General features: G+C 30.8%; 8 protein-coding genes and 1 long non-coding RNA gene across 16 annotated transcripts in view; 4 read left to right on the top strand and 5 right to left on the bottom strand.

Annotated features, from left to right (window-relative positions):
* Positions 1-104340: 104340 nt before the first annotated feature.
* On the bottom strand, positions 104341-347353 carry LOC142327491 (band 7 protein AGAP004871-like). Of its 7 annotated transcripts, none has more exons than XM_075370608.1 (8): positions 347169-347353; positions 313596-313702; positions 166131-166231; positions 151681-151836; positions 140506-140603; positions 136896-137057; positions 131720-131885; positions 104341-127846 (listed from the first exon to the last, which is right to left on the bottom strand). In XM_075370608.1, the coding sequence occupies exons 2-8, from the start codon at positions 313690-313692 to the stop codon at positions 127730-127732; spliced, it is 897 nt and encodes a 298-aa protein (XP_075226723.1). In that variant the 5' UTR covers positions 313693-313702; positions 347169-347353; the 3' UTR covers positions 104341-127729. The 7 variants fall into 7 exon arrangements, with proteins under 7 accessions (XP_075226723.1, XP_075226722.1, XP_075226719.1 ...); XM_075370607.1 differs by having other exon boundaries at positions 347179-347351; XM_075370604.1 differs by lacking the exon at positions 347169-347353 and adding an exon at positions 250987-251303 and having other exon boundaries at positions 313596-313700.
* Positions 347354-360522: 13169 nt separating this feature from the next.
* Positions 360523-375291, bottom strand: Polr3G (RNA polymerase III subunit G). The gene is made up of 4 exons (XM_075370246.1): positions 375248-375291; positions 370203-370277; positions 367087-367628; positions 360523-362188 (listed from the first exon to the last, which is right to left on the bottom strand). Exons 3-4 carry the CDS (start codon positions 367536-367538, stop codon positions 361948-361950), a joined length of 693 nt encoding a protein of 230 aa, XP_075226361.1. The 5' UTR covers positions 367539-367628; positions 370203-370277; positions 375248-375291; the 3' UTR covers positions 360523-361947.
* Positions 375292-376448: 1157 nt separating this feature from the next.
* On the top strand, positions 376449-397515 carry LOC142328030 (uncharacterized). The gene is made up of 5 exons (XM_075371473.1): positions 376449-378296; positions 385981-386362; positions 390916-391077; positions 394187-394370; positions 397083-397515. Exons 1-5 carry the CDS (start codon positions 378201-378203, stop codon positions 397441-397443), a joined length of 1185 nt encoding a protein of 394 aa, XP_075227588.1. The 5' UTR covers positions 376449-378200; the 3' UTR covers positions 397444-397515.
* A 3226-nt stretch (positions 397516-400741) lies between these two features.
* Positions 400742-953537, bottom strand: LOC142327681 (uncharacterized). The gene is made up of 2 exons (XM_075370918.1): positions 953151-953537; positions 400742-403166 (listed from the first exon to the last, which is right to left on the bottom strand). Exons 1-2 carry the CDS (start codon positions 953531-953533, stop codon positions 402863-402865), a joined length of 687 nt encoding a protein of 228 aa, XP_075227033.1. The 5' UTR covers positions 953534-953537; the 3' UTR covers positions 400742-402862.
* A 103401-nt stretch (positions 953538-1056938) lies between these two features.
* LOC142327555 (prostatic acid phosphatase-like) lies at positions 1056939-1093132 on the top strand. 2 transcript variants are annotated; one of them, XM_075370713.1, is made up of 8 exons: positions 1056939-1057142; positions 1075432-1075611; positions 1076973-1077074; positions 1080394-1080630; positions 1083379-1083558; positions 1085384-1085507; positions 1091085-1091290; positions 1092045-1093132. In XM_075370713.1, the coding sequence occupies exons 2-8, from the start codon at positions 1075501-1075503 to the stop codon at positions 1092183-1092185; spliced, it is 1101 nt and encodes a 366-aa protein (XP_075226828.1). In that variant the 5' UTR covers positions 1056939-1057142; positions 1075432-1075500; the 3' UTR covers positions 1092186-1093132. The 2 variants fall into 2 exon arrangements, with proteins under 2 accessions (XP_075226828.1, XP_075226827.1); XM_075370712.1 differs by lacking the exon at positions 1056939-1057142 and adding an exon at positions 1060778-1060915.
* On the top strand, positions 1066392-1073520 carry LOC142328371 (uncharacterized). The gene is made up of 2 exons (XM_075372078.1): positions 1066392-1066847; positions 1073452-1073520. Exons 1-2 carry the CDS (start codon positions 1066392-1066394, stop codon positions 1073518-1073520), a joined length of 525 nt encoding a protein of 174 aa, XP_075228193.1.
* Positions 1079861-1094970, bottom strand: LOC142327556 (uncharacterized). The gene is made up of 3 exons (XR_012757011.1): positions 1094712-1094970; positions 1084784-1084996; positions 1079861-1080074 (listed from the first exon to the last, which is right to left on the bottom strand). It is a non-coding gene; the product is annotated as an uncharacterized LOC142327556 (long non-coding RNA).
* A 15158-nt stretch (positions 1094971-1110128) lies between these two features.
* Positions 1110129-1145089, top strand: LOC142327944 (prostatic acid phosphatase-like). Its single transcript, XM_075371352.1, has 8 exons — positions 1110129-1110284; positions 1113527-1113709; positions 1116282-1116383; positions 1128458-1128694; positions 1132218-1132397; positions 1137083-1137206; positions 1140869-1141071; positions 1144853-1145089. Exons 2-8 carry the CDS (start codon positions 1113596-1113598, stop codon positions 1144991-1144993), a joined length of 1101 nt encoding a protein of 366 aa, XP_075227467.1. The 5' UTR covers positions 1110129-1110284; positions 1113527-1113595; the 3' UTR covers positions 1144994-1145089.
* A 970-nt stretch (positions 1145090-1146059) lies between these two features.
* LOC142328372 (uncharacterized) overlaps positions 1146060-1153433 on the bottom strand; it is a 77638-nt gene continuing 70264 nt past the window's right edge. The window contains exons 20-22 of the mRNA XM_075372079.1: positions 1150874-1151007; positions 1149895-1149984; positions 1146060-1146450 (exon numbers count right to left, since the gene is read on the bottom strand). Coding sequence (XP_075228194.1) covers positions 1146307-1146450; positions 1149895-1149984; positions 1150874-1151007 — 368 coding nt within the window. The 3' untranslated portion in view covers positions 1146060-1146306. The remainder of the gene's footprint in view (positions 1146451-1149894; positions 1149985-1150873; positions 1151008-1153433) is intronic.

Raw genomic sequence — 1153433 nt, forward strand, 5'->3', positions numbered from 1 at the left:
AGTTACATACGTGTACCAAATTTCATTGAATTTCATACGATAGATCAAAATATATACCAGTTGCAAGATTTGATTATTCCTAAAGCCAGTTAAATAAAAGCTTTTAAAAAGATCGTTAAAGAACATCATTTCGTGTTTTCATCATACATCTTCAACGGTCAAGCCATCCACGAGATGTAAAGTAAACAATAACTTTTTTTATTTGCATAACCTTAAAAATAAATTTTACAAGAATTTAAATAAAGTATATTTAAAAGAGTCCTAATTTTACTTCAATCAGATATTCTAATGAAAATCACTTGTCTGGAAGATGCTAATCGATTCGCAGGGATAAAAAAGCATTAACAATATTTCTTTTTTCCTATTTGATTATAAAGCAGAATTCCTAACAATTAGACACTAATTATTCGTACATAACATATACACGCCAACAAATTTTCAGAATAAATGGTTTTCTGTTTTTTTTAATTAATAATATTTTTTAATAAAAATATCATAATTAAGTTATAACTTCAGTTCAAAAACCTATTCCTAAATTTATTTGTATTATATTAAAGAATACATATCTCTAAACGAGTATATTTTGAGGAGAAATAAATTAATTACCACAGTCACAAAGAGGCAATTTCTTTTTTACAGATTATATAAAATCATACATAATTAGTATGTACTATCACATTTAAGAATTGTTAAATACAATTAGCAATAAAGGATAAATAAAAATTCATTCTTTTCTTTTGTGTCATTTGTCAAGTAATACAGTAATCATTATGTTCTACTAATTTACAATTCAGTTGATTCTATTTCTAAAACAGTGAGTTCACACTGTCATGCAGTCGAAAACGGTCTTATTCTGAATGCCAGAACATTTTTATGATGTACTGTTTCGATAATGATGTACCAAATAAATCAACTATTTTTTTAGTTTAGGTGTGAATTGCGCGAAAGAGGAAATATAGCCGATCGCAAACGTAATAGTCGACCAGAGTAACGTAACAACCGAGTTACATGATGACAGTTTTCACAAGAGTCATCGACTGCTTTTATTTTCTCCAGAAAAGTAACTCTAGAAATTTTATCAACAGACTGGAGTTTGTGTGTAGGTTTTTCGCAAATGTACAGAAAAAAAACAATTGCTGTATCGTATCAAAGTACGAATTCGAATATTTCAAGAATTTTAAAAATCTGACTGTGACAGATGAGTTCAGTATCGTCAGTGGTTCAAAATATATTAGGCAAATTTTGGACGATATTCAGTTGAAACTTGATTTCATCTTTCTGGATATATTAATAGTCAAAAGAATAGCGTAAGAAGTGCTGAGAATTCTCACATTTAACTAGAAAAGCATTCGCTTCGTCGATGTTTGATGTTTAACTGCAGAACGCTATTCAGAAATTATAACAGATTTCATCGCCTTGCTTGAAACTGAAGAGCGAAACTGCTGGCTACAACAAGTTAGTTTACATGCCACACTGCCGATTCAATACCAGGGTTTAATACCGAATTTTTCGAGGATCGTGTAATTTCACGCGCGGACTGTGGCTTATACGATCTCCGGATTTTTCACCAGCAGATTGTTATTATGGGGTCACGTGAAAGAATCTGCTTTCAAGAGATACCCGCACACTTTGAATGAATCGAAAGAAAATATCAAAACTAATAGCTCTAACATTAGTACAATTACTCTAAGGAACATTCCACTGAATATAAAGGAATGAATTGACGCCTGTATCAATGCTCAAGGTGGACATTTTGAACAATCACTGTGACACGTTAGTGTGAAAAAAGAATTAAAAGTATAGTCTGCTTCTTTCCTGTTTTATTAAATTATTCTTGTCATTAAAAAAAAATATAAGTTTTATACATCGGTTGCGTGAACATTCTGTATATTATATCTAGAATTTTTATGAGAAATTTTACATTAAAAAATATATATATATATAAATATATATAAATATATAAATATATATATATATATCGCAGGGAGATGATAAAAACGGAGATTTGATCCAATCCCTAAGGTAGATGATCAATTCACGGAATATGTTAAAATTACAACCCTGTGGGGTGATTTCCCTAAAGAAAGTAAATGATTTGATCAAATACCTTAACTGTTTTAGTGAAAAGATGAAATTAACAAGTCGATTTTTTACCTTAAACTTTTAAACAGCTAAAACCGCTTGTTTTACCGTGGAAACAGTTCCACGGACTAACCTAAGTCTGCGGGAGATTGCAGGAAAATTATCCTTATTTGGAGGTCAAGGATTTAAGAAGTGTTCCTGTGAACAATCCAAAATTCAATGTAAAACAAAAAGACGTGACTGTAAAAAAAAAGTAACGTACTTTGTAACTCGAGATGCCACAAATCAACAACGTGTTTTAATAAAAACGAATGAATATTATTATTTATTAATTATATTCACTAAAAATGTTTAAAATTTCACTAAAAATATCCTTTTTGTTTTTAAAAATATCAGCTTAATCGTGAATTAATCATCTACCTTAGGGATTGGATCAAATCTCCATTTTCATCATTTCCCTGCGATGTATACATATTTATATTTATTTATTTCTCTTTTAATTAATTACAACCTCAATTAATTAATATTCCTTAAAACATTTTTATCAGAATAATATTAATTTTTTTGCACAAGTCTGGAAAAAAGTGGAAAAAAGTGAATTTACTTTTCTGTAAACTTAAAGAATAATCGTTCCGAATTACCTGTGAAAATCCATTAAAAAAAATAACAATAAAGGTTTTTCTTTACTTAATCGAGTATGACAGTAAGCGTGACGTATGTGTCAGATTCTCGCCCACTGCATTATAAATTGTTATCCAATAATAAAAAATGATTCAATTTATATATATATATATATACAGTTACCAGGAATAAAAAAGCTAAGAGATATTACTTTATCTTTTATATATATAGACAAACAAGAAAGTATGAGATACAAAGGCCTATAGAGTACATACATACATGCATATATATATATATATATATATGTAAAACCACAAGTAAAATTTTAAAATCCTATATATACAAACAATAATAAATTACTAATCAGAGTAAAGCTGAAAGTTGGTCAAATTTCACATTTTAAACACAAAGACAAAACAAGAAATGGAATGTGCAGCACGAGAACGTGGTTACAAAGTGAAAACAAGTGAAATTTTCAGCTGTTAATATTTTATAAAATATGTACACGTAGATTTAACATGTTTGCTTTTGTACGGAAATACGTCTTGTAAATGAAAAGTTATATTTCGCAAATTAAGTTTCATCTATATCTTGTTTTTGAATAAAACAATCTATATTAAATTATAAAACTTTCACACATATTAGCCCCCATTCAATTATTTCTTATGTAAATATTTATATATATATATATATATATGTGTGTGTGTGTGTGTGTGTGTGTGTGTGTGTACTCTCTCTCTCATAACTATTGAATAACATAACAGTTTTCCCTTCACTTTAATTGTTAATGTACTATTTTAAAACTGCATATTTTACAAGTAGATTTTGATCTAAGTAACGTAATTTGCTCCATGTACAAAGTGTTCCGGTAGGAAATGTATGTACCTACGTTAGTCAAATATAAACCGGACTTTTGTTTTTAACATTTATTAGTACGAAATAAAAAATTCAAAACATATTTACTGCTTTTCTAAACAATCTTCCTGAAATTCTACACGTTTTTCCTAACGTGCGAGATGCTTCTGGATCCACTCTTCATAAGGTTGAAGACGTGTCACGAGTCAATCGGGCATGAACTACTTAATTATCATTCTGGAATCGATGACCTCCCTGTGCCTCCTTCAATGGCTAAAACAAAAATAAATCTAGATTGGGTAATTATTTAGTTGAGGTGCCTCACCCCGAAATCACAAAACCATATCAAATCGTTGAAAAATCTTTTGAAATGTATTTTATGATGAAAATGAAGTGTCGGAAAAGCAGATATTTGAATATTGATACACTCGATAATGCAGATTCTCACCTTCGGATAATGTAGAATTCTTTCCTATTCACTACACTACTTTTATTATTTACAACTTATTCATTACATTACATAATTGTCTGTTATTCTCACACGGCGTCTAAGTTTTCTTTATAGAATTTACAGTGTTCAGTAAGTAAATAGAATGAACAAAAATGGATGAATATTTGTGTACTAATTCGAAAAAGGTTGGAGGAGTAGGCAAAGTTGTAGAAATCGATGAATCCAAAATCGGTAAACGAAAATATAATCGCGGCAGAATTATAAATGGAAATTGGATATTTGGTGGAATACAACGAGACACAAAAGACGTTTTCACGGATCCAGTACCAACACGTGAAAGGAAACTTTGCTTCGCATTATAAAGGACTATGTACACCCAGGTACTATAATTATTAGCGACCGTTGGAAATCTTAAAATTGTTTACAAACAGGAGGCTTCCAACACATAACTGTGAATCATACATATAATTTAATAGATCCGGACACTGGGGCACACACGCAGACAATCGAACGTCAATGGAGGGAAGTAAGAAGCAATGTGCCGCGTTATGGAAATTCGAAACACCAATTCCACGGACATATACCGAATTTTTATTTAAAAGGAAGTATTGTGATTATAAAACACGATTTCACTATTTATGGGGAATTACACATTGATTCGGCAAATCGTTTGTGTGATGATTCTGCAGAAGTATCATCGATATCTGATTCAGTTTCAGTATGATATAAGTATTTTTTTCATATCACTATGTAATTTGTATTTGTGTATTGTATTTTTGTATCATATGTAAATTTTTACTAATGTTCTATTTTCCGAACCCAAAATACATCATTAAATGAATATTTAATGATGTATTTAATGATTTCCCAACCAATTGGGAAATCGGTTGGAAAATTTCTTTTAGTTTTAATTTTGTTGGATTTTCTTATTGTCTTTTTTTCTTTTGTTCTGGTTTGGGGGTTTATTTTATTATAATTGCTGGGTGGTCTTCAAATTGGTTTCCCAGTAAATATTATCCAATTTATCCCGAATGCTAAAGTTGTCTGAAGCCTGGCGTTGTCGTGAAACAGAATTGCATTTTAGATCAGCCGACGGCACCTTTTTGTTCCTGTAGGCGGCTTTCAATTTTCCACGAGCTGACGGTAAGCAATATTTATAGTGCGACGTTCGTAGAGAAAATCGACGAACACTACTCCCCAGTCCGTTTTGAGAACTACTGAGATATTAATGATTTAAAAATTAAAATACCCCTCCCTACTTTTACTTATAAAATATAAAAGAATAACCGTAAATTTTGTATTTGCTAAAGGATGTTGGTATATATAAATACATAAATAAAAAAATAAATAAAAATAAACAAATATGTTATTTGATTTTCACAAAATTATTAAAATAATTATAGTTATTTATTTAGCTTAACTAGCCAATACAATTATAGAATTAGCTTAACTAGCCATGCATCAAAAATCTTAACTAGAATTCTGTACAGAAGAATTGACAGGAAAGTGGAAGAAGTGTTAGGAGAAGACCAATTTGGTTTCAGAAAAAGTATAGGGACAAGGGAAGTAATTTTAGGCCTCAGATTATTAGTAGAAGGACGATTAAAGAAAAACAAACAAACATACTTGGCGTTTATAGACTTAGAAAAGGCATTCGATAACGTAGAGTAGAATAAAATGTTCAGCATTTTAAAAAAATTAGGGTTAAAATTCAGAGATAGAAGAACGATTGCTAACATTTACAGGAACCAAACAGCAACAGTAATAATTGAAGAACATAAGAAAGAAGCCGTAATAAGAAAGGGAGTCCGACAAGGATGTTCCCTATCGCCGTTACTTTTTAATCTTTACATAGAATTAGCAGTTACTGATGTTAAAGAACAATTTAGATCCGGAGAAACAGTACAAGGTGAAAAGATAAAGATGTTACGATTTGCTGATGATATAGTAATTCTAGCCGAGAGTAAAAAGGATTTAGAAGAAACAAATAAACCGCATGAATGAAGTCCTACGCAAGAAATACCGCATGAAAATAAACAAGAACGAAAGTAATGAAATGTAGTAGAAATAATGAAGATGGACCACTGAATGTGAAAATAGGAAGATAAAAGATTACGGAGGTAGAACAATTTTGTTATTTGGGAAGTAGAATTACTAAAGATGGACGAAGCAGGAGCGATATAAAATGCAGAATAGCACAGGCGAGCTTTCAGTCAGAAATAAAATTTGTTTACATCAAAAATTAATTTAAACGTTAGGAAATGATTTTTGAAAGTATATGTTTGGAGCGTCGCTTTATATGGAGTGAAACTTGGTCGATCGGAGTACCTGACAAGAAAAGATTTGAAACGTGGTGTTATAGAAGAATGTTAAAAATCATTTGGGTGGATAAAGTGACAAATGAAGAGGTGTTGCGGCAAATAGATCAAGAAAGAAGCATTTGGAAAACTATAGTTAAAAGAAGAGTCAGACTTATAGGCATATGTACATATATACTAAGTATATATGCATCATATGCATATGATGCATATATACTAAGGCATCCTGGCATAGTCGCTTTAATATAAGAAGGACAGGTAGAAGGAACAAATTGTGTAAGCAGGCCACGTTTGGAATATGTAAAACAAATTGTTAGGGATGTAGGATGTAGGAGGTATACTGAAATGAAAAGACTAGCACTAGATAGGGAATTTTGGAGAGCTGCATCAAACCAGTCAAATGACTGAAGACAAAAAAAAGTTATTTATTTATTATATTTAAATAATTTTGGAAAATCAAATAAAATATTTGTTTATTTTTCTTTTGTTACGATGGATTTTCAATAATGGCTTCATCCATCTGTTACACATAAGTTAAACATTATTAAAGTATGACAATCCTTTTTTGAATAATATATTTCCGTTTAAAGTAAATTTTTACGTTAACAAACAAAACAAAGCAAAACAGCATATTGGTAAACTTTTTTAATTTACTTTTGTCTTGAATCAATTTACTGAAGTTTGAGCACTTCTCAAGAGCTCTGAATAAATTTAAGATAAAAATTACCCATCTTCTGTAGGAGTAACCTCTTATTTTGAAACAGATTTACTTTAGCTATTTAATCGAATATTTAAGCGTTAAGCGTTTATATATTTCTATAGAGTTAAAAGTTTCTAATGAAGATAACAAAGACAGATTTAAAAACAATGAGAAGACCCGTGTATATATGTGTGTGTGTATATATATATATGTACGGCAATGCCCATCTCTAAATTATTAACGAAAAATTTTTATTTTATGGTTATTATATTAATTTATACAAAAGAGTAAAAATAATTTACAATTACAACTAAAAACAAATTTATTCTCGTCTGGATAGTTCTATTACTATTATATTACTATTACAAAAAAATATACATTGAAATAAACTGGTTTAAAAATTATATAAAAAAAAGTATATTGGGTACGTATACGTTTTGGAATTTATTCTATAATCATGAAATTAATTCACTTTTTTTTTTACTTTCCCGGTTATAGTGATATATGCTGCTATAGCCATAAGGGGAAAGTATACAGATCGAGCAAAAAAAAAAATTTAAATCGGCCTTTTTTAAGTTATTTTGCCTTAAGGGCACTTTCTTTTTTTTAACATATAACATCACAGGAACTTTACAACCTGTTCAGTTAGATAATTGAACAATAAGTAAATAAGATCTGCTTGAACCAACATTAAGTAGACACAAACCCAGTGGTTTGCGACTTAATAACGAAACAAAAGATCCAAATCTATTTTCTCATCACACAACCCGTTAGTCTGAAAGTTGTTCATTTTTTTTCAAGATGACTCAGGAAAAGTCCGAACATCCTGTCCATCATAATTCCCATCATTCGCTCAAATTTTAGAAACATGTGGTCTACGATATGCATGAACCCATGAAAATTCTGGTTATTAATAGTTTGCTGACCACAGGAACCACAAATCTTAACTCGTTCAGCGTAGGTAGGACCGGAAGCATCCAGCCTATTTTTATATTCATTATCATTGTTATCAGAGGGTCCACACACTGTAACTTTCTCAGCGTAGATAGGACCAGAAATATCCATCCAGCCTATTAACAAAGTCAGCATTATTGTTATCATTAATATTATTACTATTACAAACATTAGAATCATTGTCACTCGAACCAGTTACCCAACAACAGCTCCTCCTTTCGCACACGGAGTGTTGTTATCGATAGTAGCATTAGTATTATTACCATTAGAATTGCTAGTACATTTAACTCTAGAAGATAGGGCGGGTTTAGATGGATAGACCTTAGTCTTGTATCGTTGATAAATTTTATACCCTTTGTAACTCGCTGGGTGTTGGTCGCCGCAGTTATCGCAGGAAGTTGAGACGGACCTGTGGTGCTTTAGAACAGTTTATAGTGGCATGATCTGCACCACATTTTACACAACGGTGTGGGTGATTGCATTGATTTTTGGTATGTCCAAAGCGTTGGCAACGTTTGCATTGGACCACTTCCCTTTTGACATACGGAGCCTCAAAGCGTACAATTCAGAGATTTCACGTTAAAAATTTTCTTATTATTAAACTTCGAGGCACATTAAAAAAAAAAAAATTAACCCCAAAAAATATATTTAAATAAATTGTAAATAATCTGCGAAATCTTCTTTTTTTCTGAAGTTCGCAAATTAAAAAAATTTACTTGTCAGACGGACGTTTGTGCGTGTATATACTGTTTGTGTATATATGTTGTTGACCTGTATTTGCTCGTATAATTTTAGATCCCGACGACCGATTTTCTTCAAATTTGGTATACAGGTATTATCTTCAGGGGAAAACAATGTAATAATTTTTTTTTTAAACTGGAAAAAGGGATGGAGCAGTTCTGGCCGAAATAACATTTGAAATCTTTATTGGGACACTTTAGCAAAAATGTTTTCTTACAAAAATTGAAGTTTTTATCAAGATCACAAATTACAAAGAAATTTATTTAATATCCCCTCCCCAAAAAATAACAATTAAAAAATTATTTATAATTTTATTTTTTTAGCTCTTATCTTGCTTCATAAAAGAAGTTAATGGGAGCTATTTGAATCTATATTTTCTACATCAATAGGCCTTCAAACTACTATAAAACCATTTTGCGTATCCCACTACAGTGGTCTGTGATAACAAAAAGTACATTTTTAATTTTTAAAAAAAACTTTTAATTTATTTTAAATTTAAATCCATCTTGAAAGTTATCCGTTGCATTTAAAATGTAAAAATCTGAGGCAAAAACTTTTACCCCTTCCTATAAAAAAACAATTTTATTTATTTAGAATTATGGCTATTAAACAAATTTTAAAAGTACTTTTTTCAAATTTATTATCATCGCTTGATTATTTTATTAAAAATTAATTTTACCCAAATGCTTTCCCTTGAGCATGGGAGCCACAAAATGAAAAAAAAACTTTCCGTAATTTCAAATATTTAATACTCAAAATGTATTTTTTTAAAAACAATGAAGACATTAAAATAACTTAATCCCCCCTCTGATGAGGAAGCTGCCAAATTAAAGAGAAAAATTTTTTTTTACTTCGATTTTAATTTATTTTTTTTTAAAATCAATGTTGGAGAATAATTAAAAAGATACATGTACCCCCAAATTTTCAAACAGTCGAAAGATTTTGGAAACTGCGATGCAAATATACTAATATTAACCCACCGGCTTGGTCTAGTGGTGAACGCGTCTTCCCAAATCAGCTGATTTGGAAGTCGAGAGTTACACGTTCAAGTCCTAGTAAAGTCAGTTATTTTTACACGGGTTTGAATAGATCGTGGATACCGGTGTTCTTTGGTAGTTGGGTTTTCAATTAACCACACATCTCAGGAATGGTCGAACTGAGACTGTACAAAACTACATTTCATTTACACTCATACATATTCATCCTCTGAAGTATTATCTGAAAGGTAATTACCGGAGGCTAAAAAGGAAAAAAATAAACTAATATTACAAATTTTGGTTATTGCTTTATTTTGTTCAGCAACTTGGTTTCAAAAATTAAAATTAAAAGATTTAACTATAGTCAAAATGAACCAAAAAGTGTATATTCAATTAATTTAAATGAAAAATGTTTCTGGGATATCCAGAAAGTTTAGCCAGAATTTTTTTCAAAAACAAATTGTTTAACTTGACCGGCGTAGAAAGGAAAATTATGTAATTCACTGCCGGCTTTTTTTGGGACCATTTCAGAAAAATTTCGTTTTTTTATAAATGGGGAAGATATTCGGAAAAGATTACATTTGATTATGACCACTCGAGAACGCATACAAATAAAATAATTTTTAATAGACGGTAAAAACTTTACAAAATTTAGTGAAATTCAAAGATTAAGTGTTGTAGTGGAATACGTATAGTTAAAAGAAACAAAAAAATCAAAAAAAAAAAACAAAAAACAAAAACAAACCCTAATATCCGTTACAGAATCATTCAGCGCTATAATTGTGCAAATATAATTAGAAAGGTTCAATAGATATAATTTAATTTTCGGGACGTAATAGATTTACTATTTTATTTCTATTATTGCAAGAATCGATTGAAAATCCCGTTGATAATTTTTGAACACATTCATGATCAGTGGAATTTCAAGTGTTTATCTGGTTACGGAACTAGATAAAGCCTATATGGGTTAATGTTAAAAGAAAAACAGATTTTCTCAGGAAAAAACGGATTGACATTACGGCCAGAAAACTAGATTTGATAAGCGTAAATGGGGGGTACGGCTAGTTGGGCATGATGAGGAAGTCTTTCCCCCCTCTAAATTTCTGAAAATAACATTTTTTTTAAAAACATCGAGGGAAGATTTGGGGGTATTGTAGGGTCCCTATAAGTGAAGAACGTTGTATATAAAAAACATTTTACGTACAAATAAAATGAAAATTTTATTTGTATAAGAAAAAACATATTTTCATTAATTAATACCATTAAAAATAATAACGTTTTTTTTAAATTCGTAAATGTTTCGTTATCAATAAATTGATTACTTTTTAGATACATATTTAAACTGTTAATTTAAAATTGGTTTTATGATTTTTTTTCTCGTTTTTTATAATGTTCTCTTTTAATTAATCAGAGGCCCCTAACAGTTAAAAGTTGCATTTATTTTCTTATAAATTATTGTTATAATTTAACTGAAATTTTTGTATTATTTTTCTTTAAAAAACATGTTACCTCGGAGTTCTAAAAATTTATCAGAGTGTATGAAAATAATGAAACCTCCACCAAAAAAAAAAAAAAAAAACTATAAATTTTATTAACTTTTCACTTGAAGTTTTATTAAAAAGATAGGAAGAAAAATAAAAATTATTTGGCGCAAATATTAAAAAATATTTTCATATGAGATATTTTACATTAAATTTTATATCTTAAGACAATGTACTTTATTAGAGAATTGAATTTATGCAAGGTTTATTCTTTTTTTTTATACTGGTTTAACAAAACGTTATAGAATACAAAGAAAGACCTGTATAAAAAAAAAAACAAAAAAATTTATAAAAACATTTTGTGCGGATTTCGATTGTTATACAATCATTATGAATACAGGAAAATTTGTAAAAAAAAAGGGCTATTATTTAACCACTTTTATTATAACCCAATAAAATAACCATTTTCTTGGATTAACCATTTATAACCATTAATAAATGGTTATAAAAATAACCATTTTATTATAACTCCTATTATTATAACCCCAAAAAAAAATAATAATAAAAGAAAATAAATTTTAACTACAAACTTTTGTAACGACAAACGGAACCAAATTTAATAACTTCAAAATATTGCGCAGTATTTCAGTTGAATTTAACTTTTCGATTAGAAATGTGGTATTTAAAAAATTTGGTTCGGTTCATTGGTTCAAAAGTTTTAAATAATTTGCATCGCTGGTTTTTTGTCTAGGGAAAAAATTTATAAATAAATATATATAAATACTGTGTTGTTAAATATAATAAAAATTGCTTATATTTTATAAACGCAAGTATAATACTCTTTATTTATCGTTTGACAAGTATTCCTTATTTATGAATTATTTGCTTATTTATTTATTAAGAATTAATTTTTTTACAAATTTTTCTTCTTTATACTTTTATTTAGCTTATAATTTAACTTGTTTTTTTTTTGTTTGTTTGTTATTTATTACTAAAGCTTTGCATCTACTGTAACGATAATTATTTAAGAATTGAAATATTCCTCAAAAACTTAGTATTTTCAAACGTTCTACTTATGTTTTAAATCATTATAGAAATTGTTTCATTATTTTTCTTAATTTAAAAAAAATATACTTCTAAATAAAAAGATATAACAGTAATAACAGATTTTCAATTTCATTACTGGAGAAAGAATACATTTTACTCGACAAACAAATCTAGAGAAAATTCAACAAAATCACTGACAATTTTTAAAAACAACATTCATTGAGTAATAAAAAATATTTACTGCAGCTATAAAAAAAAGAATGCATAATGGCAAGTATAAATATTTTTTTAAAAATGTAAAAAGCTTTGATAATTTTCAATTAGCATAGTTAAATTCAATTTTATATATACATACATATAATTAATGATCGTGATAATTTATTCATTAAAACATACTGGTAAACATTACACAATACCGTAGGTCTATAACTCGGATAACAATTTTAACAAAATATGCATTGTTACGTTGAAAGTTGTCACCGAACAGATTAAATGTAATAAAATCACTATTTAAAAAAAATGTAATACTTAATTCTACGCTCATTCCATTTTCTAATAATTCACGTTAATTTATCACACTTAAATTAAAAAAATATCCAGATGGGGTAAATCAAGTATAAAATAATAATACGTAATATGTTAAAATTATTCTTGGTGTTCAATATTCTTGATTTTAAGTTCAAAGCATAATATAATGTCTCATGAAAACGGTAAAAAAAAAATCAAGTGGATCTTATGTTACTTCCTACTTATTTATCTAATAATAAATTACATAGTATTTATGTAATTTCATGTCATTTATCAAAATGTTCTTCAAGAAAATTTTTAAAAAAACGAAGAAAAATACAATGTTTTATTACACTTTAATCTACCTTGATTTTATGATGTGAAAGGAACAAAAACGTTTATAAGAATATCTTCTACTTACTGCTTAATAATTAATCTTTATTTCATGTCCTGAAAAAATTTAAACGTGTATATATCAATTGTCAAACTGGTCCTGAACGAAAGATAAAATGATCCATTTTATGTTCGTATCATGGTCCAGACTGGTCCGCATAAAAGCAACTAACTTTATGAGGTTTAAATCATACTTTTATAGAGCAGTTACTTTTACGCTGATCTGAATACTAGATCATGAGTTACAGCGTTCAAGTCCTAGTAAAGCCAGTTATTTTTACATGGATTTGAATACTAGATCGTGGATACCGGTGTTCTTTGGTGGTTGGGTTTCAATTCACCACACATCTCAGGAATGGTCGAACTGAATGTACAAGACAACACTTCATTTACACTCATACATATCATCCTCGTTCATCCTCTGAAGAATTACCTAAACGGTAGTTACCGGAGGCTAAACAGGGAAAAAGAGAGATAAAGAGAGAATACTAGATCATGGATACCGGTGTTTTTTGGTGGTTGGGTTTCAATTAATCACGCATCTCAGGAACGGTCGACCTGAAACCGTACAAGACTACACTTCATTTTTCAATCATACATATCACCCTCATTCATCCTCAGAAGTAATATTTTACGGTGATTCCGGATGCTAAACAGACAAAGAAAGACTGATCCAGAAACAGCTGACGCAAACAACTATTTCAATCAGGAATGGTTACGCGCGCGTGCGCGCAAATACAGAGGTTGTTCACAAAGTATGGCAACCCTTAAATAACAATAACATACCTCTTCAATAATAATTGATATTTTTAATCGTTAAATGCAAAAGTGAAACTTAAAAATGCTTAGACTTTAAACAATCTAGTTTTCGGTAAGAGACGACCACATTCCAAGCCCGTATGGCACCTACCATGACAGGACACTCAAACGTTTTTAATTAAAACTTTTGAATGACTAGCACTTTAATCAGAACGGTAATTTTATTTTACTTTAGTTATAGTGAGAAAAAAATATATATATATATTCTAGCGTACCCCGTCGCGACTTCGACCACAATATAGATGTAGCTTCACCCGCAATGCTTTTTTAATATAAACAATTTAAGATAAACAAAAATTTATTACAATCCCAAATCTAGCATTCCCATCGCGGCTTCGCCCATGTTCTACGGTTGCTTGCGCTTCCCTTCATGAACAGAGGATCATGGCTCGCTTCGCTCTCCCTTCCCGTTTTCTCCCGTTTCCCTTTCCTTCTCCTGTTTCTCTTTCCCTTACTTCACTTTCCCCTTCCTATCCCCCCTTTACCTTTCCCCTTCCCCTTCCTCTTTCCTCTTTTCCTTTTCCATTTCTTTATCCGTTTTTTCCTTTTCCCCATTTTTCCTTTCTTCTTTTTTGCATTTTACCGTCTTTTCTTTTACCTTTTTCGATTTTTCCTTTCTCCCTTTTTGATGAATTTCGGTCGGTCCATTTTGCCGCTAAGCAGAAATCACGGTAAAATTCTTTCTTATTCCTAATTTAAAAACAAAGCCTTTTCCGGACACATGTTTATTATGAACTTTTTTCATTATTTTAAACAGAGAAATAGGGCTGTAAAATTTAACGGCATTCTTCTGGAGCACTCACACACTCATTCAGTCGCTCTGCGCGCGCACACGATGTATTAATTAATATTACTTATTTGACAGATGTAATGAATTACTTCATTTCTATGCTTAACCTACGCTTTTAATCTCAACCAATTTTTTTGCACCTGACATTTTCAATTATTTGTTTCATATTCTAATTTTTTAATTCCATTTTAATTCAATTATTTATTTATTTAAATTTCATTTAATATTATTTTATTTTAATTAAATTTATTTAATCCCCTTCCTCTTCCCCCATTTCCCTTTCACCTTTCCCTTTCCATTTCCTTTTTTCGTTTTTTATTTTTTCCATTTCCCCATCTTCCCGTTTTATCTTCTTTCCTTTTACCTTTTTCGATTTTCCCCTATTTCCCTTTCTCCCTTCTTCCCCGCGCGTAAATCGGTCCAGTAGTTTTTTATTCTATAGCGGACACACATATCGGAAATACTGCAATGGAATCGTAAAATATTTAGTATAGCGTATGTTGCTTTACGTCAAAAGATAGCTCTGTTAACACGAATTTAGTTTTTTATCGACTTGAGCTCCTTAAAATCAAAATTTCGCAAAATCATTTCTTACTGCACGCCTACTTAAAGATACGAAGGTACCCTGACAATTTCAAGCCTCTACCTATAATAATTTTGGTTGTACGTTGATTATGAGTCAATAAATCAGTCAGGACATTCTCTTTTATATAAGAGATATATACTAGCGACTACCCGCGGTTTCGCACATGTACTTGAAGATCAAAGGGCTTTATCCCTTTGACAATAATTTGTTTTATCTTCAGTAGCGGCAGCTGTGAATGTTGCTTGAATTTCAGCTTGCGGGGTGTTTTGTAGCCTATATTGGTTCTCAACCTGTGTCGCGAAATTTTGGGATTTAGAAATAAATTTTAAGCCGTTCATGAAGTTTCTGTACAACGTAATTTATACTTATCATGAAACCTGTAATACGGTAAAATTTATTATGAGACAAGCTGCACCAGTCAATACAAGCAACAATGCTGGTTTAATTTTTCTTCTTCCAGATTATTTTGAGTGAACAACTGCAAAAATGTTTAGTTTACTCTTAACACCTGATAATAAACGAGTGTTCACTATTGCCACGTTTATCCCTCTGCGTAGGTATTTTTTAAGACTGAGGAAAATTTCGAAAATCAGCTTACACAAAATAAGAAAGAATGCCTGAAGAAGTTAATAAAAGAACACCTAAATGCGTTACAAACTTCAGTAACGAAATATTTCCCAACCTTGTCCGTTTAAAAGTTAGAATAGTAATTTCTCCTTTTGGTACAAATGGTGAGATCAACATATAAAATGCCACTAACCTAACCGTAACTGAAAAAATGAATTGTTACACTTGTCGTGAAATTCGATCATGAAAACAAAATTTCTAGCTACTTCAGTTCAAAAAAAAAAGTATAGACTAGGTACATCTTGAAAACGATTTGTGCGTCAGCCTGTCAACCATAAGGCTACGTGTTGACACACCGAGCGCAGACTTCACATTAATTTTAGCAGTGAATTTAAAAAAAAAAAATTTTTTCATAAGACTTCTGGTATAGATCGTCGATATTCCAGGCACTTACCTTTGTCTTTCTCTCATGCGACTCGACATGCTGCTTGTACTTAGAGCCCGTGTCAGTCAACGTTAGTCAATATACACTGGATATCTGATATTTAGAATTAGAGCTTACATATTGATATAATCATTATTTTAATTTTTTTTTAAATAGGTGTGTCGTCGGTAAAAAAAATTGGAAACCACTGGCCTATGTTTTTCTATTAAAAAAAAAAGATTCATCAAAATCGGTGCAATACTAATCGGAGAATGAAGAATTTATACGTTTCACAAACTGATTTTTTTTTTCAAAATTACACAATTTCTTCATTTTTGGAAAAAATAACGCATGATATCGGTTTTTTTTAGCCTATAAGTTTCTCTAAACAAAGATTTAAAAAATATTCAATAAAATCGGTGCAGTTTTTTTGCGTGACTAAATAACAAACAAACGAACTTTCATATTTACATATTAGTATGATAAATATACAGAGGTTAATAAAATATCGGAACTGTTAATAATTTTTCAACCGGTAAACAGCCGCCAAAATGAAATGTAGCCAGGGTCCTATCTCAAAACGATCTATTTTTTATAAGAACATTGTTTGGGGTCTAATGTAAGGAGTTTTTGAGATTAGTGTGAAAAATATTAAATGACCACCATCACACCGGTTAGGGCGTTGTCGTAGTTCGACGTTCTCTGCGTCTATTTTTTTTTTTTCAGTGTCTTTATTTCATACTTGTTGTCATATGTTTTTTCACGTTTGACAAATGAAGAAAATTTATTAATAGTTGGACTAGTTATTTAAAAGTTAGCTTTCTTTATTAACCTCCGGCATAAATATGCAAAATAAAAATGCAAAATTGCATTTTTATTTACAAATTATTGTTAAATTGCGATAATGTGTTTTTTTTTTAATCATAACATAATCTTTGTCAGCTTATATATATATATATATATATATACCTCAGTGTTTTTAAATACCATTCCTGACCAAAATAATTCTCTCATCAAAATGAACGAAAATAGTATTAAGTTAAAAGTAGTTAAAAAGCATACGTTTCTTTATTTGTTCAACTGAAAGAAAAAAATAAAGAAAAGTATTGAAATAAAACTGCACAGACAGAAAAACTGATGTGAAATAAAAAAAGACCACCCTCTATTTTTTACCGATAGAATGAAACGAGTCATTAGATTTCAAGTTCAACACCAAATATTTGTAAAAAAAAGCGGCAAGAAATAAATGTTAATTTAAAGTAATGATGATGCATGAAACATTACTAATAAATTTGCTTATTAAACCGTATTTCAGTTCTTATCTCAAAAATAGCACTACAATATGTAACCTTTGATTTTTGACATTAATAAATATAACGTCTTTATAAATAATTTAGTATAAATTTATTAGAATAATACTACATGGCTTTATTTTCTGGTTATTTCTTTTCTAATCGGAAAAAACAACGGCTTGCCTGGTCCATAGCACAACCCAGTTATAATTTAACATAAAAAAATATAAATGATTATATATTTTCTGTGTAACTCCTATTTCTTGATAGTTGATTATATTAGAGAATAAATTTATACGTTTCGATTTATCCACGACACATTAAGTGTGATTATTACTTAAATATTATCATATTATATTATTGATACATTTAAATTATTATTTTAAAATTTACACGAGAAAAAATAAATCGAATAAAAGTATTTTTAAATTCCTTTGATCAATTTTCTAATAAAATTATTATACAAATTATTTAATTAAATTAAAAAAAAAACTCGTTTTATATAAAGATAACTTGTATCGATTACATATTTAAACAGCTAATATATATAATACTTGCATAAATAATGTTCTTGAATTAAGGTTAAATAAAGCGAAAGTTTTATTCCGTCGGGCTATACGACCTTTAATATCTGGTGAAACATGACTTGATTCGGTTTTATTCTATTTTTTTTCTTTAATCATATAACTTTTTCATTTACGTGTAAAGCTAAGCATTTATATACATGAGAACTTAAAAAAAAATTATCCGGAATGTATTTTTTAATTAGTTTAATTATAAGTTTTGCTATGTAAAAAGAACTCGAATAGAAAAAGAGAGATAGAACTCTCAAAGAGAAGGACTTAGACCAACGCAAATGAAAACAAATTGAATCAAAGCTGACTAAACTTATTAATGTTGCGTGATATCTCACAGCCACTTGCGTTATTTGTTAATGAATGTTTTGATCGACCAGTAACTGGTACAAAAAAATATTACCGTATAACAACACAATACCCATATTTGAACAATTGAATAAAATAAAATAAAAGTATTGTTACTTTTTTACATTTTCTTTAAAAAAATTCACCGCAGAAGATTGAACGTATAACAATATTTTCTATTAAATAACGCATTTGTTATTTGCAAAACCTTAGTAAATCAGTGTATACTGTAAATGTATAGCATTAAAAGCATAGCATATAGTAAATTAAAATGCAACTACCTTCGCTGTCACTTAACCACAAATAATCGATCTCACTTCCATTGAACGCGTTCGAAGTACATTTCTTAACGATCTTTTAATCAAATCATCCGGTATTTCTAACAAAGCCGTAATAATCGATTCGCAAATCCGTACCGAAGATGGTTTCTTAATTTTAGCTGATGATATAGTCTCCTGTGTTTTATTGGCCATCAGATTTGTGATGTGTTTACAGAGTTTGGTTTTAAATGGATATGTTGAGATTGAAAAATAGATATCATTCCATTAGGAATAATAACTTGATCACATTTTCCAGCAATCTGTTTTTATCTCTTTAAATCATCGGTCGTACGACTAATAAAACTGACAATTACAACTATGATAGATAAGACGCCGCCTGATCGATGCTCCCAGACGCATTTAATCCAATTTAGTACTAATTCGATATTCATGCATCCCTTTTCTTGTACTCGCACGATAATATCTGGTGGAAAATCTTTTAAAAATTACATACGGGAGTAATTTTTTGCTGTTCGAAAGTATTCTCAGCATTGTAACCGATAGTGAATATCTGAACACTCTGCACCTTCACTTTCGATTTTGTCGCTGGCATTTTGAAAGTCACAAGTGTCACAAGGCATTCCTAATCTAATCTACGAAAAGAGAATTTAGCGATTATCTTGGCCGATTCGGAAGATGACCGTTCCGGAACTACATTTATTGTGGTCTCCCGGACACCCCCTGCCATACGTTTTTTGAGTGCAACAGGTGGGAAGAATTCAAACGGCTTTACGGTCTCGCCTGGCTAACGCCTGAAAACTCAGTAGATTACATGTTGCAAGGGGCAAGGGAGTGGTCGACGGTGGAGAACATCGTGACACGGGTCCTCAAAAAGAAAGAGGAGGGGTACAGAGAATGGGGAGAAAACTGACTGGGCTGGCCTGGAGATGTATGAAGCGGGACAACTCCCTGCAAACCTGCCGTTCGTCCTCGAGTGCGCAGATGGACCCCAGTGAGGAGGCACGGGGACTCATAACCTATGCATCGCGTTTAAAAGGAATGCAACCCGAACAAGGACGAAGGAGGTGATCTGAAAAGACCCGTACCGAAGGGGAACCAAAAATGGCAACCTCTGCTAGAGTGGGCAAGAAAAAGACCCAAACCGGCGAGGGGGGCCAGCGGCGGCACCCCTCGTTTGAATGGGTACAAAAACCAAAAGATCCAACCGGCAGGGGCCCTACTGTCATGCCGGACGTACAGCCGGTAGACGGGGAGGGCCGTTTGAGTTAACGGACACGCCCCTGCGCTGAAAAAAATCTTATCAAGAGAAAAACTGTTCCTTTTACGTACATCTCTGACATATTTTTGAAAAATTATCAGTTGACTTTGTAACTTGTAGTAGCCGTTGTGCTTATCCCACCGGCTGGGTGTAATGGTGAACGCGTCTTTCCAAATCAGCTGATTTGGAAGTCGAGAGTTCCAGCGTTCAAGTACTTGTAAAGTCAGTTATTTTACACGGATTTGAATACTAGATCGTGGATACCGGTGGACTTTGGTTGTTGGGTTTCAATTAACCGCACATCTCAGTAATGGTCCAACTGAGACTGTACAAGACTACACTTCATTTACACTCACACGTATCATCCTCATTCATCCTCTGAAGGATTATCTGAAAGGTAATCACCGGAGGGTAAACAGGAAAAAGAAAGAAAGTAGCCGTTGTGCTATTGTCGTCCTTTTTCGATTAGAAAAGTTATTTCGGTAATGAAATCAACGTAACCGGTTTAGACTATCTTTAAACTCATCTCATCGATATTTAATTCACCGGTATTTTCCAGGAGGTTCGTCTAACACATTTCTGTAGAAAACCGTATCTAAACCGACGTACATTTCGTATCAGCGATGAAAACGTTTCTTATATTTCCGGATAATTCATGTTTTTCCACCGAAATGCTCTCTTGTTTTTTATCTACTACGAAATTTGTTTCTTTGTTTCGCTACTCACGAATGTAGAACTAAATCAAATTTTCCTGCTTGTAGCACACGATTTTCACGCTCCTTTACGTAAACAATAATATGTAACTTTACTGTGCTAGTGAATGCTAATGAATGCAGCCTCTTTTTTCACACATTCTGTAATTCTACTTTACACGATATTTTAGGTACTTAACGGTCGTTATTACAATGAAAACTGATAACAGAATGACTACAAAATTATTGATATTAATGTTTTCTTATGAAATAAGAATAGCAACAAGTGAAAAAAATGCAAAGGACAGCATCCGATAAGTCTGGCGCCACGTTGTAGATACGAGTTTAATTTCCTAATTTAATTACTCTACTTTATTACTTTACTTGAACTACTTTCCTATAATTACTCATAGCATAGTTTTTTCTTTATCTAAATAATTTTTATTTCACTGGATGTAGATTCGAAGTCAAAACAAAGCAGTTTGTTATAATTCTGTATGGATATATATATATATACGTTTAATGATTATATCATCAATGTCAAACCTTAAAATCAACGAATAGAGCTATTTATGCAACCGTTATTCCGGAAAAAGATTGTGCGTGTGGTACATGGGTGTATACGAAAGTACTCTTTGAGAACGCGTTATGAAGAGCAGAGATTCATATCCTCCAGAAAAAAATAATACTTCGACAGGTTTGTTTGATACACTGTACGTTATCCGGAAATTAACTGTACGGGAGAAAATAATGATAATCGCATTAAAATATATTAATATTCTGTCTAATGTAAACCATTTCCTCTTCCTCCGATGGAAATTTATTCTGATATGAAAGAAAGACGGTGGTGATCGTTTATGGTCATTATAGATAATGTTATCAAACTGTTAATGATATCACTTTTTAAACTCTCGACCAGATGTGTTCAAATAAACGAAAAAAATCCGTTTATTTGAATCGGTACATCGGCACTTAGATTACTATAATAATTTTGTTTCTAGTACAAACAAAGCAGATGGAATTGTAGCAGAATATTTGGAAGAAAATGAAAAGAGAAGAGTACGAAGACTGGTTGGCGATAGAACATGTAATTACAGCGATAAACTCACATGAAAAGACGTTTTTTAAGCATCGCTTCTATATTTAAAATAAGAACAAATGGGTGAAGATGACTGAGATGTTTGTAAAGGAGCTCTACCGATGAAAATGAACAATAAAGTACGGCAAACTTTACAAACTATTCGGCAGACATCCGATAGAATGATGAAGATTTTTCATAAATATTATGAATAGAAGAGATTTATTAACGATCTTCTAATAGCAATCGGCAGGAAATAAACTACACATGAATTTTTTTTAAATTATTTTACCTGTATTAGAATAATTACGTAAAACGCCCTTAAAAAAGCATTAAAATTAGAAAATATAATTTTTTTCAATTATTCCTTAACTCAAATTATTTAACATTAAATTATATCGAACCATTTTTAAATTTCGTTGACCTTTAACAAAATAGCATAAACAAAAATTCGGTCAAATCCATGCGGACGAACGAAGTTTGGAACAAAATATTTAATTCATTTGGTCCAAAATGTATGCGGCAGCAGAAATATTTAAGGGTTTATTCACAAATATAGGGGCTTTCAAACTTCTGAAATATATTATTGCATATATGCACAGAATAAAGTAAAAATAAAAGTAATGCGATTAAAAGATACTTTTTTCCACAACTAAATCATTTAATAATAAGCCCATGATACGAGGTTCTAAGAAAGAAGCCGTAATAAGAAAGGGAGTCCGACAAGGATGTTCCCTTTCCCCGTTACGTTTTAATCTTTACATAGAACTAGCAGTTAATGAAAGAACAATTTAGATTTGGGGTAACAATACATGGTGAAAAGATAAAGATGCTACGATTTGCTGATGATATAGTAATTCTAGCCGAGAGTAAAAAGGATTTAGAAGAAACAATAAACGGCATGGATGAAGTCCTACGCAAGAAATACCGCATGAAAATAAACAAGAACAAAACGAAAGTAGTCAAATGTAGTAGAAATAATGAAGATGGACCACCGAATGTGAAAATAGGAAAAGAAAAGATTACGGAGGTAGAAGAATTTTGTAATTTGGGAAGTAGAATTACTAAAAATGAACGAAGCAGGAGCGATATAAAATGCAGAATAGCACAGGCGAGCTTTCAGTCAGAAATAAAATTTGTTTACATCAAAAATTAATTTAAATGTCAGGAAAAGATTTTTGAAAGTATATGTTTGGAGTGTCGCTTTATATGGAAGTGAAACCTGGACGATCGGAGTATCTGAGAAGAAAAGATTAGAAGCTTCTGAAATGCGATGCTACAGGAGAATGTTAAAAATCAGACTGGTGGATAAAGTGACAAATGAAGAGGTGTTACGGCAAATCGATGAAGAAAGAAGGATTTGGAAAAATATAGTTAAAAGAAGAGACAGACCACATAAAGCGACTATTCCAGGATGCCTTAGCATCCTGGAATAATCGCTTTAATATTAAAGGTTCAGGTAGAAGGAAAAAATTGGGCAAGCAGGCAACATTTGGAATATGTAAAACAAATTGTCAGGGATGTAGGATATAAGGGGTATACTGAAATGAAAACGACTGGCACTAGATAGCGAATCTTGGAGAGCTGCATCAAATCAGTCAAATGACTGAGGACAAATAAAACTGGGTTCTTAAGGAACTCCCATAATAAGTCAATCCATAACAAAAGTCATCAGGCAGCGATGTTCTTAAATTCATTAGCAAAATATATCTACCTTCACTTCAGAGTCCATAAAAACAAACAAATGAATAATCAATAAAAAACATACAAATAATTAAGCGATAGCTACACGAACAAAGAGCAAAACAACTTGTAGAAATTGACCACAAGAATACTATTTTTAGCTATAAACAAAAAAGTAAAGAAGTTATAAAACATAATATCACTAAATTTCGCGATAGTTACTGCAAACTGTCATTCAGTAGCCCCTAAATCAAGAAGAACATAGAGACGTTTCAACCTTTGGGCGTCCCCGTTATTATCCAGCAGATCGATCGCTAGTGGTTGACAGGATTTTCTAAACGTTGTTGGTGTTTAACACTGTACTGTCTCACAACCTCACGAACCGTCGAAAGCTCCAGATATTCGTGAATCTCATAGTTTCGTGTGAACCAAGGCGCCTCCGCAATCGTTTCGTTAACTTGTTTTGAAATTTTGGAGTTTTTTTTATGATATCTGTGTTACTATTACTTGTCCTTCACAAATCCACACCAGATTGATCGTAGAATAGCTTTTTACATCAGAACTTTATTGAAAAATTATAAAAATAATCTATATAATTTTAAAAATATATAAAGAAATGTAATTAATAAACAGGGTACTTATGAATTTTATTGATTGTCGATGTAGCGGGGGAATAACATAAAAGAATCTTGTTTTCTCATATATAGAAAACTTAGTCGTTTATAGAAACAACTGTAATTATTTATTTTTTATAAATACAAAAAGGTTTAAATATAAGAAGATTTATTTACACGATCGTTAAAGATACAAAAACTTAATGCTTCTTAAGTAGGTAAAGTAGGTGGATAAACATAACCGAAAGAAAATAATCTGATAAAAATACAAGAAAAGAAGGAGGAAACCACTAATGCGACGTGTATGCATACGTATGTGGTGTACGTCGTAAAACCAAAGCGTTCATTTAACTGAAGGATAGTACTTCACTATAATAGAATAGTAAATAAATATAAAATATATACTCGTACATCTTACGATGTAGGAGTTATATCTCATTGTATGTAAATTAAATTGACGTTCGCTTCTGCCTCTTTTTAATATTGTTAGCAAGGATATAAGATCACAGAGCATGTTACAACTTAAATGAATGGTATATACAGGAGATACGCAGTATTAATATACAACTGGAGAGTTAATTACTAATTTTATTATAATTATTATTCTTAAAACAATACGATGAGTAACAGTAAAATAAGAAAAAATCTAATTACAAAATTACCTCAAACAGGTATGATTCATTTTTCATAATTATACCTTATTCAATTTAGTATAATTATGCCGATTTCGAATATTATTATTATTGTAATTTATTTTTATTATTCACAAAAAAAATTTAATACACGAAAAAATTAAATTAAAAGAAATGTTACATATAATAAAATGATCCTTAAGTGGAAATTTATGTTTTGTAAAATCTCATTCATTTATTTTTAGAACTTATATAAACAAACGCTCTGCTGTTCTTCTAGGCAGTGCCCTTGAGCCCATTAAAAATTATTAGTTCGGTACATCCGGATATTATCAAATTATAGTCTAAAATTAACGAAACAAATAATACTAAATTTTTACTTCTTGTACGAAGTAAAGGAAGTAATGTGATCGCGAAAAATTTCTGTTTTCAAATTTCAACAGAAATATGACCATTTTGACCACCCCCTGAATCTATTTTGACTAGTTTCGGCGTGACGTCTGTACGTAACTCGCCTAAGTCAAAAAAACTATTAGCCGTAGGATATTAAAATTTTGGGTTTAGGACTATTGTAACATTTAGTTGAGCACCTCCCTTTTTGATAGCAATCGACTGGACCAAAGGTGTCCAAAAAAAAACCAAAAACCAAAACAAATAGAATTTTGGACTTTTTTTTAACTACAGTAATAAGCTCTTATTGAGAGCTTTTTAACGATATATCATAAGTGATATTTATTTTCATTGGTTCCAGAGTTATAGCCAAATGAAATTTTAATTAATGAAATATTTGCATCTTACAAAGGGAAGACAAATCGGTTCGAATCAGACTTCATCTTCTTTTCTTTTTTTTTTAATTTAAATATATTGATTTATAAGTAATAATTATTAATTAACCTCTGATTATAAAAAAAATATTTACAATAAATAATAATTCAATAATAACAATAATAAAAATCAGAAGTTATTAATGAAATAAAATTGTACGTACATTTCATTTCAAAAAAATGTGTATATGTAATTTAATAGGCGTACAAGGAAATCATGTGATGTCCACATCAGATTTTTTTTATTCTTATTTACGTCATTATTAATATGAAAAGAAGAGTAAATAAATGTTTCTAAAATATTAAGGTACTGGTTGTAACAGAAGACAAATAAGAACAAAAGGTCTGTCGTCCACGGTAGATAGAAATAGTTCACAAACCCATCCGTCCATTAGAAAAGTATTTTACCTAAGATATAAACGTAATACGTTACCAAAATTAGGAGAAATTAATTAGGCATAGAAATTACAATTAATGTAACAAATACATTAAAATGTGATTAAGCCAAACAAGCAGAACTTTCGAGGAAAAAATTAAAGTAATAAAATCAAAATACAGAATATAATTATTAAAAAGAATATTCCTACTGTACAAAACTACAAATATTTTACTTATATCATCAGGGATTCCTCCTCTTATGTCTGAGAGCTGGCGACCTGATTCATATCCCGCTGACAATTTCCCGCCATATCTTACGAAGCTCTGCCATTGGAATCAATGTGCCTAACGTTTCTCCTGTCGCCTAATATTAGTTTATTTAAGCCATATTTTCGGTTGTCTTACGCGTGACCTGCTGCTCTCGTTTTTTTTCCTGAACAATTTTTCCGTAGGCCTGGTGAAAATCTCTCAAGATTTTCGCCAGGCCTACGGATTATATGACCGAAAAAGTGGAGAATGCGGTGGAAGCAAATTGTGGACAACCTCCTTCGTATACCCAGCTAGTTCATAATCCCAAATTATCTTCTTTTAACCCAGATCTATTTACCAATGATAATTGTTGCGAAATTTTAAGCGTCTTTGTCTTTAATTCGACGGGGAATTTGGCCACAAAATTCCGACCGAACCCTAGAAAACTGGTTAAAAACAGTTGCATGGATAAAAATAATTTATTATATTAAATATCAGCGATGCAATAATGAAAAGATAAACAAGTTTTTTATAAAAAAGAAAGAATAATTATTTTTAAGACGTTTACGCATATTTGAATATACATTTATCGTATTAACATTTTAAATGCGTACAAAATAATAATTTATTAATTTAATTATTATTATTTAAAAAACCATTCAGAAAAGTAATGATATTTTTTGTTACGAAAGAGCGGCCATCAACAGCTATGATTAGCCCGGTGGAAATTTTTAGCGTATGAAAAGATGCCATGCCTATTCGGGATTGGAACTCGGAACCGCCACACGAAATGCCAAGACGCTACGTGTTGGTTTTAAAATTATTCAATTTACATACAATTTGATAGGATTACTTTCTATGTGTAATAAGCAGTACTAAACTTCGAAACTGTTGCGATCTTAGCAGAAGAGATAATAGTAATTATCTTAACAATTTTATAATAAACAATTTACAATAATTGTCTGTTGGTTTTGTTAAACGTCGATAAGATTCGTATTAAGGATATGGGGAATCCTTCCAGTTACTCCATCCTTGGGTTTTTAAGTGATTTAGTGGATTTGTTTGATTCTACCTATAGACCTGTTTCCTATCTAATTAATATGTAAGAAGCTCAGTTCTAGGGATGAAACACGAGTAAACCGAGGCTTCTCCTTCCTAATCAAATATAATACTGCGCCGGGCTGGAATTATACGTGTGCAATATTATGATCCGGTTGTCTCTCGTCTTGATACAAGCATATCTTTGTATGCATAACTACCTGAAACCTATCGATAAATTGTAGAAGTCCAACGTACAAAAAACGATCGGAATATATACGTAATTATTTTTATAGGTAAAAAATGTTAAATTTTTTGTAACACACTCACGATTTATTAGAACGATTCCAAAATTATTTAATTTATATACAATTTGATAGGATTACGTAATAATTTATTATACGGCAAACAAAATAAAATGAAAGAAATTAAATGAAATTACTCACGTACGATACAAAAAATGAAATATGAGAATAGAAAAAAAATTATAATGTATAAGCGTTGTTTGTTAAATTACAAGATTAGAATGTACGACGAAAGAAAACATTAGTACAGACACCTAATACAATAACAATAACAATTACTCAGGCGATACATTATTTGAATAATTTATATAATGTATAAAATAATTAAATATGTAAAAAAACAATAATACACAAGTATAATATTATTAAATAGTTTTATATGGAAGTAACAAAGAGTTTAAAACGAAACAAAACTTTTTAAGCGAGACAGACAACTACGACGGCAATTTTGGCATGAGTCAGGACCCAAGTTAAACTAAATTAATATTCAGAACGAGAGGCGACATTTTTTTTAACCCACAAATGGAATAATAAATAGGCAAACCGTCGTAGTATAAAGAACTGAAACGAAGTATAAAGTGACAAATGAAAATAAAATTATGCAACAAAAGACACAATAAAATCTAACGTTAAAATAAAATATTTAATTAAATATAAATTAAATTAATTAAACTTTTTTGCTAGTTTCTACAATAAAATTAAAAATTTGAATAATTAAAATTTTTCTTTAAAAAAAATCCTACTTAACATTTAATTCGCAACACAATTATAGTTGTTAAATATAAAAGTTATCGTAGTTAATTAAGATTTATTTTTCTTAGGCATATTTGTTAGCGATTAAAAAATAACAATATTTGCAAAAAAAGGTTTTTACAAAATCGCACCCCACACCCAAAAAAAAACTCTAAACTACTGCTATGCTGTGATGTCATAGGTGAAAGGTACAATTAATATTAAATAAATTAATATTTAAAGTGTAAGAACGTAACTCGGTCTGGCCGGGTCTCGAATTCGACCGCCCGGTTGACTCGGAAACTCGTGCGTTAAACCTCGCTGCTAGACCAGCTGCCGACCGTACGCGCGAAATTTGTTCAATGTAAATCGTGAAATTACATTAGTTAGTGTCGACCGTCGCCGCTATTACCGCCACACCCACGCGAATTAAATACGGTATGGGCGCTCGTTGTAGTTAGAATCATTGAATTAAATAAACGAAAAAATATTATATTTAAATAAAGTGATAAACATTTTAAATTAAGTTTTATGTGTGTGTAAACCGTGCATCAGAAACAACCCGCAGTTGTAGGACTTTCCCTTTTTTTGTTTTTCTCTTTTTGTATAATATTTTTCTCCCAAGGCCGGACCCGCTTTCCTGCATAACTCCACCTTCGTGGGCGGGAGGGTGGCATCGCCTCTAACCGCACGAGTGGCCATACTAAGCCCTGCTATGCCGTTCCCAGCAGCACCAGCCAGACAGCCGGGACTCAGTCTTTAAAATGCCTGGCCTCTAGTTGAAGGACCCTCAAAAGGACTAGTCCCCGGTAGGGACCATGGTCTTTCATTTACCACCCTACTTCCCCAGAAGTCCCCGTTCACTCATCGGCGGTGAAACGCCTAACCATTACACCCCTCCTGGAGCCCGACTCTATCCACCATCCTTCCTTAAGAACAAGTTTAGCTATCCTCGACTTCCTCCTCATCATACCGTCAATCGTCCTACCGATGAGATTCCAATTTCGTTGGTCATAAAGCACGGCCTTAATTATATTATCGGGAGTAACCTGTCCGATCACCACATGTACCTACCGTCTATGTGTATCCGATGTTGAACAGAGGAAGATGGTACGCACCACTGTATCCCTATCCCTGTAGTATAAACATGCAAGGGACCTCTTTCTTTTTCTTTTGTTCAGAAATTCATTGTAGCACCTATAACCTGACAGGAATTGCCTAAATTCATACGACAATTCCCCATGTCTCCTAGTAAGCCATGGCGTAAACCGCGGGATGAGCCGTCTCGTCCATCCACAGTTTGTGATGTAGTCCCCCTCTGTTGCCAACACTCCACCAAGTTCTTCCTCGTCTGGAACTTCGTGACTTTACCTTTCCACCATCTCTTATACCAGTAATTCTAGCGGCAGCATTCGCGCAATTAAGAAAATTGCCTCAGCCGAGATGTAGGATTTTCCTGGAACGCGGCTTTAGCCGCGTGACGGGAAAGTCTTACAACTGCGTCATCAGTTTTTATATATATGTATTCAATAATAACTTCCTCTACAAAATAAATACGTTGAAAGTTCTACCTATGAAAATTTCAAAATGTTGGCCATTTTTAAATTATTAATAGCACCTTAAATATTAATTTTATCAATTAATGTTTCAGTATATAAATTGTTAAGCCTTTTATTTTGGACGAAATGATGTATTTATTTAAATCCATTGATATACGGGCTGAAATTGTTAAAGGGAAACGCAAAAATTATTTGTGAAACAGACATAAGTAGTCAGAAAGCGCATTTCCAGCGTGCACACTTGCCGATAAGCGGGTAGATGATATCCTATTTCACGTATATTAGCTTTCTTCTAATATCATAAACAGACTACATATTAATGCCCGAGAATTAATAAATTTTTCTTATAAAGGAAATATACAACGGGTTATTGATTTATTATAATCGATAACAGCTAGTGAAATATCACCAGAACCTCTAAGAACATTCTGTAGAAACAGATTTCTAAAATTGTTTATTAAATTTTGTTATTTAAAATCGATTAACAAAATCGTTTTTTATTTGTATTTCATAATTTATTTGATCGATTTTAAATATAAATAATAAAGTTATTAATATTTAAAAGCCAATGATACAGTGATATATTTGAAATAAAGGAATGTCAAGCGCGAAACCGGGTAAGTTATAAGACCCTTTGCCGGCATTTTTTAAATAAAAAGAAAAATTTATATTTTGATGTATTATAATAACGTTAAAATACGGAAAGCAGTAATACCTAAAGGTACAGTACCAACAAGAGTGTTATTGTTGTTTGGTATAATCTGACAAAGTATATAATAATATATTGCAACGAAAATCAGGAAAATCAGGTTTGCCTGTGCTAAGATATTTGTCACATGATATTAAGAAAAGAAAAAAAGACACAAGGAAAGACTAGTTAATAATCCCTATAAAAGCTTTTATAAATAAAAAAGAAAATATAATTTGTTCTTACAAGTAAGGCCTTTAAAATAAATTATTATTATGCGGATAGAGTATAAAGATAAATTCAACAAGAAATTAAAGATTTTTTATGATGATTTTTCATAAATATATAGCCGAAAGTTTGTCTGTAGTTTTTTCTCGCGAGAACCAACAGACCGATTGCGTTCAAATTTTCAGGGTACATTTGTGTTATCCAATGAAAGGCTTTAACCCATAGACCAAGGCCCTACCCCCTTTGGGGGTGAATTCCGAATTAATTACATTCATAAAAAAAAAAAATCCTTATACTTCATTATTACATTTCTGTCACCATGGCAACAGAGATAAGTTATGAATTTTTAGTTACGATAGTTACTACTGTTCTAACCCACCGGGTTGGTCTAGTGGTGAACGTGCCTTCGCAAATCAGCTGATTTCGAAGTCGAGAGTTCCAACATTCAAATCCTAGTAAAGGCCAGTTACTTTTATACGGATTTGAATACTTCATCGTGGATACCGGTGTTCTTTGGTGGTCGGGTTTCAATTAACCACACATCTCAAAAATGGTCGACCTGAGACTGTACAAGATTACACTTCACTTATACATACATATCATTCATCCTCTGAAGTTAATATCTGATGGTGATTCCCGGAGGCTAAATAGAAAAAAAAGAAAAAAGTTACTACTATTCTGCCTTTTGTAATTAAGTTTCTTTTTATGGTTTCTATAAACATGAATACTTTAACTGTTATTCATCAGTATTATTCTTACAACCAGGGTTAACGAACACTGCGGGGGGCCCGGGGACAGAGCCCTCTGGCTAGAAGGGAACAGCAACCGAAGTGAACTCTGCGGCCCTGAAATAGTTCCCGTGGAGCCTCTAGATCGGCTCCAGGGTTCGCCTGGGCCGACCTGAGCCCCGTGGGTCGATTGGGCGGACCCCCGACCTGGTAATTTTTTTATAAATTAATAACAGTATGTAAAATCAAATACAAATAACCAGTACTAATTATGCGTTAATAAAGCACAAGAAATAATGTTCAGGATGAATGATTTACAAAATTACAAAAATGTTGATACTACCCATTACTTTTTCCTTTTTTCCACAAATATTGTATTTGCAAATAATACAAATTTTTCTCATCAAATTTAGTATAAGAAATTTATGGTTAAACGGTAGGCGATAAAAATTTATTCGAACTTATTTTTTAATTCGGATTAAATTTTCCATTAACGACATTATTTGATTTTTTAATGTTTTCTATGTTTTTGTTTCCGACGGACAGCGATAATACAATTTAAAGATGTAACGTTTTGAAACGACAATGATCGCGACTATAAATCTTTTGAAGGAAGTTTTATTATAAAACAAGGTTGGTTAGTTTATCTTTATCAAGGATAAATATTTTTTAATTATTTTATTTTTTTTTGCAGTTAAGCCAGTTATGCACCACGCAAATATCAATTATTATGGTTTCTTTTTCTTTTCTCCCAATATTCTTTTATTCGTTTCGCGTGTTTAGTCTTTCTCTCTTCTGAGCATTTCATTATGTTGTGATTTTTTTTCCTCGCCGTTTCAAACATAATTTCGCGTATTTTTGTCTGAAAGCTTTCTATCTTCTCTGATTTCCTATTTTGCATCCCTAGATTCCATAATCCTTTCTTTATTTGTTGAATGTACCCACGGTTGCTCTTTTGTTCCCAGAATTTAATGAATGTTGTTTTTTTTTTTTTTTTAGTTTCTGTTCGTTCATTATGTATATATGGCCCGAAAATCTCCTTCGTTTTTATCCATTTTTTGATAAATTCTATTTCTTCATAGAATTCTTGGTTAGGTTTCAGTCTATTTCCTTCTGTTGTTTTCTTGGAGCCTAGGATAATTCTCGGTGTTCTTCTCTCAATTTTGTTTAACGGTTCCAGGTCGATAAGGTGTAACGTTTCACTTTTGTATAATACCATTACAAACAGTAAATGGTATTTTTTTAAATTTTAAATCCTTAGAAAGGTACTGTTAGTCTTTTTTTTTTAATCTCCGGGACCACCGTTAGGTATTGCTTTACAGGATGAGATGAATGATTTTTAGCGTGTGTGAAAATGTCATGCCTGATCGGATTCGAACCCGGGGAACTCCGGATGAAAGGCCGAGACGCTACCACTCGCGCCACGGAAGCCGGCCTCCTCTTTATTTCTAATAAATATATATAGTAACTGTTTCGTCTACTTCTTTGCATAAAGGTATATATTCAGTTGTCTTAATTTACAGCTGAGATTAATTATACTTCATTATTTTTCATTATTGTTCGCTCATACAGTCATGTTCATCTCATTCAAAAATAATAAATAAACTACAATGTAAATAATATAAACATAATAATAAATAAAATATGCAAACATTAATAAGAAATATTAAACTAATATTCAATAAGTGTAAATAATGTATTTATTTAATAGAAACCTGAACCAGTGCCTTACAGTAATGAATAGTGAAAAGTTAAGATGGCACCATTCGATGAATAGGCACTGAAATTCAAAATTCCACTTTCCAATGACAACAGAAACTAGGAAAAATAAAGCTAAATGACAAAAAACAATTATATACGCAAAATAAATAAAAGTGGTAATTTACATTAACAGATAAGAAAGAAAAATTAACATTAAAACTTAATAAAACGTTTAAAAATTCATGCAAGATTTGCATAAAAGAAAAATATTTTTTTATGCTTTCATATGCACCGGGATAAAGCAAGATTTACATAAAAGAAAAATATTTTTTTATCTTTCACAAACACCGGGATAAAAGTTGGTTTTACACAATCAGGTTCAGATGGGAAACTTTAAGGAGGTAGGTAGTTTCATCATCTAATATTCCTGTCGTTGGGATAATCCCCCACAAAGGGTGCTAAATGACTCGGAGACGAAAATTAAATTAAATCTCTACACGTAGCAGATTGAATGGTGAAAGACAAAGAAAAAAAAAGGTTATTTAATTTTTTTCATTTTCTTATAATTTAATTTCGTGTAACTTTTTCCAAAAATTTCATGTAGTCGTTGTTCCAAAAAAGTGAGCGAAGGAGTGTGTATGTTCGCGCGCATTAAAATATATATGTAGAGTGGTCCAAAAGTCGCAGTACTGCCTATTATTTCAGAAGCCGTAAAGAAAATTAAACATTTGGATACATTAACGTAAATTAAATACGAGGGCCCCCTTTGGGGCATAACACAACAACGGCCGCCATTTTGAATCGCCGTCCATTTATTAAAATGGGAAGGGGGTCATGTAACGTAACAAAACAGATTGAAATTTTACCAGGAATTCATTTCTGCAATTATATTTCACATAACTGTTACGGTGTAGGAGTTATTGGCATCCACAAGTTTCGACGATGGTTTTGGCTGCCTTTGCGAGGAGCCCACAATGCAGCACTCGACGTCTTGCAAGTGAAACTGGTGTCAGACGTTCCTCCATTCTTCATAGCAAAAAATGGCACCCGTTTAAGATCCAAATGCTGAAAAAACTTTCTGAGGATGATCCAGACAGACATGTCGAGTTCTGTACGGGAACATTTCGTCAACATCAGAACAATCCTACATTCCCACAGGGTATCCTATACAGTGAGGAGGCAATGTTTTATGTCAGTGACGAGGTGAACCGGCAGAATCACCGATGTTGGTGTAATGAAAATCCCCACTGGATTGACCCGTCCAATGTTGTAGGAGATGTTAAAATTACGGTGTGGTGTGGAATATGGGGTATCCGCGTGGCTGGACCAATGTTCATCGATGGAATGCTTAATTCCGAGTGGTATGGACATGCTGAAAGAGACTATCTTTCCTTCCCCTTTAAATGAAGATGGAACATTCCGTTCGTTTTCTCAACAAGATAGTGCTCCGCCGCACTTTGGGCTAAATGTTCGTCAGTAGCTCGATGTCCTGGGCAATGGATTGATCGGCGTGGCCCACAGGAAGAGCCTCAAAGATCACCCGACCTCACATCAATGGATTTTTATCTGTGGGGCCATTTGAAGCAACTTGTTTACGCAGACAAGATTCGTGACGTTCACCATCTTCAACGAAGAATTACGCTGTGCTGCACGGAAATCGCAACAGAAGTGCTCCTGCGAGTGTCTGCTGACTGGATTAAGCGACTTGAGTTATGCATTCAACAAAACGGTCGACATATTTAACACATCATGTAGCCCTCCAGTGTCAATTTTTGATGCCAATAGCTCTTACACCGAAACAATTATATGAAATATGATTGCAGAGATAGATTCCTGGTAAAATTTCAATTAGTTTATACGTCACATGACCCCTTCCCATTTAAATAAATGGGCGGCGATTCAAAATGGCGGTCATTGTTGTGTTATGCCCCAAAGGTGGGCCCTCATACCTAATTTACGTTGATGTATCCAAATGTTTCATTTTCTTTACAACTTCTGAAATAACAGGGTATACTGCGACTTTTAGATTTTTTTATAACAAAATCTTGTTAGTGTGTTATAATATATTACTTATTCTGATATTCATAAAACTTTTACGAGAAAATTCAAGGAAATTAGTCGTGTAAGTAAATAATACATATATACCCACTGCAGATAAACTTAGCTCACGCTCGGTAGTAGCAATCTGTTTAAATCTTACATCGCATTCCTTTTCTCACTTCTATCGACGCAGGTTTCTTAATTTACAAAACATTATTAAAAAATTTAAATTAAGTACTTTATAAAAATAATAAAATCTACCTTAAAAAATAACGCTCGAACAATATAAGTATTAAGGGTTAAAAATTGTTTGTAGTTTTTTTGGCACTTTCAAAAATCAAAATCAAAAAGAATGGAAAAATCAAATAGGTTTAAGTACTGTATACGAATTTAATTTTTCGGCTACTAATTATAGATTTTACATAAATTCCTATCTAAAAATATATTATCTCTTGGGCTCGTTCAAAATGTCACAACGACTTTCTAAGATACAAAATGGACTGATGGATCGTTGTTTGGCGATCATAAGTAAATTTTGAGAATAAAAATATCCACCTCTGCTTTCATGTAATTCAGGACAATACTTCAGTTTACGACAATTAAACACTTATGTTACCATTTTTAATAAATTACACGGAACCATTTAAAAAAGTCTTCCCACCGATTTATTTAAAATACAATTAAAAGAATTTATTTTACCTAAACAATATTATTCTATCCATGAATATTTAAATACAGATTAAAATTTTTTAAAAATCCTGAATTCCTGGATTCCATTAAACGTATACGTAAATATGCGCTCAAATCATTTACACTGTCGCCTTCTGAACTTTGAATTATTTTTTATAACTAGTATTTTCATCTATAACCTTAAGATTATTTCATTTGTTTATTGTAGTTTTATCAACTGATACCAAAACCTACTTCGTTGTGAGATAGGATATATATATATATATATATATATATATATATATATATAGAGCCATTAATCTCCTAATCGTAAATGCATATTCACTACCATGACTGATATAATCTGCAATAACAAAACTTTGAAAGAGATTTTTTCATAAAGGAAGCATAACATTATCAGGAAAACGAATCATAAATTTGAACTGCTAAAATTTAGAGTATATAGTATTCGTAAATTTTAACCTAACTATCTCTTATTTACATAATCAGATGGCCGATTAAAATTTTGTAAATTTTAATCAGCTATCAAGCTATAAAATGGTATTTCATTATATACCCTAGCATAGGTATATCTCAACACGACTAAATCAGAACCACTAAAATCTTATTTTGTAAAGGGTTGTGTTGAAGAAAAACGTTTTTAGTTTTTAATACTTTCGTAAATTATTTTATTTATTCACTTAGGTATGTTAGCGTCAGTTAAAATGAAAATTTGCAAACACAAAAAATATCATAAAAATGACGTAATCAAATATGCTGCTTCTAATGTAAATTAAGAAAAAAAGTCAATTCTAAGAAAACCATGAGATAGTCCGTGATAATACGTATTTAATTCTTGGAAACTTCTCGACTTAAAATATTCCAGAAGCACTGAGAACTTATATTTTGTTACCTGTTTTTTCTTGTTATCTCATTAGACTGACAATAGGATCCAGGCTGCACAAAAACCATAGTAGGTAAATTGAGAAATTGCCGATAAAATTAATTTAAACAAAAAAACAAACTGATGATACTTTTATTACTGAGCTTACAGTTCATAAAACTTAGTTGACAATTTTTTTTCTAAATTTATATTTATTCAATTTTTTCACCTTTAAAAATATTTAATCTTAATTTTTAAAACGATAAATTGTTTAACATTAAATGGCCAATTCGATTATTAAGCAATTACGTCAGTAACAGCAGATACTGGGAAAATAAAATCACACCGACTGAACAACTTGAAACCAAACTACATAGTAAACACAGTTGTGACATCTAACATTACATGAATGAAATGAAAAAATGTACGTTAGTTAAATATTTTAAACTCTATCCTTCAAATAGCCAGCCGCTAAGGAAAAAATCGCAACTAGATCACATCTACGGAATGCGGAGGATATCGCCCTTTGCTAACAGTCGCACGGGCGAGCGCTAGTGTGAATCGTTTGATGTGTGACACGTTGCTCCGTCTTGGAAGAAACCGTACTCTTTATCTGTTAACTGAGAGTAGAAAATGTACGATACACTTCTGTAATGACAGTCCCGTCAAAAAATAGTGGTGTTTGATATCAACTCCGTTGAACACCATTTTTTAATCAAATCGTGTACTACCGTATTCTTTTGTAGGATACCGGCATCCGGAAATTTTCCGCAACTATTTTTCATACGTTTTTTATACCATCAAAATGTTAAGCCGGCTGAAATTTATCGGCAGTCGGTTGCTGTGTACAGTGATAGTGTAACGAATGAAAGAAACGTCCGAAAATGGTGTGAAAGGTTTAGAAATAAGAGAATTAATGTACACGATGAAAAACTTTCGAGGAGGCTGTCGATAATCACCTAGGACTTGTTGAAACGCGTCGATGATGAAATCAGAAAACATCGTCGCTAAACGATTTCCGACCAGGTCCTTCATTTTTCTGATATTTCAAGAGGTGTTATCGGTCGCATAATTCATGACCGTTTAGGCTTCAGAAAGGTTTGTGCACGTCGGGTGCCGCACATCTTAACGGAACGTCACAAAAAAAAAAGAATGGAATCTGCTTTAGAATTTTATATGCGCTACACAGAAAAAGGTGATGACTTCCTTATTCGCTCGTTACCGGCAATGAAACATGGATTTCGTATTACACGCCAGAGAGAAAACGGCAGTCAAGTGAATGGCGTCATCCTAAATCACCAACCACTCCGAGAAAGGTCAAGCCATTTGGACGCAAATTGATGGCCATAATCTTTTGGGATCGGTTTGGCATACAGTTGATTGATTTCATGCCGTAAGGAACGACTATAATATAAAGTATAAATATAAAAATGCAGAAGCCTACTGCAAAACTTTGAGTAAGTTACGGCGCGCTATTCAAAATCGGCGAAGTGGGCGGCTGACCAACGGCGTCGTCCTGCTGCACGATACTGCAAGTCCACATGTTGCGGGTCCGACACGTGATTTATTAAGAACTTTTGGATGGGAAATTTACGATCACCCACCATATAGTTCGGACTTAGCTCCTTGTGATTACTATTTGTTTGGGAAATTGAAAGAATTTTTGAGCGGTAAGCGATTCGCGAGTGACGATGAACATAAAAATACTGTTAATCAGTGGCTAAATGGACTGGCGGCGGAAGAATATAACGAGGGTATATTGTAGCTAGTGTATCGCTACGATAAATGTCTTAATTCATGTGGCGATTATATAGAGAAGTAGTATAAGGTATGCATGTAGTTTAAGAGAAATAAAAACTAATAAAATTTTCAGCATTTTTTTTTACAAGGAAACTGTCTTTACTTTAGAAATCTCTCGTATACGGTTAATATTCCTCAATGAGAGAAGATTAACACATATAATCGTCCAGAACATTGTGGACTCTATTAGCACGGAGCTTTGATTTATTCGACAATGTAAGCTAGCAGACCGGATTAGGATGCTAAAAGTTGAAAGTGACAATAAAATTCTCATTTCGCAGGTTCATAAATAATATCATTTTACAGAATGCTTCCACAAACGTATGATTAAAACCCGAACAGCGTTCGATATTGGCTAAACATCATTAAAATCCTGTCAACTCATATTTTTTTCTTGTTTACCCGCTAAATTCATAACGCGGTAAATAACAGATTGTGTGTTAGGCTAAAATAATCAATATTTTGATACTTTATATTAAAAGTGAAAACTTACGTTGCGTATTATAATACGTCGTAAATTATATAGAATATTGAAAAACTTTAATTAATGTGAAGCGTAATAATTATAATTAGTATTTTGTCTTAAGGTGCGTTATAAATAATTTTTTTATAAATTAATATTAAAAGTAGAAATAACTAAAATAATAACAGTTATTTTTATTCATTATTTTCTTATAATGTGAACAAAGGCCATTTTACCGGTGATTTTACACGTGTGTAATAAATTATAAAGCTTTCATATATATATATATATATTATATACTGAAAATAAACCTACGTACATTACTAATATGAAAGTGGATATATATATCCACTTATATAAGACGATATAAGAAGACTTGCAGGCAAGTGTGTCACTTTATTGTTTTTAAGTACATATATATATGGCGCAATTTTAAGTTTGGTACTAAACTTAATTTTAAAGAATTTACAAGAGATTGAGTAATTAGCACCTGATTGTTTCGGTTCATATTAAAGCCAACTGTTTATAAAAGCCCTGTCTTTAGACTTTAAGAATCATTATGTTTCATTTAGTCGAAGTATAGACAAAATATTTTTTTAACGCATATGTCGAGTTTTGTGCCACCGAAACACAGTTTGCAGGAAGTGTTACTTTTTTGTTTCCATTGGCAAAAATCGCCAGGAAAAGTATTCGGTTGCTGTCCGAAGCATTTTTCCGTTATGTTCCATAGATTTGAACTTTTAAGTATTCTAATGGTTTAGACGATTCAAAAGGAGAGATTTTGATTTGTAAAAAGAGGAGGGCCCTTGTCAACCGAAAATTTTGAAGACGACGAATTTGAGGCACTGCTGGACGATCAATATCAAACGCTTAAAGAATTGACAGAAGCTTTAAACGTGACTGAAACGGCAATCACTAAAAGTTTGATGTCGATAGGAATGGTTCAAAAGCAAGGAAATTGGGTACCAAAGAACATCAAGTGGCATTTTCTCACTCGTGAATTGCTACTTTAACGGTAACGAAATAACGATTTTTTACATCGTATCGACACTGGCGATGAAAAAAGGTTACATTACGATAATCCCAAGCGCAAAAAATCACGTTGCAACTGGCCAATCAACATCAAAAGCAACAGCAAAGCCAAATATCCACAGTTCGAAGGTATTGCTCCATATTCGGTCAGATCACAAGGGTTTGGTCCATTATGATGACCTGCTAAAATCTGGTGAAACCATCATCGGGACCGTTACTAACAACTAGTACAGTTAACCGACAATTAAAAAAGAAACGTTTAACGTTTTCAGAGAAAGGAAAACGTCAAACAGTTAAATATGAAAATTTAATTTATCAAATGCTCCTACCTCGAAACGATTTTCGGTATGACATCACCACACACCAAATCCTCACGGGGAAAATTAAAAGATTATAAATGAAAAGGATAGGGTAAAATCATTTAAAAGAAGTTGGAAAACAAAAATTTGATGTAAACTTCGGCCTTTGACAACAAAATGGTGGATAAAGTATGATGTGAAAAGTATGTAATACTTTTCACATCTAGTTTCAAAGTGGCTTACAACACGTCCCAAGTAATAGTCTCATACAAAGAGTAGGTCATTTTGGGAGAGGAGCATTTACTAAATTTTAATTTTTTTCCTTGTACTAAGTAAAGGAAGATTTGTGATAACGAAAAATTTCGGTTTTCAGATTTCAAAGGAAATATCCATTTTCACTAGTTTCGGCGTGACGTCTGTATGTACGTACGTATGTATCTCGCATAACTCAAAAACGATTAGTAGAATAATGTTAAAATTTTGGATTTAGGACTACTGTAACATCTAGTTGCGCACTTCCCCTTTTGATTGCAATCGACTGGACAAAAAGTGTCCAAAAAAGCCCAAATCCCCCAAAAAAATGGATTTTAGACTTTTTCTTAACTGCAATAATAAACCCTCATTGAGAGCTTTTCAACGGTGGTACTTATGATATTCATAAGGTTCCATTCATTAGTTCATTGGTTCCAGAGTTATAGCCAAATAAACTTTTAATTAATGAAATATTTGGATCTTACAAGAGGAAAGGGCACATCGGTTCAAATCCGACTTCACGTCCTTTTTTTAACTTTTTCTTTTTTTAATTTAAATATATTATTTATTAATAATTATTAACCTCTGATTACACAAAAAGTTTTACGATAAATAATTCAATAATAACAATAAAAAAATATCTGAAGTTATTAATGAAGTAAAACTTTATGTACTTTTCATTTTTTTTAAATGTGTATATGTAATTTAATAGACGTACAAAAAAGTCATGGGGTGTCCACATCATATTTTTTTTTTATTGTAGAGCAGTTGTTTAAGACTAACTAGCCGATCTCGGTAGCGATCGGCCTTTCATCCGTAGGTCTCCGGTTCGAATCCAGGTCTGGCATTGCAACTTTCACACGCTACAAAATTTAATTTCCATAGCCCGCGCACAAGCTTCAACCTTATTTGGTGATATCAAGCCAAATAAAACTGTAGATCACATTTAAAAATAGCTCTGAAAAAATATTAAAGGCCGGTTTATTTAGAGGACTTTTTTCTGTTGTTCGATGACGGGCATCGACGGCTTTGGTTATTTTGCCCCATTAGGAAGGATATTTAGGGTTTTTTCTTTTACATCAAAATTTTTGATTTCCAATGACCTTTAAAATGATTTGTACAAATCATACCTTTTCCATCAAGCATTTTTGATATGCCCCTCATACGGGGCTCTCAGGAGATGGTAGTGTGGTGATATAGTGAAAAATAGTTAGTTCCGGAGTAGGATCATCAAATAAATTATTTTTCAACGGTTTCCCTAATTTATACTTAAAATACAAAATTACACATTTAAGTGTTATTTCTTTACATTAAACATATTGGGGAGGCTTGAAAGGCCACTACATTAATCTATTTTTATTTTTTTGTCTTCAGTCATTTGACTGTTTTCATGCAGCTCTCCAAGATTCCCTATCTAGTGCTAGTCGTTTCATTTCAGTATACCCTCTACATCCTACATCCCTAACAATTTGTTTTACATATTCCAAACGTGGCCTGGCTACACAATTTTTTCCTTCTACCTGTCCTTCCAATATTAAAGTGACTATTCCATGATGCCTTAGTATGTGGCCTATAAGTCTGTCTCTTCTTTTAACTATATTGTTCCAAACGCTTCTATCTTCATCTATTTGCCGCAATACCTCTTCATTTGTCACTTTATCCACCCATCTGATTTTTAACATTCTCCTATAGCACCGCATTTCAAAAGCTTCTAATCTTTTCTTCACAGATACTCCGATCGTCCAAGTTTCACTTCCATATAAAGCGACGCTCCAAACGTATACTTTCAAAAATCTTTTCCTGACATTTAAATTAATTTTTGATGTAAACAAATTATATTTCTTACTGAAGGCTCGTTTCGCTTGTGCTATTCGGCATTTTATATCGCTCCTGCTTCGTCCATCTTTAGTAATTCTACTTCCCAAATAACAAAATTCTTCTACCTCCATAATCTTTTCTCCTCCTATTTTCACATTCAGTGGTCCATGTTTGTTATTCCTACTACATTTCATTACTTTTGTTTTGTTCTTGTTTATTTTCATGTGATAGTTCTTGCGTAGGACTTCATCTATGCCGTTCATTGTTTCTTCTAAATCCTTTTTACTCTCGGCTAGAATTACTATATCATCAGCAAATCGTAGCATCTTTATCTTTTCACCTTGTACTGTTACTCCGAATCTAAATTGTTCTTTAACATCATTAACTGCTAGTTCCATGTAAAGATTAAAAAGTAACGGAGATAGGGAACATCCTTGTCGGACTCCCTTTCTTATTAGGGCTTCTTTCTTATGTTCTTCAATTGTTATTGTTGCTGTTTGGTTCCTGTACATGTTAGCAATTGTTCTTCTATCTCTGTATTTGAACCCTAATTTTTTTAAAATGCTGAACATTTTATTCCGGTCTACGTTATCGAATGCCTTTTCTAGGTCTATAAACGCGAAGTATGTCGGTTTGTTTTTCTTTAGTATTCCTTCTACTATTAATCTGAGGCCTAAAATTGCTTCCCTTGTCCCTATACTTTTCCTGAAACCAAATTGATCTTCTCCTAACACTTCTTCCACTCTCCTCTCAATTCTTCTGTATAGAATTCTAGTTAAGATTTTTGATGCACGACTAGTTAAACTACACATTTATCTGCCCCTGCTTTCTTTGGTATCATGACTATAACACTTTTTTTGAAGTCTGACGGAAATTCCCCTTTTTCATAAATATTACACACCAGTTTGTATAATCTATCAATCGCTTCCTCACCAGCACTGCGCAGTAATTCTACAGGTAATCTGTCTATTCCATACATTAATCTATATGCGTTTGAAAAAGTATGTCAAATGGGTTTTGCAATTAATGCACTCGCAACGGATCTTACAGCTAACATATTAAATTATAGCATTAAAAAAAAATTAAAAGCAAACGTGACATATATCTTTAATACCTAAGTATAACAGTTTTGTATCACTTCTGTGATACTGAATTAAAAAAAGATAATGATATTTACGATTTTCAATGATTGTTTGTCTGGAAGACATTCCATAAAAGTAGGTGAATCATATACCTTACATTTATATTCAATATCATTTTGTGAATGATACGAGTTGAAAATCGTAATTTGCTAAATAGATTTAAATTTACGATCATATAAGAGAGAAGACGCCCCTTTCAGGATAAGTTATTATGTTTCTGTTTAGTTGTACTTGAATTAGACTAAGAAAATTATATATCAGTCTATCACTTATGTATTTTATAGGACAAATGATACTTTGCCAGATGGATTATTTTATTAGGTGTTATTTTCTGAAAAACACTGCTAACGGATTTTGAGATCGATACAAATCGACGGAAAAATTGATTACAATACGAGTACCATCTACCTGTCTGCCTTGTGCTTAAAAAGAATGAGTATTTGTACAAAAGAAAAACTGCAATGCGTACATACTATGAGGATGTTTGTGTCTGTATGCTTCTATGCGCGCGCACATACCCTCGAGAGTAGTAAATTATTTAGAACCTTTTATTTAGAAGATGAATTTATGACTGAATTAATCCATTTTCCTGCGGGAAAGGAGTAAGAGGGTACACGTAAATAATATAAAAGGTACTCGTGCGCATGAAGTTTGTTCCTATCTAATCCTATTTTTATTTAAATTTATTGTTATTTCAAATTTATTTAATAAAGATGGATACAAAATTATATAATATACTTTATTTATTACTTATTTATTTTTTTATGATGTATTGTGCCAAAAAATACGATGATACAAAAAATAGGAATAAATTGTTAACCGATATCGTTCTTTAGTAGTTCTTTTGTTTGTTGTTATTTTATCTGTTTAATTAGTCAGTTAAATTATAATTTTTCCATTTTTTAAAATTTCTGGGAAAACAGGGCTAAAACTTTCGTATGAAAAGACCGTGGAACCATTGTACATAAATAAGATAAAAATTAATGACAAAGAAATTAAATTAATAAAAAAATTTAAATATTTAGATGAAATTATAGATAAGAGATTAAAAGAAAATTTAACCTGAAACAACAGAGCGACAAAAATTAGAAACGCTCCAATGTTAACCAAATCGACATCAATAAAAAATGTTGGTTAACAATCGCAAAAATGCGACACTATAGAACAGTAATTTTATGACAGAAGAATTTTACGCTTGCGAAACATTATTCCAAATTAAAAACGAATAGAAAAGCGATCAAACGATCAAAACAGAACGAAGAATAAATCAGAACATATATAAATGAAAATTATAAAAAATATGGAACGTGGCGAATCGTAACTAACGAAATCATTTACAAAAATATTACAGAACCAATTACTGGTCTAATGAAAAACCGAAAATTATCCCACTTTTCCACACGACAACAATGCCAGAAAACAGGTCACTCGAGAAACCTAAGCTTGAAAAAGGGGTGGCAAATACTGAACAGAAATAAAGTAAGACCTAGAAGAGATCGGACTAAAAATTAAGACGCAAATGATAAACCAAAAAGTCAACGAAATTCTAAAAATAAGATATTTTTTTACAGACAAAATAACCCGAAATATAAGGGTTTCGAACGAACTAAGAAACATCAGATCCGGTAGCCTAAACCTAAAAAAAAAAAAAAAAAAAAAAAAAAAAAATGGTAATGACCAAGCCAACGAAGAATATCGAAGGAAAACCAACATAAATTGACTATGTGATTCAATGAGATCATAAAATTAAAAAACAAAAATAATCGGAGAAATCGTTATAAACTATCAATAAACCATCCACCACATCCTTGGTACAAGGATCTATTTATTTATTATTTTGCTAAAGCAAAATAATAAGTTATTTTCATATCCCTTTATTTCATTCAATCGATTTTATTTTCTGGATGATTTTTTAGTTGACGTTTTCTCGATATGAAATTTAAACTACGCATTCACGTTAACGTTGCTACCGCCACGTTTATCACCGCCACTAGTGACCTAAACTGTATATTTTATTACTCTCATCTGTTATTAGTTATACTGTTCATTCTTCAATGAAGTATAATTTTGATCTTTGCAGCTGTGTTTATATAAAATGTTTTATTCGATCGTGAATAAGGTTCCTACATGGAAGCATATGTGCGTTCTTGGTCCTTTCAATAAACTTGTCTAACAGTCGTGGAAAAACTTGCGAATATCAGTACCCATGTTAGAGTAGTACACACGATTCGGTTAAAAGATGACGTACAACTAGATGGGTTTAAAACGCATAAAGAAAAAAGGGACCTTCCTTTAGGACTAAAGAAACCGTCCGAAAAATACATATGTAAGTTATTACGACAAAGTGTGTAAAATACACATCTTGCCCGTAATATCTTTCAAGATTTAAAATTTAAATCGTTCTTGTGACAACTGTGCAATAAATTAAGAGAACAAAACTTTTAATTATTACGACTGGGTTCTCAAAAACAGCCCACCGAGCTGGTCTAGTGGTTAACTCGTCATCGCAAATCAGCTGACGAGAGTAGCTAATTTGCATCGCAAATTTCGAGAGACTGGTTCAAATCCTAGTAAAGACAAATACTTTTATACAGATTTCAATACTAGATCGTGGACACCGGTGTTCTTTGGTGGTCGGGTTTCAATTAACCACACAACTCGGGAATGGTCGAACTGAGATTGTACAAGACTACACTTTATTTACACTGATACATATTATCCTCTGAAGTAATACCTAATTCCCGGAGGCTAAACAGGAAAAAGAAAAGGATTTATGTAGTTGCCATTTTTTTCTTTGGGACTATTTGAAGGATAAGAATTTATGAATCAAACTTTTACAGTAACGATGAACTGAATGTGAACTTTCAATAAGATATCGACGGCATCGACAAATACGTTTTACGTCAGGTGACTCTCAACGATCACTCAAAACATTTTTTGTTTGTTTATTTCAAACATTTTTTAATAAAAATATGATAAATATGCAAACTTTTTCTAATATAATTACAAATATTTGTTTCCATTTCATTTATAAAATTTTACATGTCGTAACTATGTTCAGTCAGTAGCAATTCGTTTGTGCCACATGTTTGTGACATGTGCATTCCCGTTACAAATATAACGTAAATTCATTGTACTGTAGTAGGCAGAAAGCTTAGTGTTCAGTCGAGGCGTTCGCTTTTACAAAATACGTAAAAAACAAACCAATTTTTTTTAGTTGTGTTACAACTGACTTGTATAACTCTCATACATTAACGTATATTAAATAAACCAATTTCTTGTTCACAGAAATCTTTAAATACGGAATGTTTTGTTATAGTCCCATATTCGAATTATTATCTGTTCTCATTATTTTAAATAATTAAATATATATATATATATTACACATAATTTAATATAATGTATACAAGGGTAAGTCAATTATTATCAGCAATTTAGTTATATTTTGTTTATGTTGGTAGTACTGTCGTGTTGCGTAGATGACGCATGCGTGGTTTAATTGTTGTTATGTCTGTGCAGGTTTGATGCTGCTAGGTTAGTTCCATTGCCGGCCTCCGTGGCGCAAGTGGTAGCGTCTCGGCCTTTCATCCGGAGGTCCCGGGTTCGAATCCCGGCCAGGCATTGCATTTTTACACACGCTACAAATCATTCATCTCATCCTCTGAAGAATGCCTAACGGTGGATCCGGAGGTTAAAAAAAAAAAAATAAAAGAAAGGTTAGTTCCAATAACCCATCGGGTTGGTCTAGTAGTTAACGCGTCTTCCCAAATCAGTTGATTTGGAAAGTCGAGAGTTCCAGCGTTCAAGTCCTAGTAAAGCCAGTTATTTTTACACGGATTTGAATACTAGATCGTGGATACAGGTGTTCTTTGGTGGTTGGGTTTCAATTAACCACACATCTCAGGAACGGTCGAACTGAGAATGTACAAGACTACACTTCATTTACACTCATACATATCATCCTCATTCATCCTCTGAAGAATTATCTAAACTGTAGTTACCGGAGGCTAAACAGGAAAAAAAGAAGGTTAGTTCCATTATAGCTGCCCTGCCGTTAACCATGGCTGCTCCGCTTTCTATTTGCACAAAAGAAGAGCAACGTTTAGCGATCCGTTTTTTGTGGTCAAAATTCAAAAACGGTCGCACAAGTATCACGCACGACGAAGGAGCCGGACGACCGGTTACCGCCACAAAGAGGGTAACATTGAGCGTTCACGTGATACGGTTTTCTTAGACAGACAACCAACTATCGATGAAGTGGCACATCGTCTGCAAATTAGTCACGGTTCTGCCTACGAAATCATCCACAACAGACTTGGGTTTCATAAAGTCTGTGCAAGATGGGTCCCAAAACAATTCACACAGTCGCAGAAACAAACGCGCAAGGACATCTGCCAAAAACATTTGGATCGCTACGGTAACGAACGGGACATCTTCTTAGACAAAATCATCACCGATGACGAATCATGGATCCGTCATTATGAGCCGGAAAATAAACGGCAGAGTATGGAATGGAAACATCCAAATTCGCCCTGAAAAAAAAGTTCAAGACCCAACCGTCCGCAGGAAAACTGATGCTTACGGTTTTTTGGGGCTCAAAAGGCCTACTACTGGAGCATTATGAGGAAAGGGGCACGACAATAAACAGTGCGCGTTACAGTAAGATGCTTACGGCCAAGCTGAAGCCTGCAATTCGAAGCAAACGCCGAGAACTGCTGTCGAAAGGTGTTGTGTTGTTGCACGACAGTGCCCGTCCACATACTGCTGCCTACACTGCTGAAACGCTCCAGAAACTCAACTTTGAAATACTGGCTCGTCCTCCGTGTAGTCCTGATCTTGCCTCTTTTCATTACCACTTGTTTGATCTACTCAAAGAGGCATTAAGGGGCCGTCGATTTACCTCGGACTAAACAGTGAAAAAAGAGGTGCATTCCTGGCTCGCAGCTCAACCGAAAACCTTCTTTTATGAGGACATCAGGAAGCTTGTGCAACGATGGACCAAGTGCGCTGAAATGCAGGGGGACTATGTTGAAAAATGATGTACATGTAAGTTTTTCTATTTGTATTGCAATAAAATTTATACCTACATTGCGGATAATAAATTGACTTACCCTCGTATATATATATATATAATTTTTCAAAATACTCATTCTACTGCAGTTTTGTATGCATTTATTTTAAGTGAAACTAATAAATCTGTAACGATATTCAAAACTGTACCCCTCATTTTTCATTGCAACAGATGTATGGACAACTTCCATTTGTGGATATCAGGTGTGAGACTACCTTTTTAAAACATATGAAGGTATAATTTTAACGATTACAACAAATTTTTCTTTGACTTTCTAGTTGACAGTGTTAGGTTTTCAATTCGTGGTAATGTATTTTTACGCAAAACTCTGATTTATATTCAGTTTGCTTCATCTCTCTCTCTCTCTTTCTCTCTCTCTTTCTCTCTCTCTCTCTCTCTCTCTCTCTCTCTCTCTCTCTCTCTCTCTCTCTCTCTCTCTCTCTCTCTTTCGTTCTCTATTAATTAGCAGAATTTCTTAATTTATGTTAATTTGCCTTATCAAACATTTATTATTTACATTATTATCATATGTTATTTATTTTGATTTTTCCCTTACTTATAATCAGATAGTGACAGTAGATATGTTTTGATCATTTTCAGGGTATGCCTGAGTTAAAATATAATGGTGTTACAACATGTCCTCGATATTCATCATAAAATTCTTTTGTGCTGTGATTTATAGAATATATTTCAGGGACTACTGACACATTCACTACAAATCTAATAATTTTGAACACATTCGTCCATCTCTTATCTATATTCTCAGTAATCACAATACACGTGTTAAGTTTCTACTAGATTCCTAGTCACGTAGAAATTTAAAACAAGAAACAACAATACGTTTTGGCCGTCAAGGAAACGCATTATACTCATCCGACCTTCTCGGAACGTGTAAATAATTAAAAATGTATTTGATATGTAAATTGAGGGAGTATGGAAAAATGACTGATAGGACTATCATTTCATATATTATAGATATTATATTGCGATAAAAATCGTAACTGCGAAATTATCGAAACGAAAATGCTTGGATTTCTGATCTCATCTGTTGATGCTGTTATGATCTGCCGTATACATTTTCGTCCTGTTTTCATTTATTGTGTACATTTTCAGGATTAGATAGAAATTCAAATTGACACGTAAAATTAGCAGTATTCTAATTGATTTCGTGGAGATTGGTAAACTTGAGATTTTTGAAAGCAGTTAGACATTTAATTTATTAAATTTATTAGCTGTTAGACAACTTTAATTTATTTTAATATTAAAATCCTCAATTCATACCCCTCATTTGGTTGGAGGCCTTTTATATTCCTGCCTGGATTACTTTAGATTATGTGAAAGGTGTTTTCACGCACTTACAAGATAATAAATTCCAAAGAATTCCCGTACTTCTCAAGAGTTTACTCGTGCAAATAGTTTGTTTTTTGTTGCGAACTAGTTTCATCCTTTCTTATTGAACATCTTCCTTTGCCCTCAGAGAAAGTTTGCCCAACTCTCTCTACTAGACTTTGAAGAAAACATAAATCTATTAAATATAATTGGAACTTAAACAATATGGACTATACTAAGCGCCATATAACTTGACGGGTAACTGTCGTGTTGCTTTATAGTAAAAAAAAATCATAGAAAAAATGTAATTACACCGTTAAGATTTTTCTTGTGTAAAATATATAAAACAACGATTGCGTATCGTTTTCCGTTTTCTATTTTTTTGGCGTGATATTAGGGAAAAAATTTAAAAACATACTTTTCTTATAAAACCAAAAAAAATTATTAAATAAAACAATTCATACGAAACGTAAAAATTCTGTTTCCAAGAAAATTACTTTTAAAAGTTTTCTATTTATGAATGACTAAAAAGAAAAGTAAGGGCCGCTCTAATTATGAAGTCGTTGTATATGAGAGCGAGCGCGCCCCACGCTTTTCTTTTTAGTTTTAAATAAAAAATTTTTTTAATAGTAATTTTCTTGAAAAACATAATTTTTTTAGTACGGATTGGTTTTTTTTTTAAGAAAAGCACGTTTAAAAAAACTTTATTTTTTATTTTGTTTTAATTCGTTTGGCAAATATGATTGATGGTTTTGTTGCTTCAAATCGAAATGTTGAAACTTGGTTAAGATAACTTCCTTTTATACAAATATCAAAGATGCTGTTACAAAACGTGCCGATTGCATTTTCGAATGCAGCAAGATCCAATTCATGACGACGTTGACACCTATGCTCTACCTAATTTCATGTTCTTGCGGCATCTCTAGGGCCGCACATTTTAAATAGCGCTGGCGTTCACTTTCTAAGAGATCTTCACGGTCGTGGGCTTGTTCCTCTTACACGATATTGCGATTCGCGTACGCGTCGAAGAACCAATCGAACTTCACGCTGTTCTGCTGTTTCGTTGGCTGTCAGGTTATAAATATCCAATCTAACCAGCTTGGCTTTTTTATCTTAATTTCGCTTTCTTTCCTTGATATTTTTGAAGCGCTTTCTCTAACCATCTCTTTCTTCATCGTTGTAGAATTTAGTTTGTTTCCTTTCCTACATGCTTGCCGATTAATAATTTGAGGAATTATATTATTCCATTTTTCATTTCCTTCACAGAACTGAGTTGCTTGAAATCACATTTGAGCAAATTAAATTTTATTAAGTTATGAAATCTCTCCCTAAAATGATAATTTTATCATTATTATTATTTTTTTTAAATTGTATAAGTATTTTAACTGACAAATAAGTTTTTATTCTTAATTGTTTTAATTCTTAAGCAAACTAAAATATATTTATGGGTAGTTTTATTCTACACAAAAACGCTGGCGCTGAAGTTGTAAAAAACGTTGTAAACGACAAGACCGGTTTCGAACACGTGCCCAATTCACAACATTTTCACACTTTCACAAGCTACAGCTCCAAAACGGTAAGTAGTACAAGAAAATTGTATAAATAAAAGTTGTCTGTTTTTTTGGAGATTAACAACTTTTCCAAATGCAATAAATACGAAAAACCATTTTTTCCGGTGAAAACCCCGAAAAAACACGTTTTTTACAACTTCAGCGCCACCTAGTATTTCAATTTCAAATTATACGGCATAACTTCAAACACATTAATTGTAGAGGAGAATGTCCTCTACATTTTTTGTTTGAAAAACTTTTCTCTAAAATGCATTCATTCAGACAAATACTCATTTCAAAAACGTTTTGAGTATTTCGAGTTTTTAAAAAATCTATGGGAGGGGGATGTTAAAAATCTGGAGTTAAGCTTCCCTCATCACCTCTAACGCATGGAGAAAAGATCAATCGGTAAGTAAGGATTTTCAAATACAGCCTATTTTGATGAACCCACCGGGTTTGTCTAGTGGTGAACGCGTCTTCCCAAATCAGATGATTTGGAAGTCGAGAGTTCCAGCGTTCAAGTCCTAGTAAAGCCAACTATTTTTACACGGACTTGAATACTAGATCGTGGATACCGGTGTTCTTTGGTGGTTGGGTTTCAATTACCCACACATCTGAGGTATTGTCGAACTGAGAATGTACAAGACTACACTTCATTCACACTCATACATATCATCCTCATTCATCCTCTGAAGTATTATCTAAACGGTAGTTACCGGAGGCTAAACAGGAAAAAGAAAGAAGCCTATTTTAATGACATATTGCCTGTACTATTCGGTCTATTTTGTCTATTATATTCATACATTATATTTTGTTAGTTTATATTAATTATCCTTGTTGACAGAAAGATGCTTTAGAATAAACCAGGCGGCGACAAACAAAACAACTGCCCGATTAAAATGTGTATTTAATTTATTATCTGTTTAAATTTAATTATATATATATATATGCGTGCATATTATTACATATGTATTTTAACCGTTATTATTTTATCTGTTGTCTAAATTAATTAAATATGTATATATATTTTACTTCAATTTTATATTTATATTTTTCGGTTTGCTGGGCTCCCTTTACACTCAATAATTTTGTTTCCTATTGACTACTTATGATTCTGAATGGAATATTATGTTTTATATATATATGTGTGTGTATTTTTTTTTTTTGTGTTTTCAAACATTAAATTGCATTATGCCGCATATTGTAAAAAAAAACCCCCACCAGAGGTTAAATAACCACACTAAAACCCCACCATAGGGATAAGAAATAATAACAGTAATAATTGCACATTAAATTATAACGCAATAAGCTAATTAAAATCTTCATGAAGGAAGGATAAATGAAACAAGTATTTTGTTTTATTTATATTTATCTGTAGAAAATGGCAAAAATGAAAATTAGCATAACTAATTTATTAATAGATTAGAATAACCAAATTAGGAAGGTTAAGAAGCATTAAATAGAAAAAAAGTTGTTTTAATGATATAGATGTAGACTTAAAGAAACTTAATGAAATTTCTTGTAAAGAGTTATGTTTGGAATACGTATCTGTAAGGATGTGAAACGTATACGCTAAGAAACACTGAAAAAGAAAGGCTGGAGGAATTTGAAGTATGAGCTTCTAAGAGGAGATTGAAGAATATGAAAAGAACAGTGAAAAATTAAATAATGACGAGAGCGGTCGAGAATAGAATCAGAAGCATTCAAAATAACCAAATTAGATTCGAAAGTTAATCGGCTAGGATAGAAACAGGAGTATTTAAAACAATATAAAAAGGATTAATTGCAGGTAAAAAAAAGAGGCCGGAAAAGAATAATTATTACAGACAATCTGAAAGGTTATGGGAGCTATTTAAATAGAAGAGAACGTGACCGTCATGGTGCAAGGGACTCACCTAAGGGCAGATAACTATAAGATAATGTTAACGCATTGTTTGTGATGTAAAACAGAAATAAACTTCCTGGTTTTTTCTTCAAAAAAAAAAAAAAAAATTAATGTATTCCTTAAAAATCAATGTTTTTTCTTGATTAATTAATTTGTAAGCTAATATTAATAACAGGAATAAATATTTAGTCGTATATAATCATTTCTTGTATTAATATATTTATAGTCTTAATTAGGTAATCCAGATCCACTTTACAGATCATATTAACGTTATAGTAAGCACATTGACCTTTTTTCAATTTATATCTTGATGATCTCACATATTTATGTTTATGTTTGTGCACGAGGAGGGAGTTTATTAAGGATACGGGTGCATATGTGCGTGTTATTTGTCCGCGTGTGTCCGTTTTAATGCGGTAACGCAACAGCTATGATACTCAGTATAACCGTTTTGCATCCATATATGTTGTTCTAAAGTTATACAGGATTTATATATATATATATATATATATATATATATATATATATACATATGCATCACGAATTGTTAGTTGTCCTTAGAATCAATGTTCATTAATATAAACTTAAGTCACGCTCACGTTTCTATAACTTCCGGTTTATAAATTGTTAACCATTTAGTTAACAATACTACGGTCTATCGTAGAGTTACATAAATACCAAAACAAAGAATATGAAATAAATAACACCTTTTCTATTTATTTAATGCATTTTATAAAAGTCTTCTTTAAAGACGGAATAATATTACATAAAACAATTATTATATAATAACAAATTGTGAATCGTTTATAGGGGGTTGTAAGATCATTCGTTATTTCATGTTATATAAATCTGTTTGGGTTTTTATTGACAGCGGGACTTTGCCGTAAAGATGTGAATTTTAGCCGGCAATCGATGACGGGCGATCTAGTTATTAGCATTCAGCGATGCTAATAACTTAGCCGCTGGTAAAAATAAATAACGTGTAATCCGTAAATAGCTGCAATCGTCCTTACCTTCGGATAACATTAATTAATTTTTACTCATATTTATATATTACTGTTTCTCCAAATAAGTAAATTATGACTGTTGCTTTGTTTGTGTTAAACTGTTCTCCGAGAGGATTTCTCATTTTTATAATAAATTTAAATGAAAATCTCGTTAATTTATTATTTTCCAGTTTATATAATTGACAGCCTCCGTGAGGCGAGTGATAGCAACTCGGCCTTTAATACGAAGGTGCTCGGTTCGAATACCGGTCAAGCATGGTATTTTTTATACACTCTACAAATCACTCATTTCATCTTTTGAAGCAAAATACCTAACTCGGTGGTCTTCGGAGGTTAAACAGGAAAAAAGTTTATACAATTAACCGGTTTTTTTTTCTTCTGTAACTGAAATGTTTGTACTAAAAATATTCCCTTGAAGTTCACGTTTGAAAAAGAAATTTATTATCCGCTTACTAATTAAATCATTCTTTTTCTAAGTTTTAAATAGTATTTCTTTTATTTAGTTACATTGCTTTAAACTTATAATTATTCTGTAATTTTTAATTAAGTATCTCATTTATAAAAGTTATAAGTTTCGGAAAAAATCAAGTTTTATTTAAGACATTCCATGTCAGACTTACTAAAGAAAGGAAACATTGATAAAAATTTTAGATTTTTTCTATCGTTAAACAAAATATAATTTTTTGTTTATCAATCATTTTCTGTGCGCATCAATATGCTAATTTACTATATAAATTCAGTTATAAAAATGAGACACCTTCAGTCTGTTTACCGTAAGGATTGGTTATGCATCAGATATCATTACTCTATAACTAAATAAATATTTTATGCCGCTAGTATTTAGTTGGATTAACACCATTAGAAAGACAAAAACAAATACAATTATTTAAAGCTACACTTCCATTTACCAATTTTGTTGTTTTTTTTTTTGTGAAAAGAATACGTTACGTATACTATTTTTATTTAATAAATATAGAATACATATATAAAATAGTAGAAACTTCGTTTGCTAATGGATTGATGCTTTAATGTCATTTCCTAACCAATGGATGGTCCAATAAAATTATTTTGGATAGGTGAAAATCTTCACACGTAAAAACTCTTCAAAAAGGTTTTTAAAGGAAAAAATGTTAAGACATATTTATAATAAAAAGGCACACGTACACATTTTACTTTCTCGTCCGGAGAGCGCTGTAGCAGACCTATAGCTTTAGAAGGGAAAGTATTGTAATCGGTCTAATTTGAGCACATGTGGTTTTCACCGGATCTTGACGTTTTGACACCAAAGGAACCCAAAAAACCGAATGGGAATTTTCCGGATATTAATGTTCATATGTACATGTGTTTTCGGTGTCGGCCTCTAAATCAATTTATATATCCAGAACTACTGGACCAATTTTTAACAAACTTGATCACATTACTTCTATATATGTGGCGTTGATGTTATTAAATTTTCAACTTAAAAGATCAAGGGGGTGAGGCTGTAGAGCAAGGTCATCACCAGTATCTCAAGATTTCGTCTAATTAATGTCATATTTTTCTTAGGCACATGTTAACAACATCTGAAAAAAATATTTTTGGAAAATTGAACCCCACACCAAAAAATACTAAACTACTAATATGTTGTGACGTCACAAGTAAACGGTAGAATTAAATAAATGAATAATATGTAAAGCCTAAAAAAAGGTAACTCGGTCTGGCTGTGTCTAAAACTCGATCGCCCGGTTGACTTGGTACCTGGTGCGTTAAGCCTCGCAGTTACACCGGTCTGCCGACCGTACAAGCGAAATTTATTCTATATAAGTTATGAAATTAGTTTAGTTGGTACCGACCGTCACCGCTAGTACCGCCTCACATACCGGCAAATGCTAACGCGTTTGCGGGTATGCGAACGCGCTTTAATCATTGAATTAAATAAATGAACAAAAAAATTATATTTAAATAAAAAGATAAATATTTGAAACTACGTTTTACGTGTAAGCCGTGCATCAGAAACAACTCGCAATTGTACGACTAAATACAATTAGTGTTAAGTCCTACAACTGTGTTGTCCGTTTTTTTATTTTTACCATACATAAAAGAAGTGTTGGTATTTTTAGTTTCAATTTTGATGTCCACTACATATATATTATTGGGAATGTACGATTACTTATTACACGTTTCTCTTTGTACAGTAATATACGTAGATATACGGCATATTTACGTAATAGTTGAATGTATACACTGTTTATATGCAAAATAAGGGAAGTAGAATTACTAAAGATGGACGAAGCAAGAGCGATATAAAATGCCGAATAGCACAAGGGAAATGAGCTTTCAGTAAGAAATATAATTTGTTTACATCAAAAATTAATTTAAATGTCAGGAAAAATTTTTTGAAAGTATATGTTTGGAGTGTCGCTTTATATGGAAGTGAAACTTGGACAATCGTAGTATCTGAGAAGAAAAGATTAGAAGCTTCTGAAATGCGGTGCTATAGGAGAATGTTAAAAATCAGACGGGTGGATAAAGTGACAAACGAAGAGGGATTGCGGCAAATAGATGAAGAAAAAAGCATTTAGAAAAATATAGTTAAAAGAAGAGACAGACTTATAGGCCACATACTAAGGCATCCTGGAATAGTCGCTTTAATATTGGAAGGACAGGTAGAAGGAAAAAATTGTGTAGGCAGGCCACGTTTGGAATGTGTAAAACAAATTGTTAGGGATGTAGGATGTAGAGGGTACACTGAAATGAAACGACTAGCACTTGATAGGGAATCTTGGAGAGCTGCATCAAACCAGTCAAATGACTGAAGACAAAAAAAAGAAGCAAAATAATGGCGATAATTTTTAAAAAGCGTATTAAATATATGAAATACAAATAAAATGCTATGATAAACGGTTATTGAAATAAATAAACTGCAAAAGAAGATTACGCTTAAATAAACTTTTTTCTTAAAATCTAAAAAGTCATCATCAGTAAATGTTAACAGTAGTCATAAACAAATGAAATAAATGCATAAAAGAAGAAATAATCAATCTTTGTTAAAAAATAAATAAACCGTACTTACAAAATAATATAAAATTAATATTTCCAACAAAATTTATAGACCAAAAGTAAAAAATACAAGCAACTGTAGTTATTTTAAAACACAATCAAAATTGAAACCCTAAACTAAATTTCAAAATATCTACATCAAAAAATTCTCCAACTTAAACTGTGCAATTATCCATAGTGCGGAAAGAAAAATAAACGTTTTGAAATACATCCGTACGTTAAAGTTAGAGTCCTCAAGGGAATACTTAAAATTCAGTAAATCGACTCGCGTAATGTTGATGAAGAAAACGTTTTCGATTATTTTCGGGTGAGTAAAGATCGTTCGATGAACTTGGCGCTATAAATGGAGACATGATACGTACTCTTGACACAAAAAGATTAAAATAACAAACGGTCAAGGAGGAAAAATTTGTTCAGAAACATTGACGTAAATATAATTTCGACAAAACATTCGATGTCCGTGTGTAAATAGACAGCGGTGTCGAAATACTAACTCGCTGCTGTCACTGAAACGTCAACACTATGTTGTAGCAGTCCCCTACGGTGGAAATATTTAACGCCACTTAACGCTAATCAACGTCGACGCCGGCCGTTTGTAAAGGATTATCACACAATTTACAATCAAAACTCCCGCCGCGCCGGGTAATAACGACGCGTAGATGCGACGTTTGTCTGTATAGTTGTGTTGCTGACACTTGCCACTAATGAATGTTTATAAAAAAAAGGCAAAGTTTGTCAGTTGATAAAGAAGGAAAGAGAGAGAGAGTGTGAGTGAGAGAGAGGGAGGAACTAGTTATCAATTTCACATCTGTACACTATTAGTAAAAGAGATTCATTTCTCTTAATAAGCAATAATTTTTATCACTGAAAGTGTAAGCGCGCCTCTTAGTTGGAATTCTTAGAATGATGCGTCAGACAAAGTTTAAAAGTGCAATCGGCAGCTAGAGCTACAATTTAATTTATCTTCCATTTAATTTCATTTTCTCTTTTTTTAATTTGTTTAATCGATAGATTTTTAACAATTTAAATTTTATTAAAAAAAAAATGTATTTATTTAGAAAAAGATATTTCATGTATAATAATAACCGTGTACATTTTGTATATTAATCTATACAATAAGGTGACATTGCGTGATACTGTATATTATTTTCTTAAAATATATCGACATTATTAAATGGTTATCGCCATTTTCTCCGTTAGATTATATTACATATTACAATTTAAAATAATTCTGAGTATTTACAACTAGCTAATTAATTTCTAGTAAGAGATGAATAAAAATTCTATCGGCTGATAAAAGTTCAGTTAATTAAAAAGCATGTCATAAAATTGAATTGAACAATAACATAGAGATTAGATGTCTAGACACGATAAGTAAGAAAGATAATTTATAAGAAGAATAAAAGTCTTTTTCGTTGAAAACAACTGGAAATATTTCATTTCCTATAACATAAATTGCAAAAACGATCATTTTTACTATATTAAAATGAAACAATTTATTCTGTTCATTAATAGGATGACTTAACATTAAAATAACAACATATTTATAGAGTGGTAATAAAAAATAATTATTCTACAAGTGAAAATAAAGAAAAAAGTTTATATACACATGTTTCCGGAAGCGCTTCGTCTTCGAGTTCCACCTGGGGAAAAATTTCACCCCTTTTTCTACTCCAAGGGTAAAATGAAACCCTACTGAAATTCTTGAACCTAAATTAATAGGTAATTTGATAGTTTCGTATAGTTTATGACGTAAAAATTCTGTTTTCAAGTAATTTTTGAGAAAATTAAAGTAAAACACAAAAGATAGGTGACACGAAAACCCGATGTTTTCGGTACCACGTTTATAAAAATTGTTTTCTTTATTTTTCGTTATTATTTAACTTTAAAACATTTTAAACATTAGTTTAGCAGTAGTAAATTCAAAAAAAAACCATTAATCTGTGATAAATTCAGAATATATCTTCTATGTCTCACATTAACCAAATTCTGTTGGCTAATTTACAACTTCCGTCTAATCTGTAAGCCCTACCGTAAGTTTTATCGTTATGAAAATATTTATATAATTAATTAAAAAGAAATTCAAATGTAACAACACGTTCAGGGACTGAACATAAGGAGTCATTACAAAACTTTTTTAATAAACTTAAAACTATTATAAACTTCGTTAATAAAGATCAATCTATTTTCAGACCACGTAAAATCAGCAATTCCTTAACAATTATTTAGTAATTATTTTTAAATTTAGATTTACATATAGATAATTATTATCCACTTATGTATATTTAGATAAAGATTGTTGAGATATTCAGAATTTTCTTTATTTTCACTGATATAAAAAAAAAAACATAGACAGTGATCTAATAAATTTAATTATAAAACATTAAGTTTATTCGGCTTTCCAACCCCCAATATTCCCGTTTTTTTTTTTTTTTGGTGGGGGGGGGCTTGGCCGTTTGTACTGCTACTATGTCAAGGAAGAAAAACAAATGAATTCGGTCAAAAGTTAAGTAATAAATAAAAAGATAGCTTTTTTCGGTTTTGGGGGAAGGGGAAAAATTTGAGGGAATTTTTTTTTTAAATGGTAAGATAAACATGTACGCGTGTACTGAACTTAATATAAAGTGAGGGTTATGTCTGAGAAAACTAAAGAAACTATCTACTCCATCCACTCGAAATATTAACCCCAAACTTTTAACAAAAAATCGCCCAATATATAGGAATCTGTGTGCCAAATTTTAACAAAATTGGTTTAGCTATTTAAGAGTTGTAAACTTCAAACACACCAACTAACGCGCATATGTGCATACGTTCATAAGTACTACGAACATTAACCTCCCCCACTTTTGGGTCCCTTGGTCATGAAACATCGAGAAATGCAAAAAAAAACCATACTCCATTTTTAATTGATTATTATAATTTCCTTCTTGTAGCATAGTTCACTCTAAAACTATGAAGCCAAGAAAGTAAAAATAAAAGCTACAATACAGTTCTAACTACGCCATTTTCATATTCAACAAGAATTGTTCGTAAAGAAAAAAATTGAAAATACGGTAAGAATGAAACTTTCTTTTCTTTTTCCTGTTTAGCCTCCGGTAATTACCTTACAGATAATACTTAAGGGAATGATAAGTATGAGTGTAAATGAAGTGTAGTCTTGTACATTCTCAGTTCGACCGTTCCTGAGATGTGTGGTTAATTGAAAACCCAACCGCCACAGAACACCGGTATCCACGATCTAGTATTCAAATCTATATAAAAATAACTGACTTTACTAGAACTTGAACGCTGGAACTCTCGGCTTTCAAATCAGCTGATTTGGGAAGACGCGTTCACCACTAGACTAAGCCGGTGGGTTGGTAAGAATGAACCTACATTCATTCAATGTGGGATTGTGTAAGAGCATGATAACACGTACTAGACTGTAATCTTTGTTCTTATAAATCTTACATCAGTCAGGTTTAATTGGCTACTGAGAGGAAAGATATATATCTACTAGTAGTTAGGTTCATCGGTTTTTTTTGTTTTTTTATACAAGAATTTTTGTTCTCCCCACGAAATTTCGTATACACAAGACTAAATGATACGATGTGGTATACGTATTCCCTGACGATGGCGATACTCTCACCAGTCAACTAAATAAGGATACAGTAGATAATAAAATGTACGAAGGAACAGGATTTTCAACAAGAAGGACAACAATATTTGTTTTGATAAATAAGTAAATGAAAAAAATTCATAATAATAAGTTCTAAGTGATCTACAACAAAAAATTCCTTTCCATAAAAGTAAGGAATTTTTTTAACAAAGTAATTAAAACCAAAATTCTATATTTTGTAATGTTTAAATCTAATTAGTAAAGAAAAATAGAAAAATCAGAAAAGGGAAAGAAGAATTTTAAGAAAACTAAAAGACCCACAAAAGAGAATGAAACCTAAAGAATAAAAAATAATTCCGAAATAATCTCCCCTAAAAAAACCCAAAAAACTTTCTGGAAGTTTGATACCAAAGAAACGATCGATATTTTACGGACATCTTTTAAAAATAAATAAAAATAGATCGAAAAAAAATTTTAGAATTCTTTAAAAAGAGATTATCTTAGATTTCAAAAATCAAAAGACTTGAGAGAAAAACTGATCTCTGAACAGGAAATCCATTATGAGAAATTTTTAGAAAAAAAAAAATCTGATGCGGACATTACATGACTTCCTTGTACGGCTATTATATTACTTTTTTTTTGTCTTCAGTCATTTGACTGGTTTGATGCAGCTCTCCAAGATTCCCTATCTAGTGCTAGTCGTTTCATTTCAGTATACCCCCTACATCCTACATCCCTGACAATTTGTTTTACATATTCCAAACGTGGCCTGCCTACACAATTTTTTCCTTCTACCTGTCCTTCCAATATTACAGCGACTATTCCAGGATGCCTTAGTGTGTGGCCTATAAGTTTGTCTCCTTTTCAGCATATTTTTCCAAATGCTTCTTTCTTCATCTATTTGCCGCAATACCTCTTCATTTGTCACTTTATCCATCCATCTGATTTTTAAAATTCTCCTATAGCACCACATTTCAAAAACGTCTAATCTTTTCTTCTCAGATACTCCGATTGTCCAAGTTTCCATATAAAATAGTTCCATATAAAGTATGTATTGTATATTACATACACACATTTTTTTAAAACGAAAAGTAAATAAAATCCAAATATTTCATTAGGCTATAACTCTCGAGCCAATGGAAATAAGTGCCACTTATGATATACCGTTGAAAAAAGCTCTCATTACTACAGTTAAAAAAAAGTCCAAAATCCAATTTTTTTCGATTTTGGGCTTTTTTTGGACACTTTGATCCAGTCGATTGCAATAAAAAGGAGAGGTGCACAACTAGATGTTAGAACATCCTAAACCCAAAATTTCAACATCGTACGGTTAATCGTTTTTGAGTTATGCGAGATACATATGTATACGTACAGAATCATGCAGAAACTAGTCAAAATAGATTCGGGGATGGTCAAAATGGATATTCTGTTGAAATCTGAAAACCGAAATTTTTCGCGATCACAATTCTTCCTTTAAATTCGTACGAGAAAGTAAAAATCAAAACATTGGACGATTTTCTAGACAAAATAAAGAAAAAAATCAGGAACTAAGATACAGTGGTGGGAAAAAAGAAAGAAATACCGTAGTAAATTGAAGGAATATTGGCAAAAGAGAAAACAAAGAATAAAACGAAATAGAAGTTGTAGTGCAGTCCACAGTGATCCGATCAAAAAAATAAAAAAGGTTTGAGAATACGTTTTCATTTATGTTTTTCTAATAAAGACAAACGAATAATCGATAGACTAGGAAGAAAAAAAGCGTATACAAAATTACTATGTACAGCAAATTATAAAATTTACTGGAAATAAATAATTATAAAATTAAGAAAAAAGATTAGTTAATAATACGTTGTTTTCACGATCAGCATTCACCATATAAAATTTGATACGGTCAGTACATGTAACATGACTTTCTCCGAAAATTAAGGAACAGTAAACAAATCAAGCATTTTTTCCTCTTTATTTTTCTATCATTAAATTTAATTAAATAATTATGTAACTAATTCTATTTATATCTTTTATAAATAACTGTGTGCATGGAACTGTGAAGAGAATATAGGCGCGAATACTCATATCAATTTCCTAGACCTAGATTTGACAGAAGTTCCGTAAAACTGTCAGTAAACAAAGAAAAAAAACGTACGAATTTTTAAATACGTCGTACACTAACTCTTCCACCTTTAATCAGAAAATAAATAACACGGAGGGTTATTCATTATGATTTTGAATGTTTTAAGTAAACACGATTAGAATAATCCTAGACTGAAACTAAGTCCGGATATAATCCGCCTAAATTTAATTCAAGAAAAAAATCACACAAGGTCACAATATAAAAAATGTTCTAAATATATCTACATTAAATCTACAGTAAAACAGAGAAAAAATAATAATTAAGAGCATAGCAAGTTTCTTTTCAATCTGAATAAATAAACAAACAAAAAATTATTTCAAAATGAATAATTCATATCGTTCCAAGCCCAAAAAAATTGTGTATAATTTTTTTTAAATGTACCCAATTCCTTAACGTCTGCAAAAAAATGAATTCAGAAAAACACATTTAAAACTATTTTAGAATAGATCTAAGATTCCTAGACCATTAACCCAAATGTAAATTACTATAAAAAGATTTCAAAATTCTCAATCAGAATACAATTCCAAAATATGTACGTTCTTAATTCATAGCATTTTTAATTAAATTCATTAAAAACCTAAACAAATTTAGAAAACGGCATGGATGTATAAACATGATTTTAAACATTCCAAAACAAATAAAGAAATCGCTAAAATACAGTTAAACATTAGAATTAATAAGGATATATGTTTCAAGATTGTATCCCCCTATGACCGGACTACGAATAACGTAATAATTTTTTTTTCAAATATTCGACTTTGGATGAAAAAATTTGAAATAATCAGTCTAGATTTGGTTCATTAAAAAAAAAATTTAATTAGAAAATCTCTAGAATATTTATATTTTGCTTTAAAAAATAAATAAGTAAAAAACCCAGCATTCACAGATATTTTTATTTTATACAAAGATACCGTTTTAAATCTATCAATTTGGAATGACGTTCCAAAAAAACCAGATCTGTAGTATAACCCACCGGGTTGGTCTAGTGGTGAATGCGTCTCCCCAAATCAGCTGATTTGGAAGTCGAGAGTTCCAACGTTCAACTCCTATTAAAGGCAGTTACTTTTATACGGATTTGAATACTAGATCGTGGATACCGGTGTTCTTTGGTGGTTGGGTTTCAATTAACCACATACCTCAGGAATGATCGAACTGAGATTATACAAAACTACGCTTCATTTACACTCACAAATATCATCCTCATTCATCCTCTGAAGTAATACCTTACAGTGATTCCAGTGACTCTCTTTTTTTAAGAAACACATGTTTTGAAATGTGTTTATTATTTTCAACTTTTTATACATAAATGAAATATCAAATTTTACGTGTTTTATATATATATATATATATATATATATATATATATATATATATATATATATATAAAACACGTTTATATAAAACACGTATATAAAACACATTTATATATACACAACAATTTATTCTATTTCGTAGATTTATTATTTAAATTTTGTTTCTCAAACGGTCCAAAACTCTCCTCAATTATAATTGAGTTCAACTCATACCGCCATCAAAATATCTACGAATTTTTTATCTCCAAGTTGCCCCTCATATTCTCTATTAACTCAACCAGTGTGAACAATAGCTAAAGATGCGTAGCTAGAAACATATTTAAATGGAATTATTCAATTTTTTATTTCCTCCATAGAACCGAGTTGTTTTGTTTGTTTAGCCAACTCATACTGAATCGACAGTCAGTCAATCAGATCGATAGCTACATCTTATCGATTCGGCTCCCTATCTCGAGATGTTCCCCTTGTATTATATTCATATACGTACAAAAGTATACGAGATTAACAATAGAATACTGTATAGTCATTCTACTTACGTCGCTGTGTAAAATTTCCCCGTTGTACTACATCGGGAAATGAATTTAATTAAGTTTGCAAGTTTTGAGGAGACGGTTGAACCATTCTAGCCCACCGGGCTAGAATGGTTCAACCGTCTTGCTTGGTCGAACTGAGAATGTACAAGACTACACTTCATTTACACTCATACATATCATCCTCATTCATCCTCTGTAGAATTATCTAAACGGTAGTTACCGGAGGCTAAACAGTAAAGAAAGCCCACCGGGCTGGTCTAGTGGTTCTCATCATCGCAAATCAGCTGATTTCGAAATCAGGAGTTCTAAGGTTCAATTCCTAGTAAATACTAAGTAAGGTTCTAGTAAAGGCTAGTAAGGTTAATTTTATGAGGATTTGAATACTAGATAGTGGATACCGGTGTTCTTTGGTGGTCGGGTTTCAATTAACCACAAATCTCAGGAACGGTCGAACTGAGACTGTACAAGACTACCCTTCATTTATATTCATACATATCACCCTGTGAAGTAATATCTTACGGTGGTTCCGGAGGCTAAACAGGAAAAGAGAGAAAGGTTGAACCATTCTAAGTTAAAAGAAAAGCATGTATTATTTCAATCATCTGAAATAATAAATCCCAAGGGTAAAGATTTATGTAGTTCACAAAAATGTAAAAAACTTTATAACCGATTTTTAAAAATCATTTAATTTTTATTTTATCTATCACTTTATAATAACATAGTTCAAAAGTAATTCTGACTTGGAAAATAAAATATTTTTAATAAAAGTAACACTTTTAAAAAATTTAGAAGAATTTCATGTACACTATTTACAAGTTTTTTTTTTTATCTATAACTATTTAAATCTTATTGTGATTTAGAAAAATCAGTCCAACCTATACGCATAGCACATTCCCGACTCTGAGTCTTAATTTGTTTGCCTACCCAAACAACAAAATTATTCTACAAATTAAATTTATATTGTTAAACAAATATTTGTATTTATTTTTTAAAAAAACCGTTATACTTTCAAAATCAATTATTTTTGAAAAATTAATAAATTATATTTATATTAAAATTAAAAATTATTTCAATTCAAATTAAATACGTAACAAATGAATTAGAATCACTGGTTCCGCCCTTTTTCGGTTAGACACTCCTAGTTTTATTGTATCTATTTTAGCGTTTACATTGAAACTAAACTCCTCCACATACTGTTATCAATCAGTAAATAACTTTAACTTTCTTTATATAATACGATGTAAAGTATTGTATAATAAAAACCACAATAGTTAAATTATTATAATTTAATTAAACTTTTATTATAATATACTCATATTATTCTTCGCGAAACAAGTTCAGAAGATTTGTCGCGGAAAATGGAGAAGTGGTTGCTTTGCGCGGAAAAGCGAACATAGAACGCGCTCGAACATCCGATGGAGCGAACCGTTTATCGGTTTGTAGACCGGCAGCAAAGGGAGTTCAGTTCAAACAATCGGGGATCAATCGACGAAGGGCAAATAGACCCACAAGCTGAATTCGGACCTTCAGAGTCGGCTGGACCGCAAGAATAGGGAATTGGGGCAAGAATTCCTTACCCCGGGGCAAAACCAGATTCCTTATCGTCACGGATGCTTCAAAGTGTACTTTTAGGCGCAGACGTTGAGACACTCTGCGGAATGTGACTATAGCAGAGGACACCGCGAAAGACACGATATCCATGTGCTATCGGTTCCTGGAGTATAAGGAACATTGGAGGAAATTTGGCTTTCTTTCCCAAGATAACATCACAGAGACTGCGCTTCGGGTCGAACGGATTGCGGCTCACAGTGTCCACAATGTTGATGAAGTTTATCCGTAAGAAGATGGCAGAAGAAGTACAGAGACGAATAATTTCCCTGATTCTCCCTTGGGACTGTGTTCATATTAAAGCAGATTTAGCTCCAAGGTGGAGCAAAATAAAAAATAAAGTTCAAAAAGTTGTAACAGTGTGGACGGTTGTAATACGTTTCTTGAAAGAGTTGTTATAAAACTGAAAATTATCTAAGTGTCACGGTAGATCGCTCTGCGAACGTCTAGGAATGTAAACTTCATTCAAAGCTTACGTAGCTGTCTCTCCAACGGTCAAGAATCTTAATATTAATGTCACAGCCAATCTTTCCTGTACAAAAATGACTGCTCGAACCTTTGTGTCCGTCCGTTTTCTTTACGTTGGTTTCAATTAAATAATCAAAGTCGTCTTTCATCATTTGGCTATCATTTAATGATGCCCTTTGTAACGGTACAAATGTCATGTCTTTCAGTTACTATATTGAAATCGATTCGAACACAAATGCTTGAGCCAGAAACATTTCTTTCGTATATTTTTTTTCTTAGTTACATATGAATTAAAATAAATGCAGCCGCGCGTGGCACGTGCACAGTCCACTGTGCCTAATCAAATTGAACTGGAACTCTTGCCGCGCTCTCACAATTGCGTGTGTACAGCGCTAGGTATTTTGATTTATCTGTCGTACTCTCTCGGCAGTGGCGGGAAACACATACTCCACCTTTAACAATACAGCCGATCTATACTATCAATAAACATCAAGTGTGTAAAGCAAAAGTAGTTAATATTTTCAAAGTAATGGTACTTAAAATATACCTTAAGTAATACCTAAAGAATTTGAAATCTCTATAAAACGGTTATCATATTATAAAACATTGGAGAACGCTTTTCTATAATAAATTTTCAAATTGACCAATGTAATAATTTTATAGAGAAAAAAATTACTATAAATAAAAAGTGGATAAAACAATCTAAAAATAAAATCGTTCAGTTAAAAATAACAGTTAACGAGAAAGTTTTTTTTTTCAAGGACAGAAAAAGGAAAATGAATTCTTAACATTCCTGTACAAGTACAGAGTGGTCCGTCCGACCTATCTATCTCTTGTATTTACAACACAATAAAATTATGACAGAAGAATGTTATGTGTGAGTAGACGAAGGTAAAAGAATGCAGGAGGCGGGAAAAATAGAAATAAAAGGATTGATAGCAGGAAGAATATTCGTTTGATGAGAAAATAACGAAGCTGAAAGGAGCAGAATTAAAAAAGGAAAGTGTAAATTGATGTTACTACAACCGCAACAAAAATAAATTAATTATATATAAATGCGTATATAAAAATAATAAATAAATATTATTAATTATTTGACTGAAATTATTTAAATATTATTTAATTTAAATATAATGTTTAACGGTCTGGAAAACATCGAATAAGCCTTTTATGAACCAGACGGCACTCTAAGAGAGACAAGCGGCGTAATATGAAAATAAATTATTAAATATACCGTGGTCTTTTAATAGGTTAAATATTTATGTATAAATCACTACCGCATCGTTAAAGTTATTTTTTTACTAAATACATTTCCAAGATTTATTTAATGAATTACGACTACACCAACTTGTGCTATATCTTTGCCGATGAATTTGAATACTAACTCTTTTCATAATTACGATAAAAACCCGCGGGTTGGTCCTACTTTATATCCCAATCAGTTTTATATTAACATATAACATTTTATTTCAAGCATCTTTTAACCGAACAGGACTTTACGCCGGTGTGAAAATACACAGTTATAGAAATTCTTAAAATATGTCCTACCTACTAATTTTTTTTTTTATAACTTTTTCAAAGTGCATTCGTAATTCTGAAATGCGGTAATTTGAATATTTATTTATTATTTATATAATTATATAGTCTTTAGTTATCTTTTATTAATTTGTTTCATTGACAAACCAATATAAGGTTTACGTATAGCGGCCGGTGTCGGACTCCGGTAGCAGATTCGTACACTCCATTAAAAACCAGCGTCTCCGACTTCTACAACCTTCTATTTATCTTTAAACACTCAGTTCTTATACTTCTCGTACTGAATTTTTCAGTCTACTGTTTTTTTCTGTGATTATTGAATGTTTTTTTTAATGATTTTTGTATTTTTGGTATGTCTACTACAAATTTTTATCATAGTTAAATGTTTTGGGAAATTTAAAGTAAGTTGGAATCTGAAAAAGTTATTTCTTTAGACGTTATCATAAATGAACGTACAAAGCGAAAAGGACATTATGGGTAAATTCAATTATTAAGTTTAGGTTTCAGAAAGAGCGTTTTATATATACACTAGCAGACCCGGCAATGCTTCGCTATTGCTAGATTTGAATATACATAGATTAAAGAATACTATTGAAAGTTTGATAAAACATTCAGAACTGAACTTCACAAAATTTAACCTTCACTTTATAAAAGTCAGGACGTAAATAAATACAATTGACGAAACAGCACTATCTATCGGATTTAATTTAAACCACTTTCTAAACACAGTAATCGGTGGAAAATAACTTTTTAACGAAAAGAAATATGGCTGAAAAATCATCACAATTAATACTGAACATTAAGAAATTTACAAAACGTAACGGAACTTCACAAAATTTAACCTTTCACTTTATAAAAGTCAGAATGTAAATAAATCCAATTGTCAAAACAGCTACCTATCGGATTTAAAACAGACTAATCTCTAAACGCAGTAGTCTTTTCAAAATATCCCTAACTTTCTTTCTTCTGGTCAGATCGAGAATTTCAATAGCTTTAAACCTTCTTCGGACAACGCGGACAATTTTGCAAAATCCCGAGTGTAAATATGTCCAGTAGTTTTTTAGTCTATAACGGACACATATACGAACATTGGCTTTTATATATATTGAAGAAGAAAGTCTGTTTGTTTCGTAAATATCTCAACACCAGAACTACCTAGCGGGTATAGTTTTTATATATTTTTTTTTCTTTTCCCGTGACTAATATATATATTCTGAATATGAGCCAAATCAGACCATAAATACAATTTTTCGAAATATCTCGACCCCCAGCGCTACCTAGCGGGTCCAAGCTAATTCAAAAACCTTCTCGGGCGTGCGCACAACTCACCAAAGTTTCATCGCAATCGGATGAACGGTGTAGGAATGCATACGGGACAAACAAACAATTTATATATACACCTATATAGGTGCGCACACGTACGCACACATATTTTTTTTTTAGATATATATATATATATATATATATATATATAAAACAAAAAATACTAAAATAAGCTGATAATATGTAAATTTTAAATAAATATTATATACAGTAATATGTAAAATACATATATAAATGAAAAAATGTAATAAAAGGATGAGATTGAGGACTACAAATGCCCGAGCGGAATTTCGCACGCCATTCCTTGTACCAAATTCTGACAAAGATACCGTACAGCCACAGGATTGGGCAGCGCGCTACTCGGAATCCCAGTCTGTTGACAAATTTACTTCTTAGTACAGTCAGTGTCCGTACAACAGCGGCCTGTCTACTTTTAACCTTAATTTAACTTATTACGTAATTTAAAATTTCCTATTTCTTTTCATTTTATTTTTAATTTAATTCATATTGTCTTTAAATGCAATGTATTTTATAGATAGAGCTATCTACATATATAATGGTCGATTATATTATGCAATAAAACTGATCTCTTATCTATTATGCAAAGTAACATTGTTCCACTCTGTTCTTTATTAATTAAAGAATCCTTGAATTTTTTTTAACATTATGAAGAAAATATTATAATAAAAACAGGATTAGAAAAATTAGTTTTATTAATCTTAATAATACGCCACTTCAATTGTGGAGTGGTAGTATCTCATTCTTTAATCCTGAAAGTTCTGGATTTGAATCCGGGTCAAGGCTTGGTATTTTCATACGTTTCAAAGTTCATCTATCATTATGAAACTACAACTAAGTGTTGGCCTATTATTGTTTAAAAAAAAAAAAATTAATTAATCGACAAAATATAACCCAATAAATATAGTAAGCACAGGATTTTTACCGTCAATAATTTCAAATACAATCTAGGTTAACGTCGGATACACGGTTGAATGGTTATAAGTTTGAATCCTAGTGAAATAGTAAAAATAAAATTAAAATAAATAACAAAATAAAAAATTATAATACGAGGGTAAGTCAATTATTATCCGCAATTTAGTTATATTTTTGTTTATGTTGGTAGTACTGTCGTGTTGCGTAAATGATGCATGCGTGGTTTAATTACTGTTATGTCTGTGCAGGTTTGATGCTGCTAGGTTAGTTCCATTATCGCTGCCCTGCCGTTAACCACGGCTGCTCCGCTTTCTGTTTGCACCAAAAAAGAGCAACGTTCAGTGATCCGTTTTTTGTGGTCGGAAGATGTATCAGGGGCCAAAATTGATATAAGGCTTTCGGTACAGTACGGGAACAGCGTGTTGTTGCAACGGAGTGTCTACGAACGGATTGAAAAATTCAAAAATGGTCGCACAAGTGTTACGCACAACGAAGGAGCCAGACGACCGTTTACCGCCACAAATGAGCGTGCACGTGACATGGCTTTCTTAGACAGACGAGCAACTATCGATGAAGTGGCACATCGTCTGCAAATTAGTCACGGTTCCGCCAACGAAATCATCCGCAACAGACATGGGTTTCATAAAGTCTATGCAAGATGAGTTCCAAAACAACTCACACAATCGCATAAACAAACGCGTTTGGACATCTGCCAAAAAACATTTGGATCGCTACGGTAACGAACGGAACATCTTTAGACAGAATCATTACCGATGACGAAACATGGATCCATCATTACGAAACGGAAAGTAAACGCCAGAGTATGGAATGGAAACATCCAAATTCGCCTAGAACAAAAAGTTCAAGACCCAATCGTCCGCAGGAAAACTGACGCTTACGGTTTTTTGGGACTCACAAGGCCCAATACTGGAACATTATGAGGAAAGGATCACGGCAATAAACAGTGCGCGTTACAATGAGATGCTTACTGTCAAGCTGAAGCTTGCAATTCGAAGCAAACGCCGAGGACTGCTGTCGAAAAGTGTTGCGTTGCTACACGACAATGCCCGTCCGTCCACATACTGCTGCCCACACTGCTGAAACGCTTCAGAAATTCAACTTTGAAGTACCGGCTCGTCCTCCGTATAGTCCTGATCTTGCTTCTTCTCACTATCACTCGTTTTGTCTACACAAAGAGGCATTAAGGGGCCGTCGATTTACCTCGGGTGAAACAGTGAAAGAAGCGGTGCATTCCTGGCTCGCAGCTCAACCGAAAACCTTCTTTTATGAGGACATCAGGAAGCTTGCAACGATGGACCAAGCGCGTTGAAATGCAACCTGAGACTATGTTGAAAAATATGTACATGTAGGTTTCCTATTTGTATTCCAATAAAATTTATAAGTACATTGCGGACAATAATTGACTTACCCTCGTAAAATACCGTAAAAATCATGAAAATACGGGTTACGTGGAAATTCAAAAAATGGCCAATTTCAAAGTATTATTTCAGTTTAAGCGATTTCAGTAGAAAAGTTGCATTTGTAAAAATTATTTTAAAAAATAAAAAATGATAATTAAAAGTAACCATATAACAACGGTAGTAATAAAGTTACATAAAATAAATAATATAAATAAAAAATATCTATCTATATATATATATATATATATATAATAATTATTTACCTAATTTTAATTACGCATACAATACAACACTATAGTAGTAAAACGTCCATTACAATTATATATTATTTTGATTAAATTATTCGATTGTACCCAAATTAATTAATTGTTCTTACGTTAGAACTGTTGTTAGGAACAAACCATCTAACCTAATCAACTCTAGTATTCCCCCCACCATTTCTCCCTACTGTTGTATAATATTGCCCTGTAGAACCGTCCGGCCAACTTCACACAGCGTTGAAACGTCAGTTCCGATATAACTTAATTCTTTACTTCCATACTTACATTTTTAATGATCAACTAAACTTTACTCGTAAGTATTTACGAGGAAAATTCTTAATTTTTATTTTTTCACCTTTCTGACTAAAAATTTCACTAATGAAATAAAATTACATAGATTTTAAAAAAAGAAGCGATTGGGAAATAAAAAAAAATCCTCGATAAAGCAAGTTATTGAACTTCATATCTAGTGGCAAAGGTATAACGAGACTAACAACTTTCTCCAACTGTAATAAGTAAAATGTGTAATACTCATAAAGATCGTACAGTAAACAAAGAAATACTGAATAAAATATAACAGATGTTTATTAAGCAACTATAAATTAATAATATTTATTTTACTAAATAATGTATCGACATTTGACATTTCATCCGAATTAACGACTTTTTTTTATCATAACGTACTAGTTACCAGAGGTCAAAAACCAAAGATAACATCATGCAAGTATGCGTATTATTGTAATAAAGAAACATCACATATTTTTTTTATAAATACACAACAAACATAAGTTACGAATAATCACCTTGAAAGAAAACCAATTTTAGAATTTAATGTTTAATTATTCTACACTAAACCAATGTTTCATCATTTTTTGTCATATGTAATATCAAGTGTAAGGCTCTTTGTCGTATAATAACAATTTTATATTAAGTAAGCATAATACATCATTACAATAACGTAAATATTTTTGATTCGATATATTTTATAATGTTTAATCTCTATTAAAAGCATCAACCTAAGTTGAAAAAACAAATTAAATATAAATTTGTTTAATATTGTTTTAAAATTGTTTAGTCTACTTCACCTGCCTAACTTATAAAATAGATTTTAAAATATATAAATATATGTAATTATAATTCAACAATTAATATACAAAAAAAAATAAATAAACAACAATTATTTTTTTCAGTTTCGATTAACAGAGAATAATTGAAAATTTATAATTTGAAAAAGTATATATTTTGAGTAGAAAATTTTAGTTTTAATTTTATAAATTAATTTTATTTTATTTATTTTTTTAACTAAATTTTTATTTTTAAATTCGGATAGGTTTACAAAAATCCGCTGCCTGAAAAAAACACCCGTCTGCAAGAAATAAAACTGTGAGACACCTACGCCTAAAAATAAATAATAAAAGAAATTCAGAGAATCGACGAAGATAGATTACTACGGAGTGGGAGCTAAGGTTTTAGTGTAATGTACGAATAGTATATATAATTAAGCTTTCCAATTAAAATAATAGCTGTTTTTTTTTTTTAATTTTAGAACGAAAATACTTTAAATATAGAAACACTACTGATCTATAAAAATCCAACCAGTGTTAAGATATAATGACAAAAAATATACGTACTTCCAATTTTAATTTTAAAAAATGTAATATTTCATTAAAAAAATTGTTCTACTTAAATCATACAGCAAAAACTTACAACGCGATCACAAAAGATGGTCCTTTAAATCCATGATCTAATGTCTATTTTCTTTAAGAGCTTAAAAAAATATACAGAATGTATCACGAAGTTCTCCTGGGACTTTTATAACCTATTCTACCCGTTAAAAATATTAGTAAACGTTCATTTAAATCCTAAAACGCTTCGTTTGCGAGTTACGGCTAGTGAAAGATTTCGCTCGGATTTAGCTACCTCGGTGAAATGGGATCGTATTGAGATTTTTAGGACGTTAATTAAGGGGTAGCATTACTGATTTTTTTTATGGTTATTGATTTGAAAAATCGAATAAAATAGGTCCCAGAATCGTATCTGCAGTAGCTTTTGAGAAATTTGGGGTGAAATCAATAAATTGAGGTATAAAACCCTGTTTTTATGTTTAAAGTACAATAACTTTGATTAATGGGTAATAAACATATAAAATTTAAAAAAAACTCGTAGAGAATTAAATTCTGAACAAAATGGGTAAGATAAGTCGAATAAAACAAAGAGACCTTGGAAAAATTTGAATTTTATTTAGAAACAGTATACATTTACTACTGGTAAGTATTACACGTGCCGGCCTCCATGGAGCGAGTGGTAGCGTCTCGGCCTTTCATCCGGAGGTCCCGGGATCGAATTCCGGTCATCCGTGACATTTTCACACACGCTACAAATCATTCATCTCATCCTCTGAAGCAATACCTAACAGTGGTCCCGGAGGTTAAACAAAAAAAATAAATATTATAGGTACCAATTTACAATAAATGTTCAAAAATGAGCCCGCCATTTTCAACACATTTCTTGTTAGCTTTTGTAGTGCTTTTGTTGCTCCTTTTAAGAAGCTGAGCCACATCCATAATGCGAACAGTTAATTTCTCACGAGAATGCACTTTTGTTTTGTATATTCTTCATTCATCTCCAGACGCAAAAATCTAAAGGTGTTAGATCCGGCGATCTTGGCGGCCAGGAATGTGGATCTCCACGACCGATCGATTTCTCAGGGAAATGATGAAGTGAATGGAAACGGCACAAGAGAAGCGGGAAGGCGCGTCATCGTGCTGGAAGTATTCTTTGCGTCTCAGGGCTAAAGGAACATCTTCAAGCAGTTGCGGCAATTCTCCTTAAGAAAATGCAAGTAGACCTCAGCATTAAAGCGGCCAGGCAATATGAACGGTTTTTGCTTACTTAATAAGTACTTTTCTGACAAATGTAGCAATGTACAGTTTCTAAATAAAATTCGTATTTTTCTACGTTTTCTTTGTTTTATTAAACTTATCTTACACCAATCAGTTCAGAATTAAATTCCCTACAAGTGTTTTTAATAATTTTTACGTGTTTATTGCCCATTTACCAAAGTTATCATATGTCAAACATAAAAAACAGGGTTTTATACCAATTTATAGATTTTCATTCCAGATTTCTCAAAAACTACTATAGATATGGTTCTAGGATCTCATTTTTCAGGTGAAAAACCATAAAAAATCACTAATTCTGCCTCTTAAATAAACGTCCTAAAAAGTTTAGTTCGATCCCATTTCAACGGGATAGCTGAAATCCGAGAGAAATCTTTCACTAGCCGAAACTCGCAAATGAAGCGTTTCATGATATGTTTCTACGAACTTTTTCCATTATTTTGACGAGTACAATAGGTTATGAAAGTCCCCAGAGGATTTTGTGATACACTGTATAAAGATACATAATCGTCATATTAAGGACTTCTTTCTTCTCTTCTTGTTTTTGAATTCAATTTAATAAAAAAGTCTCAAAAGACTTTCAAAAGAAAAATCGAATTTTCCGAGGTCCGTGGCCGAGTAGGTAGCGTCTCGGCATTTCGTGTCGAGGTCACGGATTCGAATCCCCGGTCAGGCATGGCATCTTTTCAAACGCTACCAATTTCCACCCGGCTAATGATCGTAGCTGTTGATGCCCGCTATTACATAAAAAAAAATCAAATTCAGTATTTATTTCCTTTTTTTATGAGTAAACAAAAATAATGGTCAATTTTTCCATCTGCATCTTAATAATAAAAGTGAAATTTTTCTATAATTGCTATTTTTTTTCTAATTGTAAGGTTAATAAATAAATAAAAAAATATTATGAAGATAATAAACCTTATTTAAATTTAATAATTGTTCCGAATCGTGTAAAGAGTAACTTAAAATGAAAAACAAAAACTAACAATTAATTATTAATGCTATAGCGATTTCTTGATATAATATCGGAAACGCTATCAAGTATTTCCGTTATAAGAAGATTTACTCGATGTTTTTTATATTTAACATTAAAGCAATAAACAAGCATTACTAAACCAATAATTAATCGTTATTAAACTTAAGAAGTCAGAAATATCAACATCAAACGAGTTCTTTATCTACCATTTAGAAATGAAATAAAAATTATTTAAATTTAATTATAATAAATTTATAAATAAAAGAATATTTATTTGCATACCTGTTTTTAAAATAAACAAATATTCTCTTGCCACATAAATACGGTAAATTAGTGCAACATTACTGGGATTACTGAATAAAGTTCCTTTTTTTTTTTGTTAAAAAAAAGTAAGGAACCTTTGATTACATCGATTGAAAATCTCATTAATAAAAATCACTTTTTGATAAACCAATAATAATTAATAATGCAGTAGAGAGTATGGAGAAATAGAAGTTTTTTTAACGTTAAAACATACTGACAATTTTAAAATAAAACTAATGATTAATTTCTGAGGATATTTTATAAAAAGTAGGAATACTGCCAACTGTCTAATAATTATAATAAAATATTAATGAAAAAAAAGAAGTTTTATACAAGAAAAAATAACAAGCAAATCTTTAAGGAAGTATCGTTTAAATATTAAACGGTATGAAGGGTGTAAACTGATTACCAGCAAACGATATCCCTAAACTTTTAACTAATATTAATTAAAAAATATAAACGGAAGTTAAAACATATATTTATTGCTTTATTCAAACTTAACAAGAAATACAGTCCAATTTAATTTATGTATGTATATATATATATATATATATATATATATATTTTTACTTAATATTCTGTTTGTATATATATACACACACATACAGGATACTAATAAAGTAAATAAGCTGATTTCGAAGTCGAGAGTTCTCAGGTTCGAATCCTACATAAAGTAGTTGCTTTTATACCCGTGTTCTTTGATGGTTGGGATTCAATTAACCACACGTCTCAGGTCTCAGGTATGATCAACCTGATCTGTACAAGACTACACTCCCTCGTCACGTACAAGGGACGCGGCTGCTTACGGGTCTCGAATCCAGAAAGCTGCATGGAATATGTGGAGACTTCCGGAATATTAATAAGAGAATAAATAATTAATGAAGTACGAGATCGAATAAATAAATTTTCAACAATTAAATATAGAAAACTTAAATTTAATAAATGCTTCTACCTCGAAACAAGCTACAATTCGTACGAAAACACCGACCATCACACTCCAAACACTCTCCGGGGCTATTCAAAAATTTTAAATGGAAAAGACCTTAAAACAGAATTTTATATTAAAAAAAACTTTGGGCTACTTTGACTCGAGCTAAAAAAAGAAAGATAATGGCAGTCATTTAATATTTTTCATAGATAGTTTGAAAAGTTGCCTATGGCCTACGTAACATTTATAAATAGCGGTCTCATGCCGAAAAATAGAACGTTTTAAGATCTTAGATTATTACATATTTATTTTCGACTCCTAACATGTACATTGCAATACTCTCAACAAATAAAACAATAAGCAACCCCACGGACCTCTGAGATGGGGGTGATATGTACGACTTGTAAATGGGATGTAATCTTATACAGATTCAGGCTGACCATTCCTGAAACGTTTGGTTAATTGAACCTTAACCACCAAAGTACGCCGGTATTCACTATCTAGTATTCAAATCGGTATAATTTGAACCTCAAAACCCTCGACTACGAAAATCAGCTGTTAAATAATTGATTTGCGACGACGACTTAATCACTAGAGCAGCCCGGGGTGGGTTACTTAGATTACTAAATCTCATTTTTCTTTGTTTAACGATTGAAAAGTTATTTAAAAGGCACTGTAGATCATTTTTTAAACCAGCTGTAAAAAAAAATTATAAATTAAAATAGCCGCTATTTTTGTTGAAGTTTCGTAAGCCGTAGCTTCTTCGTCAAAAATTGTTGTTTTTCAATATTCTTTAGAATAATGAGTCACAATTCTACCCTTTCCATTTAATCTTTTTTTGACTTTTTTTTGAGCTCCTATAGGCCTCCTGGGGGGTTGGGGATATGATGGTCTCATACCGAAAAAATATCGTTTTGAGGTAGGAGCATTTGCTAAACTTCATTTTTTTATGTTTAACTGTTAAAACGTTATGAAAAATTAAATTTAGAATTTTCAAAAAGAAAGTTATAATTCTTAACGGGATTATTTGCCAAACTTTTAAATTTTTTGATTGTGTAAAAAGGGCAAATTAACCAGAAAAAATGCCAACAGATAGTTACTATTTAATTTTAAATTTTGTACACAAGGAAAGTAAATTAAAAGTCGAATTTTTATTCACATAATATGATTAATAACAAAACGTATGCTTGAATATCAAAACACACCTGGTAACATGATACAGCTCAGTGTTGAACGAAATGAAAACTTGGGCCCTTAATAAATATATATTTACTAAATTAGAATTAACGCATGGACCTAACAAGAAGAATGATAAAAAAATGTATATATGTATAATACATATATATATATATATATATACACGTCGTCAAAGTAAAAATATACCAAAGTATTTATAACGTACTGTACAGAGACAAAAATATCAATTGCTATAGTTAGCTAGTTAATAATATAAGTCGACACCCAATAAACAAGAACTGTGAGACGGAGACGTAAGTATTGTTGCAGAACTTTGAGAGAATGGTTCAATGTAGTTCGAGCCAACTATTCAGAGCAGCTGTGTCAAAATACTTAACATCTTTTTTGATTGCCAACCTTCTTCATAACGGAGATCTCACGCGAACAAGTGACAACATTAGTAATCTATTATCTGGTATGTAAATGAAAATTATATACCTAACGTATATATAATTCTTTATAACAAAGCTCGTGAAAAAATTTTTACTTATAATTTGGTTGTCTAGACCAAAGTACGTAAGCCTTCTAAGAAATAAAGTAGAATAGGAAAAAAATTTATTCTACGCTTAGTAAAATTTTGATATGGAAACTATGGTGACCGTACCTTCCCTCCCACTGGAATAATAGTAATTAAAATTATAACTAACGAAAAAACAGGTTTATTATCCCCACCACTGAATGAAATCATCCAAATAAATAACGCGAGTGGTAGCGTCTCGGCCTTTCACCCCGGAGGTCCTGGGTTCGAATCCCGGTCAGGCATAGTTTTTCATACGCTACATTTCCATATCCCACGCACAGGCTTCAAGCTTACTGTGGTGATGTCATCAAACAACCAAAAAAAAAAAAAACTGAAGCGACATATAATATTATAGAATCATCTAATATGACAAAAATTTGACTTTGAAATCTAGAAAAGCGATAAAAAGATTTTTTGCCCCCTCCTTTAAGGGTGATCGAATAAAACAACACCACCAAAGTTAACTACCTAAAAGGAATTAGATTATGTAAAAAAAAATCTATCAACCGTTAAATAAAATATGAAGATACAGAATCCATAAGGTCCGCACATCCCGACCCTCTAGACCAGATGTGACAAACTCATGGCCCGCAAGCTGCCCAACAAAAAAAAAATCGTAAGCTTACTTTATGAAATTGAAACAAAAAATATCACTAACTGCAACAAAAATATCATTAAATATCAACAAAAAATGTCATTTTTGATATCATAGAAATATCATTAAATGCTATTAATATTCATGTAGATCACATCACATAAAACTATTTTTTTCAACAAAGTTTAAAAAAAAAACTCGAACGGATTCTATTTTAAAAGATAGTTACGTGGTTGCTAATCTGATAGAAAAAAATAAAAATTGTATGCCCATGGTGATTTTATTAAGCAATGTATGGAAAGCGTGGTAGATATAATTTTCCCTAATAAAAAGGGGATTTTTTAAAATCAGTTTGTTTAAAAAAATAGGGAATTCTATTGAAAAATGTTTGCAGGGTAAGTTGTTAATTTAAAATTTTATGCTTTGGCGATACACGAAAGCACCTCAACTGGCAATTTTTATTAAAAATATTGATGACGAATTTAATATCACGGAATAAACGGTTTTTTTTAGCGCCGTTAAAAGAGACAACTAAATCAAGATATTCATACGAATCATTAAAATATACGGGAGCGGATTTCTTTGTCATTGTGAACATATCTGGTATAGCTATTGATGGTGCCACGGCGATGATAGGTTAAAGAGATACGACTCGTAAAATGAATAGAAGACGATGCAATCGTGTATAAAAATTTACATATGATGAAATATCACTGGATAATACACCAAGAAACTTTATTTCCAAAAGTTTTAAAGATAACGTCATGCAGATTATCATCAAGGCTGTAAATTTCATAAGGGTCAAGGGATCATCGCCAATTCCAGGAATTCCTAAATTTATGAATGTTGACTATGGGGATATCATTTACTTTTCGGAAGCAAAATAGATAAGTCAAATAAATTACCAGAGAATTATCAATTGAAATGCATAGAATAAATTGCATAGAAATGCAATACAATCTGACATTTAACTTAAAGAAAAAGTCGATCACGTCTCTTTAGTGGATTTCTACAAGATAAATTGTCTCAGAGAAAAATATTCATCGCTTCCCCATCGTGACCTCAATCTTGTCATAGCTATTTGGAAGCACCTACATTTGCGAGCAGCCATTTTCAAGGAAGAGGAACACGAAGAATAAAACTAGAAGCCAACTATCTAATGAGCAAGTTAGGAACTCGCTGAGAATTGCAATTACTTACATCGAACCATATATTGAAGCATTAATGTCTCAAAAACATCTCACTAATTTCTTATCGCTATCTTATCTTTTACCTTTAAAATAAAAAAATTCATGAATTAATGAAATTTAAATTACTTAAATATGTTAACTATATAATCTACGTTTTCTTTTTCATCAGCTATCGTTAATGTACTTTATGTGTGGCCCAAAACAAGTCATCTTGTTTTAATATGGCCTAGGGAAGCTAAAAGGTTGGATATCCTAGCTCTAGACTTATTGTGACCGTAATTAAATGGTAAAAATGTCCCGTAAACAGAAATGAACATGTCAAATTTCATCCAAATTGATTCATCCAGTCTGCAAATATCAAGCAAAAAAACAGGCAATACACATATGTACGTATAAACATCCTTCTGAAATTTTTCGATGATAAAATTTCGTTTTTTTTATTACAGGAGTCTTGAAACGTCAAGATCTGTAAAAAAAACCAGCATAAAAATTTTTACCCGTTTAGCTTACTTTCTCTTATGTAGTAGACGGTATAAAAAAAAAGCCAGGGAACTTAAAAAACATAAAAAATCAATATTTCGTTGGATTTTTTAACGATTATTTTCAGAGATATGGCGGAGTTATAACCATCTTTCATCTGGAAGGTTCTCATTACATATCTCAGTTCATTGCGAAGGTACCTGTAAAATATATTCTTGGACCTAGTGTTCCTTGAATGTACCGCGAACATAAATCTAAAAGAATCCTTACAGAAGAAGGATTCATAATACTTTTGGTGACAAGTACCTAATACAAATTTACAACTAAAAGATATTTTTTCTTTAATTTTAACAACTTTTGACGTCCTTCGAAAGGATTTACATAAAAAGGTTATTTTTTTACACAATTTTCATAATCTTGGTTACATCTGATTAAAAATATCTACTCGTAACAAATTTTGAATTAATTATTCTAAAGTATAACTCATAACCACGGTATTGCTTCAGAGGATGAGAGATGAATGATATGCAGCGTGTGTAAAAATTCCATGCCTGACCGAGAATCGAACCCGGGATTTCTGGATGAAAGGCCGAAACGCTACTACTCGCGCCACAGTATAACTGTCGATTCTTCGACAGTTAAAAAAAAATCTGAATATTTTGTAATTATTTTCCAAATTCAATATTATTTTTCAGAGAATCTTATTATAGGTGGCTTTATGGAATTTTATTTTATCAATGTTTTAGAATTAGAAATCAACTGAACCCAATCTTACACCACACTTAAAAAAAAAAACATTTATTTACGTCATTATATTATTCTGAAATATAAATGTAATATTAAATTATTATTAAGTTATAAATCGTATAGTTTATAAGGAAATATTTTTAATGTTTTATAAAACAAGTTTTTATATGCGATTAACAAATGAAATATATATTATCGTGTAATTACGAAAGTTAATTAATTATAATAACATTACAGTAAGTTATCAACATATAATGTTAATAAAATATCATTAGCATTAAAGCAGTTTCAGTTTATAAACTAGTAATAATTAATTACAACTATCGTAAAATTATTTTTTCTTAAATGTGGTTAAACCGAAAGAAATTAACAGACAAATGGGTGCAATTATCTACCGTAATTAAGGTAACCGATAAAAAATAAATAACTACGTTATTTTAATACGTTATAAAAACGTTACGGGAATAGAATTTCTGTTATTCAATTACTCCTACATTTCCGGGACGATGATTTTTTTAACCTCCAGGACCACCGTTAGGTATTGCTTCAGAGGATGAGATGAATGACAAGTAACCTGAGAAAAGTCAAGACTATACTACCGCTCGCGCCACTGAGGGCAAAGCTAGGCTTACGACAATATCACGGTACTGTACTTTAAATCCGTATAGAAACTGATAAATCCGCAGAAGAAATGTATTTTCCAACTCGGTGTCGGGGGAAAAAATAGTTTCATCTGCTGTTATAAATACGGTGAGACCTTTCGTATTAATTACTCTCCGTTTTCTAATTTCGTAATAATTTCCAACAGGATTATTTATGTATCGCATTACATAGAACGGTTCAAAACAGTCGGTTATTTCTCTGTATGTCTAATATAACGCTTTTGACTTAGTACTTATACTATTCAACAGATCGCGCTAGTAATAAGAGTTCCCGCTCTTTAATAGAAGTTAGTTTCGTATATTATGTGAAAAGAATCCTTGTAATAAAAATGAATTTATCATGATGTAATAAAATCAAGACGGATACTGACGTTGCATTTTTCCAATCGTTGAAATACTATCAAATTGTTAATAAAATGATTTTTTAACTTGTAGAACAAAATAGATATAATGTAATCGTAATTCTTATACCGAAAAGTCGCAAAGGATCGAGACTAATTTAAAGGTATTAAACTTCCTTTCACACAACGGTTACCATAGGTCTTTTTATTTATTCATGATCAAATGAATTGGCAACAATAAAATTCTCTGAAAAAGTTAAACTTAACCATCAAACACCGCTGTTAACCGATTAAAATACATGCATGAAAATATGACCTGTTTAGTGATTTATTAAAAAAATATTATTATTCGCTTAGCAATAATATCAAGGACGAAACAAATGTTTTTTTTTTTCAACGTACGTGACATCTGCTAATACATTACAATATACTTCAACGAATTACTTATAGAATACATAACAATTATTTCAGATACATAAATACATTACAGTAGTTTAAAACTTACTCCGAAATGTATTCAAATTACATCTAACCGTTCAATACAATTTTTCAATAGGGGAAAATACAGATCTTACTCGGAGAATTAAGAATTTGAGGAAAAAAATAAAATCCAAGAACAAAAAACCGTGCATCACCCGCCGGATAATACTTGAGTTATCTTTGCGAATTCATGAACAGACAAAACATAAAAAACGAAAATCGCGACTTTTTATCTAAATTTTTAGTGCTACTAATTCAATATTTGGTAAAATAAGGAATAACTTAATAGAAATTTCATTAATGGTGTCAACTTAAAATCTAGATAAATGAAATCTAAAGCCAGATATTTTTACACGGACTTGAATACTAGATCGTGGATACCGGTGTTCTTTGGTGGTTGGGTTTCAATTAACCACACATCTCAGGTATGGTCGAACTGAGAATGTACAAGACTACACTTCATTCACACTCATACATATCATCCTCATTCATCCTCTGAAGTATTATCTAAACGGTAGTTACCGGAGGCTAAACAGGAAAAAGAAAAGATAAATGAAATCAAAAAATGGAAGTGAAATGGGACTAAAATTAAGTAAAATTTAATTTCGTAGATGAATAAAGCAAATTTCCTGTGAACCTTTCCTGAAGGAAAAAACTATGTTTGGCGCAACATACATTAAATAATACTTAAATTAATGAAATGTATTTAACTGAAAAACAATTTCAAATTTAAAAAAATATATATATATATATTATTTATTATTGCGTAATAAATTGCTGTACGAAAACTTGGAATCCTTAATTGATACTATGAAAAAGAAGCTAATTTTTTTCTGTGCACACTTGTTACCGCATGATAGGATTACTAAGAGAATTATCGATCGATTTTGGTCTTTAAAAAATCCGCCATTATGGATCAAAGAAATTAAAGAAGACGTGCAAGAATTAAATTTGACTTACGAAGATTTACTTAATAAATCCGAAAAATTAAAATTTGTGATTAAAGTTCCGAATACCAACTTTAAATTAAGAACTTTTAATTATACAAAGAGGGTTTATTCCGAACAGAATCGTAAAGCAAGATCATTAAGAATGAATAAATAATGGTAGAAAGTAAAAGCTAAGAACTTAAAGGCCAAAAGATCGGCAAAAAAGACTTGAATTATTCTGACTAAAGTGGTCCTTTGCGGCCTTAAAAGTAAATAATATATATATATATATATATATATATATATATATAGAGAGAGAGAGAGAGAGAGAGAGAGAGCTTATCCCCTTAATATTTGTCAATTCTTTTTACTTATTTATAGTTTATTACCTATTTAGTACAGTAATTCAAAATTCAAGGGAATATTTTGGGAACTGATTTGGGACATTAATATAAACAAACGAATTCATATAAAACTTATTTCTGGGAACTCTTTGTTTTCGAATTACAGCTAGTGAAATATTTAAGCTCGTTTGTTATTCCAAGATTAAAATGAAGCCATAATAAAATTCTTGAGACCCAAATTAAGGAGCCAATATTGTTTTTTTGAAATGAAAAAAAAAAATAAAATATGTCTCAGAACTGTACCGCTGATTATGTAAAAAATTATTGAGAAAACCAAAAAAATTGAATAAAAAACGCTTTTTTAGCTTTTACAAATTCATTAAATTTATTTATATAATAGTTTTCACGGTACTTACGTATTAACGCCACCGCAGCTACAGTTTTATTTAAAAACAAAGTAGGCAATCGGATTTCAGTGGAAAATGGGCCGAAACTCCTGTATCAGGATAAATAAAATTGTATTGATTAACTTTAGCATGTAGGAATCCTTCTATTTCTATTTATTTGGTAACCTTTCCAACTGTCAGAATAAATTGTGCTACCATCTGCACGGTTTTAATTTCGGGGTAATATTTAAAACATCTACCATTTAAAACTACTAAAAACATCACTAAACAACTAAAAAGAAACAGAACTATTAACGAAACTGCAATAATAACCACGAATACTCGGAACAAGAAAAACACAACCGCAATCATCAAGAGCTGAACCTAACCTAATTAATTATTTATTACTTAAATAATTAAAACATTACTGTTGATTAGTCAAGGATAGCGAGCGTAGGTTAAGTTTGGTTAAATTATATTTTCATGTTTATATCTTTAAATATGTTTCACTATGATGTAAGAAGAATTTGGTACCGAAATCCGAATGACCACTTGTTTTTAAATAAAACTGTAGCTGCGGTGGCGTTAATACGTAAGTACCGTTTTCACTTACCAACAATCTTTAATAGTACGTTCAAGCGCTTTCGGATTAGTAATCCATCTTCAGGAACATTGATGTGTTATAATTATAATTATTTACTTTACATCTCATTAATTATATATACTAACTTGAATTTTAAAAACAAAAATTATAAATATAACAATCGATCGTCAAAAGGTAAACGCTATCCGTCATGTCAGTAGGAAGGTCTCAACTGTTATCTATTACCGTAGTGTTATTATTAAATTACCAAAAAAGGAATAACAAATTTCTCCACAAATAAAAATTTATAGAAAATTTAATCCTGAAAAAGATTATGAAAATAAATCTATACAAAACAAATACCAGTTTCACAGATTATTAATTCAACCCATCTTAATACATAATTGTTTGTTTCAGTTAAACGCTTCCTTAGTCAATGCTATTCTTGTTTTTATTTTGTTTTCATTTTGCAATTCTCTGTTAACGTGATACCCAATATCTCTCCTATTTTTCTTGTTTAATTTATCAACGGTAAAAATCTAGGAATTTTATGGACTTTTTTCACCGATTATATATAAACAAATAAATACATTTATGTAGTGCATAAAAAAAACCGCTCCATAATTTACCTATTAGGATCAGCGGAAACTGCTGGACTACCTTGATAAGAGTAATATTACAAAGAACAAAATTACAATTACAAAAAAACAAAAGCGAGTATTCACCATATTAATACATAAAAAAAAAAGATAATAATAACTTAAAATATTTATTTGCTAAATATTTGAGTATTTATTGCAGTAATAATATTTTTGGAAAATTAATTCATCACATAAGCTCCAAGCTTATAGATAGATATATGAAATATGCAGGCCTCCAAATAAAAGTAATAACCACAAAAAAGCCTTTCAACCGCAGGTCCCGGGTTCGAATCGCGGTCAAGCATATTTTCACACGCTAAAAAAAAGTATATGAAATTAAAAAAAACCTGTAACGTGTGAAAAATTCCAAGCCTAACCGGAATTCGAATCTGAGACCTCCGGATATGAAAGGCTGAAACACTACTGCTCGATTACGGAAGTCAGCGGGTGGTGGTAGAAGTAGTAAAAGTAACACAGTATATTAAATGAAGTATGACAAAAATTCAAGTTTATGTAATAACTAATATTAATATCTAGTAACGATAATTAAAAAAATTATTATGAGTTGGAAAAATTACTGAATGCAAAAATTTATTGTTTGTAGAAAAATTCAGTATGAAAATAAATGAAGAGTAAAATGAAGGTAATGAAATATGACAGCAAAAAGAAAATGAGGAATTCAATAATAAAATATTAGAAAGGACCAACGAAGTATAATGGAGATCATAAGCGGAGAGGTTAATGACAGCTTTCATGGAGAAACGAGATCTGCTAATATCAAATATAGATCTAAAAATTAGAAATAAATTTTTGAAAATATTTTTGGCATGTGGCCTTTCACGGTAGCGAAAGTCAGGTATACCTAACAAAAACATAAAAGAAAAAAATGTAGCCCTTCGAAATGTAATATTACAAGAGGATGTCGAACTTAGGCAGGTAAATAAAACTCATAATGTTATCTTAAGAAAAATAATTACGAAGAAAGATTAACGGCAGATTGTTGAAAAGAGATCATTTCGACTGGTAGCCTATTGTATTAGTGATCCGGGTTTAATCAATTTCGTGATAAAAGAAACGTGTAAAAAGCAGAAATTTATATAAGAATATAACGATTTTTAAATATAAAACAAAAAGAACATGTTTATCTGAGATTAAACGATTAACACAAAAACAGAAAGGAATGGAAAATAGCATCAAACCAGTCAAGCTGCCTGAGGGCTCTAAAAGAAATAAATTATTTAATTTTAATTAAACTGGTTGGAAGATCTTTTAAAATCGCTTAGTAATTTATTCAAAGTGATGACTTACGTATAAATAAGTCTTTCTGGTAGGCCTAAATATTTATTCTGTATAACATAAAAATAGTTGTGTTGTTTGATTTGATGCTAATGATTGTTATTCGTTTTTTTGGAAAATATAAGTAACATTGTAAATTAGTCAAATTTTTGGTCCCCCTCAAGCAATCCCCGTATAATATTTAAGGAAAACGCTGTATTATATAGACTGAAGCAGAAACTGTATTATATACAATATCCTTCAAAGTTTCGTGAAAATGAAATTAATAGTTTTTAAATAATTCTGATTGTAGTAAATTAAAAAAAAAATTGTTTAAAAAATTATATTTTTACGTTATTTGACATAAATTTAAAAGTAAGCCATAATAGTTTCTCAAGAAAGAAAATCTCTAATTCCATTCAATTGAAGATAATCCACAACATAGTAAAACTTCGATAAAATAATAAAAAGTACGATCTAATTATCTTTTATCTCTGTTTTTTTTTTTTTTTTTATATATATAAATAAATTAATTACATTTTTAAAATAAAATAACGGAAAAATTAACGTGCTTTTTAAATTAAGAGTAGTCTGGCGTTATTTATCTCTCCTTCGAGAATGTGATTTACAAAATTGATGTAAACAGGATTTTCGGTAACAAAAAAGAACAATTTCTTTATGTTTATTCATTAACGCTACTGAATAAGTATACTGGCGATCACGCCAATGAAAGTTTTTAAAAATAAAAAAAAAAGTTTTTACAAAGCTAAAAGAAATAATTGATAAAAAAATATAACATTCTATCAAAATTAAGAAAACATTATACATTACTGAGCCAAAAAAAATTGTTATAACAGAGAGCCGGAATATTTGTTGATGTTGGAACCAAATGTTACTACCTACAATGTTCGTTACGTATCTATCTACATTGTGCTATTAGTTAAAAATTAATTCGCGGCAGGGTACTGCTATCGTGAAATGAATATAAGGATAACGATGAACGTTATGAAATTCTACGAAAACAATTAAATAATACAAATGTCATAAAAATTCATAATTCGAGTAATACATGTACCGATAGGCTCAAAGATCAATGTACTATATAATTACAGATGAACTGTATTCAACGCTTTATCGGTTTCGAAAATAAACGAAATTTACATTAACCTAAATAAATTTCTTAGAATATTTACTTAATTATTACTACGCTAAAAATAAAGATTTTACAAAAAAAAATTGCATTTCAACGTTATCATATAAAATAAAAATAAATGTTATCAAAATGATACGCACCATAATAATTAAGCCAACCTTCAACACGGCACGGGTAGACGATCTTATTTCTTCTCCCCATATTCAGGTAGTTGTCTCGTAAATAATAACACAAATTAAATAATTTATAATTAAAATTTCACTTCACAACACAATCACAATTGTACACGCCATCGACTGACACAACACACTCGCGCGACCAACGTGCACAACCCAGACAAACTGCCGAACGTAACTGTCAGACGAGACTGGTTCAGTTGGCTTTCAAATGTACAATATTCGTATACAGGCTGCGCGCGCAATATACTAAAAACACCTCGAGCAACACGACTGCATTGCATTGTAGATATTCCACTTTCACACACTTGATAATTTCACACAGTCATTCTCATGTAAGATAATCCACTTATTGACTCTTTTATTCCGGTCTTAAATTATAAGGTGCTCGAAATCTTATTAAAAATCAATTCAGTTAACTTTTTAAAGTTTAATATTAGACAACTTTATCTAGTTACTTATAAATAAAAAAATATTTTTTTTTTTAATTTTGAAACCAAATAAAAAATACTATTAATTACTCAATTAAAACTTAAAACATAAATTAAAAATCAATCGATATTAATTTAATTATATACATCTTCAAAGCACACTTCATTTAGATTATTTTCTCACATTAACCAAATTAATATTATTAATTTAAAAAAAATATATACATTTTATTTTTAACATACAATTATTCTTTTTTCTATAAATGTATTAATAAGCGATAGAGATGAAATGGTAAAATTTTAAATGATATTAAAATGTGAATAAATTATTAAACAATTATTTTAATAGATATATATGAATATTTTATAAAATTGAATAAATATTATAAGACTTAACACGCAATTAAAAATAAAATAAATTATATGGAACAGTAGTTGGTGCCAGGAACTTTCCTATGAGCTATATATTAATGCAAAAAAAAATCCCTTTCGGCACGCCGGAAGGCGGGGGTAGATTTCACAGGTGCTAAATATGGTATAAAAAAATTTCACCTTAAAGTTAAGAAAAACTTCAAATTTACTCAATACGACGACAATGGTTGCACATGAAAAAAAGTTTCACATGTTTAGTGTACAAGCCCCTTATTTTTACAATTCCAGCATCCCTTGCCGTAAGGGTTGGTCTTATCAGCAATCATTTCAGACAAAACTTTTATGTAATTTTTAGAGGACTAGCAAACACTTTAAACCGATTCGATAATATTCATATTAAGGGAGAAGGTATGATTTTTTTGTTTTCGAACCCCCATTTTTTCCACCCCCTGGGCCATGGTTAGTGATATCAAAAAAAGTTACTTAGATAAGTTTTTAGGTCCTTATCGAAAGATGAATAGATGAAGTCCTACGCAAGAACTATCGCATGAAAATAAACAAGAGCAAAACAAAAGTAATGAAATGCAGTAGAAATAACAAAGATGGACCACTGAATGTGAAAATAGGAGGAGAAAAGATTATGGAGGTAGAAGAATTTTGTTGTTTGGGAAGTAGAATTACTAAAGATGGACGAAGCAGGGGCGATATGAAATGCCGAATAGCACAAGCGAAACGAGCCTTCAGGCAGAAATATAATTTGTTTACATCAAAAATTAATTTAAATGACAGGAAAAAATTTTTGAAAGTTTATGTCTGGAGTGTCGCTTTATATGGAAGTGAAGCTTGGACGATCGGAGTATCTGAGAAAAAAAGATTAGAAGCTTTTGAAATGTGGTGCTATAGGAGAATGTTAAAAATCAGATGGGTGGATAAAGTGACAAATAAAGAGGTATTGCGGCAAACAGATGAAGAAAGAAGCATTTGGAAAAATATAGTTAAAAGAAGAGACAGACTTATAGGCCACATACTAAGGCATCCTGGAATAGTCGCTTTAATATTGGAAGGACAGGTAGAAGGAAAAAATTGTGTAGGCAGGCCACGTTTGGAATATGTAAAACAAATTGTTAGGGATGTAGGATGTAGAGGGTATACTGAAATGAAACGACTAGCACTACATAGGGAATCTTGGAGAGCTCCATCAAACCAGTCAAATGACTGAAGACAAAAAAAAAATATCGAAAGAATAGTAGGAACTTTAAACGAATTCGATATTTTACTTAATAAGAAAGTTATAGCGATATTTTTTTCGAAAAAGCTCCCTCCGTTTCCACTCCCATGACCCAATTTTGCCCATTAACGAACTTGACCGAGATTTTGGGCCGTTATATTTTATGTATCTATTTGAAAGTGATTGGGGCAAAATTAAGGCAGTTAACGTGTCTACGAGAAAGTGAAATATATCTATATATATAAACTTTTGAACTGACGGTGGTTTTGGAGTGTGGAGCATGTGAATAGCGAATATATGTCGAAATTTTCCGGAAGTCGAATCATGGTACCCATTACAATAGGTAGTTTTTTTTATGAAATCTACGTAATAATTATAGACATCCCAACCCCGAACGGAAAGACACCCGCCTTGTGACACTTCCGGTAGCCACCCCCCCTCCTCTACTAGCCCTGATGGACTTTTTAGTCGTCTTTCGCCCTCTACTTTTTGCATCTCACCGTAATAAGCCAGGCCTCATTGGGATACCACCGATATAAATGCCTCGGTAGACATTTACATCGATGATTTTTAAAATCGGCTTTTACCTTCGGTGTAGCCCCCGTCCGGACATCTTGAATGTCCTATATCTTTGCCCTCTGAACTAGATAACGGAGTTCACGGAAGCACGAACCCGGCGCATAGTTCTACTTTTACTGAGCCACTTTCATGTAAATGTCTGATTTCGAGGCAAATTAACAAACAACAACTTATCACCAAAAAAGTTGTTCGCAACAACGAAAATTAGGTCCTAATTCCCTTAGTGAACTTAACCTCAGTTCATACACCTGACTTGGTAAATTTACGGGCTCCGGTCTGATATTTACAAGGGAGAGGAGGACAGACCTCCTACTCCCACTCAGCACCGTCGCAGAGTATAATAATTATAGAGTGACCTTTTTTGTTTCATCATCTGGTGTTCTGCTTGGCAGCAGATCCCTAACAACGCTTCCATCTCCAGCCATTTCTGTCCCAAGCCTTCTCCTTCATCCCGTTACAGTTTCCAATCATCATCCCATCTGTAACTTCGCCCTTTTTCGCCCCATTGACCCTTCCATTGCAGATGTTAAGATTCCATTTCTTCTTATGACATTCCCTAACCAGCTTCCCTTTCTTTTGTGTACTTCCACATAAGTTCTCTTTTTTCTTTAATTTTGTACTTACTTTCTCATTCTTCACTTTGTTTGTTCATCTTACTTTCTCCACATCCACATCTCAAAAGCCTTAATCTAATCTCTCTCTCTTTCTCTCTCTCTCTCTCTCCCTTTTAATCCACACTTTACTTCCATTCAAGACACTCCTTACATACAATTTGGCTCACCTCTTCCACAATTCTAAATCCAGACTTTTACTACATAGTAATTTCCTCTTTTTACTGGAGGCTTCCTTTGCCATTGCCACAGTCCCTTTTATTTTCCTGTTAAAGCTCATCAGGGCTATGAACAGGTGGAGTAGTGTGGCAAACACAAATTCATTCCTCTTCCTCTTTCTAAATACTTCTCCCCAACCATTTCTAGTAGCCCGATGGCATCTCTGGTTCTTTTCCCCTTTCTGAAGCCAAATTTTTCCTCTTCTATACTCTCTTCCATTATTGTTACAACCTGAGTTTAAGATTAACAATATTTTTGCAGCACGGGCTATTTATTATTACTCTTATTGTTCTGTGTTCTGTACATTCTCTGGTTTTTCAGAATTGATATTATTATTGTTTTCAAAAAATATCTTCAGGTTATTGTGCTGTATTATATGGTATATCCTATCAAGCATTTCAATTATTTCTTCCACCCTCATTAAGTATTTATAAAATTCTATGGGAAGTTCATCTACTCTAGTGAATTTTTTATTCTTCATTACTTTCTGTAGTTGTCATATTAATATCGAGGCTCCGGAACCACCATGGTTCCTCTTCAGCTTTTACTATTCCTTTTCTATGTTTAGTGCCTCAGGTTTCACTCTTGTCATATACAGGTCCTCCAAGTATTTCTTTTAATTTTTTCTCATCTTGTAGCTTTTAACCATCCTTGCCTCAATTTCTTTCAATTTACCATTCCTTTTCCATTTATCACATGTAATGCTTCTTTTTTTTTTTAATTTGTCTTTTTATGAGATTAAGCCATTAATTTCTTTTTTTCCTATTTTTCTTTATTTCAAATTTTATTTAACCAACTAATTTTCAAAATTGTCATTAACACAACTGTCCTCTTGTCTTTTTTTTCCTTTCTGTTGCCCCATGTTTCATAACTATAAAGTGTTACACTACAGAAAAACATTTCCAAGAACATTTTTACTTTTTCTTTGACCTACATTTGATACTAGCAGACTTCTTTTTGGCATGAAACTTTTCCTTAGTTATGCCAGTCTGGTTTAGATGTCTGTAATACTTCATAAAAAACTGTTAAACAGACTTTAAGTAATCATAACATAATTACATAACAGATTTGTTAATTTTTAAAAAGGAACAAGAAAAAAACGAACATTCAAGCTAACTAATTCTAAGCGATCTAATAAAATTAAGTAGAATAAATTTTTTTTAATAATAAAATATATTTTAATTGTAGAATACCATTACTGAAATTATAGAAGAAAAAACTGGGATTTATATTGTCGCAAAAAGAAATGAAATGATGACCTTATTCTATTTACACAAATAATTCAGATAAAAAAATTATGTATTTTTTATCTGAAGATTAGAGCAATAAACTAGTCACTAAGCTTTTTATTATGACAATATTACAATACTGAACAAAAAATATACATTAACAGCAAAATCTTTTTAATCTAGAAATAATTAAATAAGATTTTGCTTAACATACACTCCAGACCAGTTTATAAACTATTTTTTTTTCTAAATATTTATGTATTATATCAAGGGATTGTATATAAATAAATATTTCATTCAGATTGGTGGATAATTATGCATTACACATAACATGTATTAACATAGACATGTTATATGATATATAACTAAAAAGGAGCTGTCTCAACATCTGATTGGATGGATCAAGGGAAACAATAATAAGAAAAAAAATTATTAACAGGGTTATAAAATACACAATTAATTAGTAGTCAATCCATATTGATATATAAAATAATATTTGCCTAAGAAAAAATAAAGGTAAGGTAAACATTTAGTGAAGTAAATTCAGAAATAAAGAAGGCTTAAAAAACCATTTAAAAGAAAAAAAAGAAAAATTTAAAACTCTACTGATTTCCATACCAGAATGGTAAGACTGCAATCTTTCATCCAGAAGGAAGTCCAAATCCCAGCCAGATTTGATATTTTTCAAATGATATAAAATTTTCATTTTACCCTTATACAAACATACTGTAAATTTATGTGGTGAATTATTACCTTGAAAACTAAATGATTGGTAGTACCAGAAGGAATCCACCAGGTTGATCTAGTGGTAAACTCATCATTGCAAATCAATTGATCTCAAAGTCAAGAGTTCTAAGGTTCTAATCCTAGTAAAACTTTTATATGGAGATCGTGGATGCCGGTATTCTTTGGTGGTTGGGTTTCAATTAACCACACATTTCATGAATTGTCGATGTGAGACTGTACAAGACTACACTTCAATTACATTCATACATCTCATCCTCTGAAGTAATACCTTATGGTGTTTTCTGTGAACAGAAAAAGAAAGTACTAGAAGGAAAAAAGGAAAACAGTGTAAAAAAAGGAAAATTGATATCGATAAAACAATTATATTATTATCTAAATATGCAATACTACTTTTTAATAAGGTTTTAAATTTTAATGATTTTTTGGTTCAATGGTTTTTGGGAATTCTATATAAAATAACATAATATGCAAAAAATAAATATGGAGCGAGTCAAAAGTATAAAAACTCCTCAACAACTTTAAAACTGTTCCAAATAGAATACAATAATTTTAAGATAAAGTTATTGTTCAATTACTTTATCTTTTGACTAGAAATATAATTTCATCCCCTTCTTTCAGGGTGGCCCAGGGGTTGTAACTCAAATATTTTAAATGATAAAATCCTTTGTGCGATATTTCATTTTAAAGGTATCTTTAAGACAAGAAAAATTATATAAATAAAAAGTCGGTACAATGTCTGTACCCAAAATGGCAATGGGATAAAATTTGGAATGATTTTAAAGTTGTTGAGGGATTTCCATACTTTTGACTGTATATAAAGTATATATAAATTTATATTAAATATACTAAATAAATAATAAAATATGTACAAAAAGTAACAACAATTATGAAAATTAAAGAGATTAATATACAAATATCCAGAAAATAAACTTTTTTTTTACTTTCCCATTTAGCCCTACGGCTTTAGAAGGAATACTATTGTAATTGGTTCAGTTTTGGCATATGCGGTTTTCACTGGATCTTGTCATTTTGACAGCTAAGGAACCTAAAAAACTGGATGGAAATTTTCCAGATGTTTGTATCTATGTGTGTGCATTCAGTCTTACACTCCTTATATCTCCAGAACTACAGGACTGATTTTGACCAAACTTGATCAGATTACTTCTATATATGGGGCATTGATACTATTAAACTTTCAACTTAAAAGGTCTAGAGGGTTAGCAAGGTCACCCTCAATATCTCAAGATTTTGCCTAATTAATATAAAAATCCATACAAACTATAAAAGTAAAGTAAGATAGATTAAGAAATTGCCAACGGATGTATAAAACAATAATGCACTATTGTATTAAAATTTAAATTATGCAATAATTAAATTAGCCTTAACAACAAATCTTGTGATTATAAGAAAAGAATTAAGTTGCAAGTATAATGAAATAAAATTTTATTAAAAAAGTAAATATGGTTTGTATTAACTTACTTACATAAAAGTTGTAATTATAAAGAGATGTAATCATCTATATTATGTGCAGCTCAATTTTTATTATGCTTGAAAAATTCTTATGTATGTAAGAAGATCAAAATAAAACTTGTAAAAAGTTATTTAGATGACTAGCATTATTAAAAAAAGAGAATGTATTTTTAATTGAATTGAAAGGCTGTAATAATCGGGTAAGTTATTGGAATGAATAGTTTTTAGAGGTAATACCAATATTCATTAACATCATGTAGAATCTACGGTTATTTTTCTAATAAAACATCACATTTTAAAGCTTTTTGATCTTTTATAAACTATTATTGCCTTTAAGGATATTTTCTACAGAAAACAATGTCATAAAACTTTACAAACATTATTAATTATATTATTAAATTAATATATTTCATTCACTCTATTCTCCAAGGTGACACTACTCAACACAGAATCTCCAACACGAACAAAGAATGTATGATCATTAAGAAACTCCTAATAAAGGAAAGCATATTGCCCACGACCCCATTAAGGCTGTTTAGAATAATTCATAGTCAGGCTGTGTCATATGCCCTCCCATTGTCAAAGAAAATAGCAACGAGTTGCTGGCAGAACAGAAAAGCATTTTTGATAGCTTTCTCCAGTGATATGAGATGATCAACAAAAGATTGTCCTTGGTAGAAACCAAATTGTTCTGGAGATATCAGTGTATTTCTCTAAATACCAAGCAAGCCTTCAAATCATCATTCTCTCCATCACTTTACACAAAACGCTTGTCATAGAGATAGGTCGGTAGTCTGAGAAGCATGCTTTGTCTCTACCACATTTAAGTACGGGTATGACAATGGGTTTCGACCAGATGGGTAGAAAGACTTGGGTGGAGAACAAACCATTATATATTTGCAAAAGATGATGAAGTGCCGAATTGGGAAGGTTTGAGAGCAAACCGAGACAAATGTTATCAGGTCCAGGGGAGTTGTCACACAAGTTCTTTAATGTATGTGACAACTCGTTGAATGTAAATGGAGCATTTTATTCGCTGACTGAGTCACCAATTTTTAACAGTAATATTTCCATTCATATCTTATATCTCTGAAATTCGTTAGCATATGATAAAGGTAGGGACGTTGAACAAAAACAATCAGCCAGGTTAGTTTCGACTGCAGAAGATTTTGTAAGGAAATCTCTTTCATGAATAAGGCCGAGGACAGACTGTTCGTGGGATTCGTAAATTGCACAAAGTTTTCTCCATACAGTAGACGTGGGAGTAGTGCATGAGATGGTGTCTATGTAATTCATCCATGACTTTCTCCTAGCTGTTAGGCTAATGCAGGGTATTATAAAAAAAATAGCTCCTACATCATTACATCATCATAAATTTAAAATTAATCATTGTGTTTACAGTTAAAACATATGTTTTACTATGAATTTTTCAGTAAATCAACTATTTCAACATGTAAATTTAAAGTGAATACACATTCATCATTGAAAGTAACAATTCTTTAATGTATTCAAATAAATCTCTGGAAAAAGACCCTGAGCTTCATTTTGATGGTTGGTTATTTCTTGTAATTTTGAGGCATCTCAAATCCGTGTTTTACTACATATTTTGCAGTAAATCCACTCTTTCAGCGTGAAAATTTAACTACAAATACGGGTAATCTTGGAGAACATACACTGAAGTTCTGCCTCAACTTAGACTCAAGGGGTCAAAGGTCAACATGACGCTTAAACCTCAGGTTTTTATACTACTATTGCATGTTAAGAAACAAAAATTATGTTTATTAGTGTTATTATTAACTTTTACTTATACGACACACCAGAAATCTGAAACTTTTGTTAATCAGCAACTCATGAAGATACGAATAATACTGATCTAGTAATACGAGTAATAAAGGGAATTTTACTCTATCCTAATATTTCATTTAACTTTCTTGAATTAATAACTGTACAAATATTTGATGTTAATAAAAACTAATATTTCAGCAGTTGTGTAACTGTCCAACTTTGTTAAAGAATTGGAGGATCGTATCTCACTTTCAAATGAAATAATTTACATGAAGAGCAGCAAAAAATGTGTATATGTAATTTAATAGGCATACAAGAAAGTCATGTGATATCCACATCAGATTTTTTTCTTCAATATCATCATTCTGTGGAAAAATGTAAATTTCGAGTATATCACAGAAAATATCCTCATTAATTGTTCTTACTACAAAAATGAACGGGTCCACAAAACGGTCATTCATCAGTCCGCACCAAACCTTGCAATTGCGTCGATTTACTAACCCTCTAATGTGGAATGTCTCCTCATCTGAAAAGTGACATTTTTCAGGTCGTTCTCATTTTCATCAATGTTGTTAAGCATTATAGCTGCAAACTCCAATCTTTTCACTTTGTCATCGGGTTTGATTTCATTTAAAAGTCTTATACACACAAAGTCTAACCCTCTTACGTACTACTTTTTACACTGGACATTTAGATATTCCTAACTTAAAAACTGCGCCTTGCTAATGAATTTTTAGTGCTACGCGTAAAAGATGCTCGGATTCGTTCCACATTCTGTTCAGATACGGACGCCTGCCTGGTGACTTCCTCTTAAAGATGGCGCCTCTTTCCTTAAACTAATTAAACCACTGGAGTATTGTTTTATTCGTGGGCGCGGCACCGCCATATTCACATCAATAATTACGCTGAACTTTTTTGATAACCGAGCTTGTTTCGATAAACCAAACCATTCGCCGAGCTTTCTGTTGCCGTGTCGTTGAAAGCGAGACTACCGACCGGATACGCAGTGAAGGTCACACAGTGGTGCCGACCGCGACGAATATTTGCGATAAAAAATTATTAATATAACGAACGTACATAAATATGAAAACCGGATGCTTTTAACCGATTCCATTATTTCATTACGATATTTTGGAACCAAGTTCTTTTATAGATACCGTTATATTATTAACAAAAAAAAATTATACTAACAGACACAGTTCATAAAGAGTAAGATAACTTAAATATTTGTCTGTAGCGCTTTCAGAGTTTACAGCTCAATCATCAGCAGACTATACTTTTTAAAAATTACACAACTTACAATACTAAAATATCATGATAAACTATTGCCCATTATTATTTAAAAGAGTAATATATAAAATAAAATTATTAAAACATCTGTTAAAACCAAATTAAAAATTTGATGTGGACATTACTTCTTTGAACGCCTATTAAATTACATAAACACATTTTTTTTTGCTACACTTCATTTAAATTAATTTTATTTGAAAGTGAGATAAGATCCTCCAATTTTAAATACTGTTTTGATACAATTTTAATACTGTTTCAGTTGTCTATTACCGTCATTATACATATAACTGGAAAAATTTTAAATAAAGAATCTAATACAGCAAATTAATGTGTGGTTTCCTGCCCGCGTTTTACGTATACTTTCTAAAAACGTTTCGAAGAAAATACAGTTTCCTGAAAATTGTTTGTACAGTTTCCTGGGGTGAAAATGAATTTTTTTTTACGTTTTTCATTGCATATATATATATATATATATATATATATATATCCAAAAGAATTACAATGAGATTGTATACCGTATCGTAAGAGTCTCGCAGATATCATTTCTTCCGCTCAAACAACAAACATTTCTGTAATAAAAATAAAACTGTTTTTAACAAAACGATACTGATATCAAAAAAGGTAAGACACTACGTTTCTATTATCAAAATCTGTTATTAATTAAAAATTTTGTTTAAAAATAATATACGTTAAATGTATATAAATAAATGTATAAGCAATGTTTACGCGTTCCATATAATAAGCAAAAAAAGAAAAAAATTGTGATACAACTCTTACCGCCCCGATTTCATTTATTAAACAACGAATAATCATAAGAATTGTACTATTTCTGTAAATGTGATATGTATTATTCGTTGTTTAATAAATTTAATCAGGCCGGAAAGAGTTTTGTAACAATTTTTTTCTTTTTTTTGTATATATATATATATATATATATATATATATGTGGAAAACTTAAAGACTGTTTATTATATATTATTGTTTATCTGTTTTCTAATATATATATTTACTGTATTTTTAAAAAATAAATTCTAAATTACCTTTTTTGATATCAGTATAGTTTTGTTAAAAACAGTTTTATTTTTATTACAGAAATTTTTGTTTTTGAGCGGAAGAAATGATATCTGCGAGACTCTTACCGTACGGTTTACAATTTCATTGTGATTATTTTGATCACTGCGTTTTGTTAGATAATTTTTTTATTCTTTTTTATGAATTATTAATTGTTATCTTATGGATTTATTATTAAAATTTATTGCTTTTCTGGAACAAAGAAATTGAATTTAACGGACAATTTTTTTTGTTGATAGTCATATCATTCATTTCATACCATATTTTTCCTTTTTTAATAAAACTAGTATAATGACCTTTACAAATCGAAAAAAATATGATGTAATATTGCACTTATTACTTTGTAAATGAAAGCCTCGATTTTTATCGTTAAATTCGATTTTACCAATCGAATTTATTTGTGTTTTAATTATTGCTTCTTTAATAAAATTAGTATAGAAAATAAAAATATTAAAATAGATTTGGTGAAAAAGTGTAACTTTTCCCAATTTCTAACTTTGTTTATTTTTACTTTTCCGGCTACAGCGATATATGCTGCTACATCAGCTACAGCTATAACGGGAAATTACGAGTAGATCGGTAAAAAAAATTTCTAAAAAATTAATCTTTTTTGAAGTTTCGTGCCTTAAGGTGACTAAAAATGTAACCCCCCAAAAAACGATTAAATAAATCTATATATATATAAAAATGAGTGTTTGTTTGCGTTCCTATACCATTCGTCCGATTGCGATGAAATTTTAGCGAGTTGTGCGCACAGTCGCGAAGGTTTCTGAATTAGTTTGGACACGCTAGGTGGCGCTGGGGTCAAAATATTTAAAAAAATTGTATTTATGGTTCGATTTGGCACGTATTATATTGGTCGACACACAATTAATCATACGTAATAATATAGTGCAGGCGAAGCCACGACGGGAATGCTAGTTATAAATAATAATCTGCAAAACTTTTTTTTATTCCGATGCTCCCAAGTCTAAAAATCTATTTTTGTCAGTCGGATATGTTTGTCCGTATGTATATTATGTATGTTGGCTTGTGTTTGGTCTCATAACTCTGGAACCGTGGACCGATTTTCTTTAAACATGGTAGAAAACAGTCACTACCTTCAAGGAAGGGGGGAAGTATTAAACGTTTGCAAAAACTGGAAAAAGGGATCAGGGTGTTTTGGCCGAAATAAAATTTAAAATTTTTACTGGGCACTTTAGCAATAAAAATTTTCTTACAAAAGTTGAAATCGTCTTTAATGAATATGAGAAATTACCAAAAATGTTTATTTAATATTCACCCCCCTCTCAAGAATAGCTTTATTTTACTTAGGGGTACGACTGTACCCTTCTGCCGGACCGGGAATAAAATTTAATAGAATTACAACTTATGTAGACAAATATTTTTCCCGCTTCATGAATTTTTAGTTATCCGTTTCAGAAATATATTATGAAACTCTGTAGCAATTAACCTAATTATATTGCTACCCCTAAGCACGATCGACTAACAGATTTCAGTACTGTAAACAACTTTTGTAGCACTGTTCCAAATTTGTACATCCTATGATGCCTCTATAAAAATTATTTTTTTTTTAAACGGCTTTACATACCCCGATCCTTTAATAAGTTCAAAATTTTATGTTATCGATGGATGTAGATTTACCGCTATAATATTTGAGCTAATTTCAATTTATAATGGTTAACGGGTCTTATTAAGTCAGCATTAAGCAGGTAATGAAAAAGATTATAACAAATAAATTTATAAATAAACATTTATTTTTATTATTTTAAATGTGAATAAATATATCAAAGATTAAATTCCACGGAAAACTAAATCAACTGTTCCGGCATTTGCCCTATTTTATCAAGGGAAACCGTGGCAAAACCTTGATAAGAACAGCTTAACAATATTTATGTCTATGATACATTATCAGATTACATTTGGGCCTTAATTTGTTCAATTTGTCTTTGCAATTTCCTGGCATTAAGTGATTATCATTTAACAAAAAAAAAAGCTGCAAAAGTCACTAACATAAACGCTCAACTCAATACTAACAAAATGCTACCTTAGACTATACTTACTAATTGAGGTTATGTTCATTTGTCAGCATGGCCAAAAAAACCAACTTATGTCCTGACGAGACTGTTAAGTCCAGCCACAACTTCAGTAAATATTATAAAACTAATAACTTTTCTGATATTTTTAAAATTTTTTACATCAAATATATTAATTAAATAAAATCCAATAAAATAATAAACCAAATCCTAAAAATTAGATTGTAACAAAATTATAAAAGTAGTAAAGTATTACTGTTCATATAATTTCTGACTACAAGCAATAGTGGTGACATCTGTTGATAAAACGGTCAACCAAGAATTCTTATAGATGTAACATAGAGAAAAATGTACTGAGAAGTCCCAACAGGAGTTTCAGACCCTTGTAACCTTCTATTAAAAAGTTATTGCACAGAAAACAGATGGGACTCTCAAGTCCCGTCAGAGGAGAAAGGGTTAACCAATTTTTCCCCAATTTTCTTTTGTATAAAAATTACTTAGCGTTTGAATTTAACACCATCTGATAAAGTTTTTATTTTAATCAAAAACATACTTATTCTCTTATAAATAACAAATTGATTCTTTTAAAATAAAATAAAAAAAAAAGAATAAAATATCGTCAATCCATTTGATTTTCAGAAATATTAATTACCAAACTAACACATAGTTTTTCTTGACCCTTCATTATGTATCTTACCTCCCTTAGTAAAAAATTTAATTATTACTATTTTTTAAATTTATTTGTAAAGTTATTAATTCATTTTGATCTGTAAGACAAGACAATTGTGTATATTTGTGTAGGTTAGGTTAATATTAAAACTACTGTATTTATACATTTCATTAATATGTAACCTCTAATGTCATTTTTTATTTATGTAGTAGTAGTATATGTTTACATTTAAGCACCATGTTGACGTTTGACCCTTAGAACCAATTTGGCGGTTGAATGTGTGATCATGTTTTCCAGGATGAATATGTGTTTCCAGTTTAATTTGAAAGACTGGATTTACTGCAAAATACAGTTCAAAACACGGGTTTGAGATTTCAATCAATAACATTTTTAATTTATTAATGGAAAAAATACAAAAACAAACTGGTATAAACAGAGACCTAAGAAACTAAAGATAAACAAAAATGTTATACAAGTAAGAGATACATTTATGAAATTGGTTGATAAATCTAAATTAAACAATAAAACCTTACAGAAATCTCAAATGGAGTAAAGAAAGAAGATGAGCAAGAAAGCTGAGTAAATTTTTGGAAAAGAAAAACCTAAATTATGTATACATGGTCCAAAGTTGAGGTCAAAAATTTTATTTTTTATATTAAAAAAATACATTATATTTTCAGACTTTTATTTATTTATTTTTTATTTTTAAATAAAAGTTAATTCTTTGATTTCAAGATTTTCAGCAACTTTACATCTCTCTACTCCCATGTAGGAATGAATCCACTGAAAATCATTTGTGTACAAAATTTTTGAAAAAATACAAGAGCAGTATAAATTATAAAATAATTGTACCTTGTAAAAAAAAAAATTATTATTTGGTATTCTGGAAAGATCCAAAAATCTAATCCACCCTTTTTTTATTTGAGATCCGTAAGCAATGTTTCTTGTTGGTATAATGAATGCACCTGTAACTTGTTACATTCATGAAATGCTAGTTGAGAATGTGATTAAAATCCAACAACAGAGTTGTAGATGAAGATATTAGCTGAACAACATTAAAATATAGCTTGTTCGGCTTTGCCTAGCACTATTAACTGACTGGTGGTAACTATCTTGCCACTGTGACATACTGATGTAAAAATTAATAACAATTAAAACCACACAAAAGTAAATAATATATTTAAATATTTCATTACATACAAATTGTATAATAATATTTATATAATAAAATATTTTACAACAATAAACTGTAATTATTTAATAACTTAATTACTTAATAATATTAGTAAATTACAATTAATTACTTATATTAACATAAGTTATTTTAATTTAGTTTATTCGTGCTTTTTCACTTAAATGTCTTGTTTGTATGAAAGCCATATAAAGGACAGAAAAGGCAATACATGTAAGTTATTTGAAAATGGTATATAACTTTGATATAATTTTCTTTTAAATTTTTGCTAATATCAATGAAAATAATTTTTAGCTTTATCTCAAATAACATAATTATAAAAATATATTTAAATTAAAAAAACAAAAAAACTTGAATTAAAATTTAAAAAAACATTTTTTTTACTTAAAAACCTGCCGAGTTTCTACGATATGATCTTCCACAAAAAATCCAAGTGCTCACAATAATAAATAGTATCAGATTTTAAAAAAGGCATTTGAAATTCCCACAAATCAAACGGAAAGAGAATATTAAAAGGATATTCCTTTAAAAGAATTATTTACAATTCTGACAAAGATGCCAAGCCACTTGGGCTCTAAGAAAATCATTCTAAATAACTTGGATCAAAAACTCATGTTTTAATCTTTATACTAAAGTTATTCAGTGTGGCAAATAAAAAATGTGTGTGCTTAATATATCCATGTTCATTCCATATCTTTTATTTTAAAGATAACCTCAATCTTATTAATTGAAAGATTTTTTTTAAAAAAGAGCAGTAGAGGTAATAGTTTGTTGCATTTTCAGAGGATGTCTTCTAAACTTGATAACATCAAGATTTACAACAGCGAAGAAGCAAAAAAACAAGGCAACAGATAATAAGATTGGTGATGGATTTACATGCAAATATATTTTGTTTTAGGATTTATTAGAAAAAGATTAATTATAATTCTAATCTAATTACTATTTTATATTGTTTTAAAAATCCAAAATCTACCTTATGACTTATCCTGGTAATGATTGTTATTCAGTATAAAATGATGATTGTTATTCAGTATTTGGGTAATGATTGTTTAATTTGTTCATTAGTATATATTTATTTACATTTATGATAAGATGTAATATCTTATTAAACTCTAAAAATAGGTAGCTCATTTTTTTAAATGAAAAAATATGGGTTTTTGTTTAACAATTTTTCAAAAAAAGTGTCTACTGCAAACTATTCGTAGCAGCATAAGAGACTGTAAACTTATTTTGCTTTCTACCGCACGTCAAACCAGTCTCACAACCGATTGCTCCTGTTATTACACGACAGCAAAATACAAATATGAAAGAATCCATTTGAGATGATTTTTGCCAGATTACCAGTAAACTTTAATAGCTAAATGACTGAGAAGCATAGCCGCTTAGAACTGGTTCATGACAGTTACTAATGGGTAACTCAGTGTATGGGATTCCGCTAAATTATATTGCAAATGAGTCATTCAATTGGTAATGTAACTGGCATAGTATTTTCAGAATAAATTTTAAAACTGCATTTGGAGGTTATGTCAACAGGCCAACAAGACTGCTCGACATCTTTTGCCAGAATATGAGATTTCAACAGTAAATAAATTTGATTTTTATTGTTTCCCTTCTTCTGCAGGTATACGTTCTGAACTAGACAGTTAGAATGCCTCTATTTAAATAGTACAGTACGTAGAATAACAGATCTTATCTGTTATTGGAATAATAGAACCGTATGACTGTTGACTTCGAAAATCAGAGACCAGTTAATTAATCGGTTTAATAAATCAAATCAAAAAACTTTAGTTATACAAATTAAACATCACTTAAGACTTTTTACTGAATGAAATTGGATTTAAAATTTTAACTCAAATAACTGTAAATAAAAAACATGTTTTATGGTATTTATTTTTTTCATATATTTTTCATAATAAAGATAAAAATTCAAAGTTCAATACCATTTACAAAATATTACATAATATATTTTATATAATCATTTATAAAATTATACATAAATGTTCTTATAGATATACACATATATCATCGATGACTGAACTAATTACAAGTGTAATAAGTATAAAACATAATTAATAAATTTAAAAATAATTAAATTATTTTTTTAAAGAAAATAAATCTCCTTTATTTTTAATTTTAATAACAGAATTATTTGTAGTTTATTTTTAATAAAGAAATATTTCAGTCTTTTCAATCAATATTATAGTTTCTATTTATAAGTATAAAAAACATTATAGTAAAATTATAAAACAACCAAAAAAATAAAATAAAAAATGTAAAGTAATTAAAAATGGTATAGAAAATAATATATATATATATTGATTAAAAATATTATTTAACATTAATATTTCTCAATTTTATTTTACCACTCCAATGAGCTCCTTATCAAAGTTGTCACTTTTCATACAAAAAGTTCCAGATATGAATTCGGCATAAGCGCAGGATTTTTCAGACCTAATTTTCTCGAATATATTACTATACAAAAAGTATTTGTCTATAAAAACCATTAAATCCCACTTATTTAATTCAAGAAAAACTGTGAAAGATGAACATAAAGAAAACTAAATAAAACCAAAATTTTGGTTTTATTTAGTTTTTAAGATCTGAAAACTTGCTGAACTAATAAATACTTATTTAAATGAGGAGGCTGGACAGAGCAGAATGAACTGTATAAATGCTAAGATTTTATCTAGAAAAAAGAAGAAAACCAGTAATGATTTGATTCCCAATCAACTGATAATCCTTCACCAGTATCAGTACAGATTGGTATAGGTATCAAATACAGATTTAGCTACAAGATAAATATTTTTAAAAATAGTTAAGTGAAGTATAGCACTTTATAATAATTGAAAGATGAATCATGTGAAAGAATCATAAAAAGCATTTTTAAACATATCACACAGAATACAAAAATAGTTAGTATAGAGTACAAAATAAATAAGTTTTAAAATGAATTGGGAGAAGACAGAAATTTGTGACAGAATCTTATAGAGCACAAAGTAATGGCCCTTTTAAGGTATCCAGGCTAACTGAATCAATTTTAGAGAAAGAAATAAAAACAGGCAAAGATTATGATATATATAATCTATTATCTACATTATCTATTATGTATATGAAACAAATAGAGGATATAGGATAGAGATATGTTGAGCAAGGCAATTAGTATGAAACAGAAAGATTAAAGATTGCATTAAACTAGTCAACCAATCAATTGTCAACAAAAATATCATAAATTAAGTCAGTGAACATAAATATAGTAAATCACAACTTCCATTGAACATAAATATAGTAAATTATAACTTCTGAACACATCTTCAAGCAAATTTTTGTACGAAAAAGATGGAAAATAAATTTACAAACAAGAGCATGTTTCGAGCATGTATGTTTCTACAAACAAGAGCATGTAAGTTTTGAAAAAATAATTCAGCAGATTTTTAAATATGTATATCTACTTCTTTCAGTCTACTCATGAATCGAGCATCTATAAAATCAAATTTTTAAATTTGTCATTTTCATACTGAAGCTGTAAATAGCAGTTTTCAAAAATTGTTAGGTGTCCATTAGAATTAACAATTCCAACAATGTTAAAAATGGAAAACTTGAAGATTAACTGTTTTTTAATATTTAAAAAGTAGACAAATTGATTAAGTAAATATTTTTTTCAACATTTTTAATCATTTATTATTTTTTGTATGTGTATTTATACTTTATTGTTTATAAACATATTACCATGATTATTCTTAGTCTTGAATTTTAGTAACTATAAGTTATTAATAACAGAAGTAAATATGTCAGAAAGAATGTAGAGGCAGTAAATTATTAAAAAAAGATTAATATTTAACCGGTAAGTTTTTTCATTAATTTATTTTATTTCAAAGGATATACTGTATGTAGAAGTGAATAACATTATTAATCTAAGTATTGTTGTTCAATAAACAATTAAATAACTTTAAGGCACATCTGCCATGTAAAAAATTGACAAAAGAATCTTTTAAATGTACAATCCAATGTATGTAGAGAATAAATTTTACTAAATGGTTTAAGCGATAAATAACATATTTGAAGGATTAAAAATTAAAAAACTTGTTAATCATCGGTAAAGTTCTTCATCTTTTTGACATTGTTGACAAATGTTAACCGTTATAATGGACAGTTAACAATTTTTGAAAATTGTTTACATTTTCAATATGAAAATGACAAATTTTTCATCTTTCATCTTACAGTGAATCTAATATTAGGTGATCACTTTACGCCCATCACTTTAGAATCTATGTAAGAGTTATAAAATATGAGTTAAACTCAAATGTAATTACACAGAACATTCAGGAAATCTTGTATTTAAAACAATTGCCTAAATGAAGGTAGCATCAGGTGTTCGACTCCTAAATAACACAGATAAAATGCATAGTATTCATAAGTAAATTATCTCAATAAATTGGTAAGTGATACACTTAATATTTCTAATTCAACTCCGAACTTGGATTTAATCTTCTTTTTTCATATATCCATCACTACCTGGACAAGAAGAATGCTAAAATATGAATGATCCATTTAAAAAAAAGTTGGAACCATAATTTATTTTGAGAAATTAGCTTATAATTAATTAATTTTAATGAATTTATTTTAAAATTGTGATTTATCATTTTATGTTAACGCTGATTTAAATTCACGTAAATGGAGTGCAAATAAAATAAAAGAACATAGATATAGTTAAAAATGTAACTATTTATATAATTACTAAACAGTAGCTTCTGTTAATACTTTTTTCCCATCATTTACATATAGAAAAATTATATATGTGTGTGTATATATATATATATATATACACACACACACACATATACAAGGGTGGATTCAGTAAGTACCCATGTTTGAAGACAGGTGGCATTACTGAAGAAAGTTGGGGTTACTACTGTATACTACCATCTATCAAACATCACCATACAAAATTTCAGACTTATTTATAAGTTAGTTTCTACTTACAGCCATTTGTATGTTTCGATACAATGAAAAAGAACAATATCGATATGTAATTTGCTTTTTATTTTTGGATGGAAAAACGTGCAAAGAAATAAAAACATAGTTGGATTCTGTATACAGGGATTCTTCATCATATGTCTATGACAACTGTGAGATATTGGTTTAATGAATTTAAAAGTGGCCATACATCTGTTTTTGATGAGTCGTGCCCAGGTCACCCAGCAGATGTGGTTACTGAGAAAATGTTAAAGGTCCATGACATGATTCTTGTTGATTGCTGAACAAAAGGTGCACACAGTAGCAGAGGCTGTAGGTGTGTCATATGGAATGGCAATAAACATTTTAAATGATAGATTACGAATGAGAACTGTCGGCTCGATGGGTGCTGCGATTGCTCACTTTGGACAAGCGGATTCAGCTGTCAACTTCGAAGCAGTGTTTGGACCTCTAACTGATATCCACAGGAATTTTTATGTTGAGTTGTCACCATTGATGAAACCTGGATCCATTACTACTGAAAAAATTAACATACTATATAACTTTGGAGAAAAATGCTTAATGTTTATTCCCACCAAAGAAGAAAACGATTTGAAAACAATGAATTTTTTTCTTAAAAAAAAACTAGAACTTTTTGTAAATTTTTCATAATGATTTGTCCCAGGAAACTAGACATTTGGAGATCCCAAATTTGAATATGGATGAACAGTACTTATTAAATTAAATTACATGTGGGAAGTAACCATAGTATTGACATATTAAGAAATTTCCAAAAACAATATTTTATTCATAAATTTTAAGTGCCACAACCATAATGATTGTAGGTTTACATCATATGTAATTCACAAGTCACTACTGAAAATGACACAACAATTCTCAAAAATTATAAGTTATGTAAAGAAACAAAGGTTTCATAGAATGGTTCAACTTGGCAGCATTCTTTCAATTAATTTTTGCAAAAAAAAATTATTGACAATGATAAAGAATTCTTTACTTAAATAAAATAAAAGAGGATGAAGTACCAGATATACCAATTTAAAAAATATCAGCGTTGAAAAATACATGCTAAATACTGTGATATTAAAGACATAAAAACGGTATTTAAAGAAAAAAGCAGTAATTATACAAAAATGATGGTTTCTACTACTGAGTATTATTATAACCTTATTGATATAACCTATGGATCAAAACCTTATTTATATTAAAATAAAAACTGTAAAATAATCAATCAATTTAATTATATTTTTTGACAGTGTTTTTATACCATAGACAAACACAACTGTTTTGATTCGTATATCTGTTTGTTTCTGAACTCTCCTTAAACAGATATTTAAGTATTAAAACCTCTTCTGTTTATTGAGTCATTCTTAATGGCAGTGACACAATCATTGTTTGTAATTGCATTTAATGCATCAGGTTCCCGTGTCAGTCTGTTTATGGAAGAAAAAGAGGTATGCTGAAGTTTGAGAAGAAATATAAAAATTGGAACGATACAAAAATGAAAATATTATTATTGTATTATAATCATTGTATTATCTATGAAAAAATTAATAATGTGGGTACAGTAGTACCCAGTAATATTACAGAAGTAATAACTGAACGATGAATAGACTTGATTATCGGTTTGATAAATGCTTTGGTCAAAACAACTGTGTGTGTCAATCACATTAGTGAATACAAATTAATCGTAGTCCATAAAAATTAATATAAAAAATACCAATATAACACATGAATACTCATTTCTACATTATTCATAAATTTAAACACATTCACCTCCTATATACAACAAATAAGATTTTTTTCTACTGACAGCAAAAATAATTAACAAATACAAATCAATACGTACATAAATAAAAAAAATGCCAATGTCTATTTTCAAACAATTATTTTAGTTAAATGTTTTATTACCATTATATTTTATATATCTGCCACCATTCTATTCATTTAATTTGAATTAAAAAAGAATTCATGTAGTATTAAAAAAAATGTTTTACACAATAAATAGAATAATTTTATTTTAACAATTACTGTAAGCAGTTTTTAGATTACTGTAAGAAGTTACTTGTCTCATGGTAGATTTAATCTATCTACTATAAAGTGCTCTACCTAACTTACCTAATTACTTTTATAACCACCAGCAGGATTACTTTTATAGGCCAACAGGGTTTAACGGTACAAACAATCCTTTCTCATAAATATAAATCAAGCATTTCTATAATATTTCATCAAAGTAAGAATAAATAATAGAAAAGGATCCATTTCACATTGTAAAGAACCACAACTACATAAAATATCTATAACAAACAATATAAAAATAATTATGCATTAAAAGATTGATATAGACACTGTAAATTATTTAAATGCATTTCATACTGCAAAAGTCATAAAAGTTTATATTATATTAAGAAATGCAATTTTATATATAGATTGATTAATGGTTTCTTTTTGTTATGAACAGCGATTATTTTCTACAATGAAATAATTATGATTGATGAAAAATATAAAGACAAAGAAATTCAACAAAGCATATTTAGTCTATCAGTCTGCTGCTCTACCGATTAAGATCTCAGTAGTTCTATAGTAAAGTAATAAATCTACATATATTCTTCAGATCTTAGGATCGAGTTCCACATGGTACTCAATTGATATTGCAATTGACTGATACATCAAATCTTAATAACTTTTAAAAACTTCAAAATTGTTCATTATCACTTAATTAAAATGCAAGCTGAAGTAATATTACATAATATAGTGCAATAATTTAACATGTTTTTTTTATGAATTAAGAGGGGTTACTAAACAGTTACGCAAGTAAAAAGTAGAAAACATTAACAATCACCTACACCTAGAAGCACAATTGTTATACAATCATCATAACATGGAATCTAACATTAAAAACAACATGTTAAAATATAATATACAAAGGAAGTAACATGTATTTCCCAAGAAAAGTTATATATTTTTATTGACTTAAACAGCTTGCGTGTGCATGTGTGCATGTGTGTGTGTGTGTGTATATATATACACACGCTTTGAATTTAAGAGGCACCTTTTTACAAATTAAAGGATCAAAATCTTAGGTGTGACTTAAATCCAAGATACGTCCTCAATTAGAGGTCTAATGCCAAATTTGTCTAATGGCCTATTTCAAGGAACTCTGCACAAAAGGTCTTCTGGTGACAAGAGATGGACTGATGTTAAGGGCCAGGGAAATTGCCAGGAATAATGGTCTTCAATTTAAAGCTAGCCATGGATGATGTGAGAAATTCATGAAAAGGCGATGTTTGTCATTGCACCGGCACCTCCATTTGCCAGAAGTTACCATCAGATTATGAGCATAAATTAGTGCGATATCAACGTTACATAACCGATCTACAATTACAGAAACAATACTGTCTCAGTCAAATTGGTAGTGCTGATGAAGTTGCTGTGTTCTTTGATATACCACAAATTACACCGTAAGTGAGAAGGGTCCGAAACAAGTAACAGTGAGCACAACTGGATATGAGAAAATTACGTTACATCATTATGTTATGTCAAGTGCTACTGCTGATGGAAATAAATTATCGCCGTATGTAATTCTTAACAGGAAAACTGTGCCAAAAGAAAGAGTCTGTGATGGTGTAATTGTTTGAGTTCAACAAAATGCCTAGGTGATGAGCGATTTAATGCAAGATTGGTTAGGATGTGCACGGGAATGTAGACGGGTGAACTTCTGAAATGAAACAGTATGTTAGCGTCGGATGTTTTCCGTGGTCATTCGTTTGACAACATTAAAACAAAACTGACAAATGGAAAATGTGATTTAATTGTAATTTCTGGAGGTATTACAAATCAATTAAAACCACTGGATGTGGGGGTTATAAATCTTTTAAAGATCGTATTTATGCACAATACAATCAGCGGTTGACTGAAAACAATCATCCCTTAAACCGAGCGACAAAATTAAACAAGCGTCAGCAGCTAATTGTAGAATGGATTTTGAAAGCTTGGAAAGATTTTCAATTAGAAATAGTTAAAAAGTCATTCTTGAAGTGCTGTGAATTTTGTCGAATAGTTCTGAAAACATTTTGCAACCACAGTCACACAAATGAATCAGACTCAGATGAGACTGATGATGATGCTTTGACAACAACATAGAAAAGTAATGAGAAACACTGTTCAGATGCAAAAAATTACTGTGATTAGCAATAAGATACCATATTTGTAAAGCTAAATACATATATAGCTAACTACATTACATTTGAGGTACTATAATACAAAATATAGTGTAAAGCGCTTTTGATTTAGATGTTTTACTGCATATTTGGATTATTCAATAAATTGTGTAAGTAGCTACTATTTAACGTTTTATATTCTTTTTTCAAAATAGGAAAGATGGGAACTTAATGAAAAATACTGATATACACAAAATACTTATATGACTTACTATAATTAATAATAAATAAATTATACAGTATTTTAATATTTCTATTGGATACTTTTATTTTTTACAGAAATTATTAACTAAATTTAGGATGCATCTTAAATTTGAAGAACTACAGTATACATTTATTTCACATTACAGAAAGTTTGTCTTCTGTTAGTATTAAATATTATAGTTAATTTTTCAGATTATTTATTTACAAATAAGGACATATGCTAAATGGTTACTGAAATAAAACTGGAAAACAAGATTAAACTCAAAAACTTTTCAAAAAAATGTTTATTTTAAATTTAAACCCAGATGAGTATTTCAACTTATAAACAACCATTATAAATAATATTACACATGTAAAATAACTATTGTAAAATACTGCGATGCAAACTATTGTTTACATCTGTTGTTTCAAACAGGTCAATCCAAATAGAAAGAATAAATTTAATTTAAAATTATCTGATTCATTTAAACATCCTATTCAAACTGTTTACCACTATTTAATGCAGTTCTCTTTAGAGTAGATAGATAAAACTTATCTTAAGAAAAATAATTTAACCCCTTAATTTTTGTTCAAGGGGGAATCCGATCGGTTTAAAGTTCATAATAATCTTTTATCTTGCTTGAAATAAATCCTACCTATCCAACCTACATAACAGGCGTGCATTAGGTCCATAAACAACCAATTTAATGTTTTTGAGCTAAATCTCATTTCTCATTTTTTATTTATTTACTAACATTTTTATTTATACCTTTTTTCATTAAGTAAAATTACACAGTCACTGGAAAATTTTACATATATATTTCATTTCTTTCATCTAAGAATAATTTATAATCTCGATTTTCATGTTAATAAATTCATCTTTCTCATTATTAACTAATTTAACAAACAAATGTATTTACATCATAAAAAAGGAAAGAAGTTACCTGCCAAAAGATATGTAAAGTAATAGGAGGAATACAGAAATATATCCAAACATTATTTCTTAAGAATTAAAAAAAAATTATTTATTTTATTGAAATAAATAAAATACAGTGACTAATAAATAAAACCATAAGAGAAACATTATTTTTAAATTTAAAAAAATTGAATCTCCATTTTTAGAATACGTTAAAGATTAGATAAGATGAGTATAACAATTTGCAAAACCATAAGTGAATGCCAGTACAAACAAAGAAAAAAAAACATTAAATGAATCAGGAGTTAACTTGATAATAAAATAACTACAGGTGATTTCCCATCCAATTAATAGTTTGTTTGACGCAATAACGTGCTTTATCACACACTCAAAATATTTTAAGTCAATGTTACCCCATTTACATCGGTCATTGGGGTTAAATCTGTTTCTGGAAATTATCAGTCTTATTTTGAAGAGCATTTTATTTTATAAATTGGGCTTACAGAATGTTATGGAGACATTATATATTTTATTATAAAAAACTTAATTAAAATAAATTCAGCTTAATTTTTAAAAATAATAGTAAAAAATGGTATGGAATTGTATGAAATAATGACATTACTTTCCCACTTAGACTGCAGACGTTAGGTCTATATAAATAAACAACTGTTGAAAACATGGATACTGGAATAGATTTTTGAGCCAGCACTTAGTAATATAGGTAATATAACTTAGTAATGTTAAAACAAAGCAATGTAAAAGAGCACAATGAGTACTGTTTTTTATGATTAATATATGCATATGAATAGTTAGTTAGTTTTATAGGTTAACAAATTTCCATGCGCTAACTAAACTACAGATTGTTTTTGTTTTTTTAGTAGATCCAGAATAGTTATTTAAAAGTAATTTATTTATTTATATATTTTTAAATTTTGAAGTTTTAAAGCAGATATTTTGTATGAAAAGAAAAGATTTATACAAATAAATAAAATAAAGTTAAAGAACTTATTTAATTTCACTATAAACAAAGAAACATAACCTCCTTCATCGCTAGATAAATCATTGTGCATTTTCGGCTCAAAAACAAATAGTGTAAAGAGAATAAAGCTGGAATTAAAAGTCAATGGAGAAAAAAATATCAGCTAATATAATATTTAACATTGAAATCTACAATGAATTTTTAAACACAGAACTGATGTATCAGTCTATATTTTTTGTAAAAAAAAATTGTCAAGGTAAATCAATTTGTTAAAAACTGGAGAAAAACTGGTTAAACAAAAACATTAATTTAATAAATTAAATGATTAACCTACGAAATTAATTTAGAAACTGTAATTAAAAAAAGATAAAAACTACTTGGACACATGACCCAAATGAATTCAAAAGACTAAGTAAAGAAATTAAAAAAAAAAAAAACTTTGGATACTGAAATGCCAAAATGGATATATAAAATAGATGAATGTTGAAATCTAAGGATAAAAAAGGAGGACTATTTGGAGAAAATGAAATATGGAGAGATAATTTATAATGCAAAGGTTGTTGAGGATTAAGAAAGAAAAACACCTGATGAAAATGGACAGAAGAAGAAAACGGCTACACTCAGACAAAATGAAAGGAAATATGGAAAAGAAGTAAATAAAGAATGATATTAGCATGGTCCTTTGGTATGTTATTAAAAAAAATAATAAATTAATTAATTAAAAGGAGCAATACTGTTTCAGAATAAAAATATAAATATTAACAAAATTTCTTTGACAACAATGTCATATTAAAAAAATATATTGTTTTTATTGTATTTCTTTATATTTTACATGATTTATTACCATAACTGAAATTCAATTCATTATAGTTTAAAGAATAATTATAATCACAAATTATACTTTTTAACTGCTTAATAAAAATATAAATAAAAAGTTTTTTCTGCTTTCAGAAAAAAATTGTAGAATGGATAACCAAAACAATATAAAAATACAAATTAAAGAAAAACTAAAGAAAATTATACACACTTAAAACTAAAATAAATTTACAAAAATGTGTACACATAAAATAATATACTTAGAGTTTAGTTCAATCCTGAGAATATATAAAAAAAATTCATAAACAGTAGGAAAGACATTAACTAACATAATACTTTCAAAACAAATGTAATGAAATACGTTCAACTGGAAGACCTACATGAAAGTAGAATGGTAACGTAAAGGAAAACAAAGTAAATGACAGGAAGAATGAAAATTTATCAACTGTACAGAGAAATCTAAATAATTTTTACATGTTCATAGTTTTCACCAGTAACAATGTTTAATAAATCACATAATTAGCAAGATATGTATGCCATGTTTCTTCAATCATCACATTGAAGATATTATTGCGTTTAGTATAGTTGTACATAAAAAAATAAACAAATGCATTCATTTTATGTTAAAACATCTACTTTACAAACATAATTACAAAAATAGATATAGCTTCATAATGAATTACAATATATAATAACATGTAGTTAGGATTATAAAAATATGTACTTAAAAATATAATTATTAACAAATTAATTTTGGTTCATATGATGATGAACCAAAAAAAAATGTTAAAAAATGTTTGTACCAAAATTTATTAATCAGTGCTTTTACCTGCATAAATTTGTAATTACTATATAAGAAACATGAAACCAGTGGTTAATTTTGCTCTTATAGCAAACTTTTCATCAAATTTTGAGAACACAAAAATACATAATTGAGAATAAGAATTATTTTTTGCTTATTTTTCTGAAAAATAAAATAAATAAATGTCTTTTTTTTACCTTTTGCTTATTTTTAAATTTATTTATAGTTTTTATCTTAAGTTTAAAAACATTTAAACATCTTCAGATAAATTATTTAAAAAAATAAATCAATTACAGAGGTAGTCTAAAAAACATTGAGCCTTTTGTTCACAAGATAACATTAGCCTTTTCTGTCAAAAATTGAAGAAGGCTGGCATAAGCAGTTATGACATCGACAATGACCTAAACATCTGTCACCAAACAGTAGTAAACCATTTGGAGAAAGCTAAAAAGAAGCTTGACGTTTGGGTGACACATGATCTGAATCAGAGAAGTTTACTTGATCAAATTCATATCTGCAAGTCTGATATGACTTGCGTTTCATTACTGAAACGGCTTGATTTCATTACTGAAACAGCTTGATTTCATTACGTTTCAGTAATGAAACGTAAGCCATTTCTGAAACAGTCACATGAGTGATGAAAATCATATAACCTACAACAACTATGTCAAAAAGATCGTGGTTAAAGCAAGGATAAGCTCCATAGTCTGTGGCAAAGCCCACACTGACTCCAAGGAAGGTTATGCTGTGTGTTTGGTGGGAATAGAAGAGCATCATGCATCATGAGCAGCTGCTGCCAGGCAGAACAATATACTCAGACCTGTAGTGTCATCAATTATCATGATTGCACCTAGCGATTCAAAAGAAATTGTCTGAACTGGTCAACAAAAATTGTGGCATATACCACACTGACAACACCAGACACCATACATCTTACCGACTCATCAGAAATTGAGAAAACTGGAAATTTAGTTCACCCACCATATAGCCTGAACCTGGCACCATCTATATTTGTTTCAGTCTCCGCATAACTCCCTGAATGGTGTTAAGTTAGTTTCAAGAGGCCAGTGAAAACCATGAGTCATAATTTTTTAAAACCAGAAACCATAAGTTCTATAACAACGGGATTACAATGTTACAAGAGAATTGGCAGGTCATTGAAAAAAATTGTGCACATGTAGTCCCATAATGCTATTTTCAAAAAAGCAATAAATGTATTCTCAATTTTGGCCTACAAAGACTCATGATGTTTTAGGCAACCTGATATATTTTTTCAAAATTTTTTTTACAGTTTCATAAAATAATATGTATTCGAGTAACTGGTAACCACATAAACAAGATAACTTTTTTTTTAATTATAAATTTATTTATTTATTTGAGAGAAAATGTCACAATATCATTTTTATTTAAAACTTAGTTGTTTTCCTAATTTAAATTTAAGTGATAAAAAAAAATGATCTAACAAACTAGAATGGATTACAAAATAATAAAATTGATATTAAATACAAAATAACTGAAATAAAGAAACTACTGCTGATTATGACAAACTATAAAATATTTTTACAAAAAAAAAGAAAGGAGTTCACTGTTAAAATAATAAAGTACATACAGAATTATTTATATAACTAAAATGGCAATAATTTACAAACTGATATTTAAAAAAATATTCACAGTAATAATATCATAATTAAAAAAATGATTAACAAAGATCATATATTATTGGTGTTATGAGAATATTACAAAATTTTTTAAATAAATCAAGTTTTAACACGTTTTAAAACCAATGTTTTGTTTTCCAACTTAAAGAGTTTTTATCTTAACAATACACCAAGGAATATTGTTGTTAATATTAACAAATTAAAAGAAATATATTTTTATAATCATGTTCTTTTGGTTTTTCATATTATTAATTCACACAGTAAAATACTGAAAGAAGAGGGGAGAAAGTTTTTTTCAAATAAAATGACTGCATATTAAAGATGCCCCATAAAATAAGGTGATTTTCTTTACATAAGAAGCAAATTAATAAATAATAGTTTATTTACTATTTATGCAAAAATTTGAAAACTAGAAGAATTAGAAAAATCTTACATATATGGAAAAAATACAGGTTTCAATAATGCAAGTTATAAAGGAATTCTGTCATTTCATTAAATAAAATATAAATAGTTTCTACAGTATAGTTAGATACTTACATAATAATTCTGTATCAGTTATTTGTCCATATCATTAGAAGTCTGTGGTTGCTAATTTATTTGAAGGCAACTGTAAGGGAACATGAATCAGTTATTTGTTTGTTCATCCTTCACTGTTATGAACTAAATCATGTTTTAACATTTATATAAATATGCTAGGTACTACAATTAATCAATGATGGTGGCATACTGCAAAACAGTTACAAAATTTTCAGCAGCCTGATTAGTTCTTTACCAAAGAATAAAATATAAGCAAAGATTGCTTTATTAAACAGATTAGCTTTTAAGGATTAACTACCATATTTAAAAGGAAAATCAAAGTATTTATAAAATGAATCTACATATTCTTGGAGAAAGAAAGAACATGAGATAATTCATTTAAAATTATTTTTTAGATTGTAAATATTATCTTACTTTTAGCAGTTATGTTAGATTTTATAGCAAAAACTTAAACATCTATGCTTACGAATAAATGTTTAAAGCAAAATTTTCTTTAATCCATGCATTTACTTTGGTATAAGATAAAAATTGAAAACTTTTTCTCGGCTAAATATAACAATGTAATATGATCTACTGTAGTGCACAATTTTGGTACTAGATACAAGAAACAATCTATCAGAAGAGTTATAAACTATCAAAATTGACAGATTTAAATAAAATTAAAACAGAATTCCATCCCATTACAAGATTTGTATTAAAAAAAAAAAAAAACTGATTCCTATATTGTTGGTGAAAATTTATAATTTATATGACAACATTTACATTACATATTGTAGTAATTTTTATAAAATAAGACTGATTAAACCAGATTTATCACAACAGCAATATTGGATTCTTACGACGACCGTTTTAACACCATAATGCTATATACAATGTCTAGATACAGGAACACTTGAGGACTAAAACAGCTATGTACATTTGGTTTTCATCTGTCATTATTTATTTAAGATTAAATCTACAGATTTAGTGCTACTTTTGTCAAATTACTAATTATTTTAAATATTAAAAAAAAATTTAAATGTTACAAAAGATTAGAACAATTATGAAAATAAAGTTAAAAATTGAGACAACTACTTAAAAAGCAAGACAAAAGACTTTTAAATACAGCAAAAACATTATGTTAAAAATGGAAAAGAAATGCAATTATTTAATCTACGTGATATTAAATGTAATAAAAACAGATATTGCTATAGCAGTATATTACTATATTCAGTAGTTTAAACTAGGAATACTATTTTACAGATAAAATTAAACCAGAAGGATTTACCAGTTTATATATGAGCTTATTATCCATCAGTTGTTAGTGTTAGATTATAAAACATACATTACTTATACTACTAATCCAACTAAGGTAATACAAAAGAGAATTTCTGATAAAAAAAAAGGTTAGGCCAACACTGTTTTAAAGTACATTCCATATTGTTGCATTCTTTTTAACAGTTATTCCTCACCATTTTTATTAAGATGTTGAACTGTTGAACAAACTTTAAATAAAAATATTTGTATTTCAGAAAAAAAATTGCATAACCTGGCTTCTCACACAGTAGGTATTTCAGGCTCTAGATTTATTATGTAGTCACTGGATAGGAAAATGTATTTCACATTTTGATTTATAGGCCTCCTAGTGAACATGCCAAGGATTTATTTGTCTTACAGGTCATGGAATTCTTAACAAGGTCAGATATATACTTGCAAAGTGAAAATGGGGAAGAATACAATTGATAAAAAATGTTTTTCCTTCAGAAATTAAAAAGCCACTCAAATAAAATACACAAAATCCTACAAATACTAACATCTCATACTGGTAATGAATAACACTTGGAAATATCTATGTGAATTGTAAACCATTAAGTTAACATCCCATTATCAATGAAAAATAATTATGCAATGATGTTAAATATTATGATAACGAAATTGTGATCTGTAAAACCAATCAGGAATTGCATTACTAAAGATAATTTTGAATAAATGAAGGGTTGTTCATTACTGTAAATATCAGACGGTCATTACTTATAGTAATAAACTTTATAGGAGGAAAATAATGAAAAGCCTAAATTAAAAAAAAAGTACTTGTGAAAAAAACTAACTGTGAGAACAGTGAAATAATTTCTATGTCATAATTCATATGCTGAACTTCAAAAACAGATAAAGTTTCTTCAGCTTTAAAGGCAGTAACTGTAGTTTCAAATATAATTAAATGAAATGATGCCTTTTTGAGGACTAACAAGTAATTATTTAAGTGTGGAAGATGAATGAAGTAATATTTATTAAAAAAAAAAGCCAAGAATATTTTAGGAATCAAACAACCCTAAACTAACTGAACAATTTATATGATAATATAGTTACACCAAAATAGATTCCCATATAATAAAAGGTTTCATATTCTTAAAGGTAAATTTTTCATTTGGTTAAAAAAATTATAATAAAGTAATTAAATCAACAATCTGCATTAGGATTTGATTTTATATAAACAAAAATTCCACTAAGACTTAGTTATATTAATAATTAACTGTTAAATACATCCTTTGTTCAGACAGAGCAGCAAAAAATCAGTTAACACAATATTAATGTTAATTGGAAAAATATTGGCACGTTCTTTATCATGAAAATTTCTGTTCAAAGTTTAAAGAGAATATTAAAAATTGTAGGTCTTTAATATCAGGTTTTAGACCTGGTACTAAGTCTGATAATTTTAATGTAAAGAAGAAAATCAAGAACAAGATGAGAAATTATATGCCACTTTTAAATGTTATACATTAAGCAACTTTGAACAGAAATAGCAACCAATAGTACTGATTTTCTAGAAATCCTTATACTTTTATGAATGTATATGGAAGAGAATTATGGAGTAGAATCCTGTTCCTTGTAATTTCACAAAAGTAATGAGAAAAAGTTTTTAAATGTTTAAAAACAATGAGAAGGAAAATTAAAACAAAATGTCAGAAATTTACTTAGATACTGAAATCAAATTAAAAACTACTCCATACATTCTAAAAATGTCTGCCAGTCTGTGTAAGAAATCATACATTTCTTAAATAATGCAGTTCTTGGATGCTATTAATTATTTTTGTTTATTTTTATTTTTATAAAAAATAATTTTTTATTATGATAAAAAATTAAAATAAGAGTTAAAACTCTTCTCTTTGGTATAGTTACAGGATTTAATTACATCACACACAACTGAAGAGTACAAGGGTAAAAAGTGCAATGTCCAGTTTTTGTAATTTTACAGTACGATGACTTAAATGTTAAAAAACCAAAAAAATATATATTCACTTTTATGTTTTAAGCCACATTTTTTCAGTTATAAGTCCTAAAAATAAAATAATAATAATATGCAAGTTTTATATTTACTTAATACTATTAGATACATTATAATATTCTTTATTTTAGCTAAGTAAGATTAATTTTTCTATAAATTCAAAAAGTCATCAAAAAATAATTAAATAATTTAATAATAATAAATCAAAATATTTATTATCTTCATCTCATTATTTATCTTTAAAAATTAAGTAAAATAAAATATTGAAATAATAATAAAGTAATTCATGAAAAACTCGAAAGCAGTGTTTTACTCTTTAGTTAACAGAGAGAAAAATAAAAATATTGTTAAAATATTATCTATGATGTAAATTTTGGTATCTTCTGAACAAACTGTCACCAATATTTGCAGATCATTATATATTTCCTTTGAAATGGAAAAATTTTTCTTAACCTCAAAAGCAGACATCTTTTAATAAAATAAGAATAATAAAACAGCTTGTTAGAAACAGGCCATACAATGATAAAAGATTCTTGAACCTGCCTCCTTTTTTCCAAAAAGAATACTGATTTTATTTCAGTTTTATTTCAAATGAATATATTTGTGTAACTAACCTCTTTATTCCTTCTTTAATCCAAATTTGGATTAATTATCCTAATACATACAGTACACACCATTAACCAACAGAAGGCAGTGTTTACTAACATAATTTTTGAAATTTTGGACATGCCTCCATTTTCCTTTGCACTCTTGAAATTGTATATAAAAATCAGACTTTAACCAACAGTTTAAGTAAGTTCAAACTATACTTGAAATAACTAAAATATTAACTATTATTTGAAGTAGTTAAAATATTAACTACTTCAAAAATTAACAAAAGAAAACAAATAATTATCATAATTGTATTAATATGAAAATGAACAAAATAAAAACTTAAAACTAATTCACTACATACACATATAACAACTGAATAAAATCAACCAAAAATATGATTCTAATACTAATTCCAACAGTAATTCTATGTAAAGCAGTACAAATAATATGACATCGGAAGATAACTTGTTTTACATATAAAAATAATAATGGAATATTAATTATATGAGGGTTGATCAAATACAAAATAGACTTTTCATTCTGAGCGTGTAAGTTTGAAGGGAGTGGACGACCACTTCTACAGGGCATTGGTGGTGATGTCAGTAATGGGGAGACCAGGTGGCATCTGGTTCAGACCAGTTTGGCAGTAGCGCTTGTGATGTTAAAGCAACAGGTGGATCCTTCCACTGCACAATGCATTAACATTAAATTTTTTCCTCATAAAAATATATAACCAGTAGAAATTCTGCAAAGATTGACTGCACAGTTCGGGGATCAAACACTGTCAAGGGCTTGCGTGTTTGCCTGGCAAAAGGAGTTCAAGAAAAGACGTCAATGGGTTGAAAATGAGGAACATGATCGTCGTCCTCGGACCAGCATTGCAGAGAACATTCACACGATTCATGACCTTATTGAAGGCGATCGATGTCTGACAATTTCCAAAATTGCATCACAGATTGGAATAAGTCATGGAAGCTGTCAGGAGCTTTCAGTACAGTTTGCAGAAGAAGGGAATACATTTTTGAATCAAATCACCTGCGACGAAACTTGGGTCTATCATTACACGCCTGAATCCAAACAAGCCAGGATGGAGTAGTGGAGGAAGCCCCTTTGAAAGCCAAGGCTTGGCTGTCAGCTGGCAAGGTGCTAACAACTGTTGTTGTTTCGACCGGCGAGGCATTTTGTGCATTGATTTCTTGCATGAGCATCACACAATAAATGCTGCTTATTACTGTGAGATTTTAAATGAGGTAAAGGTTGCTTATCATTTCAAAAGAGATTATTTGTCTTTGGCAGGTATGACAGGTATCATTTCAAAAGACGTAACCAACCGATTTGAGTCGTCATTCTCCTCCATGACAACACTCGGCCCCATACTACAGCCCTAACTTGCAAAAAATTAGAGATGAGATGGACTCCACTTGACCCATCCTCGGGTCAAGTGGGTCAAGAATGAAAATCACACGGTAGCCGTGCGATTTTCATCTCTTTGGACCACTTAAAAAACCAATAGGAAGATAAAGATTACAAAACGATGCAGCGATGGAGGCCTTTGTGCACAATTGGCTCCTGACACAACCCTCTTCATTTTATGATGCTGAGTTCAAAAACCTCCAATCCGCTGAGAAAAATGCATTTTCAAAGCAAGAGATTACATTAAAAAATGATGTATGCATTGCTATTTGATTGCAGCAAATAAAACTTTAAAAAAAATAAAGTCTTGTTTGTATTTGACAAGCCCTCGTATTTATATTTTATAATGATTTTAAAAAAAATAATACTATTTTATTATAGTTATTACTAATGCATAAAATAACATTGCAAAAAAATTCAATATAATTCTTACAATTACAGAAATATTTTGGAAATTTTATCAAACAAATAAAATCTACAAATATAAAAAATAAGAAATATTATTCACTAAAAGATACAAAATGTTTCCAACTTTTTTATAGATAAAATTATGTAGTATTAATATGTACTTAAATTACAGAAAAATTTCTACATCTTTTAACGAATGCACACGTTCAAGAACTTAGCAAAAATTTCACCTACACATCAAAAAGTTTAATAATGCACCATTTTTTTAATAAAATTCTCTCGCCCAAAAACCACTTCTGCATTAATCCTATTTTTCCTTTCTATTCATTATCAATCAAAAAGCAGATCATTTCTATTTCTGCTAATGACAAAACTGGAATATACTTTCTAATTCTCCATTAAAGCAAGCATTTTATATCTGATTCTTTTGAAATTTAGACATTTAAAAAATATTCAACATATATCATATGCGCGCGCACGCATGTGTGTATTTTTTTCTTTAAATCAGAAATTTCTAAATCTTAGTCAATCAGCAACCTAATAGTTAAAACTGTCTTTCATATTGATTGCCACAGATAAACACCAAACATCTCTTATTATCTCAGAACATATATTGTTATTTTTTTGATTATAAAAAACTACTATGTTAGCATTTTTTCTAGGAAAATAAGTGAAAATATAATAAAACTTGTAGAAAAAGAAAACTGGATTCAGTGATCCATGAAATTAACTAAAAATTTAATCTTAATTTTCTTTGTTGTAACAGAACTTTGCTAATGTGAAAATGGAAAGGTTATATCTTGTATTAACGTAAAATATTTTATTAGTTGTAAATATTTAAAAAAGAATTATCAGTGTTAGTATGCTTCAAGCAAACACTAAAATGTTTGATGTTCTATTTACTCAGATAATAATTTATACAATATTAAAAAAAATTGTATTCTCAAAATTATAACTGATTATTTATTTATTCTCATTGAAAAAGTGTTAAATAAAATTCTAGGCTACTCAATCAATTCAACTTTGAAACAGTTGTGCCATTGAAAAAGTTATCTATTGTTAGTAACTGTAACAATTATTAAAACACTTGAAAAAAAATTAAACTGTTCTGTTATTAGAGATCTTGCATTTCTAAAATGGAAAACTAGAATAATTAATTCAAACACAAATTATAATATTGTTCACTTAAAAAATAAAATACAACTTATCAAAACACTCTATATCCTTATACCAAAATTATATATTAATAATAACAATAGCGAAAACTTTACAGATATAAGTGACAACAATTAATTATTTAAAAAAATCAAATAACAGTATTTAAAATAATATACCTGTATATTAAACAGAAAAAAGAAAATTTTATAGCAAAAATATTGTCCAAAACATTTCACTTACTGCAGATAAGTTACTTATGAAATTACAGAACTTTACTTGAAAGTATGGTTTTTTTTTAATAATAAACTTCAAATAACAAACCACTGCATTAAAACTAAAAACTTACATAAATATAAAAACTGGTATTAGAAAAAAAGACAAGATTCATTCAATAGTTGCTTATTGCCCTTATAAACAATTCAAATTTTACATAAAGGTAAATGTTTTCTTAAATATTCAAATAAAAACAATAATTAAAAAGAAGCTTTAAAAATGGAGATGTTCTAAAAAAACAACTTAAAAACTTTTCATAACATTTTTACATTTCCAAATAATACAAATTTTACTACTTCAACACATAAATTAATTAAACTAAATATAAAAATAAGAAAAAATAAAAGATATGATAATGACTGGCATTAACTAATAAATCTAATAACATTCAGTCAGACTGACCAACAAATTCTTTATAGAAGAAAATATATACATATATAATTGATTGTTTTTGTATTAAAAAGAAAATCTAGAAAATTAAATAAAACCCAAAATAATTCTTCAGGATATAGATAGAAAGTCAAAGAGAAGCTAAACAAACTTATACTGTCCTGGAAAACCAAGATTTAAGGGATTTCTACTAACGTAAATACATTATTTATATCATTTAATAAATAACATTTAACTTAATAATTATAAATCATAATCATTCATTTAAATTGATAATTTAAACATATTTTAGTGCTTCAGTACACCTTAGTGACTATAAAATAATGTATAACATAATTAAATGATAAAAAAAAATATATACATACCGTATAAAAAAAAGGCCGTTCAAATAAAACTGTATTGCATAAATATATGAAAAGCAGCAATTAACAAAACTGTATTAAAATTAACATAGGGAAATAATACTTCAAAATCACATACATACACACATACATATTTCAACTTTTTTTATTAAAACTATCGTACAATTATTCATAAACGACATTATTCCATGAACGAGGCAATCACTGGTATTAGCTGTACAATGATCGTTGTAAAGGAATATTAATAATATATTACATAAGTAATAATTTTAATAGTAATAATAATATAGTGATATAATTATATGCTAATATAAATGTCTTAAATGATTATCCTGATTGTAATAATGAATTAAATGTAATTGAACAATACAATTTAGCAGCGTAGATTAGCATAGTTCATGCTGTAATTCATGTTACATTTTGCGTTGCAAACCAGTTAAAAATGGTGTTATAATATCGAGTGGCAACGGAAATATTATTGTAGAATTCTTCTCTGCTGAAATTGTGTTCAGTGTTTGCAAATACCGAAGCTAAAATGGAAAACAAACCAAAAATTAGTACCTATAAAAAATTAAATAATTCTAAGTAAAGAAAATTAAAATGTATAAAATACAAAATATTTATTATTTTTTAAACAATTGTTTCAACATATTTGTTAAAAAAATAATTAAACTTTTTATATTCACAATTTTTAAATGTCCAGCATGATTTCCGACATAAAAAAAGGATAATCCGAATAATCGATTGCAAAAGGAATTGAGTTTTTTTTTTAAATTATGCTACTGACTCACATTACTATCATTAAACAGTGAATAAAATAGAAAACAATTATTTTTTAACAAAAAAAATATTCTGTAGAGGGTTAAATACCCTGCTGCATTATTTCAGGTAAACAATAGCAAGGGCAAAAGAACGATGAAACAATGAATGTAACAACCGAAAGCATTGTATAAATATTACACTTTATTGGTTGTAATACTAAAATAAAATTAAAAAAATGAAGAACAAAGTGTGCTAAAAGCCAGTTTCCCAAATTACTAACAAGAAGATTAAAAAAGTTGGAAAAAATGTTTTTTTCAACTTAGCTTTTCCATAGCTTTAAACTCTGAATTACACATTTTTTCCAGTAAAATTTATCCTTCAATTTCAACCAACAGCTCAGGCCATTCTGTTCATTTGGATTTGATAAAAATTCATGTTTTTGACCAAATCACAGGCAAAAAGGCCATTCAATTATTTTTCAGCATACTATTCCTTCAGGAAAAGTTTGATTGATAAAGTCTCTAACTTAAGAGTCTCTAACCAAGAACGAAGGTTCTTGTTTTCTATCTTGTTTTCAAATATAGATACAGCCTATATCAAACAGGATTATCTAACAGTCTTGGATAACATCTCAAGATATGAATTGCCTACAACATTTTTTTTTTAAAGAAAAGTGGTCCAAACAATCTTTTTTTTATGATCCTACACCAAACGTATCGTGAACTCCAGTTACATTAATTTTCTTTATAACTGTGCGAGGATCTTCTTTCATCAGACTAATAAATACAATTATTATGGTTTACAATGCAATTTAATTTGAACCAAGCTCATCAGATCATATTTGTTGAGAAAGAAATACGGATTTGCTTCATAATGAATAATAATTGTCACCCTTCTGCCAAAATTATCTTCATGAATCGTACTATTTATGGCTGAAATTCTTACAGTTCAGTTCCCTTAGAACCATTAGTAAATTTGTTCTTAGTATTTCCAGCCTAAAGAAAGTCTTTCTGGTTGATTTTTTCATATCTTAAATAATTTTTCTGCAAGAAGTTGTTTGGCTTTCTAAAATGCTATTTCTAGGTCTACCTGACTGTTAAACATCTTTAATATTTCCAATATTTTCAAATTTTATTTCAGCTTATGAAAGTGATGAGAGGTTGGTACAGAAGAATTAGGAAATTTTGCAGGGAATTTTTCATGGATGGCAGCAGTATCCTAATTATTTTTCCACCAAAAACTGAAGCATATAACTTCTTGTTCTTTGTAGTTAAACTAAAATGCCATTAATTTCAAAAATTATCTGAACAACTGAATATAATTTTATCAGCTGATTACTACCAACTGCAAAACTAAAATTTCCCACCTGTCTTAGACTGTTATAAATTTTAAATCTGGATGCAGGAGAAACTGGCTTCTAGCCAACTATGTATATAACTAATTGAAATTGAATAAAAACCATAAAATTAATAAAAATTAAGTGATCCTCATGTTCTACCATTAATCCTTTTTCAATATTGGAAGTATACCTGCAGATTTAAAAAAAATCTTGTTTAAATTGTTTTTAAAAATATAAACAATACATTTTAAATTATTAAATGGAAAACATTCTGCAACAAAATTACAATCTATCTTAGATAGAAATTTGTAATTATAACCACAATATATAATACATTTTTATATACTGATCAGGATAAAGATTTATTTAATGATACATTGTTATAACCTCAATATAACAATTAACATTTGCATTAGTCATTTTCACTTTCAAAGATTCAAAAACTTGGTTTTCTACATTAGATTCATTATTTGTAATATATTCCCATATTTCATCATCAGACAGAATCTAATATGACACCATAATATAAAAAAAAATTCCTTTCGGCATGCCAGAAGACAGAGGTAGATTTCACCATTGCTAAGTAGGGGAAACAAGATTTCCACCTTAAAGAAAAACTTCAGATTTACTAAATACAACAATGGTTGGATGTGAAAAAAGTTTCACATGTTTAGCATATGACAAGCCCAATCTTACAATTCCAGCAACACTTTGGTCATCCCTTGCCACAAGGGTTGGTCATATCAAAAATTGTTATAGACAAAAGTTTTAGGTAATGTTTAGAGGACTAATGATCACCTTAAACCGATTCGATACTGTGCCCATTAAGGGAGGTATGATTTTTTTTTGTCTTCAAAACCCCATTTTTTCCTCCTCTTGGGCCAATGGTTGGTGATATCAAAAAAATTTACTTGCACAGGTTTTAGACCCTTATCCAAAGAATAGTAGGAACTTTAAATGAATTTCATATTTTACTTAATAAGAAAGTTATAGCGATATTTTCTTGTTTTTTTTAAAAAGCTGCTGCATTTCCACCTCAATGGTTCGATTTTAGTTGTTAATGAACTCGACCGAGATTTTGGAACAATTTGAATGTGACTGGCACAAAATTACTGCAGTTATCGTGTTTACAAGAAAGAGTATACATATGTATATATAAATGTAAACTTTTGAGCTGAGTGTGATTTTTGGGTCTGGGGGATGTGAAATGGGAAGATATGTCAAAATTTTCCAGAAGTCGAATCATGTTACCCATTACAATAGGTAGCTTTCTTATGGAATTTACCTAAAAAAGGGAAAACTAACGTAATTTTGTACACAAAATTAGGTATGTCATAAGTAAAAGTTTTACAATTTTGAACAGATATTTTTTAAAATCTTTTATCTAAATGTTTAGTTGTTTTTTAAATATTGAAATTGAAACTGTTTTATGAGAAACAAACATTCTTAAAACTTAATTTTCAAAAGTCAAATAGTGTTCTTGATAATTTTATTTCCTAGGATTAAGTTAGAAAGAAAAGAGTTTGCAGAAAATTGTATATTCAAGGATGTTGTCCAACGCAGAATTTATCACTGTTTTCCAGAGAGTGTAAAACATATCATTCATATATTTAAGGTCTGTGAATGAAAGCATATCGATTTGAGGGCTCTCTTTTAAGAAATTTCTTCATCTGCATAGTAACATCATACATCATCAATGTGTGTGGAACTTGGGTCTTATGGGTCTATACTACTTTTAACTAAGATGTCTACTTTTCACCCCCACATCAGTTACACATAGGCTCATCCGTCCTTCTCATTACCTTCTTGTTCTTTCAATCCTATCTATTTTTATTATGTAAAAAATATTCATTCTTGTCACCATAATAATAATAATATTATAATAAAAGATATCGCATTCAGAAATTTTTGCATAAACAACATATCAAAATACCATTTTATACCATTTTTTACACATGATTAATTAATTATATAAATATTAATCTTTGTGGGAAAATGGAACTGAAATTTTTAGCATATGAAAAGCACCTATCTCAACCATTACTTATTTCAGGTTAATAGCGACTACGATGAGTTTTGGACTGCAGGGTTAACCTGTTATAAATTTTCCAGATCCTAGATGAACATCAAATTTGTAAGCTTTCATGACAAAAGCAAGCAAGATTTACTACTAATCTTATATAATAAAACTTTTAAAGTTTACTTTTACCATTATTGAAATTAAATTTCCTTTTGAAAATACAACTAATATTATAAACATATAATATTATATATTATTGACTTATAAAAGTAAAATAACAACCTGAAGTGCAGCAGGACTTTCTGCAATAACATCAGAAGCTTCTTTGAGAGAGCGTGACGCTTTCATTTCACCCTCAGCAGCGATAACCTTAGCTCTTGCTTCACGTGCAGCTTCAGCTTCTGCAGCCATTGCACGCTGCATTTGTACTGGTAGCCTCACATCCTTACTGTAAAAAATAAAATCAACTCAGAAATAAATAAGATCAAAATCGATAGAAATTCAAAATAAGAAATCTTCAATAAATGGAAGAAAGCTTTCTTATTACCGTCTTAATTAGATGTAAGAAAAAACTAATTAGAACAATTTGAATTTCAGAAACAGGTTGATGATCATTAATTCATAAAAGACAAATAACATAAACAAAACAAAGAATACACTTCTACAACAGAACTTTACTAAAACATTAAAATCTTCGATCATGATAAAAATAAAGAATGGGTTATGAATAAGGCAAAACAGAGAATAGTACAGTCAACTAAAACAACCTAGACTTTAAAAACTGTCAATTTTAAAGATTTAAAATTTTTTTTTAAATTTAATGACAAATATCTATCACACTTAATAATTTTAAGAGTTAATTGTAAATTTTAACAGATATTTATTTTCTATGACAAATTGCCTCTTGTGTCTGATGTTCTTTGTTCAGCTGAATTTTTTTTATATATGTTAGTGCTGACTGCTGCCACTGGGAGGTAAAGCATTTTTAACTATTACAACAAATAGATTGGAAAATTTTTAATTTCTCTACAAACAAGTGTTAAATACGCAATAATTATTAAATCCAAAAAAACTTTTGCAAAAGTATAATCACAATATTCATTGGAAGTAAATAGGCTATTCAATAATCATGAATTGTTAAATAATGTTCAATCCAGATTAATTTTTCATAAATGCGCAATATAAAATAACCATATAAGAAAAAAATTACAATGATTTATCACTAAATCGTATAATAAAAAATTCAGACTATATATAATTTTGATTTTACATCGATAAATAAAAAAATTCTACTATGGAAAAGAGTCTATCAAGTTAATTGAGAAATTTGACTGTATAAAAAAAAATACCTATTTCATCTTGTAAAATATCTGGGATTATTACGAAAATTTTGTGTACTGAAGTGCAGGAATCACCCGATTAGCAAAGTCAGACCACAGCGTGCAGTACAGGATATGAACAGACTGGAAAACAATGTCACTATGAGAGTTGTCAGGAGGTGACGAATATAGAGCAGGGACATAATTTGAAGTAACTGGGAACTGTGTAGCAAAGCATGGTGAGCTCAGTATGATTGAATTTGTAAACAAATATTACAATTCTCTCACCTTAAATTTATGAAACACATGTAAAACATGTAAAAAAAAAAGCTGAAAAAACAGTTGTAGGACTTTCCTGTCATGCGACTTACACACGCATAACTTAATTCAGCAAGTCTACAGCCTCACCCCCTTGACTTTATAAGTTGAAAATTTAGTGGTACAATGCCCCGTATATAGAAATAATATGACCAATTTTGGTCAAAATCAGTCCAATAGTTTTGAAGATGTAAGGAATGCAAGACTGAACACACACACATACATATGACCATCCGGAAAATTTCCATCTGGTTTTTTGAGTTCCTTAGGTGTCAAAATATCAAGATCCGGTGAAAATCACATATACCCAAACTAGATCGATTACAGTACTTTTTCTCTTTTACAGCTACAACAGCTAGAATGCTTTCTAGATGTAAATTAAAAGAATGAAGATACCAGTGAGATTGTATAATGAAATTGAAAATAACAGTAAATTTAATAAAATTTAAAACAAAAAACAAAGTTACCTAATATAAAAATAACTTATTTCGGTGATTTTTCTTTTATATAATGAAATATTTTTTATTTTGTTTGATAATGTCATGGAATATTATTTTAAGTAACATATAGCTAAAATAAAGTATTTATTGTATTATATATTAAGGTAAAAAGTTATAAAACAGTCAAATCTATTTAGGCCATGAATTGTTTTGTTTTATATTCATTCCACTATAACAATCTATCTCTGAATTTTATCTTTTCTGTGGCTTTTTTTTGGTAAATTTTTATATAGGTATGATATTGCCCTGATGTCACGTGTAGGCTTTTCTGTTTGATTTTGAAAATGTAGAGTAAAATAAAGTTATTTATTATTTTTGTCATTTTTTATTTTTCTATTATTTTAATCGTTTTATGTTTATATTTTGTATTTCTGTTACTTTATCTTTCAATTCTAAAGATATGGAAATATTTTAATAAGGTAAACAAATTTAGTGGACTATTATTTTCAACTGAAAGAAATGTTTAGCTTCACCTTGACTTACATGTGGATCGATTCACGAATTAAATATTAATTTATCATTGAACTTTTAGTATTTAAGCACCTATTATTTTAGATATTTATTTAGATAGCTGCCGAATGGGCTGAGTACAAATATTGTCCGACAATCAGCTGCATGAATCTGATTTAGAGCGTTAAATGAGTGGGGTGAGAACTGCAATTACTAAACACTACACTTACTATACTAGTTAAAAGCATCTGTTATGTACTTCAAAACACTTAAAATAAATACAATAAAATACAACTATACACAAATGCACAATTACTCAATGACATCACGCTTACTACATGTATTACGCACTACCCAAATTCACGGATATATGTCGCACAATACTTAGTTAAAAATGGAATGTGCATGAATGCGTGCAAGGATATGTTTGTGTCGTGCATTAGTCTCTATTCCACCTCTGAGTAATTAAAGGAATCCATAATATTACCTGTTATAATAATTTTAACCACATTTACTGAATTTAGTATTGTTTGTATGCCGTTAATCAAAACTTGAGTAATTTTTCTAAGCATAAATGTATTAGTACTAGCAGTTCATTACCTGCTTTTTTTTCACTGTGCAACTATATGTCTAGTCTACTGAATTGGTTCTCCATTTGTTCATTGGTTCGTCATTATCGAATGGTGTTCTCCATTCGATAACCAAATTGTACACACAACTAGTGTGTATTTGAGTACACGATAATTGGTATGCTATTACAGCTAAAAATACTCCATTATGTTTTTTAATGTTCTCCTTTATTTAGGTCAGGAAGCTTAAGTTGATGCTGTGAATGAAAATGATAGATTTTTTGATAAGTTGTAATAATTTTCAAGATCAGTCGCAGTCAATGGTTGCACGCATTAAGGAAAAGCCTCATTTAGCATTGTTACGTTGTAGGTTGTGTCATGTGTTTCAATTTATATAAATTTCAGTCTAAGTTTTGTTGTAAGATGACCCAGATTTCAGGGGCCTTTTTTCATGATTCAACTATCGTCTTATCTGCATAAATATACGATAATTATACCTGATGATAAATAAATTGCATATGCCCAAACTGGACTTATTACAATACTTTCCCTTCTAAAGTTATAGCTCTGCTATAGTGCTAAAAAGTTTACAGCTAGTTCAAAATTTTAGAACTAGCTAACACTATGACACACTGTAAGTTTCTTTTGAAGATTTACCATCCCTCAACATCTGCTGTTCTAATTAATTATCCTAATTTCATATCCAAGAATATGGCCTTGACTATAACCAAATAGTCAACTTACTTTCAATTTCAATAAAAATAAATGAATAAATAATTAAAAATTAACAATTTACTGAATATTTAAAATAAAATAAAATTCTATTAAAATAAAATTCCACAGAATGTGAAAAAGTGAAAACAACTAACAAATCAGAGCAATATGATTTACTTAATACTACTAAAATGATTGATCAAATTATAAGTCAGCAACAAGCATTATAAATTGCATATTGTAGACATTAATGTCAATACTGTAGTGGAGTTCAGTTACTTAATCTCTCATTCTGTTACTCTGTCGGCAAGTATGAAAAAGAAATCTGAAGATTTTGAAAGAGTATGAAAACAATGAATAACACAAGATAAATATTTTAATGTAATTCAGAAATTATTACTTTATTCCAATTTGGTATAAAAGAAGAAGAAAAATTTACAAGAAATTCTAATAATTAAGTTACATCAAGTATACAAGGTTTGTTCAAAAAAAGACTGAACGTTTTTAATTATGCGCCAATGGATATATTTCGTGCCAAGCGAATGGCAGCATTGTGTTTCGCAAAACCTCCTCTGTAACCTCATGTTCTTAGATTATTGATATCGTGTTTACTTTTCATGTTATTGTTATTTGAGTGCAACATGTTTAAGTGTTAGTACCGATTTTTATAATGTGTGTTTTTCGGGAGCAACGACATAATGTAAAATTTTGAGTAAAACTGGGGAAAACTTTCACATAAACTTTCCTAGTTTTGAAACAAGCTTATGGAGATGATGCTCTGGGTAATACGCAATGCTGCGAATAATTTTTACGATATAAAAGTGGTTGTCAGTCAATTGAAGATGGCCCTCGACCAAGAAGGCCTTCGACTTCAACTGATGACACATACGATCAGAAAATCAACAATCTGGTGCATACAAATCACCGACTGACTGTCAGAGAACTTGCAAAAAGGGTTAGCATCTCGATTGGATCATGCCATGACATTTTGATTGAAAAATTGAATATGCATCGAGTTACAGCAAAGTTTGTTCCTCATTTGATGACTGAACAGTAGAAAGAACATAGAGTGGACAATTGGCAGCAATTCCTTCAACAAACTGATGACAATGAAACATTCTTGCAAAGGATCGTAACAGGAGGCGAAAGCCGAGTTTTTCTCAATGTCGCTACAACATTGGGACAAAAGTTCAATCGTCAAAAAATCGCACATTACAAACACTTAAACATATTACACAAATAACAATAACACAAAAACTAAATGAGATATCAACAATCCAAGAACATGTGGTTACAGAGGAGGTTATGCAGAACATAATGCTGCCAACTGCACGTCACTAAATATCTCTGTTGGCGCATAATTAAAAAAGTTTGATCTTTTTTTTAACAAACCTCATAATAATATAATTTTAATACTTTGTATGAAAGGCATTTGTTGTTAACTGTATGTAAAAATAAATAAGCAAAACTCATATAATGAATAGCTTTAAAAGAAAACAATACTTTCATATTGCTATTAAAAAATCAAATTACCAATCAGGCTGCATGGCATTAAAAATATAAAAAGGAAAGGATGAAGTAAACTTACATTTCAACACGTTCAACCTTTACACCCCAAGGATCAGTAGCTTCATCTAAAGTTGTCTGCATTGTATGAGAGATTGTTTCTCGTTCTGACAAAATTTCTGCTAAATTTCTAGTGCCAAGAACATTACGAAGTGTTGTAGCGGCTAATAAGCGAGTAGAATGACTGGAAAATAAAATATAGGTAATTATGTATTACATAATTAGATTAATTTTCTCTACTACAATTAAAATAAAAAAATATTAAATTAATATTTATTAATATCATTTAAATAAATAAATATATGAGAAGGTAACAGGGGCTAATCCAAAATTAATTTAGGTTAACTGTTGAAAAATAAACCACCAATATGATGTAGGTGCAGTAGCTATTGACAGTCAATAATCTTCCTATAAACTTATTGAATTTAGTGTTAATAAAGTTTGTGAAACTTTGTTACCTGTTATTGTTGCTCTCTGTGAGATTCATGGCACGATTAGTTAATTTGGAGTGGAAGGACAAAGTGCTATGGAAATGTATCAGTGACTGTGTTGTGTTTACAGTAATTAAATTTTTATGTAACAATATATATAGAAAGTTATATCAAGATTTTGAAAAGGAGTGTACAGTTGTGCATGATAAGGAAGAAAACGTATGAAACTCAATTGTGATCGATGAATTTGTTTAAAAAAGGAAATAAATCTTCTATCATTTCATGATTTTGAAAATTCCAAGGCCTCATAAATTTTTAGATCGAATTTTTAAAGACTATGTTTGTTTTTGTAGAACAATACATAGCTCCTCTCTGCAGATCACACAAAGGCTTTACTTGAGCATTTTAAATTCTCTATAGCTCAACTTATTGCTAAGTGAACACAATCTCTTTACAAAATTTTGGGTCGTAGATGGTTACCCAGGATTTTAAGAATTTTAAAGAGTACATGAATTTAGTTAATATTTTTGCTAAGAAATTAATCTATAAGGTTCTGCAAAATTTGATGTTACAACACAATAAATGTCTGAATGTATGTGGTAAATATATGAAATGTAAGTAATAAATATTTTTTCCTAGTCTTGGTGTTTTCTTTTTTTCCAATAAACTGGAAGTCAATTTGGGAATACCCATTTTACACATAGCACTTAACATTATGTAACAAAAGATATCCTTTTATAAAAAAAAAGTACTGTAAAACTATACGAGGTAAAATATGCAGTAAAAATAAAATAAAGATGTGAGCAGTGTGCAATATGAAATGAAACACTCAAATTTAATTTTTTATTTTTCTATATGAAAAATATTTTTTTTTCTGTGACATATATGGAAAGTGGCACTATTTGAATTTATTTAATCAACAGCCCTAAGGAATGTCATCAACCATGTTTTTTTCACATGAGCTTCAATACCATCAATCACATTGCTGTCTACTGCTCACTGCTGTTTAAAAAATTATGACCTAAGTAGTATAATGGGCAATTTTGGGATATACTAACAGAATACAGGAAAAAATATCTACAAATAATAGGAAACTTGTATTTACTACTTGGAAGCTCATTTTAGACTAGCACATTTTATATCACAATGAAAGGAAAAGTTGAATGTGATGAAGAATGTAAATAAATTAGTATTGAACAATGATATGGAGTTTGGATGAGCTGGAAAAGAGGATAACCTCTAGTTACTTTCTCTGAACTCTTTTACTGCTTCTTGTCAAAATTTCATCACGGTCATAGAATAAGATTTTTTTTTTAAACAAAGAATATTAGTTCATTTAAGTTCCTACAATCCTCAAAAGATTGCATAACTTTTCCAACTTTGCCCAACAGACTTTTATTTGAACGAGTTAAAGATCCAAATGTTCATTAAAAAAAAATTCGTTTTGGCTCCCTTGATCAAATGGTGATTATAATTAAAAATGATACTATATTAAAAGAATAGTTGAGAAAAGAATCAAAATTCTTAAAAAAAGTGTTAAGTCCTAGTTGATCTTCTTGACCAAATGACACTTTAATCAAAATTATTTTATAGTATAACTGCTAAGAAAATCAAAATTCTTAGTAAAAAATGTTGGGTTCTAGTTGACCTCCTTGATCAACTGTTGTTTTTTTAACATCAAAATTATACTGTATTCAGAGTATAACTGCTAAGAAAATAAAAATGTTTAATGAAAAAATTTGGGTTCTATTTGACTCTCCTTGCTTGCACCTACCTCATAACAGCCACAATTTTAAAAACAGATAAAGTATCAGAAATAATAAAGAATTTAAAAATAATTTTAATTTTTAACTCTGGTCCCATGGGACTCATTTTGTTTAAAAGTTCCTATGTTGTCTACATTAAAACTAGATACAGTTGGATTTTCAATCTTGAAATTTAAATTAGATGTTTTAAGAATGGAGAAGCCCTCTTGTTCTATTGGACTTAAAACTTATTTACTGGAGTAATTATTTAATTCAATAAGTTTGCCCAATTTTGATGTAATGTTACTCAACAAAGCTAAAAAACATCATTTACAAAAATAAAGAGAAAAGGAGAGTACCATGATACACCTTGTTCAACAGGATCAGTAATCAGGCCAAAGCTGGGATATATATATATATATATATATATATACAATACTGTTTGTGGCTAGCCACATAATAAAAATTTTTAATATTTATGATTGCATATTCTTATATGTTTATAATTTTACTGGTTTGAATTTAATGAGTGATTTTTGGAAGAAAAGGTTTAACTGATGATGAGGGAAAACCTCAAATGCACTATTAGAAAAAAATAATAAGCATAAGGTAAGAAGCATTATTGAATTCTGTATTCTTGGTGGTAAATGGTTTTTATACTTTTGTCTTTGAGATATGAATACAGAGGGAAATATGGACAAATACAATAACAAAAGAATTATTTTTGCTAATATATTCTATTTGTATACAAATAATTCATATATATATATATATATATATATATATATATATATATAATAATAATAAATATAATAATAATAACATATAATAATTCATATATATATATATATATATATATATATGTATAAATTTCACACAAATAGACTTAAAAATTTGAGGATTTAAAAAAATTTAATAAATACTTCTATCATAAGAAAGTTCAACTTTCTAAGACCACTATATATAAAGTAAAAAATTAAAAATGATGAAAATGCTTCTATCCCTTTTCCAATTGTTTCAAAAATTTAATGCCATCAGTATCCTATGTATAAAATTTGTTGGGCCATTTTTGAAAAATTTATATTGAGCCAGTCCAGAGATATTAACCAAAATACAGGACAAGACATGAACAAACATATATACATCTTCTAGAAATTTCCACAACTTATTTGTGTTTTTTTTATTAAGGAGGTTTTGAAATATTGACGTTGACAAAAACCTGTCACCCAAAATTTTGGCAGATCACTACACTTTTCCTTTAAATCTATGCTGCTAACAGTGATAGAGCTATAGCTGGAAAAGTAAAAATAAGAGGTTTGTTAAGTACAAAAATTTAGAAAAGTTGAGTTTATAAAAAACTTCTACCTAATAATATGTAAATATATTAATACATAAAATTTTTAATAATATATCCTTGAAACAAGGGAATTTACAAAATATCAAAATATTTTCGTACCCATAATTTGTAACATTGTTGACAGCATCCATTGGAGCCTTGATTTTATAGTAAACAACAGCATCAACAGTTACAGTAACTGAATCCTTAGTCAGCACCTAATTTTAATCACACAACATAAAAACATGCAATAGACAGCAATGTAGCACAGCAGATGTAAAATAAAAACAATAATTACAATACACACAGATAAAATAATAAATTAAAATGCAGTGAACTGCAGTGCATTAAGTGCAATTTTTTTAAAACAAAATAAATATGTAAATAAAAAATAAAAAAGAGCACATCACTTAGCAAAAGTTGACAAAGAATGTGAAAATATTTTAGTTAAAAATTTTTTGTTTTAAAAACTTAAATAACTGAAATTTTTAATATACATAATTTCAATCAAAAAATTCAGGGAATAGTACATATTATAACAGATATTTCATATGAAGGCACGGTATTGATATGAAAGCAGACAATGATATACAGAATTAGAAGGGATATGAAGAAAGAAATAAGAAAAGTAGAATGAAGAAAATAAGATAATGTGAAACAGGAAAAATAGAACATACTGGAAACCAATATAATCTCAAAATAGGTAATAACTAATTTATTTAAAAAAATTATCATTATGTATTTCAAATTTTAAGAATCTCTCTCTTTGGCAGCGATTCATATGGTTTTCTTGACAAAAAAAAATTAATAAAATAACAATTCAAAAATTGTTCATAGAATAAAACAAAAATCATGATTGTGCTGACAATGGGGGGAAAAAAAGAAAAACAAAACAATGCTTAAAAACATTATTATATACAAATATTAGCGATGGAACAGTACGGTAATAGAATAAATAAATGTCAAAACTCCAAAATGCTGCAGTCTCAAATTCACATCCAGGAGTAGTTAATCTTAAATGGATTTGATGAACATGTTACTTGTAAGTTTTCTGTTAAGATTTACACAACTGCTCTGCTCTAGAAGTAATTAACATTATTAATGGCTAAGAACACCTTAAATGTAATTGAGCTTAAGACTGTCATTAAAAAATTATATTTAAATAAAAATTAAAAGCTCCTCACTTTTTCAACAAAATCATTTGGCATTAGTTAATTAAAATAATAAATCTATTATCAAGAAGCAGACACGGGCCAGGTAACTGTGGGTAATTCAATCTCATTGAGGCACCAGAATAGTACACATAAAGAGGCAGAGAAATGCTGTATTTTTATGATTAAGTTAAACCATTTTTTTTTTGTTAAACCTTTTGTACTTTATTTCTTAATTATTTCAAAAGAGTTTTAGAAATGTTCACTTATCTAATGTAGAAAAAATTACTTTTTGTTCACATTAACATTATAAATATAGCTAAAACAGATCAATATTTATAATTTTAAAAAATTCTCCTTTTTAAAAGAGTTAGCAATGGTTTTTTTATTATAGAAAGCTTATATGCAACAGTATATTTGGCTCAGTGAAGAATGCTACAGGAAACCACTTCCTCATTACATTTCTTAGTAATCTTAGCATGGGATGCTTATTATTCTTAAGAAGACTAAGTTAATTTAATTTGTGTCAGGTTGTCTAATCAATACAATTAAGACAATTAACATAACATACATCCATATTTTAACAAAAGTAAAAGAATTAAAATAAACTTTATAAAAATATTGATTTAAGGGGGAAAAACCAACTATATTATAAATTAATGCTTTAATTATTTTTATTTTTTTAATTTTGGCATTTTTTTATTCAAAAGCCAAATAAGAAATAAAAAAAATATTACTTTGTACTTATCAGCATTGTTTTTTTGGATGCTTTCATTTTTATTAAAAAAGTTTATTTTATTAAATTTATTGAACTCTTAAGTAAAATAAAATACAAAAAATGCCATAATTTTTGAAATATTGGTTCAACATTAAACAACACTTTATCACTGGATTTGAATGTCAACTAGATTTCAATTGGTTTGTGATGTTTGTACACAACAAATAGTACATTCAACTAAGTGAAGTCAGCAATCAGAGACACCTTCAATCTTCATTTAACCTAGCATAAGACGTGGATCTCATCTCAAGTGAAGATATCACTTTTGGGTGTACCTTATTAGGTTAACTATATATAACCTCAGATGATTACCAATAAATAGATATACAGTATAAGATTACAGAGAATAAGAAGTCTGTTGAAAATAATACAAAAATCAATAAGTTTTGGATAATTTTTTTAAGAAGCTGGCAATTTATCTATTCCAAAAAATAATTAAGTCAGTACGATGCTATGTTATAAAACATATTTAAATGGTAAATAAGATATACATTAAATATTAAAAACAATTTTTCTAAGTAATTAATGTAGTAATTGTAAAAATATGTTTAACTTTTTAAAATAATTTCATACTATTAACAAAAAAACTATGGTATATAAAATTATTAGATTAATAATTTTAATTTAAATGACTTCACTTCATAATTAAAAAAGCAGATAAAAAATTAGAAATAAAAAAATACAATTAAATTATTTACACAAAAAGCATGAGAATTAGCAGCCATTTTAAAACCCCATTAAAAAGTTTAAGAAAAATAATATTTATAAATTAAAAAAAGGTGTATGTGAAAATAAGAAAAATTTATAAATAAAAATAGAAGGAGAGACTGTCAGGTAACATCAATAGTACCTATAGTCCTCAACATTGTTGGTCGCCATTGTTGGACTGTTCACTCTGTAGAACACAACAGCGTCAACATGAACAGTAACAGAATCTCTTGAAAGAACCTGCACAAGACAATATTTAATGCTTAAGAAATGATTTATAAATTATGTCGTTACTAAATCCAACTATATATATAATACAAATAAGCGGTTAAAAATTCAGATTAAAAAAATCTAATAGACTACAAAAAAAATGCTACATACAATTTATTTACATAAATGAATTCTATCAGAAATCTATATTTAAAATAGTATCATAATAATAATGTAAAAAATAAAACTTTAACCGTATTAATAATACATTTATTAACATAACTGTATTATTAACATTATATGAATAACGTTGTATTTTTAGAAATCTAGGGCTTATATTTTTAAGTATCTAAAATTAATATTTTTGGAAATAGGATTAATAATAGAGTAAAAATTATAATAAAGATAAAGATTTGAAGATATAGAAGAAATGAAAAAGCAGGATGTACTGTGCAAATGTAAAATACTAACAGCAGTAAAGAGAGAAAAATTATGATATCAAACCAGTTAAGAAAAGAGTAATTAATAGTTAACAATGATGATTCTTTACTCATATTAGTCATGCAATTACTTAAATTTTTAAATAATATTTTTATATAAAATAAAAAAAAATCATTTTAATCCTTTTGCTTTGATATTCAGTTATGCTAAATCCAATTTTATTAAGTGATCACAAAAGAAAGATTTTACTTTTTTTTCTACAAGATTACATTGTAATTAATTACAATTATTTATAGATTTAATCTTATTAAACATTCTTTTTTTAAATATTTAATACTGATAATAATAAAACCATCAAAACAGAAAATAGCTTTACCACCCTCAGTTAAGCTTTGCTTCTTTTTTGTATGACAGCCGGTTTTTTAAAGTTAGATTGTCAACCCATATGCCAAAACTTCATTATGGAAGACCATGGAGCTTCTGTCATACCCAAAGACGGTCAACCCATATGCCAAAACTTCATTATGGAAGACCATGGAGCTTCTGTCATACCCAAAGACGACATGGTGTTCCCATACCCTGGCAAAATTTCCCCTGCTTTAAGATATTGAGAACTCGCTTCTTCACATTCTTCTTGTGACTATGTAACAGCAACCCATAAACTGCTACAGATTTCCCTAGTGTTGCGTCAGCGATTTATGAAAGTAAGATTTACTAACAAATGACCTACTTCAACTTAGTTTGATTGATTAAGTCTTCCTTAGATTGATTAACAGGTCCCAGGGCTCCTGGATTTGTAACTTTAATAGAATAGTGAGATGAGCTTAAAATTTACTACTGATTATTCTAAGAGTGAAGTATTTTTACTTCAATGTTTACTACATTTTACTTACAGTAAAGTATTTTTATTTAAGTTGATAACACATTGTTAGAATCACTAGTTCAGTAAATTTTATCTTCATCTCACTGGTCTACTTACTAACTAGTAATTAGCTAGTTGTTCATAGTCATGAATAGAACAGTTTTTAATTTTGAGAACTGTTATATAATTACATTTTTTAAAAATTTTAACATATTAATTTTTTAATAAAGATTCTCTTATGATAACAATATCAAATAACATATTTGCTAAGTATATTTTGTTGTTTTGATGGTTTCATTATTTGCAATTTATAAACAAGTAAATGAGAAAGTTCTTCTCCTTTACTTATCACTAATTTTTCCATTTTCCAAATGCCTAGAAAAGATGAGATTTATGTTATTTATCTGTTAGAGAAATTAAGTAAAAATTACTTTGTTTAACAATATCTAAGTTGTTAAAAAGAGGTTGAATCCCTCTGCCAAATTTCAAAACATTTCTATTTTTTTTTTATTCTAAAGTTGAAATTACATAGAGTTATTCTAAAAATGTATTTAAAATAAACACATACCCGTAATTTTGATTTACAGTGTCTAAGGGATTAAAAAGTGATTAAAACTTTAAGAATGAAAACATCAGAATTTATTATTACTACCGAGTTACAATTCTAAAGTTATTTCTAAATTTAAACATCAGGTAACAATTTATACCATTCACTGAGTGAATTCAAATTGACCAAAAAATCACATACTGATTGATAGGTAGAAACTGTTTTTACAAATGAACAAAAATATACAAAACAGTAAACTTAAAAGGGCAGTATTTGACTATGCATAGAATGGGTGTTTTAGCTAGTAAATGTACAATGTTTTCATAGGTACATATAACAGATGATCCAGAAGTCAACCGATCCAGAATGTTTAAATCTATTGCTCGGCAGCAGGGATACATTGGGAGGTTATTGTTACACCACTAGTAATAGAAATTCTTTCCTTAATATTAAAATATCAGCTTTTGTAAAGTTATCTAGAGATCTGAAATGAAAATTTCAATAAAGCAACAGACTTTTGTTTTAGAATATTATTTGTGAACAAATTTTTATGTATAGACACAGGAATTATTTTGAAATATGTTTTCTGATATTAATGTGCTGATTAAATCATGTATAAACATTCATTTCATCTCTTCTGTAAAAATGATGATGTCAGAGACAATGTGCTTTAATATTCTTCAGTACTAATGTTGAAGAAAAGTTTCAAGAAAAGTCTTTATACAATGAAAAAAAAAAAGACTCAGTTTAGTGTACCATTTCTTCACAACAAGAAATTATTGGATTGATTTTTTTTTTAACAGTTCTGTAAATAAACAGATTTATCAGAGCATTATAATTAGATTTATTGATGTTCTAGAATCTACAGATAGGTAAAAGGTAATGGCAAGCATATACAAAAGGTTTTAATGGCTATCTAATTTTAAAAAAATTTTCGTTTGTTTTTATGTCTCCTGACCTTATATCACCAGATTACTTTCTATCGGGCTTTTGAAAAAGATATGTATAAAAATAATTTCAAGATTTTCTATAACCAACAAAAAAAATTAAATTTATAAAATTAGAGCAGCTACCTTAAGAAGGTATTTACAAATATGATTACAAGAATGAAAGCTTATTTGGAGATAGATGGTGGATATAAATTCTGATATTAAAGCTTTTCAGCTTTTTTCAAGATAACAGATTTTTAATTACATAATTTTAGCCAACTTTTCAGTATTATGTTTCTATTTTTAAAAATAGCAGAAGCCTAGCTTTATTCAACAGACATTTCCCTAACTAGATAGGAGACAATTCCCAGATTTACTCACTAGAAAGTTACTAAAGCTCACACCACAGACACAATATTTTCTTATGTCCTCGATGGATCTAATGCAGTGTAACCCATATTTATATTTTTTGAAATAGGGAGTAAAGGTTCAGTGATACAACATAAAAAATGAAACAGAAAATCTATAGATTGAGTAACTGTAATAAAAGATAAAAAAAAATATCCAGCAGATATCTCAAGCGTTTCTTCACGCAATAATCATTCACTACACAGACACAATTGCTTGGGAGATCGGGAAATGTTTATCCGAGATAAATGTAACACATTACAGATTAAAAATTTTGAACTGACCGGCTTAAATACATGCTGCAACAAAAACAGAACAGTTTTTCATCAAAAATTATGTTCCTGAGAATAGTTCATTCAGGCATTACTAGCAATCTCATCCATCCTTGGAATTTTTTAAAACTAGGATATTTGTGAAAATATCCAACTGAATTGTACAGTCAGATCTCCATTAAATGATTAAATTTTTAATAATAAATTTGTTAAAAACATATTTTAATTCTTCATATTTTCTGTTTTTTTAACAGACAAAAATTATTTTAAAAATAAATATAGAAAAAACTGTACAAAATTATAATATTCAGAACATAATAATATAATAAATGAATAGTGAAAGGATTACAAAAGAGTCAAATAATATTAATGCTTCCGGAGTAAAAAAAAAAAAAAATCAAATGTGAAAGCAATTTAATTTGATTAATTCACCAATTAATCACATTATGAATACAAATATGCTTTTACATAAGTTCAGTCACCTAGAGTTCATATCAATAACCTGTCGCTTAATGCATTAATAATTGGCGATCAGTCAACATTTATTGACTAACTGATGTGCTCGATATTTTTTTTCTTTATACTAACATTAATACAAAAATCAATAAACAGAAATTTATTTTCTGCTAAAAAAGTCAATATTTAAAACAATACAACAAAAAAAATTTTAAAGAGCTTAATTGTTATTTTTTTTCTTAATTCTCAACAAAAATGTTAATAAACAAAACTGTATCATATTATATTTAATTAACTCACCATGATTTAAATGTTACTAGGTACAAGGTAGTACGAATAACAAAATAAACAAATTAGTAACACTGAAGAAATATGCTAACAAGTAACTTTCTCAAATTAATTGACTGGAATTCTTTTGGCAATTTATGTTAATTTTAAACATAAGGGACAGCCAAGAGATAAGTTTCTCATTTTGTTTGTTTTTCTCTAAAAGAAAAAAACTAGTTAATAAAACCAGACATTTAGGCAGTTTTGTAAAAACTATGTTAGTTATATCTGATTTTTTTTACGCAGCAGTGACACACACCTAATCAATAAATTCTAAACTAACCATTACATTAGCGTCACTTTAACATATACAACCATGAACTATAAACCATTTTACATTCTGCTGATAGATTTGTTAGTCGTGAGAATTAACCCCCTACTTACAGATAAGGCCGTATGAATATCCAAAGGGTTCCATGCTTATATACACATGGTTCAGAGAATGCTACAAAACATGCAAGATAAACAGCACAACAGCAGGTTAGCAATGTTCAATTGTAAACAATGTTTTTAAGTTTATAATATCATATATCATGGAATTAGGATTGATGAAATTTGTTTTCATTGCTCCCTCGGAATTAAAACTGATGTTCTAGCAAAAAAAAAAAGAAATTTTCATCTGTATAAGATGGGTTTCAATTTTAATCAGGATATTTACAAGCAAATGTGCATGAACCTAGCCCAAACTTCTAGACACGTATAAAGAAAAGAATAAAGGTCTAAAGTTAGATGCTGCTGTGTTTGGTAATGAAATCTAGATATATTATTTAATCTGAAATAAAAATTAAAAATAGGTTTAAAAATAAGTTTATGAGAGTTTTCCAGAACAAGCCTTGCATTATGTAAAACAGGTTATGTATGAGAAACATATTTTGGGACTCAAGGAGTTTTACTGACAAAATAACCAATCTGCGAAAATGAAATCAAAATTAATGTAGAGAAACTATGAGCTTCAAATAAACTTTAAGCTGGCTCAAATTGAACTATCGTGGAATTTTAACTCTCAATCTTTTTTCCAATAATTTTAAAATGAAAATGAATTGAAATTCTAAATAAATGAAATGAAATCCATTGCTGCAATTTTTATAGAAACAGGACTCAGAATGATACTAACAAGCATCCAAAATTTGTGTTAGTGTTGAAAATGTTTAGATAAAAAAAGAATGATTGGAGAAACATAATGTGAGAATAACAAAACATAATTACAAAAATTTTCAATTTAAAAAATTATTTAACTTTTATCCACAAAAAATAAACTTAATCTTTTGATGATGTACAAATTTAAGAGTAAAAATTTAATTTTAGGAAATAAAAGTACAATCTTAGATCAGTAGTGCTTATTATTATTTCTTTTTTTTTTAAATAATTTAAAAATCATCACTCAAATAATTCATTACAATAATTTATATACTAATAAATTACAAAAATAATTCCAATCAATGAAAAACAAAAAAATGCATTTACAGTAGAACTGAGAGGCTCTTTGGAATCAATTCTGGAATCACATTCTCGATAATCAGATTTTTTCAAAAACTTTAGCATAAACAACTGAAAAATGGATTTTTCTGTTTACAATGATTAAATAAACAAAAATTCCTGAGAATGTTTTTTATTTACATGATTAATTGGAAAAAAAAGTCTAAAAACTTAAAAAAAAAGAACATGTATACACTCAGTAAAAGTAATAAAATAAAAAAAATTAAAGAAACTGCAAAAAACTATTCTTTTTAAGACTTAAAAGAAAATTAAGTAATCAATTCAACCAATACCCTGACTTATTGTTTGTTTGAAAATTGCTATCCTGATTAACATACAAAATTTGAGTTGTATAGGATTATATAAAAACTGATTCTAGTTACTGGACAACAATCTATACTAATAAAAGTGCATACAGCATATACATCATCTGTCAGATGTTTAGGTTAGCTCTCAAGAGTGTTGCCATCCCTGGTACAACAGATGATAGAAATCAGATTGATTAGAATTTGTATATCTGCTCCATGGCAGTAATTGCTAAGTTAAATGACAGAATTACTAATATACATACTGCACGACAATGAATTATTCATCTCTCTATAATGATATTTGCTTTCTTTCCAACAATTTATCAAGCTAATTAAAAATGAAGAACAGTGATATAGTGAAGGGGAGTCTCTTGATTTAATCCTTCCACGACATTCACTAACAACCCAATAAAAAAAAATGAAAAAATAAAATAAATGCAGACATTACTAGTTGTTAGAAATTTACAGTTGAAATTCAAAACTATAGTAAAGTAAACAATTCAGTTAAAATCAGGTTGTGAAATATCGTTTCATTTGTAATGAATTTGTCTAAACATAATTTTTAAGATTAATTACCACCTTGTACACCACCACATTCTTTTAGCTTGGTTTCACAACCCCTAGAACATCTAATACATTTAGAGAATAAATCCTCGTAAACTAATAACAAAAAAATACTAACAACTGAAACTGAGTAATTAATTAGTTCCTCTACAGATAATCAGATTTAATCAATGCTAGAGCACTGTCCTTCAAAAAGTAATTGATACTTTTGGTATTTAGCAGCTTATAACAAATTGTTATAAGTATAATTATTAAAAGTAGTTAATTCTATCAAAACCTAAGAAAACAATAAGCCGGATGTACTCTGAACAAGAAAGGGCAAGAAGATCTGAAACTCTTAGAAATTACTGGCAAAAAAGAAAAGCTGAAAAAAAAACAAATCAGCAAGAAAAGAAAGAACTTGTCAAACAAATGAACTAAAGTGGTCCATTATGGTCTTAAAAATTGCTAAAGTAGTAATGTTGATTAATAGTTTGACCTTCAAGAACCGAGTGAAGGTATACAATCCCATGAATATAAAAAAAACAATCATCATCGCTTTGAATTTTGATTTGCTCTTGCTTTCCAATGCATGGACTGATACTTAGTTTCAAGATCATAAGTGAAAAATCAAGATTCATCACATGTTATCACTCTTTTCAAGAAGTTTGAGTCATTTTCAGTGGCATTCAATGTGTCAGAACAAACATTTTCACAAGCTTCTTTTTGTTTGATTGTGAGAATTTTGGGCATCATTTTCGTCCAAATATTTTGCATGTTAAAATTGTTATGTAAAATTTGCCTTATGCATTCTTTGTCAATTCCTACAGTTTTAGCAATCACACAAATTGTTAATCGATGGTCAGATCAGATTTTATTATCAATTTTTTCAATATTCAGTTTTTGACGTGGAAGGGTGACCTGGGGAACATCATCTTCAACGTCTTCTTGACCATCTTGGAAACAATTAAACCACTCAAAAACCTGCACACATAATAAAAATTCATTGCCATATACTTTTTTTTTTAATAAAAGATAAGTTTCAGTAGCAGTTTTTCTAGTTTCATATGAGATTTCAAGGCAATTCTTTGCTCTAATAAAACACTTAACATTTTTTTGGCAAAACAAAACAAAAAAAGAAGTGTCCTTCTTTTTTTGATCCAAACAAAGGACACGACCAGACTAATATACTAATATGTCTACAGAAACTGGAGTAGCAACAATCGAAAAAGAAGGCTTCAAGCTACACAGCTGTCGGTCGTATGAATTTGGCACATGCACAGTTCTTCTGTAGCAGCATTAGTCTTGTTATTTAACAACCACACCTTGTACAATCATAAATGGCAAACATTTGTGCCAATCAGCTGTATTGTTAACTTCACTGACTACAAATTCATCAGTTTTTACAAAATACCAACAGAATTCAATAAACAATCCAAATGGCAAATGCACCCAACATTATTAGAGTTTGGGATCTATAGAAACTAGTTTAATAGTCTTGGGTTAGTCAGTTTGAATTACATCCTTTTTCTGTGTCCTTTTTTTCAGGCTTTAAAACATTCTTTAAAATATTCTCAGTGTGTAATTAAACTGTAAAAAGGTGCAGTTTAATACATTTTCCAGGACAACTATCACTTATTGTTAATCTGTTCTGCTATACTACAAATTCCAGATTCAGGTCTGCTTGACAATATATTTTCTTTTAATTATGTTTAAAACATTATGTTATCAATATGTTTTGATCATTGGGATTTAATTAGATAAATTATTTCAGGACTGATTGACCAACCACTCTCTTTGACAACTGTAGGTCTTGAAATAATATTTTTTTTATAAATCATATATTACATGATAAATTAATTAATTTGATTTTGCTTACTTCCTGAGGTGGTACATCAAAAGATACAGTACGAAGATCAACTTTACAATATGTATCAATACATGGTAAAATAAAAAATATACCAGGTCCTCTTGCACCTCCAGCTCTGACACGACCCAGTCTAAATATTACAGCTCGTTCATACTCCTGCACCACCTGTGCAAAAAATAAAAAGTTTAATGTTGAAGAACTGCATGACTGATCAAAAAAACTAATTAAATTACAAATTAATATAATTAAATATCAATCAGTTTATTCAACATATTTATTCTGTTTCCATCAATACATTTATTAAATATTAATTATTTAACCACCACACAATGGTGGTTAATGTTCACTTATGTTACACACAAGTATCCTTACAACATTTTTAAGAAACTGTTTACATAAAATTATCAATACTCATATATATATGGCATCAGTATGTGAATTGATGGTTTAATTCTGTTCAACAGAAAAAATAAACACAAGATGATATTAAAGAAATTAAAAGTTTTTATAATATAACAATTTACATGTAATATGTAACAAAAAAAAAAAATACAACCAATTTTCTTGATATAAAAATAGCAAAAATAAATTTTTTAAAATAGGATGGAAGCTGTACAGAAAATAATTAACATTATAATTAACATTATTAAAATTCATAGGAACTGCTACATAGATAGTAATAAAAATGATACTTATGAATAGACAGATTAAAATAAATGAGGTAAATAAAATAACTAAAAAATACAGCTATGATCATAAATATAAAAATAAATTTAGAAAAAAGCTTAATTTACAACAAAATTCTAGATAAAGAAAAGAAATTAATCAGGTTAAAAAAATAAAGGGCAGATACTAGATACTATCTTACGGTTAAAAAAAATGAATGGATGTTTATATTAAAGATATAAACATTGTGTAGGCAGCAATGTTTGGAATATGTGAAACAAATTGTTAGGGATGTAGGATGTGTGGGGTAAACCGAAATGAAATGACTGGCACTAGATAGAGAATATTGGAGAGCTGCATCAAACCAGTCACTGAAGACAAAAAAAAATTAAAGATAAATATAGTTGCTTTTAAAATAATATAACTTTTAAGCTGTTAAATATTAACACGTAACAAGAAAAGAACACATCTACAATTTATGTAGCACATATAAAGTAAATGTGACAAATGCAATGTAATTACATAGAAAAAAATCATTATAAAAAAAACATTATAGAGCATATAACAATATAGAATGAAAAACTATTCAAACATGACTTAATGAATTAATTAAAAATTCAAAATAATCCGGTTTATAGAATAACATGGAATCATAAAAATAAACAAAAACAACAGAAAGACTGATTGCCTAGAGAAAAGTAATAAATCAAATTATTCTATATTTTTATTTATGGAATGAAGTTTTTAAACCTAAATTTATCACAAACAAGAAAAAAACCCTAATAAAGGAAAATTACATTTTTACCAAAAAGCTTAATCTACATAATCTTATATTAATAAGTACAGAGAAAAATTACAAAGTGGGCCAATACAGACTAAATAAAATTCAAATGTTTCTATTAGAAAAAAAAAAAAAAAATTTTTAAACTGTATTTATAATTCATAAAAATTTACATAATTTATAATAGGGTGAATATATCACCAATAACTTCATCGACTGCCACACCCAAAACAGTTATACTTGATTACACTGCTACAAAAGATTTTTTTATTTTCAATCAATGTATTTTCTATAGAAAATTGCATTCTATCTTAAATTCTTCATAATTATAATAAAAAAAGTGAGTCATAAATCTGAACCTCACAGCACACAGAATTTAACAACAGATAATAGAACAAATGAGACATAAATTGGAATCTTACAATTACACTGTTTTGTATACACAGATGAAATAAAGAAAAAAATTATTTCAATTGTCTGAAATAATGGATCTCAAGAATGTAGGTGTTTGTGTGGTTCACAACACACGTGGAAAAAACTTTACATCCAACTTTTTTTTATGTCATTCAACCTTTTATTTATCTATCACTCTACAATAACATAATTCAAAAGGAAGGGTTTAATATGAAAAAATAAAATATTTCTAATAAAAGTAAAAGTTAAAAAACTATTTAAAAGAATTCATGTACAATATTTACAAGTTTTTTGTTTTATTTATAATTATTTCAATCTAATTGTGATTTAGAAAAACAGTCCATGCATATATGAATAGCACATTCGTAACACAATTTGTTTGCGTAACTAAATAACAAAATTATTCTACAAATTAAATTTATTTTGTAAAAATAAGCTGTTATTTTATTACAATAATGTAAAATTTATAATTTTTGGGAAATAGCTTTGCTTTTGAATAGGGCAGACTGCAAAGAAATTAAGTATGTTGTTGGAATTATGGAAATTTGCTCTACGACATTTAAATATCACAGTATGATGTTTTTATAGTGAAAAATAAGTTACAATAAAGATCATTAGCAGTTGGGAACTAAAACATTACACAATTTGATATCACAATTGAGATATCAAAACGGATCTCATAGCTCTCAGCTCTACATATAACTTAAGACTAGAATTGGGTTTCATAGCAGTGAACTTATTAAGTAACGATAATACATTCATAAGCGCAATGAATATTACAAAAAAAAAGAAAAAAGTGTATCTTTTCTTTCTGTATGCCAGGAAGTGTACAATACATATACAGACTTAAAAGTTGTAAATTTTTAAGTCCAATGGAAGGGCTTTCTAGAAAGCTGGGTATGATTAACAGATATCATGCTTAATTGAAATTTTTATACTTTAATTATTATATGAAAGTAGGTTACATTTGGTCATGCAGATTGATTTTAACCAATTTATAAATTGTTAGTTCAAAATTTCTGCTAGAATCTACACGATGACATATGATTATTGTCCAAAAGAATATCTAAATATATGGCATCATAACAGTAATTTTTTTTATAATGTCATTTTCATAGTTTTAACTCAAAATTATATTATCCTTTTATTCACCCAAAGATAAAAGATATGTATATATATATATATATATAGTCTTTGTCTAGAGAAAAAAATATATAAAATATTATATATACAATATAAAATTTTTTCAGCCTCTGCAAAGTACAGAATTAGAGAACACTCTTAATGAATAGTTATACACTGAATAGTTATTGCAAAACTTTTTCCATTATCTTGACTGAACAAATTATTGTTCTAAATTTAAAAAATTTTTTACATTTTTTTTATTTAAAAAGTTTTACAAAGTAAAAGTAAAAAAGCTATAATTTAATGGTAAATGTAAAAAAATAAGAATTATTAGAAAAAACATCACTGAAGATGGGCTTAGGCCCGAAAACATTTTAAATATAAAAAGTAAAGGTAAGATATATTATATATATTTATTTAATGTACAGAGGGAAAAGAAAGAAAAAATGGACTATAAAAAAATCTAATCTTAATAAATTATATACATATGCAGCCATCAAAAGCTTGATCAAATTAAATTTGAAAAAAAACCTAAGTTAGAGATTAAAAGAAACAATAAAATATAAAGTTAAGGATTAAAAGTGTTAAAATAAAACTAATATTTATTTACTAACACAATATATTAATTATTATACCTAGACATAAAATACATAACCTCTAGGTGACATTTATAAAGTTACATCTTTTGTAGTTTATAGTAATCTATGATAAAGAGTTAATAAAACAAATTTATAAAAAGAGTACACCCAAAAACTGTTATTAAACAGATAAAAAAATCTAACACTATATGCATGTTTCAACTGTTATACGACCATCAACAGATACAGAATTACTATTGGTAAATATAAACAAAAATTAAGAAATAAAAAGAATCAATTTAAAAAAAAATATTGATAAATGAAAGAAAAATAAATAAATAATAATTATTACTAATATTGATAAACAGTAATGAACAAAACACTTATTTCTACCAGTATTCATAAAAGAAACTATAACTTGATTAATATGTACATAAACAGAGCAAGTCAAAAGTATGAAAACCCCTCAACAACTTAAACATTTTTCCAGATAGAATACTGTAACTTTCAGGATAAGGTATCGGTCAACTACTTTACCTTTTGACGAGAAATAGAGTTTCAAAAAAATAAATAGAAAATGTTAAAATATAAAACAGGAAAGTAAAAAATATTAAATCCCCAAGAGAAATTGAATATTTTAAATGGTAACACCCTTTGTGTGATAAATCATTTTAAAGATCTTTTTTAAGACAAGAAAAATGGTAAAAATAAAAAGTTGATACAATGCGTAGTTGATATTTTACGGCGTTTAAATTTCTATCAATAAATATAGGACCTATCAATTGTCCACCAATAATACCTGCCCAAATATTTACTTTGACTGGTTACTGCGTATGTGGCTCATGATATCGGTTAGATTAATGTCAGTCCAGTATTCACAATTACGGCGATTTCCATGGCAATTTTAATAAAATGTGGCCTCATCACTAAAAATTATGTTGTTTAATAAATTAGGATCTGCACAAAATTATCATAATTTCACAGAACTCAAGTCTTCAATCATAGTCACCTCATTAACTTCTTGCAGCAAAAGAATTTAAAAAGTCTTAAATTGTAACTTTTTGATGTTCGAATCACTGAACTTTGGCTAATGTTATGTTCTTATGCTGCTGTCTCGAGTCGAGGAATGAGGATTCTCAACAAATTTTTGCATAATCTCTAACAATTTGTTGTTATTTTTTACAGATTTAGGCCTCCCTGGATTTTCCCTATTTTTAATACTCCCTGTTTCTTCAAATCATTTGATGTTTTTTGAGACTGTACCTTTTGAAATAGGGTTACCATTATTATTAAATAATACATTCAACAATTCACAAATTTCATTATACGACCTAATTGCATCACCAAAGACTCTCATCATTAAAACTGTGATCCTCTCCTGTTTACTAAGTGACATGTTGATAGTAATGTTAGCAGGTAGCACAGAAAAAATTAATTCAGTAAAAAACATTACAAAAATGTAAAAAAGATGTAAATAACAAAGGTGACTTATAAATGCAGTAAAGATAGGCAAAATTAATTAGCCAATCTATCACAATAAATTCTCATATGAAACAGTGTATTAATGAAATAATATACAACAATGGTAAAAGACCATCAATGATCGGCTGATAAGTATGATTAGGTGGCAATATTTTTATCTATTTACTCATTAAATCGCAACAAAAACAATTTTTTGCGTTAAAAAATTTAATTTTTAAAAATTTAAATTAACTTTTAAAATAAATTTCAATTAAATTAGATTAATTTTTTTATTTAATTCAGTTTAATTTCTTTTTTTATTTAACTTTATTATCTGAACATATTAAATTTAGTAGTTTCCAAAATTCAAATTTTATCCCACTGCCATTTTGGGCGCAGAAATGGTACCATCTTTATATATATACCATTTTTCTCATCTTAAAGAAATTTTTTAAATAATATATCACATTATTTAAAATTGTAACATTCCAAAGGATGTTACAATTTAAAATATTTAAGTTACAACTCCCGCCACCCTTGAACAAGGGTTTGAAATTCTATTTCTTGTCAAAAGGTGAAGTAATCGATTGATACCTTATCCTGAAATTTACAGTATTCTATCTGGAACACTTTTAAAGTTGTTGGGGGTTTTCCATATTTTTTCTCATTCTGTATAGTGTTGAGTAGTTGGTCAAAGTCAGAAGCGGGAAATCAATTTACAAACTTCCTAAACCACTTAATTTCCCTAATCAGACAGAGCCTCTGCTCTGTTACTACAATTACTCATATATACAGTTTTTTCTCTTTTTTACCTCTTTTGATGTATCTATTAATAATGACTGTTTAAAAAACAGATTTTTCTAGATACTTATTTATTATTTGTAAATATTTTTATTCATAAATTTATTTTCTATACATTCATTCATTGATATCTGATATACTAAACATCAGCAGTAAACAATATAACACACAGCAAAATTTTATAGAACCGAATCTTTTGTATACTGTCAGGTTAAGATATAGTCATGAAGTGTTTATAGTTCTGTTGGAATTTCCCAGTCATAAGCAATTTTGGGAATGAATGAAAATTTTTATTAAGAAGCCTGAACCATTCATCAGATGGCTTTGTGATATTTCAGGGAAAATCAGTTTCTTGCTGCATATATTCTAGGCAATAATTGTAAAATTGTTTAATCACTAATGTTCTACATGGAGTAAAAATATTACTATTTCCCATGAGATGCAAGCAAGAAAAAAGTGAACACAACAACCGATTATAGACATTAAATACATAACATTTAAGGGATATTTATAAAGTTACTTCTTTTGCACTGTTTATACTAATCTATGTTTGTTATTCTATTTTTGGAAGAACACTAAGTGAAAGCTGTGTTAAAGAGTTAATAGTATATTTTCTATCCCATTTGTTAATAGAGTAAACTGTTTATAAACAGACAAAAAATCTAAATGCCCATTTGAACTGTTACAATCATCAGCAGATACAGGAAAATTAATATTGGTCAATATAAAAAAAACATAATGTAAATAAATCATTTAAAAAACTGATAAATGAAAGAAAAGATAATAAATAATAATTATTATTATCATTGATAAACAATAACTAACCATTAATGAACTTATTTCTACCTGTGCTCAAAAAAAAAACAAAACTAAAACAACAATTAATTAATAATTATATATATATATATATATATATATAGTATTCAGTAAGGTATTCAAAGTCAGAAGAGGGAAATCAGCTTAAAAACTTTCTAAACAACTTAATCCTCAGAAACCTTTTTAGGCAACCATACTGCCCTAATACTACTGGGCCTACTGCCTGGAAGAGGGCCTTAAGTATTTCTTTGGATAAGCATATTATTGATTGAGTCTATAAAATTCTAATTAATGATAATAGTATTTCTGTTGTCCATAAAGCAAATTTTCTGGGTGTTTTACTACATGACAAGTTCAATTAGAACTAACAAATTAATTTCATTTTGAATAAAATCAAATTATACTCTTAATACTTTAACAAAAAGCTAACTTATCTTCATTATTAAATGTTTATTATGCTTACATACATTCCCATAACATTTTTTTGTTATTATTTAAATGGGAGTAAGATCAAACTTGATCTAAATAATTTCATATAACTATCAGTTTCTGTACAAAGCCTATGGAGCTACAATATTAACAATAAAAACAGATAATAGGAAAATGAAGAATAACTCATTCTTTTTAAAATAGTAAAATGGATTTTTGTTGTGTAATAGCAATTTCAGAATTAAAAAGAAATAACGGGCAATACTACTATCACTTAATGTTCTGATAACATAGTTGTGCAAGGGCTATGATAAGAAATTCATTTAAAAGTAGCTTACCTTTGATTCATTTCAAAGGCCTCTGATAAAACAGAAAAAATAATAAATACGGTATATTGAAAACTTTAAATTTATACAAATTGGAAGTTTGTTGGCTTGTTATAACAGATGTTTAAAGTAAGTTCCCTAAGTTTAGACTTTTTTTATTCAAGCAATCATATTGAGGCACATTTTATTGTATCTTTGAACACTACTTTCCACAACTTTTAATTTAATTCTTTTAATGATTTAAACTTTTCTTCTTCTTTATTTACATTTTCAATTATCTTATTTATATTTATTCTACACAGTTTACTTTTTACTTTATATAGATGTTCATCACCAAATTAAACTAACCTTGGATGTCTTAATATATGGCCTACCAACCTAGTTCGTCTCTTTACAAAACTCCATCATACATTTCTCTCCTTCAACTCATTTTAGACCTTCTTATTTTCATTTCAATCTTCTTTGCATAAGTTGATAAGCAATGTGGACAAATTACATCCCAGTCTCGCTCATTTCTGAATTAGAACTTGTCTTATTTCATATTTTACTTTTAAAATTGCTGCCTGATTCTTGTACAGATTACAATAATTTATTTTCCTACATTTATGTCTGAATTTTCATTAAGCAATATTTATTATTACTTTCAGTAAGATTACATATTATTTGTATTAAAATTTGAGTTGTTTTTTTTTTTAATATTGATACTTTACTAGTGTATTGTTTTACTCATGTAATCATTCTAATATACATAATTTATTATTAATTAATTAATATAAAAAATTAAAAATAACATTTTTTTTTTTTTTTTTACCTATCCTTCCTAAGGAGCATATGATCCTGGACTTTTTTTTTATAAAATTATTATTATTCTTTCCCTGAACTTTTCTCTCCTTTCTTTGGTACATTTACTGTATTTCGTTTTCTGTTTCTTTAGACATTTATCCATTAGTTTTCTGAAAGTCTGTAAAAATTACTTCTCTGAAAATATTTAATCATTTTAATTCTTTTTCAATTTCAAACAATTTATTCTGGTTTTCCTTTTTCTGAATAAATATTTTCTTTATTAATCTACTTTCATCCATTATATATAAGTGAACATAGAATTTCTTCTTTTTCTCACTGTACGGTCTATTTTTTCAAAATTTTGATAGATTTATTCTGATTTTCTTAACCTATAAATGTTATCTTCAACTTATGGGTTTTTCTTAAAATCCTTTTTTCAACTTTCACACCATTTTTCCCCAAGAAATTCTGTATGCTTTCCACACTATATAATGTTTCCAGTAAAACTATGGTTTTATATCTTAATTTCACTTTTTTAAATAACAACTCTTTTGATTGATTCTTCTGAAATTTTCGTTGTTTGGATTCTACTTTTATTATTGGAAAACAATTTTGCTTTATCATATGAAATTGTTAGACCAATTTTGTTTGGCACACATTTCTAAATCTTGAATTTTAATTTTCACCTCTCTCTAATGCCTTTTGCCAAAATCACCACATCATCAGTAAATGCTCATTTAAATATTTAATTTTCATTTAAACATTTTAACATATCATTACCGGATAAAAATAGATTTTTCTTGAAAACAAACTTTAATGTATTAATTTTGGTAATCTGTGGGATATAATAACAATTGTGCCTAATCTAATACACATATGGTAAAAGCATCGATACCACTTAAAGATTATCTCTAGTACACTACAGAGAGAATTACAGTAACACTCTTTGTCTACTACGTAAACATTTGTTACACTGTACATTGCTTCCAATTAAAGAAATAATAACATTTCAACTTATAAATAATACTGATAACAAATTAAGGTCATGTGACACGCTGTTTATTAATCAATACATTACTGAAGGGTTTAAGACACATAGCTCTGTATATTTCAGTTTGATAAATGTGGGCCACAAGTACTTTATTTCTTACTTTTCGTCTATGTGATTTAATAAAATTATTATCTTGTAATATTTTTATTAAGGAAGCACACTGATATCCAAAAACAATTTTTTATTTATTTTGAAATTATATTGAAGCATGTAAAATACTCTGGTGGAAAATAATTTGATTGTTTCAGGTATAGAAAAATTGAAATTAACAAAATTAGATACTGTGATAAATAAAATAAAAAGTTTCTGATTTTCAATTATCCAATTTTATAAAATAAAATAAAAATGATTAAATTTGTATAATACGTTAAACTTAAATTATGTTATAAAAAAACAAGTATTTCATTACACCTAGAAATTTAAACAAGAAAAAAGTACAAAAGAGAAAGCAATAATCCTTTAAAAAAAAAGTTAAAACATCAAAAATAAAGGGTGAAAATATGTTGTTCAGATGGATTCCACGACAACAAAAAGCACTTAGCTCATGTGTGTATGTACTGTCACTCAAACATGACTAAATGAAAAAAAAAACAACTGAAATTCAGATGGGAAGAATTTTTTATTGCTTACAGCAATACCTTTAGTCATGCTCACATACTGATTCAGTTTAAAATGGACTCTACAATTTTAAAATAAAGTTTAAAAAGACCAAACTAAATGACATGATATACTAATGAAGAACATCTTATTTCATATAAAATCAGAAGTAAAACTAAAAGTAGAAAATTTATCAACATTTTCTGAAAATTAATTAGTTTATTTCTCTAATTAAAAGTGAAAGTAAAGTTAAAGTCTATGTTAAATAAGCATGTAAAGATTCTAATATCTTCTCTTGAATTTTATTCAAAATTGATATGAGAATATTTTACTGATATCCAAACTCCATTTTGAATAATGAATCAAAATTTAATACAATTTCTTAACAATTGACTAAGAAAGGCTGTCTGTAAAAAAATGGAAATACGCATATATTCTTATCACAACTGTTTAGTCTTATCTAGTCCCCCCTCTACCAATATCCAATATGAAGGCAGCGCACTGCTGGAGTGGTGGTGGTAGGGATGACTAGTCGTGCACGTCTTTTCTTCTTATTATATTGCATATTGTTGTGTTAGTATGTAGGTGCATGAGATACAGTCCATTTTCTTACTCTTCGTGTACTTTATAATTACATTCGTTAAACTTTCTTTGTTTAAGACAAAATGTGCAATTTTTTGAGTTACTGGAGAGGTTGTTGATAATCCACATACCAACAACAACAACAACAACTAAGAAAAATAATTTAATTTAATTCTAAGAAAATTCATCTAAGATAAGATAAAAATTTACAATGAGTCAGATTGAGCTAGGTAATGAGTAGCATTATAGAACTCATATAATTCTGTCCCTTTAATTTTCGCCCATTGTTATCATCATTAAAATTACATCACTATAAGTATTAATGACAAAATTCTGTTGTCTTGCGGTTGAGCGCTCCTGGGACAACTGAAAGTATTATTTACTGATAAGATGTGCATCTGTGTAGGTTTCCTGCACAAATGTCAGTTTGGCAAACTATGAAAAATAAGTCTTCACCTTGGTTTGTGCAGCCTGCTCTGTTCTGAGAACAAGTCACCTGCCTACTGTAGTCTGCAATCAACCTTGCTGGTAGGATCAAACCTGAAGACTGCAGTACAGCCTTGATAAGTCACACGTTATCCTCCTGTTATCCGCATGAAATCGTGAACCATATAATATCATCTAGCAACTGTTCATCTACAGGCAAACTCAGCTGCTACCCAGAATAGATGGGGAATCAGCGTGTTCAACTGAGGAATGCGCAAATCAATATTCTGCATTCAATGAGGCTCAATGCCTAGAACATATAACTTTTTTTGAGAAGAGGTTTTGTTAGAGCGTACCATAGGCTTCAGATAAAGCCAAGGCATAATTTGATATATTTGTCCCGCTACAACTGAAATTTATAGACGTTAAAGCACAGACCACTGTCTGCAAAGTCATCATCAGCAGATAGTAGTCTCTATCTAAACATTAAATGACAGGGGCAAAGATTTCTATCTATTCTACATGATAATGTCTGAATTTCAGTCACCTAGTGAATGTTTTGATATATCCATGTCATGAAGCTTCCATGAAATGTCACATAGCCCGGTATCAGGCTACAGTTAGATTTTACACGTGGACCTACAGCAGATTTTTCTCTCTGAATTTTTACTGTGCTCCAGACGGACCTGTTCTAAATAATTATAACAATCATTAAACATTAAAAAAACTGATATACAATCTGGCTGCTGCTGAGTGAATATCATTCATTAAGGAAATAAATTTAAAAAAATCTACTCATGAGAGTAGACTTCCTCTTAAATCAACTTATTATGACTGATGCTGTATTAGTTAATACAAAAAGTCACTGTACAAACTAGTCAGATTAATGTAGCGCATAGTGAAATATGCAACACTCAATAAAATACAAGAATTAAAACAAAAAAATATTTTTTAATCATGTATTAAATATATTTATTAAATTCTTGGGTGGATTTCAGTTATTGAAGGTAACATTTAAACAAGGTCAAAGATTGAAGCGCACAATATTAATTATATAAATAACAAAACAGCAAATAGATTGAGATTAAAACACTGTCGCATAAGATAAATGAAGTTAGAAATTAGTCAAAACATCCAAATAATAGAAAAAAGGAAGAAATTGTGCATTAATTGCGTTACACTATCTAGAACAGCTTTTTTTTAAATTTTATTTTCATAAACAAAAATTCCAGAACATACATTATAATCGTTTTTTTTAATCATTAAAATAATTACATCATAATTATTAATAGAAATTATACCTAACAAAACTGAAAGAAAAAAGTCAAATAAATGGTAATTCGTTTTTCATCTATAATTTAAAATCTCATTATTAATATGAATGATTATAAATCTAAGAACTGGTTGATTTCATTTATAACATAAATATACCTGGCAAGAAGATAATATATTCAAGTGGTATGTTTGTTAACTTGTGATTTAATAAACTCCAGAAAAGCTTCACCAAATTCATGAACCAATTTGACTCAGATAAGTGACTATGTTGAATAACCAAATTTGATAATGTTCATCATTTTTTTTTAAATAATAAAATATAAATTATTTACATCACAATGAGGTATCAAATTAAAATTTTTTAATCTACATTTTACATTTTTTTGAGTCACTTTTATTTAAAAAATGAATAAACTTACAAAAAAATGCTGCCAATATGATAAGAGCCAGACACAAAAAATGCAAAGGTAAAAAAAAAAACATATTTTACATCTTCATAAATGAGAAACAGAATATGAAAATTAATCTTTTCATACTATGTTTAAAAACTTATTATTTTCTTGAATTTTTGCATGAAAATATATTAAAATGAAAATATTATTACAATAACAATATATGTATTAAAATGACTTCAACGTTCCAACAGAAAACGACACCATTTTGGGAGGTAATTCTAAAGCTTAAAATAAGAGAAAAAAGTCACATAAACATAGATCTGGAAATGCTTTTTTTTCAAGTTCCAAAACATTTCATCCTCATTTTTGCTCTATAGAGATAGTATAATACAATAGTAAATTTTTTAGACAAGTAATTATTATGAAAAATTACAGTATTATGTTATTTGACCTAAAAATAATTAAAAAGTATCTAATATTTTTTTTAGAAAAGTCACATAAAACTGAAAAAATTAAGTCTAAACCTGATTTTTTAGATTAGGTGTAAAACTTTGTTAAATTCTCAATTAATAAAAAAAAATTTTTTTTAATAAATTTTATAGAGTATTTAATTCTGGTAAATTAATGAACATAAATTCAATAAAAAAAATAAATACTAAATAGTAAAAAAAAAATATTTAAAGTATAATACAAAACTAAAATAAAAAAAATGTTACAACTAAACTAGTATCAAAAAATCAAAATTACCAATTTTAAAATCAGTTTTAATTGATTTACCTTGAAGAATCTGTTGAAATAAAATACATAGGTTATAGAGCTGCTCCATAAACTATGGAACAAAAATCAGGATGAAACTTTTCAGCAGCCACAACTTGAAAATAAAGCATTTCCAGACCTATATTATCATGGCATTTTAATCTTATTTTTAGTTTTAGACTCACCTGCTGAAATAGTGTCCTTTTCTGATAGAGCACTGTTTATAATCATACCATATATATTAATTCATTAGTAAAAAAAAAAGAAAAGATTATGATGATGAAAAAATGAATAATATTTTCATGTTATCTATACAGAAAATATTTATTTCTTTTAAAATACACTCCATTTGAACTACTGCACATGTCAAATTAAGAACCTCTTCTTTTTTGATGTCTGTTAAAAAACAGTTTCTAATTAGGGTTGACTGAGAAAGTGTGTTTGTTCTTTTTTTGATTTTAATTCTATAACAATAAGCGTTTTAAAAAATATGTATTGTTGCTGATAAAATAGTGAACATAACAAAGTGCTATAAAAATTTATAGAAAAGAATAAGATACCATATAATATTAAAAAAAAACAAAATAAACTTAACTAATTCTGCAGCTATCTAGGATGTATTTGATAAAATGCAAGTATTTACCATATGTATGTAAATGCCATACCCTGACTTGCCACAAATAATTTCTCAAAATGACACCTATTATCAAGAATTATAAGCATCACATATCAGGCTTAATAGTGAGTGAGTGAAAGAAATTAAATTTTTGTTCACTGACTTCTTCAAAAAGCGAAACATACGATCAAATATCCAAGCCCACCAAAATGAAACTGATTCTTAGCCCTACAAGTTACACTTTAATTCTATTCACCAGAGACCGGCTATATAGTAAATATCATCATTCTCGAAGAAACATCATTATTTTTGGAGAAAAGCTCCAAACTCTGATTGGTGTCTCTTGTACCTCAGGTGCTTCACATGCCTTGAAGCCACAAGAAATACCAGAACCGATAATAATTGAATGGCAACTAATTAATCTGCTCCTGTTTCTGTTGTAAACAATGCATTAAAAATTGTTTCAATGCAACAGAAGAAAACTTATATAAAATATTTATACTGGTTTACATTATTAAAAAAAAATTGTGTAGAGTTAAACAGAAAATTTACAAAACAAACGTAAAGAAATACTACATTACCTTGAATGACATGAAAATTGATATTGGAAAAGTAACAACTAGTAAGATAATACTGCCCACAGTTGCTACAATCTCAATAAAACTCATTCTTTCTGGTTCCGCTGAAACAATAAAAACAAATTATAATTAAAACATAAATATAGAGAAAAAAAATTAAGCTTATTAATTTGATTAAAAATTCAAAGCCTGTTCATTTTATCACACAAATCATTTGTCTTGAGCACACTGACATTGAGTAACCATGTTTTAACAATTTTTAAAAGTTAGTTGATGTTTGTTTAGGTGTTGGCTACATTGTTATTATGCAATTTGAAGCTCCTCTCCAGCCTGATGAATGCTATTGTTACCTGCAACAAGACAGGCATCATCCCCAAAACACCATGGAATTTTTGGAAGTAATGTTTGGTGATTGTATGATCTCAAAAGGTCTGTGGCCCCCTCTTTCCCCTGACTTATCGTCACCAGACTTCTTTCTCTGGGGTTTTATGAAAGAACATGTATATGAAGTAAATCCACATACTCTAAAAGATATGGAGTGAGCCATTACTGCGAAGATGAATTCCATTAGCTCTGATGTTCTGTGAAGGGTGTCAGAAAACATGAAGCGAAGGGTTCAGACTTCCCTACAGGAAAGTGGTGCACATTTCTTACGCTTGCTGTAAGACATTACCATTTGTGCATAACTACATTCCATGAATCAAATCAAATGCGAGTATCTCTGTATTATAGCTCATAGTGGAATTGTAATGTATAGTATCATGATGTGCACGATAACAAGATCGCACTAACAAAAATGGTTACACATCTTTGTTTATCAATATTACCAGTTCTAATCATTAAATATGAAAGTAAGATGTCTATGCAAGTTTTTAAAGACTGCCATGATGTTATGTTACAGTACGAAAAGAGAACATGAAGTTGATTGGTATTCAGATGATCATGTAATAATTACAAAAAGTAAAAAAGAATTACAAATAATGATGAAGAGAATGTCCAAAAATGAGATGAGTTTGAAATGAGTGTAAACTATAAAAACACAAAAAATCTTGAAAATTTTAACACTCAGACTCTATATCATTGTAGAAACAGACTTTAAACATTGTTTAAATAACTATAAGTTAAGTGGTGTTATAAGAATTTACGTTAATACATCATAAAGAGAGAAAATAAAGAACAGAATAATGCAAGGAAAATTGGGGTTCTGGAAAATAATGAATCTAGTAACAAATAAAAATCGACATGTAATCAAAAAAATTATTTAAAAGTTTTATATGTAAAATGTAGGTTTTAAGATGTTGGAAGAAAGATGAAAAATACTTTTAACGTTTCAAGATATGGGTGTGGAGGAAGATAGAAATAATAAAACGGATAGTCAAAATAACTAATGTAGAGGGACATAATATTAAGTTAAAGAAGGTATAATCGCACATTATATGCAAAAAATAAAAATAAGGGCTACTTGTGAAACATATGAGGTGTGTTTAAAAAGTAACTACAATTTTGAAATTTCACGGGTTGTATTAGTCTGATTCTTGGGATTTGTTGTTGTATTGGTAAACATTTATATACTCTGGACTAAATAAATAAATACTGCAGTTGGAAACCTATTTTCTTACTTCCTGTAATATATTATTCATTAGATTTTAAAACCAATGAAACTGTTCATTCAATGTGTAGAAACTTAGTTATTCACAGCTCATATATAACTTGGGTCATTTGCAGCTCAATGGAGTCTAAATCAATCATTATTTATTAACAGTGCCAGCTCTAACATATAAGTAAAATAGGTGATTGTATAGGGTACTACAAACTTGTCTCTGCTGAATTACCTCACACCAAAATAAATCTTATTCTTATTTGTATTTACATTTTCTTTATATGAATTTTAACTCTTTATGTTTAACTTATTAAATAATAAATTATTAGTTTACAGTTCTCAATTGTTTCTCAGATAATGTATGATTGTGAATGAGAGGATAAAATCCCCTCATAATAAGGAAAGTAATTTCTGCTGCCCGAAAAGCAAAATTTCTGGGAGTTTATTAGTTGACAAGTTCTAATGGGATGATCAAATTGATTTCATTTCTAACAAAATCAAACTGAATTGTATTTACATGATTGCCCAAAAAGGAGTGTAATGTATTTAGGGATGTATGTACGATGCAAGTTGTCTGGTGACTTATTGGTAAACAGCAGTAAAAAGTGACAGTATTGTATTCATTCATAAAGTGTTGGGTAGTTCTTTATAAACAGTAAAAGTAATAATAGTTGCAAAAATTGAATTTTATGAACTTTAGATTTTTCTAGTGTTATCTTGTTAATTCATTATTAGTTTCCAGTGGTCATTATAACATTTTTAGTAAACAGGACTGTACTCTGGTTTTTATAATTTAACTGTCATTAAATAAATCTTGTATTTTTCTTTGAATTACTATTTTGTATGTTATATGTATGTATATATTATTATCCCACACTTTCACAGCTTTTACTTTTGCCGGTGATATTCCTTAAACTCGGAGTAATTTACACCAACGAGATTAGGCTTCCTATTGTTGACTAAGTGCCTTCCGGGCAACATGGCAGGTGTCAATTATCACACTCCTTTGCATTAGCTCGTGGGTCTTCCACTGGATCTTCAGTTTTTCAAGACTGTTGTGCAAAGTAGATGATATTATTCCCTCCACAGATATAATTATCGGGATTATATAAACTTCTTTTTGATTCCACATCTCTTTAATTTCAAAAGCAAGATCTGTATATTTCTGCAGCTTCTCATTGCGTTAAGTGTTGATGTTGTTACTTGATGGGATGACTACGTCTATTAGGTAAGTTACTTTTTCCATTTTATCAACTACTACTATATCTGGCTTATTACAATTTATGGGTATTGCTGTTACAATTCCCTGGTTCCAGAAAATTTTTGTGTTACTGTTCTCCAAAAAGGAGGCTGGTTCATAAGTATAGTAGGGCCCTTTTTGAAACTCTAAATTGTTTATTATTATTATTATAATTATTTATTTTGTTTATGTGTCTCTAGTTTAGAGTAATAAATAGTAATTATAAGAAATTTTTATGTTTGTTAGTATCTCAGTATCCTTGTCGAACCGTGAACACGTGGCAGTATGCTAACTAAAAGTTTTTTTTGAAAAAAATAAAAAAAATTACAATAAAAAAAAGAAACATAATTCAAACTTTTATTAATATATATATATATATATATACAAATAGTTTAAAAATAATATTCAAATCAATTTAAGCTAATGTAATAAAAGTGTTAATAATACACATCTGATTATGACTCATCACAATTCTTGAAATTCATATATACTAATACATACACATCTTGAATACAGAGTTTGCAAATATTACATATAATAATGCAATGATAAGAAAACCAGCTGTAGTTCGTTTCATAATAAGTAAATAACTTTTAACAACTAATAATTTTTATTATAAAAATTTATGAACATAGTTTTAATTCCAACTATACTAAATTTTTAATTCACAATAACATTTGCTTTTAATGGTAGACTGTACTCTAATAGTACACAAAAACTGCTGGTAAAAATATTTTATATAAATAAAAGTACAGACAGTTACTAAATAAATAATGCATGTTTATGATAAGAAAATAAATTAAAGATGTATACACAATTCAAAATGATGGTAAAAATGGAATCAACCAAGATTCTTGTAAGACAGTAGAATATAATTAGAATTTGCTGATATAGTTGTAAAAAACAGTAAATCACTTTAATCAGATTTTTAAAAAAAGCTAAAGATCAAAGTCATAAAACAAACTGTAACCAAACGTGCATGATTTTATTAACTAATTTGAGCAAATACTTAGCACAATATATATTTTATACTTTCAATCGATTTATCACAGTAAAAATTAATATTTCATATTTTATCATCTCTTTTCAGTTTAACAAAAAAAAAGTAAGCAGTTAAACCCTACAAAATTAATAAGTTAAAATACTGCAGGAGAAAATAACAATTTTTGCACCAGCTTCATATATACGGCTGAAAATTAAAAATTATGCCCTACTAATTCTAATTGCTGTAATGTGTAGATCAATTTTTTTAACATGACTTATTTCAACGATACATCATAATCATAACTAGTTGTAAGTAACCTGATGTATGAAACATCAATAATCCCCTTCTAAAAACACCATAACTGTTCTTAGGATAAGTGTCCTTTGTCAGACATGCTAAGAAAAGTGAAGAATGATGTGATTTTCCAGTGTCTTCTTCCCTGAGCCAATTATATAGGATGTCAAAGGAGATGTTGACCAAACTTAAGGGACTAATTAAGGACATCAAAATAAAAAAAATTAAGTGAAGAAATGCCCTTTAATTAATCTCATTTGATTTTCCCTGTATCTTCCACTTTTTTTCCAATAAAAATTTGAATCTAAGGAACAAATTGAGATATTTTAAAGAAATTTGGCACACATTTACCTAACAATTGCTTCTATCATTACTAATAGGAATTATTAGTAATTAATTATTATTAATTCAATTAGTAAAGGAAGTGAAAACAGGCACAAAATTGTCAAATTGCAAAATTTTTGCAATCCACTTTTAAAATTTTAGTCATATTATCTCAGCTGTTTATCAATCAATTTGAACAAATGACGTGTCATTTTATTTATAATGTTTGGCCAACATCTCCTGGGATATGTTGGTATAGCCACATTAGCAAATCTATTGAAATACAGATGATATTCAACCTTACTAGTGACATCTTTACTCTGATCACAGCAGCCAATGTGTAATGAACATCATTATTACCCTCAGAGAAAGAAAATTCACATACCTAAGAAATTTGGAATCCACCTCTACCACCAGATAAACTGGGTCAGATGAGAGTAAAGCACAAATCAATGGATTTTTTTTTTTTTTTGGGGGGGGGGGCAAATAATGCATTATATACATACAACATTTCTATTCAAATGACGAGGAATCTTTAGCTATTCAAAAAGTTAATGAAAACGAATTGTTGATTGTATCAAGATGTACAACAAGCCATATTTCAAATATAATAATTATTAACTGTGAGTTTTTTAATATTCATTAATATTGATCAATTTTTATACATCCACTTAATCAATTTTTTAAGTGATGAGTTATAAAAATTCTAGAACAAAACAGAAGACTATCTCTAAAACGATGTGACAAATTTCAGTTAACATAGTGCAATAAGTATCTATGAACATTTATTGGCTCATGGATTATTGTCTTTTACAAAAGGAAGAGTAATTCCATAATCATTTAATATTAAGATTTTAAATATATTTAAACAATTTTTAAACGTTCAGAATCATTAATATCATTACATACAGAAGGTTTATTCATTTCAGTAGGATATAAATTCTCTGCTGATAGAGGTAGTGTGGTGCATGATCTATTGTTTGTTGGTAGAACGGTTATACCAGGCTCGGCTGATAAAGTTTGCACACTAGCATGTTCACGGAGACAGAAGGTACTGTCAAGTTGGGCATGGTAGCACATGATAGTTAAAATCCCCCTCTACAAACCTGCGATAATGCATTGACATCCGTTAACCGGTTTGTTTTCAGTAGCAGTTAAAATGGAGTCGAGTATGGTCAATATGTCAACACGGTTAAAACAGCATGCAGTGATCAAATTTTTAACAGCAGAAAATGTGTATCCTATGAATATTTTTCACCATTTAAAAGTGGTTTACAGTAGTGAAATTGTTGACAGGAGCACTGTGAATAGGTAGGCATTGAAATTTTGTGAATGTAAAGCTGGTAAAGCGACAATTCAGGACGCACCTCACAGTGAACAACCAGTTTCTGTGACCGACGAGAAACATCGAAAGGAGGTGGATGATTTGCTTCAAAGTGACTGGAGAATCACCCAGCAACGCTTCGCTACTCAGTTAGGCATACCTAAAGAACGAGTAGGCCATATTATCAAGCAATTGGGTTACTGTAAAATCTGTGCACGATGGGTACCGTGCAAACTTTCTGATGGCTCTCCACAAGCTGAAGTTTGAGCTTATTTTGCATCCGCCATACTCACCGGATTTGGTTCCATGTGACTTCCACTTCCCTCATCTCAAGAGGGATCTCAAAGGTAATCATTACACCACTGACGGTAAGGTGAAGGAAGCTGTGGCCATTTGGAGCTGAGAAAGGCTGCCAGAATTTTTCAGTGACGGAATATAAAAACTTGTCACACATTGGGAAAAGTGTCTCAGTGTAAATGGGGATTTTATTGAAAAATAAATACCACATTTTGTAGCTAAGGTATTGTACTTTTATACATTTTTTATTTCATTCCAATATCTCTTTTCATTCCCATGCTACGCATATATGTGCAAAATTTATCAGCTGAGCCTCATATTAATTCGTTTGCTTTAAATTATCTGTCCCGGTCTTATGACTGTGACACAAGTATACTTAATGTGTAAAAAGTCAATAGCCTGAGTTGCTTTCTTTGAAAGTAATAATCTTCCCTGTGGTGAACAGATGAGTGTTACTTGTATGCTGAATTTCTCTGGCATTTTGCCAAGCTTGGCAGATCAACATGGAACAGTTTTTTTTTTACTCCTCACTTTTCTTAGTAAGCCTGGCATGGAATGCTTGCTGTGTTAAGAATGATTGTACCAGTTTTAGGAATAATTTTTATCTTGTGTCGGGTTACCCACAACATTTCTAATTATAGCACATAACATACACACACAGGATATGAATTTTATTAAGATTTATGTACATATTTTTTTTATTTTTATATGTAGATAATTAAATTCACTGTATAAGCTCAAAACTTTGTTGTGGTAATGCAGAATTTAAATTTCGTATTTTACAACAAATACCAAGCCTGTTTAGGATTTGAACCTGGGATCTTTCAAATAAAAAGGTGAGATGTTCTATAATTTTATATAATATTTTGCACATTCAATGCTGATAAAAAAAAAATGTAATTTTGTATTGTCTGTGTAATGATTGTAGTAAGCTATATAACTGAATGCATACTATTTATTATACTGATTACTACGAGTATTACAGATGATTATTGTCATTTCTAAGAAAACTGATTACAAATAAAATCGATTACTACTGTATATTATTCATTTTTATTTCAGATAGTGTAAAATTATCTCCTTTAAAAAGATAACACCATTATATTTATACTGTACAACTTCCCAACAAAATATCTTACTAAATATTTATTTAAATTAATGATTAAATATGTATGATTCACTCATACTAAAATAGAAAAAAAAGCAATTATCTCTATCCCTCTCTCTCTCTGTACTTTTGTAAATAAAAAGACACATTAAGTTTTATAATATTAAAATATAGAGAATAAGTAAAGTATTCGTATGATATGAAATTCATTCGTAACTATATAACACAACAAAATTGTTTTATATCACTTTAATTTCTTTCAGTTGTCCGAAAGTAAAATACATGTATTTTTTTTATCATAATATATAAATAGCAACTATATAAATGTGCTGGGACTAAAGGAAAATTTACCTTTATGGTAAATTGAAAACTAATGTTAACTTTTATGACCTGCTTACTTTATTAATCATTTATTTTCTGATTTTCTTATCTAAAGAAAATATTCATCAGTTAACAAAAAAAAAATGCAAATCTACAAGACAGACAAAAAACAGATAGATACCTTGCAGTGATGCAACTACAGTACCAGTTTAAATTGAAACTAAATTTTTGTTTGCATTTTAACATAGGTATTACATTATTCAGCTTTTAAACCGACAACCAAATTTATACAAACACATCCGAATGGATAGCAATAAAAAACTTCATTAACTTTTTCAATGCTATTTATAAAATTAGTTTGTTTCTACATTCCTTCAGATCTATAAATATTTTTTTATATATGCATCTACATATGTAGAGCATCTACATATGTTCTTTTTTTTTATTAATTCAATATTTAAGCTCAGATTTGTGTATGGGGATACGGTATGAAATATTTTCAGCATATGAAAAACGGCAAGCAGAACCTTCCAGATGAAAGACAAAAATGCTACAACTCCACCCTTGAGATCGGCATTTCATTCATCATTCTCTAATTTGCTAATATTTTTGAGTATTGTGGTAAGTCCATGAATAACCTCTAGGTCTTTGTTTATTATTATTATATGTTGTAACCACACTGGTTGTAGGTTACCTGATACAGGTCATAAGTAATTTCCTAAAATGAGATACCTGTAAAGCAATAAATTAATTAATAATGTAATGAAATAACATATTACATATGCTACTTTAATTCAGCAAGCATGTGTATTAAAATATAACAATAAAGGACTACATATCAAAAACTATGGTTTATAAATATAGAACCATTAAGAAACACTTAACTAATGTAAAGTAAAAACCTCTATTATTATTGAATATACTGTTGTTATTTCTGTTTAGAAATTTTCTCAAATGAATAATATTGTTATTATTAAAATTGTTACAAAGTATATTACGTTTTTTATTGTTATTATATGCAGTAGCAATGTGTGTGTGGACTAATGGATTGCCTTATATTTTTATAGTAACATAAAATATAGTTAAAAATACCTCCAATAAGAGTAACAATTTTTGTATGAATATTTCTATATATTTTACACGTTAAAAAATGTATACCCTGTATTAAACATTGAATAAATAGTTAAGAACTATTTTCTATTTTGCTTGTGCTTTATTTTTTAAAGGGTTAGGAAAATTTATAGAGCCCCTATTTATATTGATGGAGTTTTATAACCCCAAGGGCAATAAGTAAGTCTAGTTTTAAGGATGGATATGCAGTTAATCCCTAATCCTCAGATGAAGATGAATAAATTCTTCCACTATAACAATTCAATTTGAGAAAACATAACAAAAAAAATCAAAGTTGACAGGTTGGAACAGAAAAAGAAAAACATTAGTGAAGTTCATAAAAATCATATATTTTTGGGGGTTTTTATATTTTTTAGGTGGTTTGCTTGACAACACTTTAAAAAAGATTTAGTGGTATTATTTTCAATGATGATTCGGTAATTAGTTTTCAATGTGGAAAAGAAAAACACTCAAGTAAAAATTTTCATAAAATTCAACTCTTCTCTAAATAGAGCATCTCAAAATACTGACTGATCCTATTACCTAATTAAAAAAAAAAAAAAAATCACTAACATTAATAACCTCTCTCTCTCTCTCTCTCTGCGAATATATATATATATATATATATATATGTATATATATATATATACACATACACACACACACACACACACATATAGTGTGTGTGTATGTGTGTGTGAGTGAAAGAGAGAGAGAGAGAGCCACCATAGTAAATTACATGATTCTATACCCATTCAACAGATAAGTAAAACACAAGCTAAGAACACACACACACACACACACAGAGAGAGGGAGGGGGAGGAGAGGGAGAGAGAGAGATTTGGTAAGGGGAGGTTGTTGGTGAGAGGGAAGGGGCGGTCAAGGGAGAGGGAGAGAAACCGCGAAGGTGGAGACTATAATGCTCTTAATTTTTTGCATCTTTGACTCAGAATACCCCATAATGTTGAAAAAAAATACTGTACCCAAAATTTTGATCTTTAGCATTCTACCCAACGTCAGCTAGGAAAATAAAAAACGTTAGCATAATTATTTTTATACTAATTAGTAATTAAATCTATTCTGTACATGTTGTTTCTCAATTTTATTGAGAAAAATCCTTTGGTAATTATCTAGCATTTATTTCTTTGCTAATACATTCATTATCATATGTAATATAGCAGTAGTTACAGCTGTTTTTCAGATGTTTATAAACACATTAATTATGCAATCAAACAGTGTTTTTGTAATTTTTATTATAACCAATAATCCTGACTGACATAACAGAGAAACATATGAGCACATAAAATCGATTACTATGATACAAATAACATATATTCCTTACACTACCATAAAACTAGTCCCAACTATAGAAATATTTTGTGATAAATACATAATTATGATAAAAATAAACAAAAAATTATAATAGAGTTTTTCAATAAATTGTTAAATTAAATAAATAAGCCACAAAATTTAACTCTTTTTCACATTTTCTACCAATTTTTTACAACACAATAATAAATTAAACTACATAATTTTTCTTCATCCAGCAGTTAAAAAATGGAAGGCAAGTGCTCGGTCACTTTGTTTGTCTGCATCTAAGTGCAACGGTAACTTTAAAACAATTTGACGGAGTCATTAAAACTAACCAACAGAGTTGGTCTAAACTCTTTAATATATTAAGGGGATGAAAACACAAAGTTGAATTTAATTTCAGGGGGGGGATGAGGTAGTAAACTCCATTTAAGTGAAACAGGTTTCCTCTTAATATATTTGTTGTTCGAGCTAAAACTTTGAAATGCCTCACCCTATTATATGAAACTGAAGGTTTATTTGAAAGTTAAATCAATAGACTTTAAAATTCATATAACTTACTTCTTGAGCATTACATTAATTGTTTAACATGATACAAAACCATGATACATTTTTTACCTCAGCATAAAAAAAGATTATTAATAATAATAATAACAATTCTTTGAAATTAAATTATCTAAACATAAATTTCATTAAGTATAGATTTTATCAGATATGTTAATAACAATTTTTAATAAACTTCAAAAAATAGAAGATTCTGAATTGTAGAATAGAAGAATTCAACTGTATGTATTTTATTTTGTATTTGTTTAAACCTTATTATAATCCAAAACACTGATTTTTTATGCTTTTTTTAAACTTTAAACAGAAAAACTCTTCTGATAATCCCATAACAAACTTCTTCCAGATGACATCAGCAAACCAGATAACTAACAAAAAACAATTAAGTAAAGATTAAATGATTTTTTTTGTTTTGCTTTTCTGTTGTTACTTAGTCAAAGTATTCATTACAGACTAATGATATATGAGAAGCTATATCTGAAATATTTTTACACAATACTTGTAGAAAAATTAGTAGAAAGAGTTTAACGTAAAAAGAAATGTATCATTACGAAATTTAATACAGCCTAGCTTACAATCAGTAATGAGATCTCTCTGCATTTCCTATCATTAAGATGTGGAAGTTTCACATCTTTTGCATTACTTGAGAATGGCTTTTATTATTTAGGTGATTTTTGGGCGTATCTAAATTTAAGTAATAAAACTAAAAGCCGGCAAAATTATTACCTAGAAGTAAAATTAAGTGGAACATTAAAGTATTTAAGTGTAAATAAAGAATTATGAAAAAAAATGTTCTATCTTTGAGTAAAATTTTGATTACAGTACCCGTAGTAACCGAATTTCCCCATCCCCTTGACCAATTGTAACCAAAATTAAATGGCATCAACAATCTACATTCAAAAGTCATCATATACACTTTCATAAACTTGTTAATCATCCGATGGCATTATAAAAATTATAACTTATGGAAAAAGGTGAAAAAAAATTAGGCTAATTATTCCTTACTGCTGAATAAAATTATTCAAATACATATTGAAAATAACACACTAATATAAAGGAATTGTGTAATTGGTAAATAATGTCATTTGATGTCCAGAAATGACAAAAAAATAAAAAGAGGATTTTTTCTCCCACCCCTTTAAGTGGAGAAAGTTTGAACCCGACCAAACCATCACTGACTATTTTATCAGCATAAAGGGCATTAAATTAAGTGAAAAAATTTACTTACATTTTTCATAAAATTTTGAGTTACGGGACCCATATATTTCTTGTATTTCTCTGCCTTTTAGATAAATTGTGACCAAATTAAATGGGATCAATGTTCCATAAATAGAAATCATAACATCAAATTTATCTGAACTAGTTCATCCAGACTGTTTTTATCAAGTAAAAAACCAAGAAAACATATAATACATCCTTTTGGAATTATTAAATGGTAAAATTGTTTTTTCTTAGATCGTGAAATATAAAGATCTGCGAAAAATTCTTACATGCAAAATTTGACCTGATTAGCATACTAGCACTTAAATATATAATACACAGTAGAACTTACAGCCGGAAAAGTAAACATTTTAAACAAAATGTAAAAAATTCTAGCTATAAACAAATGCTACTTAAATATTTAAATTTTGAAGTTTCCATTAATTTAAAGGTAAGTATTCGTCTGTTTTAAACTTTGTACAGACTTCAAAAAATAAACTTATAGAAGAATTGATTAGTGTTATTTTCTAAAGTTTATATAATATATTATTTTTTTTAATTTATTTTATTCTTGAGTCTTTTTGTACTTAAGTAGGAGGAATTTCAGAGATTTTTTATCAAATCCTGACATGTTATATTAGTTGCAAATGATAAAAAACATAGCGATTTTCAATGAATAAATCAATTTTATATATTTTTTATTAAACATATGAATTATGTTATATTTGAATCAATATAAAAGTAAGAAAAATATTGTTTGTTACCTATGAGTTAGATGAGTAATTAATTATGGATTATTTTATGGGAAATTTAATTATCATTGTCGTTCTCACTACTCAGTTACAAAGCATTAAACAATTTCATATCCACTTAAGTACAATGAATAAATAAAACTAAGTAATAAGTTTGAAATCCAAGCAAGAACTAATGATGGCCAACCGGACTCGATTACACTACTCGATAAATACCCTTCATAACTATAACAACTTCTATTATCAGACATCTCAACAAAATTACAAATTACAGGAGAGAATGAGACTTTCTCAGCACTCAACCTACAAGTTTCACAACATTAGACATAACAATAAAAATCCGTGAACTGACATATAAGCTTACTGACAAAACCTAACCTTACTAACTGAACTGACAAATAACTATATAAATAAATAAATAAAATATTTGATTTCAAATGAAATTTGATTTTATTTACAATAAAAATTAAATCGTATCATTTTGATTTGAAACACCTCAATAAATTGCTAAGCTTGTCATCATTATTAAATATTTATTACACCTATGTATTTCCATGTCTAAAATATAACATCATCTCTTGGGACTCCATTAGAAAGTCAGAATGAGTTTCAAGAAATAAAAGTGGGGTATCAGATGATTGTTTGATGCCCATAAATATGAATCATCGAGACCAAATAAGATTAAAATAAACTTATTTTTTGTTTATATTTATGATTATACAATCTGCTACACAGAATTATTGCATATTCTTAAAAAAATTTACATGTGCCTCTACCAAACCCCAGTCAACAAAACTATTTTCACGAAATTCAACACAATACTTTGGCTTATACGAAAGAGCCTTATTATAATTTTTTTTGTTGCCATTTTTAATAAATTACCACCAATTTTTCCAACTAATTTATTTGAAATACATTTTAATTATTTTATGTGTGTATATTTTAAATCAGCTTAATCACATATATTTTTTAATTTATAATTAGCGTGTATTTTCTGATGCTGGTCTGATCAAGGTTTTACTATGGTTTCCTCTGATCTATCCAGGAAAATACAGAGACATTTTCTCTTTTTACCCATGGAGTACCATATCTATCCATCCTGATGTGATCTACATATTGTAATGTACAAAACCCGAATAAAAAATTGGTTTATTTAATATAATTTAATCAATAGATCCATATTATCTAATAAAAACAATTAATGTAACAAATTGGATTAATCAGCTTATCTTTCCTCCTTTTTTTTTTCTCCCTTCTCTCCCCAACCGGATATCCAATAAGTATACTCAGTTGGGAAGAGTGTCCATATACTCTAAGGAGGCGTCCCCCACCCACCGGTTGTACGCCCGGCACGGCAGGTTAGCCTCCCTGGTCTCGGATCTTTTTTTCTTTTTCAGTGCCTGCCTCTAATTCCCCGTTTGAGGTTCGGCGATGCCGTCCCCCACCCCTTCCACGGGAAACCGGGACTCGGTCATGATACCTGCCTCTAACCGACGATGCCGGCCCCAGAAACTCCGAAGAGCTCCAGTACCAACACCGCCGGCCGGGACTCGGTCTTTTCTTTTCCCCACTCACAGTATCCCCAGGAGTTCCATCCCCATCACAGGAACCCGCACACCTCAGCATACGGGCCCTCCGAGGATGGACTGTCCTCCCTTCCCTACACCGTACCTAAAGTCCTTGGCGCCTCGCGTCTTCTTCTTTCATTCTGAGAACCACTGCAGCGAAGTTTGCGAACCAATCCCAATTATTATTGTTACTAGTTAGTCAACTCACTAGATTTTCTAGAGTTAAATTGTTTATTATTATTTCATATCTTAAGTTCTCCCTTCTCAGGCACATGAAAACCGTGTGTTCCACGGTATCTACCTCTTGACAATAGATACATTGAGGGCTTGTACGCTTACCAAATCTGTATAGATACTGGCCGAAGGACCCGTGACCGGTCATCATCTGCGTCATGTTAAAGTTCATGTTACCTTTTTCCTTGTTTAGCCAGTTATCTAAATTAGGTATCAATTGTCTAGTCCATGTCCCCGTTTGCAATCCAGTCCATTCATTCTGTCATTCACTAACAATGGTGTTTTCCACCTCACTATTTAGCATTCCTGCTGTTCTCAATCTTCGCTTTTTTATTAATAATTCTATGGGTGGCACCTCCCCCAGAACACACAACGCCCCATATGAAATTGTTCGATACCCTGCTACTGTTGTTATTAGTGCTAGACGGTGTATACTCCTCAGTTTTCGCATGTTCCTCTGTACGTTTATTGCCTCTCCCCATATTGGGGCAGCGTACAGCATCGATGACATTACCGCAGAGGTTATCAACCTTCTGACCGACGTTTTGGGTGCGTTATTGTTATTGAACAATCCCCTCAGTGCTCTGGTGGTGGGAGCAATCCTTTTGCATATCATTTCTACATGTGCACTAAACCTGAGGTTCTTGTCCAACACAACCCCCAAGTATTTCGTGTTATTAACTTCTTGTATTCGCTCCCCTCTTATTTCCACATTTATATTCCTAATTCTTCTCCGGCCCGAGAACACAATGTATTGGGAATTTGCGGTAGATATCTGCAGCTGATTGTCCCTTAACCATTCATCAATCTGGATCAAGGCTCTATAGGCTTTATTCTCTAGATTGTTTATATCCCCGTCTTCTACCAGGATTGCCACGTCGTCTGCATACCCGACAATAGTCACACTCTCTGGATAGTGTAACCTAAAGACTTGGTCGTAAAAAATGTTCCAAAGCAGGGGGCCGAGCACGGACCCCTGTGGAACACCCCTGAACATCCGATAGGAAACCAAGCCTTCAACTGTATTGACTTCGATATACCTCTCGTGCAGGTATTATCTGATATGATTAATTATATAGCTAGAAATATCCATCCTCATCAATGCTTCAACTATAGCAGACCATGGCACCGACCCAAAAGCATTTTTGATGTCTAACTGTATCATTAGGGGTAGTCGTCTTGTTCTCCACGTGCCTCTTCTGACTGATTTTGCCCAGTTTGTTACTCAATTGTGCATCAATTGTGGAAATATCTTTCCTCCTGAGTAGTCTTCTGATTACATCAAACCTATAAGTCTGTAGTTTTCAACCCAGATTTGTGAAAGTTCATCTAAAAGGCCCAGCGGAGAATATATCTCAAATTAAGCAATAGTTTGACAAAGAAATCTTGTATTAAAAAAATTTGTATTTTTAAATTTTTTTTATATATATAAATGGCACATACAACAATTATTAGCTTTAAATTTTACATCAGATAATTACTTTTCCAAAGAGAAACTGATCCCATTAATCTAACATCTAATTTCAATAATCTCTATCAGATTACTTTTTAAATAAAGCTTCACTAATTTCTATTATATTTCATATTTTTTTTATTTTTCTACTTACTGCTAATGATACACCAGGTATTATATAGGTAACAGTCTGTAAAGAGATGCAGTATATTGCCCTGACTATGATCTATTTATTATTTAGTATTAAATGAAAACAAAAAATATTTAAAAACATAATTGGATGATTTCCATCACCTAATTATGTTTTTTAAATTTACATAATTAGGAAAAAATACCCTAGCCAAATTTATTTGGGAAATTTAGAAAGGAAGCAGCAGTTTCTTGCTGCTTTGTATATTGAACTGAATTCACAGTTTCATATGAGCATGCTTAGTTCAACAAAATCCGATGTTCAGCCAGACAACAAATATCTTCACTCTATTCGGAACGGAATGGAATGCAAGAATGGCGGGAGTTTTATTATTTCTCTCTAAAGATCGCAGAATCTGGACAATGTCCCTTGCTGCTGTATCTTTCTATTATTGGGCAGGTTTCATGGGTTATTTAGTGGCGGTTATAAATTTTTAAGTTTTATATTTATGGACGTTTTTGGTGATTTGTGTTCCTATCCGTATGGACCAACGTGAAAATTATTTACTGGGTCTGACTGTGGGAGACTATGCTTTTGAGCCTCATACTCCCAGCATGATTCCTCTTCAGTCCATTCGCTGAAGTCCTTTCGGTACTAGTAGGAATACGCGTATTGGGGCCCTAGATATTTGGAGGGAGCAATGTGCCCTCTTCTCTGGAGTGAGTCGCATGTGCTGACTGAATTAAACTGTAGAGGATGGTGGGTAAGAGGATTGTAGATCTTCATCTTCTTTTGTGACTGCCCTTCGTGCTGTTTCTCTGCTGAGCTCTTCTTCCGGACTCCAGTTCGTGGTGGTGAGTCGCGTTGTGGGTCTTCTTTCCTCTTTTTCTTCTTTTGTTGACTTCTTCTTTCTTCTTTGGCCAGCACTTTCCATGAGTTGGCAGTCACTCTATTCACTACACAGATTAAATGTATAATGAAAATTACTTTTCTCAAGAGACAACAACAGTAATTTGTGCTATTGTGACCCTCAGATTTACTTTGCGTTTATTGAAACCATAAGAAAGAAACAGTACATTATACAGATTGTTTCTTTTCAATACAGTATAATTTTTCTTAGGTGAAAATTTTTTTCAAGTTTTAATCCAAACGTCATCCATTTAACAGTTTTCTGTGTCCCAAATATCTTTCTTGTTTTCTTTATAGGTTTTCCCTTCCTAATACTCATATTTTTAACCATTATACCGATCATTCTTCTTCTCCATCCTTTCACTTTTCTTTTTATAATTCTTTCTAAAGATCACTTCTGCAGAGGATATATTCCAATCAAGATACTGCCTTCTTATCGTCTTCATAAAATTCTATACCATTACTATGCTCTGAAAACTTTTTTCATTTTTCTCTTGTCTATCGATTTCACTTTCATAATTCTTATTCACAACCAGCACATTGCAAAACTATAAACATGCTTCTCTTCCTTATTTTTTATTATCCATGATTCGAATCCAAATGATGACACAAACAGTTTTGCAAACTTTAGTTGTATTCTTCTTGGAGTCAATAAACCTTTTGTTCTAAATCATGATATTTTCAAAATAATTGAATGACTAACTAACAGCTTTAGTAACATCTCCTAGCATATTGAGTCTTTTTTTTTTTTTGGCAATTCTCCTCACTTTCATTCTTTTTGTTTATCCTCATCCTGAATAGTTTTCCTTCCATAAATTCTAAATAAAAATTGTTAATGTTATTATCAACAATAAATTTATTAGTTAAAGAGAAAATGGATGTCACTTTTATTCTAAATTACTCTTGTTTCTTGTTTGTAGGAAATAAATAACATAATTTGATACTTAAACAAGTAAATAAAATTAAAAATTTTAAAAACCCACAATGAAATTAAATTGGATAATTAAACATTAAAATATTAATTAGAAACATTCAAAAGCCATTTTGAAGAAAAATATCGACTGCAGCACCCCCTGGTGGCTTATAACCGTAAAACTAGTCTAAGTACCCGCTCTGAGGTGATACCTATGTAATGCAAAATACTGCATCAAAATCAGCCCAACTGTTTTAGAGAAACACATTTACTACTGCAGCGCCCCCTTGTGACCTATAAACATAAAACTAATCTAATAACCTTCTCTGAAAAATGGTAACACACACACACAAAATCTCTTACCCCAAAATGCATATTGTCTCCATTCTGTCATGGATAATGACATAAACTGGCAAAGGACAAAAACTACCCAAAGGATTGAGTGTGAGGAGTGTCATGATCTCTAACACAGACACCCTACAATTTAAAATCAATCAATATAAAATTCTACAAATAAAATAACATTTTTAAATCCTAAGTAAAAGTGATGGATTATATAATTTATTAGACAAATAATTTTTTTGAACTGGTTCATGGAAAAGAACAGAAGAAATGTCATATTTGATTTTACTAATCAAATGTGTAAAATTAAAAGCACTATACTCTGATGTATAATATATTATTAAAACTAGAATGGTACCGACGCATTTAATAAAACACAAATTAGCCAACAACGCAGCGTGATCTGTTAGTATTTAAAAACCAAACCTGTTTAATTTCAAAACATTACACACATATATGCAAATTTATAATATACTGGTAGTATTAAAGATTTAACAAAAAGCTGTTAAGAAATATCTTTAGGCAATTAATTCACTATGTAGTAAAATCTAAGCCCACCATACAAATAGCATAATTTCCAATGACAATATTCCATTGAGATTTGACATTATCATTCACAACATGATTTCTGAAATGACCACTGTTATTTACAGTCATAGTTATCCTTTCCCAAGTACTTCGTTTTGCATCTCTATCACTGTAAGATTTTTTTATGATATTCCAGAACCAATTCTCCTGCAAACTGCAATAATAAATCGTTCTGTATTGAATACACTGATCGCAGAGCAGACGTCCACTACTGAAGGCAAGTCAACTTCAACAATAGATATCTCAGATGTCTCTCCTGTCAGACAGAGGTACCACCGCATTTAGGCACTTCTTAATTCAATGTAGTATATTTAAATACTGGTTCATGAACCACAGAGCAACTGCCACTGACCATCAAACTAGTTAATTCCACTACTGAAATAAGGATCTTCTATCATTCATATGTGATACAACATAAAGATTAAAATGAAAAGTAAAGGTTTCAGAAATCAGCAGCAATGAAACGAAACCTCATGTATGAAACATTGGCCTAAGACTTACTTCTTTTAACAATTTAATCAAACATCTTTGCAATAGTGAACATAACAACAGGGACTGTTCAAGCTAAAAATTAATGGTTTTCAGCATAGAGTGAAAGTAAAAAGATTTGTTATCTTCCAAATATCAATAAAATTTTATGGTTTTATCATGGGCTGTCATATTATTGGTTATTTGTAATAAAATAAAATTAACCAAGCTAATTAAAATTATAAATATTTTTATATAAATTATCTTTTTATATATAATCTGGAATGATGTAATTTATTTATAAAAATATTTATAACAGAATAAAGTAATAAAATAAAATTAATGAACCTAATTAAAATGATAAATATTGTTATATAAATTATCTTTTTATATATAATCTGGAATGTTGTAATTTATTTATAATAAGATAAAAATTATGCTATGGTAAATTATGGTATGGATATTAAATAAACTGTTACACACACACACACACACACACACACACATATATATATATATATATATATATATATATATATATATATAGAGAGAGAGAGAGAGAGAGAGAGAGAGAGAGGGGGGGAGCATTAAAACTGATTACTTCATTTCTAAATAAGATTTCATTAACATTTGCTTAATCTGATACAAAAGTTTTTTTCTTTCTACTACAAATAACTTATTTAATTAAATTTCTGAAATAAATAAATAATACTGATAATTTAGTTGTGTTACAACATAACAAATGTATTTAGAATTTATTGGTTAAGTGTAACAACATAAAGTTTGGGTTTACTGATTCTTTTCGAAAATACACTATCTTGGTATTACGTTCAGTAAAAATATGGAATTCAATATAGATTATTAATGTAATAAACAGTGAATGAAACTTTTCTATAAATTAAAACAAATTTTAATTAATTTTACTAAATCTGAAACAACAAATTATACGCTTAGTTGAATCGTTATTATCAAATGTAATCATTATTTGGAATAAACCGAATTAACTGTGTGATAAATCCTCTAATTTAACAGTAAATTCTTTGTTATAAATAACCATACATTTGTCCGACTGAACCACTTTATTCATTCTTTCAAGTTAATAACTTAAAATCTAAAAATGTCTTAAAACTAAAATCTGATTTAATTTCTACGTATTGTACTCATTCATAAAGGTAAACATCAATCTATGTTATAAAAACAGAATTGTTTAAAAAATGACTAGGTTTTATACCACCAGTAAACTGTTATTACTTGTTATTAACATCCAGGCTTTTTCATGTGTTAGCAATTAAAAATAAAAAATCTTAAATCATTAATGAAAATATAGAGTTGACATAATGTATATTAAAATTGTTATTATTATTATTATAATAATATAGTAACCTAGAGTACTGTCTCTCTAACTACAGGTGTAAATAGCTTTAATTTAATTAATGAAAGTGAAGTAGATATGTTCAGTGAGAATCTATATTCTATATAAAAATAGGGTTAGAGATATTTACAGATGATACTTCGAATTGTATAAGAAATGTTATCATTTTCTAGTCCTGATTTTTACATTGTATTTTATATGAATATTAGTTATCACAAATGAAGAGGTGTTGTGGCAAATTGTTGGAGAAAGAAGCATTTGGAAAAATATAGTTAAAAAAAAGAGACAGACTTATAAGCCACATACTAAGGTATCCTGGAATAGTCGCTTTAATATTGGAAAGACAGGTAGAAGAAAAAAATTGTGCAGGCAGGCAAAGTTTGGAATATGTAAAACAAATTGTTAGAGATGTAGGAGGTATACTGAAATGAAACGACTAGCACTAGATAGGGAATCTTGGAGAGCTGCATCAAACCAGTAAAATTACTGAAAACAAAAAAAAAGTTATCGCACTTGACTTTAGATTTCAAATAGACATAGAAATCTACCATTTTAGATTTTAATTTATCTAACTATTTACTTTGTTTATGTACTGCCTACATATATTCATTTTTATAGTGCGGTTTTAACTTTTGAACCTATAGTAGAGTTGTTAATGATGCTAAGATCCGTTGTTTTACATGTGGGCTAATAGGCTCACTTCTTCTCATTGATTAGACAAAGGGCTTCCTCACTTCCCTGTTTAGATTATTTACCTTCAGTGAAGTTCAGATGGCTATAAGGGGCAAGAGGAGGCCCACCATAGAAAAAAAAAATTGTTGTTATTAAATCAGTTATTGTACATTGACTGGTTGTTGAATGACCATTAGATGTATCACAAATACTGTTATTGGTTATTTGATAAGTTTTTCATTTTTTTTTAAATTGACTGTTCGGTGAACTGATCTAATCACTTATTGATTTTGTGGGATGACCGGTTGTTGGATGATCATTGTGTGGCATAGCAGTCTGTTGTAAAACTATGTTATAATTTTTTTTGATTTTTAAAGTATTTATTTTTTGGTACTTGTTTTCTGCTATGAATCATTTTTTACTGCATCTAATTTAAAATGTTGAACTCATTTCCTACAGTTTTCGATCTGGTAGCGCATTTTATTTTTTTATTTTATACTGAAAAATTTTAATTTCTCAACTACACCTTGCTGCTTTACTCTACTCTAGGCATAAATTTATCTTCTGAGGGCAGTTTTGATTGTAATTTATGTATCCTTAAAAAAAAACCGTTAATCACAAAAATCACAATGTTTTTGGTGCTTAGGAGTATATGATTATATTAAAAGTAAAATCTATATATTTTAGTTACAGGTATATATAATATAACAGCAAAATTAACAAAATAAAATTTATTTAAACTAGCATTCATACCCAATAAATGAATACATAGTTGTGACATTTAGGTATTAAAATAATAGTTAGATATAAATTAACTAACCAACCCGTCCAACAAGAATCTAAACCCTCGGGGCCCAGGTAAACCCCGGAGCCAACTCAGGGGTCTACCCCAGGGCCGCAGAACTCACTTCACTCGCCATTCCCAATTTGCCAGGGGGACCGGCGCCCTGGACACCCACAGAGCTCGCTTCGTTCGCCATTTCCGTATACCAAGAGGGCTCCGCCCCCTGGATCCCTGCACTGTTCGTTATCCTTATGGTTGTGAGAATAATACTGATAAATAACGATTAAAATATTTAAGATTTATAGAAACCTGAAAAAGAAACTGAATTACAAAGGACAGAATAATAGAAACTTTGGTAACTAAACTACACACACGTACATTCATCTTTGACGAAGAAAATTCATAACTTATTTCTGTTGCCATGGTGACAAAAATATAATAATGAAGTAAAAGGATTAATCTTTGTTTATACCTTTAATTCACAATTTCACCCTCCTTGGGGGTGAATACATAATGAATATTTTTAATATGTTAACCTTCAAGGGAGCTAGGGTCTCGGTCTATGGCTTAAAAACCTTCCCTGGTATAACACGAATGCATCCTGCAAATTTGAAAACAATCGATCGGTTGGTTCTCACGTGATGCGAGAACAGATAAACTTTATATATATCTTGGGAACGGCTCGCTATAAGAAAGGAATATCAGAATTTCGCGGCTCGAATGAGAAGTGCAGCACCGTAACGGATTATTTATTTACACGTTTTAATAAATAATCTTTCATCTTAATATAGCCTACGACACTCCGAATTACATAATGAAGCTGTTGTTAAAATTTGGTAGCGATTAGTGTAGCGGTTGTTGTGGCTAACATACAAACAAACGTTTCCTCTTTATACCATCGATTGATTTTAATTTTATAACAAACATTCCCCCTTCCCAGATTTTTATATTTATAATTATTAAACATAAGAGATCGTAATTAAAAATACGTAAACCTTACTTTCGTCGTCAACGGGAGTAGTCAATCAGAGCCGAAAGGATAAGAAATCAACAGGTATAACTATAGAAAATGGCGGTCACCATTTTAAATGTATTGGATTTATTGATTTCATTAATTATTTAAATTACTAAATGATATTTATAAAAACGTTTTAATTTTCGTTTATCCAGTACGGATTCCATTTAAAGTAAAGGAGTAAAATCGTTGTGAATTTAATATATTTTGTTAAGTTACAAACCAGAACACGACAGTTTTTTAAATTTAAAAAATAATTAAAACCTTTAGCAATTTAATTAATTTTAATAAATTATTAACTGTTCGTATTAAAAACGAAAAAACAAACGAGTAAGTAAGCTAATTACTATTTCCATTTTTCCTCCCCTAAACAATGGGGATGTATTTTACATTCGAAAAAAAACACTGTACGTTTTATCTACAGTAAAATAAAAATTTGCTCTTTTGTCGTTTCATTTTTAATGAAAATCCAATTGATAAATGGGCTTTTAAATCAGAATTTTTTTTATCGGAAACAGAAGTATCTATCCCGTTAAGAGCTCAAAAATAAAACGTTGCCATTTTCAATTTTTTTTCATACGATTATAAGACGTGCATTTTTTCTCACTATAATCTCTAACTTGGAAAATTATGAGAAGACATTTAAATTTTATGAAAATCGCTTAGTTATAGCAAAAAATTATGAAAAATTCTTTCTTTTTATATTAGAATATTCGTGGATATAACAATCAAATAAATATTTTTACACTAATAATAACAACAATACAGGAGTACTGAAACAATACAGGAGGAGCTGAAATGAAACGACTAGCACTAGATAGGGAATCTTGGAGAGCTGCATCAAACCAGTCAAAATGACTAAAGACAAAAAAAAAACAGCAGTACTACTTGAGTACTGTAAAAAAAGGTCGTAAATAACAATAAAATATTTTATCAATTTTTTTTCTTTTATAACATCTCCAACATCTAAAACTGTTAAAAGTTGCGGCTTCGATATCGACGCTTTAGGATATTCGGCACATCGGTATAAAGTGTTCTTAGTATGTTATAATTTAGAAGTTACATGGAAATTCAACTTCTACTAAAACATATCGTAAATGTACAAGTACATATGAGCGATAGCTGAAATATACATGCACTGTCTACTCGCAAATAACTCGCAAATAAGAAAAAATATCTAAATAAAACAAATACGGTAAAAAAGTACATTTTATTTTCTATAAAATCTTACATTTATTTTTCAACGTAATCATCAAACTACATATTTCTTCAAACGGCGAATCACTTTTCTCAATCCGTCAATGAAGAATGCTGGCGGCTTTCCTTGTTCCACGACCTTACCGCGTCCTTCAGTTTATCATACACGGTGAAATGAACACCCTTAATACACCTTTAATTGGTAAAATAAGTAATACTCGCAGGGCGCCAAATCTAGTGAGTATGGAGGGTGTTCGGAATAGGTTCAAATTTAAATTTCACAATAGACTCGGCGATTGTAAGCTGACTCTAGCCGAGCATTATCGAGTTGTAAAACTATCGCTCCGTGGATTGACGAACACACACGTGTCCTTATGCGTTTTAACGTCTCTATGCATCGCAAAGAATTTACAGAACCGATGAAAATAAGTACCACTTATGATATATCGTTGGCAGGTTCTCAATGAGGGCTTATTATTGCAGTTAATAAAAAGTCCAAAATCCAATTTTTTTTTTGGATTCTGGGCCTTTTTGGATGCTTTTGATCCAGTAGATTGCAATCAAAAGGGGAGGTGCAGAACTAGATATTACAACAGTGCTAAATATAAAATTTCAACAACCTACGGCTAATCGTTTTTGAGTTACATGAGATACATACATATAGACAGACAGACGTCACGTCGAAAGTAGTCAAAATGGATATTCCCGTTGAAATCTGAAAACCGAAATTTTTCGCGATCACAATAGTTTCTTTACTTCGTACAAGGAAATCACTTCCCTTGTCACGATAATGTTTCAGAAGTTGTTCAAAGCCCTTTTCTGTAAAACTGCGTGGCATGCACCGCCAACAGATTTTATGATTGCCCAGTCGTATAAAAATGTGTCTTATTCATTTTTTTGCTATGCCAAACTGAGTGTCCATGGATTCGTTGTTATGTGATCGATGCGTTGGTCATACATTTGAATCTATCTATCCATCTCCTATTGGCTTTTGGTGCTTCTCGTCAGTCAGAAAATCGGTCAATAACTGCTAGGTTCACCCTCATTATTCGCTTTACGCAGCTCGTGTTGCACTAAAGTTTATTGCCCACGTACTCATAGTACTTCGATCTACAATTTTATGAAGACGATGAATGTTACTAGCTTTCACTTTTTACGCTGTTAAAAATTCAATAAACTGTTTTAGATAGACGTGTACTCGACTTCATAACAATGGCGACTAACAGAAAATGAGAGAGCGTGATTCAAAAGATTGCAGCACCAGTAGATTTGCGCGACTTGTTCTCCCGTTACGTTCCAATATTAAATACATTTCAGTCGCCCGTAGTGTATATATCTGCTACGTGTACAAAATAAATATTAATTGATCGATAAATTATGTTATAGGCCGCACTTGCTTAAAAATCAATAAGAAACCATTTTAAAAAATATTAATTTTGTTTATTAATAATAGCTAATTAATCTGACGAGCAGACTATTATGAAAATAATTATAATCCTAATCAATAAAAATCTATAAATTTTAACCGATCACAATATACATTAAGTGTAACGTTAACACATAACGGAAGCATTCGACTGATCGATTAAACCTCTAGCGGTCGCTACACGGAAGCCATTAAAGAATCGCAACACTGAATAGTTCTAAGAAATCAGAGTACATCGTATTTTATAATCCGATCACAAGAATGAATATGTCGGATTTGAAAACAACATTTTTGTGCAAATAATATACAGTGAAATCTCCTTATTCACGCTTCCAGTATTCGCGGTGCAATATCCGTATTCGCGTACATTACATTATGTAGTGACATTAAAGTAAAGAAATATTAAAAGATTTAATGGTGCAGGTGGAGTATAAACGTGAAGAGGTAACTATACAAACCCTGTAAAACAGTTAAATGCCAAAACGCTTACCGAAGGCATTATCCAGTTTTTTATAGTTGCTAATCCATCTTTGAATAGAAGCTTAATCTTTAAGCGCAAAATGTTATAGAATGCACAGAATTTCACGTTTAAAAACAAGAGCGAACCAAGGAAAAATTACAAATTTTTGATAATGGAGACAAAATATTGTAGGTTAGTTTTGTAAATTTCCTTTACAGTAATTTTAGTTTAGTCTACGTAGTAGTGTAGTGCTGTTTTCTTGACTTTAAAAGAGAATTACAGAGTACGATTTGAACATGTAATACAGTTTTCTAATACAGTACATTATGTACGTACTGCAGTGAGTTTTTAAATCAAACAGTTCGGTAAGTGCTTACGAGTAAATTAGGAAATATACTGCGTTTTTTACACATTTTTTGCGTAGTGTACCTATGTACTGTACTAAACTAGTGCGTATAATTAATGCTGCCGTCTGTATTTCATCAATAACCTATCCCTAAATAAGTACGCATGATTTTTTTTTCATTTTACATAGAACGTAACCATTCTTCCTTAAATGAGTGTCAATTCCGTTCTATATTCGCGGTTTTCTGTATTCGGGGCATTTTTACGGTCTCTAAAACCCACGCGAATAAGTTGATTTTACTGTACATAATTATTTTGACCGATCAAAGTATGAAATGGACTGTCATTATATCCAAAAGGCATTATTTTAACCGATCATAAAAGATTATTATTTTCAAATAAAAATTTATAAAATAACTAGTTTTGATTAACTCACATTACAGAATTACTTTTATAATCGATAAAATACTTATTTTTTTTTTTAGGACTAATAAAATTTTCAAAGAAATATTATTGATTTAATACTTAATGTTAGTTATAAACTATAATAGACGATGATAGGGCACATTATCGTCGTATTTAAGTAAACTTAACTATCGATTACTATTTGTACGTTCTTTCTCAAGCCTATTGGGTATATACTTAAATTAATTTTTAGAAAGATCAGAGAATTTTTCACAAGTACATAACTTAGAAGATGAAATTTTTTTTTCTTCTAGTCTCAAAAACCTATTGAAGTATGAACTTTTAGAATTCCGTACAAAAAGGTTGTTCTCCCCTTGGGAGATCAACGATAAAAAAATATCGCTACTCTAATTTTACTCGTCTGCATGTACCGGGCTATTTATATTATTATGATAACTTAATTTTTACCTTAACCGACATTTTTTAACTCTGGTAAATTTAAAGATTATTTTAACGTAATAAAAATATCTTTTAAAAATTCTGTGTTTTCAAAACGGAATTTCGGTTAGCATTTAAAAGAAGGTATATATATATATATATATATATATATATATATATATATATATATATATATATATATATATATATATATATATATTAATTGTAAATCATATAATACTATGTAAGTAATAATGATTTTGTAATGATGTACATATAGTAAAAAGATAGATTAATACATGTTAAATGTAAATGATGATTATTAAAAATTGACTTCTTTTTTCATTTCTTTTGTTATATTTTATATAATAAGGCTATTTTATAAGTTTGTATTTATAAAGGTCAGGCATTTTAACACAGCCACAACTATAAACGGAAGCATTCAAATAAGACTATAAAGGCGGCGATTAACTAGTAACAAAATACTACAAAGAAGTAATGCAACACCAACATTCAGTAGTCAATGTTTGAAAAGGAGCGGCGAGCGTAATGCACCAGTCGAGGAATCGTGCACTATCGTACACCACAACTGTCGGTTATTTTTTTTACAAATCCCTTTAACTGTTAGATAGCCTAATTAAATATGGTACGTGACGAATGTGTTATTATTTGTACAGACTGATTCAGGGAAACGGGTAATTTTGAAAATGAAATGTTCTTATGAAAAAATTATATTAAATAAATTTATTTATCCCATTTATGAAAATACAAACAAAATTTATTTTTTGAGGATCAAATCTTACAGGTGAGCTCCATCTATGCGTAGACATTCCTGCATACAGCATTCATTACTCTTCTAGTAGGAATTTAAAAAAAAACAACATTCCTGTGGTTCACCATGGTATAAAATAGTAATTTGCAGTTTTTTATGTTTTTAAAGAAATATTACGAAAAAAAATCACTATACAACATTTCAAATGGTCGACGAGTTAGTGAAGCGGTTAGTACGAGTATATTGGAATTTAGAGTAGTTAGTCTTGGCTTTATTCCCAGAAAGTGAATGGAATTTTTTTTTCAATTAATAATATAATATATATTATATATTATTATATAGATATATTAGCGGCTATCTGCGGCTTCGCACGCGAACTTCAGGTATAGTTGAGCCTTCAACACTCATTTGTTTGATCTTCAGTCCTTCAGTTTCGCCAGCTCTGGATGCTGTTTGAAGTGCAGCTTGCGCGGTTTTTTTGAAGCCCATATATTTGCCTAAAAAAAATCGTATCGGTGCAGTAATAATACTAACTGAATGAAGAAATTTCACAAACTGATAGATTTTTTTCATAATTGCATAATTTCTTCATTTTTCGAAAAAAATTTCGTACGATATTCGGTTTCTTTGTAACCTAATTGTTTGTCTATATAAAAAATATAACAAAAAATATATATAGAAATCGGCGCAGTAGTTTTTGCGTGATTGAGTTACAATGTTTTGTCAATAAATAAAAGTTTATTGGCAAACACTTACATAATAATTTACAGATGTTGAAAATTATGTTAATCCACTTCTATGCACTTGTCAACACGTTTGACCATGTTCCTAGCTATTCTTGTTTGCTGTACCCTGTCTATTTCCTGGATGGCATTGGTAATATTTGCCTTCAATTCCTGCAGGATGTGTGGATTGCTACTATAAACAATTTCTTTTAAGTAACCCACAGAAAGAAGTATAAACTAGTTACATCTAGCGATCTTGGTGGCCACAATCAATTAAAAATAATTCTTCAACCGAAAAAATCTCTAGCATTTTCATAGAAGAGCGAGGTGTATGACAAGTGGTCCTGTCCTGTTGCAACCAGCAGTCACCCTCATCCCCTTTTAGTAAGGCTATGAACTATAGGATAATTTCTTGATAGACGGCAGCATTCACAGTTTTTTTTAAACGGTCTATTATTCGTCGTCTTGAAGCCATACACCATACGCCTATTTTTTGTGGGTGAGGAGGAGAAAAAGTGCGAATTTTAAGTACCCCAGGTCTGGTAGTTCTGACTAACATATCCACCAAGTTGAGACTACCCTTCATACGTGAAAAACACTTGATTTAAAATGCCTACATTGCCTCTAATGAAGATCTTGAACCACTGACCATTACAATAGTGAACCCTTTTACCACAAACATTTGATGGAAAACCTGCATTCTATATGGATAACATTTCGGCATTCTCCTCATTGCAGTTTCGGCTGAACCTAATGAAATGTTCTTTTCCCATCTTAGTCGCAAAAATTTATGAGGAAATCTTGTAACTGCCGCTTTATTGTCCTGTTTGACCTTCGATAAAACTGACCAATGCCGGGAACGTTTCTGGTCTAACACCGAAACCTATTTCGGGTAATTTTTTAACTAACTTCTGAATAAAACTTTTCACTGGTATTTTCTTTTCAAATTTCTCCCTGAACTTTTGCCGACACACAAGAGATTTCGTCTTCATCACGAATACACGTTCTTCAACAGTTAACCTAATTTTAACCAACAACAACACACTATGCCAACCTTGTTCAAAATCTAATGCTCGACACAGACATTCAATATTCAAATAAGCAGGCAATAAAACAGTTCTCCCGAGTCCATCACCAGTCTTACCAACATCATCCCCATTATTTTACCCATCTCACACCAATATATGCATTTTAATAGAAATATTCAATTGGTATAAACTATTGAGTGATGGGGTTTCTTTTAAGTAGAACGCGTAAATATATATATATATATATATATATAAATTAAATTTAGGAAAACTTTACATACATTTTACTAATTATTTTGTTTCCCATTAATTAGTTTTATCTCCTAGGATTTTCGTTCCGGTAGTCCACACACAGGAAGACATCCTAGGATGAACTAATCGACAACAAATAACACAACTCGCAAGAGTAAAGTATATTTAAATAGACGAAAACTAAGTGAAGTAAAATCAATAAATACACACACACTAAACTGATATGATCAATCGGATTGCTGTGCTTAGAACGGAATACAAGCTTTGCTGTTCGTGACATATGTTTAAACAGGGGTAAAATAATCCTTAATTTGTTTTGAACAACTTAATATGTTATATAAAAGGAGCTTACGCAGTCAGCTATTGTTGAATTACATGAGATGAAGTTAGAATGAGGTAGCGTGCATCAATGGGTCATTGCCAACAAAATGAATTTTGTTAGTCATTTATAACATTGTGAAGAAACTTTTTATAATCATTATTATAACTGTATTTCTAATAGTTTAAGGCCAGATTATTAACAAATACAAGGCTCACTGTAACCACCAAAAAATAATAAGATAAAATCCTAGAAGTTACCAACTTTCTCACGTAGATTATTGCAGAATATTAAATCAAAACGAAAAAACAATTTCTACTTCAGTGTACTGTTTACGAGATGAAAATCACACAGTAAATAATTTCATAAGATCATAAGTAAAACAATTTCTCATTACTTTGGTCTTCTCTAAATAATTCTGCTATTTCTCTTACTGCTCTTCACCTAGTGTTCTGCCTGGCGGCAGGTCCCTCACGCCATCCCACCGGGTTGGTCTAGGGGTGAACGCGTCTTCCCAAATCAGCTAATTTGGAAGTCGATAGTTCCAGCGTTCAAGTCCTAGTAAAGGCAGTTAGTTATTTTTACACGAATTTGAATACTAGATCGTAGATACCGATGTTCTTTGGTGGTTGGGTTTCAATTAACCACACATTTCTCAGGAATGGTCGAACGAGACTGTACAAGACTACACTTCATTTACACTCATACATATCATCCTCATCCATCCTTTGAAGTTATTATCTGAACGGTAATTACCGGAGGCTAAACAGGAAAAAGGAGAGAGGTCCCTCAAGTCATTGCTGTCTCTTTCAAATTCTGTTCCAAGTCTTCTTCTTCGTTCCCCCTAGTTTCCAATCTTCTCCTCACCTATAAATTCATCCTCTTATTCATTTTTCCTTCTATTGACCATTCCAATGAGGTCAACATTTCACTTCTATTACCGGTTTCCTTTTCTTTTGTGTACTTCCAGCATTCTTCTTAAATCGCGTTTATTGCTTCTTCATTCCTCACTTTATCCGTCCGTCTTATTTTCACCGTCCTTCTCCACATTCACATCTCAAAAGTGTCGAACTAGTAGCTCTTTCTCTTTTCCTCATCGTCCATCATGCTTCACTTCCATACAGCAAGACACTCCATACGTACATTTTGCTAATCTCTTCAGAAACTCCAAGAAACATGTCGTAACTCCAGACTTTTATCGCGTACTAATTTCCTTTTCTTACAAAAGGCTCCCTTTCTATTACTATCCGTCATTTTAATCCCATCGTGTTTTTCCAGTCCTCTGTCACCATAGTCCGTCCCATATAACTATTATCTTTTACTTTTTCTATTCTTATATAGATTATATATAAGTCGTGTTTTCCTATAATTTTATCCCATTTAAAAAAAAAAAAATTAAAGAGTTTAACCCATTAAAGATATTTTCCTGATCTATAACTGTAATACGGATAGCTATTATTTTTAAATTATAATTAATCTGGGTGCAATAATGGTTACTCTTGCAACCCATTCTCTTCCTGTAATGAATCCGGTCTTTATCTACTATACCGTCTACCGTAAATATTATTCGCTTTTACATTATTCTAGTGAGTATAAAGTAACTCACTCATACGCCAAGATTAATTTAAGTAGGAATGATAAATTTGTTACCTATTCAAAAATTGGAACTCTATAGACATTTTTATTCATTTGTGGCTATGAAGTAGAAGAATTTGTTGCCTAATAATATAAAGGAATTAAGAAACTTTAGAGAATTCAATGCTCTATATTTGTATGTTTATTAGAAATCTATGAAATTGAAAAGTTATTACCCTAATGTAATTACTGAAGAAATTGTTAAAATAAATTCTACTTTAGGATAACAATATTTATAGATTGTTATTTTAGGACGCTGGCGCTGTATCTCAGAATTTCTATTTCACTTTACAAAATGTTATTGTCATGGTACTCTCGACACGGATTTGTGTACAGAGGGTATCTACGATAAATTTTCATACTTTTTTAAATTACTGAACTTTCTTTTTATTATTATTATTAAAAATAAAATATGTAATAGTGTTATTATTTGTAACTGTGTGCGAAAGTAATAGATAAGTACAAAAAAAAATATGTAGGAAATGTTAAACTAATTTATAGTAATAATGGTACTTTTTATAAATAACAATTAAAATCTTTGACTACTTTCCGTTTCATAAATGTTACGTACTTATCTGTACATGTACTCAGATCCAGCATTTGGTAAACAAGAAAATAATTCTTTAACGGTGTATCATGAAACCTTTACTTCTATTCCTGGTAAAATAAATACATTTTTTATTTTTTTTATTTCTGAGACATGATGACGAAATAATAATATTTTAATTATTCCTTAACAATTAATAAATTATATTCTCGTGAAATTTTCCACATAGTTAAAAGATTTTATATATATTTAATGAAATATAATAAAATGAAAATAAAATGAAATATTCAATTATTAATAGGGATGAATTGGTATTGGGAAAAAAAAGACTTAAAATAACTGCCAGATTATCGGATAAATAACGTGGAAAAAAGGTATTTACCGTAACTATTATGTATTAAATAAACAACACAGCAGCTACCAGAGAAAAACAACTCGCTGGCAAATCATTTTCATTCAGTTTATTGCGTATCGTGTGCTGGCACGAAACACTTAATTATTTCTTGTTTACTTCATTCAAATTATATAAATAACTCCTTTGTATTACTATAAACATTTTATTTTTGTTATGCAAATTATCAAACATATTAGTTGATTTAATTTATAAAAACTAACTGTTCCTGACTTCAAGTAACTATTTCTTGAGATATGTAAAAAAAAAAAGAACGGCTAATATTTATAAAACTATAAATTCAAATTCGATCTAATTGGACGAGAACAACGAGAAAAGATTAACAGATTACAACGTACATATTAGGAAATAAAAATATTTACTTATTTATTATTATTAACCCATCAGGGCTAGTCTAGTAGTAAACTCGTCGTTGCAAATCATTTTTTAACAGCTGATTTTCGAAGCCGAAGTTTCTCAGGTTCGAATCGCTAATAAAAGTCGGGTTGCTTTTTAAACGAATTTTAATACTAGATGGTGATAGGGGTTCAATTAATCACACATCTCAGGAATCTCGGCCTGAGTCTGTACAAACCTACACTTCATTTACGTCATACATATACTCACTTCATTGAGCATCTTCTCGTTCAAAAATTTGAATTAATGAATTAAAAAGGTTCAAAATTTACAGTATTTTATTATATTATAAACCTATCTATATATGTTGAAAATGAGTATACATATTTCTGGGAAGATTTCCAGACATCGTTTTAGCAACTCACAATTCATGCTTTTAATTTCACAAGGAATACTACGAGCAGTAAAGTTATATATACAAAAAACAAATAGCTGTTAACGCACGCGCACGTCGACATTTTTAAAAGCGAAGTCTTCCGTTTTGTTTATACAAAAGTAAAAATACCTCCAACAAAACGATCGTAACACGTGTCGTTCATTTCAGAACAGAAAAAATAAATCACATGTCGGTCAACGTAACAGGTTTTGATGGAATCGCCCCTTCTACGTATTATTTAAGTTTAGGTCCACAGCGATAAAAAAAATTTCCATAAAGCTAAAAAAAAGTCTTTTGTTTTTATTTCCTTGTACGAATTAAAGGAGGTATTGTGATTGCAAAAAATTTCGTTTTTCAGATTTCAACGGAAATATCCATTTTGACCATCCCTGAATCCATTCTGACTAGTTTCCGCGTGACGTCTGTCTGTATGTATGTATCTCGCATAACTAAAAAACGATTAGCCGTAGAATGTTGAAATTCTGGATTGAGGACTGTTGTAACATATAGTTGTGAACCTTCCCTTTTTATTGCGATCGACTGAACTAAAAGTGCCCAAGAAAAGCCCAAATTCCAAAAATTTGGATTTTTGGACTTTTCCGTAACTGCAGTAATAAGCCCTCATTGAGAGCTTTTCAACAATATTATATCATAAATGGTACTTATTTTCATTGGTTCTAGAGTAATAGCTAAATGAAATTCCAATTAATGAAATATTTTGATCTTACAAGGGGAAGGTACATCGGTCTGAATCCAACTTCATATACATATATATTTTTTTAACCTTTTTTTTATTTAAACATATTGATTTATGCATAATTATTAACTTCTTATTGTAAAAAATATACAATTAATAATTCAATAATAACAATAAAAAGAAAATATGAAAAAAAAATCAGAAGTTATTAGTGAAAAAAAATGTTATGTACATTTTTGTTTTAATTTAAAAAATATTTACAGAGGTTAATAATTACTAATAAATTAATATATTTAAATTTTTTAAAAAATGTTTAAAAAAATATACGTATATAAAGTCGGATTCGAACCGATATATCCATGGTTACGGATCCGACACGTTCTCACTTACACCACATGATTACTTGGGCAACGTGAAACAAAATTAATATATAAACTAATATAAAATGCTTATACGGACACCACAAAAAAAAAATGTGATGCAATGTGGTATCTACTACAATGCAATTGTATAAATACATTTTATTAAAGAATTGGAGAGGATCGTATCTCATTTTCAAACGAAATAAATTTAAATGAACTGCAGCAAAAAATGTATATACGTAATTTAATAGGCGGCATTCAAGGAAGTCATGTGACATCCACATCAGATTTTTGTCCTAGCAATCTTATCATCACCTAACATAGTTCTATAGTTTACATTCTATAGGATTTTTTAAATAGCACAATTTTCAACTCGTTGAAATAGTAATGAAAGTAATTTAATTTTATTAAAAAAATATACTATCTGATAATACTTTATTAACCTCAATTACAATTCGATAGTTGGTTTTAATCGATCGTAGACCAACAACTATTCTTGTAACAGCTCTGTAAATTTAACCTCTGCGACCAAAGTAAACAGATTATATGGAGATTCAGATTCAATTACAAATTACAGTATGTCTGTTTATCCGTATATAATCGATAAAAAAATTATTATAACGATTAATTTCCATCATTAATTTAGAAATTAAACAAGAAAAGACGTTTTGTCTTGAGAAGGATAATAGACTACAGAAATAATGAAGACTGTATATTACGCGTTAAATGAGTCTCATTAAACTTCGGCATTATACTTTACGGATCGATATTAAACAGAGTTTTCGTACAACAAAGAAATAATTTACTTCTAAAAAATAACAATATTTGCTTGAATAAAATAAAACAAGACAATTATTTCACGTTAAGTAAAATAATAAAATTAATAAATGAGTTTATTAATTTAACTCCTAAGAAATATGAAACTGAATACAATCAAAACTAAAATTAACATCATCTTTAATAATTATTTTAATTTTAAATCAACAAAAAAAAAAAACTTAAAAAAATAATATATAAGGAAAAAACAAACATAAGAAAAGAAAATGGTTTCCAGTCAAAATACGAGGTCTGTTCACGAAATAACCGAACATTTTTAATTACGCATTAAATTTAGTGACGTGCGGTTGGCAGCAAAGTTTCGTATAACCTCTTCTGTAATCATGTTCTTTGTGTTATTGTTATGTAACGAGTTTAAGTGCTAGTAGCGATTTTTGTAAAGTGCGATTTTCGGGAGCAAGATAACAACGTAATTGATTTTCATGGTATTTCTCCCGCCACCACCTTATTCGGTCACCCTAAAGCATAAGACCGAATGTCTGTGCCACAATCGGCTACTGAGCCTCGAATCAGTTTAGCGACCAGTGTCCTAACTAGCTCCTAGAGCTAACCTAATTGTGTGAGCGAGCTAAGCATTCTGCCACACACCACTTACTTCGTGTCCCACCGCTCGCTTGTCATATATTTACTAAAATGGGTAGGTGCACCCCGTCAACTACCAAAATATAAATGACATTCAATAAATTAAATTTATCTTGTCAAGACAGCAAATCGCTGCCACGCCTAGATCGCTGAATGCCAGCAACTACCTGTCCACCAATATTAAAGTGCTTGGAGCTTTAATTGACTGATGGCCAGCCATAACTCTCAGGTAGCTTCCCACAGCAGTGAGGTAGAAATCTTTCTCTTAAATAAACTACTGATGCCGGTTGAACAAAGCAACGGCATCAAGGAACACCCACACGGTCCGACAATGCGGCTCACGCCACATTGACTCGGCGCTTATGGCGGCGAGTCGATGACTTGGGAGGCATACCATCCCCCCAAATCCTGTATAAATCTATACCCTTGTATAGACTAAGGGAAGGTCCTTACCTTCCCTTAGTCGTGGTGTGCCATTCTTCCTGCCATGTATTCATCGCGAGGCTGTAAAGCCTCCTCCTCAGGTGGGACATAGGCAACTGAACGAAATTTAGAACCGGTGCATTGTGATCACCGTTCCGCTCCGGTACAGGCCCGGCTCGAAATCGCATCCCAAATACCTCGGTCTCCCAGCCTCTTCGCAACTTCCACGTGGCCATCTGAACTTTCCCCACTAAATCGATTAGTAGAACCTTTCCCAATACGGTGGTAGCCTCGTAGAAGGTTGTCTAAAAAACAACAGTGCATACTATTAATGCTCTGCGCTGGGCACTCCATAAATTATGAATAAGTGCTCTATTTCTGTTCAACCTATGCGCCCAAATGAACACAGCATAAGAGGCCAAACCTTTGAAGACACCTCGGTACACCATGTACAAATGATGGCCCGACAGCCCGTAATCCTTCCGAGCAATCCTCCTAAGCTTGTGCATCACGGAGACGGCGTCCGCCGCTACTTGCCTAGTGTGGTTGCTAAACAGCAACTTCTCATCAAACAAAACACCTAGGTACTTATGAACCCTAACTTGGCAGATCTCACAGCCTTTATACTTAATACTGGGGTTACGACTGTATGATAATTTGTCTGCACCCTTGAGAAGCATAAACTTCGTCTTGGGCACAGAAATCTTTAAATTTTGAATGATTAGCCCTCTGCGGTTGACAAAGCCGCTTGCGCCTTGTCTTCTAGCTGTGGTCGTGAGTTACCACGAACTAAAAGGAGACAGGCATCGGTGAAAGCCTGGGCCGTAACCCCTTCCGGGAATGTCAGTCCCAAAAATCCGTCGAATACCAGGTTCCACAGCAAGACCGAGAACGGAACCATGCGGGCTTCCCCTGGTGACGGACGTTTCCACAACTAGGTGCGCATCCTTAAACTTTTACGTGAAACTGAGGAAAAATTTCACCGAAAACGTTTCAACTTTTGAAACAAGCGAACGGAGATGATGCTATGGGTCGTACGCAAAATTGGTTTTCACGATTTAAAAGTTGTCATCGGTCAATTTAAAATGACCCTCGACCAGGAACGTCTTCGAATTCCTGATGAAACCCACATTCAGAAAATCAACGATCTGGTGCTTGTAAATCGCCGATTGACTGTCAGAGAACTTGCAGAAGAGGTAAGTATTTCGATTGGATCATGCCGTAACATTTTGACTGAAAAACTGAACAGGCAACGAGTCGCAGCAAATATTTGATCCTCGTTTGATGATCGAACAGCAGAAAGAACACCGAGTAGACGTGTGTCGGCAACTTTCTGAACAAGCCGATGACGATGAAACATTCACGCAAAGGATCATAACGGAAGACGAAAGCTGGGTTTATGAGTACGACATCGAGACAAAAGTTCAGTCATCACAATGGCTCGGCAAAGGATCTCCACGAAAGCCCAAAAAAGCACGTCAGTTTCAACCCGATGTCAAGGTGATGGTCTCTTGTTTTTTTTTTCGATTTTAATGGAATTGTGCGTCTTAAATTTTTGCCTCAAGATAAAACAGTAAAACAAGCGTACTATCAAGGCGTTTTACAACGGTTACGTGAAAAAGAGAACAGACTTGCGGTGAGACAACTCCTTCAACACGACGATGCCCGTACACTCAGCTTTGTCAATTCTTCAGTTTTGTACCAAAAATCAGATGACTATCCTCTCAGGCTCCCAACTAGCCATACCTGGCTCCTTGCGATTTTTTCTTATTTCCAAAATTAAAATCACTGATGAAAGGAAACGTTTTGAGACTATTGATGACTTTAAACCAAATTCGTCACGGACTTTAAAGGCCATTTCAAATGAAGCTATCCAGGACTGGTTCGCGAACCGGAAACACCCCTGGGAAAAGTGTGAATAGGGGAGGGGACTACTTTGAAGGAGACAAGGACCAATAATCTGTAAAATTAATAATAAAGATTAAATAAATAAAGTTCGGTTATTTTTTAAACAGACTCCGTACATCATGATTCTCAAGCAGTCTGCCAAGGGTGGTTCAAATAAATCACACTGTAGTTCCTTAAATCATCAAAATAATTAAAATTAAATCTAATAGTTAACTTATTACCTATTTTTATTGCTACCGCCATGAAGGTCTTTCAACGTTTTCCCTTGAGCCTTCCCGGAAAATGCTGAAGCAGTTATTATTTTAATCGTCGAATAACATAACAAATCTAAAATTCCCGGAATTTTTTTATATATGTATGTTCTGACACGAATATAAAGTATTTTCTATTTATTTGTAATTAAACTGTTACATCGAGTCCTTTAGGTCTTACCATAAGGAATACTTATGATTATATTTTTAAAAAAACAAAAAACTACATTATGGAGGAGCAAAAGAAGTATCATGTTTTATTTATCAAATTAAGATTTTTTTTCTTAGACCAGTGGTTCCCAAACTTTTTCGAGTCGCATCGCCCTTTTTCAATTAAAACATTTTCATGGAGCCATACCCTAAGTAAAAATACGAATACTAGTAAATATGACATAAAAATAAATAAAACTCGTGTATCTTCATTATTTTTTTATTTTATTAACATTAAATTAATAATTATAAATTTCTTGGTTCAATTAATTATGAACTTTTACAATATTTCGCGGCGCCCCTGTGAGAAGGCCGCGGCGCAAATTTGGAAATCACTGATTTAGACGATTTTTTTTTTTAACTGTCACACTGTAAAAATGTTTTCAGTAATCAAGACATCCGAGCCGTAACCATTTTCGAAGACAATACCGTTCTGTATTACATTGTTATCTATTGAAACGTTCGACTTCTGAAATTATTTTTGTTGGTTTTGTTGAAAAAATTATTTAAAAACATTGTAGAATATATGCTTCCTCAGTAATTACTAATAAATATTAGAAATACCTGTATTGTAATACAATTACAACACAATAAATACCTAAAATAATTAAAACGTATAATTAAATCAATTAACACTAAGATCGAGTGAAATATGTAATAATGACAATATTTTGGTTAAAATGTGAATATAAAATCAATAATAAATAACTAAAAATAAATAAATAAATAAATAACGCTTTCTGCTAATAGAAAAAAAAACATTCTGTTATAAAAGAAATTACATAAAGAACGAATCTGATTCTGAAAACTACTTTTTTGAGTCACTAGGACGATAAGGAATGCTGAAGGTCATTCTACACTTCGTATTCCAATCAGCCAATACAGGAAACACGGTATTAGAAACGGTTGCGGTTAAGTAGTTAAAAACCAGACGCACAAGTAGGCTAGCTATCTTTTTTGGAGGATCAGTAATGTACGTTGATATTAAATTATTATATTATATTATATTACTTTAACAAATCTATAATATTAATGAATAGACGTAAGATCCCAAAATACTTTAATTATATTAAAAGGTTTTACTAAATTTACGACACATCTGTAGCGAAAAATAATATAAAATGAAATAATCAATAACATCTTTTAAACGCACACACACAAGCGCGCGCGCAACATACACACACACAATTTCTGAATATTCTCTATTATATTAAGCGCCATAAATTTGAGGGTGACTGCCGTGAGAGTGTATTGTAAAAAAATCACACAGTAACATAATTACACCATCTGAAAGGATTAATTTTTTTCTTCGTAAAACATATAAAATAACACTTGCGTGTTGTTTTCGTTTTCCTGTTGCTGACGTGAAAATAAAAAGAAAGAAAATGTTTTTCAGGTTTCTGGAAAAGTAAAATTTAAATATTTATACAAAAAAATAACCGACATTTATAAAAATCTATATATTCTAGCATGTTATTCATGTAATCCTTATTTATAACTTTGCTAAGTACTTAGTTAAAACGATTTTAATTAAAAATACCCGAGACATTTGTAAAAAGATTCGTGCATTCGGGGAATGTAGGGTGGTTCGAAATTTTTTTTTCGGAATGCTATAGAACGTGAAAGTTGCCGTTGGTACAGACAAGAAAAAAAAATATATATATCTTTCCGGTCGCGCATTGCCGTTGAAATTTGAAAAAAAAAAACGGTGAAAACCATAATTTCCAATATTTTTTTGTAAGTATGTAAGGATGTAAGGCATCCAGGAATAGTCGCTTTAATATTGGAAGGACAGGTAGAAGGGAAAAATTGTGTAGGCAGGCCACGTTTGGAGTATGTAAAACAAATTGTTGGGGATGTAGGATGTAGAGGGTATACTGAAATGAAACGACTAGCACTAGATAGGGAATCTTGGAGGCTGCATCAAACCAGTCAAATGACTGAAGACAAAAAAAAAAAAAAAGTAAGGATGGTATAACTACAGACCTGTATCGCGTAAATGTTTCTCCAGGTATGTTAAAAAAACTTAAATATAAATTATATTTATATGATATCTTTCGGTCGCGCATCGCCGTCTAAAATGTGTTAACTTGGCGATTTTAGCGAAATTACATTCTTAAAACTAATAAAGTTGAGATGCTATAGAGATATTCAAGTACCTAAAAGCGCTTAGAAAATAAGCGTTCTAGAATAATTATAATATTTTATGCTAACTGGTAGCGCAGTTGAATCACACAGCGACTAACGTCGCAGTGACCTTGGTCCTGGTATGACGAACGCACGTGCGCGCGCATCTGCTCGCTGTCCGCCATTTTCGGTTTTATTGTTAACTGTCACTCTGCTGTACGCTTCAGTGAGTACTGAGGTGGTTTTGTTCATGTGTTAGTGCGTGATTGTTTTCTTGTCAGTTTAGTCGTCAACGTTTGCTTTTTTTTATTAAGTGTTTGCGATTACATCTGCAAGCGCATTACTGCTGTGATGGATGTGCCGAAGAAGTTAGACGCAGGTGTAATAACTAGAAAGGATTTCGAATGTCCTATATCTGGCCACCCGCGAGACTTGTTAAATAACAAGCTACCAACATATGAGGATATTCTCCGCTGCTGCTTTCGGAAGAGAGATTTAACTTGGCTGTTGAAACAAACAAGTGTCCTTTTCAAAAGTAGCCGCAACAGTTGCACGCAAAATTAAGTGTTTGTATGATAAAGCTTCCATCCCAACTGTCACGGAATACAGAGCGGTCCAGTTTATTAACGCTTACTATGAATCGTATTGTACGCTCAGAAAATCATACCTTCGTGACAAAAATAAACCGACATTCAAACTGATACTTGACAAATTTAAAAAGAAGGGTTCCTTTCTTTTTGACATCGCTGCAAGTAAATATCTAATTATTGCTAACGACTGTAATCGCAAAAGAACTCGAGATGCATGTGTGTGTCCAATAAGTATTAACTGCATATGTAAAAAAGAAAAAAAAATTCCTGCCCTGGAGTTACAATTTATCTACTTTGAGAGAAAATACGGAATTAGGAAAATCGGGTCTTTGGATGTGAAAGAAACAAAAAGAATTACTGATAGAAACAAGCGGAAATATTATGAAAAAAAACGATCTGAACTCTCAAACTTATGCAAAAACGATGAAGAAGTACACACGGACGTTTGTGATTCAAAAATTTCTGACCACAGTAACCAAGAGCTGCATTATTATGTCAAGATCAGCCACGCCTACCTTTTCGCACAAATCAGAAAATAAAGCCTTAGTGATAGAAAAAAACTAGTAACGTTTCAAACTAAGGAGTAAAAGTGAAAAACTGTAGGGAACAAACTATGAAAATTTGCAAACGTTTTAAAACTGTAAATAACACACCCTAATCATTGGATGGATGGTCGGGTAGGGTGTGGGTGGAACTCAAAGGGCGGTCACCTCCCCGTAGTGGGTTCTGGGTTGTTTTGCACAGCAAAATGAGAGAAGAGAAGTACCGCAAAATTAATTATTGGAACTCTATTTTTACTCAGCTGCGCAGCCAAAAAGAATTAAAATAATTGTGTTACTGAAGCAGATTTATGTTCTTAGCGCTTTTACAACTGTAATACAAATATACCACTTTTATATTATGTATTCCCACTTATATTTATTACCTATTATCACTTTTATATTACCTTTATTATTTATATTACCGTTTGCGCAACTAGGACTAAGGCTGATGCAGCATTAGTCACTTTTTTAATGCGGCTTTACGACCACTTGGAATTAAAATGAGGATTATTTTACTATACTTGTTTTCTAAGCAGTAGTACTTCTAGGTACAGGAATATAACTGTAGCGACTCTAGAGGGCAAGGAATGGAGGGGGTGGCGACCGGAGCGTCATTAGGGAGGGGGGGGGGTCTTCCTCTACGAGGTTGGGATGTATCGTCTCTACTAGATTTGTTATAAAACCGTAATAAAATGCAAAACTTTGAAATTTCGCCAAATATCGCCAAACACATTTTAGACGGCAATGCGCGACCAAAAGATATCATATAAATATAACTTATATATATTTAAGTTATTTTAATAAACTTGGAAAAACGTTTACGCTATGTAGAACTGTAGTCATACCATCCTTACATACTAACAAAAATATTGAAAATTTATGGTTTTTACCGGTTTTTTCGAACTTTAACGGCAATGCTCGACCGGAAAATATATAAAAAATTGAATTTTTTTTTCTTGTCTATACCAGCGGCAAATTTTGTGCTCTACAGCGTTCCGAAATAAAGAAAAAACATTTTTTCGAACCATCTTAACACACAGTCTCAATTGAACGATATTATAATGTCGTGACAAATTTATAAGCAAGTAAAACAGATTGCTGTTACATAATACATCGGAACCAATACTTGAATGAGAGAAATGACGTCGTTCTACGGACGTCTTTTAAGTCATAAATAACATCTATATCCATAATACAGACTGATTACAAATGAAATATAGACTTTCAATAGCTTATAAAAAATTAAACTTATGTACGTGAATACAGTAAACGATATGGTTTTAGAGAGAATTAAAAAAAAAATTAAGTTGGTATATCTACTACGCTGCTAATCTCTGATTGATGTATCATGTGACCGGTCTGGCAAGATGGCAGCTACTGCAGTAGGGAAAGTAAAGAAAACTCAGTTACATTGTACAGCGACGTTTCAGAACAAAATATGGTAAATCACCACCGACAAGAAAATCAATTTATGACTGTAATAAACGGTTTCAGAACGCAGGATGTCTGTGTAAAAAGGAAAAGTACTGGAAGACCTCCAGTATAAGAAGAACAAATCGATCGTGTTCGTGATGTGTATCAACGTAGCCTCGGCAAATCGACTAGATCAGCAAGTTTAGAATTTCAAATTCCTCAAACGACTGTGTGGAAAATTCTGCGGAAACGTTTGAAAATGACGCCTTATAGATTTCAGTAAGAACCAAGTTTAAATGTCGACGAATAAAGTTACGTAAACATTTTTGTGTGGAGTTGCAGGAATTTGTTGAAACTGATGATGACTTTTTTCATCGTCTAATTTTCAGTGATGAATGTACGTTTCACATTAGTGGAAAAGTTAATAGACATAATGTAAGAATACGGGGTACACAAAATCCAAGAGAAAGTTTACAAAAACTTATACGCGACTCCCCTAAAGTGAACGTGATTTGCGCTGTATCTGGTGAAAGAGTGTACGAGCCGTTCTTTTTTCACGACGTGACAATAACCGGAGTAATTTAATCTGAACATGTTAAGTGAATGGCTAATGCCTCAATTCGAGGAAGATGGTTACAACTTCAGTTTTCGTACAAAATGGAACCCGCCTCACTGGCACTTTCAGGTCACAAATCATCTGGATAAAAGTGTTCCCAGATGATGGATTGGCCGTGCAAGTGAGGAAAACATGGTGTTTAAGCGTTGGTCACCACGTAGTCTAGACTTAACGCTTTGCAACTACTTTTTATGGGGTTATGTAAAGACAAAGTTTTTTTACCTGTTGACAACGAAGACTTAAAAAACGGATCACAAATACCGTTGACCGGCATATGCTTGCACGTGTTTGGGATGAATTCGACTACAGTGTTGATATCTGTCGTGTTAGAAACGGTGCACACATTGAACATTTATTAAAAAAAAACTTAAAAAGTTCTTCTAAATAATCATATAAGAAATTATCTCAACTCTTAAAAAATAAATTGTCAATAAGTTATCGAAAGTGTATATTACTGTATACACTGTACATTACTAGTGTATAACCTGTACTTCTCAGTCATTTTAGTTCGATTTCATATTTTTATAGTTGAATTTGCGTTGCACTGACCTTCCAAAGATATAAATTTATCGCCCTATATATCCTGGAATACGCTTCTTTTGTAGAAAAAAAAATCATTTAATCGAACTGGTACTTTCCAAAGTGACAAAATAAGGATTAGTACAACATGTTAGGATATCAAATTTTTAAAAACACCATTGATATAACTACCAAAATCTTAATTTTCCAGAAACCTCCAGAAACATTTTTTTTTCATTCCAATATAAAGAAAATGGATAAAGATACACAAGTAGGCCAAATGTTTTATAGATTATACCAAGAAAAATGTATAGTTCTAATATGCAATTAAAATTTTTATGCATGATTTTTTGGCGACAGTAAAATCAACCGCCAAATTATATGGCGTTAGTACAATACGTAAGACAAAGTTTATCCCCATGCCGTGTCTAGTGCATTAGTCATTGTGTTGTAGCAGTTTGTTGGGTTTGCACTTTATATACAAATGTGTCATATTATTAGTAATCGGTTGATGCTATCAGATTAGATAATACAACAAACCCCGCTCGACCGTCCCGCCTAAGCCAGCCGGCAGTTTGGTTGAGAAAGACAGAGACTTCTGCTCACTTAGTGTGTAAGGTATGTAATAATACTATTAAAAAATACTATATTTTTTCTACGGCTGTATTATAACGTTCGAATTACGCAGCTGGAACCTGTATCATTATGATACAGATGTTCAACCGATCCAAAGCCTATTCTTTTCAATCGCTGACCAATCAGAAGCAGGAATTGTTTAATGTATTGTCAGCAATTTTTTTACTTTGATTTTAATCCGATATAGTAGATAGCAAGCAGATATATTTGAAAGTACACCGATAGCTAACTTAAGATTCTATATTATACCGTTTATCGTTTTGTTAATTATATCGGATTCTCAGAAAGAAATTTAACGCCTATAAATATTAAAGAAAAGACACAACTTACGATTAAAAACCTTTTCTTATTTTATTTCTTTTTCCTGTTTAACCTCTGGGAATTACCGTTCAGTTATTACTTCAGAGGATGAAGGAGGATGTGTATGAGTGTAGTCTTGTACAGTCTCAGTTCGACCGTTCCTGAGATGTGAGATTAATTGAAACCCAACCACCAAAAAATACAATCTAGTATTCAAATCCGTATAAAAGCAACTGCGTTTACTAAGACTTAACTATCGGATTTACTAGGACTATAATTAACTATAACTAAGACTAATAACCTATCGCCATAGAAATGTATTGTTTATGTGTATTTTGAAAATATATATATATTACCTAAACGGCTATCATTATAAGCTCGTTGCATACTATAATATATTTACTGTGTAGACATTATAATAATAATTCGTTTGAATGAATTCCTAAACAGAACTAATAATAATGATGTTTATTTTAAATCAGGAAATTGCATCTAGATAATTTATTTATTTATCCTATTTTTAGCTGTGCTGTTGTTTGTTTGTATAGATAATTGATCGACTGTCAAAAAATAATTTGATTGTTCATTAAAGTTTATAAATTATATATTAATGAATCATTTGTATTAAATCAGTTTAAAATCATGATAATTATTAGTTTAAAAATCTTATAAAAAAAGAATATACACATGGATAAAGCCAGGCGATACTGCAAGGTATCAGATAGATTAGATCATGGTTAAGCAAAACTTGTTTACTGCAAAGCTAACCCTGTAGCAGACATTGATAGCGACCATAATTTAGTGATAATGAAATGTAGATTGGCGTTTAAAAACCTGAAGAAAAGATGTCAGGTAAAAGGAAAAAATTGTGCAGGCAAGCAACGTTTGGAATATGTAAAACAAATTGTTAAGGATGTAGGATGTAGTGGGTATACCGAAACGAAACGACTAGCACTAGGTAGAGAATCTTGGAGAGCTGCATCAAATCAGTCAAATGACTGAAAACAAAAAAAAGAAGTGCATTTATTACACATACAATTTATATATTGGATTAATTTATAGTAGATCTAAACCACTAGTATATTAACAATACATTTTTAAATTCAATACATAAAGATAACACCTAGTTTTTACTTGATCTCCTTATATACGTTCGGTTGTTAACATAAACATCCTCTTATTCATTTTTCCTTCCGTTGACCATTCCAATGCGGTCAACATTTCACTTCTATTACCGGTTTCCTTTTCTTTTGTGTACTTCCAGCATTCTTCTTAAATCGCGTTTATTGCTTCTTCATTCCTCACTTTATCCGTCCGTCTTATTTTCACCGTCCTTCTCCACATTCACATCTCAAAAGCCTCGAACTAGTACCTCTTTCTCTTTTCCTCATCGTCCATCATGCTTCACTTCCATACAGCAAGACACTCCATACGTAAAGTTTGCTAATTTCTTCAGAAACTCTAAGAAACATGTTGTAACTCCAGACTTTTATCTAATTATCTATTTTACTAATTTCCTTTTCTTACAAAAGGCTCCCTTTCCATTGCTATCCTTCGTTTTAATCCCGTCGTGCTTTTCCAGTCCTCTATCATCATAGTCCGTCCCATATAACTAAAATCTTTTACTTTTTCTATTCTTATAGAGATTATATATAAGTCGTGTTTTCCTATAATTTTTCCCACTTAAAAAAAAAAAATATTAGAGTTTAACCTATTAATGGGATTTTCCTATTCTATAACTGTAATACGGATAGCTATTATCTTTAAACTATAATTAATCAGGGTGCAATAATGGTCACCTTACAACCCATTCTCTTCTCTAAAATACTAAAAATAAAAATTATTTTTAACAGGTGAACTGATGTGAGAGCCGATTCTGGGCCTTAACGTATATTTGAAGCTGGGCTATGAAACCGTTTTTGATGACTCAGTGTAATACTGATTGATTTCCAGTTCATAAAGGCTTTTTACTGCGTCTCATTTTTCAGGATAAAAAAGTCATGGTGTAATACAGCAAATCACGAATATTTCAGTGATACACTGTTTGCATTGCTCATTTAAAAATTACAAAATTTTCCCCAAAAATTACAAAATAACAACCGACTTTTACAAAATAAATTTAAATCATTACCCGTATGATAGTAACAAAGCACACAGACTAGAAAGCCTATAATAATTTACTATACTCGGAATAAAAATAAATCTTACTTTCATCCACGAAATCAAATGGGACCATACTGCACTTCGTAGATCACAACCAGAACTGTCAACGCACTCGGTATTTATCGCCACACTCACAAAAGGGACAAAAACAATGACACAATTTAAAGAACAAGTAGTGGTATTATTTGAACCAACACACACACTCCAGACCTCATTAATCAACAGCATGTACTGATAAAAATCAGAAAAATTATTCTACAAATAAACCGTGTTGTTTAAATAAAAAATATTTTAACTCGTAACAGAGCTCCTGTTCAAAGAAATATAACTGACCTCACTTTCAGAAATCTACTATGCATATATGTCTGGCCTATTTCTTTTTATAAATTACTGTCAGATGAGAATAATTATAGATAAAAAAAAAGAAAAAACCTTAAAAAGAGTATGTGCATACATTTCTATTAAATAATCTTTTTATATGCTACATCTGTTAAAATTTATTTTAATCTTTTCACGTCAAGTTCTTATGGATTATGTTAAAATGATAGATAAAATTAAAAAAAAAAAAACTGAATTATTAAAAATACTGTGTGTAAAGTTTTCCATTTGCGTTTTAAACCAGGCGAATCTACATTTTTGGATTTAATTTTTTTCTGATGACTTACTTATTTTCTCCAGTTTATTTCTATGAAATTATATTTCTATTAATATGCAAGTAGTATAATTTTTTTTTTATCTACTGATTTACAGCGAAAAATACACCGGAACTAAAAATTTGTAGATGGAATTACGAAAATTACTGAATCACAAATTAACGTAAATATTAAATCATCAGAATGTTAGGAACGATGTCTCCCGATTTCACCTGACAATTTACTTTTTTCTTGGCTTTTTTAAAATACTTTAAAAAAATATATATTACCCACAAAATACTGAACCAGTTTATAAACGCAATAAAATCTCGTTTTTAGAATCTCTAAGGAGTTAAGAAGAATTTTAGAAGTAGAAGAATTTTGTTATTTGGGAAGTAGAATTACTAAAGATGGACGAAGCAGGAGCGATATAAAATGCCGAATAGCACAAGCGAAACGAGCCTTCAGTAAGAAATATAATTTGTTTACATCAATAATTAATTTAAATGTCAGGAAACGATTTTTGAAAGTGTATGTTTGGAGCGTCGCTTTATATGGAAGTGAAACTTGGACGATCGGAGTATCTGAAAAGAAAAGATTAGAAGCTTTTGAAATGCTTTTGAGAATGTTAAAAATCAGACGGGTGGATAAAGTGACAAATGAAGAGGTACTGCGGCAAATAGATGAAGAAAGAAGCATTTGGAAAAAATATAGTTAAAAGAAGAGACAGACTTATAGGCCACATACCAAGGCATCCTGGAATAGTCGCTTTAATATTAGAAGGACAGGTAGAAGGGAAAAATTGTGTAGGCAGGCCACGTTTGGAATATGTAAAACAAATTGTTAGGGATGTAGGATGTAGAAGGATGAAATGAAACGACTAGCACTAGATAGGGAATCTTGGAGAGCTGCATCAAACCAGTCAAATGACTGAAGACAAAAAAAAAGGAGTTAAACATCTTTAGGGAATAATGAAGTTTTGATTTTATCACTAATATAAATAACACACTACAGAAAGTTAGGAGTGAAGTGGTTTTCCATTACCCTCTTCAATTAGCCAAATATGCTGTTCCATATCGGTGTACTAAATCTACCAAAATTCAGGTGATATTCAACGGTACAAGTAAGAAACACCTGTCATTCCATTTATCGGAAGGGATTGGCTGTACTGTGGAACATCAATAATGTCAAAAAATTAACAGAAGATAGTCCCTTGATGTTTAAACGATTAACATGTCTTACATCGATAAGAAAAACTGTAAATCAGAATGTTAAAAAATAGTAAGGAAAATTAAATTAAATATAAAAAATAAAAAAAAATAGCATTTCGGCCTTTCATACGGCGGTCCCGGGTTCGAAACCCGGTCAGGAAGTGCATTTTTCATACGCTATAAATTTCCAATGGGTAATGTCATAACAATTGCACCCGTAATCTCAAAAAAAAGAAAATAGTTTATTATTCCATATAATCACTGGAATAAAGATATTACAAAACTAATTAACTTCTTACTGAATCTCTAACAAATCAATAACCATTATCGTTAAGCTAAAATTAGATAAACTTGGCAACCGGAATAAAAACGAGTAATTAGAATACAATAAGAGAAAATTCTCTGAATTTAGTATGTAACAAGAGTATTTTATTTTTAACACGACCGATTCAACAGAATTTAGTGTAAAGCGGTGGAACGCACTTGCTCGTGCGCGCGATCACACACACACACACACACACACACACACACACACACACACACACACACACACACACACACCAATGAGTCAATAAAAGATTCATATTACAATATCAAACCAATAATATAAGATCTATTTAAAAACCATTGTATAAATTTGATATTTGTAATAAAACAATAACGAAGAAAAGTGGTAATCACAAACAAGCGTTATCAATTTTATTAAATAATTCATTCGATGAATAAGTTTAATTCTAAAATACTCTAACAATACGACGTAAATAGACAAATATATAAAGTTTCTAATTATTGCAACACTTATTGTAATGCGAACTTCCACTCCAATATTACCAGGCATTTATAATACACCACAATTTCCATCGACCTGAAAGTATTAATGCTACACAACGTAAAATTTTAATTGATGAAGGAACAACAGTTTAGTAAATACTATGTTAACAGATATAACTCTTGCGAAATATGCAAAAAAAATTTAAAAAATTCCATAATTGACAGCTTATTAAATGATATTTTTATAATTGTTCTCAAACGATTTAAATATTTCTATACAAATCTTAATTTGTTCATCGGCCATATTGGAAGCAATAGATATTTCAATCAGAAACGGTTATTTAGAAAAAGTTACGAATTTTGTTATTATTCATTATGATAAGTTAAATAAGAAAATTGTAAATAATTATAAATTACCTTATAACGACGGAGATGAATGGCGTTTAAATATTTAAAAAATCCTACATTAATTGCTGGTAAAATTAAACTACTCTGACGATGACGAAATAACACACAAACTGCAATAAAAGTAGATTTCTACTCGTAACATAAGATTCCGGTTAATTATTTTCTTGGGAAAGCGTCAACGCATAAAATCCGTACTGGCGCCAATAAACAATCAAATTTTTATTTACAACTAACACTTCAATCTGTGACTTTTGAATTGCTGTCTACATCATTATACAAATTAAATTTAGCTTATCGTAAAAAACGAGTATTTTCACTTTCCCGGCTACAGCTCTATTTTTAATGCAGAAGCACAGCTGTAAAGGGAAAGTATATCGATCGGCCAATATTTTGAGTATCGGTGTTTTTCAAATAACGAAGTTTAAAGCCCTCTTACATAAAAAAAAAAAAACAAAACACAAAACGACACAAAAAAGGTGTACAAATTTCTGGAAGTTGCATGCATGAGCGTTGCCCTGTATTTTGATTAATATCTCCGGGCTGGTTCAACATAAATTCTTCGAAACAGCTCAAAATATTACTTTCTAAGTAGTATCTAGGAGGTGCGACAATAAAGTAATGAAACTGATTTTTCTTTGCAAGATGTGGCAACCCTGCAGCTTGCGTAGGCACACCATCTTTGACCTTGGTCTATAAGCTACTTCTAGTCCAAGCGGCACATTGATGCAACTGCTCAGTCGTGAGTTGTGCTGTAATAAGTGAACACGTGTTTGTGTCTCTCGGTACAGAAATGAAACCGCATCTTGTGTTGTTTGAAAATTGTATCCCTTGACCGCCATTTTGACTCTTGGAAATAGAAAAAAGATATCTGGTGAATAAGGTGGCTGTGATAGTACTGAAATTTGTTTTGAGGTTAAAAATTGGTGTACTGACAGAGCAATATGGGATGGCGCATTATCGTGATGCAGAATCCAATTATCAGCAATTTTGGCACGGACACGAACTCGTTTACGAAGTCTTTCTAAAATTTCTTTGTAGAAATATCGGTTAACTGTTTGTCCAGGCACCCACTCTTTATGAACAATTCCCTTGGAATCGAAGAAGCACACAAGCATGCATTTCACTTTTGACTTTGACATGCGAGCTTTTTTTGGTCTAGGTGATCCCTTAGAGCACCATTGCGAACTTTGGCGTTTTGTCTCTGGATCGTATTGAAAAAACCAACCTTCATCACCAGAAATAACACGGCTTAACAAATCTGGATTGATTTCCGTTTGCTCTAACAGTTCGGCTGCCACATTTTTCCGTGTTTCTCGCTGTTGTTGTGTAAGATTTTTGAGGACCATTTTTGCACAAATCTTTCTCGTACCAAGATCTTCAGTTAATATTAGACGAACCGTTTCTCGATCGATGTTGAATTCTTCTGCAATCATTTTCACGGATAATCTTCGATCAGATCGTAAGATTTCACGCACCCTGATCAAGTTGACATCTGTCCATGAGGTTGATGGTCGTCCATTGCGGTCTTCATCTTCAACATTCGTTCTGCCTTCGCTAAAAATTTTATGCCGCCGAAAAACTTGAGTTCTTGACATAACCTCCTCTCCAAAAGCCTTCTGAAGCTTACCGTAAGTTGTCATAGCGTTTTCACCCGATTTAACGGTAAAAGAAATGGCATACCGTTGCGCAATATTTTTCGGTTTCATTTCTGTGACGAGAGACAAAAACACGTGTTCACTTATTACAGCACAACTCACGACTGAGCAGTTGCATCAATGTGCCGCTTGGACTAGAAGTAGCTTATATACCAAGGCCAAAGATGGTGTGCCTACGCAAGCTGCAGGGTTGCCACATCTTGCAAAGAAAAATCAGTCTCATTATTTTATTGTCGCACCTCGTATAGCTCTAGAGGGGAAATTATTGTAAACGGTCCAATTAGGGCGTATGCAGGTTTCACCGGATCTAGACGTTTTGACACCTAACGAACCCAAAAAAAACCGGATGGAAATTTTCCGGATGCTAATGTTCGTATGTACGCGGTAGTGTTCGGTTTTTGTCTCTAAAAATCACCTTATATCTCCAGAACTAGCAGACCGAATTTTGATCAAACTATTTTGATCAGATTATTTCTACATATGGGGCATTGATGCCGTTAAATTTTCAACATAAAAGGTCAAGAGGGTGAGGCTGTAGAGCAACCTCAATATCTCGAGATTTCGCTTAATTAAAACCATATTTTTCTTAGGCACATTTGTTAACGATTAAAAAATAATAATATTTGCAAAAACCTTTTTTTTTTTTTAAATCGCATCCCCATCCCCAAAAATGATCTTAACTCGTGGCTAAGTGGACATACTGCATTAATATTTTTCATAATTTCATCACTTTTTCGGCAATTGGACGGCCGTAACGTGGCGTATTATTGACATAAAAATTTCTAGATTAAAAACGCTTGTAGTTGTTTTGTGTCCACGTAGGCTTATTGATCTGCATCATCTCTATAAACATCACACATTTTGTTTATTTTTTATTTTTTAGTCACATTCTTTCATTTTTTGTAATAAAATTTCAAAATATCGATTTTCTTCTTCATTTTCATTCATTTTCAACGCAATAACTTTAAAATAAATAAACTAATTTAATAATAACTTTTCTAAAAATACTCAGTGATGTAATTTTTCAAAAGTTATCTCCCCGACCTAAATATAGTTGCTAATGAATTTCAAACTTAATATTTTATTTTAAAAAAAGTAAATAAATAATAATTGGATGGCCTCCTTTCACCTTTTATAGCTACTCCTAGTTCCCTTGAAGATATCTGATCTAAACAGGGAAACGGGGATCACCTAACTAATGGAAGAGAAGTACAGCAGAACACAATATGAAATACCTGAATGAGCTGCACTAAGCTAACAGGAAACATATAAAAATAAAGAGATCTAGTAACACAAAAAATAAACTACTAATATATCTTTTAAAAAAAAACGTAGAACAAACAAAGGAATGTATATAGTCAACCGTAAACCGTTTCATACATAAATACGTAAAATCTAAAATAACTAGAATCTACAATAAGTCTGTCAAATGCGATATAATTATTCTTACAAAACAAATTACAACGATCAAGAAGATAATCGTGCATAATATTCATAATTCAGTAAAAGCATTATCTGAAAATCCTATAATATTGTCGCGTGTTCACAGCTCGACAAAGATATTGAGAGATAGAACGCGTAAAAATTTCTTACAAATACAATTTATTACTTTTAAATAACGTGTATAAAATGGACCGACATAAATAAAAAAAATAAATTATTATTTACGATACCACCTTAAAATATCAAATAAAAAAAGATACAGAATTGCAATGGAATTGTCAATGAATTGCACAACTTTTCGGGCTACACCGATTAAGTTACGCAATCAATTTCTAAAAATTTGAGAGCTCTTGCATCGGGGGCCTTTTTGAAGAACTAAAATATTCACTAGAATTGATTTTAAATAAATAAAAATAAAAATTTAAAAACCCTATTTCGATTTTTTTTTAATTTGGAAGCTCTTCCCATCAGGGAAGAGACATTAAGTAAGTTATTTCAGTGATTTAACAAAATACGTTGAGGGAATTAAAAATCTGAAATTGCGAATCTTTTTTTTATTTTTGGGGCTCCCATACTGAAGGAGAAGAATTCGGGAAAAATTAATTTTTAATAAAATAATCCCCAAGCGGTGATAATAAATTAAAAAATAATCTTTTTAAACTTGTTTAAAAAAATACAAGGATACAGCCACAATTCTAAATAAACAAAGTTGTAATTTTCTATGAATGAAAATATTTTTTTTCAAGAAATACTTACAAGAATAAGAGCTATCAAAAAATTAAGTTTTTTATATATTAAATTCAGTAGACTTGTGAGATGAATTAAATTTAAAATGAATTTTTTTTTAATTAAAAAAAAAATATTTTTGGTACGACAGAATATTGGAGTGAGATGGGAAAAAACTTTTTATATTGATTTGAAGGCGTATTGATGTAGAAAATATAGGTACAAAAACCTCACATTAACTCCTTACCGAACTTCTTTACTGAAGCCAAATATAGCTAATAAATAAATATATATATATATTTATAAAGTTATTTTTGGGGTGGGAGTTGAATATTAAATAAAAAATTTTGGTAATTTGTGATCTCTATAAAAAAATTCAGCTTTTGTAAGAAATTTTTTCTGCTAAAGTGCCCCAGTAAACATTTTAAATTTTACTTAGACCAAAACATTCTCCCTTTTTCCAGTTTTTGCAAAAATTTAAACTATTCTCCCCCCCCCCGCTACAAGAAGTCTATCGAGTTTGAAGAAAATCAGTCAACTGGGTCCAGAGTTAAAAGACAAAATACAGGCCAACATACGAGGGACGATCAGAAAGTAAGTTACACCCCCTCTATGAAACAAACACAAATTTATAAGACAATTTTTTTTTTATTGAACAAAAACTAAATAATTTTATCTATTTTTCGATATAATCACCAAGTTTTTCTAAACAGTTTTCATACCTTGTGACAAGTTTTTCATTTCAACTCTCATAAAAATTTCGTCCAATTTCCTTCAACCATTTAAGGACTGCTTCCTTAAGTTCATCATCATTATCAAAACGCTCCTCTCTCAGGTCTCTTTTGAGAGGACCAAACCGGCGGTAGTCGTAGGGTGCTACGTCAGACTTGTAAGGCGGACGGGACCACACTTACCACTTGAATTTCTGCAGTAACTCCTTTGGTCACATGAGGCTTAATGAGGAGTAGCGTTGACGTGAAGAAAAACGACCCCATCGCTCATTCTTCTGGGTCTTCGATTTTTAATGGCTTCACGTAATTTTTTTAGTCTCACAGTAAGATTCACCATTGATTGTTATTCCTCGGGGCATAAATTCATTGTAAAAAACTCCCTCAGAATCGAAAAAGGCTGTCAGCATAACCTTTCGAACATGTGAGGATGTTTACACTTTTTTTTGGCTGCGGCGAATTTTTATATCTCCTTTCATGTGATGCTCGTTTAGTCTGAGGAGTGTAAAGAAGCACCCAACTCTCATCCCCTGTGATGATTTATTTGAAAAACTGTGGACCAGTCCTGGAATAACGCTGAAGAAAAGAAAGAGCAGACGCAAAAGTTTGATGTTTGTGGTTGTCGGTCAACAGATGTGGCATCCATCGTAAACACATCTTACGGTAACCAAGCTGATCGTGAATAATGGAAAACACACTACCATAACTTATGTTAAGGTAACTTGCAATCTCTCTAATTTTAATGAGCCGGTTACTCAAGATCATTTCATTCACGCGTTCCGCGTTACCCGTCATGTTTGCAGTTCAAGGACCCCCAGCACGCAATTATTCACTCGCATTTGTTCTTCCGTTTCTGAACATTTAGCACCATTTTATGATCATCAAGGGTGACATTGCATTCTCACCGTCTTCCTCAACAATTTGGCGATGAATTTCACAACAATTGTAATTTTTTGCCCACAAAAATCGAACTACTAATGAACGATTTGTAGTACGATTGTCGACACTGTCCGTTCCATTACCCATGCTAAGCTTAATTACGAGTTGGATTCCGAGACGGTCGACTAAAAATCACCAAGACATTCAAATTCACATTTGTAAGGAACGTCATCGAGGTTTTTTGTGGAAGGTAAAGATTTTTTTAAATCAAATAATAACTTGTAATGAAATTTGGATTTATAATTTCAGGCAGAATCCAAACGTCGGTATGGAATGTAAATATCAGAGTTCGTCCACCATGAAAAAACTGAAAATCTACGCGTCAACCGGTAAACAGACGCTAATGGTGTTTTGAGACTCTTTCTTTTCTGTTTAGCCTACGGAACCACCTTAATATATTAATTACTTCAAAATTAATAAGGATGATATGTATAAATGTAAATGAAGTATAGTCTTGTAGTCTCAGGCCGACCATTCCTGAGAAGTGTGGTTAACTGAAACCCAACGACCAAGCAGCACCGGTATCCACGATGCAGTATTCAAATCCGTGTAAAAGTAACTCCTTTTACTAAGATTTGAACTTTACAACTTTCGACTTCGAAATCAGTTGATTTGCGATGACGAGTTCACCACTAAACCAAACCGGTGGGTTTGGTGTTTTGAGACTATAAACGCCCAGTTTATCACGATTATTTGGAAAAACAATCTTCAGTAAGTACTACTGTGACATGCTAAAGAATAAACTGAAACAAGCAATACGTGGAAAACGTCCTGGGTCTCTCCCAGAAGGCGTTATTCTTCTGCATGTAATGCCCCCCCCATACAGCTCAAAAGACACGGGAAGCTATTGAAAAGTAGGATCAGCACCGTGTTGCTACATCCACCTTACAGTTCCGATCTCACACTATTAGAGATTTGTTTGGCTCTTTAAAAAAGAGTTTTACAGATTTAAAAGTTTACGCCGACCCGAAACTGCGGAGCTCTGGGGGCCAGCACTGCCATGCTGTAGTGGGGACCCAACTGCCGCTGTGGGAAAGCCCGGTAGACTTCAGTGGACGAGCCGCAACTCCGCGACCTCGCCGGAAACCAGCTTCCGGACCATACAGTTCTTCTCAGAGCTAACGCAAAAAAAACGGCCCTTTTCAGGGCCACCATGAGGTTAATAAATGCCACGTGGCGTCGAAGCCAATCGGCGACGAATGGCTTTTATTTTTATATATATGTTTTTTATATATATTATGTAGTAGAAATAACAAAGATGGACCACTGAATGTGAAAATAGGAGGAGAAAAGATTGTGGTGGTAGAAGAATTTTGTTATTTGGGAAGTAGAATTACTAAAGATGGACGAAGCAGGAGCGATATAAAATGCCGAATAGCACAAGCTAAACGAGCCTTCAGTAAGAAATATAATTTGTTTACATCAAAAATTAATTTAAATGTCAGGAAAAGATTTTTGAAAGTGTATGTTTGGAGCGTCGCTTTATATGTAAGTGAAACTTGGACGATCGGAGTATCTGAGAAGAAAAGATTAGACGCTTTTGAAATGCGGTGCTATAGGAGAATGTTAAAAATCAGATGGGTGGATAAAGTGACAAATGAAGAGATATTGCAGCAAATAGATGAAGAAAGCAATTTGGAAAGCATTTGGAAAAATATAGTTAAAAGAAGAGACAGACTTATAGGCCACATACTAAGGCATCCTGGAATAGTCGCTTTAATATTGGAAGGACAGGTAGAAGGGAAAAACTGTGTAGGCAGGCCACGTTTGGAATATGTAAAACAAATTGTTAGGGATGTAGGATGTAGAGGGTATACTGAAATGAAACGACTAGTACTAGATAGGGAATCTTGGAGAGCTGCATTAAACCAGTCAAATGACTGAAGACAAAAAAAAAATATGTTATTTATTTATATATGTTAAATGAGACGCAAAAAACCATTTTTTTCTTAATTAGGGTTATTTAAAATTTCATCGACCCAGTAATACTAAACCTACACAAAACTGCCATAATTAAAAAAAAAATATCATATAAATAAACCGGAAGATTTTTAAAATCGTTAAAAAATGTATGAAATATAAATTTAATTAGGTCCTTTCTTGTAAATCGAAATATTGTTATCAGTATTAAGAAAACAGATCTACAGTCTGTTTGATAAAGATGATGTTTATTTTTATTAGTCTTCATTTTTTAAACAATATGAACAAAGAAATGTAATGCGCGTTAATTTTTTCAAACATTAATCTAGGTAAACTATAAATGTTACGTTTAATTGAGAATGTTGTTTAAATGGAGATGGAGATGACTTGAAGTATTATTCTTTTTAAAAAATTGCAATTCACGATTAACCACAAGAAAAGGAAATGAAATGTTTACAACTGATATCGCATATTGTTTAACATTCCCACCTGTATTTATTTTTATCATTACGTAATTCTTTTTAATACGTATGTATTTCTAAATCAGTTGACAGGAACTGATAATAATATAACATTAAAATAGTCAGTTGACTATTATAATGTTCTGATTCATACAGAAATATTTTCCTTTCCACTTAAATTTCCCTTTTTTTCTTTTCCTGTTTAGCCTACGGGAATTAGTTCAGTTACTACTTCAGAGGATGATATGTATGAGTGAAGTGTAGCCTTGTACAATCTCAGTTCGACCATTCCTGAGATGTGTGCTTAATTGAAACCCAACAACCAAAGCACACCGGTATCCACGATCTAGTATTCAAATCTGTATAAAAGAAAGTGCCTTTACTAGGACTTGAACGCTGGAACTCTCAACTTCCGAATCAGCTGATTTGCGAAGACGCGTTCACCACTAGATCAACCCAGTGGATTTAAACATTACTAATCGATATTTTTGTACTTTTTTATTATATTCTAACCATCATAGAACTTATGAGGTGGTGTGATGAACTGCCGTAAACTGAATAGAATGTTTTTATTGTGAATAGTAATTATAAAATCCCTTAAGAAAGTCACAGTGTATGCTACGCCGTAGTCTCAAATAAATGTGTCACTAGGTTATTACAGTTACTGATGATCTTGAATGAACACGCCGGCGCAATGTAGTTTTTAGAAAAAGTAATCTTGTCTGACGGTGTTCCATGATTCCGATCAAATTAACCGTCACAGTTGTCGGATTTGGGGTAACGAGAACCCTCACGTCGTCCGACAAACACAAAATGGTAGGTAGCCCTATAACGTATGGTGTGCGTCGACTGTTTATGAAATGATCGATCCGTTCTTCTTCGCTGAGCCAACGGTTACTAGCGCTAGTTATCTAGACATGTTAAGTAATGCTAAGTATCACAAATTGAACATCGGCAATCCGACGTTTACTTCCAAAAAGATGGCCCACCACCACACTGGGGTTTACATGTTAGGGACTAACTACATGAACACTTTCTTCATCGTTGATTCAGCCGTGATGGGGACAAATTCCCTGGCCACCCGATCCCCTGATGCTTCGCCATTCGATTTCTTTCTTTGGGGCTTTGACAAAGACAGGGATACACAATCAACGTCGATGAACTAAAACGAAGAATCGAAGGTGTAATTAATAGAACAACTCCAGATATTCTTAGTAATGTGTGGTGTGAAATTGAATATCGTCTAGACATTTTACTTGCCACAAAATATGCTCATGTAGAACTTTTCTTTTTGTTAATAAATGCGGTAACAAAACCGATTGAAATGCCCGGTTCAACAATAAAACATACATATAAGTACATGGCTTTGTTAATTTTTATCTACACCTAAAATGCGCTGATTAATTTATGATCACTCGATATGTACTTTAAATAAAAACATATTTTTTTAATTAGCATAAACGCTGAGATATTAATGTACTAATACTCTCTTTTTATTTATTTAAAGAGATTTCATTTATTTTTTTATTGTTTATGAAAGATTCAATTTGGAAATAAACATGAGTTAAAAAAAGCCGGCAAAGAGTTGCATAACTTATTTGGCTTCATCCTCGACAGACTATAACTTAATTGGAACGTTAAACTATGTTAAGTATTCAAATTTATTTTTTCTTGTCTTCAGTCATTTGACTGGTTTGATGCAGCTCTCCAAGATTCCCTATCTAGTGCTAGTCGTTTCATTTCAGTATACCCTCTACATCCTACATCCCCAACAATTTGTTTTACATACTCCAAACGTGGCCTGCCTACACAATTTTTCCCTTCTACCTGTCCTTCCAATATTAAAGCGACTATTCCAGGATGCCTTAGTATGTGGCCTATAAGTCTGTCTCTTCTTTTAACTATATTTTTCCAAATGCTTCTTTCTTCATCTATTTGCCGCAATACCTCTTCGTTTGTCACTTTATCCACCCGTCTGATTTTTAACATTCTCCTATAGCACCGCATTTCAAAAGCTTCTAATCTTTTCTTCTCAGATACTCCGATCGTCCAAGTTTCACTTCCATATAAAGCGACACTCCAAACATACACTTTCAAAAATCTTTTCCTGACATTTAAATTAATTTTTGATTTAAACAAATTATATTTCTTACTGAAGGCTCGTTTCGCTTGTGCTATTCGGAAGAACTTTCTTGCTACGCAAGAACTTTCATGCGATAGTTCTTGCGTAGCACTTCATTTATGCCGTTCATTGTTTCTTCTAAATCCTTTTTATTCTCGGCTAGTATTCAAATAAACTATTAAAAAAACTATTTTTAAATTAAGTTTTGAAATAGAAGACCCATGGTGATACCCTTTTGACCCTTGATTGAAACCAAAATGAAATTAATGATCAATATTCACAAGTCATCGTATTACATTTCATAAAAATCTGTTGAAGATTTTGAACTATTATTCTGGCGTTGAATATTATTTAATTAATAATTTTATTATTACTACATTTCGTGCATTTCCGTTCATAAATAATTTTCATTAAGCCTTTTGAATTTTGATTTACTTATATTTATTCTTATACTTACGACCTTCATCTATTTTTACCTAGACATTATCCACATTTGTTTATATTTTAAATAATTAAAACGGAATTTAATGATATTTATATTATGTTCTATAATTAATGATATACTTCGTAATGCCACTCTAAGATTTTTACCACGGTTTCCCTTGAACCATCCACGCAAATGCAGGGAACTTATTCTCTATTGTCGGCTACTTTATCTACTCATTCCTGTTGCGATCTACGTAATATATTATTAATATAACGATGAGAATAACAAATTTATTAATTTATTCATTGGCTAGCTTTAAAATGCCCATTATTACTCTCAGGGAAAGATACTTTGAACGGTGCAACTTATAATTCAGTTTGTTTACACCCTTCACAGTCGAAATAAAGATTTCGCCAAATTAGTGTAGAGCAACAGATTAATTTCGCCTCTCTAACTGTGGGAATATAGAATTACATCTACAGTCTGAACTCAGTAGGTATAGGGAAAAAACGATATTTAAATATTTGTAGTAATTTAGTACAGTTTTAATATTGTATTCATTTTTAGCTATGAAGAGTATACAGTGTTTGATACAAATATATGTCAACAAATATGTTCTTATTTATTTTCTATATTATTTTCCTCCTCGAAAGTAAAAAAACAATATCAAGCTAATTCTTTTAAAAAGTCAACAGGAATATTATCTTATTAGAATAAGTAAATAGTGGAAGTTTTATTGCGCAACATTTTTTGCATAAAAAACTTAAATTATATTCTAAAGTAATTTTACTTTAGAACAAAAATACAGTAAAGCACAAATTATCATAAGACGGAATATAACACGTGTGATAAAAGAGCGCACAAATAGACGCAGAGCATACTCGTATGCGGGAGAGAGAGAGAGAGTGAGAGAAAACGAGAGTAAACAATACAGACAAGCGGAAATGTTGGAAAACCTTGAGAAAAACTAAGTTTTTACACGAAGGAAGGTAAATGTTAAAAGTTTAACTTAAATGTTTCAAATACTAAAGTTAAAATATTTCAGCATTTCCGAGAAAACAAGACTAAGAAATAAACATAGTGAAAGAGAGAGAGAGTGGGATAGTAAAAGGAGAGGTTAATTGTGATTGATGCCCTCACTCTCCCATCAGGTTAGGAAGTCCTAAATAAATAAAACACACCAGCCAGTATAATCTACTAATTCCGAAGATATGATAAATAAACAAACGAATTAATTTTAATACAACAGTATTATGCGTGGAATGAATTTTATGTTAGTAAAATACAAAATTCGTAAAACATTATATTTATATTAAAACATAATTTTTAAAATTATTAAAATGTTCGTATACGCTGATTTATACGATTTTCGCTTAAAACCTGAGAACCACTGGACCAATATAAACTATTCTTATGCCATTTATTAGATTTTGAGAATAGTTTTAGGCGTAAATTTACTCGACTAACTTCATCATAAATAAGAAATAAAGCTAAGAGAGCCGTGTCGTATTTTTACACCATCATATCTCGTGAATTAATAATTTTGAATAGTTGAATACATAAAATCAGGTTCGGTAAAAACAGAACTTTACGGAACGAAAATTTCGTGGACAAATGTCCACAAATTTTTTTTTTTTTTAATTTAATATAATAAATTCGAGTGGAATAAATTACAAAGATGTCAACCATTTATTAAAAACTTTATTTTCGTGATTCTCAAAAGCGGTGAATGACGTCATTTTTACTTTCGCTGCGAATATAGATATAAAAACTATATTAAAGGGAAAAATAAAAATGGCGTTTCAGGTTCTTTTTCAAATCTTTAAGCATCCAACTAGTTCATCTAGACCGTTGATTCTCAAACTTTTTCGCCCACCGCCCGTATTGAGAATCACAAATTTTCTAGCGCCCCCAAAATTTTTAAACTTACCATCTGTTAAAAATAATAATTTCAATCGCTGTTTTTAAGATGCGCTCTTAAAAACATTTGCAATTTTTTTTTTAACGTGGCATATCCTATAACCGAGTAGAAACTTACAGTTTAAATGACAGCAATTAAAACGCATATTTAGAAGTATGTTTATTTAAATTGCTTTCAAAAAAATTACAACAGTATCTATATAGTTATATAACAACAATAGCGATAGCATATTCAATATAACAATAAAATAATTAAAACAAAGCTTTCTATTGAAAAATTCCACTTACATTAATGTGAAGGACGAATCTGATGTGTTTTAACGAGTTTGTTAATATCAGGCTCGAATTTACTTAAAAACAGCCATAAGTCGCCGCGTTCGGTAAAATGCAGCCGATTTTCTCTTTTTGGTTAGCAACGTTGCTATAAAACTAAGTTACGTTCAGACTAATACGATGATGGGAATGCTAGCAGAAATCGTTGAATGATCTTGGGTTAAGCTGAGAGCATACCTATAGCAGTCTCAACCTTTAAAGATTCAACACCTCGGCATAAAATGAACAAAACCCAAAAACTGCAACGCTACATTAAAGACTTCAAAATTTTTCATTAAAGCTAGATCAAACCCTTTGTTTTCCAAATTTATTTGTATTAGATTGTTGCTTAGATCGGGAGATATGCAGCATTAAAGAGAAAAGCAGCCTTTTCTCTTAAAAGTGGAATATTTCGGTTCAGAAAAATCGCAGTCATATAAAAAAATAAATTAAAGCTTAAGTTTTTAAACGATTTTAATGCAGTTTAATGAAAAAAAATTCATTTCTTCCATTCGCTCGATCAAACACGAAGTAAAATTTTAAATTTTTTAAAATTTTCTCATTAATTATTATTTTTTTTAATTTGATGATTTTTTTTAAATCTGAAGTTTACTAACAAAGAGTAGAATATTCAAGCATTAATTTATTTTTTTGTTCGTTTCTCTAGGCCACTTGGTTGCAAGTTAAAGTAGTTTGAATACAATAACTTTTTATCATAAAATATAGGTGTCCCTTTAATTTTTTGTACAGTGTAGTAGGTATTTAATTTTATTTTGAAATATCAGGAAAACATAATTAATTTAAGCTTTTTTTTAAATTAGCCATCGCCTGAACGCCCCCAATTTTCTGTGGGCCTTCTACCGCCACCTCTGAAAGCCTCTAGCGCCCACAAGGGAGGCGTTATCGTTCACTTTGAGAAAACACGATTAGACCAAAAAAAATACGAGTATGTATGCGAGTCGCACTGCTTTTGGCCTTATATCTCAGAATTAACCGAACCGATTTTCTTCAAATTCGGCTTAAATATTTATATACCGTTGATCGGATATTGATAGAATTAATTTGTTTTTTAAATTCATTAAGAAGGTGGGAGATATCACGAAACAAACTAATTTCGATTTTCTTTAAAGGCTTTTTTTTTGTTTAACCTCTGAGACCACCATTAGGTATTGTTTTAGGAAATGAAATGAATGATTTGTAGCGTGTGTGAAAATGCCATGCCTGACCGGTATTCGAACCCGGGACCTCCGGACGAAAAGCCGAGACGCTACCACTAACACCACGGAGGCCGGCTTCAAAGGCATTTTAGAAACAAATTTCTTACGTACAATGCACATATAAATAATTCAAACACCTTACTGTTTTTCAAAAAAATCAACCCTTACCTCTTAAAATTGAAATATACTCTCTTTTTGTTCTTTTGCTACATCTCTCCCTTCGATTTAAATATTTTTCAAATTATATTTGGAAGTTTATACTTCATATTTAGAGCCAACAAGAACCGTCTAAATTTTTTTAAAGATTATAGACCGCGGAACTAAAATGCAGAAAAGTTTTTTGAAAAAACTCTTTTCTTACTTTAGCCTTTACTGAAGGGAGTGTTACGATTTAGAGAAAACTTTACTTAAGCAAATTTTTTAAGTTTAACTTACATATGAATATTTTTAGAAAAGGTTTTCTTAAAATTTATATCTCCAACTGTAAAACATTTATATTCTGTTTTTGGTTTTACTAAATGTTTCAAAAAATGTCTTGTTTTTTAAATTTTTATTATTTATTTATAAATCTTATTTTTTTTTTATCGGTCGCAAATCGAGCCGCGTCGTTAGAGCCCCTATGGCAAGTATGACAGAAGCGGGGACGTTACCTCTTCATCTTTAAAATAGGATATTTCGACACGATCCGTACCTTCAAATTAATTTTATTAAACAAATAAGAATGATTTATAATATATGAATTGTGTTTAAGAATCCTGAATAAATGTCATCTTATGCGAAAAAAAGTTTGTCGATTAGCATTCTTTTTTTTTATTGGAGCGTATTAAAGTCCCAGAGTAAGTAATCTAATATATTCAAACTTCAGAAGTGGTCCGACCGAGATCAGCTGATCCTGATCGGTCAAGAACGATTCAACCAATTTACATCAAATTTTATCATATATAATTAATTTCAATGAACTTGATGTAGTAGTTTGAAGATTTTTGAGCTTAAAAATTTTATACATTGACACACACACACACACATATATATATATATATATATATATATATATATATATATATAAAATATCGTCAAATATTTTCATGATTTATTTAATATTTATGTATTGAATGAACACTGTTCAGGTATACAACCACGCTTTTTCAAAACAAAAATTTGACTCCGAAATTATTTTCAAAATTAGTGATTTTATTATTTTTTTTAACAAAAAAGATTACTTAAAAGCAAGTATGACTTTATCTACATGGAACTCTATGGACAATTCCATTTTCAACTCTATGCAAAAAATTAAATCAAAACACATCCCGTCAAGTATTTTTCATAATTTATTGTTTATTTAATACAAGAAACTCCGAAAGAAATTGAAGCATCTAAAAAATATAAGTTTATCCAACTATGCTAGGTTTTTTAATCAATTACTATTTTTCATTTTTATCCATGTAAATAAATTCACTTGCTCCTAAATAATGTTTTTTGTAAAAAAAAAAATTATCACTAATTTTCAAAATAAATTCGGAGACAAATTTCTGTTTTTGAAAAATCGTGAACAGTGTTTCAATAAAAATAATAAATAAATCATCAAAAATACTTGGGGGATGTGTTTTGATTTTTACTTCTATATAAGACGTAAAGGAAATATTGTGATCGCGAAAAATTCCCGTTTTCAGATTTCAACGGAAATATCAATTTTGATCATCCCTGAATCCATTTTAACTAGTTCGGCGTGAAGTCTGTACTTACGTATGTATGTATCTCGCATAACTCAAAAATGATTAGCCGTAGCATGTTGAAATTTTGTATTTAGGACTGTTGTAATATCTAGTTGTGCACCTCTCCTTTTGATTGAAATCGACTGAACCAAGAATGCAAAAACTCCAAAAAAATTGAATTTTGGACTTTTCCTTAACTACAGTAATAAGCCGTCATTGAGAGCTTACAACGATATATAATAAGTGGTACTTATTTTCATTGGTTCTAGAGTTACAGCCAAATAAAATTTTAACTAATGAAATATTTGGATCTTACAAGGGGAAGGCACAGCGGTTCGAATCCGGCTTAATCTCCTTTTTTTATTTAAATAAATTGATTTATTAATAATTATTAACCTGTGATTGTAAAAAAAAAAATTACAATAAATAATAATTCAATAACAATAAAAAAAAATATCTGATGTTATTAATGAAATAAAATTTGATGTATTTTTCATTTTAAAAATATGCGTATATGTAATTTAATAGGCGTACAAGGAAGTCATGCAGTGATCACATCAGATTTTTAAATAAGCAACAAAGTTTTTATCTAGAATTTAAGATATTTATACATTTTTACAAGTTAGTAAAAATCGCATAAAGTATTCAAGTGATTTTATTTTAAGATTTTAATTTCATATTACAACAGACAAACCATTTTTTTTTTTTTTTTTTAAGTAAAATTTGAAAATAATAAAAGATTATGTACGTGATTGTGTATTTATGTTTATTAGTGTTTTTATTTTTTATTTTAAAAGTGTAAATTTGTTATTATGATGATGTCTTATTGAGAAAATAAAAAAAATCTGGTTACCAAAAAGGTTTTCTAATCATACTAGTAATTTTTGTTATTGTTTTATAAAAAGGTGAAATTTTTTTTATAAAAGTTAGACCCTCAATAGTGTAGAGCAATGAAAAAGTCGTGCAAGTTATACTATGATTTGACCGGCGTCGCCGGGAAAGTCACGCGATACTTCGCCAGATTTTTTATAGCATTCGCCACTACTGCTACTAATTGTTAGAAATCCGGTCTGAAATCGCTTCATTTTTATTTTATGTTATCCTTGCATTCCTAAAAAAAAATTAAAAGTACTCAGAAAATGTTTCATCTTCTGAGTACACAATAATTAAACGACGCATTAATTCTCTACAGAAAATGTATAATAAATAATTTGACGTCAAACAGAATTTGTTTAGTCAAGCACTGCAAAATAAACAGTTTAAACTGACCGATAATAAAATACATAGTTTATTTAAATTAAAAACTTTCCTTAAATTCACGAGGAAATCCAAGGAAAAATCTATAAAAAATATATAATACAGAAATACGTTATACGGACAATCTGATGCTAACTTTAAAAAAAATCTGATGTGGACACCATATGACTTCCTTGTACGACTATTAAATTACAACTACACATTTTTAAAAACGAAAAGTACATAAAATTTTATTTCATTAATTTCTTCTAATTTTTTAAATAATTAAATAAAATAAAACAGAAATCAAACTAGAAAATCTAAAAATAATACGATTAAAAATTATAATTTTCAATTAAAATTAAATAATCAGATATTTCACCAACTCTATTATTATGTATGTGTATATGATGATATATGGGATGAATGATTTTAATCATCTGTGAAAATGCCATGCCTGAGCGTGATTCGAACCCGGCACCTTCGGATGAAAGACCGACGCTACCATTCGTACCACGGAGGCCGGTATGTAATAACGCCTTTCTTTTTCCTGTTTATCCTCCGGTAATTACCGTCCAGATAATACTTCAGAGGATGATATGTATGAGTGTAAATGAAGTGTAGTCTTGTACAGTCTCAGTTCGACCGTTCCTGAGGTGTGTGGTTAATTGAAACCCAACCATCAAAGAACACCGGTATCCACGATTTAGTATTCAAATCCGTCGTATAAATGTTACTGCCTTTATTAGGATTTCAACGTTGGAACTCTCATGTTCGAAATCAGCTGAATGGGTTATTTAAAAATGCCTATTAAATTACAAGTACACATTTTTAAAAGTACATAAAATTTTATTTTACTAATAACGTCTGATTTTTTTTTCATTTTTTTTTTTTTTTTGTTATTGAATTATTAGTTATTGTAATTTTTTTTACACTCACGGATTAATAAATCGATTTATTTAAATTAAAAAAAAAAAATAAAGGAGATGAAGTCTGATTTGAACCGATGTGGTCCTTCCCCTTATAGATCCAAATATTTCACTAATTAAAATTTCATTTGTCTATAACTTTGGAACCGATGAAAATAAGAACCACTTATGATATATCGTTGAAAAGCTGTATATGAGGGCTTATTACTACAGTTAAGAAAAAGTCAAAAATCCAAATTTATTTGAATTTTGGGCTTTTCTTTTGGTTCAGTGGATTGCAATAAAAATAGAAGGTGTACAACTAGATGTTACAACAGTCTTAAATCCAAAATTTCAACATCCTACGGCTAATCGTTATTTAGTTATGTGACATACGTAAATACTGACGTCATGCCGAAACTAGACAAAATGGATTCAGGGATGGTCAAAATATGGATAGTTCCGTTGAAATTTGAAAACCAAAATTTTTCGCGTTCACAATATTTCCTTTACTTCGTAAAAGGAAGTAAAAAACATAATGTAATCAATTGCATCATATAATTAGGTTCACGTGATCGTTTGTACCAAGGTTACAGGGAAACTAAAGGAGAAAATATATATATAGATATATATATATAAAAAGCCAACCAAATAATAATAGAGTAAACGCGCTTTAGTGTAACAAACAAAATACATAACACCTGCATTGAATCTATACGTTATTCCCATGTTCCGTACCGATGTATATTTTGATATTACAACACAATAATTAACATATTAATGCATTCGGTTTCTAATGTTTCACTACTGTATATGAATATGTAACAAGAATTTATCTAGTGTAATTAAACATGAACAACTAAACTGAATTACCCTACGGTCAGAGGTTATGTTAAATCATATTATATTACGACAGAGATTCTCAAATTGTTATCGGGCGAGGATAGGTTGTTATGAGATCAAACGATAATGTAGCGACTAATAATCTGAATAATCGGTACGTTAACCTAAATAACGATTACTCGTAGTACTGAATGAAATTTTGGAACAATTAATTTTGAAGAGAATGAACATAAAGGAAGTAATTTATTTCGTATTTAATATCATTTACATGACATCCGGAAGATTCCGGGTTCGAATCCCAGTCAGCCGTACCGATTTATCCTGTACAAGAAATTTCTATACTTCATTTCTACTTCCTTGTACGAAGTAAAGGAAGTAAAAATCGCGAAAAATTTCAGTTTTCAGATTTTAACGGAAATATCCATTTTGATCATCCCTGAAATCATTTTCACTAGTTTCGGCGTGACGTCTGTACGTACGTACGTACGTATCTCGCATAACTCAAAAACGATTAGCAGCCGTAGACTGTTGAAATTTTGGATTTAGGACTGTTGTAACATCAAAATCAGGGCAAAACCCCAAAATCCAAAAAAATTTGGATTTTGGACATTTTCTTAACTGAAATAATAAGCCCTCGTTGAGAGCTTTTCAGCAATATATGTTAATTGGTACTTATTTTCATTGGTTCCAGAGTTACAGCCAAATGAAATTTGAGAATGAAATATTTGGATGTTACAAGAGGAAAGCACCATCCGTTCAAATCCGACTACATATACACATATTTTTTTTTTTTTTTTTTATTTAAATGTATTGATGATTTATTAATAATTATTAATCTCTGACTGAAAAAAAAACTTTTACAATAAATATTAATTCATTAACAACAATATAAAAAAAAAAAATATGAAAAATATCGGAAGTTATTAGTGAAATAAAATTTTATGAACTTTTAATTTTAATTCAAAAATGTATATATAGGTCAATAATTGTTAATAAATCAATAAATTTAAATTTAAAAAACTAGTTAAAAAAATATATGTATATGAAGTTGAATTCGAACCGATGTGTCCATGATTACGGATCCGACACGTTCTCATTTACACCACATAATTACTTGGGGAATGTGAAACAAAATTAATATATAAACTAATATAAAATGCTGATACGGACACCACAAAACAATGTGATCTGATGTGGTGTCCACCAAAATGCAATTATGTAACTGTCCACTTTATTAAAGAATTGGAGGATCGTATTTCACTTTCAAATGAAATAAATTTAAATGAAGTACAGCAAAATATGTGGTATTTAATAGGCGTACAAGAAAGTCCATATCCGATTTTTATTTTTTCGGTTAAGCGATATAAGCTGCTAGCAACGGAAAAGTATAGGCCTATTTATCGGTTAAAAAAAATCTAAAAAGATTGGTATTTTTCTTAGTTTTGTACCTTAAGGAGACATTACAAAAATTAACCAAAAAAATATATATTTAAATAAATTGTAAATCTTCTGAAAAAACCTTTTTTTAACCCAATGCTCCCAATCAAGAAATCTATTTTTTTTGGAGACGGATGTTTGTGCTTATGTACGTAAGTATATTAGGCAGTATTTTGGTCTTATGACTCTGGGACCCCGATGACCGATTTTCTTCAAACCTGGTAGAAATCTACTACATTCTAGGGGGAAAGAATTTCTTTTTTTTTTGCAAAAATTGGAGAAAGGGGTGGATTGTGTTGCCCAAAATAAAATTTCAAATCTTTACTGGGGCATTGTAGTAAAATGTTTTTAACGAAAGTTGAAATTATTTTTATCGACATCACAAATTACCAACTATTTGTATTTAATATTCATTACCTCCCCAAAAAAAGCTTTATATATTTTTTAGCTATATCTGGCCAGTAAAGGAATTAATGGGAGTTTTTTGCACCTATATTTTCTATATCAATAGGCCTGCAAACTAATAAATATTTTTTGCCCACTCCATTCAAGTACTATGCGGTAAAAAAAAAAAAAAAAAAAAAAAAAAAATTTAAATCCATCTCGCAAGTTACCATTTGCAATTAAAATGTAAAAAAATAAATCTTTTGATAGTCCTTACTTTTTAATATTTCTTGAAAAAGAATTAGTAAAAAATTACAAGTTTATTTATTTAGATTTATGGCTGTATATTTGTATTTTTTAAACAATTTTAGAAATTTTTTTAAAATTTATTATTATTACTTACGGGCTATTTAAAAAAAAAAAAAAATATTTTACCCTAACGCTTTCCCTTGAGTATGGAAGCCCCCCAAAAATGAATTGTTTTCATTATTCAAGAACAGAAAACAATAGTTCCACCGTTCAACTGTCGTTACGTCCTCCATAAGTGCAGAAATAATCGGGCTCGACTTTTCTGAAAATTGCCCGGAGTGCGAGGTAGAAGAAACCCCTCCCCGACATGTATTCTTTCTGTGCCCGCGATTCGCCATAGATCGTGGAGAGATGCTGGGCAACTTGAGATGTGAGCACATGTTTCGCCTTGAAGATACCGATCCCATAACAAGGTGAAGCACAGTGGAAGACCGGAAAGATTCGTCAGGACGATCACAAGGAAGCTGCATTTATATGAGGAGTCCCGCAGAGGAGAATGGCGCCGGGTGGCGCGGGGGCGGACAGGTTCTCGGATGAGTGCATAGGGGGGTCCCCCGTACGCGTGGGGGTCGCCTGGATACGATGAGGCCGGGAACACTCTGCTCGTGCGTCTGAGGTGGCCACTGGTAAGCGGTATGACTGTTTGAGATTTCGGTCTTGACTGCTGTACGGGTGTGTATCCCGTGGATGTTGTGGATGTTAGAAGCTTTGTCCTGTTTTCTGCATGGTTCTTGGGCAATGTTGTTGTCGGTATGTGTATTTAACGCGCTGTATATGTTGATTCCAGTGGTGTGTGACATCCTGTTGGTTTGTTATGACTGTGTGTGCGGGCGATTCCCCCTTACTAATGAAATGCTTTATAAGTAGTACCAGGAAGGGGTGGAGATTTAATCGGTAGTGCGCAGGTATACATACGCCCTTGCTTAAAAATGGCGGAACCTGAGTCCGACACTGCTTAGGCGCCCGTAAATGGGGTTCGTCCCCCTCTTTAAAAAAAAGTACAGAAATAATGAGTTTTCAGTATTTATTTATTTAACTATGTATCAAAAATTTAAACAATTTTATATAAAAGAATAATGAAAAAAGAATTCAAAATTTTAGTAATTCTTTTTTAATTAAAAAGAATTATTTTATCATATAAATAGAAACAGTTTAAAATGAACGAATTGGAAAATGTACTGCCGGCTGTTTTCTAATACGTCGGTGTCAGGACAGGTATCCATCCACTAAACAAATATCGTTTGTTCCCAGGCAAAAATTGGAAGAAAAAGACATAAAAAGTAGAAAAAATTATTAAAAATAAAAGAAAGTCTGTCTAATTTTGATTACTCTTTTATGATAATCACTCTATTGTTAGGTTCCAATTAACACAATATCCTGGTGTGGCAATCAAAAACTTCAAAAGTACAGTAACACCGACAATGCAAACAAGAGACGCTTTTACTATTATAAGCTAGTCACATTCGATATAACTTGCGATACAATTTCACAACTGTTGATCAATATCTAAGTGAACGTTCACAATTTCTAGCAAAAAGGGTGTAAGTTTTAATTAGAAAGTTGCAAAATAATGTAACAATACATTAATTTATCACATTCATTTCCGAAGTCATTAAAAACTTAAAAATCTAACAATTTCTTAACTTAGGAGAGGTTATCTAAAGTAAAACCCGTTTCATTGTAAAAACTTTAAATATTTTTTACTTCTCTTGAACGACATACCTTTTACTACTTCTCTACATAATTGCCATATGAATTAAGACATTTACCGTAGCGATACACCAGCTTCAATATACCCTCGTCGTATCTTCTGCCGCCAGTCCATTTAGAGACTGATTAACAGCATTTTTAAGTTCATCGTCACCTGCGAATTGCTTACCGCTCAAAATCTTTTTAATTTCTCAAACGGATAGTAATCAGAAGGAGCTAAGTCTGGACTAAATGGTGGGTGATCGTAAATTTCCCATCTAAATGTTCTCAGTAAATCACGTGTCGGACCTGCAACAATTGGACTTGCATTATCGTTCAGAGGACGACGCCGTCGATCAGCCGCCCACGACGGCGATCTTGAATGGCACACCGTAACTTACAAAGAGTTTCGCAGTAGGCTTCTGCATTTATAGTCGTTTCAACCGACATGAAATCTATCAGGAGTATGCCAAACCGATCCCAAAAGACTGTGGCCATCAGTTTGCGTCCAAGCGGCAGTGGCTTGACCTTTTCTGGTTTGGTTGGTGATTGAGGATGACGCCGTTCACTTGACTGCCGTTTTCTCTCTGTCGTGTAATACGAAATCCACGTTTCATCGCCGGTAACAATTGAATTAAGGAATTTATCATCTTTTTCTGTGCAGCGTCTCAAAATTCCAAAGCAATTCCCATTCGGATTTTTTTGTGACGTCCGTTAAGACGTGCGACACCCGATATGCACAAACCTTTGTGAAGCCTAAACGGTCATGAACAATGCGACCAATAACAGCTCTTCAATCAATAAAAAGAAAAGCCAGGTCGGAAATCGTTGAGCGACGATCTTTTCTGATTTCATCATCGACGCGTTTCAACAAGTCCTCGGTGATTATCGAGGGCCTCCCCGAGCGATGTTCATCGTGCACATTAGTTCTGTTATTTCTAAACCTTTCACATCATTTTCGGACGTTTCTTTCATTATTACATTATCACCGTACACAGCAACCAACTGCCTATGAATTTCAGCCGGTTTAACGTTTTGATAGTTTAAAAAACGTATGACTCCACGTATTTCACAATCGGCGACAACATCGATTTTCCTATTCATTGTATAACGTAATAACCCACACGTAATTAAAGATACTAAAACGCGAAAACTTACAGACAACAATGCACTGTGTACATTACTAGCGTGATCATGAACAACACAGGTTCGCCAACCTTAAGGAAAGAAATTTCCCAGCGGTCTTTACTTTAGAGATATCCTTCGTACAAATTAAAATCGAAACCTTTAAATTAAAAATTTTAAAAACAAGTTCACGAATTTTGTGGACTCTGTGTAGAGTCAGCCGGTTAGTTGAACAACGCTCTATTATAACTCAACAACATGAATAAAAGATAGGGGAATTCCTAAATCGCGAGGTTACTACCTATCACACTGAAATGGGGACAAACTAATTCGGTTGTATAAAAAGACCTATCCACAATAAAATTTAATTGGAATGATTAGTTGGTTGGCCGACCGAGTTGAATAATTTATAGAGATCTTAAAAGGATATCAAAACCTTAGTCATTCGGGAATCCTGAGATAAATATATGTACACAACTTAAATTCGAGATTCTTCCTAAAATTCTCAAAATTTATTATTTATTAAAAATCATTCATTTAATACGCGTAATATTGACTTTTATATCTTTCAAAGGACTATCTACTGCAGCCATGTCCAACCCGCGGCCAGTGGGCGCATGCAGCCCAGTTGTTCCTTTTGTGTGGCCCTTAATAAATTTTACATAATTATTTTCTATGTGTTAAAAAATCTAACAAAAGTTATATTTTATTCAAGTAATTGAACATCTATGTATATTGGTTATGACTGCTTAACAGCGTAATACAGTTTTCATGACTATTTTTTATACAAACTATTTACAACAATCATAAATGGCTCTACAGGGCCATAATTTTCTTATGACACTAAAAATACACACGGTAAATAATTCTTATTTTTAAAATAATGATTTAAAAATAAAATACATAGTTTTAAATAAAAATTTAAAAAAAGAATTATGTTAGAAACAAAGTATAAATAATTTTAATTAGATAAGGTGAATTTGATAAAAAAAACCAAAAAAACACCGTTATACAAAATATTATATAAAAGAATAAAAATGTTTTTGAAAAATATTGTTTTATTACACTGAAAACTGTAAAATAAAATTATGATAACAAGTGTCAGGCCGTTTATACTTCTTGTCTATCCGGCGTGCGGCTCACTTCATATTTCTAGTATTTTACCGGCCCGGTAACGGTTTTGGGTTGGATATAGCCGGTCTATTGAATTGCCCGCAGGATTTTAATATACAGAAGCACTGCTGGAAGTCGTTCCCTAACAAGTCTCTTCAGCAAGTTTTACTACACCTCTTTTGAATCTCCTTTACCAGGTCAAATCTTTTCGTTCGAGCCTCCAGCACATTTAATTCCGATGCTATTTTTAAAACTGGATTTTCTCTAACCCGTCAAATTTCACGTTCTACCGGAAAAAAAGCGGACTAACAATTTGTAATTTTTTTTATAATAATATTTTTAATGATTATATAATATTTATATATAATTACATTATATTTAATTATATAATTTTTAATATTTTTTCAATATTTTTATTTTTTATTTTTAGTAACGTCTGCGTTAGTTTATGCTAACTGAAGGGCAATAATCGCCCTTCAGTTAGCATAAACTTCAGTTTTTTCACTTACAATGAGTATTTTTTCGTTTTGAAACGTATAAACTACCTTTTTGAAGACTCTGTTTTATCATTCCAGTATATCTCCACCGCTGTTTTCTTTAGTTAAAAATGAAATTAACCAATAACTTTAAGCTCCTTCAAATTAATTACTTCGGCTAGTGGCGACTGGCGTATAGACATTGTGGAACTGTAGCAACCCCTATTTCCACAATATTATCGATAACATTTAATATAAGTCCTTTTTTTTTAATTCTTTCTTTGTACTTGTACAATATGTAATCCTTAATGTCGGTAGCCATCACCCATTTTATGAAAAATATACAGAAATCTTTGTATAGAACTGTGCGCTTCACAGTTCCAGCGGCGTGGTGTTTGGTTGTTGTGCGCATGCGCACATAGGAAGGTACACGCGAGGCTGCGAGGGAGAGACAGCACTGTTGTTGCTGGAGTGCAGGTGGAAGGTAGTTTTTTTTTTTACTCCGCGTGTGTTGTGCTTAAAAACCATGTACCATATTATTGAATATGAAAGTGCAAAATTATATTATTATCCTGCTTCCAGCTATTCTAATAGATTCATTTTTTTTTTCAAAACAAGAAAAATGTATTTTATTTTTAAATGAATAGATCAAGCATCAACTGTAACAATTTAAGTTAAAGTACGTAAAAAATGTTTGATTTTGTTCTTTTAGGATTTTATCAAGTTTCTGAATAAATTTTATTTTTATACACGTTTGTTTCCTTTTATACAATTTTAGAACAAGGCTAAAAATTTTCTGGAGCAGCACCCCCACTAATTTTTGCTGCGAGCCGCCACTGAATTCGGGAATCATGAAACAGTAATGACATTAAAAGAAATAAATAAATTAATCCGGCTTTCCACAGCAAGGTGAGGGCTAGATCGGTTCCTTAGTAATGATAGAAGAAATATTTAGCAGTACAGATCTGTAATCACATTCCTTTCCAGCGAGATATTTTACGTTATTAGAAAGCATCTCGTCGAAATCGTTCACCCAGTCGCCTCCCTGGAGGTGTTTCTCATTTATAGTGTAATTTACAGTAGTATGAATTTCAGAAAGTTAAAATTAATAAAGTCAACAAAAAATCACGAAGAGCCGTATTAAATGACTGAACGATTCGAATTTCAAATGGATAGTGTTTCTTTTGAAGTTAGATCTTCGATGAATTTAGCTTTAGCCACAGTGCTTAATTCAGTTAACCGTATGTTTACCAAAAATGAACATCGGCTAGGATCGATAAACCCAGGTAGAATACGATAGTAAGGAGTGTTCAGTTAACATAAAAAGTCACCGGTTTCACTATGCCGAAAAATTAAAGAAAAAAGGTTTACGGTAAATAAATTACAATTTAAGCTTTAAAGAAGAGTTTTTAAGATTTACACAATATTTCATTGTTATAAAATACAAAAGAATGTAAATCTTACTTTTTTTTAATGCAATCTACCCGCAACCGATCTAACAAAAGAAAAACACATTTTTCACCTGCTCTTAAAAAATACAAGATTTGATCTACCCGTAAGACCCCGAGAGCAATTCTTACGACCACAATAACAAACGGGAAACACTCCCTTGTGCATACCGAAATATTCTTTGTCTTCTGAGAATTCCTGTATCAGAATACATTAAAACAATTTAAAACTACAAAAGTGGTGGCAGTGAAGCAATATTTCTTTAGAAGAATCCACACAATAACGTATTGTACAGTGTCTACTACTACGTGTTTAATGTGCATAAAAAAAGAAAAAATCGTGCAGTGATCAATAAAAAGCGATAAAAATTTAATCAATTATTAGACAAACAACTCTAAATCTCAATCGTTGTACATTTTTAGTAGTTTACTTTCAAAGTTCTTAGTTTGTAATTTTATTGTTTTATTTTATGAATATTTATTGAAATTCAAAAAAACTACGTATAGCAAATGAGATAATAAAGAACCTACTTTCCGTGACCATTTTTTTATATGTACTACATATTTAAAAAAATCTACTAACTTATCTTTAACTGAAAAAAATTTATTTTTTCACACCATCATTAAGTAAAACCTTTTTTTGATATAAGAACAAAACCGCTATGTATTTTTTAATCGAAAGCGACAGATACTGTGAAATTTCAAAATTGTGAAAAATTAGCGTACCTAACTAACCCAAACTAAATAAATCAATTGTATTTCGATGGTTATTTGTTTTTTCTTTCTGACAAATTGTAAATAATTTACTATAAATTTCAATTAAATGTTCAATAGATGAAAGTTTTAGTTAACGAACATCTAAGGCAGTAAACCCATAATATTGAAAGAATTTTTAACTTTCTTTGCAGGAATGAGTAATACAAATGTTGGGAGTTTTATAAAATTATTTCTCATAAAATTTGAATTTTTATACCTGCGATATATAAAATTAATTTATGTATTCAATCGACTGATGATATATATAAAATATTAATGGATGTATTAGACAGTAAAAAAAAAAAAATAATTTTTTTTTTCTCTTCAGTCATTTGACTGGTTTGATGCAACTCTCCAAGATTCCCTATCTAGTGCTAGGCGTTTCATTTCGGTATATACCTACATCCTACATCCCTAACAATTTGTTTTACACATACCAAACTTTGCCTGCCTGCACAATTTTTCCCTTCTACCTGTCCTTCCAATATTAAAGCGACTATTCCAGGATGCCTTAATATGTGGCCTATAAGCCTGTCTTTTCTTTTAACTATATTATTCCAAATGCTTCTTCCTTCATCTATTTGTCGCAATACCTCTTCATTTGTCACTTTATCCACCCATCTGATTTTTAACATTCTCCTATAGCACCGCATTTCAAAAGCTTCTAATCTTTTCTTCTTGAGTACTCCGATCGTCCAAGTTTCACTCCCATATAAAGCTACGCTCCAAACATATACTTTCAAAGATCTTTTCTTGACGTTTAAATTAATTTTTGATGTAATCAAATTATATTCTGACTAAAGGCTCGTTTCGCTTGTGCTATTCGGCCATTTATATCGCTTCTCCTTCGTCCATCTTTAGTAATTCTACTTCCCAATAACAAAATTCTTTACCTCCATAATCTTTTCTCTTCCTGTTTTTATAATCAGTGACTGATCTACATTATTTCTACTACATTTCATTACTTTCGTTTTGTTTCTGTTTATTTTCATGCGGTAGTTCTTGCGTAGGATTTCATCCATGTCGTTCATTGTTTCTTCTAAATCTTTTTTACTCTCAGCTAGAATTACTATAACGCCAGCAAATCGTAGCATCTTTATCTTTTCACCTTGTACTGTTACTCGGATATAAATTGTCCTTAAAATAATAATTAACTATTAATGATTAATTATCGGAATCATAACAAGGCCCTTTCTCGGAAGCCGAAATATTGTGTTGTGTTACATAAAAAGGGTTTTGTTGGCTTGTTTAATAGAGGTGTATTTTATTATATGCTTTTAAGAATAAGAGACTGTTATTTTTACCAAATACTGGCACTTTCAAAAATATAAATACTTGATTAAAAATTAAAACTTTTAATTTTATAAAAAATAATTGATTTAGATCAACGAATTTATTAATATTCCTACTTTTCAAGCGAGCTATTTCCAAACTGCAATTTCAATAAGGTTCGGTTATAAAAATTAAAAAAAATAAAACCAATAAATTCAAATTGATAAGATGAACAGAAGAATTGAGAGGAGAGTGGAAGAAGTGTTAGGAGAAGACCAATTTGGTTTCAGGAAAAGTATAGGGACAAGGGAAGCAATTTTAGGCCCCAGATTAATAGTAGAAGGAAGATTAAAGAAAAACAAACCAACATACTTGGCGTTTATAGACCTAGAAAAGGCATTCGATAACGTAGACTGGAATAAAATGTTCAGCATTTTAAAAAAATTAGGGTTCAAATATAGAGATAGAAGAACAATTGCTAACATGTACAGGAACCAAACAGCAACAGTAACAATCGAAGAACATAAGAAAGAAGCCGTAATAAGAAAGGGAGTCCGATAAGGATGTTCCCTATCACCGTTACTTTTTAATCTTTACATGGAACTAGCAGTTAATGATGTTAAAGAACAATTTAGATTCGGAGTAACAGTATAAGGTGAAAAGATAAAGATGCTACGATTTGCTGATGATATAGTAATTCTAGCCGAGAATAAAAAGGAATTAGAAGAAACAATGAACGGCATAGATGAAGTCCTACGCAAGAACTATCGCGTGAAAATAAACAAGAACAAAACAAAAGTAACGAAATGTAGTAGAAATAACAAAGATGGACCACTGAATGTGAAAATAGGAGGAAAAAAGATTATGGAGGTAGAAGAATTTTGTTATTTGGGAAGTAGAATTACTAAAGATGGACGAAGCAGGAGCGATATAAAATGCCGAATAGCACAAGCGAAACGAGCCTTCAGTAAGAAATATAATTTGTTTACATCAAAAATTAATTTAAATGTCAGGAAAAGATTTTTGAAAGTATATGTTTGGAGTGTCGCTTTATATGGAAGTGAAACTTGGAAGATCGGAGTATCTGAGAAGAAAAGATTAGAAGCTTTTGAAATGCGGTGCTATAGGAGAATGTTAAAAATCAGATGGGTGGATAAAGTGACAAATGAAAAGGTATTGCGACAAATAGATGAAGGAAGAAGCATTTGGAAAAATATAGTTAAAAGAAGAAACAGACTTATAGGCCACATACTAAGGCATCCTGGAATAGTCGCTTTAATATTGGAAGGACAGGTAGAAGGAAAAAATTGTGTAGGCAGGCCACGTTGGGAATATGTAAAACAAATTGTTAGGGATGTAGGATGTAGAGGGTATACTAAAATGAAACGACTAGTACTAGATAGGGAATCTTGGAGAGCTGCATCAAACCAGTCAAATGACTGAAGACAAAAAAAAAGATGAATAGTGAAATACTTATATAATAGAGGAAAAATATTATTACGTCCCGTAATAAGGAAAATTTGTTAAAAAACTAAAATTACACCCAATTATATATTTCGAGTTAGAAAAGGATATATCAACGTTTGCAAGAATTTACATTAGAATTTGCAAGAATGGTTCGACTAACATATTAGTAAAAAAAAAAAAAAAAATTATATCATAATCAATTTTTCCCGCGTAAAACGTATACAAAACATTAAATGTCGTTTTCCGCATTGGCGTAAATCAGAAAAAAACGTTTTTCAAAAAAATTTTTGAAAAAGAAAAATTTTAATATGTTCAAGAAATAATCAACGGCTATAAAAATGAGATATTACAACATTTTATTCAACAGTCTTTCTTTCTTTTTCCTGTTTAGCCTCCGGGAATTACCGTTCTGGTATTACTTCAGAGGATGAATGAGGATGATATGTATGAGTGTAAATGAAGTGTAGTCTTGTACAGTCTCAGTTCGACCATTCCAACGATGTGTGGTTAATTGAAACTCAACCACCAAAGAACACCGGTATCCACGATCTAGTATTCAAATCCGTATAAAAAGTAACTGCTTACACTAGGATTTGAACGCTGGAAATCTCGACTTCGAAATTAGCTGATTTGGTAAGAGCCACCACTAGATCAACCCGGTGCGTTATTATTCAACAGTCTGTCAATTATCAGTTCGACTAAACGACTATTAAAATGCCCATGACATTTTTTTTCAAAAGAAACGCATTCCGGGTTCTGACGGGTATTTTGCGATAAATTTTATATCGTTGTCAGTGAATTACGAATTCGACTACATAATCTGAATTGAAATAAAATGATGTGAACGCGTGATGGACATAGATTTGAAAGTAATTTATGGATAAAAAAGGTGCGTGTGAAACGGGAGTTAACTAATTAATGCAAATAGATTTTGGTTGAAACGCTTTATGTAACTACAATTTATTATTAACTTGTATTCTAATTGTAGTAGACGTTTTATAACAATAGAATTACTTGATCGATTTAATACAGATTCTTCTCGGCAAATCTATGTAGAATTTATACCGGTTGAGCAGTTAAAACCGAACCAAGGCCGGCTCACGGTGCAGTTATTTGAGGGCATCTTTAACGCTGCTAATACTAGCGTCAATATTAGTTCTGCGTAATACTACTGTAGTCATCTGTAAATTTTACATGCTATAAAACAGTACAGTTTCGTTTTTTCACTTCTGTTTTCAAAAATGCCTTATTCGATCGAGGAAAAAGAGCGCTATAGTAAAACTTATTGCGTTCTGGGTTCCTTCAAATATTCGAGGAAAAATTACCGAATCACAGCAAAGATTAGCATACACGAATCTGTTAAAAATGACGTAAAACGGGTTCGGTTTTTCAACGCAAAAAAAAAATTGGCAATGTTTCGTTAGGACTCCAGAGGCCATAGCCGATATTCATAGAAAAATTCCTGCCAGTCAGTTTCAACCGAAGCCGCTATAGTTATTATCCGAATGATACCGTTAAAAACTTGTTGAACACCGTAAAAGAATTTATGATGGAGAAGATAAAAAGCAATCTTTTGAGATCATGATGAATGATTGGCAGACGGGATGGGATGCCACTGACAAAGATAGATGGACCCACAGACTAATCCCGCACATTGCACCGTGGTTCGGGAGGGAGTTTAGGGAGCTGAGTTATTGGCTCATCCAATTTCTGACCGGCCACGGGGCTCTCAAGACGCATTTATACTGTAGGAGAAGAGCAGATTACGAGGAGTGTCCTTACTGTTCAGAAATTGATACCCCTGAGCGTGTAGGGTCCTATGTAGAAGATGGCGCGATAAGAGACAGGAATGCGAAGCGTCCGTGGGCCCACTTCAAGTTAATAACACAATCTCCAAAATATTGGACAACGAAGAATGGTTCGTCACAATAGTGAATTTCGTGGCTAACATCATGCGACAGAAAGACTGGACCAGTCTTTCTGAACAGTAATTTCTGTCCGTAATTGAACAGTAAAATTGAACAGTAAATGAACAGTAATTTCTGTCTGTAATTTCTGATGAACAGCATTTCTGTCCGTAAGGAGATGAACAGTCATGAACCGACGTAAAAAAAAGTTCTGATATCAGGCGAAGAGCCGGACCGGAGAGCGAAGGGGTTATAGACAGCCCTATGCGGAGCAATCGTTTGTCTGCACCTGTGCAGATGGGCGATGGTGATGAAGCACGGGGACTCTTGACCTCCTGAGCTCAAATGCCCTCCCAAGGTTGTGTAGTGCTTAATTGCTGATCCGGTGAAACGGTGAAGTAGGAGTTTTAGTCGGTACGGTGCGGGTACACGTTGGCTCTTAATAACATTTAGCCGAACCCGTGCAAGTCCGACACTGTTTCTGATAATCGGTACAATGGAACCGATACGGTTTGATCGATTGAAAAGATACATATAATTATCTAAAAATAAGATGAGTCATGTATGGAGTAAAGTCAAGAGTAGGGGGATCTATTACAACAAGAGTGAGGATAAAATATTGTTACCTACGATGGGTAGACCGGTTAAGTTCTTAGTATGTAAGAGAATTTTGTATGAATGTGTATTGTCACCTGAGGAAGCTTAGAGAAGTCTAAGTGAAAAATTGTGTATTTAATATATATAAATTTGTGTAGTGGATTGGTTAATCCAACAGATTAATAAAGATAATATTTTTAAGTAAAATATGTCTTGTTATTATATTTAATTATATCCAATCAAATAAACTTAAATAAATTACATTTAAGTTAACATTCATATATATATATATATTACATATATTACAAATAATATTTCCTTCCTGTCTTAATAATGGTCATTTTTAATAGTCAATAAAAAACTGTTCTCTTTCCAGCAGTTAATATATAGCATTATTTTTTTTTTCAGATATACTTCCTCAACATCTCAATAAACATTATCTTTTATTACTATACACATCTTATTCATCTTATCAAAATGAATATAAATGATTTTTTTTAATGATTAAAAATAACAATCCTGTTGAAAAACTGCTTGTTGATGAAACATTCGGAAAGCTTTCCGGCCAAAAACACTCAAAATGAGGAAGGGGAGAAGAAAATGAAAAGTTATTAGGCAATTAATAAACAGTATTTTTATACTTTCTTTCTATGTATCTATACAAAACCTAAAATCGACTAACATAAAAAGATATTGTTAACGGGTTTTAAAATATATTTTAAATAATAAAATAAAGCTGCTTATATAAAACAAATAAAACTAACATGGGAATAAATCACTTAAGCTTCAAACTTATCGGCAAAGATAAAATAAACCGCGACTAGTATACAATAATACCGTTTGATGTTTTAAAATTACATTTTTTTTTCTTTTGAAGCCGCATCAATTAATTACTGAAGCGATCATATTAGGATTCACAGGTAATAAATTTTCTAAATTTTGGCTGGGGATCGAACCTAGGACCTTCAATTTGACAGATAAACCCCGTCTGTATCACCGAGGCGACAAAATTGAGTTATTATTCTATTTATTATGAGGTAAAAAGTAGAAGTAGGTAATTGTCACACAAAGCTCCTTCATTTAAGATCATCATTCTACTAATGACCGTTCACCCTTAAATGCAGGAAGTAATTTACGAACGGTCCCTAAAGAGAGAAAAATACTTTCAAGAGGGTATTTTATAAAGCTAAGCGTTTATTTCGTATTAAGAAAGAATAAAACATTAAATGTTGCAAAACCTCACAATTATATCTCTCGCTATATTAAATACATTATGTTTTTCTAGTTGTAATCCATCGAGAATTACTTTAAGGAGGTAAGTTTTCACAGTGCTGTTACTTAAACAAAAGATTTTATACTAAAAAAAAAATTATTCAATTAATTTAGAAATGAAATAAAAATTATGAATAGAAGTGTAAAAAAAAATACACAAAAGCACCACAATACATATTCACTATATATATATGTGTGTGAATAATAATAATAGTAAATAAATAACAAATACCATCATTTTCAGAAGTATCATTGTTCAGCCCTTCATCGTGATTAATTAATCCAGCTATGCTGCTTCTTTTTCGTCGTCCGCCGCTATTACTCTCATCGGTAATACCGTCCTCAATTGTCAGTGTCGTCATAGATTCAGCCATATTTTCCCGGATGGGAAAAACACGACGACTTTCCACTAAACACGGCACTGTTAATAATAGTTTAAAATTTTAAAACAATATTATATCGATTGAAAGTTTATATACACACTTTATAATGAACTTTAAAAATTCAGAAAGTTTAATATAAAAAATTAGTATTTCCGAATTTTATGATCTGTAATAAAAAGAGAAAAAAAATAATATAATAATTTCAAGGTAATAAAAAACTGATTTTAACTAATATTAAAATTTAAAAAAAATAAATATAGAAAAATTACATGATTCGTATTAAAATATGTTGTAATAAAAGAATACCTATTTTTAAAAATACAAATAAAATTTAATAAATAATAACAGATGTTTAATTATAAAAAGCCAAGCCAAGAAAGTAAACGGAAAACGTTGATCGAACTACTAAAACTAATTTTCAACGAATGAAAATATGTAAACAAAGTTTGCGTGAATAAATTTCTTATTTTGCTTCGTAATTCGAAGTGTGCCTTTTGGTAATTTTTACATTCCCGTCTAGTGCTATAGTTTAGAATGGAAAGAATTGCAATCTGCTCAGGTTGGGCATATACGGTTTCTACCGGATCTTGACGTTTTGACACCTAAGAAACCCCCCCCCCCAAAAAAAACCCAAAAAACGCGATAGAAATTATCCGGATGTTCTTATGTACGTGAGTGTGTTTGGTCTTGCACTCCTTATATATCTTTTACTACTGGATCGATTTTGACCAAACTTGGTCAGATTGTCAATGTACTGAACACTGATACACTCCCCGTAAGAAAAACACAAAAAGTGGAAAAACGTGGTGATGCGATAATAAAGTTGTGTAACTAATAATTTGGTGTAATATTTAAGTTAATTAAACGTGGTTAGAAAGCGAAAGATATGTTTGGTTAGGTTCTTTTTCCTGTTTAGACTCCGGGAATTACCGTTAAGGTATTACTTCAGAGGATGATATGTATGAGTGTAAATGAAGTGTAATCTTGTACAGTCACAGTTCGACCATTCCTGAAATGTGTGGTTAATTGAAACCCAACTACCAAAGAACACAGGCATCCACGATCTAGTATTCAAATCCGTATAAAAGTAACTTCCTTTGCTAGGACTTAAACGCTGGAACTCTCGACTTCCAAATCAGCTGATTTGGGAAGACGCGTTCACCACTAGACCAACCCGGTGGGTTGAGTCAACATAATCTAACCAAACATAACCTACGCTCGCTAACAGACATATATTTTTTTTAATACATTGTAATAATAATACGTTTAATACGTTATTTTTTGTCGAAGAAGTTACATTAAAAAAGTAGCGTGCGATAACAAACAAGTATACCTACAAAATTTATGACTTAATAAAAAGATTTAAGAATATTCTCTAAAAAATTAATAAATTTTTTAACTCAGTAAATAATTTGTTTGTCTATTTGAATTCTTTTCTTTTTCAGATTGTAAAAAAAAAAAACAGTTTTATTTCTTAATAAATACAGGAAACTGTAAATTACATGACTAAGTTACAATCCTAGAAATAAGTAGCATGCATATGCGTCACAAAAGATAAAAGCTTATCTTTGAAAAGTTACATTTTACGAACGTCAATGCAAAAAAAAAAAAATTGTTCTTATCACATTAATCTTGGTTTTTCCTGCTTTATTATTGTTTCAATTTATTTTTCAAAAATGTAACGCTTTGTGGAGAACTACACACTCTACAGAACTACAGTACCCTGTACTGTTTGCCTGTATTCCTAAGAGTGTAGTTTCTTAGTTTTATAACTTCGATACGAATTTTTTTTAAAAAAGACAATTTTTTTAAAAGCAGATTTCTGTTGTTTTATTTTTATTCACAAATTTTTGGTCTCGAGTTGTTATTTCTGCTCTCGCAAAAGCTAAGAGATTATTTTACCTTGTACTGATGTGTTTATACAACACAGTTACAATGATACTTCGAGAGTTTGTACTTTGAATTAACAACAGGATGGAAGGAGTATAATAAAGAAAGTAATTCCTATTAAAATGGGCATATGTTACCAAAAAGTAGAGTACTGTCATTTAACTGCGAGACGTATTGTTTTTCAGCAATGAAAGTGAAATATTTTGTAATAGATAGTCAAGATTACGTTCTATTTTAATAAATAAAAATTATTCTAGTTTCTTTCATAATTGTTTTTTCCATCCCCCTGTAAATAGAAAATTATGGTAAAATATGTACCAGTATATCATAGGAAATTCCTTTTTTTATCTAGAGCCAAAAAATAAATTTTTCTTTTAAAAGTCCTGCCATATTGAAATCAAAACAAAATACTTCCACGACCGATAAAACTCCGTGTATTTGAACAAGAATTTTTTTAAACAAATTAAGTTTTAATTAATTAATATTATTTAATTAATTTTTTACACAAATACTGAAATTACGGATATTAAAATTGCAGTAGCCAAAATAAACAAAAAACGAGTATTTTTTATGGGTAATTCCTACAAGTACACTTTTAATTAACTGAAAGTCTTAAGAATAATAGAAAGGAACAATGTTTCATACAGGGACGGATCCAGGGGGGCTATGGCCCCCTCCAAAGATCCGAAGGTCTTGCACCTTGAAAACCCAGTTGAAAAAAAAATTGAAACATTTTACCAATACTGTAATGTCATAATAACCAGTTGCAATTTGCAACTTTGTAATTAACGTGAATAAATATTTTTTCTTAATAGGTAATTAAGAGAGCCGACGTCAGTTGCGCTAACGCATATTCATAACATGCAAATTGATACAGATAGCGTTATCGATCTAGATCTACGAGTAAGATGCATAATCATCGAGATGAATTAATTTTATAAATAAAATTTTATTATTATTGTACGAAATAAAATGGGTAAAATTTTAGGATTTTAGTGGATTAATTACAAATATTGAAATGAATGAACAAATAAAAATCAATTTAAATCTTCATCTTATTTTTTATTCCATTTTATATTATTACATAATTTTGATTGTTTTCATGGCAGTTGTCAGGACCATATAGTCCGAGCTTAAAGTTAATTTAGCTTCTGGAGTCCCTGTAAGGCTCATTTCGAATAACTTACAACTTAATTTTTATAAATCGAAATATAATTGAAGAAACGAAAACACGATTTTGGTTTTGCCAAATCGTCTCTTTTTGCTTTTTTTTACAGCAAACTAACGATCGGTTAAACGATTTTTCGTGTTTAAAAACAATTCAGAATATATTACGTATCCCGTAAAAAAAGTGTATGAAATAATATATACCCAACGCAATTAGAAGAGAGTAGGAAAATGTGACCCTTTGCCGCCAATGACGCCCCCCCCCCCCATAATTCAGTTGCTGGATTCTCCCCTGTTTAATATGATATAAAACTGATCCCCACCCGACCATTAATTACTTCGTAAGATTAAAAAACAAGTTTTCTTTTTCGTGATGGAAATTTTTTTTCTGAACATTAATAACTTACGTTTATTTAATTTACTTAGAATAGAAATAAAATCATTTACAAGATTGTATAACGTAATTACATACTCTGATAAAGACAAACTTATTGAGGATGCAAGAATTATGAATTGTTTAATCGAAGCATTATTGTAACGTTACCGCTAAATACAATCTCAACCAGATAGAAACCGATCGGCGTGAACCGCATTGAATCACCACTATTTATGATTTTATTTAAAAAAGAAAAATTTTAACTGAAGAGAGGATGTAAAATTATTAAACAGAAAAAGCTAGAATAAAAAAATAGGAAGTTAAGTACATCGCGTGATTAATCTGGAGTGTTTAGACTTTTTATAGTAATATCGCCTGTTAACTTAAAAGATCTGTTTTAAATCATCCAGCAAAAAAAAATAATAAAAATATGTAATTTTATCATAACTAACATTACCGCTACAAACAAACACACTAATTTATTTTTATAACGTTGGATTATAGTCTAGATCAGTGGTTCCCAAACTTTTCCGAGTCGCGGCGCCCTATTTCAATTAAAATTTATCCATGGTGCCCTATCCTAAGTAAAAGTATATGACTACTCCTAAGTAAGAGATAAAAATAAACTCTGCGCCGCGGCGCATAGTTTGGGAATCATTGGTCAAGATTATTCACGGTTTTCACTACTCTTCTTTTTTTAATTACAATAAAAAATGGAGGAAAAACTTACATTTGAAAATGATATAAATATTTTATCACTTACTGTCTGGTTATGTCCATGAGTTTGGGGAAACAGAAAATTCTTAAATCACGACACATCCCAAAAATTTTTTTTTCTTGTTACGAAAGGGCGGTTATTAACAGCTAAGGTCATTAGAACGGTTTAAACTGGTACCGTATGAAAAAATGTCATGTCTGACCGAGATTCAAACCTGGGACCTACCGGTATTAAAGTTAATTGTAATATTAACACTAAATGATTTATCTTTCTATTACTTATGACTGCTTGTTTCAAGAGATAGCCGTCAGATATATTAAGTATAAGAGTCGTTCAATAGCCCCATTGGCCTGGTCTAGTGGTGAAGGTGTCTTCGCAAATCAGCTGATTTTGAAGTCGAGAGTAACAGCGTTCAAATCCTAGTAAAGGCAGTTACTTTTATACGGATTTGAATACTATACCGTGTACATCGGTGTTCTTTGGTGGTTCGGTTTCAATTAATCACACATCTCAGCAATGGTCGACATGAGACTATACAAGACTACACTTCACTTACACTCATACATATCATCCTCTGAAGTAATGCCCGACGGTGATTCCCGGAGGCAAACAGGGGAAAAAAAGAGCCGTTCAATAATTAAAGAGACAAATGACAACGGCAGAAAATAGTAATAATAATCTTTATTTCACAAAATAAACAGATATCAAATAAAAATAAAATTTACAGTTATAAATTCTTAATAAATTAACTTAGTAAACATACAACCAATATAGACAATGTAGAAAAACAATATAAAATAATAAAAGTAAACAATTATTACGTAATCTTGTGGAACTAGGTTGCCCCTATAGTAATAACTGTATTGGAGGTTACCGTCCAATTATTTTTCAACGAGTAAAATAATAAACTAACCGTTTATTGAATAATGGTCAAGTGTGGATTTCCAAATGGATTTAAAAAATAATTACAAGACACAAGAAGCCTTGCAGTACTAAAATTTCAACTAGTGACAAGATTATATACACACACATACAGATTAAATAAATCAGAACCGTAAATACAATACAAGAATACAGTGATAAAATTGAAAATGAAATTAATCCTAGATAAAATTGAAAGAAAAATAATAACAAAAATAAAGATAATAAAAATATGAAACTTTTAGAGTTATCGACTCCACCCGTAATCAGAGACCAATCAATTAAAAAAAAAACTTTACATCTTCAATCGACAACAACCAACCATAAATTGATAGTGAAAACCTTTTAGTCTTCTATGGATTTAAATCTAAATTTAAATTCTATTTCATCTTCAGAAAAACTATTTAATAGAATAAACTGAACTACCTGATGTTCATACCCGCACTCCTGGCATAAAAAATATCTGCTGTTCACAATAAATTCCCATTTTTAAAACTTTTTTTGTTTATTTCAAAATTTTAGTTCCGCTTGAAACGTACACCGTGGAACAAAAATGAGCTACGATAATATTTTTAATTTTCTGAAGATAAAAAACCGCCCGAAATTCACTTGCTGATTTTAGAACGGTACGGTAAAGTGTATTAATCATGGAAAATCTTTTAAGTAGATCGAACAGTTTAAATCGAGCTGAACAAGTGTCACCGATTTTATCGAAATGGATAATCGGTGGACATTTTTGAAATTCGCATTAATGATTTTATTCTCAAAGAAAGACGCATAAAAATTTGGGAAAGTGCTAAAATTTGTGTTGGGAGTATCGGCACACTCCGTTACATTATCAACGATCAGCTGAATTACAGAAAAACGTGTTCTAGCTGGGTTCCGAAACGGTCGACTCAGAATTACTAAGACATTCGAATTCGCTTTGTACGAAATCTAAACCGTGGATTTTAGTAAAAGGTAATGCTTTTTTAGATCGCATAATAACATGTGATGAATTCATCATTTTAATCCGGAATCCAAACGTCAGAATGGTATGAAAACATCAGTCTTCACTCATTTGCCCATACAGAAAAAATCAAAACCTACGCATTATCCGGTAACGTTATTTTGGGATTACAACGCCCCAATTTATTGCGATTATTTGAAAGACCAACGTAAAATCAATATAATGTATTATAGTGAAATTCTAGAAAATACAGCGACACCCGCAGCAAAGAGGAAACGCCCTGGAGGATGACGTAATTCTTCTGCCTGATAACACCCGCCCCCACACCTCTCAATCAACACGGAAGGCTATTCAAAAGTCGGATCAGGAGTTATTAAAACCTCTACATTCATCTTACACACTCGATCTTGCATCATCCGAATTTTATTTGATCGGACCTCTTTTTTACATGCACGTAATCGGCATCAATGAACGGGTCAAGAATGGCAAATACACCAAAGTGAAGAATTCTTCACTTCTAGAATAAGTAAACACATAGAAAGACGGGACTAGTGCCTACACGTAGCCGGGGATTATGTTGAAAAAATAGTGTTAGCTTTACTTTCAATGAATAAACGATCATTATTCTTCAATCATTTGTCTCTTTAATTCTTTAATTATTGAATAACCCTCGCTTGTCGGCAACAGAAGGAATAGTACTACTGACCTGACTACATTGGAAGAGCCTGTTTACATAATCTTCAAATATAATATAAACAAAACAGGTTATATTTGTATCTTGTCATAAAACACCCGGTTTGATACGAAGTGTATACTAATAGTAAACCGTTATTTCATTAATTTTCGATTCATAAATACGATTTCTACGGTGTGTTTGTAAATTATTCTTAAAATGATGACGTGTGCGAAATTAATTCTAATAAAATACATTAAAAAAATGTTATTGGGTAGTTTATATTATTTTCACAGCGGTTTAAAAAAATGTTTGAAAATCCAACTATTTTATTAATTTTTTTATCTCTTTTCAAATCAATTTACATTTACTTTTCATCTACTTATCGACAATATACAGAATGATTTTTTATTCCTGTTACCCAATTGTTAATATCTGGTAATTTTTTTCTAAGAAAGGGAAATTTTGTTTTGTAACACGAAGTTGCTAGCGCTACTCAACCGGTATAGATATGGCAGTGTGAGTTGATTCTCCTTGAGCTGTGTAAACTTTTGTGCCGTTTCCGGTCGTGTTACGAACAGAATGTCTTTTACCATAGAACAACGCGTTTTCATTCTTGAACAATATTTTGCTAAGAAATCGTACGCGAGTGTAAAAGAATCATTTCAAATTAAATTTGTTGGTGTTCCTCCGCCAGAAAAAATGTCAATTTCTAGGCTGGCCAACCGATTTCGAGAAACAGGTAGTGTTTGCGACAGAAAACGTAGCGGTCGACCGACTCGCTTGACAGATGACGTTTTAGAGAATGTGAAAACAAGATTGCTCAATTCTCCACGGAAAAGTTTACGAAAACTTTCCACGCAAGTCGGTTTGTCGTATTCGAGTGTTCAGAAAGCCGCTAAAAAATTGTACCCGTATCGCATAAGATTAGTCCAACAGCTTCAGCCTCCAGATTTAAACAAGCGATTGCAATATTGTCGTCGGTTTAGGTCTCTCGTAAACGATAACGGAATCAAATTTTTAAACACAATGTTCTTTAGCGATGAAGCTTGGATCCATCTCGATGGTTAGGTGAACAGTCAAAACTGTCGAATTTGGGCGGTTGAAAATCCTAACGCTTTACAAGACAAATCTCAAAAAAAAAAAAAAAAAAAAAAACTTCCCCGACTTTACCCTTGACAAATTTTTATTTCATAAATAACATACGGGTTTTTAAATATTAAATTTTCGTAAACGTGGTTTCCACAGACATATTTAAAAAATTAAAAATTGTTATAACCACCTTACCAGCAAAAAAGGTAAATGATGTCAAGACCTTTCGGCTTTTTCAAACCATTATCAGGAGATTAAAAATATTATATGTCAAAAATGAAAATGAGTACACAGTAATGACTGTTTGAATGTCATCAGTACACTGAAAACAATATAATGAATTCTGGTGGAATAAAATAGAATTAAAGGAAACCATGTTATCAAATATATTTTAGTTGTTTATGACTATTATAACTGTTGTAAAGATTGTGATATGATATATATCGGTACGACCAACCGTAAATTTTCCATACGCGCAAAAGAACACATTAATAATAGTATATCACATCTGGTAACATGGTTTCTTTTAATTCAATTTTATTCCACCAGAATTCACTATATTGTCCAGTATACTGATGACATTCAAACAATCATTTCGTATAATATTTTTAATCTCCTGATGGTGGTTTAAAAAACCGAAAGATCTTGAGAACATATATCGTTTTTTTTGCTGATAAGGTTAAGAGCCGGTCTCTGTGGCGCAAGTGATAGCGTCTCGGTTTTTCTTCCGGAGGTCACGGGTTCGAATCCCGTTCAGGTATGGCATTTTCGCATGCTACAAATCATTCATCTAATTCTCTGAAACATTACCTAATGGCGGTTCCGGAGGTTAAAAAAAGAAAAAAGTGGATATAAGAATTTCTAAATTATTTTTAATTTTTAAATATTGACTTAATTATGGAATGTGTTTGAGTAAAACCACGAAAAATTCAGTTAAAAAAAAATGGGTCCGATTTGATTCCCTTAACCTAATCTTGTTTTTATCATCAGATTTATACTCTATATAGAGTATAAATGCTAAAACAAAATTTATTAAAATTTTGGGTGAAAAAAGTTTTACTGAAAAAATAAACTCAAAAAAAAATTGCACCTGATGACCCGTTGCTCGACAGTTACTTCATAAAAAACATTTTTAATAACAGCCGTAATTTAGAAAACAAATTAATTATCAGAAATTACACAAAAAAATAATTATAAAAAAATTAATTTAAAACTCCGGTCGCACGAGCCCTGTTTTTAAAAAGTTCAAATGTGGTCTACATTAATATGAGATGTAAGTTGATATTCGATTTTGAAAATTAACATTTAATAAAATAATTTAAAAAATAAAAACGGACTTCAGAAAATGGTATTAAAAAGTTACGAGTAATTATATTTTTAATTAAACCAAAAGTATTTACAAACAAATAAGTATTTTTTGAAGTCGGTACCAGCCAGCACAAGTTCAACGATAAAAACCTACGATCTATAAGATACAAATCCTGTTTCAAACAATGCAAAACTGATAACAGAAATTTTACTACATAAAATGAGATTTTCAAAAATAGAAGAATAAAATACGACATACAAAAATATGATATAACAATACTTTATAAACGCTTAGGTAGATCTATTATTACTAAGTATATATGTCTTAGCTAACTCAAGGTGACCTATGACCGTGAGATTCTCTCCCTTATATACTCTTGAGATCCCATTTTAGATGTGTGAATCCTGCTTAGCCACCTAGCGGTAGGTTGCGATACTATCTTTACGTAACTGTTTAATTTTTTTTTTTTCTGTTTAACCTCCGGGGCCGCAGTTAAGCATTACTGTACAGAGGATGAGATGAACGATTTGTAGCGTGTGTGAAAAATGCCATGCCTGACCGGGATTCGAACCCGGGACCTCCGGGTGAAAGGCCGAGACGCTACCACTCGCGCCACGGAGGCCGGCAACTGTTTAATTACTGTTGGCTGGCCACCGACTTCAAAAACAGTTCTTGTAAATACTTTTACTTTAGTTAATAAATAAACCCACCGGGATGGTCTAGTGGTGAACGCGTCTTCTCAAATCAGCTGATTTGGAAGTCGAGAGTTCCAGCGTTCAAGTCCTAGTAAAGCCACTTATTTTTACACGGATTTGAATACTAGATCGTGGATACCGGTGTTCTTTGGTGGTTGGGTTTCAATTAATCACACATCTCAGGAACGGTCGAACTGAGAATGTACAAGACTACACTTCATTTACACTCATACATATCATCCTCATTCATCCTCTGAAGTATTATCTAAACGGTAGTTACCGGAGGCTAAACAGGAAAAAGAAAGTTAATAAATAAAAATATAATTATTCGTAACTTTTAGTATTATTATTTGTTGAAGTCGGCTTTTACTTTTATTTTTTATAAAACCTCCTCCTTTTGTACAGTGCGGGCGGTCAGCGGCTAAGGGTGACCAGTCCTTCGGTTTTTTTGGCATTTTTCCTAAGATTATCATCGGATTTGGAACCAATTTATATGGCACCATTCCGAAAGTATACTCTTTCGATTAAAAAAATTATCTAAATCGAATTATTAACCTCGGATATATTGCGCAACATATATTTTTTTTTTAAATTGTCGAATTGATAACCTCCTTTTTTGAAGTCGATTAAAAAAAAATAGATATTTTAATAAATACGGGTACACAAGTCAGCCCCCTGGTTTAAAAAAAGGTTTAAAAATGTATTTATTGGAGTAATCATTCACTTCAATAATACAATTTCGAATGTTATTTCCAATAAATTATAGTTTACTAATAAATACACACAAACACACACACACACACACACACATATATACAAATATATTATATTAGTAAACTATAATTTTTATAATATGTATGTAAGAAAAAAAGAGTGAGAATGTTTTGTATACAGTAGTTTCCTACTGCAAAGAGGTAGAAAATCACCCTGAAGCTGGGAAATATATAGCCAAATATTTCTGTCAAATTCAATTTTTTTGGCCAACAGCTTTTCGAAGACTGAGGTAAAAATTGTTTAGAAATAACGTTGAATATTTCTCACCCCATATCCGGCTGACTTAAAACTTAGGAATTATAAATAAATTAATAAGTACCACATCATACTAAAGTTCTAATTATCTAAGACTAATTGAAAGAATAAAAAATTCAAGATGACGAGAATTATTCATATCCTTTTTTTAATTCTGTTTTAAATGTAGAAATTATTTGAGTAGTTTTTGAAGAATTTATGTTGAGCCAGTCTGAAAATATTAATGAAAACAAAAATACAAGCCGACATAATACATACATCACACGTACCTACGTATATCTTTCGGGAATTTCTAAAACGTTTTTTTATTTTCTGGACTAGGTCCTGAAACGTCGACATGTGTAAAAATCCCGAAACCCAAAATTTTGCTTTTCTCTATAGTTAACCTTCATAGCCACTGCTGCAACAGCAATAGATCTATGGCCGGTAAAGTGAAAAGGAATGCGGAAAATAACATAAAAAATAATAACATAACGGTACCGAAGATGAGTTAAGGTCCACTTGTAATGCAAATTGTTTTAGCCTAACTTTCACGACAAAATTTCTTACAATAATAATAATAATTGTTCTTACAATAATTGTTAACATAATAATAATAATTTGAATATTAGGTCTACTTAATAAATTATATATATATATATATATATCTTTACGGCATAAGAGTTCAATACTAAATAAGGAATGACGACAAACTAGTTGAAGAAAATCTTTGCAAAATAAAATCAAATATTAATCATCGAAATTGTTTCCTTTAGTTAAGAGTAATGCTTAAATTTAAGCCTACATTAAAACATATATAATAAATGAATAAAAACATACTTACGGGTAGACGCGATTGAAAAAAGAATAAAATTTACGAATACACTTTACTTCACGATTAACAGGTAAATGAGATGTGCTTGAAGTATTACCTACAGTACATAAATCATATCTTATGCGCTGACTGGGAGATTAGGTGGGGCATATCTACCAATAATAATCAATCGAGTATAATTTCCTTATACTTAAACAGTAATACTTCAAAGTTATAATTAATTTTAATTACCTTTTTTACCAGTACAATAAGGTCGTTTAATAGTATTACGATGCTAGATACTAAATAATTATAAAAAGACATCTTTAACAATATAAGGCCTCTTACTAGGTCTCTGTAAACAGACCTTGTTGTCTGTGTAACAGACAACAATTAGAATAACAAATGACACAATTATATACAACCGCTTTTCACACCCATTCAAGAAATAGTTTTATAATTTGTTTAGATATTAATAAATTCAGAACGGAAATTTTAATATTTCATAAATATATGGCGTATGAAAAATGATAATCACGAATGTAATTATTTCAATATCGAACAAAATAATAATTAAGCTTAATTTAAAAAAAATAACATACAAATCACAGAAAAAATCTAAAAGAAATTATTAATATGTTTGTATCACGTTAAAAAGTATTATTATCATTATAATACGTACATATACGATATGCTGCAATATTAATGCACTGTAATACAGGTATGAAATTTTATTTCTCAATATATGACGTCAAACACCAAATAATATCACGCAACCTTTATTGATGAAACAAAATGAGTTATAATTTACGAAACAATACATTATTATAAAATTGCCTTTTAAAAACAAATTTGAGATGTGAACGATTAGATGTGTCTATACGATTTCCGATTAACATAACTAGATCGATAAAAAAACTTATTTTAATGATCCAACTTATATTTAATTTAAGAAATTTCTATTTTATAAAGGTGTACTGAATTTCTTTCTCAAAAATGCATAAAAAATTAAATAAATTGTAAAGCATGGATAAGAAAAAAATGTTGCTTGAAATAATACAGCGACAATAAAAAAAAGCCGGCAAAATATTTGATAAATTTTCCGGTAACAGATTTTTATTATTTCAAATGCACCATAAAAATGTTTAAATATTAATGCCTTTTAATATTTAAAGTTCAACTGCGAAAAAACAAAAATTTTCAAAACAAACATTTGGTCATGATTTCACCGCTGATCAAATTATGTTTTTTATCATAAAAAATCAGCTTATTAAAAGTATTTGAACCAATATCAGTTTTGGTTCCGCTTGGCAGCTGATGAACTGTACTTCTCCGGGGAGGTCCAGTCAAATGAACACCTGATGTTTGAGTGCCCTGCTAACGGTGGGGGGGGCAGAGACCGGGCGCCCTGGAAATTAGTGGTCAAGGGGGAAAATTAGCCACTCACAAGCGGCGAGTCAATGTGGCGGGAGCCGCATTGTCGGACCGTGTGGGAATTCCTCGATGCAGTTGCTTTATTCAACCGACATCAGTAGTTTATTTAAGGGAAAGACTCCTACCGCACTGCTGTGGGAAGCTAACCTAGAGATATTTGACTGACCACCAACTAATTAAGGCTCCAAGCGCTTTAATATGGTGGACAGGAAATTGCTTCAGAGACCTAAGCGTGGCAGCGAATTGCTCTCTAGACGAAGTAAATTTTAATTTATAGATTTCATATATATTTTTAGTAGTTGATGGGGTGCGCCTACCCCTTTTAGTAAATATATGGCAACAGAGCGATTGGGTCACGTAAGCCAGTGGTGTACGACACCGCGCTTAGTCCGGTCACGCTGTTAGGTATGCTCTAGCAGCTATTTAGGTTACTGGTCGCTAAACTGTTTCGAGGCTCAGTAGCCGTTTGTGGCACAGACAATCGGTCTTATGCTTTAGGGCGACCGAATAGGTTGGTGGCAGGAGAAATGCCAAACAAACCAATTATTAAAAGTATAAATTTTCTAAAAAACCAAAATTATACTTCATTTAGAGTATAACTGCTAAAAAATAGATAAACAAAATGTTTAATAAAAACTTTTCGATCTCACTTGACCCTATTGCTCGTTAGCTATCTCATAAGAAACTTTTAATTCCTAAGTCGGATATCACTGGACATCCTTTAAAGAAATGAAAAATATCCCATGTCGCCTACATTAATAACTAAATGATACAGTTGATCTTCAATCTTGAAAAATAAAGCTTAAAAAAAATTGATATTTTACGTACGAATCCATTCAGCTCTCTTGGTTTTTGGCTTTTAAAGTTTATTTGTTGTCAGATTAATTATTTACGTCCGATTTGATGTATTGTTATTCTAAAAGACGTAGAAAATAATATTAAAAAAAAATGTGGATACCTGATGCCCCTTTGACCGATGGGATCGGAAATCGCTCTAAATTTTGGATACATATAGCAAAATATTTGTGCCAAATTTCAATCTTTTAAAATAAAGACTGAAAGATAACGGGTAATGGTAATGAGTACCATGATTCGACTTCCGGAAAATTCCGACATATCTTCGCGTTTCACATCCCCAAATCCCAAAACCACCGTCAGTTCAAAAGTTTATATATACATTTATATAAGTGTGATACTCAACGAGTTACGTTAAAAAAAAAAACGAACTTTATTCATTACAATTAATATACATTAACTGCAAATAATTAATTTCTAACATCATTATGCGTACATGCTAATGAGTTATCAAATAGGACAATGTAATATCGAACGAGTCCAAAACTAAGACTTTATCCCATGAATGCTAGATTGAAACTAAATAATTGGTATTACATTGAGAATAAAGAAACACAGGTTGCAGCTGCATTACATTCTTTCTCACGGTAGCTTTTCCCGGAAAATAGGGATAGGCAACAAACGTAGCTTATGGAATGATAAGTAACATCTCTCAGTAATGTAACACACACACTCACACACACATATATATATATATATATATATATATATATATATATATATATATATACGGGATGATTCAGGAGGATAGGGCAATACTTTGACAACTCATTCTAGAGGCTAAAAATAAGAAAAAAGTTCATATAAACATAGGTCCAAAAACGCTTCGTTAGCGAGTTATACAGGAAAAAAGATTTCGCCTGAGTTTCAGTTCCTCCGGGTAAATTAAGGCTTTCTGAAATTCTGGGAAGGTCAATTAAGGAGCGAATTCTATTGTTTTTTATGGTTTTTGAGCTAGGAAATTGAAAAAAATAGGTCCCAGAACTGTATCTCTCTTAGTTTCTAAAACATCCCATGTATAACGCCAAAAATAGGGTCAAAAAAACACATTTTGTTACGTTTGACGTACAGTAACGTTGTTAAATTGGCAATAAATCATACAATTTTTAAACGTAAATTGTAGAGAATTTAATTATAAGAAAATTGATGTAAATAATATCAACACAAAACAAATCAAATTTTAAATATGTCGACTTTTAATAAAACCATTACAGATTAATTTTTAACAGATTGAAAAAAACTTTTTCGTTATTTACAGTAGAAAATAACTGGAGGAAGAAAGAATACTTACGGTTTTTTTATGATAATGATAAAATGCTGCTTACAAGTAGTATTTCATGTGGTTTAATAACTTTCAAAAATGCCACCGTTGTGGCATTTGAGAACTTCATTGAGAACTCGAATGAAGATGATTCTCATCAACGGAATCAATTTTTCGAAGAAATGGAGAATATTATGTTAGGTAACCCATTATTTTAAGTGAAGTTATTTTAAAAATGGCACAGTTGGTATATTATATTTATTTATATATAAATAAATGAAATACAACCTTACCAACAATTCTTCCGCGTCTCCTTTCTAGTACTTACTGTCATTTGACTATCCTCCGGAAAATCCTCAGTGATTAACCATCCTGAGTTGTTATCTAACAACTGCGACCTTCTTACATAACGGACATGAAGTAACTTTATCCTATGAAGACCAGTTGTTGTAATTTTAACATTCTATAAATCTACTTTTTATATAATTTAATTTTAATGATATAAATTGAAGATTAACTTCTCATGAGTATGGTCGAATGACCGAAAGTAATAGAAAGGAGACTGCAGACGAATTGTTGGTAAGCTTATATTTCATTTATTTATACATAAATATCCCATTATTTATTCATAATACTTTCTCGCTAACTAAGCAACAGAAAAAAATTAATTTAACAAACAAAAATTGAAAAAGAAAGGTTATTAAAAAAAAAACAAAACAAAAACTTGTCTATATCAAGGATGGAAAAACACAACTCTTTAAGAATATTCGATTTTTTACTTATACGATTTATGAAAAAAATTCTTCTTAGAGATATCTTAGCTATTTTTATTAGGAACAATATATTCTACAAAGTATTTTATATTGTAACATAAAGAAAATACTATCGTCAAATATCATTATAAAAGAGATTTGCTGTCTCTTCAAATATTCAAGTGTTCAGCAGATTTTAGTATTTTCGAGAATAAAGAGCTCAGTAGATCAGGTTACATATAACGAAAGAAATGTAAAATTGAACTTATGACCTCGATCTTTGTAAAAGATAAATCACGACTAACAAATAAACGAATTAAGAAAAAAAAACTACCCGTAATCATTTAAATCGATGTAATAACATTTTATAACTCATCATCAAAGTTTAAAAGAGTAGAAATGAACTGCCGAACCGATGACTTGACTTGAGTTCTTGCTATCTATGACGACATACTGCGTAACATTATCCCCTCCCAGTACTATTAGCTGTGCCGATACTACTACTTCAGACGCCCCAGAAAGCCTATCGGACTGGTATAATGGTTATACCGGGGTGGTGTAGTTGTCACCGCAAATCGGTTGATTTCGTATTCGAGAGGTCTAAGGTTCAAATTTTAGTAAAAACGGTTACTTTTATACGGATTTGAATACCAGATCGTGAATACCGGTGTTCTTTGGTGGTTGGGTTTCAATTAACCACACGTCACAGAAACGGTCAATCTGAGACTGTGCAAGACTTACATTTCATTTACATTCGTACATATCATCATCTGAAGTTATACCTTACGGTAGTTCCCGATGCTAAACATAAAATGAGAGACACCCTAAAAAGAACTACTGAACATCTATGCGTTTACCTTTTCAAATCTTTGAGAAGTAATACTCATCAACAGTAACGTTGGTCAAAAGTTAATCTTATTTAGATAATAGGTTTGTGTTACTCTATTTTAAAATAATGTAATTCAAAAAACATGACTAACACACGGTGGAAATCAGACAAGGAATTAAAACTATTACACTTCTACTGTTATTACGACATTCACCAAAAGTAAAAGAAATATGCTTAATTCTGAGCAATATAATCACACGCGAATACACACACATACACAATAGAAGTCCAATAAACTCCTCGAGTGTAATTACTACAGTCAAGAGCACGAGGAAACAATCTAATAGCAGTAATAATAGAGTATTATTATTATTAATTCCGACCTCCTTAGCGAAGTGGTAGCGACTTCTCTTAACATTCGGAAAGTTCTGGGTTCGAATCTTTATCAGGATTGGCATTTTTTTCAGACGCTACAAAAGTTAATTTTTCTTCTACCATACAAAAAAAGAGACGGTAAAAGGTTGTATAACTTTTCCCGATTTTCCCTTGACATATTTTTATTTCAAATACGCTATAAGGGTGTATTTCAAAAACTTAATTATGCGAAAAATAGAGTACAATTAGGAAAAAAGATTAAAAGATTCAGTAAAAATAGTCTGGCTCAGGTTTCACTCTCTTGATTAAATGACATTTTTACCTTAAAATTATTAATTAATAACGTATAACTAGGGAAAAAAAATTCTTAATAAAACTCTTTTAGATCCTAGTCGACCCCCTTTACTGAATCACGTTTTGATCATTATGATACTTTTTTAGAATGATTAAAAAAAAATTACAGTCCTATCTGGGTCCGTTACACAACAGCATAAATAAGATTACATAAATAAGATACATAAACAAGATTTTTAATAACCACAAATTGAAAAAACAAGATAAAATATAAGAAATTATTAAAAAATCCAAATAGATTTCCCATGGGATAGTTTTTTTTTAAGTTTCCCATGTCGACAACATTAATACTAACTAATTAAAATTACATTTTCAACCGTAAAAATTTAAGTTTTAAAAATTGATATTTTAAATATAAGTCCCATTCAGTCCTGTTGTTTTTTAGGGCTTGAAAGGTCATTACTGCCAAAATTTGATGCAATGTTATCGAAGAAGGCTAAAAAAATTAGTTTACTAAAATAAAATAATAATAATAATAATAATGGCTACCGTGATGATATATAATCAGCTTCAGCCCGTCATTGATATTTCGTCATATATATATATATATATATATGAGGAAATTTCAATTTTTTTGTTCAACGGGTTTTCGAGATACGAGACAAATTTGTTTAGATATAATGATGAATATCAAACAGTCCCCGACATTAAATTGATTTAAAACTTTGAAAATGTAAATAACTCATACTAAACTCAATTTTTTAAGACCATTATACAAGAGGTAAAAATTAAAAATGGCAAAGACTACCCTTCACCCATTTTTAATTTTTTCAAAAATAAAATGGCATCAAAGCTCCAGTAGTAGAAATATTTCGAACCGTTTTCAAAAAATTTACATCGAGTCAGCCCGGAGAAATTTTTTGAAATACAGGCCAACAAACGTATATTCTTCGTCTTCGAAAATTTCGTTTATCAATTTTGTGTTTTATGGACTAAGGGAGTTTTAATAGGTCGACATTTGCAATAAAAAAAACCGATATCCTAAGTTTTGGCTGATCGCTAACAGATCTTAGTGACTGTTGTGCGTATTCAAATACAATAACAATCAGCAAACATGAAATTCATGCGGTTTTTTTACCCCAGATTCTTATACATATTTTTATTATAATACTATATAATAAAAAAATAGTCTGCGACGGTGTATATGTAACAAAAAAGTAAAAATTAACGCATTACTAATACGCAAATTAGCGAATTGTAACAAGACCGGTACCAGCGGACGTGAGTAACGGATTTCCACAAATTAAGAAGAAAATATAGTAATGGACGAGATGTGAGTTCAGCGAGTTAGTCTGGGAGGAGGTCAGTGAAGAAGCGAATTTCTAGTGAATTACGTTCGACGCGATTAAGGTGACGTCACAAGTAATTCCAGTGTGAACAATAGACGAAAACAAGAAACGGTTCGGTGAGTTACTGTAAGACTATAATTGAAAGAGGTAATGTACTAAATTTCATTCATAAATTGTTAGAGCAGTTTCATTTGTGAACAGCAAAGGTATTTGCAGTAAAAGTAGTACTTTATACTTGCCTTATCTATTATATTATTATTATTATTAATACAACACTAGTCGTTACAAGTGTTAAGCATCATGCTAATGTCTTTTGTCAACGGGACTGAATTCTGGTTTTCATTATTTTCTACCTTTGACACCTGCTTTAAATTCTGTTTTGTACGTAATTACTGTTTATTATTATTATTATTGTTTGCTTTTGTAATTTTTATTCTGATTATTATTGTGAATTATTTATTACTGTCGCTTAATATTATTATAGTCATCACTATTAATATTGATTTTTCTTGTTTTACTTATGTTTTAAAATAATAAATCGTAATTATATAAACATTTTCAATTGCCAATCTCTCAATACGCTGATCGAGCCGCGAACATGCAACAGTATTAACGCGTGTCTAACCTGCTTTTTTCTTTTTCTGTTTAACCTCGAATCACCGTAAGCTATTACATCAAGAGGTGAATGAGGATGATATGTATGAAATGTAAACGAAATGTTGTGTTGTACAGTCTACGGTCGACCGTTGCTGAGATGTGTGTTAATTGAAAACCCAACCACCAAAGAACACCGGTAACCACGATCTAGTATTGAAATCCGTATAAGGTAACCCGACTATACTAGGATTTCAACCTTAGAACTCTCGACTTCGAAATCAGCTGATTTGTAATGAGTTAACCACTAGACCAGCCGGTGGGCGAGTCTAGCCTCCCAGGACGTGATAATGAAACATTACTTTTAATGTGACTAGATTGTACCTTTATCTATTAATTTGTTTTCGTAAAGATATACAGTAAATTCGTTTTTATTTCTCCTTGCTCAATCATATCAATTACTGTTCCTCTATAAAGAAAGCTTTTAGTATACAGAGCGTTTCATAATGTTCTCCGGAATTTCGAAAATTCATTAACAAAAACTATTTCAGTCATAAGAATAAAACAAGTACTATACGAAAGAGTACTTCAAATAATTTTTTTCCATGTATACTAGGCAGTTAGTAAATCATTTGATCGCTAGGCATCGACAGTGGAGAAAACGGCTGCCACGGGAAGCCATTTTCTCATTTTGTGTGTAAGAATTTCACTTGTCAGTCAGTAATTCCTGTGCAACGTGCGTTTCGGTTGAAATTTCATAAGGAGCCACCAAGTGACAATTCAATTCGCGCACGGTACAAAAAATTCAGTGAAACTGGTTGCTTGTGCAAGCGAAAATCAACCGGTCGTCCATCAACCTCAGAAGTCAATGTCGAACGTGTGCGTGCAAGTTGCATTCGCAGCCCGTCAAAATCGACTCCGGCTGCAGGCAGAAAACAACAGTGTGGAGAGTTCTCCGTAAACATTTATTATGCAAACCGTACCATCTTCAATTAATCCAGCGTCTTTCTGATGGAGATAAAATACGTAGGCTCGATTTTAGTTTACAGTTACAGGAAAATTATGTTAGATGAAGGTTATGTAAACAAGATAATTTTCAGCGATGAAGCTACTTTCCACATTAGCGGCAAAGTAAACCGTTATAACGTGCGAGTTAACTGAAAACCCACACGCTTATGTGGAACACATCCGGGATTCTCCAAAAGTAAACGTTTTTTGTGCGATCTCTCGTGAGGCAGTGTATGGGCCCTTCTTTTTTATGGAAACGACAGTAACCGGCATGATATACCTGGATATGTTACAATTATGGCTTATGACAGCTACTCAACGACTTCATTTTCCAGCAAGGAAAATGAAGTCCTGGAAATGCAAGCAAGGAAATGGGTTGTCCTGCCCATTTTCATAACGAGGTTCGACAGTACCTTAACACAACATTATATCGGCGCAGGATAGGACGTGCGTCTGAAGAAAAGACATTATGCTGTGGCCACCAAGATCACCAGACCTCACGCCATGTAATTTCTTTCTTTGGGGTTACGTTACAATGCAATCAACTCTATCGAAAATGACATGTTAGAAGGAATTTGGCAAGAGCTAGACTTTCGTGTTGATGTGTGCCGTGTCACCAGAGGAGAACATATTGAATATTTATAAATTTTAACAAAAACTGTTTTGAGTCCCTGGCATCACCTTGTACAACTTTCATTTAGGTAAGTGAAATACTTTTTTAGTACTGAATTTTTGTAACTCCTAAGAACATTATGAAACCCCCTGTATTATGAAATTAGGTCACAATGTATCCGTTGTACGTTGCACTTAACTTTAATGGATTGTTTTTATTAAAGAGCTAACATGGCAATCATTTATTTACGCGACCGGAAAATGATGTACAATTATTTCTGTTTACGTACATGGTACTGTAACGACAAAAAAGTAATTTTAAAAATTACTTATAATTAATTAATAAAAAAAGAATACAAAACAAATAACATAATAAAAAATGAAAATACAAACAATTGAACAACCTTGTTTTCTTAAAATAGACATAATCGAAGTGAAAAAAACAATAACACTCAACGGTAGGTTAATATTTCAATGCCTGAAAATATGTTTTGATTATTTTTTCTCAATATTATCAGTTGACATTTATAAATGTCATCAGATAAAATAAGCTAATATTATATTTTGTTTGTATATTCGTTTTAAATAAAATATCTATTCATCTGTAAATTAATATTGTTTTATTTAAAAATAAATACGTTTATAGCATAAATAGAATCGTAAATGTTTTTGAAAATTTTTAAAAACTTGCTTTATACTAATATACTAATAGTCGTACTTTGATCAAATTATTATCATACATTGCACAAGTTTAATTAGTAGTTTAATTTTGATTTCAAAAGATAACATCATTAATTGAAATTTCTAATATATTTATAAATATATTAGAATGTGGTACGGAGCTGAGTGTATCGTCAGGAGCTGTGTCTCAACATACTGCCCGCCAAAAATCATATATATATATATATATATATATATATATATATATATATAGATGAGTGATGACGAAATTTTGTCAAATTCAAAACCAGAAAAACTTCCGTACCAAGTTTTGTCATTTATTTATGTCAAACGGCTATCGGATTTATCATCTGCGACACCAAAAATCCTGCATAGCCGTTTTGCAGATTTTGGAATTTTTTACATCCGCATCCTTAATTTCCACCCTTAACTTACCCCCGTACGGGAGGATTTTTGCAAAAGTAATGGTGGAATATTGTATTGTCACCCGATCTTAGTAACTGTACAAAATTTCATCAATCGGCAGTGTCAGGAAGTAAGTTAAATTAAGGATGCAAGATTTGAGGATGAGTGAAGGATGGATGATTTGAGGATGCAATATTCCAGATAACAACATTATACAGTAACTCAATAATTCAGAAATAATTAGTCTTCTTACGTATTAGACACCAAACACTTTCTGCGAGTGCAAACAGCAAATACTCCTCCCCGAATGCAGTTAGCTGAACTCTTAAGATTATTAAAAGAAGTATATCTAACACTAAAAAGAAGACTACGTCTTTAATATTTTTACTAAATAACCACGATCGTTATAGAAGAAACGACTGTGATATTATATATTTTATGAAAGGGAAAATTACGTTATTTCTACATTCCATTCTTCGGTCATCATTCATATTTTAATTTCAACATATTTATTAAAATCCATTATATTCAATTGCTTGCTTTCTGCGTTAGGTCGGTTGCCCAAAGGATTCGTTGAGCGTTGCTTAGTAATAAATAAAGACATCAGTTGCTGAGTTCTAATTGAACGTGATTAGTTTGTTTATCGGAATTAATAGTTCAGAGAAACGTAATGGTTCTTTCGGTAGAAGAACACATTTTTCTGGTTGAACACGTCTTTCGTGAATGTTCCACCATATTATCCGGACTTAGCTCCTTCTGATTACCATTTTTTTTTTTGGAAAATTGAAAGAATTTTTGAGCGGTGAGCAATTCGTGGGTAACGGTAAATTTAAAAATGCTATTAATCAGTCTCTAAATGGACTGGGGGTAGAAGAATACGATGAGGGTATATTGAAGCTGGTGTATCGCTACGATAAATGTCTTAATTCATGTGGCGATTATATAGAGAAGTAGTATAAGGTATACAGAAATAAAGAATATTTATAAAGTTTTCAGAATAAATGTTTTTACAATGAAACGGTTCTACTTCAGAGATAGCCTCTCGTATGTTATAATAAATATTTTAAATGTCCTTCATTTGCAGTACATAAGCAACAACACGTTTTTTCATGTTAATAGCCACTTTTTTTAGTGGTTGCGGCGCCCATAACGGACAATTTGACCAATTTTCTGTTTGAATCGATCGATTACGCGATTTTCTGAATAACTTTTCTATGAAATAAGTCCAAAGAAAAAACTCCGTGGATGATAATCCAGAAATTTAGGTGAAAAAACCCACCGGGTTGGTCTAGTGGTGAACGCGTCTTCCCAAATCAGCTGATTTGGAAGTCGAGAGTTCCAGCATTCAAGTCCTAGTAAAGCCAGATATTTTTACACGGATTTGAATACTAGATCGTGGATACCGGTGTTCTTTGATGGTTGGGTTTTAATTAACCAAACATCTTAGGAATGGCCGAACTGAGACTGTACATGACTATACTTCATTTACACTCACATATATCCTCATTCATCCTTTTTTTTTTTTCACTCTACTCCCCTGGGCCGGTCCAGGGTTGGTATTGAGCCACCCAGGGGAGTGTCTGGTAAACTCTAACGAGCCTCCCCGCCTACCGGCTGTACGTCCGGCATGGCAGGTCGGCTCGCTGGTGTCAGCTCTTTTGAGTGATTTTCTGTTTGCCCATATGGTAACCACGACATACCTCGATTAGCCGTAACGTGGCACCGGGTCTTTTCGTACACTTCTTCCTCATCAGAACCTATCTAAACCCTTGGAGTCCTCAGTGGATCATTGAGAACGACACACCTCAGCATGCCGCCTCTCACCACTGAGGCTGTCCACCCTACCCTATTCTACCCTAGTAACAAAGTCGCCTTTCATCTATATCCTTCTCTGTTAATACTGCTACAATAAATTCCGTAACCTTCTTCCAGTTTAATTCGTTTCTCAACATGTGCACTAGGACCTCTGCTGGGCTCATACCTATTATGCCACAGTTTCTCCTTTTAATCGCCCATCTATCACAACAGAAAAATGTGTGTTCTGCATTGTCAATTCTCTCACAGTATATACATTCTGGACCTGGCCTTCTTCCAACACGATGGAGATACTCATTAAAATTGCCATGCCCTGTAAAAAACTGCGCGACATGATAATTTAACTCACCATGTTTCCTATCTAACCACAGTGCCAGATCTGGAATCAGCTCCCTCGTGCGTCTGGCTGGTCCATCCTCCTGCCATCTATGTCTAAGTCTATCTTTTGCCTCATTTGCTTCGATTCATCCTATGAATCGAAGCCTCATTCATCCTATGAAGTAATATCTGAACGGTAATTCCCGAAGGCTAATCAGGGAAAAAAGGAAAAGACTTTCTGCAATCAGTAATCGCATTTATTTTCTTGTAGCAGAGTACTGAAGTTAGTTATAATCTTTTAGTAGCGTTCAAATGTTACTGTTTTTTTCCGTGAAAAATACTGAACTCAATATTTTTTCCGATGTAATGTAGTCTCGTACAGAAGGTTGTTCTACCTGTTTACATAACCAATTAGATGAAACCATCATCACTAAAAAAAATCTTAACCGATATGCGAATATTGCGCGAACAAAACGTATAAACCATTAACAATATTTGAGTTTTTTACCTAATGGGTTCTCGCAATTCTTGCACGACATAAACACAGTAAGCATGTAGTTTGGATTTCTTTATGGCTTTGTTGACATTCTAATCTGCGAGGTAAAGATACATAGTCATATTAAGTGAAATGACACTACGTAAATAAAAAATACTCCTATCATCCTGCGTGGTGAAAAATGCTTTGTACAGATATCTTATAAACTTTATTTATCACCAGATTTATAAGTAATAATTTTTAAACTAACCGAAATGTTTTAATAACATTATATTTGTAGAAGGCATTCACAGCATCACCTTAAGCTTCCTGAGCTAAATAAAGTGAGAACATTAAAAAAAAATAATGGAGTATATTTAGCTGTAACAGTATTGTGTATTTACCGATTATCGTGTATTCAAATACACACTTCCAAAGTATATTTATTAAGCAGGTAGACCAAGTTGCGTGTACAATTCGGTTCTCGAATGGACAACGCCGGTAACAATTCAGTAGATCTGTAGTTGCACGATGAAAAAACGGGCGAAGTATACAAGCGGTTGACGAAATGCCAACTAATGTAACTTTTGATTAACGGCATACAAGCAATACTATATTTCAGTAAATATTGTTAAAATTATTATAACAGCTAATATTATGGATTCCCCTGAACTACTCAACGCGGAATAGAAACTAATGCATGGCACAAACACAACAACGCACGCACTCATGCACACTCCGGTTTTAACTAAGTATTGTGCCACGTATAGCTCCGTGAATTTGGGTAGTAATACGCGTAGTATGCACGATGTCATCAGTAGCGCATTTTTGAAAACATGTTGATTACTGTATAGTTGTAGTTTATAGTATTTATTTTAAATGTTGTACGCAATAGATGCTTTTATCTACTTTATTTGCTAGATACAGTGTTAGATAGATTTCATAAGAAAACTACCACGGGTACCATGATTCGACTTATCTTTTTTCGTCATATCTTCGCGTTTCACATCCCCCAGACCCCAAAACCACCGTCAATTCAAAAGTTTATATATGCGAATAAATATATTTCACTTTCTTGTAGACACGATAACTGCCGTAATTTTGGGCCAATCACTTTCAAATTGATACATAAAATATAACCACCCACAAACTCGGTCGAGTTCGTTAATGGCCCAAATCGGACCATGGGAGTATTAATGAAACCATGGGGGCTTTTTCGAAAAAAACATAATATCGTTATAACTTTAAGTAAAATATCGAATTCGTCTAAAATTCCTACTATTCTTTGGATAAGGGTCTAAAACTTATCTAAGTAAAGTTTTTTGATATCAGTAACCATTGGCCCAGGGTTAATGGAAAAAATTGGGTTTCGAAGACAAAAAAAAAATCATCCCTTCCTTAACAGGCACAGAATCGAATCTGTTTAAAGTGGTCGTTAGTTCTCTAAACATTACCTACAACTTTAGTTAGAAACAATTTTTGATATGATCAACCCTTACGACAAGGGATAATCAAAATGTTGCTGAAATTGTACGATGGGGCTTGTCGTATGGTAAACATGTAAAACTTTATTTTACACGCCACCATAGTCGTATTCAATAAATTTGAAGTGTTTCTTAACATTACGATGGACATTTTTTTTAATCCCCCTACTTAGCATCGGTGAAAGTTACCTCCGCCTACCGGAGTTCCAAAACGGACTTATAATAATTACAGTCCTCACGCCCCCAGCCTACACAACGTTGACCAGATTTATGTTGTCAGACAATACTCGTACTTCACTTGTCGGGAGCTATCTAAATAAATAGATTTCTACCAGCAGGTAGAAATCTAAAATAATACGTGCTTAAATACTAAAAGTTCAATGACAATCGATCCACGTGTACGTCAAGGTGAAAGTAAACATTTCTTTCGATTAAAATTAGCGGTCCACAAAAATTGTTTACCTTATTCAAATATTTTTATCAACTTTAGAATTGAAAAATATAGTAATAGGAATATAAAATATAAACATAGAAACATAAAAATAATGAAGAAAAAATGAGAAAAAGAATAATAAATAACGATAGATTTACTTTATTCTACATTTACGAAATCAAACAAAGGAAAGCATACGCGTGACGTCAGGGCAATATCATACCTATACAAAACTTTACCGAAAAAAAGCTACAGAAAAGATAAAATTCAGAGATAGGTTGTTACAGTGGAATATAAAACAAAACAATTCATGGCCTGAATAAATTTGACCGTTTTATAAAGGCGCATTTTACCTTAAAATATAACAAAATAAATATTTTATCCATATGATACTTAAAATAATATTCCATGACCTTATAAAAGAAAATAAAAAAGATTTCATTATATAAAAGAAAAATCAACAAAATACATAAATAATCCATACTTTTTTTTTTAGAGCAGTTAACTTTCTTTCGTTTTTTTTCAATTTCATTAAAAAAATTTCTCCGGTATTTTCATTCTTTTTATTTCACAGTAAAATAATTCATAGGAAATGAACGATAATGCGTAAATAAAAAGTATTACTGATTAGCAAATAAAGTTCAACAGTTTAGAAGTTAGCTGAAAAACAACTCTAAAAGTAAAACTATACTAAAATTAGAATTAAAATATTTTATCCGCTATTTCACCCGATTGATGGATTTAAAAAATTATTACGAAGTTAAAAAAAATTATTTTTTAAGACATTTAGAGTAAATAAAAATAAAATCAAGAATTACAAGCGGGAAATAAAATTGAAAAAAAAATTAATCGGACTCTAATCTTACATAATACAGAACATCTACGCTAAATTTATTACATTTTCGTAAAAATTTACAAATTTATAAAAACCTAAAATTGACGCCCGGCTTTACCCGATAAGTAATTCAACCCTTCTTTAACCTTTTTGTATAGCCACAGTTTAGTAAAAGACCCGATACATCACAGGTTGAATCGGTTATCACCGAATCATATCAACTCAAAGTCCCAGCACTTCTAAAGATTCCAATTTCCTTAGAACGGAAACAATCAGATTAATTATTTAAACAAAAACACATTAAATAACATTAAACTAAACACATAAATATATTAGAGGTAAAAAAAATTTCAAAATAAATTACAATTTACAAAATATTAACGAAAATTATTATATTTTTCTGTATTCGTAATGTGTATGTTGCACCGTTCAACTTTGTGAACAGTGCAATATACAATTGCCTCAATGAGATGAACATGATATGTATGACGTGTAAATGAAACCTTAGTCTTGTACAAATCAGTACGACCATTCCTGAGACGCGTGATTAACTGAAATCCCAACCGCCAAACTGCACCGGTATTCGGTGTCTAGTTTTCAAATCCGAAAAAGTAATTTACTTTTACTAGTATTTGAACCCAAAACTTTCGGCTTCAAAAATTAGCAGTTAAAACAGCTGATTTGTGACGGAAAGTTTACCACTAGACCAACTCGAAGGATTGAGAGTTATTTGAGCACATATTTATGTATACGTTATACGGAATAAGTTAAAAAAATTTTATTTATCTAAAGAGTAGATAAAATTAAAATGTATCTACAAAGTAATACCATTTCTGTAAAAGAAAATTATTAATTATGTTTTAAGTAATCCACCGGGTTAGTCTAGTGGTGAACGCATCTTCGCAAATCAGCTGATTTCGAAGTCGACAGTTCTAAGGTTCAAATCCTAGTAAAGCCGGTTCATTTGTTTACTAGATCGTGGATACCGGTGTTCTTTGGTGGTGGAATTTCAATTAACCACACATCTCAGAAACGGTCGACCTGAAACTGTACAAGACTATACTTTACTTATACTCATACATATCATCCTCTGAAGTAATACCTGACGGTGATTCCCGGAGGCTAAACAGGAAAAAAGTTATATTTTAAGTAAATAAGTTCGGTAAATTTATTAAAAATAACAAACAGAATTATAATAAGTCCCTTTCTTTTAAGCCAAAGTAATGGGTTAAGTTTTGATATACGTGAACATTGTTATTTGATAAGATTTTAAAGAGTAATACTTTTTTAGCGAAGTCTGCGTATATATATAAACACACAGATGAAATAATATCATATTTAATTTTCTAAATATCGATCTACTCGTTTCATACATTTGGAAAGCCAAACAATGATCTGAAAGCCCATTTTATATATATTGAAAACTCGTACTGACTTTTTGAGGAAGTATCAAGAGATGATATACTTCAGACGGGAATATAAGTTAGCGTAATTAATAATTATAACAAGTTAAGCATTTTTATTAAAATGCTAACAAGCAAAATACTACGGTTTGATTTTGTTCCAAACGAAATCAATTTATTACACTAGAATTTTCATCTAAAACTCGTAAAACATCCAGAAAATTTACTTTATGAAAAATATAACGTTTACAAAAAAGTTTTAACAGTTTTGAATACATGATACAAACATAACGTGAAATACAAAAAGGAAAAATCAACACTGAAAGAAATATTACTTTCAAAAATCATTACAGCAGTGCGTCGTTTCTTTCTTAACTAAAACCGGAAATCCGCTCTTATCTCACGGAAATCCGTCACAAGTACCCACCTAACTCCGGCAAATGAACCGCGATATACCGGCACCTGTGATGTCTTATGATCTTGTACATATGTGATATCGACACATTTATACAATGTATCCTCTCAATGAAACAATAAATAATATATATAATAATGTAATAAATAATGTATCGATGTAACAATAAAATAACCGAACAGGAGCTATAAAGTAATCTTATCCTACACCGTCAATTGCGATTCGATTGTGCGCTGTTATATTTATGATCGCACTAGAAACCCTGTATCGACACGAATAACACTAGTCATAGTCTCTCTAATCAATCATAATAGCACCAGGTCTGTAAATAAAGTAATCAGACTAGTTTTTTTTTTGACAGCCAAAGTGGCAACACTGTAAAGTTCCTAGTAAACATATAGTTATATGAACAGCTGATTTATATTAGGTAATAATATTTTTAGTTTATTTTTGCCACGTGAGACGTAAACAAACTTTTCGTGAAACGAGTTTTTGTTGTGCGTTACAAAAATGAGTGATACTAATTACGAAAACGTCAAGTTTTGTGTTAAACTCGGTGAGAATACTACTGAAACTTTTTCAAAATTGAAAAGGGCGTATGGAGATGACGCTCTGTCACGAGCCCAAGTTTTTAGGTGGTTTAAAGCATTTTCAGATGGCCGGGAATCAGTTGCGGACGATCCACGGTTTGGAAGACCGTTAACGTCAAAAAGTGACAATGTTGAGCGAATCAGACATGATACGGTACGATTAAGTGTTAGAATGATTGCAGAACAACTGAATTTGAACCGTACCAAAGTCCATCAAATTTTGACAAACGAATTGGACATGAAAAACGTTTGTGCAAAATTGGCCCAAAAAACCTCACTGTTAAACAGAAAAGCAACAGGGTGGAAGTGTGCCGCGATCTTCTACGGCGAATTGAAACCGATCCTGATTTTCTAAAAAATGTTATTACTGTTGATAAATCTTGGATATTTGAGTACGACCCAGAAACAAAACGCTACAGCAAGGAGTGGCACACTTCAAACTCACCATGTCCCAAAAAAGCAAAAATGAGCAAATGTAAAATCAAAACCATGCTAATATGTTTTTTCGATAGTAATGACCTTGTCCTAAGGAATTTTGGCCTACAGGAAAGACTGTAGAGCAATAAGTTTACCGAGAAATTCTTGAAAGATTACGGAAAAGAGTTGCTCGCTTGAGACCAGCCATCAAAGAAGACAACGGGATGCTGCATCATGAAGATGCATCTTGTCACACTGCACTCTCAATTAATGAGTTTTTGGCAAAGGAAAACAATCATGTAGTTCCTCAACCACCTTATTCTCCTGACTTGAGTCCCTGCAACCTTTTCCTGTTCCCGACTTTTAAAAAAAAACCTCAAAGAACACCATTTTAGAACAGTGGAAAACATTAAAAAAATGTAACCCACCATCTGAAGGATATTCTGGTTTCTGAGTTCCAACGTAGTTATGAAGTGTGGGAAAACCGTTTGAAGCGTAACGTGGCTTCACAAGGGAAGTATTTCGAAGGTGATAAAATGTATGCTGAAATTGGTTATCCTATTACAATATTTTTGTTCTAGAAGCGGTAGTTGTTTTCTATTACTGGAAAAATTTATTTATTTTTAAAGTACCATCACAATAATTAAGAAAACTCCGTAGCAATAACTATCTCAAAAAGGCGGATTTCCGGTTTTAGTTAAGAAAGAAAGGATGTTGTACTGCTGTAATGATGTTTGGAAATATTACTTTCAAAATTTAAGCTAGCTTTCGGTTTTTTTTCTTTTTTTTGTATTTCATGTTATGTTAGTATCATGTCTTCAAAACCATTAAAACTTCCAAACTGATTTTTTGGATACAAACACCTTTTCTTCATACTAGATAAATTTTGGATTACAGCGATAAAGTACTATAACAGAACTAATTTTTTTTTTATGTGGCTGCGTTTTTTTACCGACTTTTCGAAGAAAAGTACAGCTTTTTGGTATTACTTTCGATTTCATGGTAGGAGTGGAAGGTGAAAATGCATTTCTTTAAGTTTTGAGGTACGAGGAGTATTAAAATACCATTCACTTAAATTGAGGTTGTATCTTCTCCGTTATCTGTCACCATTGGATTAAATTGTGGACTTAAACTTATGGTTTCATTAAATTTACAGTTCCATTTAAGTATAAATCAAATACGCTAAATCACAGCACATACAGTTTTACTGAAAGTACATTTCACCAAAGTTTTTTCGAAAATATTTTTTACCATTTTTTACTTCCTTGTACGAAGTAAAGTAAGAATTATGATCGCGAAAAATTTCGGTTTTTCAAATTTCAACGGAAATATCCATTCTGACCATCCCTGAATGCATTTTGACTAGTTTTGGCGTCACATATGTGCGTATGTAAGTCACATAACTCAAAAATGATTAGCCGTAGGATGTTGAAATTTTGGATTTAGGACTGTTGTAATAGCTAGTTGTGCACTTTCCCTTTTTATTGCAATCGACTTGACCAAAAGCGTTCAAAAAAGTCCAAAAACCAAAACACTTTGATTTTAGTTTTGTTTTAACTGCAGTAATAAGCCCTCATTGAGACCTTTTCAACGGTATATATTAAGCGGTACTTATTTTCATTAGTTCCAGTTATAGCCAAATAAAATTTTGATTAATGAAATATTTGGATCTTACAAGGGGAAGGCACATCGGTTCGAATCCGACTTCATCTCCTTTTTTTTATTTCAAGATATTGATTTATTAATAATTACTAACCTGTGATTGTAAAAAGTTTAATAATAAATAATAATTCAATAATAAAAATACAAAAAAAATATGAATAAATATCAGAAGTTATTAATGAAATAAAATTTTATGTACTTTTAAAAATGTGTATACGTAATTTAATAGGCATACAAGGAAGTCATGTGGTGTCCACATAATTTTTTTTTTTTTAAATATTAGGCTATTATTTTGGGTTTTCTGTTTCTATTATTGTTGTTATAATTTGTATTATACATTTTAAAATAATTAGCTTAATACTTGGAGCTGTAGTTTCCATGAAAGCATTAGTTTATGTGCATGATTTAATTCGGTGTTGCCAGATAACGGAAAGGATTCATCCAGTTATAATAAATAAAATAATGGAAAAGTCTGTTTTTTTTTCTCTACTCCGGTTCCAGCGAACCGATTTACCTGAAAATCAATAAGGCTCTATTCCCAATAGGTTTACACCACCCTACCGAGTTTCGTTAAAATCGGTTAAGATTTGCGTCCGGTATAGTGGATGAAAAAATGTTATATATGTATATGTATATAAACATGACCAGGTGCAGTAGCGATTTTCAATTTCTTTGGAAATCCGCTAATATAAACGTATATTAGAAAACAAAATGTTCAGACCAAAAATATTATATACATCATAAGAGTAATAAAATTAAGATAAGAGTTAAGGGTATAAAATTAGATCAAGCGGTATCAGATTCGATTCCTGACAAAGGTCTTGAATTTTTTGTACCTATATTTTTATATTAAATCTTCAGGATTAAAATACTAAAGCGTTCCAGGTCTCAGATCGTAAATATTAGAGTATAAAATAAAGAATTTTTGTTTCGAGGGAGAAAAACAATGACGGTACAAATCATAGCTTCAATGAAAGTTACAAAAGTTAATCTTTTAAAAAAAAACAAAAAAAAAAAACAGAAAATTTCTTTTTGAAAGGCAAAATAGGATTGGACATGTAAAGAAATATATGAGGTTTTAAATATGTAGTATTCACATCCGACTCCATCCAAAATCATAATAAAACAGTCTAGATTAAAAACAAAAACAAAACAACATTCAGTTCAGAGACAAAAAATCAATCACAAAAAAAGACAGACAAGACAAAGTAAATAAATAATTGATGATGCACTAGAATATGCTTGTAGTAAAGAAAAGTAGTGATATTTTAAAGTTGTAATAAAATATTAAAAAGCAGAATAGTAAGGTAAAACTATAGTACAATATTGAAATATTCTATAAATAAACCAAAAAACTTTATTTTTAAAATACGCTGCTAAAAATAAAAATAACTGTCTTAAGTGTAAAAGGCAAACGTAAAGCTAAAAAAAAAAAATAATTTTTTTTATACACTTCTATTAAATAAAATTCTCTAAAGTAAAAAATAAAACGTGTTTTATGATAAAGTTCTTTAATAAATGATAAATTTAATTTCGAGAAGAAGCTAACAGATTATTAATGGTGCTGTATTTTTTTTCAATAAAAACTATTTCAGCGTATAACTTATGGCTGTAATAAAAAATTATTATTATTTTTTTATAAACTCCTTTATGGTAATAATAATAATTATTATATTGATAAAAAAATAATAATTTTAAAGCCTTTCTAAATAAGAGGAAAACATCATAAATAAAAAATTGTAATTTTTTTTACTTTTATTTAGAAAGGATTTAAAATTATTATTTTTTTTATCAATATCTACACTACTGAGATCGCGTTGTGAATACCGTTACATGAGCTTATAAGCGATGAGTAGGGGTAAGGGAAATTTGAATATAGCATGTACGCATACGTCGTAGAGCATAATCTGTCTGAAATTTCTATCTACGTATTTAATGTACTGCCAAACACGTCAATGTCTTTTAAAAAAAAATAAATATATTTTTTTAATATATTTTTACCGTACAAAATGTAATCTCATGGCTCAATTGTTGTGTTTTTACTTTCCCGTCTACATAGCGCTATAGTTCTACAACGGAAAGTATTGTAATCGGTCTAATTTGGGCATACGCGATTTTCATCAGATCTTGACGTTTTGACACATAAAGAACTCGAAAAACGGATGGAAGTATTCCAGATGTTAATGTTTGTATGTACGTATGTTCGGTGTTGGGCACTAAATCACCTCATATCTCCAAAACTAAGGGACCGATTTTGACCAAAGTTGATCGTATTACTTTATGGAACATTGCGCCATTAAATTTTCAACTTAAAAGGTCAAAGGAATGAGATTGTAGAGCAAGGTAACCCTCAATATCTCGTGATTTCGCCTAATTAAGGTCACTATTTTTCTTAGGTTCATTTGTTAACAATTAAAAAATTACATATCTGAAAAAAATGTTCTTGCAAAATCGCACCTACATCCAAAAAAAAATGCTGTTATAGTCGTCTGCTATGTTCTGACGTCACAAGTGAACGGTAGAATTAAATAAATGAATAATATTTAAAGCGTAAAAAAAGTAATTCGGTCTGGCGGGTCTACAACTCGATCGCCCGGTCGAATCGGTATCTGGTGCGTTAAGACTCGTGGCTACACCAATCTTCCGACGGTACAAGCGAAATTTGTTTTACGTAAGTTGTGAAATTACATTAATTTGGTCGGTGCCGACCTTGCCGCTAGTACCACCACACCCGCGCGAATTAAATACGGTATGCGCGCGCGGTTTAGTTACAATATTTTTTGTTTATTTAACAGCGATTACATTAAGTTGTGTGTGTACGCCGCGAATCAGCAACAACTGTTGTCAGCTTTTTTTTAAATATTCTAAACATTTTTTATGTTTTTTCTTGTTAGTTTTGTAGACCAATGTAATTTTTATATAGAAAATGGAGTAAATTTTACAATTAGTGACGTGTAAGTATAGTACGAAAAACGGCTGAAAAAATTAAATGGATACTTTGAAGGATACTTTTATACCTGAAATATTAGAACTATAACTTAAAAAAAAACCCAGAAGTTCCGATGCTCTGGACAAAAATGTTCTTGTTCTTGCTAAAAGTAAAATCGAAAGTAGTTAGCGAAATCAGTATTATCAAAGGAATAAGCTCCTCGATAATGTATTCCGACTACTGCATTCTCTCCTTACATTCTAATTAACAAGGTAATTCAGAGATGTAACAAGCTACAAATAATTAATTTACAATTATTACACATCAAGGGATGGAGTTGCCTGCAATTCAATAAAGCTACAAGATATCTGAAATCTCCGAAATTCCACACGTTTCAATCAACATACGTACTTACAAAAAAATACCCGAAGACGCTTAACCTCGATTAAATCTGCAATAACTAGGATTATTTTAATATGGAATATCCAAAAATCTGGACAGAACAGTACAACAGCAGTTTATTTTTTTTAAACCGACCATCGAAAAAAAATCTTAAATATGACAAATTTAAATACTTATGTACTAAATGAAAAATTACCAAAATTATGCAACGTTGATAATTCGAGGAAAACGAGAGAAAAATGACTTAATTTATGTATTATAATTTGCCATCATTTCAACAACTTTTCTTAACATAAATTTAAATTCTCAAGAATAAAATAGAAATAAATATTGATGTAACAAAACTGTAATTTTTCTACTGAATGGGCCTACTTAAATAATAATTCATCAAAGAAAACGTTTGTCATTGCGACAACTACAATAGTATAAAAGAAAATAAAGTTAGTAAAGCAGGAAATAAATTACATCAAAACAAGACATTGAAAAAAAAATGGATCTGCCGCAAGCGATATCGATCCAAATGAAACCTTTTGGAACTTTATACGGAGTAGTTAACAAACTAAGATGAATTAGAAGGGAAAATTTATATATATATATATATATATATTTTCAATTCACAATGACCACCACTGGGATCTCAGAAATTATAAGTTTTACGAGAAACTTTAAGTTAAACGGGGTATCTTCCCTAGATTTTCCCTAGTTTTAAAAACACAGTATAACAATTTTTGAAATCTTCATCCTTTTTCCAATATGGCGGCCAATTTCATTATTTCAAAAGGAACCCTCATGATTTTATTGGATATGAAGTTAATTTTGTGATTTTCAATTCGCTGTGAGAAATTTCAAAATTGTATGACAAACCGTTATCCAGGTATTTAATTAGTACTAAATATAGATTATCCTACCCCCTTAAAAAACGTAACTTCAAAATAATACCACATCAATTTTTTTAACTGTGTAACCTACTTTAAATGATAAGAAAATTGTAGAATACATGAAAAAAGATTGTTTTTATCCTCGCTCACCCTTTTAATTTAGTACCCGTCGGAACACAACAACAAACAAAAGGGCAAAAGCCTCCTGAAATACTGAATTATGTAAAAAAAAATGGTCGAGTATAATTTGGGATATGGGGCATTCAAAGTCATCATATGCAGTTTTACAAAATTGTTAATTATCTGATTGTATCATGACCAATGTTCAGAAACATAGTACAAATCTTCATCTAAAAGTCGGTTAATCCAACCTACAAATATAAAAGAAAAATTATAACTGATGAAAAAAGCAAAAAAAAATCTTCTTCTTTTCCTTCACCCCTTAATGAATACATAACCAAAGTTACATACTAATGTAATGTAATCAGCAAATTATTTCAACAATGTGACTTCGAGCTCAGAAACGATAAGAAAAAAAGACTTTTTACTTCCCTTCATTCTGTTACGGAAGTCTGAATAAGACCAAACACTATAATAAAGTATTTTAGCTACTTAAGGGACACTAAATAAGGTGAAAAAATATTCGTAACCTTTAGCTACAAAATTTTGAGAAAAGGGACCCGTAAGATCCATATCTCCGTGCTCCGTTGATCGATTGATTGTGACCAAATTACAATAATTTTACAAAAATCTCGGGCCGTATTTCATCAAAATCGATCCATCCAGTCCAGAGATATCAAACAAAAAACAGGTCGACATACATAAATCCTCCAGAATCTTTCAAACCTAAAATTGTATCTATTTTCTGTCAGAGAAGATCAGAAAAGATTTATAAAAACCCGACATGAAAAATTTGACTGATTAGAATAGTTTCCGTAACATACAAAAGCGGTTCCCAATCTTTTTTGACCGACGATACACTTCACTGAACGCCCACGATAACTCAACATGCTTATTTATTTTTGATTAATAATAAGGATGATACCGGTAATAATAATAATAACATGTAGTGTCTAATTTTAAGCATCTGTCAATCACCGATGTTAACACGCAGGCAGGCGGATTCTTCTATATATAAGCAGCATATCGAACGAGCGGCGTTAGAAAAAGACAAACGTAAGGTTCTGAAATACCGACCAATCTATAACGGCGGTCCGATTAAAAAAATATTTACTATTTTTTTTTTTTTTTTAAACTCACCATTGAAATAAATGTGAAGTCTCCGCTCGGTGAGTTCCACAGAGTTTGTCAATACGTGGCCTTATGTGAAACGCAAATCTCTATTAGATGTACCGGTCTTTTCCTCTGTTTAGATTTCACTATTTTCATAGTAGAACGTGCCGATTCAAACAAGTATGACGTTGAAAACGGTTTTATAGTCCTCTGCGATAGTGGGATATTGACATTACGCGTAAATCCAAAAGGACTGCACACAAAAATTTATTTTTCTGTTAGAATCTCATGACAAGTTTAACAATTCATTTTTTCACTGACAGTTAGGTCAGTGGCATTTAGTATGTTGATCTCAAATCCACCGGGTTGGTCTAGTGGTGAACGCGTCTTCCCAAAACAGCCGATTTGGAATTCGAGAGTTCCAGCGTTCAAGTCCTAGTAAAATCAGTTATTCTTACACGGATTTGAATACTAGATCGTGATACCGGTGTTCTTTGGTGGTCGGGTTTCAATTAACCACACATCTCAGGAACGGTCGAAATGAGACTGTACAAGACTACACTTCATTTACATTCATACATATCATCCTCATTCATCCTCTGAAGTATTTTCTAAAAGATAACCACCGGAGGCTAAACAGGAAAAAGAAACGAAAAGAAGGTATGTTGATCTCAACCTAACGGGTTGGTTTAGTGGTGAACGCGTCTTCGCATATAGGCTGATTTCTAAGTCGAGAGTTCCAGCGTTCAATTGCAGAGTTACTTTTACACAGATTTGAATACTAGATCGTGGATACCGGTGTTCTTTGGTGGTTGGATTTCAATTAATCAAACATCTCAGAAATGGTCGACCTAAGACTGTACAAGACTACACTTCACACACTCATACATATCATCCTCATTCATCCTCTGAAGTAATACCTGATCGTGATTCCCGGAGGCTAAACATGAGAAAAAAAGAAAGAAAACATGTTGATCTCACCGGATATACCGAAAGAAATTACCTATTTTAACTTTGAAACGGAAAAGATAGGGAAGTATTTTGTTACTGAAGTTTGTAACGTAATTAGGTGTCCTTTTATTAACTTCTTCAGGAATTCTTTCTTATTTTGTGTAAACTGATTCTCAAAAACTTCCGTCTTAAAAAAACCATACGCTTCGAGATAAATACTTCAACGCGGCTACAATGAACACTCGCTTTATTACCAAGTGGAAAGAGTAAACTAAGTATTGTTGCAGGTACCATCGCTTACAATAATCGGCAAAAAAAAAACCAAAGTCATTGTTGATTGGTACAGTCTGTTTCAAGATAAATTTTACCGTATCAAAGGTTTCATGGTAACTATAATTTACTTTCTGAATGGCATAAAATTTATTTTTTAATTTCGCGACTCACCCGACAGGACTAAGTGACTCACCGGTTGGGAAACACCGATACAGAACACTGTAAAGCTATATAGTATAGCTATTTAACCGGGAAAATAAAAATTAATGGTGTTTAATTTTTTTTTTTGTAAGAATAATTGGTATATGTTTTTTGTTCAAATATTTTATTAAAAGAAATTTATAGAAAATGTAATTTGTTACAAAAAAAAAAACAAGTATTATATTGTTAAAATAAATTATAAATTGGTAAGAATATTTATTTTTTTACTTTTTTTATGTATACCTTGCGTACTAGTACTTAAAAGTTTAATAAAAAGATTAAAAAAAAAAATCTATTTCGTTACTTTACTGCAGTTAGAAAAACAGTACAACGATAAAAGACGAAACTTAAATTCAGCAACTCCAACATTGAATATCTTAATTTACATTTATGACCTCAGAAACATCCCACGCGTAAAGTGAGCAATGTAATCGTACTGTTTTAACCGCCTAACAAGTTAACAATAAACTACAAAATGGAAAATAAAATAAAACTAGAATAGCGGTTTACAAACCGTCACCGTCTAAAATATAATAATAAATATACAAAGAGTAGTAAATTTAAATACAATTTTCTCTGTTAAAAGCAAAAACCGATTATCATAATGTAAAAGTGAATTAAAATCAACTTATAATTAATCTTTTATTTATTTTAAAAATTTATAATTTTTAATAAAATAAGAAATTTAGAAATAACCAACAAACACCACCCAGACATGCATATCTGTACGTATGTAAAACAACTTAAGTATATATAAAATAACACCGTTTTAATTCAACAGGTTGTTCCTAAATTTTTTCTTTATTTTTAACAAACCTATTTATAAATAAACACAATTAGGACTACGCCCACTTGAGTATTAAATTTGAAATTTCATAATACCAAAATAATTGTGGCCTTGCATGTTAATTATCATACACGTAAATAATTTTCAACACACTTAAATTTACATTTCAACGAAATTAAATACATATTAACCTGTTAAATAACTCTAGGTCATAAAAATAAAATTACTTCCTGTATATAGAAAATTTGATATAAGAAACGTGCAATACCTAGCTTAATTATTTCACAAAATTTCTTCCCCAATTTAAAGAATTTTATTTAATTAAAAATAAAATACCCTACCTTTATTCCTCAAAACAAAAAAATAAATAAAATTTAAGATATCACAAAAATTATACGAATACTGAATGAATGTAATGTACTAATTTTACAGTGAAACTTTAACAACATTTCCGAAGAACACGGTTACTTAAGGATCCCGACTGATTAAAGATGCACAGGGTATCCTGTAGACTTCCAAATTATAGTCCTTCCCGATTATGCAGCTTAATTAAGTTATATTTCTTTATCGAGAAAACAATTTTACTTAGCACGAAACTTAAATCTGACAAATTGCGTGAGAAAAGATATAAAAAAAAGAAGACATAATTCAAAAACGTCAGATAATGTTTAGAAATTTTGCCCGCTAGAAAAGATCGGAAGTTTGCTATTTTAAAGAGTAACAGGAACCGACAATAGTGTTATTAAAAGTGAGGAATAAGTATTTCCTGTAATTTTTTTCATAGAATATTCTGTTGCGTATCATCACGTAAAGCCCGCTGAAATACAGACGATATTCAGCTTTACAAATGAAATCTTTACTCTGTTGACCACGGGTACTAGCCAGCCTAATAAACATCGATACTCTAAAAGAAAGAGCTACTTTGGTTAACGCTCTTGAAATTTATCACAACGATTAATTATAAATAAGGATATGAGAGACAGTGTAAAATAGTAAACGAATGCATCCCCATTTTTTTGTGGAAAATAATGCATTCATTATACAAATCCACTCTCAGCTGACGAATCTGTATGTTAATAATTATTACAAAAATTTTTAAAAAAATGCAATCAGAAGATTAGATGTAACAGAAACTTGGGGCTTAATGAATGAATATCGACAATAATGCAATATTATGTCAAATCATTTTTGAAAAACGGTTTTTCATTTTGGGAGTTCCCATACTCAAAGAGAAGCATTCGGGTAAAATTAGCTTTTAAGCAAATAATCCCTTAGAGGTGATTATAAATTTAAAAAAAAAAGCTTTTTAAAACTGTTTAAAAAATACAAGAATACAGTCATAATTGTAAATAAACAAAGCTGTAATTTTCTAGGAAGGAATGAAAGTTTTGGCTAATTGCTTTTCTTCAAAAAATACTAACGAGTAAGGGCTATCAAATAATTAAGATTCTGGAATTTAAAATGCAATGGGTAATTTGGGAGATGGATTTAAATTTAAAATGAATTTAAAAAAACCATCGTACTTAAAAAGATATTTTATGTTATCATTGGAGTGGGGGATGGAAAAAACATTTTTACAGTGGTTTGAAGGTCTACTTACGTAGAAAATATAGATGCAAAAAAACCTACCACCTCCTTTTCTACTCCTTTTCTGAAGCAAGATGTAGTTATAAAAAAAAAAAATATGTAAAGTAATTTTTTGTAGAAGGGGTGAATATTAAATAAAAAATGTATGGTAATTTGTGATCGTGATAAAAAAAACATTAAATTTTGAAACAAAAAACTTTTGCTAAAGAGTGCCCCAGTAAAATTTGAAATTCTATTTCGGCTAAAACATCCCCAACCCTTTACCAATTTTTGTAAAAATTTAATATATTCTTTCCCCGAAGATACTTACTACCTGTCTATCAAGTTTGAAGAATATCGGTCAACGGGGTTCAGAGTTATAAGATCAAATACAGGCTAATATATATACGTACATGCACGCAAACGGCCAGGTGACAAAAATATTTTTTGGACTAAGAGCATACGAATAAAAAAATGTTTTGTTGAATATTATTTAAAATGGTATTAAATCTATTTTTTATTTTTGTTTAAATGTCTTCTTAAAGCACAATACCAATTTTCTTTTTGTCCGATTTGTATAGTTTCCCACTGTAGTTTCTAAAGCAGCATATAACGCTGGAGCCGGGAAAGTAAAATGATTTATGGAAAAAAAACAACTATTCGAAGCAAAACTGATGTGAAAAACCTCAAATTAGTAGAAGATTAACAATAATTAAACCAAAAGTCATTTTTATTTCCTTATACGAAGTCAAGAAATTATTGTGACCGCGAAAACTTTCGGTTTTCAGATTTCAATCGAAATATCCATTTTAACTAGTTTCGGCGTGACGTATGTACGTACCTCGCATAACTCAAAACGATTTGCCGTAGGATGTTGAAATTATGGATTTAGGACTGTTGTAATATCTAGATGTGCACTTCCTTTTTTGATTGCAATCGACTGAACCAAAAACGCCCAAAATCCAAAAACATTTGGATTTTGGACTTTTTCTTAACTGCAGTAATAAGACCTCACTGAGAACTTTTCAACGATATATCATAAGTGGTAATTATTTTCATCGGTTCCAGAGTTATAGCCAAATAAAATTTAATTAATGAAATATTTGGATCTTACAAGGGGAAGGCACATCGATTCAAATCATACATCATCTTTTCTATTTTTTTTCTTTTAAATATACTGATTTATTAAGAATTATTAACCACTGATTGTAAACAAATTTTTACGATAAATAATAATTCAATAATAACAATACAACAAAAATATATCAGAAGTTATTAATGAAATAAAAGTTTATGTACTTTTCATTTTAAAAAAAATGTGTCCTTTTCCTCATTTTCCCCTTCTACCCCTTTTACAATTTTCGATTTTTCCCTTTCTCCCCTTTTCCCAGCGCGTAAATCGGCCCAGTAGTTTTTTAGTCTATATCGGACATACATATCGGAAACACTGAAATGAAATTGTAAAATATTTAGTAAAGCGAGTGTTGCTTTACGTGCAATAGATAGCGCTGTTTAAAAAAAAAAAACGATGTTTTTACCTGTCATAGGTGTGACATCTTAGGTATATGAAAACATGTGCGTATTCGAATGCAACGTTGGGCCAAAATTTCAAAGCAATCTCTGAAGTTTCTGAGATTTAAGATTTTGAACAAACGAACATTTACATTTTTATTTATATATATTAAAACATTTTAATTACGTCTTTAATTTTCGTTAATGAGACTCCTATAGATGAAGCTTATCTTTGGTAAATACACCAAGGGCATCGGTTCCGACTTACAACAATGTTATGTATTTACTTTTTTGGAAATTTAGTTTATTGAAAAAATTTACTCTCGTAAGGAAATTATATTGTTTACAAAATATTCAAATTTTTACAATAATATTATATGTGAAAATATATATATATTTTTTTCTTTTGAATTTTATTTATCGTATGTAATATTATGTATATTTGTTTTAAAAATAGCATTACTGCTCAATTTATTCAAATTTATAATATGTAGTGTTGAAATAACAGATGAGTATTATTATATTTTGTTAATACGATGCGTACAATTTATATGGAGCCTTGAAAAAAAATAGTAGAGAATCTTTGAATTAGACGCTGATTCTTCACAACTGAAAATTATAGGGAATTATTCGTTCGGCAGTTATATTCTATTTTTTCCTTTTATGTCATTTTCATCTTTGATTCTTAAATAACAAACTTTTTGGAGTTACGTTTAAAACTTGATCAACACTTAAGTTTTTTGTCATATTTATTATATATATATATAAACGTATTTAATAAATTAGACAATAAATTTGATTTGTTTTCAAATTTTGTAAAAGTATTGAAACTTTGAAAAAAACAAATAGAATTATTTTGGCTTTTAAAAAGACTGGCCTACTGGATTTTGAAAATTTTGTCTACAGATACAGAACACTTACTTACATGAAAAGTTTTATATCTAGTATTTTAAGTTTACTTAGTTTTGGATTTTAATTTCATCTTCGTGCTAAAAATTTAATATAAAACATTTTCATTTCTTTTGAAACACGGATCAAAAAATATTTTTACGTATATAGGAAGTTGAAAATTAATCATTTGGTAAGTACAGTTAAAAAATGTTGGTCTTCACTTCCAAGATATAAAACATGTAGAGTCATAAGGAAGTCTCCACGGTCCGTTGCTTTTCTTCTCTTTTATTGATGATGTGTCTCAATATCAACATATATCCATTTTTATCCTTTTCGTAGATCACGCGCGCACACACACACACACAAAGTAATTACTTAAAAGAACTAAAAAATTCAAGCGTTAGCAGTTCAAAGAAATATTCACCGAATGGATTACTATTCTTTCATTTTAATGGGCAAAACCGTTGCATTGTGTCTCTAAAGGTAACATTGCTAATCTTGTGGGTAGAATTATAATTAATGATAAGTACTCTTTACTCCATTCTCGCTAAACATATAGCCCCTACAGACTATTTTCTATTTTCTTAAGTCAAAATGCCCGTGAAGGGGGAGCAGTACCGTTCGATAGATTGAAAGCGTTACAAACATCCTAAAGGCGATTCTAAAAGAAGACTATTTCTTATGGCTTTTGACGATTTTTATAACCGATCTAAACGTTGCATCGCGTTGAAGGGAAATTATGTAGTAGCTTAATTACAAATACATTTTTTCTTTCTTCAGATTGTTCTTATAGCCTTAGTCCTGGAACCTTTTTTACAGACTATACTATTAATAATGTCAACAATACTTCAGACATCTTAAATAGAACTACTCAGTATCTATGTGTTAACATATTTCTAAATTTTGCGAGTGGTATCTAATTTACTTAAAACATCTCTAGTTACAATATAGTAAGTACAAGATAACATTTAATTTGCAAATAATGATCGTTCTCTTGTAGTAGATTATTGTTTTTAAATCCCAATAACGCTAAGTAAATTTTTTAGTTGTCTATTATTTGATAGTATAAGTATATATAAACTTTGTAAAGAATCTGATGTGGGCACTACTTGACTTCCTTGTACACCTATTCCTTGTACGCTTCCTTGTACGCGAAAAGGAAATGGAGAGGGAAAAGGAGAAAAAATATAACAAAGGAGAGTAGAGGAAGGGGGAAAGGGAAAGAGAAATGGGGGAAGGAAAGGAAAAGTGGGAGGAAAGGGAGAAATGGGAAAAGGGTAAAAGGTTAAATTTTGTGAAGATCCGTAATATTCATTTGTTAATGTTTTATGAAACTTTCTATTGTGTCCATTTAATATATATATATATATTCAAATCTAGCAATAGCGAAACATTGTCAGGTCTGCTAGTGTGAATATAAAAGAGATCTAAATTTTAAATAATAAGTTTAATTTACAAGCATAAACTATAAACTAATTAATAATAATTTACTCGGACTATTGTAGCACTAAGCGATAACATTTTATCTAACCGATGTTTTTCAATGAAATTAAAAATCATAGATTTTTTAAAAATTACTTACAGATGCTGTTAAAAATGTTATGTCGATCAGGCCGTTAAATTTAATAAAATATAAATACGATATTTCATAAAAACGAAATTTGATACATTTTTGAAAATCTGCAAAATCATTAAAAAAAAAAATAGGTATAATTTCATTCCATTTTGTCAGCATTTTATTGACTTTACTGGCTAATAATTAAAAACACGTCACCTAATACTTATAAAAAATAAATAATTTGTTTATTATATATATATATATATATGTATTTTTTTAAAATAATTTACAAATACGTAAATAAAGATTTCATTTTCTTTCATTCGCATTATGATAAAATGAATAAATAACAGTTAAAATAGAAGATTTGGTACTTACGTATTAACGCCACCGCAGCTACAGCTTTATTTAAAAACAAAGTAGTCAATCGGATTTCGGTGGAAAAAGAACAGTCTCTTTATTAATTTTAATAAATGGTTATTTTATATTTATTTATTTTATAAATATAATTTTAACCAAACTTAACCTACGCTCGCTAACCTTGACTAATTAACACCGTAATTTTTTGAGTATTTATTTAATAAATTCAGTAATTATTGCAATTATTAATTATTTAAATAATTAAAACAAAAACACTCCTGATAATTAGTCAAGGTTAGCGAGCGAAGCGAGCGTAGGTTAAGTTTGGTGGCGTTAATACGTAAGTATCGAAGATTTTTCAAAAACTAAATTAGTTTTAATTTCATAACATTTTTTCAAAGATATAATTACATTAAATTTTTAAAATCAATTTTAAATATTAAGACGTTAACTGGTAATAGAACTCGCATACATTTTTATTGGTTTTATTTTTATAACATAAATATGCGAATTTTAGTCGGTTCAAAAAAAAAATTAAATTTATTAAATATTTTGTGTATAAAGTTAAAATAAAATGAAAAAAAAACGCTCCCAAAAACTGTTGACCGTTTATAATTCCAAGAATTTAATTTAAAAAAATTACAAGTAAGAGAAATATATCTGTAAATAATATATAAGCCGCATTCTAGAAAAAATTTTCAAATACCGTTGAGAAAGCATAATTAATTAATAATTATATACTTTTTTAACAAAAAATAGAAACGCATTTTATAATTACCAGACAATACCTGTAATTTTAATAGGAAAAACCGCGTTATTATTTTTTAAAATTAAAATTATATTATTTACGTTACCTTATATTTATTAATTAATAAAATTATTAATCTACTAATTACCTCAAAATTAAATATAATCAAATAAAAATATGTTAAGACGTTAAGTTATATTAAGCCCCAATCCTTTAAATTCATACTACATCAAAATATAATATCAATCAACAGACAAAAAATACTCATTAAACGAGCCGTAAAATTTAACACCAAATGAACTGAACAAACGACAGAATAATACTGATAAACTTTCGTTGTTATGACGAACAGCAAAGGTATACAAAACGTGAAAAATCGATAAAACCTATAGAGTGGCCCTATTTAGCTATATAACTAAACTTCCGCCATATTTGATCCAAAATTTAATGCTGTAAACAGTATTCATAGGTTTTAAAATGTTCTTGTTTAAGCCTACACTTATTAATAAATTATATGAAATGTGAATTTACATAATGATCTTGACAGGCGTTTTACATGTTTTCATCATTTACGTTACGTACATCAAGCCTATGAGTTTGACATCCGTGCTTTTACACAATATTAAGTTTACCGCTCATAAAAGTAAAGTGCGTATCATAAAATTTATAAATGGAAGTCTATGAAATATGCATTATCAAATAATTTTTAAAATCCCAGCGACGATTTTATTATTTTTTAAGCGTTAAATGATTTGACAGGGGTACTATCCGATACATAGGAAAACGATGAGAAATTCCCTCTTTCTACGCTAATTTTTAATTTCAACATTCGATATCTACAATTATATATTTTCATTGTTTTTTCTACTGTTTTTACAGTCTACATATCTCTATATTACCAAATATAATTATAAATATTACGTAAACTTGATTTTACTTTGCCGGCTTGTTACCTCTAGAGCTATGCTGCAAGAAGGAAAGTTTGGGTAATCAGTCAAAAATAAGTTTTTTTTTTTTTTTTCATTTCTCGACGTTTCATTACTCAAGGACCTCAAAAAACAAAAAAAGAGTGGAGGGTAATGTTCGTACGTATGTATTTGTGTTGTGTTAGAAGCTTACTGATTAAATCATTGGATAAACCGATTTTGATGAAATTTGGTACAGAGACTCATGTACATAGACCAACTTGTTGGTAAACGTTTCGGGGTCAATAACTCTAGGAGGTTGGGGAGATAACTTTTTGAAGTCAATTTTCTCAAAATTTTGCAAACATAATCCGAATTTGAATTAAGCTCATTCAGTACATGTGCGCATGCTTAATTTACAATTTAAAAAAAAATTGCCCTACTTTTCTCCCTTCCTCAAAAATCGAAAAAACCTATCTTTTTATTTATTACGTATTTTTTAAAAGAATTTTTTTTATGTATTAGTAGTTTAAATTATCTAAAAAAAAATACTTTGGGAAATATTTGGGAAGGGAGCCAATCAAAGTTTAATCGATTTGTCAATTTTCTTTAAACTTCTGCCCCCTGAACCTCCAATATCTTACAGATATTCATTAGTAATATTACTTTATTATTCTTGTTGCCATGTTGTCAGAAATATAACGTAAAAAGGATTAATCTTTCTTTAATGGATAACTTTAATATACTAATCCCAAAGAGGGCTGGACCTCGATCTACGACTTAAAACCTTCCTTGGGATAGCACAAATGTACTCTGAAAATACGAAAGGTATTGATGTTGGATCTCGCGTGATGCTGTTGGAAACAGACAGATCTCCAAACTTTCACATTTATATATATATATATATGTATATATTTTTTATATTCATCTTAGTAGAAAATCCTGAAAAGCCTGCTTACCAGCAGTATATCATAACCCCTTTCTAGATAAATGAAAAACAAATGAGTCTGCAATCCATAAATAAGTTGTAGAGTCTTCATTATAAATCTTGCTAACATTTAACGTGTTATACCAACTCTTGGTATAAAATTACTGCATTTTTTATAACGAACTGTTATAGGAGAACTGAAATATAGAACACTGAAATGAAATTAATGTGTAGTATTTTTAGAAATTAGGAAAAATAAATTTAATAACTTAAAAAAAAATTATCGGTACTGAATGTCAAGCCTGGGACCAAGTACAGTAACCGGAGATTCTGATAATTAGTCGATCTCAAACTAATCTCTTCCAGTCTTCTAATAGTTGTGACGTGTGTAAACCATCTGATGTATAAATCGATACGATTTATTTTCTCGGAAAATAATGTAATTTACTATCTATCTGGAAGTAATTATAACTCTTGCCTATGACGAGAGATCTAAGATGTAGCTAGTTGGCCTGAATATCATCTGAATTAAGAAGGGCTTGAAATACAGATATACAAAACTGAATTCGACTTAATGAAGAAGACAATGGGGAAAATACTTCAATCGTTACTTTTTCATAGCAAGTCGGTTATGGAATTCTCGTTATTATTGCGCCATCTAAGTTATTGACTTGAACAAGTCACCCACAATGGGATGCCGATTATCCGAACAACGACTTTCCACAAGTTAAACTATCCAGACTTCTTCCATCCGCATTCTAGGCAATATAAAAATTAATACCCTATTTAAAAATGTTTAAATATTATACAAATAAAGCTTTGCTTCAATAGGAAATATATTTTTATCGATTTTCGTTTTATAGTACAACAAATTCGTAAATTTAAGACCGCGTTAAACTAATTATAAAATTAAATTCTGAAAAAATCTATGGAAATATATTAATTGGTCAAGGATTAAATATGAAATAATGATGACTTGCATCCAGGCCTGTTATACGAAAACGTTCATGAATGTTTGTTTGTCTAACGCTTTGGACTGAGTGGAGAGAAAAATCTAATGCGATTCTACATAAATTCTTTCTTTAAAAAATCACGTGATCTTGCAGCTCATTAAAGCAAGTAGAGATTATAGACTTTTTTAAAAAAAAAAAAAAAAAAATATGTTTCGATTATTGACTGTCACTTAGTTTTATTTTATTAAACGTACTGTAATTTTTTGTAACTTTTAAGAAATTATATTTATTATAAGTTACAGTAACTTAATTTCTATTCAATACGTTTTTTGAAAGTTCTTTAAAGGACATTTTTACTTCCTTGTACGAAGTAAAGGAAGTATTCAGATTTTAAAGGAAATATCCATTTTGACTAGTTTCGGCGTGACGTCGAAAACAATTAGGCGTAGGATGTTGAAATTTTGGATTCAGGACTGTTATAACATCTAGTTGTGTACCTCCCTTTTTGATTGCAATCGATTGAACCAAAAGTGTCCAAAAAAAGCCCAATATAATTTGGATTTTGGACTTTTTTTAACCGAGAGCTCAGTTTTTTTTAACTCAGTAATAAGATTATCAAAGATATATCATAAGGGTTCTTACTCTCATAGCGGATACTTATTCTCATTGGTTCCAGAGTTATAGCCAAATGAAATTTTAATTAATGATATATTTGGATCTTGCAAGGGCACATCGGTTCGAATCAGACTTCATCTCCTTTCTTTCATACTTTTTTTTTTTTTTTAATTTAAATATATTGATTTATTAATAATTATTAACCTCAGATTATAAAAAGGGTTTTACGATAAATGATAATTCAATAATAACAATAAAAAGAAAAAAAATATGAAAAAAGAAGTTAATTAAATAAAATTTTATGTATTTTTCATTTTAAAAAAAATGAGTAAATTTAATTTAATAGGCGTACAAGGAAATCATGTGGTATCCACATCATATTTTTTCATAAATCAGTAGGGTAGTAAATTTTAATTTCAATAATTTTTGTAAATTCTGATTCTTTTATTAGCAAATTTCTACTCACAAGATTTTTTATAACGTATTACTGTATCTATTATTTATTACATAAAACGTAAGTTCTAAGTATCTTTTTAATTTTACTGTAATACTGTGTACTTATATTTTTATATTTTTAACTTTTTTTTTTTAAGTGCGATACTCATTAAATATAAGAATGTGTCCTCAGTATATATGAAACAATTTGAAACTAACTTTTAATTTTCTAATTTTTTGGAATTCTGATAAACCGGTTTCGGGCTTGCAAAGGTCAATCCGGATAATCGGCGTTTTAAATTTTTTAAAAATGAAAAAACTTTTTTATTTTTAACAAAACTACATACGTAAAATTTTCAAAACAACAACTTTATTATTACGATGATGATGTAATAAGATGCACAGAACAGTTTTTGAGAATAAAAATTGCGTACAACTTTTTTCTGATGCTTAAACTAATAAAAATAAATATTCTTCCATAGTTCATTTATACATATAAAAAAAATATAGACGAAAATTTATAATGTCACCAACTCCTTGACAATCGCTTTCGAGTACAAACCTAGTGAATGCTGCATATCGATCCAGCATTCTACATTATTCAACAAGTACCATCCACCTGCGCATCATATTTATATATAAGTCGGTATAAATTAACAACTTTCATAATTACCAGATCATAATCGCAAAACTTTAACTAACACCGTGTATTCCCATATCATCAATAATACTTAAGTAATAAATGTAAATACAAGCATGTAATTTTCAACTACATTAACATAAACGAATCCGTTTAGTTAACACAATAAATTTTTATTTTTTAAACTAAAAATTCATAGGCGCTGACAAAAGTAATTACTTCTTGAAAATAAATAAAGTTAACAAACGTAATTTAAGATACAAGCAAAACTTTTCAGGTTGACACCGATGTAGACTAACAGCGACTCGAATAACATTTATTTATTCCCTTCACTTATCGGACCAACTCGTTTTACAACTGATTACATGTTGACGTTAATTTATTATTTCTTTAAATTATAAAAACAAACAAACGATGTTAGAAACATTTATGTTAACAACTAGTTATAAAACCTCTCTTTTTAATATAACTAAAGGGTTAATCGTAGGAGGGAACTTAATTTACATTAATTACCGTAAAACTAAAATTAGCATTTTATTACTTATAACGAACAACTGCATTTTCGCACGTACCAACAGTTTAAGGATATATAGTATTAAGGATAATTATCTAACCCCTCATTCACCAAGAGTAATATTTCCTACCGAGAAAGTTTACATTAAACGGCATCTCATTTCCTACAATTAGGCAAACTTATTTACAAGAAAATATCATCTATTCAAACACGATCAAAAACTTATAATTTCTTTTTTTTATTCCTCTTCGGCTTGATATTTTGGTAAGCCTCTCGGGTTTTTACACGTCGGCCTGTAAGTACCGGAATGAATTACTTTTTAGATCTGTGAAAAGTAGACCTTTTATCTTAAATTTGATTTAACAAGCTGAGCTTTAAAACAAAATGAATCGTTTTAATTGTTTAATTGTTGAATTAATTCAAATCAATTTTAAGAGAAAGATAAAAATGAACTACAAAACAGAACTGTTCATCGTAATTGACTGTGAAGGTTTAGCCGGTGTAAAAATTATTTAAAAATTAGCAATGTCTACTATTTCGGAAAAAGATACGCTAAAAATAATTTATGCGAAAAGCCATGTAAAACTAAAAAAATTATTATTAGTTTGATTTTTTTTTTGCTTTTAATTAACGTCGAATTTATCAAACTAATACTTGATTTTTACGCCATTATTTACTTAAATGTTTTCAGAATTAAACTCTTTATAATACTTATTAAAAAGTTTTATTCGTTAATTACCAATTTAATAGTTATTTTACGTCAAACCTAGAAAAAACTTGACTTTTTCGAGATTTGCTTGATTTTTCTCAACAAAAAAATGTTCTGCCAACGGGTAGGTCTTGCCACGGCAGCTCTCCGCTTGTTTCTGTTCTGTGCAAATGTTTTTGTTTCTGGATATTTTCTTCTTTCCACAACCAAATAGATCAACTGAAATCTTCTTTATCCCCTTCCTCTCTTTCCGTTTACCGATCTTTCAACTGCATCTATTAGTAAGCATTTAGTTCATTGTTTCTTCTAAATCCTTTTTACTCTCTGCTAGAATTACTATATCATCAGCAAATCGTAGCATCTTTATCTTTTCACCTTGTACTGTTACTCCGAATCTAAATTGTTCTTTAACATCATTAACTGCTAGTTCCATGTAAAGATTAAAAAGTTACGAAGATAGGGAACATCCTTGTCGGACTCCCTTTCTTATTACGGCGTCTTTCTTATGTTCTTCAATTGTTACTGTTGCTGTTTGGTTCCTGTACATGTTAGCAATTGCTCTTCTATCTCTGTATTTGAACCCTAATTTTTTTAAAATGCTGAACATTTTATTCCAGTCTACGTTATCGAAAGCCTTTTCTAGATCTATAAACGCCAAGTATGTTGGTTTGCTTTTCTTTAATCTTCCTTCTACTATTAATCTGAGGCCTAAAATTAGGTCTCAGATTATAAACTAAGAATATACTATGTTTAACCTAAATGCAGACTAATCTGTATAGAGTCGCAATTTATTTTTTAATGATGAAAAATATAAATTTTGTGGCGTATACAAAATAATAAATCTGATGGGGGATTCAAACAAAAAATCTTCCGAATGAAAGACAGAAAGCTATCACTCCATCGCGAAGGTCAGCGAAACGTTAGCGCATAGACTTTAATTTTTAGAACTGCAAATGAATATTTAAAAATATATCACATTTTTATTCTTTTAATGAGGGTAACAGGAGATAAATTTATTACATTGAAAAGCATTTTTCATTTTCGTAAAAAACTTATTATTCTTTAATCTTTTTATTTTTTTAACAAACAATATCAGAATTTCATTTATAAGTAGCGGTTGATAAATTTAGTGTTTTATCGGGGCAATATGTACGTACATCAATTAATTTATTCACAAAAGTTAAGTTAAACTTGACAAAGAGAAACAGCTGGAATTAGTTGACTTTTACAAATATACGAACCGAATTTTCCATCTCTTCTCACCTAGTAATAAATTTTGGGTATTTAAATACTTTTTTCCTGTTTAGCTTCCGGGAATCCCAATCAAGTATTACTTTAGAGGATGAATAAGGATGATATGTACGAGTGTAAATGTATGTAAGTCTTGTATAGTCTCAGGTCCACCGTTTCTGAGATGTGTGATTAATTTGAAACCCAACCACCAAACAACACCGGTAACCACGATCTACCATTCAAATCGTGTAAAAGTAACTGCCTTTACTAGGATTTGAACACTGGATTCTCGACATCGAAATCAGCGGATTTGGGAAGACGCGCTCATCACGACCGTGGTTGGGTATTTAAATACTAAATTATGACAACTTTATTCTATTTGTTTATTACAATATACATTTGTTTAATTAGGATGGAATAATTTTAAAAATCTATTTGTTTCCACCCTATCGTCGATTATGAGTTTTTTAGTAGATGAATGCGCTAATCTAATTACGATTTATATTGGTAACAATGAAATAATGTAATTAAAGAGGTTCCCGATGCAAATATGAATTCTTTTTAAATTTGTTTCCATATATCACAATTTATATTTTATAATGTAATGCAATTCTGATGTTATAACGTAATTTCATGATTTTATACGCGGTTAAATTAACCTTTGTATTTATTCCTCACAAAGGAAATAAAAATATATATTACATAAACAGACAAAACTAACTTAATATATATTTTGCTTTACTCGAGTAACTCGTAAAGCAAAATATTTAAATAGTACGAAGAAACAGTAATTTAATTTAAGTTATGAAAAATTAGACGACTCGATTATTATTTATTGTCATATTAAGGGCGTAAGAATAAAGAACAGGACAAAGAAAATAAATAACCTACGAGTACAAAAGACGTTAATAAAAAAAGGATGCTTAAAGGCAAACTCAACATATTTCAAATGACATAATAGTGTTTTAAAATGTATTAAAAAACATCACGCAACAAAAAAAGAACCGCATGAAGTGTAAAGAGTTTCTTTTAATAACATCATTTTCAATTTTATTTTTATTTTAACATCAACTTTCTTATGCGTGCACACCCCCCCCCCACCCTTACATTACCTTCTCCAGCCCCAATAATATTTTGAGCGTACTATTTATATCTCAGTAATTTTTTTTGTTTACTTTTTTTAATTTAAATTTAAAATTTACATCACAAAATCTCATAGTGATTTTTTTTTACTTTTTTGCGATTTAAATTTTAAATCGTTAAAAAAGATCTTTAACTTTTTTTTGTGAATAAATGTTACGTGATCTTTATGTAGTTAAATCGGAATAACAGTTAGTAATCGTGTTGAAGTAGAACTTAAAAATCGCTGGACCGATTTGAATGATTCTTTTATCAATGATTTCAATTAATTATGGTTTTACATCTAAATGTCCATTATCGAGTGAAATAATGCTTATATGGAAAAGCATATTGTAACATAGTATATTATTTTTCTTGTAGTAATATTCTAAGTCGCTGACTAAATAATGAGGTTTTCTAGGATAGAGTTGCTTGGGTGACGCGAATGAAATTTAGAAAAAAGACTGAATTTTATTTAGATAATATATTTATAAAAATTGGGTAAATTATTTTCGTGAAATTATTAATTAAAAATTTTAATTATATTACAATTTTCGAAGGTAAGCGAAAAACATAATTTTTCATAGCGAGAGCCATCTATGGGCCGGTAAATATAATGAAAGTCATGACTCTATATAATTGCTATCACACGTATTATTTTCATATTATCGTTGTAACATAAAACAAATAAAACAAACATCTTTCCGCATTTCATAAAAACCTTCAATAGCTTTATATAAAGCTATTTTAGTTTTACAAAGCTATTTTAGCTTTAGCCAAGTACTTACTTGAAACTAATGGGTCACAATCTATTAAGAAAAAATAATATACTATAGACATACAGTTTTGATATTTTGCCGTGTAGGATGTAATTTTTAAAAAAACTGATAACACAGTTGTAGGACTTGTTGTGGGTTGATTCTGATGTGTAAGCACGGCTTACACACACATAATTTAACTTTAAAAAAAATTTATTATTTTATTTTTACAGAACAATTAGTTTAACTAGTCATGCATCAAAAATCTTAACTAGAATTCTATACACAAGAATTGAGAGGAGAGAGGAAGAAGTGTTAGGAGAAGACCAATTTGGATTCAAGATAAGTATAGGGACAAGGGAAGCAATTTTAGGCCTCAGATTAATAGTAGAAGGAAGATTAAAGAAAAACAAACCAACAAACTTGGCGTTTATAGACCTAGAAAAGGCATCGATAACGTAGACTGGAATAAAATATTCAGCATTTTAAAAAAATTAGGGTTCAAATACAGAGATAAAAGAACAATTGCTAACATCTACAGGAACTAAACAACAACAGTAACAATCGAAGAACATAAGAAAGAAGCCGTAATAGTAATAAGAAATGGAGTACGACAAGGATGTTCCCTATCACCGTTACTTTTTAATCTTTACATGGAACGAGCAGTTAATGATGTTAAAGAACAATTTAGATTCGGAGTAACAGTACAAGGTGAAAAGATAAAGATGCTACGATTTGCTGATGATATAGTAATTCTAGCCGAGAGTAAAAAGGATTTAGAAGAAACAATGAATGGCATAGATGAAGTCCTACGCAAGAACTATCGCATGAAAATAAACAAGAATAAAACGAAAGTAATGAAATAAATGTATTAGAAATAACAAAGATGGACCACTGAATGTGAAAATAGGAGGAGAAATGATTATGGAGGTAGAAGAATTTTGTTATTTGGGAAGTAGAATTACTAAAGATGGACGAAGCAGGAGCGATATGAAACGCTTTTGAAATGTGGTGCTATAGGAGAATGTTAAAAATCAGATGGGTGGATAAAGTGACAAATGAAGAGGTATTGCGGCAAATAGATGAAGAAAGAAGCATTTGGAAAAATATATTTAAAAGAAGAGATAGACTTATAGGCCACATACTAAGGCATCCTGGAATAGTAGCTTTAATATTGGAAGGATGGGTAGAAGGAAAAAATTGTGTAGGCAGGCCACGTTTGGAATATGTAAAACAAATTGTTAGGGATGTAGGATGTAGGGGTTATACTGAAATGAAACGACTAGCACTAGATAGGGAATGTTGGAGAGCTGCATCAAACCACTCAAATGACTGAAGACAAAAAAAAAAATTTTATTTAAATATAATATTTTTTCGTTTATTTCATTCAATGATTCGAACTAAATACGAATTAAATACGGTATGCGTGCGCATACCGTATTTAATTCGTGCGGGTGTGGTGGTACTAGCGATGACGGTCGGTACTAATTAAAGTAATATAATTTCACAACTTAATAGAACAAATTTGGCTTGTACGGTCGGCAGACCGGTGTAGCCTTGAGACTTAACGCACCAGGTACGGAGTCAACCGGGCGATCGAGTCCAAGGCCCAGCCATACCGAGTTACTTTTTCACACCTTAAATATTATACATTTATCTAATTCTACTTCTCACCAGTGACGACACAACATAACAGATGGCTACAAAAACTGTAAGTCGGTGCTACCAACCTTTGAAATATTAACTAAAAAAAAATATAATGTTTAAAGCGTAAAAAATTATTTGATCGGCAGGCAATCTGTAGAATATAAAATTTTCTGGCCTAAGAGAACAAGGGAAATGGGAAATTCTTACAGAGAAAAAAGGAAATTTCAAAATGGCGGACTGCGAAACTAGCGCTTTTTGTGGTGACAAGGGATATAGTGGAAGGCGTATAGCTGTGCACATTGCGTGCGAGAGAGATAGACAGATAGGACGAGTGGAACAGTTGATAGTCATTCCTTTACGATAACATATCATGTAGCGCCGTATACTTAGATAGTATGCAGTACATTGTCAGAGTTGACAGGATGCTTAACGCGCTAACCTAGCCGTTAGCCTATATGCACAGCAATTCGCCGCTCGCTATTGACGCTGTATGTCCACTTAGCCTCTTTCTTTTTTTCCTGTTTAGCCTCCGGTAACTACCGTTCAGATAATACTTCAGAGGATGAATGAGGATGATATGTATGAGTGTAAATGAAGTGTAGTCTTGTACATTCTCAGTTCGACCAATCCTGAGATGTGTGGTTAATTGAAACTTAACCACCAAAGAACACCGGTATCCACGATCTAGCATTCAAATCCATGTAAAAATAACTGGCTTTACTAGGACTTGAACGCTGGAACTCTCGCCTTCCAAATCAGCTGATTTGTGAAGACGCGTTCACCACTAGACCAGCCCAGTGGGTTCCACTTAGCCTCTAGTTTAAAGCATTTTTGTGGATGAGGTGCGATTTTGCAAAACTTTTTTTGCAAATATTGTTATTTATTAATCGTTAACAATCGTGCCTATGAAAAATAATGACCTTAATTAGATGAAATTTCGAGATACTGAGGGTGACCTTGCTGTACAATCTCATCCACTTGACCTTTTACGTTCGAAATTTAATGGCATCAATGCCCCATACGTAGAAATAATCTGAGCTAGTTTGATCAAAATCGGTTCACTAGTTTTGGAGATATAAGATGATTTAGAGGCCAACACCGAACACGCACGCGTACATTAACATCCGGAAAATTTCCATCCGGTTTTTTGGGTTCTTTAGGTGTCAAAACGTGAAGATCCGGTGAAAACCGCAAATGCCCAAACTGGGCCGATTACAATAATTTCCTTTCTAGAGCTATAGCGCTATGAGGTCAGGAAAGTAAAAGCCAAATTGAGTTAGGTTATATTTGGGTTAGGATAGCCGTAACCCGAAGTTTTTTACGTCAAAACCTTTGTTTTTTAACGCCCTTTAAAATGGATTGTCACAATCGTGGATATTCTTTTTTAAATGTTCAAGTTGTCCCTCTCTGGGTGCTTGGGGGCGTGGTTATGTCATATAAAAAGGTAAATTATTTCGAGGCAAAAGAATCTACTAATTCCATTTTTCTACGATTAATTGTTGAAAAGTTGCAGAATATGCGAAGTTACAAGTTTCCATACTTTGTTAACATTCTTAAAATGTATATGTAAATATACACTACATATGTTTCACCAGGAGATGACACTATTTCGGGAAGTAATTCTGGAGGTAAAAAAAAACCGCATGTAAGCATAAATCAGGAAACGCTTGATATTCGAGTAACAACTGCCGAAAGATGTAACCTAATTTTTGCTCCGTAGGTAATATTAAATTATATGAAGAAGAATTTATTAAATCTAGAGCGATTTTTAGTTTTTGTGCGGATGTTATATTTTCATCCCTAATTTACGCCTAATTACTGTGAATTCCCCACTCTGCAGATTAATATAATATATTATTAAAATATTCTGGACACTAATTTTATATAGTTGGTTGATATACGCCACTGATATTGTCGGTTACCACAGAAAGACAATAATAAATAACGTAATAAGAAAATAATTTTAAATAAGTATGTTTATTATAAGTTATTCTTTTTATAACTCACATATATATTTCGAAATAATTTTCTTCATTGCTGATGCTCATAAACAGAAGAAACATAGACGAATTGTTTTTTAATTTCTTATTTTTTAAATTTTATGATGAATAAAATTTAAAAAATAATAATTTGATTTCTTAAATCAAATTTCCCACAGTTTACACAAAATTAAATTTTTGATATTTTTTTAAACTCACAAACGAAGAAAATCACGCGATTAAATTCAAATAAATCGGTTAAGACCTGGGAAATACGGAAGAGTAAGAAATATTAGGGAGAAAAAAAATCACACAAAATACTATTTTTTAAATAAGATTTTGTATTCAGAGGAAGGAACATTCAAGGTTCAGGTAGATACTATAATAAAGGGGAAATACAGAAGACCTTTATACGCAGTTGAATAATTTATTTAATCATATCGGTAATTACAGGTTGACATTCAATTACAATTATTATCTTCCTCTCCGTTTATACACATAAATATTTATATTTCAGTATTAATAAATAACTTCGTAATAATAAATAACTACATTCTTCGTGAATCACTCTGTATATAAAATTTATTTACAAGAATTAATTTTCGATTGTTTAAAAAATGCCAAATCTGATCGGCATTTGAATCTACTTTAGAATCGTCCAGATAATATAGAAAATTCGGGATCAAAAGATTGAACGATTCTCTTCTAGAATTTCCAGTTTAATAATCAAAATTACATGTACGATACAAAAAATTCCCTTTCGGAACGCCGGAAGTAGATTTCACCGGTTCTAAGTAGGGGGTAAAAAAGATTTCTACCTTAAAGTTAATAAAAACTTCAAATTTATTCACTACGACAATGGTTGCATGTGAAAAAAAATTTCTATGTTTAGCATACGACAAGCCCACCTTCTTACAATTCCAGCAACATATTGGTCATCCCTTGCCGTAAGGGTTTGTCATATAAAAACTTGTTTCAGACAAAAGTTTTAGGTAGGACTAATGACCACTTTAAACCGATTCGATAATGTGCCTATTAAGGGAGGTATGATTTTTTGTCTTCGAAACTCCATTTTTTCCACCCCCTGGGCCAATGGTTGGCGACATCAAAAAACTTTACTTATTAAGTTTTAGGCACTTATCCAAACAATAATATGAACTTTAAACGAATTCTATATTTTACTTAATAAGAAAATTATAGCAATATTTTGTTTTTTGAAAAAGCCCCCCCCCCCCCACCAATTTCCACCCCACGCTCCTATTTGGCCCATTAACGAACTCGACCGAGATTGTGGGTCGTTATATTTTATGTATAAATTTGAAAGATTGGCGCAAAATTACGACAGTTATCGTGCCCATAAGAAAGTGATAATACGTGATATATATATATGTTTGAACTAACGGTGGTTTTGGGGTCTGGGGGATGTTAAACGCAAAGATATGTCGAAATTTTCCGGAAGTCGGATCATGTTATCTGATTTTGCATTACTATATACACTTATATGTAGTTTCCGTTTTTTTCTTTTTTTTTTTTATTGGTATGAAAAAATAAAAAACAGATTTTTTTCAGGAGATATTTTCTCGTTTATGCACAGTTTGGTAGCGTAATGCATTACGCACCTGCAATTGACTTGTTTACAAACTTGTCACTGTGCTATACAGAATGTTCAAAAAGTGACGCTACATTATGGAATGTTTCGTTCTTTTATTGCAAGTTTAATTGAGGAAAAATGGATCACACAATGCAGCAGAGAATATGCATTGTAACGCAATACATTATGTGCCATTTATACCCAGACCCAGAATTACTCCACAGAAAAGTATGGTGTGGATGTACCGAACACGTCCTCCATCAAGCGGTTGTACAAGTTCCAAAAAACAGGGAATGTGGCAGATGCAGCCTAAAGTGTTCGACCGAAAGTGCTAACACCAGGAAAGCTGATCGATACGCAAGCTACAAATTCTGTTAATCCCAACAAGTCTGTGCGACGCCTATCTAACCAGTCTGTTCTCTCCGTTGATAGTACCCACACGGCACTGCGCAAGTGTTTAAAGATGCATCCGCACAGAATTCGTGTTTTTAAAGAGTTGTTACCTGCAGACACTGGAAAACGTGTAAATTCCATGTCTGTGAGCGGTTCATGTCATCTGTAACGCAAGACGGGAAAGAACTCGATTACTGGTTTCGGTCTGACGAGGCACGAATCCGCCTTGATGGATAGGTGAGTGAATGCACCGAATGAATTCACGCATTTGATGCGCACGGGAAATCCACATCAGCTGCACGAGTCTCCTCTGCACAGACAAAAAGGAGTTTGGTACACAATGTCACGTACGCGAATCTTCATGACGTTCTTTCACGGCACAGTGAAGAGTGAACTACATATAAATGGTGCAACAATTTGTAAGCACTATACCTGCAGACCGGCTAGAACGTGGTTTCAGCAGGACGATGCTACGGTTCAAACAGTCAACAACACTATGACTTATTTGGATCAGTGTTTTCATTGAAAAGTGACTTCGACGGGTTTTTGGCACCCTCGGTCTCCTGATTTATCCTCTCCTAACTTTTTCTTGTGGGGGATACCTTAAGGATGCTGCTTACAAAACTCATCCTCACACCGTTCCCGAACTGCAGAGCGAAATTGAACGATGTTCGCTGTAATTCTTCATCAAACGTTACAACATTTGTTTAAGAGCATACAATGCCATATTCAATTATGTGAACCACATACTGGAGGCCGCTTTCAATTACGTCTCATAAATTTGCGTCGATTTTGAACACCCTTTTATTATTATTCATTTAAAACTGTACAGACCTGAACAAGAGAATAGTCTTTTAAATGGATTAAAGTAATTTAAATAGTTTGTAATTTTTTCATTATATAAATCAAATAACAATAGAATAAAAAATTGGTATTTGATAAAGAAAAGTTAAATCTACAGAACTGATATCATTAAAAATGTCAAAAAGAAAATGCTTAAAAAAATGATACCCATCTTACCCTACCAAAGGGCATTTTTATGTATGTGTGCGCGCGCGGTCGCGAGTGTGAGTCCCCCCTTACCTGAGAACATGCTTACGTGATCGAACATACTACCCGTAAAAAAATCATGATTTTTCTTTTTCTTAAATGTTTATAAACAATAAATAAGAAGAAGCAACATTAACAAATAGGGAGCAAAAATAAAGAACATGCTTACATGACTGAACATACTGCCCGTCAAAAAATCATACATTTTTTTTAAAAGTGTTTAGAAACAAAAAATAACAACGGTAAGAATAATTATAAAATAAATTAATAAATTTCACTACCGTAATTCATTCACTTAATATCGTAGCAGATCTTAAAACATAACTATTTTCGATAAAAATAAATCGATACTAGAAATACTATCGATTATATATTTACAATCCATTGATATTTTGTCGCAAGGTTAGTTTCGTATTAAGATAATTTTTTTCATAAATTGAATATAATACATAAATAATAAATAGGCAATCGATTTTGGATACCTAATAATAGCATTCCGAGAGCTGCCTAATAGCATACCTAATAATAGCTGCCCGCCAGGGCAACCCGCCCGGAGGGCCTAGCTGCGGAAGCGTGCCGCAGGAACGCCCTGCAGCTAGTACTAACAGAAATTATGTTTAATGTTATACTAATAAAAACACAATATGGGTTTACGTATATTTCCCGACGCTATAGATTCAAGTTTCTCGGTAATTAAGAGACGATATAAATCATGTTATCAACGGGCTTTATAGTAATTATACTTAAATTAAGTGTCAGAAAGATATCTATTTATTAATAATCTGTACTTACTATCGGAATCATACGGCGCTGATGAATCACCATATCCCTGTTCGGGATCTCTAGAATGAACTCCTCCGGACGATTTAGGGCGATCTTCGTGCACCATTTTTGTAAATCTAAACAAAAAAAGAATAGATTAAGTAAACTAAATAATAATCTACTATTTCTTCTGAATCAGAGCCGGATGACTGGTTTAAAACATTTCTACATTCGTTTATTGTCTGTGTTAATGCTTTTTATATTCTACATAATATCTCTTACCGCTAATAATAATGAAAATTTATCCAAATATTCTAATAAATAAATTTATCCAATTAACCAAATAATGAAAATTTCTAGAAATATAATTTCTAGAAAAATCCGTTAATATATATAATTTCCAAGTAAATCCGTTACATAGAATCTAAGTTGTGAGAAAATATATAAATCTTTTAATTTGATCGATATATAATACATTATATATATTCTATCAGCAAAAGGTAAATCCACGAATAAAAAAAAGAACTGGCAATTGCCTAAAATAATACATAAAATCACTAAATCAAAATTAAACAGATTTAAATAATAGTATGAAATTTTTTAACATGAAATTAAATGAAAAAACAAAACAATTCTTTATTATTTCACGCTTAAAAGGTTTTTTTTTACCTGTTTGAAAGCGTCACCAATAATTCTTTCTAGGACACCGCCAGTGTTGGGATTTGGAGTGACAAAGTATAATCCCGTAATTTTTTAACATTGCAATAAATTTTAATAATGGTATATAAAAAAAAGGCTCGACACAATATAAAAAAAAAGTTTATTTACACTGTGTATCGATTCATTTACAAATTCATGAGTAACAGGAGAAAATTTATTTTTAAATCTCAATAGCAGATGAATTGCTTTACATCTACGTTCCGGATTAACTGCCTTGATAAAATAAAATCGTGTTTCATTTAATTCTAAGGTTTCTATAACTGGTATTGAATACTTTCCATCCAATAACATTGATAAAAACAAATTTGTTTTCTTAACGTGAGTTTCATGCAACCAATCTGTTTTTTTAATGTTGAAAAATAATCTAAAATCAGAATTTTTCTATCACCCTACGTTTTTGAAATATGCCAAAATTTAAATTTTGAAAATTGTTTAGATGATTATATACATACGATTTTAATTTTGCATAATTACTTAGTATTTTTTTTTTGTCTTCGGTCATTTGACTGGTTTGATGCAGCTCTCCAAGATTCCCTATCTAACGCTAGTCGTTTCATTTCAGTATACCCCCTACATCCTACATCCCTAACAATTTGTTTTACATATTCCAAACGTTGCCTGCCTACACAATTTATTCCTTCTACCTGTCCCTCCAATAATAAAGCGACTACTATTCAAGGATGCCTTAATATGTGGCCTATAAGTCTGTCTATTCTTTTAGCTATATTTTTACAAATGCTTCTTTCTTCATCTATTTGCCGCAATACCTATTCATTTGTCACTTTATCCACCGATTTGATTTATAACATTCTCCTACAGCACCGCATTTCAAAAGATTTTAATCTTTTCTCCTCAGATACTCCGAGCGTCCGAGTTTCACCTCCATATAAAGTGACACTCCAAACGTATACTTTCAAAAATCTTTTCCTGACATTTAAATTAATATTTGATGTAAACAAATTATATTTCTGACTGAAGGCTCGTTTCGCCTGTGCTATTCGGCATTTTATGTCGCTCCTGCTTCGTCGATCTTTAGTAATTCTACTTCCTCCATAATCTTTTCTCTATTTTCACATTCAGTGGTCCATCTTCGTTATTTTTACTACATTTCATTACTTTCGTTTTGTTCTTGTTTATTTTCCTGCGGTAGTTCTTGCGTAGGACTTCATCCATGCCGTTCATTGTTTCTTCTAAATCCTTTTTACTCTCCGCTAGAATTACTATATCATCAGCAAATCGTAGCACCTTTATCTTTTCACCTTGTACTGTTACTCAGGATCTCAATTGTTCTTTAACATTATTAACTGCTAGTTCTGTGAAAAGATTAAAAAGTAACAGGGATAGGGAACATCCTTATCGGACTCCCTTTCTTATTACGGCTTCTTTCTTATGTTCTTCAATTATTACTGTTGTTGTTTGGTTCCTGTAAATGTTAGCAATTGTTCTTCTATGTCTGTATTTGACCAGTGATTTTTTTAAAATGCTGAACATTTTATTCCAGTCTACGTTATCGAATGCCTTTTGTAGGTCTATAAACGCCAAGTATGTCGGTTTGTTTTTCTTTAATCTTCCTTCTACTATTAATCTGAGGTCTAAAATTGCTTCCCTTGTCCCTACACTTTTCCTGAAACCAAATCGGTCTTCTCCTAACACTTCTTCCACTCTCCTCTCAATTCTTCTGTACAGAATTCTAGTTAAGATGTTTGATGCATGACTAGTTAAACTAATTGTTCTGTATTCTTCACATTTATCTGCTCCTGCTTTATATTTATGTGCTCAGTATATATTGTAACAAGACCGCTATGACGGACCTGATTAACGGATTTCTGCCAATTAAGAAGAAAGTAGTAGAAAATATAATAACGAATCTAGAAAGGGACTAAAAAAACCTTTTGAAAATCCAGTGAGCTATATCTTATATCTCAAGGTGAGGTGACTGACTGTAAGAGATTTAAACTTATAAAAAAATCACACTGAACATCTAGGCTCAAAACTGGAAATTACTATAAAAAAATTACAATAATCTCATGCCATCGAAACCGACAAAAAGTTTCCTCAATACTGTTATTAAAAAAAAAAATTAATTAATTAATTAGAAAATTACTTAATGTACTGTACAAGTACTGATGAGATTATGTTAAAATTACTGCAAGTTCATGAAGATAAAGAGTGGTGCCTTTTCATCGATTCCTTCGAGAATATCTTAAAATCAGTTGTACTTCACAATAGTAATAAATATACTTCTGTATCGACCTGTCATGGAATTAATATTAAAGAACGTACAATGTTATTGAAAAAATAAATTATAAAAAGCATATTTGAAACGCGTGTGAAAATTTAAAAGTAATAGCTCTTTTAATAGGGAAGCAGCTACGGTATACAAAATATTATGTGTTTTATTTGTGAACGGGACAGTGGAACTACGGATCAGCATTAGGCTATATAGTAAAATATCCCAACCCCCGTAGGGGAAGACAAGCGCCTTGTGACGATTCCAGTCGCCACACCACCGACTCCGTTCCTAGCCCTGATGGACTTTAACTGGAGTATGTAATAAAACAGCGAAAAAATTCGAAAAATCCTGAAGAAAAAAAGCATTATTGATGAACCTCTAGTTAAACCAGAAAAAAATATTTTTACCGCTCCTTTATAATAAAATGGGATGAAAATAGATTTTTTAAATAAAATCTTTAAAGAATAAGCTAAGAATAGTCAAGGATTATTATACGTAAGAAAAAATTCCCAAAAGTAAGCGAAGCAAAAATTAAAGGGATTTTTTTTTGGCCCGCAAACAATGGAACTGGTCAGAGATAAAATCTCTGGAACAATTCAAGGGAACCGGTCGACCGATGAAGAACTCTCTGCTTGGACAGCGTTAAAAGATACTAGCGAAAATTTTCTGAGTATCCATAAATCATAAAATTACCAGGATATGGTATATAAACTGATAAATCCAAACGGAGTTACGGGATGAAAGATGTCACTAAAGTCCATTTCCTGCATTCGCATCTGGATTTTTTCCCGCCAGACCTTCGGGAAGAAAGTGGTGAATCCAATGAATGGAGTGATAATAAGTTAGGTAATTACTGTCGGCTTGTAATTAGAGATATGTACGTGTAGCTAACTACAAAAGGAAAACATCTGCTAAGATGTTTTATATAAGTATATGGCATCCTAAAACATTACTTACATTAACTTTTATAAACCTTTAATTTTCCATTTCTACAACTGAGCTTGATAGAAAGATTTTATTCACAGATCTGTATTCTATGCAAAAAATGCAGATAAGGGTAAAAAATACATATTAAAAAAAATGATTTTTTTAGTGTAATTAATTGTATAAAATTATATGGTGCAGCAATAAGAAAAAAATAAGTTTGTAATTAAATTTCATTTTTCTTAACAGAAAAGTCTTATTGAATCCTCACGGTTGATTTTTGTGTTGTATTATAAAAAATCGTTTAATAGTTGCAATTTATGTAATTTATTTAAATTTACATGCTGTTTGTTATGAAATAATCTGAGAATAATTTAACGAACAATTACCATTTTACATTCTGCATGTAAACTCGACGATATATTCTGTATAATAGATACGAAATTTATGTAATGAAAACTGTGAAGTTACATAATAGTTTAATTTTTTATACGTACATTATTTTACTGTACCAGTACAAATAAACAAATCTTTTACTTCGATCTGTAAGTTAAATATATCATATCAGAAATAGATAAATTTGCTAAGGTATGAATAAAAAAAATTGCCTCTAGTGTTTCCCTGGGTGGATCAAACAAAATCGTAGTAAAATTTTTATTACAGCACTGTCACAAAATATGCAATTAGTTTTCTCTCCAATAAAATACATGGTGCGTTGGTTTGTTTGCTGTATGCGCTCACAGTTTTATTTTGATTGAAGCGCTACACCATCAAGCGTAAAACATTTAACTAAAAAAAAAATTTTTAATAAATATTTAATATTTATAATATGTATAATAAATATTTATAATTTATCATTTAAATCAAAGTTTAAACATTCTTATTAAAATTAATTATTTATATAAATAGTATTCAAACTTATAAATAAAATAAAGGGATTATTAGTTAATATTTAGAAGTAAAAAAGGATTCTTTATTTCACGAATTATTTAAAAGTACGTTGCAAAGAACTGTTGGAGAGCACATCCCAACCCCGCAGGGGAAGACATCCCCCCATGACCTCTTGACATTACCGGTCGCCACACCACCCCCTCGTTCAAAGCCCTGAGGGGCTTTACCGGAAGTCTTATTTAAATCCTCTAACTGATTATATCTCACAGTCATCATCAGCCAGGCCTCTGTCGGGATACTACAGATATAAATGCCTCGGCAGACATTTGCATCAGTATAATACAAATCAAATTGATGGCTGAGACGTGTTTGTTGATTAAATACCTTTTCTTTTGAAACCTCACCGCTAAAAGATCCCAACCAATTTTATAATTTTCGGATGACCGTTCTAGAGATTGTAAAAGACTGGCGGCACTGTCCTTTAAAAATAATTTGATATAGTGAAATTTCTGACAATTAGACAGATTTGGATCGTCACGAATTAATGATTTAAAACAGACATGGAATGATGACCGTTCGTCATATTCTCCCTAAAATGTGGGCAGCTTGATAGCTGGTAACGAAAAGCGGGGATGAGCCCAACTTGACTCATTATTTTCATCGGTTGTTTTATGTTTTGCACCGATGGTGTCAGCTTACTGAGCTGCTGAATTTTAGTTTGGGCTTAAGTAGTTAATCGATAGAGCCCTAGGATGATAGGGTTCTTCAAATTGAGCCCTATCATCCTAGCTTACAGAATCGTCTAAAATGTCGATTTCGGTTTGAATTTTATCGAATTCCGATAACAGTTGTTGAAATTTAACTAACCTAACTTTAAGCTGACTAACATCATCTGATTTATCTAAGTAACTACTGAATCTCGTCATTTCTCCTTTAACTACACCTCGTTTTTTAATTAAAAGCTTTAACCGTTCTAAATCCTCCATTTTTAAATTAATAATAATAAAGGTATGATGGATCACAAATAATCGTATTACACTACAATAACAATATTTAAAACGTACAAGTTTAATGATTGAATAGAAGCATGCACACATGGAAATATCAATAATTAAAAATAGACTATTTTTTTAAAACGGAAAAATATTTGAAATAATAAAGGGAATAATATCGTGGTGTAAACAGTTGAAGTAAATAAAGGGAGATTGATAATTAAAAGGAAAGAGAATAAATAATTTGAAAGAACTGTTTGATAAATAACTAGACCATAGTCTAGTTAAGAATAACTAGACTAGTTAAAAAAGATAAGGTAGAAAATGTAGAAGAAGAATGGGAGAATGTTAAAAAGGAAATTCTTAAATCAGCAGAAGCAAACTTAGGCGGAATAAAGAGAACTGGTAGAAAACCATGGGTTTCAGACGATATATTGCAGCTGATGGATGAACGTAGAAAATATAAGAATGCTAGTGATGAAGAAAGTAAAAGGAACAATCGGCAATTAAGAAATGCTATAAACAGGAAGTGCAAACTGGCGAAAGAAGAGTGGATTAAAGAAAAGTGTTCAGAAGTGGAAAGAGAAATGAACATTGGTAAAATAGACGGAGCATACAGGAAAGTTAAGGAAAATTTTGGGGTACATAAATTAAAATCTAATAATTTGTTAAACAAAGATGGTACACCGATATATAATACGAAAGGTAAAGTCGATAGATGAGTGGAATATATTGAAGAGTTATACGGAAGAAATGAATTAGAAAATGGTGTTATAGAGGAAGAAGAGGAAGTTGAGGAGGATGAAATGGGAGAAACAATACTGAGATCTGAATTTAAGAGAGCATTAAACGATTTAAATGGCAGAAAGGCTCCTGGAATAGACGGAATACCTGTAGAATTACTGCGCAGTGCAGGTGAGGAAGCGATTGATAGATTATACAAACTGGTGTGTAATATTTATGAAAAAGGGGAATTTCCGTCAGACTTCAAAAAAAGTGTTATAATCATGATACCAAAGAAAGCAGCGGCAGATAAATGTGAAGAATACAGAACAATTAGTTTAACTAGTCACGCATCAAAAATCTTAACTAGAATTCTATACAGAACAATTGAGAGGAGAGTGGAGGAAGTGTTAGAAGACCGATTTGGTTTCAGGAAAAGTATAGGGACAAGGGAAGCAATTTTAGGCCTCAGATTAATAGTAGAAGGAAGATTAAAGAAAAACAAACCGACATACTTGGCGTTTATAGACCTAGAAAAGGCATTCGATAACGTAGACTGGAATAAAATGTTCAGCATTTTAAAAAAATTAGGGTTCAAATACAGAGATAGAAGAACAATTGCTAACATGTACAGAAACCAAACAGCAACAGTAACAATTGAAGAACATAAGAAAGAAGCCGTAATAAGAAAGGGAGTCCGATAAGGATGTTCCCTATCCCTGTTACTTTTTAATCTTTTCACAGAACTAGCAGTTAATAATGTTAAAGAACAATTGAGATCCTGAGTAACAGTACAAGGTGAAAAGATAAATGTGCTACGATTTGCTGATGATATAGTAATTCTAGCGGAGAGTAAAAAGGATTTAGAAGAAACAATGAACGGCATAGATGAAGTCCTACGCAAGAACTATCGCGTGAAAATAAACAAGAACAAAACAAAAGTAACGAAATGTAGTAGAAATAACAAAGATGGACCACTGAATGTGAAAATAGGAGGAAAAAAGATTATGGAGGTAGAAGAATTTTGTTATTTGGGAAGTAGAATTACTAAAGATGGACGAAGCAGGAGCGATATAAAATGCCGAATAGCACAAGCGAAACGAGCCTTCAGTAAGAAATATAATTTGTTTACATCAAAAATTAATTAAAATGTCAGGAAAAGATTTTTGAAAGTATATGTTTGGAGTGTCGCTTTATATGGAAGTGAAACTTGGACGATCGGAGTACCTGAGAAGAAAAGATTAGAAGTTTTTGAAATGCGGTGGTATAGGAGAATGTTAAAAATCAGACGGGTGGATAAAGTGACAAATGAAGAGGTATTGCGACAAATAGATGCATTTGGAAAAATATAGTTAAAAGAAGAAACAGACTTATAGGCCACATACTAAGGCATCCTGGAATAGTCGCTTTAATATTGGAAGGACAGGTAGAAGGGAAAAATTGTGTAGGCAGGCTACGTTTGGAATATGTAAAACAAATTGTTAGGGATGTAAGATGTAGAGGGTATACTGAAATGAAACGACTAGCACTAAATAGAAAATCTTGGAGAGCTGCATCAAACCAGTCAAATGACTGAAGACAAAAAAAAAAGACTAGTTATTCTTGGTCTTACTTAGACTATCGTCTAGTTATCTTAATAACCATATGAGTCATAACTCATCTGAATTATTCTGGTCACGGGACGTTACCTCAATGATTGCTGGATGATGATGTCAGCGTAGGCTGTAAGAAGTAGCCGACGTCACTGGAGATAAGATAAGAGTTGCATGTTTGCAAGTAACTAGTAGACAAGTTAAGGTCAAAGCTATGCTGAACTGACCTCTGCACACAACACAACGCAGTACGTAAATGATGTAAATATGAATTACGTAATTAAGTATACACAATGCATATTAACGAATGCACTAACTGATATATGATTTAACACACACACAGTACGGTAAGACTGTTACGGTACATATAAAAGTTAACACAAACACGAAAAATTACACTTGCGTTGAACTTTTATTAAACTGATAAATAATAACGGCTGGTTAATGATAAACGACAATCCGGCCCGAAGAACCAAAAATAGTTGTGAAACGAAGCGACACGTTTTTTACAGTGGATTATAATTAATTTGCTTCTTGTTGAGAACAGGAAATTCATTGTTGCAAAGCATTTTACAATCTCATCCAAATTACGCACACCTAACAATCAAGTAATCTCTCCCTAATTTGATAACATTTGGAACGTAGGTAATACACGTCAGACTGGTGTAGCCGCGAGGCTTAACGCACCAGGTACCAAGTCAACCAGGCGATCGAGTTCGAGACCACGCCAGACGAGTTACTTTTTAACACTTACACAGTGCTACCAACCTTTGAAATATTAACTAAATTATAATTAAATTAAATAAATAATCAATGTTTAAAGTGTAAAAAATAATTTGGTTAACAACCCCCTGTAGAATTAATTTCAAATTTCCCGGTCCAAGAGGATGAGGGAAAAGGGAATTTCCCAAAGGGAAATTCCAAGATGGCGCACTGCGATACTATCGCTCTTTTTGGTGATACCTAGGTTACAGTTTGTATCGCCACTAGTTTACGGTATTTTTTGGGGAGAGGATGCGATTTTACAAATAATTTTTTTTTTCAAATATTGTTATTTTTAATTGTTAACAAATGTGCCTAAGAAAAATATGACCTAAATTAGGTGAAATCTCGAGAAACTGAGGGTGTCCTTTGCTGTACAGCCTAACCCCCCTGAGCACTTAAGTTGAAAATTTAATGACATCAATGTCTCCCACATATATAGAAGTAATTTCTTAAGCAAGTTTGGTCAAAATCGGTCCTCTAGTTCTAGGCATATAAGGTGATTTAGAGGCCGACACCGAACACACACACGCGTACATTAACATCCGGAAAATTTCCATCTAGTTTTTTGAGTTTTAGGTTCAAAACGTCAAGATCCGGTGAAAATTACATATGTTCAAATTGTACTGATTCTAATACTTTCTCTTCTAGAGCTATAGCGCTACCTAGACGGGAAAGTAAATGTTCTGTCTCATTTGAAAGTATTAGTAGATATTAAGTGGTATTTCGTGGTGAACGTATTTTGACAACAAATCCTTTTCATTAACGTCTCAGCCTCCCAGAATTATTTCGTGTTATCTATCCCTTTTAACGGAAAAATATCTTCGTCCGAAAATTAATGGCCTTTCATGAAAAAGAGCCATTTGAATCAAAGATTCCTATCGAGGGTTTCCTACGAAATAAGCATCATATTTCAAATACTTCGGTAGTGATATTATCTATGCTGATAATAAGGGAAAAAATAACAAACTCCATATATTCAAAAAACTCCGTTCACTGTTAATAATATTTGACAATGATAATAAATGATGACCGATATAAATAAATCGATTTTTGTAAGTGAAATTGTATCGGAAAGTTGACACATTGCACACTACGTAACCACCAACAGCAGGCGTGATAAATGACCGCACCTTTTCTTTCTTTTTCCTGTTTAGCCTCCGGTAACTACCGTTTAGATAATTCTTCAGAGGATGAATGAGGATGATATGTATGAGTGTAAATGAAGTGTAGTCTTGTACATTCTCAGTTCGACCGTTCCTGAGATGTGTGGTTAATTGAAACCCAACCACCAAAGAATACCGGTATCCACGATCTAGTATTCAAATCCGTGTAAAAATAACTGGCTTTACTAGGACTTGAACGCTGAACTCTCGACTTCCAAATCAGCTGATTTGGGAAGACGCGTTAACCACTAGACCAACCCGGTGGGTTAAATGACCGCACCTACGGCGCGTGATTCGCACGTTCCGCAGATAGAAGGAATCTTGTAATAAAATATTCTGATACTTTAGAATAAACGCACGAATCTCCAAATGTAATATAATTCAACAGATATTCAATAATTACATCTAATTAAATAACGGTAAGTAAATTTTAATTCGATGAATAAGTGAAACAAAATCGGTCAGTTGATATACGAGTAGTAACCGATTTTCTGTGTACCTATTACAAAAATTTTTTATTACTCTGAATAAATGCAAAAACATTCCATCCAGTATTATACTAAAAATTATTATTTGTTCAATAATTAAGTAATAATGCAATAGCACTGAAAACAATCATTATAGACAACTAGAAGGAAATGTTAGAGGATATTTAAGATGCAGAATAGGATATAAATGATGCAATGTAACCTTGGATATATTCTTCACTTGACCATTCTGAATAAATATTTTTATAAAATTATCACTTACTTTCGTACACAATAAAACTCTTCACGATTCCAACGTAGTGTATGTTATTTCTCTATTATTACTTTTTAAAAAGTACAATTAATTTTATTTTAAAGCGATTTGTAATATAATTAAAATATTACAAGCCACAAAGTGTTAAAACATGCTAAACAAGTGCTAAAACAAGCCATAAAGTGTTTCAATTTCAGAACGGTTTAAAAAAAAGTTACGTTCTTTAGTAGAGAACCATAAAATTGCGCGGTATAATTTAATATTACTATTCTTGATCTCCGTATAAACAAATCGATTAACCGGTCTTATGAGACTGTTTTATTTTTACATACATATCCTATACAATTACAGCTTTTTTAACTTAATGAAGAACGCTCAATACTTAAATAATATACCAGGCGACCCGTAAGAGTCTGGGGCTTTCCTATTTCTGTACAAAACACAACCGTGTTTTGTTTTCAGTTTTCTTTTTATTTACGTGCAAATACGAAAAAGACAGTTTTACAAGACGCTTTCGGAAAAGTAAAATTTAGACGGTTATAAAAAAAAAATAACTGAAAAATGGGACAATTCGTATTTTATTTTAGGCGGGAAGTACGTTCAGTTGAAACAACATGTACTTGAACGACCGAACTGCCGTTCCATAATAGTTCGTAAAACAATTTCAAATCTACACCACCACGCGTTTACATTATCATCTTATTTCGATTTTAAATTGTTATAATAGAATTCGAGTTGTACTGACGTTACCAAATTTATCGTAAAACACCTATCGGTCAGATCCGACAGGAAACTGTTATAAAATTGTAAATCCTAGTACTTTCGGAGCTGTAACTCCATCATTAGGGATTTTCTAAAAGATATTAATTTAAATTCAAATCGATAATCCGTTTTTAAATTAAAACTGTTATGTTCATAATAGTTGATCGTTAAGAATAAAATTAATTCGTACGTCAATAAGACAGTAACGTCATGTTTGTAAGATGTTTGCGACTATTTTATTATCAACGAATTAATTTTATTCTTAACGATCAACTATTATGAACATAACAGTTTTAATTTAAAAACGGATTATCGATTTGAATTTAAATTAACATCTTTTAGAAAATCCCTGAAGATGGAGTAACAGCTCCGAAAGTACTAGGATTTACACTTTTTAAATTATCGGTAGGTGGAAACTTAATTTATACAATTGTACTAATACCAACGGTGCCAAATGTTTAGTAAATTAAATGTTATAAAATTATCCGCATGAAGGGTTTTGACGAGAGATTTATTCACTGTGCTTACCTATTGTACAGCCATTAGCCCATATTTAAAAAAAAAACTGGCACAGCTTTGTCATAAAAAAAGGCAGATTAAGGACTAGAAAAATAGGAAAAGAAATAATTTTATGGCGATTTTAATTTCCTTCAATAAAACAAAACTTTTTTCTTAGTGTAGTTATTAGATCTCCCAAAATGACCGCTATAAATACGTTGATTACGGCTGGTCTAGCGAGAGGTTTACTCGTCGTCACAAATCGATTGCTTAACGGCTGATTTTGGAAGTCGAAGATTCTAAGGCTCAAATCCTAGTAAACGTTAGTTGCTTTTATAGGGATCTGATTACTAGACAATGGACCCTGGTCTACTTTATTGGTTGGGGCTTAATCAATCAAACATCTTAGGAACGATCGGTCTGTGTCTGTACAAGACTACACCTTATTTAAATTTCATATATATCATCCTCATCTCACTGAGCCGCGGGGAGGGGGTTGCTTATTATTTACTGGACAGATTACACAATAAGAAAATAATAATAAATACGTCGTTTGAAATTCGATTTAATAGAAACGTTTAAGAGCTTTCCGAAAGAAAGATAATTTGGTAAAATCAATTTTAATGATTGAAAAATTTGATGTTTTGAATACTGCACACAAGCCCACTCTATTTTTTATATTTTTTATTTTATTTATTTTTTTTTAATTTCTTTATTTCTTTCACTTTTACATAATTAATAATTATTGGAGTAATCCTAATACTAATTATAATATTACTTAACTTAATCATACTTAATTTAACATTGTTTTATAATACAATTTAATATTTATTACTTAACTTAATTATACTTAATTTATATTATTTGTAAAAGATGAAAGATTAGGTGTCTAGTAGGGTCTTGCCCGTTTTGTGGCATCATCCCTTTTCTATTAATCTTTTTAGTTTAAGTAAGGGGAAAAGTAAACTGTTTATATCTTATATTTAGTTACTTATTTCGTAAACAACCACAATTTAAACTCGTATATGAAATTCATTAAAAGAGAATTTTCAAATGTTTATTTATTATTACTCATTTCTTTATTTTTGCACGAATAATCATTTCTTAGAGTTTAGCGGTAAAGTTTCAACAAATCTAATTTGTATGCGTGCGTGTTATTTTATTAAAAATCTTTTAAATAATCATTACTTGTATCTAACTGATATATGTAATCATATTTTATTTTAAACTAGGCTTAATAGATTAATATCTTTAGAACAAACTTTAATTACTACAATCAAGTTATGGCAGTCGATAATATTTTAATTGAGATTTTATTGAAAAGTCTAAATTTTTACTTTATTCCTTTATTTGATAGTTTTTTAAAAATAGAAAATTCTGTAGGAGTTTTTTTTTAATAAATGGGTTAAGAGATCGATGGAGGTCTAGGGAGACAATGTGAAAAAATCAATCAAGCTTTATTTACCTAAACTGAAATTGATACGTATAATCTTTTCCTCGGTTAGTAAAAAATTGAGAGATTTACGTCATACTTCATAACTATTTTTATTTTTTTTTTATAATCGTGACATTGAAATATATGTCTCGACCTACTATGTTTAATTTTTCGATAAAGAAATGAATTTTTATGTTTACATTTATTTTTAAACATACAAGGTTTTTAGATTTATTAAAGTTTATACAAAGTGGGTGGTTAGTCGCCGCCGCGTCGTTTAGGGTCAATCGAGGCAACGTTCTAGGCGGACCGACTGCCCCTGATTGGTTAAAAAAGGATAGAAATAAAAAAATATAAAAGAATAATTAAAGTTTGAGATTTCACTCTTTACTTCCTTGGACTGTACAAGGAAGTATTATAATCGCGAAAAATTTCGGTTTTCAGATTTCAACGGAAATATACATTTTGACTAGTTTCGGCGTGACGCCTGTACGTACGTATGTATGTATATATCTCGCATAACACAAAAACGATTAACCGTAGAATGTTGAAATTTTGGATTTAGGACTGTTTTGACATCCAGTTGTGCACTTCTCATTTTGATTGTAATCGACTGGAACAAAAGTGTCCAAAAAACTAATAATCCAATTTTTTTTTATTTTGGAACTTTCTTAACTGCAGTAATAAGCCCTCATCGAGTACTTTTTAACGATACATCATTAGTGGTACTTATTTTCATTGGTTACAAAGTTATAGCCCAATAAAACTTTAATTAATGAAATATTTGGATCTTACAAGGAGAAGGTACATCAGCTCTAATCCGACTTCATAATCTTTTTTTTTTTAATTGACTTTATTCATAATTATTAACCTCTGATTGTAAAAAAACTTTTGCAATAATAATTCAAAAAAAAAATATGAAAAAGAAAATGTAATAAAAGATATATGTAATTTAATAGGCGTACAAGGAAGTCATGTAGTGTCCTTATTTTTTTAACAATCATTGCAGGTTTATATAAGGTTAAAAAATATTAAAATTAAGATTCCGGGAGAATTGTTTTTTCTTTTAACATACATGGTGTGCGAGAAAAGTAATGAGACTAACATTTAACTTACCAAAGTTTTTATTTTTTTCAAACAACAATATTATCCCCTTCAAAGTAGTTCCCTTGGGCAGCTATACACCGGCGGAGTCGTTGTTCCCACTCCTGGTAGCAGCGCTGGAAGGCTTCAACTGGTAGGGCTTTCAACTGGTCGGTCACAGTCTTTTGAATGTTCTCCAGAGTTCCAAAATGATGTTCTTTTAAGGCATGTTTCAATTTCGGAATAAGGAAAAGTCACAAGGACTCAAATCAGGTGAATAGGGGGTTGAGGAACCGTAGGAATGCGTTTTGAGGTCAAAAATTCCGTGATGGAAATTGCCGTGTGACACGGGGCATTGTCATGATGAAGAATCTACTTGTCTGCAATTTCTGGTCTCAAGCGAATCACTCTTTTCCTGAGCCTTTCAAGGACACCTTTGTAAAACACTTGGTTGACAGTTTGTCCTGGAGGAACAAATTCTTTATGCACGATACCCCTACTGTCAAAAAAGCATCTCGGCAGGGTTTTGATCTTTGATTTGCTCATTCGACATTTTTTCGGTCGAGGAGATGGCGGTGTGTACCACTCTTCGCTTTGCCGCTTTGTTTCAGGATCGTACTCAAATATCCAGGATTCATCACCGGTGATCACACGATTGAAGAATTCTTGGTCATGGTCAGTCCTCTCAAGAAGATGACTGACTGAAACACACGTTTCTTCGATCGTCCTTCTGTTCCGTTGTGAGGTTTTTCGGCACCGATTTCACACAAACCTTTCGCATGTCCAAATCGTCTGTCAAAATTTTATGTACGGTGAAAGCGTTTAAATTTAACCGTTCACTCATCATCCTTATTGTTAAACGACGTTGTGATCTCACAAGAACCCTCACACGCTCAACCTTTTCGTCAGATTTTGAAGTTAAAGGTCTTCCTGAGCGAGGTTGATCTTCAACGTGTTCTCGGCCTTCCAAAAATGATTTGTGCCAGCGGAAAATTTGTGATCTTGATAAGCAATGTTTCCCATAGGTCTGTTTCAACTTTTCAAAGGTCACACTCGCGGATTCCCCAAGTTTAACACAAAAATTGATCGCACAACGTCGCTCTAAATTCCGATGCTCCATTTTCGTAACACACAACAAAAACACAACTTCACTGATGGCGCTGTCAAAAATAATGTGTTAGTTGAACGGAATTGAAACTCATACTGAGCATGTGGAAGGAATGAACAAACCGGTCTGCCACAGACCAATAGACACAGCGTTGCCAGATCGCTCGCAGTGTTACGAATCTCATTACTTTTCTCACACACCTCGTAGGTTCAAACAACTTTAACGAGGTAGATATATATGATGATAAAATAAGGTTGGATGATAAAATAAGGTAATGATGACAATATCCGCCTCAGCTCGAGCATTAAAGTAAAACTGTATAATCAGATTAATAGGTACACTTCATATGCTACGGTAATTTTGGATAAAAGATTGACGTTTAAATTTCATTTTTATTTTGTTTGCAAAAGGATGCTGAAATCCTTTAGAACAACAGCGTTTCCCAACATGGTGGTCGGGGCGATATGAAAGGGAATCGCGAAATTAGCCTACAACTTTATATATAAAAAGTAATAAAATCATTTTATGAGGAAAAAAAAATATTATAAGCATTTTACTTATAATTTTAAGCATACGCGTACAGAAAATAAATTAATGAAATGTTTGTTTTTTATTTAAAAGTTTCTTCATATATGGATCTGTGTTTGAAACGCAAAAGCAAATTGTTTTCAAGAGATAAAAGACGATTTCTATATTTAATTTTTTAGCGCAACCGTAGACGAAAACCCTTTTAACACAGGTAAGACGTGGCACTAATATTTTCAATGCTTCTGCAACTAAATTTCCAGATTTATTTCGACGAGAAGGCATAAACTTAATCTAAATATTCCGATCAGAATTGGAGTTGGTAACGTTTTATCGGTAGACACTCCGATGAGCCGGTCGTGAATCACAACTGGTAACTTAGCAGCTGCAACAACGTTTTTACTAAATGGATTCAGTACCCATCTCTTGGAGAAATAATTTTTATTATCCTGGAAACACTTCACCGACTGAATTTTTAGCTCACGCAAATCCATCTTTATGCTTTCCAAACTGTAATCGTAAGCGAGCGGAAACATATCAAAACGTTTGCTTTAAAGGCGAATAACCCAGATGAAAAACTCCTTAATTAAAGCATGAACTCGTGTCTGTCATTAATTGTTTTTATCACGTCCTTGTAAATTCACGTTCAAGTCGTTTAAATGCGAAAATATATCAGCTAAGTAAGCCAACAGCAACATGGCTGCTGGCTTAATGATGCTCATTATTCTGTAAAAACATTGAGAATGGCGTTTGTTTATTCTGGAAAAATATTATTAATTCATCCTGCAACTCCAATAACCGGGTTGACAGTTTCCCCGCGACAACCATCTGACTTCTCCAAGGAAAAGAAGAGAAGTCCATCTTTTCGTCCATCTCATCGGGTAGTTTAGCAAACGGCCTATTCTGTAATGGTCGACTTTAAATAAAATTAACCATTTTTAAAGCTTTACAAAGAATTTGTTTCAAATTTTCCGGCATAATTTTTTTTGTAAGAGCGCGTCTGTGAAGGAAGCAGTGCATCCATTCCGCACTGGTGTAAGACGATCTTTTCAGAAATCCACTGTTCTTTCCTGTTACAGTCTTTCCACCATTACTACAAACTGCAATACATTTTGTCCAAACTAAATTATAGTTTTTAGTAACTGCATAAAAACATCAAAAAGACACTATCCAGTCGCATGACCAGGTATTGATTTACAAAATAACATATTTTATTTCATTGACCTTTCCCTATCGCAAAACATAAGAACCGAGAAACGTTGATTCATCAAATTGAATACCAAACATTTCACTTGAACTCGCTTGCTGAATTATGTGAACATCGGCAGCCGTATCATCGATTCATCTTACTACTGTGACGTAAAGGATAAGATGATTCAAGCGTACTTTTATAAATATATGGCTTGATATACAAGTAGAAGCTTGTTGATTTCTCAAAGTATGTAATTTTCTTTCGAAAACTTCCAAGGGTTTGTTCGTATGATCTGGATGTTTGGTTTCCAAGTATCGAATTAATTTTGATGGCTTCATGCTTTCATCGGAGAGGACTTGAAAGCAAACAACGCACTGTGGCTTTCCATCCGATAAAACCATAATTTAAATGTCATTGTTCAATCTTGTCGTTTTATCAAACGATTCACTGAATGTAGATGACGGTTCCCTTCGTTTTTTCCCACATTTATTAATTTTTCATAAGAATCTAATTGAAAAAAAACACAGTTACACCGTTTAACCGCACACTAAAAAACCGAAACCTCAATTATTATTTTCAATGAAATTACGTTTTTAAAAACTTAAACGCACCACACGCACGCTTTGCATTCGAAACTAAACTTAAATCACTTACGCCTCTTTTATTCTGATGAAAGCACGACGAGTTCAAATGAATCATATAGATAACATGACGCTCCCACAGCGAATATTATGCAATTTGGTCTAATTACAAGGAGCATTTACACATCAAGTTGGAACCAGTAAATTGCTGTTTGTATACCTCATACATGCTTGTTCATAACGTCGCTGAATAGCTAAATAATTTAAATGCATAACAGTACGAGTATATAACGCAACTAAATAGTTTTAACTAGGGGTTGTGGTTGGGGGATCGTGAAATATTTATTATACATATGTTTTTAATTTATGGAGATCATGGAGCTAAACAAAAGGTTAAGAATCGTTGCTTTAGAAAAACTATTAAGAAAACTACTAAGATAAGGTAGGGTATAGAGAGACTGATGTACTATACATGGGCCAAACAATGAGATTTACGAACGGAAGATATCCTATGACAGATTCATTGGAACCGATAGGATAGATTTCAACGGATATAGTAGGATTTTACTTCGTGTACAAAGCTAATTCAAATTTCGTTTCTACGTACTACCATTAAGTATCTGGGGATTCGTTTTGTAAGGTTACGTGCAATGAAAAAACAGCTGGTAGAGTTGATGGGGCTGTAGAAGATGAAGGATATAACACAGCAGGAAAGGTACAGTACAGACATATTAGGTTAAAGTTACGCATAGTTTCATTCACCTATTTGAGATTATCTAAAAGGTAGATACAGGCATGGACCGTTAGTCGACGTAAACGCTGAAAGGATATGATACTGGTTAGGAAGACCCACCACCGGGTTAGTCTAACAATGAACGCGTCTTCGCAAATCAGCTGATTTGGAAGTCGAAAGTTCCAGCGTTTAATTCCTAGTAAAGGCAGTTAATTTTATACAGAGATTTGAATACTAGATCGTGGATACGGTGTTCTTTGGTGGTTGGGTTTCAATTAACCAAACATCTCAGAAATAGTCGACCTGAGACTTTACAAGACTGCACTTCACTTACACTCATACATATCCTCATTCATCCTCTGAAGTAATACCTGACGGTAATTCCCGGAGGCTAAAAAGGAAAAAAGATAAGATACTTGTTAGGAAGGATGAAAATTTAGGAAAACTATTTGGATATCGATAAGATAATACCTGCCATTATATCTTTATCTGTCCAGAAGTGAAGGATTTTTTTCGGAAAATATTTCGTTTGATTATTCAGACCGAAAAACACATAATATTCAGAATATTGGCTAGAGATAATATTCAAAATTTTGTATAATTGCATGGATAAACAGTTGGTTTGTTAACTACAAGGTTAATTCTTCACGTTCATTATTAGTATCATATCAAACAGAATCATTGTACATAAAATTGTTGAGAACGAACTGGATTTGCTATACGGTTCCGACTGGAAAAACCGTTGACATCCTTCTCGGTTCCGTTCCGTTAATATAATAGATTTTTTTTTTTTATGTTTATATAATCCAAAAACATCTTAGTTTAATTATAAACCTATGTAAAATAGTTTCCTTGTGTAAATCACGCATCTATTTTTAAATAAAAAATGTTGGACAAAAAAATGCGTAAATTACGGGAGTAAAAATGGTAAACCTTAAACATAAAAGCTACAGAATTTTTTAATAAATTTTATTACCTGTTTTAATGAAGAAAATTCTGATGCGTTTTAAATAATGAAGTGTTTTGTAATAGTTGAAAATGATAATGATCTTTTAACAGGGTTCAGTTAATAATACACTGTTACAAAATCTTTTAATCTATAATCGAGGCATATCGAGCATAACAAAAATCAGAAAGTAATATTATCCAAACATCATAACATACGGTTTAAATGCCAATTTAAAAGAAAACATTACCAAAATGAATTAAACGATAACTAAATTCTACAATAACATCAATATAAGAGTCGATACAACACACATCCAACAAAGAACAAATATGGTATTTAATACATCAGTCGATAGTAGAAAGTCAAATGGCCGTCTCATCCTCTTTCATTTAATAACATGTCCGAGCACCGCTGGTACTAGACCGAAGTAAATATTTTGGCAAAACGGAGATAGAAGCAAAAAGGAAAATATAAATTTAGATGAAGAGAGAAAAGGAGAGGCAAAACAAGGATGACGTTTATGAAACACATCGGTCGTATCGGTAAATATATTCTGTAGCATGATATTGGCTTACAGTCTCCTTTTAGCGTGTTTGTTTAACAATATATATATATATAACTGCACGTACTCGCACAGAGAATAAAGCGGTAGTAGAAACTACTCCCTCTGCTCTTTTCAGCAGAATTCACTTATAAACCTTAAGCTTAAAGTACACAAATAAAACAGTTAACAAGCCGACCGTGTTCTTGTGTGTATGTATATACATCCGATATTAACCACTCTACGCAGGAAAAGGCCAACAGTTTTTGTTTTTTGTTTTATTTAAATAAATATTGCTCAAGTTTTAGTTTTAATCCAATATTTTGTTTTTAAAAACTCACTTTCTTTTTCTGTTAAAATGAATACCTTATATATTACATATAGATATAAATATTTTACAGAATTATTATAATAGTTTTAAAGTTTAATAAATTTATTTAAACATGTAAAAAAAAAAGGTAATTATACATCTAAAATAAAGCTGACAACACAGTCGCAGGTTGTTCCTGATGCACGCTTACACACACAACTTAATTTAAAATATTTATAATTTTATTTAAATATAATATTTTTTCGTTTATTTAATTCAATGATTCTAATTAAAGCGCGCGCGCATACCGAATTTCATTCGCGCGGTGTGGCGACACTAACCCACCGGGTTGGTCTAGTGGTGAACGAGTCTTCCCAAATCAGCTGATTTTGAAGTCGAGAGTTCCAGTGTTCAAGTCATAGTAAAGTCAGTTATTTTTACACGGATTTGAATACTAGATCGTGGATGCAGATGTTCTTTGGTGGTTGGGTTTCAATTAATCACACATGTCAAGGAATGGTCGAACTGAGACTGTAGAAGACTACACTTCATTTATACTAAACATATCCTCATTCATCCTCTGAAGTATTATCTGAAAAATAATTACCGGAAGCTAAACAGGAAAAAGAAAGAAAGGGTGTGGTGACGGTCGGCAATAATTTCACAACTTACATAGAACAAATTTCGATTATACGGTCGGCAGACTGGTGTAGCCGTTGAGTTTAACGCACCCACCAAGAACCGACTCGACCGGGCGATCGAATTCCAGACCTAGCCAGATCAATTTACTTTTTTGGGTTGGGGTTGCGATTTTGCCAATTTTTTTTACAAATACTGTTATTTTATAACCGTTAAAAAATGAGCATAAGAAAAGTTATGACCTAAATTAGATGAAATCTCGATATACTAAAGAGTGATCTTGCTCTACAGCCTCACCCCCTTGACTTTTTAAGTTGAAAATTTAATGACATCAATGCCCATATATAGAAGTGATCTGACCATATTCGGTCAAAATTGGTTCAATAATTCTGGAAATATAAGGTGATTAAAGGTCAAGACCGAACACACACACGTACATACGAACATTAACATCCGGAAAATTTCCATCCGGTTTTTTGGTATTTTGGGTTCCTAGGTGTCAAAACGTCAAGATCCAAGGAAAACCGCATATGCCCAAATTGGACCCATTACAATACTTTTCCTAGAGTTACAGCTCTGTTACAGCGCTATCTAGACGAAAAATAAAAATTAACTAACATTTTATTTCTCGATAAATAAACTGTAATAAACACAGCTTTATTAATTTTGCTATTTTTTACTATTATCCCAAATCCTAGACGTTTAAAAAAAAACAGCAGTAAAAATGTTAACTAAACATTCACATATCAAAGTAAAAAACACCCTTATCAGAAGTATGCAAGAATTTATCAGCAGATAAAATGTGATGTTCTTAAAAAAATCTTTGTAAATCATTGTAAATGATTTACAAAGATTTGCTTAGAAACAAAAATTATGTTTCAATCTTCTTAATTATCTTAAACTATGTAATACAAATTGTATTATTGCATTTCCCTTACTGGTAATAAATGATAATTTATTTAGGATACATAATTTTTTATATATTTTTAAGATAATTTATATACTAAAATATCCAACTAAACTGAGGTGTTTTGACCCATAACTTCACTCCGGAAAATGGTAAATTAATTTGCAACTTTATATTATCTATCCCGATTTTTCTTACTGCATGATGCACGTAAAATTATCTGAGGTAAAACAGCCATCAGCCAGAGAAATAGCACTCAGAAAGTAGTGATGTTAGATACCCAAATCCTAAGGCGAATGGAGTAAAGATGTCCCTTGTGGAGCTGAATATCATTGCACTAGGTTAGCTTCTCTTGATAATTTGCAATAAAATATTAAAGCAATTAAAATATTATAAAATATTGCCTGCTAAGGTAAACCTTAGCAGGCCTAGATCATGGATACCGTTGTTCTTTGGTGGTTGGTTTCAATTAACCACACATCTCAGGAATGGTCGAACTGAGACTATACAAGACTACAACACTTCATTTACACTCGCACATATCCTCATTCATCCTCTGAAGTAATACCTGAACGGTAATTCCTGTTGGCTAAACAGGAAAAAGAAAGAAAAAGGCCTAGACACATAACCCACCGGGTCGGTCTAGTAGTGAATGGATCTTCCCAAATCCGCTGATTTGGAAGTCGAGAGTTCCACCATTCAAGTCCTAGTAAAGGCAGTTACTTTTATACAGATTTGAATACAAGATTGTGGATACTGGTGTTCTTTGGTGGTTGGGTTTCAATTAACCACACATCTCAGGGATGGTTTACCTGAGACTGTACAAGAATACACTTCAGTTACACTCACACATATCATCCTCATTCATTCTCTGAAGTAATACCTGACTGTGATTCCCGGTGGCTAAACAAGAAAATGAGAGGAGAATTGAATATAAAATATTTAATTAGCCCTAGAGTTATTGGGTCCCAGTCAGCTTGTAGTTTTGTATGTAGCCCAAGAAGTGAACGTATCCTAGGGCTACTTACGTGAAGTAAATATTGACTAACTGTGACATATAATTAAAAAAAAGCTGACAGAAAAAATTAATACAACAACCTCTTTTCCATTTCTCACTTAATTATTTTTTCATTAAAGCGTAGCTACTAATAAACAAACCATATTTCATAAATGGATTTAATTATAAGTGTAGAAGTTTTTTATATTATGAATAGATAAATTTTATACAAAGGGGATCTTTTAAATTTTTTTTATTAAAATATTATTATATTATTTATATAAAATAAAAACTGGATGCAGCATGGTTAAATTAAACAAGGTTGACCATTTCTCATGTTATATTAGGTAAATGCAGCAAAACTCAAAATGGATTAAAATTAATGCTTTGGCTATCAGCACTTAGTTAATCCTGTGCGGTAGCATTACCAGGCTCTCACAACATATAAACACAGAATTGTTAGAAAGCTAAACCTCAGGATACAGAAACCCGTTTACGTTATCATACAGAACCTTTATATCTATCATAAATACAATTAAGGGATTTGCAGATGACCTCGCTCTTTTAGCAAATAATATTCAAGAAGCCAAAACACAAATCATGTGCCTTCAAAACCTAGCACAAAAGATAGGGCTTCATATCTCTTTCGAAAAAACTGAACTAATGCCCATAGATCCTCTGGTAATAGAGCATATTACGGTAAACAATCAGAAAATTAAAATAGTAAAACAATTTAAATATCTAGGGGAAATAATAACTTATAATTTAAATGAAAAAGTGACATGGCAAAACAGGACAAATAAAATGATTAAATCCCAAAAATTAACTTGGTCAACACATAACAAAAAATGCCTTTCTGCTAAAACAAAACTTAAACATTATAAAACTGTAGTACAGCCAGAAGTCACCTATGGAAGCGAGACCCTTTTCAAAATCACTCAGAAAAACCGAATTGAAAAAATTCTGAAAATAGAGAGGAGAATTGTCAGAACGTGTATAGATAAAAAACACCAAAAAGAAGGCCAATGGTGGATTGTGCCAAATAAGGTGGTGTATCGAGAAATAGAGCCTGTTACTGATACTATGCGGAAAAAAAGAATCTCTTTCTTTGGTCATCTCATAAGGACACTGGAAACAAGACTGTCAAGAAATATCATTGAAAAGCTTTGGTTCCAAAAGCTAGAAGTAGGATAGATCAAAGAAATTAGAGAAGATATGAAAGAATTGGGAATTTCCCTGACTGACCTACAAAATAAAACTGGAAAAATTACACAGCTAAAAGACAAAAGCATTAGATTTAAACAAAAGACAGAAAAACGACAAAATACAACGAAGAGGGTGTTTATGGATGAAGAAAAGAAAGCAAGATCTGAACGGATCTTCTGGGCAGCTCGGAAGAGTAAAATAACACGCTTTTCTCAAAAAAGATCCAACTAAAATTGACTTAAGTGGTCCCATGTTGGCCGTAAAAGCATAATAATAATAATAAAATACAATTAAGAAACACATTTTTTAAAAATAACCAATGGATGAAGCCATTACTTGGTCAAAATCCATCATTTTTTTTAACTCAATATTTCTCTGTAAAAGTACCTATATAAAAATTTTATTACTCAATGACATAATTTTCCTTCATTTTATACGTAAAGATAAAGAAACCTTTTATTATAACTATCTCTCAATATTGAATAACAGCTCATTTGGATTATTAGCTCTAGAAACTTATATTTTGAAGAAGTGTTCTTCATACCCTTTTTCTTTAAAGGTTTACTGAACCTTTTTATACTATGTAAAATGAACGTTAAATTTTACACATAAAACAATAAGATGAACAAAATAATTTAATAACAAAATTAATTTTCATATTCTTCAATGATTTTTTGATTTTATTACTTTTAAATGTATTAAAATTTTTATTGTTAAAAGATGGTCTGTTTCTGAAGAAATGTAACATGCAAGTGTCCCATGCTTTCTTTATATGTATAATTAAGCAGAAATTAAGTTTTTACACTCTAAAATATGGTGTACTGAGAATCTTAATTCTGTTATCTCTTAATATATAATGTATTTTTAATACTGATCATCATTTGGAGAAGTTTTAAAATTTTTCAGAATAATCCATTGAAAACTGACCAAGAAAATTAGGAAAACTTTGGTAAAGTTTAATATTTTTAATTAATATTACTGCTGACCATAATTTTTATCAGGGAATAGGGTAAATTTCAATGTTTTAAGTATTACATTTCAATGCTCTGGTTTGTTTATGAGAAAATGGCAACGCCACAGGAAAAGTCATTTTGTGTACTGCGTTATACAAAGAGCGAATCCATTGTTTCAATGCAGCGAGCATTTCATCGTAAGTTCAACAAAAAACAGCCTTGTCATATACATATTTACAATTGGTACAGGAAATTTGTACAAGATAGTACCATATGCAAATGGAAAAGCACTGGTTGTCCTCTCACATCACATGAAAATTGTGAGCATATCAAACTGCTTTCAAACAAAGCCCTAGGAAATCTACAAGCAGTGGAAGCAGAAAACTTGGAATTCCACAAACAGTATGGCGTGTGCATAAAAGACATCTGTATCAGAAGCCATATAAGTTGCAGTTCAGGCATTGCAGGACGATGGATTGGAAGAGGTGGGCAACATCATCTTGTTAACCTTAAATGGCCTCCAAAGTCACAAGATCTTTTATTGCGATTTTTATTTGTGAGGGTACATAAAAAACAGCGTGTGTGTACCACTTATTTTTTGCTACTCTTCAAGATCTGCAAAATCGAATTGTTACAACATTGAATACAATAACTAGGGACCATTTAATTCGTGTGGGGCAAGAAATGGACTACCAATTGGATGCTTGTCGCAAACAAAAGGTGCTCATGTTGAATGTATAAAATAAAATTTTGAACTTTCCTCTATTCAGTGATGTATCATATAACCCAGTATAGTAACTGATCATTAGATCATATAGAGCTGATCTAGTGGTTAATTCGTCATTGCAAATCAGCTGATTTTGAAGTCGAGAGTTCTAAGGTTCAAATCCAAGTAAAGGCAGTTACTTTTATACGGATTTGAATAGATCATGGATACTGGTGTTCTTTGGTGCTTGGGTTTCAATTAACCACACATCTCAGGAATGATCAACCTGAGACTAAAAGACTACACTTCATTTACATTCACACATATCATCCTCATTCACCCTCTTAAGTAATACCATACAGTGGTTCTAGAGGCTAAACAGAGAAAGAGTGAGAATGCTTATCATATGTGTCATATCACATCTATTGTTGTTCATTAGAAATAAATACTTAAAATCATTTCCTTTTTGAATAACCCTAAATGTACAACATTTATTTAAACAAAAATTATAATGATGGATATCAAATAATTTGGTGATTGAATGAATCCACGGTTTAATATTTTATGCATATATTGTTTTATTGTACTATATTAATGAATAAATATTTTATTTTGATCTCATCATGAATAGTTAAGTATGCTAATCTATGAATAAAAAAAGCAACTGCCTCCACATTTGTGTTGTTGGATCAAAGGAAAGTACAGTGAAACTTTGATCAGAATAGTCATAAAATTCATGTTTACAGAATTAAAATTAGTAAATCTAAATTAGTAAACAAAATGAAAACCAATCCAGAAGATATTAATGAAAATTATTTAAGCACATATTAATGTACATATGAGATGTAGAAATTTCAGGTTTATTTATTTTTTCCTAATTGGTATATTTAAAAATTCAAGAGAATGTTTCTGTAAAAAAAACACTCGTTTTAATTGTTTTTAAGTAAATTAGCAAGAAGGTTTTCTTAAATGGTTTGGTAATTTACCAATGGAATCACAGTAAAGCCATTTCTCATACGTCGAAGTATTGTGCTGAGTTAAATTAATATATCCTTAATGTTGAGTAAAGAAATATTCTTACGGTAGTTAGAGAATGTTATATGAAAATTGTATTGATACAAAAAAATAAAAATGTTATTCAACATAGTTAATTTGAAAAATACATATATGCAATTTTTTTACAAAAGACCATTTGTAGTTACTGTCATTTCTATTAACAAAGAAAATAAAATGTGTAACTATGCAGAAACATAAATATGTATTCAATTATGTCAAATTACATCATAAATAGATAAGATCTTAAGTTTTATAATTTTACTTTAAACTATCTTTTTTATATAAGTATGTAATAACTTGCATTACTTTTTTATTGCTATTATTTAAGAGAAATTAATTAACAAAAATCTCTCTATAATCAATAACAATCTTCCTGTCTTACGGAGATTAACAATTACTCAGTCTGTTGATAGAAATTTTAAAGAGCAACATAACCAATAAAAAAATAAAAATCATTAGAGAAAAATATATAAATAAATCAGCATGTTTAAACTAGCATGCTATTTTCTCATTCCCAAGTAACTCTCATTCCTACAAGTAATGCAGTTAATAGATTACAGTATCTAGGATCTGTAAAATCCACACACCTTTCTAGCTCATCTTTATTAATAAATGTTTTCATTCTTCACAAGGTAATAGACAGCCACAAATGATTAGTTTCAGAGAAAATATTAATAAAATCTACAGGTGGTCCACTAGAACTGAATGACAAAGCAGAGTTGAGTTTTTATATATTCCTACATATCTGGTTCATTTTTTATTTCAAATTATTTTTTTCTTTTCTTTAAATATTTTATTACTAAAATTATTTATGTTAACAGTTATAATGTCAGAAATAAATGAAAAAATTTTTTTTTTTTTTTTTAACCAAGTTATCTCCAATGCATACAATGCACTACAGAAGACTATTAATTATTGTATATTAACAAGAAAATTAAATTTTATATTAATAAAAATCGATTTATTTTTTTTAAGAGGTGCATTAATAAGAATTAAAATAAATTAGAAACACTGAGGGATATTCTTAATTTTAGTTTGTCAAAGGTAATTTGGTAATGCTCTTTTGAAAACATTAATTAACCTAAGTAAAACATTTTTTTTTGTCTTCAGTCATTTGACTGGTTTGATGCAGCTAACCAAGATTTCGTATCTAGTACCATTCGTTTCATTTCGGTGTACCCCCTACACCCTACATCCTCTATCCCTAAAAATTTGTTTTACATATTCCAAATGTTGCCTGCTTGCACAATTTTTCCTATCTACCTGTCACTCTAATATCAAAGCGACTATTCCAGAAAATGCTACTTTCTTCATCAATTTGCAGCAACATCTCTTCATTTGTCACTTTATCCACTCATATGATTTCTAACATTCTCCTATAGCACCGCGTTTCAAAAGCTTCTAATCTTTTCTTTTCAGGTTTTCTGATCGTCCAAGTTTCACTTCCATATAAAGCTACACCCCAAACATATACTTTCATAAATGCTTTCCTAATGTTTGAATTAATTTTTGATGTAAGTAATTTATAATTCTCACTGAAAGCTTGTTTTACCTGTGCTTTTTGGCATTTTATATCATTCCTACTTCGTCCATCTTAAGTAATTCTGCTTCCCAAATAACAAAATTATTCTACCTATCTTTTATTATTCTAGTACTATTCTATATCTTTATTATTCTACTATTATTCTAGTAATCCTTTCTCATCTTATTTTCATATTCAGTGATCTATCTACTTTATTTCTTCTACATTTCATTACTTTCGTTTTAATCTTGTTTATTTTCATGTGGTAGTTCTTGCATAGGAATTCATCCATGCCATTCATTGTTTCGTTTAAATTTTTTTACATTTAGCTATAATTACTATATCATCAGTAAATCGCAGAATCTTTATCTTTTCACCTTGCATTGTTACTTCAGATCTAAACTGTTCTTTAACATCAATAACTACTAGTTCTATGTAAAGATTAAAAAGTAACAGGGGTAGGGAACATCCTTGTCTTACTCCCTTTTTTATTACTGCTTTTTTCTTATTCTCTTTGATTATTAGCATTGCAGTTTGGTTCCTATAAATGTTAGCAACTGACGTTCTATCTCTATACTTGAATCCTACATTTTTAAAAATGCTGAACATTTTATTCCAGTCTACGTCATTAAATGCCTTTTCTAAGTCTATAAATACCATGTATATTGGTTTGTTTTCCTTCTACTATTAATATGAGAATTAAAATTGCTTCTCTTGTCCCTATACTTTTCTAGAAACCAAACTGGTCCACTCCTAACACTTCTTCCATTCTCCTCTCAATTCTTCTGTACAGAATGCTAGTTAAAATTTTTGATGTATCAGTAGCAAAGCTAATTGTTCTGTATTATTCACATTTATTTGCTCCTGCTTTCTTTGATATGATGACAATAACACTCTTTTTGAAGTCTGATGGAACTTCCCCTTTTTCATAAATATTACACAACAGTTTGTATAATCTGTCTATCGCTTCTCCACCAGCACTCCGCAGTAATTCTGCAGGTATTCTATCAATCCCAGGAGCCTTTCTCCCACTCAAACCCTTTAATGCTCTATTAAATTAAGATCTCAGTATGCAACTCCCTTTTCATCCTGTTCGACTTCCTTTTCTTCATCTATAACACCATTTCTAATTCATTTCCTCTGTACAACTCTTTAATATATCCCATCCACCTATCAACCCTTTCTTTTGTATTATAAATTGGTGTACCATCTTTATTTAACACATTATTAGATTTCAATTTATGTACCACAAAATTCTCCTTAACTTTCCTGTATGCTCAGTCTATTTTACCAATGTTAATTATCTCTTTCCACTTCTCAACGCTTTTCTTTAATTCACTCTTCTTTCGCCAGTTTGCACTTCCTGTTTATAGCATTTCTTAATTGCCGATAGTTCCTTTTACTTTCTTCATCACTAGCATTCTTATATTTTCTACGTTCATCCATCAGCTGCAATATATAGTCTGAAACCCAAGGTTTTCTACCAGTTCTCTTTATTCCGCCTAAGTTTGCTTCTGCTGATTTAAGAATTTCCTTTTTAACTCTTCCACATTTTCTATCTCATCTTTTTTACTCAGACCTCTTGCGATGTCCTCCTCAAAAGTCTTCTTTACCTCCTCTTCCTCAAGCTTCTCTAAATTCCACCGATTCATCTGATACCTTTTCTTCAGGTTTTTAAACCCCAATCTACATTTCATTATCACCAAATTATGGTCGCTATCAATGTCTGCTTCAGGGTAGGTTTTTTTTAAATATAAATAAATTTTTTAATTTTTTTAAATATAAATAATAATTAGTATTATTTATCAAATTTACTATATTATTTCTTATGTTATCTCTTATGTCATTATTATGCATCTTATACATATTATCTTCTGTGTTGATTATAGTTTCTTTCGTTATTTATTATGCTATCATTTTAAGTTCCTTTTTATTAAAATTGATTTGTATCACATTGATAATATTATCTCCAAATTTATGGTTATAGTTTAAATTATTTATTTTATCTTGTTTTATAATATTATAAATATTTTTAATAATTTATTAACATATTAGCGGTAACCATGTTTGAAAGAAAGGTAACTTAATTTTATTATAGGCTTGAACGTACGTACATTAAAAAAATATATACATTGGTGGAAAATTTAAGAAAAGCATCAACAATTCTTTTTATTAGTTTTTGTGCGTTTTTAAAAAGGAAAAATCTTTTTTTTTAATTATGGATAGATCTACATTAAAAAAAGCGATCTGAAAGAAACTCAAAGGCAAGAAATCTGCAATTTGATAATATTATAAAAGATATAGAGAAACAATATTAACAGACTGCTACGGAGTGAACTACGACACAGTCTGGAATATAGGGAATATGGATTTTTTCTTAAAAATTAACTTGTTTACCTAAGTTTTCCTGCTAAGTTTCTTGAATATTCACGGAAAATACTTCAGAATAAAAATAGACTTCTCTACTTATATCATTTCACTCTTTAAAACACAACACTATTGATGACAAAAAAAATTAAAATAACTTCACACCATTTATATAACGATTTAATTTTACTTTTTAAAAATTCACTTAAATTAGCTATTAAAAGTTTCAATGGGACCACCATCAGAAGAAATTAACTCCTCTAAAAAATAAAAGACACAAATCAAATCAATCAATCTGGGTCAAAGTAACCCCTAATGATATGTGCACATACGCACACACACATAAATATGTATTTATAAATACATATTTGATAGGTCAAACTGATAAACCTCTTTCTTAGAGAAGTCATGTAAGAATAAAATAAAATTTTGCTGGCTTCTTTAAGTTGGCAATTATTTCTTTATGTAGTAATATAATTATCATATTTATATCAATAAATGTTTGTGTAACTAGTTGCAAACTTCCAAAAAGATATAATATATTAATAAAATGAAGTAGAATCCACAGGTAATATAAAGGAGATAGAACAAACGTAAAATCATACAATACTAAGAGATCTGCAAGAAGAGATAAAACAAACTACTAATACTGTGACGTGGTTTAGACAACAAACTAAACTAAGCTGTTATTATCATTATAACATAAGCTACACAACTTCAATCTCAATACAGAGAACAGTATAAATTGTTAAAATAATACACCAAACATTCAGGAAAATAGATAACATTATGATATTTTCATAAATGAAAACTATTTATAGACAAAAAAATTATTTAATTAAACCATTAATGAATAAAACATGACAACAATCATACATATAAGAAAAGGACTATTCTTGACAAATATAAAATTGGAACCAATTACGGCTAACTGTTTACCTTTAATCTCAACAACAGACTATCCTTCCACAGTTGGATGCAGTTCTACATTAAAGAATAGTAATTTTAAAATGAATGACACAGTAAAACCTCTACTTAGATAAGAACCAACAACAATTTTCTTGTTTATTTATTTAATTAAATAACATTTCTTCATATTAATAAAAGAAAGTGAATTTAATAAGTTTAGTTATTTTTTTTAGTTTTTCAAACCTGAAAATTTTGCCGTGCACAAGACATTATGGGAATTTTAACTGTGTAGGTAATTTAATTTCATTAAACAAATAAATAAAAAATGTTCTTTTAATATAGTATTATGAAAAGTCAATTCAGCATAATTTATACAACCCTTAATTACTGTCTTTATTAGTGCATGCTGTTAAGTAATTTTACGATTGTGGTTTTGAAAGTAGTACAAATAAAAGCTATGTCATCACATGATAATACAATAAAATACTACGACAATACAAAAGCAAATCTGCTTTTATAATTCTCTTGGATGCTACACAGAAAGGTTTAAATTCACTTAATTTACTCTAAATACTCATGATATACTTGTTAAAAAACATTCATTTTGTACAAACGGCTGGAAAGAGAAGAGGTCAACCTAATTACAGACAAGCGATCATACTGAATTAAGTACAGAACCTGACATGGGGCAGATTTTTTGAGGAAAGTTTTATCTGGATAGTAAGCTATCATTTTATACAATATATTGTTTACTTAAATAGTAGCTTGACAGATACTCAAGCATGTTTTTCTTGGGTCAATCAAGTCCTCTAAAAATTCAGATGACATTTATCTTTTTAACAGCAAATATTCCTCAACAGTCTACACTTAGCTATAATTGGTTGTAATTTTACATCTATCAAGGATAGCCATTTTTTTAATTATTTAGGATTACCGTTGTCATTTTCTATTCATTGGTGGTTTAATTTTTTTTATGTATAAATAATTTTCATTTATGAATGACTAGGATGAGTTTGGCTAATCTACAGATCAATTAAAATCACTCAATGTGTAGGTTTGCATTTTATTAAAGTAAATTTCAAAAAATAATCCCAAATTTATGAAAAATTTTATTTAAGTGTAAAAAATAAAAACCAAGGTTTATTATTTTATAACTGCAATACTTATACTATTATATAGTTTAAAATTACACTTTTTATCTTGTATGCAATCTTTCAGAGCCATACACAATAACCAAACAATTAAAAAAAAGAAACAAAAACAGATAAAAGCTTTTATTACTGGAACTGTTATTACAAATCACTGAATTTATTTTAAATTTTCAACCAAAACACAGAGTTGAAATTGTATAGGCAAATTAATAAACGTAAGACCTTATTTTATGTCAGGCGTTTTTTTTATATTAGTAAACATGAAATTAATAAAAAGATACACCTACTTCCACTAAATTACCAAAAAAAATATTAGTTTCTACAAAAGTCAACAACCAAATTTCATTCAGAACTAAAAATTGTTAAGAAAATACACATTTCCAAGGGTCATGAATATTTACAAAATTCCTAGCTTCTTAACAACATAAACAATTATAGTCGGCGTCATGTATTTAAATTATCGTTAATAACAGGTAAATATACAGAATATCAAACATGAACAATTTCATTATAGATAACGACATAAGTAAAATACAATCATTTAACCATCAACGGTTAATAATGAGTAAACTGTAAAATAAGGTATGGATATAAACTGTGCCAGATATTCGGTAAACAATTTGTCAAAACACTGATTACAGGTTTAAATCCACAGGTTATGTTTTTAAACGTTCACAAGAATTTATAATACATCATATGAAGTTAGTTAAATAAAAATGTTTAGCGTACATCTACTCACGTTATGATGTTAGATGTAAAAGAACAAAAATCACAAATATAATGAAATCTCTAATCGCATAAGAAAAAATCCAAAACAAACCGACAAAACGTCATTCACGGGGCGTGTGTACGAAGCTGACTGGTTGCAGAAGTAAACAAGCGATTGAACCTGAATGTTGGTAAACCTGCACCGACAGAAAATACAGTAGTTATGAACATGTCACTACACAATTATTTATCACTTTATGTATTCAGAATGATAATAATCATAAAAAATACAATGTTTAAAACAAAATTACTAAAATATATTTCCCCTTATGCACTGTCTGGCTGTAATTACATGAACATCAGCGCACCATGCGGACTAAAATTTCTAAAGCGGAAATAATAAAATTCAAGATTTTCGTTAAAACAAATACGTACAGAAAACAGCAAATTAGTTATGTAAACTCTTAACAATCTGCAATCTAATATCGAATTTTCCACATAAGTAATTAACCTTTAGCATAGTAGGGGCTAAAATAATGTATCTATTTAATCTACATCACATTTAAAAGGGTAGGATACCTAATAATGAAAAGCTCGGACGTCATTAGTCATAGTCTTTATAAAATGTTATATACATATATATATATATATATTTTTTTTTAATATTTCTGTCGTCTATAGTATCAGTATCTTTATAAATTTTGTAGATATAATAACCTTTTTTTAAAAAGGCTAAATTTAACGTTAAATTGTCCTTTCTTTTAAAAAGTTAATACTCCTAATGTAAAATAGTTCATATTGTATTTCTAGAAACTTATTTATTTCATTTTCATTATAATGAGTCTTAATATCTTTCAAAAATTGTCTACAATTGATTATTTATGAATAAACAAATAAACAGTATTGCAGATCTTTAAAAATATCACAATTCCTTGTAAAAATAATTAATCAGTTCACTGAGGAATTCACTAGTGATATTATTTCCTAAAATTACATTATTTTTTTATTATGATTTTAACAAAAGCATATAAAATAGGTTTTATTATTATTGAATTATCATGAATAAGAAGTTGATGGCTGAAAGTATTAACTGTACATTTATATTATTTCACTGCATTCTATCATCAACATTCAAGCCAATAATTATTTGACACCTTGTTCACCAATGGTAGTACTCAGATTTTGATTAAAAATAAAGTGAGATCTAATATACTGACTGAATCTATAGACTCCAGCTAACATTTTACTATTTTTGTTATTTATAATTTTAAACTATTCCTGTTTCTTACCTTATTTCAACAAATTGTTTTCATTTATTGGATACACCTAGCATAATTATTATCAAAAATTTTTGTAGGAGCTTGAAATTCAGTTAAAACAGGCTTTATTTAGATCTAAAAATTGTGAAATAGTCCATTCTACTGAATCCACATTTACAAATTTTTTTTGGAAGTTCAAATGGATATATTTATATATTTCCGTTTTCTACATTCATCTTATGTTGTATTTCTATGAATAAATTATTTTCATTTAAATGACATTCTAACAAATTACAACATTTCTAAAACACATAAATTTTTCAGGTCTTTAATTTTCTTATCTCATTTATCATTATGTTTATATTAAGGTTTATTTTGATTATTTTTAGATGTTCAGTGACTATTGCAACATCAAGTAAGACAATAAATAAATCAACTCTGTTCTAGGTCATACATGATTTCATCAATACTTATTATCTTTTGAGACCTGACTATTTTTATCTACCTCTTCCTTTTGGACTAGTTATGAAAACATCAGATTATTTGGTTAACTGCCCCTTGAAAAAATGTGTATCTTTGTTCCCATATTTTGAATTCTTTAATTGCTGGTATTACAAAATATATATTAAAGCTAATTTTCCTAATATTGATAAATTTTCATTACTACTCAACTTTTGGCATTTGACACTTCTCAAACTAATAGCAGTACCTTAATCTTCCCTCATTTATTACTTTCTACATTGCAGAGTTAAGTTTTATGATATTTTTTAACCTATTAGCTTGATGTATTTCATTTATATATATAGCAAATAACAACAAAATAACCACCAAATACAGAACAGAACCTAAAAGGCTAATACAAAAAGTGACTTTTGGTATTAGTATTTTGTTGTTATTTGAGGTTAACTGGCATAGTGGTCAGTATGTTGATGAATTATTTGAATTTTTGCAAAGTTATTATTAGTTATACATGGATATCCTAAATGGTTTTTTTTTTCAGTTGTCTTTGTGGTTATAAAGAGAACTGAAAACATTTTAAAGTAAGTTTATTAGAAACGTCTTATTGTACAATTTGGTTTAGTGTGACATTACAAAAAAATTAATTTAAGAAGGCTGCTCAAAATGCGTCTATAATATTTTTCAATTCCTTGAAGCTTTTCAAGGTTGTCAAAGATCAGCAAATTTATTTTCTATTAAGGTTCACATAACATTATGAATTTCTTACATGAGCACAATTCAATTTAAATTCCTTTTCTTTGCGATTCCTTCAAATTTGTACTACACTGAAATTTAAAACGGGCTAGTTAATAATTTGTATTCTCTTCCAGACCCTTACTTCACATCATTTATTTCTTAGAACTTACCTTTGTGAACAATCACAATCTTTTTGTACACCTCTCCAGTCTTCATTTTTCACGGTTATCCATATATATATATTGTGTGCGAGTGTATTTAATAACCCAAGGAAAGAATAAATACACATACACTATGTATACACACAACCATGAAAAATTAAGACTGAAGAAGAGGTATACAAAAAGATTTTGATTGTTCACAAAATTAAGTGCTTAGAAGAAATAAATGGTGTAAAGTAAGGGTCTGGAAGAGAATAGAAAGTATTAACTAGCCCGTTTTAAATACCATTAAGAAATAACAATTTTATGCATCTTATTGCAATAAACGTTTACATTTGAATACATACATTTTCAAGAAATGTTACATTTTCAAGTAACAATGATGTATTTTCAAACACATTTCATAATTAGACAAATAATTATTGCATTAAGAAGGTGCTTGCATATTGAATTCTCTATCTGTATTACAAAATGTTTTTGGGAGGCATCTTACAGGGTCATTAGATAAAGATGTTTATTTTTGTCCATGTTATCTTAGTAAATTTCAAATTACATTCATTAAGAGGTTTTTATTATAAACAAGCAGAGCAATTATATAACTAGTTTTGAGTATATTTCTTTAAAATATAATTGCATATTATTGGTAGAATTTAATTTACAAAATTTCAACATAGCCAATAATTGAAAAAAGTGTAATATAAAATATTTAAGACTACATTAAATAATATGTATTCATTGATTTAGTGTTATATGTAAGGATTTCCATGATGCAATAATTTTTTTGATAACTGTCTCATGCTAATACATATATCTAAAATGTAGGCTGCTTTTTTAAAATCACAAGGAGGATAAGAAAAAATATTTACAAACCACTTGGGCAATATACAGCAGCATGCAAATTAATCTGAAAAAGGGAATTTTTTTTTTGTGGCTACATTGCTTGATTTTGTGTTGAATTTATAATGGACATAAATCCAAGAAAGCATTCAAAAATTGTTTTATGTTTTCCGATGAGTCACAGTTTTATGCTCAGGGGCAAAAAGGTTCCATACATTAGATGAAAATACATCACTGGCTCATTTACAACAATTGGTTAAGCATCCTCAGAAAAAAAATGTTTTGTGGTTGTTTCACAGTTAAGGCCCTTGATAATCACTTCTGGTAGATTGTATGCTAAAAAGTGATGGATATATCAAGATTTTGAAGGAAAGGGTTGTGACAATTTCAAAACAGATTCCCATGAGGCAATGGAGTGTTCCAACAAGATTTGGCACCATGCCATACTACCAAAAAAGTGGAAAAACTTTTCGAAGAATAAAACATTAAAGTGCTCCCATAAAAATGCAATTACAAAACATTGTACAAAAATTTAATTAGATAAACATCCACTTCTTTAGTAATGAACTATGTTATCACCAGTAAGAAACTAGGGTTCCTGTAACAATCAGGCTTCTTATAAAATATTTCTATACTGGGATCACAGCTTTCCTGCAGTTTATTTCTCTGTGAAGTAAGACATTTATTATGATTTTATTCATCAACATCTACTCTTATGAACATCTGTTAAGAGTACTCTTCAAAGTCAACAGCTGTATTCCAGTCATATGTATGAAAAAAAAAAATTATTTCAATCAGGAAAATGACAGTAATAGGCCTGTTAAAAAAATGACTGAGAATAGCTTGCTCTCTGCAGATGAACACAAAACAAGTTTTCTGAAGAGAATTCATTAAACATATGAAAAATAAGTCTGAGAAAATCTATTTCCAATTGCTATATTTTCAGAAGATCAAACAGAAAGAAAAAGTTAATTTCTAATGGAGATATCAAAAAAATGTGTGTGTGTAATACAGATGTCAGAAACAACATGTTCACTAGTAGCAGGGGCAACAACAGTGCATAACCCTGCCTGTATATTTTCTATTATCTCTTGTACGAACGTAAATGTGGGAGAAAGACCATAAATATTTAATCCTACAAACCAGGTTCTAGAAAAAAAAACAAATCAGAAAACATAAGTAAATATATATCATAACTGCATAATATTAAAGACAGTGACTGATATGATAAAGTATAGATTGTCGAAAAACATCTGCAATAAAATTGTCATTCAAGTATGGCTTTTAAAACAATATCTGTAAATACTGTGTGAAAATTCTATTAATCTGATCAGTATGCTGGATTTCATTGAAATCAAATAACAGTGATATAAATTTCTAGCATGCCAAAAAAATAAAACTTTTCCTGGAGTAGCTTCTGTTTCACGCTTTATTTTATGAGACTATATTTAAATATAATATTTATTTCAAAAAGCAAAAATGGACATCCATTTTTGAAGAAAAACATACATTTTAAAATAGAATAAAAAGTAATTTAATAATTTATGTGAAAATAAATATAAAACATCTTAGCATAAAAAATAAGGCATTGCTGATCTTAAATTGTGTTTAGAGGTTTAATATGCTATGTGTTAACAGAAGCATAATTTATTAATTTGTGTATAATGTTAATCTATTTTTAATTTAATTAAAGTATTATAAATTATATTAATGGTTTCATTAGTCTTTTTATGTCTAATGTTGTTAGTTTGTTTGTGTTATTTATATTATTAATTATGTCTAACAGAAGGCTTTGGTTAAAAGAAGTAAAAATGTTCTGTATTAAACACACTGACAAACATTTTAAGATAAAACCATAAATTCTGGGTGACTTATATCTCATCCTTTAACTTGAGGAAGATACCGTATTTCAATGATTTATATTATAGTTTCCTTTACAAACAATCTTTAATAGTAATGATCAAGCGCTTTAGGATTATTAATCCATCCTCAGGAACAATGATGTGTTATACATTATTTACTTACTTCACATATCATTAATTATACAAAACTGAATTTTATAAAAATATAAATATAGCAAGTGATCGTCAAAACGTAAAATAAAGTTAACGTTATCCGTCATGTTAGTATGGTTTTAATTGTTATGTTTATTAGTATGAAGCAGTATTTACCAACCTAAGAATCAAAATTATTGTTTAATATTTGTCTGAATAATATATCATTTTCAAAGTTCATTTATCAAACTTTTATTATTTAAGTATATATATATTTGTTTTATTAAAGTTACTGCAACAAACAAGAATATTAATAAAATTATCTGGGTTGTAATTATGATTGTTTTCTAAGATATGTCTAGCAAAGTTGGATTGTTCTTTATTTTGCTTACCTATATAATTAACGTGTTCATTAATTCTGATCGAAAAAGATCAGTTAAGTCATCCAGATCGCAATTTGTGCATTTTAAACTATATACTCACTGTTATCTAAATTAAATTTATTGTTAGTCGTGTATGCAGTTTTTAGTTCAAAAGATTTAAATATTTTATAATTTATATTGTATTCATTATTATTATTATAAAATATAAATAGTTTTATATAAATTTTATTTTAGTATATAATTTATTAGGTTTTCATTGTATCCATTAGTTACATTTATATATTTAATTCAATGTTTAATTTTCTATTGTTATGTTTTAAATATTTTATAGCCCTGCATATTAATTGAATTAAACCTCGACATTTTTTGATTCCAAGGATGAAACTAATTATAATGGATTATGGTGTCCTGTTTAGTGGGTTTCCTATATATGTTGATATCAAGTTTATTATCATTATAATTTTTGTATTTGAAAAATTTATGCCATTATTATTTTCTCGACCTTTAATGTCGTTATTTAAGTTCATTTCTTCAATTATTTTATCTTCTTAATCTTTAAATTGTTGATCATATATGATCAAGATATCATCCACATGTTTTATATATTAAAATTTTATGTTTACTAAATATATGATGTAGATTATTGCTTTCCAATTCATCCATGAAAATATTAGCTAAAATAGCTGAAAGAGGTGATCCCATAATGAGATCTTCCTCTTGGTGGTAATACTTATTAAATTCAATAATTCACATAATTTTAATAATTTATTAATTTGTGTATAATGTTATCTATTTTAATTTAATTAAAGTATTATAAATTATATTAATGGTTTCATTAATCTTTTTATGTCTAATATTATTAGTTTCGTTGTGTTATTTATATTATTAATTATATCTAACAATTCGTATTCATTTTTTAGATTATATTTATTATCAATTCATTTCAGGTCAAGAAAATAATAATGGCATAAATTTTTCAGACATGAAAATTATAATAAACTTAATATCGACATATATAGAAACCCCACTAAACAGGGCACCATAATCCATTATGAGTCCTGTGAGGTCCATTATGAGGGGGGTGGGCTGAGATGTTGACCTTCACACAGTGGCAGCTTCAATCCTACTACCTGCTTTCTTTTAACTAGTAAAACAAGACCTTTGGTCAGAACAGTAGCAACTTTACTGAAAGTGAGTTTTTCTTGTATTTTGTCTGTTACTGGTAAAATGAATTTACAGAAAAGTTTCATTGTAGGATTTAAGTTAGATGCTTTGGACTTTGCTGAAAAAAAAATGGTGTATGAGCAGCAGGTTGAGAGTATTTGGTACAACCAAACATGTTTTGTTACCGGAGAAATCAGAGAGATAAACATATAGCAGTGAAAAAAAGGCTGTTTTGGAGTTTCATCTTTATACAAGATGGATGCGAAACTAATGTGTGACCAACTAGAAGTCGTTTGGAATCGCTGCCCTGGAGCAATGATAAAGAAATTAGGTTTCTTGTTTTAGATAGCTTCTATGGTCATCATGAAGATTCTGTGAAGAGTCAAATCAATGAAATGCACACAAATGCTGCAGTTATTCTGGGAGGACTCGCTTCTGTGCTGCAGGATGTGCATCAATAACCTGTTCAAGGACCACGTTAATAAGTTTTACACTAAATGCATGGCAGACGGAGATCACACATTCACGAAGAGTGGAAAAATGCAGAAACCTTCAATAGAGCTTCTTTACAAGTGGGTCGTCAAAGTCTGGGAGAAAATTACTTTGAAAATGATAATCAAGAGTTCTAAGAAGACTGGCATCTGCTGCACAATGATCACCTCATATATGAAGGATTCTGATGACAACTAAGGGAGAGCCTGACATCTATGATGGTGAAGATGAGGATGATGATGAAGTAACAGTGACTCCAAGTAAACAACTGTTTCAGGTAATTAAAACACAATACCACACTTTTTATATTGTTGTTAATATAACGGGAATTGGTTCTAACTATAAATTTGTAAGTTCTTCATTTTTGTTTTCAGTCATACTGATACCTGTGAACCTGAACTAAGCCATGCCCCTAATGTCAAATAGCACTTACCCTCAAATAACAAGACTTTTTTTACTAAATTCATAGTTCGGTAATACAGTGATTTTTATTTTTTGAAATACCTGTTTGTGAGACCATCCCAAACCGTAGGGGAAGACACCCACCTAGTGACGTTCCAGTCACCACACCAACCCCCATACATTGCCCTGTTGGGCTTTAATGGGATGTTTGTAAGACCACCACAAATATAAGACCCCCCCCCCAAATTTTGGGGTATAATTGCATTAAAAAAGGGGCTTATTTTTGAGGGGGTCTTTTTCTGTTTACCCTCTGGAACCACTGTAAGGTATTACCTCAGAGGATAATAATTAAATGAAGTGTAGTATTGTACAGCCTAAGGCTTATCATTCCTGCGATATATGGTTAATTGAACCCAACCACTGAAGATCACGGTATTGCAATCTAGTATTAAAGCAACTGCCTTTATTAGGATTTGAACTTTTAGAACTCTCGACTTTGAAATCAGCTGATTTGTGATGACAAGGTAAGCACTAGACCAGCCTGGTGGACTATTGACAGGTAATATATTGCTCGTCGCCTAAGAGTAAATAAAAGAAAATGTTAGTAAAGGTTGTAGAAGGCTTTGTTTTGTTTTGCACTTTATTAACATCTTACATAGGCTGAATTAAATTATTCCCTACACTGTACTACAGAAATTTATTAAAAAAAAGGGTTCTTTTAAAAATGATTTCATAAATTGATTGTTTTCTACTATAACTTTAAAGTTAATGAACTGGAATAAAAATATACATACCTTCCAATTATTAGTACAAACCTTATTCTTTTAAATTAATATATTAATTAAAATACAGTCTTCTCATAAGGATCCTGGGTAAAATGGTAAATTACTTTCAACTGCGTTAATAAGAACCAGTCCCTTGCTGGAACTGATCATCTCTTCCTCAGATAAGTTCCTTAGGAAATAGGTCAAGTCACATCCATCTGTGGTTTCAGACTGACAACTTTTATTAGTCAATAGGACAGAAGATGCATTTTGATTTAGGCTCAGTAGGTCATAATTCTACGCAAACTGTCCACAACACTTGTTTCCTAAAACTAATGACTAAGGTGTCTACTGGATAACGGCAGTCTCTTGTTCTTCATAAAATTTAATATAATTTAATTTACATGCAATAAACACAACAGTTGTAGGTTACCCTACACAAGAAAACAAAACTACACTTCAGAGAAATGTAGTCATTCTCAAGAATAACTTGTGCTTACTACGCAAAGGAGTGCACTGGTTTCCCTCCATTGTCTACTTTACTGAAGGGTCAGGTCAATTCATTTGAAGTGATCCATGGGTGGTTGCTTGGCCAATTAAAAAAAAACTGAAACTTACCCACTTGTTTCCTATGTCTCAGGACCTTTTTTATTTAAGCAGTTCACCTCTGGGAGTTATTTTTGTTACGGTGTGGTGTGCACACCTGTTTTTGTGATTGTAAGAGGTTTATAGAAAAAAATCATAACTAAAAAATTACTGGTCCTGGAAGGATGAAACGAAAAGAAATTTAATCATATTTTCTTAAGGTAAAAGATTGGTCCAATGGTTTATTATTTACCTATCTCTCTTCTTTCTATGAGAAAATTACCAATAAAGTTGAACATGAAAAACAGTAAAATTTCACTTTTGGTAATTTTTTCAAGAGGCAGGGATGGCATATACAGTTTGAATTATTTTTTTATATGTACGTATATGTTAGTAATTTTACCATAAATAATATTAATGGTGATATACTTACCCCTAAACTTTTATGAATTTTTAAAAATAATTTTTTGTTTAAATTCAAATAACTCTGATGGGGATGATATGTGAACGAAGTGTCATAAAACAATGTATGGCACAGTGCCAAAAGAACTCATTAAAATTTGTGAATTTAGTGATGAAAACAAAATTATTTTTTTTTTTTATGTTAATTCAGATATCACTAGTGTTTTGCAAATATCATGAAAACATTTTTGTCAAAATGGAGTCACCTGTATGGACAGTTCTGTTGTGACCCTTTAACTCATAAAAAAAAAAATTAATTAAGAAACGCTTAAGAGAAATAACATTAGAGCAAGCTCTTAAAGAGCACATTTTTCCAAATTTAAATTTAGTTCCAGGAAAGTCTCTTTGTGTTAACTGTTTCAAAAGTATTTTTTCTCAGCAGAACAAAGAACTATATGAATGCAAAAACAAAGAGCAATAGATTGCCCCAAATCACAATTGGATGCTGTTTGTAGGATTTTGGGAGTATCACATTCATCAAAATTGAAAAAAATTAAGCATGGCTCAAAGGTCATCAGCATTAAAATTTTAAATAAATAAGGTATCTGAAAAATCAAAAAAGAATACTGAATTGTGTTTTGACTCAAAAGTTTCTGAAAATGAAAATCCAGCTCAATCTTCTGCACATGAAAATGATGATCTTATTTTAAAACTAAAATAAAAACGTATTCTTGCTTCTGAAGAAGATAAGGTTACAATTATCAGTTTACTTCCCCAATCTTGGACCAGATCTAAAATAATATCAAAGTTCAATGTGTCTGAGCGTTTGGTTAGACTTACTAGAGAATTAGTTAATGAGCAAGGTATTCTATTGAAGTTAGATAAGATATAAAACAGGAATTAGTAACGACACAATTAAAAAAGTTGTGTTATTTTATGAAGATGACAATAATAGCAGGCTGTGTCCTGGTAAAAAGGATTGTGTTAGCATGCGTGTTGATGGTGTCAAAGTGCATAAGCAAAAAAAGCACCTTGTTCTGAAATGAATTATATATTTCCTTTAAAAGTGAAAAACCCTCAGTAAAAAATTGGAAGATAAAAGTTCTGTGAACTCCATACAAAATGGTGTATTTTGTCTGGTGCAACTGGGACTCTGTCTGTCCCCACCGCCAGAACATTAAACTCATTATTGGTCTCAAACTTATGTTGATTATAAGGACTTAGTAGACATCTTTGTGACAAGGATAACTAAAATTATATGATGAATGTGTGCACCAAATGTCCAGGTAAGCAGGCAGTGTTTGACATGCTCAACTTTTCTGAAGAGTATGATGTGTTGCCAGATGCAATAATGTACAAACAGTGGGTAACAGCTGATAGGGTAGATTACTGTTCTTTAGACCAAAGATGAGTTTTTCGAATCATTAGCAGAAAAATTGGTAAAGCTGAATACTCACAATTTCATGTCAAAATCTCAAGCTCAGTTTTTCAAGAAAAAAATAGAATTAGGTGAAGAACGTTTGGTGTTGGCAGACTTTGCAGAAAACATATCATTTCTTGTTCAAGGTGAGATACAAAGCTTCCACTTGGTCAACAGCCAAGCCACAGTTAACCCTTTTGTGTTCTATTTCAAGGAAAATGATGAATTACAACACAAAAGTGTGTAATTTAAGCGATCATTTGAAGCATGGCACATTTTATAGCTTTCAAAAACTTATTAACAGACCATATCAAGGAAGTACACCAGAACAGTAAAAAACTCATATTTTACTGATGGTGCTTCAAGACAGTATAAAAATAAAAAGAATTTTGCTAATTTATGCAGTTATAAAAAAGACTTTAACCTTGAAGCTGAATGGCACTTCTTTGGATCATCCCATGGAAAAATACCTGTGATGGTGTGGAACACAAAACGAGAGATGGCAAAGGCAAGCCTGCAATGTTCATTAAACAGTCAGATACTAAATGTTGATGAAATGTATTCATTTTGTAATCGCAAGCTGAAAAACATCAAGTATTTTTTTATTAAATCAGATGAAATAGCTAATATTTCAGAAACTCTAAAAAACTGTTTTGACTGCTGTGAAAAAGTTGATGGTATTAAAAGCTAATTAAAAGTATGTTCCTGTGTCAGAAGGCTTTATAAGATTTTACTTTACCTTAAACTCCAAAGACTATGAAAACCACCCTGTGTCAGGTATTGTACCACTTCCACTTAAGGAAAAAGACTATTGCTTGTATGTATGATGATCAGTGTGGATAGAAGTGGTAGATATTAGCCTCAAAAATGACAATGTGCAGGTTCATTTTCTCCACTAGCTGGACCATAAACATCATTTCAAAAGTCTCAACAAGACAACATGTGGATACCAATCTGCAAAATTCTGAGAAAGTTGACATTGCTTGAACTACAGTGATGGGTCATTCTCACACAATTTCAAGAGAATTATCAGGGCTGTTGGTTAACCACACTAAATAATAAACTTTCATTGCCACAAAAAACAGGCTACTTCATTGAAGAATAATTAAAATTTTGCTACAATTTATTTTTTTTTTGATAGTGTTTTCAATAATACATCAATATAAAAATAAAAATGCATTCTTGAAAAAAGATGTAAGCTACTCATTGAAAACTCACTTTGGGTAAGTTTTACAAGCATCTTTGAATCAAAATTGTATTAGGTTACTGGTATTGATTAAGTTATCATTAATAATTTAAAAAACCTATTTTAAAAATATTGAAAACGTCAACTTCAACAACATAGGGGGCTAAATATATAAAAACATGTAAAGTGCAAAGAAGACAAGAAACCCTCTTGTAGTACTTATTTTTTAGCGAGTTAAAATGTTTTTAACAGGTTTTTCGTGATTGTTGAGATGTTTTAACTTTTTTATTAGTAAAATACATAAGAAACTTTTTCATTTGCCATATACATCTTCAAAAACACTGCAAGTTGTGCAAATTTGAGATTTTTATCACCAGCCCCATCAGAGTTATTTGAAGCTAAAATTTGAATTTAAAAAAAAAATTAAGTTTTCAAAAATTCAGGGTTAAGTATATCACCATTACTATTATTTATGGCACAATTACTAACATATACCTACATATAAAAAATAATTCAAACTATGTATGCCATCCCTGCCTCTTGAAAAAAATTACTGAAAGTGAAATTTCATAATTTTTCATGTTCAACTTTATTGGTAATTTTTTCAAAGAAAGATGAGAGATAGATAAATAAACCATTGGACCAATCTTTTACCTTGAGAAAATATTATTAAATTGCATTTTATTTCATCCTTCCAGGACCAGCAGTCTTTTAGTTACGATTTTTTTCTGTAAACCCTTAAAATCACAAAAATAGGTGTGCGAACCATAACAAAAACGGCTGCCAGAGGTAAAATGCTTAAATAAAATTAAAAACAAAAAATAGTTTTAAGGTTCTGAAACATGTAGGAAACAAATGGGCAAGTTTCAATTTTTTTTGAAACCAATCTGAAATGGTTTGACCCTGAACTGAATATACTGTTGGCATTTCAACATACTAAACCTACCAAAATGATGTGGCATTCAGTTATTCTATATTTGTACCTTAGATAATTTATGCATGTTACTACCACACACAAAATTGGGATATATGTTACTAATTAATAAATTAGCATGCCTTGTTTCAGTAGGAAGCAAGACTAAATATTGTTTGTCATAACAAAATAACAGGTTCAACCAGTAACCAGTAATAATTCGTACATAAATATTCATTTATTAATCCTACTTTACTTTTAAAATACAAATCTTTTCTTTACAAAATAACATGTACAGGGTAGTTTTTTGTACACAATAAACTATACAGTTAGCACAGTTGTGCTACACATTAGTGTTATATTATACTAGTGCTGCTAACATAATGTTGTACAATACTATATTAATGTTTTGTATACAATAAACTATACAGTTTATTATGTACAAACATACCTTGTATACACAAAGTATGTTTGGAAAGTAAGGTTGCATGTCTATAGCTCAAAGGGAAATTTTTTGTTTCATAACTGGCACTCTGCTAAAAGGGAGATCCAAGTGAAGAGAACCTAAGTAGGAGTCAGTAGCTTACTTTGTTACATCAGCGTTGTGTTTTAATATGAACCTGGCAATTCCTGATCCCACCAGGTGTGAATTGTGAGCCTTCATCCAATATCTTGCTATAGCTAGCTAAATTCAACTGAGTTATCAGCATAATTTTTATCCATCTCTTATAAAATTAATTTTGCAATTTATGTAGGAAAAGTAAAAAGGAATTTACTCTTAACTGCTTAAAAAATTTCCCTACTAAACAGATAATGAAGAATTATAAACTTCATATTGGTTATAGGCTTGGTATATTGATTACTGGCTAATAATTCTAATCAAATAAAGATTGGCTTGGAGAATTAGATTTAACACAAACTCTTATCATTAACAATACACCAATGTAACAATTAGCAACTGCCAAAGAAGAATATAGTCAGTAATTCAATAATCAGACTAACATGATAATGAAGAAAGTAGTAGTGTATGTTCCTTTAGTCTAAAAAGTATTAAGATAAAAATGGCAATAGTGGTACAAAGCTTAGAAAATTTTTAATTTAGGCAAAATATTACAGAAATTCAATCAAACCTCATGTTTTCACAAAGTAAATTATAAAAACAATACTTAGGAAAAACATATAAATCATTCATAGATACTATTATGTATTCCCCTAATTAATTATGGTTATTACTGAACTGTGTTCCCATCATTATTTTTTAAAGAGTAAGAGGTTTGGGATATGAGATTAATGAAGTCTGCTATTTTGATCAAATTTAAAGTTATTTCAGGTCATACATTTACATTTATTAAATGTACACAGCATTTTTTTGTATAACGAATAGGCTATATATTTATAACAAATAAATATTTATGTGATGAGTATTCCCTATTATGCTGCAAGTATTCATAAATGCAAGTTCTTAACATGTCTCCCTTTATGTGCGATATAAAGCAGGGCGTGCTACAATAGAAAAATACGAAATGGATAAAAAATAAAATAATTTACAACTTGAAATATACAGTTCAATATTAACATTAACAAGAAACAAACGAACTGCATAAGTATCACTTTTCATATCACAAGTAAACATTATAGGAATAATTAATAAATTGGTCCATCATCCAAATTGTCATCTTCGTCTTCATAAGATTCGCCATTATCAAAATAATTCAAATTATAATCTGTGCCATCATCCATTTCTTCATCTAAATCTTCTTCTTCATATTCTTCTTTATCACCACCTTCTTCTTCACCTTCCTCATCTTCTTTCTTCTTTTCCTTTTCTTCTGTTTCACTTTCCCTATCCTTATCTGTCACTTCTTTTTTCTCCAGTTCATCCAATCTGAAATTTAAATAAATAATAAAAAAAGAGGATTAGTCAAAAAAAAAAACCTTTACGTTAGTAATTTTAATTACTTCAGATTCATTTCAATGAGACTAAATATTTTTACTACTTCACATTAAACATACAAAACCTGATGAAAAAATATCACACCTTAGGACATTACAACAAATAGTATGAGTCCTATTTCTTAAGCAAGTCATTTCAATTTTGTTATGGATTTATATTTAGGAAATAGCGCTTGAGTAGCATATTTGTTTTAGTCCTTACAAGTTGACTACAACAGACCAAACATGTTTTCTATAGTTGGTGTGCATAATCTAATTAAAATAAGTATCAATATAAATACTTCCGTAGAAACGTGAGTAAAAAACAATGGAAAAAAAACAAATTAATGCTGAAATCTACAAACAAATTTATGATGTGTATGGACCAAATTTTATGTTACTTGTTTATTTTGAGAAGGGAGCACAAATGTTCGCGATGGCATAATAGCAGCCATCTGTGACCATAATTTAATGAAAAAAGTCAATGAAAACACACGATTTAATTTTACAACTATCAAATGAATTTTCAGTGAATAACAACATTTTAATGAAAAGACCGGATTACAGAAAATTTGTACCATGTTGGGAATTAAAAATGTTACAAATGGAAACTATGAAAAACATCTTGCTGCAGTACAATCATTTGTGCAGCGCTACCTGAATGAAGGAAATGAACTGCTTAAACAAAATGTGATTGGAGATGGATATTGTACTATAATTGAAACAAAGCAGGAATCATCAATCAATACAATGACACCAAAGAAATTTAAGCAACATTCATACAAGAAGCTTATGGCCAATGTTTTTATTTTTTGTTGAGATAACAAAGGGATATAGTTCAAGTTTCTTGATTATGAAATTATTGTAAATGTAGATAAATATAAAGAAAGTATTAAAAAATTTCAACCTGCTATTTCTAACAAAAAATGTGGAAGCTACCGAAAGGGATTTTGTTCCTTCACAACAATGCTCAACTATACACTTCAACAGAAATGATTTATTTAAGAAATAATGCACCTTCACTGGGAAATCTTCAAATATCTAATGTACAGTCCTGATTTTGCAGCTAGCAATTACTACCTTTTTCTCAATTTAAAACAATGGCTGTATCAAAGAGGTTTGAAAATGGGAGGAAGTAAAAGATAAAGTATTGGTTTAAATCACTGGTAGGAAAATTTTTAAGTGGAATAATTATGCTAGTAGAATGATATGTTTTGCAGTGAATGGCAACTGTATGAAAAAATAATACACATACGTAAGTGTGTTTTAATACAATAGAGTCTTTTTCTGTCACTCATTTTGCACCCTACTTGTAAAACATGCATTGTATCTAATATCTGTTCTAATTCTTACATATTTCAATGTATGGTCCTTGTGATTAACACAATTAGTCCAGTGCTTTTTCCTGTTGTTCAAATAATTTCTGTAAGTATTGTTTTAGAAGTGTTAAAAATGTGTTTTCTCATATCTTCGCAGTCAAAAGAAATCACAATATATAAAAAAAGTTATTTGACAATAATGAATCATTTAGATTAAAAAACAAAAAAAATTGACACTAGTTACATAAAATGTAATCAAAGCTAAATGATGAATGTAAGACTTTACTCGAAGGTTAACTTTAAGGAAGATAAAAAAATATCAGAACAACTAAATCTATAAAGAACACTACACTGGAATATAACACTGGCAATTATAGATTTTGTAACATTTCTTGCTGCAACTAGCATGATGCTAATCAAGTTTACTACACTGAAGTGTAATAATATTATCATTTTGGTAATATATTTGTGAAGATAATAAAAAAGTGCCATCAAACATAAAACAATAACTTAAAAACGCATACAATACACTCAATAACTTAAAAACGCATACAATACACTTTTTGAACAGCTTTATAGACTATTAGGAATAGTTTTATGTATAAACTGAGTTTTTGTTCTTCTGCAACATTTATGAAAGGATTTTTGGTACAACCATTAAATTATCCTTAGTTTATTGAGATTTCTTATATTGAACAAAATACAAGATTTTTTTTTAAGATGATCTTAAGGACATAAAAGGCACACATTAAAAATCCTTCCCTAAAATACAAAGAAGTTTTAAAGTATTTCTCAATATGTATCAATAATTAAAATTATATAGAAACATACATACATATAAGCTACATAATTAACATGTTCAGCATGGTACGGGATTAATAAATTAGGCAAAAAAAAAAAGGATTAATACTAGTTTGCATAAAAAACATTGACCTTTGGGCTATTATGAATGTGTTGCAAACTTTCATGAGGGTTTTCGCTACCTCATATTTGGCAGTTATGTGTTCACCTTGCCATTGATGTGAAACATTGATAATCACAAAACGTTACTTTGCCTAAAAATGTATTGTTATCTGCAATTCTTATCAATCATTTCCACACAAAACTACAGTTGAGCAACTTTGTCTGCAATCTGTAATGTGGTGAACCACGGTTAGTTCGTGTGGTGTCAAGTGCAATCATTTATGTAATATGCACCAAACAGTCATTTGTAGAATGCAAGTCTCATGTGATGTGATGTACATTGAGTTGATTTCTTCGGACAAAGCTTTTCCCGAGTTGTTTTATAGCAGCTTCGGGGATGCATGGGCATTCTGGTAATTTTGTATGTTTAACAGAAAAACAACCTGCTTCCATGAAGGTTTGGTGCCAACAGTAAATTGTATGCCTACTAGGAGGGTCCCTACCATACTCTCTACAAAAAGTATGTTGAACTGCAATTGCTGATTGCGAATCATGAAACTAAAACACACAGCGAGTACATTCTGTAAATGTATTCATTTTTAACAACCCTGGCGACCAAATTTGATACTTATAAACTATGCGAGTCAAGATTTGATCTGTGAAATGAGACCTCAACCAAAATCTATAAGCTATCTAACTAAATTTTTATATGGTTTTAAACCTGTGAAGTCATTTTTGAATCTACATGCAGATCACAATAGTTAAAAAATTAGCAACATCAAGTGCGCTCTTTGTTGTCTCAAACAGTTCCTTTTGAGTGCACTTGGCTGGCAAGGATGACACTGAAGCAAATGACCTGTAGTCTGTATAATGCCCAGTCAGTCCACATTGAAAGATCCATTCAGTAAATTTGTCCTACATCTTGTGACACCTGAGCGCAGCCTATTTGGAAAACTCTAATTTGTCCTGTCCTCTTTGTGTCTAGGGGGAAGTATTTTGCTGGGTGGTTTCCATCCTTTCAGATATGCACCCCTTGCAAGCCATAAGGTAAAACTAGCTTGCTTGGGTGTTCTTACAAGTTCCTGACTGGTCATCAAACATTTTCTTGAGCTAAGCCATGGCCATGTTGGCTCATAGCCATATGATGAGGATGAGCTTGGGATGTTAAAGCCTAGGAACTTCTCATGAACTGTAAATTCACATTGAATATCATATGATATAGTACCAGACAAATGACACAGCTTCTCTAAAGGTGTAAGTTGAAAAGGCAGCCTGCGATGATGCGGAACATTTAGTTTACTTCTCCGGTATGTCAAGATCTGTACCATCCTGTACAGGTATAGTCTGCTGCTGAGAAGTGTAATTTGAGGGCTGACTGTGCTTTGTAGGTTGTTTCAGTCAGCTTCCACATCACATTTTTTTTTGATATTCAAACAATTTTCTTATATGTGAGGGCAAAGTCCAAGATGAACCCCCAATACACTGCAGTCCCACAGTGCACCAGCTGGGTTCATTCCCACATGATGTTCAGATTTCTGGCTGCCCTTCTGTTCTTAAAATGGAAGACAAAGGTTTGGGTTTTGGCAGTATTTGGCTTGAGCTGGTTTTCCTAGTAGGAGGTAACATCTTTCAGTCCATTGTTTAATGTTATTTCTATCTCATCAAAACTGTCAGCTTGAGCAGTGAAGGCAAAGTTGTCAGTGAAGATGAAACTTTGAGTTCACTCAGTTAGTGACTGGTCATCATCGGTATAAGTGTTGAAAAGAGCCGATACAAGCACATTGCCTTGGGATAGACCACTATTCTGTGTTCTCCACCTCCTTTTCCCCCCTGGAATTCTACAAAGAACCTCCTGTTTTGGAGAAGGTTCCTGATCACCCTCATCCATTGTTCTTTCTGCTTCAGATATAGAAGAGATAATGTTCTGGGCTGTGTTGGCAGTTTCTTCATTGAAAGAATTTTCCTCATGGAGTCTGTATTATTCATCTAACATGACAAATGCCTGGAGTATAGTTAACTCTGCAGCCTCTAGGAATTGATGCCCATGAGCAGGTTTTCACTATACTAGTAAAAAGAGTCATAATTCCCAAGGACAGGAGTAGAAATGTGAACCTTCTCTTTTAGCATACTAGAACATTTTGTCCAGTCTAAAGATATAGAGTTGGGAAACTTTTTTTCTATTGATGAATACCTTCCTAAACAAGGTATTTATTCTGGTGGGATAGTAAGCCATCATCTGATCAGTACATCTGAAACAGTATTTATATTACATTATTTTAATATTTTTTTATAAAAAACAAAAAGATAAATTTAAATAATCAGAAGAAATATAGAAATCATGAGGATGAAATGAGCACTTTGAAAAAATGACAAAAAATTCTGAGTAACAGGACACCATAAACTAACCCAAGTTAGCTGATTAAGATGAATAAAAGCAATATAAAATATCATAAACATTTGATGTACCATCAGTTACTTGGCAGAGATAAGTATGCCATGTCAACATGTTAATCATGTTCTGGGCTAGATAAATTATGTTAACAAACAAAAAAAATTACTAATGAAATAATAAATGTAACATTTAAGAAACTAATAAGAATATTTGATTACATTAGAGCACTATACTCACAATGACGTGACATTTGTAGGCTGTTTTCTGGCAATTTTATTTGGCACTGCTTTCAACTGGCTCTTACTCAATTTTCTTTTCTTTTTAACTGTAGGCATAAGTTCTGGTGGAAAACGAGTCCAATCATACTCTAAAGGTTTATCAGTTACAGTCAAATTTTCTTTATCAGCATCTATAAAATTACCTAAACCTTTTTGAATTTCATCAGCCAGTATGAAAGCACTTGAATTATTTAAATAATTAAGAAATTGTGTCTTAAACAGTACTTGATCATTATATATCGGTCCGGTTTCAAGAGAAGCAGGATAAAATTCCATCGTTGGATATAAAGGAGGTGGTTGTAGTACAGGTTCTGGGATCATTTCACCAGGAGAAAAACCCAACTGCTCAACATTAAATGACAATGAGGCTCTCCCACGCCCACCACCTCCTCCACGACCACGTCCAGCCATTTTGATTATAAAAACTTTTTAATTTACTACTTCAACTTTTTTCTTGGTTATGTTAATCGTCTTCTTGCTTTCCTCATCAAGAAATGTTTCCTAAAACATAAATGAGTAAATTAAGCATACTGAAAAAACCACTCATAATTTGACACTAATAATTTTAATCATTAAAGTGCATCAAGTCATACAGTTAAATGATGATAACAATGTGCTGCATTTTTTCAAGTGTAACAGCAATGCAAAGCATATGCTACTGACACAGTAGTGCTATTGCAGAATATTAAATAAAATATTATTGCTTACGTTAAGATTAAATCTACTATTATAAATCACACCAAAACAGGTAGAAGGTTTACACAATTATATAAATGTATTTTTTTTCTGAAAAACATCACATACGTACACACCATGCTTCTTTTCTTAAAAAAAAAAAAATAAAAAATAAGTGATAAAACTTAGTAAAGGATAACACTAGTATCTAGTGTAGTGTAACTGCACGTTTTATTTTTTTATTCTTATAGAGCACATCAGTTGTTCAGGTGGTTTAGTTTATTAACAGATGCAATTGAAAGGGTCTTTCTTAGTTTGACAACTGGAAGGACATAATGATGAATTTGATACCACAGCTGGTAGTATTTCAAAACAATACTATGAAAAATCTCATTTTTATTTAGTGCATAATGAAATAATGCATTAAACAACATTACTGCATCAAGTTTTACCAAAATCTTGATGATTCTTAAAGCTAAACAATTTGTAAGATTAAGCAAAGTTTCAAAAACAAAGCTATGGGGATTACAGAACTAAAAGAGTAATATATAACTGTTCACAAAAAGTCCAAACTAACTTTAGAGTGAAAAGTATCATGGCAGGTTTTTAAGCATAAATCCAAATGTATTTAACAGTATCAAAATGTGTGCAGTTTGGTAATACAAAATCTTTGGCTGATCATCCAAGAAATTATTTTTTTTTTTTGCCTGATATTACCATATAAGCTTGAAGCTTGTGCGTCAGATATGGAAATGGTATCTTGTAGTATATGAAAAATACTCTGCATGACTGGGATTCAAACCCAGCCCCTCTGGATATGGGCATGTCTGAGTCCTAATGTTTTTTAATACCATGATAACAGTTTGATAAATCATGGCCGTACGGTTACGAGCCAGAAACTAGATCTCCGTTGTCTCTTGAAATCACCATCATACCAAAGGTTGAAGTAAGCAAGACAAGTGAAGAACAAGGTGAAAATTATATGTTTTTTTTTTAACTACTGTATAATTGTGCACCCGGAAATAACACCATCAACAATAGTTTTATCTGGAGTTCTATATTGTCTTCATGATGTAACTGGCAACATGAGACCAAACCTAAGGGAATCACACAAATGGCAATTGCATCATAATAATGCAAATTCATCATATCTAACCCACAATTTCTCGAACAAGGATGTTTGCGATGCCTCAAGTCTGCCAGATTACTTGTGATTTCTGGTTGTTTCCCAATCTGAAGATGCCACTGAAAAGGTCTTTCTTGGTTTGGCAACTGGAAGGACATAATGATGAATTTAATACAACAGGTGGTAGCACTTCAAAATGGTACTATGAAAAACATTTCCTGCAATAGAATGGGCAATGGGTTAAATGTATGGAGCACAAGGGATCTACTTGCAAAGAAAGTGAATATACAGGCAGTCTCTATTTGTTAAATAAAACTGAACTAATTTAAAAAATATAGGACTTAAATATATAACTTATAGGTATGTATATTGTGCAGTTTACAAAGTGGAATAAGAAAATCCAATTTAAGGTAAGAATAAATATTTGCTCACCACTGCCTCAACCATATGTAATTAACTTTTTTCTGCATTCTTTTTTGCAACTTAATTGAATGTGAACATATCAATAGCTTTAAACAATTGTTTTAAACAAAATAAACATTCTTTTGACTAATTAATTCTAAGCACATATAAAAGAATCACGATTAAACTATTTTTATATACTTTTTGATGTTATGCCATGATAGGATTTTTAAAAATGAAAACTGGAATATTACGCAAATTACCAAATAATAACATGTTATTAATAACATCTTCATTGTTAAAAAATGCATACAAATTTTACTAATTTTTAAGATAAAAATGGAAACATGTTAATGAAAATGGTAATAAGCTTGATTTTTTTCTTACCATGAAGTTCCCTTTTTCCTTCAGACAATAAAATAAAAATAAACGAAGTTTGTTCATTATAACTTTCATAAACTTTACTGTTAAATATTTGCTTGTGAATAATAATTATGAAATGAAATAAGATAAAATCAGAGTATAATTCATAAATTTCAATAGAGAATTAAAAATTTATACAATAAATTACCATGTGCAATATGTTGTTATTCCATGATAGTTAATCAAATGACTGGATGATAAAACAGAGTATATTTTAACATTACCAGGCATTAGAGAGAGACTGAATTAATATGTTAGTACAATTTCACAAATATGTCTGTATAAATATTCTGTTCTTTGTGTGATTATCAAAAAAAGTGACACTAATATACTAATATTAGTGTTCAATAATATTAGTATATTATTATTAGTATATTACACTATAATATTTATTAATGTTCAATAAATAATAAATCTAGTGAAATAATTTAAATTTTTTTAAAACTTACAGGGTCATAGATAACTTTTACAACAAGAGAGCAACTGGGGCATGTTGCCTCCTCTTCTCCTGACTTTAACTGTTCCTAAAGAAGAAAAAGTAACATAATTTTAACGAATGAAAATCACTAAACATATAAAAATATTCTAACAAATCAACTCAACTCAATAAAAAAACATTTAGACACAACAAGTGTGAAAGAAAATTACCCTATAACAATAATGAAGGATTTATAAATTAAAGAAACATGGATGTCAGTATTTTCTTAATTTACTGAAAATTTAAATTTAAAACTGATGCATGCAGGATTCAAGAATTCCTTGATTCAGGATATACTTCAATAATGTGACTTTCTATGTGATCATTTTTCTCCTAATGTCAACCCAAATACGAAGAATATTTGAACAAATTTACATGATATTAGGAATCCCTAATAGGTAAATAAAAATCTTACAAGATTACAAATGTTATACAACTTGAAAGGGAAAGGATTTTACAGCTGAGAATAATTAAAAGAAAAATGCCATTCTTTTCAAGAAATCCTTTGAGCTTAAGGATGTTGTAAAGATATACTAAATTTATTAGGTGGATAATTTTTGATAATTGCTTTCTCAATATGTTTGTCCTTGGGCAAGAGATTAAGCTGTATTAACAATCTTATCATTCAAATTATAAAGGTTTTAGTTCAAAAAAAGTTTTATGTATTTATAAAACAAAGTAAGATCATTTTGTAATGACTAACTAAATCAAGTTTTAATAAAGTGTTTATAATAACAAATTCAACATGTTTTTCAGTGATGCTGATTGTCATGAAAACATGATAAATTATTAATTCTGTTTCAATAAACATTAGTAAAAAAATATATTTAATTTTTAAGTTAAATTTTATATTAATTATGTACAGGAGACCAAATAATTTATATAAAACAAATGGTTGAAGATGTAACTAACTATGGCAGAACGAAAAAATTAGCAAGAACAGAAAGGAATGGAGAATAGAATTAAACCAGAAACTAACAGAATATACCATATTTAAATAATTATTGCAATCAATGCCAATATATGTTTATTTATCAATGTAAATACTTTTTCCTAGGAGCCTCCATAAAAAAAAAAATTAAGTTAGTTTTATCAATTTAAAACCTCAGGTAGTTCTGTGATGTACAAAAGTAGAGCTGTTTTCAATCGCCCAGTTTTTATGTAATATCCATGCAAGACATTTTCATTATCATGATTGTATTTAATAAATATACATTTCAAAATATTTTAATAAATGGAGGAAAAATAGGTGGAAATTGGGCATAAATATCTGATCATACAGCTCTGCAGAAGTTATACAATAGATACTAGCAAACAAGTCCACAAGATGAAGCAACATAAATGGCTCAGAAACGATCCTCTGGCAGTATAATTTCCTTCTATTTCTAATGTATCATAAATTTTATAAAAAGGGTTGTCACTCTAACATGCTGATCAATTTATATTAATGTTAGGCATATAATGAATAACGTAAATCAACTTGATGCACCCAAGTACAAAATTATGAAATATCTTACCTTATTTTGTTGTTTTTCTGCAAGAGTACTTTCACAGGATCCTGCAACATCAGTTGTATGTAAAAAAAATCTTTTTGTATGATTACATAAAAAAATATTTAGACTAAAATCAAAAAGTTTCAACTTTTTAATGTTTTAATCTTCAATCTTTAATATGTAATTATACAAAAAGTGTTTTACACAACTGATGATGCGGGATTCCGCGAAAGTAATTTAGTAGTAGAACAACAAAATAAGGTAAGATTTCTTAATTATGTACTTGGATGGATCAAGTTGGTTTATATTATATATTTATTAAAACAGGGATGATATGGGTCTTGAAAGGATGATATTAGAAAAATATTAGGCAATATATGAATTATCTATTACTAGAATCATTGTAATAAGGATAAAATCAAAACCTAAACCGACAACGATTGTTAAAGTCTATATGCCTACAAGCGCCCATGATGATGATGAGGTAGAGTGTGTATACGAAGAGATTGATGAAGCAATTAAACACGTAAAAGGAGATGAAAATTTAATAATAGTTGGAGATTGGAATGCAAGCATTGGAAAAGGCAAGGAAGGAAATATAGTGGGTGAATACGGGCTGGGCAAAAGGAATGAAAGAGGGGACCGACTTATAGAGTTTTGCACGAAGTATAATTTAGTAATTGCCAACACTCAATTTAAAAATCATAATAGAAGAATATATACTTGGAAAAAGCCAGGCGATACTGCAAGGTATCAGATAGATTATATCATAGTTAAGCAAAGATTTAGAAATCAACTCGTTGACTGCAAAACTTACCCTGGAGCAGACATTGATAGCGACCATAATTTGGTGATAATGAAATGTAGATTGGGGTTTAAAAACCTGAAGAAAAGGTGTCAGATGAATCGGTGACATAAGAGAAGCTTGAGGAAGAGGAGGTAAAGAAGACTTTTGAGGAGGACATCGCAAGAGGTCTGAGTAAAAAAGATAAGATAGAAAATGTGGAAGAGTTAAAAAGGAAATTCTTAAATCAGCAGAAGCAAACTTAGGCGGAATAAAGAGAACTGGTAGAAAACCTTGGGTTTCAGACGATATATTGCAGCTGATGGATGAACGTAGAAAATATAAGAATACTAGTGATGAAGAAAGTAAAAGGAACTATCGGCAATTAAGAAATGCTATAAACAGGAAGTGCAAACTGGCGAAAGAAGAGTGGATTAAAGAAAAGTGTTCGGAAGTGGAAAGAGAAATGAACACTGGTAAAATAGACGGAGCATACAGGAAAGTTAAGAAAAATGAACATTGGTAAAATAGACGGAGCATACAGGAATGTTAAGAAAAATTTTGGGGTACATAAATTAAAATCTAATAATGTGTTAAACAAAGATGGTACACCAATATATAATACGAAAGGTAAAGTCGATAGATGGGTGGAATATATTGAAGAGTTATACGGAAGAAATGAATTAGAAAATGGTGTTATAGAGGAAGAAGAGGAAGTTGAGGAGGTTGAAATGGGAGAAACAATACTGAGATCTGAATTTAAGAGAGCATTAAACGATTTAAATGGCAGAAAGGCTCCTGGAATAGACGGAATACCTGTAGAATTACTGCGCACTGCAGGTGAGGAAGCGATTGATAGATTATACAAACTGGTGTGTAATATTTATGAAAAAGGGGAATTTCCGTCAGACTTCATAAAAAGTGTTATAGTCATGATACCAAAGAAAACAGGGGCAGATAAATGTGAAGAATACAGAACAATTAGTTTAACTAGTCATGCATCAAAAATCTTAACTAGAATTCTATACAGAAGAATGGAGAGGAGAGTGGAAGAACTGTTAGGAGAAGATTGATTTGGTTTCAGGAAAAGTATAGGGACAAGAGAAGCAATTTTAGGCCTCAGATTAATAGTAGAAGGAAGATTAAAGGAAAACAAGCCAACATACTTGGCCTAGAAAAGGCATTCGATAACGTAGATTGGAATAATATGTTCAGCATTTTAAAATAATCACTGGTCAAATACAGAGATAGAGGAACAATTGCTAACATTTACAGGAACCAAACAGCAACAGTAATAATTGAAGAACATAAGAAAGAAGCCGTAATAAGAAAGGGAATCCGACAAGGATGTTCCCTATCTCCGTTACTTTTTAATCTTTACATGGAACTAGCAGTTAATGATGTTAAAGAACAATTTATATTCAGAGTAACAGTACAAGGTGAAAAGATAAAGATGCTACGATTTGCTGATGATATAGTAATTCTAGCCGAGAGTAAAAAGGATTTAGAAGAAACAATGAACGGCATAGATGAAGTCCTACGCAAGAACTATCGCATGAAAATAAAGAACAAAACAAAAGTAATGAAATGTAGTAGAAATAACAAAGATGGACCACTGAATGTGAAAATAGGAGGAGAAAAGATTATAGAGGTAGAAGAATTTTGTTATTTGGGAAGTACAATTACTAAAGATGCAATTACGAAGCAGGAGCGATATAAAATGCCGAATAGCACAAGCGAAACGAGCCTTCAGTAAGAAATATAATTTGTTTACTTCAAAAATTAATTTAAATGTCAGGAAAAGATTTTTGAAAGTATATGTTTGGAGTGTCGCTCTATAAGGAAGTGAAACTTGGATACTCGGAGTACCTGAGAAGAAAAGATTAGAAGCTTTTAAAATGTGGTGCTATAGGAGAATGCTAAAAATCAGATGGGTGGATAACGTGACAAATGAAGAGGTATTACGGCAAATAGATGAAGAAAGCATTTGGAAAATATAGAAAAGATTGTTGGAAAAGATTAGCATTTGGAAAAATATAGTTAAAAGAAGAGACAGACTTATAGGCCACATACTAAGGCATCCTGGAATAGTCGCTTTAATATTGGAAGGGCAGGTAGAAGGAAAAAATTGTGTAGGCAGGCCACGTTTGGAATATGTAAAACAAATTGTTAGGGATGTAGGATGTAGAGGGTATACTGAAATGAAACGACTAGCACTAGATAGGGAATCTTGGAGAGCTGCATCAAACCAGTCAAATGACTGAAGACAAAAAAAAAATGAATTATCGAATTGGATGTAATATTATATCAAATCACTTAGAATACCTTTAAGTGACCAATAAGAAATTAATAAATTCACCCCACTTTGCCCTTAAATATTTTTTAACATATTTGTATTTTCGTCTGATCATTTAGAGGTTAGAAATTTATAATTTATTAAAGGTCAACAAAATAATGTCACTTTCAGACTTCATAGCTTAAATATTTTATGAACACATTCCCGTCTTAAGACAACTACGAAAACCAAACATTATTAACTTACTTTTGTTATTTGGAACTGGTCACCGCATGGGCAAGGGTAATAATATGTTTCATCATCTTCGTCATATTCAAAGTCCTCGATCTCAATTTCGTCATGGAAGACTGGCATCACATTTGTTGGCATTTATTCTAATAAGTGACGTAAAATTATCAAACACTAAAAAGCGAAAAAAATTACAGCACTAACGGACAACTTACTTGCAACACACTGGTATACCGACCAAACACGTAAAGCAGACAAATGTACCCATGGATGCCAAAGTTTGAATATAAAAGAAATCACATTTCCTAGCAACACTTTTATTCTACTAGGTACGAATGGATAACGAACCAAGAAATACAATTGAGAAAATAAACTGATAAAAATCCGTATGAAATTGTTTTTGTTCAGGATTGTTACAACTAGGGCTATTCACAAACAAACTTCTTTAAAATACAGCTATTACACAAATCGAAGTTATTAAACAATTATTAGGTTATTTTTTGTATACTTTGTCGGTAATTAATATCATCGTATATTTATCTGATTTATTTGAAATAAAAAATATATTAATAAATTATTAATATGTAAACATACCTTTGCATGATGCTCTACTACAGTCACTTTATCTACGTTGAATCTCATCGCGAAATTAAATCACTTTTTGGCGTTATTAAATAACGCTTGTAGTAAAATTTTATACCCATTATATTTATTATTAAAAACACTATGAAGTAAACTAAATAATATTAGAACATATTTAGTAACACCAATACTTCATTGGTTTAGCAAATAGCGCTATCCAGTTCGTTAGAAGTGAACTAGAATTAGAGTTTGTTTCCTATAGTGGCGGATATTTTGAATTTATCATTATTTTATATAACAATTAAATACTTGATTAACAACCACGCAACATTTGAAGGGTCTAATCCTTTGGGAGTATGACACTTCTTCATAAATATTCATTAAAATAAACTGATAGAAAAAATGATTGGAATTTCGGTAAAGTGGACTAAACATGCGGTACATAAAATTTTGGTTTTTTGGACTAACATGAAGCATTTTCGTGGCAAAGTTGATGGTATAACGGATTAGGCCTTATCGTGTTCTGTCCATCTTTTATAAATAGTATAGATATGACCAACCTTAAAAAACAAGTATTGTATTTAGTAAAGTGGGCTAACTATCATTTATTCTATATTAGACTATTCTGTGTTATAATGGGCCTATCAAGTAATGTAATGTAGTCCAATGTTGAGAAAATAAGAAAGATTAAAATGGACTAACTATCTGAGCTGCTTAGCCACATAATCTCTATTAAAAAGATATATTTTAATGAACTAACCAAACTAAGGTTGGCAGTACTTTCGCTCAATTTACTCTTCGCTTTTGTACTTCTTAGTGCTTATGAGGTTATGTTTATGTAAGTTGTGATATGTTTGTTTAGTTAGGTTTGTTCTTAGTGTTGTGCTTTGCTTTTTTAAAAAATTGATGAAGATATTATTAGGGAAATTCTTGATTTTTCTGAAACTTACATAATGTTCGCTTTTTTTAAAAAATGGATGAAGATATTATTAGGGAAATTCTTGATTTTTCTGAAACTTACATGTTCTGACTATGTTTCTGAAATATATGATGAATCAAAACTAAAATAAAGAGATAAATCAACATTTTATTATTTAAAGGAAAAGGCTGGTATTGTAAACCAAGAACTCCAAGAGAATAATCATTCTAATTTAGAGTTCTGAGAAAGATGACTATCTATTTAGTTTAATGATGAAAAAATCAGAAAAAAGGTAGAAATAGGAAAAATAAATAGGGTCAAGAATGGAAGAAACAAGCTAAGCATGAAGAAAAGAATATGAAACAAAAAAAATTGTTAAAAAGAAGTCTTGCTGTCAACAAAACTGCAACTGTACTACCAAATGCAATGAAAAAATTTATAATACAACACAAAATCTATTTTATGCTATTAAACTTAAATTCATTGAATGAACAATCAGTGTTTCTAGCAGTTAATATTAAAGCGATGAAGAAGAAAAAAATGGTATTCTGATAATGAATATCAAAGAAGTTCTACTGGTTATTATTATTTAAAAATCATGAGGGAGAAGACATGTGGGTGTGCAAAAAAACTTTTTAAATGACTAGAAGTTTCAGCTGGGAGGATTGATAGGGCTTTGAAATGAGCTTGCCTGGATGGAATTTCATGTTCTGATAAGTCATCACCCACCACCTAATAAAAAATGAAATGAATTTGCTATAAATTTCATTAGTTCATTTCCTACATACAAATCACTGTGTACTAGAACACAAAATCCCAACAAAACCTTTTTGCTTGTGGATTGTGTCTGGCTAAGGTTTACTGGCTATACGATAAACTCGAACTGAAAAAAATGCAACCATTATTAGATCAAATTTTTAATAAAGTATCAAAAATAAAATAAAATATTTATTCCATCAATCTCAGAAAAATACCTGCCAAACATGCGATTCTCTAAAAAATAAAATAGTCCATGCTACAGGCAATGAATAAAAAAAAACTTAACTGTGAATTTAAAAGCCATCTCACATAAAAGTGGAATTGGGCTTGAATAAATATAAAAATTCAAAGCCTTTTGCTACCAACAATGATAGAATTACTGTTTTTACTTTTGGTAACACTGTCAACACCTCATCTAAACATAGGAATGGTGTGTTAAAAAAGGCAAATGTGGACTTATTTAGACATTCATTATCTATCAAAATATTTAAGATCAATAGAAGCATGAAAAAGTTCTTTGTTGGAGTGATGCTTGTGGAGGGCAGAATCAAAATATTTTTGTTGCACTATTGTGGCTATATGTCGTTACAAATCCAGTTTTTAATTTTAAAGAGATCACACATAATTTTTTTGTTTCTGGTCATTACTATAATGATTATTGGTGTCATTGAATAAGTTAAATCAAATTGAGGGGTTTACCTGCTAAGTCACTGGCCGAAAATGGTTTAAGAAGCTAAATCAGGTCAACCTTTTCACGACTGAAATTAAATTGAATGACTTTAAGGACATGAAGATCTATTTTGTACACCGACAAGAAAATATAGAAGGTAATAAAATAAGCTGATTCAAAGTTTTAAGCTTTCATTTTCAATGAGATAAACCATTTTGCATATTTTTCAAAAACAGTCATGATGAACTTGAAAAGTACAAAGAAAAATATTAAAGGGAAACAAAAAAATCTTGGGACTGTGTATTCAGAGTACAACACTTTATCCGTGGCAAAGGTAAGAGAATTGAATTAGGTATTTTTCAACTAAAACAGATTTATAATGAATATTTTTTGTTTTTGAGAAATTATATTCTCACAAAAAATTATAAAAAAAAATCAGTTTTTATAAATTAAGTTTTCAAAAGTATTTTTTCCTCAAAATATGTTAGTAAAAAACTATTTGAAAGAAAACCTACATGTTATTTTTATGCCTATATTTGCTTCTACAAATTTTCAACCTTAGAATACTTTTCCTGTTACTACAATCCTTTATGTACTCGTTTGTACCTTATCTGTTCTAACAGTTTTGGGTTTTCCTTAATGTTGCTGGTCAGTGACTTGCAAAGTCTGCTATAATTTATTCCACCAACATAACAGTAATTTTACAAGAATCTTATGTTTAACCACATTTAAATAATGATATTGAATAGTAAAAGTTTTATAAAAGAAAACAATATTGGACACTATTTTTACTATATTACAATATTTTTGCTATTAAATTAATTTTTATTTTGTACAAAACTAAGAATTTAATATTATTAATATTGTTATTATAAGGGAAGACCATGGAGATTGTCACCATAAAAACATCTTTATTATTATTATTATTATTATTGTTATATCTAAAAAATTATTATATAAATTATAACACTAGCGAAAAACCATTGGCACCTGCTGATCCCAAACAAAAATTGTAATTTTTTTTTTAATTTAATCAAATTATGACAGTGTACATTTGTTTTTATTGTATTGCCATTGTTTTTGTATATTATTGTTTTATATCAATTTTTTGTAAACAATGGATTCAAAAATAAATAGGTTTAAAATAAAAATTACTTCAAGACTACAATCAAATATTGAAACAGAATTATGGCTAAGAATTCTTTTTGAATTTATGATAAAAGAGTATTTTTATTTCAAAGAATTTCACATATTTTAGCTACAATATATGGCACTTACTTTTTTGACTGACATCAGACAGAATTTTGTATTATCCTCTTTTCGAAGTCATGATCTATGACCTCTTTTTCAAACTTTTTTTTTTTTAAAAAGGGGTAATTGTATAAAGTCTTTTTTTAAAGCCAGAATAAACTTATCTTTTTTTCCCCTCAAAAACATAGTACAAAAGGGCTAATTACTTTACCAAATCCATTCAAATAATGTAACAATGTACAAATTAAAGAAAATAAATTTTAATGATAAAAAGTTATTCAGTTTTCCACTCATAATAAAAAAAAAATTATCTGTTCCATAAATAATAAATAATTATTACACTTTAAAGACCTTAAAATGTAAATATTAGTTACTTTCAACTGAATAATTTTTTTTAGAAAAACTAAGTTTCTCTTCAGTGGAGTTTCCAATTGTTAGTGGCTTTAATTTAAAAAAAAAGGTTAGTAGATTCCTAAGTATGTAATTGAAATATTGTATTTATATTGTTCTGAATCCTATTTGTTTTTTAAATAATTTTTTTTTTATCAAATTTAATGTGTTTGTAAATTTCATATTTTTGATGTGCTATCTTGGTTTTTATGTTTTACACAAAAGTTAATTATTGTTTATAACCAAGTTTACTTACTAGTCATAAATTTAAAAGTTTACTGTCATATGACTATATTAAAGAAAAAAAAAAGTATTCTGATTTCCTTAATTAATTTATAAAGTCTCCTTATTATTTATGTTAAAATACAGAATTTTATCAAGAAAGCAGTGTTTGCCAACAATGAAGATATTTTTGATATTCTTTTTTAATTTGATTACAAAATATATTGCAGTTTATGATAAAGGTATAAAATACATATGCTTAACTTGTTAGCATGTATAATTAATTTATTTACTTTCTAACAAATCATATTTTTTGTTTTCATTGGTACAAGTTATACCAATATCACTGCTTACAAAGATTTAATAGAATCCAGTCTATAGAAAAAGGTACTAAATCTATTCAGTGTTATTATTTACTTAATAATATATAAATCTTAAGTATACTGATGTTGGATTTATGTTAATTGAGTTAAATTTGTTGCAGAGCATGATTGTAATGATCAAACTTAAAACAAATGTTAACTGATTACAATATTATTTATTAAAATAATAAAGACTTGCCTTTAATGTAATGTAACTTTTTCTTTGAAAAGTCTTTTGGAGCAAATGTAGAAAATTTTCTTCAGATGAGGAGTCTGATATTTCACTAAATATAGTTTGTCATATAATGAATATTTCATTGAAGAGGAATTAACACAAAAAGATCTTTGTGCGGTAACTTAAGTTACTGCTTTTTAATATTAATTATTACACAAAGTTAACAAATTATTTTATAAATTCTATTAAATTTTGTTAAAATTTAGATCTCCTCTAAATAAAGTAGTCTGTGTTATCCGTACCCCGATTAACCTACTCTCTGGGTTAACCTAAAATTACCATTTAACTGACTTGAGTTAAATGACCCTAACTTTTCTACTTAGTTTCTATAATTTCATTGATTTAATGTAATTAGGCCCTCTACAGTACAGTATCGGTTGTGCAATAATAATTAGGCCTGTATGAAATGTAAACTACGGAACACAGTAGATTTTGTAACACTACTGTATGACACCATGTCTGACTTGTGCATTTCTTCGGCTAGCATAAACATACAAAACAATTTATGCTGTTCTCAAGCATTGATTTTGCAAATTCCATACATAAGTGGTCTTACTTAAAATATTAATATTGCATCACAACTGCATGAAGACTAATATCACTTGAATGGTGTAATAAAGTGGAGTCTATAGAGTGAAAAATTATTTTAAACAATATGTGTGTACATGTAGCATTATAAAAAATAACTGCCTTTTAAGTAATGGACATACAGTGCGTAAGAGTATTTTGTTCGCGTACATTAACTTTATAAGCTTACTTTTTATTTTTGTCATTCAGTATAGTGTAATGAGTTTCTTAGGTACAGATAGCTACAAATTTGCTATTGAAGCATATTGTACACACAGCCAGGTGGCTCTTCAGTTGGTGTACCTTAAAAAAGGTAGGTGCTGTGGATGTGTTGAACGCCTATCGTCTGTGTTAGAAGAAAAAGCCATTAATCTGAATGGAAAAATCTCTTAATCAAATGGTTCTGACAGCAGCACTATTCGCTAATAGTGCTGCTGCCAGAACCATTAAGGCAAAGGAGTTGCTACTCCTTTACAGCAAGTGAGGGATGGTTACATTTTGTAAAAGCAACACTTGTGTATATCTGGCAAAAGATTATCTGCAGACCATGCTGAAGAAAAATTTATTCATAAAAAAAGTCATGAAGAAAAACTTAGTTTTGAACTGTATAATGTTGATCAGATAAGGGCTCTTAAACAAGTCGCTGCCAAATAAAACTATGGCCATTTTCTAGAAGGAAAGTCTAAAAATCAGTGTGCTGAAAAACATTAATACCTGTATTATACGGCACAAAAAAATGCACGGATGAGTGCTTCGTTACTTAAGAAAGGTTTCATGATGAATACACAAGTATATTTGGACATACAGCCTTTGTTGGGGAAAGTTAAAAAATAAAATGACACACAGCTCGTATTTGCCAAAAGAAATTGGACTTTTAAGAGAAAAAACAATTTAACCTTAAAAAATTAAATGAAATTGTGAAATAAGCATATCAATTGTAATAATACATGACAAATACATAAATAAACTTTTTTCAAATAATTGCCTGTAGCAAAAAACAAGACCCAATCCTAACTTTGAATTCATTGGAATAAACACAACTTTACGCAATGGCGTAAACAGCCTTAATTTTTTTCTTGGAAAAAAAGGATATGGAAATGGAATTTTTGTAGTGTCCAAAAAATGTCATGCTGTTGTTATTGCATTAGTAGCAAAACTTAAATATTGGTTAGTACTGTACAGGAAATACCATTTACAGTATCTATTAATAAAAAATTCTTTAGTGTGACATTTTTGCTTAACCAAGTAGCCATCGGTCCTGGCTGAGTCTGTTAACAGGGGGGCTACTGTATTGACAAAGTCCTAACACAGGGTGTACTGTATTAGGACCTGTAATGACAGTAACTGGATCACAAGCAATTAATCAGACGTATATTTAGTTTGATTTAGTTGCAGTAGATTTTCTTTAGTGGTATTAAATTATATATTACATTACATTTTTAATGATATTGATTACATTACAGTGTGTGAAATTAAACTGAGAGTTATACATCTGTAACAATTTGACCGCTGATTTTTTGAGCCCTTTTTAACTGGTCATGAGAGTGTCATCTCTTTTGTTTTTTCTATGTACAAATGTTCACTGCTTTCTTAGAAATCCATGTACTTAGCTAACAAGAGTTGTGGACTGCATTTTACAAATGTTCTCCAAACCTTTGAAGAAAGAATGCTCTCAGTGTTGTAAAATAAACAATTTAATGTTAGTTTATAGTAATATATTTTATATTTTTCACATATTATAATTATTATTGTATTAATTATTAACTTCATAAATACGTGCTCATTACAGCATACTGCTGTTATGCAAGTATTCTATTTTTTTTTTTTGTAAAAAATGAGTAGTTATACATTTCATTTAGCAAGAATTGCAGTAAACTTAAACAAAAATCAGTCCTGTAGCAACCAACCAGCAAGAATCTCATAGGAATGGGCAAATTGTAACAAATTTTAAGTAGGAAAACCATATGATTTAAGTTAACATCTGTAATTTTTAATCCTATTTTACACAATATGACTTGCATGCACATCCTTGTTATGGGATCTCACATCCTAGGACAATAAAAATCAATTTAAGATAGTAAAAACAACTCCATAGGGTTATTATACATTATATATATTTTTCATGTCTTAAAAATGCTATTTAGTTCATACAGTAATTTTTAGGCATCTTTTAAGTATATATTGAAATAATACAGTATGAAGTAATAATTGTAAGAACATTGTATTGTTTACTTTAGACAGCACAAGCTGACATTTTTATTAATTTCTCATATTATCAAAATTAAATAAGAAACAACAAATTAAATGGTAAACAATTTCTAGTAAATAATTACATTTAAATTAAATGCCCTCATCAAAAATAATTTCTGTAGTTTTTAAATGTTTTTATCTATAAGAAAACTTTATCTGTATTTGTCTTGTTAGTCAAACAGTAGCTAGGCAATCAGTTCATTTAATGTTCTAAATGACTTTCACTTCTGGGGATTGCATTAATTTTTCTATTCACTGTAAAAGGCTAAATTTGAAGTGACTTGAGAGCTAGGCTATGTTCCCTTTTTCCCCTCTCAAATTCATTGTTACTTTTTTTTGCTCTAGTAAAGTCTAGTTCAAAAAGAACCGAGAATGAGTTTGTTCATTGGGTGGTATGACATTCCATACAGCACTTACATTAATGGTTCTGTATTGAAAACATGTACATTCATTAAAAACTAGCAGAGGGGGGGTAAGTCTTCTTCAGTTGGTATTGTCAATTAAAATTTACCTGATTTATATGCATATGGAACAAATGTCTTAGGTTCTAATTTATTAAAAGAATTTTGAATTGATACTCTTATGGTCAAGCATGTCAAATTATAACTTAACTGATAATGTAAACATTAAGGTAGAAAAGCTTGTAATGTTTACTGACCTTTAAAATAACTTATAACTCTTGATAATTTGGCTTTGGGTAAAGAAATTTAGCTTTATTAATTTTTCCTTCATTTTAATGGTTTTCACTTTAGATTTTATTTTGAATGACAGTTTTATATAACTCAAGCTCATTCTTTTAAGTCACCTACTAGAATAACAAACCTAAAGAATAAAATGATGTAGATTACATTTATTAAGCTAATGAAGAAATACACAATTATTCTGAAATCATTATGCAATGTATGTTACAAGAAAATTAACTTTAATTTTGTCATGTATGCCAATCAAAATTTTATACTAGTCATAATGATTCTATGATGAATCATTATATTACATTTTTCAAAGACTTTTCTTCCAGTAAATTTTTTAAGGTCAATATCAATTTCTACTTGCTGACATAGCTTGATGATTTAATTTGTTTCATCTGGTACTTTCTTCTATGTTTTTATCTATATGCATGACTGTAGCAGATGTCTTAAAAAACTTATGGTTGTGGTAGAGTGAAAAGATTGAGAAGAGTTAATTGTTTATTTTATTCTCTGTAATACTGATATAGGATATTTCCATGGCAAACATGAAATTCTGTTTCACGGAGACATTCCGTACTCCAATACTCATCATAATTTTATATTGCATGCTTTATATTTATTAATTTTGCATCTAAATTTTACCTAGTATTATTGTAATTTCATTTGTCTGAACAGTTTACCTCAATCTGAAAAACACTTTTCAATCCTAACCCATGTCTTTAGTAGTACACAGAACCTTATAAGCCAAATACATGTTGGACAGAGGAGGTAGAATTCCTACAATTTTGTATTATGTGCAGCTATTATGCTCTTGAAAGATTGGTGACATACTGTATACTTATTCACATTCCTAATCAAGTTATTTAAATTTTTTTCATGAAAATACCTATGCTTTGAAATACCAAATTACATCACATCTAGTTGATAAGCTAATCAGTTTCTCAAGTCTATTTGTGAGTCTGAGAAGAAATTTAACAAGATTTTCAATGAAAAGTATGTAAAATTTTGGGTACTTGTCTGTTAGCAGAGTAAACTTATTTTAAATGCTGATTAACCTTATATTAAATGCTACAATCCTAACATGAAGCAAAACAAAATAACACCAAAAGCAAGAAATAAGTTTTTTGAATATGCAATAATTAAAAATCACATTATTGCAGTAATACAGAAAATGTAAAATAAAATTTAAATCTAATGAAATACCTAAGATAATATCAATAAAAATAAGGTTAATGAGTGAAGTGAGCTTTAGGTTATGTAATTGTATTAGGTAGGACAATAACTGAAAGTACCAAAAATAGATTTATCATTTTATGCATACATGCACATTAGTGCAACTGTTGGTTTACAATGAGTTAAGAGAGTACAGTGTGAGGATGGAAGTGTCATTGCTTTGATATATTCGTGGATACTTATCAAACTGACTGAAAAAATACATTTTGTTTTGCCTTATTTCAATACATCATTTCCTAGTGCAGCAGCCAAGTAGGTAGATTTTTACCAAATAGCAGAAATAGAAGTTTGCCTTTTCAACAGATTAAGATAGATTGTCATTGTTCTTTGTTTTAGTTTAGGAATTCTAGTTCCTCTTGCTTGTATAATGTGTTAAGTGTGATGCGAAATGTGTGAATGAATCATGATCTATGTTTTTAAATTACTTTTCTGAATTTGATTTTGTGTTGTGATCAAAAAGGAAAAAAGAATATATAGAATTGTATTTAATGATAATTACTTTTTGGATATAGAAAAATAATTAATACAATACTCTTACTGAATTAAGTATAAATAGAAAGTATTCTATTTAAGCACAGGAATTGGTAATGCTCAATAATCAAATATTTTCTTAATATAATTATGTTTATATTTGGTTGCTCTGATTTGTGGAGCTTAATTCTGCTTAGAATGCTTTTCACAAATTAAAAAAAAATGCTTTAATTTTTGATTCAGTAAAAAAAAAAACTCATCAATAGTATTTGCTCTCAGAATTAAATTTAGTGTGTTCTCTTCTACTTCTGACAGACTAATTCTAATCAGACTTTCTTTTGTATGCAGTTAAAAATGTTCAAGCGCAATTTTGTTCTTTACTCAGTAACATTATGGATGCTGTTGTTAATTATAGTGTGCTTATTAATGCAACACAGTATGCTACCACAAATTAAGCTTACTGTAGTTTATGGTAAAAGTATGGCAGAGATCACAAGAAGAAAGAAATTAGAATATTATTTAAATGAAACTAAACCAGTAAATTTTGAAAAGTTTGATAATCATTTTGGAAATCCAGATGGCTGCTATATAATTCCAAATATAGTTCATTTTATTCGATTTACTTCTGAACCAATATCGTACACAGACATGATTTGTTATTTAGCTGCATTGAAAAATCAAAAACCAGACCTCTTACTCATACATCATGATGGAACTGCCAATTTCTCAGGTAATATAATTGTCATTTAAATATATTAATTGTAATTATGTGCAATTCTTAAGTTGCACATATTTATAAATTCCTAAGAACTGCTTCATTCTTAAGTGACTGCATGTGTAAAGAAATAAGTTGAAATATGCGCACCCTCTAAAAATGTGATTTTTTTTTTTACTAAAAGTCAGTATTAGTCATCTAGTCAGTATTAATTGAATTTTCATTGTTTTATGGCGATAGTTGGAACATGTTATTAAATGTTACTAATCTATGATTTTAACTTTTTGTCAGAAAACAAGCTTTATTCCTTTGTTGCTATACCCTTAACCTTTGTCAAAATGTTGATATTTAGACTTGAATAGTTTTAGCTGTTGACCTTGCATCATCAATGGATATGCTGTGTTTTATATGCTGTTCAGTGGATTTATTTCAGTTTTAATTATCTATTATTAGGGATTCTCCACCCAATTTATGTAACTTATCTTCCCATTGTACTTCTAAATTTCCATGGGTCATGATGTTCAAGGAGCACCTTCAGTTTGTTGAAAGGAGGACTATTGATGCTTTCATAAAGTTATTCATCCCAATTTAGGGTTGAATTTCAAATTCTTTACAAAAGGTGTCTTGAGCTCATCATCTACAATTCGTGTTGTAGGTATATCTTATGAGCCCATACTTCTTTGTTGGCTGTTATCGGGGTCTACAGAACTGTCTTGTGAGAGGCAGTCTCTGTGATCGTCAGCATGAAACCAATTGACATCCTAGCTATGGAACATAGCAAGCATTATATTTCTAAGGAGGGCCTTCTTACTCCTGGCTGTATGTGAGAGATTGAAGACAAAGGGTTTGTGAGCGATTAGGTGGGTTTCCTCCAATCTGTACAACAATTTCTCTCAGGACATGGTGTCTTTAGGAAAAGTTTGGCTAGGTTTGGTTTGGTTGATTTGGGCTTCTATCTCGACTGTAGATAGATGATACTGTGGATCATGTCATTTATTAGGTATAAGTAGAGTAGTACGCTGGGTGGCTAGGGACCGCCTGGACAGTTTATTGGTTGGAGGTAGATGTGTTGGCAATGAGCCACGGTTAGTTTAAATTTATGGTAATTAGTAGCATAATTGTCTGAGAGAGATGACCAACTGCACTACTGAGGGTCTCCCATTAAAGCCAAACAGGGTGATGAACTGAAGGGGGGGGGGGTGGCGACCAGCACATCACTAGGTGGATGTCTTCCCCTATGGGGTTGGGATGCACTACTGAGGGTATGGTTATCCATGCAGTCATGAGGTGTAGTGCCCTTTTGATGAGGGCAGTTAATTAATGAATGAGTAAAGTACTGCTGTCGGTGGGATGGTGACTGCACTGTTGAGGGCATGGTTTCCCATGCAGCCATGAGGTATAAAGTATTTCATGCAACCATATCTGTTGAGTAATAACAGATCCTCCTGAAAGAGGGCAGCAGCACTCAGTAGTTAAGGGTGTAGGTCAGGAGGATTTATAAAGGGCCATATCAACATCACTCAAATCTTCCGAGTACTATGTAGTAGAAAGCAATGGAAAACTACAGCATTTCCCTGCATTTTCATGTAACAAAGGTGGAGGAACCTTCCTGGGTAAAGTATTCTGGGTGTAAACTAGTCTAAAGAAAGTTGGTAGATTAGAAAATTTAAAGAGTGAGAGGATAGGTTAAATGCAGATGTAGTAGGAATTAGCAAAGTTCAGTGGGAAGAGGAAATCAACTTTTGATCAGGTGTTATTTTAAAATAATTAACACAGTATCAAATAAAGGGCAGGCAGGAGTAGGTTTCTTAATGAAAAGAAGATATGGAAGAGAGTAGAGTATTTTAAAAAGCTTAAATCAAAACCTAAACAGACAATTGTTAACCTCTATATGGCCTACAAGTGCCCATGATATGATTAAGAGGTAGTGTATATAAAGAAATTGATGAAGCAACTGAACATATAAAAGGGGATGAAAATTTAATAATAGTTGGTGTTGGAATGCAAGCATCTGAAACATCAAGGAAGGAAATTGTGGGTGAATATGGGCTGGGCAGAAGAAAGAGGGGACCGACTGATGCGCGTATTGCACGAAATATAATTTAGTAATTGTCAACACAAAGTTTAAAAATCATAATAGAATATGCACATGGAAAAAGCCAGGTGATACTGCAAGGTATCAGATCTGATTAATAAAGATTTAGAAATCAATTCAACTACAAAGCATACCCAGGAACAGACACTGATACTGACCATAATTTAGTGATAATGAAATGTAGATTGGAGTTTAAAAATCTGAAGAAAAGGTGTCAGATGAATCTGTGGAATTTGGAGAAGCTTGAGGAAGAGGTAAAGGTTTTTGAGATCATCATAAAAGGTCTTGAGTAAAAAGATAAGGTAAAAAATATAGAAGAATGGGAGAACTTAGGCAAAACAGAGAACGGGTAGAAAACCTTTGATATCCGAGGATATATTGCAGTTGATGGATGAACATAGAAAGTATAAGAATGGTAGTGATGAAGATAAAAGGACCTATTGACAATTAAGAAATACTATAAACAGTAAGTGCAAATTAGTGAAAGGAGAGTGCATTAAAGAAGTGTTCAGAGGTGGAAAGAGAAAGGAACATTGGTAAAATAGACTTGAGCATACAGTTAAGTTAGAATTTTTTAGTACATAAATTAATATCTAATTTGTTGAATAAAGATTGTACAGATTTATAATAACAAAAGAAAAGGTTGATAGGGGGGGTGGAATATATTAAAGTTATATATGGAGGAAATGAATTAGAAACTGGTGTTCGAGACAAAGATGAAGTCTGAAGATTAAAAGGGAGATACAATACTGAGATCTGAATTTAATACAGTGTAAAAAGAATGGATGACAGAAAGACGCTCCTGACAACTGTTATTGTCCTGATACCAAAGAATGCAGGAGCAGATAAATGTGAAGAATAAAGAAAAATTAGCTTAACTCATGCATCAAAAATCTAACTAGAATGCATTCTAGTTAGATTTTTGACAGAAGAATTGAGAGGAGAGTGGAAGAAGTGTTATTATGAGAAGACCAATTTAGTTTCAGGAAAAGTATAGGGACAAGGAAAGCAATTTTAGCACTCAGATTAATAGTAGAAGGAAGATTAAAGAAAAACAAACATACATGGCATTTATAGACTTAGACATTTGAATAATGTAGACTGGAATAAAATGTTCAGTAAAAATTTAGGATTAAAGTACAGAAATACTGAACATAAGAAAGAAGCCATAATAAAAAAGGGAGTCAGACAAGGATGTTCCCTATCCCTGTTACTTTTTAATCTTTACACAGAATTGGCAGTTATTGATGTTGAAGAAAAATTTACATTTGGAGTAACAGTGCATGGTGAAAAGATAAAGATGATATGATTTGCCGATATAGTAATTCTAGCTGAGTAAAAAAGATTTGGAAGAGACAGTGAGTGGCATGGATGAAGTCCTATGCAAGAAAAGTAATGAAATGTAGTAGAAATAATGTAGCTGGACCACTGAATATAAGAATAGGAAGATTATGGAGGTAGAATTTTGTTTGGTAAGTAGAATTACTAAAGATTTATGAAGCAGGAGCAATGATCTGAGTACTTGAGAAGAAAAGACTTAAAAATCAAGTGGGTGGATAAAGTAACAAATGAAGAGGTGTTGCGGCAAATTGATGAAGAAAGAAGCATTTGGGAAAGTATAGTTAAAAGAAGACAGATTTATAGGCCATATATTAAGGCATCCTGGAACAGTCGCTTTGATATTAGAGCGACAGATAGATGGGAAAAATTGTGCAGGCAGGCAATGTCTGGAATATCTATTCAAACTGTTAGGAATGTAGGATGTAGGGGTGTACAGAAATGAAATTACTGGCACTAGATGGGGGATCTTGGAGGGCTGCATCAAACCAGTCAAATGATTGAAGACAAAAAAATGGTTATTCTTTGCCATTTGTGCTCTGTGTACATTAGGTTAATGCGTGGATAACAAACACATTATCTGATAAGTGTTCTAAATACTATCCTAATGATTAAAAGAAAATACTATATAATATTGTTTATTATAATACATCTTGCAGCAGAGTGTGAAAACAACTAGCACAGAGTACGTAGTATTTTAGGCGCATAAAAGTTTAATATGTAAAGATAGCTTGTTATTTTGGTGTTTATAGGTGGTATTTATTAATTACAAAGTTGTTTGTTGAACATTTTTTAAGTGTACCTCTATTTTCTCAGATGTTCTGATTAACTTGCTTAAATTAATTTTTTAATGCTTAAATAATAGATTTAATTTTTCTCTATTAAAAATACACTATTTAGTCTTTAAACTATTTAAATGTATAATGAAAATTCTCTTGTGACACATGAGCAAACAAAAAAGTGTGTTTTTGTTTACTCTTATTTTAATTCAATATTTTCAGTTAATTTTAAAATTCCTATGTTTCTATGTATGTTATTATGTGCGAAGAGAAATGTTTGCTTTTAAAAAATGACTGGTAAAAGAGTAAACATTATAGTAAGAGTAATCTAATTATTATAACAAGGTTTTTTACAGGAAAATATTGGGAAACTATTGAGAATAATCCAGAATTTGATGATGTCATAGAGTTAAGATATATGGAAAAACCACATGAAATTTTTGGCAGAACCATTGATAAAAGTTGGGGTGAAGAATATGTAAATGATATTGCAAGACTTCTCATTTTAATGGAATATGGTAAAGATTGAGATTTTGTTTATAATACATAATTTTCAAATCTACAGTATGCTTTAATTTAGGGACTTCAACCTTAAGTCCCTAAATGTTACTTAGTCTGAACTAGCTTTTGTAAATCAACCTTCATCACACTAGGAAGAGCTGAGAATATGATACTGTAAGTTATCATATTCAAGTTTTAAACTAATCACACTTGTGAAAAAATACAGTTGCAAACAACAAAAAAATCCCCCCTTGCTTTACAACAACAAAATGTAACCCCAAGATTTTGAAGGTGGTTGATTGTTGTATGTGTGAAGTTCAATATCTTTTCAGGATTTTGTCAAAAAATGCAGAAAAAAAATTTTGTTTGTATTCATGCATATTATTTGATTATGTACAGTTTTTTAAAAACATACTAAACAATCATGTTCATGTATAACTGACATGTTCATGTATTAACACTACCACTGAATCAGAGATTCTCAACCTGGGGGTTGTGGTGATTTGAAAGGGGGTTGCAAAATTAGTCTGACTTTATGTGTAAACAATAATGAAATCATTTTATGAGAAAAAAATCATTATTACTTCAACATTATTAAAGTAATGAATGTAAAGAATTTAAATTAAGATGGTGTTGCATTTGCATGTTTAAACATTTTTCCATACATGACAAATGCAAATTGTTCTCAAGTGATAAGACCAATTCCTATACAGTTGAAAATCCCTTTTCACAGAGGTAAGACATTTATCCAAAATATCCATACTTGACGAGCAAACCAAAACTTATCTGAATCTTCACATGTGAATTGTAGTTATAAAGATGTTTTATAAACATTTTAGAAAATTACAAACAGATGTTTTATAAGCTGGTTGTGAATCTCAGCTGGTAACTTAGCAGCTGCAACATTTTCACTAAATAGATTGGGAAATAGTGAAACTGAATTTTTAGCTTGTGCAAATGCATCTTAATGCTATCTTAATCTCAGCTGGTAACTTAGCAGCTGCAACATTTTCACTAAATTCATCTGGGAAATAGTGAAACTGAATTTTTAGCTTGTGCAAATGCATCTTAATGCTATCCAAACTGGTGAAAAAGTTTCTTCAACCAAATTTTTCTTAATAAAATCAGTGAGTGGAAACATATGAAATGAAAATCTTTGCATTGAAGGTGAGTAATTCAGATACCAAGCTTCTTAATGAAAGCATGAACTTTGTCATTAATAAAATGTTTATGCAAATTACAATAATTACTTGCAAATTCTAATTCAAGAGCAACATAATCATTATTCTGTAAAAACATAAGAATGGTGTTTATTGTGGAAAAATTCATCTCTCAATTCAATAATCTGGTTAAGTTTCCTCCACAATAATAACCATTTGACTTCTGCATGGAAAAGATTTCTTCTTTTCACCAATTTCATCACATAGATTAGCAAAACAGCCTATTCTGTAATGATTGACTTTACTATTTTTACACCTGAGCATGAGAGGTCTGTGAAAGAAGCAGCATGTCCATTTCTGCCAGTGATGTAAGAATCTTTGAATTTTTTCAGAAATCCACTGTTCTTTCATATCTTATCCTACAATATACTGCAATACATCAAAAGACATTGTCCTGTTGCATGAACATTTTCTTTGATTGAACTGACCATATCGCAATCATAATGCACAAAATTTAAGAATTCAGAAATCATTTAAAGGTTGAAGTCCCTAAATGTTATCAAAGTCTGAGATAGCTTTCATAAATCAACCTTCATCACAAGATTGGCATAGGTAGATCTGTTGATACATCAAATTGAATATTAAAAAATTCACTTTTAATTCACTAGCTGAATTTTGTGATTGCAAACATAAACACCATGTCATTGATTCGTCTTTTTGCTTCTTCCTTGTCATCTTACACAAGATAACATGGTTAGTGTAGTTTTGCATGATTTACAAATAGAAGCTTGTTGATTTGTTCAAAGTATGTAATTTTCTTTCAAAAAATTTGCTTTTTTTATAATCAAAATTTTGGGTTTCAAGAATTAATTTCTTGTTGCATGGATATTTATATCGGGTTCTTTACATTGTCTGGTGAGATTTCAGTTTGGACTTTGGATAATTGCTGCATGATTTTTAATCACATTCACTTTGAATGTGTATGTTGTATATAAATTGTATTGTGTATGTTGTGTGTGTATTCAACTTAAAAAAGGAGGCCCATCACTCAATAGTTTAGTATAAATTCACTGTTAAAATGCATATATTTGTGTGAGGGTAAAATAATGTGGGGGAAGGTGTTTGAATGAGTAGAGTAGTAGTTAAAAATTTTGTGAAACTGGTTCGGCGTATGTGCCAGACACTGGACAGTTTTTACCATTGCTGGTCACAGAAGATTAAAAGATCTTTGTAGACAAAGGTCTTTTTTCTGATGTTTTTTCTTTGATGAAATGAGTGAAAAAACATTTCACTAGGTTCAGCGCATATTGCAGTGAGAAGCTGAAATGTTAAATACAGGTTTTCCATCAGCTAAACAGGCAACATTGGCATTTTAGATATTTTTTTCACAGGTGAAGTGCAGAACCTTGATGTTAATAATCAAAACTACCAGACCTGGGGTGCTGAAAACCCACACATTTCTTTGAATCTCGTGTACACCCACAAAAAAATAGGTGTAAGAATATGGCGACCAGTAATGAGTCCTATTTTTTTGAAAACACTGTGAGTGCTGTTAACTACAGAGAAACAGGACAATACCACTTGCCATACTGCTTGCTCTTCTATGTTGATTCTACAGGATTTTCTTGGTGGAAGAATTTCTAATGAAATTTTGGTCACAAACATCCCCCTGATCTGCCTTGTCCATATTTCTTAAAAGAAATTGTTTATAGGAGCAATCTGCACACCCTGTAGGAATTGGAAGACAAACATTACCAATGCCAACCAGGAATTAGACTGGGTACAGCTAACAAGAGTAGCAAGGAACACTGTCAAACTTGGAAGTGTACAAAAGATTTTCAACACTTCTGTAATTATATGCATTTGCTAATAAACTAGTGATATTTTAATTTTCTCAGTTTTAGTATAATTGTTTTAAATGTAAACACAATAAATCATTAACATAAATATGTTAATATGTTAACAGGAGGATTTTTTTTGGATAAAGATGTGTATTTAGTGAGAGCCCTGGATAATTTTCGCAGATATGAATTTGTTGTTGGCATGAACGGAAGGCACATTGATAATAGAGTATTAATTGCTCATAAAACTGCCAGATTATTGCCTCTTTGGCTTGGTGTATATAATGCAGATATAAATCAGCATGAACGGTAATGTGTAAATTTTTTCCTTATTTTCTACTCTCATACTTTTAACTTACCTTTGCATAGCATTTAACAGCTTGTAAGAATATGACTGGCTGAAACCCAGCAGAGAGTTGATAAAATTAGTAATAATTGAAAAGAATGTTGTTAATCTGTAACATTATTACCAGTACTTTTGTTATTGGAGAGAGCAGATGTCATACTTCGTCAAGCTACAGAGAGTATAACAGAATTTCACAAACTGTTTATGGTAGTATTAACTTAAATAGTTCCTATATACAGTGTTTTTGAAGTTCTTAAGTTACCTGATATCTGCACTGTTTATCTGTGTGACTTCCTTCATGGCAATCTTTGCTGCTAAATCATTTTCCTGGAGTTATAAACTTAGAGAAAAATGTTATTTATTTTGACTATATGTCAGGATGAATGATTGACCATTGTCAAGAATAAGATGCATGAGATTAATCTTATATTACCTTGGTTAAGTCATTTATACAAGGCTGTCACTGTAAAAGAGATGTCCTTTATCTTCTGCTATTAATTTTAATGACTGTATCCTATGAAATTTATTTTCTGAGAGATGGAGTTGCATGTCAGTTTTAGCATAGAGAATTTTAATATTAATTTGTGAGTTTGTCAAGCCAACCTTACTTGTCTTCATGGTTTCCATACAAATAAGGGTGGGCGGATGGGTGAGGAAGGGAGTATTTTAATGGTAAAGGGGATGGATGCTATAGCTGCCATGGCATTTATTTCTCTTTAGTCTGTAGCCATTATGTCTGTAATCATTATGAAATGTTTCTACAATCATTTTTGCATATCATAACATAGTATCTCATGAATTTGAAATTTTTTAACTTTGTGCTCAGTTTGGGGATATGCCATCCATGTACCAAAGTTTATATCTGTACTAGCAACATTTAAGGAAGCACAGAACCTGAAGAAAATTAATTGATCAATAAGTGTTAAAGGACATGTGCATATGATGGGTTAACATAAGATTGATTCATGTCCTCATTGAAGACCAATTTTGGCTTCTTATGGTTGATACTTTGTGTCTGTCATGGAAGTGTTATTTCATTATCAGCTTTGATTCTGAAGTCGCAAGAAAGGTTCCAAGATTATGATCCAAACAGGGGTGTCAGGAAATTTACCAAAGTCCTGAAACACATGTGATAGATATGGATGGCGTAGGAGTGCTTTGCCCTTGCGGTTTTCTCCATGAATGTCATTCTGTGAATGCTGCTTATTATCGCCAGCTCATGCATGTAGTGAAAGCCACCTACAAGAATAGGAAGTCAGCCAATGGAAAAGTGATTTCCTTCATAATGCCAGGCCTCACAGAGCTTGTTATAGCACTGTATAAACTGGATGAAATTTGCAGGTAAACTTTAAAACATTGTTAGCACAGTAGATTTATTCCCTGGGATTTTGTTTGTTTGGACATTGAAGGAGCTACTGATGGACATCAGTGCCTAAAGAAGCTTACATGCAATTCACTCGTGTCATTCTCCTCCACGAGTTGGAAAAATGTATAGAACTTCAGTGAGACTATGTATTAAAGTAGTAAATTTTTTGTATTTTTATTGTACTAAGTAAATATTTACTAGAAAAATATTTAAAATATTTTTGTGGGATTTGATTGGTTGTTCAACCACTAGGATTGCTATGCAAATACTCACTGAACTGGAAACAGTCTACGGGCAATCCCATCTTAAAAGATGCACAATCATCCTCAACATGGAAAATCTAGATTAATTGTTTTTTAATTGTTTAATCTTGCCTCACCAACCCAGCATACTCACTGCCAAGTGTACTTGATATATTTAAAAAATTTATATGTTGCACCTACATTTTTATAGTATCCAAGCCCCATTTATAAATTTTTATACATGCCTACTTATCTTGTGACTAGGAATTACAGTGGTGCGATTCAGAATCTCTATCATAGATATTTAAGATAATTATCTATCATTTTAAGTTAATTATGAATGCATAATAGGATTATTAGTAGAATAATTAATGATATATTAATTAATAAGATATATTCAATGAAAGACCACTAATACGTTTATACTAATTCAGCATTGTTACATATTATGTTAGTACATATTAATTCATGAATATTTTGCTTTTGCTTTACACCAATAGAGTAAAGCAAAAGCAAAACAAGTTATAAAAAAACTGTTAATATGTTGAATTTAAATCATGAATTCTATGCAACAAACAAGACAAAGCTGCTGAAGTAGCTAAAACTCAGCTGAACTTTGGAGTATGTAACTGATTTAGCATTTTGAAATGTTGGTTAAAGATAGAGGACAAAGTTTGAGTGGCTGACTGAGGTGTACTGTACTGTCAAGGAAATTATCAGTGAGAGGTATTAACTGTGAAGAAATTCTTTTGTCAAACACCCTTGCAATACGCAGAGTTAGTGTAAGGAAATCATTGTTTTATCGTGCACCATTATGGTTTCTGCATATATTATGTTGCTTTTCTTATTGCTTTTTGTTCCCTTGCTTATTAGTTCATCATTCTTGATTATATAACGTGCAGAATTTACTCTAGCTGATAACCAAAATAACCAGGTCTTGTTCAAAGGATCCTTCATTTTATAAACCAATGGAGCAGAGCATATTTGTGTAGTAGAATTGCCAATTATTCCTTTGAATGCATGTTATAAAACTGATGAAATTAGCAATGTAATTAAATTTGTTTCAGATTTCTTAACAGCATAGTACGACCAACAGAATTAATAAATTCTCATTTGGAAATGGTACATATCGTTAAACATGATTTGAAAATGGAAAAGGGTCATGATATTTTTACTATAAACGTTTGTTGGAAAGAATGGTGTGATTGGCCGTATGTTTTATATGTGAATTATAGTAATCAGTTGGAGAGGTGGAACTTCATTAAAAATAAAATGAATAAAAGTGATATGATATGGAATTTTCCAGAATATAATAATATTGATGAATCTAATGTTGTATTATACAATAATGCTTTCAGAGATATGGCTTTACATATTCACAATCCAACTCGGTTTACTTTGCTGTCATATTGTTATAAATACTACTAAGTGTAGTTTTTACATTTTCATTATTTGTTTAAGATTATTTTATCTGATACCATTAAAGTTGTTTTTATTTATGGAAAATTGTTTTTGTTTTATTTTCCCTTTTTAACATGCTTCATTGAAAAGTCAACAAAAATCAACAGTACTAGTATTTGTAAGAGGTTTAACCACTAAAGAACTCACTACAGAATTTACTCTTTAAAAGAGTAAATTCTGGTATTCTAAAAGAGTATTTTGGGTACCTTTCATGACTATCCAGGGTTTGTTTTGTTCTCTGTAATGCCATATGGATAAAATTTTTTGAGTTTGCTGGTTTAATAGTTAGTTCATCTGGAGGTGCTGGGTTTGAAACCAGTCAGGCATTTTCCATAAGCTACAAATTTTCATTTTTCTGCAAAGCTTTTTTTGTAATAGCGTTTTTAGTTACTTTATATCAATCTTAATGCAGTAATAGTTCCACAGAAAACCTTGTACTTTTCCTATGTACTTCCCCATAAAATAATACTGTTAATGTAATCTGTGACTACATGTCATACTTAAAACCACTTCCTGTAACTTTGTTATACAACTAAAAAATTGTTATTTTCACAAAATAATTTTTTTTTTTTTTGTTTAGAGATGTCTGCATATTTTAAAAGAAAATGATATAGTACCCTAATAAGTTTTATTATTATACTAAAACTACCAAAATATATAAAAATACTCATCTTTGTGGAAAGTGCCTCTACACACAGTGTAATATAATAAAATTGTAAAACTGAGGAAGCATGCAGTTAAAAAGTCATGTGAATGAATTGTTCTTTAAATACAAAAGTTTATAAATAAATGTATGGAGAGTGATTCAGGAGGAAAGAAATAATACAACTTCTTGATTCTACATCAAGTAAACTGTAGTTTTCATGATATCAAAGTAAAAAAGAGTGACAAAAAAGCAAATTTGTTTTTTAGTAATTTACAGTAACATAAAGAAAAGTTTTCAACTCATTTCCTTACATTTTCTGTTGCCAACCTGATATCTTTGTGTTCTTTGATGAGGGTAGCAGCATTGGTAATATAAGTGATCAGTTCATTGTGTGTCCTTTTTTGCTTGAATACTAAGCATTTAATCCATCCTCGTAAACAATATTCTGGGATTAAGATCTAATGACAAAATGGTCAATTTACTAGTCCTCTACGTCCCAACCATTTACTAGTAAATTTTTCTCATTTGTGGTATAAGTTCACACCAAATGTTCACTGGAAATCCAATTCATTACAACATGTAGGTTTTCTTCAGACTACTGATGTGAATTCTGTGTGTTTATGCAATTCCAGGTAAAAGTAGCTTCACTGAAAATAGTATGAATGGACTTGTCAATGGGTTAACAATAATTATGACAAACTTCATCTGGCATGGTCACTACGCTGAAGGTTGAACTTTCTTAACATGATAATAACAACAGTTCATGAGCATGTAATGTCCTCCATACTGTTCATTCTGGAATGTTGTCATGTAAAAATTCTTCACTTGCTGCTGAAGGACTAAGTTGTACCACCTGAATTATGTTTCCCTATCATCACTATGTACCAGTTGATACTCCCAGTGCTGGGAAGTGTGTGTACCATCCTCACAGAGTATTAAAAAATTTTACAAAATACTAAGTGAAGACATTTTTAAAAACAAAAAAATAAACTGAATTTCACTTTTTAAAGTTAATCAGTACACAAAAACACTACATAACTTGATTCCCAAAAATAAACATCATTAAAATTAAACCACATCATGTTTATTCATAATCAAAAACAACTAAACCACATAATGTTTATTCGTAACTGTAACCACAATTTTGACATTAAACTTTGGGACAAACAAGTCCCAGGAGATACATTTCTGGGACCTGTTTTATTTGAATTTTCAGGTCAAAAACTATAGGAAACCATAAACTAAAGTTCTAGAATCTGTTTCCTAATTAATTATTTCTCTTATTTCCTGATTCGCTTGATATAAGTCAACTGACCATTTGCCTAGCTTTGTATTAGAGGCATTAAATGTATAAAAAATGAGTTAATTGTGGAAAAATATTGTTAGCAATCATAACTGATTTTTACCTTTGAAAATCTGGTTTCTGATAGAAGTTAGGAAAAAGTGGCCGAGACTAAAAAAACCTAAAATCATGTTTCTCTTGAAAACTGGGGGAAAAATGGGGTTTACTATTTGAAAAAATAATGCTGATCACCATATTTGAAAACCAGAAGTGAATTGAAAAATGCCAATACCATATGTGGCTCTTTAGTTCAAAGATCCTAATGACACACTTTATATGTTGTTAGCTATATAAAGTGTTTATATAGTGTAGCTTTTCAAGATGCTATGTGTCTGTACACATGAAGTGACAGGTATTGTGGCAAATTGATGAAGAAAGGTATTAGGAGAAATAGTTAAAGTTCTTCAGTAATACATACAAAAACTGAATTAGGAACTTAATACAGTAAATTAAGAGTGTCCTGCTAGAGGACATTCTAGAGCATTGATTCTCATACTTTTTTCCCCACTACTCGATTAAGAATCAAAAATTTTCTATTGCTTCCAAAATTGTTAAACTTACTATCTGTTAAAAATAATAATTGCAGTTGATGTTTTTAAGATGCGCTAAACAAAAATTGCAATTATTGTTTTTGAATGTGGCATATTCTATTTTAGAAGCTGAAACTTTAATTCCTATTTGGAAGTATTTTTTTGATTAAAATTGCTTTCTTGTTAAAAAAAATTGGTTTTTTCTGTATGATTTTTCTGAACCAAAATATTCAACTTTAGAGACATATAAAAAAAGAAATTAAAGCTAAAGTCTGAAGCTTTTGTATGATTTAAATGCCATTTACTGAAAATTTTTTTCCAGTATGTGCTCGATCAAACTTTTCTTTAGTATTTAGAGTATTCAAACTTTAATTTTTTTTTTATTTGTTTCTCTAAGCCTCTTGGTTGCAAAGTTAAAGTAGTTTTAATACAATCATTTTTTATCATAAAATATAGGTGTCCCTTTAATTTTTTGTACTAGTGTAGTAAGTATTTAATTTTAGTTTAAAATATCAGTAAAACACAATCTTTGCCTTTTTAATCAGCCATTGCCTTCCTAGTCTGCCTGAATGCCCCCAATTTTCTGTGGGCCTTCTACCACCTCCCCTGAAGACCTCACTCTTATCGCCCACTTTGAGAACGAATGCTGTAGAGGCTGACAGATTTTTCTATTTGCAGCCTAAGGATGTAGCAACTAAGGACTTTGGAAATATCAAGTAGTATGAAATTAAAACTAAATTTAATATTTTGATCCAAGTATAATAAATTAAATATGTTTATTTACTTAATTTAAGTATTAAACCATAGAATTATACATAATCTAGCAATAAAAAATGTTGTAAAGGATCTTTGGTGATTTGGTATTATGAACTCTAATATCTTTCCCTTTTTTATTCATTAATTTTCTTTACTTGTTGCTTTGATCACAATAGTACATTCCTTTTTTATTTATATACAACCATTTTAGAAATGATTTATATAATATACAACTACATTCTGTTCTGAAAAAGTGTTTATTAGTTACTGAGAAAAGGATTACCTTAGCCTAATAAATTTAAAACCAAAGTTACAATGAAATAATTTTAATTATTATTCTTCTGTCTGAATTAATTTTAGGCTAAAGGATTAATTAAAAAAAAAAAAAAAATCAAAAACACATTGTAATGATTAAAAATGCTATTATAAAATGATGTGAATAAAATTTGATTACTTTTATATCAATTTTAATAAAAAAAAGTGATATACTTTTCACTGAAACTATGTGGTATATTTCTTCATTTCCTCAGTCTTTATGACAGTAAAAGTCACAAATACAGATAAATAAAGAAGTATAACTGAATATATATCTAATTAGGAATAAGCATATACTGAATTCAGAAACGAATTATTATAAATAAGCTGGAAATGATCAGTGATTAAAGGTAAACAATATACATTACCCTCCATGTCAGATGATTTGCATATGCTAAGTTGAATTCTTTGATCTTTTGAGGAGCTCCATACCATTGGGTATAACCCAATGCAATTCAGGTGTAGTCTTGGACCATGGTTGAAGAATCATGATATCTTCAACCATGAACCATACAGTTCATTGCATAGAACATAAAGCTCTCATGATTTGTTCTTAAAATTATATATATATATATTTTTTTTGTAATTAAGAGTATCGAACAACAAAATTCTGGATGTTACAGGAAAAACAATTGAGGCAAGATTACCCTCTGTCTTGATTACTTTTCAACTTGTGTACAGAAGAAGCATTGAAGGAACTGAAGGAAAATTTTTAAAATGGAGTAACTTTCCAAGGAGAAATGATAATATTGATATTTGCTAATGACATCGTCTTCTAGAATGAATTAGCTACTAGAAGAGAATCTCAGTTTATCAGAATAAATAAAACTGAAAGCAAAGGTAATAAGATGAAACAGAAAGGAAGAATAAAATTATAAATCAAATATTTCATTGAAGTAAATTAAAATTAGTAGATGAAGTGATATCTTCATAAAGATATTAAAGATATCAAAATCTTTAATATCCTTGATATCTTTAATATCAAGGATATCTTTAATAAAAAAAGAAATCTGCTAGTATCAAATAAAGATAAAAGAATTAGAGAGAAATTCTGGGAAATATTTGTGTAAAGTGGTAATGATTTATGGCTGTGAAACACAGACAATAGGGAGAACATGAAAATAGCAGCACTCTCATGCTCCTGTCCATATTTAGAGTGAACAGGAAAATGTTGAAAATTAGTTGAGTCAAAGTTCAAAATGAAAATGATTAATTGGAGTAAAGGTATGACAATGTTGTAAAGTGATAAACAAGATTTGTTGTTCATGTATTAAATCTAGCTTCAGATGAAATGTAAAATAGGTAACAGAGTTTTAATTATTTAAGAAAAAAATAAGATTACTCAATCTTACATAAACAAAAGTTATAAATCTATTACTATTTTGGACTTTTAAATCTGTATGCTAATATAATTTTTTCTATCTTGTTTATTTAGTTTAATTGATAAAATATAAAGTTATTTCTAACACAATTTGAAAGTTATTAATTTTTCAAAATATGAGATAGAAAGTGTTTGTCTCTTCTATGTAACATTTTTGAGCAAATTCTTCTATTCATTATCTAATCACTGTTTCCCTAAATATGTAATTAAAAAGCAACAGTTTTTGTTTTTTTTTTTTTTTTGGAAGGAAGTAAGACAACTTACTTAATTACTTAATACATAACTATATTTATAGTTATAATCTAAGTTAAATTAATAATCAGGAAAAATATTGTTCATCATAACTTTCTTTTTATTTTATTTATTAATTTTTTTGGTAGATCTGAAAAATTATTTTAATAAAACTTATTATCTTGCTACCGTGTATCAGATTGTTGTATTGTGTTATTATTAGTTTCATCACATTTAATTGATCCTTGTGATTGTGCAGAATGTATAGACTGAATAGATTTTACAGATGGTATTGTAGATGTTGATGATGAAGAGGATGATGATGAAGATGATGTAGAAGACGAAGATAAATCAGATGAAGATGAAGAAGTTGATGATGATGATGATGATGAGGATGATGTTGAAAGTAGCGTGTCATCATCACTGGCACTTGAATCATCAAAACTACTTGATCTTGATGAAAATTCCTCTCTTTTACTTGATTCAATCCTGAAAAAAAATACGAAAAAAAGATTAAATCAATTCAGTTTACGAGAGGTAAAGTTTTAATATTTGTAATACATAAGGGCAGCGAGTACATGTGCGGGTTTATCTATTTTACTTAATTTATCTATTTACAACAGAATATTATACAATATTAATATTTACGATAACATAACAATAAAACAAGTGTCAAATTAAATTGTGTTAGACGAAAACAATTACATCATTATTTTCTTTGGATCAAAGAAAAACTTGAGTAATAGAGGGACCAGTAACAATTTTATAGAACATTACTTTATCAACAATCTATTTGTTTTCATAGTTGTTACAAACATATGTGAATAAATACAGAGTGTTTGAAATGTAACTAATTAATTATTTACCTATATAAACATGATTATATGTAGAGGTATTGCATTCCACGTAATGTTTTCTGCAAAGGTTAGTACTCCTGTGTTGTATGTAGTTTACTTCCATTAGCCAGACAGGCCGGTGACCTTGAGATGAGAAGGTGATTTTAATTATTTGTTGTTCATTGTGCGTTCATTGCCTTTGAATGACTGAGACCATGACTTTTTGTGTTGGCTGCAGAATGATGTTAACTTTAGAATAGTGAATATTTCTCAATTAATATGTTTTCTGTGAGATGGTGAGTACATATAGATAGTGAAAGATCAATTTTCCAGGTCCTAATTGACATACTATAAGAAACTGAGAAATTTAGGGAGATAGGATCTGTAAAAACTGAAACATGTGGTAAGCTATCAATACTGGTTGAAGAAAAACTGTAAGTCATGTCAGCTGTTATGCAACATAGTTCCAACAAGTTCATGTGAAAGTTGGCTCTACAGAAAAACGTCACTGTTGCAATGGCACACAAGATAATTTGTAAGAAGCAGTCTTATTCCACATAAAGTAAATGCAGTTCAATAGTTATTTGCCAAAGACTGTGGAAAGTGAATTCAATACTGAATAATTTCAACAGTTTCTAGCAGACAATTCTGACGATGATTTGGACTGTTTTCTGTACTAATGAGGCATATGATTCTATTTAACAGGGTATGTGCATGGACAGAACTCACGTTATGATTTGCCAACAATCCACATGCCATACATGAAATTCCTTCTTATCTATGTGGATATGTGATCGAAGAGTATTCATGGGAGAACTAGCCGAGAACAAAATCAATCATGGATTCAACAAGACAGCTTGACCATGCATACAGTCAGGCAGCCATGAAGTTACTTTAAGAGGTTTCCAAACATTGAATCATTTCTAAGGTTTCATTCTTTGGACTTAGGACCACGGGATTTTTGCTTCGGGGATTATGCAAAAAATATATTTATCGAGGAAACCATCACAGTCTCTAGTAACTTCAAACTGGTATTTGTGATTAGCAAGAACATTCCATGAGAACAACTTGTGAGAGTCTTCAAGAAAAGAAGAAACACGTGCAGATATATCTGGATATATCACGGAGGCCATTTCCAATAAGTACTGTAAGGTAAGTCAAAATTGTGTTTTGTTGTACTGGTGCATGTTAAAAGGTATATAATTATATTTTGTATGCACAAATGATATAACTAAAAGATAAAAATAAAAATGTAATGATGCATTGTCTTTTTGAAAGTTAATCATAAAAATACAACCCCTAATCAGATATGTTAAGCAAATTTCACTGCACAATTGATATAATATAGCTTGATTAATTCTTATTTTTAAATACCTAATTAGTTGCTTTAGTATAAAAAAAATGCTGTAATATTTCTTATTTCATCTGAAAAATTATTTAGTGTATTGATTCTCATTAATTCCAAGACTTCCAAAAGTAAAAAAAAAAAAAAAAATTGAATATTTTGGATCCTCCAACCTCAACCAAATGAAACCAAATTAAAGCTATTTAGCTGGGTTGATAGTGATGGATATGAACATGCGTATATGAAGTGTACAAACATGAGTACACATCAAATGTTGATGTTTATGTGCTCCTTGTAATTTGATCTGCTGTGAAAGCATATATCATGTTCGAACACGCATAAGATAAGTTTGAACACATCATGCCCTCAGCAGTATAAAAGGGGTGTAAGGAGTTGCAAAAGGCAATTTAGTTTTGAATGAAAAGCATCTGGCACCTTTATATAAGTTTTTTAAAAGCGTAGTTTCATTGAAAATAATAATAAACGAGGTTTTAATTTTTTACTTTGCGGTCGGACAGTATAACAGTTTTTTTTTTCAATTAGATTTTTATGTAAAGTGAATAAATTTGTGAAAAATGAAGTGAGCTATCTGTATCCAGTGAATCGATTGGTAATACGTCAAGATTGTACAGTAACAGTTATTTAAATTGTGGTTTTACCTCATTGGATGGAAAGCCGCAGAGGGTTGTTTGCTTTAAAGTCCTCTTCGATGAAATCATGCAGCCATCAAAATTAATTTAACAGTATGAAACTAAACATTTGGATCATAAAAGCAAACACTTGGAATTTTTCGAAAGAAAATTACAAACTTTGAGAAATCAACAAGTTTCTATTTGTAAATCAAGCCACACTGATAAAAGTACATTTTCAGCATCTTATCTCATATCATTAAGTGTAGCTAAGTTGTCCAGATTACATATCATTGCACGAAAACCTCACATTGCCTGCTGCAATTATTATGGTCAGTGTTTTAATAGGCATGGAAGAAGCAAAAAAATTTAAAAAATCCCGCTTTCTAACAACACAATATCAAGAACAATCTATGAAATGGCTGCCGATGTTTGCGATCACATAATTAAGCAAGTGAGTTCAAGTGAATTTTTTAGTATTCAAATTGGTGGATCAACAGATGTAGCAAACATTTCTCAGTTCTTAAAGTTTGTAAGATATGAATGCGGTAGGGACAGATCAATCAAAGAAAATATGTTTGAAATCAATAACTCCTTCATGCAACTGGACAATGACTTTTGATGTTTTTATGAAACTGTTAAAAACTATTAGATTGGACAAAATGTATTGCATAAGAAGTGATGGTGCAAAGACGATAACAGGAAAAACAGTTGATACCTGAAAAAAATTAAAAGATAGTCTTACACGAAGGGCGGAATGGACACACTGCTTCCTTTGCATATATGCTCTTCCAAAAAAAAAAATGACAGAAAATCTCAAACAAATTCTTTGTAAAGCTGTAAAAATGGTTAATTTTATTAAAGTTGAACATTACAAAGTAGGTATTTGCTAGACAGATGTGATGAAATGAAAAAATCTTTTTCCATATAGAAGTCTGATGAAGTGTTAGAAGTATGAAGTGTTAACCCGGTTATTGGAATTGCGAAATAACTTTACAATATTTTTCCAGGATAAATGAACGTCATTCTCAATATTTTTCCAGGATAAATGAACGTCATTCTCAATATTTTTACAGAATAATGAGTATATGTTGCTGTTGGCTTATTTAACTGTTGTATTTTCAAATTTAAACAACTTGAATGTGAATTTACAAGGACATGAAAAAACATTTTATTAATGCAGACAAAGTTCATGCTTTAATTGAGAAGCTTGATATCTGGATTATTTTCCTTCAAAGTAAAAATTGTATTTGTTTCTACTCACTTTCGATTATATTGAGAAAAATCTGGATGAAGAAAATACTATTATTATTGACCACAGATTGGATAGCATGAGATTCCTAAAAATTCAATCGGCGTAGAATTTCCCAGAAGATAAAAATAATTTCTCTTCCAAGAGATCAGCACTAAATCCATTTAGTGAAAATGTTGTTGCAGTTTCTAAGATTCACAACTGGCTCATTGAAGTGTCTGCTGATAAAACGTTATAACTAAAATTAACAAAATATAACTGCAATCTTCACATGTGAAGATTTAGATAAGTTTTGACTTGCTCGTCAAAGTGAATATGGAAATTTAGTCACAGAATCATTGGAAATATAAATCCCTTTTGCCACATCTTACCTCTGTGAAAAGGGGTTTTAGTCTATGGTTGCGGTAAAACTAAATATAGGAATCATTATTTATCACTTGAAAATAATTTGCTTTTATGTGTTTCTAACATAGATCCATGAATAGAGAAACTTTGAGAAACATTTGAGAAACTGTTTTAATGAAAAACAAATGCAACCATCTCATTAATTTATTTTCTTTGCACGTGTACTTATAAATGTAAGTAAAGTGTTTGTAATAAATGATTTTTTTTTTCATAAACTGATTTCATTATTGTTTACGTATAAAGTTGTTGGCTAATTTCACGACCCACCTTTCATATCACCATGACCCCCAGGTTGAAAAACATTGATTAGTCTATAAGCAATGTTTAATTCAGCAGTAGTACTTTTAAACAGCATGACTGCAGGAAATGAATGATTTGTGTATTGGTTTAAATTGTTTAATACTTTCTCAAAGTGATATATTGAATTTATTTTGTGAAATAATTAAATTTTAAAACTTTGAAGGTATTGGAAACTAATATTTAATTTAAATAATATAGATTACAATTAATTCCTTTGAATACATCTGGTCTCATGTAAATCTACAATTATTTACAGAAAAATGAAGGAAAAAACACTATCAGGATGATTGGTTCAATTTATTAAAAAGCGATATATATAGAGTTAAATTCCTTTAAAACAATTTGTGTTACTTATAAAGGATTTTATAAAACAATGTCAGGTTGGACTTTTTCAGATAGCTGACCTAAAGGGACATTATATAACAATGGAATAACAATCTGACAGTTTTTCCATCTCTTTTTAATTTAATCAGCATCCTCGCTTTGTTATCTTTTTTCTATTTCTATAGACAGCTATCCTTATTCTTTCTATTTATTTTTAAAATGCAATTGATTACATCTATTGAAGTTAATTAAAATTTGATTTGGAAAACAAGGAAATATATATATATATATATATATATATATAGTTAAAAAATAAGTAACAAATGGAATAGCTTTCCCTTTCTACTTAATTAAAAGTATATTTATTAAAATTAATAATAGCAGCAAGAAATTTATTAAAACTTTTGGTATAAAATCAAATAACCAACATTTTTGTACAATAATGGTTTTTATTTTGTAAATGATAAAGTAATTCATTAATTCACCACAGAAGTTTTTGAAACTTGTACATGGGAATATCAAAATGAATTTTTAACATATGAAAAATGCAATGCCTGACTGGGATTTGAACTAAGGAACCCTGGATGAAAGGCCAGTATGCTATCACTCTGCCAAGGAGATCGGCTAATATCTATTTATTTATTTATTTTTTAAATAAGTTATTTATAACAACAGTATTAACCTCTTCTGTTTTAGATTTAGAGCAGACTTTTTTATGTGTTTTAATATTAGACTTTATAAAAGAACAAATTAGAAAGAAGTAGTAAAAGAACAATTAACAAAAAAGATGTAATGAGAAATTTATTACATTCATAATTCCTCATTACTATTACTCATTCATTATTATTCCTCATTATAGCCACAAGATTTGCAATCCATGGTTGAACTTTTCATACAATGAAAAGTTCATTGTATGGCGGGATACATATGGCGGGAGGGGGAGAGCAACTGAATTGTTTCATACCTGGAACTACTCCTATAAAATCATATAAAGTTCCATGGAAACAATGAATTATACATTTTATCATAATATTAATATCAACACAATGTTTAGCAAAATGGGTGTTTAGCAAAGCCTATTTACTACTAACAGAAAAGAAGTGATAAAGGTTGAGGGAAAGAGATGGGAAATGAGAAAGGGATGATATATTAATAGAGGGATTATAAAACTTATAAAACTAGGTAAACAACTTCAGAAGTATCTTAAGGTCCCTTTCGAGACAGTTTACACCCATTCTACTCACAATTCATTGGAAGATCAGGGTAATTTTCTCCAGAATAAGAACAGTATACTACCACCATTGATCAATAATCACACGTCACCCACGAAAATTTTTAAAACAAATTAATCTTCCTTCAGATGCTAAAAATAAGATAAGGGCAACTTCTAGTTTCCTAATTAAAAAACCTCACACATTCCCAGAATTGTATTAAATGTGAAAATATCCAACTTACTTGTACACACTTCAGCCAGACCCCTAACATATAGCAGTTTAATGTTGCAAAGCTTTTTTTTAACTTTTGAATTAATTGACCTCAGAAGCTTACAATGTAGTTTGTATGTGGAAATATGAAAATTAAAATTTGTAGCTTATGTAAACATCATGTCTAACTGTAATTTTAACCCAGGACGTCCGGATGAAAAGCCAAGATGGTATCACTCCACCACAGAGATTGGCAAATTTTGATGTTTAATTTTAAATATAATACAATTCGATTTGAAGTTATGCAACAAATAAACTAAAAATGGAATAAGACTGTTTTTGTGATTTTTTTTTAATAAAGTATTGTCATAACAGATGTCATAGTGTATTATATATACATACATACATATATATATATATATATATATATTTCTGTTAAATAATAGTGGGGTTTTAAACGGCTATAGCTTCAGAACAAAGCATTGTAGAGAGTTGGAACTATTCGTTAATTGAAAGAGAAACACTCCAAGTTTCTAACCTGTTCAGCAGATTTCGATGCCCCCTTAGATGCCCTGCAGACGTCAAGATAATATTCAGTTTCTTGCCATAAATGGCAGAGAATATCTGGCGTTATAGAAGAAACAGCTTCAGCGATCCTATCTTTTAAATGGTCTGGATTTCAAACTTGAAAGGAATACACTTATAATTTTACATAAACCAAAAGTAGAAATTCATGGGAATAAGATCTTAGTAAGGCCGACAATCCACCTTTCTCTCGCTGAGGAAATTTTTTATTAAGAAAATCCTGCACAATGCAGCAAAATGTGGAGGAGCTCTGACTTACTGGAAAATGGAATTTTCCAATATTTGGAACACTGCATACCCTTCTAACATATCCAGGAAATTTTCCCCATTATTGTTTTTTTTCAGCAAAAAAGAAGGGGTCAATAACTCTGTCTCATCCAGTGTTTCATTGTCACAATCATGTTCAATAGTGGCATGTGGAGGTACCCATGTATGATCATTATGTCGATGTACTCGTTCAGAAACATGTTGGTTCATCACTGAAAATGAACTTGTTTAAGAAATCATCATCCTGCCCTAATCTATCTGGAATGTCTACAGCTTATTGTTTCACTTTGACCTGTGGACAAAGTTGTTAAAACACCTGAATTTTGTATGTGGTTAAAAGTAACCATTTTTTTAACACATTTTTAACACATGTGAACAGTTGTAAAACAACTGTTTACAATATGTTAAAGAAGGAATACCCTTCTTTCTTTTACCTGTTTAGTCTCTGATAATTACCGTTCAGATACTACTTCAGAGGATGAATGAGGATGATATGTATGAGTGTAGTCTTGTATAGTCTCAGTTTGACCATTCCTAAGATGTGTGGTTAATTGAAACCCAACGACCAAAGAACACTGGTATCCACGATCTAGTATTCAAATCCATGTAAAAATAACTGACTTTACTAGGACTTGTACGCTGGAATTCTCAATTTCCAAATCAGCTGATTTGGGAAGATGTGTTCACCATTAGACCAACCTGGTGGGTTTAGGAATGCCCAACTGTCTAGAACACTTATGCGTAGATTTCTTCAGGCTATACAAGAAACGTGTTCAATTGCTTCATCAGACACTGATGGTCATCCTGGATGTATTTGTTTCAGTAGGCTGCCTGTTTCTTTGAGTTGTTTGTCCCATCACTGAATGTTATTTTTTTCATGCGAGGGAAGGTCTTCATTGTACGCATGATAGTATTCATGCCTGATATATGTAATTGACTCAAACAAAGCAAGACACAAAACACATTTAACCTAACTCTGCACTGCAAACATGATGATTAATGTACACGTGCTGCTTGTGTGTACTGGAAACATGATGCGCATGGCTAGTTTTTACACACATAAACTTGGAGTGTTTCCCTTTCATTTAATGTACATTTCATTTCATTTTTACAATTCTTTGTTCCGAAACTGTAAGCCCCACTATTATTTTACAAAAATGCTTTCTAAATTACTGAAATTAATATTTTGAAGATTCATATTATTCCTCTGTTTTGCTAGATTGTATTTTAAACTGTATTAAAATAAACCACTTACTACAGAACATTGAGAGAGACATATCTTACTTTAATTTTACCATGAAAGTACTTTCGTGGGATCCTGCATCCAAAGTCATTATTGAAATGTTTAATTAAACTTCATATTAAAAATTAAAAATACTAAAATAATGAAAATTGCTTATTAATTTATTGTATGTGTGCTGCTATCTGTTACAGTTTTTATAAGACTGTCTCCCTCAGATACTGTCTGATGGTTTATGATATTTAAATTTTGTTTTTTATTTTATGGGGATTTCTCTACAGTAAAGACCGCTGGGAAATTTCTTTCCTTAAGACTGGCAAACCTGAGTCATTCATAACCACGCTAGTAATGTACACACTGCATTTTTGTCTGTAAGTTGTCACGTTGTAATATCTTTGATTACATGTGAGTTATTACGTTATAAAATGAATAGGAAAATCGATGTTGCCGCCGACTGTTAAATACGTGGAGTCATATGTTTACTAAACCATCAAAACGTTAAGCCGACTGCAATTCATAGGCAGCTGGTTGCTGTGTGCGGTGATAAAGTAATAAAGGAAAGAAACGTTCGATAGTGGTGTGAAAGGTTTAGAAATAACAGAATTAATGTGTACGATGAAGAACGTTCGGGGAGTCCTCGATAATCACCGAGGACTTGTTGAAACGCGTCGACCATGAAATCACAAAAGATCGTCGCTCAACGATTTCCGACCTGGCCCTTCTTTTTCCTGATGTTTTAAAAGCTGTTATCGGTCGCATTTTTCACGATCACATAGGCTTAAGAATTTTTTGTACATGTCGGTTGCCGCACGTCTTTACGGAACATCACAAAAAAATCTGAACGAGATCGGTTCTGGAATTTTTGATGCACCACACAGAAAAAGGTGATGAGTTCCTTAATTCGATTATTACCGTCGATGAAACACGGATTTCGTATTACACGCCAGAGAAAAACGGCAGTCAAGTGAATGACGTCATCGTCGATCACCAACCAGACGGACAAAGGTCAAGCCACAGCCATTTGGACGCAAATTGACGGACACATATTTTGGGATCGGTTTGGCATACTGCTGATCGATTTCATGCCGCGTGGAACGACTATAAATGCAGAAGCCTACTGCGTAACTCTACGAAAGTTACGGCACGCCATTCAAAATCGACGACGTGGGCGGCTGACCGACGGCGTCGTCCTGCTGCACGATAATGCACGTCCACATGTTGCGGGTCCGACACGTGATTTACTGAAAATATTTGGATGGGAAATTTACGATCATCCAACATATAGTTCGGACTTAGCTCCTTCTGATTGCAGTTTGTTTGGGAAATTGAAAGAATTTTTGAGCGGTAAGCAATTCGCGGGTAACAATGAAATTAAAAATTCTTTTAATCAGTGGGTAAATGGACTGACGGCAGAAGAATACGACGAGGGTATATTGAAGCTGGTGTATCGCTACGATAATTGTCTTAATTCATGTGGCGATTATATAGAGAAGTAGTGTAAGGCATACAGAAATAAAGAATATTTATGAAGTTTTCAGAATAAATGTTTTTACAATGAAACTGTGTTTATTTTAGAGATAACCTCTCGTATAATGCAACACTTTTATATGTGTAATATTTATAATCGTATATAATACTTTTCATGAATTATTTTTTTAATATGTTTAATTTTATGTTATCTTTATTATTTTCTAATATTTCTAAATTTGTGTTAATATTAGATATAGAATGATTATTGTTTTTTAGATGGTCCGCCATATTAGATTAACCTAATTTATTATTATTTTTATAATATCTATAATGTTAAAGAAATCTACTTTTAAATGATCTTTTTGTTTTGTTTTTTTTAATATAAATACCATTACAATCATTCTATTAAAGTTTAAAAATTCCACACAAATTGTTAATTTTATTATTATTATTATTATTGTTTTTTAAAATATTTTATTATGAGGTTATTAGGTTTGTGTGCCGGTTTAAATATTTCTTTATTTTAATATTTTTTATCTAAAATTTTGAGGTAATACAAACACATCATGATGTTTGATAAAAAACCTTTTATGAAGAAAGTATATTCACCTAAAAATGTCGTACAAGTGTTGTCTAAAATAAAAACAATACTGTATGAATAATTTCACAAAATATTGTGAAAATTTTGTTCATTCAATTGTTACTGAATAAACAAATGAATGTACAGCAACTGATGAACAATTCAAAAAATGTAAATATGAAATTATACCATAATATTTTTCCCTTTTAATTCAACTTTCAACATTCTGATTTTTTTATTGTTAAATGTAAATAATTAATAAAAAAAATTCTAATTATAACTAACAATTAAATTTTTAAATATTTAAAAATTCACTTTCAAAACAATAGTACTTTTTCTTATTTCTAAGTTGGTCGGTCCTATTTATTGGAAATTTACGAAGGTTGCATGTAGTTTACAAAAGTTACTGTTGTTGCATGTAAGTCCTTTTATATCATTTGTATCTGGGGATAAATATACGCTCAATCTGAAAAACAGTACTTCACTTACAATGAGAAAAAATACAAGGATAGTAAAAGGAACATAGACGATTGTCAAAAATGAAATTATGATGTGAATTTTAACAGCTTGGTTAGTGAAGGACAGTAAATTTATTGTCGTGATTTCTGAATTACATTGGTATGTATTATACCATTAATATATACTAGCTACGTTTTGGTTATAGTTCATTATTTTATGAAAAAAAAAAAACAATCACATAAAAAAAAAAAATTAATATATATTACGCATATATATTGATATATTTGTGATATATCAATATATAATAATAAAAAAGTATACACCTGACTACCATGAGTCATGTACTAACCAATCAGGATTTTCCACTATTGATCGGTACATTCCAGTGTTAAGCTAAGGGAGACGAACACACACACACACACACACACACACACACACACACACACACACACACACACACACACACACACACACACACACACACACACACACACACACACACACACACACACACACACACACACACACACACACACACACACACACACACACAGAGAGAGAGAGAGAGAGAGAGAGAGAGAGAGAGAGAGAGAGAGAGAGAGAGAGAGAGAGAGAGAGAGAGAGAGAGAGAGAGAGAGAGAGAGAGAGAGAGAGAGAGAGAGAGAGAGAGAGAGAGAGAGAGAGAGAGAGAGAGAGAGAGAGATAGAGAGAGAGAGAGAGAGAGAGAGAGAGAGAGAGAGAGAGAGAGAGAGAGAGAGAGGAGAGAGAGAGAGAGAGAGAGAGAGAGAGAGAGAGAGAGAGAGAGAGAGAGAGAGAGAGAGAGAGAGAGAGAGAGAGAGAGAGAGAGAGAGAGAGAGAGAGAGAGAGAGAGAGAGAGAGAGAGAGAGAGAGAGAGAGAGAGAGAGAGAGAGAGAGAGAGAGAGAGAGAGAGAGAGAGAGAGAGAGAGAGAGAGAGAGAGAGAGAGAGAGAGAGAGAGAGAGAGAGAGAGAGAGAGAGAGAGAGAGAGAGAGAGAGAGAGAGAGAGAGAGAGAGAGAGAGAGAGAGAGAGAGAGAGAGAGAGAGAGAGAGAGAGAGAGAGAGAGAGAGAGAGAGAGAGAGAGAGAGAGAGAGAGAGAGAGAGAGAGAGAGAGAGAGAGAGAGAGAGAGAGAGAGAGAGAGAGAGAGAGAGAGAGAGAGAGAGAGAGGAGAGAGAGAGAGAGAGAGAGAGAGAGAGAGAGAGAGAGAGAGAGAGAGAGAGAGAGAGAGAGAGAGAGAGAGAGAGAGAGAGAGAGAGAGAGAGAGAGAGAGAGAGAGAGAGAGAGAGAGAGAGAGAGAGAGAGAGAGAGAGAGAGAGAGAGAGTGTGAGAGTGAGAGAGCCATTTAGTAGGGTAGGATATTGCTAAATACCTTATGGAGAATGGAGAAATAATTTTCTTAAAAAAAAAATAAAGTTGTTAAAAATACCTGTTGCAATAGTTTTGAACGAACAGTTTGTAAGAAAATCTTTAAAAACAACTTAAAACATATAAGATCATGGCAATCATGTGAAAAATGATTCAGCATACATTCTCTATGTATGCTATGGTAATTCTAGCTGATTGTGCAAACATGCTTCAGAGATCATTAACAACCCTAGAAAGAATGGAAGAGAATGAAATGGAAATAAATAGAGGAAAAACTAAAGTAATGGAAGTAAACAATAAAGAGGATTTAGAGGTAAGGATGAGTGAGGAAGAATAGAAAAAGTAAAAAAAATTACAGATATTTGGAGAATATGGCAATAGAAGACGGAAGAACATAATGGAATTAAAGGAACCCTTCAGTAAGAAGAGGAAATTATTATGTAGTAAAAATCTTGACTAGTACACAAAATCAAAGGAAACTGGTTAGGACACATGATTAGAGGAAATAGAATTTGACAACTGCATTAGAAGAGTAAGTAGAAGGAGAAAGGAAATGAGGAAGAAGAAGGATGTAGTTAATGGATGAGGTGAAGAAAGAAAACTACAAGGGGACAAAGGAGAAAGCATAGACTAAAATGGATGTAAAAGTGGTAGTGTAAGGGATCTGCTGCTAGGCAGAATATGAGACAATAATGCATATGAAAATAATACAGAAGAATCATTTTATTGTGCACATCGTGATACTCATACTTACACTATAATTCCATTTTGGAATATAAGATAGAGATACTCACTTTTGGTTTGATTCGTGGAGTGTAGTTATGCACAACTGGTAATGTCTTACAAAGCCAACGGGTTGGTCTAGTGGTGAACGCGTCTTCCCAAATCAGCTGATTTGGAAGTCGAGAGTTCCAGCATTCAAGTCCTAGTAAACCAGCTATTTTTACACGGATTTGAATACTAGATCGTGGATACCGGTGTTCTTTGGTGGTTGGGTTTCAATTAACCACACATCTCAGGTATGGTCAAACTGAGAATGTACAAGACTACACTTCATTCACACTCATACACATCATCCTCATTCATCCTCTGAAGTATTATCTAAACGGTAGTTACTGGAGGCTAAACAGGAAAAAGAAAGGTAATGTCTTACAGTAAGTGTTGGAAATGTCCACCATTTTCCTGAACGCAGGTCTGAACCCTTCGTACTACATTTTTTGACATCCTTTGATCTGTCTTCAGGAAAATGGTGGACATTTCCAACACTTGCTGTAAGACGTAGCAGTTATGCATAACTGCATTCCATGAATTTAATAAAATGTGATTATCTCTGTATTATAATTCATAGTGGAATTACAGTGTATAGTATCATGATGTCCATGATAAAATAATCTTACTTAATGTAGGAGGTTTTTAATACTCATTTAAAAAACTGATTAATTTTCTTAAGTTACTTAAGAAATTCATTCATACACAGAAAGCATTTTATAATTATTATTAGAAAGTTAATTTTGTTGTAATCTATGTTTGATGTATTTGATTGTTTTCATATTATTACTCATATAATTTCATAGAGTTAATACGAGTAAAATACTGATGAATTATAATCACTAAATTGAACAGTATATTACAAAACAAAATTTTTTTAGAACATTCATCATTTTGAACATATTAAAAACAATTTAATTATTTAACATTTCATTATTTATCATTTATAATAATAGTACTTTGAAGTAAGATTTATTTCATTTATATTTACGAGGATGATTAAAGTATAAGAATTTTGTTTTCTTGCTGTGAGAACTGTGATACTATACTTAATATGGAAACTCATTCTGAGATCTTTAAATATGCAAATTATACTATTTAGAATTCTTCACAATTGATCAGTAAGTCATTGATATATCTAAGACAGAATGATGGACAACAGATAAGTGGAATTTTTTTCCAGTTGAAGGGATCAACATTCTGAAAGTTTTACTAAGCTAGGTTACTTTATATTACAGCCTTGTGGATCTAAAATTTAAAATAACTTTTCCTTTCTGATATTTTTATCTTAGAATCCAATCGCAATTATTCTTTAAATGTATTGTGTAGATCATATCAGGCCTATAAAGTAATCTACGTTAATTTTACTAGAATTTGTATTCAAGGAAAATATATAAATAAATTAGCTTAAATACATTTATTTAATTAACTTAATCTGAATTTAAAATTATTAAAATTAGACTGAGTTACACTATGTATTATTTTTTGAAACAAAGTATGTAAAATATACTAAAAAGTTATGTAAAATAAGGAAAATAGTTGAAAAATTAAGTCAAACAAAACAAGATTAAATATTAATGAAATTGGAAAATGAAAAGAAAATTTATTCATAAAATTAAAAAAAAATCTTTTATTCTGACTTTTGAAACTTTACTGAATTTAAAACCTTTCAACTATGTAAAAAAAGTTATACATATTTGTTATCTCTAACTGTAAGAAAAGCTTTTCTGTACAAAGAAAACAGAATAAAATTATGTGAAATAAGATCACAAGATATTGTGACTTATCATATTGAATCCGAGAGAAAATCTGTTTTTATTTTGAAATTCTGCTTTAATATCCTGTCTGAGTGTTCAATACTGAAGGTAGATGCGAAATGTTGTTCAAGTAAAACCCATTTCTAGTATTATGTTGAATGAATAGCAAGGAAGCCTGTGATAACATCAAAGAGCAAATGAACCTCAATTCAAAACATAAAGACTTGTACAGAGAACACACACACCCACACGCACAGTCTTTTTCTTTGTATTTATTTGTGTAGAAAAAAATATAAGCAATTTATATTACATATAATACTAATATGATTTAACACCCTAATAAATTTTAAAAAAATCACCAATTTTCAGATTAAGTTAAAACTTAATTTTAGAAATTAGAATACACTGCATGAATCAATATAAGAAACACTGCATTTGAAGAAGAATTATGTTAATAAAACATTATTATGTTTTATTTATTTTATACCCTGAGGGTCCCAAATGAAACTGTGCATCAATATTTACAAACTCTTTTTTATTACAGTCAAATAAGAATGATAGAAACAGGAATAATACTTATCATAATGAATTTTTATTTACAGGAGATGCTCAAAATGGCCTCCTCCCTCGTTTGCCTCCAGATATGGATGAACATGTTTCAACATGTTTGAAAATTCATGCTGATGGAGTCATTGCATTTACAAATTCAGTTGAGTTATTTTTCAGTAAATTCAATGTATGATGTTGGTTCTTATAAACATACTCTTTCATTTCTACCCATAAATAAAAATATGTAAGCATAAGATCTAGAGATGTCAGTGGCCAAATGTATTTTGAAATGAGCCTATCCCTGAATACTTAATGCAGTAAATGTAGTAAAACATTGGCTGTGTGAATTGTTGCTCCATTTTGTTGGAAGTATGCTCCAGTAATGTCTTCCTCATTTAATTGACAGATAAATAGATCAATAATTTCATTGCAATAATTTTCTGTGTTTACTATATTCTGAAAAATTGAATAATTAGCACGTGCTTATATTATATCATGATGCAGTACACTAAACTCCAATATTTTCATTATTTAATGGCTGATCCAAGATTTCATGAGGGTTATTAACATGAATTATTCTACGAATAATCCCCAGAGATTATTTACACCTGAGTTATGAAAGCTGTGAACCAAGTCAGTTTTGTTAGTTTCATTGTTGACAATATCAAAAAACAAGTTACATTATATTTTATTGATTGAGATTTAGATACTTTAGTTTAAGTGAAGTTATATTTGGGATACCCATTATAATAAAAGATTAAATAAACAGATTGAAAATGTGATCCATATAAAAGAAGAATTACTAACATAAATCCAACAAAGCTAATATAATGATTTATTTACATATGGAAGTTCAGTACACTGATAAATCAATACATAGATCACTTTTCCTGCTGAATGTACTTCTGGTTAAAAGTTTTATACAAATGAACTTTTACATCTACACAAAATAATTGAAAAAAAAACCAAAGGATCAAAATTGTGTTTATTTTGATAGTTTTATAAACCAATTTAAAAGATGTTTTGCCGGGAGTCTAGTAGTTAAACTTATTGCAAAATTAGCTGATTTTCAAAGTCGAGAGTTATAAGGTTTAAGTCCTTGTAAAGGCAGTTGCTTTTATATGGATTAGAATACTAGACTGTGGATACTGGTGTTCTTGGTGTTTGTGTTTTAATTAACCACACATCTCAGGAGTGGTCAGCCTGAGTCTGTTCAAGACTACACATTTACTGGTACATTTATACTTGTACACCAGACTGCGAATAGATGCCTTGATGCTTTGGCATCTCTGCAGAGTAATGTTGACATCATGTTACTGTGCTGTTACTATGTAACCTGGAATTACATAAATAAATTACTCTATCAAAGAGTTTTTAGATAATGCAGATTAAAAAAGTCATAAGAAAACCTCTGAATTTTCTACATCTTCATTTATTGCACAAATAAAATGTGCTCAAATAATTTTCATTAACACTTCTTTTTAAAAAATTGTTATTTATATTGCACTTATTTTATTTACTTAGCTTACGGATTTTTGCATATTTAATTTATTTAAGTTTAATGCATTTATTATTTATTAGTGTTAATGCAGATACCATCTTGTTTAATATTATAATTAGCACGCTAAATTTGAGCGATGCAAATTTTAGTATGATTTTTACTGATCCATCCTGACAAATGTTCAGGAACAGTTTCTTTTTATTTTCCCAACTATAGCTCTTTTACTGCTACAGCAGCATAGCTATATAAGTATGGCGTATGCATCACTGCAGTATAAAGGGAAAGTATAGTTATCAACCAAGTTTTGTTATCAGGATTTATGTAATTGTCAAATTTCAAGACTCCCTTAGTCCATGACACACAAAAAAGTTATAGATATTTCCAAAACATCTATGAATATATGTACATATCTGTTGGCCTGTATTTTGATTAAAATCTCTGGCTCTACATAAATTCTATAAAAATGGCAAAAACAATTTTAAAATTGAAATTAAATTTTGAGAAAATTAATAAAGGGTGGGAATGAGGAGGAGTAATTTTAAGTACTTCTCATCTTTGTAATTTTGTTTAGTGGTCATAGAAAATTAAGGTATGATTAAATTACTTATTAAGTTATTTAAAATTTCAAAGTTTTAAGTCATCCTGATTTATCGATGCAGATTGTTCAAATGTTCAATCCCTCCTTGGTTAGTATTACTGTTACCACAAAAAATTGTTTGCCTTATCTTTTGAAAACCATTGACAAAAAAAATGGAAATTTGGCAAAAATATTTGGTTATGTATATTCCACCTTTGACCTGATTTTTGAAACAAATTAATTTTTTTTTCTCTCAATTATGCTCCTAATACGGAACAATTTTGATTTCAAAAATATCATTTAATCAAGGAAGTAACTCAGACCCATAAAGTTTTACTAAGAATTTATAATCTTTTCTTAATTATACTGCATAGTTTTTGGGTAAAAACATCATTTTACTAAGGGGAACAAAGGACAGCCAAATCTTTTTAACTGAACATTCTTATCAATGAATATACTTTAAATACTACGTAATAAGTGATTAATGTTTAAAAACCTGTATGGCACATTTGAATAAAAATCTGTCAAGGGAAATTGATGCAATTCTTTTCTAGTTTATTTTTTTGTAAAGTAGCAGGTCTGATGTGATATCTGCAATGTACTATAAATAAGTACCGATTGATATTTATTTATTATTATAATTTTTAAGTGTTTGAATCAGCTGTCTTAATCTGTTAAGTTTTGGTAGTTATTTTTTTGAAAAGCACTGAACCTATTTTCATTAGAGAAAAAGATAGCTCCAATTAACACAATTTTCTCTCCACAATTGTCCTAAATAATTTACTTTTCTTTAATCTGACCTAAGTAAATATATACTATGAAATCTGCCAATATCATGAAGTTCCTGCGATAACAAGCGGTCAAAATAGTCAATCAGCAGATTCATTATTTTGACCCATGGTGTTAGGTTGAATAAACCATGGCAACTAGTCAGAAAGATTGTTATGATAAAGAAAGACTATGGTAGAAAATAAATTCAACATAGAGGAGTTTGGCTACTTCAGCATAAACAACCGATTAGGCTTTCAACTCCGGTCAAAGGATGATGAATTATAACTGTTCTATTAAGAACCACTTTAAGACTTAGCCAAGGGGTTGGCTTAGCCATCATTAGGTAACCTCTGGGAGCCCACCGGGTTGGTCTAGTGGTTAGCACGTATTCCCAAATCAGCTGATTTGGAAAGTCCAGAGTTACAGCGTTCAAGTCCTAGTAAAGCCAGTTATCTTTACACGGACTTGAATACTAGATCGTGGATATCAGTGTTCTTTGGTGGTTGGGTTTCAATTAACCACACATCTTAGGAATGGTCGAACTGAGAATGTACAAGACCACACCTCATTTACACTCATACATATCATCCTAATTCATCCTCTGACGAATTATCTAAACGGTAGTTACTGGAGGCTAAACAGGAAAAAGAAAAAGAAAAGGTAACCTCTGGGAGCTAACAGACTAATCATCTCACTTATTTATTTCATTTCAGAGCTAACTTATTAAAAATGATTATTCATTATTTTTATTGACAATTTCATCAATTTCACAGTGGGAAAAAATGGGGCTTATCGGGGTTGAATAATTTTATGAGTGGTACATTTAAAAATACATTAAAAATTAATTCTTTGTTTATATATTCCACGGTATTTTCATTTTTAGTGTTTTTTTAATGTTTTAAAATGGAATACATTATGTATTACATACAAATGGAAGTGAATTTTTTTTATTAATTGCTTTTCTACCTACAAAATTTTCAATTAACCATATAAGAGAAAATATACTAATCTGATTATATTTTTCAAATCAGGATTTTTGCAAGTATTAGTGTTTTATGACGTTAATTTAAATAAAAAATCAATTTTAGTAAAGAAAAGTTCTGAAAAGATGTATAATTTGAAAGTATAAGTATGTTTATTTTTTGATTTATAATTCACTTATGATATTTTTCTTAAGCAGAACGATTAGGATGAAATTTGTTACGATGAGTTTTATATATGATGAGTTGATGGCATTTAATTTTGGTCACAATCTGTCAAGGGAATAGGAAGTTATGATCTTTTTTGTTTCCTTATTCCAAATTTTACTAAAGAGTATAGGTAAATTTTTTCACATAATGTAATATCAACAGTAACAATAATAATTGAAGAACATAAGAAAGAAGCCATAATAAAAAAAAGAGTCTGACAATGATGTTCCCTATCCCCATTACTTTTTAATCTTTACATAGAACTAGCAGTTAATGATGTTAAAGAACAATTTAGATTCAGAGCAAGGTGAAAAGATAAAGATGCTACGATTCGCTGATGATATAGTAATTCTAGCTGAGAGTAAAAAAGATTTATAAGAAACAATGAACAGCATGGATGAAGTCCTATGCAAGAACTATTGCATTAAAATAAACAAGAACATAACAAAGATAATGAAATGTAGTAGAAATAATGAAGATGGAACACTGAATGTCAAAATAGGTAGAGTAAAAATTATGGAGGTAGAAGAATTTTGTTATTTGGGAACTAGAATTACTAAAGATGGACGAAGCAAGAGTGACATAAAATGCCGAATAGCACAGGCAAAAACGAGCCTTCAGTCAGAAATATAATCTATTTACATCAAAAATTAAATTAAATGTCAGGAAAAGATTTTTGAAAGTGTATGTTTGGAGTGTCGCTTTATATGGAAGTGAAGCTTGGACAATCGGAGTATCTGAGAAGAAAAGATTAGAAGCTTTTGAAATGCGGTGCTATAGGAGAATGTTAAAAATCAGATGGGTGGATAAAGTGACAAATGAAGAGGTATTGCGGCAAATAGATGAAGAAAGAAGCATTTGGATAAATATAGTTAAAAGAAGAGACAGACTTATAGGCCACATACTAAGGCATCCTGGAATAGTCGCTTTAATATTGGAAGGGCAGGTAGAAGGGAAAAATTGTGTAGGCAGGCCACGTTTGGAATATGTAAAACAAATTGTTAGGGATGTAGGATGTAGGGGTATACCGAAATGAAACAATTGGCACTAGATAGGGAATGTTGGAGAGCTGCATCAAACCAGTCAAATGACTGAAGACAAAAAAAATCTAATATCACTTTGGTATCCAAGATACCTCAACCAGCGATACAACTAAATGGATATCTAGGAGGCATGAACTACGCCCTGAGCCAGTTTTTATCTAAGAATGGGGGGTCCAGGGCATACTTATTCAGATTTGGACTGGACCATTCAATTTTTACCTGAGTCGCGATGGCATCGAAGAAACGACGTATCATGTGTTTTTCGAATGCTCGGGATTTATCTCAGAGAGGAACACACTGGTGGCCAAGTTAAAAATAATCAGATTGTTCCCGCCTGTGGATCTCGAAGAGATAATGGTCACTTTGGTCGAGAGCTGGAAAGCAGCGTTGGACCGGGCCAGTACATCGAAATTTCGAACCCAAAAAGATGCCAGGAAAGGTAGAGCGACGGTGATGCCTTGGCGCTGAAGTCTGGGGACAAGTTGCTTGCGATGCTCTTGGAGGGTTCCGGCCTACTGGGATCGTCCCGGAATGATGAACTAGGCAGTAATCCCGGTAATTACATCTCCAATGATGGCAGCCGTAGGTAGTCACATCTCACGAAGAGAAAGCCGCTCCTCTTCAGAAGTAATGCCTTGCGGCGGTTCCGGGAAGGTGGATGGCGGGCGGTGATTTAGTCGGTATCCACAGACACACCTACGCACTAAGTAACATCAAGAGGAACCTGTTGCGTTTCTGACACGCTCTATCGGGGTGTCCGTAATAAGATTCCCCACCACAATAAAAAAAATGGCATCCAGGATACTTTCTAATAATGTTTGTTTTTACTCAAAACATCATAGACTGGACGGGGGGGAAAGTCTTTTTGACGGACATAATCTCATTCTTGTTCTAATTAGATGATTCCATTACATTAGTATATTACTTTAAGTATTTTGGCAATTTCATACACAGATAAGGGATTCTAAACCTATTTTTTTTTTTTTTTGCTTTTATTTGACATCCTGACTCCCGTAGGGGAAGACACTCGCCTTGTGACGATCCCGGTGGCCATTTCACCCCCTCAGTTCCTAGCCCAGATGGCCTTTAACGGATCGTCTTCTAGAACCTCTAAACTTGATATCACAACACAGTCATCAGTTAGGCCTCTGTCAGGATGCCACTGATACAAATGTCTCGGCAGACCTTTCCATCAGGGTAGTTACACAACCTACATCGTCTTCGTATGGCCTCTTCCAACCACAACCACCTACCTCAAATATAAAATTCAACAGTTATCTTTGGCTTGGTATGTTCAAAGTTAATTAACCGATTTTTATAAATTTTTATAAGATGACGTGTAGATATAAATTCATAAATGCCATTTAAATCTACTTACAATCGGTGAAGGTGATGAGGAGATAGATCGCCTTGGATCTTGTATCTCAAACATTTATTCGAAGTGTGGAGTAGGTTTCATCCTTAATTTTTTATTTCCGTACTTACATACTTTAATATTCCATTTAATTTTCTTCTTAAATAGTCATCTCACGAGGGCAAAGGGAAGGGCCTAAAAGAATTTCACAAATTTAAGTGCAAATTCAAGAAAGTTCTGCAGTACCGTAACGATTTTTTAATTTTACTATTGTATGTCTATAAATATATGCCTTATCGTAATGTGACTTATATTTATCTGATAAATTGTTAATTTAATGAGCAGGAAACGTCTACTAAATATTTTCTGTTCTCTAGAACATTCTTTCGTATCACTGTTAGAATAAACTATTTTACTGGTTTTTATGAAACAAAATCCCTGTTTTGAGTTGGAATTGCGATTTAGCTTTATCTCCTTCAATTTTTACTTAAGAACGAAATAATGGAGTTATTGTTTTACACCCATATATCCGTAAATATTAGAATAGCTCTTAAAAGAACGTGTTTTCTTTTTTCGTAAATTTTCTAGTTTTCTAACGGTCAGTGATTTAACGTACACTACGTTACGTAAAAAAATTATTATGTTGAGATGAGAGAAATTATCTATCATTTTGTAAATAATTACTAAGGAAAGTGTTATAAAATACGGGTGATATTTTCAGGAGTAAATCTACTTGACGGATCCACGAGCAGATTTGTATTTTAATCGATTTATAGTTGAGAAATATTTTAAAATAATTCTTAGTTTTTAGAAAGATCACAAACTTGAAGGATATATCTAATAAGCGTTTAAAGTACATATGTTGGTTGAAAACTTTTTTTTTCTCAGAAACAAAACAATAAAAATCGTTCAACGAATATAAAAAAAAATTTCTCGATAAAAAATGTTAAAATAATTCAATAGCTTAAAAAAGAATATACGAGAGAATGCCTGTTATTGAGAATTATTACTTTCGATTCGGAGAGATATGTATCCCGAGAGGATTTAACCAAATGCTGAGAAATATGTATGTATTTCTCAAACTACATAACTCACAATACTCTTTATCCTTTCTGTTCACGTATTACAAAATTTAGTATCACCTTACTACCTGGTTAGATATATTTCAAACATTAAAATCTATTTCGCGGAAACCTTATGAGTATTTAAAAGAATACTAATAAAAATATAAAATAACAGTTGAGTATTTTATGTTATTAATTTAAATAATATATTAATGTCGTATATATTCTTAGGATTTTAAATAAAAATCTTTTATATTTATCATCAATTCATGAAGAGGCACTAATGAAAGTAAACATAAAAACAAAAGTGAAACTTAATTAATATAAAGCCGATATCTACGGGGAAATGTTATAATATTCGCCTTTCGTCTGGAAATTTTAGGATCGAGTCCTGGTCAGGTGTGGTATTTTTCACACTCTGTAAAAAATTCCTTTCATTATCATCATCGACAAGTGTTACAGTGTGCCAACCAGAATAAGATGGATGTAGAGCAGTTATATGCTGGTTTGATTTTCTCTCTTACAAGTCAGTTACAGACATTAAAAATATCCATTATTATTGTTCCTAGGAAACTGGTTGTAGATATTTATTTGTGTAAAAAAAGAAAAATAATAATGTAAAAGAAATATTAACAATAAAAAAATTGTAAATAAATAAGCAGAACTAAAAATAACATATTATTAAAAAGCAAAAAGCTGATAACTGTGGGTTGTTTCTGATGCACGGTTTACACACACATACATACACAACTTAATTTAAAATATTTAATTCAATGTCTAACTAAAGCGGGCGCGCATACAGTATTTAATTCGCTCGGGTGTGGCGGTACTAACTAAACTAATATAATTTCAGAACTTACATAGAACAAATTTCGCTTGTACCATCGGCAGACTGGTGTAGCCACGAGGCTTAACGGTCAGGTACCGAGTCGAACGGAAGATCGAGTTGGAGACCCGGCCAGACCTAGTTACATTTTTACTCTTTAAATATTATTCATTTATTTAATTCTATCGCTCAGCTGTGACATTACAACACAGCAGACGACTACAGCAGTATTTTTTGGGGTGGGAGTGTGATTTTCGAAAAATATTTTTGCAAGTGTTGTTATTTTTTAATTGTTAATAAATGTGTCTAAAAAAAATAGGACCTTAATTAGACGAAATCTCGAGACACTGAGAGTGACCTTGCTCTACATTCTCATCCCTTTGACCTTTTATTTTGAAAATTTAACGGCGTAAATGCTTCATATATAGAATTAATGTGATCAAGTTTGGTCAAAATTGGTCGAATAGTTCTGGAGATATAAGCCGTACAAGGTCGAACATATACACGTACATACATCCGGAAAATTTACATCCGGTTTTTTGGTTTCCTTAGATGTCAAAACGTCCAGCCTCCTCGGCGCGAGTGTTAGCGTCTCGGCCTTTCATCCGGAGGTCCCGGGTTCAAATCCCGGTCAGGCATGGCATTTTCACACACGCTACAAATCATTCTTTTCATCCTTTGAAGCGAATACGTAACGGTGGTCCAGGAGGTTAAACGAAAAAATAAAAAAAGTTGTCAAAACTCGAGATCCGGTGAAAACTGCATATGCCCAAATTAGATTCATTACAATATTTTCCCTTCTAAAGACGGGAAAGTAAAAATCAAACTATTATTAGTTTTTTTAAATTCCATTTTTTTTTACATCGGTGTTAAATTAAAAACAAATAGTTACCGGTAATTTAATAAACCTTAAAATTTTGAGAAAGAATTTAATATTACTTTTTGTTCATTTTATCGCTTTTTTGATGTGTGGGTTTTTTAAGTTTATTAAATTTTTTATTTAAAAATATGAATTATCACTTTTCTAAAAATGAAACTGATATATTGAAACTAATGTTGGTTTTTCTTCTTTTTGAATTTCACTACTTTTCTCCAAGGTAAGACAAAAATAATTTTTTCGAATGTTAGTGTCACATATTTTATACGTTGATTTAATAATTTTTTCGATTCTTTAATTTTTAATTTATTAACTCTTTTTTAACTCATTATTTTACATTTATTTGTGTCAGACTTGTATGCATTAATAATTTACTTTAGTGTAACTTCATTCTTTTAGTTTTTAAACTCAGTTATTTTTTATGAAAATAATAACGTTAAGAAAACTTGAATTTAGTATCAACATAAGTTTTCACATAAGGAAATATATAAATAATCTACATATTTATTCTCAAAGAAAAATTAGCGTTATATTTAATTACAGTTACTTAATAATCGGTGTATTTTGTAGATTATGAAGACCGGAATCGAACCCACAATCTTCTGGATGTAAAGGAAAGTCGCTATTACTCTACCACGGAGATCGCCATAAATAAATAAATATGTAGTTTTTTGTATTCTGGATTTTTGATCATATTAAAGTTGAATAGTTATTTTATAAATATATTGTTATCAGTCACAAAAACAGGTCGGACAATTGATGTAAGAACATTTATTTCTAGATCAGCTGGTGTCGAATTTGATTCCGCTATTTTTTTTTCAGCATCATTTTACCTATCTAATCTTCATTTTATAAAATAAGTATATATCCATATGACATATATTAAAATATTAAAGAAAAAAAAATAAGTAAATCAAACTTATTAGAACACTTTTCTTACTTCATGAATGGAAAATACGATTTTGTCAACGTAAATGAAGTATTTTGATCATAAACAGAGTGGTTTCAGTGTAATAATAATGATAATAATAAGGGTAATATTAAAATACCGTACGCGTTTTATATAATAGAATTTAATTAATTAAATTTCTTTATATTTAATCTCTCTGTTTATTTTCTTTTAAGAGAATACGTCAAAAATTCCATTTAAACTTCTACAAGCTTGTTTTTAATGTATTCACAGCAATTAGCAAGAAACGTTTTCACGAAAGCTAAAACTTAAGAGTTTTAGATAAAGTTTGTTAAACTTTGCTCTCATCACAAGATTCGGTAGGGTTAAGTGAATAAAGGAAAGACAGTCGTCCGTTCTTCATGTGCAATCGGATTAAAAGTGGAACATTAAACTTACTAGACGCATCGATAGTTTCCTTATTTATTCCCTCTGAACTTTAACTTGTTGATAATACCGCTAATGAATAAAGCGTTTACGCTTATAAAATATTCCACAATTTTTTTTTGTGTGTTTCTGTTGATATTTCTAATTTAGCCTACCAGGGTGGTCTAGTGGTTAACTCGATCAAGCAAATCAGTTGATTTTCAGCTGATTTTCGATGTAGATGGTTTTGAGGTTCGAATCCTAGTAAAATTTAGTTGCTTTTATTCTGATTTGAATAATAAACAGTGGATATCGGTGTACTTCGGTGATCGGGGTTTAATTAACCTACACACGTCTCAGGAATGGTCGGCCTGAATCTGTATAAGATTACACCTCATTTACATGACATACATATCATCCTCATCTCATTGAGCCATGAAGGGGGGGGGGAGGTTGCTTATTGTTCGTTAGTTGAACAGATTGCAGCGTACACATTAGAAAAAAAATCTACGAGGGATATCTCTAAAGTAAAGACCGCTGGTAAATTTCTCACTTTAAGGTTGGCAAACCTACGTCATTCATGGCCAAGCTAGTAATGTACACACTGCATTGTCTGTAAGTTGTCGCGTTGTAGTATCCTTGATTACGTGTGAGTTATTACGTTAAAAAATGAATAGGAAAATCGCTGTTGCCACCCACTGTGAAATACGTGGAGTCATACGTTTTTCAAACCATCAAAACGTTAAGCCTGCTGAAATTATAGGCAGTCTGTTTCTGTGTACGGTAATAATGTAATGAATGAAAGAAACGTCCAAAAATGGTGCGAAAAGTTTAGAAATAACAGAATTAATGCGCATGAACGTTCGGGGAGGCCCTCTATAATCACCGAAGTCTTGTTGAAACGCGTCGATGATGAAATCAGAAAAGATCGTCGCTCAACGATTTCCGACTTCTTTTTCCTTATATTTCAAGACATATTGTCGGTTGCACGTTCATGACCGCTTAGGCTTCAGAAAGGTTTGTGCACGATGGGTGCCGCACGTCTTAACCGAACGTCACAAAAAAATCCGAATAGGGTCTGCTTTAGAATATTTGATGCGCTACACAGAAAAAGGTGATTTCAATTGTTACCAGCGATGAAACGTGGATTTCGAATTACACGCCAGAGAGAAAACGGCAGTCAAGTGAATGGCGTCATCGTCGATTACCAACCAGATCGACAAAGGTCAAGCCACAGCCATATGGACACAAAATGATGGCCACAGTCTTTTGGGATCGGTTTGACATACTGCTGATTGATTTCAAAAATGATGATTGAATGTCTGAAAAATTAAAAAAAAATTATTTGTTTGTCATCTTGTATAGTTCTACTACCTTATCGGCATTAATATGTTGATATCAAACGTACAATTAAGATTACTTAAATATTTACTGCCACACAGTAATGAAAGGGGGAAAAACATTATATATTTTTAATTTTTTTAAGCGTTAAATAATTTTGAGAAAAGAGTCTGCAGATCTGAATCAGTACTGGGTTTAATTTACTTTTTTTATTCTCCTAAGATACTATTAAATTTGTAAAAAAAATTTTTTAAATTTAAAATGATAAAATTTTTTAACTGATTCATAATGTGTTTTTTTTTTAAATAGGAGATACTTTCTCTTAGAATCCCGCCACTGAAATTAATTGATAACATAATACTGTATTTATTGATAGATAATGTTATATTTACTATGCGATGATTCTTTTCATTCTTACTTTATCAGTATTGTAAACCCTCATAGTTTACAAACGTAAGTTGTTCAATTTTTTCATTTCTATATTCCGCTGCAAGCTTCTGCATTCAAGAATACAGGACAGGAATTGGGATGCGGAAAAACAAACAGACAGTCGTTTGACAATGAAATTTTCGTTATTTAAAGAAATATCCACCTAAGAAATGATGCACCAAAATACTAAAAATTAGCCTCACGTTACTGGAATCATATTTATATGACTTTTGGCGTAGTCATAACCGAAATATTGAACATATTTAAACAAATAATGGCGGATATCGTCAACTTCTGGCCATCAAAGGAACTAAAGTTTTGCTACCTTAAAATTCGACTCGTAATCCTTATTTTCAATCTATAATGTAATAGTGTTCCGACTATTACACAGTATTATTATACTAATAATACTAACATTAATAAATTTCTATGGTGGAGCTCTAAGAGAGAAAATACTTCGATTCGTGCTGAGAATTCTTAAGGTGTAACTAAATGTAAATAACATTAAAATCTTAATAGGTCAACAGATTAATGCTATAGAATCTCGTATTGAGATTCTAGTTAATATAATAAAATTATTATTTTTGTAATATATTATTGTTACATTATATTATTATTATTATTTACTAATAATTATATTAATGTATTATATTATTTTACTACGCGCACTACAATAAATTTTATTAATTGAATTTTAAATAGTATAAAAATCAATAAATTAGCTATGAACGCACAATATTAATTATAATTTCGTATTTAGTCTACGTTAAATTTCTGGAAACAATCCAGAAAAGTTAAATCTGATAATGCGGGGTATAAAATAAGGCTAACTTTACGACAAATAAAGCCCTCCATATAAACAGAATAATATATATACGTAACTACTGAGAATTTACTTAAGGAAATTTATGTCTTAATGCCAAATAAATTCAATTGAATTTAAATAAATTTGAAAATTAACGTAACAATGCCCTATTGATATTACCTCATTGAAATATTAGAAAATCTCAACGCCTTTAAAATTAATTAGTTCTTATTTTGATAAATCTAAAATTACTTATGTAATAAGTATTAAAGTACGCATTAATTACTATTAAAGTGTGCATTTTCATTTATTAAAATTTATTTTTAAATATTTTAAAATACGAGGGTAAGTCAATCATCATCCGCAATTTAGTTATACTTTTGTTTATGTTGGTAGTATTGTCGTGTTCCGTAGATGACGCATGCGTGGTTTAATTGTTGTTATGTCTGTGCAGGTTTGATGCTGCTAGGTTAGTTCCATTATCGCTGCTCTGCCGTTAACCATGACTGCTCCGCCTTCTGTTTGCACCAAAGAAGAGCAACGTTCAGTGATCCGTTTTTTGTGGTCGGAAGGTGTATCAGGGGCCGAAATTCATCGAAGACTTTCGGTACAGTACGGGAACAGTGTGTTACGGACGACCGTTTACTGCCACAAATGAGGAAAACATTGAGCGTGCACGTGACACGGTTTTCTTAGACAAACGAGTAACTATTGACGAAGTGGCACATTGTCTGCAAATTAGTCACGGTTCTGCCTACGAAATCATCCACAACAAACTTGGGTTTCATAAAGTCTGTGCAAGATGGGTCCCAAAACAACTCAGATGGGTCGCATAAACAAACGCGCTTGGACATCTGCCAAAAATATTTGGATCGCTATGGTAACGAACAGGACATCTTCTTAGACAGATCCATCACTGGTGACGAAACACGGATCCATCATTACGAGCCGGAGAGTAAACAGCAGAGTATGGAATGGAAACATCCAAATTCGCCCTGTAAAAAAATGATCAAGACCCAACCGTCCGCAGGAAAACTGACGCTTACGGTTTTTTGGGACTCACAAGGCCCAGTACTGAAACATTATGAGGAAAAGGGCACGACAATAAACAGTGCGCGTTACAGTGAAATGCTTACTGCCAAGCTGAAGCCTGCAATTCGAAGAAAACGCCGAGGAATGCTGTCGAAAGTTGTTGTGTTGTTGTACGACAATGCCCGTCCACATACTGCTGCCCACACTACTGAAACGCTCCAGAAACTCAACTTTGAAGTACTGGCTCGTACTTCATATAGTCCTGATCTTGCCCCCTTCTGACTACCACTTGTTTGGCCCACTCAAAGAGGCAATAAGGGGCCGTCGATTTACCTCGGACGAATCAGTGAAAGAAGCGATGCATTCCTGGCTCGCAGCTCAACCGAAAACCTTCTTTTATGAGGGCATCAGGAAGCTTGTGCAACGACGGACCAAGTGCGTTGAAATGTAAGGGGACTATGTTCAAAAACGATGTACATGTAAGTTTCCTATTCGTATTGCAATAAAATTTATAACTACATTGCGGATAACAATTGACTTACCCTCGTACATCAAAAGTTAAAAAAAAAAAAAAAAATCAACCATATGAAAACCAAATCTAAGAGACTAAAAAAACTAAAGTGAATGAATTTGACTTTTTTATTAATTTTTATATACTTTTTTAATCCCACTTATTTTTGCTAACTACTGCCCATTAAAATATTTGTAATCACCATCCTGATTTTCTCAGGGGAAGTGACGTCACCTTGTGACGATACCGATCGCCACACTACCTACCCCCTCCGTTCCTAACCCTGATAATCCTTACCGGAGGTCATCTTCTTGACTCTCAATATCTGATTATATATTTCAGTCATCAGTACGGCCTCTATCAGGATGCACCGATGCAAATAACTCGAAAGACATTTCCATCGGAGTTAGAAAACATCAACTAACAAAAGGTATTTTTCAAACTCGCCTAAACCGAATCAAAAAGAGAATGATAACCAATAAAAATTTACAGATTGAGCTATAACAAAACTATTAATCTTATACTCTCAAAAATTTTGCTTTTTTTTTTGCTTTTTTCGCAAAAAACAACCAAAATTACCAATCAACCCAAGAACATACCAAACAACAACCGGGCACAATTGTCAAATGCGCCTACTCTGGCGGAAAAGCACCCAAATCGGGTGCCTAGCCACTCAGGCTACTGTTTCACACTAAATACTCTCTGCAGTCCTTTCGAGCGCCAAAAATCTTAATAATCTTTCAACAATGCGCCACTCATCTCTAACTTTCCAGTTGGCCTGCTGATGCAGACTTGAATCGATACCCTCAAGCTCCCTGACCACCTCTGTATTCCTAAACTCATATTTTGAGCAGACGTGCAGCACATGATATGCATCATTCGATACCAAGCATTGAGGACACTAATCCGAGTCAATCAAGCTAAATTCAACCAGCCTGTTCCGAAATGCGCGATATCCCGAAAGGAACCGAGTCAGATAACGGTTCGGGGAGATCTACGGGGTGACTCTCAACGCCCTTACACCTGGATAGAGTACGTGCATTTTTGCACGTACGTGCAAAAATGCACGTACTCTATCTGCCATTTCATCCCACCACCTTACCTGAAAATTAACAAAACCTTCCTCCTCTATTTTTTGAATATGCCGCGAAGTCTGTTCATTCGACTTCTTTGCAGCGTAACATAACCGACGTTCCGATGCAAGGACGTCAAATCACTTTACGTTGCCGAGAAATTTATACAATAATTTGCCAGCTTTTTACGTTTTAAATTTTTTTGTTTTTGTATTTTTTACTGTTTTAACATTAATTTTACGTTAATAATATGAATTTAAATCAATAAAATTTGTAATTATTTATTCACTTTTCTTATAAAAAAAAAAACAAAAAAAAAACTAGTAGGCTAACTTCAAACTATAACCGGTGATACATTTTTGTAGCTTATGAAAAACGTCGAACCTAATAGGATTCGAATTTACAACCTAATGGATGAAAGGCAAGTGACGCTACCACTGCACTACGGAGGTCGACAATTATGAAAGCAATTTTATGAATATTAATTTTTTTAAATATAATTCTAGAGATTAATTTGTATTCTTATTTTATGTTTTTATAATTGGCGATTTTTATAATGTTAAATTTGTTTGTAAATTTAAATTAGCAAATTATAAAAAAAATAAAAGTAAAATGAACATTTAAGATTACATGAACAGCTCTTTTATAATCGGCTGAAAAACACTGGTCAGTTTTATTTTCAACGGATGACTGCATACTGGGTTATTTGAACAAAGAAAACGCTGTTGTCTATAAATAATACATACACACATTTAAATATTAAAAAAAAAAATACAAATAATACGAGTATATAGTTCAAAATTTAAGGTAACTGTCCTGAACTATGCCATAAATTAGAAAAAAGCAGGTAGAATACGCCATCTATTGAAAAAAGAAAGAATTGAGCATAATTAACTTCTAAAGTTAATGAATTTTTTTTTGTGTTTGTTTGCGCTCCCCTGGGCCGGCTCAACAATCAAGTATTACTCATCCTAGGGGAGTGTCCTTGCGACTCTAATGAGCCTCCCCACCTACGGGCAGTACGTCCAGCATGGCAGATCGGCTCTCCGGTTCCGGATATTTTCCTTATTCTCATCTTGCCTCCGCCTCTAACCGCTAAGGCCAGGGACACTGGGCCCGGCTAAGCCGTTGCTCCAGCAGCCGGGTCTCGGTCTTAAAGTAACTCCTCCCACTTCTAGTAATCCACTTCCTTTGCTCGTATAACCTCATCTATAAGTCTCTCTATTGTCAGTCATTCCTCTTTACCTTTCAACATATACTTTTTGTAGTTTCCGGGGTAATTAATTTCTTTTATGTTATTTCTGGCTTTTACATCCTCCCAACGTACATATTCAAAAAAAGGTGTGGCAGGGAGTGTTCTCTTGACCGAAATACACACTATTTGGGAGCTTCTTTCTTTTAAATCTGTATAAGTATACACCAAACCCTCCGTGACCGGAGAGGAATTGTGACAGGTAGTATCCCAAAACTGAAGTTAATTAAATATTATCATAATGTAAACATAATTGATTACGTATATAAACAGACCTTAGCAATCCTTAGCAACGCTAGGTTACTACCAAAATCTACTTCTTAAATTGTAATTCAAAACAAAAAAACAACTAAAAACTACAAAAGAACACAACAAAATTAATAAACCAACAACACAAACAAAAAAACGGAATAAGAAACTCAAAAAAACTTTAAGAAAAGAACGCAAAGACTGTGTATGCAAACTGCATACACAGTCATGTGTTACTCGATCTCGATCTTCAACTAAACAATTTGTACCTAAAAAAGGCTTAATCGAAACAGCCACGTCACTCTCTCAATCGCTGCCATCTTCAAGCCGCTGTACGACTCGAAGTCCAACATGTCCTTTTTCTTGTTCTTGAATAATACGACTTTGGGACTTCCCCACTATTCCCTTCCCTTGGTTTCTTCCCCACTATTTTTCCTTTAGATATATCTATTATTTATATATTATTATATATTAATTGCTAACATGTACAGGAACCAAACAGCAACAGTAATAATTGAAGAACATAAGAAAGAAGCCGTAATAAGAAAGGGAGTCCGACAAGGATGTTCCCTATCTCCGTTACTTTTTAATCTTTACATGGAACTAGCAGTTAATGATGTTAAAGAACAATTTAGATTCGGAGTAACAGTACAAGGTGAAAAGATAAAGATGCTACGATTTGCTGATGATATAGTAATTCTAGCCGAGAGTAAAAAGGATTTAGAAGAAACAATGAACGGCATGGATGAAGTCCTACGCAAGAACTATCGCATGAAAATAAACAAGAACAAAAAAAAAGTAATGAAATGTAGTAGAAATAACAAAGATCGTTCGACGATACAGGCGGCGACAAAGGTGATCGACTGGGCTAAGGATACTAGGAGCGGCACATGGAGAACGAGGCGTATTCATAGCTTTAGATGTAAAAAATGCATTCGGTTCCATTAAGTGGGAATCAATAAATAGGGCATTAGTGGAAAAAGGTATCAGTCCTTATTTAAGAAGGCAGATAGGGGAATACCTCTCAAATAGAGAATGCTTGGTGGAGACGCAGAGTGAGTGCCTACGTTTCAATATTTATGGCGGTGTGCCACAGGGGTCTGTACTGGGACCCTTACTCTGGATACTGGCCTTCGACGGGATATTAAGACTAGACTATCAGGATGGGGTACAAGTAATTGCCTATGCCGATGACCTGGCGATACTCATCAAGGGTAAAACAACTGTCGATGTACAAGAGAGTGCTAACAACACGTTACGGACGATAGATAATTCGTTGAAAGAGAGGGGACTCCAGCTGGCAATAGAAAAATGTAAATATATTATGTTCACAGGGAAGAGGATTTTAGACCGTCCGGCTATCCAAATTGGAAACCAACAAATAACAGAGGTCGAAAAGATTAAATACCTGGGTGTGACTTATGAGAGGAATTGCCGGTTCACCCAGCATATAATAGACATATGTGCCAAAGGTGAACAGATGACTAAGAATTTGAATATAATAATGTCTTCGCAGAGAGACCCACTAAGCGAAGGGGGTTAGCGTCCACAGTGACATCTATGATGTTATATGCAGTACCAGTGTGGTGGCACTCAGTCAGGGTTAAAAGAAATTTGAACAGACTGGTTAGTACTCATAGGAGGCTGTTGCTGGGGGTTGTTTCAGCTTACAGGACGGTCTCCTATGAGGCGTTGTGCGTGTTGTCTGGGGTGCCACCAATAGACTTAATGGCCCTAAATAGAGTCGAGAGGGCGCAAGGCCTCGAAGCAAATGAAGCAAAAGATAGACTTAGACATAGATGGCAAAATAGATGGCAGGAGGATGGACCAGCCAGACGCACAAAGGAGCTGATTCCAGATCTTGCACTATGGTTAGACAGGGAACATGGTGAGTTAAATTATCATATCACGCAGTTTTTTACAGGTCATGGCAATTTCAATGAGTACCTCCATCGTGTTGGAAGAAGGCCAGGTCCAGAATGTATGTACTGTGAGAGAATTGACAATGCAGAACACACATTTTTCTGCTGCGAGAGGTGGGCAATTAAAAGGAGGAACTGTGGCATAATAGGTATGAGCCCAGCAGAGGTCCTAGAGCACATGTTGAGGAGCGAAATAAACTGGAAGAAGGTTACGGAATTTATAGTAGCAGTATTAACAGAGAAGGATATAGATGAAAGGCGACTAGGTTACTAGTGTAGAATAGGGTAGGGTGAACAGCCTCAGTGATGAGAGACGGCACGCTGAGGTGTGTCGTTCTCAATGATCCACTGAGGACTCCAAGGGTTTAGATAGGTTCCGATGAAGAAGAAGAGTAAGAAAAGACCCGGTGCCACGTTACGACTATTTGAGGTATGTTGTGGTTTCCAAATGGGCAAACAGAAAATCACTCAAAAGAGCTGACACCGGCGAGCCGACCTGCCATGCCGGATGTTCAGCCGGTAGGCAGAGAGGCTCGTTAGAGTTTACCAGACACTCCCCTGGGTGGCGCAATACCAACCAGTCGGACCGGCCCAGGGGAGTAGAGTGAAAAAAAAAAAATAAATAAAAATAAAAAAATAACAAAGATGGACCTCTGAATGTGAAAATAGGAGGAGAAAAGATTACGGAGGCAGAAGAATTTTGTTATTTGGGAAGTAGAATTACTAAAGATGGACGAAGCAGGAACGATATAAAATACCGAATAGCACAAGCGAAACGAGCCTTCAGTAAGAAATATAATTTGTTTACATCAAAAATTAATTTAAATGTCAGGAAAAGATTTTTGAAAGTATATGTTTGGAGTGTCGCTTTATATGGAAGTGAAACTTGGACGATCGGAGTATCTGAGAAGAAAAGATCAGAAGCTTTTGAAATGCGGTGCTATAGGAGAATGTTAAAAATCAGATGGGTGGATAAAGTGACAAATGAGGAGGTATTGCGGCAAATAGATGAAGAAAGAAGCATTTGGAAAAATATAGTTAAAAGAAGAGACAGACTTATAGGCCACATACTAAGGCATCCTGGAATAGTCGCTTTAATATTGGAAGGGTAGGAAAAAATTGTGTAGGCAGGCCACGTTTGGAATATATAAAACAAATTGTTAGGGATGTAGGATGTAGAGGGTATACTGAAATGAAACGACTAGCACTAGATAGGGAATGTTGGAGAGCTGCATCAAACCAGTCAAATGACTGAAGACAAAAAAAATATATATTAAGAACTGATTATTTCGTAACGCCTGGCTGGTGAATATCATTATATCATTCATTATTTGGTATGAAAAACAAAAAAATTGAAAACACGTATCGCTAAGTTTTCAAGCTTACAAAAAAGGTAACTGCTACGAAATTATTACTCTACGTGTAACCTGCTTCCTTAGTATTGTTAAATACATCTTTGGTAAGGTGTTCCACTTCTTTTTTTCCTGAGTAAAAAAAAATTATATATGATAGGAAAGGAAAATAATAATACAATTATTTGTTTCATATTTCATAAATTTTGTCCAAATCTTTTGTACTTCTCTTTTGATATCTCATCTCATTTGGTATCGAGATATTTCAAAATTTTTCTAAACTACTTATATAGGTTATCCCCAGTACATTTTGGAAAGAAATTCCAGTATTTTTCAAATTCCTGTTTTTACAAGTTTCTATATCGATTGTTTTATTTTATATTTTTATGTAATTAAAATAATTTTTTAGAGATTAAATTTTAAACGGTTTTATAAAAACGTGTATAACCATTAAAAAACATCTCTTTTTCGCTATTTTGATCTTTGTAAATTTTAACAGTACTTTAATGTAGGTTTTTAACTTATTCTAAAGTTATACTCTAATAACAGTCGTTTTATTTGAGATGATTGTGATAAATTTTTCAATTAGGCCAACTAAGTTATATTTAAAAAAGAATATAATGTAGAAAAAGTTTTAGTTTCCTCTGTATTTGCTTTTTTGAAGCGATATTATTAAAATGATTACAGACATTTTTATTTAGTGACCATTTTCTATCGAGCATTTACTACTACTATATGCAGTATGTACACCTGATAAAATCCATTAAGCTTGGAAGGTCTTTTGTGAGCAGAAACTCTTTTCTATTTTTTACGTTAAAAGTTTTCATTGAAACTGAAAATTTAATTCAGGATCCCGATGTACATCCAGCTATTCTAAGCAGTACTCGTAGATAAGTGGGACGATGCAGACTAACTTGAACAGCAAATTCTCCTTAATGTCCATCAGTTTTTTTTATGTAACGATAAACTAGAGTTAAAAAATAACGCTTCTTTAAAACATCGTTATACTCCTTTTTTTTTTAATGAAAATTCTTAAAATTTAATCTCACATTAGTAATTTTAATTAAGTAAAAAAATAAAATAAAACAGTCTATATATATATATAAAAAAAACAACACGAAGAAATTAATTGAAAATGTGAAAAAAGTTGGGATGGATAAAATTGAATATTTTCTTTTTTATATATTTCCTTTGTGAGACGGAATAAAATGAAATTGGTTTTAGTAATCATTATTTCAGTTATATTATCGACATTTGAGTAACATGTTCAAGTGACATGTTATATCATGTTAGTTAAAACAGTTTCAACATCATATCCGGCTTGTGTACTTGAATTCATTTTGTTGTCAATCAGTTTGAAGTAAATATTAAATCCTGAACGGTAATAAACTGTCATATTCTAGACGTACGCATATAAACGAGAGGAGGGGAAAATACAAATTTATCACTCGTTCTTTTTATAATGCAAAATATAAATGTGTAATTCTCATTTTTAAACCGTAAAAATATAAAAACAATTATTTTAATATTATTTAAAAGAAAAGTTAATTAAATCATACGAATTATTTGAATTTTTTGGACAGTATTTTTCTTCAGAGGTGACTATAACTCGATGAACAGCACAACAAAAAATTATAACATTTTAAAATTATTAAAAATTACGAACAAATCATTTTAAAATAAATGGAGATATTCTTTCATAGAGATCTTTCAAAGCTAATTAATAAATTAATTATATTAGCTAAAAATAAATAATAATACAGTAAAAAATTTACCAGCCAGGGTAAACTATTTATATAAGCAGTAATACAAAAAATTAAATAAATTTGCTACGCCATCAGTAGAAGAAATATTTTACGCTGATTGAAGTAATGAGATTTATTGAATGATTTTTTCTTTTTCCTTCCGAATTGAATTTAGTTAGAAAAAAACTGATGTTTTATACAGAAAAGAAGCTAATATTTTTATAAAAACTTTATTTATATATCTTTCGAGTAATAAAATCAGTGTTAGCAGAGTCACAAAGTCTTCAATGTTTTGTTAGTTTATTGTTTACGCAGAGGTATTTGACTGTTTTCGTTATTTACATGATTAAAAAAGTCAACAAGATAAAAAAAATAATAAGATTTAAAAATTAAATCTTATTAAAATAAAATACAGAACAAAAAAATTAAACTTTAAAAATCTAACTATAATACAAAAATTAAAAATAATTATTAGCCAAAGAAATACGATAGTAAACTCACATGTACTTTTTCGAAAATAAACCACAAGGCCTTAAAAATACGTTCCTACGATCTAATGATCAAGGCGTTCGGTAGAATGACGCCGGCGAGAGTTTGTCCGATGGCGGAAACAGCGAAGACTTATTTATTCTGACCAAATTGCAAATTGACATCTTAAAATTTTTAAAACTGTTTAAAATATTAAAAAAAAAAGTAATTTTGATGAATAAAGCTACATATCATCGCAGAAATAAATGTTCTTAATGAATGTAGGTTTTTTTTTTATAAACATATGATAATCTTTGTAATTTCACGTTTTTTAATTTGAAAATGTGAAATGTTTGTTCTTCTAACCCTGAGTTTTTTTCTAACCCGTTTACGAATCGCGTCGCTAGATAGCAGTACTTGATAGTACTAAGTAGCGTATACTTAGTAATAACTAAGTACACAAATAACCCACCGGGTTGGTCTAGTGGTTAACGCGTCTTCCCAAATCAGCTGATTTGGAAGTCGAAAGTTCCAGCGTTCAAGTCCTAGTAAAGCCAGGTATTTTTACACGGATTTGAATACTAGATCGAAGATACCGGTGTTTTTGGTGGTTGGGTTTCAATTAACCAGACATCTCAGGAATGGTCAAACGGAGACTGTACAAGACTATACTTCATTTACACTCATACATATCATCCTCACTCATCCTCTGAAGAATTATCTAAACGGTAGTTACCGGAGGCTAAACGGGTAAAAAAAAAAAAAGTACACAAATAAAAAAAATAATAATAAAATTTAAAAGAGATTATACTACTTGTATATTTTTGCAAAAAAATGAAAAAAAAATTTCATTCGTGTCGAGAGTTTTTGCACTTTGAATCAATATATTTGAAAAACATTTGACGAATTTTTTATTGTATGATTTGTGTTATTAAGAATACAAGTATATTAAAAAATCGTTTTCCAATTATTTCTCTATGATTTTATATTTGTTTTGTATTAAAAACAGTTCTATCATTTAGTTACAATATTAGTAGAGGAATAAAATATTTATCGGTGTATATTGTTGTGTTTGAGAAAATTAAGTAGGAAAAATATATAAGAATTATTATCTCGCCTTTCATTTATATCTGTACTTTTTTTGATTCGGACAATGTCTTTTTGAAGAACTATAAATAAATAAATTGTTGAATTTTGATTTTCGATTTTTGATGTTTTCAATTGACGGCAAACTCTCGCCAAAACCTTAATAATTTTATTATTTTGGGAGTTTGGATAAGTATTTACATGAAAAAAAAAAAATTCCTTTCGAACGCCGGAAGGCGGAGGTAGAGTTTACCAGTGCTAAATAGGGGATAAAAAAGATTTCTATCTTAAAGTTAAGAAAAACCTGAAATTTATTTAATACGAATTTTACTTAATGGTTGCATGTAAAAAAGTTTTACATGTTTAGCATACGACAAGCCCCATCTTCTTACAATTCCAGCAACATTTTGGTCATCTCTTGCCGTAAGGGTTGTTCATATAAAAAATTGTTTTTGGAAAAATTTTAAATAATGTTTAGAAGACTAACGACCACTTTAAACCGATTCGATACTGTGCCTATTAAGGGAGGTACATTTTTTTGTCTTCAATACCCCGATTTTCCATCCCCTGGGCCAATGGTTGGTGACATCAAAAAACTTTACTTATATAAGTTTTAGGCCCTTAATCGAAGAGTAGAAGGAACTTTAAACGAATTCGACATTTTACTTAATAAGAAAATTTCAGCGATATTTCGTTTTTTGAAAAAGCTCCTCCATGGTCCGATTTTGCCCGTTAACGAACTCGACCGAGATTTTTGGACGAGTTATTTTTAAGGAACAATTTGAAAGTGATTTGCGCAAAATTACAGTAGTTATCGTCTCCACAAGAAAGTGAAATGTATATATATAAATGTACGTATAAACTTTTGAGCTGATGGTGGTTTTGGGATCTGGGGGATGTAAAACACGAAGATACGTCGAAATTTTCCGGAAGTCGAATCATGATACCCATTACAATAGGTAGCTTCTTATGAAATCTACCTAAAAATACAACATATAAATTTACTAGAACTAAGTGATACAATATTAATGAAATTACAAAAAGAAGTTTAATACACTTTAACTTATTAAATTTTCAGGGGTGGAAATTGAGGTTGTACTAAAATTTTCTATATTTTTATGCCGTTTCTCTTAAGCATTGTACTTAAAATGATCTTAGGAATAATATATTTTTTCCTGGGCGCACAATGAAATGTAATCAGCCCCCATTCACATTACTGTCGTAAGCGATTAAAAATTAACTTATAAATTTGACTGAAGTAAAACGCCTATTCCGTATTCTAAAAGCAAGATAAATAGTATAAATAGCTTAAATATACTACAGCAAAAATCAGATATTTGAATATAAACGGACAGCCCTAATAAACATTCGTAAAACATTCTATAACGTCGTCTTTTTGTTTCCTAACATATTTCGGAAATCAACCCCTAGTTTACACTTCTGATGCAATGCCGCTTAACAGACACAATGCACAAGGATGTGGTGTACAGTTAGTTGGCAATCGCAGCGAATACAGAGGGATGCATCGGTCTGAGCCATGAGACAGCCTTTCTTTCTTTTTCCTGTTTAGCCTCCGGGAATTACCGTTCAGATATTATTTCAGAGGAAGACGTACGAGTGAAAATGAAGTGTAGTCTTGTACATTGTAATTTAAATATCTTTTCCTTTGTAACCCTTTAGTAGAAGAAGGTTGTGTAATAAGTAAATAAATAATAACAGAATATTAAAAATCCAGATACTAACTTTTTAAGCATTAATTAAAGATTAAAATTAATTTCTTACCGAAATGTGACTACCGTAGTATAACATCTTTATTCCCAAGTATTTCAATAAAGTCTAACCTGATCATCAAATATAGTCTTGTACAGTCTCAGTTCGACCATTCCTGAGATGTGTGGTTAATTTAAAATCCAACCACCGAAGAACACCGGTATCCACGATCTAGTATTCAGATCCGTATAAAAATAACTGACTTTACTAGGACTTGAACGCTGGAACTCTCGACTTCAAAATCAGCTAATTTAGCAGTCTGTTCGAAATTTAGAACCGGTGCACTGAGATCACCGTTCCGCTCCGGTACAGGGCCTGCTCGAAACCGCATCCCAAATACCTCGGCCTTCGCAATTTCCACATGGCCGCCCGAACTTTCACCACTAAATCAATTGGGAGAGCCTTTCCTAATACAGTGGTAGACTCGTAGGAGGTTGTATTAAAAACACCAGTGCATACAAATAAGGCTCTGCGCTGGGCACTCCTTAAATTTTGAATAAGTGCCAGATTTCTTTCCACCCTACTCGCCCAAATGGACGCCGCGTAAGAGGTTATATTTTCGAAGACACCTCGGTACACCATGTACAAATAACGGCCCGAGAGTCCGTAATCCTTTCGAGCAATCCTCCTAAGTTTGTGACTCACATTGACGGCGTCCGCCGCTACTTGCCTGATGTGGTTGCTAAACAGCAACTTCTCATCAAATAAAACACCTAGGTACTTATGAACTCGAACTCGGCTGATTACACAGCCTTTATACTTAATACGGGGGTTACGACTGTATGATAATTTGTCTGCACTCTTGAGAAGCATAAACTTCGTCTTGGCCACAGAAATCTTTAAATTTTGAATGTCCATCCAGCCCTCTGCGGTTGACAAAGCCGCCTGCGCTCGGTCTTCTAGCTGCGGTCGTGAATTACCACGAACTAACAGGAGACAGTCATCGGCGAAAGCCTGGACCGTGACCCTTTCCAGGATTGTCAGTCCCAAAAATCCATCGAATATCAGGTTCCACAGCAAGGGACCGAGAACGGAACCCTGCGAGCTTCCCCTGGTGACGGAATTTTCCAAAACTAGGTGTGCATCCTTAAACAGAGCCGTGCGATCCGACAAGTAGTCACGTACTACGGCCTGCAGGGCTACGAGAACATTGCGGCGTTCCAACTCAGAGAGGACAGAACTCCAATACAAGGAAGGAAATGCTTCCTCTATGTCAATAAAAATTGTGAAAACATATTTACAGTTGGCGCTTTCCACTTCGGCAAGAGCATTTAAGAGATGAATGATTTTTAACGTGTGCGAAAATGCCACGCCTGACCGGGATTCGAACCCGGGACCTCCGGATGAAGGTTCCGGGTTCAAATCCCGGTCAGGCATTGAAATTTCACACACGATACAAATCATTCATCTCATCCTCTGAAGCAATACCTAACGGTGGTTAAAAAAGAAAAAAAAAGTTCCGGTGGTGGTGAAGCGGTCACCATAGTTGCCTTATAAAATTTGAATTAATTACATAAAACCTAACCCGCCCATTCCACCTTAAATAACTGCACAGATATTTTATGGAGTCCATTCTTATCTCCAGACTCTGTCATGAATTCGATCATATACTACTATTTATATAAATAAATGTTTCTCACGTTTATTAATGGTGTTCATTTTTTTTAAAAATTAATAAAAGACCTAAGTATGTAATCAGTTAATAAATTCCATCTATGATATCATATCCTTGTCAAATTTTGTGAGTTTAAAATTTTCATATTCTTAAAAGTTCTGCGTTTTTGTATGCTACGTTTAAAATGAATCTCTTTGTGTAAGCATTCTGCACTAAATAGAGTGCTTTTATAAAAATTAATTTTGTCGTTTTAGTAACCCTTATATATTTATTGTAATTGTGTGTGAATTTGGGTCCGGTCTTTAAGTGAGAGCACTACAGTTTAATTTGTATACTCTTGGGTCACTGTGTTTATCAGCGAGCGGTTGTTTTGTTAGGTTGCTATATGACCGTGTGTACTTTAAAAGCGACACAATAACCTTTATTATGACACAGTTTTACTTTATTTGATTATAATTTATCAAATGAAAAGAAATCACGTTAATTAATTGTAGTAAATATTTACACACGAGTATACATGTAATAAAATTATGGGAGAAGTTTTTATATAATAAAAAATACAAAAAAAAGGTTTTTGTAAATGCCTCTGTCCGCATGTAAATTGATATTTTTCCTGTAGAAATTTACACTTGAAAAACGGTTGAGATATCGGTTAATTCTACCAAATATAATAGAGTTAAGTTTTCATATTGTGAAATATCAAGTAAATTTTTAAATCATCGATATAACGGATGTTTCAAAAAGGACGCAACCCCTTTGTTTGACGTTGTGAATGTATTACAAAATATTGATGTTAATAAAATATATATAACAATATTTAAATTAACTTTAATAATTTTTCAGTTAATAATCCCGATGCAGGTTCGTACACGTTTTTTTTTAACATTTGCAGCCACTTTTCGTAATGTTTGAAATTTCACTTTCAGTGTTATCTTTCAATTCCTGTTTTTAAAAACGACGCTTTTTAAATACCCTCGAAGAAAAACGTCTTCTGGTGTAATATCTGAGGATATTGGAGGCTACAACCCTTTTGATATTAAACGATGGCCAAAAAACTCCCGTAACATATCCAGTGTTTCATTAACGGTATGATACGTTGCGTTATTCTGCTGGAACCGTCATTCTCGTTCAAGTAAATCTAACATGGCGATAAAGCGTTCGATTAAGTTGCGACAAACCACACCGTCTACAGATTTGTCAAAAAATATTACACGACGCCGGGAGATCGCACACCAAACACCAATTTTACATGCGTGTAATGGTCGTTCGTGAAACACACAAGGATTTTCAGCGCTCCATATTTGGCAGTTTTGGCTGTTAATGTTGCCATTCGAGTGAAACTGTGCCTCGTCGCTGAAATAAATACGATCCAAATTTCAACGACAAAACTGTAAACGTTTTCAGCGGTCTACTTTTTTCAGTTCTTCAACGACACCGATGCGATAAGAATGCGATTGTAATCTTTTAAGTAGCCCTGAAAGCTGTAGATAATGAAGGCCAGGTTATGAAGATAACGTTCTGAGCGATTTTCTGGGCGAGCGAGTCAAACGTTCTTTCACATCCTCCAGAACTTTTACTATTAACAGTGACGGTCGATCTGTGCTTTTCCGATCATATGTACTTCCAGACTCACGAAATTTATTAATCAAACACGATATTGTCGACTTATTAGGAACTGAAGAATTGGGAAATTTTATCCGAAACTCGTCTTTCACTCGTTCGTTATACGCACAATAAGTCTAAATAATAAACATATATTTGTTCTTGGAAAACGACATAGTTAACATATTAGAGATGAATTTATACTGATATAGCTGTTACGGTAAAACCCCCGAATACTGGTAAATCTTAAGTTTTACCGGTAAATTCTAACATTTACTAAGTCGTTTAGTAAAAGTCCGAAAATATCTTGAAAACATATTTATTTTGGACTTTTACCAAATAGTTTTGGTCATTATTGATATTTACCGTAGACTGTTGCTAAAAGTTGACAATTCTGTAATGAAATCGCTCAAAAGTATGAGTTTAAAAATGCTCTTCCCAATTTCGGAATTTCAGTGCACTGCGGGTGAAAAATGAAACAGGTTTTTCTCAAAAGATTACAAAAAACTTTATTTTACTATATAATACTAAGACATTTAAACTTTACAAGTAATTAATTCATATAAAATAATATTCAAGAATGAATAATTTTCAGCAAACTTCTACAACGGTAAATAACAATATATTTCGTTCGTTGTTATAATTAAATGAATCCTTTCGAGACTACAAATTACAAAAAACTCTATAACTAAAAACAATACCCATCTCAAATACAAGATAATAACTCGTATGCAAGAAACATTTGCTCTTCATATTAATTACTTTTTGAATGAAAAATTTTGTTAAACTTAGTGTTCCGATTGTACGAAATTTTGAAATTCACACGTTATTATTTATTGCAGCAAGGTTGACTATTATGGCATTTAGAATTACAAAGTAATTTTTCATATTTGCACAAACGTCAGTTCGTCGTACACTTTTTCACGTAGTTGCATATTCTGAATCCCTGCCCACCAACTAGACAGTTTTTTCACAACTTCTCGTACGCTCACTGTCTTAGTTCCAACTTCCTCAACACTCAAAAAATTTTCTTTGCACAACGTAATCTGGTTTCTCGTATATATCGCTTGTAGTTTACCCACCTTTGTACCAAGTTCATAAAAATCGTCGTTTTTAATACCAATAATGACAGCTATAATTGATTTTAGATCCAACTTTGCTCTATCTATATCTGGTACTTTCACTCTGACGTTTTGCCCGACAGAAAGTTTTTGGAACTTTTTACACGATGTCAATTGAACATATATTTTTCGGGATTTCAGTTAAAAAATTTTCAATTTTTGAACTGAAATTCCGAAATTGAGAAGAGCATTTTTAAATTCATGCTCTTTCCTATTTAGAAGTGATTTCGTTGCAGAATTGTCAACTTTTACCAACAGAATATGGTAATTGTCAACAATGACCAAAACGATTTGGTAAAACTCCGAATTAAATGTGTTTTCAAGATTTTTTCGGACTTTTACCAAGTAACTTGGTAAATGTTAGAATTTACCGGTAAAACTTAAGATTTACCGGTATTCGGGGTTTTACCGTAACATAGCATAGTGCATAAAAAGGAAATTTCAACTGTTACAAACTGCTAACCTTAAGTACAATGTTGCCAACTGACATGTAGGGAGAAATAAAATTTACCTACGCGTGACAATCATAGGGTTTCGTTGCCAATCACAGGGTTTCGTCCTTTTTGAAATGCTCGTTATATTTAAATATTAATTTTATAAAATTGGGTATTAGTAAGTAAAATTATAAGAATTTTATTGGAAACAAAATGATAACAGATTTCTTTAAGTACGACTTTAATTAACCAAGTTGTGAAGTTGTGGTAAAAATCTCAAATATTTTTACAGTTTTTATTTTTTTCAATAAAATTAAATAATAATTATTTTTATTAAAATAAATATTAAAAAGAACATCTCTTTTTAATATAAGACTAAAACTCAGTCGATGTAAATACGTGATTTCATGTTTGTGTATGAATAAATTTCAATATAAAATAACTAAGGTTCATAGAAATAATATCTTATTCCCTTTCTTTCATAATAGATAAATATGTGTTTATTCACTCTTTAGATAAAAGTAACTTTACTAAAGACCGAATGATATTTCAGATTTTTCCTAAACTATTTTTAAAAAAAAATTAATGTTATACAATATATAAATATTTAAATTACGTTTTTATTGTTATAATAAGTTTCAATATTTCAAAACATGTTTCTTCAGAAAAAAAGGACACTGTATGTAAAATCCCTAACATTAGTATTCAAGGATTGTAATATTAAATTTAACAGAAACGAATTAAATCGTTAGATTTCCAGTTCATCCAGGCGAACGAGAAACGTGACTTTTGATCACAATTATTTCTTGTATAAGAACAAAACTTATGCAATACTTGATTTATTTTTTAAAATATATTGTAGAAAATAAATTTAATTTTTAAAGTTATCTGCATAATTTCAAAGAATAATCAAGAACGATGAGTTATTAGAGGTTGCATCAGATATAGGAACCTTGCTCTTGACAAACGATACAACATTAAGAGATAATCTTGGATCAAAGGCGTTCCACTGCCTTAACTTTCTATACCAGCTAATGTATAGTTAGTTACATTACTTAAATTAATGGGCTAAGAAGCATCAATTACGTTTATTAGCTTTTATCGATATGATCTAGATATAACGTTTTAATTAGAAAGTGTTAGAAAATTCATTACAATATTTATATAGGAGTAGAATGTTAGAAAAAGTCTACAGAGAATATTAATTACAAGCGACAAAACAGAAATAAAAAAAAAAATTCTGATGCCAAAAGTTTGTGGGAAATATCTGTCGATATTATATGAAATAAACAGTATCTTTTTTAACCGATCAGAAAAAAGTTCTCAGTTCGAGTCACATGTTTTTTCTTCATGAGTATTCAACCCTTACGCTTCATGAAAAGGATTTCGATGGTTTTTCTGAAGAAATTTACTGTTATGATCTCATAATGGGGTTTTCCCAGATAACTTTAGAAAAAAATAAATCGACTATATAACGATTTTTAATTTTTGTTTCATCATTTATTAGCAATGAGTAACTAATATATATAGTCTAATAACATTATTATTGGCGTTGAGACCTGGACCTGGACCTTGGAAGACCGGAAAAGAATTGACGCATACGAAATGTGGGCCTACAGAAAAATGTCGTATGGACAGAAAAAAGGACGAACAACTCAATTATAAACGAACCTGGGTGTACGGAAAAGGTTGTCCACAATATGCTTCCAGCGCATTCTTCGCTTTTTTAACCATACAGTTCGTAAGCCCGGTGAAAAACTTGAGAAGCTAGTTATCAAGGAAAAATCGAGGGCAGCAGGTCGTGCGAAGACCGCCGAAAAGATGTTGAACCAAATTGAAGAGGCGACTGGAGAAACGATAGGCAAATTGATTCGAATGGTAGAGGACCGTGAGCTATGACGGGAAATTGTCAGCGGAATGTGAATCGGGTCATCGGCTTTCAGACATAAGAGTAAAGATCATTGATGATGATGAATGCTATTATAATATTAAACGTATTAATAACGCGGAAACTAAAAAAAATAATTGAAAACGTAGGGAAAAAGTGATAGTAGACTACCGGGTAAAATGTGATGCGGGAATGTTCTCTAGAATGCAGGAATGCTATCCATTCCTGCATTCTAGAGAACCTTAGGCAAGTCATTCATTATTAATCTTTTTACGCCAATTCTCTGTATTCTTTTTCTTATATTCTTTAAGACGCAGTTTCTCACATTTGCGTTTTTACAGGCAGATTTTTATTTTAGAGCTATCCAAATTTTAAATAATAAATATGATATTTTTTTAAATTTTATTACTGGGATTGTTGTAGCATAATTTATTTATTCTCTAAAGAACAAGAAATTTACGTCCGGTTAAATTCATTTTATTGTAAGAAAATTTCCAAGCTGGACCGGTATTTAAATGCAGAATTAATATTAATTCTTTTATTCATTATACTCGTACGTAGTAATTCATGAAGAATGACAAACTTTCAGGACATGTTCTTCTGGTGAAAATAAAAAATAAAATTCATATAAATATAGATTCGGAAACGCCACGTTAGCAAGGTCCGGTGGCGAAATATTCTAATTAATGCGCCTTCGTAAAATTAAGCCAGAATTAATTCTTGGGTCCCAAATTAAGAAGTAACTTTAGTGATTTTATATGAAATTTGACATGAAAATTTGATAAAAATAAATCCAAAAACTGAAATAATTTTTTGTTAAACGGGTAGTAAGGACATAATAGTTTTAAAAAAAAAATTTTACAGAATTTTATTCTGAGTAAACTGTTTTGAATAAAGTCCACAGAAACAAGATACAAAAGTAAGAATTCTGAAGTTCATTAAAAACAAAATGTTAGAGATTTTAACTAAGATGCAAGACATGAAATTATATACAGATTTCTTCTTTATTTAAAAAAAAAACGCTCTGTAACCCTACAACTTATTATTCAATAAAAAATTATTAACGGAAATATTTTTCTTTCTTTTTAGTCTTTTATGATTCGTCAAAGTGATAACATCTCTCATTTTACATATAAAGATCCTAAGTTTAATCAATCTAAGTCAAATGTATCAAATTATTACAAAAGATAGAGTTATACTATGGGAACCCTAAATTTATTTAAATAAACGTATCAGATTGAATAAATTACAGTTTAACCTACAACAACCGAAAATTCTTTAAACAGCCGAAAATTCTGTACGATTCATTAGCTGAACAGTTAAAATGCATGGCGATAATTTTACATGAATATTTAACGAAACAAAAGTTTCAATATTAGAAATATAAAAAAAAAAAGTTATATTTTATAAAAATAACAAACACAAACATAAAATTAACTTTTTTTTTGTAAAAAACCCTGCCTCCGAAACCAGACCCCCAATAAGCATGAACACGGTGCCGGAAGGAGCCTTCGCCTACAGCCGCAAAATGAGGGAAACGCCAGGCCCACGTATGCCATTCCCGGCCTCCATCACCCAGCAAACTGGGACTCGGTTCTTTGTGCTTAGTCTCTAACGGGAACAACCCTTTCCTTTCTTTTTCCTGTTTAGCCTCCGGTAACTACTGTTTAGCTAATTCTTCAGAGGATGATATGTATGAGTGTAAATGAAGTGTAGTTTTGTACATTCTCAGTTCGACCGTTCCTGAGATGTGTGGTTAATTGAAACCCGACCGCCAAAGAGCACCGGTATCCACGATCTAGTATTCAAATCCGTGTAAAAATAACTGGCTTTACTAGGACTTGAACGCTGGAACTCTCGACTTCCAAATCAGCTGATTTGGGAAGACGCTTTAACCACTAGACCAACTCGGTGGGTTAACGGGAACAATCCGGAAGGGACGGTCCTGCCGGGACTCAGTCTTTTAGCTCATGAGCTCGAGAGTCCCCGCACTTCATCACCACCGCCCACCAGTGCAAGCACGGGCGAACGGCAGCTCTGCACAGAGCTGTCCCTCACTCCATCGCTTCCCGATATTTCAGTTGCAGTATTCCCGATTCAAATCCTGTAACAGTATCAAAGTCTACCGAACTGCGTAAAGTTATTCCAAGGATGGTCCCAACCTCGAGATGACTAGTTACGGCAGCACAGCTGTGGCGTTCCTCCTCCCACTGCGGGCACTAGGATATCACGTGTTCCTGCGCGTTTAACTTCCGACGGTAGGGGCAGAAGGGGTCTTTGGTTCTTCTTCGTCCACAAAGGTATGAGGTAAAGACCTCATGGCCGGTCAGGAAATTGTGTCAACCATAATCCCAGTTCGCCAAACTTCCTTCCGGTCCACGGCTCAGTGTGTGCGATAAAACGATGCGTCCACCTCCCTTTCGTGGAAGCATTCCACCTGGCTTGCTAATCCCTGTAGACAGTTGCGGTGGCATCATCTATCGTCCTTAGACACAACCTGATACACCTGCGCAAGAGCCGCCACCAGCAGTTGAAGTGTCGGCATCCCAGTCACCACCAACACCGCATCAGTCGAAACCGAGGCGTATGCCGACGCCAATTTAATGTGATTGTAACATCGCTCGTTCCATCCAAATCGGGAAGGAATAAAACTATCTTAAAAACAATTAAATAAACTACTAAAAATGTCATCTGACACAGTGGATACAGCAATCTGCACGACGAACAAAGTTTTTGCTGACTTTTCAACAGGGTTGTTTGTATTAATTGTACCACATTGAGAGTTTTAATAATTAGCTCTTCTCTTGTATTACAATTTTGTTAATACACTATTAATTTAAGTGGATTTACATTTAGTTGCCAGAAGTGTTAAGTCAGGCGATCTTGGAGGCCAGTTAATATGTCCGCAACGTCCAACCACTTGTTTAAAAAAGTCGCACTTAAATGTTGTCTAACTGTTAGAGAAAAGTGTTAAGTTCTCCCATCGTACTGTAAACTCATCTGTCTTCTTATCAAAGGAACAACTTCCCATAGATCTGACAAATTATTCTGAAAATGTATGGTTCCAATATCTTTTTGCCTATAACACCGCACCAAATGTTTACGTGGATCATGTGTTGGTATTAAATTTCGATGGTGCCGTGTGGATTTTTATGACTACATGCGTCACTGTTTTTTGGATTAAAAATTCCATTTCGAGTAAATGTGTGCTCTAAACAAAATAGAATCTACATTATTATATTGTCTAGAATACAGCAACAATAATTTAAATTTTAAAATTAAAAGTTTTTTTACCCAAAATATTACAATGAAATTGTAAACTGTACGGTAAGAGTCTCACAGATTTCATTTCTTCCGTTCAAAAAACAAAAATTTCTCTAATGTAAATTAAACTGTTTTTAACAAAATCATACTGATAGCAAAAAAGGTAAAAGTTCATTTCTATTATCAAAATTTGTTATTAATTTAGAAATCTGTTTAAAAAATACACGTTAATTATGTGTAACACATGTACAATAATAGATTATAAACAATGTTTAAGCGTTCCATATATAAAAAAAAAAATTGTTACAAAACTCTTATCCGGCCCGATTTCATTTATGTGTGATACATATCACATTTACAGAAATATACAATTCTTATGATTATTCGTCCGGTAAATTTTTGTAAAAAAATTTCTGTTTTTTGCTTATCATATGGAACGTTAAAATATTATTTATTATTATATATTATTGTGTATGTCATGTATTTAACATGTATCTTTTTTAAACAAAATTCTAAATTAATAACAGAAATGGAATTTCTTACCTTTTCTGATAACCGTATCATTTTTTTTTAAAACAGTTTTATTTATATTACAGAATATTTTTTTTTGAGCGGAAGAAATGATATCTGCGAGACTCTTATGGTTTACAATTGCATGGTCATTTGTTTTGTTGGATATCAGTGCGTTTTGTTAGATTAATTTTTTATTGTTTTTTTACGAATTACTGATTGCTATCTTATGGATTTATTATTAAAATTTATTGCCTTTCTAGAACAAACAAATACATTTTTTGAATTTCTCGGCCAATTTTTTTTTTTGTTGATAATCATATCATTCACCTCATTCCGTATTTTTTACTTTTTTAATAAAAAAAGTATAATGACTTTCACAAATCGAAGATCCGTGATATAATATTGCACTTATTACTTTGTAAGTGTAACCCTCAATTTTTATCTTATCCATGGATACACTTTTGATATTATCATTAAATGGATTTTCTTTTATTTCTCCATCAATTAGTTTAAATAGTTCTAATTGTAGAATAAAGATTTTACCAAGAGAATTTATTTCTGTTTTATGTAACAAATCTTTGTTGCCACATTTGCAACACTTTCCTACTGTGCGCGTTATTTTTTTGCGTTTTATTAGCAGCTTTAACCTCTTGTAAATAAAGGAAGTATTGTAATCACGAAAAATTTTGGTTTTCATATTTTAATGGAAATATCCATTTTGACCATCCCTGAATCCATTTTGACTAGTTTCGGCGTGACGTCTGTACGAACATATATGTATGTATCTCGTATAAACAAAAACGATTACTTGTAGAATGTTGAAATTTTGAATTTAGGACTGTTGTAACTTCTAGTTGTGCACCTTCCCTTTTCATTGCAATCGACTGGACCAAAAGTATCTAAAAAAGCCAAAAATCCAAAAAATTTGGATTTTGGACTTTTTTTTACTGCAGCCCTCATTAAGAGCTTATCAACTGTATATCATATAAGTGGTACTTACTTATTTTGGTTCAGAGTTACTCAACGGTTCCAGAATTATAGCCAAAAAAGTTTAATTAATGAAATATTCGGATATTACAAGGGGAAGACACATCGGTTCGAAACTTCATCTCCTTTTTTTTTTAATTTAAATTTATTGATTTATTAACCTTCGATTGAAAAAAAAAAGAAAAAAATCAGATGTTATTAATGAAATAGAATTATACGTATTAATTGTATGAATTTTAATTCAAAACGTTTTACAATCAGAGGTTAATAATTATTAATAAATCAATCAATATATTTAAATTAAAAAAAAAAGTTAAAAAAAATATATGTGTATGAAATCTGATTCGAACCGATGTGCGCATGGTTACGGATCCGACACGTTCTCACTTACACCACGATAACTACTTGAGCGACGTGAATAAAAATTAATTATAAACAACTATAAAATGCTGATACGGACACCAGAAAAAAAAATTGTCCAATGTGGGTCCACCACAATGCAATTGTGTAACTGTCCACTTTATTAAAGAATTGAAATGAAATAAGTTTAAATTAAGTGCGGCAAAAAATGTGTACATGTAACTTATTAGGCATACAAAGAAGTTACAATCAGATTTTTTTAAATTGACATGCGACAATGCCATTTGGAGGTTGAGATAACGGGAATAATTTTCAGTTCACATGAAAGAAAATCTGCAGATGCGTTCTGTAGGTTTTGACATATAAATACGAGTATATAATTTTTTTTTCGTAATCCTGTTAAAAGAAACTATATGAACTTAAAAAACTGAACCGTTATAATTATTTTAAGATATAAAAAAATAATCATTTTGATGTAATTGAAAATATGTCAAGCTTATAAAAAATATTGTTGAATATTTTATCTACCAAAATTTATTTTATAAAAAAGATTTTTTTTTAATATAATGCCAGTTGATATGATTCCCTGAAGTATCATTAAACTTTTAGAAAAAGTTTATTTTGCTGATGCTATATTTACTGACTTGGATAAACTTGAATGAGCTAAGTATAATGGAATAGCATGCGTAAGGATACCCGTTTTTCTTCTGAATAAAAAACTCGTTCGTTCAACTTAACCTCCAAGTAAGTAGTTTATGTATAGAGAAACTCTACTATACGGTCAAAGCATAACAATCCAATCCTTTGAATGAGAATATAATATCCTGTTGAGGAATAATATTTTTATTGCTTAAATCGTATAAATGATTTATCTGAAGAAAATTAAACAGTTAATAAAATTATCAGTTTATAAAAAATTTTTTAAGCTAAATTGAAGCTTATAATTTTAGACAATACTGTAATATTAAACATTTTAAGTAACCTCATTTTCTCACAAATAATTTAATTAAACAAATTTTTTCACTATTTAAAAAATTAAATACCAATGTATCTTAATAACGAACAATTAAAATAACTTTAAAAGGCTTTTTTAGAAGACCCAGCTTAATTTCTGCAGCGCGATTAAAGTTCAATTAATTTAAATAAAAATCTGCATATTTTAAATCGACCTATTTTATGATACGTATATTCAAACGTCGTATAATCAACGTGCAGGAATAAGTGATAGATCCGGCGAGTCTACGTCGATAATTAGGTGATACGGGTTATGATTTAAATATCCGTACATACGGGTTAAGCGCACATCAATTACTCCTATTAATAATTCTTCTATAAAGTTCATTTGGTAGAGGACAAAGTAAAAAAAATTAAATCAGAGAATTTTAGGTAAAACGTTCATGATCATCCGTTCAGAAAGATTCTTGACTTCATGAAATCTTCAATTAATTTGATTAATTTTTCCTTTTTACTTCTGAAAATGTATTTTTTAATTTAAACATCTCACTGTATTAAAAATCCACTAATATAGCAGCACATTTATATGCTATAATATATTTATCGCAAATTTATTTATAAATTTGCGATTGATGGGCCATTATCATTTGAGTTATTAAAGAGGCTTATAATAATTTTTCTATCTCCTTTAAACTTCAGAAATTAAGTAAAAATTAACAGGTATAGAAAATATTGCGCTTATATCTAAATAACAGTTTTTAATGAATTAATTTAAGTCTTACTTTACATTACTTTACTTTTCAAGCCTGATTGTAAAGTAACGTTTGTTACATAGTAATTTATCTTTATAAATTTAATTGAAAAGATAGATATGAAAGGTGATTTTGAAATACAATAAATTCGGCTAGTGTAATACCCCAATTGGTTTTAGGAAGGATTCATTTACTTGAGGTCCAGGAATTCAGGTTACGTCTTGCTTCTAACGTTTTACTTACTGAAGTAATATGTTGATTTCGTAATATAGAAATATTCTAAATATAATATTTTATAATATAGAACCTGAGATATTTTATCAGCTCGATTTAGGGGTGTCCTGTGTATCGTACGTTTTCTCGAGAGGCAGTCGAAGTGTTGGCGGGAATATTACCTGTCGATCTGGAGATCACCCGCAGAAAGAAGATTAAAGAGCCCCTGCATGACAAGAAGGTTTTTTAGCGGGTGAGAGCCCGCACTGCCAGCAGTGCGGGTCTGACGGCGGCTGACAGAACATTTTTCCCCCCCTACGGAAATTAAAAAAAAAACCCTAAAAATTACGCTCAGAACAGTGGAATTATTATTCTGGAGAAAAATATAATTTTTTTGCTGCTTCTAATAATCTGTATAGATTATTTGTGTTTCTAAGAGGCTATTCTGAATGAATACTCAAGTCTTTTTTTTATCGTTGAAAAAAAAAATAAAAGTTCTCCCACGAATACCAAATGAAAAGGTTTTGAATATTTATTACATTTGAATGTATTCGGGTTCCTAATCGATATTTTACTTCAAATTTTCAATAATGAATTAAGTTTGAAAAAAAAACGAACTGCATGATGTAAAGGGGAATTAATAAAATTCAATTTTCTAAAAAACCGTTTGTGCTAATATTTATTTTTTCATTTTTGAATTTATTTTTATCTCTTTTATTCAAATAAAGGAACATATTTGAATAATTGGGAATTTAGAAAAGGATACTGTAACTTTTTTTGCGTGGATGAATAGTACGTCGTTATTAATAGTATAGGGCTTAAAAGAAAATACCGGTTAAAATATTTACTACACAGGTCAGCAAAAAAGTTGATGAATTATGATGGTACGGTGAGAAAAAATTTATTGAAACATAAAAGGGAGTTAAGAGAAAAAGAGGATGAGACAGAGAGAGAAATATAGAGAGAGATAATTTGAAAGAACGGAGAATATCTGTTATGACTAGGGTTGATTGAAAAAGTTTGTGCCCGACGCATAATGAGCTCGCTAGAAATGCTGAAAAGATGATTTATATTCACCATTTTAATGAATTGGCTGTTCTGGAATTTCACCTTAGCTTTACGTCCCGCAAGCACTTTGCAAATAATATATTTCTCCTTTTTTACTGTGATAAAAAATAAAAAGTTTCTATAATTAATTTCGCTTACCCTCATTTTTTCACCTCATTATCTTATATTAATACAACGCATGTTATTATTTTACAACCCCTGGCAATTTTTTAAAGCATTCTTTTATAAAATATTTCTTAAGAAAATTATTTAAAATAAATTTTACGATTATTATTTAAAAATAAGCATCTTTTATTCGAAAATCTACTTCTGGGAAAAAAAATCTTCTATTTAAATTAGGATCGTTTAAATTTCTATCTCTAATTTAAATTTAAATTTTTGGTTGATCCAAACGACTTTGGTAAATCAAACCGATGTAATAGTAGGTTGTTTATATCCTTCTTTATCAAACTTTTTCCTAACGTATAAATCAAACCGCATTTCTTGGAATATATTAAGTATAATTTAATTTTTTACTATAAAATATTATGCGTGTACGTTAGATAAAGTATATATAGCGACTTAATAAAAACCACAATCCATTCCCTACAATAACACAGCTGTTGGAGCACAAGAAATGAAAATAGCCGCTGGTAGCACCACAAAACTATTTTATTGAGATTATTAGTCGGTCACTACCGAATGAAGTACACTGCGACAATGTTCACGTTTGACCTACACAATACAACGTCGTCTTGACACCAACAACGATGACCATAACCTACACACATGCACGCACGCACACACACTCCAAGGATAAAACAATAGCCATCCTAAAGAATAACAAGCATATCATTCTACGCTTACTAGGGTAATTTTGGAGCAAAGCGGTTTTACATTGTCTTCTTCAAATATACTGTTGTATATCAATACGCCAAGCCCGTCAAAATTCACCTGATTATAAAGTATAAAAGTGCATTAAAATATACGTTAAAAAATAATCCCATGTTTATTTTTTTTTCGGAAAAATGATGTTAAGCGCTTAATTTTTAGGAAATTATCAGTCTAACTCTGAAATAAGGGCGGTGTTAGTAATCGATCCAAAATATATTTTTTTCTTTCAAAAAAGGCAAAAATATTAATTTAAAAAATAAAACATAAGCTTTTCCAGCTTGTAAAATCGCCTTTTATTTTGCTTTTTTCGTTGCTGTACCATAAAAATTGGAAAAGATAGAATTTTTTTAAGGTTCAGTAAATTTTTACATTCTTGAAGCGGTTTATTTTTACGCTGGTTTTTTTACGATTTGGTAGAAAACTTGTGACCTATATAAAAAAAACATGCTCTACATTCAGTCGAAAGCTTATTAAATTGTTTTATTTTTTTATTTTTTTTTTATTTTTGTAGGTTGAGTATTACCCGAATACAACCTCCCATAAATTAAAAAAAATGGTGCTTATAAAATCATGTTGCTATCTGTCGTTAAGAAGCATACTTTTTATATAGAGAAACAACATAGTAAAATATATTTTAGAAATAACGTTTTTAGCTAAAGAAAAGATATTTTGTGTGAAAAAAGAGTAGTTTTTTATTTAATTTTGTTTCGAATTTTTCAAAATTATAATACTATAAATTATTTACTATATTTAAAAAAAAAATGTTAATAAATTTTTCCCCTTTAATTTTCAAAATTTTTTTAAAAATTCATCTTATGAAGGTGAAATTAATGAAAAGGTAACTTATGAAACTTTTCAACTTAGTCCGAACAATTTTTGATGGAGAACATTTTTTTTCAATAAATTGGTAAAATCTCAAGTAAAAATAAGCATTGAGAAAGTGTGAAATTCTTTAATACTAATTTAATGAAATACTTTTTTTTTTTTTTTTGTCTTCAGTCACTTGAGTGGTTTGATGCAGCTCTCCAAGATTCCCTATCTAGTGCTAGTCGTTTCATTTCAGTATACCCTCTACATCCTACATCCCTAACAATTTGTTTTACATATTCCAAACGTGGCCTGCCTACACAATTTTTCCCTTCTACCTGTCCTTCCAAAATTAAAGCGACTATTCCAGGATGCCTTAGTATGTGGCCTATAAGTCTGTCTCTTCTTTTAACTATATTTTTCCAAATGCTTCTTTCTTCATCTATTTGCCGCAATACCTCCTCACTTGTCACTTTATCCACCCATCTGATTTTTAACATTCTCCTACAGCACCACATTTCAAAAGCTTCTAACCTTTTCTTCTCAGATACTCCGATTGTCCAAGTTTCACTTCCATATAAAGCGACACTCCAAACATACACTTTCAAAAATCTTTTCCTGACATTTAAATTAATTTTTGATGTAAACAACTTATATTTCTTACTGAAGGCTCGTTTAGCTTGTGCTATTCGGCATTTTATATCGCTCCTGCTTCGTCCATCTTTAGTAATTCTACTTCCCAAATAACAAAATTCTTCTACCTCCATAATCTTTTCTCCTCCTATTTTCACATTCAGCGGTCCATCTTCGTTATTTTTACTACATTTCATTACTTTCGTTTTGTTCTTGTCTATTTTCCTGCGGTAGTTCTTGCGTAGGACTTCATCTATGCCGTTCATTGTTTCTTCTAAATCCTTTTTATTCTCGGCTAGAATTACTATATCATCAGCAAATCGTAGCATCTTTATCTTTTCACCTTGTACTGTTACTCCGAATCTAAATTGTTCTTTAACATCATTAACTGCTAGTTCCATGTAAAAATTAAAAAGTAACGGAGATAGGGAACATCCTTGTCGGACTCCCTTTCTTATTATGGCTTCTTTCTTATGTTCTTCAATTGCTACTGTTGCTGTTTGGTTCCTGTACATGTTAGCAATTGTTCTTCTATCTCTGTATTTGAACCCTAATTTTTTTAAAATGCTGAACATTTTATTCTAGTCTACGTTATCGAATGCCTTTTCTAGGTCTATAAACGCCATGTATGTCGGTTTGTTTTTCTTTAATCTTCCTTCTACTATTAATCTGAGGCCTAAAATTGCTTCCCGTGTCCCTATACTTTTCCTGAAACCAAATTGGTCTTCTCCTAACACTTCCTCCACTCTCCTCTCAATTCTTCTGTATAGAATTCTAGTTAAGATTTTTGATGCATGACTAGTTAAACTAATTGTTCTGTATTCTTCACATTTATCTGCCCCTGATTAATGAAATACTAATGTGTGAAAATCACTAATTTGGACAATTCCACTCAAGTCAATTTTTGTCAAACAGGAACAAAAAAGAAATTAATTTTAGTACAAGCATTGTTGTTTTGTCGATAAAACTAGGTTTTCCGAATTATTTTTCATAAAATTCTAATTTGAACCAACCCCGTTCCTTGTACATCTCTCATTTTATAAAACGTAGATCAGGACACTACAAAATAAGTATTATTCACTAAAGTTTAAAAAGCGTTAACACAGTAGTACTACCCGTAGTATCTGAAGACATGCTAGCATTATTAATATTAAAGTGCAGAGTGTAGTGCACTGCGACAGGAGATCGGGTATCAAGATAACAGTCACCGGTTCAGCAATCCATCCCAAGAGTAAACTGATTTTATAAACTTTGACGAGCAATACTTAACATCTATTTTTGTGAAAAAAAAATATACATAATATTTCTTCCTTTTTACGCTGATATTTTTAATGTGTATTTCTAATTATAAATAATTAGTATTATTTTAAAATTCTTTAAGATTTTTTTTGTCTCATAAATCGTGTATTTACGATCGGTTTCGATTAAGGAATCGCAAGTAAATTCCATTAAAAAAAGCACATGAAGAGGGATTTCCAGCGAACACCCTCAATAAAATAAAATACGTATATATAAAAAAACACAATTGGGATCACAAAATTTCAAGAGAATTCACAATAGTCTAGTGAAAAAAATAAATCAAACGATAGATAGAGATAAACGAAATAGTAGCATAAAAGGTTCACGGAAAGAAACAGAAGGGCCCTAGGCTCACGAAGGCAGAGTAAAGGCCTTTATCATATGTCTGATCCAAACCGGTTCAAGTGTCACGTACTGGCCCAAGTCCAGTACGTGTTGGCGTTACAGTTGCCGGAAAACTTCACTGTTGCCTAGTAGATAAACAGCTAGAAAGTTTATATGATTGTCTAAAAGCTTTCTGTAACTTAAACCGAACCGTTTGATCTCATCACGAACATAAGCCGATACAAGATAGTCGTGAAGTTCCTCATTCCAAGCGAACCACAGTAGCTTTTGCAATGGTTCTCGCCAATTTTTACTGAAAACGTTCTATAATCTTAACATTACGTTTGGACGTCTTGCTCCATAACTGTAAGCCATATATCCAAACCGGTTTTACAATAATCTTGTATATCAAAAGTTTATTGGAAAACAACAGATGCGAGTTCCTACATTTTTTTTTTTTTCGGTGGAGGGGAAACCTTTTATAGGCACCATACGGTCCCATATCCCATAGTGGTATGGAACTTTCCTTTGCTGGCCTACCTATTAAAACCCTCCCTCTCGATTACATATAAGTCCCTATTTAACAAACAATAAAGTCTCATACTTATAAAAAAATAAAGCCTGTTAAAAAAATGAACAAAAAGGAAAAAGTGAAGGAAATATAAAGTAGTACTTTAAGATTTTTTAACTCACCGGGTTGGTCTAGTGGTGAACTCGTCTTCCCAAATCAGCTGATTTGGAAGTCGAGAGTTCCAGCGTTCAAGTCCTATTAAAAAGCCAGCTATTTTTACACGGACTTGAATACTAGATCGTGGATACCGGTGTTCTTTGGTGGTTGGGTTTCAATTAACCACACATCTCAGGTATGGTCGAACTGAGAATGTACAAGACTACACTTCATTCACACTCATACATATCATCCTCTGAAGTATTATCTAAACGATAGTTACCGGAGGCTAAACAGGAAAAAAAAAGAAAAAAAGTACTTTAAGATATGAATAAAATAAAATTGATAGTATTTTTTCTGTTCTGTAGTGAGCGGAAATACTTTCTAAATTTCTGTGTGTAAGAATAATAATATATTTTAATATTAAAAAAAAAAAATATATATATAGATAAATAGTTGGCATCTATGTCGTTAAAAAAATTCCTAGTATTTTTATAAAAGATCTTCTCATATATAAAGAACTAAATTTATACATAGGATGAATAAATTGAATGGGGGCTGAAAATGCTCATTTGTAATCGAAATAAATTACCCTAAAAAAAAAACAAAAAAAAAAAAAACGTAAATTGCTAATGCTATCAGAGATATTTGTAAATTATGATTTTATGATATTTATATTAGGTATCACTTAGTTGAGTTTTATCTCTTATACCGCCCCTAACCTCCCGACCAATCGGTCCACGATATTTCTCACTTCACCCTTTCAACCTAATCATTTATCCGCTCATCTGCTTAATGTGTTTTTAATGCCGCAATTGCTCATTCAGCTAAATCCAACATTTGCATTATATATTACGTTATATATAATACCTCTTAAATTCTAATTGCTATTTAATTCAATAACTTGTTTTATTTATATTTAACCATAATTAAAAATTATGATTAATAAGCAACAGTACATTACAATAAATTAAAATTCTTTAAAAAATAATTGCATAATTTTTTTTTTGTCTTCAGTCATTTGACTGGTTTGATGCAGCTCTCCAAGATTCCCTATCTAGTGCTAGTCGTTTCATTTCAGTATACCCTCTACATCCTACATCCCTAACAATTTGTTTTACATACTCCAAACGTAGCCTGCCTACACAATCTTTTCCTTCTACCTGTCCTTCCAATATTAAAGCGACTATTCCAGGATGCCTTAGTATGTGGCCTTCAAGTCTGTCTCTTCTTTTAACTATATTTTTCCAAATGCTTCTTTCTTCATCTATTTGCCGCAACACCTCTTCATTTGTCAGTTTATCCACCCGTATGATTTTTAACATTCTCCTATAGCACCGCATTTCAAAAGCTTCTAATCTTTTCTTCTCAGATACTCCGATCGTCCAAGTTTCACTTCCATATAAAGCGACGCTCCAAACATATACTTTCAAAAATCTTTTTTTAAATTTTTTAAATTTAAATTAATTTTTGATGTAAACAAATTATATTTCTTACTGAAGGCTCGTTTCGTTTGTGCTATTCGGCATTTTATATCGCTCCTGCTTCGTCCATCTTTAGTAATTCAACTTCCCAAATAACAAAATTCTTCTACCTCCGTAATATTTTCTCCTCCTATTTTCACATTCAGTGGTCCATCATTGTTATTTCTACTACATTTCATTACTTTTGTTTTGTTCTTGTTTATTTTCATGCGATAGTTCTTGCGCAGGACTTCATCTATGCCGTTCATTGTTTCTTCTAAATCCTTTTTACTCTCGGCTAGAATTACTATATCATCAGAAAATCGTAGCATCTTTATCTTTTCACCTTGTACTGTTACTCCGAATCTAAATTGTTCTTTAACATCATTAACTGCTAGTTGCATGTAAAGATTAAAAAGTAACGGAGATAGGGAACATCTTTGTCGGACTTCCTTTCTTATTACGGCTTTTTTCTATGTTCTTCGATTATTACTGTTGTGGTTTGGTTCCTGTACATGTTGGCAATTGTTCTTCTATCTCTGTATTTGAACCCTAATTTTTTTAAAATGCTGAACATTTTATTCCAGTCTACGTTATCGAATGCCTTTTCTAGGTCTATAAACGCCAAGTATGTCGGTTTGTTTTTCTTTAATCTTCCTTCTACTATTAATCTGAACTTCTACTTTTCCTGAAACCAAATTGGTCTTCTCCTAACTCTTCCTCCACTCTCCTCTCAATTCTTCTGTATAGAATTCTAGTTAAGATTTTTGATACATGACTAGTTAAACTATTGTTCTGTATTCTGTATTACATAATTTGGCAGAATACAATTGTCATTCTGTTTTATGTAAAAGCAGGAGTAATACCTTTTATTACTAGTTCTTATCATTAAATCGAAGGTTTAAATAATATAATTTTCATATAAAAATTTTATTTAATAATATTTTTTTTTAAATTTCAGCGTTAAAGTTATATAAAATATTATTTTCTTTACTTTTAATTACTCCAAATTTTTCCTTAAAATACATTTTTAGATAGTAAAACAAAAAATATGGTTTGCTAAAAAGCGAATAAAACCTGTCCTTCAACTTTATTAATTCCTTATTTTTTAATTCAATCTCAGCATATATATTAGATATTTTTTTTTAAAGAAGAGGTGTTGAAAAATGTCAAACTTTTACCGGGAATCGAACCCAGGTAAATTTATTAAGAAATCAGCATAGAAACCACTATACCCTCTTGATGACCAATCGTGTTTTGAAAACAGTACTGATCAAAACAACATATAATGTCTTTACGATAATTATATCTCATTAGTTTCAGTTAATACAGGGTCTTCAAACTTTATTCATTCTTGGGCCAATATTAAGTAAAAATAATATTTTTATTAAAATATTAATATTTTTGCAGGGCTACTTTTTTTTGTGGGCGAAAAACGCTTTCGCGTTATCATCGCCCGGTTCATATATAATTTAAAAGGTAACGAATTTAAAAAAATAAACCAAGAACATAAACTAAAACTAGATTAAAATTAAAATATATATATAAAAAAAACAACAGGGTTAAAAACTAAAATCTTAAAGACTAATACCACTAAAAACTTCTAACTAATAACACAAGCTAAAAAAAGTAAACGTAAAACTAATATCACAGAAAAGATATCACTAGAACTTAAAATTATATCATGTAAATCTAACAACTAATATCGCAGTCAACAGTAAAATAAAATTATTTAAAAACGAAAAAATAAAATATAAATAATTTAACAAAATCCGAAAGGGTTGTAAAGGGCCCCTTTACGGATAATAGAGATTAACTTTCTGAAAAACTATAACTAATCTACAAACACTAAATGTAGGTATACCTTATATTTTAGTAAACCTTTTATTTCCGTAGGAATAAGAATACCTGATCTACCACTTTCTTGTCATTGCCTAGAATACGGCGAATTTTTCGAGTTATTTTAAATTTGTGATGTAAGGCCGCATAACATACGCAGTCTAAAAGGATGTGGCGCACAGTTAAACGGCAGTCACATATTACGCATATTGGTGCGTGTCCTGCTGACATGAAGTACCTGTGCGTGACTCTGGTATGTCCTATCCGCAATCGACAGAGGACCGCTTCTTCTCGACGAGTTTTTCTGCATGAGGAGTTCCATGGCAACACAGAATCTTTAATGTGCCGGAGTTTATTATCAACGGTAGTCGTCCAGTCATCTTGCCATTTTGCTCGAAGAGATTCTTTTTTATAATTAATAAAGTCATAAGCAGCAGCACAAGTGGTGAAAGGAGATTGATTACATGCATCTTGGGCGGCGGAATCTGTATGTTCATTATCCGGAATTCCTACGTGGCTAGGGCCCAGAAGAAACTTACTTGTGTGTTGCGATAATTCAACTCAGCTATTCGTTGTAGATTTCAATGACGAAAGGATGTCTGAATTAAAAGTTTTCTAAGGCTTGGAGAGCGCTACACGAGTCACTGCAAATAAGGATATTTCTTTACTTAGGGTTAATGATATTTACATCCTTATTTATAGCGTATAGTTCAGCAGTAAACACACTCGTAATACTAGGTAGACCAAACATATAAGTTCTATCATTGACAACAAAACGCGCAACCAACGGTATCATTCTGTTTCGATCCATCAGTGTATACCATCGCGTCTGGGTCCATCATGGCGTGAACTCACTGAAAAATTTACTGGATTGTCTATTGTATATCGTAAGGTCAAACATAAAATTTATAAGGTTTACTCCCCGCGGATAATATGAGCACGGATACATTGGAAAGAATGAAAGTGTGTCAACATTTATATGGTGCAATAGACGTCGGGTACGAACACCTACAGGTGCAGTTTGCAAGGCTACTGATGCGCTAAGAAAAAAATAGCGTCCACTGTTTTTGATTTATGGAAAATTTTATGAACTTTTTTACTGAATTTTTCTGTAAATGGCCGGTCTAGTGGTTAACTCGTCTTCACCGATCAGTTGTTTTAAGAGCTGGTTTTCGGGCTCCAAGGTTTTGAGGGTCAAATCCTAGCTGCTTATTATTCACGAGTTGAACGGATTGCTACGTACATCAGGAAAATAAAAAACAAAATTCTAATTTCATCGTATTTCAATCCTTTCTTGTGTAATAATTTATTAATTAACACTTATACTACTTATTTCAGAAGTTAGGTTGTTAAATGCATTATTTGAGAAAAAAAGAGAAATACCCTCATTTAGCGTAGGAAATTCTTCAACTGGTATTCAAAAAATTCAGTTGTGCAGAGTTTACTATTATAGTTTTTTTAATTATCAACTCGACAAATAATGAATGAAAATTAAATAAATATTGGTATCCAATATTTTATATTTTAATTCTTTCGCATTTATTTCATAAATTCTCTAGTATTTAATAAAATAAGATAAATTTGTATAACTCTTAATTTTTTTTTAGTTCTCGGACCATTAAAATTTTAAGGCAGGCAGCATGTTGAAGATTCACGAATATGATTATAAGGAGCAAGTTATACAAAAAAATATACAAGGAAGTCTTTGCAAGCGCTAAATGCAGTACAATGTTTTACAACTTTCTATTTACAACGAACAGTCAAAAGTAAAAATTGTATAATTGAAATTAATTCTTTTTTAATCATATTTCTTTAAAAATTCGCTATTATTATTAAGGGGATAGGTAAGGTGTATCAATACAGTTAAAATTTGCAGTCATTTTTTATTATTTTTAAGTCCCAACAGCAATTTCTACGGTAATTTTATAGCAATATCAACTTGTATAGTAAATAAATTATCGTTATAACCAATTTATTAATACTAATTATTATTTACTAATAGAAACATTATTATTACTAATTATTTACTAATGGAAACACAAAATTAAAAGCTAAAAATTAAAAAAAAATTCCTTTACATCGTAAAAAAGTGTTTATTGTAAACATTTTTTTAATTGGGTTTAAAAAACCAATAATTACGTACTTGAGGTAAATGTACCGCGAAAACCTCATTAAAATATATTCACCAGGTTCTAAACTTATTGGGAATACTAATGGGATGTATTAAAAATAAATGTTTACGTGAAATATGATTCAAAAATCACATTTAATACATTCCAGAACTACAACTGAGATTGCTTCCTCTTTATTTACGTATTTTTATTTTTACATTTCCTTCTATATAATTATATTGTATACCTCTATATAGTGTACTGTGTAAGGGAAAAATAATAAGACCGGACCTGAGTAACGGATTCCTACCAATTAAGAAAGAAGTAGAAAATATAATAATGGGAGAATCCAGAAAGGGGCTAAAAGAAACTCTTTTAGTAAAGGTAACAGGTCCGTTTAACAGTAGTTCTTTGAAATACTACCTCCTTTCAAACCTAAACAGATGTTGTTCAGAATGCATGGGAATGAAAGGGGGCTAAGTCGATAGTTCTCACGCTCAAATGGGGTCTTGTCCTGCAGGTAAAGAAGATAGGAGTATAAATACTCTGGGGAAGACCAGTTGACGATCAGTCTAAGCGAGACCTAATAATGTCAGTCTGCGAAATGTGAGTCTACGAGGAGAGTCTGCGAGACAGTGCTGCGATAGAGTTCTAAGCGAGAAGTTATTATGCGGGTTTGAAGCGAGAGTATTCTCGAGGAGGTGAGTGAAGGAGCGATTTTCTAGTGAATTAAATTCGACGCGATTAAGGTGACGTCACAAGTAATTCCAGTAAGGAAAACAAGTCATGGTTTGGTGGGTTGCTGTTGGACTGTAAGTGAAAGAGGTAGTACTAAATTTCATTGATAAATTGTCAGATAATTTTATTTGTGAAGCAAAGGTATTTGTAGTGAAAGAACTTTATACTTGTCTTATCAATTGCATTAATATTTTTAATACAAGACTAGTGGTTAAAAGTGTAAAAGATTAGCGATCATGCTAATGTCTTTTGTCAATGGGACTGAATTATATTTACCTACCTGTAAATAAATCTTGACGATTACTTTAAATTCTGTTTTGCATGTAATCACTGTTTATTATTGACATTTATTATTATTAGTGTTTGCTATTGTCATTATTGTTATTATCCTGATTATTATTGTGAGTTGTTTTTTGATTGTCATTTATTATTCTTATTGTCATTGATATTATTGATTTGTCTTATTTTATTTATGTTCTTAAACTAATAAATTGTAAGTATATAAACATTTTCAGTTTTCAATCTCTCAATATCCTGATCGATCTGCGAACACGCGACAGTATACTAATCGGGTCATACTTTGCGTGTCGAGGTTTTTGTATATTTTAATGGTTCATGATCTCTTCTAATATATTTTTAAAAAATCAGCTTCACATTGAAAAAATTTAGAAAAATTTATATACGCACTACATACGGTTATGTGTTGGCTTATTTTTGGACTGGTATATGCAAATTGAATGGACTGATTCGGGTGAAATTTGGTATGATGATTTCAGTATACGGGACATTGAAGCCATTTAATTTTGGTCAAAATTGGGTAGAGGACAAGGAGATAAAGATCTCATGGTTCCTATTTCTCAAAACTTTTCTCAAAGGTAAAATACAGAGTGAGCCAAAAGATACCCAATCCTAAAATAGAAAACACAGGAAATATAGTTTTTTCCCCGAGGAGAGAAATTTAGTTTTTTGCCTGCGAAAGTGTGTATTGGCAACGAGTGACTTGTGGTAGAAGAGCAGCATACGATAAACAAGCAATTTCCCACCTCTTTGATTACAGTAGTGAGTAAGCTGTGAACGGACAAACATGCGTTTGTTGCATGCTCAACGTCAGTTCATTGTTGAAACTTACTTTAAATCTCGATCATTCTTAAAATGTCAGGAAGACTTTTGGACAGCTTTTCCTGAATCACGGGTGCCTAATAAATCAACGATTTTACCAGTAGTCGCTCGTTTTAGAGAAATCTGTAATGTAGATTAATGTAAACGGTCCGGTCAACCTACGGTTTTAAGCGATGCGTCCTTGGAAAGTATCCGCGTATTCTTGCTACGTTCACCAAGAAAGACGATACGAAAACTGTGTCAACGAACCGGAATGTCTTACGGGAACATTCGCAGAGCCAAAAGAAGCTGAAACTCCATCCGTTTCGCATTCACGTTGTAAGTGAGCTTTGAGAACCTGATAGGGGAAAGATACTACATTACTCGATGGTTTTTGCGTTTTATTCACAGCAGTGTTCGGATGTTGGATTATGCTTTCCACTCTGATGAACCACGGTTTCACCTAAGCGGCTACGTAAATAGCCAGAATGGCAGGTACTGGAGTTCAGAAAACCCTCACATTTTCCAAAAGACCAGTTCAAGAAGGTTGAAGTTTGGTGTGTGATTTCGCCAAAAAGAGTTGTAGGTTCGATCTTTTTCACAGAAACGATAATAGATGAACGTTACCAGGACATCAACATGCAATTCATGGCACTGTTAAAGGCTAATGAACGAGAGTGCTGGCTGCAGCAAGACGGTGAAACGGCGCACATAGCGAATAGCACAATGATAATGTGGCTTTGGGGAACACATCATTTGTCGTGGACTGCGGCCACCTGTGGGGCTTTAACTCTCCCTGCCTATTTTTATTGATCGACCAACTCAAGCACAACATCGAAGATGAAATATCCCGCATAAGTGCAGCGATCGCCTGAAAAGTAGGAACTAACATCAAGAAACGTGTTAAGACATTTGTAGCAGCAGACGGAGGAAATTTCCAGCATCTATTGTGACAAAAATAACTAAATATAAATATAATTTTTGTTCACCTACAAATATAATACATTTTATTATATTAATAAAAATCTTTTAAGAATATTAATTATTGGGCTGCGTATCTTTTGGCTCACCCTTGAGATAAAAAACGTTCTTTTGATACAATTTAGTGTTCTTAAGATAGCTGTTTTCATTTTCCTGATAGTGTTAGATCTTATTCAAACTAGCATATGATGGGGGGAGACAAAAAGTCTGGATTCAAAAAATCACATTCATGTAATTAGATGATTCCGTTACATCAGTATGACACGTTGATTATGTATTAGGAGAATTTCACTCGGGGATGAAAGATAGCAAAAATAATTTTTTTTTTATTCATCAATTATTGTTCTGCTTGATGTCTTCAGACTGGGTTAAAACATTTTGATGACTTCTGAATAAGAGGTATTAATGCCAATTAATTTTGGTACATTAACTTAAGAAGATGTTAAGAGAGATCACCGTGGTTTCCGTAATTCAGAACTTTACTCAATAGTGGAACAATTATTTTATATTATTTATATATAATTAATAATTATATTATTTTACAATATTGTATGTTATTGTCTCCTAAAGATACATTGAAAAATAGGGTGATGGCAAAAAAACAATTTTTTTTTTTTAAATTTTTTCGTTTTAATAAAAATCCTTATTTATTGACTAAAATAGATGATATTTAATAAAAAAAAAAAAAAAAAAAAAAACTGGGGAATTTTATATTTAAGTCAATCGGAAAAGGGTAGTGGATAGGGATAGTCTATACTTGGTTAAATATCTCGATAACGGATTATTATACAAAGTTGAAATTTTAGCTTAAGTGCAGCCATCAACAACAATTAACATTATTTGTAAGAAAATCAGCGTAATCGTATTCCATGATTAAGCATATGTAGTAAAATTAGTCGAAGTGAATCCACGCTGTAATTAAGTCTTACTTCTAAGTAGTAGTTTACCGTACTGATTAGTGAGGGCTTGCCCTCAGCAACCAGAATCGCATATTTAAGGGTTATGGAAAGTTAATATTAATTAAATATTATTTTAATGTTTTAAATGAAACTTATTCTAATACTCTCCTTATACTACATAATATTAAAATAAATCACATTGTATTGTATGTTAACTTCATATCTTTCATTAAATTTTCTTTATACGTACTAAATATTTGATTTTCGTTAATTTTTTGTCAAATATCACACTGATGTGTTTGTCGTACAAGCACTATTTTTAAAAGGTTTGGATACTTAAATCTGTGAAGAAGTATTTTATTTCTAGTGAAAGATATTGGGAGGTTATGTTTCTAGCAGTAAGGTTGACGAGGAACTAACTTTAGGTTAGTCATTAACTTTCTTTTTTCCTGTTTAGCCTCCGATAACTACCGTTCAGATAATACTTCAGAGGATGAATGAGGATGATATGTATGAGTGTAAATGAAGTCTTGTACATTCTCAGTTCGACCATTTCTGAGATGTGTGGTTAATTGAAACCCAACCACCAAAGAACACCGGTATCCACGATCTAGTATTCAAGTCCGTGTAAAAATAGCTGGCTTTTTAATAGGACTTGAACGCTGGAACTCTCGACTTCCAAATCAGCTGATTTGAGAAGACGCGTTCACCACTAGACCAACGCGATGGGTTTATGTTAGTCATTAACTAGCATTGATTATGTTGCAGATTTTTGTCCATTAATTTTTTACGAAAATAAATTCCAGAATATTAAAAATAGAAACTTAAAGCTATTAAATGGTGTTCAGCATCATTTTATAATTACTAATTTTTTGTGATTGGCGTAAAAAGTTTTATTATACTAATGTGTAATTTTTGAGAAGTTGCGCTGAGAACTCCTTATCACGTATTTTGAGATGTGATCCAATTTACTAAAGCTATGTAAATGTAATCGATTGTAAATTTTAGGCGGCGAGTTAACGATCCGGCTCGCGATGACCATTAACACGTTGCGGTAGATTTTAGAGCGTGGTTGGACTGTGTGTTCATAGGCGATGAATTAAAGCAACGCCTTGTTACTTGATTATTTAATTTGTTGCCGTGTTGACATTTCGATAACGTGTAATTGAACATTTAATACGTAACTTTACAAATATAATTAAACTTAATAACATATAACTTATACTAATAAACTAAGCGTTCATCCGAACATGTCCATCCGGACTGAAAGTGCTCTGGGTCAGATTAGAGCGCCGAATGAGTAGAAGTCGCTACGTCATAATGACCACTCCTTGCGGTATTATGACGTAGGACATCGTGTGATCAGATCGCCTGACCAAGCTTGCCGTTGGGCTTCTAGCCTCTGCTAGTTAGCAGCACCCGACGGCAGAAGTGGGACGGAACAGTAAATAAGGTTTAAAAAAATAAAAGTAAATAAATAAATACCTTAAACACTTATTTAAAATAATGTGGATTTTAAAAAAAAAGCAAAAAGAAGTTAAACAAAATAAACTTTGGTAATTTTACTTATTTTTTAATTTGTGAGCTAAATGATTGAAATATACTTTAATAACGGAATTAGATAAATGAAGATAAAAATAATTTTAGAATTAATTTAAAAAAAAAGTGGTTAGATCTAAAAATTTTAACTAAAGATGGTTACATATTCAAATTTTACCCCAAATGTTCTCCATTCTGCAAGGTTTTGAAGTATAGTTTGAAATTCCCAAATTTTTAATTTACATTTATTGTAAAAAAACCCAGCAGTAAAAAAAGATATTGTTTTTTAATTCGTTAAACTTTTAGCCAGCACAAAGTAAAAACGACTATCAACAATCCTTAGATTGAAAACCAAATGTTTGGGTAATTAGATAAATTTTTTCAAATATGTATACCAAAACTGTTTGAATCTTATCGAGAGGACATCAAGTTAAAGATTTAAAAGATTATTTGAAATGTACTGTAAGGCTCTTTTACAAAATAAATAATATTCATGAAAAAAAAATTCTTTCTTACTTGTCATGAAAACATTAATAGAAAAAGAACTTTTGAAGAGAATTTTAATAGAAGCTGTAAAAAACAAACCATATAATAATTAAAAAACACATATATTAAAAAAAGTTAACATTATTAACTTCATTTATAATGAAGTAATATTTGTCTTTCAAACGGAATGTTTAAAGTTTTGAATTCCGTTAAGGCTTGATGTTTTTCATACGCATAAAAAAATACTTAACGTGTTTTTACAAACAATTTTATGGGATTAATTAATTATGTTAAAAAAAATTATTCTAAACTTTTCTGCTTAAGTTTTCTAATTTATTTATTCAAAACTTTTCCGGCACCTATACTAAGGTTAACAATACATATGTAAAACCCTACACACCAAGATAATAAATTTTGGATTACGAGATTTCAAAATGTAAAAAAATACTTCAAAATAGAATAATCAATTTTAACTATTTAACCTCTTTGAAACCAAAATTAAAAAAAAATTAATGAAAAAATACTTTATACATAATATACGATTTTTACTAAAATTCTTATTCATTTCACAATCCCCTTTCAAACTTCAACCGTATCACAGCTTCATATATATAGAAGCATGCCAGATTTAAAGATTTTAAATTCAGCTGCTCATCCCGAGTTATTACCCAAATAAAATTCAGCGAAAACCTTTCCACAGGGGGGAAGGTGCGCCACTCCGCATTATACATTTATTTAAATATCGTCTGTATTTGAAATAAAAACAACTTTAATCGATATGGTAGGGGGGGTGAAACCAATAGAGATTATTCGTAGAATGCAGCAGCAATACAAAAAGATTTGTTTACGTTATAAATGACCAGACTTTTCTGTAATAAACTACGGAACAGTAAGTCTTCCACTTCAGAGAGTAATGACGACATCGAAGCTTCGTATTAAACAAATGATTCATAATAAAAAAAAAATTAAAATTGACGAAGTTATAAATGAGTTGATACAAGCCATGGCCGTGTATTTTAAACAACCATGATTCTATAAGCCTTTGAAAGGTCTGTGCTCACTGATACACATCAATTAACAGACACCCATAAAAAAAAAATTGTTTGAACATTTTCTGTATGATTTTGAAACGTTATGAAGATGGAGACATTACTGAAACGTACAATAGCCATTGGTGAGACATGGATCATCATTTTAAATCCGAAGTAGGCGAACAGGTTTCACCTGGAAACCTGTAACGGTAGTTACCGGAGGCTAAACAGGAAAAAGAAAGAAAGAAAAGAAAGGTTTCACCTGGAAACATATTTTATTTCTCACGGCAAAAAAGATTCAAAACTCACACGTCTACAAGAAAGGCGATGATAACGATATTCCGAGAAATGAAAAGTCCAACTTTAATTCTTTTCACACCTAAAAATGAAAGGATGATTAGTGCAAACTACTGAAAGCTATCGCCAAAGACAAAAATAAACTTAAAAGACGTGCCAAACTTTCAAAAGGTATGATTTTGCATCAAACGACCAAAAATCTCTGCCTTTCGATCTCAAACAGCAAAAAACCTCTGCTTTTAAGATTTTGATCTGCTAGAAAACTCACTATAAAGATATGATCTGGGGACTAGCAATTTTCATATTTTAGAGCACTGAAAGAACTGCAAAAGGATTATTTTTATTCAGATGAAGTCTGGGAAGCTGTACATAATTGGCTCACACCAGACCAAAACGTTTCACCGTGAAGTGCATGGTGCTCATATATCTGCCAAAAATGCGGGTTTTGATGTGTTCAGTGCCCTATATATGATGGAAAATCGAGAATTTTAAGATAATTTTTTTTTTTAATTTGATTTTACTTTTTCACTTATAAACAAACAGATCTCCCCTTCTCAACGTTTCATTCATGGTGCCCGTGTTCAAAAATGCATAAAAATGGGATGTTGATTTTTGGCATTTACTTTTCTCGCGATATTTATATAACTGCCGGGAAAGCAAATTGAATATGGAAATCCTTTTCACGGTATCAATGAAACACAAAAATACATTATGGAATATAGATTGGGGGATGAAGATCAAAAAATATTATGGGTGATATCGATTTTTTAATAGTGTGTGTGTGTGTGTGTGTGTGTGTGTGTGTGTGTGTGTGCATGCGCGGGCGCACGAGTGAGAGAGAGAGTGAGAGAGAGAGAGAGAGTGAGATAGAGAGAGAGAGAGAGAGAGAGAGAGAGAGAGAGAGAGAGAGAGAGAGAGAGAGAGAGAGAGAGAGAGAGAGAGAGAGAGTGAGAGAGAATGTATGTCCTGCCAGTCATCTTGTTTTTTTTTGTCATGTATATACATGTATAAAATATTTTCACTACTATGAATAGTACATTTATTTATTCCATAGACTATCTAGCAAATTGGAAATGAGTGTCTTCTACAGATTCTCTTTCTCTCTCTCTCTCTCTCTCTCTCTCTCTATTTATATTATATTTCGTGTATATTGTATCATTGTGCCTTTTAATTTTATCATGTTCTTTAAATATAAGGATAACCTATGGGTTGCAACATTAATAAATGAAAAACTTATCTTCATTATTGTGTTTAATTAAAATATTGTATGTTTAATTAAAAGACAAAACATAAAAATAATTAAAAATTCACTAAATTAAATAAGCTAATTTTTTGATATTTTTAGACAATTCTAATATAAAATAAACAGTTTTAGCTATTAATGTAAAATCCATAATCAAAATATCAAAACTAAAATTAACCAGTAAAGTATCTGAAACTGTAATAAATACTTGCTCTAATATTACTTTGATCTAGAATATTGAAAATAGCGATTATAGAATACGTAATTAAAACAGCTACATATAAACCTATATATACTCCATTTAAGTGTATATTATTACATAATGGAAAATAGATTACTTGTAAAATTTATTACACATAATTTATAAAATAACTAATTAATCTTTTTCGTGTACGTTGTAATCTGTTCAACCGGTGAACAATAAGCATCTCCTTACGGCTCAGTGAGACGAGGGTAATATGTATGAAAAGTAAATGAGAGGTGCAGTCTTATATAGACTCAGGCCGACCTTTCCTGAGATGTGTGGTTAATTGAACCCCAACCATCAAAGTACACCGGTGTCCATTGTCTAATATTCAAATCCGTACAAAAGTAACTAATTTTTACTAGTATTTGAACTTCATAACATTCGAGATCGAGTGCACGACGAGTTTACCACGAGTTTGCTACAAGTTTACCGCTAAGATCGTACCAGTAAGGAAATAAAACAATGATAGTTTATTTTTAAATTGGTTCTGCAAGTAGAGGTAAGTAAAAAATAAAATAAATATAAAAACCAGCTTCAATAGTGAAAAAATGAGATGTTTTATTTTTATATTATATTAAACCCTAATAATCAAACTTTTTGTCATAAAGTGACGTTAATTAAATTAAATGTTGTTAAAATTATATAAGATACATAAATACAATAGAAAAAAAAAATAAGTGAAGAAACAAATATTGGTATTGCTTCGAGGATAAAATATTGCAGAGATGTAGGCGCTATTGATTGACTACGTCCTACAAAATTCACTAAGATGTTAGATATGTAACACTAGTTCTATGTTTACTCTTCTTCCTACTATTACCGAAAAGAAGGGTAATGTTAACCGTAAGAGTCGGCTACTAAGCATGTTCCAAGCACCACCTTTGAATTATTAGACGATTATTTTGTAAAAATAAAATCATTTTTACTTCCTTGTACGAAATAAAGGAAGTATTGTGATCGCGAAAAATTTCGGTTTTCAGATTTCAACGGAAATATCATTTTGACTAGTTTCAGCGTGACGTCTACGTACGTACGAATGCGAGTATGTATCTCAAATAGCTCAAAAACGATTAGCCGTAGTATGTTGAAATTTTGGATTTAGGACTGCTGTAACATCTAGTTGTGCACCTCCCCTTTTGATTACAATCGACTGAACCAAAAGTGTCCAAAAAAGCCCAAAATCTAAAAAAAAATTGGATTTTGAAATTTTTTTAATTGCAGTAATAAGCCCTCATTGAGAGCTTTTCTACGATATATCACATAAGTTTTTTTTTCTCTCTTTTTTGGGGGCGAAAAACGCCGGCGCGTTATCATCGCCCGGAATTTTTTTAAATAAAAAATAAAAGTAAATAAAGCTAATCTAAAAGGTGAATAAAACTTACGACTAATATCACAGATAAAATCTAAAATAAAACCAAAAGTGAATAGAATTAAACGAAGTCCGAGGTGGGTGTAAAGGGCCCATTCTCGGATAACAAAATGACTAAAAAGTAAACTAAAAACCATAAAAGATCTAACATAAAAAATATACACGACAATATTAATTTTCTTTGTATTAACCCAGTACTACGTAGAAATAGAAACATCCGGTTTAAAATTTCATTATGATTGTACAAGACACCACGGATGTTTCTGGGTAGATTAAATTTACGACGCAACGCCGTATATCACATAAGTGGTACTTATTTTCATCGGTTCCAGAGTTATAGCTAAATGAAATTTTAATTAATGAAATATATTTTTTTTTATTTTACTCTGAAAAAAATATGAAAAAGAAAAATCAGAAATTATTAGTGAAATAAAATTTTATGTACTTTTCATTTTAATTCAAACATTTTTTCAGAGGTTAATAATTATTAATAAATCAGTATATTTAAATTAAAAAAAAAAGTATATATGTATCTAAAAAATATATGTAACTGAAGTCGGATTCGAACCGATGTGTTCAAGGTTACGGAATTGACATGTTCTCACTTACACCACAACTACTTATCGACGTGAAAAAATTTATATAAACTAAAATAAAATGCAGACACGGACACCAAAAAATAAAAATAAAAATGTGATGCATGTGGTGTCCAACACAATGCAATTGTGTAACTGTCCACTTTATTAAAAGAACTAGAGGATCGTATCTTACTTTTAAATGAAATAAGTTTAATGCAGTGCAGAAAAAAATGTATAGTGAAAAACATTTCATGCAAAAAAAATTGTATACGTATTGCTCATCTAAAAGGTCAGCTGACCAGCAGACGGGATTACTAAAATGGTGACACACTTCTTACTGCGTATGACATCCTGTCGTAGTTCACTATTCCTCTCCACCGTAATATTAGGAGGACTAGCATTATTTCATATACCCGAGGTACGTTTCCGTATCTACAATATTTTTTTATGTTTTATAAATTTTTACGGGTTCTTCAAACAGCTAGTTGGTTGTTTTTCTTTTATATTTTTGTCATTGTATCACTAGGAATTCATATTTTTGTATTATCTAAGACTTTAAAAGAAACATTCTGATTCATATGTGGACTACAGATAAATTAAAAAATAAACAGCACAAACTTCATAACTTTTCCGGTTTTACCGTGAAAAAAAATTTCTCTTTTAGAAAAAAAATTATTTAAAAAAATAAATTAAAAGAATGTAAAAAAAAAAATATTCTCTTCTTAGAATACAAGAGATACATATTAAAGATTAAAAAAACAAGACTGCCCAAAAAAAAACCATTGCTCTTTTAAAGAGGGTTGGGGGGCAATTTATATATATGAATAAATTCTATATTATTATACAATTATGTATAATAATTATTCATTTTTATATGTATTTTATATTATTATATTTTTTATACAATTATATATTTTTTATATATATAAATTATACATTTTTACATAAATAATTTTATATAAATCAGTCTCTGGAGTATGGAGATATCAAGCAAATATTAACTCAACATTCATACATCAAAAGTTTATCTCAAAATTTTGTTTATGCTAAAATTGTGTTATTTTTTTTGTTAGAGGAGGTCATAAAACATCAGTATCTACAAATTCCACCACTTACAAAATTTTATCCAATTATAACTATATAAACGGGAAAATAATTTAATCATAAATGTTAAATATGAAAATTAATTAACTTTAAAGGTATTCTGAATATTTTCAATTTCAGTATTTACTAATATTTACTTTCCGTCTGTATTTAGATCGGTTAGAAATATATGTATATACATCACAATATCTATTAAATACTGTTTATTTTATTTATATTAACGAAATAATATTAATAAATTAAATTACCTGTTTGTAATTTAGGTTGGGTTTTATTTTGTTTAAACATTTAATTAATTACTATTTTATACAATTTTTTCTTTTCGTTCCGATCATTACAGATTACGTTTACATAGTTTTGACTTCTTTTTTTCGCAAAAGGTTTTCATTCTTTTGCTCTGTTGTTGTCGACTTTCTTCCGTCCATCTGTTCAGGTTTATCTCCTTTTTCTTTCTCTTTGAAAACTTAGATTCTCGAATCGCATTTCTAAATTTTTCTCTTTCTTTACATAGATCCTTAAAAATGTATAATGTTTTTAGATCTGTTTCTATTTTTTTAAATCGGTTAGTCTTTGCGGTTCTGTTTATGTAGAAACTAAATATTTGTCAATTTTTGGTCGCTCATTCTGCATAAGGGTCCATAAAAATGTAATCTTTTTTCCAGATTAAGTCCCTTATTTTTTCTGTGTAAAATCTTCATATTTTGGTCTTTAAATTTTTCTTAAAATTCTTTTTTTACTTTTGCTATTTCTTGTTCTGAAAAAATTTGCAAACAATCTGCCCCGTATAGTGCTTCTCGTAGGACTAAAGTTTTATAGCGCCTCAATTTGGAGTTATATGACAGGGTTTTTTTACTTGAGATGATAGGCAGTTTTTATTTTTGGTATTCTATTCTTCATCCCATTTCTTCAATTCTATTCGGTGTTATGATTTCTCCCAAATATTTACATTTTTAAACTCTACTTATTTCTTTGTCGTCGGGGATTTTTGGGGTTCGGGCTTTGTTCTCTTAGTCATTGGAAAACCAGTTAGTTTTTCATAAGAAATTTGAACACCAATTTTGCTTGCGCATTACCTTAGTTTTTGAATTTTGATTTTAGCCTCGTCTTTATCTCTTGCGAAAATTACAATATCGTATGCGAAGGCCAGAATGTTTGAATTTAGTTTTTGTGCCCATTTTTACGTTTTCGTGTAGATTTAACTTTTGAAGTTCTTTCTCCCACTCAACTTTTTCAAGGGCACAATTAAAGAGGATCGGAGACAGTCCATCTTCTTTACACAACATTTAATTTCAAATGGTTCTGAAAGTCCCCCTTAGCGTTTCACTTTTGTGTACGTTAATGTTTCTTTTACATTGGTTTCTTCAAGGATTTTAAGTAGAGATTCCCTGTGGATGGAGTCGTAGGCTTTCTTAAAATCTATTGTAACTAATTTTGGGTTTATATTTTATTTATTTTTAAATAAAAAATTCTATAAAACGTGTTACAAACGATGCAGGCTATACAAGGATCTATTGTTAAAAGACAGACTAACTTACTGTTATTATTTTGTGTAAAACTTGTGTAATTATGGAGCAAAACTCAACACTATCCATCTTTGTACCCATGATACGTTCAGAATAGAATTTGTATTCATCGGCTAATAAATCTAATCCCTATAGTTATTTTCGTTATAGGAATAACTAAACAACGCACGACACTAGCGATTAAAAATATCTGTTATATAAAATATTAATATAAAAAAAATTAAAATAAATATAAATATAAAAATAATAAAAAAGGTTAAATAAATTCTACGACTAAACTAGATGATAACAACGGGAAAACAAAAGAACAGAAAATAAATGTGAAGATTGTGTACGAGCGAGTAAAAGTATTAACCAATAATAGAGCTCGTAAATATAATACTAAAGGAATTGAGAAAATCATCCGTGTGAAAAAAAGTTCTAGAAAAATAGAGGTCTGAAACAGACCTCTGTTATTGGTCTATATTGTATGTAGTCATATATTCATTGAATTTATGTGAGGCAATGTTTTATCTTTTATTTTTCTATTTATGAAAAATTATTTCCACAAAAGAGCAAAAGAGAAATGAATTTAACATTTTTTTTTTTTTATTAAAAAAAATTATATTTTGATTCGAAATTAAAAGATTTATTGATAAATACAATATAGACAAATTATCTTGGGAAAATAATTAGGGTAACAAACAGTTGTTTTAATTTAATACGAGTAATGTCTCTACTGTTCAGGGAAAAAATACCCTGGCAATATAAAACTTTATTTTGAAACGATACAGACTTATTTATTAACAGTTATTTATTATTTGTTACTCGTATTACTGAGATTGAGTTGAAATCTCAGAAAAATTTAAGAGAATATTCAATGGATTTTTTTTTATTCTGCTTGGACAATTTTTCACTAAGAGAAAACATTTAAAAACTTAGTAAAACAATTCGATATTTACTTTTTTTTTTAATTAAGTTTTTAAATGGTTTCTCTTAACTCCTAAATCTATTTTTTGCAAATTAGTTTTTTATCGTAAGATCAAAATTACAATTTGAAAAGCTGACAAAGAGTTGTATAAATTTTTCGGTTCTGGGTACCGAGGGTTTTGCCTTCGATAGACTCACTGCTTACCTGGAAAATTAAGTGAAAATGAAATAATCGCACGAAAGCGATAAAATATATAAAAAAATTTCTATTTTTAAATAACCGGTGACCTTCTGTATGGACGGTGAGAAACACAGAAAACGAATTGTGACTTCTGAGATGCGGGTGTGGTGCAGAATGATAAATATCAGACGGCAAGACCATGTAACAAATGAACTATAAAGGAGAAACGGAGAGAACAAGAAAATGCTAAACGCGGTTAAATATAGGAAAAGGAACTGGCTAGGACATTGTATGAGAAGAAGGTGGTTTATTAGTGGATACGATGGAAGGAAAGGAAGAGGAACAAATAGATTTTAAATAATGGATGAGATCATAGAAAAGGGAAAATATGCGGAAATAAGTTAGCAGCAGCCGTGACAGGACCTGCCCTAAAATGGCAGAACATTATGAATGAAAATGAATGAATGACCGTATATTCTCATCCTCTGATCAAGGTAACCAAAATAAAATGGAATCAAATATCCATACTCAGAATAATTCTTAAATTTCATAAAATTTGTTAATCCAGTCAGAAGATAACGATAACTGACGAAAAAGAATTAGGTTTATTATACTCGACACTTGAAGAAAATTTGTGCTTCAGTTTGGATTTATTCAAGGTAAAGAATCTGTTTTTACGCCAAAGCCAGTGTGTGTTTTAATTTATTCAATTTCAAAGCGATTTACTAAGGACAACGGTATGATTCAATTAGTACATGGTTGTGGATTTGAATCTAGTTACGGTTAAAAGGAAAAAAGAATTTTTGTTCCCACCCCTTTATGGGGGTTTGTATAATATCAAACGCTATTATAAACAGCCAGAATAGCCGTGTCATCGGCAAAAGAAGCGACAGCGACTATATTCTTAACCGGACGGTCGGTGGTAAAGATACAATATAAGATAGGTCCCAAAACTGATACTTGCGAAACCTCGACTTAGTGTCGAAAAAAGTAAATAATGCTTGATTATATCTTATCTGGGAGAAACTTCCATCAAGGTAGATACGAAGATTAAGGTAATACGTTTTAGGAAGGTTCTTTTTCAACTTGTATAAAATCCCAGGCAGCCAGACCTTGTCAAATGCCTGTTCTACTTCTAAGAAGGCTGCCGAACAGTATCTCTTCTCCTCTAAGCTCCTGCTGATTCCGTTAATAAGTCTGTGCGTTTGCTCAATAGCGGAATGTCCACTAAGGAAACCGAACCAGGTGATCTGGAATAACGTGACGTGACGTGACTCTGCTCCAAAATAAGCCTCATCCTTTGAAGAAATAATCTCTTAAATACCTTCGATAAAGTAGGCAACAGGCTTATTGTCCTGTACGAGAATACATCATTAACATTAATTTCGGAACCATAACCATTTGTGAAACTTTTCACTGATAGGGAAATACGTCTTTCGTACTGGATAGCTTTGGAATGAAATATAAGTAATATTTTTTATCTAGTATTTGTATTAAATTTTAGTTTTATTTACATAAATAAAGTAGAACAATTTTTTTTTTTTTTAATTTTGCTGAGATAATTTTAATTTTACTCAGACAATCTGAGTAAATATTTTGATTTATAATTCTTTTTACTGAAAGATGATTCTAAAAATTTAGAAATATGAATAATGATATTTCTTTTAAGTCTTCTTATAATTTTACTTCAAATTTTGCGTGTTCTTAAATATAATTAAAGATTAGGGCTAATAATGAACAGATTGGTTCGAAAACATACTGATGTTTTATAAAACCGAATAACAAGTTTTTTTAAGTACCTTTATTTAAATACATCTTATAACCTCTTTATTTAAATCAGAAATGTTTCATAAATAAGTTTTCTTTATTAGATATGATTATATTAGTCCATTACTTTGCATTTTGGCGATGAAGTTCAAACAAAAAAAAAAAAAAAAAAAAAATGAATCTTGTTGTCATGCTAGGATTTGAAGTTAATTTTTGATTAATCTAATGTTTTTTTTTTCTGTTTAGCCTCCGGAACCACCGTAAGGTATGACTTTAGAGGATGAATGATGGTGATATGTATGAACGTAAATGAAATGTTGTCTTATACAGTCTCAGGTCGACCATTCCTGAGATGTATGATTAATTGAAACCCAAACACCAAAGAACACTGGTATCCACGATCTAGTTTTCCGTATAGAAGTAATTTCCTTTACTAGAATTTTAATTTTAGAACTGTTGACTTTGAAATCAGCTGATTTACGATGTCGAGTCCACCACCAGATCAACCCGGTGGGTGATTAATCTAATCTAATTAATTAAATTATTATTTTCTAATAATAGTTGGTGAAGATCAACGAAAGAGTTAATGACCAACCGGTGGTTAATCATAACGGGTTAAATATAATTCAGTAATAAAATATTTTTTACATTAAGAAAACAAGCGTACGAAGTTTAATAAAGATAACTGGAAAATAAATATTATGTAATAAATATAAAAGATTAATTCTGTTTAGAATGAATTAAAGTAAATTAAATCCATTAAAAAAATTACTTTAATTACTGTAGAAGCTTCAAGATTGTTATTATTATTATTATAATTACGAGTAATTAAATAGCTTTCTAAAAATCATTAAATTATTATTTTAAAAAAAATTAAAATTAATTAAAAAAATTAAAATTAAAAAAGTATTAAATTATTAAAAAGAAAGCTAAAATTATTGTAACAGTAAGGTCCATATTAGTTGAAAATTACCATTAAATGTGTTGATGTTTAAATTAAAGTAAATAGAGAAGTTTTCCACGAAAGGTAAAATGTGTTGATGTAACGGTAAAACGAGATAAATCCTTTTTTCAACTTTAAAAGCAAAAGCTTATTTGTTATTCAAAATGTCACAAGTAAGTTTCAGTTTAAGAGTTTAGAAATTTAGAAGTTATATAAGCGTGATATAATTTTGTAGTTACTTTTTTCTGTTGTAAAACAGATTATATTTTAGCAGGTTAAATAAATGAATTCAAATCCTTAACTTTGTTATATATCTACGTCATCTATACCGTAGGTAACATCATGCTATTTTTTTACAATAATTTAATAAACACACAATACTCTTATACCATCGTATTCACATATTAAATATTCAATACAGAAAATTTAAACTTAAAAAACCCTTTCCGTAAAAGAAAGACACAAATTCACTATTAAAAAAAAGAAGCATTAAGAAAATTCAAGATAAAAGGATGAAAATTTTCTAGCAGACATATAAGTAAGTTATATCTTTTATAAAGGGGGAAAATATTTCCTTTTTAAAGAAAGGGATACCTCCATTCAAACAGGAGATAAAGAGGTATTTCCTTTCTTTTTCTAAAAGCTATTTTTATAAGTTCAATGATTATAGAGAATATTTCACTGTATATATTTTCTACTAAATCAGTTCTGTAGATATATTAATACTTTGAGATTTAAAAAAAAAATATTTATTCGATTATTGCCTATCAAAATATCATGAAGAATCGCTAGTACTCTTTAATGGATGAATGTAAGACTGTTGGAAAGTGGAGACCAGTCAAGGTAAACTGAAACTTACAGTAGTTGGCGGATTGTACAGTAACAATGCACTTTTATTTTTATATCATTTTTTCTCTTTATTCGTTCCTTTCTGTGGAAAATTAAATTTTTAATAATAAACTAATTATTTTTCTATCGTATAAATAGTGAAAACGACACTGATATAAAATGAAAAATTAAAGATTCTTAGAAAGATATATTTATAATTAGAAGAGACTTGTTGGTGCTTCTTGAAGCGACTATAGCAAATATGGCAACCGAAGTAAGCTAGGCCATCTCCAAAGAAAATCTAATGTTCAGGTCTGTGGTATTATACGCAATAATTAAAAAAAACAAAAAAAAAACCGGTACCACAAATTTTCAATCCTTTTAAAGCTTGCTTATTGTGCTTCACAAATATATATATATATATATATAAATTAGGGGTGCTGTCACGGTGTTTTGACAATCTAATAGTTAGATTATGTTAAGTGCCTATTATTTTTTACAAAATACTTTTATTTATTTTTTTGACAATCTATTTTTAACACCGGTCGCCAAAAGAATTACGACCATATGCAAAATTTTTGGCTAAGAGTAACGTGTCAGAGATCATTCAAAGATAGCCCACCTCAGATAAATTATTAATAATATGCATCATCTCTCATAACACAAACGAAACAATAATAAAAACAAGGATATCAGATAACAAATAATAAAGTCAAATAAATTATATATTTATTTAAGATAAATAAATTAGTTATCTTTTAATTTGGTTGGTACATAATAATACATTTTATAGATAGATAGATATAGACAGGTAGATGTATTAATCGACGGGAAAAAAGAAACTTTTTTAGTACAGATCTGGATGAACAAAGGGAAACCGTGGTAAAACCTTGATCAGAGCAGCATCATAAAATACACAATTCATTATAAGATAAAATGGTTGAAGTCAACATTAAATTAATAATCTGTAGAAAATCTGTTTTTAAAATAAAAAGTTTTTTTCATATTTTCTGCCCCTAATGTGTACGTTGCAATCTATTCTATTTGTTAACGATAAGCGATCTCATGGCCCAATGAAATAAGGATGATATGTATGAAATAAATGAGGTATAGTCTTGTACCAGGCCGACCGTTGCTAGATGTGTCGTTAATTGAACCCAAACGACAAATATGCATCGGTATCCTTTGTCTTGAATTCAAATCGTATAAAAAAAGTATAAATAGATGAAATAATGTTAAACACATAAAAATACTAAATAAAAAAATAATTACAAAATAATCGCTCTTCAGAAGGAGTTAATGAAAATTTTTTCAGTAAATATTTATGTAGATGTTGAACGGGATCTAGAAAAGTCAGGTTTTTAAAATTTAAAGGTATTATTAAAAGATTCAAGAGTAATATTGTTTTTGTAAAACAAAATAGTTTAATTTTACTTCAAATAAATTAGTGGGAAAGTATTTTTTTTGTTGCCTAGTTTTTTTAAAGGTGGATATCATTTTTTTTTAAATACAATCTTCAATGAATTTTATTTTTTGCAAAGATTTCAAATAACTTTATGATTCATATTCATGGGTACCAAGCAGTGCCTTAATAGCTCACTTTTGTATCTTAAATACTCATTTTATTTTTTGAAGGAGTTCAAGAGATAATATTATATTACAGAAGGGAATATACATAAGCATAATAAATGTTTAATAATGTTGACAAGGTTAGTGTTTAAGCAAAACTGTACGGCTTGATTTTGTTACAAACGAAATCAATTTGATCATCCTTAACAGACTTTTTCATGTAATATAACAACCAGCAGTTTTCCGTATATGTAACTTTAAAAGAAAATGGAATAATTTAAAGAAATAAAAAATTAAAACCGACTTCAAAAAATAATAGTACAAAAATGTTACAAATAATTATATTTTTATTTATTAACTAAATTAAAGGTATGTACAACAAGTAACTATTTTTGAAGTTGGTTCCAGCCAACACAAGTTAAACAAAAAAAAAAAAAAAAGCCTATGATATGTATAATAATTCAATCCTACTTCAAAAGAAAAATGCAAAATTACTTGTAGTAATACGTTTTAGTACAATAAAATGAGATCATAAACCATCAATGCTGAAAATACTAAGAAACCTAGGATTACACCCGAAACTAGTAAAAATGATAGAACTCACGTTAACTGACACATAACTCTAAAATAAACTTTAGAGGAGAAACATCAGAACCATTCCTAATAAAACAGGGTTAAGACAAGGAGATGGACTATCCCCACTGCTCTACAACTGCGCCCCAGAATATGTAATGAGAGAGTCGTTCAAAAAAGACTCACCACACGTAACAATTGAAGCAAGGATACATGTAAACTGTCAAAGATTTACAGATGACTTAGCGTTTCTAGCCAATAACATCGCAGAAGCTAGAATCCAAGTAACTTCATTGGAAGAACTAGCAGGCAAAATAGGCCTAAGAGTATCATATGAAAATACTATAATAATGGCCATAAATCCCTTGGCATTGAATCACGTAATCATAAACGGACACAACGTCGAGCTAGTTGAACGGTTTAAATATTTAGGAGAAAATATCACACATGACCTCAAAGAAAAACTAAACTGGAAAGAAAGAATACAAAAGCTCAGTCATGCACAAAATACCACCCAAACCAACATATAACAAAAGATGCATCTCAATAGATACCAAACTCAAACATTACAAAACTGTAATCAGACCTATACTGTCATACGGAAACACACTTCAAACTAAAATCCAACATTTCCTACTCAGCAGAGATGCAAAGAATAGAAAGAAGAATTCTAAGAACATGCATAAATAAAAGACGACTTACTGACGGGGGAGATTGGAGACTCATTCATAAAGACGTAGAACCAGCTGTAGACTACTTTAGAAAGTAAAGAATCTCCTTCTTTGAACACATAATAAGAACAGAATCGAAAAGATTCGTCAGGAAACTGGTCGAGAAATACTGAAAAATGTCCAAAACACCGTCCTAGATCACCGAAATTGCAAGAAATAGAAATTACAATAGAAGATTTACGAAACAAAACTGATAAAATGAAAATATTAAAAGAAGCAAACTCCAAATTTAAAATTGAAGAAATGAAAACAACAACGAGGGTTTGTTCAGAACTCAAAAAAGTAAGATCTGATAGAATGAAGAAGTATGGGAAGTAATTAAGAAGAAAAATGAAAAGAAAAGACGAACCAGAGTTGACTAAAGTGGTTCACTGTGACCTCAAAATTCTTAAAAAAGAGAAGAGATCTACAAAAATATAATACAACAATAAAATGCGTCATACAAAAATATGATATAAAAATAGTTTATAGATATTTTATATCGTATAATTTATATATCGTATAATTATACGATATATCGTATTTTATATCGTATATTATAGATAATTTATATACGTATATTTTATACGTATATTATCATCAAGTATATATATATATATATATATATATATATATATATATATGTCTCAGCGAACTCAAGGCGAGGTATGACATGAGATGCTCCTCTTATATGCTCTTCATATCCCATTGTCTTCAGTCACTTGACTGGTTTGATGCAGCTCTCCAAGATTCCCTATCTAGTGCTAGTCGTTTCATTTCAGTATACCCTCTACATCCTACATCCCTAACAATTTGTTTTACATATTCCAAACGTGGCCTGCCTACACAATTTTTCCCTTCTACCTGTCCTTCCAAAATTAAAGCGACTATTCCAGGATGCCTTAGTATATGGCCTATAAGTCTGTCTCTTCTTTTAGCTATATTTTTCCAAATGCTTCTTTCTTCATCTATTTGCCGCAATACCTCCTCATTTGTCACTTTATCCACCCATCTGATTTTTAACATTCTCCTATAGCACCACATTTCAAAAGCTTCTAACCTTTTCTTCTCAGATACTCCGATTGTCCAAGTTTCACTTCCATATAAAGCGACACTCCAAACATACACTTTCAAAAATCTTTTCCTGACATTTAAATTAATTTTTGATGTAAACAACTTATATTTCTTACTGAAGGCTCGTTTAGCTTGTGCTATTCGGCATTTTATATCGCTCCTGCTTCGTCCATCTTTAGTAATTCTACTTCCCAAATAACAAAATTCTTCTACCTCCATAATCTTTTCTCCTCCTATTTTCATATTCAGTGGTCCATCTTTGTTATTTCTACTACATTTCATTACTTTTGTTTTGTTCTTGTTTATTTTCATGCGATAGTTCTTGCGTAGGACTTCATCTATGCCGTTCATTGTTTCTTCTAAATCCTTTTTATTCTCGGCTAGAATTACTATATCATCAGCAAATCGTAGCATCTTTATCTTTTCACCTTGTACTGTTACTCCGAATCTAAATTGTTCTTTAACATCATTAACTGCTAGTTCCATGTAAAGATTAAAAAGTAACGGAGATAGAGAACATCCTTGTCGGACTCCCTTTCTTATTATGGCTTCTTTCTTATGTTCTTCAATTGCTACTGTTGCTGTTTGGTTCCTGTACATGTTAGCAATTGTTCTTCTATCTCTGTATTTGAACCCTAATTTTTTTAAAATGCTGAACATTTTATTCCAGTCTACGTTATCGAATGCCTTTTCTAGGTCTATAAACGCCAAGTATGTTGGTTTGTTTTTCTTTAATCTTCCTTCTACTATTAATCTGAGGCCTAAAATTGCTTCCCGTGTCCCTATACTTTTCCTGAAACCAAATTGGTCTTCTCCTAACACTTCCTCCACTCTCCTCTCAATTCTTCTGTATAGAATTCTAGTTAAGATTTTTGATGCATGACTAGTTAAACTAATTGTTCTGTATTCTTCACATTTATCTGCCCCTGATTTCTTTGGTATCATTACTATAACACTTTTTTTGAAGTCTGACGGAAATTCCCCTTTTTCATAAATATTACACACCAGTTTGTATAATCTATCAATCGCCTCCTCCCCTGCACTGCGCAGTAATTCTACAGGTATTCCGTCTATTCCAGGAGCCTTCCTGCCATTTAAATCTTTTAATGCTCTCTTAAATTCAGATCTCAGTATTGTTTCTCCCATTTCATCCTCCTCAACTTCCTCTTCTTCCTCTATAAAACCATTTTCTAATTCATTTCCTCCGTATAACTCTTCAATATATTCCACCCATCTATCGACTTTACCTTTCGTATTATATATAGGTGTACCATCTTTGTTTAACACATTATTAGATTTTAATTTATGTACCCCAAAATTTTCCTTAACTTTCCTGTATGCTCCGTCTATTTTACCAATGTTCATTTCTCTTTCCACTTCTGAACACTTTTCTTTAATCCACTCTTCTTTCGCCAGTTTGCACTTCCTGTTTATAGCATTTCTTAATTGCCGATAGTTCCTTTTACTTTCTTCATCACTAGCATTCTTATATTTTCTACGTTCATCCATCAGCTGCAATATATCGTCTGAAACCCAAGGTTTTCTACCAGTTCTCTTTATTCCGCCTAAGTTCGCTTCTGCTGATTTAAGAATTTCCTTTTTAATATTCTCCCATTCTTCTTCTACATTTTCTATCTTATCTTTTTTACTCAGACCTCTAGCGATGTCCTCCTCAAAAATCTTCTTTACCTCCTCTTCCTCAAGCTTCTCTAAATTCCACCGATTCATCTGACACCTTTTCTTCAGGTTTTTAAACCCCAATCTACATTTCATTATCACCAAATTATGGTCGCTATCAATGTCTGCTCCAGGGTAAGTTTTGCAGTCAACGAGTTGATTTCTAAATCTTTGCTTAACCATGATATAATCTATCTGATACCTTCCAGTATCGCCTGGCTTTTTCCAAGTGTATATTCTTCTATTATGATTTTTAAATTGGGTGTTGGCAATTACTAAATTATACTTCGTGCAAAACTCTATAAGTCGGTCCCCTCTTTCATTCCTTTTGCCCAGCCCGTATTCACCCACTATATTTCCTTCCTTGCCTTTTCCAATGCTTGCATTCCAATCTCCAACTATTATTAAATTACTAATTCAATAGTTGCAATTTATAGGAAAAAGGATTTTTTTTCTATGAAAAATAAAATCTTCATCTGGCTACAGAACAAAATTAATGCGTTTGAGAATATTGAATCAATATATATTTAGTATATTTATAATTCATTCATTTTACTAAGTAAATTACAGAGTCTTCTAAAAAACATTTGAGGAATTATAAAAAATTAAAACTTCTTATAATACTAAGAAAACAAAATATAAAATTATATTTTTACTACTTTACGATGAATATTACTCATCAATTTAATAAAAAGTATTAATTAAAAGTTTTCAAAGGTCTTTTGAATTATTTTCCATTCCTACAACCTTCAATGCTACTTGTTAGTATTTTTATATTAATTTACCTTCTATTTATGATTGGTAGGGAGTCTCTTAAAATAATTACGTTGTTCAATGGGAATATTGGCTTTATACCTTGCATTATGATAATAGATAAACTAATTTTTATTTCATCATAACTTATATAATTTTATTTTTACATTTTTAATTTTTTACTTAGATTTTTTAATAGAAGAAAACTTAATGAAACCCTTTGTTTCATATTTAACAGAGATATGATGATATTTTCATTAATATTAAAAATTATTTATAAATTATAACTAGATTAGACACTCCAAAAAATAAAAAAGTAGTCCCATATCTAATATGCAGAATAACTACTGTATTAAATTTATTATCGTTCAACCAAACATGTTTTCTGAAAGTATTAATCCCATTTGGTACTTTATTATAAGTCCTTAACATATGTATCTCCTAATTAATATTTGTAGCCGGTAACCCATAAAACTTTATTGCTAAATTTTCCGTTATTTATTTATTTGTTTTTTGGTTCTATGTGAATGTATAGTTTTGTTCATTAATGTCCATCTGCGTTATTTAATTTTTTTCTATTGTTTTTCTGGCAGATATATTTAGGAAAGAATTAATCTTTTTACAATTTTTTGTAACTCTAGTTCTTACTAGAATAACAACTCTAGGCGCAAGGTTCGCGCTTCCGCGATTTCGGTCAGTTATTTTGAGGGAATCATGTTAGGTTTGATGTGAAGATGTCCGTTTGAGGCCTACGTGAAGGCGAAATTTGATATGTATTTCACTGATGCAAATGTCTGCCGAGGCATTTACATCGGTGTCATTCCGACCGAGTCCAGATGACTGTGAGATGTAATCAGTTGGAGGGTTTAAAGACGAACTCCAGTAAAGCCCCTCATGGCTTGGAACGGAGGGGGTGGTGTGGCGACCGGTAATGTCACAAGGTGGGTGTCTTCCTACTACGGGGTTGGGGTGTTCTTTTAATATTCTACTAATTAGGTTCTATTTGTTAACCACATCTCTCTCTCTCTCTCTCTGTGTTTATTTGCGTAAGGATGGAATGAATAAATTAGCAATTGTGATGTGTTAATGTACGAAACCCTACATTTTTTTGTAGAAAAACTTTTAATTTATTAAATAAGTATGTTCGTACAGCACAAATTCAAACCCCTTTTTTCTTTTTTGGAACTCAAATAAATATCTCCAAATTGTATGCATTCATATAAATAGTGCACATTAAAGAAAAGATGAAAAACATTTTGTTTATAAGTTAAATAACAATAGAAAAATTTGTAATAATAAATAAATATTCATACAAATAAATTAACATCATTAAATCGATCAAAGTTTCCAATTTTAGTTTTCTAGAGAATAGAGAAGTTTTAATCTTTTTGTTTGCAGAAAATCAAGAGAACTCATTCTGGTATAGGGAAACTCATATTAACCGTGATAGAAACGGTCATTTCTGAAATCCACTCGACCTTCTTAAGAGTCTGTCCGTATGTTTTATTGATGGTAATCATAAAATAAATATCGACTGGGAATTGATATTATAAGTAAAAGAGATATTTTTAGCATATGAGAGAACGTAAAGATATGATTAAAAAGGAAAAAGAAATAAATGGAGAAGTAAGACCTCTTTGTCTTGTCCGTAGCTGTATAGTCTGCTGCTTTTAAAATCTTTATCTTGTAAACTGACCTGTAGCCTAATACCGCTACATGATAGCTACAAGCCGCTCCGATGAAATCTCCAATGATAGCAGCCGTAGGGAGTCATACCTAATAAAGAGAAAGCCGCTCCTCTTACGAAGTAATATCTTGCGGCTATTCCGGGAAAGTGGATTATTCGGGGTGGAGGTTTAGTAGGCATGCACAGGAAAACATACGATCTAAATCACATCAAGCGGAACCTGTTACGAGTCGGACACGCTCTATCCGAGTGTCCGTAATACAATTTCTCACTTTAAGTTAAGGTGAATTAAGTTTAGAATTTTATTTATTTATTTATTGTCAATTGAAAATTACATATACACTTTTATTCAACACATTTATCTTTGACGCTAAAAGAAACCTTGAGCGCTAGCCGCGTGTTCATATAACAGGATGATTAATAAACGAACTAATTAAAAATACAATATTTAACTAAATAAAAATACATGATTTTTGTAACATGATATATAAAAGTTTTAATTGAAAAAATTAAGTTAAATAAAATAGACTAAATAAAAATACACAGAACCAGAATGTAAAATTATTTATTTAAATTTACATTGAAATCAAATAAAATAAAATACAATAACTTCATAATATAAAAAATGAGCAAAAAAATAATAATTTCGTAATGGACAAATTAAAAAAAACGTTATAAGATAAGACAACAAGAAATATTCATAAGATAAGACAACTGAATACTATTATGAATTTATACTACCTTAGCATACACTTAAACATTCACAGTTTTATAAGTAGATTTTTTAATTTTAAGTAGTATGTTAATTTATTTTGTTGTATGCTATTCATTATAATAATATGTTAAATTTATTGTTTATTAGTGTGGATTATTTTTGTCTTTCAATTTGGTAATTTAAAATATATTTTGTGTTTCACCCATTCATCTATCTCTTTGATTAGATTACTATTTATTACTTGGACGTTAAAATGATTGGGGACTTTGTTAGAAAATGTACTGGCGTAATACTAAATTGTAAATTTTGAAAAGAATGTGGTATACGTATTTGTTCCTGCTTAACGAGTATTTTTAAATTAAAAATCATTTATATATATATATCAAAGTAGTATTTTAAATTCTTCAAATAAACGTGTACCGGGATATAATCTTAGTCTACCGAGAGCTGCTCTAATTAAATATTTTTGGAGCATAACTATTTTATTCAGGCATATGTTCCTTCACATATCTCGATTCCATATTGAAAAAGTGAATGAGATATGAAAATATATAATTCTTGTTATTTCAAGATTTTTAATTTTGTAAAAAAGTACGAATAGGGTATTTTAATCTTGATGTTAATGTTGTAGATGGACATTCCACTTCATATGTTCGGGCAATATTATTCCGAGATATCTTATCGACTTGATTTCGTCTATTGACTGACAACGGCAGATACTGTTTATAGATTCGCTATTATTTACTGAACATACATGTAGTTTTAGCTGAAGTTAACGAGGGGGTTTGCAGGTTTCAGTAGACGAGAATGACATATATTTCGTCTTATTTACGTTGAGCGTATGAATATACTTTCAAACCAAGATTTTACCGTAAGTAATCCACGGGTAGCGGTCTTAAGTACCTCATCGCACGTCTCACTCGAAAAAAACCAAAGCTGTGTCATCAACGAATGGTACCGTTAAGAAGGTTCAGCTCATAATTAAAATAATACCTCTAGCCGAAGGCTTTGAGAAGGGATTCCGGGAGGGTTGAGCAAGTACCGGAACTCAACAGGATAATCCACCCGGTTCTTATTATCCTACTATCGAGCAACCGTCAAAATACCATCACGTCATTTTGATATAATAATGTAGTACGTTGTACGTTGAGTTGTTGAAATAACCAATTATTATTAACACCTTTCTCCAGTTTGTGAATCTACTCTTACCTTTTTTAATTATTCATAGCTTTATTAATAAAAATAGATTGTTTTAAATTTTTTAAGGACACATATTTTTTTGGATTTTGAAGTTTGCTTTTCAGTATTCTGATAAAAATAAATAATGTATGATTTAAAAACTAATTTAGATAAATCATCTTTTATGAAAATCTGTCCAATAATCTGAGCTATACGTTCTTTAGTATGAAGTGAAATCTATCATCATCTCTTATATCTTTAAAAAAATTAAAATAAAATAAAAAATAATAAATCTATTATTTTTGTATATTTTTATTTTTGCATTCCCATAACTAACTTTTTCCACTTTATTTCAATTTTAACAGTTAATTTATATAAAACCTTTCATAGGTATTTATTGTTACTGAAAATTAGTATAAATATTTTCTTCTTTTAACATAAAAAATGATATTAAAACTTTATAACATTTTTTTGCTTATTCTGTTCTTAAGAAATATGTTTTTTATTTTTTTTAAAAAACAATTCTTATAATATTTATAAAAAAAAGAAAGAAAATATTTCCATAAATAAAACATCAAGATAGGATCAAAATAATATTGAAATTCTTTCCTTTGAAATATATGATTCCAGTTTATTTGGATCATCTACAAATAATACGAATAACGAAAAAATACACTGTATTATCCGACAAAAAATTTTCCGTTTCTTTCATACAGATCCTCCATTTTTATTATAAAAATACGGATAATATCGATTTCTATTTGAATAAGAATACAAAAAACCTACCTCTCATCTGAAAAAAAGTCTTAACAAAATCATGAAGTATTTTTATTTTTAGCTTTACTCCTCTGCACCTTAATCTAATCTATTTCTAACATACATCACCAATCTCGCTTATACAACAGCTCAATATACGCTACGTATAAAAAAAAAAACACAAGAAAGATATTTATCGATTTTTAAATCCACTTACCTTAACATAATTCATATCATTACCTCTTTTTCCTATATTTATTCAAATATTATTTCCAATAACATAATTATCTGAATAACATAATTAGTTATAAAACTCAGTTAAGCAATGACAGAAAGGAGAAAATTCTATAAGATGAAATTTTATCGTATTTTGTTTTATTAGAAAATAATTAGTTATTTAAAATGTTACCGCATTTGCAACATTATAAAACTTGTTATTGATATAACAAATTATATTAAAATAATTAAATAGGTAATAATAATTATTAAAAATGCAATAATCATAAAAAAAAATAAATATATAAGAAAATTAATTTGATGAGTGTAATACTTAATGCTCTCTCTAAGTAGTCAGTAAGATTGTTGACAAATTTAAATTGTGGGTTTTAATTCCATCCAAGAATTTTTTCTAACCGATATCATTTTTATCTTTAAAACAAAATTATATCCATATTTCTAACAATAATATAAAGGAATAGTCTGCAAACCTTCTAGGATATTCAGAATTGACTTTTTTATTGGCATATAGATAAGAGCTCTAACAACAGAAGGAATAGGGTTTATAAAATAATGAATACAAAATTGTAAAGAAAATAATCCTCAATAATTACTTACAAATAATTTAAAATAAATTGATACGCATTTCGATTATTAAACAATCATCAGTATATATAGTGTTCCGTTCCATGTCGAGCCGTCCGGTGCTGCGACCTAGTGGGTGTTAACGCTCACTGGTGAGTTAAGCTCGTACGACTATTCTACGTCAGAATCCCGCGCAGTGCGGTCGTGTTTTCATTTCAGTCCAAGGGGACTCATAGTTTCTTGATAACGTTCAAGTTCAATTATGACTAAAGTGTCATACATTCTTAAGTTAATGTAACTATTGTAATTCAATCAAAATGTCAAGGGTGACAAGAAATTAAATATAACGCCTCAAGAAGAACATAGCGTTGCTTCATTTCATCATCTACCATCTCATCAAAAGAATACAGTCCACACTAGCTCTAAATTCTATCATAAAGAGATAAAAATAAATATAGAATCATTAATCAGATTTACCATCAATAAACTGATGTAAACGAAATACTTCCAATAATAAAAATTAATAACAACTACAAATAAATAAATAAATCTAAAAAAACCTTACGATACATTTAAGAGTACTACTAGTACTTATTTAATGCATAATAATACATTTAAAAAAACAGCGTTAACGTTTTTAGTTTTATTTATTTAATAATTGTATTTATAATTCATATTTCTTTTATATCTACATATTTAGTTGCCTTAACGGAAAGTAAATATTTTTAAAGCGAAGCTTCTTAACGCAGGCTTCAGGATAGGGAGTCAACTGAGAAAAAACGAGTGTCACGAAAAAGCATCACGCGCAAACTAATTCCTCCACTTTGCCTAGTAATATAAAAAATACGTGTTCCATCTTATAACAATGGCTAAACTTCAATGGTTATGTTTAAATTTTTCTATGTTTTATGTAAATAAATAATTTTATATGTGTATTTCATTGTTAGTTTAAATTTCTTATTAATAAAAATCTTTATCATTTGTATATATTGCGTATACGTTATTCTGCACCATTAATAATTAATATAATATTGCGTAAGAAGCTTCGCTTCCGTCGTTTGTCCATGCACCGATGCACTCGGTTTAATTCTTTTTCTTTTATTTTTTTTTATAACTACTAATAATGATTGTTACATATTGAAATATCAATAAGTAACTCGTTATTTGCAGACGAAAAAGTTAAATGCCGGAAGTCTGAAAGATATGTAGAGTGTTCAGTTAATGGGTGGAGTGAAGAAATTCATAAATGTGGAATGCAGTTTAGTGTAGAGAAGAGTAAAGTGATTGTGCAGACAGAAAAAAAGGGAAATCCAATGGAAGTAATCATGAGAAATAGAAAAATAGAAAGGGTAAAAAGGTTAATCTGGGAACAGTTTTATTTAAGGATGGGAGAATGTTTAAAAAACCAAGTACAAGAGTACAGAGGCAAGTGGATTTTATCAACTCAACGGGATACTCTAGTGATGAACTCGTCAACGCAAATCACCTGATTTCGAAGTCAAGAGTTCTAAGGTTCAAATCCTAGTAAAGGAAGTTACTTTTATACTGCTTTAAATAATAGATCGTGGATACCGTTGCTGTTTGGTGGTTGGGTTTCAATTAACCACACGTCTCAGGAACGGTCGACCTGAGTTGTACATTCTCAGGTACTTCATTAACATTCATACATATTAACCTCATTTATCCTCTGATGTAATAACTGACGATGGTTCTGGAGGCTAAACAGAAAAAAAAATGGATTTTATCAGAGTATAAGAAATCTGGTCTGGAACAAGGAGGCTCTTGCAATGGAGAGTTATGTATAAACCATACTTTGTACCGATTCTTACCTACGCAGCAGAAACCTCGACAGGTGTTAAAAAGATGGAGGGTCGAGTACAGGCAGCAGAAATGAAATTCAAGATAAGCACGCTAGGGAAGACAAGAAGGGATGTGGTAAGAAGCAATATGATTAGAGAGCAACTGAAATTGGGAGTCAAATTGTCAACTTGTGGAGTCAAATGTAAGATCAAAGTTTAGGTGGTTTCGTTGTATTCAAAGGCAGATGAGGAAAGATTACCAAAAAGAATGTTGCATGCAAAAGAAACAGGTAGAAGAGCAAGTAGTAGACCGAGAATGAAATCGATGAATACGCTGATAAAGGAAGTGCGAAAGAGAGGGGTAATCCTGCCCTAGTAGTGTGGCGTGGTCGGCGGAGGATGTGCCGAATATGACCAACATGACTATACGGAGGGTTCAGGGCTGGATGAGGGAAAAGATTTGCGCCTATCTCATGAAAAGACGAAGTTCATCACCGTGGCCGTCACCGCCGAGTCTGATTAAAATGGGGGCTGCTGGTCCCCGTTTTAATTAACCTCGGCGGCTGGACCCGTTTGTCCAGGAGTGTGGCTGGACAAACGGAAGAACATTCTCAGTCCACGCCAAGGAAACCGCAGCAAAAGCCGAACGACTGGTAGAGACATTACACAGGCTGCTTAGTTACTTGTCTAGTTCAAGGTCATCTCGCAGGAGGATATATACTCATGTCAAAAAGTTAGTTCTCCTCTATGGAATCACGGTCTGGGATACTGTGCTGGAGGACTCGAACAAGCGCATCCTGGAAGTGATCCAACGGAGAGTAGCACTCAGGATCGCGTCTGCCTACTTCTCAGCCTACAACTCAATTTCTGACTACCTCAGTTCTTAACGGGAACGGAGTTTTCAAGTCATCTTTACGGGAGGAGGAGGGCTATCACTTCCGAGAGTCTTCCAGATCTGAAACCGAACTGGTCTTCTCCCAATTTGCCTCAATTTTTCATATAGCTACTCCGAAAGATTAATTTTCAATTTTTTTTTGTAAACAGTTTTTGAGAGGTTTTTATTTCTATATTCGTTTAGAGTAGCTTAAATCGTTTAAGTAAATGTACGCACATTAATCTAAGAACTATTTTTATTATAATATTACGACAAACACTCCAAATTTGGCTATCGAGGGTGAAACCCACGATAGACTAATATTTTGAAATAAAAGTAAATGGAACATTAAAGTATTTAAGTACGCTACTAAAAAAAATTATGTAAAAAGAAAATTCTATTTGAGTAAAAGTTTGAGATAAGGGACACATGATGATCGATATCTCATGGGATTAATGATCCGTATTCAGATTCATAGAAAAAGATTTAATAAAAATCGGTTAACCAGTTTGAAGGCATTAAGCAAAACAATAACTGATCAAAAAAATGAGGGGCTTATTATCTTCTATTCTTGAATGAAATTGCCCAAATACATACATCAAAATGACAAACTTATATAATGGAATCGTCTAATTAGCACAAGAATGTGACTTCAGTTAAGAAACGACAAAAAAAGCGTTTCCCTTCTCTTTTTTGAATAAGACCAAACACCATAAAAAAATTTATCCATCCTTTGCGTAAAATTTTGAGATACGGAAACCATAAAGTATTTTTCCTTTCCCATAACGCAATTGAAGCCAAAATTAAATGATATCAATGCCCTTTATACAGAAATCATCTTGCCAAATTTCATTCAAATCGGTTCTTCCAGTCTGGATATATCAAGTTAAAATCAAATCAACAACATACATATGTACTGTAAGTACGTACATACTTACATCTTTTCGGAATTTTTCAAAGTTATGTTTTTTGATTAGATTAGATCATGAAACGTTAAGATCTGCAAAAAATTCAACATGGAAAATTTGATCTGATCGGAATACTTTTCCTTCTATACAATACAGTATAGCTACAAAAAATAACTATATCCGGAAAGAAAAAAGAAATTATATAGCTGAATTAATTTTTTTCTGTAAGCCCCATAAGTTATTAAAATTTTTAAAATTTAAATTCCTTATTTGGATGCTGTGTTACTTATTAGAGTTATAAATAAATATCAGAAGATATGTTAATGAATAACATTATGTCGTCGTCTAAATTCAAAGTATAAGAAACTTCTTATATTATGCAAAATTTTATATAACTCATTTTATCTTTATACCCTTATTAATGTTATTTCATTTTAAGTAACATTAATGAGAAAGGATTTTAAACTAGCACCGCGTTGCAACCAAAACACAATTCTTAATACTAAGTAGATTAATAGGAGTGATCTATTAAGCTTTAGTTTAGTAAGTAGCAAAACTTTACTAAACTGCCAATACCAGCTATAATAAAATCTTCTAGTATGTTTTAGTTAAATTATTTAATTTTACTTGAACTTTCAAAGTATAATTACTTTATAAATACTTCCTTATAATTACATTTAAAACATTTCTAATTATAAACTAATTTAAGTCTTACAGATGTAACTTAATTTTTATTTTTATTATTAAACGAGTAGTAAAGAAAATTTGTGTAACCTAATTAAATAAATTAAATTTACATTTATCTGAAAAAAAAAATTACTAATATTTATTTAAACACTGTAATTTTTCGCAGTTAAAAAATCAATTTAATTGGACATATTTTATTATTTTATGAATAAGGTCAATAGAAAAAATTGTGTGAGGTTAAGGCCGCACGGCTAAAGTAAAACTTTTACGGCGATTTTAAACGTTTCGAAAAAATATACGGGTTATTAAAAAAGAATGAACCGATTTCATAACTTAATGTTTAACTAAGGAATAATAATACAAAATTCTTACCAAATTACATGTATTCTACTCATAATAAATCATTTCTTGGTCTTAAAATTGTTCAATCTTTTTTTTCTTTTCTTTTTCCTGTTTAGCCTCCGGTAATTACTTTTCAGATAATACTTCAGAGGATGAATGAGGATGATATGTATGAGTGTAAATGAAGTGTAGTCTTGTACAATCTCAGTTCGAGCATTCCTGAGATGTGTGGTTAATTGAAAACCAACCACCAAAGAACACCGGTATCCACGATCTAGTATTAAAATCCGAGTAAAAATAACTGACTTTACTACAACTTGAACGCTGGAACTCTCGACTTCCAAATCAGTTGATTTGGGAAGACGCGTTCACCACTAGACCAACCCATTGGGTACAATTGTTCAATCTGACCAACAGAAACAACACGGACAGCAAGACAAAAAATTTGTTCCAGATGCATAGCAACATGACAGGAATAACTGAATTGATCGCGGTTGACATCGATGTTTGTGGGTAGCGGTGGACGAAAATCAAGTTCTTTAACATATCCCCCACAAGAAAAAACACATAGCTTAAATCTGAAGATCTCGCAAGCCAATCACAAAGTAATCGGGCACCGTTTCGACCGATCCACCATTGGGACACGTCTTTATTCAAAAAAGCTCGTACCATCAGGTGCCAATGAGGCGGTGCTCCATCTAGTTGTAAAATGAAGTCATCTGAATCTGCTTGCAGTAACGGAAAGAGCCAATTTTGGAGCATGACGAGTAAGGTTTATCCTGTAACTGTGTTTCTCTCGAAGAGAAGGGACCGGAAACCTTCTTCTTACACACTGCGCAGAACTCATTCACCTCAGCAGAATCTTTCTCGTGCACGACTGTTACATGGGGGGGGGGGGGGTTGCGCTCCCCAAATGCAAACGTTATGACGATTGACTGTACCATTTAAGTTAATGGTAGCTTCATCAGTGAAAATTAAACGTGAAGGTTTCGTTTTCCATTTTCTCCAGCATCGATTCGCAAAATTGCATGCGCTACCTTTTTTCGTTATAGGAAAGCGCTTGAACGAGCCGCATTTTGTGTGATTTAATATGTAGACATCTTCTTAGCACGAGGCAGATAGTCGGTTGCGCACCGGGTTGGTCTAGTGGTGAACACGTCTTCGTAAATCAGCTGATTTCGAAGTCGACAGTTCCAGCGTTCAAATCCTAGTAAAGGCAAATACTTTTATACGGATTTGAATACTACATTATGGATACCGGTGTTCTTTGGTGGTTGGGTTTCAGTTAATCACACATCTCAGAATGGTCGACCTGAGACTGTACAAGACTACAGTTCACTTACACTCATACATATCATCCTCTGAAGTAATAATACCTGACGGTGATTTCCGGAGGCTAAACAGGGGAAAAAGATAGTCGGTTGAGGAATTGCAATTTAACGGCTAGTTTTTAACTTTAGCTTGACTTTTTCCTCCGAAACCGTGGTCGTCCTGGACTTTTTCCTTTACAAACACCCAGTGTCCTCAAACTGTCAAAACCGCCGTCGAATGCTCTTCGGAGAGGATGAAATAATGTCGAATCTCCTTTGAAAAGCACGCCGCAATGTGACTACCGAATTTGTGTTCGCTAACTCGAGAACACAGAACGCCTTTTGTTGTCGACTCGCCATTTTGAGGTTACTACAACTAACGCGCCCATGCGGTAGCTATTCAAAACTTAGAAATATACTCTTCTATAACGGTTATAGAAAAAATTCTACAACGGTTCTACTGAGCTGAAAAATTGCGACGTGGAATAGGTTCATTCTTTTTGAATAAATCATTATATTAATGATCTTAATATTATGAGCGACATTATTTAGACGAATTAGGAACAAGTCATAGATTAATATTTTATGAATGTATTGATAAAATTATTTATTTTTATTCGTTTATTTTTATTTTTATTAGATCTAAAATGTGTATACTTATATCTACGTGTCAATTATTCTGTCGAATCTTACTGTGGTTAATTTTAAAAATCAACATTTTCTTCAATCTAAGGATGAACTTGGCACAACCAAGTTCATCGTTTCTAAATGAAACATTGCCTCGACGCTTGATTGGGAGTACGGAAGCCAAAGACTTGATACTATGCTCTTAACCCCCCAAGATTCGCAGACCTTTTCTTTTGGGATATGTAAAAGAAAGTGTGTTTATGTTCTACCAGTAACTGCTACCTTTACGAGTTGAAAACCAGGGTCACAGCTGAAGTAATTTTTGTAACAGAAGAGTGATTACCTGCAACTGCGTTGCGGAAGAATTCAGCTATCGACTTGATTGTTATCCGTGCAACAGATGGAGGGATATTTTAAACTTTTTTGAATAGTATATAATTTGTCTTTGAATTGTAACACATTTTTGTTATCAAATATATCTATTTGATATCGGGTCATTCCTTTTGTTTCACAGTGTATAACAGATAATTCAGTTTGCAGCATAAATGCAGTTTTACATAAATTAACATAAGTCAGAAACAAATGCAAAAGTGCATTAATAACTAGTTAATTAAATAATTGAAGAGATATTTGAGAATGTAAGATATAGAAACATTTTTAAAATTATAAGACTATCACAGAGTAGAAAGAAATTAATAATTGCTCGACCTAATCAAACAAATGACGATGAAGATTCTTAGCGACGGTTGAGTAATTTAACTAGAAAGAAAGTGTAATAGGTTGTATAATCATAAGATAATAATCCAAGACATCAAATATGATTGTAACAATAATTTTGATAAGAAATAGAAGAAAAAGAAGAAGGTACAATTTGTCTGACAAGTTACAACAGAGTAAAAGCAATCAGCCTCTTACTCGCATTTCATTCTGCTATAATAGCAAGGAGCACAAAGAAGCTCTTATCACTGTTATAAACATCCATCCCTTCTATCCTTTTAAGCACACTGTACAAAACCTAACTGACACAAAGCGGAAGTTTGTGACTGTATATAAAACAATATGTAGAACCACATCAAATAATATACTCGTATATTACAGAAGCGGAGTATGAATATTTTAACAATGAAGTCATTGTTTATTTTCTAAGTTAAAAACAAAGCTATCAAACTTGTGACTGCTTTTGAAAGTTTAATGTAGTCCGGATAAAACTACGTAATAATGATACCTATGTTATGTAGTTACTTAATTCAATGTATGAGTGTATATAAAACATTTTGTTCTTCTCTATACAAATGTTTTGTTTTACATGATCTATCTCATTTCTTTTTATAAAAGAGTATGATGCACGAGTAGCACCAGACGTAATAATACATACATACATACATACATACATACGTTGGTCTAATGGTGAACAAGTCTTCCCAAATCAGCTGATTTGGAACTCGAGAGTTCCAGCGTTCAAATCCTAGTAAAGTCAGTTATTTTTATACGGATTTGAATACTAGATCATAGATACCGGTGTTCTTTGGTGGTCTGAAACTCGACCACCAAAGAACACCAAGTTCTTCAAACTTGTTAGACGGGTACTAACTATTGGAGGGAAGAATGTATTACATTTTTACAAAAAATGGAAAAAGGGTAGGGGTGTTTTGGCCGAAATAAAATTTCAAACCTGGAACATTTGGCAAAAAACTTCATTGAGTCCTCTTCAGTTAATCATCATCGATAACGAAATGAGTACTCTTAATATAACTCTTTAAGAAAAGAAGTGAATACATTCAAATTTAATTTTCATAAGTATCGGTGATTACAAGTAAGTTGTGTGGTCGTACATCTATTGAAGAATTATAGACTGCGTGGATTGTCAAACACGACATACACGCTCCTAAGGTGTTTTAATAATTCTATGTATCGCATATAATTAACATTCGACCCTACTTCCAAATAATCATTCACGCATACGTATTTGAAATCCGAGAACACTGAAAGAAAGTTTTTTTTGGAGAGGTTATTTTTTTAATTGTAGTGAATCACAGAGTCGGTATTTCATACTCTTCCGTTTTTTCTTCTGAATCGTAATGATGCACCCAAGTTTCGTCAAATACTGAAAAGAATCTTCCTCGTCACAAAACGCTTCAGAGACGCAACATTCCTTTTGTTGCTGATATTCTTTTCTGAGAGCTTGAGCGCCACTCACCGCGGACAGATTTTTCAATATCCCAGTTCTGCAATAATATTCTTTCGATATACATATCATTACATCCATCTTCTTCTGGTGCTTCACATCAGTCACACAGACTGGTCAAAAATTAATCCTCAGTATTTCATTTATCGGCTTATAATACACAAAGTTTTTTTGTTCACCTACTCTCAATACATTCCAATTTCATCATTATAAACGGCTTTAAGACGACGATGATTGTCACTAGCGTTCAGTTTTTCTCCCCTGTTAAAAGTCAACCATGACACGTAGTTTTAAACTAGTTGATGTAACAGGCGTACTCGACTCCATAACAATGACAAGTAACAGAAAATTCATAAGTGGGTCAACGAGTTTTGGAGTGTTAGCAGCAGGGATATGAAACTAGAACATGGCAACACCTATAGCTTTGTGCGAAATTTTGTTCTCCCACTATGTTCCAGTGCGCATTAAACACAGCATTCGGAAAGTCACTCTGCAGTATGCTTTATAATTACTTGCGGCATTCTGTTATTCCGGCGTTAGGTTGGTTGGCTTATGGGTTTGTTTGGCGTTGCTCAGTAATAAACCAAGAATCCACCGGGATGGTCTAGTGGTGAACGCGTCTTCCCAAGTCAGCTGATTTGGAAGTCGAGAGTTCCAGTATTCAAGTCCTAGTAAGTCAATTATTTTTACACGGATTTGAATACTAGATCGTGGATACCGGTGTTTTTTGGTGGTTGGGTTTCAATTAACCATACATCTCAGGAATGTTCGAACCGAGACTGTACAAGACTACACTTCATTTACACTCATACATGTCGTCCTTATTCATCCTCTGAAGTAATATCTGAACGGTAATTCCCGAAGGCTAAACAGGAAAAAGAAAGAAATACGCGATAATCAAAGAGGCATCACTTCTCAAAAAGTTTTAATGTACACTATCTAGCTATAATTGGGATGCCAAGAATTAATCTCTTTTTAATCTTAGTTATCACACTGTTACATATAAGCGTACTATGTGTGAAAATTACATTATTACATATTGTTAACTGACAGCAGCACGTTGTTTAACGATTCATTTTCATTAGTAAGCTTGGCAGGAAATTTGGTAGCTATGTTTCATACCATTAAGATCGGTAGACTTTCGATTATGGCGCCTTTTTGTTGAAGTGGTCAATCATTTCAGTTGATGTTATTGTACATTCATTTCAATTATAACTAAACTCTTAACTTCAATAAATTTACTGGATGCTAAATGCTCGGCTATATTATTGCAGGTTTTTCATAAAGTATGCCAAACCTTAAATAATATTTTAAACCGTTAAACATTGAAAATTTCAATTTAGTAAATATCTAACCGCGTAACGATCTATATTTTGACATCAACCAACTACAGTCCAAAGCTGATAACATGGGGAAGAAACTTAAAATTTTAATGTAAAGTGTAGGATTGTAACACATCATTTTAAAAGGCACTGAAAAAATTTCATTTTTGAAAATAGTTGTGAAAACCATTAAAGGTCACAATTCGGTTACGGTTATTGTAGCTCTATGATTTTTGCGTCTAATTCTATTTAAAATTTCTGAGTTAACTCCTTGGGGAGGATCTCTGGATTCTTGGATTGTGGTTTTTTCCCTCTTCAATTAGATTAAATAATTCCTTATTATATGGTTGAACGAATTTCTTATTTTTTATAAGATTATCCAACAAATTTCTCTCTTCTCTAGTTCGCCTTAAATTTTGTGTTAATTTAATTTAAAAAAATTCCCTTTATTTACCAGTTTATTATATACTAGTATGTTAAATCTGATCAAAAATCTAACCTAAAATGAATATAAGGGTAATAAAGGCAACCGAAACGGAGTTCAAAATGCCACTCTTTTGACTGGAAAAAGAAATACCGACATGAGTAAGATAATTTTATTCCTTGGGAAGCCTGATTTCGTCTGATGGAACCTGAAAGAAAGTTTTACGTTTTTTCGTACAAAAAAATAATTTGTTTCCAGGTTAGTGCATTTGCGAAATTTCATGTTTCTATATTCAACGATTGAATTATTCAAGGATTTTCATATTTACTAACTTCCGGTATATATTCCTATTTTAGTTTTGTCTTTCTCCACAGGTTTTATCTTGTACATATTCATATATTACCAGATTAACAAAATTTGAATGACTCGATATGCCAACAACCTTCGTCTGTTTATCGACATGTCAAAGGCTTTTATTATTCTTTCTGCTTTTATTATTGTTCATGTTTCATTTCTATAAGTGTTTCAATCCATAAAAATACTTTTAAAAAATACTTCCCAACTCTTTGTTCAATATTTGATTTTAGAAGAATTCTCATATCATGAAAGCCCTCCATATCAGTGTCATTCTTCTTTCTTTTTCCTGTTTAGCCTCTGGGAATTATCGTTCAGGCATTACTTCAGAGGATGAATGAGTATGAATATAAATGAAGTGTAGTCTTGTAGAGTCTCAGGTTGACCATTCCTGAGATGTGTAGTTAATTGAAACCCAATCACCAAAGAACTCGGAACCCACGATCTAGGATTCAAATCCGTACAAAAGTAACTGTCATTTAACGCTGGAACTCTCGACTTCCAAATCAGCTGATTTGGGAAGACGCGTTCACCACTAGACCAACTCGGTGGGATTTTCAGTGTCATATATATATATATATATATATATATATATATATATATATATATATATATATATATATTATTAATTTTACAAACTAACTAGCAAAAGTTTTCCACGACTTGTTTGTTGTGTTCTTCTTTTAAAAATGAATTTTTCTTTCTACGAAATTTAATTGCCTTTGTTTTACGCTTATTTATTTTTAAATGTGAAAGTCTCTTTTAGGAATAAATCCATACCATTCAATATTTCATCTACATTTTTTTTGTTTCTACTATAACTCAAACTTTTATTTTCTTTCCTTATACGGTTAATCAGCTCTCAAATTTATCCCTAAATTTCCTCATTGCTTCTCTACTTGTATATACAATTTAAATATCAAGGAATCAGACTACATCCTTACTTGACTCCTTTCTCCAGTTTGCATTCTGTCACCTGATTCTTGTACAAATAAATAACTAAATAAAATATCTTTCTTTATAATATAAGGTAAAAATTTTACAATTTTTAAATCTTGCACACAAAAATAAGGGACTCGTAAGTATACACTGTATGATGCATATTTAAATAAATGAAACTTACTTTAAAATAACAAAATTTAACTTAATTTTTTGTAACCGAGTTTCGAGAAAATAATTTAAATAGTAAAAAAGTAATTATTCTTGTCTGAAAAAGTAACATAAAAGAAAAATTTTTCCAAAATATAGGTCAGATTTTTCAATATTGTTAATAATAAGAAGAGATTTTGTGATAATTGGGTGAATGGTTGGATATGTTCCATCTGACAGCAAGGGCCCAGTTGTATTGCAACTGTAAAAATTTACTGAGACGTTCTGGTTTGGAGTAAAGTACTGGCGTACTGCGACGAAAAGATTAGTTTTTGTCGCAGTGCAATTTCGTAAAAAATACTAAGACCGGGTCCTCCTTTTTTACTTTTGAAATGTTTTTGAGGAGTTGTAAGTTACTGGAAGTAATTTTACGTTTATTATACTTATGTAATGAACTATTTTAATTACTGTATTATTTATAAATAAAACCTTTTTAGTAATCCTTAATTTTATGAGTTCATATACTATTTCGTGTGTTGGCGTCCGTCAAGTTACGAATGCATTTTACGGTGGGTAAAACAGTTTAATAATTTATGTTATATTAAACTCAATGGCATTTTTAAAAATAATTCTATCGGAAAAGGAAGAATAACAGATAACAATAAATTTCAACATTTTTAAACTTAAAAAAACAATTATATTTTTTTATAACTGTGAGTAAATAAATCAGATAATTTATATTTAATTCAAGTCTTGGATTTTTTCACGTTTGTTGTGTTCAAGAGGGAAAAAAGATCAAAGAAATATTTTGTTTGAGGTCAAAAATGTATACGAGTATTTAATAACAGGATTCTATGTTCATAAAATAAATTACTAGGTCCGATATCAAACTTCAAAGTCTTGTGAAATGTGCGGAGTTATCCAGAACAGCTTTTTGTTTGAAAATAATTGTCTAGTAACTATACACACACATAAGCCTTCGAACATACAAGCACAAACTTTTTATTATTTATACTTCTAATAAAAAAAAATTCTGAGTAAAATTAAATTACGGTAACATTAATCAAATTCTAAAGACTATAAAAAAGTTATCATGTTTCAAATTTATATGACTAGCAAGATAAAAGAAGAAAGAATGAAGGAGAGAGACTGATGGTGAGAGGGAGAGAGAGAGAATGATGTTTTTATAGCTTGTGATTCAATTTTAATATTAATATTTTAACTGTAGTAAACCATGCTTAAAGACGTATATTTTAAAATCCTTTTAAACGTACAGATAAAGATAATTATTGTTAAATAGGAAAACATTATATAAGTTTACTAATAAATGACATCATCATCATCAAACAAGTTAACAACGACTAGGTCGTATGACTTGTCCGATGAAACGCTGTCGAGGTCTACCAATATCTCGCTTTTCTTTTGGTTAAAGCAGTGGTCTGGAAATAAATTCATTCATATTCGCTCTGTATCTCAACATTTGTTCCTTTCTCTCTTTTTCCTGTTTAGCTTCCGGTAACTACCGTTTAGATAATTCTTCAGAGGATGATATGTATGAGTGTAAATGAAGTGTAGTCTTGTACATTCTCAGTTCGACCATTCCTGAGATGTGTGGTTAACTGAAACCCAACCACCAAAGAATTCCGGTATCCACCATCTAGTATTCAAATCCGTGTAAAAATAACTGGCTTTACTAGGACTTGAACGCTGTAACTCTCGACTTCCAAATCAGCTGATTTGGGAAGACGCGTTAACCACTAGACCAACCCGGTGGGTTTGGTTTTTATAATCTAACAGCTACTCAGTTAACGCTGTAAATTTATAATGATGTTCTGCATCAATCAGTCATCATTAGTTTCAGCGAAAGCGGGTGTTGTGGATTTTTAATTTTTTATAGTTGTGATAGCTAATTATTGACAGCTGATGTTATTTTATTTATATTTTACATAAGAAACGGGATTTCTCAGAGATATCTTTCATTAAATAAAAAAATGCGTATCTCGAAAACGGTTCGTTCTAGGCCAATTCTGAAGCGATTTTGAAAGTTGAACAGAAAGGGTAACTTTTAGATCACCGGGAGTGATAGTCCAAGTTCCATGCGTCTAGCGGACACCGTTCTCGAGATACTAGCGCAAGCGAAATTCGCATATGTCAATTCACCTCAAATCCACTTTTCATTATGAATTTTTCAATAAATCTACTCCTTCATCTCGTAAATTTAAGAAAAATTATGATGAAGTTCTGGATCAATCGGTCATCATTACTTTCAGCGAAAACGGGGTGCAAACATCTGATTCTTTATTGTATATGTTCCTTCAGATTTGCAAGACTAAAATAATTTCATATAAAGCTGCAAAATACAATAAAATTTATCGATCAAACAGATTCTATATCACAAATCATTATTATTAAATGTATTTTATTATAACATGCTATAGACTGCTTATGACTTCAGGTGATTCTCTGTAGCAACTGTCAATCATTCATTAAATGAAATAATAATTAGTTGTTTTTTTTTACATATATTGGTTTAGATAGACATTACAATAGCATTAAGCTTTGATCTCTACTTAATGTAAATTACAGTTTTTCTACGCAAGCGCAGTAGCATATTAATCGATGTATGTTAAACAAATAAAAGATAACTTTTCGTATGGTATTTTCACCGATTTTAAGCTAACTATCAACACAAATACAGTTTTTTTAACATTCTGAAATTATGTCAAAATGGTGGGACACAATTTAAAGCATGGTATCGTAATAAAGAAAAGAATCAAAAGAATTAATTGAATTTTACAATAATAATTATGAGATTAGTAACCTCAAACGACGAAACTACGATAAAGATGTAACGTAAAGAGGTAAGGATAAAGATGAAACAACTAAAATTATTATCGGTACGTATGTTTATAAGAAATTATTACTTATCTAATTTTGGTATATATTAAAGAATGAAAAAAAAAAACTGGTTGGTGGGTTTCGAAAAACTTCATTTTTGCACGGGGCTAACTGTAGCATTACACCATTCGGCTACACCATCTAGTATAGCGTTTGAATATTGCTTTACGTAAGTTGCATGTTGTCTTTACGTGTACTGAATGTTAACAGAAATATCATATGATTATTACAATTTTTCACCTTATAATATTAGATGTGTTTTCATGTCGGTTCAAGTAATAAAAAAAAAAGAATACTAAAATACTACTAAAAACTGTTTAGAAGTAATATTGAATATCCATCCTAAATCCGAGAGACTTGAAATTTTGGAACTGTAAAAAATTTAAAAACTGAAGTGGCGAAAATTACCACTTCCCTTTTTTAATTTCATTTAAAATTAAATTGATATCATGCCCCATTATAAAGAAAAATTTTCAACCATTTTCGAAAATTTATGTTGAGTCTGAAGATGTTAATCAAAACACAGGCCACGTACGTATATATATTTCAGAAATTTCTGTGGGTTTTTTTTTGGCACTGAGGAAGTCGTGAAATGTCAACATTCGCAGAAAAACTCAAAATAGTTTTTTGGAGCACAATAGAGCTGCTAAGTTATTGAATTAAAATTATTAATTTTCAAATTATTGAAAATACGTACATTATTAAAAAATATACAAAAAAGGGGGTTAACAAATCATTTATAAATATTAAAAAAAACGAAATAAAAGTAATAAACATTTATAGCAGCAATTCATGCAAAAAAATCTCGTTTAAATTATGGTGAAGTCTTACGGAAATATTACATAGATAAATTTTCAAGTTATTTATGTTTCAAATATATACAATATTTTTGTACTGGAATCTGTTTGCGAGTGTCTGTGTGTGTGTGTAGGTTTTTTAATAATGAAAAGTCCCATACCACAAGAGAAAAATCTACATATAGTATATGCTATTACAACCAGTTATTTTAACAATGTAATATATGTATTCAAAGATTTATTCCATAAATTGAGAAACAAAAGCTTTACTTTTTTTTCATTTTTTCATTACAATTTCAATATGTAGAGAAGCCGATATCAGAAGCCTTTATTTCCATTGTAAAAATATCGATCTTCTAGGACTTCCTATTCTATTTGAAATATTTACCATTCAAAGGATGAGTTTCTTTTTTTTAATTTATTATATTACAACAGGGTAAAAGCCTACATATATATGTATAAACGACCAGCATTTTTTTTATCATAAAGGATTTTACTTCCCTCGTACGATATTAAGGATAAGTGAGTCGTATGGTTTTATAGTTATTGTGATATAAAATGAAAGTAAACCACATTTATGTATATTATTTTTATTAATAACCATTGTTTTTACTATCCTAGCTATAGTGAATATATGCTGCTATAGCTATAACGGGAAATTATTCGTATGTAGATCGGGAAAATAAAATCTAAAAAAGTTGTTTCTTTTTTATTTTGTGTCTTACGGAGCATTTAAAAAAAAATACAAAAAAACCGATTTAATAAATTGTAAATAATTTACGAAAAAATTCTTTATTCAAACCCTCCCAAGTCCAAAAAAACTTTTTATCAGACAAACATTTGTGCTTATGTACATATGTATGTCGGTCTTATAACTCTGGACCCTGTCGACCGATTTTCTTCAAACTTGTTAGACGGGTACTAACTATTGGAGAGAAGAATGTATTACATTTTTACAAAAAATGGAAAAAGAGTAGGGGTGTTTTGGCCGAAATAAAATTTCAAACCTGGAACATTTGGCAAAAAACTTCATTGAGTCCTCTTCAGTTAATCATCATTGATAACGAAATGAGTACTCTTAATATAACTCTTTAAGAAAAGAAGTGAATACATTCAAATTTAATTTTCATAAGTATCGGTGATTACAAGTAAGTTGTGTGGTCGTACATCTTTTGAAGAATTATAGACTGCGTGGATTGTCAAACACGACATACACGCTCCTAAGGTGTTTTAATAATTCTATGTATCGCATATAATTAACATTCGACCCTACTTCCAAATAATCATTCACGCATACGTATTTGAAATCCGAGAACACTGAAAGAAAATTTTTTTTGGAGAGGTTATTTTTTTAATTGTAGTGAATCACAGAGTCGGTATTTCATACTCTTCCGTTTTTTCTTCTGAATCGTAATGATGCACCCAAGTTTCGTCAAATACTGAAAAGAATCTTCCTCGTCACAAAACGCTTCAGAGACGCAACATTCCTTTTGTTGCTGATATTCTTTTCTGAGAGCTTGAGCGCCACTCACCGCGGACAGATTTTTCAATATCCCAGTTCTGCAATAATATTCTTTCGATATACATATCATTACATCCATCTTCTTCTGGTGCTTCACATCAGTCACACAGACTGGTCAAAAATTAATCCTCAGTATTTCATTTATCGGCTTATAATACACAAAGTGTTTTTGTTCACCTACTCTCAATACATTCCAATTTCATCATTATAAACGGCTTTTAGACGACGATGATTGTCACTAGCGTTCAGTTTTTCTCCCCTGTTAAAAGTCAACCACGACACGTAGTTTTAAACTAGTTGATGTAACAGGCGTACTCGACTCCATAACAATGACAAGTAACAGAAAATTCATAAGTGGGTCAACGAGTTTTGGAGTGTTAGTAGCAGGGAAATGAAACTAGAACATGGCAACACCTATAGCTTTGTGCGAAATTTTGTTCTCCCACTATGTTCCAGTGCGCATTAAACACAGCATTCGGAAAGTCACTCTGCAGTATGCTTTATAATTACTTGCGGCATTCTGTTCTTCCGGCGTTAGGTTGGTTGGCTTATGGGTTAGTTTGGCGTTGCTCAGTAATAAACCAAGAATCCACCGGGTTGGTCTAGTGGTGAACGCGTCTTCCCAAATCAGCTGATTTGGAAGTCGAGAGTTTCAGTGTTCAAGTCCTACTAAAGCCAGTTATTTTTACACGGATTTGAATACTAGATCGTGGATAGCGGTGTTCTTTGGTGGGTAGGTTTCAATTAATCACACATCTCAGGAATAGTCGAATTGAGACTGTACAAGACTACACTTCATTTACACTCGTACATATCATCCTCTGAAGTATTATCTGAACGGTAATTACCGGATGCTAAAACAGGAAAAAAGAAAGTAATAAACCATGACGTCAGTTGTTGAATTGTGTTTGAACGTGCATAGTTTCGTTTATGGTAATCAATATTTGGAAACTTTTCAGAAAACCTGTGCTTCACTAAATAAATATACTTGTTACCTTCACGAAAAACGTTTTCAAGAAGAAATACGCGTTCCTATACCGAAAGAACAATTACGTTTACTCCTGTTCCTCACCCCAAAACAGTTCAAACTATTATCGAAAAATTTCAGGCAACAGGCTCTGTTGAAGACGCTGATCGAAGTGGAAGACCACCTAAACTAAAGTAACAGAAGCTAAACTAAAGTTTTCCTCTATAAAGAAATGTGTGTTCAAGAAATGAAACCTACAAAGATCATGCGTAAAGACTAAATTATTGCCAATGGTTTAAACGTTTTATCAAAGCAAAATTCTGTAATTATCTTCAACATTATATTTTTTTATAGATGAAACGTGATTTCATCTGGGAGAATTTATTAATTCACGAAATAAACGACTGTGGACGACAACTTACCCCCAATGAATTATACGAACAATCTATACACGAAGCGAAAATTGGAGTCTGAATCGGTGTGAGTAGAACGCACATTGTAGGTCCAATATATTTTGAAAATACGTAGTGATCGTTATTATGCTGTTTTAACAAACTCCATTATTCACTTAACGGAAGTGGAAATCAATCATGGTTTTGTGTGTTTTTAGTTCGTCAAGCGTGCGTGGTCACAGAACACGTACAAGATATTCCACTACATCAGCTGGTTTAAAGTGTTTGAAAACAGATTGAAACTTGTGCGTGTTGTATTAATGTTGGAGGAGCTCATTTTCAACACCTTTTATAAATAATTAAAGTTATTGTAATATATGTTTCTATAAAAATATTTAAATTGATTTCAGGATATCAAGACTGCATTATATTTGGTAAAGTTTTTAGCAAGCAATAATCGCACCACTGATAACTACACTAGTAACGAGTTCATAATGTAAAATGTGTGTTAAAAGAATGTAGAGTCGATTTTTACTTTAAATGAAAATATGTGTTCATATTATATTATTATTATTTATGTATGAAAAGAACTTATAAAATAAAACTTTTAAAATCTACATTCTCATATATTTTTAGATTATATGTTCATAATATATATATGTTCCTCTCTCAGAGTAAAATAGTGATTGGGAATGCTCATATATGACAATAAATAAAATTCGCGTTTGTTGAACTAAAGTTCACAGTTTTTTTCTGACGTCAAGTGTTTGATAAATAGCCGTGTACAAGAGTTATAATTTAAAAACAAAAAAATTGTCATGTCATCACGTACAGTCTGTGCTAGTAGGGTGTTGTTTTAATTGCATGACTTTTTTTTATTCTTTCATTATTTGACGTCCAGTAATAAATTGTGTAGAGAGCACATTATCTAGAATCCAGATGTTACATTTTAAACGCAGTTTGTATAAAGTTTGTATAAATTATTATTTATTGTAATCATGATAAATAATCCCTATGTAGAAGTCTATATTTCATCATCATTCACGTATGCAGTGTATACCCGTACAAATATATAGACTAATACATATATATTATTTATAATGTATACTTACAAATACACAAATACGAGAGTATTTATAAATATATTTAGTTGGGAATTACAAAGGCAAATTTAATTTTTTTGCCCAAAATATTAAAAAATTAAACTTGTTAAAGAATACATACATATTATCTGTTCCGGTACACGGTTATCTCGCAGCATTAAACTTCAGTATAACCTTATTCTTTTTTTTGGTAATGCTATTTAGTTCAAAGCAGGAATTTTCGCATTCTCCCATAACTTAAAAGATTTTCTTTGGTATTACGTGATTATTGATTTATAGACTAATTTACATCTACAAAAAAAAAAATAATACCGCTTGCTCTGGTAAATGAAACTAAAGAATTTCTCAACGAATATATAGTTCATACGTATAACGATAAAAACTAGCGTTAATATATGAATTCTTTGATCATTATTTTTAAGTAAAAAAGAAGAAAAATTACGATATACCATCCAAACAATGAATACATATTTATTATGTACAAAATGTAACAAAAAAAAGGTATCTAGCTTTCATTTTTTATTATACCTATTAAATTGAAAAATAAATTCTTTGAAAAAAATGGAAAGTTCTCTTCGTTTTGCTTCTGTACGCCATTTTGAATTTTTAAAGATAAAAGTATATCTAAAGATCGCATTGAGAAATAATTGTAATATTTGGCACACACGTTTACACAACTTTCTTGAATAAATAAAAAATTATGATGTAAACACGTTCACAAATCTGAAAATCTGTCTTCAATTTTCTGAAAATAACTCTGTTAATTGTCGATAAATTTTCAAAAATAAATGTAATTCTTTTTTAAAAGAAGAGCTTAAAATTTGGTAAAACTAACGATTACTGGGCCATAAAAGATTGAACAATTGACTCTGTTACCGTTTTAACATTTTTCTCTGCCTGTGTTTTAGTCTCACATTTTAAAAGGTACATATGAATGTTATGTATGGAATTCTAGATTGCAATCGAGCTGAAGGACGCGCTGCCTTATGCATTACGTTTTCCTAATCGTCGTGTACAAAGCGAAAAACGTTTTGTAATTCTGTATGTTAAGAGACCAGAATCATTTCTCCAAGAGCTCATGGTCAAGGAAGACGTAAAGTACAAAACGCTAGAATTAAAGCACAAGATCGGGAATTGGAACGTAATGAGAAAACTCCACAAAAACAGTACAAGAACCTTTGCGTTACGTGAACAGTTTAACTATAAAACTGTTTGGAAAATATGACGAGCCAGTAGGTGTATACCCATCATGTAAAAATATTAACGATAATGAAAATGTCCAAGTTTATTTATTTAGCGTATGGCACCAAAACATAAAACCAATTACAAACAAAGATTTAACAAACTAATATATGCTACTGATTCTAGAGTCGCCATCAGGAAATCTTCAGGATTCCCTTCATAAGCTGTCCTAGGGCAAACTTCTGTGAAGTGTCTGACAGTTTGATTTTCACTACACTTACAAAGGGGCGTCAGCGTTTTACCCCATTTATTTAGGAAATAGGCGCACCTAGCATGCTGAGTCCGTATTCTATTTAGCGTTGATCATGTCTTACGTAACAAGTCAAAACCCGGCGGCCTTTGAGTAATACATGGGATTTGGTTATTCTGCTTTGCGGTCCATTCTCGACGCCAAGCGTCAGTTAGGTTAAATCCGTCCTCTGTGGCAGCAATTGATGTTTTGATAGGTGGTTTTTTAGATCGAAGGCGACCACGATTGGCATCCTCAATGTCCTCATGTATCGGCAGGTTTCGATTGTCCATAATCTTCTTGTACTCTCTTACAAGTGCGTTCATAGGGCGCAGGTTTAGGGGTGGTATGCGGCTCAATACCGGGAGCCATTCCACGGGAGTAGATCTGATAACCCCGGCAATCATTCTCATAGCTTTATTAAGTTGAGTATCAATTCTACGAACATAAGGGCTGTTAAGCCACAGTGGCGTACAATATTCAGCAGCCGAGAAGACTAGGTTCAGAGCCGATGTGCGCAAAGTGGAAGCCGATGCTCCCCACGTTGTTCCACAGAGCTTATGTATGATGTTGTTTATCGCTCTCAATTTTCCTGCAGTTTTTATTAGGCACTCCTTAAATGAAAGCGTTCAAGTTTACGTGCGGTGACTTTGATAACTAATCCGAAATTACTTTCTGCAATATTACGAAGAAGCTGGATTCAATCGAAATGGATAAAATTTTCACAATAATAGGGGAAAAACTTTTCATGCCATTATGCAGTTACGCTTTCAGTAATGGTTTTCAAAAAACGTTTGAGCTTTCATCGAAAATAAGAAAAAGAAATCAAAATTATTAATAGTGGGGAAGATGAAATCCGACAAAAAATAACATCAATATTCTGCAATAATTCTGTTGTTTATCGATTTAACATAGTAAGGTGTCATTTTGTTTAAAATGAAAGGCTTAATATTTTAACTAATTAAATATGATAAACTAAAGATACCGACATAAAACAAAAAAAATTGGCATGGCAGCCATTTCGAAATTTATGAACTTTACATCGTAAATTTTTTTGTAACTACGTGGTCGAAAGAAGGAAAACGAAGGAAAAATTATCATATTTTTTTATACATGTAATGAAAAATTAATAGCCAAATACACTTTTTTGTAACTCAGCGAGGAAAGAGGTATTGCGTAACCCCTTATTCCATCCATTTTTCATTGGTTACCTAAAATTTATATGCGCCGTTATTTGACAAAGATGATATCAGGCTAAACGAAACTACAATACTTCGTTAGAAATAGTACATAATTTTAATAATACTTATGTACTTTTACTTTAGGTTATGTAGGGATTTTAAGAATAATGCGTGCCACGCAATATTGATTTTTCAATGGAAAAATCAATATTCAATATAAATCAATATTCCTTCAAAGAAATATATTACTCTACAGCAGAATCAATGGAATTTGGAATAATGTTAAATAATAAAGAAAAATTTACAATTTTACGTGATTTAATAAATAAAGTGTAGAAATGTCGGGAATTTAAAAAAAAAATTATTTACAAAACAATCGGCGTACATAGAAATGTACGCCGACTGTTTTTTTAATAAATTCGTCAGGTTTTTGAATATACGTATAATTAGAAAGGAGTGCTGTACGTAATTGTAATGTTTAGGAAATAATGGATTTGTTCTAATTTTAATGTTGTTTGTACCAAATCCTATTGATGACTTTATCGGATGCATTTCGGTTCCTTCTGCCTTAGAAGACCTGAAATTCAGATGTTTATTAGATTATTGGCTAGGTTTCATTCTATTCTATCTATAGCTAATCTGGATCGCTTAACATCATAATTAACAGTACGTAAATAAACACTGCTAAATATTTGAAGGAATAAAGACGAAGCGGCAAGTCGGTCATATAAGGTACAGTGGTTAGAGTACTACTGAAAAAATTCCCTAAGGTTGGTGTTTACACCTACGGTTAATATATAACTCAATAACAAAAAAATAAAAAAATAAAATAAACACTAAATATTTTTCTCATTTTAGCAGAATTTATCTATTTATTTGTTGTTTATAATTGGCTACTAATGTAGGGGATTCAATTATGATAGCAGTAGACACAAATCTGTCTCTAATTGTATATAAAAATTGATAGCAGCCAATTTCACGAAAAAAGAATGATTTTGACTTTGACTATGTGCATTCTTCTATATTTTCATGAAAATATTTCAGATATCATTATGAAATTTGTATCTGTTTTTTTTACTTCTTTGTACGAAGTAAAGGAAGTATTTTGATCGCGAAAAATTTCAGATTTCAATGGAAATATCCGTTTTGATCATTCCTGAATCCATTTTGACTAGTTTCGGTGTGACGTCAGTACGTACGTACGAATGTGAGTATGTATCTCGCATAGTTCAAAAACGATTAGCCGTAGTATGTTGAATTTTGGATTTAGGACTGCTGTAATATCTAGTTGTGCACCTCTCCTTTTGATTGCAATCGACTGGACCAAAAGTGTCCAAAAAACCCAGAATCCAAAAAAAAATTGGATTTTGAACTTTTTCTTAATTGCAGTATTAAGCCCTCATTGACAAAATTTCAACGATATATCAAGTGGTACATATTTTCATCGGTTCCAGAATTATAGCCAAATGAAATTTTAACTAATGAAATATCTGGATCTTACAAGGGGAAGGCACATCGGTTCAAATCAGTATTCATCTCCTTTTTTTATCAATTTTTTTTTTTAATTTAAAGATATTGATTTATTAGTAATTATTAACCTCTGATTGTAAAAACTGTTTTACGATAAATAATAATAAAAAAATATCAAAAGTTATTAATGAAATAAAATTTTATCTATTTTCATTTAAAAAGAAAAGTGTATATCTAATTTAATAGGCGGACAAGGAAGTAATGTGGTGTCCACATCATATTAAAAAAAAAAAAAAAATCTGTATAACTTTTTATTATATATAATATCATTTACTCTATTAGGTAATCATCTGCTAAATTAACTATACATTGCTTAATAAAGATTTCTAATTAGCCTTTTGCGTATTTTATGGTCCGTGAATAAACATAAATATAGTCTTTGGACATAGCTTCATTAAAATGATCTGATGAATTTGATAAACTGATATTTACAATATAATGACGTATTGGACAATAGAACTCTTAACAACCAATAGGGAATGGACTCTTGTTGTGAAACTGTTGTTATGGATCGGGTAAAAAACCATTTGCATGTAGCTCTCAGCAGGTGAACACTTTTTATAGTCACATTGTTGTTATTTTTTTATCTGGCATACATGACTCGAATACTAATGAGACATCATTAATAAAAATAATGCATTTTTTACAATAAAAATAAAAAGTATAAAAAATATTTTTTATTTAATATTTTATGGAAAGAAAAATTAACAATTTCCTTTAAGTTGCTAAAATATTTTAACTTCTAGACTATAGATTTTATTAATTATTTCGTGTAAAAAGTAAAGTGGCATAATATATCTATATAGGATAAAAACATCCCAACATAAAAAGTATTGAACCTTTTGGTTTTTTGTTACTCTTTCTGTAAATACAGATTCAAAATGTTTATCATTTCTATTATTTTTTTTTAAATTTATTTATTTTTTGACTATGTAGAACACTAAATATATTACCCTTGAAAATAATGGAACAAGTTCATCATATAAACTAAAATGATTCGTTTGCGAGTTCCGGATATAGTGAAATATTTCGCTCGTATTTCAGCTACCCCGGTGAAATGAGGTCGTACTGAAATTTTTAAGACGTTAATTAAAGAACAGAATTAATGATATCATAAGATTTTTACCTTAAAAAATTGAATAAAATAGGTCTCAGATCTGTATCTGTAGTAGTTTTTGAGAAACCTGGGTTGAAAACCAATAAACTGGGGTAAAAAAACCCCGTTTTTTTATGTTTGACGTTCAATAATGTTGTTAAATGGGTAAAAAGCACATAAACTTTTACATGTATACATTTATATATCTATAAACGTTTTTACTTCCTTCTACGAAGCAAAGGAAGGAAATTAATCGTGAAAAATGTCAGTTTTCAGATTTCAACGGAAATATCCATTTTGACCATCGCTTAATCCATTTTGACTAGTTTCGGCGTGACATCTGTACGTATGTAACTCGCATAACTCATAAACGTTTAGCCGTAGGATGTTGAAATTTTGTACTTGGACTGTTGTAACATCTAGTTGTGAACTTCCCCTTTTTATTACAATCGACTGGACCAAAAGTGTCCAGAAAAGCCCGAAATCCAAAAGATTTGAATTTTGGACTTTTTCTTAACTGCAGTAATAAGCACTCATTGAGAGCTTTTCAACAATATATCATAAGTGGTAATTATTTTCATCGGTTCCAGAGTTATAGCTAAATAAAATTTTAAATAATGAAATATTTGCATCTTACAAGGGGAAGGCACATCAGTTCGAATCCGACTTATTTTTTTTCTAATTTAAATATATTGATATATTAATAATTATTAACCTGATTGAAGAAAAAATCAGAAGTTATTAGTGAAATAAAATTTTATGTACTTTCTATTTTAATTCAAAACTTTTTACATAGGTTAATAATTATTAAATCAATATATTTAAATTAAAAAAAAGTTAAAAAAAATTTTTGTATTTGAAGTCGGACTCGAACCAACGCGACGACGTATACCACGTAACTAGTTTATATACTAGTTACTAGTATACTAGTTATTCATATAACTAGTTTATATGTAGTAGTTTATATACTAATTAATTAATTTTGTTTACGCCGCTGACGGCGTAAAATTAATATATAAACTAATATAAAATGCTGTTACGGATACCACAAAAAAATGTGATGCAATGTGGTGTCCACTGAAATTCAATTGTTACTTGAATTGTTGTTACTTTATTAAAGAATTGGAGGATAGTATTCACGTTCAAATGATATAAGTTTAAATGAAGTACAGTAAAAAATATGTATATGTAATTTACCAGGCGTACAAGGAAATCATGTGGTGACCACATCGATTTCTTAAAATATATATTTTTATTGTTCTACATAGTCAATTTAGAAAAGAATTTTAATAAAAATGATTAACCTTTATCTGAATTTACAGAAAGAGCAAATAAAACGGTTAAGTATATACAGATTTATTTTCCAAAGATAAACAATAATAAAGTAGAAAATTTACAAACATTATCACACATAGTAATTATGGCACTATCAGAATAAAAAATCTTGTACGCTGATGACAGTAATAAAGGCTTGCCCCATCAAATTTTTTTTTTAATTTTTATTCTTGCGCACTAAAATATTTCAATTCATTTTAGTTCAAAAACAAAAAAAACTTAAATTTTATAAAGAAAAGCGTAGATTTAAAAAAAAAATGTTTATTTCTTTCTAACAGTAAAATCAAGAGTTACAAATTTTATAATTTTTTGTTAGTTTAGAAATTACCAGAAATGACCCCGTTTTTGTTATTTACATAATTCAATAAAGTTAAAGAAAGCTGAGAAATGAATTGTAATATTTTCCTGGTATTGGTTATTTATTTATTATATTATATAGAGCAGAAATAATAATACATGAAAATAAACCAAAGAAATGTTTTTAAACGTTAATCGTTTCCCCTTCACCAATATTGCTTCCCGAAATATTTGTTTTGGGTCACTTGCACAATTACTATGCCTGGAAAGATATAAAACAAATTCGGTTGAAAAATATGCAAAAAAAAAATATATATAACCTTTTTCGATTTTTGGGGAAGGGGAAAAATATTTTGGGGTAAATTCTTTTTAAAAATGGTAAGATAAGCGTGCACGCATGTTTTGAGCTTAATATAAAGTGGGGTTACGTTTGCAAAGTTTTGAGAAAATTGACTCGAAAAAACTATCTACCCGATTGGAAATATTATCCCCAAACGTTTACCAAAAAATTGTCCAATGTATACGAAGCTATTTACAGAATTTAATCAAAATCAGTTTATCCAGTCAAACGTTATTAAGCTTTATACATACAACACAAGTACATACGTACGAACATTATCCCACATTTTTTTTTTTGTTTGGGGTCCTAGGTCGTGAAACATCGATAAATTAAAAAACCCATACCCCATTTTTTGACTGATTTCCATAATTTCCTTCTTGCAGTATAGCTCTAGAACTACGCTATGCTGTAAGAAGGATAGGAAAATATGCTGTCAGAAGGATTATTTTTAATTTTTGTAATTTAAAATAATTATATAAGGTATAGAAATACAATAAAAAAACTCATATGTACTAGCGAAAAGAAAATACAAGATCCTAAATGTTCTTTACTACAATCTAATCAAATGTAATAAAATATTACATAAAAAAATACTATGTATAATCCCGGTAAATCTACTTATTTTTTAAAACCGCGTTGAAACGGCTGAAGAAGATAAAGATTTGTAACAAATTGTTATTCTTAAACCTTAAATTAATTATTACTGAGAAAATAAATATATTAATTTCTCGGAAGAAGCAAGGGGTTTCATCTAATACGAAATATATTTAATCCTAAGTTCTTTTCATTATTCATAAAAGTAAAATGCATGCAAAAACACTTTATGCGGAACAAAAATGTAATAAAGAAGAAATAAATTTATAAAGGAAACAAAAATTAATATATATTTAAATTATGTAAAATAAAAAAAGAGAATACTCGTTTAGCATCTCTTAAAAATGCAGTTTTTTATCTTTTTTCTACAAAGCTATTAAATTACTTTTTGTGTCGCAAAATGTATTCAAATAATTTTCTTATGTAAATGATCTTTAAATAATAAAAGGAAAATAAAGCTTAAGGCACTTAGCAGTAGATTCGTATTTCAAACTTCATTCGTTATTTTATGTAAAAATACAAAAATGCAATTAATATATAATTATATACACGCGAAAAAACATTTTCACCCTTCAACTAATTACATTCTTTATGGTAAAAACGATAAAAGTAAATAGATAAGTTACGATTAGCTTACAATTAAAACTGCGTAGTAAAACTAACATTTAAATAATAATAGATGTATAACAATAAAAAAGAATTAACTGTATTACAAAAGTCACAACAACTGACATTTATGAGTAAATCTGTAATGAGAAATACACTTTACGTTAGAAATAAAAATAACGACGAGAGAAAAAATAAACACGAACTTAGTTTCTACAAGTGGTTATTCAATTTTACACAGGTACTGACAGCTAAATATTTCTTTTCATTTATTTCTATTTATTAAAATTTTGGCATTTTATTCTACTGAATCATTTTTTCTTCTCTCGCTTTTTCTTTCTCTGTTATGGTTATATTGAAGAAAAACCGGGTAAAAATAATATTTGTAACCTTGATTTAAAATAAAAGGCAGTAAATCAGTTTGCCGTAACCCCACACAAACATACGCTCTCTCTCTCATTCACACGCATACCGTAAAAGCATTCGACTAACGTGTGTGTAAGTGAATATGTGTGTGTGTATGCGCACGCGCGCGCTACATATTTACTCACATATTCTCTCTATCATCTCTTCTCCATAATTCATGTTTGTTAGTTACCCATAAACAAATATTTTCGGTAACTTTATTAATATAAGTACAAACGAACAAGGACGCAGCACGTGTTCAGCACAGCTTAGCAATAAACTTAATATGTATTTAAGAGCAAAAACAGTTTCCTGCAATAACGTAATGAAATATGTGTGAACAAATAAACACATTTTGAAGCAAGCTATGTACATGAATGCTCTTTTAAATTACCCGGTCCTATAATTAATTTCAAAGGTGTATTGCTGCCAAATTTTATTTACTTGTCAGATACGTTCAATCTTTCTGTGTATTTCGAAAGAACTTACCCGGCTAAATTAGAAAATAGAGATCAATTTTTAATTAAAAAAACGTCCGCAAAGGATTGCACAATTTTTCCGGCTTTTCTCTTGACAAATTTTTATTTTAATATGCTATAAGGTTTTTAAATATTAATGAATTAATTATGGAATATTTAAAATGAATGTTTTTACCTTAAAAATTATGCAGTATTAAAAGTATATTATTGAGAAAAAAAATTAATTTCTTAGTAAACAATTTTAAATACCAGTTAACCCTTTGATCAAATGACGTTTTAGTCATCAAAATTATCACTCATTTAAAGTGTAACTGCTCAAAAAGAAGAAAAAAATTTAGTAAAAATATTTCAGTCCTCGCATCTGTCGACTACCTTGCTCGACAGCTGCTACTTCATGTAAAATTTTTAACAGCCACCGATTGAAAAATAGATCAGAAGTACAAGATGTATCAGAATATCAATAAATTCAAACACAAATTTTAAATTCTTAAGTTAGCTTTCATGACACTCCCTTTATTTAAAAAGAAACTAGATATTGTTGAATTTTTAATATTGAAAAGTAAAGTTTAACAAAATTAATATTTTAAGTACGGATCCTAATTAGCCCCCCTTTATTTTGGGCTTAAAAGTTGTTTGGGGATAATTATTTACTTCAATATGTCGGTCCGATTTATTGTAATATTATTTAACAAGGCTAAAAATATTACAGTTTACTAAGAAAAAATTGGTAGCGTGATGCCTCCTTTTCTGATGGAATATAAAATCAAGCCAAAAATGGCATATATATTCTCTCCAAATAACTGTGTCAAATTTCAACTCTTTTGGCCAAAGGGTTTTGGAGATATGAAAAAAACTGTTTAGTAATAATGTTGATTATACTCAAACCCAAAATACGATCGACTTAAAACTTTGGGATTGTAAATAAATTAATTAATATTGCCATCTTATTAAAACTAATCTTTCTACAGCCACTCTACAAAAAGTCAAAAATTCAAAATGCCGTAAAATAACTAAGGGAGTCATGAAACATCAACATTTGCAAAAACCTCGATACCAAAAATTTTACTATATTTTCTCTTTAGAAGTAAAATTCCTATCATTATAATTTCTCTTTATAGGTATGTTACACAAATAATAGCGCTTGAGCTGGGAAAGTAAAAATGAAAGTGATAGACTCTACGATACAGTTTACCCGTATATTTCATATTTACTATAAATCTGAAGATCACAGTAAGTAATTTAGCATTTGTTTAACTAAAAACGATAGCTCACTTTTAGTGTTGGCGAATAAGAAACATATTTAGCAGAAACAAAACGTTATGACACATTTATATCATAACAAGTTGGCCGGTTATGACATAAATGTCGACTCTGTGGTTAATTGAACAATAATTATCCCGCATGGCCTATACAATGTACGTTATTTTTAATAATATTTTTGGCGTCGTTTGTGAAATTTTTATATTTTGATACAAAACTAAAGATCTTCATAACTATGCTGTTTAATTTTCTGGTCTTGCGTCATTCACCGGCCAACCTAAATTATTCCTATTGTAGTTATAAGAATAGAGCAATGATTATGTTTTATATTTGAAAACGGTTAGACGAAATTGCGTTAAATAAACCTCAACGGTTTTATTAAATGGTGAGACAGACTAAATATGCACAAAAATAAATAAAAAATGGAAGTTAAATGACAAATGTGAGACCAATGTTTTATAAGAATATCATTGGAAAAACATATTACTGATATTTAGTATTTATTTTGTTTGTATGTATGAATGTTTGTTCCAACGTATCAGCTCAAGGGCTGACCCGATTTAGATGTATGACTCTACAGTTTGCGTCGGAATTCTTACGTTACCGGGAGCTCATATGTTTTTCTTTTTCCAGTTTAGCCTCCGGTAATTACCGTTCAGATATTACTTCAGAGAATGAATGAGGATGATATGTATTAGTGTAAATGAAGCGTAGTCTTGTACAAGACTCAGTTCGACCATTCCTGAGTTATATGGTTAATTGAAATCCAACCACCAAAGAACACCGGTATCCACGATCTAATATTCAAATCCGGGGAGTTCATAGGCTACTTCCCTATATGTGTGTATATATATATATATATATATATATATAATATTAAAAATAATATAATAATAAATATTAAATATAATATATATTTAATATTAAATATAATAATATTAAAAAAGCACGACTGCCACAAAAAACATTGCTACAGATATGCTTACATGATCGAACACACTGTCTGTTATATATTATATATTTGAATATATATATATATATATATACTTATTACATTCAAATCATATTTCATCTCTTGATAGTGGAAATATCTGTATTAATTAAGATTTTATCGATCAAAGAAAATAATTTTTTTTTCTTCATTACAATCAATCAAAGTTTCCACTTGTGGATTGTTAAAAAATCACCTACAGAATGAAAAATTACCATGTTATTTAAATTTAAGTCGGATAGTAAAATTAAAAAATTAACTCATTTATTTTTAGAAACTGTAAATAAAAATTAAATGAAAGAAACAAATACATGCTCATCATTAATTCCCACATTCATATATATATATATATATATATATATATATTTTTTTTTTTTAATTATCCTGAAGACTAAGGAAGAAATGTCATAACGAAATTATAAAAGCCTAAAAAGGTTCTTGACTTGGTTTTTTTTATCTATCTGGTTTCTTTTTTATTTATCAGCCGCTCAGTACAAAAATTATACTTTTCTGAAGATTTTATACCGGTTAAACAGAAAAAAATGTCAGGTCCTTGACAGGTTCTTGCAAGTATTTTTTCAGCTATTATCTTATGTATCTCCTTTTGTGAAAAATACTTCCAGAAGCATGTTAGAAATTAAAATAAATGATCAACCACCCGACGAGAACGGGAGATTTTTGTAAATAGAAAAAACTATTTTTCTCTGAAACTCGTCAAAACATATATCACAGGGGTGGGTAATTGTTTAAAATCGTAATTCTGAATCAGCACTCATCACACCTTATTTCTCTCCTAAAAGAAATTGTTATGCTTCATAATTTTAACAAATAGTTTCCTTAAAGTAAACAGATTATTAAATTAAATGGAATAAATAATGAAAAAAAAATATTGCTTTTTTTTAACTTACGTCAAAAATCTAGTAATGTATAACCGTCCATACGTACCTGTAAAAAAGTAGAATAGAAATTAATAAGAGATTTGCTCTATAATTTTGATCATATAGTCTGAATAAATGTTTTACTTTTTGGGAATTATGAAAAATACACGGGGAGAGTTACGCGAAAAAGGGCCACATGAAAACGTGAGTAAGAAGAAGTTCAAATGATGTTAATAGTAGACAATCTGGGAAGTCGCAAGACGAAAAAATTGAAATATTAAAAACAGATTTTTAAAAAATTCTATAACTAAATGATAATTTTGGCTGTTAAATAAAAATTATAAATTATTAAATATAAGATTATAAGAATAATCATATATTATAATTATATAATTTATAATTATAATAATAATAAGAATAAGATTATAATTATTATAAGAATAAAGCACTTCGGTAACAAAAAAATATAAATAAATTTTTTTAAATGCACAAAGGTCAAAAAAGGAAAAGAAAAAATAACACTACTACTACCACCTGGGATGAGTACTCCAAGAAAGAAAACTTGCAACTTATAACATATTCTATGCTAACTAATCTCTTGTTCGTCACAAAGTTAGTCCCTGCAGAGAAAATAATAAAGGGGTATCATTTACAGGGCTGAATACTACCTGTGGTCTGCATCTCCGTAGGCTTGTAATGCTGTTATGCAACCATATATTTGGCTCAGTAAAGAATACAACGGGAAACCACTTTATTCCTCATTATTTTTAGTAAGACTAAAAAGAGATACTTGTTGTTCTTGGGAATGGCTGTGCCGTTTATTGGAAGCTACTTTTTGTTTTTTACAAGTCATCTGCAACCGTTACGATTAAGGCCGTGATTCTCAATCGTTTTAGCTCTACAACCCAACCCATCGGGTTGGTCTAGTGGTTAACGCGTCTTCCCAAATCAGCTGTTTTGGAAAGTCGAGAGTTACTGCGTTCAAGTCCTAGTAAAGCCAGTTATTTTTACACGGATTTGAATACTAGATCGTGGATACCGGTGTTCTTTGGTGGTTGGGTTTTCAATTAACCACACATCTCAGGAACGGTCGAACTGAGAGTGTACTTCATTTACACTCATACATATCATCCTCATTCATCCTCTGAAGTATTATCTGAAACGTAATTACCAGAGACTAAAAAGGAAAACGAAAAGAAAGCTTTACAAGCCACAAAAAGTGAAATAAAATTTTTAATGAATATTTCGTGACCTTCCAACTCATCCAATTAAACCTAGTTAAAACTGTTTAGCAGCATTGTTAGCGACGGATATGAAGATGCATGTATGGGGTGTACAAACAGGAGTAATTTGCAGGTTACAGGTTCCATATTGATGTGTACATGCTCCTTGTAATTTGGTCTGCTTCCATAATCTTCACTGTGAGAGCGTCATGTTCGAACATGCATATGATACGTTTGAATGTCGTACTTTAAGTAGTATAAAAGAGGCGTAAGGGATTGGAGAATGTCAGTTTAGTTTTGTGTGCGAAGCGTGCGTCTGATGTCTATGTTATTAAAACCGTAATTTAATTGAAAATAATAATAATTAAATTTTCGGTAGTTTAGTGTGTAGTCAAACGGTATTACTTTTTTTCTCGATATTCTTATGCAAAATGGATAAATTTGTGAAAAAAATCCAAGCGAATCATCTACATCCAGTGAATCGATCGGTTAAAAGATAAGATTGTACAATGACAGTTATTTGACTTATTGTTTTACCTCATGGAATGGAAAGCCACAGTGCGTTGTTTGCTTTCAAATCCTATCCGATGAAAGCATGAAACCATTAAAATTATATCGAGACTTTGAAAGAAGACAACCGGATCATAAATAATTTTCTTTAAAAACTTCTAAGAGTAAAGAAGTTTTTAAAGAAAATTATTGAGAAATCAACAAATTTCTTTTTGTAAATCAAGCCAAACTGATAAAAGTACACTTGAAGCATCTTATCTTGTAGCATTAAAATGCCCAAACCTCTAGAAAATCGCAGAAAACCTCATACTGCCTGCTGTAATTAGTACGGTCAGTGTTTTAATAGGTGTGGTAAAAGCAAAATAATTGAAACAAATTCCCCTTTCTAACGTCACAATATTAAGGTGAATCGATGGCATGGGTGCCGATGTTCGCGATCAGTTAATTCAGCAAGTGAATTTAAGTAAATTTTTTAGTATTCAATTTGATGAATCAATAGGTGCGGCAAACATTTCTCAGTTCTTACGTTTTGTGAGATATGAATGCCATAGGAACACTACAATAAAAAAAATATATTATTTTGCAAATCAAGACCTGGTCATGCAACGGGTCGATGTCTATTTGATGGTTTTTATGAAGCTTCTAAAAACTATAAAATTGATTGGACAAATGTACTACAGTATGTAGTGACGGTGCAAATGCGATAACATAATTGAACCATGAATTTCTGAAAAAAATGAAAAAATCGCCTTATTTTAAGGCCGGCATGGACGCACTTCTTCCTTCAAAGGCAACAAAAAATGTTCCAAAAAATCTCCAAAAAATTCTTTGTAAAGCTGTAAAAATAATTAATTTTATTAAACGTCGACCGTTACAGAATAGGATGTTTGCTGAACAATACTATGAAATAGGCAAAGGAAAAAATCTCTTCTTTTCCATACAGAGGTCACATGGTTTTCGCGGGAGAAAGTGTTATTAGAAATCCTGTTATTAGAATTGCGAAATGATTTAATAATATTTTCCCAGGATAAATACATTACCCATTATCAATACTTTTACAAAATAATAGGTATATGTTACTGTTGGCTTACTTAGCTTATGCATTTTCGTATTTAAATGAGTTGAAACTGAATTTACAAGAAGTCATGAAAACATTTATTTAATGACAAAGTTCTGACAAAGAAACTTGATATCTTGGTTATTTGCCTTCAAAGCAAAACTTTTTATATTTTCCACTCGCTTCCGATTATATTGAAAAAAGATTTGGATGAAGAAAATACTATTATTCATCACAGTTTGGATAGCGCATTTGCGTGAGCTAAAAATTCTGTTGGCGGAGTATTTCCCGGAAGAGAAAAATGATTTCTCCAAGAGATGGGTACTGAATCTATTAGTAGTGAAAACACTGTTGCAGCTACTAAGTTACCGGTTGAGATTCACGACTAGCACGTAAAACTTTAAAATTACAATTCAAATGCGTTTTAGTTTGCTCATCGAAGTGAAATTGTAAATTAATTCACAAAAATATCGAAATATAATCCCTTTTCGCAGAGGGATTAATAGAAAAAAAATATTTTATAGCAACAATGCCTTTCCCCACGGCGAAGAGGTAGACTTTCATTCTCTTTGACATTCTGAGACTTCACTCGGAAGATCACGGTTTGATTTTCTTTTAATGTTGTTTAATAACAAAATTAAAATAAAATAACAATATTATAAAATAAAAAAAATATTTTAAAAATATAAAAAAATATTTTATATTAATTCCTCTGCGAAAAGGGTTTTTCATCTGTGGTTTCGCTAAAAACTACTTGCAAATATAAAAATCGTATTTCATCGCTTCAAAACAATCTGGTTTTGTGCGTTTCTAACATAGATCCTCGAACGGAGAAACTTTTAAATCAAAAACAAATGTAACCATCTCTTTAATTTATTTTCTTATGTGTGTATTTATAAATTTAAATAAAATGTTTATAATAAATGATTTTTTTTCTGGTAGAATGATATCATTATTGTTTACGTGTAAAGTTTGTAGGCTTATTTCGCGACCCTCCTTTCTTATCACCGCGACCCCTAGGTTAAGAAACGCTGGATTAAGGTATCAGAGAAACATACATTTGTACATCTAATCTTTCTACCTGGACTAGCCACCACGTTTTGTTTGACTTCGGTCGTATGAAGAATGGTTGCTTTCTTATTCAGTAACGACATTACTTTCGGACGTTAACATAAGTGAAAATATTTTTTTATTTTATAATATTTGATATTTTATTCTAATTTTGTTATGAAACAACATTAAAATAAAATCAAGCTTTGATCTTCCGAGTGAAATCTCAGAATGGCGAAGAGAATGAAGGGCTATTTCTTCGCTGTAGGGAAAGGCATTGTTCCTGTAAAATGTTTTTTTTTTCTGTTAAACCGATTTTAAACTTAATTTTCGATGCAGTTTTTATGTATAACAATAAAATGAAACGGTTAGATAGCGTAAAATATGAAAAGTTTCCCGTTAATAAATTGTTAGAATTCTGATGTAGCATAGAAATTATAAAATTATAATGGTTTGTGCTACAATAAATATTACTTTATTCACGCTACAAATACATTCGCGTCTTATAATACTTCCTTATATTAATGTTATACCCTTTGAAATGAATAATTTGTCGTCACATTATGAATTTTAATTATAGAAAAAGTACATTCAAATTTGATTATGTTGTAATAATAATAATAATGAACTATTCAAGAAAATAAATAGAATTGCTACAAATTGATATTAATATGCATAACGTTATATAGTATACACATTAAATGTAATATAGCATTTGGAAAATCGTGACAGATTCATATTTAATTGTTAAATTAATTACAAAGGGTAATAGCGTGTCTTACGTGAAAGTTTACCGCAAACATTTATCCGAACAATTAAAACATTTTAGCTGAACCATTAAATGAAAATCATTGTCAAACTCTGAACATAGTTTTAGAGGAACTATAAATTATCTACGATTTCAATATACGGTGACATATGAAACATGAAACTTCTGAAGTAAGAATCCTTTCTTATAGCTTTCTGTTTGTCTACTAGTTATATTTGTCTATCTCTTTTCAAGTTCTCTCTCTCTCCTTTTCCTTCATTTTTCCAAGGTAATTATTTAATTTTTATGAAAGGGAAATAGATTTCCTTTTATTTAAGAATAAAATATTTTTTTATCCAGTAAAATAATAAAAGAAAAACATTTACTTCAAATTAAACAAATATAAAGTACAAACTGTTTGAATTTATGTGAATTATGATTAAAACATTTGGTTTTTAAATTAAAAAAAAAGAAAAAGTTAAAAATTTGGTTTGCGTTCAGTGTTTATAATTATTTTTTTCATGTAATTAAGGTATTGGTCCTACCGCACAATATGTATTTTGTCTTAAGGGAGATGAAAAACAATTTTACAATGAATTATTACCACCCAAAAAAGCAATACTTTACTATTTTGCTGCAAAAGATTTTTTTCTTCAATTCTTTTCAATCTACTCGTATATATATATTTTCAATACAAAGTTCATTATCTTTTAAATTATATATAATTACATAATTAATTATGTATTCATAATTAACACTCACTTTTTTTAATTATAATTAAAAAAAGTGAGATATAAATTTGGGCCTCATAGCATTTCAGTGAGTAAGATCCAAACTGATGACTCAGAAAAGATAAATACAGTAAACCCAGTAAATAATATAAACGAGTGAATACAGTGAATGAGACATAAATAGAGTTCAGTGTGGTAGTTGAACCTCATTCAATGGCACATAAACAGAGAAGACCGATTAACTAAAGCGGTTTGAATTTTACTTAAGTAAACAGGATGCACTGTAATGAAATTAAATGTATACGAATTAAAAATAAAATTCGGAAATATATTTCAGTGTTAAGGTCTATGCGTTTTGCATATCTCTGCAAGTCCTAAAAAAGTATTACAAAAAAAAAAAAAATTTAATTTAAATAAAATTAAAAAAAAAATACAAGTTATTTAAGATCTTTCTTTTAAATTTTAAATAACCGTGAATAACTATTTTAAATTTATGTTATAAAAAAAAAAAAACATTTTTGCGTGAGGATTACGTTGGGTTATTTTTAAATTTAATAAAAAGTGAACGTAAGAAATAAGTTTAATAAAAAAAAAAAAAAAAAAACGAAGAATTTTACGACTATCTATGAAATTCAAGTAAAAATAAAATTTCATATCACTTTACATTAAAGAATTGAAAATAAAACTGAGGATTAGGTTATATCGTTTAGTTATAACATACTTCTCTACGGTTATAAAGTATTGTTAACCTACTCTTTTTATTACGTTTTTTTTTTCAGAGAGTTTCAGAAAAAATAAACCTTTTTTTGTTACTTCAGCTGACATCAGCATTTGGTAGATATTCTATTAAATTTTATAAAACTGGATTTAAAATCCAAAATAAATAAATTTATAATTATATTTTTTTAAATTAAGAAATATCGCTAGATAAATATAATTGAAAACATTAACAATCTTCATAATACAGGAAAGACAACATTAGGAATAAATTTTACGCTACATATAAAATAAATTAATATGGAAGCGAAGCCATCACATCTACAAGCTATTTTCATGACGGTTTTATGTCAACATAAATAATAAACTTAAATAAAATTACTTACCTACAAGACATGAAGTAATAAAAATACTTCATATAATTTATTGCTTTTAAAGCTAATGACATAAATGAAAAATAACCTAGAGATGTAATAAAATGTCATGTAAAAAATTATGAATAACTGAATGATTTAAATCTTAAATCAAAAATTAATTTTTGATTTAAGATTTTCTACCCCCTGAAATAAAAGATATTTAAAAATATGTTTTATTAAAAATAAGGTAATTTAATAATTAAAGATACAAACTGCTCTCTATCTCAAACGGTTTATTTAATTAATGTGACTTTTTTTCTAATTTTCAACGTAATCTCCATCTCTGAATCACCTTTCTGCAAAGTGATCTTTGACTGATATCGGAACCAATTCAGCATATTTTCTTTGACTTCGTCATTGCCATTAAAATTCTTACCACTTAGCGCCTTGAAAGGATCAAAATAAGTGAAAATCTTATGGGCCCAAGCTAGAATCTTATGGGGAGTGAGGTAGTAGTACTTCCTGATGCAGTTTGTACCTGAGCTGAATGATGCCGGGCGTTATTGTAAAGCAAAATAATACCTTTGCGTTGATATCCGGAGTGTTTTTTAAATACTGTTGGTTTCATTTTTTTGATATACATGTCACAATAGTATTTAAGTTTTTGCTAGAAAATCGACAAAACCCGGCCCGTTTACGTCCCAAAATATTATCATAATGATTTTCCTTGCTGATGGTCATATTCGGAATTTTTTGTTGACAGGTAAACTCGTGTGCTTCCACTACTTGCTCTGTATTTTTGATTCTGGTTCGTAATAGTGATCCATATTTCTGAAATATGTTACTTTTGATCATAGTAAACTATGATCAAAAGTAACATATTTCTGCTGATATCAATGTTTAATTCTGTAAACATTTGTAGTCTTGTTTCCTTATGGTGATCTGTCAAATATGTTGGAACCCATCTCATTTTTCAGCATGTTTTTAAGCTTTTCGGTGGTAATATTAGGAATTATACTTCTAATTTTTCAGCTGTAATCTCATCTGTAATCCTCAGTTTTCTTGAATGAGAAGTATAAGCGAATTTTAAGCGTTAGAGTTAAAATTTCAATTGGACGTCCAGAATGATGCTCGTCAAATCACTAAATGTGAACGGCTTTAAATTGTCCTACCTACTTGTAAAACTTTATGCGGTTCATACAACTTTGTTTCGTTTTTTCTATGTTTAGTACTGCTTATCTTTCTTAGCTTCATTTTTTTATCAGTTTTTGACGCGTTTCGGAACTACTCCACTGTCAAAACTTATTATACTGCTACTTTTTTATCTTAATTTTATTTATCTAGATGAGTAAAACTTTAACATAAATATAACCATTAATTACGAATAAACAAGAAGAAGGCCAGATAAGGCATGACGTCAAATATAGGGAGGGGCGTTGACTAAACGCTATATAAAGATTAACAGAAATTTAAAAGTACCAGTACAATAAGTTTTAACAATGGAGTGGTTTCGAAACGAGTCAACAAGTGATTAGAAAATGAAGCTAAGAAAGGTAGGCAGTACTTAACATAGACACTAACTACAGTGATCTTAGCAGATAATATAATAGTAATTATTATCTTAACAACAATTTTGTTCCGTATTATTTGTTCATACAAGAGTGAACCGGTTTTTTAGTTTCAAAAAACAAAAAAAGATCACTCCATGCGTTCAATTATTTCGCAAACCGCAAGAGGCTTCGTTATCGTAAATGAGATTTTTAAGTTATAAAAAAACCAAAAAAAAAAAAACACGATTTTACTAAGTTGATCAGAAGTCATCACAATGTTACCAACGTACTGTTCTAAAAGTATCATAACCTTCTTACTGTCTTTATTGAATACCCTCGTATGTTATTCAATGATTTTTAAATCTGTACTAGGTGCGACTATATCTTTCTTAACTTATTACTTCGTAGTAACAGTAAATAATCATCGATGGTAATTTTTATTTTACTCCCCAAAACAAAAAAAAATTATTTTATTTCGTGACTGAAATTTAGTACCCATTCAAATTACAATAAGTGTTGTTAATATCAACTAAACAGGTTTCTAACCGGAGTTCTCTCCGTCCAGCAGGACCAAGGGAAGGACCTCCACCTTCGAGTTCGGGCGGACAGTGGCAAGGCGGATCAACTCAGCAAGGATATTGCTGAAAAGGTGGAGGGTGGTACTACGGCCCTGGCTGGTAAGGGTAGCAGAAGAACCCACGTCCTGGTGAAGGACGTGGATGTCCTCACGTCACAGGACGAGTTTCTTCCGGAGTTTCGCAAGACGATAGGTGAATCGGTCACTATTGACGTCCTGTCAATGCGGCCGGCTTACGGCTCGCCTCAGGTGGTTACACTGGCAGTTCCGCCAATCCTGGCGGACAAACTATTGTCTGATGGGCGAGTTCGGATTGGGTGGGTAGCCTATCGAGTGGTGCGGCGTACATCCGACGATCTTTGCTTCAGATGTTGGAATTCAAGCCATAGGGCCAAGTTCTGTTTTGACGCAGACGGAACGGCCAACGTTTCACATGTGGTAAGGCTGGCCATTACGCAAGAACTGCCAATAGGACCATAGGTGCTTATCCTGTGTGTCACATGGTCATGCGTCTGGAGGTCGAGGATGTAAGATGGCTCCATCGGCATCTGGAACTGCTTTTCGTAGGAACATCATAGTGTCTCTGAGGGAGGGGGTGGGAGGCCTCATTAGGACGCTTACGATGATCGGGTGGGGACTCTCTTGTAGTACCGTCATCATTATTTCAATGATCTTCAAGATGAAGATCTTCATAATCATCATCATCACGGTATCATCAGCATCCCTTATCCAGCAAATTGATCGGGTCAACTGTAAATTAAAGGACGTTTATTACATAATAATACAACCTCATTTCACGGTAACTTATCTATTATTTAATTTCCTGATACTCCAGCAGTTAACTACTATTTGACTGCTGGATGTATCTCTCCTAATATTTTATATAAATGTATTAATAATTTCACCAATTTCTTTTCGTAACTATTATACATTTTTTTTTTTGTCTGGTAACCCTTATTTCTTTTTCATAATTATTTATATTTTATTTATTTGCAATTCATTTGTTTTTATTTCATCTATTTAACTATTTTTTTTTGTGTAATGAGAGTCGAATAGATTTAAAAATTCGAAAAAAAACCGTGCGAATAATTTTATAAAATAAACTTTCAAAATACTGCGTTCATATTAATGTGCTTTCAAAATTAAACCTTTTCCAACCTTTCTTTAAAATTTATTTTTTATAAATAGCAGCCAAATTTAAAACAAATTAGAAACAATCTGCTAACTGTTTAATTTGATGCTGACTTCAAAAAATCTAAATTTAACTAAAACGTTATTCTTTAATTTTTAGTACACATTAATTTGAAGCCTACCTATTATTATTTATTATTATTAAGCAATATATTATTTAAAACAGCTTATTTGATATACTCGTATTTTTATTTTTAAATATATTTTAAATCGTATTTAAAACGTTGCCTATATGAAAAAACCATTCTCAAGATATAGAACTGGGGAAACCTGCGTCTTGAAAAATAACAGTAAAAAAAATAGTGAGAAAAAGTAATAATAATACTGAATCTTCCTCTCTAGAATGCTATTGTATGAATTATTTAAATCCTAAATTTTCCAATAAATCTTCTTTAAATTATCATTTACGAGCAAATACTTCGAATATCAGTATTGCAAAAGGCTACTTATGATGACAAAATAATCCAATACCAAGCAATGATGAAAAAGAAGGAAGAAAAACCACTTCTCATTGTCTTGTAAAAAATAAATTTTTTCTTAAAAAATATTGATCTTTTCTAGAAGTCGTCCGCCACTTATTTTTCATTTAATTATTGTTGCAAAACGTATTAGAAAATAATTTATTTATAAAATTTGAACGATGTTTTTCATTATTATGAAAATTCCGGATTTTTTTATTGTGTAATTTAGTCAATCGAATTTATACGTGCGTAATAAATAGAGACCGGATTATATCCAACATAAAAAGCTTGAAATATGCATGAAAAATTCTTAAAATATGCATGGAAAGTGTCAAAATATGCAACTTAAAATAATAAAAATAGTAATGTTTAGTTTTTTTTATTTTAAAAACCAGTATACGGTTAGTAAGTAGTTGAATAATATATCGATAAATTCGAAAATTAACATTTTGTTACTTTTGTAAAGGTTAATAATCAGAGGTACTGTTTCGCGGCTGCTAAGTGCGCTCTACGAGCCGTGCAGCTAATAGGTTTGGCCGGCTACAACCGTAAGATTAAATTTATTAACAATAACAAGGTAACCTACCGAAAAATATTGTAAATTCAGCGAAAATATGCATCATCACTAGATTTTAAGGAAAATATGCAATAACCGGTTTGAATGGGCTTAATATGCAAATGCATATGCAAATATGCAAACGCATGTAATCCGGTCTCCAGTAATAAACTAATTTGTTGTTCTAGAGGTAAATATAACGTTAATGTCAGCCCATTTTTTTTATAAGGATTCTTACCTCTTTTTTTCGTCCCAAAATCAATTTGCAGACAGGATGAAATCCAGTAATTTACTGCTAGAACCACATTTTTTCAATTTTCAAAATTTCATTGAAATCTATAATGATTTCATAGATGGGGTGTTCATCGAATTGGGGCTCTAAAAAATTTTTGGAACGATTCAATTCAGGTGAGTTAGGAATACTGTTACACGATACGTCTGATACTACTTTTTTTTCTCGAAAAATAGGATCCCTTATAACATGCGACATATTTCAGCAGTTGACATTATTCTTTTTTGCGACATATGTTAACAAATACCGACTGTTTTGAATAGGCATACCTGACATTGTATTTTCTTTTCGAAAACAACTCATTTATTTCTACGGTTTAACCAGGATCTCGATGACAAGTGGAAAGTTTAGTATAGGAGAATTCTTCACGAAAAACGTTAACAGAAAGAATTAGGGTATCTAATAATATTTTAGATTTATTCACCCACTCGTCTTTCTTAAGTATAATTTCGGATCTACAAATAAGTAGATTACATACGTGTAGAATTGTGTCCCCTACGTAAGTGTCACTATCAAGGCGTTTGTTGAAAGAATCTTTACTTTAAAAAAATCATTTCACACCATCAGGAAATATTAAACGCCTATTTTAACAATGTGAGATAGTATTTTCACTGAATGAAATTGAATTTTAATTAATAAATTGAACTTTTTTTTTTGGAAGAAAGAGTAATAGAAAATAAAATTTTAACTCTGTTATAAGCATCGGATATCTGCTTTAGTCGTAATAATTACATTTTTGTATGACTAAATATTCATACATAACGCATGTTATGTATAATTTATATACAGAATGTTAATAAATAACTTTGGGAACTTTTAAATAAATTTTCATCAGTTAAACATAGAAAAAATGAAATTTAAGAAATGCCCTTATCTCAACCAAATCTATTTTATTTTGTACGACAGAACCACACGTTATTGAATAAATTATAAATTAATTAACAGATAATTTATTGTAATATTAAGATGGGACCGGGTGGAGGTGCGGGGTTTGTCCCCGGCTCCTGCGTGTACCGGAATGAGGTTGCCCCCGCGATCCCCTTGTTAGGTGACCTAAATTGGTCGACTTATTTGGGTGTAGGTCTTAATTTGTATGTGACGTAAGACATAATTTTGATCGGTATGAGTGCAGTACTGATTTAACTTTAAACTCGTTCGTTTTATGAGGCATTCACATTCACGAACGGTGCTGTCAAATCTGAACTAGGCGCGGGGTTCGCGCTTCCGGGGTTTCGGTCAGTTAGTTTGAGAGGATCATGTTAGGTTGGATGTGAAGATGTCCGTTTGAGGCCTACGTGAAGGCGAAATTTGATATGTATTTTACTGATGGAAATGTCTGCCGACGCATCTACATCGGTGGTATCCCGACCGAGGCCTGGCTGATGACTGTGAGATGTAATCAAGTAGAGGTCTAAAGACGACCTCCGGTAAAGCCTCTCACAGCATTGGAATGTAGGGGGTAGTGTGGCGACCGGTAACGTCATAAGGTGGGTGTCTTCCCCCTATGGGGTTGGGATGTAATATTAAGAGTTCTTAATTGTGAAAACCAATTAAAATAGCATCTTTCTTGAATTTAAATATCTAGAGCACTGATTTACTTAACGGTACTGATTCAAATTGTGTTATTTCGACCGGAGTTTAAGGTCAAGGCTATTTACCTACCAGTAGTTGAGCAGAAGAGAAGTGATAAAAATGGAAAAAATGTACATTACTGAAGAAAATTATCCATGTAATATCTGTAAAGCTTATATTAAGAAATTATTATTAAGTTGATATTAATGACTTATTAAATATCACGTGTTTCCCACAATCGTGAAATCTCTTAACGTAGATTATAAAAAATGGTTAATTAAAAGGAAGGTACACGTAATATTATACTTGAATGCTCTTAAAAGGTATTTGTATTTATTTTCTTGAAATATATGTCCTTTCTTAAGATGAATAAATTCTATTACATTGATTGCTTCTTCCAAGAGAAGATACTTTACGGAAAGTCCGTGTATTTGTTTTATGTGCGCGCGCGTGTGTATATATCCAGTTATATTGCAATTATGATTATTTTCTTTTTCTTAATGGTTGTGATCGTAAAAACTAGACATTTCATCAGTATAAAATACCTCCATCAAATATTTATAAAACGGGATGTAATTATGTGAAGTGCTTAAAAGAAAAAAAGTGATTTTTTGTTATGTTTTTCTTTGTTATTAAAATTAATTATTTGTGCAATATTTTAGCAATGTTTGTTAATTATTGATCGAAATCCATTAAATAAATTGAAAAAAGAACATTAATAGCTAATTATAATGCACATAATAAAGCTCCGTGTATTTTTTTTTTATTGCTGAAATAATAATTTCTTTTTGTACGGATGAATTATTCTGTATGTCAAGCAACTGACTCAACGAAATACTCAAAATCCTGTTGCTGGGAATTACACGTTTTATGTTCTTTATTTATAACAAAACACAGTCGTAATTGTGAAAGTTATAAAATACAGAGAATATGCTTTTATAAGTGCTGTTACGAGATTAAAAAGAAAAAATGCACATTACAGCAAGTCGACAAACGCGAGTGTGTAGTTTTTATTGTAATTAATTAATAAAGTAAAGGTCAGACTGCTCGCCCAACCATCCGCGGACGGAACATCTATAACAGACATCCTTGTAGAGTCCATAACAGTCATATTTATACCGAAAACTCTATCCGCGGCTACGTTTACAGGATCACGCCCACTTTTGCTAATATATCCTCATTTGACAGATCAAATATCAGTAAGCAGAATGTCCTCCGGCCAGATGTCTTTGTTTCAGAGTGATTTTGTGAAAAGTGTACCGTGGATTAATGAAAGTTCCAGTAGCGACTATGATAATTTAATCTCATTCTATTGTTTACTTTAGTTCTACTCTAGAAATTTAATTTCCTAAGAGGAACAGCAATATCGTTCCAGAGGTTCTTGTTGAAAGTGGTATCCTGACACGTAGGTAAACTGTATCCCGTAACATAGGACGTCTTCTCACTACTTCTATAACTTGCTTCGTACATTAACTGCTGCAACACAGAATAATATAAGAACAACAGAACTACTACAAGAAGTTGCTTGAAAGTTACCGCGCATGAGCAGATCAAAACATCCATTCGCACATTTATAAAGAAATCGTTCGAAGAGCGTCCTCTAAATATTTTCCCGCAGATGTCCGATGAACAAATAGGTGCTTATGCCAAGAGTCAAATGTGATACTCTGGGTCTTTATAAAAACAATCCCGTTTGTCGAACTTCATGAGAACATGCTGTTTTCAAGAAGGAAGAGTGTATTCTGCTGTAATTTTACAGCAGCAAAACAAGCTGACATAAATAAGAACAGCAATACGGTCTCAAGTCGATCATTCCTAAGATGCGTGGTTAATTGAAACCCAACCACCAAAGAACACCTATATTCACGATCTAGTATTCAAATGCGTATAAAACTAACTGCTTTTGCTAGGATTTTAACCTTAGAACTCTCGACTTTGAAATCAGCTGATTTTGGAAGACTCGTTCACCACTAGACGAACCCGGTGGGTTGACTAATGACGACCTGATATTAAGCAACATCAGGAGTATCTAATTAGCCGAGTATTGGATGAATCAAATCTAATGCACTCCTCACACGTAAACTAACTAGCATGATAAAATCCGTTAGTTATTTTTTCATCTAAACAATAAATTATTAGCGCAGATTTAAATTAAAATATTTTCTTGAATTTACCAATTTCAAAATTTTATCATCTCTTGTGGGCTTAAAAACATAATTAAATCGTTATCTTCAAATTACATATAAATATAATTATTCATAGTCAAATTTTAGAAATAATATTTTAATTAAAACGAGTGTCCATTTATATTTTAATTCATATATAGCAACGAAGATTCATTTTCGAAATAAATAATAATACATTTATATATTGGTGTTTTTTGTGTATGTTTTTAGTATACTTTAATTTACTTTATTATTACTTTACTCATTCATTCTGTGAAAAAAGTATTAAAAAATACTCATTTTCAGCATGAAAAAGTAGCCGGAGCTCACCATTTAATGTATACACTTATTAACTTTATGTGTCTACCTAAAACAATAAAAAATGTCTTAATTTTTTTTCATCTAGTACTAATTGTTCCGTGAAATATGCAAAAGTTAATAAATAATTTTTAATTATTTTTCCAGTAATAAGAATTTTTGCTAAATACTAGTCGGTCAGCGCTCGCATAGCACACCTGACCATCTAATCAGAACCCCCGACGGATTTGTTATCCTCATGGTTAGAATATTACAGATTTATTAAAGAAAAAAAATCCTTTTATTTCATTGTATTTCTGTAGCTGTGGTGATATAAATATAATAATAATGAAATAAAAGTTTCTTTAATGATTATCTTTAATATCTTAACCCCCAAGGGGGGATAAGGCCACGATCTGACTTAAAACCTTCCCAGCGATAACGTAAATGTATCCTGAAAATTTGAATGCAATCGGACGGTTGGTTCTAGCGCGATGCTGTTGTTAACAAACAACTAGAAAGACAGATCCACGAACTTTCTAATTTATGTATAAAATGTAGTCCTACATTTTTTAATTTGTATTTATTTCGTCTAGCATACTGAGAACTGCTTTGTTAAATATTTAGAAAAAATAGAATACCCTTTTAATAGAATATATTTATTTAGAAATATAATAAAATATATTAAAAAAAGAAACGATATATCACTGCCTGGAAAAAGAAATATTGCCTTTTTATCATTTCCTTCTAAGGAAAATCCAATTACTAAATTGACATGTAATCCAAGACTGAATGTTTTATACAGTTTTTCTTTAGAAGTTATAAGACAGATATACACTTAAAAGATTCTTTGCAAAAGATTATCGTAATATATAAATCATGATTAAGTTCTCTAGCTTCAATAAAATATTGAGATAAATCTTCCGTAAGTCTTAAAGTAATATTCATTTTATGAAAATCTTATGAACTAAATTTAATTCATAATTTATTAATTTAATTCATTTTATAACAAAAAAATGTGAAAGCAGCTGTTTCGTAGTTGTTCGTCTTCGTAACATAAAGTAAATATTTTATACTCGTACATTAAAACAGAACTGTAATCAAAGTAAATGGACTACAGATAACGTTCAATTATTAAATACATTTGTTACTTGTTATTTTCTTTTTCAATACCAAGAAATTCGTGATATAAAAAAATACCATAGTTAATGTGTACGTTGTAATCTGTTAAACTAGAGAACAATAAGCAACACCCCCCCCTCCAACAATTGTGATGAGGGTGATATATATGACATAAATGAGATGTAGTCTTGTACAGACCGAACATTCCTGAAACGTGTACAACCACCTAAATACACCGGTTTCGAATGTCTAGTTTTTAAATCCTTATAAAAGCAAAAAAATTTTACTAGGATTTGAACCTCAGAACCTTCGACTTCGAAAATCAGTTGTTAAACAAGTGCTTTGCGACGACGAATTAACCACACGATGACAGGAGAGAACGTCGCATCTCGACTAGGTAGTTTGAGGCGATGGCACTCCCTGGAGCTGTGTTTATGCGTAGTTCTGCTCTTGGAGGGGGTGGGGGAAACTGATGACTCAAAAAAAAGCTCGATCATAAGACCAGCTAGGTGGGCTTGAAATTTGAAAAAAAAATTATGTTTTTGATACAGATTCTTCGTAAATAAAATATAATGAATTTTTGAGAAATGAATTTCCATCTAGAAAACAAACAGTGTTGGGACATGATAATAAGTGTAGTTATATTATTATTACGCTAATAATTGTGTGAATCCCATAACCACTTTTCTTATTCAGAAGACAATTATTAAATAATGCATTTCTTTTTCTCCGTCGATTTCCTCGTTCCTTGGAGCCGGATTCGCGACTAAGCATAACCTCAGCTTCAAGGGGTGCTATCGCCTCAAACTACCTCGGAAGGGCACAAGGCTCCGCTCAGGCAGCCGGGACTCGGTCTTCCTTGTTTGCCATGCCTCAAATCAGTAATATTAAAGAATATTAAACATGTTTAAACGACCTATGTAAACATGAAAAAAAACCTAATCTATTTTTTTTTAAATGTAAATAATTATAAGGTGTTCGATGTAAATATATTATAAATGTCGACAAAATTATCAATTAACGGTAAAGATTAATATGATTTAATCAAATAAATAATATCTAACCTACAAACAATGTATCTTTATTAATTATCGGGCACCTTAATGTTCGATGCATTAGCTGATCTGTATTCCGTGAACCAAGATTCGTACATAGAAAGTTGATCCTTCGGAACGGATAATAATTAAAGGGGTAGTACTCATGAAGATATTTTAGGTAACTAAGATGATCATTGATGGCTTTTGGTCTTACACAAATCACCATAAAGGGGTTAGCGAAAAAAATATTTTTTTGTCGTTTCTAGACTCAAACTTATATTCTTGTCTTAATAGATGATGTCATTTCAGTTTATTTATTTATTTAGACAATATCATATAGAGTGTTAGAGATAAAAAAGCCTAATTTATTTGCTTTTTTCTTCAGTTATTGCTTTGCGTGATATTTTCAGGATTGGATTAATCGATTTCTATGACATTTTGTACTACGACGTGAATATTGGTCAATGATGGCAATTAATTTTGGTTACAATTGATCAAGCGGGTGGGGAGATATGATCATTATGAACTATTTCAAAACTTTACTCAAAGTGCAGAATAATTCATATTTTTTACAAAATTCAATAACTTCTAGAAAGATTATACAGTTTTGGTGTAGTTTTCCTTCTAAATATTAGTATGCGGAAGGTAAAAGTTAGAGTTGCCAGCCTTTTTATAAATATAAAACCAGGTAATTTTCTATTTTCACATTACTCTAAGGTAAGGAGGCATATATATATATTTTTTGTCTACTGTCCCATCTATGCATTTTTAGTGTTGTGTTATTGCACTGATCGTGTAATATTAATGAATGCCTCTTTTCAGGCGTTTCTTTTTCTTTATGTCTTGCTGTTTTTTTAATGTTTTTTCTATGTTTATATTGTTGTGAGACTTGTATATATTGTGTGATTCTTTTCTTTGTATGTAGTTTCATAATCTGTTTTCTGTATCTTGATGTATTGTGATGTATCATGTTTAGCTGTTACTGATGTGTTTCTGTTAATTTTCCTATTATGATGCCATTGCAGTATGACGTATGAGTGTGTGAGTGGGCGTGTAACCCCCCTTCCAGAAGGAATGCTTCGTTAGCGGTTCCAGGAAGGGTGGTAGCCAGGGGTGCCGGTTTAGTCGGTAGTGCGCAGGTTTATAAACGCATATTAATAACATCTTGCGGTACCTGTTAGCGAGCCCGACACTGCTTAGGCGTGCGTAAATGGGATTCCCCACCTCTTTAACAAAAAAAAAAAACAAAAAAAAAGTAAGGAGGTATCATTAAATTATTATATTCTTTAACAGAATAAGATACTTTGGTAGATTTTTAACGTGAAAATAAATGGATACTTTGTTTTTTCGTTTGGTTATCTTTGAGAAAATATCAAAATGTACACATTTAAATCTTTGTCGTTCAATCGAGTCGCTAAATAAGGCCAATGATAAAAAAAAAAATTTCACTAGGATGTTTTTGTAATTGAACATTTTAAATCATAGAAGAAAAGATTCTGTATGTTTGAGACTTATTTTAATTTTGTAATACAAACAATCTTATAATAACTTTCACGTTATATTAAAGTCTAAAAGCGATGAGTTTATCATAATTTCCTTATTCATTTACACACACACACACACACACACACACACACACACACACACACACACACACACACACACACACACACACACACACACACACACACACACACACACACACACACACACACACACACACACACACACACACACACACACACACACACACACACACACACACACACACACACACATATATATATATATATATATATATATATATATATATATATATATATATATATATATACACACACACACACACACACACACACACAATAATGTTCAATACTACATGACATGTTAGTTGTGAACGTTCTATCTACATAGGCTTATGCAATGTAGTATTTGATATACTCCTACATATTGTTACATAGTGCGGTTTTGTTAACTTCTATGCATGAATGTTTTCATATATATATATATATATATATTGCAAGAGGAGAATATATACCACACTAGAAATTGGCTTGGTTTGAGGGTTTTGGATAGTCGATTTCTCAGATAGCATTCAACTTCAGTCTATGTTACATTCAAGTATGTGTATGTAGTTTAAGCAGTACAGTACGGCAGATTTAATCACAATAGTGGTAAACAGCCAGTGTATACAATACATACATACATATATATATATATATATAAAATGATACATTGTATACGACCCAGTTAAATATCTATATATGACATGCACTAATTAATATATATAGATGATATGCATTGGTATTATTAGATGGTGATGATTAGAATTAGATTGTTTAATAGTTCTGAAAGAATAAATACATCAGTTTATAATAATAAATATAAATTAATTAAATTTACCAGAAAATACACATTGATCAATATTCAATGACATTAAAAATTTAATAATTATTTACAAAAGAGACACTACAAGTTGATTTTTTTCTTTTAAGAAAAAAAAATAGATTTCATCGTTAGGTGAACCGCTTTTCTACAACAATGCTCTTTTCTTGATTAAAAAAAAAGAGAAGTGTGATGAAAATAATGGAAGAAACACAAAAAAATAAATAAAGAAAGACTGCCTGAGAAAGAAGTTGAAGAATAAAACAAATAAAAAGACTATCGCTGTAACGCTTCCACGGCTTTCTTTTTCCACAAAGGAATCGTTTTCTACCCTCCACAATTTTATTAGATATAAACCGCTTCAACTCTTCAGCTCTTTTGTTTAACAAGAAATTAAATATAAAAAAAAAACTATATTTACCTCATTTAAGTACAATAGTAATTTTCTAAACTAAAATTATACGTACGTAAATAGAAATTTTGCTAATTAAAATTTTTAAGCGTTTAAGATTTCTTAATAGTTTAATTTAATTTATTTGACCATGTAAATAATTAATAACTTATTTTTATTGCTGATTACTATTATCTCGGTAATAAGTCTATTAAAATTATTCCAAAAATATAATATCTATATAGTTTTATGATACTTTAATAACAAACAATACGTAAAATGTCGGTCGATGAGGAAAAACACAAAGAAATACATCCAGACATTAGTACCAGTTTAGTTTTTACTTGTTTATTCTTAATTTTTTGCAAAAGCACGTAAAGAACTTACACTACTGTAGTTTATACTTTGAGCGTAATTCTTTTTCAAAGTAATGGAGAAACTGTAATATTAAGTAGTAAGACAACCTTAAAGATTTAATTATTACTGAATTTAAAGTATTTGTCGAGTGTATTTGATATTACAAGAATTCAGCAGTTTAAATCAAAGTGCGGAAAAAGAAATTCTTTTAACTAATAATCATAATGAATTTTACAACACTGCAAGAGTGATTTTAAATAAAAGTATAAAATTAGTTTATAAATCCATGTAGTTTATACAAAACCTGATCTTTTTTCTGTTAAAAGATAAATTTAATTAACTAAAAAATAAAAATAATAAAATGTTTCAAAGAAATTATATAATAATAATAAATAATAATAATAAATTATAAATTTAATAATAAATAATAAATTTATGAATAAAAATAAAAGAGTTTCCTCTTTTTTAAATATAATCCCGGTAAATTTTATTTTTACCACTAAAAACTTGAACAGAGATTTAATGTATTTTAATTTTTTTTGGGTCGGTGTCAGTTTATCTTTAATCATGTCTGGTGTGGAGATGTTGATCAAATTTGATGACCATCTTTTATACACGTATATAAAATACCTCTGCAGATTAGGTACTTCTGGTAATAGGATTCTTGGCTCCAGTGTTAAACGATATTTAACAGCGGGTATCCTTTCATGATAAATTATGATTTGGTTTTACTGAATTGAACTCATTTAGTAGAATCCTTTAAATGAGGTAAATTTTTAGGCTTATTTACTTACAGTTTTCGTATTTACATGATGCTAATTTAACGGTAGTATGTAAACATGCTTCTTAGATTTACATGGTCCAGGGGCTGTCCAGCAGCCCATTGCTACCCACAATGGACTGCTGGACAGCCCTTTGTGGAGTCGGGGTCCGTCTACGCTTGGGTGGGTGAACGTTGATGATTAAACACGGTGTCTCTGGTGCCCTGGAGCTGATAAGACCGAGTCCCGGCAGGTGCGACATGTGGGTCGCGCTCGTTAGTCGCAAGCGCTTCAAAGAGAGAGTTCTGGCGAAGGTGACCTTCGGGTCGCTTTTGTTTGAGGCAGACAAACGCAAGACCGAGTCCTAGCTCCTAGTGTGGGGTCACTGGGTACGACTTTGTTAGACCTGGTGGCTTTGGTGTGGAGGTTGAGATGCAGGGCAAGGAAATCAAGATCCTACCGGCGGGCCTGTCTGTCATGCCGGACTTACAGCCGGTAGGCGGGTAGGCTCGTTAGAGTAATGGATACTTCCCCGGGCTGTGTTTATGGCTCACGTTGATCCATCCGGGGGAGGAGATGAAAAAAAAAAAAATATATAATTAGCATACTTTTGAAATTGTTAATGACAATTAAAGATTAACAATTCTGACTGATTTTATGATGTTGTAGAGAGTTTAATCTAGAAGTATTTTGAGGAACGGCAACGATAATCTCTAAAATAAATTAATATAAATGAAGGTGTGAAGAAGTGATTTATTTTTACAGATATGTTTAATATCATCGTACAATTTTGTGAAATTTATATAATAAAAAAAATTTGTACTGAAAAATGTGATAGTAATTTGCAGGATTCTTATATAATAGTAGACGCTGGTAAATTTAACATTAAAATTAAATCTAAATGTAATCTACACATCAAATGATCGCATTATCTGTTATCTGTAACTTTTAATGGTCATTTAATATGGATATTATTCTACGTACAATTTCAACCGATCTCCACAGCGAGTGGAATGGTGTTTTCTTTTCTCCAAAACGTTTTGGGTTCGCATTCCGTTCAGACTTGGGATTTTTTGCAGGTCAAATATTCATCTATTATCAAAAATAGAGTAACTTTAATTGGAGGGTCAATCCTTCCCCAATAAACTAATACCCTGTTAGAAAAAGGATTACTAAAATTATTTGATATTTTTTTGGTATAGTTTTTTGAAAAATTTTGAACAATCTTAGGAACAACAATAAAACTACCAGATAAACATTACCGTAATCTTCATTATGCGTGATCGTTGAAAACGATATGCTAGAAGGAATTTTTTCCTAGTTTTATATTTTAGATTATTCATTAGTTATTCTAATAGCACACACGTATTTATGCACGCACCCATGCATCAAAGCAGTTGACAGATTTTGTAAATAGGAGCATACCTCTTTACTGCCTGAAGTACCGACGATCAAGAAATATTGATATTGTGAAAGTGAAAAAGAGAGTGATTTATCTTGGCAACAGCAGCAAAATGGTCATACGTAATGTGGTGCTTTTATTAAGCTTTGTTCTTAACGTAACTTGTGGAACATTTTTAGGATATCTTACGTATCATTTTTAAAAAAAATCTATAAATAGTGATTTCATTAAGAAAACACGAATTATTTTCAAGAAATCTCAATTTTAACATTCTGTTTAGGAGTAGTAGATGTATGTAGGACTTATTTGAAGGACAAAGGATGAAAAATATTACATAAAAAAAAAAAAATTCTTAAAATCTTCTTTCCACATTTAGAGTTCGACGACTTAATGAACTTTAAAAAAGAATACTCATGGATGTAATTTCTTAATATACCATTGATTCTTATAACATATATACACTAAATATATATTGCAACATATATACTAAGTAATATTGCAGTAAAATTTCTGTGTTATAAGAAAGGTTATAAAAAGGCAAATGACATGATGGATAAGCTAGATGTAACAGTACTACATAAAGCAGAAAAGTACGAAAAATTATATATACAAGAATATTCCATCATTATAAATTATGCAAAAAGCCTTATGTATATAACTCTCCTATCTCTTACGATATTAAGAATGAATAAGCTAATATGCTATGTATCAAAGCATTCGCGTAAAGATACGGAAAACAAAAAGAAAAAAGAGAAACGGTCAGGAATATGAATCTTACTGTATATTCCACTTCAAAAAGAAAAGGAAGAAAAAAATGTTTATATTATAAGGGAAAGATAAAGATAGATAAATAGAGGGAGAGAAAAAAGATAACAAAGCTAGAATCATATAAAAATGAATAAGTTATTCAATGAATATAGTATTTTACATCAAAAGTTTTCTTTTTTCAGGTAAAACGTGTTTGGAACGTATATTTTTTCGGTAATAGCCGGTACAAACCTATATTTTATCCCTCAGGAAATGTGAAATATTGCTTTTAAGAAAACTTGTAACATTATTTTATAAATATACATGCATATTGTTCTCCTTATACGGGAATTCGAAATAAGGCATCAAATAAACTTATGATTCAGTATACGGTTGATTTTACCAGAGAAAAACAAAGAAAACATTACTTCAACTTTGAATTATTATAATACATTATTTTTTATATATTTTAATATTTCCAAACATATATAATTACAATTAAAATGGATTAATTAAAAAAAAAAAAATTAAATCCTTAGCAGAGAGATTCCTAATAAGATTAATAAAGAATCTTATGAAGAATTAAAAAATAATGTAATTATATAAACGTAAGAAATTATACGTCAAGGACAAACGAAGAAAATATTTTTTTGTTCCTCGGCTCTCCTGCTTTATTATCCGATGTAAATAATAAAAGATATTACTACCGATAAAAAGGTGCTGGGATCGGTGATAGCATCTTTCTTCATTAAGTAAAATCAATTTTGGGTATGATAAATGAATGAGTAAAAATTAGATTAACGTTAATTTTTAAGCCTTTATTTCATTCTATTAGGTTCTATAAAAAAATAATAAATTGATTTGATTTAAAGTATCCACAGAAAAAACAAAATGCAGAAATGGAGAATAAAATGGTTAACCTTGACGTTTGTTTAAGTGGATTTCTATATTCCGTATTTCTATAAAAAAATTAATAAATTTACCGTAAATTCTTACAGTTACTGGAATTTTATTACTCGATATGATTCTACGTTCCATTTTTACGCGTTTTAAAGGATTTTTAAGCATAGTGAACGTAAAATGCTTAGACAATTACAATCTCGTACTAAAAAGAATAATAAATTTCGAATAACAAATAATTGATGGAGAATATTAGAAAATTATAATTTATCATCGAATTTCATCGATATAAACACACACACACACACCACACATCCACACACACGCGCGCGCGTTTTATAAAGTATGGTACCACTTTCATAAAAACTTTTCAACTATTAACACAGAAAAATTAAATTTCGCATACGTTCCTAACACGAAAAAAAAATTGATTGAGAACATCACACCCATAGTAGCTCATTGATGGCAAATGAGAAACTTTAAAATGGAAGATTGAAAAAAAATCATTTTAAAGGGCACTGAAAAACAATTTTTTTTTGAAGGAAAATAATTCTGTTTAGATCAATCCTAATGAAAAAGACCACCAAGTAAGTATTTTTTATATAAACTGTAACTGGACCAGTATAACAACGGAGTAGTGTAACGGATTTCTTCCAATTAAGAAGAAAGAATGAGAAAATAATAACGAAAAGAAAAATCCGTAAGAAACTAAAAGGGATTTTTTTATCCGCGTAACAGGTCTGTTTAACAATTTGTTCTTTGTAATACAAACAATGGCCCCTCCAAAAGCTGTTATTCTACCAGATGGGTTACCATACCGGAATAAGAATTTAGGGGAAAACGTAAGTGCGCGGACGATGAACATTATTACGTTTCAACAGTTAAGGCATGAGGTGGGTACTGGTTCTTCAGGCCAGGGGATATAAATACTGCCAGCAACCAGCAGAGAGAGGTAGTGCTTCTGCGTGGCCGTGTTCGGCGTAGTCGTAATAAGAAGCGATGACAGAGTAGCTTTCGGAAGCCGGAGTTCGACGCAGTTGCGGTTACGGCGATATCAGTAAGCGTGTGGTAACAACGAGTGAAGAGTATGTCATGAGTATTCCAGCCTGGACAGTGGGTGAATGTAGCAAGTTGTATGAAAATACAACGGTTGTGAAAATATTATTGATATATAACAGTTAAAAATTCAAACTTTATAGAATCCTGAAAAAGAAACTAAATTATAAAAGACAGAATATTATTAAGTACGGTAACTACAGAACACAGATCTTTGACGACAAAAGATTGACAACATATTTCTGTTGCTATGGCAACAGAAATTAATTTTTAATTATTAATATTTTCTTCTTTAATTTAATTCTTGAATTGACAATTTTATTCCCAAGGGAGGTAGGGTCTCGGTTTATGGTTTAAAATCTTTCCTGGGACAGACGAATATATCCTGAAAATCTGAAAGCAATAGGTCGGTTTGTTCTGCGTGCTTCGAGAAAAGGTAGACGGACAAGCAAACAAACTTTTGGTTTTATATATGATTTAATATATTAATAATATAAATTATATAATGTATAGAAGATATATATATGTAAAGAACAAAACGCAAAGGGCTAAGGTAGAAATGGAAAGATAAGCGGTTAACCTCGACACCTGATTGGTTACATTTCTTTATCTTTTATATCTGTAGAAAGATTAACAAATTTACCGTAAATTTTTATTGGTTAATTCTTTATCGTTCAAAGAATATTTTTATGTATTTTTTACCTCAGTTTTACTGCGTCAACAAAAAATAAACTGATATGCAAATTACAGTAAAGGGTAGTAGATACACAAAGGTTTTCAAATATTTGATATAAATCGTCAGTTTTTATGGAAAATTAATGCTATCTTAGGAATTTTACGATAGCTGAAGAAAAATTTTAAATGGAAATATATCAAGACAACCAACTCAGATTCATGAGTGGCTGGACTTTCGAAAAAAAACTGATAAATGTACTTTGAATTTTTATCGGTCGACTGCATTTTATCACTCGACGATATTTTTATGCAGTTTTGGTATTGTCGTATAAGATTTTAACGATTCATATAAAAAGATCGTAAAAGAGAGAGATCCGATGCTAACTCAATTTTTTTATCGTGTAATAACTTATTTTAAAAAACACATAAATAATTATTATTTTAACACATAACAATAATTAACAAATATATAATATTTATAAATACATTTAATAGTATTTTAATATTTAATATAATATTAATATATTATATTATACCGGGTGATATTTATGAATGGATGCAATATTATACAGCATATCTGAGAGGTACTTGGAGGCAGAAAGAAATGGGGTTCTACATAGTTAAATCAAATTTGCATTATGGTGGGTTTTTAATTTCTGGCCGCCATCTTGGTTCCGCCATATTGAATCAAACTTAATTTTTTTAAACAGGAAGGTATATGACATGATTTCGATTTAAAATTTTACAAGAAAAACAATGTTGAAATCCGTTTTTCTGTTAATGCTTTCGTTATCGAGCTATAAGCATTCAAATTTTCGATGACGGAAAAATCGCGTTAACAATAAAACGAGGTAAAATGTGCTGCGTAAAAAAATTTAATACATTCTTAATTCATAATACATTGAATAACGAAGTTTAAACAGTGCTATAATATTGATAATAGTAAAAACCAGTAACTAATAATTAACATCGCAACAAATCACACGGTTATATCAACTGATATTTACTTTAAATATTACAATATTTATTTAAAAATTTTAAATAAATGTTTTCGATAGTAAATTACTAAAGAAATAAACTTTTAAACATACCGTTCTACGATAAATGTTCAAAATGCTTTCCCTCTACAGTTTATCAGTGTGCTAAATTCAAGTAATATCCTTTTATAACTTGTATCCTGTCTGGTGGTAAACGAGCAGATTCGTCAAGTATTCTTCTTTTCAATTAGTCAATGCCTGCAGGATTTGTTTTGTAAACATTATGTTTCAGGTACTCTCAAAAAAATTATTTCAGAGGAGACAGTTCTGGGGACCTGGCAGGTCATTCGACGGCTCCTCTACGACCTATCCAGCGATTTGAAAATTGTTCATTTAAAATTTGCCGTGCCCTTAGATAATAATGAGGTGGTACCCCTTTTGATATTACACGCTTTCTTTTTCCTTTTTAGCCTCCGGTAATTACCGTTCAGATAATACTTCCGAGGATGATATGTATGAGTGTAAATGAAGTGTAGTCTTGTACAGTCTCAGTTCGACCATTCCTGATATGTGTGGTTAATTGAAACCCGACCGCCAAAGAACACCGGTATCCACGATCTAGTATTCAAATCGGTGTAAAAATAACTGATTTTACTAGGACTTGAACGCTGGAACTCTCGACTTCCAAATCAGCTGATTTGGGAAGACGCGTTCACCACTAGATCAACCCGGTGGTTTTGAGGTGGTACCCCATCTTGCTGAAACCATACAGTAGTATTTAATTGTTGTCCAAAATTTCCCGGATATTTGGTAAAATCCTATCGACTAATAAGTTGCAGTAACCATCTCTTGTAAGACTGACATCTTAAATAAAAGACACTACAATACAATGACTGACGATTCCCGCCCAAACGTTCACTTCTGAAAATGCTGTGTAGATCTCATAACATATTTCTGAATTTATTATCGCTTCAACATCAACAATATTGCTTATTTATATATACATTTAACATAAAAATTGCTTCATCGGTGAATTAGAAAAATTTGCGTTTACGTCTAATTTTTGTTTTATATCACAATACTAAACTAGACGGTCAAAATCAAGTTCCAAATGTTCTTGCACCAGGTGTAGCTTATAAGGATGAAATTTTTTATTTTAAGAATTTTTTGAACTGAAAAGTAATATCATGTTAGACAAAAGCTTTCCAAATCGATGAATGAGGTTCTTCATCAAAGGTCTGCAATACATCTAATGACTTTGCATCAGTTGTAACAGTTCTCGATCTACTCGTGCGAGGACGATTCTTTACATTAACGGTTTCTTAAAATCGCTGTACTGTCTTGATCACAGTCAATATCGGTTCTCTGTTTGGAATTCTATTATTATTGAATAAATCATACCTCTTGTAAAGGCCGAACTCTGTCACCTTACCACCATCAATAGAGTCATTCTTTCGGTTTCATTTAAAGAAAGTATTGTTATTTGAAAATTCAGTATTTAATAAAACTAAATAAATAAACGAGGAAACTAATAATAAAACTTTCACCGAAAAACAGATTTGGATCATTAGGCTTACAACTTAAGTTTTGCTCGCACTATCAAGTTTACCATTACAAGTATGTATGTAATTTATGTCCATAAAAGTAAAAAGGTGAAATGAGAAGTTAACAAGTCGCATTTTTTTAACGTAATACAAACTTCATTTTTGTAAATTAACAGCTGATAAGTAAAAAATATCAGTTGATATTAACACTAGAAGTTAATTTTTATCTAGAAAATAATATCAGTTGATAAATTTGTTGTTGTGTTGTTAATTATTAGATACTGTTTATTATTATCAAAATTATAGCGCTGTTTAAAGTTCGTTATTGTATACATTGTGAATTTAAAATACGCAGTAAAATTGTTCATGGAGCGCGTTTTACTTCGTATTATTGTTAAAACAATTTTTCCGTCATTACATCTTTGAATGCTTATAACTCGATAACAAAAGCATTAACAGATAAACGGGATCACCACTATTTTTCTTGTAAAATTTTAAATCATGTGCCATATGTCCGTCCAACTTCCTATTTAAAAAAATGAAGTAAGATTCAATATGGCGGATAAAAATAAAAAACCCAACATAATGCATCATATTTTGTTTAACTATGTAGAACCCCATTTCTTTCTGCTTCCACGGACCTCTCAGATATCCAGTATGAAGCTGATTCTATATTAAATATCACCTTGTATGTTATTATTTTAATACTTTAATATATAATGCGAAATTCTTAATTAATTGTGTAATTTTACTGCAATAGAATTCTTTGAACAGTAGTAATATCTTTATAATACATATTTTATCTTGAAAAAAAAAAAAAAACAAGAAAAAACAAATTATTAAATAATTAAAACTTTAGAGATGTATTACTGTAAAACATAGCTTTCGGAAATTATAAAATTTTAAAAATTATATTCTACTCATAACGATTTCATACCTAAATATACATAAATCGATTTGCTTGTCAATCTCAGTCCATATAAAAATCCGTTTGAGAATACATCAAACGCTGAAATCTTCTTTCAACATAAACGGTTTTGTTAGAGGTTATGCTCAAATGAACAATAATAATATTATTTTTCCAGAGATGGCTGGATACAAACTTAAAAGATGATAGTCTCTCAACAACATTTCATTATGCATCGATATATTTAAAAAAAAAAATAAGGAAACATATATGTTGTGTGTATATACGGACAATACTTTGAGCTTGTATTAGTTTACAAGAAAAGCGTGCACAGCGTTGTTCTTTTAGAAGGAACCAGTGAGTGAGGTAAAATTTTGGTTCATACAACTCAATAGACAGCAAAGGATTTCAGTCTTTATCTTTTCTATTTTGTTAAAAGGAATTCTTATTTCTTTATATTATTGTTCCTTCGTAGACTTCATTATTATGTTTTGTCCTTTACTAGAATTTATTTCCTCAAAGAAGATTATAAATAAAAGCTGCTGTATAAATTTGAAAAAAAAAAACTTAAATTTTTAAATCAATTTTTTTTTTTAATTTTAACAAAAACAATTCAAAAGTTGTTAAAAAAACAAGTAAATTTCAGATTCCTGTACGTTACGTATCTCCTATTTGAAGACTGTTAAATATATAAAAATATATAAATTCTACGTTTACACCATGTTATTTTAATTTGGGTTCCACATGGCTTTATTAAACGGCAAGTCGTATTGAGCGATATTAACGAAAAATGAGGAGGTATACACAAATACGGTATAGTACACACTAATTATTAAACTAGATTTAACATCTTATTATTCAGAATTTTATTTATAATACAGTACTAAAGTTATATAAATAACATTATTAAATTAAAAAAAAAAATCATTAATAAAAAACAAAACTTAGAAAAAACAGAGGTACAAGTCCGAATAACGAGTGCCTTGTATGACCAGTAAAATAATAGTACTCGTATGTATTTTAATATCTGTTGTTTAATTAAACTTAAAAATTTCTTCTCTTTGCTCTGTTGCCTCCATTTCATTACCTGGCGTTCTAAAAATTTGGGACATTTCTGCTAGCGGACTTCAATCATTGCCTTTTTGCGTAAAATACTACCAAAATCCGTCAATGACTATTTCATCTTGTAAAGATACGCGTTTGACTAGGGTTTCTCTTCATCATCCTTAACTTTATACAAGTTTTGAGTATTTTTTTATATTATTTCGTCATCCCTTGATTTCCTTTTCATCGTAGCATTCTACGTTTTCATCGATTTTTTAGAACTCTTAAAAATGTTGAACCTTCTCCTGCAAAAACGTGTTACTATCCTAACGATATCGATTATTTCTGCATCATCGTTGGCATTGACTTTTAAAACACGTTTAGCAAAGCAATTTATGATTGTATTATCTTTTACATCTTTCCAACTGTCGGCTATGAACTGAATTGCCTACAAAAAATTGATACGATAACAGATCTCTGTGATCAAAATCACTTTACTTCCACCCAGATTGAATGAATCACATGCTATGCAGATGAGTGAAGTACAACATCTTTTTTTGCAATGGTAATTTCCATCTATACTGCGTTTAAACAACGGTTAAACGACATACATCACTAATAAAATTGTGTTATTTTAGAATCATACGACGGGGCCTTGTATACGGCATTTTGGCTGGTAACCGACGAAATTTAATTGAACGGTTGCCCCGAATAACCGGTGGTCCTATTAACCGGAATTCGCTCTATATATACATTTTCTTCCAATTTCATCTTATGTGGAAAACACACACTTAATGAATGTAAAACGAAACTAAAAAGAAATCGTACTCTCATGTGCTGATCTTAAAGGAAATTGTAAGGAACGAACAAATAAGTTATAATTCGACGTTTAAGCCATGAATTCATGAAAGTTGAATCGATATTTTTACAGTAAAAAGTATATACGGAGGACACTTTTATAAGTTTTCCTTTAGAGCTAGTATATATTTAATCACATACGTGTTATAAGAAAACATCTTCCTCTTTCAATCCGGCTAAATTTTGGTTTGATTGCTTAAACGGTCAAGGAAATAAAACTATAATACGTGAAAGGAAAAACAAACGTATTTATCTGAAAAAAAAATTAAACGCATTAAGACTTCACAGTTATATCCAAAAGTCATGAAAATTGCATTTCTGTGCGCTCAGTGTGTATAGTATTTCCAATTATAATGGTTGAGTTTGGCATGTTATTTTATGGCAGAAAAAAAATTAAAAAAATGGAACAATGCAATTGAAATTAAAAATTAATACAATGTTAAGCGTATGGAAAAAAACAAAACACCAAGTCGTTCTTCTGTTTCACGTTTTTAATAAAAGGTAAAAACTAACTGCTTTGAAGTGCAAATCTGGAAACGTCAAATGTAATAACTAAATAATTTATAAAAAAAAAAAAAATATATATATATAAAACAACTGAAACGAAAAAAAAGGAAAAAAGTAAACCGCTTTTTAATTTTAATTGCATCAAGTTACAAAACAGAAAAGTACATTATCTATCATAACAATATTATTGTCCCCGAATTCAAAAATTCGAAATTTTAAAAACTAGAATATTGTTATTAAAGTTAAATAAACATTTTGAAACAGTATTTTTGTTAAATTTTTTTTTTTTTTAATTAAAATATCGGTCCTCTATTTATAAAAAAACCAGTTATTAAAAAATCCAAAACATAAGAAACTTTTATTTTGATAAAATTAAAAAACAAAGGAATAAAGAGAAAATAAGTGAAGTAACAACTACCCAACGTCAGTTATGGCTCCTTGGGGTACGGGAATATGTAAATTCCTGTTTATTTAGAGAGAAGACGTAGAAAAAGAACATCAGCTCGATTTTATACACGAGTGTTTGTCAAATGAGATTACCAAGCAATGTTCTGATCGCCTTATTTTAATACAAAATATATTATCAAGAGAGTCTTTGGAGCAACTTTCACGTCGCCGATTGAATTTTATTCAGCACTGTAACGCCTAGTGATTTAAAAGAAAAAACTGCGAACTCTGCCTCAACTTGGTCTATTCAGCATTTTTTTCAATGAGAAAACTTTTAAATTATTAATGTGTTTGCTGATGTACTGTATATAATATGCAACAAACTCTTTATATCTCATCATGACAAGCAGATAAAAAAATCATCAAACAGTCCGTAATTTTTTATTACAAACTATTCATTATTTATACAGAGCACATAATATTTATTTCAAAAACCACTCGTAGTTTTTACGTCTGTTCCACGTAAGAGAATTACGAAAGAAAATTACGAAAGAATTAAGAAAGCAAAGTACTTTGAATATAGTTCTGGATTGTCAGCGACAGTGAGTGGATGGGCTGTTACACTCCTCGTTCGGTTTACTTCTTTAGTTTATTTAGTTTGCTTTTGTTCTTTGTTTTCATTTCCATTAATTTGATTTCTTATTTCATTTGGACTATTTACTGTTTGACTGTCTTGCCCGGCGGTTGCTTATCGACGCTAGGTGAAATGAACTTTTGGGATGTTTTGATAATTTAATTATATTTTGGCTACCCACCGGGTTGGTCTTAAATTCCGGGTTGGCGTTCAAGTCCTAGTAAAGCCAGATATTTTTACACGGATTTGAATACTAGATCGTGGATACCGGTGTTCTTTGGTGGTTGGGTTTCAATTAACCACACATTTCAGGAACGGTCGAACTGAGAATGTACAAGACTACACTTCATTTACACTCATACATATCATCCTCATTCATCCTCTGAAGAATTATCTAAACGGTAGTTACCGGAGGCTAAACAGGAAAAAGGAAAAAAAAAGAAAAGAAAAATTATATTTTGGCTACATATGCAAGTTTTGTAGTGAACTCTAGTTACGATAATATTGTTCTAGTGACCCCGCAACACATTTAAATTTTTTATTGTGTCTTACGGAATTTTTTGTTGTGTCGGCTGTTTGTTTACACCGGCACAGCTGTTTCGATTCATTGACTTTGTTTTTTTACTGGTGATAGAATTTTTTTTGGCTATTCCGGCATGCCATGTTCTGGAGGGTCGAGGTGTGACCTTGCATCTATATGGTGATTCTTCGGTCCCGATTAGGATATCGGGGAGGAAGGCTTCCAGAGAGACTGTACGATGTATCCGGCGTGGGGTAGAGTCTTAGCCGAATGTAAGTCTGACAGTTCTTCGGGTGAACTGTCAGACGTATCTTGGGAAGTCTTATAAGTCTTGGGAAGACGTATAAGGGGGACTTCCCATTCTTTTGTGGACCCTGCGGGAGGTCCCTGCAGAGTGTGAGGAGTTGGAACAGCTGGTTGACGAGCCTTCGGCTAAACGAAGGTTAAGCGTGTCTCCTACTATAAACGAAGACTTGAAAAGGTTACGTGCGGCGGGCCAAGACTCTGACGACGTAGACCAAATGTGGAGAAAGGAGAGGAGAGGAACGAGGAGGAGTGTGAGGTGCCCATACCGGGGAAGAATTTCTCGACCAACTGAGATGTTTACTGGTTACAGTTGGAAGATTGAACCAAATAATCTCTGAGTGTCGTAACATCATGAATGGTATAAAGGAGAATCTTATTCGGTTGGAAGAAATTTTACGGCGATTGACAAATTTTAAGGTTTCTGGGAAGAATCTGGGAACATTCGGATGCAGCCTGGGAAGATGACGCAGGCTACACAGACGAAAGGCCCTGCCACTGAGCCCAAGATTGGTCTGGAACTACTGCAACGACTATTACAATCGGGCTCACTAGAGGAGCTTGCCGTAGCGTTAGACAGGAGATGACTCGCTTCGTTGTTTGAAAATGTGTTCGGAGGAATCCGGCTATCCGCTGGTGAAAGAAGAGAGGGACAAGATCTTTAGCCTGAACTCCCAGGATGATAAGAGGAGTAGTTTGCCGGACGTGTATGTGTTGTGGCACCTGGTGCCAGGAGGAAATTAAATAGTGGCAAGCTTTCCCCAGGCGCAGTTATAAGGGAGGTCTCCGTAGTGGCGACCCTCGGGGGAAAGAACAAACTTCTTAGTAAAGAAGACAATTATAAGATTGTTGTAGCAGCGAAGGTAGTGAGGTGGTTCCTCATACGCCGACCCATGACCAAGAAAGAAACCAAGAAAACCAAGGTGTGTTCAATGTGGCAAAGCCAGACACGGGATGGGTAGCCGGTTGTGTGAGCGCAGCAAATGAGATACATTCACATGAATGCATACAGGTGCTCGGCTGCTCATATTTTGATTTTGGCGGCGACAGTGGAGTCTGGAATAGACTTTCTCCTGGTGTCAGGACCGAATAATAAAATGGTTGCTCACAATAGTTGGTAGATAAATGCTTGGAATAAGACCTACAAGGCTGAGGAGAAGAAATCAACCGGAGAGCGAAGGGGTGACGGACAGACTTCTGCGGAGCCATCGCCCGTCCGCGCTTGCGTGAATGGACGACGGTGATGATGCACGGGAACTCTCGATCCCCTGCGCTTGAACGCACCTCCCGGGGCCGAGGTATGGTTAATTGCGGATCCGGGCCCGGGAGGGAGTTGGTGAGGTAGGAGGCTTAGTCGGTAGGGCGCAGGCACACATACACACTTTAACAACATCTGGCCGAACCTGTTAGCGAGCCCGACACTTTACCCGTAACTGAGGCCTTCGACTCACCAAAAAAAAATTGAAAAAATCGGTAAAAGGTTGCATAACTAACTCAGTTTTACCCTTACATATTTGTTTTCCAAATAGGTCTTGAAATTTTTAAATATTAATAATTTTATTATGCAACGTATAGAATACAATAGCGAAAAGATCAAATTACTCGGTAAAAAGATTTGGTTCCGATTTGATCTCCTTGATCAAATGACGCTTTTATCATCAAACCTATGCTGTAATTAGAGTATATTAGCAAAAAAAAAAAAAAAACCGTAAAGAGATTTAGTAAAAAGAATTTGGATCTCTTTTGAACCCCTGCCCGATAGCTCCTCTTAAAACATTTTTAATATTAGCCACAAATTGACAAACAAAGTAGCAAAAGTTATAAAAAACTCAAGATTTATTTAAAATTCTCAAAATAATTTTAAAAAAGTCCCCATTTCATCCACATTAATGGGGTTACCACCAAAAATAAAAGTAAAAAAAAGGAAATTTATGTACGGGTTCCATTCGTTCCTTTATGAAAAATTAATTTATTTATCGGCTTAATTATTTACTTTCTTCAATGCATAGCGTCGGCCAGATTCGCATGTAATGTTAATTTATAAGGCTAAAAAAATATAGTCTACTAGTAATCGATGGATGAAGCCGTTACTTGATGAAAATCAATGATAAGAAAAGAATAAACAAATATGTTATTTGATTTTCACAAAATTAATTATATTAATCAGTATAATTATATAGTTATAAATATTTATATACATATAATAAAATAGTCTCCTACAAAAGACTAGACGTCAGTTGGTTTTCCAACTGATTTAGAAATAAAATGAATTGCAACATTTTTTAATGTCTCCTATTTAAATTTTTTTTATAAGTCTATAATTATAGCACAAATTCCTTCATCAGAATATTTTTTTAACAGTAAAATAAATATGGAAAAATTTTCACTAAAAACACATATTTTCCAAGTTCTTATAAACTTGGAATAATTAAAATATTTTTTATAAAACTATTTCAATAAAAATATATGATTTTTTTAATGAATTGAAAAACTTACAGAAATTTAGCTTTAATTATAGGGATGAACAAAATTGAGAAAATAAAATTAGAAAAAGTATGAAGGAATGAATAAAACCAGGAAGTACAGCATATTTAAAAAAAATAAAAACAGAATTGTATCTAGCGTAGAAAAAATAGAAATATATGAAACCAATGATAAAATCATTTGTAACACATAATTCAGAAACACGGACTCTGACTACGGCAGATAATAAAAAACAAGGTAATTCTGAGAGAAAAATAAGGAGAAGAATTTTAGACAAGGACGATGAAGAGTGAAAAATAAGGAACAATTCCGAATTCAGACTTTGATTAATGGAAAGTATATACAATGAAATGTATAAAAGCTCAGAGAATTAAATGAATAGGACACGTATATTGAAAAAAGAGGCAGACAGTGGAGGAGATGGGAGGATGAGGTAGATGAAAATATAATATCGATAGGTTACAGAGGATGGAGAAGATTTATTGGTGATAGAAGGATGTTCTGGAAAAGGATAAAACTAATAGGCTGTAATGCTAACAAAAAGAAAGGAAAGCCTACAGAAAGGATGTTTAAGATTATTTATATATAATAAGTGAAACGTACATATTTTAACTATGTTTTATTTTTAACCGATAAACTAACTGGAATTTTAATACGAGAAAAAATAATATAATAAATAATTTACAATAAATTACAACTACATGGTTTGGTTAGGCAAAATCTAAATTAAAATTGGGTAAAGAGATGAAAAAGTAGACTACAGAATCATGATTCTGAATGTTAAATTATAAGTGAAAAAAAGGCGAACGGTAAACAAAGGAAATACAGTGTTGTATGTAAATTCAGCATTATACATGTAGATACGTTGTCAAATAGTTCCGCATAAGTATATTCCTGCATGTTTTGTCTGATATCAGCTACAACGTAAGCATTTGTAATACGTGCAGAATATAATATTATATAGAACATTTGGAGGGAGTTTTGTAATGCAAGGGATAGATAGGGTAGAGTGAATTTGTATGTAATGTTTAGAATGAAGGTTGTAGTAAAGCTGTAATGCACCAGACCTTATTGTTTATTCTGTTTGGAATTTACTAGGCATGTCAAAATACGTACTCGTACAGGGCTAACAGGCTTAGCGCATCTGTTATATCAGGATTATGTGATTATGAATAAACCTTTTTCAATTTTAAAACTTATTTAAAAAAATAAACACACACACACACACACACTCAAACATATACATATATATATGAGAAAACACTAGTATGAGAAAGACTGTGTAAAAAGCAACATAAAAACAAAAACATTATAAAATTATTATTGTAATTTAATAAAATTTAAAAACAAAACTGCCAAATGCCTTTAAATTAAATTAAATTAAATTTATTGTTTATTATAATGTACAAAAGATTAGAAATAAAATATAATTAAAAATCTTTTTTTAACAAAATTGGACAAAGAAGAATAAAAATATATTGAATTTTTCATAATTAATATTCTGTTAATTAATATTGTACTAATTAAAAAATTTCCATTGTTACATATTCATATTCCTGTTCAATTTTTCATTTTAATACAAGGTTGATTTCATGTTATATATTTCCATTGACCTATTCTATTTCTGATGTACGTACAACTTAAAATTTATATAAATTATTAACAATTTCTTACAAAAATGTTATTATATTAATCAGTTTAGGCTATATAAAAACCAGTTAGTTCTCAAATGTTGATATTTCAAGGATATTTTCAATACTTCTCGATAACATAGTTTTCTGTAATTTATTGATAAGAGAAATTTAGACGACCTATTAGGTAGCGCTAATTCTACATGGAAAGTATCTGAAAGTTAAAATATGTATTTTAATAATTAAGGAGGCAAGTGATTGTAAAAAAATTATATATTCAATGACAACGAAACTAATACTACTTTTCAACATGATCACCGGCTACATTTAGACGCTTGTCCTATCTTTCTGTGTGCTTCCTTATTCCGATAGTAAAGAATTGTTTGCCTAGGTGTTTGAGCCGTCCTTGTTTGCCACGTAATGCTCTTTGATAAGAAACAAAAAAAAAACTGATGGTCCGAGATCGGGATTGTAAGTGTATGTGGCATCTCCCGACCACATTTTTGACTAGCTTCCCTTGTTTCTCGAGCGTTATGAGGAGGAGCGTTTTCATGCAAAAGAAGTAACTCTTTTGAGAGAGAAAATATGGAAGAAATATCCTTATGTTTCACTGTTGATTGGACGTCATTCTCGATTTTATCCTCAATTCTTTGTGAGAAGTAATAAAATCACAGTTTATTTCTTAAAGAAGAAACATCTTTTAAGTTTAACGTGTTATTCAATTTTTAATAAAAACGGGAAAATAGATAAAACAAAAATTCATATAAATTTTTCAGATATATAATTCTCAGCATATTCTAATTAAAAAAAAAGAAACTCTTGCTCAGAAATGCGCCAGAAGACCGACTTTTCGTTTCCAACGCCCTCACTATTTTGCAGTCAGAAACGTAATGCTTTTCAGAGTACAACGCACTACATACGTTCGATTAACGAGTAGAACTTAAACACAAGCACCAATTTAGTCACTCATCACTGTGATTCACTGCATAAGCGCGTATGAAAAATACTGGTACTCTAATACAAGGTCAACGTAACTTTAAATTGAGGTTTTTTCTGTAGTCGACATTAAATTAAGAGTAACTTAAGAACGACTAAATCAATATTCATCGAATTTTCGCATCCACAACTCCAGATGGACTACTACAGCATACCGAAATTCATTGAAATTGAAAAAGTAGATTTGGAAATGTTTGAGAAAGAATTTTTCAAATTGTTTGGAACAATTGAGGGTAACTCAAGAACGACTTAACCAGTCTTCAATAAATACTCAATGCATAACTTCAGATACATTAAAATAGTATATCTAAATTTTAAAATTTTATTTTTAACTGATCATATGCATTAAAAAAAAAATAGCCTATGTGCATACCTAATTTGTATAAATGAATAAAATTTTTTACAAGTTACCTTTAAATACAACCAGTGTATTACCTTTAAGAAATACCAGTAATACAAAAAATATCCACTGATATTTGTTTCCAGTGATACAATCCTTCGGGTTTATCTCCACCCCGCGCGCGCGCGCACACACACACACACACACACACACACGGAGAGACAGAGACAGACTGATAGATCGGTCCGTTATAAAGGTGTCTAAATATGAATCTTCAGTTTTTTGCGAATGTCGACATTTCTCCATCCCCTGATGTTTCTCGTGAGGAGGTTGATGAAGGGGAGAGAGAGTGAGAGAGAGTGAGAGAGCTGACAAGTGTGTGGTTGGAGGGAAAGTTCAAGATCGCAGAACGTGGGCGGCTGTTGTAATCTCAACACCGTAACTGGTACAATAAGGGACAACTAAGAAAGTAAATAAAATAATTTTTTTAAATGGATTACAAAAATATAACATTTTTAAAAGAAACCTGCAGAAAACTTGATTTCGAATAAAATGTTATGAATAAAGTTCAGAAAAACTAAACACAAAAGTAAAAATTTTGAAGTTTATTAAAAAGGAAATATATCAAAATGTGGCAGATTTTAACTACTTGTAGATATTAAACGAAACAAAGTCTTTAATGTTACAAAACAAACGAATTAAACATTTTAGAAGAACAACAAATGCAAACAGAAACAATAAAACCGCCTTAGAATCCAGAAAATGTCCTCCGCCACAGTGGAAACATTTTGCGAACAATGGTTCTAGTGGTTTTCCGTATTTCAACAGGATTGTTTTGTGTAAGATAAAGTAAGGGAGGTTCTGTGGCCCTCCTATCCGGAAATCATCGGTGTTATTAACAAAAACAAATATTTTCATTAGAAAATTTATAAGGCATTGTTAGATAATGAGATACACGCACTATCTAATTCACTTATTTAAACGTTTACTGCTGTTCAAATTTAATACAAAGAAGTTATTTGTTGGCTGATATTATTGTCGTCAAGTTTGAAATAAATTATTTCAAACAATTTAGATAAAATTAACTGTTAATTAGCTTTAAAGATGTCTAGTAAATCGTTTTATTTATATGTTGTTTTTTAAACCTTTTTTTTATTTTATTACCCATTTAATAACGTTATTTTAAGTGAAAAATTAAAATAGTGGGTTTTTCGATTTCAATTGTTCTTCTTTTGCCCCAGATTTATCGAAAACTACTAAATATACAGTTAAGGGGCTTATTTTTTATATATTTTTCAGGTCAGATTTCATATTAATCCGCTAAATTTATTCCTTATATGGAATTTCAAAAAATTACAGCATGGCTTAATTTTACTGAAATCGCAGAATATAGGGCGAAACCTTTCGTTAGCCGAAGAAGCGAACCTATGTTTATATGAACTTCTTTATTTTCACCAGTAGAACATTCCTAAAGGTTACACATTCTTTGTGAATTACTCTGTAAATTTCAGAAATTTATGAGAGCAGTTTGCTACGGTATTCTAGGAAAGAGATTAAACAACATTACCCAAAAATGTGTCTATTATAAATTTCTTGAGTTATTCCAGTTATTTATCGAACTTGAGATAAAGGAAAAAAAAATTTTGTATACATAATTCTAAGTTAAATATACTTGGAAAATTACAAAATTATACAAAAAAAGTTATAAAAGTAAGTTTATATTTTATAGGTAGGTCAATAGTTTAAATACATAAGATAAAAAAATGTAAACGTAAAGGATGTAATAAAAATATTTATACAAGTAAAATCGGATTTTATAACTGTTGTTATAGTATTAAATTCCTTTCACTTTTCTCAGTTAAGATATCAGGAGCTTTATTTACTTTCCTCAACACGTACTACGACAAAAATATAGGGCGCATACTTCTGTCACAGTCTTTATAAAAGAAGTAAATAGGATAAAACGTGTGGAAATACGGTTCAAAAAACTTGTGCTTCTGTTTGTACCTTCCTTTTCAATATTTCTTCAAAGGAAAAGAAATAAACAAAATAAAACCACAACTTAACATGTGTAATATTCCTATAAAAAGAATACAAGTGCTATTTTTTCTTTTTAACATAGAACATACAGTAAATCAATTACATTTCATTACGTAAATTAAATCCTTATTTAAAAAACACAAAAAGAATTACAGGTTTATGAAAATTTTATAAGCGCGTCTGTAATAATCTGTACAAATAACAAAATGATTTCTAAATTAATTTTACTTTGTGTTATTTTAGTAGTTGTATCCAAATTATTATTAGTAGATACTTGTCATATATTTATTAATTTAAAGGCTTTTTTAGTTTAATTTAATTTTGTTAACAGTATACAAGTACAACCCGAAACGTGTTTTCTTAACTCATCGAATTAAAAATGAGTTTTAATAAAGACAAAAACAGATTTAATAATAAAATATAACAACCGAAAAGAAAATTTGTTAGTAATAAAGATCGCTGATAATTAAACGGAAAATACAAAAAATAATTTTTTAAAAGCCGGCAAAGGGTTCGTAAATTCCCTGGGTTTACCGTTAACAGTTTTTTTTTAAATTATAATTATACCGTACAGTTTTATAAATACTGATTACTTAATAATATGCATTATTAAAAATTCAATTGTAAAAAAAGGTAAAAAATGCTTAGTAACAAAATTTGGATCAAATCATTTTTTTTTAACTTCAAAATTGTGAAAAAAAAAATCAAAACACTTAGTATAACGTTTGGGTCCTAGTCATTTTTTTTGACCGGATGATGTTTTTTTGAAATAAAAATTATAAAAGCTATAAAAAAGAAAAAAGTAGTAAAAAGTTTGAGTCCCATTTACCCTTCTTCCTCGACAGTTACCTCATATAATATTAAGTAAATTTCATAGTAAAAGCTACCTATTGTAATGGGTACCATGATTTGACTTCCGGAAAATTTCGACATATCTTCATGTTTCACATCTCCCAGACCCCAAAATCACCGTCAGTTCAAAAGTTTATTATATATACATTTATATCTATCTATCTAAGTATCTATATATACACGGGTGTTTCACGAAGAAACGGAAAGAATTTCAGGACGAGTTCTACCAGTGAAAATAATGAAAAAAGTTTATATAAACATGGGTCCGGAAACGCTTCGTCAGTGAATTACGGCTGGCAACAGATTTCGCCATAATTCCTGGGCAAACAGTGAAATAAAGTCAAACTGACATTCTAGGAACCCAAATTAAGGAGTAAACTAAATTAGGAGGGTTTCTTATGGTTTTTGACCTGAAAAATTGAATAAACAGGTCTAAGAACGGTATCTGTAGTGGTTTTAGAGAAAACTGAGCTAGAACGCAACACATTGTACTGAAAACCCCGTTTATTTATGTTTTACGTACAATAACTTTGTTACATGAGTAATAAGTAAAGTCTTTGGAAAACTTACAGAGAATTTAATTATGAACAAAATGATGTAAATTGACTCAACTATAAAACAAAAACAAGTTACAAAAAAAATTACAAAAAAACCAAAAAAAAATTACAAAAATATATTTGATTACGTATAAAAAAATTATTTTTTAAAAAAGCTTTTATTTAACTAATAATAATATTAACATTAATAAAAAAAAGGAAACAAATTAGAAAAACCCTCTAAAAAGTAGAAAATAAGAATTAAATCAAATTGAGAATTTTAAACAAACAAATGTAATATATTAACAATGATAAAAAAATGCACTGAAAAGTAAAAAATAAATATCTAATAAATAATCAATAAATAAATGTAATAATTATTATTAAATTTTAAAATGAAAAGTAATGAAAATATTTAGTTAAATAAAAGCGTGGCGCAATTTTTATTTAGCTCACCACATCTCTGTCGGTGTCATCTGATGTTGGCAGCAACACATCCTCCGTAATTTACTGCGGAGGATCGGAAGGTTCAATCTCCGAGGCCTCAGACAAACTGGAATTCAAGGTCGAGACCGTGGCCGTAGCCGATCGGAAGACGGAAAAAATAATAAAAAAAGGATGGCCTAAAGGTAAACCTAAACTATAGGTTTATATTTAAATAGTTTTATGTGCATTTGACGAATTTAATGAAAGGATGAGTTTTTTAATAATTATATGAATTTGCATTTTTTATAGACTTTAGAACTTTCTTAGAAAAGGATTGCGTTTTCAAATGGCTAGGGCGTTGTACACCTTTGTCATCTTGGGTTCTTTTGGGGTTTTTAATCTTCTACGACAAGTTTATACTTGGATTATTCGTCTCACAAGTCTAATCTTCTGACTAGTTCGCTAGTGATTTTATCAGGGAGGGATTCAAAAAAAATAATAAAAAATAAAAATAAAATAATATAATTGCTTGGTAATTAATACAATACGTACGAATTATACCATGTATATAAATCCGAATGAATTCATTAAAGCTTTTAATGGAATACAAATTATGTAATATAAAATGGTCTCATTAAAAAAAAAGAAGAAATTACTTCACTGTCATTTGACCTAGTAAATAGTATAACAAAAAAGGAATTCACATTAATAGTGAAATGTTAGAAATAGTAAAATAGAGCAGTAAAATTTGTGGCATCAGAAACACTACTCCGATCATTATACTACGAAAATGTTTTTTTTTTTCACAACGCTGCATGAAATCTAAACGTTGAAATGAAGCCAACAGCGCGTCATTTTGTGCTTTGTTAACGTAGTATTCTGTGTCCTTTGCCAAACAAATGTGAACCGACCAAATATTTAATCTATTTTTACTTTCTAGTAACATAAGTTATAATAATAGAAAAACAAAGTATGCAATTCTGTGATTTCAAAGGTTTATAAATATAATCGTCTATTTATAATAATATTATTTATTATAAATTTTCATTTATAGTTTTACTGTTTATACCACTCAACATACTGTCACTAGTCATTCAATAATATATTATATTAATAAATAACACTAGTATCTATAATAACCGAATCAAAAGTTAAAAAATAATTTTTTTATTTATTTTCTTAATGCGTACATTGCAATCTGTTCGAACTAGAGAACAATAAGCAACCCCGCCCCCCATGGCCTAGTCAAATGATGCTGATATGGATGACATGTAAATGAGATAAAGACGTGCACATACTCGGAATGACCATTCCTGAGACCTGTAGTTAATTGAATCCCAAATACCAAAGTATACCGGTATCTACTCTGCAGTATTCAAATCCGTATAAAAGAAAATATCTTTTATTAGGGTTTGAACCTCAGAACGTTCGAATTCGAAAATCAGCTGTTAAATAACTGATTTGCGATAAGTTAACCACTAATCAGTGGGCTAAATGAAAAATAAGATATTTTAATTAGAAAGAAAAAATTTCCAACTTATTATTATTTATGTGCCATCTCCGTTATACAAGGTTAACAACCCATCTGGGTAATTTTATCTTATCTTACAAGTGACCAGAATAAAAAGCTAATTGACCCAGGAAATTTTTCAACCACAACATTCTCCGTCGATTTTATTTTCCCTTGGAAAATCACGGGAATCCGATACTTCCAATATCTTACCACATATGAAGTGTGTTTAAATTTTTATCCCTTATCAGTCTTAAATACCCTTTTCTAATATCCTGCTTTGCAAAAAATATCCTGCGAGTAATTCCTCGTTGCAATCCTCATATTTCCGACGAATCTTAAGCAATCGTTTATAAACTACAATTTTAAACGCCTCAGTTCTTTAAACGATGCTTTTGATAATGTCTAAAAAAATACCATACAAATGTAATATCTGTGTAATTACATACTCATACTGTTCCCCGCTTAAACCTAAATTGTGGCCACACTGGGCATTCCTTCCTCATATAAAAGCTGATCTGTTTATATTCCATTAATTATGTCTCGGGAGTGATTTCAATAATCATTCATACAATATCCTCGGTATATAAAACTTGATACTCTTCGAAAGGGAAATTTACCGATGAAAAGACCATTATCATAACATCTCAACATTGAATCTCATTGAATCTCAACATTGAAAAGAGTTTGTAAAAAAGAAATATGATCAAAGAAACTGTAAAGGATGAGACACTTAGAAGAATTTGTGAAAACGTTAGAGGTGCGATTTTGTGTAGAAGAATAGTCCTTTTTTTAGTTTAATTAAGGGTCGGTAGTAAATTTAACACGATTTTATCATCTGGGTACTTTAACGTACAGTTTAAGATTGTGGAACATAATTCTAAGCATTGAATGGAACCGCTATAACCTTGATATGCAATGAGTTAACCGTCATTCTATTTCCACAAAATAGCCTTTAATGTTTGACTACTTTTCATACGAATATATTAATGTAACTATATTAGAAATAAAAAACTAAAAAAGTAATTATTTTTTTATACTAGTATTATATTCGGAAAACTGAAGACATAGGAATTTCTTTAAAAAACACTACCTCTAGAGAAATATAATACGGTGGTAAACTTTAATAAAATGAGTAAAATCTTTATTTTCTTCATATTAACATTTATAATATGATATATTTATATAAAAAATTGTTATATAATGAATACAAATACGTATTTAAAAATTATCTAAATAAAAATTTAACTTGTTTACAAAATAAACGAATCAAGATCTATTAAGATTATTTTATTTATAATTAATCTATTAATGTTAAAGGTCTGGAAAGAATTATCAAAATAAACAATTCATTTTTTTTTTTGCGTAATAATATTCTTGAAATTGTAATAAGTTAAATCTTTTATTAAATGTAAAATTTAAAAAAATCAGTTACAAATAATCTGGAGAAAAAAAATTGTTTTTGTCTACTCAGCCGACTTCCGTGGCTGAGTAGGTAGCACCCAAGCAAAATAATTGCTTGGTAGTTAATTCAATACGTACGAATTATACCTCGTATATAGCTGCGAATTAGTTCATTAAAGCTTTTAATGGAATACAAATTATGTAATATAAAATGGTCTCATTAAAAAAAAAAGTGAAAAAGAAATTACTTCACTGTCATTTGATCTAGTAAATAGTGGCATTTCAGGCGGGGATCCCGGTTCGAATCCTGGTCAGGGTCCATGGTATTTTTTCATATTCTACCAATTTCCACTGGGCTAATGATCGTAATTGTTGATGCCCACTCTTATGTACATATATATATATATATATATATATATACTGTTTGCCCCATATCTCGTGACAAATTTGACTTGACGTGACAATTTTTGGCACTGTGAAAGGGTTATAGTATGTGTTCGAAATGATCACCAGCAACTTCTATTCAACACTCATGGCGTTGAACTGCATACCGAACTAAACGGCTGCTAGTGTATATGGTGTAATGGCAGCACATGACTACGATTTTTTAACTTAGCTCGTCGATTGTTACTAGTTTTTGTCGATACAAGTCATTCTGGACAGTCCCCCAGAGGTATCATATCAGGAGATCGAGGTGATTACTCAACAGCATCTCTTCGATCCACGCATCCTACGGGTAGTGTTATCGAGGTACAACCTCACATATCGATGGTAGTGAGGCGGGGTTCCGTCTTGTTGCAAGTAAAAAAGTTCAACACTATACAGGTTTTGGATGGCAAGCAAAATCCTTGTTTAAATTACATCTAGATACGCCTCACCAGTTACGGTACCCTCGAAGAAGAAGAGACCAATCAAACCATGCACTGATACACTAGACCACGGTGTGGTCTAGTGTGTCAGTGCATGAATATAACCGGTACTATATCTGTATCTGTTTCTATCAAAGCAACCCCCGGTAGATTCACTGCCCTTTCCACATGAGCGTGAGAATTTTCTGGAGCACAGTAGACACAATTGTGGCGGTTCACAGCACCGTTAAGTTTGAATTGCGCCTCGTCAGTCCACACAAACGTCTCTGCATATTCCTCATCCTCTCCAACCATGTGCTGAAAACATTCACAGTACTCCATCCTTCGATACGGGTCGTCCACATTTATCGCGTTTAGCAGTCTTGGTATGTACACTTTCCACTCTTAAAAATGAGTTTTACACTTGACCGGCTCACCCCGCTTTCGTGCTCTCCCTAGTTAACTGATTTTTACTGTGATCTGGTGAAATGTTGCAACACCGCAGCACTGGACGCCGGACTAGTAGCTGTTTGTGGTCGGCTGGATGTTCCTAGTTCCAAACCCTCTCTGCCACTGCAGAGAGGGTTTGGAACTAGGAACTAAAAGATAAAAAAATCAAAATTTATAAAAAACTAAAATTATTTTATAAACAACGATAGAGAAAACAGTATTCATTTGTTAATAATTAACGGAGGAATTTAATTTTTTTTTATATTTAGTATTTAACTTAATAAATAAAAAATATATTTCCATTCAATTTGTTGCTTAAAGTTCTTTCTGACTCTCATTAACTAAGCAACTATTCTATTGTTAAAAGCAGTATGAATCATTCTTGCAAAACAAGAACAGGTTTTTAAAAATACAATGCAGGATTCTATTACTGTAATGAAAATATTTTTAAAGGGATTTTATTGTCTATTTTTTTCCTAATATGGTAATTTTGGGTGAATCACTATTGAACAAAGTTCAGAATTATAAATAAAACAATAAAACTAAAACTGATAATCTAAAATTTAAATTTTTTGAGGATTGCGATAACTATGTCCAGTTCACAGTTCACACAGGCCACTTGGTCTGCTACCAATCGGACCAAAAGAGTTTCATAATATACTGTTGCGTATTTTTAAAAAATATTTTCTGTCAAAAAATAACACTAATTCGGATTCAAAGAACGTCATATTATAGAACAAGTGTGTAAGCTTGAAAACTCTATCCTAAACGAGTTAAGAAAACAGAAAGTTTACGTATGCTCTTGAACATTAATCAGGCTTTCAACAAAAGTTTGTTGTAAACATTTTTTTATGTGCAATATAGAAATTTACTCATAACTTATTAAATTTTACTTTCCAAATAAGATAAGTTTTGTTTCAAATTATGTTTTATAATAAAATTTTAATTTTATTTTGGAAAGATATGTATTCCTTAAAACAGTGTGTTAAATAATGTTTTGTAAAATGATTTTGTTTAATAAAACTCGTTCCTGGTTAAAGAAAAGTATTATAAAAATGACGTAACATGAAAAATACCTTTTACATAGTGTAAAATAAAAGTAAAGTCCTTGTAAAGGGAGTTGTTTTTACTAAGATTATTTTTTTTCAAGGTTGGATCGGTCACGAAATTAAAACCACAGCGAAAATAAAAAAAAATTTTACTTGTAACAAGTCCTTACACAGTTACGCTATTTCTCTACGTAGTTGCCACTCAGATTTAGACATTTTTTCGAAGCGTGGTACCAACTTTCCAATACCCTCGTCATAGAACGGAGCCGCCTGTGTTTTCAGCCGTGTTTTTACGATGATCTGGAGCTCGATGTCTGTGCCAAAATGTCTAAATCTCCTAGCCGACGTTTCATGTGAGCAAAGTGGTGAAAATCGGATGGAGCCGGGTTTTATGGTGGCTGCAGGCTTCTTTGTTACAGCTGCAGTGTGCAGCCGAGCATTTTCATGGAGAAAGACAATGCCTGATGACAACATTCCTCTCCACTTATTCTGAATTGCCCTTCGTAGACGTTGAAGAGTCACGCAGTATGAGGCTGCGGTGATGATCGTGTCACATTACATGAATTCCACCAAGAGAACTCCATTCCGGTCCCTGAACACAGTAGCCGTACACTTTCTGTTGGAGAAGGTTCGCTTGAACTTCTTTGGTTTACTGGGAGTATGATAATGCATCCGCTGTTTGGATTGTTCTTTTGTTTCTTCAGTTTCGAAATGGACCCGTGTTTCGTTCCCTGTGACAATTTTGTTAAAAAAATCTTCTCCTTCATTGTGGTAGCGCTGGAGAAACATTAGGGAAGCGTCCATTCTCATTGTTTTGTGATGGTCGGACAACATCTTGGGAACCCATCTTGCAGACAGTTCGCGCGGTACTGAAGTCTCTCACTCACAATGGTGTAGATAGCTGACCTTGAAATTTCAGGAAACGAATCGCTCAATACAGAAATTGTGAACCTGGCTCAACGAGATCATCGGTTGACACTCGCTTCCTTCCCTGACCGCCTGCATCATGAACATCTGCACGTCCTGCTTTAAAGTTCCTGCACCATTGTCGCACTTTGCTGACACTCATTGAAGTTTCACCGTACACATTACTTATTCGTCGATGAATTTCAGCTGCATTACACCCCTCAGCCTGAAGAAATCGAATTACCTACCGCATACACTTAACACTTGACGGGAGATGCTGTTGTCGTAGACATGTTTACGTGGTAGCTGCGTGTTCAGAACTAAACGAAGTGACACGGCGTGATTGAAGGCCATACTAGAGACGCTGCGCATCACATATGCGCAAAAAGTTCATCCGATTTTTATTTCGCGACCGATCCGACCTTGAAAAAAATAACCCTCGTATATGGATTTGAATTCTAGACTGTGGATACCGGTGTTCTTTGATGGTTTTTTCCTCACCTCCTCGGATCTGCAGTCAAGTTTAGTTCAACCCAGGAGAGTGTTCTATAACTCAAACGAGCCTTCTCGCCCACCGGCAATATCCGGCACGGCAGGTCGGTTCTTCGATTTGCCTGCTTTAAATCACCAAACCAGGGGTGAACCGGGCCGGACTATGTCGTTCCCGGCTCCCTCCCCACCGGACGGTACTCGGTCTGTACACTTTATGTTATTTACCTCTATGCCTGCCTCAAACTGCCAGATGGGGGAAACCGGGCCCGACTATGTCGTTCCCGGGCACCACCCAGCGGCCGGATCTCGGTCTTTTTATCTCTTTTTTTATTTTATCTCGAGATGTCTCAGTAGTGGTCGACCTGAGTCTGAGTCTGTTCAAGGCTATATGCTCACCATAATTTACTTTTACATTGCACTATGTTTGTCATGTTACGTCAGACCTGGAAAGCCGGTGGCGGTGATTGTAGTTGCTAACGTGTACACACACACACACACACACACACACACACACACACACACACACACACACACACACACACAACCGGCAGTAGCTGGAAAACTGGTTGAAGAAAACAAATATAGTCTGAAATAACCTATAGGTCTGTATAATTGTTGAATTTTTAACATTTACAGTAAAAACATCGCCTGTGTACTTGATTAATTATGGAAAGAACATTATGAATTTTTTTCATTTTTACACGAATGCTAATTCAGATACATCTAATATATGAAAAACTAAATTCTAATTAAGTTATTGTAACATGCGTTTTATAGAAGAAATTTAAGCCTTAATAAAAGTAGTAAAAAAGAGGAAAACGAGGTGAAGAGACAACTGATGAACGTGAGATATGTCCTTTTGATGTATACATATTATTTTTTTCCAAATAATTTTCTTAAATTTTTATTGGAGATACTTTTTATATCAATGATTATCTTCTAATCAATAAAAAGCAACGATGAAAAAAAAAAGAAAAATATTACTAAACTGTCAAAGTAAAAAGTTACAAAATAAAGAATAAGTTTTATTAGTTTAAGGAAATTAGTGGTTGCTGAGCAAGAGATCACAAATGTGATGATCTAACAAGCAGTTGTATACGACTTTTCTGAAACCGATTTGGACCAATTAAATTCAATTTTGGGGTACTAGAAGCAGCAGCAACGTCAAGATGAAGTAGCAATTCCAAAACAAATTAATTAGGAGCATAAGAGAAGCGTCTTGGTTCGTAAGAGACAATGAGATCAACGACTATCTGGAATTACCATATGTTCTAGAGGAAATACAGCGATTCGGTACAAAGTATAAACTGCTGCTAAACAACCACGTGACTTGTTCAGCTATTAACCTTTCAGACAATGGTAAAGACGTTAGAAGGCTAAAACGACTCCACGTGTTGGATCTTGGTGACTTCATATGATTTGTGTTTGAACTCCATCAAGTGAGTATTACTCATCAATTCATTATTTGACTTCATGCAATTTTAGTTATTATTCTTTCGTACTTAAATTTAGTTTTATTTTCATTTTCCTCGTCAGTGTTTCATAGTTTCTGTTGTTTATTAATCCTTTGAACGCTTTTCTTTTGCGTTGTGTAATTTACAAACATGTAAATTAATATTTACGAAATTGTATAAAATGCTGCAGGTTCAGTATTCGGGATATGTAACAATCAGTTGTTTTCAACAGTTGATTGTGTAGTCTAGACTTGTTTTATTTATATTAACAGGAAAGATATGAAAATTAATGTTTTCGTACAGTAAATTTACATTTGAAAATAGGTAGCTTCTGATCAATAAATTATAATAGTAATAGAAGCTTTCATACAATGCTGAATTTCATACCATGCATTTATAATTTTCAATTTATTGTTACGTTTTTTTTCATTTCAGAAACGATTGTACCATTAATCTTGCAAAGATAAAAAAGTTATTTCATATGTTGTATGTTTTAAACCCTGAAGTGTAATTTCATATTTTATTACTTGCATTGATTCCAGGAAATTAAGATACAAAAAAATTATGAACCTCGAAAACTGATTCTTTCAAATCTGTCAATTTGATGAATATGTATGAGTAGTTAATTTTCCAACGTTACACATTTGATGCACGTGTTCATTTTAAACATTACTTCGCCTAATTTTGGTATTATGTTGATCAGTTAATATAATATTTAAATTGAAAACATTTTAAAAGATTATCTAGTGTTTCATTGGCTGGATTACTATTTATTTATTTTTTTTATTAGCAAGTACAACCTTTATTCATGTCCACATTTTAATTTATATATATATTTTTTTATTTATTCTATTTTCTTAAACAGCAATCAATGTAACACACGCTTGTACCAAATATCTGAAAAAGAACTCCACGGCTTTAAATTAAATTTACTTTATAACATTTAGAATTACATATATATATATATGTTTTATTATATGGAAATACAAACAAAGTTTAATTTACCTCAATATGGACACCGCTTTTATCTCTCCAGAAATCAGAAATATCTACCTCATTCCACACTCATGTGGAATTCCACCTCATGTCCCACACATGTTTGCATTTGTCGCTTCCACAACGGTTGTTATTCTTTGGCCTAAGTGGTCAAGTAAATGAATTTTTTCTTGTTATTCTATTTTTTTTTTTTTTTTGTAGCACCAAAAGAATAAATCCATCCGTGTCATATCGAGACTATGCGGTGGTCAAGCGATGGGAGTTTCTCTGCCTATCCAGCCTACTGGAAATCTATCGTCAAGCGCAGTCCGCACAAGTTCTGGATGGGCTTCATCCTTATAGAAGGCGAACGAATCATCCAGATAGACGAAGCCATAAAAAGACGATAGTAAGTTGTGTAAAAACAATGATGGAAATATCTGCTGAGGCATTTACATCGTTTGCATCCTTAAGACTGAAGACTGTGTTGTGTTATAAAGTTTAGAGGGTCTAAAAGACGTCCTCCGGTGAAGCCCATCAGAGGTAGGAATGGAAAGGGTGATGTGGCAACGGGGATTGTCACAAGGCACTGTCTTCCCCGGCGGGGGTCAGGATGGGCTTCATCTAGTACGAAAATTTTCTAATTTTCCTACTAGATGAAATTTTCTACCCTTTAAATTTTCAATCTGCCCGAAACACAAAGTTCTCTAAAACGTCCAAGTACACTATGCTCGTAATGTCTGCTCATGGGAAAAAATGGACCAAATATTCCGTTTAGCATAATACCAAACCAAACATTCACTCTCGCGACGATTGCGAACGAATTTCAATGATTCGTGCGATATACTCAAAAATTATGGCGATTCATGATTCCATGAATAAGATATGTTGCTTCATTAGAAAATAAAATGGGTTGCAAGTAGTTTTTATCAGCACATATGAAGTCTAACATGGTCGTTACAAATTGAACTCTTTTCGGCTTAACGTTAAGTTTAATTTAAAGGAGTAGTTGCAGTTTATAAATACGGAGTTTCAATCGTTTGCGAACATCATCACGGACAGTGCTTTTAGGAGTGTTTACTTGACGACTACCATTACCAACTGAACGTTTTGGACATCGTTAGCAAAACAGTCGAATTATTTCTATGTTTTTGGTATTTGATTTAGGTCTGACTAATCAATGTTTTTCAAAATTATTTCAAAAACTGTTGACACCACTTAATACGCTGTTCTCACTTTGAGAATTTCTGCGATAGACTCTTGTATAATTTCTTTGAACAATAGTCAATAATTTTGTTTCTGCGAACCAACACGCATTGCGCTTTCTCTTGTTGTCAGCCCATAATACTGAAGCCCGGGGTCATAACATCATGGCCTGTGCAACAGTCTAATGCAACTGCTGGTCAATATGCAAATAAGACTTAAATGTTGTCGTTTCAAGATCACGCATAAAACACTAGTGACTGCTGCAAAATGAAAACTACATTCTTTCCTGTAATCCTAAAGTTATTTCGAATACTCGATATTTTGACAGTTTCCTAATGTTAATATTAATTACTTTCCGGGTTAGATTATTGCTGCTGTAATAGAATAAAGGGAAAGTACAGTGATCCGTCAAAACTTTCTTTATAGGAGTTCTTGTAAATGTTGTTTCTAGACCTCCTTAGCCCCAAAAACACAAAAAAGTGGTAATTTCCCGAAGACCTATAAAATTTTGAATTTTTGTGTAATGTTTGTGGAAAACTGAAATTCAGTACGATGAAAGAATTTTTAGTAAGTCATTTTTATTTCCAAACTTTCCAGTAGACCGGATTTAAGGATGGGTATATTCAATACACTAAACAGTTTTTATTTCATATCTCAAAAAATCTTAGACCAAATAAATAGTTGTTATTTGGCTATAAATATTCCGGCTTTGTCTTAATTTTTGAAAAAATCGGACAAGGAACATCACGGTACATATTTTTTTGGTAAACTGTAATTTTTTATTAAAGTAAAAATTTAATTAAAACGTTTCTCTTTAATAGGACCATACGAGATATTAACTTTAAGGATTATGTAGCGTCATCAGGCAAAAAGGTAAAAAGGATCCAGATTTTTGTTTTTTTAGAAATTTTAAAAACTCGATTTTTTTGTGTTAAAGTTCATATTTTTTTATACTTGATTACCACTATTATATTTAACAATAAAAAATTGTTAAAAATGAGGTACACATTTGAAATTTATCAAAAATACAAAAAATTAAATTCGAAATACTTCAAAATATAAACTAAAAAAAATTAAATTAAAAATTTAACACAAATTTAAATTAAATAAAAAAACACATGCAGTAAATACTGCTAAAATCGGAAATATTTGCTCTCTATCACCCAGTGAAATAGATATTTTAATTATCTTTAGAACCAATCAGAACCTTTAGAAACAATCTGTAGATACCAAGTCATAAATCTTTTAATAAATTATTTAAAGTCAATCTCCAAAATTGTTTTCCATTTTGTATTTTATAACTAATTAAATCTATTTTAAGTATTATAATAATAATAATAATAAAGTGATTAATATTTCCTGCTGGGATATTGTAACAGAAAAAATTTAGACTAAAATAAAAAAAAAGATTCTGACTTAAATGGCTTAAATATTTAATTAAGTTTTCATTTACTTCCAGTAATCGACACAGGAGATTAAAACGAAAATAAGATTGAACCTGTTAAAAAAGAATTTTAAGGTCGTTAAAAAATCTATCAAATAATCTCTATAAGTACGGTGTAGGTATTTTGCGATTAAAAATTATTTTTTAATTACTTTCACATTTCCAGATGTTTCAATTTTGTAGCGTATGAAAAATGCTGTGCCTAACCGGGATTCGAACCAGGGATCTCCGGATGAAAGGCCGAGACGCTACCATTTCACCACTGAAATCGGCTTTGTATCAATTTCAATACAAAGCACTCATTTGATGAGTTTGATGCACTCATTTACCTTTTCACCGGAAAAAATTAAAATTAAAATTAAAAAGCCGTTTTCCGATATAGCGTTTATTTCGGAGTACTATTTAATTAAAATTAGATCAAAAATAAAGAAATTAATAGAAATTATTGTTTCGAAATATTTCCATAATGTATGCGAATAGATTCATTATTCAAATTTAAAGTAGAAAGTTTCATCCACGGTTAACTTTAGCTAATAACAGTGCTATTAGTAAGAAATAATTTGGGTTTAATATTATACGTTTAACTTGTTATTAGAAATAAAATTTTGTTTTCTGAGCTTGTTTGTTATATGTTTTAGTTAAAATTTATTTATTCACTCGTTACAAACGAAAGTTATAACAGTTGGAACTCAGTTTGTGAATAAACATGGATTTTGTTCATGTTTATTCAACAATTGTACAATTGTAGGAGTGAATATTTCTAGAAACATTAAAAGGGGAGAATGGAGCGAGGTAAAAGTCTTTGTAAACTCTGTGAATTATTTTGTTATAATTTGTATCATTGTAAAAGTTCATACGAGCATATTCAACTGAATTTTCATTGTTTATTTATAAAATTTACAAATAAATTTCGTATACAGAAACGGAAATACTAATTAAATTAATTTTAAAATATCTATAGTTATAAAATAACTCAAAGGACTACACACTAATAAAAAAAAACAAAAAAAAAAAACAGATTATTAAATCAAAACAAAATATTCTTACGACGTAATGTCATAAAAACATACATGTATACCTATGGTACTAACAATTTATACTAAACTTTGACATCCTTCAGGCAAATACTCATGGCAAAATTCACAATAGCTATAATGTATTAGAAACAATGAAGGTGTATGTAGATTGCCTATTTAACCGTAGATAGATATTATCATCAAAGCAAATATTAGTGGAATTAGAGAGCATCCTACCGTGCATGAAACAGAATGCAACATGTAACTGCCATAAAATTGATTGTGCCACATGAGCGGCTAAGGTAAGTGGATAATGTAAGTAATTAAAATATCAGATTAAATACAAATATACGAAAAAACCAATGTTATGACAGTTTCATTCTTTGTAACGTTTTTCGCAATCACATTGTAAAGTTTTATCTATATCTGAAAATAATTATTTACAAGGAATTCAAAATTCGACGTTAGCTACACAAAATAATTATTAACTGAATAGCAATTTTAATCATTTAACTTGATCTGTATAAAACCGTTCCATTGTGCTTCTCAAAGTAGACGTAACTTTGTTAATCACGTGGATAGCATTCCCATTAATAATAATGACTAGTATTTCAGTTTTCCATAAAATGAAATTTCTGGCTGTTAATTAGATGAAAAGTTCTCGTACAAATGAAATTGTGAAGAAAGCATCTCGGATGTCCTCGGCAATAGCGGGAGTGATGACCAATATAGAGGGACGTAGGTCGTCTAAGAGGAGGTTGATATCTTCCGTAGTCGCCTCATTAGTTTTGTACGCTGTCCCAGTTTGGAGTAGGGCATTGGGTATCAAGAGGTGCCGACAGAAGTTGGATGCCCTGCAACGAAGATGGCGATAAGGGTGGCTGCTGCTTACCGCACAGTCTCATTGGAGTGGGTATTGGTGGCTGGCCTTGTGTCTCTGACATTGCTTATACAAGAGAGTAGATGAAGGTAGCACTAAGGATGAAGTGAGAGGCGACCTTTGAAAAAACCATTGGCAGGAGAGATGGGACCAATCTTACATCGGTAGATGGACTCACAATCTGATTCCGGATGTCCGGGAGAGGGTCCAGGAGGAGGGATGGGGAGATAAAGTACTGACCCAATGGCTTACGGGATAATATGGGTGGTTAGGGAATTTCCTCTATGACATTCAGAAGAAACCTTCCCCAGAATGCATCTTCTGCGGTCAGGTAGACGTTGTTGAACACAGTCTTTTAGATTGTCCGCGGTGGATGGCGTTTAGACCGGATGGAGTGACTTTCGAGACCCCGCAGGAAGTCATGCAGGCTATGCTGCATGACCGGAACTGAAGACGGTGTGGAACTTGGTTTCGGACGGCTCCGGAGCTAAAGGCCGTGGAAGGATGAGTGAGAATACGGGACAGGATCGGGAAGGGACAGCCTGCACATGGAGGTAGTTTGGGCCCTTGAGAAGCTACTACCGATGATATGTGGGAACTCCTGGAGCCGTTCTCTCAGTTAGATGTCAAAAGATCCTGCTGCTAAGGAATGGGGTTGACGTCGTCTGTCGCGGAGAGTCCGTGTGCCCAGTGGCGCCAATGGATTCAGGGAGGTCACCAGTAGTGTCCTTCTATTAGTAGTGCCCAAGGTTGCGCCAAGGACCCCCGTGGTTGAAGGAAATAGGGAAGAAATAGAGTCACGGAAATGTTATTAAAGTTCCGTCAGTTGCAGTTTTGCCGGAACGCGCGGGGCGGATGGAATAGGGACAGCCTACTCATGAAGATAGTTTGGGTCCTTCGGGTCGCTGCTACTGATGATGTGTGTGGGACTCTTGAAACCGTCCTGTGTAATCCGTGGGAACAAGCATGCTCCGAGTAATATTACTACGGTGAGTATCGGGGCACGTTGTCGTAGAGGGAGGTTGTTTAGTGAGTCCCCGCCTTCTACGGGAAACCTCACACCCAGTAGTGCGAGCTGCTGGGCGTCTGTGTGCTGTGTGCAGATTTTTCTTTCTCCTGCGTAAAATAAAAAAAGTTCTCGTGGAATGATCAAATTAATTTCGTTTGTAACAAAATGAAGCCGTATTGTTTTACTCTTAAACACCTTAATAAAAGGCTAAGATTGTCAACATTATTAAATATTTATTATGTCTACATGTATTCTTGTGTAAAGTTTATTATGGGGGTTCAATCTTTGCTTAAAAGAATAAATGAATTTATTCTTAAAAAATAGCAATGTCCACTTTACTAAACCAAACAACAGACCTGTTTTCATATGATTCAATACAATACGTTGGCCTACTTGAAAGGGCCTAATTATTTTTCCCTTTCAGTTTACAACAAAAACGTTTTACCCCCCAAATTTATTTAAAATATAATTAAAAGATCTTCCTTACGGAAACAATATGACTGTTGATGAACTAACTGTTAATGAATTTTTAAATAGGTAAAAAATAAAAAAAAATAAAAATCCTTTGATTATTTGCATTCCGTTCAACGTAAACATAAATACTTGCTCAAAATAATTTGTAATAACAACTTCTGAACTGTGAATTATCTCATCGTAATTTTTATATTTAATGTATTTAACTTAAGTTTATGTGCCTTTAAATTATTAGTATGGACTTTGATTTCACATTTAATTTTTATTTTATATATGTAATTAATTTAATATTTATGTGATGTAAATAATGTATTCAGCGATCAGAATAAAGATTTATTTATTTACAGAAAATAGTTCAATTCTTGTAATGTAACACGTAGTATCAGTACTCGTGGTGATTTTGGGTGTCGTTTAGGAATCACTGAGATAATTAATTAATTAATAGGGTAATAAGGCTACGCATTGCAGAGATAATGAATTTACAATACAAATAAATTTTGAAATATCTATTGTTTCAATTATCTACCGTATTCTATCTATTATTAGTTGATTAATAATTCTATACAGTCAAATTTTGGTAAAATCCTTTTTTGTGTATTATGCAGCAGTAAGTGATTATTTCATTCACTCTGTCCTGAATCGATATTATTTGTCGACCACAAACAACTAACGTATAATCGAAGCTGAAATAACAGTTACGTTAAAGTTGTATTTGTTTCTATCGCCCAAAACAATATGAATTTTAATATAATGTCTTTATATGATTTAAATATCTACGTAGGAAAATTTTGAAATGGTCTTCATTAAAAAAAAAAATTATTATGACAACATTCAAGATCGGTTGAATTATAAAAGGCTTAATTTAAACGAAACCAATATTGCAAAGAACACATAATTTTTTAGTGTGGCAGGTGGGCTGGTGAACGTTAGGCGTGCGAGTTGCTGGTGGGTCAGTTCAACACTGAGAACATTGTCAGTAAGATGTTAAAGAGTAAACATTGGTTCTCTACTATCTCACTTTATGTCGCTGGGATAGTGCAACAAAAGGGTTTTGGAGCGAAGGGTTGAGGGAGTCGCTGTTCGTTCGGATTTGCTAAGGTTGGCGGTGGCGAGGAAATAGGGGGACTCCTGATCCCCGAGCTGAAAAGATCGAGACACGGCGGGGACATCCTCTCCGGGCTGCCCCTGTTAGAGGCAATGACAATAAAATACCGAGTCCCGGCTACTGGAATGGGGCGGCTGGAAACGGCATAGTCGGACCTGGCTCTGCTCCATCCTGATAGTTAGAGGCGATGGCACCTCCCAGCGCCGTGATAATGCTTAATTGCCGGTCCAGTCCTGCGAGGAGGGGTTGGTGAGAAAAGTGCTCAGGCACACATACGCACTTCTAATAACGTTTTGCGGAACCTGTTAGCGAGTCCGACACTTTGGAAAGAAAATCAAAACATCTTGTAAAAATTTATCATTAAAAATATTATTGTAACTTAAGAAAAAAAGAGGAATACAGAACAAAAAGAGAAATAAAGTGCTTATTTCAATTTTCAATCGGTTGGAACTGTTTGTCTTTTATCGCGTTGTTTAAATTTAAGTGTCTGCCAATTCGATTCTGCTAGATAATACACACAATATCTGTATTATTTCACAAATTTAATCACAGCTTTGTTAGATTTTGAAAATTCACTGGTGAAGGGGTCAAAATGTATTGTTAGCGTCTCGGTCTTTCGTCCGGAGGTATCGGGTTCGAATCCCGATCAGCTATGACGATGTTCATACACTAAAACATTCCATTTCCAAATCCGAAGCACAAGCTTCAAGCTTATGTGGCTAAATCATCAAGCAAAAAAAATAAGGAAATACATTTATATTCTATTCAAAGAACAGGAAATTTAATTTTCATAAATAACAAACGTACTTACGATATAGATTTCTTTAATACGAATATTCGTTACTATTTATTACAAATATAAGGTTACGTACAATTTATTACATACCAATACTAACTATTACATACAAATGATTTATTACACGGTATCATAGTATTTAAGACTATGTCACCGTACTGACAGATTTACTATTATTAAAGTTAACTTAAAACTAAGAGTTTATTTTCAGAAATCACATCGGATGTTTGGTTCTTCACACTGCAGCTGGACTTTAGTTTTTATTACAATATATTAAAATCATACCAGAAAGGATTACGTTTTATTCAATAAATATCAAGGTTAAAAAAGGCTGCGATTTTTTTTTTGAAGCCCAGAAACAAAATTCCGGCTCGATCTACAGGTTGAACCGCGTATACAAGTGAAGAAAACTGTCAAGGATACATGAGAAGTGTATCTGTTGATAAAGGTGCGATTTACTCTCAGAAAGAGCATGAAACAAGACAAACAACCCTATCTAAAGGAATAACTTAGATGTGAGCATCTAACCTAGACAAAATCTTTCAGTAAATCAGAGTACCTTTATTCGGAATAGGAACGCCACATTACTAATTGATAGTTTTGTGTAAATCAACTTATATCGATTGAGTGTTTAGTATATGATTAAAAAAGGGAGTAGTAATAAACAATATAAATCAATGAAAGTGGCAGAAAAGTGATTGAAAGCCTTGTGATGTGCTCTTAATTATTATACTAAAATAATTTTTATTTGGTTTGTTTAAAGAAATTAAAAACAAATCTTTCATAAATTCAGTCATCAATTTTCACGGAAAAAACTTTTAAACATAATATATCTTTGCCAGATTACAAAAAATTAAATAAGAATAAAATATTTATCAGGATAAATCGACGATTACAGTGAAATTTATAAAAACCATTATTTTAAATTGCATTTACTAAAATGATAAATGTTTATTTTTTAACTTAATCCCCTTCTACCTGTATGGAATTAATTCATCTTTTAACAAACTTTTGCATTCGTTTCTGAATGAAACTCTTCGATCAAGTTCTTAGCCAATATTACATCGCTTCCACGACCTCTTTATCAGAGAACAAATCGATTCCCTCTCATCTCTTTTTTCAGTGGATAAAAAAAGATAAAAATCGCTTGGTTTCATGTCAGCCAGACTGACTTAGTGAGTAATCCAGCAGCGAAAAATCAACATATTGATGGCAAAGGATTGTCTTGGCGCTGTACGTGGTCGAAAATTATCCTGAACAAAAACATATACAGCAATCTTTAATCGCATTATTTCTACCCTTTCTACTCGTATTTTTCAGCAATACTAAATATATTATTAAATATAAAATATAAATAAATATTATAAATATATATATATTAAATATATTTTATTACAAAAAATATTTTAGTCAGAAATAGTAACTGAACACATTATGTTTTAAATTCTTATGTTTTATAAATAATGAACACCAACACAGGCACAAAATTAACACATTGATAGTCCATCTGGAAGGTGATATTGATATTCCACGCTGGAAGGGCGAAAGAGAAGGCAATTAGTAAAAACTAATTATGTATTGGTTTCTGTGCACATAGAAATTTAAATTAAGCACCATTGGACTACAGTGTTTTTAAGCGGACATTTTATTAAGTTATCTAATAATACTAAAAAATATTATCTGTCTTGACATTTTATTATTTATTCGGTTAAACCGAATACGGTTTTAAAGTAAAATGTACTTAAAAACCGTGTACCATATTCTTGAATGTGATAAAGTGTACAATTAGATTATTATCCTGTTTCCAGTTATTCTATTTGATTCAATTTTTTTCGGTTCTTTTATTTTACAGAAAACTTAACCATGGCCTTAAAAAGGCCCAGAAAAGAAATTTCTGGAGCAGCACACCCACTAATTTTAGCTACTAGTCTCACCCGACATGCAAGTGGAACTAAATATTTAGGCAGTCGGGGATGTCGCGACAGTTAGTCAGAAAGGGTTTAAGTACAATTTTCACAAATGACTCTTTTCATGAATCATTTGTTTAACCCCTTCAATTGTCTAATTATTCTGTAAAGGGGAAGATCTGTTATTTATTACAGAGAGAGAGAAACCCTACCCCTTTTTATTTTTTTAAAGCGATCAGTGCATTCATCTTGTTTTTAATCTCGCCGTATTGTTACTACATTCTACGAATAATCTCTGTTAGCTTCATTCCTGAATTGAAAATAAACTTATCACTGCATCATTTCTTAGTACAATCGGAAAAAGGAGCCCTCATTTTAAGTTACTTTTACAGAAAATCACAATCAGCTAACAAAAAAACAATACTTAACATTAATAGACAGATTGAGATTATAATTTATAACAGACTCTTAGTGTTGCAAGTCGTGATTGAAAGGGAAATAAAAATTTCTCTTTACTTTCTCTCGTACGTTTTTTTTTTACCTCCGGGACCACCGTTAGGTATTACTTCACAGGTAAGATGAGATGATTTTTAGCGTGTGAAAATGACATGCCTGATCGGAAACCCGGGACCTCCGGATGAAAGTCGCTACTAATTGCACCTCGGAGGCCGGCCTTCTCTTGTACATTACAGATTGATTAACTTGATTTATTGTGTTTTTATCTATTATTATACTATTTACAGATATTATTTATCATTTTAAATAATTTAATAAGTTTTTACCTTATATATATATATATATATATATATATATATATATATATATATATATATATATATATATATTAAAATAATACATACATATATTAAGGATCTCATAATAATAACTAGAATTTCAACTTATCATATTTTTAAATTGAATTTTGTAAAGAATAAATGAAGGTTAAACCCAGCTAATATAAAAGCTAATCTGAAAATAATGACGTAAATAGGAATGTTATAATTAAAATATGTAATTAAATTATAAGTTTCTATCTACGGTAGATATTTAATTATAGCTATTGAATTTGCGAGGTATCCCAATACCCTTATTTGAAAGGAACTATAACAGAAATTAAACACGTTCCTTATAACGGGACTGTGTTTAAACGCATGGATGAATATCTGTAACGCGTATTGATATCGCTTTGCAACGACTAGAATAGCATTGATAAATTTTAAGATTAAAATAACTTATTATATACTATAGTATACTTAGTTATTAAAATAAACTTGGGTGATGAATAATAAACAAAATTGTAAAATTATTTTAAAATATTTTTCTTTAATTGTAATCGGGATTAAACTTCCATTTATTTTAGTTAGAATTGTTACCCTAAATAAATTTCAAAATATTGGCAAGGAACCCAAAAATTTGTACAGCTTGTAAAAACTTCTGCAGGTTATCGGATATTCTAAACCATTAATATTTCAACGGGTAGCTAAATTTAAACACTAACGTTTTTTTCAAACTATTTTTCGATATCATGTATCTGTTTTATTTTAAGATGTTACGGAAAAAGGTAGATTAAATCGTAGACGGAGGCAAAATGATTTATGAAACTTTCTGACGGTGGTTAATCGCTACTCGCTTTGATTAATCGTAATTAATTATAATATATACTTAATTTAAAAATCAAACATAATTTATTCAAAATTTTTATATAAGACAGAGAAAGAGGAGTGAAAAAAAAAATAAAAATAAAAGAAAATTATTTTATAAATTATTTTATTTAATATAAATTCGGTTAATTATTAATTGTATAAAACATAAAACATTGTAACAATTTATTTAAATTAATATGGTAATAGCAAAGCTTAAGAAAGAAAACATTTCTTAGAGAGTTTTATTTTATTTTTAGCCAAAGCAAATGTTGAAAAGGATTTCTTTCTTATGTAACAATCAATCTTCATCAAAGTTAAACCGCTGAAAACGTCTTTCTTCGTTATCGTGCCAATTACCTGATAAAACCGGTGAAAGATAAAAAATCTCAGTTTCGTAACTAGGACAGGAAAGTCCCCAAGCAAAAATGGAATGTGTTATTCCCCATTAAAAAAAAGGATTTGAAAAGATAAAAATAATCAGAAGTCAGCGGTGTTGTAAGATTTCTTTAATATTCAATGTTTTTTTTTTAAATAAATTATTTTTCTGAAGTGAATAACGTTGACGTTTAATGATCAATTAAAATACTGCTAACTTTAAATATTTTAGATAAACAATTATTTTTAATTAAAGAAACTTGGAAACAATATGATTTCATCAAAGTATTAATTGCTGCTGTCAATTAAAAAAATTGTTCTCTAAAAGAACATATTTTATTCTACCTTTTATCTAGTCTTCTTCAATAAAACGTAAAATATAATATAATAACGTTTATGAATATCAAAAATATAATATAAAGTCGAATGTACATTTTTTGTACAGAATTTCCTCTAATCGATTAAATTAATCAAAAATACAAATCTAGGTAATTTGTTAATTATTAATAAAAAATGGTTTGATATTACAGTGTCAAACAATGTTTCAAACGTTGTACATCATGGGTCTCTTCATCAAGGGTTGAAGACCCAAGATTTTTAACGCCCGTCGATTACACAAATTACACTGATAAACATAATTTTTGTTTCCTAACATGCGATACACGATTTTAATCTGTTTTTTGATGCCGAAAACGAATATTAACTCAGTTTCATTCTATCACCTACCATTTTTAAAAAAGGTTTACGTTTTAATTAAAGGATTTTTTTCATTTTTCAACGTACATTTAGCATTTTAAGCTCCTACATTGCATTTCGTTAGCTCATTTTTTATTATTTAACTTTGTTAACATAATTTGTAACCTATAAATAAACAATACTAGACAAAGAATTAAATCATTTCGTAGTCTAATATTGTGACATATGTACCTATGTTTTGACGTGAACTAAAGGATCATGAAACCGATTGTTACTTTTGTTTAACAAGTGTATCTGGACTTTCTAAAAAAAATTTAAACAAACTGTAAAATATCCTTTATTGCAATCTGCTATCAGGCCTGTAACTCACAGTGAAATTATTCCATTTCCTGAGCCACCTGTGAATGTATGTTTCGAAAGCAGCGATGCAGAATCAGTCAGTACTGAAACATACAACAATGATTTTAATTTTGAATCATCTTCCAATAAGCCACATTTTATATCACAAGGTGAATTAAATGACTTGGTTAGGGATTTAAATTTATCAAAAAATCAAGCTGAACTGTTAGGATCAAGACAGCAAGGTTGGAATTTACTTAAGAATTTCGGGCTTTCGAAGCCGAAAAAAGAATTTCTCAGTACTTTATTGAAGAAAATAATTTGGTTCATTACATAAATATTGATGAGCTTATGTTGCACTTAGGACAAGTTCATAAACCTGAGGGCAGGCGCCTTTTCATAGATTCGTCCCAGTATAGTTTAAAAGTGGTTCTACTACACAGCGGTAACAAATATCCTTCGATATCAATCACTTATGGTTTAATTTGAAAGAGACATACGATGTGATGAAAAACGTGCTTGAAAAAATTAATTATAAAAAACATAGCTGGAACATATGTGGTGATTTGAAAGTTATAGTTATTTTGTTAGGCACAGTTACGTTATAATAAGTCCATGTGTTTTCTTTGCAAATGGGACAGCCGAGCTACGGATAAACATTATGTTACCAAAGAGTGGAAAAAACGAAACAACTTAACTCCAAATAATAAAAATATTATTCATGAGCCCTTAATTGAATCCAAAAAAAATATTTTTATATCCTCTCCATATCAAGCTAGCTACTAATGAAACTTTTTGTAAAAGCAATGAAGGATAGTCACGGATTTTTGTAGCTCAGGCAGAAATTTCCGAATGTAAGTGAAGGAACAATTAAAGAAAGAATATTTGTCGGTCCACAAATAAGACAACTATTTAAAAGAAGACCTATTTAAATCAATGTTAAATAATGTAAAAAGTGCAGCTTGGGTTTCATTTAAAGACGTTTGCAAAAATTTTCTCGGTAAACAAAAAATCCCACAATAACCACGGTATTTTTAATCAACTTCTTACTTCATACAGAGCTACGAGATGTAATATGTGTTTGACCATGCTAGCCGATTACTGTTGGATATTAATTCGGGATGTGCCTGAGGCTATTTATAAAAGAAAATCATCAGCGAAATCATTCTAACACAGGTGTGGCCATACAAAATTATAAATTTTACAGATTTTAACTATATTTTCCCTTGTTTTTTTGCAACTAAGGGTTAAAAAAAAAATTGTATTTGCAGATCTGTAATGTACGGGAAAAAGCAATTCAAGAAATGGTATCACAGTTTGAGAAACATTTAAAAAAATCTTTTTTTGTCAGTGTTATTTTTGAATATATATATATATATACATTTATCTTACTTTATTAAGTATTTGCGTATTTATGAAATAACATAGAACGCATTAAAATATAAAGTATGGATTTAAATCTTATTTAATTTTATACATTATTAATCAAATTTAAAAAAAAAATAAATTGCAATATTTAACACTACAGAATTAAACCTGGGAATATATAACATTTAATAATTTCCTAAACCAAATGCGCGAATGTCAGCTTTAAATAAAACTTTTTAGTAACCTAAATATTAATTAAACAATTAATAAGTCATTAGACAAAAAAAAAAAAAAAAAATTAAATACGATCAGTTAGAAAAAATAAATATTCAAAATTTGATATTATAAACTGAGATAATTTCTTTTTGGCTTAGGAAGGCAATATAGGCCTACACAATTTATAAAAATTGTTGTATATTTGAGTAATATATCGTTTGAACTGGATTAAGGTCTACGAGCTAGTGCAGGTTAGAAATGTGAACTGAGGGTGATAAAAGTTGTAGACCTCTGCCAAAGATATTTCAATATCTAGAATCAGTTTCCAAATTATTTCCCTTCTCTTGAATCATTCTGCAACTTAATTCTAGTTTATATATTTTTTCTTTGATTTAGTTATTTTAAAAACTAAAACGTCTGATTTTCTTATTAATTCTTTATTTATTCGTTCTATAAAAGGGGAATCGAAAAATTTGTGAAAATGAGACTAGTTCTAGCGTTAAGTTAAATGAAATAAATTGCACTTAAATCTTTTGTTTTCAACTTAAACCATGTGTCGAGATTGAGTTATTTTTCTATTTTTCATTTTGTTAGATACTTTTTTATTTTTTTTATTGTTTATTTTATATAAATTAATGAGCTACTCTAGCTCATTATTTCAAGCTTATCTTTGACAACTAAACTTAATTTGATATATATGTTTAATCGTTTTCTGTTAAATACAATATCAATAATCTGCTTATGAGTACGTCACGTGAAGGTAAAAGAAAATTGATTTAAAATCGCTAGAGTATAAACAAAAATCAATCCCGGGATCTTCACTAAATCAATTCATAGATTGCTTTAGTAAGATTCAATTTAGTGCAGCATCCACTTGTCTTTGATGGCTGGTCTCACGCGGGCAACTCTTTCCCCCAGTCTTTCAAGAATTTCTCGGTAAAATTATCTATTTACATCCTGTCCTGTAGACAAAAACTCCAAAAGTCTCTGATTCACTCAACATTGTCGTCACTTTTTGACGTTAAAGCTCTTCCAGAGCGTGGATCGTCTCTAACTGATTCCCGGCTATCTGAAAATTCCATAAACCACCTAAAATCTTGGACTTGTAAGAGAGCATCATTTGCATATGCCCTTTTCAATTTTTAAAATATTTTAGTAGCATTCTCACAGAGTTTAATAAAAAACTTGCTTGCACAACGTTGCTCATAATTAGTATCACTCATTTTTGTAACGCACAACAAAGACTCGTTTCACAAAAATTTGTTTACTTCTCGCGTGGCAACAATAGACTAAAAATATTAATACCTAACATAAATCAGCTGTTCATATAACCATATGTTTACTAGTAACTTTGCATGCCACTTTGGCTGCCAAAATAAACTAGTCTCATAACTTTATTTACATACCCGTATGTTTGTTCCACCGTAGTATCTCAATGGCTGAACCGATTTAGATTTAATTATCCTATGTTATAGAGCAATATTTATCAGCATTTTTTTTTTTTGGCAGTCGTGTTTTAACAATTTTTAACATTATGTCTTGTTTTATTAATTATAATTTCACTCCTGCTATCATTTTCACTACCTTTATTCTTTTTAATATTATACACTGAAACAGTGAACGATTCATACATAATTTAATGTATAACATATAAGAAATTCAAGACTATAAACTTGAACAAGGAAAACTTATCAACAAACATTATTAATACGATTAATAATTTATTAAACAATGCTGTTATGTAATATTAATTGAGGGAGTACTCGGTAACGTTAGCTAAATTACAAATCCTTTGTACATAGTTTTAAACGTATTATACAAAGAACAGATAAAATTTATTATTAATGATGAAGATGATATTTCTATCATGATAAAGATTTAAAAAAAAAACAAAGGAAATCAAAGAAAAAAATACTTTTTTAATCCTTATTAAACAAGGGAAAACGGTATTGTTATTTTTTTGTTAAAAAAGTAAAAATTTCTTTCATATTATTCAATTTTAATTAAAACAGGATTAAAATGTTGAGGATTATTTACGAGTATCGTACGCACATCGCTAACTTCCCGTACAGGAATAAATCACTAGAAATAAAGTAAACCGTAGCAGAATTGTATTTGTGTAAAAGCAAGTAATTCTTTTCATGTTCTTTTTTCTTTTTTTCATTTAACAGACCAAAGTAAAGATATACGGAAAGAGAAGCTGATTAAAAGGAAAAGAAAAGTAACAACACAAATAAATTAAAAAGAAATGTTGAAAACTTTGTGTTGTAAAATATTTTGAAAACTGTTAGTAATTAATTGAAAGAACCTACACGGTAATCATTAAAGAGAGTAACTTACTCGTAAATCAATATCGATTTTTTTACTTTACAAACTTAGTTAAAATAATTACGGTAAGTACGTAAGCGTATTACATCATTACACTTGTTAAATATCAAATAGTAGAACAGTTGACGTTAATTATTGTACATTAAGTACGACTAAATTTACTTGCAAGTCAGGTTATTTACTTTTTTAAAAGTTATTCATCGTTATTTCATAAAATATATATGAGCAATTATTTTTAATCGGCTTTATTTATAAATTTGGCATCTATTTATTTAAAAAAAATAAATTTTAGTATATTATGAGTTTTCCTATCGTTTCCAATATTAGTTACGTGTGGTGTTACTTTGTAAGGCTCAAGTAGTTTACGCATAGTTTGAATGTAGGATTAGATATTGTTTAAAAAACATGTTATTTGTTCATCTGCTTGATGCCAGAACCGGTTCGTATTTTGTTTGCCTGTCCATTTGAAAACAACTGAACTAACAAGTTGAGTTTTATACTATGGAAGATTTTTCAAAGATACTTCTAGGTAATCGCATCGGCGGCATCCTGATTGAACCGAGAACAAGACTGAGATACGCCTTTTGCCGAGGTTCTGAAGATGACTTCCGGTTTAGGTACGGAGGGGACGGCGTACCGACCGAAACTGTCACATGGAGGTTGTCTTCCCTACAGGGTCCAGGATATACTAAACTCTATGTAACTTGGCAGTACAGTCTTCCTTTTCTTTTTCCTGTTTAGCCTCCGGTAACTACCGTTTAGATAATTCTTCAGAGGATGAATGAGGATGATATGTATGAGTGTAAATGAAGTGTAGTCTTGTACATTCTCAGTTCGACCGTTCCTGAGATGTGTGGTTAATTGAAACCCAACCACCAAAGAACACCGGTATCCACGATCTAGTATTCAAATCCATGTAAAAATATCTGGCTTTACTAGGACTTGAACGCTGTAACTCTCGACTGGTTTGTATTAAAAGTACAGTCTGGTTTGTATTAACTGTAATATTTTATTATTAATTTACTTACATATTTATTACGACGTTATAATTTTGTTCAATTGCGACTGTGTGTACTTGAACGAGATAACTGCCATTCCAAACGTGCCTTTTGTAATTCTTAACATTGTTTCAAATTTGGGACAATTGTGCTTTACTGTCATTTTTTTCGATATCAAATTATTTTTGTCGAAATCGTTACGCAGAAAATTACAAAAATATCAAATTTATCATAAAACTCAGGATCCGCATCTTTTGGAAAAAAAGGGGTGAAAAAAGATAAAATATTTTGAACAATGATTGCAAGTTTTCCCATTTCCGACTATACTAAACGAGATATTCACTAGATTGGGGTTTGCAAACAATCTTCAGATAAATATCTAAAAATTATTTTCGGCTTTTTTGAATTTCGAATTTTTAAGGGGAGAAATTGTGTACGGCACGGCGTAGCAGTTCAACCCCAACATAGCCACTGTTACTGAATGCGAGACGGGATTGGCTGCATCTGTCTCCGGTTATTTGGGTCAAAAATATAGAGTATAAGTAATTAAAACATCAAAAAAAAGAAAGAGAAACGATGTAAGTTCACCTGCTAGTGGTGTTTGTTGGGTAACGCTAAGAACCCGGCATAATACATATTTACCCGTAAAAAGTACGTGTAACTAGTTATCAATATTTTTATGATGAAGTGCGATCGTTTTGAAAACCATACACTTAGATCAAAGTTTCGGGTTCTGTACTGTTCAAACTGTTGCTCTGAAGAAATTACAATACATTAATATTTATTATAAATTGAACGGACTTTAATTTTTATTTATCATTGTTATTCTCACAAGCATGAGTTTAATGAACACAGCGGTTTCCAAAGGGTAGAGCCCTTTAGCTTGACGGAAAGGGCGAGTGAAGCGAGCTATGACCGGCTAAATATCCCCTGATCGCGACGGGAAACGCAAGTCATCATATAGCGTGGGCAAAGCCGTGACGTGGATACTAGAAATGCATAAAAATTAATTAATTAATCTAATGCACAAAATTTCCCATAAAATATGTAAGTGTTAATGGAGAATTGTTACCTCACACAATTATACCCATTGTAGGAGATGGTGTATGTCTTTTTCGATCTCTTTCTCATCTCATGTACTGTACACAGTCATTGGCAATCGAAGTGCGGGAAATAATTATGTCCCATGCGGTGGAGAGTTGGGTGGAATTCTCAACTATGACGGATAATAAATGGGGTCACAATTATTCGAGCGATGAATATTTTGTTCAATTGTCCAAAGGTTCGACTTATTATGGATTGTGAGTGCTGGTAGGTTATTTCCATTTCAAGTCCTAGTAAAGGTTATACTTTTATACGGATTTGAATACTACATCGTGAATACCGGTGTTCTTTGGTGGTTGAGTTTCAATTAACCACACATCTCAGGAATGGTCGACCTGAGACTGCACAAGACTACACTTCATTCACATTCATACATATCATCCTCATTAATCCTCTGAAGTAATACCTGAACGGTAATTCCCAGGAAAAAGAAAGATTATTTCCATTTGTCTTCGAACTTTACTGCAAGGATAAACTTTCTGTTACTTTCGGTACTGACGTTCCCCAGTACTAAGGATACGCTTCTCTGTTGATTTATCACTAACATTTGGCAGCGTCACCTGTTACTAGGGAATTATCTAGAAAACGACAAATGAGATTCACAGATGCTATGCGAAAAAAGCAACTTATTCTTTCTAACACTACAAAACAAATTGCCAATGTAGTTTGTAAGGTAATTCTCAAATAAAGGTATGCGATACTTTTCAGAGCTACATTCTAAATCGGCCCTTATCAGGGCCATATGCAGTATATTTAAGCGTTGGGCAACAACTCGTTATTTATTATATATTCCTTCTATATTTTTAATAAAATTTTTTTATTTACGGTTTTATTAGAATTTAATCAAAATGTAAAAACAATATTCTTGAATAATATATACATACATAAATAATTTTGCTATTAAAAAAATATTGCGGGTGAAGACGCACAGATATCGTGCGCGAAGCCGCGACGGTGGAACGCTAGCTAGTATATGTTTGTATATATATATAAAAAACGTTGTGAAAAGATTTATTCCAACTTTCACTTCTTTTATTTTTCCTGTTTAGCCTCCGGTAATTACCGTTCAGATAATGCTTCAGAGGATGAATGAGGATGATATGTACGAGTGTAAATGACGTGTAGTCTTGTACAGTCTCAGTTCGACCATTCGTGAGATGTGTAGTTAATTGAAACCCAACCACCAAAGAACACCGGCACCCACGATCTAGTATTTAAATCGGTGTAAAAGTAACTGCCTTTACTAGGACTTGAACGCTGGAACTCTCGACTTTCAAATCAGCTGATTTGGGAAGACGCGCTCACCACTAGACCAACCCGGTGGGTTAACTTTCATTTGAAAAATATATTCACTGGAGTGAGGATATACTGATGGTAAGTATCAGGGAACTCATTATAAGTATCAGGTGACTCATTCAGGTAAGACTTTAAAAAATCAATATGAAACTTAAATAAACTTTCTTTTATGAAAAAACGGGCACCACAGCTGTGGTAATTAGCCCGGTGGAAATTGGCAGAGTATGAAAAGACGCCAATGCCTGACCGGGACTCAAACCAGGAGCCTATGTACGAAATGCAGAGGCCTACCTACTCAGCTATGGAGGTCGGCAAGAAAAAGAACTTGATTATTTATATTATTAATTTATCAGGAAAATTTTATTTATTTATTACTTTTATTAAAAAAGAAAGATGAAATTAGATAATTTAAATTTAGTTTATACTGTAGAAAGAAAGAAATATCTTAGGGATTTACAATTTTAAATTGTATAATATACTGTATAAGAGGATTACCGTATATTATATAGCCAATTTGTTTGTCTCTATTTGTTGGTGTACGAATACATTCATTTATTTAAAAGAGAAAATAAGTTTATGTAATCTCTTTTTTAAGTTGTGGGATATTACTTTACTTAATTCAACTTTTTCTATCTCAGTTATTACTGTACAGTATAAATATATTTAAATAAATGATTAGAATAAAAAACTCGACTGGAGAGTATTTAGAGACAAGGTTAAATTCTATTTTATATATATATATATATATATATATATATATATACAACATCTGGTGGCAAATACTACACTTATGCAATTAATAAAATTTAAATTCATATAAACGGTCGGAAGTTATATTTTTAGGTAATTAAATGGAATAAATTTCAAACTTTCCTAGAACACCTGTGTATATTTACATAATGGCAGCTAAAACAATAAACACTTTTGATCTACCGCAGAAAATTAAATTGGATACCGTACTGTTAACGCTGTTTATTTAATTGCAGCCTAGAGCAACCTAATTTAAAGAAATAAAGAACAATTTATATTATTATACACAGGTCTGCTTAGAATAATAAAATTAACTATATACAAATGTAACATCCCATAAAAAGTTACTTTCACTTGAGATACAAATCATCCTCTTTATCATCTAATTCTTTGATGTAGAATATTTTTGTAATAAAAGAAAAAAAAAATGGAGAAGATTTGTAAGATAGTTCATTATGTTTCTTCCTATATCAAAATAGCACGCTCATCTTTATGAATTATGAAATTCTACGGTTTTTAACGTCACCTTAAATAAAAATTAAAAAAACATACAAAAGACTTTTAAAGTTGTGTGTTTAAATATACGTTTTTAACTCGTATTTCATTAAATGGATTGTACGGAAAATTAAGAGAATAAGCAAAGCGTTCAGATAATAAAACTAAAATGAGCAAGCCATTTAGATCGTACATACTATTTGGATCAGATAATAAATTGGAACTAGCAGTTAATGAAGTTAAAGAATAATTTAGATTCGGAATAACAGTACAAGGTGAAAAGATAAAGATGCTACGATTTGCTGATGATATAGTAATTCTAGCCGAAGAGTAAAAAGGATTTAGAAGAAACAATGAACGGCATAGATGAAGTCCTACGCAAGAACTATCGCGTGAAAATAAACAAGAACAAAACAAAAGTAATGAAATGTAGTAGAAATAACAAAGATGGACCACTGAATGTGAAAATAGGAGGAGAAAAGATTATGGTGGTAGAAGAATTTTGTTATTTGGGATGTAGAATTACTAAAGATGGACGAAGCAGGAACCTTCAGTAAGAAATATAATTTCTTTACATCAAAAATTAATTTAAATGTCAGGAAAAGATTTTTGAAAGCGTATGTTTGGAGTGTCGCTTTATATGGAAGTGAAACTTGGACGATCGGAGTATCTGAGAAGAAAAGATTAGAAGCTTTTGAAATGCGGTGCTATAGGAGAATGTTAAAAATAAGACGGGTGGATACAGTGACAAATGAAGAGGTATTGCGGCAAATAGATGAAGAAAGAAGCGTTTGGAAAAATATAGTTAAAAGAAGAGACAGACTTATAGGCCACATACTAAGGCATCCTGGAATAGTCGCTTTGATATTAGAAGGACAGGTAGAAGGAAAAAATTGTGTAGGCAGGCCACGTTTGGAATATGAAAAACAAATTGTTAGGGATGTAGGATGTAGAGGGTATACTGAAATGAAACGACTAGCACTAGATAGGGAATCTTGGAGAGCTGCATCAAACCAGTCAAATGACTGAAGACGAAAAAAATAAAAAAATAAATTGAAAAATATTCTTCTAAATAACAAGAAATATTTGTTAATAGAATTAGATATTTACAGGAATATGTAAATAACATCTATTTTTGGGAGTTCCATCGTTCTCCACAATGCGAGTTGCATGATATTTGTACAGTCGATTCTTACAAACAAAAATATTTTGTAAGAATAAAATTTTATTAATCTAATATTAAAAAAATGTTTTTTTTTAAAAATAATTCATTAAGAAATAAATTCATGAAACCTTAACACACGGATAAGAAAATTTAGAAAGAAGATAAACCATCATATATGTTTTTACTGAGGATGTCAATAACTTCGACATAGTTGAGTTTTTCAAACTGTTTTTTTTTTAATAATTTTAAATATATGTACGTCAATTGTCTGTTTTTTTTTTATATTTAATGAAAACAAACAACTAGTATTTACTAAAGAAAATAATATATAAATAAAGAAAGGGATTATAAATTTCTTTCTCCTTTTCTAAAATAAAAAAGGAACAAATTTTTAAGTGGAAAATTTAGAAAATGAAAAGTTTTTTATTGTATTTTCGTTACTTTGGAATTTTTCCTTAAGCTGACATTCTACAGATGCAGTAAAAACTTTACATTTCGGTGACGCACCGAAATGTAAAGTTTTATTCTACAAGGATTTTTGTACCGTTACTTTTGTTGGTCTCAACAGCTTGTTGTTGTGTATGTAGATATTGTCATAGTTACCGGGAGAAATTCAAATTCAGATTTATTCCAATATTAATTTTACAAATAGATATACGAAGTCGCATTCTCTGGAATAACTTGAACTATATAAAAAAAACTCCATTGCCAAAGATAATAATACATATAAATGATTCTTAAGGTATGGACTAATCTAAATGTAATTAATCTAAAGTTTGTCATATAGAGTCTAGTTCATATTACTATCATTAAATATAAGGCGGTGTGCGGTTCGATTCACAACAGTAGTACAAAATCTTGATCCTATTATAAATTTTGAACACTATTTTAATTTTATTCATTCTGATTTAGAAAAGAAAACACTGTCTTGAATACTGGAACCGATTTATTCACCCCTTTAAGATTTTTTTTTTTCAACAGTTATACGCTTTATGCTATCGTCTAAAATTTTATAAATTTTAGGTCCTGAATAGACAAATGATTTTCGAAACCGTTCTTTAAATACAGCCGGGATTTGTGTATTTTCTGCATCCATACTTCTTGTATTATTTATTTTACGATCTTTACAACTATTGTAAAATATGCTTAATAGTTTGTACATGTATATATTATTTACGGGTAAAATATCCAGTTTTTTGAAAACCTTAAGAGATGGGTTGAAATTGAATTTGAAATTCATAATTGTAATTATTCTTTTTTGCGCTATTTCGACACTTGTTAAGTAAGACTTATAACTTAATTCGATCTTACAAGCATTCGATCTTACAAGCGTGTATTTAATAAGCGCATTATATATACAAACCAATCATTTTTGATCGTAACTTGTAAAATTTTGTACGACTGTAATAATAATTCTTTCTTTCAATATATAAGGCTTCCAACTTAATTCAGAATCTATAATTAGGTCTAAATATTTAGTCGAATTAGTTTTCCTTATACATTCACGTACACAAATAATGTTAGACGAGCAATTGTCACCCATTCTGATATATTTCAGACGATTTGACATATAAGAGCCAAACTAGGTTAACGCGATACCCTAATCCCTCCCTACTCACACCATTTTAACTAGAAGGATTTTGTGATTCACTGTATGAAATACTTTTTGTATACCTAAAAGTAAAACTGAGAATTTTTTCCCTATATTTATGCTGGTGTATATATTTTTAAATAGTTCACTTGTACCATTTCAGAACTTTTCATTCTTTATGAATCTAAATTGACATTTATGAAAAAATTGAAACAAATCTACACAAAGCGATAATAGACATTTCTGCTGCAACCAGGTTAAGAGTGAAGTGCTGTTGAGCATGGTATTATTTATTCATTCCTTATTAAGTAATTATCCATTCTCCTTTATTTTTAATTACCTGTCAATTTTTGATTATTTTTGTAAACTTGCATGCTCAGTAAGAGTTTTTTAACATCTCTGTTAAAAGTTGTAATAATTGGGGAATAAAGACAAGTTGTTAGATCGAGATTGTATATTGATACTTATTTTTTAGACATATTTTTTCTAGACACATCTGTGATTATTGGATTGAAAATAAAACTGTCCAACTGATATATCGATATTAATGTGAGATGAATCCATCAACGTCACTTAGGATTTTTGTTACTTAATTTCCTCGATCGACATAAGTCTTGAATTCCGCGTAGTATTAATTTTTATTCTACATTGTTAATTCTCAAAATCACATCCCAAGGATACATTAACAGTTAAACTTCCATGTTTTAGCGGTCAAGTGCAGATCGCATATTCCGGAGGGATTGCTGAGCCTGAGAGAACGGCGTTTTAACAAAATGTATAGTATCATCTTCTTCTGCTAAACGTTTACTACTTCCTACCTTATACGATTATTTTCTTAGTTTACCGTACAGATAAGAAAACATTAACAAAAATTATGTATCAAGAAATAAATTTAAAAAATTAGTGATCATTTTTTTTTTACAAAAAAAAGAATATTTAGGAGCAAGTATGATTTTATCTACATGAAATTCTACTCTATGGACAAAACCATCTTCAATTCTATGCAGAAAATGAAATCAAAACACGTTCTGCCAAGCTTAAACTTTCATTCAATCATTTTCTTCTACATGAAGTTTCTGTTTCAATATGACATTTTTTGTTGCATACAACTTTATGCCTAAACATAATTTATGTTGAGCTAATATCTTTGCAAACAATTTATATTCTAGATCTCAACGAAAGAGATGTGATGAACAAAATGTATCACAACTTATTTTTAAGAAGGTTTTTAATAATGTTTCTTATCATACTGAATTCATCCTGTAGAATTCGGTTTAGGATAAAAACAATTTGTCTCGTATTAAAATGGGATCACAATAGAAAAAATGGAATCGATCAATAACCCGCATCGTTGCTCGATTTATTCTCAATCGAATACATACAGGACATTGATTTCAATGCGTTTTTGATTACGCTCCAATAAAAAAAATTAAAACAATGCTAATCGAAAAAAGTGTTCTGCGCATTAGATTACAATTTTATTCAGAATTCTTAAACACAATCATTCATAAACATTTATTTATTTAATAAAATGAATTTGAACGTACGAACGGCGTGGAAAACCCCTATTTTAAAGATTTCAGAGATATTGTCGCCGCTTGTCTATCAAGTTGTCATACTTGCCATAGAGAGCGCTAGCGACGTCCCTCGATTAAATGCAATTAAACAAAAATGTTTAATTTTACAATTTTAAAATGTTGTTAAGCCATTGTAGAAAATATGTAATCTATAGTTTATATCTTCGATAAAATCCATTTTATAGGAGGATAAAACAAAGATCCCACTTTGAATCACAGTTTTTATTAAATGCGTTATTTCTTTCGGGCGGTTAAAAAACTAAACAACTCGCTTCATGAAAATAATAAAAATCGAGAGTGGGTTACCTTATTTCTCAAAAAAACCTTTCTTTAACCTATATAATACATTTCAATATATAATTTTTTTGTTAAATATAAGGAATACTGTTCAGCGTTTTTCCTCGATGTCAGTCAGGCTTTTGAAAAGGTTTGGCAATAGGGTTTCTCTATAAACTGAAAAAGTTTTTACCGCATGTTTTCCACGTAATGCTAAAATCTAACCTAGAATACAGGTGTTTTCAGGTTAAACATGGAGAGGTTTTGATGGATTTGTTCCTTATACAATCAAGGTACCTCAAGGAAGCGTTCTCGGACCTATCTTGTATATTATATTTTGGATTGCCTTGTTAATTACGGCGGATACCACAGTTGCAACGTTTGCTGACGATACTGCAATTCTTGCTTGTCCACGAAAATCCGGCTACTGCGTCTCGTTTTATTCAAGGTTATATCACTCTCCTCGTATCGTGGCTTACATGTTGGAAAATAAAAATAAACGAAACAAAATCAAAGCGCGTCACGTTCACCCTTCGTAAGGAACACTGTCCTCTTGTTTCTATCTTCAATGTTTCGATTCTGAGATCTCAAAACCGTAAATATTTGGGTTTACATCTTGACCGACGACTTACTTGGGCAAAACATATTAAATCTAAGCGGAAACATTTGGATCTCAAGTTTAAAAACATGTACTGGCTGATAGGACATGGATCTTGGTTTTCACTCGAAAGCAAATTATTGATTTATAAATCAGCTTTGAAGCCTGTTTGGATTTACGGGCTTGAATTGTGGGGTACAGTATGGAATTCCAGTATTGACATACTTGAACGCTACCAGACAAAAACAACACTGCGAAAAACGCTAAACATACCCTTGTACATAAGCAATAGTGTCGTGTATAATGATCTTAAGTTGCGAACCGTTCGGCAGGAAATCTCTCTGGTCAACCTACGATATCAACATCGTTTGGATCGGCACCCAAATTATTTGGTAGTCAGTTTATTAGATAACATGATCAGTGACTTTTCAAGATTTAAAAGGAACAATATTCTTAGTTTGCCTTTCAATCTTTTCAATTAGGTGACTCTTAAGGTCTGGCTGTACGGAGTGTTCTATTTCATTTCTTTCATTCCGTGATGTTAGTTCAAATGTTAGTTCTTGATTCTTAATGTTAGTTCAAATACATCTTATTTACTTATTATTCAATTATCTTTCTGAACAGTTTGTACAGTTACTGTTTCATTATAATAAAAAAATATATATATATTTTAAAGTATTTTTTTTTAACTTACAAACTTTACAGGAGTATGAAATGCATAAAACTAAAAAAAACCACCCATTAATTCTCGCTTACTGATCTTATCTAATTTTCCTCATCATATTTGTAATAATCCTCCAACAGATAACTCTCTAGTTGTCTGTTGCATGAAAAATGACCATTATCAAGTCATCTCGAATGGATTAATATTTATAAATAAAAATTTCATTAATTATTTCACATTTGTGCTGATGATATACAGTAACTTTTGTAAAAAAATATTAGCTAGCATCTTGTTATCAGTATTAGAGTTAGGTTAAAAAGCTACCAAAAATATATATTAATTTTCTTTAGTTTCTTCAAAATTTCTTTCAAGAGAAATTTTAGTATTGAAATGAAAATTACACTGTTTAATAAGAAAATATTTCAAATAATGGGAATAAAATGAGAATTATTGACATTTTTTAACGATTATTATAAAGAAAATGTTTTACGGTATAAATACAGTATAAGTAATAAAAGTAATTCAATTATTTGAAACGATAAACATACATATATTATTTTAAAAGGACTATCTTATTTTATAGGGAAAGATAAATATAATGAAAATCACGTCTGGAAAATATTCGAGCATCTACAAAATATAAGAGAGAAATTAATTTACGTTAAAAAGATAGGAACAAACGACGAGATTTAATATATTACATCTAATTATTATTGAATATTCATTAAAAGGATATAAATTGACGTGTAATAAAATAAATTGAGATTATTTTACCATTGACCCGTAAAGGAATAAAATGCTTTATTTAAAATTCAAATTAATTTATTTTTTATTTTCACTAGAATTACAGTACATTTATTTTTTTTTGTCTTCAGTCATTTGACTGGTTTGATGCAGCTCTCCAAGATTCCCTATCTAGTGCTAGTCGTTTCATTTCAGTATACCCTCTACATCCTACATCCCTAACAATTTGTTTTACATATTCCAAACGTGGCCTGCCTACAAAATTTTTCCCTTCTACCTGTCCTTCCAATATTAAAGCTACTATTCCAGGACGCCTTAGTATGTGGCCTATAAGTCTGTCTCTTCTTTTAACTATATTTTTCCAAATGCTTCTTTCTTCATCTATTTGTCTCAATACCTCTTCATTTGTCACTTTATCCACCCATCTGATTTTTAACATTCTCCTATAGCACCGCATTTCAAAAGCTTCTAATCTTTTCTTTTCAGATACTCCGATCGTCCAAGTTTCACTTCCATATAAAGCGACGCTCCAAACATATACTTTTAAAAATCTTTTGACATTTAAATTAATTTTTGATGTAAACAAATTATATTTCTTACTGAAGGCTCGTTTCGCTTGTGCTATTCGGCATTTTATATCGCTCCTGCTTCGTCCATCTTTAGTAATTCTACTTCCCAAATAACAAAATTCTTCTACCTCCATAATCTTTTCTCTCCTATTTTCACATTCAGTGGTCCATCATGTTATTTCTACTACATTTCATTACTTTTGTTTTCTTCTTGTTTATTTTCATGCGATAGTTCTTGCGTAGGACTTCATCTATGCCGTTCAGTGTTTCTTCTAAATCCTTTTTATTCTCGGCTAGAATTACTATATCATCAGCAAATCGTAGCATGTTTATCTTTTCACCTTGTACTGTTACTACGAATCCAAATTGTTCTTTAACATCATTAACTGCTAGATCCATGTAAAGATTAAAAAGTAAAGGAGATAGGGAACATCCTTGTCGGACTCCCTTTCTTACTACGGCTTCTTTCTTATGTTCTTCAATTATTACTGCTGCTGTTTGGTTCCTGTACATGTTAGCAATTGTTCTTCTATCTCTGTATTTGAACCCTAACTTTTTTAAAATACTGAACATTTTATTCCAGTCTACGTTATCGAATGCCTTTTCTAGGTCTATAAACGCCAAGTATGTTGGTTGTACATTTATTAGATTGATTAAACATTGTATGACATTGATATTTTTCATCAAAACGAATCGTTTCAAATCTTCAACATACATATATATTATAATTTAAAAAAATCAATTTAATTATCTCAATTTACAATAATTAAATTATACTTCTACCTACTACATATCTAATTGTAATTGAACAATCTGATAATGAAAATATCTTCTACAATAAAAGTTTTGATTTACTTTCTGTATACAACATAGATTTATAAATAAGTTAAATTTTCATAAGAAAAAACAAATAACACACATTTTGACCGACCTGAAATCATTCTAATTAATAAATTTCAAGCAAAAGCAAAAATATTCTGTTTAATATTAAATATAAAAAGTGTTCCCAATAAATAAAGATAGAACAAGAAATAATAAACGATCCAATAATACCAAATTATTTAAATTAAAAATATATATATATAAATATAAATATATTAATAATATACAACAAAACTAAAAAAAAATATCAAATTAATCATCCAAAACATTATTGTTAAAAAAAGAATGGAAATGCTAAAAAAAAAAGAAAAACGAAACAGACATCACGAAAGTAAAGAGGTTTGTTAAATTAAAACCAAACAAACATTCCAAAAATAAATATTTGATTAGGAAATTTGAAAACAATAACAAGAAGTAATCAAAATATACAACTAAAAAAAAAATTGTGAACTGTATATTTTCGGTAAAGAAAGAAAACAATAAATTTATATCAAAACAAATAATAAAAGCAATAAAAGATATTTGAACGGTCAATAGTTTTTACCCTATTACATAAAATAGAAAAATTCTTATTAATAAGAAAAAGAACCAATAATATACAACAAAAAAAAGTAACGAAGAAAACGTTGAATGATTAAATATTTATACTGTACGTAAAACAATACCCAATAATCAAAAAGTAAAAATTTAACAAATATTTTTATATTACAGGAAAAAACATTAAAAAAAATTGAAATGAACGAAAATCATCACTGATAAACATAATTCATTTTCTAACATGGAATACATGATTTCAATCTGTTTTTTTTTTATGCAGAAAACGAATATGAACCAAGCATTTTTCTATCACCCACCATTTTTGAAAAATTTTTAAACTTTAATTAAAATATTTTTTCATTTTTCAACGTATAGTTAGTATTTTAAGTTCCCATATTGTATTTTGTTAGCTCATTTTTTATTGTTTAACTTTGTTAATATAATTTGTAAGGTATATATATATATATATATATATATATATATATATATATATATATATATATATATATATAAACAATATTAGACAAAGAATTAAATCATATCATAGTCACATATTATGTCATCATATCTAATACTGAAGAGTGAGCCTTCATAGACAAGATAAATCATGTCTGTGCAGGTAAAAACATGTAGCTGAATACAATGCTGTGTTGTTTGTATTAAATAACACACTGGATTTAGGAACGAATTCATTTTGATCAGTCTTTTTACTATCTTAAATTTGTTAACAGTGCAGTGTCATAATGCCTCGAAATTGTGTAAATGATGTGGATGCCTTTTTTTATGTATGTGGTGACTTTACCGTAAAATCAAATAGGAAAAATATTACACCTTTAATCAAAAAAGCATATCATTTGTACTTTCAATGTAAAATTGGTGATCGAGATAAGACGTGGGCTCCTCATATAGTATGGACTAATTGTTCAGCATATTTAAGAGGATGGCTGAAAGGTACACGGAAGAATTTGCCATTTGGTGTACCTAAGGTTTGGCATGAACCAAAGGATCGTTTAACCGATTGTTAGTTTTGTTTAACTAGTGTCTGGACTTTCTAAAAAAATCTAAACATACTGTAAAATATTCTTCATTGCAATCTGAAATCAGGCCTGTACCTCACAGTTAAATTATTCCAGTTCCTCAGCCACGTGTGAATGTATGTTTCAAAAAGAACGATGAAAAATCAAGCAGTACTGAAGGAAACTATGATTATGATTTTTAATTATGTTCTAATAAGCCACATATTTTATCACAAGGTGAATTAAATGACTTGGTTAAAGATTTAAATTTATCAAAAAATCAAGCGGAACTGTTAGGATCAAGACAGAAAGGTTGGAATTTACTTCGAAAAAACACAAAACTTTTGGGCTTTCCAAAGCCGACAAAAAGAACTTTCTCAGTACTTTATTGATGAAAATTATTTGGTCCATTACATAAATATTGATGAGCTTATGTTGCACTTAGGACAAGTTCATAAACCTGAGGACTGGCGCCTTTTCATAGATTCGTCCCAGTATAGTTTAAAAGTGGTTCTACTACACAGCGGTAACAAATATCCTTCGATATCAATCACTTATGGTTTAATTTAAAGGAGACATATGATGTGATGAAAATCGTTCTTGAAAAAATAAATTATAAAAAACACAGCTGGAACATATGTGGTGATTTGAAAGTTAGAGCTATTTTGTTAGGCCTGCAGTTATGCTATACTAAGTCCATGTGTTTTCTTTGCAAATGGGACAGCCGAGCTACGGATAAACATTATGTTACCAAAGAGTGGAAAAAACGAAACAACTATAACTCCACCATGGGAAAAATATTATTCATGAGCCCTTAATTGAACCCAAAAAAATATTTTTATATCCTCTCCATATCAAGCTAGGACTAATGAAAGATTTTGTTAAAGCAATGAAGGATAGTCACAGATTTTTGTAGCTCAGGCAGAAATTTTCGAATGTAAGTGAAGGAAAAGTTAAAGAAAGAATATTTGTTGGTCCTCAAATAAGAGATCTATTTAAAAGAAGACCTATTTAAATCAATGTAGAAAGTGCAGCTTCGGTTTCAGTCTGAAAATACACTTCCTCCATGCTAGCCGATTACTGTTGGACATTAATTCGGGATGTGCCTGAGGATATTTATAAAAGAAAACCATCAGCAAAATCACTGCAACCCAGGCATGGTCACGCAAAATTATAAATTTTACGGATTTTAACTAAATCTTCTCTTAATTTTTTTTGAAGGTTAATTTTATTTAAAACTAGGGTGATAGAAAAATTGTATTTACAGATCTGTAATGTACGCAAGAAAGCAATTCAAGAAATGGTAACACACTTAGAGAGAAACGTTAAAAAATTTATTTTTATTCATTTATACTATGAAAAATAATTATCATTTAATGAAATTAATTGTCATATGAAATTCGTTATATTTTTAATGCTGGAATAGCATGTTAACGTGGTTTTTCCTAAATATCTCGAAAATAATATTTTTCATAAAAATGTTACGTATATTTTTTTAACTGTTACAAATAATTTTTATTTACGGTTATTTTTAACGCTGTAGGGCAAAAATTGTTCAAAGTATAAGCTTTTTTAAAAAAAAAAAAGAAAACGTATTTTTTTTTTTACAACTTTTTAATTCATACATTAATTTTTTTACATACTTAAAAAAATATAAATTTGTTATAAAATTTATTGTTATTTTAAAGCAAAGCTTAATAAATAAAAGTAATATATACAATATAAAAACAATTTATAAACATATATATGAGAAAAAGTATATTTACAAAAAAAAAATCATTTTATAATTTTATAATGATTATCATTCATTGCTTTCGTATACTCTTTAAAATCGATATATTTAAAACTACGTACTCGTATTTAAATAAAAAAATCTTTCATTCTGATCGGTATGTAACAATATATTATATAGACGCCATTATAAAGTTGATTATATGTAAAAAAAATTAGATAAAAAATGGATTTAAAATATAAGCAAAATGTAGTAGTATTAAAAATAACAACAAAATGAAATAAACTTCTGAGTTCGAATTCAAAGTCAGGAATGCTATTTTTGATACGGTACAAATTTCCATTCTCATAGGGCAAATTGACTAAAACAATTGATGCCCATCAAATGATGCCATTCAAAAAAATAAAAATAAAATAATAATAATTTACAATTCAATAGCGGTTAATGAAAATTATTTTAGGTTGAACGGGATCCAGAAAATTAAGGGTTTTTAATTAGTATTATTTAAAAATTTATCGACGGAGTAATATTTCTCATTGTTTTTTTTTTTTTTACAGTCGCATAAACGATAAGAGTAACTAGCGGCTTTAATAAAACTAAGTGTTCATAAGAAATTAGACCATAAAGCCTACATTGGATGATAAATACCGAAACAGGAATATGACTATTACACTATTTTTACTGCACACACAGTAATCCGTAAGGGATCTTACATACGCAAAACCCCCACATTGAGTTCTTCATTCCACTAAAGCGGAGAAATTGCAATAGACTTTTGATGCATTTCTTCGGGTTGAGCAATCTGAAACTGATGATAAATATTCCTGAACATTGGGCAATCCAGAAGTAAGTGGTTTATGGACCATTTTACATTGCACACCTCAGTTCTGCTGCGAAGAACCAAATAGGTGAATGTGGGTTAGCTTTGTGCGCCCAAGTCTAAGACGCGTTAGGATTACTTGATCTCTTCTATTGTTTGGGATAAAAGGATTCTCGAAGACGTTCTTTCGGATGCCATGTAAGGCCGTGGGACGACTCAGCAGCCAGAACTTATCCCAGTGAGTACGTACTACCTTTGTGAAGTCGCTCTCACACGTTAATATTACATTCATAGCGTAATATTCTTTCTGTAAAAAAAAATAATTTAATTGTTCGAGTATTTTAAATTAATTGGTGGGAAAATCATTTAAATAGTCGGGTTAATTCAAACCGCCGAATGTATTTGTAAAGGGAAGAGTACAGAACGACCGAATGTGTTCGAAAACAATGTTGAACATGTAAAAGTCTTTTGTGCATAGTCCTAGGAAAACCGTTAGGAAGAATAGCTGTGAATTAGCGATTTCAGTGACACCTATGTGGAGGATTTTTAAGGAAATGCTTACCATCGCGTCCATATCGTTTACAGCTATTACAAGCTCTAAAGCCTAAAGATTATGGTTTGCGTGCTAGCTTCGCAAGTGCACCGTGACGGTGGACGGTGGAAACTTTCTTTATCGTGTCGTTTGATTCAGTAGTTTGCTTTTTTTTTTAACTACTAAGGTAGAATTTTCAATTTCTTTAAATAATTATCTTCAAATTAAAAATGATTGTTCGCTGCGAAAAGCTTTACAATGAATGAAATTGTCATAACAGTTGTTTTTTGTAAGCTTGTATTTAATTTGATGTTTTAATTATATTATTATCCACAATTAATTACTATATTATCCACGATTAATAATATTACGACCTTAATTTTGATAAATAGTAAATAACGTGGTACAATCAATCTTACGGCAAGTACTTGTGACATTTATGTCGTGCTCGTGCACGGCAACATGCTCTCCATTTCCACGACTATTTGCCTTGGTAATAATACCCATCTACGGGTATGTAACCAACCAACGTCCACCTCGAATGTTTCTAATATTTTTTAGCGATTGTAAATCTTGCATATTTTCTAAAACATTCGGGGGATTTTAATTTATACAAGAATACATGTAGGCGTAATAAATTTAATAGCGAAGACAAGCTTAGCATTTTATTAAGGCGCTTCAAACCGAACACAGTAATTTGTTTTTGTTAATATTGAAATTGATTGACACCCCAAGGCAACTTACCGCCTAATAAATAACCTAAAAATTTCGCTTTATGGATAACAGAAATACTATCGTTACCACTAATGGGAATTCTATCTACGCGATCAGAAATGTTATGCCTACCTGAGGAGCAGAATGCAACCGTTTTATCGATATTTAAATGTATTTTACAATTTATCCAATGAATAAATCTTTTACTGCCGCGTAACTAGTTTTTACTTATTTTGTAAGTTAATTAAGAAAGAGTTATTTTAGTCCACGTATTCTCTTTACGATAAAGAAAGGAATACATTTTCAAGCTGAAATTGTTTCACAGAATTTTTTTAACGCGTATATATAAATTTTCATATTTTTAGTATTTTTTTAATCCTAATAATTTTTTTTTCCATTTCTCTTGTATAATTAAATAAATTAGGATGAAAATAATAAAAAATATGCTGTATAAAGAAGGTCAAACGTAAACCGAAACCTGAAATAAATGAACAAAACGGTGTTTAATTTTACAATTTCATATTTCATGAAGGAAATTATATTGCAGTAAATTGTATATAATTTTTCTGACAAATTTCATTTTGTAGCAATAATTTAAAAAAAAAATTATATAAAAATATAATCTGAATGATATGCTTACTTTGTCATATTATATCTTTTCCGATAAGTTTTTAACTTAATAACGTTTTAGAATGATGATAAAAAAATCACGAGTGGATTTATTTTATTTCCCAGTAACTTGACTGCAACCTATAATTTTATTACAATACTGATATTTTTTAAAATAAACTTAGTGAAAACTAAAGAAGGTTCGATTTTTTATTATTATATTTTAACCTTAATAAGTCTTTACTCTCATGTGAGGTAAACATAAATATGTAAAAAAAAATATATATATATTAACTAATCTAATAAATAATCTTTTTTTATCTCCATAAAAAATTGGGTTTTCTTCGAACGATTGATTTCCAGTTATTTATAATTTTCAGTAACTATTATTTTTGTCAGGAATGAAAAAAAAAAACTCATTTTGATAAAGTAAGAAAATATATTTAATAGTGTAAAATACCACTATTACGTCGTGGGTGGTTGAATGGATATTTATAAATAAAAACTTGATTAAATATTTTGAGTCGATTGGGCAATGTTGTTTTGAGTAACAGCAGACGAGTCATCGGTGTACGATACATAAGCATCGTTCGGGTTGGAGTAGCCGGGTCGTGCACTTCAGAAACACCAGTGTATCTGACGTCATAGCAACCTTCTTATCCTTGAACACTCTGTTCTTTCATAGTTACCGTACTGAATTTGACAGTCTGTTATTTCTTTTCAGGATTTTATTTTTTATATGTTTACCGAGTTTTTTAATCTTACTTTTTGAGCAGTTAAAAGTATGGGAAAATTATTTCCCAGGAATTTCAAATTTTATTTTCATATATCCGTTACTTATAAATATATGAAGAGAAATAACAAATAATGCAAACATCCGATTACCGTTAATAGACTTCAGAAAGGAGCGTTTTGTAGTTTATATCTGGAACTTTTATCGGATGAAAATAAATTTTTTAATTATTTTATTATTCGATCGTGAATCGCTTAGATAAATATCTCGGTGTTAAAATTTTCGAGAGCCATTTAAAAAAATCTTTGCCAACTTTTTTATTCTTTTGCCAAATATTTACAGTATTATGAATAAAACAAAATACACAAAAAAAAAATTGTCACTAAATTTTAAGTGAATGTGTAAAGTAAAAAGTAAGTCTGTTTCAAAATGAATATCGGGGTTTTAAAGTTATGTAATATTTATTAACTTTTACGTACACTGATAAATTATACATGAAATGAAAGAGCAACTGAAACTGTATTTCTTGTAGTTGTTCAGTGTGAACACCATTCATCACACGGTACACATTCGCCGATATGAAAGTACATCCCATACTTTAATCAGCAAGTCTGAAGTAATTGATGCGACAGCTGCTTCAATCCTTTGTCTCAAGTCGGATAGATTACCTGGTAACGGTGGCACATACACTGGATTCTTTATAAACTTCCGAAAAAAAGAACCGCGCGTGATCAGATCGGGCGAACGTGGACGCCAAGGGAAACAAGGTCTGTCATCTGGTCTCCGGCGACCGATCCAACGGTCGGGGAGAATTTCATTGAACCGATCGCGTTCAGCGTTTTGCCAGTGACAAAGCGTACCATATTGTTGCCAAATAAAGTTCTACGGTTCGTAACGCAGTTAAGGAAAGAGCCATAGTTTTACAATATCAAGTTAATTCATTCCAGACACACACGTTTCCGCGAAAAAGAACGGTAAACTTGCCGTCGGGGTACGTCGCAAAAAACATTCAGTTTTCGGAAGTCTCATTCATACTGCAGTATTTCGTAAGGATATTATGATCCCTAGATATGTACATTATGAATTTTTACTTTTCCGTTAACGTGAAATGTTAATCGTCACTGAATACGACACAATAAAGAAAGTTTTCACCGTCTCGGTGCATACTTTCATTTGAGCAGCTAGCACGGAAACCATAGTCTGTAGCTTTAGAGCTGGTAATAGTTATAAACGATATGGACGCGGTGGTAAGCGTTTACTTAAAAATCCTCCACACAGACGTCACTGGAATTGCTGATTTGCAGCTATCCTTCCAGACCGATTTCCTAGGACTACGCACAAAAGACCCTCTTACACGTTCAACATTGTCTTCGAACACACTCGGTCATCTTGTACTCTTCCCTTAACAAATACATCTCGCGGCTTGAAACTGTTAATGTCATCTACGATTGTTATTGTTACTCGGGGGATCACAACGGAACTTCAAAACGGAACGCACGTTGAACGGTAATTACAGATTCACACTTTACAAACTGCAAAACGCAGAACGCTTTCTGTTGGAGGGTCACTATCTTTGCTACTAGCGCTTTCAAGCGGAAGGTACAGGAAAACGTTTATGAGCTTGCGCAAAGTAAAACTATTTATGTTGCTCTTTCATTCATGTATAATTAATCAAAGTTCTTGAATTTTGAGAAATATTACATAGCTTTAAAACTGCGATATTCATTTTGAAACGCCCAATACATGTATAAAAAAAATTAAAATTACAAGTATGTGACTGGAGCGCATATAAGTGCTACTTGATTTACCAGCTTCCAGGCTTTACCAGCTTTCCAGCTTTTCCAGTAACCAGGAGGGACAGTGTAGTCCCAGAATTATGAAGCGCTACTCAGAATCTCCGTCTGCTATCACTAATTTATTTCTCAGTATAGTCAGGGTCACGTATACTAGTGCTCCAAATTACCAATATCTCATCTATTATCAATATCTTTTGAATTTTTTTGTCTTTTCACTTTATTATGTTTAAAAAGTAGTAAAATATATTACTTTTTATCTTCAGTTAATCTAAAAATGAAATGAAGTAAGTTAGTTAGAATTAAGAGAAATTTGAAACTACTATTAATTCGGGAATAAAACATGCCAAAATTATTTTACCGATATTTATAGCCAACTAATTAAAGTTAAGCTTTGAAAATATATGTAGCATAATTAACAATTAAAGCAATGAGTACAATTATTAAATTTAGTTTTGCATTTAGACGGAATACCTGTAGAATTACTGCGCAGTGCAGGGGAAGAGGCGATTGATAGATTATACAAACTGGTGTGTAATATTTATGAAAAAGGGGAATTTCCGTCAGACTTCAAAAAAAGTGTTATAGTAATGATACCAAAGAAATCAGGGGCAGATAAATGTGAAGAATACAGAACAATTAGTTTAACTAGTCATGCATCAAAAATCTTAACTAGAATTCTATACAGAAGAATTGAGAGGAGAGTGGAGGAAGTGTTAGGAGAAGACCAATTTGGTTTCAGGAAAAGTATAGGGACAAGGGAAGCAATTTTAGGCCTCAGATTAATAGTAGAAGAAAGATTAAAGAAAAACAAACCAACATACTTGGCGTTTATAGACCTAGAAAAGGCATTCGATAACGTAGACTGGAATAAAATGTTCAGCATTTTAAAAAAATTAGGGTTCAAATACAGAGATAGAAGAACAATTGCTAACATGTATAGGAACCAAACAGCAACAGTAATAATCGAAGAACATAACAAAGAAGCCGTAATAAGAAAGGGAGTCCGACAAGGATGTTCCCTATCTCCGTTACTTTTTAATCTTTACATGGAACTAGCAGTTAATGATGTTAAAGAACAATTTAGATTCGGAGTAACAGTACAAGGTGAAAAGATAGAGATGCTACGATTTGCTGATGATATAGTAATTCTAGCCGAGAGTAAAAAGGATTTAGAAGAAACAATGAACGGCATAGATGAAGTCCTACGCAAGAACTATCGCGTGAAAATAAACAAGAACAAAACAAAAGTAATGAAATGTAGTAGAAATAACAAAGATGGACCACTGAATGTGAAAATAGGAGGAGAAAAGATTATGGAGGTAGAAGAATTTTGTTATTTGGGAAGTAGAATTACTAAAGATGGATGAAGCAGGAGCGATATAAAATGCCGAATAGCACAAGCTAAACGAGCCTTCAGTAAGAAATATAATTTGTTTAAATCAAAAATTAATTTAAATGTCAGGAAAAGATTTTTGAAAGTGTATGTTTGGAGCGTCGCTTTATATGGAAGTGAAACTTGGACAATCGGAGTATCTGAGAAGAAAAGGTTAGAAGCTTTTGAAATGTGGTGCTATAGGAGAATGTTAAAAATCAGATGGGTGGATAAAGTGACAAATGAGGAGGTATTGCGGCAAATAGATGAAGAAAGAAGCATTTGGAAAAATATACTTAAAAGAAGAGACAGACTTATAGGCCACATACTAAGGCATCCTGGAATAGTCGCTTTAATATTGGAAGGACAGGTAGAAGGGAAAAATTGTGTAGGCAGGCCACGTTTGAAATATGTAAAACAAATTGTTAGGGATGTAGGATGTAGAGGGTATACTGAAATGAAACGACTAGCACTAGATAGGGAATCTTGGAGAGCTGCATCAAACCAGTCAAATGACTGAAGACAAAAAAAAAAAAATTTATAAAAATAAAAGTTTCAGACAATTTTTTTTTCTTTTTTATCAAAATAACTAAGTAATGACAACAATAAAAGTGAAACACTCAACAAAAAAAAAAAAAAAAATCATTTATACCTAAATTATTTCTTAATTCATTAAGTATTTATTTCAAGGTACTGTTAATTTAAGTTTTTAATCCGAAGCATTATTAAAATTCCCTAAAAAAATATGATAAAAACTTTATCAGTTTACAAGGAAAAATAATCCAATTTCTGATCAGATACATAATGCTTATCTTATATATTATTTCCTAGTTGGTATAATTATATCACACACACACACACACACACACACACACACACACACACACACACACAAACGCTTTGTGCGGGCGCGCACACACAAATAATATGTGTTAATAAAATATGGAACCCTTTAAATAACTTTTCAGCCGTTAAACATAGAAAAGTTAAATTTAAAAAAATGCTTTTACCTCAAAATGATCTACTTTTTAGTTCGGGACCACCTTACCCCAAGAACTCAGGAGGTCCCTATGGATAGGAATTCAAAGACTTCAAATGTATTAAACGTAAGGATTGTGACATATCCCCAAGCTTAAGTCCCAAGGTGTGGGTCAAACTAAAAGAATGAAAAGGTTAGGGTTCTTAATATCATATTAAAGAGGATTAATAATCAAAATTTTTAACGAAAATTTATCAAATTAGAATGACTCTATTCAAAAATGACAACCGTTTAATATTTTTCACATCTAGTTTCAAAAGTGACAAGCAGTACGTACACCGTATTCGTCTTATATTTAAAAATATTCCGTTTTCAGATAGGAGCGTTAGCTAAATTTCATTTCTTTAGTATTTCACCATTGAGAAATAATTTAAGAGACACTGTAGACCACTTTTGAAACTAGTTGTAAAAAATAATGTAAAGCAATCACTTTGATCAGAGTTATTAGTAACACGATATTTTTTATGACAACATTTTTATTTTTCAATGCTATTTAAAATATATTACGATCCTACTATTTCCATTTAAACTTTTTGAGTTGTCCCCCACGAGGATCCCTTAGTGCTTGTTTGATCTTAACCAAAAAATACTATAAATATAGTATTGTTTATTATAAATAATTTTATTTTTCTATGTTTAATGTTGGAATGTTATTTAACTGTTTCCATACTTTAGAGTTTCTTTCTCTTTTTTATACAGTAAATAAGAGATAGTTAAAGATGTAAATTATTTAGACTGAGATTTTTTAATAAATAAATTTTATAACGTTGAAAAATAACATAAACAAAAATTTCGTAAAATGTAAATTATATAAACGTGTGTTTCACTTATAATATGTCGAATTAATGTAATTCATTATAAAATAAACTCGAAAAATTGGTAGATTCTTCTAATTTATGTAAATACTAAATTATTATTTAAGACTAGGGTCTTAGTGTTTTATAACATTAATAACAACTGAATTTCAAGAATAAATATACTTAATATTAATTTTATTTTTGTTAACATCTTTAAGTTAACTTGTTTATTACATTCATATGCCCTGCCAGACATCTAATTTTTTCATTCTATAAATGTTAATTTAATGCGTTTAAATTAATTAAAGTAGTAAACACCACTCTTCCTACTAAAGATTGTTCGATCGTTTACAACCGGTACTTCTCTGTATTGTAATTTTGCTATGAGTCTGTATATAGCGAATGCATTCTACATTAAACAGACGGTCGAAATTGTCGCAGATAGGTCAATTCCGGCTCGACCGTGATGTTTATCATTTGGAGACGCGTTAGTTGTATCCAAGAATTTTATAATCGTTGACTCCGTCCAAATAATTTTATGAAATTTATCAGAAATTTTAAAGATATTATTATTAATATCCTCTCCCGTTGGATTTTTTCTTCCTTCCCAAAAAAAATTGAAACTTACAAAAAAAAAATTCGATTGCTTATCTTTGAAGTACGGTGATTCTGGTTTGATGTTTATGTCAGAAACGGTGTTCATCGTAAACAATTTCTATAAATTGGAATCGATGGCATTAAATTTTAGAAAAAAATTTAAAAGGGAGACAGGTAGTTTTTGTAATTTTAACTTTTGTCTGTCAGTCATCGAAAATTAAGGTTTAGTACCATGAAAGTACTTAAGTTATTTAAAATTGCAAAGTTTAAGTCGATCGGACTTAGGAGTGGAAGAATATTCAACATTATTTCAAAACAATCTTTGCTTCATATCTCGAAGACCTGTTCACCAAAAAATTGGAAATTTTAGCCCAATTTTTTGCCTGATTTTCGAATAAGAAGGCATCATGGTACCTATTTTTACTTCCTTGAACAAAGTAAAGCAAGTATTATGATCGCGAAAAATTAACCATCCCTGAATCCATTTTGACTAGTTTTAGCATGTCGTCTGTACGTACATATGTATCTCGTATAATTCAAAAACAATTAGCCGTAGGATGTTGAAATTTTTGATTTAGGACTGTTGCAACATCTAGTTGTGCATCTCTCCTTTTGAGTGCAATCGACTGAACCAAAAATGTCCAAAAAAGCCCAAAATTCAAAATATTTGGATTTTCGAATTTTATTTACTGGAATAATAAGCTCTCATTGAGAGCTTTTCAGTGATGTATCATAAGTGGTATTTATTTTCATCGGTTCCACAGTTATAGCTAAATAGAATTTTAATTAATGAAATATTTGGATCTTACAAGGGGAAGGTAGATCGGTTCAAATCCGACATCACCTTTTTTTAAAATTTAAATATGTTGATTTATTAATAATTATTAACCTCTGGTTGTCTCAAAAATTAACGTCAAAAAATTTAACCTCAAAAATTCTTACGATAAACAATAATTAATAATAACAATGAAAAAAACATTACATATAGCTAACGGGGTTCCGAGTAAATTCCTCGGTTATGCTTTTTTAAGTTTGACCTGTTTCCATCCTCAGGTCACTAAACGGACTGGATTTTTCGGCTACCTGCAGGAAATGGAATAATAAACCATTTTGGAAATGGACTCATACCACTCTTAGAGCTGGCGATGTGGCGGCCAGGGTCAATGTTATTGCAGGTGTAACGGAGACCCTTCCGTTGTCCACATGCCCCCTGCGATGGCAAGCATGTAGCAATGGTGCCCATGTATGTCGGTGCATGGGAGCTCTGAAAGCTTCGGTGAGTAGGAGCCTAGAGCCAGTGCAGAGACTGCGCATCCGCTCTCTGCCAGAGAGCGGATGCGCAGTCTCTGCACTGGTGGAACCAGCATATGCTGGTTCCACCGGAGTACCGGATTGGACCTCCAAGGTTAGTAGCTCTGGAGTGGGGGTGTACCCCAGCGGCTAGCGTTGCTACAGAAGGGATTAACGGTTCATGAATATTGAACAATCAAACGTGGCAGAGGGTGCACGTAAACACCCTCGTTTATAATCCTCCGATTCGCCACAAGCGAAGAGGTAAAAGAGCAAAGAGTGTGAGAAAATCAAGAAAGATGCTGATAGAATCAGTAAAGACTTACGTAAAAGCTTATTTGGTTATAGTGTACCTAAGGCAAGATTTTTAATTATTACAAAGGAGAATGGAAACTTCCAAAAAGTTAGTCCATTCTTAATCGCAAGAGAAATTACAAATTGTGTTGGTGGTCCCGTTAACGAAATCCGAAAGACTTTTAATGGATTGCACGTCGAAACTATCAATGACGTGCAAAGCCAGAAAGTCCAGGCGTTGAAGAAGATCGGTGAATTTGCGGTTTCTGTCCAACCGCATAGCACACTGAACTCATCCAGAGGAGTTGTTGTTTGTCGCGATCTTCTTAATTGTACAGAAGAAGAAATTGTACAAGAAATGTCGAGTCAGGGAGTGACTCAGTGTCGCAGACTAACCATGCGAAGAAATGGTGAAGTTGTTCCTTCGGCCTCGCATGTTTTAACATTTAATAGGCCGAATCTTCTTGAAAAGGTACGAGCTGGCACCCATCGGCTTGATGTACGAGCATTTATTCCGCAGCCGATGAGATGTTTTAAGTGCCAACGATTCGGACACACAGCAGCTAGATGTGAAGCGCAGGAAATATGTATATGTGGAGAAAAAACACATGAGGGTGACCCATGTAAAGACCCTCCAACCTGCGTTAACTGTAAAGGGCATCATAATTGTCGTTCAAGAAACTGCCCTACATATAAATTAGAAACAGCGATTCAGGAAGTTAAAACGCTTCAGAAGGTCAGTTATCCTGAAGCGAAGAAAATTGTTAATCAGCGTACACCACAACCATCGACTTCTTACGCAGAAGCAGCGGCTGCCCCTTCCACATCTAAAATTAACGTGGAGCAATTGCTTAACACGATGGCTCCAAGTCTTGCGACGATGATTGAAAGAATCATTGATTCAAAGATTGAGTCGACTCATCGGATGGAACAAACTAAACATGAGAAGGCTCACTCTCCGTCTGACGCCGTTGACATGAGAGACGCACCAGCACAGTTTAAATCACCAGCTAAACCTGCGATTACTAAGCCACCAACTGAAGTAAGAATAAAAAATCTTGACTTATCTAGCAAAGAGAAACGGATCACTTCGTCGTCTAGTCACAAGCTTAAAGAAATTGTGACAAGAAAATCTGAATATACGGAAATGGAGGTGCAAGTTATTATTGAGAAACCACCAGACGTAGAGATTATAAAACCTGTACCAATAGAGCCTCCAAAAGCGCAAAGATCAGCTTCGGTGAGAGCATCTATTTCAGCTGGACCCAGTACTGCAGTAGAGATAGAGTCCGGCTCATCCGCCGCGGAGAGTGCATCTCTTGTTAGTTTAGATTCCCTAGCAAAGATGCTAACAGCACCAACGAAACTTTCATCAACTGACGTCAGCCACAGAACGTCACTGGCATCCGAAAGAGAGGAAGACGATGCCATGTCTGAGGCCTCAGATACGCTGTCATCAGAGGTTGAGGCCGCCAGAAGAATGGAGAAACGGAGCAAGAAAGGATGGCCGAAAGGAAAGCCTAGAAAGTAATATTCTGGATTCGAAGTTAGAAGAACGTAAATTTTTTGAACATTTTTTGATTCATAAGAATGTGAATCATTGAACCTTTCTTTTTAATTTTTTTTTTTTTGAAGTGTGATGGGGCTAATGACCAAAGTAGTCGATGCCCTTAAAAACCTCAAAAAAAAAAAAAGAATTAAAAAAATATCAAAAGTGATTAATGAAATAACATTTTACGTACTTTGATTTAAAAAAATGTGTATATGTAATTTAATAGGCGTACCCTAATTCATGCGGTATCCACATTAAATATTTTTAAATAAAAAAATGTTGAATATTTGTAAACGTAAATAAAATTGTAGACGAACTGAATTGAGATAAGATTCTGGTAAAATATATTACAAGGGGTTAACTCTGGTAGTAGTGTCAAGAGACAAATGGAATTTGATGGATCTGTGATTCATCAAATTGAAGAGTGACAGTTGCAATTGTATTATAGCCGTGTAAAATGAGCCCCACTAGAATATCTATAAAAGTATATAAAAATATGCTCCAAACGAAAGGAAGCAATGTATAAAATTTATGTATCGATATTCAAGAAAGAGATAGATGAAAATTTATTGTAGAACAGAGATCGGTGGTCTGTAAATGCGGAAAACGAGAAGCTATTTTGTAACATCCCTTTCTAAATTAAAAGGTGAAAATGATGATTAAAATATGTAAAGTTCGATTAAAATGGTCTCAAAAAACCACACCACAAAAAAGCACATTTTTTTTCTATCGTATAACTAGGTTATACCAGTACACCTATTAAAAGAGTAAAGATAATAAAGTAATAAAAATAAATTCTATGAAAAATTTGATTTTCACATTCCCATGTACAACCTTCTTTGTAAGCTTTTGTGGTGAATTAATTCATAAATAAAAGAAAAAGAAAAACTACTTAATTTTTTCGGGATAGAATATAAAAATATTTTAAAGGCTCTGTTTTAACCGGTATACCCGAAAGTTTTACCGACGGATTAAGCTACTCTAATGAAATTTGATGTACGTATAACCAATTAAATCTCCTACAAAATAAATAAGTTTGAAAGGAAGTATTGTAATCGCGAAAAATTTTCGCTCATACTTTTTCATAGTTTTCATCATCCCTGAATCCATTTTGACTAGTTTCAGCGTGACGGCTGTACATACGTGCGTACGTATGTAACCCAAAAACGATTAATAATTCAATAATAACAATAAAAACAAATATTTGGAAAACTATCAGAAGTTATTAATGAAATAAAATTTTATGTTCTATTCATTTAAAAAAAAATGTGTATATGTAATTTAATAGGCGTACAAGGAAGTCATGTAGTGTCTACATCAGATTTTTTAATTATGTTATTGATTTTTTAAAAATTTTATTTAATTATATTTTAACTGATATTTTAAGCTCTATTTTTGTGAGATTTATTTGATTCTATGTGTGAGCCTTATAGCGCAAACTACATGCTTTGTTTAAATCAATTAAATTTGTTGAGGTGAATTATTGAAGAGGATCGCCAAAATGATGAAGTACGATAATTTTATGCCTGTTAAATTAATAATAAATCTATACTACTATTTATTTTTCAATTGTTATTGGATACATGTACATTAAATTTCACAAAAATATCTTTATACGATCTTGTTATAATTAAAAAAAAACCAAAAAGCTAGTGCATTGGTGTGTGGATACACGACTGAAGCAAAGCTTCTTACGTAATATATTAATTATTATTATTGATGTAAAATAACGTATACGCAATATACAAAAATTATAAAGAAAAACAAAAGAGTTAGCCTTCAACCTACTAGCAAATACCTTGATTGAATTTTGAAAATCGGACGATTGTTTGTAGAGATATTGCAAGAGTACCCCATTGCACTTCCCAAACCAGCATCTAAGAGGCACCCCGTTTGTTACCAGTTGATGATGATGATTGATCTAGCCTCGCACGAGGTGCTCTAACATCACATCACTACACTAGCCTCACACGCAGTCCCCACGGGAAACCCATCATTATTAAATAGACATTTCTTTAATTTATTTCATATTATTTTATCTTACTTAATATAAATTTAATTCTATTATTTTGTAATATTATTCATTCGATTGTTCAAACCGTTCAGTTCAAACCCAGCTAATACAGTATTAAACCACCGAGTCAGTCTAGTGGTGTGAATTCGTCATGCAAATCAGCTGATTTCGAAGTTATACGGTTCAAATCTTAGTACGGGTAGTTAGTTTTATACGGATATGAATACTAGATCGTGGATACCGGTATTATTTGGTGGTTGGGTTACAATTAATCACATATCTCAGGAACGGTAGACCTGAGATTGAACAAGACTACACTTCATTAATTCACACATACATTCATTTATTTACATTCGTACATATCATCCTCATTAACCTTTGAAGTAATACCTTACGGTGGTTCCGGAGGCTAAACAGAAAAGAAAGAGCTAACACAGTGTTAGAGGCTCAAATTTCACAGTTCATTAATTCAATTCATTGGACTACAACGCGTGACGCTTTTTCATGACGATCGTTTTTATCATTTGACCCCATCCTGAAGCCGCCGTTAAGAAGCTTCGCTTGAAAAACATATAATGACAGACAGAGGGGAAATGAAGCGAAAGATAGAACATTTGACCATATGACTTTATTGTTAATTTTGATTTTCTGAATTAATCCCTTAAGTATGGGTTATACCGCCCGGGACACTCTTTAGAGCCAGTATCAGGCTTTTGAAGAAAATTTTTTGGTGTTTGGAACGATGAATTTAGTATTTCTGTATAACATTTTTTCTACATATGTTAATATGCTTTTGTATTTAGAATGATTTCACTCTTGACTTTCATTACACTTCTGATTCGGGCGGTTGCTAGTATGCATTCTCCGCACCACTGGGTTTCTTTGTTGTGTAATAGTTTTTTAATGTATTGGTCAGACGCGAAGTTATGTTCGATTAAATGGATGTGTGATCGAAATATTAAGGCAGGTCTTCTTACATGAGTGTAGATTGTAAGTTAATTATTATGATTGTTTTCCGAATTTTGTTATTATAGTTATATATTTTAATCTTCAATAAATTAGTGCGTTTCGTTCTTACTCGTTGTTTTATTTATGTTACAATACCGGCCCAGGGATTGAACTCAATACCTTTTTTATTTTATCTATACAGTTCACAAATTATCAACGTTTGTTTTACGCGTTGAACTGTATTTTTTAATAAAAGTCTGCGCAGCAGGTTTGAAGTTACAAGATATAAAAAAACCATTAAAATACTTTGAAGGATACTTCGGAAGATTCTACAGAAGAAGAAAAAAGTATTTTTTTTTTAATTAGAAAAAAGTAGATCTATGAAATTTTAAAGCCATAGCTTTAAAATGAAAACTTTTAGAATAAGTTAGAAAAAAATTACTTAGTATAGAATATCCTTTTAAATTTAAAGAAAAAAAACTAAAAGATGGAACCAAGTAATTTAAAAGTTTATGTATTTAATGAATAAAAAATTACTGAGTAAACAGTTTTAACAGTAATAAAGTTGCTCAGTATAGAAACATTATATTAACATAATGTTCAAAGTTCTCAAAGTCCTGTTTTACGAACTTAAACAACAAAACTTTGTTAAAAGTTATTAAGTTCAGTAATACTACTACTGATAATGCTTAGTTTAGGACCAGTAAACTTGGATAAATTTAACCTATAAAAGATCATTATACTTGTTAGTGTTTCGGTAACATTAAAAGCAATGTGTTGTTTGTACGGATAAAATCGGATGGACCGTCAAAGCTATTTAACACTCAACTTAAATTAAGATAATACTTAAAACATTACGGTTTTGCTTCTACTTACTATTTCCAACATCTCTTCGTTATATTTCATCGATAAATTATTGTAATTATTGGATGTTTTTCCGAATCCCCCTCCCCAGAAAAAAACACTTAATTTTTTAATCAATCGGTCAATAATCGATGTATTTTTAATGTTCAATAAGAATTAGGTGGGAATATGTTTGTTTCAAAATAAAAGATCAAAATTAGTCGTTTTTCGTTTCTCCCCTCCCCAAAACTTTTGCAGGTTTTTCACCTGGAGATAACTGAAAATAACAAGAAATATTGATATTAACAATAACCAGGTTGGAGAGATAACTCGATAACCAGATATAACCATTTATATTTATTTATTTTTATACATATAATCTTTCTTTTTCCTGTTTAGCCTCCGGTAACTACCGTTTAGATAATACCGGAGGTTAAAACCAAAAAAAAAAAATAAATATACATATAATCTAACCAAACTTAACCTACATTCGCTTCACTCGCTAATCTTACTAATTAACAGTGTGATATTTTGAATATTTAAATAATAAATTCAGTAATTATTACTGCAATATATTTTTTTAGATAATGCCATGCCTGACCGGGATTTGAACCCGGGACCTCCGGATAAAAGGCTGAGACGCCACCACTCGCGCAGGCCGGCAATTATTTAAAAAGATTTTTCCGTATTTGGCCTCCGGGAATCACCGTGAAGTATTACTTCAGAGGATGAATGAGGGTGATATGTACGTAGGAGTAACTGAAGTGTAGTCTTGTACAGTCTCAGGTCGATCATTTCTGAGATGTGTGGTTAATTGAAACCCAACCACCAAAAAATACCAATATCCTGGACCTAGTATTCAAATCTGTATAAAAGTGTAACTGCCTTTACTAGGATTTGAACGCTGTTCAATTATTTAAATAATTGGAATTATTTATTATTTAAATAATCAAAATATTACTGTTAATTAGTTGAGGTTAGCGAGCGAAGCGAGCGTAGGTTAAGTTTGGTTGATTATATTTATAATTTATATCTATAATTATAAGCAATAATGCTTATATTTTTAATATGTAAAATATGTTAAAATGGAGAATTTTTAAAATGACCGGTATAAAAGTGCATGTATGTTACCAGGTTACTCTTCAACCTGGTTGTTGTTAATATCAATATTTCCTGCTATTTTGAAACATGCATATACCCACCTAATTCTTATTGGATATTACAAATACATCGATTTTTGGTTAAAAAATTGTCTTTTTTCTGGGGGGCGGGGGAATTCCGAAAAAGATTCTAATTATTATATAATAATAATTTATTTTCCAAACTAAGAATACACTCTTTACAATATACAATATCATTAAAATATAATACAACAATAATTTTATAATACAATATCATTTATAATATACAACTGAGTTACAAATTAGACATAGCTTATGAATTATAAAATTACTTCTGTTGACCTACAACAGTTTGTACCCGTAGCTTCTAATTGAACTACAACAGACTCGCAAGAGTAATTGTGATGCAATAATTTTTTTTTTTTTTTTTTTTTTTTTTTTTTTTTGTCTTCAGTCATTTGACTGGTTTGATGCAGCTCTCCAAGATTCCCTATCTAGTGCTAGTCCTTTCATTTCAGTATACCCTCTACATCCTACATCCCCAACAATTTGTTTTACATACTCCAAACGTGGCCTGCCTACACAATTTTTCCCTTCTACCTGTCCTTCCAATATTAAAGCGACTATTCCAGGATGCCTTAGTATGTGGCCTATAAGTCTGTCTCTTCTTTTAACTATATTTTTCCAAACGCTTCTTTCTTCATCTATTTGCCGCAATACCTCTTCATTTGTCACTTTATCCACCCATCTGATTTTTAACATTCTCCTATAGCACCACATTTCAAAAGCTTCTAATCTTTTCTTCTCAGATACTCCGATTGTCCAAGTTTCACTTCCATATAAAGCGACACTCCAAACATACACTTTCAAAAATCTTTTCCTGAGATTTAAATTAATTTTTGATGTAAACAAATTATATTTCTTACTGAAGGCTCGTTTCGCTTGTGCTATTCGGCATTTTATATCGCTCCTGCTTCGTCCATCTTTAGTAATTTTACTTCCCAAATAACAAAATTCTTCTACCTCCATAATCTTTTCTCCTCCTATTTTCACATTCAGTGGTCCATCTTTGTTATTTCTACTACATGTAGAAATTTAAAACTTATTATTTCATCGCAATAATTTACGATGAAATAATAAGTTTTGTGATTTATTAATAGTTTGGAAAATTATATTGGAAAATATGTTGTATTATTTTAAATAAACAACTTTTTATATATGAAAAAAGTTCGGAATTTATTTCATTTCATTTTAGATTGTAAAAGGATAATGTTGTAATAAGGATAAAATCAAAACCTAAACCGACAACGATTGTTAACGTCTATATGTCTACAAGCGCCCATGATGATGATGAGGTAGAGTGTGTTTACGAAGAGATTGATGAAGCAATTAAACACGTAAAAGGAGATGAAAATTTAATAATAGTTGGAGATTGGAATGCAAGCATTGGAAAGGGCAAGGAAGGAAATATAGTGAGTGAATACGGGCTGGGCAAAAGGAATGAAAGAGGGGACAGACTTATAGAGTTCTGCACAAAGTATAATTTAATAATTGCCAACACCCAAATTAAAAATCATAATAGAAGAATATACACTTGGAAAAAGCCAGGCGATACTGCAAGGTATCAGATAGATTATATCATGGTTAAGCAAAGATTTAGAAATCAACTCGTTGACTGCAAAACTTACCCTGGAGCAGACATTGATAGCGACCATAATTTGGTGATAATGGAATGTAGATTGGGGTTTAAAAACCTGAAGAAAAGGTGTCAGATGAATCGGTGGAATTTAGAGAAGCTTGAGGAAGAGGAGGTAAAGAAGATTTTTGAGGAGGACATCGCAAGAGGTCTGAGTAAAAAAGATAAGGTAGAAAATGTAGAAGAAGAATGGGAGAATGTTAAAAAGGAAATTCTTAAATCAGCAGAAGCAAACTTAGGCGGAATAAAGAGAACTGGTAGAAAACCTTGGGTTTCAGACGATATATTGCAGCTGATGGATGAACCTAGAAAATATAAGAATGCTAGTGATGAAGAAAGTAAAAGGAACTATCGGCAATTAAGAAATGCTATAAACAGGAAGTGGAAACTGGCGAAAGAAGAGTGGATTAAAAAAAAGTGTTCAAAAGTGGAAAGAGAAATGAACATTGGTAAAATAGACGGAGCACACAGGAAAGTTAAGGAAAAGTTTGAGGTACATAAATTAAAATCTAATAATGTGTTAAACAAAGATGGTACACCAATATATAATACGAAAGGTAAAGTCGATAGATGGGTGGAATATATTGAAGAGTTATACGGAGGAAATGAATTAGAAAATGGTGTTATAGAGGAAGAAGAGGAAGTTGAGGAGGATGAAATGGGAGAAACAATACTGAGATCTGAATTTAAGAGAGCATTAAAAGATTTAAATGGCAGAAAGGCTCCTGAAATAGACGGAATACCTGTAGAATTACTGCGCAGTCCAGGTGAGGAAGCGATTATACAAACTGGTGTGTAATATTTATGAAAAAGGGGAATTTCCGTCAGACTTCAAAAAAAGTGTTATAGTCATGATACCAAAGAAAACAGGGGCATATAAATGTGAAGAATACAGAACAATTAGTTTAACTAGTCACGCATCAAAAATCTTAACTAGAATTCTATACAGAAGAATTGAGAGGAGAGTGGAAGAAGTGTTAGGAGAAGACCAATTTGGTTTCAGGTAAAGTATAGGGACAAGGGAAGCAATTTTAGGCCTCAGATTAATAGTAGAAGGAAGATTAAAGAAAAACAAACCGACTTACTTGGCGTTTATAGACTTAGAAAAGGCATTCGATAACGTAGACAATAAAATTTTCAGCATTTAAAAAAAATTAGGGTTCAAATACAGAGATAGAAGAACAATTGCTAACATGTACAGGAACCAAACAGCAACAGTAATAATCGAAGAACATAAGAAAGAAGTCGGAATAAGAAAGGGAGTCCGACAAGGATGTTCCCTATCTCCGTTACTTTTTAATCTTTACATGGAACTAGCAGTTAATGATGTTAAAGAACAATTTAGATTCGGAGTAACAGTACAAGGTGAAAAGATAGAGATGCTACGATTTGCTGATGATATAGTAATTCTAGCCGAGAGTAAAAAGGATTTAGAAGAAACAATGAACGGCATAGATTAAGTCCTACGCAAGAACTATCGCATGAAAATAAACAAGAACAAAACAAAAGTAATGAAATGTAGCAGAAATAACAAAGATGGACCACTGAATGTGAAAATAGGAGGAGAAAAGATTACGGAGGTAGAGAATTTTGTTATTTGGGAAGTAGAATTACTAAAGACGGACGAAGCAGGAGCGATATAAAATGCCGAATAGCACAAGCTAAACGAGCCTTCAGTAAGAAATATAATTTGTTTACATTAAAAATTAATTTAAATGTCAGGAAATGATTTTTGAAAGTGTATGTTTGGAGTATCACTTTATATGGAAGTGAAACTTGGACGCTCGGAGTATCTGAGGAGAAAAGATTAGAAGCTTTTGAAATGCGGTGTTATAGGAGAATGTTAAAAATCAGATGGGTGGATAAAGTGACAAATGAAGAGGTATTGCGGCACAATATTTTTAAATGTTGAAGACTTAATTATACAATATTTCAAGTGATAATGCGAAAAAGTTCAAAATGTATTATAACAAAATTTGGATCTTATTTAATCTCCTTGATTAAATAACGTATTTGCCTTAAAAATTATGAAGTGATAAATTTTAAAAGTGTAATTGAGAAAAAAAGTTTTCTTAGTACCACTATTTTGGACCCCAGTTGCCCTGTTCCCGAATGAGGTTTTTATCAGAAAAATTATACTGAATTTTGAATTAATAGCTTAAAAAAAGTAGTAAAACAATTTGCGTCTCATTTAACCTCCTTGCTTGTTAGGTACATAATATAAAAATTGTAATATTAGCAGCTTGAAAAAAAAAAATCAGAAATTACAAATATTCTTTAAATTCCTAAATTGTCTCACGGACCTCATTTGTTTTAAAACTTTCTCTTGTCGTCTAAATTAATATCAGATACAGTGTTCGATTTTCATTCTTAAAAATTAAAACTTAAAAAAATAAATATTTTAAATTTGGATTCCATTCAGCTTCCTTTTTTTGGGGACTATATTGAAAGTTTATTTTTTTCAGTAATTATTTAATTCAATAACGGCCTGAATTTTTATAATATTATACAGTTTACTGAAAAAAAAAAAATTGGTACCGTGATGTCCCATTTACCGATGGGGTAAAAAATCAGGCTGATGTTGGGATATAAACAGCCAAATATTTTTGCCAAATTTCAACTTTTTTTGTTTGCGAGTTATCGTGATTGTAGTAAAAACTGTTTAGAAATAATGTTAAATATACCCCCACTTCAAAAATCCAAACGACTTAAAACTTTGAAGTTTAAATAACTTCATAAGCACTTTCATCGAACTAAAGTTTAATTTTACCCAAAATTAAAATTAATTTTACTCAAAATTTAATGCTACTAACATTCCACATAAAGAAATTTGTGGAGTTTTTTTATGTTGAGCCAATCCATGTAGACTAATCAAACTACAGGCCATTACATGCACTTTCCGAAATTTCTATAAACTGTTTTTGTGTTTTTTGAACTAAGGGTTCTTGAAACATCGAAATAATCTGCAATAATTCCCGTTACCCAATTTTTTTCCTATAGCTATACATTTCCTTTATAGCTATGCTCTACTACAGCAGCAACAAAATTGTTACCGGGAAGATATATATACATTTTTAAAGTTAAACATAGAAATGTGTCCTACTTCATAACGATCTATTTTTTGAGTGCGAGAACACCACATTCCAAACACCCAGGGGGCTTAGTGGGGAAAAACAAAAATTTTACAATCAACTTAATGCGATTTACGAGAAAAAAGTGAGTGATTTTTACTCGTAGCTATAATTTTATATAATTAATTAAAATTCAAAGGGATGTACAAACTAAAAATTGTTGTGATTTTTGAAAATAAAAATCAAAAAATTGTTAAAAAAATTCAATTAAATAAAAGGAATTGAAAATAAAATAAGTTTGTCACTTTTACGACTGGAACACCTTCGATATCTGAGATATAGAATTTTCTTCAGAAAATATGCCCTTCTCCTTTTCAGGCTCTTATAGACGGAGCATTCCAAACTACCTTCGTTTTAAAAACAATCTATTCTCCAAAATACCCTTACCTAAGTTATGCGGTTTTTGAGTTACGCATTGAAGTATCACTCAGTCATGATACTTTGTTTTACCTATGTGTACATTATTGTGCATCGATGAGAATAAAATATTTATTTATTTACAGGAACATTGTATAGAAGACGTTTTCAGAAAAAAAATCGAAACGTGGCGACGTGTAGGGCCAGGTAGTTAGCCCCCTTGCCTTAGACATTCTGGCTCGCCTGCATGCAAGAGCGGGATAGTCGGAATGCTTCTATTGATAGCATGGGGGACCCTTGCGGTGTGAGAGGGCGTTATTGAGGGGAAGGGAACGCACAATGCATGCTTGGATCCCAGTAGGATAGGAACGGGGACGGGTAGCACTGCTGAGGAGGGACGTCTTGGCTGTTCAGAAGAGGGAGTCTGGGCGTCCTGGCGATCCAGGGGGGACGACCCCGGTGGGTTGGGCCGTGGTAGGAGAGGCAGGCTGCTGCCACAACACCCTGAGACAACCGAGTTATGTCTAACCGTCGCGGACCAGTTGCCTTGGGGGTGTTTAAAAAAAAAAGACGTTCTGAATAAGTTAATTGTATTGTTATTAAAAAATAAAAGTATGTAAAAGATATTATCGAATATATTCTTCTTTGAAGTAAAAATATTTTGAAAAAACTTAATGTATTGATATTTTTTGTACCAATGTAGATTGTAATCGACTACGTGTAATGTATTTTAACAACAATATATTAAACCCACGTGTGTTAGATTTAATTAAAAATGGAATAAAAGTTTATTATTTAAATAGTAATTAAAAATACAATGACTGGTTTATTGAATTTGAATGGAATTAGAACTAATCGTTTCAATTACTATAAAACAACATGCAGCGGCTTTACATACTGTAAATACACAGCTTGACTGTATCATTCAACTTTCAATATCAATTTTCAGTATCAAAAACTACATCACCGCAAAGAGATCTTATATAATAATTTCAAACTTCAAAAGCTATCCTTGAGAAACTTTATCAAGAATAGCCTTCATTCATGTAAGGATTCCATAGCGATTACCGTCGTCACTTTGAAAAGGATAATATTTGTGTTATTACAATTATTGTTTAGATAAACATAATGTGGGTTCCAATAAGTTAAATATATGTTTATTCACTACATATATTGTGTCTTTAATTAGATACCGGGAACTATTCAAACCAAACCTTACAAAATATATTGAATTCAACACATTAACATTAAATATTAAAACAATTAATTTTTATTAAATCGTTATAAAGGGCTCCCTAGCGTTATAATAAATATATATGTTCAGATTGATTGGTAATTTCGCACAAGATTTTGGTTGTATTTTTCTTATAGAGTATATGCCACTAGGTTAACTAAATAAATGAAAAAATAAAAATAAAAAAGTAAAATTAAATGCTGCAGATATTATTATAACAATAATAAAAATTTTGTTACACAAATGAAATAGTCAGTTGTTTATGGATGGGTAAAATATTAATTATGATGTTCAAGGTTTCAAAGGAAAATAGAGACCTAGTTAATACTGTGATTTATACAAGTAACGTTTGAGACAATCTGTCTGATGTAATTGTGACAATGCGAGCATACTACTCAAACAGTTATTTCTTAACAGAAATTAGCAATGCTGGTACAAGTACGTGTACAGTTTGGGTAGATGACAATTAGGGATGCGAATGAGGGAAATACGAGTACAAACCTCCATATTTCTTATACGTAGAGGCTAAACTGGGGTAGATAACTAAAATATCATTAAAAATTAAAATGAAACCTCTAATCGTAAATGAATAAAAATATCTAAGCAATTAAATATTCTCCATTGGGAAATACAAAAGTAGGTAAATCGCCTTTTTAATACGATAAACTTATATATATTATCTTAGAGTTTCACAAGGTTTGAAAAAAAACTGTATCAAGCAAAACATCTTTGAATGTATTTACAGAAATAATTTTTTTTTAACATAAATGTTTAAATTCTCTTCCAACGGAACTACAGAGAGTTAAGGCAAATAATCGCAAATATCCTGAAGGAACCCACCGGGTTGATCTAATGGTAAACGCGTCTTCCCAAATCAGCTGATTTGGAAGTCGAGAGTTCCAGCGTTCAAGACCTAGTAAAGCCAGCTATTTTAACACGGACTTGAATACTAGATCGTGGATACCGGTGTTCTTTGGTGGTTGGGTTTCAATTAACCACACATTTCAGGTATGGTTGAACTGAGAATGTACAAGACTACACTTCATTTACACTCATACATATCATCCTCTGAAGAATTATCTAAACGGTAGTTACCGGAGGCTAAACAGGAAAAAGAAAGAAGAAAGAAAGAAATATCCTGAAGGAGAAAAGCCAAACTCATTAAATCATATATGCATTGACTTCTTAGAAGTAGTGCAGGATGTAAATACCGTAAACGTCGAGTGTATTCGCTATTGTCCGAAAGATGAATTCCCAGAACATTTGGGTGATTAAGAACATATGCAGAGATCTCTTATGCCACCGTAAGTATGTTCAAATTTCGAATGTACGTATAATGTTATTTATAGTATGACAAGAAGAATCTGTGGAGGTGTGTAAAATTTTGCATTGAAAACCTTGTAGGAGGGTTTTTTCAAGGTCCGATCGGTATCGAAATAAAAAACCCGCGCAAAAATCGGATGAACCTTTGCGCATATGTGATGCACAGCGTCTCTAGTATGGTCTTCAATCACGCCGCGTCACTTCGTTTAGTTCTGAACACGCAGCTAGCACGTAAACATGTCTACAACAATATCATCTCCCGTGAAGTGTTAAGTGCATGCGGTAGGTAATTCGATTTCTTCAGGCTGAGGGGTGTAATGCAGCTGAAATTCGTCGACGAATAAGTAATGTGTACGGTGAAACTTCAATGAGTGACAGCAAAGTGCGACAATGGTGCAGGAACTTTAAAGCAGGACGTGCAGAAGTTCGTGATGCAGGCGGTCAGGGAAGGAAGCGAGTGTAAACCGATGATCTCGTTGAGCGAGGTTCACAATTTCTGTATTGAGTGATTAGTTTCCTGAAATTTCAAGGTCAGCTCTCTACACTATTGTGAGTGAGATATTTCAGTACCACAACTGTGTGCGAGATGGGTTCCCAAGATGTTGTTCGACCATCACAAAATGAGAATGGACGCCTCCTTAACGTTTCTCCAGCGCAACCACAGTGAAGGAGAAAGTTTTTTGAACAAAATTGTCACAGGGGACGAGACACGGGTCCATTTCGAAACTGAAGAAACAAAAGAACAATCCAAACAGCGGATGCATTCTCATTCTCCCAGTAAACCAAAGAAGTTCAAGCGAACCTTGTCCAACAGAAAGTGTATGGCTACTGTGTTCTGGGACCGGAATACTCTTGGTGGAATTCATGAAACGTGGTACGACCATCACTGCAGCCTCATACTGCGTGACTCTTCAACGTCTACGAAGGGCAATTCAGAATAAGCGGAGAGGAATGTTATCAGGGATTGTCTTTCTCCATGACAATGCTCGGCCGCACACTGCAGTTGTAACAAAGAAGCTCCTGCAGCGTTTCCGTTGGGAAGTGTTTGATCACCCACCATACAGCCCGGTCTTGGATCCTTCCGATTTTCACTTCTTTGCTCACATGAAACGCTGGCTAGGAGGACAACATTTTGGCACAGACATCGAGCTGCAGACCGGCGTAGAAACATGGCTGAAAACACAGTCGGCTCCGTTCTATGACGACGGTATAGGAAAGTTGCTTCCATGCTACGACAAATGTCTAAATCGGAGTGGCGACTATGTAGGGAAATAGCGTAACTATGTAAATACTTGTTACAAATAAAAATAAACAGTTATTTTCACTGTGGTTTTATTTAGTGACCGATCGGACCTTGAAAAACAAAACCCTCTTAATATACTAGTTTGAGCCAGTTAGTGCTGCTCTCTAGTTTCTATTAGGGCTGGCCTGCGAGCCAGTTCATAGATTCATTAGAGTTAAGAATCTCGTCTGTCGCGGTCATATATCTCTTCGTCTTATGTGACTTACGTATTTTAGTATTTTTAGAAATTAAATTCAGTTACCTAGAACACTGTCTCATTCTTTCATCAACAATTAATACAGTCCATCACAGCTCTAAAGAATTAACATATGTTGTAGATACTGTAACACAAGTATCAAACTTGTAAATGAAGTTTGTAAATCAAACTTGATTTTACTGAAGTTTCCCATAACTGGATACCGTAAGTCCAAATTGGTTTAAGGATGATTTAAATTATTAACTTGTTCAGCGATAATTTTGCGTTTCTGTTTAGAATTTAATACATTTGACGAAATTTAGTAATCATTTGTTTCTTTTTTGTCCAAATATGATTTTTTTAATTGAGCTTTTTATTTAAGTGCATACCTAAGTATTTCGCTGAAACTGACTGTCTTGTCTAATTATTATTAAGTGTAACAGATGGGCAAATATTTGTTCGAAGAGAGAACGTAACGTGTGTAGTTTTATTTTTACATTGGATTCTGAATAATCAAATCAATTTGGAACTGGAACCATGCGCCCCGATTAAACGGCTAGTCGTATTAAGCGATATTAACGAAAAATAAGGAGACATACACAAATTCTAATTATTAAACAGGATAAACCGTTTTATTATTTAAAATTTCATTTCTAATAAAGTATTAAAGTTACATAAACAGTATTATTACATTACATAATGATTACACTATTTTTGTAGTCTTAAATCATTAATAAAAAACAAAACTTGATGACAAAGTAGAGGAAAAAATCTTTTGTGGTCCGTAAAATACAAAAATATGAACTTTGATGTTGCTTACCTGTTTAAACTTCTTTAAAAATTCGTATATTTTGCTTTGTCGTCTCCCGTTTATTACCTGGGGTTCTAAAAGTTTGGCACAGACTCGCAGTTCTGCTAGTGGGCTTCCTTCAATAACTTCTTGGATAAAATACTATTGAAGTCTGCCAATAATTTTATTTTATATCTTGTGAGGTTGCGGTTTGATTTCGGGTTTGTCTTTATCATGCTCAACTTGGTCCAATTTTGGAGTGATATTTTTGATTATTATGTCGTCACTTTCACACAACTTGAAATAATTACGTACTGTGCAGACTAGTACAAAAATTTTCTCCTAGTAGTTAAGGAGAAGTTATCTCTTTTCCTGTAGTCTTTAAACAACGGTTAAACGACTTATATCACTAATAAAATTGAGCTATTTTACGAGTGAAATAATGAAAGAAACGAATTAGTAAGCATTTCAAGCGGCATTTTGGGCCGTTAAACTGGCGTACATGCACAATAAAAATATGTTTCTGTTTCTACAAAACTGCTCCAATAGAATGCCCCGAATAACCGATGGTCCTATTAACCGGAATTTACTGTATTAGACTTTATATGGTACAACATCTGCCATACTTCGTTGTCATTTAACTGTTCTTGAAACGGTTAAATAACATAAAATACCTGTTCTTGAAAGTACTGTAATGCGGTGACTGGTGGTATGTGAATTACTTGTACTGCCATGTCATAAGCAAAACCAGCTATTGTAGTTTTGGGAAAAACATACATATGGGAGGTGCATATAGAACACAGGATCGGGAATAAAATACTGCTTTGAGAAATGCCTGCTTTTATGGAAAATAGTTGAGATGATTCAGCCTGGAATTTAACCTCGAAAAATAATTACTTCAAAAAAAATATATGTGTAATAATTTTTAAAATACTGATAAGGTATATAATTTAAGGTAAAATATATTTACTGATGGAGTTTAATTTTTAAAAAAAGCCGGTGTGCCATACTTTATCTAAAGTTTGGCAGTTGTCAAGAAAAACGGTAGAATAGAAAAAAATAAATTAATAATAAAAGTATTGCCAAAATCATGCCATCGATCTCTGTGGCGGAGTGGTACCATCTCGGCCTTTCATCTTTTGGTTCCAGTTCGAGTCTCAATCAGAAATATAATGAATTATTTTACTAGCTAGAAAATGATGGATTACCATCGATAATAGGTAACTATTATTATTACTCGTATATTGGGCGTCAGCCTACCGGTTCTGTTTAAATAAATAAATAAATATAGAACTATAACTTTCATAATAAATGGTGTTGTTAATATAAAAAATTAAACGGATAATTACTAAGACACAAACTGAAGAACCCTAAGTTTAACAGCCAAAAGCACTAATAAGAGTGCTATTACAGTGTGTGGCCACACAAAAGAAAGATTTATAAAAATTTTTTTATGCAAGTAATAATAAAATAAGAATTCTGTCCAGAAGAATTGAGACGAGAGTGGAAGAAGTGTTAGGAGAACACCAATTTCGCTTCAGGAAAGTATAGGGACAAGGGAAGCAATTTTAGCGCTCAGATTAATAGCAAAAGGAAAATTAAAGAAAAACAAACCAATATACTTGGTATCAGTAGGCCTAGAAAAGGGATTCGATAACGTACTGGAATAAAATGTTCAGTATTTAAAAAAAATTGAAGTTCAAATACAGAGGTAGAAGAACGACTGCTAACATTTACAGGAACCATACAGCAATAATAATAATTGAAGAAAATAAGAAAGAAGCCGTAATAAGAAAGGGATGTCCGACAAGGATGTTCCCTATCCCCGTTACTTTTTAATCTTTACATAGAACTAGCAGTTAATAATATTAAAGAACAATTTAGATCCGGAGTAACACTACAAGGTAAAAAAATAGACATGCTACGATTTGCTGATGATATAGTAATTCTAGGTGAGGTAAAAAGGATTTAGAAGGAATAATGAACAGCATGGGTGAAGTCCTACACAAGAACTGCCGCATGAAAATAAACAAGAATAAAACGAAAGTAATGAAAAGTAGTACAAATAACGAAGATGGAACACTAAATGTAAACATAGGAAGAGAAAAGATTACGAAGGTAGAACAATTTTGTTATTTGGAAAGTAGAATTACTAAAGATGGACGAAGCAGTAGCGATCTAAAATAGCACAGGCGAAAACGAGCCTTCATTGAGAATATAATCTGTTTGCATCAAAAATTAATTTAAACGTCAGGAAAAGATTTTTGGAAGTATATGTTTCGAGCGTAGCTTTATATGGAAGTGAAACTTGGACGATCGGAGTACCTGAGAAGAAAAGATTAGAAGCTTTTGAAATGCGGTGCTATAGGAGAATGTTAAGTGACAACTTAAGTGATGTTGAAGCAAATCGATGAAGAAAGATGTATTTGGAAAAAATATAGTTAAAAGAAGAGACAAGACTTATAGGCCACATATTAAGGCATCCTGGAATAGTTCTATTAATATTGGAGGGACAGGTAGAAGGAAAAATTGTGAAGGCAGGCAGGCAACGTTTGGAACCATGTAAAATAAATTTTTAGAGATGTAGGATGTAGGAGGTATACCGAAATGAAACAACTTGCACTACACTGAGAATCTTGGAGAGCTGCAACAAACCAGTTAAGTGACAGAAGTAAAAAAAAAAAAAAAAAAATAATAATAACTTAGATATTAATTATTTAGAAACTTTTAGGATACAAATAATTTTTTTCTAAATAAAAAATAAATAGCTGTATTTTCACATCTCAAATAAATTTATAAAAATATTTTATAAGCATATTTTATTTAGGTTATACTATTATCATCATTATTTTCTGTTATCAAGCATAAGTTAAAATAAGATTTACTTATTTTTAAAGATAAAGGGATAAAAAGGCAACTAAGAAAAAGTACAAGTAATATATAAACCTCAGATAGAGGTAATTGTTTTCAGTTCGTTTAAAAGACAAATGGCGCGTAATAGACTGGTATAAAAGTAGAGGTGGAGGGGGAGTGAGAGCTTTTGTGGTTTGGCCGAATTTCAACACAGCTAGTAATCTTTCTTGCATTGTCTGGTCAACAAAAATAGACTGTGCGGCTTTCGGTTAGGTCTTTCTTCTTACCTGAAAATTTATATATTTTCTTTTATGATGAAAGTACCGCAATGTTCTGTATTATATAATAAAAAAAAAAAACAGTTATAATAATTCTTCAAAGAATTACGAATCTTTTTTAATATGATTATGAAATAAAAAAATCTTGGTGAAATAAATAATAAATGAGTAATGAAATTAAAAAAATAAAAATCTACATAAAAGAAGTTAAAAGTAGTTTTTGTATAGCATCTTTCAAGATCTAATCGAAAAATAAGTTACTACGATATGGTAAGATAATTTTTAAGAGAAAGGAAAACATAAAAGAGAAAAAATGAATATTATCTGATACTAAAGAAAGAGCATATTTAAATTAGACATTGTCATGATGTAATATTTCTTCTTTATCTGATCATGGCATGTTATTGAATGGGGAAAAAATAAAGATAAATTAGATTCAGAGAAAGAAATAAATATTTACAGATTTAAATGAAAAATAGTAGATTTTAGACGGACTCGGTCAATTACGTTTGCTGCTACTCGACTCCCTTTTTCAAACTGGTCAATTGCATCCCCGATACTGTTTACAATAAGATCAGTTCAGCACCACCCACACTACTGATTCCTGTTGTATTTATACCTTTTAGGGATCTGTTCTTATTATTATTTTTTTTTAACCTCCAGGTCCGCATTCAAGCAATTCTTATTTATTTATTTATCGTTAGTGAGAATTGCCAAATTGTGAGCAGTGCATAGCAGCAAGTGTAGTGCATCGATCGTGAAAGTTATAAAAGAATGAGAAGGGTAAATCGACTTTCGTAGTTGGCGGGGTACTTACGTATTAACGCCACCGCAGCTACAGCTTTATTTAAAAACAAATTAGTCAATCGGATTTCGGTGGAAAACGGGCCGAAACTCCTGTATCAGGATCAATAAAATTGTATTTATGATTAACTTTAGCATGTAGGAATCCTTCTATTTCTATTCTATTTGTTTGGTAACCTTTCCGTCAGAATAAATTGTGCTACCATCTGCACGGTTTTAATTTCGGGGTAATATTTAAAACATTTAACATTTAAAACTACTAAAAACACCACTAAACAACTAAAAAGAAACAGAACTATTAACGAAACTGCAATAATAACCACGAATACTCGGAGAAAAACACAACCTCAATCATCAAGGGCTGAACCTAACCTAATTAATTATTTACTTAAATAATCAAAACATTACTGTTGATTAGTCAAGGTTAGCAAGCGAAGCGAGAGTAGGATAAGTTTGGTTAGATTATATTTTCATGTTTATATCTTTAAATATGTTTCACTATGATGTAAGAATTTTTTTCGATTTTGTTTGTGTTCATCTGTTATTTGTATTACTATGTAAATTTTTATTCTATGTAGATTTCTCTTTATTGGTGCATTAGCGCAACTTCTGCTGCGGTGGCGTTAATACTTAAGTACAGTTTGCGGTTACAAATTCAGATTCTAAAAACAGCTGATGGACGGAATTCAACGAGACATGCACCACAAAAACTTGTAAGTGTTTATTAAAAATTGATTTGGAGAATTACAAAAAGTTTTCAAGAACACATTCGTGCAAGAAAATGGAATTACAAGACAAAAAATAGAAAATCTTGTGAAAAAAAGCTGACGATATTTGTTGTAGGCTGTCAAAACTCTTATAAAAAGAAGTGAAAAAAAAAAATGGAGAGTAGAAAGATTATCAATAGGAAATGTTGAGTTAATGACGCGAGTAATTAGGCGATTCAAAGAACCGATTCGTCCAAGTTTTTTAAAAAGTCGTTGTGCAACTAATCGCACTCTATAAGAAATAAAAATTGTCATCCATACTGGGGAAGACTTCCTATGATTAACGACCCAGAAAATGAACTTTGTTTTTCTCGACAATGACAAATTTAAAAAATTTTTTGTGAAACGCCAAAACTGTATAGTGATGGTACATTTATTGTTCAAAAGTTTTCAAATAGATAATCAGAATACATGAATATGTAAAAGGTATGAATGTGCCACTATTTTTTTTTCTATTACCGGAAAAGAACTCTTGCACTTATACCGAAATGTTCAAGTCAGTCTTCATCAAAGTACGAATCGCATAATTTGTTTCTTGATCCTGAGCAAGTATTTAAAGATTTCGAATCTGCAGTACATGGTACTGCAAAATTTGTTTAACCTTCAACGAGGATCAAGGGTTTCCGTTTTCATCTAGGACAAAACTAATGGAAAAAATTCAAGCTCTTGGGGTTGTCTTCTGAATATAAATTCATCAACGCGAAAAACCAGCCGTTTTTTTGAAATTATTTTTTAATTTATCCTTCCTCAGTCCCGACGACATAGACGATTGTTTCACAGACAACGTAATTACATTTCAACCAAACGGAAAAGAAACCATAAACCCTCAATGGAATTACAATCGTCCGTTAAAATTGTCTGGTTGTAATGCCATGTAATGGCACTGCAATCAGACTGATATTCGCAAATTACGTATTCGACAATTACATTTTTTCTGATGCTACTTTTCCTCCCAAGAATATCGGCGGATTTCAGCGTTTCAACGAACCGTACGACAGACAACTCCGAATCATTTCGCGCTCGATTAAATGAGCACTTCGACATTTCTCATCCCAACATATAAAATGTTGTTGATGTTTTGAAAAAATTCCAGGCTGATACAAACATCAAATTAAGAAGCAAAGATAATGTAAGGTAATATTAACGGATAGAATTAAACAAAATGTATCTTCGGGAACGAATGGATAAATTCACCAGAAAACCTGCTCTCGAATACTATTCGTATAGTCTGCCTGAAATTTTTACCGTTAAAATAAAGTCATACAAAAATTGATAAAATTATTATAAGTAGCTAAACAAAAATAAAATACATAGAAATAAGGGAAAAATAATAAAATAAAAAGTAAAAGTTGCACAGACACAGAAAGTTGCACAGTTGTTATAAGTGGCTAGACAAAACATATACTGTAGTTCCTTTCAAAGGACAGCTGATGAAGTGTGAAATATGTTTTTGCTTTTCACTGAGATATAAAACCACAAATGATTACAGGAAGATACATTAGTATCTATCTATCTATATTTATTATTGTGATCAATTCTTCGGAGTGGCAATGTATAATTTCCTATGAGAGAAGGAGCTGATCAGGTAAAATTCCTATAACCCACCGGGTTGGTCTAGTGGTTAACGCGTCTTCCCAAATCAGCTGATTTGGAAGTCGAGAGTTACAGCGTTCAAGTCCTAGTAAAGCCAGATATTTTTACATGGATTTGAATACTAGATCGTGGATACCGGTGTTCTTTGGTGGTTGGGTTTCAATTAACCACACATCTCAGGAACGGTCGAACTGAGAATGTACAAGACTAACACTTCATTTACACTCATACATATCATCCTCATTCATCCTCTGAAGAATTATCTAAACGGTAGTTACCGGAGGCTAAACAGGAAAAAGAGAGAGAGAGAGAGAGAGAGAGAGGTAAAATTCCTATGAGGGACGCAATTGACCGGTTTCTTTTTCAGGCGGACGCAAATGACCTATGTTCATTAAAAAAAAAAAAAAAAAAAATAGATTAAATTAGTTTACGCAAAACTCGTTTAAACAATTACTTTTTTAAAAGAAACAATTATTGTCTAAAAGTTAATATTGAAGCAAGAAAAGTATATTTACCAATAGCCTATTTTTAGAAAAATATCTGTACTTAGAAATATCGATGTAATAGAAAATATTAAGTATAAAAGAAAAAAGCAGCAATTTATTATTATATGAAAAAGATAGAAAACTATTAAACGTTGTCTGAAACTCAATAAAAATTTCTGATGTAATATAAGTTTAATCAGACTAAGTAAAAGTAAAGTTTTGAAACCGGAGACTATCATCTCAGGAACGAAGGGAAAAACAAGTAAGAAAAGAATTTACTCGACGTCTCCTTACCTCAGTTTCGTCTATCACTTCCAAACAAACGTTATCATATTTCGTCTTTCACCCCAGAATAAAACATGAAGGACATTTGGCCGTATAAAATAAAACCGTTTGCAATAAACACAGAAACGAGAATGTATTAAAATAAGAGGATTGGTAAAAAATGATCAAAGGATTATAGATGAGTGAAGTAACGCGATACGTACTACAAATAAACGGGTGCTAGGTTTTCTGAAATGCGGGAGTGTTATTCCTATAGATACCGGAAAGCTTATGTATAATTTTTATCTTAATAAAAATAATATATTTTTCTGCCCGAAAAAAATAACAATAATGTCTTAGTACTGAGTTTGCCGTAACTTTCTCTTGAACGTGCGGGTATGCTTTTATAAATATTTTTAAGTTCTTTATAAATAATATCAAGCTATTATCATTACGTTACAAATCAATAATACAAAATAATTATGACAGAAACAAAAAAAGAAATGTTCAAATCTTGAACTTGAGAAAGTAAAATTAAAAACTGATAACCTTCTTTCCAAAAAAAAAACAACGAAAAAAGCGAATGAAATGTAAATACATTTTAAAGAAAAAAACAAAATAAATGATGTTTGTTGAATAAAGAGAAAATTCAAGGAAAAAACTGTAAAGTTGTAGAAGACTGCAAAGGCCATCCAGAGGTGGAGAAAACAAAACATTTATTTGCTTTTCCCCTTATATTTGTACGTACTCAGTTATTTTATCATTTTTTTTTTTTTTATAAAAACATTGTAAGAAAATAAAAATATCTTTTTTTTTTAGTACTGCAATAAGAATATTAAAAATAAACATTATAAAAGAAAAGAAAATATAAATTACATTTGAGCATAATAAGAAAAAATACTCATATTTCTTTTTCATAATTAAAATAAATTTTATAAGAAATTTATTTTTATTATACGATGTAAAGAAACCATTTTATTTTTATTTTTTATTAAAGTTATGAACATTTTAATGTGATATTAATTAAAACAAAGATTTAATAAAGTATACGTATGTGAAAACAAATTGAGTTATCTGAATTGATTACCATTCATCTGAAGTATATTGAATTAACTACAATTTCTGAAAATTTTCTAATTGAATGCTCATAAGATTTAAGTAACTTATTTATAATGAAATTTAATTTGTGCTCGCTTGACGAACGTACGGGCTTTTTTATAAAAGAAAATTTATTACGGATTAAATTACTTTCATACGGCGATAGAAATATTAATTGAACTGGAAATAATGTATTTTGAATGTTTTGAAAGAAGGATATTAAATTAAAAAATAAATCAGGAAAAATGATGTATAAAGATTCTGTGAAAAAAAATACGGTGAAACAAATATAAGGTCAAACATATTTAAACAAACATTTTTAAAAATATTTTTAACCGAGTTCCGAAAAAAGAAGACGGATCTTAATTCGGCCTATTTTTGTTAATACTGAAGTCTTACTCCGGACCAAGTGTAGTAAGTTCGATAGTATTATTTATTTATGGGAAGTTATTTTGTTGGTTCCGTACATATACATCCTTACAGATAAAAAAATTGGAAAAATGTTAAATAAAGAATTACATCACGTTAAAACATATAACATTATATAAATATAAAATGATATAGCCTGAAATTATTCCGTATTTAATGTACGTACATTAAAGTAAAACGATAAGAAAATTCGTTGAAAAAGATTAAATTAAAAACAAAATATATGTTTGAGGAAAATATATTGTAACAGGACCAGTATAACGAACCAGGGTAACGGATTTCTTCCAATAAAAAAAAAAAAAAAAAAAAAAAAATGAAAATAAGAATCCAGAAGGAACTAAAAGGGATCGTTTTTTTTCAGATTAACAGTTCCATTGAACGATTGGATTTTTGTAATTCACACAATAGCACCTCGAAAAGTAGTTGTTTCATCAGAAGGGTTACCCTACCGGAATAAGAAATTATATAAAAACCTAAGGGCGCGGACGATGAAAATTATTACGCTTTAAAAATTTAAGGGATGAAGCGGGTACTGGTTCTGCAGGCCAGGGGATATAAATAATGTTAGGGACCAGCGGAGATAGTCGGTTCTACGAGGTTGTGTTCGGTGTAGTCGTGATAAAAAGCGATAATAGAGTAGTTTTGTTAAGTCCGAGTTCGACGCTATTGCGATGATGACAATATCAGTAAGCGTGTGGTAATAAGTGAAGAGTACTATAGTACGGACAGTGGGTGAATACAAGGAGTTGTTCGGTGAGTTATTGTTAAACAGTAGTAAAAGTGACAGTATTCTAATCGTTCATAAAGTTTAGGTTAGTTTTATAGTAAATAATAATACTTGCAGATATTAAATTTTATGAACTTGTATGAATCTTGCTAATGCAATATTAGTTTCTATCCGTCATTATAACGTGGACTGATTATAAACCAGACTGATTATGGTTTTAAAATTTAACTGTCATAAAATAAACATATATATTTAGGGTAATAAAATGCATTTGGTAGATGTTAGAGCGAGTATGGACTGTAGATGATGATGAAGAAATAAAACAACTCCTTGTTGCCTTTGATGAATTGTTGCGTTTAATTTATCTTTATACATAATTATACTTCTTCAACATTATCAAGAATTTAATTAATCTAAGCGTCCATCCGGACTGAAACGGAAACGTGACCGCTCTGGTCGTGATTCTAACATCGAATGAATGAAGGTCACTTATACTACCATGACCGCCCTTACGTTCCTTACGACAGTATTCATGACGTAGAACGATCATATGTTCCTAACTCGCTCTAGTACTCAGGAAGCTCTAGTACTCACTAGATAGCAGCACCTGACGTGTAAAAGTGGAACATAAGAGCATTTATAAGCAATTTTTACGATCACTAGTCTGTCAATATCCTTGTCGAACAGCGAATATGCGACAATATGTTAAACAAAAAATATTATTCCTGTATTCCATCAAACTTAGTTTACGTTCGTTATTAGTCACTATTTTAACGTCACTCCTCGGCATTTCTTTTAAAATTTTATTATTAAACCAACATTTTCGCCTTTGTGTATTTTTTTGAAAGATTCTTCTTTTATAGGTGGAAATATGTTTTTCGCTAGTAATCTCCCAGATTTAGCATAACCTAAATCTTCTTGAAATCAGAGGCTTTAAAACTTCAGAAATACAAAACAATTCAGAGGGGAATTTTTTATGGGCCACAACAATAGTTTCCTTCTTTTATAATATTTTTGTTAAATAACCTGTAAGAAAATAATAAAACCGATTAGAACGTTTGCGATAAGAATTAAAAAAAAGAAGCTTTTACTACAACGTAAATATATATTTTTTGAAGTTACGACAAGATTAAGGGTAAATAAACAGTTGAAAGTTGTTTATTATTTGGATGTGGCTTTTAAAAGCGAACATTTAAAAATTTGAAAAATTATTATTTTATTTTAAATTTTGCGTGATTTTTGAAGTATTACTAAATAAATAAATAATTTATTTAACACATTCTAGATTTAATTCTACTTAAAATACCAAGAGATCAGTAAACGGTAGATCAATACGGCAAAAATGTTTGCCGTATGAAAAAAGAGGTTTTGAAAAATCGGAACAAATATGCATGGCAATAAAATAAAATTTGATGTGGACACTATATGACTTCCTTGTACACCTATTAAATTACACGTTGTTTTTTTTTTTTTTTTTAATGAAACGTTTATAGAATTTTATTTCATTAATAACTTCTAATATTTTTCCATTTTTTTATTTGTTTTTATTGTTATTGAATTATTATTTTCATCGTAAAACGTTTTTTTACAATCAGAGGTTAATAATTATTAATAAATCAATATAATTAAAATTAAAAAAAAAGGAGATGAAGTCTGATTCCAACCGATGTGCCTTTCATTTGTAAGATCCAAACATCATTAATTAAAATTCTATTTGGCTATAACTCTGCAACCAATGAAAATAAGTTCCACTTGTGATGTATCATTGAAAAGTTCTTGATGAGGGCTAATTATTGCAGTAAAGAAAAAGTCCAAAATCCAAATTTTTTTGGATTTTGGGCTTTTTTGGACACTTTTGGTTCAGTCGATTGCAATCAAAAGGGTAGGTGCACAACTAGATGTTACAACAATCGAAAATCCAAAATTCCAACATCCTACGGCTAATCGTTTTTGAGTTATACGAGATACATGCGTACGTTTCGAAAATCCAAAATTCCAACATCCTACGGCTAATCGTTTTTGAGTTATACGAGATACATGCGTACGTTACGTACAGACGTTACGCGGAAACTAGACAAAATGGATTCAGGAATGGTAAAAATGGTTATTTCCGTTGAAATCTGAAAACCGACATTTTTCACGATCGCAATACTTCCTTTACTTCGTACAAGGAAGTAAACATTTATAACAGCTGGGAAAGTAAAAATAAAATTCATTTTGAATTATTCTTTCTGTAATGTTATTTGTCAAATAAAGAGTTCTCACCCAAAAGTATTCTATTCCGTAGCTGAAACAAGACTAGATCTGAAACTAAGTGTACAGTAGTAATAGTATGGATAGAAATTAAAATTAATTGAACTTATGGTAATATATATTTAATTTGACCTACGGATGAAAGGTCGATATTCTAATTACGTGCTAACAATCCAGCATTAAATAATGGCGACTAATAAAAATATCTATCTAGATGTTATATTTTTTTCCTTAAAATTTTTTCAATTAAATATTCTGAAAAATTTGAACGGGATTACTATAAGAAATGGCTAAACAAATTAAAAAAGAATCATTAAATTCGGTCATTTACTAAAGAGTAAAAGTTAAAGATACATAAAATTAAAAAAATATATTTGGATCGAATTGAGTAACTTCTCTTTTTACGGGGTCGGATAAAAATAATAAATCCTAGTTATTTAATTCTTAAATTCTGATACTACAAATCATTAAAAAAAAAAAACAAATAAAAATTTTACCTAATTTGCCTAATTATTAATACATTGAAAGTTTTTCTTAATAGATAATTATTGAATATTGAATATTTTCAACAAGTTAAAGTAAACAAATGATTTACTTAATGTTAATTAGCAAATTAGTTATTTACATCAACAAATTTAGGACTTATCTTGGAGAAGACATGTAGTACCCATTAAAAAAAAATATATTAAAATTGTAATTTCCCGTACAACTGTACAAGCGCACGCGCATACGCGTATTTAATTCCCGCGGGTGAGGCGGTAGCAGCGGCGACAGTCGGTACTAACTAAACTAATATAATTGCACAGGTTACATAGAACAAATTTCTCTTTACGGTCGGTAGCTGGTGTAGCCGCGATGGTTAACGTACCAGATCTCAGTCGACCGAGTTCGAGACCCGGCCAGACCGAGTTCTTTTATAATTTTTAAATATTATTCATTTATTTAATTCTACCGGTCATCTGTGATGTCACAACATAGCGGAAGACTGCAACAGCATTTTTAGGGGATGGGAGTGCGATTTTTGAAAATTCTTTTTTGCTAATATTGTTATTTTTTAACTGTTAACAAATGAGCGTAAGAAAAATATGACCTTAATCACGCGAAATTTCGAAATACTGAGGGTGATCTTGCTGTACAGTCTCACGCCTTTGACCTTCTAAGTTGAAAATTTAATGGCACCAATGCCCTAAATATAGAAGTAATCTGACCAAATCTGGTCAAAATCGGATCAATAGTTCTAGAGATATAAGGTAATTTAGAGGCCAACGCCTAACACACACACGCGCGCGCGCATACGAATATTAACATCCGGAAAATGTCAATCCGGTTTATTGGGTTCCTTAGGCGTCAAAACCTCAAGATCCTGTGAAAATTATAAGCCCAAATCCGCATATGCCCAAATCTGACCGGTTGTAGTGCTTCTAGTGCTGTAGCTCTACTATAGCGCTATCTGGACAGGGATGTAAAAAAAGGTATGAGATTATAATATTCTGTTCAGAATATTTTCACAAAACATTTGTATAACAAAATTCAAAAAGGAATTTATTGAATTTAATACACGTTGTTTTGTTGTGTTTTCAAGTGGGATTGAATTATTTTACCTTTATTCAGGGAAAAAAAGATGTTTACTTAATCTTTCAAAAGATATTCTATTGTTTTATTCTGTTTAAAAACGATTAACAAAAATTTTTTTTTCTTTTTTTTTAATCGATGTTTATGACTTTAAAACACCGCTGGCAGTTAAGCACTTAATCTTTCTGACTAGTTCACAATAAATGGTTGCTTTGTTGTAAACAAAACTGTTTTACGTTTCACAGGAAATAATATTTTTTCGATAGGAAGGATTAAAAACAAGCTTATTGTTATTAAATAATTCATTTTTAGAAATATTAAAAAAATAATGAAAACATTGTATTTTTGTTGTTTTTTCAGTGAAAATGATTCTCTGTCAATACACATGAAACTGTGATCCAGAAATTGTTTAGGGTCGTATAAGATCCAATTAAGTTACAGATTAAAAAACTGAGAAAATTGGTTTTGTATTGCCTTAGTTTTACTACAGATATAATCTTTCTGTGTTACCTTAGTATGATATCTTAGGTGTACAAAGCGATACAAAATTAAATAACAATGCGTCTGGAGCTGATTTGGAACATTAATAAAAAAAAACTTTCCTACAAAAAAAAGTCCGGAAACAATTTATTTTTCATGTAAAAAAAATATTTTACCTTGATTTTCCCTCTACCAGTTAGCTTAAAATGAATCCATACCGTAATATGTACGACCCAAATTAAGAGGCAAATTTGATAGTTCTTTTTTTAATTTAAAAAGTTGATTAATAAGACCCTAGAGCTGTATCTGTTTGAATGGAATTGTTGCGAAATCCAAAAAGTGGGAGTCGAATAAAAAGTTTTTTTTTTTAATTTATTTAGTTTTGTTGGAAATTTAATTTTTTAAATTACTTATAAACGAAGAAAAATGTTAAAAAAAATTTTTTAAGAATTTAGTTCTGAGAATATTGACATTTTACAAGTTTTTGTTATTGACCGATGAATTAATTTACCCCAAACAAACTTACAAAGAAGCTTGTGCCTGGGGAATATGAAAATGGAAATCTGTAGGGCATGAAAAATGGTATACCTGATCATGATTCGAACCCGGGACCTGCGGATAAAAGTTCGAGACGCAACACTCCGCAACGGAGACCGGCGTTACAAATTGCATATAGAAAACAAATAGAAGTTTCAGATATTCGACTCTAATTTAAAATAAAACAAACAGACAAAGATGATAATGGATTTAATTTACCGCTGGATTATAGAGAAAAATCTACAAATTTTTTACCTAAATGACTAAAAAAAAAAGATAAATACTTATGGTACAAACAAAATGTAACAAAGTAAATTTAGCTGATCCTTTGTAAAACGGTTATCAAAATTTATAATTTAGCTATTAAATAGAACCATTAATTTTAAAATATGGACAAATTTGTTTTACATATATGTGACATCTAGTTCATTGAATATTAATATGACGTAGCACATGTTTATGCACTTAAAAAAGCTAAGGATTATAAGCGAAGTATATTACAGGCTATTTATAATATGTTTAATCGTTTAAAATTTACATTTGTAACATATTGAACCACGATGAAAAGGTAAAATTAAAATATACGTATATAAAGTAAATAATCCATTAAATGTATGTATAGAAGTTATGTAATAATAACAAAAATTAATAACAAAGTAATTAAATAACAATCGAAAAAATAAATCAGTGGTTTCGAAATTAGAACTTGATAATGAACGATTAAACGATAAAGTGGAAAAATTTAGGCTTAAAAAGTAGAAATATTATTATTTAATTTGGCCCAGAATTACTTGCGAGGCATTTAGCGGTTAGGTTTATTGTGCAACTCGCATAAAGGTTTCTCCGACAGACCTCATTCTATATTACTCATGTCTCCTCCATGTTTAGCAATGTACAGCAGGACGAATCGTGGTATATGTAGGTCGATACCTACATCCTACATTTACAGAACCCAAATAGGAAAAAGAAGGACTGAAGGATAAAGAAAGCAAATGAATTATTTAAAATAATGAACTGTTCGAGAAGAAATAGTAGAACGAAGAAAGGAACCCATTTGGAAGATAGCTGAACGACACTTCCAGGTAATAAACGATTATCTAACCTATATTCCCTTAGAAATCGAGTCGCTTTTACCGTATTTTATTTTCAAAGCAGAATATTAACATAAATAAATTTTGTTCAAATATGCAACAAAATTAAAAGGTTAAAAATAAGAAATGAAAATCCTTAATTTCTACCCTCAATAATCAAGTTCTAATTATTTTGTACCTTATGCCTTGAATATAGATATGTCTTTTATGCAGGTTAACCGATTTGAGAAAACATTACGAAAATGTAAACCGTATACATAAACCATCAGTTCTTAACCTGAGGGTAATTATCCCACAAGGTAATACCTCAATTCTTTCAGGGCAATCTGAAAATCTGTACTCAAAGCGGGGTTTTTTACGTGAAAGCTGAAAAATACGAACAAGAAAAACGATCAATGTGAAAAGAAACGCGGTGTAAAAAAAGGGAATTTTTCGGAAAAATTTACGATTACGATGGGGAATTTTTGCATTGAAAAGGAAATTTTTTTTGGCTACTATAGGGAAAATAATTTGTTGTTAAGTGGAAACACTACAATCTTACACATATCACAATCACAATCACAATCTTATCACACACATCACAATCTTATCTGATAAGTTGCGATTAGTTTTAGTGTAGTTACGTGTTCGTAACTTGTAAATCTTCGTAAATACTAACAAGTTGCAGTGGATTCTTGTGCGTTGTGTCATGGCGTCTAATTCTGGAAAGAAGCGTAGTTATAAAGAGGCGTTTCTACAGTGGCAATTTATCAATCTTGTCGAAAAAAAAAGTAGAAAAACCTCAGGGGGCATTCTCTGTAATAAAGTAATTACAATGGAAAGCATGAAACCAGCCAAAGTGAAAGATCATTTTGAGAAAATGCATAAGGTGTTCACGGGTAAAAATATCTTCAAGAGAAAGAAAGGAAAATAGTCTGAAGGGATCTCGACTGGATTCTACAGGTACAGAACAAAGGACAAGTGTGTCTTGCTTCGACGCGTAATACTCGAATCACATTGCGTATCGAATTGCTATGAATAAAAGCCCCACACCATCGGAGAGGACCTTACCAAAACCTTTTTTACGGAAGGAATAAATCTTGCCGTCGGAGAGCAGCAGGCTTCAAAGGTAAATCAAATATCTCTTTCAAATAGCACAGTTCTAAGCCGTATTGAAGAAATGAGTTGTGATATTTTGTTCACAATAATTGTAAAAATAAAATAGTTTTGTGTTTGAATCTCAAAAGGATAAGTCTAAAGACGTAACATCTTGTGGTCAACTGCTTGTATTTGTTCGATAAATAAAAGGTGACTGCGAGAAAGCTCCACCACCATCCGTTGAAATAATAACTTCAAAACTGTAAAGCAGTTTATTGAGAAAGATGAAATGGATGATCAAATTTACTTGCCGTTTACACGATTGGACGTTGACACTATTTGTTTCAACGATGGGAATCCACTCTGGATGTCAAAGCTTTGAAGTAAATAGTAAATAATTGCAAACTCAGTATTTCACCACTGAAATATCATACATCCTTACGCATTGGCTGTTAAGACATTTTCTGTAGATTTTCTGAGTGTGTTACCATGATACTGAGAAGATTGTTAACCACATAAGAGGCAGCGCTAAGAATTCTACAATTCTTAAAGCACTATATAATGAAGTTAGTGCCAGATTCGATGTTTTCATATATCACATATCACAGAAAGATACGTTGGTTTTCAAGAGGAAATGTTTTGAGCAGATTATTTAAGCTTTGGGAGGAAATAGCTTTGTTTTTTTGAGAATTTCCATATAGAAAAAGCGAAAGGTTTTTGCCTAAAAATAAAAGTTTGTCCATTTACCAAAAGGTTGGCGTATCTTTCGGATATTTTGGGTGAGATTTATAGTCTGAATCTTTCACTTCAAGGAAACATGACAAACATCTTATCAGCCGAGACAAAGTAGCTGGTTTTCTAAATAAGCTAGAAGTTTTCAAAGACAGTAGAATTTGGTGACAGATCGAAGTTTCCACAATCATCAGAAGTCAATCAAGAGGCGTGCACATTCGGCAGTTCAAGCGTTCAGCATTTCACCTCCCTGTACGATTTATTGAATGTCCCAATTTAAATAACCTTCAAATCCTGGATACTAAGACCACATTTTCTGCAGATTTTGGTATTTTTAAGCAAGATAAAATCTCTGCTCAAGTTGAATTTCTTAAACTACGGGACAACACCGCGTTGAAAGGGGACTTTCAGAATTGCGACCTTTTTACAGTTCGGCAAAAAGTACAGACCGACTATCCTGCGATTGCTAAGAGAGCTCGTCGCATCTTAATTCCATTTGCTTCCAACTACAAATGTAAAGTGAAATTTCTACTTTGGTCGCAAAAAAAAGCTAGAAATTGAGTCAATGTTGAGCATGACTCAAAGTTGTGTTCTGTTGGAGACAAAATCAGACTTTAAAAAATTAGTGAGTTGTAAACCGTTCCAGCATTCAGATTAACTATTTTTTAAATTTTAGTATTTTATTACTATAGGTATCTCTTTTCTTAATTAATTAATATTACTTAGTTCTAGTACTATGCAGCCTCTTTCTTTTATTAACTTAACTATTTTCCTCTAAAGGGAGTAATAACCGACTTCGAGATTTGTCAAAATGACTCATCATAAGGTTAAGAATCACTGCATTAAACTGTTAATAGCTTACAGTGGCAAATAAGCTCTCATTCTCTGGTTTAATAATTCATATTGGTTCATTATGAAAAATATTTTTATAGTCAGGAACTGTGGAAGCGATGTCAGTGTTCTAGTCCTGAATTACATTTTACTGATCGAGATCCATTTGTTATTATCAAAAATAAAAGAGGATATATAGTAATTTGACAAGTTTCTTTTTCAAATGTGATTACACGTAAAAATTAATTTTTGTTATTAACATTAACATAATGAGATATGCGAGGTAAAAAATTAATCAAATTGATAGCTGAGGTGATTACCGTTAATTTATAATTATTATTATAATTATAATTATTATATAATTTATTATCATTATTATTATGTCATTTATCAATTTTTTTTTTCAATCTGGATCTAAAGTTTTAATGAAAAGTTATAATAAATGGGATGAAAATTAATATTAATAGTCGAAGATATAATTATAAAAAACTAATGACGTTCTTTCTAATAAAATTATTAATTAAATATATTTAAGGAGAAAATCATATTTTTCATTGGGGTATATATTAAGATTATTATAAAAGATTTAAAAAGTAAAAGTAATTTTAATAAAAATATTTAAATTAAAAAAAACTTTTAAATGTCACCAACAAGGATTGTCATTTATTTTGAAACTCGTGATAAAAGTTTATTTTTTATTTAACTTTTTTAAAGAAATAAAATAATAATTTAAAAAGTTGCAAATGATGTAATATTAACATTAGTAGTGGTATAAAACTTTATGAATTATAATCGGTTCAATTTCTATCATTACAAAAAAAAATCTGGGCACCAGCTTTTATCGATTGCAAAGGATAAATAAATAATGAAGTTTTAACTTTTAATTACATTACTCTAAGTAATTATACTTTAATAAGAGCGTTTTATTTTCCCGTCGTTAATTTTACCGTTAATATTAAAGGTAAAAACTAATTAAAAAAGTTTGATTACGTTACGGAACGTATAGATGAGGTATGGGTTGTAGAAGGGAAAGCGTGTTGAAGCATTTAAGAGGATTTCCAATAAAACCATAAACTACAGGCTACCCGTTTGCTTTTCCATGTGGTTAATCGTACATAAATATTGTATGTTATGATAAACTACCTGGAAAACTGATAATTTAATTAACGTCATCATTAATAATGGCTGGAACTTTGCTGTACAAGCAAGATAAAATTTTTACTGAACTGATTTTTTTTTACCCTTTTTAAATTAACAATTGCCAAAATTTTTACATTACCACCTGTCATTTTTTTCTACAACATAGATTGATTATATTTTTAAATATCATTACTAACTGTATGGTTTGTTTACTGACACGAGAAGAAAAATAATATACCTCGATGAAACGTTCCCAAAACCACACTGTCCCTACAGGAGTAAATATATATATAAGCGCTCAGATTAATAGTAGAACAAAGATTAAAGAAAAACAAATCAATAAACTTGGCTTTTGTAGACCTAGAAAAGGCATTCGATAACGTAGACTGAAATAAAATTTTCAGCGTTTTAAAAAAACTACGGTTGAAGTGCAGAGATAGAAGAACAATTGCTAACATTTACAGGAACCATACAGTAATAGTAATAATTGAAGAAAATAAGAAAGAAGCCGTAATAAAAAAGGGAGTCCGACAAGGATGTTCCGTACCCCCGTTACTTTTTAATGTTTACATAGAACTTTAGTTAATAATGTTAAAGAACAATTTAGATCCGGAGTAACACTACAAGGTGAAAATAGCTGTGTACAAGATGCTATGATTTGCTGATGATATAGTAATTCTAGCCTAGAGTAAAAAAGATTTAGAAAAATCAATGAACGGCATGGATGAAGTCCTACGCAAGAACTACCGCATGAAAATAAAAAATAACAAAACGAAAGTAATGCAATTTAGTAGAAATAATGTAGATGGATCGCTGAATATAAAAATAGGAAGAGTAAAGATTACGGAGGCAGAAGAATTTTGTTATTTGGGAAGTTATTTTACTAAAGATGTACGAAGCAGGAGCGATATAAAATGCCGAACAGCACAGGCAAAACGAGCCTTCATTCAGAAATATAATTTGTTTACATCAAAAATTAATTTAAACTTCAGGAAAAGATTTTTGAATGTACATGTTTGGAGGTGAAACTTGGACGATCGGAATACCTGAAAAAAAAAGATTAGAAGCTTTTGAAATGCTGTGCTATTGGAGAATGTTAAAAATCAGATGGATGGTTAAAGAAATAAATGAAGAGGTGTTGCGGCAAATTAATAAAGAAAGAAGCATTTTGAAAAATATAGTTGAAAGAAGAGACAGACTTATAGGTCACATATTAAGGCATTCTGGAATAGTCGCTTTAATATTGAATGGACAGGTAGAAGGGAAAAATTGTGCAGGCAGGCAGGCAACGTTTAGAATACGTAAAGAAAATTGTTAGGGATATAGTGTATAGGGGGTATACCGAAATGTAACGACTGGCACAAGACAGGGAATCTTGGAGAGCCGCATCAAACCAGTCAAAGACTGAAGATAAAAAAAGACCAAAAAAAATTTTATATATATCTATACATATATAAATACTTATAACAAATCGGAGGATTGGTACTATTAGTAGTAACAGGTTCTCTATTAAAAAAAAAGAGTGTAAAAGATTATTGTTTGCAGATAAAGTTTTTGGTTTTCAAGCATCAAACTGACTTTTTATTGAATTTTAGACAAAGTACAATAAAATAATATGAGGAAAAGTCATAGTATGTAAGGAGTGCATTAATAAAAATAATGCAATAGTGCATAAAATACACACTCTACAATGCTGATCATATACTTTTATACGTTTGTTTTTACAAGGTTTCTTTACTTAATTTATATAGCTTATAAAGTTGCAGTAAACAGACTGCGCGTACGAGTGTTAAGGCGGCCGATCACATGCATTTCCTGTAAATCCATATATATCATCCATATACATATCTGTGCAACGTTAATATTCAGTAACCACGACCTGTTATATTTTACAAAAATTATATATATGTTTTAAATTTAAATAAATAAAGTCATGATAAATGATCAAAATATATTTCTTACCTTGATCGGCACATCTGAAAACTCATGTGCATTTTATTTATTAAAATGTTTACTGTTACGTAGTTTCCTTGAGATTTTTTTAAGAGTTATGAATTTGTCAATTGTCCATTAACAGTAAAAGTTCACTAATATTTTAGATTAAATTTCAATGTTAATAAACAAATAATTCAATTCAGTTTTCGTTATCTGAATGCGAAAAATCCGTAGGGCAGTCAGTATTAAGCGACACAAGGAGAAGCTAAATCACATCTTTTCTATTATTTTATCCAATTTCCAATATTTTGGTTCAACAGTATCCGTTACATGTTTTATATAATTTTTCCATTACTGATGGCCCGTTTTATCGATGGCTTTTAAGCATACATTTTTAACATCAGATACCTTAAAAGTAATATTTTCTGGCGTTAGGTTACTTCATTTATCCCCAATTAACTCAATTGAGCTGAGTTCACAATGATAGGGAGATGATAATCGAAGCACGGTTTCACCACAGGATATTGGTTACTTATCAACATTATATACATTAAAATTGCTTTAAATACACGAAATCCTTTACAATAATTGGACCTTAAGTCCATCCTCTTCAAAAATCACTTTTGAATTAAGCCAAATTTGATATCATTATTTTTCCTATAAAAGCTGGAATTTTTTCCAGTTTATATTAATGATAAGGGACCTTATCAAATACAACAACCGAATTATCTTCCAAAATAGGTAACACAAGCTAAACCATTTATCAAAAGACGTGCCCGTTCATCTCGTTTGATATTTTCATGTACATTTAGTTTCAAAAATCCAAGCACCGCCATTGACAAACGCTATCACTAGTTTTGCATATAGATATGGCCGCATTGTGAATCGGTACTGATACACGAGTCGTGACTCGATAGAATATTGACGAACTAACTCACACAAACGCAACGTTTATTTATTATTCACTCTAGAAGCTAAATGAATATATTATAGGAATATATATTTTGCTGAGACTGTACTAGGCAAGATCAAAACGAATAGATCACGTGACCTTTCATCCCTTCGTCTGTGACAGTTGTTTCCTACAGGCTATTTGAAATGAAATGAAAAAACTTAAATTAAAAATATAAAAATTACAAAATATTTAACTATCTTGTCATATATTTTTTTCTAAGGATTAATAATGTCTGGAATGGTACACACTGAATTTTTCAGTTTTTACTAGTCCAACGTGTATTTATTGTGGAATATTATTTAATCACTTGATCTTATTTTGAATGCTAGAATCTGTTTTTATGGGTAATTTTTCCGATTGTGCAATACAGATAAATCAAGTATTTTTCGTTTACTATTTATAGAATGGCTATCTGTCGGTCCGTCAGTGTTACAAGGGGTTGCACCATACATATTAATCGCGTTTAGGTTCTCCATGAAGGTCAAAATGAAGAAACTATTTGAACGCCTGTAGTAATGTTCAAGGTAAACTTTTTGAATATTTATTGTGATGTGGAAAGAGGAAATAGGAAATTTATTGAGGAAAAGTGGAAATACTATTATTAAAGTGGTATTAAAAGCAAAGTAAGTATTTAAAAATATTAAACTATTAAATGGAAAGAAATTAAAAATATAATCAGCTTAGTTTCCTATATCGTAAAATTAAATTATTGTTTTTATTAAATAAATATAATTTGTTTTATACATGGCTTGAGTGACTTTATGAACAATATGTTGAATAATAAACCACTATCATCCAAACAAAAAAAAAAAAAAAAAAAAAACAATGAAATTTTTTGTACCTTGGTTCAAAGTCAGTATATAACCTGCTACATTTTTTTTTGAGGCCGCATCGGACCACTTTAGTCATCCATATTTCAGTTCCTCTTGAATTTCTGTATTAGTCTCGCCTTTCGATTTTCCCAGCTATTGTTTTGAAGTGCGTAGTTAATTTTCATTTTATCACAGGCATCCTGAACCCTAAGGCCAATTTCTTGAAGTTCTCTTTGGATTTCTCCAACATATATTCTACAAAAGTTTTGTTTGTTAATATTCCTTGTGACCAGTTGTGTTATAATTCGGTTCTCAGGCATTCTTAAATACGTGGAAAAAGGGAAATTCTTAGTTTTTCATTATACTGCGAATCGAGTCGACTTGTTTATAGACTTTCATTTGTGGCAATTCGCCAGACTTCATCCTTTTGATAACTTTATTTAATTAATTTTAATGTAAGAATACGGTTTGCAAAACTTCTATATGGCCTAAATCCACCTTGATATTCCTCTAATTGGGTCTCTAATGTGTTTTTAACTTTTAAGTTAAACACATTATTTAAACCTGCTACATTATTTTATAAATTTTAAAATAGTCATAGTAATTAACTAAATTAGTCGCCGAGTAAAATACTTAAATATACGTATCTACTTCAGTAATCTACTATTCCTTTTTCACAACGTACATAAATTTGTAAGCTCCCTATTTAAAACAAAATTTCAACATTCGCAAGGTTTATCGACTTGTTTCAGAAGTTTTACAACATTACCTCTTTCTATCTCAACCCAGTTACAGTAAATGGAAAGGGGCGTAGAATAAAAACTTTCTTCGGAATTAATTTTTCATACAGTTTTACAGTATTACTTCCATTCGTTTCTATAAAAAAACTATTTTATAGTGAATACAAAAAATTCACAAATTATTATGAATTTCTTCATTACTTACTCTACCTTGAGACCCTTAAAGCTTCTCGACAAAGACATTTCTGTTCTATAATTTTCTACTTCTGTACTAGTTTAAAGTGAAATTTTTAAGTATCTACGCGTACTATTATATATAGAGAAAGAGGATTTTTGTTTGTTCCGTATAAAATCTACTCGACAATCGCAAACCAAATTTTTACCCATGTTTCTTGGCATAACTGATGAGAAGCTTTTTTTAGATATATTTCATCTTGAAAAATCTCGAAAATAAAATATGTGTGTAGTGGAAATTGCCGGTTGATGCACAAATTTTAATCAATTCAATTAATGAACTGTAAACTGTGAGTATCTATCACTGTGTGAGCTAGATTTGAATTAAATGATTCGAATCAATCGAATGAATAATATTACAAAATACTAGAATTAAATTTACGTTAAATTAAGTATTATTAAATAAAATTTAAAAAAAATCCGTTTAACAACAACGGGCTTCCCGTAAGGACTGCGTGTGAGGCTAGATTAGTGATTCAAACGGGGTGTTTGTCAGTAGGTTTAAGGTTAACTTAAGCATGCATCAGGGGACACTCTCGATTTAATAGATCAGGGTTATTCGGAATATATATTTACATAAAGTTTGTCTGTTTGTTTGTTTGTTATCGCATCACGGGAGAACCAAACTACTGATTACTTTCAAATTTGCAGGATTCATTCGTGTTACCCCAGAGAAGGTTTTAAGCCATCGACTGAGGTCCTAACTCCCTTGAAGGTTAACATATTAAAAATATTCATTATTTCTTCACTCGCAAGGAGTGTGAAGTTGGTGAATCAAAGATATTCATTAAGGAAAAAATAGATTAATCCTTTTACTTCATTGGTTCCGTGGCAAATAAATAAGTTATAAATTTTTCGTCATCAAAGATATATGTACTTTAGTTACTATTGCTGTTATTCTATCTTTTGTAATTTAGATTCTTATTCAGGTTTATATAAAACCTGAATACCACAATTATTATTTATCAGTATTATTCTCACAACCATGAGGATAGCGGTAGTGCTGGAGTTCAGGTGGTAGAGACCTCTACTCAGAGTGCTCGTCTTCCCATACACTCGGATGGGAATAGCGACGGAAGAGGGAGCGCCGGCTCCCCTGGAAAATTTGGAATGGCGAACAAGCAAAGCGAGCTCTGCGGCCATGGGGTAGGTCCCTTGGCTTCAGTAGCTCCGAGCAGCCCCTGAGTTGGCTCCGGGATTTGTCTGGCCTGATCTGATCCCCGAGCGTCCACGTTCTGGCTAGACGGACTACCTAGTAATTTTATAATACTAAATGACAAATTAGGTAATATTTGTAGGCAACTTGATACGAGTCATAACGCATTCCAGAAAAGAAATTATAAGAATAACAAGCATCCTGTGCAAGATTTATTACAGGAAGTTTGAGAAGTGAGATAGTTTCCCGTTGTTTTCGTCACCGAGTCGAATTACACTACTGTACATTAGGATACTAAAGTTCTTGAGTGAAAATGTAAATAAAGTTCGTTTGTGTACGCTTCAAAAACTCATAATGTTCTACACCTATTGAGCTCAAATTTTAGCACGATATATAACCCGCATCAAAGATTATTTTTATCTATTTTTCGCATCAATCACATACCCGCGACCGCGAGAAAACAGTTTTTTTAACGGTCAGCTGTGTACCAGTGACCGCGACACCTGCCGGAAGCGAGGGGAACACTCGCCACACTAGCTAACGACAACCGCAGTCACATGTGAAACAATACCTGTTTCCAATTACATTGTTTATTAAAATAAATAAATAAACTTATCCACTTGCATCTGATTCAGATTATTATACAATCTCAATTAAATATTCACTTTAATCGAGGTACTTTTGTGTGATCGTGTCGTGATTGAGCTGCGCCTTTCACCAAATCGTAAGTAGAGATTATGTTTTACATGAGAGATGGTCAGAAAAAATATTAATTTTTTATAATTATTTTTTAACTATTTCATTTAACTAATATTTTACTTATTTATTTAAATTCATGTATTTAGTTAATATTATTAATTTTTAGCCACTTTTCAATACTGTCTGTCCTGTGTCTCATTGTTGTCGAGCTGCAGCTATGAGAACCATGAGAGATAGGTGAAAAAAGTTTAAATAAATTTTGGGATGAATGCACGATGGCACATAAAAAATCGCTTGAAGCTCTTGATCGATCGTTACGAGATTTGCGTGGAAACGTTCAACCGTTCGGGAATGCTTTGATACTGCTCGCAGGAGATTTTAGGCAAACATTGCCTGTAATTTCTCGATCGACACCAGCAGACGAAATAAATGCTTGCCCGAAATATTCAACACTGTGGCGACAGGTACGTACATTGCAGTTGACTACGAATATGCGTGTCCAGTTGCAGAATGATCCATCAGCTGAGGTATTCTCACGACAGTTACTGGACATTGGAAACGGACAACTGCCAGTCGATGAGACGTCTAGACGAATATCATATCCTGATCATTTTTGTAATTTAGTAACATCGAAAGAAGAACTGATCGAAAAAGTATTTCCTGATATTCAAATTAATCATAGAAATCACGGTCGGCTCAGTGAACGAGCTATCCTTGCTGCAAAGAATAAAGATGTCTATCGACTTAATAATGTTATTCAATCCAGCATTCAAAGCGAGGAAATTACATATAAGTCGATATACACCGTTGTGGAAGCAGATGAAGTAGTTAATTATCCAACGGAATTTTTAAACTCACTTGATCTGCCAGGGATGCCACCACAATAGGTGTGCCAATTATCCTGTTGCGGAATATTAATCAGCCAAAACTCTGCCACGGAACGCGACTTGCAGTTAAGAAATTGATGAATAACGTAGTGGAAACAACGATTTTAACGGGGCCTTTCAAAGGTGAAGATGTCCTCATTCCTTGAATACCCATGATCCCGACCGATACACAATTTCAATTTAAAAGATTGCAATTCCCAATTCGATTGGCATTTGCAATCACAATCAATAAAGCTCAAGGTCAATCTTTAGAATTGTGTGGTTTAGATTTAGATGCGGATTGCTTCTCACATGGACAACTATATGTTGCGTGTTCCCGAGTCGGCAAACTAGATAGCTTTTATATCTACGCAGACAGTGGTAAAACAAAAAAATATGGTATATCCACAAGTATTGCAAAATTAAACTTCTATGAAACGTATGCTTTTTGTTTCTCATTTCTCATCCATGCAACCACAATGTGCCACAGCGAAGCGTGGCAGGGTACAGCTAGTTCATAATAATTTAGAAATTTCTCCTAAAAAAAAAAGTCTTCTTTAGAAACCTAAAAAAACACGTTTATATTTTAAAACACATGTTTATATTTTCTTCTTTAGAAAAAATACGACTAGATACTATATTCTAGGAGACTGTCAGTGGAGGAAAGTTACAAAAATCTGAGGGTTTTTGCTCTGCTAATTCCTTACAGTTATAAAGAAAATGTTATTACACGAAATAGGTTTTTTATTCAAATATAAATTGAAATAAATTATCCAAAACAATTTATCCCACTTAATGATCATTCTGCACAAACCTTTTAACTCGGTTTATTCATTATTAATTGAAAAAAAGGCCTGAAAATCATTCAGTGATAAAGCAAGAAACCTAAAAAATTGTAAACATTTATAACGATCTAAGCATATATCTTAACATTATAAAAAAGAGATAAGGGATTCCAGCCAATAACAATCAGTAACTGAAAAAGTGATACATGATTTCTTTTACTGTCTTACGTTTTCTCAATATTATTTATGCAAATACTGTAAAATGTTAGGTTAAATCATTACTTTTTATAAAAACAGGGAATATCGTAAAACAATAATAAATATTATAAAATCTTTGTGAGTTGTATATTTAAATTTTAGTAAATAAACAGTCAGTAGAGAATCTCTCAGTCGTTTAACTATCACAAAAAAACATTGACACCAATTACTGACGGTAAAAGCGGGTAAGAAAAGAAGTAAAAAATATTACGATATTCCTAAAATCCAACAAACAAATAATAGTTAAAATAAATAGTATCGATTATTAAGCAAGTCATACAAATTGATAATCGACATGCGATCGATATTTATATTATATGTCGACAGTGTGGCAATATGTATTTCAACCAGTGATATTTTCTAGAATTCATGTTATCTCTTTATTCGTTAGAATTAATTAAAGATCAAATGTAATAATTTTTTTCCTTGGAAACTGGAGAAATTTTATAAAGAATTTTATAAGTTTTATGTCATTTAATTTTTCTGTTATTCAAATCAAAAATCTAAAGACTTTGGTCTTGTAGTCAAGCAAATTGCAAACCATGAACTCTTCTAACAATTATCCTTTTCATACAAAACGGGACAGATATGGAAAAAAAGAATTGTAGTAACAGGGAAATAAAATGTACTAAATTGATAAGATTAGAAAGAAATTATTAAAGGATATAAATCAATTTAATATAACATAAATTTCAATTAATGAAATTTGATACAAAACTAACAAATTTTGTTACATATTTTTGTCATTTTAATCAAAATTACCCAAACGAATAAACGATTAACTGTATAGAATATCATATTTAAAGGGTTACATTTACAGAATATTTATTAACGTTGATAAATAAACAAAAATATCTGTTGAATAATTCAGAGAGTAACAACTTCAATCAACCAATAAAGTTTTTTTTTTTTTTTTTTTTTTTTTATTATTAAATACTACAGAATATATAATTAATTATACAATGAAAAATTCAAACCCAATCGTTATCGCTGTGATATATAACCATACTTTTGATTTTACATTTGCTTCCTATTTGTTATTTCTTTATTATAACAATAAAATTCAAGCATTGTTTATTTACGGACCAGGTGATAGAGTGCATTATAAGAATAACATATTTTTTATACTTAATTCTAAACTTAAATAAATCATCTGGCGATTCATGTTTTCAAATCATCTATTTGAATAGACGTTCGTAATTCATTTTATCTCCAAAAATGTGATAGGCAGAAAAAATTTAGAAATTACAGGATATGATGAAATACAATCTATAAAATATCAAGGAAATAGTACTTATCAAATGACTGGAAAATTAGATAACGGATTCAACCAATCAGCAATTTCGCTGAGACAAATAAATTTCCATTTTCACTTTTTTTCGTCTTAAATATTATAACAATCGAATTATCATTATTATTTATATATATTATTACTGTTAGTTTTATATATAAAATGATATATAATACCGTAAAAAGAAAATATTTCTTCAATTTATTTGCTAATTATAATTTGATGATTGTCAATATATCATGTTAAATACTAGTTCAGTACGCCTGATAATGTGAAATATGAAAAAGAATTAAGTAGATATAATAAAATGTATCATAAAACTGTGAAAGAGAAAATAGAACAATTAATTAGCCAATAAGATTTTAAGAACAAAGTATCAATTTTATAATTGGAGAAAGAGGTAGCAGGTTTCAGCCAATTGACAATCGGAATGACAAAGAATTTTTTAGTTTAATTTTTTCCTCTTACTAATTTAAAAAAGTTAACCAATCAACATACGTAAAATAAGTATATGAATTGCGGGCTCAGTGCAATAGGTTCTGGCTGCTTTGTCGTCCCACGGCATTACATAACATCGGGAAGAATGTGCTCGAGAAACTTCTTTCCCCGAGCAACAGAAGAGACCAAGTCATCTTAACTCGGCTAAAGATCGGACACATCAGGCTTACCAACGCTCATCTATTTGGCTCTCCTCAGAAGATCTGTGAGGCTTGCAAGGTCAAATGGTCCGTGCACCGTCTGTTCTTTGATTGCTCAATCTTTGGAACAATTCGACAAAACTTAGGCGTGAGTTCAGATATGAAATTTCTACTAAACCGAAAAGAAAACTGTTGCGGTTCCTCTCCTACAGTGGAATGAAGAATACAATTTAGTGGTTTTTGTCTGATTTATGTATTTTACTTTGTATTTGTTGTTGTTATTTCTCTATGTTTATTCTTTATTGTTCCTGTTTCTTTACTGTTTTTTTTTTTTTGTTATTTATGATCATGTTACTTTAGTCGCTAATGACTGTAATTGTTGATGCGACTGTAAATAAAGAATAAAAAAAAAGGAAAAGTATATGAATGCCAAGTATATAAAATAAGTTTCTGAGATAAGTCTATACGTACTTATTATTTATCTTAGTTTATTTTTATTTAGTAACTACTGGATTCCTGGATCTAACATCGCTGTTACGGCTTTGCCCGCGCTATATGATTATTTGTGTTTCCTATTGCGGTCAGGGAATGTTTAGCCGGTCAGAAGGCTCCCTGGAACTCCCGAATCTATTAAACTCAATCTTGTGAGAATAATATTGGTAAATAAAAATTAAATTTATAAAAAATTCTTCAAAATAACAGCTTGGTCAGTAGAGGACCCAGTAATTAGATTTCCTACCGCGGTTTTCTCACGAAATACATAATCAGAATTACAAACATAAACTGCGACAAAATATGATACCAAACCTCATAAAAATGTATTGAGTAGCCGTAGCATAAAACAGCAAAAAAAAAGAAAAAGAAAAATAATTGTTTATTGTTTCTAAAACAGTATGTATATTGTTTCATGAAGTTTCTGCCATATCTTATAATCGTATTAACGAACAGATATAATACTACATTAACATAAAATTGTATTATTTAATGAATAATTAACATTGAATTAATTAATGAGATAATATTACACTAATTTAGCTGCTGAAAATGCCCATCACCACTAACAAATATAATTAATTGGAATATATTATTAAATAGAATAATTTAAATGACAATTTGATTTTTTTTTTTATAATATAAAAGAAGTATGCACACCTTTCTACTCATCATTTGTAGGGCAAGATCCTAAAAATTTTGTTGTTTAATTTTCAATAAAAATATATTTAAAAAAAATTGTAAAATTTTTATTAAATAAATCCTTTCGAAATTAAATTCTTTACAAAACCTTACTTGGTATTCTATTTAATTATTTTTAGTTTAATAAAGAAAAAATTTCCCTCAAACCTGAAAAAGCTTGCTTTCGAATCAAATTATTTTGAGATTCCCAACCAATTTTCTCGGAAACTGCTGGAAATACAGCTCTGGAATCCATTTTTTTTTTATTAATTTTTATATTAAAACCGCGGATTGTCAGAAGAATGACAGAAATACTCCGGCTACCTGTGCATTTTGTTATTTAGACCATCTCGCGAACTACAAAAGATATAGAATCTTAGTTTCTAAAAAAAAGAAGGAGTCGCATTGTGCATCATAGATCACTCCTCGTAGAACCTGTCAAGGTGCACAGGACAGAGATCCTGTGACCTGAATAATAACAACTTCCGATCGCTGATTCAGGGATTCGCTGGGAATGTAAATGCTCATCCTGGTAACCGTTGAATGTTCATCTCCGATCATTTGCGAAGCAGTGTTAAGTAACAACGTTGATAATTCTTCTTCTGAGGATAAATTTCAGAAGTTGACCTTGAACATTAAGTTTCTAATGCAAAAGATTCGGGATCTCTTTGACCAACTGACAAAAGTGATCGCTAAGCACTACTGGACATCGCAAGAAGATATCGCAAAAGATCTGAGTAAAAAATAAAGATAGAAAATGTAGAAGAAGAATGGGAGAATGTTATAAAAGAAATTCTTAAATCAGCAGAAGCGAACTTAAGCGGAACAAAGAGAACTGACAGAAAAACTTGGATGTCAAAGGATATATAGTAGCTGATGGATGAACGTAGAAAATATAAGAATGCTAGTAATGAAGAAAGTAAAAGGAACTATCCATAATTAAGAAATACCATAAATAGGAATGCAAACTAGCGAAAGATTGAATTAAAGTAAAGTGTTCAGAAGTGGAAAGAGAAATGATCGTTGGTAAAATAGACGGAGCGTACAAGAAAGTTAAGGAAAATTTTGTGGTTCATAAATTAAAATCTAATAATGTGTTAAACAAAGATGGTAGAACGATTTATAATACGAAAGGAAAGGTTGATAGGTAGGTGGAATATATTGAAGTTATACTGAGGAAATGAATTAGAAAATGGTGTTATACAGAAAGAAGAGGAAGTCGAAGAGGATGAAACGGGAGAAGCAATACTGAGAACTGAATTTTTGAGAGCATTAAAAGATTGGAATGGTAGAAAAGCTTCTGGAATAGACTGAATACCTGCAGAATTATTTCGCAGTGCAGGCGAGGAAGCGATAAATACATTATACAAACAGGTGTATAATATTTACGAAAAAGGGGATGTTCCGTCAGACTTCAAAAAGTGTGTTATAATCATGATATCAAAGATTAATTATTAATTAAAGAAATTAGCTTAACTAGTCATACATCAAAAATCTTAACTAAAATTCTGTACCGAAGAATTGAGAGGACAGTGGAAGAAGTGTTAGGAGAGGAGCAATTTGGTTTCAGAAAAAGTATAGGGACAAGGGAAGCAATTTTAGCGCTCAGATTAATAGTAGAAGGAAGATTAAAGAAAAACAAACCAACATATTTGGCGTTTATAGACCTAGAAAAGGCATTCGATTACGTAGACTGGAATAAAATGTTCAGCATTTAAAAAAAAATAGGGTTCAAATACAAAGATAGAAAAACGATTGCTAACATTTACAGGAACCAAACAGTAAAAGTAATAATTGAAAACATAGGAAAGGAACCATAATAAGAAAGGGAGTCCGAAAAGGATGTTTCCTATCCCCGTTACTTTTTAATCTTTACATAGAACTTAATGAGAGCAGTTAATGATGTTAAAGAACAATTTAGATTCTAGCTGAGAGTAAATAGATTTAGAAGAAAAAAATGAACGGCATCGATGAAGTCCTGCGCAAAAACTACCGCATGAAAATAAACAAGAACAAAACGAAAGTAATGAAATGTAATAGTAATAACAAAGATGGACCACTGAATTTAAAAATAGGAAGAGAAAAGATTATGAAGGTAGAAGAAGAATGTTTTTATTTGAAGTAGAATTACTAACGATGGACGAAGCAGGAGCGATATAAAATGCCGAATAGCACCGACGAAACGAGCCTTCATTCAGAAATATAATTTGTTTACATGAAAAAATAATTAAAACGTCAGGAAAAGATTTTTTAATGTATATGTTTTAGCGTAGCTTTATGTGGAAGTGAAACTTGGACGATCGGAGTACCTGAGAAGAAAAGATTAGAAGCTTTTGAAATGCGGTGCTATTGTAGAATGTCAGAAATCAGATGGGTGGATAAAGTGACAAATGAAGAGGTGTTGCGGCAAATTGATGAAGAAAGAAGCATTTTAAAAAATATAGTTAAAAGAAGAGACAGACTCTACAGATTGGCACATACTAAGACAGACAGATTGGCCACATATTAAGGCATTCTGGAATAGTCGCTTTAATATTGGAAGGACAGGTAGAACGGAAAAATTGTGCAGGCAGGCAACGTTTAGAACATGTAAAAAAAATTGTTAGGGATGTAGGATATAGGGGGTGTATACCGAAATGAAACGAATGGGACTAGATAGAGAATCTTGGAGAGCCGCATCAAACCAGTCAAATGACTTAAAAAAAAGCACTAGTGATGGCAAATACTGGTTTTTATATTATATCTAACCCCTCAAATTTTTACGTTACAGTTTATTCTATTATATTAATAACATAAGGAGTAAGGTTCAACAATCATTTAAAATTATTGGACGTGAATGTGCACATTGAGGAGTATTAATTCTGTTGTGTTCAGTTGTGTTACCTGTTAACATTGCTTGACTCTATTGTCTTATTTATTACTATTACTTTTTTTCTTATCTATTGCCTCACTTATTACTCTTGTTGAAATCTCGTATTTTTTAATTTTAATAATGTATTATTTTTATTTGTTTTGTAATTTATCATTGTGTTTGTGTAAGCTTATATTATTAATACTTGTATTTTACGAGGAGTCTTTATTCATGTGTTATAATTAGTCAGTCGATTTATGGTTTCATTCTATGTAGGAAATAGATTGTAAATAAAACGCAATAGAAAAAAAAAATCCTTATTAGACTACATGAAATGATAATTACATTACTAGCGAATTATGCACAATAATTTTTGTCCGTAGAATTTTAATATAGAATTACTAAATTTTTTAAGCAAAAATCTGGGTTAAATCTTTCGATAGCTACAATATAAAACAAATCGTTCTAAAAATTGTTGTAAAAAAGTTTTACAACATTTTTTATCATAATTTTGATGAAATAAATTCGTTTCGTAAAATATTGTTGATGAAACAGCATCGACTTTTCGCATCTTATTTATTTAAAATGAATTTAGAATGAAAAAAAAATAATAGAAGTATAAAAGTTATTAATTTTAAATAAGAAATATAAATAAATAGTTACTGATAATACTTGCAAAAAATAATACAATTACTTGTAATTAAAATCATTAATTTATTCCTTTTTTTTATCTATTAAAATATTGAAGAATAATAAAGATTTTGAATTGCAGATTTAGTGAGAACTGGGAGAAATCGGTTAAATATATTTTTTAAGTTATTTGTTGAGAACTTTTGGTAGAGTAAGTGTGGATTACTTAGCAAACCATAGAATTCACCTTCTTCTTCTATTATAGCTTCCCCTTTAACTTGTTTTGTGCAAGGAAAAGTAAACATAGACTGTACGTGCCATGGTGTAAGAGAAGTTCATTCTACAACGTCTGCTGATGCTACTTCAGCTTAGATGGGGAGAACTTACTAAGTATTACTTGGTCTCAACGCTATGCCCCTCTTCTTTACCGCTAATACGGTTTTCCATCTCTACGACCGTAACCAACCTAACCGATGAAAATAACCCACAGTACCGACACTACAGTTTCGTTAAATTAAATTCTTGCCTAATAACGCGGAAAATTTCTTTCTTCAACATTGAAAGACCAAAATCGTCTCATTTATTTAGACATTTTTTACCTGAACCTGTTATATACTTACTAATTTAAGATAATAAAATTTAAATGTCGATACTTCATTTAAAAAAAAAGTAAATTTGTTCAATTCTCCTTTCAATTAGAACGAAAAGCTTCAGTAAATAATCTAACCTCCTACTTTAAGGATACAAAGAAAACTGAAAATTGATTATAAACTAAAATATAAGAAATAAGTTTATTTGGATGTAACATTTAATAACAGAAACGAAAAAAAAATTAATTTTCTGAGATATGTTATCCATGATGAATTTATTTGGCTTGATGACATTACCGTTTTAAGCTTGAAGTTTGTGCCTGGGATATGAAAATGGAATTTTGTAACGTATAAAAAATGCCATGCCTAACCGGGATTCGAGAACCCGAGATCTCCGGATGAAAGGCAGAGACGCTACCACTCCACCATGGAGATTAGTAAAACAATTATCGGTTATTAGTATAACACCCCTTCAAATTAGTGTACTAATGACTTCCTATTTTCATTTTGGAACAAACTTTCAATTTAATGAATATCTTTTTTCGTCAATAACCCTTTGAACTTAACGGCGGTCTCTGTTACTGGTCAGGTATCAGCTCTATTATATTCCCAAACAAATTTTATAATTTTAAATTGTCTGATAAAAGTATATGTAAGGGCAGACAGGACGTAATTATAAGTAAAAGTAATATACTAAATGAGTAACTACTAACAGTAGAGTTTCTACTTATAAATTCCTCATCAAAACTTGCCGTAGATATAGTAATATATAATATGATGTGAAAAGTTTCTTCACCAACAAAAACAAAAAAAAAAACCTTTTATTTTACTAATATGTACGTTGCAATCTGTTCAACTGGCGAATAATAAGCAATTCCTACCGCCATGGGCGAATGATATGAAGATGATACGTATGACATGTAGTCTTGCACAGACTCAGGCCGACCATGGTGGGATGCTCCGACGTCCCACCTTCAATGATTGAACGGGGACTTCTGGGGGTTCTTAGGTGAGGAAAAGAAAGACCGAGACCCGGTTTGGGGCCCCGGTAGGGAACTCCGGATTAGAGGCAGGCGCTTATTAAAACTCCGAGACCCAGCCACTGGGGAGTGTTGTCAGGAACGGCGTAGCCGGGTCTGGCATGGCCTCCCAGGGGAGTAGAGGCAACTGACACCCTCAAGGCCGTGTTATACGGGATCGTGCGTCTGGCGTTGAGGGGAAGGGAGTTATAAAATTAAAAAAACCCCAAAAATGCCGACCATTCCTGAGATGTGAGGTTAATTGAACCTTAACCACCAGAAAACACTGGTATCCACTGCCTAGTATTTAAATTTATGTAAAAAAATTTTTACTAGGAATTGACCTCATAACCATCAACTTCAAAAATCAGCTGTTAAACTACTGATTCGCGACGACGAGTTAACAACTAGACCAGCCCGGTGGAAAAAAGGAACATAGATTTAAAAATTCGATTATATAAAATTTACCTTATAACAACTAACGCAGAACATATATTTCAGACTAAATATATAGTTAAAAATATAAATTTGTGACTGTGCATCAAAATAAAAAATTGTAATTAGTTTTAAAAAAAAAAGAGACAATTTTGTATACTGTTGAAAACGACAAAAATACGTAAAATAACTATCTTGAAAAGTAACAAAATAAATATTTGCAATTTAAATCTTAATATGAAAAGTTTTTCAAAAGGTTTCCTATTGGTAGAAAGAACAATTTGGTTATTTTTTAAAACACAAATTTAAAAGATGTTTTTTTTACAAGATAGGAACTAGAAACAATTTTCCTCGTGTTTCTATTTCTTAACAATTTCGTGTTAATTACAAACGATAATTTATATGGCTTACATTTTATATTAAGCCAGATAATATAAAAAAAATTTAAATAAAAGAACGAAAATAGATCTAAAAATAAAATACAAAAGAAATTTCATTTTTCTACACTGAATAATTCGGATATAATTTCTGTCGAACAAAAGATAGATAAAACCAAATACGAGTATTAGTGTTCAATGAAATTTAACAACATATTCCATACTAGATAAGTTTTTTAGGTATCCATATTTCTCCATTAACAGATTAATGTATGCTAAATATCACATACACCTCGATTACTGAATGTAGAACAACTTTGTAAATTGATACAGCCGTATATCAATGTCAAACTTCAACAATTAGTTTAACAAAACTCTTTATTAACATAACCGTTCTAAATCCTGAACTCATGATTATATTAAGGTAACGTAATTAAATAAAATGAATAAAATTTTTTATTATTCCTAAAGTGTACGTTTCAATCTGTTCAACTACTGAATAATTAGCAACCCCCTCCCAACAAGATGATGATGATGATACGTATGACATGTAAGGGGGATGTAGTCTTGTACAGACTCGGTTTGTCAAAGGAATGGTCAGGCCGGACCATTCCTGAGACGCGTGGTTAATTTAATCCCAACCACTGAAATACACCAGTATCTACGTCTAGCATTCAAATTCGTAAAAAAAAAAACTAATCTTTACTTGGATTCGAACTTTAGAACCTTCGATTTCGAAAATCAGTTGTTAAGTGATTTTGCGACGCGACGACGAGTTTACCACTAGACAAGACTGGTGACTAAATAAATAAAATAAGAAAATCTTGAAGTGGTGTTGAGTACCGATAGAGCGGCAAAGGAAGGTAGGAGAAACAATTTGGGTACAATTGAATTACGTTTCCTGACCAAAAATATCTCCAATGAAAAGAATCTCTCAAAAAGGGTCAAATTCAAACATTATTTCACAGTGGTGAGACCAGTACTATTATACGGAAGTAAAATGTTACACATTACCGACCTGGAATCGTTAAAGAAAATAAAGAGAAGAATATTGAAAACAAGCCCTAAAAATACTTTTCTATGCACCCAAGAAAATAGCAGAAGGATATTCTACCAAGAACTGCAAGAAGAAATAAAGGATATCGAAAAAGCGATAAGAATAAGGTGACCGAGATTCTTGGGCCATGTATAAAAAATAAGTGAAGGGAGACTAAATAAACAAATGTTCATTAAACTCTGAGAACAAAAGATCAACCACGGGTAAAAAATGAAGACAAAATTACAGAATCTAGTGATCCAAGAAAAGGAAATGAAAGATAGAAAGCCATTCAGACAAAACATACATTCTGATCCCCGTAGAGGAAGATCTCTTTAATAAATTAAAATAAATTTTATATTTTCATTTAAATAAATTTTTGAAAAACTGCCTAATGACGATCCCGGTCGCCACACCCCCCCCCTAAATTCCTAGTCTTGATGGGCTTTACCGTAGGTCATCTTTTAGACCCTCTAAATTTAATAACCCAACACAGACTTCAGTTTTGCCTCTGTCAGGATGCCACGATGCAAATGCCTCGGAAAATATTTCTTACTATCTCCTTCGTATGGCCTCTTCTAACCATGACCACCTACTATTACTTACAATTCTAAACTATCAGAATAACCGATTCGCGAAAGCGCAATCCCCGCGCCTTTCTCTAACATCAAAGATTTCACAGAAAACCTCTTCCTATATCTAACTTCAATTAGACTATGCATTCAGATCATTACTTGATTGAGTCTTTAAACAACAAAAGTACTCAACACTTGTTTTGTTGAAAAACACACAGAAAGAATCTAAAAAAATATTGGTTGAAAAGAAAAAGAAACCAGAAGAAATTGTGTATTTGTGTGGTCCATAGTTGGTCGAATTGTAAAAAATTTTTCCAATATGAAAACCGAGTCAATTAAAATCGCGAGAATTAGTAAATGGATGGTGAAACTTTATTTAAACCTTCAATGGCATTAAACCTTAATGGCATCATGAAGCCATAATGAACATAAAAATCATGCCAAATTCCTACTATTTAATTCTTGAAAAAAAAGGAATAAGAGAAAAAAGATTGAGATTAAATTCCACACATTACGTTAAATAAATTTTTGAAAAAAAAAATTATTCATTTATTTATTTTTTTACATTGCAATAAATTCTATCTGTAGCTAAAAAGCTACTTCAGAAAAAAAAATTAGCAATCATACATTTAATAATATTAAGAGTTAAAACAATAATTTATGCTTTACATATATATCTTTTCAAAATCAAATATAACTGCAAACATTATATTCATATAAACTTTGAAATTATCTTTACCTTTTATTGTGATGTCATAATTATAATGTTAAAATATTTCAAATTATTATTATTATCTAATAATTTTACAGAAAAAAATACATTACGTTTAGTATGATAAAAAATATTATGTAAAATTTTATACAATAAAATATAAAAAACAGAAATGAACAAATTTTTTTTTTATTATTATAACGACACAGAAACTTTACAAACTGTTCAGCAAGATAATTGAACAATAAGTAAATAGGATGTATTTGAATTAATATTGAGTTTCCACAGACCCAGCGGCTTGCGACGTAATATTGGAATAGATAAACACTCCGTACGGCCAGATCAAAGTCACCCAACTGAAACGAAAAGGCAAACCAAGAATATAATTCATCAGCAATTTTGAAAAATCACTGATCGTGTTATCTAATAAATTGACCGCCAAATAATTCTGGTGACGATCCAAAAGATTTTGAAACCGTAGGCTGACCAGAAAGACTTCCTGCGTAACGGTTCGCAACTTAGATCATTATATATAAGGCTATTACTTATGTACCAAGGTATGTTGAGCATTTTCCGCAGTGTTTTCGTTTGGTAGCGTTCAAGTATGTCAATACTGGAGTCGCACGCTGTTCTCTACAATTCAAGCCCGTAAGTCCAAACAGGCTTCAAAACGAATTTATAAATCAATAATTTACTTTCTGCTGAAAGCCGAGATCTATATCGGCCAGTACATGTGTTTAAACGTGAGATCCACCTGTTTCCGCTTAGAACTGATATGTTTCGCCCAAGTAAGTCGTCGATCAAGATGAAAACCCAAACATTTATAGTACTGAATTCTCGAAATCGGAACATTGAAGTTAGAAGTAGGAGGGTAGTGTTCCTTACGAAGGGTGAACGTGACGTGCTTTATTTTGTTTCGTTTATTTTTATTTTCCAGTACGTAAACTGCGATTCGAGGAGAATGATATAATCTTGAATAAAATGAGACGCAGTTGTCGGATTGTTCGGGCTACACTCTCACAGCTGCTCAGGTTTCGGAGCATCATCACAACCACGTTGTGGGGGCTCAGTGCTCCGAGATCCGCCTCTAGTCTTCTTCAATCTGCCGCCCACCAAGCACATTTGAAAAAGGTATGCTTGGGGTCGTCCCGTATACCGGGGCAATAGAGGCAGTCGGGGGATGGCATTTTCCCTATGACATGGAGGTACGCGTGGACGTACCCGTGACCCAGTAAAAACTGGGTCATGTAGTAGTCCACCTCTCCATGCCGACACTCCACCCACGGTCTGACCAGAGCGATAAGCCTTACGGTCCTCTGGTCTCATCGTCCTCTGGTCTCTTGGTCCCAGGTCTCTTGCCATGCGAGAAACGTGTGACTGCGTTCCTCGTTGGCAATGGTCTCTACCTATCTATCTATGTTAATAATAATAAATAATGATAATTATTAATAATAATAATAATAATAAAATAATAATATTAAATAAATAAATAAAACGAGACCGATAAAAGTATAAACGTATTAATAATATCAACTGCAAAATAGCAATACATAAAGGAAAAAAAGTTTAAAAAGAGATAGGAACAGATTAAAAATGAAAGAGAATGATATAAGAGGTAACGTAAAACCTCATAAATCGTATCTCCGTCAAACACAGCTTAACTTCCTCTAACTGTTTGTTACTGGCGCTGCTAGCACTTCCCCGAACGTTCCACTGATTCTAAACCAACTTTCAGCACACTACATATTTCATTCAAACATATTTCACTAAAGCAACAAAACCATTCCAACGATTCATTCTACCATTCATATTTTTTTCTTTTTAAAACAATAAATATAAATTTTTTTCGTTTTAAATTCTATTATAATATGAATCAAATAATTAACTGAAGGAGTTTATTTTACCATTTCGTAAGAATTTATATTAGAAAACAATTTATTTTAAATCACGTGTCATTTTTGTCACTACTGAGAAATGATCTGAGGCATTAAAAAAAAATCCATATACGGATTACTATATTGGTAAAAAAATTCCAAAGATGGTAATGTAGCGTTAGAATATAACGCCACCATTACTATCTTCTGTTTTGTTATCCGTATCCTTCGTGCTTATTTTATTTATTTTTTTATAATTTTCATTTTTACGAAAACATATATTTAATACAATTGTATTCGTAAATTTTCATTCTCTATTTATTAGATTTTTTTCATGTTGAAATATTATTTTAATGTATCATTTTGTTTCACTTCTGTTTATTATTTCGAATTTTTTTAATCATATATTTTTGTTTCATTTATTATTTCGAAATGATGGAGTTGAATAATTTTATTAGTGTATATGAATTTTGTAAAAAGTAATTAATTATCTACGGGGATACATTATCATCCATCGTGTTACATCATGCAGAAATAGATTTAACATGAAATAAATAAATTCGGACCGCAGTTGTAGTAAGCAACAATCCAGTTACTTTATGACGATGTCCTCAAAATACTAATTTTTTAACCTACAAGGGAAAATTCCCCCCCCCCCGGCCAAGGATTATTTGTACTTCTGGACGTTTGAGATTCTCTGAGTGAAAAACTACTAAGTATGAGATTCAAGACTTTATATGTCTGCATGTACAAATTTATATATATGTGTGAGTATTTAACACACACAATTTTCTAATTGGCTTAATATTTTTATTATACTGTGTAGTTATTTAATGGACGGTTAACCTGGCAATGAAATTTGTTTTGGTAGTATTTCTGTATTATTTTATTGATTATCAAAAGATTTTAATTTTTTCATAATTAATCATTCATCAACCCTAATAAAAGAAACAATACCACACCGAATTTCATAATAAATATACAAATTATACTAGCTCCCCGTCACAGCTTCGCCCGCGTTATATTGTTACTTGCGTTTCCCGTAGGGATAAATTTTTTTATTTTATGTTTTTTAGTTAAGTAACCGGAGGTAGGTGAAGGAAGCCAGCCACACATACAGTAACGGTGGCAGTTGAACCAAAGCGCCGGTATACCTTCGAATCCCTGATAAAACCAGAAAATGGTTTTTACATATTTATCTGAAGAGAATTTGAAACGCAGATCTACTGAATATCTCGTTAACTACAGTCGGGATCGGGAAAATTTACAAACGTTATTCAAAATCTTTTTTACCTTCCTTTATCCTCTTTCAAGATAGCATTTAAAAATCTAGAAATTGGTTTATTGACAAGAAGATTACACTGACCGAAAATTAACAAAAAACAAAACCGAAAATTACACTGACCGAAAATTAAAACAATTAACAGGGTTCCAAAAAAAAGTCAAAAATCCATTTTAACTCCTAAAACTCGGAAATTCAAAAAATCTAGAAATTGGTTTTTAGATATTCATATTCATTCAGTTCAAACCCAGCTTACACCGGTGATAGACACTCACAGTTCACAATTCATTATAAAGATTGTGCTTCAACCGGAAAATCTCTATTAATTGAAATATATATATTTATACATATTTTTAGAGATTTTACGAGATGGATTATAGATATATTATTTTATTTAATGTAAATTTAATTCTATTATTACATAATATTATTCATTCGATTGTTTCGAATCATTCAGTTCAAACCCTGTTCACAGTTCATTAATTCAATTATTTAAAGTTTTTTCTTCAGTCGGTAAAACCTCCACTATATATATATATATATATATATGTCATGTCGAATATATATATATATATATATATATATTCGCCTCGAATATATATATACTATGTCGAATATATATATATATATTCGACATGACATATATCCAAAAACTTTCTCAGTTATGCCAAGAAACATGGGTAAAAATTTAGTAGCGATAGATCGGTTAGTTTTTTTTTATCCTGAATAAATTCTTCCTCTTTATATAATAGTATACATTAAGAGATTGGAGAAAAATCTTGAAAGGATTACGTATAAATCTCAAATGCAACTAGATTTAAAGAAATCTTTATGTCTGAATACTTTTCTTTTTACGTTATAAAAAAATTATTTTCTTCAAAATTACTATTAGAAATATTACATAAAACTAAAATCTTTTATAAATTTAAGTAATCTTTCATTCAATTATCGAAATAATCTTTTTAATAACTAATGAAAGTAATATTTGTAATTGAAGTTTGAGACCATTATAATAAGAGGTAAAACTCAAATTCTTAATGTAGATTTTTTTAAATTTTTGTAATCTTTACTCGACTACAATCTTGTTGAATTAAAATTTTGTAGTAATTTTTCTAAATGATGTGTTAGCAATATATATATATATATATATATATTTTTTTTTTGTTGAAAAGGTCAACGTGATTGTAAAATGCGTTACAATGCGATTTACAAGTTCGGAAATTTGCTGTGCATTGTAATTATAGAAGTGTAATGAAGAAACTATTTTAATTATTACTTTATATTTTTATTTCATTATTTTATGGAAACGAATATTAAAATGTTGTAAATGACCTCCTCCAACATCAAAACAACACTGCACACGTTTCAATGTATTTTCAAACACTTTAACCAGCTCATATACTGGAATGTTTCGTACGAATGTCGTTATTGCGATTTAAAGTTCGTCAATCGTGAGTGGTTTCTTGCGATACACTGCCTATTTCACTGCTCACCATAGAAAGTAATCTGGGAAATCAGGTCGAGCGATCGTGCAGGCCACAAACCCCTCGAAATGATTCGTTGACGAAAGCCATTTCTTAAAAAAAAAGAGCAACGCCCAATGAACCTACAGGGTAACCGACCTAGGCCGGAAGAACAGAATGTACCACACGTATTTCTAAAGTATACTTCACAGCGACTTTCTGAACGCACTGTATTTCACATCCCAAATAAAGTCAGATAGATATGAATAATTATTATTTTGTTTTTATTCCATTTTTCCCTCGCTTCAGGAAAACTACGGCGGGGAAGCGAGAGGGGAATGATAAACTTTTAAAAGTATTTATAGGTGTAATATTTAGGAAAGAGCTACGCTAAATATTAACATCTAACCAGTAGATTCAAAACCACGTAATAAAGAAGGTTTAGCAATTGAACCTCCTAATTTATCCTACGTAGTCGTTTTCAAATTACTAATGTATTTCACTCAGTAATCTGATTTAAGTGTACGTAATCATTTTATAACAGTACTACTGACTCCCATCCGTTGAATAAATCTATTTTATGAAAAATGTTATTAAAATTTTGGCATTTGAGAGACAAATCCTATCTGCATTTGGCATATAACCTTTCCATACATTTAATAATAACAAAAAAAAAATAGAGGATTATAAAGACGTCCACATTACGAACAGTTTGGATTATGATTTGTATTGTGTAATAGATCTGCTTTTTGACAAAAAGTGGGGTTCTAAATGTCAGAGAGAAAGATCTTCATTAAAAGGAAGAGTTAAAGTTACCGTCAACAATAAACGAATGCCTTAAAATGCCGTAACATCTGGAACTTTAATCAATTTTACAATTAGCTTTACACAAGGTCTATAATGTTTACAAGGGGAACAAGTATCCTATGGAAGCCTAAAAAATAAACAAATCGCGTTTTCATTTAAGGACTACTGTTATCAACCGTTTCACAATTATATTGGTTTGAATATAATTTTTTCTTTTTTTTAAAGTTTTACAAGACTAAGGACACGTATAGGTATTTGAACTTAATTTAGGCATTCTAAAGTAGTTCTTTGACATGTTTTCCTAAAGTAAAATTAAATATTTAGTTGATGGTGTGATTTTAATTTGAATGAATTATGCTGTTTGCGATCTGGAATACTTAAAAAATAACAAGATAAATGTGAAAAGAGTATTTTTACATCTCAAATTAATCTTTTTTTTTTTTTTTTTTTTAGCAAACAACATGATTGAACGAGTCGTAGAAATAACTTATAACTAATTAGATTTTGTTTATGGCATTGAAAGAAAGGACTTTATAATAATAAAAAGAACTTTAAGTAATAAGGTAAAATGGATATGGTTAAAGGTGACGTCAGTATATTTGAAGAGCTAAGTGATTTTGATGGGCGAGTGGTGGAAACTTGAACAGGCAAAATATATAATAATTACAAACAAATTAAAAACCTTAAATTTTAGGTATTTAGAAATAATTATATATAGTTTTGTTTAAATCGATCAAATTATTGACAGATAAAATTTTGATATATGTTTTAGAGTAGATGTGGAGAATACACTAATAACCAACATGTAAGAATAATAATTCTAGTATAATAAGTAGATACGGGCTACAACAAAATTATGATTAACATTAGAACACTACTTCTGTTAACCGTACTAGAATATTGTACTTTTGTATTAACTGTACTCTTATAACTTATCAAGTCGGTAATAGCAGGTTGTACAGATCATGCTTCTCATAGCTTATATTGCCAATTGTAATGAGTGTATATGGTTTAATAATCATGATCAAAATTGTATTAAATTTTAAGGGAAGGTTCAAAATAAAAGTAATTGTCATCAAAAAATTCCATTCTAAAAGATTACTTTTTCATATTCTTTTTTAATTTTATCTTTCAGAAGAACATATATTATAATAACGACTACCAATAACTTAGAAAGCCGTAATTCGGTACCTACTTCAAAAAGTCGAAATTTGAAGGAAATTTAAAAGGAGGGTTCACTGTAGCGAAGTTTTTGGTTTCTTTTTTATTTTAAATATGGATTACCCCAACAAAAATTGTGTTCCTATGAAACGATATTTTTGTAAGGAACGCGAATAGGGAAAATTTGGGCACACATAAAGAGAAGAAAATTAATTCAGAGAAGTGACGTAAAGACACTACTGTCTGAATTATATATATATTTTTTTAACTAAAGTTCTCTAACATGCCGGTCTCCGTGGCGCGAATGTTAGCGTCTCGGCCTTTCATTCGGAAGTCCCGGGTTCGAATCCCGGTTAGGTTTGGCATATTCATGCACGCTAAAAATAATTCATCTCATCCTCCGAAACAATACCTAACGGTGGTCCCGGAAGTTAAACAAAAAAAAGAAAAGTTTTTAATATACTTTCCTGAATTTTTGAACGTAAATATCATAGATATTAGAATAAAATTACGGTTTATATCATTCCCTCTAAAAATCCAGCATCAAGCAATAATGATCATAAAAAAATAGGAAAAATATCTACAAATCTCTTATGTAGACAATGTAATATTTCATTTAAAAAAATCTTCAATTTATGTTATTTGGAGAAAACGTACAACTGGACCAACAAATAAATTCATTCATGTATCGAAATCAATCCATTTGGTGAATGGTAAAAACATAAAACAGGAAAAGAAAATTTTTTTTTTGATGTCTGTTAAAAATATAACTCTTATTTACTACATTAGAATGTGGTCTAATTAAAAAAAAAAGTTATTTACCACCACTTGAAAGAAAAAATTTCATTAAAAATTAAATTGATATATACGATATAGTATAACACGTTTTAATACTACTCACTTAAAATATTAAAACAAAATTTCTTGAGTAAACTAACTAATACCTTAATAACAGAACGTGATGAAATGCAACGTTAACGAAATATGTATCATTTTCTTAAAAAAATATCACTGAGCAAGAAATTTTAAAGTTTAAATGATATAGAAAAAATGTAAGAGGGGAGTAAACTGAGGAACGCATTTAAATTGGTTTATTTAAAACTTTATAGCATTATTACTTGTTCTGTGAAAGAGAACTATTATCAAATAAACAACACACACACACACACACACACACACACACAAACACACACACACACATATATATATATATATATGAATATACACAGCAATAATAATAAATATAAAAATTCACAAGTTATTTGAAGAAGCAGAGACACTACTGAAATACATTTGAAGTTGTCGCCGAATGGCTTCGACGACAAGTGGCACTTACTAACCTTATGGTAACTTATGGAGAAAGGCTGTTGTAGACGAATGGCTTCGAAGGCTCGTAATTTATAACCTTGTGGTGGCCCTGAAAAGGCCCGTTTTTGCGTTAGCTCTGAGAAGAGCTATTGGGTCCAGAAGCTGCTCTCTGGCAAAGTCGGGTAGTTGCGGCTCGACCATTGAAGTTAGACCGGGCTTTCCCTCAACGGCAATTGGGTTCCCATTACAGCGTGGCAATAGTGGTACGCAGAGCCCTGCATTGTCAGGTCGGCGTCGGTCGTCCTTCGCCGGTGCGGCCGAGGCGGTTCTTCCCGAGCGATCCCACGCTGGGCCGGCTACTGCTGCTAACTCCGCCCGCCAGGGCGATTGAAGCCCGACGAGCTGGAGCGGGAAGGTAGCGTCCGCGTCAAGCAGCTCCCTGCTGCTCCGGGGGGGATGTTGGCATCCGCCGGGAGGTTCCACATTGAGGCCGCCAGGGAACTTCTTCTGTCTTCTTCTTCTTCTTCTTCTTGGTCTTCTCCAAGTGGTGGTCAACGATGAATTGAATATTCACTCTCGTGCACGCTCTTTTATTGGAACCTGAGAGGGTGGGGCCGCAGCGCCACTATGGTGGGAGAACTGCGCGGCGGTAGTGATGATTGTATCAGCGCGTCCGTATTCTATGCGCCAGCTCACATTTGAGTTGCTATAACGTGTTCGTCCGCCGATATTAAATTAGGCAAATATGTGGTAACAAAGTACAGTGAACTGATACAATGTTTTCCTTTCAGATTTATTTACCGAATCGCACGTTTCACGTAAATCATTTTCTATATTATATTATTTGATTCTTTCTCTTGTTTAATTGTGTAATCAAACAATAATATTATACTTTAACTATTGCATTACTGAACTATAGTTCTTTAACTGTACACCATTTAAAGTATTAGATCTTGCCAAAATGCTAGGGGATTTTCTTATGAAACAATGATAATGTTCTTTACAAAAGTCTGAAATAAAACACAAGTATTAAATAAAATTAAACAATTATTATTATTGTTTTGAAAAAAATAAGATGAAATATATTAAAATATGTCTTGAAACAAACTAAACTAATTGATAAACTTAGTTACACTATGCATAAAAAATGTTTGAGGTCTTATAGGGATAATTTATGCTTATTCCTGACGTCTTTCATTTCTAAAATTCTTTTATTCTATCACTTAACTTACCTTTGCTTCTTCGGACAATTTCTTCGGTTTCATTGTTTTGTTCTTTGGAAATTTAGATTCATCCATTAGTTTTCTGAAAGATTGTCTGTGAAAATATTTGATCATTTTAGATTTTTTTCAGTTTACTAAATCCAGCTAAATTTTGTTTTCCTTTTTTTAACAAAGTTAAACATTCGGATTGTTAATCCAGTTCATCCATTATATTTAAGCAACTATAAAATTCTAGTCGTTTTCTCATTGTATCATCTATTTTTTTTTTTTAAATACTGGTAAATATCCTCTGATTTTCTTGATTTGTAATTATTACCTTCGATTTTTTGGTCGTAGATATTCTTTTTTCAACTTTAAGTACATTTTTTCCTGAGAAATTCTGTAGGCCTTTCACACCATGTATCCCTTTCGATAAAACCTGATATTATATAATACCTTAATTTCATGTTTTTGGATGAGAATTTATATCTATTGCAAATGTTCCTTGTGAGATGATAAGCCAATTCCATTTGGCGTCTTATTTTTTATTCATTCTTTTTCTTAAACGTTCGGGTAATTCGTTTTTGCGGATTGATTCATCTTATATGTTTCACATTGTTGTATGAGAATATGAAATGGAAAATTTGTAGCAAATAAAAAATACCATGCTTGACCGAGATTCGAATGCCAGGACCTCCGATTGAAAGGCCGAGATGCTACATTCCGTATCGGCGATCGGCTAATTTCACCTAAATATATAAATTTTTGACTCTTTTGATGATTCTTCTCCAAGCTTCAATTGTTTGGATTCTACTTTTATTATAAAAAAAAAAAAACATTTTATTTTTTCGTATGAAATTTGTAGACCAATTTCTTTTGCACATTTTCCAAATTCTTGAATTTTGATTTTAGCTTATCTCTAATGTCTTTTGCAAAAATTACCAGATCGTCAGTTACGTTTAAAGATTTGCTGTTAATACGTGAACATTTAATTACATAAAAGAAGTTGAAATAAAAACGGTTATGTTGGCAACACTCAAATAAGTTTTCAAAATTTGTCTGCATCTATGTAAACATAAAATTAAACTTCCTGTAATGGTAAGTCAATAATAACAAGAATAATCTTTCTTATTATTATCTAGAAACTTTAGAATTGTGATACTTTGGATCCAGTTGCCGAAAGAAGTGTATTAGCCAAAAAAACATATACGAGAATAATATGGTGAGTAAATGTGAGGAGCAGGGATGGAAACTCAGGCTTTAACCCTGATTATTATAGATCAATAAGTATGTTTGGTGTCAAAACGTTGTTCTTAGATTTACTACAGATATAAATAAATTACTATATATAAACAGCAAAAACATTTGGCAAATAGTAATTACCCGTTTGTATTTGCCATGGAAAATAAATTTAAGTTTACTCCAGAGGGTTATTATTTTAACTATTTCGCAATTTAATACAAAAAAAAGGTACAAAATTAATGAAAGATACATTTTCAGGTGTGGAAGTTTTTTTTATTATTTATTTGAAGTAGCATGTAATTCCGGTGATATTTTTAAAAGAAGAAAAAAACGCGTAAGAGCAAAATTTACATAATTTTCAATCCCGTTCGGAATGTAAAATATTCCATCAGTAAATATATATATGCACTCGCGTACATATATATATATATATATATATATATATATATATATCCTCAAATAGGAAATAGAATCAATTTCCCTAACACACAAGCTCCCATGCGAAATTTCATTATTGTACTTTAAACCATTTCTAATAATAATAAAAAAAAATACACATATATACATTAAAACATATAAACATCTACACGTATAAAATTTTGTAACGTTGATTAATATATTCATTATTTAATGATTTATATTTTAAGCAACAACAGGATTTCGTCCAATTTTAATGATTAAATGACTGATGAATATTGTAGTGTAAAAAATACCTACACTACCAGGGTTTAAACCTAGAACCTTCCGGTTGAAAGACGGAGACGCTACCCCTCCACCAAGAAGGTCGACAAGAATTAAACAAAACGCAAGTATATAATAACAAAAATAAAATACAACAATAATTTTATGAAAATCCACTAAAATTAAAATAATCTGTTATAGGTACAATGAAATAATTACTCAGTAAAAATAAACACCAACAACTTTGCCAGAAACCTTTAACTTTGCACCTTTGATTTCTCAAGCCAAAATTTAAAGAAAAATTTGATGTAGTATTTTTGCTTTGTAGTGTATTTTCAATGTCGGGTCTGCTATTATTATTAAGTTTATTTTATTAAAAATACGAAAATTGTTGCGACGTCGACGGGACGCCGTTGTTCAACAGCGTTGCGGTAGATAGTAGGGCGAGGGTGGACTGTATATGTTCGTAGGTGATGAATGAAAACAACACCTTGTTGATTACTGAAGGATTGTTTAATTTTACGCCGTCTTGGCGGTTTAAAAGAATTTTGTAACATAACACTTGTAACGTTAAAGATAGTAAACATAAACTAAATAAAACTTAAAGTAATGTCCATCCGAACAAGAATTGAGAAAGTCCATCCGGACACGACCGCCTTGGGTTAGGTATGAATGTAGACTAGCTTAGAAGACGCTACGTACAGTGCTCGAGGGAGCAGCTTGTGACGTAGGTGGCGTGATGGCCTTTTTTTTTTCTTTTTTTTTTTTTTTTTTTTTTTTTTTTTGCCGGACCGACTTGTTGGTATTACGCCGCCCAGGGGAGTGTCTTTACACTCAATAGGCCTCCCCACCTACCGGCTATATACCGGAAAGGCAGGTCGGCCTACCGGTTAGCTCTTTTTGAGAGTCCTTTATCAATATTGCCCCCTTGGGGACCCAAAAGGGCAATACTAATACACCACGCCAGACCCAGTTCGTCGCGACGCGGTGCCGGGTCCCTTCAGTATTCAGTGTGCTGTTGCCTGACTGTTACCCGTGGAGTCCTTGGTGGCTCATCAGTGCCAACACACCGCAGCATGCTGGACCTCACCAACAAGGCTGTCCACCCAGTCCTATTCTAGCCAACACCTTGTCTTCTCTCATCGGAGTATTTCTGTAGAACAACTTGTCTAACAAAACTAGCAAAATTATTCCAGTTTGACTCTCTTCTTAGCATGTAGGCTATTGTTGTCTCTGGAGTTATACCTGTGAGTGCCTTACCATGTCTAAGTGTGTCCCACCTATTGCACTCAAAAAAGGTGTGCTCAGCATCATCTATCTCGTTGCAGTAGTTGCAAATTGGCTCTTCTCTCTTGCCTATTTTGTGCAGGTAGTTATTGAAGGAACCATGTCCTGTAAAAAACTGCGATAGGTGATGATCAACCTCACCAAATCTTCTCGACAACCATGGCTTGATGTTGGGGATGAGGGTTCTCGTCCATCGACCCACAGCTTCCTGCGACCATCTTTCCTGCCAGATATTATAAACGGCATCCCTGACCTCTTGTTCTGGCTTGCCTTGTGCCCTCTCCACCCTCTTTTTTGCGATTAGGTCAATAGGAGGTGTATCCGATAACACGCACAGGGCGGCATAGGACACTGTCCTGTATGCGGACACAACACCTAGGAGCACACACCTGTGCGTCCTCGCCAGTCTCTCTTTGTTGCGCCTGATGGCGATAGAGCGCCACCAGGCCGGAACGGCATACATAAGCGAAGACACGACGGTGGTCGCCAGTAAACGGCGCTTTGAGGCCCGAGGGGCATTCTGCGATGACATAATGATGTTTAGACTTTTTATCATCCTTTCTGCCTTGTTGCATACATTGACTATGTGCTCGGTGTATCTACCGTTTTTCTGGAGGATAACTCCTAAGTACTTGATGTTATTCGCTTCTTCTATAGCATGAACGTTGATGGAAATATTGAACGGTTCTAGCACTCTTCTACCCGTAAAGGCAATACACCGGCATTTTTCCGTAGACAGTTGCAGACCGCTGGACCTCAACCACTCCTGTATAGTGGCGTGATGGCCTGGCGACCAAGTTTGCTACGGGCACCCTAGCCAAGTAGGGTGCCCATAGCACCCTAGTTAGGTTAGGTTTCAGCACCCGATGGTAAGAGGGGGTAAAAACGTAACAAAGATTTTTATTTAAAAGCCTACAAACTAACCAAAGTATTATATAGTACTAGACGACATTTCTTAGAATTCATCAATTTAAATTTTAAAGCAGTAATTGGTAAAATTGTGTATGTACTATTGAGTTAAAGTAATTTATCGTTGAATTTTTCTTAATTGATTTTTTTTTAAATTACAAAATTTATTTGTCGGTCGATAATGAAATTCTTATGAAAGGGCTTTATGAATATACTCGTTTACTTATATCATTTCAATATAGTTTTTATCTCATTTATTAGAATAGTCAGATCCTCAGACAGACACGGACAACAATTTACAGTGTAACAATATTATCCTACCCTACTAAACGGCATTTGTATTTGTGTGCGTACCCCTTAGCTTATCACCGGAATGTACCGATTTGGTAGTACATGTCTTGTGGTAGTTAGGTGTATATTTGATATATTATTATATATCGATCTACCGTATATATATCGATATATGTGTTGCGCTATCCGCTCCCAGTGGTACCGTCGGATGGTAATATTTTCAAGTGCCCCCGGAGCGCCATTCAGAAATAGGGGAGGGGGTGCGATGCGGTGCCACCGTAATATCCCGGCAACCGCCCGTCTAATTTTCACGATTCAAACGGCGTATGTATCAGCAGGTCAAGCGCTAACTGTTTAACGCATCAAGTATACTCTTGATCGATAGGATCTTGGTTACCCGGAAATTAAATCGTTTAGCCCTATGTCTTGATTGCACTCACCCACCGTAAAATGTACCGATCCGATCTACGCTCAAAGCTGTGCGCTAGCGCAGCTGAAAGTATAAACTTATGAAGAATAAAAATTAGAAATATATAAAAAAATTTAAAAAACCACTCATTAAATGCACTAAAAATTAAAAAAATAGGTAAAAAAAAAATTAAAAACACCATTATTAAAGTAAACGCACTAAAATGTAAAAAAAAAATAATAATTTTAGTGCATAATAATTTTATATAAATTTTAAATTTAATATAAAATAACATTTTAGGTTTTATCAGTAAGTGTATCAGAATGGATTTGCAAACAAACTTTGATGGCGATATGTAACATTATGTGAAAGTCGTAGCTTCAAATGAATAATTTGATGTTTTTGCCAATTTTTTCATATGCGTGATGAATGGCCTAAAGATTGGGGTTCGCGGCACCCCACTCTTTAAATTAAAAACCTTCCTCTTCAAATTAAAAAAGTAACTCTCAAAATTGATAAATTTAGGCTAGAATCAGGCTTCTAAATTTTTTTTTTAAATCAGGGTTTTTTTCGTTTATTGGAAATAAAAAAAACAAAGTAACAAGTGAAAAATCTCATATAATCACGTACTAATGACTTAGATAAAAAAAATATTAATTAAAATCCAAAATCAATATTCTATTCGAATAATGTAAATACAAAATAATAAATTCAATGTTTCGTTTAAATGTATTCAAAAAAAAAAAAATTAAGTTAATTCAGTTTAAAGTTAATTCTAAATTTAAATATAAAATTCAGGTCATTTATAATCCGATTAAAATATACCAATGACTTTGTAAAAAAGTACATCGTTAATTAACGACATAGTTGTAATGAGATTAGAACCAATCAAGATAAAAGACGTACAGTGAATATATAAAAGGGAAAACATTTCCTCCTGATTTAATGTATATTTTATTATTATATATTTTTAAATAATCTAAGACCTTTGAAAATTGAATTTTATTCAAAAAAAGGTACAATGAACCTAGAATTAATGTATATTTAATAATTTTTAATAACAGATATCAGTACTGTTTTACAAATATTAAAAATTTAACTTTTTTAAAAATGGTTTCGATAATTTTTATAAAATTTTATTATTTTTATTGTAAATTAAAATTCAATAATTTTGTAATAAAATTCTACTGTTTTATATACAATTTTTTACCAATGTTTTTCAACTAGAAACGACTACCTTTTTAAAAATAAATTGAAAAAAAATTTTATTTGAATAATTTATATTTATCATTTTGTAAAAAAGACAAATTTAAAAAATCTATCTCAGAGACAAGTCATATTAGTTTAATCAAATTTAAACGTTTAATTTTTTAATATGATGCTAAAATTTTGCTTACCTATTTATCATTCGAAAACTATTTTTATAAAATTATTGAAAAAAAAATTACTACTCATTTCAATCTGGAACGTTAATTTTACAAGTATTGGCTTGGAGAAAGAAGTTATCGGGTAGTTAGTCAAGTTCTTAGTACAAAAATCTATTCAATTAAAAAAAAAAAAAAAAAAAAAACGATAAAAGTAAATAAATAAACCAGCCTAAACTAATTCTGTGTGTGTGCGCGCGCGCGTGTGTGTGTTTCACGCAAACGAACTTTCAATAGACGTCTGAAGGAAGATTTCAAATCAGATGAAACTGTCCATTATATACGAGCGATTCAAAAAGGATTTCACAAATTTAAAAGCATACAAAAATTAATTTAGATTACACATTCGGTTTAGGTTTCATTTCATAAAAAAATACATCGAGTTTGTCATCCAACATTCACTTTGGTTCGATATCCATTCGTAATGCTACGTACTTCCCATTTGAAGTCGATTTCATTTCAGACTGTAGCCAGCAAATCGGGTATTACGTTTGCGGTTGCGGCTTTAATTCGAAATCTTAGCTCTACAAGATAAGAAGGCAAGAATGGTTCATTAACCCGATCTTTAATGAAACCGAACAAGAAAACATCTAGCGGGTCAAATCTGGGGAGCGAGGTGGCCATGCAATTAAACTTTCATGACCGATCCACCGAACCTGGGAATTGAATATCAAAAAAAATCCCGGACCTGTAAAGGGTAGTGAGGGATGGTACCACGTCTTGCTGATAGTAAGACCATCTGGGTCATAATCGTCTAATTGAGGAATTAGAAATTTTGAAGCGTGTCCAGATAAACGATACCACTTACGGTTGCCTCCTGGAAGAAAAACGGATCGTTCTGTCTGGAAGAACAACCTGCCTCAAAGAAGGTTGGGTGTCAAAGTAAATTGTACGCCTACTAGGAGGCTACTTACCGAATCTTGAATATTACGTTGAACTGCAGTCGCTGACTGTAATTCTGTAATCGTGAAAACCCACAGCGAGCACGGTCCGCACCAATAAATCTATCCATTTTTAACAACACGATGACAGCACTGGTTGTTAAATTCGGTACTAATGGGCTACGTGAGACAAAACGATGTATTTTGTTATGAAATGAGATCTCACATTTTTATATGCTTTTAAAGTCGAGAAGTTCTTTTTGAATCTCCAGGTATAATGTTATAACTAAAAAACTTCAAAAACTAATCTAAAAAAAAAACTAATACAGTCCAGTTCTTACACTTTGAAGATAAAAATTTTAATTTTTTTATTGTAAATTTGACGTTTTATTTTTCAGAGTTTGCAGGAATTTTCGCAATAAAGATTTAAAAATAACTTTTTTTATGTTAGAAAAAATATTATAACAGTTATTCATTCGTTTTTTGGGTGTTATATGGAAGATGCCATTTAAGGTTTTAGTCCTAAAACCAAAAAAATAAAAATCTAATTAAACAAGTATAATAACAATTTTAATTATTTTGCAATTTATGGAATTAATGTTTAGAATTCTTTGCAGTTTCATTCGGCCGTAAATTCTATTCACGCTAAAAACCTAATCCAAAAGGGTTTTTTTGTGAAACTAATTTCAGTGATAAAATGAGTTACATCAGTTTGCACAAAAAGGATTGAGGAACAAAATAATTTTTAAAAATATTACAGAACAAGTTATTAGGTTTTCAAACAAAGTGATGAAGTCATAAAGCGATTAGTATAAAATGTAACTGTGAGATGTCGTTTCAGAAAATTTTACATATCGTAGAGGTAAAATAGCGTATAATTTATCTCTTTAAAAACACTAATTAATGACGATTCGTCATTTGTACAAGGTTTAGTTGAATAGTAATCTTTGTAACTTTGACAGGATTTCAGTGACGTACTATAAAAAAATAAAAAAAATACAAAAATAAAAATATTTTTATATTTTGTCATTGCTGAGAAGAAATTAAGATTGAATAATTATACAGTTTTATAATATATAAGGTGAGCATGTCAGAAACAGCAAACGGCTTATAAAATAAAATTGACATTTTTTCTCATCATAAATGATTATAACGCTATGAATACATCGGATAAAAACATTAGCTAAGCTGTTATTTTATCCATTAAATTCAGAATGTTTTTAGTTAAATTCACATTCATAATGGTTACGCCACCCGTTTATTCCATAAAAATTTTGAAATATTTTATTTTTATTGCGCCATTGTATTACAGATGAAAGTAGAACATTAATGAATAAACTGATAATAAAATATTTATTATTTTTTTTAATTTTATTTACTGAAACGAAAAACAACCATTAGATTTTATAATTACAAAAAAAGAAATACGATTCAAATTTTATTTCAGATAAAGAATAAAAATTCATGTTTATATGATGTATAAGAGCTTGGTATATTTTTAGTGGCGCCCTACATTATAAGCTTTCATATTATTTTATATCTTGTAAAAGGCTCTGAAACGGAACTCTAGTACACAAGCAAATGTACGGCAATGAAAATGAAATAAAAATATGGAAAAAAAGAAGTGGAAAAATTATTTCATTTTGAATTTTCATTCTATGAATATATAACTTTTTCCTAACGTTTCTTTTAGATTATAAAATTCCATAAAAGAGAAATAAGGTGGAAGATATTTTAAAATAATAATTTTACTCATAATATTTGCTAGCACTTTTTATATATATTTATTTGGCAATATATTAAAGAAAACACAAAAATACACATATACACTCACACGAGAGAGAAATATACAGAGAGAGAGAGAGAGAGAGCGAGAGACAGTGAGAGAGAGAGAGAGAGTGTGAGTGATAGTCTTGGGGGGGGGGGAAGAGAAGAGGGTAGTAAGCAAACTAGAATTAACAGGGAAACATTATGTTTCAGCATCGTGTATTTATGCATTTCATGCATCTCATGGTCCAATAATTTCGAATCTCTTTACACATCTTACTCAGATAATACTACTGGTATAAACCTAAAATATCAGCCATTCTGAAAGGAGATGAGACTGTATAAATTATCTAAATACTATTTCCATTTAATCATCATATACAAGATCGTAGATTCATTCTGTGGATATCAAATACGTTTAGGTTAAGTTCGAGAGACATAATCTTTTTTATATATTTCCAAACTTAATTTCTCAGAAATATTTTGTATTTCTAATAAAACTGAAATATTTTGTTTGTGGTGTAAAAACAATTTTTTTTACACATTGTATTTTATGTATGTGTTACGGTAAATATGATTAATCCGGTAATACGCATAATTACCGGTGAATTTGATTAATCGCCTACAATGTTGGTGAATTTAATAAATATATTGAAATTTATTAAATGAGCAATAACTATGAGCAACTCGACTATGAGCAGTAATTACTGAATTTATTATATAAATAATCAAAACATTACTGTTTAGCGTAGGTTATGTTTAGTTAGATTATGTTGATTCCGTTTCAAAGAAGGGTCTGGCTAAAAAGATTCTGTAGCCAGAAGGGGATGAAGCGCGGAACCGTGCAGGGCCAGGAAGTCAGCCTTCTTGCTGAGGACGTCTAGGCTCGGTCACTCTTGTGAGTGACTGGGTCGAGATGCTCTGTTGACGCACTAAGGACTCTCGAGGTTTGAGAGGTTGGTGAGGGTAGCCCTTCCGGGGAGAGGCATCACGGAATGTTGCTTCGGTAAACCGGAAGGAACCCCGATGGGATGTCCGAACGTGAAGGACAAGATACAGGGCGGACGGCTAGTCGCCGTCGCGTCAATTAGGGCCAGTCGAGGCAACATCTCTTTGGCGGTTACCGGCTGCCCCTGTGTGATTAAAAAATGGTACGAAAAAAAGTTGATTCTGTTAACTAACGAATCGTACGTATATCAAGATAATCTAACCAAACATAACCTACGCTCGCTTCGCTTACTAACCTCTTCTAATTAACATTAAATATACAAATTATATATGTTATTCTCCAACATTGAAGGCGATTAATCAAATTCACCGGTATTTATGCATAATCACCGGATTTTTCAGATTTACTGTAAGATATACACTGAGAAATCTTTTCAAATAAAACCTCTTGATAAATAAATGTTTTATCTCCTACATTAAAGAGTTTACACACTTGCTTTCAAATATTAATTTAAAAAAAAATTAAGTGTGGTTGCGTGAAACCGCTCTAGAAGTGAATTCATAGATTTACAATTACCTTGAAGAATATTTAGATAAGTTTCTGAGAACAATATTATTTTTTTCCTAATTTATAAAAAATAATTATTTCTTAAAAATAATACAATTTCCAAATGAATTTAAAAAATTACAAGACAAAAGTATTAAAAGCAACATTTTATAGGTAATGTTTACCTTATTTGGCTAAATATTAAAAAAAAATTAATCTAAGAGGTATTTGAATACTATGTTTTGATATAATTATGCTTGTAATGTTTGTTTAATTTTAATAGAATTTTTAATTATTTTTGATAAATTTTTATTTTTAACATTTATCTTTGCAAGATTTTTTTTAGGCTTTGAGACCATGCTTCAGAAGATGAGATGAAATGGCATCTCATGTCAGTAGAGTGTGAGAATGTCGTTCGTGATTGGGATTCGAACCCGGGAACTCCGGATGAATGCCGGGGTCTTTGCTCTACAAAGACTGATCTTTGCAGGATTTGTAAAAATGTATTTTTTCTCATTAATGTATGTAATCTTATCGTACAATCGATTATCTATTAATTTTCATCGGTTGATCGGCTATATACGTATTCATCAACGTAGATGAATAAATACTTTCAGGAGCGTTTTACCCTTTTTATAGAAAATTTGTTTAAATAGACCATAACACGTTCTACCGTAACCGTCATCCTTTTAATGATAACTACATATTCTGTCCTTTTATTACGAATACGTTAAAAAATAACAGGATTAATTAAATTTACAAAAGATTTAATTTCCCTTACAAACTGATTTAATTAAACTCTCAAAACTCTTTACTAAGAAACGATATTAAATTTAATACGAATTGCATTATATCGAATTGATACATCAACTTCATTATAAAGTTGTTAATAATTAAGTATGAAAATATACTACATAACTTCAGCTTAAACTTACCCTGCCATGAAGATAAAATAGTTTAAACGGCGTAAACTTATATTAATTATTTCGTATAACAGCGCGATTATAAGTATAGAACTTTACACAGTACGTATAGTTGTTTTACTTAAAACACTTAACGATACAGTTTTGCTAATAAACTGGTTAAGTATTAATAAATCTGACGTTCATTATAGCTGAGAATACATTTAAAGGACAGTTTTTTACACGTGGATTGAGTAATTAGTACATGTCGTCCTTTAGCCGATTAGAACTGATTATTTTGTAATCATTCCGATAGGAATACGACAGTGTTGGTTAAAATACGAGTACGTAATATTTTCCTTAATAAATTAGCGCGCGCACAGTTCGTTTTGATAAGGGGCGTTTATATGTTACAAACAAAATATGTAATATATTCGTTCTAAATCTTAAAAACAATGCTAAATTGTCTGTAACAACTTTAAAAAAAAAAATTGTTGCCGCAGCTTCTCTTCGGTCAGTATTTTAATGTTTGAAGAGAAGGTTTTTTTTGCAGCTGTTAATTTATACAGTGTTGCAGAAAAATTAATACATAGAAAAAACGGATCTGGATTCAACCATCTCTATTCTCATGAAATAAATATAGTGTAAGTAGACACTACACAAAAACACAGAAAATTACCGGATAAATTCAGTTGTGGGGATGAGGAAGTTCTCTACCGGATAAAATATTGCAAATCAAAAAATTACCGGATCTTTTACTTTCCCGTTTAGGTAGCGCTATAGCTCTAGAACGAAAAGTATTTTAATCGGTCCTATTTGACTATATGCGGTTTTCACCGGATCTTGACGTTTTGACACCTGAGGAACCCAAAAAACCGGATGGAAATTTTCGGGATGTTAATGTTTGTGTTCGGTGTCGGTCTCTAAATCACCTTATATCTCCAGAACTACTGGACCGATTTTGACTAAAAGGTGGTCAGATTACTTCTATATGTGGGGCAATGATGCCATTAAATATTCAACTTAAAAGGTTGAGGGGGTGAGGCTGTACAGCAAGGTCACCCTCAGTATCTCGAGGCTTCGCCTAATTTAGATCATATTTCTCTTAGGGACATTTGTTAAAAATTAAAAAATAAAATATTTGCATAAAAATATATTGAAAAATTGCAACTCGCCCCAAAAATAGTCGCCTGCTATGTTGTGACGTCACAGGTGAGCGGGGAAATTAAATGAATAATATTTAAAGTGTAAAATAGTAACTCGGTCTGACCGGATCTCAAACTCGATCGCTAGGTCGACTTGGTATCTGGTGCGTTAAGCCTCGCGGCTACACCAATCTGCCGATCGTATAAGTGAAATTTGTTCTAAGTTTTGAAATTACATTAGTTAGTTAATGCCGACCATCGCCGCTAGTAGCGCCACACCCGAACGAAATAAATACGTTATGCGTGCGCGCTTTAGTTAGAATCATTGAACCCACTATGTTGGTCTATTGGTGAACCCGTCATCGTAAATCAACTGATTTCGAAGTCTAGATTTCTAAGGTACAAATCCTTGCAAGAGCAGTTACTTTTATACGGATTTGAATACTAGATCGTGGATACCGGTGTTCTTTGGTGGTTGGATTTCAATTAATCACACATCTCAGAAATGACTTTACAAGAGACTTTACAAGTCTACACTTCACTTACACTCATACATATCATCCTCATTCATCATCTGAAGTAATACCTGACGGCCATTCCCGGAGGCTAAACAGGAAAAAAGAAGTTAGAATCATTGAATTGTGTATACAACAAAATATTATATTTAAATAAAATGATACTTATTTTTAATTAAGTTGTGTGTGTAAGCCGTGGATCAGAAACTACCCACAGTTTTAAGACTTTTCCGGAACGCGACTTTAGCCGCGTGACGGGAAAGTCCTAAATGTAACTGTGTTGTCATATTTTTTTTATATAATGTAAACTGTCCTATATATTGGAACGATATACTTAAAAACAAATTTTTCCTTTCATAGTTTTACTATAAGAGATTGGGAAACATGTCAACACGAAAAGTCTTTTAAAATATTGATGTTTCAAAAATCTATCTTTTCAATTTATATGTTTTAAAACAATTGTTTTTTTAATACATATTAAACAATAAAATGCGACTTCAATGAGTCTTAGTTTTGCGGCACCTTATCATTTTCACAAATCTATCAACATCATAGTATTTTTAATAATTTATAATTTTTATTCATGTCATAAAAGGTTCATAATGACCGATTGAATAGCTATTGTAAAAACTTATTAATTTAGTACACGGTAAATATAGTGTGGGGTTTTCTCTTTTATGTAGCTAAATAAAGCTGTGATGAAAATTTATTGTAATAAATACGATTATGTTTTAAAAATATGTATACCTGACTAAATTTTAAACAAAGATAATATCGTTACATGTTTTTTGAGCCATAAACATCATTATCTGTTTCGAAATACATAATCTGGTTAACTACGCTTCCAAGTGTAACTGAATCGTTCATAATATTCTCTTCTGTAATACATTATTTCTATTTAAATTAAAGATTTAAAGAAGATTAAATTTATTTATTGTTTTTTTGTGTGTTTTTGCAGTAAGTTTTACTATATTTTTTTAAGTGTATGGTTTTTTAAATTTACAGTAAGTATACAAAAAATTCCGTATCTTAGAGAAGACGACCACATATGGTAAAAATATTTTATTTTACTTCCAAAGGGTTTTTTTTTTTTAATAATGTGAATGAACTATTAGATTAAATTGTTTTTTCAAACTTTTTTATAAATTGCCAAAATATAAGGGAATTTTAGTATGAAGCAATGGATGAAAAGAATAAATGCTAATGCAAGCCTATTTTAAGTAACTACTAGGTTTTGTGTGGATAAAAAACCTAGTTACAACTAACTTTAGTATCAATGCGTTTTTCCAAATTTCTAGTTTTATTTTTTGTCTTCAATCAGTCATTTGACTGCTTTGATGCAGCTCTCCAAGATTCCCTATCTAGTTCTAGTTGTTTCATTTCAGTATACCCTCTACATCCTACATCCCTAACAATTTGTTTTACATATTCCAAACGTGGCCTGCCTACACAATTTTTTCCTTCTACCTGTCCTTCCAATATTAAAGCGACTATTCCAGGATGCCTTAGTATGTGGCCTATAAGTCTGTCTCTTCTTTTAGCAATATTTTCCCAAATGCTTCTTTCTTCATCTATTTATCGCAATACCTCTTCATCTGTCACTTTATCCACCCGTCTGATTTTTAACATTCTCCTATAGCACCGAATTTCAAAAGCTTCTAATCTTTTCTTCTCAGATACTCCGATCGTCCAAGTTTCACTTCCATATAAAGCGACACTCCAAACATATACTTTCAAAAATCTTTTCCTGACATTTAAATTAATTTTTTATGTAAACAAATTATATTTCTTACTGAAGGCTCGTTTCGCTTGTGCTATTCGGCATTTTATATCGCTCCTGCTTTCTAGTAACTACTTAAAAAACATAATGAATAAAAATAACTTACTAGATTATAATTTAACTAACAGCTAGGGTTTTAGGTGTGACAGAAGGCATACTTGTTTTTTTATTGATACAAGCTGTGGCGATGTTCTTTAATATACATAACAGGAAAATATACCGCGAACGGACAATAGATAAATTTGAGTTATTGGGGTTTTGAAAATGAAAACATCGATTGTTTAACAACTGAATTAATGAAAGAAAAAATTAATTAAGTCATGGTACTCTTTTATCTGAATGGATGACAAACTTCCCGGAATTTTATTAAACACTGGATTTTCATTAGCTTTAATGTCGAATTTTCTTCTTTACGATAGATTTCATATTTTTAACTTCATGTTTTTTACCGGTATACCAAATGCATTAAAGTACAAATCCGTTATTATTTCCCAGAGTTGTTTCTTTGACGATATTACTACCGAAAATTTACATTTTGTAAATGCTATTATATTTTCCGGTAATAATTTTACAAACAAATCTCTATCTGTCTTACTTTCCTTTCAAAATCTACCGACTCTTCGTCGTTTCAAATAATTGTAAAATATCAACTCGCGACACTTCTTTACCGGAAGGTGACGACAGCAAATGATATTAAATTAAGATGATCTCAGAATAATTTCCTAGGTGTAAAAAAGGTATATATAAAGCATTATTTTTCATCAGAAAGGGAATGTAAATGTGTCACCTCACACCCAGTCTTTTCTTATAATGTGACAAATGTAAAGCAAATGAAATAAAAAAAGGACTTAGTTGGAGTTGATTTCTCTGAGAATAATATAATGCTCCGAATATACAGTTGATTCCAATTTTCCAAACACATCGAAAACCAAATGAAATTCACCTTTACCTTCGTTTTGTTTCAACAAGGTTTAGCATTGTAGTGAAACATCATTACTCTCAAAGAAAGAAACTCTAATTGGAGCAATTATACTTAAGATGTTTTCTAGTCGCCAAAATCGTTAACCCAGCGGGTTGGTCTAGTGGTGAACGCGTTTTCCCAAATGAGCTGATTGGGAGTCGAGAGTTCCAGCATCAAGTCCTAGTAAAGGCAGTTACTTTTATATAGATTTGAATACTAGATCGTGGATACCGGTGTTCTTTTGTGATTGGGTTTCAATTAACCACACATCTCAGAAATTATCGACCTGAGACTGTACAAGACTACATCCTCTGAAGTAATACCTGAACGGTAATTTCCGGAGGCTAAACAAGAAAACGAAAAATAAAAGTCAAAATCGTAAGAAAAACTAAAAAAGATTGTTAATGAAAAGTTTAGTGTAGTCAGCGTTTCTTTTATGAAATAAAGTACTATATTCCGTTTTATTGATGGGTAAGCCAGTGTACGCGCAAGTATGTGTGTGTGGGCGCGCGCGCGCGCAGTTATGCTGAGTGTTGTATCGCTGCAGGGATAACACAAATTAATTTTCCCATACGAATGTTTACAATTTGTCTTCACCTTACATAACTATATAAAATAAGGTTAACTTATTATATTTTTGTTTACATTAAATATTTTTTTTTAATTTTTACGTAGTTACAAGATTTTTGTATATTTATTTATTATTTTTTTTACAAGAACTGTAAATATTAAACCGTTTGATCTGCTACTTTAATGATACTTCTGCACTTTTAAAACATTTTATATTCAGTATTGTACGAAACCTCAAAAAAAAAAAATACAAAAATAAAGAAAGTTTTCAATAATAAAATACAGGAAAAATATAATTTTATTGTACGACTTGACGTAGTACACACTAACAAATAAATATACACAATACGTGAAAGATACACACATACATATATACACACAGCCTTAAACTAACAGAACATTGTAAACACCCGTGTTAAAGTAGGTTACGCTTCTTGAATAACAAAGAATTGACGAGCTCTATCTTGTACGTAGTACATCGCTTGAAAAGTTTACATAAAATTTATCTCCTACACTAAACACGGCTCGTTGTTTTCGGTAAAGAAAAAATAAATGATTTTGCTTTATAAAAAAACAAATTCAAGAGAAAATAAAACGCTCGGATTATTCAAATCGAGTATTATAATTCTAAATTTTCTTTTAAATTTAATTTAAGGAAATATAACGGATTACCAGTTTAAATAATAATAATAATAAAACATAAAATTAACTTCCGGCCGTGTTTTTAAATTTATAATTTGTTAACGTTCAAAAAAAATATATATTCGCTATAAACTTTAATATAGGTTTTAATTTTAAACGGGTCACATTTCATTTTCGGTTGTTTTTTATACGCTTTGAAAAAACTTATTATTTTATAAAAAGGTGAAAAATTATTTTATGATGAAGCGAGTACTAGAAGGAGCTCAGATCTACTAAACGGAAATTCAACGTAAAGATTTTTCATTTATAGTTTATCAGTTGTATAACAACTGATTTTCGAAGTCGAAGGTTCTGAGGTTCAAACCTAGTCTGTTATACGGGTTTGAATAATGGACAGTGGATACCGATATTCTTTGGTGTAACCACACGTCTCAGGAATGGTCGGTCTGAGTCTGTACAAGATTACACCTTATTTACATGTCATCCTCATCTCATTTGGACGAGGAGAGGGGGTTGCTTATTGTTCTTTACTTTAACAAATTGCAAGTATGAACGTTAGGAGAAAAAAATCTTTAGCATATAACCAAACATAATATTTCTTTCATAATGCAATAAAATTGAACTTTCCTTTTTATCTGTAAAAAAAAGATTTACCTTTTTCTATAATTGCAGTTTTGTCTTAATGAGCAATTTTTTTTTGCTTTTAGTAAAATACAGGATTATTATTTTCTGTTAATATGTAAGGAACCTGTAATAAAGTTTTTTTATAATAAAATAATTTTCGTTTTACCTCTTATCTATGTTGCGGTAGTGGAGTAATTTATTTGGTTTAATTTAGTTTTAGTTAAACTGAAGTAAAAGAAATGAAACGTTTTTTACTTTATGAATTGTAATTTAAATATCTTTTCCTTTGTAACCCTTTAGTAGAAGAAGGTTGTGTAATAAGTAAATAAATAATAACAGAATATTAAAAATCCAGATACTAACTTTTTAAGCATTAATTAAAGATTAAAATTAATTTCTTACCGGAATGTGACTACCGTAGTATAACATCTTTATTCCAAAGTATTTCAATAAAGTCTTACCTGCAACAGTAAAATAACAATAATTTATCACTTCTAAAATTACTTTTTCAAGAATTCAACTACATACTAATGCCCAATTACAGTTGCTTTACTTTTTCATTTTTTTTTATTTATAAGAGATGAATTTTATAGTTTACAAAAAAAAATAATACCAGTTCTGGCTGAAATTCGAACCTAAAAACATCCGGATGAAAAGCCGAGCCGTTCTCAGAGATCGCAAGTTATTATTTTATACTAATATCATGTAATTTTTTAGTGATGTGTTTTTTTACAAAAGTTAACAAACCGCAGAAATTACTTCAATAATATTGTCGCGTGTTACGCGGCTCGATCAGGATATTGGGAGGTTGTTGACAATTTACAGTGTTTATATAATTACTTATTGGTTTAAAATGTTTAAATTACAACCAGGCAAATTAATAATAATAACAATGGTGATAAATACAATAATAAGTGACAATAATAAAAAGGTTAATAACACAAATATTAATACAGTAATTACAACCACAATAATAGTAAGGATAATAGCAGTAAACGATAATTATATGACATGAAACATAACATAATCAAAACAGTAAGCATTCCATAAAAACAGAGAAAAATACATAATGTAATCAACAAAGAATAACAATCAAATTATTACACATCAAATAGTGATAATAATGTCAATAGTTAATAAAGTCACCACTCGGTCGGTGCCTGGCGTGGTATTGTAAATGAATATGATATTGGAGATGGAATGGATACCTGAACGGTGGAGAGGTGCAAGGTTAGTGATATGCTAAGGAAGACTGCTGATCCTATGGGGGCACAGATATCGTTTCGACCACTTGTTTTATTGAATTGCTTTGCGCAGTTATTTGAAAGACTTGTTCTTCGAAGACTAAACGACGTCGTAGAGATGGCAGGGGGACTTCATGAGGACCAATTTGGTTTTCGGCCCGGACGCTCAGCGATTGATGCGATCGGTCGAGTGATGAATATTATCCGGTCAGCTACGCAGAGCACACGGAGGACGAGAGAGGAAGGAGCGGTCATGCTGTTAGATATACGCAATGCGTTTAATGAGCTGCCGTGGGAAGTTATATTTCGTGAACTAGAAGTAAAACGAATTCCGGCATACCTGCGAAGGATGTTGCACGAATATTTTAAGGACAAATCCTGGTGGGCAGGTCGGAAGGTGGTGAAACGAAATTTCCGGTGGAGAGGGCTGTCCCTCAGGGTTCGGTGTTGGGTCTGGCCTTGTAGAGCATTGCTTTCGATAATGTTCTAAGGCAGCGCTATCCGGCGGGCGTCACTCCGGTGGCGTTTGCTGATGATCTGGCGCTTGTGATTGTGCGCAAAATGGAAGAAGAACTGATGGTGGCCGGTGAAGAAGCGGCTGACGTGGTTAAGGCTAATAGCTCATGGTCTACGGCTCGCTGAAGACAAAGTGAAAGTGGTCGTTATGGCTGGAAGACGCAGACCGCATCCATTGCGTTTTAGAGTGGGACACACGATAGTCCATCCTAGTCCAGCCGCGAAGTATTAAGGCGTGTGGCTGGACAAGAACCGATCCTTTACTATACATGTTGAGGAGGCTGCGAGAAAGGGCGAAAATGTGGCGAAGGCGCTGAGCAACATGATGAGAAATAAGGGCGGTCCTCAGACGGGTAAGAGGAAACTGTTGGCCAGTGTGTACTCTTCTGTGGTGTTATATGGAGTTCCTGTATGGCTAGGAGCGTTGTAGAGGGCAAGGTACGTGAGGCGTACGTGAGGCGATGCAACAACGTAGGCTAAACATATGTGTCATCGCAGAGTATCGTACGAACACCGCCGAGGCGGCTTCGGTTATAGCTGGAGTACCACCCTTAGACTTACAAGCGCAAATTAGAGCTGCAATAGTGTATGGAGGGGACAGAAAGGAGGCAATTGACGGTCTCTACATGACTTGGCGTGACAGATGGCGAGATTCGGACAAAGGAAGGACAAAGGTATGGGCTCATACGGGACGTCAGGAACTGGGTGGAGCGAAAGCATGGTAATACAGGCTACGAATTCACCCAGTTCCTGTCTGGACATAGATGTTTTCGGGACTACCTGTTCAGGATGGGCAGATGCCATACAAGTTGCTGTCACGATTGCGGCGGGCTGGATACAGCAGAGCATGTAGTATTTTTTGCCCTAGATGGCGCAACTTCCGCGTAGTGCTCGAGGGTCAGGGTGTGGAGGGGGCCAACAATATAATCGTGGTGATGCTCAGCAATAGCAACAAGTGGGAGTGTGTCTCGACTACAATCGCATCACTGATACGAGAGAAGGCAAATGAAGAGAAGCAACGGCAGGCTGAGTTCGATGACATTATATATATATACATATATATATATATATATATATATATATATATATATATATGTGTGAGTGTGTGTGTGTGTGTGTGTGTGTGCGCGCGCGTGTGTGAGAAGAGGGGTAAAGAAAATCGTAACATAATCAGTTTATAACTTATACAATCTTATAATAAATACTACAACAGTAATCCAATTTTATTGGATTATAAATATATTTAACACCAGTTAACACAACTATGTTGCAATAATCGATAATTTCTACTAAACTATTCGACTGAAAAGTCGAATAAATAAAGATTATTCTCATGCGCACCGAACCTTCTCAGCACTTATTTGATCAGCTAGAAATAATGACTTTTTATACTTCATTTCGAGTTAAAATATTTGAAAGATGACTGATGGATGAAATGTAAATGTTCATACTGGAGAATGAATAAAGTTAATTAATATCATTGTTTGTAATACTATGGAAGAGACAAATTATTTTAGAGTTGTGACGTAACTTTAACGACTGTATAACAAACCGACCGTCTCAACTAATTAATGAATCCGAATCAAAAATATATCCTTTATTATATTTCCGAAAGTAAAGGAATTTTATAAAATTATTTTGCTCTCGTTCAAGGTCAAAACTTCACCATTGGATTACGGGTTCCATAATGTAACACACTATAAATTAAGGATTTAAATGGATACAACAATGTAATCCTACCTTTAAATATTTAACGTATTCTATAATTGTTCAGAGGTTCTAATTAAAACGAAGTCGACATACAATTAAAATTATTCATGTCAAATTATCATCCGTAACTTCCTTCTTCTAACTACCGTTCTAACCCTCTTCAGAAATTCATTATTAAGTTTATAAACTTCATGGAGTATACTCCTCTGATGAGAATATAGCATAAATTATACGTTTATAACATAACTGTAAATTTATACCGTAATACCTTCATAAAAATCCATTAAAAAGTTTTGAGTTAAATAATTTAACTTTAAAAATTTTTTTAAAATCAATTCTCATATAACATTAATACGAGTATTACTTCTGGATTGTAGAAAAAATTGCACACACATTTAGAATTTAAATATTTCTTAAAATTTTGATATTTCCTGAATTCAAAACATTAATATCAAATTATAAGAATCTGTACATAAGTTGTTAATGCGGCCTATATATATGTGTATTTGAATATATTTATATTAATTATACTAATAAATAAATAAATAAAACAGATGAAGTGGTTAAAGAGACACTAAAAGGGATATAAATCAAAACCTGTTGAAAATAATAAAACTATTATAATCTTTTTTTTCCTATCCCATCGGGTTGGTGAAACGCGTCTTCCCAAATCAACTGATTTTGAAGTCGAGAGTTCCAGCGTTCAAGTCCTAGTAGACAGTTATTTTTACACGGATTCAAATCCTTGTAAAATAACACCGATTTGAATACTAAAGCGTGGATACCGGTTTTCTTTGGTGGTTGGGTTTAAATTAACCACACATCTCAGGAATGGTCGAACTGATACTATATAAGACTACACTTCATTTACACTCATACATATCATCCTCATTCATCCTTTGAAGTATTATCTGAAAGGCTAAACAGGAAAAAGAAGCTCTCTTTTTTTCTGTTTAGTTTCCGGAACCACCGTAAGGTATGGCTTCAGAGGATGATATGTATGAGTGTAAATAAAGTGTAATCTCATACAATCTCAGGTCAACCGTTCCTGAGATGTGCGGTTAATTGAAACCTAACCTCCAAACAACACCGGTATCCACGATCTAGTATTCAATTTACTAGTATTCCGCATTTACTAGGATTTGAACCTTAGAACTCTCCACTTCGAAATCAGCTGATTTATGATAACGGGTTTACCAACAGACCAACCCGACGGGTTAACCTTTTTTTAGCTGTTAGAAAATAAGACCACTATAAATTATTTGGAAAAGAAAATACCCGATCTAGAATTTTAGCAACCTACAATTTTAACTTTCAATACTAAATTTTAACCTGTTAGTTACATATTTTTTCTATTTAATTTTATCTGTATGACGCGTTATCATAACTAAAATAATTTGTAACCTTTATTTTAAGGTTAAAGGTGTAAATGTTTAATTAAAAATGACTGCTGAGCTGCATAATGCATTGTTTCGTAAAATAGTTGGGAAACTGGTCTCTTCCTTTACATTATATAAGTTTTGTTACGGTTATAATACTTCTAAAACAGAAGTACAAGAGGCAACAGTCAAGTTATTTTTCTTGAGAGTAGTGGTGTTCATTACTCTCCAGTTGCCTCCGCAACTGGAGAGTAATGAACATCGGAGAGAATGGACAAGGCGAATAATACCGCGAGTACATGACTGGGTGCAGCGAGACTTTAGAGAGGTGGGCTTCTACTTTTCCCAGTTTTGACTGGACATGGGGATCTTGAAGACTACCTCCATAGCTTAGGTAAGAGAGATTTCTTTGACTGTATGTACAGTAGTATGTTAACACACCTAAACATACTATTTTTCGGTGCAGTAGGTGGGACGTTGTCCGATAGGGTTTGGGGCTGAGTTGGCTCACCCCTGAATTGACCTGTGAATACATGCTAACTGGGAGAAGATGGTGGGACTCGGTTGTGAAGTTAACTACGCGGATTCATCAGACTAAATGTAGGGATGCAGGGGAGTGGAATGGCGTTTGATAGGTAGGGACTTCGAGAGTCGGGACTCCCGAGCCTTGCTCGGGAAAAGGCGGCTCATTGAGGTGGGCCGTCGTTGTTGAGCGACCGAGGATCCCTCTTGCTGGGAAACAAAAGACCGTAGTCCCGGCTGGAGTCCTCCCTCGTTGGAAGGAACGGATAGAAGCGAGACAACATAAAATGAACAGAGTGCAGCGGGGGGGATCCTTTGTGGAGCACGTCATAGCCGGACCTCATGTAGTCCCCCTGAGGATTAAAGGCCAAGGCACCCACTGTGACTGAGCAATGCTTCAGCGCAGGACCAGTCCAAGCGTAAGGAGGGAAAAATTCTTGTGGTGAGTAGATTTCCTGTAGGAATGAATTTCACGTATATTTTGGTAGGCTTGTCATACTGATGTGCAACCGTAAAATCGGATCAATGAAGACTGTAGGAAACCTATTACTTTTCCAGGTAATTATGGCGTGAATATTTGCTATTTTTTAAAAGGATACGCAAATTTTTTGAGAGTATCTTCTAACTCATATTACGTCACATACTTCTTCATATGTTTTAAAATACATTCATCCTCTATGGTTTTTTTGCCGGCCTCCCTGGCGCGAGTGGTAGAGTCTTCTAGTTAGAAATGCATTTTTCATACGCTATAAAATTGTACTTCCATATCCCACGCACAAGCTCAATATTAAGTAAAAAAAAAAAATTGTGTTTTTACTTCCTTGTACGAAGTAAAGGAAGCATTGTGATCGGGAAAAATTTCGGTTTTCATATTTCAACGGAAATATCCCTTTTGACCATCCCTGAATCCATTTTCACTAGTTTCGACGTACCGTCTGTATGTATATATCTCGCATAACTCAAAGGCAATTACCCGTAGGATTTTAAAATTTTGGATTTAGGATTGTTGTAACATCTAGTTGTGCACCTCGTCTAATGATAATAATTGTAATCGACTGGATCAAAAGTGTCCAAAAAAGCTCGAAATTCAAAAGATTTGGATTTTGGACTTTTTCTTAACTGCAGTAATAAGCCCTCATTGAGAGCTTTTCAAAGATGTTTTATAAGTGGTACTTATATTCATTGATTCCAGAGTTATAATGGCACATAAGACTTTAATTAATGAAATATTTCGATCTTACAAGGGAAAGGCTCGGTTCGAATCCTACTTCATCTTTTTTTTAACTTTATATGTATTGATTTATTAGTAATTTACTAACCTCTGATTGTAAAAAAAATTTACAATAAATAATAATTCAATAATAACAGTTAAAAAAGAAAAATATGAAAAAATATTAGAAGTGAAATGAAATAACATTTTTTTTTTCATTTAAAAAAAATGTGTATATGTAATTTAATAGGCGAACAACGAAGTCATGTATGTCCACATCAGATTTGTAAATTTTTGATTGTTTAGGACCTACTATTTTTGGTCAAGTATAAATAATTTTAATGAAGTTTTATACTTTTAAATGCATTAAAAAATTAGTGGAAAACATTTTAAAACAATCAATTTAACGTTTGACAAAAACTATGCTAGTAAGGATAAAAATAGTTTTTAGCTCTTCCATTAGGAAGGGATTTAAATTTTTAACTACCGTAACGGTAGGAAAACTTATTTACAAAAAATTCCTCGGATAGGTTTTTTACACTTTATATTTCCTATACCGTAACCGCGGTAATATCAAACAGCATTTTGACAATTCATATTTTAGAGAAATATGTAACATTTTTATTTTTTATAATTTAAAATACTGTAATAATTCAGGTTAGCTTTGTTTTGATTTAGCACTTGTTTTTAGAGATTAAACCGTAGTATTCTAGGCTGCTATTAAGGATTAATAATTTAATTTTTAATATGATTAAACTTTTAATTTTTTTAATTTGAAAAAATCTTAACTGAATCTCATTCTATTGTACCGATATATTTTCATTTAATCTGATAATCTGGTATCTTAAAGAGTTTCTTTTGAAACCAAATTATGACGTATAAAAATTCGTCAGACAATTTTTTTTTTTACCTCTTACATCTCTGGACCGGATCTGCAATCAAGTATGACTTACTCCAGGGGCGTGTCCTTGCGTTTCCAATGAGCCACCCCGCCTACCGGCAGTAGATCCGATATGGCAGGTCAACCGCCGGTTCTGGCTCTTCTTATTTTAATTTGCCTGTCTCTTACTTCAGAGGCGGGAGTAACCGGGCCCGGTTATGCCGTTTCCGGGACCCCGCCCCATCCGCCAGAACTCGGTCTTTTCTCCAATTTTTTTTAACCTGGAATTTTGAGAGTTCACTTGCCTTCCTAATGCCTCCCACCCGTGCAAGTACGGACGAACGGCAGCTAAGTAGGAGGCTGTCCTTCCCCCCACGTCTACCACCCAGGCATCAGTTTGGCCCAGTTCTCTGTAATCCTTTTCTTTCCTTTTTACGGTGTCTGCAATCAGCTTCACCATGTTAATCGATTCCCTTAAACCTTTTAACAAGTATGGGACAGCGGGTTCAGGTGTCATCCATTCGAGATTACAATTTAACTTGGCCCCATCTCAACGAGGAAATTCAAAGAAGGTATACTTCTTATACAATTTTTGCGCTAAATTGTGTAAAGTAAAGACTGGAATGAATATTTTAGATTCTAGCAGAACTTGAACCACACTTTGGAAAAAAAATCTCTCTAAAAAGCACTTATCCCATTAAAAATAGATTAATCATACAGTGAATAATAATAATCATTTCAAACAGCAGTTGTAGAAAAAAAGACAAATTCCAGGACATCTTGAAATATTTGATTAAAATATTTTGTTTGTAAAATCGGGAAAAATTAAAGGCCCATTCAGCCCAGAATGGGAGAAGATAAAATGGCAAGGAGAATATGAAAATGAAATGAAATGAAATGATGTACAATAGAAGAATAAATGGAAGATCACGAAATAGATGAACAGATGATGTGGAGCATAATGACGTTTTGATGGTGTTTTCAATTGGAGAAGACAGGAAGAGGATCGAGATGTTGACGCAGTTATGTTCGGGAAGACAGGGATCACATCCGCTTTTAGCGTTTAGGAGTGAGTGAATCAACCTATATAGTAAACAACAGATTAATAAGTGTGAAAAAGTTTAAAAGATTCTATTTTCAAAGTAAAAATCTTCTTAAACGATGAATGAAGTTGTTCTGGTCAGCGTATTGTTCACTAAACTATGTCATTACGAATAAAAAGTGTACAAATTTATTTCTTTAAGTCTTAATTACTCCCTGGGAAAACAGAGAATGATAAAAAAACACGGGAGGAAAGACTGTCATTAAAAGATGAACATGGTAGGAAGACGGGTCACTCTCGTGTATAGATTAGTGCATCGATTTATTATATACATCTCCTAGATATCTAAAAGGTAGATGTTTGTGCGGATCATTTAACTCGGGTGTTGATAGCCTGTAAGAAGTTCAATCATTAGTTAGTCAGGGTAGTTGAGAGTTATTGATAATATTTCATGAAGATTATATTTGTTTAATGCGAATGCTGTCGCTTTGTTTTATCCAGATGTGGGAGATTGTGCGTAAAGGTTGCGATGTACAACAAACATGAATAGAGAAAACGTTCATAATAGGAAAACATTCAAACTATAGTTCGATTTCAAAAAACAAGTGTTAAGGCAGAGGACATTATCTACAGCTATACTGTTACTGATATTTGTTGCAGAATATTTCAAATCAATAGTTAGGTCCTATTAAAAAAAAAGCACTGGATATAATTATGATTAACCGGAGTGGTAGATTTTTTTTTGGTTCCTATTATTGTAAGTACCAACTGGAAATTCCGTTACTGGATTTTTTTTTGTTGATCTTGCCTTACGGCAATGGATTTATGATGATACATGGTTAGGGATTTAGGGATCTACCTAAACGATCTATCTACAACCAACGTAAATACGTGGTTGAAAAGAAAAACTTATTTGATTATTGTTATGGTCAACGTCTTGGATACGGTAAAACTGGATTGTTAGAACACACTAGACTTGTCCCTACGGTGAGCGTCCTTCATTCTGGGCTATAGATAAGCAGTCTACAATGGCAAAGCGGAACGTATGATTTTTCAAATACGAGTTCAGAATTTTTCTGTTTTGACAATAGTTAATTATCCTTTTTAGAAACGGGTATTGTTTTCGAGAATATTATTTCACTTAGTTGTATTTTTTTCATTTAGTTTTCAAGAACTGTATGACTCTTCATTTAATTTTCAAAAATAAGTTCTTTTTTTAATTGTAAATAATCCCTTTCGACACGTTGGAAGGCGGAGGTAGATTTCACCGGTGCTAAATAGGGCATAAAAAGGGTTTTCATTTTAAAGCTAAGAAAACCTTCCAAATTTACTCAATACGACAATGGTTGCTTGTGAAAAAATATTTAGCATACGACAAGTCCTGTCTTCTTACAATTCCAGCTACAGTTTGGTCATGCCTTGCCGTAAAGGTTGGTCAAAACTTTTTTCATACAACAGTTTTAAGTAATGTTTAGATGACTAATGACCACTTTAAACCGATTCGATACTGTGTCTATTAAGGGAAGTATGAATTTTTTTTGTCTTCGAAACCCCATTTTTCTACCCCCTGGGCCAATGGTTGGTGACATCAAAAAACATTAGATACGTTTTAGGCCCTTATCTAAAGAATAGCAGAAAACTTTAAACGAATTCGATATTTTATATAATAGGAAAGTTATTACGATATTTTGTTTTTTCGAAAAAGACCTCCCATTTCAACCCCCATGGTCCGATTTTGCCCAATAAAAAACTAGATCGAGATTTTGGATCGTTATATTTTATGTATCAATTTGAAAGCGATTGGCGTAAAATTACGGCAATTATCGTTTCCACAAGAAAGTGAAATTATATATATATATATATATATATGTCGGAGAGGCGAGGAGGTTTGTCAGGGATTCAACGTTTTGTGCTTCACTCATTTCCACCATTACAAGTGGAGAATATATAAGATTATAACAAAGTTCAACCAACAAAAATGAGCAGATAACTCGCACAATGAAACAATTACAAATGACAACTATCACTTATCAATAACTCAGTAGTACACGAACCACAATATAAGACTAATTCAATTTAGAACTCAAACAATACTAAAACAACCTGCGATAGACCGAGGCTCAGGGAAACAACGAATTCGCGACCACCAGGACGTCCGTTCGATCTGGGTTCCAAAGCAAGACTACCTTTTCTCAATATTCTCAAATAATATACCTACTGCATATTTCCTTTTCCTTATTAATTTTATGATACCCCTATCGTCCTGGGATCCCGACTACGTTGACAACCATGTGCCTACCTAGGCCTAAGCCTACCGCAATAAAACAATTTAAACCTTATTTTACAAAACATTACAAGTAATAGTACATTTCTTAAAACTACTAAAAATACAGATATTCTAAAGAATATTCTCATCGTTTTGTCGGAAGATACTCCACTGTACTTTATTCTCCGACATATATATATAAATGTATATATAAACCTGATGAACTGACGGTGGTTTTGGGTCTGAGGGATGTGAAACGTGAAGATAAGTCGAAATTTTCCGGAAGTCGAATCATGGAACCCATTACAATAGGTAGCTTTCTTATGAAATCTACCTAAAAATTTGAGAATAGGCATAATTGTCGTACTTATTGAATAAATTTAGTATAATTTGAATTATCTATTTATATCAAAAAATTATTTTGTAATTAAAAATTTACAAACCTATACCGGTTTTAATTTAAGTACATGTAATAAAATAACTATTTAATAATTAAACTTAGAAAAATAAAATTTAACAAATGCTCCTGCCTCAAAACGATTTATTCTTCGGTATTACATCATCGCACTTCAAGGTTCCACGGGCTTAAATTAGAAGTATTGAATAGAAAGGATAGGGTAATGTCAAATTACTTTAAAGGGCATTTAAAACCCTACAGTACACACCAAGCAGTTTTCTCGTACCGAAATAATAATAGATGGTTTTTAAATAGGAGGATTTGTTAATTTTTTTTTTTTTTGTGAACACTGTTAATCAGTTATTTAAGTGGTATTGTACAACACTTTTAATACTAGGTGTGAAAAAAATTAAATGTGTAAAACTTTGGTTCGAGTTGAAATCTTAAAGTTTTTACGTTAGATTTCTTTAATGCCATTTAAAATTATGTAACAACACTAACCTTTCTATTTAAAAATTGCTAAATTACCCGTCCATAGGGATCTCTGGGTGCTTGGATGATAGTGGTCTCATACTAAAAAAAATAAATAATTTTGAGGTTGAAGAATTTACTAAATTTCATTTTTTTGTTTAACTGTTAAAATTTACTTAAGAGTTCCCACAAATGTGCATTAATACTATTTAGGTAATACTTAAGCTATTACTAATAACTAAGTTGCTATTATTTTTCATACATGTTTCTATATTTTAGCTCGTACATTATCTTTGTTTTTGTTTCTTTAAATCGAATAAGTTTTAGAAGAGCATTTAATTATCTCAGTCAAAAGGAGCTAACATCATCTTAATTTTAACCTTAAGAATATTTAAATTAACATATACGTATAAATAATTGTTAGTACTTTGTTTTTATTAAATTAAAGTAAATAACATTTTATTTGGTTTAACATTGGAGCGTTGTTAAAGTAAAATAATAATAATAACTTTAACGAATAACCAGTATTATGTTGTATATTTCAAGATAACTTTTCTTTACAGCTAACTCATGTCTCTTGAAGCTTATAAAATACACAAGGAAACACGGTACGTAATTTTAAGAAATTTTGAAATTAAACATAAACTTGATTATATTTTAACATAAATGAAAACTATTTTATTAATTAAATTGTTTAGGTTAATAATTATACTAATAAAATATTACTTTTCATCATTAACAGATATTCTTTTATACATGATACTTTTTTTTTTTTTTTTTGTCTTCAGTCATTTGACTGGTTTGATGCAGCTCTCCAAGATTCCCTATCTAGTGCTAGCCGTTTCATTTCAGTATACCCTCTACATCCTACATCCCTAACAATTTGTTTTACATATTCCAAACGTGGCCTGCCTACACAATTTTTCCCTTCTACCTGTCCTTCCAAAATTAAAGCGACTATTCCAGAATGCCTTAGTATGTGGCCTATAAGTCTGTCTCTTCTTTTAACTATATTTTTCCAAATGCTTCTTTCTTCATCTATTTGCCGCAATACCTCCTCATTTGTCACTTTATCCACCCATCTGATTTTTAACATTCTCCTATAGCACCACATTTCAAAAGCTTCTAACCTTTTCTTCTCAGATACTCCGATCGTCCAAGTTTCACTTCCATATAAAGCGACACTCCAAACATACACTTTCAAAAATCTTTTCCTGACATTTAAATTAATTTTTGATGTAAACAACTTATATTTCTTACTGAAGGCTCGTTTAGCTTGTGCTATTCGGCATTTTATATCGCTCCTGCTTCGTCCATCTTTAGTAATTCTACTTCCCAAATAACAAAATTCTTCTACCTCCATAATCTTTTCTCCTCCTATTTTCACTATTTTCACATGATACCTCTGCCAATAATTTACCTTGATACAATCAGTAACTAATACGCTGTATACCGATTTAAGAATGTCGTTCGGAAAGTTATTGGCCTGACAAGGAAACAAAATATTTCAGAAATATTTATTTTTTAATCAGTTACCTTTTAATTAGAAACATTTAGACCGAGAACTTTTCAACATTTAATTATCCTAAGTATAATGTGATATATTCAGTTTTCCAAAATAAACTTTTATCTCGGCTTTGATCTAATAATTTAAAGTGAATCTTCGTCCAGCAAACTATTTTCTTAAGTTTGCAAAGAGAAAGTAATCGCTGATAGCCATATCCGGTGAGTAAGGGTCATATGGATGTACTTCCAAGCTTAAGTCATGAATTTCTGAGCAAAAACGCAAGATGTGTGCAACGCATTATCGTCATTAGAGTACTTTTTTTTTGACCAGATATGGATATTTAGCCTGAATAGAACTTTTAATCGGTCTAATCGTGAAAAGATATCTTCCGGTGATGTTCCTGGTTTTTTTTCAGAATGTTTGCTATAATAAAAATAATTATCTCAACATTTCGACACGTACTTATCTGTTTAGATTCCATGAGTGCCTTACAGGCGATTAGAGACAAGGACTTCAGACACACTGTCATCTATGGGAACAATCTGTTATCTCTGAAATTACAGCAGAAGTGCGAACTTCTGCTGGATCCCTTTCTTTTCTTTTTCCTGTTTAGCCTCCGGTAATTACCGTTCAGATAATACTTCAGAGGATGAATGTGGATAATATGTATGAGTGTAAATGAAATGTAGTCTTGTAGTCTCAGTTCAACCATTCCTAAAATGTGTGATTAATTGAAACCCAATCACCGAAGAAAACCGGTATCCACGATCTAGTATTCAAATCCGTGTAAAATAACGACTTTACTAGGACTTGAACGCTGGAACTCTCGACTTCCAAATCAGCTGATTTGGGAAGACGCGTTCACCACTAGACCAACCCGGTGGGTTGGTCTGCTGGATCTCTAGGCATATTGTAATTTCAAGCAATCAGCGTGCATTGTTTTTTATTGCCTTGTCTATTTTCTGAAGAGGGTGTACCGTGCTACCATCAACAATAAACTTCGTTCTGTTAAGAATATTGTATCACCATGAAGCAGGAATAACCGTCGAGAGGAGGCTGTTATTTGCCATTTGTGTATAGGGCACACTAGGCTCATTCATGGATATCTCATGACTCAGACCGATGCACCCGTTTGTATTCTTCGCTGCCACTGCCAGCTAACTGGCATCCTTGTGGATTGTGTTTGTTATGCGGCATTGCGTCGGAAATTTAAACTAGGGGCTAACTTCTGAAACATGTTAGGAAACAATGAGACGATTTATCGAATGTTTTACGATTTCATTGGTCCGTCTGTTTCTATTCAGATATTTGATTTTTACTATAATTTCAGGTATTTACACCATTTATTTTGCTTTTAAAATACGGAATAGGCGTTTACATCAGTCTAATTTCCAGTGGTGTTCCTACGAACACCACCTCATGAGAAACCTAAAAAAAATCGTAGCCGTGATTTTTCCTGCAGGTGGAACTGCTTTCGTGTTCTTTGCCAAAAGTTTACCTGCTCTCACCCACTGTTTGGTCTCTGACGTGTAATGATAACATTTTTTTATCTACTGTTATAAGAACTCTGAGTAAAAATCGAAAAGGAACTGGATTTCTCGGTGGAATCACGTTTAAGTAAGTCTAAACACCCTGTTCAGTTGTCGATCGTGTGTATTTTTAACAAAAACATCGTGTAAAATACAGTGGACAGGTCGACCGAGATATTAGCGATATCAGTAACTCGCGTAAACTTCAGTCGGAGAGGTCGTAGCGGTTTTTCGGCGTTTCGAGCGTTCATTATCTTGAATGGTTGTACGACCACTTTTAAATTTAACAGCTCACTTATTTTTTAAAACTAAAGGGAAGAATCCTTTAATTTAGAATTAAGTCGTTTGTATGTTAAAACTTTTAAAAGAAAACATTTTACAATAGCACGAACTTCAATTTTATCCATGTTTCAGAAAATGTCAAATCTTGTTCGTTTTATTCGATCGCTACAAACAAGCAAGTAAACGCACGCATCTGAAACTTCTTCATAGCATGCCGTATAAAAAATCATACTTGTCAAATATTATAGTCATTTACTCATACTTACGCTACCTCTATGTCAGGCTCGAGAACTTTCCGATCGACTCTAGTATATTTATCTTTCTTATCCTTATCAAATCGTTTTCTATCCTAGATAAAAAGGCAACCCCTTAAAATTAACCACACATCTGCTTTTCTTCATTCTTTTCCATAGATTTGACGATGATTAGTTTCCATAATTTATATACCATTTTATTTTTATATCCTATCGCTTCAATATTATTTTTCCTTTCTTTGTGTCATAATCTGCTTGGGTTAGAGTTCCTTTTTTTAAAGATTATTTCAACTCATAAGTTTGAAAGTTACTCTGAAATGTGGAATGGAAAGTTTCTAAGCCTGACTTGGATTCGAACCAAGAATAGTTAGTATAAAAAGGCTGAAACACAATCGTTCTGCCAAAAAGGTAATCATAATTTTAGTTTAAAAAAAGGTTTTACGTGTCTACTACATTTATTTGACTTTAAATTCAGCGTTATTTTAATTTTATGAAATATTTTTTATTTATTAAATTCTATTTTTAAAAGAGAATGCAGTATTTCTTAACAGAAATAATATAAAAAGCTACGTCTTTAATTAAAAGTCTTAATCAGCACGATTCAATGAACTGCACATAAATGTTTAAAATACTTGGTTGTGATGCTTTTAAATGTTTTTGACATTTACGTTAATTTAAAAAATTTAACCAATTATAAAGTTAAAAAATGTTTTTATCCTTGACCTTTCTTACTAAATATATATTTATTTGATACTTATATAATTTAAAAGTTCCTACATTGTTTTAGTAAACTATTAAAGAGTTTTACAAAAAAATTCGTACAAATTTAATTCAGTCCGAAATTGTTATAAAGTATACTTAAACAAATTTCAAATGAAGAAAAAATTGAAGTGTATTAATCATAATGAAAGTGCCTCTCAGTTAAAGCTGACATGTTTGAACCACCCGACCGAACTTGGTGAAATGTATAAGATAATTCTATATTGACGGTTGGGGTTTTAGTCTATTCAAAATTTCAAAATACACTCAGTGGTTCCAAAAAAAAGAAGAAATTCAAAATTCGAAGGGTGATTTTACTTTGGGTATACGTATTTATTCGTAGATTTCAAACCTATTCATCCATCTGAGGTACAAAATTAGGAACCGGTGTTTCAAAATTAAAAAGCCTATTGAACCGGTTGATTTAGCATCACGCACGAAATAAATTCAAATGTACGAAATAAAAATAAAATAAATTAAAGAAATCAAATAAATAAAAAAAAGAAATTAAATCAAAAAATAATTGAGTATTTCATTATTAAATTCATATTAATCACAATGCTACTTAACAATAATTAAAATGATTTTTTTTCGAGGCTAGCAGCAATTTCTGCCTTACAAGATCATATAAATAATATAATCTTTTGTGTTTAGTTAAACCGCTTGTAATATACTCGATTATATTTCCAACACACCATTAATGCATCCTTTCAAACTATACTTGACGTTAAAAAATTCTGATTCAAGTGAGATTATCGTGACAACCTAATTAACAAGAAACTTTTTATGAATTCCTTGAAATAATTGGGATAAACTGGTGAAGCCGTGTGCGCAGCCACTTTAAAATAAAACTAACTTAAAAGTTTATAAATCTTTTTCCCTACCGTGATATAAGCTGACAGTCTTGATAATGTTTTTATGTAGAAAAGAAATTTGATAGATTGATCCAATAAAAAATAGATCCAATAAAAGTTCAAAAATTTTCATAAAAGTCTTACTTGTAGGAACGAGATTATTTTTCCTACCCCTATGATAAGGGTAGAATAGTGCATCTACTTTAATTTCTTATTAAGAGCAAAGTAATAAAAACAAGTCCGGTATAGGTTTAATTATTTAAATTCATTTAATAATTTTAGGTTTTTATTTTTTTCTGTTAATAAAGATTTTAAAACTCTTGAGAGGGAGTTAAAATTTGTTCGCACTTTGACACACACTAACTGAAAGAAAAGGAAATTATATTAATACGTTAAAAATGATTAAAAGTTAGAAAATTAATAAAAAATCAATTTTTTTTTATGGGAGGGTATTGAGGGTGATGTTTTAAATTATTAAAATTTCTTAATGCTTTTTGTAATAATTATTTCCAATGGGATTATTTAAAAAAAAATATTTAGGTACAAGCACGTCTAAAATCCCAATAATCTAATCTTCGAGATTTAAAATTTAAATCATCTTTGAGATTTAGAATTCACTCGATATCTTCTCAACCCTTTATACAATTCTTTCGTAGACATATACCTGAGATAAAAAATAACCACATAAAACTTTGATTGTAGAAAAAACCGTAAATTTTTAAAACGCTCAGAGATTAAACACAAACAAATAAAAATCTTAGAATTAATGCTCATTTCGGCTGTTAAGAGGCATCATCAATCTGTAAAGTAGAAGAATGTTGGTAAGTTATTAGGAAAAAATTCGATTCTTCTATCGTGTGGAAAGTTTTTCTATTAAAGTTATTAAACTCAGGACTATCTTAAATAAAAATCGACAAATCATGTAATAAAAAAGGGAAAAAGCGAATTAAAGAAGAAAAAAAAATCAGAAATAACAAGTATTTGGATAAGAATGAATAAAAATTTCGTACTGTTTTCTGTGTACGATAAAAGGTAAGAAATACAAAAATTATTACTTTAAGATTACCATGGCAATAAATATGAAACTGACCTTTGTTCTTGAAGAACACCCCTTTTTTTCTATGGCGCACAACGAGGTGTTGTTATCAGCGTGCGGACACAATATTACTATAGTAAACAGTTTAAGCTAACAAAACCAAACTTAAAAAATTAAATAACGGTAATATAAAACAAACAAATCAACAAATCTCAACACACAACCCCCAAGAAAATCCAAACTGGAATGAAAGAATAAATAAACTCATCAAAGCCACAATAAAAAAACATAAAACATCTATATCATGTCCATATCATGCATGTCAAAAATGCATGTCCATAAACACAAAAATAAGACATTATAACTCGGTTATCCAACCAGAAATACTTTACGGATGCGAAACCATATTTGGACCGTACCAGACAAGGTTTACCGACAAACTGGAAAAGATTGAAAGACAGATTCTACGACGATGCATCGGGAAAAACATTAAAAAAGACGGGTTCTGGAGAATTATTTCAAACGAAGAGATTTACAGAACGATCATCTCGATAACTAATAAATTTAGAAAGAAGAGAATTTCCTTTCTAGGACATATTTTCAGAATGGAAGAGACCAGACTTATCAGACGGATAATCGAACTTTTCTGGAACAAGAAAAGCAGACCGAACCGGTTATACGAAGTACAGAAAGACATGGAGGAATTAGACATAACCCGTGTAAACCTAAAAACGAAAACCGGAAACTATGAGAAATTAAAAAATAAAGAAACAAGATTCCTATCAAAACCCAAGAAAACAATAATAAGCCGGGTGTACTCTGAACAAGAAAGGGCAACAAGATCTGAAACCCTTAGAAATTACTGGCAAAAAAGAAAAGCTGAAAAACAACAAATCAGCAAGAAAAGAAAGAACTTGACAAAAAATGAACTAAAGTGATCCATTATGGTCTTAAAAGTAAAAAAAAAAAAAAACAAATAAAATCAACAATTAAAACGCGGAATATCATAACGAAAAATAATCCTCGTGCAGTATTGTATAGATGTAATGTACATATGCCGTATGGTAAGGATGAAATAAAACTATAATAAAATACGATATGAAAAATCTAACTTAAAGCAAGAAAATTAACATCTGGAAAATGCGCCAAAAATACGCCAAATAACATAAATAGACGAAACACATTATAGTAAAATCAAATATTTGGATGCAGATGCACGGCTTAAGAAATAGTAAGACATTTGATAAAATTGTCATATTGTTACCTAAAATATTTTAGATGTTAGCTCCTAATTTAAAATTTCGACGCAATGCCGTATAATAGGCAGTCCATAAGGATGTGCTGTACCGTTAGCTGCCATACGACCCAAACAACTGGTAAACAACACTGGTAAATCGATCTGGATATATAGTATTTGAAAAATACTAAAAATAAAGTTACTCCATCAAAAGAGAGGGTATTTATGAAATGTAAGGAGACATAAAGCAAAGTAAAAGAAAAAGCTGAAAACACGCTGGGTTGTTTCTAATGTACGGCTTACATATATTCATACACACACAACTTAATTTAAGATATTTATCATTTTATTTAAATATAATATTTTTTGTTTTATTTAATTCAATGATTTTAACTAAAGCGCGCGCACATACCGTATTTAATTCGCGCTGGTGTGGCGGTACTAGCGGCGACGGTCGGAACTAACTAATGTAATTTCACAACTTGCATAGATCAAATTTCACATGTACGGTCGGCAGATTAGTTTAACCGCGAGACTTAACGCACCAGGGACCGAGTCTACCGGACGATCGAGTTTGAGACCCAGCCAAACCGAGTTACTTTTTTTTCACGTTAAATATTATTAATTTATCGAATTCTACCGCTCACCTTTGACGTCAGAACATAGCAGTAGTTTACAGCATTTTTTGGGGTGGAGGTGCCATTTCGCAAAAGTTCTTTTTAGCAAATATTGTTATTTTTTTAATTTTAAACAAATGTCCATAAGAAAAATATAACCTTAATTAGGCGAAACCTCGAGATACTGAGGGTAACCTTGCTCTGCAGCCTCACCCCCTTGACCTTTTAAGTTGAAAATTAACGACATCAATGACCCATACTCATATTTGGAAGTAATCTGTTTAAGTTTGCTCAAAATCGGTCCAGTAGTTCTGGAGATATAAGGTGATTTAGAGGTCGACACCAAACACACACACACACGTACACACAAACATTAACATCCGGAAAATTTCCATCCGGTTTTTTGGGTTCCTTCAAAACGTCAAGATCCCGTGAAAACCGCGTATGCCCAAATTGGACCGATTGTAATACTTTCCCTTCTAGAGCTATAGCGCTCTAGACGAGAAAGTGAAATTTCAAATTAATAAAATAAGTATTTGGCTCGGAATCGGCCATGGTTCAAAACTGCCAAAAATATGTTCAAAAGGTATGTTTATAATAATGAGTATGTTTATAATATATAAATGTATGTTTATAAAAGTATGATTTATAATAATCAAATTTAAAAACGCCCATTAAAAAAAAGATTTAGATAATTTGAAAAATTACTTTTTCAACAGTGACGGAGAAAATTCATTATTGAATAATGTCAGGAAATATACGAGAATATGTAATAGCTTTTCGGAATTTTAAATTTTCAAAAAATATTAGTTATCAAATTTTTTCTATCGTAAGAAAAAGATGATAAACGTTTAAGTTTCATTAATGACGACATATCTTTATAATTTTCCTATTTTAATTTGGTTTAACATCATTTTTTCATTAAATTTTTATTTACACAAGACAGAATCAATAAATTATTGATTGAATAAAAGTTCACATCACTTCTTTCTTGAGATAAATTTTTATCTTATCCAATCCTACGTAAGTTGCGTGTATTAGGAGTGACAGATCTGTTGTGTGACGGAGGGGTTCAGACTACATTTATGTTGACATTCCCGCTTTGACTTAAAACTATCTTTGTGATTACTGAACGGTTGATTTTATTTTATTTTTATAAACGCAAATAAAAATACTTTTTTTTATAATGTTTCTTTTATGTTGGATTTCTATAAATTATTTTTCTTTTTGCCAACTTATTTTCAACATTTTTTAAAAGTTTTTTTATTGTTATATTTACCCTTTCATCTAAGGATGACGAATGTTTAACATCCTGACCCCGTAGGGGAAAACACCCACCATGTGACAGTTGCAGTTGCCACACCATCCATTCCGTATCTAGCTCTTATGGACTTTATCGGTCATTTTCAAAACCTTGGCAAAAGGCATCTATCAGCCTTGTTCTTCCCTCAGTCAGGATGCCACCGATGCGAATGCCACATGTGACAGTCCCATCGGTGTACTACTATCTTTAAAAAACGACAAAACTAAAAAATAAAAAAAACACATCTTACTTTAGTCTCAAACAAGACTAAGTGAGCAAAATACGGAAAGGAACTGAAAGCCACTACCTACCCGAAGGTAAAAGAAGTGGGTTCAACACGCAATTACAATAAAACAAACCGACAACAGAAACTTTAATAATTTCAAAACAAACAAAAGAAGAGCGCGGGAAGGCCAGGTGGCACCCTAAGTACCCTGGGTAATCTTTGCTTTTGCCAAATAGTGTAATCTCAACTATTATCCATTCGGCCTGGTTTCGCCAATTGTCACGGAAATCCAGCGCCGACCCGATAATATCGAGCCAACAGATAGTCTCCGTGCATATCAACTCGTGCTTTGAACAAACACACAAAACACTATGTACATCATCCAATTGTCCGCATTGCGGACATATTCCTGAATCCAACAGGCCGAACCTCTGCAGCCTGTCGCGGAAAGCGCCATGCCCAGAAATATATTGCGTCATGTACTTATTCGGGTACATCCAAGAAGCCTCCTGCAAACTAACTACATCAGGAAACAGACCGTGCGTATAACGTCCGTTCTCTGCCTCATCCTATCTGGCCTGACACAAAGAATTATCACGTCGTTCCATTTCTCCAACTTTGTTACAAGTTGGAGAATTTACAAGTTACCTAACTTCTTGGCGACATAACGCTGTTGCCACTTAGACGCAATCAAGTCTAAGGCGGCAATCAAGTCTAAGTCTTGGTGAATGCCTCCTGTGAAATCGTACGGTAGCCACCCGCTACCGTTAAAAGTATAAGGCGTTAGGGTTGGAATCCGTACGTAGTTTTTATATTGCTATTTGTTTATAATTTATTTCTTAGCATTACTGTATTTATGAATTTATTTCAGTCACCTTTAACGTATCTTTTTTTTCTAGAGTCATGGTTGTTGATTGACAATTTACTGAAGTGTAAAACAAAATAGACTCCAATATAAATACTACAGAAGATTTTCAATTTTTTTTTTTCATTCAGGTAATATCTAAATTCCAAGAAATACATACATTAAAACTCGGGGGATTAAAATAATTTTATGATTGATAGTAATACATTCTCTCTATTATAACGGAGAGTAAAATAAAAATAAATTTTCAATATATTTACAACCATATTTTCATTACAACTGTTGTATTTTTACAACAATATATTTTCATATTTTTTCAGTATATTCACTGATTACAGGGAATTGTTTTAGGAAATAATAAACTTTGATCCACTAGTATTTTAAGAAAATATAAATTAACATGAATTGTTTACTTTTACAATATTCACTTATCGTAAATAAGACAAGTATAAGTCTACATAAAAATTGAAACGAGAAAAGCATATAAATTTTCTAAAAACTTAAATTTGTTAACTTTCAGTAAGTTAAGTATTAATTTTGAATGAGAGTATACAATATAGAAGCTTCTTACATCTTTCCAAATTTTAACAAATGTTTGTACACGGCTCAGTGATTGCATCTTAATTCACCGTTGATGAATTTCTTAATAATACGGTAATTATTTAGAAAATAACAGGTGTAGTACGTGTAACTAAGCGTATATAACTGGATAGGACAAAACTCTAAAAACCTAAACTTAGAACTAAGTGTAATAAGCTTTACAAAAGCTACTCTATAAAATGATTGTACACATGAGTTCCAGACAACAATGGGAGGAAGTTTAAAACGGACTATTTTATCTCTATTTTCGAAAAAAGTCTAAATTAATAGATATGTAAAAATATATTTAAATTTATTCTCTCTCAGTCGTACATTTATTAAATTATTTTTTATTTTGCATAAAAAGAAAGTAGTCACAAAAATAATCGATTTCTATCCGATTAATTTTTAGTTGGTGGTACAGATAAAAGCCTTAAAACGAATATTTAAAAAAAAATTACTTTCACGTCTAGATAGCGTATAGCTCTAGAAGGGAAAGTATTGTAATCGGTCTAATTTGGGAATATGCGGTCTTCACTGGATTTTACGTTTTGACACCTAAGGAACCCAAAAAACCGGATGGAAATATTTGGGATGTTAATGTTTGTAGGTACGTGTACTCGGTTTTGGATTCTAAATCACCTCATATCTCCCGAACTGCTGGACCGATTTTGACCAAAGTTGATCAGATTACTTCTATATATGGGGCACTGATGCCATTAAAATTTCAACTTAAACGGTCAACGGGATGAGGCTGTAGAGCAAGGTCACCCTCAGTATCTGAATATTTTATCTAATTAAGGTCTTATTTTTCTTAGGTACATTTGTTTTGAGTTTTCAAATAAGGAAGGAGTTCGCTAAAACTTATGTCTGAAGTTTTCTAACTTATGGGTGTGAAACATGGGCGCTTGGAAAAGCAGAAAGAAAAAAACTGGAACAATGGAAATGTAGATTTGGAGGAGGATAACACAAACAAGCTGGGTGTATAGGAAGAGAAATGATCAAATCTTAGCAGAAGTGAGTGCGAGGAGATCCTTGTTAAATGTTATACGAAGAAGAAGAGCGAAATTGATAGGGACATGTACTGCGACACGACTGCTTCACGAATATATTTGAGGACAAGGTTTTGGGTAAAAAAACCCAGATAGACCGAGAGCAATCACCATCAATAATGTTAAAGAAGAGATGGGCCTTGGTTCATATAATGACTTGAAGAGAGAAGCGGAGATGAGAGTGACGTGGCTAAATCGACAAGGCGTAGCCTTTAGTGAATCATCATTCACATTGTAGTGAATGATGATTACACACTGTAATGTGTGTAAATGTCATCACATTTACACACATTACACTGTGTGTAAGCCTTGCATCAGAAACAAACTACACTTGTAGGACTTACCATGAACGCGGTCGCCTGACTTGGGAATTCTACAAATGTGTTGTCAGTTTTTCTTTTTAATAAAAATGTACGTAACATTTCCATTTAAGTAGCTATATTTATAGTTTTACAGCAAAATTTTAGTCATATGATCACACTACAGGGTGTCCAATACAAAAAGTAACCATTCATCATAGCTTTATGTCAATAGCAGTACGCAAATGAAAAATATTATACCTTTAAATAAGTTATTAATTACGTTTTATTAACAAATTTTACAAATTTAATTCTAGAGTTAATTCTGAAAGGGGTCATTTTTCTAACACGCTGAGTAGAGATCATCTTTCTAAATACAACCCTTTTTATTAAGTTTCTTATAACTGTTTTTAGAGTTTAAAAATTGGAGTAGTATTTTCTTTGAGATAACCACAAAGAAAAAATCTAGCGTCGTCAGATCAGGAGATTTCGGTGGTCATAAAACAAGACTAATGACGCGATTTCCAATATGATTAGGGAGATTATCAGTGGGAAGGAAGCGAAGGCTATACCGCTGGACAGCATTCGCGTGGAGGAGGCGTTTGTCTGTGTTTCGTGTGCGGGCTCCAGAGAAGGGGAACTTCATGAGGTCTGTGTAATGCCGCTTTCGAAATTTCGCTGTCAAATATTCCCCAAAAACTGAGTAATATTTAGCTGAGTCCGGTTACAGGGTGAAGTCAGCGAGGAGGAGTGTTTTTAGTCGGTGTGAGCCCAACACTGCCACCTGTGCGGGGTCAGGTGGTAATGATCTTTTTTACCACCTCCACCAATCTACGGTCGTGATTTTCTCTCCTACGGAAAAAACGAGTCCAATGAATCTCGCAATAAAATATTCTGAATTTATTCACTAATCTCAATACTCAATACTCATATCTTATTAGGAACCGATTCATCTTACGGTCTATCTCTGGGAAAAAGATGCAGTCACTGGTCGCGTATTGAAGTACAACTCAATAACAAAATCACATTGCTCTTGTATGAACACCATTTTCTCACTAACAATACAGTGAGCGTTCTGACCGCTTTATTATTGCTACCGGTTATAGTCTAGTACATTAGCGTGGCAAGTCTTATGTTGAATCTGTCCATTCCAGTAAATTGATTGAATTTGATTAAATTGATTCCATTCAAATTTGATTGAAAGTGATTGATATAATGGATTCTCTATATTTTAAAAGGGTATTAAAGTTTCCAATCAGACTTATTTTAAAGGAGTGAAGAAACTGTGTGTGTGTGTGTGTGTGTATATATATATATATAATGCCACTATTAATCAAGTTAATAGTGGCACTATTAATGCCACTATTTTATCTCATTTGCTGACAATGGTAGATGATAGTAAAGGAATTTCTTAACAGTATAATAATACCTCTTAAAGCGGCAAATTTCAGAATTTTCAGTCTAGTACAAATGCAGTCACAAAATTTTAAAATAAGCTTTTATTTAATTTTAATTGATTTACTGAAAGGGGAAACACAATCAGACTAGAATGTATATTTTTCTATTACTTAGGCCTAACTCTTTGCGAAATCAATCAATTTCTTTAATTCTTTTGTTACTTTGCAGAAAAAGTTATATTATTGGTTCCAAATTAATTTTTTATTTAAATATTCGTAATTTAATTAAAAGATGTTTCAAACAAAAACAACACGGTCTAAATAGACAATTTTGAAGATTTTTTTTCTATATTTTTGTCAATTTTATTGCTTTTTAATTGGTTTATTGCAGAGTAACGAAATATTAACTTATTTCATCCTAATTTTTTAACATGAAAATTTAAAAAAAATTTCTAAAAAATTTAGGGAAAATATAATACATATTTATACCCGTACATCTCTTCAATTAATATCTTTTATGTTACGTACAAATATTTCTGATATTTTTATGCACTTTTAATTAAAATATTATAAACTCCTCAATGGTTATTTCTTTCTTAGAAAGACAAATATTTAAAATTACGATAGTAAACAATTAAATTTATTTTTCTTTCTTTAAAAATCTAATAAATATCAAAGTACAAGTTCAAATAAACTTTAAACTTAATGGGATATATGTATGTTATTTTATACTTTAGGATACTGAATAAAATGATGAAAGTTACAACTCTTCTTCCGGATAAAAGTTTTTTAATAGCGACATAGAAAGAAAAGTACTTAAAAAGTCAACATTCCATTAAATGAAACAACTATTAAGTTAGAATCCTTTTTTCATACTTGTTGAAATACTGTTTCTAACCAAAGTAATAATATACGATTTTTTTTATTCTAATTGTATTGTGTTTTTTTTTTGTTACAATTTTTATTAAAATAGTTTTTAAATTTATTTTATAAAAAAATAAATAAAATAATAATAAGAAAGAAAGAACAAAATTTTTTTTATGGCACAAGAATAAAAATATCCGTTCTCATTAAATTCTGAATAATTCAGCTCAAATTGCGTTGTACAAAATGGAATAGTATTAAACGCCACATTTATTTTTATTACAGATAAAAAAAGATCATTATCCACTGTCCAACACAGTAACATTATAAAATTTATTATTATTATAAATATTTATTTAAACTCTATTTTTTTATCGAATGTTTTGCATTTTAAAACGGTTATTTTTTAGTGGTTTTAATCAGTAAACTCATATCCATTTGTTGATTACATTAGATTTTTATTTAACTAGCTTCTAATTTCCGACTCTGATAAAGCTTTAAGAGTTTGTAATTCTTTAATTAAATTAAACAAAAAATAAAAAAACCTGGCAAAGGATTACATAATTTTCTTAACTTCGCCATTGACAGATTTTTGTTTGAGATACGTAATAGGGCTTTTATCCTCAAAAGTACACTGTAAGTATAATAGCTAATTAAAAAAAATAAAAAGTTTGTAAAAACATTAGGTTCCATTTGAAACCCTTGCTCGACAACCACCTCTTTTTTTAATAAGAAGAAACAGTTTGAAAAACAATTGAGATTATAAAACTTTTTTCAATTCGTAAATCGAATATTATGGGACCCCCTTTTTATATGACTGCCCAAAAAACAAAAAGAAGTATAATGTATGTATGTATGTATGTATGTTTGTTCAACCGTAGCAGCTCAACGGCTGAACCGATTGATATATATAACCACGCGTTGCTTCAATCCTTACGTTAACGGGAGTGAGGGTAAGCTATAAATGTATATGTAGTAGTGGAATATTACCGGTTGAAGCAAATCTTTAATGAATTGAATTAATGAACTGTGGACAGTGAATCTCTATCATTGTATGTGCTAGGTTTGAACTGAATGATTCGAATAATATTCGAATATTATTTTGAATAATATTCAAAAAGTAATAAAATTAAATTTACATTACATAAAACAAAATAATATTAAGTAGATTTCAATAATTTCTGGTTAATAATTATGGGTTTCCTGAGGGTAGTGCGTGTGAGGCAAGGTGGTGAGGTATGGTACCCCCGTGCTAGGGTAGACCAATCACTGCCATCAACTGGTAACAAACAGGTTGCTCCTGGAACGCTGTTTTAGAAGGTGCTATAGGGTGCTTTTGTAATATCTTTACAATCATCCGATTTCCAAAATTCAAAAGGGTATTTGTTGAAGGCAATTTTTGCATACATCATATACACTCTCGATCTAACAAATCATTCATCCTCTGAACTAATACCTTACAGCGATACCGGAGGCTAAATAGAAAAAGAGAGAAAGATCAAGATTATTCGGAAATGTTGTTTTATCTTCGCAACCATTTTCAAACGTCAAACGAGGTTATATGCTAGTATAATACAAAATCACGTTGGAATCAAACCAGAACAAAAATTAACTGATATACTCAGAAATGGAGCTAACTGGGCAGTTATGACTGTCCAAAAAGGAGTGTAATATACGAGTGTTTAGGTTGTATATATGTATGTTTGTACGTACGTTCCAGAGCTCAACAGCTGAACCGATTTAGATGTATAACCGCGTTAGAATTCTAACACCACCGGAAGTGTCATACGCTCTCTCTCTCTCTCTCTATATATATATATATAGATACATATATATATATACATACATACATATATGTTTAAACAGATTTAAAAAAAAAAAATTATACTATGTACAAGTGACAAATGAAGTGAAAGTGAAGTGAAGTGAAATTAAAGTGACAAATGAAGAGGTATTGCGGCAAATAGATGAAGAAAGAAACATTTGGAAAAATATAGTTAAAAGAAGAGACAGACTTATAGGCCACATACTAAGGTATCCTGGAATAGTCATTGGAAGGACAGGTAGAAGGGAAAAATTGTGTAGGCAGGCCACGTTTGGAATATGTAAAACAAATTGTTAGGGATGTAGAATGTAGAGGGTATACTGAAATGAAACGACTAGCACCTGATAGGGAATCTTGGAGAGCTGCATCAAACCAGTAAAATGACTGAAGACAAAAAAAAAAACAATATACAAAATTGTCGTCACCAACATGCTCTTTAATTATCCTATATTTGTAAAATTATCCAATACTAGATACAATTGGATTTTCAACCTTAAAAATTAAAATTTTAAAAGTTTTTATTTCCGAAGTTCGGGATCCATACTTATTTCCTTATTTTCCTGATTCTTAAAAATTTCTTTATTGAAATAATTATTTACTTCAAGAGATTAGCCGAAATTAGTACAATGTTTTCAACAAGACTAAAAAAATTATAGTTTACTAAAAAAAAACTATACGTACTGTAATACCGCCTAGTTCCATTAGGTCGAAAATCACTTTACCGGCTCCGGCGGTAAAGTATCTGGGCGTCTGGCTAGACAAGAGACTGACGTACCAGGTACACATCAGGGAAGTCGCCGGCAAGGTTGAAAGAACAGCTTCGGCATTGTGCCGCATTATGTCAAACATCGGAGGGCCACGTCAGTCGAAGAGACGTCTGCCGGCATCGGTGGTAGATTCTATAATGCTGTACGGCATTGCGTTGTGGGAGGCGGGGCTGTGCATTGCCAGAGGCCGAGATATCCTGGAGCGGATACGAAGAAGAATGGCGATACGTGTGGACTCAGCCTACCGTACCGTTTCGTTTGAGGCAGCTATGGTTCTTGCCGGGCTTCCTCCTCTCGACCTGCTAGCCAAGGAGAGATAGGAGAGGAAGGAGGGCAAGAACAGTAACGAGACTAGGCGAGATCTGTTGGTTTGCTGGCAGAGTAGATGGGAGGATTCCCAAAAAGGGCGATGGACAAGAAGACTGCTGCCTAGCGTCCAAAACTGGGTCGATAGAGGGTTGGGGGAGTTGGACTTCTATCTCACCTAGTTCTTTAGTGGACACCGGTGTTTTAACTCCTATCTGTTTGAGAGGGGGAGGAGAGACACCCGTGAGTGCGTGTATCGCAAGGCAGCAGTCGATTCTGCCGAGCACAGATTTTTTGTGTGCCCTAGATGGGAGCTTCTGAGAATGCAGGTAGTCCAAGAAGTGGGTCCCATCTCTCCGGGCGGTATCGGAGAGATAATGTTAAAGACACGTCCTGGGGTGTCGTGGCCACGTTTATCAGGGCAGTAGTGAAAAAGAAAACGGAGGAGGAGCCAAGGTTTTATCCATAATTACCAATAAGGTTGACGGTAATAGAAATATGTTGAGTAGCAGACTGCTATTGAAGTCGCGATATATCTACGTGTTCGTAAGTCGTAGTTCGTAAAGGGGCCTACACATCTCGAAGTAATGCCTCGGAGTGATTCCGGGATGCGTAGGGTTACTCCAAAGGGGGTGGTTTTAGTCGGTAGTCTGTTTTTGGCGGTTGGATTAGACCACCAGCAGGAGTCCGACACTTCGTGCGTAAATGCATTTCCACCTCGAAAATCAGGCCGAAACTAGAATATATAATCAAATATTTGGGCCAAATTTAATTTTTTTCTTTTTTTAGAAAAACGTGTTTTCGAGATACGAGGAAAAAATTTAGCCATGCTTAATCCTTTAAATCCTTTAAAGTTTGGAATTTTAAATAATTTAATTAGTACCTTCATCGTACTAAAACTCAAATTTCAACACAAAAGTTAATAATTACAAATACCGAAAACTATCTCTCCTCCTTTTTTTAATTGTTCCCCAAATTTTATGTGATAAAAACCCCGGATATAGAAGTTTTTATCTTGAGTGAGAACGGAGATAATAATAATCAAAATACAGGCAAAAATACGTTACGTACATACATTCGGGACATTTCTATATTTTTTATGTTTGTTGGACTAAGAGAACAGTAAAACGCCGTCACTAGTAAAGATACCAAAACACAAAAATTTTAACCGATCATTATTTTTGCCCTTACAGAAATTTAGCGGGAATAGCAGTAAAGCTTTAGCCGGAAAAGTAATATACATTTTTTGTTACAGTTTTAACGATTTAAAAAACTTTGTTCCAATTTAGTAATACTTTTTCCACTATTATTATAGAGGGAAAAATGGCAATGTTTCTTACTGTAAAAATATTTCTTAACAGTAAATCTATATAAAAAATGGAATAATAAATAAAAATACATCATCGAAGTAATTTTGTCAAGAACCACATAATACAAAATATAGTAATAATAAGTTAATCTGATTCTTACTAAATTTATTGTCTTAAACCTTTTAGTAAGTGAACTTCATCGTCAGTGATCCTCTCATGTTTGAGAGCTGGTGACCCGATTCATATCACGCTGACAACTTCCCGCCGGAGGTCACGGTCCACTGCCGTTCGAATCAATGTGCCTAATCGCCTCTTCAATTTGGTCCAGCCATCTTTTCGGCGGCTTCCTCGGACCTGTTGCCCTCGATTTTTCCCTTTATTGATCTTGAGTTTCCCTGTTTGAATTTTTCAAAATTTTCACAGGGCCTGGGCCTACGGACTATATGGCCGACAACGCGGAGGATGAGCCGGAACAGGCTCCTGTGTATACCCAGCCCGTTTATAATCGAGTTGTTGGTCCTGTAAGTCGTAAGTGAACTTAGTATTTAAATATGTGTTGAATAACATTTACTAGTTTATAAAATTATTCGTTAAAAGTAAAATTGCCTCTAACAAGCAAAAATGCAAAAAACTACTGAGCGAGAAAGAAAACTATTAAAAACGAACGAAAAATAAAAAATAGAGTTTAATAAAGTAAAATTTGGTAGGCTTATTAAATCACATGGTTGATGTAATTACGGATGCGGAGACTAGGCCCTTTTATATTATTATTTTTATACGTTTTACTCATTTACGCTGTATACCTGCAGTATGATTTTAGAAACGGTCTACTGTTATTTACAACTTTTGCATATCCTCTGTTGCAATGAGAAGGTGTTTATAAATACATTGTTTTCTACAGGAACTTGCATATTAATTTGTTACTTTGCATTATCTGTTACATTCTTTCTTTTGAATCTTTCTTTTAGACGAGAAGCATATTAGAACTGGAAGTTCGAAATAGAAAAAATTTTTCCAAGACTAACTTAAGGTATGAAATTTTTTATAAAAATATCTTGTTGCTAATTATCTTTAATTTTCTTTCTTTGGGAATAATTATATTTATTAAACAAACAGTTTCAGTGTTAAAAAATATATAGTTTGTACGATCTGCAAGCATTTCGAAGGGCGTTTTGAATCAGGGTTCTGCAAAGGTTTTGCATCACATAATTCAATATGATCACTCGACACAAAAGCGTTTTGCTACGCTTTGCTCGCCCTATTCGAACATATTTTGAAAAAACATGGGAAATATATAAATTTTTGTACTAATGTAAATACAAAATTTAATTTAATTTTTCACTTCATTCTAAAAATCTTACAAGTCGCCACTGCAATTATCCTGTAGTTCTGTGTTCCACACATAATATTGTGGTAGAAATTTAAAAATTTTTAAAATTTAATATTTGTTTGCAGATTAAATAAAAAATTCAATTACATATTTAAGAGTATAATTCTTTGAAATTTTCAACGAAAAGAGTAGCAAAAAAGTATTTTTCTACAACTGTATAAAAACGTTTGAATTACGTGGCTGGAACCTGTATCATAATGAGGGTCTTTATGAAACATTTTCATAGTGATACAGGTCAGATCGGTTCAACCGACCAAAGCCTTACTCTTTTCAACCGCTGACCAATCAGAAGCGGGTATTTTTTTATTGTATCAGCTGTTTTTTTACTTGGATTTTAATCTAATTTAGTAGTTAACAAGCAGAGCTCAATTTGAAAATAAACCGATAGGTAAGTAAGTACTAAGTAAGTTTCTGTATTTCATTGTTTAATCTTTTGTTAATTATGCCGGATTCTGAGTAAGAAATGACTTTTAGCATCAATCGATAATAAAGAAAAGGCACAACATGACTAAATAACCCGTTTCCACAGAAATGTGTTCTTTAATGTATCTTTTGAAAAATTGGAAAAAAAAATATTCCGTAAACAATGTATTTTATTATTGATTTAAATAAATAATCCCAATATTTTCTCAGCCAAAGAAAAACTAGTCTGCAACTACCTGTAAAAACTATTAACTATTTTACATAGTCAATTTTTCATTCGTGAATTAATAATTGAATTTTTCTCATGTTTAATCTATAAAAAAAAGCATTAAACTGGAAAATATTTAATAGAAGATTTTCTAATAAATTTGACAATGCTTACCCTCGCTAACTTTATAAATTTTTACGGTATATTAAACCGCTATAACCTCGGTTAACATTCAATAAATAATTGAATTTTGCTTATTATTAAGCACTGCATTTCATAGAATAATTTTACATTTTCGTACGTAAATTGAATAAATTCATAGTAATCACCTCATCAGGTCATACTTGTGAACTTGCGTGTGTGTTTATGTTCTATATATTTTGGATCACAGTAAGAGAGTGTATGGATGGTATAATACCAATAGTAGTTTAATTATTCATTCAGATATTATTTTCACAAACAAAAGAGGTAAAAAAATATCATGTTATTCATTTAGATAAAATAAACACTTCTTTAAAAACGCTGCAGTTAAAATAAAATAAAACAATTATTGGATATATTCTGAGGAATATTTATTTTCAATTAACTCCGGACGAATGCTTTTGTATGTCGATATTAAATGTTTTAATTAAAAGTCGTTAAAAACCCGATTTTATTTGTCTTAAAAAAAAAAAATAATGATAATTTTACGTATATCATAATAGTTAATTATGAAATAAACAAGAAATTTTTATGAACATTGAATAATGAAAAAAATAGAAAATAAAAATAAAACTTAATTTAAAATATCTCTGGATATTTTCATGGGTTTTATTTTTAAAAAAACTCATTTAACATGAAATGTGTTATCCTTTTCATTCTTTTGTTTTGATTGTTCTCAAATTGTGAAACTGTAAATAAAAACAGCTGAAAAAGCTTTTAAGAAAATTAGATGAGCATTTTGTTTTTTAAGCAATCATCATCAGTGAATGTATAAGTTTGTTAGAAAAGATTTATATTTAAAAAAAATAAAAAAAAAAAAAAAAATACTAATAACAATAAAATATAAATAAATGACCAATATTTAAACGAAAATTTACAAAATAAATATTTTTACATTTGATCATTAGAAACCAAAGCTACAAATTACAATTGTAAATCAATTAATTAAATTACATCCGTCTATGTGAACTTTCTATTTAGTACCTACAAACGTTTACCACGTTTCGGAACTCCGTTCCATCTTCAGAAAATCAGTCACAGGAGGTCGTTATCATATCAAGATCAAATGAAAACTGGAAGAACATATGAGTATAAACCAAAAAGTCATAACACAATCAACAACAAATAAAACCACTCAAAAAGGCGTGGTTTTCTGACAAAGTGCATGGAGTGATTTTCTAAATATGAAACAGCAGAGTTCAGAAACGGGTTACACGTAAGTAGATAACATACAGAAAGTTTACGTAGACGGATATAACTCATAAAAAGTAATAAGCTTTATTAATTGTTGTAGAACCTTTACAGCTGTAAAGGTTTTGGTGCATCTTTAATAAAAAGGTATACGATTATTTGTTAATTTTAATTTGTTGCTTCGTTGTAATCGTATCTTTATACTGATGTATACTTTAGTGTATTGCGGCACTGGTCTCTTTTCTGGCATAATATTTTTTTCTAAATTAGTATGCATTTTTTCGCTATTTCTTTTCCTTTTGAAAACTTTAAATTACTTTTGTGTAGTAGCACAAACTATGTTGTTATAAATTTAACTAATTCCCGAGTTATCATGGTGCAAATTACTACAAAGTAATTTATAAAAGTCAATTAAAAATTACGAACGATACGTATTTTATAAGCATATTCAGTATTGCAAATAATTTTTTTTCTTTTTTGTTGTTATGAAAGAGCGGGCTCAACAGCTATTAGCCCGGTGGAAATTGGTAGCGTATGAAAAGACTCCATACCTCACCGGGATTCGAACCCGGGACTTCCGCGCGAAATGCCGAGATGCTACCTACTCAGCCACGAAGATCGGCTTGGTTTTTTTACGTTATGTAAAAAATAGAAAAAAAATTGCATATGAATAACGTACTGACATTTTATTTTGTTATAAGCTTTTTTGTAGTCAAAACATAATTTTATAGTAATCAATACAACACAGCTGTTGACTAATGCAAAACCATTGTAAATAAAAATACGAGTATAACTATCTTGCTCCAGGGATGTCAAATAACGATCTAATCCGAAAGAGGTATAACACGAAATGAAACAGCACACTTTTAATCTAGTATAACACGACTTTATCTATTTTACAGCAACTATATTGATATTTTTTTTTATTTTAACTTTTTTGCATCGGAAAATGTTTTCAATAAAATTATGTTAACCTCATATTTTAATCCGTTTTTAGTTGTAACCCTCTTACACTGAGATCTTAACATGGGATTCAGTGTCTGATTGTTATTCAGGTTTTATATATAACTTATAAAAGTTGTCCATAACCATTAGTAATAATACCATCCATTAATAATAATTGTGTAATGACCACTAATAATAATTAGTTGTACTATTTATCTTCTTTTGTATACTAAACATTTTTTCAAGTTTTGTAATATTTTTCAGTGTATGGAGTGTGGAACTTTTCATTCCGTAATAAAAAATAAAGAAAAACAAAATACAGTTTTCGATTTTACTGGATTTACGTAATTTTTCATAGGAAAATCTGTTTGTAAGGAAATCATTCCAATATCAATAATATAACCTCCTACGAATTTTTATATTTTTAAGTGTAAGGATATTCCTTCCTAAAAGAAATTAAATTAAAAATATATAATATGAATAAGGACATGAATATGTATATGTATGTGCCTCCATTTAGCTTAACATAAAGGAAAATGGGGATAGTTATATTTATTTTAATTTAATTTATAATCATTTCAATTACTTTTTTAAACCGTTGGGTGCTGGGAAGATAGATATTAGAAGATTGTGTATCTTGACCAAGGTTAGTTAGATTTTATGATGTTACTGGTGTGTTTTATTAAAGATATAAATTTATAGCATTAAAAAAATACTGAAAAATCATACTGCTGCAAGCAACCATATAAAATATAACGTAGAAAAATTAAATTTAGCAAATCTTTTTATCTCAAAACGATTTTTTTTTTTATGAGACCACCGTGCTTCCAAGCACACAGAGGGAATTAAAACGTTTACATGAATAAGGATATGATTTTGTAACGAATGATTTTAAAGGGTATTACAATACAAAATTTTTTACCTAAAAAACTTCTGGCTTTAGAAATCTGGGGAACGTTTAATTTTTTCACGGTTAGTTTCGAATCAAAAGTGATCTACACTATTCCTTAAATAACTTAAAACCGCTGAATAGTGAAATACTAAAAAAGTAAATTTTAACAAATATCTTTAATTAAAAAGATTTATTTTTATGTACAAGACCACAATTTTTTGGTGTAATGTAAGGCACTTTGGAAAGAGGTATGAAAAATAAATATTCACCGCCATTTTGGTTAAGGTTGTCGTAGTCCGATGTATTTGCGCCTAAATTTTTTTTGAAATGCTTTGTAAAATAACGCGTTACTCTTTCCTTTTATAATATTTTAGTTACCATAAATTTACGGTGTAGTGGCTCATACAGGAAAATACACTGGTTTCAGTGAGGAAAATTTAGTAAATTTTATTTTTTTATGTATAAGAGTTTAAATAACTGAGGATCCTCATGTTTCATAAAAACTCTTTATATAATATATATATATATATATATATATATACGTGTGTGTGTGTATGTATGTATGTATGTATGTATGTATGTATGTATGTATGTATGTATGTATGTATGTGTGTGTGTGTGTGTGTGTGTGTATGTGTGTGTGTGTGTGTGTGTGTGTGTGTGTGTGTGTGTGTGTGTGTGTGTGTGTGTGTGTGTGTGTGTGTGTGTGTGTGTGTATGTGTAATTTTAAAGAGTTTTCAACCCTTATCACATAAAAGTAGAAAAATTCATCCCAGCCAGAAAAAAAAAGTGAATTTGGAATAGGACGGATCATTAAGCGCGCGCTTAACCTACCATGCGGTTAGTTCAAGGCTCAACCAATCAGTTATATTTTATCATCGTTATACGGCTCCTCAATACTATCTTCTGCCATTATTACGGTTTTGAGCTTTAATTAACAACATATCATGGACTGACGATCGTTAGATGTAACGAGTAAATTAAATACACAAACGAGGGCAACAGCTGCATACAGGTCCCAAGTCAAGAGAGTTGGGCAAGATGTCTGAAGACTTCAAGAATATCGTATGAATTAAAAATAAAAAAAAATTCCTTTCGGCACGCCGGAAGGCGAAGGTAGATTTCACCCGTGCTAAGTAGGGGAAAACAGAGATTTCCACCTTAAAATTAAGAGACACTTCAAATTAACTCATTACGACATTGGTCGCATGCGAAAAACGACAAACCCCATCTTCTTACAATTCCAGCAATATTTTGGTCATCCAAAGGCGTAAGGATTGGTCATATAAAAAATTGTTTCAGACAAACGTTTTAGGTAATGTTTAGAGTACTAACGACCACTTCAACCCGATTCGATAGTGTGCCTATTAAAGGAGGTATGATTCTTTTTATTTCTTCAAAATCCCATTTTTTCAGACCCTGGGCCAGTGGTTGCAGATATAAAAAAAATTTACTTCGATAAGTTTTAGGACCTTATCCAAAGAACAGTAGGAACTTTAAACAAATTCGATATTTTACTTAATAAGAAAGTTACAACGATATATTTTTTTTCGAAAAAGCTACCCCCATTTCCACCTCCATGGTCCGATTTTTGCCGTTGAACTCGACCGAGATTTTGGGTCTTTATATTTTATGTATCAATTTGAAAGCGACTGGAGCAAAATTATGGCAGTTATCGTGTCCACAAGAAAGTGAAATATATATATTTCACTAAAATAAATATATAATATATTTATATATATATATAAACTTTTGAGCTGACGGTGGTTTTGGGGTCTAGGGAAGTGAATCGCGAAGATATATCGAAATTTTCCGTAAGTCGATTCATAGTAGTCATTACAATAAGGTGGCTTTCTTATGAGATCTACCTAAAATCAAACTTAACGAGACTGAAAAAGAAGTATATAAATATTTAAATTGAGTTGGTCAAAAAAAGGTTTCATCAAATGTTTTTTAATTAAGTCGCAATTAACAATTGTGATTTAACTTGTGTTCGTTAAATTTGGGAGGATGTACAAATAGTACATATATATACATAACCCATATATTTCTTATTTTATTACAATTGAATGATTAATTATACTTTGTGAGCAGGTGGTCTGTGTTAAAAATATTTTATATGCTACCACAATTAATTATTTTAAAAAAACCGTTAAATACGTAACTAATGAAGTGTAAATAAAAGAAAATACTTAATTCAGTTAGCTCAAATTATCCGTTTATGCAAAAAAAAAAAAAGTTGGCGTTCCAAAATTTGTTAATCCGTAGCTAAAAATAGTTACTATTCTGATTATTAAATAAATTAATTAACTGTTTATGAAATATTAATAATAATAATTCGACCGAGTACGTTTCAAAGGACGGTTAGTTATTATATTCTCGTTAGTTGATAATTTATGAATTAATATAACAGAAAAGCAGATAACAAGATAGAGTGAGAAAGAATTATAGTTAAAAGCGAGAGAGTTAAATTATGATGAATAGAAGTTACGAGGTACAAATTGGCCGGTTACCAACAAAACAAACCAGGTCGACAGACGTTTCAGGGTAGCCAACTGTACGTTTTGCGGTAAGTAAGATTAAGATTAATGTTCACAATACATTTTCACATTCACGTTGTGCCAACCTAATCACGATAGCACCCACTTACCTGGATTAGATGAACAATCGTTATCGTGTGATAAAACAATGTAACATTAGTAACAGTTACACTAACAACATATTCATTTAGGGTAGTTTATAATATGAATTGCACTGATCGGTTTAATTAGAAGAGGGATGATATTGTCGGACTAGAAATTATGTGATTATTATCATTTTCAATAAATAATTAGTTTCCACCGGTTGAAAGTATCATCGATACTGATATCTGAAATTATATTAAATACCAGGAATCAGATATGTATTTTTTACTGATTTAATTCTTATGACAGTGTATTAAGTAAAAACATTATTAAAAAGTTTAAACATAATTTAAGTTAAATTTTAGTTAATTTTGGAAATCTAGAACTTTTTTGTATGTATAATTCTGTCTGGTATAAACTTTACTGTTTTAAGAAAAAAATATAACTATATGGATCCAATGGCAAAAAAACTGAGGAAATTAGGGGTAAAATGTACGGTAAGGACTGCAGATTTACGAAGTATACTGTTTTTCTACAAAAAAATAAGGGCGAACAGAGAAGACTGGAAAAGATTAAATGGGAAGACTAGAGAAGGAATAAGGAGAAATTGAAGAAAATAACAAAGGATAGAGAAGAAGAGGGAGGACATGGACGGGTGCCACGAAAAGACCCATCTAATGACAGAAGATTTACATGATTAAAATAATGACATTATTATTTAAGTAAAATAATATATACAACATTTTTAAAAGCATTTGGATAAAACGAAAAAAGATGGTTTCAAAGAATTTTTGATTATGGATCATCTCTTCATTCATTTTTCTGCTGTATCACCTTCTGAAAAAAATTACGTAATTGATAGATTTTAGGAAAATAAAAATACGTTCCAATATTTATTTTTTAATAGAATAAAACCGTATTTAAAAGTTTAATCGATAATTTTGGCTATTTTTTGTAAAGAAATGGATTAAACGGCGGTACTTTTTTGTGTAATTACGTCCTATAAATTATCAGAAGAGGTGCATGGAAAAAATTTCGATTAAACGGAATCATGATATGTTTGTGTCAAAAAGCTGAACATGATAATTAAAAGTTAGCAAAACAAATTTTATATCGTTCTAAGGATGAAGGTGTAAAATTTGTATAAAAACAGTTTCGTATCTCTCATTTCCCTCCACCACTCCTTTAGAAAGATACGCATTAATGTCAACATTCAGTCAATTTTAAACAAGTGTTATCTGATTATAATATTTAACGTCAAATGATAGAAAAACTCTGTTTTACTATAAAAACCAATAAATACTGATATTAAAATCCGTTTGTGAAATTTATTTAGCGTTTTGTAAAAAGGTTTATTGTTTTGTAAAAATAATTTTTCTTTATTATTTGTTTTAACAAAAAAAATTGTTTTTTTTTTACAGAATATTGAGATTTATGCACAACAAATACAATAGAAATCAAGGAAACCGGTACAGGAGAATAGATCACAGCAAGACTAATCGAGTAAGGTGTCACAATCATCACTGAACAAGTTAGAACGTTCAGACGTAATAGAAACTGCTTACCGTCGATCAGCCGGGTAGCTTTTGCGATGGTTTCGCACCGTTGTAAGTTTTCCGTAATATTACAAAAAAATATTATAAAAACATCATATTTATCTTTGTAAATTGACCAAGAACGTGCATTTAATTTTTAATGGAATCACAGTAACAAAATTTTGAAAATGTGTGCTTGAAAAATGAATCCGGCCAGGCATACCATGTTTGTGATCGTTTATGGATTCTTAAAGCTCTAAAACCAATAATAAATTCGTTTGTTTTTTTAAGCATATTAAAATCAACGTCTCCAACCTTAAAGTATGTTCATCATGCAGTCGAGTATTAAATATTAAAAAAAAAATTATGATAAAATAAAAATTTCTTATATCATAGACCAGTATTAAATAGATTACTAAAAAATTCATAATTTTAAACTGTGTACTTAAAAAAACTTGTGACAGATATAAACTGAAATAACATTAGTTTTATTTCATCAAATCTTTGCATCCACATCGTTCATGTAATATATAATCTCGAATAAATATTTGTGTGCGTACCGCTGATTATAGTCTTCTCAATTTTTATATTTTAATAAATGAATATATATATTTATTTGTTTTGAAAATGTAGAACATAAAAGCTTACCTTTCATCCAAAATTAAAAAAAAAAAAAAAAAAACCAGTTTAGATGAAGACGTACAGAAATGATTTTATATTTACTCTCCTTGTTCGCTGATGCAGCAGCCGAAACCCTGAATGTTTCAATACTGATTCTCGGATAATTCTGACTTCATTACAGCTCCAATTTCATTCATTCTGTAAGGATATAAAATTAATCTAAGATTTCTGACGTCGAAGTTTGAGAAACCATTCAAGCCACCATCATAAAAACGATAAATATCTTTTCATTATGAAAATGGACTGTAATTAATTTGATTAAAATTTAATTACCGTCTAATTCAGTTTCCTTGTAAGACAGAACACCATCAAAATCAATCCTGTATCTCAAAGATGTAAATTAACTCATGATTAAAACCGTTTTTTTTCCACTTAATCTTAAATTATTCTCAAACAATAATCAGTTTTGACGTTAGAACAAGAGATTGTCAATGTGGCTGGCGAGACAAACACAAACCATATAGTTTATGAGAGGCCATTTTTCCAATGGCTTTACATTTCCAGAGTAGAACAATATCTAGCTTCATTTCTTTCAGCAAGGCAGTTGAATATAAAGTTGCAGTTCAAGTATAGAATTCTTCGGCATGTTTTTTCAGCTGATAAATAAAATTTTTAAAAAAATACGAGCAAAATCAAATTTGGTGACACAAGGCCATCACAAAACTTAGAAAAATCACAGAAATATACTTTTCATCCAAATCCGAAATGAATTCATAATTATATCATACATGTTATTGTGGTGTTCCATTCGATTTGTCATGATAGCGATAGGGAAATGTAAAAGAAATTTGACTGAATATTGCTCGATTTCAAGTCGTACCTCTACTTCTAGTCTCCATTACAATTTTTTACATGAAAAGTAAAAGATATTTTAAGCTCTCAGAGTTTGGAATTAGCTACATATTAATTCTAAATAAATTGTCTTAGTAAGTTCAGGAAAATCTTAAATATATATATTTTTTTTTTCTTATGTCCGGTGTATGAACTCCTCCCTTAACGGCTGGACTGATCTTGATGAAATTTTGTGTGTGTGTGATTAAGTTGATTCAAGAATGATTTAGATTCACAATTTGATCCAATAGAAAATGCTTTTTTAATTTTATTTGTGTTATTGTCCATCTTGGGAAGCTTAAGGTTCACAATTGGACCGGTAGCGCTGCGATCGCGTTTTAGAATTTTTTTAATTTTTGGCATATCAGTCAAAGCCGGTAGCTGGTCCTGCGATCAGATTACAGGAAATTTTTATATTTTGTTGCTTTTTCGCATATCAGTTACTTGCGTCGTAGCTTAGTGTTGTTATTACATTAAAATTCTTATATACTAAAATTGCGCGCTTATTGAGAATGTTATTTATTGAAATAACGTTTTAAAGAGTAATTAAAAAATATACATTGTGCAAATTTGTAAGGTGCAGTATTGAAGTGAGTATTTTACACGATTTTTCATTAATTTTAATGATGTATACACGTGCATTCAGTAACAATCAACTTAACCTACAAATTTAAATTGTCAGTTCTTATTTGATTCTACGCAACTTTAGAAGTATTGAACGGCTCTTTGAAAATATAAATGTAACTTTGTAAAATAGATTATAACATTTATAAAATTAAAATATAAGTTACTTATAATAATTATAGTTTAAAGTATATTTAAAAAATTGAAGTTATAATTTTTATAGCTAATTAATTTTATAAGAAATTTTCTAAAATTGCTTTTAATTTATAATTAAATTTAATTGAAAGTATAGTATAAAGATGCTTTGATTGGAAGTATATTTCCAGATTTACAACCTAATTACAGTAATCATTCGTGGCTACGTGAGCGAGCTATTTTGGCCGCAAAAAAATATAGATGTCGATGAAATTAATTTTAAAATACAACAGTCATTGCCTGGCAATGAAATATCATTCAAATCGATCGACACTCTTGTCGATCCTGAGGAAGTTGTTAACTATCATGTTGAATTCTTGAAGTCACTGGATTTACCTGGAATGCAGTGACTCATCACATAACTTGCGATTGAAGATCGGTTCACCAATCATTTTGCTTCGAAATTTGAATGCACCAAAGCTATGTAATGGGACGCGATTGATCATAAAAAAATCACGGCCAATGTTCTTGAACCCACCATTTTAAACGGCAAGTTTCAATGTGAAGTTGTTCTACCACGGATTCCAATGATTCCTTCAGACTCGCCCGTTTCATTCAAACGTTTGCAATTTCAATTCGCTTGGCATTCGCAATGACTATAAATAAATCACAAGGCCAAACAATGTGAATTTATGTGTTGGATCTAGAAAATCCGTGCTTTTCTCATGGCCAATTATATGTTGCGTGTTCAAGGGTTGGCAGACCATCAAGTTTGTTCGTTTATACCCCTCAGGGATTAACTAAAAATATTGTCCATCAAATCGCATTAAGATAAAAAAAAAAAAAAAAATTTATTCCTGTTAATATTAAGATTAAAAATATATTTAAAGATTTATTTTTTGTACATTAAAAAAATAAACCTGTCATAAAAATGATTTGGGTTTTTTCTTTCTTGCTATTATTTAAAAGAGTTTTAAGTTTGTACTCAACACATTTAAGTTTATAGTATACAGATACACTCACACGCAATTGATAGGTCGAGTTGTGATAACTGTACGCGTGGTGGCGTCAGGTATTTTAAAAATACTTTTTTTTTTACTTATTTTTTTCATCAAAACGGTCCAAACAATTTATAGTTTATTTGAAAAATTTTTTTAATTTTTGGATTTACAACGTCTGTCGGATCCACTAGTATATTATCTTTATCTATATATATAAAAATGTTAAGTTCCTTTGTTTACGCTTCAAAAACTCAAAATGTTCTGCAATGATTGAGCTCAAATTTTAGCACGATATATAACCCGCATCAAAGATTGTTTTCATATATTTTTAATAAATCTATCTATCTATTTTTAATTTCTACATTTTTAATTTGGAAATGTAAACAAAGGAAATCCAATCAGATCAATGCAAGATGGCCGCTGTCAAACACAACGACCAAATTTCTTTGAATTATATTTAACAGCTAAAACATTTGTATTTTATTAAAAAAAAAAACAAAAAACACCAAAACAAAAAGAAAAGCCACCAAGAGCTATCCTTGCCGCAAAGAATAAAGATGTCTATCAACTTAATAATGTTATTCAATCCAGCATTCAAAGTGAGGAAATTACATATAAGTCGATAGACACCGTTGTGGAAGCAGATGAAGTAGTTAATTATCCAACGGAATTTTTAAACTCACTTGATAGCCAGGCACCACTCATGTGGTGCCAGGGATGCCACCACACATAAAATTGAAAATAGGTGTGCCAATTATCCTGTTGTGGAATATTAATCAGCCAAAACGCTGTAACGGCACGCGATTTGCAGTTAAAAATTGATGAATAACATAGTGGAAGCAACGATTTTAACTGGGCCTTTCAAAGGTGAAGATGTCCTCATTCCTCCAATACCCATGTTCCCGACCGATACACCATTTCAATTTAAATGATTGCAATTCCCAATTCGATTGGCATTTGCAATCACAATCAGTAAAGCTCAAGATCAATCTTTAGAATTGTGTGGTTTTAGATTTAGATGCGGATTGCTTCTCACATGGACAACTGTATATGCGTGTTCCCGAGTCGGCAAACTAGATAGCCTTTATATCTACGCAGACAGTGGAAAAACAAAATATATTGTATATCCACAAGTATTGCAAAATTAAACTTCTATGAAATGTATCCTTTGTTTTGTTTCTCATTTCTCATCTATGCAACCACAATGTGCCACACCGAAGCGTGGCGGGTACAACTAGTAGATTTAATATAAGAAATATTTTAAATACATTTTCATATGTTGTAAGAAAATATGGTTAATTGAACGTCGAAAGAGATTTAAGATAAAGTATGGAAATGTAGTTCATCGGAAGAGAGGAGAAGGGTAGGGGAAAAAACGGTCTCGTTATAAATAAAAAATAACTAATATTCTGAAGTTAAATCGTTGTTCTGACGATAAAGAAGAGAAGGTGACGTTGGTTTAGGCATACCAAGTGAGAAGAATATTAGAATATTAAAGTGAAAAGTAGAGAAAAGAAGGCAAGGAGTTAGATCTAGGAGTCATGATGGATATTAAAAAGAGATGAATGAGGTGGAAAAAGTATTTGTGAAGAATTTGTAGAGGAGAAGTGAAAGCGGAAATTCTTTGATTTATTGTCTTACACAGTAAGTTTATTTCATACGGATGTTGATAATAATTAAATAACTGGAAACTCTCATCGAATACTTTATGTTAGAGCCAGTTAAATTTTCATACTAGGCTATTTTTTGTCCGGCTTTTGTATCTGATTTATATTCAAATTTTTTATACTTCAGTTCAAAATAATTTTTCAGTGTAATATAAAAAAAAAGTATTCCCAACAAAAGATTTTCTAAAATTTACATTAAACAAAAAAATACAGGACAATTTTATCTAACAGAGGAAACATTTACAATAAATTTACTCTAAAAGAACAAACCAAAAATTCTTGATTCTTAAAAAAAATATATACTTACATGAAAAAAAATTAAATATTGCTATTTAAAATGTAAATAGGCAAAAATTATTTTTAGGAAAATATAATGTATTAATACTTATTAATTTATTTATTATAAATGAAATTATTATTATTATTTATTTTAAATAAAAGTTTAAAAAATATGCAAGAATATAAATTTTTCAAATGTAAACGTGTATTAACACAGATAAAATTCACTACGATTAAAAATGATTATTTCTTAGTTTTATTTATGGGTATTTTGAGTAACTTTTCTATAAAGTGATATCAAAGTTTATACGACATATTTAAACAACTATAAACCAATAAAAATTTTCTGTAGAAATGTATTTATAAAAAGTGAAAACTTAAAGAAAATGTCGTAAATGTCCACTACGCTTAGTCATGCTTAGACCCAGAGTTTTCATAGATTCGTTTAATTAGTCGCATTAAAGTACAACCAAATCATCCAACCTTTGATGCGGTATTTTACAACCAGCATGTTGGTCTATACCAGAAACAGCCGAGATCTACTACTACTACTACTTCGCTCAGCTCCTTTTCTCGGCTCTAAATATACAATTACCTCTAGTCCTTACTGTTGCCCCATGTTATTAACTCCGTTGTCGGCCTTCTCGTGTTTATTTCTGCTTTGATCTTTGTAAATATAAGAAACAGAACAGAAATCCGGTTATCTTATGAAACAAACTTTATAATACTTTAAATAGCGTGAATCCTGATACTACAGTTTCTACGGTTAGCGCCAGAAACGTTAATTTTGTCGGTTGTGCTTTTGTGGTTGGCAACAGAACATATATGTTTGGTCGTCTCAGCATCGCCAGTATTTTCGTTGCAGAGCTGTATGCTGTTAATATAATTAGCCCAAAACTTCGACAACTTACATATAATTGAGTAACTTACATATAATTAGCCCAAAATTTCGACATGTACTTATCTTTCCGGATTTCATGAGTATGTTACAGGTGATTAGTAACGTGTAGTCCTGACCCACCGGGTTGGTCTAGTGGTGAACGCGTCTTCCCAAATCAGCTGATTTGGAAGTCGAGAGTTCCAGCGTTCAAGTCCTAGTAAAGCCAGCTATTTTTACACGGACTTGAATACTAGATCGTGGATACCGGTGTTCTTTGGCGGTTGGGTTTCAATTAACCACACATCTCAGGTACGATCGAACTCAGAATGTACAAGACTACAGTTCATTCACACTCATACAGATCATCCCCAGTCATCCTCTGAAGTATTATCTAAACGGTAGTTACCGGAGGTTAAACAGGAAAAAAGAAAGAAAGTAACGTGTAGTCCAGACGGCTGTTGTCTGTGAAATTGCGTCTGTTATTTCGTAAATGAATCTCTTCGTATACAACTGTGAGCTCCTGCTGGATCTCCAGGCCTATTGGCATATTAAGATTTCAGGCGACAAGCGTACTGATGAGCGGCAAAGGAAACTTGTTTCCTGCCTTCTTTCATCGATCGCGTCGCTTCAACGATTTTGTCTGTTTTCCAAAGAGAGTGGTTCATGATGAGTGTAAAGTAAATGGGATGCTAATATTAACAATAAACTGCATCCAATTAAGAAAAATGAGTCACTGTGGAGCTCGTCATGCAGTAATAACCGTTGAGAGTAAGTTAATATTTGCCGTTTGTGAGTAGGGCACACTAAGTTCACTCATGGATTGCTGATGACTCAATCAGATGCACCCGTTTGTACTCGCTCCGACAGCCAAATAACTGTACACCAAGATCCTTGTGGATTATATATGTTATGCGGCATTACGTCGAAAGTTTAAACTAGGAGCTAACGTGCGAACTATTTTAGGGGGGTAATGAATCTTATGTTTTACAATTTTACTTTTTAAGATGTATTTTTAAGTTGATTTAGATTAATTAATTAGTTTTTAATTCATTTTTAATAGTCAATTTTTTAATTTACTTAATTATATCATGTCCGGGCGAAAAAATTAAAATTATAATTCAACAATTTATTTGTATATATAAAAATTAAATAAATGCTAATAAATTAATTAGCATTGTGAAGAGTTAAACATAATTTGAAAGGAAAATGCTTTATTATTAATTGTTATACGTATGTCGTTCCTCTTAATTGCAAAGAAGATTACTGCGATCAGGAAACACGTTTGGTCATTCGTTAATAACCACACAAACAGACAAAATGCTAAATTGTCATATTAAAACAGGACTTCATTTCGTTTTTAGAACTGAAATGAAATAATGATCGATTAAATGCGTAATATTTAATTAAAAGTGTAAAATTCTTTATGTGAATGTTAAAACTAATCTAAAATATATAACTAATTTATTTAGCTGATGGATTTATTAATTTTATTCAAATAGATAAAACTTATTTAAATAAATATATGCATAAATTAATAAGTAAATGGGGAAAGATTAGGGAAATACCTCCTAGGTATTCATCAGGCAATGAAAAAACTGGCAATGTTCCTGAAAACATTGGTTAACATGTTAATAATAAAAAAAGGTAATTTTTAACGCCGGTTACATCATCTTCAAATTATTCACTTTTAACAATTAGGTAGCTGTACTTATTTTTTATTTTCACGTTATTATCTAGAATTTTGTTATAGCGCTGAATTTCTTACGTTCAATAGAAAATGAGCGAGGTCTAATATCCATAGAATTACTACATTAGAAACTTAAATTTTAGTATTACTCATTAAAGTTTAGAAAACTCAGTTGATGCACGGGATAGAATTTCGACTGGTTTTATTTAATTTCCTACGGCGTCCTGTCGCGGTACATTATCTCCTTCACTGTACTATTAGCAGCGCCAAGATCTCTTCAGACATACTAGGTAGAACTACTGTTCTTTTTGAACATTGACTAGTAATAATCGAAATATTGGCCCGGAATATAAAATGCAATAAAATTTCTCAAAATAAAAAAGCGATACGTTTCATAAGATGTTAAACTCTGTTTGTCTCCTCCCGTCTAGCGCTATAGAAGAGCTATAGCCTTAAAAGGGAAAGTATTGTAATCGATCCAATTAGGGCATATGCGGTTTTCTCCGGATTTTTATAAGGAACACAAAAACCGGATGGAAATTTTTCGGATGTTCGTATGTACGTTTATGTGTTCGGTGTCGCCCTCTAAATCGCCTTATATCTCCAGAACTGCTAGATCGATTTTGGTTAAACTTGGCCAGATTACTTTAATCTATATCGGGAATTGATCTTATTAAATTTTCAACTCAAAATATCTAGGGGACGAGGTTGTAGAGCAACGTCACTCTCAGTAACTCGAGATTTTACCTAATTAAGGTCTTATTTTTCTGTCTCATCTGTTAATTAAAAAATGATATATAGAAAATCATTTTCTGCAAAATCGCAACCACACCCCAAAAATCGCTGTATATAATCTAGCGCCTAAGTAGGTATACTGCGTCAATAACACTTCCTCTCACCACAAGGAGCGCTAGTGTAGCACTGACGTACAGTTGCTGTAGTGTTCTGCTATGTTGTGACATCACACATGAGCGGTAGAATTAAATTAATAAATAATATTTAAACGTAAAAAATTAATTAAAGTGGCCGCTAGTACCGTCACACCCGTGCGAATGAAATACGGTATGCGCGCGCGCTTTAGTAAGACTCACTGAATTAAATATTATTATTATTTAAATATTATATTTAAATAAAATGATAAATTAAGTTTTGTGTGTGTAAACCGTGCATCAGAAAAAAGCCGCGTGACCGGAAAGTCCTACAACTTGTCAGTTTTTTTTTCATCGATGTATTCCTAAATTTTTCTGATTAAATGATTTACAGTTTGGCGAAATTTAATTATATATTATTTCATTTAAAAAAAAATTCAACTAGAAGAAATACAAAAGTTATTCATAAACGTAAAATAAACAATTTAACACAGATATTTGACGGGAAACTAATGAATTACCTAAAAATTTGACGCTAACAGTAAATTTCCCTACGGTCAGAATAATTTGTAATTGAAAAAGTAATGAAAACCTGTCGGTCGGTTACGTAGAACCTGGTCTAGTTGGCTACGAGACGATGTTGGCACATAATGTTTTTTTGTTTTTAAATTATTTAGTTTAGCTCTACCAAAAAAATTGGTGCCTCTACAGAAAATATCTTTTAAGATGCTGTAGCTTATAACAGTTTAAAATTTAATGTAAATTTTCGTATTGTTCGTTAAATAAATAAATTTCCAGTGGTTTATACTAACTAAACGGAGAAACTCGGGTGGTTGTTACAGTAACTGGAGAAATTAAATATGTATAAGAAATATCCTCCTGTTGAAAAATATATTTAAAAAATGAATAGCTATTTTTAGGCTTACAATTTATACTGATAAAACATTTAATTTTTATTATCTCACGAAAAATAAAAGTCTAGTAATAAATTTCCTAAGCGCTATATTTTTTTAAAGAATAAAAACTTTATATTAGAATATTAAATTTCATAAAACTTAACGGTAAACAAAAATTAAAATTTCCTCTCTAATAAAGTTTTTGTGTTATTATTTTTTTCTTTTTCTTTTAGCTATTTAATTTAAATTATTCATTTATTTTACGAACTGTAAAAGATACAGTTCGTAAACTTGTCGGCAAGTGGAAGACAATAATCAACTATTAAAACGGTAGATCCATTCCTTAGAAAAAATTAATATTAGACAAAATTATCGGGTAAAATGAAGGGGAAGTGGTTTCTTATTGCCTTATATAAGAGGTAAAATATACTGTTGTATATATCAGTATGCAAAACCCGCAACTGACTGCTTCACCATATATTAAATGTAAAATGAACATTACTCTTAAAGAAAACAATATAGGCAAGTGTAATTTGTATCACATATATCTTACATTTCGTAACCACAAATAAGTCTGTAACAGACAATATAAAGTAAAAAATAATACACTCCCTTTCTACAAGAATCAATAATCATTCGTTAAATAAAAATACTATCACCATTCGTGCAATAATATCTTTAAACGTAAGGCAACTAGTTTTCGGTCGTAATATTGTTAATCGGAACTTCAACATCGCCTAGTATTTGTTTACTTCCTTGTACAAAGTAAAGTAAGTATTGTGATCGCGAAAGATTTCGGTTTTCAGATTTCAACGGAATATATATTTTGATCATCCCTGAATCCATTTTGATTAGTTTCGGCGTGACCGTCTGTACGTACGTACGTATGTATAACTCAAAAAGGATTAGCCGTGGGATGTTGAAATTTTGGATTTAGGACTGTTGTAACATCTAGTTGTGGTCCTCCTCTTTTTATTGTAATCAACTGAACCAAAAGTGTCCAATAAAGACAAAAATTCAATTATTTTTTATTTATTTTGGACGTTTTCTTAACTGCAGTAATAAGCTCTCATTGAGAGCCTTTTAACAATATATCATTAGTGGTATTTATTTTAATTTTTTCCAGAGTTATACCAAAATAAAATTCTAATTAATGAACTACAACGGAAAGGCACATCATTTCGAATCAGACCTCATTTTTTTTTTTTTTTTTTATAACTTTTGTTTATTTATATATATTAACAATTAATAATAACTATTTACGATTAATTTACAGTGGTTTTGCATTAGTCAACAACTGTGTTGTATTGATTACTATAAAATTATGTTTTGACTACAAAAAAGCTTATAACAAAATAAAATGTCAATACGTTATTCAATTGCAGTTTTTTTTCTATGTTTTACTTAATGTAAAAAAACAAAGCCGACCTTCGTGGCCGAGTAGGTATCATCTCGGCATTTCGCGCGGAAGCCCCGGGTTCGAATCCCGGTGAGATATGGAATCTTTTCATACGCTACCAATTTCCACCGGGCTAATTGCTGTTGAGCCCGTTCTTTCATAACAACAAAAAAGAAAAAAATTATCTGCAATACTGATTATGCTTATAAGATACGTATCGTTCGTAACTGTTATTTGACTTGCATAAATTACTTTGTAGTAATTTGCACCAAGATTTAGTTTAAAATTATAACAACATAGTTTGTTGTACCACAGAAAAGTAATTTAAAGTTTTCGAAAGAAAAAGAAATAGCGAAAAAATGCATACTAATTTAGAAAGAAACTTATGCCAGAAAAGAGACCAGTACCGTAATGCATTAAGTATACATTAGTATAAAGATACGATTACAACGAAGTAACAAATTAAAATTAACAAATAATCGTATACCTTTATAGTAAAGATGCACTAAAACCTTTACTGCTGTAAAGGTTTTGTTCTACGACAATTAATAAAGCTTATTACTTTTTATGAGTTATATCCGTCTACGTAAACTTTCTATATGGCATCTACTTACGTGAAACGCGTTTCTGAACTCTGTTCCATATTTAGAAAATCACTCCCTGTACTTTGTCATAAAACCACGCCTTTTTGAGTGGTTTTATTTGTTGTTGATTGTGTTAAGACTTTTTGGTTTATACTCATATGTTCTTCCATTTTTCATTTGATCTTGATATGATAACGACCTCCAGCGAGTGATTTTCTAAAGATGGAACGGAGTTCCGAAACGTGGAAAACGTTTGTAGGTACTAAATAGAAAGTTCACATAGACGGATGTAATTTAATTAATTGATTTTCAATTGTAATTTGTAGCTTTGGTTTCTAATGATCAAATGTAAAAATATTTATTTTGTAAATTTTCGTTTAAGTATTGGTCATTTATTTATATTTTATTGTTATTAATTTTTTTTTTATATAAATTTTTTCTAACAAACTTATACATTCACTGATGATTGCTTAAAAAACAAAATGCTCATCTAATTTTCGTAAAAGCTTTTTCAGCTGTTTTTATTTACAGTTTCACAATTTGAGAACAATCACAACAAAAGAATGAAAAGGATAACACATTTCATGTTAAAGAATTTTTTTTTTTTTTTTAATAAAGCCCATGAAAATATTCAGAGATATTTTTAAATTAAGTTTTCTATTAGTTATTTTCTATTTTTTTTTTATCATTCTATGTACATAATAATTTCTTGTTTATTTCATAATTAACTAGAATGCTATACATAAAAGTATAAGGTTAATTAGTTTTTTTAAGGGAATTAAAATCCTTTTTTTTAACGGCTTTTAATTAAAACATTTAATATCGACATATAAAGGCATTCATCCGGAGTTAATTGAAAATAAATATTCCTCAGAATATATCCAATAATTGTTGTATTATAGTATAATTATATAACTGTATAATTATTTTAAATGCAGCGTTTTTAAGGAAGTGTTTATTTTATCTAAAAGAATAACACGATATTTTTACCACTTTTTTTACATAAGAGTTATTACGGATAAGTTGCATACTGTATCTTTTCTTTGGCTGAGAAAATATTGGGATTATTTATTTAAATCAATAATAGAATACATTACTATGGAATATTTTTTTTTTCAATTTTTCAAAAGATACATTAAAGAACACATTTCTGTGGCAATAGGTTGTCATAAATTATGCTTTTTATTTAATATCGATTGATGTTAAAAGTCATTTTTTCCTCAGAATCCGGCATAATTAACAAAAGATTAAACAATATAATATAGAAATTTACTTACTTACCTATCGGTGTATTTTCAAATTAACTGCTAATGCTAACTACTAAATCAAATTAAAATCAAAGTAAAAAAAAAAAAAAAATCAGCTGGTGCATTAAATAGCATATTCACTTCTGATCGGTCACTGGTTGAAAAAAAATAGGCTTTTGATTGATTGAACACCTAAAGCATAATGAAAATCTGTTTCATAACGACCTTCATGATGATACAGGTCCCAGCCGCGTAATTCAAACGTTATAATACAGCTGTAGAAAAAGACGTTTTTGCTACACTGTTCATTAAAAATTTCAAACAATTATACTCTTAAATGTGTAGTTGAATGTCTTATTTAATCTGCAAACAAAAATAAAATAAGATTTTTTTAAATTTTTACTACAATATGATGTGTGGAACAGAAAAATACAGGATAAGTGCAGTGGCGAATTGTAAGACCATTAGAATGAAGTGAAAAAATAAAAACAAAAATTTAATTTTGTGTTTAAATTAGTAAAAGTTTAAATATTTTTCGTGATTTTACAAAATATGTTCGAATAGGACGAGAGCCCTGCGTAGCGAAGCGCTTTTGTTCGAGTGATCATGTTGAATTACGTGATGCAAAACCTTTGCAGAATTCTGATACAAAACGCCGTTCGAAATGCTTGCAGATCGAACAAGCGAGATTTATTTTCTTTTCATCACTGAAACTGGTTTTTTGATATATATATATATATATATTTAATTAAATTGAAAAATATTGAAAAAAAAAAATAATTTATATACAAATTTTATATACATAACTATATATTATATACATAACTATATTATCACCATACGCTCTTTAATTGTCTTATGTTAAAGAGCAATGTTTTAAACGCAAGCGCATGTTGTTGCAAATGATGAGAATTATGAGAATGAATGTGGCGATTTACTTGATACTCGTAATACGTATAACTGTGAAATTATCACCACATTACCACTAGTATAATGCCAATTGACCCCGATTTGTCAAATATGAACTCTATTTTACTTATGTTACCGATTACCGTCTGATATCTATTTATCAGTTAAGCGTAAGGCAGCTCTTTACATCAGCGTTATAAGAGAAAAAAGGGTTGAAGAACTGGCACAGATCAAACTGTTTCCAGACGGTAGGAATGGATTCAGAGAATACCGGTCAGTGCGCTTAACTCCACTTGACTACTTACAATCAAGGGTATTGAGTAACGAAAATTTCTACTTGTGGTCGCTTACGCCAAAATAGAGTTGAATAATTTCGTTAAAAACGTTCACTTGTGATGTGTAATACTCAAGGGACTAGGTCACATTGGCATAAAGCCTTCACGGATCTACGACAACAGTACAAAATTTAGGAGCCCGCACTTATATATTACACTGTCGTGTATGTTCATTACTGGCCGGACATACTGCTTTTTAAAATTTTTTCGTGTTTTAATTTTTAACAGATTTAAAACTTGTTCTTTATATTAAATATTGAACAAAAATTAAAAGAGAAAAGTAATCTCTTTTTTAATATACCTGAATTCTATTATCGCAAATAAAAGAGAAGAAATCATTAAATCTGGTAAAAATTTGAGGAAAAAATGAATAAAAATGAAATGAAATAGGTTGGTTTAGGAAAGTGTAGCGTGATATATATTTTTCAGGTTTTAATATTTGCCACCGTTATTAAGCTGTATGTAATATCAGATCATTAAAAAGCAGAATAATAATGGTTACGAAGGAATTCAATAAAAATGTAATTTTACCGTTTTCTGATGGTGAGTGTGTCAGTTTGCTTAGGGCGGAAGTTATTAATTTTATCTTCCAGAAACAGCCAATGATAATGGATAAATAAATAAAAAGCGAAAAAGAATTTATTATTTAAAAATTGTAGATTCCCACATTCTCAATAAAAAAAAAATATATTTTGAAAAATCGTTGTAAAGAATACTTCCTTATCTAATAGGTAGTAATGTAGAATATTTCTAAAGCCAAATATTTTAGTAAGTGTTTTATACCTACCAAATATTTTAGTTATATTTTATATAATTAACTGATACTAATTATTAAACTGATGGGAAATTAACTAGAAAAATATAATATAAATTTTTAAAAAAAAATCAGAAAAACTATTAGCCAATAAATTTAAATTTAATTAAAAAAAAACAAAAAAACAAAAAAAAAACAATTATCAATAATTTACAAATCCTAAATTTTCAGTAAGATTTCAAAAAGTAAATTGAAAACAATTGAAAGAATGTTATTTTTACTTTCTCGTCTAGCGCTATAGCTCTGCTATAGCGCTATAGTAATAACTATTTTAATCGTTTACTATTAATCGGTAACTAACTATTAATCGTTTTAATCGGTAACTATTTTAATCGGTCCAATTTGAGCAGACGCGGATTTCACCGGATCTTTACGTTTTGACACTTAAGGTACCCCAAAAACGCAAAAATCAGATGGAAATTTTCCGGATGTTCGTATGCACGTGTGAGTTTGGTGTCGCACTCCTTATATTTCCAGAACTACTGGACCGATTTTGATCAAAATTGGTCAATTACTTCTATATACGAGGCACTGATGCCATTAAATTTTCAACTTAAACGTTCAACGGGGTGAGGCTATAGAGCAAGGTCATCCTCAGTATTTTGAGATTTCGCCTAATTAAGGTGTTATTTTTCTTAGGCATATTTGTAACAATTAAAAAATATTTGCAAAAACTTTTTTGCAAAATCGCTCCTCCACCCAAAAAGTGATCTAAATAACTAGCGGCTAGGTGGGTACACTGCCTTAGTAGTACCTACTCTCACCCCAAGGAGCGCTAGTGTAGCACTGAAGTAAAATTGTTTTAGTTGTCTACTATGTGTGACGTCACAGGTGTGGTAGAATTAAATAAACGAGTAAAAGTGTAAAAACGTATTTAAAAATACATTCAAGCCGGTAGCTGTAATTGTATTTGTCTACACACACACGCGCGCATATATATATATATATATATATATATATATATATATATATATACACACACACAAATCCGTCAATAGCTGGAAAACTGATTGGAGAAAACAAACCAGAAATTAAATAGCTACAACTGATATTAGTAATAATTACATTTTTGAAATAGTTAACATTTTTTTCACAATTTATTGTACGACCAAAATTTAGAATCGAAAACACTTAACAAAATTTTAAAGTAAAATATTGTGAAAAAGTAAATAGTGTTAGTTGACATTGCTGTAGTTGTGTTGCTAATTATTAGTTATTGTGTATTATTTTTATTATAACCCTTAGAAAAATTAAATTTAGTAAATGTTCCTATCTCGAAACGACCTATTTTTCAATATGATAACATCACACCCTACGCATCGAGGAGGCTTTCACCGCATGCTACCGTAACTTAATTTAAGCTACAACAACCTAGACCAAAACGGCGGCCATTTAATGCTTTATACAGGTGATTTTAAAAGTGGTCTACAACTTACACCAAATACTGGTTTATAAAAAAAAAAAAACAAACAAAAACAGATCGTTTTGATGTTGGAACATTTACTATTTTTTTTTTTTTTTTTTTTTTTTGTTTTTCACTGTTGAGAAGTTATTTAACTGTTGTAGAACAATTTTCTGAAACTCATTCATTCATTGTGTTCCGCCATTAGGCAGGTCCTATCCTGTTACGGCTGCTGTTCTCCACCTTGTTCTATCCTTAGCTAATATCTTTGTTTCCGCATAGTTTCCCTTTTCCATAATCCTATCCATCATTTGAAACCTCTTGCTTTCTTTCCATTCACCAAGTCTTTTAGCGCATCCACTAATAAACACCTTCTTCTCATACATTGTCCTTTTCCTATATTCAGTTACGTTTACCATTTTCCTGTTCTCTCCGATTCTCCTTAATACTTCATTTGTTACACGATCCTCCATTTGATATTTGTCGTTCTGCACCACACCCACATCTCAAAAGCCTCAATTCGTTTTCCGTCTGTCTTTCTAATCGTCCATGTTTCAACTCCATAGAACAACAAACTTCAAATAAAACATTTCATTAATGTCTTCCTTAACGCTAAGTTTAACTTTCCATACAGCAGTCTTACCTTCTTATTAAATGTCTGCTTACTTCTTGATATTCTTGTTTTAATTTCTACTGTGCAAGTCAGGTCATCAGATATAAAGCTCCCTGGTACTGAAATTTCTTCACTTGCTCTAAAACTTCATTTTCTACCATAATCTCAGTCCTCTCATCTTCTCCACTTAATGCTACACATTTTGTCTTCTTTTTTTTGGTCCTCATACCTTGACTTCCGCAAGTATTTAATGAGGAAGTCATCAAGTATTTCATTAAGTTTACTTGGACTTTCCGCCAGGACCGTCATGTCATCAGAAAAACGTATATATTTTATTCTTTCCCCCCCCCCTCCGATCTTTATTCCTCTTTTCTCATTTAGGCAGCATTTAATTACTTATTCTAGATATATGCTAAACAGCGTTAGTGACATGAAGGATGATCTCTGCCTCACTCCGCTTCCACTCCTTATTCTAGATGTGAAAAATAATAAATGGCCGATATTTTGGTTACGGTTGTCAGTAACCCGAATAGATAATCCCCTATATTTCAAGAGTTTAAAAATTGGCATTATTACAAAAACGTTAGTTTATTCAAATTTATTTTACACGATCTCTGATAAAATTATGTTATATTAAATATAACAACGTACTTTATCAGAAGTAAAACGATTTTATTTAATTAGGTAAATAGATATGTTTACATATAAACAAATTTGTTTAGAAAGTGAAATTCAAAAATATTAATAATCGAAGTAAGTTACATTTAACATAAAAAAGCTCAAATAAGGAGAATTTTCATGCGATGAAGAAATCTGCTGGTTTCAATTAGACAATTTGAGAAATAGGCAAAAATTCTTTGTAATATTTCTAATTATAGATGCGTTGAATGATAGCAACGGGCTATGAAAGATCATAAAGGGAACAATTAATGGATCCAAGAAATATTAAATAGTTTAAATTACGGTATAATAAAAACAATTCATTTTAACTGAAGTATTTTGAATGATGAAAAAAAAATTATCAGTCATTGTTATTTTTAAATTATTATTTTTACAACTTTTTAAACAAAAATTTGTGAAAATTTACGAGCTTGTTTTCTTTATGTAATATTTTAATTTTTTCTATCAAAAAAAATAAAAAATAAAAATTAAGTATAAATAAACAGGTAAAGTAAAACAGTTAATCCTAAGTTAACATCTTAGTTGGTTCAATGTACGCGTAATAAAATAGCTGGTTAAAATTCAAAAACAAAAGGCAAGAAATATAAACATTAGCTTTACTTAAGAAAGATAAAAGAGAGAAATCTCCCTTTTATTTATCAACACAATTATCCGATTTAATAAAAATAAGAATTTCGCTCTCTTGAAATCACAAATCTTATTAAAAAAGCTATCTCTTTTTTATACAGCCGCCGTTTTACACAACTACGGTATTATGTTTATTTACTATTAATACTGTGTTAATTCTTTTTATTTTATATTTAAATAACTCCGAACAATATTTAATTTATTTAATGAAATAAATAAATTTAAAAATAAAACTTTTGAATTAAGAATACGCGATGAAATTTTATTGTTAATATAAAAAATAAATTAAACAAAACAAATATATTGTTTTTATACCTGCAATATATCAAACTTAAATTAATATCACGTCAAAACTAGAAGAAAGCTGTGATCAATCTGTTCATAATCAGTGTTAACGGTTAGGTTATTAACAAATCGGTACCGTTCTAAAATTATGGTTAGTGTTTACGGGATAAGAAATTTTTCAATGATTTCGTTATTTAAAGACTTAAGATTTTTTAATTATGCTTTAAAATTAAAGAACATTTTTTTACAACTGTGGTAATTTTTATAAAATTAAAATTATTTTTCCTTATTTACTTCAGACTGAAGTAAAATTTAATTTATTTAATATTCAATTCATATTTCTGAAATTTTCCGAAATGAATTAGAATATATTTTTTTAATTACTGAACTTTCTTCTATTTTTAATCCGTGTCAATTTATTTTTTGTTTTCAACTTCTTTCATCATTTTGCCCCTATTTACACCATTAAAGACATTTTTCGTGTTACAGAAAACTAAAATTTTGATATACACAATACCCTTAAACCAATATAAAATAAAGGATGTTAATTGAGATGACATAACTTTACAACAAACATAGAACAATAAAATGGACAACATAATAACATTACATGTTTTTTTAAACGAAAAAAAAAATTATTAATTGCTTCTATCTAGAAACGATCAATTTTTTTAACATTAAATCGCCAAACCCTCAAGCAATCAACGCTCAAAATTTTTAATGCAAACTGTAGGGTTATGACACATCATTTTAAAGAACACTGAAAAGTAAAAATATTGGAATAAAATCTTTGGGCTATGAACGTTTTAAAAAAAATAAGCGTCCATTTGATATTATTCCCAGCTTGATTAAAAAATACAGTAAAATTAATCAGGGCTTTCATACGACAAAATAGATCTTTTTGAGGTAGGAGCATTTGTTGAATCTATTTTCAGTGTTTTAATGTTGAGCAGTTACTTAAGAGATACTGTGGATAACTTTGCAAAGCTAAGTATGAAAAACACTGAATACTAAATCGTGAATACGGTGTTCTTTGGTAGTTGGGTTTCAATTAACCAGACATCTCAGGAATGGTCAAACTGAGACTGTACAAAACTATACTTCATTTACACTCATATATATCATCCTCATTCATCCTCTGAGTAATACCTGAACGGTAATTCCCGGAGGCTAAATAGGAAAAAAAAAAGAATGAAAAACTTTTAAATCATCGAAAATGGGGTTTCGATTATTGTAGCCTGAAGTATTTTATTCAAATTCTTTTTTGTCAACCTCTTTTATAATAGTGTGTCATAAAATCCTACTCTTTCCAATTAAAATTTCAGAGTTGTCCCTACCCACTAGGTTATCTAGGTGCTTGGGGCGTGGTGATTTCATACCGAAAATATATCTTTTTGAGATGGGAGCATCTGATAATTTAATTTTTCAATATTTAACTGTTGGAAGGTTATTTATGGGTTGCCATTTTTATTTAAACACTATAATAGGTGAAAAACGTCATCTATTTAATGGGAAGGTTAAAAAGATTGGGGGTCTTTTAAAGTGAAAGTTCGTCTACAAAAGAATTGTTTCATCTCTCTTAAAGGTTTAAATTGTGTTTACAAATATTAGGGTATTTTATCACAATAAATTAAATAAATAAATAGCCACACCTCGTTAAAAAGAGAAGATTCGTGAAAAAACTTTGTTTTACTTCACCTTTTGTATCATTTGGGGTGTCAAAGCTTCATATCTAGGGTAATTTTCTGGGGATCTTAAGCAACACAGTTGCTGATTTTTTTCTTTATTCTTCATTATATTAGGATGTGTCGCGGAAATTACTTTGCCAAGCAGTTTACCAATAACGGAGGGAGAGAGAGAGAGAGAGAGAGAGAGAGAGAGAGAGAGAGAGAGAGAGAGAGAGAGAGAGAGAGAGAGAGAGAGAGAGAGAGAGAGAGAGAGAGAGAGAGAGAGAGAGAGAGAGAGAGAGAGAGAGGCTTATTAAATTTGTGAATCTGTTTCTTGATTTTTAAATAAATCAGAAGGATTTTGAGTAAATTTGATTTTAGGACAAAATTGTCGTTGTGATAAACAGTAGGATATTCAAGATGTCCGGACGAGGCCTGCAGCGAAGGCAAAAGCTGAGTTTAAAAATCACCGATGTAAATGTCTACCGAGGCATTTACATCGGCATTCCAAAGAGGCCTGGCTTATTACTATGAGATATAAAAAGTTAGAGGGCGAAAGACGACTCCCGTTAAAGCCCACAGAGCTTGCAACTGTGGAGGGGGGGTGTGGCGGCGTCCGGAAACGTCACAATCCTTTTTACTCTCGGCTAGAATTACTATATCATCAGCAAATCGTAGCATCTTTATCTTTTCACCTTGTAGTGTTACTCCGAATCTAAATTGTCCTTTAACATCATTAACTGCTAGTTCCATGTAGAGATTAAAAAGTAACGGAGATAGGGAACATTGTTGTCGGACTCCCTTTCTTATTACGGCTTCTTTCTTATGTTCTTCAATTGTTACTGTTGCTGTTTGGTTCCTGTACATGTTAGCAATTGTTCTTCTATCTCTGTATTTGAACCCTAACTTTTTTTAAATGCTGAACATTTTATTCCAGTCTACGTTATCGAATGCCTTTTCTAGGTCTATAAACGCCAAGTATGTTGGTTTGTTTTTCTTTAATCTTCCTTCTACTATCAATCTGAGGCCTGTTTTCTTTAATATTTTTTAAATAATTTTTTTTTTCCAAACGGGTATTTTTAAATTTATTTAATAATAAACATACCCTATACAATAATAATCAACGCACTGTATAGCGTACGTATACAATACATGTGAATGAGAAGAACTATCAATGAAGGATTCAAATGGTATGAATAATTTCTGAAGAAAGGAATATTGTAAAAAACATTAATTACGGCGCGGTAGAAACGGTAATGACGCGCTGTGCGGTTAAGATGTCATTCCATCCATATCGAGGAGCGTTTACACTAACCCCAAAAAAAAAAAAAATACAAATACTGCCATTTACCGGAAAAGATCCCTTCATCTTATATATGAATACTATAAACTGGTTTATTTTCTCGATCTTGTAAGTTTTTTTAGTCTTTTCCTTCCTTACTTCACTACAACCTTCTGTATTCATTTTGGTTTTTACCGTTGGTTACATCATTTCACAAAGTGAATTATTATATTACATTAAAATGTCATTCCTGTAACTTGTCCGTGATTTAGATAGTAAACAAAAACGCGTGGAATTTTTACAGGTGAAGGGTTCACTGAAAGTCATAAACCTTCTGCTAAATTATGAAATGGTGTACAACAAAAACCAAACGTTTTTGTATCAGTATTTTATATGAATTCATATGGGGCAGATGAAACCGGAAATCGACATATTTTAACAGATAATGGCGTATGTCATCCCCTTCTAGTCGCTATATCGACGTAAAATTGTATTACATCACCGTTATAAAGACTTTATCATTAATCTATAATTTAAATGCAGAGCGATCTGATTATGACAGTATCACTATCAATATTTTTCATCGGTGGAGCTATAAATGAAAATATACTATACTATGTTTATAAAGGGCCTTGCTTTATTCGACCTTCTGATTTTATTAAACTGCTGAGTAGTATGTACAAATACTATCGGAAAACAATTAGGTTTTATTTTAGGCACGGTTGAAGGTAATTTAACACCCGAGATAAGACTGCATCATCGTTTAAGAGAGAATCGCTACTTTTTAATCGATATAAACAACATACATTGGTTTTATTGCATTTCACAAGCAATCAGCACAAAATAAAGCCTTTACTAATCTCAACTATTCGTAACGCTTTGTACCGTAACAATAATACTACATAAGCAATAACTCAACTCTCTTCAACGTACAATTTATTGTTTAATATTCTATTGTACTTACCAAACTTTAAATTAATGGGAGAGAAAATACAATACTAATAAATTATATTGAGAGAGAACAGTGTTTGAAGTACGATTATTTCAAATTGTTCTTAATGTTATACTATAAATTCAAAAAATATTCCTATCTCCGTTAAAAAAACTTCATTATGATAAAAATTCCTTTTTTATAAGTTTATTTAAGAACTTATAAGCCCAATACATTGTATAACTAAAATTTTATGAGACCAGAAAAACTATTTTTTTTAATTTTTTTTATTTTTTAAGGTTTATAAATCAGTTATTTTTCATTACTGAATAAAATCTTATTAACATTTACAATTACCTAACTGTCCGATGGATGTAAAGGTGAGCATAATTGCTTGTAAATTAAACAGTATCAGATTCGATTGCCGATGTCAGCAGCCAATTTTTTCACCTATCACTTCATCAATATTGTTCGATAAAAAATGTACAAAGCATGTCAGAGGTTGTAATAAAAAATCAAAAATCATTATTTTGTTAGTTTATTTGCTGTTATTGTAAGCCAGAAACGAATATATTACTTTAATTTGTAAGTTTCTTATTTGTTAATTACATCGATACCTTTCTTGTATAATTAATATTAATACATTTTAAATTCTTAAATAAATTTTCTAGAATCCTTTTCGGATTATTTCTTTATTATCAGATAATTCAACCCTTTTTCTTAGAAAAATTAGGGAGTTGAAAATTTTAAAATAAATTTCGTAACGGGTGTCTAGAATCAAAACTGAACTACTGAAATACAATATTTTAATTTCCAAAGGTCGCATATGAAGAAGATACTAAGTGTATTTAAAAATGAATATCGGGGTTTTAAAGCTACGTAATTTCTCAAATTTTAACGAATATTAAAATCAATTATGCATGAAATGAAAGAAAAACTTAAACAGTTTTACTAATGGGTAAGATCTAAAGTTTAAAAATAATTTGCATGCTAGCCTTGCAAATGAAATGATACACCGTGACGAATAATTTCTTTATCGTGTCGTATTCTGTGACGAATCAAAACTTCATGTTAATAAAAAAGTAAGCATTCATAATGTGAATATCTGGGGATCAGAAAATCCGCACGAAATATTTAAGTGTGAACGAGACTCCCCAAAACTGAATGTTTTTGGTGCCGTAACCCGAAGGTAAGTAAGCCGTTATTTTTCTCGGAAAGAATTGTGTCTGGAATGAACAATCTTGATATGCTATAACTATGGTGGCTCTTTCCTCAACTGCTATACAAACCACAGAACTTTATTTGGCAACAAGATGGTGCGCCTCCTCACTGGCATAATACTGTATGTGATCGGTTCGACCGCTGGATGTCGCCGGGGACCAGATGACAGGGCTTGTTTGCCTTGGCCTCCACGTTCGTCCGATCTAACAACGTACGATTTTTTTTTCTGTGGGGTTTATAAAGGATCAAGTGTTTGTGCCACCGTTATCGGGTGACTGACTCGACTTGAGACAGAGGATTGAAGCAACTGTCGCATCAATTAATCCAGACTTGCTGATTAAAGTATGGGATGAACTCTCCTATCGGCTAGTTGTGTGCTGTGTGACGAACGGTGCTTACATTGAACAATTACAGGAAAAACTGTTTGAATTGTTCTTTCATTTCACGAATAACTTATCAATGTAAGTAAAACTTAATAAATATTAAATAAATTTAAAATCCCGATATTAATTTTGAAAGAAAAGAGTATATTTAATCAACAAGCGAGGGAAAGGAAGATTCATGAATTTAGGTTTATAAAAACCTAAATTTTATGTATAAATCAGAACGTTCATAAATATTTATACTGTATACAGAGTGTTTATAAAGACAGTTTCAAGAATTCAGAGGATGGTTCCCCAAATTAAAATAAAGAAAAAACTTTACATGAACATATATCCGGAAACGCTTAGTTTACCGGCTATCCGCCACTTTGTATTCTTAAGATAAAAACTTATCTCTCAGCAATGGTTAATTGTATCTAGCTGAAACTACGTATACTGCTAGGATATCTAGAGGTTTTCTTGTTTAAAAATAATTATTCTGACCTCTTAATCCATTTCAAAATAGGCCCAGTAAACCTTTTAACAGTAATATCTATGCAACTGCTGGTTTATTTAAATGTTTGTTTACAGAAAATATTAACATTTTATGAAAAAGAAAATGGTACCTGATTTATTCATAAATAACAAAGTTATGGCAAAGATTCTTAAAATGAGCTAGTCTAGATTAAAACACCTGTTTTCATTTCCTCCAGATAAAATATAAATAACTCGACACGACCTCAACTGAATAATTTTATTAATGTTATCATGTAATAAATTATAATTATTTAATATTGAATAACAATTTTCATTACACGTTTTTAGTTTGTAAGTAATTATAATTTCAGGTTAATTACACTACGAGATAGGAAGAACTATTTAATAGAAAGTGTAATTGTTTCACATGTTTTGTTGATAGATGTGTTTACCCCAATCACAATTTTTTTACAAGGATCACTATACGTTACGTGTATGTTACGGTAAAATTGATTATGCATACTTACGGTGAATTTTAATCGCCTTCAATTTTGGATTATCATATATAATTTGTATATTTAACGTTAATTAGACGAGGTTAGTAAGCGAAGGGAGAGTAGGTTATGTTTGATTAGGTTATGCTGATACGTCAACATATATATATGTATATATATATATATATATACATATACATATATATATATATATATATATATACATATATTAGGTTATGTCGAAAGTTCTAAGGTTCAAATCCTAGTAAAGGCAGTTAATTTTATACGCATCTGAATATTATACTAAAAACTTTATACTACTATTATACTGTGGATACAGGTGTTGTTTGGTGGTTGAATTTCAATTAACAATACATTTCAGGAACGGCCGACCTGAGCCAGTACAAGACTAGACTTTATATACATTCATACATATCATCCTCATTCATCCCCTGAAGTATACATTACGGTGGTTCCGGAGGCAAAAGAGAAAAAGAAAAAAAAAAGGTTATGTTGATTTACATACGATTTGTCAGTACACGGGATCAACATAATCTAACCAAACATAACCTGTGCTCCCTAACCTCGACTTATTAACAGTAATGTTTTGATTATTTAAATAATAAATTTCTCAGTTTGTCTACTGCGGGGAAGTAGATACCCCAGAGTACACCTTCTTCGACTGTAGAAGGTGGGTGCCGCTACGGAGAGAACTCGGGGTCCTCCAACTGACGCCGGACAATATGCTGGTGTGTATGCTTATGGGAGATGGATAGTGGCTTGCAGTAGCAGAACTAGCCATAAAGATTCTACGAGAGAAGGAGCAGGGTGGACAGCTGAACAGATAGTGAGAAGAAACGTGTTGCACCCAAGCCTAGGGTGCCTTGGCTGACAACTCAAATGAGGAGGTGAGGCTTCCCGATAATAACATGCGGACCGTTCAGCAGAACACAGAAGACCAGCGAAGACCTCAAGAAGTGAGGTGAGCGAAGGGAGTACAGACCTCTGTAGAGCTGGTCGTTCGTGCTTGCATGGATGGGCGAGAGTGATGATGCACGAGGACTCAGAACACACTGAGCTCGAAGGAACCTCCTGGGGCTGACTAATTCCTAACCTCTAATTTCAGCCTCTGGAGGAGGGGGGTTGGTGAGGTGGAGATTTATTCGGTAGGGCGCAGGCTCTATGCACCATAACATCTGCGGAACCTGTTTGCGAGCCCGACACTTTGTCCGTAAATGGGATTACTCCCCTAACCAGAGAAAAAAAAAATAAATTCAGTAATTACTGGTTATAGTCGTATTTTAAGTGTAAAATATGTTAATATGGAGAATATGTAAAATTACCGGTATATTTAATAAATACTATATATTTATTCCAAAATCTACACAATCTTTTTTTTTTTTTTTGCATTTATTTGAGTCGATTGTACATATTAAGGAGTAACTATGCATAATCACCGGATTAACCAAATTTACCGCTAAATATATACTGCTTAATGATTAACTTCTTCTTTTCTTTTTTTTTAAATAGAGGATTTTATTGTTTTAATGTTATGTGTATGATTAGGACTAAGCTGAAGCAAAAAGAAAGGATTAATTTATTCCATTATTGTATCAGATATAACAAGATACAACAATTTAGATGACTGAAATTTTATATATATACATCGGTTATTACTGGTAAGTTGTCTCTATTTACTAAAAATAAACGTTTAGTATTTACTAATTTACAATGTATTTAATAAAAAAAAATGATATGTTGTTACACTTTTCCGATGAGAAAATTTAAATAAGTCCCTTTATCATAGATTTTTTTTAATTTATATGAAAAATACACGGTAATAATGAAAAGTGAACTTTCACTAGACCTAAACAAAATTTAAATGACACAACTTAGTAAATTTTATTTATTATTTCAAACGGGTATTTTATCAGAATAATATAATTTCTTAGACTACTTTCCATACATGTTTTTTTTTTTTTTTTTTTTTTATTTCAAGAGTAAAAAAATATAAAAAATATATTCTAAATGTAATAAATCCTAATCTCATTTACGTGAGAATAGTTTTTTGTGATTTATTTATTGGGGATATAATCTGAAGGTTTTAGGATTCAATAATTTTTAGAAATCAAAATTTGAATAAAATTTAGTAAACATTTTAAAAATAATTTTGACCAAGTTTCTTTTCTGACAGAAGATTCGTATTTAAACAGATAGGTATTACAAAACCAATACTTGGAAAAACAAAATTTAGTTTTATATTAAAACTTCTTTTCTACATTATTCTTAGGAATTTTAACTTATTTACAAAACAAACTGTTTGAATTACGGAAAATTACACATTAGTAGTCTGTTTTCCCGGTATTAAAACGTCAAAAAAAATTCATTAACTTTGTGAAAAGCTTACATTAAAATGAATATCTAATTACTGATTTAACAATGTTTTTCTGTTGTTTATGAATAAAAATAAAATCTCCGTTGACTGGTTTCCACAAAGAAGTAATTTAAAAAAAAAGATGTGATTTAAACAAATTTTAACAATATAGTAATTATAAATTAAAATGTTTCCACTAAATGAATATAAAATTCTACGAAATAAAATAAATTCTATAAAAATCATTAACTCTTTGTTAAATAACATAACACAATAAAAATGTTTAATTATCGCTTTAAAAAAAATTAATTGAAGAAACTATATTCCTGTTAAACTGCATGAAAATGTTACAACATAAATTTAACTATTTTACCAGTAAAACGTTTACTTTACATTTTCAAATGAATGTTCTTCCACTGGGACAGAAACATAAAGGAGTTGCCCAGTTATGACTAAAAAGGCTTTATTAATTTAAAACTTCCATTTTAAGTACTCACAACTAAATACTTTTTTAAATTTGTCAGTATTTGACATGAAAGTTTTTCTCATATACAATACGTTTTTATTATTATTTTACATTTTTTTATTGTAACGATTAGAGGGAATGTATATTAAAATTTAAAAAAAAGAAGATATTTGGGGTACATTTTAATCTACATCCTTGAATTGAGCATCTAATAGTAATATTTTAGATTAAAAGTTTTATAAATCTTAATTTTTAATCTAATATTAAGATGTTATAACAAAATATAAATATAAAAATGAAATAACATGAAAAAACATTAAATAATATTGTTTTAATATAAATTTTGAATATACGAAACAATTACACTAACAAAAGGTTATTTGAAAATAAATAAATTTGTTACAATCTTAATAGAAAACATCCGTACACAATGTTCTTTACAATTTCGAATAAAATTCGGTGGATTTGCACACCGTATATCTAACAAATATATTCTTATGACGCGTCGATTAGGAGTGAGGTCTCAATATAATTATTGTATACAGAATGTACCTAAAATTATGGACTTGCTATACATTTTCGGATTCTACAATAAAAAATGAACAAAATAAGTCGTATGAAAAAAAAAAATGTTGACGGAACATTCTATGTTGGAAAAATGTTGATTTCCGCTTTATTTTCTTTCTGTCCGTCATTTTGTGTTTACTAATGAAAAATTTATATCTCAAGATCAGATTGAAGAATCACAATAATATTTTTTTCCTAATGTGTACATGGAATCTGTTCAACTAGTGAAAAAATAAGGAACCCCCTCCCCCTGGCTCAATGAGATGAACATTATATAAATGGCATGTAAATGAGGTGTAGTCTTGTACAAACTCAGGTTGACATTCCTGAGACGTTTTGATTAATTAAATCCCAATCACCAAAGTACACCAGCATCCACCTGTCTAGTATCTATATCTGTACAAAAACAACTAATTTTTAATAGGATTTGAACCTCAGAACCTTCGACTTCGAAAATCAGCTGTTAAACAACTAATTTGCGACGACGAGTTAACCACTAGACCAGCCCGGTGGGCCTACTACACACAATTTTTTTTTTATGATTAATTCACCGTATAAGCTGGAAGGTTGTGCATGAAAATATGAAATGAAAATTATGTAGCTTATGGAAAGTGCCTTGCCTGACCGGGATTCGAACCCGAGGTACTCGTTTATACCAACGTTATCTTATAAATAAAAAATTACAGTCTAAATATATACATAAATTTCAAAAGCGATATTCTACGTGTCAATTTAATGTCAATTTACCAATCATTTATAATCCTTAATTATTATTAAGGTAATCCTTAATAATTAATAGTAAATCAATTATTAGCAAAATCAATGAAGCACCTGATTTAATTGAGAAGGAGATGAGATTTGGCAGAAAATTATTTCATACATTTTCTGTCTTAAATTGGTTAATTGGCAACCCATTTTCAAAATTAAGATGTCATTTTGTTTACAATAAAATACTTAACATTTTTGCTAAATTTAATATGATAAAACTAAGGGTTACTGTGATATAAATTATTAAAAAATTGACATGGCTGCCTTTTTTTAAATTTTTGTACATATTTACATTGTAATTTTTTATTTATAAGACAACCTTGGTTTAAATGTGTGAACCAAATATTATAATAATTTCTCAATCCGATCTTGAGGTATACATTTTTCATTAATAGACACAAAATGACGGATAGAAGGAAAGCGAAGAGGGGAAATCGACATTTTTTCATGGGACATTCTTTGCCCATTTCGACACGTAGAATCTGAAAAAGTGTATTCAGCTCACCATTTTAGATACACTATGTAATGTCTCCTACAAAAGAAACTTTTAAAATCAGAATATTTTGTAATAATTACCGAAGACGTAACACGAACAATTTTAACTAAAAATCTTTGACCGATTTTAAATTAATTACGTTTCTTAGAAAGATAAATCTATCTAATCATATCATATATCCAGACGGATTAAAGGAAATATTTATACAATAAACAAAAATAAACTGAAAACCTGCACTATATGAGACAGAATCATGTTTTACGGAAAACTCTAATTTTCATATATACTTAAGAATTTATAAAAAAAAAAAAAAATTATATATATATATATAGAATATTGAAAATTCTAAATACTATGAGTTATCGTAATGTTATAAATCGATATTGATTGTGTATATACAGAACATTTCATAATGTTCTTAGGAGTTAAAAAAAAAAGAACAAAAAAAGTATTTCACTTACCTAAATGAAAGTTGTACGAGCTGATGCAGGGACTCAAACGGTTTTTATTAAAATCTATAAATGTTCAATTGATGTGCTCCTCTGGTGACACGGCACACATCAACACGAAAGTGTTGATGTGTGCAAGTGCCAAACTCCTTCTAACATGTCATTTTCGATAGAGTTGATTGCATTGGTTATGCGATCCTTTAGCTCAGCGACATCGTGTGGCATTGGTGGGATAAACACCTTATCTTTCACGTATTCCCAGAGAAAGAAATCACATGGTGTGAGGTCTGGTGATCTTGGTGGCCACAGCATAATGTGTTGGTCTTCTTCAGTCGCACATCCTATCCAGCGCCGATGTATCATTGTGTTAAGGTTACTGTTGAACCTCTTTATGAAAACGGGCAGGACAACCATCTTGCTGGAAAATTAAGGTGTTGAGTAGCCGAGGCATAAGCCATAATTGTAACATATCCAGGTATATCATGCCGGTTACTGTCGTTTCCGTAATAAAAGAACGGCCAATACATTGCCTCACGAGAGATCGCACAAAAATCGTTTACTTTCGGAGAATCCCGAATGTGTTCCACATAAGCGTGTGGGTTTTCAGTTCCCCAAACTCACACGTTATGACGGTTTACTTTGCCGCTAATATGGAAAGTAGTTTCATCGCTGAAAATGATCTTGTTTAGAAAACCTTCATCTAACAACATCTTTTCCTGTAACCGTAAACAAAAATCGAGCCTACCTGTTTTATCTCCATCAGAAAGACACTGGATTAATTGAAGATGGTAACTCTACACTTTTGTTTTCGGAATTCCTAATACTCTGCCTGCAGCCGCAGTCGATTTTGACGGCTGCGAATGAAACTTGCACGCACACGTTCGACATTGACTTCTGAGGTTGATGGACGACCGGTTGATTTTCGCTTGCACAAGCAACTGGTTTCACTGAATTGTTTATACCGTACACGAATTGAATTGTCACTTGGTGGCTCCTTATGAAATTTCAACCGAAACGCACATGGCGCAGAAATTACTGACTTTGACAAGTGAAATTCTAACATACAAAATGACTTCTCGCTTCCCGTGGCAGCCATTTTCTCTACTGTCGACGCCTAGCGAGCAAATGCCTAGTATATGTGCCTACTAACTGTCTAGTATATGTGGAAAAATCTGTTTGAAGTACTCTTTCGTACAGTACTTGTTTTATTCATGAGTGAAATAGTATTTTGTTAATGAATTTTTGAAACTCCGAAGACCATTATGAAACGCCCTGTATATAAGAGTGGTTCTAAGATATCCTAAAGATAATGGTTGACTGACTATTTAAAAATATTATTTCTCTAAGTTAATAATCTTAATTCTATGGAATTAAGATTACATAGAATCTTCCACTTTACTATGGAATCCTAAACACTGTTTATAAGAATGTTATAGGAAGTAGATGGGTATAACTAAAAAATATTAATCAGGAAAAGAGCAACTAAATCACTTGAATAAGTGTTATGATACATGATTTTAGAAGAAAAATTGGCACCGAGCTTATAAATCTCATTATCATAGTGTATTTTAGTGTCTGAAGTTGGTAATAAGCATAATAGTTTCTTTGACTGCTTTGTCTGGCATTTCTCGCACCACCAACCCATTCGGTCGGCCTAAAGCATAAATTCGAATGTCCGTGTCATACACGGCTACTGTGCCTCAAAAAGGTTTAGCGATCAATATCCTAAGTAGCTCCTAGATCTTACCTAACTACGTGAGCGGCATAAGCGTGGTGCCACACGCAGTTTGCTTGTGATATATTGCTAAAATGGGTAGGGGCACCCAGTGTTAATACTAAAATATATGACTTGTCAATAAATTATAATTTATTCCGTCAAGGACAGCAATTTGCTGCCACGCCTAGGTCGCTGAATGCCAGCAAGTATGTGACCACCATATTATAGTTCTTGGAGCTAAATTTGACGGTTGGCCAGTCACTTCTCAAGGGCAGCTTACTAAAGCAAGCGGTAGGAGTTTTATATGGTTTCTCTGATGGAAATTAACGCTAATAGAGATAAAATTGTGACAAATTTTAGATCACGCTGGATATTCTTAGGCTTAAATAGTATGGAAAGAAGGCAGAGGATACAATTATTATATTCTATATGTAATTATGTAGAAGTAAAAATGTTATTCATTTCATCACAAGGCGTCCAATACTGAGCGAGAAGAAATTTTTAGAATTAGATGGTTGGAATGTATCGTAAGATCCACTGAAAAACACGTTGAATGACGAAGATTGAAAAAAAAATTTGATTGAGTTTATTTGGGTTGCGCGGAAGTAGAGAAAAAATTTTAGTGGAAATCGATATTAATTATTTTTAATTTAGATATTTTGTGCGAAGAGTTATTTCTGGATAAGGGTGTGCGGTGTTCGGGGATGTAAAAGGGGCTTAGATGTATGAAGTACGAGTTGACTGTGCGTAGGCACGTAGATTTGATTGTGCTCACTACACGGCAGAGATTAGTAATAAGTAGAAATGTACATTGTTGAATTTAATTCTGGGTTTAGTCCAAAATAATTTATTTTCGTTAAACTCTCGAGTGTTGTTTCATTTTACGTTTCAAGGTCTTTTTTTTGTTTAACCTCCGGAACCACCGTTCCGATGAGATGAATGATTTGTAGCGTGTGTAAAAATACCATGCCTGACCGGGATTCGAACCCAGGGCCTCCGGATGAAAGGCCGAGATGCTACCACTCGCGCCACGATGTCGGCTGCGTTTCAAAGTTAGAGGAGATTCTTTTTATTTATCGGTAAATTATTAGAAAGATTAAAAGTGATCTGGTAACATTCAGAGTTATAGAACGATGTTAAAAGTGTTTGATTTGAAATTTAAAATTATTTATTTTAATCGTTAGTTATTGTTTTTGTATCGATAGTAAAATATACCTTTTCCTCTATTTTATATAAATTTAATTCAAAAAACAAGAACAAAAAACAAAATAATATGAAAAGTAGAAACTTGACAGACGACCAATTTATTCATTGTTTATAAAAGTTTATTTTTTGTTAATGCAAAAATTGTGAATAAATAGTTGTTATTATTATTATAATTATTTTTACCTGCCGTACTTTTAAGGACGCACTATTTAATTTAAAATATTTATTGTTATATTATTGGGTAAATTATCTTCGTAAATTTAGTACACATTTGCCAACCGATTAGATTTACCTCCTTAGACATATCTAGATAATAACAATCAATAATTCAAATTATTACAACCAGATTATTATTCACAAGCGACTAAACATCCATCTAAATCCAATTAAATGACTCAATGAACGACGACTGTCTACCCGCAATTTACATCAATCAATTTAATTTTATCATGTACTACGCTCTATTTATTAAATGAATAGTAATGTAATCTCAGGGATAATTTTCGTTTGATACTATTCAAATTTTTTTAAATAATTTTCACAAGCTACTAAAAAAGCGGTTCCACCAGGTGATGTTATCCTAACTTATCTAATTCCAAATAAGATTGTGTAAAATTTTCTTAATTTCTTTTCCATAAATAAATTAAAAAGTGCCGATCTCCGTGGCCGATAGCGTATCGACATTTTGAGAGGTCCCGGGATTGAATCCCGGTCAGGTATGACGTTTCTTATACGATCGCTCTTTGATAACTAAAAAGTAGTTCATTTCCTATTTTTAATTTAATTTCCTATTTTTAACACTTGCAAAGCGGTTTACTCTGCACAGGTCTGAGTCAATAGATATTATTAAGAAAAGAAAAAGAAAGAAAAAAAGGAAAGTAAAATATTTTACAAATTACAAAAAAAAAAGTTCGGATAAAAATTATTTTTACGAACAAAACAAAATTAATTTGTTCTTGCAAGTAATAAATAATTAAATAGTAATAAATAATTTATTTATTACTTACAACAACTAATTATTAATTATTATTATTATTCATAAGATCTATAAAGATCTTATGAATAGAGTTAAAGGTAATTTCCAACCGTAGAGGATAATCTTCACACATTATGTAAATTAATTACAATTTGTAAAGCAAAATATAGATAACAAATACTAAATTCATAAATAAAACACAAGAATAACATTCAAAAAATATATCTTTCAAAATTACAAAAAGGTAAAAATTACCCACATACGGAATGTATTGCGAAGTTCTCCCGGAACTTTCATAATCTGTTCTACTCATGAAAATAATGGAAAAATTCATAGGAACATATGTCTAAAATGTTTTGAAATAAGAGATAAATATTAAAAATGAAAAAAAAAACGCGACTGTCAAAATAAAACATTGTTTTTCAATATATGATAATTTCTAATATAGGATAACTAAAGAGCGTGCGGGTGACAATTTTGCATAGAGTATAATTTTTTTTCAAATGTTACTTTCCCGTCTAAGCTATAGCTAAGCAGAACTATAGCTTTAGAAGGGAAAGAACTGTAATCGGTCCAATTTGGGCAAATACGGTTTTCACCGGATTTTTACGTTTTGATACCTTTTTTTTTGTCCAGTCATTTGACTGGTTTGATGCAGCTCTCCAAGATTCCCTATCTAGTGCTAGTCGTTTCATTTCAGTATATCCTCTACATCCTACATCCCTAACAATTTGTTTTACACATTCCAAACGTGGCCTGCCAACACAATTTTTTCCTTCTACCTGTCCTTCCAATATTAAAGCGACTATTCCAGGATGCCTTAGTATGTGGCCTGTAAGTCTGCCTCTTCTTTTAACTATATTTTTCCAAACGCTTCTTTCTTCATCTATTTGTCGCAATACCTCTTCATCTGTCACTTTATCCACCCATCTGATTTTTAACATTCTCCTATAGCACCGCATTTCAAAAGCTTCTAATCTTTTCTTTTCAGATACTCCGATCGTCCAAGTTTCACTTCCGTAAAAAGCGACACTCCAAACATACGCTTTCAAAAATCTTTTCCTGACATTTAAATTATTTTTTGATGTAAACAAATTATATTTCTTACTGAAGGCTCGTTTAGCTTGTGCTATTCGGCATTTTATATCGCTCCTGCTTCGTCCATCTTTAGTAATCCTACTTCCCAAATAACAAAATTCTTCTACCTCCATAACCTTTTCTCCTCCCATTTTCACATTCAGTGGTCCATCTTTGTTATTTCTACTACATTTCATTACTTTTGTTTTGCTCTTGTTTATTTTCATGCGATAGTTCTTGCGTAGGACTTAATCTATGCCGTTCATTGTTTCTTCTAAATCCATTTTACTCTCGGCTAGAATTACTATATCATCAGCAAATCGTAGCATCTTTATCTTTTCACCTTGTACTGTTACTCCGAATCTATATTGTTTTTTAACATCATTAACTGTTAGTTCCATGTAAATATTAACAAGTAACGGAGATATTTAACTTTAATTTTTGATACCTAAGGAATCCAAAAAACTCAAAAACCCGATGGAAATTTTCCGGATGTTCGTATGTACGTGTGTATGTTAAGAGTAATCCTCAAAATCACCTTATATTTTCAGAACTATAAGACCGATTTTGACCAAACTTGGTCAAATTACTTCTGTATAGAACATTGACGCCATTAAACTATCAACTTAAAAGGTCAACGGGGAGAGACTGCAGAGCAAGATCTCCCACAGTATCAATAATTCGCCTAATGAAGGTCTTAATTTTCTTAGGCACATTTGTTAACTATTTAAAAAAAATATTTTCCAAAAAAAGTTTTGCAAAATCGCATCCCACCCGAAAACGTGCTGTAAATAAACTCGTAGCTAAAATAATTTAATAAACTAGTGGTAGACTGCGACAATAGTATCCCCTCTCACCACAACGAGCGTTAGTATAGCACTGACATTCAGCTGCTTTAGTAGTCTGCTATGTTTTGACGTTACAGGTGAGCGGTAGAAATAAATAAATGAATAAATGGATATTAGTTAACTTGTATAAAATATGATGTCAACATCACATGACTTCCTTGTACGCCTATTAAATTAAATTTACACATTTAAAAAAAATGAAAATGTACATAAAATTTCATTTCATTAAAAACTTCTTTTTTTTCATTTTTTTTATTATTGAATTCTTATTCATCGTAAAAATGTTTCTAAAATGAGAGGTTAATAATTATTAATAAATCAATATATTTAAATTAAAAAAAAGTTAAAAAAAGGAGATGAAGTCTGATTTGAATCAGACCAAATATTTCATAAATTAAAACTTTATTTGGCTATAAATCTGGAACCAATGAAAATAAGTACCGCTTATCGTTGAAAAGCTCTCAATGAAGGCTTATTACTGCAGTTAAAAAAGATAAATTCCAAATTCTTTTGGATTTTTATCTTTTTTGGACTCTTTTCGTTCAGTCGATTGCAATCAAAAAGGGAGATGCACAACTAGATGTTACAGCAGTCCTAAATCCAAAATTTTAACATCCTATCGTTAATTATTTTTGAGTTATGCGAAATATATAATAGATATATACGTACGTACATGCGTACATACAAACATACATACATACGTACGTACAAACTTCACGCCGAAATTAATCGAAGTGGATTTTGGGATGGTCAAAATAGATATTTCCGTTGAAATCTGGAAACCGAAATTTTTCGAGATCACAAATCTTCCTTTATATCGTACCAGGAAATAAAAATTACAATAATATAACACGACGCCTTAAAGTGCACGTTTTATTTACTATTATTTTTTTTTTAATAAAGAGATTAGAGTAAACAAAATAGTAACTGTAATTAATCATAAAATTTTATATATCTTTAGCCAGTAGAATAAAAATATGTCACAATCTATGTCAAAAGAATTATAAAAATCAAGTTAAGGGGGAATTTTTCTTAATAAGTATTTACAAGAAACGCCAACGATTTTATGTGCATTTGTTGAAAAACCTATATAATTTCTTATTATTCACTTCCTATTTATAATAATTTACAAGAGTATTTATAAATAGAAAATATGTGTATGATTAATTATTACCTTGCAAAATCTAACAATAAATTTTATTACTTTTTAACCCTTGAGAATTTAAAATATACCCCAAAACAATAAATATTATAAAAGAAAGGTTAAAAAACATAGTTACATTAAAAATATTACTTAATTTATTACTTCCTTGTACGAAGTCAAGGAAGTATTATGATCGCGAAAAAGTTCGGTTTTCAGATTTCAACGGAAATATCCACTTTGACCATCCCTCAATCCATTTTGACTAGTTTTGGCGTGACGTCTGTACGTACGTACGTATGTATCTCGCAGAACTTATAAACGATTAGCCGTAGGATATTGACATTTTTTGGATTTAGGTCTGTGTAACATCTAGTTGTGCATTTCCCTTTTTGATTGCATTCGACTGGACCAAAAGTATCAAAAAACGCCCAAAATCCAAATTTATTTTAATAGAATTTGCCTTTTTTATTTCTGTTAACATGAGAGTTTTAAGGTGTGGTTTTTAATGTTTTTTGGAACATCTTCTATTATAAATGATGTGAGATATTAAGTGCCAAGGGCCCTTTACAGCCTTGTCATTGCGTGTTTAGCATTATATATTTTTAATATTTGTATTATTAATATTTTACATGGTGATCTGGACAGTGTTTACTTGATGTATATTTGATTGTTTGACAACTTTTCGTAAGAAATGGTTTTTGTCTTTACGTAGCAAGGACCATTTTACACCCTTGCCATTTTGTATTTCTATTCGAGTTTTAATCCCATGACAAGTCTGTTTTTTAAATGATCCCTATCGACAAGACTAGTCTAATGGCTATGTTGCTCGTGTTTTTTCATCGGGAGGGAAAAGTACCTTTTTTCTTTTTTGATGTGGAAGAGGCTAATGACCACAGCAGTCGATACCCTATACTTTAAAAAAACACAACAAAAAATAATAATAACAGACAGTGATTACGTAGAAAAGAGAATTTCAAGTTATTGATCGGATTTATTAAGATGTAGTTAAATATTGAAAAGCAGATTCAGTCCTATTGACAAAAGACATTAGCATGACCGCTAGTCTTAACACTTTTAACCACTAGTCTTGTATTAACAACAATAGTACAATAGATAAGACAAGTATAAAGTTCTTTCACTGAAAATACCTTTGCTGTTCACAAATAAAACTACTCTAACAATTTACGAATGAAATTTAGCACACTTTTTCACTTTTATTCTAACAGTAACTCATCGAACCACTTCTTGTTTTCATGTATTGGAATTACTTGTGACGTCACTTTAATCGCGTCGATCTTAATTCACTAGAATTCGCTTCTTCACTGACCTCCTCGCGAAATACTCTCTTGTACAATCTCCTCGCAGACTGACATCTCGCAGAACTGATTTTAACTGGTCTTCCCCGGAGTATTTTACTCCTATTCTCTTTACCTGCCGGACCGGACCCACCTCGAAGCGTGAAAACGATCGCCCGCTCTCACAAATTCCCATGAAATTCCTAACCTGAATCCGGTAATACTTCTCACGGAACAACATTTGTATAGGTGTGACAGTGGGAAGTATTATTGCGAGCAGGTGCCCTAAGACAAAGGACGATTGTTAAACGGACCTGTCACCTTTAGTGTTTCCTGTCACCTAGGGTTTCTTTTAGCCCCTTTCTAGATTCTCCAAATTATTATATTTCCTACTACTTTCTTCTTAATTGGTAGGAATCCGTTACTCAGGTCCGTTATACCGGTCTTGTTACATATGTTATATATTTATTTTTATTTGAAATCTAATTTTTCAGCTTTATTTAGAAAATAAAAATGATTTTATGAAATAGGGTTGGATGGTTTTATAAAAGTTATATAGGAATATTTTAGTTTTCTCTCTATATAAAACTTTTCTCTCTCTCTCTCTCTCTCCAGAAATAACTTTTAATCCCAAAATTTAAATAAAATCTCAAGGGATTATATTCTACAACTAAAAGCGTTAAGAGTTTTTTTTTAATGCATGATTTAAAAAGATCAACAGTAGTATTATGTATTTGTATTAGTTTATACAAATATTAACTTTTTCATTTTTAGATAAAAAGTTTCACTTATAATATGTAAATTTAAATTTACAATAACCTTAGATCAATTTAAAGACTTAAAATTTTTTTAAATTTTAGATGCTAAAATTTATATTAATACATAAAAAAAACGAGTATATTAAAAAGTTTTATTCATAAACTTTATTATGCTTTTAATATTTATTTATTCCTACTGATTACTTATAACAGAATCCCCATTATGAATTTTACTATATTTAAAAAAAAAACATCAAACCTTACCACATTTTCGAACCATTTTTTCTTTTTCTGTTTAGCCTCCGGAACTACTTTAAGGGGTATTACTTAAGAGGATGATTTGTACGAATGTAAATGAAGTGTAGTCTTGTGCAGTCTCAGGTCGACCATTCCTGAGATGTGTGGTTAATTGAAACTCAACCACCAAAGAACACCGGTATTCACGATGTAGTATTCAAATCCGTATAAAAAACTGCCTTTACAAGGATTTGAATCTTAGAACTCTCGACTTCGAAATGATGAGCTGGTTTGCGATGACGAGCTCACCACTAGACCAACCCGGTGGGTTAAATTTTCGAACCTAGAATCTTCCAGATGAAATATTGTACACTACAATACTACTACGAAATTGGTGAAGTACTACTTAACACTCTAAGATAATATGAGATAAATAACACTTAGTACATTATACTAAAAACGATAGATCAATTTTCTATTGAGTAAACATTCATTGTTTAATTTAACCTATAAAACAAATGTAGTTATATAAACTCAATTAAATTACTCAACATTGTAAACTTACATTGACGTTAAATAATTTGCGCCTTTCGCTATAAATTACGTAATGTGTCTGTTCACTCTATTGAATTACAATAGGGTCTTGAAAAAAAAAATGCCGTATAATTTTTAAACAAACAATTAAGTAAATTGGTTAATTTACCCAATTTAAAAATCTTGTATCTACAGTTTTAAAAGTATTCTGCCTTTCAACGGATGTAGTTAGATAAATTTAATTATTTGATTTTTTTTTTATATCAGTCAGACCTTTTCTTAACAAATACATTTAAAATGAAATCTACGATAACATCAAGTATGTCCATAAAGCACAGAAATTCCGTCGTTGTAATAAAAATTATAATTCAGTAGCACTTATAAATAGTGCCTCCATAATCTTTTCTCTTCCTATTTTTACATTCAGCGGCCATCTTCGTTATTTCTACTGAATTTCATTACTGTAGTTTTGTTGTGGTTTATTTTCATACGGTAGTTCTTGCAGAGGAATTCACCAATGCCGTTCATTGTTTCTTCTAAATATTTTTTAATGTCAGCTAGAATTTATATCATCAGCTATCTTAGCATCTTTATCTTTTCACCTTGTACTGTTCCTCTGGACTTAAATTGTTCTTTAATATCATTAACTGCTAGTTCTATGTAAAGATTAAAAAGTAACGGGGATGGGTAATATCCTTGTCGGACTCACTTTTTTATTACGGCTTCTATCTTATGTTCATCAATTATTACTATTGCCGTATGGTTCCTGTAATTGTTAGAAATTGTTCTTTTACCTCTGTACTTGAACTCTAATGCTGAAGATTGTATTCCAGTTTACGTTATCAAATGCCTTTTCTAGGTCTATAAATGCCAAGTATGTCGGTTTGTCTTTCTTTAATCTTCCTTCTACTATTAATCTGAGCGCTAAAATTGCTTCCCTTGTTTCTATACTTTTCCTGAAACCAAATTGGTCTTCTCGTAACACTACTTCCACCTCTCCTTCTGTACAGAATTCTAGTTAAGATTTTTGGTAAACAAATACTCTCCGATTAAGAAATAGATATTTTAATTCTCAAAACTCAATAATTGTTTGCATTACTCTATTTCTATCCTTTCTTTATACACCTTTCTTTTACAAACTGTACTTGTATATTCTTAACTGTATGTATTTATAACTGTATGTGTATATTCTTTTCTTTTTTAAAAGAAAAGAAATATCTACGCAACTGTTAAAAATTGCTAGACTTTATTCACACACAATTTAAGTAGTTACTTATACTTGCAAATGACCCGACTAATTACTAGGTAAAATAAGTTCTTGGTATTTCATTCTATTGAAGCTTAGTAGTATTCATTTGAAAAAAAAAAACGAATAGAAGTAACTATTTCGTATTACATAATCATACATATAATTAAAATAACTCTCATCTTCTCCCTCCAAAATATTCTCAGATCGCCTATCTTTGAATAATGTTTATATACATGCTTTTAAAACTAAATATTTGTGTTTTATAACTAAAAAATTCATTACATGTATATAACGTGTATTTATAATACATTTTTAGATCTAAAAAGGAATTACTATTTTTATTGTTGTTCATTTTTTCAAAATAAAAACATTTAATTTTTTTTAAATAAGCATTTAGGTGTAAATATAACATTTACTAATGTGATGTTTTTTAACATTTTTACATCTACAAAATAAAAGTAGAGGACAAAATTAAATTATCCAAATATTTATTAGTATATATGTGCGCACGTTCGCTTTTGTGTTAGGTGTCTGTAAAAATAATCACACACAAAACAAAAAGAAGATGGTTCACTTACTCGTAATAGCGTTATTCATATTAAAGAAAATCTACCGATTTTGATGTTAAATCTATCCTAAACATAAAGTACCATGATGTGCCATCTATTATCAAACAGAAATAAAGGTTTTCCTGAATATCTATTTAACAATCAGAAGATATCTTCTTTCTAAGCTTAGCTAATTGAAAATTTTATAATGCGATGCAATAAATATACAAAGTACAATTAAATTCCGAAATAAAATGAATAAAAATATAAAATTCTTAAAATAAATAAATATGTAAAGAAGATAAAACGGAATGCATTTTAACAAGAATAAATATTAATAAGTAATACGCTTTTGTAAAATAATTAACTTTACCGCATATAACTTTCAAACTTAAAAGGTAAACCTCAAAAATTATTATTAAAGGAAAAGGGCTTTTATAAATTCAAGAACTAACCTCTCTATTAACTTTATTTAAATTAAGCTAATAAAATGCATTTAATACTCTTTTAAGTTCAGTTGTATTAGTTTCATTTCAGCACCATCAAAACCTAACCCCTTATACAGTAAGACTATTTTTACTTAAGCAGCAATAAAAGTGGTTCTCAAAGTAAAGCAAATGAAAAAAAGAAGAAATTACACTTTGTAATTAAGATAAAATTTGTGCAAAAGAATAATTTATTGAAATTTTAAATAGACTAGAAGAAAGATATAATTCTTTTTAATAATAGCAATATTTTTATAAAAAAAAATCACATTTTTAAAGATATATCGTGTATTCCGTTCGGTTTCTATACTTTGATATTCCGAATTAACGAAAAAAAAAATTATGAAAAACGGTGTAAGTTATGCAAATAATAAGAGAGAAGAAAACAGAGAAATAATTGTGTAAGGAAACGAAGTTTAAATCTCACGAAAATTATTGCTTACATAATCTGATATGTAACCTAATATTCCCTATTCTATTTTTGGAATGAGATTCATAGATTCATTATTTTTGCACTCTAAACAAAAAAAAGGCTAAATAAAAGAAGAGACAGACTTATAGGCCACGTCTTAAGGCATCCTGGAACAGTCATTTTGATATTGCGGAGACATGTAGGTGGGAAAAATTATGCAAGCAGGCAAAGTTTGGAATACGTAAAACAAATTTTTAGGGAGGTAGGATGAAGGGGATATACCATAATGAAACGACTGGGCACTAGATAGGGGATATTGGAGAGCTGCATCAAAACAGTTAAATGACTTAGACAAAAAAAAAGTAGGTTCGTATACCGGTCAAAATTGCATTTTTCACAGATTTAAAATTCATCTCTTACCTCACCAAAAATTTGTTGGGCGTCAACCCAGTAGATAATTATGAGAATAAATAAATAAATTTTAATAAATTTTTAATTCTGTTAGTACATTTATTTGAAGATGATTCATCTAATTTTATGAATTATTTAGCATTCCCCGTCACGGCTTCACCCGCGCTACATGCGTATAGAACTTCAAAAAATGGAAAAGGATTTTTATCAAACTAATTTAATTTTATTACCATACTAATTTGTTTTTACTTAAAATTCGATAATAATACATATTGATATTTTATAGATAATCACAATAGATTTAGTAAATCACATAATAACTTTTTGAAGAAGTCGACATTGACATACAGATAACGATCATTAAATTTCGTAAAAGAAGTTGTAGGTAATTTATAGAATTTTTATTTATGAATTATATAGTAGCGAGATTAGTAAGATTTGAGTTATGGTGTAAACATTCCGTGGGTGATAAGAAAGCTACAGTTAAAATTTCGTATTGATTGATTCAGTAGTGTTCGCGGTTATCGGGAGCAAACAAAAAAGACGTCTCTTTAAGTAACAGTGATTGACTATTTTCTTTCACCTATTTTTTTATGGGATAGACGTGTTCTTATTTTAACGGCCGAATGCTTTATTTGTCGCCAACATACTAGAGGATATTAATATTTTGAAAAATTGTAGCGAGCTAAGAAAAAGAGACGAATTTGAACTCGAACCTTCCAGATGACAGACCGCAATCAATTACGTTAATCTCTAAATTATCCAAATATATAAAACAAAACAAAAATCAGTGTGTAAAGAAAGGTTGAAGAATAATTAATATGACGAACGAATGATTTTACTTTTAATCTACGATTTTCTTTCTATTTTTATATCGGAACAAGAAATTTGAGCTAAATATTTTACGTCAAACTCGCGTGTAATCTGGTTATACGCAAATTTAAGTACTGTCTATTTCAGTCATAAAAAAAGACTGTTTATGTTGTAAAAATACAATTTTATTACACCGCAAAGGTTCATTCACTGCCCTTCAACTTCTTGAATAAAAATATTTTTATTCTAGTCAAAAGTATATTTTTGCCGGTATATTAGTTCAAAACAAATATGTATGTTACTAAAATAGCACTAAATCTTTGTCGGTTATATAATATGGGAGTTACTTGACGTATGCGCATGAAAATATTTCTAAAATAAACTATTATTGTTCCAGAAATAAACAACAATAATACTAAATATTATTGCTTTATTGTCAAAGACAGTAAAAATATTTTTATACACTTAAAAAATATCTCTTTGCTCAAAAGTATCATTTAAGATATACAATTATGAACCACATAATTTGAAAAAAAATTCAAACTGTAGCCAAATTTCAACCACTCCAGAATTAAAAAAGATCACTATAATTTTTTAAAAACAATCTGATGAATGCATTCGTTTACGTAGAAACACATACAGACACTCAGTACACAATTTCGGTTTCAGGACCAGAAGTTGCAGAATTTTTTTTAAAATTAGCTTCCTCAAGGCCAATGCCATGTTTCGAGGTAAAGAAATGGAAGGAAAAATATTTTTTAAACAAAGTGATTTTTCCTAAAAAAAAAAAAAAACTAAATTCAATAATTCAATAATTAAAAATAATAATTAAAAAAATAATTCAATAATTAAAAAAATAAATTCAATAATTTTTCACAACCTGTCAGATTTTTTAATAAAATTCATAACATCTCTTTTAATAATATAATTAAGAAACTTATGCCTTTTTTAATAATGCATTTTTATTAAGGAATTAAAAATAAGATTTTTTTATGAACAGAGAAATTAACATTAAGTTTACGTGATTTTTTAGAAAAATATAACTTATTACAATGATTTTATTTTTATTTAATTAACATTTATATATATTTTCTTTTTCTTCGATAATATAAGCAAGTTAATAATAAACCATGATGACTTGCCTTTATCTTGTAAAAATTTAGTAGGCATACCCAGGTAGGTTTGTAGAGTATTTACGCGATTTGTTTTTTAGTTTCTTTTTTTGTAGAGCCATCATATTTTTTTGTACATTATATCTATAAAATCCATATTTATATAACAATAGTTTATTTACACAGTGAAAACAGTTTGAACCCGATAACAGATTGTTAGTCTGATAATAGGATGACGCCCAAGTAGAACCTAATTTAAGTTTTAAAAATATTATTATAATGAATATAGATATAGTGAATATATAGATATAGTTATCTAGTGAGTTTTGATAGCGTATGAGAAATGCCATGCTTGACCGGGATTTGAATGCGGAAACTTTGGATGAAAGGCGGAGACGCTAACATTTCACCACGAAGATCGGCGGATTGGTAATAATAGAGCAGTATTATTAGTATTAATAATATTTTTTTATTTATTGTATTTACTTTATTTTAATGGAGAACAAGGTCAAACCTTTCTCATATCTCTATACGAAAGAGGTTAAGGATATACTTAATTAAATCGTGTAATAATTGTAAGTTTTTGGATTAAATATACAATGATGTATATTTAAATCGGATGATGTGGAATTATTCAGAAACATCGACATATGAGAAATTATCAATGCGCTAAATTATCGCATAACAATAAATTATCCTCCATCATCCTTGCTTAAAAAAGGGCAGACAAACATTTTTCTTTAATGTCCTAACGTTAATAAAATATTTTTGAAAAAATTTAACCATTTCCAAAAAAAAGAAAACTAAAATTAATTAATTTTACATGAATTACGAGCGGTACGGATTACGAAATTATTTGAATAAGGCTTCCAGGCATATTTTAAATGAAACGGTTTATTTGAATATGGCTTGCAACAGTCGATTGATGTGAAAGAGAATTTCATATCGATTGACCGTTGTAAGTGTCAACGTGAAAAATTAAGGATCGAAAAAGCGATGAAAGAATACTCGTTTACAGAGGATGAGTCAAGTATCTAGTTATCTCGTATTCAATAGAGAAGTTTTTCGGAAAGCAATAAATAAGTTCCACTTACTAGATTGAAGTTTTTCGCCCGATGCTTACGCTTAGTAATGGTGTGGAACCTTAGTTGAATCATTCTGCGATGTTTAAAAAAAAACATTCATCCAATTTGGTGCATTTGTTGAAAATGTATGTACAGAAAAATAATGTATATATATATATATATATATATATATATATATATAATAACATTATTATGTATATTACACATATATAATTAAAAACCTCCTTTTTTTTAAATATAAAAACATGTCAGCTTCAAACAAAAATTCATGTTTTACCAAAGTGGAAGTAATAATAAAAAAAAAAAAAAAAATGGAAATAGGTTGAGACTTCAGTAAGGCACCCAAAAATTGAAATTTTACAAAATTGTAAATTCTTTGAACTTATCTAGTTCTATTAACAGAAGTGTTAATTTCTGCATAGAAGTTTTTATTTGTAAAATCAATTAAAGATGATTAGAAATGTACGGCATTGAAATCTTTGAGATTTTCGAAATGAATAAGTGTTGTTAAATTAAAAATAAATCTGATGTAGACACCTCATGACTTCCTTGTACGCCTATTAAATTACATGTACACATTTCTTTTTAAAAATGAGTACATAAAATTTCATTTCACTAATAACTACTGATATTTTTTTCATATATTTTTTTTACAATCATAGGTTAATAATTATTAATAAATCATATTTATATTAAAAAAACAAAGTCCAAAGGGGAGGTGCACAACTAGATGTTACAACAACCCTAAATACAAAATTTCAACATCCTACGGCTAATCGTTTTCTAGTTATGCGAGATACATACGTACGTACGTACAGACGTCACGCCGTAATTGGTCAAAATGGATTCAGGAATGGTAAAAATGGATATTTTTGTTGAAATCAGGAAACCGAAATTTTTCGCGATCACAATACTTCCTTTACTTCGTACAAGGCTATAAAAAAAAATTGTTATTTTAATAAATAAAACTTTCATCTTGTCTTATTTTTCTTAAGATATTATTTTTTACAAAAAAAGACTGTACAACCGCAATGTTACGTTTCTTTAAATTTTATTTGAAAATCTCTTTGCACTTGTTTAATTAATTTTTTATGTTTTAAAAAGAAATTAACCGCAGTTCTAATTTGAATTAAATAAATTTCAATAATCGGTTAAAAATAATAAATTAAAATTTATTTTTATTATAAAAGAATTTACGAAGCGATTTTCGTTTTTCATTATTCATTTATCATAATTTTAGGGTTTTCCTTTTATCTAATTTTTTCCTTAATTTTAGGTGTAGAAGTGATAGATAGATAATTAATTAAGAATAAGTTAAATGGTGATTAAAAAACACCTTTTTCACTTAAAATTATTTTCAATTCTTTTTAAATCATTAATAGTTAATAATGACTACATTTGATTTTTGTAAATAATAACATGACGCTCCTTCTAATTTAGCGACAAAGGTGATCATCTATTTTATCACATTCTAAGACCGGCTGCGTTAATAAAATACATCAATATAAAATTAAGAACTTATGTAATAAAACTTAACTTGTTTTTAAGTACATGAATGAAACAGTGAATTATATAAATGATTCATTATTTCCAGTATCTGTTATTTGTTACACACAAATACTTTTACAACAAATACATGACGTAATTATTAATTTTTTTTTTTAAATATTCATTTAAATTTAAAACATGGAAAAATCGTGTGCTTTACTTAAACAATATTTTTATAAAGGATATACGAGTCGTTTAGTCTCATAACCAGACACATCACTTTTTTTCGAAATTCGGATTTTTACAGTTTTAGTATCTCTATAACATTTTATATCACACGTGAAAATCATTTTTTACAAACGTAGACACATCGCTTTGTAAAGAGGCTTTGAAATGTATGTTTAGTTTCATAACCAGACAAGTATCAGCTGCTTTTTTTCAAAACCTGGCACATCCATTCAGAGTGCTGCGCTCTACAACAGTTGTGAATTAGTGGTCGGTAAAGATCTTGCTTTTGCTAGTCGGTTTCAGTTAGTTACAAATTAAAAGCTAAAGCGTTTTATTCTATTTTAAAAGAAAAACGTGCTGACCTATTGACAACAACATTTGATATGCAGAAAAATCAAGTGCTACCGAAGGTTCCAGACCAAAACGCTTATTATTCACGACAGCTTTACAATTACAATCTCACTGTAGTTTGGGTGATTCAAAAAGCAGACAAACTAACAGAAATGCATTTATCTATCAGCGGAACGAAAGTGAACATGAAAAAAGCTTTACTGAAATACGTTCAGCAGTATGCCATTGTCTTTCACTCATTGAAATTTCGGAGCACATCAAAGTTGTCCGCCTTGCGTCAGATGGGTGTGGCGGCCAAAATAAAAATAATTTTATGATGGGAATGCTTAGCGCTTGGTTATTAAATAATGCTCCAAAAAATATTAAATTAATTGAATATATTTTTCCTACAGTTGGAAATTCGTTCCTACCACCGAATACAATTTTCGGACAAATTGAAAAGGTAATTAAAAAATTCAGGATTATTTTAGACTCAATCGAGTACACAAATATTTTTTCCCTCTTTGGAACTGTAATACACGATAATATTTTTGATTGGAAGCAGTCTGTCTCTGAAGTAATGCGCCCTCCTGGTCAGTGGCATTTTAAATTTAATCCTTCGAAACGGTTTTTTTTTCAAACTTAATCATAAGAGAGATGATGTCCTCATAAAAGGTGAAGTTCATTATAGAACAAAAGAAGGAGTGTAAGACAGTGTGTGTAAACGTTCGAAAACATTTAAAGACATTGTATTTGCAAAGATAATACCAGCTGGTAAGACAAGTAAAATTAGATGATGTTAAGAAATTGGTAGCAAAACACTTCGGTGAATCCTGGGTTGATTTAAATTCTTTAAAGGATTATAAGAATATTATAGAAAATCGAAATAACAATTTGCAGAAAGATTATGTCGAGGACGAAATTATTTATTCATGTGATAATTTTAATAGTGAGGTGGATGAATTAATCGTTTAACTTTTTTTATAATAATTGGATTCTAATGAAAAACACTTTCTTTTATAATACTTAAATTGTATTTTTTAAGCTTTTCAAAAACAACTAATTCATGATAATATATTTAAGATATTTCAGTTAAAATTTTTCACTTTTCTGTAATGTTTTATAATTTTTTCAACGCTTATAATATTACAACAATATTTTCTTTTTGTGAACATCGTTTTACTTTCATAACTAGACAAGTCCACATATTAAGTTTCATAACCAGACACATCAATTATTTAGATTCAAAACCAGACACGTCAAACACAAAATTTAAATTTTCTGGAAATATAATTATAATTCGTTCCTTAAAATTTAGCCAAATAATAGTGATCACAAGACTCAATAAGGTAACATAATTCCAAATTTTGAGTTTGCAAGGTAATGGAAAAAAATGTTTTTTTTGTATCCTGAAAAATTTTCCTATTGTGATGTGTCTGGTTATGAATTAAACGACTCATATATAAGAAAAAAAAGATTCTTTTTGACCTTCTTCTAACCATTTAAAATTTATATCAATATTAAAAAGATTTTCTCAGCTTCTAATACAAATTAAAGTGAACAATAGAAATACTTCTTTACCAATAGATTTTCACAATAGTTTGATTACTTTCAAATAATAGGTATCTAATTTAAAAAATTATAATAGTTAAAGTGTATTTTTACTTCCTTATACTGTACAAGGAAATATTGTAATCGTGAAAAATACCGGTTTTCAGATTGCAACGGACATATCCGTTTTGACCATTCCTGAATCCATTTTGACTAGTTTATCTCGCATAACTCAAATACGATTAGCCGTAGAATATTGAAACTTTGGATTTAGGACTGCAGTAACATCTAGTTGTTCCAAAAAACTTGGATTTTGGACTTTTTCTTAACTGCAGTAATAAGCCCTCATTAAGAGCTTTTCAACGATATATCATAAGTAGTACTTATTTTCATTGGTTCCAGAGTTGTAGTAAAAAATAAAATTTTATTTAATGAAATACTTGGATCTTTCAAGGGGAAGGCACGTCGTTTAGAATCAGAGTTCTCCTTTTTTTAACTGTTTTTTTTTTTATTTAAAAATATTGATTTATTAGAAATTATTAACCTGCGATTGTAAACAATTTTTAAAAATAAATAATAATTAAATAATAAAAATAAAACAATGAAAAAAAGGAATAAAAAATATATGTAATCTAATAGGCGTACAAGGAAGTCATGTGGTTTACACATCAGATGTTTTTTTTTGTAATTTATTTTACAAATTAGAAGAAATGATTCTAAAAAACAGAAGAAAAAATAAATTAATTATGGTAAAACTCGAAGGTTAATTACAGTCCAGTTTAAAGTAATACAATAGTTAATATGATAATTATGTAAAAATTCAAAAGGGAATGATTTTATTCAAATATAATTGAATTGAAAAAGCGTGCTGACTGATAAGAAAATCGAACCTGCTGTAAAGAGGAAGAGACTAATTTTACCAAAAGGTGTGTAATTAAGTGTTGAGACCTAGGGAAAGATATTTTTTTCTGAGATGAAAGTCATTTTAAATTTCAAGCTACAGTGCGTTCGAAAAGTTTCTGTGCAGATTGCTTTAGAATTATGAGTGCATTCTGTCACTTCGGCGTTAGGTTTGTTGCCTGTGGTTTCATTGGGCGTCGCTCAGTAATAAACCAAGACGTCAGTTGTTGAGTTGTGATTGAACGTGCTTAGTCATTTCGTGTTGTTTTGTTTATCAGAATCAATAGTCGCGAGAAACGTACTGGTTCTTTTGGTAAAGGAACGCATTTTTCTGGTTGAACACGTCTTACGTAAAGGAGCCAAGTGAACCGATTTAGTGAAGAACAACTTTTCTAAAAAATCTCCAACTACTCCTGTTCCTCTTCTCAATGCAGTCTCTTATCGAAATATTTCGGACAACAGGCTCTATTGAAGACAGTGATCGAACCAGAAGACCACCTAAACAAAACTAACAGAAGCTGCTTGATACTTCGGGTGCTATGGCCGAAAGTCCATCAAAGTCAGTGCGTAATTTAGTACAGTAGCAAGATATCGGATTTACTATTGTACATAAAGCTGTAAGAAAAGAACTGAAACTTGTCCTCTACAAAGGGATATGTGTTCAAGAACTGAAACCTACAGATCCTACCGAAAGACTAATTTATTTTCAACGGTTTAAACGTTTTATCGACCAAAATTCCGTACGTATCCTCGAAATTACGTTTTTTATAGATGAAGCGTGGTTTCATCTGAGAGGATATATTAATTCACAAAATACACAACTGTGGTCGACAGCTAACCCCCATGAACTACACGAATCAAAAATTACAGTCTGGGTCGATGTGAGTTGAAGTGCATTGCATTGTGGGTCGAGTTTTTTTTAAATATAGAACATAGTGATTATTATTGTGCTGTTTTAACAAATTTAATTGATCAGTTAACAGCGCACACAACCACCAGATAAATGACCTTTTTAAGAAATGTCTTTGGTGAATGAATTTCGAGGGGTCTCTGGCCTGTACGATCGCTCGATCTGACCCCACCCCCAGATTACTTTCTATGGGAACAACGAAACAAGAAATGTATAGCAACATACCACGCACCGATTGACGAACTAAAAACGGCAATAACGGCATATGTACGAGATATTCCAGTACATCAGCTGTTTAAAGTGTTTGAAAACTAATTGAAACGGTGGAGCGTTGTAATGATGTTGGATAAGGTTATTTTCAACACCTTTTATAAACTATTGTTAATTATCGTAGATCCGTTTCTAGAAAATAATGAAATAAATATACTAAGTAATAAGGAAGTTCTGTCATTACACTTCCCTAATTCCAGTGCACAGCAACTTTTCGAACGCTCTGTATAACATTTCATGTGTTCTGAGATGTATTGATGTCTCCAAAACATAAAAAACAACAACTGTAAAAACTTAAACGTTTTCCTTAGAGTGGTCATAAATATAAATATAAAAAAATAGTAACTACTATTTCTTGATGATAAAAATCAGAAAAGTTACCAAATTGGCGAACACTTTGAAATACTTTGTGAACGACAAAGCTGTTTCCAATTAACTTCTAGTTTGCTACTATAATTCGAATGAAGTTCAGATCAAAGATAGCATGATGGTTGGACAAGCTTTATAGTTCTCTTTATCTCGATCCAGTTACGAAGATCAAGAGATAAAAGATATATAGGTTAAATTTCAGCAACACATGAAATTTAATAAATATTTGTAATTATTTGCATCGGAACCATGCATACGAGTGTTCAAATCATTGCAATTATAAAAAGCATACAATATGAATTTTAATTCTTCTTATGTAAACAAATATATTCAAATATATAAAAACTATCTTTTTAATGTAAAACACGAAATGTTAAAAAAAAATTATTTTGATTTTTTTTTTTTTTTTTTGAGAATGAAAAAAATTACATATGTAATGTAAGAAGAATGTGTAAATTAATTAAGAGTATACTACAGTTTACAAAGTTTTATTTAAAAACTGATTACCTTAAAACACCAGCTTGTTTTATGTACAAAAAAGGCAACGTTTCAAAAACAAAGCTACAATTTTCAAATAACTCATCATTTAAAACCATATATCTTCATCGCATTTTCGTTTGTGATTCAGGTTTTATCCGTTCAGCGTATTGCTGAACAATCTTTCATACCCCAAAAAAAGAAGAAAAAGAAAAGCTAGTAACTTTAGCTATTTTTAGCTTTGTTCGATAGACCACTACGTACGAGAAAAATTAGTGAAAAATTAACATTTGAAAGTGTAAAAAAAATTTATCAATTCTTTGAATAATATTGAGATGAGGGATGTACGATGACCGTATCTACCCAGCTCCTTGACCGACTGCATCCAAAATAAAATGGAATCAATGAGCAATATTGAAAAGATGATAAAAATCGCATTACCCAATTTGAACATTTTCACATTATCTTATACTTCCGCGAGGAAGTATAAGATAATGTAAAATTGTATATAAACAATAATTTTAAAATAAGAAAAAATGTACATAATCTATATCAGTAAAGGTGGTTGTTTTGTTGAAAAAACAAAAACTTCCAGTTGAAGACGTTATAAGACCTTGACAGATTTTTTTTTAGAAAATCACCACTTTGTATGTACAAACAATGTCTATATATTAATGGCTTATGTATGACCATTACACTTAGTTCCATAAAATATGGTAATTTGTTTTAGTAATTTTTTAATGTCCATGTAAAAAAATTCAACCAAATCGGTCGATAAATAAAATGTCGATAACCAATAAAATACTTAAACCTTAAACATTTAAACCATATATACATACATATATATATATATATATATATATATATATATATATATATATATATAATGTTTACTAATATATACATACGTAAATAGATTTTGAAGTTAACAGTTACAAAAAAAAAATTAGCAAATGCTCCTACCCTTGATCTACTTTTCACTACGAGCGTACCATACCCCAATCGTCAGAGAGGCCTTTGGGGGTAATTCAAAACTTTAAAATGGAAAAGGGGTAAGTGTTATATATTATTGTAACGAGTAGTAAAAAAAAAATTTGACATCAAACTTTCAGGCTACGCCAAAATTACCCAAAATAGAGCCATTTCGTATTTCTTATTGCCAATGTCAAAAATAGTCTACAGTATTCCAATACAAAAAATATTGTTTTGAAATAGGACCATTTATTATTTTTCTGATTTATGTGCTTAATTTTTAGAAGTTATTTAAAAGTAATGATGACCGCTTTTGAAACAAGCTGTGAAATATATTAAATAGTTGTCAACTTGGTTATATTTGTAGCTCGAATTTAAATCAAAATTTATGTTTTTCAATGTTATTTAAAAATGACCTATCACTACCTTATAACTTTCCATAAAATATTTTTGAGTTACCCTCAATGAAGACCCCCAGGAGCCTTGGAATATGTGGTCTCATAGCAAATAAATAGATTTTTTCGAGGTAGGCATATTTACTAAATTTAATTTTTTTATGATTAACAGTTTAAAAATTCATTGAAGATAACATTGTGTATGTTAAATAAATACACACACACATGCACACACACACACACACACACACACACACACACACACACACACACACACACACACACATATATATATATATATATATATATATATATATACTTAAAACAAATGGTTAGGGATGTAGGATGTAGGGGGTATACCGAAATGAAACGACTAGCACTAGATAGGGAATCTTGGAAAGCTGCATCAAACCAGACAAATGACTGAAGACAAAAAAAAATATGTTTACTATCATATGAGGTTGCTAATTCAGTATTTTACTCTTGCTAGACGTTTTTGTGGAAAAAATCAACAAAAAAAATTATAAATGATTAACTATAACAATTTAGTCAGTATGTAAAAAGTAATTTTTTTTTAAAGTATTATAATAAAACTGAAAATTAACTTTAGTCTGGATCAAATAATTAAAATCAAACATTAAAATTTTTTACAAAAGTTTTTAATGCTTGTTTTTAAACGAGATACCAACAACTTGCTCTAAAGAACTTGAATCTATAGAAAATGATAAGCTAAAATGTAGAAAGTGAACTAACTACTTGATAAAGTGAAGTGTCATTGGTATGTTTATTTTTACTGATTTATTCGTTAACATCTGAGAGCTTGCACGGAGATCCTCTACTCTCAGAACAAATATATCAATCGGATGTATATATCATTTTTTTATTTTTTTATTTATTATTATTAATTCATCACATACACTCGAAGGATGTGGGTGGAAATATGAAATGGACACCACTTTATATTTTTTTTTTTTTTAGAAAATTGCCATTTTGTATCTAACTAAAATGCCTGTATATTAATGTCTAATAACCTTATCTATTAATATATGTAATTTTTTTAGCGTATAAAAATGCTTCGTGTATCCGGGATTCAAATCCTTGACCTTGAGGGTCAAAAGTTGAGATGTTACGATTTAGCCACAGAGAGATCGGCTTCAATAACTGAGATAATGCTCAATACACTTTAAATCTATTAAATTTTAATGTTAGCAATTATTTTTCCTTTTAAATGGTTTTTGCTGAGTAAGTCAATATTTATTTACGAAAGCGCTTTACAGATTTAACAAAAAAGCAGCTAAGTGAAAATAAAAAGATCGTATTCAGTTGCGGGATGCAATATAAGGTGTTTTATGTATATTATATACATACGTTCTCCGTTCTCACTCTCTCTCTCTCTCTCTCTCTCTCTCTCTCTCTCTGTCTCTCTCTCTCTCTCTCTCTCTCTATATATATATATATATATATATATATATGAATTGCGTGTGTATCTTTTAATTTGATTTTTATTATTTTCAATTGGATATTTGATGTTTTTCCTTTCCTTTATATATTTGAAAGTATAAAATATATATATTGAGAAAGAGGAGAGAGAAAGAGATGTTCGAAGAAGTAGATTTTAACAAGTTGATTTCTGTTACCGACATTTTATGAAATAACATAACGTTTTTGGCGGAATACAGATGCTTCATCAAAACTTGAGAATGGTTCGTTTACTTGAATAGAGACTAGACATCAACGAAAGCAAAGCACCTCGGATGAAATCTTTCTCTTTCTCTCTCTTGCACATACATCCACTAACTCAAACTCTATCCCTCTATCCATTTAACTATCCTTTAGCCCTTGAGAATTTGATTTCCCCATTGACGATCCGTTAGAAGTTGTACTCAACTCTGTGAAGAGCATATACTTAACTAATATAAGTTAAGGGCCAGTCAATTTAAACTCAACTTACATAAGTGAGTACTGCGTAATTAAGTAAGCACTTCATTAACGAATATTAACATTAATTATTGTTTTTATTAATAGAAACATTTTTTTTCATAATTATCATGAATAAAAAAAATAAAAAAAATTGTAATTATAATAATAAAAGTTCTGAAAAAAAATATCTATTAGAAAATTAATAAATGTTTGCGGTAATAACAACCAGGATATATATTAAAGTTTGTTCTGTAAAATCACGTTTATATCAAATTAGTTAAAAACAAATCTCATCTAGAAATCCTAACGCCATTTCCGTAGTTACCATAGTTACCGATTCCATAGTTCAGTAACGACTGTAACTCTTAATTATGATGTGGGCGTTGTGAGTTGTAGGACGTTGTTTAGAATTTAATACAAAATGTTATATGATATGAATACGAATATCTACTATTCAATCCTGGTCATTGAAACGTACAACGATAAGAAAACTGTGTGAAGCTTATATAACACATTAAATATATTATAAATTTTATTTTAATAATAATATAAAATTTAATAAAACAAAATATAAAATGAAATATTCTTCTCTTGTATACACAATATAATTTCAATTAAAAATAACAATATCTTTCAGAGGTATCTTCATCTTTGGTTATTATGTAAAATATTAAAATTTATAAAAACCAACTCGCAAAATTATACAAGAACAGGAGAACTTAACGAGATTAATTTTTTTAAAGATAGAATTAAAAACAATCTCTTTAATTAACCTGTTAAACTGAGAATAAAATTATCTTAAAAAAAGTCTGATTTTTTTTAAAAATTAAATTGTCTTGATTTGTGTACACACATTTTTACTTATTTAGTAAATTATTATTTACGATTATTAGCGATTATTAACCGCTTTAAAAAAAAAAACAAACAAAAACTGAAGTAAAATATTAAAAAAATTAGCTAAATTTATATCATATTCGCTTCTAAAATTGCAGGTCTAATAAAGTGCAAAAAATGTTTGATCAAATTGAGATTTGTTATTACGCATATACTACAGATAAATAGTTTAACAATTGCAACCTAACAATTGAATATAATAATTTAATTAAATTAATTAAAAAGATTTTCACTGACTAAACAAAGATTTATCTTTTTACAATCTTCATTCAGCTCTTCATAAAAACATCTGTTTCTTGAGAATGGATTTATTTTTTTTTGTTATAAAAAATTCATTTTAAATATAATAAAATATATTTTTTTAAAAACCCATTTTTAAGAGGCAGCAAGATTATCTCTGTAAAAATACTCATTAAAAATTACAAAAAAATAAAAATGAAACATTTCTCAATTAAGTTTAGCAAAATATAGTGTATAATACTCGTATTATTTACTACCCGGGCACTAAAATTAAAATTAAAAAAAAAAAAAATCAAAGATTGTTTTAAATTTTATTTACTTCAATCCTTCCTTCCTTTTTTCTCTTTAGCCTCCGCTAACTACCGTTGAGATAATACTTCACAGGATTGAATGAGGATGATATGTATGAGTGTAATGAATTGTTTTTTTTTGTCTTCAGTCATTTGACTGGTTTGATGCAGCTCTCCAAGATTCCCTATCTAGTGCTAGTCGTTTCATTTCAGTATACCCTCTACATCCTATATCCCTAACAATTTGTTTTACATATTCCAAACGTGGCCTGCCTACACAATTTTTCCTTTCTACCTGTCCTTCCAATTAAAGCGACTATTCCAGGATGCCTTAGTATGTGGCCTATAATTCTGTCTGTACTTTTAACTATATTTTTCCAAATGCTTCTCCAAAAGCTGAAAGCAATGAAAAACTACAGCTGTTTTTTTTCCAAGAAAATGTAGCTCTCTGCATTTTCAAATGAATTGTAGTGTTGTACATTCTCAGTTCGACCATTCCTGAGATGTGTGGTTAATTGAAATCACCAAAGAACACCGGTATCAACGATCTAGTATTCAAATCCGTGTAAAAATAACTGGCTTTACTAGGACTTGAACGCTGAAACTCTCGACTTCCAAATCAGCTGATTTGGGAAGACGCGTTCACCACTAGACCAACCCGGTGGGTAACTTTAATCCTTATCATACGAAATCTTATCAAGATTTATAATAAATTACGTAAAAATATCTGTTTTAAAAAGGAAGAAATCGTCGTTGGAAGTATTAAAGCAGATTCTATTTCAAATAGATGATTCAATTTTCAATCTGTTTTAATTTTAATGGCTTGAAATTAAACAGTACTCAATTGAAGATGTTTAGTTGTACTGAGGATACTAAAACGCGTTCTCAGATAATCATAAAAAACAGATAGTCAGTAGGAGTATCGAACTATTTTTCTTATTTGAAAAAAAAGTAAAATTTTTAGGGTAAATTATATAAGATTTTGTTTACTAAAAATATATATGGATTCATTCTGAGCGTACAAATTAATAATTATTTTACCAGAGTGGGAGGGTATCGCATAATTTTTTTTTATAACTGAATTTTGAAATAGTTATCGAGTAAATGTCGAAAATGTGATCGTCTTGCAATTCTTTGGAGACATTAAGATCTGAACCGTAAATTATTATCAATATATGTTTGAATAAATTAATTAATACAAATAAATTAATTCGCTCGTGCGTAATCCATACAAATAGTACAATAATCCATACAAACTAAATAATATGGGCAAATCGAAATAAATAAAATCGAAATTTAATAAATATTAAAGCAATTATCGTTTGTTTCAGTTTTTAGTATGAAATTTAAATATGAAAAATAACACGTATTTATACAAAATTTACATACAATCCAAAACTTGATATAATGCTCAGTACAAAGTCTACTATAATTGATCACTTAACGAAAATCGTTGTAAAAAATTCGTTTTACAATAAATGGCTGATTGCTTGAGATACTACATCAATTTAATAAAAAATAATTCTAAAGGAAGTAGAAAAGGAAGACTGATTGAAGACGAGCAGTAAAGTGAATGATTACAGGAAAGGTAGATATAGAAAGCAAAAGAAATGAGAGAAATCTACCAGGAAATGAAGTTAAAATACATTGGTATTAGAGGTACAAATAATAAAACTTTAACGAAGAAAGAACTGACATGTGACAGGAATACTAGAAGGATTTATAAGGAGAAAAATTATCCGATAAAGTATTGCAGGAAGAGTAAGATATTAATGGTGATTTCAGAGAAAACTGAACATTGCAATTTAAATTTGATAGAGCTGTGAAAGATTTAAACAAGAATAAAGAAGTAACTAATGATTTACTGTTTGAATTTATGTTGTGTGGAATAAGTAGAACTGAATAAGAACTTATAAATTAGTTTGCAACATTTATGAAACAACTGAAATGTCTTCGGATTAAAAAAAAACCTCCAACGAAATATGTAATTATTATATCATATTAAAACAAGCAAGGGAACTCTCGCACCATCAGTTTAACGTCTGATGCATCAAAAATGTATACTAAAATAATTTAAAGGCGAATAGGAAGTGTGATAAAAGCGTAAGTAATTTAAAAAGAAGGGTTCGATTTCAGAAAGAATAGAGCACAAGAAAGGCCAATTCTGGTGTTGAAATTAATTTAAAAAATAGGCTTAAAAAGAGTGAAGCCTATTTGAAAAAATTAGATTCCTAAAACTGGATAAAATTAAAAGCTATTATAATAAAGTTAGATTCTACCTTTAAAGATTTTTCTCCTTCATTTTCAACGATAAAAATTGGTCTGCTGAATTTAAACGTCGTACAACCATTCACAAAGATGAACGCTCGGCACACCCAAAAATCACTACTTCCAATGAAATCGTCACAAAAATCCACAATTTCGTATTAAATGATCATCGACTGAAGTTTAAGCTTTACTTACTGATATCGAGCTTCAGCTTATTGACATCGCAAACACTTCTATAGACTGTGTCTACTATACTCTACACGATTTTTCGCATTTCGACAAATATCATTCGACTGACTACTTCTCAAGGTATTTTATACTTATTTAAGTGTGATTCCGCTACGTTTCTTCGAAATTTTATGATAGAAGATGAAACATGAATTCACCACTACACAAAAGAAAGTAAACAGTGAGTGGGGGCAAAGAAAGCGAAAACGGTTCCATCTACAGGGAAATCTATGGCTATATTTTTTTAATTCTCGTGATGTGGTGCTCACAGACTAAATGGAATATATCAGGGCCGAGCAACAGGGAGATAAGTAATTTTATACTATTGTTCTAGTTGAAGGGCGTGATATTCGGCTAAACGTCCACATCTGGCCAAAAAAATGTTCTGTTTCCCCACGATAATTCGCCTGTATATACTTTTCGTATCTGGCCCCTAGCGATTACGTTCTCTTGTGAAATCTGAAGATGTGGTTATCTGGACAAAGACTTTAAATGATTAAGTCAAACCTGAGGCTCATTTTAAAAATTGCAAAAAAATTTCAAAACATTGAGTTGGGCAAATAATATTACTCTGAGAGTGTTAAACAGTTGGAAAGTCGTCAGTATGCATGGAAAGGTGACTGCGTTGAAAAATAAGAAAAGAATATCTGAAAACTCTATTTTATTTATCAGGCCGAGAATCTTTTGAACGGCCCTTGAAGATATATAAGAATAAGTGAATATGTGTGCGCGCTTAAAACAACAGCGTAAAAAACGTAAGCGTAAAAAAACAGTTAATAAATATAATAAAATACAATAAGAAGAGTAAGGAAGGAGACTATAAAGGTTAAAAATATTAAAATAGGAAATATAATATACAAGTTGCAGAATTTTTCATCTAGGTAGATGAAAAATACAAATAAATAATAGAGTGACGATATGAAATCAGACTTAATCAGCAGTATTTATATAAGAAAAAATAAATCCGTTGATGTAAAATATTAAAAAGTTAGTTTGACATATTTTTTTTTTTTTTTTTTTTTTTTTTTTTATAATGATAGCATGGACCGTATCATACTTTATAGTACAGAATCATTGACAATATGGAAGTACGAATATAAACGAATATAAACTTTTAAGATGTAGTACGAATATAAACGAATATAAACTTTTAAGATGTAGTACAATAAGAGAATGATAAAAATTAGTCGAATTAATGGTGAAATAATTAAATGAAAAAAAATACCAGGTGAATATATTTATATTCACCTGGAAATTATAATTCTTCTATTGAGATGGATAAGAGAAAATTTTGTGGAAAAGTCTTATTAATAGAAGAACAAAACTGGTAAGCCATGTATTAAACATCTACATTTAGTGGTTATGATTTTAGAAAGAAGTGTAGAGGATAATAAAAACAAGAAAAGAATTGAAATATATCGAACAGAAAATGAAGATATAGAATTTAAAATGTATTAATATATTTCGGTACACGATTAGCGCCGAATAGAAAGGATTACTGAATTATTTCAAACCAGTCGAACTACTAAAGACCAAAATTAAATTAAAAAATGGAATTATCTTTGTGGTGGAATAGAATTGTCTCTAGCTTTCATATTGAGGTTCTGGATTCGAATGATGGTCAGGTGTAGCATTTTTTCAAGCGTTACAAAAAAAAAATCATTTCATTAAAATCTATCAGCAGCAGTTGCAGTGTACTAGAATAAATTAGAAAAAAGAGGAGTTAATTGCTGTTGGGCGTTCACTCCTTCAAGTGAGTTACAGACAATCAATATAGCTATTCATTGTTCTAGGGATTATAAATATTTAATTATATGTGAAAAAAAAGGAATAAAAAAATAGTCGCATTTTTTTATTCGAATTTACAATTCATCGCAAAAGTTATTATTCCCAAATTATTAAATTTACATCTATGGGATTATGCTAACAATGTACAGTTTTAAATGAATTTTTTTGTTTAGTACAACTTATACAGTATTATTTGCTAGACGTAAATCAAGAAGCTGTCTATTAATACATATTAATAAGTGTGTTAGGTTAATAACAGACGGGACACCCGTGTACAGTGCACTAATATACGTGACGCTGACATTATTAAGTAAATTAGTGTTAACAGACGGGGAATTCCAAGCAGCGTGCTACCAAATTCTGAAATTGTATATTGTGTTTCACCTCAGAAACTAGTACACCGAACATTATATGGAATTCCAGAAGGTCATTCAGTTTAAAAAAACCAACAAGTGATGAGTACACTAGTAGTCGGTCACAAACTTATTATTTTATATTTTTTCATTTTTATATATATATATATATATTTTATATTTACTTTACATATTTAATTATTCATATTAAATATATGTTTAATTTAGTATGTTTTTTCAGTATTAATTTCTCTTTCATTTATAATGTTATACATATATTAAAAATTTAATTTTTAATAAAATTGTACAAGTTTTTTATTTATGACACTCAAAGATTTTTATAGAAATATTTATAATGTAATTCGCCATAAAATAATAAAGTAATTAAAAATACTATTTTCACGAAATAAAAAACTGGATGCTATAGTTAGTAACTAGATGAACCAACAAATTTCTATTTCTCTTCGTATGTTTATTTATGACACCGTCTAGAAAAATAATTTCCAGTGATCCGATATATTTTTAATTACTAAAATAAAAATTTAATAAACAAAGAAAAAATTAAAATATCACAGGAAGGCACGACAGACTGACAAATTCAGCTCGAGAACTAGGAAAAAACTGAGTGTTACAAGATAAATAATAAGTTACTGTTATGTCAGAAACACTAATGCTTCTGAATGGTACGAACTGGCTACCGGAATTTGATACTGACCGCCACCAGCGTACCGCACACCGATGTCTCATCTGTTACTACTCTTAAGAGTAAACTGATTTAGTCTTCGATAGAATTTAAAAACGACGCGGTAATGAAAAAATCTGATATAGACACCACATGACTTCCTCGTACGCCAATTAAATTACATATACACATTTTTAAAAGTACATAAAATTTTATCTCACTAATAACTTCTGATTTTTTTATTGTTATTATTTATTGTAATTTTTTTTTACAATCACAGGTTAATAATTATTAATAAATCAATATATTTAAATGAAAAAAAGGAAGTGAAGTCGAATTCGAGCAGATGTGCCTTCCCCGTGTAAGATTCAAATATTTCAAAAATCTTATTTGTTACTATAACACTGGAACCAATGAAAATAAGTACAACTTATGATATATCATTGAAAAGATCTCAATGATGGCTTATCACTGCAATTAAGAAAAAGTTAATTTAAAAAAAATTTAAATTTAAATTTAAATTTTTTTCCAAAAAAATTAATTTTTTTTTGAATTTTGGCTTTTTTGCACACTTTTGGTTAAGCCGATTGCAATCAAAAGGGGAGGTGCACAACAAGATGTTACAACAGTCCTAAATCCAAAATTTCAACATCCTACGGCTAATCGTTTTGAGTTATGCGAGATGCATACGTACATCGGTACGTACATACAGACGTCAAGCCGAAACTAGTCAAAATTGATTCAGAGATGGTCTAAATGGATACTTCCGTTGAAATATGAACACCGAAATTTTTCGCGAACACAATACTTCCTTGTACAGTACAAAGAAAAAAAAAAAATTGAAAACTTGTAAAAATTAGTAGTATAAGATTGTCTTTATTTCTTTTTACTCATTTATCTTGTTTCGTTTATATTCATGTTCGCTCATTCTGCTTTGCTGTAAAATTTCCAAAATTCATCTATATTCCAAATTTCCATTCTTCATCTATAGTCTAGAATCTAGAATTTTTAACAATTTATTTCAAGTTACAAAAATTTTAGGATAGTTTTGTAATTCAATTAAATATTATAATTTTAAATTCTTATTCACTTATTTTTTAGAAAAATCGAGGATCTAGCATGCACTTTTCACATTTACGTAATTCTTGTTTTCCATCTTCTACAAATAAGAAAAAAAAATCTATGCAAAATCATTAAATTTACTTCTGTAATAGATTCACTTTAATTGAAGAGCTATTAAAACAACGAAATTATCGAGCAAAGTTTTACAGCCTAACAACCTACGAAAATCAAGCAATATAGTTCGGCTAATACTGTGATAATGCCGTTAATTGAAGACCAAAAATCAAAATATATTGATAATAAGAGCGTTCATAGCAAATTTAAAGAAATGGTATACTTTTACATAGATTTTTTAATGAACTTCGGTAAAATATGTAAAAGGAATAACAATTAGTTTCATTTTATATTTTTTCTAACAAATATTTTTCCACAGTTAATAAAGATCTACTGTTCACAGGAAAAATTATAAAATAATGTACCTGTATGTATACATACATACATACTAACACACACACACACACACACACACACACACACACACACACACACACACACACACACACACACACACACACACACACACACACACACACACACACACACACACATATATATATATATATATATATATATATTATAAAATAATGTTATTCATTAAAAAATTTATGCGTTAGTAATATATATGTAATAATAGAATTTTTTCTTATATTTTAAATATATATCGAGTTATTATTGACCTTTTTAGAGTTACTAATGGAAGGAATAAAAAAAAAAACGTGAAGTGATAAATGATAACTGTATTTAAGGATTGGAATGATAAATGATTATTATAGAGAGTGCAGGTCATGAACCGCCTATTTTTCAATTCATCCAACCAATTGACATTGTAACAAAAAATATATGTTCTTCATTGTTAATTGTTAACCTTAATTACGTAATAATAAAATTTAATAATAATAATAGCTTTTTTCTTTTAAATATATTTTGTTTTAAATTATACTGGCCTTTCCGTTAAACAAAACCAGATTTAACAAATGAAATATTATTTGGTATAAAATTAAATGCTTAAGATCATAAATAAGAAGAAACAGTAATATACAGTAAATAATAATTAACCAGCTAATTTTTTTTTCATATTAAGAGAGATAAAACACAACACTAAACTTTTTCTTCGGATTAAACTTTTTTCTCGTTTTTTAGTTTTAATCTTACCTCACTCGAATAATATTCATCATAAATGCATCATCTTTTGTGTTAAAAAAATACGTTATTTTTTTGGAATTAATTTTTAAGATATTACTAAACATAATTTTATAAATTAATTTCCACGATAGTTAATGAACGAGAATTAAAATGAGGCCACATTTTCTTTCCTGGCAAATGCAGCTAGAATAGCTACATTAAAAGTATGGTGTTCGTAAAGAAAACATTCTAGGATCCAGATACATTGCCTAGATGAAAAAGCAAACGTGTGTATCTGTGTAAGTATGTACCTACGTATATCGAACTGCTGTTGGTCTTTTATCTCAGGATTGACCTAACCAATTTGCAAATCTGACAAAAATATTTTTATAAATGGGGCATTGATAATAATTTTTTTTTTCAAGATTTAAGCCAGCTACCAGTTGGCATAAATTAATTACAAAATTTCTTCGGTAAAAGTACCTGCGTCAGTAAATTATATTAATATAAAAACAAGTCAAATCCTAAAAGAAGGGGTGATCTTCTGTCACAAAGCTAAATCCACATCCTTTAACCATTCATGCTTTGCCTCACTTCACTGTTCAAACCGACCAGTAACCCAGAAAAGGCAAACAAAGGGCATTTATTAACTTTGAATTCCAAAGTTTGAATATGAACTTTGCAATCACATGACTGATTAGATATCAGTCCCGATTTAAACTTCCAATAACTGCCTCTACCCATTCGGTACGAAAACGATTAAAGACGGTCCATTCCTTTCGAGGAAGGTATTTCATTTCGTTCATTGGGTCAGACTAAAAAATTATTTTTTCCATCGAACATTTCTCAGGATATCGTTCAGCTGCTTTTAGGCGAAAAATCCGTTTCAATTAACCGGGTAGCTGACCTTAAGTATGGGTTACTTGACCTGAGCCACCCTCGGAGAGGGATATCCTTTAGGATGGGGAGTGCGTAGAATACCTGATCTTGTTGAACCGAATTTCAGGAGAAACTACGTTACACAGTATTTGGAGGATTATTTGACAAATAATAATAAAAAATTATTATTATTTGGGTCAGAGAGTAATAACATTCACGCATGAAATTGTGTGTGTGAATTTATTGGAGGTTACGTTAAGGTACTAAGATCCTGTGTACGGAAAAATAAATCGAAGTACTGTGAGGACCAAAAAACTATCGAGTCACTGACAAGGACGAGTTGAAAACTTTATTTCAAGAAATTAGGCAATCGCAAGAATATTTAAAAAAAAACAAGACGCTTATTAAATCCTACTGTGGACAGTAGAGGGGATAATTTTAAAATATTTCGACACTGGTAAATTTTAGCATTCTGTTGAGTAGCACCAGCAGTTAACACGATATCCAGATGAATCCCAGTCACTTTCATGAATGTCTTTAAGGACGCCTCATTCACAATCATTTATCCGTTAAGAAGATTTACAGTGTTTCCCCGAGTACTAAATGTGATACGAAAAGGGTGTTTATCAAATATGGAGCTTCGTTGATATTTGGTTTGAACCTCCAGATAAAGAACGAATTATTTCAAGTTTATTTACTTTTTAATAATGTAAATCGGTGTACCGATGTAGATTTAAGACATGCAATATTTTATTCTATAAAACTGGTTATTTTGGATTAAAAGGTGACGTTGGTGGACGCGCGGGAACAATATAGTGGATGGGAGGGAACAAGATAGTGATAAAGCGGTGATGAACCTTGATCTGATGGGGGTGTGGAGAGGTGTGTGACGTGACATGGTGAAAAGTCAAGATTGTCCTTACTTCCACATTTTTATTCTACTGCCTATGTTAGATATTTAATGGTATTGCGTGCAACAACTTTGTGTATCCACATTTTGCTCGCGAAGAGTGCAGCATAATCAACTATTTGTTTGTTCTTTGTAGAGAGTTTTTTTATTTACGTAAGCAACAGACTCATTGTGTTGCACAAATGTTTGCGCAAAAACTGTTCTTCACAAGTTTTCATTGAATAAACAATAGGAAAGCTTTACCGAAACTTTGTATATTCCTTTATCATAATCAATAAATAGTACATAGTATGCTGTGTAATTAATGGACTTCATTAGGCAGTACAGTCCGTAAAAATCTAATCTTAATAAATTATTTATCTTTTTGCTTAGTTTTTCATCCAAATTTATAATTCTATTGAAAGAACTGCTCTTTTTGCGAACGATTATTTCATCACAAAAATTGGAAGATTGGAAATGAGGAATGGAACTAAAATAATTGAAGAACAATTATAAATGGCATACATTTTAAATTGTCGATGTATGAAATCGATATCGCATTATTGGCCTTATAAGCTTACGTTTTAAAATATGATAAACGAATTTGAAATGCATTGTATTAAGTGTATTTTAAAGTAAATTTGCATAATTATTTTATTTCATAATAAAAAAATGAAAACATGTTTTATTTCTGTTTAAAGGAGAACGGATGGAAGTTGTGAGTAACTACAAGACGTAGTACTATGCCTGATCTCAAGAATATCTTTTGAAGTAGATTAAAAATTTGCAATTGATTCTTTTACTATTTCTATTTATAATGAGAGTTTTAAGGAGTTAAGTATTTTTAATACAGTCTCAAGATCAATTACATCTTACGGTGCACAGAATTGTAAAATTTATCACATCTTGAGGTCTATTCTACGTTTTTTTTTAAGAAATCACCTGAATATTTTTGTTGTTGGAAATTAATCTGCTTCCTATTTTTATTTTTACGTTAAAACTGCATTTAAATTATATACGCAAGTGTTTTAATTTATTGGAGAATTGATATAGTAAGATTCTTTTAATGGAAATTTCAAATAGAAAAAGATCCTTTTCCAATAATTGTGTGGAGGCATATATTATTTAATTCATAAATGTTAATGTCGATCGGATACGTTTTTCGTCTGACAATGTGAAAATTAAAATTAATTTTGATGATTGCTTGTTATAAGTTATAGCAGTGATTCCCAAGCGGTGTGTGCCGTGTAGTGTCGCGGAATTCCTAGAATTTAAAAATAAATTTTATACCACTTAGAAAGTCTCTTCTGTACAACGTAATTTACACTTACTATGAAACCTTTATAATACGATAACATTTATTATGAAACAAGACTGTACCAGTCAATACATGCAACAATGCTGAGCTTATAATTTTGGGTAATGATGAACATCTGCAACAACGCTTAGTTTACTCTTTCTACTCGGTCCTAAACAAAGTATTCATTGTTGCCAAGTTGAGTAATTTATTCCTCAGCGTAGGGATTTTTCAAGAGCGAGGGAAAGTTTTGAAAATCAGCTTATACAAAACAAGAAAGAAAATCTGAAAGGTTAATAAAAGTAAACCTAATGCGTTACAAACTTCAGTAACAGAATATTTCCCTCCTATTTTGTTCGTTTCAAATTTAATAAGTAATTTTTCCTTTTTTTACATCTGGTGAGATCAACCTTCAAGATGCCATTAACCTAACTGTAAAAAACGGACTGTTAAACTTCTCGTGCGATTTTTACCATGAAAACAAAGTTTCTAGACACTTCAGTACAGTCCTTTTGGATTTATACGAGGTGCCAGTAACCCACACCAACAAAGCGGACCCTTTTCAAAGTCATACTTGCGAATCAGCAACTACTAAAATGAAAATAGTTATATTTAAACAGAGGAATAGAATGTCTTGAAGTTAGTTTGTTAACCTAACCACCATAAGGCCAAGTGTTGACAAACTCTGGAAAACACCGAGAGCAGAATTCCCGTTAATTTTAGTGGTGGGTTTTTAAAATACTAATAATATTAATTGTTTTTAAAAAACTTCCTGTATAAATAAGCCGGTATTCCAGGCCTCTTTATCTGACGCCGCTTGGCATGCTGCTTGTATTTAAAGGAATCGACTCGCTTGCGTGTTAACATCGATCTATGTACCACTGGATGTCTGATGCTTAGAATTAGATACTACATATTACTATTATTATTAATTAAGAATAAATAAGTGTGTCACGATATCGTGGACGTTCAGTGAAATGTGTCGTCGGTCAAAATGTAGGGAACCACTGGATTATTGCCTCGATTACAGAACAGCTTTATTGACCGATCATTATAAAAGAAATTGGATAGTTACAATTCTTTTATGTCGTCTAGTAACGAGAATAAAAGAGTTACTAATCAACGATCTTGTATATTAACAATATTATAAATGGAAAATTGGGTTGCTGCATTTTAAAAGTACTTTTCATTAAAAACAGAAGTAATCTATGTGATATTCAAGAAGAGGAAAATGTGTATTAATTTTTGAGGAATGACCAACTTGAATTTAGAATTTAGAAGTTTTTAAATATTAAATTTAAAGGTAATTTTAATGGTACTGATTGATTTAAGATGAATCTAAATTTGTAAATCGGCCTGCAAACTTAGATTTTCTCAGTCAAATGATTTATGATTTTTTAACTTTATAGATTTATTAGTTAGTTTTTTTGTTTGTTTTCGTTTTACTTGCTCTTCAGTTGGTAGGTGATCATGAAATAATTGTCTGCAATTTATTAATTATAAAGTATTTTTCCTAAATAGTTTTGTTTTAGTTTGAAAAATGTTTTATATCGTTCATTTATATATATATATATATATATATATATATATATAAAGATAAATTTTCAATTAATTTTTTCTTTTAGGTAAAATAAGCATTTTATTCTATATTCCTAGAAAATACGTCATAAAAATTTCAACATTACACTCATCACTTAGTTAATTATTTATTACTATGTTATTCGTTTTTACATTTTTATCTCTGTTTTCATGTAACTAACATTGGAATTTTACATTTTTTTAGTTTTATTTTTAATTTATGAAAATAAACCTTTACATTTTTTTTAAACGATCTGAATTTTCTTTTTAAATTTAATAATTTATTATTTACATGAATGATTGGTTTAAATAAATTATATTTTACAACACCACCGATATTTTGTGAAATAAATATATTTTTTTTTTTAGCATAAGAGAAATGTCCGCCGAGCCTGCCCTGGGATTCAAACTTAGAACTTTCAGATGAAAGGCAGAGTCGTTATCATTTCACCACAGTTTGAAATTACTTTAATAAAAATATCAGCGTTATTGCATATTTTTCGTCATATAGATTCAATCAGTAGGTCGGCGTTTCCCATATTGTGGACATATTATTTTATATAAAATAATAGCCGTATATTCCACCTAACCCGGATTTTCTCTCAAATTTACATCAAATACTGCAGTGAATTCATAAAACTGTTCTTGTTAAGCTGGGATAGAGTTGATGCCCGTCATAATAATATTTTTAAAATAATTTTGAATATGCTTCGTTCGCTAAGTCAAGAAACAAAACTATTTCATAACGTAATTATGATACTTTTAGTAAGATATATATTTTATTTAAATATTTTGAATTTTGAAACGCCCCAATCCAATTTTATAACCCAGAGAGTGTGATGAGTCAAAAATGTATTAATCAACAGTGTAGGATATAGTTAATACGTACAAAAATGTGGCATCTATCAACCTAGTAATTTTCCAATCTTCATTTCCTTCCCTTTTTAGGATCCCTGGACGCTATCAAAATTTTGAATGATTTAAAACCAAACCGGAGTCAAGATAGAGCCAAATTGTGAGTTTCATAAAATTTAGGTTGGACGGTTTAAAAATATGATGCACTAACAGACTGACAGACTGACTTTCATTCATATAAAGTAGAATTTGGCTGGAGGTTGGAAGTAAAAATTAATTAATACCAGAGCAGGAGTTAAATATGTGGAAGATAATTTTCCTTGATAATTGTATTCAACAATAGACTAGTTTACACTTTTTATATTGTTTTATCAATTCTGTGTATTAACGGGAACAATAAAACTAGTGTCTATCAAAAGTTAAAACATAAAAATTTATGTAATTTATTTCTAAGAAAATCGATTAGTCCATCCAGTTTTGGACTCCTATCTTGATGATATCTTTAGTTGGTTAATCTATCTGGAGAATATTTAAAATTATGACCTTTTTTTTATCAGTACGATTATCCGGTTGTCCAACTATTCGGATTTATATCGGCATTAGGCAATTAAAAAAATAAACTATTTAAAATATCCAAAATACTCTTTAAACAAAAATTTTCGTCAACAGGAAATGTATTTTTCTCTATCTTTGTTTTCACTGAATTTTTAATTGACTTTTTTGAAAATCGTATAGCACAAAACATACGTATATTTAGATCTATATTCAACTAATTACACAATTAACTTTTGAAACGATTCATGAGTCAAATTGGTTAAGGGTGAATTATGACGTAATGAAGTCATGCATCCAGGGTTATCACACGAAAAAAAAGAATGCGATTCTAAATAAATTCTTTGTTTAAAACTACTGCATGAACTTGCAGCTCATAAATGAAGATCAATAAAGATTAAAGGCAGTATATTTTTTTGAGAAAAAATATTGTTTTTAAAGGTATATTTTGATTAATGAGACTGTCATTTTCATTCTATTACTGAAATTTATTCGTTTTTTATCATTTTTAAGTAGCGATATTTTTTATAACACATAGTAACTCAATTTCTCTTCAATAGAATTTTTGTACGTTTTTTTAATAAGTTATTTAATCTGACTTTTTTAAAGAGCAGTATGGAAATAAAATTTAACTTCATTTAAATAATGTTTGTAAATTGTGATTCTTTCATTAGTAAATATCTACTCCTTGGATTTTTAGAAACGCATTAGTGTATCTACGTTTTATTGCATTTTACGATTGTACGTGTGCTCTAAAGCTGTATTGTTTCATTGCAATCCTTTAATTTTGCTTTTATTTTTATTATGATTAAATTAATTTTTAATTTTACTGCAATAATTTTTTTTTTTTAATTTCTGTCTTTTTATAAAATGTGACACTTAATAAACATTTTCATTAATAATTATAAAAAAGTAATAATAGTATTATCATACAGTACAAATGATAAAGCTATTTTAATTTTCAAATTATCCGGATTCAGCCTTGAAAAGTCAATCCGGATAATTGGCGTTCCACTCTACAACGGTATAATTTTGCTATTATTTCCAGTAATCGATGCTTGGAACATATAATGTTTTTAATATTATTTATATATGTATATAAATATATCCGATATAAAATTGTTGGAAAAAGCCAGGCGATACTGCAAGATAGATATCAGATAGATTATATCATGGTTAAGCAAAGATTTAGAAATCAACTCGTTGACTGCAAAACTTACTCTGGAGCAGACATTGATAGCGACCATAATTTGGTGATAATGAAATGTAGATTGGGGTTTAAAAACCTGATGAAAAGGTGTCAGATGCATCGGTGAAATTTAGAGAAGCTTGAGGAAGAGGAGGTAAAAAAGATTTTTGAGGAGGACATCGCAAGAGGTCTGAGTAAAAAAGATAAGGTAGAAAATGTAGAAGAAGAATGGGAGAAAGTTAAAAAGGAAATTCTTAAATCAGCAGAAGCAAACTTAGGCGGAATAAAGAGAACTGGTAGAAAACCTTGGGTTTCAGACGATATATTGCAGCTGATGGATGAACGTAGAAAATATAAGAATGCTACTGATGAAGAAAGTAAAAGGAACTATCGACAATTAAGAAATGCTATAAACAGGAAGTCCAAACTGGCGAAAGAAGAGTGGATTAAAGAAAAGTGTTCAGAAGTGGAAAGAGAAATGAACATTGGTAAAATAGACGGAGCATACAGGAAAGTTAAGGAAAATTTTGGGGTACATAAATTAAAATCTAATAATGTGTTAAACAAAGATGGTACACCGATATATAATACGAAAGGTAAAGTCGATAAATGGGTGGAATATATTGAAGAGTTATACGGAGGAAATGAATTAGAAAATGGTGTTATAGAGGAAGAAGAGGAAGTTGAGGAGGATGAAATGGGAGAAACAATACTGAGATCTGAATTTAAGAGAGCATTAAAAGATTTAAATGGCAGAAAGGCTCCTGTAATAGACGGAATACCAGTATAATTACTGCGCAGTGCAGGTGAGGAAGCGATTGATAGATTATACAAACTGGTGTGTAATATTTATGAAAAAATGGAATTTCCGTCAGACTTCAAAAAAAGTGTTATAGTCATGATACCAAAGAAAGCAGGGGCAGATAAATGTGAAGAATACAGAACAATTAGTTTAACTAGTCATGCATCAAAAATCTTAACTAGAATTCTATACAGAAGAATTGAGAGGAGAGTGGAAGAAGTGTTAGGAGAAGACAAATTTGGTTTTAGGAAAAGTATAGGGACAAGGGAAGCAATTTTAGCCCTCAGATTAATAGTAGAAGAAAGATTAAAGAAAAACAAACCAACATACTTGGCGTTTATAGACCTAGAAAAGGCATTCGATAAATAGACTGGAATAAAATGTTCAGCATTTTAAAAAAATTAGGGTTCAAATACAGAGATAGAAGAACAATTGCTAATATGTACAGGAACCAAACAGCAACAGTAACAAATGAAGAACATAAGAAAGAAGCCGTAATAAGAAAGGGAGTCCGACAAGGATGTTCCCTATCTCCGTTACCTTTTAATCCTTACATGAAACTAGCAGTTATTGATGTTAAAGAACAATTTAGATTCGAAGTAACAGTACAAGGTGAAAAGATAAAGATGCTACGATTTGCTGATGATATAGTAATTCTAGCCGAGAGTAAAAAGGATTTAGAAGAAACAATGAACGGCATAGATGAAGTCCTACGCAAGAACTACCGCATGAAAATAAACAAGAACAAAACAAAAGTAATGAAATGTAGTAGAAATAACAAAGATGGACCACTGAATGTGAAAATAGGAGGAGAAAAGATTGTGGAGGTAGAAGAATTTTGTTATTTGGGAAGTAGAATTACTAAAGATGGACGAAGCAGGAGCGATATAAAATTCCGAATAGCACATGCTAAACTAGCCTTTAGTAAGAAATATAATTTGTTTACATCAAAAATTAATGTAAATGCCAGGAAAAGATTTTTGAAAGTGTATGTTTGAAGTGTCGCTTTATATGGAGGTGAAACTTGGACAATCGGAGTATCTGAGAAGAAAAGATTAGAAGCTTTTGAAATGCGGTGCTATAGGAGAATGTTAAAAATCAGACGGGTGGATAAAGTGACAAATGAAGAGGTATTGCGGCAAATAGTTGAATAAAGAATCATTTGGAAAAATATAGTTAAAAGAAGAGACAGACTTATAGGCCACATACTAAGGCATATTGGAATAGTCGCTTTAATATTGGAAGGACAGGTAGAAGGAAAAAATTGTGTAGGCAGGTCACGCTTGGAATATGTAAAACAAATTGTTAGGGATGTAGGATGTAGAGGGTATACTGAAATGAAACGACTAGCACTAGATGGGAATCTTGGAGAGCTGCATCAAACCAGTCAAATGACTGAAAATAAAAAAATAAAAAATAAAATTGTTTGGGAAAGGAGTCCTTCAGAAGGAAAACGGTTCAATTACAATATTATGTGGACTTTTTTTTTATAGCCGTTTCTTATTCTTTTTTAGCCAATTATTTAAGGACATATTATCTATCTCTATCTTATTAAAATATTAAACGAGTAGACATTAAACTAATATGTAAACTTAATATAAACTTTAATCGGTTTTGATAATAATGTTTTTAACAATTATAAAATAATTACAATGTAAAGTTGCAGTGTAATCTTTAAGAATAGTTAAAACATAATGTTAAATATAAAAATGTAATAAATAAATTACCACTTAACATTTATTTAATTTCATTTTGAGTAACCGGCACCGCATACTACAAGGAATTAGCCGAGCATAAAATGTAAGCAAAAAATGTACAAAGATCAAAGAGGAACTAACTTATGAATAAGTCATGCGCCGCTCAGAGAACGCAATTCTTAACACTCTTTGAAACGGAGGAAGTTGATCATTGGAAAGTCATCGGTCAAAACATGTAAAGCATGAAATCTATCCTGAATTTTTAAAAACTGCGACCGGAATACTATAGAGTGGCCGAAGGCTTACTATAATAGCATATTCTTGTATGAAATTACCTCCTTGATGAAAAAGAGTAAGATAACATCAACACTGACACCAGACACAGGCAAATACCCGACACATGTCGCTAGCTATTGTTCTGTATGATTGCGAGTGTATGTTATAAATTGCTGGAGAGGCTATTATATACTAGGATAAGAAAAAAATTGACAACGCCCTGACATCTGAACAGGCTGGCTTTGGATAAGGTAAAAGTTGTACAAATCAAGTATTTTGATTGCATTCTAGCATTGAAAGAGGTTTTTTGCAAAACCTTAAAAACAGGAGTGGCATTCATAGATTTATTTATCTTCAGCGTATGATACTGTTTGAAGGTACAGACTACTAAATAAATTAATAGGGGTAATCAAGTTCAAAACCTATAATAAGATCATCAATGAAATGATGACAATGTACAAGTCACGGTAGTCTTGGTGAAGTTTGGAGTAGGCCAAATTGTTAATAATGGCTTGTCTCAAGGATCTGTTCTTGCACCTTTGTTATTCAATCTATACCTGAGTGACCTACTGGATCCATGAAATTCATGTACGCATATGTTATTGTTTTCGCTGAACAATACAAAACATTCAGGGAATGTGTGATATTAATTTAGGAGGATCTGAAATTGTTCGGTATGTTAATTATAATTACTTCGGTAATTGGAGGTCTGAAACCAAACCCAATAAAAACAGAGATATAAGCTGCTTCCATTTAAGCAATTGAGATGCCAAAAAGTCGCTAAAGGTCTCATTTGTGGGGAAAGAACTGCGGAATAATCCAGTTCCAAATTATTTCGGCATGGCGCTTGACAGAACCATATCTTACAAACAAAATACGATTATTATGAATACAGCTATAAAACTGAGAAATCGAGATAAGATAATTCATAAGCAGACTGGTAGCACCTGAGGAGCGGATGCAAGTATAGTTTGAACATCAGAATTAGCCTTCGCCTAATCTGTGGCTGTGCACCTGTGTGGTTGAATAGCTGCAGGAGACTGGTAAGATGGATATTGAATTAAATAAAATCATGAGAACTGGTGCAGTCTCCTCTACCCCAATTAGATGGATTTCAGTACTGGATAATACCAAAGTCCAAGCTCCAGAATGTCCTAATAGTACTCTAGAAAAAGATTACCGATGCAGTGAAACCAATCAACATGGCTGTTAGTGGGTTAACTGATCGGCACTTCAAATCCTGAAAACATGCACGGGTACTGGTCAAAAGCTTATAGAGGATGATTTTAATGTCAAATAACAATGGCAGATTTCGTGCGATGAAAATACGGCTTCCAGTGGATAGAGGCCGTCCATGCGCAAGTGCCGGACTTGTCTACCAAGAAAGTTGTGGTGCAGACTTAATCGTATAAGAACTCGACATGATAGACATAATTATTTTATGATCAAACGGGATATGTCATCTACGGCTGATTGTGAGTTTGGTGGGCTGCTCCACAGTGTAGGACATCTAATTAAATATTGTCCTCAAAGAGCATATAAGATGTTTATCGTGCTACTCCACCTGGAGTCGAATTTCAAAATAAACTAAATGTCATTTTGTATCTAATGAAATCTGTAATTATACCTAAATAAATATTACATATACTTTGTTATTATAATTGTTTGAATGTTTAGTTCTAATATTTTGGATACATTCACACCATACGATAAACAAAATATACCATTCCGTAAAATGTACCAAACGATAAATTATTCTTTAAATTTAAAAAAAAATGTTATTTTTTTTTAAATTTAAAGAATAATCTCTAAATAATAGAACTCTCTCTTGTGTAGCTTACACCGGTCATATCTACGGACAAATTTAAAAAAAATAAGATAAAAATTAGAAGATTTATCATTCAAATTATATTTCATTTATATACATAAAAATCAGTTATAATGGAAATTAAACTGACCTTTTGCCGAAATGAAGTAGATGAATTAATTCTTATCGGCTAAAATTTCAATTATTATTTACCTTTAATAAAATAAGATTTATCTGAAGTAATCTTAACCTGAATGAATTTTCAAATTAATCGAGCTAAAACAGTACGGAATGAAATACGATTGTCGGTGGGGGTTAAACTTTAGGAAGGGGAAATACAAATTAGAGGTGGTAGGGGTCTAATGGGCGAATAGATGGAAGGTAAATGCGGTTTCGATTAATAGGAGTGTTGGTTTATGCATAGTAATTCCTTCTCGCAGTAAAATCAGATATTGTATTCCGTGTAGCGGTATGCGGTAACATATGGGACTTAAAAATTTATAATTCCCAATGGAGCTTGTTCTATCCAACAGGATAAACTATAGAATGTTAGTCGCTTTAACATAACACACTGTATATACCCAAAGGATCATAATTTGAATTTCAAAGAACGATTAGCGGCTTAATTCAGATGTTGCCTCCTATATTCATTAATTTTCAATAACGTAGGATCTAAATCTTGTTGTAAATTTATATTAAAATTATCTCGTAAAATAAAAAATAAAGAAAAACAAAAATAAGAAGCTTTTATGATTATAATATCCTTTAGTAAAAATAACATAGGTACGCAATTACCTGTATCAGATTTTGAATTACCGAAAATATTTGTACGATAAATATTTTATCGTTAAAATTTAATCTTACCGGAATATGTATATTATTCTAATTACATTCAGTATACGCCAAAAAAAAAAATTGAAAATATATTGTAGGTTATGTTAATTTGCTACTTTTTAAATGAGAATATTCGTAGAATTAATTTAATAATGTGGTACAGGTCATGAAAAATAAATCATGAAATGAATTTACATAATACAATTCAAAATAATCAAAACAATAAGGATAATTAAAAAATGTTACACTACACTAAAATATTGCGACGGCGATGAATGTAAACAGAGATATATACTCGTATATAAAAAAAAATACAAACAATAAACATAAAATAAATAATTCTTCTGTTATTTTTGTGTTTCCGTAGAGTATTTTCGCAAAAATATATGATTTTTCAAAACGGAATTGTTTATTTTATATAATAAATAAATTTATTCAATTATTTATTTATTAACTATTCGTTAACATTGGAAAAAACTAATTAATTTGTAAAACAATAAACTAATTCACCTGGTGTTGTTCTCCTGGTACTACATTTTGTCTATTATAAAGAAGGGTATAATTATTAAAAAAAAAAAAAAGTTAAAACGATTATTTAAAACTCCCCCTCTATCACTCTCTCACTCTCTCTTTTATTATTTAATTCCTATTATGCTTATCTTGCTGAAATATTATTTCAATATACATCCTAAGCAAGTAGAACACCGAAAATTATCTCCAGAAGGTAGAGGAGGAATCTCTTACTATAAATTTCGAAAAAGAAAAAAAAGGTTATATGAAAGTTCTTTCAAATAACTTATTTTACTTTTACTAGGGTCCTATAGATTCCTACTCTGCATCCTGCATTCCGAAATTCATTCGCATATCATCCCCAATTACATGCTGTAATTTCCTACTATGTCATTCCCATCTCAGATTCCTAGGATGTCTTCCTTGACGATTTTTTCGGACAGTAGTCCAAACCATTCTTTTCGAAAAATTATATTTGCTTCTTTTTTTTCGTTAAAATGTAAACAAGTAAGTAAATCATAAAAATGATTTTCCTCAAAGGAATGTAAAACCTTTGTTTTTCAATCTAAATGAAAAAGAAAACTTTCAAGGAAATTTATTGTAAATTAATTTTCCTCCGTTGAAAACCTTCTAATAAGATTTATGCAGTATATAAATTATAAAAAAATTGTGGTAATCAAATGAGAAGGAATTTTATTTTTTCCGATTGCTTTCTTTTTTTAATATCTATACTAAGCGATTGAACGCCAAAATATATTTGTTACAATTACAGGAATCGTTGGTAAATATTTTAAGTAACGAAAAAAAATTTCATTAGACATAGGAACGTTATTAATCAAGTAAATTTCTATCGCAAAAGTTCATCGTGGAAGTTTCGTTAAAATATGTTTTTGCAGGTAATAATACTACCCAAAATATTATTATGTAAAATATAAGAGCGGGGTGGCTGAAACGTAATGCTCATTGGAACGTAACGGAAGAACAAAATGCCGCGTAAAGCAGCATTATTATCGAGTCGATACATCTGCTTTATCAACGAGTCTAAAAACAAAGTGCAGCGATTGAATTTTTAACAGCGTAACGTGTAAACGCTAGTGATTTTTATCTTCATCTAAAAAACCGTTTACGGTTATGAATCTGCTGATCGAAGTACTTTTGAGTGGATGACAAAAACTTGATCGGATGAACGAGTCGTTTTTGAAAAACTCGAATCTCAACGCTTCATTTTGAACGATTCGGAAACCTCGCTTCAGTCAAAATAAAAATTGTGAGCGCACACAGCAAACAAACCAATACACCACCGTGCTTTCTCATACGGTCGAAATCTAAAAGAATTCACTTTTATAAGTTGATATTATTTTCTTAACTGTAAAAGAGAAAGACCAAAGGATAAGTATCTATTACATTTTATTAAAATCAAATTTGTATTTTTTTAATGTAGGTGAAATTTGTTTAAAGTGTCATTTATAAATTACCAAATTCTGTATTACTAAAAAAAAGTTAAATATAATTTTATATAATTTGTTATATATATTTTTTAATTACTTTTTGACTTAATCTTATTACAAGAATATCTATCTGAGGATGAACCCCAGTTTTATCAAAATTGTTTAAAAAAAAATAGTCTTAAGCATTTTTTAAAATTAATATATGTATATTTTTTTCTCAAAATTCTTTAAAATATCTTTTATTAATTTATTTTTTTTTTTAAATTAAAAAATGTCATTATTATTATAATCATCTAATGGTCAGGAAAAACTCAAAAGTATTTTTCATCTCGCATCATAAAAATACACCCGACGGTTCTTAAGTTTTGAAATCATTTCGTTACAAACGAACGCAAATTAATTTTCATTTATATAAAAAAGATTCAAATATATTTTTCTTAAATTAAATGTCTACCGGGCTAGCCTAGTGGTTAACTCGTCGTCGCAAATCAGTCAAGTCGAAGGATCTGATGTTTAAATCAGAGTAAAAGTTACTTGCCTTTATAAGGCTTTTAAAACTAGACAGTAAGTAGGTACCGATGTACTTTGGTGGTTGCGGTTCAATTGACCACACGTCTCAGGAATGGCCTGAGTCTGTATAAGACTATACCTCATTTACATGTCATACATATCATTCCCATCTCATCGGGCAGTGGGGGAGGAGTTGCTTATTGTTTACTAGTTGAACAGATTGAAACAAATATTAAAAAAAAAAAATTATAAGGTGTATTTAAATTGGTCGCTGTTTAATTTTACAACTTTATATACAAAGAAAAAAGTAGTTGCCGGCAAGTAATATAAAACTGCATTAAAGTTAGTGCTTTGAATATATAAATATTTTCATAACATAAATAACCGTGTAGAGCTTTATTTTTTAAATTTATCACTCGGTTGTGAATATGTGTAGGCTATTTTTGTATATTATTATAGGCTGAATTTAAACATTTAAATTATCCAAAAATATATACCTACCCAAAAATAATAATTTATTCACAAAGATGAAAGCTATGGATAAATTTAATTTTTCATCGTTACAATTAAAATTCCATTAGTACGATAGAATAAATTTTATATTGTGATGGATGTATTGATATGAAATAAAAGCAATAAAATGAGAAAAATATTGCACATCCGTGTAATAAAAATGTGTTAATAAAATTTTTACTTAAAAAAAGTCGGATTAAAAAAAATATATTAAAATAAAAGTTTTAATTTATTTTACCGAACGTAAAATAGTTAAAAGTTCATTAGCGTTAAGGTTTTATTCCATGAAAAAACATAAAACATAAATTTATCTCTTGCACGTTAAAAGGTAATAATTGAATGATCATAGAAAATCTTTATTTTTAATTGTTCCAATGATAAGAGGTTTAGTTCAATCTGATTCAATTAGGAAATTAAAATCGCATCCAAAATAATAAAACAAAGATTAATTTTTACCATCAACAATCGATATAAACTTCGTTAAAGAATAATAATTATTTTTTAAGTGAAGTTTTTCCATTGCTTTTTTAAACTGTGAGCTTTTTATAAAGTTTTTTTTTTTAAATAATTTTATCCATTTAAAAGCGGGTTTAAGAGTTATACGGCAATTGTAAATCATATAATCTGCCCAAGATATTAGCCTATCTGTAATTCTTCCTTCTCTTGTACAGGTAATAAATATACACTATTTTTTTTTTTTTTACGGACATCAGCTCCTACGGTCATTATCCCGATAAAAGTTCGTAGGGTATGAAAAAATTTCGTGCCTGACTGGTATTTGAACCCAGAACCTCCGGATGAAAGGCTGAAATGCTATCACTCCACCACGGAGATCAGCGGAGTGGCATTTATAACTAAGAAGGATCAGCTGGATCAGCAAAATAGTTCTTAAAGAGCTGGTCAGGATCATCAATAACCTCTAAAAGTGAAAATATGTGCTACCTCCACAAAGAAAAATATCATAACAGAGATGTATGATATTACTAAAGAGCGATATACAGAAATAGGTAGTTTTCCATCCTGATAAATCGCCAGTTGTCTAAGCACCGTCTGGACGCTATTATTATTCAGCATACATTTTCTAATTGGATATCCCAATTTAAAGAATTTTCAATCTGTGAACCAAAATATTTTCTAACATTTATAATTAAATCTGAAGATGGGAAATACGATTACATAAAGCTAAAAATTTTATCGGTTAAAAAATCAAGTTATACAAATTTTGATTAAAAATTTTTGAAGTTTTAAAATTTTGTTGAAAAATTTCATAAAGTCTGCGTACAAAAAAAGACCATTTGTATGTGTGTAGGTATGTACGCACACACACACGCATGTGTATGAGTAATTAACTAAAAATTTAAAAAAATATCGAAATAAGTAATACGTTTTTCAAAACAATGCAGAACTAAAAATTATTATACTAGATTATAAAGTAATTAAAAAAGATGTGCACTTACATACTGATCTATACAACCAATTATAGCAGGATATTTACCTGAAACATAAAATGTAAGGTTATCGTTTGATGAATTTGTGTGTATTTATATATATAAAAAATATATTGAAATATCTGAAGTGGACACCAAATGATTTCCTTGTACGCCTATTAAATTATATATACACTTTTTTTATTTTAAATGAAACGTACGTAAAATTTTATTTCATTAATAACTTCTGATATTTTTTTTTTTTTAATTATTATTTATCGTAAAATGATAAATTTTACGATAAATAATAATGAGAGGTCATATAATGAAAAAAATATACAATGAGAGGTTAATAAAACATTATATTTAAATTAAAAAAAAAAAGTTAAAAAAAGGAGAATTCTGATTCAAACCGATGTGCCTTTCCCTTGAAAGATCCAAATATTTCTTTCATTAATTAAAATTTTATTTGGCTATAATTCTGGAACCAATAAAAATAAGTCCCACTTATGATATATAGTTGAAAAGCTCTGAATGAGGGTTTATTACTGCCTAGGACTTATTATTAAGAAAAAGTCCAAAATCCAAATTTGTTTGGAATTTGGGCTTTTTTGCACACTTTTTATTCGGTCTATTGCAATCAAAAGGGGAGATGCACAATTAGATGTTACAACAGTCCTAAATCCAAAATTTCAACATGCTACGGCTAATCGTTTTTGAGTAAATACATACGTACGTACAGACGTCAGGCCAAAACTAGTCAAAATGGATTCAGGGTTGGTCAAAATGGATATCTCCGTTGAAATCTGGAAACCGATTCTTTTCGCAATCACAATACTTCCTTTACTTCGTACAGGGAAGTAAAATATAAAACATAATGAACATTTTTTTGTAAAATAACCTCCTATTAAAAAAAAATTTTCAATTTTTTAAATTTCAACTTTTAAATGCTCAAAGTGAAGGTTAGCATTATTCGTTAAATTGTAAAAAGCGAAACACATATATGTGTAAGTAAGTAACTTACTACTACTCAACCTTTTTTAGTAACCTCCGGGACCACCGTTAGGTATTGCTTCAGAGGATGAGATGAATGTAGCGTGTGAAAATGTCATGCCTGACCGGGTTTCGAACCTGGGACCTCCGGATGAAAGGCCGAGACGCTACCACTCGCGCCACAGAGGGCGGCGCAGTAACTCTACCTGAAATGTCTTAAGTAGTACAGCGAAGGGAATAATATACCAAGATAAGAGTCTTATTCCACGCATCAACTGAGCTTTGTAAAGTTTTGATTAGTAATAAAATGTAATAGATTACTTCATAATGAACATTTCAGTGCAACTAAAGAAAACTGGCTGATTACTTTACAATTCCTATACGTGATAAAACCTATACCGATCAATGATTTTAGGTTCTTTAATACGCAAAAGAAATAAATAAACAATTTATATAACAGCCGAAAAATAATGTATCCTTAATTACTTTTGAATCCATGGGTTTTGTGTTTTATGAGAATTACAAGCAAAACATTTTAGCTCTTTCAATAAAAACAAGTCAAACTAGAACGCAACTACTGATTTACTCATTTATACGAATTTTATAAACAATTTTCTTTACTTGCTACGTAAGAAGGATGGGCTGAAAAAGTACAGTACACGTATCTCTGCTTTTTATAGGGCATAAATACTAGCTTAAATCAGGTAGTGTAATAACGTTAGAAAAAGATTAAGCAATTTTTCTCAAATACATTTATCATAATATTGCTTGTTGCATATAATTGCTTCAAAAAAAAAACTGTTTATATTTTTATTAGAAAAAATTATTAAACTTTTATGATATTAGTAAAATTCCTCAGGAATTGTTTTCTTGATTAAATTATCTTTAAATTTTATATTTTTTATGCAAACTATTCCTACTTACTTTACAATGATATTTTATATTATAAAATATAATCGCGTCACTTTATAATATAAATTAATAATATTATTTTTATTAATGGTTAAGCACACTGAAGTGACCTAAAAATGTACCACTGAATGTCCCTATGCTTATAAACGGCAGTTTGTTGTCTTATGTACTGTAGTTTTTTATTTTTGTTCGAATGAATTTATTTTGTTTGATCAGACGCTCTGAATTTTAATATAATTATCTTTTATACGTTGGGTAAAATCGTTAAGATTTGAAATAAATGAAGTTGAGGTGAGAAAGTTCTCTTTAAAATCCACGTTAAAGCTTTCACGTCCATTGGTAGTACGCGATGCATCTTCAGTACAAATTGTCATCAAGAAGATAGAAATGTCGCGGCTTCTGTAAATTAGATATCTATCACATAGTCACTTAATTCAACTAACCGTACATTGGAGGGCTAATCAGTCAGAAAATCTTCTACAAATCTTTTTACTCATTATGCTTTAATTAAATAAGACTAAACAGGTGGTGTAATGAAATAAAAATGTTTAAAAGATAATTTTTATACTTTTCGGATAGGCTTAAAGATTGAACTTTTCTCTTAAGTTACGTGAAATTGCATAAAATTAGATTTTCTAAAAAAAAAAAAACATTGTGAAAAAGCATGCATGTATTTTTCCTAATCAACCATGAAATACGCAAGAACATTAAAACGGCGCACTTTTAAGGGATGAATATCTTTCTTTTCTTATCTTACAAATATGAGAATACAAGAGGAATGTACGGATCACTAACTTTACTAAGGATACAAAAGAAGTGTAAAAAATAACGCGATCAGTCTTCAAACCTTCCAACTAAGAACCTAAAACACTTTCACAAATCCGATCTTCTCATTAGTTGTACATATTGTCATTTAAGGACAAATACTTTTAATATCGAATAGCTTGGGTGTTTAATTCTTTAACAGTTTTATTTTTATATTTCTCCTCTTCGTTTTGCCCGTTACATAGTTTCTTTTGTCGAGAATTTAAAATTATGGAAATAATATTTTTTCCCTTTAATAGTAAAGGAAACTGTTGCGTCTACTATAAGGAGCAATTTATATCAAACCAATTTTTTTTTTTAAACCCTTCCTTCCGAAACCCGACCACCAATTAAGCATGAACACGGTGCCGAAAGTGCTTTCGCCTCTAGCCACCAGATGAGGAAAACGCCATGCCCGGCTCAAACTAAACCAGATTTATAATCTTCAAACTACACTACACAGCGACCAGACAAATTCGTAACAAGTATGCTAACCAAATTTGAATTTTCTGAAAATAACTAAATTTATATTTTTCTATAATTGAGTACTTACGTATTAACGCCACCGCAGCTACAGCTTTATTTAAAAACAAAGTAGTCAATCGGATTTCGGTGGAAAATGAACAGTCTATTAATTTTAATAAATGGTTATTTATATTTATTTATTTTATTTAACCAAACTTAACCTACGCTCGCTTCGCTCAATAACCTTGAATAATTAACTGAATTTATTAAATAAGTACTCAAAAAATTACGGTGTTAATTAGTCAAGGTTAGCGAGCGAAGCGAGCCTAGGTTAAGTTTGGTTAAATAAAATAAATAAATATAAATAACCATTTATTAAAATGAGTAAAGAGACTGTTCATTTTCCACCGAAATCCGATTGACTACTTTGTTTTTAAATAAAGCTGCGGTGGCGTTAATACGTAAGTACCGAAAAATATTACAGGGCATATTATAATTAGGGGGAAAATGCAGCTACAACAATATCAGCGCTCATTACAATCGACCAGTGATATGATGCTTATTGTACTGTATTGCGTTTCGTATTATGAAATTCTTGAAAATTTGTAACTTGTTTTAACAACTTCATAATTCATTAGTGTATCAATGAATTCCATTATAGTCTTATCATCATTGTCTTGCGAGTACGAAACTTAGTATTATACGATATACAGTTATGAAAATTAAACTACCAGAGTATTATCTGATTTTTATTGTTTAAGTTACTGTTATTGGTCTCATGATTTGGACAAAGTAGTTACTACCGCTCGAAATTGAATAAAAGTTTGTCTTTCTTTTTGCGATTATGGCTTAACATATATGAATTAAAAATATGTGACTTAAAAAATACTTTTATATTTTAACTTCAAAACGTAACGTATTGTGACTAATGGAATTTTTCAGTGACAGAGAAATGGCGTTGTCCCGTCTAATGGAGAGTTTACTGAATTCTTCATTTTTTGTAATTATATTCTAATAATCGTTTTTAAAATCCTACTAATTTATTTTTAAAATATTTTCAGAAATTTAAAAAATCTTAAAAAAAGATATTTTTTAAAACAGAAAAAAAAATACTAACGTGTTTTATTTAGAATTCCTCCAATCCACAGAAAATAAAATTTATGAATAATTTAAAATTATACTATAAACTGAGATAACTTTTTTTTCATCTCCGGGACCACCGTTAGGTATTGTTTTAGAGAATGAGATGAATGACGAAATTATTGTATCGTGTGAAAATGCGATGCCTGATCGGGATTCGAACCCGGTACCCTCCGGATAAAAGGCTGAGACAATACCACTCGGACCACAGAGTCCGGGGCAAAATTACTTGTTTAAATAAAAGTTTACTGCATGTAAATTAAAAATAGAATTATTTAATAAAGTTGTTTTATTTATAAAATAAATTAATGTTAATTAAATTTCATTCAATTATTACCGCGTATAAGATAACAAAATTATTAAAAGCTAGTGAACATAAATACTTACATAGAACTATATATTAATAACGGATATTTTATTAATAATACCAAAGAAGTCATCTTATATTTTTAGATTAATGAATAAATCTATAATGAATATAATAAAATAGATCTGTGTTAAGTCAAGAATATCTCATAAGAAATGAAAAGATGGTATAAAAAGAAATAAAAGAAATCCCATTTCAATAAAAAAAAAAAACACGATAGAAATATTATAAATAAACGAAAAAAAACTTTTATAAAAGCATGATTTGTGCTTTTGTTGAATAAAAAAATTGAGAAGAAACGATGAATAATTCGGATAGAATATTTTCTTTGTATAGAATGGCTACCCTCTTCATTTCTTTTTTCTTTCGATCCCTCGATGCTCCAATCTCCTGTTGAACAGTGTGCATCAGTGGGCAGACAAAATCCAATAACCCCGAGCTGCATCGGTACAATGAAGCAAACCTTACTACTATAGTGTACGTTTTATTTTTTACTATAACAGCCAGTTTCACCTCTACTCATCCCTATCAGTTAGTCATTCTCAGCCCACTGTTACTTCTATATTTTTTCCCTAGGGAAGCAAACCACAGTTTATGAGAGAGAAGAAAAGAAAGGATGCCTCAAGAGAATTTTTTTTAATATTCTTAAAAAAAAAACTGAACAAGGTAAATTTTACTAAAAACCAAATAATAATTTTAGTATGAAAGGATCGACTCAATCTTATAATACTTTCTGAAAAAAAAAGAAAATTGAAAGAAATGTTGGAAAAGCAATAATGCAACATAAATTACCTTCATAGAACGTTTGTATAAGCAGAAAATAAAAGAAAACAACGAAAAAATTAATATCATGTTTTATTATTTTCGTAATGTTATGATTATTATTTTCAGCGGACGGAAATCATGAGTTGAAATAAAAACTTTATATACGGTACACTTAAGCATCAAAAACTAATAAAGATAAGTCTTATTATAAAACAAACAATGTCATTTATTATTTATACCATTTATATCACTTACTAGCAAATTTTTATACAATGTTTGTGCCGGAGGAAAAAAAGAAAAAGAAAAGATAACACGTGACTTCCTTGTATTTCTATTAAATTACATTTACATATTTTTTTTAAAATGAAAAGTACATAAAATTTTATTTCATTAAAAGCTTCCGATATTTTTTGCATATATATATATATATGGGGAAAAAATTATATATATAAATATAATTGTTTTTTTTGTTGTTATTATTAAATTATTATTCATCGCAAATCTTTTTACAATGAGAGGTTAACAATTATTAATAACTCAATATATTTTAATTAAAAAAAAAAAGAGATGAAATCTGCTTTGAACCGATGTGCCTTCCCCTAACATCCAGATATTTCATAATTAAAATTTTATTTGGCTATAACTCTTGAATCAATGAAAATAAGTACCGCTTATGATGTACCGTTGAAAAGCGCTGAGTGATGGCTTATTACAGAAGTAGTAAATCCAAATTGTTTTGGATTTTGGGTTTTTTGAACACTTTTGGTTCAGTCGATTCCAATCAAAAGGAAAGGCGCACAACTAGATGTTACAAGAGTCCTAAATCCAAAATTTCAACACCCTACGGCTAATCGTTTATTTAGTTATGCGAGATACATAAGTACATACGTACAGACGTCACGCCAAAACTAGTCAAAATGAATTCAGGAATGGTCAAAATGGATAGTTCCGTTGAAATCTGGAAATCGAAATTTTTCGCGATCACAATACTTCCTTTACTTCGTGTATAAGGAAGTAAAAATGACCTGAAAAAAGTTACTCAGATTGGAGAGGGACACCTCATGGTGACTTTGGATTTGAACTTGACCTTATGTCAAGCTAACACAATTTTTTCAAATGGAATATCCTGCTTCCTACTCCATTAATGGAAAGAACAGAAAATTTTACATTGGATATGTGGTCACACATATGATCTTACAATTTTTTGAAGGTCATTTGGCTATCCATCAGAGATACTATAACAGGCTACAGGTGATAGTGTTATAATAGTTATACGTTTTTAAAGGTCATACTATATTCCTGGATATTTATACTCCAGTCCATTTATCTCGAAAATTATGGGAGAGAGAAAAATTACATTACAAAAATGATATGGTTAGGAGGGGGATATCCACGGTGACCTTGACCATTACATTAAGGTCTCCATTGGAGGTCGTCCCAAGGTTATTGAGGTTTTCCAAATGGCATTACTTTTTTCGATAGCACCAATGGAAAGAGCGAAAAATGTCACATCGATGTACTTGAATTTATTCGTGACGTTTTATGATTATCCAGCTTCTTCAAGTTCGTGGTTTAGGAGTTAATCACATACGGTATCCAATTAACACAATTTTCTGATAAAAGTCAGTACCAGATAGCAATTTCCTTCTCAGAGGTTCGAAACCAACGGCTGTAAATATCTGCGAAAAGAATTCAGCACCCGTATTACACTATCTCTGATGGTTAACCGTATGACCTTCAAAAACGTTGCAAGGTCATATGTGTGACCACGTATTCCAATGTAAACGTTTCTGTTCTTTTCATTGGTGGGGGTCAAAAATAAGTCATTCTATTTGAAAAATCGTGTTAACCTTTAAATAAGGTCAAGGTCAATTTCAAAGTTAAATCAAAGGTCAACATGAGGTTTCTCTTTCCAATCTAAGCAAATTTTTTTAGGTCTTTTTTGTATTGTACGTAGTTTACGAGAAAATCGCCTGGAACGATTAAAATCAAACGCTATATAAATGATTACTGAATACAAAATTTCATTGTTGTCGAAATTAAAACTAAAAAGCATTTTTGATGACTTCAACCCGTTAGATAAATCATATATTAATTATCTATACTAATTAAATGAACTTCTACTAATTTCTACCATCTGTACTTTATTTGTTCCAATAAGAACAACTCATATGACAAATCAGCATTTCTAAAACTAAACAAAAAGTATGAACTGAAGTTTGATTATACAATTCCGAATTTCCTTTTTCACATCCCACTTCCGCTTTAAATTTATTTTAAACCCCAGAATTAAAAAAAAAATCTTTTCAATGAAATAATATTTGTATGTTAATCACTAAAAAGCATGAGTTTTATATTATTTTTATTATACAATTCGTAGTTTTCCAGTGAATATACCTAATTAGTTATATAATATTGTAAATAGGACCTTTACCTTAAATGCAAGGTTTTGCAAAAACACATCTCACAAAGGAAAATCAAAACAGAATTTTTTAACCTACATGTTGACAATACTGGTTTGCTTGAAACAACATAATAAACTCTATGAAGCATATGTATTTTTATGTAGCTATTATTTATTTTAATTGAATCTATTACGGTGGCTATTCATAAAGTATAAGTAGTAAAAGTAGTAAAGTAGTAGTTTAATTAAGGCAGTGAATCATCTCAAAACTGTATTTTTTTTATAAGTGTAAAAATTTCAGAATGATGGTTCTGTTGTAAACACAAAATCAACACAAATCTGTTGAAAGTTATGAAAAAACTGTTACATGTTAAACAAAATCATTCAAAATCTAACCAAAAAGCATGTTATAGCTCTGATCTTATCAAAAAATCTTTCAGGATAACTTAAGGTTCATATTTTTATTTTTATAAACTTGAGGTAAAAAATTTATTAAAAGACATCACAAACAAAAGGGAGTTAAAATACAACCTTATTACCCTATTTAATTTCCTTATTTGTTTCAAAATTACTGAATAATTTGTCTTATTCTGCTTATACACATCTTCAACTAGACGGTTCAGTTAATAATCAAAATTGCAGAGTTGAAAACCCCTGTGAGTTTCTTCAATAACCTTCGTATGGTACAAAGTTAATTGTTCATTTTGGACCGTATTTCTTTGAAGATCAGGAATGGAATAAAATAAGAATGAATAAAGATCGCTATGTAAACATGATAAAAATATTTTTTGGGCCCAAAATTTAATACCAAGCTAACCGAGAGAATTTGTCGTTTTAGAAAACTGGGTCTTTAATCTACTTAGTTCGACTAAGCACACCTACTATGCGGAGTTTGTTCGCAGGACTTTTACAAAACCAGATACATTAAAACGATCTTAAACGATGCATAACTATATTGAGAAAATTCCAAAGATTTACAGCAAAATGTAAAATTTCAAAATCGACTTCAGCAATATTTATCTAAAAATTCTCATTAAACTATTTACAAAACCATGAATAAATAGTTTTCAAGTTAAAAGTGTACATTATACGCTCAAATAATTTTCAATAACACTTTTGGAATTGTGATTATTTTGTATTTTTTTATTTATTTAATATCTTAATACCTTCTTTACATTATTTCAAGCGTTTTTAATTAAAATAGTTAATATGAATTTTAATCACATTTATTTTTTATTTTATAATTAATTGTACCCATTTCTTACATATTCTATGTAACGAATTATTACGTTCAGATAATAACAAGAGATTTATTTATTTATGTAGAGTAAAATAAGAATATTTAAAGGGACATTTAAAACTGTTTACTTTGTAGATTATTTTTATGCTATAAATTTCATGAATGCGAGACAGTGCGGTTATTTTAAAATGCTCAGCTGCTTCTGTTCAAACAATACATTATAGTATAAAAATTAGAAAAAAAAAATAAATCTTTTGAATTAATTCTTTAATATTAATATAATAAAATGAATGTAAAATTGTGTTATTAAAATTAAAACAGAAATAAATGAAATTTAATTTAAAAAATAAGGCTGTGTTCTAAGTTGACGACTCAACTGTTTAAATTCATAAAAAAATCTGATGTAGGCACCAAATGAATTCCTTGTACGCATAATAAATTACTATATACATTTTTTTGAAAATGAAAAGTACGTAAAAATTTATTTCATTAATAAACTACTGATAATTTTTTTATTGTTATTATTGAATTATTATTTATTGTACAACGTTTTTACGATCAGAGGTTAATAATTATTAACAAATCAATAGTTTCAAATTAAAAAAAGGAGACGAAGTTGGATTTGAACCGATGTCCCTTCCACTTGTAAGATCAAATATTTCATTAACCCTTTAACCCGTTAATTATTTTGATGATTAATACCCCCTAACCGCGTAAATTATTTTGTTAATTGACAGCCGATCGTGCTATTGAACATGTATTTCACTTTTGTTCATGTGACCAGAAGAAAAATTTCAATATAATTACAAAACTTATAAAAAAATATATAGACACTATTAAAATTTACTAATGGTCCATACCCTACTAAAAAAAATTATCATTATCGACACTTACATGAACTGCATCCCCAGAACCTAGATTTGTAAATATATAATCATATTCCTCCTCACTATCTGCATCAAACTGAATAAAATCTAAATGTTCAACATCAGATCGTTCAGAAACAGAAGATGCTAGGTTATCCAGCAATTTTTTTTATTTCAGCATCGTTCAAATGTTTACTTATACTTGCAGCTGACATGATTTAATTTATCTTATAATTATTTTAATAATAAAATGCACTGTAATAACTATTTTATAACCTTAAATCATAAACTTTCTTTTTCCTGTTTAGCCTCCAAGAATTACCGTTCAGGATGAACGGTAATTACTTTACAGGATGATATGTATAAGTGTAAATGAAGTGTAGTCTTGTATAATCTCAGTTCGACTGTTCCTGAGATGTGTGGTTAACTGAATCCCAACCAACAAAGAATGTGTTCCCGTGATGGAGCGGGAACTCCTGGTTTCCATTAGGTGTGGATTAATGAAAAGATCGAGACCCGGCCGGCGGCGTGGGTTCCCGGATTCGCTTCAGCGGCTTTGGCTCCTGCGCCGTCGGTTTGAGGCTGGCAAAAGGAAAGACCGAGACCCGGTCTTCGGCGCCGTGGGAGGGGGGGCTGGGTACAGCATAGCCGGGCTTGATTTCTTCCATCGGACATTTGAGGGACAGGCAATTAAAAGATCCGGAAAGGACAAGTCCCCGAGCCGAGTATACTTTAATTGGATGTCCGGCTCGGGGATGTAGGAGAAATAACCATCAAACAACACCGGTATCTACGATCTATTACTCAAATCCGTATAAAGGTAACTGTCTTTACTAGGATTTTAACGCTGGAACTGTCGACTTCCAAATCAACTGATGGAATCATAAACTAAAACGAGAATACAATTCACATTACGCAAACACCTGATGTAAAAAAGGAAACTAAAGTAAGCATTACTACCGCATTTTTCATCACAACAAACTAAACTAAATAAAGATATACAACACGAACTCCGCAAATCAGAAGAAGATCACTAAAATGTTCGTATACGAAAATCTAACCAAGAAACTACAAACTAAATGGGTATGAAAGTCAAACTACGGAACAGCTGATCGGATAAAACACGGAAGGAATAAGACACCTTTTGTTCTTTACAGTCGTGATTATTATTCAATGTATAATAGTAATTATAGAGAAAAAACATTTTAAATCATACCGTATTTAGTCTGAGACTTTCAGTACAAATTGCAGTTGCTAGAATGTAGAATCTGAAAATTTAATGTAGAAAATTTTCAACTAAAAGCCAAATGTGTAACGAAATCTTAAAAAAGAAACAAATAAAATTAAATTAATAAAAAAAATGTTTTAATATTAATTAATTTGTTTTAATATTATAATTTTACTTCTAATATTTAAATGAAAGACTGCATAACGATAAAAATTATCAAAAGTGTATTAAATCATTTTTTAAGTTAAATTATTTTGTGCTGAAAATTGGTTAAATTTTAATTTAAAAAAATATTTTACTTATTTTACAAGTAAAAAAAAATGTAATTTCCATATTTTATAATTTCCCTAGAATTATCAAAATTATTTGAGGATAAGTTCTGCTATTCCTAGCATTGTCACTAACATTCATAATTTACGCGTTTAGGAGTACTTCCATTCTCAAGAAGTTAAGAAAAAATAGACCAAGTAAAAAACTAATTACAATTACAAATATGTATAAGTAGAATGGAAAAATGCCAATAAAGGGTTGCATACTTTCCCGCCATTGCCCTTGACAAATTTTTATTTTAAATTCACCACACAGTTTTTAAATAATAATGATATAGTTATGCAATATTTAGAGTATAATTTGAAAAAAATATCAAAATATTTAGTCCGATCTGACCGCTTCATCAAATGATATATTTATGTAAAAATTATGCAGTATTAAATATATTATTTAAAATCAACACTGTAAAATATTTTGGTCCCAGTTGACCCCCCTCCACTGAACTAATGATGTTTTTATCATGAAAATTATACCGCATTTAGCGTGTTAAAATATAATTTCTAAAAGTTCCAACATTTTTTATACAAAAAAGTTAGGTCCCATTGACAGCATTGGCCCCGTTGTTCGATAGCTACCTCATAAACAGGTTTTTTTTTGTCTTCAGTCATTTGACTGGTTTGATGCAGCTCTCCAAGATTCCCTATCTAGTGCTAGTTGTTTCATTTCAGTATACCCTCTACATTCTACATCCCTAACAATTTGTTTTACATATTCCAAACGTGGCCTGCCTCCACAATTTTTTCCTTCTACCTGTCCTTCCAATATTAAAGCGACTATTCCAGGATGCCTTAGTATGTGGCCTATAAGTCTATCTCTTCTTTTAACTATATTTTTCCAAATGCTTGTTTCTTCATCTATTTGCCGCAATACCTCTTCATTTGTCACTTTATCCACCCATCTGATTTTTAACATTCTGCTATAGCACCGCATTTCAAAAGCTTCTAATCTTTTCTTTTCAGATACTCCGATCGTCCAAGTTTCACTTCCATATAAAGCGACACTCCAAACATACACTTTCAAAAATCTTTTCCTGACATTTAAATTAATTTTTGATGTAAACAAATTATATTTCTTACTGAAGGCTCGTTTCGCTTGTGCTATTCGGCATTTTATATCGCTCCTGCTTCGTCCATCTTTATTAATTCTACTTCCCAAATAACAAAATTGTTCATAAACAGGTAAGTTTTAGAAACTATTGAAACTCAAATTTTTTTTAATTCTAGTGTAGGTCATCAGATCATTGTAGATCAGATCAGTGTAGGTCATTCAGTGTAGGTTCAGTGGATCATTTTTTTTAAAAAGTTCTTCATGTTGTCTACATTAATATTAGATACAATTACATTATAGTCTACAAGATTAAAATTTTAAGCACAGGTCTCATTCTTTATTTTTTCGGACTTATTTGTTTATTGGAGTAATATTTTATTTCCCATAATTCGATCCAATTCAGTGTAATATTATTTAACAAGGCAAAAAAATTTATAATTTGCTAAAAAATAAATGTAGGTACTGTGATGCCCCTTTCGATGAGCTTGAAAATCAGGAATATATATAGTAAAACATGTGCAAAATTTCATTTTTTTTGGTCTACAAGTTTTCGAGATATGAGGCAAAACTGTAGAAATAATGTTTAATATCCTTATATCCGTAAATCCAATCGACGTAAAAGTTTGGAATTTCAATTGACTTTACGTACTTTTATGGTTAATAAAACTCAATTTTCTACGACTACTGTACAAAAAGTAAAAAATTTACTTAAAACTACTTCTCGTTTTTTAATTTTGTCCAAAATTGAATTCCATGAATGCCATATGAATAGAGGGTTTTTAAGCTATTTTTGAAGAATTTACGTTGAGCCAGTTATACTGGCTCAACATACTAATACCAACATACTAATCAAAATATAGCCCGGCATATATTTCTATGTATATACGTTTACCGGAAATTTCTATAAATTTTTGGATTTTTTGGACTAAAGGAGTCTTGAAACTTCGACATTCCCAAAAAAAAACTAGAAACCCAAAATTTTGGCCTATTACCTTTCCTTCCATTTATATCTGTGTTGCTGTATCAATAGAACTATAAAAGAGAAAATAAAAATTAAAATGTTATAATTATTATTGTAAAATTTTCAAAATGTTGAGGTTCATAACTCAGTTACTAATACTTTTATTTTCAATTACGTTTAATTCCTAATTTAGGTAGGATATTTTTAATAATTAAAATAATCTATGACTGATCTTGTAGGCTGTTTATTTATATAATGATAAAAAACAATACTTAATAAATAAATATAGAGTGTTCAAAAAGTGACGCAACCTTATGGGAAAAAGAGTAAGATACAATCAATAGTTGTTAAAAGTGGCCTCCATTATGCAATTCAAATAATTGAACATGACGTTGCGTGCTCTTAAACACATGTTGTAACGTTTGTTGAGGAATTGCAGCGACATATCGTTCAGTTTCGCTCTGCAATTCGGGAACGGCGTGAGGATGGGTTTTTTGAGCAGCATCCTTAAGGTAACCCTAAAAGATAAAGTCAGGAGGGGTAAATCAGTAGACCGAGGGGGGCACAACCCCTTTGAAATCACTTGTCTATAAATACACTGATCCAAGAAAGTCATAGTTTTGTTGGCTGTATGAGCCGCAGCATTGTACTACTGAAACCACGTGTAGTACAGCAGATATTTAATTTACAAATTGTTGCATCGGCGTTCACTGTTCACTGTGCCGTGAAGCAATGTCATGAAGATTCGCGTACGTGACATTGTGTACCAAACTTCCTTTTTGTCTGTGCAGAGGAGACTCGTGCAGCTGATGTGGATTTCCCGTGCGCATCAAATGCGTGAATTCGGTGCATTCACTCACCTATCCATCAAGGCGGATTCGTGCCTCGTCAGACCGAAACCAGTAATCGAGTTCTTTCCCGTCTTGCGTTACAGATTACATGAACCGCTGACAGACATGGAAGTTACACGTTTTTCACAGTTTGCAAGGTAACACCTCGTGAACAACACGAATTCTGTACGGATGTGTCTTCAAACACTTGCACGATGTAGCCTGGGCACTACCAACGGAGAGATCAGACCGGCTAGATAGGCATCGCACAGACCTTTTGGGACTAACAGAATATGTAGTTTTTACGCCGATCAATTTTTCTAGTGTTAGAACTTTCGGTCGACCACTTTTGGCTGCATCTGCCACATTCTTTGTCTCTTGGAACTAGTCCTAACTTGTCGCTTGATGGAGGATTTGTTTGGTGCATCCACGTCATAATTTTCTGTAAAAGCATTCTGGGTATAAAAGGTACATCTAATGTATTGGGAGATAATGAATATTCTGCGCTGCATTGTGTAACCCATTTTTCCTGAATTAAACCTACTACAAAAAAAGGAAACATTCTTCTTCCATTCTTCCATAAGGTTGCGTCAGTTATTGAGCATTATTTATAGATATCTTAAGTAAGATGAATATAAATTTCTTTTAACCTTAAATTAAAATAATTTATTTATCAATTACCTTTTATAATTATAAATACAACCTCATCATTTATATTATTATACTTTGTCGTTAATAATTCGTAGAGTAAAACGAAACATTAAGAAAACTTCCATTTAATACTTTTAGTGACATAAAATAACCTGCAAGATTTATAGAAGCGATGATGTGATATCATATGTAACATTAAACATTTAAGTCGTAAAATGAATGAGGAATTAAACTAATTTATTTTTTTTTATCTTCTCATAATTTTATTTAAAATAATAATGTTAAGAAAACATTGCTGGATCGTATCCAAAATGTCGTATACAGAATACAACTTATAAATAAAAGGGCTACTCAGTGTGACGAAATTAACAGCATTGAATGGCTGGCTATTTCTAACTATAAAGAAATTAAAATTCAACCTCTTCTATTAAAACAATACGTACTATTTAATTCATAGTGAATAATTTATTTCAAAACTTTCCCCGTACTGTCTTTTTAGAAAATACGGGGAATTCAATTGTGCAGTATGTTTAATCATTTCCTAAGTTATTCTTTAAAAAAAATACATTTAAGGTACTGACACAATCTTACCGTTTTAATTTTATATGTTATTTAATTGTTACACACACTAACAGAGATGTAGAAGATACTGAATGAAACGAATACAAAAGAACTGAGAATACTGTGTACTAAAACGAGAAGATATGATAAAATTTTTAAAGATATAGAAGATTCAGCAGATATTTAATTGAAAATTTAAGAATAAAAATTACTAAAACAAAATAAATAGAATAGAGAAGGGACGTCGCAGGCGGAGATAGTTAGATGAAGTTGCTCAAGAGTAGAGATGGGTGTTGGATATGGAGAGGCTTGTAGTACAGTACAGAAGGCCAAGGTTCAACATGGCCATTAAATACAGTAAAGAACGAATACAAATTTTATTCACCGATGTTGTAAGGAGATTAGAATAAGAAAATTTTACAATATTTATTTTTATGATAACGCTATCTAATTTAATCAGCTATTACAGAATAATTATATTTAATTTTATGAAATAAAGTTCCGCTTACCAACAATTTTAAAAATATATCCGAGTACTTACGGAGCCGTTACTTCATCATCAGAGATTTTTCAAAAGATGTTAATTCAAATTCTAATATATTATTTATTTAAATTAAAATTATTACGTTTAATTGCAAATATAATCTAGTAATAGTGACAAACATCTTATGAACATGACGTTACGTTATTGACGTACAAATGAATTTTATTTCTTTACGACCGACTATTATGAACATAATATTTTTAATTTAAATACAATTATACATTCCAATCTGAATTAACATCTTTTGAAAAATATCTGATGATGGAGTAACGGCTCCGAAAGTATTCGGATATATACTTTTAAAATTGTTGTAAGTGAAAACTTAATTTATACAATTGTATTTAAATAAAAATGTGACGCTGCAACTTACTAACTGAAAGCTAAAGGTATTAGTTGAAATCTGTATTAATTTTTATTTTACAGCTGTGTAGTTTCCAGTTTTAAATTTTTTTAACGGCAATTTTTAGCAATAAATTGTGTATTATAAACTTTTCTTATCACCAAAAGAGAATTTAGTTTTTGTTTAAATTAGATAACTACTTTCCTGACAAATGTACTAAAGTACTGTTTCTAAATAAAATTCGAATTTTTCTAACATTTCTATGTTTTATTCAACTTATCTTACATCATTTTGTTCAAAATTAAATTTTCTACAAGTTTTGTTTAAAAGTTTATTGTTTTTATTACCCATTTAACAAAGTTATTGTACGTCAAACAAAAAATACGGGATTTTTACCTCAATATCTTGGTTTTTAACCTAGATTTCTCAGACTACGCAGATACGATCCTGGGTTCTACTTTATTCGAATTTTAGTTCAAAATCATAAGAAATCACTAACACTGTCCCTTAATTAACGTCTTAGAAATATCAGTACGACCTCATTTCACCGGGGTAGTTGAAATCCAACGAAATATTTCACTAGCCGTAACTCGCAAATGAAACAGTTTAGGATATAGTTTATATGACATTTTTTCATTATTTTCAAGAGTAGAATAATTTATGAAAACACCGAAAGAACTTCGCGATACAATCTGTATATGAACAAATTACATAGATCACGCCAGGAATGAATAAATATGCTGTACTACTGATAAAAGAGAGGAACTGCTCTAACATTCATCTGGATTCATCAATGGAAAGCGTGGTCAAAATATAAGCAGCAAAGAATGCGCAATTTATTATACTAAAATAGATATTATTTAAGTCCATATTAATTTTTTTTTAAATTTAAATAAATAATATTTAATAATAATATTTTTTTTTATGAAATAATATTAAGGTAAATATATAAAGAGATACGTAATAAAAAAAAAATCATATTTCATAACATGATAATGAAAATTATTTGAGCGCGTATTTATAACCTAATTAACGGGTTGCAGAAAGTTCAGGTTTTAAAAAAAAATTGAATTAATATTATTTAAAACTTCCTTGACATACTTATATATCGTAAAAAAAAATATTCTAATTTAAATAAATTAGGAAGATTTTTTTTTGAGTTCGATAGTTTATTAAAAATGGTAATGGAAGCACAATAAAGCCCTTTTTCGTATGTCGAATTATTATATTAAGTTACACAAAAATAGTTCTGTTGTTTGTATTGATAAAGAGGTCACAATTTCTTGCCTTTATTTGTTCATATTCCATCCTGTGTATGCAGTTAAATAATACAAATTTGGTACTTAGGTATTAACGCCACCGCAGCTACAGCTTTATTTAAAAACAAAGTAATAGTCAATCGGATTTCGGTGGAAAATGGGCCGATATAGAGTTTAACATAAATAAATAAATATTTATTTTATAAATATAATTTAACCAAACTTAACCTACGCTCGCTTCGCTCGCTAACCTCGTCTAATTAACATAAAAAATACAAATGATATATGTTATTCTCCAATATTGGAGGCGATTAATCAAATTCACAGCATTCAGCGTGCACTGATGGTGAAAGTTGGATAAAAATATTTTTACAAAAAATCTAATAAAGAGCAAACCACCTGATCATTTATTTGTATTTTTATCGTTCATCCATGTAGTTAATATACGCAGTATGTCTGAAAATTTCCCTAACTAAATTAAATAAAAATACAGATTTAAAGATAAACGAATTCACTCACATTAGCTCTCTACATAGAACCCTTCTCTAGTTATATACTCTTTGCAGCGTCGATAGAGCCCGTCAAACGCTTTGGAGAAATCACTTTGTGGGATCGCTTTCAGCTGCTCTGTGCAAGCCCTTTAAATGGCCGGAATCTCGTCGAAAAAGCGGCCTTTCACCTTCAACTTGACTTTCGGGAACAAAAAACAGTCTGCTGGAGCCAAGTCGGGTAAATAGGGCGGTGTGATAAGACGGCGATTTGATTTGCGACGTAATAACTGCTGACAAACGCGTATGTGCCGAGGCATTGTCGTGGAAGAGAATCCGACTACCCGGATCCCGGCACTCGGACCGGATTCGATGAATGCGACCCATCAGGCGTTTCATTACTCCCAAATAGAATTTCGAATTCACAGTTTGACCAGTTGGGACTGTTTGACCAGTTGTGCGCGCACTTTCGCAACGTTTTCGTCGTGAACAGCTACCGTTTTAATTATAAACGGTATATGAAAACTGTACTGTGTCACAGTACAGTTAGGAAATTTTGTTCAGGACTAGCAAAACAACTGCTATCAGCTGGCTTTGACCCGTTGTTGAGAGTGAAGCTGCGCGCATACGATTCTTACTTTCTGGACGACCATAGCAGTTGTTATTGTCACGAACTATTAAAGGTACATTAAATAATTTAGTATTCCGGTAAATACCATTAGACAAAGTAAATTGAGAACCGTTAAATCTAGATAACAGAAAAGATATCTGAAAAATTTAAAGTCGTTTCCAGAGTCTAAAAGAAAGTAGCAAACTCCCCATATTTATTTAATATTGTTTTGAAAAGTATTATAAAGAGCGAAAGAGATCAGGGCAAAAGAATTATATTTATAAAAATAATATATAATTTATACGAGTATCTTGATAAAACATTAATTATTAATCGCCATTTATGTTTTAATAAATTAAATCGCTTTCCATACCCCCAAAAACCATCGTTTACTGACTAAACATTTGTCATTTCTTCAGTTCACTTATCTTAATGACATGTACTCCTAATCCTGTCACCATATGCTTCATATTCTCCCAGAATTCTGTAGAGTTAAGACATTCAATGGATTTAATTTTATTAGCTTGTTTTATTATTACTATTATTCATTATTCTAATAATTGAAAAATAACAAGATTAATAAATTTAAAAAATTATGACGCAGAAAATATTGTTGATTTAGAAAATTTTGAAAAATCATAAAATATTGTGATAAATTATATTCACGTAAAATAAAATGGAAAGGTACAAGATAAGACTATAAAGTAATATTACGATTTTAATTTGTGAATATTTTAGAAATTTAAAGTAATAAACACTTAACTTCAAAAACACATATAGTACAACTTGTTTCCATGAATCACTAATGAAGCAATTAATTTTCCATAGATGAATACAGATTATAACATTATTTGCGGTTACCCTTGTTACATGAGAAGCTACATTTAGGAGTTAATTATCTTAACTGCCGATAAACAATTAAAATTAATCACAAAAAATAACTATGTTCATATAGCGACATAAAAATAAACATTAGGTCAACGATAAAAATGAAACGAAAATTATTTAATAATTTTATTAAGTTTTTTTAATTTTGCGAATAATTTTAAATTATTATAATTGGAAAAATAAAAATAGATTAATTTTATTACACCTTTTCTTATACATGATTATTGATAAAGAATGTAATAAACTTTCAGGACCTTTTCTACGGGGAAAATAAACAACAAAGTTCATATAAACAAACAGAGATTCGGAAACGCTTTGTTAGCGAAAGATTTCGCCCTGATTTCTATACCTTCGATAAAATTAAGCCAACCTGTAATGGGACATAAATTAAGGAGTGAATTTAGTGATATCATTTTTATATGAAATCTGATTTGAAATACGTACAAAAAAAAAGTACGTCCTACATCTGTATTTTAGCATTTTTTGAGAAATCTGGGGTAAAAAACAAAAAATTGGGGTCGGATCAAAAAATCACTATTTTATGTTTGACATAAAATAATTTTGTTAAAAGGGTGGTAAAGACGTTAAAGTTTTAAACAAAACTTGTAGAAAATTTTATTTTAAGTAAATCGGTACGAATAAAGTCAACAGAAACTAAATAAATACAAACATACGGATTATGAAGTCTATTAAAAACAAAACATATCAAAATGTAGAAAAATTTAAACTTGGTATTGAACGAAACAAAATTTTTCAATATTACAAAAGGACTAAAAGTTTGTTTTAATTGTAACAATTCATTAAACATCTTTAAAGCCCACTAAAAAATGAATTATATCTAAATTTGTTTGTAATAGTTTATTTAATACGTTGGCAATAATAACAACTGATTCCAACAATCAATTTTTAGTTTGTATTTGAACAGCAAAAAACATTTAAATAATTGAATGAAATACCTGTCTTTAAATTATGTTTTGTTTAATACTTTTATACTTCGATTTTAAGTTTCTTTTATTAATTTCTGTTATCTATTGCATTATTAATTAATTGTAGTTAAATAGTTATTTATAAATTAAAGATTTTCTTAATATTTTTTCATTAATATGTCAAACGAGAGACTGTAAATCTACAATGTAATTTCTGAATAATACTCTGTATAAATTACTTAAACATTATCATATAAAACGGGTTATTCAAAAGAATAAACCCATTTGAAGAAGCAATTTTTCAGTTCAATTGAACCGTTAGTTTCAGTTCAGTTGAACCGAATGAGCCATAGATCATTTGAAAGAGTAGATCTCTAAATTTTTAATAATTACCTCATGAACACCTTAGTTTTAGTGACCTCAAAATGGCAAGTCGACTACAAAAGGCGTTGTGTTCTTGAGTTTGCGAAAAAAAATTCGGTAATTACGGTACAGCGTACTTTTCGAAAGCGATTCGACATTAATCTACCCTCTCCAAAGAATATTCGACGGTGGTTTCGACAGTTTGAGGAGACTGGTTGTCTCTGTAACGGAAAATGTCCAAGACGAACACAGATTTCGGAGAAACAAGCGGAGAGAATTCGTGGTGCGTTTCAGCGTAGCCCACAAATCGAGGTAGCTGTCAGCTTGCAATTCCTCAACCGACTTAGCACAAGCCATCTGTCTGGCTTGTGCTAAGAAGACGTCTACATATGAAATTACACAGGCTACGGCTCGTTCAAGCGCTTCCCTATAACGATAAAAAGAAGCAATTGGATGTTTGCGAATCGATGCTGGAGAAAATGGAAGACGAAACGTTCATTTCACGTTTAATTTTCACTGATGAAGCGACCTTTCACAAAAATGGCACAGTCAATCGTCATAATATTTTCATTTGGGGAATGGAACTCCCACATGTAACAATTACTGAGCACGAGAGAGTATCTCCTAAGATGTTATGTTCTGTGCGGTGTATTCCTTCGAGGGAAACACTTTCCTTTTTCTTCGAGGGAAACACTGTTTCAGGACAAACTTTCTCGACATGTTCCAAAACGGAATCTTCCCGTTACTGGAAGCAGATTGAGTTGACTTCATTTTACTGCTAGGTGGAGCACCGCATCATTGGCACGTGATACGAAATTTTTTAAATGAAAAAATGCCCCGACGTTGAATCGGTCGAAACGGAGTCCAAGATCTTGCTCATTGTGCTTGACCTGCAAGATCTCCAGATTTAACCAAATGTGAATTTTTTATTGCGGGGATAAGTTAAAGATCTTGTTTTTCGTCCACCGCTTCCTAAAAATATCGATGATATTAAACATCGAATATCAACTGCGATCAACTGAGTGAATCGTGACATGTGCTACGCGTCTGGGAGGAATTCTCTTATTTCCTTGATGGTGTCCGTTGTTTCTGGTGGTCAGATTGTAAGACAGGAAATGAAACTTGATTATGAGTAGAACACACATGATTTGGTAAGAATTACGTGTATCACTTTTCCTTAATAAAACATTAAGTTATGAAATGGGTTCATTGTTTTTAAATAGTCCGTATTATGTTAATTTTTATGTGCTACACAGAGTAGCCCACAAAGAAACGGGAAAAATTTCAGGATATTATGTCAAAAATGTGAAAATAAAGAAAAAGTTTGTATAAATGAGTCCGGTAACGCTTTGTTTCCGAGTTATATCTCGCAAAAAACTTGTTAAATTAGGGGTAAATTTGATAGTTTCATGTAGTTTTTAATCTGGTGAACTGAAATAAAAGACGTCCCAGAATTACATCTCCAAAGATTTTCAAAATACCCATCGAAAAACATAAACAACTGGTGCCACAAAAAGAAGCATTTCCAAATTTGACTCGAATATTTCACTCAAATTATCACTAAACAAATAAAATATTTTCAAAAATAATTGTAGAAAATATAATTCTGAGAAAAACTACGTAAGTAAAGTGAAAATTGAACATGATAGAAGTGTAAAAAATTTCACTTTTAGTAAAAACGGAACAGGCCAAAACATAGCAGAATAATACTGTATTATAATTTTAAACCAAAACAAAAATAGTTTTAATATTTAAAAATATCTAGATAACAATAACCAAATATTAAAAATAATTAGAAGAAAAACTTAAGACAATAGATCACTATCATTATTTAAATTCAATTTTTTTCAATTTTTCAGGCCAAAAATCACATAAAACTATAAAATTTAAGCTCCAATTGTTTCAATATACCTTCATTTTTCCCGACTACGCTGGTCAAATTATAGATTTCACTTTAACTTCACTATCTTGGAAAATATATTTTTGCCTTCTTGAAAATTTGGGGATCATACATCAGGAGGCTATTGAAATATTTACAAAAATCAATTTTAAATACATTAGAATCAAGATTAAACAATTTTTTCATTGATTATTTTTTAACATTTTTTAGTTCTCAATCAAGGGAGGGGTATTAATTTATTTTTTGTAACTTTATTGTTCAACAAGATACATTTTGAGCATTAAAAGTATGAAATTACGAAATTCTTCTTTTTTTCTTTTGGGTACTCACTTCCTTACTCAAGGGGAAACATTTGGGCAAAATTAATTTCCACGTAAATAATACCCGAAACAAAATTGTAATTTTCTAGGAAGGGAGTGACAATTTTTAGTTAATTATTTTTTCAAGAAATACTAAACAATAAGTGCTATAAAGAAAACTAATATTAACATTTTTAATTAACTTCTATGATAACTTTTGAGATGGATTTAAATTTAAAATAAAAAAATAAAAAATTCATTAAAAAAATTTGTTTGTTATCTTAAAAAATTGGAGATGGAAGGTCAAAACATTTTTACAGCGGTTGGTAAAGAACTATTATAATTGATGTAGAAAACTTTAGATGCAAAAAAAAAACCATTAACTTTTCTGAAGCAAGATATATCTAAAAGTAATATATACAAAGCAATTTCTGAAGGAGGAGATGAATATTAAATAAAAGTTTTATTAATTTGTGATCTCGATAAAACACTTCAACTTTTGTAAGAAAAATCTTTTGCTGAAGAACCCCAGACCATCATTCCTTAGACGCGTGGTTAACTGAAATCCAGTCACCAAAATACACCGGTATCACGGTGTACTATTAAAATCCGGTCTAGTGATCGATTTTAGGCCCCCTGTTATGGAATTCGGTATGTGACGGCCTTCTGGGCGTTGAGGCCCAGCAGGGGTGCAGTTACTCGCCTACGCGGATGACCTCGCCATTATGGTGACAGGAGGGAGCGTTGGTGAGGTTAAGTTCCGAGCCCTGGTGGTGTTGTGGACTGCGTGGTGGACTAGTTGAGCCCCGGTAGAGGGCCAGGGTTGCACCTAATAAGATTAAAATGACCCAGAAGACGGAAGGAAAGAGAATCCCGAGAGCGAGGTGTCCTTGGTGTTTAAATGGATCGTACGAGGGGGTTCAAGTTGCGCATTAATGAGATGTGCAAGAAGGGGGAGAAGGTGTCACGGGCGGTATCATGGTGAAGGTGAAGGTGAAGGTGTCAAAACCGTATAAAAGCAACTAACTTTTACTACGATTTGAATCTGAACCTTCGACTTCGAAAATCAGCTGTTAATAACTGATATGCGACAAGTTAACCATTAGATCAGCCCGGTGGGCTGAATAATATTAAGTGTACAATAACACTGATCAACATGATTTTGATCCCACGAGTACCAATAGGTATATTTAATACGGTTTTTAACCTGTTTTCAAGTACGTATTCAGAATTTCTCCATCACCCGTAGATTTTTGTTAGTTTAATTTTTTTAAATATTTTAAAATGTTTTTTCGTCCATTGAGAAGTAAAAGCTTCTAGAGCACTGTAAATAAGATGGAACCAAATGAGCTAACCCAAAAGGTAGCGTTGCTACTGTTGTACAAGTTCAGACGTGTGTACACAAATACAAACGTGATCTAGTGTAGCACACATTCATCAGACAGAACGATGCTAGTTGTGAGATAGTAGTGAACCAGTAAACACTTTATTGTGAGTGCTTTCTGTGTCCGAATTATTGTGTATTACATATTTACAACTTTATTTCTTTTAATTAGTTTTATTTTTATTTTTAGTTTTATTTCTTTTAATTAGTTACAAAATGCCTAGAGTTTGTTTAAATCATCCTAACAAGTTTTGTTATATATGTGGTAAAGTGACGCTTAAGTCCCAAAGGCGAAACATTACTCCATTAATAAAAACGTGTTATTAATTTTATTTGTAAAGTCGGGGACCTATCAAGGGCCTGGGCCCCGCATATCTGTTGTTTATCGTGTTCTAGGCTTCTCACTGCATGGAAAAATGGCACAAGCCACATGCCATTTGCTATCCCAATAGTTTGGAGGAACCCAAAAATCACTTTTCTGACTGTTATTTCTGTTTAACAAACATTAAAGGGATTACGTCAAAATCAAACATACAGTAGCATACCCTAACTTGCAATCTACAATGAAACCAGTTCCGCATTGCGCAAAACCCATACTAAATCCTCCAGAACATGTAACATTAAATGAAGAGAGCTCAGTCTATTGGAAGTAAGAGAGAAAAAGAAACAGATTCTGGCGATACAACTTTTGAACAAAGCAGTTCATCTGAACCTCATTTATTGACTCAAGAAAATCTTAACGATCTCATACGAGATAGTCGATTAAAGTTGTCCAAAAAACAGTCTGAAATGCTTGATTCCCGATTAAAAGGATGGAATCTTCTTCAAAAGAATACGAAGATATATATTTATCGTAATCGTCATTCTGAATTTGAAAACTATTTTTCTGAAGAAAATAGCTTAGTGTTTTGTAATGAAATTTCTTCTCTTATGGAGACACTTTGTAATGAACATAACCCAACAGAATGGCGCTTGTTCAACGATTCCTCTAAATTTAATTTAAAAGCTGTGCTTCTGCAAAATTGAAATAAATTCCGAACCGTACCTATGGCTTACTCTGCTAGTATGAAACATATGAAAATTTTAATTTATACTGGAAAAGCTTCAACATGCAGTATATGAATGGAATATTTGTGGTGATTTGAAGGTAATTACACTTATTCTTGGTATGGAGCTTGGTTACGCAATGTACTGTTGTTTTTTGTGCGAATGGGATAGTAGGGACAGAAAAAACCATTTCACTAGAAAAGAATGGCCTTAACACAAATCACTCATTCCTGAACAGAAAAATGTGAAACATGACCCATTGTGTAATCCTAAAAATGTGTACCTACCTCAGATACATATCAAACTAGGATTAATGAAGAATTTCGTCAAGGTCATGGACAATACTTTCTGGTTTCATATACTTAAAACAGAAGTTTCCTAAAATCAGTGATGCAAAAATTAAAGAAGGAATATTTGTGGCTCTACAAATACTATCACTAATGCATGATGAAACGTCTGAGGAACTATTGAATCCAATGGAGAAAGCAGGTTGGCAAGCATTCAAAAATATTACTCAGAGTTTTTTGGGAAATCGAAAGGCGGAAAGTTACCACGATATTGTCAACGATCTTATAACAACTTGGGTTGTAATATGTCTTTAAAAGTACAATTTCTGCACTGGCACCTAGATTTCTTCCTAGAAAATCTTAGCGCAGTGAGCGATGAGCACGGGGAACTCTTTCATCAGGAAATTTCAGCTATGGAAAAGAGGTATCAAGGCAAATGAAATCTTAATATACTGGCCGATTATTGTTGGACCATCAAGACGGATGTTCTACAGGCGAAATATAGCAGAAAATCGTCATTTCTTACTTTCTAGGTTAATCAAATGTTTGAATATTCTGTAGTTAAGAATATAAAAAGCATTAAAATGTTTGTAATTGTAAAGACCTCCTCTCGGAAACCATGCGTGATGAGGAAAACCGATATCATATTGAATTCAAGGAGAAAAAATACGATCAGAATCATATATTTTTCTACCTGAAATAATTTTTTTGTCCCCAATGTAATTAAAAAGAATAATTAACTTAAATGTTATTTTCTTTTTTAATAATAATAATAGATTTTCAAATTTTAAATAAGTTTTTTCCTAAGAGCATTTTACCCTTTATTTTTTTAAAGGGTAAAAAAGGGTATAAAAAGGGTAAACTTTTTTTTATTATTTATTCAATTTTCTTTTTCTATTTCATATTAATAAGAAAATGATTTTTTTTCAGAAATGAATTATTCAAATGCTCTTTAAACCACATTTACATAAACATAGCCTAATTTTATAGAAACAGCATGAAAATAAATAAAGTTTTATAAATATAATCTTTATAAATATTTACGATTTTTATAAATATAATTATAACAAATATAATAATAATAATAATAATAATAAGTTATAATAATACAACTATATCTTATTTTAAAAGTTAAATGCTATTCAAAGACATACATTTACCTTTAGAAATTAGTTAAATCTTTAAAAAAAATTTAAAGTAAAAAAGAAATTTAGTACGACATATTGGTAACTGGCAAAAGTCCCATATTTTACCTAGAAGCTATTTATATTGCAATACAATGCATCGTTTAATGAAAGATTCAAAATAAACTACGATAAAAATAAGTCAACTGGACTTCCTTGTATTGATTGCCAAAAGAAAAAAAAGATGTAAAAAGAATACAGGCTTCAACAGCCAAAGGAGGCAGAATAATTACTGAAAGACAACTGTCATGTAACTTAAGAGAGCATTTGTTCTAATGTAAGAAACTTTAATTATTTTATGCGTAAGAAAATAGTATGCTAAATTTAAAATCTAACGATTCCAATTAAAAATTTAATTATATAATGATAAACTAAATATACTCAGATAGATATTAAAGCCAAATGTAAAATGTTTTAATTTAATTTATATATGAATAATTATAAGTACTTTTTTAGTTCCACTTTGTATTACCGCATGAGAAACTCAATTACCGTTTGACAATTGGATTTCACAAGTTTCTGAAGTTGACCGTTACTGAAATAGCGTGGTTAATAGTAATGAAAGTACATCTGCAGTACGGATGCTCAGTTCACTTGAAGAAATATTTCTTTCTTGGTTTTCCTCACCACTTAAAAATTAAGTGATTTAATGTCCTTAATTATGTTACGTGGAAAGTAATTTATTTTAATTTAAAAATTGATCGATTATAGAATCGGTTGCGGGACCTAGTATATCTCAAACAATATCATTAAAAACCACGGAGACCAATTAAATTGAAACTTAGTACGTAATTATTACGTAAAATTACGGTATTGATGTAACTTTTATACGACTGTGGAAAAGTACGTCCCCATTACATCAGGAAAATAGTCTCCGTTTACCCTAAAACCGCTGACTAAATTACCTTCAACCATTAAGAATTTTTAAGCATTTTGCAAGCAATTTAAAAAAAATTCAAAAAGTTATTTTTCTTGCACAGATCAAAAAGTGTTATATATAATTTTTTTTCAAAAAATAATGAATAATAATATAATACAGTTGTACTCTTAAAGTTGTTTGTTTGAGTAAGTCTTGATGAAATATCACAAAAAAACAAAACATTTTTACCTTCAAACGTTTCGGTCCACATAAACCAAACAAACACTATCGTAGCCAAACTTCTATTATATAAATAATGTTCATTATTTTGTGATTATTATGAAAATGTACACATTTTGCTACCTTACATTACCAGGAAAAAGAATTAAGTTATCCATACAGTATATACAACATTTTTATGTTCTAGGAAATCTAATTGTATTCATCCTCCGTACCTTTAGGGCAATTTATTTTTCTGCCTGCCTTATTGGGCCTCCAAAAGTGCTTCAACGTATGGAAGGACTGTGGATGAACACCACAGCTGCAATCGGGGCATCAGAAACGACTGCGGGATTTTTCCGGGGGTGGGGGGTGGAACAGATCAGGCACAACCGCAATTTTATTCCTGGCAAGCGTACCAGTTGATGTCCATCATATTTTACTAATGAATTGATCAATGTATTGATCAAGATAAAATATTATCTAAACTTTTAACAATAAAATTACAATGAATATTGCAGTAATTCATTATTAGTTTCATTAAATCCATAATGTTTGTTATTAGCGGAAATTGTAGTCACTAGAACAATGCTGTTTTTGAGTAAAATCATAATCCCATCATTGTAGAACTTCTGAGTTTTCTGGACAAACAACTGTGATAAGTGATTTTCATAGGCCTCTGTTGAGGCTAACTTTATACCGTAAAGAGAGTTCTGTAGACGAAACTAGTCTGAAACAAATGCAGGTTCACTACTATACGGTGGATGCATCAATACTTCCCGGCCAAGGTCTATCAATTTTCAAAGGATCGTCAAGATATGTGGTGTCTGGCGTAGTCTTGATGGAAGACAAAATTTTTCCTATAATTCTGGTGACTATTTTAATCGCTTGGAATATCCTTTCCAGTTGTTGCCAATAACGGTTGAATCAGTGGTTTGACCGGGCGGCAACAGGTCATAATGAACTTTTCGTTTCAATCCCATCACATACACAGCATCAAATATATATATGTATATACATATATATATTTTATGACACTCCCGGTAACGTAAGGATTTCAACGCGGAGTCATATATATAAATCGGTCCAGCCGTTGAACCGCACCGGTGGAACATATTGGCATACATACAGCCTAAATATATTACACTACTTTTTCGGCAGTCGAGTAAAAATTATAAAACATATGAAATGTAATTTTTTTAATAATAAACAGATGTTTGCCTTTAATAAAATAATTTTATTGCTTCTTTCCAAACCCGCAGCACGCAATTAAAATCACTTTTTAATTTAATGAGGTAAATTTTTAAAATATCAGGTATTTTACTTTAAATAAAGGGAATAAACAAACGAACTTGGAATTATTTTATACTATATTTTATTAGGCATGAGAAGGTAAAAAGAAATAGAAAATATAATATTATTTTCTGTGACAACACATCTAAAAGTAATCCCTTTATCTATATATGGTAAACATAGAAATTTTAATTTGATTCCATTTCCTTTGAAAATACTAACGAAACAAGAACTGTATTAGTAAACTGAAAACAGAGAAATTGAATTACCATCGACAATTAGTGTAAGATTATTCCTGAATATAATGCTACCAGTAAACTCTAACCTTCAAAGGGTAAACTTCTAAAACTATATTTGTCATCGGACAGAATATATATGGCTTATTGCCAATCCCTTTTAATGATAAGAGACAAAATATAATACCTAACAAAGATAAGCTAATATCTCCGTCGAAATATTATTGCTGTTCTATAACACAAACGTCTTCTCTCTAATAGTAGAACGGTAATAATACTCCTAACTTATTATCAGCTTCTGTATTTCCAAATAATTATCGTTGAAACTGAATACTGCTTTTAGCGTTCATTCTATTGTAAGTCCATACTTTAAGTCTACGTAGTATAATCTTCTTTGTCCTTTTATATCCTTTTCAGACCTGTGACTTTTTCTGCAGTTTATTAGAGGGTAAATATTAGCGATTTAGTTTAAAAATTGAAAGATAATTTTTTTATTTTACATATTTTTTTAAATAGTACAGATATGTCTCAGATCTATCCTGCAAAAATTTATCCAACTTAAAAACTATTGTACCGGATATACTTTTTTTATATAAATAGAATAAAGGAAACAAATTTTATTAAATCACTTTAAACAATTTTTAAAAGAAAACCTAGATTTTTTTTATCGACGGTAAAATAGAAATGAAAGAGAGATAAATGGGATAATAGCGACGATTAAGTAGTTTAAGTTGTATACATAACATAAGACATAAGAAATAACAAAGATGCATTACAAAAAACGGGAGAGATAAAGTGAAAACTTCAATTATACAATAAGTCTTTCGAAATAATATATCTTTGAAAATGAAACAAGGATTTTCCAGCTGTCTTTAACTTAAATCTACTTGATTTATGAATTACAAATACGAATTTTCCCTTCGAGTTTGAGGAGAAACAAAAAATCAACTAGACGAGAAGATATGATAAGAGCATAGTTTTCTTTATTCACCGATGAAATAAAAAAAAACAGGAGGCAAAATAAGACATACTGAATAAGGAAGGGTATTAAGAGTCTGCACTGTAATATATAAGCCGATACTCTCCATAATACCTGTACGAATATAAGAATGAATTTGTCAAAAAGTAAGACAGTATTAAAAATAAAAGAATATATCAGAGCAAGAAATAAAAAAAAAAAAGAATAGTCGATAAATATTACAAAATATACTGAAATAATGCCACTTACAGCAGTATATGACAAGTGAGTGTATATTAACCTTTTTATAAGACAACTGATTTTAAATATCAGTTCTTAGCACGTTTTAAATACAAATTCATTCATGTTTTATAATGATCAGAAAAACATATGAGATACGAAAGATAAAGTTTTCACGCTAATTCAAATTTCAAGATTATACATAAAATTATGATTATTGGTAGATTTCTTAAAATCTTTTTAATTTTTAATTTAGAGGACATATCTCTTTTAATCTACTGGTGTAATGTAATAATGTATTTAACATTAATAACTATAGATATATTGACTTCTGTAAAATTAATGAAGAATTTAAGAAAATCCGCTACGATCTTGATTATTGATGGGAAAATTATAATTTTCATCACCCCGTAGTAGCGAGAAAGATATCATTTATATATACCATCGGTTAAGGACAGGAGCCAAGTGACTCCTGAGATAAGATTCAACCACGTGCTAATGACTTTGTCGGTGAGCGGAAAGGGTATGAATATAGGGGGGCTTGGTGAAGGAAACTATTTACTTTAGGCGAATGAATCGATGATGTTTCACAAACACAGATTGCAGAAGGCCAATGAAGAAACCAATGTATTTTGTGTATTGTGTGATTGAAGAAACCAATGTATTTAATAATCACATAGATAAAACATAATAATAATCGTTTTTCTTTTAATATCAAGGGAGAGTCTACTGTAAAAATATTTCCGAATCTTCAAGATCATCTGAATATTTAATTTACTAAGCGTTTGGCACCAATGGTATTAACACAATTTTATAAATTAAATTTCCACTTACCAACAATTTAAAAACGGTAAATCCTAGTACTTTTGGAGCTGTTACTCCATCTTCAGGGATTTTCAAGGATGTTAATTTAAATTCAAATGAATAATCGTTTTTAAAATTAAACTGTTATGTTTATAATAGTCGATCATCAAGAATAAACTTAATTCATACGTCAATAAGACAGAACATCATGTTTGTAAGATGTTTGCGACTATTATCTCAGATAATTATATTATAAAAAAAATTTATTATAAATTATTATTAACTATTATTATTATAAAGAAACTATTATAAATATAACAGTTTAATTTTAAAAACGATTATTGATCTGAATTTAAATTAACATCCCTGAAGATGAAGTGACAGCTCCAAAAGTAGTAGGATTAACACTTTTTAAATTGTTGGTAAGCGGAAATTTAATTTATACAATCTTCTGGATATGTTGTTCTGCCAAAAATATGAGGTAAATTATAAGAGGAAAATAACGATCTGGAATTCCAGAACTTCATTCTTCCTTGAAAAAAAAACAAATTTAGAAATGAATAGGATGGAAGTGTGTTGGGAATTTCGAAAGTTCGTTAGGCTGAGAATAAAATCTTTTTGAACCAGATCTACACAGTAGTTTGTGCAGTGATCGTAGAAGGAAGATCAGCTGATAGATAATATTTAAGACTACGTGAAATTTATTGCTAGAATTATTCTAATCGAATTAGAGACCTGTGCATAACATATTTAGAGTAGGATCATTAGATTCAAAACATGAATATATAGGGGCAAATTTTACTGTCGATCAGATCAGGTGAAACGTTTCCTAAGCTTACCTCAATTAACACATTAAAAGTCGAAAGCCTCACTACCATTCCACCATTTGTTTATAAACAAAATATAATTTAAGAATCATGTATTTTTACTATTTTCGCTAAAGGATGTTAAATATTGATTACACAAAAAAAATCATTCTTATCAAAAATGAAAGAAGCCGTAATAAGAAAAGGAGTCCGACAAGGATGTTCCCTATCACCGTTACATTTTAATCTTTACATGAAACTAGCAGTTAATGATGTTAAAGAACGATTTAGATTCGGAGTAACAGTACAAGGTGAAAAGATAAAGATGCTACGTTTTGCTGATGATATAGTAATTCTAGCCGAGAGTAAAAAGGATTTAGAAGAAACAATGAACGGCATAGATTAAGACGGGAATCCAGCAATCACTTCAACCGCCTCCCTGAACACCATCCTATAGGCAGCCGCTACTCTGATACAACACCTCCCTGTGGATGGATTCCAATTTACCCCTGCACTTGGCAAATCTAACAACGCCCGCTCACAACTCGGCGCCATATAGCAGGACTGAATAGACCACACCAGTAAGCAGTTACCTCCTTTGTTGGGTGGGCTCTCTTGTATTCGGAAGTAGGCTACCGATAAGCCTTCTCGTTTTCTCCGACTTCTCACAAGCCCGGAGTACGTAAGTACTAAATCTTAGTCTGGAGTTAACCCAGAATCCAAAGTATTTTATCACCACCTGAGACACAATTTCTCTATTATCAAGAATCACACGTAAAGTTGGCCTCCTCCTGGCGGCAGAGATCTCCACAATCTCCGTCTTTTCAGGAGCCAACTCCGGTCCTACCCTAGTCATCCACTCACTAATCCTTGTATACGTTTCAGTTATCTTGCCTACAACCTCATACCTTGTTTCCGCCTCCACTAGCAACGACCCTAAGCTAACCTACCTGAAGCGTAAAAAATTGGGCGTATTATTATTCCGGAGGCCAGAAAGTACGGATGTGTTCTAGTATCTGATCAAACAAATCGTTTCCAAGTGCAAAGTAATATTTTGACCCGTAGCACATGATCAGAATTCAAGGGGAATTTTTTTTCGTTACAGGAATTCAACAGTAGTGGGTTTATCTGACACATGACGTATTAATTGTAAAAAAAAAAATTTCGAAACTGATAAAAACGGAAAGAATATAATGTTAACCGCTAACTCGCTAACAAAATATTGAATTCTATGAAAACAACAATTCAATATCAGCAACCTATATCCCATTAAATAACAGTCGATACAATATTATGGTCATAACAGGAACTCCAGTTCTGTTATACTGACAAAACAGTCGACAACAAACTGCAATCAGTTAATATTGATTTTACTTTACTTTCAGCGGGGTTCCAACATATTGTTCCTGTTCATCCAGTCCAGTATTGCTTTTAATCAAAATGTATAACAGTACTGTTTATTAATACCTGCCAGAAACATAAGTACACAAACTGTATTTTCAACTTATATTTTAAACGTTTCAGAAATACGGAAAGCGTCTGCCACAGAAAATCCCAATCGTCAACGTCAAGAACATCTTTTACAGCATTACATACAATTCCTAAAGAAAAAAAGAAAAGCGCGACCAAGTTAATATTTTATGCGAAAAAATTATGAACTAAAGATTTCTAAACATGTTGTTAAAAGGTCAGCGGTTGCAAGCGTCTTAGAGCTGTTTGTGTGTTGTATATTAAGCATTATTTTTTTTATTTTACTAACAAATAATACATTTAATTTAATATTGTGGTACTTTTTCGTTTTACATCACCCAGTTTTTCGCATTTCTTCACATAAAAATTACTTAGTATAGCAGTTTTTATTAAACTGATGAGACAAAACACATTAATATGCTGTTTTATACCGGTAATTTAAAAAATTCTCCATATTAACATATTTTACATATTAAAAATATAAATATTACTGCTTGTAATTATAAATATAAGCTAATCAAACTTAACCTACGCTTGCTTCGCTCGCTAACCTTGAGTAATAAATAATAATGCTTTGATTATTTAAATAATAAATAATTGCGATAATTACTGAATGTATTACTTCAATAATTTAAACATTACTGTTAATTTTCAAGATAAGTGAGCGAGCGTAAGTTACGTTTGGTTAGATTACATATAATTTCTCTGTACATCCATATACCCACTAAGTTGGAAGAATTCTTTTTGAAAATGAGGACTCGTCTATTTCTACCATAATTCCTGTACCACCTACCTTTTTGGGGGTTTTTAATAAATGATCAGTACACACATCTCTCTCAGGTATATTTTCCAGTCCGTTATAGCTTCACTTGGCATTAACCTTCGCTCGCTAAGGTTGAGTAGTATGTAAAATATGTTGATATTTTTAAAATGACCGCTATAGAACAGCATGTTAGTGTGTTTTCTGCTAATGTTTCATTCATCAATTATTATAAAATACGCTACATGATGTAAATTTTACTTGAAAAAATGAGAAAAAAGTAGAGGCGTTAAACGAAAAAGTACCAATATTATTATTATTTGTATTCATTCAGTACAGGTATTAATATTGATTTCTCAAACGTGGTTAACACACGTATTTATTAAATACATTTAATAAATTAAACAGTATACTGTCAAAGTGCATGCAGTCATGACTGTGTCAATATTTTAACCTTTGATATTATTTTAATTTTTAATTTATAATATTTTTAATTCCTGATGATGGTTTAACATAAACCGAAAGATAACGAACGATAACGAAAGATAAACCGAATTTGCTGGTAACGTGGATATTCATTTTTTAATAATTTTTTATATTTACTAATATTGAATTTTGCTTATTTTGTTTACGGATTTTTCAGTTCTATTAAATTTAGTCCAATAATTATTATTTTAACGTCTTCTCATTTTTTGTAAGAATTTATTTTGTAACAGTTAGGATCATAAACAAGGACAAATTCCCAAATATGACAACACCTAATATTCAAGGGAAGCCAGAAATTCTATCCTACTAAACGTCATTTGTATGTATGTCTGTCCGTCCGTCCCTCTTAGCTTAGCACCGGAATGTACCATAACTAACATGTCTCGTGGTGGTCAGGTGAATACTTGTTATATTATTATAAATCAATATATCGCATATATATATGCGAAGTATATATTAATTAATTTTTTATTTATGGGATTGCTTTTTTTTATAAAATCGATTATTTATGTTAAGACTCGGGTTTCATTTCCTCCTTCTTTATTTGTCAAAATAAAGATTTTTCACTTTTTTTCATACTCTTTATAAATTCTCTTTTTTTTGTTACTCTTATTAAATGAACTTGTCTAATGCTCTGTTGTTAATCAGTGTTGTGACAATTATAAAATAAATTAATAAATTTTATTACCGTAATTCATTCATTCAGTATCGTAGCAGATCTTAAAACATAACTATTTTCGATGCAAATAAATCGATATTGAAAATACTACTGATTACCCATTTAGAATCGCATATGATTTTTTTTTGGCGTTGTAGTTACAATTAAACATACATATAGGCAAAACACATGGTCAAATTAAATGGTAAACAATTAAGGTCAAAATTAGAAAAATTTTGAATCCTATATATTCTTTTAGCGATTTATTGATTTTAAAGCCAATTTATCTTGTTATTGTGCCAAGGAAGGTTAGTTTCTTATTACAACAATTTGTTTCGTAAATTAAATATAATATAATTAAAAAAAAATTATAAATAAATTAAATTTATATTTAAGCTTCCTGCTCTCGTATTGAGTGAATTTGGATTTGGATATTATTGATCTTGATGAAAATACTGAGTGTTCAATTTTAAATTATGCCTAAACCGATCTAAACCAAATTTAATTGAGAACATCTGCTGATATTTTTTTCGCTTTTCCACGATCAATTTACATCAATAAAAAAAAACAAAAAAAAAAACAATTTTACACAAGAGGTAATCAATTTTGGACACCTAATAATAACAATCCGAAACGCCGCCCGCCAAGGCAGTCCGTCCAAAGGGCCTAGCTGCGGAGGCGTGCCATATTAAATAATCTGATAAAGAAAAAAAAGAGGTAGATTACTTCACCTACTCTAATCGTTTTTAGTTAATATTTTTCCCGCAAGTGTATCACAATAGATGTGATTGGTGTTGATCACAGCGCTATGCTGTTGAATTCCAGATGCAATCTTTATTTTTTTCATGCAGTATTAAAGAAAAGTAGAATTTCTAGACCCTTAATATGGTGTATATCAATTTAATTTATTTTATTTTTTACTGTATCTACAAAGTTATAAATATATATGTATAAATTTAATCATATATCTGTATATATATATATATATATATATATATATATATATATATGTGTGTGTGTGTGTGTGTGTGTGTATTAATTTATCATATATCTGTATAAATTTATAAACTATTTGTACATAATATAACTTTGTAATTATAAGTTTATATAAACTAAGGTATCGACAATATTAATACTTAATCAACTTCTTTCGATACCAGAGTTACTACTGTTTCCTCAGTACATCATTACATTAATAATATATCTAGTAATTAAATATTTACTCGTATTATCTTGATTAAGATAGAGTAGTCTATACTACCTGTATTTGTCTAGCTGTTTTCATATCATATTATCTACTACAATAATCTATCACTTTTGAGTCTCATAAGAGATTATCTCTTATTTAAATTCAAGGTTATTAGTAAATGATAAATTAAAAAAAAGGGTATGATAATTAGTTATGGATATTAAATATCTTACTCATACAAATTATAATAGATTATCGACAATAACACCTCATTATTTAACAGAAATCGTATATTTTATTGATAAAAATACAATTGTATATATATATATATATATATACAAAAGCTAAAATTTTTTTATTGTTTAATGACGATAAAAATAAATTTTATCAATAGACAGTTTAGATACGATATAAAATATAAAAAAACCTGTTAAAAATGTATGTATTACGGCCAATTTACATTATCAGGTTTTCATCTTTTCTAATTTTTAAAAAAAATAGTCTCTATTTTCAAGATATCGATTACCCATTTCTTAATTTGTTTTAAAAAAAAATTTGTGTGTGTGCGCGCGCGTTAGTTTTCGGTTTGAAAATTCTTATCCAACATACGGTTGAATTTCAGATCGATATCAACAAATGATTTTGATTTTAATCTCTTATTAACTGGTATTAAAGGAATTAGTTTTTTGTATTCCTTATTTTAAAGGTCATAAAGTTATTTGCATAACTAATTTTATTACCTTTACAAATAAATCTCTCTTATAACATTGTATATGTATTTACAAAGAATATAAAAGTTGTAATTTTTTAAATCTGTAACGATGCTGTACATTTACTTTTTCCATCTATATTTCTTTAGCTCTACTTCAATTGGATCGATGCGTAATTTATCGGTGCTGCCCCCTCAAGGTATCTAATATTATAATCTTGAATTAATAGTACAATATGTAGAGAATTAATTTACAAGAGTTTAAATTAATAGATTAAAATATTTTTAATTCTTTTTACTCGAAATTTCCAGATTAATTTTTTATCAACCAATAGACTAACGTTTTATAAGATTGAGATAGTTATTTTTTTTTTTTTATTACACTTAAATACCATTTCTGGCAGATTTATTACATATAGGCAAGTGATAAGTTACATATTCTAAAATGATAATTCTTTTGTTTGTAATACAAAAAAATTGTTGTTTCCTTTATTACCTATTTAAAATCTGCCAAATTCCTATATTTTTTTTTTTTTGATTTTTAGTAAATTTTGAAATTCTTACGTTTCTATTTACAAACTGTAGACTTAATTTATACCATTTTCCTCAAATAAAATTCGTTAAACGTTTTATTTCAGACTTTTACGTGTTTATTACCCGTTTAAGAAATATATTTTACGCCAAACATAAAATAGTGTGTTTTTTGATTTCAATTTTTTTTTGTGTTTCACCGGAAACAGTTATTCATATCAGATTTCATATAAAACTATTAAATTTACTCCTTAAATTGGCTGTCAAGAATTACAGTCTGGCTTAAATTTGCCGAAGACGCAGAGAAATCAGGACGAACTCTTAGTCAGCCGATATTCGCTGACGAATCGTTTCCAAACCTGTTTGTAACTAATTTCTTGTTTATTTTCACTAGTAAAACATGTCCTGAAAGTGTGTTACATTCTTAATGTATCAGTCTGTATAAATCATTTGAACTATAATCTTCGTATATTGTTTCGTTGGAGTAATGCAAGTAAATATTGATTATTCCATATTGCTATTTTTCAGATGATTTAAACTTTTTTTTATAGTTTAAATTAAAGATAAAACTATAAAAAATAGAACAACAATTAAAACGAGTTTTCATGAAATAGAGTAACAAAGCTAAATTAAAAATACAAGTAATATAATTAATTTAAAAAGTTTGGAAAAGTAAATTTATGCATATATATATATATATATATATTATATACACACACTAAAAAGATTAAATATGAATCAGCAAATAATATTTTGGTATATTTTACTTAATGTAGTAGAAACTAAGACCATTTATCAACGCATCTAAAGTATTTAGAAAGCCTTAAAAAATGGTTATAGTGAACAACGGTAAGGATAAAATAAGTCGAAAAAGAAGAGTAGAGTGCAAAATAATATTAAAGAGCTAAAGAAGAAAAGTGTTCAGAAGTGGAAAGAGAAATGAACATTGGTAAAATAGACGGAGCATACAGGAAAGTTAAGGAAAATTTTGGGGTACATAAATTAAAATCTAATAATGTGTTAAACAAAGATGGTACACCAATATATAATACGAAAGGTAAAGTCGATAGATGGGTGGAATATATTGAAGAGTTATACGGAGGAAATGAATTAGAAAATGGTGTTATAGAGGAAGAAGAGGAAGTTGAGGAGGATGAAATGGGAGAAACAATACTGAGATCTGAATTTAAAAGAGCATTAAAAGATTTAAATGGCAGAAAGGCTCCTGGAATAGACGGAATACCTGTAGAATTACTGCGCAGTGCAGGTAAGGAAGCGATTGATAGATTATACAAACTGGTGTGTAATATTTATGAAAATGGGGAATTTCCATCAGACTTCAAAAAAAGTGTTATAGTTATGATACCAAAGAAAGCAGGGGCAGATAAATGTGAAGAATACAGAACAATTAGTTTAACTAGTCATGCATCAAAAATCTTAACTAGAATTTTATACAGAAGAATTGAGAGGAGAGTGGAAGAAGTGTTAGGAGAAGACCAATTTGGTTTCAGGAAAAGTATAGGGACAAGGGAAGCAATTTTAGGCCTCAGATTAATAGTAGAAGGAAGATTAAAGAAAAACAAACCAACATACTTGGCGTTTATAGACCTAGAAAAGGCTTTCGATAACGTAGACTGGAATAAAATGTTCATTTTAAAAAAATTAGGGTTCAAATACAGAGATAGAAGAACAATTGCTAACATGTACAGGAACCAAACAGCAACAATAACAATTGAAGAACATAAGAAAGAAGCCCTAATAAGAAAGGGAGTCCGACAAGGATGTTCCCTATCTCCGTTACTTTTTAATCTTTACATGGAACTAGCAGTTAATGATGTTAAAGAACAATTTAGATTCGGAGTAACAGTACAAGGTGAAAAGATAAAGATGCTACGATTTGCTGATGATACAGTAATTCTAGCCGAGAGTAAAAAGGATTTAGAAGAAACAATGAACGGCATAGATGAAGTCCTACGCAAGAACTATCGCATGAAAATAAACAAGAACAAAACAAAAGTAATGAAATGTAGTAGAAATAACAAAGATGGACCGCTGAATGTGAAAATAGGAGGAGAAAAGATTATGGAGGTAGAAGAATTTTGTTATTTGGGAAGTAAAATTACTAAAGATGGACGAAGCAGGAGCGATATAAAATGACAAAAAAAAAAAAAAAGAAGAAAAAAAGCAAGGGTAGACTATAGCACATTATAGTTCGAATGAAATCCCTCTGACAGCCTTGTGGATATCTACGATACAAGTTATAGAAATAAAATTTTTGCTTACTCTCCTTAAACCTCCATTTAGTGCAATGAGCTGTACTAAATTTAAGGTTATGGAACCGACGTCAATCGTATGATAAACGTCACTTAAATTGCATCTGTTTAATATATTTCTATTTTTTTGTGTATGAGAACGAGAAACTGAAGAAAGAGATGCAGAAAACAAAGGTTATACTTTACAAAAAAAAGTTAATTGTATAATAAAAAATAAAACGAGGTACATCATTTGTTTTCTTAATGTAGGAAGATCAGAAGTAACAAGAACTTAGTAGTGTTAAAATTAAATTGACAGTTCGGCAATAACTAATCGTATGAAACGGAGCCCCTTACTGAAAACTAATAAACAACTTTAAATCTGCAAATAATGCCCATAGCATCGCACGTTGTTTCCAAGTTGATTACACTAGTATTATTACGGGAGTGTAAGAATGAGACCTGTTAGAATAGAGTTAATTAACTAAACCACGTAATTTACTCGTATTTATTAATATTGCTGTGTTATCAGTTATACAGTCTTATTCGTCTTTGTTAATGATTTATCTATTTATTATCTTTGAGAATTTTTTCGTTATTATTTCAGTTTTTTTTTTTAATTTAATCAATTTTCCCTTTTAAACAAATATTATTAGATCAAGAATACAATACGTAGCTGCTTCCCGGTTTTGATTTCTTTTCAGATTTTTATTTATAAATAATTAATTTATTTTTACTAATATATTTTCGTAATCTTTATGTAGTTTTAAAATTAAATTTATATTTCAAATATTAATTATTTAATATGGCGAGTAGTGTAAGTAGAACTATCAAAACAATTCTAATTTTAATAACGGTATAAATAATTTTATTTTTATTTTACTTTCTTAGATGTAGTCTAGGGACGGGACTGATATTGGTAAGACGTATCCAGGAATTTCTTATTTCTCGAAATTTTGATGTCGAGTCAAAAAATAACTATTGATTTTCAATCAATACTTGTTTATTAAAAATCTACGTTTTTTGCTGTAATTTAACTACATTAGCTGTAAGTTAAAACGTTAAGATCCGGTTAAAAACCGCATATGTAGACGTTTTTAGTTGTATATTTAGACTTTTATTTTTCTTTATTACTTAGAATCGATTTAGTCTACAATCATAAAATTTGATACATCACTAACTTCTGCACATCTTCTGTAACTCAGAATATTAGGGAGAGAATTGAAGAAATAATGACAAGATGCTGTATTTTAAGTGGATATACCTTTAAAAAAATTAACTCGTTTTTTTAAATGATAACATCACGTACATATTTGAAAATATATTAATTTATAAAAAATAAAGCTGACAACACAGTTGTAGGACGTTCCGTCACGCGGCTAAAGCAGCCAGGTTGGGGGAAAATCCTCAACTGTGGATTGTTTCTGTTACACGGCTTACGCACACAATTTAATTTAAAATATTTATCATTTTATTTAAACTCTAGTTGCTGAAATTTGTTTGTTTAGTTGGAAATTGACCCATAGACCAATTTTCTGTGGGTGTAAAAGTCACGAACGGATGATGTGAAGATTGTTGGAAATTTAGTAGCGATCGTAACGACTCAACGAACGTAACCACTCAAATGAAACCAAGTCTCATCTGTAAAAAATAAATTGTTCAACACTTTAATGTTCTCCCCAAGAAACTGATTAAACCATTGATAATTTTTTTTTGTCTTCAGTCATTTGACTGGTTTGATGCAGCTCTCCAAGATTCCCTATCTAGTGCTAGTCGTTTCATTTCAGTATACTCTCTACATCCTACATCCCTAATAATTTGTTTTACATATTCCAAACGTGGCCTGCCAACACAAATTTTTCCTTCTACCTGTCCTTCCTGTGATTCTTTCTTCATCTATTTGTCGCAATACCTCTTCATTTGTCACTTTATCCACCCATCTGATTTTTAACATTCTCCTATAGCACCGCATTTCAAAAGCTTCTAATCTTTTCTTCTCAGATACTCCGATCGTCCAAGTTTCACTTCCATATAAAGCGACACTCCAAACATATACTTTCAAAAATCTTTTCCTGACATTTAAATTAATTTTTGATGTAAACAAATTATATTTCTTACTGAAGGCTCGTTTCGCTTGTGCTATTCGGCATTTTATATCGCTCCTGCTTCGTCCATCTTTAGTAATTCTACTTCCCAAATAACAAAATTTTTCTACCTCCGTAATCTTTTCTCCCCCTATTTTCACATTCAGTGGTCCATCTTTGTTATCTCTACTACATTTCATTACTTTTGTTTACTTCTTTTTTATTTTCATGCGATAGTTCTTGCGTAGGACATCTATACCGTTCATTGTTTCTTCTAAATCCTTTTTACTCTCGGCTAGAATTACTATATCATCAGCAAATCGTAGCATCTTTATCTTTTCACCTTACTCCGAATCTAAATTGTTCTTGTAACATCATTAACTGCTAGATCCATGTAAAGATTAAAAAGTAACGGAGATAGGGAACATCCTTGTCGGACTCCCTTTCTTATTACGGCTTCTTTCTAATGTTCGATTATTACTGTTGCTGTTTGGTTCCTGTACATGTTAGCAATTGTTCTTCTATATCTGTATTTGAACCCTAACCTTTTTAAAATGCTGAACATTTTATTCCAGTCTACGTTATCGAATGCCTTTTCTAGGTCTATAAACGCCAAATATGTCGGTTTGTTTTTCTTTAATCTTCCTTCTACTATTAACCTGAGGCCTAAAATTGCTTCCCTTGCCCCTATAATTTTCCTGAAACCAAATTGGTCTTCTCCTAACACTTCTTCCACTCTCCTCTCAATTCTTCTGTATAGAATTCTAGTTAAGATTTTTGATGCATGACTAGTTAAACTAATTGTTCTGTATTCTTCACATTTATCTGCCCCTGCTTTCTTTGGTATCATGACTATAACACTTTTTTTGAAGTATGACGGAAATTCCCCTTTTTCATAAATATTACACACCGGTTTGTATAATCTATCAATCGCTTCCTCACCTGCACTGCGCAGTAATTCTACAGGTGAAATGTTGCACTATTGATAATAGTGCAACATTTTTTTTTTTCGAAGAGGTATGGATTCCCATTTACGGACGCCTAAGCAGTGTCGGGCTCGCTAACAGGTACCGCAAGATGTTATTAATATGCGAATGTAAACATGGGCACAAGCGACTAAACCGCCACCCCTGGCTACCACTCTATCAAACGATGAACTGAAGATTTATTTGATACATTATTACCGGTAACTGAAATTGAAAAGCTTCTTGCGCTAAACAAAATATTTAGTATTAAATAATTTTCCACGATAAAAATCCTTTCTTCCGTGTTAAAAACCATTTCTTCTAAATAAAAAACACACATAACCAAAAATAAAAAAACTTTTTACAAAATAGAGATAGAGAATTATATCATCTGATTATAAAACAACAGTTGTGTTGCCAACTTCTTCATCCGAAATTATTATATTAACTTTTCTAAAAAGTCTTTTGCTTAGGTTGCGTTTAAAAATAAACACCTTGTACAAAACTATTTGGATTATTATTATGATCCCAATACTGTTAACTTTGTAGAGTTGATGTTAATTTCTTGGAAAATAATATATTAGTAAAATTAATTGTTATTATTGTAAAAGTTCATTGCCCAGTGTTTAAAACTAACAAGTGGCAAATAGATAAATTCTATTATTTTAAATAATACAAAATCAACACTGAAACACGTAATCGCGCATAATGTGTGGACATTTGCTACAAAGTGAAACGACTAAATAATAATTAAAAAAATACCCTCTCTTTAAACGAGCCGACTAACTTATATCTATGAAGTAACAATATATCTTAAATTAGTAATTATAAACTGACAGCTATGAAATATTAATTGTCAGCAGTTAACACGTCGAGTACGTTTCGATTGGTGCCGCTTTTCCCGATCTGTGAAGTGTTAGAATTTATTTTTTTATATTATTTTTATTCAAGTTTCATCCCAAATGAATAAACTTAAATCCACGGTTATACGTAAAATTTTATACAGAGCTAGAACGAAAAACGAAAAATTAGAAGATCTGATGAAATAATTGATAAGAAGATCTATTATTGTCAATTTATCCATCTATTATAATATAATAAGTATGTGTAATTATAATTTAAGAATTGAATGCATTATAACATTTCACTTTTAAATTTTATTAATACAATTATAATTCATTTGTTTTAATTTTTACTTCCTTGTACAAGGTAAATGAAGTACTGTGATCACAAAAAATCTGGGTTTTCAGATTTCAACGGAAATATCCATTTTGATCATCACTGAATTCATTTTTACTTGTTTCGGCGTGACCTCTGTACGTACGTATTTACATATATCGTATAAATAAAAAACGATTAGCTGTAGGATGTTGAAATTTTGGATTTAAGACTGTTGTAACATCTAGTTGTGCATCTTCGCTTTTGGTTGCAATCGATTGAACCAAAAGTGTCCCAAAAAGCCCAAATTCTAAAAAAAAAATTGATTTTGGACCTTTTTCTTTTTAACTGCAATAATAAGCCGTTATTGAGAGCTACAAGGGGAAGGTACATCGGTTCGAATCACACTTCCTCTCCTTTATTTTAACTTTTTTTTTTTAATTTTAATACAGGGTGTTTCATAATGTTCTTCGGAGTTTCGAAAATTCATTAACAAAAAACTATTACATTCATAAGAATAAAATAAGTATTGTACGAAAGAGTACTTCAAATAGTTTTTCCATATATACTAGGCAGTTAGTAAACAACTTGCTCTCTAGACGTGGGCAGTAGAGAAAATGGCTGCCACGGGAAGCGAGAAGACGTATTGTGTGTTAGAATTTCACTTGTCAAAGTCAATAATTTCTGTCCAACGTGCGTTTCGGTTGAAATTTCATAAGGAGCCACCAAATGACAATTCAATTCGTGCACGGTATAAACAATTCAGTGCAACCGAAAATAAACTGGTCGTCCATCAATCTCAGAAGTCAATGTCGAACGTGTGCGTGCAAGTTTCATTCGCAACCCGTCAAAAATCGACTGCGGCTGCAGGCAGATAATTAGGAATTCCGAAAACAACAGTGTGGAGAGTTCTCCGTAAACGTTTATTACGCAAACCGTAGCGTCTTCAATTAATCCAGCGTCTTTCTGATGGAGATAAAACACGTAGGCTCGATTTTTGTTTACAGTTACAGGAAAAGATGTTGTTAGATGAAGGTTTTCTAAACAAGATAATTTTCAGCGATGAAGCTACTTTCCATATTAGCGGCAAAGTAAACCGTCATAACGTGCGAGATTGGGAACCGAAAACCCACACGCTTATGTGGAACACATTCGGGATTCTCCGAAAGTAAACGTTTTTTGTGCGATCTCTCGTGAAGCAGTGTATGAGCCGTTCTTTTTTATGGAAACGACAGTAACCGGCATTACATACCCGGATATGTTACAATTATGGCTTATGCCTCGGCTACTCAACGACTTCATTTTCCAGCAAGATGGTTGTCCTGCCCGTTTTCATAAAGGGGTTCGACAGTACCTTAACGCAACATTACCTCGGCGCTGGGTAGGACGTGCGTCTGAAGAAGACCGCACATTATGCTGTGGCCACCAAGATCACTAGACCTCACGCCATTTGATTTCTTTCTCTGGGGATACGTGAAAGATAAGGTGTTTATCCCATCAATGCCGCACGATATCGCTGAGCTAAAGGATTGCATAATCAATGCGATCAACTCTATCGAAAACGACATGTTAGAAGGAGTTTGGCAAGAGCTAGACTTTCGTGTTGATATGTGCCGTGTCAACAGAGGAGCACATATTGAACATTTATAGATTGTAACAAAAACTGTTTGAGTCCCTGCATCACCTCGTACAGAAGTTATCAATGAAATAAAATTTCAAATAGGCGTACAAGGAAGTCATGTGATGTCCACATCAGATTTGTAATACTATTTTAGTCGTAAAATTACTTATATGTACGTTTATTACTATTGAGGACCAATTATTTTATCATAAGTTTGTACTATAACGTTTAGTATAACAAAAAATTGACCGAATCATATATTTTTCTAAAAGGATATTAAATTTTCCGCTGGTAAAGGATCCGTTGGTTCACTTCAAATTGGTCAGCTTCAAATTTTGTGGGGATACCTACATCTTAGGTCTATGATTAGATTTATGGTAATTTTTATATTGTTTACAACAGATCAACAATTTTGTTTATATATATATATATATATATATTATTTAAAAAATAAATGAAAACAATTTAATTGAAGTCGGAAGGATAATAATAATAATTTTTAACTTTATCTCTGGGAAAACAGAATTTGTACGCAATTACTAATTAGATAAACATTACTTCAGCAACACCCTTGCCACATATTTTTAGTAATATTATTTTCTGCATAAAAGTTCCATGAATGTGAAAAGTACTATAAATACTATATACTATAATATTTCAACATTGTAAAAGAAGTATGAGTGCGTAAACGCACACATTATTTTGGATGCTATGTGTAAATTTCACATACGTTTAATTTAATGCGACGATAATGGTAAATAACATGAACTAATGTTAGTTACGAGACTACAAAGCTGTAATTAAATTCAACTACTTTACACGAAGTAATATAATTAGAAAGACGCTTGTAAATCAAAACAGAACAAGCTTAACAAATAAAATTAAGTTAAAAAGGGCGCTACTGTAGTTGACAGTAACTTATTCATACATGAGGACCTGTTAGTCGTAACAATTTATTTTTAACGATTAATCAAGCAGGCCGTGTCAGAACAATTTGCAGTGCACACAGAAAAGAAGAATCCATCATCAATCTTCCACAGCCTTTTTAATATCATCCTCTTTTCTTTCTTATCTATTACAAACTCTAACCTCTCCTTAACCGCTTCCACATTTTCATCTTTTGAATTCTTAGAAACAAAGATAGAAAGACAGAAAAGACCGGTTTACAGTACCTTATATAATAGATCCGTTAACATTAATATAATTTTAAAATACAATACAGAAAAGTTTAGTTTTAATTAAAACGATAAGTCCTTGACAAAATAAAGTACGTATTATAAAACTTACTACATTTGGCTTGGCACTCCTTACCGTTCCACACCGGCAAACTACCATGGTCTCATGGTCCCGCGCTCAATTACTTCGCTACGTTTTAATTTAACGCACTATTATTCCTGTTAAACTATTACTAAATAAAAACATTGTTCTCATTATTTATACATTTTATGAATATAGTGCGCTATATTATTCAAAATTGTCACACGATAATTGTTAAAACACGAACCAGATTTTTACAATAATTTATGAGGGGATTTTAAAAGAATTTCCTCTTATGACAGAGAAATTTGGAGTGGTATTTTGAAAAATGTAATCCATTCTTGAGTAATAAAATTATAAATTATTATTACTCATTTCACCGTATTTGTGAATTTTCTTATTTCTGTACTTATAATAAGTAAATATATGTGTGTGTATGTGTTTGTGTGTGTGTGTGTGTGTGTGTGTGTGTGTGTGTGTGTGTGTGTGTTTTATCTTGATAATGGCTTATTTAGAAAATAAATATAAATTTAAAAGATTTTGATATAACATTTTTTTTTTTTTTAAGTAATGGTTTATATTACAGATCTACACCGCTAACCTTCTAAAAATGAAAAAAATATTTTTCTTTATTAGATAAAGTGCATTTAGGGGAAAAAAATTGTTTTACATTTTTATGTTCAAAAATTTAAGCACCAAAAATTAAAAAACAAATTTTAAACTCAAGTTTTTAGTATGTGTAAATTTATGAAACCGATAAAAAAAGTTTTATTATTCCCTTCTGACATTTAATTACGATTAGATTTTGAAAACCTAGTGAAGTGATTTCCTGTTTTAATTCAATATACTGGCATTTTGTCTGTTGTGTTCGTGATGTAGTTACGGTTAAAACCGATCCATTTCATGATGCATTTTCCTAATTTTTATGTAATTTTGTCAGTTTTTTTTTTTTTTTTTTTTGTCTTCAGTCATTTGACTGGTTTGATGCAGCTCTCCAAGATTCTCTATCTAGTGCTAGTCGTTTCATTTCAGTATACCCTCTACATCCTACATCCCCAACAATTTGTTTTACATACTCCAAACGTGGCCTGCCTACACAATTTTTCCCTTCTACCTGTTCTTACAATATTAAAGCGACTATTCCAGGATGTCTTAGTATGTGGCCTATAAGTCTGTCTCTTCTTTTAACTATATTTTTCCAAATGCTTCTTTCTTCATCTATTTGCCGCAATACTTCTTCATTTGTCACTTTATCCACCCATCTGATTTTTAACATTCTCCTATAGCACCACATTTTGTCAGTAAAGGTCAATTACTTTTATGAAAGTAACTTGCATACTAGACATTGGATACCGGTGTACTTTGGTGGTTGGGATTCAATTACCAATATTTCTCTAGGAACGGTCCAAATAAATCTATAGAAGACTACAATTATTTATATGACATACGTATTCATCCTCATCTAATTGGGCCATTGGATTGCTTATTATAAACAAATTGGACATATTTCAACGTACTTATTAGGGATAAAAAAATAAAAAATTCCTGTTATTAGACATATTAATGCATACATAAAAAGGTTTTATAAAATTATCCCTTCTAGAATGATTACCAATAATTTTTTAAAACAGTGTCTAAGTCTACAGCCAGTGAATTCACTGCCTAGAGAGTGAACGTTTTGCGTACTACTTTCTAAAATAATACATTTGTAATATATGTTATGGTTAATTGAAACCCAAGGTCCAAAGAACACCGGGTTACTTGATCGTGGATACCGGTATTCTTTGGTGGATGGGTTCAATTAACCACACATTTCAGGAACGGTCGAACTGAGAATGTACAAGACTATACATCATTCACACTCATACATATCATTCTCATTCATCCTCTGAAGTAATACCTGACGGTGATTCCCGGAGGCTAAACAGGAAAAAAGGAAAAATGAAGAATATATTTTATGTGTAATGTAGATAATTATTTTTACAGAAAAAATAGTTGAATAATTAAAAAGCAAACACGACAATACAGTGGAAGTACTCCCTCGATAATCATTAGTCTGTGATATGCATGTGCATCGAACAAAGCTTATTAGTACGGTACGATTATTTTTAACATTGGCTAAACCTTTTAAAATCATTAAAAATTAAATGGATAATTCCGTTAAACAAATTATTGTAATTTTCATTTAGTTAATCCAATTTCGTTGCAGAGCATAATTTATTGAATTCATTATAAAATGAGCGAAATCGACCGTTCACAGTTAATTGTTGCTGTTTAATTAACTAGAAAAATTAGCCCCAGTAAAATAGAAAAAAATCACGAAATTTCATGATTATAAAGTGAACCGTTCCTGAGAAAGTTTATTTTATTTTTAATCAATTTGGTAGACGTTATTTTTCATTCCTTTCTGTTCAGAGTTAATCTCTGAAATTCAACAAAATATTTTTTAATACATAGTATCCTTTATTTCCTCTATAGCTTTTATCAAATACATGTCCCTCTGTTCTCAAATTAACTAAATCTAGGTATAATGCATGACTTACATTTTAGATTGAGAGATTCTTTCAGAAATTTCTTTTCCATCTTAAGATTTCTCTTCATCTCGAATATTCTCGTTCCATATAATTTATAACATTAAATTTCAAATGCCTATATTATTTTCTTTTCTGTTTTGCTTATTGTCCATGCGTAACAACTATAAAGCGTTACTCCTTTTTTCAAGAATTGTTTTGTAATACTTTGATATGTATTTATATTAGCAGATTTTTTTTTGCATGATGAAAACTGTTTTTACTTGTGCCAGTCTTCTTATGATGCCTGCAACTTCGTCCGTTCTTTTCAATTTTACTTCCTAAATAATAAAATTCTCCCGTTTCTATAAATTGTGTTATTATTTAGTTTCTCATTATCTTTCTTTCTGTGACATTTTATCGATTTGTTTTACTCTTATTTATTTTAAAAATCCATACCTTCTTCATTCAATCAGTATTTCTTGTAACTCATCTTCTGCCAAAAGAACACTTTCATCAACGAACCTTAACATCTTTTTTTTCTTTCTCTCTTTCTTCTATTTCCTGTATTGCTCTGATGTACATAATGATATCTCTAATGCAACTAGATTGGATCGAGATTTGATTTTATATCAACTGATATGAGTTTGGTAGTTATAAAAGGAATAAAAAATATGACGTATGGTAAAACTAAAGGGATAAAAATACAGCTAATAAAAGTGATTAAATCTTAATGAAGAAGGATTTAAGATATTTAGAGACCGTATAATATAATCTACAAAAATGAGATGAGGCCTTAAAATACCTACGATTTCAATTCCCATGTATCAAGATGCAGCAAAATATCGATATGATTTGAAAATTAGTTTAATATCTTATTAAAAAAATATTCTTCTGTGGTTTCTGAACAAAAGAGAGGATATGAGGCAAACAATTACAAAAGAACAATATACATTTAGAAAGAGATACGTAGTACAAATGAAGAAATAAGAAATATTGGTGAAAATACCTAGAAAAAGGTAAAAAACCTTTACCTTTTAAAGTAAGTTAAGAAATAAGTTTTTGTTTTACAGATATAAAAAAGGCATTAGATAGTGAAATACAATAAACTAATGAAAAAATTAGAAATATAATAATATATATATATATCCTCCTCTATGAATCATGAGACCTTGCCGTTGGTGAGGGGGCTTGAGTACTCAGTGATACAGCGTAGCTGGACCGAAGGTGCAACCATATCGGAGAGGTATCTGTTGAAAGCCAGACTAAGGAATGATTCCTGAAAGAGGGCAGCAGTTCTTTCAGTAGTTGTTAGGGGCGTGAGTCAGGACGACTTAAACAGCCATATCAACATCACTCAGTCCTCTGAGTACTGCGCAGCTGCAAGCAATGCAAAACTACAGCTGCTTTTTTTCCAAGAAAATGTGGCTCTCTGCATTTTCATATAGCAATGATGGAGGCGCCTTCCTTGGTAAAATATTCCGGAGGTAAACTAGTCCCCGTTCGGATCTCCGGGTGGGGACTACTAAGGAAGGGGTCACCAGAAAATTAAAAAATAACATTCTACGAGTCGGAGCGTGGAATGTTAGAAGTTTAAAAAAGGTTGGTAGGCTGGAAAATTTAAAAAGAGAAATGGATAGGATAAATGTGGATGTAGTAGGAATTAGTGAGGTTCGGTAGGAAGAGGAAGGCGACTTTTGGTCAGGTGATTTTAGAATAATAAACTCAGCTTCAAATAATGGGCAGGCAGGAGTAGCTTTCATAATGAACAAGAAGGTAGGGAAGAGAGTAGAATATTTCAAAACGCATAGCATTAGAATCATTTTAATAAGGATAAAATCAAAACCTAAACCGATAACGATTGTTAACGTCTATATGACTAGAAGCGCCCATGATGATGATGAGGTAGAGTGTGTATACGAAGAGATTGATGAAGCAATTAAACATGTAAAAGGAGATGAAAATTTAATAATAGTTGGAGATTGGAATGCAAGCATTGGAAAGGGCAAGGAAGGAAATATAGTAGGTGAATACAGGTTGGGCAAAAGGAATGAAAGAGGGGACCGACTTATAGAGTTTTGCACGAAGTATAATTTAGTAATTGCCAACACCCAATTTAAAAATCATAATAGAAGAATATACACTTGGAAAAAGCCAGGCGATACTGCAAGGTATCAGATAGATTATATCATGGTTAAGCAAAGATTTATGAATCAACTCGTGGACTGCAAAACTTACCCTGGAGCAGACATTGATAGCGACCATAATTTGGTGATAATGAAATGTAGATTGGGGTTTAAAAACCTGAAGAAAAGGTGTCAGATGAACCGGTGTAAATTAGAGAAGCTTAAGGAAGAGGCGGTAAAGAAGATTTTTGAGGAGGACATCGCTAGAGGTCTGAGTAAAAAAGATAAGATAGAAAATGTAGAAGAAGAATGGGAGAATGTTAAAAAGGAAATTCTTAAATCAGCAGAAGCGAACTTAGGCGGAATAAAGAGAACTGGTAGAAAACCTTGGGTTTCAGACGATATATTGCAGCTGATGGATGAACGTAGAAAATATAAGAATGCTAGTGATGAGAAAGTAAGGAAATACCGACAATTAAGAAATGCTATAAACAGGAAGTGCAAACTAGCGAAAGAAGAGTGGATTAAAGAAAAGTGTTCAGAAGTGGAAAGAGAAATGAACATTGGTAAAATAGACGGAGCATACAGGAAAGTTAAGGAAAATTTTGGGGTACATAAATTAAAATCTAATAATGTGTTAAACAAAGATGGTACACCAATATGTAATACGACAGGTAAAGTCGATAGATGAGTGGAATATATTGAAGAGTTATACGGAGGAAATGAATTAGAAAATGGTGTTATAGAGGAAGAAGAGGAAGTTGAGGAGGATGAAATGGGAGAGACAATACTGAGATCTGAATTTAAGAGAGCATTAAACGATTTAAATGGCAGAAAGGCTCCTAGAATAGACGGAATACCTGTAGAATTACTGCTCAGTGCAGGTGAGGAAGCGATTGATAGATTATACAAGTTGGTGTGAAATATTTATGAAAAAGGGGAAGTTCCGTCAGACTTCAAAAAAGGTTTTATAGTCATGATACCAAAGAAAGCAGGGGCAGATAAATGTGAAGAATACAGAACAATTGGTTTAACTAGTCATGCATCAAAAATCTTAACTAGAATTCTATACAGGAGAATTGAGAGGAGAGTGGAAGAAGTGTTAGGAGAAGACCAATTAGGTTTCAGGAAAAGTATAGGGACAAGGGAAGCAATTTTAGGCCTCAGATTAATAGTAGAAGAAAGATTAAAGAAAACAAACCAACATACTTGGCGTTTATAGACCTAGAAAAGGTATTCGATAACGTAAACTGGAATAAAATGTTCAGCATTTAAAAAAAATTAGGGTTCAAATACAGAGATAGAAGAACAATTGCTAACATGTATAGGAACCAAACAGCAACAGTAATAATCGAAGAACATAAGAAAGAAGCCGTAATAAGAAAGGGAGTCTGACAAGGATGTTCGCTATCCCCGTTACTTATTAATCTTTACATGGAACTAGCAGTTAATGATGTTAAAGAACAATTTAGATTCGGAGTAACAGTACAAGGTGAAAAGATAAAGATGCTACGATTTGCTGATGATATAGTAATTCTAGCCGAGAGTAAAAAGGATTAAGAATAAACAATGAACGGCATAGATGAAGTCCTACGCAAGAACTATCGCATGAAAATAAACAAATACAAAACAAAAGTAATGAAATGTATTAGAAATAACAAAGATGGACCAATGAATGTGAAAATAGGAGGATAAAAGATTATGGAGGTAGAAGAATTTTGTTATTTGGGAAGTAGAATTACTAAAGATGGACGAAGCAGGAGCGATATAAAATGCCGAATAGCACAAGCGAAACGCGGCTTCAGTCAGAAATATAATTTGTTAACATCAAAAATTAATTTAAATGTCAGGAAAAAATTTTTGAAAGTATATGTTTGGAGTGTCGCTTTATATGGTAGTGAAGCTTGGACAATCGGAGTATCTGAGAAGAAAAGATTAGAAGCTTTTGAAATGCAGTGCTATAGGAGAATGTTAAAAATTAGATGGGTGGATAAAGTGACAAGTGAAGAGGTATTACGGCAAATAGATGAAGAAAGAAGCATTTGGAAAAATATAGTTAAAGGAAGAGACAGACTTATAGGCCACATACTAAGGCATCCTGGAATAGTCGCTTTAATATTGGAGGGACAGGTAGAAGGGAAAAATTGTGTAGGCAAGCCACGTTTGGAATATGTAAAACAAATTGTTTGGGGTGTAGGATGTAGGGGGTATACTGAAATGAAACGACTAGCATTAGATAGGGAATCTTGGAGAGCTGCATCAATCCAGTCAAATGACTAAAGACAAAAAAAAAAATTTATATATATATATATAAAACTTATCGGGGAAGTTTATAGATCTATAAAAAAAAAATAAAATCTAAAAATTGGTCCTTTTTAAGTTTTGGGCCCTAACGATAAATACTTTAAAATTTATTATAGAAAAAATAAATTGTAAATAATCTGTGAAAAACATTTTTATTCCAATAAAAAAGATGCATTTTTGACAGATTGACGTTTGTGCGTATGTTGGCCTACGCGTATATTTGGTCTTATAAGTCTGGTTGACAGATTTTCTTCAAACTTGGTTTCCTTCAAGCAGAAGGAAAAGATGTATTAAATTTTTACAAAAAATGGAAAAAGGGTTGGGGATGTTTTGGCTGAAAAAAAATTTAAATCTTTATTGGGACACTCCGATAAAAAACTTTTATTACAAAAGTTGTAGCCTTTATCAAAGTCACAGATCAGCAAAACTTTTATTTAATGTTCACCCCTTTATTATAGTATTATTTTAATAAATAATTTATTAAAAATGAAATAACAGAAAAAACATAACAAGGCTTTTTTGTGAGTTGACTGTTATGCCAATTTACAAAAAATAAAAAAATAAAAAAGAGATTATTAACTTCGTTGATAAAGGTGAATATATAAAAAAATGTTTTTAATTTAATTTTTTATTTTGTAAATAATAAACGACTTCTTTTTTCCTAATGTTTTAAAATTAATAGGTATGAAACAGTAATTTGATTTTTATATCTTCAAAAAAAATGTTTATAATTTCTAGAAGGAGTACGAAGAGATGATACATGAAACGGGAATATACGAAATAAATATTTAACAATAATGACTAGCGTTTAATTAAGAACTTTCAAAGGAAAATATTATGTTTTGACTTTATTGTACAAGTCAATAAAGTTTAACTTTATTGAAGATTATCTGTTATTTGTTCGTCTGACGAAAATATATAAAATAAAGACAGAAATTTTTACCCTTTAACAACAAAAATAATATCATTATGATTGAAAATTATATAATTATCATGAAAGTATTATTCATGTGAAATTTTTAAAATAAAGAAAACCTTCATAATAACAGAAGTCCGGAAAAGCTTTATTTTCGATCAACAGCTTGGGAAAAATTTCGCTCTAAATGTTTGCTATTTGCTACAAGGGTAATATGAAGCACACAGAAACTTTGAGAATTAAATTAAGGGGTAAATTTGATAGTTTTTAACCTGAAAACTGAATAAAAAGGTCTCAGAACTGATCTACCTATAGTAATTGTAGGTATTTATAATGATTACGTTATGGTATAGTAATTTTTGGAAAACTTATTGTAAAACATAAAATATTGCTGTGAAAAAAGATAATCCTTTAGATTTGATGTACCATAACTTGGTTAATTTACCAGTTAACAAAAAATATATAAAGAGAATTCAATTCTAAGAAAATCTATGTATATAATGTCAAATAAAAATGAAGAAGCATTCAAGAAATTTTACTTATAAAAAAGAATCCAGATCAAAACACGGTAAAAGATACTATATTATAATTTTAAAACAAAACAAGAACAATATCTAAATTCAAAATTGAACAATATCTAGAAACAAATATCAATCGCCGATCTCCTGGCCGAGTAGGTTAATGTATTCTCGGCATTTCGTGCGGAGGTCCCGAGTTCGAATCCCGGTCAGGCATGGCATCTTATCATAGGTTCCCAATTTCTACCGGGCTAATAACTAATCATACCTTTGATACACGCTCTTTAATACAAAAAAAAAAAAACAATTACTTTAATGATTAAAAAGAAAAATTAAACGATAATTTAGTAGCATTATTTAAATTTCTGTGACCATAAAAATTAGCCCTTAATTTTTTTTTTTTTGGCTTGGTATCGCCACATAAATTTGAAGTTTGTACGTGGGTTATGGAAATGGAATTTTGTAGCGTATGAGAAATGCCATGCCTGGGCGGGATTCGAATCCGGGACCTCCGGATTAAAGACCAAGACGCTACCGTTCTGCCACGGTTAATTTTAAAAAAATTTCAATTTGGCTTCATTTTATCCTTGGATTAGAATCAGAACAAACATTTCTGCAACTTGATGTTTAGAGATCTATATATTTATAACTTTTTTATTTATTTTCATTTGTACATGCCCTGAATTCTTTCCGGTGTCTGTACAGAAATCTATTAATTTGCCAAAATATATTTAACCAGTAAACAAATACATAAAAATGCAGATTTATTTAGAAATTACAGCACTTAATCTTCCATCTTTTTCAGGAAAAAAACAACATTGAAAAACTGAGCACAATAAAACATATGAAACAGATTAATGGATAACATCTGTACTTATAGTCAAAATGTTACATAAAGTAAGAATATATATTTACTAACAGAAAATATAAATCGTTAATGTAAATGATCAAAAATCATACAAACTTTTCAGGAAGGATTTTTTAAATCATAAATCTTTTATTGCTCTCAAAGGTATAAACAAAACAAACAAGATAATACAATAGACTACACTGATAAACATCTCAAACCACGTAATCATAAATTAAATTGCCGTAATTTCACTAAAAAATACTTTAAATAAACTATACTCAACAACAAAATTACATTTTGCAAATCACTCCCAGAAATAGGAAACTTGAAAATTTTAAATACAGTACACAAAAACCAAGATTTTTCCTCTTGAAAAAAATAAAGGTAAAAAAATAAATTTTACAAATCATACTTATTAAGCTAATAAATACAAAATAGAATGAATATATTATTTAAACATATACTAAAGGGGTTTCCTAGCCTTTTAGTATGGCCACAATCTATAACTGTCCAACCGGTAGAGAGGATATTACTGATTACATTTAAAAAATGTATATATTACATTATATATTATATAATTCAAAAGTGATTTATGTATAATTTTGAATAACTTTAAATTATTATCACGTTTCGTCATGCTGTAGAATAAAAATTCGCTTAAATTAAATTTTTTAAAGTAAAGAGAAAGAGTAGCTCATTAATAATGTATTGTAAGTACCCATTCCAGACACTTAACCTATTTAGAAGGAAGGTATTGCAACATATCTGTATGTAGTGGATTATCTATAATAAAGAACCTACCGTAGTACTCCATACAGATTACTGCATCCATCAGTAATACAAACACTTGAGTGCTAATGCAGTATATCAATAATTAACTTACCATAATTAATTATCCAGATACACACACACACACACACACATACACGCACAGACACACACACACATTATCTTCTCTTTCGCAGCACATGTTTATTGTAAGGAGAGAGATATTACAGCACAAAAAACTTTTTTGAATAATATTTCTGGAAAATTATTCCTATAGTCCCTTTTTGAACGTAATTTATTGTTAATTTTTATTATTAAAAAAAAATTGTTACGAGTCAAAAATATTAAGGCACAATTTTTTTCTATTTCTCAGTTTCTAAAACCTCTAAAAAATTAAATGTGAGATGGTAATAAATAAAATAGATATAATTAAGTTAAGTGAAGCGAGATGGAAAGGAAAAAGGAAGGTAAACACTGATGATGTTACAATGTATTAACCACAAAATAAAAAAAAGGAAGAAATAATATAGAAAGCATTCTAAACAATGAAAAAGCAAAATGTGTACAAAGGATATTTTTATAAATAATAATTATTGTCAGGATAGAAATGGACTCAAAGACTTTGCTTCTAATAGAGGTGTTCCTCAGAGCTCAGAGTTGGGGCCTATACTTTATTCCATCTTCATTGCGGACCTTCCAGTCATAGACAATACCACTATTGCATTGATTGCCGACGACATGGCGATCATGGGTGTCGATGATTATCCAACTCAAGCCTCGACTAAGCTACAATCTGGGTTAAATCTTCTACCCGAACGGTTGAAGAAATGGAAATTAAGGTCAATCAAGCGAAATCGACTCACATTATATTCACGATGAAAAGAGGTGACTGCCTGGTAATCCATTTAGATGGAGGTTACATCCCGCGAGCTGAAAGTGTTCGTACCCTTTCAGCTAAATACCGTTATTTAGGTATTTACCTATGTCATCGTGTAACATGGACAGTTCATATTAAGGAAAAAACTGCTAAGTATCAAAAATACTGGAAATCGCAACTATCCCTATCTAACAGGCTACTTTTGTACAAGTGATTCTAAATCCGGTTTGGACTTACGGAATCCAACTCTGGAGTACGGTGAGTACCAGCAATATAAAGATTGCTCAGCGTTTCCAGAAAGATGCATTACACATGCGCCATGTTTCGTAGGGAATAACGAAATTCAGGAGTAATTAGGGTTACTGTGTGTTAGAGAGAAAGGCGATCGATTTGATACTAAATACAAAATGAAACTTAACGACCACGTAAACTATCTAGGTGTTAACCTCTTAGATAATGGGGTAGAAGTAAGCCGATTAAAGTGGGGAAATGTATTGAACCTAGGAAGCTAATAGTGATTGGTACACATGACGAGGTTTTTTTCTTAAGATATGCATCATAAAGCATTTACGTTTACGATCATTTATGTTTTTAATGTTACTTTTCCCTCCCTATATTAATATTTCTCTTTTTATTATGGTTTTATTCGTAGTGCTGGGCATTATTATGATTTCTAGTTGGACTTTATCAAGTCTTATGCTACCTTTGATTTACTGTTGATGTCTAGAATGCACTTAATTAAGGGAAATTCCTTTATAATTTGATTGTCCTTTATCATTTTATTTATTTTTATTTATTATTATTTATGAAAACAATACAAAATAAATTTCTAGAAAAAAATTATAAAAGAAGTGTTGGTGGAAAAGGGTCAACTTGTGCTGTAATAGTTGGAATTAACGATTAAAAGTAAATATTTATAAATATATATAAGGAAAGAATTAGATTTTTTTTTGTATCTAGAAATTTACTTCGTTTAAACGTACGAAAAATAAATAAATATATATACCATAGTCAAAGGTTTTACAATTTAAAGTAAGAAATTTAAACCATTTAGTAATAGGAATAATAAAAATGTAATTGCTTTTTAAAGCTTTAGAGATTTATTTTATACATTATAAACTTACAAGATAAATTATATACTTCTATTTGTCACAAAATAACTTCTCTATAATAAACACAGTAAACAATTACGTTAAAAGCGGAAGGTCAGTATGGAAATATTTCAGTGTGTGACTTCATTTGTCAGTTACTTTTTAGATAATGCAATACACGGTTATTTACTTTATAATTTATTATAAAAAATAAATAATTCTTGAAACAGATTAAATGAAGATGCAATCAGAGGAGAGTGAAATAGTATTGATTTATAGTCTATTGTAATTTTCAAGTTTAACATAGACGGTATATGAAATTTTAGTTTAAATCAATAGGTTACCAATTAATAATATGAACCGTGTACAAGTGTAGTCATTAACGATTACATCAAGTAATACTAAATCTTGACACTTCAGAACTTGTATTACTAGCAGTTGATGTTTTAAAGGAAGTCAGGAGAACTTGTCAAAGAAGATTAAGGGATATAAGTTCAACGACAGAAATTAGAAACGGATATTTTACAGACAAGACAGTTCTCAGAGTTCTAATTTTTCATTTTACTTTATCATTTCAGCATAAAAATGTTAATAATTCTTGAAACAAATTAAATATTTGAAATATTAAAAAATTAATCTTCCTCTATGTTTATATTTTTTAAATTTAAAATTTTATAATAAGCCCATTATATCAGCTAAATTACCGTAGCAGAAAAAAAATTATAGAATAATAAATTTAAAAAATGTATTAAATAATTACGTTGTCAGACTAAAAGTTGATAAAATTATTTTTTTATTTTGTTGTATGTTTTTACATTTATCATATATCGTACGTAATAGTACTTAAAAGAAAAAAGGTTCTTTGTGTAAACTGACAGTGTATTTATACAAATTATTTATAATAAATAAATGAATATAAAAAAATCAAAATAACATTTTATTAAATAAAAATGTCAATTTATGTTGAGAATAAACAAAAAATAGTCTTACATAAAGAGAACATTAAAGTTGTATCGTGCTGCCGGCATATTTAATGAAATGGTTGCGAATCTGGCTATACTGGAAGTTTCTATGTTTGAATCCCAGTCAGGCTTGGAATTTTCATTTGAAAAATTTATTATTACAAAAGAAAAACATAGATAACTGTAAATGTGTGTTAGTATTTAGTTGCCGAAAAATATATCCATTTTTTTTAATTTTCGTTGGAGTATAAAAATATTAAATAAAATAATTTGTCAAAAAATATAGTAATAAATATTCTTGTTTCGTTTTATATTCTTAAATAAACCTGCACTGATGTTACTGAAATATGATTTACAAAGAAATAAGCACTGTTTAATAATTTATTAATTAACCTCCGAAGGAAAATTAAATAAGACATGTAAAAATGAAAACCTATTTTCTTATTATGATTTCTTTCGTAGTAAAGACATTTTCTTGTTTCGACCACTACGGATCATGTTTACATAGTTTTGACTTCTTTTTCTTCTCCCAAAAAGTTTTCATTCTTTGCTCTGTTGTAGTCGTCTCTATTACGTCCATCTATTCAAGTTCATACACTTCTTTTTCTTTGGCAACTTACATCGTCGATTCATTCTTCTAAATTTATTTCTGTCTTTACACAGAACCTTAGAATGTTTATTGTTTTTAGATCTTTTTCTATTTCTTTAATCCATTTGTGGTCTTTGTGGCTCTGTTTATGTAGAAATTAAACATTTATTTTATCAATCTTTGGTCGTTCATTCTCCGTAAATGTCCTTAAAACTTTTCCGGATTAAGTCCCTATTTTTCCTAAATATTTGAAAATTTCTTTTTCACTTTTTAATTTGTAACTTCATAAAACATTTCATTTAAATCATAAAATAATTTTTTTACAGAAAAGTTTTAAATTTTTTTCACGTTACCTTTATTATATTTTACAATTAATTTTAAATACTTTGCTGAATATTTAAACGTAAAAAAAGAAGAAAGACATAAGTGTTAGAACTACCGCGTTATCAGTATAATACCTCCTACATAAAAAATACTTAATAGGAAAATCTGAAATCAAATAATAGTGTGGTAAAAGGTTGAATAGGTTAATAATTCTTTTGGTTTCAAAAAGAGCACGGATATAAGAGAAACCATTCTGCACTACGATTAATTTTATAAGACGGCATTGAAAAGAATAAAATCGACTAGATTTCTAGATATTGATAAAGCGTTTCAAAATATACAGTGGAATAAATCGGTAAGAAATATCGGACTTAAACGTAGAGAGAGAAGTGTTAATGCAGTGTGCACAAGAGTCAGGTTACAAGAGTAGAAGATGAAGTAATGCGAACTGTAATTTCAAAAGGAGTTAAGACAAGAATGACCTTTTATACGTACAAGCATATAAAAATAGCAATAGGGAATTGAAAGAAAAACTTAAGAGCAGAGTGACTTTTTCTTTTTTGCAAGAAACCAACAGCGAGTTATAAAAAATAATAAATGGCATGGATTTATCTTTAGGAAAGAACTTCAGTCTGAAAATTAATAAGATGCAAAATCACAGCAAAAAGGGTAAAATATAATAAAAAAGAAAATAGCAAGGAATAAAATATTAAGATAGTGGAACAAAGTACAATAAAATTAGAAGAATTTTGTCAATTAGCTGATAAAATTATAAATAAGGGACAACGTAATGGCGACATTAAAAGCAAAGTGAAACAAGCAAGTTGATCTTTATGCAGAAAAAATCAAATAAATATCAAAGAATTAATAATAAATTCTTGTAAATATATATGTGGAGATTACTGCTTTATAGAAGTGAATCGTGGACAATAATAAAAACAAAAAATAGGAAAAAGAAGAAGGGGTTGAAATGTGATGTTACAGAATGTTTGAAAATTCGTGTTGAAAATAAAATTGGAAATGAAGAGGTTTTATGACGTATAGAAGGGACAGAAATCTCAGGTTTAATTTGTTGAAAAAAGACGTACTAAACCTAAGTACTAAAACACCTAGCTTTAATTAATTTATACAACTTGTAGCGAACTTAAAGACTGGAATAAGCAAGAACAAATAATCGAGGATACAGTAAGTATAATTAGGTTAAAACATTAGCAAAAATAGTGATTGAATTAAAATCTAAATTTCATTTATTTTCAAGTTTTTGTTAATATTTTTCATTACGATATTTTTTATTCAAAATCATTAATTAAAATAATTATTGGTGTTATGATGATTAGTCAGTCAGTTCTAAAATTTGTAGAACAAACTGTTAAAATAACTGTTTAAATGAATAACAAATAACATCTAATTAGTCAAAAGAAACCCCCAATTATTACTAATTTATAAAACCCGGAAATTATTATTGTAAAACGAAGAAAGAGAATCTTCAACAGAGTTGAAAATATTGTAAAAAGAAATTTATACTAGTCGATTAAAATAATAACCGGTAGAAATATTTTCATGGAAATTGTGAAGTACAAAATATATTATACAAAACAGGTTAATATAAGTAGAATAAAACAAAGAAAAGTTAGGAAAATTTGAATTTTATTTACGAAAAGTCCACTAGACCAAAGTGCATTATACGTACCAATTTAACAACTAATTGAGAAACAGAATTGGTTTAAGTCTTAAAAACTCACCATGTCAAGGTCATTAAATGAGCTCACATCGACTTCAATCGCTCAATTCCTAAAATCGTTGTAAAGGAACTACAATTAAATTAAGAAAGTACTTACATGCTTTCTGATTGGTTTAACAGAAAAAACATAGAAATTGTATCACTTTAAATGTAACAGTGCATGTGTATATGATACGAAGTTTGAACTATATTTGATATATATATATATATCACCTTCCCTAATTTCAAACTCGAATATTGTTAGTGAAATATGTGGCAGAAATGTTCTGTTTCCCAGATACTTCAAACATTTCGAGTATTGCAATTCATGCAAAAAAAAGTGAGCATTGTGGCAAAATCAACAGAAACGTTTCAAGTCTTATTCTAGGAGAATCGAGAACTTGTACGAGTTTGAATACATTGATAACAGTGAAGGAGAGTGAACTGTTATATTTTCCTACTGAATTTTTAAATAGCCTTGAAATGAGTTGTTCGCCTGCCCCCCTTATTGATTTTAAAAGAAGGTAGCATTGTAATGTTGCTGCGAAATTTAAATCCAATGAAGGGATTACTGAACGGAACGAGACTGATAGTCAGAGAAATGTATGACTACGGTTCGAACGTAGAAATTATAACAGGCGTGAATCTTGGGCAACCGGTACTTCTGCCTTGAATTGATATGATGACGTCTGACACTACTGTCCCATTTTCTTTTAAACGAAGACAATCTTGTGTGACTATCAAGACGCAAGGATAAACTCTGGACCGAGTAGATATTTAGCTACCTGAACTATTTTTTAGTATGGACAATTTTACGTTGCCTTATCACGCGCAAAATCTTTTAAAAATGTGATCTTGTTAAAATTTGAAATTTGAGTCGACGCGACACACAGCTGATGTTATCTGGAAGAAAGTCTTATGAACCACAAAGTCTATTAAAATTTAAGTATTTATTTATTTATTGATGCTGCCGATCACCACGAGTCCCCTATTTCAAAAATTAAAAGTAAAAGCAAAATCAAAATTTTATTTGAATGAATTTGTGTACTTTAGTCTCTATTTTTTTAATATGCTGTTTATACTTCGAGTGAAAGGATAATCACGAGATTTTGTTCAGTGATTCGTATCTTGTGTATATGGAATATTGATAATATTACATTTTTATAAAAATCAGGATGTAAGGGTGAAATAGTGAAATGTTAGTTTCTTTTTACAACGAAGGATTTTAAGTATGTTGCTTGATTTTTCTTCTTTTATACATAATACCGTGAGATTAAATATGTGCGAAATGAAAAAATCCTTTCCGCACGTCGGAAGGCAGAGGTAGATTTCACCGCTGTTAAGTAGGGGATAACCTAACAAATCCTGTTGTTTGGTGTTTTCAGGTAGAAGACCTATTAGAAACCTCAATATAAATATTAGAGGAGAGAGAATTAAGGAGGTCAAAGAAGCAAAGTATTTAGGGGTTCTTTTGGATAAAAGCCTAAGATTTAGCAAACACGTACAGATGATTTGTAACAAGGTCACCCCGTTGATTAAGGCATTGAGGACTCTTTTCCAGAACCATGGTACACCGAAAATGGTAATAAGGAGACTGATAACTGCGGCTACCACGTCAGCAATTTTATATGCGGCCCCGATATGGGGAGATACAATGAATATTCAGAGAAACAAAACAAAATTAAAAAGAGTACACAGGCTTGCTTTACTGCGTGTAGCCGCGGGATACAGAACAGTGTCATACGACGCGTTGTGTATACTAACGAAGGTTCTACCCATTGATTTACAAATTAAACAAAGAACATTTAGATATAGGGGTATGTCCAAAGATGAGATTGAACGGCTAATCGATCAAGAGTGGCAGGATACATGGACACACTCTAGAGTTGGGGATTGGACCAGGCGACTAATCCCCAACATAAATATGTGGACTAGTAATAGAATAGGTAATGTAGATTTTTATACGACACAACTGTTGACGGGGAATGGCTCGTTCGGCCATTATCTGTTTAGAATTGGAAAAAGACCTACCCCACAATGTGTGTACTGCCCAGAGACTGATGATGCGGAACACACTGTGTTTGTATGCCCAAGATGGGCTCCAAATAGAAGAGAAATTTCGGACAACGGACTTACACCTGAAAACCTCTTAAATTGGATGGTCTATAGTGACGATAACTGGGATTGGTTCCGTAGGTTTGCCGGGGAAATCTTACGCACCAAGGAAGAAGAGGACAGAAGAAGGGGTTTATGAAATTAGGGTAGGGAGGACAGTCCCTCCGTGGAGGGCCCGTACGCCGTGGTGTGCGAGGGGGGAACTCCTGGGGAGTGTGGGACAAATAAAAGACCGAGTCCCGGTTGGCGGTGCCGCTCCTGCGGGTGCCTCGGCGCTTAGTGCTGGCGGTACCGCTGATTAGAGGCAAAGACATAATGACCGAGACCCGGTTCCCTGCTGAGGGGATGGGAGGTGGCGTAGCCATACCCCGTCTCCGAGGTGGGGGGATTAGAGGCAGGCGAATAAAATAAAATTAAAGATCCGAGACCGGGGGAGCTAACCTGCCGTGCCGGGTGTACAACCGGTGGGCGGGGGACACTCCCTTAGAGTAAAAGGACACTCTCCCCGACTGAGTATACTTAAATGGATATCCGGTCGGGGAGAGTAGGGAAAAAAAAAAGTAGGGGATAAAAAAGATTTCCAACTTAAAATTAAAAAAGGCTTCAAATTTACTCAATACGACAACGATTACATGTGAAAAAGAGTTTCACATGTTCAGCATACGACAAGCCCTATCTGACAATTCCAAAAATATTTTGGTCATCCCATGCCTTAAGGGTTGATCATATCAAAAATTGTTTCAGACAAAAGTTTTAGGTAATGTTTAGTGGACTAAAGAACACTTTAAACCGATTCAATACTGTGTCTATTAAGGAAGTATGATTTTTTTTTGTCTTCACAATCCCGTTTATTTCATCCCCTAGGCTAATGGTTGGTGATATCAAAAAACTTTACCGACATAAATTTTAGGCCCTTATCCATGAATAGTAGGAGATTTAAACGAATTCGATATTTTACTTAATAAGAAAGTTATAGCAATAATTTTTTTTCGAAACCCCCCCCCCCCCACCACCATTTCAACCCTCATGGTCCGGTTTTGGCCGTTAACGAACTCGACCGAGATTTTGGGACGACTTATTTTTAAGGAACAATTTGAAAGTGATAGGCGCAAAATTACGGTAGTTATTGTGTCCACAAGAAACTGAAATATATATATATATATGTAGATTATATATAAACGTTTGAGCTGACGGTGGTTTTGGGGGCTAGAGGATTGAAACGCGAATATATATCCAAATTTTCTAGAAGTCGAATCATGGTATTCGTTACAGTATATAGTTTTCTTATGAAATCTACCTAAGATTGTATTAATGAAATTATATCGATTTTATAAAATAATATAAAATTTGTAATAATTTATTATTTATTTTTGCTGTTGCTAAAAAATTTGTAAAGTCACATTTGAAATTTAATGCTTTATTTATCTATTTATTTTAGTTGTTTAATCTGTCTTCTTGGTATCAGAAACTGTAAGATAGTAAGAGTTATAAAATATAATACATATATATATATAAAATGTAGTACTATAAAACTGGTGCAAAGATAAGCTAAATATTTTTTATCGTCCAGTAAAATAAAACATTCATAAAAAGTATGTTTTAAAATTATTATAAAAACCAATAAAAAGTTAAATTAAAAACATATATTACTGTATTATATTATTTTATTTTTATAATTAAAATTAAAACAATAAAGCATTATCCTTAAGGTCGACGATATTCCTATTACTTCATCAACCTCCTTGGTTGAGCGGGGAATTTACACCTGTCCATTCAGAATGTCCTGCCTTCTAATGCCGGGTCAGGCTTTGAAATTTTTCGTACTCTAAAAAAAAATGTAACCCGTATATCGAGCTTTTAATGTGTAGTTGCTAAAAAAAAAATTTGTTATCTATAAACGGATTACTTCTGTACAATGGATTAATTCAATGGTAAAATGAAAATATATTTGAATTTAAAAATTGTATTTATTTTTCTGATTTTAAAAACTATTAAAATTTATTTTATTCTTCACAGTTAATTAATTTGTTATTAATTAATAATCGGTATGATTTGAGCCGATCGATTAGTTCTACGTATGCTTCATGAATTTTAATATGAATCTCTGTACGTGATAATAATAACAAAATCTTGTTATTATTTTGACGTACGAAATAATCTTAGCATGTCTAAAATTAACATAATCCCCTGTATATCAATATGTTTAATTTAATTATAGCTTATTCTGTATAATGTTAGTCGTAAAATGGTAATATGTACCGATTTAAATAAGGTTAAGGAAAAAAAGTTACTGAACTAGTATTTATTACTTTCCCACCTAGCGCTAGAGCAGAGCTATAGCTTTAGAAGGGAAAGTATTGTAATCGGTCCAATTTGAGCATAAGCGGTCTTCACCGGATCTTTACTCTTTGACACCTTAACTAAAAACGGATGGAAATGTTCGCATGTACGCGCGCGCGTGTGTGTGTGAGTGTGTTTGGTGTTTCACACCGTATATATCCAGAACTACTCGACCGATTTTGACCAAACGTGGTCAGATTACTTAGATTACTTTTATGTATTCGCCATTGATGACATTTAAATTATCAACTTACAAGGTCAAGGGGATGGAGTATTAATTGTTTAATACTTCTGTTAGAAGCGCGGAACCGTGACTGGGTCGGGACGCTCTGATGAAGCATTAAGGACCTTCGACGTTTAAGAGATGGGCGCGCGATGGTCGGGGGGTATGCATGGGGGCATACTCGGACCCCGACTCTGAGTAGCGACCGGGAGGGTAGCCATCTTGGGTAGAGGCATCACGGCATCCAGAAGGGACCCCCTTGGGAAGATCCAATGGGTGGACAATGCTGAAGGGTGACTAGACATCGCCGCGTCACATAAGATCAACTGAGGCAGTTATCGACGGTTATCGGTTGGCCTTGTGGTTAAAAAAAAAAATTGTTAACTGAATATTATTATATTTAAATAAAATAATTGAAAAATGTCTTCAAGTTTATGAGCTTAAAGAAGAAGAAGAAGAAGCATTTTAGGACATATGTTTATTTGAACTTTTCCCATTTAGAAAAGGTTATGAATATCCAGGGAGAACTTCGTGACACACTCTGTATAAATTAGGGATAAAATATTTGAGAAAAAATAGATATACTTCTTAAAATTTTAACATGTTAAAATATTTTCCATTATTTTACAATAATATAGTCGGAAACGTGAAAAGAACAAAAAATTTAAGATTAAATATTAGTAGATATGAACTAAAAAAATTAACTTATTAAGTTTAGAAAATTTAACTTATTAACAAATTTTAATTTAATCTTAAAAGTCGTTTTGTAGGCATTACTAAAATAAACAACGCTTTTAAAAGTAATTTTAATGTAATGTTTTAGAACGAAAGGCTTCTGTTAAACTAGGCAAGGAATACGATGAATGTTTACATAAAAAGAAAAAACCAGACAAAAAACTTTGGTCCGTCCTAAACTTAACTAAATAATAAAATCGAATTAAAAAGAAAAAAGTAACTTCCACTTTATAGCGTTTGTAATCTGACAAGTAGTGTAAAATACAACAGAAAAAGGTGAGTTTCTCTGATGTTAAAACAATTGAATGTATAAAAATACTTCATTGAAATTAAATCTTCTGTTTCAAGTTTGATTACAAAATGTTATCGCTGCAATATCGTAGTTAACTTAAATATACTTTTTAAGTCAACTGTCAATCCTCTTTGTAGGAAGAAATTTTTAAGCGAGATATATTCCTAGAGAAGTAATTTCATAGATTAATAATTACTTGTTTCTAGCTTTTTGAAAGCAAATAAAAAATTTTAATCCAAATGTGTACTAAAATTTATTCTTTTATTTTAATTATCAAAATACTAGTAGGATTTACGGTAAAACTACTCATCAGCAAAATTAGGAATTGAATAACTGAAATATTTTTATACAGATATTTTTTTTTTTTCAGTTTAAAGAGAAAACTACATAACCTGAACGTAAAACAGAAAATCTCACAGAGTGAGAGAGAGAAATTCAATGAGTGTTAACGTGATGAGTTGTTTCGTAACACATATTCAGATTCAGCATACAAAATACTATTTAGAACACCTACTCCCTTTGCAGTTCCAAATTTTATGTAATTATTCTTAGAGAACCTAATTAAAAGATCCAATAAAATAAAATTAAAAAACTAATCAAACTTAAAGAACAGTCTTTAAAGTAAAATATAATATTTTTAATATTTACTTTTTGAAGCCGAAACTTAGATAAAAAGTTAAAATATATTTTGCTCGATTTTAAATCGATTAATTTCTTTTCAAAATTTATTAAATTGTTTTCTATTTAAAAACAATTTTTTTATAAATGCAATTGCTTTTATACGGATTTGAATGTTAGACTGTGGATACTGGTGTTCTTTGACAGTAAGGTTTCAATTAATTGAAACTGATGACATACGTAACTGTACTGTTACTCTGTAACCTGATATACATAAATAAATAAAAAAATAAAAAAAGAGTTACGTCTAATACACATTTTTCGTTTTAAAAGATTATTTATAAGAAATAAAAAAAGGTGAGAAATCTCTCTACTTTTTGTTAAAATAAGAAAAGAGATATTAAGAAAATCCTAAAGAGACTACTACCGAGCATGAATAAGGCTTACTGGAAAGTAGATAATGTAAAAAAAACAGATGCCTATAATAAATAAACTTTCTATACTTAAAAATATATTTTTTATCTTTTTTTAACATTTTTTTTTATATATTAGAACACATTAACGTTTATGTTTAAATCTGTTAAACCTTATGTTAAAAATTTTAAGAAAATCGGAAAGAAAAATGTTAAATACAGGGAAAGAATTTGCAAGCTCTATAAGAATCAGGTAACAGTTACAAGAATAGAACATGAAGAAAGACAAGCTCTGATATAGAAATAAGTGAGACAAAGGTATATTCTATTGGTTTTCAACTTGGCACAGAAACAAATTAATGAAAAATTTAAGAGAAAACCCGAGGAGAAAAACCAAAGATATTAAGGGACTCTTTTTTTGCAAAAACTAAAATAAATTAAAAAAAAAAGAATTTATTACTTCCAGAGTACTCCAGTATGACAAGAGTAAAATAATATAAATCAAACACCAGGAAAGGAGATGCAGTTAAGATGGAGACAGAACATACGAGTATTATTAAAATAGCGGGAGAACTCTATTACTTACGTAGTAAAATTGCAAAGAATTAACGATGAAATGCATACATCAAACGCAAAGTGGTGCAGGCAAGGAGAGCTTTCATGCAGAAAAATAAATAGCTGGTATTAAACACAAACCTTATTATTAAAAAGAAATTCTTAATATTTGTGTAGAATGCAGCGCTTTATGGAAATAAAATATAGGAAATAAGAAAAACAGAATGAAAAAGACTAGAGAGGGCTTTGAAACGTGTTCATAGAAGAGGTAGTTGAAATTTATTCAGGTGGATTTTATTGTAAACTTGAACCTGTTGTTGGGTAAAGTTAACAAAAATAAAATGACACGCAGCTCGTATTTGCCAAAAGAAATTGGACTTTAATTAGAGAAAAAAAAACTTAACCTTATCTTAAATCATAACCTTAAAAAATTGGATGAAATTACAGAATAAACATAATTTAATTCTATACAGAATTTATACAAGGAATATCAGCTGAAATTAATATATCGGTTATAATAATACAGGACAAATACATAAATATACATTTTCAAATAATTATTTTGAGAATCTACAATTAACAAAGCCTGAAAACGAAAGAACATAAATCACCTTTGGTTATAATTATAAACTTATAAACATAACATCAATGAACATAATCTAACTGGAAAACTGTTGCATCACTGACAAATTCTGTAATAATGAAAATTAGCAATGAACAAATAATCATTAAATAATTAAAACCTGTAATTCTAGTTAGTTGTAGAAAAAAGGCCACGCAAATATTCCAGTATAAAAAGAGATAATTACAATGTAATCAAATTGAAAAGAGTAAGTCATATAAATAGAGTTCATTCAGTAAGTAAGCTTTCTTGAAAATATGAAATTACAAAGTTCAAAAACATAACTTCACGTCAGGAGTTATTTTCTTTAGATTAATTTAAGAAAAGTAATATGAATTCAGTTCATGAATAGATAATAATTAATCTCTGCGATTAACAAATTACATTAGATTAAATGATAGAGTTAATTACAATAAAAACAAATTGTATTAAGTAAGCACATAAAATATGTTGCACATGAAAAATAATAACATAGCCGTTATCTAAGCCACCTTACGTGACTACACTTGAATGAAGAAATGGCCTTTTAAACCAATCTAAAACAATTTAGATTCGGAGTAACAGTAAAAGGTGAAAAGATAAAGATGTTACGATTTGCTGATGATATAGTAATTCTAGCCGAGAGTAAAAAGGATTTAGAAGAAACAATGAACGGCATAGATGAAGTCCTACGCAAGAACTATCGCGTGAAAATAAACAAGAACAAAACAAAAGTAATGAAATGTAGTAGAAATAACAAAGATGGACCGCTGAATGTGAAAATAGGAGGAGAAAAGATTATGGAGGTAGAAGAATTTTGTTATTTGGGAAGTAGAATTACTAAAGATGGACGAAGCAGGAAAGATATAAAATGCCGAATAGCACAAGCTAAACGAGCCTTCAGTAAGAAATATAATTTGTTTACATCAAAAATTAATTTAAATGTCAGGAAAAAATTTTTGAAAGTATATGTTTGGAGTGTTTATATGGAAGTGAAACTTGGACGATCGGAGTATCTGAGAAGAAAAGATTAGAAGCTTTTGAAATGCGGTGCTACAAGAGAATGTTAAAAATCAGACGGGTGGATAAAGTGACAAATGAAGAGGTATTGCGGCAAATAGATGAAGAAAGAAGCATTTGGAAAAATATAGTTAAAAGAAGAGACAGACTTATAGGCCACATACTAAGGCATCCTGGAATAGTCGCTTTAATATTGGAAGGACAGGTAGAAGGGAAAAATTTTGTAGGCAGGCCACGTTTGGAATATGCAAAACAAATTGTTAGGGATGTAGGATGTAGAGGGTATACTGAAATAAAACGACTAGCACTAGATAGGGAATCTTGGAGAGCTGCATCAAACCAGTCAAATGACTGAAGACAAAAAAAAAGGAACGTTGACAACATTAAAATTAGAGATAACAAAAAACAGTTAAAACTGATGTGGTTAAATAGAAATTGCTTTTATGAAACATTGCGACCACAGCAGATAAAATAATAATAAAAACATTATTGGAATAAAACAACTTTACGCATTGGCGTAAACACCTGTTTTCACGCGTAGGTGTTTCGATTTTCTTAAAAAATTTCAACCATATCTCAACTATTTGTCAACCGGTTTGATTAAATGAGGTGTCATTTTGTTTTCAATAAAAGGTTAACGTTTTCAATTCACTATTATTTACTGTGTATAAATGATTAAAATATTTTAATGAGCGCCATTTTTATTTCCAAAGATAAAATTTTCAAATTAATTTATTTTGTAGAAAACGTTGTTGGATATACAGATTTCATTGAAATATCTCAATTCGTTCTTAAAATATAAATTTCTATCGAATTAAAATAAAATAGCGGACATTAAGCAAGATCAAATTAAAATATTAGTTTTGGATACTAAAGATGATTTGTTGTTTACCGATTACTGATTATTTGTCGAGATAAAATTTATTTAAATTTTGGTTCATAAGACCAATGTTTTTTTTATCTTATTCTATGTTTATTTTAATTTTGTAAAACTTATGATTGTTATTTATCTTTTTGATTAGTTTTTAGGTTATTTATACTTTTGTTCATTAGTAAGAATTTATTGAGTATTTTGGTTTTGGAATATCAATTATTATTTTAATGATTATTTTTTTGGTACTTGGCGTTTGTGACTGTGTTTTAGGATTATCACTGCAGACCTTTTTTTGATTCGTAGGTCGGAAGAAATTATTAGATAGTTTGTTTTTACGTTAAAATTTATTTATTTTTCCTTCGTCCTTTCTTGTTTTTTTGAAATAATTGGTTTGTTTTATTTATTTTATTGGTTTTATTTCTTTTTTTTTTTTTATAACTGACAGGTTATCTTACGTTTTTTGTTGGTTAAGAATTTGTATTTGTGTTTTTATTTCTGTTTATTCTTTTTATTATTCTGATATTTTGTCTCATTTTAAAATTTTTTATTTGTAATTTTTATTTTTTTTATTTTACATTTTATTGTTATTAATTTTATTTATTTTTTCAGTGTAGATTAGTTCCTGTATTTTTGTTGGTTTTTGGTTGGAGTTATCAACCTGTACGGGGTTAAATATTTTTCAAGATGTGGGGCAAAAAAATGTTACGAATATTGTTAAATCACCTACCACTCTTAATCTGACCCGTTAATCCCATAGATTTAAAATTTTGCAACTTTAAATAATTTAATAAATACTTCCATCGGTATAAAGCTCAACTTTCTAGGATCACTGTAAAAAAGTATAAAGTCACAGTGCTTTGCCTTTTTTAATTTTTACCAAAATTAAATACCATCAATAACCAATACATAAACGTTTTTTGAGCCATTTTAAAAGAATTTATGTTGGGCCAGTACGGATATATTAATTAAAATACATGCCAACACACGTATATATATGTACGTACATACATATTCCGGAAATTTTTATGGTTCTTTTTTAACCTTTTTTGGACTTGGGGTTGGTTGAGGTTCATGAAACATCGATATTCACAATAATTCGAATAATTCGCCATCAAGATTTTTGATCGATTACTTCAATCAAATATTTTATATATATATAATATAATTTATTCATAATTTGGGTCGATTTACTCAAGATATTTGTTCTGTATGTACTTTTCTTTCACAGCTATAGCGTTTATATGCTCTAGCTATGATATAGAGAAGCTGTAACAGCAATAAAGCTATAACAGGGAAAGGGAAAAATAAAATTAAAAAATCTTTCAATATTTCGTACTTTAAAAATTTAAAAAAATTACGTTTGTATATAACCTAATTTTATAAAAATATCTCGATCCATTCTTAATATGAATTTTTACTGAAAAAACAAAAAAACAAAATAGCTGTCACAATGAAAATGAAGATAAGTAGGGCAATTTCCCACATTTGTATCATTTTTTTTATTTGATGTCCTAAATCAGTCCCTTAAATTTGGCCAACATTTGGAACTATTAGTGATGTGCATGTAAAATAGATAGATAGTGCATGCTACGAGAAATATTGCGCGTTGTCTATTCACGAAAATCGTTAAACAGCATCTTCTACTTATGTTTTTATATATAATTAAAAATGTGTTCATTATCAATCTTGTGATTCTAGGAATAATTTTAAATTGAAATGAACTTTGTTTAAATTCAATCGACTATCATAAGAATCAGAAAATCTCATGAATAAGTCGTCCGTCTATCTTTCTGTTATGACCGTCAAGTCTGAACGGTACAAAGAGTTTTATAAAACTTACTGGTCGATTCTAGCTAAGCCCCGATTGGATTTACAGATTCAAAAATTGATAATGTCCCCAGGAGCCTTAAAGGAAAATATTCAAAATTTCGAAAACTCTTGGGCCGATTGATCTATTATTACCCGTAAAAATTATCCAAATAAATATTCAACTTATTAATTTTCTCTTAATTATCATGTGAAATATTTTTTACTTACTTTCTGATCTGAATGCGTATAAAAATGTGATTGATTATTCTAAGTGAGGTTCTTATAAAAAACATCAAATTCAGCTCATTTTAACAAGAATTTTTTTTTTCAATTCATAGCAATATATTGCATATGGAGGTTAAAAGAATCCGGGCTAAGATGCATGGTTTTGTTCTGATAACAAAAATCGTTTGAGATAATGTGTTATCATCTATTTATAAATCTGTTTGTTTCAGAACTACACTATTTCTTTAAAATAAAAACTGCTTGGTACAATAAAAATATGTTTAAATTATTTAAAATAGGAATTTTTCTTTATAAAAAATTACTACGGTAATAAATTTGCGTATATTTAATACGTAATTATTATAAAACTAGTTATAAATGAAAGTCTAGTAAGACTTTAACGAACGAACATTATTACTATAATTATTCTCTCAATTATTAATTCATTTCTAACAAAGTTTTTATCTAGTTATAATCATGTTATAAAACTTAATAAGTCTCTATTATATACGCTAAGTTAATATAATTTATTTATCTTATTTTTTGGCGGTATCATGGCATATTTTATTTTTCAATTATTAAAAAGTTAGTTTTTCAGCCGTTTCTGTGTCTTAATTTCATTAAAAATAAAATCATGTAAACCTTAAACTAGCGTTTGAACCAACTTGACAGCTTACACAGTTTTTGCGTATTATTATTACAAAATTTTAATTTGTGCAGCCATTTTGAGGTGAACCCGATGGCCAATCGCAGCCCCGTTTGAATACATATTGAATTTAATAACGAACTGTTCGTTCGTTGAAAATATTATGGTATGATAACATGTTTATACTAAGAGGTAACAGGAGTTACCAATGTTAACTATTATCAGTATACTCACTTGAGATATATAAGTTTCAATCGATGTTTTCAGAAAACTACGATTTAAACGCTTATCAAAGCAAAAAGTCAGTTAAGTACTTCCTAGGCATTGTCAAACAGTATTTTACACTTGAAAAATAAATAATTAATGATCTAATGCAAGATTTAGTGCAACGAGAAAAAATAATTAAGAAAAAAGATAAAAGTAGTTTGAAAAAATTGCTAAAAAATAAAAATATTTTTTACGTTTTTTCTTTAAATGGTAATAAAATTTATTTCCTTCATTTTTATTTAAAATAATGGTAGGTCTACGTAAATAAACACTGTATCTATGAAAAAAAAACTAAAGAAACGCAAAAAGTGAGAATTCTCCAACTTGATAAAAGTAAGGTAAGAATTGCAGAGGAAAACTTACAAGAGATTACTACCAAGAATAAGGTAAGACTGATGCTTAGAATTTGAGACTACCTAAATTTTAGGTGAAGTCTAAAATTAGTTGAAATCTTATTTATGAACATTAGTTTTAGGTGATGCATGAAACAAAAAAGAACGATTTAAACCGATTAATGAATGAGATTACAAAGTAAGTTCCTATAGTCGAAATTAGATATATGAAAAATATTCAAGGGAGACAGTACAACGTTCGAAATGATTGACTTCTGGACAAAATAATAATCTTTTAAAATTGAAAAAAAAAATGAAATAGTAAAAAAAGAGTAAATAATTGCTTCCATACAGGATTTTAAACTGACACTAAGATTCTTCCAAATTGATAATATTTGCTAACGTACGTTGTAAAATATGTACTAAAGCTTTATATTCTAGATGACAAACAAAAAAAGCTGACAACAAAGTTGTTCTATTTATCAAGGTACACGACCGCACAGCACAGAACTGACATTTATGATTCAAAAACAACCCACGTGCTGCAAATGAAACTCCTTTACAAGACCGGAAGATTAGGGTTTAGACTGCAATACTCAGGACAATAGTAGCCAACCGAACGGGTTAGTCTAGTGATGAATGCGTCTTTGCAAATCAGCTGATTTGGAAGTCGAGAGTTCCAGCATTCAACTCCTAGTAAAGGCAGTTACTTTTATACAGATTTGAATACTAGATCATGGATACCGGTGTTCTTTGGTGGTTGGGTTTCAGTTAACCACACATCTTAGAAATGGTCGACCTGAGACTGTACAAGACTACACTTCACTTACACTGATACATATCATCCTCATTCATCCTCTGAAGTAATACCTGATGGTAATTCCCGGAGCTAAACAGGGAAAAAGGAAAAAAAGGAGAATAGTAGTCAGTAAATATTCTTTGCAGAAATAATAAATTCAGGTCGTAATTGTGAAAGCATTCACCACCAGTTCACGGGAGAGTTAAACGAGGACGAATTTAATTACGTTCGAATTCAACAAGACGGCCGGACGGCGCATATATCACGCGGTTCTTAAATTTACTTTAAGAGGTTTGCGGGATAGGTTTTGTTCGATTCTAAGGGCTTGTACCCTCTTTGTTCTGGGGACTTCAGCCCACCCGATATTTACTTTTGTCGTTATGCAAAAAGTAATGTTTACAGAGAAACCCCTACAGCCTCCAGGTACTTCAAACTGTTATTCGTGATTTCACCAAAAATATTGCACACGAATAACTTGTGACTTCGAGAACATGAAAAAACGCAAACAGATATGTCTGGATGTTCATACAGATCATTTCCAGGGATTACTGTAATGAAAGTTGATGTTACGTATTGTTTGTTGTACTAGGGCATGACAGGTGTATCCTTACTTTTCGTACGTACTGTATCATTATTTGAAAAATGATATAAAATAATACGATACGCTCAAAGTATACGTTTATTTGCTCATCCAACAATCGAGTTGTCTGGATAAATTTTGCATAAAATGATCCTCAAAGTTTATTTAAAAAAATCAATTCAGATCTGCACAGATGTTCTTGAATTTTAAACATAGAGATTCGTTTAATTTACGAAGATGGTTAGGGTTAAAAAAAAGCGATAACTGATAAATGGCTTTGTACATAGTCTACATATTTTACAAAAGATTATATATAAGTAAAATCATTTCGTTATTCGTACGGGAAAAAAATAATAATAGAATGATAAAATTGATGGGGAAAGAAAAGAAAATTTAATTAAACGTAAACAAGGTTACGTGTAAAATTATAATTAAAATGTATATGACAAAATTAAATCAACTGCGATGTAATGTAAAGGAAGGTTATTTTATAAATATATATATATATAAATTAAAACGAATTCTTTCCTACGTATACAAATTAGTGTTTAATTTTAAAATTTTATTTCAAAGTCAATATTCAAAAACTAAATATAATTTTGTAATCAATATCTTTCAGATTTAAAATATACGTAATTCTCAGACTGCTAAACGAACAACATTCTAGGAATTGCCACTTAAAACTTACATATTTTCTCTAAAACACTGTTATATATACATTTCCAAAGAATTTATTAATAAAAATCAATATCAGTACTATGAAAGAAGAACGTAGAGCTTATGTATATACCGTATATAAAAAAATGTTCTCCTTGTCAAAATATCGTTTAACCACCGTATCGTTTAACGCAATAAAAATTATTAAAATCTATTTTGGAGAGAATTCATATATTTTACCGATAACTTTATGTAATAAACTTTTGCAAACGCGTCAGTAATTTTTCTGACCGTTTACATATCAGATTGTCGTACAGAACGAAGTGAAAGTATGAAAATATTTTAGTTTAATACATTAGGTAACTCACAAATTACAACCCTTTAAAGAAAACTAAATTTTAAAAGTAACTACATTATTTGACTAATATTTTTATTCAAACTGTTTTCACATGAAACAATACATCGGTTCAGACACTGCGAAAAAATTAGATAAACTATTTAACAAACTACACAACCTAGATTTAATAATAAAAAAAAATTATCTGAATTAATTTTTTAAATTTCTCTAAGTGTCTTACGTTTCATGAAATGTACATCCCAACCCCGTAGGGGAAGACACCTGCTTTGTGATGCTTCCGGTTGCAACATCCTCCCCCTGTTTCTAGCACTGATGGGCTTTAACGATAGTCGTCTTTCGCCCTCTAACTTTATACATCTCATAGTAATAATCCAGGCCTCGTTGGGATGCCACTGTTGTAAATGCCTTGGTAGACATTTACATCAGTGATATATAAATTCAGCTTTATCCTTTGCTGCAGGCCTCATCCGGAAATCTTGAATGTCCTACATCGTTACCCTCTGAATTAGCTAACAGAGTTCGCGGAAGCACAAAACCCCGCGCCTAGTTCTACATTTTATAGAGCCAATTCGTGTGTAAATGTCTCATAAATTTCGAGGCAGTTGTATAATAATATACCACCAAAAATGTTGTTCGCAACCACGAAATTTATTCCTAGTTCCCTTAATGAACTCAACTTCAGTTCATACCCCTGACATCTGGTCTAACACGGAGAGGCCGACAGATCTCCTACTCCCACTCAGCTCCATCGCAGAGTCCTACGTGATATTTACTTTCACATACTATGTGATGTGTACATTAATTTTTCACAACACCCCATTGTACGCATAAAATTGTATATGTGTGACGTCTGATGACGTGAACCCTTTTGTCTAATCGTTTAGTCGTTAATCAACGCAGTCTTGTACCAAAGTAGCAACTTCAGTGTACTTTTTTCTTTTTTTTTTCTCCTGTTTAGCTTCCGGTAACTACCGTTTAGATAATTCTTCAGAGGATGAATGAGGATGATATGTATGAGTGTAAATGAAGTGTAATCTTGTACATTCTCAGTTCGACCATTCCTCAGATATGTGGTTAATTGAAATCCAACCAGCAAAAAACACCAGTATCCACGATCTAGTATTCAAATCCGTGTAACAATAACTGGCTTTACAAGGACTTGAACGCTGGAACTCTCGACTTCCAAATCAGCTGATTTGGGAAGACGCATTCACCACTAGACCAACCCGGTGGGCTAACTTCAGTGTACTAACATCTTTGAATATACGCTTTTCATTACTGTAGAAATTTATCTTTTGTTGGGAAGCAATGTCAGTAGTCGAAGAAAAGCGTAAGTAGACGTTGCTTCTCGCTGAGTGTTCCAACGTTTTCTTAGTATGTATGTAACTCGCTCTAGGGATAAATTTATGAAGATGAAAATTAAGAACTGTTGTTATATTACTACAAACTACTAACGGTTTCAAGGATGCCACTTCTAGTTTTATATTTTATTAGGTTATTGCTTTTAGGCCGCTTGTATTTAATCTACTGTAATCTTTATAACAATTTCTATAGTAAGATTAAAATAAAAGTCTGTACACACAAAATTTAAACCCCAAAGGTATACATAAATATCTATACATTTATTAGGGGTATAAGGTATACACCCATCATAATACTTACATAAAAATGAGCGAAATTTTTATGTTTTTTAATTACAATATTAAAAGTATGTTAGTGTTTCATACAAAACTGAACAAGATGTAATCGTTTTATATTCGTTTGTGTCTCGTCTATCAGTATATAAAAAATTCGGCCAAAATAATTTTCAAAAATCAAAGAGGATGAACTTATCTGTAAGGTTTAAAAATTACTTTTAGTCATTAAAAATTTAAATATAAAAAATAGAGTTATACATTACAGTTCTACAGCACAACTAAATAGTCGGGTAGTACAATATACCAAGAGAAAGTGTGCCAATCGAGTCAAATTTTGTATGTTGGGTTTTGGTCGATCTTGAGGTTTCATGATCCTCTTTAAAAAAGAACACAATTTTAATATTGAAAAATTCCGTAAGCATATATGTATGTTGGTTTGTTTATTGTTCGATATCTCCAGACGAAATCATTCGATTTGAATGAAATTCAACACGATAATTTATATAAATGGAACAATAATATCATTTAATGGTTACAGTTTGTCAAAGGGACTAGGAGATACAGATTTTAAGTTTCCAATATTTCAAAATCTCATTCAAAGGTTAGATAAATTTTTTCCATAATTTCCTTGTGATACTTTATGATGGTGTATATTTGATCTTATTCAAATTTCCACAAACGGGTGGGGAAAACTTTTTTTTCCTCATATTCGATTAACCGATTTTTTTTCAGGTATCGTAAAAATATTTATATACTCTTTATAAAATAATTTTTACACGATTGCCCAAAACGGAGTGTAATGAACGAGTATTTAGGGTTTATGTAAGTATGATTTTTCCACCGTAGTAGCTCAACGACTGAACCGATTTAGATGCACGATCCCGCGTTGGAATCCTTACATTACCGGGAGTATCATACGCTACACACACACACACACACACACACACACACACACACACACACACACACACACACACACACACACACACACACACACACACGCGCGCGCGCGCGCGCACACACACACACACACACACACACACACACACACACACACACACACACACACACACACACATATTTAAATAAATTTAAAAAAATAATAATAATACTATATAAAAATACCATGTTATTTCGATAGTTCCAGCTTGTTGAAATAAATGATTTCTTATGTACTGGCTGATTAACTCGGGAACTACAAAAGGTTTCTAACATAAGAGCTTCATATTGTACATCTCAGTTCCTTTCTCTGTCATAAAAGTTCAGTAATAATTACGGAAGAGAATTTTCACCAAATACAACTTCTGAACTGTAAGTGGTCTCTTATGAAATATTGTGGCTTTTGTCGGAAACCAGTTACCAATAGTTTTTCTTATTAACAAAAAAAGAAAACACATTCTTGAATGGAAATTTGGCCATGTGTAGTCTTTGTAAAATACTACAAAAATTTCTCAGATTTCTATTTTGATTAATGATAATCAAGAACTGATAAAAAACTTAGGGGATGAAGAGACCAAATTTCCATTCAGGTGTTTTCTTTTTTTGTTAATAACAAAAACTAGTAATTGGTCACTGACTGAAGCCAAAATGTTTCATAAGAGATCAATTACAGTTCAGAAGTTGTTTGGTGAACGTTCTCTTCGATATAATTATTACTGAAGTTTTAACAGAGAAAGGAACTGAAATGTACAATAAAAAGCTCTTATTTTTGAAACCTTTTCTAGTTGCTGAGTTCATCAGCCAGTAACTAAGAAATCACTTATTTCAACAAGCTTGAACTAATAAAATAACTTACAAAGGATAAGTTTGCAGAATTTTCTCCAGTCATGTTTTTCCTGATATGTATGAGAACATCATGTAGCGGCCATATCATCTGATTTCTCAGGTAGCATTTTCTTTTGCTGAAAGCGTTTAGAGTTCAGTGCATCAATATCCAACACAACTCAGATGTTAAAACATTGACTACTATTATAGAATAACTTCTTTTAAAAATTAAATAAAAGAAAGAATTTATCATTTATTGTGTGTAAGTTAGATGCCATAAACGTAATGGTTGTAGATTATTATCCAAAACCAAATTAAACTCAACAGTTAAACAGAGATTACCGATAACAAACATGCAAAGCCTTGCTAGGAAAAGTGCGGATGAAACGGTTTGGCTACTGGCTTTGACACAAAGTGAAACACATTGTTACATATCGGCATGATCAGTCCACTGAAATACAGATGATCTTTAGCCTTATAACTGATACCACTGTTTTGTTCACCACAATCTGGCCATATAATTAACATCACTAATTCCAAGAGAAAACAACTTTGACTACTACTGCTTCCACTTCATATTCTTTTCTCGCTTCATATTCAAAACAAAGAATGTGACATATTTGGCAATGAATAGATTTCACTCCTCTCTGTGTGAAATTATGTATTACACTATCTATCACTCACTTGTGATATGGTTCATTACATTTTTTAAATTGTCCCTATTCATTGATGAATTTTATTTTTTGGATATTTATTTATTTTTAATATAAATTATTACAGTATAAAATTTGGTTTATTATTTTTTTTTGTTTGTCTTCAGTCATTTGACTGGTTTGATGCAGCTCTCCAAGATTCCCTTTCTAGTGCTAGTCGTTTCATTTCAGTATACCCTCTACATCCTACATCCCTAACAATTTGTTTTACATATTCCAAACGTGGCCTGCCTACACAATTTTTCCCTTCTACCTGTCCTTCCAATATTAAAGCGACTATTCTAGGATGCCTTATTATGTGGCCTATAAGTCTGTCTCTTCTTTTAACTATATTTTTCCAAATGCTTCTTTCTTCATCTATTTGTCGCAATACCTCTTCATCTGTCACTTTATCCACCCATCTGATTTTTAACATTCTCCTATAGCACCGCATTTCAAAAGCTTCTAATCTTTTCTTCTCAGATACTCCGATCGTCCAAGTTTCACTTCCATATAAAGCGACACTCCAAACATACACTTTCAAAAATTTTTTCCTGATATTTAAATTAATTTTTGATGTAAACAAATTATATTTCTTACTGAAGGCTCGTTTAGCTTGTGCTATTCGGGATTTTATATCGCTCCTGCTTCGTCCATCTTTAGTAATTCTACTTCCCAAATAACAAAATTCTTCTACCTCCATAATCTTTTCTCCTCCTATTTTCACACTCAGTGGACCACTGAATGAAAGATGGACCATCTTTGTTATTTCTACTACATTTCATTACTTTTGTTTTGTTCTTGTTTATTTTCATGCGATAGTTCTTGTGTAGGACTTCATCTATGCCGTTCATTGTTTCTGCTAAATCCTTTTTACTCTCGGCTAGAATTACTATATCATCAGCAAATCGTAACATCTTTTTCTTTTCACCTTGTACTGTTACTCCAAATCTAAATTGTTCTTTAACATCATTAACTGCTAGTTCCATGTTAAGATTAAAAAGTAATGGAGATAGGGAACATCCTTGGACTCCCTTTCTTATTACGGCTTCTTTCTTATGTTCTTCAATTATTACTGTTGCTGTTTTGTTCCTGTACATGTTAGCAATTGTTCTTATATCTCTGTATTTGTACCTTAATTTTTTTTAAATGCTGAGCATTTTATTCCAGTCTACGTTATGGTTTATTATATAAAATTAAAAAGACAATGACTTATTAACATTTTACTAAAAAAACTGATTTTTTTTCTTTTAGTACAAACCGTTTTGCAAAACAATAAAAATATTATTCAATCTCACTTCATTTTTTACACAAATTTTTAGATTTTTTAATAATGAGTATCCAAATATGAAAAAATGATTTTGATTTTGGGGTGGTCCATCCATAATATTATGTTTCTACCTATTCAGATTTGTTTTTATTTTACTTTAATTTAAATTTAAATTAAAAATATCTCTTTTATTATATTTATTCTGATATTTTTTGACTTCTGTAAAGTTTTAATATTTACTTATATTTTAGCTCCTTCTTGATTTTCCTGAATACACTTTTTATTTAAATTTTTAGGTTTTTAAATAATGAAAACCAAATATAAAAACATGACTTTTATGGATGAGACCTTTCCATAATGTTATGGTTCTACCATTTCTATTTTTATTTTATTTTATTTAAATTTGATTTAATTCAAATACAATTTCTATCTGGTGTTTTCTGTTCTGTAAACTTTTAGTTCTAGTTTATATTTTACTTCCTTCTTGAAGTGCTTATAGTAACCTTTTTCTTTTGTTTCTTCTTGAATTATTTAAGAACAAATTATTCTATAGTTCCTTTCACAGGTTCAGTATTTTAATAATTTAAACCTTTTGCTGTTTATTCTAAGATCTCTTGAACGCTTTAAACTTTTTACCGTGTTAAATTGTACCTCTACAAGCTCTTGCTCTGAAATGGAATTTAAAAGTTGTATTCCTACCGAAAGTTCCAATAGAAGTAATTTTAAAATATAATAATTGTTTCTACATTACTGACTGGACTACTTAATTTCTGTTAAGAAAATTACACTTCTGTTTTAGGTTAATTTTTTTGAGTCTTCATCCAACATTTTTGGATATCATTTTTAATAAAAATAAAGGTTTTATACAACAGTTTATTTTAACTAACTTTAGAAGTGTCATTAAAAATCAATGTAGTTAACAATAAATTATTATTTTTCTTTCTTATAAAATCATAAAATTTCAACAGAATTAATATTCCACATATAGGAGGCTCACATATTAGGAGGCACTAATTATTCTTAAAATTGCATTTTAAGTGAACAAGAAAAATGAAATATAAACTCCAAATAATAAGAATATTTTATGCAAATATTATTTCGACAAGGACATTTAATAAATGTGATATATCTCAATCAATTGTTCAAAGATTTTGAAATAATTGGAAAAACATTCAAAACCTGAATCTGGATTTAAGAGTAAATTCTCATCTCTAAATATTATATATCTAAATATTATGTTATTGTTCGCATGTTAATCGGAAATGAAGCCTTATTGTCTACAGATTAAATTTCAAAGGGAAAACATAAAATTAGTTTATAGGATTATGAATCAAGATGTATATTTAGATCTTTTAAAATGAAAATTATAATACACAGTTAATTATACTGCATTAGAAGAAATCTATATCGTTTTACTTTCCTCGAATCGTAGTTCTAGAGCTATGAGCAAGAAAGAAAGCACGGTAATAAGTCAACAAAATAGGGTTCGGGTTGTTTTTCATTTCTCGACTTTGTTCCCAAAATCAAAAACAAGTCGGGGTGATGTACATCTATTGACATATTAGAAACTTAACTTATTACTGGATAAACCGATTTTGATGAGATTTGGCACAGAGACTCGTGTATACGAGGCACTTTGTTGGTAAATTTTGGTGTCAATATCTCCAGGGGTTGGTAAAGATAGTTTCTTTAGGGTCAATTTTCTCCAAAATTTTCAACCGTTTAATTTCAGCTCAGTATATGCATAGATCTTACCAGTTTAAAAATAATTTGCCCCCAAATTATTCCCACTTCTCCAAAAATTGATAAAAGCTATCTTTTTATTAATTGCAAATATTTTAGCCGAACCTTTTTTTATGTCTTCCTAACAAATGTAATAGTGCAAGTCGCCCCAAAAAAAAAATACTGTGGGGGGAATATTGGGGGGTTGTGGGAATACGATCAAAGTTTAGAAATATCACTTTTTTTAATTTTTTAAAAATTATCTTAGTTTTTCACACTTTTAATCACAATATTAGAATAAAATTTCGATCATAATTTACTCCATCCCCAAAAGAGAAATCTTAGGAGGTAACTTTTTATTGGTTGTCACATTTTTGTTTGTACATTTTTCGTGGAATATATTTTAGTTTCTTCCATTTTATATAATAAACGTAGACAAATCAAAAAACAATTTATTGGGATGTGATTTTGGAAATCAGTAAAAAGTAAAAGATATCTATTTTTCAACTTTTTTCACGTATCATTATTTTTCCACAATATGGAAATAAATAAATAAACAACACCAGGAAAGTATAACAACTTTATTATTAGGATTTTTTTTAAATTTAGGTTGGCAGTCACAAAATCCGATCTTAATTCCATACAAGATTTGTAGTCCCATTAAAAAAAAAAAACCCTTTGGCACGCCGGAAGGTGGAGGTAGATTTCACCGGTGCTAAGTAGGAGATAAAAACATTTCCACCTTAAAATTAAGAAAAACTTCAAATTTTTCTCAATACGACAATGGTTGCATGTGAGAAAAAGTTTCACATGTTTAGAACACAAGCCCCATCTTCTTACAATTCCAGCAAGCCTTTCGTCATCCCTTCCCATAAGGGTTGGTCAAATTAAAAATTGTTTCAAACAAAAGTTTTAGGTAAAGTTTATAGGACTAATGGCCACTTTAAACCGATTCGATACTGTGCCTATTAAGGGAGGTATGATTGTTGACATCAAAACCCCATTTTTTCACCCCCAGTGCGAATGGTTGGTAATATCAAAAAACTTTACTTACGTAAATTTTAGGATCTTATCAAAAGAATATAAGAACTTAAACGAATTCAACATTTTACTTAATAAGAAAGTTACAGCGATATTTTGTGTTTTCGAAAAAGCCCTCCCATTTCCACATCTGCGGTCCGATTTTGCCCAATAACAAACTCGCCCGAGATTTTGGGTCGTTATATTTTATATAACAATTTGAAAGTGACTGTCACAAAATTACGGCAGTTATCGTGTCCACAAGAAAGTGAAATATAAATGTATATATAAATTTTCAAACTGACGGGTGGTTTTGGAGTCTGGGGAATGTGAAACGCGACGGTATGTCCAAATTTTCTGGAATTTGAATAATGGTACCCTTTTACAATAGGTAACTTTTCTATGAATCTATCTAAAAAGCTACTGTTTATGTGATATATCGAGAATTATAATATCGATTAACCTTGTGTGTAAGAAAATCAGGCAACAGTGGGATTTAATTTAGCAAGAATACTTAATAAAATTAGTCGAAAACCGGAGAAGATTTGGAAAATTATTAAAGCTACGGAATTATTAATAATTTTTCCTCCTAATCAGTAGTCTGCCGCGGGCGTAGCCTCGCAGTTTTGAGTAACTTAAAGCCGGGAAAGTTACGCAACTCTTTGCCGGCTTTTTTTCAACTGATATTTTATCCCATGTTCCTCGCTCGACTGAAAGGAATTGTTGATAGCTATTTCTTGAAAATTTTCACACTCTTCTGGAGTTATAAGGACACAAACATTGTATCGGAACAGGTTAACTTCCTCATAAAATAATTTGATAATTTGTTAAAAAATATCAAACTTCTTAATATATTTTTTATTTTACTTTTATTATTATTTTTCTACTTTGAAACTGTATAGATTTAGATTAACAAAATGCAATTTGATTTTATACCTCATGCTGGACACATATGATACAAAGTTATTCAATGTGCCTGTGCTAAATTTGCTTTTCTTGGATCAAATTACAAACCTGTTTCGAGAAGTTATGGCTTCTTTTTTTATACTCATAAATGATACTGTTTTTTATAAAGTACTAAATATTTATCGATTATTACTTTTTTATTGAAAACATCCAAACGTATTACGTGAGGTCAATTAAACAAAATTTTTTTCAGATTTTACAAAAATATTTTTTTTTTAAATACATAAAAATTCCGTTGATTTTGCAAAATGAAAAAAAAACAACAAAGAACTAATTTCACTGAAAGTATTATATCTGTTGATCTCCGTGGTGGAGTGGTAGCATATCGGCCTTCCATCCGGAGATCCCGGGTTTGAATTCCGGATAGGCATGGCATTTTTTATACGCTACAAATTCCATCTCCATATTCAACGCACAAGTTTTCAAGATTACGAGGTGAAATCATAAAAAAAAACGTAAATTCATTTGTCAAAAAAACTCAAATGATACAATTTAAAATTGATATTTCCAAAACAGAAAATTAATAACTATTAAAAAATTACTAATTTTAACTTAATAAATAATGTTTTAATGAAGTAAAATTACATTTTCATCATCACTAAAAGCTTAAATCCATAAAGTAATCACAATTTTTGATTCAAAAATACAGAATTAACAATATTACATTAAAATCACATTATACTATCTGCGCCAATAAAACTGATATGAATCTGTTCACTTAATAAATTAATTAACCATGAACATCAATAATAATAATAAAATTCCCTCACAATTTTTATAAAAAGGATTTTTGTTTCATTTTACGTTAATCAACTGAACTGAAGTTAAGAATATTAATTTTTCCAAATAAAAACTGATTAATTTTACATACAATAAACATCACATGTACGTGGAAATGATTATCCGGTAACTAAATTTAAAAACAATATAACTTCTTAACTAAAAAGATCTACATGTATTAGGACAAGTTAGCACTCAATTTTAACCTGTAACATCTAAGTTACTAATTATTCTTTCTATATAACCCTAAAATATCTGTAAAAGGAACCATACCTCTGCCCATCAGAAAAGTACAAAGGAAACTATTTCGTTATTTATTTCGGTTCTTAATCGAAGAACACAATGACAATAAGAGAAACATTATAACATCATGTTAGTTAAATTGCCATAAGCGTCTTATATGGTTTATATTTTTTTGAATGGAGTGATCATGAATTAAGATTTATATCAATGGCGAATAAAACCTTACTAATGTTTCTAAAAACATAAATTGTTTTAATTTTTACAAATTCCATAAAAATTGATCCGACAAAACAAAAGCTGTAAAAAACAACTTTTACTATTTTAAATGCGTATTACCCATCGTATATTTTTTGCTATTCTGGTAGCTGGTGTTCCACAGGTATCCGTATTAGCTGGGGCTTATATATAATAATATACTTACCTCTGATTTTTCAAACGACACCGAGATGTTTCTGGTTTTATATGATGACATTACTATTTTGCTTTTTTGTTTGGAGAAAGAGAAACATGTTTCATTCATTTTTTAACATTATATTTTCTAACCCGAATAATCACTTATTGTCTGACACAACAAAATTAACCGTCTTAAAAGTATAGACATTTATAAAAGATGACAGACATTTCCACGGTCATTATGCTTAGCTCTACGATTATACAGACTGACAAAGTTCGTTTCTTTACTTCACATTTACTGAAGGTATAATTAATCAAACACATAGCTGCAAAATTTAATCCGTTTGAAAAAAGACGAAAGTAGCTATTCAATTACTTAACTTAATGTGCTGTCTTTCGATAGTTCTTTTAAAATAATTTCTGAGGAATTATATTGTTCCATTTCTTATTTCCTCCTCAAGACTGAGTAGTTTGAAATTATATTTGAACAAATTAGATTCTCTTAAGTTATAAAATCTTTGTGTTAATTTTTTTTTTAGTTCTATAAGTATTTAAACTGACGAGTATGCATTTACTTTTAATTTTTTTACTTCTTTAAACAATAAATAAATATTTTTATCCAGTTTTATTGTAAACTATAACCTGGGGAATTACTTCTCATTATTATCACGGAGTTCGTTAGAACTTCGTCGGTAAGAGGCGACGAAGCCAACGAACTACGTTTACAGTTCACATGACCTAACCTAACAGTGAAATGAAAATTTCGGGGGGGGGGAATAATCTTAAAAACATTATATTTCAGTTCAATCAGATTAGTAATAAAGAATACTTTAAAAAAATACCACGAATTTTGTTAGACAACTTTTTTCCCCATTTGATGAAACGCAGGGCTCGAATATGTCATTTTATTTATATTTTAATGTACCTTTACGAATCGCGTCGCTAGATAGTAGTACTTGATAGTACTAGGTAGCATACAAAACTTGATAATGTATTTGAAATAATAAAATTTAAAAAGTATACTACAGCTTGTTTTAATAACCAATGCTGTTATATAAATGAAAGAACTGAATATGAAACAACTTTTTTGATTCCCATCACTTCTTTAAAAACAAAATAAAATTATTACTTTACAACAGATTATACTAGTTTTACTAAAAAAGGAATAAATAAAACAGAGATATATTCGACGGGTAAAATCGAATTTAACGATAAAAAAAGAGGGTTACACTTGCAAAGTAATAAGTGCAATATTACATCACGGATTTTCGATTTGTAAAGGTCATTAAACTAGTTTTATTAAAAAAGGAAAAATATGGCATGAAGTGAATGATATGACTATCAACAAAAACAAATTGACCGTGAAATTCAATTTATTTGTTCTAAGGCAATAAATTTTAATAATAAATCCATAAGATAACAATCAGTAATTCATAAAAAAAATAAAAGAATAATCTAACAAAACGCAGATATCCAAAAAAATTACAATGAAATTGTAAACCGTACAGTAAGAGTCTCGCAGATATCATTTCTGTCGTTCAAAAAACAAAAATTTAAATAATATAAATAAAACTGTTTTTAACAAAACTATATTGATATCAAAAAAGGTAAGACATTACATTTCTATTATGAAAATCTGTTATTAATTTAAGAATTTTCTTTTAAAAAAAAATACATGTTAAATTTATGTAATCGACAATAGATAGTATAGATATGTAACACATATCACATTAACAGAAATAATACAATTCTTATGATATTCGTTGTTTAATAAATGAAATCGGACCGGTGAGAGTTTTGTAACAATTTTTTTCTTTTTTTTTTGCTTATTATATGGAACGCTTAAACAATGTTTATTATCTATCTATTGTCTATTACATAAATTTAACATGTATTTTTTTTAAAGAAAATTCTAAATCAATAATAGATTTTGATAACAGAAATGTAATATATTACCTTTTTTGATATCAGTATAGTTTTGTTAAAAAGAGTTTTATTTATATTCCAGAAGTTTTTGTTTTTTGAGCGGAAGAAATGATATCTGCGAGACGCTTACCGTACGGTTTACAATTTCATTGTAATTTTTTTGGTAACAGTTACTTATTACTAAATTAGATGATGTACATAGATTTTATAAGGTAAATTTACAAGTAGTGATATTAAAATCCGCTTCAACAGCCACGTGATTCTATTCATACTGAATCGACAGTCAAAATTAATCGAATCGATAGCTACATTTATCGATTAAGCTCCCTTCCTCAAGATATATTTTATGTACATACTAGAAAAAAGGCGCCCGATAATGTTACATGGTTTATATTTCATTACACACGATTTTCTTAAATGGTTTTTATCAACTGTAACCAAATAACGTTCATGAATTTAGCGTACTAACAACAAGAAAATATTTTATAACGAAAGCTTCAAAATCCTGAACATTTTTAGCTGCTTCTTGAATTGTGATTTTTTAACACAGTTCTAACCCCCAATGTTTTTCTTTTTATTCCCAAACCAAAAATATAATTTTAGATAAATCGTTCGTGTAAAGAAGTATAAATCGTTCGAACGTATGAATGTTTCGTGCGCTGCGCGCAGCCGCCCGGCGCACCACAATTGGTCCGCTCTGCGCCAATAGCAGCTAAAATAAAAATGTGACCACACACAACAAACAAACAAACTCATCCACGATCTTTTTTTATGGAGAGTGATTCCAATATATACATCAAATAAAGAAATATATGAAATTAAGAATGGAATATTGCAATGTCATCCGACTTTCATCGCTGTGCAAACTTTCACCATCGTATGACATCGTCATTGTAAGTTAAAGAAAAGAATATAATAATAAAGCATTTTATTTAAAATAAAAACTTTTTCCTTTTTTTTTTACTCAATCGAGCAACAAGAAGATATTTTGAACGTTAGGCATGGCATTTTTTATACGCTACAAATTCCATCTCTATATTCTACGCACAATTTTTCAAGGTTACGGGGTGAAATCATTAAAAAAAAAAAAACCTATGATACAATTTAATACCGATATTTCAAAAACAGAAAATTAATAACTATTAAAAAGTAGTAATTTTAACTGAATAAATAATGTTTTAATGAAGTAAAATTACATTTTCATCATCGCTAAAAGTTATTTCTTCTTTGGAATAATCTTAATTGAATACAAACCTTCGTTTTCTAATAATTTTCTAGTTCCAGATTTTTGTTCAAAATTTATTCATTAAATACTGAAATTAAAAAAAAAAAATATTACGTGAGACTGCATCAGTGTATCTAAGTTTTTCCAAAGATTCATTTTAAAGTTTCTCAATGATATAATAAGAGAACAAAATAGAAGTAAGGTATATAACATCCACTTTCCGCTCCGCTAAGCAATTTATTTGTCTTTTTTTTTCTTGTTATACCAGAAAGTCAAGTAATAGGTTAACTGATCCATGAAAGAAGAGATAAATGAAAAACTAATAAACCAAGCGGAAAAATAAAACGAATGTTAAAAAATAAAACGGATAAATTAGCGAAAGAAAAATGAGTGAAAATAATCTTACGAATCGATTGATTTTATCAATTAAAAAAAAAATAGATAATAGAAATAAAATGAATAATATTCCTTGTTAAGTAAGAAAAATAAATTTAATTTAAAAAAGTAAAATATATCAACTAAATTACAATAATAAATCGTTTAATTAAAACATTAGATTATTCTTTTAAAAATTGAACGAATTTAACCAGATTAGACAAAAAAGTTTGCATTTTACAAACTTTTATTCCAGGAGATTCGTGCGTAAAAAAGTAAATATAGATTTAATAATTTTTCTAATCCATTATTAACAACATATAAACACCTTAAAAAATTCTTATCTTATTTTATCAATAACGATAATACGCAAAATACTTCTTGAAATAAATGATTAAGACGCCTGCAATCTAAGTTAATAAAAAACTTCTTTTTAATTAATTTCAAAAAAAGCAATAACTTAAAAAAACATATACATTAATAAAATATAACATTATTATGTTCATATAACATTATTCTAATCGGTTCAGAATAATAAATTACATACATCACGTTAGGAATAGGTAAGAGTAGATATCCTACTCCTCGGATAAACAGAAAAGGAACTCACCTATCATCACCTGGAAGGATCAAGAGAAACCGTGGTAAAACCTTGATCAGAGTAACATCACAATACACAGTTAATTTGGGAAAAAAGTTAACAAAGTGTGTCTTTTCTGACTAAACTGGTTATTTTTTAAGAAGGTAATGAAAAAAATTTGCTTCTCATTTTGGGTCCTGTATAAAATAAAAGCTCCAAAGCAACTTCAATTTTAATAGCCTTTTAAATGATGAAAAAATTTATTAATAATAGCAATTAAAAGAATTAGAAAAAAAACAGAATATATTTTTCTTTTACTTAAAAATAGGAAACAAATTTTAAGAGAAATTTTTCTAAAAGTATTCATATATAAGCTTAACAAAGCGGCTAAAGTTTTCTCTAAATCTAACACCACCTTCAATAGTGCTAAAATAGAAAAAACATTTTTTCAAAAATACTTTTGTATATTTTAAAAGAACCTTTTCTGTATTTTTTAAACCGGGGTGTATAAATAAAAAAAAAAAAATTCCGATATTTTTTTTATGACTATGAAGTATTGCAAAAAACGTTTGAAAATATTTAAACCTAAGGGAAATATTTCAATTTTAAGAGGTGGGGGTTGATTTTTACTTCCTTTTACAAAGTAAGTATTGTGATCACGAAAAATTTCGGTTTTCAGATTTCAACGGAAATATTCATTTTGACCAGCCCTGAATCCAATTTGACTAGTTTCGGCGTGACGTCTGTACGTACGTATGTATCTCGCATAACTCAAAAACAATTAGCCATAGGATTTTGAAATTTTGGATTTAGGACTGTTGTAACATCTAGTTGTGCACCTCCCCTTTTGATTGCAATCGACTGGACCAAATGTGTTTAAAAAATCCGAAAATCCAAAAGATTTGTATTTTACTGGTTCTTATTTTCATTGCTTCTAGAGTTATAGCCAGATAAAATTTTAATTAATGAAATATTTGGATCTAAGGGTAATGCACAACGGTTCGAATCAGATTTCATCTCCTTTTTCTTTTAATTTAAATATATTGATTTATTAATAATTATTAACCTTAAATTGTAAAAAACAATTTAATAATAACTTTAATAATAAATAATAATTCAATAATAACAATAAAAAAAAATAAAAAAAATATCAGACGTTATTAGCGAAATAAAATTTTATGTACTTTTAAAAATGTGTATAAGTAATTTAATAGGCGTACAAGGAAGTCTATGTCCAGATCAGATTTTTTTAAGAGCATTTTGTTTGGATTATTTTCATATGCACTCACTTTAGGTGACAAATTTTTTTTTAAAGGTTTTTTTTTCCTCTAAAATGCGTCTGAAGGAAATCGAAATCGGTTTTTTTGCGATATCTTCCCTTAATGAATCTTGAAAAAAATATGATCGTGTCCCATATATAAAAAAAAATGAGTCAAATTTGAAGAAAATCGGTTCGGTCAATCCTAAGATATAAAGGCAAAAGGAGTGCAAAGTACATACTTAAATATTTACGCACGTTCATGCTGATGGATTTTGGTCTAGATGAAATAATTTGATTCTAAAAAGGGAAAGATTTTCAAAAAAGCCGATACCCGATTTTTAACGTGATAACCTTAATTTCTACTTTAATAAAACTAACTATAATATTTTAATAATACGAGTATTATAATATTCTAGCTATATTTGCCGGGAAGTAACATTAGTTTTGACTGAAGTTCATATATTTTACACATAAAAGAATAAGATGAAATTGTTAAATTATTTACATACAGTAAGTACAAAAAATAACTACAGTATAATTCACAATTTAGGTGTTAATGAAAATTATTTTTCCATATATTTATTATATATTATTGATCAGTTGTTAATGTGAAGTAGATATGTTTTCACCGAGTGCTCTTATATTATTTATAAATCTCGTGAAATAAGATTTAACGTTGATTTAAGATCTGCATGTGGGTTTTATATTATAGATAATAATAATCTTTTTCCTGTTTTTTTTTTCGTTTTTATTAAGACTTTTGTTCAGATTTGTAAAGTTTTCCTATAAAACCTATTTTTCCGCACTTTGTTATGGATCAGCTGCTAGTTGTTCCTAGTAATAACAGTGATACGACATATGCGAATATTCGTTACAAACTAACAAAAAGCGAGGATCTCTTATGACTACAAGCATAGATCCTAGAAAAACAACTCGTCTTAGAATAATAAGGGATGATATTGTCGATAATACGTGACGTAACGCGGGATGAGGCTTATGCTGACAACACGGATTAACAAACAGATAATCTACCGTCGCAGATTATACCAATACTACGTAAATTGGAGGTATCGCAAACTGCTTTTATGAATTATTTACCATTATATAATTAGTACGAAGACTTACCGATGGAAAAAACTAGTGGAAAATTAATCAGAAGGGAAATATTAAACCCCCGGTAACAGTTCTCTACGGTATCACTGACATAATAGAATTTTATGAGTTAATAGAAAGAGTTGTTAATAAATTCGGCTATAATGTACGAGTAATTAACAACAAACAGTTGCGAATGGTATCAAAGGACATCGATGATTACAAAAGAGTTTATTAATATAGTCCGGGAACACAACTTTAGAGAACACACTTTTATGAGAAAAGATGAGACAGTGTTTCGAGTAGCGCTGAAAAATCTGCATTACTCATTTCCAATCGACGTGATCCAGGAAGATATGAAAGCCAAGAGCACAAGGTTCGGATCATAGTTAATGCCCGCCTACCAGTAACGAAGAAACAGTTACAAACTTTCTTTGTTAACGTAGAACCGGAGGAAAACAAGGAGATATTCAGTTTGAAGTAAGTTACCGACTTAGGTAGTGCCAATTGTAGTGTAAACTTTGAAACGCTTACAAGATTCAATGTACGGGTTGCCAACAATGTGGACTAACCAAGACAACTGTATGCGCATGTACCGCGGCTTGAAATATGCGGATGGTCATAGATCGGCAGATTGCCCAAATAAAGATAGTACTTCTTATGTGTTATGCCATTTAGACCATCCCGCAAACTATAAAGGGTGCAGGGTGTATAAAGAAATTCTAAAACGAAAGGAAAAAATATAACAATTATGCAGCAAAAATTACTCCTCGAGATATGCAGGACAGGTCTTTTGATCTAGATAATACTAATTTTTCCTCATCGAGTTGGAGAGCATCTCAGAATTTGAATGTTCATTTCAGTAATCTTCCCTGGTCGTATGCCTAGGCTGTGGAACATAACAACTGCGGTGATTCTGTTACAGAAGATATATTTTAGAAAATTTACCATTAAATTTTTGGTACAAAAGATTGGAAAACTGATAAGACTTGCTCGTGAAAATGATTGTTAAAATCTGTTGATGAGAAAGTAATTGAGAATTGCGAATGAAAAATAATTGGTCTTACGATTCGACGAAAGAATTGGAGATAATGGTTTATACCAAACTGTTAGACGTATCCTTATTTCTGAAACACATTTTACTGACCGCAGTTATTTGAATCTTTGAGAATATTTATTGTATATTAACCATCAAGTTAATATACTAACCATCAAGATGAAAGAGCACATGGAAGTACTGCAGTTTTGATTAAAGAAATATAAAGGCTTTCACTATTCAATTCTTACGGCATTTAAGCAACCTCATTTGAAATACTGGACTGGCTTAGGCCTCTCAAGCTACCAACGTCTACCTTTCCCCTCGTCATGAAGTCATAGAAGACATATTTCTGAATACTTCGATACACTCGGTTCTCGTTTTATTAAAGGAGGTAACTGAAACGCAAAACATCTACTCTGAGGTTCATGAGAGAGAAAAAAGAAACCATCTAAACATTAAGTTTAAACAGATGGACTGGTCGCTGTACAGGGGGTCTCAGTTGTCTCTATCAAAAAGTGTATTTTTATATAAGGTAATCATGCAACCGATATGGATCTACGGCATTCAACTGTGGGGAACAACATGAAACAGCAACGTCGAGGACATCCAGTAGTTCCAGAACAAAATACTAAGAATCATAACCTAAACGCTGTGGTTTATGCGAAACGAGATCGATGAGTATCTGGAGTCCCATACGTTCGTGAGGAAATTCAATTACTAAGCTCGAAATACATATTTAAGTTAAATGCCAATGTAAGCCATCTAGCTGAGAAATTATTAAACAATAGTAATTACATTATTCAGCTGAAAAGGCTGCATCTGTTAAATGTGGGGGAAGCTACGTGATGTCTTTTGAGATGATAACTCAACCCAGCGGGTTGGTCTAGCGATGAATTCCTCATCGCAAATCAGCTAATCTTAAAGTCGAGAATTCTAACATTCAGACTCTAGTAAAGGCAGTTGCTTTTATACTGATTTGAATACTATATCGTGGATACCAGTGTTCTTCGGTGGTTGGGTTTCAGTTAACTACATATCTCAGGAATGGTCGACCTGAGACTGTACAATACACTTTACATTCATAGATATGATCCTCATTCATCCTCTGTAAAAGTAATACCTTACGGTGGTTCCGAAGACTAAACGGAAAAGAAAAAGAAAGGAAATGATAACTCTCCCCTTATTTGATGTTATACTTTATTACCTAGTTTTTATTGAGGATTACTGGATTATCTTATATTTTGTTTTGTGATTTAATTTGGATCGAGAGAGTGGTGCGTGATGAGTAAGATGAGAATTCTCCCCTTATATGTAATTGTTCATTGCATCGTTCTACTACGGATTATTGATGGTGTATGTTTGGATTTCTTATTTTAATTCTTTGCTATTTTGGTTATGTTACTCATCATTCTATTATTATAATATCTCAATGTGTATTGCTTTTCATACATGTAACGCTTACTATTACTAGATTTTATTCTTTAAAGTAGTTTCACTGCCTACTTCTCTTTCATGTTACTATTTGTTAAACAATTTATTTAGATCTCAATTAAAGTGGAACTGATTGTAACTAAAGCATTGCAGCATGGAAAAAAACAAATCTATGAATATATTGAACGGGGTGCTAATAATTTAGAGTATTAAACTTTTTAATTATTATTATTTAAAAATTCATTGACACTAATGTGGGTTATGTAAAGACAAGTTGTTTATATTTTAAATAAATTAGTGGGAAGATTTTTCTAAATTTTTTTGATATTTATTATAATTGACAACGGAAGCATAATTAGGTTTTTTCTCGTAAGCCGAAGTATTGTGTTTAATTACACGAAAACAGATCAGTTGTCTGATTTATTGGTTGTGGATAGGGCTATTTCGTTAACAATAATTTATTATTATTTTTACCAAACGTTATACATTCGTAAATATAAGGATAAGTCATATGTAATTTTATAAATACCGATTCATACTTTAAGGTACCAAAAAATGACCTGACTGTCCATTTTTGTATCTTAAAAACTCGTTCTGATTTTTTGAGGGAGTTTTGTCCAGAAATTAAATACTTCAGACAGGAGTATAAGTAAGCATGACAAGCAATGATGACAATAATGATAATTTTAGCGTTTTTTACGGTACTCAAAGTAAAACAGTACGGTTTAACGCTACTGCGTTGTGGCAAAAAGAAATCAATTCGATTATCTCAACAAAAAAAATCTTCAATAACATAGTTAACATTTAATGGGGAATTTTAACCACGTGATCAGCAACGTTATTTCTCCTAATATTACTGGTTATGCTTTTTTATTGCTTGTTTATGCCTCATTCACAATTAAATGTAATGTTTTCTGATTTTATTTTATCGAGGAAATTCTTCTGGTGGTTTTCTAAGATATGTGATGGACATTACATAAGAAAAAAACCTTTTAAACGAAAACTTTTCTGATCACGTTGGCAATTATTTGCCGCTTTTAATTTGTTCATTAACATGATTACTTAGTGTTGGATGCGTAATGATGTCAAATAATATTGAGTTCGAGCTGATGTCAGTACGATAGTCAAAATATATTCGGGCGAAACATGAAAAAAATAATTATAAGAAAACTTAAGGTAAAACTTAGTACTTATAAACTTAAGCCCGGATAACAGACTTAACTCACGGTAAAATATCAAATACTTTTATCGTTTCTATGCATTCATTTTCCTTATTTTTTCTACATGTGTGTTTTTCTTCTCTTTCAGTTTCCTTCCTTGTAATGTGTGTTTTATTTATGTAGGCGACATTACTTTTAAAAGAATAACTAGTTTTTAAGACAAATAAAAATAAAAAAAAACATTCTATGAACTTTTTAAATAAATAAAATTTCTTCAGAAAACACACGCTAAATAACAAATAATGACACTTTATAATGCAATACAATAACACTAAATACAAATTAACAATTTTTCACTTATTTAAATTATAACCTTTTGAAGTTCAGACCATATTTATTGTTAGAAAGCTTTTTTCCACAAATTGAAAAAGTTAAATTTTAAGAATTGAAAAAGAAAAAGGACAATTTTTATTTTTTAACGTCAAAAAAATGAAAAAAAGTTATGTAGAATATATGTAATTTAATAGGCGTACAAGGAAGTCATGCGTTGACCACATTAGATTTTTAATGTTATATAGAATAATAAAGAAGTTTTATATATATATTCCTTTTTAATTAAATGCAGGCAGTTTTCATAAAATAATTGAAAAAAATATTACATGTTTTAGAATGAAGCACCTAACATTTACCGTTGCCGTTTTATGAATATTAAATGAAACTTCATCATAATAATGTAATACTGAATTTCTATTACAACAATCTATAAAAAAAAAAGATCTTCAAAGATAAATAATAACAGATTTTATGTAAAAAAAATTGAATAAATACATTCTCACACGCGCGCGCGCGCGAACATACACAAACGCGCGTGCGGAATCATTAAAATAGTTCAGTTAGATAGTTAAATGCGTCAAAAAATTTTAGAAATGTGACAGACTGTCGATTCTTTTACCTGATCTGAAGTAGTATGTTAATGTCAAAGAGGAAACTCGCTTATTTTTAAAATAATACAAGCAAAACTGATAATCAGCAATAAAAATAACCATCTCAGAAAAAAAACCCTGATCTCCCAAATGATTATTTGCGGGGTTGTACAGAATATGCAGCACCTGAAGGAGAAGCTTGAGAGGTATCCTCTAGTAGAGATATCTTCTAAGTAGGAGGAGATAATGCATCTTTAAAAAAAAAATTTATTGTATCCGTAAGGCGTAAATATAAAATCTTTTTGTCCTATCTATATACTGTCCTGTAATAGCTATTTTTTTTAATTGTCACTCGTAAAAAATGAAAATTGTTATAACGATTTATTTTCTCTATCATAAAAAAAAATAGTTGTGATTAAATGTTTGTATTGTTACCACGTATATGCCTAATTTAATATCGGCGGAGGACAACGGTAGAAGCTCAGATGTCAGCGGGAGCACAGTATACGTACGCACTCGTACAAGCGTCACTCCCACCAAGGGAGTCGCTGGACGCGGATGCTACCTTTCCGCTCTCCGGACTTCAATCGCCCTGGCCGGCGGACTCAACAACAGGAGCCGGTCCAGCGTGGGATCGTTCGGGGAGAACCGCCTCGGCCACGTCGTCGAAAGATGACCGACGCCGACCCGACATTGCGGGGTCTGGGGGCCACCATCCCAACTCCCGTAGAGAAAGACACCCACCTTGTGACGATTCCGGTCGTCAAATGGTCATATCTGGGAGCCACTCTGTATGGGGATCCAACTGCTGCTGAGGATAAGCCCGGTCTGATTTCAATGGACGAGCCGCAACTCCCGACTATAGCGAAGTCAACTTCGCTAGAGACCAGCTTCCGGACCCGACCGCTCTTCTCCGAGTTAACGACAAAAACGGCCCTTTTTAGAGCTACCACAAGGTTATTAATTACAACGAACCTTCGAAGCCAATCGACGACAACAACAGCCCTTCTCAAGGCTACTGCAAGTTTATTAAGTGCCACGTACAGTCGAAGCCATTCGGCGACAGTATTAATAATGAAATATAAATGTCTAAAGATATTTATAAGAGAACCATATTTATAAACGGCTCAGAATGGAATAATTTAGAGGGGTGAACAGTGTCACTAGTATGTCGTTACATCATAGATGACATCGATACTAATTATTTACTATTAACTCATTCCTTTTAAGAAATTATATTTATAAAAATAATATAATTATTAGCATTTCTTAATGATATTTATAGTAGTTATCTATTTATATATATATATAATTTATAGTCATTTCAATCACTAGTTTCAGTATGAAATAACCCAGAGCGGAGAATCAGTTTTAGGTTTCGTAAGAACGGTAGAACGAAATACACTCGAATATCATGGCGAGTTTTAATCTTACTTTTCTGATAAAAGACATATATTGTTTTTGTTTTGGTATGATAATCGTTTTATTAAAACTGTAAGTCGGTTATATTAATTACTACTGTTCTTTATGCGATTGAGACAATAGAGACAGGAAAAAATCAGTACATTAAAAAAGACTGGCCGAAGAGAGAAGCACTTATAACCGGGTAGAAAAATGTAATTTGTGAAGTTTTTTGAACCCGAAGAATGTGTATATAACGTCATTACACCTAAAACTTGGTTTCATGAAAAGTATATCAGAGCAATGGATCATAATGGATACGGTATCTTATACGTTCAGAACAACATTCCCAGGATCAATGAAGAAAAAATGAAAGCAGGATTAGTTGTTAGACCACAGATACTTAAGATAATGAAGGATTCGGACTTAGAATTAATCTAAAAAAGCAACATCGAAATCATTTCAAAATATTCGAAAAAAAAGAAAAAAATGATGATTGAACTTATTAAAAACTATTAAATAAAAACAAAAAAACTGGGAAGTAGTACGACTATGTCCCTAAAAATACACATGTTGCATTCACATTTGAACTTTTTTCTACTTAATTTTGGCGATTTAAGTGGTGAGCACGATGAAAGTTTTCACCAATATATATCGATGCTGGAAACACGTAACCAGTGATAATGAAGACCGAGTAACTGCCGATTACTGTTGGAAAATGAAAAGGGATATTTCAGAGAATGAATACAAGAGAAAACTAAAGAAACGCAGATAGGTGAGAAAATATAATACTATAGGCTACATATATATATTTTTTTGTCTTCAGTCATTGACTGGTTTGATGCAGCTCTTCAAGATTCCCTATCTAAGGCCAATCGTTTCATTTCAGTATATCCCCTACATCCTACATCCCTAACAATTTGTTTTACTAAACGTTGCCTGTCTGCACAATTGTTCCCGTCTACTTGTCCCTCCAATATTAAAGCGACTATTCCTGAATACCTTAATATGTGACCTTAATTCTGTCTCTTTGTTTAACTATATTTTTCCAAACACTTGTCTCTTTTCATCAATTTACCGCAACACCTTTTCATTTGTCACTTTATTTACCCATCTGATTTTTAAAATTCTTCTATAGCCCCATATTTCAAAAGCTTCTAGTATTTTCTTCTCAGGTACTGCGATCGTCCAAGTTTCACTTCCATATAAAGCTACGCTCCAAACATATACTTAAAAAAAGGTTATATAGTACCTTTAAAAATCAAATCTTCTTTAAATTTGTGCTACTAAAAACCTTGCCCATCCAATCAGTTTTGGTTTCCAGATTTGAAATTAGCGCAAAAAATATTAGCACCCCTTATTGAATGCATGTAAGAAAAAATACTTTGTATTTCCCGTTTCCGATTATTTTCAAGAAAAATATTTTCAGTATTACGCAACACGTTTCGGTTTCTTTAAATTATTTTATTACAGTTATATAATAGAGTAACTACATTGTCAGATCCCTAACTTTAATTCTTTAAAATTATTATAACAATACTCTTACAACACTCTCAAATAATTAATGTTTACTCCGTCCTTTTTATTGTAATTTGTATATACTTCTAGCTGGTTTTTTCTGAGATAAAACTCAGTGTTAAAAATGGAGATAAAACTTTTTTACTTTGTTTTATTCATTAGAGGCTATTTTCCAATGCTTTTAGAAGATGTATAATTTTTCTTCTATTTTTATTTCTTTTAAACAATCAAAAGGTTGTTCGTAATACAGAACTTCAATGTTAATTGACTAAAGATTGCAGTTAAAAAAAAACTTTTTAATTTTTAAATAAAAGTGTTTCTGAAATATATATATATATATATATATAAATTATAATTAAAAATATATTTTTGATAAAACCAAAATTATTCGGTAAGTTATTGTAACTAAGCATAATATTATTTTTTAAAGTTATTTTTTTATTATTTAAATCCTAGTTATAAATTACTTTAATTAAATTAATGTTTAGTTAAGATTTTGTGAACGGTTATTCAAACAGTTACACACATATTTAATTCAAATTAAATTTGTTAAATGGTTTACTACATAAAAGATTTTTTTAAATCTTTAAAAAATTAAAAATATTAAAATAAATTTTAATATTAATGCGCCGTCTACAAAATTAAAAATAATGTCTGCATAAAAAAAAAAAATTAACAAGTAAAAGAGTAAACAGGTAGTTTAAGTGTAATTTTAACAAATGAATTCAAAATAAAATTAAAAATAGCAAGCAATGGGTGAGGATCAATTAATAGAAAAAAAAAACATATACTATACAGTAAAATGTGTAATATAGTTAAAACTGTTTTTAAAAGTTATTCTTAATCAAAAATATATAAGAAACTAGAAATTAACGTTTGTATCGTAGTTTGAATTTCGTAGTAGACTCGGCGCTAGGAATGCACTGTTTGATTTGGCTGATCTGTTTGTTTGGTTCAACAATGCGTTAATCGCAATGCGTTTTTGTGGATACGGGATGAATGTCGATTACGAGAAGGTATTTGATAAAGTTCAACGTGTACTGGTGATTGAAATTCTGAGGGAGAAATATCTGGATGTTCGTGATATTACGATCAATATAAATTTGTACTTAAATCAAAATTCCACTGTTAGAGTAAATAAAAAAAGTTGGAAAACACTGAAATTAAGTACAGGGTTCGAGAAGGATGTATTCTGTTTCTTTTGCTTCTTAATTTATACTCGGTAATTAATACGAAGGAAGTATTTCACAATGAATCGTCTGGAATTGTGGAGATTGGCGTACCGATTAACATTTGGTATGCAGATGATACTACCCGAGAATATTGAAGCTTTGAAAAGAAATCTTCAGCAACTGTATGAAATTACCTTAGCGTATGAGCTAAAAATAAATTTAAATAAGAAAACGTTTATTGTTGAAAAAATAAAACTTTTTTAGCTAGAGCCGATCAAGTTATTAAAAGGGTTTATAAGTAAGAATATTCGGGAAATATATTTAATAACAGAGGGAAATTAATAGAGGAATTGACAAAAAGAAAAGAAGTTTCTCGTATTTCTTTCTTGAGTGTAAAACAGTTCCAGTATTTTGCAATAAGTAATTAAATATCTACCTTAAACTGTTTATATTTATGTATTTCTGTTTGGTTTGAAGGCTACTACCCTGGCTAAAGTGATGAAGAAGAAGACTTTGAGTTATGATTTTATAGACGAATGCTTCGAATATCATATATTGATAGGGTCATATAAGAACAGGTTTTGAGTAGACTCGACAAGGAAATGGAAATGGTCACCGAACTTATAACCAAGAAATAGTCGTATTTACGTCATGTTATGAAAGGATAGAAATTATTGTGTTTAATTATTCATGAAAAAATAGTACAGAAAATGGGTATAGGCAGAAAACGGATATTGTGGCTTCTGAACTTAAACGAGTGGTTTAATTGCTCATTAAAAGACTCTTTTTAATAAGTTTCAGATAGTTATACTGATCATCCACCTACAGAAAAAGACTACACCTTAAGAAGACGAGATGCCGTTTTCATCCCGCATGCTAACAACGTGTGATATCTAGGACTGTATCTGGATCGCCGATTTATGTGGAGAATTTATGTCAAGGAGAAAAGAACGCAACTTAACGTTAAGTTCAGGAAGATGTACTGGTTGCTAAGCAGAGGTCGCAACTATCATTATCTAATTATATACAACAACGGCGATTCTGAGACTAATTTGGACGGAAGGAATCCAAATGTTGGGTACAAGCGAGAGTAACACCGAAGTTGTAAAGCGATTCCAGAAAAAACTATTAAGAAATATAATAGAAGCGCCATGGTTTCAGAAAACTACTGAAATACCCGATTATCTGGGATTATGAACCGTTCGAAAGGAGATACAGCGATTCGATACAAAATGAGACTGAACAAACATGTGAACTTGCTCGCGGTTTACCTAGTGGATAACCTAGGGGATCATCCGCCGATGATCCCCTGGGGATGTCGCTCTGGCTATTCTAAGTCGGTGACAAGAGCACCCAGCTGATTGTGCAGGGGCTGTGTACATACCATGTGGATTGGGACTCTTCCCTGAGTGATTAGATGGGGAGGTTTTTTAACGGGTGAGAGCCCCGCACTTACCGTCACAGCGGACCTGGTGGCGGTTGGCAGAGCTTTTTCCTCGCCCTACGGAAAAAAAAATAACCTAGTGGATAACACCGAGGATGTTAGGAGCCAAAAGCGGCTGCTTATATTAGATGTCGTGTACGTTGTCTGAGGTTTTAGGTTAATTAGCTACCCAAGGGTATTGTGGATCATCAAAATTCTTCATTTCGTTTCGCCACTTACTTTTGTTGATTCTCTGATTTTTTCACTGTTTATTTGTTAATTAGTTATTCTTTGTAAAATTGATAAGACTATTTTTGGTATCTTTTTTTCTTCTGAACTTAACTGATCTTTATATATATATATATATATATATATATATATATATATATATATTATATCATATTTTACGTATATTTTAAATGATATATGTAAAAACTATATATATATATATATATATATATATATATATATATATATATACACATACAGCTGTTTGGGGGATTTCAAAGAAAATATCTTCCTGCGTGTAATTTTTGTTTGATTCATATTTACTTATGGTTCCAGTAAATTGGAACCAATTATAAATTAAACAATTCCAAAAAAAATTATGAAATATTACGTAGGGATTGTATTTTATTTTTAACTGAATCATGGGCACAATAAAAAAATAAAAAGTTGGATTGAAAGAGAACAGAATTTTAATCAGAACAATTTAGAATAGGAAAGCTACTTGGCTAGAGGAGAAGAATTAATTAGGATTAATTAAAACAATGCTGAAAAGATCAGTAAAAGGTGCAAAAAAGTACCTGTAAAAGACTAAAAATTACAGACCATCTTAAAGAAAAAAAGGCTTAATTGAAAATAGAATAGAATGGAGAGGTGGAATAATTATTTCCAATCGCCACCCGGCAGCGAGTGTGTTAATGAATTTGATTTTAAATCTATTGTCCTTTTTTTTTTACAGTAAGTATTTAATAAAAGAAACGTATTTAAAGTAGATCATTAAAAGAATTTAATTAGAAAAAATACATAACTAAATTTCTTTTACTTTTTTGCTAATATTACTCACAGATGAAGGATGTTTTACCCCTCAGACTTTTAAGATATAAGACTGACTGATAAAACAAAATTTACAACCAATCAAGTTAATACTTAAAGCGGCTTTACACCCTTGAAAAATTATTAGATTTCTGTAAATAATTATTTTTGCATTATTCTCACTTATAAAACTGTAAATTTAATTTTTATTTGTATTTATCTTTTAATCTTTAATTGAATTTAATTATTTTTTTGCTAAATTCTTCTTTATATACATAAATATCGTTAAGTCTGTCTCTATAATAATAAGATACCGCCCTATTATGTGTTAAAATAAATTTTTTATTCCTAATAATTTTTGTTATCTTTTCATATTTTCTAAGCATTATATTTTTTAAAAATATATTTTGAACTCAGTTTTTTTGACAAAATTTAACCAAGTAAAATAATGATGATACGTAACACTAAGTTGATGCAGTGCCACCTCAAATCACATAAAGTCATCAAAGTACAACGCATAAGAGTCGTTTTAGCTTTCTAACGTCTTCACTATTGTCTAGAAGGTGAATAACTAAACGGTTCGTGTGGTTGTTTATATTCTGCAATTTATATTCTGTATCGAATCTCTGTATTTCTTATCAAACAAAGGTAAACTCAGTTATTCGTAGATTTCACTGTTTCTTACAAACCAATGCGCCATTGTGATGCTCCTCAGTAATTTGTTTTGGAATCGCTGTACAATCTCGACGTTGTTGCTGCTTGATGCACACCAAAGCTGGATCCCAAAGGTTCAAATCGGTTTCAGGATCGTCGTGCACAATAATCGTTTTTTGGATAGTGAAAGGTGTGACCTCTTGCTCAGTAACCGGTACGTTTTCTTAAACTTGATATCCAGTTATTCTTTTTTCCCCTTAAGCGGACCTTCCACGTCAGATGACGATCAACATGAAGAACCGTACACTTTGAACCTGCAGTATGAAAACGCAATCGAGATGGATCCGTGGTCCATCCCCTCATTGCGAATGTCACACGACTAGACTTTGCTTGATTAATCCTAATCTTCAATTTTTACAGTTGATTTGGTCCGATTCAGATGGCAGTTTACCTGAAGCTAGAGTTGGGTTAACATCGACAGGTAGGATAGCCGTATCATAGGCAAACGAAAACTTAATTTAAAAAAATTATTGTTGACGTAATAACTATTCCTTTTTTTTTTTAAAATGAACTTTGATCGGTGTGGCTCTTGCATATGAATTCAATGCTTAACAAGCGTGCTGTTCAATTTTTTTTCTATCTGATTACTTGCCGGGCCGAATACCAGTTGAATATCGGCGCAACTCGACACAACCCTTTTACCACTAGAGGATTTGACCTTTATTCCTTACCGATTGGTGCAATCGGTATCGACTAATGGAGACAGAAAATGAAAGACACCTGCCTAAGGATACATATATAATCAAGTGTGCTGATGAAGTAAACTTTCTTACATTCGACTCTCAAGAACTTATCCGGAAATTTTGTAGTATAAAAAATCGGAAAGCGTCTAAGTTATTTTTATAAAATATTTTGAACCTAACTTATTTTATTAGATATAAAAATAATATCCAATTAATTCATTTAAAAATTGTATTCATAATGGGAAATTAAAAAAAGAAATTAATTGAACAAAGAATTTCAGTTTGTAACAATTTAGGAAGTTTAATTTAATTTCCTTCTGTTCAAAAGAATCGGATATTTTTATTTATAGTTTTATATGACTAAATTAACATATTTTACTCGAAAGACTGTAAAAATAAAATAGGAAAAAATAAATCATTACTTTTAACATTTTATTTAAAAGCTTTACAGTTTAGTGAAGCGAATATTCAATACAGATTATTTAATTACGACATAATTAGAAACTTGTTTGAAATCACTTAAAATTGTAATATAATGTAAAAAAGAAAAAAAATTCTAATTGCTTATTTTGAAGAAGTATTTATTTTTAAATTATAATTCAAGTATATTAACATTTTTTTGTTATAAAAATAATAATGTAAAATTAATTATTTATTTATTTTTTTAAAAACGATGGTTGATGATATCCATGGATTTAAACCGTGTTTGAAGAACAATATAGAATAATGTAAGTTGTAATTCAATTAATTTAATGATTTTATAATTACTTAACGGCCTTGAAAATGCTTCAAGTACATCAATTAAAAAAATGTTAGATAATTAAAAAAACACAGATCCTTACCATGAAACGAACCCATAACGTGTTGGCATGCTAACCTTTATACCAGTATACATAAACACACACACATATGTATATATATATATATATATATATATATATATATATATATATATATATATATATATATATATATATATATATATATATATATATATATATACTAGCATCCCCGTCCGGGCTTCGCTCGCACAAAATTGTTATTTGCTTTTACCGTCGTGGTCACAGGATATTTAGCCAGTTAGGGCTCTCTTCGGTCGCCCTTCCCGTCTAGCCGTCCAGGCGGCAGAATCTCTGCCGCCTGGACTCCCTTGAGTTCATAGAACTCATGCTTGTGACAATAATAATGATAAATAAAAATTAGAGCCTGCTCAAATTATAAAACTGTCAGTGTGTTATAATTTCTTCAGAGCAACAGTTTGGTCGGTACAGGACCCACTAACTGGTTTTTAGATTTCCCGTCTTAGCTTTGCTCTCGAAATACACGATCAAAATTAAAAACATAAATTTCCATCACAATGTTACCAAATCTCATTAAAAATTGATTTAATATCGGTTGTATTAAACGGGAAAAATGTAAAAAAAATGCTATTTTTTTACTCCTTAATATTTAATTTAAAACAATTCAAAAATGGTTTTTAGATATTTATCTGAAGAAATTTTTTAAGTTAAAATCGAGTAAATATGTATAGTCGGAAATGGGGAAAATTTGCATTCATTGTTCAATCATCTTTCTTCACCCCTTTCAAGGTCGAATTTCAAAAAGTATAAAAAGTGGTTTTTAGATAATCACATGAGACCTACCAGGTCTAGGAGTGAACGTCTTCCCAAATCAGCTGATTTGGAAGTCGAGAGTTCCAGCGTTCAAGTCGGATTTAAATACTAGATCGTGTATACCGGTGTTCTTTGGTGGTTGGGTTTTAATTAACCACACATCTCAGGAACGGTCGAACTGAGACTGTACAAGACTACACTTCATTTACAGTCATACATATCATTCTCATTCATCCTCTGAAATAATACCTGAACAGTAATTCCCGAAGGCTAAACAGAAAAAAGAAAAGATAATCATATGAAGATTATACACAACAAAAATCAAGTTGATTACTCCATTTTAAGTTTGTTTTTTACTCTGAATTTAAAAAAATCCTTTCTTACTGCGCATTTACACCGTAGGAGAAACATATATACAAATTTTCATTAATTTATTTTCTGCAGTTTTTGCTGGGTGTCGATCACGACATATTCTTTTTTATACATAGGCTAGCGTTGATCCATCGCCACTTCACTCGCAAATTTTTTTTAATAGCAAAACTTATTTATTTAAAAATAAAAATTATTTATTTAAGAATAATATTGTTTTTAGACTTTCATTAAATCCTGATAAAACGTCAAATAGATTTTTTTATTAAAAATATAGAAGGAATATACGATATAAAAAAACGAATTTTTGCCCAAAGATTAAATGTATATACGTATCTCTGATAAGGGACGATTTAGAATGTTGGACCGAAAAGTGCTGTTTGAGATATTTTTATTACAGGACTTCCTCGAATATAAACGGAAATAATCTACATTCCACGTCCAGTTTTCACAATCCACCATAAGTCGAACCTTTGACCATTTGAACGAAATATTCATTGCAGCTCTAATAGTTGCGATTCCAATTATTTTACATCATAGTCGAGAATTCCTCCTAATTCTCTATCACATGTGACGCAATTATTTCCAGCACTTCGGTCGCCAATAGCTGTATATAGCAAATGAGATGAGAAAGAGATCGAAAAAGACACGACCATCTCCTACAATGCGCATGAGATAACAATTCTTCATTGAGACTTAAATATTCGACTGTCATTGTCGTAAATTATATTAAACAAAGATTAAAAGGAACAAAATAATGCTTAAAAATCTATGCGGATGCAAAATGCTATTCCACTGTATATTTCGTTCCGCTTCAATCAACGGTTCGAATAAGATTGAGTGGTTAGAAATCCTAAACATTGAAAATATATAAAATATATTGATATATAAAAATATAAAAAATAGATTCTCAATTCGTTACCGAGAAATACGTGAAAAAGTAAGATACACGCTATCTCGTTTTAACCCTTTGAATTCAGAAAATCCTTTCTCATGCTTGAGTTATGACAAAATTATGGTAAAAACGAACTTTGCCCGGTATTTAGAGTTACGCAACAAACACCAACAGGAGGTGAACGTACTTCGATTCTCTCTTTTTTAACTATTTAACTACATTTTTTTTTTTTTTTTAATCAAGTGTGCACTCAGTCGCGTCACACATACAGTAACACTGGCAGTGGCTATGTTGGTTGAACCACCCAACACAACACCCCATCCCTTAAAAAAGGGATGCAACGATGTTGCATCCCTTAAAAGTTCAGATAATCCGAAAATGGTTTATAGATATTTATCTGAAGCCTATTTGTAAGCCACAATCTAATGAATATCTCGTTTAGTGTAGTCGGAAATGTGGAAAATTTGTAATCATTGTTCAAATCTTTTTATCTTTCTACGTCGAATTTCAAAGAATCTAGAAAGTGATTTTTAGATGTTTACATGAAAATTACATACATCAAAAATCAAGTTGATATCTTCCATTGTTACCGAGAAATTAAAAGAAAAAGAAAATAGACGGGTTTCAAAAAAAAATCCATTTTAACCCTTTAAAATTGTAATTTAAAAAATTCTAAAAATTGGATTTTAGATATTTACATGAAAATTAGACACCAAAAATCAGGCTGATATCTTCATTTGTTACCGAGAAAAAAAAAGAAAAAAATAGTAAATTTAATTGTTACTTCATTTTAACCCTTTAAACTCAGAATTTTAAGATATCCTTTTTTCATATGCACTTACACCGTAAGAAGAACAAGTATACAAATTTTCATCAATTTGTCTTCAGTATTTTTTACTGGGCGTTGATAAATCAATCAGTCAACCAGTCAAGACAAGTTACTTTGTAGGTACAGATAAACAAATAGGTTTTGTGTTCTGATCAATCCGTATACTATAGAGATCACATCAGAAATAGATAGAAATCCTACTCCAGTGATAAAAAAAATAAAAAATTTCCTTGGATGAATCAAAGAAACAGTGATAAAACCTTGACCAGAGCGGTTATCACAGAAAAGGAAAATTAATTGTAAAATAAAAATGTGTATAAGATTCATGTTAATTATTCATAGAAAGATAAACATTACATTTAAAAAATAATTAGAAAATAAATAATGAAACAGAAGTCTTTAATGGAAATTGAGTATATATTTATGTATTCCTTGAACTTAATGCAGAAAATGCAGGTTTTTTAAAAAATTTCTTGATTCATGTTAATTAAAAATTTATCGACAGTGTTATATTGTTACATAAAAAAAATTGTTTAATTTTATTTAAAAAAATTTGTGGTAAGTTTTTTAAATGGTGTAATTTAAAAAAAATGTGAACAGAAGAATAAGGCACTTTATTATAAACGCCGTATGTTGATTATACAAAAGAATTTCGGGAGTGTGTGTTAACAGATATATTATTGTCTGTATCAAATAAAAGATATTATCTGTTTTTAAACCGTTACGTTACATTAACTGCCGGAAAAAACAACAAATTGACTTTATACAATTAAAGCTTGCTTTTACCAAGTTAACCCATATTTTGAAATTTATTCGCCATTAAATTATATAAATTACGAAAAAACATAGTTTACAAACCCGTTTTTAATTAATTAATAATTTTTTTTTAACTTAACGTTTCATTACTATGTGAACAGTATAAATTAAAATAAAAATCGTTTATATTTTTAAAATATTTCTATTTATAGTCGCATCAACAATTAAAGTCATTAGCAACTCATAAATATTTGTGTAAATGTACCGGTAAACTAGCAGTCTTGAACAGACTCAGGACGACCACTCTTGAGACGTGTGGTTAATTGAATCCCAATCGTTTATTTACTCATAGGTATATTTAATTTTTATTTTTTATTTTAACGACACAAAAACTACAATCTGTTCATAGAACAATAAGTAAATAAGATGTATTTGAATTAATATTAAGTTGCCACAGACCCAGCGGCTTGTGACTTAATAATGGAATAGATGAGCACTCCCGTACGGCCAGACCATAAAGTCACCTAATTGAAACGACAAGGCAAACCAAAAATATTGTTCCTCACAAATCTTGAAAGATCACTGATCGTGTTAACTAATAAATGGACCACCAAATAATTCGGGTGCCGATCCAAACGATTTTGATACCGTAGGCTGACCAGAGAGATTTCCTGCCGAACGGTTCGCAACTTAATAAAATCATTATATATAAGGCTATTACTTATGTACCAAGGTGTGTTGAGCATTTTCGGCAGTGTTTTTGTTTGGTAGCGTTCAAGTATGTCAATACTGGAGTGGCACGCTGTAACACCCATAATTCAAGCCCGTAATTTTGAAGCCCAAACAGGCTTCAAAACAGATTTATAAATCAATAATTTACTTTCTGATGAAAGCCGATGTCTATGGCTTATCAGTCAGTAAAGGTGTTTAAACATGAGATCCAACTGTTTCCGCTTAGAAGTGATAAATTTAAGTAAGTCGTATTTAAGTATTTAAGTAAGTTGTCGATCAAGAAAACCCAAATATTTACAGGTTTGAGGTCTTAAGATAGAAACAGGAGGACAGTGTTCCTTACGAAGGGTGAACGTGACGTACTTTGATTTTGTTTCGTTTATTTTAATTTTAAAGGTAAGCCACGATTCCAGGTGAGTGAAATAATTAATCTTGAATAAATATTAAAAAATAAAGAATTTTTTAAAATTAAGTACATATTTTTAAATTATTAATTTCAATTTAACAGCTGTTCTACAAGAAAAATGTGCTATTCTGGTCTTTGGGAAGACTATTAGATTGAATATTGTATTTCGCATTGGATCATGATTTTTTAACGATTTATTTAATAATTGAAAACCTGAAGCGTTTTAAAACTTTAATTAATAACGGATTGAAAATTGGGATATAATTGTATTAAAACTGGTTTTATTTTAATCATTACTTTTTCTGCAGGACCATAATGCATATTATTGTCTTACAAATAAACTTTGTAAAATTATAAGAAAAAAAATTTCATTGCGATTTATTGGATTTCTATTTTCTTTAATAAATAGAATCGTTAATAAAATGTTTCTTAACAGAAGGGTCATTCACCGCAAATTTGGTGCCTCATAACTGATAAAATAAATAAATAAAAAGCACAGTTGTAGGAATTTCCCGTCACACGCCTGAAGTCGCGTTCTAGAAAAGTTCTACAACTGTGAGTTGTTTCTGATTCACAGATTACATTAAAATACACAAACAATTTAATTCAAAATATTTATCATTTCATTTGAATAGAATATTTTTTCGTACATTTAAATCAATGATTCCAACTAAAGTGCGTACGCATATTGTATTTAATTCGCGCGGGTTTGGCGGGACGAGCGCCGACGGTTACCACTAACTAATGTAATTTCACAATTTACATAGAAAAAATTTCGTTTGTGCGGTCGGCAGACTGGTGCAGCCGCGAGGCTTAACGCACCAGGTACCGAGTCAACCGGGTGATCGAATTCGAGACCCGGCCAGACCAAGCTATTTTTTTAAACTTTAAATATTTATTTATTTAATTTTACCACTCACCCGTGACGTAACAACACAGCAGTGATTTTGAGCGTTTTATAAGGTGGAGATGAGATTTTGGAAAAATGTTTTTTGCAAATATTGTAATTTTTAATCGTTAACAGATGTGCCTAAGAAAAATATGACCTTAACATGCAAACTCTCAAGTTATTGAGGGTAATCTTGCCCTATAGCCTCACTTCCTTCACCTTTTAAGTTACCATCCGGTTTTTTGAGTTCGTTAAGTATCAAAACGTCTGGCGATAACAGCATATCCCCAAACTGGACATATTACAATAACTTACCTTCAAGAGCTATAGCGCAGGAAAGTTACAGTAAATAATAAGTGAGAAACTCTTATAAACAGATTTAATTACAATTTAAAAAGAATTTTTAAAAATTCGTACTTTTATTTCAGTTTTTTAAAAACTACTAAACCCTTAACTACTAAATTAAAAATCCAATTTGTGAATTTTATTATTATTATTATTATGCTACTTTTAAACTCAATTATAATTTTATTTTTTAACTCCAAGTTTCAATTTACCGACCTCGATATCGGAATGGTAGAGTCTCAGTATTTCAGTCAGAATTTTTTTCAGAGTTCAAATCCCGGTGAAGCACTGTATTTTACATACGCTACAAAATTTTCATTCCATATTTCTACGTACAGACTTCGATTTATATGACGAATTAGACATTTAAAATTTTTTTTTGTTTCTTGTTAACCAAGCAAACTTTTTTTTTTGTAATTTCGTTCGGACGTTATTTATTAATTTATTCAATACAAATTGGTAGATGAAATTCGTAGCGTAATTATTAGTTAAAGAAAAAGACTGTGTTTTAGAATAATTGCTTGTTTATTTATACATATCATACAGTAGCATTAAATAGCGTAGTTTTGATAATTAATTATTAATAAAAAGCAAATATTAATATTATTGTTATTGTTAATAATAAGATATTTTTCATCTTCTCTTTAATTAAATTGTCATATTTTTTTAAATAACTAAAACTAATTTTTTACATTCGTAACATCTTTTATAAATTTTTGGTAACTTTTCTTTTAGAAAAAAAGTTGTGCACAGTGCATTATTTTCCTTTTCATTGATGCAATATTTACTAAGATACGGCTACAGCACTATATAAGAAAAAACAAAAAACAGTATATCATTTTTTAAGTGTTTGCTTTAAAAAAAAATTAAAATAAAATCAATTTTTGGAGGTTTTTCAATGAAAATCAAATAAATTATTTACTTCTCAAAAAAAAAAAAAAAAAAAAAAAAAAAAAAAAAAATTTCTCTGATCTAATGACATGTCTTAATATAAACTGACCAATTCTTAGGATCTAAAAGAATTATACATTATTTATTTCTTTGAAAAAATTATACAAAAATACAGAATTTGGAAATTAAAATACTTAACAGAAAAGTATGTATATCATAATTCTATATATATAATCAATTCAAGAAATAAAATTTTTGGCTCCACCAATGCTACCGTAAAAAATTGTGTCATTGTAGGAAGAGTTAATATTTCTAATACCTTCATTAGGCTTAAAACAAAACTTTTGAAACAAATGCAGTCAACAACGAACAGCATTACAATAACAAATGTAAAGATTTATAGAGATTGTGAAAAAAAAACTGTATCTGGCTCTTAATTTTCAGATTCTACGTATCAAAATGAACGGAAAATTTAAAAACTTTAATTTAAAAATTTTAATTTTCAAAATGATAAAATGTCTTCTTTGTTTCCTTATGTCCGCCTTTTTATGTTGTTTTAAAGAAAAATTTAAATCTTAAGGCCTGATTAAATAATTACTATAATATTAGTTACCCATGCAAAATGAATGTTTTCTATCTTCTGTAATAAATAAAACATTTAGGTGAAATCACGTTTATAAAGTTTAAAAACGTTCATTTTTAACGTTTTATTTCTCGGTAATTGTTAAACAATCGAGTAACTGCATAAAATTAATAATATATTATCAACCGGATTTCATCTCCACCATAATTAAATTAATTAATATTAATATGCTTGAAATGTTGTCATATTTTACCGCTAAATAAAGGTTAATTATAAACTTACTGTAATTAAATAACCATACAAACGTTTTCTCTCAAATTATATTTCGATCAATGCACCGTTAATATAATAAGAAAAAATTAAAAATAGTTCCAGATATGCCGGTCAAGTTATGCAATTCATTTCTTAATCAACGTATTAAAAAAAACCAAAAAAAAAACATGAATTAAATTTTAGTGTTATTGATTTAAAACTGTTTTTTAATAAATATAAAATTATTCGTTTGATGATTTTTGAAATCTTTTAAATTTAATTATTGAGCCAACATGCTTAACAAAATAAAGCAATAATAAATATTTTTTTATTAGCATCACAGTTTTGAAAAATATGTTTTCGAATTTTTGACAATTTGTGGTCTAAATTTTCATGATTTATTATTTCAAATTTTCATCAGAGGTTTTTTTTTAAATTATTAAAATATTCACTAAAAATTATCTTAAAGTAAAATCAAAATTAAAAAAATTCTTTTCCATTTTTTTTTTTTTAATTTGGTTGCTCCCGATCAGCCGAGGAATATTAAGTTTTTATAGTGACTATTGTTTAACAAAATATCTTTTGAGCATTAAAAATATGAAATTGTTTTCTTTTGGGTGTTCCCACACTTAATGGGAAGGAATTCGGATAAAATTAATTTCTAAGAAAACGATTCCGATATGGTGATAATAAATCTAAAAAAGAACTTTTTAAAATTGCTTAAAAAATACAAAGATACAATCATCTCTCTCCAACATTATAACATTATATATTATCAAGCATGGTGCGTTGGTTTGTTTGTTTGCTGTGCTCACATTTATTATTATTTTGAATATTTCGATATATTATTTTGAATGAAGTGCACGAACGATTCATTCGTTTGAACTATTTATAATTTTCGAACGTTTAATTCTTTCAAACGATTTATACTTCTTGATACGATCGATTTACTGTATCTAATATTATATTCGTGTTTTGGAAATAAAAGAGTAAACAATTAGAGTTAGAGCTTTGTTAAAAACTCACAACTCAAGAAACAACGAAAATGTTCAGGATTTTGAAGCTTTTTGTTGTAAACGTTTTTGTTGCTAGTAAATTAAATTCATGAACGTCATGTAGAGTTACAACTGGCAAAAAATTTTTGTGTAATGAAACGTAAGTCATGGAATATTTTTGCGGTGGGCCATAGACCCGCCTTTTTTCTAAAAATTCTAAATAAATAAAGTTGTATAATTTTCTAGAAACGGAGTGAAAATTTTTTGTCTAATCTTTTTTCAAGAAATACTAAAGTTTAAGGGCTGTCAACTAAGATGTTTAAATTTTAAATGCAATGAGTAACTTACGAGATGGAATTAAATTTAAAATAAATTAAAAAAATTTCTCTTATCACAGATCACTGCAAAATATTTGAAATATTATTAGAACGGCAATATCTGGAGACCTATTGAAGTAGAAAATAAAGGTTCAAAAAACTCCCATTATTTCTTTTCTGAAGCAAGATATAGATAAAAAAAAAAATATATATATATATATATATATATATATATATATAGATATATTGGGGGAGGGGGTAAATATTTAATAAAACGTTTTGGTAATTTGTAATCTTGGTAAAAATAACTTCTACTTTTGTAAGAAAATCGTTTTGCTAAAGTGCCCCAGTATAGATTTTAAATTTTATTTCGGACAAAACTTCACCCGTTTTGCATCTTTGAAAAAATTTAACACATTTTTTCCCCAAAGGTAGTCCCTAACTACCGAGTTTGAAGAAAATAGGTCCAACACTTAAGACCGGTACAGGCTAAGATATATACTCACGGAAGTCCGTCTGACAAAAATAGATTGTATGGACCTAGGAACATTAAAATAAATATTTTTTCGCAGATTACTTACATTTTCTTTAAATATATTTATTTTTACTTTTCGTTAAAAAAAAATAATATCTTCTTAAGACACCAAATTTAGAAAACATTAATTTTTGTACATTTTTCTTTAACCGATTTGTATACTTTTCCCTTATTGATATACCGCGAAAGCAATAATTCGAAAAAAAATAGATTTAAATAGCATTTTATTGGTACATCAAAATTCTATTGATGCTATGTTAAAAAAAAAAGATTATTAAATTATGTAAATATGTTTACAATCATTATTTATTTTTAATAAAATATCGTATAATTAACTCACCACCTTACTACTACATAACTCATGTAAACTTAATTAATTTTGGAAAAATAAAACGGAATTAAAAATATAATTCAATAAATAATTATCATTATCCTGTTGTAATTATTCTAAAACAAGAAAAAGATTGTTTAATATAAAGTGTTAACATTTCAAGTACGATATACAATATTAAATGAATCGAATTTTTTATTACCGATACCTAAAAGTAGAATATTTTATTAAATTTATCCCACTTGTTGCAAGATAATTTAATTGAAATAATTGTTTTAAAGTTAAATTAAAAAAAAACAATTCCCTCATATTTTAACAGATCACTCTCACGTGATCTCGTACGCTCGTACGCTCGTACGCTCGTACGCTCGCACGATCGTACGCTCACTCTCACTCAATCACATACAACACACACACCCCCACACAAACGCTCTCTCTCACTCTCTCTCTATTTATCTATCTATTTTGAAAGAGAGGTTTTCGGGTTTACTGAAACGTTTTTTTGTTAGTTATAATATATATTGATTTTTAACGTTTTGTTTTGTATAAAACGATAAAAGTAAATTTTTCAATTGTTTGCTTAAGAGTAATGATAAAATTTCAAACAAATTTTTAAAACTCACAAAATTTATGAATAATAAAAAAAAATAGATTATCAAAATTATTAAAAATAAAAAAGCCAGTTAATCTTTTGATACCTTACCTTATCAAAGAATTTATCAAGCAAGTTTCCTGTTTTTATAAATATACCGTGATACTTTGTCTCAAACATTTAAGTTTCTATACCAGATGATTAATTTTGATTTTAAAGATAGCTAGCTATTTTTAGAATATTCTATAAATTTAAGAAGTTAGATAAGAAAAAAATAATTTGCAAAAGACTTGTCTGAAGCCCTGGAGTTTTTCATTGTTTCTATGACTTTAATTTATTTTCTAATAATTCTTTTTCTGCCAATTTTACATTAAAAAATATAATAAAACTGACTTCAAAGAAAAATATTTTTTTTTTTGTAATTTAATCGACTTCCAAAAAGCAAATTCAAAATTTTTTTTTTTTTAATTTTTAGTGCATTTTTGGAGTTTTTTTTAAACTTTATATTATATTAAATTATTTTAGAGACTTTTCATCGTCTTAAAAATAAGAAATCGAATGCTGAAAACAAAAGTTGGATAGCTAATATCAAGCGTGAGCTTCAGGTGTATGGATTGCCGGAATGTGAATTATTTTTTCATTTTAAGTTATTCACATAATTTTGTTTATGTTCCAAGTCAATAACAAAATTACATCAGGATTATGACTCCTTAAGCAGTAATTATATCAAATAATAAGCAAAAATATTTTTATTCCTCAAAATTTATTGACAACCCGTTTCACACATATATCAATATTTTATCGCTGTTTAAAGTTCGTTATTGTATTCGTTATGAATGTAAAATGCAATAAAATTGTTCATGCAGCGCGTTTTACCTCGTTCTATTTAACACAATTTTTCCGTCATTGCAACTTTGAATGTATTTATTGATATTAATCAAATTGAAAAAATTTTTGTTCTTGGTTTAAATTTTTCATTTGATGCAATTCTTGATATATATGAATATAATTATTAGTCCTCCTACTGTTGTTAAGAATATAATGTAAAGATATCATGATGATTTAATTATTGTTGAATTGTTTCTACACATTAAGGCTGTTTGAAAAATTAGTATTGATCCTAGCGATATAGAGTGTTTAAGTATTGGAGACATAATATTTGATAAAATTATGTATTTTGTAAAAATTCAGTAAGTATTTTAATATAAAATATTAGTTTTGGATACTAAAGATGATTTTTTCTTTACTGATTTTGTTTAGATAATTTTTTTTTTAAATTATGATTTACAAGATCATTGTTTTTTTTTAAACTATCCTAAACTTTACTTATGATAATTATTTATTTTTTTGGTTATTTTTTTAGATTAATTATTTTTTTATTTGTTCGTAAGCATTTCCTTTTATGTCTTTTAGGGCTTGAATATCTGTTACTTTATTCTTTTTTTTTTATTTTTGGATTTATGGGTTATTTCAATTTTGATTATATTTTTTGATTATCTATTTGGTTTTTGGGGTTTGTGATGGTGTTTTAGGACTTTCTTTATTGGTTTTTTTAATTCGTAATTCTAGAAGAGATTATTTAGATAGATTGAACTTATGTTAAAATTTATTTTTTTTTGTTTTCTTTAATCCTTTTTTGTGTTTTAAATAATTGATTTGTTTATTTGGTGGGTTTGTTTTTTTTTTTTTTATAACTCAATAGAAGGCATTAACAGAAAATCGGGGATCAGGCATTAACAAAAATTTCACCATTGTTTTTCTTGTAAAATTATAAATCGAAATCATGTGTAATATGTCCACCTTCCTATTTAAAAAAATTAACTTTGATTCAATATGGCGGATTCAAAATGGCAGACAAAAATTAAAAACCAACCATAATGCAGATTTTTTTACACTATATAAAACCCCATTGCTTTCTGCCTCAAAATCAGATGCGGGGTGTAAAACTTTCCATACTTAAATATCAACCTGTATATTTAATATTTAAGAAAAAATTCACAGTTCAGATGGCTTAATTAAAAATTATTTTAACATTTATTTATATACATGTTAAATAGGATGAAAAAAATTCAGGGTATTTAATTTTTAAATTAGAGTTATAAATTCATTGATATAGTAATATTTTCTTATAAAAAAATTTTTAATTGCATATTAAATAAATTGGGGGGGGGGGGAAATATCTTCAAATAGTTTGATAGTTTATTAAAAATGACAACGAAAGCGTAATAAGGCACTATTTTTTAAGCCGAAGTAATGTGTCAAGTTTCGCGAAAACAGGTCTGTTGTTTGATTTGGTAGCGATGAATATTGCTATTTTTTAATCTTTTTTTATAATCATTATGATCTCTGATAGTTCTGTTTTTTAAATTGTTATTAAAAATGTTATACGAGGTAACTGTCAAGCAAGGAAATCAGATGGGATTAAAATTTTTTTACTAAAAATTTTGATCTTTTTTTTGAAATTATACTATAAAAACTGTAAAGTTTTTATGATAAAATCGTCATTCAGTCAAACGGGTCAACTGAGACCTAAATTCTTTTACTAAGAAATGTTGATTTTTTTCTGAATTATGTTTTTAATACTGAATAATTTTTAATGTAAAAACATAATTTGATTAGTGGGGGTCAATTTTTTTTTTTTTTTGTCTTCAGTCATTTGACTGGTTTTATGCAGCTCTCCAAGATTCCCTATCTAGAGCTAGTCGTTTCATTTCAGTATACCCTCTACATCCTACATCCCTAACAATTTGTTTTACATATTCCAAACGTGGCCTGCCTACACATTTTTTTCCTTCTACCTGTCCTTCCAATATTAAAGCGACTATTCCAGGATGCCTTAGTATGTGGCCTGTAAGTCTGTCTCTTCTTTTAACTATATTTTTCCAAATGCTTCTTGCTTCATAAATTTGCCGCAATACCTCTTCATTTGTCACTTTATCCACCCGTCTGATTTTTAACATTCTCCTATAGCACCGCTTTTCAAAAGCTTCTAATCTTTTCTTCTCAGATACTCCGATCGTCCAAGTTTCACTTCCATATAAAGCGACGCTCCAAACATATACTTTCAAAAATCTTTTCCTGACATCTAAATTAATTTTTGATGTAAACATATTATTTTTCTTACTGAAGACTCGTTTCGCTTGTGCTATTCGGCATTTTATATCGCTGGCGGTCAAATCGGATCCAATTTTTTCTTTACGGAACATTTTGATCTTTTCTTAATTGTTCTCTAAATATTGAATAAAACTATGGGATATTTAATTAAAATTCAGTAAAAAAGCCGGCAAACCCATTACCGGAATTTTTTAAAACGATTTCAAGTATATCATTGAAGCCATTCTACAGTTAGATGAATATACATGAATTAATTACCCACTCACACTATCCAGTACTGAAGTAATCGGGTACAGAAAATGAATTTAAATTATAAAAAAAATCGTAGTCCTGATTATCTTTCAAAAATCAATTAAATTATTATTTTTTAATAATAAAAACTACTCTTTTTTTAATTTTGTTCAAAATTTAATGCGAACATTACTCTATATATAGAAATTTTTTTTTGAGCCATTTTCGAAGATTTTTATTCGGCCAAGTCATTAATCAAATTATAAGTTACCACAAATATGTACATCATACATCTTCAGGAAATTTCTATAATCTATTTTTTGTTAGGTTTTTTTTTTGTGAATTAAAACAAGGTTTTGAAACGTCAACATTTACGAAATCCCTAAAATCCAAAATTTTGGCCTTACTTTTTTTACTTTTACAACTTTGCTGTTGCAGCAGCAATAGAGGTGTAGATGAAAAAGTAAAAATTGTTAACATCGCTGGAGTAACGTTAGGTTTGTAACTGTTTACAGAAAACAAAATGGTAGTCCTCTACGTTGATAAACCAAACTTGTTTGATGGATGCTAGACGTTTAAATTAAAAAAAAATGTAAGTAATTTATGTAAATAATGATAAAAATATTTAAAATAAATAAACCTGAATATCAGGTCATATAAAATAATTTAAAGATGTTATCTCTTAATACTCTTGAGAAAAAATTCGAGATTTTTACTGGAAAAAAATCAAACCTAAAAAAGTGTAAATAAATATGACTTGAATATTGACAAAGAAAGAAAGAAATTTTTTTTGAATTTTTTAAAATGATCTTTCAAGCGTTATGTTTATAATTTATAAATGAAACGGGTAAATAACAATTTTATTGAAGATATATTTATAACAAACGATTGAGATTACGCCCGACGGAGCTCTGTGCAGTATAAATCTTAATTAAAGAAAGTGTAATCAGACTTTTATTAATTAAAAAAATAAACTTTCCATTACAATTTAAAGGCATGATTTGTACGTTTTTTATGAAGCCTGACAACCATTCTTAACATAGAGAATTAAGCTAATACAAACTTTAACAAATTTTTTCTTCCTCTTTTTCCACGATACAAAATATTTTTTTTATTTTTTGATAGACATGTGACATACTTTGAAATAGATCGACTGAAAGTACCTTTTATAATAGCAGTTTTTTTTTTTAATTTTTAACATTTTACTTTTTATTATAAAATTTAATTTTTTACAATTTAAATTTATTACTATTGATCATATTAACCAGTTATATACTTATGATTAATTTGTAATAAGAAAATAAATATCTAAACGTGAATTACTGAATACAGCTTTGATAAATGAAATTGACTTTTAATTTAATTTAACAAATCCTGTTAAAAGTTCTTAAGAAGTTTTACTTAAATACGAGTATAATGTAGCAATTAAACAGATAAAACATTAGCTAGATTTTATTGTAAATATAAACATATTGTCACTGCAGATTACAAATCGTACAGAGAAAATATTTTTTACGTAGATTTACGTTAGAAAAAAAAAATGTTCTTACCTATCTTCATCAACAAGTGGAGCGTACTTAAGGCGAGAAGTGAGAAGATGCTGATGATAACACGTATCTGGTTCGCTACAGAGACAAGCAGACGCATTATCTAGAGTCAAAGCGGATCCTCTACATCGGAAACAAGCTTCTCCGGCGACACATGGCTTACAAATTTCTCTATCGAGAGCTTCATATAATTCTCTAAGAGGTCCAAGACTTAATTCCAATTCGGTTAATGAAACCGGTGTAGACGGTAATCTTGCAGTGGACATACCGGAAGGTATTTCTTTTGATCTTAAACTGAAATACATTTCATCGGTGGTTCCAGTGGACGTAGATGGTACGTCGTGATAATCGAGAAACGAGTGTACGTCCCCCTGCGTGCGCCACATCGCGGCGTACACTGACTCTTGCGTATTTACCGCGCTTGAATTTTCCCCCACCCGAGCTACCACATGGCTGATACGCGCGGCGTCTCAACAAATAGCAACAACATCGCTTAACTACCCAGTAACGGTTGAATTCATCCGATACAAATAGTAAATATTTAACACCTTGTTTTAAAATAACGCAATAACTTTATATTAGATATATTTATTTTAGTATCTAACAAGATTAAAATCTTCTTTTTCTGTATCGTATTTTAGTGAATTTTAACCGTTAAAATTTGGTTAATACCCACAACTACTTACTTAATAATTTAACCAAAGGTCATTAAAGTTAATTCTGAACAATAATTTTATTTTCATACGTTAAATCCTTTTTAAACTATATTCAAAGATTAATAAATCTGATGAATAATAAATTAAGATAATGTAAGATATGAAAAATAAAATTTAAAAAAAATCGCATTTCGTTAGACATAGATTACTACAAAAGATTCAAAAAGTAAATAATTATAAATTAAAAACAAGTAATCCTTATTTTTCTTCACATTACTTATTAATCATTTCTATTAAAATTACCTTGTGCAAATATGATGTAGAATTAATCAATATAAATTGTAATAAACTTTTTTACATAACAATGCGTAGCTTAGGTAGATTTCATAAGAAACTATCAAAAAACTGAATCGTAATGGGTACCGTGTTTCGACTTCCGGAAAACTTCGACATATCTTCGCGTTTCACATCCCCTAGACACCAAAATCACGTCAGTTCAAAAGTTAATTTATACATTTATATACGAGGGTTATTTTTTTTTTCAAGGTCCGATCGGTCACAAAATTAAAACTACAGTGAAAATAAAACATTTTTTTATTTGTAACAAGTACTTACATAGTTACGCTATTTCTCTACATAGTCACCACACCGATTTAGACATTTGTCGTAGGGTGGTACCAACCTTCCAATACCCTCGTCATAGAACAGAGCCGCCTGTGTTTTCAGGCATGTTTCTACGCTGGTCTGCAGCTCGATATCCGTGCCAAAATTTTGTCCTCCTAACCATGCTTTTCATGTGAGGAAAGAGGTGAAAATCGGATGGAGCCAAGTCCGGGTTGTATGGTGGATGATCAAACATTTCCCAACGAAAACGCTGCAGGAGCTTCTTTGTTAGAGCTGCAGTGTGCGGCCGTGCATTGTCATGGAGAAAGACAATGCCTGATGACAACATTCCTCTCCGCTTATTCTGAATTGCCCTTCGTAGACGTTGAAGAGTCACGCAGTATGAGGCTGCAGTGATGGTCGTGCCACGTTCCATGAATTCCACCAAGAGAACTCCATTCCGGTCCCAGAACAAATTAGCCATACACACTTTCTGTTGGAGAAGGTTCGCTTAAACGTCTTTGGTTTACTGGGAGAATGAGAATGCATCCGCTGTTTGGATTGTTCTTTTGTTTCTTCAGTTTCGAAATGGACCCGTGTCTCGTCCCCTGTGACAATTTTGTTCAAAAAATTTTCTTCTTCATTGTGGTTGCGCTGGAGAAACGTTAGGGAGGCGTCCATTCTCATTGTTTTGTGATGGTCATCTCCTTTGTTGACTAAAAATCCATGAATGAATTTTTAGCCGACAAAGGAGATGAAAACTCTAGTCGGTTGGTGACAGTACTTCTGCGAAAATATTATCAACTCGGATGCAACATGTCTCTTAAAAACCATTTTCTCCAATCATACCTGGACTTTTTCCTTCCTGGTTGAAGAGTTGTCAGTGATGAACACGGAGAAAGATTCCATCAGGATATTTCTATAATGGAACAAAGATATCAGAGCTGTTAGAATGAAGCAATGCTTTCGGATTAGTGCTGGTCTGTGTAGAGGAATGCTCCGGAACTCACTTACAAGAAGAAAGCCAAAGACAACGATCTCATGAAGCCACCACATGATTCTCTTCAGACCAATCAACTGTCAGGTATTCTTCCATCAATTACGAACTCTTCGAATGTAACTGTCATTAAAATAATGTCAAATGGGGACTTTCTATGTTGTTGGTATATGTAATTAAAATGTATAGTTTTCTCTTAATACGTTAAAATAAAATACTTCCACCTATTGTATATTACAGAAACTAGAGCTAATAAAAATTTTTCTTTATCAAATTCGTTTTTCTCAACTCATAATTAGTAGGATTTGACTCATAAAGTGAATGAAACATTAAAAAAACTCTTTGGTTGGGCTGTGTAATCAAACGCTTTAGGCAAAATAACAGTAGTGTAGCTGAAAACCACATAGAAACAAGGTAAGAAATATTACTATTGATGGAGTTATAATGGGCTGTAAAAAGATGCCTTTATCTTATTTGGTCTGTAAAATTGAGAGATATCAGCACAAATAGGTTTAGAGTTAGCCTACCCTAACACCAACTTGAAAAGGAGTCAATTGTATTATCTATAGGCTTGAGAAAACCAAGTTGTGCTACAATATATTCTACAGAACCGTACGGAACAAGTACCCTCTTATGAATTCATTCAGCCTAAAAATTTATTTTAGACCCTTTGTTGATCGGCAATGAAGAGTATAATGGTAAAATGCGGGATTACAAACAACAGCACAGTACACCGACGTTTGACGAAGTAGGGGCGTATAAAGAGTAATAAGAGTACATTCATTTAAAGCGCCTCTCTTGACATTTTAAAGATAAATATCATACAGTGTATGTTTGTCTACAAGCGTTATCCGTAACAGCTAAGTTTTAAATAAACAAACCCTGATAAAGTACGAAAATATGAAAGCCGAAAGATAAATTGAAGAGTATTCTCGAAAGCAAAGAGAATTTCTAACGAATTTATTACAATAATGTCACTGTCACATTAACAAATTAAACCAAGTCTATTTTTAATTCATTTTCTACTTTATTTTTACTTCAAAGTTTTTAAGCGATTAAATATTTTCCTTTCTCTCTTTTCCCACTATCCAATGTTAAACATACGTAAAATGTGTATATGTGACTTTTAACGCTGCAGTCTCTTTTAAAATTATGAAAAAAGGTTCTTCGTAATATATATGCTAATTTCGTTAAACATTTTTTAAAGCGTTATTTGCAAGATAACAATATAAATGAAGTAAATGTTAATTTTCCTGAAATTTTAAATTCTTATTTCACACATCTTAATTTTGAGTAATATTTAGGTATGACAAGAAATAAAATTAATCGAAAAGAAAATTAATGAATTAAAAAAATGTTGGAAATATTTTTTTTTTTTTTGAAATGAGTAGGAAACGTTAAGTGCTTTCTTGAAACATTACATCTGCAAACCAAGACTTTTCAGTGATATATAACATGTACATAGATACAAAATTGGGCGTACAGAGCTGCAGTATTTTTAAAAATTTTTTTAACGCGTAAATTTTTTTCTGTTTTAGTTATAAATAGGAGGAGAAAAGATTATGGAGGTAGAAGAATTTTGTTATTTGGGAAGTAGAATGCCGAATAGCACAAGCTAAACGAGCCTTCAGTAAGAAAAATAATATGTTTACATCAAAAATTAATTTAAATGTCAGGAAAAGATTTTTGAAGGTATATGTTTGGAGCGTCGCTTTATATGGAAGTGAAACTTGGACGATCGGAGTATCTGAGAAGAAAAGATTAGAAACTTTTGAAATGCTGTGCTATAGCAGAATGTTAAAAATCAGACGGGTGGATAAAGTGACAAATGAAGAGGTATTGCGGCAAATAGATGAAGAAAGAAGCATTGGGAAAAATATAGTTAAAAGAAGAGACAGACTTATAGGCCACATACTAAGGCATCCTGGAATAGTCGCGTTAATATTGGAAGGACAGGTAGAAGGAAAAAATTGTGTAGGCAGGCCACGTTTGGAATATGTAAAACAAATTGTTAGGGATGTAGGATGTAGAGGGTATACTGAAATGAAACGACTAGCTCTAGATAGAGAATCTTGGAGAGCTGCATCAAACCAGTCAAATGACTGAAGCCAAAAAAAAAAGAAAAAGTTATCAATAAGCATACAAATACAATTTAATATTCTAAACAAATATATAAATTTTTATTCTGATCGGTACATAAAAGTGCTCTATTTAGATGACATCAATAAAATATAAATTACATATATAAAAAAACTTACAAGGTAAAATGGGGTGTGTTCAAAAAGTAACGAGAATTTTGAAATTTCGCGAGTTGTATTAGTCCTGATTCTCGGTAATTTTTTGTTGTTGTATTGGTAAACATGTTTAAAACGTATATGTACATTTTTAGCCATATTGGATGTTTAGTCTGTCGTCAGTTGTCCAAAGGATAAAACGTGTTTTGGTACGATCGACGATTTTTTATTTGTATAAATAGCGAGTGGATCAGAGAATCTGTATTAAATTTTACTATAAGAATGGAATAAAGTAGAGAAATGATTTAAAAATGTTAAATATTGATTTTAGTGAGTCTGCTATGAGTAAAGCAAGGGTTTACGAGTGGTATAAGTGTTTTCAAGAAGGTCGTGAAGACGTTGAAGATGACGAGCGCCCCGGACGCCTCAGCACATCAAAAACCGATGAAAACGTGGAAAAAGTGAAAGAAATGATTATGAATGATCACCGAATTACAATCAGAGAAGTCGCTGATGTTGGGATATCAACTGGCTCATGCCGTGAAATTTTTTTTGGATGTTTTAGGTATGAAACGTGTGACAGCAAAATTTGTTACATAACTGTTGAATTTCGAACAAAAATAGCGGCGAATGAAAGTTGCTCAAGAGTTGCTAAACAACGATACAAAACTACTGAAACGTGTCATAACAGGTGTTAAAATATGGGTTTACGGATACGATGTCAAAACTAAGGCTCAATCGTCCAAGTGGAGGCATTTTGGATCACCAAGACCGAAAAAAGCTCGACAAGTATGGTCGAATATGAGGGTTACGCTCTCCGTGTTCTTCGATTTTTAACGGCATAGTACATCATGAGTTCTTGCCACAAAATCAAACGACCAATACGGAGTATTACCTACAAGTTTAACGCCGTTTGCGTGAAGAAATTCGAAAAAAAAACGTCCGAATTTGTGGCGAAACAATTCATGGCTTTTGCAACACGATAATGCGTCTGCATACACTTCATTGCTTGTTCGTCAGTTTTTATCCAAAAACAATACTGTAATGATACCCCAGCCGCCAATATTCGCCAGATATGACCCCATGTGACTTTTTTCTGTTCCCAAAAATAAAGAGAACCTTAAAGGGCCCTCGTTTTTCGAGCATAAATGAGATTAAGAACGATTAGCTAAAATAGCTAAACACTATTCCAAAGATAGAGTTCTAGAAGTGTCTCAGGGATTGGAAAAAGCGCTGGCATAAGTATATAATATATAATGGAGACTATTTTGAAGGGGATAATTAATGTAGACGAATAAATAAAATTCTTTCCAAAAAAAAAAATTCTCGTTACTTTTTGAACACACCTCGTAATACGTATAAAAAATTACTAAAAAATAATTCACAATTCAGATTCCCTTAATAAAAATTATTTTGAACACATATTTATGTAAACATTGAACGGGATGCAGATGCATCGTGGTCTTTTGTGTTTTTTCAATTAGTTTTTTTTTTTTAATTCATCATACTTTCATTCATATCATACTTTTTCCGTAAAAGAAAATTTTGTAATGGTATTTTAAATAAATTGATGGGAAGATTTTCAAATGGTTTGGAAGATTATTAAAAATAACAACGGTAGCTTCTCGTAACCCAAAATATTGTGTTCAGTTGTAATAAATAGTTCCGTTGTCCGGTGGTAAACGTGGATATTATTATATTTTTAAAGTAATAATTATTTTTTAGGAAAAATTGCGCAATTTTTAAATATACACACAAGGATAAATTAATATATTTAATTTTGAAAATATAAGTCTGCCATGATTCATACTTATGGACGCACAGATAATGAGTTAACAGCCCATTTTTGAATCTTAGAAATGCACGTACAATCTACTCTTCTATACTTCCTGCTACAAAATTATATACATATCTTGTCATAAATAAGCTATAATAAGACTAAGATAAAATCTTTCATAAATTACAAATATATATTAATGCGATACGAAAGTTTTATGAACGATGAAATTCTGTTACAGTTAAAAGATATGATTAAAAACTAATATTCATAATTTATAAATGAAATGACATTTAAAAGTTTGAGGAACTGGAAATAATTTTTAATAATATTTATCTCTCTCTTTCTTTCCCTTTCTAGCACAGTTTCATCCATATATGTTTTCTCTATTATAAAGTTAACAAAAATTAAATTAAAAAAAAAGGTCAATTAGATAGAAGATTACTCGATTTTAGAAAATCGTGGGGAAAAAGAAGCAATGTTAGCAGATTGAATAAAAAGAAACTTACGAACATAGCATTTGAAAAGCACTTGATAATGTAAAATGGAATTGATACCGTGAGATGAAATTAAAGTGAAATATAACGAAAAAAACAGTTATTTATAATTTTGTGATTATCAGCTAAGTGATTAATAATAATAATAATAATAATAATTATAATACAGTAAAGAAAAGTAATTTTTCTACAGAAGAAGCAATAATATAAATTAATTAAAGAAAATATTTGAGAGCGGAATTCAATGAAAATAAATAAAAAAAGGATATACATACCTCCTTTTTTAATATATATATATATATTTTGGAAGGGGAAATGTAGAAAAAGAATTAGCGGAATAATAAGCAGGATTTAGTCTGGAGGTCATGCAACGAATAAATATAAAAACTAAAAATTTGATGATTCTTTCTGTTGACTTCAAAAGATTCAACAGATACATTGATATTCAATAAAGTGGTTCACCAGATAGAGGAACATCGATCAGAATTTTTAGTAGACATACGAATAGAAGATAAAACCAGAAGATTAATCAAAGACATTCTTACATATTCATTATAAAGTTTACAAAATATTTTAAAATAGTTTATAATAGAGAGGCGTCAAGATAAGGGAATGGAGTTTCACTAGTACTATTTAATGTAGTATTGGACAAAGTAATAAATAATTACAAAGAAGAGGAATTAAGAGAATAAAGTTAAAGAGATTCAGGGTTAAAAGTAGACCGTCAGGCTTATACGGGTGATACTGCAATTTTATCAGAAGAAAAGAGAAAACGAAAATACAGACACGAAATAGCTGAGAAATTTCAAATTTTTTTTGAAAAGACAAAAACTATGTATAAAGCTGGCGAAGATAACATCGTTGAGATGAAAACGAAATATGGAAAAATTAAAAGATTTCATAAATTTAAATATCTCTGAGGATAATAATTAACATTAACAGCAATACCTAAATCTGTAAGGGGGACAGAGTAATAAATATAGAAAAAACTTAGCAGCTCTATCAAAATACATATAATAAAAAAGAATTATTATTTGGTGAAGATAATAATTCTTCACCAAAGCTTGATAAACTCGACATATTAATAAACACGAGCTGAATTGAGAACTTTCTTCTTTCTTTTTTTAAAATCTTTTACAATAATTTCAGCTAGATTTTCCGTAATATTTAATTAGGATTAAACTTCAGGATATAATTATTTTCATGTAAGTTAAAGATATATGGAATAATTTTAAAATTTTAATCATATCTGTGGACAATTCAACATAGATAAGAAAAGTAATCAAATTAAACTAGAAAATACAGTTCATTCTTTTGTATGTATAATTATTTTGTACTAAACTGATAAATAACATTACATTAATCCAAGTTATTGTTTTTTTTTTCTTTTTGTTATGTATTTATTAATTTTCTCTTTCATATTTTAATAGAAACGTTTTGAGAAAAACTCCAGAATTATTCAACTGTAAAGCTCTGATAAGAAAAGAGGATTTTTTATTTTTAATCAGTTATAAATATTAAAATAACGGGTTTTTCCAATTTTATCAATTTATAAATAATAAAATAAATATAACTTTGACATAGCTAAACAAAAAATAATTTTATTCAATAAAAGATAAAATAAAATAAAAAGTTATATTTATAAAAAATAATTGAAAGAGTGATTTATAATAGAGAATTTTCTTAACTTTATAACGAAAGTTTAAAAACTTTTCTTTAAAGGGTAGTAAAACTTATATAATGCGTCGTTAAATTATTAAAAAACTTTTCCTATCCAATAAATGATTGCATTATAAAACCGATTAGTCAATTAATGTCATATATTTTTTCTATATCGTAAAATATTTTCAGAAAAGAAAAAAAAATTATAATATACTACATACAACGTTTTGATCGTAATTAAGATCTTTTTTAATATATAATATTTTAAAAAATAAATAAATATAAAACCGGTCAACAAAACCTTGATAAACCAAATGTAAACTCAAAATTACTTCAAGTAGACTATAAGAGTATTTAACAGAAAGTGATCAATTCAATTACTAAATTACTAAATTAAATAGGCTTTGATACAGCACATATAATAATAAAATTAATTCTAATGTATTGAATCCTTTCGAAGATTAATATACTTTCGTTGGGTGTCACTGTAATTTGTGTTGCGGTGGTGCTAAAGTAACTATTTCCTTTTTTTAGAGGATTTTTTTTAGATTTTTAACCTAAAGTTCAAACTTTTGTATATCTTTGTAGACGAAAACTCATATTGAGAGACGTGCGACAGAAGATCTAAACTAGAAATTATTTGATTTAATTTATTCATTTATTTCCGTGAAGAAGCAAACAATACAAACAAAGATTGCAATTAAATAATTAGATTTTCTTTATTTTTAAATGGAAATTGCTTCTCTAAAATGAGCAGAGACGTGCTTAAAGGAGTACAATATTCTCATTTATTATAATATATATCTTTAATTATAAAATTATACATAAATAATGTTGTATTGCCGATCTCCGTAGCCGAGTAGGTAAAGTCTCGGCATTTCTTGCGGAAGTCTTGGGTTCTAACCTGAACTAAAACCGGTTGAGAAATTTGTTGTTGAACGCGGTTGCGGGCGCTTATGCGGTCCGAAATTACAGATTTATAGAACGTTTTACAGCACAGTGGTTTTCACATATTAATATTAAAAGGTTCACGTTACTAAATTAGTTTTTAAAATTTCCATGTTTTTATTACGTGTAACTTAAATTAAACTTAAACTTTGTCAAGTTTAACAATAAATAAATACATAATTTTGGGATGCAGTTAATACAATTTTTAAAACCAAATCTAGTAAGCGGATCCATTTTTTGCAAAACAGTTTTTGTTTTACAGAAATCGGTTATAAAATGTAGATATTTGGGACCGCGCTAAACATGTTTTTGCTTCTGAATCTGTAGATACAGAACCAAAAATCGTCATAATTTAAATATGTAGTAGAAAAAATGTAAATAAATTGGAAGAAAAATGAGATGAATAGATAAGTTATTATTAAATACAATTTCAAAAACGAATTAATTTCACAAAATAAAATTTCAGATGTAATTAGCATCCGGACGTGATATCTAGATTAAAAAAAATGAAAATATGTGCTTTTTAATTAAAAATAAAATGGCTTAAACAAAACAATTTAAAAAATATATATATACATTTAAATTAATTATTAGTTTGTATACAAAATGTAAATATTTATTCCTGATGCGAATCATGGTTTAAATATTTTTTAACAAACACTAATATTTGCATTCTAATTTTGAAATAAATATTAGGTATCTACTATGTACGTATATGTATGTACATACAATACACGTAAATTAACAAGTATGGTTTTAATACCATGAATATCTATCGTATATTAAACATTTTTCACATAAAAATGTACCTCTATGCGAAAATTCGTTTTGATTGTTTTACCTCACCGTCAGTTAGTTGTAAGCTAACATGAAGTGGACTAATAGAATTTGTTTTATGAAAAACAAATGTTTGTTTTAATAGAAAAATTTGTTTTTAAGGGACAACATTCCTTATTAAGGAATGTAGTCTCATAAAAACACATTTTTTAAATAATACAAATTTGAAAAAACAAAACTTAAAGTAGAAAACACGGTGCAGCTGCGTGCATTGATGCTCCAGCGGGTTTATCTTAGTATGACTAAGACCGAGGCTAAGGACTTACTTCTGGCTAAGTGGCGGAGGCCTGGAACACCTCACCTACTGGTGTATGGACGCGTAAATTAATTCCGAGAATAGATGTATGGGTGCAGAGAGGACTGACTGAGGTAGTTTCTATATAACGTAGCTCCTTTCTGGACATGGCGAATTTGAAGCCTACCTGCATCGATTTGGCAGGAGAGCGTCTCCTCTATGCAGGTACTGCGATCTTGAAGATACCTTTGAGCACAACATCTACCGATGCCAGCGGTGGAATGTGGTCAAACAAGATGTCGGGTTAAGCTTGCTTATTCCGGAAGAAACAGTTCCATACATGATGACTGGAAGAGCGGAATGGGACAAGTTAGTACACCTAGCAACAAGCATCCTGAAAACTAAAGCGAGAGAAGCCAGAGAATGGGAGAGAGCGTGATTTAGGATCCAGATCGGTAAGAGGACTGAAGATCAACCAGCAAGGAATCAGAGTTCCATACAAAAGACCTGAGACTCAGGCGAAGAAAGTGACTTGAAGGTGAAGGGGCGAAGGACAGCCCCCTGTGGAGCCGTCGTGCGTCTGCACTTGGGCGGATGGGCGACGGTGATGAAGCACGGGGACTATGGACCCCTGGATCCTAAAGGCACCTCCTGGACTCTCGCAATGCTTAAACTGCAGGACCGACCCCGGAGGAGGAGAAACGGTGAAATATGAGTTTTAGTCGGTAGGGTGCGGGTACACATAGGCTCTTAATAACATCTAGCCGAAACCGTGCGAGTCCGACACTTCCCCATTTATGGGGGGGGGGGGGCGCGTAAACGGCATTTCTCAGGCTCATCTATAACAAAAAAAAGTACAAAAAACAAAAATAACGGAAAATATTATTGTACATTTTTACCCCATTTTAATGTTTATTGTCTTTTATTCGTTTCTACATTTTTTTTTTAATATTACATATTACAATTTTCTTATTGAATAATGTGTTAACGTTTATATAATATTTTACAACTAACTGAAGATAAGAAATGAGTTTTAAAATATAACTAACAAGCTAACCTCAAAAAAATTATTTTATATCTAATTATTATGTAAATATATTTAGTAAATATATTTAAATATATATATATATTTTAAATATATTATTTAAATATATATATATATTTTAAATATATTATTTAAATATATATATATATTTTAAATATATTATTTAAATATATATATATATATTTTAAATATATTTAGGAATGAAAGAGGGGACTGACTTATAGAGTTTTGCACAAAGTATAATTTAGTAATTGCCAACACCCAATTTAAAAATCATAATAGAAGAATATACACTTGGAAAAAGCCAGCCGATACTGCAAGGTATCAGATAGATTATATCATGGTTAAGCAAAGATTTATGAATCAACTCGTTGACTGCAAAACTTACCCTGGAGCAGACATTGATAGCGACCATAATTTGGTGATAATGAAATGTAGATTGGGGTTTAAAAACTTGAAGAAAAGGTGTCAGATGAATCGGTAGAATTTAGAGAAGCTTGAGGAAGAGGATGTAAAGAAGATTTTTGAGGAGGACATCGCAAGAGGTCTGATTAAAAAAGATAAGGCAGAAAATGTAGAAGAAGAATGGGAGACTGTTAAAAAGGAAATTCTTAAATCAGCAGAAGCAAACTTAGGCGGAATAAAGAGAACCGGTAGAAAACCTTGGGTTTCAGACGATATATTGCAGCTGATGGATGAACGTAGAAAATATAAGAATGCTAGTGATGAAGAAAGTAAAAGGAACTATCGGTAATTAAGAAATGCTATAAACAAGAAGTGCAAACTGGCGAAAGAAGAGTGGATTAAAGAAAAGTGTTCAGAAGTGGAAAGAGAAATGAACATTGGTAAAATCGACGGAGCATACAGGAAAGTTAAGAAACATTTTGGGGGTACATAAATTAAAATCTAATAATGTGTTAAACAAAGATGGTACACCAATATATAATACGAAAGGTAAAGTCGATAGATGGGTGGAATATATTGAAGAGTTATACGGAGGAAATGAATTAGAAAATGGTGTTATAGAGGAAGAAGAGGAAGTTGAGGAGGATGAAATGGGAGAAACAATATTGAGATGTGAATTTAAGAGAGCATTAAAAGATATAAATGGCAGGAAGGCTCCTGGAATAGACGGAATACTTGTAGAATTACTGCGTAGTGCAGGTGAGGAAGCGATTGATAGATTATACAAACTGGTGTGTAATATTTATGAAAAAGGGGAATTTCCGTCAGACTTCAAAAAAAGTGTTATAATCATGATACTAAAGAAAGCAGGGGCAGATAAATGTGAAGAATACAGAACAATTAGTTTAACTAGTCACGCATCAAAAATCTTAACTACAATTCTATACAGAAGAATTGAGAGGAGAGTGGAAGAAGTATTAGGAGAAGACCAATTTGGTTTCAGGAAAAGTATAGGGACAAGGGAAGCAATTTTAGGCCTCAAATTAATAGTAGAAGGAAGATTAAAGAAAAACAAACCAACATACTTGGCGTTTATAGACCTAGAAAAGGCATTCGATAACGTAAACTGGTAAAATATACAGCATTTTAAAAAGATTAGGGTTCAAATACAGAGATAGAAGAACAATTGCTAACATGTACAGGAACCAAGCAGCAACAGTAACAATTGAAGAACATAAGAAAGAAGCCGTAATAAGAAAGGGAGTCCGTCAAGCATGTTCCCTATCTCCGTTACTTTTTAATCTTTACATGGAACTAGCAGTTAATGATGTTAAAGAACAATTTAGATTCGGAGTAACAGTACAAGGTGAAAAGATAAAGATGCTACGATTTGCTGATGATATAGTAATTCTAGCCGAGAGTAAAAAGGATTTAGAAGAAACAATGAACGGCATAGATGAAGTCCTACGCAAGAACTATCGCATGAAAATAAACAAGAACAAAACAAAAGTAATGAAATGTGAAAATAGGAGGAGAAAAGATTATGGAGGTAGAAGAATTTTGTTATTTGGGAAGTAAAATTACTAAAGATGGACGAAGCAGGAGCGATATAAAATGCCGAATAGCACAAGCTAAACGAGCCTTCTGTAAGAAATATAATTTGTTTACATCAAAAATTAATTTAAATGTCAGGAAAAGATTTATGAAAGTGTATGTTTGGAGTGTCGCTTAATATGGAAGTGAAACTTGGACAATCGGAGTATCTGAGAAGAAAAGATTAGAAGCTTTTGAAATGTGGTGCTATAGGAGAATGCTAAAAATCAGATGGGTGGATAAAGTGACAAATGAAGAGGTATTGCGGCAAATAGATGAAGAAAGAAGCATTTGGAAAAATATAGTTAAAAGAAGAGACAGACTTATAGGCCACATACTAAGGCATCCTGGAATAGTCGCTTTAATATTGGAAGGACAGGTAGAAGGGAAAAATTGTGTAGGCAGGCCACGTTTGGAGTATGTAAAACAAATTGTTGGGGATGTAGGATGTAGAGGGTATACTGAAATGAAACGACTAGCACTAGATAGGGAATCTTGGAGAGCTGCATCAAACCAGTCAAATGACTGAAGACAAAAAAAAAAAAAAGACCAATACAATTTTAGAAATTATCAATCGTAAATGTGACGTATTGTTAGATAACACTAATCAACCAATCCGCGTTCTGAATACTTTAGCTCTTGATTCAGGTCTCCTTACTTTGTGTTTATTTTTATTCTTAATATGGATGAAAATAATATTTCACAATGTTACGGAAAGCTATATAATGTAAGAATGTAGAAAACATTTTTTGAATTATTTACATCAAGTACACAAAAAGAATAAGATTTCATGATATTCAAAACTGGAACACTGTGACCATTTGTACTGATCCCTGAATCTAACCTAAGTATTTGAAAATTAATTTTTGTCTATAAGGTTACTGAAAATTATTGATCATGATTGTAATAATTCAAGCGATATAGTTTTTAATAATTAGTGTTCTTGATTCAGATACTTTGTGCCGTCCTTACTCAAACTAGCATCCCGAGAATAGGATAAGAGGGTGTATAAACCACAGTTTGAATCTCTTTTTTTCAATCGCCATAGTAATGTTAATTGGTTGCAAAATTTAAACTAATTCAATAAGATAGAATAGTTCGGGCCAACGGGATTGGTTAGTTCAGGGTTTTTCAACGGGATTCCAGGGTCGTTCGGAAAGTTTTCGGACCTGACATAGAAACAGCGCAAGTACGACCAAATAACTATGATATTTGTCAAGTATGATCCTTTTGATGTTGTACTGCAATGTTTCAGACAATTTTAGTTAGTTTTTTTTTCTTTGGTGGCAATCGACAAAATCACTGACATTTTCTGTAATATGGATAAAATTGAGTTCGAGCTGTTGGAGACAACTTTGATTTAAAAAGCTGAACCCCGACAGATAAAGAAAAAGAGTTAGATTATACTTTAAAGTTTTTGATAGTAAAAAAGTGAGCAACTGAATTTCAACGTGTTTGACATCCAATCAAGATGATGAACGCTCTGAACCCCCAAAAATCCCTACGACGGACGAAATCGTCACAAAAATCCACAACACCGTATTATCAGTGACCGAAATATCTCGATAGATCATGTCCACTATATTTTACGTATGAAATCGTGAAACATCGTACCCCAAAAGGTATGAAAAATCCTTATCGCTCGATAGGTGCCGCGTTTAACAATCGACTAAACCACGCATTCGACTGAACATTTCTTAAGGGTATTTAAAAGCGATTCCACTGAATTTCTTCGATTTTTTATAACAATAGATGAAACATGGATTCACCCTTACACGGTAAAGTTCAAACGGTTGTGGAAGTAGGTGAAAGTGTGCCAAGGGAACCGAAAAATATTCAGGAAAAATCAGGGCTAAGGTTAATGAGATTTTCGTGGCTTGGAGTTCATAAACAACCTGAAAAAAAAGGAGGAAGAACACCGGGAAGTATTATGCTTTACTGCTGGACTGGGTGATATTTTTATTAAACATCCTTATCTAGCCAAAAAAAGTGATTTTTAACCACGATAAAGCGCCTGTACAAACACATCTCTTTTTTTTTGCTACAAAACTCCATGACCTACTACTCTTCGAAGTGATTTCTTTGTATTTACCGGATTTGGCTCCTAGCAATTACTTCTTCTTTTTAAACTTAAAGAAATGGATGGAAGAAGATTCACTACAAATGATGAGACAACTACTTCTTTTACAAAGTTGGACAAATCGCATTATACTGGGGCATTAAAAAATTGGAAAATTTTTAGTCTAAATGTATCGTATTTTAAGATGGTTAAATTGAAAAATCAAATAAAAATATCAAATACAAAATAAAATACCAATAAAAAAAAAAATCAAATAAAAATTCCAAGATTTTTGAAAAATCTTTTATTTTTTTTGTCAGGCAGACAACTTTCTGATCGAATCTCGTATTATATATTAACTCGTACATTAATTTATCTTAAAAATGAAAAAAATATTTCATGATATACAAAATTAATTTCTAGACTTATTTTGTAGACCGTTCTATCTCAATACATTTGATAAAACTTTTCTTTATTTTAGAATATTTTAGAAAATAACAGTTTTAATATAATTCAATCGACCAAAAGAAATGAAATTTGTTATTATTAATTTACGTATCATGTAGTACTAAATAGTTATTCAGCATTCAGACCTAACCTAACCTAGTTTGTTTTCTTATCTAATTGTAAATCAGATTAAAGACAACGTTTTTGTATCTGTAATGTTATAATATAAAGATTATTAAAGTACATTTTTGAATTATTTACAACATTCGTAAAAACAAAATGAAACAATATATATTCATAAATGTTACTTATCCAGACTGGTAGATCTGAATAGTGAGAATAGAAATTTTTGTTCATAAAACTGATTGAAAATCATACGAAAAACACTACGAATAATTAAAAAATATATAATTTTCATTAATAATTAATCTTAATTACCTCTTCTTTTTATCTTTACTGAAATTTTACTTTAAGGAATGGAATATGATTACTTCATTTCAATTACTCTTAGTATATATACAATTTTACATATATATTTAAATTTCTGTTTGTTTATCGTTTTTTTAATTTAATCCAAGAGACACCTTTTTATTATCTTTTGCATTTCTTGCGAACAGACTATTCTCTAAGGGAAGCATTTATAACCTTACTCTCCTAAAGCGTACAGTGGAATCTATTCAAATACTGAATAAGCAAACCTCCATTCCCCAATGAGATGAGAATGATATATATGACATGTAAATAAGGTGCTTGTACAGACACAGAACGACCACTCCTGAGACGTATGATTAATTGAATCTAACCTCAACCTTCATGTTATGGGTGTTGTGTGGGGGGGGGGTCGGGCACCGGGCTGGGTCCAGCAGCAGTCCCGATAAACGGGGGCATTGTTTTAACTGTGGTGTCGAGGGGCAACTTCGAAAGTATTGTCCAACAAAGCCAAGTGTTCCCTATGTAATATTCGGGAACATTCCCTTGGGGGACGTGGCGCAGGGCCAACACCAAAAAATTAAATCCGTCGCCGGTGTTTTGGGGAAGACCTGGATTGGACAGCATCGTTCAGGAGGGATGGGCCACTTTGGTGTCCCACTGCCAACGACTGGACGGGGACTCCCTTGGAACTTCAAAATGGGAGGTAAAGTAAGACCGTAGTTCCAGTGGGGGATCTCTTTGAAGTTCTTCATTTGAGAAGTGGCGACAGGACCGGAGTCCCGGTGGGGGGATCCCTTGAGGTCCCTTCATTAGAGGCATGGCGTATAATTAAAAGCCCGAGTCCCGGCTACCTGGGGGGAACATTAGTTCTCGACGAGGTAGTTTGAGGCAATGGCACCCCCTGGAGCTGTGTGAATGCTTAGTTGCGGGTCCGGCTATACGGGGCGGGACAAAAGATGAGCTCAAAAAGAAAAAAAAGCCACCACCTTCATAAACTCCGACTGCCAATAAAAAACTGTTGGTAACAAGTTTTTTAGACCTTTGTAAGCACGTTTTCTAATATAGTTATTTAGTTAGCTTCTGTTAGCGCCATCAGTTAACAGATAAAATAAGAAAATCTCAATAAAAAATTATACGAATAACTTCCATTAAAAAAACATACGATATATTTTAAGGAAAAATCAAGAATTCCCCGTTAATCGTACACATAAATCTTTGTTGGTAAAACATTTTCTATTATTCATCCTGGGGAAAGGAGTGTCAGAATATTTTATATATTGCATAACTTACAGCTTAAGTCGCTTATAATGAAATATTTTTCATTTTCCTTTGTGTCTGGTACGTTTATTTAAAAATTAAATTGTAAAAAAGTGATAATTCGAACCAAATTTAATGAACTCAGAGGTTTTAAAAATCATTTCATAACAATTTCAGTTGCTTAGAGCGGCCGGTTTATATTTTAATCCTCAATGTCATGAATAAAATATAAAAAAATTGTAAAAAAGAAGTAGTTAAAATTTATTTAAATGTTGAATCACATCAGCACAAGAGTAACATAAAAAATACAATATAAAAACATATTATGTCCCTTTTATTAAAAATAAAAGTACAGAATTCACTCTTTATATAAAAGTAATATATTCTAGTTTTACACGATAAATAATGATACTTACTAAAAACGTTTTATAAATTACAGCAATAGTTGCAAATAAGATCAGACGGAATTTAAGAATTGTTTCTTCAACTAAAATTTAACGCTACTGTAAAATAAGCGAACGTGTTTCGTTTGCTGACAGCTCAGTCATGTAACTTTAAAATAATCATAAATTCACCGTGTAACATGTTAACTAGATATTACTAGTGAACTTACGTATTCCACGCCTGAACGTTTAGTCAAATAAAAACTCGGGGAACTTGCTGTTACAGCAAAGGAAGAAATAAAAATGACCCTAAATGTAAAACCATCCCGAGAATTAAAAAATAAATATTTAAAAGAGATCTCGAAAATAAAATATAAACAGTTTCAGTTAAGCGTTATAAACGTTTAAGAAATGATTCGCTTGAGTCGTCTATTTATAAATATTTGAAAATCGTTAATTTAAATACTCAACTATTTTGTAATCGGTTTCAAAAAAAGGAGGACGCTCAGTGGGCATATATATACAAAAGGTTAATAAAGTATAGAAACAATTAAATAACTTTTCATCATTTAAACAGAGAAAAATAAAATTTAGCGAAGTATTTTATTTTTCGTTACGAGAGCACTACACTACACTCAGGGAGCCCCTTGAAAACAATTCAATAGTCTTAAATGAAAAAGGGTAATCCTGTGACTCTTTTAAATAGGTACTGAAAAACAAAAATTTTTAAATCAAAAATTCGGTTTAGAGACCCTAACCAAAGTAACAGCCGTTTAATATTTTTAAACTCTAGTTTCAAATGTGTTCTACTCTACCTCTTAAATAACTGAACAATAATAAAAAAATAAAATAAAAGAGATAAAAGAGAAAGAAATTGACCAATTGCTTCTATCTCGACAAGATTCATTTTTCATCGTTTAAGAATTTAGAATGTACTGTTGGTCAATTTTCAAAATAGCTATGAAAAATAGTAAATTGCTTCACTGCGAAGTGGAGATTTTTAGAATATTTTTAAAACATAGAAATTTCAGAAATACGGAACTACTTTATTTATTAAAGTTTATTACCCATTTAACAAAATTATTTTACGCCAAACATAAAATAGTTTGTTTATCGACACCAATAATTTGTCTCACCCCAGATTTTTCAAAACTACTAAAAATATAGTCCTGGGATCTATTTTTTCTTATTTTTTCCGGCGAGATTTAAAATAAAATCACTAAATTTACCCTTTAATTTGGGTCACAAGAATTGTAGATGCTTAATTCTTCTTAAAGCACAGAAATCAGGGCGAAATCTTTCGCCAGCCGACACTCGCTAACGAAGAGTTTCCGAACCTATGTTTATATGAACTTTCATTTTTATTCTCATCATTAGAACATGGCCTGAATGTTTATTATATTCTTCGTAAATTACTCTGTACATCATATATATATATATTTATGTGGAGCGATTCCAACTTGCACGGTAATCTCTCAGGAGATGATTTTATATCAAAAAATAAGAAAAAAAAATTACATAAACATATTTCAGAAAACTGTTCGTTAGCGACTTTCGTCTCGCAAAACATTTACCCCTGATTTCTGCTCTATTTGTGAAATTAAACCATACTTAAAATTCTGGGGTTCAAATTGAGGGGTAAATTTGGTGATTCCTTACGATTTTTGATCTAAGAAATTGGATAAAAAAGATTTCAGACTACCTCACTTTGGTTTTAAAAAACGGGTTACAACACGAAAACGTTTTGTCAGAAAATACAGTTTTAGCTTTGGAATAAAATAACTGTTAATTTACCAATAAATAAAAAATATAAAATTTCTTGTTAACTTTGTAGAAAATTTAATTCTGAGAAAATTTATGTAAACAACGTCTATTAAAATTAATCAGAAATTTGAGAATTTCGACAAAATATATAAACTGGATCAGAAAAGTGATACGGTTTTAAGCAGTACAATTTTCATCAATTCTTGAACAACATAATGTACGAAAACTTATCAAAAACAGAAAAAATGAATAAAAAATCACATTTGTTTTTTCTAAAAACGATTAAATATCAAAATGATTACTTAAAGCTGCAAACATTTCTTCAAAGCAGCTGCTCAAAATTTTTATTCGTTTACCAAAATTAAAACACAGAATGTAAGTAACAAAACTCTCTCTTAACAATATGGGATAACTAATACCCCCCCATCACCGTTTGAAATTATCAATTAGATTTCTTTGAAGTGTGTACATAAAAATAGTTTTATCAAAAGAGGAGCGGGTTTCATTTCTAGTTGTTTTCTTCTTCTTTTCCTTTTTTTAAGTAAAACATTCAAACCAAGCAAACGTTAAACACCTATTTTTAGCCAAGCCGCCTGTTTGTAAATATTTCAAGTTAATAAATAAGAGACATTACTTAAGAGTTCAAAAGAGTAAATTGTTATACCTAATTAAAATAAATTCGTTCAAATTTCGTTAAAATATTTGGTTTGGTCATTCTTGCATATATTCACAAAGGTAAAATAAACACAATTAAAGATAACAAGCGCAAATTGAAATAAACAAAGCCATCAAAACAAAAGCTCTTTTACTTATTTTTGTATCTAATCAATTACAAATATAAATAAATATATATTTTAAAGCTAGCGATATAATTAATTTTAATTATGTATAGAAAACAGAAATATCGCTACGAAAAATAGGTCAATCGCCTGTCTAAAAAGATTGTGATAAAGTCTAATTTTTTGTAAACAAAAAATATTTTGAGAACAGTTTATGCGATAAATGAAAAACTAAAAGGAAGTTCATTTATTTTTACAAATTGCACTCCCTACAAACATGTGGTTGACTCTTATAGAACGTAACTTAACCAGCAATTCAAAATAATAGGCCTAAATTGTGAAAAATGGCGCTGTTAATGTAACGCAGGCTCCCTTTTTAAGTTTTACTGATTATCTAATTATAAGTTACCTGAATTAAAATGATCTTAAAATTTCATTGAAAAAATTGGAAAAAAATCACTCATTTTATTTTCATATCAGTATGTTCATATAAACGGATATTTTTATTTTATATATAATACTTTACTAATTGAATTAAAAATAATTTCTATTATTAATAAATAAAAAAGGCTCAAATTCAAAGTTAACATAATTTTTGTAATTCACTTTAACAATTTTAGCCTATTTCAGCTGCCTATTTTTTTTTTTTCTTTGTCTTCAGTCATTTGACTGGTTTGATGCAGCTCTCCAAGATTCCCTATCTAGTGCTAGTCGTTTCATTTCAGTATACCCTCTACATCCTACATCCCTAACAATTTGTTTTACATATTCCAAACGTGGCCTGCCTACACAATTTTTTCCTTCTACCTGTCCTTTCAATATTAAAGCGACTATTCCAGGATGCCTTAGTATGTGACCTATAAGTCTGTCTCTTCTTTTAACTATATTTTTTCAAATGCTTCTTTCTTCATCTATTTGCCGCAATACCTCTTCATTTGTCACTTTATCCACCCGTCTGATTTTTAACATTCTCCTATAGCACCGCATTTCAAAAGCTTTTAATCTTTTCTTCTCAGATACTCCGATCGTCCAAGTTTCACTTCCATATAAAGCGACACTCCGATAGCTGTCTATAGTTAATAGCTGCCTATTAACCGATTTGAACAAATGAAATGACATTTTGTTCATAATAAAAACGCTTTAATATTTAATGAAACATAATTCCACAATAATAATATTTTTCGAGTTTAATGAGTATTAACAATTTTAATGGGCTCTACTTACGATTTTAAAAGGTAAGATTTTCAAACTTATTTATTTTGTAGATGTTCTCAATCAGTTTCTAAGATGTAAATTTTTTTTTAAAAATTAAAAACGGCGGACATAGGAGAAAATGAAGTGAGATATACATAATTTGTCCGAACAAATTTAATTATGTTCTGAATCAGTTCCTAATTTTGGTTAACTCTTCCCGGGACAGAATTTGGGAGGGAAGGTATGCCTCGAGCTCGTTTTTAAGGGCAACGGGTTCCCAGGTGGTCACCAACTATGTAATTTAAACCAATATTTGTTTTGGTTCCGCCTGGTTGCTGATGAGCTATGCGTCTGCTGGGAGGTCCAATCGAAAGAACACAAACACATGATGTTCGACTGCCCTGCTCTTGGGGGGGGGGGGACAGAACTCAGGCCACCCTGGAACTTAGAGGTCAAGGGGAAAATTGGCCACTTACAAGCGGCGAGTCAATGTGGCGAGAGTCGCATTGTCGGACCGTGTGGGAGTTCCTTGATTCGGTTGCTTTGTTCAACCGACATCAGTAGTTTATCTAAGAGAAAAGACTCCTGCCGCACTGCTGTGGGAAGCTAAACTAGATATATATATGGCTGACCACCAGCCAATTAAGGCTCCAAGCGATTTAATATGGTGGACAGGTACTTGCTGGAATTCAGCGACCTAGGCGTAGCAGCAAATTGCTGTCTGGACGAAATAAATTTTAATTTATGGATGTCATATATATTTTTAGAAGTTGACAGGGTGCGCCTACCCATTTTAGCAAATATATGACAAGTGAGTGGACGGGTAAGCCGGTGGTGCGTGGCACTACGCTTAGTCCGCTCACGCTGTTAGGTAAGCTCTAGGAGCTATTTAGAATACTGGTCGCTAAACTGTTCGAGGCTCAGTTGCCGTTTGTAGTACTGACCTTCGGTCTTATGCTTTAGCGGAGACCGAATGGAGTGGTGGCGGGAGATGTCAAGCAAACCAAACTCTTCTCGGGAACAATCTATGTATTTATACATAAATACGGCATATTTAGTTCTAATTATAATAAATAATAATTAAGAAAATAACTATAATACGAGTGTTATTTTTTTCCCAAGGTCCGATCGGTCGCGAAATAAAAACCCGCGCAAAAATTAGATGAACCTTTGCGCATATGTGTTGCGCAGTGTCTCTAGTATGGCCTTCAATCACGCCACGCCACTTCGTTTAGTTCTGAAGACGCAGCTAGCACGTAAACATGTCTACAACGATAGCACCTCCCGCCAAGTGTGAAGTGCGTGCGGTAATTCGATTTATTCAGGCTTACGGGTGTAATGCAGCTGAAATTCATCGACGAATAAGTAATCTGTACGGTGAAACTTCAATGAGTGACAGCAAAGTGCACAATTGTGCAGGAACTTTAAAGCAGAACGTACAGATGTTCATGATGCAGGCGGTCAGGGAAGGAAGCGAGTGTCAACCGATGATTTCGTTGATCGAGTGGATGAACCAATTCGAGAAAATCGTCGGTTCACAATTTCTGTATTGTATGATTCGTTTCCTGATATTTCAACTCTCTACACCATTGTCAGCTCTCTACACCATTGTGACTGAGAGACTTCAGTACCGCAAACTGTGTGCGAGATGGGTTCCCAAGATGCTGTCCGACCATCACAAAACAATGAGAATGGACGCTTCCCTAACGTTTCTCCAGCGCTCCCACAACGAAGGAGAAGATTTTTTTAACAAAATTGTCACAGGGGACGAGACATGGGTCCATTTCGAAACTGAAGAAACAAAAGAACAATCCAAACAGTGAATACATTCTCTCAGTAAATCAAAAAAGTTCAAGCGAACTTTCTCCAACAGAAAGTGTATGGCTACTGTGTTCTAGGACCGGAATGAAGTTCTCTTGGTGGAATTCATGGAACGTGGCACGACCATCACTGTAGCTTCATACTGCGTGACTATTCAACGTCTACGAAGGGCAATTCAGAATAAGCGGAGAGGAATGTTGTCATCAGGCATTGTCTTTCTCCATGACAATGCTCGGCCGCACACTGCAGCTGTAACAAAGAAGCTCCTGCAGCGTTTTCGTCGGGAAGTGTTTGTTCACCCACTGTACAGCCCGGACTTGGCTCCATCCGATTTTCATCTCTTTGCTCACATGAAACACTGGCTAGGAGGACAACATTTTGGCATATACATCGAGCTGCAGACCAGCGAAGAAACACGGCTGAAAACACAGGCGGCTCCGTTCTATGACGAGGGTATTGGAAAGTTTGTACCACGCTACGACAAATGTCTAAATCGAAGTGGCAACTATGTAGAGAAATAGTGTAAATATGTAGGAACTTGTTACAAATAAGAAGAGTTTTATTTTCACTGTGGTTTTAATTTCGTGACCGATCGGACCTTGAAAAAAAATAACCCTCGTAAATTATAAAAAGCGATAAGAAAATTTTAATGTTTTGTCAGTTTTATACAGAAAAGGTTAATATTTGACTGTTCATTTATGGAGAGCGAAAAAATTGATTGAAATACACAAAGTTATACAAAATTTGTATGAAAAAATACATCCAATTATTTCTGTAAAAACATTGGTAAAATAATTATCCGTATCAGTCGGTTCTTTAATAATATTTATCGACAAAATTTTTAAATAATACCTTCTTGAAAAGCAAAAACACTCAATTTTCTATACCTACGTCCAATATGTACTCAAATAATTCTCATTAACGACTCCTGATTTACTTGGTAGATTGTTTTTATATTTACCTTACTATTATTTTGTTTTTATATCTTAAATAATTAACGTGGAGTTTAATCATAACTATTTTTTTATCTTAGAATTAATCGCGTATTTTGTGATAGTGCTCTGAACAAAATTTTACCACAGTTTTTCTAGAACGACCCAGGCAAATGCTGGAGCAATTTTTTTTTTCTACTTTTGGAGAAGCATATCTATCGATTCCTGACGTAATCTATACAATATATTATTATACCAGTCGGAATAATAGATTTATTTATTAAACTTTAAGCGAACATCGATACATACAAGTATATTTAGACAAGAATACTGATTTATATAAGTATGACGATAAGCGAAATGAAATTTTAAGTTAAGTTGTATTTCAGCATTTTCTCATAAAAATTACGATAAATTCATCATCTAAATTATATTCTAATGAGAAAACAATATTGGTGTAAGTAATATAATCTTATTTAAGAAACTCTTTGAATTGCTTTTAATACAAAAATATATATTTAAGTGTTTATAGAACAATCTAATTTAATGGGAAAAAAAATAATCTACTTTAAAGTCTAAAAAGAATAAAATGAAAGGAAAAGGTCTTAAATCAATAAAAATAGTACAGCAATTTTCTGTCTGAAAATAATTTGAAAAGTCCTTTTAAGTCAAGGGTATCAAACCAACATAATGCGTTATGTCAGTTAACAGGGAAGAAAGTTTAAAAAGAGAAAGACAGAAACCAAAAGAAGAAGTAAGAGATCATATAGAAAACAAACAGAGATAGGTATAGAGCGAGGGGGAGGTATAGGTATAGAGTGAGAAGGCAGTTACAGGAGAAGCGAGAAGAGTGTCGTGAAATAACTATCTTGTCAACACATCTCAAGCAGCAAACATCAAAGGTTACAGAATACGCCGCGTAAAACAAAATAAACGAAAGTAACTCGCTTGCGCGTGTGTAATCGCATTCAAGAGAAAATGTTTATTATAAAAATACTTTACAAGAGCAAATTAAAGAGAGAAGTTTACGCGTAAGTTACGTAAATAATGATAAACTAAAAATGAATGAAAAGAAAACTGTCCTCTAAAACAGGAAATTAAACCTCACAATCTATAATCTCATTAACAATTAACCAAAGTAATTTAAAAATAGCAACTAACATTTATTAATACCGAAATAAATTGAAAAATTTTATAAAAACCTAATTAATATCCTATTGTAAAGTAAATTTATATTTTATAAAATTTTAATGAGCTGTATCAACCGTACTTCATTAATAAAAATGAATATTCACTTCAATTATCTTTATATATTTCTTACCTGAAGGTATTAACATAATAAGCTTTTCTCTCATTATTCTAAGGATAATAATAAATTAAAATTGAAATTTTTAATTAATTTAACAAAATTTTCATTTCATTTTTTTATTACGGGGAATAAACGGGCTTTGTGTAACTATCAGTTTAAAATAACAATTGGTTCAACGTAATTTTAAAGGAATATATATATATATATATATATATATATATATATATCTTTTTTTTAAATTAAATTATTTAAAAAAAGAAAAAAAACAGTAATAGAGTATTATTATATTATTTAAGGAGACACCTTTTTTTTTAAATTAATTAATCCTCAAATATTACTTCAGGAAACCACAACTGAAAAAAAACACTGAAATTTTGCTTTTATAATACAAGAAACGTTTTGTTTATGGCCTAATCTAGTTTTATTTATCTCCTGCCTTATTAGAGCTTTTTTATGTTACATATTAATTTTTAAAGATATAGAAAGAAGTTTGCATAACTACAGGAATTAATCAAATCGGTCCTGTAAAACACAATAAATACACATTTTTATAAAAGGTTTAACATATTTTGAATAAAATTTTATACGAATTTTTTTTATTATGACACAGCAACTTTACAATCTATTCAGTAAGATAATTAAATAATAAGTAAATGAGATGTATTTTAACTAACATTAAGTTGTCACACAAGAGCACTTCGTACGGCCAGACCATAAAGTCACCTAATTGAAACTATAAGGCAAACCAAGAATATTGTTCTTCAGTAATCTTGAAAAATCACTGATCGTGTTATCTAATAAATTGACCGCCAAATAATTTGGGTGCCGATCCAAATGATTTTGATACCGTAGGCTGATCAGACAGATATCCTGCCAAACGGTTCGTAACTTAAGATCATTATACAGAGTGATTCAGGAGGATAGGCCAACACTTTGACAATTCATTCTAGAAGCTAAAAATAAGAAAAAATTTCATATAAACATATGTCCGAAAACGCTTCGTTAGCGAGTTATACGTGGTGAAAGATTTCGCCCGAGTTTCAGTTCCTCCAGGTTTTGTTTCAGTTCCTCCATTTTGAGGTGCCACAAATGGCAGGAGTTAAGGCAATATGCAGGTATTAGAGGGAAAACGCCGAAGGAAACAGTTGATTATATGCTTGACAGTGAGGTAAAATGGAAAAAGGTTGCTGATTACATAATCAGCATAATTTTGTTTTAAAGCAAAAGAGCATAGATGAAAGAAATATGAGGTACTAGTTTGTTAGGTGGGATGGACAGCCTCAGCAGTGAGAGCCAGCATGCTGAGGTGTGCTGGTTTCAATGATCTGCTGAGGACTCCTTGGGTGTGTTTGGTAGGAATAAAAAATAACAAAAGATCCATGGGCCACACCACGGCAGTTTGAGGTATGGTGTGGTGCCATAAAGGACAAAAATGAAAGAAAACTCAAAAGAGCCACCGGTTAGCCCGACCTGCCATGCCGGTATATTGCCGGTAGGTGGGGAGGGCTAATTAGAGTAACGGACACTCCCCTGGGTGGCGTAATACCATCAAGTCGGTCCGGCCCAGGGGAGTAGAGGGAAAAAAAGGTATCCTGGTCATGTTGTACCAAATCGTAAAGTATTTTAGAACTTTTAATAATCTTCGTGAGAATGGTACACTTCCCAGCGCTCATATTTCATCTGAACGACAAGCAAATCATGCTGATGAAGGTGAAAACATTCAGCAGATGGTTCAACGTAGTCCGGCAACGAGCACACGATTAATTGCAACACGGCTCAATATTTCACAAAGTAGAGTATGGAGGACATTAAATAATAATGGATTGCATCCTTTTCATATTCAGAAAGTGCAAAATCTCCAGCCTGGTGACTACGCCAGCCGGCTGCAGTTTTGTCAACGGGTTAATAGGAATCAACATTTAATTCCATTTATACTATTTTCGGATGAAGCTACTTTCACTCGTAACGGAATAAACAACACACGGAATGCACATCGGTGGTCTGAAGAAAACCCACATGCTACAGTGGAAAAAAATTTTCAGCAACGATTTACAGTGAATGTTTGGTGTGATATCATAGATGACCAATTAATTGATCCTTTCATACTACAACATCGTGTCACAGGGAGAAATTATTTGGAATTTTTACGTAATGAATTTATTATGTTGCTGGAAAATATCTCCTTAGCAAAACGAATTGAAATGTATTACCAACTTGATGGAGATCCTACACATTTCACTAATGAAGTAAGGCAATGTCTTGATGAAAGGTTTGCTGGTAAATGGATAGGAAGTAAAGCGTGGAGAGCCGGTTAATTGGCCACCAAGATCCCCAGACTTCACTCCGTTGGATTGTTGTTTGTGGGGATGGTTGAAAAATGAGGTTTACAAGCAAAAAGTAGACACACGCGATGAACTGATTGCTCGCATTCTCAACGCTGCAGCTATAATCAAGGTACGCAAAGATACCGTTAGACTGGCAACACAAAATCTAGTACAACGCGCTGAAAAGTGCATTGAACACAACGGTGGCATTTTTGAAAGTTATTAAACCACATGAAATACTACTTGTAAGCAGCATTTTATCATTATCATAAAATACAGTAAGTATTCTTTCTTCCTCCAGTTATTTTCTATTGTACATAACGAAAAAGATTTTTCAATCTGTTAAAAATTAATCTGGTTTGTTGTTAATAAAAGTCGACATATTTAAAATTTTATTTATTTTGTGTTGATATTATTTACATCAATCTTCTTATAATTAAATTCTCTACAATTTATGTTTAAAAAAATGTATGATTATTGCCAATCTAGCAACGTTATTGTACGTCAAACGTAAAAAAATGTGTTTTTTGACCCAATTTTTGGCGTTTTACATGGTATATCTTAGAAACTAAGAGAGATCCAGTTCTGGGACCTATTTTTTTCGATTTCCCAGCTCAAAAACCATAAGAAACAATTGAATTTGCCCCTTAATTAACCTTCCCAGAATTACAGAAAGCCTTAATTTACCCGGAGGAACTGAAATTCGGGCGAAATCTTTCACCCTGTATAACTCGCTAACGAAGCGTTTTCGGACATATGTTTATATGAACTTTTTTCTTATTTTTAGCCTCTAGAACGAATTGTCAAAGTATTGCCATATCCTCCTGAATCACTCTGTATATAAGGCTATTACTTATGTGCCAAGGTATGTTGAGCATTTTCCGCAATGTTTTTGTTTGGTAGCGTTCAAGTATGTCAATACTGGAGTCGCACGCTGTTCTCTACAATTCAAGCCCGTAAGTCCAAACGGGCTTCAAAATGGATTTATAAATCAAAGTAATTTATTTTCTGCTGAAAGCCGAGATTTATGTCCCATCAGCCAGTACAGTGTTTAATCTTGAGATCTAACTGTTTTCGTTTAGAAGTAATATGTTTCGCCCAAGTAAGTCGTCGATCAAGAAGAAAACCCAAATATTTAGTCTTGATCTCGGAATCGGAATATTGAAGATAGAAACAGGAGAGTGTTCCGTACAAAGGATGAACATGACGTACTTTGAATTTGTTACATTTATTTTTATTTTCCAACATGTAACCCACGATTCGAGGAGAGTGATATAATCTTAAATAAAACGAGACGCAGTAGTCGGATTTTCGTGGACAGCAAGAATTGCAGTACCGTCAGCAAACGTTTCAATTGTGGTATCTGTCGTAATTGGTATGTCAGCCGTAAACAAATAAGAATTAAATACATGTACATACACACAACATTTATGTTTGTATACTCATGGAAATATCTATCCGATGGAACAGAATATCTAGGCCAGAATACCTGACATCTCTGTTAATACGTTGTTGGATATCTATGTACGAATTAACATCAATTTCAAGTCATTCAAATAAATATACCCAACAAACCTTGTCAGTTTTCTAAATGGAACAATATTCTAAATCTGTAAATAGTGGAAGAAATATTATTAAAAAATAATAATAATAAGAATGGAAGCAACTAATAAAAACTTTAAAAAATATAATCATATGACGTATTTAAATTATTTATTTAAAAAAATAAAAAATAAAAATATTATGAAGATATTTTATTATTAGCTTCACTTTAGTGAAACGCGTTAGATAAATATTTGTGTAAATTTCCCTTGCTCATAAAATTTAATTTTAAACGAGTTATTTATTAAGAAAACAAAAAATTGGATATTGCACTAACAAAAATAATTGTAATAAGAATAAACTTTTATTATAAAAGTATTTAAACTGAAACATGTTTACTTATTCGAATTATTTTTATAAACAAACATCAATCGGTATAATGAATATTGTGTGAAAACCATTTCATTCATTTGATTTCATGCCAAGGGGAACTTGCTTTATAATATTTAAGTTTAAAAGATAGTAATAACTTAGGAACATCTGTTAGTTGTTGGCTGAACACCGAATAGATTCAGATGTTCTTTTCGTAAAAGTTAAAAGGAATTATTATTTTAGGCGTAATTTTTTTAAAATTCTTTCACATTATTTTAACACGTTCTGAATATTAGAAAATCAACTATGGCGAAGAACTTTTCAACAGTTTCTTTAATTGTTTCTAAGTTAGTCCGATTGTTTGTGTTTGTATTTGTTATTTTTTAAAATTTAATTCTTTAGTTTGGTAATACTGAAAATCTTGTTTCGTTTAATACCTAGTTAAAATCTGCCACATTTTTAAATGTTTTGTTTTTAATAAACTTCGAAATTTCTTACGTTTGTATTTAGTTTTTGTGTACTACATTTATAGTTTTACTCGGATTCAAATTCTCTACATTTTTTGTTTAAAACTTTTACGTGTTTATCCATTTAACAAAGTTTTTTACGTCGAAATAAAATAGTGTGTTTTCCGACTCCTAAATATTATGTTTTTTGCCCTAGAGTTCTCAAAATTACTAAAAAATACCGTTCTAATTTCAATATTTTAGGTAAAATTTCATATAAAACCACTAAATTTGGCTTCTAAGAATTACAGTCTGGATTACATTTACCGCAGGTGCAGAAATCAGAGCAAAATCCTTCGCCAGCCGATATTCGCTAACCAAACGTTTACGAATCTATGTTTATATGAACTTTCTTCTAATTTTTACCAGTAGAAGACGTCCTGAAAACTTGTTACAATCTTCATGAATCATTCTGTATTATATGAGTACGATAATCATGAAAGTTGTAAGATTAGAAGATGATGTAAGGCAAGCTCTGATTTAAAACGGATTGAGTTAAGGATGTGACCAAAAGAAGCAACGTAAGAATCAATGAAATCGATTTGAGTGAAGTTACAATAGAAGGAGAGAGAAACAGGATGACATTATGCTAGAGATGATTCATTGCCGGGAGAAAAATTCAACTTAAAAATAAGTAAGAGTAAAACAAAAAAGAAAAAGAAATATGACAGAAAGGAAGATAATGAGAAAATGTATTTTAAGATATGGAACGATTTACTAGAAGCACAAGAAGTTTGTTATTTAGATAGTAAAGTTAAAATTTTGGTGGAAATATGAATATATTAAGAACAAGCTATTGTAACCAAGGAGATTTTTCATACAGAAAAGAATATTTACTAGTGTAAAATGCAAATCAAAAAATTCTAAAAGAAATTGTTGAAAAATATTTGCGTATTACTTCTGGATTATTGTGCTTTATTTTAATGAAACGTGGAAAATAGAAAATAAATAAAATGGAAAAAATAGAGGTCTTTGAAACGTAGTGTTGCAAGAGTAAGTTGAAAATTTGATCGATTATTAAAGAGAAAATGAAAGGATTTCGACTGAGAGAGGAAAGAAATTTGTGGTAGAATCTTTTAAGTGGACGAACTAAGTTGTTGGCACGGGTACCAAGACGTCCAGATTTATTTAATTTGGCGGTTAATTGTGTAGTAGGTAAAAAATAATGAAGTAGTCTATAAAATCTGAAGATGAAATAAGGACATTAAGAAGATATAAATGAGAATGAACAATGTAGTATAAAAATACCAGAAAATATATAATTTTCCTAATTTAGGGAATAAAGTAATAAAGGATGGACAAAGTAAGGCAGAGATCCAATGTCTTACTTACAATAAGAAGACATTCATTCTTCATTGCATTGAGTTGCAATGAAGAAACTGAAATGCTGTTACAGAAATAATGTGTGACAATAACTATTATTATTATTATGGTGTCTATATTATTATTATATTTATTTATTTATTATGGTGCGTAGATATTATGTGACATCAGTATATATATATATATATATACTATAAGTGTATTTTTATACTACAGAGAGGAAGTATAAGATACAACGAGAGAAGCCTTGAAGACTTGACTGCTACCGGTATGGATGGGAGAGAACAGCAAGGGTAAAGAGGCAGTTGAGGGTCCTTACGGATTATTGCTGCTGATGTGTCCAGGACTCTTCGACCCACCCAAGAAATCCCGCAATTGTACAGCATGCTATGAGTAATGCCGAAAGGCGGGTATCAGGGCACTCCTGATTACCACCGTAAGATGGTATCAAGTAAGATGTTAACATGCCCTGATACCATTACCGTACGGTGTACGGAACCAACGTAAATTGGTTCCGGAGGCTAAACAAAAAAATAAAGGATATCAGGGTATGTTGTACAAGGAGGAGGTTTAATGGGTGGGAGGGGTTTTAGTCGGTGCCGTTTGTACGGCAGGCGGAGGCAGAGCGAGCTTTCTCCTCCTCCGAACGACCGACATGGTGGAATATAATATTCCACCATTACTTATGCAAACATTTTCCCCCCATACGGGGGTAAATTAAAGGTGAAAATTAAGCGTGCGGGTGTAAAAAGTTGCAAAATCTAAAAAATGGCTATGCAGGATTTTTGGGGATGCAGATGACAAATCCGACAGCCATTTGATATTTTTTTTAAAATGACAAAAACTTGGTACGGGAGTTTTTTGGTTTCGAATTTTAAAAGATTTCTTCATAACTCATATATATATATATATATATATATATATATATACAGATGATATTTGTGGCGGACAGTGTTGAGACACAACTCCTGACGATTTACTTGGCTCCGCATAATTCACTTGGCTCCGTACCATTCACACAGCTCTGGGGGTTCACTACTTCTTTACTTTGTATATTAAATGTTTGATTGAAAAATTTGTTTGAAATTTTATAAATATGTTGAAAATTTCAATTAATGATTTTATCTTTTGAAATCAAAATTATACTACTAATTAAACTCCTAGAATGTATGATAATAATTTGATACTATTAAAAAGTATAAAGCAAGTTTTTAAAAATTTTGAAACATTTTTGTAATCTTATATAGTATTAGTTTTTCAAGGTGATCTTCAGGAGAAAATGATCAATCATACTTTTAAAAGTGGATTAATATGCGATCGGGTGCCGCACGTTAGTATGAGATCGCGTAGTTTCAGTCGTTGGGAATAAGAAGAATGTTTTTGTTAATTAGTTTTCTGTGTTAGTAAGGTCAAGAAAATTTATTTATTCTGATTTTAAAGTTTAATTTATGTTTCCGTTTTGTTTACTTTAGAAATTTAAGTTAATAATTATTTTTTACGTTTAACTTTTAAAAAAATATATATATGACTATTTATTTGATTAAATTTTAATTATAGATCAATGTGCAACATGTGTAACTTATTTATTCATTTATTTTCTGTTATTTTTGTTTCTAACTTAATTTTATTACTCTTTGTAACAGTTTGCTACACTTACTCTCTCTTTTTCCTGTTTAGCCTCCGGTAACTACCGTTTAGATAATTCTTCAGAGGATGAATGATGATGATATGTATGAGTGTAAATGAAGTGTAGTCTTGTACATTCTCAGTTCGACCTTTCCTGAGATGTGTGGTTAATTGAAACCCAACCACCAAAGAACACCGGTATCCACGATCTAGTATTCAAATCCGTGTAAAAATAACTGGCTTTACTAGGACTTGAACGCTGTAACTCTCGACTTTCCAAATCAGCTGATTTGGGAAGACGCGTTAACCATTAGACCAACCCGATGGGTTGCTAGACTTACTAGGTAAATAATAATATACGATCCTTTATTTTATAAATCCAGTATGAACGTCAAACAAAATTCCAAACATTTCACGAACCCATTTTTAATTTTTTCTGGTTTTTAATTTATCATATATTTTTATTTTTCTCCCGTCGGCATATGCGTAAATAAAATATTATAAACAATGTTGAAATGACTGACAGAAAACGAATGAGATCATATTTTTGCTGTCTAGAGTAATACTAGATAAAACAGAATTTTGGCAATTCGTTAGCTGAAGAAATAAAAAAAAAGTGGTTTGGTTGTGAGGAAGAATATTTCTGATTTAAAATAAAATAAAAAAGAAAGGTTCATTAAAAATATACGTAAATTATTGAAGGATTTTTTTTAATAAATTAAAGCCAACTTTTAATGGAAAAAAGGTTGCAAAAAATCTAATTAAAAAAAACAAAATAAATAAAAATCACAAGTTTTGTTTTTAATAAAATGTGTAATTTATTCTCCAAAAGGAAATCTAGAAAACGTATTTTCTAAAATATTAAAGATAGTTTCATTACTAATTAATAATTTTAAAAAGTTTCTGTAAACTATTTTTCTATAAAACATTAGTTGATTATTATATTCACAGTAACACGTACTTAATTTTTATGATGATTACTGATATCTTTTAAATGTTCCTAAAAGAAACGATTTAAATTTAACACTTTTTATCACTTTTATTACGACACTTTTTATCCAAATTTAAAGTTATGAAAAAATCTATTTAACTGCAATACAATAAAAAAAATTTATTCACACTAAGTTTAATAGAATAAAAGTAGATTCGTTCATTTGTAAACTAAACGGTGCTTATATCCTGTTTAATTAGTTAACGTAAATTACAGCGACTATTATTACCGAACAAATAACTTTAATTACTTTAAGATGTTGTACTTAATACAAATGCAAGCAGGAAGAGGACACGACCACATGAATTTAATAAATGTCTTCTACTTGTTATTACATGAATTTTAACTTGACAGAAACACAGAAAATGTTCCACATAGTTTGCTAAATTACAACTGTTGTATTACTAAAATAATTATTAAAATAAATTACTTAAAATTACTAAAAAAAAATTATATGTATGTGTGCCCGTTTAAAAAAAGCTCTTGTATTATCAAACTGCTAAAAATTATTAAAAGTTGGCAGCAACGCTTTTAAAATTTTCTAGCCCAGTATAAATCTTAAAATTTAATCCTCCTCCCGTTATTTAATCTGAATTTTTTTTACTTTTATACCTTCACTTATTTTCATACATATATATTTGTTTGAGTTTTCTAATTTAAAAATAAACAGAAAAAAAATTATAGGCTAAAACTGTAATAATTACTTTAAAAATCGAATATATATTAAACACTTTGGTAGCTAGTTTTCGTTAACTCAACGGGTTGATCTAGTGGTGAACGCGTCTTCCTAAATCAGCTGATTTGGAAGTCGAGAGTTCCAGCGTTCAAGTCCTAGTTACTTTTATATAGATTTGAATACTAGATCGGGGATACCGCTGTTGTTTGGTGGTTGGGTTTCAATTAACCACACATCTCAGGAATGGTCGAACTGAGACTGTACAAGACTACACTCATACATATCATCCTCTGAAGTAATACCTGAACGGTAATTCCCGGAGGCTAAACAGGAAAAAAAAGGTGTATTATGTAAGTTTGTTCCACCTCTACGAGTGAAGGGATTTAGATGTATGAACCCGCGTTGGAATCCTTACGTTACCGGAAGTGCACCTGGCTGTATAAATAAATAAATATGTATATATGTATAATATTTTAGTTATTCATTTATTTATTCATTATTTCCTCTCTCCTCTTTTTTACATAATTTCATAGCTACATTATGTTTTAATATAAAAAAATTCTTGTATCAACTTAATTGTTAATTGAATTTAAAAGCTAGTAACATTATTAAAGTTTCTAATATATCTACAATTTGTTGATACGGTTTTTTTTAAAGATGAAGAGAAATTAGGTACCTTTCCATTATTTTGATTGCTTTAAATAAATAAAACAACTTTAAAAAATGTAACATAAAGGCACTGTGCTGCCTTTCAAAAAAGTAAATGAAATAATGCTCGTACTTATTATTTACAATAAAAATTAACATCTAAGTTATGCCAATATATCTTGATACCATCAGAATAGAACAAGTTTCGAATATTTACAGTCTCCAATTACCAATATAACTTTAATTTATTTGTTTGAATATTTGTAGAAAAAAAAATCCCTTTCGGCACGCAGGAAGGCGGAGGTAGATTTCACCGCTGCTACGTAGGGGATAAAAAAGATTTCCACCTTAAAATTAAAAAAAAACTTCAAATTTACTCAATACGAGAATGGTTGCATGTGAAAAAAAGGCTAACATGTTTAACATACAACAAACCCAATCTTCTTACAATTCCAGCAACATTTTGGTCATCCCTTGCCGTAAGGCTTGGTTATATAAAAAATTGTTTCAAAGGTTTTAAGTAATGTTTAGAGGACTAACGACCTTCTTAAACCGATTCGATACTGTGTCTTTTAAAAGGGGTATGACTTTTTTGTCTTCAAAACCCCATTTTTTTACCCCCTGGGCCAATGGTTGGTGATATCCAAAAAAATTACTTATATAAGTTTTAGGCCCTTATCCAAATAATAGTATGAACTTTAAACGAATTCGATATTTTACTTGATAAGAAAATTATTGCGATATTTGGTTTTAAAAAAGTCCCCAATTTCCACCCCATGATCCGATTTTTCCCATTAACGAACTGGACCGAGATTTTGGGTCGTTATATTTTATATATCAACTTGAAAGTGATGGACGCAAAATTACGGCAGTTATCCCACACACAAAAAGTGAAAAAAAAAAAAAAAATTTATATATATATATATATATAATTGACGTAGTTTTGGGGTCTGGGGTTGTGAAACGCGAAGATATGTGGAAATTTCCCGGAAGTCGAATCATGGTACCCATTACCCATTACTTTTAGGTAGCTTTCTTATGAAATCTACTTTCTGTTCTTATTAAAGAACAATGTATGACCCGTTCTTTAATGTCCGAGCGCTGGCCATTCTATTTTCTTTTGGCAGTCGTTTACTAATTTTTAACAAATTTAAAATTTGTTATTAAATATAAATTATTATTGATTATTATTATTATTAATATTAAAAAGTGTTTTTATTGATTTGACTAACCTGATCAAGAAGCAATTTTACCCAGAATTGAGAAAAAAAAAGCGATGCTTGTAATATCTATCTAAACCAATATATTAAGAAAAAAAATAACTAATTATCAATAATTGACTGTTGCTACAGGGAATCCCCTGACGTCATAGACAGTCTATATTATATTAAAACTATAAAATACATTCATAACAAACTATGAATTGTGATGTAGAAGCTGTTCGATCTATAAATTTACTGTATTTTGCAGCTTTATATGAAATTATTTGTCTCGCAAATCTGAAAGAAAATATACAATAAAGAATCAGATGTTTTCACCCCGTTCTCTCTGAAAGTAATGATGACCGACTGATGCGGAACCTCATCATAGTTTTTCTTAAATTTACAAGATGAAGGAGTAGATTTATTGAAAAATTGGTAGTGAAAGAAAAGCGGGTTTGAGGTGAATTGACGTATGCAAATTTCGCTCGAACTAGTACCTCGAGAACGGCTGGACCTAGATGCATGGGACTAGGATTTACCGTTCCGGGTGATGGTAAAGTGCTCTTTCCGTTAAGCATTTCAAAAGCGCAACAGAAAATTGGCCTAGGACGCACCGTTTTCGAGATACCCTCTTTTTTTTTTTTTACTTAATGAAAGATATGTCTGTGAAATTCCGTTTCTTATGTAAAATATAAATAAAATAACATCAGCTGTCAATAATTAGCTATCACAACTATAAAAAATTAAAAATCCACAACACCCGCTTTCACTGAAAGTAGCGACTGATTGATGCAGAACATCATTATAAATTTACAGCGTTAACTGAGTAGCTGTTACATTATAAAAACCAACAATGATTTTGAAGTTTGAACGTAAATAACGATCATTTTAGACATTAAATAATGATGTGTTTTACTATGTATTTTGGAGTGAATGCACTCTTTGAGCGTGAAAATTGAACTAGAAACAGGAACTAATTGTGGAGGGGTGCTCTTCCTGCAAAAAACCGTAAAGTAGTATGTGTCCTACTTTATATTATATTACTATAATATATTTTACAATATATATATATGTATATATATTATTATTATTATTATATATTATTTACAATAATTTATACTACTTTAATATATTTTTTCGCATCCTAATTGACGCATTCTTTTAATGACAATCACAAAGTACTAAAACCGTTTAAAATAACGTTACAAATCTGATTATAAAATAAAATTTCATATGGATTAAAAAATTGGTTTTTATTAATTAAAACTAATAAATAAAAATAATTAAATGAGGAGACGGAGACACTAAGATGATTTATATCTTCGAAAATTTGGAGCAAATTTAATGAAAATATGTCGGTTGAAAATAATATTATAAAAAATATTTTGAAAACAAAACTTACAAAAAAGCAATTCACCAGTAAAAAATTTAAGTTTAAAAAACTTTATAACATCACACAGACTTGCTGGTAACTTTGAAAGTTTTATTATATTGTTTTTTTCTAGATGAAAAAGTTATCATGGAAGGAAAAGTTTTTAACCTCGCAAGAGTTAAAGGACACACATTTTTTAAACTAAAAATAGAAGTTGTGATATTTTTAAACATTATTTTGTCAACTTTTACCAAGTGAATCTTTTTGTAACTTTTTTTTAACGAGATATTAATAAAATGAGAGTAGTTTTCAGTCATTACCATTTCAGTAAGAAGTAAATGCCCTTTTACTTACATTATTTATTTTTTATTTTTTTTTCATTTCCAAACATTGCAGTTTTAGATATTTAACAAGTTTTTTTATAATATTTTACGAAAGATATCTTTCTTTCTTTTTCCTGTTTAGCCTCCGGGAATTACGGTTCAGAGGATGGTTGAATTAACTTCAGAGGATGGTATTTATGAGTGTAAATAAAGTGTAGTCTTGTACAGTTGCAATTCGACCACTCCTGAGATGTGTGGTTAATTGAAATCCGACCACCAAAGAACACCGGTATCCACGATCTAGTATTCAGATCTGTATAAAAATAATTACCTTTACTATGACTTGAACGCTAGAACTCTCGACTTCCAAATCACCTGATTTGGGAAGACGCGTTCACCACTAGGTGGGTTTACGAAAACTAGCGACCACACTGTTAAATATATTCGATTTTTAAAACAATTATTACAATTTTAGTCTATAATTTTTTTTCCTGTTTATTTTTAAATTAGAAAACTCAAATATATATGTATGAAAATAAGTGAAGGTATAAACGTAAAAAAAAAATTTATATCCTTTTGTATTTTTCATTCATTAACTATTTTTGTGTAATAAATTGATTATCAGTGGGAAAAATGTACAGTAATTTTGTGTGTACATTTTATTAGCTTACATTTTGTTTAGCGTCTCCGTGGTAATGAATACTCTTCAGGTAATTATAAATATTCATAAGTTTAACTTATTAACTACATACACTATATATATATATATTTACCATCTCCTTCCCAGAGCAGGATCCACGTGAAGCATAATCACAGCCCGGGGGAGTGTCCATTACTCTAACGAGCCTATCCGCCTACCGGCTGTAAGTCCGGGATGACAGGCAGGCCCGGCGATAGGATCTTAATTTCCTTGCCCCGCTTCTAACCCCCACTGCAAAGCCACCAGATCCGATAAAGTCCTGCCCAGCGACCCCACCCTGGGAGTCGGGACTCGGTCTTGCATTGCCTCCCTCTAACAAGCGCGACCAACAAGTCGCACCTGCCGGGACTCGGTCTTATCAGCTCCGGGGCATCATAGTCCCCATGTTTCATCATCGACGGCCACTCACCCAAGCGTGGACAGACGCCGACTTCCAAAATATGTACATACTATATATACGTACTAACCAGTAATACGTACTATTATAATGTTGAATCGTATGATATAATATGACGATTGTATATGAAAAAAATACAAGAATTTGTTAAATAGTGCCGTAAGTTTTACAATTGCAATAGCAACAATGAATGAAAAAGAGAATTCATTTTTTTCTATTTTAATTTTTTTTTTTTTTAATGTATTTTGTTAAACGTAAACAGTAACACGTTTTTGAATTATTACAGAATGTAAATAATTAGTATACATTCGAAAAGTTATAAGGAACATTAAAATGAGCGAAAAAGTTTACTTAAGAATATATCAGAAAATATTTGATTTTCCCCTTCTGCTTCTATTTTGAGAGGACCTGATGGTCTGGATTAGGTAGTGATTACGAAAGAGAAAAGAAAAAAATAATAAACCACATCAACACTATTTAAAGTCTGTTAAATTTATAATTATACCAGAACCGCAAAAAGCGTTTTATTCATCAACTATACTAAAGGAAAATAAAACGGTAAATGTTATGCTACAAGAACAGAAGACTAAACTGAGAATAATACAGGTCTGCATTGAATAAACATTACATTCACAAATAAAAATAACAGCAACTCAAACACATAATTAACGTACAGCACGACAACATGCACGGTCAATCTTATCGATGATTTATTCATTAAAAAAATATTTACACAGCACATCTAACACACACACCCATCGCACGAACAGAACTGCTCGATAAACATCATCATTCCCACTATACGAACAGAATTGTAATAATAAAAAATCTTGTGTTATGTTGATGATGATGTAATTTCATTGGTATATTAGTATGAGTTAGATAACACCGTTAAACGATTTGTTGACAAATTATACCGTTTAACGATTTGTTGACAAATTATAGCCCGGTATTGTGATGTCGACAAAACGTTAGCTCTCGAACAACATTGTGTCCGCAACCTTGATCAAAAATTGAACAACTACCTTACCTTTCTTTTTTTTTAAAGTAATTTTTACCTCAAAAACGTATTAAATATTTATCAAAATATAAATAATGTTTAATTTTAAATTTAAAAAATCTGATGTAGACACTACATGACTTCCTTGTACGCCTATTAAATTAGATAAGACACATGTTTAAAAGTACATAAAATTTTATTTCACTACTAACTTCTGATTTTTTTCATATCTTTTTTTTATAGTTACTATTGAATTATTATTTATTGTATTTTTTTACAGAGGTTAATATTTATTAATAAATCAATACATTTAAAATTTTAAAAAAGGTTATAAAAATAAATTAAAAAAAGAGATGAAGTCTGATTCAGACCGATGTGCCCCTTATAAGATCCAAATATTTCATTAATTAAATTTTCAATTGGCTGTAACTCTCGAACCGATGAAAATAAGTACCACTTACTATACATCGTTGAAATGCTCTCAATGAGATCTTATTACTACAGTTAAAAAAACTCCAAAATCCAATTTTTTTGGAATTTTGTGCTTTTTTGGATACTATTGGTCCAGTCAATTGCAATCAAAAGGGTAGGTGCACAACTAAATGTTACAACAGTCGTAATTCCAAAATTTCAACATTCTACGGCTAATAATTTTTCAGTTATGCGAGATGCATACGTACGTACAGACGTTACTTCGAAACTAGTCAAAATGGATATTTCCGTTGAAATTTGAAAACCGAAATTTTTCGGGATCACAATTTTTACGCCCTTTACTTCGTACAAGGAAGTAACAATATTATAAATCTCATGTTTTTATATTTTCAAAATAGCGACAATTCTACTTTTTGAACTATTAAATCCACGGTGAATAATTCGTCAAATTATGTTTTAATTAGATAGAAACTGAAAAAAAAAATTATTATTTAACGTTGCTTCTTTATTAAAATATCATTTTAAATAACAGTTGTCAGCGGAAATCGTTACAGCGTGTCGATGTACAGATTCCCAGAAAGAGAAAAAACAAATTAACTTATTTAAAACCTTATTATTACAATAAAAATTAATTTTTATTACAGGAATAAAAATAAAATTTTATTTAATTATCAACAGAAATATATATATATATTTTTACTTTAACGACACAGCGACTTTACAATCTGTTAATAGAACAATAAGTAAATAGGATGTATTTGAATTAATATTGAGTTTCCACAGACCCAGCGGCTTGCGACGTAATATTGGAATAGATAAACACTCCGTACGGCCAGATCAAAGTCACCCAATTGAAACGATAAGGCAAACCAAGAATATTATTCCTCAGCAATCTTGAAAAATCACTGATCGTGTTATCTAACAAATTAACCACCAGATAATTCGGGTGCCGATCCAAACGATTATACCGTAGACAGACCAGAGAGATTTCCTGTCGAACGGTTCGCAACTTAAGATCATTATATATAAAGGTATTACTTATGTACCACGGTATGTTGAGCATTTTCCTCAGTGTTTTTGTTTGAAAGCGTTCAAGTATGTCAATACTGGAGTTGAACGCCCACAATTCAAGCCCGAAAGTCCAAACAGGCTTCAAAACGGATTTGTAAATCAATAATTTACTTTCTGCTGATAGCCGACATCTATGTCCTACCAGCCAGTACATGTGTTTAAACTTGAGATCTAACTGTTTTCGCTTAGAAGTGATATTTGATATTTTCTGCCCAAGTAACTCGTCGATCAAGATGAAAACCCAAGTATTTACAGTCTTGAGATCTCGGAATCGGAACACCGAAGAGAGAAATTGGAGGCAATGTTTCTTACGAAGGATGAACGTGACGCGCTTTGATTTTGATTCGTTTATTTTTATTTTGCAACAGGTAAGCCACGATTCGAGGAGAGTGAAAAAATCTTGAATAAAACGAGACGCAGTAGTCGGATTTTCGAGGACAGCTAGAATTGCAGTGTCGTCAGCATACGGTGCAATTGTGGTATCTGCCGTAATTGGCAAGTCAGCCGTAAACAGAACATACAAAATGGGTCCGAGAACGCTTCCTTTAGGTACTCCTGTTTGTATAGGGAACAAATTCGTCAAAACCTTTCCATTTTTAAATTGAAAGCACCTGTATTTTAGGTAAGATTTTAGTACCGCAGAAATATATTATCACTAATATTTTGCGATATGTGTACTAAAAACAAGTGGTAGTTTACAAAATTGTAGTACTGATTACAAAATAAATTCATTGTAATTTGATTTTCTGATGGTTTTATTCTTGCTAGATGTTTAATTTTTAAACAAATAATATATTTAAGTTTAGTCTCGATGATTCAGAAAAAGGAAATCAGAAGAAAAACTTACAGTAATTTTTTACCTGTACTAATCATAAATTCTACCATAGAAAACAAGAAATATATTATTGTATTTTAATTTAGACAATACACTGATAAAGCGGAAGAATCATACATGAATAAAACTACAAAAAAAATCAAACTATATTACGGTAATTTATAGTTAATTACATAAAATATATTTTTATAATGAATAATTACATATTTACATATTTTATATATATATATATATATATATATATACGGTACTACTGTTACTTTACAACTGTTTCAGCGCTTCCATATTAATCCTGTTTTTGTTTTAAGATCAAAGGGAAAGAAAATTACATGAAAATAAAACTACAGAGATTTACTATATTACAATATATAGATACTGTACACGTGACTGTATTTGTTTTATAGATGTTATTAATACAGTGTTACAACATTCTGTTACTGAAATATGCATTGAAAATCAACATAAATTACTATTCTAGTGCAAAGCTGCTTGAAATATCGTACAGCAAAAGTAATACCAATAGAAATTAATCGTACGGACTATTATTAGATTTTAACAGCATAGTACGTAATCATACATTAAATTACTTTGACATTAATACATATATTTTTCATTTATTATTTTTAAAAATGTAAAAAGCTAAAAAAATAAATTATAAACATTTATCTAGGAGCAGATTTAATAAATATTTTAAAATACTTAGTATTTCACTGGGTTATTATTTCTTTCTAATTTTGAGAAAGATACTACACTATTTACTCCAACAGTATAAAAACTGTAAATATTGGATCAGCAATTTAAAATCGGACCAAGCCGGCTATAGTTCTTTGAGTTTTATCTTTAACGCTGCCACCGTAATTGCTACTATTAACGCCACTACTGGATATCTATGTTACTATTATTATCTATTCTTATTAGTTGTAAAATGTAAATGCCTTATTGCATTGTTGTATCTTTTTTGCTGTTGTGTTTTTCTGAAATTACTTATTTGATCAAGGGAAAGTTGTTACAGTGGAAGTTTATATGCGTATTCTATTTAGAAAAGTACCAAATATTGCGGACAAATTTCGTAATACCAGCATCCTAGCCAAAATTAGCAAACAATATTCAGTTAAAAAATAACGTAAAAAATCTGATGTGGACACCACATGACCGTTTTGGTTCCGCCTGGCGGCTGTCTAGCTGTTCGTCTACGGGAAGGTCCAGTCAAATAAACACCTGATGTTTGACTGCCCTGCTCTTGGAGAGGCCAGAGACCGGGCCACCCTGGAACTTAGAAGTCAAGGGGAAAATTGGCCACTCACAAGCGGCGAAACAATGTGGCGAGAGCTGCATTGTCGGACCATGTGGGAGTTCCTTGATGCGGTTGCTAAGTTCAACCGACATCAGTAGTTTACTTAAGGGAAAGACTCCTAACGCACTGCTTTGGGAAGCTAACCTTGAGATATATGGCTGACCACCAGCCAGTTAGGGCTCCAAGCGCTTTAATATGGCGGACAGGTACTTTCTGACATTCAGCGACCTAGGCGTGGCAGCGAATTGCTGTCTTGGCAAAGTAAATTTTAATTTATGGATGTCATATATATATTTTTAGTAGTTAACGGGGTGCGCCTACCCATTTTAGTAAATATATGACAAGTGAGCGGTTGGAGCACGTAAGCCGGTGATGTACGGCACCGCGCTTAGTCCGCTCACTCTGTTAGGTAAGTTCTAGGAGCTATGTTAGGACACTGGTCGCTAAACTGTTTCGAGGCTCAATAGCCGTTTGTGGCACAGACATTCGGTCGTATGCTTTAGGGCGACCGAATGGGGTGGTGGCGGGAGAAAAACCACATGACTTCCTTGTACGTCTATTAAATTGCATAAAGTTTATGTGATAATGCATTAATTTACGAAATATTAAAATTAATTAAGGTTAATTAATTAATTTCAGTTTCAAATCCTAATTAAGGTAGTTTCTTTTATTCGGATTGAAATAATAGATTGTGAATACCGGTATTCTTTGGTGGTTGGTTTTCAATTAAACATACGTCTCAGAAATGGTCCGTCTGAGTCTATTCAAGATTGCAAATTTATCGGTACAGTTACATCATACTAATAAGTCGTTAATGACTTTAATTGCGATGCAACCGTATGACAAAAATATTTTTAAATATTAATACTTTAAACAAATATTCCTTTTTTTTCTAATAAGGACTTAATATTATTTATAATATTATATTAGGCGTTAAAATATAGTATTTACTTGATTGAATAATATTTTTGTGTACTTTTTATCTCTCCTATACTTCTTTGCATCTTTACGATTTTATTTATAAAAAAAAAAAGATTGATATCGTATAAAATTATTCATGAATCGTTAATTATTATGGTATTTCTATTAAGTTTTAAAAAGTCCGTTTTAAAGAATTAAATTATTTCTCAAAAACGATTTTCTCAAAATTAATCACCAATATTACCTTTAATCAGCATATTCCCAGATGTAATAGGATAAATGTCAGGGGATTCCTATAATACATATAACTTCAATTAGCAGCGCTAACTTGATAGTCAATTAATATGATATTCATAATCCAAGTTCCCTTCTCCAACTATACATATTATTATAACTAATATACACAGAGATAGGACACTGCAATATTATGGTATTAATAGCAATACAATAGTAAATATTAGTAGCAAAGTAAATAATAATGTTAAGGCATAGAATAGAAGATAAAATAAAAAAAAGCCAGCAACTTTGGCTATTGAGGGCTTTGTTCTCCCCGTTTAGTAATTACTTCGTGGATTCACTTCAACATATTTTTATTAAAATTTCAAGAAAAATTTTGAAAACAAGATCTACGAAGACCGTATTCCCCACTTCTTGGATCAAGTATAATCAAAATTAAACGAGATCAATGAAATGTATTCAGATGTCATCGTATAAAATTTCATAAAATTCAGTTTAACCGATCTGACGAAATCACTCGAAACGATAAGTAAATAAAAAATGCAATAAGCATTACGGTTATTTTTCTTCATTCCTGAATGAAATTGCTTAAATATATTATCAAAATGATATATTGTTATAATAAAGCGGTCTAATTAATACAAGAATACGATTTTGATTCCAAAAACAACAAAAAATAAATAAAAGAGCTTATTATCCGCTCAACCCCTCTCCACTTATATACGGGTTTGAATAAGGCCAAATAACCATCAGTAGACTGGAATAAAATGTTCAGCATTTAAAAAAAATTAGGGTTCAAATACAGAGATAGAAGAACAATTGCTAACATGTACAGGAACCAAGCAGCAACAGTAATAATTTAAGAACATAAGAAAGAAGCCGTAATAAGAAAGGGAGTCTGACAAGGATGTTCCCTATCGCGTTACTTTTTAATCTTTACATGGAACTAGCAGTTAATGATGTTAAAGAACAATTTAGATTCGGAGTAACAGTACAAGGTGAAAAGATAAAGATGCTACGATTTTCTGATGATATAATAATTCTAGCCGAGAGTAAAAAGGATGTAGAAGAAACAATGAACGGCATAGATGAAGTCCTACGCAAGAACTATCGCATGAAAATAAAAAAGAAAAAAACAAAAGTAATGAAATGTAGTAGAAATAACAAAGATGGACCACTGAATGTGAAAATAGGAGAAGAAAAGATTATGGAGGTAGAAGAATTTTGTTATTTGGGAAGTAGAATTACTAAAGATGGACGAAGCAGGAGCGATATAAAATGCCGAATAGCACAAGCTAAACAAGCCTTCAGTAAGAAATATAATTTGTTTACATCAAAAATTAATTTAAATATCAGGAAAAAATTTTTGAAAGTGTATGTTTGGAGTGTCGCTTTATATGGAAGTGAAACTTGGACGATCGGAGTATCTGAGAAGAAAAGATTAGAAGCTTTTGAAATGCGGTGCTATAGGAGAATGTTAAAAATCAGATGGGTGGATAAAGTGACAGATGAAGAGGTATTGCGACAAATAGATGAAGAAAGAAGCATTTGGAAAAATATAGTTAAAAGAAGAGACAGACTTATAGGCCACATACTAAGGCATCCTGGAATAGTCGCTTTAATATTGGAAGGACAGGTAGAAGGAAAAAATTGTGTAGGCAGGCCACGTTTAAAATATGGAAAACAAATTGTTAGGGATGTAGGATGTAGAGGGTATACTGAAATGAAACGACTAGCACTAGATAGGGAATCTTGGAGAGCTGCATCAAACCAGTCAAATGACTGAAGACAAAAAAAAAAGACAATAGAAGATGGAAAGAAAAGGAGAAGAAAAAAATTATAAAAATCAATGAAGAGAGAGAGTTTTAGAAGATAGAATGGATATGGTCAAGACCTAAATATCACAGTAAAATAAAAACTGAGATACACAAACATACATATACGAGTGTATTTTACGTACATTATTGTATATAGTGCTCACAAATTTTCAAAAATTTGCTTTTATAAAAGTCGTGCGTGCGTTAAAACGCAAAAAAAAAGTGTAAACACTTGTTGTTTGTTTTATGCACCGTGTAAGTTAGAGAACAATAGTTTGTTAGCATCAACTTCCTGAGGCAGTACCAATGTAACAATTACCGCATATAAAGAAATTCAATCTGAGGTTAAGAAAATATGGAAAAATATGTAATAGACGACCGCATTTCTCAAACCTATAACATTCTCTATTAGTAATACGATTAAGAGTCAGTGACGATTTAAAGTTTATTTACCTCCATGGATTTGCAGTCTTTTGAAGTAAATTTCATCTAAGATATTCATCTTAAACTAATTTAACCGACTTGAATCGTTAATGAAGTGTTATACTATTCTTCGGGTGAGCAGAGTCAAATCTCCTTAAATAGTTTAATAAACTATAAACAATGAGCCGTTGCATCCTGATGATCCGTGCAGGGATCCACGTGTTTGTGTCGATCGCCATGGATATCGTTCAGAAAGCTCGCGTAACTGTCCGGTTAACAAACAAAAAGTAGCGATCTAGAAAGTGAAGACCGTACAGAAGATCAGCTACTACGATGCAAACCCAAAATTGTGACTGGTAGATCGCCAAAGACTTCGTCTTATGCTATGGTTGCTGCAGCTCCAGGACAGCTTCCTTTGAAACAAGAACGTAATATCCGAATCGACACCTGCGTTAGTCAAGATGGACGAACGCATCGTTAATGAAAAATAGAAATATAAACCGGTTAATGAAACGAGTCGTAAACCGCTGCAGAACGTAGCAGATATTACTGAAATAAAGATTTCTTCTCCACCAAGAATCGGGCCTTTGACCGGTACTAAAGTGAAATCAAATGAAGTGAAAGTTCAAAGATAATCAGAGTTATAACGCAAATCAAAGTTCACATCGAAAAAATCTCCAGTCAAGGATTAGAAAAAAACAAAAATAAAGATGTTAGAAGAAAAAAATTTCGAAAGATCATAAGTAGAACTTCCGAAACCACGGAGGGCTTTAATCGAAAGGGCGCGAACTTTTGCCGTCCCGCATGCTCTAACGGGGAGTGCAACGAGTCTCGACTCTGATACACTGTTGACCACACCATCAAAGCCGGTATCATCTGATGCTGACAGCAGGATCGACATCGAGGCCTTTAAGAAAATGGAAAAAAGAAAGGAAGAATACCCTTAGGGTAAACCTAGGCAAAACCACCGAGTTAATCTAGTAGTGGAGTTAATCTAGTAGTCTTCCCAAATCAACCGACCTGAAAGTCGAGAGTTCCAGCGTTCAAGTGCTGGTAAAGGCAGTTGTTACTTTTATACGGATTTGAATACTAGATTGTGGATACCGGCGTTCTTTGGTGGTCGGGTTTCAATTAACCACACATCTCAGGAACGGTCGAACTGAGACTGTACAAGACTACACTTCATTTACACTCATACATATCATCCTCATTCATCCTCTGAAGTAATACATGAACGGTAATTCCCGGAGGCTAAACAGGAAAAAAGAAGAAACCTAGGCGATAGATTTTAAGAAGTTAATTCTTGTGCGCTTTTGACTCGATTATTGATTTAATGTTTTAATTTAATTTGGTACTTCGCGAAAACATTTCGGTAGAAACGGTTTGTGTTGTAAATATTTTTAATATGTTAGTCTTTAAGAGGTACGGACCCTTTAGACCCTTGTCATTTTGTGTTTCTTTGGGGTTTTAATAGTCTTCGACTAGTCATTTCTGGACGGTCTGTAATGACAAGATTAGTCTTTAGATTATGTTGCTAATGTTTTTATCAGGGAGGAAAAGAAATTCTTTTCCATTTTTTGATGTGGAAAGGGGCTAATAACCACAGTAGACGATGCCTTAAAACTTAAAAAAAAATAATAGTAACCGATACTCTACCCGTAATATTTTTACAATTATAAATTTTATTGCATTTGTAACGTAATAAAGTTTGCTAAATAAATAATTTACAATATACGTAACAGCCCATAACATATACGTATAAATTATACATTGGTACTTTATAAATATATCTAGTTTTTTATTTTATTTTTTTATAGTTAAAATATATCTTACCTTAATCTAAACAGGATTGTATTTATTCAGGACAAACTCGGGATAGATTTTTTTTTCTAATGCGCTTAAAACTAAGAATTATAAATAAAAATAAAGTAGCGTATACCTAAGGGGTTTTAAATTAAGCTTTCAATTTAAAATCCATATTGAAATATAAAAAGGTTTTAGGATGGTTTTAAAGGTATGAGTATTCTAAAAGGGTCTGTCGAGGGAGAGTATAGACTGCAATAGATATGTATATACGAGTGAGTATAGGATCTCCATCGGTTGGAAGCTCGGGGGCAATTTACCGCCTGAACAGCATCTGTTCAACGCAGTGAACTGCTATGTATTGTCCACGACAGCACTATCTAGCACAATTCTCTAGAGGGATGATACATAACTCGAACACTACTTCGTACATACATACATACACATACATACATTATCCCTACATACATACACACTCTTACATATATACGTTCACTCAGTGAGAAAGAGAACGGCTGAATTTATAAAACTCCGATTACCCTATCACCTCTACTGTAAAGAAATCAATCCATTTTCAATCTATACCATATCGCTAAAATTTAATATCATACATGTTTATGTGATTAAAAAATCATGAACAACATTAATTTTAAATAAAATGTTTATATGAACTTTTTTATAATTAAAATGCATATTTCGAAAAATGTTATAGTGATTAAGTATTAAGTATTAGAGTGATTTAATATTACAATTTCTTTAATAATTTTATATGAAAGAAAAAACAGTTATTTATCTCCTAATCAATCATGAGAGATTCAGAAAGAAAAATACTTTAAAAATTGTTTATAATTTAATAATAACAGAAAATTAATATTATGAAAATATAACAATAACATATTACTAATAATAAATTATTATAGAGACATATTTCTCAAAGATATCGTTTTTTATGAACGGATTTTAAATAAAAATCAATAAACAAATTAATTTAATAAATAATTTTTATTTTATATTGGGATTTTTATTATGTAACACTGGCAGATCTTTTTCGGAATTCTCCCCCCCCCCCCCAAGAGAAACACTTAATTTTTTTACCAATAGGGCAAAACTCGATGTATTTTTATACCCGATAACAATTAAGTGGGAATATGAATGTTTCAAAATAAAAAATAAAAATTAGTAGTTCTCCTTTTGTCCCCTTCCAAAGGTTTGCAAGTTTTTCACCTGGAGATAACTGAAAACAGCAAGACATACTGATATTAACAATAACCCTGTTGGATAAACAACCCGGTAACCAGATATAACCATTTATATTTATTTATTTCATAAATATAATCTAACCAAACTTAACCGACGCTCGATTCGTTCGCTAACCTTACCTATTAACAGTAATGTTTTGAATATTTAAATAATAAATTGCGGTGCTGTGGCGACTGGGATGCTGCCACTACAGGAGCTGGTGGCGGCTCGTGCGCAAATTTATCAGAGTGTGTCTAAGAACAATGGCAACACAACTGTTTACAGGGATTGGCAAGCCAGGTGGGATTTATCCACGAAAGGGCGGTGGACGCATCGTTTTATCGCGCACATTGAGCCGTGTGCCGAGAGGAAGTTTGGCGAACTGGAATTCTGGCTGACACAATTCCTGACCGGCCATGGGGTCTTTCGTTCATACCTGTGTGGACGAAGAAGAGCTGAAGACCTCTACCCCTACTGTTGGGAGTTAGACACGCCAGAACACGTGCAAAAAATTACAATTTTTTCTGCAAAAAAAAAATAGACTGTTCTGCCGTAACTGGGCATCTCGAGGTGGGGACCATCGTTGGAACGATGCTACGAAGTTCAGTGGACTGCGACGCTGTGACGGGGTTTGTGTCGGGGATAATTCAACTGAAATATTGGGAAGCGAGTGGGTGAGGGACTGCTCCGTACGAGACTGCCGTTCACCCATGCTTGCACGGGTGGACGGTGGTGATGAAGTGCGGGGACTCTCGAAAGCTAAAAGATTCTTTGCAATAATTACAAAAAACTGTCCCCTGAGCTTAAAGACAGTCCCGGCGGGGACGTCCCTCCGGGGGTGTCCCCATTAGAGGCGAAGCACAGAGGACAGACTTCCGGTTGTTGGGTGATGGAGGCTGGGAACGGCATAGCCGAGCCTGGCGTTTCCCTCGTCTGGCGACTAGAGACAAAGGCATCTCCCGGAACCGTGTTCATGCTTAATTTGGGGTTTGGTTCCGGGAGGTAGGGAGAAAAAAATCAGTAATTATTGCAATTATTTATTGTTTAAATAATCAAAAAATCACTGTTAATTAGTCGAGGTTAGCGAGCGTCGCGAACGTAGGTTAATTTTGGTTACATTAATAAATTTTTAATAAATTCAGTAATTATTGCAATTATTTATTATCTATATAATCAAAATATAGTGTTAATCGATGTTGGCGATCGAAGCGAGCGTAGGTTAAGTTTGGTTAGATTATACTTATAATCAATATTACTTATATTTTTAATATATTAATTTGGAGAATGTTTAAAACGACCGGTATAAAACAGCATGTTAGTGTATTATCGGGTTATTTCTCCAACTTGGATGTTAATACCAATTTCCTGCTATTTTGAAACATGCATATTCTCACCTAATTCTTATTGGATATTAAAAATACATCGATTTTTGGCCCATTGGTTAAAAAATTAAGTGTTTTTTTGTTGGTGGGGGGAGGGGAATTCTGAAAAAGATCCACAGACACCAATGTTTTTTTTTCATAATTTTATTCACAATTTATTTTGAATAATTTGATAAAGCTGGGGGCAAGCCGGCCACTTAGTGTTTTGGTTAGTATAATACCTTTTAAACTTGGAAAAAACCGCACTCTCGTAAACCATTTTCTCGGGGATCCGAACAATGTATCCCAAATCTTTTTAAAACCACTGAGATTTTATTCTCGAACGTAAATGCATTTCATAAAAGAATGGCATACTTGAGCGAGTTACGGGTCTCAAACTGTTTACATAACTTAATTCCCAGAAGAATAGATCACTTAGATAACAGTTATTAGAATACAATTATCGTTCAATTTTTATAAATTAAAACCGACTAGGGACCCTAGTTTATCCCGAACGTCTTTTAACAGCATTTAAATGAGGTAATGCATTCAGCATTCTTGAAGGTAACCTGTAAAGTTTGAAGAAAGGTTTGAATTTAAACTTTTGTTAACGAGAGGCGAAGTAGTAAGAGTATAGAAAATGTACTCTTATAGTGCCAAATAACGAAATTTTGGATCCGGATATTGTATAATTTTCAAGCGATTTAACTCGGGCAAAAGGCGTTTCCAAAGAATAATTTCACTTGTTACGAAATAAAGCGCTTGATCCTAAATAAAGTATATTCCAAATTTCATCAGAATCAGATTTAAAACAGTTGAGTAGCTTATTTCCAAAACCTGCTATTAAAAAATATCGATTTTGAGTTATCAATTTATTTTTTAAGTATTTTTAGGACCTGAGTTGGGACAGCCCTGTCCAGGATGGGTGGACCGCTTAGGTGTCCCGGTGATTGGACAGAAACTCCCTTAGTGTTCCGATCGAACTTCGATGAGGGACAAAGAAAGACCGTTGTCCCGGTGGTGGATCCCGTTGGGTTCCACATTTGAGGCGTGGAGATTAATTAAAGACAGAGTCCCGGCTGTCTTGGAGAACGTCAGTTCTCGACCGGGTAGTTTGAGGCGATGGCACTCCCTAGAGTTGTGTTCATGAGGGGGGGGGATAAAAACTGATGAACTCAACAAAAAAAAAATGTATTTTAGGAGACAATATCAATGATGTCATGTTTTTCCCTAAATCAGTTATTTTCCACAGAAGTTGTAACAAAACTGTTGACCTTGTTTCCAAAACAATCTATTTATAACTTCCCAAAAAGACCATTTTGTTTTCAAAACAAGTCGAGTTCAGTTCCAAAACCTGCTATTTGCTGTAGTAAGTATTATTGACAGTCTAAAAATGATTCCAAAACCTGCTTTTCACAAGGAGAGTATGGCTTATGATATAAGAATAGCCTATTTCTTCAAGAAGAGTTATATTGTGTTTTATTGTCAAAATTTTCTTTAGAAAAATTTCTATTTTCTGTATAAAACTTATTGTAATATTTATTAATTAATTTATAATCGTTTACTTTCATTTTTCAGGATACCTTACTATTGAACTGTATTATTTTAAAAGTCGGTAATACTAAGTAGCTGTAAAGGTTATAGGTTATGTTCTAGTTTACAAGTGGTGATTCTGATGCTATTTCACAAGTTTTTTATAGTAGCTTTAACAGTATTTTAAAATCTCTTGAAATTATCTGTCTTCAATGTAATTTTGTCCACTACATTTTGTTTAAATACAGTTAGTTAATTTTTTATCAAGATGGAAAGTGACAGTTTAGACCGTGAGGAATTTGGTGAGTAACCGCTAGAAGTAAGCTGAAAAGGGAAAAGGTCGAAAGCAGGAGATAAACAAAAACTAAAATGTGGCAAAAAACTAAAATGAAATTAGAAAAACGAAAGAATAAAAATAAAGGCTGACAAGTATCATGTGTTCATAAACAAGCACACTTTTGCAAAGTAAATGAAATACCTGTGGATGACATAAATTTCACATTTTGATGAATGGCCACATTCATCGCAACATAGGATGCAGCATAATGGATTAAATATTTTTTTTTTTTTTAATTTAGTTTATTTTTTGTTAAATATTTCTGATTAACATTCAATTTTTGTTATTTATTTTTATTCATATTTTTATGTATTTTGTTAAATAAGTAATACATTTGTTAAGTAAATTTTTAAGTCAATTCAACAACACCATCATAATTTTAAAAATCTATATTGTTTGTTATTGTATTTTATATTTCATTGTATTTCCTTTGCAAATAAATAAATAAACAAGTTGAATAAAAAATTTTAATTTGAATAAAATTTTTCTTCCTGTTCCCATTTACCTTTTTTTTTTCTTTCTGTCCCTATTTTTCTTTTCTTCTCCCTTTTTCCTCCCCTCACGCCCTAATGCTTTGCTTTGCTAGGAAACGATGCCTCCAATCTATCTTATCAGCACTACTTTTATTTTCACACAAACCGGTCAGAATTTGCAAGGAATTTTTTCTGACTATTTCGAGTGTTGGCAGATTTAAGGTAGAAGATGCAGCCAAACTTATACTGTAAGATGATGAAAAAATGATGTAAAAAAGAGGGGTAAGAACAACAGAAGAAGGTGTACGCCTAAAATAATCGATAATAAACCACATCAAGACATGTAAATGTCAAGAAAATATCTACAGGCGATTAAAAGCTTCTAGTAGAAAATACCTCCCAGCCGAGTTATCAGTCAGAGCGATGCACAGCAAATTCCTTAAAAAAAATAACTTAACTGTAAATATTCACTTTACTATTTAGTCTTTAGATTTAATTTTAATTTGAGTTTTGGTACAATAAAAACAGACACCTGTAGTGAATATTTTAGACTGAGAACTCTGCGAAAAGCTGAGAGCGATCCAGAAGAAAAGAAAATACTAGTTATTCCTATGCTCTTCAGAATATGCAAATATGTGAGCAAAAAGATTTTTCTGTGAGTTGAATTTGTTACCACAGGGGACTATATAACCATTAATTTCGATCTGATGCAAAATAAACCTTTAATGTTTGTCAAAAAGACAAACATTGGTGAAACTTTCCACGCTCACCGACTGTGTTATTACACCTTTGGTATAGTTATTCAATCCACGACCAAAAAAACCCTAATGAAAGACAAGACATTTTTATTCCTGTTTAGAAACTGAGTACAAAAGAGGTTGTAACGAGACAATAACCTGTTTGAATCACATTCCGAACAATGTTCTTAATGAGCAGCAAACAACATAACAAAAATTAGATTTTTTTCTTTTCAGATTGCGTATAGAGTAGAACAAGAACTATTTTGTACTTGCTGCTATTACACGATTCTAACTAACAAAAAATCTACAGTAGGAATGGTTTTTCCCAGTCAAAGGTCATTCATACATGCCTGCAAATCAAGCATTTGGTCTGGTAGGGAGAAAACTACAAAAAGTAGACACAATTTTGTTTCATGAGCGATACGACATTGTTTTACAAGTAGGAACATTGTTTACAACTTCTAATCTCAAATTTGTAAACTGGAAAAGTGAATTTGACAGATATTTGAAAACCGATAATGGTTTTAAGATAACCGAGGCAAACGTTCTTCAACTTTCTGAGCCATCAAGTAATATCGCATTGAGAAGCGCATATAGTTCTATTAGCACTAGCCATATGATATTTACAAACATGTTTTGCTACTTTCTAAAATAATTTTATTACTGAAAACCATTACATCTTCAAAATATGCTAGTTCAGCAAAACACAGATGTGAAAGGGCTTCTATAGATGTTTAGAGAGAAGCTTTATCATTGCAAAACTTAATTACTTCAGGTGGTTATCAAAATGAAGAGCAAGGCAAGACAGAAATGAAGATCTTATTTAGTAAAATGGAATAAAAAGTTTAAATTAAGTTTGTTTATTAAATTAATGTTAGGTTTATGTGTTATATGCTTAAATAGCATTAGAACTGTAGTAAAATTTTCTCTTTTATTATATTTTGGTGTCTTTTATTAAAGTGAATGCAATATGTCTTTTATTAATGTAAATACTTGGAAACCTTTATTTTTTACAAAACTTACTATTCTTAAACAAGCTATTCTATAATTAAATTAGCAGTAGGAAATCAGATTTAAGAAGCATTTTAATACAATTTAGAGAAACATATTAAGTTATTTTTTTAAGTAATCTTTAAAAAAATTAACTTTAAAATTGAATCATGAAAAAATTTGCCACAGTTTTTTGCCTTTTCTAAAATAGCTACTAAAACTAAATGGTAGGTTTTGGAAATAAGCTACTCAGTTATAATTTATGATTTGTTACAATACATTTACCAGGGGATCTGAGAAAGATAAAACATTAATTATATTTTAAGTGAATTAGTGAGAAGATATTTAAATATGTTTGAGTAATTTATTAAAAATTATAGTAGAAGCTTATAGGCTTTTCTTGTACAATTAAAGGATTTTTTTATATTTCATAAAAATAGTTTTGTTGGTTGATTTGATAAAGGCTGATAGTTTTTTTATTAATAAAAAGTAAAATAAAAATGTTCAAAAATAAATAAGTAAAATGTAAAAATGATGCTTAAATTTGTATAATAATAAATGCTTGCTGAAATACTGAACTGTTCGATTTAACTTTAAAAACATAAAAAAGTAATGACTGCATTAAAGTGATTCTGCTTTACTTACCTGATTATTAAATACTTCAAAACACATTTCATAATATTCCTTTGAAAAGAATGCCAAATGCATCGTAATCGTTTAAATAAAATATATATTTTTAAATACTAACAAAATCATCATAAATAGAATAATGTACAATATACTAGACCACTCACTTAAACAAATACGAAAAAATAACGCTGCGCAATAACAGGTAATTTTGTTTCTGTCCAGACATGTTTATTATAACGACAGAGACAGCAGCAGCAGCAGCAGCAGTCACCGAGCATTGCGCATGCGTATTAATTACCCCCTCGACATACAGGCTCGTACGCCAGGTTAAGAGAAAAACAATTAGTTATTAAACGATTGTCTCATACCCCAACAAAACAATAGGAACGTAGACAGAATCTCGTTTCACCACGAAACGCATAAAGTTGTCTGTTGTCCTGTAAATCAAATATAGCGTAATCTTACTACAGTTTTTCTTTATTTTTTTTTAACGAAACAGAACTGTAAGATATTAAATCAATTTATACAAACAAATAATTTCAATAATAAAAAAATGATTGTCGATTAAATATTATTAATCAATCATATTTCAAGGGGTTTATTTCGAGTAATTAGCATAATTTAATTGATTGTTACAACAATGTAATTTTTATTTCAATTAAATAAATAAAAAAAATAAAGAAAGAAAAATTAAAAATTCACTTTCTTACATATAAATCGTCTAGAAAAAAGTAGATATTTAAATCATTATTTAATCATAATGGATGACCATTTTATATGTATTATAGGCGAGAATTAGTAATTTTATCTTTGTTTACAAATAATAAATTGCATTCTACCGGCTAATATAATAATTTTTTTAAATTTTCAATTCTTTATAACCGCTTTTCCTTTTTTTATTATCAACGTTAAGTACTACCGCAGTAATTTTTTGCTTCTTCAGAATGGTTTTTCTTTTGCAATAAAAAAATTAAAATTGTTTAATTGTAGAGATTTTTGCTACCTCAGTGATTGAAATAACGTTAAAATTTACTGGTAGATAATGAAAGTTTCGTTTTTCTATTATATTTAAATGTATTACTTTCCCGGCTATGTTTTTTTTTTTTTTGTCTTCAGTCATTTGACTGGTTTGATGCAGCTCTCCAAGATTCCCTATCTAGTGCTAGTCGTTTCATTTCAGCGTTCCCGGCTATGTACGGGAACGTAATATATTTAAAACAAAGTTTGCTAAGTATGTTTTCTGTACAGTATAAGAGAAAGTATGCTAATGGATAAAATTCTGGATGTCGGAGTTTTTACAGAAATTGACGTTTCATGATCTCTTCTAAGAAAAAAAAAATACAAAAGTTTAGCAATGGATTTTTCTGGAAGGATATGTTTCAGCTTTTTTGCTTGATATTTTCAAAATGGATTGAACGATTTGGATTAAATTTGGCACAATGATTTCTATATGTGCTATTTATGACATTGATGCTATTTAATTTTACCACAATCAATTTTTTTTTTTTTGTAATTGTACTCTACTACTAAAAATAATTATAGTATATTTTTGATGATAAAAACTTCATTTGGTCATGGAGATCAACTGGAAACCAACATTTTTTACTAAGAATTTTGATTTTAATTTCAGTTATACTTTTAGTAATGCAAGATTTTTAAGGTAAAAACGTAATTTTATCATGGGAGACAAATCAAACCCGAAGTTTTTATTAATCATTTTTTTCTTTTCCGCAACTGTATTTTAAATATTGCATAATTGTCATTAATATTTAAAAACCCATTGGCGTACTTAAAATAAAAACTTGGCATAACCAGCAAGGTTATGCAATCTTTTGCGGGCATTCTTTTAACTTTATAAAAAGATAATTTAATTTTGGTTACACGGATCTTTCTGCAAATAGTTAGTTCTATTCAGTCTCGTGTACGCATCTCTATCATCTTTCCTCAATCTTACATCATTCATAAGTCCTAGTATTTTTTTTCCTGTTTAGCCTCCGGGAATCACCGTCAGGTATTACTTTAGAGGATGAATGAGGATGATATGTATAAGTGTAAGTGAAGTGTAATCTTGTACAGTCTCAGGTCGACCATTTCTGAGATGTGTTATTAATTGAAACCCAACCACCAAAGAACACCGGCATCCACGATCTAGTATTCAAATCCGTATAAAAGTATTAGCGGTCCTTGCATTCCTTCTCTACGCTGTACGGTGCCTAGACCTCATTTTGAATTCTGGACTGCTTCTCCTTCCATTTTTTCCCCAGACGAGGTTTGGATCTGCTACAGACTGCAATTCCAGACATTATCTCTTTTGTTCCTGCCATAGCATACATACAATTAACAGATTCCAGCAGCTTGCGAACTTGATTTGTTTCGGTGACGGTAGTTTGCTCATCCGTCGAAAACGCAGTTTTAACGTAATAACAACCAGGTTGCAACAGCGTCAGGGTATGTCAGCGCATATTTAATATCTTTCTTAAATTGTAGGTGAGAAAGGACAAAATCGATCTGATTACGAGCCGACCAAGATGACGATGTCCATTTATAAAGTCTTCTGCCTGGTGAATGGAAGAAGGTATTAGCGATAAACATATATTCCTCTATGCAGAACTGAACTAGCCAAATTCCTCAGTCGTTCCTTTCACCGAGGCCAAACCTACCAAAGTTTTTCTCATTCTGACCTCCACCAATTTTTGCATTCCAGTCGCCCAGGACGATGGTAATTTCACTTGTTTTAGTGAGATTTAACAGCGTTGAGATTTGTGTCCATGGAATCGCTCATTTCATCGTCATTATTGCCCGCGAAAAGTGCGTAAACTAAAATAATATTCAGAGGTCGATAATTAGTTACCATTCTTAACTCTTTCTGACAACGGAACGTAATCCAAAACCGCATCGTTGACGTGTTCAGTCACTAAAACAGCGACACCCTCTTTAGGGATCATTCGAACCAGAACTGTAGATGATCGATCGTCAAGTTTCACTTTCCCGCGACCAGACCAACGCGCTTCGTTAAGTTCAAGAATATCCACATATAATCGACACATATAAATCCACATATAAAAAGCTTTTTCTCAGCTTAAACGTTATTTAATTTACCGGCTTGATAAAGACTGCGAAGGTTCCACGTAGCTATTCTTACTTTCCTACTGTTAACTGCAGCTTTCACTTGACAAGAAGTCGGTGCAGTACCACCCGGAAATCTTATTGGTGGATAATTGTACTTTCGGTCAGTGATTTTACAACTCTTGCCGTACTCTAGTGGCTTCCCGTTGTCTTCTGGATGAATTTCTGCCAGGGTTTACTACCCTAGCCGAACGGTTTGGTTTTGGGAGCCGAAGACTCGCCTGCTCATCCAGCACAGCATGTGCTTGATTGGGATACGTAGCTGTGGATAAGGTGTCGGTGACCTGATAGTTCTTCCTGCAGTGTGAGCCTAACGGGATTTTCTGCTAACTCATATTCGACAGATGAGCCCGCCTCGTATAATCACCGATTCAAATCTTCGAACCTGTGACCTTAGTCTTCCACATGAACGCTAAGCCCGTTGGAACAGAATACTGTTTATAGGTGACAATACAGATAATATTTTTTTTTTAGTTCGTTAAAACGTTCTTTCTGAAATTTACAACGAGTAAAAATAGCAATTATAAAAATTCTCCTAATATATTTTCTTATTTTTGCGAAGAATCCATCAAGAAAACTCAACGTAAACCTACATTAACACTGCTGAAAATTACTTATAAATTTATTTTAATCGTCTTTTAGGATACCAAGATAAAACCTGGGATGCATATCTAGCATACACCGGTTGTTATGTTAAACTAACCCGAAGATCACAAGGAAAAAATGAAATTTGGTTTTTGGAATATCAATGATTTGGCAACAGCCTACAAATTATTAGACTACTGCTATAAAATTCATTAGTTTTACTTACAAAAAGCGGTATTGTGGTATGCAAATGTTTCATCAGCTCTAATAACAGAATAAAAAAAAAGTTATGCTATCTTTTACCGGTTTTTGTACTCGTACTTACTACGCTTATAAATGGTTCTGAAAGCGTTTAAAAAAATCTATTCATCGTTCCAGTGAAAAAGATTTTACCGTTTTTTTATCCGAGTATATTTTATAGAACCTGCATTGATATAAGTATTAGGATTAGAGATCTGCTTTTGTTAATTAATTAAAGTTTTTCTTGTTAGTTTTAGTTTTTTTTTTACGGTTTGTTATTACAATTTGAAATACTACAAAAAAATTTTTTTGTTTAATATTGTAAATTTATCATTTTATTTTAACATAAAATTAAAAGCGTCTATTTATTAATTTATAAATTAAATCTTTTATTTAAATCAACATTACATAGTTCAGGAGCTCTCTTATTAATAATATATCATTCTTTTTTTCTGATACGGAAATATTTATTTATTCCTAGAATTTTAATGTTTTATTTTTCTTGTTATAAAACCCCCATCCTGAAGCAGAAGAAAATTTATTTATAGTTTTCTTATAAATAAATAAGAATTTATTTATTAATAGAAAATGTATTTATAATTTTCAATCTAATACGAAAACTAACAATTTATATTGCAATAAAAATTATAATATTTTACAATTTCTAGAATTATGCAAATGATGTTATCCTCTGATACTAATTATTAAAAGAATCTCTCAGACAAAAAAAAGTCTTTATTTTTTACAAATAAATACTTCATTTAGGTCATTTTTTCCCTCTTTTTCTTCTCCTCCGGGCCGGATCCTGCAGTTAAGTATTACACAGCCAGGGGAGTGTCATTTCCCCTGCGGAGAGACATTCTGATCACCGGAAGAGGTGATTAGTATATTTTCGAGGAGGCACGGAAGACCCCGATGGGAAGTCCGAATTCGGACGAGCTAAGGAGGGCAGACTGCGCTGCCACGACACCCTGAGGAGACTGTGATAAGCTTTTTAGCGTAACTGGTCGTCTTGGAGGAGGTTTTTTAAAAAAAAGGGAGTGTCCTTTACTCTAACGGTACTGCATGTCTAGGCCCGCCGGTCGGATCTACTTTGCGCCCGCCTAAAACCCACAGAGCAGGATCCACCAGGCCCGTGGGCTCGGCTATACCGTCTCTGGGTCCCCTCTCCGGGATCCGGGACTCTGTCTTTATGCTAGTGACTCTAACGGGAACACCCCGAGTGGGGCATCCTCGCCGGGACTCGGTCTTTTTCGCTTGGAGGTGCGAGGGTCCCCGTGCCTAATTGTTACCGCCCACTCGTGCAAGCACGTGCGAACGGCAGCTCCGACATGGCCTGTCCCTCATCCCCGAGCCCCCGATCCTTCTCCTGAAGAACCGTCGCCACGAAACGAAGTCATTAGGTCATTAGATAATTATATATTACGAAGATCATGTCAGGATCAGTAGATATGTTAACAGATTACGAAAATGAAGTGCTCCGGCATTTGCTTCAGGTATAAAATAAATGCTCCAGAATTTCCATGAAACGTTTAAGGGAAAATATATATAAAAAATAATTCAAGTTTATCTAGTTAGGAGCTACTACTTAAAACAAATCAACATAGAAATACTGTTCCTGTAAAAGTCAATCTTTTCATTTATACTTGTTAATAAATATAGTCGGTGGGGAAGTGTATAATTAGATAATAATTATTAAAAACAGAAACATTCTGTATCTCAAAGAACTCTAATAAAAATAGTTCTGTTGTTTGGTAGTGAATAATTTGTTTTTTCAGTAATAAACTTTGTTTATTTTTTTGGCAAGTTATATTTCTAAATAAGTATCAATACATGGGAATTAATATTTTAATATGCTAAAAATCAGTTATCATAAATAATTACATTTATTGGCTACAAAAAAAAATCTGACAGTCCATTTTTATATACTGAAACACATCCTAACCTTTTGGTGTAGACGCAAAATGTGATCTTTTACACGGAAGCAAGCGTACTCAAATATTTAATTGAAATAAAAACACGTACTATCATAGAAATAAAAATGTTCAAATTGCTTTATTTTACGAAGTCTATAGTATTTGTTAAAACTGATCAGTAATTACTAAACCTGTGTGTGTGTATGTGTGGACGCGCGCGTGTTGAATGCATATACACGATTTAAAATTACACAATAATATTTCAAGTAGCTGATTCGGGATTGAAATAAACAAAAAAATTCTTTAAACATAACTATTTAAAATCTAAAACTTTTTTTTTCTTTACTTGTTTAATCTCCAGGAATTACAATCAGAGGATAATGTATGACTCATATACATACATTGACCAAACCACCAAAAGAACACCGGTATTCACGATCTAATATTCAAATCCGTATATAAAAAAAAATAGCAGTCTTTATTAGGACTGAACGCTGGAACTCTCGACTACCAGATCATCCGCCAATTTGGGAAGACGCGTTCACCACTAGACCAACCCGGTCGATCTCAAAAGTAGTTAACTACTACTATCTAAAATTATATAGTAATTCTAGCCGAGAGTAAAAAGGATTTAGAAGAAACAATGAACGGCATAGATGAAGTCCTACGCAAGAACTATCGCGTGAAAATAAACAAGAACAAAACAAAAGTAATGAAATGTAGTAGAAATAACAAAGATGGACCACTGAATGTGAAAATAGGAGGAGAAAAGATTACGGAGATAGAAGAATTTTGTTATTTGGGAAGTAGAATTACTAAAGATGGTCAAAGCAGGAGCGATATAAAATGCCGAATAGCACAAGCTAAACGAGCCTTCAGTAAGACATATAATGTGTTTACATCAAAAATTAATTTAAATGTCAGGAAAAGATTTTTGAAAGTGTATGTTTGGAGTGTCGCTTTATATGGAAGTGAAACTTGGACGATCGGAGTATCTGAGAAGAAAAGATTTTGAAATGCGGTGCTATAGGAGAATGTTAAAAATCAGAAGACGAGTGGATAAAGTGACAAATGAAGAGGTATTGCGGCAAATAGATGATGAAAGAAGCATTTGGAAAAATATAGTTAAAAGAAGAGACAGACTTATAGGCCACATACTAAGGCATCCTGGAATAGTCGCTTTAATATTGGAAGGACAGGTAGAAGGGAAAAATTGTGTAGGCAAGCCACGTTTGGAATACGTAAAACAAATTGTTAGGGATGTAGGATGTAGAGGGTATACTGAAATGAAACGACTAGCACTAGATAGGGAATCTTGGAGAGCTGCATCAAACCAGTCAAATGACTGAAGACAAAAAAAAACTATCTAAAACTACTTTAAACAAAGATCTATGCTAGCATAAATTAAAATAGTTTTTCAAAATTTACTTCTAAGATTTCAATACGGAAAATGAAATTATAAGTATGTCCCTAAACGGAGTTTTCGATTCAATCGGTATAATTTCGACACCAAGAGTAAAATGTAGCCGTATTCAAATGATCCAGACCAAATTAAATGGAAAATTTCGTGATTTTAAATAGTTTTTTTTTTTTTAATTTTAAAAAATATCGAGTAAAAGAGTTCAAAAATTTTAACCGTATTAATTAACGAGACAATTTTTATAAACTCCAAAAAAATTTGAGTAAAAAATTAAGTTTTTATAGGAATGCCGTAAATCAGTTATGTTAAATTACAAATAAAATTTTCTAAATAATTTATGAAGGATTTAATTATGACAGAATCTATAAACTTAACGTCAACAAAACATAATAAAATTTTCAGAAAATCGACTTTAATAATAAGTCAAATTGTGGCAGACAAAAGTTAAGTTTAAACGAATAAAAATCTTAAAATGCTAAAATAAATAACCAAAAATAACAAAATAATAACTTCTAAAACACATTAAATTATCTTATAAATGTTTTATTTCATGGTTTGGCAATAATCAACTACAACCAAGAATCAACCTCAATAATCAATATCATCCACAATCAAGTTTTGTGATTACATAATATGTATAATTTTGTGAGCCTGTTTAAGTCAAGAATTTAAAGGACATTTGTAATTAATTACGGTTAGCAAATAATTATATATTCTGTTACATGTTATATACATATATATAATCTAAAGTAATTTTAATTTTAATTGTATACTCTCAAGACCTTTGCAACATTTAGTAATATAAATGATATCTTCACTCTATTCACAACAGATTTTGATTGTATAATGAACATCATAACTCTTAAAGAAAGTAGCTATGACTGTCGATACTTGTAACTCAGATGTTTGAATGTCATTCACAGATATATGAAAGATTACGACAGAGATTGTAAACCAAAAAAATGGATTCCTTTTATCAATAAAACAATGTATTATGTACAATATCATCCGTTAATCAGGAATATTATTATAATAAATAATTATTATAAAACAATACAAGGGTCGGTGACTGATTCATAATATCAATAAATTATCAGTTTAAATTGAAACTTCACGGACTAGGTGTTACTATATACATGGACATGTTACTGTTTAGAATATAAATTTAATTTTGGATAAAATACTGAATATTCATTCTTTCTCAGATAAAAATTATATAAATAGAATAATCAGTAAACAATGATCAACTGAGATAATAAAAGGAATTACTACAAATCAAATTATAAGTCTGTAACTTTTCTACCTTTATTGTAAAGTGGAAACGTCTCTGTTATTTATCTACATGGCTGTGGGTTTAAATCCCAGAAAGCTATGATATTATTTACTTGCTAAAAAATTCAACCCTAATTTCCATCACAGTACTTTTATCAACCGTCTGTTATTTCAGTAAAAACTAAATTAATTCTACGTTAACATTCATCAATTAAGGTTTGTCGACCTACATTAATTATTAAATTCTTGGAAGATATAAATGTCTACCTTAATGCAACAACAGAGTTAGAGCAGAGAAATAGTAATAAAGATACTGTACTGCTGTACAACATAATGGTGACAGCCAGTGGCAGATAAGTATAGTTGAGATGGAAAGCTGCTTACAGTCCAACGAGATTAAAGTCTGTACCCGTAGGCGACCTCTTAAGAGGCTTTACTAGACAAACTAACTGCGTCCCTTTCCTTTCTCTCTGTTTATCCTTCCTAACAATTTCTCTTTCCTCTTTTACCATTCTATTTTCAGACATTTATGTTTGGATTATTACCATTTTCTGTTCTCTATGTTGTCTTTCTTCGTTATCAAGAGATGAGATGACCCACACAAGTATAATGAAAAGGAAATGAAGCTTGAGCTCAGCTTTAATTCTCTTTTATATCAAATTGAACGACATAATCAAGACTGCTCTTGTATTGTTCAACTTCACTTTACTGCATTCAGTTTGCTTCATTTATCATTTACTTAAACTGTAATAGCCTAATTAAAAGAAGATTATAATGAATAATATATACAATTTTCAAATGAAAATTTTCAGTATTATTACTTTTCCAACTATATAGTTATAACTATACAATATTAATATAAATAAAAATATAGTCTACATAAGAGTAATGTGCAAATTGGGTCAAAGTTTCTATATTTGGTTTTCGCAGATCTTGACATTTCATGACCCCCCCCCCCACCCTTCTAACCAGAAAAACACAATTTTAGTATTGAAAAGTTAATTTATGTTATTTATTTCAACAACACGTATTAAGAGAATTACATAATAAATATTTACTTATGTATCACTTTAGTAGCTAAAGGCTTTTTATTTTGGATGATAAAAAAATGAATTCTGTTGTCACATGAAAATGCTAAGCTGATCGGGATTTGAACCCTAATGTTGGTATTCTTTATCTTTTAAACATTCTGTCCTCTAACTCTCATTTTCATTCATCTCTTGCTTGGTTCTACTACCTTTATATCGGTATAAGAATGTAAACCTGCTGGACTAATCTGTTGTCAGACATCCTGTTCAAGTGATGCAACCCTTTCTTTCTGTATTTTATCATCTCCAAGATTTTTCTAGTTACTATGCAAATCAAAATCATTTCATAATTTAACTGAATGTCATTAATTTACCAACAAGCTATAAATCCATTCATTATTTTAAGATTTTTATTTCAAGTTCATGTGTGAATGTGTGTGTGTGTGTGTGTGTGTGTGCGTGTGTGTGTGTGCGTGTGTGTGTGTGTGTGTATGTATGTATGTATGTATGTATATATATATATATATATATATGTGTGTGTGTGTGTGTGTGTGTGTGTGTGTGTAAAGCAGTATAATAAATACTGTAGAATTTATTGAACTGTAACTTGAAAATACATAATTCCATAATAGCACATGTTTTTACTCAAATTAAATAATTGAATATGCTTGCTACCATGTAAAATATCACATTTTGTGACTACAAGAAAAACTAGAACGTGCTTCTGTATAAGTCTGGCCTTTTTTGTAGTTCATAATTATGTTGATGATTTTTTGTACAAGTAAATACAAATTTGAATATTTCTATATATTGATGTTTATCTAGGAATATGGTACCTTTGCTTAAAAAAAGAAAAAAACAATTATTATTAAAGAAATAACTAAGTTAACTTATCAAACCAGAAGCAGGAATATTTTTATGTAACTAAGTTTAGCAGTTTGGGGTACACGAAAGAGGGCTCATGTTTCTGTTTTTAGCAATTATCTAATGATGTAAAATGAATTTTTGACCAACTATATTTATTTAAGGTTAAAATGAAAAGATCGACTTTTACAGGTGAAGTATTTCTATGTAGATGAATTTTTTAAATAGCAGCTCCTAACTGGATAAACTTGAATTCTTTTTCATTTACGTTTTCCCTGATCTTTTCATGCAACTGCTGGACATTTTCCTTTTTGTAATCTGTTGATTAACATATCTAAAAATCCTGATATGATCTGTATAATATATAATTATGTAAGGAGTAGAATAAAGTATTTATTTCAAAAATTAAAAAAAAACAATAATTATATTGAGAGGTATGCTTTCAATAATAAATATCAGAAAATTATTTATTTTCTCTTTACAAAAGAAATGTTCTTTATGTAAACAATATGTGATACAATAACATTATGTAACACAATAACTCACTCGTATTTAATTTATTTATAGTTGGAATCCCACAGGTAGTTGCTGGCCTCCGTGGTGCGAGTGGTAGCATCTTGGCCTTTCATCCAGAGGTCCCGGGTTCGAATTCCGGTCAGGCATGGTATTTTCACGTGCTGCAAATCATTCATCTCATCCTCTGAAGCAATACCTACGGGTGGTCCTGGAGGTTAAAAAGAGGTAGTACTTGCCTTCGTGCATTTCCTGAAATGGTGAAAATGTAATTTTTGATTAAATTAAATTCTTGAATCAGTATTACTTCACAAAATACCCAGAAAAACTCTCTTAAAATATTCCCCTGTTCTGATAAGAACAATAACAGTTAAGCATACAATAATAATAAAAATAATAATCTTTATTCCACTAATTAATAAATGTGTAAAATAATTTAAAAAAATAAATAAAATAAAGATAAGAATTCACATATTGTAATTTTCAGATTTAATATACACATTGTGTAATAAATGCCATAATTGTAACAGTTTTAGGTAACCTGAAATCAAAAACAAATCACTCTCAGAAATGAAGTAGCAGTATTAATAGATAACAAAAATTTTCTAGGGTTATTAAAAAAAGAGAAGGATTAAACCATATTTCCACTGCCTTCTTCATTGAGCTTAATAAACTCACTGAAATATATTTACCTCAGCCAGTCTCCACCTCAGGGACATGAGCAACCTCATTAATGTTAGTCACCTAATAGTAGAATAATGAGTAATATCACTCTCAAAGCAACTCTGTGTGGCACCTCTTTTACCTTAGGTGTTTTATGTACATCACCAACTACAAACAATGAAGTCAATGTCAGGCAGTGTAGAGCAAAAAATTAATGTTTATACTAATTTCTGTTTGAAACAATGTATTATATATATATATAATAAACTCACTGAAATATATTTACCTTAATAAACTCACTGAAGTCAAACAATGAAGTCAATGTCAGTCTTAACAAACAATGAAGTCAATGTCAGGCAGTGTAGAGCAAAAAATTAATGTTTATACTAATTTCTGTTTGAAACAATGTATTATATATATATAATAAACTCACTGAAATATATTTACCTTAATAAACTCACTGAAATATATTTACCTCAGCCAGTCTTCACCTCAGGGACATGAGCAACCTCATTAATGTTAGTCACCTAATAGTAGAATAATGAGTAATATCACTCTCAAAGCAACTCTGTGTGGCACCTCTTTTACCTTAGGTGTTTTATGTACATCACCAGCTACAAACAATGAAGTCAATGTCAGGCAGTGTAGAGCAAAAAATTAATGTTTATACTAATTTCTGTTTGAAACAATGTATTATATATATATATATATATATAGCTCCAAAGTAAGGAGAGAAAATAAACACATAAACAGAAATCATTAATTAAATATGTTTATTACGTTTAGGTATGAAAAGGAGAAAAGTATTACACGGACCAATTAAAAAGAAAAATAACTAGTTTTAAAATAGTTTTTTCTTTTTCTGTTTAGCCACCAGAACCACCGTAAGATATTACTTCAGAGGATGGATATGTATAAATGTAAATGAAGTTTAGTCTTATACAGTCTCAGGTCAATCATTCCTGAGATGTGAAATTAATTGAAACCCAACCACCAAAGAACTCCGGTATCCACAATAGTTTTAAAATAGTTATATCTTTTCTGGTGAATTTACACTACTCTTAACTCTTTTTTTTTTCGGCTCAATAATAATACTGCAGAGAACACACATTGAATTAAAAACAGAGCTGTCAACTCACTTTAAATAATGAAAACAGATAAAGTGAATCATATCCAGCAAACTGCTGTTTTTTCAATATTAAATATGCTGTAAGATAACTGCTAAGATCCAACAGTTTCAAAATTCAAATAAATTTTATTCATGAAAATAATTTAATAATAAAGTACAGAATAAAAGGATCACAAAACTGTCAAATATTGTGATAAAATGACATTAAGAATTTTCCAGCATCAATTGAAACTTCCTGCATTCTGCAGCCAATGCATTGCTGCCTACTGAGCACATTTGAAAAAGGTGTGCTGGGCCTCGTCCTGTACACTGGGGCAATACAGGCAGTTGGTAGATGGCGCTTTCCCTATGACATTCAGATATCAAGATATATAAAAATGAAACGCGAAAGTATTCATGACACGTTAAAAACTGGGTCATGTAGTACTTCAACTCTCCATATCGCCACTCTTCCCACAGTCTGACCAGAGGAATAAGCCTTGGGGTCCATCGTCCTCTGGTCTTGTGGTCCCAGGTCTCTTGCCATGCAAGAAACGTGCGAGTCTGTTCCTCCTTGACGATGGTGTCCCGGTCTTCGCCTGCCCGTCACTTTCAGTAGGCCGCCTGGCGCTCCCTTACCGAAAGAGCAATGAGTAATGGTCCGGAAACCATCCGATACGCGGAACAAGGCTACCATGCGTTGCATCTGCCCGAGCCGCTTCCGGTTTCTTTCGAATCTTAATGCCTGGGTCCACACTTCCGCCCCGTATAATAGGACAGAATACACCGTGGACATCAGCATTAGTCGTCTGCTAACCTTCGGTCTGCTGACATTCGCCATGAGTCGGATGAGAGTGATTATGGCTCTCTCAGCTTTGTCGGCGGCTCTCCGAAACCGCTCAGCAAAGCTGAGTTCCGGTAAATCATCATACCGAGGTACTTTGCGGCCGGCTTGGTCTCAACAACCTCGTTCCCGACCCGCAAGGGGAGGAAGGTGTCAATACGTTCCTTCTTCGTTAGAACCACGATCTCCGTTTTGCTGAGGGCTAGAGACATCCTGTTAAAGCCCATCAGGACTAGGAACGGGGTGGTGTATGGAGACCAGAATCGTCACAAGGCGGGTGTCTTCCCCTACGGGGGTTAGAATGTGAGGGCTAGAGACAACCCGTGGTCATCAAGCTAAGCACTGATTCTGTGCATGGCTCGGCTGAGTCTCAGTTGGGCGCGCTGCACTTCATGGTCTGAGAAAGTAGCGCAATGTCATCAGCGTATCCAACCAAGCCCCATTCTTCAGGCATCTCCAGTCTCAGCAAGGCGTTTAAAAGGTCGGGGCCGACAATCGACCCCTGCGCCGCCCCTGACGTGATCGCAGTCCTACGCCAGCCTGCCGCGGTCTCGTAGATGAGACCACGATTCCTCAGGTATGCATCCACCATTCTGAGGAGGTATCGAGGAACGTGGAACAAATGCTCCAGGGCCTGATTCATGTCGCTCCACCGCGCAGAGTTGAAAGCGTTTTTCACGACCAACGTAACGAGAAGGACCAGACCGTGCGAAAAATTATTGTAGTCCTCTGCTTCCCGCACTGGCTCAACATGAGTTGCATCTAAGGTCAACCGACCTTGCCGGAAATCGTACTGGTTGGGCGTAGGGGCCACCTTCCTGATCCAGCGCCGCAACCAGCTTTTTCTTTAACAGCTTCTACAATACCTTCCCAACTGTGCCAAGCACACACAGTGCACGGTAGGAGGACGGCGACTCTGTGTCTCCCTTGCCCTTGGAAATCAGTGCAAGAGGTGCGGTCTTCCATTGGGCGCTGGAAGCTGGCTTCCAGACATGCATTATACATGTGTAAAAGCAGACAGGACCTGCAACGCGCCACTACCTTGAGCACCTCGCCCGGTATGTCGTCGGGACAACGGGCTTTTCTGGCCTTCAGCGACCGTAGGACTCCCTCCAGTTCCTCCATCGAGAAAAGCGCAAAGTTGCCGAAGTCCCGCTAGGTACGAATAATAATAATGCCCCGAATAAATCCAATCCCAGGACCGTGCAATAATACTAAGCACACGTCCGGGACGGACAACGGTATTTTCGCTTATGTTAGGCAACGAGGAAATTGTCTTGCTGAGGAGCTCCCTGTCGACTACAATATTGGCGGTTCCGAGTTGGTTGCGGTTATGCTTCTCGATTTCGCTGTTTGTAGCGGGGGTGGAAGGCATGACCGTGATCTGTTTGCCGACTCTAGGCGAAGTGCGGACGGGGAGTGCCTATCCTTCTTCTCGGTTGTGGAGCCGGATTGAGGGTGGGCTGCTGTAAGCTTGCTCTGCCGAAGTCTCGCGCCGTTCAGCGTGAGTCAGTCACTTCGGTCCTTGACAGGGATTGACCAATGAGTAAGGGTATCGGAGCCCTTACTGCTACATGCTAGCCCTGGGTTGTCGGTATCGTGGGTCAGGCAGTACCCGATTCCCCGGCCCGGATTAATGTGTGGGAGGCGGCTGACAAGAGGATCTAAATCAGGATCAAAGATCTGAGGCACTCCCAACCGTCTCTCCGCCGCACCTTGTGGCATCATGACTAGCGTAAATAAAGATTTATGGAAACTACAACTTCCACAGCTTCCATGGCAGAAGGTGCACGTAAAGACCTTCGTCCTGGATAACCTCTTTCTTCGGAAGCGAAGAGGAGGAAAAGTGTCAAGTTCAGTGATAAAGAAGAATTCATAGTTCTAGAAAAGAAGGCTCGAACCAAGTTTCGACCTAAGAGTGGAGGACCTATTCCTAAATTTCTAATAATCAAGAAAAAGGAAGGTGGTATTTCTAAGATCAGCCCATTTGTGATAGCTCAAGGCATCAAGGAAGCAGCTGAAGGACTGGTTAAAGATACAAGAAAGACTGCGACGAGATTATTTGTTGAAACCGTCAAAGACATACAATCGTCACGATTATTAAAGGCAAAGAAGATTGAACTTATCGACGTGGAGGTTATGCCACACGGTACACTAAATATCTAAAGGAGCAGTTATGTGCAGAGATTTGCTTAACTGCACTGAAGATGAAATTGTTGATGAGCTTTACGGACAGGGGATTAAATGTCGACAACTGAACACTCGACGAAACGGAGAAGTCCTACCCTCCGCGTCGCATGTCCTAACGTTTAATAAACCCACATGTCAGGAAAAATATACGCAGAATTTCATATACTGGATGTGCATCCGTTCATCCCAACATCATTGTGGTGCTTCGGATGTCAAAAATTCGGACACATGACAGCGAGGTGCACGAGGAAACAGATTTGCACATGTAGCAACCCCTTGCTATCGGATCATCCGGGTAGGGATTCACCGAAATGTGTTAACTGTAATGGACAACATAGTGCAAGATCAAAAATCGTCAGAAATAAAAGGAGGAAATTGTGATACGGGAGGTAAAGACCGTTTAGAAGGTCAGTTATTTTGAAGGAACAAAAACGAGCATAGCAGAGTGCCAAAGGTGACGTCTTATGCACAGGTGCTGCTATTTCTGCAGCCACCTTCAAACCAAAGGCGTTGTAACAGAAATGGTGCCAGCCTTAGTGGAACGAATTATTGATTCGAAATTAGAAAATTAGAAATTGAAGAGTCGTTCAACTAGGGAAGCAGCCCATAGTCATCAAGAATAAAAGCAAACGTGACAAAACAAAAGTGCCCTACTCCACCGAAGAATGACCCTTCGACTAATTCAAAGGTGAAGCAAATTGAATCGAAAATGCAGAAGGAACCTGAAGTTAAAGTTCAGATAGAAAAAATCTCAATTCCGAGACTTGCTGATCTAAAAATACTGATTTTTGAAAAGGTAAATTTAGGAAAAACAACAATGGAAACTCCGAAAGTACGGAAAAATTTAGTTGAGAGAGTGGGACACTCGGCCGGTTTAGCGGACGTGCTCCGCTTTAACCTAGTCTAGTGGAGTTAGTGACCGCGAGACCCCCCAATCGCCGAGTTACTATCTTGTAACCCAGCCCCCAAGGGTCTGCATCCATGGTCTCTATTAGTTCTTGCCAGCAGCGTACCTTGCTCACGCTAACGGATGATGGCTCGACGGAACTGATTCTTTGCCGTCTTGTTCTTAGCTGACCTGGCGTTCGCGTCCGTGCGATTTCTTTCATGTTGCGCCGCTCGTCTTACTCGAAGACATTGTCGGCGCAACCCCGCAATCTCCGGTGTCCACCAGTACACGGGTCGCTTCTGGTGCCTCGGCTCCCCGTGGGGCATGGAGACGTCGCATGCAGAAGCGATCAGCGGCATGGTCGTAGCAACTACGGCTTCAGCGCCAACATCCCCCTAATGGTGATGTTTTCAGAGGCTACCACTCCTGAGGAGATCTTTCCTTCGAATCTTTTGTCGTCAATTTTAATGATGTATCTTTTCACCAGCCGTGGGTGGCCCGGGCGCTCCCGTGCATCATTACTCTAAACGAGATGTATTTCGATGTAATCCTCGAGGATTCTCCAGTCCTGGACAAGGGTAACCAACTCTTCAGAGGGGAGGGAAATATCGAGAATAATCTCCAAATATCCTGGATGGAGGAACGTCGTCATGATTCCTGTATTGAGGATCACGAATCCAGTACGTCCGCCATGTTCAGAATCTATTTATCTCTGGAGTCGGTATGCGCCATACTCCACTCCATCGCCCTGAAGTTGAAGTCCCCAGCTACCTACCAACAACCCACCGGCGGCAGCAAGGACCACATCCTCCAGCACGTAAACCTTCCGGCAGAAGTCTGCTATCAAGTCATCTGGGGTGAGCTAACAACTAAAATAACCTGCGCCGTGCCTCCGAACGTGGGCTCTGCTGCGATACGTAATCCATATCGCCGCAGTACCGAGCGAGTCCCGGAACCATTGGGAATTGTCACGGTCCCGGTACTGCTCGCTGATCATCAGCAAGTCAGCCTCCTTGACCCTGGTTAGCTGTAGCAGCAAGTCATTGGTTAGCCGGCTCATGTTGAGGTTGGCCTGCAGTAGAACATTGAACATTCTTATGAAGGGTCTCTTCGTCTATACCAGGGCTTCCCAGAAGACCTGACACTCCCTTGTTCCGGGTGCATGGGCCAGTTGCAGGGTGCTCACACATTTTCCTAGGCAGAGCATGCACTGAGAGGGCGCAGAACATTTCTTAGCCTTGTGCTCCCCTATCCCGCACTTATGATAAAGCTGGCTCCTGACAGGGCCCTTACATCCACGAACCAGATGCCCATAACTATGGCACCTGAAACACCAAGAATAATAATAATAATAATAGTTATTAAAAAAATGAAAAGTAACTTGAATTTTTTACATAAAAATTAATTTTTTGTTTAAAAATATTCCATCTAAATAAGTGAGAGAAACTCTTACAACAGGACCACTTTGTAGTTTCCTCTACAAAACAAAAATTACCAGAATTGTTTCAGATGGCATAAATCTTGAATAAACTTATAACAAAAATTTTAAATGTTAAAATTGTTGATTTCATTAGATTTATTACAGTAAAAATCTTTTTTCTGTCAAATATAACTTTTCCTCAATGTTTAAATCTCTTCAAAGGCAAGAGCTATGTTTCATTGATACAGATAAAGTGTTTTTAACTGTCATCATTATAAAGCTGTACTGTAGTTGATATTGTTAAAAAAAAATCAAATTAAAAAATAACATAGAAAATAAAATGTAAAAAACACTTATCAAGTACTGTGCAATTTTTATCTCTATAAATAAATGATTTTGAAATAATGATAACAATTCATTTGATTGAGTAGTAATACATGCAGGCAGTAAGTTGATATTTGTGTTATTGTAGACAATTCACCTTTATAATGATCTTCTATTCAAATTGTTGATTAATAATCCCTTGTATGCCACATCAGACAAAGCCACACCTCCATCTGCTACCAATAATAGACTGGGTAACAGAACAATAATGGCATATAATATATATATATATATATATATATATATATATATATATATATATATACTTGAACCTAAAATGTACCCTGCTTGTATATGAAGCTAAATAAATGAATAAACATCTTCAAACGTAATTATTCAATTAAGGTTGAATCTAAATCAAAAAATTTACTCCCAACTAGGGGTTCTGTAAAATGTACTAACCTGCAGCATCAATTGAATAAGAATGAGTGCAGATTACATCATAATTTTTAACTACCTTCTCAAACTTAATATTACAATTATGGTTAATTAAAAATTACGGTTTAACATAATTTTAGATAATTGCTTATAAAATTAACAAAATTATAAACCATTATATGTAAGATTTTAATTATTACTATTTTAGAGATATTGTTTCTTAAAACGTTATCAGGCAATCTAATTATTACAAGATCTTAATGATTTTTTTTTCAGTAATAGAAAAAGGTTACATCTATATTTGTAAAGTAATGTCACAATACTTTTTTATCTCTTTAAAAAAAAATCTCTTATGTTTTTAAAAAATAATTTTTACATCATTAGCTCCCAACAATACATCTATTTTGTGATGGGCACTTACATTTCACAATATTGCTACTTTTTGACCACTCCTAAATATTATATATTTCTTCAGTATAGAACCTAGCATAATCCTAATACATCAAAGATGGAGTATTTATGCATGAATTCAATAAGATGCAGAAAAGTCAAGGTTTTTATATTATTTAAATATTCATCGAGAGACTAATACTGTTTTTGTAAAAGAGATTCTTTTTAAGTATTTTTAAATACTTGGTTGGAAGATCATTTAAATGAATCGATATAATTTATCAAATAGATGGAAGCATAATAAGTTCCTTTCTTGCAAAAACCAGTTACTATGTTAAATTCCACAAAAACAGTTTTGCTTGTGGTTCAATAGTGGTAGATAATGTATTTTTTTTTTTTAAATATGTGACTCTTTTTTACAAAGATTGCACATTCGTAAACATAAACGCAGTGATAAGTTAACATTTTTTATTTTCTAAATATCAGTCAACATTATTAACCTTAGAATCATAACAAGTGGGTTGCCAGACTACACTATAAAATACAGGTTCTTTCCAGTAGGGGTGGGGTTATAGTACCTCATATTCTTATACATCCTTAGTGTTGTCACTGTCTATGACCTGCTAACTACTGGAAAATTTTCTATGTTTAGTCTGTGTAGTCTCAGGGACCAAACGTTATGAATAGTGTTGATTGTTTGTTATAGAACTGTCACAACCAATACAAGGAAGCAATAGTAATATATAGTATGATAATTGGTTTCTTTGATCAACTAGCAGCTATTCTGCTTGATTGATTTAAATTAACTACTGTCCAAATGTTAAAATAAAATATACCTGATATCCCAGCTGAAATGAAATTACGCAAGAAGAAGGATCCTCAATATTATGTTATGATAGTGCAAAAAGAATGGTTTAAAATTAAACAAAGCTAACAAAAAATACTCTTTATTTATTTGTTACTGACTACAATGAAAAAGAATTTATTAATGGCAGCAGTAAGCGAATTATAATCAAATTTTATAATGACACAAGGTGCTGTCAGCACATTTCATGAAATGTCTGCTGCTAAATCTTGTTCAACTAAGAGATAATCTCTCTGTACATTCAACAGTATTGTAAATAGTATTATAATTAGTTTTCATATATGATATATGGTCCATTAATCAATTAAAAATAAGAAGAAACTAATGTCAGGCAAAGATTTTGAAAAAGATATCAGTGTACAGCTAAAAAAAAATACACCTTTAAGAGAGACAAAAATATTAACAATCTCAAGGTCTATATTGCAATATTGAAGAAATTCTTGATATGATCACTAAAAATTAAAAAGATATTCCTAAAACATAAGCATCAAAAAATCTGTGCTTTTCATCTAGCAAAAGTAAGAAGAAGAATTTTGTGTTCACTAGTTGCAAAAAAAGTGCATTTATTAGTATAATCATTGAGGAATGCAGTGCATTGAATGCTGCAAAAAATAAAATCTAAAACTTTTTATGCTGTAAGATTATTATGAATAAAAAATTTTAATATTTTACTTTTTTCATTTTTTCAGAAGTCTGTCGACCACTCATTTGGATGTTTGGTATATAATATCATGCAGGCGAATCTTTATGAAATTTTTTCATGGCACAGTGAACAGTGAGTGCTACATACAGATAGTGTAACAATTTGTATAAATACTAAACCTGCAGGCCGCCGGCTAGAATACACATGATTTCAGCAGGACATTGCTACAGCTCATACAATCAACAACTCTATGACTTTCTTGGATCAGTTTTTTCAAGGACAAGTGGTTTTGAACGGGTTGTGTCCACCTTAGTCTCTGATTTACCTGCTCCTGTCTTTTTCTTATAGGGATACCTTAAGGATGCTGTTTACAAAAGTCATCCACACCATTTCCGAATTGCCGAGCGAAATTGAACGATGTGTCACTACAGTTCCTCAACAAATGTTACAACATGTGTTTAGAGCATGCAACATTGTATTCAATTTTGTGAATTGCATAATGGAGGCCACTTTCAACAACTATTGTAACCTACTCATTTTCCCATAAGATTGCATAACTTTTTGAACACCTACAGTAATAATGTTAACTATATAGTAAATAAAATTTTCAAAAATAGTTCTAGGGTTATAACAGGCCAACCCACCCGGTTGGTCTAGTGGTGAATGCATCGTCTAGTGCTGATTTGAAAATCAAGAGTTCCAACGTTCAAGTCCTAGTAAAGGCAGTTACTTTTATACGGATTTTAATACTAGATTGTGGATACCAGCGTTCTTTGGTGGTTGGGTTTCAATTAACCACACATCTCAGGAATGGTCGAACTGGACTGTACAAGACTACACTTCATTTACACTCATACATATCATCCTCATTCATCCTCTGAAGTATTATCTGAATGATAATTACCGGAGGCTAAACAGGAAAAGAAAGGGTTACATCAGGCCACTCATGTAAGACTGTTAAGTAACAGAAAATATTTAAGATATTTATGCTCATACATAGTTGCTCTTATTAAGAAATTACTATTCAAACATTAAAAAGGTAAAGCATAAGGTAAAAAATTTAACTTCTTTAGACATAAATCTCATTCAAAATATCCAGAACAGTACATTAGTTAGATTCTTTTCAGGCAATAATATTTTATGTGGAAAGAAACCATAAAATACAAGAAAAGAAATACAGAGGTAATGTTAATGGAAAGGGGTAGATACTAGTGCTTGTCACGTGCAAGTAACTTAGTTATAAGAAGAAAAAAGCGTTGTAACAAGATAGAAAATTCACTTACAAATACGAATAGCTGTGAGATATCTTATGAAATATATTGGACAGAATTGAAGAAAAAGAAAAACATAAATTGTTGCTTTTTATTGTGTCCTTAAAAAGAAATTCAATTATTTCTAAACAAAAAGAAATTTAATTTAGAAAAATATATAAAAGACAAAATTTTAGGTAAAAGAAAATATTAACTGTTCACAATATCTTCTTTTTTTTTTTTAATCCTATCTAAATAAAAAAAGTTAACTGCAGAAATCTCTCATATAATTATGTGTTTTAAAAAATATTCTCTCATGAAGATAATAGTTTTCTAGTATCCACATTTAATTTTAAAAAAACGTATTCCTGTTTTTCTTTATTATTTGAAGAAAGAATTTGTAAAATTAACAGCAACATATTGTTAGTTATTCCCTGAAAACTTGGTAGTATGTCAATCATAGCACAATAAGTTCAATAGTTTTTTAATAAAATATTATTTTTTATACATGCTGTTGTGGTAACAGTAGGTTTTACAGATTGTTTCTGATTGAATCAGGCTAGATTTATAACAGGCAAAATTAAATTCACTGGTTTAAATGCAACTGATCACAAATAAATGACAGACCACCTTTTTACTTACTCAAATGAACTAATTTAACTGACTAATCATATTAAAACAGATGCATTTTCACTGAAAGAAGTATGAAACCAGAGTAAATGGTTTTGTGGTTTTCTTTGTCTTTTTTTTTAAAATATGAACTGTTCTTTTTAAATCCTTAACAATATAATCATAATTTAAAATATAAATTATGAACCTAACTACAAATGCAGTAAACTAATAAATCACTTAATAAAAACAAAAAATACATAGACTGCAAAATGACAAATTTAACCACAGCATGAAATTTTATGCATAATAATTAAAAGTTATGAGCTCAACACAATAAAGAGTTATTTATTATACAAAGCGTGTATATTTTTAAAACATGAAATTTATTTACATGAGCTTAACAAAAGCTGTATTCTTAAATAAACACAGCACAGGTAAAATATACTAATTTACTAGATACTGAATAGCTTTTCTCACCGCTTGAAAATAATTGCCGCTTGAAAAGAATTAAATGTTAATCCTGAAAAGATATTTTGAAAGAATACTGCCAAGTATTTAGGAAGTACATTTACAATTTTCTATTATTATGTGAAGCTATTAATTTTTTAATTAAAATGAAGTAGAGTTTATTAAATATAATATGAAACGACGGACATATCCATTCACAACATTTCAAATGATCCAAACTCACATTTACTACATGCTTTAAACAAATATCATCCACAGATTATTCATCATGCTTATTACTCATTGAAAAAACAAAAAAAGAACATAATAAAAAAAACTTGGAGAAAATCAATTAAGAGATTGCAATACCTATAGCTTTCAGAACAAAAAACAAAACACACAAAAAAAGACACAATCCTCCTGGAATATGTAAACCAAACTGCTTCAAATATAATACGTTTAAAAATAGGCAAATGTGTAGTTTCCCTCTGTGGCACAAGTGGTTGCGTTTCAGCCTTTCATCTAGAGATCCTAGGTTTGAATCCCAGTCAGGTATCTCAAATAAATAATCATCCATCTCATCCTCTGAAGCGATATCTAATGGTGGTCCCAGAGGTTAAACAAAAAAAAGAAGAAAAAAATATGTAGCTTCAAAGAAACGTACAATGAGAACTTAATAGCACTCTATAAGTAAACAGAACCAATCAGCAATCAATATATACCAATCATCCATCAATGCAATTCACAAAGCCAATATTAACAACGTTGATATTTCACAGTAAAACAAGACACAGTTTCAAAGAACACAGTGAATACTTAAAAGATGTCCACGGTAATACTCAATCAGCATTTTCTAACCGCTTCTAGACACATTACTAATTTACCAGTATTGAAAACAATATATAATATTTTACACATATATACATACAAAAAGGACCAAGGCTTAACACACTTCAACAATATGAAATACATAAATATTTAAAAAACACACAATAATATTAAATTCAAAGTCAAGTATACACAATTCAAACACATATAAGTTTTAATCAAATTTTTGGTAAATGTACGCTTAATTATAAAAAAAGAATAGTAATAACATCAGGGGAGACTAGTGTGAAAATACCATCATCAATCACTGCAACTGAAAACACTTTGAAAGAAGATTTTTAAAACATTATATTAATTTGGTTTGGTTAGTTATTACAAGAGTTTATATTTTTAATTAATATCGATGCCAAAAATGATTATGAACAGGAACCCAGAAAATGTTTTTATAAATTATGTTAATTGAATTAAAATTAATAATTTCAAATAATTATTACTGTACAATTCGAATAACACACACATAATGAATTCATTCATGTATATATATATATATATATATATATATATATATATACTCATATATGAGCACAATGAGATACCTGTTTCATTTCATCCACATTCAACCACAAAAGACAAAAACAGAAATTAATTAACAGACACCACATTATATATTAAACAATAACAATAAATATTCATTAACTACGAATAAATCATGCAAAATATAAACAATAAAAAGGTTTTACTAATAGCTCTGCTGAACTGCAACAAGTAAAACTTAATTTATAAAATATGTAATCTTGTAAAAATATAATCTAACTTCCATTAATTTAAAATTTTGTATTAATTAAAATATTTTGATTTTAAAACTTACAATTTTTACTTTTAAAATGAATTTAAAAAAATGTAAAATTCTGAACTTAAATTCAGTTTTTTTGTGTAAGACAATTTGAAAATTGACAATACACATCTACTTTTTAGTAAACCAAATTATTTTTATTTTAGTGAAATGAAAAGGAAAATAAAATTATTGATTCTTAAATCACAAAACCAAAAACATTACTTTCATCTGTGCCACAAAATCAAAGTTGAATATTTTGATAGAAGATTAAAATAATTATTTTTTAATTAGTATCATAATTACATAGCACTACACTCAAACACAAGAAAATTACACCCATATATTTCTTGTTTTCTAAAATCACAGGATTTTATTATCAGTGATTTGATAATTGGTGTTCCATATGATGTAAATTAAAAAAAAAAAAATGAGTAAACTAAAATATACAATCTAATTTAAATTAATTCAACTCAAAGATTAAAAACACTAAAATTATTAATATAATTTATTTTAAGATTATTAAGACATCTAAAAAATGCAAATATCAAACACCAATCCTTTAACCACTCAAATTTACTTTTTGCTCGATGATTTCACCATATAAACTTTAAGCTTTTTCATGGGATGTGGAAATGAAAATTTTTAGTGTATGAAAAATTCCATGCCTGACCAAGATTTGAACCTGGGACCTATGAATGAAAGGCCGAGATGCTGCCCCTCCGCCATGAAGATTGGCGAGTAAATTATCTTGGCAAGATTAGATTATTTTAATTTACGAATTAAAATTATAGATTTTGTGGAAAATAAATAAATAATATTCTGTGATCAAAAAAATTTATACTTCAACCCAGGGGTGTTATTTGTCTATGTTTCTGTTCAAATCTTGGGTAGTACAGGACTGCATGTAGATTGTCTGGATCTGGGTTAAACACAAAATAACAGTGCATAGTATTTAAAATTATTTAAATAATTCTTTATACCTGACAACCAGGAAGTACTACACTCTAAGAAGCCTAAATTTATACTCCACTGGCATCGCAATTCTTTAGATAAGTAACTTTATTCAGACTTTCAAGAATAATAAATTCCATATCAGACTTACCAGGAAAAGTAAGGAGTGAAGTGGTTTCCTGCTACTTTCTTCACAATCCAAATAAATTGCATGTGAAGCCAATATTAAGTGTGTATAACCAATGAAAATTTAGGTAATATTCAGTCCTAATAGCAGTACTTTCACTCAATTCACCACAGGGACTGTCTGCATAGTCCTCGTCATTACTCTTGCAAAAAGCAGTTCTTATTCTATCTTTTATACCTCGAGTGCTTTATACACATGTCACAGCTATAAGACAGTCACTGGAACAGATAGTATGAAGCAATAAACTATTTTACCTCTTTTGATTGTGAAACGAATTGTTATATTCAATGCTCCAATTCAGTAGGGAAATAACAATTCTATAGTATACAAAATTAATTTTTTTAGTTTATGAATACTGAGATATAAATATTATATTATTGATATTTATGAAATATCAATATTATTATATATTATTGAAATCATGAACAATAAAAATTATAAATAAATAGAAGATTAATGAGTAAAATTTGTGTAGTATAAATTTATTACTTATCAAAAATAAAATAATAGTTGATAATCACATCGTAATATAAAGCACATTATTTCTATTTTGTTGGTTTATTTTTTAATGGGTAGTAATTACATGATCGTTAAAATGCCATATCCAATCCAAGAATCAAGACTGGGGCTTTAGCTGCTCTAGTCACTTGCTCTAGAACTAAGCTAAACAGATAACTTGGTTTTTTTTTTTATTTCATTAAATTTATCACAGTATAATTTTACTTACATGGCCTATGCTTTCATCTAGACATGAAATATTTTAGAAGTTTATGGTCACAATTAAATTATAAAAACTATATAAAAGTTTGTTTTTTTATGTATTAATTGTTAATCAATTATTCACATTAAACAACACTGAAATTGTTCTTCAGAAGATGTTAAGGATATAGTACAATTTTAAAAATTAATAGTATCTATCTTAAAAAAATCCACAAATATGAGGTCTAATTATTTATTTGATCTATGCTGTGTAGCTCATCTAAAATATTATTATAACCCTACCATGTATAACAATTTCATATTGTATTAATTTCATACTTCAATGATCCGCTACACACAACAGCCAAATCCACCAAAGATTTGGTGGATTTTTCATTTTATTTTTTATTTATTTATTTTATTCTTAGCAAATATTTAGTATTGATGAAATATAATTCAGTTTTAAATAGAACATACTCGTTATAGTTTCTTTTTAAAAGGCAATAAAAATTTTTTGACATCACTTAATGTTCTATGCTTATACATGTAGTAATCTACCAATTCAGTTCAGGTAAATCCAGATTATTCACCCTCCGGATTTCCAAAACTGATTCAGGTTCTCCATAAAGAATTGGGGGGATGTCTTTTGGGAAATTTCAATTGAAATATTGGAAGGCCTCCAGAGGAGGATGAAGTTTAAAACTGGCTTTTTTAATACTGAAAATACTTATAAGAATACAGTACATACCAATATATTTTGAAAGGGGCTTGAGTTCTGTCGATTCATGCAACTTTAGTAAGAGAGAGAGTGAGAAAAGGGCAAGGTGAAAGTGGTAGAGAGAGATATAAAAATACACCTGTCTGAATGGGTAGATTACTCCATTGTCCATCCACTTGATTTATTATGTAACTCATGTTCAAGGTAGTGAAACTTTTTCTTCCAAAAACGTTCTTCAGAGCTAGTTGTCAGATTATTTTTTTTATTTAGCACCGTTATTAATAAAGCCTATTTAAAAAAGGTTAGGAAACCTTTTAAGTTTGTAATAGAATAATATATTCAATCTACGTTGTGTTATTTCATTAGTATTTTTGTTTTTAACAAATTTATTTGATTTTAGATTTCATATTGTTGAGATTTTGGTGGTTACTTGCTATTTATTAAATTTTCAAGTTGTGATTAATATCACTGTAGGTGTGTCCTGTTTCTATGAGGTGATTTGTAAAATTTTAATCTATTGTTGTACGAACTCCCTGTATATGTTCTTTGTACTTATGGGTAAATGTGCATCCAATCTGTCTGATATAATATTTATACTGCAATCATTACACTTCAGTTTACATACTTCTGGGTTAATGTGCTTACCAATATTGCATTATTAACATTTTTGTATTTTTTTATTGTTTTAAAAGTAATACCTTCTTTTCAGAAAAGGATGTTATGGTGATATGTTGTGTGCTGTTTGTGTACAATGAAGTTGTGAGTTGTGTGTTTGTGTTTTATATTGTAATGACTAAGGTAAGGGTACCACTAATTGACCATGTACCAGTAGTTGACCATTTCTCACGAAAACAAAGAAAATAAGGTTTCAGTAGGTCACAGCTTGTTGCAAATTAAATTGGCAGACACGTTCTGCTATCTGGTGTCTAAGTTGTAAACTTCCTGATCACAATGCATTGTCGGTAACAGTGGTGATTTTTTGTTGTTGTATGGTTTCAGGATATACTATATTATGTTAGTTTTCTTGTCTGTTTTGCTAAGAATCGAAGACTAATCGAAGTGAAAAATTACAACCTGTGAAAGTTTTATTGGGTAAGTTTACATTTAATTCATACTCTTAACATCTAATTATCATATTACATCATAAGTTTCTAAAATATAACCTCTCTTTGGCCTGTTTTAAGGGGTGGTCAACTACTAAATGCTTTATGATGGTTGACCTAGAAATTGACCGGGGTGGTCAATTTCTGAATATTCTGACTGTAATTAATTTACTGTTGATAATGTATTAGCAAGTCAACCAACTGTATAAAAGTGTTCTGCACTGACTTGTATTGACAAAATTTGCTTCATTTCAGTAGTTGGCCCCATGGTCAACTACTGATGCATGCTACGGTCAACTTTTGAAACGAAGTTTCAAAAGGTGACCATAGACATGATGCACACACTCATGTCTTTATTACATAAGATAGGCTTTGTTATAACTTAACTTATGCTGTTGTTTATTTTTCAGGTGTGAAGAGCAAACAAGAAAAGTGAGATGCCTGGAACCAAGGGTTCCTTTCTCAATTATCGGGAAGATGCAATGATGGCTACAGTCGAAGATGTTCGTCTGCACAAAACAGCTATTCAGATGGCTGCAAAGAAATTTGGAGTCCCAAGGACAACCCTCAAGTATAAAGTAGAAGATAAGTCACCGATTGACAGGAAAATGGGACCTCCTTTCATTCTAAGCCAAGAAGAAGATGCTGAAATATGTAGATGGGTAAAGAAAATGGCTTTGGCTGGTTTTCCTGTGACAGTAGATGACTTAGCATTAGTGTGGAGAAGTGTGTCAGAGATGCAGGACGTCCGAACCCTTTTAATGATGGTAAACCAGGAAGAACTTGAATTAAGAGCTTTCTCTGAGAAACCCGACTATTTCAAGAAGGATTTCTCAAAATCTGACCGTTTCACGAGCAGGTATCACAAGTGACAATATATTTACTTGGTTTTCGGAAGTACATTCTTACTTAAAAGAACATAATTATGACACAATTTTAGATGACTCGTCTCGCATATTTAATTACAATGAAACTGCATTTTTTCCTTAACCCAAAGGGTCCAAAAGCGCTTGCAAAAAAAGGTGACAAAGCTTTTCAGTTGTCATCCGAAACATGGTCTGGAAATCCACTAGATTTTACTCAATATTACCCTGGTAAAATAATTAGTGTCGCAGACAATTCAGCAACTGTGTCATCTATGGCGAAATGTGGCTGCTTATGGAAGTGGCTGGAGAGACCTGATATTCTTGATTACCAATGGAGATAATCGGTTTCCCACATCAACGAGCCAATAAAAGTCAGCAAGACTCGCAATGTTTACTCTGTTCTAGAGTTAGATTTTCTGTGGAATTATTAAATATTGTTTTGACACATGTTTATTAAATTGCTCATTTTTGTATCTTTTACTTGAAAATAAATTATTTCAATTATTAATTTATATTTAGTGTATTTTATTACAAATTTTTCAGTTTTTGTATTTTTAAATAAAGTAGACAGTTGCTAAAATTATTTCTAACTTTTACATTTCATTAATACATTGTTATTGTCCCTTCAATTCACAATTACAGATGCAGTAAACTACTGACGCAAAATATGATCAACTACTAATTTTATCAATTTTTCGTGTGGTCAACTACTGAAACAAAAACTTCAGTTTGCAAATAAATTTATTTAATTTCTACATAATAATAATTATAAATAATATTATCTGTTCCTTATTAGCAGTGTAAGTAAATATCTTTCAGCCCCCACCACAATATTTTAAGTTGAAATAAGGGGTGACCATATTATTATTGTTCAACACTCCCCTTAAATTGTCAATTACCAGTACTTTTACCTTAATGTATGTTGTGTCACTAGATGCATATTAATAATATTCACTAGATGCATAAGGAACTGTAGTTAGCTCCAAGTTAGTCTTTGGCAGAAAAAGTTACATTAATTTGAAAGTTAATTTTTAATAATTAAGTTATTTAATAATTAAAAAAAGGGTTTTTGTACTTGAAATTTAAATTTGAATTAAAAACTTTCACTAATTTTAAATTAAATTTTTTATGCGTGTTTTTATATATTTCTTTTTTCATTTTACTTATTCTTATTTTATTTATTATTAAATGTTATGAAATATATTTATTATGTATATTATTTCATATGATAGATGAAAAAATTTGCAAAAATGTAAAAATTACAATTAATGTTTAAAATTAGCCCTCTATCTAGTAACAAAGGGTTTGGTGTGGCAACTGAAACTGCCAGAAAAATATATCTTCTCAATTTGGGATCAGGATGTAAATAAATAATACAGCGTAAATTTGTAGTAATGAAATTCTTTGGAACAAATTATTATTAACAGATTAATCACGCCAACTAACAATAATTATATTCTACTACAAAGAAAAACTTAACAGGAAAATAGAAAGATAATTTTTTAAAAAGTAGTAATTTTTTTAAATGCTAAATAAATGGAAATTTTACAAGTTTAAACTTATTTTATAATACTGAAACAATTAAAAAAGAAAAAAATTACAATAAAGATTATGGTAATAGAAAAAATAAAATATAAACACTTTACAACATTTTCTAACGTGGAAAAATAGTGTTTATCTATAGATAATGACAAAATAGCATATTATTAAATTATTATACGTTAAAAATGGCTATTTACATTTACATTTAATGACAATAATAAACATATTTTTAAAAATTGATTGCAATAAAAATAAAATAACAGTAAAAAACAATTTTTACATAATTGCACTTGATAATTTTTCAAAAAATTCTTATAAAATTAGTATTAATATACTAGTATGGTCCGGAATACGACCAAACGACTGTGACAATTATCAATTATAATTCTATAAATAGTGTGCTACCAAATATCTAAGACGCATACGTTTAGTTTGTTTGTGGCTATCGAATAAAGCAAATAAGTATTTAAATTTTCTGAAAAATGGGTAAAATTGAAGTTCGAGCTATTATAAGTACTTTATTTAAAAAGTTTAACCCGGACGTTCATTAAACTCTGTTAAAATGACATCAACCTGTTAAAAACCCTAAAAAATTAAGAAGACTAACAAAATAAAAAATATTTTCAAATCGTCTAAGAACAAATAATTTTTCCTTTATAAAATCATTAAAAATTGTTATTTGTTTTATGGTTTTAACAGACTGATGTTAATGGGTATTAGAGGAATTGTTAATAAGTGATTCTCGACACATTTACCGAATAGAATTCAATCGGTTGGAATATGTCGGTTTACTAAGGACAGGTAAATTATCGCATGGAGTTCCACAGAGATGTGTGCTTGGTCTACTCCTATTTGTTACATATATGAACGACTTTTGCAATGGAAAATTTAAAGATGAAGTTGTTATTTGCAGATGATATGGTAATCTGCTATTGATAAATTAGTACGAAGCAATTACATAGTAATATTGTCAATGATCTCAGATATATAAGGATTTGGCTATCGTTGAAATAGATTTCAATTTAAACGATTCTTTCCCGTCGTTTTCGACGATAAAAAAATGGGCTGCTGAACTTAAATGTAGTCGTATATCCACTCAAGATGTTGAACCCTCGGGACGCCAACAAACTACTACAACCGACGAAAACTTAGCAAAAATCTACAATGCCGTAATTAAATAATTTGAATGAAGGTACGCGGGTTTTTGATATTGGAAACAAGTCGATAGATCGTGTCCAGCATATTTTATACAATTTTTTGGGTATGAAAAAGGTTTCCGTTCGATGGATGTCGCGTGTGTTAACAGTCGATCAAAAACTTATTCGATTAAACACTTCTAAATTTAAAAAAAATTAGAACTGTAATTGTAAAAGATAAAAGCTGGAAAAGAGTGTGCCTGGCGAGTCAACGAGCATACTCTGGCTACCGTGGGCTTTCGACAAAATTAGAAGGCAAATAAATGAAGGCAGATATTAAAGTAAGAAACTGCGCAAGTAAAGAATTATATATAGAAATTATTATAATCTCTGAGTAATTAAAATAACTACTTTTAAAATCCATAGTCAGTAGTCAGTAGTACATTTAAAATCGTACAAAGTTTCGTAAAAATCAATTAATTAACCTGAAGATATCATGAAAAATGATAATTGACAAAATAAAAAAATATAAGCTTATTCCCTACCGTTGAATGAAATTGCCCGAATGCATAACCAAAGTAACACACTGATGTAACATAATGTATCTATATAGTACAAGAATGCAAGTTGAGTACAGAAACGAAAAAAAAGGAAAAAGTATTGTTTTCCCACCACCTATAATGTAGCGGGTTGAATCAGCGGATCACACAATATCTAAAAGTATCTTAGCTATCCAAAGGGAATTAAATATATAAAAAAAATTACCTATCCTTGAGTAAAATTTTGAAATACGGGATCCATAAGGTCTCGTAAACGATAAATCCCTCGACGATTGTAACCGATCGACTTTGAGTCATTTGGGTTTGAAAATTTAAAAAAATTAAAGAACAATAAAATAAAAGAAATCCTATTTTTACGTAATATAATTTTTAAAGACATAAGATCAAGAATCATATATTGTTTAGGATGAACCAAAAATTAATTATAATTTCTTTATTTCTCTCCAATATTAAAAAATTAAATCCTTAAACATGAAAAATTTAAAACTTTAATCGCGTAATGAGTATGTATACCAACCAAGTATACCGCTTTCTAAAAAAAAGCAAACTTGAATTTTGAAAATCGATTCAAGGGTTCACATGTTATAAGCAATTACAATTTCAATATTAACAAAGGACAAATTAATTAATTTTAATTGAAGAAAAAAACATTAAGCTTTATTATTTTTCGTTGAATGGTATAAAATATCACTGAAATAAGATCAAGATAAAATTAAAATTTTAAATCTCTCCAAAAGAAAAAGCACGGTGCGTTGGTTTGTTTTCTATAATCAGTGCTCGCATATTTATTCTGAATGAAGCGTACGAACAATTTATACATCTTGGCACGAACGATATATCTGAAATTATATTTGTATTTTGGAGATAAAAAAGGAAAACATTGGGGTTAGAGTTGTATTAAAATATTACAACTTAAAAATCTTATATATATAAATACGAAAGTTTGTCTGTTTGCAAAGCGTCATGCGAGAACCATCAACCGATTGCTTTCAAATTTTCAGGATACATTTGCGTTATTCCAGAGAAGATTTTAAGCCACAGATCAAGGCCTTAAATCCCTCGGCAGTGAATTTGTGAATTAAAAATATTCATTAAGGAAAATAAGTATCCTTTTACTTCATTATTATATTTCTGTCACCTTGGCAACAGAAATATAATGAAGTAAAATGATTAATTTTTTTTTCATTAATGAATATCTGTAAATTACACTGATAAACATAAGTTTTGTTTTCTAACATGTGATACACATGATTTTAATCTGTTTTTTGATGCTGAAAACGGATATGAACTCAGAATATTTTTATCACCCACCATTTTTGAAAACCTTTTTAATTTTAATTAAAAAGTTTTTTCATTTTTCAACGTATAGTTAGCAATGTAAGCTCCTATACTGTATTTTGTTACCTCATTTTTTATTGTTTAAATTTGTTAACGTAATTTATAAGCTATAAATAAACAATATTAGACAAGGAATTAAATCATATCATAGTCACATATTATAACATCATATCTAATATTAAAGAAAGAGCCTTCAAGGACAAGATTAATCATGTCTGTGGCTTCATTTAAAGGTGTCATTTAAAACATTTTCTCGGCAAAAAAAAATCCGACAATTACCACGATATTGTTAATCAACTTCTTACTTCATACAGAGCTATGAAATGTTATATGTCTTTAAAAATACATTTCCTCCACTCACATCTGGATTTTTTTCCGGACAACCTCGGAGACGAAAGTGACGAAAACGGTGAACATTTCCAGTAAGATATTTCGGTGATGGAAAGCCGCTACAGAGAGAATGGAATACTACATGCTAGCCGATTACTGTTGGCTATTAATCTGGGATGTACCTGAGGCTATTTATAAAAGATAAGTATCAGCGAATACATTCTAACAGGTATGGTCATGCAAAATTATAAATTTTACAGATTTTAACTATATTTTCCCTTAATTTTTTTTGAAGCGTAATTTATTTAAAACTAAGGGTGATAGAAAAATTGTATTTACAGACCTGTAATGTACTCAAAAAATCAATTCAGGAAATGCTATCACATTTAGAGGAACATTAAATTTTTTTTCTATCAGTGTTATTAAATATTCCCAAAAAACATGAGGAAAATGAATGCGTCGGTGTCCAGGGGGGCGAAGTCCCCTGTTAAGATGGTCGGCAGAGCGAGCCCTGACTGTCTAGTAATAAATGAAAAATATATATATAAAGAAAAAAGGAAATTATACATAATTAATCTATTAGCTTTAATTTAAATCGCTTAGATTTTTTTTATTTTAATAAATCTTGAATGCGAAAATTAAAAAATCTGATGTGGACACCACATGACTTCCTTATACGCCTATTAAATTGCATATACACCTTTTTTGAAAATGAAATGTACATAAAATTTTATTTCATTAATCACTTCTGATATTCTTTCATATTATTATTGTTATTATTATTGAATTTATTAAAACTATTTTTACAATAAGAAGTTAATAATTATTAATCAGTATATTTCAATTTAAAAAAAAAAAGTTAAAAAAAAGGAGATAAAGTCTGATTCGAACCGATGTGCCTTCTCCTTTAACATCAAAATATTTTATTAATTAAAATTTCACTTGGCTATAAATCTGGAACCAATGAAAACAAGTACCACTTATAATATGTCATTGAAAAGCTCTCAATGAGGGCTTATTACTGCAGTTAAAAAAAAGTCCAGAATCCAAATTGTTTTGGATTTTGGGCTTTTTTGCTATCACAATCCACCTGAGGTTGTTTGTGATAGCTGTTATAAGCAGAGCGATATCATTGCTGATAAGGATTTGCTTCAATCTCTGCGGTCTGCTGTTGACGAGGGAGTTCTGGAAATAATTCGTGCCCTCCAGTCTGAACTTAATGATATAAGGTTAATGATATAAGACTTAAACGTCTTCGATATGAGAATTCTGAATTGAAGTCTTCGATTAGCGAAATAAGAGGTGTAGTCGTGTCTGGCATGGTTGTTCAAGGTGGAAATTTACACAAGGATGTTCTTTCATCTGGTTCTTCTTCTCTTTCGCCTGCTAACCTTATTCCTGATCCAGTTAGACCTCGTTGTGGTGACAATAATATTAACCGCTCCTTGCCATCTCACTGTGCTACTTCTGTAGTTAATGCGGCTAAGAGGAATGGCAACATGACAAGAGTGCGGAGTTTTGATGCTGGGTGTATTCAGGATGCAGTGAGGTCCTCCGGAAACGCTTCGCATGTGGATTTCAAAAATGCTGAGGGGCTTACTTCTGCTACAGTTGACGCTGTAAATAAATCCGCTAACCCTGTGAATGATGTTTTGACTGCAGCCTCCCATGATGTGGCTAAGAAAACTGTTTAGACTGTTGTTGGCTCTGAGAAGCGTAAAGGCCCCAAAGTGAAGTCTTTTCTTGAGGGTGCCATTGCTCCGTCTAACCCTAAGAAAGGGGTGAGGTCTCGAAATGCTGTTTTTGGGAAAGACGACGTATGCTGTGATTTGATTAAGCCCAGGACTAAAGCTCTTTTTGTTTCGAGGTTTAACTCTTCAACCGGGGTTGGTGATATCAACAAGTTGCTTGGGGGACACAACTTTCAACATCTTCAGTGTATTCGTCTGAAGACTAGGTACGAATCGTACAGCTCGTTTCGAATTGAAGTTTGTGCTTCGGATTTTTACAGCTTAGGTCGTCCTGAAATCTGGCCTGTTGGTACGCTGTTGGCTCCATTTTATGGTCCGTTGAGGCCTGATGCAGTGTTTGTAAAAAAAGCTTCACGGGAGGATGGATTGCAGCTAGGTAGCGATGGGTAAATTGAGGATGATCTACCAGAATGTTAGTGGTTTGAGGACTAAGCAGGATGAAATTTTCGCGTCCTTGATTGATTTTCACTTCGACGTGGTTGCCTTGACTGAGACTTGGCTTAGCGATGAGCACTGTGATGTCAATCTGTTTCCAGACTGTTACCATGTTTTTCGGGCTGACCGGGATTATGCTGCTTCTTTACTTAGCGTGGTGGTGGTTCAGCTATTCTTGTAAAATCAAGCATTAGGTGTACGAGGAAGAAGGACTTCGAGACGTTTCCTGAAGCTGTGTGGGTTGAGCTAATTCGACCAGGGATGAAGAATTTGTTGGTTTGTGTTACGTATGTTGCTCCGTTTTTAGCTTCAAGTCTCTTCGACCAATATTTTGATTTTCTGTATAGGCACGTAGATATTTTAAGTTTTGATATTTGTATTGTAGGCGATTTTAATGTATCTGAAGTGTGCTGGTCTACTAGAAGTCTTCCTGCAACTATTGGGTTTTATAAATGTAAATGTAAAGCTAAATGTAAAGCACGATCGGTTTTTGATTTTGTTGACATGATGAACTTGGACGTTTTTACACACGAAACAACGGATCCTTCCTTTTGCAATAATGGTTTGAATTTAATTTTGACTAACTGCAGAATTTTCACTAGAGGTGCTGAGGCTCTTGTTTGCCCTGATAAGTTCCATCCTCCGTTTGAAATTGGGTTCCTTGAAGTGGCAACCGTTGATGTGGCGGAAACGGGCCTGGTGTTTCGCTATGATCGTGGTGACTATCGTGCGTTGTATGACGATGTGAGGTTTGCTGATTGGTGTAATATTCTCTTGACCGTCGATTTGGAGGAATCGGTTCTGGGTTTACAGAAAATAATTACTGCAGCGATTGATAAGCATGTTCCTGCATTTCGTCCTAAGTCAACCAAATTTCCACCTTGGTTCAACAGGAACATTGTTAATCTTCTCAAGAGGAAGAAGGCTGCTCATCGCAGGTTTAAATCTTCTGGTCTGTCGGATGATTATTTCGTATTTTCTCGGCTGCGTAGAGATGTTAAGTATGCGATAGCGGATGCCAGAGTGGTTTGGGCTCGGAAGTGTGAATCTGACCTTTGTACTAATCCGAGGAATTTTTGGAAATATATTTCTGGACAGAAGTCTAACTATGTGAGGACTCCAGCCCCCATTGTCGATGGGCGGACTATTTCTGATCCTTGGTTGAGTTGTAAGTATTTTGGTGAATATTTTCAATCAGTATACCAGGACTTTCCTACGCAGACTACGTCTGGTGGCGCCTGTATCAACAACCATCAGATTCTTGACATTCCGATGGTTTCATCTTCTGACGTATCCAGTGCTATAAGCATTCTTAACGCTAGATCGGCGGTCGGCTTGGATCGGATTCCTGCGTTTGTTATCAAAGGTTTGAATGAGATTGTTTCTCCTATCCTGGCTTCCCTGTTTAATTGGAGCTTGTCGTCTTCTTCTTTTCCTTCCCTATGGAAACACGCAGTTGTGACTCCTATACCTAAGCCTGATGTCCCTTCCCTGGACAATTTCAGGCCTATTTCTATCATCGGTACTTTTTCCAAAGTCTTCGAGAGGATTCTATTTGGACATGTTTATGACCATGTTCTCCCGATGTTGTCGTCATTTCAGCATGGATTTATTAAAGGTCGTTTACCAGCTTCTAATTTGGCCGCCTTTTTGCAGGATTCAGTTAATGCAATTGAGCATAGGGGTCAAGTAGATGTGATATATTTTGATTTTACCAAAGCTTTTGACAAGATGCCCCATCATTTGTTGTTAACAAAGACCAAGGGCTTCGGCTTCAGCGATCGTTTTAATGATTGGCTGTCCTCTTATCTTCGTGACAGGCGTTTTTCGGTTCGTTTTGGTGGACAGATGTCTGAAGAATCCTTCTTGGCTAAGTCTGGAGTGCCCCAAGGCTCTGTTTTGAGTCCCCTTCTTCTTATTCTTTTTATAAATAATATCGGGGATCTTTTGACGTGCAATTTTCAGATGTTTGCGGATGACGTCAAAATATATTGTCCGATCAGAAATAGTATGGATCACCTGTTGCTACAATTGATTATTAATAAGGTTGTTGAGTGGGCTGACCGCAATTGTATGCCCTTGAATTTTCGGAAGACCAAACATTTGACTTTGTCTCGTAAGACGTCGAGCTCTGTTTTCAGCTATAGGGTTGGTACGCACGCTATTGTCGCTGAGACATTGGTTGAGGACCTCGGGATTTTATTTGACACGAAGTTGTATTTTCACGAATATGTTTCTCGGATTGTCAATAAAGCACGCCGGGACCTTGGTCTTGTCCTTTGGATTTGTGGACGGTTTAACAATATTTCCACTTGTAACCTGCTGTACAAATCTTTGGTGAGGAGTCGCTTGGAGTACTCGACCGTGGTGTGGAATAGTACACCTAGTAGACGTTTTGCCTCCGATCTGGTTGAGGGTGTTCAGAATAGGTTCTTGAACTGGATGCGTTTTAAGTTTGGAGATTGTTTTGTTGGCGCTAGTAGAGAGGATATGTTGAGGCAATTAGACCTTTCCAGGTTATCTGATAGAAGAACGTACTTTGACTTGGTTTTCTTTTATAAAGCTCTGCACAATAAACTTCCGACGCGTTACCACGTTGTCTTGCGGAACCAGGCCAGGTCAGTGAGGTCTTTTAGGGAATTTGTGACGCCGGTTGGTTCCACCGTGTCTCCGATTGAGCGGTGTACCAGTGTTGCAGTAGAGTTCCAGGATAAGCTAAGCTTTTGGGAAGATGAGGCAACCTTCATTAAAAATTTGAGAGGGTTACGTGGCAATGTATCATTGTCCTTGGTGTAATTCTCACTTTCATGATTTTAAAATTAGTTGTTTTTTTAAGGATTATTGCTTATAACTTGTTTTATTTGGAAAGTAATAGTAATATTGTGTTTTTGTTTTTGTATGTTTTCATCTATGTGTTTCTATTATCACTCCGTAGCTACCGTTTTTAAAGTTCTAATTATTTTTTGTATTTGACTGTATAATTGTTATTATTATTATTATTTTGTTTTGAATATTGTATTTTTAATTTATATGTGGGTTGCTGACTTGTGGCTGTTCTTTTGTGACTTTATATGATATTGTGCAGCATACAAAGGTTTTGTAACTGTTCCACAAACAAAGCAAATAAAATAAAAAAATTAAAAATAAATTAAAAAAATTATTATTATTATTATTATATAAAGTAAGTGAGGAAAGTATTGTATAATATTGTTATGAAAAATGCTATTTCACATGCGCGAACAAAACTGTAATTTACATTAAGAGTCAATGCTACAGCTGAGGGAATCTCCATGATGTCATGCACACGCTACAGTATGTTATAATAAAATATATTAATATTATATTATTTAATTCGTATGAATGACTTACATATAGATACATGTATCATCAAGCCAGCTGTTTGATCGATAAATTTAATGTATTTTGCGGCTTCTCGCAAATCTGAAGGAACATATACAATATATCTATATATATATATAAAATTTTTATTTTTTTTTACACGTATAGATTATTTGTTTTGTATTATTTATTTTTCTATATAGATATTTAGAAATGGAAGTTTATAAAATTAAGAAATTGAATAATTTCGTTGATTTTCCTAAATACGCTACCGAACAAAGCGCCGGTTTAGATTTAAATTCAACAATCGATACGATTTTAAAACCGGCTGAAATAAAAATAATCGCAACCGGCATTGCTATATCGCTGCCTGAAAAGTATGAAGCGCAAATAAGACCTAGATCGGGTATGGCGATGAGCTACGGCTTTACAGTTGTGAATTCACCAGACACGGTCGATGCTGATTATCACCGTGAAATTGAAGTCGGTCTTATTAATTTGGGCGATAAAGATTTTACAGTGCAGAGCGGGATGAGAATCGCACAAATGATAATATCGAAATACAAACGCATATCGTGGACGGAAAGCGAAACATTAGATGAAACTGAACGTAATTATAAGGGTTTTGGTTCGACTGGTATGCGACTTACATAGAACTAGTTTCACCCTGTCTGGCCGCGTATCTGTGTAGCAGTGCGTGTACCGTGTGTGTGTGTGTACCAGTATCCGGATGCGAGCGGAATTAAATCCGGGTCGATCCAAATTTTTTTGCGATATACATATATACGCAAAAGATCGGGGGTCGATAATTTACTGTATTTTGCGGCGTCTCGCAAATCTGAAGGAGCATATATTATAAAGAATCATTAACATCAAAAATGAGTGCGAAATATGTGACTTTATCAATAAAAGGCTGCATAATATGTAACTTTTCTCTAGAATTGGCCTACGTCGCGTGCTGCTCTTTGATTGGCTGTTCTTTAATTCTTTAATGTATATTTGACTATTATTTAATGCATAGTATGTTTGTGCTAGAAGGAACCATCTATATATATTATGGAAAATTATTATTTGAATATGTTTTTCCTTATAGTACGTTTTCCTACGCTGCATTTACGTATAAGTACTAGTAACACAAGTGCAAGAATTTTATACGACCTGGAAGCAACGGCGAAGTGCCATAAACAATTCAAAATTACATTCCAGTCGTCCTAACAGGTCGGTAATATTTTAAAAATTATTTAAAATTTAAATGAATTTTTTTTTTTTGTCTTCAGTCATTTGACTGGTTTGATGCAGCTCTCCAAGATTCCCTATCTAGTGCTAGTCGTTTCATTTCAGTATACCTTCTACATCCTACATCCCTAACAATTTGTTTTACATATTCCAAACGTGGCCTGCCTACACAATTTTTCCCTTCTACCTGTCCTTCCAAAATTAAAGCGACTATTCCAGGATGCCTTAGTATGTGGCCTATAAGTCTGTCTCTTCTTTTAACTATATTTTTCCAAATGCTTCTTTCTTCATCTATTTGCCGCAATACCTCCTCATCTGTCACTTTATCCACCCATCTGATTTTTAACATTCTCCTATAGCACCACATTTCAAAAGCTTCTAACCTTTTCTTCTCAGATACTCCGATTGTCCAAGTTTCACTTCCATATAAAGCGACACTCCAAACATACACTTTCAAAAATCTTTTCCTGACATTTAAATTAATTTTTGATGTAAACAACTTATATTTCTTACTGAAGGCTCGTTTAGCTTGTGCTATTCGGCATTTTATATCGCTCCTGCTTCGTCCATCTTTAGTAATTCTACTTCCCAAATAACAAAATTCTTCTACCTCCATAATCTTTTCTCCTCCTATTTTCACATTCAGTGGTCCATCTTTGTTATTTCTACTACATTTCATTACTTTTGTTTTGTTCTTGTTTATTTTCATGCGATAGTTCTTGCGTAGGACTTCATCTATGCCGTTCATTGTTTCTTCTAAATCCTTTTTATTCTCGGCTAGAATTACTATATCATCAGCAAATCGTAGCATCTTTATCTTTTCACCTTGTACTGTTACTCCGAATCTAAATTGTTCTTTAACATCATTAACTGCTAGTTCCATGTAAAGATTAAAAAGTAACGGAGATAGAGAACATCCTTGTCGGACTCCCTTTCTTATTATGGCTTCTTTCTTATGTTCTTCAATTGCTACTGTTGCTGTTTGGTTCCTGTACATGTTAGCAATTGTTCTTCTATCTCTGTATTTGAACCCTAATTTTTTTAAAATGCTGAACATTTTATTCCAGTCTACGTTATCGAATGCCTTTTCTAGGTCTATAAACGCCAAGTATGTTGGTTTGTTTTTCTTTAATCTTCCTTCTACTATTAATCTGAGGCCTAAAATTGCTTCCCTTGTCCCTATACTTTTCCTGAAACCAAATTGGTCTTCTCCTAACACTTCCTCCACTCTCCTCTCAATTCTTCTGTATAGAATTCTAGTTAAGATTTTTGATGCATGACTAGTTAAACTAATTGTTCTGTATTCTTCACATTTATCTGCCCCTGATTTCTTTGGTATCATTACTATAACACTTTTTTTGAAGTCTGACGGAAATTCCCCTTTTTCATAAATATTACACACCAGTTTGTATAATTTATCAATCGCCTCCTCCCCTGCACTGCGCAGTAATTCTACAGGTATTCCGTCTATTCCAGGAGCCTTTCTGCCATTTAAATCTTTTAATGCTCTCTTAAATTCAGATCTCAGTATTGTTTCTCCCATTTCATCATCCTCAACTTCCTCTTCTTCCTCTATAAAACCATTTTCTAATTCATTTCCTCCGTATAATTCTTCAATATATTCCACCCATCTATCGACTTTACCTTTCGTATTATATATAGGTGTACCATCTTTGTTTAACACATTATTAGATTTTAATTTATGTACCCCAAAATTTTCCTTAACTTTCCTGTATGCTCCGTCTATTTTACCAATGTTCATTTCTCTTTCCACTTCTGAACACTTTTCTTTAATCCACTCTTCTTTCGCCAGTTTGCACTTCCTGTTTATAGCATTTCTTAATTGCCGATAGTTCCTTTTACTTTCTTCATCACTAGCATTCTTATATTTTCTACGTTCATCCATCAGCTGCAATATATCGTCTGAAACCCAAGGTTTTCTACCAGTTCTCTTTATTCCGCCTAAGTTCGCTTCTGCTGATTTAAGAATTTCCTTTTTAACATTCTCCCATTCTTCTTCTACATTTTCTATCTTATCTTTTTTACTCAGACCTCTAGCGATGTCCTCCTCAAAAATCTTCTTTACCTCCTCTTCCTCAAGCTTCTCTAAATTCCACCGATTCATCTGACACCTTTTCTTCAGGTTTTTAAACCCCAATCTACATTTCATTATCACCAAATTATGGTCGCTATCAATGTCTGCTCCAGGGTAAGTTTTGCAGTCCACGAGTTGATTTCTAAATCTTTGCTTAACCATGATATAATCTATCTGATACCTTGCAGTATCGCCTGGCTTTTTCCAAGTGTATATTCTTCTATTATGATTTTTAAATTGGGTGTTGGCAATTACTAAATTATACTTCGTGCAAAACTCTATAAGTCGGTCCCCTCTTTCATTCCTTTTGCCCAGCCCGTATTCACCCACTATATTTCCTTCCTTGCCTTTTCCAATGCTTGCATTCCAATCTCCAACTATTATTAAATTTTCATCTCCTTTTACGTGTTTAATTGCTTCATCAATCTCTTCGTATACACATTCTACCTCATCATCATCATGGGCGCTTGTAGGCATATAGACGTTAACAATCGTTGTCGGTTTAGGTTTTGAATTTATCCTTATTACAATGACTCTATCGCTATGCGTCTTGAAATACTCCACTCTCCTCCCTATTTTCTTTTTCATCACGAAACCTACTCCTGCCTGCCCATTATTTGACGCTGAGTTAATTACTCTAAAGTCACCCGACCAAAGGTCGCCTTCCTCTTCCCACCGAACCTCACTAATTCCTACTATATCCACGTTTACCCTATCCATTTCCCTTTTTAAATTCTCTAGCCTACCAACCTTTTTTAAGCTTCTAACATTCCACGCTCCGACTCGTAGAATGTTATTTTTTACTTTTCTGGTGACCCCTTCCTTAGTAGTCCCCACCCGGAGATCCGAACGGGGGACTATTTTACCTCCGGAATATTTTACCAAGGAAGGCGCCTCCATTATTGCTTTTGAAAATGCAGAGCCACATTTTCTTGGAAAAAAAAACAGCTGTAGTTTTCCATTGCTTTCAGCTGCGCAGTACTCAGAGGACTGAGTGATGTTGATACGGCCGTTTAAGTCGTCCTGACTCACGCCCCTAACAACTACTGAAAGAGCTGCTGCCCTCTTTCAGGAATCATTCCTTAGTCTGGCTCTCAACAGATACCTCTCCGATATGGTTGCACCTTCGGTCCAGCTACTCTGTATCCCTGAGCACTCAAGCCCCCTCACCAACGGCAAGGTCTCATGATTCATAGAGGAGGTTTAAATGAATAATTAATTAATATTTAATCCCTCAAAATAATAAAATTAATAGAGGTAGTACATAAATATAGCAATTTCTAGTATACATATATCGATATTGCTTTATAAACTTGATTCATAATTGCATTTCAGTTAGGGATCACTAGCAGAAGAGAACTTAAGCGCTATTGATAAAGCTGTCGAGTGAATATAACTGCAATTATTTTAATAATTACCTCTTACAGTAAAAAAAATTATAAATTAAACATAATGATTTATAATTTAGGCTTAGATTTCACAAAAACGATAAAAGTCAACGAAAAATAATGAATTAAAAATAGATAATGGTCGAATAACTGCAACACTATCGAGACTGATTTATAAAATCTATTTTGAAATAAAATTTATCCGCTATTCCATTTCATTAATTTCTTAAGTGTGGAATTACTTAACTCGAATATATAAATTCAACAAATTTACTGGTTTGAAATACGCATAATTAAACTGTCTCCTGCACATGAAAACCCTCGGAACATTGTAACATAATTCACGTCGTAAATGATATGGGAAATTAAAAAAAAAAATATTTTCTGTTTAGATTAATGTACTTAATTAAAATTTGTAAGTACATTTGTTTTATTGTTAGGACGCCCATTTTTTTTTTAATTTATCCAAATTTTACCCAAAGGCTGCTTCATAATATATTTTTGTACAGTAAAAAATTTATTAAGGCGAGTATCAAATGTCCTTTCCCCAAACAACTTTGCAATAATTTAGCACAGAATGAACATATGTATAGTATATCGATTAAATCATATGAAAAAATTTTATTTTAATTATTTTTCGAAACCGATAAATCAAGTACATTAATCAATACTTAAAAGTTTGACATGGGATTGCCATTTGAGATTCTGATTTATCATGACACCCATATATTTTATTATCGTAGCTATTGTACGGTTAATTTACAACCGTAATTACTTGTAGTATCATGAAACCCGCCCGACACAATATACTATGTGAATTCTGATCGAATGGTTATTGGTAGACTGGCTAGCAGGATTTGGAGAAAACAGCATATTTGGCTTTATCCAGTCTAAAAGTTGGTACATTGTATTCAAACCGACTTACAATTTTTAAAAGTATACCCTCTACCGTGTGAAAAACAATGTCCCAAACTTTCCTGAGAATAAAAAGGCGGTTTCTTCGGCAAAAGATAAAACAAACATATTATCGGTCTTAATTTTAAATAAATTATTTTCGTAAATTAGATGAAGCAAAGGCGAAAGTATCGTGCCTTGAGATAAACCATTATCGAACAGAAATCTGATACTGTTATCTAGGATAAGTTTCCTGTTTTTCAAATAGCTTGTGATTAATCTCATCGGTGTAAGGCGAATTCCATAAAACTGAAGTTTATTTAATAATCTATCGCGAGTTATTATATCAAACGCCTTGGCCAGGTCAAAAAAAATAGATAATGATAGAATCTGTGTTAACTTTATGAGTGCATCCTTTGTACATTTGTTTTCCTGGAATCCACACACGTTTTGATCGATTACATAAAAATTTTTTAAGAACAATAACCTGATCGTTATTATTTTTTTCGATAATTTTGATGAACTTATTTAAAAGATGAATAATTCTGTAATCCCTGAGTCAGTTTTTTTCGTCTGATTTGAAAAATGGTTTTATTTTAGAAATTTAAAAAAGTAGAGGAAATTTTCCTCGTTTAAAGCATTTATTAATAATAATTATAAGGATCTTAAATATAATTTGTGCTATTTTTTTAATAGTGATTTTTTTAAGTTATCCGTACCAGGAGAAGAGTTGATTTTCATACTTTTTCTTTATGTTTTCTATTTCGGACTAATTTGTTGGGTGAAAGAAAAAAGAAGACTGACAGCTGAATCTTAGGTGGGAAATCGGGAAATAAGTGGTCGTCATGGTAGTGTTTATTCATTTCTATTTTATCGAGATACTTTTATCCGCATTAGCAAAAGACTTATTTAGGGTTATTGAATCGACTTGAGGGACTGTAAAATCCTGTTTAATATCCAAATTTTCTATATTTTTCAATACAGTTATATCGATTTTATAATATATTTCCATGTCCTTTTATTATTATCATTATCTGATTAAAATTTATATTTTAGTACTTTATTTTTGTTTGTCTAATTAAATTATTCAATGTGTTCCTAAAATTGCAATATTTCTTTTTCAGTTTAATTTTACAGAAATATATGCAGTTTATATATCAGTACTTTATTCTTGGTATCAGACTTGAAGTAAATTTTTATTGAACGAATATATTCGTAGTGCTTTAAAAGGGGTTATAACCCCTTTTATCTATTACAATATAACATTAAGTTTTATTGCATTTTCCAGTAATTATGAATCTTGAATCGATAATTAAAGTTATTTAAAAAGAGGAGAGCAATTTATTAGTTCCTTTTTAATTTCTAAAAGCTATTTTATGTATGACATCACTTTTACTTGAAACACAAATGTCATACTATATTTAAGTTATAGCTTCATTATTCTGGTTGTATTATTATTACTTCATTGTCAATATGACTATCAGTTCTAGTTATTAAACGTTAGTTCGTTTTAAAAGGCATGCTCAAAAGTTTCATGTAATAAGTTCTTTCTTATCGCCAACAGTGTACTGTTTAACTTCGATGAATAGCCAGTGTTTAGATCAGAATCTTTACTCGTTAATAAAAATTTTAGAAATTATATCGATTAACGCTGTGTAATTTCATAACAACAGTTCACGATCATTTCTGCTGGACCGATCGACACAGTAAAAGGTAAATATTTAAAAACTAAATTTAATAGCTTTTATAATAGATTTTTATCATTGGGGATTAAAGAAGTAGTGTCGCTCATTTATGGGTTTATCTATTTGAAGTATTAGCAGGTTAAAAAATTTCATGAAAAATTTAAGATAGCGGAGTGGTGATCGTGAAACAATTTAAAAAAGCACAAAACTTCTTTTGGAAAAATTTGATAAATTTCTTTATAAAATTGCTGTAAGATTAAACTTTATAGAAATTTTTAAATAAATTTTTTTTTAGATAAAATTCTTTCGGGTATAAATTATATTCCCAGTATACTCAATAATTATTTTTCGTTCTAATATACAAAAAATCCTTCCGATTGAGGAAGTAATTTTAAACGTGATAGTTGTTTTTAATTTTGTACTTTCGAAAAAAATAATGAATCACGTTAAAGAATGATTGGAAAACTTTTAAATTTCAGTTTTTTCCCCTTAAAATATGTTAAATTCAGAATGATTTCAAATTGCACGGCAATCTCTCGGGAGATGATTCTATATCCAAAAATAAGAAAAAAGATTCATATAAACATACGTCAGAAAACGGTTCGTTAGCGAGTTTCGGTTTGCAAAACATTTTAGCCGTGCTTTCTGCATCCTCTATGAAATTAAACCGTAATAAAATTCTTAAGGTAAAAATCAAGGTATAAATTTATTGCTTCTTTATGGTTTTTGATCTAAAAAACTGAATAAAAGTGATCCCAGACCTCTTTCTTGCTTAGATTTTAAGAAAAACGGGATAAAACACGAAAACATTTTGTCGGAAAATATATTTTCTTAGTTGGGAATAAAATAATTTTGTTAATTTACCATTAAATAAATAAAAATTTCTAATTAATTTTCCAGAGAACCTAATTCTGTGAAAATTGATGTAAATAACGTCTATTAAAATTAAATACAAACAAAAAAATTAAAATTAAATTGTAAACCGTACGGTAAAAATTTCGCAGATATTTCTTCCGCTCAAAAAATAAAAATTTCTGTAATATAAATAAAACGGTTTTTACCTAAACGATACTGATATCAAAAAAGGTAAGACACTACATTTCTATTAAAATCTGTTATTAATTTAGAATCGGCTTAAAAAAGAATACATGTTAAATATATGTAATAGACAATAGATATATAATAATAGATGATATAATAAAAGTGTTTAAACGTCAGGAAAAGATTTTTGAAAGCATATGTGTGGAGCGTAGCTTTATATGGAAGTGAAATTTGGACGATCGGAGTACCCGAGAAGAAAAGATTAGAAGCTTTTGAAATCCAGTGCTGTAGGAGAATGTTAAAAAATCAGACGGGTGGATACAGAGACAAATGAAGAGGTGTTGCGGAAAATCGATGAAGAAAGAAGCATTTGGAAAAATGTAGTTAAATGAAGAGACAGACTTATAGGCTACATAATAAGGCATCCTGTAATATTCGCTTTAACATTGGAGGGACAGGTAGAAAGGAAAAATTATGCAGGCAGGCAACTTTTGGAATATGTAAAACAAATTTTTAGGGATGTAGAATGTAGGGGATATACCGAAATGAAACGACTAGCACTAGATAGGGAATCTTGAAGAGCTGCATCAAACCAGTCAAATGACTGAAGACAAAAAAAAATAAACATAGATCTGGAAACGCTTTGTTTTTGAGTTACGACTAGCGAAAAGTTTTGCCCGGATTTCAGCTCTTCAATAAAAAGATGCCCTACTATAATTTTTGGTATCCAAACTAAGGAGTAAAGTTGATGGTTCTTATGTAATTTAAGCCGGGAAATAGGATAAAAAAGTCCCAGAACTATAACTCCAATAATTTTCAAGATAAGGTTCAAATCCTAGTAAAGGCAGTTTTATATAGATTTGAATACTAGATCGTGGAATACCGGTGTTATTTGGTGGTTGGGTTTCAATTAACTATACATTTCAGAAATGGTTCGACCTGAGACCGTACAAGACTACATTTCATTTCCTTCATTTTCATACATATCATCCTCATTCATCTTCTGAAGAAAAAAAAAGAAAGAAAAATTATACGCAAACAGGTACAATAATGAAAAGAAAGTAAAATACAAAAACTTTGTACTGTGATTATTATAATCCAAAATTATTAGAAGAACGGATATTTATTTATTATTATTTTTAATACTGTGGATCAGCCATTTTGATATATTATAATAAAAAAAGTATTTTATCATGCACTCCTTTCCCTAAATTTGAGGAAATTATTTGTATGTAGCAACAACAAGAATATCAGTCATTCGGTTAGTAAGGACGTACACGCAACACAGATGGGTTGTTACGTGCTACAGTCACATGTAATGATCTGTCTGCCCCATATCTGCATCGCTCACACATGTACGAACACTATAAAAGCACTTTCCTACCGCCGTTAAGCGAATCGGTCATTGTTGTCCTACAGACAGAAAGTTGATTCTGGTGTTTTACGTACTTTATGATATTCTGATTTGAAAATATTATTGTGTTACTTTTTCGTTTGATAAAATTGAAGCGCTGGTATCAGTATATGTATCTCGACAGTACAAAAAAAATTGAAACGATAAGATAATTTTATCAACGAAACAAAAAGTTATCGCCTAATGTTCGCTGAAACTTTTCAAGAATATTTTACAGAAGATTATTCTGAATTCTACGGATACGAAACCCTTTACACGGATTTAATTCCTGGAACCCTGACTAACAACGAAACAGAGTCTTTAGTAGAACTATACTGCGATAGAGGTTTTATAATGGAATTTACTAAATTAGAATTAAGTAAATTTTGACTAAAATATCCACCATTGTTCATTTCATGAATTGCGATGGAAATTCCATCACTGTAATTTCATTTTCTATCGCATATATTTGTGAAACTGGATTTTCTGCTGTGGTGACGGTGAAGAATAATTTTAGTAATAAAATGAATCTTGACTCAAAATTTCAGTTAAACTTAAAATTAAGTTTAATTTTAAAGAAAAGATGTCTGAACCAGACGTCTTTTCATTTGTTTCAAGCATGCAGCACCGTATTTCTCACTGAATTTTTAATCTTCAAAACTAATGAGTAATAATCCATAATATAAATAAATGTATAATGTAACATTTCTTCGTAAAGTTTTTACAGCAAAACAGATTAATAATTGTTTTGCTGTAAAAACAGATTAAAAAAATTGTACTTTATAATAAATTGTAATACATTATTTTTTATAAAATAGATACATTCGTTTAAAAAAATAATGTAATTTTATACTGCTTTACCATTTTGAGACAAAACTCCATCGCTATCCTAATGACATATTACAAATTTAATAATTCAGCGGTACGCAAATGATGTGAATTTCACATGAGTGGTACTTAAAAAAAAAAGAGTTTGATGACGACTGTTCTAGATGATGCAAATATTTAACATTGAATTTATTATTGTTACTTTGTTACAATTCTAATTACTATAATTTTAATTAAATTCGCGTTAATAAATAAATAAATTTAAATATATTATTATTATCAGTACTAAGTTATTCTTTTATTTCTTCATTAGTGGGACTATTATATAATAAGGAAAATTGTTTAAAAATTATTTCAATGTAATTTTCTTATTTCATAGCTTGTAATAGAAGGGGTAAAACATATAAAACAGCAACACAGCTGAATCTGTCTTATTATATTACTTTAAATTTTCATTAACGTGCAGTACTGTATTTTCTACATTAGCAGACAAGCTACTATAAGAAAGACAACAATTCTTATCATACAACCAATAAACGGTAACAGTATGTTTTATTAATTTATGTATTAATATCGTATTTATTTATCTGACCAATTTTTACGATATATTAAAGAAAAAAAAAGTAAATAAGGCTCAAAAATTAAAGTATTTTTAGTGTTCTTGTATTATCGCATTATGAGGTTCCAAATAAGATTTTGCATTTGACCTTCTGAAAACTAAAATTGAATTATTTAACTTCATTTTTTGTATAGCATAGAAAATGATTTAAACGTTTTAAAATTTCTTTTCTCAAGGAAAGAATCGATTTCTCTTAACTTTTAACAGTTCTCTCGCTTTTAAAGAAGTAAGTATTTGTAGTAATTCTTAGTTCCGGTACATTAAACATAATTTTTCTTTTACTTAAAGTTATTTCTATCAGCTAATTAATTATTCCAATAATTTTTACTTCCTCGTACGAAGTAAAAGTATTGTGATCGCAAAAAATTTGGGTTTTCAGATTTCATCGGAAATATCCATTTTGACCATCCATGAATCCATTTTGACTAGTTTCAGCGTGACGTGCGTACGTATGTGCGTATATATCTCGCATAACTTAAAAATGATTAGGCATAAAATGTTGAAATTTTTGATTTAGGACTTGTAACATCTAGTTGTGCACCTTCCCGTTTTGATTGCCATGGATTGCACCAAAAGTGTCCAAAAAACAACAAAAAAATTGGATTTTGGACTTTTTCTACTCTGCGTTAAGAAAAACTGCGTTAATAAGACTTCATTGAGAGCTTTTAAACGATATATCATAAGTGGTACTTATTTTAATAGGTTCCAAAGTTATATTAAAATAAAAGGTTAATTAATGAAATACTTGGATCTTACAAGGGGAAGGGGTTCAAATCCGACTTCATCTGCTTTTTTAAATTTTTTTTTTAATTTAAATATATTGATTTATTAATAATTATTAATCTCTGATTATAAAAAGGTTTGACAACAAATAATCAATTCAATAACAACAATAAAAAAAATATATATATGAAAAAAAAGCAGAAGTTATTATTGAAATAAAATGTTACGTACTTTTCATTTAAAAAAATGATTATATGTAATTTAATGGGTGTACAAGGAAGTCATGTTGTGTCCACATAAGATTTTTTTACATATTACTTTGATGAATTAATAATAAGGCGAATTCAAGAAGATATAAAATTCGTTAAATGTATCTTCATAAAACGTTTTTTTTTTTTAATTTAGAAACAAAGATATAAAAATGTTAAATATTCAGCAATCGTTTGCCAGAACAAAAATAACCGTAACGGTAGCATTTACGACTCAAAAATGTTAAAATTACATTAATTAAAACATTAGATCACACCCGTTTATTCTTTTTTTTTTTTTTATAGGAACTAATTCCTGTATCGGCACAGTAACATAAGTTTTGAAAAAGTAACGACCAACGTTTTTTTTCTTTTGAAAAAGTATCATGTAGACTTTTTCTCGTACCTGTAGGAATTCTACCGATATGGTCAATGAATATCGTAGACCTAACTGTGAGGTTATTAGGCACAGAGTAGGATAAAAAAATCTTAATTTAATGTTTTGTATACTCTTACTAGTAATGATTCAGTATTACATATGCTTGTTTCTTAATATCATTAACAAATATTAATAAAAATTATAAGATGAATAATAATTTTAATAAAAATAGTACAAAATACACATATTTCCATAAGATTCTTAAGGATTTAAATTTTTAAAAAGCATCTATCACAACTATGCATCAGTTTAAGAAAACAGACAAGTCGAAATATCTTAACTATTGCGAATGGCTTCTTAAAAACATTATTGATGGACACATAGACCCGATTCTATTTTCATCCCAAACGAGGCGTGGTTTCATTTATTTGGGCGTGTTGATTCGCACACCTGTTATCTACTCTACTTTTTCTGTTTAGCCTCCGGAACCAACGTAAGGTATTACTTCAGAAGATGATACGTATGAATGTAAATGAAGTGAGATGTGTGATTCACTGAAACTCAACCACCAAAGAACACCGGCATCCACGATCTAGTGTTCAAAGTAACTACCTTTACTGGGATTTGAATCTAAGAACTCTCGACTTTGAAATCAGCTGATTTGCAATGACGAGTTCACCATTAGACCAATCCGGTGAGTTAACACCAGATATTCGGATGATTAAAATCCTTACAGGATATTTAAGCGCCTAGTTCACGATGAGAAAATTGGTGTATGGTGCTATTTCTGGTAATCGTAAACGGGATCAATATTTTTGACCGGACTGTCAATACAGAAGTGTTACAGTACAATTTTAGAAGAATTCTACGCTTAATTAATAAGCGTGAAAAAAATCGGTTTCTCAAAATAAACATTTCATATACGCTCAGTTCATATATTCATATTCTATTTCATATAAGCTCAGTTGCCAAAATAAAAACCTTGTCAATACAAAACTTTTGATAAAATATGACAAAAAAAAATAACTTTTTTATAAGATTAGACGCAAGTTGCATCACTACAAGATTTTCCCTATTTAGTCTTTAAAACATACCACCGTTCTTAATACGGTAATAAGTTGTAGCTTTGGATATTTTGTTTTTATGTTGTTATACGGTGCAAAATAATGGATATCTTCTGGTTTATTCATGGAATATATATTCAAATTTCTGCTTTGCTGCTTCTGAATCAGACTGAATTGTTTCATTAATTTTTTTAATCAAAATAACTGTCGATTTTATCTTAATTTCATTAAAGTCATCTATTAAATCGTTTATTCTTCGATAAGAGATTGTTTTTTGTTTCATTTGATCGGGGGATGAACGATTAGCAATTCAGAAAGTTTAATATCCGGTTAATTTGGCTTCCTAGTTAAGGGACTAATATTTTTTAAATTGATTTATTTTGATTGAAAATAGTACAGCAGTTTAGAAATAATAGCCCAAAATAATAGCCCAATAAACAAAAACGTTAAAATCATAACTCATAAAGGTATGTACTTAATTATTGTGAATTTTATATTAAAAAAGAGTATATAATAGTTTCAAAGTCGTTATTTTTCTTATCTTACTTATAGTTTATAGTTTGCATGCGATGGTTTTATTTGATACGTCAAATTTTGTAAGTTTTACCAGGTCCAGTTTTCTTTGACTAACTATCAAGTTTAAATAATGTAAAAGTTTATCTTGATGAGGATTATTTCTGGTCGTATGTCCACAGTATGTAGTAGTTTATAATATATATATATATATATAAAATAATATTGTTAATAGTAATAATTTTGTTGATATTATTAATTTTTTATAAATTAAAAATTAAAAATTTCTAAGGAATTTCTTACTATTTCTTCGTAAAATCATCAGTTAATTTTTATTTCCAATCCTTGTTCGAACTAATATTAAAGTAGAAAGAGAAAATTTTGTGGCTTTTTTAGATGCAGTTTTGAGAATGCTAAATTTAATTATCTAAAAAGCAAAAAGTTCCAATAAAAATGTTTAATTCTGTAAGTTGACTGATTGGGACAGAAATTAAATGACATCAATGATTCCGTATACAGAAGTAACCGTGTAAAATCTCATACAAATCGGTCTATCCAGTTTGAAAATATTCAAGCAAAAACAGGTTAACATATTACGTAACTACATGCATCCTTCCAGAATTTTTCAACGATAAAATAGTGTTTTTTAATTAGAAAGAAAGTACCTCAAAATCTGGAAAGATTCAACATTTGACCGATTAGCAAACTTTCCCTTATATAATAGCTATAAAGTATAAAAAGTCAAGAAAACAAAAAAAAATAAATAATTTTCTATTAAAATTAAAACTTGATTAATTATTTTTTACAAATTAATTAACTTTTGTTTACGATTTTATAAAAAAAAAAAATGTTAATATTTCCTCTCTTTCAACAGAAATTTTGTTTGGGATTGGAAATTTTCTGTAGAGTTATTTTTTTTATGTCCTATTCTAACTTGTAGTTTTGTTGATGTAGTAGAAAATATTAATTCTAGTTAGTGTCAAAATGATTCTTTGTGCAATTATCAACCGTACCTCATTTTTCAGTTATTTCTTTGTAGGGAATTTAAAATATCAGATTTTAGGTGAAATTCTGTTTGAAGAATACGGCTGAAAAAAGATTTACCGGGATTTCACTTACTAACGATCCTATTATCAATGGTTTTATCAAGAAATATGTTTTTATCAAACGAGATTCAAATTTTGGAACTTTAAAAAATATAAGTAAAGAATTATATATATTTAGGTTTCTTGTTTTAAAACGATTATTATTGAAAATAGTAAACATGCTAATTTTTCCAAGTACTGATGCATTAAATTCATTGTAATAAATAAAGAAAAATAAATGAACGTTATTAAAAAATCAACATCTAATATCATATATATTCGCAGCCTTGACGGCACTGATCACCGTGTAATATCATTGAATTGATCAGTGTTATTATGTTTAGATTGCATTTAACAACGAAAAGAAATAGGGTTTAAACTATGATGTACTAGCAACGTTAAAACACTTTGAGTGCCGCCTATACAGGAAGTAAAACGATTTTAATGGCCAATGTTTTTTTCTCGTGTAATTTCATTCTGTATCACAAAAAAAAAATGAATTGGTAATAACTATCACTCATTTGAGAAAAAAATACGTTTTTAGCGATTGTTTTTTTGTGTGGTGACGCATTGGCTTCACGCGGCCAGTAACAGTTTAACTGTTAACCAAACATTATTATGATTGGCCACGTGATACCAATGTGTCACTACAGTACGTTGTCGAATATATTTGCTGTTTTAGTTTATGTTCACCGATTGAGTAAGTAGTGTTTGAGTTACAAGTAGTTCTGTGTTATTCTGCATTTTCAATTTTTATATTACATATCGGTTCCGTATTCAATCTTTATTATTCTGTATTTCGGTTTACGTGTTTTATTTATTGAAAAATGAACAGAAGTTATGAATCAATGGAAAAAGAATTACATTGTGGCAGGATTTGTTGTCTGATGAAGAAAAAAGATGACGAAATTTTCGGCAACGTTTACCTATCGGACGAAGATCAGCCTTCAACTTCTGAGTCTGAAGAAGAGGAAGATGAACCACCATCTAAAAAGAGAATGTTCATTCAAAAAACAGGTAGGCCTAGTTCTAGTATTACTACTGACAAAATTGATAATAATAATCATCCTCTTTTGCCGATTCAAAGTACATCATTTGCGGAGATGATAAAGGTCAAAACTCTGTTCCTACTAAAGTAACTATGGCCCTCATGACCGATCTACTGGATAAGGGGCGTACACTGCACTGATAACCGGTACACCTCAGTAGCACTAGCCCATGAACTACTAAAACTAAACACTCACCTGGTTGGTACTTTGAAACGAAATTGAAAGAATAATTCCCAAGTGTAATTAAAAAAAAACTTCAAAAAGGGGAAAATTTTGCTGTTGAAATTAATACAGGTGTAGTTGTGTTAAAATGGCATGACAGAAAAGATGTCCTAATGTCGACAACCAAACACACTGATGATTTGATAGAAGTTCAGAGACGAAACAATCCTGTTCAGAAACCGAAGTGTGTCATAGAATACAACAAAGGAAAGGCATTCATCGATACTTCTGACCAAATCAAGAGTTATTGCTCGTCTCTGAGACGTGGAGAGAAGTGGTACAGAAAAGTTGCTGTGGAATCGCTTCTTGGAACCGATGTAGTAAATGCGCTATACTTATACAACCAGCTTACAAATGGAAACATGCAAATCATCGCATTCAAAGAATTGACAGGAATCAACGTTAGTGCCGTTGCTCCTCCTCAGACACCAGTAGACCAACCTCACCGCCTTGTCGATGTTGGCAGACAAGGAAGAAGGCGATGTCATAAATGTTATGAAGAAAAGTCAAAGGCCGAAGGCAGGAAGATTGCCGTGCGAAAAACTACTCAAACCAAATATAAATGTGTGGTGTGTGAAAAACACTTTTGCTTGGACTGTTTTTTTGGTGTACATAAATATTTTGTCTGAAAAGTTTTTTTTTTTTCAAGTTGAAATTTTATTTTCAAGCCCATTTTCTAACAGATTTTTTGCAATTGCTTTTGTATAGTTTTTGTCAATAAAAATAACATCATATTGTAATACTGATATTTTGCATTATTTCATTACATTTATCATAAAGTAATAGCCATGTTACACCGGTGTGGACTCGCTATCAACAGGCCAATATAACAGTTTCATGACATACTGGCATGCTCTTTCACTTGCCGTGTGTTTTAATAGGAACTGTGAATCCAGAGCGGAGTTACACGGCCATATAACTAAACCTAACATGTGGTGACACATTCTACTCACGCGGCCATTAGATCTGTAACTCTGTGAATCCACGTTGGACTCACGTGGCACTTAAAGTGTTAAAATATGAATTACAAAAGACAAAATTAATTAAAATACAAATATTAATTGTTGAAATATCGTAGAAAAGATTATTAATGAATACAAAATAACATATGCTGCTGCTACGGTGCGGCAGTTAGATCTCTCCTTCAATCTTAATTAGACAGAAAGCTAAGGAAAGAAAGGAAATGTTCCAAAAAATATAAATTTTAAGCACAACTGAAATGCACAAAAGGGCAACCGTTAAAAACACATCTTAACCGTATGGTTTAGGTATAGATGTGGTACCGAATGAGCAACTTAAAACCGAACAGCTAAGTACTACACAGTTGCTACATATAATATCTTACCCGTGAAATGAAAACTTAAATTAAATTAAACTTCGTATTTACATTATTAAAATTTTATATATTTACCATGTTTTTAAAAAGGATGTTCGAAATGAGAGCCCTGTGTGGCGATGCACTTTTGTGCTCGAGTGATCATCACATTAAAAGTCACCCGACAGAAATTATTATTGTCGATGCAATCCATTTCTTGTTGAATTTTCGCCTTCAATACATCGACAATATGGCGATTCGATTCATAAACCTATTCTTTAAATAGTTCCGAAGGAAAAGGTTGTAACCGCATATTTGGAGAACGCGAATGCCACTGTCTTTACTGAACGCATATTTAAGATCCGACACGTTGCTTCATGTTGTTGGAAGAAGCAATTTTTTTTTACTGTCCGTTAAATGAGCGTAGACTTCTTCGAAAATTGTACGGTAAACTACTATATTAAAAAATCCAGTCAAAAAATGTTGGCTCCGCTGTACGATTACACAAAAATAGCACATCGTATACAGATTTTCTCGTCGTGAAATGGAACTCTTAAACGTCCGGTGAGGATTTCCAGTCATCTGATACATGGTGTTGTACGAACTAACATGCCCATATAAATGAAAAATTACCTCATTTGGCATGAAATACAGCATACGGTCTATGTGTCCATAGACAATGTTTTTGAAAAGTCAAAATAATTGCAATAATAACTATGACGTTACGGTCTGTCTGTTTCTTATTTTTTTTTTTTTTTTAAGTTGCTGTACATTTGTTATACGATATGATTTCAAATTTAAATCGTAAGAATTTTACGGTAAGGTGGGTATTTTACGAGGTGTGTGAGAAAACTAATGAGACTGACTTTTTACTTACCAAAGTTCCCTTGGGCAAACTTCAAAGTAGTTCCCTTGGGCATCTACACACCGGCAGAGTCGTTCCCACACGGCCAAGAAAAAAAAATGTTTGTGTAGGTATACATTTAAGAATAATTCAGTAATTTTATGAAGAGGAATACCACGCTTATCATTCATTCAAACGGACCACCCGCAGTTCCATCTACCAGCAAATATCACAGTCTTATGAAACATGTCTTGCGCCTAGGACAAGACAAGGATCGTACGGTTCGCCAAACCCGCGAGACCTTTTAAAATAAAATTAAATACCGATACAAGATCCAAATAGATATCAAAGTAATACAGATAAAAATTTCATTTTCATCAAATTTAATTTAAAAAAGGACTTTTCCTATCCTTTAAAATAATATTATTATTCGGTATCTTTTTAATAGACAAAAAATAAAAATGTAATTAGTAACAAAACTGGTGAACTATAATGTAATTGCTTCATTAATTCGTATGTTAAATTTAATATTTAATAAATATTATTATTATTATTATATTATTTAATATTTAATAATATTATGTAATAATTCGTATGTTAAATTTTTATTTTCTGTTTTAGTAGTTAACGATTCGTGATACGATTTAATTATTGCCGTTTCTTTAGAGTGCCTTTCTTTAAAAACTCGGTTCTATTAACGTTTTTCCTTATAATAATTTTAAAATATAATTTCTCAACTTTGAAAATAATAATAATAAAAAAACGAATTTTTATTGGCTTAATAAGCAACAACAACATTATATCAAGCACACTGATATTGCTATCAACTGAAATGATTTATCAAATATTGTCTAGCTGTACGGCTAGGAGAGTACGCTCCTGTGCAGACAAGGTTTTCAATATATTGAGGTTGAAATTTGTGATCATTTTGATATTATTTAAATGAATTTAGTGCAAATTGTTACTGTTTTTTTTTTTTAAATATTGCTTTTTTATTTGCCTAAAAAATAATTTAAAATGTAGTATTAAATGACAATAAATCTTTCTGGACTTGATTTTCAATTTCTTCAGTTACCTATTTTAAAAAGGGATAACTTTGCCTAGTAATGCTAGGGTAACAGAATTGCACATTAGGTTCGGTATATAATATCGCGAAAAGTGCGTAAAGTTTCTTTTACCAAATATAAAATATTCGATGTAGTTAATAACTCGATAAATAGTCTACCATTATCTGAATACATACCAGTTTTATATAGAAGTCGAATTTAGTTTTGTTAATTCCTGGAGTACTGTGTACAACCTTTCGCTAATACTCGTTCATATAATATTACTCTAAACATTACAGCAAGAATAAAAGTATAAGCTAGTGGTTTTTTTTTTTAAATATCAAATATTTTTAATAAAAATTTGCATATTATTTACAAGCGTCTGATTTTCCTTATTCTTTATTCTTTATTCTTTTGATTCTACGAAGCGATTTACAATTTATGAATTTTTTTAAATCTATTTTTTTATTTTTCACGTTAAAAACAAGTATTTTTACTGTTGAGAATGCATACAATGATTGTATACTATATTATTACTCTCTTTAAAAATATCTTAAACTTTCCTTTCCAATTTTTTTATCTGACATAAAGAAAAATAAATTAGTTATTATTTATTTGATTCTTTCCGTATTATTCCAGAATTATTTTCGTATATGTTGCGTATAAATTACTTTTTATTAATTATAATCAAGAATTTATTTCTTCTACTATTTTATTTAATACATCAATAATGTTCATTTTGGACTTGTTTTTTGGCCTTCAAATCGTACTCTTTGCAAAGATAAAGAAACAATTTTGCGAAGATAATTCCTTACGTGCTTAAATAACGACGATTAGATTCTGAAATTTTAATAAAATATAATCGGTTATTTATTTCTCGGTTGTTTTTTGTCGCTTTCAGATTTCTTATGAAAAAACTAACCGGTTTTCCAATGACAAAAATAACAGAACTCAAATCCTTAAAATTTCCGACAACAAAGAAATAAGTAGAGTTCAAAAATGTAAATGTTTGGGAAAAATCATAACACCTAACATAATTGAAAATGGGATGAAGAATAGAGTACAAAACATGGAAATTTCCTATCATCTCACGATGAATATTTGCAATAAAAAATCCCTGTCGTATAACTCCAAATTGAGGCGATATAAAACTGTAGTCCTGTTACAGAACAAGAAAAAGCAAAAGTAGAAAAAAGAATTTTAAGAAATATTTACGAACCAAAATATGAAGATGGAATTTACAAATTGACAAATGAAAAAGAGATTTAAAAATATACAGAAAAAATTGGGGACTTAATCCAGAAAAGATTTCAGTTTTATGAACATTTATGCAGAATGAACAATCAAAGATTAACAAAATAAATATTTAATTTCTACATAAACAGAGGCACAAACATCAACTAACCGGTTTAAAGAAATAGAAATAGATTTAAAAACATTAAACATTTCTAAGGATCTGTGTAAAGACATTAAAATAAAATTTTGAAATGTATAAAGACAGATCCTTAGAATCCTCTAAATTAAAAAAAGTAATTCGGGAATCTAAGTTAACAGACAGAAAGAAAAAGAAGAGTATAAACCTGAATAGACGGACGGAAGAAAGGCGACAACAGAGAAAAAGAATGAACTACGCAAACGCGATCCGTAGAGATCGGAACGAAAAGAGAAAAGTATGATTTAAAATTAAAGGCTAATTTTTAGTTGAAATACATTTGCTATTAAAAATCATTATTTTTTATTTTAAACTCTCTCTGTACATTTATAAAAAAAAATAATAATAATAATAATGAAATGTTGTAACAACAAAACCAAACCATATTTTACAATAAATCATTTTTTTAAATTACTTTAAACGGTTTCAGTCGTTTTTGCCATCATCTTCAGTTTGTCAACAAAATTTATATTTTTAAATTAGTCACCACCGACCGTCAGGAATAAAACTTTTAACAGAAATAATTAATATTATTATTGATTATTTGAAGATGCAGATAGTTTTAATTAAAAAAATAAGAATAATACACTTGTAGTAGTATGGTTTTTTGAAGAGATCTTACCAAACAGCGTTTTCTAGATAAATTTACCCAAAGTGTAATTTTTTTTAGTAGAAATTACACTTCGGGTAAATTTAATCTATATTAACAGAATTACTTTTGTAATTAAAATATTTGCAGTTCAATTGTAATGCCTTTTTATATCACTCAAATGAAACTGGGAAAAACGTTTTCTACAAGGCGGACCTCATCTTACCTACTTTTTGAATGTTTGATTTTGTAAATCATTATTCAAGATGAATTCAAAACTAACTTCATCCATTTTTTTTTTTTATTACTATATTACTCAGTTCTTAAAAAGAACTGTAATTTTTTTATAATATTTACAGGTAGACTAAAAAAGTTGATTTGTCAGCTCTCAACGATTTCTTTTTTGAGATCGTTAAACTGAAAACCGGACATTTAAATACAAAATAGTCTAATTCTTTAAAAAAATTAACAGGTCTTTTACTTTAAACAGAATTTAGTTTCTGGTAGTCAATTAACCTATATTGGGTACGTTCAAATTCCCAGCTGAATAGACACTGTTTTATTAGAAACACATGTAGATAATTTTCCTTTGTTATTCTGATTATGTAAAAAAAGAAATTTTTATTTTTTTTTAAACCGCTTTATTAGCATTAAGGAATTTAATAGGCGTACAAGGAAGTCATGCGCTGTCCATATTAGATTTTTTTCAAAACGATTCAGCAATTTACTATTTATCATTTGACGAAGTGAATTAGAGCAAATACCTGTAGTTAAAAATCTTGAGCAGTTCTACGCAAGAAGACGGACTTTTTGTTAATTTGGTTTAATATTGCTAATAATAGATAGTTCATATAAAAAAACATCAACGTTCCATCTTGGAGCATCATAACAAACCTTGCCTCTAACTAAACCAGCTCAAAAAACTTAAATTGAGCTTAACTCAATAACTATAAGCACATCTAGTAATTTTGGAGATTTTCAGCTATAAATGTTATACACTGGTCATTATATAAGTAAAATGAAATTAAATTTTAACTTAACGGCCTCAAAACGTAAAGAAAATTTGTACATAGTATCTTGGTATTATTCTGTACGGCACTGTCGTGATTTTTATGTATCGTGTAATATTGTATAACGAATGCGTTTGGTGGAGGCATGGTCTCGAAAGGCAAGGAGATAAGAAAAAACGCTGTATTTTATACGTGTAAAAAAAAAAAATATATATATGCAAACATACGTGAAACGAAACGTGGCAACGTTAAGAACCAGGAAGACAGCCTCTATGTCTAGGGTGCTTTGGCTTGCTCACATTCAAGAGTGGATGGGTCGGAGTTCCATCATGATGACATGGGGACACTTAAGGTGTGTGCAAGGGGCGCGGATCACGAAGGATATGCGTAAGGCATGAGTGGAGTGTGTAGATTAAGGCGGAGGGGCGCGTCGGCTGTCCGGAAAAGGAGGTCGGCATGTCCCTATGAGGCTCGTGGGACCCCTGTTAGGAAAACCCTCTGGTGGGAGTAAGATAGGGAAGATAGAGACTGTTTCCACGGCACCCTTAGACGACCTAGTAATCTCTAAACGGCGGAAGCCGGTTGCCTCAGATTTCTTATTCTTCACACTTACCACATTATTTGATAACGCCCAAAACGTAATGCCCCACGATCCAATAAGATGACGATGATATTTACGAGTATGACATGTAATGTAAATGAGGTGTAGTCTTGTACAGATTCAGACCAACAATTTTGAGACGCTTGGTTAATTGGATCCAGATCACCAAAGTACACTGTTTAGTATTCAAATTTGTAAAAAAGCAACTAACTTTTACTTCGATTTGAACTTCAGAATCTTCAACTTCAAAAATCAAAAGAATATAACATAATTAAATTTAAATAATACTATTAAACTATTATCTTATTTAATTTTTAATATTGATTTTGTTTTCAGATGTTTCCCAATAATGAAATGGTTTTTGTTTTAGTGCCTACTTTTATGTCATATCAGTTTAGTACCTAAATCAATCTAAAAGATTTACAGATGAGATATTATCTATCGGTCAAAGACTAAAATTTAATGTTTGTGTCTCACTTCTATTTAGGAACAAGTTATTATTTAAAAACTACATCCTGGTTTCCTCTAACAAACAGGCAGGCTTCGAAGATAATATTTTGGTAGGATTAAATATCGATTTAAGTTATGTCACCTACATAAACTACGGGTCTAAAAGATAAATTATCTTGCATTAATAATAAGGACAGTGAATAAAAAAAGTCCCAATTGACCTCTGGAGAACCACTTCCTTTTTAGTAAAAATACTTTTTTTTAATTTACCTTCTCAAAAAGCATTTTAAATAAAATTTCAACCGATATGAAAATTAAAGCTAGTAGAATCATGTAGAACTTTGACAGAAACATTTTTTAAATTTCAAGCTGCTCTTTCTTGCTCCATTTTATAAGAACATTTTCATTTTATTCAAATACTGTGTATGAATTTTGCGGGATATTAACCTCTAAATAAATCTTATTTGTAACAATTGCCATTATCAACAGTTTTGGCTTTTTAGAATTTTGAACAAGTTTCCTTCTGGAAAACTCTGGTTATGAATAAATACAATTTTCTGCTACAGTAGCTTCTTTCATTCAACTGTAAGGTTTTGGGTTCAGATACCGGTTAAGCCTATATATTTTTATCTGTCAGTAATTGGATGTCAATTTGTTTTTACTGTACAATAAATAAAGACGATCTGATATCCAGAAAAACATTAGGTATTTAAGCTTACATAATAATTAAAAAGTAATAAATATTTAAATTTAAAAAAAAGTTCTCTTTATTAATAATAATAATAGATTCATAACAAGAGTACAAATTACATTTGTATTAAGTAGCTGGTAATATAGGAAAGTAATTTAAAATTATCTTGATTTAAAGTGTTCTTGAAGTTCTAAATAAAACTCTACAATGCTAATACTAATAAATAGTTGTAACAAATTGCATCTTAGCAGCAGAGTACAATCATTTATTAAAATTAATTTTCATATTTTAACTTATTGTTTTTCCTTTTTGATAATCCCTATTGTATACTTTCTCAGAGATCTTTGCACCTTTAGAACAGTTTCTTTATTATAATAAATTAATTAAATTCTGAAATCGTCTATAATTTTATTTTTTTTTAACACGATTCATAACACAAGCTTAAAATTTGCGCATAGGAATAACATATGAAATTTTGTAATTATGTATAAAAATGCTATGCCTGACTGAATTCAACCCAGAGTGTTCTAGATTAAAGAAAGAGATGCACTTTGTTTCAGAAGTCAACTCTTAAAAGATTTAGAACACTTTATTACATTTACTGTGTGATGATGTGTACTGCTTTATATTGGAGTACCTCAATGGTATGAAAAAGGCTATTGTATTTTGTCCTCCAAGCGAGTATTTCGAGAGTATGTTATGTTCACATACAGGATACTTCCTTGAACAGATCATTTTTGTTTTAAGTTTGAATTAAAAATTATAAACCTCACGATGTTTCAAGACATTTTTATCATTTACAATTTTTTTTTTTTTTTGTATTTTACATTGGACGGTTGCCATTAATGTATTTTGGAAGATTTAAGTAACTTTAGACTAATTAAAGCATTTTATGTTACATAAAAAGTTATATCACACATACAGTAATTCATTAAAACTAGCCACCTGAAAAGGAAACAGTCCCTTTCAAAACATTTTATTTTTTTCAGATCTAAAAATCTTAATTATATTTTTATTAATTTTTCATAAAATTGTGGAACAGAGATTTCTAACAGTAGTCCATCAGAATTATAAAAAAAGAAAAACAATGATTGAAAAACTAATCTTAATAAAGAAATACTAATATTAATATTTAATAACTTAAAATACTTATAGTAATGATATTTTATTTTCAGGAGACAAAATTAATGGTAGTGGAATCATTACGCTTTACTCTTCATTCTTTGCAACTTTTGTATTGAAATATGTCAGTAATAAAAGTAATCTTTTTAATACTTTTAATTATAAATACTTCAACTTACGCTTCATTTGCACAAACTGTACATGATGAAGAAACACTACAACTTGTTATAGTTGTAAGTAATGAAGTTACATTTTTTTTTTATTATAAAAAAAAATAAATTTGTATAATTATTTTTGTTGTTACTATTAATATTATTAGATGAAATAACTAAGAAACATGGTAGTAAAAAGAATTAACGTAAAAAAATAAAAAAAGGTTGATTATAAATGTACAATTACCATAAGACAAAATAAAATGTGTACTGATAAACAAATCAACCAGGAGACATACATTAAAATAATGCAGCAGCACTAATCATCACCTAAGAATTCCATTTTTTCTTTATATTAACTTTTTTTATAGTATTTATATGAATTTTTCTCTTTTTTTATATTTCTTTTGTACTTTTGGTGGTTCCCTCCACCAAACCTGCAGACCAGATACGAATTCACAAAAAAATATTACAATAGAATATCCAACCAGTGTTAATGGTAAATACATTATTACATAAAATACAAAACAGAATCAAAATCACTTACTAGCAAATCATAACAAACATGATATCTTTTCATCTCCCACCATTCACATTTAAGACTGGAGGTTATTGTGTTACTTTTTAAAATATAAACAAGATATACAAGAATTTATTAAAAATTAAAAAAATCATGTGATAAATACAGTAATTAAGGGATAAAAAAATTAAAGATTAGTGACTGCATTAAATAAATTGGGTAGATCTAATGTTGATATGTATTTATAAAATATGTTAACTACTAGACTCAATTCACCTACAGATATTAAGAACACACACAACAAATCATCTACAAGAATAACATAAGCTACAGAATTTATTTTTTTTTCATAAAATCTTCAAAACTAGTAGAATTATTTTAGATTAAGGTTTAATCCTAAATAGGCATAATAAAATTTAAATCCCTTAAGCAACAAAAGCATTTTTCATAAGGTATGATACTAAAGTATATCAGTAACATACTTTATAAATAGATATACAGATCTAAAGTGTAGATACTCATATACAGATTTAAGAAATATAGAAATTAAAATAAAACATTTTCTTCATCTTAACATTTCTAAATAATGTAGCTTAGCTGTCTGATTTTTCAAGTTATGTATCAGAGAAATTTCACGTCTGGAAGAATATGATATAGTAAAACAGTTAACAATTAATTAGCTTAAGTACCAAATCTGACGTTGTTTCAACTGTTCCAAATTAGTATTACAAGAATTCTGTAATGAATGAATAGAAAGAAAAATATTTTGGATATTTACATAACAAAAAGAAAAAACCAGTAATATTTGAAAAAAAAAATTTTGGTTTCCAGAATTCATGTATAAAAATGAAATAACACATTAAAGAATATAAAATAAATTAGTAATTTTTATGAAATAATTTTACAAACTTATTTGTTTCAGCTTCACCGTCATGGTACCAGAACACCTACATATTTTTACAAAAATGATCCTTATCAAGATGTAAAAAAATATTGGCCAGTCGGTTTAGGTCAGATTACAAATGTAAGTAATTTCTAAATAAATAAAAAAGCAACGTACACATAATGATTTAAAATATGATAATTTAATCACAAAAATTTCCAAGTTCAATTAGGATATTCTACATAATTTTAAAAGTAGTAGTTAATAAAATATTTAAAAAAGCTAAACTTAAATAAGGAAAAAAGATAAGCTGATTTCAGTCACATATGTCAGTGAGAAATCATAAAAATGGATTCATATGCAATGCTAAATGTAATAAAACAATTGGGCTACTTTCCAGCTACTAAGAAAAAGGTTATTGTTTCGTTCTTAGTTTGAGCCAGCTGGTGCTGCTCTCTAGTTTCTATTAGCGCTGGCCTGCGAGTCAGTTCATGCATTCATTCAAGTTACGAATCCCGTTTGGTGTGGTCATGTATTTCTTCATCTAATGTGACTTATGTGGTTTAGTTATAAAGTATGTTATTTAATATCTTTTACAAATTAAATTCAACTATCCTAGAAGAATATTGTTTCATTCGTTCATCCGACAATCAATACAGTCCATCCTAGCTCTAAAAACTTAACAGTTATTACTAGTTTTTTATTTACTACCTACATCCCTTTTTACTAATTTTTTATGCAGATCGATTGTATAAGCACAACTGATGCATTTACAAAAAAAAACATTTCTTTTAAAATATATAATAAATTTCACAAATGTAAGTGAGCTGACAAGTCACATTTTTGAGTATCTCTAAAAAAAGAAATCCCTATTTTCAAAAATAAAAAAATTCCATCTTAAGCTTACTAAGAAAAATGAGGAATGAAGTAATTTCCCACTGCCTTCTTCAAAGAGCTAAGTATACAGTTGCAATAGCAGCATACCAAGACTACTGAAAAGCATATAATATTCAACCTTACACCTTTGTTCACAGCACAGATTGGCTGTATAGAGAACATTATTAATTTCAGAGAAAGGAAATCTGTCTGGGCCTCTTGTATTTCAGATGCTTTACACAATACACAGCCACGTTAATATTGTCTTGGGTGGCGTAAAACAACTAACCTCCCTGTTCCTTTCTCTGTTATGAAACAATGAGTTACACGCACTCAGAATTTTTGTGTATTTTTTTTTATAGTATTAGAAATGTTGCAGCCCTGTTGTACAAGTTGAGTTGTTTAAGAAATGTTTCAAAGAAATGCTATTTCCATCTCCAAGGTATACAGCAATATTGTTCAAACACCGTTTCAAATATAAGGAAGCGAGAAAAAATGTTAGTACATTGAAGGTTTTGCCATAAATCGGACTGAAATATTGAGAAGTAATTAATTAATCTTTTGTAATTTGTTAGAAGTTGAAGACTACAGAATTTGCTAACAAGGCTACATGGAAATCAGTTTTAATGCTCTACAATGGTCATCCTTTTAGCGGCTCATCAAAATGGCTATTATTGAAACATCTGATAATAAAAGTTGGAAAACAATAGAAAAACACAAAATAGTTCCAAAATCATTTTCAGTAAAGCATTTAAGGAGTGGATATAATAATATGTGGCTATATCCTCATAGGATCATTCAAGTGTAATTTATTTTAAAAGATTTTATAATTCATAGCAACAGGTGTCCATAAATAACCATTTTACCCATTAATTATTATGCTTACCAAAAGTAAACAACATTTAATCATGAGTTTAGACATTCTTAACATAACTTTTAATATGCAATTTATTTCAATTTTATGACAATGAAAAAGTAAATAAATAAAGTACTAAAGTGTAGAATATATTGTAATATGCATTAATAAGTATGTAAAGAGTAGTAAATAGTCTGCCAGGTCTGGGTGCATGTGTACAGGCAAATGCAATTACTGCTACTGCCTTACCAGGTCTGACGTAGCTACAATGTACCAGTAAACATGGTCTGGAACAGACTCAAGTTGACCACTCCTGAGATGTGTGGTTAATTTTAACACAACCAACAAAGAACACTGGTATCCACAGTCTTGTACTCAAATCCATATAAAAGCAGCTGCTTTACAAGGACTCGAACCTTAGAACTCTAAACTTTGAAAATCAGCTGATCTTGTGATGACAAGTTTAACCAATGTGGTATATAGTATTATTTGTAATAGATAGCATAATTAATCACTTAAAAAACAAGTAAACAATTACCGATATAATGAAAATTATGATAAAATTTATCAGAGTATCTTCTAAATTTCATTTTAATAACTGCTAAACTTAATTTTTATTACCTTAATCATTATTCCGATATTTAAATTATCACAGATTGGGTAAGTTTAAGCTTTATGTGTTTGTAACTATATAGGATTACTGTGCGATATTAAAATACATTTATTACATTCATTCATAAATTTACACAAGACTTCTCCAGCAATTAATTTTTCTCATCTAGAAATAAGTGATTTTTAATAATAGGAAATGGATTTTTACTGGAAACCCACCTTCTGAAACATAAGAATCAAAACACTAACTTTAGTTCATAAATGAATTTCGAGAAGATGGCTCCATTCATCTGCTTTGAAGGCATTTTGAATCGCAAAGAGAAACTTCTCAAAAAGTTGGCATGTACACATCATAACTTTTCTTTGTGTATGATAGAACTCTAGCTGTGCTCTATGTTATCCAAGTTTTGATTTCATAACATAAAGTTAATGTTACTTTAAAATCCAGCACCTCTATTTCATTTAACTTTTTTGTTACCTTGTTTTTTTGTTAATTAAGAAAAATCCATTTTTTAAGATGTTCCACGACATTAAAAGAATATTAAGAGAAAGCACATCAGAAAACGAAATAAAAATGAAGTCATTACTTTTTTAAGCGAGTTGTTTATTTAGTTTAATTCTTACATTTTATGTTAGTTTCAACGTACAAAATTTTAATAATACATATTTGAATCTGATAATTTTCAGAAAATTACAATACATTTAACATAACTTTACAAAGTACTGCTTAAATTTATTCAGAATAAGTGTTACTGATGTTTACTATCTTCCAAAACATTTTTTTTCATCTTTCTCATCTAAGAACAAACATAAATAAAAAAGAGATTTAAATAAATAAATATAAAAGTTATTAATTGTGGAAATAATTAGATAATTATTTCCACAATCAAATAAAGAGATTTCAAAAGAAATGATGTTTCACATTCCACATTCAAAAGAGAGAAATGATGTCATTTATAACTTTACATTTTCCTCTACTTTGTAAAATTATTTAATGACTTAAAAATGCATAGTTTGATGCTTTGCTGAATAACATTATTATAATATGTGATTTTTTTTCTGTAAAGATTTTTTCTTCTCTCTTTAATTTCTTCAATCATTCTTTTTTGTAAACAGAAAGGAAAAATGGAACTATATAATGTTGGAAAATTACTTCAAGAGAAATACAAAAGATTTATACCAAGCTATTCGATTAATTCTGTTAGAGTTAACAGCAGTGATATGGACAGATGCCATATGAGTGCTGCAGCTTTATTAGCTGGGATGTTTCCACCAGAAGGTGATCAAATTTGGAATAATCAGTTGATTTGGCAACCGATACCAATTCATTCTCTACCAGTAACTAAAGATACGGTAATATCATTACAATTATTTGTTATCTGTTTGTTTATTTGAACATTTAGTACAAAGCCTATTATTATTATTATTAATTGATTATGTCTATTTGATGAGATTTTTGTTTTGCATGTCTTTAATGTATAACAATAGACACAATTCAAAGAAAATATTTGAAAATTATTTCTCTTTCTGGGCGTACCAGTATGATATGATGACAAATAACTACTGAGTGTGGTGCCAAACTAGGGGCAGTGAATGCTTTTTTAAGACAATTTAAAGAAACTGGTTCCTTTTCACCTCAAAGGAAAGGCAAATGCAGCTGTAAAAGGAAAATTATTCCAACACAGGATCAGTTATTAGTGTGAAAATAAACATGATCCAAAATTATCTGCTGAGGACTTAAATTAGAGAATTAGCAGTCAATGGAACAGATTTACATGACAACTGATAGGTCGACTTTTTGCAGTTGGATGGAAAACTTATCGGCTAGCAAAAAAATAGCTTTTAAAAACAGCAATGCGCAAAAAACACTCATATAGACCTAAGGACATGCTAAATGGACCAAAGACTGGAAAAATGTTATTTTTTCTGTCGAGTCACATTTTTATGTTCAGAGACAAAGGGTTCAATGCATTAGAAAAACATCAGATGAAAATACATCACTGGCTCATATCCTACAATTAGTTAAACAACCCCAGAAAAATGGCTTTTTTGGCCATACTGCCAAAAAAGTGTAAAAATTTTTGGAGAATGAAACATTAAAGTGCTCCTGTAGCTAAGCAACTCCCCAGACTTAAACCCGATTGAAAATCTTTGTGCAAGTCAAAAAAAAACTTTCAAAAATCAATTGTACCACATAAATTGACCTCATTAAAGCAATAAGATCGGTATGGTTTCATGATGAAAAAAGAACTGCCTCAGCATTTACTTGGATGACAGAAGAGAAACCATGGTAAAACCTTGATCAGAACAGTATTTAACAATACACAAACATAAAATAGAAAATATGAATGACTAATGTTAATATTATTTAAAGTACGAGTATAAACGTATGAAATAATCTAAAGTTAAATACTGAAGCTACTAAATACAAAAAATTACTCACAATTGAGAAGGCATCAATGAAAATTATTTGAGACCTATTCATACACTCATCAATTGGAAATTAGAATATTCAGGGTTTTTTTTACAAATTTTAGTACTATTTTTAACAATAATGATAAGAGTAGTAATGTTTCTGTAAAAGATAATATTTAATTCCACTTTAACTAAATTTTTTTAATGGTTAGGTAATTTAATAAAAAAAAAAATATATAAGTGAAGCATAACACAGATCTTCCTCATAAGCCAATTAGCGTGTTGAATTACCCTGAAAATAATTCTGTTGTCTGATTTGATGGAGATATATACAGAGATTTTTTAAAGAATAAATGAGTATTCTTAAAAAGTGCATATTCCATAAACATAAGCATAAGGATAAGTTAACATTTTCAATTTTTTAAATATCAGTTGACATTATTCACAATCTTAGACATCGATGTACTAAACAATTATGTGACAGCCTGTTTTTGTATCTTGAATATTCGTTCTGATCTTCAGAGTGAACTCAAGAGGTCACATTATACTTCAAATGGGAATACAATATGCAAGCATAAATATTTAATGATGATTATAAGCTTAGCGTTATAGTAAGGCACTTCAAACTGAAACAATATAGTTTGATTTTGTTGTAAATGAAATAAGTTTGATCCCCAAGAGAATTTATCATTTAATAAAAACATCCAGAAATTAAGCTTTATAAGAAACAGATACACTATTATTATTTTTATTAGAAATTCTATCCATGTTATTAGCGATTTTATGTTCAAGTAAGAAGTACAACGCAATTGTTTTATCTATATTTAAAGTTAGATGGTTACAATCCATCCGGTGAATAATTTTTTTGAATTGTTGATGTAGAATTTTCAAGTCCTTTGAAATAATTATCTTTAGGTATACTTGTTTAATACAAAATTAATTAAAAAAAAAAAAGATTGATTAATTTTTCAATAAATAAACTATCACTTATTGACTGAATTACATTTTTACTGATCTTAAATAAATTTGAAATTAATTTACTTACACACTTCAATTTTTATCAAACTTAACTAATTTTCATTTTCTCAAAAAACATAATTTTTTCTTTAGTTATTTCTTGAATATCTTAATCTTAAAAATATTTTTTAAACATTCTGGAGATTATCATATATTAATATTTTCTTACAAAATAAGTTTGAATTTTCTTCTTCTAAATTATTTTTATAAATTATTTTTTATTCTTGTGTTATAATCATGAATTCCTTATTGACTGCAAGATTTTTACTTAATTGTATTGGCATTAATTAAATCTGGAGTCAATTTATGAATAAAAATTTTATCATTACGGTATTAATAAGCTTAATTCATATCAGAACTGAATATATGCTCAGTTGCTTAAGCTTATCAATTACATCCATATGAAATGGTGAGTTAAAATCTGTAAATTATTTATCTGCGTTTTACGAAACGGGGCAAGCATTAAACAACGGTATTGAAGATAAGGCAGAATTATACCACTGTAAACAAGTAATTTATTTATGTCATTTCAATTTGTTAATCTGTAAAAGTAACCTGTTTTCTTATTCAATTTATTATTTTTTTTAATATGATTTTTCTTGTTCTTTAAGTGTTTTTGGCAAAGTTTATTTTAATGTTAACATTTTTTGTAATCTATATTGTTTTTAGATGTTGGCAACTTTAGCTCCATGCCCAAATTACTGGTTAGAACGAGAAAAGGTTCTCTCAAAATTAGCTCTTGTTCCAGATCCAGAAGCTGAAAAACTATCTAAGTACATCAGTAAATACGCAGGACAAGTCATAACCGCTACAAATCTGCCAGATTTTTATACAACTTTACTAATTGAAGTAAGATTTTTAATTTTCATCAATGAATAATAATAAACTTAAAACTTTACAAAAAACAATGAGTAAAAGTATTCTAGAGATATATATACTATCATGTACATTCAACATTCAAGTAAATTCAGTCCTGTTTAAAGACAAAATTAAGATTAAAAAATTCTCCTTCTCAAGAAAGATATTAATCTGGAAAACACTTTTATGTCAGTAGTTAACTTTATGTTAATCTTCATTTGATAACTGAAATATCTTTATGAATATTAAAGTACTTCTCTGAGTAAAAAATAACTTAAAAATATCAATATATAAGTAGATAATCTGATTTACAAGTACATGTTAACTTGATTAGAAAGTTAAAAAAAAATGTTTCATCTTTTTTAATAATTTAATTAACAAAATTAATTAATTAATTTAATTAACCAGGTGTTCAGTTAGTATAGTAACCAGTTTCTAAACAGTATAGAATTTGTAACCAAACTGTTTTTTATTCAATTCCTAGCAATCTTGCTCTGGAATCTTTCACCATTTGATTTTGTTCATCTTAATTATGTTAAAAGTAAAGTAAATGTAAATGTTGAAGTATCAAAAGGTGGAATAAAAAAAAAAGTTACAAATGTTAGTGTATTTTTCCCCATCATGTTTTTCATACTACTACAGAGTACTGAATAATAAATTCAGAAGCTTGTAAGTTAAGCTCAATTATTTTTTTTATTATTAATCCACCACGTAAAACTTTGAAATTCGCGCATGGGAATATAGCGTGAAAATTTTATAATGTTTAAAAAATGGCAAGGTAGATCAAGAAATTTAATTAATCAGTATTAGAAGCTTAAAGCATATCATTCTTCTCACAATTTTTTTTTCATTGTACTTTAATGGAATTTACTTTTATTTCAATTTACGTTTATTTCAATTTACTTTTTAATGGAATATTATTTTTATTTCACTCAAAGAAAAAAATCACTAATAGCACGCAACACTCATAGATACTCAATTTTCTAAGCACTGCTATTATTTTTTTGCAGGTACATTCCAGTATCTAAACTTCATAATTCAAAAGAAAGATCCTGGGAATTTTTTTTATTTCTCTTTTATTAATGGTTGATTTAAAAACAATGCTGAGTGATTAGGGGCAAATTGATGATTAAAAAAAAAGTGTATTAACATAATACATGATACAAAAGAAATGCTTGGCAAATAACACTTCCTAAATCTTATTTCATTTACTTACAAGAAAAAAAAAATACCAAGAGATGTTATGAAATTGTTTCCTTGTATCATTATCAATAGTTTTTGAGCATCGTTTGAGCACATTGAAAATAACTGTAAATGTTATTGACTGCTCAAACTGTCAATACTGTTGTCTTAACGGCTTCCACAAATCAGTTCTTTCAGTTCTTCTATCATTTTAGGATTGTTTTTGTGTAACTCCTACTCAGTATCACTGCAAATAAATCAAATAAAACACTAAATCTGGAGAATGAAACAGCAAAATCTCTTTGGCTTATGTGCACAATTCTAAGTATAGAACAGTAAGTTTTAAGATGGTACTTAGCACCATTTGTAAGTAAAAGTATTGCTATTTCACATTTTAGTTACTGTGGAGAAAATCTGAAAGCTCCAATGATTGAAAAATACTTTGCTACTTTCAATAACATGAGAGCATGCTTTGAATAGGAAGCAGTGAATCATTGTTGGAGGTAGATTGCTTTTCTGTAATATAGTGGTTATGGGACAAACAGGATGATTTCATACTTACAACAACGTAGACAAACAAACAAACTAAGAATTTTAATAAAAAATACTAAACTTATCATTTAAAACTTTTTAGGAACGTAGTGGATATACCTTACCAGATTGGACAAAACCAATTTATCCTGACAAACTGAAAGAAAGAGCGGAATTCTATGGAACAACTTACACTTGGAACAGAATCTTGAAAAGATTTTTCTCAGGTACTATAGAAAACAAAAAATAAATTTAATCTTACAATAATTTTATATAATTTTTGTCACCACTTTTTTCATCTTTCTGCAAGTTCTTTTGCAGTGAAGATTACTAATTTTCACTGCAAAAGAATTACCACATCATTTTGTGATGAGTGAGGTTCAGTTATTTGATTCTTCTGGGATGTAATTAATATCTATTGAAGTTGAGGATTGTCATTTTAATACTCTCAACCCAATAAGAAAAATGAATCCTTGTACTTGGTAGTGCTAAGACTTGTATAAGAAGAGTACAGCAGCCTTTTTGCAGCGCAAAAAATGTAAAAAGATTCTAATCTTAATTTACAGCACAGTTCAATATAAGGAGCAGGAACAGTAAAAACCTCTTTTGACAAGATTATGATATATAAAACTTCTTTAGACTACTTCAATTTTGTCCTAGCAGTACAATAGTACATGACCTTCATAACTCCGTATAATTTAGCAACATTCCAAAACAGGTTAAACAATAACAAAAATAAGTAATAATTTACATCCAATCCATTAAATCAAACCTATGTTCCTCATTGCCTGAGAAACGATGTCTGTAATATGCTGATATACCAGTTTAGAATCTACATTAATATTATCTACTCTGGTTATGATAGACTGATGCAACATATACTCATATAACTATAAGAATCTTTCAGCTGTAAGAAATTATTCAATGTTCCCATAGTTAGGTTGTTTCATTTTATTTTCAGACCATTTTACAATAATTCGATATCATGTTGAAGCATATTACAATCATGAACATTATTAACTTTTGCACAGATTTTCAAATCTCAGCGTAAGTGAAGATAGGTGATGATCCAGTGGATATATCATTGATAACTATATTTTAAAGGGGTAAGATTAGAAGAGCCCTGTGGAACTCCACATGGTATACCATATTCAGTCGACAGTTTCCCTGCCACTTTCACTTTAAACCTGCAGTTAGTCAGATAAGACTTTCTTTCTTTTTCCTGTTTAGCTTTCGATAATTACCTTTCAGATAATACTTCAGACGATGAATGAGGATGATATGTATGAGTGTAAATGAAGTATAATCTTGTACAGTCTCAGTTCAATCATTCCTGAGATGTGTGGTTAATTGATACCCAACCACCAAAGAACACCGGTATCCACGATCTAGTATTCAAATCCGTGTAAAAATAACTGACTTTACTAGGACTTTTCAGTCAGATAAGACTGAAGCCAGTGAAGCATAGGTCCCATGATTCCAATTGTCTGTAACTTGTAAATAAAAATAATAATAATAATAAAAACAAAATTGAGAGAAACGCAATTCTTTTCTATACTGTTAAAATAAAAAATTGATTTTTTTAAGAATTGTGAGATTCCCATTTAAGTATTTATGAAGAATGCCTTATGAGAATGAAATGTGGACAATAGACAAAACAAAGAAGAAAAGGATTGAGACTTTTGAAACGAGACATTCAGTTAAAAATTAGGTGGGTTGATAGAATAGTTAGATAAGGGATTAGCAAAGTATAGAAAGGAATTAAAAAAATAGCATCAAACAAGTCAAATGACTGATGATCAAGTAATAAATTTTAATTACACTGGTCAACATAAAATTTGGAAATTGAAAGGGAGTAGGTGTTCTATATAGTATTTTGTATGCTGAATCTGAATATATATATATATATATATATATATATATATATATATATATATATATTTATACTGAAATATCCCATCATGTAACCTAAGTTACAATCCCTTAAATTTATTTGTTCCTTCATTCATGGAACAAACAATACAATAAGTTAGTATGCCTGTATGTTTGCTCATTCATATCTGATTTATATTGTTATGTATGCTGTAGACCTATATTTGATAGCTAACAGTCAAATAAATGATGTCATTTCATGTCAAGCCAGACATGTCAGTGAGTCAAGTAATGAAATTCAACATGATGAAATTTTCTTCTGTCCGAGTTCAGGTATTTGCATGACTTGCTGTGTTCTTTAGTTGTTTAGCTGCTTTATCATACAAATATAAAGATTATTTCATAAGTGATGTAAATTTAATGAAAGATTTTTATAACAGAACAACTTTTGGTATTTTTGTATTGAACATCAAGATTTGTTAAGTTTGTGTGCGTGTGTGTGTGTGTTTTTCACACTGTGTTTTATTGCACTCCATGTTGAAATAATTTTATTACGTAATTAAGTATGTATAAATTAAAACTTAATTATATTTATAATTAACCAAGTATTAATGTAATATTTCAGTTTACTTTCATTCATTAAAACATTTTGAATTTTACAATGAAATAAAAATCAGGCATGTAAAATTCTACAAATATTTTTTGTACATTTGCGAGAATTCACCATGAAAAATCAACGAAAACCAGCATCAAATCTATTGAAAACTACTTACAAACATTATTTTGACTGTCCGTTGTAAGACCAACATAAATCTTGGGCTCCACATGTAGCATGCATCAAGAGCTATGTTAAACAAACCCAATGGTTAAAAGGAAAAAAAGAGCATTTGCTTTTTGGCTACCTATGATTTGGCAGACTAACCATTACGACTGCTATTTTTGCTTAACAAATGTTACTGGTTTCAATTCAAACAATAAAAGCAATATTTCATACCCAAATTTTTGTTCAGCCATGAGACCAGTACTTCATGATGTTTACTGATTCTGATTGGTCCGACTTTCTGGTAAGATGTTTCTGATTTTGCAGAAGGCTCAACAGCTGAATCTTCAACTTCAATAGATATTAATTAAATTCTAGGAGAATCAAATACTGAAACTCACCTCATCACACAAGCAAAACTGAGCAACCTAATTCGTGACTTGTATTTGTTGAAGCAACATGCAGAACTCCTAGGTTCACATCTTAAAGAATGAAATTTTTTAAACAAGGATACTAAAATTTCAGTATATAGAAATTGAAACGAAAATTTACTGAAATACTTTAGAAGAGATGGTTTAATTTGTTTCTGTCCTGATGTTATTATTATTGAATAACTTCAATGTTCCCGTATATTTTCAGACCATTTTACAATAACATTTTTGATAAATTATCAAATGTCGTAAACACTACCTATATGACATTTGATAATTTTAAATATCAATTTTTTTTAAAGGATGTATAATAACTGTATCTAATTTATTTACTTTTTCCTGTTTAGCCTCCAGGAATTACCGTTCAAGTATTACTTCAGAGGATGAATGAGGATGATATGTATGAGTATAAATGAAGTGTAGTCTTGTACAGTCTCAGTTTGACCATTCCTGAGATATGTGGTTAATTGATACTGAACCACCAAAGAACACCGGTATCCACAATCTACTATTCAAATCCGTATAAAAATAACTGACTTTAATAGGACTTCATAATAACTGTACCTAGTATTAGTGTAGATAACATGTGAATGTTTTAAAAAAGGAGCAGTGGGATCTGGCTCATACGCAAGTCCACAGTAGGTGCCATGGCTGCTGTAGCACCCATTCACATTCTCAGACTGGTGCCAAAATTAGGAATTAGGTACTGCTCTACAGCTCTTTAGATAAGACAAAGAACAAGTGATGGAAATGGGGCACAATAGTAAAGGAAAGAATTTATAAGGTCTTAGCTGCAAAACTTTCTGAGATGATTGTGTCAAAAACCTTTTGCCAACGTTTAGGTAACTAAACTGTATTTTAATTGATTTAGAGAAGTCAAATTTTTTTACAGAAACTATAAAATGCAGTAATTACAGTTCATGAGAGCTATTTCCAATAGGTTTTCGTATCTTAAAACATTATAGATATTTAACATAAAATTTGCCAGCCGGCCCCTACTGACAATCGAGCTTTTATATTATATTTTTAAAAAGTTATATTAATAAAAGTTTAAATACAATAATAATAATTAAATTATTTATTTTTAATTTTATTTTATATCTATTTGATAGCTTGCTTCAGTGCCAAACGCGTCATCAAAGACTAAATTTATGGTGGGGGGTGTTTGCTGGCAGCCTTGGCACCCACTCAAAAAAATCCTGAACAAATCCTTGACCTGGCTTCAAAATTAAATAATGTTTTTTTGAATTTATATAATTTCTGACACTTCCTCAGTTTTCCAATTGGTGACTTATTAAAAATGTTATATGAGATAATGGCTGTCAGCAAGGAAATCAAATAGCAACAGAGTTTTTTACTAAAAATTTTGATTTTTTTTCTCCATTATACTTTTAATACTGCATAATTTTTTAAGATAAGAACATTAATTGATCAAGAGGAACACAGTGGACCCAATTTTTTTACTGAATATTTTGACCTTTAGGCCAAACTAATAAAAACAATTTTTTCCATACTATTATTAATATATATGTATATATATTAATAATATATATAAAATAATAATATATATATATATATATATATATATATATATATATATATATTCATTTATCTTATTTAATAAAATTAACTTCTTATCACTATATATTTGATTTCTAAATTTTTATTTAAAAAAATTACTTAATTTTATTATATTATTTCCATTTTAAATCTTTGTTGAATATAAAGGACAGTGCTGGAAACATTTTGCAGTCACTACCAGCTTTTTGTCATCAAATACATGGTGAATGAATTAAAATAAAAATTTTTAAAAAGTAAAAATTTATTTTTACTTTCCAATCTGTATAGTAATACAATATATTACAAAGGTAAAGTATATTAATAGAGTCAAATTTTGCATGTAGGTTTTTGTAGATATTAATGTTTCATAATACCCCTTTAATCACAGAAATTTTAGGATTGAAAAATCCCAGAATTATGAATGTAATTTCCTGGGCTGATTTTTTATTGATATCTTCTAACTGGAAGAACTGATTTGAATGAAATTTGGTATAACGATTTCTATGTACGAGACATCAATTCCATTTAATGTTGGCAGCAATCAAGTCAAGGGTACCAGGCAGCAGTCCTTATGGGTTTCATATCTCAAACTTTTACTCAAAAGGGTAGATATATATTTTCACACAATTTAAGTCTCTTCGGTAATTATGTTTCTTTCTGTAGATGATTGGTCTTATTTAAACACCCACAAAGGGATGGGAGCTAAAAAAAACCTTTTTCTTTTTTTGTTATTTCTGGACTTAAAATCACATCATAGTACTAATTAGATGATTCCATAACATTAATGTCACTGGTTATGAATTTGTGTAATTTCATTCAAGGGAAGGGGGGATAATAAGTTAATTTCTTTTTTTCACTTTTATAATTTTTCCTGTTATCTTCAGATTAAGCAACTTTTTTTGAAATTTTGTATGATGATTTCTGAATATGGGTCATTCATACCATTTAAATTTGGCTAAAAAAGGTAATATAATTAATTAGGTTTTTATTATGTTTTTTGGATTCCTTAAAATGCAAAATTTTATTTATTATTTGTTTATTTTTTTTAATTTTAATTTTGTAACATTTCAAGCTAGTAATTGTTTTTGTTAAGTTAATAAAAATTTACTTTAGTAAAAAAAAATATATAATGGTTTACAGAATATGTTTAAGATACTACCATAAAATCATTTCAATTTCAGGGCCTCTAATTAAAGAATTACTTCATCAATTTAAAGAAAAAAGTGAAGGTTGTATAAAAGATATGAAACTATTTTTATATTCAGCCCATGATCTCACTCTCATAAATACATTCAGAGGATTAGAATTTAAAGATTTCATATTCCCTGATTTTGGAGCATTTATAATATTTGAACTGCATAGGTCAAACAACAAATATTTTGTAAAAGTAAGTACTGTTATAAATATTTATCTCTTCACATAGTATGAAAATGCAGGAACTATTACAAACTGAAATATATTTCAAATTACTGCAAATTAATTAGCATAAAATGAGAAAAAATATGCAATTATTATACATTACTTTTTTTAGAAAAAAAGACCTTTTTTATCACTGTGAAGCAATTATTAACTTTCAAACTCGTCAGCAAAGTTATGGTGTGATTAGAATAGATTAACTTTTGAGTGCTGGTGAACGATAAATATACAAACACAGAAAGTCATAGACGTTGATGAAAGTTATATATTTGAAATGGTTCAGTTCTCTGTTTAATTTCTATGAAGTAATGTTAAATACTTATATTTTCTCTAATGGCAAGCTCTAGCTCATTTTAGTCCTCTTTGCCCTAAAATTTCTATTATGAGGGAAAATTGTTTAACAAAAAATTTAACAAACAAAATTATTTTACAATTGCATAATCATGTCATTTTAAAGGGGTTATTAATATAAGGAGTATTATTGTACTAAGAGATATAAATTGGTGAAAAATAAATTGAAATTATTCACTCACAGCAAAAGCTAATTAATGTGTAACAGATGAAATTTATTATTATTCATAAATAAATTATCCTTCCAAGTTTTTAATGAACATGGTAAAAAAAAATACAATTATTAGTATTTAGTATTATAAGTATTTATGATAATAATTAAATTAATTTATAATCTGTACCAAATATAAATTTTTACATTTTTTCCTGGACAGATGTTTTATTCACATTCTGCTGAGATAGTACCTTATGAATTAGAAATACCAAACTGTGCAAAACCCTGCCCACTGGATAAGTTACTAAATATTACAGAAGCTATTAGAACAGTTGACTGGAGTACAGAATGCTTTGAATGACTGACTCACTGAAATTATATTTTTAATCAAAAAAAAGTAATAAATAATTTACAACACAGAAAAAAGGAATAATGAAATAAATATCATTTATGAAAAGAATTTGACTACACATATGGGTTTACTAAGAAAAGATTTCATTCAACTATAAAGCAGCATTTCTTCTCTATGAGTAATCTTTGGAGAACCTACTGTCTGAAGATATTTTTATTGCTCCATCTATTGCTGTTTTCAAGAGAAGTCGTTTGTATAAGATATTGCAGGTTATCATACACTACTTCTATTCATGCCAATTGACTGTAGCATGATTCTAGTGTGATTTTATTGACTTTTGAATTTTCATTGGCATATTAACTTTAACTTTGTTTTCTTTGTTTGATACTGTATTGTACTCTTTTCTTTTCTTTTTCTTTACATGTTTGTTTGACTACGGCTCACAAGCCTTAAAAAATTATGATTTTTTTTTTTTATAATGTACAAATGCGTTACAAAATATCAAACAAAAGTGTTCAATTAACCAGCTTCAGCTATTTCTTCATTGACATATTAAAAAAAAAAACATGTATTTTAATAAATTTAATGTTACTGATTTAATTTTTTTATTAAATATAAAATTACTTGTTTGATTATGCTTAAATCTTTTAATTTTAATTTTCAAAGCAAAGATACTCAATAAAATAAAGCAAAGACCAAAATGTTTAATATTAGTACAATAGCATTACAATCTCAAAAATTATATTTTTGACTTTTTGAAACTTGAAACCTCATTCATCACGGGGCTTTTTTAATGATTAAAATATTTATTAAAATTGATTTTAAATAAAGTAAAATCAAAATTAATTAAAAATGTGGGAGCTCCCACCTCAGGGGAGGGGGGATTAAATTATTTTAGTGACTTAATTGTTTGAAATAACATATTATGAAAAATAAAAATTTGAAATTGCAAATAATTTTTTTTTTTCATTTTGAAGGCTCCCATACTAAAGGGGAAGCAATCAGGTACAATTAATTTTTAAGAAAACAATCCATAAATGGTGATAATAAATTAAAAAAATTAAACTAAAAAAAATGTCAAGTTAGTGCAAAAAAATTAAATAAAAACAAATTGTCAAGTTAGTGCCTTGGCTTTGTATGTGGAGGTTCCGGGTTCAAATCCTGGTCAGGCATAGTATATTTCTATACACTTCCAATTTCCACCCAGCTAATGACCATAGTGCTGATGCCTGCTATTTCATAAAAAACAATTTAAAAAAAAATTTTTTTTTAATTCTATAAAAAGTACAAAGATACAGCCATCATTTTAAATAAACAAAGTTGCAATTTTCTACGGAGGTAAAACTTTTGGCTAATTTTTTCCAGGAAATACTAGAATTACAAAAAATTAAAATGTTTAAATTTTAAATGCAACAGATAACTTGTGAGTGGCTTTAAATTTAAAATAATATATTTTTTTAAATTTGTTTGGTTAAAAAAATATTTTTTGTTACCACAGACCACTGGAGTGAGATGGGCAAAACATTTTACAGTGTCTGTAGTAATATCAATGCAAAACTCCCAATCACTACTTTTCTGAAACAAGATTTGGTTTAAAAAATAAAACACTTATAGAAATTTTTGCGGATGGGGTGAATATTAAATAAAACCTTTTAGTAATGTGCATATTGATAAAAAAAACTTCACATTTATAAGTAAACGTTTTTGCTAGAGTTTTGAAATTTTATTTCAAGGCAAAACAACCACTATACCCCCCCCCCCCAACTTTACTTCTAATTTCTTGAAAAATTAAATACATTTTTTTCACTGAAGGTAGTATCTGTTTATGAAATTTAAACAAAATCGGTCACTGATGCAGAGTTATAAGATCAAATACAGACCAACATACATACACAGATACGCATAAACTTCCATTAATATTTTAGATTTGGGAACATTGGAGTAAAGTTTTTCCCCAGATTATTTACAATTTAAACCTATTTTTTTTATGCACAAAACTTAAGGGGGGAATAGTATACCTCATATAAATAATGCTAATTTTGACCTAGTTCATGTACCTTTTTCTCAGCTCCTATAATAATAGCCATGGTCTTTTTTAATGATTTTCGTTTTATTTTCTATCTACTAAACTTAGTTTTAATAAAATCTCTTTATTTTTATTATATTTTTGAAATTGTGTAAAACTACCATTTTTTTCGGCAAAAAATATTTTAATACGTAGATATACATATATACAAAAATCGTCTTATATAAGGATAAAATAAGGCTGTGAATACCATGTAAAAATTTTAAGTCTCTTATTTACATTTTTTGAGAAAAAGGTACATGAAGATTGAAAAATGTGGTTTTGATGAAACAGCATTCAATTTTTTCCCCTGGGCGAAAAAAGGCTTCCGCGTTATCACCGCTCGGAACGCATTTACAGATAGGCTAACTATTCAAAAAGTTCTTTGTATTCTCTTTCTTAAAATAATCTTGTATCATAAATTTCTTGCTTCTATCTAACATAAGTATTAGAATAGCGACAGTTATTACCTTCATTACTATAAGAACTTACTAAGGAGCTTAATAAGATAAAATTCCAGAATTATTCCGGTCAATCACATTATCATTTTCATCACCAGTCAAATTATGTTCTGTTTGTTTCTTGTTTGTTTCCAAGAAATTTGCTTCTGGTAATTCTGAACTCCTACCTACCAATTATATTTATATAATTAGTCACATGGTACATAAATATTCATAAAACGTAACTTACAAATACAATTACTCAATCCAAATTTACACTCATGAAAAACATAACCTTACAATCAAACTGCCAACTAAAAACTAAAATTAATGTATATACAAAATTCAGTACAAAAGCTATATTTTACTAGTAAATATGTAAAAATAAATGACAAAGTGCATAAAAATAATTCTACAAACAAAAATCTGAAATTCGAGAGAATGACACTATTTACTTAAAAAATGAATATTGATTCACAAATGAATAACATAGAAACATAATTTTGATGGCTTTGGAAAGAAGGAATTTTAAACTAAAAAGTTAAACCCAAAATAATAATTTTTTTAAAGTTTTTCCAGTACAATTCCACTTAAGAAGACCAATCTTAGAATTTTTTGACCAACCTGTACACTTTTCCATTATAGTTATAGCTGCAATAACAGTAAATATCCCTAGACTACGGAAAGTAAAAATTAAAGTAATCTTTGAACTGTACATTAACCTCAAAATAGAAAATGTAATCATCTACAATTGATCACATTTCAACCACATTTGTAAAATTATGAAGGATTGCACACCATGGTAGAATAAATATGAAAGTATAGTTTTTAATATTCTGATGACATATTAATGGAAAATATTTTTTCTCTTACAAAAAAAAATGTTTCTGTCTAGCGACAATTTATGTAATGTAAAATATCTCAATTTGGATATGAGAAAAATAACGACATCAAACCATCATTTGAATGACCGAGAAGGATTATCACTGATCAACTATAGAATTATTTTTAAATTGTTTTAATTTACTGCCTCAGGCTGCTAGCACAACTGGAGTTTTATTGGTTAGTTTAATTCTCACTAAGCTAGAAAATGCATCACAGGTAGTATGGCAAATAAAATCATCAGTGGTGAGGACTTTGGCACATTGAAATGCCAAAAAAGTACAGACATACACACACACACACACACACACTCATCCGCATCCAGATACACACATGCACAAATATATACAAAACTGCAGAAGGTATGTATATTAATTTTTTTTTATAATCTTCTTTTTTAAAGAAAGTCTTTGGAATTTGATTTATTATATTAAATTTTGTCAGAATATTATCATAAGAAATATGATATGACAGAGAGATTCCAAACTGCATTACAATCTCCTGGGAAATGATTCTGTAACAAAAAATAAGATAAAAATTCATATAAACTTATGTCAGAAAACGGCTTGTTGGCGAGTTTTGGCTCGCGAAATATTTAGCCCTGCTTTTTACTCCTTCTGTGAAAGTAAACTGTACTAAAATTTCTGGGGCACAAATAAAGGTGTAACTTTGGTGCTTTCTTATGGTTTTGATATAAGAAATTGGATAAAAGTGATCCCAGACCTCTATCTCACTAGGTTTTAAGAAAATTGGGTAAAATACGAAAAGGTCTTGTCAGAGAATATACTTTTTTAGGTTTGGAATAAAATAACTGTTAATTTACCAATAATAAACGAAGAACCAACTAATAAACTCACAAAAATTTTAGTTAAATTTGCAGAGAATTTAATTTTGAGAAAATTGATGTAAACAATGGCTATTAAAATTAAACATAAATTTGAGAAGTTCAACTTCAGTTAGAAACAAAACACACAAAGAAGATCATAAAAGTGACACAATTTTAAACAGAACAATTGACATACAGATACCAAAAATTATAAAAATAAATTTGAAAGACATCCTTCTAAAACATATTAAATCTTTATTTTTCATAGGGTGGCAATAACAGCTGATTGACAATTAAGTTTAGTGTCTTAGCATTTGAATATTCATTTGAGTGGTTTATTGTTTGGTTTACTGTTATTGTTTGGTCAGTCATTCACAATGGGTAATACCACAAATTTGTTTTCATCTGGAGAGTTAACAGACATATTGTTAATTTATGGTAAAGTAAATAAAAATTGATTGGCTGCAGTGCTTGGATATCGGGAAAATCATCCAGATTAAAGAGTACCTGATCATAAAATAATTGAGACTTAGGAGAGGCGAGTTTGAGAAACAGATATATTTAAACCACAATGATTCGATGCTTGTCATGAATGTTTTGTAAGAAATGCTAATGCTGATGAAGCAATATTGAATGCGGTACAACTATCTTCACCTCAAACACCAGAAGGGTCACATTGCTTTCATGTTTTGCAATCACGTGTGTGGCGAACATATAGGTGCAACAATTATACCCATTCCATACAACATGTGTACAAAAGTTATTACAAACTGATTTTGATAAGTGGATGAAATCATGTTGATTGTTAATTAGAAAATCTGAATTTGTTATTAGTAAAATTTCTGTTTGTTTATATTTACATTATATTGTTCAAACATTGATAAAAATTGTTTTCTTTAAAACCGTTTCACTTTTTCGACCCAGTTTCTGTGTTTTGTTTCTAATTAAAGTTGAACTTCTCAAATTTGGGTTTAATTTTAATACATGTTATTTACATAAATTTTCTCAGAATTAAATTCTCTACAAAATTAACTAGAAATTTTTATTTATTTATTGGTACATTATCAAAGTTATTATATTCCAAACCTAAAAAGTGCATTTTCTGACAAAACCTTTTTGTGTTTTACCCAGTTTTTCTTAAAACCTAACTAAGACAGAGGTCTGGGACCACTTTTATGCAATTTCTTTGATCAAAAACCATAAGAAAGCATCAAAGTTACACCTCGATTTGTACCCCAGGAATTTTAGTACGGTTTAATTTCACAGAGGGAGTAGAACCAGGGCTAAATATGTCCCAAGCTGAAACTTGTTAAGGAACCACTTTCTGATGTATGTTTTTATGAACCTTTTTTCTAATTTTTAGCTATAGAATCATCTTCCAAGAGATTGCCATGCAATTTGGAATCATTTTGTATAGAATTTGCTTTTACTTGTCAGACTGTATCTTTTTTGTATAAAAAATTTAGGAATTTGATGATTAGATTCAGATAGAAATAGAACCATCCTATTATTTGTGAAAAATTCCTGCAATAAAAAGGCTTCATACAGACCTGCTTGGGGACGTTGAATTTTGATAATCTATGATGTGTATTTAGGGTTATGAAAGTTATATTTTGTACAATAACAGAACAATAAAAGATACCAATATATCTTCTTGTTTGACCATTCCCATTTTTTGGGTTCATTTCAAAAATCAAAATCTTGAACCTATAAAAGATGTCTGTAACATAAAACCTGTAATAATACTTGTATAATAAAAAACTGTATAAAGATAAAACTTGTATAATCCAGCACTTATTCTTAACCACACTGACAAGCTGCTGTAAAGCTGTACCAACAATCTTGATAGCATTACTGCAATTAATTATAAATTCAAAGTGATTATCAAGAGTAAAATCCTGAGCAAGGCCTCTCAAAAGTCTCAATCAACCAAGACTCAAAGATGATTTAATAAACAAAGCTCTTCTTCTATCATGAGAATTGATGAGTAGTAGGTCTGTGACTAATGACTTACCTCCACTAATGTTTTCCTCCAACATCAACATTATTCTATCAATCATAAATGCACTTTAAGCTTTTTTAAGGTAATTATTTTTCTCTGAAACAAATTATGTCATAATTCAGGAATTTATAGTACAAAGTATAACTATTTAATCATACATACAAACAAAAAATATCACTTTTATGTCATATTAGCACTATTAATTTCATTCAAAAATAAAAATTACATCATATGTTTGTGACACAAAATATCACTGTTAAAAAAAAAACTCATACTATCACTGTTAATTTCGTACAAAAATATCAATAGCATCATATTCTTGTAACTTGAGAAAATAAATAAGTTAAATTCATAAAACTTGATTAAATACTTACATAGTTTAAAACTAAGTATTAAAAAAAAGATCCTTTCTTATTTAGAATAAGAAAGTAAAAAATAAAATACATAATAAAGAAAAGACTTAAGTAGTCACAAAAAAATACTTTATCAAAAAATAAAATTTATAAAGAACTAATTAATGAATTATATCAATTTTATATTCATAGATTATTCAACTTCAATTTTTGTAATAATTATTCATTATCTTCTATATTTATTAAGTAAATTGTCTGATGTACATTTGGCTTTAACATTACAAATAATACAAATTATCTTAGATACAACTCCTAAACAACCACATTCTAAAAACAACAGAATTAGAATATCTTTTCTTTTTTTTTGTTTTCAGTCATTTGACTGGTTTGATGCAGCTCTCCAAGATTCCCTATTTAGTGTCGGTCATTTCTTCAGTATACTCCCTACATCCTACATCCCTAAAAATTTGTTTCACATATTCAAAATTTTGCCTGCCTGCACAATTTTTCCCATCTATCTGTCCCTCCAATATCAAAGTGACTATTCCAGGATGCCTTAATATGTGGCCTATAAGTCTGTCTTTTCTTTTAACTATATTTTTCAAAATGCTTCTTTCTTCATCAATTTGCCACAACACCTCTTCACTTGTCATTTTATCCTACCACCTGATTTTTAACATTCTCCTATGGCCCCGCATTTCAAAAGCTTCTAATCTTTTCTTCTCAGGTGCTCCGATCATCCAAGTTTCACTTCCATATAAAGCTATGCTCCGAATATATACTTTCAAAAGTTTTTTCCTGACGTTTAAATTAATTTTATAGAATATCTTATAATGTTAACATTTCTATGTACTGTACATAAAAATAAAATCACAGATTTAATTTGAAAATGTCTCTGTCTAATCACAATAACAATTAGCAAAAAAAAAAAAAAAAGTTTAATTCTTTAATTAAAAAAATTTGCTCTACTTTGATTAAATTTTATAGAAACAAGAATTTTGTTTCATAGAATAACCATTTAATCAAGTTCGGCTATTCTTTAATTTTTTTTAAGGAAGCCTTCAGTAAGCAATGATTTAAGACCTCTTGAGAATTTTTAAATTTTTTCAAGCTGAAATACAATTGACTTCTTTCAATTAGAGTAGTTCTATGGAATTTAAAAAGCGTCAACATAGTTTTAAGAAATTTTTTTTTCTGTTACAGCTATAACTCACTTTTAAAAAAATATTTTTTAGATAACATACACAAAAAAAAAAAATAGAATTAATTTTGTATTTTTATGATTTCAGTAAATAGTTCACTTTAGTTATACATCTTTTACTAATGAGAAAATTTAATTACTGTGATATCAGAGTAATTACTTAAAACTAGCTAAAAATCATTTCATATCAACTTTAGATAGTTTAAATTTAATTTTTGAATAACAACGCCAATAAAAAATCCTTTTTACAATACGTAGAATGCAAATTGCAGCAGAGAACTGTATTGGTTCCTTAATAGTCTTGTTGCTACATGTTTTAATGACAATCTTCAAAATCATTCATTTATAATCATCTCAAACCAATCATAGTTATTCTCTTAATAAATGATATGATTTTGTCTATATATGAATATAATTAATTTATAGATTTAGAAATTCTATGTTCAAAAATAATTACAGATGGATTGTAAATATCTAACTTTAAATGTGCTCCAGTAGATGTAAGATTATAATTGTATAATTAATATTTCCGTAACTGATACCAGTAGTACTTCTTTTACCCTGAGGATGAAGATTTTGGTTGCCTCATTAGATAAACATATAAATTAAATACTACTCGTAAATAAATTTGTCTTGCGATACTAAAATATTCCATGATATCTTTTGCGGATTATACTGTTTTATTGAAGAATAAATCTATTCCTGAAACTTAGTTGATATCTGATACTGAGAGTGAATTAGTATAAGCTGATTGTTTGTAAAAGATTGTTTATAATGGAATATACGATTGAATTCAAATAAAACAAAGGGCATGTCTTACAATGTTAAGATTATAAATAATAATCAGTTCAAGTGTGCCAAAACCTGTTCTTGCAACTGTAAAATCACCAGTAAAATTGAAACAGTAAAAAATTTAGACACAAAAATTGTTAGTAAATTGACTTGGAAGAGACAGAACTCATTTCAAGAAGAGCTGGGAGCACTGGTGAGAAGATTTTATTATTTAAGTACAATATGTCCCAAAGATGTTTAATTACATTGCAGCACATATTTGTTAGTTTATGTTTACTCTGTTCAGTTTATTATGTTACAGTGATGAATGCAAAACACTGTCTGTGTTTATATCTATTGTTAGTGCTTTGAAACACATTACGAGAATAGTCAGCAATAAGCAAGTAACAAACAACCCCTAGACAGTGCATTTCCTCTAAACATATCTTAACATTTATTGTTGCTATAGCATCTATATTTCCTAAAATTTTAATAAATTTCATATCAATGAAATAATAAGCACATAAGATGCAAATATAAGCAATATAAGCATATCAGATGCCATGTAATGGTTGCAGGTGATCTAACGTAAAAAAGTCAATCCCAAAAATAGCATTCTTAAGAAAAACAAGTATTATATGCTAAACTACAAAGAAGAGTGAAAAATGAAGTCATTGCCTTTTGCACCGAGATAAATATTTTATTATATAATCTGTACACCAAGCCCACTGAAATACTGATAATATTCAGTCCTACAAGTGACATCATCACATTGACATGCAACTTTGACTAGTGCCATTTGTACCTCAGATACTTTATAAGCAGTATCACATTCATTTGAAAGATTGGATTACAATCATAAGAGAGTTAGGTAAACAACAAATTAAAGCACCCCTTTATGTGGGAAGCAGTAGAAAGCAATTACCATTACACAAACTGTCTTTGCACATTAGGGTAAGTAGGTGGGAATAAGGAAAATAATTATAACTGTAAAAATAAATTAAGAAATTTTACTGAAATAAAAATACCAAGCCAAAGAAAGAACTAACCATATAAGATTCAGTAAATTACCAAATAAAAAAATAAATAAATAAAAATTAACCCTGAATTTTTAAAAATTCAATAAAATTTGTTTACCTGGAAAAGACGGTGATCAAAACACCACTTTTAAACAAAAGTAATGATAAAATTAAATTTCAGTGTTATTATCTATTGATTAATTTCATTGGTTGTCACTATAATTATGTTTCGCGAGACATAATAAAAAAAAATTATAAGTATATTAATGGTACATGACTAAATGACATACAGTATATCATTTTATATATTTATAAACTACTATTTATTTTTTTCTGGAGGTGAATTTGAAGCAATTAATTGTCTTCTTTTTTTGTTTTAATGATTCTACTAATCAATATAATTGTTTAGTTAATAATGTAAAGCAATTACAGTTATCACTGTTTATTTAGTAAGTATTTTGAAAATAGTATAACCCTATTTAATAAATTAATATTAGTTGACAATCTTTTGAAGTAACATATTACTTTCCAGTACCAGTACAATTTATTTTTGATATATTACCTTGACACAGTTTTTGTATATGTTTTGTTAAATCTCAATAAACTATGCTACTGTTAATGAAGAGGAATAATATTAAAAATAAAGCATAATTATTATTTTTTATAGTGAGGCCGTAGTGTTATAAAGTAAGTTTATTAGGACTAAATATTGTGGAGGAAGTACATCCTTCACATACAGTTAATATTAAATTTATGTAAGGAACTCAGTCAATATTATATTAAAACCTAGCTGCAGTACACATTCTCCAGATGAATTTTTAACTCTTTGCGCTCGGTAACCATTACTATAGGTTGGATGCACAGATCGAGTGGCCAACACTGCTGGCCACAGCCATTTACGCCGCAACTCAGAATTATTTTTCATGCATAGGCGCTCGTAGCTCGGATGGCCAGCAGGGCTGGGCAACATTAAATTACTCTAACGCTCAAAAGGCCACTGGTGCTGGCCACGAAAATAAACAGCATTTATAAATATGTTTTTAAATTTCAGCTGTTATAAACCTACTTGGTACAATGTCTGGTATGTGCTGCAACCTATGAAGTAGAAAGTGATCTAAATAACCATATGATTGTAAAACGAGCACCGAATAAAGATTACGTGTTTCTGGTTGAGCATCATCACCTATACATCATTTGTTTAGTTATTTTATCAATTAAAGTGATTGTGGTTTTGTTTATTGTATATATATGGGTGAAGAATTTAAGTCGTTTTTTTTTTTTACATAAGTGTATATATATTTACGTGATTTTTTACTGTAAATATTTTAACCTAAGAATGAATAGCGATTTTTATCTACCATCTGATACTGTGAGAGAGTTATTGTGTGCATCAGACAGTGATGAAGATTTTCTAGTCGGTTCTGATCATGAAAGTGATACACAATCAGATGTATGTGAGGAGTTGGACAATGAAACCCAAGGCGATATATTGGACAATAATATAGACATTATTGACAACAGTGTGGATACTTTTGAAGATAAAGTGGAGGAAGAAGAGACAAACAGCGATAACACAAATGATTCTAGTTCTGATTGGAAAGAATGGAAGGAAGGCGATCAAGACTTCCAAAAGTAAAAATGGTCACAGGTTAGTCAATTTAAGCCACCAATTGGTGAAATTCCACAAACTCTTTTACAATTCTTTCAACTATTCTTCATCACAAATACTTTATTTACTGAAATAACCAATGAAACCAATAGGTACGCCCATGAAAAAATACAAAAAAATACACCCCTCCAAAAAAATTGATGTGGTGGTCTTGGGAAGATATCAGTATTGAAGAGATGAAAGCACTTATGGGAATAATTATAAACATGGATGAACGAAAAACCTGAAATAGACGACTACTTCTCAACAAACTGGGTCGATGAACAACCTTTTTTTAAGAACATTCTGAAAATGTCCTTAAAATATTTTGGAACCTTCATATTGGTCCACCTCCTTCTGGATCAGTACACGGCACACTGACTCGATCTGGAAAGGTTCGTAATGTTGTCCTCTATCTCGACAATAAATTCAGGGAATATTATATTCCTAACAATCACATAAGTGTAGATGAGAACACACTAGGATTTAAGGGGAAAATCCAGTTCAAAGTCTACAACAAAGACAAGCCAATAAGATGGGGCATAAAAATCTTTGTATTGAGTGAAGCAAAATCTGGATATATCTGTGCGATTGAACCCTATTTTGGTAAACTGACCATTGACCGTATGGCCAGATCTGATTTAGGCTTCACTAGTCGTATTGTACTTCATCTTGTTGGAAAATTCAAAGATGCCTATGGAGATATTAAAGGTCTCCATGTGTTTACTGACAGGTTTTACACAAACTTGGACCTAGCAGCAGCACTCCTAAAATGGCAAGTTCATATAACTGGGACCATAATGCTAAACAGGCAAGGGCTTCCTGACCATGTAAGAGCACAAAGCAAAAACTCAAAATAAAGATTAATAGACTTAAGTTAAAAAAGGAGATATTAAATTGTATAAAAAAAATGATGAAGTATCCTTGTTGTTGCGGAAAGACACCTACTTAGTAGCAATATTAAGTACTCTACATGTCGATGGATCGACAAAGACAATCAGATGTATACGAAAGGGGGGTAAGGAAGAAGAGGTAAAAAAGCCTAAGGTGGTCTGCAAGTATAATAAATTCATGGGTGGCGTGGATGTGGCTATTCTTTCACAAGAAAATCCATTAAATGGTGGAGAAAAGTCTTTTTTTGGCTCCTAGAAACTGCCATGGTGAATGCATTTATATTGTACAATATTACTAACAACCAAAAAAAATTACGTCAAAGACAATTCAGAAAGGTTTTAGTGAAGCAGCTTGTTGGAAATATATAAAATTCCAGAAAAAGAGGAAGACCATCAGATGTAGCAGACGAAGAGAGACTGAATGGCAAATTACATCTTCCGTATCCTCTTGAAGAAAGAAAAACCAAAGATTGTGCAGTGTGCAGCGATCGCAGACATGGACAGCAAAGAAAACGAAGCAAATTTTTTTGTAAAACCTGTTCTGCCAATCCAGGACTACATATTGGTATGTGCTTTGAATTATATCACGCAAAAAAAAATTTTTTAAATTAAAAAAATATTTGTCACTCAAATTGCAGGCAATTTTTGTTTTTATAATAAAAGTAAGTTATGTTAACAATTTTTTGTAACTATAAAAACTGTAAAAATATATTTCTGTTTATTTATTTCAACTATAAAGTTTTGTAAAAATAAAATATGATTAATTATGGTATAATTTTTATTTGTCATTCTTTCATCCTATGTACAAATATCAGTGAATGCTCTAAAATTAATTCCCAGCTGGTACGACAGAGCGGTCAATATGGCCGCCGACCTAGCACAGAAAGTTATTTGGCCAGCCCTGCTGGCCACCCGAGCTGCATGCTCGGCGGCATCATAAATAATTCCGAGTAGACTCAGAGAAGTACGCCAGCAGTGCTGGCCTGACGAGCGCAAAGGGTTAAGCTCAAGGATTTTTTTTAATCTCCTTAATGTGGTTGCTTATTAACCTAAAACACTCCTTTAGAAGAATGCCAAATTTCAGATTTGAAGTTATTCATGAACTGGCAGAATTAATAATGCTCAAGAGAATAAATCCATATTAATCTTATATTATAAAATTTAATTTTAACATATCTGCTTATGACATAATTAAAAATAATTTATTTATTTACCTTAATCTAACATCTACAGGCCTGTAGTTACTTATGAAAAACAATATTTTTAAGTATGTAAAATGGCAACCCTGACTGGGATTGAAACACACAACCTTTTGACTGAAAGACAGAGACGTTTTGGTTGACCAGAGTTGACTAAAAATACAGTGCTTAAAATACAAATATTTTTTTCAAATCTTTTAATGTCATTTGAAAGTTATACAAAATTACACGCATATAATCACTTCACTTTCATTGTTACTTTGTTTATCTTTTATCTAATAAAGCATCTTTAAATCTAATTTGTGAAGTACAGAGCTTTACACATTATTTTTTGACTTTTTATAATAAAAAAAATTATATATAAAAGAAATATGACAATTGGATTGAAGCAACTAGTAAAAATCTCAAAATAGGTTGAAGTTACATTAAAATAATATTTTAAACAAGGATTTCTTTAGAAAGTAATTTATTATCATGAGTTTCAAAAATAGAAAAGAAGACAGTCATGGAAAGAATTGAACTAAAAAAGGGAGAAAGAAAATAAGTCAAATTATAATTCAAAACATGAAAAAATGCTGGAAAAAATTAGCCTAATATGATCTGTCTAAATGAATAAAAGGAATGCAGTCATAATCTCATAATCATGGAATATCTTTTTATATGAATAATATTTTTAGGTTAAAAATTACACCTTAAAAATTTCTATTATCCATATGAAATTTAACAGCACACTTTTTCTATGTTGTATTCTAGATGAAGCTGAGTAAGGCTATAGAATCAGTTGAAAAGAAATCTGACAACCTTTTCAAAACATGAGATTTTATGAATCTTTGCCAATAAAAAATAATTGCTTTTCCCAAGATCACAATTTATAAAAATATCAAAAAACTTTACTACTTCATTATAAATTTAACTATTACAATTGAATAAAATAATCTATTATATGATGCATTACTCTTAAACTTCGATATACATTTCAGACAAACTAATTACTAGATTCCTCCTTTTTTTTTATTAAGAAAGTAATTATAAATATATTCTGTATTCCATAACTGATTTAGTTTTTTAACTAAAGCTCTTAAATTCATGTTTCAGTTTAGAAATGTTGTACAGTGATGAACAAATTAATCCAAACACAGTTTTAACAGAAAATTTTATTTTTAAGAGAAAAAAAGTTTAATAGTCAAATTTAATAGTTTATGTGTCCTCCTTTGTTCTTGATTATCTCATTAAGCCTCTTTGGCATTGATTACACTAAGGTAGAACAATGATTTTTGATTTCTTCATCTTGAAACCAAACCTGTATCACTGAACTAATAAGGTCAGTTTTTGTGCTATAATCCATTTTCCCAAGTCGTCATTTTAGTATGCCCATAAATTTTCAATGGGATTCAGGTCAGAGGAGTTTCCTGGCCTCAAGAGCACTCAATTTTTTTGGTTTTTGAAGAACTCTTTTGCTTTCTTTGATGTGTGACATGTTGCAAGGTCCTGTTGGAGAATGAGTTCTGGGTTCTTCTGCATAAATGGGACTATTTTTCTTTGGCATATGTTAATGTATTGGTCCGATTTCATCATCACACCCACAGGCATACGTGCTCCTGGTCCATCATGTGTAAAACATTTCCAAAACATCTTTTTGTCTGGATGTTTAGGAGCTTATTGCAGGTGTGCTGGCGTAGTAGTCTTCTCATCTGCTGATTTACGAATGTAGGCTACTCTCTCCCCTTGGACAAAGAAATAAGTCTCATCTGAGAAAATAACTTTTTTCCACATCTCAATAGTCCATTCTTTAATTTCCATACCCGTTGAAGTCTTTTTATCTTCATAACTTGTGTCAGTAACTGTTTCTTTTTAGATTTCCCAGCAATCCTTTCCACTCCCAACAATCTTCTATGAACTATCATATCAGAAATATTAGTCCCACTGCTCTCAAGTCCCTATTAAGGTCAACATATGACAATTGTGGATTAATTTTGCTTTTTCTTATTAATAATCAATCCTATATAGTCATGGTTTTCTTTTTTTATCCACATTTTCCTTTTCTCTTTGGAGAAACAGAACCTGTTTCCTACACACTGTTCCCTTACATACCTGTTTCCCCACACTACACTCACTGGAAATCTGGCTTTGAGTCATTTGTGTGTGTTAGGACGGAGCAACAATTTTTTACTGCTTTTGTGGGGTTATATCCAATGTATTAACTAGAAATGAATAACAAACTTATAATAGAAACTAATAAGGTCGCCAAAAACTAATTGACAATGAATTATAAAAGCATAGAAACCACTAATTCTGTTTATACATGACCTTCTTTCTTTTTCCTGTTTAGCCTCCGGTAACTACCGTTTAGATAATTCTTCAGAGGATGAATGAGGATGATATGTATGAGTGTAAATGAAGTGTAGTCTTGTACATTCTCAGTTCGACCATTCCTGAGATGTGTGGTTAATTGAAACCCAACCACCAAAGAACACCGGTATCCACGATCTAGTATTCAAATCCATGTAAAAATATCTGGCTAGGACTTGAACGGTTATGTTGACCTAACAACATAACCTGAAACACCAAACAGCAAGCAGTCTGCCATAGAATGAAAATTCCCTACAACAGAACAAAAATTTCCTTTATTTGGATTAATTTTTTTGCTACTGTACGTACACTGGATAACTGTAATGTGTTGGAGAACTGGAATACCAATAATTTTATGAGCAATAGAGGTCCCAAAACTGATTACAATACTCCAAATTTTTAAAGTATATCAAATTTTGACATGTGTTTAGTTGCAGACTGACCATTATCAAAATTTATTTCTATGGATTGTTATCTGTTCTGTGTACAGTTATGTTAAAATATTATATAAACAACAATCTTCTGAATCAAATAAATGGTACAAACAACAATATAAAATGTAATGCAAAAAAAAAATTATTAAACTTCTTGGATCTAACAATAATTTTAAAAATTTAAAACATCAAATACAATATATGTATTTCGAAAACCAATACAGACAGATATCTCAGTTCAAAATCATTCACACACACACACACACACACACACACACACACACACACACACACACACACACACACACACATACACACACACACACACACACACACACACACACACACACACACACACACACACACACACACACACACACACACACACACACACACACACACACACACACACACACACACACACACACACACACACACACACACACACACACACACACACACACACACACACACACACACACACACACACACACACACACACACACACACACACACACACACACACACACACACACACACACACACACACACATTGGGATTGAAAGTGAAAAAGGTACATCTGTGCTATGTTAGAGAAATAAATTTGTTATTAGATATACTTTTAATAACAACAAAAAGAAAAAATGAGGAAGATTCCCTATTCAAAGTTTCTCATAGCTCCTATGGTTTTCAATATTCAGTAGTAGCCATTCTTGAAATGTACATTCAGTAAATGAAATCAACTGTAATTTATGTGATAAAAATATATATTATATTAATATTAATATAACATTAATATTAATGAGTATTACAATAAAAAAAAAAAATAATAATTTCTAAATGCAAATACAATAACACATTTATTCAATGTCAAATATCAGATTTCACTCATATACAAAAAAAAGAAGACATATGGGAAAATTACTACATAATAAAAATACAGTGACAGTAACAAAACAAAATAAGTATTAGATTTCCACATAAAATACACCTCAGAATTCTGTTTGTAACACCTGAGTAAGTTACTGTGTACAGAAACAGTCGTTCTGCTTTTTTGATTGAACTTTTTGGGAAAATCTAATACTTATTTTGTTTTTTTTTGATAATATGAATTTTCATCATGTAATGGCTTCATCCATCAATTGTTTAATAACAATAACAAAAGAACAAAAACAGATTTACATGTTCTAAAGTGTCATTTTTAATAACATAAACAAACTCAACAGTTTTATTAATATCTTCATAAACACACACATAAAACACATAGGACATCCCTGAAATCAAGCTAAATAAAAGTACAAATAATGGTATATTACAAGATCTCAAAATTAAAATAAAATTATTGATTCCCCGGCTAGTAAAGGATCCCGAAGTCCAACAAAAGATGTCCTGTGAGAAGGTCATACATAACTAGTCTCAATTATATGTATAATAATTCACATAATTAAAGCAATTATAAGTTACACATATGTATATAGTACATAATTAATTATTATCTATACATATTTAGGTTATTCTGCAATTTTAAATCAATTTGAAATGTCACGTTTGAAAAACAGATTATTATACAGCACATAAATAAGAATTATAGTCATAAACTTGGAAATTACAAGATAAATATTAGTATATTTACCGAATATGATCAGTAAATAATCTTACTATCTTTATAGAAAAGCAGTAGCTTCACAACAATGTATAATATATCACAGCCATTAATACTGACGTAATGCTAATAATTAGAATATTTTTAAAAATGATGTAACAAGAAAAGAGTTCTAAAATTATTTAATAAGCTCATAAAAATATCATTAGCTTAATTGTTAAAAAAATAAAAATTTAAACAATTATATAAATATTTTATGTAAAAAAATAAAATTACTTATTTAAAGCAACTTCCAGGAACTGTGTAATCATTACTTTTTGACTTTCAAAAGAGTGAATATATATTTTTAATGAAATACTTATTTCAATCGATAAAAAGTTAGTGAGATCACATTAGTGACAATCGCTGAAGCTTATTGCAGTTGTAAGTTTTATTTCTTATTGTAATATTATTATGTATGTTATGATTTATTGCCATTTCTGTTACTACTATTTATTGATCAATGAAATCATTGATTACTGCAGATTACAGCACTAATAAATTATTTTTGTAATAGTTGACAAGCTCTAAACCTTTACATGATTCCTATTAAAATTTAATAAAATTACATTGATTAATTTATTTGTTGCAACTTGAAGTAAACAAATTTATTTTTATTTTTCATAAAAATTAATGAGTGTTATACATGATTAAATTATTCTTTTTTTTCCAAGGAGGTTTAATGCTTCAAGATTTTATCACACAGTTGAGAAATGATTTTAGGGATTCTGCACCAATAAAGTAAACCATTAATTTTTGTTTGGTGAATTCAGAAACAACCAAACAACCAAAAGACGAACCACATTTATCTTTGCGCTTTGGACATTTCTCCAAAATAGATATTCAACATCTTACCAAACAACTGCACATAAAGAAGCTGTCATCAAATCAGTAAGATGGGTCCATGTTTCCTCACAATTATGAAAAATGAAATGATATACCCACTTCTAAATCCTGTTTTAAAGCAGTTTAATTGTAATCTAAACTGAAATTGTAATCTAAGGTGATGTTCATCACCTACTTTGAAGTAGGTGATGAAAAATGGATTAATTATTATATACTGAAAACAAAAGGAATAGCCAAAATAATGGATAAGAGTAAAGAAAAAAAAGTTGTTAATCAGCTATAAAGGTTATGGAAGCTCTTTTATTCTTTGAAGCTGTTTAAGGTATAATACTGATCAGATCTCTTGAAAAAAGAAAAATCCATTGCAGAAGAATATTACACAGTTTTATTAGACTGGTTGAATGATGAATTAAATCAAACGTAAATGATCATATTTGACAAAGAAAAATGTCTTTCATCACACATATGTGCATGTGTGCACGCTAGCATTTACCTGAATGAATCATGAAACTGTCATAAAATCTTGATCAGAACAGCTTCACAAGACATACAATTACAAGTAAAAAAAGAAGTGGTTAAAGTACATTTTAATTATTTGAAATATAAATGAATTGGGATAATAATAAATTGAATATATATGAAGACATAAAACAACTACCAAATAAGTAACGATCACAAGGGGATTAATGAAAATTATTAAAGCACATATTTACATGCCCGTATATGTTAAATAGAGATGCAGAATACTCAGTTTTTAAAATTTGTTGATTAGAATTATTTAATAGCTTATTGACAGAGTAATATTTTTAAAATGAAATGCTTGATATTATTTTAAATAAAATGGTATGATGGTTTTTAGATGGGTTGGTAATAATTAAAAATGATAGCAGAAGCATAATAAGGTCTTTCCTTGTAAGCCTTTCTTGTGTTATATTGAATTACACAAAAATTGTTCTGTTGTCTGTTTGGTAGAAGTGGGTCTTGTAATTTTTTTTTTTTTAACAAGTTACTATTATTTATATGACAAATTTATTTATAGCACAAATCATAAATTTTATCAATAGAAACACACGGATAATTTAATTAATTAGATCCATTATCAATTACTGTACTGGATGCAGGTAACATAACAATGTTTGTCAAAGCAAAAATTATAATGAATTAGAAGTAAATAATAGTGCTGCATATTCAATTTTTCATGAAAATGGAAAAAAATATTTTTTGTGAAATTGGACAGGTGTAAATGTAAATAAATCACCAAACACATTAATCTTTAGCATACATTTTTAATACTTAAAACATTTTTATAATCTTAAAACAGATTGTAACAGAATATTTTTCAAATAATCTAGGGTAAATTTATAATGTAATTATTTAAAATATAGAGAAAAAACTTATTTATTTTGAGAAGTTATACTGTAAAAATTTTTAAATGTAGATCTAATTATTACATTAAACATAACTGTGATCATGCTGAAGATAACTCTTTAATGGCAAACCAGAAGAACTTATACCGAAGTATAATAACAAAAACATGGATGGAAAAAAATAAGAAAATTATGAAAAAACCTAAATACTGCAAGAAGACATTTGCTTGTTCAACATATACTTTCAAATAATAGTTAAAAAACAGTAAATAATTATATCAGTTACAAACATATGAGAAAAAAATACGAGTATATTATTAATTCATCAACCTGAAAGTTAAATTACTCACTTGTACAAATTTGTATGAAATTACTGAGTGTTTGGACTTTTTTCTAATTTCTCTAAAACAATGCTAACTTAAAAAGAAGTTCATTCTAATATCAATATTGTGAATGTTAATTCAATTTTGTTAAAGTGACAATGTGTTTAGTATTTTCAAATCAGTAGATGTAACTTGTAAATGTAAACATGCAGTTATTAACTTGTACAGCCTCCATGCATTACTACTTATTTTGAGGGAGCACACTGATTCACTGGCTACATCATTTAAGGAATATTTTACAAACAAGGAATATTTTTTTTTTAAGGAAGATATTGTGGCTTCATTTCTAAAGTATGTTGTGCTCCTTCCTCATAAAAAATAAAGACTTAGCCCATCTACTATTCCTCTTTCTTTCTTTTAAGATATTGGACAAGATGGCATCAATCAACTGATTAAATGTCTATAACGTTATAACAAAATTAACATATAACATTTAGTTTTAGGTACAATAAATCAAGTAAATTAGTAATGATTAAAATTGTAGAAAAATTATAAATTGATTTAGAAAATAGAAAGAAAGTATTGGGTTGCTTTCTTAATCTAGCAAAACTTTTAATCATCGTAAAAGAAATCCTTTTAAGAATTCATAGCAATCCCCAGTACAAGAAATATTAATTGGCATCAACATTTATAACAAAAAAATGAAGTATTTTCTTTATTAAGAACTAAAGAAAGAAGACTAGAATTAGGATACATATTATACAGGAAACTGGTGAATACTGACATTCAACTTGTAGGCAAGAATCACATCACATTACACCTACATAACAGACAAGACCTGCACCATTTTAATATCAATTACATCATTCTAACTTTTAAATCACTACTTTGTTTAAAGAAAGAGGAAGTAAATAACATCCTGAAATAAATTATATCAAAAGAAGACATTATTAAATAACCTGAAAATTGTAAACGTGCTGTCTTTATAGATAATGATAGAATCATAAAGGTAATGCACTAATACATCACATATATTCACTTGAAATTTAATAATATCTTATATTTATTTTTATGTGTTTTTTTTTTTTAGCTTGTAGTCTCAATAAGTGTAATCATTTTTATTCTTCTTCACTCTTTATCATCACTGAACTAAAATACAATGGGATTACTTTATAAATTAAATATTCTAATAATGTTAATAATATATATATCAAAAAATACAGTGTTTATGCAATCTTTTCAAGATAAAGAATCACTAGAACTTGTTGCCGTTGTAAGTAAAGAGGTTTCGTTTATTATTTTATTATTATAAAAAAGATAAAATTGAAAATTAATTGATTAAAATAAAATTGGTAAGAAGCATAAAAAAGGTAATGAAGTGTAGCAGTGAGGAGGAGAGTGAGGAATTACATGTTAAGATAGAATTACACAATGTAACAGAGATTATAGAGTTTTGATGTTTAGGTAGCAAAATTACAAAGGATCTGTAAACCACATGTGGTCTGCACATCCTTCCAAACATTTCAAAACATTTCCTTGGGTTGTCTTCAAAATGTAATATTTGAGGATCCAGAATAAACTGCTGTAGTAGTTATCCTTTTCAAGAGATATCCAGATCTCACTCAGACTTTCACGGCACTCACTTCAGATTTAAAAAATCCTCAATATAGCAAAGTCCATGAGGTTGAGGTCAGGTGACTCATATCAAAGGACCCCTTTCTTAATCAATCTAGCATTTACTAAAAGTCATTCAACCAGTAATGGATGCTTTATGCATAGCGAACTGGCATTCCATTTTAGAGAAATTATTCAAGACAGACATCAATTACATCAAGAACTAGTACACTTCATTCAACAAATGAAAGTAATCTTCTCTACAGACTGTTGATTCAAAGAATATACCAGTATGTTCAAATTCTATTAAATATGCCATTAATTTTTTGATTATTGCTGTTGGTGAACTAGTGGGGCTTATGCTTGACTAATACCTGAAATTCTACTTATTCAATTTTCTGGTAGCATAAAATAATATAAGAATTTTGTTTCCAATTTTGCCATCTTTTATCAGAGCCACAACTGTCCTAAAACCAGAAAACAATACTGTCACTGCTTCTAAACTTTATGGCCATCCAATGTATGCAAAACTCAAAAGCTAAGCTGAGATAAAACAAAATTATTAGTAAAAGCAAGCTGCAATACAGAAATGAATAAAACAAGATAAAGGGAAATAAGGATGTAATTCCCTTTATTTTCTAATTCATTTAAGAAGGAATGAAGAAAGATAATTAAAAAGCAATTTAAGAGTAGAGTTGCAGTTCAAAATTAAAATTTTACAATTCACTAATGATTTTGTTGTTTTGATTGAAATTAAATATTAGTAAGAGATAATAATGAATTCCTTTATTTTAGGGGGAGAAATTTATTTATAAGTAAGTAGGAATTAAACAAAGGATATCTGACAAAAAGGAGGATAATAAGGTGTTAAATATTTTGATAGGAGTACACAAAGTATCAGAAATCACTGAATTTGGTTATTTAAATAGAAAAATTATAAAAGATGGACTAAATAAGAAAATATTGAAATTCAAGTAACTTAAAACCATTTAAAATAACACAAACATTTCATGGAGTAAAGAAATTTGTAGTTTCAAAAATATATTTAAGACTTAGAATAAACTACAAAGTCCAAAGTATTTGTATGGAGTACAATAACTAATAGCAGCAAAACATAAACAATTTCAAAAAATTAAGAGTGTGAAAGAAACAAAGGATAGAGGATTTTCAGATATGACAGTACAGAAAAATTTTGAAAATTATGTAGGTTGATGGAGGATGAAAAAAAGAGATTTTAAGTTAAAAGGAAAAGGGAAAAATTTGTAGCTGACTTTGTTACAAGAAAGTTACAATGTTTCTAATTTTATGTTAAAAAGGAAAAAACCAAACATGCTAAAACCATATTTAGAAAACTTTCAAGTGTAATAGAGAAAAACTTCATGAAAGTCAATACTTTTTTTTATACTGCAATCTGAAAACCAATAGAAATTTGTAACAATAAAGGAAAAATTATGCTGAATAAATAAACTTATTTTCATTGTTTATAATTAAAAATGAGTTTTTTCTTTGATAAATAATAAATATTTAATCAGCTTTAAATACCTGAAAATGTGTTACCAGATTAGAAAGAAAAATTAAGGGTAACTTAAGAAAGATCACAACCCTTTAGAATCATATTTTATTCTTTTATAAAAGCACAAACCGATATCATTATTATGAAAATTAGTTTTTTGAATACATTTCTTCAAAACTTCTTGAAATGTTTCAACCTCAATAAAGTTAACAAAATTTAAATCTAATTATGTAAAAATACTTTTCTTCAGCCGATATTGATATAAAAATGTACAGATTTATTAGATGTCAAGATAAAGCATGGGTTTTCCTTAAATAAAGATTTTTAGAATTTTGCAGTTAAATTATTTCCAAGTCCTGAAGAGTATGTAATTAAATAGTAAATCAATTACTTTACTGTTTTAAGTGTTCCATTCCACCAATTTTTGTGGTGGTGTTATACATCTCTACCTTTCATTGAGGAGGTTTTGTGTTGAAATCCCAGTCATGCTTGGCATATTTTTTTATGCAGAACAGGTCATCTTACATCCAAAAACAAGTACAGTAATTGTATTTGGGGATCAGACTGTACAGCATAAATAAACTAGTAGTATCATGCAATAAATGAGTCGAAAGGAAAAGTACTGAAATTTGCAAAAAAAAAAATGTATATTGCAAACATATAATGTAGAATAATATAAAAATAAAAATCAATTTTTATAAAATTCTCACTGTTTCAGCTTCATCGTCATGGTGACAAAACACCTGCAGTTTTTTATAAAAATGATCCTTACAAAGATGTAGCTAAATACTGGCCGATCGGTGTAAATCAACTGACAAAGGTAAGTAATTCGGACAAAATATAAAATAAGTAATAGAGAATTGTTTTAAAAATTAATAAATAAATGATATAAATTCTTTTAGAGTGAATGTCCAGAATACTTTTGGAGAAATTACAAATGAATAAAATTTAAAAAAGCTAGAAATTGTATTATTGAACTATCCTAGCATTTGTAAAAAGATCTCAATAAAAAAAATTAAACTTCTGTAAGAAAACGTTTTTGCTAAAGTTCCCCCGGAGAAAAAGATTTAAATTTCTATTTCACACAAAACACCACCACCATTTTTTTTTCAAAAATTAAATACATTATTTCTCTTAAAAGGTAGGATCTATCTTCTAAGTACCAAATAAGACCAACCACATACATACATATGCACAAACGTCCGTCTGGCAAAAATTAACTTTTTGTTTTGGGAGCATTGAAATATAATTTTTTCGTAGATTATTTACAATTTATTTAAATCCATTTTTTAAATGTCTCGTTTAAACACAAAACTTAAAAAAAAAAACAAGATTTATTTAGATTTAATTTTACCTATCTATATACGGGTACTTTCCCGTTGTAGCAGCATACATTGCTTTGGTCCGAAAAATAAAAGTACAAAGAAGATAATATTTAGTATCATATGTGTGTTATTGTTCGACATTTATTTATTCTGTCCTAATATTTATTATTGTCAAGTTCTTTATTTACGTTACACATATGTTATAAGACTGCGTAATTGTAACAATTCTTTCAGAGTTTATTTATCTGTTTGCAAAATATAAACCTACAAAAAACACCATAATATTTTTAAAATGTTTAAAACGTTTCATTTAATCACTAGGTAATTACAGCAATTATAATTTGACAGCAATTATAATATATAAATTATTTTACGAAGACAGAAATATTTAATAAAAACCACCCACAACAAAAATATGACGTAACCCACGCACACTTTTGCTTTATCTATTACAGCTTATTCATTTTAGTTCCATTTACAAAACAATTAAAAAATAATATTAAAAAAATATATTTTTTATTTATTAGTCTAGACTACTATTATTTTCTTAAATTCGTGTAGAAAATTATCGCAATGATGATACCAAAAAATGTGTCCTAGATAAAGTGCACTAAAGAATTATAGAATCGATATGTAGTATATGTATTTGTCGTATCGACTGACTATTTATACGATAACTCGTAATCCGATTATTTGATTATCACGGAATTTATTATACAGATTTATTTCATCAAAGTTTCTGTCGGTTTAAAAACGTTTACAAGAATTTACATTACAAAGATTATAAATTAAGCAAAAACTATTGACTAACTTTCATAAAATATTGTTTACTGATAGAACCAATTTACGGATTTATAAAATATTTTAAATTGCGTAGATAACAAAAATACTTCATTTTAATTTATTTTGCGATCTTAATAAATCGTTTGATTTAGTTTCATATATTTTACGGACACATGTTTATAAGAATACAAAAATGTAGGTCCCGGCTTCAAGATGAATGCGGAGTGCCACAGGGTAGTGTCCTCGATCTCTTATTTTTTTTATGATTTCAAAATTAAAAATCGTATTTTAATTAATTGTGGATTTTGTGATATTGCTCTCATTAATGTTTTACTATAGTTTGCTTTGATGTACTAAGGCGAATGCTGGGGTAACCCCTTTTTTTATCCTGTATTAGATAGCGTACTTAACCCGTTTCTGAAGTAATCTATGTAACGTATTAACTGATTGTAATAAAAAAATATTTGTTTATTAATTTAGCCTAAATTCATTGATCTTGAGAAGGTTGTTTCCAGGTTTGAATCTTAGTACGTATCGGCTATTTTTTCTCATCTATCAGAATTTAATTTTACCGAGTAATATGCAAAAGATTTCCATAAAAACATTATAGCAGAACAAAATACAGGAAAAAAAATTTAAGTTAAAAAGTAAATAATAATAATAAATAAGACCAATTTATTAAGTATAGGTGTAGTACATGTATAGTAGAGTTTACGTTACAATGATCATAAAAGTAAATTTTTCCTCGGAAGAAAAAATTTATAAAAGAATGATAAAAACAAAATGTGAGAAAAATTAATAGAAAAACGAAACACAATAACGATTCAGTTTGTTAAATATTTACATATTGTATATATAAATAATTTTTTTGTCGATTTCAGTATCGGAGTAGTAGCGTCTCAGCTCTTCATACGAAAGGTCCCAGCCTCAAACCTTGGTCAGGTATGGCATTTATCATGCACATAAAATTTCCACTTTCACATTCCCACAACAAACAATGATTCGAGCTTATGTGATGAATAATCATTAACAAAAAAAAAATAATAATATTACACGACTGTACGATAAAGTATATAGTGTACATTTAATTACCTAAAAATTACAACAGATAAATTAACTAATTATTGGTCTGTACAAAATATTGAATGACACAATTACTTCTCCATTTACTCATCGTTTCTATGGGTAAGATGAAAATGCAGGATAAAGACGAAGTAATTTAACAATAGTTTATAAACATGCCCATCGGCGCTATCCATCTACTAACAGTCTTAGGCATTTGCTTGGCAATTCTCCCCCCACCAACCCATTCGGTCGCTCCACAGCGTACGACCGAATATCTGTGCCTCAAAAGGGCAACTGAGCTTCGAACATTTCAGCGACCGGTATCCTAACGTAGCTCCTAGAGCTTACCTAACAGCGTGAATGGACTAAGCGCGGTGCCATACATCACCGGCGTACGTGTCCGAACCTCTCACTTGTCATATATTTGCTAAAATGGGTAGGCTCACCCCGTCAACTACTAAAATATATATGACTATCAATAATTAAATTTATTTCGTCAAAGACAGCAATTCGCTGCCACGCCTAGGTCGCTGAATATCATCAAGTTACCTGTCCACCATTTTATAGCGCTTGAAGCGATAATAATTGGCTGGTGGTCAGCCATACTCAGGGTTAGCTTCCCACGCCAATGCGGTAAGAGTCTTTCCTTTAACCCAACTACGGATGCCGGTTGAACAAGGCAACCGCATCTAGCAACTCCCACACGGTCCGACAATGCGGCTCTCGCCACATTGACTCGCCGCTTGTGAGTGACCTTCACCATTAAGTTCTAGGATGGGCCATCCTAGAACTTAATGGGGTCAGAGACCGGGCCGGTCTCTGACTCCCCCAAGAGCAGGGCAGTCCAACAGCAGGTGTTCATTTGACTGGACCTCCCCGTAGACGCACAGCTTATCAATCAGCTGCCAGGCGGAACCGAAACAGTTATTGGTTCAAGTTAGCGTGGTTGGTGAGCACCCGGGCACCCGTTGCCCTTAAAAACAAGATCGAGGCATACCATCCCTCCAAATCCTGTATAAACTTATACAAGGATCTTCCCTTAGTCGTGGTGTCTCATGCCAGCTGCCCTGCTTCCATCGCGAGGCTCTGCAGCCTCTTCCACAGGTGGGAGATGGGCAACTGAACAAAATTTAGATCTGGTGCATTGTGATCATCGTTCCGCTTCGGTACTTAACCACCTCGAAACCGCATCCCAAATACCTCGGCCTCCCGGCCTCTTCGTAATCTCCATATGGCTACTCGAACTTTCACCATTAAATCGATTGGGAGAACCTTTCCCAATACGGTGGTAGCCTCGTACGAGGTTGTTTTAAAAACACCAGTGCATAAAATTAAAGCTCTGCGCCCAGCACTCCTTAAATTTTGAAGAAGTGCTCCATTCATATCCAAGTTATGTGCCCAAACGGACGCAGCGTAAGAGGTCATGCTTTCGAAAACACCTCGGTACACCGTGTACATTTGATGGCCCAACAACCCATAGTCTTTCCGAGCAATCTACTAAGATTTTAAAAAAGCTGCTATATAAGGCTGCTATATAGTTATCTATATAAGTTACATTTTTTAGGCATATTACGTTTTTTGTGAGAAGACTTAAAAAAGATGTTGCCTTTTTGCAGCATCCTTAATTCTTTTTAACAAGCTAGTAAATTTTTTTGGTTATTGAAATTTGCTCAAAGATGTTTTTTGATATAAATTACCTTCTTCCTCAAGCATAAAATCAATCGCGGTTTTTATTTATTTCCCTAGTATACCCGCTCACTGATAATAATAATTGTAATATAATAATTGTAATTGACTTGTTAAGTAATTATTTTATTCTTACCCATTAAAATGTTACTGTTGTCAAATTAATGTAAAAAATATGTAATCTTATCTATGTGTAATAAAAGTTGGACGAAGCAGGAGCGATATAAAATGCCGAATAGCACAAACTAAACGAGTCTTCAGTAAGAAATATAATTTGTTTACATCAAAAATTAATTTAAATGTCAGGAAAAGATTTTTGAAAGTGTATGTTTGGAGTGTCGCTTTATATGGAAGTGAAACTTGGACGATCGGAGTATCTGAGAAGAAAAGATCAGAAGCTTTTGAAATGTGGTGCTATAGGAGAACGTTAAAAATCAGATGGGTGGATAAAGTGACAAATGAAGAGGTATTGCGGCAAATAGATGAAGAAAGAAGCATTTGGAAAAATATAGTTAAAAGAAGAGAGACTTATAGGCCACATACTAAGGCATCCTGGAATAGTCGCTTTAATATTGGAAGGACAGGTAGAAGGAAAAAATTGTGTAGGCAGGCCACGTTTGGAATATGTAAAACAAATTGTTAGGGATGTAGGATGTAGAGGGTATACTGAAATGAAACGACTAGCACTAGATAGGGAACCTTGGAGAGCTGCATCAAACCAGTCAAATGACTGAAGACAAAAAAAAAGAAGAAAAAAAAAAGAAAGAAAAGAGTGTAATAAATGTTCAATTACACATACAAACACATTTATACACACAAACACAGACACACATATAAAAGCCATAGTTATTCTGTTTTATGATTCTCAGTTTTGAACTCTGCTCGACTGATGGATTTTTCTTTAGTTAGGCTCTTTCAAGAGTCTACATTTCAACAAAATGACCTTCTTTTAAGAGAAAGAGTCTTAGGTTTTTTCACTTACAGCTGGCCTATGAAAGTAACTTTTATTTATACAGTAACTCTAATAAAAAGTACAATTAGACATTCGTAAATTATTTACTATGCAAATTTCTATGATCTGTCTACACAAATAATTTAAAAATTCTGTACGATAACACATGTGATATATTAACAAGTAGTAATAATTTTAAATAATTAAAAAAATTTTACATTTAAGAAACATATTCAGTAATTTAATAGTGTGTTTTTTTATGAAATTTAATAAAATAAAGAAACAAACTTGAACTCATATAGTCCATGAAAAGAATTATTAATTCAGTAATGAAAGGAAGGAAATAGGCATGCTATAGATATTATACAGGTCTTGTGACTACATATAACAAAAATAAGTTAAACTATAAATAAAAGAAAAACTCTAGAATATGTTAGTTATTTGTGAATTGCTATATTTTATTTATGTCAGCGAAGTCGTGCGGTTAGTAGAGTCAATAGGCTGTACTGAAGTGGTGGTGGATGAGGAACAAGGTTCCTGATACAGACAGCTTAGCTCATACCAGAGAGACAACCTAAACCTCATAAGAGAAAATTCAGGCATTTTTCCACCTGAAATTTTTTCTATGTTTAATTAGAACTGATAATCATATTACCAATATTTTGATCAATGGCTGTTAAATCAACGACACTTAATTTGATTTTACTATTTGTGTGGAAAAACAAAAAAAGACCGTGAGTTAAAAGCAGTTAAACTTACGATCTGTTACAGGGCAGCAAACATTTTATCTCATCCTTTATCTTATTCCATAAAAAGTCTAATTCACTGAGGCGGTTAAAGATGGATTACTTCAAACGTTATCAATTTCAATCTGTCCAGTGATGACATAACCTACTATACGATATATACCTGTGTAGACAACACTAAGAAAAACCAATTATTTTCTAGAAGCAGCAAGAAGATAAGTGCCCTGAGAAAACATATGTATTGTGGGATTAACACATTTACTATTTTCTGCCTTACCGACATTTTTCAAGCAGAGGACAACATGAAAGTAAAAATAAAATTTAAGAAAATGAGGGATTTTTGCTATTGGGCTCACTGGAATAATGTAGGTTAAAGCAAACAATAATTATGTCATTACTAATGTACTAATTCATTTTTAATGTATTTTTCAAAACTCAAATACAAAAAATCTACCCACATGTAATAAATATTTTCTACAAATATAATTGTAATTGCCTTGTTAAGTAATTATTTTATTCTTGACCATTAAAATATTACTGTTGTCAAATTAATAAAAAAAATATGTAATCTTATCTATTTGTAATAATTGTTCAATCACACATGCAAACACATATATACATACAAAAACAGACAAGTAAAAGCCATAGGTATTCTGTTTTATGATTCTCAGTTCTGAACTCTGATCAACTGATGGATTGTTTCATAATACAATCTATTTAGAATTATAACTTTTTAAGAATAGTTTCTTGAATTTTGTTTGTAGCCAATTTATCTTCTCTAAATTTTCTCTAAGAAAAATTTCATATTATTGAAAGGAACAAAAAAATGCATGGAATGAGATGCTTGGAGCCGGTGTTCTGTACATTGTGAATGTTTTCAATCTTCACCAAACTTACAAAATGAAAACAAACTTCAGTTATTCTTATTTTATTCTAAAATGTTTCTGACCTAAAAGATTTTTCATACAAATTTGACATCTTAATAAAATCAAGAAAAGAAATTTTAAGAGAGTAACATACTTTTGCAATTCTGAAGTTTGCTTGGCTAGTTAGTGTATTCTAACATTAATTTATTAGTTAAAGCACAGAATTATTTACTTCAAATATTCGGCTGAATTTACTCATAACCTAATATTTTCACTATATTGTGTACAAAAGATGTGTTTTTATTACTATTAAGATATAAGATTAGTTGAATTAGCTTGAGGTCGAAATCATGAATTTGTTTGAGATCAAAGATAATGAACTTTTTCTTTTTTACTTACTGATAATAATTTTCAAATTTTTTTTATTTGATGCATTTTATTATTTTTCCGTAAAACTTTTTTTACCTTGGAAAAAGAAAATAAATTCAAATTTAGTGACTAGATTTCTACATTGCATGCTGTTAGTAGTTAAGCATAATCTCAAACAACATGTAAATTATGACTTATAACTTCTTCTTTTATGGTGCTCATCCATGATGACCTTTTACTTCTTTCACAATCATCCTCCATTCTTCTCAAGAACCATTTCTTTCCATCCTCATATCTCCATTCTTCTTGAGTTTGATTCCAGCTAGTCCAAATATTTGTTGTACCATTTCTCAGTTTCAACAACCCTGGATAGTTTAGTAAGACTCATTATCTCTAAATGCCTTAACCATTACAATCAATAAGCCTTAATGAAGCTAGCGGTATCTTTACCTTCCACTAAAGCCCTAATCTCACTACTTTTCCTAAATTACCATTTTTCAAACCTTTTTTACTGAGCCATACCAGGATTGTTTGGAAAATTCTTGGCTGACACACAAATGAAGCAAGTATAACTAAATAACTTGAAATTTGTCAAATATAATCCTTTACATGGCATGTTGCAAAGCTTTCAGATGCATATGTTTTGTTGCTTGTTTGTGGTGATTGAGTAAAGTAATAAGTTTTGATACGAGGCATACTCATAAAGTAAGGGCCGTTTGGTCATTAAAAAAATTAACTCATGAGAATAGGTTTTTACTTACAGTTTTAGTTTACTACATATCTACTTCACTTTTCCACATAATTGCCATTCAGTTCTAAGCACTTTTTGTAATGCTGCACCAGTTACTTTAACCCCTCTGCATAGAAGTTTGTTGCTGGGGATTGAATCAGTTAACAATGCCAGTCTTGAGTTCCTCGTCGTTTTCAAACCGTTGTCCACCAAACCACTGGTTTCAGATGCAAGAAGAGGATGTAATCGCTAGGTTCAAGGTCGGGATTATATGGAGAGCGGTCAAAAAGTTCCCAACCAAAATCTTGAATCTTCTTCATGGTTAAGGCAGCGGTGTGAGGACAGTTAAGGCAGAAGTGTGTCATGATGTAGGATTACACCGGATGAGAATTTCCCACGTCGTCGATTCTGAATCGCACATCTCAGTTTGTTAAGCGTTTCGCAGTACACTTCAGGTGTAATTGTTGGTCAACGTTCCATGAAATCAACCACAATGACGCCCTTTTCGTCCCAAAAAACGGTAACCAACATTTTAGACTCGAGTACGGAGATTGCTTAAACTTTTTCGGTTTTGGGAATTTGAATGAGGCCACTGCATTAACTCTTGTTACGATTCTGCGTTGATGTGGGATATCCGCTTCTCGTCGCGCGTAACAATGTGGAAAAACAAATCATCTCCATTTTGTCGATCCAAAAACACTCGTTTACTGCACATTTGTGTAGGTCTTTGCTCTTTGTGTTGGTCGGTGAGCATTTTCGGTGTCCATCTTGCATACAATTTGTGATATCCGAGCTTTTCAAACACAATCGTGTAGTAGAGGTGTGTGCAACATATGGAAATTCATCACCCAGAGCACTAATTGTAAATCGCCGATCACATCGCAGTTTTCGGTTCACTTGTTCAACGATTTCGTCCGTCTAATACTGAGCCTGCTAGTCCGCCCTTCGTTATGCACATTTTTGCGGCCATTTTTAAAGTCTCGATACCATTGTCTAACCTTTCCTTCACTGATTGCTGTAGGTCCAAACAGCAGGCACAACTCCCGATCAATTTCAGCAGCTGAAGATCCTTTTGCACACAAAAATCGAATCACAGCGCGCACTTCACAATTGGCGGGAGAAACGATTGTCGCGGACATTGCCATCTGCATTTGCGGCAGGCAAACGTATACTTAATTAAAACAACTGCAGTGGCCTCGTAAATAGCCGATAGATGGCCCTGCATGCGTGAAACTGTGTTCAGACCCGCTAATGTTTAAATATAAGCCCCGACGGCTCTTACTTTATGAATATGCCTCGTACTTCCTGAAAAATGGATAAAACTGAAGCTGGAACTGTTATAAAGTTCTTTGTATTAAAATGTTTAAGCATTATGATGGACATACAAAAAGACTTTTTGTAATTCCACTTTAAAAAATTCTACCCCTTCGAACCTTCTTGAAAGCAAAAATGGGGACTGCTGAATTTAAATTTGGTCGTACATTCAGGATGACGATGCTCAGGACGCCCAAAAAACCGCAAAGACATACGAAATCATCAGAAAAATCCATAATGCGGTATTAAATGATCGCACGCGAGCTGATGTCACCGCAAACATATCAATAGACGTTTACACTATGCGCGCGCGCGCGTGTGTAAATGTATATATAATGTAGGTCTGTCTGTAGGATTAAATTAATTAGTATATATTACATATAGATACGATTACATAATTTTTACCTTAATTTGGCACGTAACATTTTACGAGAGGTTATCTCTAAAGTAAAAATCGTTTCATTGTAAAAAAGATTATTCTGAAAACTTAATAAATATTTTTTATTTCACTTCAACTACATACATTTTACTACTTCTCTATATAAGCGCCACATGAGTTAAAATATTTATCGTAGCGATACACCAGCTTCAATATACCTTCGTCGTATTCTTCTGCCGCCAGTCCTTTAGCCACCGATTAACAGCACTTTTAAGATCATCGTCATCCGTGAATTGTTTATCACTCAAAACTTCTTTCAATTTCCCAAACAAATGGTAATCAGAAGGAGCTAAGTCCAGTGGGTGATCGTAAATTTCCCATCCAAATGTTCTCAATAAATTACGTGTCAGACCCGCAACATGTGGACGTGCATTATCGTGCAGCAGGACGACGCCGACGGTCAGCCGCCACTTCGCTGATTTTGAATGGCGCGCCGTAACTTACGTAGAGTTTCGCAGTAGGCTTTTGCTTTTATAGTCATTCCATGCGGCATAAAATCAATCAGCAATATGCCTGCCAAACCGATCCCAAAAGACTGTGGGCATCAGTTTGCGTCCAAATGGCTGTGGCTTGACCTTTGTTGGTCTGGTTAGTAATTGAAGATGACGCCATTTAGACTTTTTTTTTCTCTCTGGCGTGTAATACGAAATCCGGTAATCGCCGGAAACAATCGAATTAAGGAACTCATCATCTTTTTCTGTGTAGCTCATCAAAAATTCCAAAGCAGACTCCACTCGAATTTTTTTTGTGACGCTTCGTTAAGATGTGCGGCACCCACGTGAACAAACGTTTCTGAAGCCTAAATGGTCCGAACAATGCAACCGACAGCTCTTGAAAGATCATGATAAAGAAGTTCCAGGTCGGAAATCGTTGAGCGACGATCTTTTCTGATTTTATTATCGACGCATTTCAACAAGTCCTCGGTGATTATCGAGGGCCTCCCCGAACGTTCTTCATCATGCACATTAATTCTGTTGTTTCTAAACCTTTTATACCATTTTCGGTCGTTCCTTTCATTCATTATATTATCTCCGTACACAGCAACCAACTGCCTCTGAATTTCAGCCGGCTTAACGTTTTGATGGTTTAAAAAACGTATGACTCCACATATTTCACAGTCAGCTGCAACACCGATTTTCCTATTCATCTCATAACGTAATAGCTCATACGTAATCAAAGATACTACAACGAGACTACTTACAGACAACAATGCAGTGTACTAGCGCGAGGCCATGAACAACATAGGTTCGCCAACCTTAAGGAGAGAAATTTCCCACCGGTCCTTAGTTTAGAGATATCCCTCGTAATTGGTAAGACTAGAAATAATTACCTAACAAGGTAATTATTAATAAATTACATTACAAAAGAATATATATTGCATACCTGGTACATATTTTTATTTACGAGTTCTCAAAAATAAATTAGACACATTTGTACATTTTTATTTACACAATCATTACACATTCTCACCTACATTATTCCAGTGATCCAATATTAAAAGTCAAAAGTCTTACACTTTCTTAATTGTTATCTTTACTTTCTTGTTCCCTTCTGAATTGTTCGAAAAATTACTCTAAGGCAGTAAGATGTTAATCCTGCAATATATTTTTTGTTGATCGAAAAAATACATCTTTATGTTTCTAGAAAAAAGTAAAAGATAAATTAAGTAAAGATATTTCAAACTCTCCAGTGACGACATATATGTTATGTCGTCACTGTAGAGTTTGAAATACCTTTACGCTGATGATTTTTAGAGCAATATGTCTTTAACAACCTCAATAAATTAAACTTTTTATGAAACAAAGTAAAGACTCAATAAACACATTTTCAACAAAAAAAATGTGAGCTCAAGTATTAAAAATTTCCACACACTCGAAAAAAAATAATAAACATAAGCTAATTTATGATCGTGGAAATAAAAGGTATTCTCAACAATGAATTGTGTAAATCAGTTGAGAACAACCTCTGCTATTATAGCTAGTCAGCTATTTCAATGTTGACAATAACAAAAAATAAGTTATATCATCTTTAGTCATCGACACCCAGATGGTTTTGTTTTGGTGCACAGTTACATTTGGGACCCTCTATGTATGTGATTTTTTAAAAATATTGTTTATAATTATTTAGGACAATAAATTTATTGTATTATTGTTAGCTATAAATTGCAAAAAAACGTTTATCATCTTACTACTTAAATTACAAGTTTAATATATTTGCTCTTGCTTCTAATATAAATTATAACAATAAATAAAAGTGATTTATGCAACTGTAGAATATGGAGATAGTTTATCTCATCCTTTTAGGCATAACCATTTTATCAAAGAGAAATGCTTTTACTTAGCGATTAATCTTCTTTGTGAAATTATTTTAACAATTTAAAAATACACCATTGTTTTTTGTTTCATTAAATATTATAAAATATTATTATAGTAATTTTTTTTTCTGTAGAAAATGAAATAAAAAGTTCTTATTTCATTTATTTACAGTAGATTTAAACCACAAGCGCTCTGAATTAATGTAAAGATGTTATCTTACCCCAATTTGAAGAATTTCAATCTAAGATTGTTTCATATTTTACTTCAATCTTTAATTTTATTATTCATTCTATTCTTTAAACAGAAAGGAAAAACTCAACTCTACAATGTTGGAAAACTACTTCGAAAAAAATACAAAAATTTTATACCAAGATATTCAGTGTATTCTGTTAAAGTTAACAGCAGTGATATGGACAGATGCCTTATGAGTTCTGCAGCTTTGTTGGCTGGGTTGTTTCCACCAGAAGGTGATGATATTTGGAATGATCAATTGATTTGGCAACCGATTCCAATTCATACGTTACCAGTAACTCAAGATAAGGTAATGTTCTTATATTTTTTTGTTATTAAAAAAAAGGAAAAAATAATTGAGTATATTATATCTTCTTTCAAGAAATATCATAACTTCTCAACATATAAATTTACGTTTAAAAAACAATCATGTTGTAATACATTGTATATGTTGTCTGAAAGGTTTGATTGAATACATGAATCAGCCATTCAACAATAAAATTCTAAAGGCTGTAGATACGAAGTTTATTATCAACAAAAATTTAGTGTTTGTGCAAAATAAAAAAAAAATTTATTGAGTTGTATCAATAAACAACATCTCTGGTTGTTTCACCTTGCAATATTTCAAGCAGAAATATTTGCAAAGTTTCGATTTGGTTGGAAAATTGCAAGCTTTTCCCATTTCATTGACTACATCTGATCACTTGAAATCTTCAGTGGGTGTGTGTTCAATGTAAATGATGAATATAATGCAGTAGATAGATCTACACACAATTAAGTTTGTAGAGATATTCAAAAGATGAATATCTTTACTTATAACATTTTTCAAAATCACTTATTGGTTATTAAAATACAGCACTTTTTAGAAAGTATTGTAATCTCAAAAAATTTCAGTTTTGAGATTTCAACTCAAAAACGATTAGCAGTAGGATGTTGAAATTTTGGATTTAGGAGTATTGTAACATCTAATTGTGCACCTCCCCTTTTGATTGCAATCGACTTGACCAAAAGTGTCCAAAAAAAAAACCAAAATCCAAAACATTTGGTTTTTGGAGTTTTTCTTAACTGCAGTAGTAAGCCCTCATTGAGAGCTTTTCAACCATGTGTCATAAGTGGTATTTATTTTCATTAGTTCTAGAGTTATAGCCAAATAAAATTTTAATTAATGAAATATTTGGTCTTACAAGGGGAAGGTACATCGGTTCGAATCAGACTTCGTCTTCTTTTTTCTTTTTTTGAAATGAAAAGTACATAAAATTTTGTTTCACTAATAACTTTCATATTTCTTCCATATTTTTTTATTTTATTAAACTGTTGTATCATCTAGTTGTGGACCTCCCCTTTTGATTGCAATGAACTGGATCAAAAGTATCCAAAAAAAGCCCAAAATCCAAAAAATTTGAATTTGGACTTTTTCTTAACTGCAGTAGTAAGCCCTCATTGAGAGCTTTTCAACTATATTTCATCAGTGGTATTTATTTTCATTGGTTCCATAGTAATATCCCAATAAAATTTTAATGAAATATTTGGATCTTACAAGGGGAAGGAAGACATATTGACGAGAATCCGACTTCATTTCCTTCCTTTTTTTTAATTTAAATATATTGATTTATTAATAATTATTAACCTGCGATTGTAAAAAAAAAAACTACAATAAATAATAATTCAATAACAAAAAATAAAAAAATATGAAAAAATGTAATAAATATAAATATATATATAACTTAGGTGTACAAGGAAGTCATGTATTGTCTACATCAGATGTTTGTTATAATCTGATAATAAATATTTCTGCAATTATTCTTGACATTCAAGAATGAGAACTGGTTTTCAATGACCACCAAAAACGAGTGAAAATTGAAAGAATAACATTTTAATGTTATAATAATGTATGATAAATTCAACATACATTCTTCTTTTACTGCTTAGCCTCTGGAACCAGCATAAGGTATTACTTCAGAGGATGAATGAGGATAATATGTATGAATGTAAATGAAGTGTAGTATTGTACGGTCTTAGGTCGACCATTCCTGAGATGTTAATTGAAACCCAACCACCAAAGATCACTAGTATTCACAATCTAGTATTCAAATCTATATAAAAGTAACTAGCTTTACTAGGAATTGAAAAACAAATATACCTTAGAACTCCTTAGAATACCTTAGAACTCTCGACTTGGAAATAAGCTGATTTTTTGATGACAAGAATACATACTTTTGTTCTGATTCAGTCAATAACTTAGGAGTTCAGATTCTTGACAGAAAGCAATTCCACTCAAAAAAAAAAATTGATTCATAGTAGCAGAAATAAAATGTAATTACAGTGTTCAAAAAGTGATGCAACCTTATGGGAATATGAGTAAGTTACATCAGTTGTTGAAAGTGGCCATTATGCGATTCACATAATTGAATATGACATTACATGCTGTTAAACACATGTTGTAACATTTTTTAAGGAAGTTGCAGCAACACATCATTCAATTTCACTCTGCAATATGGGAATAGTGTGAGGATGAGTTTTGTAAGCAGGATCCTTAAGGTATCTCCACAAGAAAACAACAGGAGGGGATAAATCAGGAGACTGATGTGGCCACAACCCCTTCGAAATCACTTGTTCATGAAAAACTATCCAAGAAAATCTCATTGAGTTGTTGGCTGTATGAGTCTTAGTATTGTCCTACTGAAACCATGTGTACTCTAGCCATCCTGCAGGTATAGTGTTTACAAATTGTTGTACCATCTATATGTAGCACTTGCTGTTCACTGTGCCATGAAAGAATGTCATGAAGATTTGCCTACAAATTGCACAACAAACATCCACTCTTTTTGTCCATGCAGCTGATGTGGACTTTACATACACCAACTGTGTGAATTCTGTGAATTTACATATCCATCAAGGTGGAACATGTCTTGTCAGACCAAAACCAATTTTAGAGTTCTTCTCAATCTGGCATTAGAAATGATATGAACCACTGACAGAAAGCTACACATTTTCCAATGTCTACAGATAACAACATGAATTCTGTATGTATGCATCTTTAACAATTGCACAGTGCCTTGTGGGCACTACCAGCAGAGATAGCAAACTGACTACATAGGCATTGCACAGACTTCTTGGGACTAGCAGAATATGCAGCTTTCATATCGATCAACTTTTCTAGTGTTAGTACTTTCAGTCAGTACAACTGCTTGATGGAGGACTTGTTTGGTGCATCCATACCATACTTTTCTTTGAAGGCATTCTGGGTCTGGGCATAACTGGCACATTTAATGTATTGGGAAATGATGAATATTCTCTGGTGCATTGTGTAACCCAGTTTTCCTCAATTAAACCTGCAGCAAATGAAGGAAACATTCTTCCATAAGGTTGAATCACTTTTTGAACACTCTGTATTAAACAGAGAATCATATAAGATCCTTTCACTTCAGATAGTACCTCAAATACAAAACCCTTATAAGAAAATAATTTTATTTATGTTCATTCTTCAGCATGATGGATTATAAACCTTTAAGAATTTTTTTTAAGTACTGGAAAGAGTTTTTCAGATAACATTTTGACGGTTAATTATAAAGATTCATCTTCATTGTAATTAATAACACAATTTTGAAATAGTGAGAAAACCTCTATAGTAAGTATTTAGATATGAATGTTTGATTAAGAAACCATTTTTAGTATCTCAAAAAACATTTAGTTTAAAAGTTATAGTCTTTTATATTGTAATGTCCAATTAATATGTTGTTTTTATCATATTTTGTGTGTTTTTTTTTAATTTCTTTACATTAAAAGTTTTTAAATTTTTAATTTTTTCATGTCTTCATTTTGATTGATTTTAGGTACTGGCCCCATTATCTTTATGTCCAAGATTCACTTTAGAACGAGAAAGCATAATCTCAGAATTAGCTCGTCATGAAACAGAAGAAGATAAATGTTTTTATCAATATTTAACGGAAAACATGGGACAAAACATAAGTCTTAATGATATACCAGATCTTCATGCAACTTTTATAATTGAGGTAAAATTTTAATTTCCAACCACAGACAACTGCAAGTTAAAAATTTATTATTTAATTTAGAGCATATTATAATAATAAAATGCAAGTATACTAGAGATGAATGTATCATGCTCCAATCAAAATTGAGAGATCAGTTTTAAATTCATTACTAAATAAAATTAGGATGAAAAGATTTTTAATTCTTCTACTGTAGACTTTTGAAAAGATATTAATGCAGAAGGAAATTTTTTTGGAAGAAAGGTTCTATTATACTTTTCTGCTATGTTCATAGCATAAAGTAACTGAAATAACTACACAAACATTTAAACCTTAGCCTGGGGAAAAATAAGTTCATAAATCATAAATTCTAGTAAAAGCGATTACTTTTATTAGAATTTAAATACTAAATCGTGGATACTGGTGTTCTTTGTTGGTTGGGAACCACACCTCTCAGGAACAGTTGACATGAGACTGTACAAGACTACACTTCATTTACATTCATACATATCATCTTCATTCATCCTCCGAAGTAATACCTTACAATCGTTCTGGAGGGTAAACAGAAAAAAAGAGGATCATAAAAGAATGTTAGGTTTCAAATCAAGACATTAGGGCCAGTATTAGAAATTATTTTGGTAGCACTAAAACCTCCACCTGAAAAGTTTAATAGTCATTTTAAATTCTTCATTGGTTCCGGTATTGTGTTCTGAGGTGTGATTATTTGTTTACTATATTTTCTGTTCAAGAAAAAATACAGAGTGTTTCGTGACATACTGAACTTAAGACATTTCTAAGAAAAAAGAAGCCACCTCATTTTTAAATATGTAATTTTTATAGATGAAGTTACTTTTCACCTTGATAGGTGTATTAATAGACACAGTTCACAAATATGGTGAACTGAAAAAAAAATCTAATTTCTGAGAAAGTTTGCAACACACTTAAAGTTAATATTTGATGTCATTTAATGAAAAATCAGTGTAATTGTGATTTTTTTCTTTGCTGAAAAGACTGTTCCATTAATTTTTATCTTCATATAATAAATAACTATTGCTTTTCTCAATCGGAGGTGGATTTATGAAAACCTGTAGATCAAATTTATTTCTAATAAGGTGGTGGCATATTGTTAAAAATGCTTCCAGATTTTAATGCATTCATTAGACAGGTTTGAAATGTAAATTTTTTATCTAGATTGGTAGGCTGAGAAGGCCTGTACCTGACCTGCAAAAAGTCTGAACCTAACCCCGTATGATTTTTTCTGGTGGGGATATATTAAAAATGTTGATTACTCATAAAAATTATACAAACTCTCTCTTTAAGGAAAGTATGAAAACACTAACAAATCTGGTTTTAATGTTTATTACCACTTTAATGTTTGTTCTACTACCACTTGGAAGTTAGAAATAGTAGACTTTAAACCGAATTAGTAGTCTATTTTACAATTAATTTATCAGATAAGTTTAAAGCTTACTTTAAATCTCTAGCAAACACCATCTGCTTGCACATATGGCAGCGTCAGGCTCTCATAAACTAAAACTCTTCCCCCTCTTTCACGATGAGTTGGTTCTTATCATAGTGGGTAGAACTGAGAAGAAAAGCAATCAAAGTCATCAAGTTAGTGAGAGGCTGGCTATTCTATAAAGTACTTGAACTAGCCACGGAGAAGACAAAGTTCTTCTCAGCCATACCTTGGGGTATGGCTGAACAGGAGGCATTCCTTTAGTAGACATATGATCGAAACCACGGTTAAAGATGAGAAGATGGTGGCTGCACTGAGCATGCTTCTCAGCAACGTGAATGGGCCAAGTACCTCCAAATAGCATTTGTACTCCAGTGTTGAATTCAATCCTGCTATATGGGACACCTGTCTGGTTAAGAGCCTTGAACACACAGTGCAACAGACTGACGCTTGAGCGGGTCCAGAGAAGGATGTCTCTGAGCCTTCTTGGGGTACAGAACTGTCTCCTCTGAGGCGGCATTCGTTATTGCCAATACCCCACCGATAGACTTGCTGGCATAGTTCAGGGACAACTGTCACTGCGGGGCAGAATAGGGGGCATTATCTTACAGTGTTCTCCCAGACAGATGGCAGTCCAGATGGGATGAATCTTACAAGGGGAGAAGATGGACATACAAGCTAATTAAATGTGTCAGGCCATGGTTAGTAGGAGATTTGGAGAGGAAGAGAATTTCTTTACTTAAGAACTTCCTTCTTTGTCTCAATCCAGCAACCACACTGTCGATTGTATTCATTACTCTGTCGATGGTGTCAGTCATCTCGATGACTGAACAAAAACCGTACTGTTACGTACTTAGGACACAGTTTCAAGCAACGTTGTCATCGAGCCGCACCACCAGCATCTTCTCGAACAGCTTCGTGAAATTATTCATCAAAGTGGTCGACAGGGGCAGAGGGTCATCGGCAGGGCACCATTCCTTCTTGAGTACATATGTCCTTCCTGAGTACATATGTCCTTCCTGAGTACATATGTTCTTCCAAAGTACATAATTTAAATTAATGAGATGATTAAATATTAAATGAATTCAATTTTAAAAAACTTGGAACTTTTTCTTCTAAAGTTTTGGAAGTAATTAGGTACACCTTCTTTTGTGGATTACTAATAAGCACTGTTGTTAATGAAGTACATCTTCAAGATAAGGAAATGTTTTTTCATTCCCTGTTTTATGCTAATCTTTTAATCAAAACACATTTATCACATCCTACATTCACAATTATCTCTTATGTGATTCAGTCTTCCTTTACACATTCTGTTGTTCTTAATTAGTTAAACCTGAATGTACTTAATACATGGCTCACCAACCTGTTCTATACGATTAATCTTGTAGCATAATTTTTTTTATAAGATTATGCTAAAATTTTCTTTCTCACATTAAACTTAAAACCTCTCATTTTATGTTTTATCAGTTAACTTCATTTACAAGATTCATTTTTTACTATTACAAGGTGCTACACTCCACAATATCTTTTTGAAAAATTCCTTAAAACTATGGTATGTTTAATAATATCAGGCTTCTTTTTTACAAGAAACCCTTGCACCAGTATACTATTTGTATCTACATTAATTTGTTCATACTTTGTAATTTTACTACTTAAATAATTTCCCATTTGTAACCCATTCCTAAATACTAATATTTAATTTCTTAATGCCCCTTCCTTTCTATTGTATTTCATTATCTTTGTTTTATTCTTCTTTATTTTTAAATTGAAGTCTCTCTTCAGTAAATCTAAGGCACTCAGTATTTCTTCTAATTCATCTTTAGTTTCTACCAAAACAACAATGCAATCAGCAAATTTTAACTTATTTTTTCTTCTGGCATACTTATTCCACTTTCAAATTTGTCCTTCTACCTTAAAAGCTACATTGTTTAAAATTTCATATTATATATTCAATGTCAAATTTTATGTCTGTAAATCTATCTGTGTTATCTTGGTTTTATGTGCAATTTGTAATATTTGCATGTTCTTTGCATTTGTGTTCTGTTTCTATAATATTAAATAACTACATTAAGTATCATAAACAGTGTCATTCTACCTTTACACAATATTTGAATGATATTATGGAAATAGAGCCAACATACAAAGACTTCAACCACAATATAAAGTTTACATAACTCATAACAACCAAGGCATCAACACTATATAAAATATATAAGCACACTAAATTTGACAATGACTGAATGAATATATTTCTGACTATTTTCTTGAATTTTGTAACCTTTTTAAGATTGGTACAATGAACATCGCTACTGGAAATTCTGTTAATAATTTTCAAAAGGTTCTTTGGCAGAAGAAGTTCCAGTAGTTTAATGAGTGGTTTAAAACAAAAAAAAACCCTGAATTTGTTTAATGCAGAATTCATTTTTCACTTTGGTTAATGATTTAGCTTCTTTATAAAAACAACATTAACTAATTAAGTGCAAATGTAAGTATTTGAAAATATAAAATGCAATACAAACTGAAGTTGATAAATAAAACTTTCAAAATTTTATTTTATTAAAATACCTGTAAAAACAAATACAAGGCTATGTTGTGAATAATTTTCCTGGATATTATGCACTTTTTGAGATGTATTATTGAAAACACATCGAAATTGATGTTATACAAAACATTAATTTCAGTACGTTTTATGATTTCAAAAATAGTTTTCTTTAGTTAATCTATAATTTTATGCTTATTCTCATTTACTTCCTACTCACATATTCCCATAAATAAAAAACACACCTTTTCTTATTACACATTACTCCATGAATGCAACGTGAATTCGATAAAATTAAGGCATTTAGAACATCCTGTTGGAAAAAACATTGCTAATTTTCATTTTCAATCAGTTGAGAAGAGAAGAGGTTTTAAAAAATCTTAAGGTTCCTTGTTCACATTAGAGAAAAATATATCAGATTCTAGGAATCAACTAGCAGAAACTGCAAACCAAACTCTGGCTGTTTTATTATTAGTAGAATATGCTGCAAACTAGTAGTGATTAAAGTCACAGTGTTTCTACAATGCAAGTTGGTGCTACTTTCAACAACTTCAGCACACAGTGATGAATTAACAGAATTAATTATCAGAGAAAAATTAATCACATAGCAACCATACAGAATGATTTCACATTGCGTAAATATTATGTAGGTCCATAAACAAGCTATCAATTTTACTTTAAGACACTAAACTTATCATTTACAAATTTTAGGAACGTAATGGATTAATTTTACCAGAATGGACAAAAAAAATTTATCCTGAAAAAATGAATGAAATAGCACAATTAGCTGCATCAACTAACACATGGAACAAATTATTAAAAAGATTTTATGGAGGTAATGTAGTAAACATTGATTTTTCTCTCTCTCATAAGTATTTTTATAAAAATTTCTCTGTTTAGAAGATATCACACATACAAATAATTTAAATAGTAAAACGATTTTGTTTAGTAACAGAAAGAATCTCTCAGTTATGTTTGAATTTTTTTAAACATTTGGATTATTTAATTACTAAATACGATTTGGGTATTAAATTAATAAAATAACTGAGTTGCTATTAGATTTAGTCACACAACAATATTTGTAATCAATCAGTTAAGCCTACTATTAAATTAATTAAAAGTAAATAATGATAAACTAGACCACCCAGTTTATACAGCAAAATAAGTCTAATAAAACTTTTACAAGAATCTTTTACAAGTTTACAAGAATCCTCAGTGACTTGTGCCATTGTTTTCACACTGGTACTAATTGTTTTGATCCTTTTAAAAGTGCAAGAATATTGCACTTTTTAATTGTTCTGTTCACTTGTGCTGTATTTTCATATTTTAAACATGAAGTGTATTAAGATATGGTCCTTTTGGTAAATATGTAGAATATTAAGATTGTTGTAGTGTTTGTATCCTTGTGTTTGTATCTTTGTGATTTGTGTCTGCAAAGTGGCAGTACATTACGACAACATCACGATTCCCCCCCCCCCCCACCAACGAGGGGAGAAGATCCCGCATATTAGCGTGTCTGGTCGCTACACCACCCCCTCCGTTCCTAGCCAGCAGTGGCTTTAACGGAGGATATCTTCTCGCCCTCAAACTGATTGCACACCACAGCGTTCAGTTCAGGCCCCGACATTATGACAACAGTTATTTTTTCTCACACTGCAATTTTCTTACAACAAAAAATATTGTCTTGTTTTATAACTGACATGTTCAAACAGACAGCTGCATACAGCAGCTACTCAGAGAATAGAACATGTGCAGTCAGAAAAAAAATTAGTGCTTGATGATATTTTTTGGTTTTCACTGCCATAATACTGTGTGCTAGCATTGTTATTTTTAAATTGTGTATACTTTAATAAATAATTTTAAATTTTTTAAGCATTTTATTATTATTGTAGTTATTATATTTATAACTTATTTTCCACTTTCAAAATACTATTAATACCTATGAATAATGAATAGTTCGACTGAACCAGTGCAGAGACATCGTCTAATGATTTAGGAAATAAAAATTACATTGATGTAGGTCATAAAGGGATTTGGAATGAGATAGCTAATGAAATGAAAACAGATGGTAAGAATATGTAATGATATATTTCTTATTTTAACTTAGGCAGATTCAAATTCATAAGACTATTTCACAACGTAATTTATTTACAGTCACTGATAAATAATTGATTTTTAAACTATGTGTTCTTGCCATGGAACACATCCAACTTTTGAAAATCTTTCTTATATGTAAAGCATCTCGTGATGAAATTCCCCATGTAATAAGATTTTTTAGAGCAAGTGTTTGCCTAACAATTATTTCTATTAGCTAGTATTTTGCTCTTGTCCATAATTCTACTACACTTTTTTATAAAATTATGTATAACACAACTGCCAAAACTATATTGTCCAGATTTTCTTGTTTTGATTGAATTCAGTGGTTATTATTCTGAATTTTTGGGTCACTATTCTAAAAACATTTTCACTGGCTTTTCTGACAAGATATAAATGATAATTAAATGTGTTCTTGTCATTGTCCAAGGTATGATCTCATCAAATATAGTTTGAGTGTGCCATCTTGAAGCAATCAGTTTTATACTTCACTGCAAATACATGCAAATAAGTTGACTAAATTATCACTGCAAGAGAACATCACTGTAAAGGCACTGTTGTGTTTGAACAACACTTTTAAGTATTTATTATAAGTTTGTTTAACTCCATTTAACTGACGTAGAACATTCTGCAACTATTAAATTTTAGTTATATATTTCAGGAGCATTATGGTTGGTGATTGTGATTTGTACATATTTATTCTGTTACACTAATATAAGTTAACATAATTAACTGCATTATCCCTTTAAGTCAATATTATTACTATTTTTTTTTTATGCAATTTCTTAATTCAAAACTGTCACAAAAACTTTCATTTTTAACAACAGATTTAAAAAAAATCATAAAAACTATTTAATAATTTTTTTATTAACATTAAAACATCATTTAATCCCAATAATAATGTTTTAACTTCCGTACATTACACTATTAATAGAATAGGAAAGTATCAAAATGATTAGATTTATTCAAATTTGATTGAAAGAAAAGGCCATAATTTATCACAAAATACCAAACCAATCTTAATAAGCATAGAAAATTGTCTATAAATATTTTAAATGAGTTCCAATAATAAAGAAAGAATTACTGGGAAATATAAAAATAAGAAACCAATGAACAAAGAATAAATATTTATAACGAAATTTAAATTGGCAGAATCATTCATTGATCACTTCTTTTTTGAGATTATAGTTAAAATTTTAATAAATTTGACCACAGAAAAAAAAGTTTTGTATAGAAGTATAGAACAGACATTTTTTGGATTTGAATCTGGTATCTTCTGGATTTAAGGCTTAAGACAATACCATGGATGTCAAGAGTTGGAGCTGATGAAAGCTCTTCATTTTCTGATGAAAAGTATTTTTTTCTTTTTAAATGCTTCAAAGAAATTTATATAAATATAAGAAATTGATTATTCAAGTAACAAAGTCTGTTTTATTTATTAGCATTACCAATATTAAATTATCCGCCTAACGTAACCTCCAATTTTTTTAGATATCTTCAGTCCTTTGATCAACCTCATTCTTTGTATTACAATCTATCTGATCTTGGGTTGGTAACAGAACATTTTATTTTTTATTCCCAGTAACTAATTATACATTATTATAAAATAATCTTTTACAATCTTTAGACTATAAAAAAGGTTCAGTTCATGATCAGATGTAATAATTATTATTAAAATTCTTCCCTGAATATTAAGCTAAGGTTCCAAAAACATCTAGCAATCTCACTCTAGTGATTTCCATTATTTGAAATCATATTTGAATAAATGACATTATCATCTGTTGAAATATTTGGGATTTTAGCTAATAAAAAATATAGATTTGGCATTTTATTGAAGTACATTTTCAAATTTTCTTCATTACAAACAAAAAAATTAAATTCCATTACAATTGACATTAAATTAAGGATACACTATGCCCACCCCTAAGGGCGATTGAGCTACATAGACATTTAAATTAATAGACATTTAAATCAATGGTAAATTTATTTATCACAAATATCATATCAATGATGTAAAAAAATGGTTATTGCTACAAATTTTAAATTTGAAAACAATACCTCCTTAATGTTTTTCACAGAAAATGGCAGTTTAAATATTTGTACCAAATTTTATAAAATTTTTTTAAAAATTCAGAGACAAATTGAAATTGATACAATTCATTTTCCATTTGTCTCTGAATCTTTTAATTTTTTAGTAGAAATTTTTTAATAATTAAAATATTTTAAGTATTCATCAAAGTTTTTTCTGGTATTTTAGGAATGACTGTATGAAATCATACTATATTTAAAATATACAACAATGGATTAATTATGTTCAAAATTAATGAATATACTAATATATAACAGCTATACATTATGTTTATAATCTATAAACATAAGAGTATAAAATTGTTTATATTTCAGGACCTGTAATTAAAGAAATTCTTCATCAGTTTAAAGATAAAAGTGAAGGTCTTATAAAAGATAAATTATTATTGTACTCAGCCCATGATCTCACAATCATAAATACATTTAGAGCATTAGAATTTAAAGAGTATTTAATCCCTGATTTTGGAGCAACATTGACATTTGAATTACATCGATACGGTGATACATACTATGTGAGAGTAAGTATAGTCTTAATTATTCATCTATTTAGATGTTTTGTTTTATTGTTTTCAGATATACCGTTTTGGTATATTCTCTACATCCTGCATCCCTCAATTTGTTTTACATATAATAAACATTGCCTGCCTGCAATTTTTCCCATCTACCTGTCCCTCAATATTAAAGTGACTATTCCAGGATGCCATAATATGTGGCTTATAAGTCTCTTCTTTTAACTATATTATTCCAAATGCTTTTTTTTCTTCATCAATTTGACGCAACACCTCTTCATTTGTCACTTTATCCACCCATTCGATTTTTATCGTTCTCTTACAGCACCAGATTTCAAAAGTTTCTAATCTTTTCTTCTCAGGTATTCTGATCATCCCAAGTTTCACTTCCATACAAAGCTACGCTCCAAACATAGTTTCAAAAACATTTTCCTGATGTTTAAATTAATTTTTGATGTAAGCAAATTATATTTCTGACTGAAAGCTTGATCACCTGTGCTATTTGGCATTTTATATCGCTCCTGCTTCATCCATCTTTAGTAATTCTACTTCCCAAATAACAGAATTCTTCTACTTCCACAATTTTTTCTCTTCCTACATTTATATTCAGTGGTTCATCTACATTATTTCTACTTCATTTCATTACTTTTGTCTTGTTCTTATTTATTTTCATGCGGTAGATCTTGCATAGGACTTCATTCATGCCATATGAGAATCTGTTAACAGCAACACAACAATTGGAACAACTACATTCATTTGAAGGTTAAGTTAAATTTGATGAACTTTTTGAGAGAGTTACTAAAGAGATTTTTATAACTGTATCTGAATAATCAATGAAATTATACAAGTTTTCCTTTCTGTTAATGAGATCTGGATGAACTTGTAGATTTTGATTACAGAAAGTACTGTTATTATAGGCAATTAGATGATGATACTATTATTTTAAAATCAGAGGTACAGGTAACATTTTCTATTTTTTCTTTGAAAATAGAAAAGATTTAGTGAAAATGGAAAGATCCTTGAAATATGTTGAAAAGTAGCATTTTTTAAAATAGCCATTATCATTTCCAATCTTTGTGTGTTTGAAGAGGTTTTTAAGAAAATGGAGTGGAATTGCCTCTAGAAGATGTATAAATTCTAAAAGTTTAACATATATAAGGTTTACTTACTGATTATCTAGTTCTAAGTAGTGTCTAAGTATTATCTAAGTTCTATTATTCACCCAAAATGAAAAAGTAATGACATTACTGATTCCACCTGGATTAAAAATTAATGAAGCAAAAACAATAATAATAATAATAATAACAGACAAAGATTAAACAAAGTAAAAAGCAATGGATAGATAGTACTATAGCAGGATTTGAGAACACAATTAAAAACAAATTGGAGAGTATAATTGCTACATTGGGTGGGGGTAATATCAGTGAGTAACAAGGTGCTGTTAGTGAAGAGGGATACATTTCAAAACTATTATTTTAACAACAACCCGAACACATGGCTTTCAAACTTTGATCTTATAGAAATTGATGTAATACTCTGGTGGTACCAGAGGAAATTAGGGTGATGAGAAAAATTTTAAAGGGCATGAAAGAGGTAAAATAGTGGTTTAGTAATTAAACAAGAAACAGAAGTGAAGGATATAAATAAAACTAAGGGCACTCAAAGGGCACAGTTTTAAATTTTATAAGGTTTAGTGTGGTAAATTTTAAAACAGTCATGTATATACAAAGCTCCTGCACACTCAGACCACCACTAAGTAGTTTCCTTTCTTCCAGTTTTCCGTGTGGCTGCCTCTTTTATTCAGAAAAGACTTTTCAGATCCTTGTGAGCTGCGGTTTCTTTTCAGTTGCAGGTATTTTTTCAAGAAAGTGAGGACCTGTTAGTCTGTTTTTACTATTGTTGACTTTTTTCCTTAAGCTATTTTGATTGATAACACATTTCTCTAAATGACAGTGCTTCAAATGCAATGGTCATGATTTCTGGTATAAAGGCATTTGTAATTGACATCATAAATAAGTAGAAAAATAATTTTTTCCATCATTTTATTTACTTACATTTGAATGGATAGTATGATATAATCTTGTCATTTCTATCTACCCCGGTTGTATTTTTATTATAATTGATAATTATATCCGGTTTAATTTCCAAAATCAAGCCCCCTTTAGAGCACACATGTACTTCATTTTCAGCCATTTTGTCAACTTAGATAAGGCACCTTAAACAACATGTGAACTCATCTCAAATAAGCTAATTTTGAAGGTTCAAATCCTAGTAAAGGCAGTTATTACATTTATACAGATTTGAATACAATATCGTGGATACCGATGTTCTTTGGTGGTTGGGTTTCAGTTAATCACACATCTCAGGATGGGTCGACCTGAGACTGTACAAGGCTACACACTTCATTTACATTCATTCATACAAGAATTAATGATATTGGAAGAAAAAAAAAGATACTTCAAAAAATGTAAAACATGGCATCCCATGTTTTCCAAAAAACACTAGAATGGGTCTAACTTCAAAATTAATTTTAATAGAGCAGTTCATTTCAATATGTTTTATGCAGATTTTGTACACAAGCCAATAATGGCTTACACAATATGTAATTATTAAAAATGTAAATCTCCAAGACAGTGAAATGATGACACTATCCTCCTGTAGATAGCCACTTTCATCATTACTCATAACATATCAAGCTAATTTTTAAAAATATGTATTTTGAAATATTTCAGTTAAAACCTCATAAAAAATAAATATCTAATTGTGGTCAAATACTGTTTTTATTACCATGCTAAATTGAGGGTACAGAAAATAATATAGAAATAAATAAAAGTTGAGAGAGTAATGAGTAAATGAATTTTAAAATAACTCTATCCTAATAATCTACCAATGAAGCAGAATTTGATTACGATGACAAACATAAATTAGCAAAACTGTAATATTACATAGCAGGGTTACTTTTATAGTTAATTTTCAAAAGAAATATTACAAAATTTGTAATTTTTGAGTTTAAGATTGATAACATTGTGAATAATAAAAGAATTATTTTAATGCATGTCAACATTCTGCCAAGCTCATTTTGAAAAAAATTTATATTTTTGTTTTTTTGTTATGTTTTTATATTTATAATTTTTTTATATTTATATTTATATATTTTTTTTGTTTTTATTATAAGAAATGAGTTTTGTAGCACATGAAAAATGCAAAGCCTGATGTCACAGATCCTCCATATGAAAGACAGGATGCTTAATGCCTTAAGAAAGACAATTCCATAATGAGAGGTCAGCAGAATTAGAGACAAGAGGACTTGACTTGTTAACTTTTATTGTTTATTACTTATTTTTTGCACAATTTCAACCATAGTTTATGGTTTACAAACAAGTATGGTTTATTAACCATAATTTTATTATTTATACAATCATAAACACTCAAAAAATGACAAGCTGACAGGAGTTCCAATCCACAGACTTCTGAATGAAGAGTAGAGAATGAAGAGTATTCTGAATGAAGAGTATTTATCATAACAGGTAGTGTTATTTCTGTTAATGATTACTACAGTTTCATAAGAATGGGTTTGCCAAGTACCAAAATCATTAAATTCTTTTAATACGTCTACAGTTTCCTTACTTTGCAGGTGTGGATAATAGTGATACTGTTTAGTTAAGTTTTAAATTAATATATCATTTTTTAAAAAGCGGAATATTAAATTTTTTTTTTTTAAATGCAGTCATTAAAATAATATAAAATTCTGTTATAACAATTATTGATTACACATTTCTTTTCTGGTCAGATGTTTTATTCACATTTTGCCGAGACAGTACCTTATGAGCTAAAAATACCTGAATGTACAGTACCTTGTACACTGGATATGTTTCTAAATATAACAGAATATGTTAGATCAGTTGATTGGAATACACAATGCTTTGAATGAAGACTCACTGAAATTTTTTAATATTAAAAAAAAATGTGGGAAAAGTAGAATAGTAAGAAGAATAATAAACATTATGGATTCATGATTTAAAATAAATTTTTAAAATACAATTTGATTTTTTTTTATGCTTATCCTTACCTTAACTAAAAATTCTTTTCACTCTAAAGATTTAGAAAAGATTTAAAATTGAAGATTGGCTCTATTCAAGCTAGTTTTGCATAAGGCATACAAAATTAGCTTAATATTAAGAAAAGTTTATACACAATTAGAAAACATTTTATACAACTGCCTAAACAGTGATTTCAAACCTTGACCTTCAAAGAAAAAATATTACATCTCAACATGGAAATAAATAATTAGAAGTATATGTAGCAATTATTGAAATTGTTTGAAAAATTTGAGCTTAACAATATCTAGAGGTTTGGAGCTTAAAAGATGAGATTTGGTATACTCATATTCCTCCAAAGAATAACAGAATTGACTTGACACAGCTCCGTTCTCTCAGTAGTTATTTTCCCATGTGTTTATGTTTAATTAGTCATTATTCCTCCTTTCTGTTACCATTTCATTACCATTGTTTTAGTCAAAAAAGGTCAATATCATAAGTGTGTCTTAACGTTAAATTTTTCTTTTCCTATAATCTATTTTTATAGATAAGTTACTATCTCAAATTTTTCTTCAGGCATCTCAGTATTATGGTTTATGTTTAAGCAAGATTTGCTTTAATATTGACTTCTGTATTTGTTATGACGTTTATTTATAACATGTGCTTGAAGCTTGTCTATGGGAATTTTGAAATTGAAATTATGTAGAATATGAAAAATGCCATGCCTAACTGGAATTCAAACCTGAGATCTTTATTTATTTTCATATAGTTTGGTTCACCTTAAAGCAGGTATTCACTATAAAATAAAGATTAAAAGTATGGGAAATTCATAATAGTTTATTGCTTTTTACCTGATAACTTTGTATATGATTTACACTTGATAATTTCAAACACCCTTCCTATTGTTTTCTCGTTCATTAGTCACTTAGATTGATTTCATCAAAGAAAAAACTATTAATATATTTAAAAAAATCATATTTATTAATAATATTAGTGTACATCTTCCAAATAAATAGTGTGTTTCATACACTTTAAGTAAACACTGGCAGTAATATAGACATATCATAAAATATCATTAAATATATAATAAAATGATTTTCACCAATGTTAAATTCTTTAGGTATTCATAGAAAAAGATTCTATTTCTCAGGAATATAAAACCTTGAGACCATAGAATTTTTTCCTATTGCATATACAACAACAATTTTCAAATTAAAGTATACCCAAAAACATTCCTTACTTTATCAACATTACTCCACCAATTACGAATCCATTTTTTAGAATTATTTAAATATTTTTCTTGCTCTGCAACAGCTTCTTCAGCCACAGTAAATATATAATCTGAAAATCTCTAACAAAAAATATAAAAAAAATTAATTTTTTTTGTCTAATTATGCAATTATAGTTTATTTTATTTTTTCAAACCAGCAGAAAGAAATTTTATGGTTTACTTACTGAATTCGTATTTCAATGTTTTTGATGGTACACTTCCTCAGAGAAATATACTTTTAAATAATTAAAAATATATAGTTATGTACTTAGCATTTAGCATACTTTTAACATTTGATTATTATACAAGTATCAAAAAGAATAACCCAATTTCAAAACCATACACTTGTGACACAAGAGTTTCAAATACGGCTGCCAGACTGTAATATTAGCGGTCAAACAATGTTAACCTCAGTTGTAAATAACATGGTATCTATGCAACAGAAGGAATTTTGTGTTCAACAATGTAGCAAGACTAAGTTGGTAATATTGGTTCAGCATGTGTTTCAACAGTGTTTTAAGATTGATGTTTATGCAAATGGAAAGATTCACACACCTCAGAACAAGACATACAACAAATTCAAGAGGTTTGCAGTGAAGCCCAAAAAAGTTTACTTGTACTAACAAAGTCTTTCTACGGCTGTTTGGCATGATTTAAGACAATCCTCAGATTTCAGGGCATACCAATCAGAATTGGTGCAGCCAATTCTGATAAAAGAAAACTTAAAGATTTCTGTGATATACTCTTAGTTGTATGGAAGACAATTTATAGTAATAAAGCAACACTTAATTTAAGTAGTAAAGTTTCACATTACGATGTACATTTATGGGGACTCGAGAATCTGAAAGAGATTGCACAGCAGGGGCAAGATTCATCAAAGTTTTTTTTTTTATTTTGTTTACAAAACTTTATGACCCATTTTTTTTAAAGGAAAAACAGTAACAGGATATTCTTATCTTGAAATGCTGTTTTCTTATTTTTAAACTCTTTAAGAACTATTAAAATACATTTGAAATAAAAACAAAGAAACACATGAGCTGACTATCAAGATGCCAAATAATAACGAATTGATAAAGAGGGTTAAGAAGAAAAAATCCTCTAAATTTATTGCTTTAGAGAATGGGTTAGTTTATAGGTAGTTAAAACAAAGCAGGGCTGAGTAAAAAAAAAAACATGCTGTGAAAAGAAAGGGCTACATTTTTTTAAAATAAGCCAAGAAATACTGTACTGATTAGCATATTTAACATAAAATCATTTAGTAGAATATGTCAGAATATGACTTTGGAAAATATAACTAAATACTTTGTAAATTTGACATGTTTTACTGAAAAAAATGTAATCTCATAAGATCAGAATGTAATTTTAGAAAGCACTGAATGAGTGTTACAATATAAAAATCATACGTAAGTTTATAATCATAGTATCTCTGAAAACATTCGAAACGAAAATATATTCAATAAATTATAAGTTTATTTCTGCTTTGGCTTTTTTGGCTTATTTAAAACTATTTACTTTTGTAAATTAAAAAAATTGATTAGATGATCTACAACTGAAGAATTTAAAATCTTTACAGAAGTATGGTATGCACTTAAAAAAAAAATTGATACGGGCAATTAAATTTTTGTTTTACATATTCACTATACATCATACTACATCATTTTTACTACCAAAAAAATATTAGTATTGACAATGGACAACATTAGAATTACAGAAATTAATCTGTTTTTACAAAAAAAAAAAAAAACTAGTACACACTGCAATAAAATTTCTGTGTAGCAAATATAATAAAGCAGACAAAACACTGAATAAAGAAAGTGTAAAGATACTGAATAAAAAGCATAAGTGAAGAAAGCGCTGGAAAACAGAATAAAATGTTTTTACATAATTATCTTATTCTGGTAATTTAGCATCAAATAACTGATACATCCACCATCTCAGCTGAAGTCCCACAGAAAATATAGTAAGGTAGGAGAAAGCAGGGAATACCCAGAAACTATTCATGCACTATTGACATACAGATTGTTTAAACTGAAATCATATTACTCGTATGATCACAGAATGAATATTAGTCTATTAAACAAGTACTCTTACCAAATACTGTATAATACAATAAATATATAATTCTGCTTAAATACTATAAGTATTTAAGCAGAATATAAAAAAAATACTAAAGTCATGCTTTATAATTATAATATATATATATATATATATATATATATATATATATATATATATATATATTATTATTATTATTATTATTAATTAATTGAAAAGATTTAATTTATTTTGGTAATGTATTTTTTGTTGTCTATTCAAAGTATTTATTAAAAATGATATTACTAAGAAACGTTAAGAGATTTATGTATATTTTTCATTCCTTCCAGTAATTTGCTAATCTTTTATCCTCAATGCAATACTACATTCTATGCCCTGAGATACCTTATTAAAAATAATTCAAATCTTTGTTTTTGTCCAGAGTTTTTGTTTTAAAAGATAAAAGAATTAATGTAAGAAAAGGAGAATAAAATGTAGAGATAAACGATTTTCAGATGACAAGGTTTTCTTTTTTTTTTAGCAGATTAAGTATAGGATTCAATAGATGATTTTAAGATTAGAAGACATGACAGAATATAGAAAGAATATGAATGTTAAGAAATCTAAAGTAATGAGGGTAAAAGTCAATAAGCCAATGTATACCTATAAAATTTATAAAACTGTACAGACAATAAGGTAGTAAAAAAAGGTAATGCTAAAAAAGTAAGAATAGTATACTTATAGCTAAGAAGGCATTTAACAGGAAAATAAGGATATTTCACAATAAGATTGAGTTAACAGTTAAAGAATGAAGTTCTGAAAATCTTACAGAATGTACTTCTATATGGATGTGAAACATGGATACTAAGGAAAAGCATGGAGACATTGAAATGTGAGCATGGAGGGGAGTGGAGAAGATTAGATTTAGAGATGTAGTGAAAACTAAAATAATGACAGTTAAAATAATAATGTGAATAGAAGCTCAATCAAACAATTCAGAATAGGAAAGCTGACTGGTTAAGATAAATTATTCTTTTTTGATGAAATAGCATTTCAATATTACTGAATAATTTTAAGAATCAATATTAATGGTTTATTTTTACTGCTTTGCTAAAAGTAAATTTTTGCTTAAATTATTTAAAACCATAAAGAGCAAATTTCATTTTTTTGATCTTATAAAGAAATTAACAAGAGAAATAACATATTTTTTGAGAAATTTAATGTTTCTCAAGAAAACCAAATTTGGCTTATCATGGGATTTAAGAGAGAAGCTGCTATTTCCATAGATTGAGGTATATCTAGATTTAGAACATATTTTACATGTTCTAAATCATGTAAAATCCATTGCTTGTATTGAATTTATGTTGAGGCATGAAGAATGAGTGAATCAGAGACAGATTCTTTTCTTCTGATTTATTTTTAACTCCTGTAAGAATTCAACTGAGATGTAGGCTAATTAGTTTGATAAATTTAATCCAAGTAAATATATACCTCAATTGTTTTATGAATAAGACTTTGTAATGAAATAGGTTTCAGTTCATAGTCTGCATCAGTCATTAGAATTTCCATCAATGATATATCCTAAAAAAAAAAATATTCATTTATAAATGTATATTAACATATGTATTAACCTACAGTGCAATCAATGATTCTCAAATTTTTTTAAATTACTACAGTGCATATGAAAAGTATTTATACAGTATATAAACATGCTTTAGAATGATTGAGACAGTGTCTTTTGATGTGCACTGAGAATAGTGTTAACTGTAAACAGTAAATGTTTCTTGTTGAATACATCTTCTGTGATGATGCATCTGTATGTACATGCATGCCTGCGTGCACATGTACACACACACAATCAGACACACCAGAAAGACAAGTTTTCCATTCAAACAACAGTGTGAGTGCTAATCGAGAAATTTAGGGAAACAAGATTGGTAAAGGCCTATGAGGGAAATGGTAGACCAACAGTACTTAATGAAGAAGGACTGCAAGACATCAGTTGCTATACAATGTAGTCCAACATGTCAATGTGAAAGTCACGCTGACAGAAAAACAGTGTTTAGAATACAATTTTGATGATATTTTGGATTATGTTTTCTATAATGATGAGGCTCTGTTCCATTTATCAGGGTATGTGCATGCACAGAACTCACATTTATGATCTGCTTACAACCTACATGTCCTACATGAAATTTCTCTACATGACCAGAAGACTAGGTGTGTAGATTGCAATCTTCTGGAAGAAGAATAGTCTGCTGCAATCTTCTGGAAGAAGAATAGTCTGCTAACACTCTGCATGGGAACAATATATTCAGCTCATTATAGTTAAATCATTCACCAGTTCACAGGAAAGCTAACAGAGGACAAAATTAGTAATGCTTAGATTCAACAAGACTGTGTGACCCACCTAATGAGTAATTATGAATATTAATGTTATAATTTTTAATAAGATTAATAAGTATCATACCTCGCTTATTAGTTTTTCATCTTTGTCCACTGCTCCTAAAGTTAAAAGTTTTTCTTGAATTTTTGATACCAAATATTTCATTCTCAGTTTTCTTTCTTTTTTCTCCATCTCTGCCTCAGATGCTTCTTTTGAAACTAAAATTGAGTTTAATCCAAAAGTTACTTTCAAAACATCTACTACATATATTATACTTAAGTAGTGGCTTTATTATGTTAACCACTAATATCAAAAAACATCTACTACATATATTATATTTAAGTAGTGGCTTTATTATGTTAACCACTAATAAATATCAAAAAGTATGGAATTAAGTAATGCAAACAATTTTAACTTTGGTGATGAAAAATCATATATGAAACATTGTTTTGACATTAACTTTATTCCATATCTTTCAATCAATAGGATGCTTCTCCCTGAGAATACTAATTGTTATGGAACCAATACTAAGGCAATGAGTTTTACAAAGAACCCAGAACATAATTTACTAGGTCAATAGATGAATGGATCTACAATGTAAAAAGACATACAAAAATCATGTAGCATCGATAAGAGTTGAAGATAATGGAAATTTAGATTTTCATTAAGAAAGGAGTGAAAACAAGAATGTAGGCCTGTCAACTTTCATTGTTTTTCTAAGAGTATCTAGAGGAAACAATACAGTAATGTCAAATTTTGTAACGTCTAATTCCCTAGAGAAAAAATAACAAAGTCTAGAGTCGCCTACATTGTGATTAGATTGACAAGAGAATAGAAAAAACAAAAAGGGAAAAAACAGAGGTCTTTGAAATGTGTTATCAGAGGATGTTGTATATAATTCAAAATGAAGAAGCCTTCTAATAACATGGAAAAGAAATTTGTGCCAATTTTTTAGAGATGATCTGTATGTTAAGACAACCAGATTCATTTAATTCAGTGATAGAGAACGTGTAAAAAGTAAAACGTGTAAAAAGATAGAGGGTATTGTATGTAATACATATTTTCATCAGAAAGGAATGGATAATAGCATAAACAAGTCGACTTTGCTTGCATTCTTTGCTAGAAAAAAAATTCTTTGCTAGTATTTACTGAATCCAGTGTGTAAAATGTTGTGTAATGTACATGATAACAAAATATATATAGACAAATATAAAGGTGAATATCAATCATTAAAATATGATTTCATTTGTTTTTGATATTATCAGCAGTGGAACTTATAGCTAGCTGACTCTGTTCACAGCCGATTTCAATGTTTCATTATTGACTTTCCTTTCCTGATGTTACTTTTTATTTCCATAATCACATCAGCTTTTTGACTTTGGTGTGTAATCTAAAAGTTAAAAGTAATTAATTAAAAATTTACAAGTAATCCTCAGATTAAACTATGAATATGAATGTAAATAATATCAATTCTGTTCTTTAACCAGCAAGAGTGATGGACATGTGTCACTTCTACATTGAGCAGCAATACATTGAAGTGCATGACATAAGGATCCTGGGATCCCTGAGTAGGTCTGACAACATGTGATAAATATGGAAATCCCTAACCATGTTTTCAGTGTGTAGAAATTTTTAATACATATAAGCTCACTTTTGTTTGATTTAAAACTTGTTTTATTGTGTTTTGTGAATAAATAAAATATGTGAAGGAAATTTTTCTACATTCAATGTTCCACATTGCAATGCTGTGAGAACTTTATCATAAATTCTGATAAAATTGATCTTGTCAAAGATGCCAGAGTTGGAAGACCATATTTTCTGATTTCTGATCATATAGCTAACTAATAGGTACAAGCAAAAATCTCAAAAGTAATATGCAAAGAGCACTGACTAAATATTTAAAACTACTTTGTACAAAATAATTGACTTACATCAGTTCACAAGACTAATTTTTCTAAACGTGTTGAATTATTGCCAGTGGATTTGAGACTTTATAAATGAAGAACAGTACAACAATGTTCTCAATCTAACATTTTCTTCAGATGAAATGCGGTTTCATTTATCAGATTAGGTTCACAACCAGAACAGTCAAGATATGGTCTTGATTTTTCTTAAGATACTGGAACAACCGATATATGACAAAAAGAGTGTAATTTGGTACACTATATTGTGTTACAGTTGGTAATCATCATTCAGTTTTCCAAGACACAGTAAACCAAGAACATAAGTGCGATGAAATTATTTATCCTTTTATCAGCCAACTAAGCTAGGAAGAAATTGTTGGACCATACTTCCATCTTGTTAGAGCAACAGTGTCTCATCATCAATGTTTCACTAAATTTACTGCTTGAAGTTTTCAAGTATATGCTCATTTAAAATCTTATCGAAATACTCATATCTTACAGATAATAATTTTTAGATGTAAGAATTTATTTATAAGAACAATCCTCAAGATGCTTGGCCTTTTGTGCTTCACCATTTACGTTCGAACACGTTGAAACAAGTTTTTCAGGCATGTCTAGTAGCACATGTAATTTGAATATAATAAAAAACATTTTTAAACATTGTTGCACAATTTAATTTGGGAGACCAGTTTTTATTTGGATTCTTTATTTTAATGAATTTTTCTTATAAAACTTTTAGA

The sequence above is a fragment of the Lycorma delicatula genome, chromosome 7, assembly GCF_047948215.1.
Source record: "Lycorma delicatula isolate Av1 chromosome 7, ASM4794821v1, whole genome shotgun sequence".
NCBI classification, from domain to species: domain Eukaryota; kingdom Metazoa; phylum Arthropoda; class Insecta; order Hemiptera; family Fulgoridae; genus Lycorma; species Lycorma delicatula.

Coding starts and splice junctions, on each gene's coding strand:
- Polr3G (XM_075370246.1), bottom strand. CDS start 367,538: ATGGCTGGACGTGGTCGTGGAGGAGGTGGTGGGCGTGGGAGAGCCTCA. Junction 362,189..367,086: donor CCTACAAATGTCACGTCATT/GTGAGTATAGTG, acceptor TTTAAATTTCAG/ATTGGATGAACTGGAGAAAA.
- LOC142327491 (XM_075370604.1), bottom strand. CDS start 251,128: ATGGCTGAATCTATGACGACACTGACAATTGAGGACGGTATTACCGAT. Junction 166,232..250,986: donor TGATACTTCTGAAAATGATG/GTATTTGTTATT, acceptor TTATTGTTTCAG/CGGAACCAGAAAGAATGAGT. Junction 151,837..166,130: donor CAATTTTCATGTCATTCAAG/GTAATGTAGTAT, acceptor TTTTTTGCACAG/GTGGTGCAGGAGTATGAACG.
- LOC142328030 (XM_075371473.1), top strand. CDS start 378,201: ATGATGAACTTGAAAAGTACAAAGAAAAATATTAAAGGGAAACAAAAA. Junction 391,078..394,186: donor TCTCATTTTAATGGAATATG/GTAAAGATTGAG, acceptor ATATGTTAACAG/GAGGATTTTTTTTGGATAAA. Junction 394,371..397,082: donor GATATAAATCAGCATGAACG/GTAATGTGTAAA, acceptor AATTTGTTTCAG/ATTTCTTAACAGCATAGTAC.
- LOC142327944 (XM_075371352.1), top strand. CDS start 1,113,596: ATGGGATTACTTTATAAATTAAATATTCTAATAATGTTAATAATATAT. Junction 1,128,695..1,132,217: donor TACCAGTAACTCAAGATAAG/GTAATGTTCTTA, acceptor GATTGATTTTAG/GTACTGGCCCCATTATCTTT. Junction 1,137,207..1,140,868: donor ATTAAAAAGATTTTATGGAG/GTAATGTAGTAA, acceptor TTTATATTTCAG/GACCTGTAATTAAAGAAATT.
- LOC142327555 (XM_075370713.1), top strand. CDS start 1,075,501: ATGTCAGTAATAAAAGTAATCTTTTTAATACTTTTAATTATAAATACT. Junction 1,075,612..1,076,972: donor CACTACAACTTGTTATAGTT/GTAAGTAATGAA, acceptor TATTTGTTTCAG/CTTCACCGTCATGGTACCAG. Junction 1,091,291..1,092,044: donor ACAACAAATATTTTGTAAAA/GTAAGTACTGTT, acceptor TTTCCTGGACAG/ATGTTTTATTCACATTCTGC.
- LOC142328371 (XM_075372078.1), top strand. CDS start 1,066,392: ATGTCGACAACCAAACACACTGATGATTTGATAGAAGTTCAGAGACGA. Junction 1,066,848..1,073,451: donor AAACCAAATATAAATGTGTG/GTGTGTGAAAAA, acceptor TTTTGTTTTCAG/ATGTTTCCCAATAATGAAAT.
- LOC142327681 (XM_075370918.1), bottom strand. CDS start 953,533: ATGTGGCGCACGCAGGGGGACGTACACTCGTTTCTCGATTATCACGAC. Junction 403,167..953,150: donor CCACTTGTTGATGAAGATAG/GTAAGAACATTT, acceptor ATTTTTTTTCAG/GATTGAATCAAGTAAAAGAG.